The 1,153,433-nt window shown below is 42.7% G+C and overlaps 12 protein-coding genes across 20 annotated transcripts; 8 read left to right on the forward strand and 4 right to left on the reverse strand.

The window, feature by feature from the left end:
* Nucleotides 1–210,498: 210,498 nt before the first annotated feature.
* Nucleotides 210,499–797,994, forward strand: TENM4 (teneurin transmembrane protein 4). Of its 5 annotated transcripts, none has more exons than XM_026096126.2 (32): nt 210,500–210,759; nt 300,525–300,667; nt 407,135–407,232; nt 456,393–456,681; nt 460,795–461,064; nt 538,697–538,906; nt 583,007–583,259; nt 588,638–588,736; nt 590,843–591,078; nt 610,745–610,915; nt 615,906–616,120; nt 621,654–621,864; nt 640,346–640,447; nt 645,033–645,227; nt 649,472–649,672; nt 667,955–668,140; nt 682,352–682,498; nt 698,703–698,919; nt 713,612–713,731; nt 719,402–719,663; nt 724,727–724,994; nt 726,792–726,935; nt 727,572–727,821; nt 738,011–738,243; nt 747,083–747,237; nt 750,610–751,487; nt 762,926–763,098; nt 767,552–767,787; nt 772,920–773,216; nt 774,698–776,312; nt 781,265–781,407; nt 791,194–797,994. In XM_026096126.2, the coding sequence occupies exons 4-32, from the start codon at nt 456,459–456,461 to the stop codon at nt 791,950–791,952; spliced, it is 8,469 nt and encodes a 2,822-aa protein (XP_025951911.1). In that variant the 5' UTR covers nt 210,500–210,759; nt 300,525–300,667; nt 407,135–407,232; nt 456,393–456,458; the 3' UTR covers nt 791,953–797,994. The 5 variants fall into 5 exon arrangements, with proteins under 5 accessions (XP_064361255.1, XP_025951911.1, XP_025951913.1 ...); XM_026096128.2 differs by having other exon boundaries at nt 407,135–407,219; XM_064505185.1 differs by lacking the exon at nt 610,745–610,915 and having other exon boundaries at nt 210,499–210,759.
* Nucleotides 797,995–858,560: 60,566 nt separating this feature from the next.
* LOC112980924 (rano class II histocompatibility antigen, A beta chain-like) lies at nt 858,561–862,274 on the reverse strand. Its single transcript, XM_064505186.1, has 4 exons — nt 862,145–862,274; nt 860,797–861,078; nt 860,540–860,650; nt 858,561–859,010 (listed from the first exon to the last, which is right to left on the reverse strand). Exons 1-4 carry the CDS (start codon nt 862,245–862,247, stop codon nt 858,940–858,942), a joined length of 567 nt encoding a protein of 188 aa, XP_064361256.1. The 5' UTR covers nt 862,248–862,274; the 3' UTR covers nt 858,561–858,939.
* Nucleotides 862,275–866,998: 4,724 nt separating this feature from the next.
* Nucleotides 866,999–915,013, forward strand: NARS2 (asparaginyl-tRNA synthetase 2, mitochondrial). Of its 2 annotated transcripts, none has more exons than XM_064505187.1 (14): nt 866,999–867,219; nt 869,698–869,807; nt 870,290–870,434; nt 871,158–871,298; nt 874,837–874,917; nt 883,193–883,293; nt 896,333–896,465; nt 900,681–900,779; nt 901,183–901,220; nt 903,095–903,161; nt 904,127–904,264; nt 905,512–905,609; nt 907,793–907,819; nt 914,190–915,013. In XM_064505187.1, the coding sequence occupies exons 1-14, from the start codon at nt 867,085–867,087 to the stop codon at nt 914,332–914,334; spliced, it is 1,458 nt and encodes a 485-aa protein (XP_064361257.1). In that variant the 5' UTR covers nt 866,999–867,084; the 3' UTR covers nt 914,335–915,013. The 2 variants fall into 2 exon arrangements, with proteins under 2 accessions (XP_064361257.1, XP_025951917.2); XM_026096132.2 differs by having other exon boundaries at nt 867,000–867,219; nt 870,314–870,434.
* A 12,003-nt stretch (nt 915,014–927,016) lies between these two features.
* On the forward strand, nt 927,017–1,054,073 carry GAB2 (GRB2 associated binding protein 2). Its single transcript, XM_064505188.1, has 10 exons — nt 927,017–927,252; nt 998,034–998,334; nt 1,031,850–1,032,090; nt 1,036,755–1,037,341; nt 1,038,585–1,038,679; nt 1,039,925–1,040,207; nt 1,041,394–1,041,484; nt 1,043,376–1,043,478; nt 1,044,394–1,044,519; nt 1,046,359–1,054,073. The coding sequence occupies exons 1-10, from the start codon at nt 927,181–927,183 to the stop codon at nt 1,046,500–1,046,502; spliced, it is 2,043 nt and encodes a 680-aa protein (XP_064361258.1). The 5' UTR covers nt 927,017–927,180; the 3' UTR covers nt 1,046,503–1,054,073.
* Nucleotides 1,054,074–1,059,175: 5,102 nt separating this feature from the next.
* On the reverse strand, nt 1,059,176–1,092,850 carry USP35 (ubiquitin specific peptidase 35). Its single transcript, XM_064505189.1, has 11 exons — nt 1,092,797–1,092,850; nt 1,076,879–1,077,575; nt 1,075,605–1,075,740; nt 1,070,945–1,071,074; nt 1,069,226–1,069,327; nt 1,066,442–1,066,600; nt 1,065,807–1,066,000; nt 1,065,595–1,065,688; nt 1,063,304–1,063,410; nt 1,060,897–1,062,118; nt 1,059,176–1,059,625 (listed from the first exon to the last, which is right to left on the reverse strand). The coding sequence occupies exons 2-11, from the start codon at nt 1,077,558–1,077,560 to the stop codon at nt 1,059,455–1,059,457; spliced, it is 2,997 nt and encodes a 998-aa protein (XP_064361259.1). The 5' UTR covers nt 1,077,561–1,077,575; nt 1,092,797–1,092,850; the 3' UTR covers nt 1,059,176–1,059,454.
* Nucleotides 1,092,851–1,093,003: 153 nt separating this feature from the next.
* Nucleotides 1,093,004–1,108,088, forward strand: KCTD21 (potassium channel tetramerization domain containing 21). 3 transcript variants are annotated; one of them, XM_064505192.1, is made up of 4 exons: nt 1,093,004–1,093,077; nt 1,094,669–1,094,820; nt 1,101,138–1,101,223; nt 1,101,843–1,108,088. In XM_064505192.1, exon 4 carries the CDS (start codon nt 1,101,873–1,101,875, stop codon nt 1,102,653–1,102,655), a length of 783 nt encoding a protein of 260 aa, XP_064361262.1. In that variant the 5' UTR covers nt 1,093,004–1,093,077; nt 1,094,669–1,094,820; nt 1,101,138–1,101,223; nt 1,101,843–1,101,872; the 3' UTR covers nt 1,102,656–1,108,088. The 3 variants fall into 3 exon arrangements, with proteins under 3 accessions (XP_064361262.1, XP_064361260.1, XP_064361263.1); XM_064505190.1 differs by lacking the exon at nt 1,101,138–1,101,223; XM_064505193.1 differs by lacking the exons at nt 1,094,669–1,094,820; nt 1,101,138–1,101,223 and having other exon boundaries at nt 1,093,010–1,093,077.
* Nucleotides 1,108,089–1,108,853: 765 nt separating this feature from the next.
* On the forward strand, nt 1,108,854–1,122,890 carry ALG8 (ALG8 alpha-1,3-glucosyltransferase). Its single transcript, XM_026096137.2, has 13 exons — nt 1,108,854–1,108,936; nt 1,109,813–1,109,891; nt 1,111,263–1,111,456; nt 1,112,849–1,112,958; nt 1,113,931–1,113,998; nt 1,114,560–1,114,686; nt 1,115,867–1,115,970; nt 1,116,090–1,116,210; nt 1,116,516–1,116,655; nt 1,117,529–1,117,668; nt 1,119,674–1,119,771; nt 1,120,763–1,120,835; nt 1,122,217–1,122,890. The coding sequence occupies exons 1-13, from the start codon at nt 1,108,854–1,108,856 to the stop codon at nt 1,122,446–1,122,448; spliced, it is 1,569 nt and encodes a 522-aa protein (XP_025951922.2). The 3' UTR covers nt 1,122,449–1,122,890.
* Nucleotides 1,122,891–1,124,350: 1,460 nt separating this feature from the next.
* Nucleotides 1,124,351–1,127,579, forward strand: NDUFC2 (NADH:ubiquinone oxidoreductase subunit C2). Its single transcript, XM_064505194.1, has 3 exons — nt 1,124,351–1,124,564; nt 1,126,128–1,126,271; nt 1,127,367–1,127,579. The coding sequence occupies exons 1-3, from the start codon at nt 1,124,426–1,124,428 to the stop codon at nt 1,127,414–1,127,416; spliced, it is 333 nt and encodes a 110-aa protein (XP_064361264.1). The 5' UTR covers nt 1,124,351–1,124,425; the 3' UTR covers nt 1,127,417–1,127,579.
* A 1,367-nt stretch (nt 1,127,580–1,128,946) lies between these two features.
* On the reverse strand, nt 1,128,947–1,130,111 carry LOC135327182 (mid1-interacting protein 1-B-like). The gene is made up of 2 exons (XM_064505195.1): nt 1,129,657–1,130,111; nt 1,128,947–1,129,282 (listed from the first exon to the last, which is right to left on the reverse strand). The coding sequence occupies exon 1, from the start codon at nt 1,130,064–1,130,066 to the stop codon at nt 1,129,677–1,129,679; it is 390 nt and encodes a 129-aa protein (XP_064361265.1). The 5' UTR covers nt 1,130,067–1,130,111; the 3' UTR covers nt 1,128,947–1,129,282; nt 1,129,657–1,129,676.
* Nucleotides 1,130,112–1,132,352: 2,241 nt separating this feature from the next.
* On the reverse strand, nt 1,132,353–1,133,469 carry LOC135327183 (mid1-interacting protein 1-B-like). The gene is made up of 2 exons (XM_064505196.1): nt 1,132,995–1,133,469; nt 1,132,353–1,132,681 (listed from the first exon to the last, which is right to left on the reverse strand). The coding sequence occupies exon 1, from the start codon at nt 1,133,402–1,133,404 to the stop codon at nt 1,133,015–1,133,017; it is 390 nt and encodes a 129-aa protein (XP_064361266.1). The 5' UTR covers nt 1,133,405–1,133,469; the 3' UTR covers nt 1,132,353–1,132,681; nt 1,132,995–1,133,014.
* A 9,729-nt stretch (nt 1,133,470–1,143,198) lies between these two features.
* On the forward strand, nt 1,143,199–1,144,401 carry LOC135327184 (mid1-interacting protein 1-B-like). Its single transcript, XM_064505197.1, has 2 exons — nt 1,143,199–1,143,681; nt 1,144,066–1,144,401. Exon 1 carries the CDS (start codon nt 1,143,272–1,143,274, stop codon nt 1,143,659–1,143,661), a length of 390 nt encoding a protein of 129 aa, XP_064361267.1. The 5' UTR covers nt 1,143,199–1,143,271; the 3' UTR covers nt 1,143,662–1,143,681; nt 1,144,066–1,144,401.
* Nucleotides 1,144,402–1,150,015: 5,614 nt separating this feature from the next.
* On the forward strand, nt 1,150,016–1,151,649 carry LOC112981926 (mid1-interacting protein 1-B). 2 transcript variants are annotated; one of them, XM_064505199.1, is made up of 2 exons: nt 1,150,016–1,150,470; nt 1,151,225–1,151,649. In XM_064505199.1, the coding sequence occupies exon 1, from the start codon at nt 1,150,061–1,150,063 to the stop codon at nt 1,150,448–1,150,450; it is 390 nt and encodes a 129-aa protein (XP_064361269.1). In that variant the 5' UTR covers nt 1,150,016–1,150,060; the 3' UTR covers nt 1,150,451–1,150,470; nt 1,151,225–1,151,649. The 2 variants fall into 2 exon arrangements, with proteins under 2 accessions (XP_064361269.1, XP_064361268.1); XM_064505198.1 differs by having other exon boundaries at nt 1,151,292–1,151,649.
* The last annotated feature ends 1,784 nt before the right edge of the window (nt 1,151,650–1,153,433 follow it).

The following is a 1,153,433-nucleotide window of genomic DNA, read 5'->3' on the forward strand; positions in this document are numbered from 1 at the left end:
AACTTGCACACCTTCACATTCCAATAATGAAACTTAAGGAAAGATGTGAGCATACAAAGGGAGATTAAAAAAAAGAATCACCTCTCTTGCCTCCTCAATAAAATAATATTGAATTAAAAATGGGAAAGATTGTCATTTAAATGTAACTCTCAAAGTAACCTAGCTTTTTTAAAAAAGATCTCTTCTTAATACTCCTAATAATCCTATTCATGTTCTCAGATGAAATAATAAAGGCTGCTAATTTTTTTCACAATGTTCATTCTGTAATCAAAATTCTACACTGAAGAATTATCGCAGAGATGCTGCCATGTTTGTGAAATGTAGGCCTCATTGTATTAAGATAAAGGAGGTTCCTATTCATGCCACAGATTGCTTGTCTTTTGAGATATATTTTGTAGTCCATTTAGTCCATTTCCATAGCATGAAAAGAACAGAGAATTGTAATTAAGTGCAGTAGTGTATACAACACTATAATCATAATTGCTAGAATTATATTCACAGTTTTCCTCACATGTTTTGCAGATGCTTTCTCTTTTATCCACATGCCATGTAGTTCATGTTCCCATTTTATACAAGTTGCCATCAATTTGTTGCCACATGTTTTATGTGTCACCGTGCTCCCCCCCCCCCCCCCCATCTCTCCTCCTTTGTGGAGGAGAACAAGGGTGTGATTCACTAAAAATGTCCTGCAGATCCCATTGTTTCTTCGGTTATCTAAGCCCCGAGGGGTACCTTTCATTCTGCGTCTGGTTTGTCATTTGCTCAGCCGTGTGCTGGATTATCCACTCAAAAAAAAAAAACGCACTGATTGTGTGCTTGGACCATAAGTCTGAAAGTTCAAAAAGTGTGAAGTACTTCTCCCTGGGAACAAACTGTGAAATGTATTTGAAATTGGAGGGTTTTTTTTAATTAATTATGAGTGGCATTTGTAAGCCTCCTGCTGAAGGCTGCCATAGTGCTAAAAGTGGCATCATTCGTGCCAAATTATAACGTAAAATGCAAAGTCTCCATCCTGCTTTAGTATTAGTTACATAGCCCTAGGCAGGACTCTGTTATTCAAAATTTCTAATACCTCAGGATTGGGATTTTTCTTGTCCCTTGCTGAAACAGGTCTACAGCAAGTTATGAACGATGCCATAGGCTGGGCTATGGGCTTGGTGGCCATGAAGGGTTTCTCCGTTTCTAGAGGAGGAAAACCAGCAGACCTCAACACATGCAAACTGATAGAGGGAAAATATGTTACAGGCAGAGTGAATCAATGGGTTACAAAAATACCTCACTTTTAGGTCCTAGACCTGGACTAAAAGACTGTCTTTTGCATGCCACCAAAGAATGGGAATGTTCGTGCTAGATGCCTTGTTTTCCTCTAATGCCAGTAGAGTGTTCCTAAAAAAAAAAAGAAAGTTAAACTCTACCCCATCATACCTTGCCTGTCACTGGGTTCCCAACCTGCACTCTGAGTCCGCGTCATCCTGGATTTTCTCATTTACCCTGATTCCTGTTGAGTTGCCAACCACCACGAGGAAGCTAGGATACCAGGCTACGGAGACCTTTCTGCCACATTTCTCCATTCCCTCCTACCCAGCCAGTATTTAGTGTTCTGGATCTTATCTGCAGCTTCTATTTTCTTATTGGTTTTTATATTTGCAGAATCTTTCTGCCAAGAAATGTGACACTGCTGGGATTTCCTCTCACACCCAGAAAAGTCTTCAAATATCAGTGGTTTCTATTTTGAGAGAGTTTTTTTTAATGCATCAGGTTTACTAGATTCAGAAACACAACATCATGGGCAAAAAATGAACAAGTCTTCTGTTGACAAACTTCTTTCCCAGACTCTATATGGCTGATGTAATCCTTTTTTTTTTTTTTTTAATGTCTTCTTCCTACCATCCTCAAAGACCTCCACAAAAAAGAAATCAAAGGTTACATGTGCATCTTTTAATGGACACATACCGATTTTAGTTCTGCTTCCCCAAGGTACCTTTTGTACTAAGAGAGCTGGATCTTTAAAGCTTTGCATGTTTTCTTGCACTGTTTTTCATTTAAACTTTTGACTGGCAGGCCTTTCCTTTGGTACCTTTTATTCTCTTAAGAAATAATTTGTCAAAATCAAAGCAAAATCTGTTTTTTGTAGTGCTATTTTATCCTTCAAGAGTGCATTCATGTTTCCCTGTTTGTATTCTTTATTTATCATAGTTAAAGGCATAAAATAATAACTTTGAAATAGGATCCTTGAGGGACAGTGAGTTGAAAGAGCAGTTTGGGATAGAGAGTGGGGGAAAAGCATCCAAGAGTAGAGATTTGATTTACTTAGTTACCGTAACAGCTGAAACCTGGTGTTTTTACGCTTGGAGTCAGCAGAGTTACTCAAAAGATTAGTTGGTGTTCACCAGGGCTGTTTTTTTTTTTAAAATGCATGCCAGAAACAGAGTATGTGGTTGTGTTTGCCGATCACGATTAACAGATCCAAAGGGAGGCTGGTGGAGAGGGAGGCTGGTGGGATCTTGCAGTCTGAGACTCCTGGTCACTGGCAGTCTATGCATCAGGGGTGCCCTCGAACCTCAGCGTTTCTTAAGGCCGGGTCATGTGAAATACAACGTGTGTTGAGACATATGGGTTGAAATGATCAAAGGCATTTAGTGCACACGTTAGAAGAATGAGATAGGATACCTGGGATGGGACAGTGATATTTCGTGTTTCCATATCTTCAGCCTAAGCTATGATAACATATCCATTAGAACAGCTTGGAAGCAGCCCCATTTAAAATACATTTGTTTCTGTGTATTCTTTGGATATAGAGATCAAAGAGGAATTTATGCGTGGCAATTTTCTGTGTTAAAATGATGCTCCTTTAGAGGCAAAAGGTTATTTTTTTTTGAAATTACCCTGGTGTTTTGTGCTACCACTGCAAACTTTTGTCTAATTTGCTGTCTACAATCACCCACCAACTGGAAATGTGTTTCAATTTTTTTTTTCCAAGCTAAATCACATTTTTATATTTTAATTTCTCAGAATTCCTGAATACTGTTACATCTCACCATGATGTGCAATGCCTTCCAATTTAGTACCACCTGTAACTCCCATTAACATGCTGTTTCCTGCCCGTTCAGTGCCACAGTAGGATTATAGCTGATCCCGATGGATCCCCAGTGAATACCTCCAGTTTAGTAAAGCCACCAACCCCAGTTCAGAGTGCACGCTTTTACAAACAAACCTGGAAAGAAGGAAAGAGGGAGAGAAGAGGAAGAAAGGAAGAAGAAGAAAGAAAGAAAAAGATTAAAAATAAAAAAAAGAAGAGGAAGAAAAAGAAGAAGAAAGAAAGACAAAAAATGAAAAAAGAAGAAAACAGAAAGAAGAAAAAAGAAAAGAAAAAAGAAAGAAGGAAGGAAGGGAGGGAGGTCATTTGGAAAACCGAGTATAATAGCACTACTGTTGCAGTGCTTTTAAGTACTCAGATCAAAAATGTATTTCCAGATTAAAAAAAATAGGTTTTTTTTTTTCTTTTTTGTGATGTGATAGAGTTTCTTTCCCTTGAAAACAAGAGTTATGCACACAGAATGACCTGTCTGGCAGGAAGCCCATTTCCAAGGAAAATACATGGTTCTCTATAGTTTTGCTGATCCCAGAGTCTGATGTTAGTGAATCATTAGACTATGTAAAAAAAGGTGTTTCTGTTTCATTTTGCACTTAGTCAAAACAAAGAGGAGAGGGGCTGTTTTTTTTTTTTTTCCTGTGAAAGTCCACTAAGCTATTTTTTCTTGAGCAATGCATGATTGTAAACAATAGTATCATAGGATCCATTTCATTTATGAATGCTGAGAGGTTTCAGAGATACGAACATATACTTTTTTTGTATTGCTTCATTGAAGTGACCTGTAATTTGACATTACATCAAGCAAAAAAAAAAAATCCACTTTTACTGACAGCGTGCAGAGATGCAGTCTAATGGAAAGAGGTTTGACCCAGATTTCGGAAGATCTGTGTTCATTTCCCCCCTCAGCTACAGACTCGGTGTGATTTTGTCTAACAAACATACCAAAAGTTAGCACAAAGGCAGAAAGAAATATACGGAGAGTTCATAGAATCGAACCAGAATTTGCAAGTGATACAGAGACTGTTCCCCATAGACTGGCATAATGTATATTTAATTAAAAATAGCCGGACTTTCCAAGGGTGCCAAAGACTTGCTGCTACCCCTGGACTCCAATGGAAAGCTTTTCATTCCACTCTCAAACTCTGAGATTGGGAAAAAAATCATCTCGTACTCGTTGAAGCTGGGATTCACACACATGTCAGGAATATCACTTTTTCCTGAAATTTCTTCAAACTTGAGAGGTTTGGATGTGTCCATAGAAGAGGATCAATGCTTGGAAGCTTATCTGAATGTTATTGATCGTTTGGCTACATGGTGAGCAAGAGTGATCTTCACTAGATGCTCATTAATTCCTACCTCCACTGCTGGCACTCTTCTATTTGTGGCCTCAGTATGTAAGTAAACACCAAGATTTGGCCAAGCAAAAGCAAAAAGCCTCCCTTGCTCTACTGATGTCCAAGCTGAAAAGAAAAAGAAGCCATTTGATTTAAACACAGATTAAAAAGAAGCAAACACAGGCAGCTGTGGAGAGAAACACCACTGTGGGACCACGAGTTGGTGCGGAAATTGAATTCAGATAATAGGCAAAAGGGAACAAGATGGACTGGAAGAGCAAAATTGGTTGGGTAGGATTAGGGCTGATAAGAAGTGGTGTGTGAAAGCAACAGTGGGGTTATTCAGTTTAAAAAAAAAAAAAAAAAAAAAAAAAAAAAAAAAAAAAAGGAGCCAAAAGGGGATGTTGAATTTGAGTAAGAACGTGTTGAATTTGAGTAAGAAAGGAGGAAAGTCGAAGGCTGAGAATAGGGGACAGAAAAGACTCACATTAGTGTGCCTGTGAATGGAGGATCAGGCGGTGCTTGGTGGCATCAGCCAGTGCTGAGCTGCTACAAGCATCTGCTCCACCAGCATGTTGCTCCTCCTTTTTCACATCCTGCAGAGACTCCACCAGTGGGAGCCTTGCGCAAGCTGCGTTTGCAACATGGAGCCTCACGGGACTTGTGAAGTGTGTGCTAACCACCACTTCAGAGGAACTGCTCTGCTGCTGCCATCGCTGCCTTATTTTAGTGGCACCAGTCTGCAAAATGTAACTAAAGTTTCCAATTCTACTGAGGAATCATGTCGGTTTTAGCATTATGCCAAGGAAGGCAATTTTGTTTTTGACTAACATCCTTCTTCAAAACCTAGTAAACTACATGCAAAAGCACTCCCTAAAAAGCATACTTGTAATAAGATTATGAAAATCAGGCATGCAAGGGTTAAATACACAACAAACTTTAATTCACTGTATTCCCCTCTCTGCCTTCCACCCTGCACTGGAATGCAGCTGGAGTTCATTAACATTTGTGAAGCACTTAGAATGACAGAAAATCCCATACGGAAATGAACAGCAAAGTTTGGCTAGATAGTGTGTAGTGAAGAAAGAAAAAAAAAAATCCAAAAGGCCACACACTGCCTAAGGAAGAGAAAGCCACATACTGTGCTTATTTCTGGGTACCAAGTGAGGTCAGGTCATTCAGAAAAATACTATATGGTCACATAATTAAAGACTTGGATTGTAGATTTATATAAGGGGACACGCACAACTCATATTCTCAGGTGAGCTTGACCCTCCATTTGTTAATTCTGTTCTTTCGATGTAGCTTTGGATGCAGTGGGTAAACAGCTATCTACATGTGTGTTTGCATGCATATATGTACTAAATGTATTTACTAGGTTAAGCCCTAGTAGATAGTGCTTAAGACTTTGTACCTTGTTTCCAGGGTTATGTAGGATCTTTGCCCTATGTCAACAGGTGCAATGGGTTCCTGTGGCAGCCCTTTACAGCAGCTTTGCTATGGGGGGCCAGATGCCACAGCCCAAGCTAAGCTTGTCATGCACCACAAAAGCACCTCAGCACCCCCTTAAGTATTAGAAATTGAACAAGGCAAGCTTTGGGAATCCTTTCCCTCTGATATCTCTGTGAGAGGACATCATGACCCATCAAGGAATAGGAAAAGTGCTTTTGAGCCTGTTTGAGGGTCCACTTAGTTTCCATAACTAGAGGGAACCAGTTTTGTGGGTGTAGAGACACCAACAGTAAATATCTTAGTTCTGTTTATATGCTATAACTGTCTGAGGAGATAGTATAAGGGTGTTCATCTACCAAGAAAGGACTATCACAAAACACAATACCATCTAAATTTTTGCCATTGCCTTCTCTACTGCAGATTTATACCAATGCATATTAAAAAAAAAAAAAAAAGCCCTACATATGGAATACAAAAACCTCTATCAACAGAATGCTTCAATTCTAATGTTTCTTCCCACGAGGTCAGAATGAGAAAACAGAACATCCATGACAGATGTTTCTTAAAATGCTTAATTTTACAGTAGGAAGGCACTCAGACTCTAGAGTGCAAGACCCTCTACAGACTAGATTTGCCACCTGAACAAATTAAATACCGGGTTGGTCTTTCTTCAAAAAGTATTTCTGATTAATGTTGACAGATCACTGTGGCGCTGATCATCAATTAGTTAATGTTTGTACAGTACTTTGGAGATGTAAAACTCTATAAGTACTGAGCATTGCTATTATTACGAGTACACTTCAAGATCCTTAGGTAATTGTTGGGAGTACAGTAGACACGATCTTAATCTATTAATAGCCCTTTATAAGTGCAGTTGTTCACAGCCTGCCAAAACATCGCTATTGTAGTATTTTTTTTTTTTTCCCAGATAGCATGGATGTCATGAATGTTAATAGCAAGGAAGCAAAATTGCTCCTGTCATCTTCTTCCCAGTTTTGTACATACAGTATATGAAAGAGTCTGTCTCCTTAAAATGACAGGAGAGAGTCACAGCCCCCTAAGACTCCAATCATCTGCATAAGGTCTTTAATTTGGGATTTGAGTGCCAGATAATTAGTAGTTGAGGTAGAATCACACTGCTTTGTGAGTCCCATGGCCCAATTAGTAAATCAGATTGTAAAAGGTTACTAGAGTGGGCCTTTAATCTTACCAGCATTTTGGTGTTGTAGCAAGGCGCAGAGAGCATCCTGCACCAGGGACCGGGGAGGGAGGAGGGATTCAGTGTCGGGTCAGGTACACTGCTGCAGTGAGTTGTTGCAGCCTTGTAGAAGTCAGGAGCCCTCCAGATTCACGTCTGCTGAGAACCCAGCTTGCGGACTCATAGTTGGTGTACGTAACATATGCACATTGATCTAAAGTAGCTACTAAAAGAAAGTGGAAAACTACCTGGTCAGGAAATGTTGTCTTCGAGTGAAAGGGAAAAAAGAAAAAAAAAAGTCCCAAAACGCAGAAGCTACAAGCTTCCCAAGCAGAGGAAGACAAGGAAAACTCAATTAAGGTCAGGGAACAAAGTAAGAGCAAGGAAACAATTAGGGCAATAAAAATGCATGTTTGAATCATTCCCTGATCTCTTAGTGTTCCCAAGCCCATGCTCACACACTAGCACCCCCATGCATATCCAGTTTTTGGTAATTTCTGAGAGATGGTGTATCAGGGGGTGCATTCAGAGATGACACCAAGCTGTAGGTAAGGGTCATCCTCCACCTGGTTTGAAGCATGCAGGGTGTCTCTGTCCACCTTGCCCCATGAAGACCCTATCAGCCAAAATGGGGCCAGCAGGTGGGGGGGGGACATGCTGCTAATCAGCTCTGGAGCAAGGGAAAATGACTGTCCAAGGTAACGAGGTGTCGTGACAGCCAGGGAGGAGACAGCATGGGGCAGGAGAGGGGCAACTCTCCAACGCCGGGAGCATTCACATTTCCAGATGTGCAACTGGTCTGAGTGGGAGGGGAGAGCTGGACAGAGGTCGCCTGGCAGCTGGGAAGTTCAGCCTTCATCCATCGTGCTGTTGCGTGATCCAGGGCAATCACTGCACCTCCACTCCCTGCTTGCTCCTTCTATAAAATGGGGCCGACTGTGTGTCCCCAGCTCCGCGACGTGTTGTGTGGATGGGAGGTATTAGAAATACTAATTTTCTTTACAGGAATACTTGGCTCCTTTTTGTGTTACAGAAGCCTACCATTATTCTCTGTCTCTCATTTATTTTTCTGCTCGACTCTGTCCACACAATCACCATTCTCATTATGAAAATAATTGCCGCCTGTATTACCGTGTTGTTGTTTGATAATATATTTCATGTTCAGGAGGGCCTATTAAAATTATCCCTTCTGACCTCCCACACAGTGCCAGCATCATATTCTCATCCAGCCATTCTTACAACAAATCTCAGCGTGGAGCTATTTAAAAGACTAGCATATGTTCACAGGCCAGGGTGCCACTCTACGACACACAGCAAGGGATCACCCCTCCCCTGAAGAATTTATAATTTAAGTGGATACTACAGAAGTAGGGTGATAGGGAAGAAGTGTTGCTCTCCCCAAGATTATTCAGAGAATCTGTGGAAAACCTGGAGAATAAATCTTATAGCTCCTAGTGTATTGTTTTACCCACACAGCCATCCTTTTTGCTAGGAATAAAGGGGGGCGGGGGGGAAGCCTTCTTTTGTTATGGTAATTTTCTGTCACCTCTTTTTTTTTTTTTTTCAATCAGTATTTTTTCAGATATTTCTGGAGAAATAGTCAGTCTTCAAGTCCTCTTCCCAAAAACTGAGTTTTCTAAGAGCCTCAGCACTGGTTTCACAGGATTGCTGTCTGTGGCATGGTCTGATCTTCTCTAATATCACATACCAGGCATCACTGTTATTGCCAGAAAAGCAGCCTTATGAAGATGGAAAGTCTCCCAGGTTAATTTTCAGAGCCGTGTTCCCAACATGCCAGGCAGGGCATTAGCCTCACAACTCCCATTAGCCCCCGCTGCGTTGAGTCAAGAATCAAGTGCATAAAGGATGTCAGGCATTGTATGCTCACAGTAATCAGATTTGCTGGTCAGTTAGCCCCAGGTGCACTTAAAAATGTGTGTTTAGCATAAAAATGTTGGATAGACGGAAAGCTGAAATACTTGACTGCATTTTTTTTCCCCCTAGGCCACATAAAATATACTTCAGATGCCAATGTGCAAGGAGAATTGTCCCAGATTGCTAATATGGTGTTGGAATTTAAGCAGGCTTTTACCAGAGCAGATGTTGGTACTGTCACCGCAATTAAACTTTCCAGCGAGGCTTTCCTGTGTATGAGGAGTTATTTATATGACTGTTTGCATTGTCCCGAGGCCACCAGCTCCATCAAGGCTCCATTGTGCTAAGTGCTGAACGAGTGCAAATAAAGAGACAGTCCCTGCCCTGTTGAGCTTAAAGCCTGCAAAATCATGTCATTCCATCTCAGCTCCGTGTCACAGTTCAAGGAGAAGTGCCCTGGCTGGAAGGGAAAGAGCTGAAAGTGCGGGAGTGGGTCTGTCTTCCCCTTTTGCAGAGGAACATAACACATAATAACAGCTGGCTTTTTTCCTTCCCCTCCCCTGCTGTCAAACTCCACTTGCCGTGGTGGCATCTGACAGGCAAATCTTCCCTTCAGCCTCACCTTGTATTTTTTTGCAGCAGAGCATTATTAGCAACATAAATTATGGTCCGAGGTCAGTGTTATCGAACACACGGGATTACAGATTTCGAGCTCTGAAATAAAGATGCCAGTCATGCAGGTGCACGTGGCTGGCGCGGGGGAATATTTTTGACAAACGCTAAATCTCTTTGAAAATAGCAATTTGGAGAGGAGAAGCATTTGCAAATTTGGTTCAAGTTTAATTGAATTAAAAAAAAATCAGAACTTTTTTCTTGATATTCCCACCTTTGTTTAAAAAAACCTACATTAAAAAAGAAGGGTTATTATTTAACATTTTTATGTTAAATAATAAACAATATGATGGTGAAATAGAACATTTCACCTGAACTAAAAATGGAATAAGTAAGGTTTAGCCCAAAGAAAAAATATATATATTTGGGGGGGAGAGGAATAAAGGGGAAAATACCATTCTTTAGGTTTACTTCCATTACCTTTTCCCTTTCTTTCAGTGACCATATCTCAAAAATGCAATAGTCACACAGCATTGTTTATCACTCTGAATATTAGAGCCATTCTTATTTTGATGACGAGAAAAAAAGCTGTAGGAAAAGGTCCTCTGTATTTGGAACTGTCCAGACACAAATTCCTGCCCTCAAAATAAAATTATAGGAGTGAAGATCTGAGGTCTAGTTCAGGCTCCTCTCCAGATACATTTCAAACCCCATGGGTTTATTCCTGCGGTATATTTAGATTTGCAAATGCATCAGGCAGAGAGCAGCTCTTTAAATTGTTTCAGACTGGCAGTGGGGCTGAAATGAGGATTTCTTATCTAGGTTTGAATGTACTGCACATGTTATAATTAGAGCCTTTAAAAAGCTTGGAGGTCTTCATCTCTTCCAACCGATATGGCAGCCTCTGCTTGTTAGTGGTTTATTAGCTGCAAAGTTGTCATTGAAAATTTGCATTGCCCAAGCCCATGTGGAAACTTCAGAGTTCGAATGACAGCAGAGACCTTCCGTTTAGCTCTGGTGCACTGTCTAGGGAAAGGAAACTTTTTTTTCCCAGTGTCTGAACAAATCTTTTGTACGATCGTTTTGACACCTTATGGATCTGGGACTTGAGCACATCAGTAGAGCACCATGCAACCTATGTGGGATAGCAGGGAGGTCCTTGAATCCCTTTTTTGGGGGATGGTTGTTGCACCACTGGTCCTCCCCCTGCTTCCCCTGGGCCTTGGGGGTCTGAAACAAAAATTACAAACCAAACCACTGCCTAAATTGTGTTTAGAGGGTGCTTTACTGTTTTGTCTCATTTCTTTAGTCTCCTTGGTAATCCAAAAAAGAGCTGCAATCGTAGCTGTGTAATGAGAGGTCGATCTCAGGCAGCACAGGCAAAAACCTCTCTTGATTATTGGTACTCCTACTCTAATTTCCACATGTACAGACCTAAATAGATCATAAACAGCAATCTCTTTCTTGAACTCATCTGATGGCTCCAGTAGCTCTGCTCAGTCACCTCTTGGGTGCTCTCGGTGGCTTATGTTAGATTATTTCTGCTGAATCCTTTGCAGCACTCTGGTCTAACACAGAGCCTCACACTACTTGTCTCTCAGATTGCAGCTGAGGATCCAACCCTGAAGCACACATTTTTTCACAGACCTATTGTTTGATGCTGCTACAAACAGGGGAATAATAGAGGCAGGAGACAGGAATGACACAAATTTGCAGGCACCTATTCACTGAGGTTTGAATGTTCAGCAAACAGCTGTCTGCAGCTCTGTTAGTCTTCTGCTATTTTTTTCAACAAATTTAGGGACTATAAATTTGAACTGAACTATAGGTCTGTTTTCTGGATCAGGAATATATTGCATAGCAATAATAAAGCAGAGTAGCGGTTCACTTGATTACAACTAGAGTCCTTTAGCTTACCGCTGTGAAAAAGGCATACTTGGTAGGACAGAGGGCCCCCAAGGCTGTGGAAAAGCAGTCATAAACATTAGCCATAGATGAGAACAGTAGAGAAATCCCAGACAAACATTCTGGCTACGATCAGACCACACATGTATTTTCTGATAGTGCAAGAGACTATTTCTGAGAAGCTGTGATGGCAAGATTACAGCTGGATTTTGCTGACAGCAACTTGGACTTTTTTTCTTCTTTCGAACATCATTGTGAAATAGGAATGGAGATTTTCTTCTTCTCTGTAATCTGAGGCATATGAAATGAATACAATGTACTAAGTGAAAAACAATGCTGTAGGGGTTGCAGCTATTGTTCCAGTAGTAGGCTATTTATTTCCTCCACACATAGAAACCCTCCTGCTCTATCTACTAAGTATCTCTCTGTTTTCTACTTCATTCTCAATCTTTTATACTAAAAAATTCCAGCTGACCTGTCAACACACCAGGTCCCTACGTCCTTGGTAGTCTGTGGAAGCAGGGCTTACAAAGGCATGCCAGCAACTGCTGAGTACAGAGGACTGCGTGACACTTCCTTCTGTGGTCCGAGCTAGCCTAGAAACCATTCAAACATATCCGCGTGGGTCTGTGACTCACTAATGAGTCCCAGCGTGGTCTCGCTGTTGTGTTTAATGCTTTCAGAGGACTCACTAGCTCAAGCACAGCTCTGTAGTTACGTACCTAAACCGAACCCAGACTCGTGCTGGCTCACGTTCCACTGCCTGCGAGTGCAGTGCTACCGCAGCTGGCTCTACAGGGGCAGGCACATGTTTCCTTCACAGATGTGCAGCGTGGATCAGCTTTTGCTCTGCAGTTGCTAATTAGAGTTCTGCTACTGGAAGTGATGCAAAAAGAAAGAAATGGTCACTGGATCATACCGCAGGGCTGCACGACCGCTTGTCTGAAGCTCCTGGTGAAGCTCACAGCCGTGTGGTCTGTGAGCTGAGGTGAAACACAGCCTCGCGTTGCTGGACGCAAGCTCTCTAAGGATGGCTTTCTGCCTTGCAACAAGCCCCTGAGCAGTGAGGCTTGTGCTTTCTTCCAGCACAGAGATGGATTTCATACACTGGATACGGTGTCAATCTTATACCCATTCCTTACCATCCTGTGACCTCAGTTTCCAAGTCAGGTAGCACATGAGGTCTGCACAAGTTCAGGGTTAGGTCACAGGTATTTTCCGGTCAAATCCACATCAGGCAGGGAAAGCAAGCCGGTTCCTTTCATTTCTTCTGTTCTTTCTTTTTGATACAGACTCACACATATGTCTCATCACTTTTCATAAAGGTTTCTGGTCAGTGCTAAACCAAGGAAAATTTTACTAATATGCAAATATTTTAACAGAAAAAGGAAAATATGCAAGGATTTAAATGCTCTCTTTTGTAAGATCTTCTTTAGAAAATTTACCTTTGTGGATATATATATAAAATGGGTAGGCAATATCTTTGAGAAAGCTGAGTTGGCCTTTGGGGAAGAATTAGACAATCTAAAAATTCCTCTCTGAAATGTCTCTTTTGTTGAGCAATTGAAGCTGCCATAATTAAGCAGTGTTTTGTTCTCAGACAGGTTTGTTTAGATTTGAGAAAATGCAATGGAACAATTAAATTTTAATAATATGGTAAATAAGATCTGAATAATTTATTCAGAGCAAATATAATGAATGTTGATGATCACATTTTTGAGACTGAAAGAAAAGGACTAGGACTGTATAGAAGTTTTGTTCTTTTATTTGGAACAAATATGTTTATATTGGATACATCATCAAAGAAGAAAATATATGTATTTGGATTTAGAGACAGAAGTATATGTAAAGCACGAACCCCTTTGAAATTAGATAAACTTGAATAACATAGAAATTATGAAATGGCAAATGTTGATTTTGATATATCACATGCCAACTTTTCCCTAAAAGTCATTTTATATGTGTGTATTCTATTGTGTAGTTATGCATTTCTTTATATTTTTGCAATGGTCTCTAGGTTTTTTGCCATTAACAGTAATGGGATCTGTACCATTAGCTTCCGTAGCGCATGACCAAGGCTATTATTATCATTATTTGTTACAAAGGCATCCAGAAGCACTAAATAAAAATAATAATAACAATAATAATAAACCAGAAGCACATTGTACCTACATATAAAGGCTTGCAAGTTAACAGCACGCTTTGTTACAGACACTCTCCTCCCTCTGATGAGCACTTTCTTCCAACAGTATATATCTAGCTTTTTCTCTAAGTAGGTTTAAATAAGTCAAATGATGCATCTTCCATTCATTTTGTAAAATATTTTCTATCACTTTCATAATTATTTACACAGTAAGTAAAGAAAACCTTGTTTATTTTCCCCAAAGTGTATTGTTTTTGAATTCAGAAGAACAGTCTTGTGTTATTTGCAGCTGAAATTAGTACACCCAGAAATCATGTTCACAGATGGCTGCTTAACTCTATAACTCCTGGGTTCTGGTGATTCATGGGCCAAAAACATGAAATATATATTTTTATCATTTTTTATATAAAAGAATAAAAAGAGAGGTCTTCGATGAAAAGCAAGAGGAACTTGAGAACTTCAGAACTTTGCCTAATCCTGCTGTCAGTGCTCTATTGGACATTGCTGCGTTGCTCAGCGCTCCAGATTTAAAACATAGCCACACACAAAAGGGTTTGAAGGGTGTTGAATCCAACAGAGCAGAATTATTGCTGCAACTCTAGGGAATGGAACAGTAACAACTTCTAAACTCATAAAAGCAGAGTTGAAGACATATGTGGACCATCTGAGGTTTAACATTTCCTGCAACCTATGGAGAATGAAAGCAGTATATAACCAGGCCCTGTGCTGTGGCTAGACTGACCTGAAAAGCGGCATTCAAACAGCATAGCAGAACCCCAAGAAACTTAAAAAATGGCTGAATGCATGCAGTGTTTTTAACTGAAGGGTTCAGTCTGTCTTCCATACAACCTGGATGTTGCATTGCTTATTTTAGTAGATTCACATAGAATGAGAAAGAAGTATTGAGGCCACTAGTGTTATTTCAAGCTACCAGTAAAAACAGTGAGAGTCTCTCAGACATCTGCTGAAATTTCAGGGTTATTTTCTGTCCTTGCAACAGGCTGCAATATGTACTGTGTAACATTCACGGCAACTGACAGAGTTATTCATATAAATAATGAAAAAGAAAATAAAAGAGCCAGTCTGATGGTATAAAAGAATAAAAATGAATAATCAGAATGAATCCCAGGGATCAAGACACAAAGAGACGTCAGGAGAAAGGGACAGTGAAGGGGAGACGGATCAGATAGCTTTACAACACCAGCAACTACTGTTTGGTGGCACCTTCAGCCAGGTGAGGAAGTGCCCATTCTGAAGCTGCTGCCTTTCTTGCAAGGTCAACATAATTTGTTGGATGGTCTACCTGTGTGATTTTGTCCTGTAGTCACTCAGTTCAGTCATTCCAGTAGTGTGCAGTCTTGTTCTTTCCATTTCCCCGTGCCATCTCCCATCTGGTCCTGGCACGTGCATATTGAACAGGAACCATTCTCTAACCTGACACTAATCTGGCAAAAAAAGTACAGTTGGATCTGACCTGCCCCTTGGTTCGTCTGACTGCCCAGCTGCACAAAGGCTCATGTCACTACCTGTTGGATATTTTAGTTAGAGGTTTTTTCCTCTCAGTCTGAGAAATGACAGACCTGAACCTGGATCTTCAAATCCCTCCTGAGAGTCTTACTGGGGTGGTAGCTGGGAAGGACATAAAGGATAAAGGTCTCAGGGCAGACCTGAGAGAATTAGAAGGAAATAGCAACCTGCTAAAAACCTGAAGTCTGCAAGTCTCCTCTGGTCAGTTTGAACCAGATCTCCATCACCATCTCAGTAAGTGAAGAGAAACTCTAGCCATCATATTGGCTATTTATGGCCAAACCAAGTTCCCCCAAGGTTTAGATAAGAGTAAGCAAATACAGTCTCTCTTTTTTGTTGTTTTTTTTGTTTTGTTTTGTTTTGTTTTGAGAAGATGGGTTAAAGACTCCTTCTCAACTAGTGATGCTTAGGTAGTTTGAAGCACAGATATGAAATAAAGCAAGCAAGGAGGTCAGGAAGACAGAGATTGTCTTATTAAGGAAAGGATCTTGATGTTCTTGTTTCTTTTGCCTTGGTCACATAGGGTGTTTCTAGAGTAGGAGATTCTCCACTCTACTACAGAAAAGAGAGATGAAACCCATAATATATAGAAGGGGGTTCAGACTTACTACCCAGGCACAACTGTTAAATTTAGGTGTGTGCTAGCTTACTTCTGCCAGGCCAGAAGAAGTGGTTTTTTTGTTTGTCTAAAACTGGAAAATTGAAAGCATAAAATTGGTCTCCAGACTTCATAAACAGAGTGGTAAATATGTCTTTTTAAAGCCCCTAAAATCTGAGAGCCACCATGACATTAGCTGTAAGCAGCTCATCATTTTAATCCAGGACACATTGGTGTCTCACTGAGAAACGCGAGGCTTAACCTGTGGTACCAAATTTGATAACATTGGACATGCAGTGTTAACTGTCTGTGGCTACTAAAGCTCATTAGCTTACTAACAGTTGTTTTATTAATTACTGTAAAGTCCAAAAATAAAAAGCTCTAATAATCCCTTAAGTATACAGCATAAACCATTTGCACAAGTAGATAGTGTCTTTTGTAAAGCAAGAAGTCATGTGTAGTAAAAATAAACAAGAAAACCACAGCAAAATCCCACTAAGAAACTAGCTCACTCTGTAGATTTTATTCCTCCTCATCCTTCACCACTGACTCCTGTGCTTTATTCTACAAAACTTTCCCATTTTTAGCTCTTTCCTATCTGTGAGCAAAATGTTTCCTACAGATGAGGAGATATCTTTTCTCTCCGTCTGCTAAGGCATTTTCTTTGCTGTACTCTGGAAATCTGCCAAAAAGGAAGGCGATAACACTTCTGAAGAAGAGGTGGATGACAGACACAAATCCGACAGAGAGATGGACTATGGCAGCTGACTGACGATGTGGAGATTTCATAAAGGTTGTTTTGTTTATTCTCACTGAGTTTGAAATTTTCTTCTTCCATTTGTGCCGATTAGAACAAGAACAGTTCAAATCACTCATCGAAGAAGTACAGGTTTTTTTTTTCCAATTGTGTGAATTTTGTCCTTTTTGTTTTGGCACTCTGATTTAATGAGGCCAGACCCTGCTACTGCAGGTGTGGATTCACTGGGGAGATAAGGGAGGGCTGCACACGGAATCAGCTTATGCTCTTGTTAGCAATGGCCGGTTGCATCTTTACTAGCTGCATTTAAAAATCGTACAGCTAAGGCACACGGTATTGAGAGAGACAGTCTTTGAAGGCTGCCCAGTGTCTACTGCTTTCAGTGGCCTTTGAAACTAGCTCACATGTTCCTTTCTCAAGGGTAACTTGAAAGATTGAAGGTCTGGGTCGTTAATTACTTTGCTTATGTGATATGGGGAGAGTGGAAGAGAGATTAATGATTTCAGCCTGTGTAGTACTTTCTCATGAATGGGTTGGATTAGCCCTTCCAAACCAAGCAGGATGCACCTCACTCAACCCACATTGGTTGCTGACTCTCTCATGTGCAATACCCATTCCAGCACTGATCAGGTTTTGGCTCAAGAGAGGTTTTGATGCATGCCTCAGTGTTCAGTGAGGGATTTCTTGTTAATTATGATGCATTTGCTTTAAAGAATAAATACAGGTGCTAGTTTGACAGGATAGGATTCATTGTGTGGTGGTTGCTATGGCTGGGAGTCTGCTCTTGGATTCATTGATTTGGGGACCAAATCCACCTCCCAGCGTCTAGCGGAAGACAACAGGAAGACTTTGACCATATCAGAGGATCCTGGCTCAGGTCCTTCATGCAGAATTAGGATTAGGTTGTTTACAGAGGAAGGGAAAAGAGAAGACAACAAGCTCTAAAAGCAGTTAAAGATGCTTTTCATTTTTTTTCTGAGGGTCGCTTTAGGCATCATGTTAAACAAGTATATAAAAACAGCCTCTTGTGAATTACAATTGTTATATATTTCCTTTTAAATAAAGATTTGGCTCTCTGCCCTAAATAGCACAAAGGACTTTTTCTTTTTTCTTTTTTTTTATGATTATCCATTAAATTACAAGTAAAATGTTAGGCTTAAACATTGGCTTTCTTCCCTAGGGAGAAGACTGATATATTCATGTCTGGGGTGGTGTGTCTCACTCAGCCTTTTTTTCTCCCTGCCTTTCCCCCCCCCATTTATGCTATGTTTAACCAAGTTTCATGTTTTTTATAGTGCTTAGCTTGGACAAATAGCTATTTCTAACTCTCACTTAGCAATTTATGAGAAGAGGCCTTTCTTTTACTGTTGTGTTTCAAGTGCTCAGTGAGGTTACTTTTCATTTTGCAATTATTTTTGCCCTCTGCACTCATGTTATATATATCATTGAAAAGTCTTCCTGGTTTACCTGTGTTATTTCAGTTGAAATCATATAACTAAATGGCAGAATGACAGCATGGATGTACATTAGTCTAACAAGGTCAGTAACAAGGATGGTCTACCTGCGCAGGCTGCAAACCGATGTCCTCCTCTAGCATATACCCTAAGGGAGAGAGAAACTCATGGAGATGCATTAATAGCCTCTTTACAATTTGGGTATGATAGCCGTAGAAATGTAGCTGTACAAGCTGAATAAGTCAGCCTTGACTTGCTGGCGGTTCCCACCTTATTGTAGTAGTAGTGGTGACTACAGCTATCTGATCAACACCAAAATAACTGCTCAGAGCAGGGGCAAATAACCAAATCATGACAACACCCACCCCTCCCAGACTGCTCCAGACAGCTCGCTAGGAAGTTTCCATCCTGTGCAACCCTTCGGCTCGCCAGCACCGTTCTTGATCACTTCAGGTCTTGTCCCACTGGATGGCCGGATCCAGCTGAGCCCAGAAGTGCAGCTCCACAGAGAAGTGTTTTCTTGAGTTAGGTGCTGGTCACTCTTCTTGGAAATAATCGCATGACCTTTAATATGCTTTATGTTGTCACTATGAGGTTTGCAAGACTTTCTGATATTTCCTCCATACATCTCAACAGGTTTGTGGAAATGGTTCAGGCTGATCTGCCAGAGCAGGCAGGGATGAAATAGGAGCAGTCATAGGAATGATAGAACTGGAATTCAAATGCTTGAATTCTATTGCTTCCTGGAAAAGTGAGCAGCCAGAAAAATAAATTAAAAAAGTAGGATTTTTTTTTTTAGAGCACAAGGTAGAACTATATACTGTGGGAATTAGCTCAAAAGTGTCACAGTGCAGTGTAGTCTGAACAGCACAAAGAGCAGGTAGGCTTGCAGCAAAAAAATAATTCTCTGTTTATGCACCTTTTGCACAACAGTTATACCAAATTTGTGATAAGTTTTGAAGGTGCATGTGTGCTGGGACATGTCTAGTCTGCAGCCTTCCTTGTAACTCAGGAACAGCTACTTGGTCTTCCATTTCACCTGACTCCAGATAGAAGATAAATATTTTCTTTGAAAGTGTCAAAAATAACTTTACCAAAAGCAAATACTTTTATATTTTCTGCTGAGGTTTTTTTGTATACAAGTTAAGTTCTTAATAGAAAATTTTTGGCAAAAAAAAGCATATATAAATTAAAAAAAAATCCATTAAACATTCAGCATCCTGATTTTATACTACTACTTATGAGATAGAAGTAAATATGATCTAAAGAATTTGGAAACATGAACTAATGAACAGCAGCTACAGGAATCATGGATTTATGTCCTGTGAGCACGCTCTCCTTTCCCTGCGGAATGAATCTGAAATCCCTGGCACTGCAGTAAGCAGCTCCTCACCTCTGTGTCCCTGTCTTTTATTAATTACACACCAATTTTATTACAGCTGTATCTAGGGACCCCATTAAATTTGGGACTTCACTTTGCTGGAAAGTTTAGAAATGGAAGAGACCGTTGCTGTCCCAAGGAGGTTATTGTAGAAAAGAGAACAAAAAGGTGTGGATGAAAAGGAAAGTTAACTTAATCCTATTAGTGCAGAGGATTTTTTTTTTTTTTTAATTTCTATGTCATTCTGAGTAAATGAGTTCCTAGGAATGGGAAACTGAGAAGCACACACTGTTTTTAGTAGCATCATTAAAGAATCACCTATTTTTATTAAACTCTGCATTAGCTGAGGCCCATGGCCTGATTCAGAAGTCTCTCCTGAGCTGGATGGTCACAGGCTATGACCCTAGAGCAAGCCAAAATTGGACACGAATTGCAGCTGAGAAGCAGTTATTTTTGAAGCCTTATCATGTAACCAGAAAGGTAACATGTTACCACTTGGGGGACACAACCAACCCCTTTAAGAAATTGTATTATAATCCAGAGAACAAGTCAGAGCTGGGCTGTGATCAGAATTTATGTCAAACCTTAAATATGCATGAAAACATATATAACTGTTAACTTAAACTCTTTAATTGTAGACATCTTCCACCTTAGATGAGTTTCCACAAAAGATGACGTGTATCCACCTATTCACAGCAGATTCATTCACTGGAAGAAAAAAGAAAGAAAGAAAGAAATTAAACACAACCATTAAAAATATCCATGGAATCACCTCAATCAACTGCTGATAGAAATCATTGTGTTCCCTATAGTTTCTAAAGGAAATTGCTAAGCTAGCTTCAAATAATCTGATACAGTTGTGAATTTGCCAGTGTTTTGAATCTACTGCTTTTTAAAGAAAACTTCTTGTTCAAATCAATATAAGATCCACTCCTGATTTTGTCACATCTGATGATATCAGAAACTGAGAAAGTACATATCTAATTTGACAAAGAAGTTGTTTCTGTTGTTTTCTTCCTTTTTTTCAACTTAAATAGATCTCAAACTGCTAAGTGAAGGTGGAAGGAAGAACTTGGGGCAACATCATGTTTGTTTAAAGAGCAAGAGAAAGATAAAGACAGGGGTAAAACGGTATTTACACTTGCCTGGGTGACTGAGACAGCTACCTCCGGGGAGCATTTGGTTTCACATTGGGAAACTAACACACTTGGTTGCGTAGTGGAGCATGTGCGATGCTCCCAGCTCACCAGGGTTTCTCCTGCTTCACAAAAACAACCAGGTTGCTCTGTTCTAAACTTCATTTCACTTGAGAGCAGCCTATTTGTTTTGCTGCTGGGCAAAATGAGGTCTGCATCGCATTTGCAAGAGCATCCCAGAAACGCAAGCTTGGTCAAGCTGATCTTGTACAGAGATGGGAGTCATATAATAATACAATTAGCTAAACCTCGCTGCTCAGGACTGAGGCATGGCCTCTGTTACTAAGGCGGTGTGTACTTATTTTAAGCAAACAGGGAGATCCCAAGGTGTATGAGGGTTTACTTTAGTGAGCACATTTGTAAAGGTTTGAGGGAGTCTAGATGCATATAGACTACTTTTATGCTGAAACAGGACACTACAGCCACAGGTGGGTTAGATAATTGAAGTAAGACACTGGAGTATGACATGTGGTCATCCAGCCTACTTACTGAGTCCTTAAAGGTGGTTTTAGTAAGGATTTAAAGGTACCCCTCCTTTCAAGCTGCTCTCTGCCCCTGGTACTCCTGTGGTCACTCTGTTTTCCCACAGTCAGCAGTTTCCTCCTTTAAGTCACTTCCCCACAAGCCAGACTTATGCCACCTTCTTCCCTATAAGCTGTAATCAGCACCAGGTCAAAGCAATTAATTTGCTTCAAAGAGCTGTAGCCGCACAGACCCATATGGCTGCTTCCCATGTGACTCTGTAAGCTAATTAGACTTGACTTTATTTTGCCCTCTTCTGTTTTCCCCCGTCTAAGTACTCGGTTCTCCAGTGCCTCAGACTCTACACCCATATGGACCCCCTCTGAAGTCAGCTTCTTGCCACGCGGAAGTTTTCCTGTGTATTCAACCTAATTCTTTTCCCTTTTTAATTGAATTACATTATTTCAATTGTGCTTCTTTATGTCTCCTTAAACAGCAGGGTTTGGCACAGGTACAGGAAGTTTATAGCTGAGTAGATTTAAAGGGACTACTGTGACCAACTTTGCAGAAGAATGGCCTGTATTTATTAACACCACGTTACAGAATTGCTTCTAGGGCAGAGAAACCAGAGTAATTCTCCTCCAGGATCCTAAGTGCCTGGGGTCAGCAGGCCAGGCTAGACTGCAATGGAAATGATCCAATGTAGGAAGAGCTTCTACTTGGAGCAGCCATGACTCTGATGCATTTCTTTCTACCTTTCAAGTCAGTTCTGCGCTGCAGATTTCTATCATCATGGTTGTATCTGACAAGGATATGCAGGTGTCCAATTCCTGACCGACATAACAGCGGTGGCAGAAACTCCAGCAGTAGACACAAGTTTTGCCGGCAAAAATATCCTTCTGCTGTTATAGTTTATTTCATGCATAGGAAGGTAATGTTATTTTATCAGTAGATGATACAGCATCATTGGTTAAATGCCACTGGAATGCTTTAGTGGCCATTATAGCAGTTTTCTTGAGCTAGCAAAACATTCCTAAGGTTGACATAGATGAAGGGGTACTTCATGTGGACTTCATCTGAGTAAATGACATCAATACAGTTAAGAGAATAAAGGGTGGAATCCACAGGACTTCTATATTCTTCTGTATTTGACTGGAGAAATTGTCTCACAAAAGCGCTGATCGCTTCTCATAGCACATAAAGGCTGTCTTTTGGGGTCATTAGCTCAGAGACAGATGTCTATTATGTAGATGTCAAGAAGAGATGAATCCCAGCCTTTTTATTTAATGCCATGCCAAAATTAAGATGCAAATCTCATTACTGCTGTATTCCTGGACAGGGCTCGATTTTTATGCCGATAGGCACAAGCACAGAAATATGATGGAAATGAATGCTGTGTTTACTGTGTTTACTTTCTATATGGTATTCAGTGCTGTAGAAACCAAAGCTAGGAAAGTCTTTTATTTCATCCTCATGACCTTCCACTGCAGGACTGATCCCTATATTATATTTCCCAGTCCTTTGTGCCTTTGAGTTTTAAATGCCTTGGTGAAAGGTCACAGTCTGAGATATTTCTCAGAATATGAAGTTTTCTGTTAGGCCAGTTAAAAAAAAAAAAAAAAAGTTCCTTCTCTGTGTTTGACCTCCTCCCCAACCACTTTCTCTCACTCGTGTGGTATCCAGTGGGATACTGAATGCTGCCAAATCCTACTGAAGTCAATGGACCGTTATGTGGCTTCTGTAACTTGCCAGAATCAGCTCTTAATATTTGCAGGATGTGTTTCATAGACTAGATACGGGTATAAAAAATGAAATTTTGGTTTATTGGTGGTTCCAGAAACTTGAGGGAAATTGTCTCAGGCAGAAAAAAGCCTTTTTTCTTTGACCTGTCGCATCATCTTTCATTTCAAGCTCATTTAACCCTTTTTTAAAACACTTTTTAAAGAACTGAACTGAGTTTGGGCAGGGAATGTCTTTTGGAACTGGATAATCAAAACATATTGTTTTAATGTTGAAAAATAGAATGCAATTTTTTCTGCCCTTTTTTAAAGCTTTTGGATTACCTGAAGTTAGGTTTTAACTGAAAGGACTAAATAAATTTGGAAATCTTCTGACCAGCCTGAATCTGCACACAAAAACATTGCCTGTCACTTGTGTAGGTAGCTTTTAACCTCTAATCCCTTAATAGCATTGTAATCTTGGGAGAGTTGGCATTGAATTTTTGTATATAAGCCAGTTCCCGTAGCACTGTCCATCGTATTTTCAGAAATACAAGCTGCAGGAGATGGATTCAACAGGAGATTCCATGATGCTTTATTTTCACCTCTTCTCACCTTTAACATTCAAAACCTTGTCCTCCCAAAACTGTATATCTACTTATTATTCTCCATAATAAAGACACTGCTATAGCAGATACAGTGGGAAAGCGAAGAGATAAAAATCTTTGTATTAGCTATGAAATAGTTAACACTCTGAAGCCAAAATCATCATCCGAATCCCAGTATACATCCCATTTAATCCATCTGCTGAAGAGGGATGCAATATCGTCAGTCATCAGGCAGGAGGATTTTAGATATGCCCATAAAAATACTTGTGTGAGTTCCCTTAGCTAAATGTTAATTAAAACACAGGCTTTGCAAGAAGTGGCCTGGGAGCTCCAGTGGTTTCTTTAGCTTTGCTATGTTAGTAAAAAGACTCTCCCTAAATAGCATACTTAGGAAATATAGTTATGCCTTTGAGCTACAGGATAGGTGGTCACAGGACCTGACTGCTATCTTGCCTGTGCCTTGGAGAGCCCGATTTATCTTCCTTCTCCAGATTCCTCATGCACGAGACTTGTCCGATGGTACCTGCCTCCTCACCAAAGGGTACCACAAGGCTTAAATAAGAAAGGCTTGTGAAGTGGACTTGAAATCCTTAGTTGAACGGTAGATAAAAAATGCAGCTATTGAGTTTATACGCATGAAAAATGCCACTTTAGACAACTCCTTCTTGGGGATATTCCTGAGTAAAAATGGTTCCTAATTGTTTCCCTCAGCTGGCACAGACTGAGTCCACCAGCGCTACTACGTACAAGACGGACTTGAGTATTTGGGGCCAGAAAGTATGCAACGATCAAAATAGCTTTGGTAGCTCTTATAAACTCTAAACCCAGAAAGACCTACCTGGAAAGCTTCCAGGACAGACGCTTTTTCACGAGGACTTTTGTTCCTCTTCTTATTAGTGGAAGAATCCAGAAATAAGCAAATCTCCTTAAAAGTTTCCACAATAGATTTAATTTGTTTTCATTTTGTGAGTTAACAAGGTGATTTCAAAGGAATGCTTTCAGGGTATATGTGTAATAGTTGGCATGCTTTTCCTCTTTTATGCTGTCATGTATATAGACACTGTTATAGAAGGCATAATGTATACAATGCGATAATAATACTGTGCAAACAACCTGCGAGTCCCAGAACTCACCACATTTCTTAGCCTCACGATCATTTAGAAACAAATGACTTTCTGCACCTTCTAGGGCCTCAAAGCTTGATTTAGCAAAGTGTATCCTACCTTATTAAAAATGTACACAGCTAATTATCCCATACAGAATTTACATAACAGAGTAGTGTCACCGTAGCAGATCAAGCCAAATTAGAGAAAAGGAACTGTACCAAACCTTCTGACTTAATGAGTTTTACGCTTGACAATAATAAGTGCCAAGTCCTTTTTTTTTTCCCTCATGTATATAATTGACCACAGCATCGCATGGATAATTATTTGAACATTTAACCTCGATAAGAAAAAATGCAGAAACACTACCCCTGTATTTTGTGAACAGCATTTATAATTGATACTGAAGGATTAAAATAATTGATTATAGCTGAAATGGTCACAGAGCTGCTGATACAAACCAGGAAATTATTTGAGTCATCAAGACTCTTCAAAGGTGACTCCTTCCTGTGGTTCTTAGTATGTTCTTGAATCTTATATGCCTTTTTACAGGGAAGAAAAAAAAATCTTTTTGCTGTTTTTAGCTAATTTAACACTTGCAATACTTAGTTTCAAAACCCCATTGAGTTTAAGCGGAATGGGTATCCTGGGAGATAAATTGTCTGCTTTAGGTTTGGGAGGCTGTGAGTTGAAGCCGTAAAGGGTTTTCTTTATTAAATGTTCTGTGTGTCTGTTTTCCTCTCACTGTAATATGGATGACTACATTCTCACCATGTAATTATTTTTATTGCCTATAAACAGGCTGCATCAGACTAGAACACTTCAGCTTTTCTTTTTTTGTCTGGCAAAGAGGCACAACCTATAGTAAATTAAGTCCGATTTCCATGAAGTTCTGTGTGCATTTAAAGCTTGGTATGTGTTTTGTTTGAACTCTATAATCCTTGAATAAAATACTTAATTAACCTTTTTTGGCAACGTCCATAATATGTTTCCATTAAATTCATGAGGCTGTGTGTGCACCAACTGCTGGCTAATTTACAAGGAATTGTTTGTTTCTGCCTCCCAAAATGCTCCATGTAACCTAGTGGATAATCCTAGATTTGGATGATGCCATTTCTAGTCCTGTTGTTGGTGTTTACAGTAAAAAAAAAAACACTAAATTTCTTTTTTTTTTCTTCTATTCATTTCTCCTTGTGCTTATGCCGTACAGGGTGAAAAAAAAATGTTCCCTTTAGTGGTTTTGTGTGTGATGCAATAGTTAACAATGCAAAATGCTTCTACAGTTAGGAGATTGGAGGTCTCTTCTGCATCCCCCTCTGTCTCAGGGACTAGCAGATGGATCAAAGCTCTGGGATGAGCTTCATTATGTTTTGCATCCTCCAAGACATGCTCAGCCCTACCTCCCCGAAAGCACTTCCCCTGTATCTTGGCTCTTGTGCTCTTCCAGAGGAAAGGAATATATATCCTTGGGTATATATTCTTGAATATATGTCCTTGCCCAAGGGGACAAGAGGAAAATGCTTTCTTCTTTCCCACCCTTGTGGGGGTTTTTACTGTGCTAAGAAGGGAAGGGTTCACCAGGAAGTTTTTGCAGAGATATATTTGTGCCTCTTTTGCAACCGCTGGCTGGATGGGAGAGGAGATGGGTAGAATGGAAGAGAACAAAAAATCAGTACACAAGGTTGTAAAAGCCAGTTAGGAGGGAGATAGAAATGATAAGAGACTGAAACACAGGACGTACTGAAAACTCAGAATTAGATCAGCTCTGTAAGGTTTGCCCCTTGTGCCTGAATCTCCTGCCTGTAGCACTCTGTTCTGCGAAGTGCTTCCCTTATCTTTTGGATAAGATTTAAAACTGAGAGCCTCAGCTCGTGAGGCTCTTCTGCAAGAAAAGGTCTCCGTGTTATGGCTGATTTCCAAAATACCTAGCATTTCCACTCTTATTTTTATTGGCTCCAGAACCAACCTGTGGCCAGCAGTTGCGGCGGAGATGGGGACACCACCGCTGTGAGTGTGTTTTGCCCCCTCCTTGAGGGAGAGGATGTGCTGCTGAGGATTAAGGCTACCTGCAACAGTGTGCGAGGGCACCATCTGGTTTCTAGTAAATTGGCAGTTATTCCCAGCTCAGTCTTCTCATCCTCTTATGCAAGGGAAAGTTTGAAATGGTAGCATGTGATGGTAAGTCTTTGCAGCACATGCCTCAGAAAGGGTCTGAACTGAGGAGAATCTGTTTTTCTGACTTATGCTAACTTTAGTTTCTCCTCTTAGAGATGCAATTAGATGCAGCCTGTTACTCCAGAGATACTGTTGTTCCATTTATTAAGCCTCATGTGTATAAACCCTGTGGAATATGGATACCCTATTTTATTGATAATGACAAAACATCATAGAGTAAAAACAGGCAAAAATATCCTTATGCTATCAAATTGCAATGTGACAGCCATGGATGAAGCAGCAGACACTGCTCAGTTGTCATCAGTGTGAACTGTGCACTGGTATTTCTTACAAGTTGCTTCATCAGGTGAGAGTCTGGAGGAGAGAGAAAAGAAAGAAAGAAGGAAAAAAAGGGTTGTTGTATCAGTACATTTTGAGTCACTTCCTAAGAGCAAGGTTGGATGCCTATGGCATGCACTACAGGTACCTTCTTTAAATCCCAGAAGACTCCAGCTTCACTTTATACAGATCACTCCCCAGATTCCCAGTGCTCAGTGCATCGTGTCTTTCTTGGACTTTCTCCCCTTTTCAGCCAGCTGCTCCCCCATAAATGTCCCCACCTGTCAACACAAGGTAGTTTTGGATCTATTTGATTTCCTATGGCCGCGTGGAGCATTCCTGACTTTCCCTGCCATCAAGGAGCAGCTGCAAGGAGCACTGCAACCAAGGCCAGACCCAAGACATTTTGTTACACAACGTTTATTGAGCTCTGTGGCCTCCCTTCCCCATGCCAGCAAGCTGCCGGAAGAAATAACCTGATAGTGCTTGAGAAAGGCTTACTCTGAGACCAGCTGCAGATTGTTGGTTGCTGGTTCTGAGGATGAGGCAAAGCAGGGGAGGATTATGCTGCTGAATGAGCAGCAACGATAGGAGAAATTCAGGTTGGAAAATGCCACATTCCTGGAAAACCATGCAACGTTTGCTCCAGATCTGAGACTGCAGACCGACCGTCGGTATTAGAATCTCATTGAGCACAGAGAAACAAGTGACAATAACTATCTGGAAGCCGTCCACTGCCCTGGACTGCTAATGTGCCATTTCATGGCAATTTGGCACAGGAAAATCTTTAGCTCTGTGGCTCTGCAAGGATGTGTACTGCCGTGAAAAAGATAGTAGCATGGGTGTCTTCACCTGCACTGCAGAAGACACTGTGCTCATTTATGCACGCCAGCTAGTTCAGGAAAAATTGAGATGCAAGGACTTTCTGCAGCCTGACCGTGCTTCTCTTTATGAATAAAAGTGTACTCACTGTGATGGGATGAGGCATGCCTTGCACCGAGGATGCGCCTCACTCCTGCCTACTGCTTGCTTGTAAAATTCCAGCCTCCCACACTGACCAAAGCAAGGAGCTTCTCAGCCATCAGCTGAGCGTCTGTAGAGGTGTTTGAGAGCGTTTTTCAGCAGCTCGAGGCCCGTAGTATACACCTAATATCTGGCTTGAGAAAGAGTCTGCTGATACCATACCTGTATTGCAGCTGACAGAAGCATCTTTAGAACTTCCTGGGCAACTGAGGTCACTAAGTGCTTTAAATATCCAGGAACACAGACAGGAACAGGCAGGGACAATCCACCTGGAAGGCTTGACCAACCCTTTACCAAAATATGTAATTCCCAGAGCATTAAGAAAACTGCTTGGATTCTGCCCACTATGGAAAATTCTTGAGAGCTTTCTTAGCTCTCCCTTTTCTTTTCTTGTGAGCTTAGGCCAGAAATTCTGTTTGGTCAAGGTGACCCAGAAGACACTGAACAAATAAGGGAATTTTTCTTTCTTTCCCACTTACTGTCCTGTTATATGAAGCTGTCTCATCCATTCAAGGTTCTGTTACATTGCAAAGAATCAAGATGATTTTTGATGTTCCTGGCTTGCAGTTAGTGGCCAAAAAATGAGAAACCTCATTAAATTAATAACACATAACATGAAAAAGAAAGCTGGCAGAAGATCTATAGACGACGTGAAGAACCAAACCATAAATACTTAGGCAAGAATTTAAGACTTAGTCATAAGAAAAGTGCAGAGCAGGACAATACAATAACTTGTAAAATTGCAATGAGTATCACATGAAAAGTGCAGTGCAGGACAATACAATAACTTGCAAAATTGCAATGAGTATCACATGAAATGTAGGCTACTATTATTTCAACGTGAAGGAATCATATCTAAGGAGCATGTATCTAAGGAGCATGTTGCTATTACTCTTGTGTGTTATCTGTGATGCATCTGATCTAAAGCATGTATTACTGGTCTTATAATTATCCACATCTGTATGGGTGATGTGCTGGCAGGTGGCTGGTTGGGAGGCAGCAGACAGAGCCAATACTTCTGGTCTGAAAGGCACTGTTTTTGCTTCATAACGTCCAAGTTACTGGTAGCAAACAAGTTCTGGCTGTGAGGCATAAGGTGGTCCTCACACTGCTACACTCCTTTAACTACATTGCAGCTATCCAAAAAAATCTGTCACTGTGTTCCAATAAGGCTTACTTTTAGGGTGTGTTTTACCTTTGTTTCTGCCCAAAATACAAGGGATCGAGAACCTCCTTGCAGTCACGATTTCTATATCATTGGCCAGCAACAGACGTTTTCATCATGGAGGTTATAGGGCAACAGTTGCAAGGAGGATCTTGGAGACCCAAGTCCTGAAGCTTGCGTGGAGAATGTGGCTCCACATCAAATTTTACAGTCGAGGTGAGAGACAATGTTCCCAGGGGAAGAGCTTGGAAAGAAGGCCTCAAGATCCTCTTCTGAGCGGATATAAGCAATCATCTTAAGAACCACACACAGACCCCAAAATATGACATTTGAAAGCAAGCCTGATTTAGCCTGCATTCAGCCGAGGATTAACTCCTCATAGCCCTTCTTTGCAAGGCTTTAGAAATGGATCTACTTTGCTTGTCATAATATGAACCATATGTTTGTCCAAGCTTTCAGTTACCAACTTACCAGAGTGCAGGTTGTCTGTGATAAAGCAGAGTCAAAGCAGAGAGTCCAACCTTTACCTTGTCCAGCTTCCTTCTATACTTGTTATTATTTTTTTTAAAAAAAGACCTTGCTGAACAAGGGCTCATGCATTTAGGTTTTCTGCTGAATTATTATTCCTACTTTTCTCCCTTACGATTCTCTCTCCAATGTCTGCATTTTTGTTTCTCGGCATGATATGCCATAACATCAGCAGCGTCTTGTGCCCGTGCCAGTCCATGACACATTACTACCTGTGCTGTCTGCAGTCAACCGCATGAGCTGTGTTGTGCACAACAGCAGCTTTGTAGGGTGATCTCTCTTTGAGTGTTTTATTTTCCCTGTTTGTTGGCTTCTGTTTTCAAGTCTTCTAGCCTCAAGGCTGCCACAATACAAACTGTTTCATCTTTTTGTTGCTATCTTTTCCCACTGTCTCATTCAAGTAGAAGTGTTTTTTTGGAAGGATTTCTTAAATGCAACTTATCATTATTGCTCAAATAAGCATAATGGATATGCCAGATATAGACTGTGTGACTGACCCCCATAACTCACATTTCTCTGTGGCCTTTTTCTTTGAAAAGAAGCACAGCCACACTGCATAGCCAGGTTTAATTATTTGCAAGAGGCAATTTCTTATTATTTCCCATGCTGCTTGGAAGCTTTCACCCACCTCACTTGACCTGTGATTTCAAAGTATGTAGTCAGCAAATTTCATGTGCTATAAGGACAACTGGAGCACATGTAGCACACGAAACATGTTATCAGAAGAAGAGCTGAGGGACTGGGGGTAAAGCTCAGCTCCCTGCCCGGGTGCATGCTTGAACTGCGTTCTCCATGCATCCTGGCACAAGACCTGGCTGCATGCACATCTCCCTTCTTTTTGGGTACAAACCTTATGCTTCAAGGCATAATTGAAAACATCATCTATTAGAATAGATGGAGTTTTAGTGTCAGCAGCTTCTTTCTTCAAAATCAGTGTGTATGTGCTATTGCCGGAGACAGAATTCCTGATCTAATGAGCCACTAGTGTGACCCAGACCCAAAATTCTTTTGTACTGAAATGAATGTACTTATGTATGATTTTTTAATTATTCCTGGTGCTCACTAGCGGATCCTTCCTTCATTTTGGTTGTGTATGTTAAGGTTTGCACACAGGATGGCTTGTCCTGACACCTCTAACACAATAACAACATAAGGACCTTCAGGATGGTACAGATAACAAAAGGAGAGTAATACCTATGCTGATATACAGCCAGTTGAAGTCTCCTGTCTGACTAATCTCCAGTTTTTCTGTGTCTTTTGCCATCTGAGTTAAGCTTCTACCTGTCATGGAAAGGAGATGGCAGCTGACAAGTCCTCTACTGCCAGTGTGAAGCTTTTCAGGACCACAGGCTTAAATCCCTGAGGGGGTCTCATCAAGTCTCCATAGACCAGTCATGTTCTGACTTAAAGCATTTTCTGTGCAGCTCATGCACTGCAAACAAAGAGCTGGAGATATTTGTCAATGTTTCCTTTCTATATTTTATTTTGTAATTTGCTATAAAGCATCATACTCACCTCCTAGTCCTGATGCTCTTGCATTTCAGGAGACTGTTGTGAAATTATTTGGAATCTTTCTGTGCGGATTGTGGTACGCAAATATACGAGGATGTTCCAATGCTGAATTAGGGTTTAGATCACTAAGAGGAAAATCTGTATGCTTGATTAAGCTCCTTTAAATTTCTGTTTACTGGTTGATTTGCCTTTCTGGAGAGTGCTATTATGACAGAGCATTTAGTGTATATGTCTGTACAAGGTGTGTGCGGGGCAAATAATTCACCCAAGGATTCAAAAGTAAACCATGGTCAGAACTCGGAAGCGTTTTTTGCGGGTGGAGGAATGAAATGAGGAAAACGAAGTCTTGAAGGAAAATGACAACTCTAATAATGGGATAGATACATAATAAAAAAGAATCTGTTAAATAGTTTTTAAAGCTAGTTTTTAAAAAGGCTATCATTGTTTCAATAAATAATTCAAGCAACTTATTGAAAAGAACTTCCATTTTAATGGAGATTAGACTGGAAGAAGCATATTCGGATGATATTCTGGATGTCTGAATTTAGCATATTGTTGAATATTAAATGGCATTTGCAAAAAGCCATTATTTATTCCTAACATTATAAGTGTATATAGCTTTTGAAAAACAAGTAGGAGAAGACAGGGTCCATGCCTTGAAGAGTTTACAGTCTGCACATTGTAGGGAACAAATCACAGGATTAGCTCTCTTAACTTCTCTAGCATTTTTACCTAGCACACAACAGTGCTCTTAAACAGAAGTATTCATAGGACAAGGCTACAATTAGATGAAGTACCAAGGCAGACATAGTTGTGGTTTTGTTAAAAAAAGCAAACCACAAAAGCTACACAATTACCATGTGGAGCTGCCCAAAATCCACAGGTAAAATAAGACTGATCCATGAGTTCAAGGGTAGCAGGTTGAATTTCAGGAAAAATAAATCCTCCTGTGTTCTTTGGAAAAAAAAAAAAGAAAAAAAAAAAAAGAAAGAAAGGAAAAAAAAAAAACCTGCGATGATGTTCAGAATAAACATTCCCAGCAATGCAAACTGCACGTTCCCTGCCCAAGCTAAGCTAGTGAAGCTGCCAAGCAAGCATGTGCAGATTCAGCTAAGCATGGAAAATGGACACTGCCATGGTGATGGCTCAGTGTCTGAAAAAAGAATGTTTTCCATTTAAAAGTTAACCTTTTCATATTGATTTCAGCAGATCTGAGGAATAAATCAGATGAGTTTAGTGGAGGGGAATGAATGACTTCTGAATATATTCTGTTGCTAAGTTTCAGCCAAGGCACCTTGTTGCCTTATGTCATCACTTACACTCACATGGAGAGCGCACAGGGAGTGTAAAATGCTCACAAACAGTAACAACAGCTTTTTACGCTTATTTTGCACCTTTTTAAATACTCCTGCAAAGCCAAGGTAACAGGGAACCAGGTTCAAACTCTACATGCTGAATTTGTCCACTGATTTCACAGTAACTCATCTTTGCGAAAAATAGCCAGAGGACTTGCAAAAGATAATAGCCAAGGTTTCTGCAAATGCATACAGCCACCTTTTACAGCTGGGTGATAAAAATAACTCAGTTTCAATTAACCTATCTGAATAAAGAAGTGTTTGCAGCTTATATACACACATGCACCAGCAGTACGTAGAGTTCACTGTGTAACTTTATTTTTCATCGCATCCTAAAACATATAGACCTAATTTGGTACAAAGGCAGTGTTTTCATATCTGAAAGATGAAATTCAAAGCCAGGATTCATATTCTTTCACAGTTTCTGTAGAATTCGGTTTACTCCTGTGTGCAGTCGTGTTTAGGAACTTGACAGAGTTATAGGTGTACTGGGAAGCTTGATGATATTAAAGTTTGCCGTTGGCATTGGATCAGAGACGCTACGGCCCATGCAGCCTGATGTGCCAGAGAACACTGGATACAGAAGATGCAGGAAATGGGGTGGCTCAGGAGAGGCAACTCACTGATTTTCAAGCTGTCTTTGGCATACATTAGAGCAGCCTGGGGAACGCTTTAAACAACTCCAATTGGGAATAAGCCAAACACAGTAGTATTCTGGCCAAGTCCCGGCTCTCTCCTTTCTCCAGGGCCAGACAGGACTGATGGTATATTAGGAGGGTTCATTGACTGTGTGCCAGATGGGGATGTTATGATGCCAGGAGAAATCTCAGCTGGTGAAATCTGCAGAGCTTCCAGGCTCTATGCGCTGCTGTAGCAGTGCAGAAAATGAAGTTTAGCTGAGAAGCAAGTCCTGAAGGTGTGAGGTTCTTTGTGTCATACTAAAAACGAGAGAGAGACAACAGAAGCAAAAGGGAGCAAAAGGGAAGCATTTGGGAAATTCAGTAATAATAAATCACTGCCACCAAAGAGGTATATTTCCTGAAAGGATTAGGAGAGCTTATGAAGAGCTGGCTTGGAAAGATTGTAAAGCAAAAAGAGAAAAAACCCAGTGGCATGGTTCCTTAGCTAAAGGACTTGCAGACATGTGGGAAATAGTGGACAAGTAACAGGCAACAACAAATATTAGCTCTCTGGACCTGAGCCCAGGTGATTAGGGACTGCATAGTGAAGTAGAACAAAGTGGAGTGTCAAGTTAGAGATATTTATTACTTTCATAGAGAACATAGGAAGACTGGAGTGAGGAAACTTGAGGAATGTAGCCTCCTGGGATGGGAAAGTATGAGGGTCAGCAGGCCACATCCCCAGTTATCTCAGGAACTCCACTCTCTCCTGTGTTTCATAAACAAATTTTGCAGGGACTGGGAGGCTTCACAAGAGGCAGAACATAAAGCACACCCACGTTCTCCATTTTTTTTGTTTGGAAAGGAATGACAGGACTAGCAAAAAGACCAGTAAGATCAGCCTACAGCCCTCTAAAGAAGGACTGAAGACCACATTATGATAGCAGGAGCTAAGTCCACTCAGGTTCTGCAGGTCCCCTTTGTCTATACGGTGCTCTCTGAAATTATAGATCGAATTAGATATTCCCCCTGGATTAGCTGAGCCTAGACCCAGAGGAGGTCAAGCCAGAAATGGGAATTCCTAGGGGATGAAGCAAGATTTAGTCATATCTTGGCAGAATGAAGAAATGGTTGGAGCTCCTGGGTCCTGTCATGGTCAAGCTCCCTCTTAAAACTGCCTAGCATCTTGCAACATGCTCACCCTTGTAGGTCTTAGTTCCCTTGTTATTTTTTGCTCCCTTTCTTACTCTCTTTATTTCAGATCTATTAAACCACCTTGGTTTTGGACTGAGAAATATTAGACAAATTTCCAGCCCCACTATACATATGCCCAGCTTACTTTTGTTAGGATTGCTCCTTACCTTAATTAATTATAAAGAGCAAGAAGGGGAAAGTTTTTACATATATATGTGTGTGTGTGTATATATATATATCCGTATAGATATATACACACACACACATGCAGTAATCGCATTCTATATGATTCTTCATCTTGTTTAGAAAATATATTTTATTCTTTTCTTACAAAACAGGTTCTCTCTTCCCTGATTATCTTTCTGGCCCTTCTTTGCACCTGTGCCTATCTTTAAGGAAGTATAAGATTTCAGCAAACCAATCTACTGTTATCTACCTTTGCAGGTGCTTCTGCACTCGTACCTTACTAGTATAAGAACACTTGTAGCCTTACGCTAATTGGCTGTTATGCAATAGTGCTGTATTTAATTTTAAATAATAACTGTGCAAAACTGAAGAGTTTAAAAATGCAAATATATACGGCAAATATGCACATGTCAATAGGCAAGTCCTCTTGTTCTACTGAGACAAATTTCAAACTTGGAAATATATAATGACATGTTTTACATTTGTTGAGGCTTTCCGGGTGTCTGGCAATCTTAACCACGTACACCTAATCTGGACACAAATACAGCATCTAAAGATATTTGCATGAAACATGTCCGCACAGTACCTAAACTTTCTACTGAAGCGAATGGTTATCTGCATAAGCAAATGGTTCAAGCCTGAGAAGACATTCTTAAAATCTAAACTGGGCAAGGTAGTTTGTTGCCTGAAAGTCTTTGCCACCTCAAGTGAATCTATAATTTTCAATTTTTTTACTATTCCTCCAGCAGATTACACTATTTAAACTTCTGGCATTAAATACACCTCTCATCATAACCATAGTTATCATTACTATTGTTGTTGTTGTTGTTACTATTATTATTTTAAATGGCTGCTCCTTATCTCTTTACAACCTTTGTTTAACTGCCTCAGACAGATTGCACCTATATGAGCTGCTACTTCAACTCTTTCTGGCAATGCCAGCACTGAACAGAGGGTGGATGCTTTAAAAATATGCGGCATAAAAAAGTAAGGGCTTTGAATCACATTGGCATGTTGCATCATCAAAAGGGCTTCTTCAAGGAACAGATTTTTAAGAACTGTGCTAATTAATGCTGGCAATTGGCATTAGAGGTAAATCATTCCATTTAATTATGGATGAGAGCTGTCCTTTAAGTGTACCTTCTGGTGAAGTGAAGGACGTTATTACCACTGGTATCATTTCATATACTTTTCAGCTGTTAATGCTAAACCTTTTTTTTCCCTAACATCAGGCAACTTTTTGAATAGATGTCCACTGCTTTCCCACATTCTCTTTTAATTATCACTTTCTCTCTTCCCCTATCCAATGGGAGTTAAGTTGGGGCCTGGTGCAGCCCCGGAGGATTTGAAAGCCCTGTGATATTTTACCAAATTGTTTCTGGAAGCGTGGTGTAAATTGAAACCCACATCTCTGGGGACAGAGATCTCTGAGAGGCTATTGTGCTCCTTGGGTAACGCAGGGAGCAAAATCACAGCTTTCTTTTTCTCGGTGGATTCTTCTCACATTTTTGAGGTTTCATTTTCAAGCTACCTAACTCTACCTTTTCACTTTCCCAGTGCATTGGTTGACATTGTTTGACGTTAAGGAGGACTGGCTTCTAGGCTAGCAGTCAAAGCTTAGACCTGTGCTGTGTGGCACATTTTGGTAGACACGTGCCTAATAGTCTTACATTAATATAAGGCCTGAAGCAATCATCATATCATATACATGCCTTCCTGTTTGTCCCTCCTGTCCATTTTCCCATGTATATACAGAACTAACAGTGCATTTCACTATCATCGCCCACAAAAATGTTATGTTTTAAAACTGCAAGACATAACTCCCTGGGTTATGTGTTCCAGTGCTGCGCTACCCTTCTACTTAATTATTTTTTCTTCTCCCTTTCAGAAAGATGTAGGCTGCCATTGAATCTCTCTTTTGCCTCCTCTCTGCCAGAGTAAAGAAGCCCAGTTTCCACAGCCTGTCCTCATAGGTCACTTGGCCTAATGGTCTTGTTAGCTCTCTGCAGGATGTTCTCTAGTTTCTCCAAATGACCTTTGAATTGGGGAGGCCTAAAAGTGGACCCAAGGTCCCAGGTGTGGCCTCACCAGGGACAAGCAGAGGATACTAACTTCTCTCAATTTGCTGTCCATGCTCTTCTTGATGGAGACCATGATGCAGTTTTGCTTTATTCATGACGAGAACACACTGGCTCATGCTCATCGTGGTGTCCACCACAACTCCCATGTCTTTTTCATCATCTTCCATTCCCATTGGTGGAATTCTGCCTGGGTTTTGCCTATGCCTCAGCCCAGTTATTTTGACAGCCACCTTTTTGGTCTTGTGAAGTACAACCTTATGTTTTCTTTCATTAAGGATGTTGCTTCCCTTACCACCCTCCTGAACTCTTTTTCTGACAGTTTCAGTTCCCTTGTAGACACTCCTTCATTTGTTCCTGCTTCTGCATAGCATTAAACAAAGCTATTAGTTGTAAGATTCAAGGATATTCATGGCCGATCACCTCCCTAGCTACCGTCTTTTACTTACCAGCTAGGAACATCTATTCCCCGGAGTTACACAGCATCCTCTCAAAAGAGCACATCTGCACTTTTTATCTGGTGTTTGTCACAAGTGCAAAGAGCTTATTGTAAACTTCTGTGAAATTGTATAATGTATATTTTTATGTGTCTATACACTCATATATAAAGATATAAATAATATAATAAAGTCCTCAGATTAATTGAATAAATAGCTTATAAAATATTTTCTTTTCTGTGATGCCTGCACTAGAAACGTTGTGGAGTTCTGGTCTCTGTAGTTCCTCAGTCTGTCCTTATCTCAGTTTGGTTTCTTGTCTCACCCTAAGATCATTAGCACTATAGTCAGCAATGGTTTGTATTTTCTGTGTTTATTCAGACATTAGCTAGTAGTATTTAACCTGCTGTTTGAGCAGGTGTCCAGTCATTGTCATCGTAATAACACTAATGCTAATAATTAACCTAAACAAGCCTAATTTTAACAGACACCCAATACTGGCTTTTTGAAAATTAGCCATTCAAAATTTTAAACATCTAGCTTACAATCTGTCTGTGTTGGGTTTTTTTGTTTGTTTTTTTTGTTTTTTTTTCCCCCTACGTGAAACAGGAATAAAACACTTCTCTGCCTTCCTGGAGGGTAAATACATTAAGCAGCACTTCTATATGCCATCAGGACAAGTTCATATAACTAAGAATGCAAATAAGGTAGCAACTTTCATATCAAGATGTGTAGACTACTCCTTTCTTGTTTAGTATTGAAAAAAAGAAAAAGAAGAATGAACCGCTTCTCATGCTTCCTGCAGATGGGGTGGAAATATAAAAAGTTGCACCGTGCTTAGGTGAGCTAAAGAAAGAAGATCAATACAGAGCGTTCCAGGCAGAAAATAGTATGGCTTTTTTTTCTTCTTCTCTTTTTTATTTTCGATATCTGCAAACAAGTTGAACAGAGCACACATTGCACTGTCTCCCACTCTATCGACTTGCACTCTGCGCAGAAATATCCTGTGGCAGGAGTGTGTTTTCTCCACTGCACAGCCAAGGCAGGCTGCAGAAGACACAAAGCCGTGATAACCATGCGCCACGGGAGAGGCTGCCCAGCGCTTCCCACAGCCAGCCTGGAACGCTCAATCCCACCTCCTACCTAGACTGCCTTTTCTTCCAGAAAAAGGACAGATTCCCCATAGTGATATAAACTTTTTAAAGCAAGCCTGAGACCTAAAGGAGCTAGCAATCCTAGAAATCACCTAGAAATCGGCCTCATGGAATAGCTCGGTATTTTAGTAGCTGGGGGCAGCCAGAATGGCATGTTCTGGAGCCATGATGGAGAAGTTAGAGACCTTCTGAAGCCTCATTGGAAAAAAAGAAAAATGTTACCCATGGGCTACTAAAAGCAATAAAAGCTTTCAGCGTAGTTAAGAGAGACAGAAGGGAGAATGAGACTATCCAATACTTAGTAGAAGGTGTAATAAAAATAGAGTTGACTCTTCTTAAGTCCTTTTAACCCAAATATTTCTTAATTTTTTAAACCTAAACTGAGCCTACAAAGACGTCTGTAAAGTAAATAAGCACTAGAGATGGAAATGAAAGAAAAAAGAACAGAAATTTCCCTTGAGGGAAATTCTGATATTTTAATCTTTATTCTCATTACAGAATGTCTTCTGAAATACATATATATGTATGTATGTAGGTAGGTATATAAACTCAAGAAACAGAAAGTTCCAAAAAATTACAATTTGTAACTGTGTGATTTTGCTTCTATATTTTCCTGCCTGCTTCTTGAAGAAAAATCTCATGCAGCCACAAAATCCATGCCCCTCCATCCACTTCTCTTTCCTCTCCCCGATGCGGTTTTGAATTCTTTGGCTAATTACAGCCAGTGGTTTCTGAGACAGTAAGTTCCTATAGGCTTAATTCAGGTTTGCAGAAAGAATCTAAATGAGCGTTTGAGCGAGAGGAAGTCCGCAGCATGAGCCCTGCTGTCATCTGCTGCTTTGGCATCCTCCTAGCTAATCGGACACCAGCCGGCCTGGCCGGTCGGCGTGCGCCTGCTTCGAAAGGGTGCCAGCATATGTGCTTTACATCCGAGGCATTAATTAACCGTCACAGGCAGAAGGTGAGAGTGCATACATTTAGAGGACGCAAGAGCAAACGTAAGGAAGGCCTTATGGCTTTATGAGGCTGAGGTTTTAAGAAACAAATCTCTAGAAAATGAGGCTTTGCTAGCTCAGCAGCCCATAAGCAGCTTGTTCTGCATTGCATTTTGCAGTATGCGGGATCAATTTTGTATCAAAAGGCAATAGCTTGGCATGACTGAATTAAAACTTTGAATTTGTGTTTATCGAATGGATCCAAAACGCTTCATTTTGCCTGCGTTTGCATTTTAATTTGGGTTGCCTGTTGACTCTATCTTTGGTGGAAGTCATGGGGAGCAGTGTCGCTCAGCCCGAGAGCGTTTATCATCGCAGGAGGGGAAATCCAGCCGGGACTGAGGGGGGACCCAAATCAAGTTGCGCTGAGGCATTAACAACGCATGTTTTTTGCAGATACATCAACTCAAAATGATCCATTTTGTCAGTCCACTTTAAGTCCAACCAAATAACAGCAGTTTCACGTCTCCTATGAAACCGCGCTTATGCAAAGCCGCGTGTTTCACCAGAAGCAGATAAAAATTCCAGGCATAAGCTGTCCGCTCGCACAAATCAATAGGTTGAATCTACTCGATAGATGAGTTAACGGAGACTATCATCAGATCCTGATTCCACGTTCCCTGACGTAAAGTGAAAGTGACTCCATTACAATCAATTGAGTTACATCAGCGTAAAACACTTTTAAACAACGTTGGAATTGGGCCCAAAAAGAGCTTACGCGCAGCTGACCTGGAAGCAGTGGGTAGATCAGAATCATAATTGAGGAATCCAGTTTCATGAGCTATTATTTTAATCACTGGCCCCCGGTAAAGCTCTCTGGTTCTGTTTCTTTTATTACAGTTATAAAATATATATCTAAGCACCTGCCTCCCATGTAAAGGAGACGATTCCTTTTCAGTCATGCTATTTAAAGTCCTCTTCTATTTTCTCGTTGCAGAACCCTGTTTCACAGATCTTTCTTAAACCACCAACCTCAGGATGCCAATGTTCATCCATATTATTTGGGGAGTAATATTTGGGAAGGCAGAAACACGGTGCTGAGGTTTTGTACCTGCTCGAGAAATAAGAGCTGATATTACACAGTAAAGTTTTGAAAAGCTAAAAATGAGCAGTATGAAGCATAAGAAAGCAGCTGTAGCTGTCAGTTTAGCATCAGTGATGGTATTGCGGAATGCACTGTTGTGATAAATGAGCCCAGCAGTGAAATTTAAAGATTTAAAAGACTCACTGGAAACAACACTTATTTGGAAATAATAGTTTTAAATTGCTTGTGTTTCCAAACTGCTTTAGGCTGTGGCTGATCCACTGGAGGTGTCAGGGCACCGTGTGAGCTGGGGGTCCCTAGAGGACAGGTACCATGGGGGTCCCTGTGCCGACACGAGGAGCAGGTCAGGCCAGGGAGCAGCGATAGCCGAGCAGGGCTCTTAACCCCCAGAATAAGCTGTTCATACTCAAATTACCTGTCAGGAATGGTCCTTGGCTTCTACTAGCTCCTGAGCAGCATCTTAAGTGCTGCCTGGGAAGACTGGGTGGAGATCGTGCTGAGAGCAGTGCAGCTCATTGCATGCCAGTGCTCAAGCATGTGCCCTGGGCTGGTAAGGACAGCAGGAGACATGTAACCCCAGGGTGTGCAGCTTGTCAGAGGTGGGCTAAGGCTCGAGTTCGACCATGGGACCCTCTCTGGACCACGTCAATTAGCTCCCTCCATAACAAACCTTCTTGAGGTGGTGCTGGCCACGAGCCAATGGACTTCAGGCAGCTTCGGTGCCATCAGCACAGCCGGGGTACGGCTAAGCCCATTCAGGGGAATTTTTTTCCCCTCATCCTATTGAAATGACAATACTTTGCAATAACGGATTTAGGAGTCAGTAGACCAGAGAAAGGGGGAGTGAGTGGGAGTGCGTTGCTCTATGCCAGCAGTTAAGGCACCCCCTGAAAGGGAAAATTTCCGTTCTTCTGTCTGCTCCAAAAGTTGCCTTGCCACCAATGGCTATTTAATGCAAAACACTTAGCACGACAGCAGCTAGACATTTGTCTATCTAGTTGTGTTTGCTTTTTAAAAAATACAACTAATGCCGATTACAGTTGCAAGGCAATATTCACACTCTCTATACTGCTTTAATTAAAGATGATTTATCACACTAATATGAATACAAAGAATTTTTCTTAAAGAACTGGTGCTAAAGTTGTGGCTAGCTCAGAAACAGAACAGAAAAAGAGCTTCAAAGCCCATTCTTATGAGCAAGTGATAAACTCCAGGTGTGCTAGGAATAAATCAGCAATTTCTGGCAGTCGTTGTCAGCCCTGGATGGAGCATAACCTGTGTTAAACATGTTTCAGGAGAATGAGTAATTACATAAAGAAAGTACCTACAACCATAAAACATGATTCTCCTCCGTGATGAACTGAATACTGTGCTCTTGTACACACTGTGCTCTTGTATACTTGTGGTTAAACTAGATGTTCAGCATCTATTGATGCTAGGATTGCATAAGAAAGTGTTAAAAGCAGATCTTTAGGAGCAGCATTTTCTTGTATTAAGGCAAGGATCCAAAGTCTACCAACTTAACTAGCACCGTGTACTACACATGAGGCCCTTAAACCGATTCCAGATAACCAGGGAGAGATAGTCTCTCATGCAGTCTCAAGCATCCTTCCTAAAATTGTAATATTCAAACACACACACAAAAAAGAAGTTAGTGTTTTGGAGAGCTTTAAAGTATTACATTTCACACTGAGTCTTTTATTGTTTCTTCTCAGCTGGCTTCAAGTTTCATATACAGTTAAGACAACCTTTGTCCTTTTCAAGCAACCTATTTTTGCCAGTAATTCACTCTGCTACTCTGACCTTATTTGCTGATGGCATAATTTGTCTTACAACCCTACATAAATACATACACTACATCAATAATATTTTCTCAAGGCTATTTTGCCCTGAACCACACAAGAGTAAATTGGTTATTTTTCTTTTCAGCAGAGCAGCAGACAATATTACAACCTTCCTTGTATAGTTCTAATGCAAAGCAGGCATGCAGACGAGGTTTGTTTTGTTTTTATTGCTATTTTTAAGATGAAGACAAGGTGGTAAACTAGAGCTAGAGTTCCTTTTTATAAAAATCTACAATTGAGCATGACCTTTTCCATTCTCATTCAGTTTGCACAGAGGAATAATTTCCAAAGGAGTGTGGGAAGGAACAATTAAAGTTAAATGTTAATTTTCAAAAATAAGACCCAGCTTGCCTTCTAGTTTCTGAATTGCCCCTGGAATACAACTCAGGCTCAGCCTCCTGGGGAAAGACATTGGAAATGAAGCACTGGCAGAGTAAGCAAGATGTAGAATAATTTCTTGAGAAATCAGGCTGGTCTTTATAAGTAGTTTTCTAAATGGCAGTGGCTTAAGGTAGCAGCGTGCTCCTGCAAAGCTGCATCTGCTGTCACTTTCTCTGTTGTAGAGTGGGGATTTTCACAAAGGGGCCGGATGCCGCAGCCCAGCTGAGCCACAGCAGAAGACAGGAGACTCTGTCCTTGTCAAAAGTGTTGGTACTTAACATCTCTGTTTAATAAGAAGAACCAGATTGCTGTTCTGTGGGTCATTTCTCCAGCATTGGTGTCCTTCTAGACCATTGAGGTGTGCCAAAATCTGGCGCAGATGGCAGTTGGGTATGTCGGGCGGTAGTTCCCACAATAACATTCCTATGTAAAACATCCTAAACCTAGGCAGAGTTCCCTCAGTACGTGAGTAATGAGATGTCAGGACCAGAGCTGCTGCAATCCATACCCACTTTACAGCATCTGTGAGGTCAAGTCATGCCTGGGACCTACTGCCTGGAGCCAAGAGACCTCGACCTCCAGTTTATCATGACATCATAAGTTAAGCACATACTGGCCATAAAGAACTGAGATCCTGGAGTCTTTCATAAAAAGCTAAGAGGAGACTTTTGTTCATAATGGGAGGCATTTTTCCAGACTAACTCTGGAAATACCAACTAATTTTCTCTGTAACATACAACTATCAATAAATATCATTCATAGATTTTTGTGGGCTTAAGGGAATGCTCTGATTGCATGTGCTGACCTCATAAATAAGTCAAACCACAGGAGTACTCTGCATTAATTCCCGCTTCAAGTGCAATACCTAGAGTTGAAGTAAAGCATGTAGTGTTTTATGGAATAAACATCCACTCCCAGCTTTACAGTTACTACTGATGAAAAATTCACCACCAAAGTTAGGAAGTGATTCCACCGATTAATCTACTTTACTGTTAATTTTGCCTTATTTCCTGCTGAAATCAAGTACTGATTTTGTCATACCTTTGTGTCCTGGGTTGAAAAGAGTCCTGCTATCGAATTTCTGTGATGCGTGTGGGTGCTTACAGATACCATCTCTCCTTGCTGACTTAAGAGGTGGAGCACCTCAGGTCCTCCAGGACACCAGAGTATTTTCTGATTCCTTAGTCGCTCTCCCTGCTCCCCTCCCAATCCTTTCCAGGTTTTTAGCCTTTCCTTTAAAGCACTGATGCGAGAAATGGACAAATTATTCCAGGAATGGTTTCATTAATGTCAAAAGGAGAGGCATTATAATACAACTCCTGCTTACTATTCCATATCTCTATCCAAGAACTGCATTATTCCTTTTGACTGCAGTGTCACCTGGGATCTCGTTAATAGTTGATTAGCCACCATGGCCCTAAGTCTTTTTCAGAGGCACTATTTCCCAGGCTAGCAAACCCATACCATTAGTGTAGTTTGCATTCTCTATTGCTATATACATGGCCTTTGGCCATATTGAAGTAGATATTGTTTTACTGAACCCAAACTCTCTGTACCATTCCCCATTAGCTACTCTTCCGCCTCTCCTGCCACCATCGGATATTCTTGGTGATAGTATTTTCCCAGTCATTCGTAAAAATTCTCTGATGAACCCAAGGAAATTAAGTCTTTAGAGATGACCCCCCCTACTAGTAAGCATGTTTTCAGATGTATAGTTTAACCAGTTTTTAATATACTGTGCAACTTCTAGGTTGGTGTGGTTTTTAATGTTTCTGGAGGTTTTATCTTTTGAATTTATGAAATAAGATGCCTTGTGATACCAGATTGAACATGCTATAGACATCCAAAAATAATATATTAACAATATTACTCGATCAATCAAACTCATGAAAGATGGCATCAAGTTAGGTTTATAAAATCTATTTTCTACAGCATATGTCAATGAGTATTAATTATAGGGTTTTTTTCATCTCTTTATTAGTTCAGTCTTATATCAGTCATAGGATGGTGTTGTACAGGTTCATTTCAATATAGTAAATTTTTCCAGTTTGGATTTGCATCTTTCCCTTTTATAAAGAAAGAAAAAGATCTGTCATCAGATCTATTGCATTTCAAGCAATATTTTCCTTCTTTTCTACTTAGCATCTAAGCTTTAGTGTTGATTATGTAAGATATATATTTTTTGATAAATCTTAGAATAACTCTAAACATACCTAACATAGTTATACTACTGGTTCTGTGATAAAAACTATTTTCTTTTGTTTTCTCATTGTTTTGTCTTGCAAACAAATAAAACCCTTAATTAGTTGCAGAAATGAAATCTGAAATTAACTCCTAAATGAGAGTATTGAAAGAACTAAACAAAAATCAGCAAAACATAAATTCTGTAAGATTTTGATGAGAGATGTTTGTCTTTAGGAAAAATGTTTGTACCTATGAAAACAGATTTTCTGCAGGAAAACAGTGATTAAACCTAAATTACTTTCAGAATCCTAAATACCTTCATATTTCATCCATATTCATATGCCATTAACTGAGTCTAATTATTGCTAATGTTAAAGGAATCCCAAAGAAAAAAATTACTTATTAGTGAGTTTAGCACATTTTTTAATGTTTTGATAATTCTATAGATTTCCACCTATACAAAATTTATTATTTAAACCATCTAGTCATTTGATTATCTTCATGCTTTATGTCTTCGTGAATTCCTTGGCACAACACTGAGATGTCCTATTCCCTCCTCGAGGATCTGTCGAGAAGCTGGGAGTTTCAGTTGTTTCTCTCAAGGAGCGGCGACTTCAATTAAACATCTTCATTCTCGACACAAGGAATATGTTCAGAATTTCTGGTATTTTTTCCTAAACCAATCTTTTTCTTCAAAAGCCATACAGTAAGGGCAGAATTAATTTCCCATAACTGTATGCATCCACTCTGTAGATGTCTCCATCTGTGCTTATTGCCCTGGGTTCCTTTGTAGTCAGTGGAGGTGCTTTAAGGGCACAATTCATCTGACTGAGCTTAGATGTCTATTTTGGGAGAGATGAATTGCACTTTAGAAGAGTCTGTTTTTCTCCTTGATTGAAAAGGGAGTCCAGGGTTACTGGCTTAAACATAGATATATCCACTGTACACATCTAAAGCTAGGTGAGGTGAATTCCCATGCTGGGAGACACCTGGCATGTTTTGCAGAATGGCTTAGAGGATGCTAAAACACAGCCAAAGGCAGTGCTACTTCTCCGGATCTTCTCACCAGGGGATGTCTCTCTGGCACATAGGAGAAGGAGGGACCAGGTTATCTATTGAAATGCACCAAATGTTTGATTGAAACGGAAAGCTAGTATTTCTTATTAAGTTTCTCTAAGTGTACCTAGATAATGAACATATTCCTAGAGGTGTGGGCCGTGAGGATAATCATTCTCTTTAAAATCCCTTTGTATCACCTAGCTGTTGAAAGAAAGATATAGTACAAATGAGAAGCACCCTTAAAGGTGGGGAGGTTGTTGATTTTGCAGCTATACAGCAGGCTAAACTATCTCCCTCGAGCTCGAGAAGATTAAGCGATTGTAACTGTGTTGTAAAACTGTGGAAGGTTTCTGATGAGGGATGAGTATTGCAGGTGAATCAAGGGCATGGAAGTTGAAGATACACAAATTCGAAGTAGAAATATGGTTAAAATATATTTAACATGGAATTTAATTTATTATTGGAATAATATTATATCCAAAGTAGATTTAAAGGTTATGCTCTAGTGTAACCAGAAGTGGCTCAGTGAAGATACTGAAGGATTAATTTCTATAGCCTGTTAAGGCACGCTAGAGTAAGTGACCGTATAAGGATGCCTTTTTTATGCAAAGATGTATTCTTACTGAAGTCACTGACACAATTCCTGTAGTGTTCTTTAGGAGCAGAATTTTGGCGTAAGACTACTGTACTGAGTACCTAAAAGTTTTATGCTATCTGGGTTTTGGGCCTTCTTCCAGGGTGTGTATATTTTATACAGAGAACAACTTTATATTCTTGAGCTAATTTTGCATAGTGATACCTGGGGAAAGGGATAGATTGCAACTACATAAAAATCACTAATAATATAGAAACACAACTGAAGGGGAAAATAGGTACCATTGGACTGTTTCCCTGTATATACCACTCATTACATTTGGTGAATGTGCAACATTATATAAAATGGAACAGACTGCATATGTTCTAAGCAAATTAGAATTCATACTTTAATTTTCTGTCCATTTACTGAATGCACCAGCCACAGAAGTACATACTGCTGGAATACTTTAAGAGCTATGTTCAACATTTTTTAAAAAGTATAGATTTCTGTGACTTTTAGAATATCCATCATTTTAGATGAACAGGGAATTAGGACACATTAGCATACAGCATAGCATATGTTTGTTTCTGCCTGTCATGTTGATTGGTATTTGTCTTCAAGCCCACATGGAGATGGCTTCTCTTTCTGAGCAGAGCACAAATGTCTTCTGTTATATTAAATATCATTAGGTGTCCAGAGCTGCAGTGAAGAGTCAGTTTTATGCTTGCCTGTAAGGAGCAGTTTTTTGGAAGAAAGAACAGAGGAAATTCTGTCTTTAATTTTTTTAGGAAAATACATTTTTTTAATACATATACATATATTTGAAATTCTACCATAAGGGAAATGTCAGGAGTATCTGAATCAAGATAGAATAACAATAAGCCCCATCCGCTTCTAGTGAAAGCAGCTGGTTTATTTCCGTGTAGGCATGGAAAGTGGATTTTCTATTAGTGCAGTATTCATAATACCATTTGAACAGACTTTTTCTAAGTTGTTCATTATACCATATATTAAGCCTTCCTTACAGAGGGAGAGAGAGAGAAAAAAATAGTTTGCTTTGCTTCAGCGTAGTTGTAGTATTCATAATGCCATTTGAACAGACTTTCTCTAAGTTGTTCATTACTTATGTATTTTGCAAGTTTCCCTACTGATGAATAAAAATAGATTTTTTTTTTAACCCTGGTTTTCAAAGCAGTGGGGGAGTGTCCTTGAAATGCAGGCTCAACTCCTCTTTTTCTTTGTTTATGGATTGTTGTTCCACCTGGGAGCAATTTAAACAAGTCCTAATTGGACTGTAATCCAGAAAGAATTAAACCATGACTCCTACTCTGACTTGGGTAGCATTAGAAGAAAAGGCACTGAACTCAGAATAGCCAACCTGTTTTGCAATTGATGGTATTTTTAACAGATTAATTGCTTTTTGTTCTGACATGGGAGAAGCCATGCAGAAAAGCCACTGTGTTGGCATGCTGGGAGACCTGACAGAGGGCTTTCTTGTAGGTGAGAACTGATTGGCGGTATCAGCAAGGAGGCTGAAGGAGCATTATAAAATAAATTAAAAAAAAAAAAAGACAAATCAATGCAAAGCCATTTGCATAAAAAACAAGATTTAAAATGTGTGTAATTCCCATTTCCATCGTAACATCACAGAGTCATAGGAACGATGGTCAGGAGGGACCTGTGGAAATCGGAGGGCTGCTTCTTTACTCTCTCTGGCTGATTAGACATTGTTTCAAAAAAATAAAAATAAATAAAAAGCCCTTGTGAGTGACATTTTCTGTCAGCCCAAGCTGTGCCAAGTATCAACAGACTTTTTTAAATAAAAAAGATCACACTGAACTACTGAATGTCTTGGTAATAGAAAGGATTGTAGTGGCTGCTTCACCCAGTATCTGATTAATCCGTTTTATGAATCTCTTTATACTGGCGACCAGGAAGAATTTAGCTCTTATTCAGCACTCCATCTGCAATGCTTATATTTTTTCTGCATAATGGTTTTTAAAGTTAGTTGCTATATAGGTATTTTAAGCAGTGTCATACAAGCAGATAGAAAATAACAAGGTGTACAGCAGACAATCTATTCCAATTTTGTGTTAATTACTGTATAGTAAGGAACTGAAGAAATGACCTTTTTAAGTTTATAGAGTGTTCTGTGCAAAAACCAATGGTATTCTCATTCAGATCCCACTTATTAGAGTGCTTTCACTAAAAACTAAGACAGAAAGTTAAGCTCTTCTGAAATATATCCCTGGTTCAAATACGCCATATTATGGGAGGACTTGGATGAGGTTGAAACTATAAGGGAGTGCTAAAGAGCATAATGCAAAATATGGAGTGTTTCAGAGTTTATTTCCAGAGCAGCTCCTCACAGTGAACTGGCGATATCCATTTGCCTTTTTCCTCCAATGATGAACCCAAGGCAGTGCCAATTTGAATCCAGTTTTACAGTTTTAAAAATATTTTATTGAGGAATAGCAGAGCCAAAGATCAATGAATTTGAAATGGATTTGTGAGGGTTTTTTTTTTTTTTTTTTTTTTTTTGCATGGCTGTAAAAATGTCATGTTATTGGTGATGAAAATGTCATTTTATTATTGATTGGTGGTTTGTAGGAATCATTTATGGGGTTTGTTTTGAAGCTGCTTATATGCCTGGTGCCGAGTGGGCCTTGTGCATGTTGCACTGGCAGCTCCAAATTTCTTGGTGCATGACTCAGAGAGAAATACTAGCTGTGTACTACAAGTCAGCCGTGAAAATATACAGTCTAAGAACTTTTTAAGAACCCCAGCTGAGGCAAAAGTGACTGTCCTGGGGCCTGTGAAAGGCACTAGGGTCATGTTTATTGGCACAATTAACACCTTACTTCTAACACAATTCAGTGAGCCACAGATACAACTTGTGCAAAAATCCTGCTCCTCCAGTAATTTGCAAATCCCATAGCACTCTCATTCTGTCAGCCATGGCTTCTTTGTTAAACAGCCTTCTAAGGAATCAGCTGCAGGAAACCAGAAAAAAAAAATGTATTATGATGCTTTGTATTAATTTATATATTATTCCCTAATAAGCTCTAAATAAACAAAGTTATCAAGCTAATAAACATTCAGGGAAAGATGATGAATTTTGAATCTGACACTGGTTAAAGTTCTCCTTGGCAAAGGAAATGAAATGCATTCAAGTATTAAAGAATATATAAGATATGTATAGCCCAGCAGGTATAGCCCAGCAGTCAAGCTACTAGCCTAGAACGCAGGAAACCAGTGTTTGGTTAAACATCAAAATAATGCACATGAGTTGTGCAGCAGTTAGAGATGAGTTAAGAAGTAACATTTGGAGCTCTTGGGTCCGCACCGCTTTTGTCTGCACGTTACTCCTCACAGTATCTTCATTATGATGGGAAGGTTTTTGTTGTTGAGGTTCTGGGTCAAATCCTGCTGATAACGCAAATGAAGTCCACATTTCTACTGAGCTTCCACATGGGAGATATTTATAGATGAGGCATCACAAATATAATGAAGATACAAAAACTAGTTCTGCTTTTAATGAGACTGGTCATCAACGAGGCCACAGCTGTATTTGGGGGTGTTCTCTGTGGAAAATGGTTTCCTAGCAGGTTGTCACCACGATCAAGCACCATTACTTCTCTTGAGCTGGTTTCCATAATTCAACCTGCTACTTTTGGGATTATATCACTCCAGAAAGACTGTAACACAGAGTTTAAAAGAATAGGCTTATACAGAGACTATTTTTAAAGCAGTAATAGCAGATCAATCTAGGACTTCATCTCAGCGTTTCAAAAACATACACACTGGCAGTGTCTAAATGGCACAGCACAATGTAGAGCTGGTAATAGACCAGATGCTGCTTTTTTTTACCCTTCAGCTATGCTTCTTTAAATTTTATTAGAACATAATAAGCTCAACTAAAAATATGCTTTAATATGTCTGCATTAGTTAACAGCCTGGTAGGAATTCTAATTATTATTGAGTTTATCATGGAGTACTACAATATGCCCTTTCTTTAAATTTCTAGAGACCACTTAAGCTGCAGATTGCTAGTTGTATAAATATTTGTTGATATTAAAGATGCATAATTCATTTGTTTCCCCCAAAAAAGCTCTGTAGCTGTTTTTGAAACACTGTGCAAATGCTGCTATTTTAGCAAAATCTATGCTGCTTAACTGATTAGGGTGACTGTGATTCTGGGGGGTAGATGAAGAGCTAGGAATTGTGAATTTTAAAGACTGCTCTGCTCTTCCTTTTTAAAATTATCCTGGGGTATTCACTTAAGTATTGTGCCTTTGTTTATTAAAAAAACCTAACAAACAAACAAAAAAACCCACAGTAACTTCTTGTAAGATATAGGACATGGAATTTTTAATTGCCTAATAATGTAAAAGCATCATTTGCACCGATTGTTTGCCCAGAGTTTTTTAATCGTAAGTCACAGTGGTACTCTTGTTATTTTTACTTTTTCACATGCAGATCCTGTAGTAATTCACTGTGTTACCATCAATCAGGGCTATATCAGGGTAGAGAAATCATCCCTATTGCACTGGGTTGGCAAGGTGTGTGCTCTTTTTGTCCTATGTCATTCAACACAGCCCCTGAAGTTCCACAGAAAATGGGGTCACTACATACTATTTCATTATAAATACTATTTTAATTACAAAACATAAACAAATGAACACTGCTGCAAATCACCCTTATTGCCTTTTTCTTTTGATGAGTGTAGAGTTCTTGTTCTTTCAGCTGAGATTTATCTTTCTCTACTCAGTTTGTAAAGATTAATATAAAATAACACAAAGATGTTGGTTTTCTTTTTAAGTCTTACCCTGCTTTGACTAGTGCTACTAATTATTTTTTATAATTTCCTAAACTTTATGTTAGCTACTGAGTTCCACTCTTTGATACGAGCAGCCCCTGCGCCCACGCTAGCATCAGCTGTTTTTCGCATGTGATCTTTGAGGGCTGTCTTTCTCTCTCGTACCTGGAGATTTGTGAGCTACAGCCTGTAGAGAAAAACAACAACAAAAAAAAGCAAAAAAAAAAAAAAAAGGTTTTATCTTGTAAAGCAGTTTTTACTGCACTTCAAAATACTGTTTTGATGTAAATGCTGCTTGCCAGGTATCTGTGAGTCTTTAATATAGAAATAATAGTAGTCTAGCTCTGATTTTTCAGCTTGTTTGCTATATTATATGTTCATTCTCTGATCACTGACCCCAGTGGCCCTTTCTGCCTCAAAAATTATGCTTTTACTTCTTTTATATTTTGACTACAAAAAAATATCCAACAATGACCTTTTTAAAAATTATTTTAGCAGATATGTCCTCTGCAAATAGAAACCTTGGAAACACTCTTGCTTATTAGCCCTCAAATACACTGGGCTTCTAATTCTGGCTGTTTTCACCCTCCTTGGTTTTCTCCTCTTTTGAGTGAAGTTTCATTAACTCTTTCCTTCCTTTTCCCTCTACGTTATCTAACTTCCCTTCCTCCACGTCCATCCTATCAACTTTCTTCTGTTAGGAAGACCTGGTGTCTTGCTCCTTTCCTGATAACTAGGAACATTCACCAAAGAAGAGACAAAAATGGGATGTGGCATCAGTGAGGATCAATTATGACAGGAATGGGGAAGAGATTAAAAAAAAAAATCACAATAATGAAATGAAACAATGAAAGTTGCCATTTCCTAATGAAAAAAAGCTAAAGGAATGTCTCCTTACAAATGGTTTCCTCTATGAATGCACATCAGAACTATTATTTAGGGGTAAAACCTTTTCCTTCTCCTCTGAATCCCACTTTTTATACTCATGTTAAAGTGTAATGTGTTCAGCTTGTCCGCTGTGATCCACCATCATTTATTTGTTTCCTCTCCTTCTTTTGATGTTCAGTTTTAATTCCCTCCTCACCTGCGTGCTCATTCACTTGATTGGTCTTTACTTAATGTTTTTACCACATTGCTGAGCTTTCTTTTTTATTCCCAGCTTTTTCTTTTTTCTTTTTTCTTCCCCTTCCCCTCCCCGGTAAACTTCAAGGCTCTATTTTTGGTCTCTTCTTTTCTCCTACATGTTCTTCTGGGAAATCTCATTAAATACAAATTTGTCTCCCACTGTGCTGAGAGACGACAGACTCTGACTTATGCCTGTCTGTCCAGCTGAAATCCCATGCCAGCTCTCCAGCATCTCCTGTGGTCCCGGCCGCAGTGGCCAATCCAAGATCAGCATGGCTAGAGCAGGGTTCTCCATATTTCCTCTAAGGTTGCCTCGCTACCTCCTTTCTTGACTGCTGAAGATGATTTAAAGTAATTTTGTATACTTCTTATCACAATTGACAAGACACAAGGTCATTCATAGCATCTCAGCCAAACGGAGTAAACTTCTCAAAATATGCCAACTCAGTCATTTCCATGCATGAACATATTCTCAGTGAACTTCTGGAACAACTCAAGACACGAGTCTGGACTAGCTAAACCACAGTGTGATCCAAATGATTAGATAACGTTACAAAAAACAAGAGGTGGAGGAACAAAGTACATCTTTTATTTTTTCATAGCTTTGAATGCTTTTAATTGGTGTGAGCTTCAGTGGGACAAGGCAATAGTTTCTTCTCTAAATAACTTCAGGTGTATAGATGCCAAAATACTGTGTGCTAATTTATTACTGTGTGGACATGATCGCCTAATTATAAAGGCAAATGGAACTTGTGCCTTGGGAATCAAGTCTTCCGCAGATAGTTCTCAATGAATAGAAATTCTACATACATATTTATGGTAAAAATTCTGTGCTGAGTACCTAATTCCCTTTCCTTCTATGAGAGCCTGGATATATAATCAACAGAGATGTTATGTTACACTTTCTTGCCTCTTGGCATTTTCCAGAAAAAGCAATGTAAAGTTTGAGCTGACCTTGCTTTAACACATTGCAAAAGTACATGCTTGTTGAAGAAATATGGCATTGTACTAATATTCTGTTTCTGTTAAATTGCATCCTGTGTAGCATTGTGCCTTATACAAAAACATTTGTGTATTATTTTGTGTAATCTGTAGAATATTTTAATTTAATAGGCAAAAAATATATTTTATATATGTCTATAGATGTAAATATTATAAAACCCATAGTAGCAGCCTCCAATATATCTTCAATACAGATCTGTTAATCAGTTTTTGCCTTTTCTTCTTACCTACGAGCAATCTCAGTGGGGAGCGAGACAAAATGGCTTCATCCCAATTTTGTTCTCACCAGATATTTTTTGTCCTGGTACAACACTGGGATAAGCATGGTAATACCACTTTCACAACGCAGGGTAGAGCCTCTACACACTGCATCATGCCTCATGAGGACAACAGCTCAGATGGCTCCAGTTTGTGGGCATCTGCATTTTATTCCTTTCTTCGGGGAGCCTTGCATGCTGTGGAGCTTGCAAGGTCATGGTCAAGGCAACGTGGTTGCTTTACATGACGCTCTTTACCAAAACTCTCTAATGCAAATCTCTGAAACGCAGAGGTCAATATTACAGGATGTGATGAGGCAGCTGCCTCTGGCAGGCTCTGGGGCCAGGGGATTCCTCTTTCCCAGGGACACGGGAGTCCCCCCGTCCCAGGCCCATGGATGCGGCCGCTGCTGTCCTGTCTGCAAGTTCAGCCAGTAACAAGGTTGAGCGTGTATCTCACACACACAAACGCACACACACACAGCACTAACACGGCCAACGACACAGACTACCACAGTCAGGGCCCTTGCTTTCAGCAATGCCCACACATAACTCTAAGAGAACTCACGTAAAACATAGGTACATACACACATAAAGTTAGGGGAATACATAAACACACTGGTCCCCCCCAGTCGCTGACACCCAGGACACATGGTCCCTATGACCCATGTTCCCATGCCAGTTGTGGTCACTGGGACCCAACATCTGGCTCCAGATGCTGGCCCCAAATTCACTTGCTCTTGACTCTCTGATTGCTGTCACCTAGACGTTGCAGGGCTCATATATGAAGTACACAGTGAAATTACTAGAAAGATAGATAAAAAAGGATGTAATAAGAAGATACAATAGACTATGGTGATCAGGTCGGACAAACCAACCGAACATCCCTGACAAGCTCACTTGAGGCAAGTGTATTTTAGCAAGGGTTCATCAAAGAACTCAAAGTCTCTTGGAGATCAAATCTGTGTAAGATATTAAGAATCATATCCTGTCCTTCTCTTCATGCAAAGGGCTCCTAATTGGATGGATGGAAAGATATGGATCTCAGTCTAGAAGAAAATGACATACTGGAGACCAAAACAGAATAGTCATGGAATAACGCTTTCTGTCTAGCCTGAAAAAAGATCACCCCTAAAGCCTAAGCATTGAAAGCCACATTTTGTATTCATACCTCTTCATGATAAGCAGAATCAACCCACAATTCACAAACAGACACTGTGTGTGTGGTTTTGCACAGTTTCTCGGCTGGGAAGTCTTTCCATAGGAAAGTGGTTGATATTTGTCTTGTAGTTAACAGATGGACCTTGCAATAGAATTTCTTTTTTTTTTTTTATTTCCTGCTCTCCTTAATATAATTTTCTACTTTAAAAATCCAGCCTTAAAATATTTTATTTATGCATAGTAGTTCTGCTGCTTAAAGTGCAGCTGCTGCCAGAAAGCAAAACATGACAGAATGAGTAAGTGAAGGAATTGAGAAGAATATGGCAAAGATTTTTCCATTCTACGCACCAGTGCTGTCCCATCTTACATGTAGAGTAGACCACTAGTTTTACACTGAATATTGCAGGATTAGACATTTGGCAGAGATGAACTGAATGGAAAAACTTGCACAAAATCTGGGAATTTATGTTGTAGAAAAAGTACCAGTAGGTAGTAAAATCAAACAAAACAAATAGCCATTTGGACAGGGAACGGGACATCATATTAAACAGAGAAAATTCAAAGACAATCCTCGTGAAAACTTGTTCGTGATATATATAGAATTCTGTTGTTATCTTCTATTGAGAGACCAGATATTGATGACTATATAGAAATGTTAGTTTATTAAGAAAGATCATTTATAAGGAAATAAAATGACAGCATTTTTTCAGGCCTTAAATCACTAAGAACTGATGTCATAGAGTAATTTAAGTTAGAATGGACTTCTGGACCTATTTAGTCCAATTCCCACATCAGAGAAGGGCCAGCTTAAATCAAATTTCTTGAACTGTTGTCCAGCTGGGTTTTTGAGATTCAGCTGAGATTCCACAACCTCACCAGGCAACCCCCTGCACTGTTTCAAAATGATTTCTTTTTCCTAATATATTATCAGAGTTTCCCGTGTCTCAAATTATGTCCTTTGCCTTTCATAGCTTGGTTGTGCACCTCCAAGAAGAGTCTGGTTTCATCCTCTCTATACTGTCCCATCAGATTAGTATTCTATTCTCCAGGTTGAACAAACCCAGTTCTCTCAGTCTCTTCTAACACATCACGTGGTTTTACTCCCTTGCCATCTTGGCTCCCCTTCATTGGCCTAGGTACTGGAGCCCAAAACTGGACACAGTACTCCTGATGTGGTCCCACAGGTACCAAATAGAGGGGAAGAATCACTTCCCTGACCTCCTGGCAGCTTGTTTGTTAATATAGCCTGATATGTGGTTGGCGTTTTTCAACACAAAGGCAGAGACCTGACTCACATTCAGCTTGTCACCAGGATCCCCAGGTCCTTTTCTGCAAAGCTGCTTGCTACACATTAGTTCACAGCCTTTGCTGTTACACAGGGTTATTCTGACTCAGGTGCAGGACTTTGCATTTGCCTTTGCTGAATGCCACGAGGTTCCCGTGTGTCAGTTTCTCCAGCTGGTTGAGGTCCCCCTGAACAGCTTCTCTGATGTCCAGTTTATTGAGTGCTCCACCCCCAGTTTGGTTTCATCCAAACATTTGCTGAGGTGTATTCTGCCCTGCTGCCCAAGTCACTACAGTGACTTCAAGGATTGACCCCTGAGGAATGGCACTAGTAACCAGCAATTAGTTGCACTTTATACTGTTGATCACAACTCTTTTGGCCTGGTAGTCCAGTTGATCTGGGGTTTCACATATTCTGAAGTATCTGCTACTGGCCAGATCTACAGAAATGTCTCTGAACATAACAGCATTAACCAGTGATGCAGTATGATCTTCTAATAAATTCTACTCTGTATGTCATATGGCTTAGTGGGCTTTGACCTCTGGAACCATATATCTTCTAATTCATAGATCACATGCAGAACTATTTGAAAAACAAAATCTATGTCTATTATAAATGTTCGCACTGTGTTCCAGGACAAAACATTCAGGAAACCAATAGATGTTTCAACCTTTTCTTCAGTCTATTTTTATCAGAAATGTTTAGATATCTGAAGAGTCAAAAACATTCAGGTCTGTCTTGTTGTCTCAAGTCATAATGAGTGTTCGTATTGGCTTCTTATCGCAAAATTCTGTGAAACTTATTTTTCACCATGAAGTTCCTACTGGTGAGAGTACTTATTTCAAAATAAATACATAATATGACATAACATAATACACAATAAATACTACATCCAGTCTCTGTCACAAGTGAGTGAATGTGATTTGCTGCTCTGACCCTGTCTGTTGTTGTACTGCTGTGCAGTTTAGTTCTTGAGAAAAGAGATCATGGTATGAGCATTGCAAATCAAATGTGGAAAATGTTTACTCTGGGGAAATTTGTGCAGTTAGTATAGTATATTACTTTACTTCAATTCAAGCAATGATTCATTCATTGCCCTTAAAATAATGTAAAAATGAAGCTAAGGGTGATATTTTGATGTGCTGCAAATACTAATGTTCTTCAGAAAAAATGATGGAATGTATTGTTTCATATACTAAGAGATGGAAAAAAACTGGTTGGTCATGTGGTCCATCTTTCTAGTAGTATAAAAGCAGGAAGTAGGATGTCTGATCAACTGTTCTAGTGTCATGATGGCATGGGTATTTCTTCCCATAGTATCTGCTACAGAATCATGTGAAGATTTTTTTTTCTCCAAGATAAGCAGAAATTTATTATTTGAAGTGAGTTCAAATTTGTTCAGTGTCTTTGGCATGAATTATTTTCTTTCCATGAAAGTTTCACTTCAGTTTCATTTAGAAATATTTGTTGTTGTTTTTTATTAGCATGCTCAGGATAGTGGGAGTAGAGAGAGTATACGATGTCTTAGCTGGAGTATAGAGTAAGAGAGATTCTATACGGAACACAGCTTTTCCAAGATACAGGCCAGATGGTAGCTTTGGGACTTTGAAGCTGAGAGAAGGAGCTGGAGCTGTGTCAAGAGAAATAGCTAAGAAAAAATAAAAAATAAGAAAGCAGTCCTAAAGAAAGGAGGCAAGAAGGATTGTCAGGTCAAATCGGCACAAGTAAGTATTTGTGCCATCATTCTCATGTGCATTATTCAGGTAATGACCTATTCAGGTAATGACACAGCAAGGCTGTGTGAGGGACAAGGCACAGACACTGAATATTTGGATACCTCCCCTAAACAAACATAATCCACTGTAGTTAGGCTGTGAGATGTTTTCGACCCGTGACATGATAACACAGCATTTGAAATTTCCATCAAGTATACGGGAAGAATTAAGGCTGTTGTCTACCCAGATCTATGGGATAGGAACAACATATGTATCAAAAAGGCAAGAGAGCACAGTGCATTGAAAGATGAGCTTTTTTCTATGTATGGACGTAGAAATCTCTTACTTGGGTATCACCGCACCAGTTTGGAGCCTGAGCTGTGGAGCCTCCACTCTGCAATGGCAGCTTCAAGTGCCAGAAGCATCTTAAACCACTTTGAACTATAATACTGTGATAAAATGAAAAAACCTTCCACATAATGGAATTTTTATTTTTTTCAGAACTGACACTATCATCCCCAGACATAGAAGTTAGCCAGGATTGCCCAGAGTTAACCTTCTTGCACAGGTGGGGAGCATTAACCAGAGCAACAAGCTTTATAATCCTCAGCAATAGTTAACAGCAATCAAACCATGACTGTTCTAAGTCAGGTGTCATTTTGTTATGCAATCCCAAAAGAAAAAGATATATCGATCCCTTCATTTCTTGCAGAAAGTTGCACAAAATACTGTTATAGCTATATATACAAGAGTCTTATGGTCAAAGCCAGGTCAATCTAAATCAGATGTATGGCAAGTACTTTAAGAAGCAGCCATTGGAAGCCAGGGGTAGCCTTAGCTGAACACTGTTCAAAGCTGGAATACGTTGCTGCTGCCATTAATTGATCTGAAAACTAGCGTTATGTACTTTCTCAGCTCAGCATTCTTGAAGCATGAACTTGCTGGAGGAGACATTCTCGAATAACACATGTTTTACAACAGTTTATGGATTGACGGTGAGCTGGGAGAGTCTACAGGGCTTAGTGAAGCTAACTGTAGCTGTTGGCTAATTGTATAACACTGAAGTTCTACCTAAATTCATAAGAAAAAGAACAGCCTAAGTTTATGGATCGGGCTCGCTTGTGATAACAAGAAAGGATAACAGTTTGCAGAGTTAGGAAGCTGGATTCATTTCATGTGTAGATGTGTCAAACCTGTTGCATTGAGGGGATATGTTTCCTATCTATAAAACTAGAAGGGTAAATTCCCTTATTAGCAAAAGATTGAATATTACTAGCTGGAAGGGTGCCACCGAATGGATTTTCTGAGCAGGATTTTCAAAATTGCTTTGAGTGAGATTGACTTCTTCCCTTCTCAAAAAAGAAGAACTGGGGCATTGGGGAGCATTTTGGAGAACAACACATTAGGCCAGGGAAGTGGAAAGAGAGGAAGAATCCAACAGCTGAAAAATGTAAAGCCATAGGTCTGCTCGAAATGTGCTGCAGACTGAGAGAGTCCCTGAGCGCACTGACAAGGTGTGTGAGAAAGCACTCCAGGGCACACTTCTGTTTGCACTCTGTTATCCCGTGTTTTAGGAAAGAATTACCATTTCATGAATATTGGGTTTATGATGCACTAGAGAGGTTATGAAAGTCTTTAGAGAACATACCGGTATATTTGCTACCTAATAACTTCAACAAGCAGTTAATGTATTTTAAACAGATATAGTCAAAATTCTCAATCAATTTGTTTTATAAAGAACTTTAAGAGGTGATTTCTTGCATGGTCTACAAGCAGTTAAGTGAGGAAAAGATTTTTTGATGATGATGGCTCTTTAATTTACTGGAAAGACAACGAGTTTCAGTGGATAGAAGCTGTTGCTAGATAAGCTCAGACTGGAAACAAGATACATGTTCTAAGTGAAACTAATTGAGCATTCAGAAAAGATTTCCTAGGTACACAATGGATTCCTGACCACCTAAAGTCTTAAAATCAGGTCTGGATATCTTTCAAATACGAGAGAAAGTTTGTGATGGTTCAAACAAAAGCTATAATTTAATACAGGAATTAGTGAGTGAAGCTCTTCCCACGTGCCTGCACAGAGATCAGATAGCTATTTTAATGGTCTGTTCTGACTTTAAATCTATAAAATCTAGGCAAATGCTGAATACGTCCCTTTACGTTATCCAGAAATTCCCCAGATTTTTGCACACAATGGAACTGCAATGACAGCTTTGGATAAGATGGCCAGGGTAAGACAAAGTGTACAAGGCAAAAGAGGTGACACATTTCCACCCTCCTGAGCTTGCATTCTAACACCGATTTCGAGACAGTTATCTGCAACACTAGAATTAAGTTTGCTCTTGCAGTGGGTCTCCAGAGTGTAAGACAGATATATGAGTGTTCACGACGCAGAAGATACATGCATTTCCCATTGCCGCTCAATTCATTGCTGAATTTAGCTCCGGGCACTGTTGCCATATCTTAAGCTGTAATCCTTGCCATGTTTTCCTTTTTTCCAATGAGGAAAAAAGTGTTGTGATAGCTTAAAGGGAAGCTGGAGATATGGCACAGAAAGTAATGACTGAGAATTTTATTACATGGTCAGGATCAGTAAGTCTGTATTTTTTCTTCTTACTTTTTTCCATTATATCTTCCTCCTAAAAAAAAATAAATGAAAAGACTCATGAGGTTAGCATTTGAAATGCTGGATGAATACACAGACTCAAGCTGAAGACTGAATCAATGGAATTAGAAATCAGAAGCTTTCCTTGCTTTCTGTTTACAGTGTGTGTTTGGATGAAAGGGGAAAAGAGACGGTAGATCTTTCTTCATCAGTACCCATCCTACTCGTTCTGTTTCAGAATACAGCACATTTTTTTAGTTTAGCTCAGTCGACATACAGACATCCTGCCCACCTTGTTTACTGGCTCCTGATTTCCCTCAGAAAGAATTAAAAGTTTAAATATTCACTTGCATGTAGAAACAAGTGACCTTTTTTAGGTCTGTTTTTTAAATACAGGGATTGATGCATCTACTCAAATTTTAGAGAGAGGCTATATAAAATGCTCAAAGTTAAAATTTATTAACAGTGAATGCAGATTAATTCTATTGCTTCCCTTTAATGAATTGCCAACACTTTAGAAAGAAGGTCAGACTTGAACCGTACCACGTAGATATGTATAGAATTTTCTGCATTTTGATTTCATCGCTATTTAAATATTAGATTTTTTCCTACAGGAGAACAAATGGCTGTATAGGCAAGTTCTTTTTTGATTATGCATATTCCATTTTGGGTATGCACCTGAAGAACATCTGATGCAATGTCACAGAGCAATGAATAATACTGTAATGTATTTTAGCTCCAGAAGGTGGGAGCTGGATTAGAGCTGACAAGGGTGTTCTGTGTTGTTTGGTCATCGCTTCATTTAGATGTATTATCTCCTCAACTTTTCAGTTTGCATGGGAACAAAGAAAGGTTGAACTCTCCCAACCGCTGGCCATTTTCAGCTGAGGGGATTTCTTGAGTGTGTTGTGGCTTGTCTATTTAGTAAATCACAGAAGATGCTTTTTCCAAGTGCTCTCTTCAAGAGCTCCACACAGTATTCAAGGTGTGAGCAAAACACACATCTATATAGAGACATTATTGTGTTGTCTGACTTATTCTCTATTTCCTTCCTATTAATTCCTAACACTTGATTTGCTTCTTTTGACTGTTGCTCTCTCTCATAACCTCAAAGCAATGTAATACTTGTTGTTTTTAAGTGTGAAAATTTCTAAATTTTCTCAAAACAAGCATCAAGAAGCACAAACACCATTTTAAAAAGGCCTTAGTAAACTTCTTGAATTCTCAGAGTTGTGACTCAATACACTTTCAGAAGGAAATACTCAGAACCTTTTTTCTTATTTTTTGAGTGTATGTACAGAAGATCCAATCTTATTCGTCTTATGTAGGTTTGGATGTAAAATAGCCTTTCTTAAGAATAAATTTAATTGTCGGTAGTACAGCTGGAGAAAAACAATATCCATAAGGGATAATAAGGAAATTGATTTTTAAGAGCTCATATGTGTTCAAAGGAGCTGAACTATCAAGATTGTGCAAAATGGGGAGAAAAATTCCCCTACTGTGAGTTACAGTTATGAAGGTGGTCACTGAGGAATAAACATTAGGAATCTTGACATATATCTGCTACTTAACAGTAGATATTTTTCTAGTCCATTAAATGAGCTCTCCAAAGAGATGTGGAGGATCAAGTCCCTGAAGTGTCTATTCATCAGCACCATTAGTAAATGTGACAGGAAAAAATGAATTTCATTTATTTAGCTGAATATCATTATTAAGCACTCAGTTGCATTGAAATCAACTTCCTTGCTTTTCTTAAAGGTGTGAGAAGGTTTAACATCAATGAGACATCAGTATGGCAGCCAATATTGATCAGGGTAGCCCATGCTCACACGTGCACCATGCCCACTCTGGAAGGGTTTGGACTTAGCAGAGGCAGGATGCATCCCATCTAATTTTATACATCTACTATCTGAGCTAGTTATTCAGGCTCCAATCATAATTAATGAGGAAAAACAGGGAATTTTAGGGTGAAATACCTCTTCCTAAAGAAGATGCCTAAAAGAGACTGTTGTCTCATACTGTGACAGTGCTATTCATTCTTCTTGACTGTAAAGAGAGCCCACAGTGACTAGCTCAGATGTAGACACCTAACCTGGGTGAGATGAATCTCGCTCTAGGGCCTCTGCTGTTCACATTTGTTGACTGCAGTAGTAGGTCTTCCTCAGGTTGAAAACTTTCGGACATGAGCTTTATCTAAAACCCTATATCTTTGTGGCTTTAGAGTCATTATAAACTCTTTGCCATTATCAAGCTTTGTGAGCAGTGATGAAAGAAATTCTGATTTGGAAGCCCCTATGCTAGAGACTTTTGCACCTCACCCTACTCAGAAATCCTGAGATCTTTACCCTGTGTTGGATATAACCTCATTTTGTAATAACACTAATTTGTTCTGTTTGAACTCGCAATCCTTGCGATTCTATAAAATGCAAAGATGCACAGAGAGGGAATTAAAGTTTCCCAGATTTTCTCAAATCACAGAAGGCATCAGTTCAGCTTCCACTGTGCTCTTAGGCATATTCTTTATGTCACCACTTCTTCCCAGATAAAATTTGGGCTGTTAGACTAATTTTGATACAAACAGAAAATTCAGAGTCTATTTACAGGTAAATAATATGGAAAACAGCAAATAAAAAATCATGATTGTGAACTTACTTAAGAACAGTAGAACTTTGGATTTCATATTTTAAATATGTAACACATGCGATGAGAAAATTGCATTCCTTCTCTTTACAGCATGAGTAACAGGTTTCTAACTGCTGTAAACCAGTTACTAGCTGCCAGTAAATACATTTTATGAATGGACTGGTGTTAACTGACACTAACAGTGTCAGTTAGTAATACTTAACTGAATTATTACAGTGACCAGATACATCAATGACCACATGTGGTTTGTCCATCCCTTTCTTCCCATTAAACCTTTTCCATATCCATGAGAAGATGTGAGTTGCTCAAGCACAGCTATTCAAAGCACAGTTGAATATCGAAATGAATATCTCATTCTTCACATTACTTGCTGATGAGTTTTAAGCTGACTTGACAGAGGTGGCTTCATGGGCATCCTACCATGCTATATGAAACTTCAGTACTCCAAGGAGAAAAGTCTTCTTTCAACTAGAGACAAAGCAGCAGCCAAGACAGGGGGTTTCACTGGGTTCTGGTGCTGTGTTTTCTGCCCCCCAGAGATCGCCCTTTCTTTGGAGCTCTTTGTGGATGTGCGAATGGAAGTAAACGCTTATTTTGTAGAATTGTCCAGCCCCCTTTTTCCTATAACTTTTTAACAGTCTTGTCTTCTATGCCGTGTTAACTCAAGTAGGAGCTTCCCTATCTGGACATCGCTCAGACATACAGATCTCTAAAAGTGGGCCACCCAGGCCATTAGCTGGAGTGTGGGTTGACGTCTGAATGTAGTGATGTTGAAAAAAGCGATGCAATGATGATTCAGGTGCTGAGTGCTGCTTAATACAGCAACCCTACTGTTAAAGTATTAGTTTGCAATATAATTATGATAGGTTGAAAGGAATGGCTGCTATTGTGAAGGAGCACTGAGGATGCCAGCAAGAGACGAATTTTATGGTAGTCAGTATGATTAAGATAGGTGTTTGTTTGCAAGAAAATTGACTGGGGATGTCAATTAGTCATAAAATGGTACTCTTTGAGGTATCATCAGAAAGGCTAACCAAAGTTAGCCTCCTAATCTGAATCACTCTCTGGAGGATCCCTTCCCTGAACTAACTGTAGTGGAAGCCTGGGGAAATTAGTTGTCTAAGGTTTAGGTTAGCCTTTGTGAATATCCCTCTGTGAGATATATGAAAGTAATATGTGTAAATAGGTATTGTTAGAGTCTTTAAACAGTGGTTGCTCAGTCATATCATACTTAATGTGATACACAGACAAAATTGATGCAATCATAAATTCATTTTGAAGAGTTCTAATACTTCCCTTTTCAGCCAAAAATCTAAAGAGGTATCAAAGTGTGAGTGACCTGGTTCCCAGGAGTAACTTGAATGATAATAGATAGTTGTATGGAAGAAGAGAATTCAGGGTCAGATTTTCACTTCATTCCACCTGCTTTAAATCTTGAAAGTCTTTCATGATATGCTCTTTTTTTTTTTTCTTTTCTTTTCCTGTCTCTGTGATTTAATAACAAAATGGATAGGAGAAATTAGGTGCCTAAGTGAGAAGGTGCAGGAGAATGATCTATATATATATGCATGTTGATTTGCCAGGTAATTATTTCAACAGCCTTTCAGTTTCATTAGGGATTCTGGTACAAGTCAGAATGTCACTTATTTTTATTTAAAGGTTACAGGAAGGAAAATGAGAACTGACACCTTCTGCAAGCAGGCCTGATTTATCAAGTATCAGCTGCATCTCTGCTGTTGCTCAAAACCACATTAGCTCGGCTTTTCTCATAGAGGAGATCTTTTCAGTTTTTGAGGGGCAGTGACCGTGCAGTTTGCCTAATTCAGTTCTGCTTATAACACTTTTTTTTTCTCCTTCCTAATTATGCTTCTCTAATTAATCACTCTGAATATTTATAACAGTGTTAGATATTGCAACAGCACCTGTAAATCCAGAGTAGTTTCGGTGCCTGGTAGGTAGTGTTAACCCCATCCTAGACCAAAACCACGACTGTCTGATTTGGAAGTCAATAACTTATAGTACAAGTGTCGGAGACAGCACAGGTGTATATTCTGATTGGCACACAGCAAATCCAGCATGCTGCTCCAAATTAAGGCTCTCTGGGAAAGCCTTTCACTAAGTTCCAAACTCAGCACAGCCAAGAATTTCATTATGCATTGAGGCAATGTATTTCTGATCAGCATCACTTTCTTTCTTTGAAATGCAGCATTTTCGAGATCCTACTGAGGACCTGAGAGGTGAAATACAGTCTGCATGTCACCATGAAAGGTTGGCCAATCCCTGCCCCATAGATTCTTAGAATCTGAAAAACTGGGTGCCTGTTTAACAGGCTCCATCATTGACTCCTTGTGTGAAAGTAAAGTTGCTTCTCTTTGTCTTTTTAGCTCAGCTTTTTTGATACTGTTACAAATGGTGGAAATCATCACATCTAATTTAAGGTACATGTGTGGTGTAGACATGAAGGTCTGATGAAGGTGCCTAAGAATGCTCTAGCCACTTGAGATGCCCTGGCCCCCAGCTGCCTTGCCAAAAAGAAAGTTTCCTGTAGGTCCTGATTTATTATCTACCACACCTGTAGATTTACTGGACACCCTAAAGTCCATCATTTGATGCTAGGTGCCTATTTTAAGGCAAACGGAGTCAAGCTTTCCAAGTGGGATTCAATGTCATGTTTAAATACCTGTGTGTGAGATGCATGTGCCTACTTGCGAGTATCTACTTGCAAATCGAGTGTCTAAGCTCCCAACACAGCAGTGAGCAAAGGTTCAATTCAGTTGCCTAAATCCAGGTACCTACCACAATTCAACACACCTAAGTGCATCCAGGACATTCTCAGGATGCCCACAGCCTTCTGGAGCAGCATCCAGAAGCCAAGCAGAAGATGCTAGGACATCTCACATATACTCATGACTGGGCAACTGGATCCCTCCCTTGATCAATGCAGTCAGGGAATCCTAGAGAACTATTCCATTCATTGTAAAACAGACATTTAGGGCATGATGCAGTGGGCTGGACATGAGCATTTACTGCCATTCCAGAGGTGCTGCAGGTACATCGAGGACATTCACATGATGTCGGGAGATCTGATGCAGGATCTCTGGGAGATGTGCTTTTTGAGAATAGCAGCTGAGGGCCAGATGGGTTACCCAGGCATGTTTTTAACGGCAGTAGATCACTAGGTTAAAGCAACTGAGTTGAGTCCTTACTGGCTCATTGGCTGAATTGTCTTTTATACCCTCTGACTGTAAGGAGCGTGCATTGCCCTTCTAAGGCACTTAAATGTAGGTGCCGTCATCTCAGCCTGAATCCTATCCTGCATCTGAACTAGGCTCCCAGTGGAGCAAAATCTTAGATGTTTGTGGTATCTGTGTGTCTTCCCACTCCCTGTCCATCTCCTGTGCTAGGCCACACAAGGAAATTATGCTGTACATTGTAGACTTGGTTCTGTGAATTTGATCTACACTGTACAGCAGAAGTCCTGCAGGGCTTGTATCCATCTGTCTGTACTCTACTATAATGCAAATGGATGAGAAGCAGTGGGACATAGGAAAACTGAAGGGAAAGGCCAAGTTTTGTAGCATGTCTATAAAAACCTATTCTGGAGAATGTTAATACTAATATACACATTGCATGCGTGTATCAGCTATAGCAAAAAGATGCAGTTTTTGGAAAAGATCCTTTCCATTCACAAGGAAAGTAAGGGTAAACACTCGCAAAAGAAATGGGAAAGAGGAAAAAATGATAAACACAGCAAACTTGGCTTTTTTGGACTACTAACTCTAAACTGAGTTCCAGTTGGGATCACACAGCAAAGCAGCCACTTCTCATCAGAAATGTTTCCTTTAGCAATGAAATCATGATGCACAGTTATTCATACAGCTTCTCACCCCTACTTACCTTCTGTTCTTGTCCACATGGAAAAACAAGAAAAAATCTACTGCTTCAGTAGAGCACCTTTTGCAAGTCCTGAGAATTCACTGCAAAATTATCAACCGTGTGTTCCATACAACAAACTTTAAGGTTTCTTATAGTTATGCTGTTGCGACCATTGAAATCCATGAGAGAAGTTATGATTTTATTACTTAGCTATGGCTCAAAACCCACTTTCACCCCTTCTTGGACTCCAGTTGGCTAATTTTTTTTTTGTTGTTTTATGCTGTTGGTGCAACTCTCCACTTCCTCTGAAGGTCAGAGGTACTATTTTAGGAGGGTGGTTTTCTGTTCTTTTTGCAAATTTTTGTCATAGATAATGGAAAATGGCAGCTGGTTTCGTTCACAGTGGGATGTATCTGTAAGTAATTATTAAGAAAGACTAGAACTTAGTATGTCTGATTGTCTCTCCTTTTAAACCTATAAATAAAAACTGAGAGCAATTAGGGCTAAAGGGCAATCTGGATGTAATTTGTGTGCAATGCCTAACACAGCAGGACTCTAATTCAAATGGTGTTATATATGGTGATATGATATTTCCACTACTCTCTAATTCTCAGATTTCAACAAGCCTGAAAAAGTTCAAATGCTATAAAAAGTTATTTCTAACGAAAGTGGATCTCTGGGAATGCTTGAATTGCATTAATTTGTTCTGTTGAGATATTTAGTACAGGTGGGGACATACAAGATGTTCTCAAAGCTCTGGAAAACATGTTAACTTTCTGAGACAGTTTTAGCCCAAATAAAAACCCAGCTACTTCAAGACTGGCCCATCTATAAAATACAGTCCACAATGCAAGGTCTAAAGGACAAAAATAATGTATTCAAAAGTTAATTCTCTTGAAAAAAGCTATTAGACTTGCAAGAAAAGTAGAATATAAAGAGGTAGGAAAGCCTCCAGCAACAGTGTAAACACTAACAAGAATGATTTATCATGAATAAAAGACATTCAGGATGACATATCAAAGCACAATAGCTGCTAGTTGTGCAGACAATGGGCTACTCAATTTTGCAAGTCAGGTTGAAAACAAATGGTGCTTTATGATGTTCATGACATGTTGGATACTTAATTTTGAACTGCAAAATGCCTGACTTTTTAAATTTGAAATACATCTGTATAAATTAGATCCAGCATATAGTATTTACACAGTTTAATAGTACAACAAGGGGCGGGGGGAAACAGCTGCAAGAAAAGATTGTACATACAAAACTGTAAATCATTGATAGGAAACTTGTGCACATTTGTGGCCTGCAACTTGTCTTCAGTTTAAAAGGTAGAACAAAGAAAATTCTTGCAGGCATCCTTACATGTTTAACTGCTCTGCAATGGCAGAGATCACCCTGTTGTTTCAGACAGCATTCAGATAGCTATTACCCTTCACAGCTTGTGTTTTTTATTTTTATTTTTTTAACATATAAAGCAAAATATAAAGTTTGGAGGTTGGTAGATGTGGATCTGTTATTTTGGTCCAGTAGTGAAACCTGCCATTTAGGTCTTTGTTCAAACTTCTGCTTTCTTACCAGAAAATCAAAAGGCTTCTAATAAGCAACTTTGGGTTGCTGAAATTTGTACTTATTGTGATTAATTTCTGAAAACTCAGAGACAAGTCAGATAGCTCAGCTGCCTCAGCAAAGCTTCAGATGTTCTCATGCACAGGATGAGGCATATCCCTAATGTCCCATTTTACTCCACAGTGTCTGTCACAAAGCATATGATCCCAAAAGACCTTAGTCTGCAGTGGGGAAAGTAACTCTGTTTCAGTCCTTTAAATTTCTTCCTCATGTAGGTCTTACCCCTCTGTCCTGGGGAGGAGAGAAGAACAAACTAACCTCATTTACATTGTGATCTGTCTTTGTTTTGTTTTTTATCTTCTTTTCTTCTTCTCCACGTAAAGCTAAATGCAGTTACTCCTTGCCTTGTGAAGCTTTTTCTGGCTAGGACATGTACAGTTCAGCCTGAACCACAGCGGGGAGCCTTTCCCACCATACAGCCTTCTCTCATGGTTATAACTCTTTTCCCTCCTCCCTTTTTTATCTTCCACTTTTCCATCTCAGTGCTACACTTCAAACTCATATGGCTGAAGAGACAGATACCTGTTTTATACAAGGGTCATGAGTCCCTTTGTACTTTTCAGGCAGCATAGGAGGGAACATTTTTTTTTTCACCTGGATCCTTCAGCTTTCTCAAATTTCTTCTGGCTCTTCAGCTACCTGTAATTTATTCTATATAATCTTCCACATATTCCTAGGATGAGAGAATAAGTGTTGTATCTACAATGTAATTAAGGTAGCATCTCAGTGGAGTCAGACACAAGCATCATGGACATGGTCAGGACATGGTCAGGCAGCTGGATCAATATGTGCTTCTAAAGATTATGGCCATCTAGTCGTTCATTTCGATTTAGTCCTGGGTAAGGTCTGAATGCTACTCTGCTTCTTGGTTAAATGGTCCTGAATTGGATTTCTTGGATGTAACTTCACACATCAGTTTTCTCTGCTTGTTTCAGGTTCCTCAGAGCAGACTCCCACATTTTGATGAGATAATCCTGTAGGACATTTAGTGAGATTGATTGGGATTCCAATGTTTGAGCCTTTTATTCCTATTGCACAGGAAGTTCCATCTCTGCTCAGATCCCCACCCAGTGCCTGTGCCTCAGACTCACTAGGTGAGCAGCCCTTGACACGGTGCTCCGGTCTAGGATTACAGTCCTTTAATGACAACGCCATGGAGCAGCTGAAGCCGCCGTCCTGGAGGTAACAAGAAAATACCTCCATGATCATCTGTAAGGCCCATTTCAATGAGTGGGACAGATGTCAAGTTAGACATCAGTCCAAATCCTGAAATCTAGGTTGCCAGTCCCCCTGTCACAGGGGATTTAGTGATGGACAACGACAAGGCCCATCTCCACTGATCCTGCCCTTTTAACAAGGTGTTGTGCAGCAGATGTTCTTACTGTGCAGGTGGTTCTCATTTTCTGCAAGCCATTATACCAGTCTCTGCCTAGTGACCATACAAGATGTTTTGCTTACCTATATCAGGTGTAAGCAACCTGGCAGCTTTTGGTCTTCTACTGCCTGGTGATGGCTGGATCTCCTCAGCAATGTATATGGGAAAAACCACGTGTCCATGTGTAAGGCTTGCATATCCTGCAAACATGCTTAGCACAGGGAATGAAAGCCCATCCCTTCACTGGAAGTTTAAAATGTTTTTATTGTTTGTAATACCAAGGAATCAAAATACTATCTATAAGTTGTGCATCCCTGGCCAGATCTCTGCTTTCTACAGTTCTTCAGACTGACTACTCTGAGAGCTGCAATGCCACTCATATTTTGTTCCAGAAAAGGGATGGAGAAAAAACGGCATGTACTTTTCTTCCTAGCTACTGACTGACCGGTACTGCTCCTTAGATCTGCCAATGGTGATAATCTGAGGCAGGGCTGGTATGCTGTCTCTAATTTATTTTGGCCATCTGCTTTTCCTACTTCTAATTGGTGTGTGTTAAGGGAGGGGGTATAATCTTAAATAGCATTTAGGCTGAAGATGCTCTTGGACTCACTAAAAACAGATTGAAATGCAATGTTTGTTCTTTGGTGGGCAGACTAGGCCGTATCTCAGCAACCGTCTCATGTTTGGCAAGATTATTCTTTTTGCATAAAGTGGGTACACATGCTACGGTTGTTATTGGTAGAAAGGATGCATTAGTAAAAATGAAGGAAGATCTGAACAAATCTTTTTAGTGGGTTCTGCACACTTATGAAATATTTATGTTGTGGCCTGCATATATTGCAGTTTCTTTGTAAACATTAAGCTTTTCATGACCTATTAGATGTAAGGTGCTGGAGATGTAAAATGTGTATCTAAATAGGGGTCCTGACTAATGGTCATGCACTCTGTTTCCTGGCTCTGAAAAAGCAGACAGTCTTCAAGTTGCTCCCTGTGCATCTCCCATCAGCTCAGTGCAGACCACGAGAAAGGTGTCTGAAGTCTGATTTGCAGTGTTATCCGGATCATACAGACATGTTTTCTTTCAGTGAGAGTTACTAGTATTAAAGTCTGAAATCTCATCAAATAACAGAACTTCACAACCATGCAGGAGTCCACGTTCAGGACCACTGCTGCCTACCAGATTGCAGGATTGGAGGATAGACAAACACAGCTGAAATAAAAGCTGAGAATTTCATCATTATTAGATTGTTCTTCCTGTTTCTCCTAGATTTTCTGAGTGGGATTCATGTTGCCTAAGTTAACTACCTGGCAGTCCAGTCTGAATTTGCCACATAAGCAGCCTGCAGGAAGAGAGGAGCATTCCCAGAGGACGAGTCACCTCATCCTAAGAGAGCTTTCAGATATAAATTACATGATTTGCTCTCAGAGGTGCTTCTCTTACTCTACCAACTTCAGAGAGGAGCCTGAGTGAAAGCTTAGGCGAAGCTTTAGGCAACTGAAATAGAGCAACATAAATCTCTCTTTTTTTAAAAAAAAATCAGTTATAGTTTTCTAGTGAGATTGCCATTGGCTTTTCAAGCACTACCACATAGCAGATGGAAAAAAATGCAGCTTTTATCTATTCTATAAAAGTATTTTTATTAATATAGGTTGATCAACCTTTTCTGACATAACAAAATCCATGTACCTGTCATTAGTTTGCTGTGTTACTTTCACACGGCCCTTCCTCTCAAGAGTTTTCCCAATTAAAATGACTTTCAGAAATAGTTACATTCAGAAGAAGAGGTGATATGAAAATTTTGTAACCTGTCTCATGCTAATACTGTATTTGGATATATCATTTATAATAGTCTTCAAAAAATGATGGTTTGTTCTGTTTCTGTCATTTTACAGGACCCTGGTAATAGTATGTGGATTCTGTTGGGGTTAAAGTATCGTGCAAGTATTGGACGAAATCTCTATCCAGCAAACAGCCACACTGGTAAGCAGATCGTATATTCTTCCTTTTCTTTTGCTATGCTCACAACTGAGCTATGCAAAGAAAGGCTTCTACCATGTTCAGTTAAATGCTTATTAAAAACAAAGGATATTTCAAATGTTTCCAGTTCCCTTTGCCAAAGAATTTCAGCATCACCAAAGATATATGTACGCTCTCCCCTGAGAAAAATGTTTTCAGTCCGTATTTTGTGCCACTGTGCATCATGAGGTTTTGTGGATTGTTTTAGCTATCTATGAGGTGGTGTCTCACAAGGTAAGTGTGAAGTTCAATTTCATAGATTTGTGCCAGAGTAAGAAAACTTCTTTCTATTTTTTTTCCTTTTTTTTTTTTTTAATATATTTAGAGTGTTCCGGCTGTACTCACTGTTTGCATTATGGTTTTGGTTAGTTGTGATACTAAAGAATGTTTGTGGGCCTATAAATATCAATGCAGTTTTTATTCTTAGCTGATTAACATATCATCTCAGTTATTAAAGGTATCTAAGTAGAGAGTATCAAGGAAATCACACAGCTTTTTAAGGACATAATTATAAGGTTAGAAGCCAGGAAGACCTGAGCTCTAGTCCCATTACTACCTCTGGTTTATTGTATGACCTTGAGTGAGTCATTTCTGAAGAGGAAACTGTGTTTCTGTAAGGGGACACATTAATGTATGAATTGAATTATTCCTCTTTACATAACTGGAGAACTCATTAATTAGCTGTTAAGAATGACTGAACCCCTGAAGTTTGATAAGATATTTCTTCAAAAAAAAACCCAAAATGAAATAATACAAAAGATAACACTATTTTCTAAGAGAGTTGCTTTAACTCTTTATTTTCAATCCTGTCCTCCCTTCTGATTGCTACTTCCATCAATTGTGTGTAAAATCTGCACTTCAGATGTGATCAGGGATCCTGTGTCTGACAATGAGGCAAAGCTTGATGGATTTAGAATGGAGAGACCCAAGGCGAAATCACCAGACTTGACTTACCAGACTGCTGTGTGTGGAGGTACATATTCTACAGGCTGATGAAACACAAAGGACATTTTATTTGGCATAAGTGGCTGAAATATTTGCCACTTTGAAATGACACCAATTGAAAACAAATGGGTCTTCTAAGTTTTTAAGGAGAAGAGAGCAAACTTCTCAAGAAACGTATTTGCCCTACAATTGTGCATACTACCTGGATCTGTACAAGGAGAAAGGGGTGTAAATCTTTGCTAGGTAGAAGATTGTTTAATTCCATGTGCACAGAGTTCAAACTTGACTGGACAAGTCCCCGAGCAACCCGATCCAATTAGACCTGTTTTGAGCAGGGTCGGACTAAGCCTCCAGAGGTCCCTTCCAACCTGAATTATCCCACGAATCTGTGTAACTAGCATGATATGTGTGATGGTCAGGAAGCCATTATATGACTTATATGCACTGACATATATAACTCAGTCTTTGAAAGAAACTACATAATTAAATGTCCTATGGACTAGACCAACTAAACTCTAGAGGTGCTAGAGCCAGAAAAAAAGAGGAACAGGGATTTCTTTAGAAAGGTTAGGATCCAACTGTGGGAGATAATTAGGTACCTAATAAGATAGGTGTGCATATAATTTGTCCTGTGGTTTTTGGATTTTCTTTTAAATGCTTTTGTTTTAGAGCATGACTTGTTCTCGCAAGTCTGTGTGAACACTGACTGCTTTGATCCCTGGAGGAAACAGCCTTTTACATGCTGGGCATAACTTAAGATCACTATGGGAGTCACAACTGATTTTACAGAGGAAACTGTGGCTCAGTGTCTAGGCTCTCTAGCAGGGGGATATAGTATATCACAAAGTTAATATGAATGAAGAATTACCATGCTGTTTTTAAAATGCAAAATGTCATTCCACAAGGTAAATAAGATTACAGCCTGCAAGACATGCAAAATAATCCTGCTCTGCTCAGTATTGGTTACAACCTCAGGGAATGTCCATCCTGGGACAAGAAAGCTGAGCACAGCCCTGGGAGGAGAAACAGGGACATGCTATCAGAGGTTCATGAGTGAGACCTGAGAGAAAGGTGGAAGTGCTTGAGATGATTTAGAGCTTAAAATACATGATATGCTGTTAAAAAAATAGAAGTGGATATTCTGTTCCCCATGTTCATTTTGGATAGAGCAAGAGGAAGGGAATTTAAATTGAAACTGGTTCAATCCAAGTAGCAGCAGAAAGCTAGGAAATGCTGGGGAAAGTAAAGTGCTGGAATGAACTGCTTGGATGCATTGCAGGGACTCTGTCTCTGGATGACTTTCAGAATAGCTGGAAGAAACTTTTGTCAGGTATAACACATCCTACTTAGGACAAAGAGGTGGATTAAGTCATCTCTTGGGCCTCTTGGTCTCTCACAGTCCCCAGTTTTTCTATGATTGTCTACCTCTGTACCTGGAGCATAAATCACCAGATGCAAAGTCACTATTCTTATAGGGAATAGTTGTGTAGAAGTGATGGGGAAAAAAAAGCCTAACAGGTGGTAAACTTCATCTCTTTAATGTATGCTACAGCAAGTAATCAATGTAATTTACAACAGGTAGAATCTGTCTTGTCTAAATTGGGAGTAGACAGTATCACCTTGTCTTCAGTAGGAGCTGAGTCCCTGACGGGATGGAATTGTTTGCAGTCAGAAGGATTTCTCAAACTGCAGTCTCAGTTTGTTGAAAATGTAAACACAATATATTGTTATCCTGCTTTCTTTAAAATGGTGTGGCTTAGAGACCCAATCTGAAAATAACAGCCCCTATATTCCATACATTATCAGACTTGACGTATCCAATCATTTAGGACATAGAAATAACACTTTGAGTAGTAAACTACTGCCATATTGCTGATCAGAAGACTGCTGAACATCCCACAAAACTGCTACGATGAACACACAGAGCGATTTTGCTACACAAGTTGTCATAAAATGCTTTGGGACATACAGTAAATGAGTATCATGGCTGGAAACAAAATTATGATTAACTCAATAGACCAATTACAAGAAGCAGCTGCTCTGTTTCCAAACACTAGGAATCATAATCTCTTTAGCAGATAATAGCATTGTTTATATGCCTTGCTGTTAGGTGTATGAATTGATAGATGACACACATCTCTGAATATCTCAATTGTATAGAAATATAAGCAGTTATAATAGTCCTTTTCTGCTTTACTAGCAGAATCCAAAACCTCTTTGAAAAGGGCTCTTCAGGACTGAGCTCCAGCTTTTCATTTTTGCACTCTTTATCTGTACTTTGCCAGCTTGAATAATGCCAATTAGAGCTGCTGCTGTACAATCACCTTTTAATTTTCTGCTTCTCATGCCTTAACATACTCACAAACTCAGGTGCTGACTGTTCCACTGGATTGTTTGAATAAAAAATCAATTTAAGATAAAAATAAGTATTCTTTTTGTCTATGAGATTTCTGGCCTTAATAACCTTGATGCTCATCCAGCACAGGTGCTTTACTATGTAATTACTGGAAGCAGCTTGGAATAAAACAGTGAAATAGAATTGGTAACCTTGAAAATTTTGCCATTACATTAGGTAACAACAGTTACAAGATTGGACTAAAGCTACGTATGTAACATATTTTCAGGTCTTTCACTGGCTGATGACTGAAACTGTGACAGAAGCAGTATTGACAATGAAAATAAAAATTCAAATATACTTGTACAAAACATTTTCCTGAGTTGCAAATGACTGGAGGGAGACTGCAGTTGAAAGTAAAGATTCGCTCTGCAGAAATCACGGTCAGCCACACCTGAAAGCCTTTCAAGATTGAATCCATTGATCAAAATGTTTTTAGCACATTCCCATTTCCTTACAGGTTAAACAATAATAAATATTGAACAGACAGTCTCCAACTGCAGCTGGAGCATTTTCAATAAATAAAGAGTTAAATACAACCTCGTCCAGGGGCTAGGAGCTCTCACCAACACTTGTATACTACCAGCTGGTTCCTATTTTACAGCAGTCCCAGGTTAAGGGGAAGTGATCAATCCTGCTTTTGCTGGAGCGAAAGGTGTAGTTTTCCACTGGAAATGTTTAAAAATGTAGTTTTACTTAGAAAAGCTACATTCATCATCATTGCTGTTTTTCTGACATGGTTGTATGGAACTTTGCTGCCTGATGATGGATGGTCTCTTTCTTCAGGCCAGAACCACCTGTAGAAGAACATTTTATAGACTGAAATTTGCTTGGAATTTGACTTTTTACAACTCCCTTGCAGCACCATTGCATTTGTTTAGATGAAGCGTGCTGACTCATTCTTGTTTTAGTATTGCACATTCGGATAATGCAAACCACGGAAGTGTTCTACTTGACATATATTTACAGTAAAAGCAGCTGATAAAGCTGTGTTTGCTTAGTTGGAGATAGTGGAGAAGATAACTGTGCAATAACAGACACCAGTTAAAGTAATCCTGCACGTTCTTGTGGAACATTTCAGCATGACTGCAAATCTAAGTTGACTTTAGTGCTTGTTGTCAGGTAGATAAAGAGGGTCGACAGTATCATTGCTAGGTTCCAAACTCAACAGCAACATGGCTTAGCCTGTTTTTCAAAGACACATCTCTTGTACCTTCTGTCTCTTATCCACTTCATATTTAACCAAACAAATCCAACTCATCAAAGAGTCTTAACTTAACTGGGAGAAAATTGGACTTTTTTCTTTGCTTTTTTTTTCCTGTGGGAAATTTATGCCAAACGATAGTGAAGTTAACTTTTCTTAGGCATGTGTTACATATTCAAAAATACCTGCTGTCCGTCTGAGATGATGGGTGTACAATACAATGCCAGAATATCTGTTTTTTAAAAGCGTGTTTGGATTTATGCTTGGCTCTTCTTGAAAAGTGATAGTCCTTTCAAGTCAAAGCACTGCAGCGAGTAACCAAATACCTTCCAACCAGTTCTAGGAAGTTAGGTGTAAGGTGATAGCCTAGAGCTTTCCTGCTCCTCTTAAACAGAAAATAGGTCAGTTTTTGGCAGAGCTGCAGGAAATGGGACGATTCGTTTAAGGGTAAGGGAAACAATCCAGTTGCAGGTCATGATCAGCTGAATGCTTTGCCGTCATAACCTGGTAGGAAAAAAAAGGCAGCTAAAGGAGAGGTAATTGCATATCACAGTGGTTTCCATCCATGTGTGCACCCAGAAGAAAGTATTAGACTGCATAAGATTCACGTAATGCTTTGCCAATTCAAGTGCACATTTCTATGGCTCCTATTCCACAGCATGGAAGCTTCAAAGGTGGAAGATTTTGTAGAAAACGCTCTCCTTCCCCAACTTTTCCTGAAGATTCTTCAACCAGAAAGGAGGAGAAAAAAAGAAAATCCACTTTGGATTAGATCTAATTCACCTAGGAAAAAAGCATATATACTAAGGTGGTGGACTTAAACAGAAGGGATTATAAAACAATCAGCAAGCAAGGGGAATGTGCAGAAAATGATGAGAGAAGTTAAGTGGGTTAGCAGCATGTTGGTTTCCTGTGTTATTTCAGAGCTCTGAAGATATTAGCTCAGATTATAGGTTAGTTCGTAAGCAAGGATGGCTCAATCTCACAAGACATCTGTTTCTGAAATTAAAAAGCCAACAACTGCAGGATTCCACACTGTTAGCAATCTTTGCTTAATAGAGATCCATGATTCAAAGAGATATGTGACTTAAAATCTACAAGGGAGCACGAAGCAATTAATAGTTGGAACTTTTTATAACACCTTTTATCCAAGGATCTCGGAACACTTTACTGGCTTTAATTAGGACTCACTCCATGCAATATCCCCCTGGAATAGAGAAGTGCTTTTTTTTTTTCCTTCCCTACATTAAGAAATTTTAGGTGTAGAGGTGAAATGACTTGACGATGACCATGCAATCCCAACCCGTTGGCCTTCCAGTCCCATGCTCCAACCACCAGCCAAGCTTCCTTCCTCTGCATTAAAGTCAAGGGTTTTTCTTATCTATCCTGTAACATGTACAGGTCTGACTGCAGGATCAAAACCCAGGTAATTGGAAAGACTTTCATCCTTTCTGGAAAGCAAAAAAATATTGAAACAAATCAGTAAAAGATGAGTTTCTGCTCTCAGGCAGAGGAGGAATAGTTGCTATTTACTGCAATGAGAGCAGCAAAAGCTATGGAAGAGCGGAGTCTAGAGGTAAGCATACTGACTTTGAAGATAATGAATAAGGGTTTGTGTTTCTGCCTACCAGGAAGAAAAGCTTTTTTGGTTTGCTTTGCTTTGCTCTGCTCTGCTTTGTTTTTTTGCTGATAGAATAAAATGTGAGGAATGATGCCTGCAGGATGCTCAAAAATTCAGCCTCACAAACTGACTTTGGGCTCTGAGGGAGATATTCTGCTGGGATAAGACAAAAGGGATTCATCTCATCCAGGTATAGCCCCTGAAGCTGGGAAGTGTTGCATAAGAGACAGAGACATCTACTCATGCAGACTCTTGAATGGCAAGAGGCAGGGGGGAAAAGAGGTCGATATTATTAAATTAGCGGGTAATAGAGGTAATTCTGCTGTTGTGTCTCTAATAGTAACCTGAGTGAGGATACTGCCTCAGATAATATGATTGGTGTCTTGTAATTTATGATACATTCTGAAAATGGTAAGAATACGGAAATAAGCAAAAGAACTAGGTTAATACTAGCAGCCTGGATAAAAGCTGTGTTGCTTCTCAAGAAATACATGTATACGCTGAATTTCAAAGGGCCTTAAGCTATTATTTCCAGATTTGATTGCTCATTAGATGCTGTTAATGATTATCAAAAAGAGAGAACCCAGTTCAGACCTTGCATGGAGAAAACAAGGTGGTTCCTGAAAGCCTGATTCATCAGACCTAGGAGAGAGATCTCTCTGCTTGGTTTTGTGCCAAGGCTCTAGAAGCCTGAATTTGTTGTTTTTCTCCCTGTAACCGACGCTCACTGTAACTTCACCACCATAACACAGTCTGAATACTAGAGTTGGCCAACCATTGTAAAACATTTCCTACCAATATAAAAACAGGTCTATGCTAGAGGATTATGAAAATCCCAGACATGGGTTTTACAGAAAAAAATGTCCAAGCAAATAGTGGGTTTACAATAAAAATGGAAAAGCTTGCAGGTATTGAAGTGTTCACCAAGCTAAATGTACTGTTATCCGGCCAGGGTTTTGCAGCATTATTCAGTCAAAACAAGCCAGAATATTCTTATCTCAGAGGTGATGTTTGGGATTAATTCACAAGGGTTTGCAACCAAAAGTTACTTGCCAAGTGTTCCTTGGAATAAGCTAAAATATGAAAGACACAGTTTAAGAGATTAGATATTGCTTACACACCACTTAATCACAAAAAAAAAAAAAAAAAAAAAAAAAAAAAGGCACTGAGGTGATTTCACTGTTCACACTTGACAGGATCTGCTGAACGTAGATTTAACTTTTAAATAAATAACCAGTCCTTGCGGTTCTCATCATAGATTCTAAAAAGGCAGGTGCAACCATTGCAAATGATTTTGTTTGGTGTTACATTTGTCAAAAGCTGTCAGAATGTAGTAAAAAACGTGTTTATATGGAGTAATATGCTGCTTGAACTCTTGTATGTCTCCCAGACTGGAGATTTTTAGATTGTTGATTAATAAGAGCAAAAAAAGATCCAAAGCGGCCTGTTAGGACTCATTTGGCTAACAGGTAAGCCATTATTTTCTGACTTTTCTAATTGATCTATCATGCACTTTTTCTGCATATGTCTGTAATTACAGCTAAACAAGGAATTCAATCAGTTAGAAAAAGACAAATCTCCTTCATACAGAATTATGGTTGTATAGTTAAATGGTAGGAATTGTATTCAGAATAGTTTTGAGCTGAATTTTGCTATTCAGCAGACACAAAAAATGATTTTATCCATAAGGCTGCATGCCTTTTAAACATGACTAGTACTATCCAAAAAAAAAAAGAATTGGTTTGGGATTTTCGCATTTTTTTAAGCATTGAAGTTAACAAGGGAGTCTCATATAACTGTGTGTACACACAATCCTCCATGTTCTGTCTCTCATCCACTCACCAAGCTTACCCGGCCTTTAAAAATCAAAATGAAAGAAAACACCAAGATGCTGAGTTCTACCTTACATGCCATTTTAAAGTGAACATTACAGAAAACAGTATATTACAGTATTCTCATATGTCGCAGAAAATAATATATTTATCAGAAAAAAATGATAAAAATAATTCATCCTACCAATGAACAGGTGTATGTTGTCTAGCCTGGTTGTTAGCTACACTCACCAACATAGCATTTCTAATGATGTTTACTCAATTTTTTTGCAAATGTCTGAAAATTACTAAGGAAATTCATAAGCTACTCACAGGCAAATTTGGAAAGGAAAAAGAAATTGTCAGGAAAAAACAAAGTAGTCACTATTATATTTGGCCAGCTGGTGTAGCTACTACGTTCATAATCGTGCTAAATAAGGAATGAGCTGGTGAGAGAAAATGATACCTTCAAGACCATATGTGAACCAGCCTAGCTTAGTGTGAAAAGTATTAAAGCTGTATCAGTGCTTGGGAACTAGTCTTTCTTGTCTTTTATCGGTTGAATTATAAAATTGATTATTTAAAAGGTTGCTAGAAAAAGAACCTACTAACACAGGATTTCCCCTTTCAAAATTTGAAGCATGAGAAGAAATTACTTTTGTTTTTTGATACCTTCGAAAGACACCATCTGATTGCCTAATTTTTCTGAGATATCCCTGGATATGTTGCAGGGGCAGAAAGGTTGCAGAAGTTCCCGAGATGCAAATTGTGAGAGATTAGAAGCTTCCTGCGGGGAGAGGGTGTAATTATGGAATTGCTGTATTTTTATACATTGCTATAATCATGGTGTGACGGGCACTCATTTTCCATTTTAGAAATTAAGATTACCTTTCATTTGAAGTTTTCAGCAATTTCTTCATTTCCTGTTGCCTTTTAGAAGACTTTGGTAGAGATGACATTCTCCAAAGTTTGTCTTATAAATACATTTCTTAGGGAGAATTATTTTCTACCATAAAGACAGCTCAAAATTTCATAATTGAGCTTTATTTGTATTTTATGCTTTGAAACTCAAATACTTTGGCAGGTAGGGAAAATGTAGTGTACCTTCCCAAAATTACAAATCTTATTTCATATACACAACACACCTTCTGAAAATGTGTAAGTTAATCTTTATGAAGCACAGCCATGTTTCATATTTTGTCTTCTATTATTGTAATAATGTGGGCCTTTTCAATTTCCCATATAGCTAATATATACTATTTTGTGCAGTGATTACATTTGAATAATCTTTTTTAAGGTTGACGGTGTTTTTTTGCCATTACTCTAGGTCCTTTGACAGAGGATGATGAATAACATTCTTAAAGAGAATATCATGATGAATGGCCTCCTTAGAATTTATTTTATTTTTCCTTATTGTTAATGATTGCATCATGGTTCACTCTAACTGCCTGTAAGGACAGGACCTGGATACACAACCTCCTTTCCAGATTCCTACCTCCATTTGGAAGAAATATAAGCATATAGCTGGGAAAGGAATCTAAGCGTGACCATAGTCTGGAGACCACAGGGACAAGGGCTGCAAATTATAGTGTAGGTATAGCCAATGTAACTGAACACAGGAGCCCAGCTTCAAGATGACCACTGCCCAATTAAGGTGTTTAAAAGAAAACACCCTGTGAAAGTCCTAAAATTCAATGCAATCTTCTAACTTGGACTGCACTTATTACAATCATCCAGGCAAATTTTGACAGGTCCTAATCTCTTTCAAAGTCTTGCTGAGTGTTCAGTTAAAACTGTCATTGGAGAATCACTAACATCTTATATGCTAACAATTACTGTATTGTTATGAAGAAGCATTACTTTTAGCGCCAGTTTAAGTATTCAACCCTCCCCCAAAGCAGGGGCAAGCAGTTGTTTAGATTTATCTGTAATTTCCATGTTTTCAAAATATCAGGATTTATCTTTGCTTTAGTTTTGGCCCCATAAACTCAGAACTTCTGTTAAGCCTAAGCGACAGAGGTATTTAGGTTCCCAGTTATGACTGAAGTACTTTAGATCCTAGTTCCAGAGAGGGCCCTATAGTCTCTTCTGCACAAAAAGAGGAATTGCAAGCTGTAGACCATGCACAAGTGACAGAAGTGGTGGACTGAAGGCAACTCCATGGTAGCTCGAGGCTCCTGTACCTGATAAGGGGGTTGGACTGGAGTGTTAAAGCATGTTTGCATGGTGTATCTCTGCTTCACATTTCTAGAACAAATAGCAATCCCAAATAAAGGTGGCGAGGTGGGAATCTCATGAGGGTTAGTGCTGGAAGACCCAAATGCTTGGAGAACATTCAGAGCTTGTCACCACACCCAAGGTATCCTCGGCACATCCTTGAAATTCCCAGTGAAATTCTCCACCTTTCACCCTCCCACAGACAGTAATCCTCACAGGTTCCCCTCAGGCTCAGTTATAATTTATTAGTTTCTTATTGCCTTGAGCAGTACAGAAAGACCTCCTGAGGTCTATGACTGCTATTGTCTAAAGAAAAACATACCACCCCAGTCATGGTGAGACCATGGTCAGACACATCAGCTGGGTGAATAATTACAGCAGATATTCAGCACAGGAACCGATAAATAATAAATTCAACCTAAAAAGTCAGTTGTAATGTAGGCTGTCTCTGGGAATGCAAACTACAGAAGATAAAGTATCCCTTTCTGTTGGTATTGACTGCATGATAAAGCACGCTCCTTTTTTTATTGTGTTCACTAAACTTATTAGCCCATTCAGCTCCACAACAAACGTACTGTTTATTCATTTCTTTGAAGCCTCAGTAGCACATTCAGCACTAACATGTGTTTGAAGCATGCTGAATGTATAAGGCATGCTCGGTAGCAATAAAAGCATGATTAAAGAGGTAATGTGGTAACTGTCAGTCACATTTTGTAAAGTTATTATCCTGTTGCAGATCTCTGTTTAAGAGACCTTTCTCTTTAGCAGGATACACATAGTCATTATCACTGAAAAAAAATAATGGGCTTGTTTTCTCTTCTGACACTAATTAGTGTGTGTGGATGTGTGTGTGTGTGTGTCTGTCTGTCTGTCTCTGTACCCACTTTTGTTTCCTTCCTCAAAATGTAACTGGGGATGTAGCCCTCGAGGAAGCTAAACCAGCTAAGCCAGTCACAAACGTGCAACAAGTTCTACTGAAAATGTGTCATTTAATCAGCCTTATATGGTGACTGGATATACAGTTTATTTATTCTAGTCGATGGATGCCATAAGAAAAAAAAATTAAATAACAATAATAATAGAAAGTTATGAAAAGGATGACACTCAGCATTTTCTTGAACTAGTGAAAGCTATATGAACCTAAGCTTTTGTGGCTAAAGCCAAACCAATTGTATTTATTGATTTACTGATGCCTTGAACTATGGGAGCAATACCAATTCACTGAGCCAGCTCTTCTGTTAGCATCTCCCCCATCCCACCTCCCATCAACAGCATGTTATATCTCTACAGATACTCCTGTAGGAAGGGGTAAGGGCCAAATCTTTGCTCTAAGCCAGTGGCTGACAAAGCTGGACACAAGGTTGTATCTATTTAAACAAAGGCTCTTAACTAATAACATTTTTTTTTGTTATTATTGTTGTAATGAACATTTATGAATAGATGCCAGAACTAATAGCTGTCACATCATTTCTACCTCTGCTAGGATTTACTGGCAATAACATCCAAAGTGGTGGGAGAAAGGCTGTTTTGCTCTCTTCCATTGAAGAAAATATGTCTGGAAAACTGAATGTGTCTGGCTGTGTTTCTCCAAGAGAGGGGACTGCAGAGGGAGAAGAGGAAATATTTTACATATCAATCGCATAAAGATTTCAAACCTCCACAAATAGCTGCACAAAAAAAAAAAAAAAAGCATTCTACAAAGGTCTTGCAGATAGGAAGTTAGAGCCAGTTGGAGCTCAAAGGGAAGTGGAGAGCTCCACCACTGCCCTGATGAATAAAGCTCTGCCAGCTCTAAACTTCCTTTCTCAGGACCTCAAATCCAAGTCCCTACAGTCACCTCAGCTGTTGCTCTGCCCCAACAAGCACAGAATTGATTTCCTAGGTAAAGGCAGCCCCATATCACCAGAAGATACACAGGTATTTTGCTTTGAGCAGCTGTATTCAGCATCCCAGGGCATGCAGGATCTATAAACAGAATTCCAGCTCTGGCAATTAAAATGCTCATAGACAAGTGGAGATAATCAAAAAAGCTGTGTTCCCGAGTTTTGAGCTGACTTCAGTTGAGGAGTGTCAGAGGAATGGCTTAGCATGTAATTCAAAGGACTCTTACTTGCCTTCATAAAAAAAGATTGGTATTTTATGAATATTTAGCTAATTTGAATTGAGTTTAAAAAATCTTTATCACTGATGGGATGATTCAATTTACCAAGGTTTCTGTAAAGGATTAAATGTAATGTTGCATGGGAAATCTTTACTTAAATCAGAGAAGATGAGGTTAGAGTTTAGTGTAAGCACAAAGGTGGGTAAAGAACTGGCTGTGGGGTTGTATAAAAGGGGTGTCAGAAAAGGAGCTATAGGCCTAGAGGGAAGATATTCGTGGAGTTGCTTAAGTGTTGGATTTAGGGTTTTGTTTCCATTTCATGAATAAATTAGCCACAAGACCAGCCTGATCATGATTATCAGCTCAAAGCTGGGCAAAATATTGTACAGGGCAAATTGGATCATTTTGAGGGTGGGAATAATAGAAATGGGAGGAAATTTAATAGTAAAGATTGAGGTTCAGGTCTTTAGCGACTTGGAACATGAAGACCCACTATAAACTCATCACTTAGACATGATAAAGGAAGGGAGAGTTTTGGTTTTGCCAGTCAGTCAGGACATACTTCAGTGAGAAATGTGGTATGACCATGAAAAATGCCAAATATGATGCCAGGATCCTGGGAAGTGGAATATCTGCAATGATGTCATTAGAAAATATGAGTGCCTTTGGAACAGGCATTCCTGTCCCAGAATACTGTGCACAATTCCTAGCTAGGATATTCATATTTAATAATGTTTAACACAAGTTCAAATAGATGCAGAAAAAGGCTATGCAAACAATATGGGGAGCAGAGAAGACAGAAGGATTTGATTTATTTGGTCTGCCAAAATGAAGGCTGACAGAGGGCATAGTTTTTGCCTATAAATATGTCAGAAGTAAGTACCAAGGAAAGATAAGAGAATATAAATATCTTCTGGTTATGAATTAGCTTTGAATAAATATTAGGGAAAAAATAGCTTTTACAGGACCAGAACTTTCAATCAGAGTAGTGAAACCAAAAAACTTAACTCTCTTATTTAAGATGCAGTTTGAGAAATTTGTGAAAGGAATTTTACAATGGCCTGATATAGCAGAAAACTGAACTTGATGATCCAGGCCCATTTCCCATACTTTTGATGAAAACAGATCAAAAACTTCTCTTAAGCATATATTACTCTTAACAATTCACTGAAGAGTCTGGCAGCTTTCTTTGTAAGATGACCTGTTAGTTGATCTAAGGAATATAGCATGAATGGACCATCCTTCTGGACTCATGTGGTACTTCTTGTGAGATAAATGTATTTAGAGAGATTTAAGCAGTAGTGTCATCAATGCCTCTTTGCCATCTGCAGGATCCCTTATATTTGTGAGTTCGGGGCACTATTTCACATTTCACCAGGGACCAGGATGCCGGATGGTTCATCCCATTGACTTCCCAGTACTGCAGGTTTCTTTTCTAGTTCTGGTGTGTTGCGACGTGCTCATCACATAGCAGATGTGATGTAGCGGAGGAGGAGGAGGGGCTGGAGAAGGGGCCTGACTGCTTGTCCTATCTCCAGACCACATAACTTTGTGGAGCAAAAAAAGATGGGGGCAGGAGGTTGGAATATTTTTCATTAAAACAATAGGTTTTAAAACCTCTGATCAGAGTTAAGAAAAGTCTTAACTGTCCTGTATTTGCACTAAAAGAGATCTTTATACAAAGACTGTATTGGCATGTATCAGTGGACAGTCACTCAAGCAGCAAAGCTCTATTAGATCACCTCGTTAATCTCTTTGATAATACAGTATTGTTCCCTGCTGTACATTTATTCACCTCTTGTTCAGTCTACTTTTAAATGTCAAGATATGGGGCTTATATTATTTCCCTTTGGAGATTACTCTACGGATTAATAGGTCTCACTCTCTTTCTTCCTCCCTTTTCCCATTTCTCCTTTCAACTCTCAGCCATTATTTTCCATTTCTCAATTTTATCCCATAACTCGTAGTCATACCCATTATTACACTAAATTAATTCTTACCCTTTTTTTTTAAGCTAAAACCTTTCAAATAGCTGTAGGCAGTTATCATTCTCTTCTCCACATCTCTAGGCATGTTGCTATTCTTAAAAATAGTGAATAGAAAAGGAATGGAAAGCAAAATCATTTGGTAATTATAGCTCTTGTTTTTAAAGATTATTTTTTTAAGTTACCACATGTAAACTAGTGTTGCAAACAAGAGAGCACTTATGCAAAATGTGAGAATAGAGATAATGAATTGCTTGTAAAGGTGATTTATATGGTAACAATATAGAAAATTGCATTTTGCACATCTTCTGCATAAAAAATGTTTGTGTCCCATAGAAACCAGCTAATACCTCTTAGCAATTGTGTCTTAACTTAATCTGCATACATTGCCTCAAATGAAGACTTCCTGAACTTTTGCCCCCTTCCCCTGTATTACCTAGTAATTGTAATGTTTAAATTGCTTTGCTTCAAAATATATTGCTGTCACAGGTTTCTTATTGCCTTGGAAAGAAATTAAAACATGCAATCCCAGGGAGTAACATACAAAAGGGAGAAAGTGGAAAAAACAGTTATATTTTTCCATAAAATGCAGACAGTTTCCAAATTCTTTGCAGTCACATTGCATTAGATCCTAACCTACTTTTCTTTGAAATAGAGATAGGTATCAGTGGGTGAAACTGCTAAGAGAACATTTTTTGTTTGTTTGGTGAGAGCAACTTTATAAAATGTTATAATATCTGATAAGAAACAGACAATGTGAGCTGCAGCAGTAGAAGTTCGGCTCAATATTCTTAAATATCTACTGCTGCACTATACAACTGCCCTGTTAAAAATGGCTATGCAGCTTTTTTTTCTGTAGAAATCCCTGCTACCATTCCAGGTGTGAAGTGCTATAAACCATTAATAAGGATGTCATATTTCAGTCTTTTATTTGGGAAAGAAGGGATCATGATGGTAGATTGCTTGTTCTCTAAATTCTCTTCTATAGAAAAATGATCAGAAGATCTGAAAGAGCAGAACCACATGCTCTCTCTCTATATATATATATTTATACATATATATATATAGCATATATATGTTTGTGCATGCATATATATACATACACATATACACACGCATTTTTTAAAATCTGATTCTGTTGATTGTATAGGCCAAATCAGCCTCCTCATTAAAATCAATTTCAAAGGGAAATGAATATATTTAAAGAGTGAGACATGTCTAGCATTTCTCTTGATGAGTTCAATCCATGCTAAGTATGCTAAAGTCATTAGGGCTGCTGTGAGGATGCAGTCGTCTGGCTGTTCGCATAGGATTAGCCATGTGTGGGGCATTTGGTATTATACTCACTACTTTTCACTTGCAAATATTGAAATACTAAACTGCACTTCAGCTCACAGAGATAACACTTCCATCAGGTTGGACAGGGCATCTATGGAGCTAGAAGACACAGCTTTGATAGTTGTGGTTTTAGGTGTAGAAATAGTGTAACTATGTAAACAGAGTGTATGGTTAGGCACTGAAAAAAACCTCTGAATACTAGGCTTGGAGAAATCCATGTTAACATAGCAGGAGCAAGATTTCTTTCTTCCAAAATCCTCATTCAAATTAGTATGGAAGTATAAGAGTCCTTCATCCTCTGCATGCCTTGACCTCCCTTTGCCTGCACGGTCAGGAAATGGTAAAGAAATCAGATGGTCTGAGGAACCTACTATCATGCTTGCAGTTTGGTGGAGAACAGATGAAACCTTTCATTTGCTGACTGTTAAATGCCAGGCAGCTTACCAAAATGAGTAGGGAACAGTTTGGCTTTGGAACGGAATCTACTGGCATTTGTCCTTGGAAAAATATTCCTGGAAAAATCTGGTTTGGTTTCATATGCTTCCTTTTCGTTGCCACCTCCTTCCTGTAAAATCACATTCATCCCAAGAAAACAGTACGACCTCCCAGAACAGAGACAACACGACGACAGTGACTGATGCAAAATTTTCTGGTACCTTTTGGTACTGGAATTTTTGGTACCTTTTTGCAGCAGCACAGCCTAATATTGCAGGGAAGGATTTGGTGTTCAGAATATGTAGTGCTTGGTCCAATGCTGTAGGAAATCAGAGATGGTTTCTTTCTGCCTCCCGTGATAAACTTACAGTTTAAAAGTCAGAGATATGACAGAGAGAGCAAGCAAAGCATGATCCAAACATGGTTTGTAATGGATATGACTCCTATGTTTAAAGTAGAAGCTTAAATGGTTCGGATCAGGAAAAAACGAAATGGGCACAATTTAGTTTATTGTTGATTTGCAATTTTCCAGGGGAAAAAGCAGCTTAAATGCTTTGTAATCTACTTATTTTTTAAGAAGAACAAGGCTTGTGTTATTGTGTGTCTCCCAATTTTTGTCTGTCATCCCCCCAAGTTGATTCCAAACACAGTGGTCCCAGACTGGATCTGACAGAGAGGGAGTAGTGGACAGCAAGTCCCTAAGCTTTCGTGAAAATTGATGCCTGGGCACAGAAAGGAAACCTAAAAAAGAACCTCACTGAGGGAATCGCTCTAGGGTGGATTCAGTGAGTCCACCACATCAGTCGCATGGCCAGTTTGAGCAGACCAGCTGGTGTAAGTACATCTGCACCAGCTTCCTGCTTCATCAGTCATGGTGAGAAGGTGCCACGGACCTTGTGAGGAACTGAAACCCAACATCCTGTGATACTTCATTGAGAATATAGGGAAGGCAGCTGGGCATTTGGCACGTTTAGAGTTGCTGGGCACGCATTTATAGGGAAACCATCTTCATTAGTGCCATTGTTCACTGAACAACTTGTATGAATCATTATACAGGAGAGAGCACGTGAGAGGACTATAAGAACTCTGGTGGTCAGGATTTAATCCCTGACAAAAATAGATGCAGATTTATCTTGGTAATCTTTAGTGTATTGAACTGAGGGAAATAGTTAATAGCATCCTGATAAAGCAAAACAAAATGAAATGTCAGCCATCATGGTTTATAAGAAGTGATACAAGCGAACTGTATGTTATTCTGAACTCAGTTTTACTTCAGGTATGCAGAGCTGAAGCTTTCTCTGATGTCATTTCCCACTGCATTTTCATCTGGAAGCTGAGGAAATACAGGCTGGATGAACACACTGTAAGGCGAAACAAAAATTGGCTGGACCACCAGACTCCAAGGGAAGTGACCAACAGCTCACTATCCAGCTGGCTGCCCATAATGAGTATCCCAAAGTTCAGTGTTGGGACCTGTATTCTTCAGCATCTTCATCAAAGAGCTAGACAATGGTAGAGTGTACCTTCAGCAAATTTGCAGATGGAATATGAGCCAATGAATATGCTCTTATTGCAAATATGGTAAATTGCATAATGGGCTACTAAAAAGCATTGCCAGCAGACCAAAGGAAGCTACTACTTTTCTCTGCTCAGCACTAGTGAGGCCCCACATAGAGCAGTACTCTGTCCAATTGAAGAGTAATGCAGAAAAGCTCAGGTGGGTCCAAAGGAGAGCTAGGAAATTCATTGGAGGCCAAGGGCATGTGGCCCATAGGTAGGGATACTTGGGCTTGTTCAGTCTAGACAGTGGAGTAAACGGGGGAATCTAATACCAGCCAGGAACTGTGATGATGGAATGAAACTCTTCTCGGACATGACTGGTGGTAAGACAAGGAGCAATGGCCACAAGCTGTGGCTCAAGAGATTGAGACAAGGCATTACAGAAAAAAAAGAAATCACGAGGGAGGTGGTGCAGCACTGGAACAGGTCATCCATGGAGGCTGTGGTATATTCATCCTTGGAGGTTTCCCAGACTCTCCTAGACAATGTCATGGCTGGCCTGATCCAGTACTGGTGATGCTGGTGATGTTTCAAGCAGGAATTTGAATGAGAGACCTCCAGAAGTCCCCTCCAGCCACTCTTTCTATAAGTCCATTGAAATCGTGTCGCTCAGGTGAAAACGGTGAATAGCAGTAGACAAATTAGCCACATAAATAACTCTTTTTAAGATGGAGTTTTCCTGCTGTGGAATTAGATCCCTGCCCATTGTTTTTAAAGCATATAAGCTATGTCATACCTGTGGGTGAGAAAAAAGAAGGCAAACCCTAAGCTTATAAACTACTGAAAAAGCTTGTTTTAAGGTTTTGGAAATCCTATACCTGTAAATATATTGGGACATAAACAACTTCAGCTAAGGTGAAAATTGGAAGTAAAAAGGACAGCAAAATGATATGGGCCTAATTAAGGAGAGAACAGTACAGCACTTGGAGAATAGGGTCATAAGCTCTCCAAAGGAAAATAGCGTACCTCTGACCTGCTCAGATTCCTTGAAAAAGTTAATAAAACAGTACATAAAGGTGACCCAATGTACATAACTTACTTTTATTTTCAAAATCCTTTTAATAGGATTCTTCTATAAAGGTCTATTAAAGAGAATAAATCTCCACAGGGTAAAGAACATAGCCTTGCAGTGGATTAAAAATCAGTTAAATGGAATAAAACAAAACAAACAGTTCTCAGGAGAAAGATCTTTGGGTTCAGATCACCCTGGCTCATTTCTGTAGTTATAGGTTTCCTGAGGGATGGAGTAAGACTGAGACTGACACGTTAGCCAACGGCACTAAAGCTGCCTTGGTTAGTAAAAAGTACATATATGTGGAGGGAATCGTATGGTGCCCCTAATAAACATAACTGCATTATCACTCATCATTCATATTGTGGTAGCCTCTAGTAGCCTTCACTGTTATTAGCTTGCTGAGTTAGACCCTATGCAATGTAATATAAACAACTGTGTCTTCTTCAAGTAGTTATCTCCCACAGAAGGAGTAGCTTCATTACGGTAGGTAAAACTCAACTTAGCAAAATGCACTAGCAAACATGGTCAACATTTGTTAAGGTTGCCCCTGGGCTTTCTGCTGTTGGGTTCTTCATCAGGAAAATATATATGATTCTTCATTGCTTGGACTGCATGTTGTTCACTAGCTTGGAGCAATATAGAATTCTGAATTAACTTGCTACGACCATGTTTTGAATGTATTTCACTAATGCTTTGGATTGTCTATGTAGGATTAAAGTGGAAGAAATCAATCTCAGAAACATCAGTATTAATAAGGGCTGTGCGAAGTTACTGGTCACGGTGCTGGGTAGTTATGAGGAAGACTCCTTGTTCACAGTAGAGTCAGGTCTTAAGCATTTCATTGCTCTTGCTGGGTGAAAACAATTTTTGGAGAGTGTTCAGGCAAGACTGAAATCTTATTTTGCATGTTTTTTTCGTAACATAAATAAGTTTGCCTACACATCTTTTTCTTTATGATCATAGGTATATAGATAAAGACAACTTAATTCAAGCACCTTAAGGTGGGAATCATCTTTCTGACTCTGTCAGGTACCCAACTTGCTACACAGCATACAAAAAATGCATTGGTCACACTAGCCACAGGCACAAATCTATACTGCTATAGCATCTAGATGTGAAAAACAGTCTGATGCTTGTCATCCAAAGAAAGATGATGGAATATCCCTTATATCTCAGGCTATATCATTTAGGAGTAATTCATTTACCACGATGATGGTAGTGAATAGAGTGAAAAGAGAATTCAAGTCTGTTTCCACATCCAAGAAGAATCTGAATCATGCTACTGAATCATAACTGAGAATGCTCCCAGTTTCAAACACTTTTTTGACAGGTGGTGGCCTGTGGGAAGTTGGCCATAATAGATGCACAGTGACAGAGGCCTTTCTTGATGGGCAGCAGGCAAGAAGCAGGACAGTTGTCAGACTTTGTCAAAACTATATCAAGCTGCATTTGATGGGCCCAAGACTCAGCTGACAGTATTGGCCATGAAATATGTTGTTAAATTCTTATATTCTTCAGTTAAACTAGGCTCAAACTGATTGAAGATTGCTTACTTGGGCATTGTGATAGATGGCACAGAAATGAGTCTAGGCAGTTGGGTGAGGGGGAAGAGAAGGGATAATAGATCACATAATTTGCTTTTAAGCTATTTGTTAAATAACTTTAGATGTAGCAAAGAGTAAGGTACAATAAAATGTTTGGATAATTTTAAAAAGATCAAAAACATTTTCCTTGAGCCTACTGTCTAATAAGTGGTTGATAGGAAAATGGAATGCCAAGACATTACTAATAAAATTATTTTGGGTCTTGTCTTCACTTCTGCACCCTCATCCTTTCTCATTTTATCTGTTCCTCATGCCTCCTTTTCCTCTATGTCAGCATCTTGCAAAGATCTGAGTCCTCATTGCTACTTGACTTAATTTTTCGATGTGCAAGCAATCCCATTGACTTGAATGTCCAAGTCCATGTGTCTGTGTTTTGTTGTTATTCATCATTCCTAAAGATCAAGGACTTTTTTCTTCTCTGATCTTATGTCTTGATTTCTGCTATCCCATATGCAACGATCTAACAGTAACACTTAGCTTTCGTTTGAACTCAGCAGAACAATCTTCTGCACAGTTTAAGAACAGCACCAAACTGGTTCTACTGCCACAGGCTTCTGGCAAAGTCAAGCAGCCATGAGCCAAGCAATGACAAAATTGATTTACCATTCTCTCCTGTTTAAGCTAATTGCAAGATACATGCTCTATCTTCCTGCTTCTTGCATCTCTACTGTCCTTCTCTTTTCTTTTATCACATTATGATTTAGAGATCCAACTGAACTTTAGACAACTTTCATGCAAATGAAGTGACAACCCAGTCTTCTTGCAGTTGTTAGCTACTTTGCAAAATCAACAGAAATTAAGAGATGCACCTGAAAATGTCCATTTACACTAAGCATCTCCCTCTTTCCATTTTCTGGATCATTTTCTGTTTGTGTGCTGAAGGCGCACTGCTGTGAAAATCTTGTTGTAAACCTGTGCCTCCAAAAGCAAGATAAAGAAGAGGTAAAATCTATCTGTGTTTACCTGAAGCTTTTGATTTTTCTGGTGATGGTACACAAAGCCCTTTCTGGGGAGAAACAGTCCAGTCCAGAGAGCAGAGATGAGAAGTGGTATCCCAAAGATCTCAGTTTGCATCCAAGACAGAGAAATGTCCATGCGTTGTGTAGGGTACATTTTTGTGTATTTTCCTCAATGCATATTTAGCATAGAAAAATAGCGTTAAATTATCCCAGCTTTTGAATCATCTCATTTTGAGAGAACACAAGGAAGAAGAGAACTTCCCTGCTGTCACTGACTGAGAGGTCTAGTTCTGTTCACAAGCTGAACACAGTTTGAAGTATCTATTGTTATTGATCTATAGATTGTGCCACTCAGAAGACATTTTCAGTTTCCTGTTAATCTTTCACTAAAATTCCTCAGTGTATTTAAAAAAAAAAAAAAAAAAGAAAAAGAAAGAAAAAGTTTGAGGATGCACGTAATTGATGCACTTAGGTAGGCCATCTTGTTGGCTAAGGGGCAAAAAGACAAGCAGAAGGTCAGATTCACCAACAAAATAGCTTTGTGAACATTGCATCAGGATTAATTTATCTGAGTGTTCCTGCTTTACTTTCCGCCATTTCTGATAAGAATCACAAACATCAACAAAAGTGATAATTTCCATGATAGGGACAATTTAGACTAAGTGAGCACAGCTGACATGGGGAAGCAAATTTCTTATTTTTCATAATTAGACTGATTACTCATATAGAGGTTTATCCCTCTGTGTTGATATAAAAATAATTTTGTCTAGCAGATACGTATTTATTGATAATTTTATACAGGAAGTAGTCATTCTAGGTAGCACTGTAAATTAGCAGTAGACTCTTTTTTAACATAATTTCTTTCCTTTTTTTTTCAAAACATAACACAAAGGAAACATAGAAGGAATATTTCTTAGCTGAGAAAGATTCAAGTTTCTTTCAAGGCCGGAGAGCTTCACTTAAAAGTATGAATAATCTCACAGATATTTCTAACATTCACTGGCTGAAGGGGAGAATTTGTATTTTGGGTGTAGTACAGTTGCAACAAATCCGCAAGTTCAAAAAGCTTTTTTCATTTGTTCAGAATCAAAGAAGTCCACTGAAAAAATGAACAACCTCTTACACTTACACACTGCTGCATGACACCTCTTTTCACTGTAGGATGATAGAGCTGTTTCGCACGAGGCTTCCTGATTGACGTTTGAGTGGGTGCAGCATAAAAAAAGCCTTGCTTTTAACTTATGGGCTTCAGTGTTGTGACAGACTTTGGATGTGTTCACACTGCAAAGAATCAGGGGAGGGAGGTATCTTCTTCCACCTCTAGCCTGAGACTGACGCCAAAGTCCTATCACGCTCTTCGGCAGAGCACTCCTGTCACTGCCTCCCTCATCGTGGGATTTATGTCCATAATTCTCATTTGGATTCTTAACTCTCAGTGGAAACAGATTCTTTGAGGATTCCTGGGCCTATGAATTGTTGCAATGCCTACAAACTAGGTTACTTGCTCCAGCAAGGTGCTTTGGAGTGCCAGTTACGTCATTCAAAGCAAAAGCCTAGGACTCAGTGCAGTTTAATAGCTACCTGGAGTTATTCTGTAAGGAGTCCTAGGTCCATGGAGTTGTCTGAAGACTTGGAGTTTAGGCTGTACAACAGCTTTCTTCAGCCACTCAAAATCCATAGCATGAAGTCCTCTAATGAAATTAGACACCTGAATAGGGATGTTCCAGTAGTAGTAGTAGTAGTCATCTCTGTAGTTATAGTAATAGTAGTAGCAGTAGTATTAAGCTCAGATCAAGACTAGGAAGTGATTCCCATTTTTTTCCATAATGCTATTCCAAGCTATCCCAAGCTTCGAGTTTAAATAAATCTCAGTTTCCTAAAGTCCAGGGTGGAGCATTCATTTTAGGTTAGAGATAAAGCTGAGATTGGAACTGAGAGAAACATTATTTAGTCTGCTCCACACTGCTATCAGGAATGCAACAGGTTAGATAAGAGAAAACAAGATGGAGCAGAGATTTGCAGCCCAGAGACAGGAAATACTTGCCGGGGAGATGACAGTTGAGAGCTTTGGTCTCTACTCTCAGAACTGATTCTATATGTTATCTTTAGGAGCCACTGGATGAAATACAGAATTCATATATTTAGCATGTTGCTAAAAATGCCCTTACCACAGTCTAGCAACTAAAAATGCCCTTGCCTCAGGCTGTATCACTCTCATATCACTGGCTCACAATCAGCTATAAAACCTTTTTTTAGACATAATGGAACATAGTAACTAGAGCCTGAAATCTCCTAAGCCCCTCGTCTGCCTGAAGGCCTGAAGTCAACTTTTCAAGATGGAGCATGACCTTCATTCTCAGTAGACCTTCATCATTACATAGGATGTTTGCTTGGCAGTGGCAAGTGCTCCCCACAAGATTCACTGCAGAGCAATCACACACAAGGATATACAGTGTACGCTGAAAAGGAACTGCACTTGCACTGCCATCCTGTCCGTTTTATGGAATACAGCAGAAACAGGGCTAACAGCACTAAAATCAATAAGAACATAGCATCTACTGCTGTCACAATTTAAACAGCCACAGGACAGTCTGTTTTAAATTAGCACATGACAGAACTTGTAGTAAGTCTGAAATGCAGTGACTGAAGCTCATGTAAACAGGCTGAAGCTGCTTTAAGCCAATCCCGACATCAGGGCAGCCATGGGAGCATGGAGCCTCCTGTGAATAATCATCAGGGTGCCCAAGCCTTGGGCAGATTTCTCAGCCTGCACTGTCCTAGAGACAATTCAGCTCTTAGCTTGAGTCTATCTAGCATTTCTTTCTGCATCGCACAATGACAGACGGGGAATTGTCCCAGAAGTCTTTAACTAACTCGCCCAACAGAAAAAGTGCAACTTAAAAACCTTTCCACCAGGTGGCAGGAGGCACCAGACACAGGAGTGGCTTCAAACGTGGGTGGTCACTGTGCTTTTTAACTTTCACATTTTCAACTTGTGGGGGATTTTTGTTGTGGTTTTAAACCGTGATACCTAAGTTTGAACTGAAAAAGGCTGTAAGAAGCAGAAAGTGATTCAAACTGATTAAGACTTGGTGATCTCCAAAACAATTGGCCTGTGGCTAGAACAGAAAACTACAGTTATGACTCAGCCATGGAGCTTAGAGTCTGGAAGTCCACCAGTTTGGTATCTGGTCAAAAAAGTTCCTTTCATTTCCTTCATTTAGCACTTAACTGAGTCTGTTTGCTAAGTTTCAGTCACTGGATAGCCTGGCTACTGTGTGACAGCAAGCGGGTGACTATAAGATCATGCAGATAGCATTGATGGCACCTATGGATTGGGAATGGATGTGCTTTGGCAGTAAGTTGGCATTATCCTGTAAAATGCATGTAGGAGAAATTAAGGAAGATTATAAACCACTGAATTACAATTGACATGTGAGTAAGGGTTTTGGCAATGGCAGAAGGCTGATAGGATAAAGATAACTTCTGGCAGCACTCCAGAGAAAGCTCTATGCATGGAAACTTAATGAAAAGAACATGGAAGGAAAAAAATAACCTCAGAATCAAGGGCAGGTCTTGGATTTCCATCACTGAAGGCAAAGTGAAGGATGGTAATCAAAGAGCTAGGGGTATTCAAGAGGGATAACTCTTTATCCATATTATGTCTTCAGGCTTTAAAGCATTCAGTAGGAAAAAGTTATGGTGTAGCCAGGACATGACAAAGCCAAGACAGGCAGATAAATGGGAAACAGAAGGTTAGGAGGGTAAGTCAAGGAAGATACAGAAATGGGCGTCATCTCAGGAAAAGTGATGGCCTATATAATCCTATATAACCATGGCCAGAAGCCTATAAGATACTCTCATAACATTTTGGGGTTATATTATCTGGAGCATTTTCAATAGTTCAAACAAACGCTAAACCTAGATCTTAATATTTCACTTTTTTCTGAAGGCCTAAATGTGACAAAAGTCTCAAAATCATTGCATGTAATAATCAGCAGAATTTAGATTAGCACATCAGTCAATCAATTCAAAATCACAATCACTCAAAAAGGTGACCTTGGGGCAACGTATTCCTTGTCGTAGCCATATTCACTTAAAAGACTTACAGACAGGGTGACATTGGTCTTTTTTGCCTGATGCAAAGGCTTATTGCTTAAAGCAAGAACGGAGGCAGAAACTGAAACAGACAGAATGTGGCTTGTCAGAGGTCAGGGAAAAATTGGTCTGCAATTCTTGATGTCCTTGCCTGAGATCAGTAGATAATACCTTGCTCAGATATGACTGAACAAATCCTATCAGAATATGGAAATCCGTATAGATGGCTGGTTTGTAGCTAATACAGCACAAGCATTCAAAGGCATCTAATGCTGAAGAGTTGTCTTGCACAGGGCCGATCATGATAGCTAATCTATACCAATAAACTGAAGGGGAGCTGGGAACATTCCTGGGCACTGGATTTCAGCTGTCATATTACCAAGCTACTAGATTGGCATTGGCCTTGACCTAAGCAAACTGTCCTTCTCCTTGACTTATTTCTGGGCATGTTTCCGGATTTATTATGCACCTGGGACCATGGGCAGTTTGGATGTGGCTATTCTCTTTTTGAGGCTAAGAAATTTTAATTAAACAAGAAGGTAAGCTGCTATGTTCTAGCTGGCCTCAGTGACAAAGATCATTCTTGGGCAGATCTAGCCAATGAATCTTGATGTCCAACAGTGACAATACATGTTTCTGCCCCCACTTTTCCTGGCAATGGCCCTTAGATATGAGTTGGTAAAATGGGCAAGTCTTCTGAGGTAATCAAGGAACCACTTTTATCTCTACTTTCAAGTGCAGAATGTCATTAGGAATGACTGCTGTGTATTCATGCACACCTATGTGTTCCCCAAACAAGCCTTTGTGCTACCCGTGGGTCATACATACCCTAGAACAGACATCCATTTTCTTAACGTTGTTCTCCAGAGATTCTTCAGCCATCTCCATCATTAGGGTCATGATAAGAGAAATCCCCCTGAAGACCATGTTGCAGGCTTCTGTGACTCTAACAAAGTCATGAGCACACCCATTTGTTTCTGTTTCTCCAGTTGTGTGTTGCTGAGCCTTGTTTTTCTTTCTGTATAACAAGAATCATGTTTAGGCCACCAGGGCATCCCCAAAATAAATGGTTTTCAATGTCATGAAATGAGCCAGCTTTACTTCGGTATGTAATCACACACAAAAAGCCATTGTTGTCTTGTTTATTCCTTTAAATTCTCTCTTGAAAAGTGAGAGACACCCTGCAAATTTCTTCTATCCTCCCCCCAAAAAAGCAAAAGAAGATAAAACACTTCTTGGAACTACCAGAGGTTCCTACATAGACTTTATCTCACACATCTAGCTTCTCTGTTTCCTTTTTTGCACAGCTTTGTCATTCTTGGTAGACTTGGTTTCTCCCCTGCAGGTCCTGTCACCTGGAGCAGCCACTCTACATTCTTCAGTCCCGTAGACTCAGCAGTGCACTCCAAATCTCCATGTAGTCCTCAGTTCTCCCTCTCCTGCTCCTCCTCCCTTATTTATGATTGAAGCATGTGACTGCGTTATCTACAGGAAATCTGTAAAATGCTTGTGGAAACATTTTCCTGGACAGAATATCTGCACCAAATAAAGTTCATTTTAAGTACTTCTCAGATTCCATATGGGAGATGGAAATGAGCATAAATATGCAATTTACTTCATCTTCATACTTCTTTACCTTTGTAATCTTAGCCAGGAAAAAAAGGAAGTAAAGCTTTTTCTGACTGCAAGAGAAGAGGTCACACACCTCTGAATATTAACCATGCTCTTGCACGGATCTTTTCTGCAGCATTCAACATGACACTCAAACTGTGGGCCACCAGGTTCATCATCAATGGCATATGATATTTTTCTACCTTGGAGCACTGAGCCCAAAGCACTAAGATGAGTAGTAATATCCCTTAGCCAAGCCTTATTAGTAATAGGAATTATTTTGAGTACCTGAGGAGGATAGGCCTGCTGCATAGTACTGACAAATGGTGAGAACAGCAAGAATAGAAGGGTGAGAAAAGATGTACTGTGGTTGTGCACTATAAGACATTCTATGAAAATACACTTGCAAATAACAGTAAAAAAAAAAAGGCATTTTACATTCAAAATATAAAGATGGTAATACTTTCAAAGGAACATTAGCTGTGGAAGAAAGTACCTATATGGAAACAAATGGGAAGAGAAATTTTCAGAAGGGAAACTGCAAGGAAATTATGAGCATGGTTCAGCTAAATGAGAAAGAAGGACAGAGATGCTGCTCCAGGTCATCCAGGGTAGCAGAGTCTGTGGAATTATCTCCATGGGGACAACAGGACCCTTTGCAGTGTGGGGCAACAAGTCATAATTCTCTGAAATCTTGCTGGTTGGTGCAATACTCCTGTCAGGGCCAGAATCCCATAGAAGTTGTCCATCAAATTTATTGCGTGTGTGTGAGTTTAAATTCTGGAACCAAACGAAGGGGAATTCTGGGAGTGGGAGGCTGAAAATGTATTGCTGAGCATGTAAAAGGCAGGTTCAATATCTGTGAACATAATTTTGTTAATTTGTTAAAGTAACTCTGGCAAGTCAGCAAGTTAGAACAGGAGCAAAGAAAGCAGACAATTTTTTTTTTCTTCTTCTCTTTAAAAATTCAGTGGTCCTGGCACTGTCATTGCTTCTTCCAAATAAAGGCCCTCCCCACCTTATTTACAGTTACTTGTGCAGTGTGTGTGGCAGAGGGAGTAGCTGGCCCGAGAGGAGTATGAAGACAGGCTTGCCAAAAATCGCTGTTGAGCTAGTGGACAAAGTCTGATTCTGTCGTTTTCTGCAAAATTGCCAAGTGCATCTGAGCCATTTACACTATAAAAATGAGTTATGGCGCAAAAGACCACCCTTTTGTCATAATTCCCATACATAAAGTTAGATTTGTTTATAAATGAGTTTGCATGATGTATACCGCAACTTATATATCATACTATATATAATATATCATTTCTAGGCACAGTTATTAATTCAGAGTATAAAGAAGCAAAGTTTTATTTTTATATAACATAGAGTTTCACTAGCAAAAAAAAAAAACCTTCTTCTTCCAAATTTAGCTATTTCTTATAAAGAAGACATATTTCTAATATATCTGATCTCATTACTGAAATAAAAAGATTTAATTATTATTTACAATTTCCTGAGGTTTGGTTTTACATTTGAAATATGAATATTCAGTGTCTTCTACTTGGTTAATAATAAAAATATTATAATTATAACTACTTTCACTCTTCATTTTGGCCAGGAAACAAAATAAAAGGGAAAAATTAATAAAAGACTAATATTCCTAAAAATGATTGCAGATTTGAACTGTTGATTTGAACATAACCTGTTCTTGATGTGCAGACTTAAAATATCTTCAAAAGGCCCTTTTTTTTCTCTTAAAAAGAATCAGGTAATGCCAATCTTTCTAAAGCAAGTGTCCCAAATTGAACCGATATTAAAAAAAAAAAAAAGAAAAAGAAAAGAAAGAAAACAGCCAATGAAATTTCCAATTATACCTACCTAAAACAAGTGACTTTGGACCCATCATATTTGTAAAAATAAGTATATCCCTCTCCTAGCCTCAAGAAATAATGATAAAGTAAGAATAAAATGTATGTGCTGGTAACATGCATCACTTGGCTGCTGCAGGACAGTAGGATAATCCATGGCTAATTAATTACTGTTCTCTCCCCGTGTGCTGCAACTACATACCACTGTTTGAGATAGTTGAAGGTGACTTTAATCTTTGTTCCTTCTTGAAGTCACAGCCCTGCTGGTATCTATGGCCCGCAGGTACTGAGTAAAACTGCAAAATATGGTGCTGAGGGTTGATAATTCACATTTTGTTCTATGTTATTAGTCAAAAGGGTAGAAAAGGGGAATTTGAGTGCTTTCATAAATCCTACAAACTGAAGATTATGCTGGTAACATTTTTATTATTATGATATAAGCTGGGTAGTCAGACTCCAGAGCTTCCTTTTCTTAAAGAATCTGTCTTCGCTCATAGGGAAAAGATATTTCTTTCGTATGGATAGTTTTGTGCTGCAGTAATGCCCGTTAATGGTCAGTCCTTTCCAAGTTCTTCTGTCCAAAAGAAGATCTAAGCAGGTCATTCTGTGTGATTTGAGTCCTGGTTTGACTGATCTGCTCTGTCTCAATGCCATTGCAGAACTGAGCCCTAAAATGGCAAATAAAAGTGAGTGAATGGAATTTAAGCTGTAAGGACTCTTAAAAATAGTATGTGATGCTTGCTGTACTTATAGTTATGTGAAAATGCTGCTACACACCTGCTAGCGATTTTCCACAAATATCATGATGGAAAGATCCTAAATTTCTGAATACACCTGCATGAATAAAGCTTCACGCATCAAATGGCTGCATATTTTGATCGTATATTCACTGGGGAAACCCAGGTTACGGGAGGTGAAGAAACCTGGCAAATAATGAGCTGGAGTAATAGTCCTACTCCATCAGCCACAACACTTACCTCTAAGCACCAGCTCAGATAACCTAATAGCATGTGGTACTCTCTGATACCTCTCTGCTGCTGTCAACACTTCCCAGCTTTGCAGCCCGTGCTTTTAGCTCCAGTCAGTCTTGAGTGTGCTTGCCATGAGGACATCTGTCATGTTGAAGTCCCATTGATGGCTCCGTGGTGACAAGATACTAGATTGGTGTTAATCACGAGGCAAAGTCAGCAACCGTGGGAGAAGGGGAGACAACATTAATCACATATAGAGGTATCTTGCTGAATACAAATGGATGCAAAACCGCTGTTAAATTCTCTTCTATATGCTGTCTTCAATCAAAAAATCTTTCTTACCTCTCCATCGGCGCCCCTCTAACCATCAGACAGCCCCTCTTTTATACAGTGCATTAAATGCTTTCCATAAGTCTTTCCACCTAGTAGGATTAAGATGGAATCATGTCATGCTTCAGTGTTGTATTATTCTGCACAAACATTTCAATAAAATAAAAGCTGACTGTAATAGAAATTCTAGTAGTCTCTGAGAAACACCTGCAACACATCAAAATGAGATAAAACATGAAATCAGCATGCACCTCAAATGCTGAGGAAGATATGTAAATGGCAGAGGAGCTACAATCAGAGCCATTGGAAAATCACAAGCAGCAGGATGAAAGGACAGCATTTGTAATCTAGTCATCATGTGATGATTTTCTTCCTGCTGCATAGCTCGTTAATTACAAATCTATCAATTACAATTCTTGAAGAGCCCTGCCTCCCTAGTACTCCACGAACATTTTTAGAGCCCAAGTGCCACTCTTATCTCTTAGCAGAGTAAAGAATATCAACTTTGCAGGCTGGAAGTTTAATACCACTAGCCAGCAGTGTTTTGGTGTCCTGACAGGGAAGAAGAGCCTTCTCCTTAACAGACTTTGACCGGGGTTCAGCCTCTTGCATTGCCATGAAATTTCTCTGTTGTTTTAGTCTGGTTTCATAATCTCTCTGGGAGAAATCAGGGCCTGTGGAGATTAATGGCAGCCTCCCTGCCTTGGTTCCCAGCCGGAGATATGGAGATGGCACCCAGGGGTATTGTATAAAGAAATCTGGGCTAAGTATATACCCTAATTAACAGATGCAGAGCTCCGCTGCAGAGATCAGTGCATTTAGTCATAAGTGAAACAGCTCCTGAATATGTTGCACAGCTCATAAAGTGCTTTGGGATTTGTAAAGTGAAAATTTACATAAATCGATGTATCTTCATTCTGTGATGTAGACAAAATTACATACTTGCATTCAAAGTCTGAAATCGGAGAAAAATGGTGCAGGATCATTTCTTAACTCTGTTATTAATGCAGTGCTTGCTTGCTCATAGCATTATATTTATGGAAGAAATAGATGCTTTGAAAAAGCAGATCACTATTTCATTCCCCTATGTCAAGAACCCCATCATTGCTTGGGCATCCTCAGATTCAGCAAGCAGATGTGCACTTTGCATGAGCTGAGCTCTGAGGGTTGACAGAGTATAGTAAACATCTACTCAGCATGTGCATGGGAATCTTTTTGAGAGATAGGTGAAGAAAATGAGTAATGTGTATTCAAGAGGGATAGGAAATAGCAATTCTACAAAGCACTACAGAGACGCTTTGAGTGTTCTTTCAGCAAGTACACAGTTTATAGCAGGATTTCACTAACGATCCTCCATCTAATTAGTGGCCGCAGTAAAATAATTTGTTTTATTCCTGACACTGAGGTCAGGAAGAATTCTCTATATGTAAACTGCTTCCTGAGTGAAATTTGTATTAAAGAGAAAAAGGACATACTTTGAGAGCTTTGTATAAATTACCCAGCATTAGCCAATTTGCATTCAGGGGTTTATTGACTAATAGTTTTTCCTTTTACTTGATTTTACCGTTATGCCCTAGGATGGACCAAATAAGGTGGTTATTGACTATGTTGTGGATTTTTTTTTAATTTTGCAGTTTTAAACTACTTTGAATTGGCCAAACCACATCAGTTAGATTTTGCTGAAATACTGGTATCAAAAGCAATGTCTCCCAGTTCCCATGCGATGCCCTCCCAAGTCTGCGCTTGCGAATGTGTGTTTCTGTGTGCATAAGGGGAAAAGAGCCAAATTTGCAGTTTCTCCTTCACATACACAACACCCATCTCCTCAGATGTCCTCTGCTGTTGACATGTCACTGGGGCTATTCCAAGGGACTTGTGTTCTTGTTTTACATTCGAGTTGGATTTTCAATGAAAGATTTCATGGCGCACATGAGGTGGGTAAGAATATGGTGCCTCGCTTCTTAAATAACAAATCAACCAAAGTGAAACAGCCTGAAGTACTCTCACATGAAAATGTAGTAAATCGGGGACAGAAGCTGAGAATAGAAGACTACATTTCCTCTCTTTTAGCTATAAGTAGTAATAGAAGAAATTGCATCTTGAACAAGGGAAGATTGATTCAACACCCTTTGTTTTCTGTCATTCCTGGCATGGGAGTGAGAGGGCTAATTACCTTCCCAAGGTTAAAAACTGGCATCTGAAATATACTCTCTTCTTATCATCTGCTGCAACTGTATGTTCGTCTAATAACTTCTGAACTCAATGGTAACTCTTTCATGGACTCCAGTGAATGTAAGATCAGACACTTGCTATCAAAGAGAGGATTTACAAGTGACATCTAGCATGGATAACTGAACGTTGATATCCACAACGAGTCCTTCTCATTGTAAGCCAATTGTCATTTTCACCTTATTATTAAAGGGTATCTAAGAAAGCAGATTGATCCTTAAAAGTTTCTCCTAAATTAGAATCTCACAATCCATTTCTCCAATGGGAAGGTATCACCTGAAACCACATGAAAACATTTCAAAAAAAAATGAATACAAGTCTTTCTCACCCTGTATTTTGCTCTTGTCCATGCCAGAAGAAGTATTTTTGTTTGTTTGGGTTTTTTTGTAATATAATTTTCATAAAACAAGAAAAAAAGGCTGAACACTGAGAACACTCTGCCTTGCTGCCTGCCTGACCGAGGCATGTAGTAGCACAGAGCTGTTGAAGAAAAGTCTCTTTGGTGGTGATACAGAGCTGAGCAATAGGATGTCAGACACAACTTCTCTTTATTGCAGTTGCTAGCCAGCATAAGCTTAATGGTTAAAACAGAATTTAATGTAACCCCAAGCAAATTTCCTGATAAGAAACAGTATTGTATTGTCACCCTAAATCTTGCTAATAGATCCTTACTAGTTTAAGTGGTCTGAATATTGAATTTGTGACCTATTCATCAGGTAGAAGCTGAAATGAAAAATAGCTCTTTTTCCATGACCAAAGTAAACTCTCATTTAGTTTCTCCTGCTCATAACCATTTGGACAGCAGCCATAGTCAAGAATTTCTCTTCCCTCTGGGGTAAACTGGTTTCCAGTCAGCAAATGTAGAATTAAACTGCTTTGTTCTTTTTATATGTATATTTGGACTTGGAAAATCATCAACTAACTTTAGTTTGTTTGGGCTGACATGGTCTCTGTGCCAAAAGTTACATTTGCATACTAGTTTGGCTTGCTTATGTCTATCCAAAACTTGATACATCCATAGATATATATATATCTGTGTGTATGTATATACGTGTGTGTGTGTGTGTACAACTGTATGCTAAGGAGCTTTCACTGAGGTGGGCGACTCTGACCACAGCACAGAATTCATGCATGAAATACTCTGAAATTGGGACTTTGCTAATAGCTCTCTAATCATATCACATCAGCACTGAAGCACCTGATAGTTTATAGCTGTGCTTTGCTTCAGGAAAAATCCTTAGCGTCCATATAATCACCAGTCCCATTAAGTTTAGCTTCTTGTTAAGTATAGCTAATGCACATCTCAAAATGTGAAATTTCTGACTTGTATCAGCTATGAGTAGACCTGAATTTGACACGCAGTCCCTAAATCCTGGAAAAACTGTTGCAGCCAGGCAGCCAGCCCTTTGCTCTTTGGTAGCATACACTAAAAAGAAACCTTCCCCTGACCTTCTCACAACTGTGAGTTCTCACCTCTGAACTTCAAAAATATTTCACCTTCAACTACACTCTGTGTCTCAACTCTATCTTAAATATTTCTGGGAAATTGCTCTTTTATCATTTCATGATTTATTTATATCTAAATAATCAGAGAAGATTTCTCTCTCTAACTTATCTGGAGAGCTTTAAAAATAGGGCAAGAAAAAACACCTAAAGGAGTTGGGAACTGAACTTGACTCATTTCCTGATGTCCCCTTGAATAAAAAAATCTGCTCTTTGAGAGCTCAGAGCAAGCGATCACAGTGTTCCCTAGCTGCCTACCCAAGCTATCCATATTCTTTATCGCAATACTAGAGACCCAAGCACCAGAAGGGCATGCCTGTAATTTTTCATTCTTCTCAGTTATGTTTTTGGTCCTGATAGTTAGCCTTTTCCAGTGATTTGAAAGACAACAGTGACAAACCGACTGATGAGGAGGTGACTGATGACATTGCAGAGATCTGTTGAACCTTCTGAGCAAGCAACACTGAGAAAAGAACTGGGGAGTTGTGTTGGCCTTTTCATTTAATTTTTGTTTTGCTTTTTAATCTCGATAAAACAGACCAGTTGTGGCATTCTTTGGCAAAACAAAGTTTTAAGATACAAAGCTGAGAAAAATGTTCTCAATGAGACATAAGCTCAACTGACCATCAAGTTTCAGATGCAATTACAAACTAATGTCTCAGCCGCATATCTTCAGGAAGTTGACAAATCTTTTTAATTTTGGGAAACCCAGGTCATTTCACAAAAAATATATGCTGAAGGCAGAGTTCTATGTGGATTTGATGTGAAGCCAGGCAAAACAAAGGTTTTGACTAGCTTTGTTATTTTCAGTTCTAAAATTCAAACAAAACAGAGGGAAACGATTGTGAACCTATGCAGATTGAAACCATGGAAAATATTCACATGTACTCCTGAAACTAGAAATGTCTGAGTTGCCTAAAAACAACTCCCTGGAGATGATTGATTATATGTAATGAAACGAAATAGTGAGATACAACTATCAACTGTAAGAGCATCTCTGCTCTGCACAATTCTAACTTAAATGCATTTTGGCAGGTACCTTACAGTGTCCTCGTTATCACAAGTAAAGAATAGTACAATTCCTACTGAAGTAATTGGTTCGTAGGAGTATTTAGCACCTGCAGGAATTGGACTTCTTGAATTTGATTTCCTAACGATATAGAACCATTACCGTAGACTCACAGAGCCTCACCCTGTCAGTGGAAACTCAGGGAAGATGCTGTCAGACAGATGAATCATATTTGGGGTTTTCTAATATTCTTCCAGGAGTATGGAGAGATATTTCTGTTGAATTCCATAAACAGACCGGATGTTCTTTAGATATCAGGATCTGGGATTATTATCTTTTGCTGCCTCTCATTTTTAGCTTGTAACCCACAATGTCTGTCATGGAGAATTACATTTATGCATGCTGCCTGGCACTCTGTCCTGCCAATCCGAAGTAGGGTTGCCAGGTCCTATTGTAATAAGAGAAAAGATCACCTGGCAAAATCTGGTCTGGATCCAGGTTTTTACTGCAGATAACTGACTCCATCGTCTCTTTTGGGGGAGCACTCATAGGAGGACATGACAGGAGAGGAGGCAGGAAGAGGAGAGCTAATATTTTGTTTCAATGGCTGTTTGCTTCAGCATTTTGGTGCAATTCCTACAATTGTATAATCATGGTTCATGCATATATACTGTAATCAGAAGTGGCTGGCCCATGGATTGGGTACATTGCATTTTGCACATTTTGGATAAGTAAGATAAGGAGAGGAATTCATTGATCGAGTCTCTGTATTTTAAGTGATACTATATTTACTATATAACAAATTAGAGATTTATTAGACAGCAGGCTGAGTAGCTGTCTGTGAATCATATATTTATTATGCATGACTCTCTCAGAGTCATTAGAAGTTGAAAAGAAAGACTCGGTAGGATGTGAAGGGGACTTGAGCTCAGAACTGCTCAGGGACCGCAGCGATGTGTCTAAGCAACAGTCACTGATAACAACAGTTCCCAGTTTACAGTCCTGGGACTCGCATATGAGGTTTCAGAGATACTTGCAAATATTGCTGTTATTATACGAATGGGTAGACTGGGGCACAGAAAGGCTTAATAAAATTCCCAGCAATTCTTTCAACATCAGCGCTATTGGAAGCAGCAGAGAACAGGGTAAATCAGATTTATATTCTTCTTACTCAACTGGTAGATTGCCCATTATATTTGCTGTATGAAACCTGGAGAATTTAATGTAATGATGTTTAGAAGCAAAACTGGACACCATTTTATTTCATTTCCCTTTTATTCTGACGTAGCAGTGAGTTTCATTTGCTGTCTTGAATCATTCTGGGGACCTGTTAAACTTGGTGGTGCTCAGCTCCTTAGGTGGCAACTAGGTAAAGGCATGCAATGGTACTGCCATAAAAGCTGGGTGAGAAATAGGAAAGGATATTGTGGCTCTAAGGGAAGATAGTCAATTAAAAAGTAATTACCACCATTGGAACTGGGCCAGATTGCTGAAGAAAAATTCAAGAAAGAGCACAGCTTTTTCTCCTTTCTTAATGCAAAAACAGTTCAAACTAAACAATAGCTCATGGTGAATAGGAGAAGACAGTAGTCATGCTTCATATCCAGCTTATTTCCCCTAACCAGAAGCCATCAAATGCATGATTACTGGACCATTTTGTGTTTATGCGGCCACCTTATCTGGTGTGATTGCCACCTGAGAGTTTTGCATGGACAAATGGGTTGCATTAACATTGGGTTAGTCCTTCTCATCACTGAAGTTATTGCAATTAGGCACCAGATCTAATGGGACTTTAGGGTGTCTGTACCTTATGAGGAAGAGTAAATATAAATGAAATGAGAAAACCATGATGATTCCTTCACTGCTTTCTGACACACACTCATCCTGAAGCTGTGATCAGTTATAGTAAAACTCAGTGATTCTCTCTGACTATGGATATACTTCAGACTAGACCTTTTCCTGATAAAATTCCATTGAACTAGTTGGTAAGAGCCAAGCAGCTGATTATAACATGATGTTTGACCTTCAGCAATCAAGTTCTAGCATGTCTGATGGCACTGTTACAGAAGTCAAGTAGGTAGAGTACTCCACATAGAAGTAGGTTGGAATAGCACATGTGCTTATGATTAATCAGAGCCAAGCTCAAGTGCCCAATCAACTGACAGCCAGATTTCATCCACCATCATTAGCAGAAGGGAGTGTACAAAGCAGTGGAGAGCTTAAAACATAACCTTTAAATTGGTTTGAACGCCAACCAATAATTACTAAAGTTAAGAAGGTCAATGGATTGTTCATGGAGTGAGCTAAAATATTGCTGTCCCATGGCTGATAGAAAAATGTCCTTATAAGGAGAGTTTTGGAGTGAAGTATCCAGATGCACACAATGTAGAGGTGATTGTGTCCATTAAATGGACACAAATAGGGAGAGGTCAAGGCTCACTACAAAAATACACAAACTGATGAATTTGAATGGATGAACTTACTCAGATTTCTGAAAAATATAAGTAATCACTTACTGCTCAATAGCATATAAAAAAGTGAATTTAAACCTAGTTAATTGATGAACTTGAAATATTTTGTATTAATGTGGGTGTAGTGTTCAATGACATATTTCAGATAGATAAGGATACTCCAGAGGTTAGTTCCTGGCTCAGTGGTAGGTTGATCACTGATAAAAATAAAAATGATATAAATCATGCTGGTAACTTTGAGAGGTGGCACGCACTGGGGGAAAAGCAAATAATATGGACAGGTCAGATATTCAAAACAATCTGAATTAATATGTTGAGCTCCTTTAGACAATGTGTTTTTATTGTTTTCTTTGTCTCAATTTTTGCAGAGCCAAAGGTACTCATTAGCCCATGGGCTGTCAATAATCCATCTCAAAGTATTTGTTGTGTTTGGGCATGTGTTGAATTCAAGGTGCAGTTGTAGAGAGAAGGGGTCACAGCAGAGAGTGTGGTTCTGTTGAGAAGAATACCATCAAATAAACACTGAAGTGGTGTTTTCCCTCTAAATACAACCAAGATCTTGAAAATGTCCATATCAGATGTAATTCTAAAAAAATGCATCAGGGGAGGAAGGGAGAGGCATAGGATCCATGGTTGATGTGTATGAAGATAGTCATAGTGGGTGGTTTTAACTGGTCTAATTCAAAGAAAATATTTATCTAGAGAACACCAAACAGCAAGAACAGATAAGTATTTTTTACCGTTTCCTTCTTCACCTCTGTACCAAGCTAAAATTGCTCTCTCTGGCTTACATTAGGAGGAATTTAAATTGAGATGTGCAAAGTTTGGTTTTGGTTTGTTTTCATCCTATTTTCTCTTTTTTATACAACTGCTGTGATTAAGACTGCTGTCCTGCAGGTGGCTTTGCTCTGATATCTCAGCTTGAAGAAGGCAAGCTGAAGGGCAAGGTGATATGAGAAGTTATATCCACACTCTCCAGTTTGATAATGGATACGTCTAACCATGGGCAGTGTGTGCCTCCCTGTGCGGAAACAGGAAACCCAGGGACAGGACAGTAGAAAAAAGAGCGGTGGACAAAGCCTAGCCTGTGTCTGACCTGTTAAAGAAAGTACCTGTAAGACTGTGGTGTCTTGCAGTCAAAAAACCAAGAAGTTAAGAGTGGCAAAGCAAACTTTACAGAAGGAAACAGACAGCCGTGTTTCATCTGTAAAAGTTAAAAAGAAAACTCATTTTAAAAATCTTCATTTCATGCCCAGATAAAAATGGTTGTATCAGGTTAGATCAAGGGTCCCTCTGTCCTGGCATCCTGTATCTGGAAGTGGCCTGGAGCAGATGTCTGGGGAAGGGTGTAAGAACAGAGCAAGCGTGTGCTGATACTCTTTCTAGGACGCTCTGCCAAGCTCCAGCTCTTCACGGGAGATTTTATTTCCCTCTGGATGACTTTGTCAGAACTGGAAGCTAAAATTGCCAATTCAAGTGTAAAATGGGGATTTTAAGGTTAAAGGCAAATCTAGCTGTGGAATCTCTATAGAAGCCTCTGCAATTCTGCTACTCCAGTAAGAGCAACCAAATATGAACTCACAATTTCTATTGAAATCAGTTTGATTAATGCATGAGTGTTTGAGGGCAAAATATGCCCCTGTGAAATTTCTCATTAATATATAAAAGCAGGTGCCTTCCCAGAAAAACAACTTTATTTATATCTCTGGGATCCTGTTATAGTCATTTTTGGTTTAATCTTTTCCAGGACACTGTTATATTAAAAACCTTTTCAGCAGCATCTATAGGAGTAATAATATCTGTCATCTACAAACACCTTACTTTCATTAGAGGTGATAAAATATATAGTATTTTCTTATATACATATACTGCATTTAATTCAAAGTACCAACAACATTTTTAAAATAAAATTTAAATGGAAGAATTGCTTCACCAATAAATGAAATGGACTTTGGGGGTGAAGTACAATAGCTGTTTAACATCACAAGGCAATATCATTGAATAATTTAGATTACAAATTGGAGGAGAAAGGAATATTTGTTCAGTGGAAACTCCAGATGGAATTTAGGAAGACAGATTGTCATTCCAAGCAGTGTTACAATTTCGACCAAAAAAATCCTTAGCCATTCCTGCAATATTTTTGCTCTTTCATAAAGTCCTGTGGAGTACTGGATTGTAATAAGATATTGTCCATTACAAAATAAATCACTCTAAGTCAACCATTATAAGACTAGGCAACCCTGTTCCTTTTTAGCATGACTCAGAAGAGGGCCTTAAATTTATGCTAGAAGACATAAGGCTATAAGAATATTGCATCAGATTATTAGTTTATTTAACCTTTTTTTTCTTTTTTTCTTTTTTTCTTTCTTTCTTTTTTTCTTTTTTTTTCTTTTTTTTTTTTTTCTGCAGCAGTGGCCAGTGTCAGCTATGTTAATGGCTAATACTAGACATTAAAAAAAAAAAAAAAAAAAAAGAGCCAAAATGTAATATCTGCAATCATGGAACAAGCTATTGAAAAAGCTTAATCGTAATCTCAATCAGTTAGCTATTGATTTATGTTTAGTGTATATCCCTTTTAGAGGTTAAACCTCTCTAATGTGACTGTGAACATTTTCATAAGCAATATAATATCACTGGAATGAGAGATGTTTGTAGCCAATGAGCATGTTCTGTATAATCTTTATTTATATTACTGTTGACCCTGTAGGTATGTGCAACATGGGCTGATGAGAACTTCAGTAAGCAATTTTCTTGTATGCGGCACTGATGCTACTGGGGGCATGCGGTAGCTTGATAAGCCTAAAATGAACTTTGACTGTGTTTGAAATTCAAATGGAAACATGCCTTGGAAAATCTGATGCTATATTAGGTCATCAATTAGTGAGACCAGTTTTAGAGCACTAAGAGCTTCAGCTAGTCTTACCCAACATGCGCTGCTCTGACAGGAAAGTGCATCTTTTTAATCCCAGAACTTCCAGTAACCAAGTCCATCTCCTGAAAGTTATTTAAATATAAGTCTTAAAAGCCTTGAGGCATGGAAAGTTATTTTGCATTATGGATTCTTACAAGAGATTGGAGTAGCAATGAAGCTTTAACTCAGACAGAGAAAAAAAGCATTTTTTGAAAAATGACATATAAATTTTGTGAAGTGAGGATCCAAAATAATGCCAAGAGAAATTTTGAAGAGGGGGAGGAGAAGGAAGAGAAGGAGAGATAAGAAGTCTGTGCCCTGGGAAGATGAATGGACAATGGAAATGTAAGCTAAGTATTTGGGCAAGTGTACACAAAGATGTATTATGGAAATATTTGTGGTGTTCTGAAATTCTGACTTTTGAAACCGGTCTACACATGGATGCATTTGAGATTTGTGTATGTAATGCACAGTGTTGCACCTCATTAGAAGGACTTGGTTCAAGATTTTCTGAATTCCTTGGGCACCTCCATCCTGTAAACTTATTGGTAGTTGTGTTGGACTATTCTGCTTCGACGTGTTATGCTTGTCATGCAGGACTTCTGAGGGACCTCTTAAGATCAAGGTCTTAGTCTCTGTAAGATCCAGGGTGATTTTAAAACACACTTTCATGAGAAAGGTCTTTAAGTAACTTATAATAAGTTTAGGTTATGAGGACAACTAATGTGCAATTTTAGGTGCCATATGGTCACTTATGTTCTGCTGCACAAACAGAGAGAGTAATTCATAGCACAAACCAGTCCCACATTACACAAGAGTACCTGAAAGGTACTTTCTGCCCCAAAGAGCTTACAGTCCAAGGTAAGCAACAACCAGTGAATGCAACAGCTGAGAAAGTAGAAGGTAGTAATGAAATTATAATTAGTGTGATAAGCTGCAGTCAGAGGTCATCAGCTCATAATCCAAAATATAAGATGCTATCTAACACTGCCAGTATCAGGCAAGTCATCATGTATGCTCTGCACTGTGCTTTAAGTCTTGCAAATATGAGCAATTGTGGACTGTAGGAATTTTCATCTACTCCTATTGTAGACTGAAACTTTAGTCATCAGAAGAAAAGCAGAAGAGAAGATCTAAAATGCTCTCCCAAGGCACAGTCGGTTGGAGGGAGGGAGGGAGGGAGGAAGGAAGAACCAGTGCTGGTAGGAGCCCAGACCATTTTATGTTTAAAGGACTGTAACAATCACTTGGTTTTATCATCAGAACAGTGTGGCACACTGTTACCCTGTAATTGCAAGAGGTGCTCAGATGTATTCTGCAGTTTTTTGAAGTTTCTGAGACACTCCCAAATACATCACATCAGTTGGTTCTGGACTACAGCTAACAAGTCATAAAATGATATGAAAATTATTCATATCCCAATAGAGGTGTTGTGGTTTCCTGGATAACACTAAATTACAAAAGCATCAGAACAAACTCTTTTCTGTTGGAGAACCAGATATCGCAGCTGATCAGGTACACCTTATAGTCCACAAATACTGGCCTGTACACATCTATGTGTAGGTCTGGAAATGACTTAGCAGTTGATGTGGACCAGGCCATGACAGAGGGCACAGAGGTGCTGGTCAGGAGCATGTTGAACTGCCAGTTGGTGAAACCAAGGTGGTGATGTGTCACAGGGAACAGTCTGGCAGCCCTGGCACGCAGGGTCTCGGTCCTGCAGGTGGGAGGTGCACTCTGGTTGAGGCACTGAGATACCAGAAGAAAAAAGTGTTGCAGGAAGTGAAGAGACTATGTAATATCGAGGATGATAAAAGAGAGAATGATGGGTTCTTTGCAAATACCCTAGAGAGGTGGGGTCCAAACTCCATATAGCATGGAAGGGGGGACAGCTATGGCTATGCCTAAATGAGCAGAGTGTGCAATGGAGAAGACTGGAAGATTGTGACTTCTGGTAGTAGGAAGAAGGATTGTTCTCTGCCTGCAGATGTCAGATGTGCACTTACGCATGTGGTTTTCTGCACTTACAGTTGCAGAAAAGGACCAAGGGGGGTCATGGTGGACAAGCTGAATGTAAGTCAGCTGTGTGCCTGGTGGTTAAGAAGACCAACAACCTACTGGGCTGTATTAGCAAAAGTTTTGCCAGCAGGTCAAGGGAGGTGATGATTTCCCTCTGCTCAGCAATTGTGAGACACCATATGGAGTACTGTGTCCAGTATGGGGCTCTCCAGTACAAGAAAGACATAGACATACTGAAATGATTCCAGTGGAGGCCACAAAGATGTTTTAGGGGGCTGGAACACATGATATAAAAGGAGATCTTGAGGGAACATGGATTTGTTCAGCCTTAAGAAGGCAAAGGGGAAATCTGCTGTCTAGAAATAGTTGATGGGAAGATGTAGAGGAGACAGAATCTTCTCAGAGATGTACAGCAATAGGATGAGAACCAAACTGCAACATAGGAAATTCTGATTAGATTTAAAGAAAATAAAATTCACCATGAGCATAGTGAAATGTTGAAACAGGGCCCAGAGAGGTTGTGGCATCTCTGACCTTGGAGATACTTAAAACATGGTAAGATCTGAGCAACCTCACCTAACTTCCAAGCTGGCCATGCTTTGAGCAGGAGGTTGGACAGGATGACCTCCCGAGGCCCCTTCTAAGCTAAATTATTCTATAATCCCATCAAACCTCAAGTGAAACTGTATAGAACTATGGAAAATTGTAGAAACACTCCAAATTTTAAGTCTGCACAAACTGGCTACAAGCAAGCACTGTCCACAATAATAAAAAGAAAAAATGTAATTCAAAAGGTAACCTTGGCTTTGTTTTTCCAAACTGACCATGTTGGCATCCTTCAGACTCACCTAATAACTATGAAAATGTACTTCAGAAAAAGATACATTCTACTCTGTGTAAAAATGAAATATTTTTAAAGGATTTAAAAGGGAGTGTGAGCTTACGTAAATAACCTTGTTAAAGATGAGGCTGAAGAGCTCATCTCACAGTTTTTCGATTGTTCTCTAACACGAGACTGGATTATGGCTGGAACAAAAACACTTGAAAACTACTCAAAGAGACTGAGTTAATTTTGCAAGAAAAAGAAGTGACTTAGTTCAGGGTGAAGCATACAGAGGTTATTGATGGTGGTAGCTTAAATGTGGATGAGAAGCCTTACTGCTGAGAGGTGGAAGAACTTGGGGAATGCAGACATGAATGAGAAGAGCACATGGAGCCTCAAATGATGAGGACCAGAACAAGCTAAGACAACATTGGATATATTGGGAAAATGGGATAAACCACAATGATTCTGCCATTTTGCAAAAGTTTCAAGCACCATCATTGTATGTGGCTGGGGACAGCACAATGCTAGGGTAGCACCGTATAAGGTGATAGACAGAGTTGCAAAACAAGGTGAATTGACTACCAGCCTGAAACCAAATGGGACATTTATAACTTTCAGGATGGATGCTAATGCAGAAGCCTTTGTGTTGATTCTACAAACTTCAATAGCGGAGCTGCAGATTTTAGAAGGATAAATAAGTTAAATGTTGATTTAACAGTTGAAAGCTTATATTCTCTAAAGGCATATGTATCTTAGCCTTAGTGTACATAAAAAAGGAAAGATGCAATCTATAGCAGTACTAAGGTAGAGGAAAATCATTTTAGGTTAAAAGTGCATCTTACTGATGTTCTCAATAAAACCATCTTTGTTGAACATGAGAACTGAAAGGAGTTTTTAAATGTTTATCCTTTGGAATAGGTAAGCTATTAGCATGATAAATGTAGCTGAAAGAGCCTAATCTTTCATACCTTGTGAAAAGTGAGTTAAAAGCAGAAGTACATAGGCTGCTCGCACTAAGAATTACAGAGCAATGCCTAAAAGAAATGGTGCACCTGTTACTGCAGAGGAAGGAAAATCAGGGCCTATCTAAGACACAAAATAGTTAAACAAGTATATTAAAAATATTATTTCCCCTGTTTAATATGTTATGTTTTGCAGGGCTCTTGGCAGGTGCTTTTAGAAAAATAGACTTTATGTCTATGTAAATTCGACACCCTCTTCGGGACACATGCTTTCCTCAAGATGCTATTTGGGTTTTATGAGGCACTCAAGGTAAAAATTTGATCCTCTGAAAGGTTTTATTGGAGGAAGCATCACCAAGGGTTCCAGTGTGCTTTGTCATCAGTCAGACAAATGAACAGAAAGCATAAACAACAAAAACATAAATGCTATATTCGGAAAGAAGTTACCACAGCAAGGTGTACTGAGTAGGTCATCATAGGTTTGAGGCCACCACTAATATGTCAACCATATAGACAAGGAGAGAACACACAGAGTCCTTGGAACAGTAAACATTATAATAGACATTTATAGCTAATCCAAAAGCTCTTGATCAGCAGACTAGCATGTATATGTATTCATTGGCATTGGATACCATCTTAGAGGTTGAAAACCCTGAAAATTAAAGCTACAAAAGCGATGAGGTGCTGAGTCAGTACAAAACTGTGATTACCTCCAAAGACACTTTTCTCAAGGTATAGTCAGTAGCATGTTTTTTTTTTCCATTACAGGCAGTCACAAGCCTGCATGTCAATAAAAACAAATAACAAGCAAGTCTTTGACCTTATTTTATGGGAGTTAAGATGCTCTCAAGGCTTATTGAAGAGGGTGAAAACATAGGCCATGTTATCATAAAGAGTCTGACACAACAAGATAAATTTGTTTATGCTGAATGTGGAAAAAAAAGAAAGTTGTATTTGTTCCTTACCAACCATCCCAAGATCATTGAACCCAGAAGATGTCACAGCAAAGGACAGGACTGAAGTCCAGTTCTGGTGGAGATGGTGTGCTTCATAGAGTAACACCTAACAATAAGACACAAACTAGGGGGCACTGCCCAGTGCAGCTTGTCAATACTGGAACAGGTTAGAAGTTGTTGGAGAGCACTATATATCATTCACTGTAAGTTTAGATAAAAATAGTTATCTAGAAGCTCTTTTTTGAACTTAGTTTCTTTGATGAGATGCTGTAGGAAACAACATTTTGTTATTTTCTAGCTAAAATACCAGATCAGTGAAGCCAGCTGAGTCCCTCTGAGCTTGTCTTCAACACAGCTCCCAATGCCTCTTTGTCTCATGGTGTCAGCTTTTCCCTGGAGGGAGGCAGCTAGGCAGGCACGTTGGGTGGCAGAAGCAACGTACCGTCTGCTGGCAGCTCGACCATCTTAGCCTCTCATTTCCCCCTCACACATGGGCTTTGTAGTCTTGGGCACACAGCTCAGGGAAACTTGTGAGCTGACACCTCCCATTTCTCTTATGCAATGTGTAAAGATAGCTGTTAGTGCTGCGACTACCTGAACAGAAATGTTTGCATAAGTGAGCGTGCCGGGGTCCTAACACAAGCAAGGCAGATAAGTGAACCAGTGAACACGGCAGCAGTCTGCACTGCTCATCTCTCATGCCGCTTGTTCATTCTCCCTTTACATTTTGAGGCAGCAGCTGGGTCTCTGGGTACAGCATCCCATCCATTGGGGCAGTGCTGAGACACAACTCTTGACAAGACTGACTGTTGGACAGCAGGTTTCCAACACTGCGTCAGGGCAGGAACCGACAGATATGGCCCAACTGGTAGCCACAGGATCCTTGTAAGTGTGTTAAGCTGGACACTCAAAATAACAATTTTATGAACTTGTGCTGCACAAAACACAATCATCTTTTCCAGTTAGGTCACAGAGACTGTCTTTCCCTAATTCTCAGATTCCTTTTTCATCCTAATATCTTGTCTTTTTGTGAGCTCAGTCATACATGGTCCATCCCTGTTTAATCAGATGAAGCTTGCATAATGGATCCAATGGAAAATCAAGTTTATTTCATCTACCACATTTATCTTAGGAGTAAACTAACCATCCACCTTTCTCAAGGATTAGTGCAGCAAGGCAGAAAGTGTTTGAGCCAATAAGGTATTGAAAAGTGTCTAGACCTCAGTCCTCAGGACAGTAAATCAAAACCACAAACCACAAGGAATCTGATATATTCCCTTGGTCCAGAACAAAGACTTGAGGATTGATGCTTCCATATCGCCCCTGGAGCAACTACTTTCCTTGGATTTTGCTGAAAAGGTTACAAGGATAACAGGGAAACTGTAAACTACATTTATCAGTGTCGCTATGTGTAATCCTTCAAATGCTTGTATTTGGAGATGGCTTATCCCCAGGACAGACAGAATCACATAGGAAATGTATAATTAAAATAGAAAAAAAATACTTGTATTGTCCCTCCCACTGTGACTAAATCAATTCCCTTTCCCATTTGCACATGCACAGCAAGAAGTTTGTGTAAAGGGGTTTAATTCAATTGGTTTCCCCTAAATCAGAATCCAGAGAAAACTTTGTGTCCCTACAGTAGCAGGTGGGTTAACTTTTACACAGCCAGAAAGAACGTTATTACTGTTGATCTGTGGTGTTTAATCCTTCCTCATCCTTCTCCCACCACTGCTCAGCTTCATACTCTCCTCTATGAGCCCTTTACTTTGTGCAATATCTGAAATTAGACTCAGCTTTAGTAAGGCCATGCCTTTATAATGAAGTGCCTGGTATAGTTTTGCAAAGTGCTTTACAAATGGAAATGCACTTGAATGTATGAGATGTTTGGATGATATCCACATGCACTGGAGCTCACATATCATGTCACTTACCATGGAATAAAAGAAGGATCTGAAAATCACATCTGACACCTGGCCTGAGATATCTTAAAGGGTGTTAAGCTTTCAAAAATCAGCAGAGCATCTACCCATCCTTTCAGTTTTGGGTCCTTGTAAGTGTGTCAAGTTGGACACTCAAAATAACTTTTTTTTTTTTTTTTAACATCTTGGCCAGTGTTTTACATTCTGTATCCAGTTTATTGCAGCTGCAGTGAAAGAGGTCTAATACGTTGGCTTGTCTGAATAGGGCTTGGTTATATAAAGCCGTGGATATTGTGCTAGCGAAAGGTTGCTTGATTACATGAAAAATACAGTGGCCAAAGAACAGTGTGTTTAAATACTAGGTACCACAAAATGACTCAAATACAATGATGAAAGTACCAGAGCTTTTATGTGTGAGGAGGAAGTAATGTTGAGCCTATTCTGTTTAAGAGCTGTGATATCATGGCTGAAGTATTTAGACCAGAATGAAAAATGTTTTGAAAAAGCTTCATAACAGGTTTGAGGTTGCTGGACCAGTCGGGATGAGAGGAGATAGCTTTAGATTGCACTAATTTCACTTTCCAAAGCTGTAGAAATTTGGCTGTTGACCTTAATGGAATGGAATGCAATATGGCTGTGTGAAAGAGAGTGGTTATGCACTGCTTTTAAGATGGTATTGTTTTACAGGAGTGCTGAACAAACAAGACATGCGTTACAAGGATTTTATACCAGTTTTTATTGTCTAGGAATAGGAATCTTTGTGCTTAAGTAAGAGCTCTTCACTGATGGTGCTTTTCTCCTTCCTGTTTGACTGTTTAACTCCGTATAAAGAGCCAGAACAAGACCTATGTAAAATTAAAGTCACATTTGAAATCCCCCATTCAAAGTTTTAAGTGGGATGAGATAGTACATAGGCCTTTGCTAGCTTTCTGTACAGGAGACAGCTTTCCACTGTTTTGCAGAGGAAAGATTTTGATCCATCTCTGACACAGAAAAAATATAAAAATTGTCATGAGTTTACAAAACTTGGAAATTTCCCAAGATAAATTCAGTATCACATACGAAATGTATTGTATCTATACTTTGTGCATAACCTAGTTTTCAGCCCTGGGTTCCACATTAGTGGAGTCTACTGGCCTGCTATTTCTGTGCTTCCAAGACCTAGACAAGTCTCAGTGTATGTTCACATTTTGTACATAGACATTTCCCTTTCAGGCATCCAGAGTCAGACTTAGCTCCAGCGTAGCACATTTATTCTTCTATGGCTGCTTATATACACATACACTAGGGGCTATGTTCAGCTGCCTCTGGAGACATCTCACACCCTCTGTGATGCCCTGGGGTGTCTCCTTCAGCTTCCATCTGCTCTTCCACCAGGACACATCTTCTCCGTCAGGTCTGCCAGCTCTCAGTGCACATCTTCAGTACCCCAGGCCATCTCAAATGGCACAAGACAGCTATCTTTGGGCAACTGAATTCATGTCGTTGCCTTGACTGGCTACCATGAGCTTAGACATCCAGTGAAAATGTAGACAACTATCTTTAGAAGTCTGAGCCTGTTACTGAATTGTGTTCCTGAAGTTGGGTGAGATGAATTCCCTCCTCTGTGTCCAAAGTCACACTTGTAGCTCATGTTGTCTGAGTTCAGACAGAGCAAATATAAGTCAAAACGCTGTGGCTCTGTTGCAGCTGGGATGCCATTAGAGAATAACTGGTGGCTGCCAGATGCTATTTTCTGCTCTTCAGCTAATTGTGGCCATCACAGGCTGATGCCTGAATGCAGAGGTCCAGCAAATGAGGAGTCAGAGGTGGGTGGGACAGGGCAGGTATCAGGTAAAAATTACTTAGCCATTTTAGCAATCACGATTTTCCATTATTTTTTACAGATAGACATGACTGCTAATTTTCAGCTACCAAATTAAAATAGATATTGTTGAGTTTCTTCAGTGTTTCAGAAATCTTTTGACAACTTGTAATGCAGCTAGTAAACGTGTTTTCAGTTAGAGAATTAGATGGAGTCCAAGGGTAGATGCACGTGGCAGGAGCCATGGTTTCACCTTATGAAGGGTTTGGTCTCAGTGAGAGCTTGACATATTCCCCATGCACACACTGAAGTATGTCATCATGTCATCTGTGCCTGAATCACTGTGGGGTTGCACTAAATGGGAATCCTACCATGCTTCTCATTTAATGGGGAAAAACAATAAAACAAACAAAAAAAACAAACAAACAAAAAGAAAAAATACTTTTCTTTTTCTTTTTTAAAGCTGGGTCAGTTATGCATCCCAGATCCCAGCACAGTGAGAATTGGTTTATGGAGCAGAAGCGCAGTACCCTGGTGCACAAATGGGGAGGCATAGCAGAGCTGGAATGGAGCGGGGACATCTTTTTTTTTGTTACAAAACATAGTATTTTATATTATGAAGCCATGACTTAATATTGAAGGTACCTGATAAATTGTCATCTGAGGCAAAAATAGGTTGAGAAGTTTCTGTACCCGCAGACTCTTACAGCTTCCTCTCCTTCACCACTGCTTGCCCCATCCCTCCCTCGCCAGCGCTTCTGCTGATGCAGCTGCATCCTGATACAAGCACCATAAACCACATTCCTTGTGTGGCCTAGGTTAAAAATAATCCTCATAAACCCCAAATGTTTTACTGAATAAATTTACAGTCCATCATATGCATATAAGAATGGCTATACGGGATCAAACCAGTTCTCCCTTTAGCCCTATCTCCTAGCTCTAGCAAGAGAAGTGAAAGTATGAAGATATGGAGGTAAAATGTATAATGCATGGGGCAACTCTATACAATATGACCCCTGAAAAATCTCTCAGTTTTCATCCCAGGGACCTCCTGCTCAAATAATAACACGATGTTAATTTCCCCAAACAGTTTTGTTGTTTGTGTTGTTGCTTTTGTTTTGTTTTGTTTTTTTTAATACAGCTGTAGGAACGGTAAAACAGAGCTTACAAGTGGAAACAGGGCCATGAGAGAAAGGAGGATGGCAAGAACATCAGTTGCTGTACCACACCTGTAGCTATTTTGCAGTTTTGGACATACTTAAGTCAAAGAAGACAGTTATGTACACTGACTACTTTTGCAAATATTTATTCCACATTTCTTTTTTATTAGTAAAATATTTTTTTATAAATATCAGGGACAATGAAGAGGAAAGAAAAGAGAGCCATGTGACTTTCATTTCAGCTAGAGAGCTAAGCCATACACATTTTGAAAAAACTTTAGCCAAAATTCCTTCAATTTCCATTCAAATGCATTTCTCTTCCCGAAAAAAGTTTTAAAGGCCTTTATGAAGGGGGATTGCATCATTCTTTGTGATATTACAACTGCTTTGATTGAAAATCTGAAACATTTTTCATCAACCTTGACTTTGAACCCATCCATGTTTCTGATGCTCAAAGTTAAAGTAGAAGTTGTGGAAGAACAGAAGCAGGAAGTGTTAGGAGTACAGTTCTGAAGGTAACTTCTTTTAAAGGTCATGGGTCAAAGAAGAAGCCAGAGCAATCTGAATGTTATTAAATCTTCTGTAGTGCAAGCAGTCTTCTAAATATGTATATATTCATGCACGGGCTGGCTGCAATCTGAGTGTATTATCATTCATTACTTGTTCATTGGGGACCATCAGGATAGTCTTAGAGAAAAGAACAAGAACAGTAATAAGACTTCATGACTATGATGGCAGGAGAGTGGTACAAACCTTGCTGAAAGTTCAAATAACAATTAGCTCTTCAATCACAGGGGACCCAGGAGGTAAAACTGGTGGAACATCTGAGAAAGGATTCCTGAAGAGACAGAACTGTTCAAAACCTTAAAAAATCATTTATGTTATTGTTGCCATTTTTAAAAACTAAGAAAAAAAGGTTACATTCAGATGAATGAACAGATGAATGAACATTTTATGAATTTAAGCTGGTAGCTATGGTTTCTTAAAGGCAAAACTATCCACGGCCAAAGTTTTGACTTTTCGGTTGTCCTCTGTTCATTCTTCCACATGCTTCCTCTCTGAGAGAACAACGGAGGGGAAGAAAGAAAATAAATAAGGGAAAATTTTTTCAGCCTTGAAAGTTGAAGCCTATTTTGGATTTTCTTTCATTTGAAAAGTCAGTGAATCCATGGGAAAAAAAAATCAAATGTGATTTGTCAAAAAATGTAATACTTTCAGGCAAGTCTAGCACTCACCATCTATGGAGAAAGATAACTGGTAAATCCCATTCTGAGAATTAATACTTAGGGAGTGTTCCCATTTCTGTCATTGCATCAAGCTGTATGTAAAAATTAACCCTCTCTTTCTTTCTGCCTCAAAAACAATATGTTCTACCTACTGCAAGGAAGAATCCAGACATAAAAGTGTCTTGCTGTCACTGCCAAGCATGAGTTCAAAAAATAGTATCTTAAGCTTATTTCTTAGTGAAATAAATAAGTTTGTGCCACCGGAACTTACACTCATAGAAGATTGAAAAGAAAGACACTATACTCCAAAAAAACCCAAAAGTAAGTAGCAGAAACCACTGAAACCTGCATTGGTAGGAGCAAGCAGGAATGTACGTTGAGGAGACATCTGTGACTGTCACTTCAAAATCATGTAAAAATTGTTATCTTTTTTCTCATGTTGGTTGATGCTGCTCACAAGAGTAACAAGGCTCTCTTGCGTTGCTTTCCATGAATAATGCAACTAATGTATTTCCTAAGCGTGCAGAAATATGAATTTGTTCAATAAATAGATAGCATAAGTACCAGCGAGAGACAAATTAAGAGTTAAGCTTCTGAAATGAAAAGCAGCACAGGGACAGCACCTGTTACTAAACTAGATAACATTTTCTTTCATAGCTCTTCATTATCACGTGTTTGAAACATTGTCGTTTCCACTTGCATTTCCCGATGCTTGGCATTTGCCTTAAGTGCCTAAAGATGTAGATTTTGAACAGATTGGTAGCAATGAGAGGATGATATGGTCTGCACTTGGTGTTTACTTCCATACTAAGGCTTATGTATGAGCAGAAATGAATTCTGAAATGTAACTTTGTGAGCCTAACTTCAGCATCGTTTAGCCAGTACATTTACCACCACTTTACATGGCACGTGTTTTGTTATTAGACTTGAAGAATGAAAGCCATGGCAAGGGAAAGGGTGGGAAGAAGGGAAAGGACAGGAGAATGAATAACAATCTAGACTACTTAATTTGCCTGCAACCAGGAAGCAAAAAAGGATATTTGCTATCATATAAATGAAATATGGCTTGCAAAAATACTTTATTTATTTGATGCTTTCCTCCATTAAAAATCACAATAGGATAGCTCAGTTAATGAAGTTATCTCCAGCTGGAAATAGAAAGAAAAGCTCTGCTTTTCAAATCTTGCTGCGTTGGCCAGGGTTGACTTTTTAAATGCTGAATGAAGTTTGTATGTTGTTTGATAGAAGCAGATACCTCTTAAGTACTTAGCTGTGTGTGTCAAGATTCAGCCTAGCATTGATTTCCTTACAGCTATATTATAAAACCCCTCAAATAAGTTTTTCTGGAAGAAATGCTGACAGGTCCTTAACTAGATAGTGCTATTGAATGCCAATATAATTAGCTGGGCAAATCACACAAAGTACACCGACTGTCATTCATTTCTGGCACAACTCATATTATCAGCCCTTACTAATTTTGCACCTGTCTCTTCTGTCTTCTCAGCTGGAGACTAATATTGTAGATATTTTGACGTACACGGCTGATAAGTGCAATTGCCAAAAACGAGTATGAAGTCCGTTCAGACAAAAGTCACATTGCCGTGGTAAATGGTACTTACGTTTTTTTCTGCTAATATTTCTTTTCACTGTCTGTGTCTTGAGACTCCCACTATTTTTGGTAGGAACTAACACTAAAAAGTTTGTAGATTACTGATAGCCACTTGGTTCCTCCTTGATTTTTTTTTTCTTTATGGCTGACTCTAGTCTAACAATAAAGCAGTACCTCTAAAGCTAACCGAATTCCCTTTCTGATTTAGAGAAGTTCAAGTAGATGACATTTAATCATTTAAGTGTTAATTGTGAGTTATTCCACTGATCCGGAATAAATGAATCTGAGTCTGACATCTGAATCTGAATGTGACGTCATCTGAAGCACAGAAGTTACACGTTACATGAAGGGAAATAGAGATGCTAACTACGAGGTAAAGAAACAGACTTGATGTTTCCCAAATTATCTTGATTTCCTAATTCAGTAATTCTATACTGGAAGTATGACTGGAACAAAACAGAATCCAAAAAGCTTCCCTAAGGCCATTTTTGTTATCAAAAAGTGATTTTTTTTCAAAATCAAAGAGTGATTTTTTTTCTGGCTCATTCTTGCAGTTGGGCAGAAGGTTTAGGAAGTCAGCTCACTCAACTGCAAAAGAAGATCACCAGATAGCCAGGTGATGGGCTCAAGGAGAGGGGAGTAGTTTTGTTCTGTTTAATAAGTAGGTTACTCCAGCAATATTCAGCAATATTCATCTCTTTTGAACATGTAACCTTCCCTGTCTCATTCCTTCACCAGCAAAACCTTTGACTTTGTCGTATATACTCCAGTTATCTTGGTTTGACTGTGAGAGTGCTAAAGGCATAAAATGCAATTTTGATTTCTCTGTGTGTGTTCTGTGTATGCTGTATGTATAAGACTTTATTTATACAGTATAACTTCATTGTGTATGTGAGCAACATCTAATCACTTTGCAAAGCCACACAATGACATTTTCAATTATTTCAAGAATCATATTCTATTAACCCTTCTGGGAATGTAAGATGGACTATATCAAGAGAATGATAACTTTCTTATAAGAATCAGCCTTATAGAGATATTTTTGAAGCATGTAACTGTATTAAATTCCTTTGACCAACTTAAAACTGTCATAGAAAAGTTCTGACTCCTTAAATATTTTGTGTATGGGAGATTTTTTTTTAAGTGATTTCTAAAGATTTCTATTACTTCTATCCCTATTACTTTTTACGGGACCCTCTTTTCACAGCAGAATGAGCTATACAGACAGTTAGTTGCTCGTTGGGCAAATTTTCTTCTGTTGAAACGTTGCTCAGTAGGACACCACCTTCCAGATTCTATCTGTTTCTTTAATTTCACACTGTTCCCCAAAAAGGCCCACATTAGTAAGGTTCACCAAGCACTTCCCATTCCTCTCCTCTCTGCATGGCTGGTCATATCTGAATTTGCATCTTCAGTCAGATTCATTGTCTTTCTCTTCCCCGTCACAAGAGTGAGGCACAGAATTGTAGGATTAATGAATCCTGATTAACTTTGTCTTCATTGATTTGAAAATGTCTAGTAATAGGGTTTCTTTTTCTTTTTTTTAATCTCTATATATGGTTAGTATAATTGGGTAGAAGCCAGATACCTTATCTTTTGACAAGCATTTGTAGATGCTAAATTCTGGACAAAACACTGAAGACAACAACATTATATTCATTATATTTTACAAAAAAAGTCTTTGCAGTGTCCTAAATAAATTTTTCTACACGTGTGAATTTTATTTTTAATCAAACATTGCAAATTAAAAAACTTTTCACCGAATATACTCTCTATGGGTTAGGCACAACTCTTTTTAGCATGCAAAACATCACTTGAATCAGCAAAAATGGTTATCAAATAAACTAGTCATTTAATAAAAGGGTTTTTTGGGAGGAGGGGGAAAGGTGCACGGGAAGAATCAGTCTGAGAACAATTCATCCGAACAGATGGCTATTCCCATGTTGAAACTGAAGATCTTTTGACAATCCGTCTCCAAATTTAAACTAGACAACACCTACCCTCCCATGAAGATTTTAGCAGCAGCTCTCTGCATCAAGTAAAGATATGCTTCGAGTGCTGAAAAACTGAACGCAGAAGGGATTGAATTAGCATCTATTAGTGCTCACAGTATATTTTCCTTCTTCATGTCCCAAGCTGATCTGGCATTTAGCAAAACAGAAAACAGAGAGTGCTAAATATCATCTTACATTATATAGGGGCCTTTGGCTATAGAAAGCGTGGCTCTAGTCGGCAAAAGCACAGCAGAAGCAAGACTGTGTAGTCTCAGTAACATGTATATTAAATTAGTTAAGAGCTTGTGAAGATTAGAAAACTCTCTGCAGTTTAACTAAATCAATTTGAAACTGATATAACCCACTAGCGCAGACCAGACGCACTTAGGAGCATTTTAACCCTTGCTTGGACTGTTTTGGCAGTGAAACAGATGCTAACGATTGCTAAACCAGTTGATGCACTTCTGCATTAAGAGTTTGCACTGCCTGGTAAGAGCGTTTTAAAAACTGGCTCCCACTACAAATCTTAATCTTCCATGAAAATAAAAATAAAGGGGCAGAGCTGTGGCACTGGCAAACCATTACTGTTCACCCCGTTGTTATATTACTACTCCCTTTTCTTTCTGCTGTCTGTTGAGAGACTTGATTCATGGACTTCACCACTAGAAAGAACTGTTAGAGCACAGGACGTGCAGATCCACAGCTGAATTACCATGGTTTAACAAATTATCCCAACTGTAAGCCACAGTAACGGTTGTGGGTGTGCTCCCAGCTCACTCTAAAAGTGATGTAATGCACTTAAGCTTAAACTTCATTGAAAGGCGTTTAAGCTAAGTCACAGTACCTTGCAATTGGGGTAGACTAGGAGCATGCTCATAGGCAGTTACTGACCGAAAGTACATCTTATCTGAGACACAGCAACCTATTAGGCTCCCATAGCTCATTCACGTGCCTAAACCTCACGTCTTGCCTCCTTTATAACATAAGCCATAAAATTTCAGTGAGTTACTGTTGTGCTGGGCCTCCTGTAATCTCTTTGGGGCATGAACCATCATATAAGCTGAAATGCTGAGCTCGGTGTCACCGCGCTCCTCACATTAATGAGCTAATTCAGAGCGATGCTCATGATGCAAACCAGGCTGTCTGAAAGTTTTGGCCTTGCGGACCAAAGTCTTGCAAGTTTAGTCTGGTTTCACAGGAAAGAGGCTGCCGTAGTCAGACTGCACTTCAGCTCCTCCATCCTTCAGTCCTCTTTCTACTAGTCTCTGGAACCACTGACTTAGCTAAGCCATGAGATTGACACAGAGACAGAGGACAAGCCTTAAATTTTCAGTAAGGTTCGTGAAAATAAACAGCTAGGTAATGGAGTGATGCACTGAAAATGCCCCTGCTGAGAGGAAGGCTCTGCCTTAAGGTCAATCTCTTCTTAGAAACTAGAAATCCATTTGGGGGAATATGTTACAAATTAGCTGACGGAAAAAGATTTAGGCAGAATTTGCATCTTATTATGTACCACTGAATACAGGGAATCATATCTCATGTTTGATACAGCACAAAAATCTGAGCGAAACCTTCCTGGCAGATAGACCTTTATAATGTCTTTCTCCCATTTAGACTGTCTGATAACTAACGTTGTGGGAGTCATCGTGCTATGACCTGCTGTAGTTCCTTTTAAAAATGATTTGCCACTATACACCGAAATTTGGGCCCACTGCACTGGTTTTCTAGCTTTCCAGGACCTGAATTACATGTAGTAATTCAGTATCGACAGCAGGGAGTAAGCGTGTAAACAACATTTTGACCATATTGCGCCATGCACATGAAGGTGTAAGATGTCTACATCATGAAGAGCACATTCTCGACCCATGAGGTCAAACAGAATATCCAGGTTTTCTAGCAAAATCTTTTATTATCAGTGATGCTATCCAAGAGAGAAAGACAGCATGGTGGTCATGGTTTTTTCCAGGAAATGAGAACATTTTTCTCTGTTTTTCTCTCTGTCTCCGAGAAGCCCCCGGCCCGTGCAGTGTCCTGACATGAATACGCATCACACACGGCTAAAGTTAGATGAGTTGCTCCCCAGACAGTGTCCTGTTTTGCCCTGGTTTAGTAAAGCTCCATTTCCAACCTGCTACCTGGTGAACAATTTAGCATTCACCGCAAATGCTAGAAACACCCCCAGCGAAACAACCAACCTCCGCAATTACAGGGTGCTCCATGAAATATGAGCACGCATTGTGGATTTGGGCTTGATAGTATCCTAAATATCGTCATATTTATTAAGTTTTTGAAGGAGTTTTATTTATACATTTCCTGAAGAATTTGTTAATTTATGAAGATTAATACACTGGGATTTCTGCATCCAGTCTTGTGTTTTGAATGAGTGGAACATACTTATTTGTACTGCTTAATATTTCAATACAGCTCCTCCCCCAGCTCAAACTTGAGTTATATAAAATGTCACTGCATGTGAATCATGAGATAGGTATGATGATCTTACCCGAGTCTCAGAAGCAGGGTTTGCTCATTCTGTGTCTTTTTGTCTGCATCAGTTTTGGATGCAGTGTTATAAATATGGCTGTTTGGAAGAAGAGCTTTGAAGGCTGTTTGGCTTTGAGGAGAATAGATTGTGCAGGCAGGAGCACAAGAACAGGTGGAAACTGATGCTAGGCAGCCTTCAAATTTCATGTCACTTTAAGGAGGTGATTTTTATCGAATGTGTTAACTTCAAGGGGCAATCATTTCTGAATACAACTGAAATCAGTGTCATGTTAGCAAACAATATGTATCTGAGAAATCAGAGGGTCCAGATATGCAAAGGTGCACTCGCATGACCTTCAGGCACCCTGTGTATGAGTGGGCAGAAGGTAAAACATTCAAGCGTACACTCAGACGTATTAGCAGAGATTTTGTTCAATCTGTAGAGCAAGGGAAAAAAGCAACTTTCATGCATTACTTGCCGGTGTCTCCAGAAAGTGCCAAGTATCCTATCTGTAAAAGGAAAGAAAGGAAAAAGCCTTGTGTAATTGCTGATTTTGAAATGTTGCCACTTAAAGTGTGTTCGGGCGCCTTTTCAGACACCAAGGAAGAATCCATCAAGCGTTGTTAGAGCGAACAAACTGTTGTATGTTGGATGGTGCAGAGTCTTGCTTGTCACATCTGCTTCCAGTCCTCTGGTACTGATTTCTAGATTGAGTTAGAGAGGTCCCTTTTGTAATAAATTGTTTCATTCCGTATTCACAACAGGGGGCCAGCTGCTACTGGTGTTCACAGCATGAAGGACAAAGCTGTGTATTTAGACTGTGATGTTAGCAGATGTGAGGTTTCTAGTTTTCTTGAGATTTGCTGCCAATTTGGGTCTCATCTTCCAGAAGGTCTTGTTCCTGCTCCCTTTCCTCCTCCTGCCCCAAAGTTCATACTGTGAGCTCAGTATATGAAAGGTCGTGAGCAAATGACACTGAATTTTCGGTGAACTGGATCCAATCCTGCAGATGTTCCTAGTCCGCACATCAGTGTGTCTGTTTTCAGTGGCCATTTACATCCACATCTTTATCTTTCCAAAGCCAGCAATTTCGTTGTGCCAAAAAGCAAATCTTGAAGATTCCTGGTGACCAAGGGGAATATGCTTGACAGCTGCAGCTCCTGGGACTCCTCAGTGGTTTCCATTACTTTCTGCTCAGCTGCATGAGCTACTGTCCACACAGGTGTGTCCTACTTCATCTCCAGGTGCCAAAATTCTTCACCAAGGCCTGTCTCCGATTCCTGGCTACTATGTGCTGTGAGCAACTGGATTAGTCAGGAAGATACTCGATGCAATGACAAGAGGCAGCCTGGGGGCAGGTGACGGAGAACTAAGGCAGGCCTGAACATTTAAAGACAGTATTTCCATTCAGTCTGCAGTCTCCCCATCTCACACAGATCACACTCACAATAGTGAGGGCTTGGGGACCTTTTGCAGGGTGCCTCTTGTAACCTGGTTTTGCAGAGTAAACTTTTTTTCTGACTTTCACAGGAAGAGGCAGTGGGCATGCAGCAACAGGGAGGAGCAGGGCCACGGACTGAGTCGCTGTCACATCTTCAGGAAGCCCTTCTGTAAGAGCTGCTCCATAGCCTGGCACATCACTGAAGCTCTTAGATAGGAAATGAAGGGCTTTTAATATATTTTATAGCTGCACATGCTTATTTCCAACAAAAACAAACTTTCTAAGGCTCTTTCCCAAAGATCACAGCATAGAGAGATGACTTGTGGTTCTGTTGCATATTTACCTATTCCCCTGCCCTCCTAATTGAGGAACAAGCCCAGGCAAGCACTGAGAGGAAAAAATGATCTTCATGTTCTTCATTACTCACTAGTAGCTTCACCTCCCGTGAGTTATGACTCATTTTCTCACTCCTGGGACATCTCTCATATAAACCGATCGTACAATAATTCACCAGAGGGGTGAAAAATTAACTTGTCTTCTTAATACAGAAGTTAAGAAAATAGGCTAATATTTCATTTCCCTAGAAGAAACCGATTTAATAGGAGCAGTCGGGTCATACTGCGGAGTGCAGGCCAAGTGAAAACATACCTCAGCTAGATGGAGGCCCTGGAGGTAGAAAACCAGGCTGAGTTTACAACCTCCCATCTACTCTCATACTTTTAGAAGTTCCTTGACTATGGCAGTACTGTAAACTGAAGCCTCTTTCCAAGCATGTAAGTATGGAAAACACCATCACTGACACTGAACACCTACCACAAGAGGCACAATTTCTGCAGTGGAGGCAGTTGTTCCGTACTGCTTTTATTTCTTCTTTCTCTGAGGTCTTGCATTATTCACTATGGGAGGGAGATATTCTGCTGACCTGGTGCTGGATTAGGATGACAGATTAATTCCATGTCAGCCTCCAAACAAACAGGGATCACCTGGGACCACTGCAACCATCCTAGAAGAGATATTTAGCGCTCCATAGAAAGGTAAAAGTTTCTTCATCATTTTTTCAAGCCACCCAAGACCACTTGTTTCAGCGTACCAAGAAGCACACCCAACTTTTGAACTCAGCCTCCCCAAAAGGTTAGATTAGTTTATGAGCCTATATTTTCCACAAAGGGAAATTAAATAATGAGACTTTATTGCGAAAGCATACAGTCTTATCTGTTCCTATTTATTATATGGTCTTCCTGGTGCAATTATATGTGGTGAGAAGAGTCTTGAAGCTTCACACCGAGGATTGCTGTGACAGAGAAATGCCACTCACAAGCACAAGTCCATTAAGTTTTCATTAAACCCCCTTGCCCTCTTTTTCATCTTTCCCGTCTCCTGCCTTCACGGTTCTCTTTTATATTCTCACTTATTCCTACCCGGTAATGCTTCATTGCTCTCAAGCCACTGCGAGTACCTTGCTTCACCTTTGTCTTGGCAATCAGTTTGTTGCCCATTTTAAACCACTTTCACAGGCAATGACCGCTGGGGGCTATGGGCTGTCATGTCAAGCCCTAACAGCTGGGCCTACGTGATAATAAGTTGATATTGGAAGAAGTTTGTGCTTTTGTTTACCTGTGTAGAAAATACAGGTGAGCTCTTTGGAGGAAAATGCTTCTTTTACAAACAAAATCATTTCCCTGTATATTTTTAAGAAATGTTCTGGAATTTTTGCAGAAAATAAATTATAGCAAACAATATAGGTTCTTAGTACGATCGTTTTAAATTTTGGTTACATATTTTGATAATAAGACTATGTGATTGCCTCCATAATTCAGTGGCCTAGCAAGACCCAGAGACCCCCAGGTGGGTTTTAGCCACATCATGCTGTACAAAAACCACCGCATCTGTGAAAGGTACAGCACTGCAGGTCCAAGCACTGTTGTTCTGGTGGTTATTATACAGCTAGCACAAAAGTGTGTGCAGTGCTCACACATCTTTGGGGTGAAACACAACATCTGTTTGTCAACACAGCAATAATGAACTGTCTCAGAGATATGAACTGAAGGAAAAGCCTCGTTCAGCTCAAAGTGCAAGGGAACGTAGGTCAGTGGAATATCATTACTCAGATTGGGGTTTATCTGGGACACCAGGACTAATAAAAGTCTTCTCGGACAAGTGCTATGGAATCATTAATGACCACAAGTTGTCATGAAAGTCTTTCCTGCATCTGCTCTGAGAAATTGCCTTTCACCACTCAAAAGCCCCAGTCCTGTGCTGGGTTACGTTGCTTGGTTCATTTCCAATTCATTTACTGAAGTACCGTTTTCTTCAACCCTCTGATTGTCTTCCATGCGAATAGTGCCCAGACCTGAGACTACTTCGCTGTATATTATCTAACAGGATCTCAGCCCTGCTAGGTATGACCTATATTTTGCTTATTCTCTTGCATTTAATTTTGAGACCTAAAAGCTAATTTCCTTTTGTGCTGAAAGAATATATGGGTTCGTTGTGAGGGAGCAGAATTGTTTGAACAGTCTATTGAAGCTGGGTATTTTTAGGTGCATGTAAGATCAAAGCTCTGATATCTCTTGGTGCAGTAATACATGTACCAGTATGTAATAGCAAAAGAATCTCTTTCCAAGTCTCTATTCAGAGCATTTTCATTACATTTTAAAGCTGTCTTTGACACTTTTTTGCCATATACAAGTCTTTAACGCAGCATTAGCTGGTCTGAAGTATGGCAAGCCTATTTAAGCACAGAAAGTGTAGACACGGAATGAAACAAGTTTTATCAAGAAACAGGAAAACTTCAAAGTTTCCGGAAGCTGAGCTTAGATAAACCTTATTAAAACATGATAACTGTTGAAATAGGGTTCAGCCTTTCTCAAGCAGTTTTTGGTAAAACTTATTTCTCAGAATTCTGAAATGCTGGTTAAGGGTATTTCACACATTAATTTTTTCTGTCTGCTTCAAGTCCTGGCTTCAAGTCAATACAAATGCATTCAAGCTGTCAAGTTTACATCTAGGCTTTGCCAGAGTGTGAAGTTGTTTATATCTAGAGTTCTGGAGCCAGCTGACATCTACACACTTAGGAAAATTAATTCAAATTAATTGGAGGTGTGAACTTGGAGCATCTCAGTTCAAGTGTCTTAAAACCCCATGTGTAAACTCTTATTCAGATGTAAAGTGTCCTCAGTTCTGAATATAATCGTCCTCAAAGATGAGATATATCTAAATTCACAGCTAAGATCCAGTATCATCTTTAAAGCAGTAACTGTTGACAAGGAAATTTCACAGGTGCACCAAATAAGCGATAAACAAACTACTTCAGATTTAGGACTGGTTTGGTTGTCATAAAGTAATAAAAAACATCTCACAGTCATCATATGATCAAGGAGTTTTCACCTACTCCAAGAGAGAGGAAATAAAAGTTGTGTTTTATCACTCATTAACAGTCATACTTTTAATCTGAAATGGTCTGAAATTGAAGAGTTATGTTTCTAATCTAATATATCAAAAATCTATGGGTTTTCAGTAGAAAGTTTGGTGTTATTCTGTTTAAATTACTAAAAGATCAAAAACTGTCAAGTGAATAAGAATGCCACCATTCCTTCAGTGCAACTTTTGTTTCTTCTATATCATATTCTAGCAAGCTGACTAGTTCATCACTGGTTCTGTTGTTTCCTAATGTCATAAGTGCCAGAGTTAGATCTTCAAAAGTACTTTGCTTGAATGCTCTCTAGTTCACATATTAATTGGTATCCATAAACTTTAAGCCTGGGGTCTCGGCATTGTGTCTTGTTTGTGGTCCCAGATGTGCTTTTACGGTGCAGATTTCCTGCCTGGCACACTGATTTTCAATGATTCTCTGTGATAATCCTCTGGGAAAGGGGAGGAAGATAGAAGCTTTCCACCCTTCTATTGCCTTTTTTTTCCTCTCTCTCCTATTCCATACAACTCTGCCCCCTGAGAGTACCTTTCCTCCCCATCATGTATTTAAAGAAACAAACACACACATTGAATTAGTGAGGGAAAGTGAAGCTTCTAAGACCAATAGCTCCAGCTTGGGTAGGAGACAGTCTTGGGTGCACATATGGGACTGGCTGTCTGGAGAAAGACTGCATTTTAACCATACATTTCAAGTGACGTCCTGTATTTCTGGTATTAATAAACATTACAGGTATTCATCCCTTCTCCTTGCCACTCCATATTTTATAGATTTCTATGCCATTCTTCCCCCTCAACATCTTTTCTTCCAGACTGAACAATTCTATCTAATTTTACCTCACACAGATACTGTTCCATAATTAGGTCACCCTTCTTAGCATTTTTCACATTTTTGCAGTTTTCTATAACCTTTTTTCAATATGGGAACAAGAACTGCATAGAATATTTGAGATGTGAGGGTCTGTAGGGTCCTACAGCAACATCATGATCCATTCCATTATATCATCTATTCCATTCTTAACAATTTTTAACATTCAATTTGCTTTTCAATTGCTCCTGAGGAGTAAGCTGATATTTACCTAGAACTGTCTATTATTACTCGGAGATATGGTTGTTGAGTGTTGCTAGATCAGAGCTAACTGTTGTACTTGGAAATTTCAGATTTTTTTTTACTTTTCATTTATTCATGATGAATTTTTGATGACAAAGTGGCACTCACAGATGATAAGGCCATAGCAGAGAAGCTCCATGAATTCTTTGTGTCAATGTTTACAGCTGAAAGTGTTAGGAATATTTTCACATTATTTGCATTCTTCTTTGGAGATAGGTCAAAGGAGACAGATCAATCTGAGGTTAGATATGCAAAGATTCATTTTGGAAAGAAAGGGGATGATCTGCTGCCACAGTGGAGGAAGGACTGTCCCAGCCCCTTCAGGTGAGCTGTAACCATGGACCTCATCGTCGTTCAGTCACTCTCAGCTCAAGCAAATGAGCCTCTTCTCCCCGTGCCAGGAACTCCTTGTGTTGCATGGACAAATCCCTGCTCCTCAGGTAGCCAACAAACCTGCTACACCAAATCATACCTGGTATGATTTTATTGGTCTGTGCTTTTCAGCACTAGTCTTTTTTTTTTTTTTTTTTTTTTTTTTTTTTTTTTTTACATTGGCATCGCATTCTTCTAGTCGTTCTAGGCAAAAGATTCCTCAGCATAATTAATAGTATAGCAATTTCATACTTGATTTCCTTTAGAACTCTTGGGTGAATACCATCTGGTCTTGGTGATTCGATACTGTTCGTTTTATTGATTCTCTCTAAAAACTCTTCCACTGATATTCCAGCTTCAAACAGATCTTCCAATTCACCCTTCCGTAAGGAAAATTTCTGGCATGGGAATTGCCATAAGCTCATCAGCATTGATCAAGGAGAAGATATTTTTTATTCTATAGCCCTATTTTTGTACAATATTTTAACTTCTTGATCATCTCTCCAGTCTACAAATTTCTGGCAGAAATCCTGGTTTTGGTGTTGGGGAAAAAAGTTTTCATTGTTATAGTTTTAGCAACATGTTCATCAAAACGCCTTTTTTTCTTTTCTTTCTTTTTTTTTTTTTTTTTTTTTTTTTTTGCCCTACTGTATTATGCTTTTGTATTTAACTAGTTCTTTTCTATTTCCCCTTTTTGGAAAGTTTCATTCAGCTTTCTGAAGGATATCTTATCTGTTCACATAGCTCCTTTCACCTTGCTTGTTTAACCATATCAGGTTTTTTTTGTTGTTGTTCTTTCTAGTCTTTTTTGATGGGTTAGCCCTTTCACAACAGCAGTATCTACAATTCAGCCCCAACCAGGATGTGAAATGACAATAGAGAAGGTAAAAAAAAATTCCAAATCCAAAATAGGTCTGCAGTCTGACATAGATACTTATAAAAGCCCCCAATTTCAAACAAAACTCATAGGTTGTACAGAAATTCCCTGCTGAGCTTTTAAAATGATTCTCACACTTTCCTTACTGTGGAAATCATCTTCTTCCAAAGACTGAAATTAAACAGTAGTAGGTTTCCTTTTCAGTTGTTGAGATATTTGACGGAGGTGCTGTTTCTATAAATACACACAGCAATTGCTTAAAATTGATTCCATTGCTTATTTAACATCTTTAATTTTCACTGAGTGCAGGACTTCAAATGCTAGCACATGTCATGTTTGCCGGGGTCAATTTTAAGAATAACTCGAGCTGCTGTATTTGCTTCCTTTTCAGTTTATCTTTCCCATTGTAGGTTGAAACCTGCCCTTGAAAGTGTGTATGGCTCCCATTAATATCAATGGGGGCCATGTGTATGCACTGAAGAACAAAATTTATCCCCTAAGCACTTCCCCCATAATGACCGTGTGTCCTATTACAAAGTCATTCTTTAATTACCAATTTTAGCACAAACTCTTTTTTTTATAATATAATCTAAGTGATGATAGAATTAATTCACTGAAGTAACTGTCACTGCATAGTAATTGGAAATATCATTAGTATTTTCGTGCACTTTCCACAGTCAAACTACTTTACAAATATTTGCTTATTTTTTCTCGTAGCATTTTTTTTGAGCTAGAGTGGTGTAGCCAGCTGAATAATCCCTGATTTTATATTCGAATACTTGCCTACAGCTAGTGCTCCAAAAGTATGGTAGAATTCATAATTTTGCATTGCCTGTAACTGTTTCCGGATTGAACTTGGTTTTGCATTTTTGTGTTTTACAGCATTCTGCCACATCTGCATCTGTGTTTTCATTCTGAATTGGATTCCTTCACAATCATAGACACTGCTTGCAATTAAATGCATAGGACCTGCTGCTTTAATTGAGTTCAGTCCAATTTGTCACTTCAAACTTTGAAAATTACGTGTAAGGAAAGATTTACTTGCCAGTTTGATTCAACTAAAGTTGATGGAAAACCTTTTGATCACTCAGCCATTAAACACATTTCAGAGTTGTGCCAAGCTAATTGCTTGAGCTTGCTTGAGTTTGTTTGTATTTAAAACAATCTAAGTTGATATCTTCCAGGGCTGTGCAAGCCATTATCTTCGTCTGTGCTCCTGTTTCCTTTCTTAAGAGTTGTGGGGTCTGATTCTGCTCTTACAAACCCGCTGAGGTAAATCAAGCAGAGCTCTGTTATCTTTGGGAATACGATGGGGAAAATGGTGCAGTAGCAGGTGCCAAGCCAAATTTGTACGTCCGTCTGTTGATGGGTGCAACCAGAAAGTGGCAGAGCCATAGCAACGTTCATTCATCGCAGTGCACCTGCTTCTGTTCTTGACAATAAATCCAACAGTGTCTCGGCAGCTGAAGTGTGGAAATGCCCTTCAGGATACTGCAGGACCGGTGTGGGAGCACTCGCTGGGAACACAGCTGTAGATTACTAATAACAAGGTCTCTAGCCTTAGGGGCTGATGGTCAGGATTGTTGCTACCTTTTGCCGAAGAAGCACAATTTTGTTTTTAACCTAGTCATTCCTGAATAAAACCAGTAATATGAACTGCAAATCAGCTTTGGTTTTGTCTTATTAGTTTAGTAAAAGGCCATGCTGGACTCAAAGGTGAGAGTCCTTGCCTTTAAGACATCACTACAGATCATGCAATACCAGCTTAGGGATGTTTTGTTGAACAGTATATAAAGGGTTCTTGTTGTCAGGCCAGTTCCTTGAAGAAAGATAACCACAAAACAAAAATGTAATACTTAAACTGGGAGATCTCATAGACAGACTGGAGCTTCTGGAGGTTATATCAATGCATGAAAAACTTGCAGGCTGAGGTACAAAAATATGAGATGTATATGCGAGAGAAAGGGGAGGGGACAGTTATCACCAGTCCATGTATTATTTGCTTTACCTACATTTCTGAAAATAAGGACTAGAAACTACCACCATTTGGCTGAATTGCAAGGATGGAGATCCGTTCTGCCTCTAATCTGATAGTGGAATATAAGTTTTAAAGGAATTAAAACAATTAAACTCTCATTGAATTCCTTTTGAATAACTCTTTGGACCTGCAGGAACAGAGAAAATCATCAGTCTAGTGGACATCAGCAAAGATGGTAACACAGGATGTGCAGATTAAGTTTTCCTCTTCCTAATCAGACTTATGTGTTTTTGAGGAAATCACTGGATTTCTCTGTCGTATAGTTCCTCTTATTTGTAGAAGGGGGATAACACTTACCTTGGAGGCATGTTCTTAGGCTATCAACAGAAGATGGAAAATTTCTTAGATATCTTGATAATGCACACAAGGTGATTCAGAATGGTAATAAAAACTGAGAAGAGAGCAAGAACTTGGATTAAGGCTTTGAAATTCGAGATGAGAAGCCCCTCTCTCAACCGACAAACTCATAAAGTTGTTCGCTCTCTGGCAAAAGACGTGCTGTCTCATTGTCAGGATCTCCTGTCACGTTGGTCCACAGCTGACATGACAGCGCACTGATAGACACATCAGATCTCAAGAATTCAGCACAGAGCTGGCAGTCCTCTTACCACCCCACCAAAAATTTAAACTTAAAGATATCACATAAAGAGAAAGATAATTCTTGCCACTGACATTTCTGTAGTTCCCTTTTCCTCCCTTGACAGAGTAAGAATAAGTTTCATTAGAATTGCAAGTAGTCCCCCTTCGGCATGAATTTCTCCCAAGCAATGCTTTCTGTTCAGAGACTAGTGCAGCGGTACAGGCTGGTAGGATTGATACAGAAATACCAGCTTCATCTCAGTGTTCCTTAATTTTTTTGAAAATTTTGCGGCAGCTGTTTGATTGGGTTTGCACAACCAAAGGTCTGTGAAGACATCTTTCAATTGTTTTTAAGGACAAAAAAACACAAATGACACGATAATGAATCTGGTATATTGTTTTAGGCTGGTATTTACACTTTTTTTCTTATTGAGGATTTTATATATACATATATGTAAATATAAATTATAGATTACTATATTTATAGTCTTGACTTACTGGACATGATTTCTTAGGATGCACGTGGCCTGGAGCATATCACTTAGAAGCGAAGTTCTGAGTATTTAACTACCGTCAGACAGGTTGTCTAAATTACTGGAAGCAGGATAAAATGCCCAAATCCAAAATCTAAAGGAAATTGTGTTTTGAACCCTGGGAAGCATCTGGTAGAATGTTCTTAGCAATATTTGCATTTTAACCAAATAAGCAAGTGTTTACTAGGCACAAGAGAAGGAAAATAAAAGCCTGGCTCCATCCCAGATAAGCAGTCAGCTCAAACTGGTAGAGATAAAATAAAAACATCTTGGTCTGGAAGACCTGCAATAACAGACTACCACAGTATTTTTGAATTGTTCTGAATATTTCAAAAACTGAAAAATGTCTTTTCACACAGGATTTCTTGATGTTCTGCCTTCATTTTCCTGTTTTTCTTTGTCTTCCATCATGCCCTATATAAAATCCACTCCAACAAACCAGGAAATTTCTTTCAGTAAAGTGAAAGTGCACTTGCATGGACTTACTTGCCTAGACTAGCATCATTTCCTTTAGACTTTCCCAGGAGACCTCCATTCTTAACTACCACATTAAGACAATAGTGGGACTTCACAATAGAGTTTCTCCCCTATTCAGAGCAGGTCTAGACAGTCTGGTGGCTAAAATTTTAATCCTTCTGCACAAAATTCCTTACTCTTATACTCTATATCTTGCACCTAGGAAGGTTACAACATGAGTGTAGATTTGGAGAATATCTAATGAGCTCTTTGGGGTTTAAGTGCTTGGTCACATGAGATCTTGCCATGTCCCTTGCTGGCACATCAGCACAAACACATAACCTGGAGAGCCCTGTCTATAAATGGAAAGACCTTCTCACAGTAGGACCTGCTAGAGTAGCAGGCACCAACTTTGAGACTTGGCTTGTTTTTCTCCTGGACCCTCCAGCAGTAGATATAACTCCAAACTAAATAAGGTGGCTCTGCAGCTATGTAGTCCCTACATGGTGAGACAGGAATCTGACCCTCCCTGCCCATGGCGGGTGGGGATGTTCCCCAACTTCTTCATTGTTTCCTTTTAAATCTGTGCCTGATTTTTGCAAGGTACAATGAGTTTAATGTGTTTTATGTACTAGTAGATTTTTAATTGTGTATGAAAGTGGAAGGAACAGTGCTTTGCTTTGTATTGTTGTGTCTGTAATCATGTAACGAGATTCCATAGCAAGGTTCTACCTTCTACAAGGATGGCAGACAAGGACTGTTTCAATGGTACAAGGATGGTACCACTGAAAGATAGTACAAAGAAAAAGAAAATACAGAGGGAGAGAGACAGAGTCTGACATAAAGAATGAGCTTGCTCTTTTGGGAAACTGAGCAGGTATATGTGCATCTCTATGTGAGTACGCGTAAGGGTATGAAGGGGAAAGCAGCGGTGGATGGCTGAGCAGAAGTCTCCTAGAATATGTTATTGCTTCTCTGCTTTCATGCTAAGAAAAAGAAATAACTTAAAAAAATCCACTGTATCCAGTCATTCTGCTGCATTGGCTGACTGCCTGAATGATGAACAGGAGATGCGATGCCCTGTATTTACCCATTTCTTAGTTCTCCAAGGAGACTGGAAGCACAACTGCTTTCCAGAAAGTTTTATCTCCTTCCTATTTTCCCTGGGTGGGCTGTAGCAATAACAGGATCACCTGCACCAATGCAATATCCTCATTCCTGGCCTCTTCAGACAATGAAAGTAGCTTTCACTGAAGCCTTCCTACCAGTGAGGGAAGCTTCAAGGGACTTTTTTCAGTGTTCCCATTAGCAAGTGTTTTGTGTCTCATACAGACTTAAGTGCATCATATATCCATTTCTGTGGGTGCACAGCAGGGACCTTATTCCAAGCTGTGAATACACACAAGAAAACTTCCTTTTTTCCTGCAAATAAAAAAGTTCCTTCCTGCTGGAAGAGCAGTTCTGGTGGCTTCTAGGCATTTTTTTCCTGGAAATTATATAACTCAGAAGACAATTGCCACTTCTGCAACACTGGAAAAAGATGTCAAGAAAACAGCCTTTTAAACTGAAATCTATCACTAATCCTAAGGGTTACTGCATGAGCAAGGAAAATCCTGACTTCCTCATACCGTTCCCTTATCATCAGTAAGCCACGACAGAACAGGTAGTCCATGCTCTCCATAATCTATACACTCATGTCTGTTGAAAACCCACTAGACACTGAAATTATAACATGGATAAAAGTGCTAAGAGCATAGGTAGAATAGAGAAAGGAAGGTGAAGGAATCAGCAATAACACTGTGTATTTTGTCAACTCAAGAATATGTTTGTTACTGGCTTCCACATCTTCTAGGTTCTATTATTTTACTCATATACATTTATGTATTTGTGCATATATAAAAAAATCTGATGCATGTATAAAAGATGGAGGCATGAAATGTCTAGTTCCACAGCATGGCTCCAGAGTAATTTTATAATCCATGAAGAATGATGGGAGTAGGGCTGAAGATAATGTCACATTTGTGACTTCCTTGTAGTCATCCTAAAAAGCATGTTAACCTAGCCAGTTCATTCACATTTTAAGATTTCGGTATAGAAGTGCTTCCCAAAGTGCTTCCCCAAGCTGCATCATGTAGCTTTTCCATTAGTTTCTCAGGTTGAGGGTATATATCTGCTTCCCAAATTATTCTTTTTCATAAGAAGGCCATGGGCAGTCTGAGTATATAATGGGAATTCTGTAATGGGAGTTACGAGGGCTATAAAGCACCTCTAAACAAATTAGACCTTAATAAAAAAGAAACAAAGCAAAAACAAAGAAACAAAAACCATTAGCCTCATTAATTTCATAGCATTCCTGAAATAACTGACAGTAGCAAAGGGACCAGCACTGATGAAGCATTTTCCTGGTAAGGAGCTTAAGAGGTATGTTGCAGAGAGACCAGGAAACTGAATTTATCACTTTCATCTTTGCAATAAGAAGTGTGAAGCTGCTCTCTTTGCACCTGTGGCTAATTACTAGAGCCCTAAATTGAGGTTATGAAGGGATAATGAAAAATGTGCGCAAGAGGAGATTTGGGGCTTTAGAAAAGCAAGCAAGTATACATAGCTAGGGAAAGATCAGCCCCATATTCTCCATTGCACTGCTCTGCCTGAATGCCAAACCCGGGGGAAGATATGCATGGAAAACCTGGTCCTTACAAAGTCAGGGAAAGTCTTGCCAGTTGGTTCCTGGAGACCTGGTCTTGGTGGCTAGAGAAGAAATGATCTGAAGGGTAAATCATCTATTTGAGATGTCCATAAGTCGGTGCAATCAGAAGTCCCAGCTTTCTCACTCCTCTCAAGAGAGACTTCATGAAGACAAGCATGCATAATCATTTGGTCCCTATTGCCCACATGCCTAAGGGGATCATACAGGATGTCCTTCCCATTATATGTTGGTCAAGGCCACTTCATAAGACCAGCCTTGCCAACCCTCCCTCCTACCCTGGAGAGGGTTATTGCTGCCGGCTGGCCTTGAAGTTCTGCAGCTCCCTGAAGGGGAAGAATTTGAGTGTGCTTCGGGCCTTTTTTTCAGTCCCTGCCTTCTGTCTCATGTCACAAATACAGATAAGGCTGTCAGTTTGGTGGAATTCACCTGTTTTTATCTAAACGTCCACCATGCAGATGCCTGTAACTGTGCCAGTTCTCTAACACAGGAATCATGGTTCCGCCTCAAACCAAAAGACCGTTTGGCCCAGAACCAGTGGTAGATGGCAGATGCTGATGGAAAAGGACAAGGCAGGCATGGAGCAATTCTTCTTCCAGCTACCAACGATCTGTGGCTCAGGAATTTCCTGAGCCAGAAGCAGTTTCTGTTGGTCTAGCAGTCTTCAAGGCTCCCTTTGTAGTCAACAGAAATAATTAGGTTTTTCTAAAGCCTAATTATCTCACCATAAGGTAGCTATTTAAAATCAGCCAAATGAATCATTCTCTAGAAGGACTTATTTCTTTCCCATGCCTGTAAGGAGTACCCTACTTACAGGGTGAAAATTAACTTAGATACAGACATCTACCTCACAGAGGAGTAAAACGAGTTGAGATGACTCCTACCAACAGCTGTAGCTGGACACTCTGCAGCATGGAGGAAAACCTCTTTCTTGGGACCTGAAATGTTTAAATCAGTGCAGATCCTGCAGTATAGCCATTACTCATGGCATCTTTATCCTGGTGCAAGAAGTCAGAGAACGTCTTACAGCCACTGCTGTCCTTGCTGTGTGCACAGAGCACACTGGAGAAAAACAGATAGCAAATAACAAATAACAAATAGCTTCATAGAGAAATAAATCAGAAATCTCCTTCTGTGAAGCAGGAGGAGAATAAGTTATGTATTGACCAAGTATCCAGTGAACACTGCACAACTGTGTTATTCCTTAAACTTTCAAGGGGCATGGTAAAGTTGCATATTTCATAACTCATCTGAGAGTTTGTCTGCAGTCAAGGTGAAGAAGATATCAGATATCTTCAAAGTCTTCTGTTCTATTACTAGTTCCTCTGATCCTCACTAGTTTCCATGTGCTCCCTCCCCCTCCCTGTATACTTCATGTGATTTTAGGAGCAAAACTTTCACTTCCTTAGTGCTGAGCTGTATGGGCGCTCACTTTCCCAGCCAAAGGATGCACAGTATGGAGGTACGCTTTGCCAATCTCTTGCTATTAAATGGTTCTTGGAAATGGATGGTGTGGCTTAGCAGATTTTCACTTGAAGACCTTTTAGGATCTGCCGTCTGGTGAGTTTTGTATTTGGGGGGTTTGAAAATAAGTGTTTTGAGCCAGGTGGCTTGTTGCAGAAAAGTGTTGATTTAAAGGAGGAGAGAGAGCAATTATTTTAAAGTTTGCCTTCTCCCCTGTGACTAATTCACCCAATTATAAGCTGATGACTGTGTGCTTGGTTCAGGAAATGGGGCAATGGAAGGTTTCCTACAGGCAGAAAGAAAAACTTGCAGTTAGATGAAGAAAAACAAGCAAGAAAAGCAATTACAGCCTGTTCCTCAAGTAAAATCTCAACAAAGAGAAGCCCAGAAAGATCAGCATCGCTGTCCTCCAGAGATCTCACTTACAATAGAAGTATAATTCCTGACTTAAAGAACTTAGTTTATATCTTTGAGAATTACCTAGCATTCTGGATTCCCCACCCATGTATGGCATTTTTAGGAAGTTGCAGTGCAGGCAAAATAAAGTAATGAATCAGGTATCTATACTCTTGTTGCGCGACATAAGGGGAATTGAATTAAATTATGAGAGATTTCTGTTCGCCTTCGGATTTCATTGACAAAGCAGGACTAACTCAATTAGTCCAGAGGCAAACGCCACACTAGGGTGTGTGACCAGGATGAGCAGCTTTGAGTTAAATGCTTGTTCATATTTTCTTGGCTTCATTCAAATACAAAAATCCAAAGCCATAAGAAAGAGCAAAAATCAAAAGAACGTTTTTCTGGCATGATTTAAAAAGCTTGGCCTGTTTACAAGTGAATGCAGGAAAACAATAATTTAGGCCAACACAGCACTGAGCAGAGAAGGGTCCCGATGTGAAAAGGAGGAGAAACAATGTGGTCCCTCTCTGTGATTTCTGCTGTCCTACTGCCACCTTTGCTCTCCCCTGAAGCTCCTCTCATTCTGGAGACTCACAGGTCACTCTTAAGTTTCTCTCTAGGCTTTTCACCTCTATAAAAGTTGCATGTACAGAATTAAACTCCCCTACTTCATTAGAGCACACCAAGGTGAAAGTAACTGTAATTGCATATACTTCACTTCTTTTTCTGTTCCTTAATCATTAATATTATGGATATTGTTTCCACAGCTTGCAGTAATGAGGCCTGAACTCTCATTTTCTTAAAAAAATGGGGTATAATGAGTCTGCTAGATGGCTAGGGGGAAAAAATGCCGTTTTCTAGGCATCTAGTTCTTCCTCTGCAGAAAATTCCACCTTCAAGAGGAGATGGGAGGATTTGTTCCTCACAGGTATACTCTGCAGACTACGCCCAAGAAGAATACAGAAGAAAGCAGATGTTCAGCTGATCATGATCAAGCAGCACAAAAATGGGTGGTTCAAGCAGCTGTTTTCTTTCTTTTTTCTTTTTCTTTTTTTTTTTGCTATTATCTGTTCTGAAGACCTCTAAAATCTACTGCATAAATTTTAATGTATCAAGGAGTCAAAAAGAAACACTGGGACTACTACTAAATAAGTAAGAAGAATAATCCTGGTAGATTGCAGCCTGTTATGTCATTATTTTTCAGGGTCCATGTAGACTAGCCCTGGTGGGATAGCCCATAGCATAGATAATTTTGCCGCTCCTGACCTGTAAGTGCAGGTCCCACAGTGATATTAAACATCAGTACCCTATCTCTGTTAATTCATCCACCATTGATACCACAGTGTACCTGCTCCACAGCAACAGAAGGTGTGGGAGATGTTCTTCTGAGCTCAGCAACTGGCCAATTTAAACAGCTTGGCTTTTTCCTGATCCTTCTCAAGGTCTTTTAAGTGTAAACAAGATCGTTAAACATTTAATTTGACATTTATTACCTTTAAATATTCATCAGTGATTGAATATTAAGGAAACACCTACTGCAGAACTGAAGCTTGACTGAACCTCTCATTGTGTGCATGTGAATTCCTAGGCATGAGCACTGTGCAGAGCTCAGTATGAGTTTTGAAATATTATATTTGCCGCCAAAGAAATGAACTTCTCATCTTCTGAAAGAGGGGCTGGATGAAGTTCTATTCTTCCTAACAAGACTGTCTGGAGGTACACAGCTAAGAGACCTCCCTGATCTAAGGTGTTCATTTAGACCCCACTAAAGCCACCATATAGTTTTCTTACTTCTAGCTAATCTCCTTGGATTTATTTGGGTTTCCTCATATACCGTGCTGACCCCCAGCTCTTATGCTCTTCTCTATTCCCAGTCCCTAATATTTCTGTGACTTCCTTGTCTATAAGCAAAGTCTTTTTCTTCTCTTGCTGCTTCTTCTGCTTCCAACCATCCCCTTCTCCATGTCACAAGCACTTTTTACCATTCCAGCTCCCCTGACAGAGCCTCTGGTCATCCCTCAAACCCACATGCCTATTCTTGTCCCCCTACAGAAGTAATATCTGTCTGCTAGAAGCTGATAGTGAGTCCCAAAGCATTGATCTTTAAATAATTTCAGAAGTGTCTAGATCAGCTAGGTGGGTGTCAGGAACTCTGTATGCATCCACCTCTTTTCCCTTTTCTATTTTCTGAGTTTCATCAAAATCAGTTCTTCCTTTTAAAATTTGTGACTCTTCGTACACTACAACCTAAAGCAAATGCACTACAGACAGAGAATATCTATCAAGCTGAGTTCTTTATTCCTCCTAGCCCTAGTTAAGGATCCACAGCATGTTAAAACTAGAAGCACAAAGAAAGTCCTCAATGGCTAGTGGTAGATTTCCAACACATAGAGGTCTTTTGGCTTGCACAGAACATAAAAGGCAAATAGCCTAGAGTGTGGGCAGGGGCAGCTAAGTATAAACTGGAGCAGCCCTAATGCTGCTCTGATTTATTCTGGCAACCAAACCCGTTTCTGGAGTAGAAATGTGGCATACAGCCTAATTTGCCTTCAACCCACCCCCAAGCAAGCTATGCCAAATGCTGTGAAGAAATCAGGAGAGAATCAAGGTTTCACTGTCTCAAGTGCCTCTCTGGCTTTACTGAAACATTGTCTTTGTAATAATATGTCTCTACTGCCTTTTCTTCTTATCTCTCTTTTATTATATTATCTTTTTTATTATATTATCTATCTACTTAATAAATCTTTTGTCTTCTTCATAAAACCAGCACTCACATGCCCAAGAGCTGTTTTCATTAGAAAGCAACAAAAATGCATAGCTAATTCAAAAGGTGTTGTTCCTCTTGGATAACTGAGAAAAGAATACATGAAATAATATCATCTTTTTTTTATTTTTTTTTTCAGATGAGCAGGAGACTGTTTAAGCGAGCAGAGTAATGTTCTAGAGATTAGGATATGGAGGTTTTTGGCACTGGAGATGCTCTTGGATCCATACTAGAATGCACATATAAACTGGAAATGACTAATCCTGAAAGCTGAATTCAGCAACAACAGAAATCCAAAAATATTCCACTTTGAGAGTTGTTTGTTATAATCAGAGTACAGGATTCTCTGTAAGATTTGAAAACCTTTTCAAAGAAGCACTTCTGCAAATGAAGCTCTATAGAATCCTGGTAGGGAGGAGCTTACAGGCAGCTATTTTGTTTTAGCACATAATTATATGTAATTTGTCTAAATATTTTGTTAATTGTTTAAGATGTTAACATATTGCAGTGTGTGTGTTCTTTTCCAATGCTTTCCCATTCACTTTTTAAATAAGACAGAATATGTCATGTCTGGGTTCTTCTTTTAAATATACTCTTTTTGTACATGGTAACTTGATTCCCTTGGCTTAAAAACCCTCAATTTACAAAGCATGTGCATTCTTCAGGAAACATATATCCCCCCCCCCCCCCCCCGAGTATATCAGATGAAATTGCTTTAAAATAATCCTATAATTTCTCCTGAGCAATGACAAGTTAAAAAAAAAAAAAAATCTGTTCCCGGGAGACATTTTGATAAGAGCTTTAAGTTGATTACTTTTTATATCCTGTGTCCTGTTTGGTTGATAAGCTCCCAATCTCCATCCCTTCACATTGTTTTTATCTGCCTGCGCTGAACCCATCTACTCAATGTCATCTTTTCAGTCGTTGGCATGAAGGTGGCAGTGGAGGGGGAAGAGAGGAAACATGAGAGTGGCACAGTCCAGGACCAAGGCAGAGAGATTAGGGGTCAATCTGCCCACAGAGATAACTGCTCCACTCTCAGGAATTAAACTTGTTAATCTATGGAATGCTGTTCATCTTCCATTAATCATATAAGCCATAACAGAGTCTTTGATCTAAATGCAGCATAGCCAGAAACCTCCTGCTTCTTTTGGCTCTGATCTATGAAATCTGAGTTGTTGGGAGGAATGTCCTCCCCCCTTCTTTTAAACCTGTTTCCTATCCCTCTCTTGCTAGATTTACAGAGAAATAGGATGGTTTCTGGGTTAAGTCATTCTCCTGGAATTTCAGCAGTCTGGATGCTTTTCATGTGTGGCCCTTGGCAAGCACTATCTGCTACTGTCAGCAAAAAGGTGATGCTGTGGATTGACAGGTGTCTATTCAGTATCGATTCCTGCTGGAGAGTGTCTGAACTGTTTGGTTTCATAGGGTCACTTCTATCAATTTGACTCTGCCAAATCTTGGGTCTCTTCCTTCTGAAAGAACATAGAAGTCCTGTCCTAGGTTACACCAATCCCAATACACTTTGATTTAAATCATGTGATTTGGGCAGTGGCTTGTTTCATTGGTGTTAAAGGGCATTGAGATGTTTAGAAGGACCATGTTGTTGAAGAATAGTATTATTCCTTTCATCAAGCTGTTTCTTTTTCTCAACAGAAAAAAGAATGGCAATTAGCTGTCAAGTTTTGTTTTTAATCTCGTGTAGATTTGCAGACAGTCTAGTGTAGCTTCTATGGAGCACTATTCACATGGTTTGCTGGTCCGTGCTTTTTAAATGCATGATATGCAAGCACTGTGGAACTCAAAGACGATCTCAAACACCTTTGTCCCAAGCCGTTGGCCCTTTGAGATATAGTCATTATGCTGTCATGAATCTGGTATGGATCATTCGTAAGACTTAAATATAGCTAAACTAGGTAGCTCATGAAAAAAAAAAGAAAGAAAGAAAAGAAAGAAAACCTTTCAAGCAAACAACCTCATTGTATATGCACCTATGCCACGAAATCCCTGAAGGTAGTATCTTGATGGAGCCCCACTGACTTCTGGTGGACTCGGTACTTATGTCAAGGGATCAGGTACTTGATCCCAGCCCCGTGACTGCTTCTGCTTCCTTGAATGTGCAGTTCCTGGTGCACATAGGCAGATGGGGCCAAGGAGATGGAGCAGCAGTGAGAGCTTTTACTTTAGGAAAAGGATAAATAGCACCAAAGTCCACAGTAGCCAGCACCAAATGAGTTGCATAGATGCTGAAATGGGAGACAGTCTGTGACTGGTGCAACTCATCAGTTTCTGACACCCACAGATCCCTTCACTTCTGCTTGTGTGCTGTCTGCCATCATTGTGGCCATAGGTAAATGGTCTGATACTTTTTGCTGATACACTGTCTGTCAGCTTTGTCCCTGCCCAAGCGGCTTCCTCCGTCCCATACCCAGTGGCTCCTTCACAATGTGTCTTATTCCCCTTCTTTTCCTACTATATTCCTTGTGCCACCAGAGACCACCTTCCCAGCTCGAGAATGGGCACACTACACTTTCTATACCTGTGATATTTATATGCACTCACATTCTCTGAGCAACTTTAACTAAAAATTTATTGAGTAAATTGTCGCTAACTTCCTCTGAAGTAGAGATGCACCATTACTTGCATATGGGTAACTGAGAAGCAGAGAGAATCTGTGATTTGCCCAAAGTCACACAATTAACAAAGAATTAAATCCTATCATCTGCTGTGTCCCCTTAACTGTGAGCTATTCTTCCTAAAGAATTTCTCTCTACTCTGTGCCTTATAGCTAGTAGTAGCATTCCTCTAGGAAGAATGAATCTCGATATTTAATTTCACTCTTTGAACAATTTACTTTAAAGATTCACTTCTTTGATCATATTTAGCAGCCATAATAAATAAAGGTTCTTGCCAGAGCACCGATTCACTGAAAATATATAAGTGCCGTCTCCTACATTTTCAAGTAATATAATCGATATTAATTGTTGCACTGTAAAGTAAGATTCATTGTTCACTATGAATGCGATGGAATATGAGTTTCATTAAATCTTCTCTATTTCAATGCAATACAACAAAAGCCAAGTTTAACTGCAGCTTTGAGAATTTCTGCAGATGGTACAAATGGAATATATAAGAACTTGGTTAAAAAAAAGTCATGTTTCAAATGTGTCAAAACATAATTCAAAATGTTTAGAACAGCCTTGTAGAATGACAGAAAGAGGGTGAGAAAAAATAATCAATTAATTCATCATCAAGACAGAATTTAGACCACCAGGTTTGCACTTGGCTCTGCCACTGTTTTCAGTGAGTGACTTCTGGCCAAGTCATTTAATCTCACCATGACTCAGTTTCCCAGTTGTAAAACAAGGAGTAGTTGTGTGCCTACAGCACCCAGCTGTTGTGAAGATCATTTCTGCAAAACTCTTGGATAAATACAGATGCAAGTGAGTCCTATAAGGCTGGCAGTGTTCTTTCTGCGGTTTGTCTGAGTCTAGGAAAGACAAGACAATACGAAGAACAGAGGTGTTAAATGTCCTTCCAGAGGGTTGATTCCGTTCTGCTTTGGGTGTTCATGGTGCATTCAGATTTGGCAGAATCTAAAGGATTTTTTATTATTATTTTTCTGGGTTTTTTTTTTTTTTTTTGATCTGTATTTAAAGTATATTCTTTAGTTGGGAAGAAAATCATCCCAAAAGTACAGAGTCACTGACTCAGTGTATATTACTGAGTCAACATGCAAAATACATGCCTTTGGGATGTGCATATTTCTCACCTGTTTTCTTTGGGATGGTGTGCTACAGCCTAAGACTTTCTCCTGTAGTCATTAACTATGAAATTACTGATGATTTTATGAGATAAAGGTAAAGCCCAAGGTGGGAAGCTGGGTGTTGCTGTAATGAAGAAATGTGAAAAGACAAAAAAAGGGAGAGAGCTGAATACAAAGAAAGAGAAGAATGACAGAAAAAAAAGAAGAATATAAAAGCTATGACTGAAGGTGATAATGATTTGGAAAATTGGGCTACTTGAATAAGAAAAGTTTGTCATTTATTTAGCTAATAATTCATTCTTGATCATTGTGCAAGCCTTTCTGGGGCAACAGGGGATGACTGATCCTCAGTGCAAGCATATTTAACCTTAGTGTTATGTCACCTTGGTTCACAGGACCCAAATAAAGAAATGTAATTCAGCCTTCTCTAAAAATAAGTTTAAAATCACTGACAAAGAATAGTAAGTTCCAAGAGCCACTGAAATGTATTGAATTCCTCTGCTGCTTCCACTTTTGAAGGATGGAGTCAGGTGCTCCTGATTAAAATAACATTTTGAATGTTATGATTGGGGAAAAGTCTCCACTGTGAACATTTTGAAGTGATGACAAAGCCATCAACCTAGGTTTAGCTCAGAAGTACCCACACACCATGGAAATGCATCTGAATATATTAATCTATTCCTTATATTTACAATGCCTTGTTAATCTTTTCTCCATATTTACATATGCAAGAGGACCAAATCAAATCAATCGTATTTCCTACTGCAGCAGGCACCTTTTTACTATTAATTTTGTTTGTGAAACAAAAGCCAGCTTTTTCTCCTCTGTGAATTTTCCTAATTTGCCCTTTTTCCCTCCCATCTAGGTGGCTGTCATGTCATTTTCAACTTTTCGGAGGAGCAGAGCTCAGCAGTCTGTTCATGGAGATGACTGACAGCAACCCTTAAATCTAATACTCTTCCTCAAACAACCTCCTTGTTATACACTGGGAAATTCACTCAGCCTCTCTTTCTCTGTGTTATAATATGTTGGCTGATCAGAGGTGAAGCCTGGAGGATTACATCCAGAAACGATGCAGGCGTCTTACATGTACCTTGTGTTGTAGTTAGTGCTAACATCCCTGTGGACAATCCCAAAATCAAGTTGCATCTCGCTGTCTATGCTGCACCAAGGAGTGTGGTGTAGGGAAGCCTGACTTAGGAAACTGCACCAGAGCTGAAATTTCTCTTGCTGTGTCACACCCTCAGTAGTAAGTCCATTTTCTGCATGCTGTCGAGCCATCAGCACATCCAAATGATTCATACAGACAGAAGATGAACCAGAGCAGGGAGCTCCCCTCTCCCACAAAGTGCTTGCACCACGGAGCGGCAGACAGACTCCTTCACCTTTGCAATATCTCTTGCCATCCAAACCTTGCACTCTTTCCTAGATAGTGCCTCACCTTCAGCTGTGGGGCATAGCACACCTTCAGTAGCCTTCTCTGTACTCAGGACACTCTCCAGAGCTACAAGTTGGACTTTTCTTAAGCTGAGAAGGTCCTTTGACCCAAGTTCCCTACTTGCTGAACACATCTTCTGGCCAACAGGCTGAAGTTGGGCATCACCTTTGCTCACTCACTTGTCCACAGCCAAACAAATAACAGATGTTAAAGCATTGGAGGTGGTTTTGGCATCAAATTTCAGTCTTGTCTGGGCTCAGGCCTAACAACATGCCTAAAGGAGGCTGGATTTCAGGTCTCACTTTGGGCTTTCTTTTTGGCTGATGCAGGCATCCTCCACCTCAAAGCTGTGTCTTCAACGTGAACAAGAATGACAGAACCCAGTCCTTTCAAGTGCTGGATACACCCCAGAATTATTACTGGAAGGAGAATGGGTCACTTCCATTAAGCCTAGTGCCAATGGAGCTGGAGAAGTGCCTGACTAAATACAGTTATGTAGCAGCCTGTGCTCTATGGAGACTGAGCAAACATGAAAACAAAGCAAAGCCCAAGGAGGTCATCTTCAAAAAAAATCCAGTGGTTAGGAAAATGATTATCAGGTACGAAATACTGACATTACATTTCTCTTGAAAGCTGGATCAGAAAGGGAGATAGGAGATGTTCTTCTCATATATCAAAAGTATTAAAAGGGATTACCGGTTTGACCTATAGTTGAACATAGTCCTGTCCTCTAGCATAAGTGCACAGGCTCGTGGAAGTTTAAACAGAAATGATAGCAGACTTGTATTACTTGAATAAGTTGAGAGTCTTCATGATAATGTCTTTAAAAGAGCATGGTACATAAAGGCACAAGATAAAAAGATTAGCTCTGAGCTGGAAGCTTGTTTCAGGTAGGAGCATGCAGCATTAATCTGTTGTTATAGCTAAGTTATGGACATTCACTGATCAGCTCTACCACATGACTCCACAGGGTCTGAATCTGACCTTAATCGGTTAAATTAGGAATAGACTCGCTGTGAATGGAGGTGGGACCAAGCCCTGTTTGCAAAATGCCTTTCATTGCTTACCTGTTAAAAGGCAAATGCAGCTTATTTTGGTTGATTTCTCAGAGATTTATGTTGACAAGAGAACTGATGTATCTGAAATTAATAGAACTAAGAGACCAAAGGGCTAAATTCTCTCCTGCATCAAGGTCCAGCTGGCAGAGGGTGAAAACAGGCCAGTGAGGAAGTATAAGGGCAGCAGCGATTCTTTTGATGCAGCATATGCAGCCTTAATATAAAAATTATTCTGGCTTATGACAGCCAGTGAGGGCCTTACAGAGTATTTTTGGAGCATGGTCCTGTTTCACCCCAGCTGCCCTCACCCTTTCATGTGGATTTGGATTCCACATGGGATACCAGCCTTGCTACGCTGATTTTACGATAAGTGAAAATATTTCCTTCTCCTGTCTGTTCTAAGAATATTTTTATAAAAGTTCAATGCACTTAGAAAGAATCGAGAAGACAGAAATAAGGGAGGAAATCTGTTACGGTGTCATTAATGAGGCCAAGATACAGCCATTAGTCTGAAAATTTAATGACTATAAAATGCTGAAATGTGACAGAGCGATAACCGATGTGTTAATATGTTTACCTGAGTTGTGGGTGCTATGTTTACAGGTATCTCTAAGTGATACTGATATTGGGGACTACCTTTTCAAAACAAGCAATGATTTTGAGTGCCCAGACTAAAATACTCTAAAAATACAGTTACACATTATCAGGTACAGGAGGAATTCTGAAAATGTCACTCTCTCTTCAGGCATTCCAAGTCTAACTCCTCAAAACTGAGTCATCCAAATGTATCAGTGTTTTGAAAAATGTAACCTCAACTAATATAGCTCTACTTTTCAAGTCCTACTTTTTATCACTTATGATGATGCACCCTTTGTAAGAGAGTCAGGGTGTAACAACAATGAAGCTAAACCATTCTATGCTCCTCGATATATTGTGGAACAGAATTAAACAGATATTAGTCCTGAATCATGGTAAGAGATTCAGCCATAGGATAAAATACTTTTTTCTTTCTTTCTTTTTCTTCTTTTTTTGTAGACATACAAAAATAAACTGTCTTGTCTAGCCAGTATATATAGAGAGAAAAATGTTAACTCCACAAGACGATATTTCATGTCGGACTGAGTGATCCTTTGTAACTCGCAATCTCCCTCCATTGACCAGTTTGGATTAGATGGGTGTTCTAAAAGTCATTTCCATGGGATGATTTTTAAAGACTTTGGGCCTATTGCCTTAAGATGCTGCTAGGAAGGTTTCATAAGTTACTAGGGATAAGATTTGCCTCTCCTAACTTCAGACATCTACGGTTTAGGTGACTATACCTAAGCTGGTTGACTGAACCCCCTCTGGACTGAGAAAAACAAGATGTGATTCATCTAACTTATTTACAAATTTACATTAATATGAAGTGATTCTATTTCTGGAATCATCTTTCCGTGAAGTACAAAAGAAGCCCATGGTGACAATCTCAGATGAAGACATCTACATACTGCAGATGTTTGTTTGCGTTTGGGCAAATGTTCCACCTCGCATAACTAGGTCTATATTCTTTAGATAATAGACTACAATAGCTTCCCTACCTTTAAATGCGAAAGTTAAATAAATTGTAAACTGTGCTTGTTTGGTAGATCAATGAAGCTGTTATCCCTTGTGTAAATGCTTTAGCATGTAATTTTTAAATTCATGTCAGCTATTCAATAGACGGTAACATATCTTTGCTCTGTCATTACAACCTGTGTCTATATCTAAGTGTACATAAGTACACAGCACCCAACATAGAGGCCTGCTTCTGGACTGACATACAAAAGATGCAGAATTTTGTATGTCTCCCTCTTGTAAAATGTGGATTTAATCAGGGCATTTTTGAACAACGAGAAATATTCCTAACAAACATCTTCAGCTGATGTCTCAGAGATATTTCTTCACTGCTTTCACACCAATCCTAGTGAAGAAGTCTACTTATGGTATCTGTTGTATGGTCCAAGGTTTTGACTATAGAACAGGGAAACAGAACTGATGGTAACTACATCCAATTTTTTTTTTTTTTTTTTTTTTTGCTTTTTTCCCACCATTGTCCCAAGGTCCACAGGTAAACCAAAAATCTAGACCATTAATATAAAAACAACTTCAAAAGTAGCCATGTAAACCAGGGCACTCACTATCAACCGCATAACAACAGTGGGAACCATAAGAATGCTGCAGAGATTAGCTGTGTTTTGAATGCAGTCTATAGAAAATAACTTTGGGGCAAAGTTCTGGCTTCACAAAAGTGAGCTAACCATTATTGAGGGCAATGGGGCTGAGACTTCACCTCCTTCACCTCTTTCTCCATCCTTGAAAGTGGAGAACTATTAAGGAATGAAAGTATTAATTAATGCTAGCTTAAAGATTTGAAGAGGCAATGTACCACCAAAGTGTTCATTAACAATGACAAACATAGGAGCTTGTGTCCCTGCTCTTCACCATGGGAAGGGCAGCCATACAGACTGCTCTCACTATTCATCTGTCGTCAGTAATCTCTGTGCCATCCTCCAGGTCATCTGAGTTGTCCAGCAGCAGCACTTCCATCTAATAAAATGAATTCTCCTCTCAGAGAAATTAATCAAAATCTTCCTGCCACCCTTATTTCAAACTTCAAATACATTTTAATCTCTTTTGGTTCTTATTCTGTATTGAGAGGGAGAAATAAGATTAAAGAAAAGCAAACTGCACAGAAAAGTCCTGTAATGTCACAGCCAAATCAAATTCTGTAGAACTATTAATTATGATGGTAAAACAATAGAGAAATGTATTTCCAGGTGAACTACAAGCTTAAGTATATTGGACTTTGGCAAAGTATAAGCCCCTGCAGCCCCTTTCCTAAACCCCTGAGAACAAAGGTGTTTGAAGGAAGTCATCGGGAAGCCCTTAGCTGGTGCAATGCTAGTGGGAGCTGCGAGGTGGGCTGGCCTTTCCTCCAGCACCTGCATCTCTTTGATGCTGCGTAGGGTCTCGTGAGGTATTTGAGTGAAAAGCATTGGGATGGAGATGACACAGTAAAACATAGAGAGAGTGCCGAGCTCTAGAGAGTATATAAATATATTATAAAGGCCCGGAACACTCAATAATTAATCTTGAGCAAGAAGTCCCTCTCACTTTCTCTCTGTTTCTTTTTTTCACTGTGGAAAGACCAACAAAACAAAATCTTAGGAACTCCCTTCCCCCACTCAACTCAATTGGTAAAGCAAAGACAGAAAAGAGTTTAGTTTAACCCTTGATGTTCTTAGAGTTATCTTATCTGCTGTTCACTCACACATCTTTTCTCTCGGCTCCCAGACTGCTTCTCCTTTGCTCTTGCAGCTTTTTTAACCCGTGACAGGAGGCCTGCCTCCTACTTTCACTCATGCTGTGCTGAACAGGCTTTAATCAGAATTTCTGGAGCAATCCCAAATGCTGCTTGTCCTTGTTTCCTCTTGCAGTTTAATCTTATGCAGCAGCTCTGGCTTTCAGCAACGAGTGCCTCATTCTCGGTCCTCCTTCCTGGGCTTTTTCCTCTTAATTTGGCGATGAGGTGATAAGGCTGGAGGAGGCGTCTTAATGTAGCCCCACGCAGCTGCTCCCAGGCTAGATTCAAAGAAGCTGATATGGTTACATGACACTCGGAAATTTGTACCATGTGGAAACACTAACCTTGATCCAGAAGCAAGATTGCGGCGTCATCTTCTGTGAGTCCATGCCTGCTACCAGGAGATGTGGATCTTGGGAGTTTTTTTGGCATTGCAGAGATTTGTCTCTTGTTCTGAAATACCATTACTCCTTCCCAAGAACCTCTGTCTGAACCTCCTTGTTTTCCTCATAAGTCATTTCTCAAATACTCTGTTTGAACACGCCTCTGCAGAAAGAATCGCTGGTAGTTCAGTCAGAAGTACAGATAATGTAGCAGCACTGTTGACTGTCAAGAGTTTCCTTTTTAGAAATGAGTTCCTTTTAATATTGACACTGTTTATCATTTCCTTTCTGCTGGAAAAAGACACCCAGAACTGGGTCCCTGTTGTGCTAGACAAAGAGAATAAAACACAGCCCTTGACCTGAGAAAGATCTTTGCAGTCTAAATAAATAAAAGACAGAGGAGGCAGGAGGAACTCCTGCAGAAATGAGCGGAAAGAAGAGTTGTTTTCAAATGTCATGTTAGATTTACAACTCTGGTACCTGTCATTTTTGTTTGGGCTGAGTTGAACCTGCCTTTCTTTTGTTTGCTTGTAGGTATATTCTATTGTGTGCTCTAGGCTAACTCTGGGTTTGGAGAGAAGGTTGAAATATATGGAGTTATTTTAAGACACAAATTTGGGAGGGCTAAAGGAGAAGTGGGACTGGGCTTCGGTTAGTAGTTTTGTCTTCAAGACGCTCCTTTGCTATTTCTATGCCAATCTGCTATGTGCTAAACAAAAGCCTGTGCATCTGAAGGGATTGAAATACAACAGGGAAATAAAAAAACAACAATAAAATAAAATAAATCCAGAACAGCCTACTATCGCTACACAACTCTTCGGGCAGGAGTGAGCATCCATCTGTTCCACCTCAGATCAGCCTGTTTCATTAGTGATATTGTAATGAATGCTCTTTGGTCTGTGCTCTACTTGCACAACCCAACTTTTTGCATAAAGCCTGGCAATCACTAAAGATTTTCTTCCTGTTAGTGATGTTAATATTGAACATAATCAATTCCTTAATTGTCAGGTGATGGAAAAATAAGTCAAGAATAAGCTGACACTAAGTCTATTCAAAACTAATGATAGCGTGATGATATTTACTATCTTAAACATTTATGCAGCCAATAAGGTTTTTTTTCTGAAAGGTCATGTAGTGTAATGATCCCAGGTTCTGCTTGGTTCACACCTTTTGCCTCAGCTTTCACATCCATAAAACATCTCTAATGACAAGCACCTTTTTTTGTGATGTGCCTGGAGATTTAGTGATGAAAAGCAGTATACAAAAAGGGATAGTAGGAACCAAGCATAGGGCTTAAATTTAAAGATATTCAGAGAAGAAAAAAATACATTGCCATTGATTGACTTACAACAAATCCTTCAGGAAGCAAATGCAGTGTGAAAGAATTTGAAATCACTCAGCTGAATATTCGTTATCAAAAACACTGATGTCTGATTTAGACCCTGATTTTTTTTTTTTCACAGCAGCAGTGAGGTCAGCCCTGCAAAATATGCAGCAATAGCTTTGGCCAAAATATCTTTGTTAAACTGTGCATTGTTGCAATTAATGCTGCAAGTAGCAGCTAGGTCCCATTAATTATTCAGGACATGACAAGAGACGGAAGAGCAGGCAACTCTCATAAGTCAGAAGGAGAGCTGCAGCGATGTGTAATCCTTGTTTTTACCAAAGTAAACTCTTTAGGGATTAGGGATTGTTGTTATATTTGTGTCTTGTAATGCTGAGTACCTTGACTGTGCTGAATAAATAATAAAATAATTAATAATGGCAAGTATATAAAACATGAAGAAGAGAAGAAAGACTGTGGAAATTAAAGGTGAGAGCATTTTATAGTTCAGCCACAGTCATAGTCATGTGGGAATAATGAGTTTTAAGGGTTTTCATATATGCAAAATAAAGTGCAAATGTTTGATTTTGGCCACCAAAGGTGATTTCACTAGTTCTGTATATTAGGAGAGAACATTAACCAAGAAATCAATAAGTCGTAAATGTTTGTCAAATCACATTTGGACCTAATGAGAGAGAAAGCTGATCATCTTGCTCAAGAGAGGGAGGGCAAATGATGTAGAATCCAAAACATGATGGAAAACGAATTATGTTCTGCTCTGCTTCATACCTGGCCTTTATCCCTGCACGATCTGAGTGCTTTCCAGTAGCGCATTAAGCAGTATGACTAACATCTGTCACATCAAGATCTCTTCTCCCTGTCACTTTTTCCACCAGCACCGCTCCCTTTGCAAAGTGGGAGAGTTTGATATGCAGGAGACAATTTTGTTTTGGTAGAGTTTTGTTTGGTTATTTGCGGTTTTATGTTTTTGTTGTTGTTTATTTTTATTTTTTCCAAATGTGTCACAGCTTTCTCTTTAGATTGGAAAACGCAGTGCAGTCACATCCGAAATGAAGGTGATCAGGTTTACAACAGTCCTGCAGGTGCATTCATTAGGCTGAGTTTGATCCTCAGAGAGGCCTATCACCTTCCACAGACTCTTAATTTCCTAAAGATGGAAGGTTTCTCTGTCTTTGAGGAGTTGATCACCCATTCACAGCTCATCCCACAACTGGTTTTTTTAGATCTTTGGCCATAGTAGCTCTGAAACAGGCTCTTGTGCATCTTAAAGAAAAGGACAGATTTTGAATCTGACTTGGGACTGTATGGAGAGTATTGTCCACGGAGAGAACCCCAGTGGTGTTATAGACCTGCACATCCCACCAGTAGGGTTGTGAAAGGACTTTGGGGAGACTTGAACAATGGGTCAAACCTTGAGGTTCAAATTCAGCCCTTAGGTCAGGAAAAGTTTTGCTTCAACAGGAAAATACTTTGGATTTCGCAATTTGGCCTTGCTAATGATAAAGCTGGTAAAACTCCAAGGTTTGTAGATACAGATCCCTTTATACTCTCTTCTCCACGGATGATAGTTTTCAAGTGTTGATTCTGGTTTGAACTGAATTAGCATTCATGAAGTTATTCCTCATTTTAACACTCAGATAACTGGGAGCAGGACCAGGACATCTGGGTTTCAACTTTTGCCTGAAATGTGGTTGTTGGGATTTTTGTTGTTGTTTTTTACAAAAAAAAACCCAAAATATATTTGATTGGACTATGAAAGAAGAAATAATCCATTCTTGTAATTTTTAACCTTTTCTGATTTGCGAATCATTAACATCTGTTGGAGATACACCTCTCTAGCAGATTTATCTACTAGCATTTCACTTGTTCTTTTTTTATCTTAGTTTTCTTTTACAGACCTGTTAGAACTTGTCTGCAGATTCCACTTGGGTCCCTGGGCTGGTGTTGTAAATCATTGATCTATACAGATTAAGACTTGCATAGAGATGCAACAGAGAAGAGACTCAGTCTACCTCACATGATCCTACTGGAAATTTTGCTGTGTTTGACCTCACTTTCATAAACCATGCGTTCGTGTGAGGATCTGAGCTTTCATTTATATGTAAAAAAGGAAAGCTTGAAAATATAACTTCAGTGCAGCCTTTTGAGAGCTTGTTGGTATTTTCAGGGGAGTAATTCAGGATTCTGGAATATTTCGGATTAACCGTGCTGCAGTTATGCAATATGTCAAGAGGGCAAACTGTTAAGGATAGGGACATGAAATCAAAATACAGAAAATGTTCCCATAGTTGGGGTCATAAGTACCTGCGCCATTTTGGCCTACTCTGGAAATATCATGTACATTTTTACAGTCAGAACTGCTGGTGAAATTGTTCTGTCCTGGAGATACTGTCCAGGAGTTACAACTTCTCTTCCTAGAGAAAAACAAGGCAAACTGGAGCTGTAAAAGGAGAGCATCAGAGCTTCCCCTCTCCTCTTCCAGGACTAACAGGAACGAAAGGCAGAAAGAGTAGCTGATGGTACTGTCACAGGAAAGAGTGAGTTGGAAGTATCCAGGAGCCTGGGGTATCTCATGTGTTTCTGGTTCTCCTGGCCTTTCTAGGGGACACAATTTAACTCTTCATAATTATTGATATTGGGCCTGAGACTGGAATGTATTCAGGTGAAGAATGGAATATTAATTGATATAGTGAATATAGTGAAGCCTCAAATCGATCTGGTGGAGGGGAGAGAGATACATAGTGATCTGCTGCAAGGCTGAGGGGCTGGCAGATACTAGGTTAGAGAAGCACATAATTAGTTCTCGTTGGGCATTTTGGTTGGAGGGGAAAAGGTGGATACACCATCTGGCAGCTTTTCTGTGATTTAGTCCCAGCTGGTTCTTCTAGCGAGGGTTCCCAATGAGACTAGAAAGCTGGCCTCGTTCACTAGAAACTGTTGTGAGTTGGCTCACATGCTCAGAGTCAGAAAGGCTGTTCAAAAAGCGAAATCTTGGAGGCTCACTTGGAAAAAAATAATGATTTTCAAGCCAAATCTTATGACTTTGGCGATTCAGCTCATCAGTTCTGGAGTTCCTGGGACTGCTGGTCTTCCTGCCCTGGCAAGGCTTAATATACCATGCCATGCACCAAATATAGCCCTATAAACATTACCCTGAGCACAGATTTAAATGTGTCTTTGAGTGTTTGTAAGAATGGTGTCTTATACTGTAAAACACTCCTTTACAGAGCTGCTAAAAGTTGAAATCATATGGTTTATATATATGCATGTTATGGACATAATACTAGAAAATGCATTGTAAGGTATACTTTTCCATGATTTCAGTTATGGGCGAGCATATTTTTATGGGGACTTTTTCTACTCATAGTTGTGTCTGATTCCTGCAGTGCCAAGGTGGTGGAGCTAGATGAGGGCTCATCCTCCTTTGTAAAAATAATAAGCAAGTTTCACAGTCTATGCGATTAACACACAACTGTCACCTTTCCAGTTTGCCTGCTGTAAGTTGCACTTTGCATTTAGCCCCTCTTAATCCTATCCAAACTGCTGCAACTCGAGCAATCATCATTGCTCCCCAGTATACGCAATGCCCTTTCTTTTCCCTTCTCCCTTCATCCTTAAAAATCACTTGCTGACATCCAGTTGCTTTGCGGCAATTTGAAGCATATCATTCAGGACTCTGCACAGCCCTCGCTGGCCAGCATCTCATTTCAGCTCATGTTACTTTATACGCACTGTCTCTCGTGCCTAGATTCTCCCTCACCTCATAACGAGCTCCACGCTTTACATCTCCCCATCCCCTTTCAGCTGCCTCCTTGCAGGCTGGCTGCTCCTGCGAAGCGATCGTCCTCCCCCTTAGCACTCATCCCTCTTTTGGTGCTGACATGGTAATAATTCACTAAGTGTAAAAGCTGAACACATAAAAAGAGGATTAAAAGAGATTAAAAATAACTGCATATTTAAACGAAACCTGTGATCCCTGGTTTCTCTTAGCCTCATCTCCCTTGTCTCTTCCATTTCTGCAAGTGTCACTTAGATTCCTACTCCTGCACTGCAGTTTGGGATTCGGTATGAGAACAATAGATGTGTGTGTGTATGGGGGGCAGTTAGAAACACAGGACCAAGCCCTAAGGTCTAGAATGTGGAAACCAATCTATGAGGCCATTCATTTTTACATCCTAAGGAAAATTATGAGAGTGCCTTCTCACTTAGAGTGCCCAAATTCATGTTGAGTAAGAGTCATTGCATGTCCATCTGTTTGCTTTTTTTTTTTTTAATTAGTTAGACTGACAAGAAGCTGCCTGCCACATTTTTTTGTTGAATTCTTCGTATTTAGCATGGGTTGGCTGCAAAGCAACTCCCTGCTTCAATCAGATGCAGAGACCTGGCAGATGGGACATCTTTCAAGGTCATTTTTGCACGTGTCTGAGGGTAGATATGGCCAGAATAACCCTCTGTATGTCACTTCTATTTAAACACTTTTTTTCTTTAGCTGTAGTATACTGAAAATACTGTAACTCAAAAATGTTCTGTAAATACAAACTCATTTTCATTGCTTTGACATCTTTTAAACATGTCATCAAAGTTTATTTTGCTAGCAATAAAACCGTAAAATGTGATAATTTATGGAAGCAGTGATATCAACGTATGAAATTAAGGAACAAGTGGTGAGCGGAATCAAGAGAACCGAGATTTAGAAAAGACTCCAATTTTTGTTGTTTACAATCCCATCCGTCTCTGTCCTTAGGCGGTGACACTTGTCCCCAAACAACAGCAGTAGCTACTCAATAACGCAGAGATATCAGCCGCTCTGAGACTGGCCAGCCTGCCCTGCCCAGAGGCTTTCATCCTAATGATTCCCCTCTACTGATACAATCCTTCCTTCATACAAGATGTTTGTAATAGCAAAGTTTTTCACTTGACTCTACCCAATCTTGTGTCCTTGGTGGGGAACAGCCTGGATCCTTCACCCTCTTCATGTAATGGTAGTCCAGATTTCTTTTAGCATTGTGGGGTCCTTTCAGCGAATCAGCAGTAGAATCGTTTAGATACCTGCAAAGTTTATGTATGCAATGATGTCCATATGTACACATGTACTCACTCTGATAGCATGTCTATAGAAAGATGTTTTACAGAAAAGAAATAACATGTTATTATTTGTAAAATATATACCAGATAGAGAAGCAGAACACCATTTCTATTCAGAGCCAACTGTGAAATAATGCAAAGCCCATTCAGTTTTTGTGACTGAGCAGAAAGCTGATATTTTTGAAGTGCAGATGTAGGTAAAAGCTAAAAAGATAAAGACTATACCATTTTGATTCTCAGAGTGGGAGTCTATTTGCAGCTGACGTGGGAATCCCAGGATGATTCTGTCTGTCCCCTGGAAGGTCAAAATCTTTTGTGCTATTTTAACTTGTAAAAGAATATAGTATTTCCTCCAATGTGGTGACTTTGTTCTGAAATAAAAAGTATAAATGTATTTATTCATTTTAAAGTGTTTCCAATGGTTCTACTCAAAAGGTCTTTGTAGTATGGGAAGCAACTAGAGCAGGTGTTTTATATACATACATATATATATAAAAGTTAGTCTTGTTCTACTATTCTGTTTTTACAACATGGCCATTGTCATGTGATCTGTTTTTAACAAAGCAGAATAAGGAAACCCAAATCTAATCAAATGGATTACTGAGGATTAACTCAAATGGATAAGGACCTTTATGCAGGCTCGTAATCACTTCTGGTTGCATAATACTCCTATTATGCCATACAAAAAATGGGAGTTATTTTCATAAATTTATTCAAAATCAGAGAGTTTTATAAGCTTTTATCTGAGCATTTTCAAGAACAAGAAGAAAAGGATGACACATTACTACTCAGTAAAACTTGTTTTTGACACTGTAGATGAATGAATAGAGTAATGGATTCTTTTAATTTTTGGAATAGTCTGAAAAAAGTTCTGTACTTTTCCATTTAGGAGAATTCTCATTTTAGTTCATATAAGTACATATGCAATTATATATATGTAGACAGATATATGCATACACTTATATACATACATGTATGCACACAGTGGTTAGGTCTGGATTTTGCAAAAAGTTTACATTTGAAATATCTCTGATAATACAGAAAGCTCAATATCTACAAACATCCAAAAGTGCTGAAAGTAGCTATGTTCTTTGAAGAAATTTCTAGTTGTAACTGGTCATGTTTTGACTACCTCCATCTGTAAGAATAATGTTGATGTAAAATCTGACATAATCTTCATGCTTCTCTAAAGTTCATCCTATAAGAGTAGCTTCAGATGGTCTTTCTTCTAGCAAACAACTCACATATTTTTAATCACCACTTTTTACCAACTAAAACAGCATTATTGGAAAATGTACTGTCTTCTATGCTTAAACAATAAATTTTCAAGGCATTAATCCCTGCCAATGCTAAGTGGTCAATGATAAAAAAAGAAAGGAACATCAACATATCAGGTAGTCTTCTGAGCAGATGTGCTTTTCTGGTCCAGACTGAATGAATAAGTACAAACTGCTCTGAATCTGAGTCCCGGAGAAAAGAAGTGCGCTGTCATCTTTAAAGATGCAAAATATATTTCCGTGAGAACTAAGATAATCCTCCGGTCCGACTTCCTGACGAGGGACTTTTAAGACCAAGAGTGGTCAGCTGCCCTCCCAGAGCGGTGGGCGGAGCTCAGCATTTCTTTCCTGGGTGCTGGGTGATGGTGCATCCTCCAGTGCTGGGACCATAGAGCTCAGGTCTCACTCTGTAATTTCAATGCCACAGCTACAACATTTCTCTGCATGCCTTTTGTTATTTCTCAGTCTTGAGTCATACCATTTAACTGATAAAGAACCGGCACAAAATCTAAATACATAGTTCAAGTTAGTGAATCACGCTAATGATTTAGTCTGAACTCATCTAGCTTCATCTTCCACTGGGTCTTACAGTTTGTTTGTTTTTATTTTTGCTAGATTTAAGGTCAGTTTACAGCCAGAAAACCCTTCCTTATCTCTGTACATACAGGTCATGACCAAGTCATCTCTTGGTCATCTACGAATGACTAAATAGATGTGGGTACTATGGCTTCCCCTTAAAGTCAAGTTTGCATATCCTTGATTATTATTTTAAGATATTTTCCAAAATTTATTTTAATTAGCATATTTTTCAAAGTGTGACTACTGGAAATAGTCCAGGAAAAAACTCGCAAACCTTATCAGATAAAGCGATAGCACTTCTACACTCCAGCTTGACACTTAGGCATCCAAAGATTTTGTTTGCATTCTTTATTACAGCATCACACTAGGTTTTTTTCAGCTGGTTATCTGCAAAGAAGCCTTATATCTTGTTTCAGCATAGCACATCCCTGCCTTTTAAGTATGGACTGAATCCTTGGTTCCCAGATGGAGAACCTTGCATTTGTCTGCATTGAAAAGCATTTTTTATGAGTCACTCTTAACAAAATACCCAGGAGGGTCAGGGTATCTAAGCAACCCCTCCCCCCCAGCCTACTGATTTTATCCATAATCAAACTGAGTGAGTGGGAAATGAATTTTAATGTTTTTTTAGTAACTTCTTAAATTCATTTCACTATGTTTAAAACAAATGCTAAACTTCATTTCCTCTCCCCCAAATGATGTAATCAGACTGTCGAGTCTACGACTTGTTTTGATGGCAGATAGTCCTTGATTATTATTAATGCAAATAGTTTAATATCCCCTGAGCCACAGCAAACCTGCATGAAAAGAAATGTTCCGTGGCGATGATGTCAGGAAAGCAAACCGAGCTGGCCTCCTCATTGTTAATTTGGAAAAGAAAACAAAAAAGTCTTGCAGCTGGCCACAAATCTCTCGTATTTACTTCAAGCAATGTTTGAATGTTGCTTTTCTTTTTTTATAAAAGTGCAAGTGTGACCCGTTAAAACTCCACTCGAACTTACTTTGAAGCATATTTATCTCTTTAGGAAGGCTTTTTTCGTAATAAAAATATTATCTAGAGGAAGCAGAGTTACAGGCATTGAACAAATTTACAAGGCGACTTTGTTAACGTGGATTTTACTACCAGAGGTCTTGCCAAGGGCCGTACCTTTGCTCCCTGGTTATATGATTTCCTCTTTGCTTGTTCAGCACGCTTCAGCTCATTCTTCCTCCTGGTCTCCCTGCAGCCCATTTCTCGGGCTGGTGGTGTTTTGTGTGAGCTCCCGTTTCAGGCAATATAAAGCTGGCCACAGGCCACGTGCTCAGTGTTTTGCTGCTGTATAAGGTGTCTGCCCATGCTGGCATCCGAGTCTGGGGGATGTAAGTCTTTTCTTTCCTCCTCAATGCGTCCAGTTTCTGCAGAGTTAGTGTTTTAAGAATAAAACACCATCCTAATTCCCTCTATGGTAAAGTCTTTGCCTTAAAGCACAGGGGAAAGTGCTTAAGACAACACACTGCAACTTCGAGAAGACCAGGAAAGACACTATGGCTGGTCATTACTCCTATGTCTTTCCTTATTTATTGTGTGGCAGCAGGTTTCACTAGCACACCTGGGATTTTCTCAGGGCAGTGCTTTGAGGGAGTGCAAATCTGGTAGGACGTATATGAAGGATGAAACAGGGCTGAGGGCTTGTTGGCTTTGGACAATCAAGCAAGGGTTTGGAGCAGAGAGGTTGGTGCTTTGCTGGCGTAATTGTGCCAGCAAGTCTGTAGTGTTTGGCTGACATCAAGCACAAGAGGTCTACCACAGCTCTGCTCACTTGGCATGGGGGCTGTTACCTTGCGAGACTCTCTAATTGCTTAATTATTACTCCTTGCAACCCAAACAGATGGACTGTTTTGATATCGGTGTGGTGAAGACTACATTTTTTCCCCTCTGAAAAGATATTTTTAGAAGATTTTTGTTTGCTTAATAAAATACAATTTATTTTTCCATTTTCGCCTACTTCTTTTCTCCACCTCACCACTTTTTTCTTTCTTTCCTCATGCTTGCCTCTCCATTCCTTTCTTTGGAAAAAGCTGCTTTAATACATTACGTCCATTATCCGGCACCTTCACAAGGAACAAAAGGAAGGCTGGGTGGTATGAGAGGGAGGACACATATAGGAGACACTCAGCGTTGTTGCCAGCTATTAAAATATTTCTGTATTTAACACTGAAATTCTGTATTATTTGCAGCAGCTGCAGAGTCAAAAGGAAACTTAAGGTTAGACTTTGGGCCTCCAGCAAACAGCAGCTTCTCAAGGCTGTAAATGGCTATTGCCTTCAATATGGTTTCTCCTACTCTCAGGGTTTTTCTGAATTATAAAAATAAGGACCAATGCTGAAAACTGCTTTAGACCTTCAGTAGTCATTGACTCTTGTTGAACCGAGAGCCCTTGGGTCTTCGCAGGATGCATTTAACGACTGATCATTAAGTTGATAAGAACTGCCACTTTCTTAGAGTCGATCATTTTTCTTGTAGTGCTGATCCTTCACACAGAAAGGAATACAATCAAAAAAAAAAAAAAGGAAAAAATTGGGATAATTAATCTCAGTGGAAGGAAATATTGGACTTGATTATCTTCCTATGACTCCTCATTATTCATAATTTAAATATTTGGAGTGTTTTGAATAGGAGTACATAAACAATGGATAATGAGGAGGCAAAAGATGAGAACTGGCATGGCACTTTTTCATTGAGCAGTTCAAAAGTTCAAGTACTGTGCATTGTTTTCCCCTTTGTAGCTCACTGCTCATCAGATGCTGAATTCATCTCCGCGCATCAAAGGCAGACTTTCCCATAACTGGCAGTTAGATGTGAGCCTCTAAACCTGATCTGCAAGCATATGTTTTTTTCTATTCAGAGATCTTATCAAAAGGTCACCCCTGTTTTCTGCTAAATCCAGTAGCAGTGTGCTCCATAGTAGTTCCTAGCTATATGTTTTTGAGGTGGAAGCCTTTTCATCTTTCAGCGTTCGCTTTAAAGCTCCATTATAGAAAGAGTCAGGAAAGAGGACTTTGTCATTTGGAAGACCTCCTTTTTTGGATGTATTCAGATCAGAGCAGGGTTTTGACTCATGATAGAGATAGCAATACTGGAATCTGGACTTGGACTCCTGCAAGCAACTGAAAGTTTCCCAGAGCCTCGTCCAACTACTATGAAATCTAAATTTCTAGGATATGTCACATTAACTCCTAAGATCTTTTTCCATAAGTGTAGCTAGTTTAAAAATATGCAAAAGAAGCATTTTGTGTTCTGCAGGATTGTTCCACCCATTGTCATCTGCCCAGTGTAAATTCTCATGTTTTTAGGAAAGACAGCTTCTATCTTTTCCCCTTTAATTTCATTTTATTACTACTTGTGCCACGGCCAATAGTCCCTTTTCTTCCCCTTTTTTACACATTTCAAATGTCTGACATTGATTAACATATCTGTACCCTTCATCTAGATCCTACTGAAACCCCCGCAAAGCCTCCCGTAAAAGTCACAAAGAGCCAACACAGTGCCTTAGTCATCACTTTTCCAAGTTTTCCAGAGTTCATTTCCTCCCACCTTTCTAACTGTTTGAGTTGATGTCTCTGATACTATCAGCTCTCTCCAATAATGGTGTGTTTCAAGTGAACAACCCTCCAGATGTTGTGTCACTGGCCCTCGGCACAACGGGGATAGCGTCACGACCTTGCACGGAAGTGGGCTGGTGATTCTGTCTAGGCAGTGTGGAATGGAGTTTTAATAGATTGTTTCTGTTGTTTATTATTTGCAAATTGTGTCTAACTTTATGCATACTAGAAATAAGCAAATGACGTGTGCGCGTTTTCAGAAGCGGTCTGAGGTGGTGCCACTTCTTTTGGTGTGGGTTGTTTCCCTTCAAATTGTTGCCTGAGTTTCAGAACTGCAAGTTTCTCTCAGCTTTTTATTCATCATTGTGAGGATCTGGCTGAAGTGTTTAACAGTGTGAAGCTTTCCTTTTTCTGCCCCGTGGTGCTACTTGTATCTCCTTGTTTGGTTTTCCACAAATGTCTGACCTATTATTTGACTTAGGTGACTAGCACAAATCAACTCTATTATAAATACTTCATAAATTTTAAGGCCAGAAGGGAACATTATGCTCATCTAATCTGACATTCTGGAATCAAAAGGCCACAGAATTTGACAGGTGGCTCCTATCCTCTGGTTTAGCTAGAATATATATTTTAGAAAGGTCTTGTCTCAGAGATTTGCAGTGGTACAGAGTCTGCCTAATCTCCAGATAAGATATTCCAATGACTAATTGCCCTAACTGTATAAAAAACAAAGAGAAGAAAAAATTATCCAGTATATCTAGAGACAATTAATCCAGCTTTAGAGTCCAGTCATTAGATCTTGTTGTTTCTTGATCTTTTAGATTGCTATAATAAATCTCTTACCCATGTAAGCAACCACACTTGCAAAGAAAATGACAAACTCAGAGGCTTAGATATATTGTGTACAGATGTGTGTTAAGTAATAAAAAGAAGATTTAAACTGGAGAAAAAAATAACCCTTAATATTAAATTGTTGATCTGTTTGTGGAAAACGCACTTTCCCCATAAGAGCATTAAAAAGGGTGGATGAACTGTTCATCACAAATAATTGGAGAATGTTGACTAATGGTCTAAATTTCCTTTGGCATTTCTGCTCTCCTTCTCCTCTTGGAAGTTATTACTTCAAAAGTTGCGGGGTTGCTGTTTGTTTTATTTTCCCCAGATATGGTTTGATTTAATGATGACTTCCAAATAAAACAGTGGGTTTTGTTCTGAAAATAAAATGTGAAAGAGAAAAAGAAATCAAATGCTAATTTCTGTTCACGTAAACTGATGGCATCAATGAGAAGTAAATTTGAATAAAATGTAATTCATAAATACAGCAGGGGTCTGGTTTTCTGTCACCGTGGAATGTAATTAAAATGGAGCTTTTACAGATATAAATTTGGAGTAATCAGAATTTTCCATCTGTTACTGCATCCATTTTTGAGTGGTTCCAGAGGCAGGGAAATCTAGTTTATTCAAAGACAGTTGTTTCTTTACTAAAGCAAGCCGCCCAAGCAATGACCATTCCAGGTCAAGAGCAAGCTGCATAAAAATTATCATCTACCTTGAGATGGACTGTCAAGGTAAGTCTTTTCAGCAATAAATGAAGTGAGCGTACACTGAGTGTGTTTCCTCCCAGAATACAATTTCATAGTTTGTTCTGGCTCTGTAGAGCCTCATGGATTTTGGCTAACTGTGAGTGGAGCTGTCAGCCTCCAAGCTTCATGCCAAAATCCTGTGCACAAGGCTGCCAACAGCCAGATGATGACTTGAAGACCAGCAAAGGGATCCAGAGCTGGTCCAACCTGAAGGTTCACTTGGGTGGACAGGAAGACAGTTTTTCAGTTCTCATGTGAAACAGCTCAAATGCCCAAGGTGGGAACGTACCTGAAGTGCTCTGCTTGCAGGGTGGCTAATTTAGTAGCTGCCTGCTGCCACTTGCGCGCTCTGTAAAGTGGCAGTGATGAGCACCCTGTCCTGAAGAGCTCACAACAGAAATTAAAATATGAGCAACCAGCAGGAAACAAACCCGGCAGTAACCCAGAGAGAGGATGGGGATTGCTAGAGAGGTACAAAAGGAGCTGAATCCATTCACAGAGCATAAGGACACAGCTCTTGTGTTATAATTAGATTAGGTGCCTGTGGTTTAGGTATACCTGGACTGAGTCATTAACAATCGTTAGATAAAGCCACATTAATCCGATCCTATCACGTTTAGCACATTTCACCAGGCCATGCTATTAGATCAGGACAAAGAGCTGGGAAAGAGACTGTGATGAAAGCCATGTCATGAAAATTTTAATGGGTTGGATTTAAATCCAATGGATTATAGGACTTTCTTAACAGCTCACCTGCAAATCCTGATAATTTTCCTTTCTGTGGGTATCCAGTGTAATATTTGCACATTCTGGTTATAAATTTTGAAGAAATAGCTTATAACTGTGGTTAAAATGCAGCATTAAAGCAGTTAAACAGCTTCCTTATTAGCATTAGAACTATAGTCAAAACACATTATACTTGGCTAATAAATTTATTTTTTATGTAATGGAAATGCCATCAAAGCATAGTTAATCTGAATTGAATTAGATTATAATTGGAGCTCTTGTGCACAAGGAATGAAAATGATTCTCTATTGTTGCAGACTGACAATGCAACATTTGTTACTCCCTCCCCACTACCCTCCGAAGTAAGTGGCAGCTGTAGTATTAGTGTGTGCATCTCATAAGCCGTGCATATAATATTTCTATGTTTCTGAGCATGGAGTTTAGCAATAAGACAAAGGGAAATGTATTGTTCTGGGTGTAATTCATCACACTTTCACCCCGTTCTTTCAGAGGTGCACGTACTTGAGAAGCGGTCTCGTGCATAAGCATCCTCACTGTTTGTCGGCACTGCTGACTACATATGTTAGCGTGGGTGGTGTGAATGTGAGTTCCCAGGACTCGGAGGAAAAAAAATCTCAGATCTTCTTTTACAGTGTTAAAGGCTGAGTGGTAAATATACACCCCAGAGCTTAGCCATGCTCGTCAGACTTATTGACTGCTCACACAAATAGCTGGAGCAATTTCCCCAAGCTTTTGTGCGTGCCACTTACCTCCCAAGTCAAGAAGATGTGATAAAGAGAAACACATGCCGTGGAGCCTCTGGTGTCTCTTCCTCTCCTGCAGAGCACCGTCAAAGGTCCATGTACTCAGGCAGGATGTGCGGGTTCACTATTTTACTGCATAGCTGGTGGTCACACTGTGAAGAGGCGATGGAGCTGGGACGAGACATGCAGCACCCTGCCATCCAGCAATTTCTTGCCCAAAAACATGGGTCCACCTTAAGCACATTCATGTGTGTGGGCCATGGGCAGTCTGGGGCTGAGTCATGATCAAAGGGTCCCCATCCAGAGGTGGCCCTCCCATCCTACAACTATGGTTAAGGCAGAGGACTGAGGAGGTAGGACCCAAATGGGAGACTATATTGGCCTTTTGACAACTTACCCCCTCTTTGGGGTATCAGGAGGGATCCTCCTCCCTCTGTTCTTCCACGAGCCTGATATTATTTCATGTTGTCATATTGTCCTGCTCCTGCAGGGCCACGAGGTGACTGTGCCCACAGCCTTGCATGTGCTCTTATTCCTGCTATGGGAGGAGATGTGGTGGCAGCCTCAAGAGGAAATCTGAGGCAAAAATCAGAAGGTCGATGTCCCCGTTCAGGACACTGCCACGCTCATCACCATGGCACCTAGGCACGTCGTCAGGGAAACAATGTGAGGACCCTGCTAGCGACAACTATGTTTAGTCACATTTACACTGTCACTAATATAACTCCTCTCCCAGTGTGGATATGAAATCTGGGAAGGAAAAAGGGAAAGCGGCAAGGAGTAGTTCTTTTTTTCCTTCTTTTTTTTTTTCCCTGTGCTATGCCAAAACAGATGAGCGAAAAAAAAATGCTGCTGTAAACAGAGAGAAAGCAAGATATAAAAATAGAGTAACTTAACAGAGAGCTAGGGGAACTTCCCCTGTAAGTCCATCTGATTTCTGTATGATCTATCCCAAATTTACAATGTGTCAATTTCTAGTTGCTTATAAAACATTAAAATTTGCAGCACAGTAAGCAGCTAATGTAATTTTGCCTGCAAGTGGTATCATATCTTGGATCCACAGGGAGATGAGCATACTCATGTCTTATCATTGCCTTCTGCAGTAGGTAAAAGTGCCCAGTGCTCTTGGGCTCAGACCCAGCGTGAGTTAGCTGAAGTTCATTACTGACAACCTAGGGCTCATTTCCACTTATCTGCAAGTTCTCATTTAGCTTGTATCATCGCAGCATCAGAGCATCTTCCAGAAAACACGTCAAGCAATCAGATTAATACCCAGCACATCTGGTTTTATCTCTCTTTTCTCTTTCTCTCCCCAAGAGTAGTGCAAAGAGGCACATCATTACTCAGAAGGATGATGTTGCTACCAAAAAGCAGCAAACATCCTGTGCCAATGTGGCAAAATATTATTGATGTTGCAAAGTCAAACACTGAAAAACCTAGGAAATCCAAAGTGAAGGTTGCCTGTGAAATATTTATTGTCTCTAGTATTTAGTATTCATTAAATACACAGGGTTTATTGGTAAGGGATTTTTTTTTGGCTCCTTATTTCATTCATTACGCTATGTGGAGTTTTTATCTTTATGATTTTATTTTGTATTATTTATATTTATAATTTTCATCATTTTAATGGCTTATTGACTAGAGGCAAATAATTTAATTTTCCCATGTTCTCTTCTGAGATGTTTAGCTGTCTAATCCCCCAGTCCTTGAGAAAAATTAACTAACTGATATTTATATCTTTCTGCAAGGTAAGGGAGAGGAGTTGGTTTCCATCTTCCCTTCCTCTGCCCAGGATCTCAAAGCATTATGTGGCCTAGATTCACCTTATCTGCCTCTGCCAGTCCTAGTTTGCTCTTTCCACCTCCTATCCCAGCTTCCGGTCTGTGTTCCAGTTTTCTGCTTTCCTTCTTTCTGGTTTGGCTTTTTCCCATTCTGCATTTGAGCCGAAGCCACCTTGCAGCTTTGATGATGGCATACGGTCAAGAGGACCATAGTTCCTGACCCCAATCCCAAGCCGGTGACAATAGCAAAGTCTGGCTTTACCCCGTAGATATGGGTTGAAAATGCTTCGCCAACCCACCCCAGTGCCATGCTGGAAATCTAGTCAGTGCTAGGAGCTGTGAAAGGGACAGGCACATCTAGCAAAGGTGGATTTTGTGAGCAGGACAGCATTTGTTACAAGCTAGAACGACCAGCTGCACTGAGGGTGAGCACTTGCCTTGAGTTAATGCTCTTGACTTCAGCTAGTGCAGGTTTAAACTCTGACTGTGTTCGGCTCCCAGTGACATGTGTGAGAGGTGAGTATGCTCAGCATCTTGCAGGCTTTTGCCATAGAGAATGTGTTTCCAAAAGCTGAATGTTATTTTCTGGAAATGATTTTACAATGTGTTTAAATACCTCTATTAAATTATTTTCTTCCAAGGAGAGTACTTAGTGTTCATTCAATTGCTTGAATTGATTGCTAGACTAGTTTTGTTTTGTTCTGTTTCATCTTGTTTTCTTAGTAGCTCAACCTACAGAGGAATAAAACCTAGGCAATGACAGAAAAAGTAAGAGTGCAATGACAGAAAGAGTCTGATCTTCTTAATTTTCCTGGTAAGGGCAAAAAAGTTCCGTGGACATTAACTGAAGCAGAATGGATCCGTGTATATACCATGCAAATCCTACCTGCAGCTTGGTCAAGCACCCATGGGCTATACAGCTGCCCAAGGTTTGAAGGGCTTGAAAACTTGTGAAAACAAGTGCTCCACACTCTACCATCCCATTCCCAGCAGTTCCCCTGTGTCTGCACCCCTTGCTGTGGGGCTGCAAACTACTCTGCTAGAAAGTCAGTGCTGACAGAGATAGTTTAAATATATTCAAAAGCCTTTAAAGCTCAATTATGTATAAAAACATTTTAAAATATTCTGAACCTCCTCTCTAATGCAACGAGTTGGAGGGAGATGGTTTTAAGAAAACCTCGGCTAGCCACCCGTGAGAGTAAAAGATGAAAGGTACGCCAGGTCCAGATTGCTCCTCAGGGTTTGCAAGGAAGCATGCACAACTTCATATCGCACCTTTGCCCTGCTTTTTAGAGCTAAATTTGCCCACATGTGGTTTTCTGGTCCTGTTGAACAGAGAAATCCAGCTACTGGAGAACTGGACACTGTTATCGAGGGTTACTGAATCCTGGTTTGGTCTTTGCCATAACACCTTGCAAGCACTGAACCGAGGTCTGTCATACTCTCATACATCATTTTGGTAAGTTAGTGGGGGTGGGAAGGTCTGGGAAAGCTCAGATCACTTAGTGGCCTTCACTTTTCAGTGTCCCCATTTAACCACCCCCACATGCTACTACTGTCTGTCTTGTCTAATTTAGAGTGTAAATTCTTCAGGGCAGGGACTGTCTCTCACTGCGTGTTTGCGTGGTGAGGCCCTGATCCTGATTGGCATCTCTGAGTACACTACAAATCTATTTTAACATAACCCCAAATTGAAAATCCTGTGTGTCTGAGCCTTAGGGGATGTGGAACTGTGTTTAGGAAAGCAGACTCTGAGAAAGACTGAAAGGTCGTTGCAGACAATGTATTGAATATGAACCATAGATGTGGGGCTAATGGCTAGGAAAGGAGGCTTGAGACAAATTTTGCTCTCAGTCAAATGAAGGCAAGTTGAATAGGACTATGGAGGCATCACTAACCATGTATCAGGATACTGGGAGAAGCTGGGGCTGACATGTGTGTCCATTTCTCATGTCTATCCTTTTGAAAAGTCATTGAGAATATAGAAAGGGTTTAAGAAAGAGATAAAGAGATGACTTAAAGGCTGGAAATCTCACCAAACTTCAGTCACCTAAAGGACTTATCTAAGTGAATGTCAGAGTTGCCTTAGGATACTCGCGTGGTTACTGGAGAGAGACAGGCACCTCCAGGGGATATTCATATCTGAGATGAGCTGAATTGCTCTCTGAAGGTGTCTCCACTGGTTACATAGGGACTCTTAGGCATGTAGGCACAGATAGTTGCCTAACTTGGGTATCATCAATCTTCACATCACAAGAAAGAATAATTATGACATGGAGTGTGTTTAGCTTATTGGAAAGAAGGTTAAGAAGAGACTTGCTGACAATGTGTAAAGTACCCACGCAGGAAGACAATTTTCAGTAGGGTATGGCTCTTTCATCTAGCAGGCAAAGGTATAACAAGATCCAGTGACTGGAAGTCAAAGCCAGACAGATTCAAGCTAAAGATAAGGTGCAAATTTTAGCAGCAAGAGTAATGAACCTGGGGAGCAATTTACAACAGAGATGTTAGATTTTCCATGACTTGAAGGCTGTAAATCAAGATGTGATTTCTTTCTAAAAGACATGCTATAGCTTAGCCATTAGTTATGAAGCTGCAGAGATTGCTAGGTGATATGCAGAAGGTTACAACAGATGGTCATAAAAGCACTGTCTAGTGATAAAATGCACTAACCTAAATAATGGTACTAAATATTCCTTCATAACAAATTGATTTTTCATACACTGTACCAGCTCAATGTTACTCAGTTAAAATTGCCAGCACTTTTAGGGCCTAAAGTAAGTGGATGAAGCACAGGTCTTCCTGGGCCTCCCAAGAATAAGCATATATTCTTCTTTCTCTACAGACTGTTTACAGCCTAATTCCTCATCTCTTGAACTCACCATTTCTCAGTGCAGTGGCTGTAATACTGCTCATTCATACCTACACATATATACATATATACACACACAAATATGTATTTATATATGCATATGTACATCAAGGCAGCCTTATGGAGTCTGTTAAGAGCTGTATCTAGGCTCCTGAGAATAGCTTTCAGACCTGAAGACCTAATCTGACGAAGGAATTGCCTCCTTCCCCGAGATGTTGTAATTCTCCTGGACTATGCTTTCCACTCTAGATGGAGTAAATGGGGGTAAATAGCTTGAAGAACTGGAGTTAGGAAGACACTAAAGGTGAGGAACATGTTTTCCTGAGCTTTTTCAGTCAATACAGCTAAGGAGAAACATAATCACAGGACTGACATACAGTATTTCCTACTTCCCCCTGCCTACTGCTGCATCTGGTTTCCATTGCCCAGGTGGCTATAGATGAACCCGAAATGTCCACTGGAGTTGAGACAATTTGGTGTTTGCTCCAGAGGATACCAGTGGATGGCTCAGTGTGTGCTGCTAAGCACTGAAGCTGTCAAAGTACATTTGTCTGTGATATGGGGGATTAAACTCTGTTTTGCTAAGCGTGCAGGACAGCTGTCAATCATATGTGCCTGAAAGGTGTGCAAGGTACACAGATACAAGGAAGCCACAGCCAGCCACAAAATAAGAACAAGATTTCAAGTGCCAGGATACTCTGAATATTCATTACCATGCTTTTTGATTTTGTGGTTTTTTTTAAGAAAAGGATGAATTTGAGGAAAATTGAGCAAATAATTGCTGTCTGTGACAGCTGCAATTAATGTGCTAATAAGCTAAGGTTTCTGAAGCCCTTCTTTCCCAATAATTAAGAAATTTCAAAAACTTATCCCATTACTGCATGGTGTCAGTGAACATGCTGCAGCAGCTATTTGGGGAGTGTAAGTTCTTTGGAAAACGAAGCCTAAATAACAGCAACAAAAAAAGTTTCCTGACAATGCCTACTATTATTAATCCAGAAGAACAGGACAACAGACAAGAAGAAAGCTGTCATGGTTATGCACTAACCTGGAGGCCAGGAGACATGGGCATAGTCACCGCTTCTTAAGTCTATTCCTTCTGACCTTGATGAGGCAACTCAACCTCTTCTTGCCCTCAGTTCCCTATTTGAGAATAACATTTGTTTTTGCCCACTCTGCTCTGACATCTGTGGATTGCAAGCTCTGTCTCACTGCCCATCATTACTATCAGGCTGTACAGTACCCAGCCCGACAGGCTCAGATGTTGCACATCATATGTATGAAAACTTATGAGAAAGGATGCAAGTGAAAACTTAAACACTGCAGCCAGTAGCAAATGTGGTTGGGTTTACAATCCTGGAAGGGAAAGAGCTTCTCTCCATTGAGAGAGTGAAAACAATTAGCGCTCACCATAATTTTCATCCCTGCATCTCAAAAGCACTTTGCAAAGGCTGATAAGTACCATTAACCCCATTTTACAGATGGATGGGAAACAGCATCATGGAGCGGCAAAGTGAGTTGCTCAAGGCCATACAGTAACTCAGCAGCAGCTATGCAAATAGAAACCAGGTCTCCTGGTGCCAAGCCTTATTCCTTGGCCCATGCAGCTTCGACACAGGAGACCTGACCTCATTCCAACACTTGTGAAAGCAGCCGCTTCCTTCACCACAAGCCTAAGCAGGTAGGTATAGGGAGTCGACGACAGAGCCTGTTCCTCCAGTGCTCACCATTCTTGTGCAATAATTGCTCCGCAGACATTTTTTTGTGAGCATGATGAATGTTTTATTTACATGGAAATGTCTGAGCTAACACCCACAGTAAACACGAGGCGGTAGTCAAAACGTTACTACATCTATTATCACAGAGAGTGGGCTGAAAGATATGCCTGCGTCTGCTGTGAGCAGGCCTTATTTTATTAGCACTGCAGGACTTCCACTATTTGTACGGGAGATGAGCCATCCACTTGCACATGATGGGGACCATGATTTAAGGGCTCCCACCCCCTGAGGCTGCTTATTTCTCTACTGTATGTTTGATTTCATTTTTAAATGACATTTACAGTTAAAACGCTACGACCGATGCTTATTGGTAGGGATGGTGCAGAGTAAATCAGGCACCGGAGCTTGGCGCAGCTGTGGCCTGGAGCCCAGGCAGGGGCTCGGGACCTTCTGCGGTGCCCGACGTGTGGGTCCCTCCCATGGTCCTTGCTCTGCAGGAAACTCGGTGTGATCATCACAGCAGCAGGCAGGGAGCCGAGCGGCTGTTTTTTCTAGCCCTGGCTCTGCTATAAGCTCTGCGTGAGTCACATAAGACTGGATCCGCCCTACCTAACGTTAGGGTTTTTACTGAGCAGCCCAATTTTGGAGACTCAGGGCTCCTCTGCTGTGGATGAGTCTCCTGAGATCTCAGTCTCCCATTGGAGCTGCCTGTCTATATCCACTGACAAAGAAGCCGCTGCACTCGTAATTAGTGTGTCCCTCACAACTAATGGGTTTCATACAATTGCAGTCTACATTTTTTTTTTTTTTTTGACTGCATAGTGTAAAATTCCTGAGTTAAAGGTCAGGATCATAACCTTCCAAGTTTCCCAAGCTGGGTACTCCCAAATTGGGGTCTTTGGGACTTTACTTCTTTGGCACTCCCTCCATGCTTTGCATCTGTAAAATGGGCACAATGGCATTCTTTCTAGTTCAGTGGAGACCTGCAGCACAGGGGAACAGAAACCCACATTGCAGGTATATTTGTTCTAACCCAGCTTCTACAGCCTGCTTCATAATAATAGCATTTCTGTAGGATAGCAGTAGGCCCATTAGTAGTTCACTTAATGACCAGTACCACATGCTCCAGAAGACCAAAAGAAATGTAACATGGTTAGGATTAAAGGCATAATGTTTTCCTACATTGGAAGATACCTGCCAGAAAAAGCAAGGATACATAGAAAGCTGCTGCCAAAATACAACTCCATGATGCATGGGAAGTGCTATGGAAATGCTAAGTATTATTATCATCTGTTATTACAGCCACACTGCAACATGGCCATTTATTGTAGTTGATACATGTCATCCTTTTCCTTCTTTTGTCTAATTGCAACTTTCAGGTTGCTAATCTGAGAGCTCTGCATTTGTGTGTGCATGAGTATGTATTTACATACGTACAGGTACTGATTTGCATAAAAGAAAGAAATGGAAATCTGTAATATTTAATGTAGGAAGCATAGGGAAGGGCTGCTTGGTCAGCAGTCTGAAGTCCGTTGTAATTTGACTATGCAAGACAGTTTATTATATCCTCCAAGAGAACAAAAAGCTATTCCCAAATAAAGTAATACCTAGTATATGTGATAGCCTGGAGTGATAAGGTGTGCATGGGGGCTGGGAGGGGCTCTAATATGACTTGGAAATTTTCTCTATTAATGAGAAATTATCTGCATGACTCATTTCTAGTCTGTCTGATTTTTATTTGTGGACGATTTTTTTTTCCACTGACTAATACCTGTCCTTCTCACTCATTCTTGCTTTAGAGTTATTAACACACCCAAGAGCTCTGCTGCTGTTTCACAGAAAAGATCTTCCTTTGCAAAATTCAAGTCTTTAAAAATGCTTTAATATTTTAATAGTGCAATATTTGAGGACAATGATTTATCTCAGTGCTGCTACATATGACCCCAGTACTTTTCTTACCAGGTATAAACCAGGGTGATATGGGAAGACTTAAATTTGTCGGGAAGAGGAGGACGTAAACGTAAAGGGTCAAAGGGGGGATAAAAATAAAACCACTGGGTCATTCTTGTGAATATTTTAAATGGTTGTACGCTAATGTAAGATGTATGGGGAATAAGCCAGAGGAATTGGGAATCTTATTACATAATTAGAATTATGTCTTAATTGGCTTAGCAGAGGTTTGCTAGGCTAATGCACATGACTAGAATATTGATGTAAAAAGGTAGGGCTTGTTCAGAAAGGACAGCCGAAAAGAGAGAAGATGTTGCTGTTTACATATCAAGGACATTTCACTGGCTCTGAGACCCAGCATACAGCGTGAGATAGATTTGCTGAATCTTTCTTGGCAAAATAAAAAGAAAAGCAGCAGTGTGGTGGGTTTGCAGCGACCACCAGACTGGGTAGGTCAGATGATGGGGTGGTTTGGAACAACTCGTGGAATTTGTCAGACCCCAGATGTTGGTGTCAGTGGAGGGTGATGACACCCAAATGTCTGCTGGAAAGAAACACAGTACAAACAGCAAACTCTTCCTCTGGGAACAGCCTTTTAACCGAAAAGCTGGAACAGTTGACTAGAGAAAAGGCTCTTGGAGATTCCCTCCTGACTGGTGTGGATATGAACTGCGTGAGAAAATAAAGTGGGAAGAAACTGGGAGAATGATGATTATCTGGATTCTTAGGAAGACAAGAGGCAGAATCAGAAAGTAAAAAGAGAGAGAATAATGGTCTTTAAGAACAGCGATGTCAATAAACTCAGATATTTGGTAGAGGACATCTTATGGGAAGCAGACCTGGGGGGAATGTGACCCAAAGAACACTGAAACAAGTTTGGGGCATGAGCGCAAATTATCATAATGTAGAAGAAGGTTTAGGAAGATTCATAGGAGCTTTTCCAAATCATGATCATCTTCATTATATGAAATGCAGGAAGAAATGATTGAGAGAGTGCAAGGTAGGTCAAATTAGTAAGAAATAATATAAGCACAAGCACATAGGGACAAAATCAGAGAGGAAAAATGTTATGCAAAGGATTTATAGCAATATAAAAACATATTAGGTAGGTGCATTAGGAATAAGAAGAAGAGGAAGGAAAGAGTGTGAAGAAATAACCCAGCAAAACATGTTTATTTTTAACTTGAATCAGTTAATTTGTTCATCATGCGGTCCTGCAAACTGTTGTACTGGCACAAATGAGTGGTAATGCAAGGAAAAAAGGAATAGCAAGGGGAAAGGGGGAGAAGGGGCCTAAAACAGTTCTGTCACAAAAAGAAATGTAAATGTAGGACCATTACTCAATGGGCAAAGAAAGAAAATAACTGATGGATGTGGCTGAAGCATTTAATGCCTTTTTACTTTAGTCTTCACTAGAAAGATTAACTGTGATTAGGTGACTAACCAAATTCATACCAAGGCTGAAAGAGTGTGAACTAGCTGTAAAATATGGAAAGAATGGCAAGAGATTGCTTGGATAAGTTAGATGTTTTCAAATCAGCAGTCTCTGACATAATTCCTCATAGAATAGTTAAGAAATCAGCAGAAGCACTCTAGTAATAGTTGTCTTTGTAACTCTTGGACGATGATAAATTCCCAGAGTAAGCTCTTTTCTTTAACTGAAGTAAAGCTCTGAGGTTTCACTCCCATAACAAATCTGGGCTTAGGTGAAACTACGGTAGAAGTGGATATGCTAGAAGTTTTCTCCTCAAGTGCAAAGGTATTCCACCTGAGGATCTGCAGTGGTCAGGCTGTGATCTGATCCTGTTTGATATTTCCATCGATGGCTAGGAGGGTGGAATAAGATGCATTTCCTAGTGTTGCAGATCACACCAAGCAAGGAGAGCTTGCAAACATGTAGAGAACATGACAGAAATATAGAATTCAAATTGACCTTGGTAGATACTCTGGAATAAGAAAGACAAGTGTAAAGAGCTACACTTAGGAGCAATCAGCTGCAATATTACAGGGAGCAGTTCTGCCCATCTGTGGCTGAAGACTACAGCAAGTTTGGGGTTAAAATTGCAACAATATGCTGCTGTGAAACAAAGTCATATTGGAAGGTGCAACCAGACATGCAAGTTTGATAAATTAATTACTTCTAATTGCTACCTTAGCAGAGGTACTGCAGTCAGTTTGGTGCACCATGTTTCCAAAAATACTTCATAAGCAGCAGAAAAAGTCCAGTGAAAGGAAATGAAAATGATCAGAGATCAAGAAAATGTGTCTGCTGAGGGAAGATTGAAGAAATGAGAGAGGGCTGAGGGTCAGTCTCACAATTGATAGTATGAAAATGTTGATGCAAAGAGGACATGAGTACATTCTGTACATGTCCACCAGCAACGACACAAGAAAAAAAATCCAGATAGGGACATCTATTAAAAAAAAAAAATCTAAAGCTAAGTATAGATAAACACTGGGTAATTTTCCTGGAGAGGTAATGAACAGTCTAAATAAGCTTCTGTCAGGAATGGCTTAGGTATGGATCAGATAGGGGATAGATTAAATAACATCTCAAAGCCCATTCCACTTCAGTGTTCTACCATGCCATAGTTCGTATCTTGTGAACTTGTAAAAAAAGTTTCAGTGCAACACCTGGAGTTTTAAGGAATTACGAAAGGCTACATATTACACTGCATTTTTCACTTGCTCATCTCCAAGCCAAAAGAGACAAGTATTACTATCTTAATGGGCACTGATAGCACAGAGAAGCAGTGTCCTCTTCCCAACCAAATAAGACTGGATTAAAGTTTGGACCAAAATCCAGATTCCCTAAGTTCTCACACACTTGCAGTCACCATTGTCTTCACCAGGATAAAATATATCTCAGAATAATTGCTGGTTGGACTTAGCTCAGAGAAGAAAGGCTCATCTCACACATCCTGAGTCTGCAAAACCATGTAGGATGTAGAATGCAGCTTCTGGTACATGCTGCTTTCAGGAAGATCCCTGAATAATGTCCAAACCATCCTTCCTGAGATATTTGTCAATTGTGGTCTCAGATGTGGCAAGGAGCCAAAAGAGCTCATAAATTAAGTTGGGTTTTTTTGATTTTCAGGTTTGAGGGGTTTTTTCTTTTCTTTTTTTTTAACAGGATGACATATTCTGCTGGTTTCAGGCAAATCATTTAGTCTGTTCTTTGCTGATGCAGTTGGTCTATCTCCCCAAGTAGCAGATAAGGTAGGGTGATTACCCCTCATCTATGCAACAGCAGAGCTAGGTTTAAATCAACAGTTTGAGCTAGGCAGTAAGGGGATGAGGACTGTGCTGGTAAATGCATTGCGGCATGGAGGTGCTTTTGCAAGAAAGCACATATGCAGCCTTCTGCAGCATGTTAACAGGGGAGCATCCACAGTGGTACCTATCACGAAAGCAATGGTCTGAACTCCACCTTCCTTGAGCCAACCTGGCTTGTCACCAGCTCTGCAAATGGCCCTGCTGAAAGGGCCCTGCCACACTGAGCCCATGCAAAGCCCATCTGTCCAGTCCAAAAAAGCCAAGACTTCAAATAAAGGGGAATATTTGTACATGCAAGAATAACCAGGCTTTCTGTGGTCAGTGGGGCAAGACAACCTATTGAAAGCCAAGGGAGATTCACTCAAGGCAAACTATAGCTGCGAAGGGCTGAATATTCCCCCATGTGTATGCATGCAATATTTGTATGTGTGTGTGTGTGCATGTGTGATAGCTCTCACCATTAGGAAAGGAGAAGGAGCAAGACAGGGATATCTATAAAAATATCCATCTTCAACAGATGACTGTCAGGGGACAGGAAGACCTAGAGAATGGCAAAACAAGCCATCCTCGGGAAATTCCTAGCCCTGCTTTATTAAAAAAAGGCTTCCACAAAGCAAAGAAGCTGAAATATAAGTTGCTTTGCATATATTAGAGATGGATATAAACTTCTAAACTGTAACAACATTGGCCCTGTTAAATCTCTGTGTTCAACATAGTTGTTACAGGAACAGAGCAACACTCGGGGTCCTGCGAGACTCCTGCAAGCCCCAGAAGCTGGCAGCTCTCGCAGCGCACTGTAAGACTTCTATTTTTCCCAAAGTTTTGGCCTATGATTAGTTGGTTTAATTTTACTTAGCAAAGTTCAATTTATGCTTTACAGGCCCCATTAGTATTTGAGTGTCTGCTTCTGCAGTGATGGATGCTATAAAGAGTTGGGCGGGAAATAGTTTTCTTGTCCCCACAAAACTATTCAAGATTTCAAAAAAAAAAAAAAAGAAAAAACAGATCATACTGAAACGAAACCAAGCCCTCTAAAGGAGAGGGGGAAAGGGAGCGTGTGCAGACATTGTGTCATTACTAGTGATCTGATTTTCGGAACAGCCACTTCAGATGCCAAGACCTCTTGAGCTGTCCCTCGAGAGCATGTCCTCACCTTCTGGCTCCCTGAGGCAAGTCACTCTCTCTTTCACCCTCTGTTGCTCAAGCTCTTTATGTGAATAAATATGTGTTTATTAGAGCAAAGACTTCAGTGTGTGAATTTCTTATGTCCCAAATTACTTTTTGACCACAGGACTAAAGAGCCTGTCTCTTTTCTGGCAGAATGAATATTTCATTATTTATGCAGCTGCAGCAGGACCTTGCTGGTCACCAAGCAGCCAGGTCTTTCGGGGTGAGTGACTTTCTGCTTCACAGATGCATAGCTGTAGCCAGAAAACTCTTTCCTGACAAAAGTTTAAGCTGAAGCTGGTGTGTTTTTGTGACTGATTCCAGTTTCAACAAATTAATATTTTCATGCAAAAGACAGAAATGGAGAGATTTCATCGAAAATTCCAGGCCAGCTGTCATATTGAACAGCAAGTCTCCTGTGAATCCATGGTGACCATGGTTTTGATTGTCAAGGTGTTATAATGTGGATTATTTGGAAGCACAATGGACATACGCAAAGCTCCTGATAGCCAAATCTAGCTGCCCTGGGGCATTTGAGAATTGCTGTTCTAGAAAATCCTGAAGTGGATTGGATGTGGCAGGCTCCTGGTTTAGCGTCAGCCAGCTCTGTGAATTAAATCCTGTTTACAGTGGAGTAGAGTGCTTGCTCTTTAATTGAGAAAAGTAGTTAAAAGATTATCACATCTCATAAATGGCTAGAATCCTCAAGTGGCAAGATGGTCGGGTGAAAATACATTTAAATTTATTTTTAGTACATTGTTGCTGTGCTCCAGTAACAAAATGTAAAGTACAGGAAAGCAGCAATTTCAATGGGAGTTTTTAGAGAGAAGTAAGGGCTGCTGTCACACTGTTACTAAATTCTCAGTACTGCCCAAAACAATGTGATCTGAAACATAGTGGGTTTGTTCATTTTTTATCTGTTTATTTGTTTCTTTGTCATGGGGTCGTACAAAGCTTTTATCCCGCACGAAGTGATTGGTTCAGACAGCACATTCAACTGGGAAGTCTGATGACAGCATCTTTGCATTGCATTAGCACCTAGAGGCTTCAGTTGAACTCAGGACCTTATGTGCTAGGAAGGCATACACATGGCTATAGGAACAGAAGGGGCTTGCCTGATGAGCTAATCATGTAATTCAGCCAAAGGTGCAAGAAAAAGTTGTGATACTGCTTCTAAAAATGAGGAAACAACTAGCCCAAGGTCACACAGAAAGTCGGGAAGATAGGCAGAAGTTGAATCCAGGCTACCGGAGTCCAATCCTGATACCTAACTTATGAGATTATTATTTTTTATCCTCTGTGATTCATAGCTGAGCAGCATAGCAGTTAGATAGAAAGACAGAGATTAAACAACCGGGCTTTTTTTTTAATGGGATTGCCTCTAAGAACAATGTCACATCCTCTCGCTCTTTTGCCAGTGAGTAAACCTAGAGTTCAGGCAAATGGAGAAAACGCAGGTTCGAAACATCTATGACTTATTAAATTGATCTGAGATGTTACCAAGGCTGATGCTGACAACATGATAATAGGGAAAACTTAGCAGCAACTTAATTTGACTAAAATTAATTAGACTTGTGAGTGTAAACATGTTTCATACAGTGAGGTGTGGCAAGATCTAAGCACTCTAGTTTAAGATATGAATAGATGGGCAAATAACTAAGGTCTCTCATAGGGTCCATTTAGTCCTTAATAATACAAACTCCCAGGGTTTTAAGAGCCATCAAGTCTGCAAAAACAAAGCTGAGTCTGAAAGACTGAAGTTTTCCTGGTAAACTTCTCTAACCTTTCTTTATGAGGTGTATGTGAAGGTCACAAAATCAGATCAGGAGATAGAGACTAGGGGACAAGGTCATATCCAAGGAGTTCAAGTAATTGTAAGATGACTGTTGTGAAGAAAATATGCAATGAAGCCAGGAAAAATGCAGCTGAGACCAAAGCCTTTCAAAACAACAAGTGGTGCAATTCCAGGCAATGAGAATCATGGGATTATGGGAGAAAGAAATGAGAACTATTTTTTTTTCCTTTCTGTTGACTTCACTGAGAGACAGAATTTCATACTGGGGCTCCTCAGACTTTTTCCCTTTTCATCCAATCTGAACGTCCTTGGGGGACTTATGTAACCTCTTTGTGTCTCCTTTTTCCCATCTGTGAAAAAAAAAAAAAAAAAAAAGATATTTGTCTACAACGCAGGGGCACTGTGAGGCAATAGTTGTGCTCGAAAGGCATTAGGATTTGAAATTCTTGGCTGGAGGGCACGTTATAGCCAGGAGCTGTAGCCTGCTTTAAGCAGAGGAAGGTGCTAACAGAGAAGGCTTGACCGAGAGGATCTGAGTTTGAGATGAGGTGATGTGAAGACAATCTCACTGGCAAATCTAGCCTGAGGAGAAAGTCAGTCATGGCCAGTATCAATGCAGAAGCAACCCTGTTAATACCATAAGGAAAGCAGAGAGGAGAAGGGACCCACGCAGGGGCTGTTACGCAGGTGACAGCACCCACTTGCTGTAGGAGGAATGGGCCCTTGTACCTTGCAGAAAGTTAATTTTCAATAGCAATTGAAAAGGTAGAGAGAAAGGTAGAGAGAACGTTTCTTAGTGTTAAGGTAGAAAGAACCAGGGTGTTTTGCACCAGAGCTTGGTGCAAATACTGGTAGCCTGCTCCACTGAAACCTAACACAAGCTTCACATAAGCCATATTGGAATGAAAAAGCTCATGTCTTATGTAACCGTGAGCATAATCTATAGCTTCAAGTCAGCAATACTGTCAATTTAACTAGTGAGCCAGAACCATCGAGGATCCAGTAAGTGAGGACGTGCCAGCCATCTCAAAATATTCTCTGTGGTTTGCATAATGCCTTTATACCTAGTCCCACTGCATTATAAAGCCACACCTTTACCAAAGACCTAATTAAGTACAGTGCCTTTGATGTTATAGGACAGGACGGTCAACAGAAATATGCCTGGCTTTGCCACAGACTTGCTCGAAGACCTTGAGAAGTCTCCTAACCTCTTCATTCCTCTGTTGACCCATTTATAAATTAAGGACAATAATATTTCTTTCTCTGATGAGGTGGTGTCATGAAGGGGAATTCATGAATAGATATCAAGTCTCCTGAGCTCCTTAGAGGACAAGCTTCATGACAGTCTAATTTTTATTCTGGTTTCCTAAAGGCTTATGCAGTTGTTCTGTCTGTCCATCTGCTTATCAGTCCCCTTACTAACAACTGAAATCATTGTTGAATTAATCATATTGGACAAGGGCTAGAAGCCTCCAAGAAAATATAACGAGGTTCTGATAAGTTTCATGAAAATTAATGGGAGGGTAGCAGAGAATGACTGAAATTAATACCTTCCAAATCTGGGAGCAACCCGTAGCTTAGAAAGGCTACGATAGGACTCTCTGCTGCTTGGTCTGACCCTGCACAATCGCCCTGGGTGTACTGACCAGCCAGTTATCACATGAATATTTTGGGACCAGCCACAGCATGTGGTGCCTTCTGCCAGCTGGTAATTGCTAGACTTAGAAGAGAGCCTGGAGGCCCTGAGGGTACCAAGAGGAAATGATAACCTATGGGATATCTACAGGAACCGGAATGACTTTGGAAATGGTGGGTGAGAGTATAAGAGAATCAGGAGGCAGGGAAAGAACTGGGGCTGTTGTGGTAGAGTGAGGTGGTAGATAGGCTACAATAGAAACCCATAGGTTTGCAGGCTTTGTTTGCTCCCCTACTCACAGAAATACTTGTTAATTATTGTTAGAATATCTGTTTACTATTCTGAATGGCTGATTTCAGGAGAGTTTACAAAATGACAGGAAAAGGAACAGAAATGTTAAACAATTTTTTTGTGGCACTCAATATTTATTTCTGAACACACTCATTAGTAACAGAAACCTCAAAGAGATGTTTCAAAAATGTATATTTAATTCCACAATCAGCCCAAAACATAGACAGCAAAATCTGCCTAATCCTTGATAGTGATGTTCAACAGACAACTCTGAAACCCTGCTACAGAATAAATCTGAAAAACACAATAGCTGCTAGCAGCTTTTCAAGGAATGAAGCCATTGTAGACGTGGAATCAGGTACTGTTCCTGCTTTGACAAGGGAAGATTTGGGATGTCAAACGTTCTGCATGCTGCAATGCATATCACCTGTTCAAGCGATGTGCAGTCAGAAAGGAAAGGTAATTGCCAGCAGCTTTATAACTCTGTACCCCCCTTAGTACACTGCCAAAATACATCAGCATTGATGTTGGCTTCAAATAAGTCTATGTGTTCACTACTTTGTGATAAAGAGGATAAGAAGTGACTGGCATGAAAGTAGAACAGTAGAAGAGATGAAGGTAGATGGTGGTAGTGGTGGTTGGGGGATAGGAAGGCTTAATTTTCATGAACATAAAAGATATTTTATGTTCAAGACCAGAACTGGAAGAAGGATTTTTTGTATGTGGTCTCACTTAATTTTTTTGTTTGTTTCTTCCTTTTATAACAAGAATCTATAACTTTAATTTCTTAATGTGTATAATAGTCATATACCTGATCTGGCAGAGAAGAGATGTCGAATCAAACCTTGTAGCCAAGCCAGTTGAGCTATTAGGAAGCTTACCATGAGGGCCAGATGTCACAGATGGGCGTGATTCTGGATAATCTCAATCTCTAGGAAATCTCAGGTCTGCAATGCCTTGTTCAGACCTGGCTCTATTCTAAGTTCAGAAACAGGAGGAAGTCCAGAATAACCTTATCTTTTGTAGACCTCTAAGAGGAAGTAGAGGGAGCAGGACAGTAGTACTAACACTACCTTTCCATCTATTGTTTCACTTTAACAATGTGAGATAATTGTCCTCCAAAATATTTTCTTCTTGTTTAACCCAGAGTCAGCTCATTAACTGCTACTCATGCAGTGCATAAAAGTGTGTTTCTGTGGCACAGGCCATTCCTATTACTAGGAAATGGGCTTTGATCAGAACCCATTCTATTTCTTTTTTTTTTTTATGAAGTAAATCAACCAAATTACTACCTGTGTGAAGAGATAGGTATAGATGTATCTCCTTCTATGGTGTCAAACTGACAGATGAGCAGACTCTTAAATGCTGTTAACCTGCTTATTTTCTATGCAGCCAGGCACCTGATCTATATCACTTTTGTATCATTGACATGAGTCAAGTAGTAAGAGGGAAGGGTCAGAGAAACAATAACTCTATTGCTCATGTATGGGGAGAGGAGTCAGTTTAGTGTTTCAAACTCAACAAGAATAGTTGGCATATTTTAATTTCTTGATTGCTTTAGTACATTGGAGACCTGGACAACTTTCAGAGGTTTGGTAAAATGGAAATGAAGGGAAGCTACAATTTAGCTTGTAAGGGAAGCACTGTGCTTAGTTCCAAAAGCCAAATTGCTACAGCCCAGCCTGTGTCCTAGATCTTCTGTGTAACCCTTGCACAAAACATTGTCCCCTTTAGCCTTTTGCTAAATCTGTTTCCACAGCTTAACAATTCCCTATAGGCTGATAAGAAACACCTTGCTTCTAGTGCTCCAGGAATCTCTTCCTATGAAGTTCACATGCCCTTGAGGCGGAGACCTTCCCATCTCCCTGAGGTTCCTCACCCTTTTGATTGCCTGCTTCTTAGACTATGCCTACCATTTCTCAGCTTTTGTGTCATCAGATCTTTCACATCTATAAGGAACTTCTTGCAGAAAAAAGCCGAGGTGCATTGTTCGAGTAGCCTGGAGAAGTTTCCTCCCCCAGTGTTTATACACTATTTCTTCTGAAGCGACAGCTTCCAGGGCTATCCTTCTGAGAAGTTTTCAACATTTACTCTTGAATTAAATAGAAAAGGTGAAAATAAAAAGGGGTAAAAGGTGAAAAATTAGCTAGAAATATAATCCAAACAGGTAAGATGTAGTGGTAAGGAATAGTAGCACATCACACTTTAGGATTGTTAAAATTGGTCAAAGAGAAATGTATTAAATACTATGCACATAGTGTGTGTGTGTGTGTGTGCTTGTCTGTGTGTATGCATATACACATATAAATATATATTAGCTCTCAGGAGTTTACACAGTATTTTTATATCATCTATCGTGGTTGTTTTTCTCTTACTATATTAAGCTGAGTTTCTTAAGTTCATGATCCAAGACATCCTCAGAAGTATCTGCATATGAATTTGAGCCAAGTCCTAAGGGAGACTTGCATGGCATTTGCACACCCTGTTGACATTTAGAACAGAAGTCAAGCCCTGAAAACATAACAAAATTATGGGTTAGCTTTCTTTTCAATGCCTGCATAAATTAACAGTACTGTCATCATTGTCATTTAAGGCTATGGTTGCATCAGTGTGGAAATCATATTAACAGCACTGACCCACCAGTCATTGAACTTTAAGAATGGAGATAAAATTTCACATGGGCTGCAGTGACTTTGCTTTAGAAATCTTAGTGGAGCTGAGTGAGATACAGTGCATTACAGACTTTGAAACCAGAAACACACAGTGGAGAAGAGAAAGAAAAATTACTGGACTGCTTTTCTGTGTATAGAACACATGTTTGCATCCTAATTCCATCAATGGCCTAAAACTGTTGTCAAAATTTGAGAGCTCTGATAGATGAATAATTTAGTCTTCTAACAATCATAACTCTCATATAATACTTAATGTTGATCCTGTTGATTTTAGTAGCTAAAGAGGGTTTGGCCAAAGACACCTGCCTTCTTGACAGTAGCCCCTTCCTTCATGAACTGTCTCACTGAACTCAGTGCAGATGATTTGGCAGGCATTGAAAGCACTCTAGCGTAGAGAGTCTGGAATTTTTAGCATCCTTAGTTTAAAAATACTCTTCTGAAAGAGCTTGGATCCAACCCCTTTAGCTGACCGGATTATATTTATAGTCACATTTGGCATCTACCTGACACTTCTCAGCCATAGATCTCAAGGCACTTTTACAAATCGTTGCTTGCTCTCCTCATTTTACAAGGAAAGTAAGATGACTTGAGCGCATAGTTGCTCAGTACCAGTGGTCCAATTCCTGGTCTGAGGAGCGATGTTCTGAACCAGAGCACCCAGGTGATGTTAGAAATCATATAGTCTGAACAAAACTAAACAGAATTATCTTGACTCAATATGTCAAAAGACAAATGTCTTTGGACATTACTGTGGTGGGTCTGAAGAAAAGAAGGTATAAATATAAATGCAAGCTACTAGCCCTATGTTTAGAATGTCAGTAAGGACACTTTAAAACTACATATATATATGTTAGACTATACATTTTTATATATATATAAACTATACATATATATATTGTGTATATAAAACACAGAAAGGAGATGAGTGTATTTTATCTTCTGTCAATGCATAAAACTGTCTGAGTGCAATAATAATTCTCAGCTGGCCCTACCTCTGCATAGATTGCTTACAAATCATTGCAAACATTGGTACAGAGTACAGCACAAGACACAGATGAGCAGCAAAATGCAGCAAGAAAGGCCTGATCCTGAGCGGGGACACCTCTGGCAAGTTAAGGCCCTCATGTATCTTGCTATGTAAAGCCAACATCCTCAGGAATAGTGAAATCGTACTTAGCTCCTTAATAATTATCACAGTTGTCATGTTTGACAAAACTTTACAGAGCTGGTAGTCAGACTCTGCAGCTCTTCTGAAAACAGTCTTCTCCTGCCGGTGGGAGGGCACTATTCCTTGGTATTAAACACTTTACCAGAGGTAACCCTCTTTCTACTAGAGGATGTCAAAAATTTGAAAGGTTTGGAAAGTATGTATTATTTAACTTATTGTTCTGGATGAGGGAAACTGAGGCCCAGAAGTGCCTTGCCTAAGGACTGAAAATTCACTGTGGTGTCCTCTTTTCAGATTCCTCTGCGCATCCTGACTCATCTTGGGAACAAGAGGCCACAGAGGCTACAGCCGTTCCCTGACAGCACCCCTGCTGTGCCTTAACAGATACAGACCAAAATAGCTTCCACTTGCTTCTAAACATATGCTGTATTATTTTCTATTTCTACAAAAGTGCATCCTTTTTTTTTTTCCCCCCCTTTCTTTTCAGATAAGCTTAAGGAAGGAATAACATCTTTGGAAACAAAATTAAGGTCATTGCTTCCTCCCCAATCAACCTCGTGTCCTCATTCTTTCTCTAGCAGGATGATGGACCAGTTGTAGCCCTGCCAAACCTCTCTGTCCTCAGCCAAATGTGACAGTCCCTTAGAAGCTACCCGTTCAATTCTTGCTTTGCCTCAGGTCTCTTCTTCCATCACTGTCCCTTCTCAGGCCCATTCGGTTGCAAACAGTCACTCTAATGAGAGATTTTTCATCCCCCTTTCAAGGAAAGTCATCATTGAATTACATTTGCCTTCTCATTTTATTTACATACCTGTTACTTTTCTGGTCAAGGGAAAGTAGGAATGACAAGGGATGCAACCATCTTGCATGATAGTAGAGTAGCTTTTAAAACCTTATTCCCTAACTTCAGGAATTCATTGCCAGATGAATGTATACAGTGGGAGGTAATCAGAGATTTCAGACATATACCAAATGCCACTACAAATAAAGCATCTGTCCTGTGGTCAGTGTCTTCTATCAATAACTTATTTTTCCTTGCTCAAAGTCAGAATTTCTTGATCAGGGAGAAAGAAGAAAGTCTGTTGTTCTCCATTTGCTCAGAGGCCAAGGCCCTTTTAATATACATATTAAAATATTTTGGCTTTTTCTGTTTCTTTTTTTTTTCCACATGGATAAAGAACTACCTATTTCCAGATTTATTAGGTTTATTATTTAACAGAGAACATGGACAGCTTTGTCCTTCCTACTTGCAGAAAGCATTTCTGGTAATTTAGATTGGCTTGACAGTTCAGTTTGCCAGGAAAATGTTATTCTTCTCCCCCTCTAAATAAATAAATAAATAAATAAATAAATAAATTTACATGTGGTAGAATCCCTCCACATTTTCTCACCTCCCATTTTTAATACAAAAGGGGTATTTACTGATGTTTTAGTGATGTTGGATTTACAATTGAAACTTTAATATGAAGTAGAGAACAAGGCTTGTTCTGTAGTAGTGTGGGTAAATGTGAGAGAGAAACAGCATGGCCAACTAGTCTGTGGTGTAGAAACAGCCACCAGGAAAGCTAGAGGGGATATACATCATTTACAAAATCAGGCTATTTGAGAAAACTGGTAGGTAAACAAGAAAGTGTTAGGCCTAAAACATAAACTTGACTTTTTTTTCCCAATTCCTAATGGAGAATATCTTTGTAATAAATGTAGCTCTTTCCTTTCCAACTGCGTATCCTGTTGTGAAACATGCATATGTCTCCCTGGAAAGGCTCTCTGGCTCATAAAAAATCTTTATAAGATTCAATGTATCGACAGTAAAGTGCTACCAGATGACAATTCCTCTTACAGTAACACCCATGAGAGGGTGATGACAAGGATGATATCAGAAAAATGGCAGAGGATCAGCAGGCCACCCACATGAGATGCAAAGTCTGCTGGCCAGCACTGGCTCACAAGGACTTTCCCACTATCTATCTGAACACTTAAAGCCTGGTGTCAGTCAGTGGTCTTGTGAGGGTGGTGGGCCCAGTTGCGGTTGGTCCTACAGGGGTGGTGGATCTAGCTATGAGTGCTTTCCCAGCGCCACCTTTAGCCCAAATATGCATCTCTTGGCCAACTTCCACCATCACATGCCTAGCTAGACTCAGAGAGATTCTCCACCAGGACATAAAGGACCATTTTTCTGGGTAGTCGGGAGAAGGAAACTCTCATACCAGCTATATTGGACAGAGAGTTCAGCCAGGACTGGGCACTGGCTCTGTAGAAATCTCAGTTTGTTTGTTCAAGTCAAAGTGGTTAAAGACCACCTGCAGCACACTGTCCCATGGACTTCAGCACAGGTCCCACCAAACTTTAGACACATAAGCTAGGAGTTTACCTCTGCTCCCTCTGTGTCCAGCAGAGAAAGAAAGCACCTCCAGAACAAAAAATCATCCCCCAGCCTCTTAACTTAAGGCACTTCATGTTAGTGATAAAACTGAGAATGATGAATCTGGGATTTTGTGCTTTGCTTTTTTGAGTATATATCTAGGGGGACATATAGTACCTTAAGCATTATGAGATGCTGTGCAAACTTGAGACAGGAAAAAAAAAATCAATTTCCATCCAGACGATACATTTCCACAGCCTATAGCAGGCCTTTGTGATAGAAACACTGACATTTACAATCTATAAGTAAGGGATTAGATGAGAAAAACCTGTAAATTATACAGTGCCACACTATGTATTTTAATGCCTTGGGATGATGCTGGAGAGGAGCAGGGAAAATGGGAAGATAGCCTGAGAACAGGGTCTTCTCTCCACCAATTCCTTCTTTTCTCCACATCTTGACCTGAGATCTTGCACAATTCTGGAAATTAGCTTAATCTGTGTATGGTGATATGGATGGCAGCATATTTAAAACAAACAAACAAACAAACAAAAACACTAGTGCTGCAAAGAGTGCTGGTTGTGGCGGGGGGATATGTGTTTGGATATGCAATGCAGTGAGCAATCAGACAGTTCATTCTTCTTTTAAGAAGTGTTACATGCCCAGGCTGTGGTATTCTGGCTCTTTCTGAAATGTGTCAGCTTAAACAAGCTCTGCAGCACACATCCATTTCCTCTAGTCGTATTTTTTTCTGAGTGTTTTAAGGGCTGTTCTGTTCCACCCCAGAATCAGCACCGAGAGTTTTACGTAAATGAAAGCTACTGAAATGATTCATGGCCACTTCATTATCGCTGCTGTGCCGTGCGATACGTGTTTGAGGATTTTTGGTACCTATAGAAATTCCCTGCTGCTCGGCTGAAGCGAGGCTCTCCAGAGCCAGCAGAAACGTGCAGGTAACAGTCTGGGCTCCCTCCAGCAGAGGGAAGTGGTACACACGCACACTTCCCGGCGTGCTCCTTCCTACTGTGGCTGTGCAGTGTGGCAGGGGAAGAAAAAAAGAAAAAAGAGTCATTTCTTGCATTTACAGAGCTGAAATTTTCCCCTGCCATCACAAATGTCGAATTTAATCCTTGCAATTTCTTTGTTGCAATGATCTTACCCTCCACTAACAGAGTATAAAGAAATGAAGTGCCTCAAAACAGACCCTCACATTTGCCCTCCTGCAAGAAGGCTGTAGTAGATCTTGGATTTTAAGTCCTGTAAGAAGGGCTGCAAAACACAGGTGCACTCCAGGGGTCCAAACACAGTTTTAAGTGTAATGTTTTCATGTTAAACCCCAGAAGCTACATTAAATGAGGGTGCCTTTTCTCTGATGCTTGTGGTGAAGGATTTGAGAGTCACCCTTGAAAAGTCTTGGGACATGCGGTTGTACCCTACAAGTAGGATCCAACCATGTGCAGATGCACAGATACTCCTACACACCATTACACATCCGAAGGCTGCCCGGTCACACTGGTTTTCTCTTCTCTCCGTTTGTCCATCATAGGCACATCTGTGTCCCAGGGTCCCTTCCATGTGTACACACACACATGCACAAGCCTACACAAACTGCTGAACAAAAATACACCCCCGTCCCTGAAGAAATCCTTTGACCACTTCTCCTTGGTGGATATACACTTTAAAATATGTTTGACTCTTCCCTTAGCTTTGCTGCTTTTAGAAAGTCTGGAAGCCTGCTGGAGATTAATTTATGAGGAGGATAATGTCCTTAACTGAGACTTCCTTGAACTACCTTAATGCTGTTTGCAAAGCAACCAGATGACTTTGTCTCTCCCTCACCCCATCCAGAGCTGCAGGGAGGCAACTTTTGCCTCCAGCTTTCAACCTTTTGATGCATGGATTTTCCACGCTGAGCTACAGTATGTGGGTAACAAGAAGATCCTATTAAAGTGAAATCAAGTAGCAAAGGGATTGTCAGCTCAGCAAATCAGAAACATATAGTACCTATCCTTCCTTCACGGCATTTCTTCCCCCTCCCTACAAGGAAGAAAGAAGGGGGAAAAAAAAAGGTGGTGAAGGGAGAGAAAGAACAGCAAAGAGCAATGCCAGCACTGGTAATGCCTTGACTTTGTATATAGGAAATTAATCGTCGCTGCAAAAGACGCAGCCTCTTTTAATGAAGAGGCTGCTGCAATATCATCGCAACAACTAGCAACCCACATGTTCTATTACAACAGGTTGAGCCAGTGCTTGCTCCCTTGTGCCACGGCTAGAAAAAATAAATCAAATGTCTATACCTGAGGCTCCTTCATTTCCTACGCAGAGATCTACTTTAATGCAGGCTTTTCGCAGTACCTTGCTTTGCAGAGAAGGGGCTGGTGATGACTTATTTACCTTCTTACCTGTCCTTGAGCTATGTGGCTTTTCTTTGAATAAATTAAACTGGCTGTTTCAAGTGATGCTTTCAGCCTCTTGAGTCGGGATCCAGTTCTCAAAAGACTTTTGCTTAAAACCTGTTTTTCAAGTTTTCAACCAAGTATCTACAGTCTGCAGGATGCAGTTCTCTTAGAGGACCTTGGTGCCTCTGGGTAAGAAGAAATTTCAGCCTATCTGGCTACCTTTCCTATTTTCAGGTTTCTTGCATATCTGTAGGGGACTAAAGGTGGAATGAGAGTGTGCCAAAACTAAGAAAGCTTGGGTTTTTTTGTTATTAAGTTGTTTTGGTTGTTTGCTGTCTGTGACCGTGGGACCCGATTTTCAGCTGCTGTGAGTTAATTTAAATCCACTGACACCAAATATGTAGAATTTTAACCCTATTATAGAAGTTTTAATATCCCTGAGTGGATACATGCATTTGCTTTGCTTTGTGGGTCTGATTCTGTCTTCCATGACATAGGTGTAAATCCTTGAAAAACTCTGACAGCTACAACGTTTGTTTTAATACCTAAAGTAGAACAAAATCTCAATTTCTGCATGTTTTTTGTGGAAAGTTGTCATTTATTTTCCCAGGCTGTCCACAGCAGCAAAATTTCAGGGGCCAAATGCTCAGCTGTGTAAGCCTATATTATCTCTGAGGCAAAGAAACCCATAGTTCATCAGAAGAGCTGGCTGTTGTTATAGACATAGGATGACTTTTTCCCCCCTTGGGAGATGAAATTAAAAAAAAAGAAAACTATGAAATAAAAAACATTCCCTAAAAATATATATAAGAAAAGTGTTTTGTTGATTTTTTGGGGGGTATACACTGTAGAAAGTTTTGAAGACGTGGACCACGGCACACTAAAACATAATACTCATTCAGTGTGGCATGATTTTATATTGACCCACTTTATTCTTTGTAGTTTAGCACTGTTTCATTTGCTTTCTCCCCATGCTATACATTATCACTGGATCCAAGCAAATTGTGTTTTTAAACATGTATATTTGGAGGAGGGAAGGAAGAAAGCATAAGGATTATGGATAGCAAAAAAACAGAGGACCCTTCCTTTGCTGGAGCTGTCACACAGTCCTCAGAAACAGGGTAAAATAAATGTCATCGGTGCTTTCAGCAATGCTCAGGACACAGGAACGGAGAAATATCCAAGTGGCAGGCCCTGCTTCGGAAATGTTGGCTCCCTACTTGGGAGCAGCGAGGACTCATCGTACTATGTGCTGTGCTCTTTAGTGACTGCAAAATGGTCCCTAGATAGAGATCAGCAAGCTCCATCCTGCTCCCAGCTCCTCCGGAGGAAAGCTGGGATAGCTCTGCTACAGCCACGAGGTTTCTTCCAGATCTGTTCTGGTGTTCCTCAAATCAGAATTTGGACCCAAATAGGATAGATGTTATTAATATTATTATCATCATCGCTATTATATCTATGTAAACAAAACAGCACAGACTGTGACGAAACGTCTGTTTTTATCTTTCTTCGTAATGCCCCAAATCCTGTAATCTAATTGTTACACATCCTTGCTCCAAAGCAGGGCTCAAATATTAGCTTAAGGTTGTAATAGCAATTAGCTTAAGCTATCTGCCTAGATCACAGGGTTTGCTTACCACGTATTTTATCACTGGGTTAGCTAGAGCGCTTTATCATCTGGGAATTCTGCATTCAGCTGACTTTTTAGGTGTCTGCCTGTCTCGAATTCTTGCGTGTCATGTTTCCTGGTAGGGATGAACATTCATTAAACACAGAAGAGAATGTAAGGCATTTGAGGGAGAAAAAACAGCAAATTCAGTGTCCTGGGCATTGAAATGATCCTAAGCAATACAGAAATGGTTTTGATAGTAGGACAGCGAGGAGACTGGCTTAATTGATGGCAGGACTGAGCCAGAAGCAGGTCCACTTCCTTGAGCTATGGACGGTAACTCCCTCCCGAGTAGCGTGTGCAGCGAAGACAAGTGCAGCAGATGTGCTGCCATTTCAGCCTGTTGCACCAGGCAAACGCAGAACCGGGCATTTGCTCTTAGCCTGTTTCTGCTTCTGTTTATTAGCTGTGGAGAGGGAATAAGAAGACTCCTTTTGTAGGTCATTCTCTATACATGTCCTATTTTTATATTTTTTCCTTAAGTACTCTCTATTGATAATTGCCCGAAACAAGGTATATGATTATGGAGGCCCTCACTTTTAACCAGGGGGGCTGTTCTCAGGCTCTGAAGATAAAAAAGAGATTTCCTCAGGGATCTAAACGGATTGCTATCCCTACTTATCTAGCCGTATAGGCAAGATGCCCTCATCCTGACAGTGTATATCATTCTTCTCTTCACTGGAGAAGGAAAGTCCAACCTTCTCCTCCAGCGAGTCCAACCAGCCCTCATCCTGTCTTTATTTCCACTTTCCCTACCCTCGTACACACAGAGCCTCTACCCAGCTCCCCGGCTCGCTCCTCTGCTCCTCTGCCCGCTGGCCAGATGCACCGTGCGGAGCTCCAAGCCGCTAACAGGTAGATTAGCTGGCCAGTTTGCATGTGCTCACTGGCCAGCTGGCGGGAGAAGCCGAGCAATTAGCTAACGAGCTTATACTGCCGCCTTTTACTCAGGTCGGCCACGCATTGTCTTTCGCCTCTCCCGCGCCACCGATTTTCATAAAACTCACAGGATATTCATCTCTTTTAAGCTCTCACCCCTTTAGAGAGCAGGGCGAAATTAGCCAGCAGGTTCAGAATACATTGCCGAGCACAGGATTGACAGATGGGCAGCCAGATGGACAGACAGCACCACAGTAAAAGCTGTATTTCCTTCGGAAACGAGGCCGTCAGGTCTGAGAACGAACAGTATGGAGTTATGGGATAGGGGGATTATGCCCCTGATTAACAGATGTCCTGTATCAGGCACTTCTGAAGAAAAATGTAGTGAAAGGGTAAGTCGATTACCTTATTTTGTGTTCAAGGTGTGATTCTAAGTCTTGTTCTGTCTTCTGTAGATGCACAGAAAACCGGGGTTGCTAGTTGCTTGAGAAGGAAAGGGAAAGGCGGGCAGATACGTGATCAGCTCCATTACTCCTTTTCGCATTGTCAGTTATGAGAATTCACAGGACTTCTCTTCATCCAGCCCGATAGGCTCAGGCAACCTTTCTTGATGGTTTTCTTTACCCAGTTGAATACAATAAATTAAATAATGTATTAAGAAGGCAGTCTCTGACCCTGCAAATGGCTGAACTATCCTCTAATACAGCTGCGCTCTGAAAACAGCCAGATCAGGCATGATCAAGCCCAACAGGCAACATAGGTTAATTATATCTGGGGATTTCAAACAGGAAAAAAGACCATTTTTAAACCTACTGTCTATTGAGTTCTAAACCCACCACTTAACCATCAGTCTCTAAAGCTGTGCTCAATAAATATGAAAATGCTACAGCAAAACTTCAGCATCTGCAACCCCACCAGGGTTTAGTGGTAGTGGGACACACTAGTAGTTCCATTATTGTGTTTTTTTGGTTGCCACTAGGCTCTTCAGTAGCAATCTATAGGATCAGTCATTTGTTTTAGTTAGCCTCTTAGATACCAATAATTATTTTAAAACCTTAAGAATGTGAAAGGACAAAATGACTTGAAGGTCTTTTGCTGTCATCCATGAGGGGCTTAGGCCACATACATGATGGCAAGATCATCTCATGAACAGCCATCCAGGCAGTTTTGCAATGATGGAGATTTTCCATAAGATGACTTTGCACCTTGCCATCAGATAGCAGAATCCAGAGCTTTGACAAGAGCAGTGTGAGAGGGCTCCTGCTTTGGGCACAGTTTGTCTGAGCACCAGCAGATGAGATCACCACTACCCTTTTTGCAGCCAGCCCAGTCCTGGTCCCACATGCTCATCTTTTCTCCCTTCCCACGGGAGGTCCCTCCTCTGCATTGTCCACTGGCCCCTTGCAATGACTCCTCAGATGGCCTGAGTGGTAGGAGCTGTAAAGGAAAGTGTTGTGAAGCTCTCCTGGTTTGGTTCCTCCTCACTGCTGTGTTTACCTGAACTCTGTGGATGCTGCCTGCCGTGCAAGGCAGTCGTGAAATGGAGAGAATAAAAGGTTCCAGAAAATACTGTCACTTTCCACAATTTTGAAAGAAATGGTGTCATTTACATTTTAATTTAAATTTGTATGGTAGCTGCAAAAACTCATGCCATGTTCTTGATGCCTATATAAAGTCACCACGGCTAAAGGTATCTAGTACAATAAAATAAGCAAAGATGCTGCTGGAGCATTGCAGAATAACTTTCACTCTACATTTACCAGTAATCTGATGTGCCTTCAATATCACAAGCTTTATAATCAACCTTCTCTCTTTTCTTCTACTGCAAAAACTGCTCTTAAAAACATCAAGTCCAATCTTTGAAAATATTCTCTGACTTCTGAGGGATATTCTCATGTCTCTGAGTTTGAAGATACTGTAGAAAATTTACTTATGTAGGATGGCATTCCAAGTAATCTTATTTTATCTGAAAGTATATAAAGGTCATATCAAAATTTTGTTGGAGCTCTATCTGAGGAAAAAGTAGTTGCTTGCTTATGAAATTCTGTTATAAATGAATTTTGCATCTAGTCCTGCAAATGTGCAGTACATGATTGTTTCTTTATGATTCCTTGCATGAATACAGACAAGGGATGTGAGTAGAGATTTGCAGGATTAGACCTTTTTTTTTTTTTTTTTTTTTTTTTTTTTTTTTTTGGTGGCATTCTAATGATAAAAGACTTATTTCTGCCCTTGCTTAACCTCCAGCAACCCCGCCGATTTCCCTGCTCAGTTCAAATTGTAATGAATGACTTTACACATTGGAGCCCTTTTATTCCTTCTCTTCTAGACTGAGTGTCTCAACCCAGACAATGGGCTCCTGCCTACATGTATGTACAACTGGGATAAAACCACTGACTTTAGCAGACTTGCTGCGTCGTGACTGAGAGCTGAAGCTGTGATATACAAACTTTAATGGAGCATAAGCCAGGGAAGAGTATGCAAGTAAGCACCATTTTTAACTCTTTAGCCTAGTTTGTGTTTGTATCAGCCCTGACTCATGGTTTATATACATCGGGTATGTATTAAATATCGCTGGAGTTGCATTACGTGTATCTATTTAAGATAATTATGGCTATTGTAGTATTAGTGGGACTCACAGTCTTTAATGCATTTATCCTCACAACATCTGATGAAGTGAGGAAGTATTTTTATCTGTGTATTATAGACTGGAAACTGCAGCCTAGATCATTTTCTGCTACAGCAGGGAACTGAACCGGGATTTTCTGAGCTGAAAGCTCACGCTCAAACTATGGGTCTGTCTTAACGTAAGCAGTACAAATAGGTGCAGAGAATAGAGCCTCTTATAGATTGGGGATGCTGCCTACCTGGTTGTGATACAGCAGACATGATAAATTGCTTACTATTAAATAAAGTGTTTGGGAATTGTCACGTAGCTACAGAGAGGCTACGCTATTATTAATGATGCACAAGGCATATATTTCAGCTTATTCTTCCATATCCATATTGACTCTGAAGTGCAAACAATAATACAAACTAGATTTTGCCAGTAAACTAACACAATTTATCTGGAGGACATGGCAGAAGGTGGGAGCACAGCCCGATCGTTGTGTTTATATGTAGTGGTTATTCATCTGCAATGTCTGTTGGTTGATGGAGTTGGCCTGGGCAGGGGCTTGAGGAAGTTTTGACGCTGTTTATTTGTCTGGTGGGAATTCATTCAGATGGGCTCTTGGTTGAGCCCTAAGAGATTGACGAGTGATGAAAAAGTGTACAAGAGTCAGTAATCGTACTCAGATCCGCGGTGCCATTTCCACAAGTTCCCCTTTTCTCTCCGTAATCATACAATAATGTGCTATTTTGCCATCTCAGAGGTCAATGACTGGTTCAAAACGCAGAGAGGAGATGGTTGAGTGGAAGGTGCTAGAGAAGTGGATGGCTTTATTCTCCTGTCTCAGAAGCTGTTCTTAAAAGGGGAAAGGAGGTGCCTCCAGAACAGACCTGTCCTTTTAAAAAGACCAGGGTTGTCTGAGGGTGAAATACTCCCTTTCCATTTCCCAAGAGTATCTAGCATGTGAATGGGTCTGTTTCTTATGAATTCTGCTATTGCACAAGCATAAATCTGGGGTGAGTCACTCAAAGCTAGTAGAGGTAGGTGGCCTTACTGGAGATTAAGGAGATATTACATAGTTGTCTATAACAGAAGATTTCATCAGAAAAAAGTCTCCTTCACAATGAGATTATGCCTTGAATATGAGTGCAGATTGGCCTTCCAAGTTTTATTTGACTTCACATATTGTTTGATATGCCACAGTATTTCATTGCAATTTAACAGCAATTTCCACTCACATAGCTATTCTAAATAGGTTCTTATATATACCTATTACCTTGGTAGCCAGGTTTCTATATCAAATCCTGAACATTTCATTATTATTAAAAATATAGAACTCATCTATTCCATTCTTTTGTACAGTGAGGTGAGCAAAATTGGATATGAAGTCACAGTGCAGTAATAGGGTAATTATTGTTTGGAGGTTCTTTTAATATATTTATGGACAGTTATATTGAAGATATATTACACTGCAGTTGTTCATGGCTATTCTATCATATGCTGTGGATTAAGCAGTATTCTCTCCTAACCCATGGATTAAAAGAGCATGTTTTAAATATTTAGAAAATAAAAATATGTCAGTAAAAAGAAATAATTGGGTCCTTTGGGCAATTCGTACTCTTCATGACATGATGCATACCTTCTTGATGCAAATCTTCCTCTGCTTTCAAAATGGCCCTAGTAGAATTTGCAGAGACAAAAGACTTCCCATTCTACTTCATTAGAATGAATGAACCTGTATCTCATCTGAAGCTGGTCACATATGGTATATGCAAAATGTTTATAAAACACCAGAGCACTTACTTGAAGAGCAAGAGTCTTTCATGAAGTGAGCCTCCTGAATTACTTTCCACAGTTAGAAAAAATACATGTTTACAGAGTTAGAATATAAACAATTCAGAGGGAAAAAGAAAATAATAGGCTTAGGCAAGGAAAAATAGAGACCTATATACTTACAGGACCTTCCATCTAATTGCCTATAAATAATTGTCTTGTACATATTACCCACAATAGTGTATGGTCTCTGACAGTGTTATAAACCTGGATGTCAGCTGCAGAGCTCAGCTGCTGTTTGTAAGTGGTCTTAACTGTTCTCTTAATTTTTCTGCATTTACTGTATATAGTTTTGTTTTATTGGCACTGTACTGTAAGCATATTCTGCACTATGCAAATATAAGAGCTGAGAAGCATATGGGCCAAATCCTGCAACACTCACTCAGGCAAATGTCCAATTCGCTTGATGGGAACTTTTCCTGAGTAAGCAGTAGGAGCAGACTCTCATTTTCATCTTATGCCTCCACCGATTTCTCAGGTATGACCACAGCCACTGGTACATCTCAAAAACACAAAGGAAAGGTATTAGAGTCAGTACTGTCGATATTCAGATCTATCCTCCCAGAGGCCTAGATCCACTGAGATGCTTCAAACAGCAGAGTTTAGATAGAAGGACCCTCTCTGACCTTTAGCATCCTGCTAGAAATGAGCTAATAAAATGAGACAGCCAAGTGACAACCTTTCTCCATCCCCCCATTGGAACCCACCTCGTGGTACCACCAGTGGAGGCATCTCACGTGGTCAGGAGTTAAGTTGCAACAACGTGGTTGAGTTAAGCTGCAGGCAATGCAGGCATCCTTGGGTTTAGGAGGAAGAAGAGGGAAGTCCTGCCCAGAGCATTTGTAAAGAGTTCTCTCTGATTTCCGCTCCTCCAGCCCATTTGACAGAGAGAGCGTAATCTAACTCAGCGTAAGAACTTTAGGATTCAGCTCTACATCCATCTGTGATTCAACCTTACCATCCATCATATTGGAACCAGGTTTTGACCTCAGCTGCACAGCTGGTTAAGAGCTTGATCCCGTATCCCGATCTGTGTATATTAAATGGTCCATTCCACCGTGGCAAAGAATATGTTTTGAGCTTCACATCTAAGTCATATGAAAGCTCACACATACGCTTAACGTCTTATTTAACTCCAGTTTTGTCTACACTGCCCATGACAGCCTGACTATGTCAGAGAAGCTGGATTTCTTTGATCTAGCTGCCATGGGAACCAGTGCACCAATAATGTGGTAGTGCAGACTTCAGCTCAGCCCAACAGGGACCCCAGCTACACACTTGGGGCCGTGAAAGTGCGCTGAAGACTGGGCCGCGTGTTTTCAATGTTAATGTTATACCTAATAGCAAGACTGATGTTAACAGCAATACCCATACGTTCCTCTGTCCTCTCTGAGCCATATCAGCAGTGTGGGACTGGGGACTTGCACTGCAGCCTTTACTCGTGTGCCTCATCCTCATTCTCATATACCTTTAATGAAAATGACTACTTCAAACAGCAGCCTGAGGGTCAAGCCCTCAAGACCTACTTTTGCAACCCCTTTTGGTCATGGCTTTTCCCCTTGTCGAAAAGAAGCTATTCTCATCAGAAAATGTTGGGAAAAGGGGCTTAATTACAGGTATTGTTTTGCTCTCTATGGAGAAAGCATGCTAAATGGTATATTTCTACATTTGAATTGCATGCTTATGAAGAAAAGAGTGATTTCCCCCCATGGAGCTTCTGTATGGGTAGAAAAGAGCATTTGTGTGTATTGAGTTGTGTATATGGGTGTGTATTATTTTATAGTTTCTGAAAGGCAAATGGTTTCAAATCTATTGATCAAAAGATATGATTTTTTTCCCTCTGGCTTTGGGAAAATAAATAAATAAACAAATATTTAGTAGTGTCTGTTGACTAGTGTGACACCTCTTGGTAAAGGGCTTACCTAGTCAACCAAAGACACTTCAGCTGCTGAACTTCTTCAGCAGAAAACCTCTGACCGCAGCAGATGTTGCTACTTTTTGCTTGATGAATGGGGACTTTATGATAGGTGTTTTCATTGTTTTCTGGGAGCAAATGTCAACATGGAAACACAACCTGACATCAGGACTATTAAGCGCTAATCTGCACAGCAGCTCCAGGACTTGCTCTCCTTGTCCCCTAGAGCACGAGGTCTGATAAGCTAATGGATTAGTCTTTTCAATCACCTTCTTACATCACAGATACAGCTTCTTTAAAAATTATGAAAAAAAAAAACTTTTTGGAGGGGAATTTGACTTAATGTGACTCTACTCATGGGGAGCATTTCAGCTGTGCAAATCTGAGGTGGTGCAGGACACGTGCACTATATGGCAGGCTGGTGAACACTGACATTTTAAAATGAACATCTTCATAAAATATGCTCCAAATTGGTATGCAGCACACTTCTACAACCACAGTAATTTGCTGTGAATTGAAGCGGGGGGATTTTCCTAAGCAAAGTTGTTTTTTTTCCATTAATTTACTATTGTTTCCTTTTTTTATTTTTTCTTCCTTACTCCAAGAGCATCATTGTCTAGTTCAGTTAACAGGGAAAGTCCAATTACATAAACAATGCTGATCTGTTAAACTTACATTTACCAACCAGAATGTAAACAAATAGTATGATATTGTGCACTTGGGCTTACTAGTTTCTTTCAATAATGTTGCTGGAATTTAAAATAAAATAAAATAAAACAGCTGCGTTGAACAGGCTGATCAAAGGGAATAATTTCAAAACTGCAGGAAAGTGCTGCAAACAAGTAAGAGCACTAAGGGAACATGAAAAAGCAAAAGTTATATGCAACTGGAAGTGAAGACGTTCCATTTCCTTTCTAAAATCAAATGCAAACTGCTCATGTGACTGATTTAGTATTGAACAAGAGAGGGAAAATTGCCTCTTGGCATTTAAATGGAAATGTTTCTTATTCAGAAATTTTGGAAGCTTGCATACTGTATGATTTTTAAAAGGCTTATACAATTACCATTGAATTTAGATGGGGTCTACTCCTAACAATATATATATTTCTCAATTAAACTTTGCTGTTCCAGAGGCCTAAATTACCTTTGCCTAGATTCCTGATGTGGAATGTATTCCAGAGGCAATAAGACCAATGCAAATATGCTTCATTTTCAGTATGACTGAAAAAAACACTGAACTGCAGCAGCTATTTTGCAAAGCAGACCTTTCTATCAAGAAATCTGCTGTTCAAGATTATGTTCTGATTTGCAGTGCGCCTTTTGTGCCCTGATTTCTGACTTTGGAATAAAATACAATCTTACTTTCTTGCTTTCCTCAAAGACTTGAAATTTTAGGATGAGGGGAAAGAAAAAAAGCTGAACATAGCAGACTTGCACCTGGCTGATTTAAAGGTACACCATGAAGAGGGCAATCCCCATGTACCTCCAAGCACGGCGTGAAGTACTGCAGTCCATTATGTGCAGCAGTCTTCTCACAATACAGTTTTAGGGCCTAATCCAGTGACGGTCCAAGATTTGTGATGCTGACATAAGCCATGCAGAGGTTGCCGCTGCAAAGTTTTTGGAGTAAATTTTGAGAAGGGACCTAAAACAGAGAAGAGTGATTATTTGGTGAAGGGGAGAATGGCAGAACATGTGTAAACAGCAACAGGTCATGATGAATCCTGGCGGGGATAAGTTATCCGGGACTTGCCCAAGGTCGGGCAGCAAAGCAGTGGCAGGGCCTGATGCTATAGCTTCGAAACAGCACCACCCTTTCTCCCTTCAGACCACACTGAATAGCAGCATTAAATAGCCCTAATTCCCTGTCACTACAGTTTAAACTAAAAAAACCAAACATATTTAAAAGACAGAAACTGGCAGCAATGGTCTTCCTCACCACAAAGAAGTAACCCTAAATGATGCAACTAATATCTCGAGGACCTTCTCCTCCCCGAGGATTTTTACTTAAATTATTAAGTAACATAATTATGGATGTGTGATTCAAAAAAAAAAAATCTTTGGACAACACTGTTATGAATGGATGCTTCCTCACTCCACAAGGGAGATGTTACACAAATCACCTAACTGGAGGTGAGGAAGGAACAGAGATTTCCCCCACATTGCATGTGCAGAGGCTAGAGCCCACCCGACCCCAGGGAAAGGAAGGGCAGCTTCTCAGAGCTGAGGGATGGAGGCACCACCTGAACCAGCTCCCCATGCCCATGCCATCCTCATCCCATCCCAGTCCTCATGTCCATGCCACCCCATGCCCATCCCACTTCATCCTCAGTCCTCCCCATGCTCATCCCATGCTCATCCCATTCCCAGTCACAAGTACATCCCACCTTATCCCTAGTCCTCCCCATACCCATTCCATGCTCATCCTATCCTGTCCCCATGCTCATTCCTTCCCGCACCCATACCATGCCCATGCCATGCCCATGTCCTACTCATGTCCATACCCATGTCATCCCTATGCCCATTTTCATGCCCATGCCATGCCCATACCCATGCCCATCCCATGTCTGTTCCCATGCCATGCCCATGCCCCCCCATGCTGATAGCCATCCCTTCCCCATGTCCATACCCATTCCTTCCCCATGTCCATACCCTTTCCATGTCCATGTCCATGCCACACCCCAATGTCTATTCCCTCCCCATGCCCATCCCATGTCTGTACCCCTGCCCATGCCCTGACATGCCCCTGACATGCCCATCATGACATGTCCATGCCCCTGTCCATGCCATGCCCATGTCCCCCATACCCACCCCCTCCCCATTCCCCTGCCATGCGCATGCTATGCCCCCCATGCCCATTCCATGGCCATGCTTGCCATGCCATGCCCGTGCCATTCCCTGCCATGCCCATTCCTCCCCATGCCCATCCCATGCCCGTGCCTCTGTCCATGCCTAGCGCATGCCCTCATGCCCATCCCCTCCTTCTGCCCATGCCCATGCCCATCCAATGTCCATGTCCACACCATGCCATGCTCATGCCCACCCCATGTCTGTGACTCTGTCCATGCCTAGCCCATATCCCCCAACAGCCATCCCCTCCCTCTCCCCATGCCCATTCCCATCCAGTGTCCACGCCCATGCCACGCCATGCCATGCCCTCGCTCACCCCATGTCTGTGCCTCTCTCCATGCCTATGCCCATGCTGTGCCCATGCCCCCATGTCCATCCCCTCCCTCTCCCCATAACCACCTCATGTCCATCCCCATCTCCTCCCTCTCCCCATGCCCATCCCATGTCCATGTCTGTGTCCATGACATGCCCACCCCACATCCATGCCCACCCCGTGCCTGTGCCCATCCCATGTCCATCCCACGCCCACTGCACGCCCATGCCCACCCCACGCCATGCCCGTGCCCACCCCACACCCTTGCCCACTTTGTGCCCGTGCCCATCATATGTCCATGTGCGTGCACACCCCACACCCATGCCATGCCCATGCCCACCCCACGCCCGTGCCCACTTTGTGCCCGTGCCCATCATATGTCCATGTGCGTGCACACCCCACACCCATGCCATGCCCATGCCCACCCCACGCCCGTGCCCACTTTGTGCCCGTGCCCATCATATGTCCATGTGCGTGCACACCCCACACCCACGCCATGCCCATGCCCACCCCACACCCGTGCCCACTTTGTGCCCGTGCCCATCATATGTCCATGTGCGTGCACACCCCACACCCATGCCATGCCCATGCCCACCCCACACCCGTGCCCACTTTGTGCCCGTGCCCACCCCACGCCCATGCCCATGCCCCACGCCCATGCCCATGCCCACCCCACTCCCATGCCCACCCCACGCCATGCCCGTGCCCACCCCATCCCACACCATGCTCATGCCCGCCCCACACCCATGCCCACCTCATGCCCATGCCCACCCCACACCCGTGCCCACTTTGTGCCCGTGCCCATCATATGTCCATGTGCGTGCACACCCCACACCCATGCCATGCCCATGCCCACCCCATGCCCATGCCCACCCCACACCCATGCCCACCCCACACCCATGCCCACCCCACTCTCATGCCCACCCCACGCCATGCCCATGCCCACCCCACACCCATACCCACCCCACTCTCATGCCCACCCCACTCCCATGCCCATGCCCACCCCACTCTCATGCCCACCCCACTCCCATGCCCATGCCCACCCCAGCCCCATGCCCACCCCGTGCCCACCCCACCCCCATGCCCACCCCGTGCCCACCTCATGTCCGTGTCCGTGCCGTGCCCACGGCACACTCATGCCCACCCCACCCCATGCCCACGCCCACCCCACCGCACGCCCGTGCCCCTGCCCGCGGAGGCGGCGGCGCAGCAGCGGGCCGCGTGTGCGCCTGTCACCGGAGCCGGGAGCGCCGGCTCCTGCCTCCCATTCATGTAACCTGTGTGTGTCTCCCTTTCTCTCTGTGTGTAACAGGGAGAGGGAGAGAGAGAGCGAGGCAAGGAGAGGAGGAGGAGGAGGGGGGAAGCTTTAAATAAAGCCTTTGGATTGCAGCTGCTTATTTTGGGCAGTCCTACCAGGGACGATTCCTGCCAGGAAAGAAGCTGGACCGGTCTCTTTTTTTTAAAATTATTTTTGTTATTTTGTATTTCGCTTTTGATTTCCATTTTTTGGGGGTGGTGGCGGTGCATGGTCGAGCCGCCTGCTGCGATGAGCTCCGGCGCCTGGCCGTAGTTGCCCACTTTGGGATCGCTGGACACATAAAGTGGCGTTTCGGTGGGGGGAAGCCTGCAGACATGGTAAGCTTGCGTTTTGCTCCGAAAGTACATTTTTGTGTTCTCGCCTGCCTCCCGTTTTCCCTCCCCCCCCCCCCCAAAAAAAACGCATAGACATAGGGGTTGGAGCTGGGGAGAAGCTCCCTGAATCCCAGCTTTTCCTCCCCAGCCATCCCTGCCTCCCCGCACAGCTCGCTCGGCTGCTCCCTCCGCACACTTTGCAGCAAACATCTCAGCTCCGGCAGAGATGCTGGAGGCGCTGGGGACCAGCCCTTGCTCCAGGGTCCCAGGGTTTGGGGTGTTTTTTTTTTGGGGGGGGGGTCTCTCCCATGCACCCCCCCAGCCCTGCCCTCTGCACCCCTCGCAGCGCAGCGGAGGGAGCAGCGCAGATTTGCAGGCGCCGGAGCAAGGATGCAGCTTTAAGATCAGTCGGTGGCATTTATGTAATAGTAAAAGCAAGGGGATAAAAAATAATAATAATAATAAAAGTCTCGGGCTTTCTCAGCTGCACAAAGCTGAACCCCACGCCCCGTCCCCGTGCCCTGCTGCAGGGTGGTGTGGGAGTGTGTGTGTGTTTACATTTGGATCTGTGCTAGACTTGGGGATGGGGAAAAGGGGGGGGGGGGGAATCTCCCATTTTCCAAGGGGAGATGTGGTCTCCGAGAAAAAAAAATACGAAAAATGTGCTTTACCGCAACTTGGAAGACTATTCTAGTTCTTAGACATGCAATGTTTAAAGCCCTACTTCCAGCCGTGCCCTTCCAGTCTTGGGAGAAAAAAATCCAAACCCAACTGGTGTGGCGTTTGGGAAAAGATGTGCGGGTGCCTGGCAGAAATGCAGTGGTTCATGCTTATATTCTCAGCAGTTTGCATTTTGAAAACCAAATTCTGATTGCAGAACATTAAAATCAGGCTGCTACCAAGGGACAGTTATCCTTTTTTTTGTTTGTTTTGATTAAAACAATATTTTTGGGAGGTCTGGGATATTTTACTTTGAAATCAGTATTAGTTAAGGTATTCAAATCTTAAAAAAACAAAACAAAAAAAACTTTGTGTTGCATGAGGCTGTATGTATTTACTCTTTCTTACCATGTGCATGTGAACGTCGCGCTGGCTACAACCATGTAAGCCCATAATTTGGGGGAAAGATTAGAAAATACATACTTATGCAGCAGCCCTCCTTGTCTTCTGGGATGCGCAGTCTTTGAAATATTCCTTCCATACAGTCAAAGCAGATCTCACTAAATACTTCTCGACTTGATAGACAAGACCCTTTCTGTGGCTTGAATGCATTTACTCAGGGCTCCTCCAGGAAAGTTCAATTCTTTACACTTTTTTACCCCCAAAAAAGAAACCCTGAAAACCCTTAAACCAAAATAAAAAAGAAAATCTACCCACCTCCCCGAATCTGGATGAGCATTCTTAACTTTTTGCACTGAAGCCTGGTATTGAATTCATGGTGGTATACATATATGTTTTATATATGTATTTTTTTTTTCTTAGAAAAGTTCAGTGTTGAGGGAGTGACACCAGATGAGGAAAGGAGAGCAAGGCTTTGAAGTTGGAAGTTGCCCCGGTGCCTTCCTAGGCAAACTTCTGCCGTGGGGTGTCGAGCCCCGAGCACCCCCGGCGCTCTCCGCCCTGGAGGAGCAGCTGGCCGGGGCGGCTTCGCAGAGCCCCCCCCCAGGCCGGCACCTTCCTGCCTCGCTGACCCCGATAAAACTGGCTGCCTGGGAGGGTGGCCCCCCTTCTCCCGGGGAAAGCGCCCTGCTCCCCGCGTGTGCGCCATATGTGCCTGCAATACCCCACATTTACCGGCTACGCCTTGTGCTCCGCCAGCCGCCCCCCCGGACCGGCGGCTCTCGGCCGGCCCAGCCCCGGCGGCGGGGAGGCGAGGGCAGGTCGTCGGAAAGCCGAACCTTCCCCCCCAGTCCGGAGGAGCTGGGGCTGAGCCAGTAATTTGTGTTTAATTTATTTCATTGGCCTTTGCGGAGCCAGGCGCCTCCCACTTGGCGTCTCAGCCTGTAACACTTTTATAGGCTTGGGTGGAAAAAACAGGGAGTGCGTATATCTATTTATCTATATATCTATATGCATGCATATATGCGTGTATATATATATATATATATGTATATGCAAGCATATGTCTGTGTGTATATATATATTTATATGTATTAGTTAGTATGGTATGTGTATGGTGGGGGGATAGGGGTAGGAAGCCGCATCCCTCTCTCCGTTGCGCTGATTTGCAAGGGACGAGCCTCCAAAGCAGCCGGCTCTGCTCTCTCCTGCATTAAAAGGGGATTTGCCGTTTGGGGGCCGCTGCAAGCTGCCCATCCCCGTCCGATTCCTCCATCCCAGCCTGCTCCATTCTGTCGGATGAATCCGTCGCCGGCGCGGGCTGTTTCGGGGCCGTTGGGATTTCCTCGCTGCCATGATCCCTGCGCCCCGTGACTGAGCCCCAGCGCAGGGGCGAGGCGGTGGCCGAGCTGGTCCCAGCAGATTTGGGGAAGGGCAGAGGGATGCGCGAGGTGCCCCGGGTTTCTGCTCCCCCCCCCCCCCCCCCCCCCCCCCAGGCTGGATCTGCTGCTCTGCGCAGGATTTTCCTGGGAAGAGGCGGCGGGGGGAGGAGAGGGAGGGTAAGCACCCAACCTGCTTCAGTTTTTCCCTCTTTTCCCCCAAAAAGACTCCCCGGGGTGGGGGAGGAACCGCCCCAGCACTAGCATGGGTCATGTTGCTGCAGGCACAGGATGTGCCTCACCCTCCTTCCCATCCGTCCGCGCTCGCGGGTGCGCGTGGTTTTACTAGGGGAGGTTTTCAGTTTGTCTCTTTTTTCTTTTTTTTCTAAAAAAAAAACCATGACCCGGTGGCTCGATCTTGTGTTTCGGGGGAGAGGGAGGGTCTTTCACCCGGAAAGAGGTTCTCAGGCTGCTCTTTGGCGGAGGAAGGAGGGAAAAAGGCAAAAGGAGGTGCATAAGTTAACTTCACAACTCCCCTTTTTGGTTAGGTTTGAGAGGGTACAAAGCAGGGGAAGGATCACTGAGAGGAGAGAAAATTGCTTATCTGGTTTTGATCGGGGAGGGAGAGGAGAAAATCATTTCTCTGATGATTTTACTACAGGGATGGAAAAGGGGAGATGTCACCCTGCTTTTGGTGGGTCTGGGGAAGGAGAGAGCTTTGCACAAAAAACGCTTTTTTAAAAAAAGTCTTTGTAACTTAATTATTTCACTTGAATAGTTTAAATTAGATACTTTCCTTTGGTTTTAGTGAGCAGATAGTGCACTGGCAAGGGAAAATGATGTTCCCTTTTGTTTTACAAAGTGAGGGGCTGTTTTTGCTTTTGTTTTATTTGATTAGCTTCCTGCGGTGCATAATAACTGAAACGTTATTTCATTCCCTCTGAAACATGCACAATATTCCAATTAGGAGCCCCGCTCGGATTATTTTTAACCTGGTAGCTCACCGTTTCTCTGCTCAGGAGAAGGAAACATTGAGCACTTGCACTTGGAAGCAGCCGAGATGCTCAGCCAGACTCTCCTTTCCCTGGGAAAGTCTTTGCCAGCTCTGTCAGAGTTCCCGCTTCACTGGTTCGTTTTCTGACAGAATCATATCTTTGCAAGAAGTACAGCCATGATCTTATGTAACTTGATGTTTCCAGATCAAAAGTTACAAATATCGCAGTAATAGCATGACGAGAGAGATTTGGCAAGATGGATATTGTACGACATACGCAGCTTCTTATCAGGGTTTCAAATCAGGGCAATTTAAAAAAAATTACTGGGGGGGGGAGAAAAGTGAATAAACAAAAACTTGCTCCTTTGATATTTTTTATCTTATCTCTGTAGATGCTTGAGAGTCTGTTTTCTTCCTTTTTAAAGCCAACTATTCTGGGTTTTAAAAAATGCATAACTGTAATATCAAAAGGTGAAACGGCTCAAAACTGTCTGTCTTAGGCTTGATTCAAAGGGGTGAAACTCTTTAAATTGGTGTCAACTCAGATTTAAAGACTGGCTGTTACCTGCCCTGTTGTAAGGTCTATCAACCTGGCTTATTGTAACAAAGAGCTAAAATACTCTGGTTTTGCTTTCACCTGGCACTGCTGGGCCCTTTGACAGCGCAATCCGCATCCCTTGCCGGGGAACCAGGTATTCGTGGATCCCTGACCAACATGCTGCAGGGAAGAAGTCTTGCAGTGAAACATGTTAAAATATACAGGCTTAGATTCTTTCATTGCCGTTGGTAAAAAGTGGAAAGAATCATGATGAAATTTTGTCTTTGACTACTCACCATAGCTTGAGGAGTGGTGCTGTGGTGGGGCTCCAGCACTTGTGTTTCTACTTGGCAAAAAAACATAGTTTGCCTTTCCCTGCGCCGGTTCACTGTCACCGTGCTGATAAGTCTAAGGATTTTCATAGAAGTATTTTCTTTGCCTGATCTCCTGAATCATCTTTCTGGAGCATCTTTAAGGCCGAGCTGATGTGCGGATAGGAGGGCACATTCGCTGGGTTATGCGGAGTGGCAGGCATTTCTTGCGGGAAATTTAAGCGTTACTTCGGTAAAAACTTATGCCTTTATATCAGCTTGCTGATATATGATATATGTGGATGAAGCGGTTTGTTCTGGAGGGGAATCCAAACTTCATCTCATGTTGCCCTGTTGCTTATCAGCGGAGGTGATGTTTTCAGTAAGGATGTCCTTAAAAGCACAAGCTGCTGAAATCTGTGTCCCTCCAGCGTACTGGCAGTCAGGAGGAGGAAAAGGCGATACGAGACAGAATAGGTCTGTCAGGTTAAGTTTCCTATTCCAAGGTAAGACCAGCTTTCTAGGATTTGACATATCCTTGTTTTTTTAAAAAAAGAGATAGGGAGAGGAGAAAAAAATAAAGAAGCAAGGAGTTGCTGATGGTCGATTTAGCTGGATTGGCTTGCTGAATCACATTTATCAGTCCATTTAAATGGGGATAATTCAATTAGATTTCACTGATATCTCCTCAGGCTTGAGTAAAGTAGCATTTTCTACAGTCGAGGAAAGCTACAGCAGTCCCGAATTCTGCCTCACTGCTAACACTGATCCTGAAGCCCAGGCGGCAGATATGTGCTACCAAGACAGCAACAGAAAGCGTGGATGGAGGAGATGTTTCTCTGCCCATTGATTTAGGTTTTAGATGATTATCGAGCATCATTTTTCTTTTAAACACTGCATAGAAATCGTGTTGCTTACCTACTCGTGTGTTTGCCTGTGCAGTCTTCAAAATATCGTTACTGAGATTACTCGTTAAGCACCCGAAAGTTAGGAAATAGCGTGATTAAATCTCATTTTAGTTCAACCTTGGGTCATGTATGCAATAAGGGGTCAAGCGCATTAAACATCTTAAGCCTGCTTAAAACTTTTGCTCTCGAGCTGTGCTCTGTGCTCTGGTGTATGGGAAATACGAGGTCTATGCATAAAACCAGGCCTTCTATATAATACCGTGGGGATGGAAAAAGAAACCAGGATTCAGTCCCAGAGCATGAGTAGCCCAGAGGCCACACAGTCATTAACCATCTCTTCCACCGGCTCCCCTGGATTTAAATGTCCCAATCTTATAAATGTAAAAACTCCTAAATTCAGTAACGAAGAGTTCTCAGGATTCTGCCAGTTCCTTTCAAACTGTCACAAGGTTGCTGTGCGTTGAAAACCGTTTCCTCCTCGTCTAGCTAACCTAATAAAGAATAGGAAGGGAGCGTTTTGGTTGCTCAGAAAGCCTTCAGAGCTGACTGCCAGGAGTGGTTAGAAAAACTGACGGAGCGTGAGAGATGCTCAAATTTGCTTCCTGCTCCTTGATACACACCGTATTGGTTGGCTGGGCTCAGTACAGCACTGATTCTGCCAGCCAGGAACAAAAAAAGCTAGAAAACAGCCCTCCGTGTGGATGGGTTTTAAGGTGTGATCAGCTTTTCTGTGTTGGCACAGATTGCGGCGCTAGAAAGCAGAAAGCAACCTCCAGAGCTCCTCTCAAGCTGTGCTCCTGCGGGTAGAGCCACAGTCAGGGGTTATTCACGGTGGCAAAGCAAAGCGAAGTTCACACGGGCTTTAATTGCTGTTGTGGGCGTTGGACACGTCAGCAGATCAGACTCCAGGCTCTCGAGATGAGTACCCAGAGGTTGCAACACCCTTAGCTTCGGGACGGTTGGGAAAGGTTGGGTGGAAGTGATTGCCCAGCGTCGCCCGCGGTCTCGTGGCATCGTTCAGCTTCCTCAGTCTGAAACACGTTCCTCCTCTTCGCTCCGTCCTCCATGGAGCTGCTGCACACCTCCCTGCTTCTGCAGTGCAGGAGACATGGAGCTCAGTGGTCACGTTCCCCTTCCCACTCTCACTGCCCCACGTCCAGGCTGGGGATATTACAGATCCTCGTTGCTTGGCTTCACAGTGTGCTCCCCAAAACGGATCCATCCCACCAAGTCCGCTCCTGCCCTCATCTCCTGTCTCTCCCTCACCCTGAGCCCTACTCTGAAATACTGTTTTCGTCTACCAAATCTCCTTTTTGCAGGCTTCTCACCCCAGCCTGGCTCAGCTCCTCCGTGCTGGGGCTCACCGAGAGTTTCTCTGATTTCAGCTCTGATGCTGGCAAGCAGAACTGGAGCATCCCCCAACACAAAGCATCTTGTTTAGTCCCACACAGGTGGAAATTTAAGTGACTGAAGCTGGCAAGCATGTCCAAATGCATCAAAGCACGTGCAGCAACAGCGCTTCATCAGCAGTGTCTGTGCTTGGCTAGACTCACACAGACTCGCACAGTATTCATGAAAAGAAGTATAGTCCCCTCCCAGGCAAATTTCAAGTCCTGGAAATCCCAGAAAAGAGCTTAGAGAGAAGGTTATTGGCTTTTTTTAACATGAGTCAAACAACATATTTTTCCCTCGCCTTGTTCTCAGAAACTGCTGAACTGTTTTGACTGAAAATTTCCAAAAAACTTCAGCCTGAGGCGGACAGCTGGCATGGAAATTTTCAGCCCAAACAATTTGCTTAGTATAGTTATGAGAAACTGCAAATGGTGTTTTATTATTAAAGCTGTCTTGCTCTTCCCAAAATCGACAACACTACTAACTTTGCCTTTCACAAATACAAAGATAACTTCAGGTTTTGTTGCATGCTGATTTTGAGTTTGTGTGTTTGACAGATATTTTTGTATATCGGAAATTTATTATAAAACTGACACACGCATTTCAGCATATGTTAGCAGACAGCAAGATCTCAGGCTTCCTGGGAAAGAAAAAGTGAATACAACTAATGAGAATCCCACAAAGCCGCATCAAAGGGATACAAGATTGCAGGATTTGTAGAACGGGATTAAAAGCGAAGAAATCCCAAGAGATGCTGCATTGACAGAACAATCACACAAATTCCCATGTATCTCACCTTTGGGTTCATGATCCTTCTGACAGAAGAAAACTGATTTAATAGGACTACATTCTCTTCTAGCAGTAACTTTGATTGGAAATCACAGCCCAAAAAAAAAAAAAAAAGGACCAACAACGAAACCTCAAAACTGGAAAAGCAGATCATTATACTTTTTTGTACAATCAGCTTTTTTCTTTTTTTTTATTGTTGATATAGGTGCCTGCTAAGGCTATGGTTTCACATCTGAGCCAACCACAGGACCCATTACCATGAGAGGACATGGGTGGTGCTCTCCCCTTTCTCCTTCCCATCTGGTGTCCTCCCTCTCCAGGTCTTGTCCTTCCAGCCCCCTCCCCTTGTGTCTGCCTCAGGAAATATCCCATCTTCTCATTTAAATCACTAACCCAGCACACAACTAGCTCTGTCTTTTGCAAAGTTAGTTTTCTGCTGAGTTAGCGAGTGACATTGACTCTGTGTGGTGGGAGCACATGGTCGGGAGAAGGCATAAAGAGGGAAGGACAAGCAGCCTTTTAGAGGCGGTCAGTTTATAAACTATTCTCAAGACCCAAGACATTTTTCCTCGGTTGTCAAGCATTGACAGCTATTGTATCATGCTGATACAAAGCCTAAATGCTATTTATATTAAAATACAGTGTGCACCTTCTCACTGTACTTTACCATCTTCTGGGCAGTTTGCTGGGCCGTCCTGTTCAGCAGCTGCTGGAGTAGCTGTCCTCCATCAACCTGTTGAATTCCTTTTGAACCCTGTGAATGCTTGTGATGGTCATGATATCCTGCAATAAAAAAAAAAAATCAAAATTTAAAATTATGCACTGGGTGAAAAAGCCTTCCTTTTGTTGAGGTTTAATCTCACAATTTAGTAATTCCGTCACGTAACGCCCAGTTTGTGCATTGTAGGCATTGTGATTTGATAGAGCTCTGTTCCACCTGCTTTTCATTATTCCTTTTGAATTAGTTGAAAATTCCTGGTCTATTTTGTCTATGAGGTCCTCCTCATCCTCTTGCAAAAATCTTCCCATATTCCTGAAAAACTTTGTTACCGTTTCTTTATCTTTCTACTATCCTACTATCTCTGCTATTCTACTATATATTTTGGAGATGGGTTGACCAAAAATGCATGTGACATTAAGGCAGGAATGCAACATTGGTTTATACAGTGGCAAAATGATTTTTTTTTCAGTTTTCATTGTCAAATTTTTTCCTAATAAATACTAACATTCTCCTTGCGTTTTTGGTTGGCATAAGCAGCAAGCTAATAATTGCAGAGGACATACCATGGTGATTCCCCTTCTCCTTCCTCGGTGGTAACAGTTAATGTAGAGCCCACATTGTGTATTTATAGTTGGAATTGTTTCTCCTTTTATGCATTACTTTGCTTTTATTGACACTGAATCTCATCTGATGTTTTTATCACCCAGCTAGTTACTCAGTACTGTGAGAATAGGTTTTCCGTAATAATTGGAGGCTTCAGGGGAGGATCAGGAAGCCCAGCAATGGAAAAGGCTCTCATTTTGACTTTTATTCTTGTCCAGGGCATAATCTGAACAACAATATAGCTGACAAAATAAATTTGATATTGAGTAAAAGCAAACAGCCTGTCTGTCCTGTGACACCTGACTGTAGGGTTCTCTGTGGCTCAGATGTTTTTGCTTCTCATCGGCAGCGTCAGAGTCTTTTTTTTCTTCAGCTTCTTTCTAGAGAGCATCTGCTCTTCCCCCAAAGAGTATATTAAGCTCCTCGCTTCCCAGCCCTGCCTCATCCACACTTGAACACCCAAGTCCTGAACCAAAAAATAGCTTCATTACCAAGACTCAGTTCATCCTCTCACAGCCTGATTCTTTCCCCTTCCCCTCCGTGCCCCAAGATTCACTCCTTACTATCTTAAAATCCGTGTCATTTTGGTGATGGCCTGCAAAGATGCTCACGGTTTGGAAGTTCAGGGTACCCTTTTCCTTAGGCTTTCATCTTGCAAGAAAGTCTGACCAAAGCCACCTCTCTGCTACTTAAAGCCCTGTTTGTTGTCAGGCACTTGGATCTGCCTGAGCAGTGCTTGTTTTAGGGCTTGAGTTTTACAGCATATTATTGCCGGTGCTCTGCAACAATATTACTTGGGATTGGAGGGAGACACAAATGACTCTTATGGAAGCTGCTTTCATGCCTGCATACCCCGCATATGCCTTAAAATGTCATCTGTTTGTGGATGTCTGTGCCAAACCCTGCCAATCAGGGGCTCCAGGGAACAACCTTATTGTACACCTGCACCGCTTAGTTTTGCATTATGTTTCATCTTCTGCATAATTAATGTTTTGTTGAATTTTAGGTATTTATCTCTTTTGGCTTTTTTTTTGTCTTCTCCTGAGATAATCAGGCAGCAAGGGCCTGGTTGAGAAGATGAGAATAGAGAAGGAAGGGCTATGGGAAGCTGGCACTGGGGAACAAAGTGGGTCCTTTGAGGAGGGTGGACTGGGGTGGGGACCCGGAGAATAGAAGGAATGGAGGGACCTATGTCAGCTTTTTTGGTGCTAGAGCTGTTTAGATTGCTGCTCTGCTGCGTATTGACGATTGCTATATTTTTTTTCTGTTTTTTGCCCCTCTTCAGAGCATCAGTGACTAACAATTACATAACATCTCTGTCGTGCATGAAACAAAAAAAAGATAAATAAAAAAAGAAATCAGGGTACTTTTTACTTGTCAGTTACTACTTCCATTCCCTACACCCAACCGCAGGAAAAGCTTCTGATCAAGTACGTGTGTGTGTGCAGGCACATGTTCTTCATCTGTCAATACTCAGGATTGTTTATCTCTCCTTCCCTCTGTTCAAATGAAAATACCTTGAGTTAACTTCACAGCCATCACACGGACTGTATGGTAGCTCGCCTTGCATCATGTTTCCCTGAATATTTCATGAAGGCCTTTTTTTGAAATGTGCACAGCTTTTGCAGGCTGCATATGTGGAAGTGGACATTCCCAGCCACAGAGATTTTGGGGAGATAACAAGAACGGGTGATATCCTACCACTCTCGAATCCCAAAGCAGAGCAGCACTTTAACCTAAACCCGGGCCAGATCTAAGGATCATTACTGTTAATTCAAAGTCTCCTGTTGGTTTTAATGGGCTCTGGATCAGACTTCTTAACTCCTGCTGTGGAGCTGTGCTGGTTTCCTCAGTGCAGAAATGTGACATAGCCATGAAAATTGAAGGCTGGTTTGGAAATTGATGTCATTTTGAATGCTTGACTAATTGAATGTACTAGAATGGGAGGGTGGTAGGGTTGGGGATGTTTTTGATGTTTCCTAGTAAGTCAAAGTTCCTATAATGAAAACATGGAGAGTGGTGTTTTGTAACTATTTTTATACCTACATCAGACTTGATGGTAGTGGCTTTGAATTATTTAACATTTTTCTTCCTCAGCTGTCCTCTCCAGTGAGTTTCCATTGCAGGGCTGCAGGAGTTGTTGTGTAAGAAACAATGCAGACAGCCTGGCATTGTCTGCTGTGGGGGTTTTGGTGTTTTTGTTTTGTTTCATTTCTTTAATCCCATTTTATCCTTTCTCTCGCTGGTGAGAAGGACATCAGGCCAAGGTATTAAATCATACTGGCCAGCGTGGGCTGAAAATGAAGTATGTGCCAGCTAAAGACACAAATGGGGAGCTTTCTGCTTAAACCACTGAACTCTCATGTCTGTCACATAGGAGGAGCCAACTATTTAACATTCAGTCCATCAAAAAACATTATTATGTCCCAAAGGTAATTTAAAACTACATCTGTTAGAACCATATGTGGGGGAAGTACACCTTTTTTTTCCTCTCCCTTTTTTTTTTAAGTCCCAAGTTACCCTGTTAACCATACCCTATGGTTATCTTCACTGTGGGCCTCTTAAAATTTCAGACCGACAGCTATAAAATGCCTGGAACAAAAGAACTAAATGAATTGAACTCTTATCTTTTTCCTTTTGTAATTAATGTGTAGGCTCTTACTGGATATCTGCAAGTAGACATCGAGCTTTGAAAGGAAACCTTCTATAGATTGGGATCATGCTTCATGCTCTGTTGTCTATAACCTGATATTTGTTTTTCTATCTGAGATATTGGATATTTCATAGTTTTCTCTGTGCTGTTCTTCCAGTTGCCCATTAGCAATATATATGACCATTGAAAATGGCTCTCTCAGGCTGTCAGAGCATCTAATTTTTACCTTGTGGAATTGCCATTGGATTATTCTGTCCTTAAAAATGGCAGATAAAGTGTGGTTTTCAAAGCATCCCATCATTATCACCTGACTAGTATTAATGAGCATAATCTTGAGATCCTTAAACCTAAATTGTGCTAATAATGTATCTGACACAGCTAGTGGAAGATGGCTTCGCATAGCCCCCAGGGGTAAATATCTGCAACAGCTCCCTAATTATACCATGCAAAACGTGATTCATGTGGCTTCTTTATCGAGTGCAATGTACTTTGCCATGTCTCCGCGTACTGAAGCCCTGATTCACCTCAGCCAGACATAATTCCCTGAGTTTGGATGGTAGTCACCTCTATTCCCTGTGTAGTCAGTGAAGACAAGACAGCACCTCCTGGAAAAGATTCAGCTCATCTAAGATTTGAGCCTTCCTCTGAAGTGCCTATGCTTGTCACTGACTATATAAGAGTGAAGGTGTTTATTCAGACCTGGCTTAGGTGTCTCAGTTACATGAGAAGAATTTGGATTTGGAAGTCGACTTTTGGGTGATGATGGCAGAGGGGGTTATGCTTTAATTATGACTGTCAGGCTGTAACATTAAATACTAGTGTTCAAGCTGTGATCCTGTGTTGTTAAGTAACCCTATGTATGTTAAGTGATTACTTTAGAGCCCCCTCATAACTCTAGCTTCCTCTCTAAACCAGCTTCCCCTAATAAAAAGCAAATAGCTACTCTGCTGGGCCTTATATTTAAGTATTGAACGCTTAGTCCTCTGCAGAGTCTCATAGAAATCTTGGCTCTTCTTTGAAGTATTGGGTTTTCTCATAGGTGCATCCAATCTGTTTGCAGTATCAGGCTTTCAACCGTCTGTCCTTCACAAATAGGCTGTACACCTTAAAGGAAGATAATCAGAAAGTAAGCAGATAAGCATGCAAGTTGTATTCATGAAACCGCCATTCATGAGCTACACATCTTTCTGGTGGCATTACAGCACAGCATATTGTGCATCTCCCTCCAGCTGCGTTTTAAGCACTGAGCAATGAATTTCTCAGCTAAACAGAACGTTAGTGATCCTGATGTACAGAGCACCTGACAACCAAAGAGTTAAGTACGCAGCTATAAATAGCATGCTTACTTTGATGGGAGGCATTGTATTGTAATTTTAGCTTTAATTAAAGTTTGGTTGTGAGCATCAAATATCTCAGTCTTTCAGGAACATGTGTAAATCTCTGAAATTAAGCTGGTTTTTGTTGTCTGAATGTTTTGGCACAGTTGTGCCATTGCATATGAAGTTTTATGAGTAGCAATATAATAAAGATGGTTTTGCATGTCAATGAGCAGCATTTTTTGATTCATTTTGGGTTAATCAAGTGCTCAAGTTAAATCTGAATGTATTAATTTGTTCTTGATTTAAAATGAAATTCTGCTATGTCCTGAACAACTTGTGCCTTCCGATAGCCAGTCTGATGTTGAAATGATTTTGTGGGGTTGATCGTTTCCACATTACTGGGAAAATAGCTATGCTGAAAAAAAAGAAACTTTAATTTGAATGATGTTCATGGAAAACGTGGGAAAAATGGAGAAAGCTACAAGAGAAAAAACACATTTTATGTTTTTGGCACATTGTGTTTCATATTCCTACTCCCTGTCCTCGTGCGATCCCTAAGCAATTGATAGATGAGAAAGATAATTGTTGATCATTTCATGAAGCTCTGCCAGTAATACACACGAAATATAGTTAACTCTCAAATTTTAAGCTTTTAAATACATTTTTTGCTGAATATGGCAAATCAACCACTTTTCTGTCAATCCAGGAGGAGACAAGGCATTTTGGGTCGTATTCTCTAACCACACTTCGTGTGACATGTGGTGGTGTTTTTCTAAAACAGCTCCCCATTTCTGTTAGATCATTTCACCTTTGAGGTTTCATGGGAGTGATTCTGGAACTTCAGCAAGATCACAACAAATGATGCTTTGATTGTTAGACTTCTTTGCGTGGTGGAGTTGGCCCAGATCCAGTAATTCTTGTCTCACTAGGTAACTCAGTGCAAGACTCTTGCAGCTGTGATGATGAATAAGGGAAGTTTAATGTGGTTCATCTGATTTTAACTCTATGCTTCTGGTGTAGATCTCAGGCTCATGTCATGGTAGAAGGCTTTTATAATAGCTGTTGTGAAGCTGATTAAATCCGTACAGTGTTATCATTTTTCTGCCCATAACACATAGACAAAAAATTTTGATTGTGGTCAACTTCCATGCAGCTGTGATCCTATTCAAAAGGAAAGTGCATTGTCCTTCCATCTCTTTTCCACAGTGAGAAAACCCAAGAAATTATCATTTTTGAATAACAGCAGTGCTAGCCTTGACAAGAGGGATGGAAAACAAGGAGGAATGAAGGATTGATATTGAAAGTGTAACACCTGATGGACATACTCTCCATATCTGTGGTTGTCAGGTCCCTACTGGCCAGAGCACGATTCCACCACAACACGTAGCATGATGCACTTTGCTCTCTTCTTGAGCATGAGGACACGCTCCATTAGCTGGCACTTGTTTTTACAGCATATGTGCTAGGCAGCTTGGGTGGGAGCCAAACAATCCCCAGCCTTCACGTCATGTCCCACAGGGGAAGTTAACTGATCCCTTTTCTGTCACTCTTACTTGATCTTTATAGAGACATCTCTTCCTTGCTGCTTTGTTGCAGGACATGCTCCCCAGCTCTCATCTTCCAGGGCCTTGTGCTTTAGGGCTGGTTGGACACAAAGTTGGCTAAACCTCTTATTTGAAATATAAATATAATTCTGAACATCCTGATTAGACTATACACAGTTGAGCTTACATTTACTAATATGGGGATAGTCTGACCTTAATAAGTAGGTTAAAGGAGGGGAAATCAGGACTTCTGTTGCAGCTCTGCTTTATGACCCAGGACAAGCCACTTTCCTTTTTGCCTTTTAATTTACCTATCCATAGAAAAAGTTTTATAACAACCTCCAAATTGTGCCACTTCCTCTTTGCCAAATCAGTTTGGTGTCCTAACAGCCCCATGTGTCTCATTCTCCCCTCCTTTAATATATCACTGCAATGTCTGAGCAGCATTTGTTCTATGCTACAGAAATCCAGTCCATCATTCTTCGTAAGAAATTATTGAATTGGAATCACATTTGCAGTCAGGTCGGAAAGTAGGAATCTAGCTGGCCTGTCTTTTGGGGCATTTGGTTTTATTAGGTTCCTACATGTGTTTGCTTTGATCTCTTCAATGCTACCTTAGAAGAGAATTCCAGGCCAGATTGTAAAAACGTCAGTTTCTTCAAACACCCACACAAAATCTTTTCTAATTTTGTCAGATCTTTTCAATTACATATCCATTGATATGTATTAGAATTGTTGCTTCCGCTAGGAAAAGATCAGCCATTTAGCCGTCAGGAGTTCTCAGGGTCCAGGGCTGTTGGTGTATAATACGTTGTGCTCAGTATAGACGCATTCCCAAATCTGCATGCTTCAATGAAGAAACATATGCCAGATTTAAAAATTATCTGAATTCTGTATTATGTCAAAAGAGTTGAATTCTGGGACATTCTACAATATATGCTTTTGGTTTCCTTTCTGAACATCCCAGATTTGTCTGAGATAAATAATTTCAGTGTGTATTTGACTGGTCTCCAGTATATTCTGGGTAACCCTTTTCTTGGCTAGCGATTCTCCTGTCTTCTAGGAGAGGGAAGAAAGGACATTAGGGGAAAGGGGAGCAAAAGCAAACTGGATTTGAGTGCAAAATCACTCACATGCTACTGCCCTTGGCTTCTGAATTCTCCAAATCATTTTAGAAATTTATTTATCATTTTAGATATTTATTTATCATTTTAGGTATTATGGGCTAGATACCTCTAGATACCTCCTATGGGCTAGATACCTCTTCCTCACATAAGGACAGTAAACAGTTGTCAGCTACTAATAATATATAGTCAACTTTTCAGCTTGTTTTAACAGCAATGATTCAATGTTTTCTAGATATGAAAACTGTGGTGGATACAGAAGATGCCAAATGAAGCAGGTTAGTTAGAATACAAATAGACAAAAGATCTGCCTCTCTAGGTGAGATCAAGTCCCTTTGTTTCCTTTATTTATCCTTATTGGTTTGACAAAAGAGCTATCAGAAGGACAAAATCAAAACTAGCAGTTAGCTTAACTGTTTGGTCAAGTACCACTCACGCCCAGGCTGCTTTCTCTCTTTCTGAATCATAGTATTGGGAGCAGTATGTAACTGAGAGATAAAGAAAGATGCCAAATCTAAAAGTTTTCTCCAATTTAAGATTAGTTGGAGCAGCTGATGTACTAAGGCCACAGAAACCAGACAAAATGTAAAAGGGCAAAGTGGGATGATGCAGATTCACTCATATGAAAAGCAGCTCAGCTCTTCCAATTGGTGCAGAAGGAAGCAAGAGGAAGGGAGGAACCCAAAATAAGCTGATAAAGCCTAAATATTTTCAAACATTGCTCATAATAATCACAGTTTTGATCTCTGTCAGTGAGCCTCCCAGAGAAGAAGAGCAGGAAAAAAAAATTTAAAGGTTAACACTAGGCACCTCCATCCTTTCTTACAAGCTGCACTGGGAGATATGATGAAGGCAGATTGGGAAAGACCCCTGAGGCAAACATGTCAAAATGTTTTTCAGCATCTGTCCACTTAAAACTTCTATTTAGTGAGTCTACCCAAAGCAGATGCAGCTTTCCTCTTCTTTGAAAAAGGACATTGCAGTAGCTACTGATGGGACTACTACCGTGTGGTCACCAGGGACCTCCTTCCTAAGACACCTTGAAGTAACCTCCTCAGTCCTACGAGTATCAAATCCCCTTTCCCTGCCAGCTTAGGGTGATTACAACAAAGGCAGGTTCCTTGTCAGAACTCATCATGTTAAGAGTCAGAAAATCCTGTGGGTTAGGTTCCTTTCTACTTGAGATCTCCTTGGCAGGAAGCTTGAATTGGCCAAGGCCCAGGGAATTCTAGCTAATAAATAATTATGTTGGAGGGACTGCTTACCCTGTAGCCATGCTAATTAGGATCTTACCAGCAATTCAGGTCAGTTTATATTCTCAACATCAATGTAGGGCAGGCAGGTGGGACTGTGTTGTAGTCCTTTCTTATTTGTGAAATAAGGCAGAGCCATAGTTTGTTAACTATGTCAAATTCTAGTGTTTGAAAAGGCTCTTTGGGGCAAAATTGGAATATTAGTCGCTACCTGTCATTTCTCATTATTGGCTCTGTATCTTGATGGTTCCAGTTAGAAATATCATATGACTGATAAGATGGCTAATATCTGGGTTGGGAGGTATCAGAATGACATGGATGTCCTTGGTTTATATTCTTCACACCCCAACTACTCTTTGAAAAAGTTCCATATGATTATTAATAACTACAAGGCATATTATTTTCCACTTGAGAAACAGTGACTGAAAGTCAGAGATAAAGACAGTGGCACTGCCAAAGAATATTTTGCAGGAGGACATTGAGTGTATTTCAACCAAAAAAAAAAAGAAATAAAAAGGCCACAAAAATATTTCATAGTAATGTGTGTAATTTTGAGAGTCATCACAGAATCCAATATGTGCAAAGACTTATGATAGGAAAACTGTTTCAGTAATCAAACTGTAGGTAAGAAGAAAACTGGGCTGTTAAAGACCCCTCTGTGAGATGAGCAAGTGCATAATGGTTTCAATATTCATTGTTACTTGTCTTTAGTAATCTACAGATGTCAGTTGACTCTTAATAACCCCAACACATTAATTTGAAATGTTTTTTAACCTTCAGAAAGGATACTGGATGTAGTAGCGTAGATGAATTAACCTCTGTCGATGAAAGAAGGGGCATTTCACAGGAGAATTTTATTCATAGAGGGATTTTTTCCAGTACAGTGTGCAAATCTCTTTCCATAAGTTATTACTGGTATTTGTACTTTCTTATGCACTTACAAGATTATGAGAAACCATTTCCTAGACTTGCATGGTTTACTATGTTTATCGATGACCTGGGAGAAAAAATAAGGCCATTGCCAATAGTTTTGCAGATGATCTAAAAGTTGGGGGATTTGGTAATAAAAGAGTAGGAGATACTGACAGAGATCTAAACATTTTGATAAGCTAGAGAGACAAGCAATATCTCCTTTAATGTAGGGAAACATAAACTCATATATTAAAGAACATAAAAAGCAAGTTGTGCTTGGCATAGGGGAAATTCTGCCCAGGTAGCCACAGACTGCAAAATGTTTTCTTTCGCATGATGGATAATTAGCTAAAAAGGAGACTTCAGCTTAACATTGTGGTCAAAGGGCTAATGTGAACCTTTACTCATATACATGAACCGAGGAGTCTCACATAGGCATAGCAAAATTTATAGTCTCGCTTTTTGGCTTTGGTTAACTGTTATTGGGATACTTTCTTAGCTTGGTACCCGCAGTAGAGAAAGGATGTTGATAAACTGAAGAAGAGTTAGAAAACAGGTATGAGAATGGCTAAGTGATCGGTAACACATCATACAGGAAGAAGTTCCGTCTGCTTAGCTTATCAAAGTGCATGTTAAGGACGGATCTGATCCTTTTGACTACCTCCAGAGGCAACAGAAATTCACTGATAGAGGGCTCTTCTGAACATATGTAACAAAGGCATGTTAGGAAGATGAAGCTAGACAAAGAAACCTGAAGAAAACCAAAATATTATTTACTGTGAAACGAGTTAACCACTGGAACAATTTGAGGAGGAGTATAGCAATTCTCTAGGTCTGGAAAGGTGGGGTTTTTTTTTTTCTTTTTCTTTTTTGTGGTATGTTTTAGTATGTGTGGTTGTTCAACCTGGAATTAACCCAGCTAAATCTTCCATCCTCTATTACACACGGGGTCTGGCTAGTGGTCCTTCTTATCTGTATAATGTGTGTATGCACAATACTTGGACAGTCAGCACCTGCTCCTTACAGCCTCCCATGTGCATAGCCATTGTGTCCTTTGCCCTCTGCGTGTTTCTGAAATGGTGACAACTGCACTTCCAGAGCAGAGCTTTGATTTCCAAAGCCATTCAGAATGCCTTTGCTTATCAAGGGCTGATCAGAGGTACCCACACCTCCCAAGTCTGAATATGAAGCACCTGAACCTGTAGGAAAGGTGGCTTACATGTGATCATCTGGATTGTTTGCTGTTATCCACCTTTTGTATGAATTCACACCTCTATAAAATGAATGCAAGTCACATAATTTGATAGCAGTTTACATCCATACATACCCCGAAGTGTGACAACAGGTAAAGAATATAAGGGAGCAGAGATCCGAGTGTCACCTTCTGCATCTAGACAGAACAGCAATTTATGTTAGAAGCAAAACCAAAACAAGTTTAAATATTGTAAGAAAAGGTAAACTCTGCATCTAAAAATGGTTCTTTTCTGTTTTTGAGGGGTTTGGAGTGGAGAAAGCATGGATACAGACACATAGCATTTATTTAATCTGCAATCTGTTATCTGCTGTTAATCCAGACAAATCTCAGTAAAAGCAGCTGTGTCCCATTATGCACCAGATTGGGTTTTTGCAACCTCAGGACCCCTCTTAGTTTCCTGACCTGGCACACCATGCACTACCTTCACAGCATACAGAGATGAGCACTATTTAAAGAGAAACAAGCCAACAAATCTTGTTACCAAGAAAAGAAAGAAGTAAGGAAAGCAGAAAATTATGTTTTTTCCTTTCTTTAATCTAAGTGAAAACAAAGTTGAGCCTCTGATCTGTCCCTAGCATCAGTCTGTATCACCTATGTATCTGTTAGTGTAGCTCTTGATGATGGCATCACAGTTAAAGCAGAGATTATGAAAGTGCAAGCACTTGGGAAGGGCTGTGAGCAAGCATGTGGACAGCTCTGCAGGCAGAGACCATGGGTGCTGACTATTTAAAACTACTGTGGCTTGATTGGATTTGATCATTTACTCATTCCCTCAAACTGCAAGTTTAACCAATATAAGCCAGCATTAAATTGAAACAATTTGATCCACAGAAAGGTTTCACTAACTCCAATTATTTAAAACTAATGCAAACCTCATCAAGGTGGCCTCTAGATGGAGAAAATCCTTGTTCTTCATTGGCCTTGCCATTTGTAGCCAGTCATACCCATGCAAAATAAACACTAAAAGAGAAGAGAAAGCAAACAGATCAGAATAGGTGTGCTTTTTCTTTTGCTCTATTTTCACTATACCTTGGTCAAAGTCCCTTCATAATGCTCCGGACTATTTGAAGTCAGCTCCCTTTGTGTGTATGAGTTTAAATGGCTTTATGAAGTGTAATCCAGCTCAGACAATAGTTTATGGATCATGGCAGAGAATTTGTATTCATTTGTACCTAGATGATTTTGGCCCATGCCTTTTTAATACTTTAAGGTCAAACAGGGATAAAGGCAAACCCTCACAGGCTGGAAAACAGAAAAAGAAATGATCTTGCCCAATTTGTATTTCCAGCTGTTCTCATTTCAGTTCTCCAAATTAGGGCAATGATTAGCAGTGTCTTGTCTTCAGTGAGAAGATGGGAGAGGACGGGACAAGGGTTTGGGTTTTATGTGAATGGATGGGTCATTTGGGGAACTGAAGTGGCAGAGCAAATTCAGTGTTAGGGGACCACATCATCTCACTTCAAGAAAGCTATTGGGCTCTGGAAAACTCAGCAGACCATCAGTTCATAAGCATGACTGCAGGCAATGGTAACTAATAAGTGCAGCAGCGTACAAGGCTTTCTGTCTTTTCTTTCTATCTTTTTTTTTTTTTTTTTCCGAGTGTTTGGTTTGGCAAGCAGTAGCTTTTACTGCAGCTTGAAACCCCTGACCATTGATTATTGAACCAATAATTGTGGCATCGTAAAATACCTAGTCCTTTCACAAAGCTTTTCTTATCACACTCCAGGCTTTGCTGACATGGGGCCAACTTTATGTACTTATACACGTTCTTTTAGTTTTTCTTCTCTACATTCCTGCTTTAACAGATAATTCCCAAAGCTCTTAAGGAAGTGGAGAATTAATGAAGAATGATACATAAGTTTCCTCCCTTTCTAAGGGACTCTGTCACAAATTGGGATTCAAAATTTCTAATATATTAATTTTAGAAACACCCTATTTTCAATGACTGAGTGCCACTGGCAATCCAAAAAGAGGATGATTAATATGAAAAGCAATTGTTTTTCTCTGATACCTTCAGCCATGTTTGTCATGGCTTTTATCTTTGTCATTTTCTTTTGTGCCAGGAATTGATTCTTCCACATGAAATTTAGCTTCTCCTCCCAGTGTAAAATTTCCCATGAGTAAAACTAATAGTAAAGGCTATTACCCAACATATTACCCAGGGCTGAAGTAGTTATTCTGACTGTCTATTTTTATTTAATACCATATATCTTTTTATCTTCACCCATGGGATGGGTTTTCATTCCCATTAGTCCAGTTATAGCCTAGTGTGACTTCACTGACATCACTGGAGTTATGTGGGCATTATCAACAGTACCATTGAGTGGAGAATTCCTATAACATAGAAATTTAGTTTTCATCCATACAGATCCATCCATGCTAAACAGTGCAATATATTCTCCCATATAGTTACTTATGAGTCTTCTACAGCAAATGAGAAATGGGCTTCAGATTCATAGGCGCTCTCTGCATTTCTCAAAGATGATCCAACAAGGAATTTCATTAAGCACATGTCATCAAATAACTGGCCACAATTGTTCATTGCAGTCTCTGTCCCATGTTTGTGGGCAGATTTGTGAGGAACGAAAGTGTGCCACAATTTCCTCGAAGAGGAATTCTGCCTCTTGAAGACAAAAGACCATTTTATGGTCTTGTAATTGATGTGTGGTGAAGACAGTCCTTAGATCAGTTCAATCCTTGTATGTAATGACCATAAGGCCTGAAGAAATGTTGTGTGATGTGTGGTAGCTCTGTAGGACTTTCTCACACAGGAAAATTAATTCTGTCTGTCAAGGCCAGAGGTGACATGAGAGGATGGGGAATGGGGTGATGGTGGAGAGGGCTGTCATAAAAGCTGGATCTCAGGCAATTTGGACCAGCTATGTGGAGCCTTTGAAAGCAGGATATCTCATGTACTTCTGCAAGCATTTGTTGACTTCTGAAGAGTATTTTGATTTATGTCTATTGAAAATCTGGCCAGGAATGAATACTGACATTAGCATGGTATTTGTGACATGTGAATTTCCTTTGTACAGTAGTCTGACGTGCAGCGCATCACAGTCCACAGGACATGAAGTTGATCATCTGTTTAAAGCCACCACACCAATTTGGCATCTTAGAAAGTGTGAGCTGAATTCTAATATCATGTTGTCTTAAACCTAGAGGTGATACTGAAGGTAGTGGTGTTTTACCAGGTTTTTACTGAGCAGAATACAGCCCAAGATGTTCGTCATATTCAGATCACTTCAATCCTCTCTCAAATATAATGTTGGAACAAAGGATCCAAAAAAAGAAAAAAAAACTCAGGGGCTAGTATCCTTCCCAAGAACCATTGCACATCTGAGCACTGCGAGCAGCAGCCATTGATCCAGCAGCTTGTGCAATAAATGTGTGCTTGTGGCACATCAACAATGGAAGGTCACATTTAATTTTCTCCCTGAAGAGCACCCTCTGCGCTGACACACGGAGATAAAGATACTACTCATTATAGTGGTTGTGATTTTTCTACCCAAATAGGTTGTGTGGGAAGGAGATCAGACTCCAGTCCCTAGAGTGCAGAACAATCTATACAGCAGCCCCTCAGCTTGCTGAGCCAGCAGAGCAGCTCATGTTTGCTCCCTCATTTCAGATAAGAGTTAAACATAAATAATAATAATACAAAAAACTCTGATTATCTTGCAAGTGCCGCATATAATCTTTGGGGGAAAAAAAAGAAAAAAGATGAAAAAGAAGAAAAAGCTTTCCAAACTGAGTGTTTAAATCCCTAGTTTTAGAGTACCCACGGCTGGAAATAGACAGCTATTAGAGAATGAGAAATAATGAAAGAATTTTGCTCTCTTTACATCTGAATTAAAGGTATAAAAGGCAAATCAGGGCATTTTTAAAATATGTAGAATAACTTCTTAAGTCATATTCAGCATTTCCATCACAGGGACAGATCCTAGACTGGCAGATCCTTGACTAGATTATCTTCTGATAGGAATGAAACACTTCTATACCAGCTGTGAATCTGGACTCTTCAGAAAGTGTCTCCTGTGATTTGTCTAAATGAGTTGTGCAGTTGACTCAGTTTTTGTCATCAGGACGCACCCAAATGGCTGGTACATTCAGGCTACTTTCACTTTTATTTATTGCTTGGCAACGAATAATGACCTATCAGTTTCCCAGCACAAATTCTGGAAGGGTTTTCTGCAGGGCGAGGGGGGATGCAAGAGGAAGAAGAGAAGAGGTGGGAATTAGCTCTGGGGAAATGAAAGAGAGCAGATATAGAAAAATAGATAACAATTCCAAAGAAAAGAGGGTCGCAGAAATGCTTCCAGAGGTGAGAAACAATTTAGGAGGTCTCAGAGATGGGAAGATTATTTCCTCAAGGAATAGTATAAACTGGGAAGGACTGGGAATAAGGTGTTGAGTAAAATGTTTTAAGAGGAGGAGGAGAACAGACAGGTTCTTGAGGATGGCAAGAGGAGAGGAGCAGGGCTGCTTGGCGTCAGAGGTTGGACAGGGGAGGTGACACAATGACAGCTGAGAAGAAAACCCAAGAAAATGATAACAGTCCAAAACCAGGGGTAAGAGACTGCAGACTGCAGTTCTAAGAAAGCTAACCAGCAGAACAGCATGGAAGCTTATATTCTTCAGTGTGGAAATACTAGGACGTGGCACTGTATTTCAAGCTTTTATTGAGAGCCCTTACATGGTGTGTTACAAAGCATAATGCTGGACCGTGAAGGCCAAGTGACTGACTACTTGAAAAATTGTGATAATTCCCTGAAATGAGCTGCCTGGGGAATCTCATTGCCTTTTTGAAATATAATCTGTACAGAGCAGACTGGGAAGAATAGTTAGACTCCCTACATGTGTGGGCCATTGCTGCAGAGGTGCCTAAGCGGTGAGAAATGGGCTGGTATCTGTGTCTATAATGCTAAGAAAGTAAGATCTTTCTCTACCGTTTTTATCCTTCTTGTCTGTAAGGAGGAACAAACAAGCTAGAACATTTTGGGAGATTTCCAAGTTTTGCTCCATTGCAGCCTGTTCTTTGGTATCCCTTTGACAAACTTTCATATGCTCCTCAGGTCTGGAGACCTGAATAAGAATGAGGAAACTTCAGGGCTCACCTTGGAGATGATCTTGAAATGGGAAGGGGCAAAACCTTTTGCCTGTCTTTCCCTAGAAAGCCTCCTCCTCCATTCCTGGAATGTGAAAGCCTGCGCTGCAAGGAGCTTTGTCCACCCGTCGCTGCAGTTTTCTTAGTTAAGTGCTTAAATACAGAATTGCTTATGGACCCAGCACCACACTCTCATAAGTCATGCAAGTGGAAAGAAGAACTGTGTCTTTCTTTCTTTTTTTTTTTTTTTTTTTTTTTTTACATATTATCATTCCACATTTCCTTCTTCTCTGCTCTGGGGAAGAGGCTTAGGAATAAGAATGAAAAAGTGAAGAGAAATTTTTGTTCTTTCCTTGCTATATGTGGGGATGGATCCATAAAGTATCATATTTTGCATTCACAGCAGCATGAGAGCATCTTTCAGTGCAATATCTTTGCTTCCTTATATGTATTCTTGCCTCTGTTCCCTTTCCAATTGAAATGCATATTTTTTGTTTTATTTTTAAATGCTTTTGAATGGTGTAGTTTTATTTGAGTTATATATATGCCACGCTTATGGTAGCAATCATCTGTTTTACATTTGCACATTCAGTATGGATAGTTCTGTGTGTGCTTTTTTTCTTCTGTTTACACAAATGAAGAGTAGTGTTTAAAATGGTAAATTCAATAGATTAGCACTTAGGAGTCTTCAGCAAAAGAAAACACTATCATGTAGAAAAATTCTGCCCTAAACTGTTCTCTGTAGTCTGACATCCCTTAGTCTGGAATTGGCATTCATTCACTGTATGCATGATTAAAGAATAAGCAGTGAAGCCTGGAGAAGGAAAAAAAAAAAACAAAGAAAAAAAAACAAAGGAAGAAAGATTTTGTCTTCCTGTGAATGTCCACAGCAAGAGGGAGAAGGAGAACTGTTTCAAAACAGAATGCTTCTTAAAGCTTTTCCATGAGATGGCAGCTCTTTAAAACATGAGAATTGGGTTGGGTTGGAAAGGAAAAAGTTAGCTCAAGCAACAAAAGGCATGGAGAGCAAGAAGGACCAAATAAAAAGCACCTTCAATTTGTTTCTGGGGATTGTGGAGAGAAGAGATACTTATCTGAAAGACAGTACAGGGTGCTGCCTAGCAGGGAAAAAAGCCAACACGGAGCCATCTAATCCTTTACGGTTCTTTATTTTCCAAGATGGTGTAAATATTTGTTGAATCCTCACTGCAAAAGAGCAATTGAAAGGTATTGTTTCTGCTTTAATACAGTTTCTGATAGTAATGCCTCCCCTCTCTGAATATAAAAGATTTAGGAAAAAGAACAAGTTCAGCAAGTCTAAGTAGGGGGACAATGTGCTCTTTCATTGTGATTAATATCCTGCTGTTACTTACATATGGTCCATATTGAGTGAATGGCAAAGGTAGTCAACCTTGAAATCAGTATGCAAACTTAGCCTTAATTAGATGTTTCTAAGGTCCAGTTTGCCTGTCCAGGCACCTTTTTTTCTGATTGAACTTTTATGGAAAGCCAAGGGGGAGTACTAGCAGTGTCATATATTTATGCGCCATGGTGGTATCCTAGAAGTGCCAGGTAGTTTTTAACCAGAAAGCAAATACAGGGAACTCAAAGCAAAAAAGATGGGTCTATCAATCAGCTTATTCATTAACAGTTACCGTGTCTTATGCCTGTGGAACAGAGGAATTAGGGTAATCCTTTCTGTACATGCTGCCCACAGACTATCTGAAACCCCTGCCACTCATTCCTGATCAGCTCTCTTCAGATATTCCCACAGGGGACGATGACGAAAGTCAAACGAGAGGCACTGAAGTAGGGGGGCAATAGGACTAACAGTGTTACTAGCCTGCTTGAAAGAAAAATGTATCAGCTGCATGTCCTTGCAAGGGACAGATGGGATTTAGCTGTGACTGTTGTGTGCACACGTATGTATTTATCATAAATCCTAACACCTCCATTCGTCACTAGTGCTGGAGATCTACTGAACCTTCACTCAAATCCTCATGTATTTTTAAGGACATCACTGTAGTACTTTTTCTCACCTTCCTTTACAAGCTTCGTATCCACACTTGTGTGCAGAAGACACCATAAACTCGTTTCTCTGCCTCCTCTAAAGTGTGTATGTTAGAGGTCGAGAGGGGATGGAAGAGGAAAATGAATATATTCCCTCAATAGAAGTCATGGCAGAAATCAAATCACACTTATTATGCTTACATTCATTCATATATAACTTTGTTCTGTCTGGTACCTTCTATTTTCTCACTTATAGGAAGAAGCAACTATTCCCTATAGCCCCTGGTATTTTTTCAGACACCAGTGCTAAGAAGATAGATACCGTGTTCCCTCAGTCTGCTAGCTTAGCTTATGGATCCCTTCTTGTCTGACTTTACATTTTGGTAAAACAACAAAACAACCTCTAGGATGCCCTTTCTAAGGGGTGAGGATGGTTTTATCAAATGTTATGTCATGCACATTTCTGTTAAAGGACAAAGGCTAGAATTAAAAGTCATGCAGCTATGCCCTCTTAGGGCAACTCACTCATCCTAGTCTATGCCTTTTGTAGAGCATGTTCTGTGCAGCACAGTGACGCAAAATGAACTGTTTGCCAAGAGAATTTGAGGTCACCAGAGAAGTGGCACTGCATGAACATGGAGTATTGCGAGGCAGGGAAATATTCATGAACAGTTAAAATTAGTCAGGAGAAAGAACATCTTAGCAGTTCAACAAGTAAGAAGTTAGCAGATCTATGGCATCACTGGCTTTGGTGCCTCTCTCATATTGAGTGATGGAAGTTGGTAGAGACACAAGGAAATATAAAACACTAGCCCCACTGGTTCTTTTGTTCAGAGAACAAAGACTTTTAGATGCTATTAAAGGCAGAAGCCTTGAAATTTCAGGCTGGCTTGTGTACTGTGTTTTCATGGGCATGGAGCTTTGTGCCTGTAGTATACCTCCCTCCACTTAATGGAGTTTTCTTTAAAAATATCACAAATCCACCTTTTTTTTTCATTTTTATTTTAAAGTAGACTGTAGACTCTCTGGCACATTATTGCTATTATTAATTCACTTCTAATCAAGTATATTACAAGGAGAAGCCTGCGAGGAGATTGAAACATGATATAAAAGGTGCTAATTTGGTAATGAACAGCGAGCCACAGTGCGTCTTCTGTGCTTTTTTCTCATATACTTTCTCTTGATCCCTTGGAATATCACATGTCAAATGAAGCAGCTGAATTAATTCTAATTCCCTGCTTTCCTTTGTTGTGAGATTTTTATGTTGGTCTTCTCAGAAAATTTAACTGTAGCTGGTTTTGGCTCAGCAACAGTGAGGGCGTCCTGATGTAGAGTGTGGATCAAAGCAGCAGTTGCTCAGCTGCGTGCACCGTCCAGCCCGTCATAAAAAACTCTTGGCCTTAGGGCTCAGTAGTGTTTGAGCAAAGCAAACCCAGGAGACAACGCTCTGCTTCATTCAGCTTCACAAGTTAAAGTCGAAGGTGGCTGTCAGACGGGGTACTGAAATCCACTGTCTCCAGGATATCACCCCCATATATTTTAGAAACACGAAAACTCAGTCCTGCTTATTCTGTCACTATCTGGCTTCTAGCAAACTGTCAGCACAACTTGCATTTGGGTAAAATTTGGAGCCTATAGACTAACTAAAATTGTATTATAACTGGCTACTATAAAGTGTAAATGGAGGCAATCCCAAGAAAAGGCTTTCTCTGGTGCAGGGAAAACTTTATGTTCCCTTGCAGAGAAGGAGAGGTGTTATTGGCAGACTTCAGCAGGGGCTTTTGCTCCTCAAAATCTGTTACTTCAGTCCCTGGAGATGACTGAAATGCAATAGCCTCAGGAAAGGAAGGAAATGTTTCCTCAGTACTACTTTGAGAAAAGGTCTTGGATTAAAAGACATCAAAAATATGGTGGTGTGGCATGTTCTTCTTAAGGAATATCCTTAGTAGTATCAAAGCTACCCAGCTGATGCACATATATTTACCTAATATCTCCAGTCTCTGAGTATCTCTGATCATCCCCCCTTCAGTATCTGAGTGTCCCTGAGCACACGGGGGCATCTACTGCATCTTTGGGGATTTTGTTCTTAAATTTGGTAGGAAAGCATGCCACTTAGATTAGATTCTTTACCTTATCATCCTGCAGCAAATCAGGCCAAGCCTTGCAGAAAATGTGGCGGGAATGAGGATGCTTCTTTACAGTTCTCTGCAATCCCATTTGCTCATTAGTAATACATTTTTTGGAGCTTGTCAATGAATCTGTAGGAATTTTGTCTGCATGTATAAGATGCCTCCTTTATTTTCTTGGGAATAATGTTTGAGAGCCTATAAGGCTACACAAAATTGATATGAGTTGGGGAAAAGGTTACTTTCTTTGTAAGAATTTTCATTGCATATTAAGTTGACAAGTAGGACACTGAGATGCTTTAGCCATAAGCATGCCTCAAAATCATTGTCAGAGCATTGTGGACCTTGATGAGATCAAATCATCTGCATAGACTTCAAGCATCTGAACTTCTGGATGCTTTATTCAAACCAATCAATGAGTCCCCTTAAAGGCTCACAAGCTCTCTGTGTGAACAAAACCTTTTAAACACATTCATTGTAACAAATCCATGCCAAATGAAAGAAGGTCTGAGATAAAGGAGGATGCATGGTATGGTCTGAGGAGATGGCAACAAAGAGTTTGAAGTATTGTCTTTTGTTCCTGATTGCACTCCTTAGTTGTGTAGCAAAGCAGCTGCAATGAAAGGTCTTGCAAAACAGCCTTGGCATCAAATTAAATGACTGGGTTTCTGTTCCAAGGACTGGAACTCCAAGACATCAGTAATATTCTGTGCTGTAGGCACTGAAAAACACAATAACATGGCGATTTTATTTTTCAGAGCTACTACCACTTGGTGATAAATGCGAGTCCATACTTTTTCCCTAAATACCAGACATGCTTCCATTGGCTAAAATCCTGGCTTCAGTGGAGAGTCAGACCAAAGCTCCCTTTGGCTTCAGTAAGACCCATTCGGTCTTTGAATGGATTTTTACCCATTCAAAACCCTGATCTACAAATGGTCCCCATGATGCAACTGAGATTCAATGAGAAATCAAGTGGGCAATAACGTTGCTTGTTATCAAGCAAATGTTAGCAATCTTGTGGCAATACCGCTAGCAACCCCAGCCTGCAAAAACCAAGTTTTGTCCAGTGCCTATCCAATCTGATCATTTCAGTTTCAAATTCTTATGTGTCTTGCAACTTGTCTTATTTCATGTTTTAGACACAGTGAAAAATAACCACAGGCCTGAAGACACAAGACACCACCATGTGTCAGCTTGAATGAGAATTCAGACCATATCACTCATGGCTTTGCCCAGTTGGGTCTCAGACACCTCAAAGGATGAAGGTCCCACAATTTCTCTGGGCTTAGTTATCTCATAGTATAAGTTAGTTTTCCATATATCCAGATGAATCCTTTCTTGTTTCAATTTATAATCACTGTTTCTCCTTCTCCCACCATATACCTCAGCAAGCAGTTTGGCTCCACCTTCCTAGTAACTTCCTTTTAGGTGTTGGAAGGCTGCTGTGAGGTTCCTGCTGAGCATATGGGCCGAACAACCCAGGTGTCTCAGCCAGTTCTCGTATGCCCCGACCACCTTGGTGGCCTCCACTGCACTCCCTGAAGTTCGTCAACATCCTTCTTTTGCTGAGGGTCCGACCAGATGCAGTATTCCAGATGTGATTGGATGAGCACTGAGGAAAGGGAAAAAAACACTTCTGAAATCTTCATTTTCCCTTACTTTCATCACATTTTTTTCTGGCTTCAGATCTCTTTACTCTCCTTTTCTTTCTCTTTTAGAAGGTATTTACCATCTAGTGTGCATTCCCCCAACCCTGAGTATGTGCTCATCTACCCTAATTACATTTTTGCACTCATTTTGTCTGATTTCTCTTGCCACAGTTTTCCTTTCATGCATTTTCCCTTGTCTTCTTCCACTCTTTGTCAGATATTTTCCTTCTGGTTGTTGATTATGTTTCCATGGCCTTTCTGTACCAGTCTTTAACCTACCTCTGTACCTCTGAACTAGTGGATTTAGAGCAGTTACAGGCATTGCTAAAGCATGAGCCATTCTCTGCTCTCCAACAATCTTGACTATTTTTTGAGTATTTACCCTCTAAGTTTAAACATTCTAAATACCTTTCAACAACCAGCATCCAATTCTTCACATTCTCAATATGTTGAGAATATAAATAATCATTTCTTATTTCCTTTTCAAATCCCTTAGTCTCAGTGGTATCTTGTGGAAAAAGTTCCATGTGGAGTAGGATGTGGAAAATATCAAGTTTCTTGATGAAAGCAGGAGGCTATCCAGTTGAGAAGAGAGATTTCCAGTTTTCTGCTCAGCAGAAGGCTTGGGGATTGCAGTTCCTAAGCAGACATGGGGGTTTGAAGTACTATGATTTCTTTCCCCCAAAACACTGCAGAAGCAAGCAGGAAAGTAATTAGGCCTAGCATGCTTTAATTACTTTTTCCATTTTTTAATTTTTCTGAACTTCAGGGGTGCTGGCATCCGATGTAATAAAAGAAAGTAACTTGTTCAGCAGCCGATCTTCTTCCATTTTTTCCCTTGTGGTGCACAGATGAGGAGGTAACTAAATTCTTGCTGGGATAGTGTTCGTTACTTTTATGCTTAGCTAAATTAAATATATAATACATTTCTAAAGTTTAGTTGAACATGACTGTGATAACAGCCTCAGGGTTACAAGAATATCTCACTAAACAAGGAGATTCTTCATTTGATAACCTCTTCACAGATGCATTTTTAGACTTGTATGGTCTTAGATAAAGTAACAGCTGCAGACAGGAAAATGTATTTGGGTGGTAAAACTTGGTTTTGACCTGTCTTTTCTATGATTTGTTTGATCTTCAGAAGCTTAGCTCATCAGGGGTCAGTGGGAACATGCTGGACAGCAAAATGGCAAAACTCAATGCTGAGTTCTGATTTATGTGTTTTTGAATGAACTGGGCCTTCGTATATCAGCTCAGCTCTGACTGTAAGAGGCTGAAGACACTTTCGGTTGCTATCTCCTGGTTCTATAATCATGCCCTACATCTATTATTGTCAGACTGAATCTGTTATTGTTAATTGCCTTTTGGATTCAGGGAAGGAAACAGTCTGGAATGACTGTTTATCAAGTTATTATTCTACCACCATATGCTCTCCAATTCCGTGTCCCTGTGCTTTTCCATTTGGAAGATGATAATAAGGAAGCTTGCCAAAGCTTGAGATCTGCAGCTGAAAATCTTTCAAAGTTGAATATTGGTTGGATATTTACCTATCCGATACTGCCACCAGGAGAATGATGCAAGCGGAGATACAGTAGCTTCATATATGTTCTGAGCATGTTTTTCCTTCGAAAGGTTCCCAATTACTGGTAGCTCATCCCCCTGCCATTTTGTCTCATCTTCCACCATTTTGTCTCACAAAAGCCAGAATGGGGAAAGGGAACGCTGAAGGGAAATGCAGACGAGGAAACAAAAAGAGGTTAATTAGGGAGTAGGAGAAGTGAGTGGATGTTTTTGTTCCCTTTTCTCTTTTCAAAGTAGGACACTTGTTAAACTTGAAGCTAACGAGGAGCAAGTGGAGAAGAAAGCCTCCCTTCTTTCCTATCGGCTCTTTTCAGTATGCTGTTCAAAAGTTCGAGTGGCAGCTGGAGAGAAGCACTTACCTCTGTTCTTCCCTCTTTTTTGTGTCCCCATTTGTCATCACCAGGGAAAGGGAGAATAAAGAATGAAAGAACAGATGAAAAGCCAATGTTGATCACAGAGGGATGAAACTTTCAAACTGCACCTGCAAAACCAGATATTATAAACACTGGTTTCATCTTCCTCTCCATTTCGGGCTAACAAAACACATACACAGAGACAGAGTCAGGTTATGCGCCTGCAAAGCCTTTGATTAAGTTTCTAGCATTTCCTAGCCAGAAAACTGATTCTTCTCTTTCTTTCCTACTGTTTCAGCACCTTTGGTTCTCAGTGACCAAAACTGCTGCCAGCACTCCTGTATTTTACTTTTTGCCTAAAAATTGCCCATGAGGAACTTGCCTGTTGTATCCCTAGGAGAGGAGCTTGGCAGAGATTACAAGCATGAAAAGAGAGAGAGGCAAAAACATGGATGAAGACATGTTCTGAAAAAAGTTTGGAAGGGCCTTTTAGTGATATACGGGCAATAAACACTTTGAGGCTTAGGCACATGTGGGAATGGAGGGCCATGAATTTATTTCTTCCAGGCCCTCTTCCTCCCCACCTGCTCACCCTCCTGCGTATAGACATCCAATTTTTCCCTGCTGCTGCGGGGGGATTAGAAAGGGCCGAATTTCTAGGATCTGAGCACAAGGTTTGCTTCTTGCAGCAGCGATAGAAACACTTTTCCACTTCCATATTGTCTTATGATGGAAAAGTCTCAGTTATTACTGATATTAATGCTACACCAAAGCAGCTGGTGACTTGTGAAGCTGAGATATGGAAGACCTCCAAAAAGGGCAGGTCAGTGTTATCATCGACTGTTGCTGTTGCAAAGGCTTCAGGAAAAAGAGGGGTCCTCATTACAAGCAAACTGTTTTCATTTCATTCCTCTTCTGCAGTCTCACTCTCTTTTTCATAGTCTACCCAAAGCATTTTGACCAGACAGATTAGATAATAGTTCAGCTTTTTTTTTAAATTGCTTTCTTTGTAAACTGCCTTATCCCGCTGTTTTTCAAAAGTATTTGCACAACTGGGTTATTGCTAAAAATTCTGTCCCAACCCAAGCTCTTCCGTAAACTCAGAGAGCATTGTAGGAAATTGCTTGGCATGTTTCTCTGTTTGTGTTGAGGCTATCTCCATCAAGAAGGTCATTGTTCTGTAGTCTCTGTTTAATAGATGCATCTTGGGGAAGAGTGTGATATATGCTGCATTTATTAATATTTAGTCTTGCACCATGGGGAAAGTCTGGTTTAGTTCCATCCTGTGTAAATACTCACTCTGTGTCAGAGTCATGTTGGGATGCAGTATGTGGTAGAGAGAAGGCCATATGCTGAAGGCCCTGATACTGAGCTGCATATTAAAGACAGAGCTATGAAAATCAAGGGCCCTGTCCTCCTTCCACATCAGTTCTACATCACTGAGATTTCACTGTCATGAACTGTTCGTGATTTACACTACTTAACTGAAAAGAGGATGGGGTTCGTAATCTCTCCCTAGATCTCCACAAGGCAGCAACTCTAGTAAAGTGCCTCAAATTGTAAAATACTATATAGGTAGGTACTTGTGGGTAAAGAATTTACAGGCAGACACCTTTATGCCTTCCTTTAACTGTTCAAAATCTGATTCAACTGGTAAGATATGTCGACACCCGCTGCCCTCCAAGAAAAGCTTAGGTAGGACAAATGCTCCCTCTTGGCTCATTGAACAGGTCATCTTCTGGCTCCTGAAGATCTTGGATTGACACACCTTTCGGAGTGACATCCCTGTGCAGTAAGGACATGATTCAGCGAGATGCTCTGGCATGTGCTTTCCAGCCATAATCTCAGCTGAATTACTAGGTAGCTTAGCTGCTTTGCAGGCTCAAGCAAGATAAATCCAACCATCAGGTGAGGGATTCTGCTAAATCTAAATGTTCAGGATTGCGTATGACTTTAAGGAGATAAAAAAAAAAAAAAGATATTGCAGCAGATTCCCCTTTGCCTCTCTGTAGCTCAGTTAGAAACTTGATGTATTCTTGCTTTCAGGGGAGTTAATTTCTGGTTTACTTTAGTGTTAACAAGAGGACAGAAAATCCTGCTGACTGTGTCCCACGTAGCCTAGTCTTAAACCACAGACATAAGTGGCAGCCAAGATACCAACAAAAGATGCTTAGTGGGATGGTGTGAGCAAAGGAGCTATATTAATCTCAAGCTTGCTGATATCTGTATACGGCCTAGATAATATGTTGTACTGAATCCAAAGGTATCGGAGCACTACTCAAGCCTTGGTAAAGGCTTAAAGCTTCCCTGTGATGAAGGTGTTATTTATACTTTACAGATGTTTAGTGCAGCACATAGACTAATTGATTTTTCCAGCAGGGAGGAACATAACCTGGGTGACTAGCTTCATATTCCTATCCTATAATCAGAAGGACACTAAATATGTTGCAGTTAGAGTAGGTGATATGTAAAATAAGCCCCTTTACAATGTTCTTCAGCTACGTGAGCTTGTTAATGCTACACTGCCAACGCTGTAGGGATTGCTTATTTCACAGCCACCAAAACAACCCCAAAAAGCTGCACTGACACAGTTTAAATATTCAAAATAAATCTTGAGTTTCTGTCATGTGGAAACAAAAAACTAATGATACAGTGAAAGGCTACATTTCCATAACTCTGAGTCACATCTACATATTCCCTATTTGAAAGTCAATGGGAGCCGTGTGGCTAAGTGCCATGCGACTTGGAAAACACAAAGGCAGCCCTCCTGCTCCCTGGCAGCGCGGCTCTGTCCTCCAGCTGAGGAATCACCTATGTGATTCACATTTGATTTCCTCACTAACCTGTAGGAAAACTGGAGCCAAACTGTAGGAGATGCACTAACGGGATCTGAATATTTAACAGATTCATTCCCAAGTTGGACACACTGATGCAGCTTGCTTTGCCTGCTTAGGAGGGGAATGGAGTCCAGTCAAGCCAGTATGTTCATCAGCTGTTAATTTATCTAGAGAAGGAGACTTTTAACGCCATAAGTATCTTCTGATGAGCTTCAGGTCAACACTTCACATGTGCAAATCCACTCTTCCATCTATAGCAAGCTGGCCAAAAGCACACCTGGACAGTGGGACACTGTCCTCTAAAAACAGATGGTTAAACAATAGCATGACTGCTCGGATGGATCTCTAGCAAATAAAGTAGGTTTTGTCGCACTGGAATCCGTTCTGTAAAACATAGGCAAAATGTAGGTAACCAAGCTAAACCCTGAATTCAATTCTACTTGCTGCAATATCTCTTTAGGTAATGTCAGTCTAGTTTCTTGAAGGTACATTCTCAACTTGTTTATTTTTTTAATCATTAAAAGAAAATCAATTTCTGACTGTGCACGCTTTGTCCTGATTTCTCTAGTACCATTTGATTTAAAAAAAAAGTGTTTAAAGCTTTTTCAGCTCTTCCTGATGTTTTGAAAGCTCTGTTCAGCAAGGGAGAAATACATTAAATCCCTCTCACCTCAGTAAGATCAGAGAAAGGCCTAACCAGCCCCAGCAGAAGAGTTCACTGACAAGGACCATGTTGTCCTACAGTCTGTCTGGTTGTACTAGGAGAAAATAGAAAAATCAGTGGTGTACAAAGATTTGTGAAATGCACAAATAGGAAATGAAAAACATATTTTTGGCTTGATTTCCTAATAAATTAGGTTTGAATTGCTGGTTTTGTCAGCATTGTTTCTCTTTTTGTCCCTGTGTCCCCATTAACATACCCGTTCTTGGTCAAATAGCAGTCTCACAGTTCTTCAGGCTCTTCAGCCTCCAAATAGCCTTAGCAAGGGGGCCTCAGGAAGAGTTCAGCACTTGCAAGACAGCAGAGTATTTTCTCAGGAGAGAGCCAAAACCACAACTTCAGCTGGAGTCTGCACCTTTCTATAGACCACACTGGTAATTAATGACAAGACCCAGGTCCTTAGCAAACTGGATGTGTCCTTAGGAAACTGGGTTTCTATCAGTTTCTATTCAAATCAACTCTTCTGGCCCCGATCCTGCCCAGAGATTTGCCAGGCTTAGCCTTGTGCTGATATGGATCTGGTGACAGGGTAAAAGCCATCAGATATCTGTTAATGCTTTGGTTTTGACTTCTGTGAAACAAATATTTGATTACATCTCTGGGTGTTCTGAGTTATAGTGAATTAATTTTTGTTTAAATGCTTTGAGATCCCAGGAGCTGCACAGACAGGAAACCTTTTCATTCATAATGTAGGGCCCGTGACTCAGAAAACCATTCTGTCCCATCCATTTACTATTTCAGCATCATTACAATTTCAGAGTCAACATGCATTTACGAAATAACTTGAGTGACAGTCAGCAATCAGGACTGTTATGGACTTTCAGGTTAGCAATTAGGCAATTATTAGCAATGTGGATTTAGTCATTTAAGTTGTTTGTGGTTTCTGTTTTTTTTCCTATGGTTAATTCAACAGATGTAAAAACAACAAGTGTTTAGCCATCAGAAAGGGAATTCGAGGCTCCTGCCTGAAAATCTGCATAGTGACTTCAGCTTTCTCTGACTGATTAAGCTCAGCTGTTGGAGGACTGCTGTATTAGCAAGTCACAGGGCCTTCCTCTTCTAAGGCCCCTTGTAGGGCCACAAAAGATTAAAAGAAAGCTGGGGAGAGGGCAATTTCACTGCATTTAAACGAGTCTCCTTCATTCATTATTCAAGTGGCTATGCTGTCCGTGAAATTTTCAAGCAGTGATTTCCTAGGGGAAAAAAAAAGAAATCATTCCTTTTAGCTTTACATCCTTATTTTTCATTTTAACCTACCAGCCTTATTTTCCTTGATTTTAAAGCGTAAATGCATGCTCTCTTGCTTCTTACTCTACAACACTCCTCCAGTGCGTTTACGGCTGATCAGAGTTACTGCTAATGCACCCATTATTAATTTTGCTTCCAATGCTGAGACCCTTTGCTGGTGAGTGCTAAGCGAGCAAGGAAGCTTGCCTTGAGGAGCAGAGGACCTATCTTCTGAGACGAAGAGGGACTGCCCCAACCAACAGGGAACAGCATTAACTGCAGCCTTGAGACCTGGATGGGAGCAGGTGTGCGGTAGCCTTTGCAACAAACACTTTAATTAAGTGCACTTTATTAATTAAACCTGCAGCCAGTCATACTGTCCATAAAGGTGTTTTAAAGCATTTTGATCCCACTGTGGGACAGGACATTACCTGCCACAGGTGAGGAAGATCTGGGGAGGTTGGTTCTCACTGGCACAGTTGTGGTTTTGTAAGATTTGTCATTGCATGAATGCTACTTGTTTTTGGCAGTATGGAAAGACTTGCTTTTTGGCAACGTGTCCAGGGCACCATCGGGTTCATCTTTGTAACTAGCGGCGCACATCATGCTGTGGAAATGCCTGCACAGGCTCCAAGGAGAAAGTGCATTGGACATGAAGCTGTATGTCTTCCTCTTTGCTGCTCCCTTTGAGCTCTACCAGCTCATTTCATGTCACACTGAGCAAGGCCTAAATGGTGGGAAGAAACTGGCTTCCCCCAGTCGCCTTTTCTTTTGAGAATTTCTGACCTTCCGGTGTTTGATTCAGAAATCCTTGTCTTCATACAGATGCTGTTTAGGGCTGGGGTGGTGCTGCCAGCTGGATTTGCTGCCTATGCTTGTGGGGATATACGTTGGTGACTTCCCAGGAGCACCAGGATCAGGAGCACCTCCCCAAAACCCAAACATGTCCCCATCTTCCAGATGGATGGAAGTCCTGGAGAATGGGAAACCCCAGGTCCTCATGCCCCGCAGTGGGACACGGACACCCAGTCTGACCTGACCAAGGTCACAGGGTTTCCCATGGTGGTGCTCTCCTGTGCTGCTCTGACCCTGAGGCAACCCAGTGGCACCAAAGCCTCAAGGAGAGATGTTTAGGAAAGAAAGATATGGGAAAACCTGTTCCAAAACCTGAAAGGTTTGAAAGCTTTCTGCAAGGCTCAATGGGGCTGTTGGGCCCATTTCAGAAAGGATGTGTAAGCACATGATTAACTTTAAATGTGTGCTGAAATCCCATGGAAGTCTTTAAGGCCTTAAAGATGCCCTAACATTGAGAGATTTGCTCTGAAATCAGTATAACAACTTATATCTTCCTGAATCAGGACTCAGATGCTTTGTTGTTTGGGAGTCTAAAACTGCAAGGTCAAACGTGGCTATTTGCACTGTTGTATTAGAAGCCAGACATAGGGTCCCTTAAGAATATTTATTTTCAGTCTCATTTAATGGAAAACATTTACTAAGGGAAAACAAGATATTAAATAGACTCTGAAGTGCTTAATAGATTTTCCTGTGATTTGGGTCCCCTATGCACTTTTCTGTTTCTGCAGACCTCAGGGAGCGTGTGGTGGCCACTTACACCACTCTTGTCATCGGGCTGCAGGTTATACGAATGTGATTTTTTTTTTTTTCCACTCTTCTTCACATAACCAGCCCAGCCTGGTAGTAAATATAACTGCGGATATGGTAATTGGCATGTTTAACATTTGAATGTGGGAAGCTTTTTATTCCATTTAGACTATTTCCATCTTTTTGCTACCTAACGCACAGTGTTATCACTGATCTCCTCAGACAGTCCAGGAACTGCATATCTAAAGGATGCAATATTTACCTCAAAATAAATGCCGAACTTAAAACCATTAGCTCCACAGACGTTCATGCAAGCTGATGAGGTGGCTTTCAGCCTATATAATGAAGGGATAAAATATTCCACCAGGTTTTCACAGGGTTATTTTCTGAACACGAATGCAGATGGGCCATTATTCCAGCTGCTTTTAAAGGAGCACAGCCAACTAAAATTATACTGTAAACAAGTATTTTTCTTAACTTTCTTTAAATATACCCCTGATGGTTATTAAAACTTCACTTTAAAATTGCCAGTCTACATGTTTACTTTTTTTGTTTGTTTTTCACCGAACTTGGAAGAGAAAGAGGCAATAAACAAACAGATAAATAAAACTAAAGTATCATTTCTTTGTGCTTTATAGGCAACTTCTGTCTCACACAGAGAAGTACGGATAGATAAGGAGGGCTGTAGCTCCTACTTGCCACCATTCCTATTACAAACGAGGTGTATTTCCCTGTATTACAGGGAAATACTGTTTAAATAACTTCTGCAGACTATTTTAATGGTGATTTTTTTTTTTATTTTCATACTTGATAAGTTATTAAAAATGGCAATAAACCATAAGTTTATTGAAACTGTAGCTTTGAATTCAGCAGACTTCCGCAGCGATATACAACGGTATAGTTTAGACACTGTATAACAGGGTCCTCTTTGCTCTTTCTCCTTTTCAAGGGGTGCCCTGGTACAGGAAATTGAAGTGAAGTTTTGTTAGGTGTAAATGCTTTTCAGTGTAGAAAGATGCAAGCAGAGATACGCTTTTTGCTGTCTTATCCTCCAGATCTTGTTTGCAAGACGGAAGCAAAATAATTGGGTGATGAGTCTTTCCATACTCTTAGAAAAGAGAAAATAAAAAAAAGGTACACAGCCTTTCAGCTCCTCTGTGGTTTGGGGCGGGGGGGAAATCGCACACAAACAAAGCTAAAGTTAAATTCCTTTTTAATCTTTAAAGACATCCTGGGCAGCATTTCTGACGACAGCCAGAAAACGCTGCAGACCAAAGCTTCATAGGGCTCGTCTTCATAAAACTCAAGATTGAACACGATTCCCTTGGAAGCTCAAGAGACAAGGGCAAAGCAATTCAGCGGCAGTGCGTCCATTTTTAGCAGCTTTTTACAGCCCTGGCTATTCTGACCTCTGCAGTGGTCTCGCCGCTGCTTAGGCTAGAGAAGGTTGATTTCTTTCCGTTTCAAAAACCCAATTTTGCGACACGCTACCTTCCTTCATTCGGGATCGCCTTGCTCAGGAGTATTTTCAGTGCCTTGTGGTAACCACGGGGCTGCAATGCAAACAAACTCGTCAAAATCAAGGCCAGCTGCTTTTGCAGGTGGGTTGAGTGTGCATCAGCTCGCAGAGCGTGGATGAGCCTGCGTGCTTCCGCTGGGGATGTAGAAACATTTTATTGCTATTTGTGCAGGATTTGGTCAGTCCACACTCCAGCTCACGCCAGAGCCTCCAAGACGAGTGGCTTGACATGAGTAATGAGATCCTGTCCCGAACACTTTGTGGTCAAACTCAGCCAGGAGAGGAAACAAAAAACAACTTGCAGGTTAAGTGACTTGACAAAGGCTTCTTGGTGGCAGCCGGTGGCAGAGCATTAAATGACCCTCTGTGTCCCAAAGCAGGGGCTGGTGCTCCCCTTTCTCACTGCAGCTGCTAATGGTCCCTGCAGAGGAGGGGGAGACCCCTGGGACTGCCCCACTCTCCCCAAAGCCTGGGGCACACGTGGCTCGAGGCGTGCCATCACCGCCCTGCCCAGCTCGGTCTCTCTTTTCTACGTTTAAGGATATGCATCCAGCATTAGGTGTGAGTGCGTGGAGGCAGGGAACCTGCTATTTTCTGTGTTTAGACTGCAAAGCAGCCCGCCTGCTTCGGGGCGCTGCAGCCAGGGCTCCGAAAGGTGCCTGCAGCAATTAGTTGTCCAGATGCCATTGAAAGGCAGTGAGAACCAGGTGAAATCCTGAAAACGGGTTAGCAGCCAAATGCTACCATATGCTCATAAGCTTTTCTTCAGTCTAGCATAGTGATCAGCACAAAATGGCAGCCAGAGTAAGGCTTAAGACTGTAAATAGCAATTGAGCTAAGTGTAATAAATACAAAAGCAAGTGCCTTTCTCTAACTCGTGTAGTAGCCCAATGGCAAGATATTCAGGGCTCCATTCAGCAAGTTTTGCATCAACCCTGTACTCTAGCACAGGGTTTACCAGCATTATTTTTCCCTCTTTAGCCTTGATGGCACTGCAGAAGGAAAACAGTAAAAATAAATAAATAAATAAAATAAATCAAGGGGGGGCACTATAAGAACTTGGTTTGCTTTTTCATCTTCTTCCTCCCTGGGATCAAGAACCAAACTTCTGCAAAGCAAAGCGGAACAGGAGCGAACATCTAATCTTTCTGACTCTCTCCCATTTCCTCCTCGAGTGGAAAATTTGGCTTCCATTTAAATGATCCCAGCATTTATTCCTTCAAAAAAAAATTGAAGTATGGAAATAAAATATATGAAAATGGAAAAAAAAGGGAAAGTGTATTTTCCACGCATAGAGTGCATAGTCCTTCCTATCTCATTTTTTCAGGGAGCACTTTGGAAAACATAGATGAGATTAAGATGAAGAGGGACTACAAGAGATCTTTTCTTCTCTTTTCTTGCACACATGTCCCACAGCAGGGGAGTGATGCTTCAGTGCTCCATAAACACCTTGCTTTTCTCTTGCGTTGTTTTACAAGGGGTCGCATCATGCCTAGTACAAGTGACACTGCTGAAATTGCAGTGTGCAGGTACAAGGGAAAACAAAAATACAACCCCAAGCTTTAACTGCACATGTCTGACAGCAGCTTATTAAACCTGCAGCAGTCATCAGAAAGGAGAGAGTGAGCATATGGATGAAAAAAGGGTTGTTTCTCACAGCAAGAAGGAAACGTCTTTTCTACTAAGTGGAAGGAGACAAGGTGGGAGAAACGATTGCTGGGTTTGGGGGGAGGGCTTCTCTTTTAGGGAGCTCAGGTTTCGGGCGTCACTTGCCAATACGGTCTCTACGTTTTAAATTTCCATCAAGCTCGTCAGCCCAAATATTTGCACATGCTAATTTGTTCAGCTGAGGCCCCTTGATCTGTCATATTCCTGTGAATCATGTTTTATATTGGCTCATTCTTTGGGACAGATTGCCTACTTTTGGATTTGTTATTAAAAGATAATATTGACTTAGTTTCCTTTGCACTGAGAAACAGCCTTGTCTCTTAAAGCCTGCTTTGGCTTGTGTGTGTATGTATGTGTGCATGTGTGTGTGTGTGTGCGAGACAAGCTGCTCACAAAGACTTCTTCCCTGCTGTTCTCAATGACAACAATAATTAACATCATTTTCCCAGGACTGCTTAGCGTCCTGTGTCCTCTTCGTGTGTCACATATGCCAGGATTTCAGCCTAATTTTCAGCAGCTGCATGAACTTTGAGCCTCCAGGAGGACCTTGCTTGCTCTTGCTCCTCCTGACACCAGCTACCTCCCACAGCCTTCTGCATTCAAGGGTCTGGTGCTTCTCTGTCCACCTTCTCCTGCTCCCAGAAACCACCACTCTGGGAAACCTTGAAGCCTCCTCAGATTGTTCTTTCATCCTGAAAACCCCTCACTCACCACCAAAATTTCTCCCCTGTGCTCACTGCCCTACCTAGCTACATGTTTTGCCTTCATTGCCAAAATCTAAGCGGGTGGTGCAGCATCCGCCCAGGGCTGCACCCTGGGAAATGGGAAGCAAGAGCTTTCCCTGCCCTTCTCCCTGTCTCCCCCCACCCTTCTCTCCTGCTGGTGACCAGCAGCCAGAAGGACATGCCTTAGCTAGGAAGAAGCAGTGTTTGTTGCTGCCCGTGCCCAGCTCCCATCCTTGCAGTGGATCTTGAAGGCCATAAATGGTAAGGACTGAAGAGCGGTGATTTTTGGCCTACTTCTAAGTTTTGCTTGTGCACTCAGCAGCCCTGCTCTCTCTCTGCCTGGTATTTCTTTGCATTGAAGCAGAAAGCATTGGAGAGGAGAGATTTAGGCTTGCCTCTCTCTCTGGGGCTGTGGTGATGGACTGCAAGCATGTGGTGCTGAGTAAAATACATGCTTGCACCATATTGTCCTCTCCGCTGCATCTGGCCATTGCTGCCATGCTCAGGAGTGGGTCTGAGGCAACGTGGTGCCTTGAGACCAACAAGACCTTCTGCCGGTGGGGACGCTGGGAGTCGGAGGGCTGATAAGGAGATTTGTATTTAGCTTTATTTTCAATGCTCCAAAATTTCTTCAGTCGCTGTACCAGCGATTTTAAACCACATAAGACAAATTTGGAATTTCTGAGATCTCTTTATTACCACTGTGATGTTTCAATTTTTTTTCTTTACATTTCATCCAATTTTGACCATATTTTCTAGCCCAGCCTGTTTCACTTCTATTTCAAATTGACTCCCGCTTATGTTTGAAAAAATGAGGTGAGATTCTGATCTAGGTGAGAGTCTGTGCAATGGGTTTCAGAAACAGGAAATTTGGCGAGTGGTCTCAGCATCCACCTATCCACATGGAGGACTTCACTTAGCTCATGGTGCTTTACTCCATCATGCCCTCCCTTCTCCTTCCATGGAAACCAGTAGGGTCCATTAACTTGAAAGAGAACTCTGAGGAAATTGAACAACTTTATTCACATACCAAAGAATCAAGTTCACACTCCCTCCTCCTTTAAAACAGAAATTCTGAGACTGAGTCGCTTGGGCTGCGTAGGAGTGAATTTCATTAAGCGAGATAGCACAAAAATTCCTCAATAACAGTATGAACTAACCACTTCCTTCAGCTCAAAAACACAGATTCAGAGAGCTCGGAGAGGTCATATTTGCATCTCACCTAGCAGCTTGCTTTTCCTGGGATACTGCAATATGCTTCTTGTTTTGTAAAAATCATCCCCATTCTTCAACTTCTTTCTCCTTGCTCCCTGACTCCGAGGGAGAACCAGCCCAGAGAATAGCAGTACAGACTGCTGTGCTTCACTGGATGCAGAAAATAAATAACTTGTCTCCTGCACCCATTACTTATCCTTGCTGTGCGTTTTTAGCCTACCTCCTATAAAAGAGGGAGCTAATTTATAATCATGTTGTTTGTCGGGAGTGTTTGTTCACATCTGTCTGTCGGCAAGTTTTATAAATCAATTAGCCCCAGACAGACACACTCTGTAGCTCTCTCTGTTCCCACAGATGTCACTTACTCATCAGTAGAAAAAACACTAGCCTTCGCTGTCCTAATCTGGGCGCACGTGAAAAACAATTAAGAGTGTCTCTTGCACATGTGTATCCAAAGTGCTCCAGTTACCTGGCAACTAACAGAAAAACCATGCTGGGAAGCCGAACACCTGAGTACAGTACCGTACCTTTTTGCATATAGGTGCATATGTATTCATGAGGAGATTTACTTGGAGTTATCAAAGTCATAAAGAATAAGGACTTCAGAATTTGTTTTGGAATTTGTTGGGTTTGGAATAACCGAATTTCCTCATTGCCATTTTTGTGAGTGTGAACTTAGGAGTAGCAGCATTAAGAAAAAAGTAAAACCAAGCAGCTGTGTACGAGATGGGGAGAGATTTTGGGAAGCCGCGGTGTGGGTATAGCAGCTGCAGTGGTGCACCGCAGTCAGCGGGATTTATGAGGAGCGTTGAAGTGACGGGTAAAGTTTACAAGCTTTGCACAGAAGATAATTGCACTCAGCTGGTGCTTTACAATTCCACTAACTTCACAAATTTGCTTGAAGACTAGTAGTAATACATTCTGTGATTACTCAGTGCATGCAGCCTCCGATTGATCTCTGTTTGATTAGGACGCACTAGCTATGAAACCCTCAGGCTGGTCATTCAGCACTCTCTTCTCCTTGTAGCAGAAGACAGCAGGAGTGGGCAAGGGATGGACAAAGGAAAATTTTACTCACACCTGGTTTTGGGACCATGGACTAAGCACCGGGACACTTTGTGCTCCAGTTTGCATCTCCACTGTAGCAGGAAAAGGGAAACTTGCATTAAAGGCTTGGGTTTTTGAGTGTGGGTAGAAGTGTGCAGTTTGGGGTGAATGGCAAAGAGTGGGACATGTGATGAAGAGGAGGCCGGAGAGCAGGTGAGATCAAGAATGACTTAATCAAGGATGAAGGTGTGGGTGTAGGAAGAGGGACATAGAGGGGGCATGAAAAGAGGAGAGGCTGCCCACTGATAGGTGTGCAACCTAAAATTTTGCAACTCTTGTCCACAGTTGGAAAAAAAAAAAAAAAAAAGACAGGAGATAGGTGCAATGTGGGATGACATCTCCAGATCAAGCACACAGCCAGACTGTGAACCTTGGGCAATTGCATGATGAAAGGAAACAAGTTGTGGTCCTTTCTGTGTGCTCGTTTCCTTCATTTTGAGGGCTGTAAACTCCTTCACCTTGAAGCTGCTGTTTTATTTCCCATAGACCAGTGGAGGGGTTAATCTTTAATACCTTGCAGTAATAAAACTGTTTTAATTAGCATTAGCTGGGAATGACAAGACTACAAGTAATTAAGTTACACTGGGATCTAGCTGGAATGAAATTGATACCAGGGGATAGCATAAACATAAATCAGCATTTAAATAAACTGAAATCAGATTGCTGTAATTAAAAGGAAAATCCATTGGCATTAAGACTTAAAAATAACAGATACAGATATAATAAACACAGCAAAGGAGGGGGGGAGAAAGGCTGGAAAAATGTAAATTATTCCCCCACACACAGTCTGCCAAAAAAGAAAAGAAGACAACAGATCACTGTTTGGTTAGTTTTAAGAAAATACAATTACATGGGGATAGGAGAGAAATTAGAAGGGAGAGTGAGGATTATGAGTGTCCATACAGAACGTCATTAACATTAACACGACGCATTGCAAGTGAGTCTTAGTTATAAAAGCAATTACTAGCTACAGAATCCATTTGGAGTCCACAGTCAAAGGGCAAAGAGGGAAGAATGAGTTCAGGAGAAAGTGATTACTTCCCCAAAGTTAAGAAAGGCATGTGGTCAGCAGCAGGCTTATGTGTTTTTTCATACTACAAAAAAGAGCAAGCCAACATAGGCCTAGCAGCTCATACTGTTTTCTTTAGATAGCTTACTACTATAAGAAATGGCATTTTTGTATGATTAAAAATGGTTTATTAGCCTGTTGGATTAAAGGAATCATGTATCTTCTTTAAATGTTACAGTAATTAAGGTATACTAGATGAAGTGTCTTTTTTTGTTTTTTTGGGGTTTTTTTTACAAGACAATAATCTCCTTACAGAGAAGATAAAGGACGTGGAGGAATTGATGTAGGAAGGAAGATTAAGAGAACTCTGCATGAAGTGATTGCAAGTTAGTTGCGACCTCTCAGGTGAGGAAACCCTACCCAAGTTGTGAATAACTCACTGAAAGCTTCCAGGTTACAGCGGCAGCCACAGGAACATCAGCAAACATGGCTTTGTGCCGTGGATCCCTTGCTCTTTTGGAGACAGGTCCTACCTTTGACCGAGGGGTCATCAAAGATGAAGTTGTAAAGGCCAGAGCAGATCAATGTGGAAAGGGAACAGAACTACAACATTATTTATAGACTATACAACAGAAAGTGTAGAGCAGGGATATGGCTGCATCTATGGCTATGCTGGTCACAGTTACAGTTGGGTTAGGGACACTGTGTTTCCCTCATGGGATTTTCTAGATGGAGGATGCACTAATATCCTGTACAGGTGTCCTGAACACAACTGGGAAACCCAACACATCCCAACCATTCCTCACTTACCGCTCCTACCCAGATGACGGGAAAGCCCTCTTTCACGGGACTGGGGTGTCCGGGGACCGTGAGATCTTCCACACCAGTGCTGCACCACTGGTGTCATAGGTATGCCCAGTAAGTCTGGTGCCTATTAAATGTATTGGACTTGCTGTTAGTTACTTACCCAAGGTATGCGGGGAATAGCAGGGGCATCCTAGCTGAGTTGCCTTCTCCGTGCGTGAGCCAAAGAGTTGATCTGTGCTTGGTGCAGAAGACATTCAACTGGGATTTCCAAGTGTTTTATAGGCATAGAATTATTTAAATGGAGAGAGAGCTTTGGAGGTTATTTGATCCAACCCTTTCCTCTAGTCAGAGCTCCTTTTTCAGACCCACAGTGGATGTTTGGAATCCTAAATAAACAAGTCTTCAGATTATATCTGCTAAAGAAATATACTGAGTAGAAAAAGGAGGCATCTGCAGGGAAATCGCTTAGGTAAAGATGAACTGATTTATTTAAAATGATGTAAAAGGATGTGTGCATGCTCCTAATGTGGTTCAGTATTAGTTTAATTTATTTAAGATGTTTAAGAACCGTGTTAAGTTGAAGAAGAAGCAGAAATTTCTGAGCCACTATAAGAACATGAAAAACTTTATGTCACTCAAGCAAACTGGGACACGTGCATGTTGTGTACGGTTCTGTGGGCTGACGACGGTAAGGCAGGGGTGAACAAAGGCAAAGTTGTGATTTTTAAAACTGACGCCAGAGGAGACAGGATTTGTAGAAGAGGGAAAATAAATTGTTTGGCAGTGACACAACCTAATTTCCTCTTGCTTACATGACTGTAAAAAATGGTGAAATTAGTGGATTTTATAAAAGTGAGCAATATCGGGCCCATTGTAGTCACTAGGAATTTTGCCATTAACTTAATGGGTCTGAGGTTCCAGTTCTTGTATTTAATAATCAGAAATATCACTTATTGAATAGTAACAGAGCAATTATGCATCACATATTAGATGTCACTTACATACATCAAAGATATTCCTTCCATGTTGATCATATTATTTAGCCCAGGATAATTAGCTTTAATAATGGTGTTGTCATTTGCGGAGAAAACGCCAGGATCAAACAGGGAAATTAAGAGAATACCTTTTTGACACAAACGAAGCAGGCATTATTCAACCTTGCTTGACCATGCATTCACCTCCTCAAACTAAATTAATGCTTGTAACACAGACCTGCTAGTTTCATACTGGAGCATCAGGTCTAAAATGCTCTCTGCAGGTCAGTGGATTTTTCTAGGCAACTTTCTGGATAGAAGGGAGCAGAGGAATAATTTTATGAGGTTCCTTCACTTTTTTTTTTTTTTTTTTTTTAATGACAAACCATGGAGCCATCAGGTGGCAGACGCTAAGTGGGATGGGGAACGGAGTGATCGTATCCTGGTTATGATGATTGTGATCTTCCATTTACATAGCCCTGTCTGGAACCTGCAGTGTTTTACAGACGTCACCATCTAGGAATGTATAATGTGCCATGCTCTGTAGTGCAGTCACCTTATGGGTGAAACTCAGCAACTGGCTTGACAGCATCCTGCCTCTTTGCATGAAGAATTTGGAGGCAGAATGAGAAATTCTTTTTCCAGCTGACAGTACAGGGAGAACTTACCTAGGTCACTGGTAATAGCCAAAGGTAACATTGAACCAGGAAAATTAAATGAATATCATTACATACAGCAAGAGACCCAAATGTAGTTTTTTGTTTGTTTGTTTGTTTTTTACAATATGAAATCCGCTCCATCACAAGGAACTGGAAATGGCAAGAAGACAGATCTTCAGTTTCTCATTTCAACTTCTGTTCCTTGCTCACATGGTGTGAACCTGGAGAATGACCCTTGTGTATTCCCTGAAGCATTTCACTTCTTTTACAAATGCTTAGTTAAGCCAACTATTCTTTTCTTGGGGAATTTCACATAATCACAGCTCAAAATGATGAAGCTGCATAATGGATGGAGTTATCATTTGTCATGTTTTTCTGGCAGGGGAAATCCAATGAAAGCATTTTGCTATGCTACTCCTGCACAAGGGCATCAGGAAGTCATGTACGGCAGCACTGGCATCTTGTATGGACAGAGCTGCTGTCCTTCTCCTTGTGTCAGGAGGCTGTAACACAAACTAATCATTTTCAAGATGAAAAAAGTGCAAGGGAAGTGGTGAGAAGCCAGATTTCATAGCAAGAAGACACAAAGTCCCTAGAAAGCTGGCGCCCCAATTCCTTTCTGATGCTGCTTTTTTCACAGTATCAACTCCCCCTTTGCCAAATGTCTCTTGCTGTTCATTTTTTAAGAATGTGCATCATGAATCTATCCAAAAATATAGACCAAAGTCACTGACGGAAATAAGCTACATTGACAAAGTGTCAACAATCCTGAAATAGTGTTTTCATCCCCTACCATGCCAAACAACAGCGGATGTCTAATACATTGACAGATCCTGAAGTACACCCTGATGGATAATAAGGACCTGTTGTACAGAACAGAGAAATGTTCTCCAAAGTCAAGGCTTACTCTCCAGAGAGTGCTCTGCCTTATAATATATAAATCTAGGAGTTATCAGCAGATTACAACTTTTGAGCAATAATAGAAGTAGGCAAGTGATTTTCCTGTCACCAAAACCCAAGCTATAATTCTAAACAGCATCAAAAAATGCATGCAAAACCTGTCCTGGCTATGGAGCAGCAGTTTATCTTGATATATACATAAAATGTTGCTAAAGAAGGTTATCATTAGCCTTCAAGATCAGTTGAAGTTTGTGGGTAAACTTTGGTTTTAGACATAAGTGGAATGTGACAATCTAGTTTGGAGGCCAGGTAGGATAAAGAACTACTTCAGGGAAGGACCAACACCACCAATACATACAGTAGCATCAGCTGTCAGTCCAATAAAACTAGAGAAAAGTATTCATCTGAAACAAGATGGGCTTAGCGACAGTAAGAAAGAATAACATGTCTGTGCTTTTGCACATCCTCAGGCTGCTTTCCTTGCTTTCATCATGCTTGGGTTGAGCTTCTTTAGCCAAGTGGGTATCTCCTCCCCTCTCCCCATTCTCCAGTCTCAGCCTGAAGAACGACTGCCCGAAGCAGGTCTAGTGAAATGAGAAATGATGTCTTGGTTGCATCATATCCCATATCTCTAAATAGCTCCATATACATATTGGGAACAAAAGGGTGTCTCAGGTCTACCCTTCTGTGTCACAGCCCTGCAGTAAACAATAACACTGCAAAAACAGCCGGTGTGTGTTCAGGTCAACAAGGAGACTTGATCATTGTTACGTGAGAGGTTTTCCTTCAAAGTGTTGGCTATTGTCAGCTTTGCCACTGTTGCATGACCTTGGTGAACTCACTTCCCTTCAACATGCAACACTCAGTGAATATGTACTAAGGGGTTGGCAATACCTAACGGCCTTTTTAAGGCTCCTTAAGATTCGCTGAGGACAAGTGCAGCAGACAAGCTGGATATCACTCAGTTACTGTCTTACAGCTGCTTGTCTCTGGATGCTGCATGGAAGATGAATGCAGTAGCTCCCATTCACCGCTGCCCCCATTACAAACGAGGTGTCCTGATAGGTGCTGGAGTCCAGCCTCCGGCAAGATCCTGGGCCAGGTAGACCTGTCTCTGTGGTCCTACAGTTTTGCAGTCAGGCTGCTGGAGCTTTTGGAGAGCTCTGTGACAGGCAGACATCTTTCTCTCTCCTGCCTGCTGCCTTGCCCACTGCGCGAGTTTAACCACAGGGCAAAAATGTTTTCTTCCCAGCATCCAGCTGATTTGTGAGAAGTCGGTACCTCATTAGGAAGCAGCTGAGCAGGCATCAACAGCCTGCGTGCAGAAAAACAGGTTCAGTGTCACCGCCGCTGCACGGAGAGCACGCACGCAGGAGAGGGAGAAAAAGAGACTCCGTCCCTTTGGGGAAATCAAATTAAGATTGCATTGAAATGTTCAAGCTGTTCATTGAAACAGTCTAATTTGTCGGGTGGGAGAAGGGATGGAGGGAGGGATGGAATGAGCTAGAATTAAGAAATGACATGTCAGAAAAGCCATTTCAGTTAAACCACAGAAGTCCTTTGCCAGACTGGAAAAATAGGAAACCTGGCCTTGGTCTGCTTTTGTAAACCTCTGCATGGGGAGGCCATGATGGAGGATGAAGTGTTCTGCGGTGTGGCTCAGAGTGGAATCAGTTTTTCTGTATGGACTTTTATGTCCTGTGCTGAGAATTCAAAATATTATTTCTTTCAGATTTCTGCTTTCTGACCTCTTCTCTCAGAGTTATTTAGAAAAAAACAGTGCCCCCCCCCCCCAACTCTCTTAGCAAGTCCCACAGTCAGGTGGACCTGGCTCTGCTCCCAACTCTCTGCAAGTAAATCTCCTCAGCCAGACCTGCTGACTAGCTCTTGGTTTCTTTTCTGCATGTTATTTGCTTGTTGATCCATGCCGTAGGATGGAGCACAATTAAATGAAGAAAAATGAAAACGTGGTGCCATGCCAGACAGTTTTGCTGCTGTCTTGCTGATTATGAAAGATGAGTGTGAATCTGGGCAAACAGACAAAAATGGATAACGCCGTGTCCTTGGTGTACCCCACCTCATGCTGCTACCTTGAAGCTCTGGTCCTACCTTTAAGCTCTGGTCCTAGCCCAGGACTCAGTGAGTCAGGTGGCAGTGCCGACATAGGAGGAGCTGCCTTGACCCTGGGCTTGTTTCTTACAGAGTCTGCACAACCCAGAGCATGTGTCAGTTTGATATTCCTAGAGAGGCGTTATTTTGAGATAGACATTTGTACCTGACGTAAATCTAAGCTGCGCCAGAAAAGCCTCCTGTTACTTTGCACAAGAAGGATTTTCCTGTCATAAATCAGCTCAAATCTTTTTCTACTGAATCTAAAGTTTCTCATTCCCCCACTGAAAACACAAGCTCTCACATAAGATATCAGTATTATTATCATTATCCATTACTATTTGCATGTTAGCTTAAAATTTCTTCCCACATCTTTCCTTCAAGTTTTCTTCCTCTCTCTTCATCACTCCTACCTCTACCCATACATCTGTCTCTTGTTTTCCCACCATGTTGGTTCAAGAGGATCCTGAGAATCTAGCACCTTCTTTAATCCCCCAAAAGGGTTGCCATTAGTCTGTCCACTGACCTCACCTACCCTCAGTTCAGCAGCTGCCTTCCACTGAGCATTTCCTCATCCAGATCTCTGATCCTCCACATCTACGTTACATCCTTAGCTTCTCTTCTCCCTGCCCAGCACCCCACTGATGCACCCATGCACCCATGTCCTGAGCTCCTGTTTGCTCCAATGTCCCTCTCTGACCTGGGCTTCTGATGCCTTCTATCACCTACAACCAATATCCTTTACCTCTTCGCCTGTCTCTGGCACTCAGTCTTCTCTTTCTCTGTGGGGACAGCTCATTAACAGAGATGGCTATTACAGAATATAAGTTTAGTGGTAATGAAAATAAGTTTAATGGTTTAGGTAATGAATCTCTGTCTCCGACTCACTACTTTATCCCCCTAACATAGGTCGACGTAGTGCCATATAGCACCCATGTGTATTGGATGCAACGAGTAAAGACCTTGGGCATGGAGTACTATCAGATCTAGAATTCAGTTTGAATACCGTGCTAGGACCTCAAATTCTTAAGTATTTTGGCCAATGATTTTCTTTATTTGTAAAATGATGATGCCTCCCTCACCAGGAAACAAACAAAACACTTGGAAAGCTTGGACGAGAAAGGTAAAATGTTTGCTAGGAATGATCTGCAGTATCCTAGGGACTGCTCATCTTGTGACACACTTTGTGTTTCTTTTGTCCATCTCCCTCTCAGTATTGCCACTACAGCTACCAGCTGACATTAATAGGTAAGAGATGTATGCCAAATGCAACAGAAAATACCCAATAATTCAGACTGTTTCTTGGTCCAGTAAAGTAGTTTACTTCAGACCAAATTTCTGAACACTTCTTACCTAAGACAGCATTTTCTTACTAGTCTGAAAGACTGCCTGAACCCCATCCTGCTGAAACTGGTAATTCTTTTATTCAGTGTATTCTAGTAGAAAAAGCATTAACTTGAGCTGAAGACACTTCATTCCTGTTCAGGCTTTTGAGAAACTGAACTGATTTCTCTGATCCTGTACTTCCCCATTTGTAAATGATGGATACTAATACTGATGGCATGTAAAACACTTGGAGGTCAGACAGTGAATGGAGCTACACATTCCGTTTATTTTATTTCATTGTTAAATTCCAGTGGGAACAGGACAGGACAATGGAAGAATATCAACAGACCATGTTTTTCCTCCAAAAACGTGTGAATTTACAACTGCAAATGTTATAGTAAAGCCTGATGTGAAGCTTTTGAGAACAAACCCTCCACTTCTATTAATTTGTCTACCAGTACGGATAAACATGAAAAAAATAGAATTGAAAATTGGCGGAGCAGACAGAAGGGGAAGGGGGAATTCAGCAACCCAACATATCTCACTTTGGACATTATAACTGTAGATGCAGCAGAGGAAAAGGAGGTAGAAACAGATGTATTTGCATAGCTGTCAGAGGTATGCTGCGGTACACCATTATAGTGTGTAATTGTATTATCATGCTGCCAGGGAAGTCAAGTGCTTTGCAGAAACTTCTGAGTATGTTTGCCTCGTATCCCTGATCAAGGCAGCGGTTGCCGTGACCGAAATGAAAGGCACAGGATTGCTTTTTGAGTTGGGTGGGGGGAACTTGTTTTAGGAGAAAAAGGAGGTGAAGGAAATCTCATTCATTTTTCTGGTGAATCGTTTCCTACCTCTTTGGGCTCACTCAGACCTGCGGTTTTGACTGCACAGGTGAAGGTGTTCGTGTTTTCCTTCAGAACGCCACCTCCCACAACAGATGATTAATCTTCTTTAAATAATGTTCTATAACGCTTAAGCTGGGCTTCGAAGCTTTCATCTCTTTGTGATTTCAGCTTGCAGTCGCAGCCTTGCCTTGTCTAGGATTACCCGCCACCCGCCAGTCAACATTCCTGGAAATGATAATGAGAAAATTGGGTGAATTTACCGATGATGAAAGATATTAGTTAGACAGCTGCTGTGACTGGATTCCTTTGTGAGCTGAGCACGGACCTGGGGATCTGTTAACAGAGAGGATGGGACAGATTAAGACTATGTTCCATGAGAACTGGGTGCAAGTCCACAGTGCTGCAGATAACTTTGGTTATTGGCAAGTCCCATAGGACTGGACAACACGGTGGAGAACAGGACTGAAATGCCCAGATTAGTTGAGCATGCACAACACAGTGCAGCACGCTGCAGCCTTAGCGCGTCACATCCTTGCAACAAATTTAGGGCATGATCCACCTAACTTACTGGAAATGTCTGTTCTCGGGCACCTCAGAAATGTCATTTTCTCTGCAGTGACTGTCTCAAATGCTGGCACTGACACTGCTGATGGGAGGTGCAAGGAGCCCAACCCAGGCGGAGCACTCGCTGTGGGTTTTGACTCTGCTAAAGGGAGTATTATTTGGAAAGTGGTCCTCTGACCTGTATATTGTCATAATTGTGCTTCAACAGGGCGGCTCCGCTTGCCCTGGCATGTGACTCCATGGTTGGAGAGGCTCCTCAAAGAGACACTGCTTTTGCATGTGTCTGTTGTAGTATCATCCAGGACTCTTGGTGAAGGTCCTCTGGGCTGGGGAGTGTAAAAAAGTTAAGTCTGAAAATTCGTAGCTTTTCTTCCAGTTTGCTCGTAATCTCTGATCTGGATAAAGCACAGCTCGGATGAAATGGCAAAACAGATAAATCATTGTACAGCAAATAGAGTTTAGAATAAAAGCAAATTTCTCATTTTAGCTCTGTCTAAGCAGGATCATGTTCACTTGTGGGTGTTAGTCAAGGCATTAGTGGGAAGTCATTGAAAATCCCATATAAATGTTTGTTGAATGTCTGTTCTATTTATTTAGTATTAACTTTATTTATGCTATTTAATGCTTTTCAGCCTCATGCATGTATTTGAGTGCCATCATGAACATATATACACAAGAAGCACAGTCAGCTTCCAGCCAAAGTCCTACTTGTTCAAGCATAAATTACAAAACCAGAATGAATGTGATTACAAACCCACCTATACTTTTAATTACTTTGAGTCAGTGAGACTTGCAGGCACAAGTCAAGTTTTAAAAATGTGCTTGTAATGAGCTTGTAAGTGCTATCTAAAACTATGCGACAGGTCTTACTCAGAGTTTGTTATCTGAGAGAACAAGTCCTTTCCAGACTCAAAATCTGTGAATACCTTTACTACAATTGTTCAAAAACATAAAAGCCTCTGAATAAGATTATTGCTCCTGCCTCTCCCTCAATAGCTACATTTCATTTATATGAAAATACCAGCTAGAAGCTAAGCCTTCATTCTGAAGCCTAAATTTAACCTAGACAATTAATTAAGCCTCAGATCATTTCCTGAAAAGTAGTCAATAACTTCAAAGATGGAGAAGTTAAGGCATAAGGATGCTCAAACGATTTAGTAAAGGGCACAGATAATAAGCTAGTAGCAGCTTGGAAACAGGATCTCAGGTACCTATTTCAATCAAAAGGCCACCATCCTTGCCCTTGCAATCCAGAAAAGCCCTGCTCCAGTGGGAAACTTGTGTCCCTGTAAGCACACGTAGTGATTTCAGATAGATCACTCCCATGCTTGAAGGAAGACATGTTGCCCTTGATGCCTTGGTGGCTTGGGGTCTGACTGGAAAAAAAACACACCCTTTTCCCCCTCCTCTTCCCTGAATCTCCACCTGAAATTTGCATGGAAGCTGAGCTTTTACTGAAATTCAAAAAAGATTGGTCATCTTTCTTAATTCTTCAGACTATAATTTTTGATCAATTTTGCTGCTAGGTCCCAGTGCTTCATTGTGTCCCGCACCTTGAAAGACCTTCTGTATTAGAAAGCTCTATAGAAATAAGCATATCCTAAAATACATATTAGAAAAGAACCAATAAATTCTGCTTCTAGCCAGGGATTTAGTCTGAAATGAAGAAAGCACATTGCATAGTAACCTGAATTTAGCTATTAAGATATAATCAGATACAGTTGCCAATACAAAGGTTTTTTCAACACTCTGATTAAATGTAGCAAAACTATTTGGGGCTGGATTTTCCAGGCTGCAATGTGCTTAAATAGAGAGAAATAACCAGCAATGACCGGCAGAGAATTCTGCTCTCTCTGGAAACTCCTGCTGCCAACAATTCCCTTTGCTTTGGTGAGTCTTGAGAAAGTGGGGAGGATTCATGGCAAAGTCATACTCTTCTGTGCCTCCTGTAAATAAAAAATTACAGAACCAGGTGACAGGATCAGGGAGGTGTGGGAATGACCGATATCCTCAGGTGCCCCATGCGTTTCTGCACGCTTGGGGAATGATGGAGGACCAGGTCCCCAGTGTGGTCCCAAGGCCCACATTGAGAAGGGCAGTTCACCAATCCGGCACCTGCCAGGCTGGCGCTTTCCAAGAATACACCCACAGGAATCTGTTTTCTTTCTTCATGAAAGGGGAGATGGATTTCTCCAGCTCGGAGGGATAAATGCCAGTTGGGTGGATGCGGTACGAGGAGTGAGCAGGGTCAAAAAAAATGACTTTGGTTTTCAAGTGATGGGTTTGTCTGCATCAGCGTGAACAAATTCTCCATTGTATTCGACACAAACAGGCTTTTCTTCCCATATCAGCCTGCAAGTGCTTTTTGTTCCAAGGTTTTTCTTTTTTTTTTTAGAACAAACATATTTATTGTCAACACTGCAAGAAAACCCTGCTTGCCTTATGTCTGAGTTCCCATGTGTTTCTCTTACACTATCCCAGGGCATTGATAGACTGTAGGATCTTGTTCCAAAGCCTTATCAAGGTTTTATTTCATTAGTCCTTTTCCAGTCTATCCCTATACAGCAACTCACCCGTGTATCAGTCTGACCTTCTGCACCAAAAGCCACTCCATCCTTTAAGCACTGAAATAGATTTCCCTTCTTTCATCAGTCTGGCATGCGAAGCCCCTGACTTCGCTTTGAGCCCCACCTCTGTGGAGGCTGTATTGACATCGCTAGCCAAGGATGTTGAGCAGTGGCTTTCCAGGCCTCAGCATTGATATTATCAAGCCATTAACCCAAGTAAGCTGTATCGCTATACCGTTGTATCATGACACCTCCGAATTGCTTTGCACTTTCCCTTGCAGTAGATGCCTTCCTGTTTGTAGCTTAGTAGCTGCTCCACATGCTGATTCCACGTTTGCCGTTTAGGATATGTAAAGCTTATCTGCTTCCTCTGTGCATGATTTTTTTTGGGGGGGGTGTGGGAAATCAGATCTTTAGCCAGTGTAAATGCACTCAGCGGAACTATACTGGTTTACATGAGCTAGCCCTGTAACCTCTGTTTGGAGAGCTGTTAACCATTTGCTATTCTTCGGAAGCAATTCAGCATTCTCAGTAAAATGCAGGAGCATAACCCTGGGAGCAAACCATGCATTTAACAGAGTGCATTCCTACTCATGCATGAATTTTAATGGCATTAAGAAAGCACATTTCTTCATGTGCTTGGGCATCTTAATTAACATTTGTAGGTAGGTGGGAAGACTGTCCTTGTTTCTAAGACATGGCTTTGCAACAGATTTCCTGTGTGTCCCTGGGTCAACCACATGAGTCTACCAGTTTCCAAAGGGGCTCAGTTTTTAGAGTTATCTGGGTGACCCATACGAAACATCTTTTAACAGGACTGTGTGATTAAGGTTTTTTAGTTTAAAAAAAAATCCTGCATACAAGTCATTAAGCTATTTTAAAACATATAAACCTTACTCATTTGTATGAGATCAGACTGCTTACTGTATATGTTTAACTTCAGTGCCACAGTTACTTTCCTTCTCTCAGTAGATATTATCATTTAGGATCTGGGTGCCTTGGGCAGAAGATGATGTGGATTGCTTATTACTTGGTCATCACAGTTGTTATGATACAAAAAAGAGGGATAAAGAGTAGTTGCTTTAGTCTTCAGCTTTTTACATGCCAAAAAGGACATGAAACTTCCCATCTCCCTGCTGTAGGGTGTAGGCTCATCGATGGGCAACTTGAGTCTCAGTGGGCATTTGTGGAGTGCAGAGCATAACAGAAATTTTGGTACATGGTGTGAAGGTGCCTGCCTTGAACTCCTGCGGGATGAATTTAAATCCCTCCTCATCACTAGAGACACAAGTCCTTTTTGTCATGCCAGGAATGATCCTGGATAAATGATGTTAGGTCTGGAAGGTGACTCAACTGTTTGATCTCAGCATATACGTGGTTGATCTGGAAAACAGTTTCTCTGTTTAAGCAGGCAGCCCTCATCATTTGATGATTAAAGAGAGGAAAGCTGCTTAATCACCAAGGGAAGTTGGAGAGAATTGTTGCACTGACATGGCTCACTGCAATCCAGCATTTTCAACACCATGGTGAAAAGATATGCAGTATGTATCACGGTATTACTTCTGATCGGTTTGTGATTCCAGAGCCCTGTATGTTGTAGATGCTCTTTCTTCTGCAAGGATGCAGGGAAGGATCACGTCCATCACTGCTAGCTGATGAGCAGAAATAGGCCAGCCCTTGGGCAACTCTCTTTAGTCATTATTCTTCTTCCCTGTCTGACCTTAAACCTTATAGGGGTGCAATGCTTCATGTATCTTAAAGTCAGGGTGGGGTTTGTCACTAGATGTTTAAAAACATGCTGATGGGTTTTACAAACATTGTGTCTAGTAGCCATGGAGCATCTGTATTCTTTTAAATCAGATAGCATTTGTTTATATGAAACCAATTACAACTGCTGTAATTCTGGGATATCCCTTTCGCACACACATCACTCTTTAAAAGCAAAACAGCACGTTTTCTTCTGGATCCAGTTGCAAGGATGGGTTAAAGCAGCCTATGATCTTTGGCACATGCAAGCTCACTGCGACATTCAGATCTGCTAGCTGAAGGCAGCCTTTTCCAGCCACCCCTACTCTGAAGGCAAGAGCTCGCTCCACCAGGATGCTGTCAAATGCCTGGGACAAAGAGTTCACATCCTTCCCCAGTATTTTGTGTGACACAAATGGAATAAAGAATATCTGAAAGCCTGAATGCAAACCCTCACATATTGAGAAAGGGTGAGGGCCTCTGTAGTGTGCTTCAGTATGAGGCTGGGTCTCAAAGGCTTTTGGAGTTTTCTATATGGTCAATATGACACTAATGGCAGAACTCCCCAAATCTGTTGTAGCTGTGTTAGAGTATCCCTAAGATTTCTGGTACAATCATACTGGACTGCTAAAGACCAGCTCTCTGTAGAAAGCTCTTTTTTGCCAGTCTGCAGGAACAATCTTTAAGATAAATTTTACTTCCTACTGCATGCTGCGGCAGTCCAGATGTTTTTCCTCAGACAGATGTTGCTTTGCCCAACACCAGGCATCGTCCTTCCTGAGCTGCTATTTTATGTGTACGAGGCATCTGTTCCTGAAGCTGCAGAAGCTGCAAGTCAATGATTTTTTTCTCTCTCTCTCTTTTTATTGTTTATACACCCTACACAATTCAAATAACTGAATGGTTTCCTATTTAGGAAGTGCGGTAGTTAAGTGATGAGATTTGTTTAAAAACTTCTGGAGAACTGAAACCTTAGATAATAAATGTTCCTTATTTTATTTTAATGGACTTCTGAGTTCCACAGCATAATGTCTCGCTGCGTTAAGAATCCCCTCCTTTTGGTTTAAACCTGAAACCTGGTTTCATTTACCCTTCCCTGATGACAGGCTTAGAAGGGACAGTGAGCACAGCCAGAACGTGTCTCATCATTTCCCAGGTCTCTATCATAGTTTCTGTCAGCTGTCTCTTTGGAAAGCTGAAGACCCTCAGCATATTTAGTTTTAATAATACGAAGCCTATCCATACCTTCAATTGTCCATGTTACCTTTATAACTTGTGTTTTTCACATCTCTAGGTTGGCATAGAAAGTTCTGCTGTTTGACAATCCGCTCATCGTATTTGAGCAGTGGACACGCCAAGACTTTGTTTGATGATATAAATGCTTTTTTTTGTTGTTGTTTTTCTCTATTTCCTAAATACTCTAATGTTTTTTAGCTTTAGCCATGGTAGTAGCCCCAGAGCTCTAGTTAGTAAAGCTCTCAGGCCTTTTTACAGGCTCAGAGCCATCCTTCTCTATATATAAAGAGGAGCTGTTTACAAGACAGCTTGTATCCTCCTAGATCCTCCTGGATACAGGAGTTCAGTGCAGGACAGATTGAATTGCCCTCTTCAAGCACTGATTTCTTTCCACGGAGTCTAGTCAGCCAAAGAACCAAAGGTGCGCAGGCTCTTTACATAGGCACTTCGCTAGGTACCTGCCATTATATAGGGTGAATCCAGGTCTACACAGTTTAGCCCAACCTGAGTCATTGAAATTAATATGGTGTACAGACTAAATATAATGGCCTGTGACATAAATGCACTCAGACAAAATGATCTAACAGTCTCTTCTGGCTTTAAATTCTGCGAAATTGCCATCACTGCAGTAGTGTTTAGACCATGTCTTTAGACCTTCCTCGGAAAAGGGTAGGCAGATTTCTAAACCAGCTAGCATCAGTGAAATGAAGAGCAGTGTCTGAATCAGTTCCAGCCAAAACATACCCCAAACAGCTGCTCTTGGGTAGCAAAGACTATTTCTCAGAGGATAAAACTAAAGGGACTGAAAATGCTATCACGAAGCTGTCAGCCATCCCCTGTCAAGTCGATACATGACTTGTGGGCCTCCCTGAAGGGGTAGAAAATTTTCATCCAAGAAAGTTATATGAATGGTTCACAAAACTACAGGAGCAACAGCTAGGAGGAAATAAATTTAAAATAGAGGGAACCTAACAACATAAAACTCCATGCCAGGAAATAGTCTCCACACCTGTCTTATACTTCTCAGATTAAAGATACAGTGCTGTGTTGGGAATTTGTCATGAAAGGGATCAAACTTCAAGAGAAGAAAACTGTCCCTTTAAGAGATATTTAAATGAATGTTATTTTCTTACTAAGTTAATGTGGTTATATAATTAAAACAATAGTAGTCTGGAAAATTAAAGAAATTTAAATAATTCATTTTTTCATATAAGATGTATGTATGTGTTCAGCCTTAATGATTATGCCTAGTTAATAAGGAACATTTTCTGTACCCTTTCAGCAAAAAAAAAATTCCTTGAGGAACATTTATATGCCCACGTCATATATTTCTTTGGTTTCTATTTCAGTTACTCATTTGTTTTCCAGTCTTCAAAGTGACAAACTCTTTATTATAGAAGGCCCTTAATCCTCTTTTAAAAAGTGAATTAGATACATTCCCTCCAATATTGATATAAATAACAAATGTAAAGTCTTCCATTGTATACAAAAAGTAGCTGTTGACATATAGAAGCCATAACTGAATGATAAGAGACTTTCTCACTCCAAAATTTGTGATTCCTCACTGATTTTATATATATATATATTTTTTTTTTTTTTTTTTCTGTGCCTCAAAAGCTCTTTAAATACTTGGGTTCATGACTGGCTGCTTATCTCAGATCAGGTGTGATGTGCATTTCTATTGACAGATATGTTTGCAAGAACCAGAAACCTAAAATGGAAAACACAGATTTGTTCTTTCATAAAACATATGCAGTGCTGTTTTGAAATTAAAGAAATGTTAAATGTATTATGAGAACAGTTGTTAGGTAGTGGTACTTAAAAGAAGCAATTCAAATGATTGGTTCTTTACATAACTGATCACTAAGACAAAATGGCAACAAAAACTCAAACCTATATAGAATGAATTAAAAAATATAAGTTTAAAAAATATCAATTGCATAGATTTTTTGAAGAATCTTAAACTTCCAGAAACTGTGGGGGGAAAAAGTATATTAAGAAGCAATAATATCCACCTAAGCTAAAAAGAAACCTTCTAATAGCAAATTTCCAGGACCGGGCAGCTTGAGCTCTGAGTTGTATAAATCATCCTAGGAGCCTTCTGTGCCTCAAATATTTCAAATCTTCTAACACTCCACTGAGCAGGGAAGATTGCCCGATTCCCTCTTGGAAGCCAATGCATTATCGTACCCTTGACCATTATCATTAATTAATCTAGACAATAAAACACTGCAAACAACAGACCAGCTATCTCTTGGCCTACAACTACTAATTTACGCTGAACCAGTATGGCTTGTTTCCAAGTTCAAGCTGCAAATCCTTGTCTTTGGTAAACAATAAATACCATTCATGATATTAAGTGAAGCAGCCTTTTCCTGTCATTTATTTATACATATGTATTTACTTATACATATGCCATATGTGTACATATATGTATACATATATATGAAAACAAAATGGTTCTTTGGAATTTTGTTTTGAGGATTTATGATTTTGGTCATGATCTCCATCAAACTGTTTAATACTTTTTTACTTTGAGCAGCTTCTCACCAAAGATTGTCTCATTCAAGAGTGACATAAAACATTTGTCCTTTGTCGCCTCTTCCATTTTTTTCAGTCCTGGTACGGATTCACAGCTGCTCATACATTTTCTTGAGCGTTGTGACATCACAGTTCACAACCAAAAATATAATATTGCATCAGCTGTAGACATAATGGAGAAATGGCATTCGTTATGGTGACTTTGTCTCAATCTTGCACAGTTTGCCCCTTTTACAGTACCCCTTGCCATGGTCTGGGATACCTTTTTTATTCCATTCTTCCAGAAGGATCTCTTACTCTGAGGTCCTACAGACCTCTGGAGCTTCTTTTTAAGTGTTCATATTCTGGCTATAGAAAGTTAAGAAAGGAAAGGCTGATGTCAAGCTCTGGCTCCTTTTCTTCATAGATGTAGCTGTTTAGATGAGCTTCACTTCCTCTAACGCTAGTCATTTAAAAGCTTAACATCATAAGTTTTTGTGAATATGCTTTCTCCTACTATTCTACTACTCTTGTCCTATAATTAATGAAGTTGGCCACATTCCAGTTAATGTCCCCTTCTGTATCTCTCAGGCATTAATAACGACTGAGACACTGCACTTCCTCTTAGCATCTGATTTATTCTTTTATTTTTCTTTTGTGTTGATTAAATCAGAGAACAAATCTCAAAGGTATTACTCCAGATAACATGTAGTATTTAGTAATTTATTTCTAAACTCTCTCCTCCTTGAGGCGGAGTTGGGCATGCGTACGCTCCCTCTTAAGAATTCTCCTTAGCCCATACAGCCCTGAAATATTCCCCAAAATTGTTTGTAAGTAAGTGCTTGATCAAAACACTGTCTGAGGCCGTGCCAACAATTTAAAAATGTGGACAATCATAGGTTAATGCTTATCCATTATAGACCAAATCTATGAAGATACTATATCAATAGGGTTTTGGTGATTTTGATAAAATCTTCTGGGTTCATTCAGTAACCTTTGCGCCAGAACCGTGTCCTGTGATTTCATGCCAATATGCGTGCCACCTTTCCCCTTTTAAGTCAGAAATAGATCTTCATCTCGCACCAGCTCCAACCAGTAAACTGATGGGTCTTGTAGCTCAGTTGCATCACCTGGTAGGCAGCTTTTCAACCTTGTTTGCAAATCCTTCGCCAAGGTACATTTCTGACTCTTGTAGGAATATTGCATCACTTTCCAAATGGTCACTTCTAAAAATGCTTGACATAAAAGATCATATCTTAGAATTAATCAATTGCTTTTTTTGCTAATTTATCTGCTTCTTCACTAGTAAATCTTCCCAAGAGTACATATAGGAAGTGCAGAATTGGTCAGGGCAGACTATATAACCGCTCCAATAACAGTGACTTTGTTTGACTAGTAAAATGATGTGGTCAGCACATGCACTGTCAGGATAAATAATTTCCTCAAGAACAATTGTAAGCTGTTTCATTGTTTATTTTAGCTAATAAAAAAATTCCCCTTTTTGTTAAAGTGTGATTATCTCTGTTTTTACAGAGAATAAGACCTTAAGATCTAGATCCACTGGACTTCAGATACCAAAGGTAAAAAAAAAAAAAAGAAAAAAGAAAAAAAAAGAAAATTAGTTACCTCTAAGCTTTCATGCCATGATGGGCTGTGTTTCCCTCTAGAGCTATCTGGAACTTTTCACTTTTAATCCAGATGCTTCATGTAAATGCTTATAGTGGAGGGTGAATCTGGGACTATATCTTGTCCACAGTCATGGAGATCAGAGGATCATCACTGGGTCCTGGAGTGCTTCAGGGGAGCATCCTGAACCACATTACCCATGTGACTTCATGTTTTGTGGAAGCTCATTGGCATGTAGGAAGGATCCTCACTCAGCGTCACCGTCTGTGCTGATCTGCCATGGCTGCAGCTCTTGCCCAGACATTGACACTGAGATGTTGGTCATATAGAGAGAAAATTGTATAGGTGCAGTCTGTGTTTTGGTAACCTGTGTAGTGGGGATAGTTCTGATTAACAGCCTTTCGTGGAGAAATAAGAGAAATGAAAGTTGGATGTTACAATTCTCTAAGCTAATCTTCATTTTTTATTTGCCATTCGGTTCCCGCTATTCTGCTATTTCAGCACTTCAAAGTCCATTGTGCTGCCTGCTGTTTCTTTTCTTTTCTTTTTTTCTTTCCCTCCGCCCAGCCAGAGCAATAAAGCATCGTGAAGGAAACCTGCTCTGTAGACTCTGTGTTCGGTGGATGATTAAACGACTTCAATGTGCAGTGCGCCTTTCCCGTTCCTCTTCTTCCTTGTCACGAGTTGTGAATTTATCACTATTACCTGTGACTAAGGAGACTCATCAAAGGCAAACAAATTACAAGTTGTTTTCAGCACCAGACGGGTTTCCAGTTTCCTGAGGGCTTGGATTGTTTGTTTGTTTCCCAGAAAGAATTAGGTAGTTAATTCCCTAGCATTTCTTGCTGGTCTTTTACATCAGCTTCTTTGATAAATCATTTGGGACATCACATAATCAAGTGTTGCCATAAAACCTTTATACAGATCTATAAACTAGATTGCTTGGTGTGGGAAATCATTAACCTCTTCTACTCAAACTGTGCCATTTGTACTAAAAAGCAGCAGATGAGGATGAGTACAGGACAGTTGGCCTGACAGTAGCTTTCACATTTATCCTCTGGCTCACAAGTTAAATCCACTCTGTATCTGCAGTATCATCAGAGGCAACATCTGGAAAGCAACACCTGGTGATTCCAAATTCTCTGTCGTCTTTTGTTGATGGAGTGATGGTGGGTTTTTAATCTCAATTTTCTCTGCCAAGTCCTTGGTTTTTAGTTGTGACAATGGCAGAGCTGTTCTGAATAATTAAAAAATGTTGCATTACTGGTTGGCAGCCACTTTAATTTAATATTCCCAGACCATCCCACATTGGCATAGTCAGGGCATGTATTCAACAATTTTTTGCTCTCCAGTAGATGTTAAAGCTCATCTCACTGATGGGAACATTCAGAGTATCTTCATACAAGTAAATTAAACAGTGCCTGGGAACAGTCCCAGACACTGGAATACAATCGTCTGTTCTGCTGCAATGTCAGAAGCATCTGCGACATAGCTTTTGCCTGTATCAACTATTCTCTCCCAAATAATTCCTTGGTTTGGATCAGGAATTAGAAAAATCTAGAGATCATTCCCACAACGCATTTTTTATGCATCTGTGTTGTTTTGGAGGCTACGAGAGGTTGCTAGTTTAGACACCTACTGTTCCAGGCCAGGTGGTCTCAGTGTCTGTGAATGTTTTTGGGGGGCATTTAAATTACCAGTATGGATGTAGCTTAATTTAGTATAGACCCTATGAGAGCAAGATCCTTGGGGCCAGTCCTTACAACCGTAATAAGCAGAGTTTATACTTCCTCCTCCTGCACCGGTACAGATAGACAGGACACATTCTTGGGAATATCTTCTCAAAGTCATAGTATAGATAAGTACGGTACTGAGAAAAGGAACAAGTTTGGGTTAAATTCAGCACTATTTTACAGCATTGTTTCTGGAGGATTTTTTCCTAATCTAATCCATCTAATCTATAAATTAAATAATGTCTCAGTCTTGGGTTGTGTAGTGCTACTCATAAATGTAACCGTTTTGCACTTTCCCTATCGTTCCATTGCAAAGTCTTGCATGTTGGAAAACTACAGTTATGCAGATGTTATAAATGTTATAAAAGTTCAGCCATCACCCAGGAAAAAGGTCTTTCCCACATAACAAGAAGTTCGTTCAGAACACAGACATGTCCTCTACCCCTGCTCCCAACCCACCCAACTATAACTTCAGTAAATCAAATAATGGCAAAATAAAATTAGTTACATAGTCAAATCAATCAACCATCAAAACCACAAATCCAACCAAGAGCAAAAATTCTTTCCCCTAAAGCCTAAGAACTATTTCCAGAGAGAAAAGTGTGTTAGCATGAAGTCCAAGTGTGTTACATCAAGTCCAAGAACTTTTCTATCACTCTCAGTTGGTCAAGAAATATTGTGTTGGATTTTTTTAGATGCTGTGATGATAGAGAACAGTATAATACCTTAAAGAAAGACAGATTATTGCTATGTTGAATCAAGCCATTAATATTTATGTTCTTCACAAATAATTGCATGTATTCTTTTGAAAACTTTACATTCACCACCTTGTGGAAGAAACAGCTGTTTTCCTCATTTAATAACAGGAAAATGGGGAGAAAGAATATATGCCTTGCTTTCTGTCTTGGGATTAGAGAGGAAGAGGCTGTCTCCCAGGCCAGCATGTCCAGAGACACCAGTAGAGGCTGTTGATAGACAATATAATAACAGACTAGTGCAGCACTCCTTTTGATGTTGGATCTACATAGAAATACTGTCTCGTATGAAGTGAAACATTGTTTTGTTTATATAATAAAATATTTCACAGGTATGACGTATTGGTAAGTGCAAAGCAAGGCTGGCAATTTATATCCACATGTGGAATATAAAAATAGGATTGCACATTCATAATGGCAAAACAACCACTGATTGAATTGTGTTTCCAAGCAGATTGGTTGTTTATCCCCATAACTGTGCTCCTCGTGCTGGGAAAACACCTGTCTTTTTTTCTTACGGTTCTCCTGTAGCCAGTCCTTATGCAGCACCTAACACAATAGACTTCCTTAACTGAACGTCATTAACATTTTTTCTCTATTTATGTTAATGACAGCGGTCTGAAATTTAAATAAAACAGTGCCAATTCATTGTATGATTTACATTTCCTAATATGAAAGGAACAGAGAAAAGTCACTTCTCTTCCTTTCAACTAATTATTGGTCCCCTATTGAGAAATTACTGTTATCTGCTTCCCTGGATCATATGGCTTTTGCTGAACTGGGAAATGATTGAACCGAACATTCAGTTACTTCTTACTTCTAAGTATTTTATTTCATTTTTTTTTAAAGTAGGTTGTTTTGTGTCTACACTTCTTGAATTTCCTTGCCATGGCATGAAGTAGACCAGGTTAGAGTAGTAAGCATTCATAGAAGAAAGTTGCAGAAGCGCAGTGGATGGCATTTTAGGGGAAATACTATCTAAGGGAAGTGTCTGGATTCATTCTGTGTAAATTTGGGCTTCTAACAGTGGCAATTATGTTAGAAATACTGTTGCTCTAGACTGCATTTTTAGCAAGTGGAAAGAAGCACTTACACCTGCCAATTCAGGGTTGATTTCCTTTCGCTAAATCCCTGCTTTTAATTTAGCAGCTCAGTTAAGTGTTTAAAGTTAAGGTAGGAGAAATCTGGCCCCCAAATCCTCAAATACCATGCTTTAACTGCATGTCGAGCTATTCATTTTGGTAAGTCATGTGGAACCACCTGGAAAGGTCTTCAAATGTACTGAAGATCTTTGGAGAATTTTAACCTCTTCTGTGGGCTAAAAGAGCTCCACGGCTTTTGAGATTACTATGATTTTCCATGCCTGTGTGGGCTGGATCATTTTTAGGGGATGGAAGGGGATGTTTACATACCAACCTACTTGTGAATCTTTTTTTCTTTTTTTTCTTTCCTGTAGTCAGCCATAAAGTGTTAAGGGGACTATCACCACCTTGAAGTTGCTTTATCTTTTCCATGAGGACTCAGGCTCGATTTCTGGGATTTTTCAGTGCTAATTTGTGCCTTCATACTTCAGTATAAAAGGTTATTCCTCATTCTGCCCAAGGTACCACTTTTCCTAGTGATGGCATTTTCAGTATTATATCTCTTTTACACACAGGCATTTTTTACTTGTGGACTGCTGGAAGAAATGGGTGAAAACTGATAATGCCCCCATCCATCCAGTCTTTCAGAGGTAATGATATTCTCCACAAGGCATAGTCCTCTTACCTTTTTGCAGTTTTTTTTCCTCCAGTGTGTTGAATTGTCAGCAGGGTAAATATTCACCTTTCTTCACAAATAAGTAGTGGCTTTCTCTCACACCCAGGTCCAGCTGCACACCAGTAGGGCTTTGAATAGCAGTGGGACAAACCATCTGCACAAATGTGAGATGCTCATGCAATTTCTTCTGGTTAGCATTCGCTTTGAGGCTGTTTACCCACCCTTCAACACAAACGGGGAAGGCCTATTATTTGAACAGATCTGACTCTCAAACAGAGATCTCATTATAGAGGCTTGCAACAGCACAGTTGTGTTTTCAAGCTTTCAGATGTGCAGCAGCTCCTCATTACTGCCAAAATGGGAAAAAGGATGCTCATTTCCTTAATGGCTATTGAGGGACAAATCTCCCTTTCTTTGTCATACCTGGCCAAGGACTGATCCAGAAAGGTGTCTGCTCTCCTACAACTCTCTGCAAGACCGGGGGCAGCTCCACACATTCCAGCCAAAACCCATTTTGCATGAAACTACCTGAATTCTCATCAGAATTAGCAAAAATGCAGAGCGCCAGCTACTTTAACTAGAACAGAGAAGGTTATTGACACCTAGCACCACCAACGCTTCCCTGCTAACTACATTAATTTAGTAATCATTCATACCTAAATGTCCCTGAAAGTCAACATATTTTTTTACCCCTCAATCCTTTCCCCCTTTTCCTTTTCCTCTGTCCTTAATTCATCTTCGCAAATAAGATCTGGATCTTTGGGATTAAAATCTCATTTGAATTCAGAAACCAACTTTAAGAGTAACTCAGGACATGTAGTGAGACAGCATCTGATCTGTCCAACCTCTAATCGATTTAACAGGGGCAAGGGCGTAGGCAGGCAGGGCTTAAGATTTTTCTTCTTATTTCCATGGAGTCCTTCTGGGTATTGCACAAAGCTGCTAAAGTTCGTGTTCTAGGACAAGGTAAAATGTCTTTGAGGCATCGAGTAGCACACATTTAATGAAGATAGAAAGCCAATCACTTAACATCAGATGAGGAACAGCAATTTCCTTCAGTCTGGCACTTTGTGTATTGAACAAAATTGCATGAGAGCTTTGAGCACTAGGAGAGCTGTCAAGCGACCGTTTGTCTGGGAGTTCGAGCAGTCCCCTTGGAAACAGCTTAAACCTTTTAAATGAAAGCATTACAAAATGTACATCTGTGTGTAATATATTGTCTGTAGCCTCAACTGTCAAGGGCCAGGCAACACAGTGTTTATATGTTTTTTCCTCATAGTCATTTTCATTCTTTCTCATGTAAACAGAACCTACTTTAAGATTGCTGAGAACTTGGTTACTCAATAAGCAAGCATCATACAAAATGTTTGCCCTTAAAAATGCTTCCGTAGGGTTATCTGACCTTATAACATTTGCCTCAGCATTTGCAATATTCCCTGGGCATCTCTAATGCAAATACTGAGAGATTTCTCATTAAATAAGGCAAAATGAAAAAATTTAACAACCACTCTGTCTATATTAAGGTGAGAATTAGTGGTTTTTTAGGGGATACCACTAATGGATATAGCTGGTGGCATCTGTCAACACCTATATATATAACACTAGTCCAAATTCAGAAGTCTGTATTATATCAGCATATTATAAGTAGTCTGTGAAGGCAAACTCTAAGAAAACACATTATTTGTTTTGTTTTCATATATATATATATATATATTTATAAAGCAACATATTTATTTTGCTCATTTTATTTTGGTGGCAACTCTGAAAAAGGTTGCTAGTAAAAAAGCCAGACAAAAAGCAGGAAAAAGAATACAAGGATAATGCATGTTATGAAACCTTTCCCTGGTACACACTTGATATAATACAGGTGTAAATGAGGGACAGCTCTCCTGCAATCATCTGACTTGTAATGTGTAAAACTGCTCTAAATGAGAGGAAAAACAAGTCTGTTTCTTTTCCTAGTCCCTTTTTTCAGATTTCCTTGATCCTCTCCCTGCTCATCTCCCCCAAAGCCTGCCTGCAACTTGTACTCCCAGCAGCCACTTTCTTTAAGGAAAAGTAACGCTGAACACTGAACAGATCCATTTCAGCTTTGACACTAGGAAGTGGATTTAAAGCATCCAGCAGAGCCGCAAACCACAGCTGATTGGGCATTTTGGCAGTTGAAAACCACCATTTTTTTTCTTGCCCTTCTCACCTTTTCCCCCACCAGCACCACCTATTGCTTCATTGCAGTCTCCTCAGTGTGCCCCATCCTTAACCTTCACACCAGCACTTCCCCCGGAATGATTAGATAACAGAAGTAGGGATATTCTTGGTGGGTGCCACTAAGACCCTCGCCCTGCTCAGAGTTCATCCTATCGAGCAGGCACATTGGCCAAGGAGATCATGACTCTGTGCATCAAGATTGCAAGATCAACCCCAACTGGTTTTATTCAGTCTCTCATCTCAAGACCCTTCCAGATGTCTTTGGTGCAAGGACTGCAGGGGATGGTCCACTCAAGAGCATGGCTCTGCAGGTCATTTCATCCGGGATCTCCCAGCTTTCAGCACAAATAATGCACTAGTCAGGAAGAATGAAAACAGATACAACACATGTAGGATCTGTCATATTTTATCAGGGCTACCTAGTCCAGCAGTACAGTTGAACCATAGCACATGCCTGAAAGCTAGTTTAACCCCAACTTCATCTCACCTAAATTTATGCACATAAGTGAGGCATGAAAATTAGAGGCCAAGTCACTTTTGGCTCTCTGGGTAGACAGTAGAGGGAGACTGGCACTGCAGGAGACAGATCAGGTCTAAAATGGGCTGCACTGCTTTCTGGAGGGCCTTCTGTCTTGGCACAAGGAAATCCTAGGAGGATTGCATGTTTAACAGTAGCTTCTCAATTAATTTGCATTTAAACACTATGCTTTTGGCTTAAGCCAAAGACTGCTGTTTTTGTGATTTTTTTTTTTTCTGTATGTTTTTTATGTTCTGATACACTCTGGTAATATTAAATTTAATTTGAGTTCACAATTCAGTATAATTAGAGCCAAAACAATCTTGATATCCAACACACATTCAGGCTTAACCTGACTCCAGTCAGTTCCTGGGCTCCAACAATTTCTTGTGGTTGTCAATTCCATAATCTAACCCTGAATCTTAAAGAATCCTTTTCTTCTGAAATTCCCTTCTGAAATACTCTATTTTTAATTTTAGTGAGTGTTCCCTTATTTGGTACATATTTACATATGAGAGAACTAATAGCTGATTAAGCATCTTGCTCAAGAGTGTAGTGATGGAGATCCCATCTTCTGTTACAAGCTAAGGACATATTTTCTATTGATTGACATGAAACCTGATACAAAATAGGAAAGGGAAAAAAAAAGTTCATTATAGAAAATCCCATTTCATCTCTCTCCCCCAGAGTAACTCTACCAAATACACAGGATGGGTCACATAGTTGGGATCTTAATCGTGTAATTTTGAATGTTTATTGACACTAAAGATCCATCTGTCCTCTCTTTCTCCAGAGGTTTTCTTATTGTTTTCCTATAATCACAGGAAAAGTGATGCTGAATGTGGCATCCAGGAGTTTTCTGAGAGTTTTCATGATAATAGACAAGAGAATGTTTGCTGTTTTGAAGATATTACTCATGCCACAACAGTGATCCATTTGGATCAAAATAAATCCACACCAGCAAAATAATCAAGCATAAAACAGGGCTATCATAAGCAAGTGTGGGAGAAAATAGTAATTATATGATAACTGGGTAGATTTTAGAAGTTGAAAATTGGGAAAGCCTCCAACCCATGATTTAAAAGACAGTCACACCATGGAGTAGGAGTTTATAGATCAGCAGAACAAGCTATGAATTTTCAATAAAACATTAGGAGTAGTTTAATGTGATTGACCTCCTGGAAAGCGTGGTGGACTGAGTTCTTGCAGAGGTGCACTTGGAACCAAGCCCTGGCTCCAAGATGCACCTGGAAGGTACAGTTGTTTGCTGGCTGGGAAAGGACCACTTTTTTTTTTATTATTTTTATTCCCCCATCCCTCAGTTCCTCCTAGAGCCTGTAATCTTCAGTCACTGTGCCATCCCTGAAAGTAATTTGACCACCAGATCTAGTGTCTCCCTGCGAGACGTCCCACCCCTGCCTTCCAGAGGGCACTGAATGGTTTTCAGGCTCATGGTTCTTGTGCCGCTGTGGCTTGCTTCTCCCACAGGCAAAGAGGGGACCATGAAATGCCACCAGAGCTGAAAGAGAGCAAAATTATAGTGGAACAGTGATAAAATACACAGGGTTCTGAGTGGGCTTCCTCTTACTAATTTTAGCCTTCTAAAGACTAGTTATAACACTTTAGCTAGTTGTTTTGGATGTTTTAAACAGCTCCATAGAGAAACAGCCACTGAAAGCTATTCCATCACAACTCTACTTCTGACTGAGGAAGTCCCTGAGCCACAGTTATTGGTATCCAGGGTGATATTCTGGGGACTTAACTCACAGTGTGCTTGCCCATCCTTGTGCTCTTTTCTAGAAATCCATGTCTGGCCATTCGACTTCATGGACCATTGGTCCAACCCAGTGCAGTCATTTCTAAGGTAATTACTTGGGTTCCCTCCATAGTTAATGGAGAGAGAGAGAAAGAAAATCATTTTCTGGAAGTGCTTCTTAATGCTTGATGATAGAAGAAGCCTAGTGACTGATGAGTTGAAGGACTAGGGCAAAAGAAAAGATTGATGCATTTCTGGGAGTTATCAGGGGACTTTTCACTTCTGGATGGTAAGACTGTTTTCCAGGGGCATTGATTGAGTCTCTTTATATGCTGCCACAATTTAATAAAAAATAAGAAATAGAAGATGGTAGAAAACAGAGAGTGAAATCTTTGCTAGAAAATATTCCATTTATTTATTATTTGCATTGCAGTAGCAATAACAGACCCCAATTAGAATTAAACCCCAGTTCGAGAGATTTAAGATACTGCAAGAGACTTCTACCTCATGGCCTTTAGTTCAAATAGACTCAGATGAAAATGAAAAAGCTGAGGTGACTCCACCAAGGTGGCAGAGCTGGGAAAAAAAAGTCTTCTGACTCTCATACTCAAGCAAGGAGACCATAACGCTACCAAGAAAATAAAGCCAATGAGTTCTTCTCTCCGTGACTGCAGGGGTATTTATTATTTAACAGCTGTTGTCAGTCCACCCAGTCTATTCTGAAAAAATCTGAAGGAAGAGAAGATGTAGTTCGTCCCTCAGAAACAGTCTACAGTTTTCTGGATATGACCGGATTAGCTGCCTATGCTTCTTACTTTTCTAATTTCACCCCATCGCATTTAATTCTCCACCCTCGAGCAATCCTAAATAATTCCTCCATGAACTACTGTTCAGTAATCTAATAAGACAGTAAAGTGTGCCTTGACATCCTAACCAAGATAGTAAATATTTAATATAATGCACTCCATGAGAAGCAAAATAAAATTAAATGAAAAGTCAAATAAAATGAGCTTAAATGCAATAAATACCAGTTACTGTTCCATGCCTAGAAGTTGCATGTGTATTTGTTTCCTCTTGTTTATCAGTACTGGAAGCTTACTTTTTTGTGGTTTTTGAAATGGCAACAGACACCCACTTGCAAGTCTGCTTCATCATTTCTGTTAAAATAATTACTTACGTTATTGGGTTTTTTGGTTGGCATCCCTTTTTTTTTTTCACTTAGCTGCAGGAGGTCCAAAAACATGGGTTGCTGGGTTGGTGATTTTTTCTTTCGTTCATTCTTTCATTCTTTTGTTCTTTCTTTGTTTTGGTTGTCTGGAAAAGCCATGAAAAATTGCAGTAAATATTGAAAAAAATGCTCATTTTATCAAATACAGTTGGAGAACAGAATGCAGTTTTAATCCAATTCTATTTTTAATGTGTGAGGTGGAGACATTCAAACACTTGCAGTATCTATCCCTCTGCTTTCATTCCCAGTCTTAACAGGGTATGGTATTCTTTATTTATTGTCCAATACTGTTATGTACTGCTAAACAGCTGCTGTGCTCCATCCAGAGCCATCTATGCTTTGCCATGTTCTTTTGGGAAAAAAAATCTTTTTGGTTAATTCACCATTTAAAAATTGAGAAACCATTTATTGGAAGAAGAAATTTCCTGTTGTTATATGAGGAAACCATGTTAGTGAAGATTGGAATTAAAAACATTTTCAGCTGTACAGCTGTGGCTTCAAAGCTTCCTAGAACAACTCATAAATATTAGCTCAGGTTTCTATTTATCAGTGTTCAAAAATATTCTCTAATCTTGAATATTCAAGATCAATTATATTTAGATTTATATTTCATATCTGAGAGAAAAATACTGTCTACATATACATTATTTTTTTAACCGGAAAGGTACAAATAATGAGCATGTCTTTCTGTCTAATAAAAGAAATGCAAGAACATTGTTCTGTTTAACTATTCTGATTTTAAAAGCACTGAAGCATTTCTGCCTTCTATGCTTACTTCTGAAACACTCTCTTGAATCCTATTGGCTTCCCATGTCAAAAATTTCATCCAAATTATGTTTTTCTGTGAGACAGTATCTCACTCTTCACACTGAAGACGTTAAGTGTTTGAGTTGTACAAGATCAGGATACAAATACACTCCTCTATGTTCATCCTTTCCATGCATGCAGCCTGTCTCAGGGGTAGGGACCATCCTGCCTTTCTTCTGTCCTCCGGTGATGCTCAGTCAGTGAAAAAAAGCCAAAGCCTGGAAAAACTCTTCCCTTCAATAAGGTTTCCATAAGGCTGACTGACCAGCGACGTTAACAGAGAGCTTCTGGGATTCTCTCTCACACTGCAAATTTCGAACCAGTAAAGTCGTTTTCTCCAGCGTGGTCACTCCCACTATCAAAATCATTGATGCTTTTATACTACCAGCAACTCTAATTATTAATTGGTTCAAGGAAATGCCCTGACCTGCCTCACGCTGCCTTGGTCTGTCCTTAATATTGCTTTGCAGTTGCACTTAAACACACAAAGTAGAGATCACTGCTTTCCTTTGGTTTTGCACCTCCTGTTTGAAGGTCAGTCCAATGCAGACGCATGTGCTGGTCCATCACAGTGATTTCTTTCAAACTCAGCAGGGTGTTTGATAGTCAGACAGGATTCTTCTAGTCTTTTTGAATGAGAGATGCTTTAAAGGCTATTTCTCCCCCCACCCCCCGCTGGTTCTCCCTGGGTAAATACCTCCTCTTGAAATTATGTGCTCATTGATAGATATGCTTCAGATAGATACTGGTTTATATTGGCGCAGTTGTTTAGAACTTCATACACAGTTACCTTGAGGAGGTGTAAGAGGAACAGAGTCTAGTTTACATGTATGTTGGAATTGCAAGGGCAGCTAGACAATTTATCACTGAAATCAATAGGAAGACAGTAGAGTAAGAGGGAATAAACCTGCTGAAAAGGCATTATTTTTTGCATAGTCACTGCTCATTTTAGCCCCACATATTGCAAGCTATTTGTTGCTAGCGCCACAACTTCTGCACAAATGTATGAGATGTTGAAAAAATATGCAATTTACCTTGTAAACATAAATTCCCGAGATGAAAACCAATGTGAAAACAGAATCCCACTGGCCTGTAGAGCTACTCAGTGCATTGAATTTGATTCCTTCTGAAAGGATGGGGGTAAATGACAGTGCATAACAGAAAAGCCATGCCCAGAACCTGGAAAAGGGTTTAAAAGCTACTCCAATGAATTGCCCAGAGGATTAGGTACAGGAGTGTAATTAAGGTCTCTGATCTTTATGGAAAGTTCCATGTTGTTAAACAAACAATAAAATTGACAGTTATTCCTATAATAAAACTTAAAGAGATTTCCTCATCGAAATAAACTTAATGTAGAGTATCATATGGTGGGCAAGTATCTTCATATTCGGCAGGTTTAATGGGATTCAAGGACTATGCCATGGTAGTGTTCAAGAAACCAGCTTGTAATCCAAATTTCACCTTTACCTCTGAAGTTTGGAATAGATTAATTAAGTTGAAAATTTTGGGAACTGTTGATTGCTGCAGTTGTAGTTGTGCTAGTCTATCTGACCTGTTCTTGAAGTTGTGTTTGCAACATTTGAAGACTTTTGCAAGGACCTCAGAGAGGAAGGAGTCGTACTCTGCAGAATCCTTTTAAGGCAATAAATGTGTGTGAGAGCTGGTTTATTTATTTGTATTGCTTCTATGTGTCTCATTACCACTATTCACTGGAATCATGAATAACTTTCCATGCTTGCAATGCCAGTGAGACACAATTTGATACTGAACAGCAGAATGGTGGAATACTTTGGATTAAATTACAAAGGGTGAAAGACAACAGTAGGCATCTGTTGAAGGCCTTGAAATGAAAGAAAATATAAATTCCTTGGACAAGCTATTCAAGAACTGGATACAGGATATTGTATTCCTGTGGAGCTTTAACTGCTTAGACATCTGTTGGGTAAAAAGCACTGTTAAACATGGCTCATCAAAGATGCTCCTAAGTTACATGGAGAAAAAAGCTTTATGATGTGGGAAAAAAAGAGAACAGAATCTAAAGAAGCCACTATGGTTTTACATTTTAGTAGTATGAAAAAAATTGGAAGTGTGAATCATGAACCTGGTGAGCCCCAATTACTTGAATTTCTTCTGGATAGGCACCCAAAACACAGCAGGATGCATTTATTAGATTGAAGAAAAGAGATTCTGGCCATTCAATGGCCTCCATCACCACGGAAATGACATAAGCACTTGTAGGGTGTAATTCCTAAGACCTAATTTTGATGCCTATTTCAGGATGAGATTAGTTGTATCCGCAATATTTCCATTTCTTTATTCCACTGATTAAGGATTATGATTATGGATTCCAGTGGTTGTGACTGGCTCAGATGTGGACTGTCTACACTGTAGATGCCAAAAGATAGGTAAAACCAATCCCACCTTTTGTCTCTGTTAGAAATCTACAGAAATTGCAGTGAAAGACATCACTGAGATTCTTGTTTGCATGGAGGCGGACTTGCCCTACAGACAGCAGCTCATCGGAAAGACTTGCTGAATGATTAAAAAGAAACACATCCCTGTTGTGGGAAAGTATCCATTGACATGTGACTGGAATCTGTTTTCTCACAGCTGCATTTATTGCCTTCACCGATCATCTTAAAGAGCACGCTACTTGCATTTTCAGCTTAATACTAAGAGCAAGATCCCACCCAGGCTGGGAGAAGAGGAAGTTACAAAGGGATCTTGTTGCATTTGCATCAGCTAGAAATCCTTTTAAAATGTTCCAAGTGCATACTTCCAGAGATAGCTGCTGTCCTTTGAAGGGCCTGGTGGTTGCTATTTTCTTCCTGGCCAGTAAGCAGGACTGAAAGAGTTCCAGGGCCTTCTTTTGGCATCTGTACAGTTGGTCATACTGAGAAAAATTAGTGCCCTAGCAGTAAACAAGGAAAGCAGCACTTGGTAGGATCAGGATGAGACATAAAGGGATAAAAGGGCTAAACTCCTCTGAGTGATTCCCATCCATATCTTAACGAGGGTCTTCCAGCTTCTGCCTCAAAATTATAATGTCTAAGTCTAATCACCAGGAAATAGTGCAAGGAGAATGGGAGATGTCAGATATATGTGCTTCAAGTAACAAAATGAGATTTGACCTAGAAAAATGTAGGCTAATAAATCTGAGAGGGAAATAATCTAAAGCACAGTTATTAAGTCAGACAAAGATACCTGGAAAGCAAAAGTGTCAAAGGAGACCTTGGGGTTTTAGCAGACAGCAAATAATATATATGTAAGCTGGAATGGATGACAAAACTGGCTGGTATGATTTGGTCTGTATGTGCAGAGTCTTCATTTCTTTGTCCGCAGGGAGGTGATTTTCTTGTATACGGCACTGATAAGATTGCACTTTGAATCTAGTGATGGATGTTGACCAGTTGAAGGGAATTCCGTGAACAGCAGCAAAAATCATTAAGGGGCTGAACAACCTGACTTGGTAGGAAAAAGAAAGTCATGCACTCAGAGGAAAAGGGGAAATTATTGTTTCTGTTTTCACAAGGTGACAAACACAGGTGTGATAGGATTATACTAAAAAAAAAGAAAATTTGGACTGCAAAGCAGGGAGAAATTTCTGTTGCAGTGTGACTTAAACAATTTTCCAAAGTATATGGTGGAAGACATTTCAGGTAATTAAAAAGGGACGGAAACATTAAAAAGTTAATCTGACTTTAATTTGTTCTGGCATATTTTACAAGTAACTTTTGTCGATATTAAAATTAGAGGAAATGAGATTCGGTAATCTAAGTTTTCAGTCTGTGCATTTGATGGCACGTGGTGCCTTGCAAAGTGTCACTGGTTTATTATTAGTTGTATTACACATACCATGATGGCCTTGTGTGAAGTTATTCTCCTGAACTACCCAGGGGAATGAGCATTAACATTAAGTCCTTATGATTTTCGGTCACCTATTGGCAGTGCAACATAGAGGTTTATGAATTGGCCATGACCTTTTGGCTAATGCAATAGATGTGCACACTTTTATATCATGGGTTAAGTATTTATCTGGCCACTGCATAAGTGTTTTTAGCTGGTGTTCAGGCTAGTGGAAGCCCAGCATCCTTGCTATCTTGTTGGTGATATAGTGATATAGTCTATAGTGTATAGTATACACTGCTTACAGGATTACTTATTTGCTCAGAGGTTTCATTAAAAAAATAAATTAGTTAATTAATAACAAAAATATTTAAATCACTGAGTCACTTTTAAATCTTGTTTGAGTAGGTTACTCTATCAGGTGCTCTGTAGTAGAAGAGAATTTGCATTGACGAGGGGATGGATTAATAAGTCTTTTCCCGCCATAATTTCAATTATCTTGTGATGAGTCTTTTTCACCACTTTGCATTGGACTGCCTTCACAGCTTGAGTATTTGGCCAATAATACAGGAATCTCATTTTTTCCTCTTTTCTTCCTCCTTTAGCTATGAAAAATTAATGGCAATTAGCTTATAACCAGTTGACAGGAAATAGAACGTTAATGCTATTAGAACCTTAAACTATGGAAGCTGCATTTGCTTTTTTATGTCCTAATCTGTTAATCTGCTTTAATATTTATGGATAATGATAGTTATATTAATTTCCCATTATTTGTTCTTTCTCCGTCCCCCTCATCCTCTTGTTAACCAGGCTGGTTCCTTGAAGAATAAACAAACTCATTTCTGTAGGCATTTCCCAAACGTGTGTTTGAAAGTTATTATTTGAAAGTATCATCATGTGGATGTGTTTCTCACACACCACTTTCTGTGTCAGAATCCCAGTAATTTCTTTACCCCACTCTGATGTGCAGGGCAGATCAGACATGATCTGGATGGGAAGAAGGAAAAGGATATGGATTTGCTGCATGGCTGCTATAAAGTCACATAAGCAGTAATTAGGGCCCAACTGGGCAATACTACTGGCTCTAAAACAGTTGCCCATCTCCCACACCTCCTACTATATCTGTCCCATTATATAGAGACCTCAAAGAGGAAGGACCAGTGTTCATCAGGTTACATCATTTTTCATGTAAATCTCCTCTACATTTTCCAGTGTGTTTATTACCGGGAAGATTTAACTGTTAAAGGGTGCTTCTCACATTCATGACCTTAAATTTTAAACAGACAAATTGCACTTATCCTAACAGAGGGAACAAGAGGCTCTGCACATGATGTGCAGAGCAGCTCTGCAGCCAAGCTGACTAGGACAAATATCGTGGACCTCTTTCCTTCGTTCCGAAGGTCATATCCCATTGACTTCTGTGGCACTGCACCAACATATTTCAAAGCACAATTCGTTCCAGTAAGGTTGGATCTGATTTTCTGTTGCAGTTGCTCTGGATTTTTAGCCATTTAGTAGCGTGAAGTGAGCATAAAACTTTTCCTGAGGTCACTGGTCATGATTTTAGATTGTTTTTGCATTTATTTTCAGTTTCATAAATGACCCTTCAGGGAAGGCAGCAGAGGGAAGGCTCTTTAATTTCATTCATTGGACCATCGCTTGATTCCAAGCCATGTTAATTCCTACAAGAATGTTGTTGCACTCTGCATGTCTCAAAATACTTAACTTCAAAACATTTCCCCTATTTTACAGTTGTAAAGATATGCAAAGCTACATATTAGACTGCTAGGCTCCCTCTGGATGCAGGTTAGGTTTAGCGCAGAGGTTATACCTGCACACGTAGGACATACACCTTCAAGAGGAATACAGGAGCAACATGACTTATCATAGGTTTGGCCCATTTTATTTATTATTATAACTATTATAACTATATTTAAACTGTTACTCATATATTTATAACTATTGTAAGTGTATGATTACAACTATATCTAAATTAATGCTTTATGGTTTCTTTTACAGTAAGCATAAGAATAGGTCTTTTTTACCCACAAAAGGACAATTTATCCTAATGGAATGAAATCATCTAACAAGAAGAAGGGCAGCTTGGTGCCCTGGACTTCTGCCTCCCAGGTGCATATCTCTGCACCATGTCTCTTTACTGAACTGTAGAGAAGTCAGCACCTTGCATACTTATATTTGAATGCCATATGGGATTTCTCAACTATAGCTGAAAAGCTAATGAGCAGATTTCTTCTTCTTTCATAAGACACTAATTCTTCTGAACTGTCTTTGCTAATTGCTACTGCAGAACTATAAGGCTTTAAAACACACTATGTAATATAAAAAGCTAGTAACACGGAGTTCAAAAGACATCATTGTTGATTTCCAGTGCCAGAAAAAAGTGCTGCCTGCTGTATTCAGATACAGACAGATTTGATTTCTGCAGCTAAATGAGTACTGCGCGGTTCTGCCCCCTTGTCTAAGAGGTGGGCCAGCTCCTTTTTGTGTTGTTGTTGCTACATTAACCTCCAAGAGGTTTTGTTTTGCTGCTGGCCTACTCCCCAGATGACTGTTTTCAAGTAGTAGGGGAGGTATATCTGACAAGGAAGCAATAATTCGTAGACAAAATGACAGCTATAATGAAGTGCCGCAGCGGTATAAAGATTTCCCCAGCAGACACGTGCAGCCCGGCTCACTCCTGGTGGAAATTCATTGACTTCAGTGCATCTCCTCCAGACTTCACTTTGGCCCAATGCATTTTCTTAAACATACAGCCAGTGTGCTATTTTGGAGCTCTCAAATATTGGACAACTTGTTGCAAAGCTCAACAATTATTATGTGAATCAAATCATAATAACACCTTATTTGAGTGCTGTTGCATGAATGTGCTGCTTGGTGAATTGCATGTGCATCATTGCCCATGGCAAGAGGCAGTGGACTTCAAGTATAAAACATGCAAGTGAATTTCTCATTGTATGAGCTGGTGAGTTTTGGCAAAAGCTACACAGAACAGAGAAGAGCACCTCCTTAACAGGGACCAGGGACTTTATTAAAAAAAAAAAAAAAAAAAAAAGTGTCTTTAAAAGGTGTCTTTCCCCATGAGGCCATTCATTCTAGGGAAAGAAGTACTTAAGGCCATAATTCTTTTACGAAACCAAGTAACAACCCTTTAATAAGCATCATTAAGTCTCTAGATTAAAATAAGAAGCTGTCTGCCCTTTTATCCCATATTATATTGCCCAAATTCTTCTTCGCCATTCTTTCTGTGGTTAGATGAAAGCCCCCATTTTCATATCGATCACAAAAAGCACTTTCCCCTTGTACCAGTTCACTGCATCACTTCTAAATGCAGTTCATCTGATCGCCCTCACTTTGGCTGCTACTCATTCAGAGCTACAGAAACTGTAGTTTCAGGCAGGTCTTGGGGCTGAATGATCATGTTTCTTACCTCATTCCAGTGGATAACATTAGGATCTTTGTTTAGGTGGTATTCAGGTTAAAATAAAGCTCACTTTGCTTTCCCATGCATGCCCACACACGTGCACACCCATACATACACACCCCTCTTTCTCTGCAAGAGTTATTTGAAGCCAGAACAGTAGACATCTGTACGTGTGTGTGTGTGCATGTGTTTGTGTGCCTATTTCTTTTCAGCAATACGCTTTCCAAATGCTAGATGCTGGGGAAGTATAGCTGTATTGAAACATAACTCTAGGTGAAAGCTAAGCTCTTCAAAGCTGTGGATTGAGTGTTCTCAGAGTTATTCTTTTTCACTGTCAAAGAGAAAGTTGCTCTTTGACAAGGAAAGGAAATGATACAGGTAAAAAAGTTATTGGTTTAAGAGTTATCAAGAATTTACTTGTAAACAGGTCTCAGCTTGAGTTGCGCTTTCCCTACAGCCCTTTGCCTGTGGCTCTAGCTCTTATTTCCATTTGCAGTTTCTGTTTGCATGGAGTTTTACCAGTGTGAGAATCAACAGAGAGATTCCGTGTCTGTTTTCCTTCTTCTCTTTTGTCCCTGCCAGATGAGCATAAAACACTCAGATTCTGGCTTGAAGGAAAACCATTCACAGTGAGAAGAACCAACCTCATATGCCAGAATAGCTTACAAACTCAGCCCAGCATTTGAGAGGCATATTCCTGCACTGAAGTGAAGTGAGAAGTATAGACCCACACAGCAGGCCAGATTTTATATCAACAGGATATCTCCTGTGTTTAAAGCAGTCTGCAAGCTGCAAACAAAAACAATCCAGCCCTGCCGTAGTAAAAGTCTTACCAGTCTTAGATAGGGCATTTCTCCATCTTGTTTATATTAATGCTCCCCATGCAGCTTGCTTTTGTAATGACAAAAGCACCACTTTCTCTCCTGTGTTCCTTGTGGGCATGCAGATTTCTGCATGTGCCTGAGATCTTCGATTAGATTGTCACCAAATGAGAAAGTTAACTTCTGGCTGGATTTCACCCTCTCCTCTCCTTCCCGCAAGATATAATTGAACAGTTTCATCATATGCAGCTTAACCTTATGCAAGAATGTGAAATGGCATATGGTTTCCATCCGAGAAAGATAATTGACCCCCAAGTGATTTCAGTAAAACAGAAAGAAAAAATATTGTGGCATTGTTCTTGGAGAGGACTTGAAGCGGAGGAAGGATGTGAATGATTTCACCTCCAGTAGCTTTTTTGAACTCTGAGACCTAAAATCTCGGGTTTGATCCACACACTTGGTGCCCCCATTACGGGAAGGGTCAGCTGAAGGGGGGCTCAGGGTCTCTGGATCACGACTTTGATGCCCTGGAGCATCAGTGTGCGCAGTGCTTCCTACACCAGCAATCCCGGTCCTTTACTCAGCAAAGACCTTTGTTGTTCTTCCTGGCCTGATCACAGCAGCAACATCTCTCTCAGACAACGTTTGCGTTTAGAGAGATAATATTGCCTCTGGCTTCTGTCGCCTCCTCCAGGGAGACTAACTCCACAGTACTCCGTTGGCCCCTCAGCATACACTGTTTTACTTGGGCTCCTCTTCCCCATTTGCTAGTTTTGAGCTAGTTCTTATGTTTATTCTCTCTCCTTTACGCTTTTCTTTCTGTGACATTGAATCTGTGATGTGCTGGCTGATGTATGGTAGCAGAAGAGCTGTTGCTTGTGTGCATCAAATCCTATATTCATAGTGCACCCTACACAGTCAGAAATTATTTGTAGTCCTTACATCTGATAAAGGTCATCTTCTGAAATGCAGAGGTGCAGAAGAATCTTCCTGAGTCTGTAGACAGATTAGCCGCAGTGATCTTTGCTAGAGTTCATTTATTTCGTAGGAAAGGGATGTTCAACATATTCGGGATGGTTTCACCATTGCTTAACAGGAACTGTGAATCGGGTCAATATGTTGCAGTTGCAGCCTGGGAAATTTTGAGCAGCAGCAGAGGGAGGTACTGGAAATGTTCACAAGGGAAGATGATTCAAGAAAAGAAATTAACAGTGAGGAGCAAAGACTTGTATTTTTCCTCCTCTCTCTTCCAGCAACTGGAAGAAGGGAAGATACAGAAAACAACATTTTTCTTTAAGAAGTTCAGGTGGCAGACAGAGCTCTAAGTATGTCACTTGCCTACTAGAGGTAGGGTGGCATGAAATATGAAGCTGTCAAGCAGGGAACAGGACCAATCCGGATCTGACAGATCTAACATCCTGAACCCAAAAATCTTGTCTCCCTCCTCCCCATCCCCACCAGCTAGAGCTATGCCTCATGTGTTTTTGCAGCATTGCAGCTTCTCTCCTATTAAATGGCCCCCAGCGCCAAATTCAGCAGGCTGGCGGGTGCTGCGGTTGGTGATGTGTCACCTCCCGGGGACCCATGCTCAAGGGAGCCCTGCCGGGTAGCGCATCTCCTGCGCTTCCACCTACCGCTTCACGTGTGCTCACTGCTCCCCCCTGTACTTGCAGGCTGTCCTGCTGCCTGTTGTAACAGGGAAAACAACACTGGAGAGGCCTGTGCTCTCACTATCAAAGAGCCACAGAGCCCAGGCTGGAGGTGCTGTCCTACACCAAGAGGTCACGCTTAGATCTCTTTGTGAGAGCCTCCCAAACACATTTGTCGGATCTGCTTCTGGCTTGGAGACTAAGCCCTTTTGAGTCAGGGAATCTTGGCACATGCTTCAAGCACCTGCCTTGCTTCTGGCTGAAAGCTGAGCAATGCTACGGTTTGGCTGTTGCACTGTGTCTTTCAGGCTCTGAAATTCCAGATCTGTTGAAATGATTCTCCTGCAGCTCCATGGTATGCTCTTTTTGTCACCAACCATCTGCCGGTTCTTTTGGCTGCGCAGGTATAAAGCATTCTTGTCAATCTGATATAGTGTCAGCGTTGAAAATACCCTAGCAGTGTGTGTGCAAACAAAATGCTTCTTTCTAAGTTTGGAGGAAGTTTTCTAACATTCCAAGAAAAAGTCCCCAAAGTGCCTCCTGGGGAGAGAGAAAAAGTTTTATTTTTCTTGCTAATATCAAAATATCAGGTGATAAAGTGAGGAGAAGAGTGTCATTTTTGAGAGAATCGGTACATAGTTAGTCAACAAATTGTATGGAGGGAGGGGCTGATAACCTCAAACTCCTTGTGTGTCAAGTGCAGCCACTGCAGCAACACATGGACACTGAGTAGAAATGTACGATTTGGTTGAGTTCCCCTGCAAAAATTCATTGATTTTGGCAAAATGGACCTGACCTAGTTCTGATACACTGGGCCTTTTGGTGCCCTGGGAGTTATCAGGAGTAGTATTTTTGAGCTATCCCTCCACTGAAATGGGTCACAACCATTTATTGCTGGCTGAAGTAAAAGTAGATGAAAATCACATTTGAAAGGAATAGTTTGTTTTCACCACTTGAAATGTATGGTAGATATTCTAGTAAACTTACCAGTATTTTACTTTATTCATCCTGGCACAGAGCTATCAGACTGTATCACTGCATCTGGACCAACCAAGGTGACAAAGGTATCACACAAAGCCATTACTCCATTGTGCCAGAAATAATACACAGTGTGTACCTAGCAGCTGTACAGTCTGATGCACACATTATAAAACCTGTCCAAAGAGGTCAGGCAGTTCCCCTTTTACAGAGAACTTCAATGAATTGAAGTGAACTACAGAGTACTACAGTTAATTTTGAGGGTAAAATATTAAGCAATAGCCACTGGAGTAGCAAACTCCCCTTTTTTCACTTACCCTGTTGCTAAGTACATAAGAAAATCAGTATCAAAGTTTCTCAAGAGGAGCTTGCTCCTCCCAAGGTGAGGCAGCGGGCAGCAGTGGCCAATTATGAATATTTTAGCTTTTGTGTGAACACATGGAAGAGCCAGGGACAGAATCCCAGAAATTCCCATGCTTGGCTTTGCCTTATGGACCCAGAGGAAGAGAATAGTTGAGGCTGGAAAAGACCTTTGGAGATCATTGGGTCCAACCCCCCTGAGCAAAGCAGGGTCAGCTAGAATGGGTTGGTCAGGGCTGTGTCCAGCCATTTTTCAAATGTCCCCAACGGTGGAGACTCCACTACATCTCTCAACAACCTGGTCCAGTGTTTGAGGACCCTCCAGAAGCTTTGCAGGGCTCAATTGTTTTCATTTCTCTGTTGTTGATTCCTTGATGAGGAAGATTTTTATCTGTCAGATAAAAACCTTTATTCAGTACACCAAAAAGCTCTCTTTACCAGGCTTGGCAACATATAGGTGTCTTAATGAGTGAAGTATCCATAAATAATTGAGCTTTCTCAGCTGAAGCAGGGTGACCCTTGGCCTCAGTATTATTCATCTCATTTAATAAAGGATGTTCTAGTGATACATTCAGGATCAACAAGAGTTTTGTCAATGCTGGAGGATGATACTGATATTGTAGCCGATTAATGTGCCTGTTCCTGCTAATGATAAATGGCTCTGTCGTCAGTTCATCTGGCATAGCGCCTCCAGCCTTACATAATCATCTGTGGATATACCCAAGGGTTTCAATAGCTAACATTTCAGCTCTTAGGGATCATCATAATTCTTCAAGGAAGATGGATTAGGTAAATAGCAGCCTGCAAAAGAAAGCTAGAGATGAGGGGGAAAAAAAAAAAAGAAGAAGAAGAAGAAGTATGCAGGTGGTATTAAACTCTGTAAAATGGGCCGAAACCTAAATGAGGAAGAACCAAAGTCCAAGGACAGAGCAAAACGGAAATGCATCTAAGGAACACTGGTGGGTCCAGCCTGGTTAGCCTTCATGAGTTAGCAGCTTATTTGAAACTGAAATTTGCAGCAGTTGTGAAATTGCAGAACAGGCTCTGAGGCCAGAGCGGGTATAGTAAAGTGACCTGAGGAGACAAAATTTTGAGGGAGGAGCAGAGGTTCTGCAGTGCTGCTTTGGGGGAAGCACAAGCCAGTGAAGCTGCAATGAAATGCCCTGCAGTTCCAAGGCTGGGAGAGAAACCGGTGGGTGGGGTAGAGACATCTGGGGAGGGAAGCAGTGAATACGAAATGATCTCTGCATGTCTGTGCTCATGCGATGGCGTATTATATAACCAAGGCTTTTTGTGCTTGGGCCAGGAATCTGATCTGAAAACCCTTTGCAAGGCCCTTGGTACTAAAGCACATTGCAAGATGCAGAGCGGTTCTCTCGTTCAGGGGAATTCATGTTAATTAACAATTTCATGTTAATTGCATTCCCTGTGCAAACATTGTGATCTGGGCATTGAGTTGTTTTAATGGTTACCATCCTCGGTTAGCCAAGCGGGAGCCAGAAGGAAAATGCCATGTTTTTAGCCCCAGTGCATGGAGCTTTGCTGAGTCTCCCAGGCAGATGGCTCTGCTGTGCTGGTGAGCTCTTTCCTCAGCGTGTGGGATTACATTGCCTCCTGCCACAGCTCCCTCCTGGGAGAGTTCGGCGGAGGCGGTGGGTGGCTCTGCAGAGCTGAACGTGCAGAAGGAGGAGCAGAGGAGACGACAGCGGTGGCCATCCCCAATTTGCACCACTCTTGTTGCTCCCTCTAATGGTCTTTCTTACATTCATGTCTGAGCACTATGGGCCAAGGGTTCATAAAGACCTCTGCACACCTACTATAAATCAGTCCCAGTGAACTGGCAGAGGTACAAAAGTTAGCTTTAGCCTAATTTTAATCATCTAATCTCCCCAAAGTCAGTGGAGGGAGGCACCTCCAGAGGGCAATTCAGAACAGGCGTCTGACTGTAAGAGTAATATTAACCTTTATGACTACTCTCCCTTCGCCAAGAGTCGATGGGATCAATTCGTAGCTGAGCCGAGAAGACTTATTTTAGCTAAGGAGCAGTCCCAACATCAATAAAACTGCCACAATGTGCTATCTGTATCGCAGAACTGCCATATGTCTCAGCTTATGGGGCTTGGGCATGGGGGGCTGTGGAGGGAATTGCTTTCCTGGGGCAGGTTAACGTAACAAAAAGCAAGCAGCTATGCAGCCCTTAATCTCCCCAGAGCCCATAGTCTTAGACCTCCTATGCTTTACTCTGTGCTATGCTTCATTACGGAGTCTTTAAACACCTAAGCTAAAGATCGAGAAAGTCATTTAAAAAGAAAACACAACCTTGGCTCCTTTACTTGGATTTTTGGAGAAAAAGTAAGGTTCCCCTTGGCTAAACTTATTAGATTTTGTAATTTTGTTTATATAGAGTTACAAAGTCCAAGCATTGAAGCATTTTGGAGTACCCAACTCAGGAATATTCAATAACTCACAGTAGCTTGAGCTGCTTAGAATCATGAGTTTTAAACATTACAACATTTTTATTCTCTTTATTTTTCTTCTAAATATGGAGCTCCTATTTCCTTTCTAGTAATAAGATCTGACAGTTCTGCTTTTATTTTTAATAATTATCTTACTTAATCACGGTACTCCAGGAGCTGCAGCTTCAAGAAGAAAACAGAAATTACTGCTTGGAGTATATCAAAGTACTTTGATCTAATGTCTCATGCATTTTGTTTTTTTTTTTTTATAATATAAATTTGGTATCATCAAGAGGTACCCAGTAACAATCTTCTTGGTTTTAATTACATCTGGAATATACGGCTCATTGTAAACAAAATGCATAGTTATTAACATGCAAATTTTAGTTCTGGGATTTGAAGCAGTCTAATGGGCAAAGACGCACATTCCACTCATTTAACTGTAGAAGTTTGTCAGAACTCACCAGATAGCTTTAAAAAGCCTCAGCCTTTGCTTTTTTTTCTCATTTTTCTTTTCCTTATTGAGTTAATATTCTAAATGCATTAATGGAGCTGCTGGTGAAAAGACAATATATTGTTTCAGTTCCCTGGCTGCTGTAAATCAGCATAATGGCACCTACAGCAGTGAAGCTGCTATTTACCCCAGCTGAACATCTCCTCCTTCAGTTCTAATATTAACCCAGTTAAAAATAGGTGATTTATATTTAAACTTCTGCTTCCTGAAGTGACAGTAGGTGGGCCAACTTGTAACATGATCAACATTTATAGCATTATCTCTACTGGAATCCATTTATGGCAGCTCCTAACAATCAAAACATAACAGCTTTTTGGAATTGCTGTTGCTTTAATTTTTACTGAAAAAAAAAAAAGGCAGGGGTATTATTTAAAAGACACGTGAGCCCTGATCCAGCACTCATGCATATGCACGAGCAGTACTCAAAATGGAAATGTAGATATCCTGGTAGGCAACCCACTGCCTAAAGCAGTATTTACGGAAAGGGATGGTGCGTGGGCATTATATAGGGGGAGTGATGATGTAGTGGGATTGGGAACTCAGGGCCCAATGCATAACCTGTGATTTTTTTAGTGCTTGCTTTCATTTTATAATGCATCTAGAGCCATTTGAGATGCCCAAACTAGGAGACTGGTAGAGAAGATACAGGATCTGCAGGAAACCCATGTCTTGAATAGCATCTGGAGGACTGCCAGGATAACTTGGGCATCTCCAGTGGCACTAGATGTTTTCTGAGGGGGCAACGGAGCTGAGCTGTGTCTTACATCTGCAGCCACATTTTTTCAAGTTATTGTTTGATAGTACTGAAGGGCATGTTAACTGTGACCTATCAGAAGCTGGTGGCCCTTAGCAAAGTCATATACTGGCTCAATTTCATCACTATGCAACATATTATACCTATGAGTGCTGTCACTAAACTGAGTGACATTGCCCAAATGTGCCTCACAGTAAAATTATATATATGTTCAAGTGTCTATGAAATTGAGAGAGTTGTGTTCAATTCCCCCACTAAATACAGAGTTGCTAATAAAATGTTCAGGAAGTTGCAAAATTACATAGCAAAGTGCCTGAAGGATGTGGACCATGGGACTGAGTCAGTATTTGTTTGTGCATGTTGAAGCTATTGGACTTATCCAGGTGTCCAGCTCAGGGCACTCTTTCTCCTCTATTTTTTAAAAACGCCAATATAAGTTTATAAAAACTACAATGTTAGTACTGTCTTAAAATAAATAAATAAGCTGGAAAGGAGGAGAGGAAATAAAAGCAACCATTTCTTATTAGTTTTGTCCTGTGGAAAATGTATTTTCTATTTCTCCATAGTCTGCATGTTAACTTAGGTTCAATTTCATTCTGCTCAACTTTAGGCAACTCAGATTAAGTGTATAGTCTTATGCAGCCTTTGAGGCCACATTTAGACTGTGCAGCCAGACATGGGTGCAGCAGACATGCCCTGTGTACTGATCCTGGAGCATCTGGGATAAGAATGTGCCTTCAACATGCCATAACTCTTATCTGGTTGCCCAGATTTTCTTCCTGTGGAAATGAAAGCATTGGAAAGCAGCTTCAACACAGGTGTCTTGTAGATACGGAGACAGATATCCGTTTCTGTATATCAGTGTGGACACAGAGCTAGATATCAGTTTCTGCCTGTTGAGACAGTAGCCTGGGGAGAATTTGCTGCTAATGTAGGTGCTTTTGGTTAAGTGCTCGCAGTTAGGGGGAATCTCTCAGGGTCTTTGGATTTACGAAGGGTCGTACAAAGAATATCCTGACAGCCACCATGCAAATAACCTTAACAAATTCCTGCCAGTCTTTTCTGACACACAACACCTGGCTCCTTTTCTGTAGTGAGAATGGCTGGACCATTGCAGTGGCGCACTGATTTTTGTGGATGGTGAACACAAAAAGGGGATTGCGAAGAGACCGCCAGAGTTATTCTGACACATGACTTGAGTGCTTTCTATTCTTAGACAAATGAGGATCTGAAATATGTAAGTATACTATAATTTTTTAGACTTATTTTTATGCAAAAATGAGAGGAAAAAAACCCTCTTAATACATTATGGGTATTGGACATATATTTTTCCTTTGCTTTCAGTGTGCATTTCTACGTAGATGGAGTTGAAAAATCTAGGTATTTCCTGTGATATTACAAAACATCATTTTTGTTCTCTTGATTCCATCCTTGCTTGCCATTAAAGGAATAGAAAGAGCAAAAATTATGAAATTATATTTCCAGTGTATTTTTAATTTTTTGTATAATAAATAGTTATTCAAGTTCAAAATATATACATATATTTTCTGTTTTGTTCACAAATTTAACAAAAGTGATTGAATCAAGACCAGAAATGTTTGCAGATTCATAAGCCTTGAATGAATGACATTGTCACGTTAATTTGCTGCTGTGGAAATTCATTTAAAGTGTAAGAAATGACCTGCACATAATTTCATGAAAGCTCATATACTACTTAGCCTAATTTATTCTCAGCTACAGAGTCTCTGATCTCTGTGTGTCACCAACATTTCCAGCTCACACAGTACCATTTAAAACTCATTCTAGTACAAAAATAACACTTTTTTTTCCAGCAAGTGTGGACTGTATTTTAACTTCCAAATTGACAAATTTATTTGGACTTCCACCAACACTTTTGCTGAATGATCACAATCACCACTGATTTTACCAGTATCATGTGGATCTGCTACTTCTGACTCATCTAATGATTTTGCATAAGACACCTCGTAGAACTGCGTCTTCTCCTTATTTGTGCTTAACAAATAGCAAATAAAACTTGTCAGCTGCAGAGTACTGTACCTCAGTTTTCCAAATGAGTGCACATGAAGTATTTCAAAAAAGACAAAAAAAAAATAGAAATTCGAAATGTTCTTAAAGTGCTACATATAGCAAGACTTTAATAAACCGTAGAAAAAGGTTCAGAAACACAGTTAAGTTTACTAGTACAACTTTCAGTCAGAAGTTCCACATTTAAAAGTGTAAAAACAAATCAACAACAACAACAAAAAAGATCTAGAATGGCCTGACTTGTAAGGACTGGGCTAAGATTCTTATGCAATTTTTATTTTTTAGGTCCAGCACAGGAAAATACCTTTTTTCCAGATAAGACTTCAGAATATGTGCATTTCAAGTACTGATTGTCTTTTGGTTTCAAACAATAAGCGTATACTTGTATTCTTCCTTCGGTCTGGGCTGTGATTATGTATTTCAGTTTATGGTGTTTATATAGTAATGAGACTAGCCTGAATTCTTCCAGATTTGAGTGCACACATTGTAACAGAGACAGATTGTTGTTGATATGTCTTTATTAACATAAATGCATTTTAAATATTGTTTAGATCTCCCACTGTAGATGACTGATTCAGGAGAGATTAGTAGAGCAATAATGTCATTATATCAATTTTTTTTTTCTTTTTCCTTTTGGCATTCCTGGAGATGTTTCAATAAACGAATTTACAGCTTAGGCATCTATGTAACCAGCCCAGGTATATGGGCTTAGATGGGGGAAATAAGGTTTTTCAGGACAAAGGAAAAGTGTGTCAAGGTAATAGTGGAATGATCTGATTTTCTTTCAGAAAACAAAAGTAATGAAAAGCATGGGAGGTGCAAAATAGAGCAGTTGGCCTACCTCTCGGACATTCAGATTTACGAAGGATGTTGACGATTTGGTGAAATATCTCCATGTATCCAAATGCAAGCTTTTGTATCATAAGTCATTCAGCAGCTCTTAAAATATCCCACCCCTGGGAAGATAAAGCTCTCATAAGTATCAGGACTAGCAACAAGAGGAACATAACTCAGTTGCCACAAACTGTATTTTTCCCTTTTAGGAAGCTTATCAACCTAACCTAGACTTTCTGACAGCTATGGAAATAAGCCAAGGTTATATTAAAAACTGGTATTGTGCTGGGGGTTACCATTCCCTGCCAGATGTATTGTATATACCCTGCTGAGTGCGTGCATATTTATAGATATGTCTATAATACACGTCCAGTGAAGGAAAAATATATTTATGGGAAGGTGTGCTAATAACTGGTTTTCCATGGCTAAAACATAGGCTGTTAATACATTGTACTAGCAAATGAAAATGAAGGGCATAAACGAAGAGCTATTCCCATAGCGATTCAGTAGTTCAAAAGGATTAATCAGTACTACGTATCTGCTGGAAAAGGGTGAATGGAGGACCCATTCATCCTGGTTCTCTGCGATTACACTATCTGATAGTAAATCACACCAACTCCGAGAACTTGGGGAGATTTGGGTTATCAGAACCACACATCTCCCCATATGCTGCCAGGACAGGATTTAAATGCGAAATAGGAATTGCTTTATAACCTTGCAGAAGTGCACAAGGGTAATAAATGGATCTTATCAGTAAGTCTGGCCGGTTCTGAGTTCCTGCAGAAACGTTGCCACATAAGGATCTCCTCTGAGGTACTCAGATATTGTGGTGGTTAGCCTGGTAGACAGACCTCTGTACTGGAAAAGCAAGGTCAACACTTCTGGAACAATAGGAGACATAAAGACTCAATAATAATATCTGATTATTCTATCAAACGATGTCTGCAAAACACTTTAAAATCATTATGTGAAGGACAAAGGATGCTATGTAGTAACAGGGTAATAGCTGACATTTCTGCAGTGCCTTTTAATTAACAGAATTCCACGCAAGCCTGGCCTTTGGAAGAAAAATAATCTTCGGTTGCATACTGGGCACACTGAGCTTCCATAATAAACATACAGGGAACCCCTGTAGGGCGTCCACTGAATCAAGCCTATTGTTTTGCTGATGCCAGGTCCTCCAAGACCTCGAGGTTGAAAGGCCTTCTGTAAAAGTGAAATCTGTTTTGCTTACTACAAGTGGGGGGTTCACGGAGGCAAGAAACAGCGCCAGTAACTGATCATTTTTATTAATGGTGCTTCTAAAGCTGTTGGAGCCCTTGACACTGTTGAATTTCAGTGAGGAGACAGAGCATGTCTAGGTAGGAGCATTTTCCTGATGCTAGTACAAGCTATGTTCATAGGAAGCGTTTTGGTTCCTTGTACTAAGGAGTGGTCCAACAATCACTAGTTAGCACGTTTTTCTTAGTTCCTACTAAAAAAAGGACAATTCCTTCTTCTACTGTCAGTTACCATCCCCTCACCTGAGACATGGTAATTCATAGTATCCAGACCGCTAGATTAATGCACTGCAAAAATAAAGCTATTTATTGCTGCGTGTCAGGATCAACAGCTATTGCTATGAAAAAGGGGCACAGAGGAAACGATCGGAGGTGATCATCCGACCATGCCCTTATGCAGTTCACACGTCGTATCCCGGATGATTTATTCTCTCTATAAGCACATCTCAGCTGTGGATCTGCAGCTGAATTAAAGGAGGTCGTGTGGCCTAGTGCAGAGACCACATGGAAGGGATTTGGTAATCTTAAATCTACTTCAGATTTACAAGGGGGGCTTTGAAAAATTATTTTGCTCTATCTTGCCCACTTACACAACAAAATTCATGAGACTGACCAATATCGGTAAAGCACAATGAGATAAACAGATGAAAAATACCCTTTAGGAGCTGCATGCTTTTATTAGTAATTATTTTTTCTTCATGATACATTCTTTCCAGAGAATGGGCCCAGGATGGGAAAAAGTGATATACTCAGACCTTTGCAGCCTCTGCTATATACATTGATTTCCAGCACCCTGTCCTTAGCTGAAAATATTAAAGTACACTACCTGTTTCATTAGCCATGGATCATTTCTATAGTGCATGGTTGACATTGCTGAGCGATAATTTATTAGAAGGACTTGAGGAAGACATAGGATGCCACAAAACTGGCAAATAAAGCTGATGCTGTTTTTACAGGTGGGACAAGAAAAAACATATTTGCTGATGTGCATAGTAATTCTTTTCCTCAGACATAAATCTGTCAGGGTTACTACATTATGTAGATTGAGCCATAGATTTCTCCTACAAAATAAAATATCTTTAGAAATGGAATATTTGTAATGGAATTAACAAGGTTGCAGCTGTGATAGCATGAGGTTTGAAGCCCTTGTCATCACCAGTCTTTGAACGTATAAATTGTATAACAGGTGGAAGATGGTTAAAAAAAAAAAGGCCAAACTTTTTTTGAACTTTTTCAACACAAAGGTGATCAGATATTGATTATTCTAAGAACTAGCATAAAAGGAGGCAGAAGTGAGAGAAAATGGTGAAGAAGAGAGAGCATCAAAGAAGAAAGTGCAAACAAAAATGTGGGAATGCCATCTTCGTCATCGTCCAAAGACATCTCTGTAGCTGCAGACTTAGCTCTTACTGGGGCAAGAAGTTTGCCTGGTTATCTGCCTTTCCAAGGAAATGACGGTTCCATATTCTCTATCAGCTCGTGGAAATGGGGTGAGAGAGGTCAGCTGAATTTGCTGCCATCCACATTGAAACTCGGGCTAGCACAGGGTTTCCCTTCTCTGTGTTACCACTCTTATGGTAGGGACGCAGCCCTGCCCATTCTAAACTAGATACCCCCAGGCAAAGAAGTGGGATGAGATTCTCGACTGGAGGCTTTTCCATCCTTTTCCATCCATTTTCTTCAAATGTAGTGCTGTTGCAGCAGCTGTATATGAACTGTTTAGTGAAGCGCTATCAGCTGCTTCAGCATATCCCTGCTAAGAAGGTTAATCTCTCTGGGTCCTTGACGCCTCAGGTAGCAATCTCCTTGAATCAATGTCTCCCAGGTTACCCATGATGGCAAAATGAAGGACATCATGGCCAAACCTAGACTGCATGTGTAGTCAGGCTAGGGGCCAAGTGGCTTCTCCTGCTCTTTGATATTTCTATCCAAAATGCATTGTGATTTGCTTCACTCTGGAGCCAGGCTGCCGGCCAATGGATAGGCAATACCAACAATATTGACATGCTCATTGAGACTCTTTTACCATCCTCTCCCAGCTTTGTCGTCTCCATTCTGTCCCATTCCTATATCCTTACTGTTTTTTCCTTCCTGTGGCATGGATGGAGGAAGCAAATCCCTCTGCTTGTCTCCTTGCTGCGGGACTGCAGGTCAGCTGGATCATAGACAGCCAGTAGGCAGCGAGCTTTTCATGGCTGACATTTGAGTAGGAGGCCCCATAATGTCCATATCTATCTTGTCCTCACAGGTAACTCTGTGCATTCAGTCAGAATAGCAAATTCAGGCTCCTTAACCCCCACAGCAGTAGGATTCCCATCTTGTATTTTCTCCTTAGTTTTTACTGGAGTTGGATCGAGGTGGCCAGACAGGCCTTCTCTTGGACACTGTTCTGAAAAGGTTTTCACACAGAGGAGTCCTTTCTGTAGCTAGATCTGTGCCATTTCTGGTGGCTTATCCCCTCCAAATCCTTGCTTGCTGTTTGAGTTCTGGATCACCACGTCTGAGTCAAAGGTAGAGAATATATTCCACAGACTTGGGGTGAAGAATGTTTACAGTAGAGGTGTCGACTTTGGTTGCACTTTGATGGCCTCCAGCTGGTGGGAGTGGTTTAAAGTGTCATATCATTAGAAATGGTTAAGGAAGTTTCCACTGTGAGAAGGCTCACTGTGGAGTTTGCAAAATATAAAGATTTTTAAGCAGTTTTCTGAGCACTTTCTTTTTTTTTTCCACCCACCTGTGCAGCCTCGATAGCACAATCCTCATTGTATCAGCAGATAAAGCAATTATGTATTTTAAGCTGGTCCTTAAAAATGCATCCAGCCCTGTACAAATGCCTTTATTCTTTGCATATAATAAGGATGGAAGACCTTTCCACTTGCCTCTTATCTTCCTACTGCAGATAGGGCAAGATGGAAAGAGACCGCCTGCCACAAGAAGGTGAACTCTTAATTCGGGTACGTGATCTGCAGGACAGAAACAGTTAATTCCTCTGAATGCATTCTCTTCAATGGAGATGGCTTTTGGAACAGAATTTAATGAAATCCAGTGTCCTTTTCATAAAATAATCTAAAGAACTCCTGTTTGATAGCACTTGTCAATCAGTCCTTTGCTATTGTTACCTTTTTTTTTTAATTGACATCTGTCTGGAGGGATACAAACAAATCCCAAGCTGGTATCTTCACTAGGATATTGTGGACCTGTGCTCTTTCAATCTTTGAGTTTCTTGGATGATAAAAATGAAAAAATTGCATAAGCTACATTAATGGGTGCAAGGGGCAAAAGCAAGAGAAAAGATCCCATAAGGGTGTGCCAAAAGAGCCTTGAGTATTTTGTGAGGACACTTTTCAGAATCATATTTGCCTTATTACTAAGGTGTTGTCGAAATGTATGCAAGATTATGCAGACTCTAGAATCATGGGACAATTAATGTGCATATTCTCTGCAATGGTTCAAACTCAAAATAACCAGATATTTGACCTCTGGATACTTTAAGTTCTCTTTCTGTTAAATGGTTATAGTCTTGTTAGCAATCTTCAAGGATCTGATAGAAAGGTTTTAGTTATGTATATTAGTTTCCACTAATCAGGCTTAAAAAATGCATGAAACTCTATATCAGTCTTTCCCACTGATTTTGTCATTCATTTCCATTTCACTGTATTCTGAAATATGAAGCTATATTATTTTACACTGGGAGGTGTTCCTGTAAACAGAAAAGCTGCATGTATGGTGTAATCATCAGGGCTGCCTTATACTGCATCCTGGTTTTAGCTGGCATGTCAAATCACTGCTACACTCTTTAAGTAGGTGTTCATAAAGATGCCGCTTAAGTAAATCCAACAGGCTGTTGTGGAAGTGTGGGCATGTCCGTCAGCAATCAAGACAGTCCAAAGGACTGCTGAATATCTCCTCTAGCAGAATAATTATTATGCACAAGAAAACAATTTTCTTACCAGACGGTGCAATGGAACCTTTTATGATGGCACTTTCTATCGATACTCATGCGAGATAGAGGGATTCATTTTAAATTCAAACATTACAGCCGGCCAGATTAATAAGCCATATTTATGAAATAATAATAACTCCCTGAATACGTTTTTAACTCAGGAGATTGAACACTGACACTGAACAGGTGTCGTTCTTCAGGATCTGTGCAGTGATATATGGCACGCTGTGTTTGCTGCGATACTGATGTACAGTGAGCCAGGCTGAAGGACAGGCTTCTCACACATAAAGCCTGCATGTGTTTTACGTGTTATGTGTTTAAAGTTGCATATCAAAGTCCAGACAGGCATTTTGCTGGGAGGTTCTTAGCTCAATTTTTCCTCTTCTGCTTGTTCTTGAGTTGAGATGTGAATGAACATGATGTCTCAAAGCCAAATGCAGGTCTTCGAAGATACACACAAATACACACAAGCACACACAAATCAAGAAAATGAAAAAGCTTAAAATTTCATCAAGTTTAAGCATGAGCAGAGGTAGATAACAATGAATTATCAGTCTCCTGTTTGCTCAGGAGAGTCGAGGAAATCAGAAATTTTGTGGGGAGAAAGTAAACAGCTTGAGTCAAAGTTTGTGAGAAAACATTAAGTCAGGGAGTTTATCCTGGGTTTGGGTTTCAGAGTGAAAACTAGAACACATCTTTCTTTGACAGTCACTCATGCGTTCAGTTTCTTGATACCAAGCCAGGGGAGGTGGAGTTGAGACTAATGTGGTCATGGTGGCCCTAAAAATTCCTGAGGAATTTTAGACTTTGTAAAATAAACAGACTATTTCTTCATGGTTTGAGCAGAAAAACTTCCAGGTGTGACCAAGGTTACTGCTTCCTGACTGCAGGCTTCCCTGCACTTCAGCTTTCATTATATCCTTGTTGGTGAAGATACAACTCCCTTCCTTGTAGGAATAACTGGCTACCTGCATTAATATGCCTTACGCTGCTGTTGCTGCTCTTTCTCTGTTTTAAGGGGAATAAAGTGCAGTGAGTTATGACATTTTAAATGAGTTTAATTGAAAACTGGGTGCTGTATCAGTTTAAGAATATGGGTAACATGGTCCTAAATTGAGGTGTATCTGTATCTTTATATATATATATAAAGAAATGTAGTCTTTGTCTGTGAAAGTCTGAAATGACGTCTCTGCATGCTGTAGGAAAACAATGATGGGAATAAACAGCCCTACTGTCTCATCTGGGAGCTTCAGCTCCGGATCCTTTTTATAATAATTTAAACTACGGCCAACCAATTGCTTTAGCAAAAAACTGCTGGGTCCTTCAGGGATGAGAATGAATATTTGGGCTGTAGAGAGGTTTCCTAGCAGAGCCCCCATGAGACCAAGATGCTTTTAGCAAGACAAGGTATCTTTCGTTAAGGAAATACATGCAGCCACGTGTCTTTTCTGTTGTTGTTAAGGAGAGCACTACATGACTATGTCTAAAGGACAAAGTGGCCTTGGGATTTTATTGGTTGGGAACCATCACAAATCTGAATCTGAATTAGTAATTAATTGCATCGAGCCATGGCCTGTTATGACCTATCATCAGGTTTGTTCGGGTTTATTTCATCAAGATTCATACACTAATACTGCTGACAGGCAGGGAGCAAAGTGAAAGGCACCAGACTCCCAGCACTTCCCGCACTGCTGGCCTCCAGAAATGTGGGAAGGGAGGCTTGAGAGAGCTGAAGTTGGGGAAGGTGAGGAACCAGTTCGGGAGCATTAGCAATAGAAGGTGTGTATGCGCTAAAACGTAGAATGTGCCAGCTTGAAAAGAGAATATCAGCAAATCAGGCACTGCTTTATCACGGAGCAAAACGAAGCAGTCAGTTTACTCAGTCTCATCATGCTTTCATTTCATATTGACAAATCAATTCCCCCCCCTCCACTCCCCCTCAGTACAGATGCAAGCTTTAAAAATGTCCTGAAATAATCCTACCTCAGCACGGTCGACTATTCACCCATCTAGTCTAGTGTACCCTGTCTGCACTTTTTTGAACCTCACTTCTCTGTCAAAACGTGGGAAGTTCTCCTCCTGAAGGCTAAGCCTAACTGTGATATTTCAGTCCTTAAAATTGCTCCCAGTTCACTGAGGATGAGGCTCCATACAAGAATGAATTAAATTCCTTTGCCAATAATTAATAGTTACCCTTTGACTCCTCTAAATGTCCAGGGCAACACAAAAGTGGAGTTTCCTCTCATTTCTCATTGAGACCATATGAGACATCAGCCTCAAAGGTGAACTGGCCTGGACAATCAAGAAAACCAGTGTGGTTTGGTCTGATCTGTTTGATCAGATGGATTAAAACCCTGTAACTGAGCAGTCTCAAATTCTAGCTCAAAGTCTTAACTTTATAGGTTGGTCTCATTGTTAACTTCAGTGCAAAAACATATACAGCCAGATTTGCCCAAGAGATTCAGTAGACCATCTGTGAATATAATCTCATGGGAAATCTGTCCTAGCTTTCTTAGATTTCTTAAAGAATTGCATTAGTTCAGTTTTTCTTTTGTTGTTGTTGTGAAACATCTATTCTAAAGACTGACCATTAAAGAATTTCAGATCATTGCATTCTCCTGGCTGGGCTACACTACATATCTTTGCATGGGCACTTTACTTTTCCTACTGCTGCAGAAACCCTGGTGACAAAACAGGCATCAAGAAATTTGCTGGATGGATTGCAGAGAAGGAATTTAGCTTTAAAAAGGCAAGTAAAATTAAACTTACATCTCTGGGAACACCGCCAATCTTTAGTATTAATAATATTTCCATTTTTTAATTCACTTATAATTACGTAAGTTTTTTCTTTATTGTAGTTAACTAACAAATATTTAATTGATTTAGCAATTCAGTAATGTTCTTGATGACAAAATATTTAGAAGATGTGGAGTAGAGAATGGCTTTAAGGGATTTCAAAGGTTTATATCACATTGAAGTTAGTGAATGCCATTCAGCACTTAAATTCTAGAAAAAAGCTTCTTTGTAGAAAAACTATGTCTTGGAAAATAACTAAATGTTAATTATTGTATCTATCCCAAATACAGTAAGTCATAAACGAGGCATTAAAAAGTCTATACAAAAAAATTCCAAGAGACTCGAACAATTAGCTCAGCAACCTAATCTAATCATTTCATAATTTCAGAGATTTTTGAGGTCAGAGAAAGCATTAGCTCTTCTACCTTGACCTCCTGTTTAATGGGGATGATGGAATTTCATTCATTCTGAATTGGAGCCTGGCAACTTCTGTGTGGGTAAATCTTATCTTCCAGAGATGCACTGAGGGCATTTGGAGATAAAGATCCCACCATGTCTATCACTACTATGCTTAAGTGGTTAAGTGCCTTCACAGTTAAATATTTGTGCCTTTTTTCTGCTGTGAGTTTGTTTAGCTGTACCTTTCAATCCATGGTTTGTGCCTTTCCGTACAAAACATAGTGTGTTTCACTGTCTCGTTCTTCCTCTTGGACTTACTCTTACACCCTAATAACCTTTTCTCCCGACTGTCTTTCCCAGTGCTTTTTATTTTTCTTTGCATTTCATTTACCTGGGACAGGGGGAATGACTTGGCCAATTCCCCTATTGATTTCAGGCTGCTTTTCATTTTCTAGCACAACAATGGCTGGCAAACTGTGGGGACCCTCTTTTTAAATATTTTTCTATTTTTCTAATATGGCAAAATTATTTCAGTTTCTCCCAGTTCCCCTCTTTTCTTTACTAGCAGCTGCTCTTTAATTTTGAACTCCTGGACAATATCTCTACAAAGTTAAAATGAGACCCTTCATCATGACACAGTCACAAACAAAAGTCTGTCATTTAAAAAAAAAGAATTTACAGGTCACCTGCCTTGCTCCTATAACTGCTGATAACAAGCAGATGGAAAGGAGCTTGCTTTAGCCAACTTTTACCTTCCGTCCAAGTGTTTCCCATTATTGTCTAGCTACTGATCCTATGTGAAAAGAATTTTTTTCTGGTATTTCTGCTTTAGAACCGCAAGAGCCACGATTTAATAGACATGCTTATAGCACATTATATGTTACAGGCGTCTTTTCAAAGATTTCAAAGCCACATCTTGACAGCTTCACTTTTTTTTTTTTTTTTTTAAGAGATGCCTTTAATAACCATTTCTTGCTGACTTAAGAAATGAGGGAAGAAAGCGTAACTTCAAAGTGTTGGCAAAATAATATGAATTATCCAAATATACTTGTAAAGTTGCTTCCAGTTACAGTAGTAGCAACTTGAGACTGATAACTGATTTCCCCTTTCCCAACTGTTTCCAATTTAAACCAGTATCTTTTGGAGTTGTTCCACACTATGTTGCTGCTCTAGTACAAACCAGTCTATTTATCCACATTTTCTAAGGAAAATTGGAAATAAAACAAAAAATCAATATTTAAAAGCTACTAATTAGAGTAGTAAGCAAGCATGATGTTTCCAGTTCTATTGGTTAAACTGCTGAAAGGCATAATTTAACACAAATAAAATTAAAGAGATTTATAAACATTTGAATCAGAAAATCAAGGCCTATGTGTCTTCCAATATAAGATTTAAAATCTACCAGTAACTTTCATATGTGATATAGTAGAGGCAAAGATCATCCTTTTTCCTTCTGTGCAATATGGCAAAATAAGAGAAAGTAATAAAAGGTATTAATATTTAAATAGTTAATCATACATTATTAATAGCATTATAAGTGGCATTAATTAAGACCCTTACATACCTTTACACATTCCCTTCTCTATGCTGCTGTCCAGACTAACCGTGCAACCTCACTACACCATTTTCCTTTGACCAGATGTGTAATTGTTATTAATTATTATTCTTATCGGGCACTCTGCCCACTAAACTTCACCCTCCAGTGCTACTTTCAGAGTTGCAAAATCCTAAACAACCTATGGGACTCTTGTAGGTTGTTTTATTTTTTTCACCTCATTCTCTCCCTAGGATATTACATTTTTTTCTCCATCATACATTTTCCTGATGTTGCTCTGCCCTGCTTCTTGTCTCACGACAGAACGGGTAGGATTATAACACTGGGGAGGGAAGATTTCCAGTGCAGAGGCCGGTGGAGACCAGGCACAGGCTGTCTCCAGCGGCTGTGGGGTTTCCATCATTAGACATTTCTGCGAACCAGTTAAACAAACATCTGTCAAGCCCGACCTCCCTGTAGCTAAGCCTGCCTTGGGGCGAGGGGATGGACTGCATGACCCCTTGAGATCTTTTCTGGCCCTGACTTTCTATGATCCAGAGGGGAATGAAGCGGGCTGGGGCTAACCCCAGTATGCTGTTACAGCCTGATTTGTCTTCTGTGCGTGCTCACGTGCCTTGCGGTTTTATAGAAGCAGAGGGAATATACTGACCCTGCCTAAAATACAGCACATTGTAGCCAACCGCTATACCTGGGTCCTGGAAGTATATTTGTCTTGACGAAAAAAGGACTCCGGAATGATGTTAAGTGATCCTCTGAGATGTTTCAACAGGTTTATTTTTCCTCTTGTTCATCTGCAATAGAATTTATTTAAAAAAAAAAAAAAAAAAAAAAAAAAAAAAGGTTTTCTGGCATTTGAACTGGTGGGATACAAAGAGAAACAAGAAAACCCACATATCACTTCTCAGTGTTGTAACTGCACAGAAGAGGATGATCTGCTCTAGGAAAGCATTTATTAGTGCTTTTTGTCTATCAGACATTTTTTCTATTCAGACCAGTCTCCTGCCTTTTCCAACAACAACACCTGATCCTGTTGAGGAACATGAGAATTTGTGTGCCCCCCATCTGTACAGACTCTGTGAAAAGTCTTAGCCCTGATAAATAGTGGAAGTAAAATCTCCCCAGGTTCTTTATGGCAAGGTGATATTTCCCTTACACTCCCCTTTTGCTGTTTCCATCCTCTGCCTTACAACAAATCTTAATAAAGAGCCCAAAGCAGAGGCAAAGCTCAGCTGCCCATCCCTGGGTCCTCACGACAGAGGCAGGTGTTGCATTATGCAGGGAGAATGTGTTCCTCAGTAATATTATCCTGGGAATTATCTTAGAGAGATTGACCTGTGAATAATAGCCAAGCCTTCAGGGTTAGCCTAGTAGTAATTATCTGCTAGACGTTTTCACTAGCCATATCCTTTCAGGTCAAGAGGCAAACATGAGGACTGACATTTGTGCTTCACGGCAAATTATCATTCAATTACAGTGACTTTAGAACCCCACTGAATATAAATTGAATTGTTCTTCCCTTATGATATTTATTTGTATGAAAAATCTCAGGGAATTTAAAATGCAACATAAATAAGCAATTCAGTTGGAACTGTATACAGACTCTGGGACTGTAATAAAATACTTCAGAGGTTTTCCATCCTGGCAGTTTGGGAAAGATCTGTGGTTCAGCTGCTGTAGATGTAGGCTGTGTATTCATTATAACACAAACTTGAGTTGTTCAGAGTTAACCATTCTTCAGCAAGCCAGTTCATGCGAGAGGAGTCAAGCTGCAGTATAACCACCTTCTTGCATGGACAGAAGGTATTAGCAGCACAAGATGGTCATGTTGCAGCAATTCATGAGTTGTATTAGCCTGTATCATAAGAGGCAATCCGAGGTGGGAATTCATATCATCTGGAAGTAGTCAGTAGTAGTAGTTTCTCTCCAAAAAAAGAAATTGAGGGTGGCTAGCTCACATGAAGACATTGCCATTACAAATGTCTAAAGTTTTATGAGAGATGAATTGCACCCTATGTGCTGCGTAAGCCATAATAAGTGTCTGCATGTGTCTCCTTGGTCTGCTCTCAGCTGCAGCCAGAACTTGCTAGCTTAAACCATATTTGTGATTTTGCTCTGTTGGAGTCAGAGGCTCAGGGTGGTGGGGTACCAAAGCTCAGGTGATCTGTGGCAGCTCAGTAAGCTGGAAACCCATACATGGCTCGGCGGCAAGGAATTTAGCTTCAGAGCAAGAACAAGAGCCCTGTGGTATCTCTTTCGGTGAAGAAAAAACACTTTGATTTTTACTTTTATGTTCTGCAGGCAATAGAGAAATGTGCCTGACTAGCTTTGGGGTACTATAACTTTCTTTACTCCTTTGAAGTCATCAGTGTGAAAACATTGAAATGTATCCTTCAAGGGACATAATCCACTTCAAACCATAATTTGTAAATATCTTTCTTAACTTGTCTTATTGCAAGAGTGCCTTAGACCATGGGGAGGGAAGTCATTTGAAAATGCACTTGGCTTGTTGTTAGTTATTGATATTCTTTGTTTGATTTGGATTTTGCATGCAGCTTAGCCTGCATGGGGAAAAATCAATAAAATCTGTTTCAGTTTTCTTTATAGTCTGTTTCACCCTCTGGCTGCCCAAATAGTCGTGGTTAGATTTCAGGGTCTATTCTGGGACATGAATGTCTGAAAACAGGAGGTTTTCATTTCTTTTCTTTTTTTTTTTTTCTTTTTCATCCTGGATTTTATAAAGTTTGTTTCTGAGATAGCGTGAAGGAGGTTTCTTAATGAAATCCAAGTTTGGGATTGAAAAGGAGATGACAATGTACATGCAAAAATAGTCTGGATTAGATGCATCTGCTCAAATGTCCATGTCTGCAGCTGAGACATTCACCACAGACTACTTTTATAGCCAGTTGAGAGAAACAGACACTTCTAGAGTGCAATCTTTAAATTTGAAAGAGACACATATAACAAAAATACTACATGCCCTAAGAACATCTGCGTCATTCCAGTGATTAGAAAAGGGGCTTGAATGTGGATGACTAAAGCTACATGAGGTCCTCCCTGTCTGCATGGGATCTCTCTCTACCATTTGTGTTGGGATTGTTCCACTGTGCCGAAAAGACACAGTCCCTTGGAGCAGAAATCAGGTCTGCAGAGGAGTGGTCTAACTAGGAGGTTACAAAATCATGATCACCACCCTTCAGTTAGCTTAGCAGTCTTGCCTTCTTGTCCGCAATGGTGAAAAGCTTCAACAGAAAGGGAAGAGAGCGTCCCCTTCCACACAGCCTTTGAATTGGTTCTGAGATGGCTTAATTTGGAAGAGGTTAACTCCTATGTTAGTAGAAATCCCTTCTCTCCTCTGCTGGCAGAAGCATGTTTTGAACCTTGATGTCCCATAGCTTTTTGTGAAAGTTCAGGTCAATACAATACTGCATAAAAGAGTAGTGAACAGGTTGAGCCATCACTGTCTGTATCTTGAAAAAACAGTAAGAGAGTTTTTGAAAGGTTTCAGCACCCAGTTTGAGTAGGGTTTGTCAACTTATGAATCTCAAGTTGAGATGAACTGAAGAATTTCAGTTCCTAAGCCATGAATGCAGTGGAAGCCTGAGTAACATACCTCTTATTACTGACATCCTCCAATGTCTCTTTTTCTCTCTTTTTTTTGGCTTCCTGGGATCCCAGTCCAGCCTACCTGATTTTCCCCACACTTTAAGAAGGTGCTTATAGCACCAGAAAGAAATGGGCTCCACCTTGGGTGACAAAGAGGAGGACTTGTGGTGCCCCAGGCTGTTAAATCATGTTGCCTGAGCTGCTTTAGAACAAGGCTCATCCCACCCAATGTAGGTACCCGAATCAGGTGCCCAAGGTCAGAGTGCATTTCAAAATAGCATCTCTCTAGTCAGCAGAGAAGGTGATTCAGCTCTTGCGCGTACTGAATTGTGGAAATACCTGTTTTTTCTCCATCGACAACAGGTTAGTGGTTTTTCACATGCAGTCTGACGATGATTGGGACTGTCATTAATTCTGTTCATTAACTTGAAAGGTATCAAAGAAAAAACTTGCCCATTTTTAGTGGGTTTTTAGACACTACACTCAGGTCCTTGCCCCAGTGAGGAATTCATAGGGGGGGTCACAAGAGAGTAAAGACTGAAAATCACCGTTGAGGAGGAAATGTAAGGAAACTACTCTTACTATAAACTCATCCTTTCTCTGCCAAAAGGTAGACAGGATGAATTTATACTGAGTCTCCATCTTAGTTCCATGCTAATGACGATGGTATGACTAGATCTATGGTAAAATTGCCACATAAGTAGGGCTGGATAAAATATTTCAAAGTGGTTTATTTACTGGTTTATGCACTGTGACACCCATATATTTCAGAAGCTCTCTTCCCTGAAGAAGGAAAAATGAAAATTAGGAAAAAAACTGACGTGAGCGATTCCAGTGGCTTGTTAGAAACTGTTGGTTTAAGCTTGTTGACCTAAAGAAATAAAAATGTAAAAGAAAGAAGGAGAGCTCCAGCCTCCACAAAGGAAAACATGATATTTCCGTCCAAATAAAATGTTTCAGTTGATCCCACTCCTATTTTTTTTCTTTCTTTTTCAATTTTGCAGAGACTTTATTAGTGAAAAGAAAAAGAATAGCTAGAAAGCTCATTCAGGTCAGCCCAAGATACTGTTGCTCTTTTTGATTCTTGCGGCTCAGCTTGTTAACCAAAAAAGTGAAGTGAAGCTGGAGTCTTGCAAAATTCTATCAGTTAGTAGTATAAGCCAGTGCCCAAAATATGTATTAGTGAGGTAAATTCAACCATTAATGTTAGTGTTTGCTATTTTTTAATAATCTTATGTTTTTGGTGTAGCAAAGTAAATTCCTGTTTTGCTTTAAACTTGAGCTGAAATGCATCCCTATGCATGAACTTACGCTGGCTGGAGTGACCACTTGAACCAGGTGCTCTGTATTGGAATATTGCCCCTGGAAATAATAGAAAGATGAGAAATGAAAAGGTAATGGAGACAATGATAAAGCAAAGGTAGGAATGATGCCAGAGCAGAACTGAATAATATGTCAGCTGTGGAATAAATTTGATTATTAAAGTCAACCAAGTGGTGTAGAACTATACCTTACTATACATGGATATGGAGAATCTTTGCTAAAAGATAGTTAAAGTAGTAATAACAGTAATTCCCACTTGGAATTTTCTATGCTACTATAGCATAAACATATTATCCTAATAATAATAATTAAAAATACAACTATTAGACACATATCCAGGGCAGATTTTTTTGAAGTGAGATGATTTAATCAAATTCTCACTGGAGTGATATTTGGTATAGCTTCTGAATCAACATTTACCACCATGATTTAAAAGAATATTAAAAAAAAATGTTTGGGCTTTCAAGGGAAAGGAGAGAATAATTATATATATTACTTAGCCTTCAGTTAATTTGATTGTTTCTTTGAGCTTCTATGTCTTAATTAGTAAGCAAAATCAATCCTGACTATTTTAACGAATAAAAAAGTAAATGAAAGGTTAAACTTTGCAAAGCAATATGTGAATGCTGAGAAGGGAGGAAGAAGACATGATAGCTCAAAGGTCAAGAAAAAAGGATTTTTTGTAAGCTTCACTGGTTAAAAAAATTGAATTTTTGTAATTCTTTGGTTATGTTATCAGACAAGTCTTATGGTAATCCTCCCAGAAGGTAGATGATCTATAGGTATTTAATGTATTCAGGAAAGCTATGCAGGGTATTGGCAGAATTCAGAGCCTGCAGTGGGGAGCTCCCAAGTGAGCATTGCTGAGCCAGGGGCCCTGTCGACTTACAAATCCGGCACAGAGAAATACATGGAAAGCAGCATCTGTGCTAGGCAACTGAGCTGTGTGTATCAACACATGTCAAAAACCAGCCTCTCATTATTTCCTACCTCAGGCTGCATTGGATACGCATGGAAATGCATGTCCAAAAGTTGGATGTGACTCACAAGAAGACAGGTGAACAAGCCTGCCGCTATTGCTGCCAAGCCTGACAGGAACATTATTCTGTGTAAAATTTCCTATCACTGGGTTGTATTCCTTTTGCCCTCTTTTTTGTTTTCAGGTAGCTTTTTTCTACAGTACTGTGCCATTACAGCTAGCCTTTAAAGGCTTCCTAAAGTTGTTGAGTAATGGGATGGCATCTGTTTCTGCCTCTCTGCTCTCAGTTTTTTTGCATTTTGGCCTTTGCTGTGCATAGGAGTGCTGGGACTCTGCTGTCACTTGAGGAACAGGACCCTGGGCTGAGAGTCAGGAGATCTAGGAGCTGCTGTTCTTGAGCAGAATAGAGACCCCTCCAATGCCGCGACCTGTCTGACAATCTCTAGTCCAGGATTACTCAATGGGTCTAAGAATTGAAGATCATTTATCTCACCCTGATTCTGAATTAGTTTGCTTTATTTGTAAGCCAAAAAGCTGAATCTTTCTTCCATACTCTGAATTAGTAACAAATTACCCTCTGAAGCTGTGAGGTTTACCAGCCAGAAGTATGTCACAATAACTACGCTGAGACCCATAACTCCAATATGAGTAAATGTTCATTGTTGCATTGATATGAAGTGTGGTGAAGCTGATTCAAGCCAGCTGGACCTGGTCTTATAGTTTATTTAACAGTAAACTATCTAAAAATATTGATTTGCACTGTCTGTGCTTCTGCTCTCTGTCTCTGACCTGTGGCCTCCTCTTGTGTAAACACACATTCTTTGGTCGGCGAGACACATAATGGTGGTCTGATTCCATGAGCTGGAGTCGGGTTTGTTTAAAAAGCCTCTCCAAGGACACTTCACCCACTGAAAGTCAATGATGATGGTCCTTATAAATCTGATGCTAATAATAACATTGTGACCTGCCTGGCAATGTGGCAGTGTTGACCAGAAAAGCAGAGACTCGAACAACATGAAGATCATTTAAATACATTTACATTTATACACAAAGGGATTTCAAAGCTGAGCTTGTAATACAGCAAAACTTCTTCTTCCATGCCATGGACTTGTAGTGGAAGGGGCTGGTTCCCCTAGGCGGGGGGGGGGGGGGGTCCATCCCAGAATCCTCCACTGGCTAGAAGAGGAAACCTATCTCTCCTTGCCGCTTTGAAGAAATTAACTTAAGGGGAAAAAATAACATTGTAAAGGAACCCAAGGGAAAAATTTGTCTTCTGCTATGGCATTGGCTTTCCCATAGATGAGAGATGCACACTGAATTTTTAAAGGTCTGTTCTTCTTCATCCAAAGAAAAATCTATCTGCATGAGTCATGTGAAAGACTTTGGAGAGGACAGAAGGAAAAGCATCTGGGTGATACTTCTAATCACCACTAGGAATGGAAGCTGCTGCGTTCTCCTAGGCTGGGAAAAAAGGTCGGGGGGGTGTGAGTTATCACTAGCAGCTTTCTCAAGAACTGGGAGAGAGAAAGAAACAGATGACCGCCCTTTTGGAGACTGAGTTATGTGTGTTTCAGCGAGAAGCACCTCAGGGCAAATTCCATGAAATGTTCAATTGTCTCTGAAACGCCAGGACCAGAGTGTGCTGGTGGAGCAGCTGGCCCTTTGGTGCGTTGGAGCTGGTAGACCAGGCCTGCAGAGTGAACCAGACTTTGTCAAAGAATAACCGTGTGACCGGACAGAGGGGTGTGTGTGATTTGGGGAAGAGCAATAGTGTATGCGCTAAGGTGCAGCGCTAAACAGTCAAAAACAGGTCTTAGTGAGAGAGTGCACAATAGACTGAAGTTGGAGTTGAGGGCACCCAATCAACCCGACACACAGCAGGGTTAGGAAAGGGAGGAGGACAGCCTTCCTCACAGGCAGGGGATTTCTGGGGATCTCCCTTGTGCTCAGCTGTGCCTTTCCCAGCTCACGCCCTCAAAATATTCAATATTCCTTTTTCCTTCTAGAAAAAGTGGATATTACTCTTTATTGGACAAGTTCTGAAGGACAATACAAGATTGATGAGGATGGTGGCCTGATTCTTCATTGCCCTAAAGCCTGGTCTGTGCGCAGTATCTTTGTAAATGGGGAATTAACTTGTTCTGTTCCAGCTCGTTTGCATTTGATGTTAGGCTGTGCACACATATCAGTGGTTGTAGAAAGAATAAGACCCTCTGGATTTTATTAACTAAGGACAGTATACCAACCTCCTGGTGGAGTTGTTTCATGTAGGCAGCATGTCTCTCTCTACCTATGAGCCTGAATCTGCTGTGGGTTGTCAGAATCACTCACCAGTTCCTTGAATTAGGGCACCACATGATTAATTCAGGCATGTAAAGTCTCACGCTCTGGGTAGGAGTCACTGAACAAACCCAGGCACCTAAAAGAAAGGGATCTAAGATAGATCATATGAGTTGCCTTCTGGAGGTGCCTATCTCCCCTGACTACAAAGAAAGTCAGCGGAGACTACCTCAGACTTGGATGTCTAATGTGAGATGATCACCAGCCTATTCAAAATAATAATATGAATATATGTTGCATTCATAGTTCTTTTTAAAGACATGGGTTTGGGAGTTAGAGCCTGAAAGCATTGTATCTTTCTAAAGTGATCAGCTGGATTAAAAGATAAGTGAAAATAATATATAAAATTCCTGTAAGTAAAAAGATTTTAAGGGAAATGGCCACTGAGTCAAATTATTGTTTTTAAGCCTTGTACTCGGAAAGTAGCGAAATTCTGCAACTCTGCATGGAAATGCAGGTGGTTTTGATAAGTGAATTTTAAGCCAACCTGTGAAAAGCAGAGCTGACATCCTTGTAGCCTGCTACAGAGACACTGAGATCCTTGTCACTTATTAAAGTTTTATTTTGTTCCCCCACGAACAAGGCAATTAATTATTTAGAATACCAATCAATCAGGGGTTAGATGTACTAATCAAACACATTCCAGCTGCTAAGTATTGCTCACTTAAGACATTGATCAGCTGTAGGATGCTCTGTAGACCATTTAGATGAGTATTTTCTGACAGTGTGCTTTAAAACCCCTTGAGGTCAAATCTTTGACACCGTCTGCTGGACCATGTGGAGGGTTGAATGCCAGACTGTCTGACAGACTGTAATTATTTTCTGTCCTGATGCCCTTTCTGCAGTCATTAGGGGATCAAGTTTCTGAGAAAGCTAGAAAAGTTCCTTGTACAGCAAGCAGCTAATGGGCTGAAAATCAGTCTCTTTTGTTATGTTGATGATTTGCCACTGGATGTTGTTTGAAGCCCAGAATCGATTATTTAGGGCTAGCTCCACTGGAAATGTCTATTCTTGGTCTTGTGTGGCTCTATGCTTTCTTGCTATTTCTCCCATGCTGAAAGATATATGGCCAGTATTTAAATGCATTTGGTCTGCTGGTGGTATCTTCAGTTGTTCTGGTAGAGACAGATATAACGGGGAGCCTCACAAAAGTCCTGATGCAGGACTGTCCAGCTAGATGCTGAATGGGCATGAGGATGTCTAGATTTTCTGTCTTACAGGACAATGCCCTGACTGTTCACAGGAATAGCTAAGAGAAATTAAGATGACATTTCCCAATAAATAATTAAAGAATGAGACACATTGTTTGCAGTCCTAACATGACTGCAAACTTAGGCTATTGCCTAGCAAGTTACTATACGAATTCCCCTTATGTTGACCCCCGTAGTAATTGGAATTTCAATTATTCATTTTCAATTACAAGCATGGCATGATGATCACAAATGTCATTAAGTATTAAATTACATCTAATGATGGATGGATGGAAGGATAGATAGATGCTTCTCTAGATCTTTTCTTTATTTAATGCCAGTAAATCAAGCCTATCTTTTTTTTATGGAAGAACTTTTTAAAATACTTAAGATGGTAACATGCCATTTATTTGCAGCAGATAAAACCTTCTTTAGTGCACGTTACTTGAGTGCAGTGTAAGTTTTCGTCATTTGTGTCATTAAGACAAGTGGTGCCCCGTGTGTGCGTACACAAAGGTGGATATTCGGAGTGCAGGGAGTGGCAAGACAAAGGGAGGCCATTTACTCCCTGCCTTATTAGAGAGGATAGCCTGGTGCTCGTAATTGAGATCTCTGCTTAACTGCCTGCTCAGTGTCTTTCCGTGGTGCACTAGCATGTAGAGTAAATTAAATCGAACACCATGTTTTAGCAACCTGGCATTCTGAGTGGGAAGGTGACACCATAAAACACATCTGACCTGTGTTAGGTGACCCATGTTGAGTGCTCTGTGCTTTTGAGCACGTGCACGTACCTCTGCTGCGAGGTGGGTTTTGTCATTCTGCATGTGGTCCGGAGCATCCACCTGTGCCATCCACACCAGCAGGAATACAAGCGAAAAGGCTCAGAGCAGATGAGACAGCCCAGATCTGCTCATAAGAGGTCCATGACACTGGCAAGGACATGGAATATATGGATAATCTGGACATAAAGTGCTGGATTTTGGGATCACAGAGGCTGAAGAGCTGTAGCAATACCAGGGAGAGGCTTGCAGCTGAAACACAAGCTGTTTTAGCCTCTGGTGAAAGCATTGGGCACTGAAGGCACTAAGAAAGATGTAGTGTCAGACTATAATCACTTGCATTAGATTTAAAGTAGTTACCATTTTACTTTCTTGGCAGTCTTTAAATTAGAGCAGGGATCCCACTATAAGAAAATCCTGTTCCTACACTTGCAATGAAACATTGAACAGTCAGGTATCCAGTCTAAAATAGCAGCCTTGGACTATTGAATTTAACATGTGCATAGGTGCCAAAATTCTTATCTTTTGCTTTACTTTCCTCTCTTTTTAAAATGAAAGTGATACAATTAATTTACAGTGCTGTTGTGATGCTTAATTATCACATAACTGTATGGTGCTTTCAAGATGATACTGTATAGACATAAATAATGTCTATAAACTGCTTGGTGTGCCTGACACTGTTCTCTTTTATGCAAAAGAGAATTTAGACTCAGTATATTAAAATAGCTTGCCCAAGGCCACACATTGGCAGAGTCATTGGCAGAGTAAAGAGAGAGCCTAGACCTTATTCCTAAATGTACCTTTTCTACCTGCCTTTAGTTTCTCACTTTTCTAATGGGAATGAAGCTATTTTACCAAACCTAGATATGTTGAATTTGGGAATATGATTCCCCATGAGTTTTCTGCAGCATTATCTTGTTCAGAAACATCACCCTCTCCACTGCCTAGGTATTTATTTCCTAATATTCTTCATTTCCTCCTCCTCATGGCAAACCTAATTCTTTCCTCCTCCTCTTTCCTCTTCCCCTTTGTCCATAGGTCTTCAAGTCCTGACTTGGAAGCATTCCTTGACCAGTTACAACCTGTAACCCCTCTTGGTTATCAGTCCTTCTGCCTGCCTTCCTCGGGTTTCACTTACATATTTATCTATTGTCTCCTTTTCCGCCCATCCCCTCCCCAGACTGCATTTTCTGCCCCCCCCCCCCCCCCGAAGCCCTTCTTGCAGTGCTCACAGCAGCAGCTGGGTCATCATCCATCACGGTGATCATGGCTTTGCTCCGGCAAGGCATGGCTTTTGCAGTGTTGCCCACAGCATTGCAAAGCCGATGAGTTGCATGGCCCTCGTTGGTTGTGTGCTGCTGCCGGCGCTCCTGGGGAAATGCTGCAGTGAGATTTTGCAGATGCAGTCTCACCTGAACTAATGAATAATTCTTCAGGGCTTTTTTTTTGTTGTTTTCTCCTCTTTTCTTTCACCCTGCGCAGGTGGGTGGCAAAAATACAAGGTAGAACGGGCATACCCTTATTATGCAAAATCCTCCTGTATTTCCCCTGTCAAATCATACTGGTGTTCACTCTGAGATGTACCATTTCTTCAGCCCTGCTGCCTCCAGCTTTTATAATTTTAGTTATAACCAAGCCTAAACGTCAAAACTCTTAAACAATTATTAATAAAAGTGATCAGAGAAAGCCGATCACAATTTTACTTCAGTGAGGCTTATGGTTTTGAATGGTTTCTGAGTGGTCCTGATTTACTGACTAGCGGTGATTGCTCACATCTATACTACCTGCAAGAATGTTCTCCCTTTAAAAAAGCGTTGATTATGGTTGCACAAAGTTGAGTGAAAACTTCTATACACTATGGATCAATGGCAATCAAAAAAACAGGCAAAATATTGCATTGTATGTTTGTGAAAGATAGATAGTAAATAATAGTTAAAATAAAGTGAAATCGTAATATAGTTTTCAATGTGTTCAGTATTAACTTTGGAGACATACAGCAGAAGTAGTAGAGAAATGATGAAAATGGCTACAGTTGAGGAGAGACTTTCCTCATAAGAGAAAGAAGATTGAAACTCTGTGATTCAGAAGGAAAATGAGCAAGATTAGTTAGACTTGTGTAGAAAAAGATTTGTACTGAGAAAATGAATCAGGCACTTCCATTTAATCTGACAGGAACCAGATTAACAAAAAAGATAAATAAGTTATACAATAAAACCATGTGGCAGGAAATTTAAGCCTCATAAATAGATTTTTTTTTTCATACAGTATACCGTTTGACTTGAGGATCTCCTAGAAAAAAATAACATATGTAAGGCTAAAATCTGAGATAGAGGCAGCAAAATATTAGAGATTTTTAAGGAGAGCATAATATCTGCCCTGAAGTAGACAGGGCCACGTGATTCAGCTAGAGGCATGGGGCAGGTCCTGGTGAGGCATGGATGGAGATGAAGAACAGTTGTTAAGACAGCAAGTGAAAGCCAGCAGCCAAATGTTGCCTGTTCTGCACGTAGAGGGTCAAGCAGTCAGAAATGTGATGCCCATGTGAGTCCCAAAGCTGGCATGCCCTGCAATCATCTTGTCCTCACTGAGCATGGAGGAGACTCGCTACATGAGTGTTCCTCTTTGCAGCTGTTCCCAGAAGGGAGCTGGGCTACCAGGTCCATCTTCACAGATGAAGAACAATAGGGGAGAAATTCAGAGAATTGAGAGGAACCTCAAAAAGATCGAGGGAAGCAGACTATGGGATGTGGAGGCTCATGAGTTCACTGTCTGAAGTTTCTCAAAGTGCAGGTTGAGAGGGACTTGGTTTCAATACGCTGACACCTATGCATAGATAAACTTTCAGACAGGGAGGCCATTTCTGATCTTGCAGACTAAGGCACAACAAGATTCACTGGCTGCAAGACGAAGTTAAACAAATTCAACCTTGAAGGAATGCGCAATTTCCTAGCAGTGAGGGTAATTAAGCATTGCAACACCTTACCAGGAGAGGTGGCAGACTCATCATCATTCTGATTCCTTAAAACAAGATTAGCTATCTTTCTAAAAGACTTAATCCACCTCCTGGGAATAGCTGTTTTGTCTGTGTGTTGAGAAGGGCTGATGAGAGATCCCTCTGGCCTTAGAGCCTGTGCATCTATGAATCATTTTGCAGATGATGAGCTCAGGCACTCAGGGTGAAATTCACCCTGTTGCAGACTGATATTGCCTAAATCCCTTTATGCGCTCAAACTACAACCGATATTACACTTTTGGGATGTAGACATCCTGCTTGGTGCTTATCCCAGGAGACGTGGCTCTAATCCCGGGAGCCTGCCCTGTCCCTGGAGACTGCCTGAGAGGCAGGTCCCAAATGGCTATAGGTGATGCCTAGTAGGCAGAATTGGTATCAGGTTCATTTAATAAGCTGAGCCATAAACAACAGCAATACAAGTGGTTCTTTACGTGTTTTTGGTTAACACTGCTCTTGAAGCAGCGACCACGAAGTGAAAGGCGGGACAGTTCAGCTATCAAATTTATCCACCTGGTGTACATGCAGTGCATCCTTCCACCCATCTCTCTGCCTTTATTCTTAAAGACTGGGATTCATCTCACCCAAATTTAGATGCTTTCATCTAAGTTGGCTTCTATTTACCCTCAGCGGTAAGGAAGAGGCACTGCTAAGGGAGTGATTGGTCTGAGCTATTCTAGATGTCACCTTTAAGGTGAGATGAATCCTCTCTCAGCACTCTTTCTCCAGTGGTTAAAGAGGGAATCTAGAGTATAAGTTTGGTAGTCTTAATTTTGTTGCATGAATCTATCGATATCATCTTAGCAGCTCTGGAAATTTAACCTTTACCTTATGTTTGGTTAGCTAGTTAGTATAGATTAACAATAATAATCCACATGATATTAATTATTTATTCGTTCACTTGCTATGCTGCATACAACTGATTCCTGCCTTGAAAGAGGAACATTTTGATGCTTGAGATTCTCTGCAAATACTTCAGTTTGGCTTTTGAGAAAGGTCTCTGTGAAGTACGGCTGTGCCGGAACCAACTCTTTGGCTTGGCCACCTCTGCATTTTGCATCATTGTGTGGCATATCCAGTTATTTCCTGAACTTTAAAGGGAATCTGTCATTTATAGTTACCAATTAGATGCCTTTACAATATGACCTGGAAACTGTTTTCCCGACAACTTGGTGTTATTAATAACATGCACTACAGCTGGGGCGTGCCAGTAGTTCAGGAGTCACAGAGCAGCATGACAGTTTAATTTGGTACCTTGATGAGATTTCTGCCTGCAAAGTTGCACAGAATATAAAAGACTCTGCCAGTATGACATTGGTGGGAGCATTTCAAAGGATTTCCACACATTCTTTACTTATTTGAAAGCATTCACATGTAGACACTTACAAAGGCATGTACTGTAGATTAGAAAGCTGCAAGGGACAATTCTGATCACCCTAATAATTCATAATAATATTTAGCCATTTAAATTGTTAATTACTTCACAAATGTTCACTGAGTAGTCAAAACAACTCCATCAAGGTGAGTAAGAACGATTATTTCTTGTGGTTAAATGTCATACATATGCCTAGCACTGACGGAGTCATTTCCATTAAGTTGTAGACGTATAAGCCAAAAAATACCATTATGACTGTCTCATCTGACCTCCTAGGTAATGCAGAAGCTGACATTTCATGGTTGACTTGTCTGGAAGCAGTGAATCTTTATTGTGTCATGTCCCAAAAATGTTTACCTGTTTTCTCCTTAGCATGAGTGAAGAAGAGCCCCCCATCTTCTCTCTTCCTATAGTGAAAACATGTTTCACCATCCTTGAATCAGGCTTGGAGTTTGTCTTCAACTTATCAGGTCTAGAGTACAGGGCTGAAGAGCTGTAGATGCACTGAAGCTCTATGCCTGATGTGCATCACAGGAGCAAAAAATGTTACAAATACTGCTATATGCCACTATTTGCAGTATATGGCAATCTGGGCACATAAACCCCAGGTTTGCTCTTGCCAGTCCAGACTGTCTCTTGGTCTGGTGCCAATCCACATTAATTTCACAGTTAGCAGTGGCTTTGCAGTAGGAGTCTTGTGGCTGGGATGTTTACTGTGGTTGTGCTCTGGGACTCCAGACCCATTTTGATGAACACTGAACAAAGCAAAAAGAAAATCTCTGCTTCATATAGGTCATTTGACAACTTTCTAATAGTTGTACAAAAATCTATACAAAACTCCCAACACTATTGCTTCGATAATAAAATGTAATTTCAAACCAGTTAATGACAAAATGAAGGTAATGTCTGACCTGGACCATTTATGAAGAAGCCTGGAAAAGCCGGACCATTCCCAGATTTTTGTTTAATCACCCACTACAGAAAGTGTTTTATCAGTGAGTCTGTGTGACTGCCTGTACCATAGTCATACAGATTCAGCCAGTGCCTGCCTCAGTCTTCATGAAATTCTGAAAGAAGATGAGTTGCTCCTGCTTTTTTGAAGTGTAGGTCAAATTTTAAAACTAATTCAGGATGGGACTTTTATAAGGCTTAAAGAGAGACAGGAGACAACATTATTAACTGCATCATTATTAGGCAGAGTAGCAGAAATACAGTCATGCAACAAATACTGTCTTTGAATATTACGTAGTTGTGTTCTATAGCATCACAAGATAAATGAGCAGCCTAAGAGCTTACAAATGCAGCAAGAAAAGTACTGATGGCCGAGGAGAGTGTCATCACGCATCAGCTTAGGAAGTTTTCTGAAAGTTTGCAGCTTGCAGTATGTCAAAGTAAAAGGCAACCAAAGAACAAATGACTCAATGGGCAGAGGAGTTCTCCTTATCATCTCTTTTCTGAATGAATGCAACTACTGTACTTATTTTCCAGCTGAGAAGTGAAATTAAATTGTCTGGGTACTTGATGGCCCACTGTTTTTAGAAAGCTATTAAGATGCTGCTATCAAGTAGAGGACAGCCTTCTTGACCCTCTTTAGCAGGCTTATCTAGTAGCCCCCTAGTGACTTCATCACTGTGCACAAGGCAGATCACCAGAGGTGACTATATTTAACAGTGTCTTCCTCTAAGTGGCAATTCAGTGAGCCAGAAAACACACTGGGCTGGCTCCTCAATCCGGTGGGGGGAACTTGAGGGAGGAAGAGAACATTTTGTGCTGATGATGCTGTTTCTACGGAGTGCAGTGATACACCACCATTTCAATTACTCCAGCTCAAACATAGCCTGGGTCTGTGAATTAAAAATATGAATGCTAATAAGTCTATCTGCAATCAAATACCAAGCAGGAAGGCTCAGTTCTCTCTTAGAGAGGTTCTGTAGTAAAAATACAGTTTTACATGATGTTGGCATTTTATGAAACGTTTGGCTCCTAGATCATCATTCTTACCTGATCTCTGCAATGATGATAGTGGATGAAACATGATTTTGCTAGTGAGGTCAGTCAATGGGACACTTTAGGCCAAGTCCTGCTGGCCTTACTTTTCTCTGTATTAGTCTTCAGTCAAGGGAAACCTCACTTTTTTTTTGACTGAGAATGGACCTTATCTATGAATAGCCACATAGATTTAATGCTCACATCTTTGACAACAACAGCACTTTGACCTGGCTTCCCTTCAAGATCACTCTGGTCTTAGTCTCCCACATCCACAGTACACTGGCGCTAGCGTAGTGCGGCACATCACGCCACCCAAGCACGGGGGAATATCCGGGTGGGCACAGGGGCACAGACAACACCTTACTTTATGGGGTCACCAACCAGAATACTCAACTGTGGAGACAGGCCTTTGCTCACACAAAAACCTGGTCTCTGGAAACACCTGCTCCTCAGGTCACGAATGCATCCCTGCCAAGATGGCAACTAGTCTGGCATCGGCCTTCATATGTTACTCTAGAATAGGTTAAATGTGATGTTTCAGGAGTGTTTAAGTGCCTGGTTTCATGTTCTTCAAGAACTGAACACCCAACACTTCCTGCCAGAAGTTTTCTCCCTCTTCTTTCTTTTATTTTATTTTCTGATTGTCAGTCAATGCTGTTGAAAAGGCATAAAGGTTCACCTTAAGGGGAATGGTGACAAGTAGCAATCATTCATCAAAAAGAATCCCTTTCAGCGAGAGAGAGGGAACCAGAAAAGACAAATGACAACAAGACCCTTTAGGCAAATTTCTAGTTAAATACTTTTGGGGGTCCAAGTTCAGATGCTTGTGCTGAGAGCAAGCAGCCCTTCTCACATCCTGGTTTTCAGCGCAGCTGCAGGCACGGAAACCACACCAGAGCTCGAATTTTGTGATCATGGAACAGTTGAACAAATAGCTTCTCCATCCAGCTCTGAACTTTTCAGTCAGGGTTTCTGAACTGTTATTTGTGAAGAGTAAAGCTGCCCATCAGACAGTGTCATCAAATGAACCAAAAGGAGAACTGGTTTCACTCTAAAGTGAACCTATCGTGTTGGCACTTCACAACACTGTGACAGAAGCTTAAGGTGCTCCTTTATTTTTTTCTCCTGTAGATTGTTCTTCTTAGAAAGCTAACCCTGCATCTGATTATTTTTATGATCTGAGAAAAAGCTATGGGAACTGTTTATCTTTTTGTTTTCATATAAGTTCTCTAATCTAAATCTAAGCACTCATCCATTCAAAAGCAAAAAAGACTTTTATGGTACTCTGAAAAAGATCTTTGGTTTGTAAATCAGCATATCATCACTGAATTTCAATTAATTTTACTCTTGGTGTAGTATACTGCATGGGATCTAGGTAGCTGAGTGATCTGGCCTTTTGCTTTAGTGGACTGTATTATACAAACTTGTAGGAAATAAAAGAATGGATATAATTACAGGGTATTACTCCGAGATAACATAGTTGTATATTTTATTTGAGCTTTCCAAGTATATTGCTCCACAGTACAAATTCTCCTTTCTTCTCCTCTCCCTCCTTTTTTTGTAAAAGTCATTACAGATCCAATCTAAGGAACGTAATAAAAAAGGAGAAGAAGAAAATTCTTTCCCTATAATTTTATAGGAATGTAGCCTTTGGAGCAGCAGTATTCTTCAAACTCAAATACTGGCTTGCATTGACACGAGTTGCTTTCATAGTGGAAATATTCTTCAAATGCTTGGCTGCAAACGAAAATAATTGTCAACTTGTTGAGACCATGCCTCCTTGTTGCTGCACAAAATCTAATCATAAGTAGCCTTGATTATCCAGAAGTAAAGGGAGGAGCCTTCTTAATACACACACTCAAGTGCAATTTCCAGTTCTGCTGAGGTTTCTGCTCATAGAGAGGTTGTAGGATCAGGCCTGGGGAGAAGTTTGTATCTAAGCAGATGAGTAGAAAGAGGAACAAGAATAAGAGGAGAAAAAAGAAAGCAATGATAAAATACAGTCTCAGTCTTGCCCTTTGGCTCCATCATGATCCTTGTACCAGCTACTCTAGCTACCCAATCCAAGCACCTGTGTAGGAGATCGTGATTGCTCACCAAGGTTTCCACTGAGAGGAATGACTCCCCTGGACTCGCTGGAGTGATGTACTCGGCACGGCATGTAACCCCGCCCGAGATCCACCCCAGGAGCCTCTCCTTATCCCTTTGCAGACATTAACTTGAGGGGGGACGGAGGGGAAATGACATTATAACTGAAGCCAAGGGGAAAATTGTTCTTTCCATTCTGTATAGCATAACACAAACAGAGATGCATTAGTCAGATTCTACTTCTAGAAATAATCATAATAATAACAATGTTCAGGTGAGCTGACCATATTCAGCCGAAAACTGAGTAGTTTCCATGGCAGTTAATGGTGTTTAGTGCTGTTCATCATCTAGGAGGTCTCAAGTTCAACACGAGAAGAGGAAGAAGCAGAAAAATAAGTAAGGCTTTAACACAGTGCATACTGAGAGGGTCTCCAAAGCAGTCTTCTGCATCTTCATTCACAGGCACTTCTCTTCTGAGGAAATTCAAAATTGCTCTGATAAATGATTTCCTAAGATAGAAATATACACAGCACTACTGTTCTGTCCTTGCGTTAATAGCCTTTATTTGAGGGTCTCCAACCAATTTAAAACATTTAATTAATTAAGCCTCAGAAACCCACTCTGGAGGAACAAAAAAAAATTACGTTAATCATCTTGTGCTTCCATAAAATTTGGTATTAAACAAACCTTTCATCCTAAACACTAAAAAAACACCCTCTCTTCAGGTATTTCACAATGGCTGTGGGGCCAATCTGGAAAACAAGCACTTTACTCAGTTCCCCGAATCCTGTATTTGGCAGCAGTAATCAGCATATGGGCACTCCAGCCACCTCTGCTAATAGTCAGAATGAACAGTCAAGCTCACTGCTAAGGGAAGGATCTCAAAACAGTTCTCCCAAACAAGACAGTATTATCATCCTTGGCCATAGAGACACATGTCCCACAGTAGTTATCAACCCCACTATTATTTCCCAATAAATTCAGAAAATATGACAGTAGTGGGAAGTGTCTCTTGTCACGCAGAGCCATCCTTACCAGGCACAATCTACAGCCCAACGTCCTGACTCTACTGAGGTCTAGGAGAGTTTTGGTAGTGACCTAAGAGAAACGAAGATTGTTGTCTGATCTTCTACCTCAAGCCCTTGGTCTCTCCAGTAGGCTGGGCTGTGTTGACCACCAGCGTGCCACATTCAGGATGGAGCTGTTGAGGTCAGGATGACTACCAACAGTTGCTAGATGTACCTGTCCTCCCCACCCAAACACCATTTTCCAGCAGGCTCTTGCCTGCTGTTACCTTATGCCATAGGCTCAGTTGCCTGTGTACATTCATCTCACTATTTTCCCAAAAAAGCAATAGAGAATGGCAAGCTACTTAGAGCAAGGCCCACAGTTTCCAACTCTCCCTTTTGCCCTCCTGTTTTTTGATCAGAGACCCAAGGAGTTTCTCACTGTTTTTTGCTGCCCAGAAGCACTGCCAGAGCAAAGAAAAAGAAAAGTACACACAGGAAGATTACAGTAGGAACTTGGGATTTGGGGACTTGGGTTCAGTTCCCTTCACCATATTTTTCACTGCAACCGTAAATACATCCTTCTCTTTCCTTAACACCTTTTTTATTGAAATATTAATTAAGGAATATCAGCGCTTCATCTATACCCTGGAGTATAGAGGCAGCTACCTTGTCTAGGAGCAGGGGAGGCAGATAGGTGTTTACGTGCCATCACATTTGATAAGGTAAATCACACATTTCTGCTGATATTGGAGGATGAAAATACATATATTTTTGCTTTGTAATGACTAGTCAAAGCCAGTTCACTTGGCGTTTTCTTCCAACTAACTCTTGAAGCAGCAGCACCACAGGTTTTAATGACACCGAGGAGGACAATGACCACAAATGCTGGTTGGAAGCACAGTGTCATTGTCTTTTTTTTATTTCAGGCACTCTTATTAAACTCCCTCCTCCTTTTTTTTTTTTTAAGCCTTTGTTCTCTGCCTTTCAGCAGATAGTCTTGTTTTACTGTTATAAATAACTTTATGGGTTGTTTTTCCTTACACACACACTCCATTCTGCTAAGTGAATGGCAACACTGAAATCAAGACCCATGCTTCTCCAGCTCCAAACAATGAGGCTGCTACTTCTCGGCAGCACCAGTGTTTGACCTGGGGGTCCTCCAGAGCAGAGACTACAAAAGATTAGCATTTCAGTCTGCTGAGTCCACCAGTGCGGTCTTGCCTTATCTCATAAGCTCTGCTGGAGGAATGAATTACCCTAGTTCATTAAGACTGGTTTTGAATTGTGGTGAGAGGTCACCACATAAGTCACCTCCAGTCTATTTTGTGAATAATATGGATTATGATAAAAGCCGGCTGGGAGGTTGAAGCCCGAGGATTTTGTTTTCTTTATTCTTCAAGGTGGGTAGAATGCAGGGTGGGGAGACCCTAATCTGGACATTTCCTAACACTGCATAGTAGACTATAGAAAAGCCCTTTTTTTTTTTTTTTTTTAACCCATGAATGGGTGACCTCTTGATCTCTCTGACCCCTTTATTTTTGCCATGAAAGAACTAAAACTAGCTGTGCCCATACAAAATCTTCTTTCGCTTCAGTTTTCTCATGATTAAATTCCCTGCTGTGTTTTTGTTTAAGTGCTCTGATGCTGTCCCTTGGAATTGGGCAGATGTTTGAATCTTTGAAACAGAATTTTTTAATTATTATTTTAATGGTGGTCTAAAACTGAGGCATGTTCATCCACATCAGGAATAAATAAGAAGTGTTTCTATAGCACTATTCATATCTCACCATCTAAAAGTGTTTTGGAAGTGATACATTGGGATACAGTAATTAGTAATTTGCATCAAAACTTACTCTGATGCACATAGTGCTGTACATAATAAAACAAAGGCTGCTTCCATTTTGGGTGGATTACTGGGAATACACTAATTACAATTGTAGGCCTCTCCAAACGTAACCATGTCAAACTTAGGTAATGCAGAGTAAGGCTGAAGGCAGATGGCATATGATCTGCTTTAATAACTTATGTAAAAATGAGTGGAAGACAGTCATAGGGGAAAATATGTGGAAATAATCCTGAAGAAAATGGATGTGCTTGAAATATTGAGTGAGTTCCTTATATGTGTCATTCCATTGGCTTTGTGCAAGCTGTGTTAATTCATTGCTGCTGAAAGCATGGTCCTTAGGAGAAGGCAAGGAAACCTGAATAATGTTTAGTCCTGGTCTTGGAAACATATCTTTAACAGCAATGACCTAAATCCAGATTCTGTTTTACCTGACCCTTTGTCAGGTCTTCTTAGACTCTGGTTATTAAACAAGAACATTTATATAAAATAAGCATGTAGTTGAGATTGAGGCATCATTTTGCTAGGTACTATAAAAATGCAGTGATTTTTGTCCCAAAGGGAAGATAGGCTTAAGACTTATTAGAAGTCAGTAATATACACAGTGAGTTAAGTTACTTAGTGCTCAGGGATTGTTTTACTGGACTTACATTCTCTCTGAAAAAATGTATGAATCCCACTAGACCTGGGCAAAGCTTCCTCTGTCCCACAGAACTGAACCAAGCCTTAAGGCATATCTCTCGTAGCTGCATTTCAGAGGTGCTATACATGCATGCTATTAAATGTAATGTCCAGGGGCAGCCTCTTGCTGGATGTGGGGATTCAGCCTTGTGTACCCTCTGCCCTGTCATTTTCCCACATTGACAATCCAAATCCATATAACTTTGAATAATGCCATTTACTCGATTTACTTTCAATTCCATGCACTCAAACACAAGCCAAATAAACCTGAAAGAAATAGCATGCAATCTATTAAATAGACATGTCCTGGCAACCAAGCCTGAACTAAAGGCCATCCCTCTTGGGAAAAGTCTGGTTTAATTATCCACTTGAAAATGCGTCTAAAGTTTCCAGCACAATTTTTTCAACCTTTGCTTAAAAAACAACTTCTACCAAATGAGTGATCTTGTTCTGCTCCCTCAGGAGGGTAGTTCGGATACGTTTCAAAATGTATGTCCAAGTGTTTTAATCAAGAAAAAGGAGATTTTTTTATAATATACTCTCAAGCCCGTCTTGGAATGACTTACATTCAGATTCATCTTCCCATGGCATGGCCTTACTGGGAATATTCAGTATATGCAAAGCTAAGTGCAAGCAGGGTTCAGATGTCAGTGGACAAGGCAAGAGCAGCTCTTATTCACCTCAGACCTAGAAATAATGTCACTGAGATGATGCTGTGGGTGAGCTGAACAGGTCTGTAAAATCCTTCTTCCTCCCCATCCTTTTAAAGAAAAATGATCATTGTCCTTTCCCAGCTCTGGCTTGCAGAGGGATGGATGTGATGGCGGTGGCGGGGGGAGAGAAAAAGAGAGAGGGAGAGACTTAAAATGTGTCAGCTTTATCCTGAGAATGGCTGCACTGAAGTAAATTATTGCCTGGCAGTGAATTATCATTTTTGTGAGATCTTAAAAACCAACAGCTGTGAAATTGACTTCTAACTGATTTTAATTGAGATGAGCCAAAACTTAAAATATCAGAAATAAAAAGTCTGCATGCCTGTTCCCTCAGCCGATGTGTGAATTTCCTTACAGCATTTACTATATGTCTGTTTCTGCTAGATATACATAGGACATACAGTTTGTCATGAAGTATTACATCCTACGACTGTGCTGAAGTTCAGAAAGCTTCTGGCCACAGTATATATAGCATTATACCAAGATCTCTTTTTCATCTTATCTGAATTCTGTACATATTTCTTTTAGTTGCTTGCTTGGAAGCATCATACTCCAAAAAGGACTTCTTGAAATATATGATGACCCATACATTTCAAAAATGTCTGCTTAACATATATGGTTAACACTGTCTTTTCCTCCCTCTTCCAGCAAATAGTCAACCTAAAAATGAAATCAGTCTCTCAAATATTTCCTACCTTACACACAAATGCTAGCCCTGATCATATCCATTCTTCTCAAACGAAAGGGCAAAACATCTGAGACTTGACCTAAAAGCAAGCCTGTTTGGAAAGCTTAAGACTAAATTTCAAAGCTAGTTCATCCTCAGAAAAGTTATCTTGACTGGCAGTTTTTCTTGGAGAACTTCATCTAAGCTCTTTCATGGACCACCACTGTCAAAGGGACCCAGCACAGAGAATTCCAACTGAAAATCATGCAGATTAAAATCATCTGGCATCATATAATGAGCAGCCTTTCCCTTTTTCCAACAGCTTCCATTTTCTGGCCTATTTTAAGGTGTAACCTCACACTTCCACAGTCCAGGTCCTGCTTTTGCTGTGATTATACAGGATTGCATTAACCTGTTCAAGACATGGTAAAATCACCAGGGTCCACGTGGAAATAATGAACTGGAGGGTCATCACTCTAGTCTTTCAGGTCATGAGGTCATTGCAGCCTGAAGAGATAACCACATTGCAAAAAATATGAATGAATTCTTCTTGTTAGATGGATAATAAAAGTGATGACCTTGTCATGTCTGCTGCATGATTGTCTTGCAGTAGCAAGGCATCCTATGCTATTTGCAGATGATGAACAGAAGTAGTAAATGGACAGCACATGGTCTTATTAAAAAATAGAAGTCTAACATTTGCTATATCTTCCTCTGACCTCTTAGTCCCTCTGTCAAATCTGATCTGAGCTTCAGTTGGTCCTTATTCATGTTTCAGTCTCTAACCATAAAAAAACATTGGATGGCCAGATCAGACAGAAACAGGGAGGCTCTATTTCTACCCTGAGATAATTCAGTCTATCACCTTTTACACCTAGTAGCACCCACTCTGGTGGATTTACACTGAATCTGGCTTATGGCTAGATTTCTTCATGCTGTCCTGTCCTGGCATTTTTCAAGACCTGTTCCTACAATTACAGAAACATAAAACTCTTGTGTACCTTGGCCCTCTGCTCATGGGCCAAGAGAGTGGAAGAGCATCTCTGGTGTCACTGCATCAAATGAAGAGTCTGTCCCTTGCCAAAATACTTGCATGGAGGACTGGAAAGACTCAGAAAAATGCTCAGAATGGTGCAAAGATTTTATTCCCTTGCAAAAGTGATGATTTGAAGATCTTGCAATAATAAAAGGATATTCCTATGGAGCTAGAACAGTAGACAGTATTCTTGTCATCTAAGATCCCAAGTAGTTAAATACAGCTGCAGAATTGGCATCAGATCCTGTATGGGCCTATTGAATGGCAGCTATATTTTTGACAGAAAGCCATTTTACTGTGGCTATAAACACATAGCTGAAGTTTGGCTTGAAGATCACGAGGGCAGAATCAGCGCTAACACAATATAGCAGAACAAAGTGGATGGGACTGGGCTTCTAATCAGATTAAGGGTGCTTCTGCATTTCTTCTCATGAAGCAACACAACAGTTTTATGTTACTGAAGCTGGATATTGCATAGTATGTACTACGCAATTATGTATTACATTCAGACCACCTGATTAACCAATGCTAGCATCCGAGCTGGCCATCAAGTGTGGTGTCGAAGTAGCTTTGAAAAAGCTGTTCAAGCGGAGGCTTTCAGTAAGTTGAATTTAACTGTTCAACAATGACATCAAAAAGTCGGTGGTTTGCCAAAAGTAAACCACCTTCTTGTTAGAAAAGAAATAGAGAGATACTATGAAGAACATAAGTGATCAGGAACTATGACAGATGACTATGGCCTTGCAGGGCCTTGCAGATGACTACTGGCCATGCTGGATGTTATTGGGACTATAATAGCTGATGAGACCATAGCAGAAGAGCTACCTGCCACTTACTGCCCATCTAGCTGGAAATATCACTGGACTGAGCAGTAGCTGAACCTACAGCCAAAGGCTGGATGTTCAATGTTCACATTCAGGCAATTTATGATTTCTTGTGCTTTTTATGCAGGCAAGTATTTGCCATAGAAAGTGCTGAGGTGTCAAGAACAGGGCCTGCTTCATTTAGGTGAGCTTTCAGGTGTTTGCCTGTTTACTTCTTCCTTGCTCATAGGTATTCAGTCCCCTGTTAAGTAACAGGGATTTCTAGGTCAGGCTCGATAAGTCTTGTTCCACATCTTGGGATATGCACCATTCCCAAATGCTTCTTTGGAAAATGTAATGCTATTAATATGGATTAATACGGATTATTCCCAGTACAGATGGAATTATTTTTAAATCTAAAGCTGTTAGAAATTAGCTTATCTTCACTAACATCCCAAATGAAGTTTATTTTTTGTGACAGAACTATGAATGTAAACACACAATTCTGTTCTGAATCCTTCAAAATGTGAGGTTACTCATTTACAGCTTCTATATGGTATCTACTTAATGTAAATATTAAGTAAAAAAGATAAAAACACGGTACTAATTTCCAGATGCCTCTTTTAAGAAAATATTTTCCACTTGATTTGTTTACTATTACTGTCTCTAAAGATCAGAAGTCTTAGCTTTGAAAATCATTTCTTTTACCCTAAAATGTTAAGGCCCTTTTTCTTTCCAGCTTCCTTCTTTAAGACCACTAAAAAGCCCTCGCAAACTCTGAAGCACACAAAGTTGATAAATGCAGAAAGACACCGGGATTGCATCATACAGGAATTAATAAATTGAACTGAGATTTGGATGGCATCCTCCACAGAGCTGCAGGCTTCTTTGCAATCCTTTAGATTTGTCATTGCACTCAAACGGAGTTGGCCATTCTTCCCACCAAAAAAGCTCCCACAGGGATCCAGATGGCTACCGCCACTCTCTGTGAGACACTTTCTGTTTTGGTTTCATAACCAGAGAGAATGACGAGAGTAGAATAGAACACAGACGGCAATTCAGAAATTACGAGCAATCTATTAATCTTTGGGGGCTAATACCACAAAGTAAGGAGTGTAGCACTACTCCCAATTTAATTGAAAAACGCTCTGTTTAAAGGACAATTAATGAGAAATGAACAATTTGGTCTTTCAGGAGAGATGAAATGATGGAACCTCAGGGTATATCAAAGATTTAAGCATTAGATTCGACTCTTTCCTCTGACAGGTGCAAAATTACCTAGTCATAGAGATGTGGTGCAGTGTCTTATACTCTGTGGTGCTATTCTACAAAGCAGACCTAACTTTGCCCACTTGCACTTTTTTTTTTTTTTTTTTTTGCTCCCTCCCTCCAGCATACCCTGATTGATGTTAGTGGAAATTCAACAGGTTTTTTTAAAGCCATTGAAACTGATGGTGCAAAGAAAGCTGGGTTTTGCAAGTGCAGTGCTAGAGCTAACACAATGTCACGGCTGTTGTTTTAAAACTTGTAACTGTTAGCAGGCTCCATATCGTATCTGAAGGGGTGTATTTGACCTCTTTCCTAAAAGTACACCAGAAGAAATTGGACACAAAAATGATCAGTTGAGGAAGGCAATTTTTTTTCTAGTGATTTGAATGCAGGTTTGGCTGAAGGAGTTCCTGAGATGTAATCTCTCTCTGTCACTTACTATATTTGTTCCCAGTCTGTAACGATGGGATGGGGCTGTTGGTGCTACTTTGGTCAGAACAGCGTAGTTGTGGGGATTCTTTATGCAGTTTTGATGGCTGCAAAGAGTTTGGCACACCTTATGATTTTAAACGTCAATCCGATGACCAATTTTGGCCCAAGTTATGTCCTTTTTGTCTTTGGTAAAAATGCTGCCTTTGATTCCATGTAATCAGTGACAAAATGCGTTGGCCTGGAGAGTTTGCAGAAGTAAACAATTTCATTGAGCATAGTGCTTCCCTGCTAACACTTTGTTCAAGGACAGCATAAGCTTTTATGAATGCTAAAGACAATTTCCATTCATTTCCTTTGGTGTACTGTTCCAGAGGAGGTCATGCAGGCTGGTTGGACATCATATGCTCTCACTTGAGATTTTTCTGATTCAAGGTGAGAAAAGATGAAAAGCTGTGAGTACAGGCTATTTTGAATAATATTTGTTTGGCAGCAGTTGCTGCTTTTTGTTCTTTACAAAGAGATTTCTCTGAAAAAAAACAGCAACAGAATAAAACAGCCCTTAATATACAATAAAAAATGTTTAGATTGTTGTAAGGTGGGAATTATTGATTGTGTTACATGTTTGCTACAAGTTTTTAAGAGGTACTTGTATTTCAGGACTCCACTTTAACTGCAGCGGCCTTGGTTTACTATCTCAGATCTATATATTTGTAAGTATGCACGGGAGGAATTTCATTAAAGTGTGATAAGCTGGAGGATAAGTTTGAAGGAGAGAGTTTTCTCAGAATGAGGGGGATGTCGAAATGGGGGAAATCATTTGTGTGTTTCAGTTTGGGAAAAATGTGCTGCTTATTATCTTCCTGGAAGCCTGAAGTTGCACAGCAATCAGGGCAGTGTGTAGTTTTTGACTGCCTTGCAATATCAGTATAGGCACCCGCTATACCATGGTGAGCATGCTGCACTAGGTAAATGCCTTAAGCATACTGTGCCTGAACTAGTTCATTTTAACACACACATGCATGCAGATGACCTGAAAATTGCACATAAAAAACAAACAAACAAAAAAAAAAAACAGAAAAAAAAAGACACTGCCAAACCCAGGGGGTGAGATTCATTTCCACATTCAACAACGTGAATATTAGTGTCCTCAAAGGAGTGTGCATCTACACGTGAGCGAGATGTCAAAGCTCCCTTCATACTTGATCTAGTCAATGCAATCAATGGAGTCCAGAGAGCTATTTATCCGAGCCTGAAGTAGACACCTGCGTTTGACCAGCGAAATGGCTTTCTAGACTCCACTGCCTGTGCTGATTAGGTCTCCTTTGACTATAATTGAAGTGCAGACAGACACCTGCCTCTCACGTAGTGGTCTAATTTTAGGTGTCTGAATTTGGACCTTAACCCTACCCTTGCTCTATCAGAGCTGCAACAACAAAAGCTGCACGCTCCGGAAGAAAATATGATTTTTATATCACAATGGCCCCTTTATTTCTTCCTGACTCCACCTGGTGGTCAATATGCTGTCTGAACCATGAAGATCAGTGATTTTCAGCTTTCATCATTAGCTGATTATTCTCCAGGTGCTATTCATATTCATGTATGTGTCAGAGGTTTTTATATTTCCAGCTACAAGATACCTGCTATGATATCTCTGTGGTGCCTCTACTTATGGAGTAGAGGGTTTTATTCTAAAAACACTTATTTTACTCTTCATAGAACATGTATTCTGAAATTGTTCCCATGGACAAGGTCTCATCGAGGATCCAAACGGTCTGTTTTTTACTATATACTTTAATGGTTCAGCTCTGAGGTTTTTATAGCTTCTCAAAATTCTGATTTATCTGAAAATTACCCTTTGAGCCTGTTTGCCCTTTCTTTTTCAACTGCAGCTTTCCTGCTTTAGGAAATGAGAAATAACCACCTCTGCCTTTGTTCACATTCAGATTGCCTGAGATGTACCAGCTCTTCTACTCTAATAGCAGATTTGAGAATAGGATTTGGGTACCAGCTGCAACTGGTCCAGCAATTGGCAGCTGGAGTAGACAATCAGGCTTTGATCATTGATGATGACTTCCTTTGGTAGTGCTCTGGTTGGCAGTTTTACAACAGTTTCACCTATTTTATTTCTTTGTGTTTGTGTGTGCGCATTCATGCACATACATGTGCGCCTTTACCATTTTGCAGATTTTAATATGGTGAGGAGAAAAGACTGTGAATTACTAGGGCTGTTTCTTAAAACTTCATCTGTACTTCTCCTGTACATTTTACTCGTGATGTCAAGCCCTACCTAGAACTTATTATATTAAGCAAAAAATGTTGCTGTCTGTTGCTTCTGCCGTGCATCTGTTCACTACATCATTAATCCTAGATTTGCACAGGAAGACAATTGACATTTTTCTTATGGTTGGATAGAGTTACTAAAAGTCAAGAAATACGGAAACCATATAGACAACAGGATTTTAGAAAGCTGTTGCTTTTAAACCAGGGTAGAGTTGTAATTTGCATTTCTTGCCTGACAGCTGCAGTCAGGAACATGCTGAAATGTGGCTGCTAATACAGAGTGCATATTGTTTTACACAGGAAAACATCCTATTTGTTCCAAATCCTTCTGCAAGGCTGTGCACAACTCAGATGATTTCTGCTGTTATGGTCATAAGGTTATACCAGACATCAAAAAAGTACCTACTGAGCTGACCTGGCTTCCCTCCCACAACATATTCCCAGGCCAAGGGCCAAATTCACCTCACTTATCTTGAATCACCTTGAAACATGATGATATATTTTCGAACAGTGCTTTAGGTGTGTTACTTGGCTGCAATCCTGACGCTCAGCTTGTTGATAAAGAAGTTTAGCATTGCTGTGTTAGGCAGACCCCTGATTTACACATAGCTCCCCACGTCATAAAACGGTCAAAAATTAGGGCAGCTAATTAACTAAAACTCAAGATGTTTTCGCTAGTGCCTCTCTGCCACCTCACTATAGTGCAGCAAACTTAGGGGAATGACGCAGAAGACTTTAATGAAAGGTGCGGAGCTCCTTTTTCTCTGACAAGCCAGCAGATGTATGTTCAGTCATCCCATCCCCAAATACTCCTAAATGCAAAATCTGAAACCCAAGGAAGCAAGCAGGTTTAAGGCAAAATGGGAGATTGCATCCCAGCAGCCACAAAAAGGCTTTATCTTCTTAATACACTTATTTGTTTTCAGCTAACTGAGCAGTTAGATGGAGACAGGAAATTTGTAAGAGCCAGCTTGTAAAGAGAAGCAAGGAGTCTATTTTAAGAAATATTCCACCATTTCCCCAATTATACATGTCTTCTTCTGAGTGTTATATATATTTCATAGTCATCTAGTGGATATTAATATCAGCAAATGTCTTATCTGCAAAAAAAAAGGGATAGAAATGCTCATTCAAGCTGTGTGAGGCTGTGGATTGAAGTCTGCTGTAGTCTGTGGATGTGTGTATTGTGGACTACTGAGTTTTCCATGTAGCTTGCAAGCCGAATACAGGTTATTTGCATGCACTACTTAACGAAGTTGAGCCCGTTAGTTCCAAGTGAGCTCTCATTACCTCAAATGGAATCTTAGTCATCAAGAACCTTCCCCTTTTAGGAATCATAACATATAAAAGTTAACCAAATGCTCATGGCTGATGCACTCTTGGCTGTGAACGCTGGTATATAAAGCTTTTAGCGGTAACCTGATTCACATCTGCTCTCAGCACTTAAGCTGATGAAGAGTGACAAGCCTGAACCACTGCCACTGACCCAGCCTTTCTCCATCTTTTTGTTAAGTAAATGGCAAAAATCATACTAATTATTGATAACAATCTGTAATTTCCGAACTCTTTGCAGCATTACGCAGAGCATTTTCTGTGCATTTCTAAACACAAAATACTGCCTCTGAGGGTCACGGTCCAGTTAGTCAAGAAAAAGCATTAGGAGTTGTTAGAGGGATGTATGCCAATTCAGGGAAAATCATATTTTTTTCTCTCCGACCAGCCAAAAAAAAAAGCCAAAAATAACCCCTAACCTTCTCCTTAGGCTTGAAACAGTATCTGTATGATTTACTATCTGTGGTTTGAAAAAGTTTGGGTTGCTTGAAATATGCACAGTAACAGCCTTCCAACTGCATGGATAAAAATCCTGCAAAGAAATCTGTGTGTCCGGCAGCCAGCACACATGCCTGATGTTCAGCGATGTGCCAGTTGAACATACTGCGACGTCGCAGGCCATTTAAGCCACACAGCGAGTGAATAAACACAAACATATTCACCTAGACATGTGAACCTGTGAGATCCTCTTTGATTTTGCTCTTCTCTTAACGGCTTTTCTCAACTATCTCTTGATTTTGGAAACAGTCCCTATTAGAACTCTCTTCTCCAAAGGGATGAGTGCCCATGGTTGTGTGTCATACCAGGCCTCCTGCAGTTCTCCGTATGTAAAAGAGGTTGTTCCTGACATTTAGGAAGCTCAAAGGCTTCCTATATGCTTAAGTGCCAGTTCTGCTGAGGGGTGGAAAAGGCCATAATTCTCTGCATTACTGAAATTTGTGGGCAGACGTGAGATGCTGGGGCCTCGTTTCCAAGCCAAGCAGAAGTTGTGTGACCACGTATCATGTAGCCGAGCCTATGTTAATAAGCTCTGCATTGATGGGATATATTAGCTCAGATTTGTGGCCTTGCCAACATAGTCACACTTTTTGATCCGGAGTTCAGTTGAGTACTGCAGACAGCAATATCCGCTTACAGTGTATTGCCCAGATCTATAAACAGTACTGACTGACTGATTGAAAGGTGAAAAAGGCTCCCCTGTTACCTGCAGTCTCCCTTTTCTCAATATATACATGCATGCAAAAATTGAATAAAATGTATTACTGGAGAATGCTGAGTAGCAATTTTCCCAGTTAATCCCTTTAACTCTCCTGACTATAAGAGTCAGCACTAGATGCTTCAAAGGAAACCCAAACCAGTGAGCTGGCATGCCTTTCACAGCCCCAAATTTGTTGTCTCATTAGTTCTAATACAGATAAATTATGCTACTGGGCCAGATTAGCCAGAAAACATGGCCTAAATTCAGATGAAATGATTAAAAATTCAGAAGGACAACAAAGATTTTTTTTTTTTAAGCCACTCTTAGGATATTCGAGGACCTTGTTCATGCTTTTTAGATACCTGGGCTTAAGGTGACTGTAGTGTATATGAGGATATTTGCTGGCAACCTTTTCCTTATAGCGTCAACAGCAATGTTAATTTGAATATTCTTATAAAAATACATTTTCATATTTTTCCCTCTTTCCAATCCACTGGATTCCTGTCTTATGTCATTTCCTGCAGCAGTGAGTTCCACCAGGGATTCAAGGCTCGTGGGATCAAGGGATATTTGAGGTGAATGGTGAAAATTAGTTTCATGCTTTTTTCCTGGCTCCTAGATTATACCTTTCCACACTTCCTACTGACCATTGCAAGTAGCAGGATGGGAAGAGTAGGAATGTTCAAATCCATACTTGAAGATGTATCTTGAGCACTAGCAAGGTGATGTTTGACTAATGTCATGTGGGTGTGCACCAGGATCTCTGCACCGCTGTTGAAAGCACAGTTAGCAAACAAATATAAATGAAGGAAAAAAAATTAGGAGATCTTTGTAAACCTGGTTGGATGCTGCAGTTGAATTATATTCTCTGTGATTTAAAGATGGAAAGCCAGACAGACCTCCCTAATAAAGACAGTGTTACTCTACTCTAGTCTCTATCAGTGTATCCTGAGTAGTTTAAGTTGAATGTACTGACAAGGCACCTATCTTGGTTAAATCACTTTATCATCAGTATTTTGAAGGCTTCCTCCCCGAAAGCCCTAGCACTTCCATTTCTTAAAATATATTTCCAAGCGTCATGTGTTTGTGACATTTTAAATAGTACCCTCCCCTGCTAGATGCTGACATCTCCCAAAGTCTGCAGGCTGTTAGACAGCTGCTTTGCTATCATATAGCCTTATTCTGTATATTTACCTCAGGAAATCCTTCCTCATTAGGCAATCCCTATACATTCGTGTGAGTAAAATGCTATCACAGTGACCACCTTCAATGAAACCCTGATGTTTTGACCTACCTTAGGCTTCAGCAATAGTCCCAGAAAGCTGTGCTCCTCAAGATCTTCTGCGGATCAGATCAGGGTTGAAAACAGACAACAAAAATCAGACAAATATAGCTTGTAGTCTTGGGAGGAGAGGCTCACTTGCAGGAAATCTTTGGAGTTTTTCAGCTCTTATTCATTCAGATGGAAAGGATGAATGAGCTCCTGCCGTAGCTTGAACCAATTACTCACTGATCCAGAAGATAAAGATGCACAATCAGTAAACTATCATACTCATAGCCTGTAAAATGATTCCACTTTAATCTTAGACAAGGAGCATTTTGAGCATAATCCCAACATGATTATCATTCCAATGAAAACATAATGGCAACTTTCATCATAATTAGGGTTTTCCAAATAATCCCTTTTTTTATTATTTCTAATGCTTTTTGTTACAGTCTAATAGGCAAAGTTTTCCAGTCTGATATGTCCTGCATCTTGTAGTCTTCAGATCTCTGTGGCACATAGTCATCTGCTCACATGGCCAGCAGTGGGAAAGCCATGTGTGAAACAATATTTGCAGTGGAAGGAGGTACCGCAGAGCAAAGAGTAGCAGAATGATCTGGAGAGGAGGGTTTGAAAAGAAGCATTTTCAGCGCAGGAGGGAGTTGCGTAAGGAAAGCACATATCTCAATAAACAATATTGCATCAAACCTAAAAAAATCACATAAAAAGCTTTATTTACCTACTACTGTGACTCCATTGTTAATCCTGCTGCATACCTCTCTTACTCTCAAGCTGCATTTAAATAAAGGATCTCAAAGTGCTTTTGATGTGAATAAAGAATAGCAGTTCATTTCATATGAGGGAAATTTCATATGAGGGATGGCATAGTAAGGTGAAATAACTAAAAAAGTTAGTGAGTGGCAGAGAATACATAGCAGAGCTGAGCATACAGCCTTGTCCTACAGAATAGAACATACATTTTTGCACAATGTATATGACAAGGCTGGTTTGGGAGGAGAAATAAAGTGCTGTCTCTAGACAGAGAAAATCTAATTTTTTTCAGATTTCAGTTCATGTGTGATGTTTTTCCAAGGTTGACTTCACAATGATGAACACTCTCGTGTATGTGTGATAATTGAGATTGAATCCTTTTCTCTTAGTGCCTACACCAACCAAGATAGAGAAGGTTTCCTTTTCCCCTAAATGTATGGACAGAATCCATCCAACTCTACTTCCTTTAAAATAAAAGCTCTAAAAAAATCTGAGTTTCATTCTGGCTTGTGCATAAGACCTTAAAATCAGAGATAGAGAAAGTGTTGCTAACCATGTAAGACAAGGAAAAGAGAGGATGTGTTGTGGTAGTTTTTATCTGCACTGTCTTTGAGTCAGAAATACCAGACTGTTATAATTTTCTTTCTCTGAACTACCATGCTGATTGCTTCCAAGCATCGCAGGAGTCCTGCCTGCCTTTTAATTGCTTCTGCTTCTTGCATGTCTCTGGCAATTCTTGACACTCTCTGCCCGAATGAGGTCCATGACTCAAATGGGGGCAAATGGGATTCTAAATTCTGGTCTGCAATAAATGCAGAATTACTTCAGAATTGTTTGGATTTACTGCATTAGCACCAGATTTATACCAGTGTAATGAAACAGAACTGAGTCCACATTAAGCCACATTACCCTGTATGGTAAGATCAGCGGTCCCTTTGGTCCTTGCAGTGGAGTCCAGCCCTTATCTAAGCCAGTGGTAGTTGTCTTTGTCTTCAGCCACAATTGCATGAGGCTGTGGTCTCACATGCATTGATAATTTAAGCACCCATGTGTAGACCTTGGCATGTGATTGTGATTCATTCTGATGGTAAAAGCAAATAAAGCCCCATGAGGGAGAAGAGCAAGGTGCTTGGGGTGTATAGCATTGTGCTGGAGCACTCACAGGGATCCTCTCCATATGAGATTAGGGAATCTGTAACTAGCATTAGAAAACAGAGCTTCAGATAACCCATTTTTGGATGAAAATTAGGACCAAATGTCTCTAATGCTGTTGTGTTTTCAGAGGCATTCACACAGCAAAAGATGATAAGTGTGAGATAAGATAAAGACTAATTATTAAGTATAAGCATTTGTGGGTGAAAATGTGATGTCATCCCCCTTTTTAGAGTAATTATTTCATTGTTGAAAATGCTAGTAATTTTATTTTAAGTCCAACCATATTTGGCATTCTTCAGGTTTTGGAGTCAGGTAATTAGACAAAGACCTCATCCTTCATTTGAAAAGAAAAAAGTCTTTAGATTCTCTAGTTGTGAAAAACCAGCTTAAAAGCATGCCCTAATTCCAGAAAGAAGGATTAAAGATCCAGAGAGAAACACTTTTTTCTTTTTTTAATTAAAATAGTCCTATTTGAAGATGCAATTTGTACTGTTTAGGCATTTGGTCTTAGAAAGAATGTGGTATGTAAGATAAGATGGGTTTTGTTTGGCCCATAATTGTGCTTATGGAATGGGTCATCGCTATTAGATCTTCACATCCTCATGTCAACAAGACCACAAATGGTCTCTTCAGCTTCTCTCCCTGTTTTCCCCTCTTCCCACCTTCCCTGCTCTACTGTCTGTTTGGCTGAGAAGAAAATTACAGCAGGTCCTGCTTAATGGATAGAAACGAAGAAGTATTGCCTGGTGGATTTCTAAGTGGCTTGGAAGCTGGGGATCTTTTCTGGCTGTTAGCAAGTTACTTCCCTGTCTCTGATTTGGTTTCCTCATCTGTAAAATGGCCTCCTTTCTCAAGTAGTTTTGAGTTCCACTGATTGCTGAAAGAGCTGAATATGAAGAGTGGAGCTGACGTGTTAGAGAGGGAGGGTAGCCACTTTGGCAAAAAAAAAAAAAAAAAAAAAAAAAAAAGAAAAGAAAAGAAAAAAGCAGTGATTTCTTAAATACAGCATTAGAAGAATTGAGTGAGTGGCAATCTAGGGAAGGAGGGAGGTTGAAAGGAAAGAAAACGGATGAATGTAAAAGATCAGTTTAATCTGAGGACATTTAGAGGGTGGTAGCTAAGTAGCAGAGGAATTCTGTATTGACCAGCTCTGAGACTACAGAGGGTACATCCACACTGGTAGTTAATAATAAAGGAATCACAGGATCGGCTGGAAGGGACTCAGAAGACCTCAAGGCAGGATCAGCTGTATCTCTGTCATTTCTGGCACATGCTTCTCTAATTTGTTTTGAAGACTTCCTTTGATGAAGACTCCTCAGCCTCCCTGGACAGTCTGTCTCAGTGTTTTCCTTACCCTTAGAAAGTTCTCCTAAAATCCCTCATCTGAACCTTCCTTGCTGTGTTTTAAGCTAGTTATTCTCTCATCCTCAGTGGATGTGAAGGAGAAATTATTCTCTTCCTTTCTGTGGCAGCCTTTTACACGTTTCAAGACTGTTACAATGCATCCTCTTCCTTTGGCAATTTTTTTCAGTCTTTCCCCAAAGCGTTGCTCACCTTTTCTGCTTTCTTTTGGAACTTTTCCAGGTGACCCACCTCTTCTTTGAAACAGAACGCTCAAAACTGGGCATGTTTTTTTTAAGCCTGCTCCCAAGCTCAGCCTTATCTACCATCCAGATGACTCATATACCAGCCCAGGTGCCATTTTGGGGTCAGCTCTTTAGACGGACATCTTAAACATATCAATTCCCTCCTTAGACAGGCCCAAGCTCTGAAACCTACTGCTGGTTGGATAGCGCCAAGTACTACATAACCCAATCAACCAGCAGAGTCCCAAGATGATCTGCTCCTATATATGCACTTGTTACTTAGAATGCAATGTATAATGCATATCTAAGCTACTGGAACTATCAATGTAGGTGCAAGATGAATGTCACTTAGGGCTGAATGGATTTATACCCCATAGTGCCCTATATATTGACATATACTGGGTTAGGGAGCAAAGTCAGCATATATCGTTCTAAAAGAAGATGGACTTTGTGAGCTGCCTTTTTTTTTTTTTCTTTTTAGCACCTGATGAGCGTTTTAGAAGAGCAGAGGAAGCTGTGATAGTAATTTCCATTTCTTTTACGATGCTGTAGCATGGCAGGACTACACAGAACCCCCAAGAATAGGCATTTCCAGAGAAGACTTATTCATCCATCCTGCTCATACATCTTTCCATTTTTTCAGCCACTGAACTGTGATGTTTAAATTCATCAATACAAACCAAGTGCCATCCGCAGCAGCATCTACTGCAGAGCAATCTCACCTGCACTCACTGCGGCTTTAAAGTACTGCATGCTTCATGCTAGCAGGCTCTAACCACAAAGGACCGGTAAAAAAGCTCTTTCTGTCCGACATGAATTAGGACGCTCAGTTAAAAATTCATAGGAAGATTACATAAAACCATATGCTGCCTTTATTTTTCCCCTTTTGCATTAAAAATGTACAGCTGCTCTGCATTAGACATTCCATTAGCCTGCAAGTCTCACAATCTGGACTTTATATTTAATGATGGGGGGAGGAGTAAGAGAGAAGGGAAAAGGGAGAGAAAGAAAGTGTTTTAGGCACAATATTTAAGGCTTCCTTAAAACAGCAGCCTATAAGGTGGATGGAGAATTTAAGTATGGGAGTTGAAGGCCTGCTGAAGAGGAACTGTATATTAGAAGAGACCCATTTTCGGAATTATTGGCTTGCCCTTAGAACCTCTGAGAAGCATCAGCAATAATTAAAATGATATAACCTGTTTCCTGTGGTCATTTGGGAAGAAAATAAAAAATCTATATTCCAAATGGACTCAGGAAATGTTGAGACTCCTCTAACAGTGTTAAGTCACAGAGAGTTTTATGGCCACTCTGTTTCTTCTGCAGGAGACCCTTTAATTTAGTTGGAAGACTTGAAGGGTCCAGCTTTATTATTAGATAATTGACTGTGTTGGGCAGTTAATTGCATGGGATTGAAGATGTGGCCACTTAAAGTACTGACAAAGTGAATCATTTCACAATAATCTTTCTATACATTATAATGAGATGCATTCCAAAGAGTCTTCCTGATGTTAGCATGCCAAAAAGTATCCTAGGGGGTTTTGCATGCAAGTGTCTGAAGATGATTCTCCTAGATATGGTTGTGCAGGGTGTGATGACAACCTCAACACCAGGGTAAGCAAACTACTGAGCACTGGAGTCATATTAGATTCCGGTCATCACATCATACCTGAAACTGCTTCTTTCTTTGTTCATGGGGTAGAAGTAAGGAGGAAAATTGGGTACTGCTGGACCTGCCAAAAGCCATTGGACTTCTTTACAGTATGAGCTTGGCTACACATATCCAATCATAACAGCTGGTGTGTGCAATCCCCAGGTGGAATAAACAGCAAATAATCCAAACGGTGTTTAAAATATTCTCCATGGGCAAAGAAAAGAAATATTTAGTTCATCATTTATGAATGAGAAAGGGGATGTTTTAACTTTTAGCATAGGCATATTTCAACTTTTCTTTTTCTTTTACATTAAATACAAAAAAAATACATGTAGCACTAGAATGTATTCTCTCTCTACATATTTTATCCCCAAAAAGCTATCTCTTATTTTCTATATATGCTTATTTCTTTTTGGCCTCATCCAGTGTTAAAAAAAACCCACAAACAGTGCACATTCTCAGATTGATTATAGTTTTTCACAGTTATACAAGATGAGAAAACAGAACAAATAATTTTTTGTTTTGAATCATGAATAAAATTTTAATACAAAACATCTTGAAATGTGTGATGCAGTCACCATTGCTAAGCTGCATGTTTAATTAACCACTGCCTGAGTGCAGGTACCAGGCAACAAGAACACAGGAGCACATTAAAGTGTCTTAATTAAATTATATGCAGTATGGCTGCACTTAATTGTCCACAGGACATGCTTCCTCAGTGTTTTTATTCCTACATGTCTTGTTCTACATCATCAAGTAGAGAGAATACTTCTGAAATATGCTTTATTCACTAGAAAATACAGAGTTTTGTCCCTTGTTTTGGGGGGGTCAGTGCTGTGCTTGTCTAAATATGCTGCAAGATGAGCATACTAACATAAGGAGATTCACAGTGAACAGCATGGATGTATTAAGCTATCCTCTCTTGAAATTTATATTGCATATAAGGCACCACATAGAGCTCTCTGCATTGTGGTCTTTGGTCTGGAAAAGGATTTTATACATGATACATACTTTTATACAGTATTATATGTAATGCCTTTGAATTGATGACTGGTTCTTTGGTAGCTTTATAGAAGCTGGCGAGATTCTAATAGTTTAGAAATATTTCCTGAATTAGTAGTGCTGGAATTGACCACCATCATGTGGAAATAAACACTGTCTGTGGATGAAACAGATATTAATAAAGCAAATGTTTCCAAGTTTGTCCCAATAACAGAGCAAAATGAAAAGAACTGTTCTGAAAGGCCAAGACCTAGGTTACAGCCTAGAGCAGATGTCATGGCCAGAGATAATCTCTTCTTTCCTAAGGAGCAAAGATGACATGCTGCAAAACCTTCAGGTACAAAAGCTGTGAAAAAGGACTGGTTCCTGCAGACCTTAAAGAAGCACCTTGAACTTTGTGTCTCAGGAGCACAGTTCACTGCGAGTGTGATTCAGTCTGAGTGAACATCCCTGGGCTATGTGTTAGCAAGACACAGCGCGGCCTCCCACTTCGGTCTGTGCAAGGGCCTGAACTGGAGAAAGGCTGAGGTGAAGTTTGCGTAGACGGAGCTGTTGCAGTAGTGCTTGTTTCTGTGAAGCTCGAACTTGATCACAGTCTTAATATTGAGCCTGATATAGCTAGATCAGGTAACACCAGCTTTGGCCTTTATGGGCCATATTGCCTCCTCATGCTACGGGGACACCTTCCTTAGTTCCCAAGGCTGGTTCCTCCCAATGGGGATGTAGCACAGTCTTGAGGTACCTAAGCCTCATGTTTGCAGCAGTATCTTAGGTCCTCTGGAGGACAGAAGATGTAAACAAAAGCCACTCTCCACTATGAAAGCAGCTTTGAGCACTGCTCAGAGGGATTTTTAGGAGCCATTCCAGCAGAGCTGTCTGAGAAATATAGTGATTTACCACTTCTCAGTGCTGTCTCAGTCCTGGCTCCTCTCCAGCTAGCCTCTCCCTTGCTGGAGCATGGCTTGACCAGTTCTGGTGTCTCTGCTCCAGCAAGGGATGCTGCCAGTCCTGCCTCTGACTCCGCACCCGGGATGCCAAACACGGTTCTGTGTCATGGTGCAAGGCTGCAAACCTATAGCAAAGCTCCTGGCCAGGCTCTTTGGGCAATGGCTCCCTTCAGAGGTGTAACATCACTGGCAGTGCAGCACTGAAGCCTCTCTCCACCTCTTCTTCACCTGCTGACTTCACACACAAGTGGCTCATGGCTCAGGGCTCAGCCAGAAATGAGTGGGGAAAAGGACCACAGAGATTTTATGTCCAAAGTCAAGGCACAGTAATGCGAGAGTGTGAGGTGGTATCAGGTGAATGTCATGCTCAGGGCATGAGATTCCATGTGTTCCTGAGCTTCTCCTCATACAGCCATCTTAGGCTGGGATTCTGGACAGTAGTATTAACTTCTTAACCTTTACAAGTATGGAAGACCTGACAATAATTATCATCACGGAAAATTCACCCATAGAGGCATCAGTCTCTGTCATTTCTCAAGATGTCAAATGGGTAGAGATGACGTGAAAACTTCCCTTTAGCCTCCATCCTTAGCAAAGCTTAAAGAAACCTAACGTTGTACCAGTGTTTCAAAAGAGTAAATGGAACAACCCAGGCAATTATAGTCTTGTCAGCTTGACATTGGTCCTAGGCAAAATAATGGAATGGCTGATGCAGGGCTCAAATAATAAAGACATACAGGAGGGTAATGTAATTAATGCCAATCAATGTAGTTTGCTGAAAAAACTATATATCTTGTCAAATCATTCAGATGTCTTTTTTTATGAGATTACAAGTGTGGTAGAGAAAGGTAATAGTTTTGATGTAATAAACTTAGACTTCTGTAAGGCTTGACTTTGTGCTCCACGACACGTTGATTAAGAAACCAGAATGATACAAGCTCGACCCAGAACTTATTAAAAGTTTAAAAACTGGCTAGATATTAGATCTCAAAATGTATTTGTGAATAGAAACATCTAGCAGGGTTGTTGCTAGTGTGCCAAGCACATTTCATTTACTGAGCCTCTGCTCTTTCATATTTCTAGCAACAAAATGGAAGAACCTGTACTCATTACTGATAAAGTTTTCAAATTTCACAGATATTGGGGGAGCGATAAATCATGAATAGGACTGATACAGAACAATCCAGATTTCTTGACAGCAGGATGTGAGACAGAAGTAAAGTCAAATGTGTAGGAACAAAGGCTACAGATTGACTCTCTTCTAGGAGGTGGTGATTCAGAGATATATTTGAGGAGTCCTGGTTTATCACTGATTAAACATGAGTGCTAAGAATAGCTAATGTAGTTTTTTGGGGTATCGTGAGTAAAAATAATCATATTACCTTTGTGTTTTGTGCCGATGAGACTGCTACCAGAATATTACACGTGGTACTGACAAGGATGATAACAAACTGGAGATGATTCAGGTAAATGTCCCAAGAATGATTAAGCAATTAGGAAGCATGCACATAGTGGAAGATTTCAGAATACCATAAATTTGGTTCAAGTTAAAGAAAAGAAAGAGACTTGACTAGGTCCTTTGTATATATACCTTTGCAGAAAATAGTGAATGGCTCTTCAGTCTGTTGAAAAGAAGATATTCTAGATAACCTGAACATAGACAAATTCATCCTCAAAATTAAGCACCACTTTTCAAGGCTTGTGGTGAAACCTGAAAATAATTAGGTTTTCTAAAATCAAGATAAGATAGCTCCCTGAATGATTGGATCTAGTTCAAGGCAGTTATGCAGGAACACAGAATGGTGGTTGCAATGGTCCTTTTAGATCTGTGAATCTCTGAGTGTCAGCGTATGGCAACATTGCTTATACCTGCCAGAGTCTGTAGCTGAATTCATAGTGGCTTCACTGGTGGCCTCCTCATAGTCTCCTGCATACGTCTTTACGTTAGCTCATCCTGCTTTCCCCACTGAGATCTCTTCTGAGGCCACCTACGCAGTCACTGCCTCCTTTTCTACTGGGGGGAAAATTGACCCACTGGAGGAGGGCAATCTCTGAAGTATCTTATTTTCCAGAAAGACTGGGAGATGCAAAGCACTAAATAGAAGCATTATTGGATGCTTTTTGCTCTGGGCAGGAGTGTTGACTTTGACTGCTGAAGTTCCATTTTAGCCTCTGCTAGCTCTCCCTCTGGACCCTCACTTATGGTCCAAGTGCCGTTAAATTTGACCTAACTCCCAGTCTTCTGACTATATCATACAGAAAAGCAAAAGAATAAGAAGTGATCGGGCCAGTTCTCTGTTGCCCAGATTTAACAATGCATTTTCCTTCAGATGTCTACCAAAGACTGCTCTTCAGAGTATAAAGAGAGAAAAAAACCTAGGTCCCTGTTATGATGTCTACACCCAGTAAATTAGTTAACTATACATATGCTTCTGATATTAATGAGAGTTGTGTCGGACAAGACCGCTGCTCATATCGTATCCCTGAACACTGACATATTCCTCAGCTTTAACAGGAAGGCTTTCAACCCTGTCTCTAGAGGAAAATAATCACACGGCAGTTGGAAAAGAGCTTCAGAACAAGTTATGTTGGGTATTTTTCTGCAAGAGCATTATTTGCTTCCCATCCTTGCTGCTTCTCTTTCTGGGAACCCCTGCTCTTAAGTATGAATCTGAGTTTGGTAATAATATTTAGCTCTTATGACATCAAGTGTTGCATGTTTGATCGCCGAAGCACTTTGTAAGCATTAATTAATTAAGCCTCCCCTTTCTGATGTATGGTAGGGATTTGTAATAGTTGTCTCTTTACTTAGCAGATGGAGAGAGGTTGTGATTTGCTAAGGACCTCATCAGTAGTCAGTGTCAGAGCCATAATTAATATTCTGAGTTCCAGTTCATTGTCTTTTGCTCAGATCCTTTAATGTCTCATTAATGTTGTTTAGAAAAACAAGTTTTTGAAGGAACAGGTAGCAAGGTAGTTGGCTGGTGATGAGAAAGTGAAATCAAGCTCTCCCTAGGTCTGCTGTGCTTGTTGTCATCTCCTCACAATATCACTGTGGCTTTGTGTGCCCAGCTCATATATCCCTCAAAATATGTCTGGGCTTTGTCTGGGCGACTGCTTGTTATTCTGGACAAAAATCAAACCAGAGAGGGTGCTAAAAATAAAACAATATGGACAGTCATGCTCAAGTCCTCAAGCCCATGCTCTATCCCTGTTTAATTTACTGGAATAGAAGTAGCTTTTGTGTCTGAGTTCACCATGTGTTAATATGAAGGAATATTTTGTGAGCCATGAGAACAGATAATATAAGAAAATAAAGTCTGTGATGTTAAATTAGCTAGGAAAGAACAGGCGATTCTGGAGGGTGAATATAAGAATGCATGTGGTTTGTTTTTTTTTTTTTTTTTCCTTTTTTCTTTTTATCTGTCTGCATATGCTCTTACAAACAGAGTTGCTTCTCCTTGGTGCCACACTGTTTGCCCCTGCTATGACTTTGAGGCTCGATAGCAGCAGTGTGCACGATAGTATCAAAACCCAGGGACAGGTCTAGTAACATGAGACTCACTTTCCTTTGTCTGTGAGCAGGAACAGGCTGTTATCAGCTCGATCAGGACTGTCCGTGTTCGCCATGCTGCCCATCTATGACAGCAGGGGAGCTCCATGTGTTTTTTTCTCTTCATTTCTGGTTTGACTATTGCATGGCTCCGTCTGGGTGCGAGTCACCCTTGAAAAGAGCACAGCTGTCTCTATCTGGAAGGTACTCAGGTGATCCCACGAGTCTTTGACGAAGCAAGAAGGTCATGACTCAAATTTCCTCTTAGTCTATCTTTCTGTAGCCAGTGAAGTGAAGTCTGGGAAAGGGAGAGGAGCATTTCTAATCCTGCGCTTCATGTCTCTTTCCTGTTGTTAGAGATGATACAGCAGATTCAGTGACCTTTTCCCTGAAGCAGGAGCTGGGGTTGATAGCAAGTGAGTGGGCTGATGGAGTTTGCCTGCCTGCTTCCTTTAGTGTTGGATGAGAAGAGCTGTCCCACTGGCTCTGCCACATCTTTCTATCTTTACCAACACTATGAAGCAAGGCAGCTGGAATATCCTAGTGCTGAACTCCCTCTGTTGTCATCTTTGCTTTTATCCCCAGGATTCAAGCTCTCTTCCCTCCCACATTGCCACTCCTTGAAAGCAGAGCATGGAGAAGCAAGAGAGAAGAGGCACCATTATATAAGCTAGTGACAAGCTCACTGCATGTCCACGCAGTTTCATAAGCTCTTGTAATTTTTGACCTTTTGGTTGAGTTTTTCCAAGTGTTGTCCTTAAATCTTCTTGTATGCAGAAGCTTGAAAATGGAGTGAGAGTGGAAGGAGTCAATCAAGGTCACTACCACTGTCTAGGAGGCCACAGGGCCATTGTCTAGACTGAAGGTTTGGCTTCTGTGCTCAAAGGAACATGATTTTTTTTTTTTTTTCTGGACAAGGAGGTGATTTTTATGCTTTCTTTATTGATTTAGCATCAGACGGTAATGATAGACATATCTGACCACTTAGATTTGGACTGAGACCATCAATCCATACTGTAGACAGCAGTGAGTGGGAAGTAACTAATAAAAACTTCTGGTTACAGTGATCCTGGGATGGATTTGACCTCCACATCACCTTACAAACTTCAGACTATCATGGTTCCCTCCTGCAGTTATTCTAATGAGCTGAAAAAATGGATTTGGATATACTTTCAGAGTATTGTTGAGACATAAATATACTATAAATGAGGACTGCAAAATGTTTTCCTGTTCGTGAATAAAAAATAATGGAGCAGTAAGCCAGTGACGCAGAGGTGAAAACCTGTGTGTTCCATATTGCCAATTTATTACACATGCAAAACTCAAGTATATAACTTAATTCCAGTGCAGTGATAGAGTCTTTGTGTTATTCCCCCATTTGGTTTCTCAGTAATTTGGATTATAAGCATTGTCCTTTCAACTCAAGAGTTCTGCTACAGAACAGCCATCTGCGTTTCTTTTTGCTGGGAGCTTCTTGCTGTACAAAGGCAGACAAATGGTCATTCCCACCTGTGTGTCCTAGCAGAGGTCTGCCCTGGTGGATAGGCACTCCAGAGATGTTTTTGCAGCCCTGGATCACAGGCATCCTGATTAGGGCCAAACCCCCAGAGTGCTCAAGTCCCTGAGCTACTTCTACAGCCAGCAGTACTAAGGGCCAGGTTAAAAATCTGTTGAAATCAGGCAATAGCTTTAGTGTTATTTGGATCAAGGGGTAGGACAGCAAAAATTCAGTTTCAGTATTTCTTCATGTCATTTTCCAGGCATATGTATCTGTGCATAACTGTGAAGAACACATGCAATAAACCTAATGATTACAGAACACATTGGACTTAAAATACACATGCTAACACCTTCACAGGTGCATATGTGTCATGTGTGTGCCCGGTGTTTTCTGTAGGAACTGGGCATACTGCATTGGCAGCCTGAGCCTATGGAGCATATGTAAGTCTGGCATTTCCAGGAGGATGTGTTTGTTTTACATGCATGCACCAGCAGAGCTGATCTGTTCAAGCCTCATGGAAATGTCTGTAACTTCCCAACCTGAAGCAGGCGACTCGATCCCACATCTGAATGCAGCTGACACACATCAGAAAGCTAGGAGAAATATAAAAATCTTTAATTTTTTTTCAGAAGGAAAAAAAAAATTACTGTAGACATGCCATAGCCCTGGCAGAGACAGTAGGTAGGAAGCCCCATCCGTTACTTCGCAATGAACAACAAGCTTTTTCTGTAATGGAACTAGGGAGCCACACAGCTTTCTCCAAGCCCACTGCTCCCTGTTTTTCTCCTCTGTTCCCCTGGACCAACGTGGCACACTGCAGACTCAGAAACATAGATTTGGTGGCATGGTCAGTATAATTATGCCTCAGGCTTTGGATTGAGGCAACATTGCCTTCTGGGCTTAGGAAAGAGCATCTGGGACAGACTTGGGGGTGGGTTCGCTGGACTGTTTGAGAATGGTGTCACCTTGCCCCATGGAATTAACACGCCAGCGATCTGTTCCTCTATGACAAATAGCCTCTGTTCCTGAACTATAGTAGTAGAACCAAGTTAATAGCTAAAAAAAGAAACAAACAAACAAACAAAAACCCTAAAAAACCATCCCCAGCTCCTTGTGGTTTGGTAGCTAGTTCAAGCTGTGACAGGTCTCTAGGATAAAAATTGCATCTATCCATGCAAATGCCATTTCATTTCCAACCCTTAGAGTTGTAGTGAGATATACAGCTTCCCTCTGTGCGGAAAGATAGAAGGATAATAAATGAGGAAGGAAACAGGAGTTTTCTTGAATGGACTAACTACTACTCTGTTCTGTATGGGATTGCTAGTGTTAGACCCTGTGGTCACAGGCCTTGCTGGGTAACATCTCCTTGTGGTTGATACAGCATGACTTTTGTGTGTATCTCAGGGACAACAATGGCTCCTAGATATTGAAATTTCAGTTTTATATGGTCCAAACACTGTTGTCGTAAACAGTATTACTCTGGTTGTTGTTAATAAAGCACTCTAATGTAATCATTATTTACCTGTCCCATGTCCTCCCAGCAGCAGCTCTGGGTAGACATGTCTATGCAATTAGAATTAACGCAAACCACTTACAACTTGAATGCCTAGTTTATTTTCAAATGGGAAGGTCAGCATCATTATCCTTGGTGAATCCAATTACCAAATCCTGCATAATCGCAGAGCGTGCTTCCTGTCTGCTAATCATGACTTGCTCTGCATACATTATGTGTAAATATAACCAAAACAAGCGATGGCATTTTCATATGTTTTGTGCCTGTAATTACTTCTTACAGGTTGCATTTAACTTTCTTAGTATAATGTAAATTATTTTTATTGGTTTCAGGTTTTTTGTAAAAAAACCACAAAAGAATAATAAAAAACAGTGACAAGCAAAATAGGAAAGCATCTGTATGCAATTAATCCTTCTGCTTCATTTAGACCCCACAGGATCTGTGAATGTAAGTCACAACAGCAGAACAAAGTTGTTAGAGTCATTGCACTGGAAACACCTCTCAGAAAGAACAGCATGTGTAATTAAAGGCCTTGAAATTATTTTGTTGTTTTTGGTTTAGCTTTGTTTAAGAAAAAGAGTTCTAATAAACTTGTATTAAACATTTTTTTTATTATCACTACTGAACTGTTCGCGGTTATCGTAAACAAAAATCCTAATGACAACAACTGAGAGTACTAACACACACTAACACACAATAAAAAAGTACAGTCTCCTAATTAAATGTAAACAGATCCTCTAATGGAAGAAATTGCATTCTGGTACATACAGCCTGATCTATAGCCAGCGTGAAATCAACAGGTGTCTCTCACAGAGCTCAGTCAGTTTTGAGTCAGAGCTGCTAAATATGTGCCTTCTCTCTGCTATATTTACTGCTTTGGAGTTTTAGAAGTAGGATGTTTTTAATACTCTTGAAAATGCCATTTCCCTAATCCACCCTCCTCCCTGGTGTGTTTGTGTGCGTCCACACGTGCACACATGCACAAGCACGCTTTGTTGAGCCTGGGACTCTGAAGTAGAACAGTCCGCTTCATTTTTTGCCTTAGGAGCTTGTATCCCACCATCCTCACAGTACATAAACACCCTCTCTTCTGTAATGCTATGGTAATATGTCATTTGGTTGCAAAATATCATAGAGGAGTATTAGGGCAAAGTAGATCTCCAGTTGCTTCCCTCACCCCTGCCATGCCGTGACAGCTGCCATAAAGCTACTGTCACATCTGGTTGTAAAGACCTACCTCCCACCAAAGAAATGGTAGGGAAACCAGCTCCCGTGTTCAACCAGTACAGCTAGGGTGCCATGCAACCATGCTCTGGTCACCCTCACTCCTCTAAAGGTCCTTGCTCTTTGGGACCACTCTGAGGCCACCCAAAAGATCGGGCACTCTGCCTGTGCAGGTGACAGCCCCACAGGCACAGCCCTGGTACTGCCACCAATGCCACCATGACGCCACGTCCCCAAGTCCTTCCCAGCATGGGAACGCTGGTTGTCTCTGAGCTTGAAAAGCTCCACAGATGGTCCATGAAGCAACCACACACAGGGCAAGTGCGTGGGCTGCAAAACAGGCTGTGCTTAGGGTTGCTCTTCTGGTTGCCCATCGTGGGCTCTGTAGACAAAGAAACTCTAGTGCAAGGACTGCAATATGGGACCTGAGGTAGGAGCGCTTGGAAACGCCCTTACTAACATGAATCACGCAGGGTCAAGTGCATAGCAATGACAACCCATCTGTGGATTATGCACCAAAGACAATGCAGCTGTTTCTTGTAAAAACAACCAGTAAAATAATTCTGAGAAATTATTTTTGAGAATGCCTCTGAACAGGTTTATATATTTTCTTTTAACTTCTGAAATATTTAATAGACTTGTATACTTAGTATAAAAAATTCAACCCCACTAAAAGGACAAAGAAAAGAAAAACAAGTAAGACATAATTTTTATTAAAATATTTTACATTTTTAAGCATTTGCATTCATGTTAGGTTTTGTTAAATTCTCTCTCTGCATTTATTTAAATAATTTTATTTATCTTTTCCTGAGATGAAGTTATGACTCCAAGCTGACAACGATGATTGAATCTTACAAGTGAATCTCTTTTGGCAAGAGAATTTCACTGGGGGGAATTAAATATGTTTTAAATGTGCAAATGAGAGGCAGAGGGTACCAAGACAGACCTAACAGAATTAAAAGAACATTGAAGATGACATTTTATAGGACCTCACTGCTGCACACTATCAATATTTGAGACATTTTGAGAACTGAACATGGAAAAAGCTTAGAAATCAATTTATAATGGAATAGGCCTGATTCTGGGTTTACTTTCTGTCATGTTTAGTCCAACATAACCATACAGATTTTGGTGGTACTACCTTTCATTGCATTTGTGTGAGCTAGATGAGCATCAGACTCATTATCTATAGGATTTTGCATATTTAAGAGTGAGATTATGCTTCACACCAAGCAAATAATTGTGTTCCTTTTTTCTTTTAAGAATCACATGAAACTCCCACCAGTTAGTATTACTCTAGTGTGCAAAGACTCCAGCTGAAGCTGAGTTTCCAATACGTCAATAACTTTTCAAGCCCACAGTAAGAGACCCCCCAAAGCTTTCCAGTCTAAATAATTCCCTGCCTCAGAGAGTTTCAGTGAGGAGCTTTGCCAGTGGTGGGAGAGATGAATTCTAGGGTGGGAATCACCTCCTCCAGCTTCAGAAGTTTTAGTGTAGTTTTCTACATGAGCTCCTCAGCTACACTCTCATTGAAGTCAATGGAGGGGCAAAATAGACACTTTTCAGATGTGATTTCTCTGACCTGTTTTAGATGTCTACCTTAGGATGAGATGAATCATGCCCTAGAAGCACCTTCCTCTGCTCTAAAGTGAATATCAAAGGACCGTCTCAGACTTGGAGATGTACTTTGTAGATGTCTAAAGACAGGAGAGACGAATCTGGTCAAAAAAACACAAAATTTATAGTCGTCTGAAAATTGGGACTGAATTGAGATGGATAAAATCCTTTAAAACCTATGCTTTAAAATGGTCAGAAACCCCCTCTGAGGAGAGTGACTTGAGTTCCTGTAGCAAATGAAAGCAAAATGAAGCTTCGCTGCTGGATGACGCTCATCTAGGCTGTGATTTTTTCAGGCTAGTGTGACATTTTGGCAGGTGCCCAGTTTGCCATTGTGTTCTCCCCACTTCTGAACCTGCCAGAAGGTGTCTATCAGGGCCTCTGCTCCCATTTTTTCGATTCTTGTCTGAAGACAGCTCCCACTTTGTTCGGGATCTTCTGTCTTCTCAACGGTTAGGGACAACTGTTACACTCTCTATCCTCCTCCTCACCATCTTGCAGCACCAGCTACTGCTCCTGACTGCTTTTGTGTCAACTCCCGACAGTGCCCTCTAATTCGGTCATGACTGTGAAGCCACTATATTAATATCGGTGACAAACAGATGTTGGTGCAGTGCCTCGAGAAAGTGAAAAATTGCCTTCAGTTATTTCATGGCACGATCAGCAGAGCCCTCTCTCCTCCAGTGTCATCCAGCTCCCTCTGGCCCTCAGAGCTCCATGAGGTGTTGGTTGTCCATCTGGCCTCACTCATCTCTCTTTTGCTCTGGTGTCAGGCTGTTTCTTCTCAGCAGGGGGTTGCTCCTGATCCTACACTTTGTGAAAGGAGACATGACAGAGCCTGCTTACAGCATAATATGTTTTTCCACCAGTGAGCAAGCATCTAAAGAGAATGAGATCATCGGGAATGTAGGATCACACAACTTCTCCTACTGGGGTAAAAAAGAGCAATCTAGTTACTGTGGAGCAATTCATACAGTGAATTGTAACTCATGTTGCTTATAGAGCTTCATTCTGTGCAAACCCAAGAGTTCAAGACCCCTCAGCAGGTGCTGTGTATCTGCTACCATTGTCTCTTCATGGACATATTCCAGTTATTTCAGGTGCTTTAGAAATGAAAAGCGTGATTCTCATGAAATGCTGAATATTGGCAGTTTATATCGAAAAAAAGCAGTTGACCAGATCATGCTGAGGTATTAGAGCTACTCTCTCACCCTCTGCCTACTTTGTACCCAGACAACTTCATGTCATGAATTTGAATATACCTAAACAGTTTAATGTACTACAGGGTTATGTTGATTGGTTCTTGCTATTGACCATGGACAGACTGTTTCTTCACATATTTATTGGCCTGTAGGGTTTGCTTGTTTCTCTGATTTTAAGTTTTTGGGCACTTACGATGTGTTTTAAGCTAACAGTGCAGGTTCTACCAAAACACAAGACAGCTTCTGCTCCATCCACTCCTGCCCTCTTTGTTTCCAGGCAGAAACTGATGGCCTTAATGCTGGTCCCATGCATGATCAGAATTAGTCAAAAGATAGCTTTTTGAAGTCCTCTGAGAGATAGTCTCTTCATCAGTACAGTGCCCATAAATGCTATGCTTGGACATCTACTTCACTACCGTGGAGAGATGCTACTAGCTAAATAAACCTTCTGGCAAAATGCAGAAGCTTTCCTCTCAAGGATTTGCTTTTGCCATAAATGGGACTACTTTGGCTGTTTTTCTGCCTCTTTTCCCTGGCGATAGAATCCAGATTTTGAGCTGTTTTCTCGACATACATTCCTGAAGTGGGTGGATGAGCATGGGTTAGTTTTGCTTCATTTGGTTTTCAGCTTGTATACAACTTTCTTATTTTTGTAATTGAGCCATCTTTACCGATTTTGCTGCTCTCACGACACTATGGGGAAGCTGCTGAATTCCCTTAACATTAATTTGCTCACGCAGGAGAAAAAAAAACCACAACACACAAAAAGATTTCCTGGGTTTTTTTATGCAAACTGCGCTGTCTTTCTGGTCTGTACCAATTGGAAGGCATTTGCAAATGCTCCCGTTTCAGTTACTGAAAACTGCCTCCCCATATGTTTTCCTGATTAAGAAATTCAGTCCACCAAATGGCAGAGTTTGCTCAGCTGGAGCTGACTGTTTGGTTGGGATTAATAAGCAGCGTTCCCTCTCCCATACATCTTCCTGCTTAACATAAAAGAAAACAAATTACTTTGGGGCTTTCCTGCTCATTTGTTCTTACACAAAAAGTATATTCCGGGAGCTTTTACAGTGTGGCTGACTCCTAGAAATAGAGCACTGGCAGCACGAACGTGACTCCCAGGCTGTCTCCATCAGCCGTTGGTGCCTAACGAGGGCTGAGCCCGGGCAGCACCAGAGCCGCCTAGTTAAGCAGCGAATGCCGAGCGCCAGAGAAATAACTGACTGATCTGGGTTATACAGACTCCTACGGGGATTTATTGGTTGATTTTCTTGAAAAAAAAGGGGAAGAGGCAAATTTAGTGCTTGGATTGATAGCTCAGGAAGCTGAAAATCCTTCAAGGAGAGGACGAGCACTGCACAGGCCAAGGAAAGCCCTCATTTCTCATGCTGTCTCACAAGTGGGCCTCTTTTTTTTTCTTTTTTTTTCTTTTCCCATATGGCAGCATCTTTCGGGTCTCTGAATGGACTCGACTGTCCGTTCAAGTTCCAGAATGGCTCTGTGCTTGACAAAAGGGTGATGCAAACTTCTAAACAGGCAACAAATCGCCAGAACTTCTTGCCAGTGACACCTGCAGCTGGACATTGAAAGAACTTGTAGCTCTTGAGTGTCCTGAATCCAGGCTAAACTCATTGCTGTTGGGGTGCTTGCCTCTAACAGGCCTCTGTTAGCATGCGAACTTCCCAAAATACTCTTTTCTGGGACTGCTGAACTGACCAGCTGTGACTGGTACATGAGGAAGCTTTTTAAAATACCTGGATGGTGACTTGAGATTCATGTGTGGTTCAGAGAGACAACAGCCCTTGGAAAAGGAAGATTTCATTGAAAGTAGATATATCTTAGGATGCATGCTTTTTTGAAGGCAGTTTAACTAGCCTCCATCATTCATGTGAGCATTTTGCCAAAAGATCTGCTTGAAAATGTGCCAGTAAATGCACTATTAGTGCTCGTTTAACATAGGAACGTACAAGGAGCCATACTAGGCCAGCGCAGGTGGTCACCAGTGCAGCATCCGACCTCTGCCGTGCGGGGAACTGGGTGCTACCAGAGGATAAGCGCACAGTGTGCTTCCCCCACGCAGCCTCCTGGCTCCCAGCAATCTGTTATTCTGGGCCCGCTCGAGCCAGAGGTGGTATCTTTGCATTTAATAGCCCTTGATGGATTTTTCTGCAGCTGTCTACTCCTATTTCTGGCATGTATTTATGCAAAGGAACAACAACAGAGAGCAGCCGTAGCGTCTCATTATCCATCGGCCAGGAGAAACAGAAAACAGTGCTCAACCTCCAAAGTTAGAAGGCTTCCAGACTTTTCCATTTCCAGTTCCCATTATAATTCTAGTGTTTAACCAGCCACTTTAGAGCACTCATATTGCTTGCCAAGCAGCCTTCCAAAGCTGCCAGGTTTCATTCTTTCGACTCGAGAAACACTTACGTTTTGTTGTGCCTCTTTATTGAAGGTAGTGTTACATGGGTGTTTCCTAATATCAGCTGTGTTCAGGAATCTCCGTTGTACAATCAAAGGATAATTTCCCCCGAAGAATTACACCGGGCTTTTGAAAGGCTATAATATTTCCTGCTTCATCCGTCTGTAGCCTGTGGCGTTCTACAGCGGGGAGGAAAGCAGCGGCAGCAGAGCCAGGTACATTCTGATATACGGGCTGGTTGGCAGACAGCGCGAGTTTCACGCTGCTGCCCATATGCAGAGCTGAGCTGCAAAGGCCCGCTGATGCACTGCTGAGTGACCCGGGACTATCTTCTCAAGGGTATTTCAATACAGGACGCAGGTGAACAGCGGGAACGTTTTCAATGAAGCACAACGCAACCCTCAAACCAGTGCCTTGGATAACTAAATAAATACCTGTCTCTGCCGCCGCGAGTCTAATCGTCTCTCTCTCGGCTAGCAGCTCCCTCTGCTCCAAAGGTACTAGCAATCTTTTTCTCTCAAACTGCCTAATTGAGTAACACAGATTAATTAAACTTTAGAGTGTAATAACACAGTATGTTGCCGTTGGCACTAAAGCCACTTAAGAAATTCTTCTCCCCATCTTCTTATTTCTTCTCTGGAGCCTGCCGCCCTGCTTTGTTATGCCGTTTGTGGGCCATGCTGTGCATACAGTCACTGAAATGATCCAGGTAACAAGAATAACAGAAAGCAGCACTTTTTAATCAGCCTCATTTAACACACTTGTTCAAATCAAAGTCCTGTGGACGGTTGCATCGGCCCATCTGAGCGGACAGAGAGAGGTAGGTATTGGCAGCACTGAGGAGCTGTGAGTACAAAGTCTTAAGACAAAGCATTTTGGAAATACAGCTTTGGAACAATTATTCTCAGCTTCAATTTAGCTTGAATTTTCCTGCCTCTGTTTCAAGCGTGAGCCTGTGCCTAACAGCTTGTTCATTTTCTCTGAGTTTATCTGTTGGCCTAATAAAAGATAATACCTCTCCCCACAAATGTTGCCTTTCTCAAAGCCTATTTCCACTTTACTTCAGGGTTTGTTGTATTTCTCATAATAACTACAAAAACCTGAAGGCAACATGACTGCGAACTATTCATCTGTGGAGTTTTAAAAGCCAGTACTGGGCACCATTAGGGCAGGACAAAGATTAATTTGCAGAAGTCTAAATTGAGGATACTTTACAGGCAAAAGATCTTCAGCTCCCGGTGTTGTAAGTGGCTACCTTGGGACATGCTAGAATCTCATTTCATGACAATGAATGCTTTGCATTATCAAAGCCCTTCGGAAGCATCTTAGCTGCAGCAGCTGAACCCCGAGGCCCTATAAACAACCAAACACTTCTGCAAATCTTGGCTTTCCTTTGGATCCTTCCTCTGACAGACTTTTCATTTCTGCTGTATTCCATACCATAAATGCATCTTCTCCCTTTTTCTACTCCCCTTCAGTGAAAAGGGGACGTCTTTTATTTAGGTTTGTATGGCAGGCACCAATAATGCAGATTAGAGTCTCTAGACACTACAGGAATGTACATAATAAATAAAATCAGGAAGAATCAGAACTATGGAATTACAAAATAAAAACATTTCAGGAATGAGACAAGCTGCGAGCAGAAGACAACTACCTAATCCAGGCAGACATTTTTTTAATCATCTTTTATAGCCTAAATAATTGCATTTCCCAAGGTCTTCTTCAGAGTATTGTTTACTTTTATAGTTAGATACTTTGCTGCTATTTCCTAGAAGGACTATTTTTTCTCCTCTAGAATTCATCCAGAGTTATGGAAATAGAAGTTGAAAGACATACTAAAAAAAGGATTTGCAACATATTCTGTCTGATTTGTGGATGTCCGCATATTGGCTCCTGGCAGCTTTAGTGAACAGTGTCATCACCAGCCTGTTAGCTGTGAAAAAGGCACCTCTGTACTTTCTTCCATTGCTGACAGTCATGCCTGGGGGAGACTTCCCCCATTTATACACACAAAGCTGCATCGTATTCCCACCTGAGATCCCTTTTGAAGCTCTTCTTCACTGGATGCTACAGAAGTCCTAACAGTGGGCCAGCTGTAATGCTCACACTGTGCTATAGTTTCTTAATTTCCTTGTGCTCACCCTTCTACCTGTGTTCATCTCTTACCTCTTGACTTATACTTCCCCAGGGTCAGGGACCACCTTTTGGTTTTGTCAATGTACAAGGTGGGATTCAGGTGCCTAAACATTGGTATCTTGTGCCTTCGTAGATGTCCAGCAGTATCTGAGCCTTCCACCTTGGCCTGATAGCTATGACACAGGACCTGTAGGAGACCCACCACCCTCTGGGGTGGCAGGTGGAAGCCAAGCAGATACCCAGGTGACTGAAATCCACCTGGATGGTCTGGCTTGGAGCCCTAAGAACATCAGCAATATGAATAATAACTAATAATCATATCACGATAATACTGGTAAAGACCTGTTTATAATTAGTATCTGTTGCTTTTCTTATACAGCTTTTTGGCAATTCTACCACATGTATCATAGGACTTGCTTCTTCCCTCACAAAAAGCTGTACTATCTGTAGCAGTCTTTTTTGTTTATGGTAGTGATTACAGTTTGATAGGCGATCCCAGACATCGAGACTTACCCAGAGGGCATGAGCTCTCAAAAGCAGTGTCCTTGTCTTCTCTGTTTGAATAAACGGCTATGATTTTTGACCAAATGGGTTGCTCTGTGTGGGGTCTGACATGAGAATGGAGCGCTGTTTGACGCTCTGTAAGCAGAGAGGACCTGAGTGAAAATCCCAGAGGCAAATAGCTCTGAGTGTTGGGAGGGATTCCAGGTGGGATCTCTATTCTGTGCGGGGGCATAGTGTCCCCAGCAATTCACCCTTGGACAAAGGACCACCAGTATCAAAGCCCTCAGGCTCACAAGTGGAGGGTTTCTGAAAGGAGAAAACAAGCTCAAATTTTTGCGGTATGTGTGGGCTTTCAAAAAGGGACTTGAGAAAGAACAGAGAATGAGAGGGCATTGCAGATGAATGCAGAGCGAATCCTACCGTACAGAGAGGCTGCATAGCAGAAGATACAGTGTTCAGCTCTGCTCTTAGCTCAGCGGCTGCTGGGTGCATTGATTCAATTTGCAGTGGAAAATGATGCAATTGTTTTACTAGTTCCACAAAGATAAATGTCTGTATTTCATCAGAGCAAACACATAAATGAGCAGCAGCTCCATAATCTATCCTTCTTGATGGCACTGAAACTGAACGCATTTGGCCCTGAAGTTATCAGCTTAGCTGAACTGGCAAGTCTCTCGGTTGAGCAGAAACAACTTTAACAAGGAGAGTTTAATGAGCCAATGGAAAGATTCACATTCTTCTCCCTCTTCCCCTTTCATACTAAATCAAATACACATTTTGACTCCATTTTGCTTTCTGGAGCATGGAGCATCTCTTTAGATTAGGCACAAGCTTTGCAGGCTTCCTTTGAGCCAAACACATCTGCATGAATTGGCTTTAGGATGATCCTTTGTCATACCATAATTCTAAATATTGCCATTTCCCTCATTCATGGTGTGGTGTGTGCTCTCCATTGAAGATGTGGCTTTGGTGGCTCTTTTAGTGCTTCATGTTAACCATAGGCAGTGGGTTGACAACCAGGTATCCAGAGAGTTTTAGGAAGCTGAGGCCGGCTCATAAAAGGAGTGGGTTTAACTAAGTGGCACCGTAGGGTGTGGACAAGACCTTAATATCTTTCATGCTGCAAATATGGACAAAGATTTGTTTTCAGATAAGAATGACTGGTATGTTATATTTGTCCAATGAGAAAATTTTCATCTGGATGGGTTCCAAACTTCTTTACATGGCTCAACAATCCTCCCAAAGTGCAGCTGTGGCAGACAGACAGCTCCTAGAGATGAGAGTTTACAGGCAAAATTTTGAATAAGCTCTTCCCTACAGAACTTGGTATCTTGAAGAGGGAGGTTTATTGAATCAGGGTTATATGTTTGCACACAAGAGGGGCGGGACAGGTCTTCTCTTACGAAAAGAGAACCAGGTGATGCTATCAGAGGTCCACAGCCCCTATTGCTCCCTGGATAAGGCTGCCCACTCTCGGCTGTGCACCACACGGCTTCTTCATGACCTATATGATCACTGAATGACAACAGATCTTGTCAAACGAGGATTGCATGGGAAATGGAGGCTGTGTTTTACTTCCCTCCTATTGCTTTCACTTTTATTAGAGTCTTCCGACAATCAGTGTCACTGGCTGTGTAGGCAGCTGTCTTACTCCTCTGACATACCATGTCTCTTTCAGAAGAGGACTAGTATTAAAATAAGAGCAAACCTCTCTATTAGGTATGTGTGGATAGCAATTCAGAGCCATAAATAGGTTTACTGTGCTTTGAGTGAGAGGGCATCAAACTGTGCTGCAGCAGCTACTGATATGAGCATGAGCACATGATATTATGCAAAATTGCTGGTAGACTGCTTACTTACAGCTGCTGTAGCATATTAAAAGACAGGCAACAATCCACTACAGTAGAATTTCTCCATTAAAAAATATCTCCACTTGCCTGGGAATAAGTTTGGTTGCGATAACTGTGGCAGTGAAGGAGAGAAGAGGTTGCCCACAGCAATCCTTATGAAGCCACGCAAGGGCAACGCCTGAGAGGCCGTTTCGTGTGAGTGATGCCGCCCGTTCTGCACAGACACGGGTTTGCATAACACAGACATCCGCATGCATACCAGACGTCCGCTTTGTCAATCATCTTATCAGAAGAGCCAAGGACCATGTGAAAAGTGGCTTTTCCCTGGGGCTATCTTTTGACATGTTCTGTGCCCATACTTTAAGCGAGAGTTTCAGAATCGTTCCCACATCAACCCCGCAATAAAAACACACTGACCGTAATGTTCGAAGTCAGAGCTTTCTGGTGCCACACTCAGAGCAAGATTTTCAAAGGAGATAAAGAGCAGTGGGAATTTGTACCCTGCATTTGTTGGTATAGATGGCATGCATTTTGAGGCTTAATGGAGGTGAAGTTTGTTTTAAAATGTGCTCCTAAGTGTGTCTGATGCTTTAGGACAAAATTTGCAAAAAAGATGCAAAAACTAAGAACTAGCCTGCTAAATCATGTAAGCACCTTTGGAAATGTCTCTTGTGATGGAGATTTAAATGCAAGAATGCAGCTGTGTGGGGAAAGCTAGAGGTGACAACCCCCACCCACCCATGCAACATCTACCCTGTAGATAAACAGAAACCTTCCTTCTCCACACCTTTCACACTCCAGTTTTTCGCTGAATTTTTCATTCATTTGGGACAAAGGCTGGGCTGTCATTTCCTATCTGTTTAGATGCCACCTCACACAGCATGGCCTGCAGACAGTAGAGCAGCGTAGTTGCCAAGCACTAAAAACACTTCAGGAAAAAAGAGCAAGTACGATCAGGAGAGCTGAGAGGACGGTGTGAAGGGTAAATCTCTGTACAGTAGTTAAGGTTAATTATTGGGGTCACCATGGGAGATCTTTGAGCCCCAAGAGTTAGTTATTAAATGAATACAGAATATTTACTTCTTTTATTTGATGCAACCGAGGCCTTGTCACTCCCGAGAGCTGGAAGAAGCACGTCTTGACCTTAACTGACAGCATCCGCTTTTGTTTTGACTCTATTGATGAATAAGACAACGGCAGCGTGGTGGTGTGTAGAGCCCAGGGGAATATTTATAAGGCACATTAGTATGGCAACACAAACTAAAACAGCTATCGACAAGCATGAAGTTCAGAAGCTGTGATTTTGCCTGTAGCCGTGGCTGCTCCCCCCACCTTGAAAACTCGTGTCAAGACCGATCATTGCAAAATAAGGAGGCAAGAGCAAGGTGCCATTTCCATGAAATGTATCCGGCAGTATGTGGAAGGACAGAGAAGGGCTTTGGTAACCTTCATGCTAATTCATTAGGAGCATATATAACAGGGAAGAGATGTTTCATGTATATCAACCCCTTTTTACTGGAGAGTTTAGGAAAGAGGTCTCCAGAGTTTTGGCAGTCCATCACATGTGGGAAATGTCCACAAAGTATAACAGGGTGTTTCTTGTTTTCTGTGCTTGTACTTTTGTAGTTCTTAATAAGCTCTTTTCTGGATATGCCAGAGAGTTATAACACTTGTGTGGAATTTTATAAGAGGCTTTAAAAAGTCCCAGAGTAAGGATTTCTTTATTAAAACAGTGGTTAGCGTAATTCTATAGAAACCTCATTACACTTCCATAGACTTTCAATAAGGCAGTGTGAAACTTTTAATCAAGACAAATGTAATATGATTGATCCCTGTATTTAGGAATCTTTCATCAGATATACTGCAGTCTTAGGCCATACCTACATATGGTCTAGGGCACAAAACACAGGAAAGGAGTTAAGTGAGGTTTTGTTATTTGAATATCACCATTCTTTTCTTGAACATGGGTCAACTCTTATCTTTTCCATGCCTCAGTTTTCCCATCTGTAAAATGAAGGTAATATTTTACCATACCTTAGGGATGTATTTTCAGTTGCATTTAATTCCTTCACCAATGCTCATGAGGAAATTTTATTTTTTCGAAGCAAAAAACCTGCAAGTGTATTATACTGACTGAATCTTTATTTTCATCTTATAAATTCTGCAAGTAAGTAAGCAAACACATATGCCTAAAAGACTCCCTATGCGTTGCAAAACGTGGAGTGTCAATTGCTTTGACAAGCATGGCTGAGTTTTAATTGTTTACAATAATTCCCCAATGGCTGTTTGCACGTTTTCTCCAGTATTGTTTAAAGGAGAATCTTGTAATTTAAAGCACAGGCTTGAGGGTAACATGTTTGAATTCTACTTTCACTACCAAGTTCCCTATGTGACCCTGGCTAAATCATTTAATCATTGCACTTTCTTCATATACAAAGTAACTGGTTGCAGCCTTTAGGCACCCTGATGCAATTTACATTTACAAAAATATTAACTCCAAAGCGAAAGAAACTCGGGCTGTCCCTTACCTTGCACTTGCAGTTTAATTCAGACTTCTGACTTCTCGGTCATAAGGTAAAAATGCACTTGTGAATGTAGCAATGTGACAACTATCAGAGCACAGAGACTGATTTTATGATTGTTAATAACATATTTTCACATTAATGTACTGAAAAGTAAATTGAAATTCATTGTGCCAGAAAATTTTATTGGCTTATGATCTCATTCCCTCACTTTCATCTTTCTTCTTCCTGTGTTTATTTAATCCTTTCTCTAATGCAGACAGTATATACTGTTTGCAGAACATTTTTTTTGAAATATTTGTCTGTCCAGCATATACAGAAAAGAATTTTGATTCTAGATTGCTTTTCCCAGTTGCCACCATAATACAAATATTAACAAGTAACAAAAAAACTTAAAAATTGAAAAAAATGTGAGAGGATCAACTTTAAAATTTCATATCAGAAAAATATTTGCTAATAGCACAAGGGGAAAAAAGAGATCTGTGCCATTAAAAAGGAAATTAAACTTAGCAGATTATGAGTTCTCATACAATTCCTATTGCACTCTAAGAAAAGATACAGTATATACAAGGACCAGCTTTATCATCCTTATAAAAAAGAGATTAAATCTTTTGCTGTACATGCACATTTCATGTACCAGATGTACCAGCTTGATAATACAAGAAATTTTTGCAAGAATTTCTCCACCCACTCCAGAAAAGCACTGTTGCATACAGCAGTATCTTATGGAGCATGCACCCACTATGCACAACTGTTTCATTAATGCTCTAGAAGATAACACTCAACTTAGCCTATCAGTTTCTCTTAAATAATGATTCAGCAGGGATCAGGTCTGTTTTTACTACATATTCCAACACTGCCTGTGAATTGAGGACCTAAGTTAATGTCCATTTTGCGTCAAATTCCCATTGGTTTCAGTAGGAACTGATCAGGCCACAGATCAGCAAGGATTAACCAAGGATTTGTCAGAGATTAGCAATAAATTGGTCCATGCTGGCTAGTGGTTTTGAAAGGTTTGAGTTAGCAAGAATCAAGGAGGATGGTGGCAAGCGATATTGACACCATGGGCACCACACTGTCTGAGCGTATCCACAGTAGCAGATAGTGTAATCTCATTTGCTGCATTAACTGACAAAGGGAAAGTTGTTGAGAGATTCCACTGAGAACAGGAACAAGAAAAAAAAAAAGCATTACAAATAGGTTGCAGTGGAGTTGTGGCAACACCTGGACACACCACCCGACGTGGAAGCCCACCTCCTAGGCACACAGAGATGTAACATCCCCAGAAGAGCCCTCAGTCTAAGGTGGGTTAAGGGATGGGAAGGAACAAATGCATAGATTGTCTCAAGGTCTAGCAGATAGTGAATTTGAACTCTCTGCCTCATAGACTTGCTCAAGTTAGAGGCTTATTTTGTTGCACAATGATTCATAGTTAAGAAAGCCAGACAAGCACACCATTGACGTCTGCTTTGTCATGAGGGCTGCAGCACTTCCACGAGCTGCTTCCTTGTTGATCTGCAACGTATATGTATTTTTGTGGTGGAGGATCTCTCATGCAATATTTCTTTAAAAATCACCATTGTTGGTTACTCCACTGGAACTTCTGGCAAGTTGTCAATTATCTTCACTATTCTACATGTTTAAATAATTTTAGTATGAATATATGTAGTTCTGCTTTCAGCCACTAAATTTTGCTGGCTCTTACTTTTAAAATTTCTCTGCTATCATATATTTTACCCCATATCATGTACATTTCTTTGTGATACAAGTTAACCCTATGGCAAAGGAACAGACCTTCAAAGTTGGCATGGAAACAGGAACTGCCTATTAAGAACTTTGCCAGTATTTAGCTTTCTTCTTTGATGCTGGAAGGAATTTGTTGTCTTAAGTGTGTCTGAGAAATATTACATGGAATAAGATCTTCTTTAGCCTGTTGCGTATAGTTTTTTTCCGTAATTCAGATTGTTTACTTCTTCCTGAAAGAGTCAGCAATCGTGTAGGTCCAGTTTCTTCCAGCCTAACTTGTAACTGAGTTTCTGTGTCCTGTGTTCCTTTTGACTAAGTCTTCCAGAGCATCTAGCTAAAAGTGAATATTATGTTGGATGAGAGTTTGGATCTCAATGTCCACAGGTAAAGATGAAGACATAATTCTCAAAATATGAGTCTAGAAGATTGGGAGGATGGAGTTTCTTTGACACTGTTCAAAATCTGAATCCTAATTTTGTTTCCTTGTTCAACTTGTTTCAGTTGAGTTAATTTTTTATTAAAGTACATTCTGTTTTCTAAATTGCCTTGGGAACCTTGGATACAAAGATGCCAGACACAGTCAGTTCACTCTCCTCTAGTAATTCTGTAGATGGCAAAAGCTTGTGGACTCTGCCCAAATGGAAATAAATAGATTGATGTAGTGCATTTGGACACCTAGAAGAAGTTGCCTTTCCTAGAGGTGATTTACATTTGCATTTGTTTTTTCTCCTTAGAGCTATGGAACATGTTCAACAGACTTTATACGAACCCCCTAAGTAATTGTTTGATTTGGCTATTATGATGCTTAATCCTCCCCATGTTGGGAGACTATGAATTCCTTACTAGAGGGTATGTGTTTAAGGTTTTTTGTATTCTGTCAGGATAATGCAAGCTGACAAGTACTCAGGGAGATGATAAATCTAGACTTGAGGTCTTTTCTGTGGTGGGTGAAGAATGAGCTAGAACTGTTTTCATGGAGGGATTAAATCCCAGTGGTAAATTTTTCAAAGCAGCATGCAGAGTTTTGGTTGTGTGGTTGTCATAAAAAACAGTACAAATGAATCATATGTCTAATAATACCCATACAGTGGTTCTATGGCTATGGTACCTATGGCTCCATGCTTTAAAGATCAGAGTTTGTATTCATTGAAAAGGGTTAGGGTATGCAGTTACTATTCCTGTGCCAAATTTCAGTGCTTCAGGGAAATTTAGAGCATCCAAAGGCAGACAAGTGAAATTCTAACAAAAGGGTATTATAAAAGTTTCTTGCAATCATATGCTCAGAATTAGCTTCTTGTAGGCTTGATACATGTAAGGAAGTGGCTGCAAAGCTTCAGTACCTCCTCTCCTGATTACAGCAGCTTCTCCTTTGGCATATCGAATGCATACGTCTTTTGCCTCCTTCCAAAAATGCTGATGAAGAGATTGCTCTTTACTGTTGTTTGGCTATAAAACATCTCTCTCCCATTTTCCTTCATCCATCTTTTATCTCTTTTGCATCCTTTTACACCACCTGGTGATCACACCACTTGTGGTGTTCAGTGCCTCTACCCCCTCCCCTTGTACCCCTCAAATACCTGTCCCTCCCCAACCTCTCCCCAAAGACCCACTTCTATCACTGTGCCCGTAAGAGATGGTCTGAGATTAGCCACAGAGAGGACAAATAGAAACTGCTGCTATTTCAGAAACCGAAATGACTGACGTGCAGAGATTTAGCTTAGATAAACCCCTGCTTTTATGATTGTGACCTTCTCCACAATGCTCCCTTTTAACATCTGCTTGAAAGAGTGTGCTTCTGTTTTCCCTACGCAAAAAACACAACTACGTGTGTCCTGAAGGCTGTCTTCTAAGCTAAACTGCAGCTTTCTTTACATTTGTATACCCTAGGAAAAAAGCTTTTTTTGCCCTACCAGGATTTGTCCTGCTGAATCGCAGAGGTTGAAGCATTTTGGCTTTGAGCCTTGGCTTCTCCTCCCAGCCATGCCATCAAACGAGCAACAACTTTGTTTATATATACATATATATTGTATCAGCATCAAAAATTGGATTTTTTTCTCTCATATATTTTGTGTCTGCATGCCATGTCTCTTAGACCACACTGTGCTTTCAAAGCCACGCTTGCAAGGCTCCCCCGGCTATCGCCTTTCGGTTTGCTGAGTGGAGCTCCCATTGATCTTGACGGGAGTTCAGTGCGGGACCTGAGCGCAGGATGCACAGGAGCAGCGATAAGAGGGCGCCTGATAAGAGTTCACGTGCCTGATAAGAGTTCTGCTGCGTAGACAGGAGAGCAGCATTTTCACCTTAATTATCAGTCACCTTCTTTTGTGGCTCAATGAAGGATGCTCCGTTTTAATACAACGTCCACCCTAGGAGCTGCCTGAAGTCCCGCAGAAAACGGCACTGATACCATCTTTAAAAATATGCATATATAAAGCACAGTGCATCCTGAGCAGCACTTTGCAAGCAAAGAAGTATTGAAAAAACCCAATCACCAAACACTGTCCGCAGTGATAATCTCCAGCAAACCAACTCAGTGCTGAGCAACAAACCAAGGAGAGTCTTCAGAAGGGATTTACTTTTTTAGTACATGCCTTAAAAATAAATTCCAATATTTCAGTTTGTATGACAGAAACGTGGAGGTTTTTACAAAAGGCAATAATGATAACAATAGGCTTATTAATACTAAAAACCGAGCTGTATAATTATAATAAAACTGTTGAGTCTCATTTCTTTTATATAGATGGCAGTATGCAAATAAGGAGCCATCCGCCTTGATAACTGCAGAAGCTATGAAATCCTTATTTGAAGAATTTCAATCTGGTTTTCCTATAGCACTCAGTACTCAAAGTTAGAAAAGAAGCTCTCCCCCTCCTTCTCTTTTCTCTCTCGATATAACAATGCATTTTAAACTGCTCCAAAATTGCAAAGCTATTTCACAGTTTCATAGAGAGGAAATGGCTTGAGGGAACCATTTGCTTTTTTTATGCCTGCAACATCAAAATAAAATACCGAATGGGAGAGTGAATTCTGTTGTATAAAGGATGGGATTGGCACAGAATGGGCTTTGTAGCAGAGGGCACCTGGCTGGGGAGCTGGCATGAGGGGGCAGAGCACAGCAACGACCGCAGAGGTCATCTCAGATATGTCAAGGCTTCTCGAGCATGGTCGGAGGATGAGCAAACATGCCGTAAGCGAACCCGAGGCTCTTTGCACCCTGTTCATCCAGAAACGTATCTGCATGGTCCTCAGCACAAGAGGAACGCAGGCCCCGTGGGTGGCTGCAGCTCTCAGTGATGTGAGAATCGGAAGATTCAGGTGGTCTCTCTGTCTCTGGTATGATCCTAGATAAATCCGTTCACCTCTCCACAGCTTTGTTTCCCCTTCGTGTTTCTTGTGAGGGATGGCCTCTGCTTACATAAGCTTACAGCACCAAACCATCAGGGAACGGTGAACTTCTCTGGGAATCTGCAAGGTCCATGGCTCTAGATAAGCGGGTAGCGAATACGCTTTTCTCTTAGTGGCCTCACTGAAGTACAGATATGTTTAGCTGTCTCAGGATTGAGCCTTTCTCAGGAAAGGAAAAATGAAACCAAAGTGGAAAATAATTTCAGGATTAATGAGAAGTTTGATGACTCATTGCTTGGTGATCTGTTTATCTTGCATAACTGCTGGGGAAAGCACAGAGCTTGGCTGTGTCTTTGACCTTCTTTTACTCCTTTATCCCTCTGTCAAAGGCTCTGAGTCTTGAATAGAAACTGGTGCACACTGTCCATGCTCAGATTTTAACTGGAAACTAGGATGTGCTTTCTAGCCTTGTGCTCTTTGGCTCAGCCAGATACTTCAACGAAACTTGAATTCTGCGGGGGACAGGACATCTATTTTAATGCTCTAATTTTGAGTCTCAACCTTGAGCAAGCTACTTTTGCTTGCACTTCTGTGCAGATTGCAAGACAACTGTCCTGCCTCTGAGCACTGAGAATTACAGTGAAAGTCAATACATGACTTTGAGTACCATGAATGCCATGTAAGTGCCCTCTCCGGGACCAGCTGGAGAGAGTTACTCAAAAGCTTACAGGAGTCTCCTAATGATCTTCACCTCTTGTTAGCTAAAGATATACTGGTCAAGAAAAAGAAGTTTTCCTCCTAAACTGTAGTACCTGTCACCTGCAGATTGTTTTGCTACATTTCCAAAGATCTTCAAATGCCTCTGTTTGGGGTTATAATTTACCCTATGGGCTAAGACTGATTTTCTTCACCACAAACTCATGGTGCTTTGGGAATGCAGTGTACGATATTAGTGCCAAAATTTGAGTGGCCACTAAAGTAAAAAGGAATTGGGTATGTGCATCTTCTTAAGTAGCTCTCAAAAGCTGCACTTGAGTTTTTTCCAGCTGCTCGTCATCTGGTAGAGAAAGAGAATATAGTTGTACATGATACTGATGTAGACACATCTATGGGGCTTGGTTTTTTTTTTTCTTTTTGGACATAGGCATAGTATACATAAGGACAGATTTGTTAGTGTGGTTGTACCTGCAGACCTCTTTTATGAAGACACATGTTTATACTGGTAAGGGATTTTGTCAATTTAGTTTAGCACTAGCTCCCTGATTTTTCTTTTTTTTAAGCTAGTGGCAAAAGTGATTTGAACTGATATAGCTAAATCTTTGCTACAGGTCTTGGGGGTATAGATGTATAGCGTAAAAATCAAACTTAACCAACATGCTATTTATATATATAAGTATGTATTTCTGTGGGTGTGTATTTCTGTACCTAGACAACAGTCCTATGCACAGCATTATATATAAAGCTTACATATAAATACTTCAGTTTATATGTGTGAATATGAGTTTATAAAAAATACATGACAACATCAAGCAGAGGATAGATAAGGACATACACAGTGTTCACGCTTACTTTACATAAGTGTAATATTTGATTTGAATTTCACTTGAAACTTTTTTGAAATACAGATGGAAAGGATAAAAAAATTCTGGAAGCCCATGATTTTTTTAATCTTTCCCCAGTCAGCTCTAGATCTCATAAGGTAGCCCAAATCACATTTTGTGACTGCTTCTCTCCATGGCTTATGGAGGGAGCTGTCTTCAAAAACCTGAGTTAGGTTGCCTTAACTGCTTGTTGTCAAAAGAAAACAAAACAAAAAAACACATCGATGGCTGAAAAAATGAAGATAGGTACACACAATAGCTAATATAAATATGGATCTTCTCTGGATCTTGCAGGTAAAAGTTTATTTTCCTGATTCAGACTGCAGTAGTGAGAAGTGATCTTTCCCACTGGTGGGTTCAATCTGGATTTCAAAGGCTTGAACAGTTGTGGCACAGATGCTACTAAGGAGCAAGTTTTGGATAAGGGAATTTCTGAATTTGAAAGAGAAGCGGTTTGAGAAGAGGAACACACAGATAACAGGAGACTGGATGTTTTTAAGAGGGCAGAGATCAGAGGAGAAAGTGGTTGAGTTTCAGGACTGTGGTAGTTGTTTGCGGGCGGGGTGGGGGGGAATTGCCAAGATAGAGTTTTTACAGATTTTGCTCCAGATAAATGGGGAAAAATGAAAATAAAAGACTTGCCTTGCAACATGTATCCTGACTCCACATTACTGGTGGGAGACTGACCTTGAAATCTGCTACCACATGGCAAAGGGGATCAATATTGATTCTTGCATTCAAAGTGAGAGGATGTTTTTCAGTTTGGTATCATGACCTCATATAGAGGTTATTTTTCACAGGCATTTAGGGATACCTAAAGCTCTGGATCCCTAGGAGGACGGATGCAATAGAATAAAATGAAGGAGGACTTCAAGCCAATTGCAACTCTACATTGGCTGACAACATATCATAATTCGCTTGCAGATACTTTTCAATTTTTTTTTCTCTCTTGTACACAGACTTTCCCAATCCTTTTAAACTACATTCAGATGCTCAAGTTTAGCTGCGACCTAAAAGTGAGCTATTTTGCAGACTTATTTGTGCTGGCATATAGAAGATATTTAAAATTTCATGGTCTAGTTCAGAACTGAAACTGGCTGGAGGTATTTTTTCAATATCTACCAGTTTTCTTTGTTGAAATTCAGTTTAGTAATAGCAAATTCAAATACTGAAACATATTGTTTTGAGATTCATCACATATTCAATATCCCAGATGAGTTTCTGGATAGAATTCAGTGTTAGTACATCATTTATGTTAAAAGAACCAAAGAAGTGTGGAAAAAATAGGTCTATATATCTAATGAGTTTTCAACATTTCTGTGTAGACTTTGCCAAATCTTCCCCCTCCTTATCGCTGTCCCTTCCCTCTCTGCCACTCAAAAGAAAACACATCTAGTTTCCTCAGGAGGAGAAAACATATCAAATTTATAGAACAAACCAGAGCCAAATTACCTGTTAGGTCTGGCTGGAGCAACCCTACTGAAAGCCAGATATCATCACAACTTTCAAGTCTGTATTGAAAATATACATAACAACACATTATGAGGATTAAAGTGTCAACGAGGAATCAGAGGTCATGTGTGGGAGACAAGCTTCGTCGAGGCAAGAAAACAGCAGAAAGTCAAGGCTTTGCCTACTCGTGCAGTTCTTAAACTGAGTAACGATCTTGGCTCATGTTTCTAAACCAGTTTATACTGTCCTCAGGTCTAGTGGAGAGAAATACAGAAATACTCACCTCTCCCTCCTCAGCCTACTCCGGTGCGGTTCCTTCCCTGCTTAAACCTCTGCGGCTGTAGAGGAGCCATCGGCAATCCCTGTTGATTTCAGCAGGGCTGCCTTAAAAGTTGTCTCACCCTACGGAGGTGGATATCAGACTCCCCACATGAGACATAACTGCAGTATATCTGTGACTATATCAGTGCTTGGTCTAAGCAGCTACACGAATATCTGTTCACTGCACATGTTAACCAGGCTCATTTTTGCCGCTACTCCTGCTGCTCTGCAATGTCAAACGTGTAGCAGGAGCAATGCAAGCAGCCCAGAAAATATCGGTGTCAGTGCTCCTGCTGCAGTCTGAAAATCCCTTCTTAAAGAAAGGCCATGCGAGCCATATGAGGTGGTCTGCAGAGCCTGTGGGAGGGGAGGAAAAGGCCCTTCCTGGCTGCAGTGCTGCCGTTCCCAGGCTGGATGCCAGGCTGCCACCCCGGGTGCTGAGCCCTGCTCTCCCACTGACCCCGCTCTCACCAAGTCACTTCAGCCCTGGGTGTGTGGGTCTCCCCTCCCTGCTATTAATGCTCAGACCAGGAAAATTAAAGGTCCATCCAGTCTTGTATCTGTCTCTGACAGTAACCACTTGTCAGCACTTAGGGAAGTGTTTAAGAACAGGGCACAAATGTAGTGATATTTCCTACAAAACTCTTCCAGCCCTTTGCCTGACTTTGAATTATAAATTCCTCAGAGAAGAGACAATATCTTCCACTGCTTCTACAACAGGTCCAATTAATTTTTGAGGCCGGGCAGTGCTCTCATCATACAAAAGAATGATAATTCGCGGCAATTATTTGTTTGCTTTGTGACTCTGGTGCCTGCAGTTGGGATCATAGCTACACATCTGCTGCTTTCATACAAGATGGGATAGTCATTTCCATGACCTGGACAGCTGATTTCTCTGTCCCAATCACCGGGATTAACACGCACCACTAGCAAGGAGCCACTGAGGGTCTGAAAGTGTTACAGATGATAAGTGTATAACAAGAAAGTCAATTATCAGCTAGTAGATCCCGGCGTTACCTTCCCAGGCACAGAATTATAGCCTGCCACTTGCCTTTTGCAGGTCATCTTTCACGGTGTTGCAGACCCACATTAAAATGACTTGTGACTAACGACAGAGCAGGGCTTAGTGCCTCTTTATCACTCTGCAGTGAAGGGAAGGTCTTCTCTTTAATATTGCAGAAAAGCTTTACAATTGAGGCTTCAGGCTGGCTACAGAATTCTTTTTTTGCATGGCTAAAAAGAATTGCTTGGTTTATGTTTTGACATAATTCAGCTCCCTGTTTTGTATTATTCATGGGCCTGCCAAAATCTATTTTTTATTTTTATTTTTTATTTTATACACAACATTGTAAATGTTAGCTTTCGTCCGTTACCTGCTTGGACAAACCCTTGCGATATAAATTCAGTGCTAAACCATTCAAAGAACCAGGAGTTTCTATTGTGCATTTTAAAAAGTAGGTCAGTAGCACAGCTTCTTTAGGATATGCATTTTAAAAAGGAAAAAAAAAATAAAATAAATGCAATCCCAGTAAAGGAAGACCCTGAGAATTGCACACTCAGGGAAATCTCTCCTGGAAGAAGATGTCTTCTTTGTGATCTCTATGGCCTTGTCTACACATCATGAGCTAGTTACGCCAGCCCTGAAGAAGCCAAGATGCACTGCCACGTGTTCACCTCTGAGTCACAATTTCCTCCGCTCCTGGCTCTTTCTTACTGCTCAAGAGGCAAATAATCAACATTTTGTGTGTCGTCTGTGCTTACCCAGAAGTGTTGGAGGAGACCTCAGGGTCTGTTCTGCTCTCCCCAGCCCAAAGCGAGAAGGAATGAAGCGGTACAGCTGCATAATAAATGTTTGGGATTCACCCAATATTCCAAAAATACAGGCCAGAAAAATTGTGTCAAGTAGACCTAAAGTAGATTTATAAAAAAAGTGTTTAGGAAGCAAAGGTATTTCGGGTCAATTAAAATGCCTCCACTTTTAGATTTTTTTAACATTTAGAAAAAGAATATTTTGAATAACCTAGAGCAAATTTCTAAACTAAGTCTTTCTTTGCCATGAAAGTCTGATTTTTTTTTTTTTTTTTTTTTTTTTTAGAAATAAGACTGATCAACCTCTAAACCTTTTTATGAAAGGTAATATTTATGTCATCTTCTTTGGGTTCTTTTTATTTGATTGCTAGTTATCAATTTTTTAAGAATTGGCAGTTACAGAAAATGCTTAAGTAACTCTTTTCTGATCTACTGAGAACTTACAGTTACTTCACTGGACAAATCTATCATATGTTCATTAAAAAAATGAATTAATTTTGAAATAGTAGGTACACTCCATTCACATTACAGAGCCTGTTTGTGGAGTTCAATGAGAGTCCTGCCTCAGTGGTAGGAAGCTGTTTCTTTATGTTCCTCCAGCAGATCCATGGGAAATGCTGTGATGGAGCAAGAAATATCTTCACGAAATCACAGAATCAAAGAACGGCTGAGGTTGGAAAGGACCTCTGGAGATCATCTAGTCCAACCCCCTGCAAGGTCACCTAGAGCACATTGCCCAGGACCCTATCCGGGCAGCTTTTGCACCTCTCCACGGATGAAGACTCCACAGCCTCTCTGGTCTTGCACCCTGGTACACAAAAGGGGCCTTTTTTGCAGAATTCACTGTGTGGTGTTGCTAAGCATTTGTACATAGTTGCCAAAGTTAGTCAGACTGCTGTGTGGCGTTTCTCCACAAATTTCAATTTGTAAAGATCTTCAGGATCTTCTGAAATAGAAGGCACTCCAAAGATGCAAGCTATTACAATCATTATTTTTACAACATTAAAATTGTGTTCTTAAACTACTTAATGGTATTCTTTCAGTCCCTCAGAGGTACTACTCTTGTAGTAGGAGGATTGTGAAATAAGAATGATTTCCTTCTCTCTTTTTCTGAAATGCAGTTATTGCTTCATGTCGTTTGGGAAGGATGGAAAGAAAAAAGTTGTGTAAAGCCAAATCAATTGCATAGTATTGCATTTACAGGCTGGTCTTAATTCAGATCAGTATTGGCAATATGTTATTTAGGAAGTACTTTCTGGCCTAGTTGGCCTGGGGATTAAATATTTAAATTCTATCAATGGGCCATAAAACAGGAATAATGGAGAAAGTGTAGCCATAACAGAACTGAATGCACACCTGTAATCTGTCCACAGGCTGGAGGTATTTTATTTATATGGCTGCTCTTAAATGTCCATTTAGTGATTCCCTAGTGATAGAGATTACTACAATACAGGACACTCATGTACCTTACAGTGCAATCTTTGGAAACCCGGTCCTGCTAGTGAGGGTTGCTGACACATGAAAGCATCCTCCCCTTGCACCCACCTTGGCATTGAAAATTCGGACCCATCTGCAGTGATCTGGGAAAAGTTATTCCCCTGTTCCCATCATAAGGCTTTGTTGGATAATTAAATTTCAGGTGTCAGCTGCTGTCTGAGGTGGAAAAAAGTTGCCATTATCAATTAAAACTACTAATAATGGATTGATAATGACTTTAACCAAACTGATGGCCTTGCCTTGCCTTCTCTTGCCTTCCCTTCCTTTCCCTTCCATCCCTTTTCTCCGTTTTTGCCTAAGTAAACAACAGTGTGCAGCAGACCCTCCAGTTACAAGTGAGCATTAAACGGAGAGCTTCTCTTCATTAGGCCTGGGAGACACATTCACAGCTCTGAACCATCCCTGCGGTGAAGAATCAGAATATTTTATGACTGAATGAGGAAGGCTCTTCACAATGAGCCCAAAGCCCCCCAGCTACCCAGTAGCCTTTCATCCCAATTTATCTCTTCATCTCACATCAGACAAGTACCTCTCTGAACTTCAAAGGTGGGGAGAAAAGGGTCTATCTGGCTGCCTGTTTATTTTCTCAAGGCAGTATATTTTCAGCCATTTACTTCCAATTCCAGTAAGGTTTTATGACAACAGTAGCTTAGGACAGGAGAAGGAGGAAACTCCACCTCCTACTCTTACACTCCTACACTTTTAGCATCAGAGAAAAGTGGCAGAGCAGATGAAGCTGCACACAGTCACGAGCAGCCACTGAGATTCGTGCCCAGAAGGGCTCAAAGGCAAACATTTCTTTCTGGAAAAATGGTTTTGCCTGGAAATCTCTCTGCATTCACAAATGTCATCTTAGGCTTTATGATGCCCCTGCCTGTTTGTGGAGTTCAATGAGAGTGGTAGGAAGCTGTTTCCTTATGTTCCTCCAGCAGATCCATGGGAAATGCTGTGATGGAGCAAGAAATATCTTCACAAAATCACAGAATCAAAGAACGGCTGAGGTTGGAAAGGACCTCTGGAGATCATCTAGTCCAACCCCCTGCAAGGTCACCTAAAGCACATTGCCCGGGACCCTATCCGGGCAGCTTTTGTACATCTCCATGGATGAAGACTCCACAGCCTCTGTGGTCTTGCACCCTGGTACACAAAAGGGGAGGGAGAAAGATCATCTGACAAAGCATGATGAGGCAAGATGATTGCAGCTTCAGCTCAGGAATGACAAAAGGGGGAACAGGCCTGACAGTCACTTCAGGAGCAGAAGTGGATCAAGTTGTTTGGTGCAATGACTTTAATGTCTAAAGAAGCAAAATGGGAGATTAAAAACCTGTGTTTTAGTATGGGTGGACTCTGCCATGGACTGCACCTTGTTCTGGCAGGGAGATGGCACTAGAAAACAGAAACGGAGGTTGTATTATAATCCACTTTTGTGCAAGCAGTTGGGCTGCCTGTAGAAAATTCCCATGGAAAGATCTGGATCAGTTTTAGACTTTGTCATTATTCTGGCTGCTCTCTGATGCTGTTATTTTCTACTTCTTCAGCATAGTCCAGCTGCATTTTCCACAATACCTGTCCTTCTGCACTTAGAGATGAACAAATTAAGGAAAATAATGTAGAATAACCTCCCACCTTTAATTCAGAACTTGTGACCTCTAATGGTCATCGCCTTGTATAATGTCCAGTATAAATAAAATGAATCTAAATTAATGTTCACTGTCTTTACCCTGGTCACATGACACTGTTTCTTGTCCCTAGAAAGCACTCTTTGGTTAGTGGTAAGCTTTCATAATGTTAAAAAGTAGTAAGTTGGGGTTTTCTTTATATATATATGTATGCATTGAGACTTGCATTGTAAAAAGTCAAGAGAGTCAATTTGCCCTCAGTCATTTCATAGCATAACTCATTGGCTGAGCTGAAGTGGGTCAGCTAATGTTATCAGAGAGCATTGTGACGGGGAGGAAAGTTAGTGCTGTCTTTGTGTCCCACAGGCTTTTAGGAGACAAAAGCAAATCAGCTGAAGAAATAAAATAATATGCTGATGAAAACCTTTATTTTTAGCTGAGGGTCACTACATCTGGCAGATACTACAGGCTTTTTTTTTTTTTTTTTTTTTTTTTTTGGAACAATACAGTGAATTTTGCTTGGAGGAAGCCAACTGAATCCAGGTCAATCTGATTAGAACAAACAACATAGACTTTGGGTATGCTGGAAAAGAAATTCAGCCAGGTCCATGGTTGCAAAGGGCATGAAATCTCTCAAGTTCATGCAGGTTAAAGCCTGAAGAGCAAGGCTGCAGCCACTTCTAAGTTATTTACATACCCCAAAGTATTCAAACGTATTTTGATCTCAGTTTCTATGGTAGAAGTCCAAAGCCTTCATGGGAATCACTCAATATTCACAGCAGTGTAACAAGAATCCATAATCTGTTGTGTCTGCAGCATGACAGTATGTAAAACACCATTGCCCATCTAGTTAAAACAAGGTCAGATTATTAAAATACAAATCAATCTGTTATTGTTTAATGCACTGCTCACTGTGACTCGCGTACATGACTCGCCAAGAGAAGCACATCATATAAAAGCAGGTGCTGTGTGAAAGTCATTTTAGGTAAAGACAGCCCATCGGGGAAGAGATGGTTAAGGGGTCTGCACTTTTGGGAAAGATGGCAAAATGATAGAATTTGATTGACCTTCCTGGGAAGAACTGAATTACTGTGAAGCAGATAGCAAGTTAATGAGCTATTTATTAATAATACTACTTGGCACTTTCATTGCTCTTCTTCTATTACAAATACAAGCTAGCTAATCCTCCTATCCACTTTGAGAGCGATTATGTAAGTATTGTCCTCATTTTGCAGGCGGGGAAACAAAGGCAGAAAAGCACACTCAAGGCAACAGAAGGAGTCAGTGCAAGAGCTGGAATCTGATTGCAGGAATTTCATTTCCCCCTTTGTGTTCCTCCCGCTACGGAAAGAGTCCTTGGTTGTACAGGTTGTTCCTGCAGTGGTGATTTCTGAGCTTTGTTTGGGGTTTATGCTTTTTTTTTCTGTCTTAAGTGACCTGATTTTATCTTTCTTAACATGAAAAGAGAGGAGCAGCAGCATAGCTTGTTCGTGTGCATGCGGAGGCTTAGAGAAGCACTGCAAATGTGGGACATCTGCGGTTGTAACCCTTCCCTGCCCATGATGCTACCTCCCAAAAAAAACACTCAGCTGTGAGAGCCTGGCAAATCCATCTAAAGGATCCGTAGAACCACAGGGGCCATGAGATGGGAAAAATACAAGGAAGTGCAAAATGACTGTATGTGAACTCATTCCACACAAGGGATCTGCTCAGAGACTGGGTGATTTGGTAAATACTCACAGATTAACTCCATAAATTCAAGAAAAATCTTAGTATCTTTTTCTATCCCATCTTGAGTTCACCTGCTTTATTTCTCTCCCTTAATGATATTACTTCACCCTGAGAAAGGCTTGTATGATCAAAACCATATTGCTCACTGCTCTTTGTAACAAGGTGTAAACACTGTCCTGGCTGCTTTAAAGAGTTTGGGACATTTTATTCTGAAAGTATGAGGAGTGAGGAAGTGCAAACGAGGCTGTTATAAACTCTCGTCCTTGGCCCCAAGCAAACTGAGGGTAGGTCTTCCAGAGAAGGATGACTAGATCTTTCTCTCTCATGCAGCCTCATGCGGCCTCTGGGTGCAAATAAGGAATCTTGTCCTGGTCCATCTGCATTTAATTCTCCATGACAACTTCCAGAGAGGTGTCACTCCTCATGCAGGGATGTACTCTTTATCTTATTAATTCACTTACCTATTTATATGTTCTTCAGCACCTTTTTAGATTACCCTTCACTTCAGCAGTCATCTACTTTGATGCTGGGTAGGCCAGAAGGAGCTTTCTGAGCGTAATGTATATTAGTAGCCCATTCCTCTGCAGGCCGTTTTTGCCAGATTCCCTCTAAACTCCCCTTTTGTTTATTCTAGAGTCCTATCAATGTCTGTGGTTTTGCTTAGGAGGCTACTTGGAGAGGCATCATGGAAGGGAAAGGTGTCAGATACATTTTGCCTGCCAATGTGCTATTGAACTTATCTGTTCTGTGGAGCTAATGGAACAGAGCTCTGGGTTGCTTCAGTTTTAAAGATAGCGCTTGAGCTCTTTTCTTAGAATAAACTTATGACTACTTGGGAAGCTGCCATAGATCTGATCAAGTCTGGGAGTCAAGTGACTCCCAGGTGGCTTCGCTTGGTGTTCGAGGTGCAGAAACCTCAGAGCAGAATCTGTCAGCCCGGCTCCCATGCAAAGCACATAAGCTTTGCTTTTCTCCTTGTGTTAGTTTGCTGTCAAAAGCCAAACATTAAACAAGTAGCTGGGGGTTTCCTTGTCTTAACCAAGGATTTGGACAGATCTTCAAAAATCCTCAGTCTTGGTTTTGAAAGTGCTTCTCTGCAGCTAGAACTAAAGCTTGTGATGAAGTTAATGTAGAGTTTGGTGTTCTGTTAGAGCAAACATGGACGCTAACATAGTCATGCAGGTGTAAAATTGATGTTAGAGCAGAACTCACACCGTGTGCTTTACTGAGACGTGTCTGCGGGAAGAGCTTTGTTAGGCAAATCCCTCTTTAAGATAAGGCTGCAGTTTTGAAAACTTAGCCTCACAAATAAGAAAAGCCTCACAGATCTGACAGCTGGACCTAAGTTTTTCCTGCTAATGCTTGCTGAGGATTTGAATGCACAATCTGCTTCACATGCTGCAGGTCAGAGAGGGGTAAATGAGCCTTACACTGGTCACATAATTTCATCCTGCCTCTGCAATATCTTCTTCTGTAAGGGCTGAGCACAACTGTGATCCAAGCAAGCAAAGGGAGTTTTCTGCAAGCTCTGCTGTCTCATCACAAAGTAGCCTGAGGGTGAAACTGTAGCCCACTATAGGCTGAAGAGCAGTTCAGCTACCTAAGTGCAGGCATTCACTGCTATTTCCGATGCCACAAGGTACTCCAAAAGAGGTGAGTAAGGTGGGCAAGAAGCTGTGGGATACCCCAGGAGATCTCAAACAGCATGAGAGCAACTGAATCACTCCTGTGGTTAACTGATGTTATGGTTAACTTCATCAAAGCAAAGATTTTTCTCTCTGCGTGTCAAACCTGTAGTAAATATACATCATAAACCTGACTTTCAGATAGAAATAGAATTATTTTACTTTTTTTTATGGGTCTGTGGTTTAGGATTAATTTCCTCATTATTGTCAGTCACTATGGTAAAGGCAGGGTGGAGTCTGAGCACATGTGATGATAGTTTTGTGACGCTGGTGGAGAGTGTTGAGTTAACACCCCCAGCCTTCCCAGACGAGCTGTCTGGCACCTCATCCATCTGAGGACCTCTAAGCATAGAAGGTCTGTGATAAACAAAGGGGGTCTGTATTGTGCCTCTGGGTTTCCAGTGGCTTATTAAAGATTGGATTGTTTAATGTTTCATTTAACAGAGAGATATGTGGATCGGGAGACTCCTGTGTCACTAGACAAGAAATAACAAGGCTTTCGTGGTGTTTGTTTAAACCATTAGGCACCGATGTTTCGCTGTTTGACATGCTATTGTTTTTTGCTGTTTCTAACCAGGCCAGTTTCTCTGCTTTTTGTGGTTAATTATTGCTCTTGTTCTCTTTCCGGCATGTCTTCCCCTCCTCTGTTACTGGATCCATTGGGGAAAAGGGACTGAGGGAACGAAGCACAGGACCAAGGAGCAGAGGATTAACTGTCCCCCTGGGAAGCTTGAGTTACTAGCTGCCGCATGTGCACATTTTCATTGCTAACAGTGAGGGAAATTTAACAAAAAGCTTGTCACCCGGAGCAGAACACAGGGAGTGGGGAAAATTTCCGCAGGTAATTTGCATTGCCTACCCAAGACACTGCACTGTACACAGTTCATGTCCAATTATTATTTTTTATTATTCATTATTTGCATTATGGTAACATGTACCAGTCAGGATAGCAGCGGCACTGTGAGAGACTCTGTTCCAGCACAGACTGGGTCGGCACTTGGAGTTTTTAGCAATATAACTATGTCAGCTGAGAGTATAAATTTCCTACTAAAATAGCTCTATTGTTACAAGCCGTAGTATCACATCTTAGCCGAGCCGCCGTCTACTTGTGCAGTTTATTTCCCTTCCCACACAGAAAAGAAATGATGCAGGTGTAAACATTTTTCTGTCATTTTGAGTATTTACATTTGAACGCAGCTGTAGCAGCTTAATGCTGCTATAGTTTTAGGCAACATCAGCCCACAGGTAAATGCATGTAAGACAGACCCTGCCCCAGAGGGCTTACTGTCTCGGTAGAAAATAGATGGGAAAGGAATCAGAGGCATAAATGAATCCCAGATCTGTTGAATGGTAGCATTGAAGAGGTCATGCCTGGTCCCTGGATCCAGTCTGGAGGCATCTCCAGATTTATTTCCTTTTACTTCCTTCCATTCCTTCTTCCATTATTTCCTTCCATTCCTTCTTCCATTATTTCCTTCCATTCCTTCTTCCATTATTTCCTTCCATTCCTTCTTCCATTATTTCCTTCTTTCTTTCCTTCCTTCCATTTACTTCCTTTGGAATGAAATAAACTAGTCTTCATTCTAATTCCTCTTCAGTGTAAATGTAACTCTGCTGAAGTTAATGCAAATCTGTGGTAATTCTAATTAGGCCACATCTGTCTAAAAGTCTGTTTAGCTATCTTCAACTCTGTTGAGTTAATGAACCAGGGGCTTCTCAAAGATAGCTGGCTGGCACCTTAGTTTTGCAGTCTGCAGATGCACTTTTAGCCTGATCTGTCTTGAGACATCTTGGGAATCTTCTTCTTGATCATTGCTAAAATGGAAATAAGAAGGAATTCAGCTACTTTTAGAATTTGATAAAATTTCTGTCACTTTCTGCTAACATGCCAATTGGCTTGAAATCCTGAGAAGTGCTTGAGAACACGTGAGAATAAACTCTGTGGCAGAATTTTCTTCAAGACTGAGTGTGGCAGATAATAAAGGAGTGAACTCCTATTAATTTTCTCTCCGTAATTTGAATGTGATGGCTCTGAAAGTGACTGATGAACAGCTCTGGAGCTTGCAGCTCCTGCAGCTGGGCCTGCAGCTTTTTTGTAGGACAGATTCCTCATTGACCTAAGACTGGTAGCCTATTTTGTGCATTGTGTGGGCTTTCTTAGTGCTATATACATCCACAACACTTTATGCTTAAAATAAATTCTGCTACTATAAACCATATTCTCAGAATACTTTCTTTGTGATTAGCACCGATGGCATAGCACTCCTTTGCAGTAGGTGTAGAAACATAGGGAAAGATGGAATAATGCAAACAATCCTATCTATTCCCAGCAAAAATGTGAGGTTAGAACAGCAACCTTTAAGCTTTGATGAATTTCTGGAATGTTTTGTTCAAAATCAGATAGGAAAGGAGCAAACTGAAATATAAGTTTTTAATGAATATGTGAAATATTGGCTGAGTCTGTATGTTTTAAACAACTGTTCCATACAGATAGATGTACTAAAATATACATATTAGCTTGTTCTATCACTTCCTGATTGATTATGATTTCTATAGTCCTAATCAATAAACTGTGTAAGTTTGAGAAGCTACTTGTTCCAGACTGTAGTCTAAAGCAGAGATATATGTTAGAGCCAAAGTGATGTGTTGGCTTCACAGCTGAGAATGGGTGACAAACATGGGAGAGGAAATTTCTGCAAGGATCTGAAGCTGGGAAAGTGGTGGATTTAAGTTTCGATGCATGGCATAGCATGGCATTCAGCTAAATTGCTTCTGTGGTGAGATGCTTGCATGAGGTGTTTTAAAACATGTCAAAGGCATGCTGCTGAAGCACAACCAGTTACAAGACACAGTAAGAAAGGTAAATGATCAGTGGGAGAATGGTTGCCACAGTGCCATAAGAATAATCAAATGGCTGCAAAAGGAAACTGGGCTTATAATCTTCAGGCTGAGTTGCTGGGTGACTAGAAACCTTCTGAGATACCAATATACCAGTGGTGCTCAGTATTCCAGCTCAAGAAAGTAAAACTTATTTAGAAACATCTGAGCACCAGAGTCATCACGTAAGTGTCCCTGGTCACGAGAAAAAGAGAGAGGTGTTGGGACAACTATTTGTGTCCAATAGATGGACAACATCATTCTTTATTAGCTGAATTAGAGTCCCAGAAAAGTAGGGCTGGAAGACTGGGTTAATTGTCCCTGGAGAGAATAACATACGGAGGTCATCCAGTACAGGATCCAATCCATCTGTCCTGAGTCTCACTGTAGTGCTCTGTCTGTAGGTAAGACTGCCTCGTGATACCTCCTTGCTGATTTGGTCAACAAAGCTGACAATTACTGGTGTGTAACCATCTGATTTTAAATGTCTAACTCAGTTATCCCAATCTAGAAATGCCTACGTTAACTATGCAGAGAATTTAGGTTCCCCACTTCAGGTGCTTTGTGTTGCATGTAATTAAGTGCCTAAATATTCTGAAATGGATGATGTGAATTCTCACCTGTCACATATGTTGTGGTCATCTTCTGGATATGGCCGTCAGGAGAAAGTCAGCTGAAAACTCTACTTACTGCACATAAAATTGTCCTGTTGTCATGTGAGTAACTCCTGGTCTGTCTGCAAAGATCCTTGATTAACTTTTTCTTACTTATGCTCCAATAATCATCATTGTGGACACTGGGAGTTTCATGGCTATGATCCTACAGAAGATGTCACAGGAAAGGAAATACTGTGGGAATACCATTATTTTTCTAAGATAAATATATCCAGACAGCTGGATATTTGCAGAGATTCACCTATTGTTGTGAAGGACTACTTTTTCAAAAATTATATTGTCTTCTTTCTGGCTCCCCATTTACAGTTTACCCCATTTATGCCATTTAACTCTGTTCTGTGATGGGATTAAAAGCGGTTGTTCATCTCCAGAACACATCCTGTAAGTGTCAGCAGGCCAGCACGAACCTCATGCTACCCAGGTCCACAGTTTAGCTTCTTTCAGTGATGGACAGCTCCTGGGAAAAGGAGAGGGGAAAAAAGGAGGACTGGAGATGCATCATCACTGTTAAATGGAATACAGTAACGGAGCAGTTTAAAAATTCCCCCAGTGTTTAATGTCATCTAAGGAGTCTGCACTTTGCACAACTGGGTTTTGAATTGGTGTCTGTCCAACTTGTGCTTGTCTAAAATGACTGGAGTGTATAAAAGCCCAAACCAAGTACCAGCGACTCTTGGCACTAGATCTGAGAGCTTATTCCTTACAATTTCTTCTTAGCATAATAGGCGATTGTGGCATCTTCCTCTTCCTTGGATATTCCTCAGACAACACACATCACAGATCAGAGCTGATTTTCCTTTCACACCGATTTAACTCAAAAGTGTCTGTTGAGTGAGCTACAATTCATGGGGTTTGGGGGAGAGATCCAGCATCTCTGACTGCTACTTAGAAGAAATATTTCCTGCTTTCAGACTCGTTTGGGGGACATGTCATTTCCAAAATAGGCTTCTTTCCTTAGAGTCTCAATACATAATCTGCATACTCTATTCACTCCAGCGTCTGAAATGCCTGAGGCTCTTGTCTCTGCTTATATCTGTTAGAGGTAAACCAGGGCTGATTATAGGGAACACTGTACTTCTGATCATGTCAATGTGCATAGCTAGTAAGTGTTCTGGGGGCGGATCCTGATCTTGTCTGCATTGGTGCAAATCAAGAGTAATTGAGTTATTCCAGATTGAGAGCAGGAGAACTGCCCTAATAGGATTTTCTGTCTCAATAAAGATATTATTGAGTTCAGCCAGTGACCCTGTTTTGTCACTGTTTTCCTCTGATTTTATGCTGATATACAGTGTTTAGCTTTGGTTCAGAACCAAGTCCACAGCATGTGCAAAGAGAAGATCATTTAGGAAGGAAATACAGTCGTACGGTGCCAGTACTGGGATTACTTGTTTACAGAAAGGGGTTGCAGCACTTGCCCCTAAAACAGATTATTTCTAGCAAGTCATGTACCTGTCTGCTGGCCTTAGTCAGATCCAAACTCAGAGGAAGCCGATATGTGCCATGATCACTCATCACAGAAATGGGTGGAGAGAAAAGCAGCCCATATAGCAGGTTGCGGTTAAGCTGAGAGATAAAAGGCACTCTTTTTAAAAAGGGCCAGCTTGAAAGATGATTTAAAAACAGAAAATTCTTCACATGACCTTTTAAGACAACATAAGCCCTCTTTTGTTTCCTGCCTATTTCAGCCTGTTCCTGGTCAGGAACGCCACAGCTAATAATTGTGTCAGGAAACCTTCCTGTCGGAAAATGATCTCTTCCTAATGGATAGATGGTTCCATATGGTTTCATATGTCATAGATGGAGGGAGAACATATTGGACGACTGGACACAGCTGGCAGTTCCTGTTAGTGCCATATGGATAAATGCATGAGCGTTGTGTATTTCAAGTAAACCTTTTACCTAAACAGGTGCTGACCCACTGGGAATGTGTTTTATGGTCAAGCTTGCAACATGCACTTATAGGAACCATTCTGTCCTCCCCTCTTTTTATGCCACATAAACAAGACACTGACATATCCTTTGACTCTGCTCTGTCTTGCACTACATAACTCCGTCAACATCTATAAAAGCACACCTGGGCAGACCCCTTGTAAATGAGTCAGCATCTGGCTGTCTGACTTGCGTGAATATTGGGAGTCCAAGCTCCAAAATCCTCTTTGGGAAACAATGTGTGATACTCACGTTGCTTCCAATAGATATTATTATATCATATGCAGAAGATTAAAATTGCCCCATTTATGAGGCTGCATAAAAACAGTATCAGACTTTGCTCCTCTTTGAGCTACTGTGCTCCTTCCCTGGTTCCAGCTGAAGTTTTTACACTCCTTTTCTCTCCGTGTCATAATTGCTTCTTTGTCTAAACATGCTTCCTTTCGGAATTCCTCTCACTAGCATTCCTAATACATGTGGTTTAGGGTACTTGTTGACTGATTTATGCTGAGCTTGTGTGGCTCCTTTAGAAACGGAGCAGAGCACATTCCATCCACCTGCGTAATAAAACCAGCCCGTACAGAGGAGGAGCATTCAAACTGCGGCAGAAATAATCGCTACCTAAGGTTTGACTGAGTAATCTGTCTCTCCGTAAAGTATTTTGATTGTCTGTAGCACTAAAATCATGCCTAGGAAGCCAACCTGTATGAAAACAGTTTCTGATTATACTGTTTAGGCTGGAGCTCTATGTCACCACAAGCACCAAGAGGCTGTGGGTGAGGGAAAATTCCCACCCTGCATTTTTGAGCAAGTACTTTGATATAAATGCAGCCCTCTGTTAATTTGATCCTACCACCCAGAAAGTTATAATACCAGACAAAGTCCCTGGGCTTGTTCCTTTTTCTCTCTTGTGTTTTACAAGCAGCGTAACTCTCTTTGCTTCATTGCAGTAGATAACAGTTTACAGGACAGTAAATTCAGTCAGTTTGAGGTAAAACCAATGCACAGTGAGAAGCTCAGGCTGGCAATTTCGTTAGTGACGTGTGAGCTGGGTTCCACATCACTCTGTGAGTGGCTCAATGCCATAGTGTCCAAAGGAGCAGAGAGTTGGTTTTGGGTAGGGAAATGAGAACTTCTAGGCTATTTGGAGGAAGAATCCGAATAGTCACCTCATCTTCATTCCTGTTGTGTGGTTTTGTGTCACTAATAGGTCAGTCCTGGCTCCTTGAGAAGTTAGAAAAAAGACTCAATCTCAATCCATGAGAAAGAGAATGGTGCCACTAATTCCTATCTACTGTCATCTACCGAGCTGTAGCCCATCTGAACTGGCTGTTCCTGTGCTTCAGTCTGTTTGTGCTAATATATTCCAAACGTTAGTTAAGCTTTTATGGCATAGCAGTAATGAGGCAGCTTAAATAACAAGTTCTCAGTTGTGTCTGATGCACACTGTGCTGTGGGAGAGTAAAAAGAAAATCAGAAAGTGCGTGACGGAGATTAAGATGATTCTGAATCCCTGTGTATAAGAGCGAGTCCCCTTTGTGCCTCTTATCTGCTGTTTGAAGTACTGTTACTTAAGCTCGGCATTAGGAAAAAAAAAAATCTTTCTGAGGGGATGTGAGAAGCCATTTCAAAAGACGATGCCTCTCCAGTAAATAAAGCACAAAAGTTTCGGGTCAGCGCTGAAATGGTGGATAAGATGGAGTTGCACCCACAAGAAGGCTTGTTCATCCAGGAGGCTTTCAAATCTCGCCGCTGAGATAAAGAAGATCAAAGTGTTTAAACATGTTGATCCACTACTGAGGAAAATTTAGTGCTAGCAACACAGAGCAGCTGCAGTATAGCTAGCGTGTCTAAACTCACAGCGGGGAACTAATTGCTCCTATGGATATAGGTCTGCTTTACAAACACAGGTCTGAAGGAACGTCATTCCCATTCACAGAATGATGGAGATCTACTGATAACTGGTGAAATGCAGATCTACAGTGCTCAGCGCCGTCAGGAGGCAAAGAGCGGTAGGGAGGAGCAGCATGGGCGAGGGGGGGTGGATGAGGATTCTCTACTTTTGCTCAACCTGTATGGAGCAGAAAAAGAGATCCTATCAATTTACTTGACATTATAGCATTAGCTTCAAGCCCTCCTTGAGACACATTAAATAATGAAATGACGGAGAATAGCTCAATGTCAGACCCATAATGATATTTGTACAACATATTGTGTGTGTGGTTAGAAGGGAAAGGGGGCTATTACTATCAGAGAATCCAGTTTTTTAAAATAAAAACTGAAATGTTATTTTTATATAAATTATTAACTGGGCCAGGGGTGGAGAGTAATGAGGCATGTATATTTAAAAAAAAAAAAAAAGTTGAATATTCCTGGTGCAATCACAGCTGTAAGATACTTATGACAAGTCTAGGTCAGATCCCGCTATGGCATCTCACTCACTAAACAGTTTTCTTCTTGCTGTCCCAGCATTCAGTGTTCCTGTTTAACGGAGGCATAAAGTAGGAGGAAGGTCTGAAGCATGGGTTAGTGGTGAGGCTTTTTCCACGATCCAGAAGAAGTCTGTGGCAGAGCTAGGAACTGAATGTGATTTTTTGCCACTTGGATATGCATTTTGTGAGAGGTTTGAATTTTTTTGTGTAACTAATGCCTGAATGCCTGCTTTTTCTTGAGGGAAATTCAGAAAAACATTGTGAATCTGATTTGGTGTCTTACACATAAAAGAATAGCCCTTAATATTGTTTTAAGTACTCAGTAAGAAGTAAAGGCAGCTCAGCCACCCCACTCTTTCTAGTTGAGAAGGAGAGGCATTTTGCCTCTCGAGGAAATTAAATACTCCTGAACGAAGTCATTAGAGTATAGTACAATATGGCAAACCAGCTCCAACTTTTCAGCCCTCATGTCTGGTATTTGTAGTCCTCTTGATAACAGTAAATTTCACTATTTGTACATGCATATGTCCATGTACATATGTCTGTGTGTGTGTCTGTGTGTGTATTTATATATATTTATGTGTGCATATGCCTGTCCAGCCGTGTGAGTAAAATGTATGCTTTGGCTTTGATTAATACCACCTCATTCTTAGAAGTTTCCAAAAATACCTAAATAATTCACTCAGGGCTCCCAGGACAAGCGATAAATATGGAGAGCGATAAATGCATTCAGAGGCCACGGACCCCTCCTACCACCACAAATGAAAGCCCCTTCATAGTTGTCTCCTGGGGTCTCCCTTCAAACCTTGATTGCTCCTCTGCAGCAGGGACTCTTGTTAGGGCCATTCAAACATCAGTAGGCCACCAGTGCATTTTTGCAACTCCCACATAAATGCAGGAGGTAAATTCTTCTGTGGTTTACTGAGAGAGAATCACAGCAAGCCTACATTTACTGCAGCGCAAGGGCCAATGGGATAGGCTGTTAGCGTGCTACAGCTGCATGGATGTAGTGTGTGGTGAGGTGCAGAGAATGACTACCATTATGGATGTATTCTCTGATGGATTAAAGATTTGATTCGTGACTCCTCATGCCCTTTGAGATGTCCTAGGACACCCCACCCAGCCTTGTTCTGCTGGTTCAGAAGGGTGCAGGTCTTCCTCGAGCCAAGTGTCATATTGCCAGCCCAGGAAGTATCTGGGATAGCTGGGGGGCTTCTCTCAGGGACATAGGGACCTCTGGTTAGCCCTGGGAGAGCCACCGCTCACTCATTTTTGGTGCCACCGTGTGTCTTGGAGTGATCACATTGTTCTGCATGGAAAGGTCGTGGCAGAGGCACATCCAGGAGAGGATATGTGAACAAGTCCTTACGCGGTCCACCTTGAATGCATCCCTTTCCCGTCTCTAAGTGCTACCGTGGCAAGGTCACGCTCCCAGGGAGCAACGAGATGATAGTGAAGAGCACGTCCTCATGGCCCATGCACACTGAGTTTCAGGAATGGGCTCTCCTCGCCCTCCCTTCACATGGCACTGGTCTCACTAATGCAACCATCTAAAACAGTAAATCAATTGCAAATTAAGGAATGGGTCTAGCAGTACATTTCAGATACAAGGTGCCCTCCAGCGGTGCAGAACTAGCTAACCCAGTCTATCTGCTGGTGCACTCCAGCAGCTATGTGACGTTTTGATTCCTGAGAAATCAGGTTTTAAAAATATGTTAAAAGATGATTTTACATCTATTTCATGTACCATTAATTTGTTACAACAGTTATACTGGTAGCTTTTGCTTGGTACACCTTGTTAATCATTGGTGCCTGGCATTTTTTTATGCTTATTCTACTCTTAATAAATTTGCAAGCACAGATGTTTCTGTGGATTTTTTGTAAAGAACATGTTATCTGTGGCAAGTGGATTAAGACTATTGAAAGGATGTTGTAATTTTCTCAAAATCAAGCATTTTCTAGCCCAAATGTGTCAGAATTCAGATGTACAAGTAAACCACAAAATTACCAGTTAGCATGTACAAGCTGATATGCAGGACAGCTTGCAGGCTATGGGAAATGTGAGGTGACTTGAATTAGCTTAGTCCACAACCACCAGACTTTGGTAGGATCAAGTTTTCCATCCTTGAGCTCAATAGCTGTGCTCCTGTAAACTTCTCAATGTCAGCTTACCCCCTAGCAAAAAATCGGGGTGGCAATTAACCTTCATTGCAAAGTGTTTGAAGGGCTTTGGATTACAGATCAGCATTGGATAAACGGAAAGATTATTGCTTCCATTTAACAGCTTTGACGAAAAGTGTATTGATGGTGAGATTATGTTATATTGCTGGTCTGGTCTGTGCTGCTATAAGACCTGAAGCTGTTACAGGACAACAATCTAGCAACAACTATAGAAACATCTGCTCTGAACTGGGCAACATACTGTGATATCTTCCTAGGCAAAACAGAAATTCATTCTTCTACAAGGATATTTTTAATATACAGTTCAAATGGGCCAGGAGAAGTGACTTTTAGCTTTGAGATGAACCCCACAGAAAAAATAGTTTTTTTCTCACAGGTGGAGCAGTAGCTGAAAAAATGGCCCAGGAGCCAAAAAAGACAGTTTTCTTTTTCAGAGTAGACCAGGAAAATATTTATTTTGGAGAGGCCATTGCACAAAAGACGTATTTTAATGCTTGAATTTAGTGATATGGATTATGACCATTTCGAAGCAAATTTTGCAGTAAGCTCTGAAGAAAGGTTTTATATGTGCAGCAAATCTGACTTTCTAAACTGCTTAACAAGCCCTGATCGAATGAGTATGTTAATTTTAAACTATGCAAGTATATGACCACCTTCACTATGAGAGAGCAGCTGTTGCATTTTGGTATAATTGCTCAGCCAACATGAATTAGAAATCTAAGTTCAATGGACCAGATTCCCACAGCAGAAGCAGCTCATTTAACCTCACTACTCTTCAAGCCCACTTACATCGAGGAGAATGCCCAGTCTCTTTGTTCCAGTTGGCTGAAACTGGATGTTCTGATCTCAGGTTCTTCTGGCTTGATGTAATAAGTTATTTACCTGACTTAATATCACGATCGACTGGGATGTTTTGAATAGTGTCATTACTGACCTGCTGCTTTGCTTTATCATTGTCAAGGCAGAATTACAATTATTGGCTGCAGCAGTAAGTACTCATTTCCCTTCGAAAACATAACTTGGAGTGAGATTCATTGGCCATGACTTATGCACCAAAAATTAAACATCTGAGTGAGTCTAGACTGATATTTCTTTAACATCTGGTATGTAGGTGTCTAATGTTGGCTGAAATAAATCAGGTTTCTAATGACCAAAGTATATGCAAGTAAATGAGATAAAAATGAGAATAAAAATAGAACACGATAGGCAACTTTTTGCACAGTGTATCTGTTGGTCTTGTGACAAGTAAGTAAGGAAGAAAAGCTTGGTACACAAAGGGCGCAGGACAGCAGTTCTTTGATGAACATTAAAGTGGAATTCTGCGAAGGCTCAACGGGACACATTCCACATCCTTTACTTCTGCTACCATTTCCCAGAAATCCAATTTTTCACATGAAATTATTACACACTGAGAAAATTATCTTAATTCTGCAAAGCCTCCACTGTGAAGCCTTTTCCAACCTGTTCTATAAATGTAGTCCTCCAACTGCTTAAAAACCAGCCTCACCTTTCTTAAAAAAATAATAATAATAACAGCAGAGATAAAATACTGTGAAATGTCTCCTGCGACACAATTGGAACAGATTGGAATGTGCAAAACACTCAGTCCTCTGGGAGCCATTCTTGCTGATGAGGTTCAAAATTGAAGTGACGAGTGGGCTAAAAAGAAGAGGTGCTTCTGGAAAGAGCAGCTCTTCAGGCTTAGCTGCATGTGCAGTTCCTCCCCCAGGACTGCTCAGCCTGTGCTCTAGATCCTCTCTCTAGTGGTCCTTCCCTGTTTCCTTTTTATACAAATGAAGGACAAATAACAATCCTGGAGGATACCCTTAACTCTTTCCCAACTGAATCAGTGTCAGGGGATGGTGGTGCCTTCAGGCAAATCTCTTCACCTGCCATGGGTAGGTTACAAAGGACCTCCCACTAGATTTTGAAGTGCTGCCTTCCCCGTGTATTTGAAGCCAAGGGCTGATTGTGTGGATGATGATCATGATGATAATTATAATAATTTGTTTTGCTGATGACAAGCTGTCAGGGTATGGCAATGAAATGCTAGGCTGAAGCCAATAAATATTTCTATATTGGGTGTTGGATTGGTGTAAAAAGGAAGGATGTGTGGATCTGGAGCGTGTTTTTGATCTTGATGGGGACTCAGTCATTGTAAAGGAATATGCTGACTTAAAAAAAGACATCCTTTGACTGCTGAACCCAAAGAAACTTTCTTCTGCTCTTATTTATTGTCATTTGGAACTTAGCTATGATCTCTGAATACATCAGCCATGCCTTTCCTTTCTCCATAGGGGAACAAAATAATGAGAGGTTTTCTGGCCAGTAGGGCGTCGTTTGGGAGGACGGTTTTCAGCTCCTTCCTGCACATGCTGTCTCAGCTTCTTGCCTCACGCCATTTGGCTACTGCGTTATGCAGCTAATCCCTAGTAATCATTTAGAGCAGATGGTGGTAATGGAAAAAGAGATGGAGAGAAATGTGCAGCCCAGAAACAATTAGAAACTACGGTGACCAGTTTAAGTAGTATGTATTTATTTAATCCCGTTGGTAAGTGCCTCCGATTCATCAGTCTGTCCCCATTCAGCCAAGGCGCTCTGAGGGAACACTTAACTTGAGGCACATATTTAAGTTCGGCTGACTTCAGTGAGACTTAAACACACGCTTAATGGTAAATGTCTGCTCAAAGCATTATTCAGGGATGGGGTGGACTAAAGAATATGTTTAAATGCTTTGCTGCTTCCTCTAGCACCAACTCAACAGGCTTAGAGAGGCGGGATAACACAGTCCCGCGTGGTCAGTCTGCAAGACCTTAGCAAGGGCATGTCCATGACCTCCTTCCCGCAGCCTCCTGTTGCCAGCTCGGCCACCTATGGCCATTTCTTGTGCTGTTGAGGACAGTACTAATTACTGCCATCTCCGGGGGAATGTTTCCTTGCACAGCAGACACTCTTTCATTAGCAATTCAGTTGGTACCACTGCTAATTCAGGGGCATCTCGCCTGCTGTGAGTTAACCCAGGATGGACCAAAGCAGCAGGCTAGCAATGAAAAGCTCTGCTGTCCATTTCCAGGGCTGAGTGTTGGTTAGACCCCCTCAGCCGCTGCTTGAACATATGATACATTTGGAAATCACATATCCAAAAAAAAAAACCAAGCAAACAAATCCCCAAAGAATCCAACCATCAAAAGTCTGGATTAAAGAACACAGGTGGCAAGAAATTGTTCTTTCTTTGTGTGTGGTCCCCGATGCAAATGCTTGTTTTCACAACACTGATAATGAAACCATTTTTATTTTTGGTGCTCCGTAGGGTACAATGTAATACATCAAAATAAATCATTGCATCATATGTCTGTTACAAATGAAAACTGATGCACCAAATGTCAAGGTGGTTTACTCTGGTTAATCAACGAATATTGCTAATCTTGCTAGCAGTGTTGAGAAAAGAAATGGCAGCAAAGGGGGAAATGCTGACTTGATACATAGATATATAAAGATTAGATATGCTTATATAGATTTACAGACAATAGTGTTTCAAGCAGCGGGAAATTTCCAAGGTACATGTGTAGTGAGGGAGACCCTTAGGTACCTAGCAAAAAAAAAAAAAAAAAAGGCTAGATCAGTCGGTTGAATCTGTGCTTTAGTGGAGAAACAGCATAGCTTTCCCCCCTATTTTCACTTATTAAATGATTTTGATAGTCGTTGTATTTGAAAAAGTATCCATGTCAACTGCTGTGGAAAAGGCTTCTGTCTGAAGCAAGGGCAGTCGCTTCAAGGCCACCCTTCTTCCTATGAGACAGGAAGTATCTGTGTGATAAATTAACCATGGGTGAATGCTAAGTCTTTAATGAGAAGAACGATGCTCTGTTGAATTCAGCCTTTCATGTGAAAGCTGTTTGGGACTTTGCTGAAAAGAATGTGTTAATCAAGAGAAAAGCATAATTACTGTCTTGTCAACAGACATGAGCAGGAAAGCTTGGTAAAAATGAGGTTGAAATTAACTCCAAAACCAAAGAAAAAGAGTTTTTTGTTAGGCTTTTGGAGAACTTGCTTTTACACTGTACAGTGATTTATGACAATTGTAATCTCACTATTTCCATAATTAATATTGCTGGATGCTTCTTATTCAGAGGAATGTTAATCATAATAACACAAATGGAGGTATTATTGCAGCTATGCCTCAGAGTTCATATTTCATATTGCACCAAAGGTTCAATATTCAACATCCTTCTCAATGCAGCATTCGCATTGTATGGATAAATGAATGTGCACCAAAGGTAAAATAACTGAATTAATATAAACCAGAATAATGTGTCTGGCTCATAGCATCCCATTTTCCCATTTTGCTGTAAGGTCCTGATTGTTCAGGCTTTTTAAACCAATAATAAATTATTGCAATACACTGCTAATTACACCACACTGAAGTTGTGTATAGTATAAATTGCAATAGTGATGGACTTAGATTGGTTTCTTATGCTTATTTTTAGCAATTCAAAGGCAATTCATTTCCAACTAGGCCTTGTTTAAAAGTTTAGAGTAAAAGAATATGTATTTTTTTCCTAATATGAGGCGAGCATTACTGGCAAACTTTTTGTTCTACATGTCTTTTGGCACTTACTATATTAATGAAAAAGGCAAAAGCAACAATGCATATTAATTCAGATATGTGTTCACAAATTATGAAGTGTATTTATAAATGAATGAGAACTTTCCGTGTTCTCTTCTTAATGCTTTTTACCTCTCTCAGTGCTTCTTTAGATTGTTTCTTAGTTCATGTTTAATTTCTTTATGACTGATTCTTTGGAAATATTTCATCCTTTTCCATTTCCCCTTTTCTTTTTTCTCTTTTGTATGAGTTGTAATTGTGGGGAGGAGGAGAGGGACGGCATTGTTCTTGTTTTTTTCCTGCTGGCATTTATTAGAAATCACTTAAACTTGAAGTTTCTGAGAATATTTTAGAGATGATTCAGGAACATCAATTAACACTTCAGAAAGTAAACAACCCAAACAAAGGAAGATCATGCTACAAATGCCTTTTCTAGCCCTTTCCCTGTAGTGGAAAGATGCTTTCTTCTTTTCATCCAAAAGGGATCCAAATAGCATATCAGGAGGTGGAAGAAGCTGTGCATGAGGATAGTTAAGACCCTTATTTGGGGGGAACAGAGAAGCACAGTCCCTGAGCAGTGACTGGAGTGTAAATGTCAATGACGTGACATAATTATCCTCTCTTGGTAGGAAAGGAGAGCAGTCCTTAGGTCAGCAATACTTTGCAGATCTGGGTTCAAGTCCAGCACAAGCACCTTGATGTACCATCAAGGAAAACGCTTTGATCTAGACCTTAAGAAATATCACAGTGCCCAGCTAAGTGACAAGGAGATGCCCGAATAACTATCAGGACCAAATCCAACAGAAATCATTGTATGTCTTGTCCTGTGGTCTAGCTGAAACAGCTACATGCTCTAGGTTCCTGCCCTGTCACTTCTTTTGGCATCTTGTTACATCTAGTTGTGTTCAATCTTTCAAAATGGCATTAATGCAGTAATACAGATACAGATATGTAACTATAAATATACTTATATATATATATAAAGAGAAGAGATAAATTCACTTTAATGGTATATCTGATGGGCTGTCCCAGAGTTACAGAGGCAATTATGGCACAGTAATTTTCAGTAGAGAAATGTAGGTGTGAAAGCACCTGTATTACAGCTAGAAGGGCACAGCTGACCTTATTCTCTCTGTACTGGAGTTTACCTACAAAGTGGTGGTAATAGCTCTTCCATACTTTGATAAGTAGTATAAAAATACATATATTAAAGACTGTGAGAAGCACAGATGTTATGGTGGTAGGCACCATAAAGGTATACTATACAGAGTCCTGACAGAGGGGAATAAACAGTTTATTCTTACCTCCTGATAATCTCCAGACCTCTCAGGAAAGCATCCCAGTGACTGATGGCCTCTTCTACTTTTGTTTTCCCTCTCACTAAAGTGAATACCAGCAAGAGAAGAGACTCACAAAATTAATTCAGATTGGCTTAGATAAGGACCCTGTGATGTTGATTAAAAACCATCCACAGGGCCATTAACAAAGTGAGATAATAAATGAAATTGTATTGAATCGCATGAGTTTTCTAGTGGGGAACATCAGGGAGCAGTCTGGAGTCCAGTCTTCTTTAAACATCTTCTTTCATTAGCCAGAAGACAGGGAAAGAGTACGTGTTAATTAAAATCACAGATGATCCAAATTGGGAGGCATTGCGTAAATCAGCAAAGAGAGAGAGATTAGAAACCTTAGGCAGGAAATGACAAAAATGAGATGCAGTTTTGCAAAATGCGTGTAAGAGTGTAATAATCTATATCAGCACACAATCAGCAGAGAGCAGGTTGCTCAAGAAGCAGATTAATGGCAGGAAACTGAAGGATGTGGCCCATGGAGCAAAAGGCCACCTAGTAGAGCAGCTATTTAAGGGTGGCCTCTGCACCTTCTCAGTGCAAAGGTTACTGTGGATTCAAAATTCATTTACAATTGGCAAGATTAAAAAGTCAATGCAGTTTGGGGGCACGTATGCCGAAACAGGATGCCAAGGAAAGATGTGGAAGCCCACCTCTGTAATAGCCTGCTGCCACCTCACTCAGATGTCTTAATTTTATTTTCTCTGGTTCTGCAAGACCCTGTGCATCAGAGTGCGTGTAAGATAGATGTGTATCTAGCGAAATGGGTCACCTGGTTGCTGGCACTGGGAAATGTGGCTTTCAATGGAGTCACCTACCTTCAGCTGCTGTGGTATCTCCTCTACCATCCCCAGTCCCCATGGGACTGTGGCTCCCCGAGACAAGGAAAGCATCTCAGAGATGAGGAATGAGGCTAATGAGCTAATGACAAGCATGTAGCTTTTCGGAAGAGAGAAGAAGCCATGGTGCTGCACTATAAATGCACTTAGCATGGGCCTACTTCCAAAGAAGCCACTTTCTTTGAATGTCCAGCTTACGGGTTGACAGGCTTGTCACACATGCAAAGTTGCTTTTAAATTGGGGCTCTTTAATACCACAAGCAACCTAGGTAACACAAAATTTACTGATGGGAGTGGAAACAATAAGAAGCGTCTGTGTAAGATCTTAATCATTTTACTTTAACCAAAGTGAAAGGTGTAAGGAAGGAAATATTTAGGATATGATGACATGAAAAGGTTCTTCCAACTTCTGAGGGCTGTAAAAGCACACAACAGAAAGGCAACAACTGCCATGTTACTAAGAAACCCTTGATACTACAATAGAAGAGCTGCTAAATTATTCTCTTGGCAGAACGATGAATGTTTGCACAGTTAGCCAAGGATGGGCATTTAATTATAACTGCTGTACAGAAAGCCTTAGTTTGTATTTAACAAATATATTTGTTTCTGTGGGATGAATAAGAATACCTTAGTATGATGCTGATGGTGACCTCATGCTGAGAATCACATATGTATAGGTGACAGCTTTATGTGCCCTGTCTACCTAGCAGTTGTTTTTAATTGTTCTAATATAGTATATAAGATTAAAAAAAAAACACTAAACAAAACACTGATTTTTTTGTCTATCTCTTTTGACAGGTAGACTGAGAGTAATACATGTCGATGTTAAAACTGTATACTGCAAGAAGTATTTGATGGATTATTCCTAGATACTTCAAAGAAGGTATATACAAAAAGTGAGTATTAATCGCATTATCTGAGATGTTTTAATTAAGTTTAAGTTTCTGCTTAAAATCGAATTACAATAGTTGTAATGTTTCTTGTACAGATTTCTCTGATTGGAATCAGGAGGAATCTCACTACTTTCTTAGAACTTATCTATTATTATTCCGTGTTTATTATGATTATCTAATAAGGATAATTTTCATTACTGTCAAACTTGAGAGTCCTAATCAAGGACTCACTCTTTCTGCGCCAGGCACTCTAGAAACAGACAGTCCATGCGTGAAATGATTTTCAATGTAGGGAACAAACAAGAAACCATGGATAGTGACAGGCAGATGGGAGAGCCGTGGATGCAATGAGAGTGCCGGTCAGTGTGACAGGCAATCCTAGCAGCACATCTGCAGCCTAACCTAAGGTAGAGGGAGTTGCAAAACTCATAATCCTGAGTATAAAGCAATATTTAAATGGAATTGATGCAGAGTTTTGTTGACTTGCAGTGTAGAATGGGAGCAGTTAGTGAATACCAGTGCCTTAATCACCAGTGCAGTACAGACACTGGCATAAATAATAGGAGGCAGCCCCCCAAAATCACTGTAAATTGGGAAATCAGAGCTTGTCTTGTGTGTGTGTGTGTGTGTGTGTGTATATAATGTGTATGTATATATAATATATACACATATATATGGGGCAGATATATATGCACGCCTATTCAAATTAAATATATAGTGTGCCGGATTCTTTGGAGGTATTAGGGCTGGTATGAGCTGGAATCTTGTGTCTGTAGCCCCCCTTCAAGTTCAGCTGGGATTCACAAAGTTGAGCCCTGAGAAAGATTTCGCTGCAAGATAAAGACGAAGCGTCAAAGAAGAGAAAGAGAGATAAGAAATTGTCAGGAAAATGAAGAGTTTTTGAAGTAAGAGTTTCACATTAAACATAACTATAATGAGGTGGCAGCTTACAGCAAACTGAATGGAGTAAGAAAAGGGAGAGGAAATCTCTCAGATAAAACTCCCAAAATTTCTGGGGAAAAAAGAACAAGCTCTGTTTGGAGAGTGGTGGGTAAGTTCACAGGACATCCAGCCAGCCTTTTATTGAAGGTGAATGCTCACTTGTCAACATGATCTGAAGGGTTTGTTTTTTTTTCTTCTTGCTACTCATTTTATCTAAACACTAATACATTTAATCACCTTTTTGCTGCCAGGTGATCTGATTAGCAACAAAAGGTTGGAGGGTGCTAATAAATGGCTCCAAATCAATTAATTTCAGTGGCAACAGTATTGGGGCTTTGTCACTGTGGTTGGTCTCTCCTAAGGTGACATTTAGCACACCTATCTAAGCAATAGGCTAAGGGTATCTGTGCTGCTCTTTTATGTTACAGAGTATTGAAGATATACTCGAGTGAGCTTGGTAGTAGTGCAGCTGATTTATCCTGGTTCTTGGTTCTTCTCTCCTAGTTCTTCTATCCAGGTTTTAAGGTAAAGCTGTGCTGCCTGGTCCAGCGTGCTACCTGCCGAAAGGAACTGGCAAAAAGCAATGCACTCAGAAAATGAGTAAGAGCAGTACAAATCGTAGGGGCTGTTTTGAGGGGCTGTCTCAGTAAAAGGGAAAAAATGCCTCGGGAAAGTAGAGTAGTTCCCAGGGTGCTTTTCAGCCAACGTCTTTGCTTTGGAGCAGCCAGCATTCATCTGGAAACAGACCGGTTCTCTTAGGCACTGCTCAATTGGAGCTCTCAATGGCAACCGTGGTTTATTGCTGAACATCAGACCATTTTTTTTATTCATTTGTGGAAAGATGACATTAGCTGGCTGGCATTAGGTGTCCCAGCTTGAAAACACTGGCTGTTGTTCTCTGCTTTCCTGCCATTATCCTGGGCTGCATCCTGTGTGCTCTTTTCCCATCTAAATTATATTTTCCTGTTATTACCCCACGAGGCAACCCATATGTGTTTTGGGATGTTTACAAACAAAACACTTTATATGAATAAGCTTTTGTAGGTTCAGTCTTTTTTGTCCAGCTAATGTTAGTTAGAAACTGCTGCAATTGGCTGGACAACATGTACAACTTTTAAAATTTCCTTAAGTCCTATGTTTTCTTAGACTCAGTCTGCCTGTGAGATGATCTGTGTGGCATATCTTCTTGTTTATACTGTAAATCCAAGATAAGGATCCTTACCAATTATAGAGTTATATCATCTAACACATTGGGCTAGCAATGCGTTTGAAGCCTCCAGGTGCTACAACTATAGAGACATTTATATAATAATAAGGAGGTGCTCATTCTTGTTTCAATCCACAATTTACACAGAGAATCATTTAAAATGTTCTGTTTGTTTGAATCAATCTGTCATGCAATGTTAATTAAGATTAATTGATACTTATTTCTTGGAGGCACCGGATCGTCATTTCTCTTGAATAATCTCTGAAGTTTGCCTCAAGATTGGAAGGAAGGATGGAATAGGCTTGTCTTTGTGACTACTAGAGGAATTATTTATTTATTTATGCATTCATTCACTTATTTATTTTTGCTGTCAAGTGCATCAGTCTCCATAATCCCACCCCTTCCCATTATTTCCCGGAGGAGAAATTGGCAAAACAATAGGAAGGATGTAATTAGTAACTTGGCTGTGGGGTGTGCAGCGGGGTGGGCATAGAAACCAGTAGGAAATCAGAAGTGTAAGAAGAGAACTGTTTGTATGTTGTCAGTCAATCATTTCCTCCCTGTTTAGATTTGCGAGGGAGTTGCAGCTGTATTTCTTGGACACTTTGGATTTGGGTTGTTTTTTTTTTTCTTTTGCTATGCCGCAGGAAGCTATTTTCAGCCGAGGTTTCATTCCTCCTGTTGAGACATGTAGGAGAAGTGATCTCACATGCTCTAAAGAACTGATATACAATAGCAATGCCATAACAAAGATCCAGTCATTGCATTGTCTGGAAAAAAAGGTAACTGCATAGTAGTGGAATGGCACTCAGTTATGCATACAGGGTATCTCAAAGAAATCTTCTCTTGGGGATATGTTTTTCTCACCTCCTTGAAAGCTTAATAACATGCTATAATAGCACAGCATCTTCCTTCTGGAAACCCTGAGGAGCAGTAGCGATACACATCTAATCCACAGCCTTAACAGCACAGCATCATTTACAAATACCACCCACCTCCATCAACAAGGTGGTTTGTCCACATACTCTAGCCTGGTTTCACTTCTTTCAGGACGTTATTGGGCTTCTTTCAGGGTTTCCTTACACATTTCTGCATGATCCTGCAATAGACACTATAGACAGAGCTAACAGATCTGGTAGTGGCTTGCATACGGCCAACACAACCAATATATCAAGGCATTATAGCCACAGTCGGTGACACCGGTAGGAACTATGAGGAGATTTTGAGCCCATTTTGCGTTTTTCATCCATGTTGGCCAAGGTAAACTCTTTCAGTCTACGATGAAGCTTTCAAATGTTCCAGCTGTCCCAGGCTAGACCTGGTTTAATTTGCAGATTCCAATTAGATGTTGGCTGGTAGGTTGGGCAGGAAGGTGGGGAAAAGGGAGTGAAACTTGCTTTGAGGGCATGGAAGCATCAGTTGCCATTCTGCAGGAGAGCACAACATGTTTCTGTCTGAGAAGAGCAGGGTTTTCCATTGAACAGTAATGCTAATTTTAAAAATATGAATGCCAAGTTTTAATCTGTGTATGACTACTCTAGATAGCTGGTGGGGAAGTTTGGTTTTTGCATGCTTTTTTGCTGGGTTTAAGAAGCCACTGAATACCAAAGGCAAAACAGAGGTGTGTTTAGGGGCATTCATCTCTTATGAAGCAGGATAACCCAAAACAAAGTATGCAGAAATAAATAAAAGTGAGATATACGGTCTGTCCTCACCTAGTAGAAGCAAGCACCTCTAGGTACAGTTTTTACAAAACTGTTCAGCATGTGCTTAGCTATGAGGGTTTGAGTAGTCCTGTTATATCCTATTGTTAAGGACAGGCTTAAATAAAGACGACAGTTGTAAATATATTTAGGTGAGACTCTTGCATATAACGAGAGTTCCAAGGTATTATCACCAAGGTAGCAGTGGTGATGGTAACAATAAGCGCAGTAGTATTATCAGTGATAATAATGTACAGTCAGAAATTTGATAAGGGTGCCTTTGAAGTGGGGCACTCACCCTTTTCACTGCATTGCTGGATTAAGACTATTTTTCTGCAATATAGGATGTGGAGATATGACTTTCATCTGGTCTGGACAAAGCAGCAGTTCCTTTAACTCATTAAACCGGTCAGTAGGAATGGACAGTTTGGCCGAGCTAAAAGCACTGTCCTGCACACTTATTATTAGCAGTACACCAACTTACCCTGGCCTCACTGGGAAAGAAAAGTAGATTAGATATTAATATGGAGATCAGCACCTCCAAATTACAGACTGGCCCAGAAAAGGCAAGTAACAGTATGTGGCAGACTTCACAAGGATCTTTCAAACCTAAGCGGACACAAGAAATACGAGAAATAGGGCAAGTTCCTGTGAGAACTGCCGCCCAGGTATGCAGAAGCGAAAAGCTAGAGAAATGTCTCTCTGAGCTGGACATCTGGCTCAAGGAGGTTTGTTCATTGCTGCATGATGAAAACAATTTGTTTTCTCCCAGGATTGCTAGCAATAATGTGCTTGCAGGGAGGAGAAGGAGGGTGCATGCCTAAGGCATTCACTCAGATTTGCAGAACATTCAGTCCTTTCAGAAAAATAAAAATTATCTTGGCTGTCCTCATACAGGATTGCTGCCCTGTTCAAGGCAAGCACACAATTCACCTGCTATCCTCTATTTTAAACCTCAGCGCTAGAGAGAATTGGCACTTTTAAGTACAATTACCAGGCACTAAAGAGTTATTCTTCTGTCAGTCCCATCAAGGACAGAAAAGTGGAGGCTGCCTCAGAAACATCTTCAACAGGCAAATGTGGAATAATCTGCTTAGTTTTACAGGCTCTTACCTCACCCATGTTAGACCGTGCGTAAAAGACTCCAGCTGTGTTGGGTAGTGCTCAGCTGCGATACTTGCCCTCAGCAACGTTCCCGGTAAGACTCAGCTACTCTGCTAAGGATGCTCATGGAAAGTCCTTGCTCCTTGCAGGGCATGCACCCTGCAGTTGTCCGTGGTGGCCTTGATGAGGTGAAAGAACTTTTTAGCACTTCTCCTACATGTATGCAAAGTGTGACCATCCATGACTCTTAGAGTCTGAGGATCAAATTTCAAGCTTTCATTTACCTACACAGGGTTTCTGAGTTTTTATTTTCTCATTTTTATTTTATTTTTTATTTTTTGCTTTTCAATGGTGTGACATTTGCCAGGGAAAACATTTACAGGAATAAATCTCATCAAAAACTCAACAGAATCTCCTCTGTAGCTTGACATTAATTTTGATCCTTTCCACCACTGCTGTCTCCCTGCAGGTTTCATCTCTGTGCTGGGAGAGAGGGATTTGCTCATCCTACTCCATTCCTCACAGAGCAGCTCCCAGGTGTTAAGAGATGAGAGACACAGAGGACATGTTGAGTTTTTGTAGTGAAATGCATTGAAACCATTTCTACATTGTTCCCCATTATCTGAACATCTACGATGTCTTTAATTCCTTGGTGGATGGTCAGTGCATTTAACCCACAGTCAGAAGCTCCCAAAATCTGAGAATAAACCAGGTGATGGGTGTGCAAGTAGGACTAGTTTCCCTATTTGCAGTTGTCCTGCTCATTTAGAGGTTCTGCAGCAGCCGCGTCTGCTCCAGCTGGCTCTTGGAGAGATGACATTGTGTCTCTACTCTCATTGCACTGACCAACTGTGGTGAAAGCAAAAAGCATGTGTGCGACAACAAAAGCAGAAAACACATATGCGGTGGTATTGTTTTCTGTTTGGGCAGTAACACTGTGTAGCAGCAGCACTGAGCTTTCCAGGGAAGAGAGCAAGCAGGAGGGAGGCCAAAGAGCTAATGGCATCCTGAAAACTGTTTCAGTGGGCATTACTCTTTTAACTCACTTTGGAAATGAACTGGATTAATAAAGCTCATGCAATGAGTGTAAAACTGAACGACTTACAAACATTAACATTGAGAATTGCTGGCAGTAGCTTAGGGCGGCTGGAGGGCTGCCTCAGCTTTCTGTGGCACCTCTGCAAGGAGTATGCTGGCTATGTTGGCACGCTGGGTTCCCCTTCACCAAAATACCATTATCTGGGCCTGCAACACATGAAGATGAAGCAGTGGAATATCCTAAAGAAAAAGAAAAGTTTTGCTTGTTTGTTTTTTAAACTTGTTTAGTTTTGTAATGCCGGTAGTTGCATCCAGAGGGAAAAGAGAGGGATTCAGCTGGGGCATGTGCTGCTTCGTGATGGCATGACTTGCTGAAGTGATAAAATGCATGATGTTTCCCGACACATGCATATTCTTAGTAGCTGCTGATGAGGCAGGATGAGTGGTAGTGCAAATGTTTGCTAACTTGGGGATGACTTCTGATACGGGAGGTATGCAGAGCTGTCTTTGAAGTCTGTAATAGCCAAGCACATATGTAACTGGGATCAGCAGTGGGTGTTCATTCTCCAAGGACACCTCAAAGGTTGCATCAAAAAGAAAAGAAAAAAAACCCTAAGTGCAGTATCATGGCAAGCATCTCCAAATTTTCGGCATCTTTGAGTGCTGAAGGTTCATATGGATCTAGGTGTTGTAGGAAGTTGTGCGTTGGTTGTTGATATGGAATATTCTGCACCAAGATAGGGATTAGGGAGCTGAGCTCTGGGCACCAATTCAAAACATGATTTTTTTCTTTCCCCTGAGATGTTTTTTCCATTGTCATTCCAGAGGAATCAAAGTGAAGTTGTCAAGTTTATGGCTTTCTGACACAGCTTGGGTAGACACCTGTGTCGTTTGTCCTCCTCTTTGGCCATTTCCTTTATTTTTCCAGGCTTGCATCCAAACCCCCCGCTGCATTTTGAGTCTTAGGTCTGTTACTCCCCAGTGAGAAAAAACGTATTAGAAAATCGTCCGGAGACCAAGGTCATACATTTAGAAAAACACTCCACTTCTGCTGAGGAAAGCCTGGGCCACTTATGCCTCCTTTTTTTTTCTTTTTGCTTTTTACAAGAATTTTCATAAGAAAAGGTAGCTGGCCCTCTGGACTAATAACACTTCTTCTTTCTGTGTCTTTCTATTAAATGAGGATACTAATAGCAGAAGGGAGATAATTGTGCTTTAATTGGGCTGTGCTTGTTCAAAGCGGGAGGAGGCAGGGGGTGCCTTTTAGTTCCCATGGCCTTCCAGATAAGTTTCCACATAAAGCCAATTAAGAGCAAAATAAAGAGTATGCAAAACAGATGACAACTGCTGCTCAACAGGAACAATTCCTTTGTGACTAAAACAACGGTGTCTTCAACCAAGGGTGTGCCTTTTGCTGCTGTAGTTTCCCTTAATTTTTACTGCATAAGATTATTTTGCATAAGATTTGCTGCTGAGTGGACTTAGAGTAGAAAAGTTTAAAACAAATGCAATAGTGGGAGCCTTCCAGTTGTGTGTTAGTGTGTGTATATATACGCTCGCCAAAAACAGAAAGCAAAGTCAAATTAAGTTATTTTTTTCTACAAGTTATTTTTATTTTGTTTTCATTTCAAAGGGAGCTATTGTGTATGGGGAGGGGTCAAGGGTTTTTTTTAAATCTTTTTTTTGCATTTTTTTTCCTTTCTCCTTGTTTGTTAGTTTTAAGGGTAATTATTCACCAGGACCTTTTCAGCTGTCAAGTGTAACAAAAGGTAATCCGGCCTCTTCTCTTCCCTGCCTCCACACACTCCTTTTCTTCCAACAAAAGCAGCCTTTGTTTCGGGGGAAGGGGGGGTCATCATTTCACAAGGATCCTTCTTCGTCCCACAAGTTAGAAACACTCTTCTACTTTATATCAAGCCAACCTCTCATGAATGCAGAGAGACTTAGACGTTGCAGTCGATGCTCTGCCCTGGGAGATGTTACCAATGGGCAATTGCCAGCTTGACAAATTAGGCCCCGATAGATAATCTGAATACTTCCTTTTCCTTCCAGCAGGCTTCCTAACTTACTACACGAGCTGGTTATCAATTTACCTACAATGCATACCCTGGCATTAATCAGGCTCCATCCGAAGGGTGGTCCGTAACCCCGGGCTTGTGTTCACAGCTCCATTTGATTGGGGTGAGCCCTCTGATGTCCCAAATCGTATTTTCTTTTTCTTCAGGGCTTGCAGCTCTTTGCTGTAGAGGAAGCACACAGTGGGAAGATGTTCAATGCCAATGAGTTTTGCAGACAGGATTATGTTCCTTATAAACAGATCAATATATGCCAATCTCCAGACTCACATAAATATTTGCTTACATACCAGATTGATCTTGTCCTAGATTTGCCATAATTTAAGTCTATGGAGCTATAATCAAGACTCCTTGATAATAAAAAGAGCCCATCAGCAATTATGCTCATTCACTTTCCCATATTCAAGGCTATTTCAGCGTTTCACTGATAAACTCCTGTTTTTAATCAAACTTGCACTGTGAAAATCAACATTGCACACTAGTTAATGATGCTGGAGTGCTTGGTGTGTGGCATTTTGAAGTTATATCAGTGTGGAGTCATGAGTGATTTCTGAGGGGGTTTCATCCAAGATAGAAACTCGTTTTTTCTAAAAATGTACCCAAAATCTTCTCTCAAGCCTCAGACTGACTCTTGCCTTTACAGATTCGAATATGCTGTTAAACTTCTGAAGGTTTCCAGTAGCCACATTTCTTGGAAACCAAAGCACCAAAGATGTTTCTGTTGCAGTATCACTTTGTATTCTTATTACAGAATTATATGGTACCATGAATTATATCAGGGACCTCTCCCACTAAACGATGGACTTCCTGTCCCCAAATACTTTTGTTCTGAATAGAGGAAACGGACAAAAAAGTGTGCATGTTAAGAAGTGTTATTCCTATTTTCTGGGGGGACAGGGAATATGGTCAGAGAGGGATGTGTGACTTGCACAGCATCATAGAGGAAGTCTATCAAGGAAATAAACTAAAAACCTCCCAAGGTTCAATCTGGTCCATGTTGCAAAAAGGGAGATTCCATTTAGAGATTAGGAAAATTATTTACGCAGTTAGTGAAACACTGGAATAGGTGGAATCTCTGTCACCAGAGATATTTAACACTGTTCTGGGCAAGGCCCTGAGCAACCTGATCTAATTTCCAGGTTGGATCCAACCATGAAGTTGGCCCTACTGCGAGCAGCAGATTAGACCAGGTGGCCTCCAAGGGTTCCTTCCAGCCTAAGTTCTTCTATGATACTCTGATCTTTATTGGAAGTTCCCGTTCTTCTCAGCAAGTGTGGATGTGCATAGTGCATATTATAAAAAAAAAGAAGACATATCCTAGCAAGCAATAGTGGGAGTAGGTTTGTAGATCAGTGCTGGCAAGCCCATCAGATGACAAGTGCCCTGGCTAAAACTAACTGGAGGAAAGGGCTGAAATCCCTTACCTTTCCCTGGGAATGTGTGCCTGATCATGAGACAAAGATATGTGCCCTTATGGTTTTTAATATTGAAATTATTGTTGCTTGTTTAAATTTCGAATTTTGTCATTTTTTGAGGTTAATCTGTAACTGGCTAATTTTGTTTAGCTGCTAATTTCATTGAGCTGAAGTTGGCTTCACAGGGCATGCCTTAGGATCTGAACTACCTGTCCTCATCTATAAACTTTCAATCACCCTGAGAGTGCTTTACAAATAGATGCGTCAGGTGCTTAGCCAAGTCCATCCCGATATCTAGACGTGTGGTTGCATCCATCATTAAAAATGGAACTGTGTGGGGAATGCTGTACAATACCCTCTGAAGAGAATCGCCCTTTTAAGTGAAGAACCACATGTGCAAGTGAAAGCCTTAGGTAGGGCAGAATATACATAAATAATGAACCGAGTTATAATTAAGTCAAGGGATAGCCTCAACAATTTCTCATGGAAGATTCCTTAGGAGTTTAATAACCACATGGTCAAGATTTGGTTTGATGCAATTCTCTCAAACTCTCCTGTAGCCTTATAGTCCTTCCTAATTTAGGGGAGAAGAAAATGTTCAGGACTTACTTGTCTTCTCTGCACAGCAACCTTGCATTGGTATCATATATGGATAGATATATTGCAGTATATGCTGCAGTATATTGCAGGCTGCAGCTGTGCCGACAACCCTTGCATCACTGCTTAAGTATTTCATATTTCCTAAGAATCTTGACACATCTAAAATGATTAGTAAACTGAGTGTAATGTGCTCCACTGGAGGAAGGCAAATAGAATTAAACCTGTTTTACAGACAAGAAAACTGAGGTCATTTTCCAGCTGATGGCTGAAGTTAAGCACCTACCGCCCCGCTTTCAAATGTAAAATGATCTAACCACTGACAGCGCCCGTCTCTTTACCTTCACTTTTGATACTCAGATGCTCAGCTCCCGTCCTCCCTCCTTCAGTCCCCAGTGGCAGCTGTCACAATATTTCAGGCCTAATTGTCAGGAGAGCGGAGGCCCCTGGTAATCATCAAAAGCTGCGGATGTGCAGCACCTTCTGAGTCCATTTAACGTGTGGCTTTGTGCGGAAGCTGAAGGTGACTTTTCTCAGGCTTGTCACCAGAATTTGCTGCAGACAAATGAGCTCCAGCCGGAAAAAAAAATACAAATTTTTGAGGCCGGTGGAAGCATTTGCTTTCTCGGCCTCTAAAAGGCCTTGCAAGCTGTTTTGCTGATGCTGTGAACAAATTGGTATTTAGGGCCTGGACTCTAAAGAAAAGAAAACACATAGAAAAGAACCTAATAAGTAGCACTCATTATCAGATTATCACTGGCTGCAGAGCCTGAGGGGTAGGATCATATTTTGTTTCCTTTATCAGTCCCACCAATAGCTACAGCCAATTCTGACGTGTGGAGATATCCGTCGGGATTAGTTGCCACCTCCTTATGGCTGATTATTAAAATATATATACATATATATATATATCCCTGACCACATATTCCTGTGGAAAAATCAAACGAAGTAATTCTGACTCGTTTCTCCACTAGCGTGCTGAATGTGGTCCAGAGATGCTGCCTAGGGGCGAGGTGCCAATACCCCACTAACGTGGTAGAAATGCGTTTGCACTGCATCACGTTAGTGCTGCCGTCCTGTCCTGTGCGTGCCTCTCCCGCATGCCCTAGCTGGAGAGCCGGCTGCCAGAGAGTAGACGCTCAGCTGCGTAATAGCAGGTGGGGAGCTTTAATCTCTGATTTAAACAAATGCATGTACAGAATATATGTGTATATGTATACATATATATATTTATAAAAGGCAGTTCCTTTTTGAGCTTCATTCCTCCCATGGCCCGCAGTTGTTAGGGTGCAGAGGAGAGGTGGGAGTGATAAGAGATTGTCTTCTCACGCACGGAGGGTGGTGTCTCCTTTCGCAGAGCAGCTGCGTAGCCCGTAGGAACAGAGCAAATGGCAAAGGATGTGTCCTGCAGGGACTGAAATGCGTATAGGCACCATGGGGCTTAGGAAAGCAATGCCAGAGCAGTCTTGTCCTTTCTTTCCAGCAGAAGTGTCCCCTGTTTGGTTTTGTTGTTCTTTTTTTTTATCATATTTTTTTATAACCCTTTTCTGATTGTAAGAAATATGAATTTCACTTTTTACAAGGCAGTAAAATGATGAATAGAAGAGTTATGGACTGGAGTCACCTGACTTAATCCTGCTTCAGGTGATATTTATCTCACCTAAAAAAAAACCCTTAAACATCTCCTCTAAAATTCAGAAAGAAATAGGTGTTTTTAAGGGACAATTCCTTTCACCCTGAATGAACATGTAAAACAGACTGGATAAACTGAGCACAGAAGTGTCCATCTCTGTCCATTGACTATATATAAGGGGAGGGCTTTCTCCTCATGAGATGGATCCCACTTCCTAATTCCCCTAGGCTCCCTCCAGGTATGGACACCTCCAGAGGAGATCCAGGCATTTAATGGGTCTTAATGAGGAGAGCACCCTCAGGAGTTTCCATTTTGTCCTCACTGATTAACAGTCGGAAGTCCAGGCCAAACTGTCTCCTCGCCTAGATACCTCAGCCCGGTTTCTTGAGATGAATCTGAATCCTCCTGCGTTGCCCAAAGGCCATGCAGTTATGAATGCAGCCAACATTTTCTTTGCCTTCCCTAGGACCGAGCGCACAAACATGTGCGGGGCAGTAGCATAGCCGGTACTGCAGGAGTGTGGTCTCTTGGTTACCATATGGAAAATCATTTAAAATTAACCTCAAGGCCTTCTTGATGAGTGCTGCATGTTGATTGACTGAAAAACTGTTAAGTAAACTACAGCAAATAGGAGTATTAATCATAGCAGGACACACAACTTGAGAACATTAAGGTAAAGCCCTTGTCTCAGATACAGAGAAGGTGAGATCAAAACCAGCTTGCTGTCCTTTCATGCTGATGCCTTTGAGGGGATTTAATTCTAAGACATGCAAAATTTAGGCAACTCAGCTCGAATTGTCTTAAAAACAACATGAAACCCCATGAAACCCCAGTAAAAATACCAGAATATCACAGTATGTAAATCTGTGCATATCTTGATGAGCTCTTTAAAATCACCAAGGATTAAACTTGGTTTTGGAGTCTTGATGTCTGTACATTCATCGCAGTGAAACATATGATTGGGAGGTGTTAAGCTGAATATGTTTTTTCAGTTTAATCAAATAATATTGGTGTGTTGATCTTCCTAGAATTTCCTTCCTGTGGACTTACTGAATGCTTGCAAGACCCATCGAAGTTATGGGCACCTAAAGAATTCAGCAGGCTTCAAAAAGCATTTAGCGATTCATAGAGGTAGAATTTGTCTTGCCTTGTTTTTTTGAGATGTCTGCAGTGCAGGCATCCACATTTCAGCTAGTCACCCTGGACTTCATTTACTGTCAATGAAGACAGAGACAGACTTATATGCTGTTATGTTGCTGACCTGTTTTATAGGTGTACGTTAGATTAAAATGAATTGCATCTTAAAAGCACCTAATTTAGGTGCTTACATGTAGATAGCTACACTGTAGACATCTTAATATGGGTGGAAAATTTGCTCCCTTTTTATTGTTTGGATTGAGGTTTGGTGTTACCATTGTGTCAAATAGATTTACAGGCTCTGTAGTCTACCTTCTGTTATGTTGAGTTCGTATCTCCTAACCAAAATAAATATATATGTGTATCTCTGAAGTCAAGTTAAATTGAGGAGTCAATCTCAGCATTGCTCTCTAACTTCACAGGAGGTTCAACATTAACAATCAGCCCTGTTCCCCACATATTTAAGCCACATTGACTCCTATTTAAGTTTGGGGGACTTTAGGACCTTCATTTCCTCACATGGATGGGCAGAAGGGAAGGAGAGAGCTTGGCTACTTGGGGATTTTGAGAACCTCACTTTTTGAGGCTTTGGATAAGAAGAGCTGTGGATATTATGGCAAACAACATTACCTGAGGAGATGGCAGAAAAGTGTCCTGAAGAATTGCCACTCACAAACTATTTTCCTCACCAGAAAATTCATAAAGAGGTATTTTTAAATAACATAACGCACCTCCTCTTCAGTTGGGAAGCTGAGACACAGTGCTAAAACATTTTCTTGAGTCAGTGTTGGAGCTGGTGCTGAAAAAAGTCTAACTCCCAGTAACAAAATTGCTCTTTTTCTGATGACCCCTGTGACTAGGCTACTAGCTGAGCTTCTGCAACTCCCAATATGTACTGAAGACTGGAGGTGAATTTAAGTCCTCATTTCCCCATTGTTTCTTTCTGTGTTTGGAGGGTGGTCTGAGCTTCATGCACTGAGGGCCAAATACCAGTTTGAGGCCCCCTCTCCCGCTCAAGTTCAATACAGATATGATGGCTGAAAGGTCTCCACACCTCGCTCTGAAGTGGTTTAGGAAGGAGCATGCAGGTGGTGGGCACTTCACTGTCTGTCTCCTCTGTAGCGACAGCAGAAAACGTGGCCAGCAAAATGCAACCCTGTGGGCATTCTAACCCCGGGGCTATCTCAATCTAATATGCTAGATCGATGTCAAGTGATAGTTTTGTTAAACATTTATATATGCATTTATGTATATGGAGTAGAGCCTTAAAAATGCGGGCACCCCACTCCACCCCCCAAAACCACAAACCTTTTGGGCATTTATACAGATAAGGCCATTTTTATTGGCAAATATTTTGCTTGGCACTGGTTCAGCATGTACTAATAGCTTAATAATTTTGGCAGACACACCAATGAAAAATGTTACTGAACCAGACCCAATTATGTGGATAAAATGTAAACAGTTGTGTCTGCTGGGGATAGCTGCAGCATGTTGTCAAGCCATGGCTGTAAATTACATATGGTAGATTGCCCTAAATTTGTTTTTGACAAACGACCGTCTGATGAGGTTGTTTCAGGGCCACACAACTGATGGAAGGACATTATCAGCAGAGCATGATACCAGCATGGCTTTTGTCTCAGCTTTGCAAAGTTTGGCCAGCTTTGCAAAGTTTGGCAGCTCTAACAGAAGTCTGGGGCTGGTCTTCTGTTGTTTGCCTTTGGTAGAGCCTCTACAACGTCCTTGTGCTGAAGTTACAATGAGCTAATTTCTGATAATTATTTCTTGTTCTCTACATTAGCCATTAGTGCAATAGCTATTTAGGCTATTTCTTACTGTGGAAAAATTTATGTGGCACTGGCAGAAGCTGAAGTTTTATAGTAAAGCTTTGAGAGCACAGCAAAGCTTTATCCTTACTTGTTTTATGTTGCCCCTTTTGCTAAGCTGGAGATATAAATACATACATATGTATATATATATATACACACATGTATGTGTACTGAAGCTACCATTCAGCCCTCCTCACTGAAAAGCAACTCTGAAGCTGCCTGAAAAAGCTTTCAGGAAGAATTTAAGTTAAGCTTGGGCTGCAATTAAAGAATTGCCATGCCAAAGGGGTGGGGGGCACTGGGAAAGAAAAAATAATAATAATGAAGCTTTTCAGAACCTCGCAATGAGGAGACCCCTCTAGCCCAGCACCTGGTGCAGCCATCGAGTACGCCCTCCCGCTAGCTTAAATCAGAGCAACACTGCAACGCAGCAGGCTCCCGCTAAAAGCAGGGCGGGCGGGAAGAGTCTTAAAAAGAGCCTTTTCTGATGCATTCAGGTAGAAGAGGGTAAAGTAAATAACGAAGCCGGAGGGCAGCACAGCAGAGCGTGACTGTGCATTCCCCTCGTGCCGGCCGTGGCCGAGGAGGGCTCAGAAACGAGCTGCTGCAGGATGCACTACGCGCTGCCCCAGCCAGGAGCCGTGAACCGGCCCACGTCGGGAAACTAGTCTGAGCGCAAGCCGTTCGGAGCATGGGCCACTACCAATCACTGCCCTTATCAGACTTTCCCAGAGAGCCGATAAACATGCATACTTCAGTAAATGGTAGGTTATAAATACGGGTGAGTAACAGCATTGCGGTGGGAAAGAAAACAGGCTGTTATTTATCACCACCGCTCTACGATCACTGTATTTTTGTAGTAGTAGACAGTTGTTGGGAGAGGTTTTTGACAGAGCTTTGTGAAGCTTCAAATGAGGTAAGGTTAATTTTTACATAACAACCGTCTATTTATTTCTAATTCCTAAAATCTGGTTTTTACTGAAGATTTCCCAGGTCTGGAAGTCAATTTGCTTGTTTAGATCCCCAGCAATATTACAGTATTTGTCTTTTTCAGGTTTCCACTGACATAGGTAGAGAAAGCAAAGGAGAATTATTGGCATGGTTAACTGGAAAATATGCTTTTGGTATTGATCCAATTGGATTTTATTTGTATTTAATTATAAACATTGTAAGACACATTTGTAACAAGGAATGAAAACTGAATGTGGACTAATAATTATGTGGCACGATAAATACGGAATTGGCTCACTTTGCGGAGAGTTCATTGCTTTTTGAGCCAGATGAGATAAGAAAAAATAAATAAAGTTGTAGATTGATGAGATTTGGACAAACATGATCTCACACTTGAGTGTTACTGATATAGTATGAATAATCATGGCAGAGCATGATTAAACTTGAGGCAGAGATTCGTTAGAGAGGATAGGAATGAGAGAAAAATTGTTCAAACTTAGGAAGCTGTTTGGTCAGTGAGGTTGAATTTGGTGCAGTCTCCCTGCCCCTCCATGAAATGATATATCGTGACTTCCAGTGGGGTCTATGTGTGTATCCTTCCTGCCCCAATCTGAACTGGACTAATTGCAGATGAAAAGTCATCGTAATACAGGGCGGGGTTTGAGGTCACACCCTGTCTGCTATTGTATTTTCTGAATCCTTAGTACCTAGGCCAAGAAAACAGTCCCAATTTATAAGTGCATAGGTCAGGACTCCTAAATCTGATTTCCTCAGCTCATCACCTTGGGAACTGTTGGTGTCTCACTCACCAGCCTCGGCCTCCAGCCTGGGACAGAGCGGGAAACCGAGCCATCACCCGAGCTGGAGGTCAGGCCTCGTCCAACCTCGTCCAAAGAGGGATGCCGCGTTGTCTCAGATATTGCAGAGTCTGCAAGGCAGAGTTGCTACTCAAAATCTTGGGAACCCCCTCTCAGTGCGAATTTCGTGAGGAAGCTGTCTGAATCTGAAATTTGCAGATCATGTATTTGTGGTTTTACTTTTTGGTTAAGAGAAAGAATCTCTTCAAGCCACGTAGTAATTTCTGCTGTGGTCTCCTTGTGTGCTCCTCACTTACCAATAGCACAGTCCTGGGACTTGGATTGTTTCAACTGCTGTTCCTCGGAGACACAGAGATATTATTCCCAGTTAGAATGGAATTGCTGAAATGAGCAAGACCTATAAAAATATGCATGGGGCCAAATCTCATTGATTGTAGTATGAATTGCACTGGCTGGACCAGAGGTACGTGTAGCCATTGGTGGGGTGGGAAGCAGAGAGGAGAAGAAGAAGGTAGCAGTGCAGCCAGCTGCAACTGCTACTTCAAATATTGGTGATCATACATAGATTTTTGTTTGGATAGTCTTTGGACTCTTGACAAGATTGAGCCCTGTCCTTCTGTGTCACTTCCGTTATTTCGTCAGACCTGTTCTGCCTCTGCAGCAGTTGGCTTCACATAAATGTGCATTTTTTTTTAAATTACTTCTCATCAGTAGATGGGGAGGTCCTCATCATGATCAAGTTCAGCCCTCTTATCTTCACCTTCAAAGCTCTTCACAACTCTGCAGCTTCCTTCTCCTTCAGAATTCATTCCTTTCACTTCTCTATCCCTGCACAGTTCCTATCATTCCCATTGCTCAACCTTCATTTCCAGCACTGGCTTTAAATTTTGATTTCCATTTCCATGAGGCAGTGACCTTTTCTTTCTCAATGCTTACAAAGCTTTATGTGGAACTGTAGGTTCATGAGGAGATATCAATAATAATAGATCTCTAAAAAGCAAAAAAAAAAGCTCAATATTCATAAACTGGAGGACTCACCTATCATTTTCTGCTTTCCCAGGTAACTACAGTGTTGGAGCTTAGAAGCCTTGAGAGAGCTACTTTAACACCAGAATATAAATCAGATATATTTCAATTTAACACAAGCAAGTGAATTTATCTTCTGCTTTTGTTTTAAATTTTTGAGTAGGGCTAGCTGGATGTTACTGGCTAGTTGTTTTAATATTCAAAAGCATATTTTTCTGTAAATACAGGTATAAAATATGCAAAGAGTAAAAGGAGGAAAATTGAATAAGGCAAAGTATTGGAAGTTAACAGTAAAAAGTACTACTCTGTACCTGGTAGACAACCTAATTAATTTGTTTGGGTCTCATACATGATGCAGAGATCATTATACTATGTTGTTTTTTTCCAGCGTGCAGTTGGAGAAAACTGGCATAAAGGGATGTTGTTATTACTATTGTTTTTAGGCTTCATCCTGACACTTTCCAATCCCTGATGCAGGCAAACTCCAAATGAATTTATTACAGATTTGAATAGAAGTCCAAAGCAAGTGCCATGGGATATGGCCCAAATATGGTTGTTATGTAATCACAGAAGACAGGATCTTAATAAAATCCTTTTTTAAAAAAGTTCAAAAAAGACCTATACTGGCTTATAAATAGCATTGCTTTCCAGCTCTCCCATCATGGCATATTTTGGTAGTTGTAGCCAGTTACACTGAGCCAGTTAAATGGGGAACAGTGACAAAGTCCATCCAAGATTTGCAAATATGTGAGGAGTGTCTGATCCCACCCGGATGTGATAACACATGGCAAACATCAGTAGACTGATCATCAGTAAGACAGGTTTACAATAAGGCCTAATCCTGCCCCTTTGAAGTAGCTGATGATGGTTGACTTGGAAAAAAAGACCTAGAACCATAAGGACTGGTATCCTATATTTACTATACTGACTTTTATTTATCTTTAGAGATTTTTCACATGAGCTGCTCATATGTTGTTGACTCGCCACATTTGGGGGCGAGCAAGTTTGCAAGTGAAACAGAAATGGCTGGAGATGGGATTTTTTATGAAACATGGGAAAAATCCCTATTTTTACCAAACATTGCTTAGGGAACCTTAAATTTCATAAAGTACAAACAAGTTTGTGATGTTTTAGTTCTCATCTGGAAAAGAAATAAAAATAGACATCCAAGGAGCTGCATGCAGCTGAGTTTGCATCAGAAAGCTGGAGGGTTGACTCAGGACACAGAGAACTGCCACTGTTTTCAGCCATCATTGTGAAGAGTTAGATTCAGCTCCTCTAATTATAAAACTTGTCTAACTGACTTTGGCTACCTATTTTATGGTGAAACTATTCATCTTCTATGAATATGTTCTATTCCACTCTAAAAAGAGCCTCACACCTCAAATGGAAACATGCCATTTCTTGATGTATAAACTGGGCGGTTTGAGTCCTACCCAACTAGTCTGGAGATAACGTACACTCAGAAGTTTTGAGTCATTCTCTGTCTCATCCATAATGGGAATTATGCTTCAGAAATATGCTTCTGTCGATGTTTGGCAACCTTCTGTAGGACATAAGGTATTCCTGATATCCTGTCTTGCTCCTCAGATTTTAGTAGGAAATAGGTGACCTTAAAGAGCAGAACTCTATTGGACCTCTATGGCACTGTTGCAGCAGAATTCCCTGTTGAAGCCAGTGGGAATTTTTGCTAAAAGCCTATCAAATGTGCATTATAGTTGCACCTCAAAGCCTGGCCATGCTGGTCATTGTACTAACTCTTAGTAAGAATGTTTGGCCTTGAAGAATACATAATATAAATAGGAAAAGGCTTGGATTTAGACATGAAGGGCATAGCTTGTGCAAGGCTATACACAACGGCAACCCCAAGAAGAGAGCCATATACTTTGGGCTCTTTGGTGGCATCCCATCCTTAAATTTGCCATGCATCCCTGACTCCAACTCGATTTACTGATTGACTAGAGATGGCGTGTTTGGCCAAGCAGGCTGACTTGCTAGGGGCACTAAGGAGTCTCCCAGATGCCTGATTGCTATAACTCACCCATGTGCACCGATAGAAAGGGAATGCCACATCTGGGGTTGGGAAAGAATTTTCCCTACATCATATTAGCAGGGATCACCAAGCTTTTCTGAATAAGGCGGGAGTGGTCCATGGAGGCATTTTCGCAACACATTCCCAGCTCTTCCAGGGGATTACAACTGGCTGTGCTCTTAATCTGCCCCGCTTTTTATGTGTGGCCCAGTATAGATTTTATCTCTTGTGATTATAGGTAGGTGCTGGAGGTTAGTATTGTTATACTGTGTAGGGAAGTGATTTATGACTTGTGTTTGCCCTGTGTGAGTGGATACTCTGCAGACAAAGGCTTGGCTTTGTTGCTGTTTAACTTGATGTTTGCATTAGGAGCTTTCCCGTCACATCAAGCTTCACCAGGTGGGATCATTATGGCTGAGGAGGGCTATGTTGCTCCCTGAGGAAGAGACAGATGCATCAATTGAATGCCTATAATTTAAGTGGGTCTTAGTGTTTGATATAATTACCTGTAGTTGTAGGGGACTGGACATGATGACAAAAGCAGTCCCTTCCAGTTCTCAGTTTGATAATGATGATCTCTGAATGGTGTTATAGCTCCTTTTTACCCAATTCTTTCTGCATTTGCTAAAGAATAAAACAATAAAGTGTGGATTTTCAGCTCTCTAGTGAGTTTAACCAATTACAGTTTTCCTTCAAGCTATATAAATTGTGTGCATTTAATGTTTAGTTATCTCCAGACTGTTTACACTAATTTTCATTTATACAATACATCTAGTAACAGAGGTAGAGTGCATTTCTTTTGCTATTTCTCTTTTGAATGAAAGCCTTGAGGGAAGCCCACAGTTTTTGATCGTGCTCCACTTTGATGTAAGCAAATGTTTAAGTTATGCTCTGGCAGACTGTCTGAGACTCGTGTTCATGAATGATGCAGGATATGTCCTCCTTCCCTGGCTGTTCTATATATAGCTGCCACTGTTTTTATTTTCCATGCCGTTGTGAGAGAGAAGGTGAAAAGGAAGCAATCGCAAGTCCTTTGTCTCAGCACAGCCAACTTTGTTCTCATGCTTTGCTTTTATTTCATATTCTCCCATGCTGTGTTTCATCACATCTATCTCTGGACCAGACAAAGATCCTTTCCTAGCCCTGGGCTCCAGAGACCCAGATCTGTACTGCTCTGTACTCTACAGGACCAGGTACTCTACCGTGATGGGGCTGCAAAGGGCTGCCAGAGAAAAACAATTAGCTGCTTCTGTGTTCCCTCACAGCACATTAGCTCTCCTGATCTATGCGTTGCTGCTGGTTTTGCCAGTGTGTCAATCCAAACCAGCTTACACTTATACACAAAAGAGACCAAACCACAAAATCTGTTTCTCCAGCATATTATTTTCTATGTTTTTCCTTTTCAGAGCTCCACTTTGTCCCATTAGCAGCTCCGGTTTGTGCTTGGATCAGAACAGTCTGCAGTGTTAAGAGCTGGGATTTTGTGATAAGATAGCACAGGTTGCTGGCAATGGACAGTCGTTCTCCAGAGGAGGATGGGCAGAGCAGTGGGAAGGGAGGCAGGATTGCTCCCAAAGTGCACATCACTGGCGGGTTCAGTGCATTGCTTTTGCAGCATTTGATGGCAAAGCTTCTACCCGGCTCCCAGTGGGAATGAAAACTGCCTATCCTCAGCAGAAACCATAAAATAAGGTAGTGTACTAGTAGGGAATTAGCTCCAGTGCACCTGGCCCTTTTGTCAAATAAATCTTCTCCTTTTGCAGATCTTTCGGTAATTCAAGATTGTTACAAATGTCTGCACTGACAGTATGTCAACCTCCAACCTAGGAGGCTGGGATCTGGCCAAGAGATACCCTAAAGAAACCTTTGGAAAAGGTGATATATAATGACAAAGGAGACAAAATAGGTTGTGTTCAGTTCACACTCAAAAGTCAGTTCCCCTAATCAAGGCAGAAAGAGGTGGAGTTGGATACATCCACAACATGGCTTTTTTTCCCGGGGTAAGAACAGTAGGAAGCAAATACTTAGATGGTTCTTTCAGGGACACAATAGCAGGATCCAAGAAAATGTGGCAATTAGAGGCTTAATTAAAAGCAAGTGACTCAGAAATGCAAGTTAGAGAAGAACCCAACAATTAAGTTGTATGTAACAGAACAAAAGCTTTTCAAGCCCTGCAGAGTTTGTTTTGCCAGGATGCTGTCCTGTTTCTCTAAAGGGGCCCTGCAACCCTGTCTGAATCTGTGTGTGTGCACGGAGTTTATAAGTGAATTTGTTTTCCAGCTTCTTTACATTTTGTGGTTTCCCCTCATTTTTGCTCTGGGATTCAGGTTCCACTGAGTCCAATGCTCAGATTATACTCTGTGGCTAGGGAAATGGTGTCTCACATGGATGGGAACTGAAGACAGCCTCAGAGTCTCACAAGGCTTGATGTCTCCTGGCCAGTTTTAGAGAATCCTCAGTGGACATCCAGCTGCTAAGAAGATATTTTGTAGTAATGCTTCTTGGGAATTTGCTGCCCTAGAAAAAAGTGCACGTTTCCTGAGCACTGTGCGTCCTAGCTCTTCATTTTGTCTGCTATATTTTGTCCTCTGTAGTGTGTCATTTGAAGTCTCTCAGTTACCATATTTCCAAATAGAAAATGCTGGCCTGATTTACTGTTTCCCAAACTTTTGGAGGTTGCCCTTCATGAAAACTGAACCAATTAACCTCTGTTGCAACTTTGTTTTACACTTATTCCTGACCCTAGTCTCCCTGGATTGTTTCCCTCCCTTTTTTGCTGCTGCTTCTTCCTTTTTGTGCTGCTTTTCAAACTTGGGAAAGTTCTCGAACACTTCATTATTGCTACTCTGTCTTTAAACAGACAATATTCCCATGCCAGTGAGCTGCAGTTACAGTGACATTCAGATAGCATGCATTATTAACTAATGGCAAATACAGCTTTTTAATGTTACCCATTTGCTATTGACTTGCTCAAGGTCAAGCATCAGGTTTGTGGTAGAGTGCAATAGGTCACTTACCTGGGAGACCGCGTCTTTGAAACCCTGTTTCAAAGCTCTGGCTGGCAAGCTAAGTCAGGTTATGAAAGAATATATAAAATATATATATTCGCATAGTGAGTGTAGGATCAGAGAAAGGATTTATATGGGGCCTTCTTTAGGAAGAACATATTAAGGAAACCTTCTGTAGGCTAAAAAAAATGGGCCTTAAAAAGAATCAAAAAGCTGGTCTTGGGTTTCAGATGGGTGGTTGCTATTTTGCTAAAGACTGGAGTGGAGAGCACATTGCTTCTTTATGTAAAGAGATACCCTGAAGAAATTATCTCCACTATTACTGGAAACTCTATTTAACATACTGGGCCGTGAGCCAGCCCAATGGACAACACGAAGACAGGACCCTCATCTTCCTGTCCTCCTTTACTCTCTCCAAAGGCAATACTGGCAAAAACTCACTGAGAAATCACAGAGAGCAAAGGCCAAAAGGCACAGGCTTCCCAGCAAGCTCAGTCCTGCCTTGGAGCCATGGCCACCTCTGAGATTTGTCTCACTGTGCTACAGTTCTGTGAGAGTTAAACTGCCATGTTTTCCCTCCTTTCCTTGTAATAAAATAACATACAATAAAAAAAATAAGTGAAGAAAAGAAACCATGTGGGGAAAGAAAAAGGGAGAGTATTATATGGGCACTAGAGACATCAAGGCTGTGTACTTCTGTGAAACACGGTTCTCCAAGCCTCGCGATTGTAGCTGCCACACCATGAGTGTACTCAACAGGGTTCTACTTGAGTTTCAGTTAATATAATTTTAGAAGCACTTTAAAGTGCTGAAATCCATTGGAAATAAATCTAAAGCAACCCTGTGGACTGATTTTTCTTCCACCAGCTTCCACTTAAAAAAATAATATATACCAACTTCCTATAACAGGGGGCTAAATCCTGTTTCCATTTACACTAGTGCAGTGAAGGCCACATGGCTCTATTAGCGTAATTAACATTAAAATATTCAGTAGCCTCACTCAGAGAAGAACTTGCTAGAAAATAAAGTTTATTGTTATTTTTTTCCTTTTGTACGTTTGGACTTTTTAACTTATTGTTTCATTGCAGTAAAATACAGTTCAGCAGTTACTGAAATGGAGATGAAAACAATGTGAATATCAAATGATTTACCCTCATATTCTTCCCAAAGCAGGAAAATTCCTTTGTATAAACACTGGAATAACGCAAATATGAATCAGGCCTTTCGATGTACTTTGTTTTCCAAACATATTCCCGAGGAGATCACCAATCCTCTAGTCCCTCTATTCTCTTCGTGTCTCAGCAGTAATGTTCAGTTCAGTGCTGAAGTGTGATGATACTTTGTTAATGTTTTGAAGAAGGTGCATAGGTTTGGGGATTATCATATCAAATTTTGAAAGACTCGGCTAACATGTCTGCTCATCTTTCAGTTACTTCACATCAGCTGAACAAATTACCACTCTCTGTAGTTTAATCTACTGCTGTGGATCACACTACCAACCTAAAAAAAAATGAGGGTGGATTAATGAAATAGTCGAGGAATATGACCAAACACTCAGTTGGTGATTTCTTTTTTCAGTGTTTTTCTTTCTGTGTTGTTGAAAGAGCAGCGCTGCACTATTGAACTTCTACTGTAAAATACTATTGACTGTTTCTTACCACCTTCCCCCTTCTGTGCTCATTTACTTTTTTAAAACTGTGTAAAAATCTATCAGACAGGAATGGTAGGCAACTACTTTTCATTTCCATTTTTCATCATCAGTAGTAGTAATGATGCTGTGGAGCCCTGCTAAAACCCTTGGGAATCAGTGCCCTTATCCCGGTGGGCCAGCCCTTGGGCGACACTGAGAGCTTTTCAACTTAAGGAATACATGGTTGTAAAGGGTGAAAGGCGCTGAAGAGCATGTCTCTCATCTGGCTTTCATCCTGTCCTTACACTATGCTCTTTGATTGATTACCTCTTCCTGGAGATAGTGGAGAGGTCCATCCCTGTTTTTAGTGTCTGCTATCTTTGACATACTGATTAATTGCTCCTCCTCCAGCGGCCCAGCTTTGTTTTCCTCCTTGCTTTCCCAGCTTCTGGACAGCTCCTTCCCTTGTCTCCGTTGTATGACCTGAAGTCTCAAATACATAATGACACTAGTTTGAGCATTAGGTAGTCTTTTGCTGCCCTCTCTTTTCACCAATTCAGAGAATAATCTATCTTGTATCATTCTCTTCTTCAGATGCTCTCCATGTCTTCTCAGTAGCACGTTACTGATCTTGTCAAGCAAGGTCTTTAATTGCTCCCACAAAGTCTGCACGTGCCAAATTTCCATACTACATTTAGACCTTGTGTACAGTGTATGACTTCCATGTGCAGAACAGATCCACAGCCAAATGTGAAGAACCTGGTTGCCACCACTTACCTAACTGGAAGTGACCACGAAACTTTTCAGTGGCTAACTTGCATTTGAGGAATCGTGTCTTCAACTCAGGTGGCAGAGACCCATCCACCTGATGCTGAACTGGGGTTTCTAGGACTGGCTGCAGTCTGCCATGAGACTTTTCATGTGGTTACAGAACCACTTTGAAAATTGGATTCTGCATTCTTCTTCATCAGCCACACTGTATAATAATGGTCATTTTAAAAAGTATCTCATTTTAAATCAAATACTTACCACATACGAGCAACAAATTGTCTACTGCAGCCCATTGTGGCCTGGCATATGCAAAAAACTGACGCTGATGAATATCCCTCATGCTGGTTACCCTATAGACCTGGGATTAAATAACTTTTTTCAGGATATGAAGACATGTGATTTCCAGTTCTGTCTCCAGCTCACTTCACCAATCAGTGGAAAGATTTTCAGTGAAGATGCAGTTCAGAGATGTCCAGCAATGTCTAGGGATGTTATACTTGAAAGGAGAGAGGGTAAACCGGATACGTTTTCATTTTGCTGTAAATATTTCAGTGGATTACATGGCGTGGTCATTTGGATAACTTGTCTTAGAGGTGGGTTTATTTAGAGGAAACAGATATATTTATAGCTTCGGTGCAATGCTGAAGCCCATGGGAAGAGGGAGTCCATTGAGTACTAGCTGACGGAAAAGCCACCTCCTGGTCTCCTGGCCAGAGATAACAAAGAAATTAACAGCCAAGGATAAATGTCTTCTGTTAGGCTAGGAATGGAATTAACGCACATTTACGCTCCCATAAAGGAGATCAAATTGGGCCCTTCTTAATTAATCTGGGTCACAGTGAGACTTTACAGTTCTTCACTCTGGAAAGTCTGCACTAACTTCAAAGAGCGTATTTTAATTGACAAGTGTATTCATTGCCAGAGAGGGGTCTAACATGAAAAGGGGATTAACACCCAGCTGTGCTCTAGTGGAAATTTAAGGCACAGACATACTGTAGATCAGATAACGTCTGCATTAATGTTCACAGATGTGAAATTTCATTGTCTTCACTAATGCTAAGCAGTGCACGTCTGCCAATTAGAGTATCTCCATTCTGGTGCCCTCTCTGTTGTGGTAGGTCTGTTCGCCTTGACCCATTATCGCTATTGAATTACTGTAGTTATAGCTGCACGTCTTCATAGTCAGTAGAGTATTTGCTTCCTCCCTGAGGGCACAAAGCTGGAGCAAGCTGACAGTTTCCAGATCTCCAATGAATTTATTTCACAAAAGCAAGGACACTGGGATTTTTTGAAGCTCAGTGATGTTACTCAGTGATTTCAGTGGAAACTCTGATCCTCTTCTCCATCAAAGATGAGAAGCATCTCTTGCCATCAGTCAAGCTATCATCTCAGCCACCCTCCTGGACTGTGTTCCCACAGCTATTGTGATGAGTTATGGATTATTTAGGGGCCATTAAAAACTGTTGAGGATTGCCATTCAGTAGTGAATCCAGCCCACTCTCCATACAAACAACAAGCAGATGTTTGGAGGGGAGGAGGCTTATGTAGCAGTTCTGTAGCTGTAGAAGTTTTCTTTACAGAGGAGTGATCCTCCATATGCCAACACTATGCAATTAGGCTTTCTCTGGGTCAGTGAATTGCATTCCAGGTGTATGGAGGGCACCGCAGCATTGTGATAGGGGTATGGATCCGTATTAAATCAAAATGGCTTTCTTCTTTTTCTCTTACAATATTGGACAGTTGCAAAGTGGTTAAGAACTTGGCCCACAGTTGCATGGTTTGGAGTATTCAGAAACAGAGACATGCTTTTGCAGGTCATTGGTACAAGTTTATTTTCCTCCAGCATAGTAAACGTAAGAAATGAGAATCTACCAGACTATTTGTTCCATTTGCAATCCAATATAAGGTTGCTCTTTTTTTACACAGCACTGTGTTTTTATAGTGCTTTGGGAAGTCCATTTTCAGATGGGGGGGAGGTTTTTCGTTTTTTTCTTTTTCTTTTTTTTTTTTTTTTTGATTCTACTGCCCTAAGAGATCTGATCATTAGGAAAATATTTCATTATATTAATCCAATATTTCCTTTTTCTTAATCAAATCTTCCTCTTCTTAATTAAATTGTAGCACTAATATCAATTGCTTTTTTTGCCTTGTCCTTCAGACTTCTGCAGATTCTCCCCTTTGTCACTACTGCTTGCCAGTCTACATGCATTTATTGCAGATGTGTAATAGATCAGTTATTCTTACACATTCCCTTTATGCTTTCCCCCCACACACTCTCTCTTCAGCATACTGATATATTTTTACTAACCATCTAGGGATACATGACACATTCTAAACCTGCTTTTTGCAGAGTCATATAGAGAGACACCCATTTCCCTGCTATATGAGGTGCTAATGAAATTGCGAGGAGTTAGTGGTGCTGCCAGGTCTGTGAGCTGAACAGACAAGGACTCTGTACCTTCCCCATCTGCCCTTGCAGAAACACCTTAAATCAAACACAGGAAACAACAGCACCACTGTCACAACTGTCATGCCTTGTAGCTAGACTGTAATACAGGAGTCGATAGCCTGATTTGGTTAAGCAATACATAAAATTTAGGAAATGTAGGGACTGATTCAAATGAATGACTTAGAACTTATAAAGGACTTAGGTGGGCTCCAGATTCTTCAAAGTGCAAGCCAAAAACCTTAGCAACTAATTACCTAAGTGTCCATGCTTGCTCAGCACTTATCTCACACCAAGCCTGGTGGGAGTCCAGACACTGGGCTCAGGCATACGATAGGGACAGCCCGGTCACAGCGCAGAATGAGGGAAGTCAGTCCCTCTTGTTGCGCAATTACAGGTTAATTTTTAAATGCCAGGGAGCGGCATAATATCTGGGACATCTGTTGAGAACCAATAGACCAAGGTCTCATTGTCCTTCAATCTGAAGGGACTAAATCCCACATTTCTCATAAGGGGAATTATACCCATCAATGACCAATGGTGCAGGGAGTGTGGATGTGTGATCGATCATCTTCGGGAGAAAGTAAAAGGCAGAGGAACAATCCTACCATAATGGGGCATAATTCTTGGAGAAAAAGATTCACCTGTATGCATGCCCTCCTTCCCACCTTATGTTAACAGATTATAAACTAAGTTTATTTTTTCAAGCACATATAGGAAATCACTGGTAATTTTTCTGCTTTAATTAGGACCATTATATTAAGATCATTATATTAGTACCCTGCTATCACTCTTTGGCATGTTTTTCTATGGCTTGAGTCATAATGTACAGGGAAGTTTGAAAAACATCGCATTCCAGCAGGCATAGATGGATTACTTCCACTCTATAGTCTTTTTCAGGCTCTTCTTCAAGGTCCTATTTCTTATCTCCAGCAATGACTCACAAAGCAGTGACACAAACAGCCTGGACTGCATGTGCCTTCTACTTCACACAAGTCCCCCTCCCGGTTTCATGGCCAGCATCCTCAGCTGAGCATGACAGCATGCATCTGACCCATTTATCAGCCAGCTTTTAAGTGGTTATCGGATCTTGCCAGCCTCAAGCTTCTCGAGCCTTAAAGAAACGAATGCTGCTGATACAAATCTTGCATTTCTGCTGTGTATTTCCTCCATCATCTTTTCCTTCATCTGGGAAACCTTAGCTTCCTCTGTAGTCTCCAAAATCAAATTTTTCTCATGTTTACATTTCAGATCCTGGAGCACACCTAATTTCGTTACACTCCTAAGCACCTTTGAGTCTGAGTTTGTCCTTTTCATTATTCTGGAGACTGATTCTCTTGATTTGCGAAGATAAATTCCCTCTCAGTTGATCTAAAGAGTTCAGGACCATTGAGAGTTTCTCCTCAGCTTCCCTTCCCCTCAGCATGTCTCTAAGAACAACACCCCATACCTGACGCATGACCATGCTCCCTCAGCCCCAGCATAAACGTCTCCTCTCTGTAGACGATAAGATGTTTTCAGCTCAGGTTTGGGCCCTGTGTTCAGGACCTACTGTTATTGTCCTAGGACCATAATGTTCGATTTTCTCCCAAAGAGAATCGTGGAACTCGGCCTTGGCTGGCAGGTCCCTACAGCTGAGTCACTGCAGGCAGGCCCTTCCCAGGTAGGAGGTTTCTCTTCGGAAGGTCTCCAGAGCTGGTCCATTCTGAAATAGCAGCAGTTATCTCACTGCATGAATCAGGCTGCTCTTTCTTCCAACTTAGCAAGTTGTCTGGTCATCTGCTGTCAAAATGGTATTGTTCTGGAGAGGCAAAAAATGTATGTTTGGCAATTGCTATCTGAAGTCTACATACTAAATGAGGCCTTAAAAGCAATACGGGTGAAAAGAAATGTCCAACAACCTAGCTCTGTTTTATTTAAAAGTCAGTTAAGGAAAGAATATGGCTTAATAGTCAAATTTAGAAGGAACATGTGAAGTCACCACAGAAATATCTACTCTTGAGTTCACTGAAGCATCTGCATATTTGAATACACTTCATGAGGAAGGAAAAAGCCAAGGCATGTGGCAAGGGGGTGGAGGAAGGGATTTGAGCTGTTAGGCCTACAGGCTTGAGATGAAAATATGTTCTCTGGCAGATATTGCCTCCCCCCCAGTGACAGGAAGGTGTAAACTTCCCAAAGTTGACACTAGTCTAACTGTGAGACTTAGACTAAATGTAGACTGGGAATCAGAAGATGTTTGTTCAGTACCTGCTTCTGCTGCCAGCCAGCTGGGTGGCACTGAGTGACTCACCACATGGGTCCATCCCTCAATTTTCTATCTCTTTGCCTCTGTTTCCCCAGCTGTAGAATGAAGCTCTTCTATCCAACCCACCATTTGTGGTCATTTCATAGATTTCTTTACTTAGAAGACATTTTTATTTATATCATGTACATAAAAGGAAACTTCTGTTATTAATGAGGACACGATCCTTTAACTATTTTACCTTTCTGTTTACCTTGATGTGATACCATCTTTGAGGACCACAAAAAAAAAGATAAAAATAAATGAAACTCCATAACTAGAAAGTCTTAGCTAGAAAACAAGCTAGTCCTTGTTTATGGTGATGGATAAGCAGGAGTGCAGGGCATTGCCAGGAATAGCACTGTTTAGCTGCCTGATCTTTGCTTTTGCCCTGCCTTGCCCACACTTTCTGTCCTCTCGTAACTCGTGGTTAATCCACGTGATTGATGGCACTTTGCAGATGTTAAACAAAGTCATGGCCCTGGCCTTCGGAGAGCGCCCACCTCTATGTCAACCATCCTGAAGATAAACAGCAGCATAAATACTGTGGAGGTAGATGGCCTTGATCCTGCTAGGCCTCTGCTAAGTGGTTTTTCACAGTAAAAATGTACAAATAACCCAAGCTTCCATTCGTTCTTTAGTATGCCACAATAACACTAGCTTATTCAAATTTCATTCAAAAAAGAGAAGGTTAGGGGTAATTTAAGATAATGTTAGGAATTCTGCTTGGAGAAAGGCTTCCAGACCCAGGCCACAAAGTTGCTCTGAACAACTGTGGCTCTGCATTTCTGTCCCATGAGTCAAAGGGGAAGTTTTTGCTTGTTTGCTTTTTGTTTTTCCTGTTTTTCTCGCGTCCATGGCTAGCCAGCACTGGTAAAAAGGCCAATCCTGCAAACATGGCAGGATTAAACTGCCCTGTCTCCTGGTGAATTAAGTGTGCTCCTGGGCTTCAAAATCAATTGTTCATAATGCACCTTATTAAGGTGAAAACTTTGCGATTGCAAAGGGCCTGAGTTTGAAGAGGAAGAGAAGAGGGGAGAAAGAGAGAGAGAAGACATCTGCTCCAATGTGTAATGAAATCATAGCTGCATGCAGGCATGTGTGAGATCAAGAGATGCTTTTAAAATATTAACAAAATTGCAAAACAATCCCTAGGGGAGCTTTAGGAATATTTGATTTGCCGACGCTGAGATTCCAATTCACTCTGTGCCAAGAGCCGGGAGAGATAGCATTCATGTCCAGTAATCCCCCCAAATGGCATCTTTCTTTCTTAAACACCCCTTCATTATTGCTTGCACTGTTTGTTGATTTTCAGGGCTTCGTGTAATAGCTTGAAATCATAGATTAGGGTTGGGAGGGCAATCTGACAACATTTCCTCTCTGCTTGGTATTGCCTTCATTCATAGACAATGTGCTCTAAATAATATCTGCTCCATCTTGGAGATCTTCTAATGAAAAACCAGTTCTATGTCATTTGCCGCTTTTACTCTCCCTCTCCCCCCAAAAAGAGGAAGAAAGAAAATGAGATTGAATGCTGAGAAAAATTACACTGCTCAACAATCTTGGGAGGAAGAAGAAGGAAAAGGGTTTTCCTTCAAAAAAAAATCCAAGGTCCCAATTACTGTTACGTTTGAGTCTGCCAGCTGTGAGACTACTACCACCGAGCTATTCAAAGGTCACAGCAAAGCACTTAAGCAGTGATAAGGCAATGCTAAAGTGGGCTAAAGAGCAGGATACCATACTGAGGTCATGGCTTATAAAATTAACTTGCAGTCAAAATAATAAGCATATTTTGATTTACAAAAGAATCTGAAAACTACTGTAAACACAGAGGTACCTATTTCCTTGCAGTTTGGCATGCTTCAGATTTTGGTTATATCTATTAAATTAAGCAATACTAGTGAATTATTGTTCATATTGTTAAACAACAGCTAAACAACAATTAATAGAGGTGCCTGGCAGTATTTTGACCTTGGCCAAATAATTTCTGATCATGGCTCGGGCATCAGCATGGGCCAGGGCCAATCCCAAAAGGCGGAAGAGTACAGCCATCCTGTCTTGGATGCTAGGAGAGTTTATAATACAGATGAAGGCTTCTCCATGCCAGTTGGCCTCAGTGCCATGGAACAGTCCCAGACTTTTATTTACTGTAATAAAATATTTAATTTACTAGTGTAGATATAGCCTTTGTGTCTCTGATTTCAGTAGAGCTGTTCCCAGACTAGATTGGTGGGAAATCTCACTGAGGACCAATGCATTATTATTAGTGCCTTTTAGCAATAGATGTAACTATCAAAACCAATTTACAGCCTTTGTTGCTGTTTGTTTGTTTTAAAGAAAGTTTAAATACATTTATTTCCAAACTGAAAAATTATTGAGGCCATTTCTTATCTCTCAGTGAAATGTTTTAATTTCATCCTTGAAATAAAAATAAATAAATAAATAAACAAGCTGGGCCAACTGGAAAGCCGCTGTTGGCCTCATACCAATTTATAAAGTGCAAGCACAGGCCAGAAAAGGCGAGGGGAGGTGATGGCTAAGAAAGGGACACAGACAAGCTAGCTACTAATAGTAAAGTAGTTAAAATACTACTTAAAGACACTGCTGGAGAGTTTCTCCCTCTGCAGTCCTGCAGGAGAAAATGTTGGCCTGATCCTGAGCCCAAAGCTGGGATCCTGACCAGTGCTTTTACCTCTTCCTTATCATTTTTTCCCTGATTCCAAAGTCCTGGAGCTAGATACATGGTCGATGCTTTCCCCCTTCTCCCATGAAACAGCTGCCTGCTCTGATATGAATCAGCTAATGAGCATTGAAAAACATAAAGCGAGAGCCAAAGACACGTTAGCTTTAGGACAGGCTCTTGACTGTGTATCTGTGACCCCGACTAACACCCCTGGCCTGTGCACTTACATAGAGCCCTCCTGTCAAGAGCAGCTTTTCAGCTCTCGCGTTCAAAGCATGCTGTCAGGGTTGTCCCACCTCGTGCTTTCCTGCAGCGATGCCGGGTTCCCACACACCTAAAGCAAGGCGAGTGCGGTGATGGTGAGACCGACCCTTACTGGGAGTCCCTATGAGGGCCTCAAATGCCTCCATGCCCAGCTCTTTGCCTGCTCTCCTGCCATTCCCACAGCGGGGGTGGTGGAAGGCAGGGCAAGGTATCTGCTGCCCCAGTCCTCTGGGTTATGCCTGACATCCTAATTCCAACCACACTTAAGCAGGGTTAATTGAATTACGATGCTGGGCTTTATGCTGATAAGGCTCCAGGATAGGCACATTTCTTTATTGTTGATGCTCTTAGAGGACCATTAACCCCTAGAAGAAAGGGTGAAGCAGACAACCAGGCAGGGGGGATTTATTCAAAACGCTGTGGCAAGTCCGGCCAGGTCACCTCTGTCACACCCCCAGATCTCTGCTGTCAGTGTCAATGCCACCACGTGCTTTTTGGAGGTGCTGTCAGCAGCCACCCAGCAGACCAGGAAAGCAAGAGGGAGAGGGTTGCTCTGCACAACCTCTTGTTCTTCATTCGCTCACCGAAGAGGTGCCATCACAGCTCTGTTGATGGCTCTCGGTGCTGGCTGGAGAGCATAGCAGAGCCACCAAAGCGTGTGTTACCGCTGTGTTTGATGCCCTTCCAGCTTTGCTCCATCCTCCCAGTTTCTGCATGTCTCCTCCTCCCTCCTCTTCAGATGCAACTACTTAAGAAACAATCCTTTCCAAACCTAGGCTGCGGAGACCTCTGCTTGTTTCCATTAAGCATGTAGTTACAAGGAGAATGTTGTTTGACTCATTGGCTTCAATTCAAGCCAAGGCACAGACACTAAGGAATGCCAGGGTAGGAGGTAAAATACACGTGAATAAGATTTCCCTTTACAGCTTCGTTCTTTGTTGCTATACTTCTCTCTCCAACATCCTTCCCTGAATTTGTAGTCTAACTCCTCAGAGAAAGCTCTGCTAGGGACTTCTTCACATTCCTGGTTGAGTTGGGGTGTAAGAGAGACAAAAAGCCACTTGAGATCCTACAGTCTGGGGTAAAAATCTTCCCACTTTCTCCATCCAGATGTTGCAGCCTGGGAGTGCAGGTCAGACAGGAGTTGCGGTGCCATCCTGACCAGGACAGTGGGGGTCAGACTGGGGGGGCAGCATCCCAGTAGACCTAAGCTCTAAAAGCAACATTATGGTCTCATAAATTCCCCCTCTCACCCCATTTCTCTGCCTTGGAGGATTGCAAGGAGCACAAACCCTGCAGTGCCCAGGAGCTGTTAAAAGCTTAAATAAACAGGTAGTAGCTGGAAAAGCTTTCCCTCGTCACAGGAGAAATAAGAGAAACAGATTTGAAAGAGGAGCATCACAGAGATGTGGAGGGAGGGAAAAAAAATCTCCTGCTTAATTAGATTCATCCCCAAACAAGGGCCCAATCAACTGACCGCCTGATTTGGCTTTTTATAAGATTGTCCATCACGAGGATATCTAAATGCCTCAGTATTGTACCCTGGCAGAAGTAATTGAATGCTCTTCAGTTTGTGTCACAACACCATGTCCCCAATACATCTGAGACCAAGCAGCTAAAGATACCAAACCTGCTCGCAAGTGAAGGAAGAAGCCAAGGAGCACTGAGCCGCCTGCACGTTTCCCTCTGAGCAAGAGGGAAGCACGTATTCCCCCTCCTCCTTGTTTGAATTACCATTTGTGGGGTGCGTTTGCCATAGGGGGATTTTGCGTGCGTGCACACAGAGAGGGGGTAAGGGTGATATTCACCCATACACATATCTCAAGAATCTCAGGCACCAGCACTGTTGGGGTTGAAATAATTTCGGCTGCCTCGGGGATTCGCTGCCTGCCATTGCCCAAGAGCGTGGTGAGCTACGAAGCAGCCGGCTTATTTTCCTCCCCTCTAACATCACTTTGGGGTTTACCTTCAGCCTGCTGTGCCTACCTTGGACGGAGGCGTTTTCTCTTTAATATCCGTTGCTATTAATGCGGTTGCATTTTGCAAGGTATTTGTTTACATGAGTCTTCTCAGTTCATTCCTCTCAGGGGAGCCATTAATTTATCTGCTTTGGTTTCTGTCAACAGGAGTTGACAGGGCGAGTTACGGGTTAACTGCTCTGTTTAGAGCAAGTGGCAGGTGCTGGTATCGCTCAAGCTAAATGAAAATATAAATATCTCCTTACCTACCTAAGAAATCAGCTTAAATTCACAGGCCCCAGTATTTTAGGTTCAACCTGTTTATAAGCCTAATGGCTCAACACAGTGTTGCCTAAGATTAGTAACAGCTTAAACACCCGAGACCCCAGCTACATATAAGTATGGCATGAAATTTTCAGAACTGACTTAATTATATTGGATGCTACGCTTATAACGCCAGAAAGGAACCAGATTTCAGAGAAGTACCTGCTCCATCAAAAACACCACTTGAAGATCCTCAGGGGGTTCCTTGCAAACCAGAGGCTCCCGAGGTCACCAGCTACATCCAAAAACCTGGCCCATGTGCTTTGTTGCATGTTTCTGGTTAGGGTCATTTGGGGTCACTCCGGGAAGATTTCCAAAAGACTCCAATTTCTTAATTTTATTCATTTCCATCCTCAGCGCTGACACTTTTGAAGGCTGAAAGATGATACAGGGCAGCCCAGACCATAAAAGTGAACATTAAAAAGTTTTATAGAAGGAGCTCAGGGCAGAAACCCACTCCTCTCCCCAAGTGAAATGAATGGAAAATACTTCCACGTAATTTAATGGGCTTTGAATTGGATACACAGAAGTTTGCAGAAGGCATTGCTGGTGTAAATCCCAATGCCGGTCAGGAGATGACACAACAAATTCACCCCACACCAGCCAGAAATACAGCATAAAAATCATGTTTTATAGGATATCTTAAATATAGCTTACACACAGCACGATTTACAAAACAGAAAGCTCCTAGGCAGTGGGGAAGATCTAATCATTTCTTTTTACATTCATTTCTCCTGTATGGGATACCAATAATTGCTACTGAAATGAAAGGAAAAGAGGGGAAAGAAAATGCTGACTGCCTGCTTGTTTGACTGTCTTGCTTTCAACAATTTTAAACTTTTCTTTAAAACGGTGTGGCAAAGATATTGTAAAGAGAATAAAGGATGAACAGAAATTCCAATTAAAAACAGAGAAACTTAGGTCTGTAAGCAAGGAAAAATGGATGAGGTGTAGACATGAAGCAGAAGGGTTTCAGCAAGGCATTTTTCACGAAGTAGCGATAGCTCTCTTGGCAGAATTTGAGCAAAATTATCTCTAAAAGTTACAAAATGTACGTCTGATCATGGGTGGTAGGGGCAGGAGTTGGAAAAGATGTTTTAGAAAAGCTGATAGAAATCCCCTGTTCTGCCACTTGAAAAACAGGCTAGAAATACTAACTTCAGATCCAATGAGTTATTCTACACTATGTCTGTAAAAGGGAACAGTTCCACCTTACAATTTAGATGGTGGCAAAGAGGTTCCCGTACTGCTTTCCTTCCTGCATCAGTTTATTGCGCTCTTTCTTGTAAAACCACACCTTAAAAACAGATTGGTTTTAATCTAGCCCAATTAATTGGGCTAAGTTAAAAAAAAAAAAAAAAAAAGTAAGGATTTGGCAGATAAGGGCTCTTTTTCTTTTTAATTCCAGACCATTTCCCCCATCGGATTTATGGTGTGGTTTTACAAACAGCTGCATCAGTATCCCCGGGGAGGCAGCAAACAGCAAGGTGCCTGAGCCCTGGCAGGAGGGAAGATCTCACACCAGGCTTGTCCTCAGAAATGTTGTAACGTGGACCTGTTCCTTCACCGGGACTGAACTTTGGTAGAAACAAACTTATGCTTAAAGGATTCTTGGCAATTGGATTTCCTGTGGATTTCTGCATCCAGCAGATTTAAGCATTGATCCAGCTTCACTCAGACAGCGATACGTAGAAACAGAGATTTGGCTTCAGAAGCTTATGTCTGAGGATGTCTACTCTGTCTCCATATGTACCACTTCCTTCTTTACAGATATAATGGTTAGTTAATGAATTAACATTTGTAAACTGCTTTGAAAATTCTGAGTGTTAAATACAGGTTTTTATTAGTTCATATACTGGCAAAGTATCTCATTGATATAAATTACATTTTTAATTGCATTCTCCACTGTGATTTTAAAACATGGAAAGTGGTTGGATCCCTGCTATTTATCATTCTTCTGTGCAGGAGTTTGCCAAGGTAGGAAGGAAATTGGGTCAAGAATTTATTGCAAAAAAGCAGATAAGTACTTTACTTTCGGGTCCTTTTATGTCCATGATTCTGACAAGCCTGATAATCTTTGCAAATCATTAGCACGCCATGGCTCTGGATCCATCCTGAAACTGTATGATCTCACCTAATAAGTTTCTTGTTAGACTCTCAGACTTCCTCGGTCATCTTCTTAATAGTGATATATGTCTCATAGATAATTTATTGAAATGACATGCTTAAAAGCATCAAACAAGACCCTTAACTTGGCTGTGAAACAGCGAAGAATGGTTATATCTGGTTTTCATATAATGGGCCCAAAAGGTTAAATGCCTTGTCCAAGATCACATGATAAATTAGTGGTACAGCTAGGCGTAAAAGAAACTAGTGCTGTTTCCCAGATTCTTGCTTCCCAGCAGTAGACATAACTATTTCTCTATCTCAGGAGCAATTGCATGGTTGAAAATGAAGATGGCTTACTTGCAACTTAAACCCAGGGCCTTGTTCTCTGAAATTCTCTTGTCTTGTGGCCTTGTGCAGGGTCAGAAATGCACACAATACAGTGCAGAGATAGTGGCATCATAAGCGTCGAGCCTTGGCTTTACTCTCCCTTTTTTCATTTTGTGGTGGAGATAGAAAGTGGTCTTATGACTTCAGCTCAAAATTTGTGATTTAGAGATGTCCACTGAATAAGACTGTGTGTTTTCCAAGAGGTGCCTTGCTATGTATCAGCTAAATTGCGGAGAGCCTGTTACTTAGTTTTGCTTATTTGTCTTTTATCTTGTAAGATGTATACAAGATTGAATTTGTTGCATCTATTTGAAACAAATAGTAATAATTAACATTTATATAGCACTTTCTGCTTTCTAAGCACTGCTCAAACACTAACTAATTACTCTTTGGTTTAGTGTAAATTAATGTGATCCTATCCTGCTTTACAATCTATTTGCATCTTTTGTTGACTGAGAGCTAGTTCAATTACTTCTAATATATGGTCTAACTAGTCATTAAAGATATGGCTAAAAAGAGGCATTTGCATCTTCAGTTGCCTTCTCCCCTCCCCACCCCCTTCCTTTTGCTTTTTCCTTCTATTCCTGCAATTTTTTACTGCATATTCTTCCAACTCAACTTCAGAGTATAGTAACCCAGCTCTCCAGCAGACCAGTAAACCTTTCTGCCCCTTTTGTTAAATGATATAAAAACTTCTCGTTCATTTTAAGAATGACTTAAGAAGTCATTCTGTTTTGCCACTGAAAGACATATCACTTAGTCATTAAATTAGTGATCTAAGTATCAACAATCTGGAATTCAGCTTCCAGTCTGGACTTGGGTAAATCATGTATCTATCATATTATCTACAGGAAATTTGGCTTTCATGAACACTGACACAGAATGAATGAACTCCATCAAACAAGCTTATGAAGTAACATAGGAGCTGGGGTTTGCATAGTCCTTGCTACTGACCTCCCACGGGACCTTATCCAGGTCACTTCCCATCTGTGTGTTTGTTCTACCTGTAACATGGGACACGTGCAAACGTATCTCCTTGAAAATTTACTGGGCTAAGCCATTAAGATATGGCAATCATGCAGCAGCATAATTGAATGAAAAACTTTCCAGTGTGATTAATCCAACCAAATTTAGACTGCTGCTCCTGAACTAGTCAGCCTAGGGTCCCTTTGTAGTCAATTGAGAGAAAGAATCACTTTGGGGTAAGAATTTATTCATGTCTGTAGAAGACATTTAAAATAGTTCATATGATCATACCCTAAAATTGGCTGTTACTTTTCACTGATTATAAAAAGAACTTAAAGTAACTAGCTTGGCTGTTGATGTCTGCACAATACATATCTAAAGCCAGGTGAGACAAATTCTACTTATTTGGGCAGCCTGTCCACACTTCCCTGTAGATTTGCAGGTTTCAGCATAAAATGAGAAGGTAAGTTTTACCTTCTGATTTTGTACTATGATGCTAAAAAACAAAAAGTAAGTAAAAATAAACCCTGATGATACTCTGATAACTTTGGGCAAGTAGGAAAGCAGAATTTTGCAATTGAACACAATGAATTATATTTTCACCTGAGCCACAGTATTACTTATCACTGATTTTTTTAAGCCCTTCCCTCGATGCTTCTTGCAGTCCTGCAGCACTGGTGCATCTGGAAGGGCTAATCTGCATGTTCATGCCCTGGACGTGTCAGGTTGGGAGGTGTTGCAGCCCAGCCATCACGTGTAAGTCCTCTTGCAGGAACATAGTTAGTGTTGAGCAGCAGTGATTTGTGGGGGGTTTGGATGGAGTTCTGACTTTGTAAGAGGGACTACATCTGCTTAAAAACCTTTGTTAGAGATGACAGCACTCCTTGTTATTCCAGTGGAGGAGCATTCTGTTTAAGAAAAAAAAACAAAAAACAAATAGACATTATTTTCTATTTCTAATTTTCTATTTTTATCTTTTTATTTTTCCTGTGTAGGCATTTTACCTAAGAAAAATATACTGCCTACTGCATAAGCTCGAAGTGTAATTGAAAGTTAAGCTTTGGACACAGTAGGGGTTATACTGATTAATCAATCCCTAGCATCTCTCAATGCACTCTGATTATCTCACAGAGAAGTCCTAAAATAAGTCCATAGAAAATCAGAAATCAATTCATAGGCCTTTGCAGTCTTTTTTACAGATAATTCATATTTTAATAAACTTGGTTTGAAGTTTGACTCCTCTGGGGATTTAATCAGGAGAAGAAAATGGGCTTGTTTCTCTCTCTGCTGAAGGAAAGCAAGGACAGATTATCCAGCAGCCTTGAAATCTGCAACAAGAGCTGGCACAATTTTACACGATACACAAGAAAAAGGCAGTTTGGCCTCCTGACTGATCCTGGAGGAGGCTTAGGGTCTGGTTCCTCAAATCCTGTGACCTGGGCAAGATACCTTTTCCTTGCAAAAAGATAACACTGTCTTTTTCCTATGTTGTTTGTTCTGCCTGTTTAGGTGAGACCCTCACTGTCTCTGCTGAGGGAAGCTATTTATCACAGATTGCTGTAGAGTGTATAAATAGTATTAATAAATAGGTAGATATCAAATGAATCTGTCCCTAGCAATGTTTTTTGAGTCTACTTCTCCAAATTCAGTTGAGTCTATGACATACCCAGCCGTTCATTTGCAGTAGTGAAAGACAACATAGGCATAAACTATTACTCTGTTATTTTCTCATATCAACTGTTTTCCTCAGTTTTCCTGCAGCAAACACAGCCACTCCAGAGTGTCGGTATTTTTAGGGGCAGGATTAGAGCCCACTGTGGTGACCACAGGGAGAAACAGCAGACGTGCTTTCTCTCCTAAAACAGTCCCAGTCCTCATTCAGTTCTCCTCTGTGAGAGCAGAAATAGTGCACACTAGTGATAAGTAAGGTAAGTCTGAGACTGGGTATGAGTTCAAAGCCTTGTTCTTGTGGAAAGCTCATTAATATCCCTATGGAAGAGACAAGACCTGTACACATCGGGCAGCGAGTTTAAAGAAAAGGAAGTGCTTTTTCACACAACACATAATTACACTGTAGGACTAGTCACAGGATGTTGCAAAGGCCAAAAGTATTTACGTTTCAAATGAGATTAGACACATTCACAGCAGACAGGTCAATGATGTGTTATCAAAGCCAGTTGTCCAGCTAAGGAATATGCTGAAACCTTGACTCCTGGGTGTGCATTGAGGGGAAGAACCAACCTTACTTCTAAAACCATTGTTCTTAACCACTTTATCTTTCTAGTTTTCCAAAGGACCCATCATTGGCCATTGGCAGACAGGGTAGATGGACCAGCTAGATGGTCCTTTGGTCTGACCCAGTATAATCATTCGTATGGGCAGGATTTCAGGACCTCTTAAGAGGCTGCCATGTGTCAGCTCTTAGACACAGCTCTATCATATGCAGTTGTTACGGACTTGTTGAATATATTCATTTGAGCAGTTAGTGCACAGTCCTTTCAAAAGTTTTCCTGTGTAGAGAGAGTTCAGTAGGCTTCCAGTACTGTCCCGATCCAATATTGTGAGGGTTTCGTTACAATCCCAAGGACGAGATTAAGATGCTAAAACCGGTCAAATATCATACAACCTTTTAACTTTATTTTCCACGAAGTGGGGAGAAAAGGTGGGGAAAGGCGAAGGGGAGGAGAGAGAAAGGGGGGGGGGAGAGAGAGAGAGAGAGAGAGAGAGAGAGAGAGAGATCACCACCCGTGGATCCAGCGGCATCCCGTTGGTCCTCTTCACCCTGGGTGTAAATTTTAGCGATGCGCATGCAGTCATTACAACTTGAGCAGGGTCCAACCCTAGCTTCCCGCTGAAAAGTTCGGAGCCAAATCAAGGCAAATTAAATAAATAAATTGTAATGACACGCGTGCAGTAGTTACAGCTCGAGCTGGGTGCCTCCAAAGAGGGACCCCGAACAAAGAAATCCCTGGGCAATTATAGCTTTTTCAAATTAAGTTTCCCACCCCTCACGTGGTAGTTCAGACCAATAGTAATTTTTAGGTCTGGGGTCTCCTGCTCCTTATTGGGTCTCATCACTGTCCCTAGGTAGGCTGTTTTCTCTTGCGGTTTCTGCTGGCAGGTGTGTCTTCATTCCTTGGTCCTGCCATTGTCTCTCAAGGTCCTGACAAAGAGGTGGTAACTCCAGCAATTAGCACTGTTTCAGCAGTGCACAGGAATGCAAACTGCTGGTAACTGCCTTATCATTCCAGTCTGCACCAGCTCTGGGGCCCTTTCTCACTGAACTAGGGAGTGAGGCCTAAGGCTTCAGCAAATTTAGCTACTCATGCTAAGCAAGTTTTATAAAAGTTGTGCTAAACGGCAATTACAGTCCAGCTCCCAAAGTCTCTGCCCGATCGTGCCCCGATTCGGCACGGGCTCAGTGTGTCCCGGGTGGTCACAGGGAGACCATTTCGGGGGTCGCAGCAGCTCAGTCCTGTTTCCGCTGGAGACAGATGGCTTGTTCAGGGTTATGGTTTGCTTGCACCTTATGTACCAAGAAATGTTTAAGGCAAAAGGTCACTCATCTGTCCGCCACAGATACCTAAGACTGCTAGTTTTGTTTTGCATATCTACATGCAGATAAAATCCATTGTTGCTTCCTATTTTTCCCAGAAACTTGCAGAAATGCAAATATGGCCTATGACTGCATAGAGTCCGTATAGGGGTAATGCTTTAAAAGAGTTAGTTTCCTCATTTGGTTTACCTGGTGGAGAAGCATGGATAAAGAGGCAGTGTACCTAAGTGTGGATATTTCCTTACCGAATCGTGGGATAAAGAGTTTAGGAGATATAGGCCATGCATGGAAATTGTCCTGGGGTTGTTGCTACACTTTCATAAAGGCTACCATCTTATAATAAAAAATCCCTGTAGCAAGCTAGAAGGCACAGGTGCACATTTTGTACTTGAGCCCTTCTCCATCAAACATCCACAGCTGGAGTCTGCTACAGTGAGTCAGAAAAAAATTGCAGGTCAAACCTAAATCAGTCTACATTGTCAGGCTGGCTCTTCAGGCATTTATTATTTAAATGCCTTTACATGCTATGTATTAAATTGAGATTCTGAAAAAAGGCATTTTCGTCCAAGGCTGGCTAAATAGACTAATAAATAGTATTTCAATATTAAGATAAGATTGTTTCCAAAGTAATTGCCATCCTTGGGGAAGCCAGAGTAGGGTTCTGATGACAGCAGCAGCAAACTGCTTACACTAGTCAAAAAGTATTTGAAACCTTTTTTCTCCTCTGTCCCATAAATCTCCCACCAGCTGAAGGCTGCAGTTCATGAGAGGAAAGTGAAGAAGACTTAAGGGACTCCCAAACCAGAAATAATTGGGATAATTGCATTCCAGCTCCCTTCATGCTTCCTCACCATACTTCAAATTTTAACTACTGTTTTAGGCTTTTGTGGACCTGTAGCTCATTGCACTTTTAGATTTATTTACAAGGAGGTCATAAAGCACATCTTTTGGATTAGACTCTTTTAATTGCCTTGCAAGTCCCTTACCAGTAGAAGAATGGCCTAGTGGTTGTGACCAGAAAAGTGAATTTTTGTTACTCTCTTCAAGCACTGGGTTCAAGCCAAGCAGTACTAACTCAATTCTTCATTCTTCTGTCTTGTGCCTGCTTCTTTCCAAAGTCTTGGCCAAAATGTGAGAGGATAGTATACCTACAGCTTAATTTATTTCATATAAAGACCTCTTGGGATATGAACCTCTGTTACAAATCTGAAGTTTAAAGTTTAATAAAAAACACAGGAATCTTTTATGTTATAGCAGGATCTCTGAAAAACCTTGGAAGTAGCATCATGCAGTTTAAGCCATGGTTACATGTTTGCTAAGATGAGATCATTGCAACCTATACACATTTGATTTGAATAACTAAAAAGTATGTGCCCAAATATCTGTTGAATATGCCAGAACATTCAGCACTATATTTATGTGTCTTCATGCTTTAGGCTAGGTGTGGAATGGCAGGCAGTACTGCAGAATTTTTGGACGGATGGAAATGACCATATAAAATTTTCCTGGTTCAACATTTTGTGTCTGGAGACCAGAACATTTTAAGTCTAGTACTAGGCATTTGCAGCCTCATTGAAGCATGGCCTGACTGTCACTGTGGAGTTAGTTGTTTCAAATAAAAATAGTTGTTTCAAATAAAATGTTAACTATCAAATGCTGACTTAACTTGCTGTAGGACATTGATAAGCACGTCCAGAAAGTCTTTCAAGCATCTGAACCCCCACCATCTTCATCTGCAGCTTAGGAGCCTGAACTGGAGCTAACTTCCCAAGTATCTTTGTTGGTCTGACCCCAATGTCTCTCCGAGTTTTGGGGAAGAATAATGTATAACCTGGAGAAAAACTACCTCTGTATGATGTTCTCATCAGTCACATTTTATTTCAGTGGTCAGACAGAGCTGTATTTGTACATGCTCCACAGTCTTTCTGACTGAAGGGCTCTATCAAACAGGAAAGAGCATCTTGTTAATAATAGCTCAGGTTCACACTACTCTTCTCACCCAAAGATTTCAGATGTGCATTGGCCAAGATTTTTTGAATTTAGTATTCTACTGTGCTTACATGACTTGATTTTCAAAAAATCCAGGGCTAAGTATCAGACTCCGCTTGGCAGACCAAGAGTTTGTGCTCAGTTCTTTCTCTCTTTACCACCTTAAGTGAGTCACTTTGCCTACCCATGCCTCATTTCTTCCCCTATAAAATGAAGAAGAGGATACTTGTTCACTAGTTACCAGCACTGGATCTTAGTTAATGATTCAATTTGTGGAGCCCAAAGGAGGGAAAATAAAATCCAGCTTGCTGCTCTGTATTCTGCGGCTGTGTTCACTCTACGAAGGCAAGCAGCAATAAAAAGAAAATAGCTAAAAAGTTGCCCTAAGCAGCGGAATGAGAAGATCTACTTTAAGAAGACAAAAAGCAGGCCTTGCCAAGTAAGAAGATGCCATTTTAAGATAGGCAGTTTTTCAGAGGAGAACAAACAACTGTAGGAAGTCACTTTGCTCCCCCCAGAAAAAAAGGGGGCTGAATCAATGCACCAGGACTCACGCCTGCATCTTCATGGGGACAAGATATTTCACTCTTCCAACTTTCTCATCACCCTGTTGCCGTAACTATATAGGATACACATAAAGCTACCTCTACCACTTAAACACTTATATTTTGACAGAAAATTGGATGATATGACACGCTGCCTTCTAGAACAGGCGCTGTCTATCACCTCGCTGCTAATCTCTGTGATTAGTGACCTGCAATGTAAGTCAGCTCTCAAAGACCACCTGTCCCTTTGGCTGTAAGAGCCTCTTCGCATATCGCTTTGTGGTGTCACACTCTCTTGTCTGGGTTTTGATTGATGGAAGTTTGTCTTTTGAGCGGTGACTCAGAAAATAAATCATTCCCCCTGCCATTCATTGAGTGCGATTCTGCAGCACAAAGCCGGTGTGGTTAATCAAAGCTCCAAAGAGCAACAAAAAGCAACAGAACTGAGAATGAGGCGGATAGATATAAAGGATAAAACATAATAAAAGGGATTATTTGAGAGCCAAGCAGAGCAAAAGCAAAATAAAAAGAGCTGCAAATAAGCATTGCATTTACTGCACCAGAACCAGAAAGTTGATTTTTTTGTTCCGCTTCTTGAAATATGCGCAAGGATAAGAGAAGAGTCAAGCCCCATGTCTCTAGAAAATATAACTATGCTGTGGAGGCTCACAGGCTTTAGCATGTGAGTAACCCTTGCTGGGTTCAGTGGGGTTTTCTGAGATGAGTGAGCAAAGCCTGCAGCATACTTCTGTCGTACAGGCTGTGAATCACGTCACAAACTGGCTTGCTGTCTGTCCAGCTTGTAGTGTCCACTCAAAGGGCTGACAACAATACAAATTGGCTATTTCTATTAATTGCCCCACAGATAAAGAGGTGGAATTTGGTATGAATCAAACTGAGCCAGAAGCACTTCGTTATAGGACAAGAAAGTCTCTTCCAAATATATATGTACAGTGCAGAAGGCTTTTTTGCTTATATGGAGGGGGCAAGAGTGAAGGGACAGAAAGGTCAATATTAGAGAAATCGCAGGCAAAGGGAGAAGAAACCTTATTTTTTATATACGCTGCAGCAAATTTATGGAAAATTTTTAAATAATGAGGAAAAATCATTAGCTGAGGGCTGGAAGAAAGGGGTGGCTGAGTATGTAACCAAGATGAGTGTGATTCTTTGTATTCTCTATGTGCAAGAGAGAGTCAGGGGAAAATGTGAGATTTTGATGGCATGGATGAAATTGCAGCAGAAGCAGAATCAAGGCGCAAGGAGTAGCAGATAAAAAAAATAATGTGTCAGAGAGACACTATGGTGCAAATTCTCTGCTGACACAACTCCATGGAAAGCAGGGTATCTAAAACCTCTGGAAATTTGGCCATAAAATGAGATGACAAGAATTGCATGTCCATGGAGAGGTGCTGGAAACTTACTTAAGGCAGTTAAATGCAACAGTTCCTTCTTTGCAAAAAATGAAACTCCATTATGTGTTTTGGGAGTGACCTTTCCAGTGGAAAAATGTCTCCTTACAAGCAGCGAGAGCGAGTGGAAGAAAGGGCTGAGGAAAGTTAAATTTATAAAGACATGAATGAATTGGGAGTTGAAGCACTGTTATAGAGGAATGTGTATGTGAATGGTGCAAATTTACAGGGCTATTTTTGATGAACTGTAGGAGGAATTTGAGTTTTTCCGCGCCTTTCTTTACCAAAAGAAAACCTCCATCTGTTGGGAATTCAGTCAATTTCCTGATGTTTTTTTGGCCGTTTCCTAAGTTGCAAGGTTACTAATGGTAATTACAGACCCTGTTTATACCTTGTGGGTTCTAGCTGTGCAGAAAGGTTTTCTTGGCACATGTAAGTCTCCTGCTAGAGGGTTCTTAAATTATTGGCCCTTGGTAGGAATTACTACAATATTCTTGAGTAGAGAGAAGCCACCTTTGGCCTTACATTGCACTGTCTCCATCCCCCATCACAATAAACCACAATTTCAGTGTTCGTTATAACAGCTGTTAGTTACAGTGCTCTTGCGAGGGAGCCTGTTTTTAAGATGCTTTATTAAAAGTTTTAACAAACTTGCTCCTTTTGAGGCTTTTGCGCCAACAGTGATGGTATAAAGGAGATAAACCACCTCAGTAACAGCTGAAAAAAAAAAAAAATCACAATTTTTCAAGCAAAAAAGGTTTTTTTTTAAGGTAGGAAGACAATGCACTAAAAAACAATCAAATTTGTCAGTAGAATGTTATGTTCCTTTTTCTGCTTTCCATTGTGAAAATGCCAGTATTTTTGATTCAATATAGCAAAAGGGAATTCTATCAATCTTTGGTAGACCGCTTACACACTATTAGTATATTTGACTGGTCCTTAGTATAATACCATTTATTTTGCTCTTGCTTCTTCATGCAGGTCTTAGTTTTTGTGTTGCTCAGGCCCTTACTCTGCAAAATGCTTAATGTGTGTAAATTTTGGCTGGTGAGTAGTCCCATTTGCATTCACTATATTGAATTTATACAGGCTGAATTTAAGTCTTTGAGTTCAGCAAGTTTAAACACATGTGTAAAATCAAACCGGCGCTGAAATGCTCTGCTGATGACTCAAGTACAGCTCAGTTGTAACCCCCCACACACACACACTCACAACCCTTCTATTTGTGTTCGATAATTTCTGTGTGTTTTGCTGACAAATAGAAAGTATGAACTTGGTCTGCTGCCATCAATGGAACTGCCTGAGATAAAATTCACTGGATTTTTTTTTCTTTTTTTAAGCAGTGTCTTAATTTGAGGGAAGAAAGCCACGGAAAATTTACAGCCCTTTGGAGTTGGGTTCTGTCCTAGCAAAGCTCATTTTGGAGGTTAAAGGGAGAAAGCCCAGCGAACAGTTATACTAAAGTCACCCTTGGAGAAATAAGAGGGGGACCCTCCTTCTTTCTACCCTGTTTTATGTGTACCTTACACCCATCCTGCAGCTTTTGCTTCCTCCTGCAGTCGCTCTCCAGCTCTGGGACACACTCGCGCTTGTGCCAGGTGGATCAGCAAGTGAGAAATTCATGAGAAAATACAGTCTATGCTAGAACTATGTGTTGTTGGCTATCAGAACCTGTGCTTAGGATCTTTTACGGGCTCATAGTTTTGACAGCTCCAAATGATAAGCTATAACACATCCCTTTAAGCCAACCTGCAAAACTTGCCATGTGTCTAATCTTGGCTGTTACGCTGTAGCTATGCTGTGCTGCAACACAAATTCAAGACTTAGTGTCTGAAGCGAGGTTAGGGCGTAAGAGTTGTGGAGGAGCAAAATTTCATTCGTGTATTCAGGATTTAGTGTTTCAAGAGTTATCATAACTCTTTATATTTCATTTTCCATTGGTACCAGCAATGAAGTTCCTCCTAGAACTGGATTCCTCTCACTTCCCTTTAGATCTATAAGTGAGGCCCACGATCCAGCTAGGTTCCCTCTACAATCAAAGGACTTGCAGTTACTGGAAGATCTTTTTTTTTTTTTTTTTTTTTTTTTTTTTGAGGATGGCTAAGATGTTTCACTCTTTCAAATCAGTCCTTTGATTTTGTGATAAATGCCAAATGAGTGTGATCCATTCCTTGCCAGTCTTCATATGCATTTGATCCCAAAAAAAGACCAAGGAATGATAGATGTTTTCTGTTCTTCTTCTGTTCTGTTTTTCAGTATTGGTAGTAAACCATGGTGTGTTTGTGTGGCATTCAGAGACTCAGTTTCTGTTGTTTAGCAGTCAGAAAGGAGGATTCAGCTCATGAGAACCTCTGCCTGTAATTTCAATGTTTTATTTGTGTTTTTTTCTGGGTATTTTGCCTCATGCACCAGTTTAGGTACTCATATTTTACCATATTGCTGCAAGTCAGTGACTTTTTTACTTTTTCAGTGCCTTATCTTGCATTTAATAAAGTGAAAAGCCAATTTACTTCATTAAGTATTTTGACAAAAATATTTTTAATATAAGTTTTATTTCTGATACCAGTTTTCTCTGAGTGTTTGCATGCCTGCATATATACACTGGTGATCCCACAGGAATAAATCCCAGACCATACTGTTATGTGAAGTAGAGCACAGTCATTTATTTGCACTTTCTCAGCTCTGCTAAGTTCCAGTATATTTTCAACAATGTAAAGAGGACCCCAAAGAATAGGAAGACATTTTCATCTGAGTTCATTCTGTATCTCACTCCTTCATCCCTTTTCTCTCCATCTCTCTTCCTGCTTGCTTTCTCACACCGTCTCTTATTCTCCATTCCCTTCCCCATTCTCTCTAAACTCTCATGATATATCATGATGTATCAAAACACTTCTAAAACTATAGGAAAGCATTTTCAAAAGTCCTCTGCATGCCCCAAAAGAGACATTTCAGCATGGTCTGATTTTCCAGAGGTGACGTGACCAATGCATTCAGAAAATGTGGCTCCTCTAGGTGTCTGAATCACTTCCTGTGGAAATAGGACACAAAAAATCACCAGTCAGCATGAAATCGCTGAGTACATGCCCAATTCAGACAGATGCAGGTTGCTGTGTGTATGGGTCCTGCTAGCTATTGCAGTTATAACAGAGCTCTGAGTCACACATAATTAAATCTTTCTTTCCACCAGTAATTGTTCTAAGAGGGTTTTTCTGTAGTCCATTAAGTAACATTTCTTTTGTTCAGGATAAGAATGGATAAGAAAAGGCAAAGTAGGCTTCAGGTGTACAGTGGCATGAACCTAGGTCCCGTTTCTTTCATCCTCTCTTTCAGATTATTCCGATCTGATCACCACGCAGCCGTCATTATTTTAATGTTGAAGACTGAGACAAGAGTGCCATGGATGTGAAAGAAAGGAAACCGTACCGATCTCTGACTAGGCGCCGCGACACTGAGCGCCGCTATACCAGCTCTTCAGCGGAGAGTGAGGACAGCAAGGCACCCCAGAAGTCCTACAGCTCCAGCGAGACCCTGAAGGCTTATGACCAAGACTCCAGGTTGACCTACAGCAACCGAGTCAAAGACATGGTGCACCAGGAGGCCGATGAATTCTGCCGAGCAGGTGAGCACGTGGCAGCAGGTTCTGCAATGATGTGCATTAATCAACCCTGCTTGGGGATGTTGGCTTGGAGTGGGCAGGCATACTAATCCTGCCTGAGTTTAGCAAGGCTGGGTCACAGAAGCGGTGAGTATGCAGAAGGCTGAGGGTCAGCATGGACTCCCTAGTCCTAGCAGAGATGCTAGATATTTATTTTCCTGTTTATTGCTAGGCTGAAGTCAGCGCAGTGACATTTTCACTGCTGTTGTTGCCTATGTGAGGTAGATTTCTAGCCCCTGCTACGGTCTCATCTTCATTTTTCTGCAGAGACGTAGGAGTGTCTTAGTTCAGAAGTCAGGCAGGGTTGCACATAAATTATTTTTAGAAGTCCATCCAGAAAAGCATAAAATGGCAAACCGAGTCAAATGGAATAGGCAGCATTCCAGACAATGAACAGGAAGAGCTGACCTAGACTACTATTAGTGCACTCTCTGCATTTTGGAGAAACTGATTCCCCAAGGGGAATGCATATGACTGCACTCATTTAACTTGGGGGCTGCTTAATTTTGCTCTTCAAGTATCACGCAGTTGTGGTTTCAGTGCAGGACTCATCTTTAAGGCATGCACAAGCAAAATTAGTTGCAGAAGTATCTCTACGCACATAATCTTGCCATTTGTATGTCAACAAAGTTCCAACCAGCAATAATTAAGCAAAGGACCAGTAGGTGTTGTAAGCAATACTTTGTAATCACAAAAGCAGTTTCCTTCTGAGCAGCTCTGAAGTACTTCATAACCACTAAGAAACCTAAGAAGCTATAAAGAAGAGGAAACCTTTTAGGTTGCTGAGTTTGCTCACTTCATACAATATATTCACCATGCAGGATAGATGTGAATTAGTATAGGTCAGCGGTTTTCAACCTGAGGGTCTACGAGATCCTGCAGGTCCATAGACTGCTACTAAGAAGCCCGCAAAAGATAAGTAAGAAAAGCCAGTCTATTGACAGGGAACATAAATTTGCTATACAGAAGTTCCTACTTCCTCAGGAAAATTTTATAGGGTACTGAAAAATGGTTAAAAAAAAAAGCATTGGTCTATGTGCTGAAATTAATTGAGAAGAAGTTAAGATTAACTAAGCCAGGGCTCCAGTTATACTTATGATATATCACCCACAGATTTTTCATTTTATAATTTTCTCACAGTTCATCCTGAGAGTCCCAAGACTGGCCTGAAGAGTGATAACAATTACCCCAGATATTCTGTGCCACAATTTCCGCTGGCACAAAGCCATGGACACACCTCACTTAGTGATGCCTCTTGGACTTGTGCCAACTGAGAACCAAGCCCTGTTAGTTGGCTTGATATCAACATGGCAAGGCAAATTTCTTTCCAGCGTTGGTTTGGAAAGCAGAAGAGGGAAGCATTTCAAATTGACCAAATAAATTCAGTAAATAAACAAGTCAGCATTTAAATGGTTTTAGCTAGAGTGAGAGTGCCAGCAAACATGCAAGTCAGCACAGCAAAAAATAGACCAGACCTGAATTAAAAAGTCTCAGATATTTATTATCTTCCTTTTATTGACTTGAGTTCTTCCAGCTTAAAAGGCAACACTGAACACAGAATATGAAAATCGATGCATCTCCTGCTGTTTATTGCAAATAAATTTGATTTTCAGTTAATTGTAGCAGTCATTTTTCATAATTTATGAGCTGTTGTTACTGGAGAACATCCGTCACGGTGCACATTGATGTGCCTGATGATGTTGAGTGTGGCTTCTTGCAGGGGTAGGTGGAACTCACAATTGTTTGCTCAAACATGCAGCATGCAAGCAAAGGAAAAAAAGACTACACTGTCCTGTATTCCTTGGAGGCTGTTTTTTAAAACTATCCTGGCATTGCATTAAGGGCAGAACTGGAAGAGGAGAGCCAGGTCTCTGGGGAAATACTGTTTCCTGTCTTTTATAACTTCAGTTCTTATGCTGCATCATGCCATGGAGTGGGAGAGGACATTCTCCCAGACACTTTCGCAGATGATTTAAATGGATTAATTTGGCACAAGCTTGCACTGTGTTCCCCAAGCCAGGCTCTAAGGCTTGACGGAGCTGTGAGCCCCGAGCATCCTTATCTGTCCGCTCTGTCTGAAAGCTTTACCCCTGCTCGGTCAATTAAAAAGGTGTGAAGTTCATGAATGCTTTATACTGTTTGAGTGTTATCAGCTGTAGATCTATAACCAGCTGAACCATGGTTATTTTTTCCTTACATCAAACACTTCCTTCCCTGAACTTTACGTGGAAATGCTGTCAAGTCTCCCTGGCTTGGTATTCACCTTGCATCCAAACATCTTCTCTTTGTTCAGTGGGAGCTGCAAGGTTAACGAAAAAGTATAGTAAAGCAGCAGCTACTTGGGGCCAGCTGATCACTCAGTGCAAAGAAGTTATAGTAACAGATCTTCCTCGTGCAGCAGAGGTTTGTGGCAAGCCAGAGTGTTTCCACAAGCATGAAAAGAAACTCTGGAAAAATAGAAATCTGACTGTTTGCATTGGATGCACATTCTAAAATGTGCTATTTAACATCAACAGATGGAAACGTGAGGAGAATCACACGCTTCGGTGTGGTTTTGAGCAGGGAAGGAGCATAACTCAGTTTTGGATACAAGCCTGAGGTCTGGAACGGGTGAATAGACTGCAATAATGAGTAGATAGGAATTTTATGGTCTATAGCTAGGTGTGGGCCTGAACTTTCCTGATGATCACGCATTCGGATTCAGCTCCTGAAAACATGTCTGAGCTGAAAGCCCTGTTCTAAAACTGAGCGTGTAGCCCATGCATAGTTTGGGCAGTTTGGGCTCCACTGCAGGGGATTTTCTTATTGAAATAACGTGAGGAAGCCAAGACAAAATTTGATTGCTGGTGTTGGTATTTGGCCGTGATCCAGAGCCTGATGTCTCCTACAGGTTGAATATCAAGTTTTTTTAATCCATCCTATCGAGGCATACCGGAATGGGAGCAGCACTGCATTGTACTTATAAATGCACGGTGCAAATAAAGGCATTCATGGGTGGCCAAAGCCTTTTAAAGACATTCAGGGTTGAGAAATAAAAGCATGCATTAATAAATAAATGTGGATTAAAATGGAGCCACTAATTGCTCTCCCCAGCTTTCTAGCGCAACTTTCTGAACAAAGTGTGCTAATATTTGAATCCTCCTTCACACTGATTTGGACTGATTTCGAAGCTCTGCAGGTAACTAGACATGAACTCAAGAGTCCTTTTTTCAGGTTATATTTTTAGTCAGCTAAACAATTACATCTATTTGCAGTCAAATAACCTCTGCTGTGATTGTGTCAGAATGAATAGCTGAACTGAGTCAATTCATGAGTGGTCAGCAAGTGGAAAGTGAGAGCTCCAGAAGAAATTTAAATCAACAATATGTAATTTCAGTGATTTCAACAGAAAGAACTCTTCCAGCTTTCACTTTTCATGTTGTATTACAGTTGCTAAGTGTACTCTAAGACTGTTCATTATTGCATATCCGATTCTGCTTGTTTCCCAAGATGAGCATTTTCTGCCCCTCTTGAAGAATTCCACCATCTCCCCATCCCTCTCTGCTTTCAAATTTGATGTTTTTATTGAACGATCTCTGACTTGTTGTCAGAGGAGGGGTTCCAGAGGCAGGAATCCAGGTGCTTTTTGGTCTTGGCACAGTCTTTGGTACCCCAGATGATTTGGTCATCTGCAAATTAGATGATAATGCTGAATAATGGTAGTTTCTGTGAACTGCACTGTGATGGATGAGGTAAATGCCCAGTAGGGCTATGATGCAGGTGCTGAGTTGCTCATTGCAAATGGAAAAAATGAGGTCCATACATGTCAAATGACTCCTCAGATGCCACAGAAGCAGCGATTTGCTTTTGATTTCTGTGAGGCTTTAGGCACCCCAAAAGCAGTAACTGAATACCTTTTTGGGCTTTGGCCTCAGTCACTAACCAAGACCACAGAACAGGGATTTTCGATGTGATGTTTAGACTCAGGAGCTGCTGTGTCCCACTTGAAGACAGCGGCTGAACAGTTCTGCTGTCAACTTGTGCTGGACAAAACCATCTGCTATTAAAAAGTAACCACAGTGCTGCATTCCCTCCCAGGAGCCAACTTCTCCTTGCGAGAGCTGGGCCTTGAAGATGTGACGCCCACGCACGGGACTTTGTACCGGACTGATATCGGGCTGCCCCACTGCGGCTACTCCATCAGCGCCGGCTCGGACGCCGACACCGAGGCGGACGTGGTCATGTCGCCCGAGCACCCCGTGAGGCTCTGGGGACGCAGCACCAAGTCAGGTCGCAGCTCCTGCCTGTCCAGCCGGGCAAACTCCAACCTCACGCTCACCGACACAGAGCACGAGAACACCGAAACCGGTAAGTGACGACCGCGCACGCGACGTCCGCTGGAGCTCTACCAGGAATGCCTCTTTTTACCGCTCCGCTTATATCTCCGTTTGCTTTTTTTTTTTAATCAGACTCAGAGAAAACACTCCTCTAATAGTCCCATGTCACGGCCTTTTGTACTGTCCTACAGAGTATTTGTTAATAAACTGCTGGAGAAGCTCCTACTTATTTATCACAGCGACAGAGATCATTAAGTGGCTGTAATACTCTCTCTGCTTTTTGTAGCGACCTTTCAGACAAAAAACATTTAAATCTCCCCTCCTCTGCCCAATGCTGCTCTTATCTTTGCTACAGATTTTCCGGGCAGATAATTTCCTTCTTTTCCTAGCTGGTTCCTTGACAGGAGCCGTTTCATTTATGTAAATCAGCGGACTGCTCTCTGAAGGAAAACGACGGTGAAATATTTTTAGAAGCCTTTTTCTTTGCGAGGAATAAAAGCTGAAGGTCACGGGTTTTTTATCTCTGTAACTTTGCGTCCCCAGCTGCAGAGGCGCCTGCATGTGCTTTGTAGGTCTGCGAACCTTTTGGTCAGCAGTTCTGCCAAGCCGTGTAGGAAGGAGAGAGGATTTTGATTCAATTGCAGCTTGACCCTGGGGTTCACGCAGCCATATATGCCTTTGCACCTTTAATTCAATTATGGCACAGCCTGTTTCTTAATATAGCTGCTGCGTACAAGTCATTGGGAGCTTGGGCTCAGCGTAGAAAGCTGATGTGAAATGACTGTATTGCTTGCTCTCTTTATGCTTTTTGCCACTGTATTATAGTGACGAATGATGATTTCCTTGGGAAGCCATGACACAGTGAGGCATACACCACCCACATGATTTTATGTTTAACTCCAACAAAATTACAGTAGAAGCTTATTAAGTTTCTGTTCGGCGATAATGATATATTAGGCGAAGTTCAAAGATAAATGGCCTTCTGTTTAAACAAAAATCCTTTAAAAATGATCTTTACAGTATTTTTCAGGTTTCTTAATGGAACATTTTACAGAGTTGCACTCATTTGGACAGGCAGAAGGGCAGTGGCAGAGTATATCATTTTACTTCCGAGGCTTGTGTTTTGGCCAAAAACCTGAGGAATTAGCAGGGTGAATTAGAGTTTTGCACAATCCCAAGAAATCTCTAAGAAAAAAACCAAAGAAAACACCTTGCATTTTCATCCCATTTTCTTGTATTGGAGTCCCTCCCTTGTGCTTTTCGCAGTGGCGTACGAGCAGCTGTGATTCTACCCCATGCATTTTTCTTTCCAAGCCTACTAAGAAAAGCAAACCACAGAAATTTAGTCTTTTTTTTTTTAAGAGAGAAGAATCACATTAGCTGCTGGATTCTTTTTCACTAGTTTCCGTAATGCTGTCTCTACATGTGCAAATGCAACTTTGTACCTACAGATCACTTACAAATGAAATTATATTAGCAACAACACATTAGCAACAGCACACGCATTGAATAGTTTTACTGAGACTAATAGCAGAGGCAGTAGGATTTAAGTCAGTACTGAGACAGCATCCAATTCCTCCTTCCCTAAATGTAGTGACACACTAACCATTAGCTGAACCATCATTTCATAGCAATTTGGAAAACAAAGACCAGAAAGGTGGAGAACATACCTTCAGTTTTTTTAAATGCTGTATAAATACAGAAGGAGGAGTATCTTTGGTCCCTAAGGATCTGCAGTCTTAGATGCTGGGTGTCTTGAATGAGAAAGCCTATATCATATTTGAAAAATAAAGTCTACATAGCGTACAAAAAGTGCTCAGTAGGTAATTGTATTGTTTGCATTGATAAAAAAGAGGTGGTGGAACTTGAGGGAAAATATTACAACTTGGTCTTTGGTGTTGTGAAGCTTGCCTTGACAGTTAGACTTCCCTGGGAAGGTATCAGTGAGATCAGCCAGGTTCCATCTTAATCAGAAAAGCTTGTCCGGAGCTGAGAGAAAGACACACATTTTTTCAATATAGAGATTGTAGCTGAACTTGTGGTAAGAAAGTATCCAAACAGATAAGGAAGAGGAGAAGAGGGACTAAGGACAGAATCTTAAGATTTGGACATTTTTATTTTGCTATTGCTTGGCACATACAAAGGTGTGAGAAGCATTTGCAAACAAAGTGCTTGCTTCTTGAAAGCTGCTGTTGGAGAGAGTGAGTGTTTGAGATCCTTTTAGAAGTTTTGTCAAGAAAATTGCTCTTTGTTTCTTCATTTTACACAGAAGCAGTGTTACTATGGGCACTTACATTGCTAGCCATCACACAGGCTATTTTGAGAAAACTGAGATTTATAGGAGAAATGTTTTCAAGAAGACATGAGATTTTGCTAATGGCAGCATAAAGTAACATAATGCTATGACTCAGTTTACAGGATACCTTTATTAGTCAATATTAATTGCTGACAGTATTGATAGAAGTTACAGCCTTTAGCTGAAGTCAATATGGAGCTTTATGAACATGCCATCAATAGAAGATTTTATGGGGCCCATTAAACCAACTTTTCCAATGAAGGTTAACGTCCGTGATTTTTATGCTGTTCATTATTTATCCAAAATAAATAATGAGAATTTACTTCTGATGTTTATAAATCCAAAGCTGTCAAAGCACAACTCTACCGAGACATTTATTGTGTTCTTAGAAAATGAGAGATCTGGCTCCTCTGAGAAGCTTTGCTTTTCTTTGAGCAGTAGTGATGCCTTGAAGGAACAGAGATATGCTGCTCAGTAAGTACAGCCACAATCCACCCCTCTGTCTTTAAGAAAACTGATGAAGAGGTCCGGTTCCATGGCATATTACAGTCCATAAATCACTTGCACAGGCAGCTGGCATGAAAAGCCAGGCACTGCTTTATCTAAACTGTTCCCAGGCTTTCCAGGAGGTTGAATACTTTTACTAGGTGAAGAGTTTGCTCTTAATGAAGAGTTAACTTAAGTTACATCTCCAGAATTGCCCTGAAATCAAATCCTACATACACAAACAGACCCAAAGATCTTCCTGCACTTGGGCAGTGCTTTTCCTTCGATCTGACTGGTCTCTTTGCAGAGAAAGGGGACAGAGGGGACAGCTCAAGTCACCACACCTCATCCCTGATCACTCTGTTCTGCTCACACAGATGCTTAATGAAGTTTGAGGGTTATTTTGCAGCATGACCATCTAGGCTAAGCTGAAATTGTGAGCTCACATGAACAGTTCAGAGCCATGCACAGGGAGGACTTTGGGTCCTGGAAGTATAGCAGTCAAGTTAGCAGAACCTTTTTCCTATACTGGTTCACTCTGTTTCTCAGCAAGATTGACCTGAATTTGGATCTGATTCTGGAGCTGACTTAACTGCTGTTACGCCAGGTAACCCTGAACAGCCTTTGCACTGAGCCATCAATTGCACTTAACATCAGAGAAAAAAAGTACAATGAGGGAGAATATGGTATCGTCATCTAGAAATTGACTTGTTTTGCAGCCATTTAGTCAGATACTAAAAGCAAAATGTTTCTCATCAGAAAGGTGTCATTGTAAAAGTATAGCTTCACAGAATAATTTAGTTGTAAGGCACCTCTGGAGGTCTCCAGTCCAGCCTCCTCCTGCTTAAAGCAGCGCTAACTTCAAGCTTAGCTCAGGTGGCTCAGGACCTTCTGCAGTTGCATTTTGAGTATCTCCCAGGACAGTGATCTCAAGACCTCTTTGTCCCAGTTCCAGGGCTGCACCACCCTCGCTGTGAACAGCTCTTTTCCTTATGGCTAGTCAGACTTTCCACTGCTGCGCCTTGTGTCCGTTGCTTCTTGCCCTTTCACTGGGCATCTTTGAGAGCAGTCTGACTCCATCTTCTCCATATCCCCACACATAAAGTAGTTGAAAGACAGCAACTAGATGTCCCCATAGCCACTTCTTCTGCAGGCTGAACAAACCCAGCTCCATCTGCCTTTCCTTATGCATGGCTTGTAGGTGATTAGGCACTGGAAGAGACTGTCAGAGGAGTCTGGGGAGCTCCAGTACTAAAAGTTTTTAAGGACAGGATAGATAAATAGCTGTTGGGAATGGTCTAGATCAGCTGGATGGCTGGATGCTGCCTCAGTTGGAGTGATTGTACATGTTGGCCTTGAGCATTTCTCTTTCTTCAGTTTCAGTAATTTGTAGCATTGCTGAGCTTTTTGTGGCTCTGGGTGCATGTTGGACTGTTCAGACTGGACTTTGAGCACTTCAGGCTTTTGTACTGCTTAGGGCGTTCTTAACAGAAGTAGAGATGGACAGTGTTTGTGTATATGCAGATATCTAAATATCGGGTCTCTAATGGGAGATCCTACCCCAGGTCTGCCCAAGCTGTCATGAATCATGTTCATAGTCTCCTGATTAGATCTGAACACGAGAGCTGACCAGAAAATGTTGACGTTCCTGCACAGAATCCTTTCCCAAGAAAAAAAGAGCATTTCTCTGTCTGCCCTAGATGTGATAAAGAGCTTACTGCTTTATTCAGAGCATTCGCTGCAGGATTACTTTAGAACTGGGCCAATCACATTTTTAAAAGTTTTTTTTTTTTTTTTTTTTTTGTAAAAGTGGAGTTGCAGCCCTTTTTTAAAAAGTACAGATTAACTTTCAGCCATTGCAAAAAAGCTCAAGCAAACAGAGGATTCTCCTTAGTTTTAATCTGGTTTCGTGTTAGTTTCCACCAAGGCACGTAGTTGGTTAAACATGCGAGGGAGCAGGAGCGTTTTCTTCGTTAGCGCGACAAGTCAGCAGTGATTAATGTTGTGTACATGTGCAGAGGGGAGCTGATGTTTCTCTCTGTTGTCATCTCCTCTCGGGAAAAATGTGGGTAGTATGAAGAGGCCAGAAAGATCTCACAGAGAGGATGAGTAACATCAGATGGCTCGAGACAGTTCAACCTCACTGGAGACTACATAGAACCGCCTGCTCAATTGTGATGTATTGTATAAAGAAATTATTGCGGCATAAGTGTTGCTGAAGTGTGGAATTTGCTTATCTAGCCGACTTAGAGATAAGTAGACATGAACTCAAATTCCAAATTTAACCACCCTGGAAGCCAAAATTCAAGCTCCAGGATCGCTGCCGGCGGACTGCACTGTGTTACAGAGCTGGGTTCCTCTTTCCATCTTAACAATCCAAATGCTAGGTAGGAAATGTGTCTTTTCTTCCTGAAAATAATCCCCCCTGCGCCTCAGGTTTGCAAAGGGGGTCAGACCAGCGTTGCTGGATACAGATCTCACAGTTAACACGGAAATGGCTGCAGGTACCATTGGCGCAGCACACTTCCACCCCATATCTGTTGGTTGCCACTCTTTAGGAAGAACAGTTTAATCTTAAGGTCCATTTGTCTTTGGCTTCACCTCTGATATCACTAGTCAGTGCCAAATGTGGTATGGGGACTACAGCAATACAGACACTTACTCACTGGTGACAAGATTAAGAGCACTAATTCATTTTACATAGCTGGACCAACACCCCACAGAGAGAAATAATTTTTCTTTTAGTCACTACTATTCTGGGATGCATTTAAATGAGCTTTTAAACTGTCATGAAAGCAGCCAGCACAATATCTGCTCTCCCAGCCTTACCAAAATGACCAGAATGGAAATGACTGTGTCATGGTTAATTTTCATTTTCCCATCAAATAAATTGTCTTTCCTGAAAATTCTCATACGCTTTTGTAAAACTGAAATGTAGCAGTATTCAGGACCTGAAAAGCTCACATGATATTTTTGCCTGTTCTACCACCATGGACCCTACTCTTTGCCATTTAATTGACATAAAAGATGATTTAAAGAGCATTTCTTGCAGTGACTGACCCCCACACTCTCTGATTCCACACTCCTTAAGCCATTACTGCTGCTGGAAGAAGCGCTTTGAAACTGCATAGGAAATTAAGATTTCACAGAATTGAATAATAGTAAAAGATAATTTAGAAACACAGGGGCAGATTACAGCAGGGAATAATTAAAGCCAAGCCTTTCAAATTAGAAACACCAAAGAAACAATAGAATTTTATTTCTCCTGCGTAGTTAAGAAGTCTAACTAATACTTTCACTTATTGGAGGGGGTCCGATATGGACTTCACTGAAGCCTCTGAAAACCCCCATTGATACCAGAGGTGTTAGATCAGGTCCTAGGTGTATGTTGGTAACTAACTGTTTTTGAAAAATAGTCAGAGTGCCAGCTTGGTATGAATCCCAGTACTCCTGGTTAAACACACTGCAACATGCTGTTCACCACCAGGTTTCTCGTATATATTTCTGCTTCTTATTAAATCAGAAAGCTGTCATGACGATCAAACCACACGCTCCAGAATTTCATCAGCTTTTTCCAAATGTTTTCTCTTCAAAGCTTCTTTACAATAGATAAGGAAACCTTAGTCAAATGGTTATTATTTCTGCGGATTTTTCTTGTTCCCTTTGGTTGTCTGTTGCTCATCTTTCTAATGGGGTCCTTACATGCTTCCAGGGGCCTTTCCAGGTGCTCCTAAACAGTTCTGAACCTCTGCACTGCCAGGATTTCTACTCAGTCTTTTTTGCATTCACCTTCCCAAATCATGTTGACCCATATCACTGGCCCAAAATACAATCAATATATCAGTGCAATTAGCAGTGCCAGAATCACTCGGTAATCTTAGCATTACAAATTATTTGTTAAAAACCCATCTGATAATCCATGGTGACTTTTCTTTTTATTACCACGTTTTGCTAAGTAATTTCCTCTCCGACTTCATGCAGTCTATTCTTAATATTGTTACTGTGGCTGCAGCAACATCATCTTTTTTCTTTTTCTTTTTTCTTTTTTTTTTTTTTTGAATTAAATAGTGCATTATGAAGTACTTCCAGTAAATGAGTGTGTTCTTCAGACATGCTTCTTCTGCAAATTGTGTAGGCAAAAATACGATATTCAGACTCTAGAGAGTTCAGAACAGAGATTTTTTAAAAAATCATTTCTCAAAATAAATAAAAAGAAGAATGTGCTTTGTGCTCTATTTTCTTAAGCTCGTCTTATGCCTTTTGAGTAGGGGAAGACAAGAATAAATTAGAGTTACCAGGTCAAGATCAGGCATCTGCTGGCTGTCATCCTTCACTTGGCTCCTATCAGCTGTAACCTTAATATTAACAAGATGTTTCAGCTTGAAATAAAAATTAGGCAGAACCCTTAACTCTAAAGATCCAACATCAATTGCACATGATAGCAAATGGCACTGGAAAACTACCAAAATGAGTAGCTGGTCCAGAAGTGCATTTTCACTAATCCAGACTGTCGCCATTCCTGGAAATTTTTACACTTTCCTTTCTCAGGTAGCGTTTGCAAGCAATACCCCATTTTGATAGTACATTGTGATTGCTTGGAATTTGCAACCCACTGAAGCCACCTTTATAAAAATATTCAGAGATGAGATGGTCACCTGAAATGTGAAGGTCAGGAGAAGGAATGTGCCTTCTGGCTCTCCAACCATAAAGATACTAATATTCTTATGAAGACTATTAGTCCTAAAATGGAAAGTTTAACTGTATCACCATCCCAAATGCTACATTCCCCAGTGAAAAAATGGCTCTCTGGAAGGCTGTTACATCTTCCTTACCTGTGATCCATCTTTCTAACCACAGCCATTCTTCATGATGGATTCCTGGTCCCTCCTATATTCTGTCCTCTCATCTTTTTTGTCATTTCTAGACATTAGCCCCGGGATGCTTTCTGAAAGTGAAAAGGTGAAGCACAATCTTACTTCTTCACAAGAGTGTCAGAGAAAGTTTTACCCTGATGGGACAGGGAATTGATGGGGTTCAAGGCAACAGAACCTTAATCTCTCTCCGTGGTCAACCAAACCCCGGTCCAGGAGGTCATAAAACGGCCTCTCAAACCCAGAAACAAGGGGATGTCACTGTCTCAGGCAGGATTCAACCCATCCAAGAGCCGAATCTCCCTCCAGAAGCACCGAGCTCACCCCAGTGACTGCTGAGGCACCCAGTGGCACCAGTGCTCCCAGTTTAGGTGGTTACCTTATGTAGGATAATCTGGGCCTAATAATTCAATTGCTCTGTTAGTGATCAGAGGTGGTGCCTTGATTTTGCTTAGTGAAGGGATACGCACTCATTTCTGGGGTGACTATACCTTGTCCCTAGCGTGTTTGTCTCTAGAGAAAAAGAAGTCTTCCCACTTTTTTTTTAATGTCCATAACGCATGCATTTTCTTTATTGCTGTAACCTGTGTCTGTAAAGACTCTAACATAAACCCTTTTGCAATGTTAGTCTGCTGTAATGAACTACGGTTCAATATAGGTTAGTGTGTAGGTTTTATATTATTATTATTGTGATGATGGTGAAGCCATAAACAACCAAAAAAAATGGCTCAAACTGAGTAAACTCTTAATAGCTGGGATATTGGTGGAGAGGGCACGTAGCGACAACATTAACAGGTAAGAACTTATTGCTCTTTTGAATGACGCTGTCAGTTTTTGTCCTTCCCTCGGCCACTTTAAACTGCCTTGTCATGGAGAATATTTTACAGAAAATAATTGCACTGAGCAATGTTACTGGCAAGCTGCCAAATATTCTGGAAGTAAATCTGTGCTTTTCTTTTTCTTTTTCTTTTTCTTTTTTTTAATAATACTATCCCCGTGTGTCATAAATTACTTTCTTCTTTTGGTGCGAAACACCCTAGAGGGGTGTTCGCATATGGGTGCAGTTGCAATCAAGCCATGGATCCTTTAATGGCAACACTCGGTTTCTGACCCGTATCTTTGGGATGTGTGTGTGTGTGTGTGTGTGTGTCAGCATTGACTGGGATTTTTCCCTTAGTCTCTTCCCCCTTTTCTGCTCCATCCCTCCTGCGTAGGGACCACGCTAGGCTGAAATGATCAGGATCTCCCAGGGTGCCATCGCAGCCCGTCAAAGAGCTCCTGAGTTTTCCCCTTGTAGGGAAAGGGGGTGCCAGGCTTTCTCCCCGCTTTGGCATTTCTAGATGTTCATGTCTATGTTTCTTGGACTGCTGCATCTCCTTATAGGTCCACCACACAGTGTCTTAATCCATAGCGGGTCCAGTCTCCTCCAGTGGTGGATGGTTTTGCTTTCTTCTGGGAAGATGTTTCTCCACCAGCAAGGGGCATGAAGTCATAGCAAAGAGCATGTTATCACCGCTGCATCCCCATGCCCAGGGGTGCGTGCCGAGGTCCCGATAAAGCTCCTGCCGTGAGAGTTTGTTCATTAAAATCTCAGGGCTTTCTTTTTCGGAGGCTTTTGATTAACTGTTAAATTGTGCCGTTTTGTTCAATCCAGGGCAGTGGCTGAAAACACAGCACTGCCCTAATTCTGCAAAGTCTTCAGTGTTGCTTGGAACTGTCCCTAAAAACTTTAATTATGCACTGCAAGCCACGCTGTTGCTTTGCTTTGTCCCTACCAGCACAGACCATTTTGAACCATGTATATAAAGAGAAAAGGCTATATTATTCATTTCTATCCAGCGTTCCTGTACATTAAATATTTCATAAATGCAACTTTATTGTGGTCCAGCCAAAAGAGAAATCATTGCCACATCTGCCTAAATTATACAAAGACATTTGGGGAGGAGATGTGTTACAGGAATCAGGGCTGCTTTTGGGTAGGCACTGGGCTGCAATTCGAGCCATTAAATCCACACCTCTGCCACGGACAGTGCTTAACCATGGCTGTCGTTTCATTTCTCTTCCTTTTTTCATCTTAATTCCCTCCTATGAAATGAGGATATTAGTTGTGTTGTTTTTTTCCTGGCCCCCTCTTTAAGTTTTTGTGGTCATACACATGAATAACAGCAAACATAGTCAAATTCTATCCCTTAATATATTAAATGAATTCTCAGTGCAAAAGGGCTTTAAAATATTGGCTTAGGCAGTGCCTCGAACATGCACTGGACATGTTTGGGGAGAGGGGAGAGAAAAAAAGCTGCTTTTCGTCATTGTTGCTGCCGCCGTTATTTAGAACCGAGTCGTGCGACTGCGAAATGGAGAGTGTCAAATAACCAGTGTCGCAGGGGCCATTACACAAAAAGCTCTCCTGGAGATTTCAAGAGCTTCCAGGGTCCTCTAATGGTCACAGATGCCCCGGGCACTTGCTGAAAACAGAGCGCAAAAGGCTCAGAAACACGCCGGCTCTTCCTGGGCTCTGGCAACCAGGCAGTGGCTTTTTTATTTTTTTCCCCCCCTTGTAGCTCTCTCCGTACGCGAGACCTTTTCATGCCAAGCAGCGCGAATTGGCAATGAGCACAGCCCTCTTCTCGCTGCTGCATTTAATGACCTCCAAAGTGCTACAGGGCCTCCCGCAACCAACTTCAGATGTGGTGAACTTGGGGAAGAATTGCTTCATCCAAATAACGGCTTTTTGCCATGTTCAAAAATGCGCACTTTGACTCCTGTCCTGGTTTGTTTGCTTTGTAGTGGAGGAGATTTATTTTTTTAATTTAATTTAATTTAAATATACTTATTTAAATTATAGTAGATAAACTCTTTAAAATTAAACATAAAATTATGGCAACCAAGACTCATATGCAGAAGATTCAGAAGAATCAGCTAGAGACTTTTAAAGCATTCTCATCTCAGAGCGTTTCCAAGCTGTTATGCATTATCTGCCAAAGTCTTAAGGAGAGTCAAAGCACTGAACAGGCTAAAGTCTCTAGGCAAGCACCTAGAACTGGTTTGTGGAGCTGCTAAATCAGCCTCTGACAGCAATTGCTTCTTCTGCAGGTGGAAAGGGGGATTTTTTTCCCATCAAGTCACTCAAGTAGAGCCGTTCGATGAGCGTGTGCAGAAGGGAGAAATCCACCAGCAGTTAGAAAGCAGGGGAGGAGATCTGCATGAATAAAAAACGGTGGCCAGACATATTACAAGCATAGTGCCAGGGTGCATTTTATTTGGAGGGGCGACCGGTTCGAGAGGTTCCCAGCTGCCCGTTCCCATGCGGGTTCACCAGGCTCACTGAGACCACGTGGAGAGATGAGCTTGGGTCAACTGAGGACCAGTGGCTGCAGGTGGGGTAGTGAAAATACATGGGAACTATTTAATCCAGCTTTGCCACTGAAGAAACAGCATGGTTGAGCATTTTTGGAAATACTCCTTCGTTTCAGCTCCCCAGCTAATGCTGTCTTTGTTACCATCAATTCACTTCCAGCTCAAGACTTATTTTCTTCTTGCATCTCCAGCAGGTTCAAGTAGTTTTATTACCCTCCGTTTGGGAGGAGGGGGGTGAAATTATAACTGAATTCCAGTTTCCATTTAAAGGCAGCTTGATATGAATTCCAAATAAATGAAAAACAAAACGAAACACAAAAAAATCCAGCAATCATCTACTGAATAAGAAATCTGTTGTTCACCATTTTCTCTTCATAAAAAATGTAAAAAGTAAGGATCTGAATAAATGCATGCTAAGCTATATAATTGCTGGAATAAATATGTATAGATATAGGATATTCTTTGGTTTAGCATAAAGAAGTGCCAAATTACACCAATCAGTGAGAATCAACCAGTTTTAAAAGAAAATAACTGAAAAGCACAAATGCAAAACAAGATTAAAACTGATTATTTAAATCAAGATTCTCTGTTTGCTGGTCAAAACCATGATTACAATTTAAATCAAGCTACCCTGCCATGAATAGTTTAAGGACAATGATTTCTTCCTCTTACATAACGTGTGGATTTTATAAGCAACGGAGCATTGTGCTGCTTGTAAGGAACTTGAGCGTATGAGCCTCCGTGTACAGCCACGCTTTTCATTCGGTTCTAGTTTGTTTTAGGTGTTAGAGATATGCAAATTGCAATCCTCGGCTGAAAGAGTGGGAATCTGGAAAGCCACAAAAAGACTCTGCAGTGCTTTCTTCGGGGAGCCTTGCCAGGGAAATTGAATTGACACCCAACGGCGAAGCCGCAGTGCTGGCTCCGTAGTAACACGGGGGCTGCAAGAGCAGCCGTAGCTCCGGGTTGGAGTATCGCGGGATACGAATCCTTCTCTGCCAGGTACCACTGGTTTGGATAATTGCATTCCACTTAGCAAAGTTCCCTTTGCACACGCAGCGGGAACCAGGCGTATCTCCTGCGTTAAATCGCTCTGCTGCGTTACTGTGCTCCGCCGAGCATCTGCTAATGCTCCACCCCAGAGGTGTCTGCAGTTCAGTGGCGGGTGAAACGATTAAGGCCAGCAAAGCACTTGATCTCTTGGAATGAAAGGTGTTGCATAAACACACCCCATTAGTTTTATTAATGCTCAACACAGCAAACTTTTCCTGTAGCTGGGGCTCCTCCTCCTCGCCATTTAATACAGCACATTCCCTATAGGAGAGAGGGTAGGTAAAAGGCAGCATATGCTTGGCTTGCTCCATGCAAATGTTTCCTTAAAGATGCCTGTTTTTTCCCAGACTGATGATTTGTTCCGTCATACGCTGAAGGACTGCCATGACATGAGTACTCTGCACTCTTGTAGAAGTCTGAAAGAGTGTTAATCTTGGGCCACTTCTCGGGAAAAGGAGGGTGGTGACCTGGGACACTGCAGACAGCTTAGCTAGGTGTCAGTTCCAGGTGGAAGAGCAGAAAACTTGGTATGGGAGGCAGCAGTCCAAAACCAGAGGTTTCCATCTTTAAGCATAAGTTTGGTTGCTAAAGACACGGTTATTTATGTGTTTGCAAAGTGTTGAGTTAGTTCTGCATGGCGTCAGCTCAGTCAACTAGGTAAAGGATGACATAGACACGCATACAGAATAGAGATGTGTATATATAGGAGACTGTGTACCTAAACCATGCTTTTTGTGATCCATAGCAGGGGAATAAACCTGCTCTCCTGATCCCTTCCCAAAGCTCCAGGTCCCCCAGCCACATCTGAATATTTTTGGCTGTTCACTGGCCATTAAGTGTGGTTTGGATCCCACAGCCTGATCTTGGAGGGGAGCTCTTCATTTTTCTTCTGCACAGGACCCCTTCCACTGATGTGATGCCTGCCCTAAAAATCATGACGGATTTATATTATTTGATTTTTTTTCCTTCTATTGGGACCCTGAATGGAAAAATCAAAAAGCAGAGATCAACTCAGAAAAACTGCATGGCTCCTCCATGGCTGAACAGGATATTTTCATAATTCCCTTTGATGGGAGGTTATGTATGTTTGTGTAGAGCTATCTCCTTTCATGTGAGCTGATAGCAAATAGGCTGATTCCCAGGTGAATTTTAGATTATTGAGCCTCTTCCTGCTCCTGTTATTCAGTAAACAGTCCTTGGGATTTGCGTGGATTGAAGCAGAGCCCTGGTGAGCCATCCGCAGACTGTCCTACCCCTTTCTTGTTTGTGGATAAGCCGAGTCCTTATCTGGTCCTAAACTGGCAATGTTTTGACAGAGAGAAAAAAAAAAAAGAAAAGATATTTCTACATTGATTGTTGGAGATAGAGGTTTCTGGGGATGAAAGGAGTGCTGTAGGTACTGGGTTTCAATCTGATGCTTTTCAGCGTTTTAGTGGTTAGCTAGAGGAAAAATTAAAATCATGGCTGCTAAAGTGTGTGGACATTAAAACTGGATAGAACAATAAAAATAAAAAAAAAAGCTGTAAGGACAGGGCCTTAACAGACACAGTATGATACAGACAGATGCGATGCTCCCCAGCTGTACAGGATAAGGAGTGCGAAGCTATTGAGTGCAGCAGGGTGACAGCCTGGAGGTACGAGCTCTGTAAGGGATCGTGGGGTCAGAGTAAGCAAGCCTTTCAACAGCACCTCTGTGTGATGCTCTTGGTGTCTTTCAACTCAAGACTGGATGTCTTGCTGGAAGGCAAACAAAAGGAACAAGGGCAGCTGGGCGAAAGGAGCTGTGATATAGAAAAGTTCAAACTAAATGAAACAACAGTCTCTTCTCTCTGTAAACTGCATGCCTATGCAAAAGAACATTCTCCCAAGGTATATATGAGAAGGGGTCAGTGCTTTTTACTAGGGAGGTATTTTACCACTTCCGAGTGAAGCTTTATTTGGAAACTTTTAGGAAGGACCACAATCCTGACTCGGAAACGAGTGCAGGCTCCAATTATTTTTATCGCGCTTAGTGATGTTGGAGGCTTGTATTCTTAGCATCAGACTATGGTGGGTCCCACGTAAGCACAGGTCTCACGTAAGGTAAGGGAAAATACCAAGAAGTGTTCCCAAAGACATCCGAGCATTATTGCCCCTGAGCCCTACCCCAGTAGATTCCTGTTCCTATAGACTGTGATGAACTGAGCCCTTAACCTTCCCTTAGTTAAATTAAAAACATTGAGCTTCTGGAGCCTCTCACTGTATGTTTTCCAAGCCTTTAATGGTCTCATGAGCCATATCCCATCTACCAATGTTCTTCTTGAACTGGATTTAGTTAATTCATATGTTGGCTTTGTCTAAGGTTCTTGCGAATACTTTTGCATTCCTCAAGAGAAGAATGTCCAGACACGGTAAAGACGGGCGAGATATCGACACCCTTTTCTCCTCCCCACACGCAGAGAGCAGCTAGATTCTGCAGAGCAATTGTTCGGATGCTTTCCTGGAGAAACTACTAAAAAAATCTCTCCCAGAGCTGCTTCACAGATTGATGTCTTGTCGATGGTGGCATGTGGGGGTTGAGAGGATAGGAGGGACAGATGGTCCATAAGGTTCCTTTGAGCTACAGCCAGACTCAAAGAAGAAAAAGGAAGATTGGTGAATTTCTGGAAGAGTTTATTTCCTCCTTGGACTTGAACAGAGTGTTGAAATTCATCCAACAGACTCTTTAAAGCCTTTTGGATTCTAAGAAGAAGACATAGATCTACAGCCTCATTATTGCTTATTCGGCTGTAAAACAAGGGCTGCAAGGAAGGAGAGAGACAATAGAGTTTGCTTCCTTCCTGTGTGTATGAGCTCGTCTCCAATTGGAAATTTACTGATATGGCTGTTCTGAAATAATTGTTTCTACATCCTTTCTTTTTGGCATACATATCTGTCTGGTCACTCTGATTCCACAGATAGTTACTTCAAAATGAATTATTTCCAAATAATTTTCATGGAATAATTATATTGGTACATTTCCAAGTCCAGATAAGCCTATGAATAAGATTCCAGAGAAAGATGAAAGCAAGCAAAAATTAAGCAGAACCTTTATTTATGTTTTCTGGAACACACGGAGATACCTTCCACTTGTAAAAATGCTTTCTAAAAATTAGTTAGTGGCTCTGTTTTCCAATAATTTGAAGTAGAAATGATAGGAATTACAGGGAATTCAGAAGATCACTAGCAGGGGAGATTTCAAGCATATCACTGTGTTAGGAAATCTGGTGTAGAAACACCAAGAGTTAGAGTTTGTCCAGATCCCACGCAGCCATGTAGGGAGTTAGGAAGCAGTCAGTAATTCTCTCCATCATGACGTGCCATAAACCCTCTGAGATGCCACACCAGGCAATGGAGATGCCAACCTATTTGGGCATGAGAGAGAAGCACAGAAGATCTTGGCTTTTTCCCTGTCTTGCTGAAGGGCAGCTGCTGGCGGCTGGATATTCGCTGCACCCCATGAAAATGGTATCGCAAATTCTCTCTCCTCCATAGCAGAGGAGCCCTCAGCATGAGGCCTCCTGGCCACACTAGCCCTCATGCCAGGCCCCGGACTAAAGGCCTGACCTCACGCCCAGGTGATTTCCCATATGGCAACTATATGAAAGGTTTCAGAGGTGGGATTTTTTTTTTTTTTAATTTACCGCATCCATTTTATATGACTTCAGAAAAAAAAAAATCTGTTGCATGACTCAAACTCATCCAGTTTCTTCTCAGCATTTACAGTTTCTACCACGCAGATTGAGCATTCATATCTTTACTCAAAAAAACTCTTATTTCCTCCCTCCCTTTCTTCACCTTTATTTCTTCCTGATGAGCAATTCAGACAGCAAACTGTTTCTCCCCTTCATTCCCATCAGTGACTCCATTCAAAGTTCTGCCCATGTTCTTATTTTCTTGGCAGAGCTATATTCAGTGAACACATTTGTTTCTCTAGCTAGAGAACAAAAATATCTGCAAGCAAACTCATTTCCCTTCCGAACTGCTTAGGAAAGTAGTGCTGGGAGGGGGAGGAAAGTGCTTTGTCAAGTGTTAGAGGAACAAGAGAGACATCTTCTCCCCCCTAATTCCCCCCCCCCCCCTTTATTATTATTGGGACGACTCTGTTAGTCTCTCACTTCCTTAGGGACTAGAAACATCTTGAAAAGATCTTTCATGCAGGCAGATAACAAACTCGCTGCAGAGCTGCACCCGAAAGGGAAAAATTACTTGCTCGTAATGATGTTTATCACACTCCTTCCTCTTTTGCCAATCCTACAAAGGAAGTTATTTCTCATATAAAGGCCAAGGCTTGTGCTTTTTTTTCCTGGCAAACGGTGGAAATTCAGCACATGTTAGTTTGATTGCTGGAAGTTTTACCTAAGAGGAGGGTGGAAGGACACTACATGGTATGTCAGTATGATTTATTAGAGATAGGTCAGATCCTATAAGGCAACATGCAACAAAAGTCCAGGTTGCTTCCGCCCAGCAAATTGGCCTGGGTGCTCTTCTCGCAGCTGAACAGAGTCAGTTAAGCCTGGGAGAGATGTCAGCGAGGACTCATGCTTTCACTAGACTGAATTAGTGGAGTCCATACAGCTTTTCATCCCACCAGGACATCCCACCAACATGGCAGTGTTGGTAGCTCCTTTGAAGGAGTCTTTGATTTTGTCTGCTCTGCATGGATGATAAGAAAATCTCACAGTGGTTAATGGAAAGAATGACCCAGGTGTTTTGCCCTAAGGTGTCTTTCTCATCGGCAGTGAATAGTTAGCCCCGAACCAATTGACTATCTATCATCCTCAACATTACAGGCATTAATGTCCTAGTATCGTGGTTACCTGTTGCTAAAACGCATGACAAGTAAACCTCAAAAAACTGCTGCAAAGTGGTGATGTGCAAGCCTGGGAAGCATATGCATGCATGGACAGCTGCAGACTGAAGTAGCTTGTGATGCAGTTCTGCTCTTGTTAATTATATCTGCTTCATGATAAACACTCTGTCCACTTCTTCACTGGCAAGACTGGGACAAGAGCCGAGGGTCTGACATCCAGCCCCCGAGTCTACCAAAATAATACTGAGATCTGTAGTGAATAGGAATTCATCTAGCATTACTGACTTCAGCATGCCCTCTGAAGCACTCAAGAAATGAGAGTTTACACCCATAACGGGGTCAGACCACTGAGTTTATGAGACGGAAAAAAGGCTTCTGTCTCTGGTAGGTGTTGAATCTGATTTATTAAATTCAGGGAAAAGGTACATGTGTATCAATGGTCTTTTTCACAGATGCAAAAAGGAAACCTACTCCAAAGTAGCTGTTAATGAAAATAAAAGTACTGCTTTAGTTGCTTGGGGCACAAAGCAAATGACAGCCTTAAAGAAGGTGTCCCCTTAGTAATATTTCACCTACTGTCTCATTGTATAATGATTGAAATATCAAGGTCAGTCAGGTTTAAGATGCTGAAGACCCTGTCAACACAGTGAGAAGGAAATGCAGTTTTCACAGAGACATTCTCAAGAACAAATATGATTTAGATATATATGTACAAAAGAAATCTAACCAGGTGTATAGTGCAAAATTCTGGAGACTCACAATTCAGCCTTGGATCCACTGCTTGGATTTTGTAACAGACATCAGAATGCAATGTTGGAAAAGGAAGAACAGGAATATAGTAGACAAACCCCAAAAGAAAAACTTCTTAAAAGAGAACTTCCCTTTTTGGGAGAAAGATGTTTCTACTAAAAATGTACATAAATATATGACTTCTTAATAAGGGTATGTAGTTCATTACCCTCTGCAAATTAACCATATCTAATCGTATATTTCCTAAAAAATAAAATAGCACATTGCATCTGTTAGTCTTCATTCGAATACAAACCAAATATGCATGAGTACTGTAGTATAAACTGTTCCATCTGTTTCCATGAATGTATAGTCATGCTAGTCGCCCACACACACACAACAGAAGGGTCTTTCGGTCTTAGCATCTGTCTTCACTGAAGAGCTAGCTTTGGGTAACTGCATTTCAACTGGAAGTAGCCAAGCTGGAGTAAGAGCAGCAGCACTGTAAAATAACTCTTGACTCGTGGTGCCCATACTGCCGTGGTTATCAGATATGCGAGTCTCTCCTAGCATATATGCGGAGGTAAATCTCTTGGCTTTTAGCACTACCATAAAACTGAGCTGCACTCTAAATTCTTAGATAAATGGTAGGAGAACTTGTCTGCCCTTTCTGGAGATGTTGAGGGAATTATGGGAAGGTATTGGAGGACCAGCATTACTTGAGTGGCACAGTGGACAATGATCATGTTAGCAGTTAGGTGACCCTGCTTGAGCAGGGGGTTGGCCAAAATGTCTCCAGAGCTCCCTTCCAACCTCAACCATTCTGTGATTCTTTGAGGCAGCAAGTTATGCTCTGAGTTTTATCCTGTGTTTACTTTTGAGCAGGTCACTTCACATTTAATGCATTGCCATGTTTGAATCAGGTGGAATCTTTTTGTGATGGAGACAAGCTTTACAAACAAAACTGAAGCTACAGTTCAGCTTAGCTTTGTAGTGGAGAAAAGATAATGCTTTCAGAAAACATGAATTTGCCGTTCAGCTTGTGACAAGGTCACCACTGTTCTCACTTTCTATTGCTCTTTCCTTCTGGCCTGCACATCGCAGCCACTCATACCTGAATAATTGAGAAGTCACAACAGATCATGGCTCTGCAAACATCAGTTGGATCACAAGCCAGTCAGATATAGCCTGTTCCCATATGGGAAGGGGAAATGGCAGTCCACAGTAGGAGCCATTGGAGACCGTAGTAGTGGTATCCATACCAGGGACTACTGTATTGGTACAACTTCAGCACTGAAAAAAGGCCAGTCTCGTAGCTGGACTCACTGTCATGGTTTTAGCGGAATTTCCCCTTCTTGCTCATCAGGCTTCACCTCGTAGCACCCCAGCATGCTTCTTGAGTTGGAGAAAAACACAGACCTTCCTCAGGCTCTGGTCCTTTGGCTGACTGCCTGGAACTGTTTTGGGCTAGTAAGACCTGCAGCACCAGGGCCCGTGAGACAACTCTGGTACTAACAGTGTAGCTCAGCAGAATAAGAGTCACAGCTGTTGCCTGGGCCAGTTAGTCTTGCCTTGAGGATCTCAGATAATATCTTGAGAGATCAATGTGCTATACCGTCTACATGGTTTGGCCCAATATTCAAAGGTGCCCTGAGCTCAGCTGTGCTGAACAAAGCGGATACGTCCAGAGAGTCTCTATACCCCTCCCTGACACCACTGCTGCTTTCTTCTCAAAAACTTCCTACTCTTCAAACCCACAGCTCTTTTGCAGATAGATTTGTTCACACCAGTTTGCTCTCGTTACCAGTAACATGGCCACTGCAGCTGTCACATTTACCGTGTCCTTCTGGACCAACAGGATGCATCTTCTCACGGCCTTTGCCTGGTCTTGGCTCACCGACAGTGCATCAGAACAGACATAAAAATGGCAACTTCATGAAACACAGATGAATTCCTAAGCTGTGGGTAGGCAGATTCCCTCGATTGCCACAGAATTACGAAAATCTTGTCCTGAAAAAGCAGCGACTGTGGGCGTACCTCGGGGACTGGTGACCAGCTGGGGAGAGCTGAACAAAGAAAGAGATGTGCCATGGAGAGATAGACCTGTCCCAGCTGGCCACTGGTCCCAGCGCTGCCGTTCTCATTAGTTGTGTGTGTTCTTGTCTATAATACCCGCTGTACCTCCTTACCAGCAGGACGGGTTCACTAAATATATGTCAGCTGAAATCATTTTAAAAAGAGTCCCAGCACTCAGCTTCCCACCTGCTTCTCTGTGACAGCTGCCCGTACTCTATAAAACACATCAGATGAAAGGCACCGTGGAGCTATAGCACGGTACTATTATTACATCTAACAGATGAGCAATCAGAGCTAAACTGACCAGGGACTGAGCATCTGAAGCAAGAGGGGATCCTTCGAGGACACCGTTACCATGAAAGTAATATAAAGCAGTATTTGTACTAGTGACTGAAATTCAACAGCAGTCAACCTAGTACTAGCATCCTTTTAAACACCATCTTTCATTTCTTAGCAAACAGCAATATCCTATAACAACATTAGGACAGGAAAGGGAGGGGAACTACACAGCACCCAAACGAGCATGCAGGAAGCAATATTGGCAGGTAGGAGCATGAAAGGCAAAGTCTTGGGGAATTTCTGGCTGTTCTGAAAAATAATGACAGAGATGAATATTAAACAGAGGACAACAGAGGACACAGGTGAGATGGTCTTTGGAAGCAGCATTCAGCCACACGGCAGAGCTGCACCAAGGCCATGGGACCGTAGTGCCTTTTTCATACCTGAAACCTCATGGTCTGGAAGACAGTCCAGCGATATGCATGGAGAAAATCCAAATGGGAGACCTTTCGGAATATCTTTGTGGTGTGTGTTTGTTTCATATTCAGGAACAAAGAAAAAAAGAGAAAGAAACCTGCTTTGACCATTAAAGACCACTCTAAGGAATAAGACAGTGTAGAAATAAATGAAAATGGTTGTCCAAGAGTTTGTAAAGATTTCACTTAGCAGTAGAAAGTCATTGAGGGTTTTGGGGTTTTGTTTTGCTTTTTCCCCCTCTAACGTTATCTTTTTAATATGCAAAAAGAGCAGCAGGCTATCGATTAGCCTTACAGTGCACCAAACTGATTTCCTGGACAAGCTCAATATCAATAACTCAAAATCTGGGAATAAACCAATAAACATGGACTGTGGTTGACCTTAACTGCAACCTTCACACTATCTCTGTGGCAAAAGGGAAAAGAAAGCATTGGAGACGATAATGAGAGCTCTCGTTTTAGCACATATTAATAGGCACAGCCATCAAACATGCCTCCTGCTAGATTTTTCATTCCACGAGCCAATTGGATGAGACTTAGAAGATCACAGGGCAAAATGCTGCTTTTGAGATCCAAGTGCCTCACGCCTTAACAACCTTTATTGGGACTGAGGTATGTCTTCAGTAAAGCTGCTTACAGGTAGTGGACTTAGAGTCAGGGGACCCAAATTCTCTTTTTGCTTCAGCCACTTATTGTGCCAGCTTGCACAAATCACCACCTCTCTCCAGGCTTTCATTTCCTTCATAGCAATATTGACTCTGAGCCTCTCTTCCTCTGCCACCACCCACATTTTCTGATGAACATGACCAAGAAAGAAGATTTTAAGCTGAAAGGGTTGCAAAAAACTGGCAGTTTGGATGACTAGGGCATAGGGGAGCCAGGGGTTACTATGAAGCCTGTCTGGGTTTCATCTATCACAGTGAGGATGGGGGGAGCAGGCAGGGAGAGGATATGATTGCAGCCTCTAAATATATCAGCCAGGTAAACATCAGGGAGGAGCAGAGGTCTTTAAGCTAAAAGATGATGTTGGCACAAGAACAAATGACTACAAATAAGCCAAAAATAAATTTAGACAGGAAAGTAGATATTTTCTAACTGTTTAGGGAATGAGGTCTGGAATTTCTTCGCTGTCAGATTAGACAAAAAATATAACTAGTTTTAGGAAGGGTATTAATACAGTTGTGAGCAGGCTTGTATGAGATGATGCCTCTCATATTTGAGGGATAGAGTTGCTGACCTTGAACATCCCTCTTAATCCCACGTTCCTCTTTCATTTCTGTGTCACCCTAGGGCTGCAGTATCCAGTGTAATGTGCCAGGGAGAGCTGTGTCAGACAGGTCACTTCTTCATAACAGCAGCACCTGCTTTAATACACTGTCAGTTCATAAGGCTGAGAGTTGCTGTGGCTGGAACGCATCAAAAATAGCCATATTTGAAGGCTTTCTTTCTGTGAAGGAGAGGAGAGTGCCTTTTTTAATTGTAAGCTATTCTGGACAGAAAGCATGGCATTGCACTCAGCACAGGAATACAGGAAAAAGGGAAATTTGAAAGTATCTTGAAATCCATCCACTAAAATACTGTTATCCTTTTAGTTTATGTTTTTTTACCTCGCTACAAATTCAAGCCGTTCAATGAAAAGTCAGAGCCCTGCTGGGCAAAGTGCTGCTCATTTCACGTTAAGGAACAATCGTTGCCCCAAAGGAATCACTGTGCTTGCCAGAGTAAGTGATTATTGTACCCGCCTTGCACATGGGGAGTTGAAACAGGGCTTCGTATTAGCCTCTTATTTCCAAAAGATGGCCTCAGCCCTTACAGACTCAATCATACTTTCAGCTTCTCTGAAAAATAAGGGCAATTGGGTCTGAAGTATGAAACCAAAAAATGTTAAATTTTTTTGGTAGGCTTGTAAAATGTTGGTGCTCTGATTATTACATCTTTTGACTCCTGGACCCAACCTACCACCCTTGCAGCGTGTTTCTTTTCGTGTTTGGTCAGCAGTCAGAGTCAGACTGAACAAAGTAAGTGATTTAATGTGCCTCTGCTGGGCAGAGTCATCTGGCCATGCACTATGCAGTATAAGACTGAGACAAAAATGTGATTCTCAGTTTTCATGTCTTATAAGGCTTTAATCCAGTCACTTACTATTTCATGCTTTTCCTATAGTTGTTTCAAGCTATCAGTCTATATATTTCTGTCTTCCTTCCTTCATCATGGATGCTCTCTGCTTAATAGTGTTACCATCACCCCTGCCTGCTATTTTCCTTGGTAGTGATGGCTCAGTATTTATACCTAACATTTGCCCTCAAAACTTTTGACACAGGATAAGAGAGCAAAACAATTAAAACATAATATTCTGCTACATGATGATAATTTTCCCTCATTGGTGAACATTAGGAAATGGCATTATTGTAAAGACCCAATTACCTTTTTTATGAGCATTGTATATTTGGAAAGTAATAAAACACAGTTATAAAACTCAGATGATTAGGAATCTCTGAGATGCTCTGCATTTTAAGGGGGGGGGGGGAATATTCTTTTAATTGCATCTGAGTGCAGCCCAACCAGCGATTAGTTACTTTCAAAGCAATAAACATTACCTGGGAAGCAATAAAAGGAAATACAGGAAAGTTATTTGATGGATGATTCCCGGGAGACATAAGGCAAAAGAAGGGAATGTGGTTTAGTGGTTAGAATAACAGCCTAGTTGTCAGGAGTCCCGCCGTCTCATCCGAGCTGTGAAGCTGACTTACTAGATTTTCTTAGGTTCAACATATCGTTTTATTCAGTGTTAAATTGCGTCTAATAATACCCAAAGAACTGATGTGAAACTAAATGTGCAAGTGTTTGTCAAAGGCTTTGAGAGTTAGGATGAAAGAACTCATTATAAACACAAAGTATAAGCGAGTGAAAAACATGCAAGGTATTTTGTTGAAATCTGTCTATGCAAAAATGTTGAAACAAATGATAAGGGGCTTGGGAAGCTCCCGTCATCTACAGGTCAAAGATCAGCCACTTAATTTTATCAAGAAAAGCACAACACATCCTTAGTTTCACCTCTTGGATCATTTAGTGAAGCCTCATCTCACTTCCAATGATTTCCATAAAGTTTCCATTCACCCTACATCCTGAATCCATGTGACCCGATCCTGCATGGCACCCACTCACATACCAAGTTCTTCTTTGCTTACATGATTTTTGAAGAGTGCAGGCAGAGCAAGAGAGCAGAAAATACGGAGGAGGGATACACAAAAGTTGTGAATATGGAGCATCCTTGCAAAGCGATCTAGGAAGCTGAAAGCAGAACAATAACACTTGATTCATTATGGACCACGAACTGCACCACATTGATGTTCAAGGGGACATTTTCAGGTAGATCAATCAAAAAGACAACCCCAAGAAACTTTTTTTTTTCTGTTTTTACATGCCTTTGAAAACTATTCTGTTACCTTACTCTTCAAGGCTCTGAGTGTTGTACAGAGCCACGGGACACAGAGCAGTGGTTGTTACCCCATTAGTAATCTCCATTTCTGGGACTGTTATGGAAGCAGTGGTGAGCACAAAGAAGGAATTGCGGATTTAGATGCAATAGCTGAATGATAAAGATAAATCTATTGAGAACTGTGAAGGAGAGCAACGATTAGAAACAGGCAAAGAGAAGTCCATCCTTTACGTTGGGTTGACATTCTCGTTGGACTGAAAGGTTGATTTTTCCAACGCAACTAGAAAAATGTGACCTCTGGCTGCCCTTTCTGAGCACATGGAGGCCATTTAAAAGTGCACGACAGAGTTGCAGGGTCTGCCCAAGAGTAAACATCTGAGACAAGGTAGGTCTTATCATTCATGGGCTACAAAAAAAAAAAAAGAGCTTTAGCGTCAAATTGCATTGGGGAATTGTTACTTTTTCATCCATACAACCCCCTGTACAAACCTGGAAACAAAACTATTTTTAGATTCTTTGGAGCTGATTGCCCTCATTAGCTAGCCTTAGCCAGAGTTTGGGTGGAGAGCATATTTCTTAAGTATTATTTTTACTCTGCATAACTCATTTCACAGATACCAGAACTCACTTAGGATATGAAAAACATGAGCAGCTTCAGATGGACTTCTTTTCCCCAAGTCCAGCCTGTGATCTTCAGGGACAAACACTGTCCATAAACTAATTAGATCATTTCCTTCCAGCCTGGAAGAAAATAGGAGTGCATGCACACTCGATTTTTTCTAGTTTTTCTGTTACTATGCCAAAACGTTTATTTTCCTTAACTATAAAGAAATTTTACCAGGATTATACCAGAGTTAAAACATCTCTTTGTTTGTAGTTACTTGCCATCTCAGGGTTTTATTCTGTAATGTCCGCACAGGTCTCTGAGTACTTGACATAGTAGGTGTCTGTACATGCCTTGGGGTCTAGTGCTTGTAGCACAGTTGAGGGAGAAATGTTCTGTTCAAGGCCCCTGAGATGTGGTTTGAAATTGTCTGGGTTTGTCATTTTAGAGTCATAAACTTTCATGAGTACTCACACAGTCTACTATAAGCCCTCCAGCAGTTTCAATGCAAGACACGGCACCCTGGAGGTGTCTGTCCTTCTCCAGTGACCACACTGGAAGCTGAGGACCACTACCCCTATCTATAACTTCACCTAAGTGCCTGTTGTTAGATGGCACGAATCTGTGTCTTAACCCTGTTCATCTCATCACGACATAAGCAAGAGCTTAAAATTAGGCATAGCTGAAGTTCTCTACATCAGGACCTTAGAGTATAATGCTACAAGATGCCAAAAACCTTCATGGTTCATTTAATCATCAGGAGCGTAGGCTATTCAGCATTTTGCCAAGCTGGGCCTCTCCAGCTGTGTTATATTGGTTTTGATTGCTTTTAGTTCACTCGTGTTCATGCCCTGTTTCAATTTGATTTGAACAAACACCAAGTCTCCAAAGGCACTCTGCTGAGAACTCCACAATATACCCACTTCTGTCTGGAAATGGGTAAAAATATTTTAGCTGCAATTTTAAAGAGCACAAGCAAAACGGCTCATATTCAGCCATTGTTTCTGCATGTGGGGCACTGGCAGAGAAAAAGGTGAAAAGGGAAAAGGAGTATAGAAAATCAGGGAAAAGTCAGCTGAAAAAAGATTATGAGGAACCTAGAGGGGAGTAGAAGGGAGAGAAGAAAGCATATAGTTTGATGGTTTACTCATTACAGTTGGTGGTAAAAATCCTATTGACTTTAATAGCACATGATCAGGCTTTCCCTTGTGTAAAGTTAATATTGAATAGGAAGCAGCTTAGCTTCTGAAGGATTCTTCTGTTGCTACCAGCTACCAGCTGGAACCTAAAAATCCCATATAGGAGCAGACTTTTCATTGCCTTGCACTTTAACTAGTCATATATTAGTAAAAAATCAGATTCAGAGTAGGTATAAAAAGTTCAGTTTGATATAGGAGCCTTTTAGCTCTATTTTAACTCACTTTGCACAGATATAAATGATTTCTCAAGTTGCAAAGCACCAGCGAGTCAAGTCTAAGCCTTTTTATTTTTCCATCAATGGCCCTTGGGATACCTTGTGCTCCGCCAAATTAGCTCAAGATCTGGACAGAGAAGTGAAGATTACAGGAGAGAAAAGGCAGGATTCGTAAATACGGACTTGTTTTGCAGACCTGGCAGGGAAGGAAAAAGCATGTAGTGGGTTTGCATTCACTCAGCATCCATGAGGTTAAACTACCTTTTGGTGAAACGAGACGTAAACACCACATTTGAATTATTTGCCTCAGCAGTCATAGACAGGGTGACTGAGTCCAGATTCAGTCTGCATTCTTAAACCTCTGAGCAATTGTTGGCAAACCTGATCCGAGTGCTGGGACGGCAACGAAACGTTTTCAAACATCTGCTAGGGCTGCCTGATAATCACTTTTTCCCCCCTTTTTTTTTTTTTTTTGGTGCAAGGTTTTTAGGGTTAGAAATCCCTTTTAAAAGCTTCAGAACAATAGCAGGCAAGCCACGGCATCCTCTATAGGAGTCGGTAACTCATTGCTTAATTGCAAGGAGCGTCTGCGTCTTGGATATCACCCTGGTTCATACTGTTACCAAGATGATAGGGGAGCTGTAAACTAGGCTTATTACATCCATGTTCTGTGGTCCTCTTCACTGATATTCCTAGGGAGAACGCAGGAAGAAAAATACTGGGTATTTTTCCTATTCTCCAGTAAAGTACAGGTGACAATAGCTGAAATAAGTTAATGAGGTTGTAAGTGGCATGTAGGTGTTGTTTCATTGTTTCTTCACTCCTTTTCCACTGAGCATATATCGTTCTTGACTTTTTAACCTAACCTGTATTACTGTGTGTTCTAGACACTGTGCTCAACTCCAGAAGTCGCCACATTTTAGCAGATAATAATGTATCCCTTAGATGCTCTTATATATTCTTAAAGAGGTTTTTTTAGAGCATTCAGTTGTATGCAAAGAGATTTAATGACCCCATCTTCAACCTGCTCAGGCTCAAATATGAGTCAGTACATACAAAGAATGAAAAAATATATATATATTTCTGTGAAAAACATAAAAGATCGTTGATTCATTCAGTGAATGTAAATAATTGCCTCATGTTCTCATGAATGTAATTCCAGTCTGCATCCATAAACAGAAAAGATATTATTGCTAACATGTGCGATATTTGAGGGTCTGCATTGCTCTCAAGATTATCAAGTAATAATTATTATTATGAACAGGCTTATGAATTTTTGTACATACACTGGGATATATGTAAAATCCTTCAAAAAGTTTGAATATTTCTAACTCATCTGAGGCTCTTCCCACATCATTTAGGGTTTTATGGACTGTTAATTTTAATTTTCTCATTCATTTTGTTTAAATTGTTCATTATCTCATCACTGCCAGAGTAAGCTGAGGCTCGTTGAAAGCATTCTCTATGAAGTTGTATAACATTCGAGACTTTGAAAAGTTGAAGGCACTTGGAAGATATTATGAATTACATTTTCTAAGTTATTTGACATCGCCAAAAAAAAAAAACCTACATCCAAATGCCATTGTGACGATGATGAAGAAATGCAGAGAAAAATATAGCTTCAGGTCTGCACTGATTCTGCAGTTAGTAAGTGCTGTGCTTCAAATGTCCTGGCATTTGCATAACTCTGTATGCAACATGAGAGATAAGAATAGGGGAGTATGATTTATTTGTGGCCTTCTTTCATTATTACAGGGAAAGTGATTTCACTATACCATTGAAAAAGGATTTTTTTTTTTTATTACAAAACTGGCCTCCTCTAGTGCATGTTGAGACTTCACTTAGCATATGTAAACTGATAAGTTTGCACTTTTGGGATGTTCCAGTCCAGACAAATAATTGAGTTGATTTGAGGCCGAAAGACAAAATCAAATGAAGTATAGTTTTAAATCTATCCCAGGTATATAATCCCAATCCTCAATCCTGGGATTAGTCCATCACTCAAAAATCCTGTCTTGTTATGCACTATCTTTCCTCCTTCGTGGGTATAAAGGGGAATTTCGGTCCCCTTTTGCCCTTTCCCAGGCAGTGAGGGGATTTATTTCTGGCGAGTCCATGAAAGACGTATCAGGAATTCTAGATTATTTCCTTTCATTGCCACTGAGTCACAGCACGACCCTGGAAAATCATTCACATCCACATTTATATGTATTAAGGCTAAATACAGGGTGGGCAAGTGGCTGTGTAGCTACTCCTACCTGACATGTGACAATAGCAATAGGAGAGGAGTAGAGAAAAAGTTAGTCTCTTACATTTCTCCTTCTGCAGCAAATCTCTCTTTGCATGTCTAGCCAGAGTTGATACAAGGTGTCATGTACGAACAGGAGCAAAATGCTTTGAGATACGCTCTGCCATGCAAATTGTTGTGGTTGTTAGCGGCCCCTGCACAGAAATATTCCCACGCTCTTGCTGCTTTTATCACTAACTTTCAGGGGAAGAAAGAAAAAGGCCAGCAAGCAATTCAGAGGAGAGAAAATGAATAAACGGCTTTTCTCCACTGCCGTTCTCCATTGCGTTTTCTGCAAGGCAGCAGGTGAGGCAGGCAGCTGAATGATGGGCGTGCAAGGCAGGTCCTCTCTTCAGCGAAACGTGGCAAAGCGATTGTGGGGGGATGACAGGGTAACCGAATGCACGCTTTGTCATTTTGTCTGCCTCCGACAATGAAACACTATACGAATCAATGTGTTGATTATGTTATCCCCATAAGCTCATTTTTAGCATGAAGCAAATATAGAATACCACGTATGGACCTGCCTCCAAGCGCACAGTTCTCATAAAAGCACTATGGACAAGCCATTGTCCTCTACAAGCTTGCTTATATTTCCTCTCATTTATTCGTGTCCTTTCTGATCTTAAATCTGTGACTCTACAAACATCCATGCACTTCACTTTTCTTCAGTTTTTGTAAATGAGGATTTGTGGTGGAGAGGAGGAGTGGGTGAAGAAAAGAGTAAGTCAGTATTGATTAGAATAGATAAGCATATAAATGAGTAAAGATATGTCATGCACCAAGAAGGTGCAAACTTCTGGGCTCTTCTGGGCTTATAATGAAATCCATTAGTCCATGGTGTATCAGACAGGGCAACCTTGGCTTTCTGCAAAAGCACAAGGAAGGTCTACTCCCTCCAACAGCACTGTCCAGAGAACATCCCCTCTCCCTTCAGATTAGGCTGGATTTGCTCCATGCACATCAACCGGAGTGGTGTGGTGTAAAGGATCAAGGGTGCTGTGAACCTTTCAGACAGAAGGAGACCCCAGAAAGTTGCCTCGCAGAGCTCCCATGACCTCAGTGAAGGTCTGTGGCTCACAGCCTGATAGATCAGCCCATGATGTCATTTAGGAAGGAGATGGTTGAGTCTAACATATCCTGTGACACGGCAAGGACTTCTGGAAGAAGTTTCTATTTTGTCAATGAGAAGAACTGCCCTTTTCCCCCTCTCAGCTTGTTCCAGCCTGGCACACTGCAGGCACCATCAGAAGCAAATAATAAACAAATATTAGTCAGGTTAGAAATATCAGTGATTGCATTTTTGACAGCAATAATATGGCCAGATGGAAGGCTAGTGGGAGATGTTTGGTGGAACAGTTTTCCTGGGCAGCTCTGTTTTAATGGAAGTCTGGCACAGCAGCCGTTTGAGTCATGCACCCCTTCTCCCCCAGCACCTCCTGGGAAATGCAAGGAAGTTTATCCTGGTTTCACATTGGGCTGCATAAAGTTTCTGAAGATCTCTTGCATCTAAACTGGGACGCACACATTTCAGGGGATTCCTGGGGAGCAGCTGACATGTAGTGGCTCTTTACCCTGGAGTAACGTTTTTGTGCTTCGAAGCATAAAAGTTGTTCCAGATAAGGATTATTACTGCTGCACATTCAGATTTTGGACCTTTATATTAAGTATCCGAGCCTGTCATCTGAATTATCCCATAAGGTACCTAAGTGCTGAATCAGATACCTGAATGCAGAGCTTAGTCCTTAACACGATATTCAGGTTTGAAGCTTGATTTGTACCCTGCACAGACCATTTAACCATTTCGGCAACCTCGCGTACGTTTTTCAGCTCTCGCTGCCGTGATCCAGGCCTGGGAGCCCTGGCAGTGCAGCATCTTTCCCAGCTCACATTTTCTTTCTCCTCCTCTTTATTCAGCCATATCACAAGTGCGCGTGCTGCTCACGTGGGCCAAGTGTGGTATGAGCTCTGCCTGTTGCTGAGGCTCTTCACCGAAAATCCAGCCTTGCTTGCCTGTCCTGCTCCCCTGCTGCGGCCGGGCAGGGGGACAGGGAAGGACTGGACGGAGATAGAAAGTAGCATGGATCGCTTCTCGCTTCGTTGAGGCCAATTGGTTTGGATGGCTCTGGTATGGAAACGTGAATGGGAAAATCTGCAGACATCTAGACTCTTGGAAAAAAGAAAAGGCAACACTCTTGGATTTATTATTATTAATATTCTTTCTTTCTTTTTTTTTTTTTTTTTTTACACCGGCATCAACTAGTTAGTGGTTGTTGATTAAGAAATGATCCCAGCAAAAGCTGCTGCCGCTGCTCTAATAAATCATTCATTAACAGTCCATTTCAGTGGGGTTGTTGTTCCCAAGCACTGTATTTATCTGTCTGAAACAACCTTAATATAGTTAAGGGGGGGAAGTAGTTAAGGCTTGGTCATTACCTGATGTTTAATGATCCAGGGCCCTATGAGCTAAGCTGGGAAGCAGTGGTTCTGCTCTCTGTTTTTGAAGATCTGGATGGTTTAAAGGGAGTGTTAGGGGATTTGTGGGGTTACTATGGTGATTGGTGCCTGATAAGACCAGAGATGGATGATGGAAGTGCATTGCAAACACATACATAGAGATCTTGCTGCCCTCCATGCTTGCAATATTCAAAGGTTGCAATATCGCTAGCCTGTAAATTAGGGTGAAAATACCACTTGCACGGCTCCCCCAGATTAACAGCCCTGGAAATGCAGATGGCTGAGTGCTTTTCACTGCACAATTATATTAAACTGCAATTACTTTTTGCTGCTCTACTTGTTGTTTGCTAGGGTTTTTAAAATGGCAATATAGTACTTTGGTTTCTGGACCTTTCTTCAGTTCCTGCCTTTAGGTTTTGCTTGCAGGTTTGTCTTCCTGTTCCAAAATTAGAGGCTAGGCAGAGAAATGCTGGATCAAGTCTTTCAGCTGGCATTGTACAAGGATCCTCTCTGCTATCGTTACAGAGAGCAGAGTGTATCATTCCCGCCTCGTCTGTGGTTATGTGACCCTAAATTCAAATTTTCTTGCATGCTAATTGCATTTCAAATTTGAGTCCCCATTTTGCAAGGGGCTCACGGGTTCACAGTCATGGGAAGCTACTCTAAGGACGTTGTGCCTCCAGCTCTGAAAAGTGGCGTGTAGGAAATACGCTGAAAAATTTCATCCTGAGCAGATGATAAGTGTATTATGGATGGATGGATACGGATAGCCCACCTGTAGTCTGTAAATAATTCAAATATTAATTGTTGTGCTTGGTGCTCCAGTGGTGGTTTTTCCTTCAGTAATACCTCGAGCCCTCAAGCAATTATCAGGATCCTGCTGTGCAGAGCGTGCTACACTCAGTGAGAAAGGGCAATCCACATCCCAGAGAGTCCGCTCTCTGCTTGCAAAATCCAGCCTTCAGAGAAAGTACCATTACACAAACAAAAAACAGAGAGATTCTTTTATTCTTGTTCATCATGACGATTAACCATGATCTCCTTCATATGATTACGGAGCTGTATTCTGTAATTGCTGGAGTGCTAGTAAAGTGTTCAGTGTCTTCCACTACAGGGGTAAAATTCCAAAAATGCCTATATTATAAAAAATGTTGCAGGAATAAGAATGATGCCCTTTTTTGAGGCTCCAGCCCACAGCGTTTCTGGCAGTGGGGAAGATCAACCTGGACCATTTGGTGTTTAAGAGCCATAAGGCTCACCTTAGCCTTTTTTTATGCAGTATCTAACTTTGTAATTGTGCAAGGAAGGAAAATAGGGTCTCGCACTGAAGACACCAGACAAATGAAATTTGCCTCTGGTTCTACCATCAACTTCATGATTGTCCCTGGCTGAAGCCTTTTAGTTGCACCGTGCCTTGCTGCAGGTGCTTGCCACCTTCATGAGATACTGCACCCAAGCAATAACTGCCAAGACAGAACTCGTCATATTTTGTGAGGACGACTTCTTAGCGATCCTTTGGTGTTAGGGCTTTTGATTCTCTTTCAGGCAAATCTAATATTAAGGTGAAAGAGTTCCTGCTGGCTTTCACCAGATTTTGTTTAGGCACCAGCCTCTTGCCATACCTGGAAAGGATGCACTTGGATTTTTTCCCCTTTGTCTTGTGCATGGTTCAGGAGCTTTTCTCATCTAATGCATCCTTCTTCCAAGAGGCCAGATTTCCCGGGTTGTATTCTGGGATTACTAAATAAAACATGTGGGTCTCTGCAGAGCCTTTTGCAGCTTTTTCCAGCCCTGTGAAACACACACAGAGGCTCTCCCTCTTGCTAGCACCACTGTTACTAGCGTATAAAACATTCCCGTCCACATTTCTAAAGGCTATTGCCGAAGTCTCTAATCAACTTTACCCCATAATGCTGCAGCCTGTCTTTGCAGCAGTGAATTATTTATATCATGTTGTGGGGTGGGTTTTTTTTTTTCACGCTGGACTGCACCGCGGTGTTTTCTTAACTCATGAGTGGTTTGCCACTCAAAAAGACTTAAAAGCATAGCACTGTTACAAAGAGAGGATCAAAGTCTTATCCCAGCATCCTGGTTGGTTTGCCCCTTTCAAAACACTTGAAAACAGAGACAATATGCTGTCTGTGATTTCATCCTACCTACTCCAGGGCTTTGTGAACTTTTTTTGTTCATATATCATATTTCAGTGATGCTAGCCCAGCCTTTTATTTATAAAGCTACTCAACCACCTTATTTTAAAGTGAGTATTTTAATAGGTACTAACATCAGACAAGTTGAGACCTGTCCTGGTGATGCCAAAAAGAGTAGAAACAAATAAAAATTAGGTCTTGCTTTAAATATATAATAAACTATGTTATATGAAAATCAATGGAACTTTTGCCCTTGATCTTAGAGGGACCAGGTTAAGAGTTTTGGGGTCAGTACATGTTCTTCCCTATTTGCACATGCAATATATGTGGGAAGCCTGGAGCATATGTATCTTATCTTTTTTAATGTTGTGCCATCTTTATTCTTTCAAACCATATGTAACTAGCTGCTCTGAGTCAGAAGAATAAACTGATATTTCATTTAGGAGTATTTATTGCACTTCCACAATTACTTCAGAATCTCTAAATAAAAGCTCACACACACATATATATATGTATGTATATATGTAAGGTTGAGAGTATATATCACCCTTAAAAAGCTGTAGGAAGCAGGGAGGACACAAATGGCACACAAGTACATCCACCTCCTCTTTCAGCCAGGAACAAGGAGATTTTCCCACCAGTTTTCTTTCTGTTTTGGGACTTTCAGCCATCTTCTCAGAGCGGGTTTCTCAGTGCCTTGTCTCTCCTCCCCCCTCCCCTGCCAGTGAGCTCTGTATTCCCACCAGCCAGAATCAGGAGTTCACCGCTGCCCCCCTCCACCTGCACACTTGACAAGGAGTCAAGCACTTGTATGCACACGGATGCTTCTTCTTTGTTTCTACAGACTCCAGGTCAAGAGGATGTTCTTATTCCATTTTGCTTTTAAATGGAAATCTCGTCTGTCAACATCAAAATCGGCTGGACACTTGTTGTTCAGCCTTGACTGCTGAATCGGTATTGCAACATCACAAATGGAAAAAAAGTGGGTGAAAAGCAAGAAATCATCAGTTAGTTGTTGGGTATTTAATAGCTCTCTCTAGTCCCACGAACCAGTACTGCAGCTGAGAGCCCTGTTAGAGGTGACAGTTCCCAAATCCCATGAGCAAATACTTGGAGCATTCGGCATGTGGCACAGTCTGTTTCAATCGAAGACGAAGAAATTCTGGAGAAATTCCTATTTAAGGATAGAAAAGAGAGGAAGACAAGGCCTAACCAATGTCAGAGATAGTAGAAGTAGCCACATCCTCAGCGGGTGCAGGTCTTTCCAGCTCTGCTAGCTTTAGTGAAACGATGGTAGTTTGTGCCAGTAGAAAATCTGGTCCTCTGTCTTAGCAAACAAATTGGCCACTCTAAAGAAACGGCACATTGCACCATTCTTGGTCTGTGCTTAGTTTCCAAGAGTCATTGCCAGCCGCCCAGGGGCAGGTGAGGAGAACTACTGGGGTCATTTTTCTCCCTCCACCCCAGAGAACATGTATGGCATGTTGGTGAATACAGACCTTGGCTTTTCAGGAAGACAAACTGCAGTCTCGTTCCTCAGAAGAAAACTTCTTGAAGCATTGCAGTAAAATAAACAAAACCAGTGTCATGAACCTTGCAGAGGAAAAACATAGTTGTCTCAGCCTTTGCCACATGATGTAACTGCAATCCTACAGTGCACTTTCATGGCATACCAGATTACATCTTGTAGGAGATGGAGCTTTACATTAAATTATGCCCTGGAAGGGAAGTGGATCAGAGCAATGCAGACAGTGGTAGGCGTTATAGGATTTACTTTATTGCCTATTGTACAGATTGGAGGTAACTTAAAAGCTTATAACTCCTCAAACGGAGGAAATCTTGCCACCCACGGGTTGAAAATTCTGCTGGGATGCTTGCTTTTGTTTTACAAACAATTGATTAAAATGACTGTTGTCCTCATTGCCAAAGACCAGCACTCAGAGACCTTGACTTTCCTTAAAAAAGTCATGAAAATCACTTTACAACAATGAGACTTAAATGTAATATAAATACAAATTGCATCTCTTTCTTTACCTTGTGATTTTGAGCGCACCAAGCGTGTATTTTCTGGCTTTCTCCTCCAAGCCAACTACAAAGTGAGGCAACCGAGGAAAGTACTAAAGTTTTAGGAAGCCATTGCCTGGATCAAGATTTCCAGCACAGTTGTGAAGCTGGCAGCACTGTTTCATCTCTTGTTTAGAGACACGGCCTGAAGGTGGGAGAGTGGCGGAGGCATATATGATGAAGTACAGAGGAAGGTTAAAAAGCCCCAGTCCTCTTAGTAAGAAAATATCATATATACGTGTTTGTGTGGACACATGCATACATACACACTTTTTTAAGAGTTGGATTGGCAAAGGGGTATATTGATTTATAAGGAGCAGAGATTTGGCTCAGGGACTAAGGTCACGCATGCCTGACTCTCCTTCAGTCCTGACCCTCTGAACTGCGATTTTCTCTTTTTGGTGGCATTCGACATTTGGAATTACCGGTTTCTCAGTGTTACGTTCAGTGAAGCCAGACCGACCCGTGTCACTTTGTTATTCTTAAATACCAGGGCCCAGTCCTGCTTCCCGTGAGGTGAACCCTGCCGATGCCATTGGGTTGAGACCAGGACCCTGCACGGGTGTGTTGTGCCTCTGCTCTGCAGCTCAGGCTGCCAGGGCATTTCACTTTATTTATGTTTATAGCCAAAGATAGATATGAAACTGTAACTTGACATATACATGAAAGCCTTTCTGTTCCTGTTAGTTTTGAAGCTCACTGTTAGGATGATGTTCTATTATTACAAAAAGTTAAGTCTCACCGCCACGGTATTTACTCTATCCTTGACAGTTTGCATTAACAGTTCAGTCAACATAGGGAGCTTGTACTCTGAAGGGATTGTGAAGCCTTGAAGAGAAGACAACCCGACTGTCAAACACAGAGCCAAACTTCTGAATTTTTGTTTCTCCTGATCAGATAGCTAGTTTTTACATTTGATTCTGACTTACTGCGGATTTTGCAAACAATGAACAGAAGCAAATTGCAAGCATATGTGCAAGATGGTTCAGTAAACTCCTAGTTTCAGCCCAGCAGCCCCACAATTTGCTGGTTGACATGTGTCCAGTCGCAAACCAAGGAGAGAGAGAGAGAGAGAGAGGAATTCAGCTTACTTCTGATAGTTTTTCCTGTACATTTTTAGTTACTTGTTTGTTTTGCCTAAGAAAGGACGCTGCTTTTCCCACGCTTTCAAGGTAAGGTGTATTGATCACTTCCATGTGATTTCTGGACCCGACTGCAATGCACTGGCTAAACCCAACTGTTTGGTAACGACGCGCTGTGCATTAGGGCAGAATACAAAAACAAAACAACAACATCAACAACAAAAAACACCAGAAATTACACTCTACAACAGAGAGTCTTACGGGCTCATGCTGATTTTGTCATTTAATTTGCTGCAGACTAATTAGAGCCCCCTACGAAGATTTTCACTTTGCAAAGAGGGAGATGGAGACCCTACGGTGCACTCTCCCTTCGGTGCATAAGGGATAGCGCTAGGGTTTCTCTCCCGTCGCTGTTTTCTCAACAGCATGAGGTGCAGGGGCTGGCAACTCGCCATAGTACATTGAGAGAGCACTTTCACCCAGGGGTACAGCCTTGTTTATGCCTTTTATTTTCCATGTGAGATAAGCTGATTAGTTTTGTTAGTACCTTAAAATAGCACATTAAATAGATTTCAAGGGGCTGGAGATGGAAGAAAGGAGAGTTTTTATTGTTTGAGGCCTTACAGCATTTCATACCCGTTAGAGCGAAGGCTCACTACCTTCCATTGACTCCCATAAGCCTTGGCTTTAGTCCTTAAATATTTCTGTGCTCTCACTGCATATCTATGGAATGGGAACAAACATGGTTTGTTATATCATGATATGTACAAAGACTGTTTTTTTTTCCCCATGGAATTTTGACTCTTGGCTCAGGTTAGTGGCAGGCTTAATTTCCAACAAATTCATATTCTTGAGTCCCGGTGAAGGAGACACACACCCCCTATCACCTAGAAATTAATATAGACATGCTCCTGAGCTATGCCATCAGTTTCTACACGTCTGTGTATGGAAAAAAAAACTCTTTAATGAGCTATCCTTGCCCTTAGCTTGTGGTTATTTTAATCCACTTGATGAGGTTTCTGTCCAATCCTATTTAATATATTACAACAAATATTGCATTCACATCTGTTTATATAATGAACTGTTTAATATTATTATTAAAGAAAGCCCTTACCTTGCACAAGTCCAGCATCTCTCTTCTCTGTACCATTAACTACACTTTATATTGGACTTCATTTGCCCATATGCATCTCTAGCTTATGCTAGTGCTCACACTGCAAAATATGAATCCAACCTCACAACCACATCTTGCTTTGCACGTTACTTTAAGCTAATCCTTCCCAATGACTCTCAATTTCCCTATGGATGCAAATGAAAACTAATTCCTAAGTAGCGGTATTACTTTTAAGAAGAAATTACTTTAAATACCAAAGGTAGAATAGAGAAGCTGATTGTATTTTTGTGCTAGATAAACCTCTGCATCTGCTTGTAGCTCCCAGTAAGTCTCAGATATATTGCAGTTACAAAGTGGAGTAATCTGTGTGTGCGTGTGTGTGTTGGAGATATGGCAATCTGTGAAGTGTTACATCATTTTTAACTATATTCCACTAATGGATTAAACTCAGTCTTTATAATTAAATCCTAGAATTAGATTTCTCCATAAAACTTGGCACAGTCATCATAAGATTTCTTGAAGCTATGTCGTAGACTAGTCCCACCATTTCAAAACTCTGGCTCTTACTTGTCAGGAGATATGGACAAACCTTGTGAAGAAAGCTGCACTCCATTAGACACTTAGAAAGGAGCTTTTATTTTAAATATTTATTTGAAAACAACTTTCTGCATGCTGGAGAGAGAAGCTCTTCCAGGTTATTTAACATAAAAGGGGCATGATGTTGGCTTGCTGGGTGGGTCTACGTTGTTGGTCTGCAGGCATTCTGAGTAGAGCATCTCGCCTGTGAGACTTTTGGGGACTAGATTGGTTCAAGGACTGCTCCAGTAGCAATATGGATAGGACAGCCCCTATCCTCAACATCACTGATATACTGGCTATAAGAAATTAATATTTCTTAATTAAGAACCTGAAGAAGGTTGTTGAAGTTTCTGAGGCCCACAGAGAGATGATGTGGAGCCAGGAGGAAAGCTGGGCTTTTGTAGCCATGCACTTTGAGATATCCCAGAAATACAGAAAAGGGAGGAATTCACACTACATGACAGGATGCTTCACACAGAAGGATTGAAACGCAATCCCTAGCAGTGCTGCCCATCATTTTGAAGAAGCTAAAAGCAGCAAGAGTGAGACATAATTGAGACAAGAACTGTCAATGTGGCAGGGGTAGCTAGGAGGAGCAAGGGCCAAGGTAGGTGACATGAGCCACGTGTTGCTCCAGGTCCTGTTTGGGGTCACAGTCAGGTGAACCAACACAAATAGAAGGATCTCACATAAAAAAATTGGTGGAAGTGACTTCTCTACTGTGCTGCCAATTCCAAAGTAGTCTAACTAACTGCATTGTGACGGAAAAAATACTTTTTTCTTCTTCCTTTTTTTCCCCCTGTACATCTACTTTGGTAATAGCCAGTTTCTCTTAATAACAGTGAGAAAGAAATACTCCAGTGGAAGTAGTGGATAGCAATTGACAGCGTCCCCGTCGTTCTGTCTCAGCTGTTGATGAGATTTAGCAAGAGGCTTTGGCTGCTGCAAGTATCATTTAAAATAGCAGTGGAGCTGCAGCACTTATTGAGGAGGCAGGAGCGTGAGGCATCCCCAACAAGAGAGCTAGGCATAAAGCAATACAGAAAAATAAACTTCTTCTGGGGCCACTACTCTTGTGCACCATGCATACCTCCTTTAAAAAAAAATGGCCTTATCACTGCTGCTTTTTCATCTTGTCTCTGCCCTCCCAGTCCCTACTGCTACTGCGTTGGGACCTAATGCTTTGAAGGAAAATGTGCTTTTCAGAGGAGGAAATGTTGGTCCCATTGATGTCACCAGGAGTTTTATTGCTGACAACAGAAGGCAGAATTTCACCCACAATTTTTTGCATCTCCAGTTGCAACCTAGTGACAGCATTTCCAAACCAGTCACCCAGCAACACCCAATAGGCCACTTCTGCTTGCCTTGATCTTTTACTGTTCTGCCAATATCTATATTGCTGTTTTGCTGTGAGATGGGATCCTCAGGAATATTTCAGCCTTAGAGAGTATTTTCTCAATGTGACCTGCCTAATCAGAACCAGTTTTCACAGTCCATTTTTATTAACTTTTTTTTTTTTAAAAAAAAACAATTTCTGACAAAGTTGATGGTAAACAGATGCTTTCCAGCTAATACCACTTAGTTCTCTAGGTACTCACACATGGGGATGGGTCTGAAAAGAACAAAACCTTCCCAGTACTTGTTTTAATGAGTGGGCTTTCTTGTATTTGATCATCTGTTTTCTCAGAGGAAAACGTTAAGAAGGTTTGTGATTAGCCAGAGGCAATTCAATACTCAATATAATACAGGCATGGGACAGCGAACGGCTGATGCTCCCTTTCAAAAAGTCCCATTCCCCCTCCCCTTCCCTTCTTTGCCACTGGCAGGATAACCTGGGATTGTAAGATCAAAATAATTGGGAAACAATAACTTCTGCAGCTAAGCAAACCAAGGCAACTTGCAGAGACTGTTGATCTCCACAGTTACAAGCCCAAAACTATTTTGACTGCTGGAGGCTGCCAGCTTAATTAAATGGGCCTCCTCGCAGTGGCAGGAAGGAAGCCGAGCAGCAAGTGCTCCCCGAATCAGGCCTGAAAGCAAAGAGTGTATGAGAAGGGGAGGAAATTTGCTTTTGTGCAAGGTGTGCTGCATCTCAGCTGCTGCAGAGATGCCGTTCCTTCCCAAGCGGTGCCCAGGCTGCCTGGGCGCAGTAACTAACTCCTCCGTTCCGTGTGTTTAGGGACGTACGGATGAATGCTCAGCTCAAAGTACTTTGTCACCACTGCTGCAATAAACTCTAGTGGGAATCACCGCCTCAGTTCCCCACTCGGCGTACAGCACATCCCTAACAAGAAGAGCCTGGTCCAGGGAGGTGCTCGTCACCTTCGGCTTCCATTTCATTCCAGATAAGCCCTAGAAGTCTTTGCATCTTTTTTTTTATAGCCAGTTAGCTAACATTACTGTGTTTATTCCTCTTTTATGACTCATAAAACCCACTTTCCCTTTAATGCAGAGGAAGCAGAGTCCTTCTTCCTTGTGTCTGAAAGACACATGAGTGTCGCAGCAGCAGGACATCTGACCGCTTTATTTTCCATATTACGCTGAGAACGTTGCTGGGGTTTCCTAGATTTAATATTGGGAAAAGAGAAATATCCCATTTCAGTAGTTCCCATTTAATTAGCCTGTGACTCCTTGGCCTCGCTCTTCTAGGCACTCACAGTGCTAAAGACCTGTAAGTCACACAAATAGTTGTTTATTGCTATTATTAACCATATCAATTTTGTTAACTGCCTGGTTCAGTGCAACTGTTAACACTCATCTAGTTTCTTGTGCCATCTATTGATATTGCTGCTGTAGTGAAATTTTCCCCAAATTAAGTCACACCCATCCTTCTCCAAGTATTTTTCAGCACATGCTCCCGTGGTTAGAGAATGGAATTAATACAAGGTTATTTATCTTCTTTCGAGTCACATCACACATTTCATATTTTACACCTGGAAAGCTATGTAGAAGGGAATTGGATCACCTGTTGCATCACTACCATGACTGCCCAAGAAATTCAGGGTGGTGGCAGGGAACGGCGCAGCTGGGTTTTCAGACACCAGCTGATGCCTGCCGAAGGGTCTGTTTAGGCAGGAGAGGAATCTGCTTGCTGTGCTGAGCAGATCGTATGCGAATCAGCCTAATCCACTTCTGTTCATCTTTAGTATAAAATCATTCTGGTGGAATTGCTTGGATGGACACCTTTGCACTGCAGAGCTGAACCTGACTTTAATAAATCATGATCACTACAATATCCTTTAATGATTGCTCATCCATAAAGTAAACAGCTTCTGAGGGCATGTCTTATAGGGTTGTCTTGATTCTTATTGCTTTTAAGGGGGATTCCCTGTACCCTCTCATCTCCATCTCTGACTTCCCTAGGAGAACCTCTTTTCTATCATCTTAATATTCAGACTATTAGTCTGGATGTGACTGTGCACTACTTTCATTTATCTTGCAGCACCACTTTGTACTATTAAGCAGATAGTAAACAAAATCCATCCTTTCTTCTCAAACGGAATAGTAAAAAAATTGATGGAAAATGATGGCCTCTCTATAGGCTTCTGAAAAGTCTTATTGAATTTAGAATTAAAAAAACCCAAAACCCTAATTCTCTGTCATGTTTTATGTGCATTCAGAGTTATTCCTGTGGAACCCTTTGGCTTAATTCCTGCTCACTCATTTTACACTTTCCATAACAGTTGTAATACAGTATATGTGAAAGAAAGAAAATCCTGGCTTCTTTTAATGCTTCATTCTTTTCAAAGTAAGCATAGCGTCTCAGCAAAAATGGCTATAAGACCCCAAGTATCAATGACTGTTTCTTATGCTAATCTTTCCATTTCCTGCTATTACCAGTTCCAGGGTCAGCAGTTAAAAAAAAAAACCTGAACTATTGTAAAATCATCTGTCGTTTTATTTTCTCTCCCAAGTCTCTTAAAGAGTGTCTGCAATGAATTACCTCCGTGTCTGAAATGAATTACTACTCCATCCCACACAAACACACCATCATTACCTGCCCCAAGCAAGGTCTGGAACTATATTGCTCTTGTATTTTAAACAATAGTCAAGCAATGGTGAGATGCAATTGATTATGTGAAACATTAGAATGGTTTAGTAAATCAGCTTCTCTGAAGTCATCTGGGCTTTAGGTGTAGCTGGTTTTGGTTTAAAAGGTTATTACTCACCCTTTCTTTTCTTTTCTTTCTTTCCTTCTTTTTCTTTCTTGCTTCGTTTCTTTGTTTCTTTTTTTCTCTTTTCTCTCTTTCTCTCTTCTTTCCTCTTAAAGATTTTACTTTGACGGTGAAACTGCACAGGAGAAATTGCCCATATCCTTGAGAACTGTGCTGTTTCATCCACAGCACTGGAAGAGATCTACTGGCTCACCAAGCCCAGGCTCATGTTAGAGACAGGAATAAAATCTTTCGGTGCTCATTGTCTCGAAGCCAAATAGGTGTGTCTTGCTACCGTTGTTTTTACTGGAAACAGTTGCTTTAGTCTTCAGGTGCTTAGAAGGGTTCATCTCATTTTCAGCGTAACGTTATTCATGCCATTTTATCCTAATTTGATCTGTTGCCAAAATTTTCTTTTAGCACAGTTGTTTTTCTCCCTTGCAAGTGTTTACCTGCTTGATATACGGCACATTCCCTTTCAGCCTTCATTTTCCTAGCTTAAGCAAAGCTTTAAGCTTAACAGCTAGTTCTTTCTTTTGGTTTAGGAGTTATTGTTATTTAGCTTTATTTGATTGATTAGGAGCAAACTTATCTAAATCAGAATAAGCCACCCATCATGGTAACCATGGTACTTAAGTAATGTTACACTAGATGTAGTGTTCCTAAGCCAGAAATAGTGACACAGCTGTGTCAGAACTTGCAATTAAAATACACCTTTCCTCTAATAACAGGCAGCCTAGGAAGTGTTAAAACAAAGAGCCTGGGAGGAAAACAGCCTGCCTTGACTCTTAAATTTTTAGCACAGAGCTGACTAAATGATTGCTTCAGGTTTATGTCTTATTTCAAACCAACCATCAGTGCAAGCAGATTCCCAGTACCTTTATACAAGCCGTAAGCAATGTTCACACATTTCCATTTGCTTATTGAAAGCAAAGTACGCTGATACTGGTGCAACATGATCGTGGGATCATGTCATTGCTTCTGTCCCCTTCACAGAGATTGCAGTGGAAACGGGCTTAGCGTGGGCTTTTCTTTAAATGCAGTAGTGCCCGGGCACTGTGCTCCCCACTGATCCAGCTCTCGTCCCGTTCTCTGCTCGGGCGTTGCTTCTATTTACGGGTATCTAAGGAGTTAGTTTGAGCAGAAACTACGCTGGAGCATAGTATAAATAAGAATAATCGCTCCTAGAGCTGCTGTGTGAGGCACATAAATCATACCTCGAAGAGGTGAAGGCTGAGCTGTGCTGGTGTTACTTCCACTCTGGTGTCACGTAGGGAATGCGTAGGGATGGGAGGGGAACGCAGAGCAGGCGTGGGAAGTCAGGCTGCAGCCATCCGCCAGGTTTTCCGCTGCAGCACCTTTCCAGGCAACGCAGATGCGAAAGTCCCGGGAGCTGCTCCATTGTGTCAGTGTAACCGGGGTCAGGATCCAGGCCAGCGGCACTGTATCTGTTATTGGGAAATAATAGATACGCACAAAGGAATGATCTGGCTGTGCTTTGCCCTGCGGCTCTCTTACCGGTTTCAGTGAGGATTTGGATCAAAGGGTAAAACCTGCTTTTCGAGGCGTACGCTGGTAAATGCATTGGGTTAAGGATCTGGGTCAGACTTGCAGTGAGCGTGTCTACGGCAGATTTCAAAAGCTGGTATGGTGGCCGTTACAGGCCTGGGGAATATAAGCTTTACAGGGTGGTTCTGTTCGATTTTCTGCTGTTCCACGGTCTGGTTGCGTACCCAGTTGTATGCCCAGTTTGGAGTTGTAGCTCCAAAAAGATCTTGCGGAGGCCTTATTTGCGCCACTGGCTGTCACTTGATCAGTCACAGAGCAAATAGGTTGAGATCCTCCTTCAAAATGAGATCTAGAATTTTTCTGAATGCTTGAAAATTATTAGTTATCTTTATCCCCCATCTGTACCTGTGAGGAGGGGAAGTCACCTCCATCTCCACATCCCTGAGGTATGCTGAACAGTTTGATGAGGGGACTTGCCTTTATCAAGGTCCTGCATGGGAAAGGTGAAAATTCAGCACAGGCTTTGTGCATTGCAAACTCATACCTAAATTGCTGATTTTGGAAGGGGAGCTCAGGCTTCACTCAGTCGTTTTCCCATCCTGCTTTCGGGGCATTGCTCAAACGTCGGAAATAGAAAGGACCAGGGGAAAACCTGAGCGCCACAAATTCAGCATCCAGCCACTGATCCATTTTGTGCAAGGGAGGCAATGGCACTAACAGCGTTTAAAACACAAAATGTTCCAACTAAATCAAGAGGAGAAGCTCTTTGCTGAGTTTAGCTGCTTTGCTGTGTGTTTACAACAGCCGATGGTGGAGGACAGGGCTAGGCTGGTCACGCATGATATGAGCGTACAGATCTTTTCAGCCACTAGCCAAAAACCATAATTATGCCTTAAGAACAAAAGCCCGAAGTGAGGACTGAACGGTGTAGGGGTTGTGCAGGGTTATCACATTAAGTATCTTCACTACTGTGTTTCTAAGCCGGGGGAAAGCCTTTTATATGGCTGCGGCTGAGCCCTCGCTTTATAACTGAACTTCGGATTTCATCAGTGATTTACCAGTGATAAATCGAGTGTCTCTCAAAGAGTTCAGTTAAACCACAAAGCACCAGGACTTCCATCAGATCAGCAAATGCAGGTGAGAAGCAGGGTCCATCCACAGAGCGGTGAATTTCTTGGCAAGGGCCCAGGAGCTCGGGGTGATACCTGCGTTTTTGAGCAGCGCGAGAGCAGTGGGACTTGCCGCTTCCAGTTTGCATGCCCCATGCGATGCTTAGCACCCCGCTCCTTGTGACCAGCCCCTGGCACTGCCTTGGTGCCCTCAGCCCCACTGCAAAACACGCCTTCGTTATTTATTGTTTCCAAAAGAAAAACTAAAATAGCCATTGGGAGGGCGTGGGAATTTTTATGGTCGGCTGCAGATTTTTTTATATGTTCTTTATCATCCCTATTTCTTGTCACCTCTTCACACTGCTCCCGAGCCTGTCTGTTTGTCTCCCTGTTTGCTTTAGGCATATTAATCTCGCACTGAATAGCTCTGCGTTCACCAGGAGGCGAGTCGCAAACCAGTTCCTCCAGGCGCAGTTTACGGTGATCTGGCCCCCAGCCAAAACAGCTGTCCCAGCCCGGCCGCCGCACCGTGCGGCTGGCGTTGAGACAAGCCGCAGAGCCCTTGACGCCGTCGGCCGTGGCCCTTGGCAGCCTTCGCCTCCGTAATGCTGCAGAGTAGCGTGTCAGGAGGCCACAGATACGTTCTGCACCGCTCACTAGGATTTTGGGGGACGTGGGCGCACAGTTGGATGTGACTGAATTACTGCAGCTTGACAAGTTGCCACCGGTCAGCCGGGACACAGTTAGCTTAGCTCACTCCCTGCAAATAAAGCAATTTAGCATAAACCTTAAGGAAAGAACTGCACAGCAACATTCTTCATCTCGCAATTAGGAGTGTGCCTTTGGACAGTCCAGAACGGATTTACCAGAGAGGGAGATACCATGAGCGCATTTTTGTCCCTCGTAGCAGCAGCCAGCGTGCAGTGTGCTTCTGCATCGTGTGACATTGTCCCCTCCAGACACACAGGGCCTGCGCCCACCCTTCTGAGTTACAATGGCTCGGCTGATGGCATGCTATTAAGCCTCCATAACTCAGCTGCATTTGACTGTGTCCTTTCCAAGAGACAGTCCTGCAGTCATTGTGGAGTCATTCCCCAAAGCAGTCATTTTTTCTTTATGAATGGCATAAGTCATTAGGGCTGCTGTCCCTCAAGGGGACTCCTGTCCTCATTTCCCAATGCAAAGTTCTGAAGGATGCTAAGGAGGGGAACACGAAGGTTAATGAAGTCTTTGAGAAGGACAAAGGGTGGTCTGCACTCAAGCAAAACCAAAATTTGGGAAAACAGGAGTACGTTGGAGGAGGTGATTGGAAAGCTTCTTTCAAGCTCAGCTAATCATTTTCTCCTTGAAGCAAACAGCTGTGTTTACTTCAATGGCAGTTTTGTGGATATTGAGTTTGGGGGCACCCTTACTAACTCTACCGAAAGTACAGTAAGGCAATGGTACTTCCAGTTGTACCTTACAATGACAGTATCTGCTGAATTCTCTGCTCTCTCTGCTTTAATCAATATAGGCCATTAGAAGCTCACTTTTTTTCTAATACTATTCTGCATAAATCTTGTTGGGAGACATTTTTTATGACATTAAAAGACATGATGCATTGATTTCTCCTGAGACTTAGAGCATAGGGTTTTTCTCATCCCAGCACATAACACAATCTCTCTGCTATGTTTCTAACTGCAGGGACCTAATATTCACAGTCAGTGAAACAGCTACCCTACTAATTCTTTTTGTACAGAAGGAAAAGAAAATGCCTTTAAAATACTCATATATTTTACATATGCATATATATATATCAAGTACCATCATTGCTAGATTATTGTTCTTTATAGAAAATCACTTCTAAATATTCTCCTGAAAAGCAACCAACAGAGAATCCTGGAGTGAAGCTCTTTGGTTAGCTGTATATTGTGTACAGTAGGAGCATGGTGCTATAAAACCTTTCTTCTTCTTTAACAAGTTGGACAGCACTTCTGAGAGGGTGAGTTCAGATCTCAGGACTTGAGCAACCTTTGCCAACAAGGCTCTGAGGTCTGGAGCTAAGCAGGCAGGTTCTCAGCTCCTTTTTTTCCCACTGTGGGGTCAGTTTCTCTCAGGCAGCTTACTTAATTGCTGAGAGATCATCAAAATCTTTCCACCAAATGCCAAACAAATCAACCAAATGAGCTTAGGCTTTCCCAAACAGAGTTTGGTTCAAAATCTTTACAGCTTCCATAGGCTGTTACCAGTCCTCTGAGCACTGCAGTTCCTCACACACCTAAAAATAGCATCTGAGTTGAGTCTGAATGCCAGAGATGAACATACAAAAGGCATTAAGTTAAAGAACCTCAAGTCACTTAGAGCAGGATCCATCTCAGGCAGCTTTGGTCATGCAGAAATTAATCATTAGCTCCAGGCTGGTCCTCTAGGCAGTCCTGATATTCAGCAGAAAGAGATCAGTATTTCTAGAGGGTGATTTGTCCCACCAAAGACAAGTGGCTCAGGTGGAAAGATTCACACTCCAAATGTGCTGGAGTATTTCTATTATTATTATTACTGACCGTGCCTAGATGCTAAGACTAGACAGCTAAAATGAAGTGCACTGAATGTCACTCCTGATAGAGAGAGGTACTCGTTCCTTAACTGCTAGAGGAAACGGAGCTGATGCTGGTCACTGAAAGGCAAGCTACTTACTTAAGCTTAGGGGACTGCAGGGCTGCACATCTTTCTTAAAAAAAGAAGCTAAGAGATCTTTGAATCATGGACCATAGTCAGGTAGCTAGAAAGGGAAATAGTGTTGAAATAGTGTTAGAAAAGAGTTACAAATAAGCCCAATGTACACGATAGAACAGATACAAATACGCTTTTCTAGGCTGCTAGTCTTTTCCAGTCTACTTTGACCTTAAGAATGAAATAGTGGATAAAGGGAGAGTTGCTTATTATTAATGTGGACTCCTAAAAAACACTTTGACAGGCGGATGTTAAGGAAAAGGAGTATTCACAGACTGTATCTAATATGCTGTTTACTGACTTGGAAAAGCAGTGAGGAGGGAGGTGGCACAAGAGCAGACGGCACAGAAGTGGTGACAGGCAGGACTAGAGGAGGCTGGGGGGAATCCAGAGCCACCTCCCAAAGCAAAGTGAACAGCTGAACCACTGTCTGGGGAAATGCAGATGGGAAAAACACAAGTAACCTACAGAAATAGGCTGGGGAGCCAAGCAAGCTGTTAGCTTCTGGAGGGGCTTAGGGGAGAATTCATTGGTCACCATGAACAGTTCAGGGAAATCCAGTGCTCAGTGAAAAGCTGTGTTTATGAAACTGAAAACACTAGTGTATGTAAAAACACGTTTTAAGAATTATACCACAAATGCTGTGATGGCATACCTGACAACGGCAACAGGAACTCAGTAGAAACACAGTGACTGCTTCTGCTCGCTCTGAATCAGACCTTTAGAAGTCAGATTTAGGTGCTAAAGCCATTACGGTCTTTAAGTAAATTAAAGCAGAAATAGAAAGGCTTTAAATCAGTAATTCCTTTTTATATTTAAAGAAATAGAAGGATTTAAAGGGTTGAAGAAGTCTCCTACAGCACAGAAAGTGTTAGGAAGAACATAAGGATTTTATAGGAGAGAGACTACAAAGAGTAGGAATGGTTAGTTTAGAGAAAAGGTGAATAAGAAAATGTTTGATGAGAGCATAGTGCATCCTGAGTGCTACAGAGAAGGTAAATTGGCAGCCTTATTTACTCCCACTCATAAAATCAAAACAAGAACAATCCACACAATTGAAGGGCAATAAGTTTAAAAGTGATAAAAGCCATACTTCTAAAGGCAATTTAACCTGTAAAATTCAGTGCAACACAACATCACTAAGCTAAAACTTGGCAGATTTGAGAAAAGAATAGGCATTTCTATGAATATTGAAAATAACCAGAGCCAGGTTAGACAGGAGTTAAAAATACAGATACTTCAGGCTTTAAGAAAATAAGTTATTTTCTGCCAGAAGTTAGGATGAGGCTTCGTCTATGGGAAGGTTGTTCCATAATTGGTCATGAAGGGTTTCTTACATTTTCCTGTGATGTACCAAAACATATAGTATTAGTCACTGTCAGAGAAAGAATACTGGATTATATGGACCATTGATCTCACCCAGCATGGCAATTTTTATGGTCCTGCGAGCAAAATCCAATGGATTTGCAAAGGGACCTTACAGAATAAGAGCTTCAGTTTGAATTTTTCTTACTGCTACAGAGGCCACAGAAAGAGCAACTGAATTTTTGGCAGTGACATATCTCTGCAGGCAGGCATAGTAGCAGTGCAGGTATATAATGCTTTTATGCCATTTACCAAGGATTATACAGCTGTAATCTTCCCCATTAACACTTCGTCTCGTCTGTGTTGAAGATCCCATAATCTTCCCCCCTGCAATGTATCAAAATAAAAATAAATACTGGGCGCATGGACCAAAACTTAAGAAGTAAGATTAATTAACTAAGTACAGAACTGCTTCCTTTTAATCTTGTAAAACTTTTCAAAGCAGCCTATCCTTGCAGAAGTTGAATAGCATCAACGGTGTTTTTTTCTTTTCTTTCTTCGTTTTTCTTTCTTTTTTTTCTTTTTGCTGTCTTGTTTTTCACCTGTTATTGATTCTCTCCTCCAGGGAAAAGCACGTCTCTGTCACTTCCAAGTCCCCCTCTTGCAGCACTGGTCAGTGTTAGTGGAGTGCGAGATGAGATATTTATCAGTCCATTTTCCTTCCATCTCAAGGAGACGTGTTTGACAGAAAAAAAATTCTGGATGCATCCCCACAAAAGCTGACAGCCTGCAGGTTTTAATTTTTCCTCTGATTCTGACCTAAGCTGCACAATGCACTTTCCCCTTTGTTCTTTGACACAATGGCAATCAAGTAGTTTGGTGAAAATTGCGGTAGGGAGAGTATACGCTTGCCTTTTGTTAACGTGGCGCTGGCTGCCACCTTTTTGAAAAATGTTGCCTATCTGCAGCTATTTTTTCAGTGAGATGGGTCAGAACCAACATATATTTTTACTCCATTCTAAATATGTTTTCCATCTTAAGGAAGAAGCCTCAAGACCAATCCAAACATGGCAGAAAATTAGATCACTGAGAATACATGCAAAAATAAGTGAAGTTCCTTGTATATCACTAGTTTATTTTAGTGCCTTTAATACAGACAGGTGTAAGAAGGAGCTCCTGCTTATGGGACATAATGGTCAACTCACCAATATTTGACCATATTTGGTCAACTCACACAAACCTTTTCTTTTGGCTTAGCTTTCCAGTATTATGAAGGAGTCTTACCCCAGAAAAGCTGATAATTTATCACTCACTGGGGATTTGGGACAAGGACCCTCAGGCAGGAGGAGAGGTGGCTAGATGAGGAATATAGTGAGTCAGGGAAGACTGTGTTGCTTAACTACTTGGCCTGAGCAAAGGTTTTCACCCACTGGTGTTACCTTTCCTATTTCGGGTCAATAGATATGTAATATTCTGCGGAGGGAGAGATTTCACCTTCTAGTCACACACCTCTATGGGTGCAATGTCAACCCATTCTCAAACGCGGCAACCTCAGGTTTCCGAATCAGTGACACCCCAATGTGAAATGACTGGTGATAAATCTCCCGCACTTCAGTTCAATGAGAGATAGGGCAGTCACTGCAGATCCATCCACATTGGCCTAACCCAACCAGTCACAGTCTGCACTGCAGTTACCTGCAAATCCTCTCCGCACTTGTGGCACAGGACAACAGCACCCTTTTGGGAAAAGCACCAGACCATGTTACCTCTCTGCAGTTTTTCAAGCAACGTCACCAAAAAAAGATGGGTGGAGGCTCGATCATACAGTGAGGAAGTGCATTACCGAGTGGACACGCTCTGGGTGTCTCTGCCATGATATAACTAAGGAAACTCCCCCTGGCAAGCTGCATTGATGAGGGACGATGGATTTGGCCCCAAAAGCAGCCTTGGGAACCAGATCTGCACAGTGGGGTAGAAATGCAGACCACAGCTACTGTGAGCCCCAGCAACAGCAACACAGGCAGGAAATTCAAGTGAATTGGAGCTGGCACCCACTTTATCTGTCCACACAGGCATAGTCACAATGTGTTTAGACTGCTAGGGATTCCTCCAGATTTTAAATATTGGAGGTGAGCTTAATCTAGGCAATATACTGCTTGTGGCATTTCATTTTTTTCTAAGCACAAGAGTTTCTTTTATAGGAGCTCATAAAAAAAAAAAAAAACAATATGTTGCTCTCTTATTGATAACCTAACAGCAGCCGTTGGTGAAGTAGCCCCTGTGTCCAGAGCTGTATTATGTCTTTGATGTTTCTGGTTCTGCAGCGAAAATATTTCGCCAGAGCAAGACATAATGAAAGTTTAAGAGATTGTTAAGGAACCAACTGTGTTACAGAGCCGTGCTCATTTTGCCTCTATTAGAAACACAAGCAAAATAATTTGTCATTTTCCCTTGACAAGGATCTCAGGGGGAATCTTAGATAAGACATCAACATTGTTGGTGATTGCTCAGCCTTTTTCCATTAAGGTTTATAAAGCCCTGAATAAGAAACCGGTTTATACTGGTGTTCCAATTCCACAAATGTGTCTTTACAAGACCCAGCTGTGGGAAGGACATACTTCTATTTCCACTTTTCAGAGGAGGCAAGAGAATGATAGACAACTGGTGACTTGCACAAGTTCACGCTAAAAGGGTTTTGGTGCACTGTGGATGATGCTATAACAATACCAGTAATAATACTAGTAAATAGAAATCCTGAGTTCCCCTTCTGGGTCATAGCCTAGAGATTTTTCCTATTCTTTTCAGTTGGTTCTTTTCTGTTTCTATTTTACTTTCCTAAAATGGACATAATATAGGTGAAAAAGTCTTCTTTCCTTGGCATCTAAAAACTTTTCAGGAATATAAAGCTACTGAATGATGTTCCTATCTGTCTGGTATTTAATATATTTCTTCTGCTGAAATTGAGAACACAATCACACTGGAGGATGAGTTCCAGTGATAACATTGCAATAGTTTGAGTGTTTTCTCCATTATATATCTTTACAGCAGAGATAACCTTTTGCTTATCGAAATATAATTGCACAGGGAGATAGTTGTTTTAAAACAGAATCAACAATACTAGCTAAACATTTTGAAGGAACTTTCCATAATAACCCATTTTTATGTCAGCCTCTCTAGAGCACAGCATCACTTGTACTATAAAATTAATTGAAAATTGAAAACTGAACAACGCAAGATCTTTGCTTTTCTTACAACATATTCTTGGAATTATCCTGAGTATAGAAACTACATTTAAACATCAGTGGTCTGTTTGTCAGCAATTACCTCACAGCAGTATTATAAGGGGATTCTCCCATGCTTTCCTCACCTCATATTTATTTCCTCATATAGGAAATAGCCGTGGCGTTTGAGTTATAGTGTGCACTTATACAAGTAGTATTTTCAGAATTATCCTAACATGTGCAGGATGTGCCACTGCAATTATTTGCAAATCTGTGACCAAACACTCTCCCAGCTTATTATTAAATTATTAATAAATGTACTATTATACCATTATTAAATTTGTGTGCTGGTATAAACTTATTTCATTTTACTGCAGTAGAGAGCAGAGTGCGGCCCTCTGTCTTCCCCATGAGAGTCTGCACTCTGCTACTGCTAAGTTTCTGCAAAACCATTCAGGGCTGGACATGAAATACGTCTAATCCTTTAGGCTGCCTTCGAGAGTAAACTCGCATGCTGGACTGACAGCCAACCTGTGAGCAGGGCCGCAGGCCTGGCCTGGTCTCCCTTCAGGGTCTGCAGGACCCCAGCAGGCTCACTGAAGGTGGGCAGGAGAAGAGGCAGAGACTTGCAAGGTCCCTGAGTCACACATTTCCATGTGTCCACGGCTTTACATTCACCGCTGTTGAATGCAATATAGACATATGTGTTAGAGTTTGGTGCACATTAGGAACCTTGTGGTAGAGAGTAATTGTGGGATCAGAGCAGTATGGTCCAAGGAAGTGGTGCAGCTATGAGGAATGGAGGACTTCCCAACTGCACCCACAAACCTCCTGTCCAGTGCGTGTCACATCTCAGTGGACCTTGGATCACAGACAGCCCAGGTTAGGAAGTGATCACAGGTGATCTCCCTTTTGACATCCACCTGTGGTACATTTATACTGTTGTGATTTGGTGCTTTCAGTGCAGTGAATCCCAACTATTACTTGTCACCAGCAGCTGCTGAAGTTCCCAAGAAAGGTCAGGTCCTGGTGTCCGAACTCCCAAAGATGCTTCCTTTCCTCGATGCTGCTGGAAGCCATGCAGGAGGGCCGATGTGGGCTCTCTGTCGTCATTTACCCCGGGGCTTTGTTCCAGCTGTCTCTTTGGACAGAGTCCTAGCCACCATCCTCTTCATGGACTTCTGTCTCTGCACTGCCTTCTCCTGCACATCCAGCTCACCATGGTGTGGCCAGCCCCTTTCCAGCAGCCCAGGAGCCTTCCTCTGAGGGGAAGCTTTACAGGAGTTCCTCTCTCTCTGCCGAGGACCATTAGGCTGTCGCTGAGCCCTTTTGAGAAGAAAGACCCCAAAGGACAGGATAATAGTCAGACTATTATTTTTAGCATGTTTTGACCTGACCTATTTCAATAATGCAGTGAGCGCTACCGTCCCACAGCAAGCATCCCCGCTGCAGCCGAGGAAGACAACGAACCGTGACGCAGGATCAGGTGCAGGGCGCGTGGTCACGGAGAGCTTGGCCACAGCTTGACACGGCCTCGCTGCCTAAAGAAGCTGTAAGGTGCAGCTGCACCTTCAGGCTACTTGTGTGAGTCACTAGAGATCGTGTGTGTAAGAGAATTTATTTGGTCTCTGAGGGTATTCAACGGCGATAGGTCCCAATCCTCTGCAGTGATGGTTTCCTCCCCCAGTTTAGCATTATTCAGGTTTTGGGGGTTCGCTGTCAGAAGGCTGTTATTTTTCTTGAAGTCAGGCATCTTTAATTAGACCTAGCACTTCCTCCCAGGCTTTATTAAACAGGAGTCTCTAATCCAGAAAACGTTTGCAATATTAAGATTAATTGAGTGTCATAATGTCAGCCAAGGTAAATAAGGCACAAAAGGAAAGAAATAAGCTCTGGAAGTGGAACGTGCTTTACTGAATACACATCTGCTACTCAGACCCATGGCTGTCACTCGGAAAGACATCATCCAGTAAACCTGATCAAACAAATCCCCACTGACCTGATAAAGCAGAGCGACTCTTTGGGTGGCTTAGCTGTCGCTTGAAAACTGGCTTGCAAGCCTGTAGGCAAACACTTGTGCTGGAAGGCAGCGCGGGTTTGAAGCTCACAGATACGGTCTCCTCTGGACTTCGGAAGGAGCAAGGTCACATCCTGAGTGCTCCCTACTCGCTCCCTTGTTTTCCTCTGCAAAGGAAAAGAAGTCTCTTTAGGTTTATTTCTTCACTTTATAAAGGGTTGCATAAAATTCAGGCAAAGCGAGTGATTTCCAGCCCAGATATGTCTGTGTCATCTTCAGTCACTGCAGAGCTGAAGTTCGGAAACTCTGCTAATACTAGCATTGATTTGTGGTGTGTACAAATATGCTGTGTTTATTAGATTTTATTCTCTTTTGGTGACCTGTTCAATATTAAAAAGAAAAGACAAAAAGAAAACTTTCACGAAGTAAATTGCTTGAGAAACATTCTTCAATCATTCTTACTTAAAGAAATCACGGCTAAATGTATCCTCAATTCTCTCCTTATCTTAAAAATATCTTATGCCGCACTACAAATAACCAGCTGAAGTAAAAGTGATTCAGGAGGGAAAAAATGGCAGTGGTTGTCCTTAATCATGTTCAAATACAAATATCAAGAATGAATGAATGTCTCTCTATGCATTTCCAGGCTGAACAGGATGGACTGAGTCCACAGGGATTTGCATTTCAGACCTTGGTGTCAGTGCACATTATTGTGGGCTGTGAAAGATGCTCTTAAGATGTTTCTAAATAAGCAAATGGAACAACTCTCTCCAGCATGATAATCAGTGCTTTTACTACTGCAACCTCTGGAGAAGGTGGGGGCAGGGAAAGAGGTGAGGGACCAGAGCTCCCTTCCAGCTGTGCCCCAGAAATCCTTTGCGACAGTGAGCAATTAACATCAGGTTTGATCTTTTGCGGTATCAGGGAGGTAGATTAGGGTGTAACATCTGCACCTGGTTTGGATGTGCAGTGCCTTCACACGGATGTGCAGTTTGGATCCAGAGGACTGCTGCTTTTGAAGTCAGCGGCCAAAATAAAAGGCATTAAGGTATTATACAGGATTTCTCTGTGTGTGGATGTCGAGGTGGAAAGACTCACTGACACAGCTCAGTAGCTAAAGAACAAGGTCTGCATTTGTTTAAGCAGTATGGGAAGACTTCTATATTTTTGCTGTAATGAACATGAAGTATTAAGTACGTGTCACTAGATTCTGCTGCTGCTGTGCAAACGGCACAAGTCCTGGAGAAAAATCACAAAGATGCAGTGCAAGATATGATATAAACTTTAATAAACTCTTCAGAAATCTCATGTCTGCCTGCCTGTGATTGCTTTTACACTAGCGTTATAGGGCCCTTTTATGCAAAAAAGCCTTAGTCGTGGGATGGCTCTTGCAAAATTCATAGCTGGTACCATTCCATGCCCTTATGACACAACAGTAACATCCATTTGTATTAGTTTGGCACTATGCAAGTAGGTCAGACGATTATGATGAAGTTAAAATGAATTTTGCCTTCCTTTAATGGTAGTGGAACAGTTACCAACTGATTAAGGAAAACATTAGCAAGGACCATTTTAATTGATTTGAATGCATGTGTGTTTTGTATTGGTTTAGTTTGAGGGCATTTTTAAACAAATAGCACTGTCATTGTGAGCCTTAATTAGATAATAAATTAATAGATAAATGGATTAGAAAGTTCAGTATGGCTTTCACAATTGCTGCTAGCGGCATAAAAATGAGGTGCTTGGTATTAGCAATGCTAATAAATGACATAAGGAATGCACTTGGGGAGAATGATGATGTGGCAGCTGAGTGACTGGTGAGGACCATATTCTTTCCTTTGCCTACACATATTTTGGAAAACAAAGGTGCTCCTGTGCTTTAGATCCTTCGCTAGAAAAGATAAGGGTGGTGCTGATCTGGAAGGGTAAATATGTCAGCTCCCTTGTGCACCTCAAAGCTTGCACATTTAATGTGGGATTCATGAAAAATTCAGTAAGTACATAGGATACGTTCTAGGGGTTAGGCTGCATGGAGATCAGCTCAGAGATCTGCGAGAAAATGGGGAGAATCTCTTCAGCGATGGGAAAACTGCTTAACAGGGAGGGAAGTCTGGATCAGTCAAATTGGATCTGAAATGCATGAGGATCATTAGGATCTTTCTGAAAAATGGCAATTTTGTGGATGTTGGGCTGCTTATTTAATTCTGTCAAGCAGTAAATCCAGCCATAGCCGTCTCGGTGCTGATGACAGAGGGAGTGGCAGTAACTTGGCTAACAGACACAGCGTGCTGCAGATTGTAAAGTGATGCAAATAATCACTGATGTGAATTCAAATACCTGAAATTAGAAAGTTGTGTGAGCACTTTCAATGGTATCGACTGCAGGTAGATCTGTCTAAACCGCTTCATATTATACTGCTTGTCTAAAGATGCAGGCTAACTTTGATTTCTTTTTTTGGGCTGATGCCCCTTCAGATATAACTGCCTACTTCACTGATGACATTAGCTTGCAGCACTTTGCCACCAGAATTAGAGCAGGTTCTCAGAAAGATTTGAAACCTGAATTATGTTAAAGTCACTTCTATGGTTCTCATCAGAGTATCAATGAATAGCAACTTTCTGCAGAAACCTCTAGTGGATAGCCACGACTGAGCTGTGGCTGCTGAAAGAATTTTAGCACGTAGAAGAAACAATACTTGGATAGACCTTGCTCCTGTTCTTTCAAATTTTTTGAAGCAGAGAATCTCTTCTGCTGCTCCCCTGAAGCTTGGCTTGTTATGCAGATGATTTTCAAGGTGATGTGAACTTCTTCAGCAATCAGTCCAGTCTTTGTTAGCAATTAACCGTGGTAATACAAACGTCCCTTGGTATACATTTCAGGAACATTCAGTTAGATGCTTTCTTTTGTGGTCGTATTTCAGTACATTGTATACAGCATTCTGTTGGTCTTGTTAATGAGAAATAAATTTCCATCTGATTAGAGGCCAGCCATATAAAAAGTGAACAGTGTACAACCCCCTCCGCTATATCATTAATAGTCTGATTATCAATCTATCTGGAGTATAAATGCTCATACACAAAATATTGCAATTACTCTACAGCATATTGCATGTTGTATAGACCTTATCACACAGTTTTAAAACAGTCTTTTTCATTTCTAGTTTTCAATATTCGCAACATTTGTTATCTGCAGATTTTCTTTCCCCACTCTCTCTCCCACTTAAAGGGCTCCCCTCCAAAAATAATCTAAAAAGGTTCAGAGGGAGTAAGTGCACTACCCTGGGTTGTTGCAGAAGCTCTCACAGCCTCGGTTCTTTGCCAGCCCCTGTCACATGCCTGTTCTATACCTTAAAACCCCGTAGCCACGTCACTAATACCGAGGCTAGCCTGCTAAGCCATAGTAAAAGCAACGTCCGTTCGCTTTATTTCTGGATTGCATTAGCATGACTTAACTGCTCAGTGCATGGGTAGACTACACTCATGTCTTATGCAAAGACTATGTATCTGAACATTCATTTGGCCTCTGAGATGGTACTGCACCTTAGGATGCACTGGTAAAATCAGTCTGTTTAGGAAACGACACAGGTTTAAATTAGGCTGGGGAGGAAAGAGAGAGCATGCCCAGCAGGAAGAATGCAGCTGCCATAAGAAAATCAGGATCTCGAGAAACACAGAAATGAAATCCCTTCTGGTTTTGTTCTTTTTTTAATTTCTGTTTTGAGTCTGCAGCTAGGATGGCTATTCATTTAGGTAGACTTTCCAGCGTTGTATTCATGCTCCTATCTTGCAGCTTGATTTCCAACTGTGTTGAACTGATGTCAGTCAGGAAGGTTCTGGCTTGCCTTCTTCCTGCTGTTTGCAAACTTTTGCATAAAGGAATAGAGTTGGAAGTGCAGCATGCAGAGATTGGGGTCTTGTCAAAAGGGAGAAAAGCTGAGGGATACTTTGATCAGAGCTCAGTGCCCTGAATCAAAACGACAGCAGCTTCATTGGATTTTTGAAAGGCAATAGGAACAACGTTGGACCTGTTGCGAATAAATTGCTAACGTTATTTCACATATAGCAATGTCTGTTATGATTTCTATTGTGATTTCTCTCTAAATGTGGAAGTTGCTTGCCTTGCAATTCCATACAAGAATGTGTTGGTTGTTTAAGCACTGTTCTCCTGCTCGTTTTCAGACATATGTTCTCCTGCAGGTTGGGTAAACCAGCATTCATAACATATTCACATATTGAGCCTACTAGTGCCACATGTGGCCACATACTGAAATTTAAAGGAAATTTAACTTCACATGCTCTGGCACTTCCTTCTTTCCCTCTATCCCTGGTTCCATAAAGAGGAGTTGGAATAATTTCCCGTTCTTGTAAGATCTCACCTTTTTTTACCATGGTTCGCTATTTCTATCAATAAAAAATCATGCTTGTGGGGAAAGGATCTGCAGTGCGGATTCATCTGGCAAAATAGCTCAGTTTTGTGTAGCAGATTTTTGTTTGGTGTGACTCTCTGCAGTGTGTATACCTGTTTGTCTTCTGGAAGAGCATATTTGGCTTTTTACATTAGTGCATACTGCCATTCAAAAGCCAATAAAAAGAAAAAAGAAAGGTAAATATGGACTTGGCTGAACATGTGCACTGTAAGAATTGAAGTCCAGAGAACAGTTTGAAATGGTAATATTTCCCAGTCAGAGTTCCTAATCACTGCAGCAGGGACACTTAGAACAAACTTTAAAGAAAAAAACCCCTTCATTTGAATCCCTGCTTATGCTTTGCAGTGTAATCTTCCCTCTACAGGACACTTACTCAGGACCCCAAATCAAAATGAGCATACAAGGCTCATATTAAAATCTGCATTTGGGTCAGAAAAGTCAACGTTCAGCTTCAAACACAGGACAGAGCACCGAAGTAGAATAATCACAGTTCACCCTGTAGGTCTTTTCCATTCTTAATGCCTCTGATTCTGTGAACCATCAACTTAGTATTCACGTTTGGGCCATTCATAGAGTTGTTGCTCTTTAGAATCTTTCCTCTTCGCTCCAGGGATCAACAACATTGTCCAACTCACTGATCTTAAAGCACGTTTTGTGCTTCAGAACTTGGCTCACGTTGAAGTTCACATATTCCCCATCATGCCAATAGAGCATTTTCCCCTGACACATGCTTTGTAACCTTTTCTCTAGATGACCCCACTCCTTCAATGGGCCACCGCTGTGGATTTTGATAGGTTTGGCTGAAGATTAAAACATCACTTTCTGTGACATAATTGAAATGGAAAATCCTGAGTTTTGGGAATAGATCGTTTCAAGAGGATAGGTCTTCCCTTTGATATTTGGAGGCTTGATCTAAGCTTTGGAAAGTGCATATATATGCACATGGTTTACGCACATCCCGGTGATTTATTTGGATTTATTGCTTCACCATGACCAAAGCAAACAAAAAGAATCTCTATGAAGAAGTTCAGAAGTGACCATTTGTCTTTGAGAAAGTAGGAAACTGCCTGCTAGCAACACTCCCTGCTAGGCCAGTTCTCTTTCTGTCAGACTTTCCCTGAGACATTCACTCTATGTTTATATTCAGAGAGCCAAGCAATTGCTTAAAAAAGCTTTCTACTTGGGTTAAAGTTAAACCTAAACCTGTCCAAGCAGTTAACTTCCCAGTACCCTTTATACATCTCTGCTATAGTGCTTAATAGGAATCTGCATTCACTGAACCAGAGCTATTTAAACATTTTTCTGCAAATATCCCATTCCCTCATTTAACCCTAATAGCAGACTTCACCTGTTCTGCAAATAAATACAGCCTTCCATTCTCCAAGGGAACCTTTACACCTAATATATTCATTTACCATGTGGACATTTGACTCAAATATGAATATTCTGGGGGGAAAAAAGCAAGATGGACTTTGTGCAGCAAATGAAGGCCTGCTGAGTGGTGCTGAACTGACAACTCTGAAAACTGATGATTTAGGTTAATTCACAAAACAGGACAAGGCATGGTGAGGCAGTGAAAAGTGCTTCTCACTGCCCCTCCAGGTTGCCTCAACTTTTGGTAGATAAGCTGAATCCTTTATTTATTGGCTGGAATTAGCAATGGGAACAGTGAGGTACCGGATGGACTAGTGGAGCACATTTCACTTAATCCTCTGGATCCCTATAGAGGAATAATCATTTTTGGTCATCCTTCATAGGTACAGGCTTTCAGCTGGTGATTTGGAAGTGCTTCAGATCCTAACCAGGCTGTTCAACTCTCCTGTCATGCTGTGTTAATATTCGGTTGCCCCAGCCACAGAACGAAACCCCTTCGGCACCACATGGACACACTATGGACATCCAGCCCCCCTTCCTCCAGAAACGACCTGGGAATGTGGGTCTCCTGCCTTGAGTGTCTCACATGACGTTCTTCCAGAAGGATTAGCTGCCATATTATTTTGATAAATGAGGCAGAGCAGGGTGATGGCATGGGCTTTTTTGAGTTGAGATGTGGCTAAAAAGGGGAAAGATAAACTTGTAGCTCTTATGGATTAACTTCTGGTTTGTAAGAATAACATAGATAAGGCAGTCTCAACTAGACAAGGCTTAAAATCACATAAAACAAATCTGAGACGGAAGAAACTGCTGCATCGGAAAGAGAAGTCACCACTGTTCTTTAGATAAGCTCCCAGATTTTCAGATGAGAAAAAAATAAATATTGCAAAAAAGAGTTTTCCCTGCTTGACCTTCCCACCCAGACTCACTAGGCCCCTGTTCTCCACCTTGCTCACATTGCCCAAATTGCCTACCACCAAAACACAAGGCAGCTCAAGCACAGGGATAGTTTTACTGCAAATTGTTCAGCTTCTGTTTATCCTTTTAAGTCTTTTCTCAAAAACTAAGTTAACAAGTTGCCCTTCTCCACATATTTGGGACTTTTTCAGAAAGGTCTCTCCTTCCCATTAACAAAAGAAAAGGCCTAAGCCAAAGAGGTAAGACAATCACTCATAGAGATGTCTCAGCCAAAATGGTCTGCTCAAAATCTGCACAAACTATGTCTGTTTCTTATCCAGCTTGGTAGTCATTTATTTTTATGAAGGCTAACATTCACTCACAAAAATAAAACAGGGCAGCATTTCATCATGACTCCGTTTCCTCAAGGGTATTTCCTACAAGGTGTTGGATTCACTTTCTGTATGATCAACAGCTATCGCTCTGTAATTACCAGTGAGCAGGTACCAGTTCTGAAGGTCACACTGACAGTGTACATGTCCCTAGCACAGCTGCTTCTGTTTAAGGTTCCTAATAAAAGGAGGGAGACATCTGATTTTGATCAAGGTTTTAAGAAACACCGTATCTACACAGGCCGGACATTTTCTTTCTCACTTCATCAGGAAGCTTTTCAAGATGGAAATACAGCACTGGGCAGTTTTTCACAGAGATGACCTGGCTTTGGCAAGCCTTGGCTAGGTCACAGGCTTCCCACTGCCACTGCAGCAAAGTTCTTTATCCCCAAATATAGCAGCAGTTGGTAGTGTTTTCTAACCTTCTTCATACAACTTCTTGGGTTATATTTTGAGCCTATTGCTCTTTTTTCAAGTCTTTTGGTAATTCTTATTGCAAGCTTAAGACAAAAGCGTATCCGTTTGTGGACGACTGGTTAATTTCTTCCCCTTTTTTCTTTCTCTCTCTTTTTTTTTTTTTTTTTTTTGAATTTAAGGAGCTTCTTTATAAAGGTCACTGAAGTCTAGAGCAAAAGAGGATTAATTACTAACAGCTTTAATTTAGAGACAAATTATCCTCCTGATATTTTGGATGTCTTGGATACACCATGGAAGAGCCATCTATCTGGGAGAATGACACCATGTGACTGTATCCTGCAGTCATGTTGAGCACTAATGTGCTTCATCTCCCCTCAAGAGTGATGTGGGTTTTAATACACTAATAGGAAAGGGTATCAAAATAGTGCCATACTTGTATATAACATTTTGCATCCAAAGAAGCCAGGTTTTTTTTCTTAATCAGACTGGACAAAAATTTATTCCACAAGGACACCCCTTGATTTCAGTGTTCTTCATAGAATAAACGTTCCTCTGCATGACCACAGCCAACAGGATCTGGGACACAGTGATTTCCAAACCCTTTGCTCACTGGGTCTCATTAAACAGTATCAGTAATTCAATTAAAATCAATAAAGTTGGTCCATGTGGAAAATGACCTTAGGTAATAAGCTCTGTTGAGGCACAATACACATTTTGCATATGAGAATTCCAGAAGTCCAGCTCCCTCCTAAACCCCGATCCAGAAAAGTTCCTAAGTACACATTTATCTTGAAGTATGCTCAATTACATTTGTAAGGATCTGAATCTCAGCCTCATCTGTACTTCTCTAGAGACCTCAAAAGCACTAGGGCTTGTACGCACTGTGCAATGAGACACAGTGCATCGTGTCTGAGACCACACTAGCATGCGCTAGTGAGTCCTTTAGAGAGAGGTTTTTAGCTCAGGGACACACCATGGGCAGATGGCTACAAGGCAGCAGCCTGGTCACGTCCGTGTGGCTCTTTCATTTCAGACGTGACTTGCCTGAAGCCAGTTGTGTGTGGTTGCATCTCCTTTTGAGTGTCTCGCAGACCATTTCTTAGCTGACTCCATAGATTTTACACTGCAGCTGCACATTTCTGTCATGCAGTTTATAAATGCATATCCATTCCATATAGTGAACTTCTCCACCTGCAAGTCTTTTCAGAGAGGCAGGAATTTTTTACCGCTGTTACTAGATAATATCTTTTTGCAAAGGTTAATCACAAATGCACTCATTCTAGTTTGTTATTCATTGTGGGTTTTGCTTGATTTCAGGCAAGTTTAAGCTCTGGGATAGTCGGAGAGGTTCATTGTGCTGTTGCCGAGTTGGTCTTTTAAGAAAGGACAGTTTCAGAGAAAGCTGTTGAGACAGTTCACAGGAGCTTTATATACAAAAGCGAAATAATGGAGAAAAGTTGTCAGACAGGAAGAGTCTGGGTATATGAAACACCTGGCTTAGACATTAATCAATGTAGTGTCTTCTTTAACACTTTCCATGCTCTTTCATTTGGGAATAATGTACAATTCTGCTTGACATTGCAAGACAGTTAATTAGCATCCATAGGCTTATAAATAGGATTTTACAGAACAGCAGATAAGCTGGTATTATTAGTGTTCATTTCACTCTAGTTCTATTCTCTTTTGAGGCGAAGATAGGTTTTATTAAAACAGACCTTTCACAGTATGCATCTATTCATTACAGATTCCCGTTAAACACCCAGGCGTGGGGGGTAGATTGGCTTCTTTCTGTTATGATGCCACTCTTTCTAACAACATATTGTTGCCAAAGTTCCTTAAGTAAATAGGATGATCCAGTGGATAAAGCACTGGGATAGGAATCAAGGGATATGTGTTCTCTTTCCTGTTTCATAGCAAGATTTTGGTCTTGTAGCGTTAGTGGACAAACATTTCCTTCTCTAGGAAGCACACCCATTTCTGTCGAACAGTTTGTCAGGTAAAATGTCATGTGTAAACACTATGCATTGTTGTGCTGAGATAGCTTTGGAAAATCAGTTTCTGAGGTTGTTTCCAATGACTCTCGAGGCTTTGGTGAACAGGTGGCACAAGAAGATGTTATTACTCATAAAATGCTCTAATGAGTTCTAGAGATATGCATAATGCAATAGGGATTTGCAAGAAATCTCATGCTCAAGGGCATATGCTTATCACCTGCCAGGGATCTGAAGGGAGCAATTCCTGCATGTAGAACAATATGTAATTTGCTAGATGGATCACTTCCGTATAGATTTTGGTATTGACCATTGTGAGAGGGACTAGAGATTTAATGAACAAATGAGATTGGGAAAATGTAATGGTTTGAGAAGTACTGCTCCACGAACTATAACTCCAGATCCATCAGTAATGGGTGCAGAAATCACCCTTCCAATCCAGTTTTCCATTACAGGGTTTAACAGCCATCTTGTCCCATTGGGAAGGATAAAATGAGAAGTTTAAAGAAAATATTCATTGATCCATCTCTTGGATGACTTCACAGCATCAGAGCAACAGCAAACAAGAAAAGAGAATAGAATACACCATAAAATCTTTCCTCTTCCTCCTTTTCCATGTGGTCTTTGCCCATAGCAAAAGCAGACCTTGAAATATTTTTAATTTACAAAAATCAGCAATAATTCTTGCAAAGGATGGAAATTATTTTTAATATTCCTAATTCTTCAGGAACTGTAGAAGTTAATGATTTAAAGAGTTTTTTCCACAGCTAGGGAAAATCCATGCCTGTTTGTGGTTTCTGTGAGTTTTACTGTATAATCAGATACAAGTGCTTTCTATAAATAAAATGTTGCCCCTTTCACTTTCCAACTAGCATTAAGAAAAGCAGCAGATATACCTGTTGCTGTGGAGATGTTCAACCAGAGACAGATCTCTATTCAAAAGACTAGATAGCTAACCCGAGTTAGCTCACAAGTTACAACAGCTGAAGGCTCTTCCCCTGTGATGCATTTACTGAACATACACATGTTCTGTTGAATAAACCAGATGGAAAGTCATTTGCAGACGCTAATCCTTCCTACCCCGTAAGTACAATGACCAAGCTCATCACCACTATTTCCTTAATTCTTTTTCTACACCTCACTACCACATTTGCAATGCCATACAAAACTCTCCCATCTTTTTATCCCTTCCCCATATCCTTTCAGCTTTCTCTGGCAGCTCTTGGTTACCTTCCCTGCTTTGATCACAGCACTGATTTAACTTTTACTTCCACTGCACTCTTTGTGTTTGCAGCCTTCAGTTCCCCATTCATTTAAAGTAAAAACAAAACAGCCTTTGCTTCTGCTGCCTATGTTTACCTAGTCCTGTGGTCAGCCTCACTAATACAGTACAATAAAGTTTGTAAATTAAATCTATGTATAAAGTATAGATCTTCCCATAAATGGATGCATTCAGATTGTTGACCTTCTTTTTATCTGTGCTGTTTGAGACCTGCAGTGGATTTTCTCATATTTTAAATAATAGGGTTATTTTATGCCATTCATGTCAGGTTTTCACATCCTTTTATTACTGGAAGTGAGTGTTCCCCACCAAAATGGGAGGATGCAGAGAAGGCTGTTTGGTGCTTTACTACCCGAAGAGCTTTAAAGGGTTAGAACTGTTACTAATACAGTTAAAATACCTGTATTGAAGTAGAAAAATATTTTCCAAAATGAGCCAGCAAGCATCTGTAAGCCATTTGAGACCTTGAAATATCAGCCTAGTGGCATGTTTTTGTAGGTCTGATAATCTGAAGAGTTAGGCAAGAAAACACTTGTAGGCACAGGTAATATCTTTTATTAGAAGTGATATACTTGGAAAAAGTAGACAAGCTTTCTTCAAATCTGAAATAGAAGCAGCAGATTTCACAGCTAAGTGCAAGTTGAGGGAAATTGCTCTGAGTTTATAACAGAGCTTGTACAAGTATGTATGTTTTTTCAGGGTAAATGGGATAGAATAATGGCTACCAAAACCTTTTTTTCGTGTCAGGACTTTTAATGTTCACATCAGAATGACCACTTTGACTATGAAGTAGCACTATTGCTCCCAGGCTCCAGATCCTCTGTTTTCATTGACTGGAAGACCAAAATCCTCAGGAAGTGCCAGGCACTAGTTTACTTACAGTGGGGACATATATAATAAAATCACAAGCATATAACAAAATGGAAATGTCATGCCTTTTTCACATTTATCTTTGTTTCAGCTTCAAAATAAAGCAAAACAAAAGGCAGCACAGCTATTGTGCCACAGCAGACAGGTCCAACCAGAACTGCCTTTGAAACAGCCTTAGATAAGCAATGCATTTGGGAACCTTCAGGTGCAAAACAGTTTGCCAATAGTGCTTTTACCTGTTCATTGCCAGAAGTCCCCAATGTAAATGAGTTTTACTGTAACCTGTCTTTATACTGAGCCTATGACAGGGAGCAATGAGCTTTTGTTGTTCTTAAAACCTCTCCAAATGTGTGTTGCTTTCCCATGTGGTGGTTTACCTTATGCCCAAAGGCACAGGGATGGACAGCATCTCTTTCCAACCAATAATCATTTCCATTAATTTTGCTGTCTCCTGTCATTTTTAACACTTTATGAACAACAATTGATCCTATATAAAACCAAGAAGTCATTTATTTTGAAAAGCTTTTACCACTTCAAGACTTTTCAAGTTCATTTTAGTTATTATTTCCTATCTTGTTCTAATATCAATTTATTAAACACATCAAGGTCAGTTCTTAGAGGATACTAAGCAATTAAACGGCTTAATTACAGTGCCTAAATAAATATACTAACTGAGGGAATTGGAGGTCTGGATAATTATCCTAACACAGAAAACCCTGCTTATTTTATCTTTTTTCCTGGCTGGTAGGCAATAGCTGTTATGATTATTTAAATTTTTCCAAACCATTTTTTAGCACACCCTTCCAGTCAGTCAGCGTTTGAATTTTATCTAGGTGATTCAGTGAAATGCTTCAGAAATGCTTGGTAAATGCATTTTCTGAGCATTTTTATAATGCTCCGATAAATGAGCATTCTAGGAGTTCAAATGGGAGCATTAACAAGATCACTTACCAGGATGTGACATCAGGAAGGAAGTAAACTGTAAGCCAAAGAAGCAGCACAGAGAAATAACATGACTACCATAAGTTTTTCAAATGAAAAGCATCTTTCAGAATTTTTTTCAGGAGAGAAGAAGGATTATTTGTATGTGTAGTGAAAATTTAAAAGAGTGCAGGGAAAACAGGGCTTTATCAATGTGTGCAGGGATAGCCAAAAGGTAAAAATAAGGGCAAAACTGAGCCAGAGTTGCTCACTAAGGAGTGGTGGAACTGCAGTAATGTCTGCAGAAGTGCCTAAAGGACTGTTCAGTAAGAGATTCTCCATTTGAGTCTCCATTTGGCCAATACACACGTGGACTGTGCAGCAACCTGATGAAAGGCAGCTGGGGATGCAAAGTGCTTTCAGAGTGGGGCCTTTAGTCCTAAAAAAATTGTAAGAGAGAAAATAGCTGTAAAAATAATGAATAGTGCACAGATGGTCAAGCCTGTCAAAAAGGTCAGGCAGGTAATCATCAAAATTAGAGATAAAAAAGACTACTACATTACTTAGTCTGTTCACCAGCCTACTGAAGAGCGATCAGGGCAGTATAATATAAGCACATTTGAGAACGGGAGGCTATTAGACTCTGGAGTAGGCTGCCCAGTTTAATTCATTGGGAACTTAAAACTGGACTTGTTATAGAAAGGACTTCCATGTAATAGCAAATAGCACCAATAACCCTCAGAAATGGACAGGATGATCAAAAAAGGCTTTTTACCATCCAAAACATAAGAATTCTCTGCTCCTGTTAGCTTTTTATCACTGGATAAAACCAAAACTAATGAATTTTAAAAAGTACTGAAGGAAATATTTTATAGTTAGTTGCACGTTAGTTTTGAGAGAAGCACCTTAGACCGAGTAAAAGAATTAGCCATGTGTTGGAATATGAATAGCATGTACTGTTTCAGTAGTCAGGACAAAATTAAGCTATTAGTTATCTTGCTTTACTGCAAAACTTTGATTACCATGTAGTATCAAAAAGACATTTCTCCTTATAGGGTAGCATGGTGTAATTAACAACCTTATGGGAGTACTGCACAGATGGAATTAGCCAAGGATGGGGAAAAGATGGCAAACAAGGTGGATCAGTAGTTTGTTCTGCCCTGGCAATGCTTGCAGCATGTTTTTACATGGTTCACGTGCTGTATTTCCAAGCATAGAACTCTTTTCTAACATTGCCCTTATCATTCTAAAGCTGTTTTTCCTTGAAGATAACCCATTCTTTTAACTGTCCCACAGAAAAGCAGACAGAGGCTGGAGGAAGGAGAGAAAGAGAAACTATTAACGGAAAGAGACTGTGGGTACACCTTTCCGTGTATTTAGCCCAACTGTATACACCCCACACTATTGTGAATCATTCTGTGAACTCGCTTTTTTTGCAAATAACTTTCATGTGCCTGTATGTGTTTCGAATTATAATTACCTTCCCTCTATCAAAAAAATCTCTTATTTGAGACCTCTCTTTGTATAATGCCTTGAAGAATGTCAGATTTTCCACTGAGCAGGGGACTGAACAAAAGCCAAGGTGAAGATTTTTTTGTATAGGGTAGAAGTCAGTAGAGGTATTCAACTTGTGGCTTTAATGATCTTAATCAAAGCCTTGGAGAAAGAGAAAAAACAGTAACAACAAAGACATCTGTTAAATTTTGTCAGGTCTTGCTATCACATTTTGCCAGTAGGTCTGTTGTCTTATAGTCTGCTGAGAGATGTGCAGTCATTTTGGAGGAAAAATAATAGTTCCCTTTTTTTAGAATTGTAAATTCCATTCAATAATATCTTTACTGATAGAATCTTTTTCTTGTGGGTGACTGTTGCTCTTTACTTACTAATATTGTTCTAGGCTTGAAGTGAACCTAAAGCAAATCACAATTTTTGGTCCAACGCCAATTTTTCCTGGCATAATATTCCTGCATTACTTTTTTTGGCAATACCATTGACTGGGAATCTTTTTCAGCAGAGAAGAGCATCTTCTGTAGAGGCACGGCTATATTTTGGCTCTTTGCTTTAGCAATAATTCAGAAAGTTTTCTGGCAAAAGGAAGTAGAAGAGCAGGTATAGGAGTATAAGGAGAAATTTTGGAGTAGAGCAACAAGAGCTGCATATCTTCTTTGAAGCTTTGTCAGTGAGCGTGTGGCCTTCACTTTGACCTTCCTGGAAGTAGAGCACTTGTCCTCCCTTCAGTTTGTAGCAAAGGGAATCTCTCAGCCTCTCACTGTCTGCAGAACATTGCAAACAACTCTCATTCAAAATAATTACAGCTACTCAAGCACAAATAACTTCCCTGCTCTTTTTTTTTCTTTGTGTGTGGTTTGCATTGCAAGAACACCTAATAGTCAAACACAAGATCAAGGTCCTGCTGCTTTGCTAGCTTCACAAACACACAAGGAGAAGCAGACCTACCTTGAAAAGCCTGTAGACAAAAAAGACACTGGAAGATGTAGGATGGCTCTGATCTTTTAATGAGTTGTGCCAGGCCCAGGGTGTGTGAAGGATTTAGATGCTTTCCTGGTGGACCATGAGGTGGACATCATGCATAATGATCAGATTAGACAGGTCTGAAGAGTTCTTCCTCAGGTAGCACAGCAAGTCTTTCTCAGAATCAAAGGGTAGAGAATTGCACCCACCATGAACCTTGGTGCAGAGAGATGGACCTAGGGGTCGTGCAGACTGGCATATCCCCAGCAGTGTCGTGTGGAGGCACTAGCTTGGGGTGCAGCTCCTTTAGCACGGCACTGGGCCCATGCCAATCTCTGCAGCCTTGATCTCTCTTTCCAGCTAAAGAGAGAGAGTGATCTTCTGAACCATGGTGCTTAGATGCTGAAGAGAGGCTGTCTGCTTTCTGTTTGAAATGGTGCGCTGGGAAAGCATCTTCTACTATATCCTAAAATTAAGGGATACTGACAAGTACATAAGAAATAACAATCACTGGAAAATGACCTCCATCAAATTTTACAGATACAGGCAACCAACTCTAATGGGGATTAAGAGGGTGATAAGCATAAAACTGTCCCAGTAAGTAAAAAAGGCTAAACAAGTAAGTTCATTAGTTTTATGCAGTGCAGAAAACCTAAGCCAAGAGTGTAACCTTACCCAAAATAGTAGCAGATATGATCTCTTTATTCAAGGCCACATTCTGCTCACCCAAAGGCAGTTTCCTCCCCAGAGAACCTACCGATATACGGGTTAGATCCTCATTGCAATATAACTGTGATACACTTCTGTCACTCTCCAGAGATCTGCAGCCTCGTGTTTTTCTTGGACCGTACTTACTCAAGCAGGCTATGTTTCTTCCTGAGAGAAGGATAAAATATCACTGCTTCAAAGTTCATGGATCTCCCAGTTTAGTCTCCACTCCTATCACTTCTATACGGCATCTTTGTGAGCTTGGAGGGCAAGTGTTCAGTCTGCACATCTGAAAGGACCTTTCAGGTGCTCTGGAGAGGACTGAAACATCACTGACAGAAACCTTTCAGTGAGATCACCTTGCTTTCAGGCAGGTTCTAGACATTTAGCCCTGGGTTCATGCCACTTTTCTTCAGGAACCTAGGTTAGGATCACCAAAGGTTCCCTGTATAATCAATCAAGAGAAATAAGAATCTCCAATTCACATTGCAGACAGGATAAGAAGCCTCTGGAAGTTAAGGCTCTGCTTCCCCTGACTGCAGAGACACCCTATAGTGACTAAACTGTAAATGTCACATTTCCCTTTCATTCATTCCCCTCCCCCCCCCCCCCAAAAAAAAAAAGTGCTAGATTTCTCTAACAATTATAACCTTTATTTCTTTCAAGATATCCTTTGGGATTGTCTAGGTAGCAGCTACTAGCAGAAGAAAATACACATTTCATTTCTTAACAACATATTATCCATCCAACCTGGCCAAGGTTCTCCAGGAAGGTCCCAAAATGTAGCAATTCCTGCAAAGATCATGAGCTGAGCTTTGGACTTTGGCCATTGGATGAACTAGTTTTGCTCCCTGCTAATGTCAAGCAATTTTGGTTTGGTTCCTAGCATTCCACAGTTTTGTCTCCTTTGGCATAACTTTGGAAGTCGGTTTTAAAAAAATGGTGCAAACCGCCTTGCAAAAATATTTGTGTAAATGTTATTTGCTGGGGCAAGTGAAAAGGTCTTGCAAGGGCCCATGTATAATAAACTCTTCCCTGCTAGGGCAACGGGAGTAAGAAAGGGAAATCTTGCTGCTTTCCCTTGACCCAGCATATCAGGAAAAGTTTTGCAAGGCTAGTGCAAACCTTTTTTTGTTAGCATTAAGCTTAGAGAAAGCAATTTCTACAAAGCCTACATTTGGTGTTCAAATATGAGAAAATGGACCTTTTAGCAGATTTGCATGTAATCATTTGCAGAGAACTTTATACTTTATATTGGGTGTTTTGGATCAGATAGAGCATTAGTGTCAGATTGAGAGAGGCCATTTCACGGGCAGCTCATCAGCCTTCCTACTGATTACATTATTCTTTTACAAGTTAGGTTTGAGTAAAGCTACACAAGCTTTTGTAATGCTGATCCATAATTAAGGGTTTGTGCTTCCCCTAAAACTTTAGATGATGTGAATTACTTGTGTAAATATTTCACATGTAAGAAGAAAAGATATTCGGTGGTGATTGGGACTGTTTATGCTGGCTCTATCAGAAAAGAGTTTCTTTCTTGATCCTTATTTCTTTGATTTCGAAAGAGATACAAGTGATCTCCCATATATTTGGAAATTAAATTACCTGTTTGTGCTTTTGAATAACAGCACAATCTCAGCCTTGGAGAGTGGTGTTCAGAAAATTGTGTACACAATCTGCTTCTACTGATGTGCCTACAAATGAGCAAGCCGAGTATCCAGCTCAGGCAAATGCCCATGTAATTTTATGAAAATCTGCCATATTGTTTTCTTGTGTTGGCAAAAAAATTACAAGTGCTGCTGTGCTGCTCCAGAGCACCCGAAGCCTCGGAAGAACTACAGAAGGGAACAACTTCTTCCCTGCTCCTCTCCGTCTTGCTCAAAGGATAATTGTTTTCTGCTGTTTTGGGTTGTTAGTAACCTCTGGAGCTGGGGAAAAACAGATCTGAGGTCTGTGTTATTTCTTGTCCCTTTCCACCTTCTGCTTCATTCAGAGAATAACTGGATAAGGCCCAAATGCTCAGTCCATGATCTGTGCTGGGACAGAGGCAGATAACAGAGTCATGCAGGTGGGATGCTTTTATACATCCCAACATCACATTCCCCCTCACAGAGCTGCAGCCACTCTAGAAGTTTTGCATCCAGAGGAAGGTCTGCCCAAGGTCTGCCCTGTATGTTCTTGAATTCCTGCTGACAGTTTGTGACTTCCTCCATAGAGAACGCCCCATCTTGGCAAATGGATAAAGAATATTGTTGCATCTGTTCCTAGCAAAAGGGAAGGAAAAAAAACACACTTTGGGAAGAGGAATACAAATCACCCACAAGGCTGGTGAAGTCCCTGCAACATATGCTCTCCACACTCCCCTTCAATCTAAGTGAATTTATTCATTCCTTCTTAACCTTGTATGGCTCTTTTTTCCAATATGCCAGTCTTCATACAGGGCATGTGGTTATTTCTCATTTTCAAGGCCCAACTACTCATTTCTTAATTTTAGTGACATGGCAGCTGCCCAGGTTTTTCTTGTTAAGATTACATTCATTTGCCCCCTTTATTTCATTTATTTTCCCCTCTGGCTCTATAGCTATAAATCAAATACACAAAATTAAATTAAATTAAATAAACAAAAGTGCAGGTGGAACTTCAGGAAATATAAATAACTAAGAGTAGTTTTCCAAGACTGCTTTTTCTAATCAATTCTAAACACAAGATATATATTCCCTGTTGAACTAACAATGTTGTGACCACCTATTGTTAAAGAATAGTAATAAATCTCCACAACAATTCCTTACTCCTATGATTCGCTGACATATTTTGCCAGACAGCTAGTTCAGCTTACTCTTTCTCCAGAGGTGTTTTATGCTGTCCATATGAAAGGCATGATGTGCTGCCATGAGAAAGGCATGAATGCTTTATGTCCCTTAGGAAAATTCCTTCTTTCTCTGTCTCTGAGGGAGAATGGCTTATCAAGGCTAAGAAAGCAGCCTTTTACCATGTGCTAATCAGAGGCCCCTCTTCAAATAGTATGTTTCCCCTCACCTTGAAAAGCAAAATACCAGATATTCTTCCATTCTCCTCCTCAACCCAGCAGGATTTCCGAGGCCTGAAATACAGGTGGAACAAATTACTGTCTTTTATATTCTTTGGGGAACTGAACACTGCCAAGCAGGCAGGGCACTGCCTTCCCACCCTCTCCTGTGTGTCTGCACTCCGTCTCAGAGGTGCTGCAGGGGTGCTCTGGTGCCTGCACGGCTTGCTACCTTTGCAATATGGCTTTCATCTCAAAAGATCTCACCCTTGCAGCACTGCTTCATGCTTGTGAGGTTTTAATCAATTAGATAAGTGTGGGATGAAATTGCCTGAGTTTTAGATTTATTTATTAATTTATTTTGTCAGATATAGGTACCTGTGCATTTCCGTTGTGTAAGCAGGTCATGGATTTCTCCAGCTCAAGACTAGCTACAGTTCTAATATAGATCAATAAGATTTAGTTTGGATGTCAATAAAGATCACTCAAAACCACTGAGCAAGGAGAGGGGAAGAAAAAACGAAGTGCATCTGTTTACATTCTCTTTCTTTTTGACAGGGTAATAAACTCAGCCAGAAGACTACAGAATACACTTTTGCTATCATTTACACAGCCTTCCTATGAATCCACAATGCATATTAGGGCTCTAGATTTTAAAGGCTAGTGTTGTGATGAACTTCTGTTTAGAACAGCGCTCACCTTTGTCTCTGCAATTAAGGGCTCAATAGTACCACTGCTATAAACTTTCTTATATTAAAGTTGTATATAGTCTAAGCATTTTCAGTGTCATAAACATTTCAGTGTCACTTCAGTGTCCCTTTATAGTGGGAATTCTGCTAATTAAAAATATTCTGAGTGTGATAAACAGGCTTTTAGACTATTTCAGTGGCTAGAGATATACTACACAGACAAAGCAAAAAATAGCATTATCATTTCTGTTTCAGACTCTCCCACTGATTCACTATGCGTCTTGAAGCAAATTAATTCACTTTTCTGTGCCTTAGTTTCCCTATCTGCAAGAAGTATAATTCTGCACCCCAGACAATCTAATTTTACCTGCTGACCCAGTAACAGATACCAGTGTTACAAAGCTTAAATACCCAATGCTTGTAAAGTTCATAGAGATTCTTGGCTCAAACTTGACAGAAGAAGGTACTATGGGTAAAAACTTGATATTAATGATTTATTGCAGATAATACCATTCTGGGTACATTGACCAATATTAAATCCCATTGCCTTGTGGCATCTGTGCTGTGAAAAGTCAGCATTTATATATCCATACTCTTCTACCTGTTTCAGGACAAATTGTAAGCATATGAATATAATCCACAGAATATAGTCTATGAAACAATTTGCTGTCCTTCATTTTAATGCATCTCCTTGAATGTTCTGTATTCCTGGCAGTCCTTCTATTTACACCAGCATGAATTCACCTGTTTTAAAGCACATTTTGATCTCTGAAGGCCAAATCCTGCAAGAGACAGAATAACTCTACAAGCACACAGTATTCTGAAATATAAGTCAAATGTGTAGCATAAACTGAAGGCATGTTTATCCTTCGTCTTACTTTCCTCTAACTATTTAGAGCCTGCTCTGGTCTGTCTCTTCCCTAAATTTAGAGCAGTTGCTTAAGTTTTGTGGAGCTACTTAGTTAAGTTGGGAAATAGACTCTTTGTGTTAACCTTATTTCCAAAGTTTGTGTTTCCTAAGTACTTTCATAAATCTACCAGAGACTGTAACATATCTTCCCCTGATATTTTTAATCTTAATCTGAAATAATGGCTCATAGATAAAAAAGAGGTTTATGTTCTGTTTTCCTCTGAATTTGTGCAAGCAACATATTCATGCAGAGATATTCAGCTTATATTATTCCTGCCTCAAGTCCAAAGAACATAATTTTGACTGTTCACTGCAAGTGGATGTATAAGATTGTTACAAATTGATGCCAAGGGGCCCATACTTGGAATACGTTTTGTTTTTCTTTTAGTTAGATTCTAAATTGCAAGAGTGTGCATAATGAATGTGTTATCTAGTCCTTCTGTTTTGTGTTTTTGAAGGAGAAACAGCACATACTGCAAAGTGACTTGGCCTACTTGCTCAGGTTCCATAGCAACCCAGTATTGCTGTGAATTCATTTTGTACTAATCAATTAGAAATTTTGCTCTGGCAGCTGGAATGAAAGTTTATGGGCTGAATGCTGCTTGTTTTACTTGGACGTACAGTTTCAGTAAATTCAATGAGATATTTGTGTGAGAACGATATAGACTTTTATCTTTCGTCTCTCTCTTGGTTTATTTTTTTGTGAGATGGTGAGATTTAATTTTTGGCTTTCTGTCCAAGCAGAGAAAAGGAGGCAACTCTCTTAAAAGACCCATTGGCTGATAATTTAAGATACCCTAGTGTTACAAACGTAGTTGCTAATATCTTAAAAGGAAGGAACTTTGCTCTCCATGCATTTTAACTGGATGTTCTCAGTAGAGCTGACCAGTGCATATCCTCAGTGCAGTAGCTTGTTAAATTTCCTGCTGCATCCACCCCAACACTTTGTGCCCAAGAGGGAATCTTACAGGGCACACGGTTGTGTGTGCCAGTGCCCTTCACATTAGTACAGCCTTCAGTAATATGGTTAGTATGCATGATTCCTAGGAAATCTTCCATCATAAAGGTCAGCTCATGCACTTCTGAAAGTGCATATAGTTACCGTGAAAGCCCATGGGAACTTTTCATGTGTAATCTGTAATGGTGCAGTTGATTAAAATCCAAGGTTTTCATTAAACAGGTTTTTTCCTTCTTCTTCTTCTTCTTCTTGTGAATTTTCTTTTCAGCTTGCCAAAATTACAATACTGGGAAATGGAGAAAGCAAAAAGAATTGATATACCAAAAACCCAACCAGCAACCATGTGGAAATAGCAGAAAGTTTCTGATGTGGACTGACAAAAGCACTGACATTTTGCGCTTAGGTTTTTGACTCCAAATACAGCTCATTCAGCTGCTGGTCTTTATGTCTCGTCATGTGCAGATGTTCCAAGTATGCTGTCTGGCCCAGAGGGAGAGCACAAGGGGCCGGCCTCCTTTCATTTACCACCCCAATTTTTTGTCAGTGTTAGTCACACCAGTAACCTCATTTTTATGCATTTTCCTGGATTTTGGGTAAATGAGTCACAGGCTTGAAATACATTTTTTAATTTAGTCTGTCTCTCTTGATGGTAGAAAAATGTGTCCTCCATCAACATGAAGATGGCCACAGAGTTAAGTTATAAAGTACATTGAAGAACTAGACTTACAAAGCATGGGGCTATAGGAAGACATTGATTTAACACTTTCCTTCCGTTTTATTCAACATCACATTAGAATTCTGGCTCTGGCTGCAGAGTATTAGAAATATGTATCATCCTGTTCTGTAAAAAATGCAGAACATATTAAAGACATGATATAAACCTCATTGCATCTCAGAGCTCATCAAAACTCTACTGCAACAGGGTAGACAGAGAGTAGACTTTGCTCCTTCATTTCAAGAGCACACCTTCAGCTAGAAGTGAATCTCCAGGAGCTGTTTGCACTTTGGGGTCTCTGACATCCCAAAGCAGGGCTCTTTCACCAGAGGGCAGCCTGCCTTCCACCACAGGGCAGAGATGTGTGGGATGGAGTACAACATGATCCCACCTGTATCTTAAGATGCCCTTCCTCTGTAGGCTCTTTAGCAAAGCTGGCTTCTTCTTCAGGGAGTTACAGCCATTTGAGTGTCTCTGAGCACAGGTACAGTCCTATATTCCCTCCAGCTCCCTGGCTTTGCCTCTGACACCACAATTTCTGTCCTGATTATACTTGAAAATTTATACGAACTGCATATGCCAGGGAGGTGACATCCAGGGGCTTGTGATGAGAAGAACTGATGACCAAGGTGGGAAGAAATTTGACAGGACCAACCTTGGGGGTCTGAAATGTTAAACCTGCATCATTGTTTTGGGTTTGTGTGCTTTTCTAAAGCATTCATGTTATGTTTTGTGAGAAGTATTGTACAGCTATGTTGTGTGGTATGTTATGTTCAAAACGTGCTCTTTAGAAACGGATTTTTCTTTTAAAGCTTGCTAGTTTTCTTGTGCTCATTTCGCTTTAATGGATTGTGCATGATAACTTTTCAGTATTTGGGAAAATGTGGAACATTAATCATTAGGACTTTCAGATCAAATTTATCAAGGGGGAAAGTTCATGTTCAAATGTATTGTCCTGTATTTTAACCTATTATATGTTTGTGTTTATATTCCCTCTGTTTTTAGTGATGTGCTGCACATATTTGACCTCCACGTTTGCCTGAAAGTCCTTTTATCAGTTTGGGGTTTCTGATTTGCCATTTCTGTTTAAAATCTGATCGGAATAAGACCCTGATACTGCTAATTATTCGCAGTGTGCTTTTCGAATGGGATCTGCTCTCCGTGCACCCGCTCCAATTTCCCTGGAGTCAGGAGAAGCCGTTCCTCCACCGGGAACGGCTTTCAGCAGATACTACTTAAGGATCTGATTTGCTGCATTTCTCGTGATTTAATCAATGAAACGACACTGTCTGGCTTGGGTTTCGCTTCTGCCCTGTGTCAGCTCCTCTCGCCCGCTGGCCGGCGCGCCAGCCTGGCTCTCGCCTGCACCCTCGGCTCCCGCCAGAAGGGTCCAATGGGCCGTTCGGATTATAAAGCACGTCAGGGATTGATTTAACCCAGTCCCCTAAAAAGGACTGTAGCGTTTTCACATGAAATGGCAAAAAAAGAAAAAAAAAATTACCTCATAACACACGTGAGGCAAAATTTTTCCTTCAGTAAAACGCAGCCCGGCTTCGACAGGGTGGCCGGGCCGACAGCGCCCGTTTCATGGTGCCACCCGCGCGGGGCACAGCAGGTGGGGAGCCGCAGGCCAAACCTTGAGCTGGGCAGCGGCGTTACGATTAAAAACTACGATTAAAGTCCGATTAAAGTCCGATTAACGGGGGGGGGACCGCGGCGGGCATCGCCTCACGGAGGGGGGCAGCCGCCATCACCCTCGCAGGCCCGCGGGCAGGCAGATATGTGCAGCAGGCCGCCCTCCCGGCGGGGGCGGCCTTTCCTCGTGCCCCGGCTCAACTTATTTATTTTTTGTCTCTCTGTGTGTTTGTGTCCTTTTTTTTTTTCTTTTATTATTTATTATCCTTATTTCCGTGTGTGTCCCTGTGCCTCCGTGTGTGTCTGTGGTCCGCAGGTCCTCCCCTGCGCGGCTCGTCCGCCTCCTCCACCCCCCCCGCGCACTCCCCCTCCCCTCCCCCCTCGCCGCCGGCCAATGAGGGCCCGGGGCGGTTGCTAGGCAACGGCGCGGCCCCGCCGGCCCCGGACTCTGAGTCTGAGGAAGAGTTTGTCCCTAGTTCGTTCTTAGTTCAAAGTGGCTCTGGAAACCTCTGTGTCCCCAACAACGGTGAGTGACTCTCTCTGCCTGCTTCGCTTGCTGGCCCGGCAGCCGGGCGGGTGGGACGGGTGGTGGGGGTGGTTGCGAGGATGGAGATGCCGGTTGCGTGGGGATTCGCGTTTTCGTAAAAAAAAAAAATATATATATATATATATACATACATATATATATATAGGGGGGAAGCGAGCGTGTGCTGGGGGGAGCTGAACACCTGCGAAACGCGGCGGTTCGGGGGCCCGCGCGTCCCGCTGCGGTGTGCCGGTGAGGGACGGGCTGCCCCAAAGCACCTGGCTGAGACGCTTCGCCTCCCGGTTCGGCCGCCAGGTAACAGCAACTTCACGGCAGCCCCCGCTGTCATTTTTCACCCCCTTCTGCCTGAGAAACTCTCGCAGCAAGCTCGTAAAGGCCGAAGGATGTGACGGGGCAGCTGAGCCAGGTGGGCTCCGCGCTCGGCTCGGTCCTGCGCCTCCACCAGAGACTCGTCGCTGAGGCCGGCCCGGACGCAAACCAGCCCTGGGGATGCAGACGCCTAAATCCTGAGGGTTTCAGCTCGGTGACAGTGGCACCGGCGCGTTATTCGCAGCCTCTCAGGCCGGTTTCTGCTTCCCCGTTCCCCTGCGAGGCGGTGGGAGACTCCCTGGGGATAAGTATTGCAGGCAGCCGGGCACCTCTGCGGTGTGTCCGGAGCATCCTCTTCCCAGGCCTCGCCGTGGGGCCGAGGGTGCCCGCCACCTCCCGACACCAAAACTGCCCGGCTAGGAGCGCGCGGCGTAAGCAAGGTGCGAGAAGAAGGGGATTTGCAGCTCTGTGCTGCAGAGACAATGAGCCATAATTAGAGAGGTAATGCTCATTGGCAAAGAAACGCGAAATTTCATCTGGGCCAGTGTAACCTGACAAAGTGCAGATTACAGCAGGGGAATAGCAGTGACCACTCAAACCGCTGCCATCCGGCTTGAGTGATAATTGCTCACAGGTCTGATTTATGATGGCATTCAAAGATATCATGAAAGAAAGAAAGGAAGGTGAGAGAGAGGTTTACAGCAGCTGGCAGCAACTTAGCTCCATTATGTTAAGCTTCTAAGAAGTTTTCCTAGCATACTGTTATCTGCAAGTAAGGAGAGAAAGTTTGACATTTACTTTGCCCCCCCACCTCACATCCCCTTTCTCAGCTCCTCTTTTCTTCTCTTTTGTTGCATTTATTATGGTAAAAACAAACTTTCCCTTCAGGGCTTTTCAAAGGAGAAGGTTATCTGCTCTGAATTGTCATCCTAAGGAGAGTAGGGGGAAATACAGTGTCGTATTCATTCAGGAAGCTGCTTAAAATTCATATCCTCTGTTCAGCTTCCCCCCTCCCCTCCCACCCTGCGAGGCATACACACACACTCCTGCCTCCTCGCAGTCACCATGCAGTCACATCTGAAATCATGCAGATGACCCTCTTGTTGGAAATAAAGCCAAATTCACACTCCACCTAATGTTTTCAACATCATGATGTATGCTCTTTTTCATTGTTCATTTAGGAAAAATATATGTACACATACATGCATGCCCTCCAGGTAAAAAGAGGGGGAGAGAAAGCAAGCAAGTGAGATTAAAGACCTTAATCTCTTCTTTTACTAATTAGCTGAACAACAGAAAAAACAGCATTCGGAGTCCACAGTGGGTTGATGACATTATTGTATTATTGATGTGCTGGTGAGTTAGTTTAGGCTTTTCAGCTGCCTGCTTATTTATCCTCCTCTTTCTTTCTCAGTACTTTTTGCATCAGCTTGTAGACATGCTACGTTCCCTGAGGCCTTCTTTATGTGTAGGATTCAGCAGGTCGGTAATAAATATGTCCCACACAAAGACAAGGTGTCTGGGGTCTCATTTCCTTGGTTATTCTAGTTGTTCAGTAATAAGAGGTGGAGGCAACGCCAGCACATCGATGACTTGTTAGGATGTCACCATCATCAGGAGATAAACAAAGGTGACCTTTGAAAGCCACACTGACTTATCAACCTATAATCTGAGAGTTCACATGAATAAGAAGCACAGACCATACAAGCCCATCATGTCTAAAAACCAGAGACTCTTCTGACCTCTGTAAATGGATTTAATTGCTCTAGTTCCTTAGCGTTCTTTTTCTGAGGCTTAGTCAGCTTAAACTTTAAATGACAAAGGCAGCTCTTTATGTTCCCTAAATGGCGAATATTAGTAAAAGCTTATTTTGGTTAGGACTAAGTTTAATACAGTTAGAACACTTATTCTCTGAGAATAGTAGCTGTCTCAACAACAGGACAGCCTGAGAATGCTGTCTAAAGGATTTGTGTTGCACTTTTTAATTGATTGTGGCTAGGCTTTCCTTCCACAGCTGTGTAAACTCAGCCTTAGAGAAGTCCATCCAAAGTAAGTAACACCCAGGGAGCTGTACCACTGTTACAAATCCCCATGTAAATTGCAAATATAATGCACATGGAACTTAAGAAACATGCTACTTTTTGAAGATACAGTAGGCTATTCTTTATCTAAGTTCCTTTCATTCCAGAAAGGTAATACTGTCCCTAATAGTATTTCTACACTTCCAGGAAAGTGTCCAACTAAACTTTTAGATAAAGGCTGGAAAAAACTAAGTAGATAAATATAATATATATATTTATATATTATATAAATCTACTAAGTAGATAAATATTATATATATTAGATATAATATATATATTAACTATAATATATATTTATATATATTAAATGTAATATATATAAGTAGATAAATATAATATATATTATATATTATATATTATATATTATATATTTTATATATTATATATTATAATATATAATGTAATCTTTTAGTGCTTTCATTTTGGTATTAGATGTGTAAAAGCCAATTTTTTACTTGTAACATAAATGTAAAAATCACTTAGAACATTAAAAATCCCAAATACCTATTGTACCTACACTATTAACAAGTACTTAACTTTAAGGAAAGAAGATTTTTCAGACTTGGACCTTTTCATTTTTGTTTTTATGTATCTGAACTCCAGAAGAATCCTGTATCTTTACCTAAAATTATCAAAAGTAACTGGGGTCTGGATGCCTCCAGTTCAGGTTGTTTACTTTCAGAAACCTTAAAAATGCCTGATTTGAGGATTTCAGCACTATTTGAAAATTAGGCCTCTTTGGGGTATCTTAGCAGACACTCAAAATCACTGATTAGTTCCTAAGGTTTGCCATCAGTCAGTGTATATATGTGTATGTATGTTTGTATGTATGTATATCTGCTTTTCATTTGCACCAGTAAATGATCTGACCAGCAAAATCAATCCAAAAAGTCTAGTGTCCTTAGGGAATGCTGTTTAGGAAGAGAACACAGGCCTCACGTGGTCTGCTGTCCACCTCCCTCATCCTCCCCTCAGCATCCCTGGCTGTGGTACCCAGGACGTTAGGGGCACGTTCCTGCTTGGCATACCTGCGAGGTAAGGGAACAGCAGTTATCCCCATGGGGAGCTGATGTACAGAATGACAGAGAACAGATTTTGAAAAATATATGAAATCCGTGGAAGGTTGACATCCAAATTCCTTTGAGAACACTGACCATGTTTCCTCTTAGTCATAGCTGAAGAGCGTGACTTCTTTCAGCTCTTTCATCAATGAGCAGTCACTCCATATGAAGGGTACTTTTGTCATTTTGTGTGGTGTGGTGCGTTTCTCTAAGTTACTCATATCAGGCAGATAGGAAGGCTAGATGCAGACACATGAAACAACCTCTGCACACCTGATACGGGCACCACAAAATCCAAAATCACCTCTGGTGTGGGGCATTATAATTCTCTGGCACACAACTTTAGAGATGAGGGCATGGATTTTATTAAATTCTATCAATCAGAAGTAAGAAGTTACCAGAAAGTTTAAAGAATATCTAAAACTGACTCTTCAGTCCTAGAAATTACTTTACTTAGATATCACTGGACATAACACCTATTCAAGTCTGTGCAGAGGGAACTAGTACAAAGGGTTGGAGTCTTATCACCAACTTACGAATGTGTGTACCGCGATTTCTTTGGATTCCTCCTTAAATACATCCCTATTCCCAGTGATGCCTTATGTTGCTCCCCACTGATTGCACCAGTCCTGTTCCTCTGCCACCTGTAAAGGCATTTACTAACAAAAAGAGCTAGTGGAAGACCATGCTCCCTGTCACCTAAAGCGGTATGGCTGCTGTACGAAGAGAGAGAGTAGGTGAAGGTGTAATTCTCTGTATTATCAGACTTTGAATTCCAAGAGGAGTGCTCAGCGCTGTGTGAAGCATGGTCAGTGCATCCCTCACCTCAGCCACAGATTGCTGTTGTCAGTGCCGGGGGGAAGGAGAACTGCTCACAAGTGCTGTGTTAAGTACGTCCATAAATATTCCAGGTCAGATCCTAAGAGACGAGTGCAACTTTCATAAGACTCTTGATTTTGTTGGAAAACAGGCCAGATCAGGACCAATTTCCCCCCAGAGGCTAAAGAAAAAAAAAAAAATCAATGTGCTGCTTCTACTCAATGTGGTCTGCATAAGCAAGCTGCTCGCTGGCCAGCAAAATCATGGTCAGCAAATTACTACAGATTCACGTACTGCCTTTGCCACTTTTTCTTTGTGCAGTGCTGGACACTTTGAAGGAGTAGGTTTCCCTAAGATCTTCCTTCTTCTGATTTTTAACTGAAGTGGACCAGTTTAGGCCTCTTGATGTGTAACCTAAAGAATTTTTACTATTTTGTGTTTGAGTTATCTGTAATGATCAGCCTTGAGCTGTTGAAGAGAATCATCATTTCTAATTTACCTGCCTTTCTTATCATTAAGAAGGAACTTTCCACCTAATTTTTGAATCATTTGGCCCAGATTTTCCATAAGGCCTTCATGAAAAGGCTAATGAGGATTGTCTTGTTAATTTACAACAGCCTTATTTGTGTTTTCTCAAATAGTTTAATCTGGTATAATTTGCAGATTCATGGCACTGTATAGTGGGTAACCAACCAGATCATCTGCTGCTGCTGTTACTGCTGTGGCTGGATTCCTTCAGTATCTAAAAGGAAGTCATTTTCCAAACAGAAATACAGAGCACCTTCTGCCCCCAAGAGCTGAAAGTTTTTAATTCATTTTTAGTTTTTAATCCATCTGTATATAGGTTCTCTGTTAATTTCTTTCGTATCCTTGATGTGCTTCATGCGGCACAAATAATAAATGCCGGCTGACCCTGCCACACAGACACTGCCGTTTTTCAGACCAGGTCTGCAGCCCAGCATGACCAGCCGAGAGGCTGAAATTAGCATCAGCCTGCTTTGCATCAGGCATCACTGCTCTGAGCTCGAAGTCCTACTTTGGACACGTTAGCCTTCCTGTAGAAGCCAACTGTCCTGCTCAAGCAGCAGATTAGGTGTTTACGATACTGGGTTGGAAGAGACGGCCACAGAGAAATCAAACTGCAGCACGGAGCCCAAAAGACACAGAATATTAAAGTAGTTCAAAGGAAGAACGGCGTCATGTAAGGCTTCTTAGAAGTGGAGAATTTTCATGGATTTGAATGAGGAGAGCAAGAGAAGCTTCGATAATGTAATCTTAATAATTGATATTTTGCTCATCTAATGATTAATAATAAATCCTGATTAAATTAGTTTTTCTTTTTATGTAAGGCTCTACCCCCCTCCCCCCCCCCCAAGAGGTTAGTGGATGGAGGGTCCATTCTCTTGCAATGACTTGTCTTCACACAGTGCTTTCCAATGCTCCTGTGTTTACTACTCAAGTGCATGTTAAGTAATAATAATGATGATTAGTCTCTGCATCCTTTATCACAGAACTGCAGAGTCCATTATCAGTCAGTGTTATTCATAATGTTAATTCATAATTATGGAAGGGAAACGGAGGAATAGGAAGATGCAAACAGATTTTTTCCAAGTATCCTTTGACAATATAATTTTTGACAAAATTTCAGGAGTTTGGGAAGAAACATTAAGGAGAGGAATAGTTTTAAAAGATGTTTATTTTAACAATAGCTTAAAAATGTTCTTAAAAAAGAACACTTGTTAGAATAGCAGTGATTAAAAAGAGCGATAGGAGAGAAGCTTGGAAAAAAATCTTTTGAAAACCAGGTTTTCATATTTTTTCACTGAATCTATCCTGTAATTTGGGAACATCAAATGGTTAGAGTTCAACCTGAGACACCGTGACACAATTTCCTCCATTTTAATTTCAGTCAAATAACTGAGCAAGAAACTTACTAACCATAGGCTTTCTATTTAGTAAGAGTCATTTCAGGGCATCAGGTTCTGAATCGTCTTTAGGAGATACCTCTTTTTCCACTCATTGTAGAAAGAGCTATACCTGACTATGGTCCCAGTGTAGGAGCCTGATAAGTTAGTTTGGATGAATCTGGTCATTTTGTCTTGATTTTCACAGGTGAAATCCACTTGAATTTCCCCCTAATTCACTGACCCCATCCAAAAATTCCCTGACATGTTTGCAGATTTGGCCTCAAATCGTTCCCCCGAATTTATCTGGTTGCAAGGCTGACAACTGAGCTCAGATTTTGAATTCCAGCACCAGCCATTGCTTCTTAGACCCTGGAAGATCCAGCAAAGAGTTGTAAACTGGCAGATGTGAGGAGGATCAGATCATGAATTATTCCTGCTCCTATTCACTGAGCAGTGGAGCTGTCCTGTTGAGTTTTTGTTCCTCCCATTTCACTCTCGCTACGAGGAGGAGAGATCAGAAGGATATCAGCTTGCGAGCTGTGGATCTTTCCGAGGATGTGAAGCTCCAGAAGTGCCCACTTGCCTTGCTCTTGCTTGGGCTTTTGCCCTGTAAATTTGCTTTGCCTTGGGAGTGTATTTATTTAACCTAGTGGTTGTTTGGCTTCAGGATGAGCCAAAGGTGAGAAGCAAATCATTTGCCACAGGACCAGATTCATATCACTGATATTGGTGGGAGGCATTTGGATTAGATTCCTAGCATAATGAGGGTCAAATCCTGACCCAGGTAAAATCCTTTTGGCTCAAACAGGAGTAGATTTGTCCAGGAGCGGATAATCTGAATACACAGAAAATCACGTTTTCCTTACAAGGAATAAATATCCCGAAGAGAACAAAGCAAAGTTATCATTGTCACATGCAGCGAAGGGCAGCAGAGAAATAAGTCACCTTTCCAGGCCAGTAGGGAACACACTGAATCAGTTAAAGCAGATTTATAGCATTTTAGCTGTGATAAAACCATATCAGTGGGTATATGAATTTACATAGGAGTAAGGCTTTTTCTTTCTTTTAATGCAATCCACATTGAAAAGTATGCACAAAGGAGCCCCACTCAGCGGAAAGACAACTGGAACAAATTATATGCATTCAGACTTGTTAAACTGATTTGGCAGCAGAAATATTCCTAGTAACCTGAGCATTACAGCAGCATTGGTATAGTTAAGGTTATGTCAGCATTTCCATTAGAAACCCCTATTTTCAGAGGTTTACATCTGCAGTAAATATTCACTGGTTTGAAACTTGACAAGCTGTACAAGGTCTCATCTGAGAAGGATCTTTTTTACCTTTTTCTTTACAAAATTGGGGAGAGATCTATTTGATGAGTCAAGCTACAAGAGCACAAACAAAAATAGCAGCGTTCTTGCTTTGATCCTTTTCGATGTTAAAAAACCTGTTTCTTTCTTTATAGTGTAACTATCAAATGTGCAACAAAATCTTGCTCTGAAGAAGGAATTAATCATTACACTATTAAAGGAAATGAAACATTAATTTATGGCCCATTAGATGCTTTTTCACTGCAGGACTGCCAGTGTTTTCGTCTACCTTAGGTTATGCTGAGAGATTTGTGACTAACATGAAACAAAGCCCCCAAAGGATCAGATTCGGTGTGGAAAAAATGCTCCTGGGCAGCTTTAGGAGAGCAAAACATAGAAGGCAGAGTGGTGCAGAGATTGGAGCAAGTGCTAGGAATTGAGCCTTCTGGCTTCCTCAGCTAAAAAAAAAAAAAGAACCTCAGTTTTCTCAGGTGTAAAATGAGAATGTAGCAAACCATTGGCATCAGTATTCTTTCAAAACTAGTTCCCCTTCTGTATAAATCAGTTGATTTTACTGGAACTAGCCACAGCTTACAGTAACGTGAATGAGAAGAGAAGAGGGGACCCTTGTCTCCATACATTCAGACGTCAGGTTGTTAAGAGAGTGAGTTAATCTTTTTACAAAAATCATTTGAGACTTTTGAGCGCACAACACTGGACTAGTTCCTTCTGGGCACGTATCATCTCTGGACTGAAGCCCATGTGGCTGAGGATCTTACAGGAGGCTGTGTATGCTCTCAGTCCCTGTGGGGCCGTGTGTCTTCTACACTTTGAAAAGTCAGGGCTGATGTTCACAGAACTCTTTCCAGCCACGAGATAAAAGCCAGTGTCGAAGTGCAATGTATTGTAAAACACAGCAAGTCTGATGATCGTGTACTTGTGGCTGCCTTGTGTTATTGTGGGGAAACGGATCTCTCGGTTGGGAGAGAAGTCAAACTTGGGGAAGGCTTCTTCCATTAGCTGTTTTCAAGGCCTATGTCTCAATTTAAAAATGAGGACCTGGGGGCTTTGAACTTTATTTATAACCTGAAATTTTCTGGCCACTGTGACCCCCTGATTATTTTGTAAGGGAGAAGAAGCCAGAAGTCAAACTTGTGTGTTCTTTAAAACTAAACATCCAATAACTCCATAGCCTCAGAAGATGTCTCCCCCCATTTCCTTCTCTGTCATTTCTGTGCTTTGCATTATCCACTGTGTTTGTTGTGACACGCTATTAATCTCAACTACTGCTTTCAAACCATCACGTGACCCTAACAAATTCCTTGAATAAAGCAGTGATAGCTTTAGGTATTCTGGGTGGTTGCTTTGAGGTTCTGAGTAGAAGGGAAAGGATCAGGTTAAAAAGATTGAGACAGCAGCCCAGGGGAAAAAGTGCCTTCAGTGGGTACAGTGTAAGTTTTCTGGAAAAAAAACGGTATTTGGAATATGGCAAGAGGGGCTGGTGCAGCTTCTTGCTGGGTGTATCTGAATGACGGTGTATCCTTTGACGTTGCTTCCCAAGTGTACCTGGGTGCAAGCAGTCGGGTTGTTTTGCTCAAGGGCGGGCAGTCCTTAGCTGTGTGTCTAGCAGCAGGACCAAGCCCTCAGTGCCCATGCATGGCAGTAAAGCTGATGTGATAGACAGTTTTGGCACAGAGGAACCCTTTGATCTGGGAGGGATTTATATGAAAGACTGTCACAGCTCCTTAAGAGTCAATTGGGTTAAGCCTTTGAGGACTACAAGCCCTAGTATACGCACCCCACAGAAGAATTTGTTTTGCTGGCAGTTTGGAAAATAACAGAATCTGAAGGGTTAAAAAGTTTGTTTGTTTTTAATTCCCACCATGTGAATTTAGACAGAAATTCCAAATACAGATGGAATAGCTGGTACTATGTTTTCAATGCACGACTGGTATTAGCTCAAAATCTTACTATTACAGGGTCGGTGTTTGGCAATGTAATACATGGAAACAGGAGTCAGAGGACTGATTACTGTTCCCAGTTTGTGACCTTGGCCAAATCACCTAAATGGTGGTGCCTGACTCTTCCACATATAAAACAGGGTGTAATGATGGTCATACTTTTGTTACAACCTTTGAAGATTTTGAGATTCTTGAGTGAGAAATACTGCTGTTGTGGTCCCATTGCACTCTGTTGGTACATCCCCTGCATCACAGGGCTTTACTGCTGGCTTTTAAAATGTGCTCACATCTCTGTAAGGGATGTTGATGTCAATAAGCTTGAGCCCCCGTTTTTGTAACATCTCTTCAAGGTTTGGACTGGCTTTTAATGGGAAGATTTAACAGGTCTTTCTTCTCTTTCCATGTAATAATTAGGCCTATTTAATAAAGCCTACTCATTAAAGCTTACTCGTAAAGCAGGTAAAGTGTAGCAAACAGACAAAATGGCTCAAATTGTAAGATTGCAGGAGAGACACTGATAAATTTCAGACATTTAGTATATCACATGTCTGCTTACAAACTGTTAGCTAATGCTGACATGACCAAGTAGCCTAGATTTTCTTGCATAAAAATACACAATTCACAAAAGCAGCATTGGTGGGGCGAAACAGCAAGTGATTCCATGTTACTTGAAATACTGAAGCCTGGTTCTGCCCCTTTCCCTGATGAAGGTAAGTGTGTCAAGCAGCAAGTAGTCTCGATGGTAAGAGTTATCAAAATAAGGAAACAGAACTGGCCCTTATTAATTGTTTCCCACAGTTCCCAATCTTGAGTCATAATTTCAGCATTTTGGACACCTCAGGGTAATAGGTGCGTGGTACGTACAACATGCTATAAATAGGGAAAAACATTTTGAACCTTTAAGTGGCCATATTTCTTTTCACCGTCTGGGGGAAGGGGTGTTGTGGTGGCCAGGCCAGCGATAAGAGATTCTGTGTCATCACATGAACTATTCAAAATCAGCCAACCATGACAGCTCAGGAATTGGACCCTAGGTTCTCCCACATAAAGAGAGAATTGAGCTTTGTGACCTGGTTGAGAAAAATTAAAGTAGCAACACATGCCTCATTAGCATGACAGCTATGGGAGTGGGCTTGGAATATAATAAAGTGCTGCAAGATCTTGGAGTGCTTCAGCAGTACAGCTCAGAAGTCTAAAATCGATGCTTTTGATACATTAGGTGGTAATGGAAGAAGCACAGTACAGAAGTGGTATGATTGGATGATTTAGTTATGGCTATAAATCTAGTGGCAGTATCGTGGCAACGTGATAGGACAGGGAACATTTCATAAGGAGCTCGGCGTGAAGGTTCTTGCATTAGTCGAGTCTGGCATTGAAGCACGTGTGGATGGGGTGAACTTTACTGATATAAGTGACAGATTGGTTCATCTTGGCAAATACACTGAGCTGGTAAAACAAGGATCTAGTGAGATACCCCGTAGTAAACAAGCACTTTAGAGAGAAGTGCAAATATCTAGATTCTATATAGGTATTTATGAGATAAAATTCTTGTAATCGAATGAAAATCAGCATGGATCACTTTAGCTTAAGTATAGCATTAAAACTGACTCACACACTGACCCCTTCCTTGACACTTGGCCATTACCAGAGCTTTGCCTCATCCTGCCTGGCTGAATGTGTAGATTTTGTAAAAGTTCTCCAAAGTCTGGTTTCAACAATAAAACTGCTAGCACTTGCTGGTTGCCTGGGCTATGCTAAAATGTAACACAGCTGTTTTCCTTGATAGTCAGTTTACAACTATTTCTCTCCCTAAAATTGAACGTCTTTATGAACTGCTATCTTGTGATATGCCTGTATCCCCATCTTACCCCAAGCCACATTCAGGCATCTTGCTTTGAAATTCATCCTTTTCCATAAATTACTCCCTGATCATTTTTGCTACCCTTCTTAGTGTTGCACTCCATTTTTCTACCCCTCTCTAATAGTATGGGACAACCGAGGTTGGTAAAACTTCACATGTGCTATGATTACCCAGAGAAAGAAAGGCCAATTAAGGACAGAAGAGAATGTCGTTGCTTCCTTCTATAAAAGTATGTTTGATTAGGAAAAATACGATTAGGGCAAGTACAGCGCAGTAGCAAGTCAGGGTAGTCATAGCAGATTTTATGGTTTCTATACAATGACTTAAAGAAATCCTTACTGGTTTTGCCTGTAACTTTTGAGATACACCAATGAAACTTGAAACAAGAGGTCATTTCAAAGGGTAATAGCTTCCAGCCAAAATGTGCTTCAGTCTGCCAGACCACCCATCCTCTCTTTATCAATGAGGTCAAAATAATAGCACTACTTGACACTTTTACACAGATGGGGAAAATCTATTGTGTCACCAGTAGATATTTCCAGCAACCTGACCCATCTAACTGTTTTTAATAGCACAAGTAGTTATATTGTGCCTTTCCTGTGTATATCTCAAAGCAATTAGGAAACAGTAGGTCTCCTGGTACCTCCTTGAATCAGATAAGTATGATTATCTCCATTTTACGGGGGTCAGAAGTGACTAGCCTGAGGTCACCCCGGCATTCACTGATAGCATCATGGTGGGGATTCATCTTCCCTTATTCTCCCATTTCTGTAACAACCACTACACTATGTTCTCTCCCAAAAGCTACACGGAGACACTTAATACAATTGAGTGCTTCAATGCAATTGATTTCTAGCAGTCTGCGAGCCATTTTCTAGACCTTATTTCACCTGCTGAAAATGGCTTAGTAAGAACGGGAGTTTGCCCCACGATGTTCACACATGGAATTCATATTAAAATAAACGAATAAGGAGTTAGACATCTAGATACTAGATCTGCATAAAAGTCCTGTCTGCTAATGGAATGAGCAAGGAGTGATTTTCAGATGTAGCTGTGAATTTTGCAAAGGCACTTCACCTACCTAGCTGAAAATTGTGTCTTGTTTTTTAGTCGCATGAGTTTCCAAACAGTAAGAATTTAGGTTTGTGCTGCATGTTGTAGTAGCTTCTATTTAAAACACTTGGACTTGTCTTCCATTTCTTCCCTGTAAAATCTCTTGCACAGCTTATATCAGTGTCAGTCCCTGCCAGAAGTTCCTCTAATCCATCCTGGGATAAAATACAAACAGTTCTCCTCTGACTCACTGAACTGTGAGTTGGTTGTTATCATGTGGAAAGCTGACTAAAGCCTCTTAATTTATGAAATGCTACTTAGTTCTCAAAAGATTGCATAAATATTTTACTGCATGTCATTTTTGTTGGAAACCAGAACCCATATTCACTATGCCGTCCATTAAGTAGAACCTCTTCAAATTACTTTTGCCTCTACATGGGAGTTTGTATGTACTAACTTTTATCTGACAACTTCAAACAGGTCTCAGGGCTTTTGCATCTATTTTACTTTTTTGACTCCTCCTTGGCTTAGCAGAATATTTATGTGCAGGATTTAGAGGTAGTCATAAAGCTTTTTTTTTCCAAACTGTTCTTTGCAGGCCACTGGAAAGGAGTGATATTTGAGGTCTTTAACAAATGTAGAAAAGTTTCATCTGCTTAAACACGAAGAGACTAGAATGGCTTGAAGGCTACAGTGGTTGATAAATTACTGTGTACATGAGGCAGCGGTAAGGTACCAAGTTTTACGGTATGAATTTGCTTGGAAGATTTTCAGCACAGTAGCCACAGAAAGTTTATTTCAGATTGCGGAACTGAAAGAAAGAGAAAGGATCTTTAGTGATTGGCATAAGCGACTCGCATGTCAGAAGGATAATCCCCGAACACACCTGTGCGGTGGAAACGCAACGTATGGATTAGTGCTGTACTTAATCTGTCAGTCTGGCGTTCCTGCACTGAACCGCCTGAGTGGTTGCTGCTGCCCCGGCTCAAGTGTCGCTGTGGCGTTAGCAGCACCCGCGCGAGCTCCCGTGGATTTCGAGAGCGAACAAAGCGGGGCTGTTTGTTCCTTTGGGCTCCGGTGTCCAAGGTGGAATTTTAATGGTGTGAAAAATGAGGAGAGGAAAGAGAAAGTAATAACCCGAGCAGGGAAACACAGTGCTCTGTGCAATTTCTGAAACTCTGTGTTTGCATCTGCTTGGCTTTTCAGAAGCAACTCCTCCCCCAGCTCCTCCCCGCATAAAGTGAAATTCGGCTGTTAGCATTTTTCTGCCAGACAGCAGAGTGTAGGGAGAGTCTTACTTGCAGTTTTAATGTGGCCAGCCAGCCTTTGCATCTATTGAACCAAGCTTGTCTTGTGTTACAAGTCTCCTGGAGTCTTGCATTTTGTATCGTGAGAGTCCAAAGTCTTGCGCTGGGTGACTGCATGTCCATAAAAACGTGAGTTTTGTGATTTCAGGGAAATCCTTCTTGACGCAGAGTGCTTCCCTATGAAAGTTGGGAAGTGAGAAAAAGGGAAAAGATTACGAGGATCCGACTGTGGTTTCTACCACTGCCATATGTTTTGGAGGAAATGGGTCAGCTAGATGGAGTACTTGATGCTAAACTTCTCGCAGAAAAAAACAGCATTACATTCCTGCCTGCTAACATTAAAGAAAGGAGGAAGAAGAGGGTAGGAAAAGACCTAAGAGCACTGAGGAATGTTTTATTTCAAATATATGAGCGTTTCAGGCTGGCCTGGTGTACTTCCCATGGCACTGCAATGCTGTAAATGGAAAACGCTCAGGTTGGAAACAGGTCTGAGCCCCTGATTTCTGAGCCCAAACAAAGTTACACTTACTGCCAGAGTGGTTTATTCAGTGTGCTGGATGGAAGCCAAAGGCACTGACCGCCCTGCGAGCTGAAACCAGTGCCAGCCAGCTGAAGAATAACATTGCTTTGACTGAAATGGCAACTGTTTGTTTGTTCTTCCAGCAAAAGGGGGGAAAAGCAGCTTTTAGTGGTGGTGGTGACAGAAGAGGTTAAAAATCGGAGAGAGAAAAATAAGATTATTGTGGAAGAGGATGAAAGGTTGGGGCAAATTTTTTTCTCCGTGGTTACACTTATCTGATTCCCTGACCTTCACTGGCTTGTAATTAAGAGAGAAGCTTGTTCTTGATTGGTTTTAACATATGTATTTTTTCCCCTCTTCTGAAAAAATATGGAAATTCTTTCTATATGATAAATTATCATTACTGATAATGTCTGTAATGTACAAAACCACTGGGGATCATAGGCTTTGTCACCAGGGCACGAAAGCATGCGATAACTGTGCAGTTTGCAAATCACAGCTCTTCAGGTGTCAGTAGGAGAAGACTTTACTGCGTAAGTCAGCAGCTGGATGTCCATGATTTAGGCCTTGATGCCCTTGACCTCAGCAGGAGTTTAAGGTGAGCAAAATATGCAAGCTGTGGTATTTTCAGAACTTTTCTTAAGCAACTCATGGAAAGGCTGAATTTCCTCCAGGCGATTTTGGGGTCTGTCCTGTTCCACGTTGGGGCTGCATCACCTTCTTGCTGTCATCCTGCAGCGCACAGCAGCCAGGGGAGCTCCTTACATGTTGCACCACGGGGCCGTTTGAGTGCTCAGGCTGCCTTGGCTGGATGTGCTGTACGGCTTCTTGCTCAGCGCTGCGATTTCACACGTGGTGTTTGACTTGGTCTGCTCAATTATTTATTCTGAGAGCTGTCATACCATTTGGATGCTAATAGGTGCCCCTATTGCAAGCAAGAGGTGCTGGCACAGAGCGGGTGATGCCGTGCCATAGGAATCGTTGCCTGCTGGAAGGTAGCTGGTCTAAGGTCAGGCTGGCACCACACAACAGTTTCAGCTGGAGCCAAGTTGCTGTCTTCCTCTCAGTTTATGCCACTCTCATCCTCAGGGAATGTCCACCTTGCCTTTTTCTGGTTGCTATGCAACTGTCAAGACTCTTTTTTTCCCCTAGCTTGTTAAATGTTTCTGGTAAAATAAATAATCCCAGTTAAGGGATGTTACTAGTGATATTAGCAGCATTTTTTTCTGCGTGCGTCAGAGCAAAGTTGCACATGAAGTTGCCAAATTTCGAGAAGTTTGGTGCTTATTTTGAGGTGGCAGCCCCAGGAATGTTTCGATTACCCAGTAATTTCAGTCCTACTAAGAGAATAAATAAATACATAAATAAATAAATTTATAAAAAATAAAGTTTCTGGTGCTCTTTGTTGCTGTGAAAAGCAGATTTAAACATGTGACCCAGCTGCAAACAAAGTACAGATGAAACAAGATCTAGAATATGGTATTAAAATACATTTTAATAATAATTTTAATACTGAAAAATGTTTCAGCATTAACATAGTTAATAATTACATTCTAATACTTCAAAGGGTTAAATAGCACTTCTGGTGCTGAGATGAACTCCATCGTGTTAGGAAGCGGAGCGGAGCTCTGCTCCAGGTGAGCGGAAGGAGAAAGATTTGGCCCATTGAATTTATACAGCTCCGACTTAGCCACCTGCCAGAGAGAGCGAGCCTCTTCCTTGCACCAGATGTGCTCTGCTGTAGGATTGCCGTGCTGGGCATTTGGAGGGGAAGGCAAATGACAGGCTAAGCGTTAGTTTTGCTAATATCTCAAACAAATGTTTTTTCCAATTAATTAAAATAAATTGGCATAACAAGAAACACAGTGTGCGTTCTTAAAAGTGCAAAGTTGTTTTCTAATGCAGCTTCCCGTTAGAGCAAGTGCTTTAATTATCTCTGTTTGTGCTAGAAAGCAAATTTGGATTTTTTTTTTTCTTAGAAATCAGCATTGCTTGATTCCCATTGCTGCTTAAAAGGCAGCAGTGTGAAAGGGGGTTATCGTTAACCGTGAAGCCTGTTTTCCCCTGTGCACACAGACTGTTTCTTTCAGCCTCCCTTAGGAGTGACCTAAGCGTGGCTCTATGTAAAGAACTTCATATTTGTTCAGAATCTCTGTCTTGGTTTGCATTACATTACTATTTAAACACAATAACCTGCAGTGGCACACTTCATGAAAAGCACATGGAGAGACAAAGAGCTGTGATAGTAGGAAAAACAACAAGTTTTCCCTACTCAATAATCTAAAAAATGAAAAGAGTTTCTACAGTTGTCAGTCATAAAGCAGTCCCTTCACTAACCAAACAAAAATCATATTGTTAGAGAAGCTGTTATTGGCAAATGCCTTCACGCAATCAAATAAGATATTGATACAAAAGGATATTGCTTATTATTACTAAATGCCAGATTGTGATGAAAATCAGTTCGCTAATTGCTTTTTCAAGCGTGGAACATTTAGCAAACTGCGTGCTACCCTCCTTCACCATAAACAGCAATGCTTAGGTATTTTTAGTTGTATTGGGTTGTCTTAATGAACCAGTCTTGTATTATCTTCTTTGATGCTATCAGATCGCTGAATCCATCTTTGAACGGGAAACCTCCCAAGAAGGCTTGCTGGTCTTGCTAGAGTTGTTGCTGGTGCTTCCTGAACTATCAGTTTTCTTTAGCAGTCAGTGCTGAACCAGTCCCCCAGTAGAGTATCAGGTGTTTTTCTTTGACTGAAACACGAAACCAAAATCTTGACCACTTCTTTGTGGTTCTTTAAAGATCTCTTGTCATCTTTGTAATATATGGATATCGACTCCTCTGGCCTAGTTACATTCTAATTTAAGTAATTCTATTCTGCCCTCCCACATTTTCCCTGTATTTGCAATTGGTTGAAGTAGTCTTTTTTTTTTTTTTCAATTTGTATTCTAAACTTTTGTTTTATTGTTCAGTGGAGTGAAACATAAGGGACTGTGTTATGCAGGAAATCAGACTAGAAAATCAGATAGTCCTTCTTTAAATCTATGAAGTGTTGCTTCATGGTCTTAAGCAGCTGCTGTGTTTCACCGCAGAGGCACTGGAACGACAGTGATGTGCCAGTCTCCAGTGTCTTTTTACCTGCTGCAGGACAGCGTGGGGAGGCACAGGTGATTAAATTGTGACGAAACAGTCTAAGATCATCATCTTTACCAAAATGCAAAGTAGTGTTATCTTAATAGTTGGAAAGCACCTGGCTGCTGTATTCCTGTCACTGCCTTTCACATAGTCTCGAAGAACTTTCTCACCCACTCCAGCTAGGCTGCTTTTAAAATCCTTGCAGATTTTCAGCAGAAGATAGTGTTGTACTCTATACTGAGAGAGCAAATGCCAGGATACGAAAGTTTCTGTGGGATAAAAAAAAATCTTTCTAATGCTCCTGATTATGCATCCCAGCTGTCCTTGTTTTGCAAGTCCAATGATTTGAGTTTTTGTAAAAATGTTTGTTTATTTTTTTCTCTCCCATCTCATACACACACCAGGAATTTTCTTTTTTTCTTTTTTTTTGCATCATAGCTCAGCTTTTATTTCCAGTAAAATAAAAGAAAACAAACCATAGCTAATTGGCTCTTTGTTCTCAATTTTTTGACAAGTGACAAACACTGAGATCAGATTGTCTTGCATATCCTGCAGCGGTCATATGGAGCCTGAGTTAGTGAATCTCAAATTCTCCATAATAGGCCACCACTTATGTTCACTTGGATTGTGTTTGAAGTATTTGTGTTCATGTGTGCAACGCCTCAAATGCTTCCTCTCGCAGTTCATGGGGTAACCTATAAACTGACCAAAGTTATGTGAAAATAGCAGTCAGCATGTAGACTTAGCCCCTATTTTGTGAAAATTCTTGCTCTATTTCATAGCTTTTGAGGCAAACGAAGAGTCCGAACCTTGTTGCTAGGAGATTGTGATGGCTTTGGTAGTGCTCATCAGGCTGAACTCAGCCCAGGACGTCCACCCGTGAAACCTGAGATTGTATGTGACCACGTCCAAATATGCCCAATGCTTGCTGTTCTAAAGATCTGGTTCTACTCGTATTTTGGTCAAAAGCAAAATTCCTATTGTCCTCATTAAAAATGGACAAGGCCCAGAGTCTGGGCAATCAGAGAAGGAAGATACTTTCTTCATTGAGTTAGGGCAGAGTTATTGCTGTAATTTGGTCTGTGTCCAGCCATACCTTACAACAGTCACAGGAGATTTCGCTGCTGGGGAGAATATTGCATCTAATAGACCATGTTATTAAGAAGTTCCTCGTTATGTTCTGTCTTTGTTCTCCTTTGTGTAATTCTGTCCCGGTCATGTTGTTACAGTGCTGGAAGCCATGATAGAACCGGAGGTGAAATACCACAAGGGTTTAATTGAAGTCCTGCCCCACCACGTTATCCACATTATTATTTATTTATCTTTATCATAAGTAGTCCTCAGCTATATCTTGTTTGTACTGAGATGGCATGATTCTCTCCTTTCAATTTAGAAATTCTCCATTTTCTGTCAGTGGGCAGCTTATATAGACATGAATGAACAAGAGTGGATCTTATGAATTTAATTTAGAGATCCTTCCCCTTCTACCCCCTCAGCTGGAGCCAGCATCAGCTATTCCATAAAAATCATAGTGATTATTTTCAATAGTCACTCACCTGCCTCTGTAATTCTCTCTGTCTCCCTCCCTCTGTCCCTCTGTAAGCAAAGGGGAACCTCCGATGACTGAATGGAGCTTCGTAGGCCCAGCCAATGCTGGCTTTACCGAGTACATTCCCTTACGTTGGCTGTTTGTTTAAGTGAGCACCAGGAAAGCAGAGAGGAGGCTGGGACTTCGCCTGTCAGTTTTGAGCAAACATAAGGCTGTAATTTTAGACTGCAACTCATCTCGAGGGAGTTTTCTCGACCTCCAGATTTGCTGCTTCAAGCCACATGCTTAGGTGTCAGATAACCCAGAAAAAGACCCAGGGGCCAACTAGGCCTTGTCTATGCAGTTTTGCCTTTAAGGGAGAATTGATGGGATATATTTTGTTTGTTTTTTCCCTGTATATACTCACTCCTCTCCAGACTATGCGAAGACAGTAAATCTTCATTTGCTGAGGAAATAGTTAAGTATGGTCTGCTGTGGCATGTGGTGAGGAAGGATTTTTCCTGGATATGTGAGCCTTAACATTTCATTTTCCGTGCTGTCAACTTTATTCCTTTTTTCTCTTAAGTAAAATTCAGTGTAGATGCAAAAGTCGTGTGCTTAAACAATTGGCATCAGTTATGACATTGGGTTCTAATTAACAACGTTAATGTGGTAGAAGATTTGTTCATTGTGGCTGCAAGAGAATGGAAAACCCAGGAAGATTGAGTGGCCTGGTTATTTTCCTGATGGGGACACCAGTACCAGAGAAATGCTGTGCTCTTGGTGCCTCTGTGTCTGTAGCTCCAACACCCAGGAACAAACATCTTAAAGCCTCTTTGGGCACCAAGAATATCAGTTACTGCTGATGGCCTCCGTCACTGGGAAATGCGCCCCTAGTAATGCCTGGAGCCATAACGCTCTCCAGATGTGTCTCCTGGTAGAGCTCTTCACTTCTTTGCAGATCACTTGCCAGGTGGCTGCGTCCTGTTCTCTAACACTTGCACGTAGAAGTGGGCTGTTGAGGCTCGTAGGCTGCGTCGGAGCTGTCGTCGTTTCAGCCTGAACAGCAAGTCCGTATCAGTAGTCACCGGGAGATGTGATTATTAGGGACTTACCACACAGTGGCCTTGTGTGAGATAGTTATCCTGCTCCTTTTAAAGGAGACCAGAGGACTAGATGAGATTTATTTACATGCATAAAAATGCAGAAACATTCCCAAGGGATTTATAAAAAGCGCCTGAACAGGCAAGTTGCCTGACTCTGCTGTCACTTATAAGAGAAGTACCTAGCTAGTGCAAGATGCTTTTATGTATTTTACTAAAGGTGAGCTTTTCCAGAGTGCCTGAGTGATGTATGAGCCTAAGTCGCAGTAACTTTCAGGAACACTTAGACTCTAAAATGCATGGACGATTTTTGAAAAGGCAGCCTAACTTGGGCCTAAGGCATTCTAGAAAATACATCTCAAATGCTTTTGAAAGTATAAACCTCGTCATTTCTCTCTCACACTTTCACACACCTAAATATCTGTGTAAGCTTGGCCCTGCACCCCATTAAGCCTTATAATTTACCACTGGGGCAATAACTAGCTTAGCACTTCACACAAACTACAAAGCGCTGCTTAAAAGCAAATGAAAAAGCATGAGGAGCTACGTCCCTACAAGTGTACCTGGTATCACAAATCACAGCCATCGGGGAGCGGATAATTTAGAGGGAGCTGTTTCTGTCAGTTCTGTAACACTGCCTGTGTGCCGTTGAGAGAGGAGGTTAGCACGCAGGAGAGGCTTGCTTGAAGCTATCACAATGATGAAGTGAAATTTAAAATTACATTAGATGTTTGCTTAAGAAACAGCAGATGAGGCCCTGCGGATTCTCAAATCCTCCTTGCTACACTGTAAAATGAAACCATAACCATTTGTTATTCTTCCACTGGCGTCTAAGAAGCCTAGGCAGAAAGGGCTGACCTTTTAATGATGCTTTCCAACTTTTTAAGGGTTTGAATGTGTTGCTACTTTTTGTTCATTTAAGGTTCTGCTCATGCGACCGTATGAAAATGCCTTTTCTTGGCTGGAAAGTTTGAATTATTTTTGGTGTTGCATCAGTGAGATCTTAAAGGCATTTCAGCCCCCTTTCACAGATTTTGCATGAATATCAAGAAGCGATTTCAAGTAATATGGTGAGAGCTTACATTAAAGTCACTCACAGTGGCAAGAGAATTAGTAAATGAATTGGAAAACAAGACTTCCAGTCTCTCTGAAACTTTAGCTGATGTGCCGAGCAAGTGTGCCGTCCTTCTTGTAATTTCAAGGAATATCGCTGTTGACATAGCTTACATTGTAAAATATAAATTAGGCCTCTGAAGGATTTGAATGGTTTAAATACCACTTTTCAGTTCCCCCAATGATTGCAGTGTAGTTTTTCCCATCGCAAAGCTAATTTTAATTACACTTGGAAACGGAGCTTTCTTAGTAAAACAGGATCCTGTGAGGGCCTTTGTTTTCACTTGTTGTGACTAAAAATGGCACATTTTGCTCTAAGGTGATGTATAGCCAGACAGTGTTTTCTAGGTTGTGAACTTTTGACACCAGTGAGAATAATTCCTGCCAAACAAAAATCTATTGCTGTTCGAATTCCTTGCATGACTGTATTCATGCAAATGTTCCTCATAGTCCAACATGAAGTAGTGTATTATAAACCATTATAACACAGTCATCCTTTTCTCTGGGTTTCAGATCATTAGCATAGGTCCAACAGTACAGAGGACCAATTTCCATGATAAAGAAAGGCCTCTCCCATTTAATCACTTACCACCAAATGAACCATTTAATGCCACATTCAGACCTATTGTTTGAGGATTTCCCAGGGCTCCCCTTGATCCACTTACACTCCCTTATCTGCCTTTTGTCTCTTGTTAACCTGCTTGCTTTTTGTAAGGGGAGGGAAGCGGGGGAGAAGGAAAAATCAAATCAATTGCAAGAGGCCTGCAGCTGTTTAATTAAACTTTTTTCCCCCCTCAAAAGTTGTTTGAAATTTCTTGGGGCTTCTCCTTAGCAGTGTCTAATCACTATAATTTAACAGATTCAGTAATTACCTGCCTCGCTTGGAAACGGCTTGATTGCTGCTTCTTTGTCCAATCTATTTCAACTTTAAATGGCAGCTGAATTTCCTCTAGATGAATGGCTTGTGCAGTGGGAGCCGTGTCGGGGTGGTCTAGATTTATATGCAGCCTTAAAGGCTTCTAAAACAAGAGAAAAACATAGTTCTAAGTTCACAGGAGAGTGGAGGTGCAAGGCTTCTTTATTTATATTCTGAGGACCGGTTCCTCTAGCCTTTACTTTGAATCACGCAAATGTGGTACACATACGGGAGTACATGGGTAAGTCAGCTCTACTCAGTGAAAATAAAAAGCTGTGGAGTATGACCCAGGTCATGTATGGAAGTCTTTGAATAATGACTTCATGATCTCCAACATATCCAGGTATATGATAACAGTGTTGTTAAGCCAGGAAATTGAGCATTTTACTCCAACCATATTTATCTTAGTCCTTGCTGTCCCTAAAAAGTGTTGTCTGTATTCAGTGAGCCGTGGCTGCCATCAGCACGTGTATGTAGCCCTTTCCAGTGGTTCCAGTTGAAACGTCTGGTTTTGTCTGTGCTTGGAACTGAAATTTTCCTGAGCACTGAGGCCAGGTGTTGAGGAACAACCTGCATCTATGCGAGCAAACTCTGCTAGCCTTGAAAATAGGATAGCTGCAAGGTACTCAGGTCACAGGGCATGGTTCCTGGACCGTGGTGTCTCCTGAATCATATGTGGAATAGTATTAGTTGGTGGAGGCCAAAACTGTGACAGGCAATGCTAGTGATATGGTCCAGCCCACTAACAGAAGCGACATGGCCAGTGGGCAAGCAGAATCAGACATCGCGTTTGTTTAAAGCTGGGCTGGCTGATGGCTTTCTAACGTGTTTCTTTCAGTGATAGCTAAAGAACAAGAAAGGATTCTGTGAACGTGCAAGTGAGAGACAGCGTTTTTCCCCCCACTGCATAGTATTTGCTTATGAGGTAGGAATGGTACAGCAGAGAATAGACACTCATGACAGGGAAGACCAAATACAACAATTAGTCTCTTCAGCTCTCATTGCAGGATTGCTTCCTGCAATCCATTTTTATATACTTTGTACTCTTTTGTTTTTAATGTTCAAAACAATGAGGTTTCTTTTAAATATAACGTGGAATTAGATAACATTAAAAACACATCCAAAGATGCAGAAACACGACAGTCTGTGCTTATAAACTAATATATAAAATAATATTTATTTAAAAACTGTGCTCACTAGGATAGCCTAATTTCTGAAGGGTCTCAAGGGGAGAGCAATCATACAGTGTAATTTTGTTAATTTAATATACGTCAGTGCAATGCAAACAATAAATACAGAACATTCAGACTAGAAATTGCAGTAACTATATTAAGCAATCACAATTTTGGTTCATTATGCACTGACAAGCTTCTTAAGATAAAGATATACTATTTTCTTTAACTCAAACAATATGTCACATTTTCAGTAATAATAATATTTAGCAATCACATAGCATGATCCATCTTCAAAGTAGTTTAAAATAATAATGTTTTAATCCCAAAGACGTGTGTAGATAAATAGTATTAACCCTACTGCACAGATGGAAAGATTTATATAGGTTAACTAGCTTGCCTTGGACTATGAAGATAATCACAGCAGTGAGATGAGGATTCCTGCTGTCCTGTTTTATATTCAGACTTTTTTGACTGGCAAATTGTTAGAAGAATCTCAAGAGCCATTCAGTCTCTTCCATGATTTTCCCCAAATTCTATACATTTCTCAAGTTGTCCCCATTGTTTATTGTTTTTCTCAACTGAGTAGACCTGTATATCTCCCCTTTTATACAAACAAACGCAAGTCTTTCTGGAAGGCCAATTATTTCTTGACTTTGCATTAAAGTAGCTGTTTAGATAAATGATAGATAATTCCCCTGATTAGTATCTTTGGATTTATTTTTCTTCTAACCTTGTAAGAAAATCTAGCCAGATCTCTGTCTCTTTCTCTCTTTCACCTCTGCATGTCTTGAGATACAAATTCAGGATTAGCATTTCTCTTCGTCTTTCCTTTATCAAATGTTTATTCAGGCAAGGGAAACAAAGGGGCAGAGTTGTAAGCTCTAGGACATCTACTGAACCTGAGACCTACTCCATGTGCAGACAGCATTCCAGAAATGCATATGTGGGAGATTATATTGTATTTGGAGATCTCCTGGAGTTAATTTTACTTTCTTAATTGCCACACATATAGTTTTCAGACACTGCCTGGAATAAGAAAACAGTGCAAGTAACTGCCTCTTGCTCTTCCCAGGAATCCTTTTGACAAAAGGATTAATCCAAGTGCTATAATGGATTTACATGGTAAGAATGTGGATTGCTCAAAGACCAAAGTTTTCTAAAACTGAAGCAGAGCTGGTGCTAGTCATGCAATTTTGAAATCAGTATGCAAAAATTAAGTCTATACTTAAGACCAGCTAGGACACATTTCAGGATTGCTTATCTGTATTTACTCCATAGATACTGAGTAAGCATGAATCAAGAGAATGCAAATAACATCTCAGGTAAAGAAATATTATTTAAAATGCCTCATAAGCATGCTTGATAGTTTTTCCGTGTTTTGTGCTTGAACCCAAGTTCTCTCCCATCAACATTGTCAAAGTCAATCAACACCTCTGTCTGTCAGTGATTTCAACAGAAATTGACTTGTCCTGTCCTTCCATGCAGAAGACCCAGTCTGTGGGAGGTTCCTATTAGCTATCCTAACTTGTACTTAAAATTTAGCTGGAACTTATGTGGGACATCAGGTTTGGTTTTTTGTGACTTGCAACTGTAGAAAATCAGAAGAAAAATCTGTTGTTGTCTGTGTGGTTAGATGGGGGAGGTGAGAGGATAATGAGAGCTGTTGTCTCAATCATCTGCAAAGCACTTCTGTAAAATAATAGGAGTGTACTAAACAAGTAATGTAACAAGTTAAGTATTATCAATTTACTTATTTTTGATAAAGAGGAGGCTTTTTAAATCCTACAGAAAAAACAAATTCTTACAGGAGAGGTAATGTTCCCAAACTGAAGAATAGGCTGTAAATAACAAAGTACTCCAGAAGCAGTAACTTTATTCATTGTGTTCTAAGGTTCATATTGCTGAAATAAGAGCTTACAGTGCTGATTAATCAAATGACTGATCAAGCCAAAGCAGGTTGTTGTTACGTGTTCTGACCCTTCGAACTTTCTTGAGCTGCAAGACATCTGCATTGCTGAGGGGGTCTGGTCATCAGCTGAGGACATTCATGACAGGTGAGATTAGGGCACGACCTAAAATGGATCAGGTCACCTTTGCAGCTAGGGAGCACAAGGTAGACTGCAGTTAAGGTGCATTGCCGTACAGGGTTTGTTTATGGGTGAAGTCCCGTTTATAACACCAGCTCTGTGACTTCCCTCCAAACCGCCGGCTGTGGGGGCCAGCTGGAGCTGGTTGGAGGATCTTCTACTGTTGCATCCAGTACCTGGACTCTAAAGATGAAGAGCCAGGCTGTAACACCACGTCAGCAACATGTGAGATTTAGAAGAGTGTGAGGCAGTTCCTAATTGAGAGAATTCACACTGAATTGACAGATCTGGGCCTATTAGTATTTATTACAGTATTTGTTGAGCTTTGGCAATGTGCTGGAAGACAGCCCTTGAGGAAACCTAGCTTGCCTATCTTCTCAGTGCCTTGTGAGCAAGGGGAAATTGGAGCTCCCTGAAGAGCATTGCACAAACCCCAGGGACACGGGCAGTCTTCAGGGCTTGAAGAACTATGATTAGCTGTAAACATCATGCACTTGAGATAGTGAGCACATATAGTCCAGTGTCACCAGTGTGACTGAGGTTCTTGTTTGCTACTTACGTAATCCTATGGTCCCTATCAGTGTAGTGCTATTAGAGCACTTACATGCTTTAATATGTTTATCTTCAGAATACCACAGCAAGGTAGGGAAGAGCTAGCAATAGGGCTGTTACCAGGATAGGTTCGGCAGCCCTTAAAGGAGCAGGTCTGATTGCCTCCAACAGAGAGTAGTGGATCAAACTCACATCTGAATTATACCAGCACGAGTCTGCTAAGATTTATTCTAGGCTAATGTTAAGCATACCATGGATCAGATTCCCTCTCACACAGGATTCGTTATACCATCAAACTTTCCTCTGGAGAAACCTAGTAATAATTATGCAAGCTACTATAAAATATGGTGCAATATGTGAAATATAGCTCCAAAGTGAGAACTGCTACAGTAACATACAATTAGTCTGTGCGTTGACACTGAGTAGCAGGAAGATGTTAAAACAAAATCCAAACTCTGCAGGAATGGAGACATTTAACATCTCTGAAAAATACCTTGCAGCAGCACTTGTCAAATTCCTTTTCAGTTGCACTTTCCCCGGTGTGTGCATACTTTACAGTTTTTTTTTTAAGAAACACTGTTGCTCGAGGGCCTACCTTGTAAAGTGTCTTTCAGTGGATGCTAAAAATAATTCTGTCATGGACATTAGAAACTGGGAGTACTGGATCAAAAGTTGATTAAAATTTTTAACACTGTAGAGGATAATTTTGTAAGTACTGAAATTGGTGATTTCATAGGAACCCTCAGTATTGAAACTTTTGGAACCTCGGTCTGTTCACATACAGTGTGTCTTGGTATAGATAGAAATCTAAATTCTCTTCTCGCTTACTCCTTAGCAAACAGATTCCTCCGACAGAGATCAGAGTAACATTTTGAGATTTTGAGAACAACAATTTCGTTTCTATGGTGGATTAGTTTTGGAGCCATCGCAAGGTGATGGAAGAAAAGATGAAGGAGAAGATCAAGGGAGGCTTCTGCAGACTCTACTTCATCCTGGGCTGCCTCAGTAGGATAATTAACCAAATTCCAATCGCATACACTTGGGTAGACCTGCTCAAATCAATATAGATTGTCACCAATTTGGCTTCAGACATCTTATTGGCAATAATGTCTGAGGCACAAACAAGCTGGTTTAACTCTCACTGTCCAGGTTGTCTCAGCTGGTATGTAAAGTTAAGACTTGCAGACTGAGCATGCTTCATGTGAAAAATAAAAAGTGTTACTTTCTGCTTGAACAAGCACACATTTGTTGCAAGTATTACAAAATACTGTTTTAAAACCGATCAATAAACATCTTAAAGAGAAAGTTAAAAAAAAAAGAAAAAAAATCAATTTCCAATTCCAAGAGTACACAGACTTGTGGAATACTGTATAATGCAATGCATTTTTATTTTAATGATGTATTACATACTTTCTTTTTTCTAAACAAAATACATGTGGCTTGGAGAGCAATGAAAAGTAAAATCCTTCCCCTTGTGCTGAACATATAAAGCCATGGCACATCTGTGCACGCATTCTGTAAAAGTTCTTGCACTTTCTCACACTAGGAGTCTTCACAGAAAGAACTAGCATTTACGCTTGTCACTCTCTCGCTTGGCTGCAGTGACAAAGGCAGAATACAGTAGCTGGCTCATGCTTAAAATGGCATTGACTCCACTGTTACTCCCAAAGGTCACCATCATTAAAATCTAGGGCATGAGTTTTACACATGTCACGAAGATCATGCAGATGAAGAAAATAATCTACAGTGAAAGAGATTTCAGGAGCCTGTAATTCTCTGAGCTTTCAAAGCACTGATTATGTAAGGACTAAGCTAGTGGGGGCTGCGGAAGATGGAAAAGCATGAAAAAGAGAGCAGAAAATATGTATGGGGTCAGTCAAGGCGAATGGCTCTTCTGTTGTAAAGTCAAGGCTGACCCCAGTCTTCGGTGCCTGGACTTTATCTTGTTTGGCTTCATCCCAGATGACAATTTGAGCATTATTATTCATACAATAATGACTTACTTGTAACACTGAAAACAGAGTACTTGAATATGTGTTTATCCAGGCAATGACATTAGCTATGCACCAACCTGAAGCTGATACATGCACTTAACCTAGTTGTGTATAAAATTTAGCACACTTTGGTGTCTCAGAAAAATAGTAATTTGATTCCTTGGCATATATTGATTCTTGCACTATATATATACTATCAGATCTGTTCCTTGTCATTTCATATATGTTCTATGCAATATCCAAATTGGCTTTTTTAGAGTATCCCTCTTCCCCCCAGTGACATATAAAGCATCCTTCAATATGTCTCTGGCATAAACCTCTGACACATCCTATTCTGTGTCAGGTCAGGATATGAGGATCCACTGAATCAGTGGCTGTAAATTCACATTGGACTATTCATTGTAGTGTCCTTGTTTTTCATAGTATTTTTGATTGCTTGTGCACCTGCACTATAATTGAATGACCATTTGTAATGTTTTCAGATTTTAACTGATTAATAGTAGCTAGCACATGGGAAAATATGCACTGTAACTGTCTGTGCAAAGAATATAGAGCTAAGAGTTAAGAACTGGAAGTATTTTGTCTTTGGTTAAGAAATGGCAAGGGTGGCACAGAATAATCTGCTAATCTGCAAACACCTAAAGTGAGAATATGAAGAGTGGTAAAGAAAAAAATATATATGAAAAAGAGAGTTGCAATTACTATAATAGCCTGAAAATTATGAAAAAGAAAACCTGACTAATAGTCAGGACATTTTATTTAAGAGCCATCAGGCTATGGCTCCCTGCAGCTTGGCATCGCAGTAACCAGGTCAGATAAAAATCCAGGACTGGCCAGGAACATGCAATCCTGCAGGTGTAGAGGGAGAGGCTGACTGTTAAGAAGATCCTGACAGAAATTTTGCCACTGATTTAATTATGATCAGGTTTGGTTTTAATATGTTACCATGGCAATTTTCTCTTAATTACGGAGTTCTCATAGGGGTAGTGCAAATGAAAAACAAACAAAAAATTAGGAGAAATGTTTGATCTTTTCTAACATGACTGTGAATGACTAAGCTTGATGTAGAAACGACTGGGTGAAATTTTATGACATATAGGATGAGAGTTTCATTTAGGTCGTCCTCATGGGCTTGGCAGCAAAACTGGAGAGTCTGTAAGGGGAAAAGGAGGAGACAGGTAAGCAAAGTATGGCTAAGAACATACTCATTTAAGAGTGAGTGAAGTATATCCTGATCTAACTAACACCTTTGACTCCAGTGGCATTTGTTTGAAATTACATTGGTGTAAACAAGATGAGATCTAATCCAGATCTGGATCACTGAATCTTATCTAGCTGTGAGAAGTATATCTGGCATTTGCTATAGTGTGTGACATTATTTCACTACAGTATTTGCGAAATCATATCACTTAAAAATTATTCAGCATGTTTTGGAGGGACTGTTAATAGGGAAAGAGGATTTTTTTTTTTTAATGTCATGTTTGATATCTTTCTTTCAAGGGTAACTCCTATCCTCCATCAGATGGTGGTTTCATTCTAATTTAAATCATTAGATTCAGAGGAAGACAAGGTAATCCATCCTCAAGAAAAAAAAAATCAATGCAAGTAAGTGTAATTAGTAGTACTTTCCTCTGGTAAGTCAATGGTGTAGAAAGAACGGAAAAACCACAGCAGATTACATTTGTTCTTCCTAATGTATTGTGACTCCCTCACAGCTTTTATAATGAAGTTGTTTAGATCTCCTCTAGGAATGATATGTCCTTTTTCTGGTTAAACATACTGACAGGCTCTAATATGCCATGAATAATTTTATCTATCAAGAAAGACCCAGACACACAGGCTCATGTGGGCAGCAGGAGTTTTAATTTTCTTATTTGTTGAAAACCAAAATAAACCTTTAGTGAAGTGCATACTTCACACTTCATGTTTTTACAGAGTTTATTACATATATTTATAGGTGTAAATCCGTGGGGATATTCTATCTAAATCTGAACTTGTTTCTAGTCTCAGGGAGGCTAGGTACAAAGATTTGTGTGCTATGTATGTTGTCAAATGCTCCTTTGCATTCATTCTGATTTGCCAAGAAAGTACTCTTTTCCTGACAACTGTAGCTACATAAATTAGAAGGAAGAAGTAGTAGCCAAAAGCTGAGAATATGACTACTCCATGTGTTTAAGTTTCGCCAGCAGTGGAGTTACTTCTTTCATAAACTTGAGCTAGTGGGAGTACGAGTAGCATAAATCAGCATCTGAAATGAAAAAACAAACCAACTCTTTCTGGAGTGCTTTTAGGCAGCATCCCTTCTGGCAGTTCATGTGGAAGGAGACATTTGACCATTAATATCGCAACACAATTTTGCACAGATTTTCTTTGATTATTTTACATACAAGAAAAAGAAGATTTCTTTTTCACTTAAGAACACCTGGGTTTTGTGTCACTCTACTGGAGTGTATATACTGATTCCTAAGAAAACCTGAGCTTCCCCCAAGAGAGAAAGTTGATCATCATCACTTTCTATTTCTCCCCACAAAATCTTGAACTTTTCAAGACGGAGGTAGCATTTTACCTAAAGGAGATTATGCAGGGTCTATGTATGTGGTGACTAAGGAAAAGCAATTATTTGGACAGGTGTGTTAAAGATCTCTTGTTATTCATCTAGCAATCTCTGTTTGTCCTCCAAATGCAGTCACCTTCATTTTCAGCCTGTTTTTCTGAGAAAATAAGGCCTAAATAATTGTGTTGTCCGTGTGCCTGCCACTCTGCAAGTAATTTTTTAAGCTGTTGACCAGTTTCAAGTGCTTGATAGAGGAGCAGAGGTCTCAAAGATACCAAGTTCCCACAAGTTTTGTAGAAACTGGAAACTGGATAGAGAAGATAGATTGATCTCAGTTAGTGCCACAGTTACAAAGGAACCAAGTGACCTTCAGTCCACACATCGCATCATGTCCTGCACATGGGCGTGAAAGCCTTTTCAGGGTGCATCCTTGATCTCTGCAAACAGAGCTGGCCAAAAGATTATGATCTTGAGTGCGTTCAATATGTGTCCACCAAAAATGGAATCAATATTCTTGAGGAATTGTAGTTACTGTGAGCCAAACCAGTTTCTTTTTTAAAGCCAAAAAAAAAAAAGCATTTGAGCTCAGTCATCCAATTTTAATTGCCACCACAGGAGCCTGCACGCTTGACTAGTCTGGGCTTTGCTGCTTTTCTGGTGTTAATCTCTGTACCACAGCAAAGCTTTTACCAAATCTTTCAGATCACACACATATTCCTAGCTAGAGGCAGGATTGGCCTAGAGAAATGAAATCCATAAGCTCACGTGCACTTAGTCACATATCTTTGGCTGCACTCGACTTTGTTTTTGTTACTTCAAAGTTCACTACTTTAATGTACAAGTCGAGTGCAAGTCCTTTCATCATTTCATTACCTTTAATTATAGTCATAATCATCTTAATATGGAGTCCTGTTATCAGATGCTCTTAACTAATTAATGTTGTAAATTACTTGGAGAGTCTAGGGTGAAAGTTGCTATGTAATAAAAAAAAAATATTTATGTTTCTGGCTCTCAGTTTATACCAGAGAGATTATTTTAAAAGCATCATGTCCCAAATAGGCTGAATATCACTTTACTCCTCCACTAGACACTATGCAATTACACAGAAGCTTTTGGATTTTGTAGCTCCAGCAGCTTTACTACCATGAAGTCAAAGAAAGGGCAGTGTAAATTCCCTGCTGTCCAGCATTTTTCTGTGAGGTCAGGCCATTTCTTGGCCCAGAAGATCCCATTGAAGTTGGATTTGTGGGTTTACTTCAGGGAGCAGCTTTTCCTGTGGTTTTTCAGAAGATAACAGACTGGATTGGGTAGGAAAGAGGTGCAGGAAAATTTGAGCATCTACTTCCAGACCCCAGGATCTGGTTTGTATGGTTTATAAGATCAGGTTTTAATAGCAGTTTGGCAGGGCTTGGAGAATTCAGATAGGCATGATGGGGGAAGATCAGAGAAGATACAGATAAAAATCGATGGTTCAGAAAAAAAATAGTTGAAGGGATGAAGAGAGTTTGGTCCTTCTCTCAGTGATCCTTTCTTTAAGGCTATCCTTTCCCTGCCTTACCCTTTCTCTGCTTCTCTGCCTAGGTAGGAACTTTGTAATTTTTCAATGTGATATTTTTTTTCTGGCCGCCACTGAATGCAGACTGTATCCACAAACCCTGCTCATTTGTTTTTCTGTGGTGAGGCATCAAATACTGATTAATCTCAGTGCATCCGCAACTTCTAAAACTTTCTTTAAGCACCCTATACTGCCCACACTGTGTGCAAAGCTGCCACCGACATCAAGCAAGTTACCTTGCAGATCAAGGCAAGTATTGACAATACAGGAGTTGTGCTGCAGATCAAGGGCAGTGTATCTCTGTGGGAGCTTTCTGCACAATTCTTTCCAAATAGTTACACTGACAGCAAGGTAGGCTGTTTGATTCATAACAGTATACACAGATCTGTGGCTGTCACCATTTGATCACTGAAACTGAAGAATAAAGTAAGTCCTGCCCGGTTTCCAGTATTAAAGCTCCCATCAAGTATTAAGGTATTTTTTGCAGAGGATGAGTTGTAAAATTCCAGCCTTGCTGAAGTTCAGAGTTTTGCAGTTGTCTTCAGCGAAATCAGGACTTCATCCTTAATGCGGCAGCTCGGCTGCAGCTGTGGCAGCCTCGCAGGGATGGGTTCAATGATTCTCTCTTATAATTTGTATATCAATTTGATAAATATGTAAAAAGTGCTTTAGGAACCTATAGGATAAAAGTAAGTAATCTAAAGTTCTATTCATAAACATATTCCTTGAAATTCAAACCTTATCCAGTCATTAGTCATTTAAATCCTGTTATTAAGTAATTGTCCTTCTCTTTTAGAAAGGCATTTTTGCAAGCAGCTCCCTTACAGTACACTGAATAACACGTGTTATGTTAGCATTCCTAAAACCCTCGAGCCACTTTTTCATCCCACTGTTTAATTTACAGCCTGTGGTTTATGATGGGCCTATTCCAGAAAGTATATCATTCAGCTGGGTGGGAGGGGGGAGCCGTGGGACTCTGGAGGGAACGGAAAAAAAAAAGGAACTCGCTCGTCACATGCAGTTCGTGAGTTACAGTTAATAAAATATATCTTTACGATCATCTCTTTAATTAAACCAAAAAATTCTGTAACCCTCACCGAGTTGTGCCAGTTGGTGCCTGTGGCAGATAGTAAACTAGTTTTAACAGGCTTGTCCCTAGAAAAGCGAGGCAGTATTTTAATACGACTTAGTACTGAACTGGATTTGTTCTACTTAAAAAGAGTAAGAGGAGGTATAAATTTTATAGCAAATGCCTACGATATCAAGGCGGTGCAGATTGTTTTGCTGAGCAAATAGCTACCAATGCTTGGAAGAGAAGTTTCCTATACAGGTAAAATGCATGATGTTAGGATACTTGAAGGTTATATAATATAAAATCTCCTTTCTACAGTTTTAAATTTAGTTCCTTGAAAATGTACATACGAAGTTCCTGTTTATTGTTTTGATCACACAGAAGTCATTGATAATATATGAGTGTGTACATGTGCGCGCTGTCTTCATAAATCGCTGCTCTTCGTTTCTAAATCATGCCGTGCCAACATCTCATTCCACAGTATTATAAGAAAATTATTACTTTATTTTGACATTTTTCTAGGAAGCTCCTAAACTGCTTTGGAGAATGTCAAGAGCACTTACGGAAAGTAGTGAAAAGGACTGTAGAATATTCATCTTTCCTGATAATCTGAGTGAGCTTTCTAGTCACACGCTTCATGCCAAAGTGCTGCCGGAGCATCTTGTCGCTCTCTTCAACAGCCACATGCTAAGGGAATCTTCAGCTAATGTTAGAGGCAGGGGGATATTAGAAATATATCTTTCCAAAGCACGTTATTAAACAAGCTACCTACGTGGCTTCAGGAGCCTGCACTAATACCATTAATTCAGGGCTCAATTTTAAAATTTTCATGGCGTGTTTTTCAAGGTCACAGGTGTGACTGGGTGGCACTGATGTAGATGGTACCTAACTTCTGTTTGCACATCTAAAAGTTTCCCTGTTGGTATATTTAGGGCTAGGAATAATCCAGCAGCAGTTTCACATGTGCAGTTTGTTAGCTTATGCCCATCACATTTCTTTTAAAGTATCAATTGCAAATGTATTTCTCTTTCAAACTGTTGTGCCTACTCTGTGTATAATTGCACTAAAAATTGCTATGACAAACAGAAGTTCACGTGAGAAAAAAAAAACTTTTTTTTTTCCCCTGCCTTGCATATTTGCCAATAATTGCTATGCAGCCAGGCACAGTGTTTTTTCTCAGTTTCTCCTGTATTGAAGACAACCACAATAAACGCCAGGGGAATAATTCTGGTACACTTCTATTTGCAAAATTTTTGCAGAAAGCTAAGGCAGCCTTTTTGTTCTACCAGAAACCCTTTTATTTGTTTATTCTAAATGAGCTCATTCTCCAAAATTAAAGTTGATGGGCTGCAAGCATCACTTTAATGTATGATGCCAGGCAAGACAGTGCCTCCTGGTAGGGGACCAAAAAAGTTAAGAGCCAAAACTAAGAAAAGATTAAAATGCTTTAATTATAATATAGTTTCTTTGCATCTATGGATCTTAAAAACTATTATGTACATATGTACACATCTGTCTGTCTGTAAGAAGGCAGAGACATATACAAAGGTGTGTTCAGAATAAAAAGATACAAAATTTAACATCAGAACATGCATAAATGTCCTTTTGGTCTACTAATATTTAGGTATGTGTGTATTTATAGTTTGTTGAATTTTTTACTGACGTGCCAGAAATTTATATCATAAAATCTAGATGCAAAAAAACCCAAATGTGATAAATAAGACTTACGGCCAGGAAGATTTCCTCTGAAATGCGTTGCCGGAGGGACTGGGTTAATTGGTACTAAGGTGTTTAGGTGTTGAAGTATTGTGGCTAGACAGACAGACAGACATATGCATCAGATGAACTACATTGCCCTTCTATCACGGCAGCTTTTTGAGCAAAGTGCAGCATTACGGGGGGGTATCTTGACAGATTCATAGTTTTGATTTTCTTTTAGTGGCCTCTTCACGTGTTAATAAAAATCTAAAAGTTTTATGCCTGTTGCAGGATTATTTGAAGCACAGCCTTCTGCCATGGTGATTCGGAGAATGTCAGGGAGAACCGAAAGGGAAAGGTCACGGAGCCCGGCTCTCACAAATCAGATTCCTGTGCCAAAGGGAATACGGTTTTCCACCTGTGCAGAGAAATTTTACACTTAGCTGCACCCATGGTTTCCAGCGAAGGGAAGCAGTCGGGCTTTTGTGTGCGCAGTGGATGGGGCGGGGGGCGTAGGTATTAATCACTGTGACAGGCTGCGTGTCGGAGTTGCAGCTGTCAAATGGGATTGTCACTGGTTTATGCTGGGCTTTGGCGGTATTTAGGCAAAATGGCTTTGTTCGAACTTTAAAGGCAGCAAAATAAAATTAAAAGGAGGGCGGGGGTAGAGAGGGGCTGACAAAAGAGAAACTGGCAAGCGGTTCTGTGCTGCGCCGTGGCTGGATTTGGCTTTATGTAACACCCAATCCCTTTGCCACTACTAACAGCATAAAATTATGTAAAAAAGACTGTTTTCTCAGCTATTATAAATAGTCAGTTTTGCTGATGGCGCTGGGGATCTGTTGGTCCTGTTTGTGTACAAGTCACAACAGCTCTGCAATTCGGGTGAGATTTTTGAAGACCATAAGTAAAATGTAGACTGCTTGTTCCTTTTATTTTTAGGGAGACGAAATGGGCAAAGACCAGGTCTCTATTTCAAAGCTTTTCCAATATAGGCACATGAAAAAAAAAAACTGATATCGCTGTGCTGGTGAGATCCTGAGTATATATGCTATTGCAGCAGCCCAAGACTCCTTTTGCTGATATACTTCAGTTTGGGGAACTGCTTTCTACAGACAGTTCAGAAATTTGCCAGTGTGACTATACCAGCAAACCACGTCTAGTTTAGACAAGGCTCAGCTGTGTGGTTTTAAAACTACAGTTTTCTGTTTGTTTTCCATACGCTTAGCGCCTCAGGTAAATAAACTGCAAACATTACAGAAATACACCACATTTCTTCCCACAGGGGTAACCTCAGGTGTAATAATAGCTGCGTTTCTTAAATGTGCTGGTGGGGATAGCAAATCTGAGAGCTGTTTGCATTTCTCTAGGATGAGGGATGGCACCCAGCTGCTTGTGCTGAGCCGGGGCGAGCTGGACACCACTGAAAGGAGGCTTGTGAGTGGTAGTTGTCCGAGCGGATGGGGTATTCTGGCTGACTGCAGATGAGTTTTAGAGTTTATGTAGCATGCATTCTGCTATATAAATATGGGGAACCAAATCCACCTTTTGGCACCTAAAAAAAAGGTACTTATTTTCATAAGTACTGACTTCCTTGCATTTCTTACTTAAAAAAGAGGCGCTCAGCTCTTCGGGAGGTATGTCCCACTTTTAGGTGCATGCGTTTAGAAACATTCGATGGGTGGGATTTGACAAGTGCAGCGACTCCGGACCAGGACACAGATGGATGCTCTGTCCCTCACTCAAGCTGATGGGTTTTCTTGCCTCACATTAAAGCGCTGTCCCTCCTAGCAGCACAGATGCGTTGTCTTCAGGTAGGAAGGGAGCTTGTGGAAGCCATCAGTGGTGTCAGAATGGCCCAAGAAAGTGGCCTGAGCATCCTCCTGAAAACCAAGAGAGGTGTCATTAGATGTTTCCAGACTTCAGGACCCAGACGCGAGAGTCTGAGAGGGCACCGTGGATGCCTGCAGCATCAGAGCAAGACAGGCAAGGCACACGGACAGTTTGCAGCCATCAAATGTTTGGGGCACTTCTGAGTGAGCAAGAGCTATCATTTTGCACTGTTCTTTATATGTAAATGTATTTTTCTATGTTTACTGCTGTGCCTAGTTCAGAGTAGCCAGCAGTTCTGCAGCTTGGGCCCTCAAAGGCTACCACTGCCTCTGATATATATAATCAGCATAATTAAAGGTTGCCCTTTTTGTAAGCCCAGCAGCAACCCAGTCTCCAGCACCCCAAGAAATTTGCTCAGCTGTGCACTGTAGAAGTTACTTTCCCTTGCTAGCAGCAACATATCCAATAACTTAAATATAAGTTATTTAAATTCAAGTAACTCATTTACAGTCCACCAGGTATTCCGTTTTTCTTTTTCTTTTTACTTTGCTCCATGTTTAAGGCAATTATTCTTCATAAACTGCCAGAGTATGAATAATAATAACCCTCTGCCTTGTTTTTAGTGGTCTGTGATGCCCTTTTATTAACTTAAATAATGGACAATACCATGGTTTTAAAGTGTGCATAGCAGCCTTTGACAGTGACACGGACCTTTTTAAGAGCATTTCTTGGAGAGAATACAATTCACTTGGATATGTACTGATGAAAAAACAACCACCCAGAGCACTCATCGACTGTGTAGAGGCAAGGCTTGACAGCCCGGCATCAAACAAAAAATTGATTTAAACCCCCAAAGTCAATATTTTGCTTTTGCAAAGGCACTTTGGCACCGGAGAGAAAAGTTTGCATGTAATGTACACATTTGATGAGAAAAATACAGGGGAGATGGCTTGTCTGGATTTGATTTTGTGCACCTGTTGTTTGCTATAAACAGTAAAACCAATGAAGTGTTAAATCTTCTGAGAGGGGCTTCAGCTAGTTTTGCATGGGCACATATACCATCTAGGTGGGCCTGATTTGGAGTGAAACGAAGATGAAAATCATCTAAACAAATGAAGTTACTTAAGTATAGGAGTAACTTGGAAATAGTTCAGAGTGAAGCCCTCATAGTTTGGAAAGCCTAGACTTGTCAACCAGTAGCAAGCTCCCTTTTTTTTCTGCTGTCTGGTTTTTAGGTCCTTTATTTCCACTTACTAGTGGTTACAGTCTGTTTTTAAGGTTTTGTACCCTGCTGGAGCTCAAGTTTAGATTTTGATAGCCACAGAATCATTTTTTTCCACTGGTTCTGGCATATATGTTTTATCCAGAAGTGTCTAAAACAGATAGATTGTGGCTGGAGACGCTCAGAGGGACACTGTAGGTAGTTTTGTCATGAAATCATGTCATGAAAATCAGTATAGCTTGTATGTTCTGCAGCTTTTTTGGTGGTCAGTCTTCTTAGCATTGGCTATTCCAAATTCAGTGTCCAGGCTGCATGTTCAGAGAAACACTGCAGGCTGTGTATGTTGATGCAGCCTTTTTTTTTTTCATTATATAGTTGCTAGTGATTGTGGGGTTTTTCTGAATGACAGACTGCACCGAATTGACTGTACACATGTACACAGGAAGTTTTCTATACGCCTTAATCGTGTGTAAGACATAGATTACTGCATGTCTGTGCGTTTAGCATAGTCAAGTACAAGTAAAATACAAGACTCTAAAGACTGGGCTGCAAAGCCCAACGAGCTCAACTAGACCAGAACATATATGCTGTTGATTTTAACAGCATGGTAAGGACAACCTTTTTCTCTGTGGAAATCCCTTGTTGGAATAGCAGCTGCCTATTATGCTGTAATGTAAAATAAGAAGAAAAGAATTAGCATCAAAGTAGCTTTTATATTGTTGATTTGTTATTTAATGGAGGTTATGCATCAGTTCTCTGCTTACTTTTATGGTTCAGTGTCATTTTGGGGTTTATGATTTTGGAAACCAGTAGCACAAGAGGTTGTTACAGCAAAACATGTATTTTGCAGCACTGTACAAACACTCCTCTTGACGGTAGAAGAAGCTAGTCTTAAGTCAAATTCAATGGATATGCTTCTTAAGGTGAAATTCAGTTACTCAGAATTTAAGGAGTCCTTGAGATTGCATCACTCATTTCAGGTTTCTGTTAGTGGGGAAAGGGAGACATTTATGCACTGCTAAATCATTTGAAGACTGAGAGACCAATTTTGCTCCATCTCTATCACTCCTTTCTGATGTGGCTTCCTCACCAGACTGCCTGACTGTCCCATGTGGACAGAGTCTGGCATAGGACATTTCTTGGAGGAGGGAATTCTTCTGCAGATTGCAGAATATCAGCATTCAGCTGGATTCTGCACAAACAGGAGAAAATTTCGGGGTGCAGCTGATCCTGGCTGTCACCAGAAGCCACCAAGATACCAGCTGAGCAGACATCCCCTCTGCCTCCCCATTTGATCCTTCCCACTCATTCTGCCATTTTCTGCCAGCTTAGGGGTTAGATATTCTGCTTGCGTTTGGTTTTGCAGATGCTGTCCTTGGTTTGTCATGTGTCTGATAAGGAACCTGCTTCTGCCAAGCTGTCTTACTTTTAACAGTAAACTCTCTGCCCTCCAGTAGGATGCTGGGACAGACACATTCAGTCTTTCATAGCCAACCTGACTGTAGGTGGCCCTTCAGGTTAATGAGTGAAGGAACCCCAGCTCCCATAGCCAGTGGCACCCAAAGGAACAGGTTGCATATGAAGGTAGTTTTAGCTGGCTGATGGTAGGAGGGTTTGAGCATGTATCTGCAGTAGAGATTGAAACATCGTCCTGGAGCTGTAGCAAGACTCTTAGGTGCTTTGTCACTCAAATGCAGAAGTTCATTATTTTAAAGATTATTATTTCCCCTGAAATGGGGGATTTCTCTGTGTGTGAGTACAAGCACTATCATCCAAAGTCAAGCTACCAAGTTAGTCATTGCAGCTACTGTGGAATTTAAGTTCAAGGGAGCAATGAGTGATTCATACCACCTGGCTCTGTCTACAGGCAGTAGAAAGAAATATTTCCTGTACCTAAACCAGACACCACTCAGGCATCAGGCTGTCTGAATATGAGCAAGCATATGAATGACAAATGTTTGGAGGAACAGGACAAGCTGGAAAAAAAGATGAGAACATATTTTTCACTTTGAGGTTAACACATTTGTCCTGAACACAATCCCAAAACCTAATCAGAAAGAGTTATTGTTATATAGACCAATTTCAAAACAGTACTACTCATTTATGATTAAGAAAAAGAACGTAGGGATTCAGATCTGCTACTCAAATCTTGCCACATTAGCTCCTCACTGGCAGTCTTTTTATGGCTCACTTTTATTCAATTCTTCATTCACAGAATTCTGTCAAGTCTCTCTGATTTACATCCAAGTACAAGCTTCATTAACTGAGTTATCTTTCAGTTCTGCTTTATCTGTGGTTACCACGTCAGTGTTAGTCAAAGACATTTTAATGCTAAAAAACAGACAAAAACCCAACACAATGGCAACTTGATTTCTATTGGCATTTTTAGCAATCAGATTACCAATGTTTCATTGCAGTTGAATACTGACATATTTCATGTGTGATACACTTTGGAGACCCATTAGTGAAATCGAGGCTCATGGGGGTACTCTTTAAGTTCACAGCTATTTAGCCTTCCACAGTGCCAGCCTCGCCTCTAGAGATACTGAACTTTTTCATTGGAACTGGCACACAGTATCTAAGGATGTGAGAACTCGTGCTGTTGACAGGTATCCCCGCTGTCCCTTTAAAGGCCAAAATCATCCCACAGCCTGCCCTGCTTGACTCTGGAGACTATTGGAAATTTTGGATTTTTTGTTTTAAGAGGTATTTGTTTTCTTTCTCATTGCTTTGTCAGGTTAGCTGGTCCTTCTGAATAGCACATACCAGATTTTTCATGAGAATGCTGACAACAAATATAGAGGGACTGCTTAACTTATATCTTATTGGAAACTAGACAGGGAAATGGCAGGGAGGAAAACTTTGAAAAATTATCTGCTTTTGAGTAATCCAGGATGACTTCCAGATAGTCACGGCTAGCCATCTTATACCTGCTTAAGAAAGGTCTCGGGAAGTCTAATACCACTTGTGAAGAGGCCACAATGTCCTGGTTCTCCACAAATTCTTCTGAATTCCCATGGGGTTGTTGTCCCAATAAAGACTTGCTGTTAGATGTAGAAAACCTTCTTACTTCCACTTTAGCCCGCCTGCATGGTGGGACCTGAAGAAGTTCAGTGCTGCCTAGGCAGCTATAAATATACGGTGTTTATGTATAATATGTAACTGGATGATCAGAGCATCTTCCCACTGTATAAAATATACACACACGTTATATAAGAGAGCAACTACAGCCAGCACTAAGGCTCTCCTGCCGGTCGGGGAAATATAACCACATGCATTAATATCACTCAAAAATTTTGGAAGAAGTTAAAAAGAGCATGTTCTAATAAAAGGACAGTTGTAATTTTAGACAATAAGGAAATAATTTGTTTCTTGGGATTACCTTGTCCTTTACAAATCCCATGGGATCTTTGGTGACCACAGGCAGTCAGAACCTTAGTAGTTTTGTCTCATCATACAGATCCTGAACACATGTAGTAATTTTCAGTGTGAAGATTTCATAGCTTGTGCTTTCATCTATACTTTTTTGCTAATGTTCCTCAGTGTGAGAGGAAGAAAAAAAAAAAAGGCAAGAGAAAATAGGTGTTAATCCTAGTCAAGGTATATTATATTCAGTAATGTTCAGACATGACATCGGTGTTCAGAATTTGTATATGAATAAAATTAAGAATATTCTGTGAGGAAAAGCTACCTAACTGTCAGAAAAAAGAAGTATAATCTATAAAGTCCTGTGAAGAATCACATAGATCCAAGTTAGATAGATGTGCTGTCTTTACTTAGCAAAGAAATCACAGAGGGTATGCAAACAGAGAACAAAAATAACACACTTGATTCAAAAGTATTATCCGTAATAGCATCTGCAATGTGTCTGCAATAATAGGGTGTAAATTGGAATTTACATAATGGATCTTTGGAAATAGGCTCTGACTCATAGTCTAAAAACAGTGCCCCCCCCCCCCGCCCCGTAGGAAAAGGCAATGAATAGCAGGAGAGCCTCTCAAAGGGCCTGTTGTGTATTCCAGGATTCACCTGTTTACCCCCCCGCCTTTTCCTTTTGCATGCCGTGTTCATCTCAGGCATCAGTTGTAATGAAAACTCAAATAACTGGACTTGGAATCTTTTGGTATGTTGTTCCTTGCTTGACAAGACGTTTTCTCTCGGATGAATTAAGTTCTTGTGGAAGGCGATAGATTGACAGTCCTAGAAGCTCAAATCCTCTGTTTATGTTCATCTCCCTGGAATTAATAAACTATTCCTATCTTTCTTTGTCTGCAAGCAGACATGTTCCTGCAGTCTTTGGTGTGTATTCTACCTATCTTCCCATCTTCCTTCTGCCTCTCGGCAAAGGATTGCTGCTTCTTCAGAGAACCACAGCTGCTGCTTCTCGAGTGGGAGAATGAGTCCCCAGTGTAACTGTGCCAGCAGTAGGATTTTTCCACTGCTCAGGGCTTCGATTAAGTGACAGTCCCCAGTAATGTCCAGTCCCAGAGCAGTTGAATGCTTCAGTTCACATGGTGCTGCAGAACTGATGTCAGACCTGGTTTGGTTCTGATATTTCTCATCCATAGAAGCCATGGATGTGGTTCGCACCTTCCCTTTAGTTTTCTGGCTAATGTACAGGATTTGTTGGGGCTACCTTGCCATAGGTCAGAATCCAGTATGGCATTATCAATTTTGTAGGAGCTTTGGGTAAGTCAGACCTCTGAATACTCCATTAGATTCCTGGGAAGAATTTGTCTGTCCAATGTAGATGTCTACTATGAACCTCTTGTTTGAGCTGGTTGCTCTAGACTCCTCTTATATACAACAGAGAGAGCAGGTGCTTTTAAGGTGTTCATCTGACCTTTTTCAGATTGTAAGGTAAAATGAATCGGAACCTAATAGCACTCGGTTCTCTTCATGGAATATATACTGCCATTCCCATGCCTAACCTAGCAAAGCCAGAAGTAGATACATGTTGAAACTGAATGGCATCTTCTTAGTTTACGCCTTTTATTTTTCTAATAGACCAACTCAAGCACTCAAGGGTTTTGGAAAAATCTGCTGTAGTTAATAAAATAAGGTAGTTGGAGTCAATATAAAGGAATGGATGGTATGTGTCTCATGCATCTTTCAACTTTATCTTCCATGTCTAAAAATCCAGAAGACTACAGAGATACTGTAAAAACTTTCCCTGCTACTCTTTTGAATCTAAGGCCTAATACAGGTTTCAGAGTGTCATTAAATGTCAAGTTTTTGATACCATTCATCATAATTTCAGACTGTGTACAGTTCGTTCAGTCCTGAGCTCCCTAATGAGAGAGTAAATAAGTAGTAGTTTTTCATAATACAAATGTCTGGCTGGTAAGTATTAGATTGATATGATCTCCATCTTTTTCAGACAAGGGACCAAGTAAGTGCTTTATATTAATGACTCACTAAATTAAGCCTTCCAAAATCAGTGAGGAATAAGTTAAATATTCTGTATCTCATCCCCAGTATTGTTGATCTCCCTCCAGTTCCGTAAAATTTACTACTTCATTTCCAGAAAAGATGGAAAAAAATTCCTTGGCAGTTAGTTAAAAAAATAAAAATAACAATACAATCTACCACTAGGTTGTTCTTTTCTGAGCATTTGCTCTCCTCAAATTCACCACCCTCCAGCTGTTTTGACTAACAAATAGTAATCTCTGGAGTTTTACTGAAAGAAGCTGTAACACTAACAACCACAGCCATTCTTCACATCTTTCTTTGCACACATTGTTTAATTTTCCTGACACCTCAGTTTTTATGCCACATGCATCTTTTTTTACTCAAACTGAGTACCTCTCTACCAGTACAAACTGTTGGATTTTGTCAAATTATACAATCTTGACACAGTTTTGTGGCTTTCCCTAAACTCAGTGATTAAATGTTTTCTCAGTCTTCTTGTTGACTTAACTATTGGAAGAACTCTGGCAAAACTGGCAAAACAAACTTCACTGTATATCCATCATAACATTGTTCTAAATTTTATCTCTCCAGGCTGGTTGTGTTTTTCATGCTTTATCACAAATATGTGTCACTAGATGGATTGCAGTTTCCAACCTGCAGTTGTTCATTGGAGTTAACTTGGCTGTCAGGGCAGCCTTTTTGCAGTGTTTTAGGCTTTCAGAACGTTCTTGCATGAAACCAGAGTATTTTTCTAGCCAGTTGGTGGATCAATACATGTGTCATTAGAACATATGGAACAAGACTGTGTTAGCCTTTTTAGTTTGATTTAGGATATGTGGCATCCCAGCCTTTATACGTTTTAAAGGTGCCTGCATAGAAATGAGTGTTGTATGGAACGACTAAAATCCTGAACCCTAAAAATATTTTACTTGTGTTTTAGATCATCCTCCAAATCTTCAAAATCATTCAAGACTTAGAACTCCGCCACCTCCAATATCACATGCTCACACCCCAAATCAGCATCACGCGGCCTCCATCAATTCCCTAAACAGAGGGAACTTTACTCCACGCAGCAACCCCAGCCCAGCTCCTACCGACCACTCTCTTTCTGGAGAACAACCAGCTAGCACCCAAGAGCCAGCCCATGCTCAGGACAACTGGTTACTTAACAGTAACATCCCGCTGGAGACTAGGTAGGTCATTTTCTTTAGTTCTTCACAGTTCTGATTTTGTGTGCTGAGGATGTTATGGAAAATATGTACGCCTGTTTAGCTAGCATTTCAGTCTGTGAACTGGTGTTTAGCTTATGTATTTTGATTTGTATATATTATTCCTGGTGTCTTTTTATTTAGACTAAGTGAAGAGGAAATTGCTCTGCTTTCAAAAACTAAAAATATTGGTTTTAACAGCTGCTTGTAAGGTTATGTTCCTCATTTAAAATTGAAACCAGGATCATAGATTAAAATGTTCTTAGTTTTCTTCTTTTTATTTTCCTTTAATGTCTTTTCTTCCTATGTGGTAGGATAAATCAATATCCTATTTAAGAAGCTGAAATCAGTCAATGTATTGAAAAGATTTAACCTTCCAGCTTCGCCTCATCAAGCAGATACTTTTGTAGGACGTCTATCAGAAAAGGCTGATCTTGTTTGACCCAATGAGGAGAGGTCTGCTGCTGCATTTTACTATCCTACAACATTGCCCCAGCTAGTGTACAACACTGGATAGCAGGGCATCAGTCAATTAATAATGCTCCATTTAGCTATATATAAAGTTCTTTTCCACCTGTGCAACCACTTGCTCTGCCATAGACAAGTATGTATGGAGCTGTTCTACTGCATAACGTTGTTTAGCTCTTTTTCCAAATACATTGGTTCTGGAAAAAGAGGCTTGTCATGCTCTCTCAGCCTTAATCCTCCCATCTGATTGTAAGTGCATCTATTTACCGCTGTTCCACTTGAAACTCTGGTTTCTCATTCTCCAGAGATTTTGCTTCACCTTTGCCACTGGAGAGCCACTGGAGAGGCTGGAGTCGTTATCACCCATAATACCCCCATGTACCTCTTTCAGCCTGGGGAGATATCTTTCAGGCCTAACATGGTGCACTTATTTGCTTGCCTTAGTTCCCTCGTTTGTCTTACCTTCTCACATGAACAAGAAAGATTCTGGACAGTAAGAAACATTTACTAAGTGAAAACTGAGCCGGGGCTAAATTTGTCACTTCACTGCCAGTGGGAATCTCGCAGAGATCAGTGGTAGCTGGATGCCTGTATCCAGGGACAAAATGTGCCCAATTTTGCCAGCTTCTTATAAGAAAACAGTTTTTAAAAATGGACGTGTCTATCGATCTGTTTAAGAGGGAGCTGTGTTTGCTGGCCCCCGGAAACTAGCAAAACAGGCCTCGATGTAACATTTTATGGCATTTAAGGATAATTAATTTCTCTGAAACTGCTTGATTAAAAAAAAAAACAAACTACTAAGAAGCTGGCTCCAAAAGATTAAGACAAAATTATAAGCTAGTACTGCAAGTGTGATTTGGCAACAGTTTCAGTAATTATATTGTGTTACTAATTCTTAAGCATACATACCCAAGCACTGACTTTTATTTGTTGTGTCTTGAAAAAAAATACATTATAGAATATTTAGGGCCCGGTCCTGCAGTCCTTTTGTGAATAGTCCATCATAATTCTGGAGGAGGCCCTCAGCTATCACAGAGACAGATGAACCTTGCTTCCTTACTTTTGCAGATTGATCCTTTCATATTTTTCAGGATTTAAATATATGATACGCAATAAGCAATGTGGAAACTGAGCACATGACACCTAGACGATACACCTTTTCTAAACCAAGATGTAAACTTTTAATAGTGCCCAGACATCCCCACATCTGGCTGGAATGTCTTGGCACCTACCACCTTACAATTAAGAGGGAAGATCCTGCTTGCTGGATCAATGGAGCAATGTCAGAGATAAAAGCTCTTTGCTGAAAACATCCTGCCTCCATTTGTCCAGTTCTGGCAGCCATCAGAGAGGGAGATGGAGACACAAGTCTACCAAATCTTAAGAAATGCAGGAGTTTATACACAGAACAATTATTTGTCTAGTCCTGGATTGCTCCTATTAAACTGTAATCAAGTACATCTTTAAAGACTGTCTTCATTTCTCCTCCACCAAATCAGTGTGGATGAAATTTTGTCTAGATCTGAAGTAGTGTGTTCTTTCAGCAAGTTGGGTTGATCATATTAGTACTCTTAACCAGACTGGTTAAGACTGGATATCTGAGGTCTACTTGGATGAAGAAATCCTTCTGCATCATTCAGTGTTTTGACATGAATCAGAAATTGCAGACATTTGTAATTGATCCTCAATTTAATCATTTCATTAATTATAAGAGGTAGAAAAAATTTGGAGACTAATCTTGCGGCTTTTGACATGGTTGTGTTAATGGCACCATGTTGTCAAGTGTGCCCTCAGACAAAGAACACATTGGAAAAAAATGTGTAATTTTATCCTAAACAGCAAAGCTGCACATTTACTGAACATCGCTGACAGGCTTTTGTTCCTTCACTAAGCAAACATTAAGCAAGTAATGTATGTTATAATGGTGTCATAATGCAAAGAGACTGTGCTGCATAGATGATAAATGGTAAATCTGTGACAAATCTCTGCTGTAATAATCTGCTCTTCTGACATGTACAGATCTTCCATTTCCTTCAGTGGGAATTCTGTAGACATAAAAGACAAGGTTTTATGTCTGTTTAGCAAACTTGGATGCCCAAGTCCACCTGTTCCATGAAAGAGAACTGCCCCACTACAAAAAATTTTAGAACCAAAAAAGACCTATGCCTAAAATGTGCAATATGTAAAGAGTAAATCCTAACCAAGAGACATTAATCCAAGAATTAAGGCCTTTGAAGTATAGCAATAGGAGATTATAGTAATCTCATGTCAAAAGTGGAATTGTATTTCTGTTGAATATCCATTTTTTTTTAAATCCTATATTGGTCAACAGAGAGAGAAAACATGAAGAAAAAGCTACGCCTTTTGAACAGGGACCATCAGAAGTAGTAAAATGTTCCTACAATGGCAGATTTTAAGTACCCCAGAGTTTGAAGAGGTTTGATTTTGGCTGATGTGGACTCCAGGCGGTATTCAGAACAGGGAATTTTTGATTGGTTTGTCATTGCATGGAAACATCCTTAGTGTGATGCAAAGGCAAGTAGAGATGTGTAGCACAAGTGCACAACTAACGTCATAGCCATATCCTATACCTACGAGAATTTATATGTTGTAGGAAAAAGAGCCCCTCCTCTCCTGTTATCTCTCCTCTTCATTTGTTTCCCTTTACCCCCTTTTCTCTGTTTCTCCTTCTTCCTCTTTCTTTTCTCCTCTGCTCTCATCTTTGCTGCTTTAAAAGCACTGTATTGTCAAAGTTATGATGAAAACACCTTTGGTGAGCAATCCCTCCTGACAGGTAAGTCAGCCCTCCCCATATTTACTCCTTGCTCTTCCTTCTTCTCTGGCTTCCTTTCTGTTCCTCTACATTTGACCTTGCAGGGAGCAAATAAATGCCAACTAGATGGACTTTTCGTTGACAACCAGTAGCTTTCAGGAGACCTGCGTTCCCAGGAAATTTCACATTGTAATCATGTAAGGTCAGATATTGCCACCACAACTCATGATGAGAAAAGTGGTTTACAAACAGCTATTCACAGGTAATCTTCAAGGGAGCGGAACCTGCCCAGCCTTCACTGAGGAGGACAGTGAAACAGTGGTCACCTCAGTGACCCAGTGACTGTGCTGTTACGAATACATACATTATAACATTATATAAGCCGCCTTTCTTCTGCTTTATTGACAATCCACCACTGAAATTCGTGGAACCAGTTTGGCATGGATTTTAACTACTGATGAACCTTTATTGATTAGTGTTGCTAGGTGCCTTGCCTCTTATCCATTAAATGCTCAGCGCACGCACATACGTTGCTTCTTTTTGTATTGAATTCCGCATCCAACCTTTCCTGCATTCCTAGGGAATATGAGGAAGCAGGGAACACTTGGGGATGGATTGATGTCTCAAGTGCTATGGCACACAGCTCATGCATGTCGGTTCACTTTACTCCAAAGCTATGAATACGAATCACTTTACTGTCATTCAGATCAAGGAGTAGATCTGTGCTGTCAAAGCAGCCCAGTGCCAACAAAAGCAGAGAGCTGAACTAAACAAGTGCTGGCATTAGCAGCAGGAAGAGGAGGAAGTGGGGATGAAAATTAAGGTTAAGGACATTTTAAAAGAGACAGTATCAAGGTCTGCATAATGTGACAGGGCTGGTTTCCCTTGGTATAGTATGTTACCTGAATCCAGTTTCTTTGACAGAGGCGTTTTGTTTGAGTTCACATTATGTCACTTATATCCTGTAAGCACTTAATCCTGAAAAGTGATAAAGTGTCACAACGCTGTTATTTTCCTTTTGCTAGTTTTGGCCAGGGAATTTATTGAGATTCAGGCTTAGGTTCAGTTTTGATGTTGAAAACAGACATGGGCAAAATCAGGACTTGTTTTTGTTTTAAAAAAGATGGGAAGAATTTTCATTTGCTGGGTTTTGAGAAACAAGCCTGAAGGTGAGAAAGACACGGTCTGTTCCCAGCTGTGCCTCTGACTTAATTTATGCTCCTGTTATTCTCTTCAAAAAGTACAAAGCAGTTTAGCATATATGGGTCAAAAAGTGGCTCATCAAAGTACATACAGGAGAGGTCAGATATTGCATAATACCACTATTGTGTGCAAAATCCAAACCAGGCTTTTTCACATGCAAGCGCTGTGTATCTAACCTATTGCCTATGTTATCCAGACTACAGCCAATGCTCTGCTATTGGAATTTGAGTTTATAGCATAACTTTTTTCCAGCTTCTGCCTGTGTATCACTGAGAAACTTTTTATTTGGAATATTCATATTGAATAAAACTTGCATTTTGAAACTTCCAAATATCAAACTGTCATCGTTCCACAAAGAAAAACAAATTAATCAAATTGCTAATTAAAAAAAGTCTCCAGGGCAAACTGGAACTTAAAAGAGCGAGTGGCAGATTTTATCAGGATGAGCTGTTCGCTGGAGGTCCGTGAAAACGTTAGATGGAACTGTACTGCCAAGGCAGTGGCCACAGTGGGATCCTGTGATGTGCCTTTTCAGAGTAACAATAGCACAGATACAGGAGTATAACAAGGTTAAAGCTGTGCTACATTGAAATCTGCTCTTTTGAGTCCAGCAGTTCAGAAGGTTTCATTTGTCATTGGTGATAAATAATGTGAAATGGACAAAGACATCAACATTTTTTATACATGCACATGGGCTTGTGTGCTTGTATGTGTGTATATGCATATATATAGTGTATATAGAGAGAAGTGAACATTCTTAAAAGCTATATATGTATATGTGTAGTGTCTTATACATATAAATATATGGTCCATCATTCTAATTCCATGCACAACTGCACTATAACCATTGTGGTTTATAAGATCACACTTCATATATGCATGACTCACTGGCTTCATTCATGTTTCCATATGTATGTAGAAACATAGCAAAGCAGACATTCCTAGAGACATTGCAGGACAACCTCATTGAGATGGACATTCTCACCTCCTCCCGACATGACGGTGCTTACAATGATGGGTATGTGACACTTATGTGGTCTTCCTGTTTATTGTACAGTCATTATGATCCTTGCATGAAAGCATTTGGTCATATCAATGATGTTTAAGGGCAACACCATTGCTGGCCTCTTCCAAGGTGGCTTTAAAAAAATGAGATTTTTGAGCTTGGAGCACTGTGTCCTGTACATATTAATGGCAGACTCATTAATATGATGGTGATCTACAGCATTCCATTTGCTTTTTTGCTCTTGCTTTTTTTGAAAATCATTTCACTAGTAATAAGCACCTACAGCAATTTAGAGTCCTGTGTAGACTAAGATTAATTTCACTTTGATAAAGACCTTAAGCTATTATTATGCCAGCTGCCTGATATTTCACTGTTAAACCAATATTTTTCAGGTTCATTATCTTATAAAAGATACAGAGTGTCTTTTAATTCTAGTGGTTTATCTCTTTAAAGCCAAGCCTTTGATCTTGACTCAATCACCCATTCTGACATTTTTACTTAACTTTTGATTGCTTAACTTTTAAGTTATAAATGGCTTCTAACATGACACCTAGTGCCAAAAACATTGACCTTGTATTGGCATTTTCTAATTTGATAGTCATCATCTGCTGAAGGTCTAATTGGTGTACTTGAACACTAGAGGTACCTCTTTGCTTGGGCCAGATATATCTGTGTCTAAATAAATACTTTTTAAAACACAGAACAGGAACCGAATCCTTGTAAAAATGAATGTTTTGATGTAGAGCATTAGTGGAAATAATCAATCTTTCTGTAATGCTCAACAGTCATGCTTAGAGTGCCAATAAAACCATGGCTGTAATAGTATAAACACTTATTTCAGAGAATTCCATGTCACTTTATGTTGCACGAATTAGTGGCTTTTCTGCATGGTGATGTTTCTGCATGTGACATTTGCCCCTATTATTGTATGAGTGACTTTAACAGGGAGATAGAGTCAAGTCTTCATCTGCTATAATCCACTGGTTTGACTGGCTCCCGTTGATCCACGCTGATTTGTGCTGGCTGAGAATCTGGCTCCTAAAGCCATGGCAGAACATACTAGCTGTGCTGGGGCTGTTTCTCAGTCCTTACAAGCACAAATACTTTTGTTTGGCATCGGCATGGTGATAGGAGAGTCAGATCCATTTCCCAAGTTTCATTCCTGGAATTTGAATGCTTTGTATTTCATGAGAAGTGTCCCACCAAAATTAAGTTTTTCATTTAAGGATTCCCATGGAAAGAGCTCCCATTGGCACATTTTCATTTAAGGAACTCATGGACTGCAGTGGGCTTTTTTTTTCACTGGCTTTCATGAGTCTCAGACAAGGTCCTCATAGGCTGGCTCTCAGGCTGCATTTTTAGTAATGGGCCTCCCAATGTGTCACTGGACGGGATGCACTGCCGTTGACAGTAATTCACACTTTGCAAAGGTAGGCATCTAACTGAAGTGCCCTGAACTGCCGTCCAGAGGCAGGTGTCTCTCCCCACTGGCTATATGCAACACTTGAATTCTGAGCTTTGATGGCCTTAACCATACCATTGTCCTTAAGTTCTGATAGTACTTAAATTTGCCAGGAGGAGACAGTGTGAATATTCCCCTCCATGACACTTCGGGTGCTGTGGAATGGCTTAAGCGCTCTTTCCCCATCTCCATTCAGCAATTCAATACAAAAAACGCTCTCATGCAGTGATCAATAGGGTGAATTGGTAAACGCCTTCCCTTCTTCAGCCCAACCCGTGCTCCCACAAAGTTTGGATAAGGCGTTTCTGTGGGAGCGTGAGCAGGCCCTCAGTACTGCCCCTGCCACCAGTCTGTCGTAGCTGTGCTTGGGATACTCATTTCACCGTAATGTCAGCTTTTCCACAGAGGTGACTGCTGCCATCGAAGAGTTCTCTGTGGCATTGCTGGCACTGTGATTTGGTTTTTTTTCCTTTACTCTGTGTGACTTGCCTGTGATTTTTATTCTTCTCTTTTGTGCATGCCATCCATGTATTTAGCCAGCATTGTGTGGAGCTGCTTTCCTCGTCCCGGCAGCCGTCGCCATCCTCTCACCCCTAGTTCTCCAGCTGCTTCGAGTTTGGTGAGGAGTCACCTGCTCTTGGTCTTTCTTCCCTCAGGCACTTCCTGTTCAAACCTGGAGGCACTTCTCCCCTCTTTTGTACAACGTCGCCGGGATACCCCTTGACGTCCAGCACTGTGTACTCACCTCCCCCTAGGCCCCTTCCCAGAAGTACGTTCTCTAGGCCTGCCTTTAACCTGAAGAAACCCTATAAGTACTGTAACTGGAAATGTGCTGCCCTGAGTGCCATTGTCATCTCCGTCACGCTAGTGATCCTGCTGGCATATTTCATAGGTAAGCTTATTTCTCTTTTCTGCTTTTATTTCCTTCGTCTGCAGACCCCACCAATAATGCTAATGTTTGGGAACCAGGAGGCCAAGCTGGCGATACTCATAGTAACTAGGAAATCAGGCTTGTGTTGACTTAGCTGAGGTTACGGTGTTATGGTAGGGAGCAAAATTTGGCCTAATACTTGTAATGGAAACAGGAGAGCTTAGTAAGACATGTCATGGTGTGCTCCGATTAAACAACATAGACTGTTTACTTTCTGAAGAGGAAAGTGTAACTGGAATGTGACAAACCCACTGTATTTTCTCAAAGCAGCCCATTAAAACACCCAGTGAAGCACATGTCCTAAACACGGTCTCATCCAGGTCGGAGGGAATTCTGTCCCGTGGACTTCGGTGGGAGCAGGGTCAGAACCAGAATCCTGACGCATAAAAATGTGTTTCTCTTCTATCTCTTGGTGGCACATCCTAGCCTTTTAAACCTTCGTTTTGAGGTTCACAGAGTAACCTGAAGGAATAGGGGAGGACTGGATTTAGACTGTGGCCCAGCAGGGTGGTCTTAGAGTAAGAGGGATTCTGGAAAATTTGCTACTAGGGTGGAGCAGCAGTGGGATTTTTGCTTGAAGTGAGTATGATTTGAATTTCATTGGTTTCTAAGGTTTGCCAATATTCATTGCAAAATAATTGAACTGTTAGAGGTGAAAATTGTATTTTACCCCCTGTAAAGTGGGGGTGTTGCCCTTACTTTTTCTTCAGTGACGTTTGATATTTGCGTTATAAATGTCTTATAACGGTCCATTCCTAAAATCCTATTTTAAACTGTCAGTGGTACAAACTCTAATTGTCGTACACTTACAGATATGACCACAGGTAAAAGTGCCTATTTCACACGGCACAAGTGAGTCTTTGATTTTACGCTGACTTCCTGTACACTAATGATCTATAAAAGGTTGCGGTTAGAATTACAAATCCCTGCCTGGATCGAAAGATTTTTGCTTTCATTTCACTTGAGTATAATTAGCACTACCACAAAGGCTTGCTTTTACTGTGTCCCTTTTATGTGCGTCTCTTTAATGACTGATACTTTCCCACTTCTGGCTTGCATCATACTTTGGTCACTTCCATACCTCCTGTAAGAGGAGCAGGAATGATTAATTAACCAGCATTAAATCAGCAGCAGTTTGATGGAATATGCAGTCAATTTTCATCATTTGCTGTGTACGTTTGGACTCACCTTTCTCATTTGTCTGGTATTCCCTTTATGCCCCGATCACAGTTCCTTTGGACATTATCACTGTGTGTCAGAGGAGTCTCTTTATAACTCAGGATAGTGGTGGCTGTTAATTCTGACTGAGGAGGTATAAGCCATTTGATAGATTAAGAAGACTTTGGTTTGCCGCTCAGTATTCTCCTGCTCAAAACCCTTTTCAGAGTCCTGAAAAGATCAGGTTCCTTTTCAAAATCACTGTTAATGTGGTTAAAAGGTAGGTCCATTAAATGCTCTCCCATCTTTTTTTTTCTCTTTTTCCTCCATTCAGATGAATTCTGTGGCATCTGCCAGGCTCCACGGATGGCTGGCAGGATGCCAGAAGTGTTGATCAGGTTGAACTGCTGTAATTATGGGTCATAATTACTAATTTCTAAAGGAACTATCAATTATTAAAAATCAAATTCGATGGTTCAGCTCAGCACAAACATATTTAACAAAGATTGTCTCTACTAGACCCAGTGTTCTAATCAACAAGCAAAAAGGCAGATATTTAATTAGATTTTGATGAAAAATTGTGTTTAATTTCAAGTATAATCAATTATTAATTACTGTAATGAGTGACTCTGGTGGGGTTTACTAATTAACTCATTTAAAAATTATGAATAACCTTTTCATTTGTAATTATTTTCTACATCCTGTCAAGTTGCAGATGAGAATTGTATCACCTAACCCAAAAGAAAAAAATGAATCAGAAAGTCAAAATGTTTGTCCTTTTACCAAGTTATGCTGAGACATTTTGTATATCAGATTAGATGGAATAATAAAAACTGTTAAGTTCTTAACAGGAACTTATTCATTCTTTTAAATAATCTGGTTTGTTTGCTAAGCAAGTGGTTATTTATCCTCCAGTTTTTGATTTTTTCTATATATGCTCATTTGCAGCTTTTTTTTTTACAGATACCAGCTGAATTATACTTTGCTCCTTTTGATGCCATTGGGAGTGTTTGAGTAGTAAGGTACAACACATCATGAGTAAGAAGGTCTAGCCTATGTGACACCTTGTGAATGCTGGGTGCTTGGCTACTTGCGACCTGCTCATTAATTAAAATAACCATAGAAATTATGTTTATGATGACCACCGACATCATCCAAAGCAAACTGAGGCCACTGGAAACACTCGCATTTAAGTGAATGGACTTTGGATCAGGTCCCATGGCAGTGGTTTGGCATTTATCCCTTTTTTTGTATGCTGATCAGTTAATAAAACTAATTTCTGTGGCTTTAGAATGCTCTTCACAGCAGCAGACACACCACAGTCCTCCATTTAAACTACGCTTAGCAGGGTTAGGTTTTAGGTTAGCGGGGTTAGGTTTCCCTTACCCTACAAGGGTGGCAAACCAGAGACATCAGGAAATCCACGCGGGACTCTGCTATTGCCAGAGAGATGTGCATTTGATTTGAATTAAAGTTAGGGCTGGAAAACACATTACAAAGCCGAAACAGTCCTTCGTTTGATTGGAGTCAGAGCTCTCTGTACTTCTCACCTCTGCATTTGTTTGAACTCCTTACAGTCACAGCTTCACTTAAAGAATAGTGTTGCTTGCTACAGGCAAAATGCTTTGACAGTAAAGCTTTGCTAGGACTATGATGTGTTTATAAAGTGTCTTTCTTTTTATTGTCTAAAGATCACCCTGAAAGCTAACTTTAGCTCAGCTTCTCCATGATTCTTTGATACTGTGTAGTAAACGTAATTTAAAGCAGCTCTCCAAAGCTCTTAGCTCTCCAGCTAGTTAGCTATGGATGTATTACATACCAATTACCATGGTATTTACATGCCACTTGAGATCAATAGTAAAAGTTGCTAATGCTTCATTCTTTGACTTTGTCTATAATTATTAATCATACCTTGATATTAAGGTTTTTATTCAACTTAAAATGTAAAGCATTTTTTTACCCTGCAAACAAGTTGCTTTCATTTTCCGCTTTAATATTTCTTTTCTGATCCAAGATTTTGCTACTGTTGTCATTTGTTTTGATTTACAGAGCTTTTTCAATTTTTTTTTATTTCCATCTTATCTCAGATAAAATGCAGAAGCAGTAGCTAAACAAACTGTTCTAGCAAAGCCTTCACATTTTGAAGTCAATCTGTCACCTGAAGAAATGCTTCCAGGTCTCTTCTTGGTTCTTTCACATACTTACTAAATTACTGCGCATGGTTCAGTTAATAACTTTGTGTCTCAGTTATATCTTCACTTTACACTTAATGTGCAACACAGTGAGCTCTAATTTGAAAGGTACTGTGGTATCATCAGTAATATTTTATATGTCCAAATAGATTTTTGTGGAATTTAACAATTCAGGACACTGGTCTTATGTTTTGTGGTAGTGCTTCAATATGTGGCTTTTTTCTGCCAAAACGGGCTCTCACTGTGTAGTTAGTGTCACTCCCTCACTCGTAGACTTAACAGTTTAAAAGACGTCTAGTTCTTTCTCTCCAGTTTTTCATTTTGAAGTGGATTACCGTACCATCTGATCACTGATATAGTTTTAAAAAACCACTTTAACCCCTAATTTGCAGGGTTATTTGAAACATATGGGCCTTATTCTTCTCTTTCACATGCTCCTCTTAAACGAGAGCAATTTCATTTACATTAGAGCTGGTTCAAATGCAGTGTCAATGACACTGGTCCTGGTGTCTCCAACAGAAGCTGGAAAAGGCCTAGAAGAGTCTGCACATATTTGTGTACATTCCTGATTCTGCAGACTGGACTGACTAAAGACAGAACATACATCAAGACAGATGCTGATCCTTCAGTCCAGTTTTAAATCATCTTACTGTTTTTCTGTTGTTGTTGAGTGCCAAATTTTGCCCATATAAATTGTCTGTGGAAAGACAAGGCATAAAAAGAGTTTCAACCACATGAAGAGATGCCATCAAAATTGAAGCTTTCAGCTGATCTGTCAAAAAGTGCCTGATCTCAGACAAGTTGCAGGAATCCTTTGCAGAGTTTGTTCCATAGTAAAGATGGTGGGAAGCCTGCAGGGCTTTGTGTTAGCCTGGATCACACCGCTCTTGTTAAGGAGCAAGTGAGGGCAGCTGTGGTAAAGTTTACAAGAGGCTGGCTGAGCTCAGGAAAGCTGCCTGCAGGGATCTGGCAAAAGAAACTTTCCCTGGTCAGGTCTACAATGAATTAATGAATCATTCAAATGTTTCAGCCCCAGTCACTTTGCTGACCTTCCCCTTCTTCCTCTCCTCGTGCACACACACAGAGTGCTGTATAAAATGCAGGTAGATCCCCAAAGTGCAGTTCAGCATAGCTACAAGAAGGAATGTCATAGCACTGTACCTGCACACAAAGCATCAGGGATGGGAAAGAAGCAAAATTAAAACTAAAAAGGGCTATTAATTTTCAGTCTTATATTTTCCCCATGTTCTGTAGTCTTTTGTTTCAGCTTTAGGTCCATGGTTGTATTAATTTGTAACTTAGATTTTATTTGCCATGGTCTGCAAAGTCGGGAAGAGCTTTTTGTATTATTAGAGGACTGTGAGCATCTCTCTTTGGTTTGGATTTTGCATTATAGCTGTGGATAGCAGCCACCGTTAGCTTTATAGTTCAGAGAAAAGGAGGTAGAAGTGATATAACCGCAGCTGTAAAATGAAGGTGTTAAAGATACAAGATCCCACTTTAAAGCTAATCTTCTGAAGATTAATTCATTCAGGAGAGTGTTAAAAAACTCACCGTAGAAACCCCATTGAAGATCCTTCGCAGTTTCAACCTGAATGAGATCTGTAGCCTGACATTAAAAATGTTAGGATAGGGGAAATACATGAGGATGTTTAAGCTATTGAAAGAAAGACACTGCCAGAAAATATTACTGGAAAAGGAGAGTAGAAAATAATATAAGAGCACCAGTTTTGCTAGAGTTGTCCAGCGTGCCAAGAGGGAGATGTATAAAAGCGAAAAGTGTTAAAATTTAGGTATTCTGTGTGATGGCAACACATCCTGAAGCCCAGTGGCAAAATTTCCGCTTTGCAAAGCAGTTAACATTTCTTCAAAATCTGCACAGAACAGGGCCTGTTCAAGTACTACACATTTTAGGAACTGATTCAGTGTTTTTGGAAGTGGGAAGAAGTAAGAACATTCCCAATAATTTTATTTTTTTTTCTTAATTTTCAAAGTTAAAAGCCTTAAAAAATGTTAGATCATCTAGTCTGACCTCTTAGGACATTGCAGGCCAGTAAACTCCAGCTAGCTACCCCACTATTTTACAGATGTAAATCACATGCCTACTCCAACTCACTGTTTGCCAGCTTATATATCTAAAGGATCTCAGTAGCACTTTTTGGCTATAAAAATGACATTGGAATTTTGTCATATAGAGTCTTCTGTTACTTACTCCTTACGTCATCATCAGTCCCTGCTTTCCAGAGGCCAATGTCCCATTTGGTAGGCACAACTTGCGCTCCATCTTCTGAAGGTATAGGCTGCCCTTTGATAATAGTACAGCCCATTTTGTTCGAATCATTCTAATTTAGTAGCTGTCCAGCTCTTCTATTCTGCCCTGTCCTTACTGTTGTATTGTCACTTGATTAGTCTTTGAGTCATCTTCATGTTTAGTCATCCGTGATGTTATATTTACTCATATAACATCGATGTGAATGTTAAATAATTTCAGGCCTACTATCAGTTGTGGAATTCCACCAGAAATTTTATCATTTGATGGTTATCCCCTAGTGATGACAATTTTAAGGCCTGTCAGTTCTTAAGCACGTGTTTACATTGTTCTTTGCCACGGGAAAGTGCTTGTTTCATTAATTCAAAAGTCACACAAAATTGTATCAAATGCCTTACTAAACTATAACCTTGTCAAAAAGTGAGGAACTGTTTGTTTCTTAAGATCTATGTTTCAGAGAAGTAATATGATTGGCCTGAGTTACCATATATTTACTTCCTTTATTCTTTGTCAGTTGAATTCTGTTATGTTTTCCATTATTTTGTCTGTAATAAATGTCAGGCTACCCAATCTAAGGGACTCGCATTCTCTTCTTTTCCCTTCTTAAATATCTGTAGAGCATTAACCCTGTTCTAATCTCTTGGTAGCTGGTTTAGTATTAATGAGTAAGTCAGATTCCTCTTTTGCTATCTTGTCTCATTCACTGGGTACAAGCTAAATGAGCCTGCTGGTTTAAAAATGTTTGTCCTTGAATAGATGTAGTTTAATATAATTCTTGGTTATTAATGGACTGGAAAAAAGCTTATTTCCTATGAAATAATTGCATTATCCTAGTTATTTTGAAAAGCCAGAACAAAAATACTTACTGAACACTTTAGCCTTTACTATAACATTGTTAACAATTTCCCCATCTCCATCAAGTGAATAGCTTACGCTGTTGCTCCGTTTACTTGGTTTCAATATATTTTTAAAATGTTCTATTGTTCTTTGTTTTTTCAAGCCATGGATATTTTTTCATGTCTTAGCTTCTTTTATCAACTTTCTGCATAGTCTTAGATCTATATAGATTACTCTCTCTTCCCCTATTGTTCTGCTTGTTGTATATGACTTTTTTTATTTCTGCTTATTGTCTTATTTTGACACTGAATGAAGAGGCCCTTTTGTCAAAGCCTGATCCTCTTTCATTATCATGGGATCATAGGAAGAATGACTTCCGTTTAGAAGTAGACCAATCCGACTGAATCTCTAACTGGTCCAAAAGCAGATTGAGATTGCATATCCAGAAGGGTCCCTCTGATCTTGGAGTTTGTTCCAGTGCATTATGTAAAAACACAGTGGTCATATAACACCAGAGTTAGCCCTTTAGATAGATGCCTGATCCATTCTTAGTTTTAAGAATGCTTAATAGATGGAAGGATGAGTTTAATTTGCAACTCAGATTTTATGGGCTTAACACTGCATGGGCTCTCAGATTTTATAAGCTTTTAGCAGTTGCTTTTAGTGAGCTTTTGTAGTTGTTGTAAGTCCCCAGAAAAGAAAATAACAGCATGCTGACACTGAAAGTGCTGGCCTTGCCTTTATGACAGTGGCACAGATGTGCTGCTATAATCTTCATTTCACGGCTTAGACTGACCTTTGCACACAGACTCTGAAAAGGAATTGATTTTACAGATCTTAATATCTCCTGAAAGGAGTTCTCCTCAAGTCCATGATTCTATTTCATACTAATTAGTGTGAAATAACATAATTTAATTGCAGTTAAATGGATAGAGAAAGAAAGAAACATTTACCTTAATGCGCTTTCTTTCATTGTTTTTAAATACCATACTTTTGTGTGGGTAACTACTCATAAAAATAAGCTCAGTTAAGGATGTCAGTGACAGTGAAAAAAATTCCTCAGTTATACTTTGGTGTTTCTTTCCCTCACATCCTTTTCTAGCATGAATTAGAAGGTGCCTTTAAAGTTTTGTGCGCACCCAAGTCATACATTTCTATGGGGTATGTGCAGCAACACATTCCCTAGGATCTTTTTTCCTGTAGTTAAAGCTGAGATATGTGGTAGATACACATCCTTACAGTGTTAAGCGAAGTGGTGGTGTTAAGTGTACTGTCTAGGTAACATACCAGAGGACTTGCAAAATAAAGAGCAAAAAGTCCAGTCTGTTCTTTCCCTTTGGACAAGATTCAAACACCACTGCTTATGCTGAAGTGTAAAAACTCCAAAAGGACCATTAATGCAGCTCACCATGTGTAAGACATCAGAATCTAGTCATCAATACACAGGCAGTTAGATACTGAGGAATCCGAGTGTTTAAATGAAAAATTAATAAACTCCCCCACCATCACCAGCCTTTCCTGCTCTCTTCTTTATTTGATTTTATCAAACCTTAAATTCCAAGCATGTCCTTATTGCAGTCAGAAGCATGCTTTCATGCAGCCTTTGCCTAGAAAGAGGGTGAGAACAGCAGATGTTAACTGTTTTCAAATATGGTAGCAGGTAACGCAGCAGTGGCATTGCACCATGCTTGCCTTACAACTGTAGCATCACTTAATTGTCTAGAGTAAAGAAGCATAATGATATTCCACAGAGTATTAATCCCAGTGATCAGTAACAGTTTGTTTATATTAGTGTGCTTTCTCCAGCCAAGGTGGGACACTGTCTACTCCAGACTGTAAAACAAATGTACCTGGGATCGCTCTGTGCACTGAGCCCACTGGCCCAGACTGGTTCCACGTCTATGCTATTAAACTCTTATTATGGATACTCACACCCAAACTATCTACTGAGAATTATCTCTGGCCCTTGCTAGCTGAACTGTGCATGGGAATTCGGAAAGTGCTAGTTGACTAGAGCCAAAATCGTGGCAGGGGCTGTTCTAGCAATTTAATGTGTAGACTATTGAGTCCTACTGCCTGGGAACTTTCCTTGGCACCGTTTAGTTCACTAGCGTGAATGCAGTCCCTGGGGAAAATGAGACAAGGCAATGCACTATATCCCTGAACAAACACTTTGATACATTTGTATTTAAAGATGAGACAAAATTAGCATGGCCTAAGTGATCTCAAGTGAGCATATCCCAATTAGACTTGTGACAGGTAGCAGCTGGATCTTCACTGCCAGTGTAGTCGTGCACTGGTGTGAAACTTTGCCACTGGGTCTGCTGGTATTTTGTATTCACTTTGCAGAGGTGCAGAGCTAACGGAGGGAAATCACGCGGCACATGTGCTCGATCATATCCCTGAAGATCCACCCAGATTTGGCTACTGTAAAACTAGCAAATCTTCGTTCCCACATGCTCAGTAGGGACCTATTTAGAGGACGATAGCAAAATTGTCTGCACTGAGTGTATTCCTTCCCTTTCCAACCTCCTCCTGCTGCCACCAACCAGGCTGCGCATATGGCATCCCTAGAAAGCAATTGAACATGCTGCATTCTGGAGTTGCCAGGGTTGAGTGGCAATTTCTGTGCAATTGTTCTGCTCAGCATTGGGCCGGTGGAAAAAAATAGCCTGTGATGAGGGAATTAAAGGCTATTATGGAGTACATATGCATACAGGGGCTGATCTAAAGTCACACAAGCAATCTTAATTCTGTTCTTTGCTGACTTTTGAGTGCTTTACTTGGCAAACTTTGAATTTCTTTAGCAAATGCTTTTTTTTTTCAGTGTAATTAAATATAAAGATGGCTGTGGGCCTTTTAAGAGAACACCATGGGTTGCACTTGCCAGCACTTGCCTTAATCTATGTGCTGGATTTAGTTCTAAGTCCGAAGGAACAAATCATCAGGTTGTGTTTAGTTTCGTTATTGAGAGAGCTTTTCACACTGATCTGAACCATTCACTTAGATTTATAGTTCCTGAAAGTACTGTGCTGAATTTTGCCCAGGGTATCTGGACATAAGAAAAATTCTGGTGTCATTAATTGTGCTGTGTCACCCACTTTATCAGCTTTCTCAGACTGTACATTCATATCCATTTGCCAAGCTTTTGTACAGAGAAAAGAGGAATTTTTCCCTCTCCAGATGAACTGTTGGATCAACCAGCTTGCTTTTCAAGTTTATTTAAGGAAAAAATAGAAAATAAATTAAAAGATTCTTAGCCTGTATTAAACATACCCATATATTTGCCATTTCTAAGCAGTTAAAACAATGATGTACTCCTCAATACCTGTGCAGGTTAAATTTTTTTCAGATCTTTTCGAAAAGTCACCAAGCAGATAGGATTCAGATTTAGGGTTCAGTTGTGAAGATGTGGAGCATTCTGGCCCTGATCTACTGAATGTCTAAATTCATGCTTCACGCCTTCATCATCCTCTTGAAATCACTAGATTTACTCAAGCTAAGTAAAGCTTAACTTAAACGTATGCTTTGGATATCAAGGGACAGGGAGATTGTAATTTTGTTCTTTTTTTTTACTACAACTAGCAGAACACAAATGGGGCTCAAGTGCTATTACAATATGCATGGTGAATAATAACACTAATGCGCTTTTCAGCTGATTTTAGGATCAAATCATAGGCAGCACTCTCAAATCATTTGCTGGTACTGATATTAAAGTTGTGTTAGCATTCAGAAAGATAAAAACACAGACTGAGAGACAAGCTCACACACTAAATTCTGGAACTGTATTTAGATCTTGACCTCCCCAGACCGGAATACTACATTTAAACTTTGAGCCCACCTCTGTTATGCTGGGATGATAGAAGACGACAGATACAGTTTGTAACTCTAAACGGCAATCTGTATGTTTTAGACTTTAAGCAACTGATTACATTAATTGGGGAAAGCAAGTTTTCTGACATAAGAATCTGGTAGAGATAATAAAGGAAGGAAGGAAGCATATGAGAGATTGCTGATATAGCTATGTAAATTATACCATTTTTAATTAGGGCCCTATAGTTTATAGGTGTATAATGAAATGGTGTATGTAAAATTATACTGTCCACAATAGACTAGCCCAGAATTTTTGCAATTGCAAAGCAAGGTGGGAGGCCCTCTGTTAGGGCTGCCTGTCCTCATTTCTCTAATTGAAGTGAGTACCCCAATGGGGAAATCATTATTTCTAATATTATATACACAAATTAAAACTCCATTTAGAGGTACAGTGGGACCATCTTATAATTGACTTTGATCGTGAAGAAATATCTCAGTAATATTTATAGTAATATGGTCTCTGCCAAAAAGGATATCTAGAAGGGAAAATATTATTTTATTGAGAAAGCCTGAGCATGTGTAACACCAAATTTACTAGAGCTGTGGGGACTGAAATAAGCTTCTTTGGTGCAGTAAGCTGCCTAATAGCAGCAAAATATTGCTGAGACCCATCTTTCAACTTCCTATTCTGCTTTCTCAATGGTGCAGGTGGTGAAGGAAATTATAGATTGCATTTAAGCAGACAGCTTCTTCGATAAGCCAGAACACCTTTACATATATATATATTTTTTCTATAGGTTGACACTTGAAAAAAATCCTCCTTAAAGAAACATAAAAATATGCTAAGCATTTAAAATTGCATTTTTCCTCCCTGCAGGAAATAACAAGTATCCAGCAAGCCACTGTAGCACTGGGGGAGCCAGTGATCATCTATTAGCAGTTTGAATGGACAGGCAATCAGTTGAAAGTCTTTGATCCCCAGGGGTAATTAGGAAGACATTGAATAGGAAGTGCTGACTCTTTGCATTGAACAAACATTGAGTTTAACTGCTTCGTTTTATAACATGTCTTTCTAGTCACTTCCTTGAAAGTCTCAAAGAAATGTGATGCTTCAGCTGGAAGCTTTTTTCTTCCCTATTAAGATCAATTGAGAACTAAATTAAAATATAAAGTATTCTCCTAAGAAGGAACTAATACTATTTGGTAGACCATCTGCTCCTATCTTGGAAATCTTTGATACTGCTCTTCATTCAGGAGGGGTCAAAGAATAACCAGTGTGTGTCAAATCAAAGCAAGTGAGTGCATTTGCAGCCAGGATTTTAAGTGATTACTGCAATGCTTTGTTTTCTTGAGAGGCAGTTCCCACTCTGCTGGTAAAATTTTAAGAGGTAGGAAGCTCTCTGTCATTTGAATTCCTTCATTGCATGAAAATCCTGATTATCTCTGAAAGACCCCAAGCATCTAGTGCTTGAGTAATTTGAACTCTGGATTTGGAGGAATGGCTCAACAGACAGGTTCCCAGGTGTTACTGGACATACTCAGTAGCACGTGGCTATTGTAGTCTGGCTGTGAAAGCACCTGCCTCTTACTTTAGGACATTTGGGATGCAAAAAGAAAAAAAAAATCCATCTATCTGTATATCTACTTATTTGTATATCCTTGACTTGCTTTACAGGGTGTCCTCAGGCCGTACCTATGCTTTTCAAACCTCCATGAGTTCAACAAACAGAGAAGGTGCCTCCTCTTACGGAGTGTCCAAGTTGTTGGAGCACTCACCCAGGGACGGGGAGATATGGATTTTACAATTCTCAGTGTGAAGGGGGTTGAACTCACAACCCAGCCCAGTAGAGTATCTTTATCCCCAGCCTATGAAGAAGGCTTGCAAATCCTTTTTCTCTCTTTGAATCACTGTGTAGTCAGGAAGAAGGCAAGATGGAGAGTTTGCAATAATGAGCATTACCCTGAATGTCCCCCCTTGTGCCTTTATTTTATTTTTTCCAAATGATTTCTTTTGACAAATAATTCAACAGGCCAGGAGGCAGAGCAAAAGAACTTCCCAGTCACAAGCTGTGAGTCTTCACTTAAATATCCCGCAATGAAGCTGCCTTTTGGGCATCTTTCTTTGAAGATCTATTCATTTCGCATCTCTAGCTGTACAGTAGTTCAGACTCAGCTGTGTTGTGGAGAGTGCTGGATGCGGGATTCTCTGTTCCCACACGGATGGAGTGCTGTCCTGATGTGCAAGTCTACGGACTTTTGGACAGATTTGGGCAGGATGGTTTCTGAGCTTAGGTTTTCAATTCTTTGAGTAAGTGCTTTAAGCTATGGAGGAGAGCATTTATGCACAGGAAATAATTTCAGACACTAGAAACTATGCACATAACAATGCAGATTTCAGTCACAAGCTAATTGCCAACGTCCATGCGAGAACTGGCCTTGCAGGGATCCATCTCTCCTTGCCTCACAGTGGCTGGCTTAGTGATTCAGGTCTGTGTGTGTACGTGGTGTGAATTCATGTTAGGGTACCTATGTGCCCCCAGATGATAATAAGGACCACTGGGCCCTTAAATCAGGATATTGGATTCCAGTTCCAGAGCTGAGAACATGTTAAGTACTCAGGGATTAAATCGTTGCTGCACTCAATGTCAGTGTGTCCCATGCCCTTAGATGAATGCCAGCTTGGACCTCTCTTGACCAGGGCTTGGCCTTCCTATAAACAAGGAGAGCAGGAACAACTTATTGCCCCCAGGGTTGCTGCCGTTACCATCTTTTAACACCAGCAGTGCCACTGGAGCCACTTGGATCCTCAACTTTTGGTGTGTTGGCATGTCCTGCCATGCCAGAGCACAGAAGTGTTGCCCGTCACTGAAATGGAACAACCATGTGAGAGAAGAACACAGTGCTTTTTATCTTTGTTTAATGTTTGTTTTTATTCTCCTTAATCTTGCATGCTTCTCCCTTGATTTACTGAAGATTGACAAACCAGTGATTATTTCATGCTGAAAGGCTCCTTTTGATAACAGCAAATGTCACAAAAGTATGATTAATTCTGCAACAGTCAATTCTCCCACTTCTCCAGAAATCATAAAATTTCCGTATAGAGAAAGACCAGATAATTAGAGTCAAGTTTATTCCAGAGACAGGAGTGAAAGCAATACATTTACCTGAGTCAAAATTAGCCCTGAGTAACTCACTGGTGGAATTCTAGTTATTTTAATTAGGAGAAAAAACAAAACTCAGTTCTCATTTTAGAGAGTGTGGTTATAATACAGCAGATTAGCCAATCTGAGGGTTAAAGAGGAATGTGTAAGCACGAGATATATTATGCTTGGCTCCACAAAAAAGCAAGGAGAGCAAAGAAACAAAGAGCCAAAAGAAGGAAGGAAGGAGGGATGTAAAGGCTGTTTAAAAAGTTTTTTCAGCCACTGATTGAGCTCCAGCTGTTTTTCTGTTCCAAGGGTCTTCTTTTCACTTTTTTTTCTTAGCTTTCTTTGCTGTTTCCTAACTTTCATTCTTTTTCTGTTTCTCTCATTCTGTATTTTTCTCATCTTCCTCCTCTTGCTTGATTTTCATTATTCTGTCAGCCCCTCTCACCTCTTCCTTCTCACATTGTCTTTTTCCATGTTCTTCTTTGCCCCCATGCTGCACCGGGGCAGAGGGTTTTGGAAGAATGTTCTCCCTATCAGGAGTGCTCTTTTGGCTTTTGTTTGCTTTGGCTTTACTCTTACCAGCGTAGCAAGGTGCTTGTAGAAACCAGTGAAGGAGTAGGTCCAAACTCTTCTCCAGACTGAGCCCCATGTTAGCATCAAGGATGATGGAGCAGTTGTGCAAAGAAGCTTGGTTTTCCCAAGGCTTGTGCTCTCCTCTGTGTTATTTATGCAAAATAACCTGCCATCTTTAGAGTAAATAGAGATTAAAAACATGGAGCGTTCTTAGTGCTAAGATACTGAGTAGTTTCTCCAAATGAGGAACCCAAAAGACTTTCTGTGTTGCCTGAAGGCTGTGCAGCATGTTTATGTTGATGGTGATTAATTTGCTGTTTTTGTCAAATTTCTATTCTGAGAAAATCCTTTTTAATTGTGCAGAGCAAGATCACAAAACAGTTATTTTATTCATTCGTGAGCTTCTGTAGGAGGAATCACCAAGCCAGCAGTAATACCTTCAGCTCTTAGAGGACAGGAGAGGAGGCAGCAGCCAGAGCCTGTGAGTCACTATGAGAATGCATTTAACAAGTACTACAGAAGCAGCTAGTGGCTTCAGCCGTAGACTTTAAATTGGGCTTTAATTTCAAACATCGTAACTGACTGGTGCAGTTATTTATTATACTTAGCTTGCTGCTTTGGGCAAAGCCAGAAGCTAATAAAGGGGCAGCAGTGTGTTTTCAGTTTTTGCTGACTTGTCTGGTTTCTGGGGGTCTCATATGCTTCAGTAAGCATGTCTTGTCCTTTCTTCTCCCTGTGATCTATCACAATCATCTGCCTCTCTCTGCTAACTCCTTCGCTCCATCAACCTGTCCCAAGAGATGTCCATTTTGTTGACCATGTGAATTATTATCTGTGTTTGTCCTTTTTCATTTAAATGTTGTTCCAGTTTCTTTGTTGTCTGCTCTGCTGAGCAAGATGTTTTGACTGCTCTGTTTTGCTGGGTCATAAACCGTTGGTAATAATACAAAGATATCCAAAAGCCTGGGCCTCTTGGAAGCAAACTTTAAAAGCATATCCCTCTTTTTTCGGTTAACAGCATCAACTAATATTGCTTGTGACCTCCACAAACAGCTATGGAGCAGGAATGATGCAATACAATAAGAAATAATGTTATAAAACCTAAAGAATCATGGTCCTGAATACTTGGTTCCACCAGTATGAACTTTGATTTGTTTGGATTGCAAAATAGCTCAAGTGATGCTGAGCTGTTTGTAAATTTGTGTTGCTAAAATGAATCTGAGTCTACTGCCACGCGAATGAATAACCATATCACACTTCAGTGGCTGAAATGCTGAACTCAGCAGAGTAGTCAAACCCTGAAAGGACCATAGAGTTTGACTTCCTCCCTTCTTTTTGCCACCCAGAAAGCAGCCGGTGACACCTTAGGAAGATAGTTTATTCTGCTGCAGAAAATTCTGTTACCCATTCAGCAAGTTTCAGGGCACCTTTCACTAGCACTTAGCTTCAGTTGAAAGACTGCAAGTCAAAGGTTTGACTTCAAAACACTAGCGTAATGGATGAGATGCCTTCCCTTTACCACGTTGTCTCAGTCATTGGTTCTGAAATCGCCCAGAGAGCCCAAAGGCAAAGAGTTTTAACAACTATGGGAAATGTAACCAATGCATCTGCAAAGAACATGTCATAAGGCTTCCTAGGCAGTGGAAGCTAATGGTATTGTACAAAACGGTGCACTTCAACGATTGTTAAGTACACTGAGCTCTTTTAATAAATGGGGAGCCTTTGATATTGGCATATCTATTGAGCATCATGTTTGGGAGGGAGAGGGAGAAGGATATGTGGGCTGTTAGGAAGGCACTTGCTTTTCTAGAGCCACATCTCACATCTAGATGAACAGGAAAAAAAAAATAAATAAATAAAATAAATAAATAAAAATGTCAGCAGTGCTTCAATTGACATGGAGCCTGAGAACATTAGGAATCTCAAACTATTTTTGCAGTTTCACTTTGCTCCTAGGAACATTTTAAGACTTCAAAGCACATCACTGTGTCTCTCACCCATGTTATCCAGGCTTTCCCTGATAAACATCTTTTCTTTTTTTTCCACCCAGAAGAACTTTGTATCAGTTTAGCACAGAACAAGTTTCAGTTGTGCCTATCCTAAAACCTCTACTAAAGCAACTGTGTGCATCAACAGTTTTACAGATCCCCTATGAGAGTTAGAGATCCAGAACGTCTACTGCTGTTGCTTTTTAGCATGGCAGTTAGGGGGGATGAGCAGAAGACTGAATCTTCTGCCAGCTTGCAGATCAGACACCATGGGTATTTGAAAGATAGTAATGATAAACACTTAAGCAGGTGATTTTCTAGTAACATAAGTGGTACCAGAGTGTGTTTACAAAGCAAACAATATTTTTTGTTCTGGTTTCAGGAAAGCTTTCGTGGTTGGTACCCACCTGCAGCAGAGCTCGCATGATGTCTGTTTGCCTTATGAGTGTGAATATTTATAGGGTTTTTTTTATGCTTGGGAACATCAAATCAGAAACCCTCCATAGAGCAGTAGTCCCAGTCTTTTGCACTCTGTTCTCTTGATTCTTTTTAGGCAAATTGGTAGTCAAAATGCTTTTCAGATAATTCCCTGCTTCCCAGATTCTTGCAATTTGGTAATCATGGTTTACATACATCTCATTCTCATGGGTCATCAATGTGATGATGTGTACACAGGAAACAGTGTACACAAGAAGCTTTTTGTTTTAGACAAAATCTATTAACCAAAGATAGGAGCTGACATGTTAATGCAGGTCTGTGTGATAACATCGATACTTTTGTCTGCGTATGATAACACAGATAGTACCTATGTGATAGATAATTCTATCACATTTTCTAGATTGGGACACTGCAAGGTGCCTTGCAGACATTTAGGAACAAATGTTTACATTAGTCATGTCAGTGCAGTAAATGCGAATCTTGCATTCAAGGAAAATGAAACACAGGATGGTTGATTGACCGCTTAAGGAGCAGACTGACGTACAGAAAAGCCATAGAACTTCCTGTCTTTGCCCTTAGACTGAAGCAAGATTTTGTTCTCATAAGACATTTTCTCTCAGGAGTTTTCAAATGCATTTTGCATGCCCAGGAAAAATGCTCATAGCCCTCTCAGTACACCCAAAACAATGCTGCCTTCATCACCTTCATATTTTTGCAGTAAGTAATGACCTACAAGCCATACATTCCCATGAAGGAGAAGAGGGGAAATGATGACCTTTAAATATATACTTAAGAATTTGTATGGCACTTACACTATGATGTCCATAGGACAGAGCAATTTGAATAGTCTAATGGAAAAGCCATTGGTTCAATGCCTGGCTGCACCATTGATGTCCAGGATAAGCTTGTGAAAATCACTGTGATATACAGACATCTGGTAGATGTGGTTGGATTTTAAGCTCTTAGAGCCAGCAGAGAGATCTGGACTGCCTGCTGTCTAGGATTGCCTGAGCCTGGAGGAGTAAAAAATACATTGTTCATTCTGCTTTGGACTACAAACATCCACATATGATTAAATGTGGGAATTCACACGTACTCAGAAGCCCCTAAGCTCTGTAAGAGCTTAGAGGCAGGCGGGAAGGCATCTGTGTGACGCTTTGGTCCATGGAGAGGTGCAGTCTGAATGGCATTCTCAGGCGATGTCTAGTACTGAGCTTAGCACAAAAACAGCTGGAGAAGGAATGCCTGAAATGCCTGTTAGAACTTGTGAACCTCCAAGCATGTAGTAAGTTAAAATGAATAACACATAGCAACACATAACCTCATTTTAATGCCCAATCAAGTGAACTGAGTCAAACCTTTAATCAGCTCTAGTACCCTTTTTCCTTTCTACAAAGTAGGGAATAACAGATTCCTACCTTCTGAGGTGTTAGGAGGTTAATAGCTGGGAAGTGTCCAGGCACTCTGATAATGAGGGTCATATAAACACAAAGATACTATATAAATGCGGCAAAGCCAAATACTTGATGCAAATTCCTTCCTCCCATACTGATTTCCTCTCTTGCCTTGCACAGTATTTCTGCCAAGTAAATATACTCCCTTCCGATCAAAATACTGGCCAGTATGTTGTTTGAATCATCAGTTGTGTTGGTAGTATTCCTTTTTGATGTGTGTACGTGTAATAAAATGTTCTAGTTTTGAAAAGATTCCCAGGATACTATCCTTGCTGTTTGGGGGTTTTAGGAGAGTATTTTCTTTCTTAATGGTTAAGACTTGTTTAACAAACCAAGTCCCTGTTTACATGGTAAAATGAGAGTTTTGCTCTCAATGATGTTCTTTGCGATGTTCTGTCTTCTACTAGTGTAAAGACAAGCTTATTCCTATTGGTACGTGATAGATGACCTAATCAAGACTGACGTGGGAAAAGGTGCTAATTTTGCTAAATATGTCTAAATATTCTGGTATTCAGATAACTTTTCAATTCTCTTAAAAAGATTATTCCTGATGCTTCAGTTTAAATAAACTAACCACTTGTCCCTGACAGTGTTAGCAGCGCTCAGATGTATCTTTGTGAATAAAATGAGAACTGTAGGCAGTAAAAATGCCCTGTTCCTTTCCTATTTTTAACTCTTTTTGTTTATGTTAAATGGCTATGTGGAGAAATTATAGTGTAAAATATCAAAGCACTTCCCTTAAAAAAGAAATGTCACTCCAAGCGTAGCAAATACCAGATCATTTAGCTGTGGAGAGCCTGAAGGTAAACTGGATGCTGATTAAATATGAAATGTTTGTGTTGGGGAAGGAAGAACTGATATAGGAAGTCACATTATTTTGCTTTATATTTTCAAGGGGCAAATATTAAAATAGTATAAGCGTACAGTTCTCCATGTTCTTCATGCATGTGTGTGTTTGCTTTTTAAGTACTCTGCCTTGTTCCTTAACTTCACTTGTCTTTATGCAATGCCTTGAAACAGGCTAATGTGTGTAGTAGACTTTGCATGGCCCAGAAACCTACAGAGAGCTATGCCCTGACATCACACAAATCTAAATGATGCTGCTTATTTCTAAACCTTGAGGATGTATCTTTGTTCTGAATAGGAGAAGCTGAATTGTATTAAGGAGTGCTCAGTCACAGGCACTCACATTCCTGGTGCTGAGCACAAAGTGAAGTGTACAAGATTGATCTTGAATTACCTTAGTTTTTGCTTGCTCTTGTTGAAGGAAAAAACTGTCAAGAGATATCTATAAGAGCTTGTGTGTGTAATTGGTGGGTAAAAAATAAATAAGAACCTGTATAATAGCTTTTGAATATAGCAAAGCAAACCAAAGTGTAGTTTTCTAGGATTTATTGGTATGTAGATAGATAATATTCCTTGTATTTACATGTTCAATGCATTGTCACTTCGGACTTGGGCGTTTTCTGAAATACAGCGCCTGATTATTCTCTCACATAGGCCATAAATCAGAAGTAGTTATACAGGAATAAGCCAAGTGGATTAGTTAAAGTGATCCAGTACTAATTTAAGTGGGTGGAAGACCAAGGGAACTGGATGGTAGAATCAGCAAGGGATGTCTAGTAACATGAATGTCATTTTTGTCCTAAAACAATCACTAATAATGAGGAAGTGACGTGAGGGTTTAGAAAGTGCCCCTGTAGTTCTGAAACTCTCCCAAACAGAAAAAGATGACTTTTCTCATTGCTCACCACAGCCATGCACCTGTTTGGCCTAAACTGGCACCTGCAGCCGATGGAAGGGCAGATGTATGAAATCACGGAAGACACAGCCAGCAGTTGGCCAGTGCCAACGGACGTCTCCTTATATCCTTCGGGGGGCACAGGGTTAGAGTTACCTGACAGGAAAGGCAAAGGAACCAGTGAAGGTATGGTTGGTGTGTGTCCATGTTGTGAGTCTTCTGTCTGCCTCTGAACTCCAGCCATCCAGTCTCATGTTCCATTACCCTTAATGCTGCCATTATCAGGTGCTTTTCCAGTCTTTCACGTCTAGAAGTAGTAGCTGTCAGTCTTGTTTCCATATGTTTCTAAGTTTCATACCCTTCTTACATCCACTAATGTGATAGAAGAGTGTACATTTTCCTCATACGTTTAAACTGCTCTCGCAGTGGAAGTGTCTGTACCTTATCTCACTGGGTACAGTATTCCGTCATGAAAACCCTGCCTTGCATGGCAATTTTCATGGAAGACAAACAAACAAAAACATTTGTGTCTTGAAAATTGAATGATTCCTGGAGAGTTGGATCAAGCTTTCTCTACAGCAGTGCAAAAATGTTTGTTCTTGGCTCCTAGTTTCCACCTAGCACCAGAATATTAGCTAAGAACTATTTCACTGTGAGTTTTGGCATTCTGAAGATGGACATCTTTTTGTAAAGGTAGTCATTACAAAAGGCCTACTTTCCACAAAGTATTATGATGCTGACAGCTTGCAATTTCAACTGAAATTAGAAGCAACTGATGGTTTGTCAATTCAGCAGTGCATTATCCAGCAGCTTTACATCTTACCGTACTTTGTATAGAGGCAGCACTGCCAAAAGTACCAATAAGCTCTGCAAAGTACAGGTGTTTTATCACTCCCAAGACTGAGTTGGAGAAATGAGGAATCCAAAGTTTCACAAAGCTGTTTTGTTGGTGTATCAGTGCTTATTTGTATGAGATTAACAGATTCCAGTAAAATTATATTTTTTGGCTATTTTTGATAGTTATTTTGAGGGAGGAGGGTTTGTGGGTAGAAGATAAGGAGTATGCAACTCATACTCAGTTCTGAACCCAGAAATCACTTCTGGCAACTCATTGAATTCAACAGTTTCCACAGAGGTCCCTGGACTTTGGCTGAGACTCTGTATTTATACATCTTGTTTATGTTACTTGTACTATTTTTGCTTTAAGAGCATATCTGTTTTTATTAGTTTAAATGAAGGACATAACTATGTGTTCCTTAAAACAGTGTATTTACTAACAACTGATGGCTGACAAGTCAAGTTGCTACAACGAAAAATGAGCTAGGTGGGTTATTTTCAGCAAATCATACTAGACAGTACAGCAAGCCATAGAAATCCCTGCCGCTGTATTCAAAAATGCTTCATAACAGATCCTCTCTTCTCTTTAAGTTGCCATGTTTCATTTTTGAAATATCTACTTTTGTTCTGTCCATTACCTTTTAAAAAGTCAAAATGAAAATATAATTGATGTATCTAAAACTGCAGTCCAAATCGAAGACCTCCACCTGATTTCTTCTTCAGCCGTGCTTATAATGAAATCAGTAAAATTTTTGGTTGCTGCCAAAAGGCTCTATTAAAAGAGAAATCTGGGAAATACCATAGCTATGTCATTAAAAGACCTCTCAAGACAGATAGCCCTTCATGCAGATCTTAGGGAATCTTTTGGACATAGAGGAAAATATCTTGTGCGCACTAAAAAAGTACGTTAGGACAAGATCTTTTTTACAGGGGTGATTCCACCCAGCCTCAAAATACAGCTTTTTCTCCATCAAATGACTGTGAACTAGCAATGTTGCATGACTGCTATTCTGAACCAGAATGTATGCGTTTGAAATTTTTTAAAAATTTGATTTAAAATATATTTGAGAGTATCTTGATCCCAATGAAATAGTCTGGAATGGGTTAGAACATCCTTACAGCTGATCTGAATGTATCATTACCAGTGCTTTGCCAATTATCAGTAACAGTCTTTCCTTTTCAACTATGGCTATGCTCCAGCAAAGCATTTATGTGTGTTTAAGCCCATCCCTGTTCAGCAAAGCACTTAATCACATGCTTACATTTAAGCATGTAATTAACTGTGATTGAAGTCAGAGAAATATCAGTGTGTTCTTAAGTGGTTTGATGAGTCAGGGTACCTTGCTATCAAAACTGCAAGCAGATTCGGCAGTGGCTGACATGAAATAGTTCATTTTGATAACCAAATAAATTAGAACTAGTTGCTACAGCAACGAAAAAGTTCAAGGTAATGTGTAGAAAGAGCCAAATAATTGAGAGGCTAATTAAGAATTCAGACCTGAAGTTAATTTTAAGTAGTCAAATATTCTGATTAAAAACTAATTTTTGATTAGAAGCTGAAATTACTTTCTTATTGTACTTTCTTTATGAAGTATCCAGTCCTTAGGGCCTGATCCTGCTATGCGTTAAAACTAACAAAGCATAGATTGTCTTCAGGGGCTGGAATTCAGCCTGGTGAAGAGAGTCCTTCTTTGGACTTTTGTGTCAGGGTAAACCTCAACCACTGGCAATATCATATAATTGCTCTAAGGATATCAGCTTTTCTGACTTAAAGTTGTCCAACAAGAAGAGACATAAACTTTGCAATTGTGTGTACAAACAATTATTTCTGTGAGGTTATCTTTTTGGATTCAATCACAGAAGCATTTTTGCTTGCTTGAGCAAGCGTTGTTCTCTGTAGATGCAGAATACATGCTCTGCTTTTTTCCTCCAGGCTATCTATTGCGTAGCAACAACTATCATTTAAATTCTCACCTTCCCTGATTCCCTCACAATCTTTATTAATGAACAATCAGGGAGCATATCAAACACTTTAGGTTTTCATTTGAATTTCTATGAATCTATAAAACATGTCAGTAGTAATCAGAAAAACATATCCATATGGACCAAAACATGTGGCATCTTTGGCTCTTCTTTAATCCTGCAAAGACTTTGCATCTCACAATAATAGAACAAGAGAATCTTTGCATGAAGACTATGGGAACTGTTTCCTTTAATCCTGACAGTGTGACAAGTAATTTTTAGTATTCCAGATAAATATTAATAATCCAGTTTATAAAGTAAAACCCTTGGAATCAAGCTAGTCTGATTTGCATTGTACAGTTGTACTCTATCATCTTTATCACAAATGGTTCAGTAAGAATCTCCATTTGCTGAACTGCTTCTGATTATCTATGTTAATCTACATTTTGACTAAAAAAGAATAAGACTGTCTGCAGATTTTTACCCTGCATTCATTTGAATGCAAGGAACAAGGATAAATGAGGGTCTGGTAAAACCAGATGTTTTCTCTGTGAACAGGTATACACCCTTTGCTTTCTAAACTATGCTGGCATGGAAAAAACTTCTGCCACAAGGTAGCATAAAAAATGAAACGTGCCATCAAGTCCCACTCCAACCATGTACTTGAGCAGTTGCTAGCTTTAACATCATGAATAATGTTATTTGGACCAAAAGTTATGCTGAAAAGTTTTATACAATAAAAAAAGGAAGAAAAGATTCTCCATCAGTGAAGCATCTCTAGATACTTTTTTCTGTTAACTAATAACATGCATTTAATTTATATATGTATTTTAGAAAGACAGCTAACAATTTACATCAGATTCTCCTGGGGAGTTTATACTGGGATGAGATGTGGAGGAGATTAATATTTAAATGAAATATTATTATTTGAAACAATGCAACATTCTATTTTACAGCTGAAAGGTTGTTCTACCAATCACCTTTTCAACACTGCAAGTAACTTCTATTTGACTTGAATTCATGATGGGTGGGAAAATAAATTTGTATTTTTTATTTCCCACATGTAGATTATGGGAGCAAAATTCTCACAGTGTGATTTTCCTACAAAAGACTGTATGTTCCTGAAAGTTGCTTTCTCATTTTGTTAGAATTGCTTGATCTATGAAACACACAGAAGTGAGCTATAAAGGCACAGAGATGAGATAAGATTGATTTGAATTTCCAGAATTAATAAATACAGTCTTTGATGGTCCACGTAATGTTCTCCTTACTGAAGCCAGCATCTTTCAGGTGACACTACTGCATACTTTTCAAGCAGAAATGTGCTTAAATAAAAGCTATTTAGCTATAAAAGCTATAAATGGCTATTGCTAAGCAGTTGCCACCTTCACGTTCTCTGGTCACTGCAGGTGAAGCTGTGTGGCCAGCCAGTGATTATCGCAAAGGCTTAAAAGCCAGCGTTCCCGGGTTTTACTTTTTGTTCTGCCCCTCATTCTCTGGGCTTCCTTTGGGTCCAGATTTTTCAAGGAGGCTGCTAATTTTGAGAACTTCAGGTGTACGGATGTCTAACCTGGAATTCCTCAGAAGTGTTTTCCAGGGATCCAGAGCTCCCTAGTGACACCATGAGACATTATGGTGTGCACTGTTTGCCATCACTCAAACTTGGTGATCACTTTAAGAAACAGATGCTTCCATTTCTTTGTTTACTAAAAGAGGATTGATGATCATAACACACTTTACAGATTGTATTGAAACCTAATTAAAACCACTCAAGTTTCTTAGTAGATATTACTGAAGTGCAAGATATGCTTTCCTTCATCTTTTCCTCTCAGTTCCATTTTCTTAAGCTTTTTCTGGACTGATGAATGAATCTCAAATATTGTTACCACTGTCAAGCATTAATTTAATAGAGAAATATTTTTGTTTCTCCAATTAGGCATCATTCATACTGCTGTTCTCCCACTACCATTCCATTTTGTGACACACGTCTACCTCACAATTACTTCACTTCTCTTTGCTAATGTAATAACATCTTCTCCATAACTGAGCATATATTAATTTATGACGTAATGTAACATGATTTATTGTATCATCCGAATGTGATTACAGAAGCTCTGGTGTTATGATTTAAACAAAGGGGCATTTTTCTCCCGGTTGCCTTTCTTATATTCCTGTTTCCAAACAAGAGTTACTGACACCAGGAATAACCCAGCCATTTTTTCTCCCATAATCATAAGAATTTGGTATACGAAGTATTCTGAAGATCTTAGGACAATAATAGACTGTTTCTCAAGATCACTGTTAAAGATACTAGTATGACTGGATTACTTTTAGGATCTAAGGCTAATCCAAGATTTTTCTTCCTGTATTTTGGCAGGAAAGCCCAGTAGTTTCTTTCCAGACGACAGTTTTATAGACTCTGGAGAAATCGATGTTGGCAGAAGAGCCACACAGAAGATCCCTCCTGGTATCTTTTGGAGGTCTCAGGTGTTCATCGACCACCCAGTGCATCTGAAATTCAATGTGTCTTTAGGAAAGGCTGCTCTGGTGGGCATCTATGGCAGAAAAGGCCTTCCACCATCACATACACAGGTAATGGGACCTCGTTTCAATGAAGCAATCGTTATTTTAGAATTTATGTTCTTATGGTTTATTATTTTTATTTCAGCTATCTGTCTCAAGAATCCACTGCATGCTTGCAAGATATTAAAGGTTATTCCAGAGAAAGATAATCAAATGACGATTGCAAGATATTCACACATTAATCTGGTGGACTCTACGCACAGACAAACCAAGCAATTGCCTAAGGCAGCAAGCTGCCAGGGGAAAAAAAAGTCTTCTGTGGCTTGGCAGTCACTGAGGGAATTAGCTGGTTGCTCCCAACAGCACGTGAAACCACCTTCACCAACCTGTGTCCCGTGTAGCCACAAGGTCTCTGAAACTACAGCAGAAGAATCTGCTCTTAAGTCATCCAGTCTAGCTCTGGCCTGCCCCCTCTTTCAGCCTCTCCCTTTCTCCCTCATGATAAGAGCTGCAAGACCCCAGCCTCTCGCCCTCATGGGAGCAAGATTCAGTTTTATCTTCTGTCCTGAAATGCCTTGAGTCGACTCTTCACATTATGCATGTTGACTGTCAGATTAGGCTGAGATTGGCCAGGGCCCAATAATTGGTGTATAACCAAACAAAATCAAGTTTTTACAGAAAACCACTCTCTTACTTGGGCAGAAATCAAGAAATAGTTATTATTCTTTAGTAGTAAAATGAAAGCTGTTGTTTTTTTCTTGACGCAGCTTGGCAAAAGCTGTCAAGAAATCACTTTCTGGGGAAAGCTCCAAAGAACCATCCTCTTAAATGAGGCTTTTGTACATTATTTTCTGTACTTTCTATTTTTATTTTCTAAGCTGCTCTTAACCAGATTGATTAATACATTAGGGTATAACTCTCATTGGCAATGCAAAGCATCTTACTCCAGCTTGCATCAGCAAGTTATCAAATTATTACCAGGGTTGTATTACTGCTTTAACTTAGTCTTTCCCTCCATTAACAACTGAAAAATCTAGCAACCGACACAAATATTTCAGATTTATAGAAATATCCTGTCCTTATTTTCTTTTTTAGCAAGCAAATATGTTTATAGCAACCTTTCTGGATAATATGCCGGTAATATGGTATTTTCTACCCCTCAACACACCTACAACTTATTTATGTCAAAGAGATATCATAAATCTACACTTTCTCTGCCTGCTTTTCTGCAGAATTAAAGCATTTCGATAGGATCAGCAGGTCAAAAATTCAGTGACACAATATTTATTGCTGTTACTACCAATTTTTAATCAATCTCTCTTAAAGGGCAAATTCAGACATTTAAAAAGTAAACCTCCTCTATTATTTAAATAAGAAAGTTAAATCTTGGTCACAACAGTAATTGTAACTGTAGATCAGAAGTCCATGTTAACTCTGCCTGTTTATTATTAGCAATTTCTGTCATGGGAAACCGGTTATAACAGGAATAATTTTAATTGTTTAAATTTAAATACAAATGTCTAAATGTAACAAATTAATGGTAAAATTTAACACCTAAACTTTGAGAAAGTCTATTGAGCTTGAAGCAAAATGTTTAAATGGTAGTGGGGCATTCCGCACAACCGTGGTAATGTTTTGAACATTTAGGAAGCGCACACTAATTTCACCATTGCTTTTCTTTTAGCCTAGTTTTTGCTGGGATATCCTGAGTGATTTATCAAAATTTATCTGGATCTTTCCCATTTATAACAGCACAGTTTTGTACCAGTTGAGGCTTCAGCTATGAATAAGTTGTTATATGGGAAATGAGCATCTTTCTCAAAAGTACATGCTGAAGGAGGCAATGCACTTGCACATAGTCCTTATAAATGCTGCTTTTCGTGTAGCTACATATTTAGAGCTGCCAGGTATATAAAAAAAATCAGCATGGGAACCAAAACTTCATCAAAAATGACTAGAGGGGTATTTTTATTCAAACAATAAGTCATGCTGGAATAATAGAAATCTGTCCCCAAATTCACCCTGTTTGGAAGAAATATTATAATAAAACTACAGATGTTTAGGCAATATCAATATATTACTTGTTAATATTTTATTTAGTTTTGAAATGATCTATTTTCCTAAATTTATGTTTAAAAAAAATGCTGTAAGTTAAAACAGTGGTCGTCTTCTGTATATTTTTATAATAAGTTTAATCCTTAGCATTTAATTTCACCATAGCTTATTAACTTTCTTTGGATTCATTAAAAAAGTAACCTATTTTCTATGTTGGAAAGGTAAACCAATCTCATAATTAATATATTTTATGCAAGTTTCATCTTTTCTCTTCTGCTTATTCCAGAGAATCTGCTGCTCCTCATAAATCTACCAAATGAGTTTTATATTTCCAGATTTTGTAAGGAATTTCGTAAACAACACTTTGGTGAAGTTTATGCTTTGTGCAACGATAGTGTGTCCTCCTTTGAAGAATTTAGTAAAGGGTCAATTTTTTTTCCCACCCTATCTAGTCAATGGTGGTAGTAAAATTCTAGCTGACAGTAAGGTTTTCATCTGTATTGGTTTAAATAATGTGCCTTCTGTGATGTTGCCTTTAACATAGTCTATTCTCTTTGAGGAACGTTCAGCTGTTACCCAAGGAATAGACTCTTAGCACATGTTCCTGAATTTGGTAAAACAGTAAAAGTCATATTTATCCATGCTGAAACAACAGACTATTCCAGGTTCTCCTTGGGAGTCTTTCTCTGTCTGCGGTGATTTGTCATCCACTCAAGGTTGCTGGCAACCGTAGACACTAATAAGAAGAAAGTACAAGCTCCAAATTTCTGTAGTCTTAAAAATAGAACCTGTAAAAGCCTGAAATAATTTACTGGTAACTAAAAGCATTTTTTCTAATTCTTCTCAACAAATTATAATAAAATTTATGCAATTTTCTTATGGTGCGTTAACTTTAATCTTCCTATATCAAATCATTCTTTAAGACTCTCTTTAACCTAAGCCAAATTTTGTTAAATCATAAATTCTAGGGATTGGCCACCACAGCTTATGGGAGGTATTTCTCCACTTACACAATTTGAATTGATTAACATGGTATTTTATCGACAATTTCCTTGCTTGCAATAACTCTAATTGCATATTAAAAATCTCTGAATGTATTAAAAATGTAATAAAACATAATTCATTTGCAGTTCAGTTCATATTTGCAACTATATAAAATAGTAACTTTGCAAAGTCATTAACATCCAAAGCACTAGCCTGTTTATATTTGTCAAAATAAACTCTTGCATTTGGCAGGAGCCCCCAGGAAAGCCTAACCCAGATTGGGCTGTAATAGCGGCAGCTCACTGTAGGTGAGGGCCTTGGAATCATTTTCATCCCACTAAGTTTTAAGCATCTACGTCTAATAGGTAGTGCAAAATAGATGCCATTACGGCACAATCCGTTGGACATTTTTTTGATGTCAACTTTAAGATGAGACAGATTGCATCCTAGAAGTGCCTCTTTCTTTAACTGACTATCCAGTCCTTCTAGAGAACTAATTCAAGTTGCCATGCTTGCGTCAACACTTTATGAGGTGAACTTTGCCTCGGGTGTCTGCAGTTATCTGTTCCTTTAACACGCTTTCAAAAACACAGTCGATTTGCTCTGTCATGCTCCAAAATAGAAATGGAAATATGTAAATTTTGCTTTCATCAGTTTTAACTTCTTCAGTGCACCTGGCCAGCGTATTCCTCGGTTGGACTTCACCCCAGTGGGAAGTTCCAGCAACCAGACAACACCGTGATGTCCTCCTCCCACCACGTTCCCAGATGTGTCAGTCATGCCCACACTGAGAACTGACAAGTAATCAGTCTAGGCAATAGCACATCTTCAGAGTGGGTACAAATGTGTAGCTCACACAGTGTCATTCAAAACAGCCTCTTGCTAATGTCTTTTTAAACTTAAAAACATAGTAGTATTATATTTATCCAAAAGAGGAACTTAGTTAGGTTTGTCTCTGACAAAGCTGACTTGGACAGATACGCTTACAAGGGTGTCCTGCACAGCTGTGCTTTTGCTTTCTCGAAAGACACTTTAGCACTTCATCTCCAATTTCAGTACCACATGCAAATGATCTATGTACTGAAATAAAGCAAAAATTTAAAGTAAGGCTCAAAACTTATTTTATGTATCTACATAATAAAAAGTACAGTAGGAACTTTTGGAACAATCTAATTTATTTCACGTGCAAACTAGGTCGCATATAGCTTATTTCTCAAAAATTGTCACAAGTAAACACTTCTTATTTCTTTTAACTTAGTAATGATTGCAAAGAGGGAAACAAATATCATTAAGTCCTTATCTTGGTGGACTTTAAAGACCATTTCTCAGACATCTTAGTAATATAAAACAAGCACCCAAATTTTCTTACAGTAAAGTCAAAAGGGATTAGGAATGTAAATTTTGTTGCCTCACTCAGCCAACATGTGCACCCAGTTAGTGCAGCAGCATCTACTGGCACAAGTAGTTGTAAGTGTTGTTGTTTCTTTATCCCTGTCATCCTCCTTCCTGCCAAAAAATACAGGCTTATTTGACCAACTAGATGAGATAGGCAAAAACAAGTAAAGGCTTTAAGTTAGGATGTGCTCTGACTGCTAGGTTCTGCTCACAACATGTTTTGTTCTTGACTAGTCCACCTAACCACAAGGTGAGAGTCAGATTAGATAAGGCTCACTTAACATTTGTGATATCTGCTAGGCTTGTATCTGACCTGTCACATTAATATATTACCAGACAAAATACAGTTACTGCAGACAGTCACTGTCTTACATCAACAGGAAACAAAAGGTATTTATAATTCTAGCAGCAAAATCAAAGCAATTGTTCACCTGAGGATAGCCCAGCAAAATAAATATATACATATATATATAACTTTTTGGGGAAAACATCCAAGAGGCAGCCCCCTAAATGGAACTTTTATACGCTACTCTATTTTCTGTCTTTGTCTTCTAGGATCTTTCAACCACTTTTGCTAGTAATTTAAGATAAAATCCTTGCTGGCTAAGCAAAACGCTTCTGCCAAACCTCTACCAGAGTCTACTTGCAAATCCAGCTTTTTTTTTTTTTTTTCTTGATAACTGAAAGCAATTCTAGGAAACAATCCAGTTAGGCTAGATAATTTTTTTCAGGTCTATTGTCCTTATTATCTAAGACACAAATAAAATGACAAATAAGCTTTTGAGTAGATTCTTTTTATCAACATACTTACAGTGCAATTTAGACATGTCAAACAAATTCCCTGGACATCAGTTTTTCCTGCCTATGTTTCTACAAAACAAAAGCACATCAGTAGGGTCAATATGCTCAAACCCCATTCTAAATACAGATGATTTCTTGATTCATGTAATTACAGATGAATACATTTATATGCTAGCTATTTCCAAAACGGTTACGGTTACTTGCCAGTGGTCCAAGAACATGCTTGAGTTGCTAGAGAAAATCCTGTTTAGGATGGTTCTGTAAATGCACGTTTCTAACACTTGATGCAAAGTATGTCTGTCTTCCTCATAAGACAGACCCAGAGCTTGGAACACACATGGAAAAACATTCTTTTTTTATATTTCAGTTTGATTTTGTTGAGCTCCTTGATGGAAGACGTCTACTGACGCAGGAGGCAAGAAGCCTAGAAGGACCTCAGCGGCAACACAGAACTTTCGTGCCATTGTCCAGCCATGAGACGGGGTTTATCCAGTATTTGGATTCAGGAATATGGCATTTGGCCTTCTACAATGATGGCAAGGAATCAGAAGTGGTTTCTTTTCTTACTACTGCTATTGGTAAGGATTTCCTGTATTAGTCCTAAACTGTCTAGCTTGAGGCAAGCTATTAATGCACATACTCAAATTGCATGGTAACTTTGTGTGATTTTGGACACAATGCTTGTAGAGGATGTATTTAACAGCGGCCTAAATACTGTTAGGCCTTAAATAGCTCATAAGTATTTTATAGGCCTTTTTAATAACTATATCCAGAACCAGATTGCACCCAGTACCACAGATGGATTATAAGCTTGAACTTCCCTACTTCATTCTCTTCCCTTTTTATTTAGCTTTTTTTCCCTTGTGGTAGAAGAATGGTTTAACAGCACACAGCAGCACCATGCAACAGTTTAATGTGGCAGTCCTATCTGAATGAGCCTTTCAGCACCATCAAAATTACCCAGCCTGGAGTTCAGGTAGAGTATTGGGGTTAAACTCCAGCCTTGTAAAGAGCACTACAAGACTTTGTAGTAAGAAACACAGTAACAGCTTCTTTCTAACAGAAAGAAGCTGAGATTTTTTTAACAAGTGCAAATTAACTCTACAGATCTTTTAGTTGCTGTTACGGTAAAGTGCCCTGCCGGTTCAGCGCACAGACACTAATTTATTATGTCTAAGAAGGACAGGATGTTGTCGGTGAGCTCCCTGACAGCACAGCACACTGGGTATTCTTCCTCCACCCTGTAAATATCACACTCCATGAACAAGCCCCAGTCTCCTGTTTACATTCAGCCATTCCTCAGAATCTGCTTCAGACTCAATAATACTTTAGATTTGACTGACCTGCTGAACCTGTCCATATCCCCAAATTCATTCAGTTGTAATTCAAAGATTGTTCCATAAAACTAGCACTCAGCTTTCTTCAACCACAGTGATTGTTTAATGGACTTTTTCTCTTTGCTGAAAAAAGCAGACTCATTCCAAAGCTGCCATTAATCCCTCTCCAAAAAGAGGCATTGGTGTTGAGTCTCAGCTGTCTGCAATAGTTACCTAAGAGCTATGGGCTGTAATTTGTCTTGGCAGGTTAATTAAAAGTTTAGGCCTTATTAAAGCAAAGTCATTAAGATTTCAATATTCAGTTTCAGTGCTAAAGTTTATCTAATGCACAAGATGAAACACTGCCATAATACTCTGTGTTAAATTTAAAACCTGGAACTTCACATGTTCAATGCTGTTCACACTTAAACAACAACAGAAATAATTGCATGTTAGCTAACGAAATAGAAGGCTTGCTCTATGAAACGTGGATTTACTTTCATTTGATTTGCTTTAGCGGTGTTGAGAGTTGAGTTTTTACTTTTATCGATAGCCCAAAAGAACCCCCAAGTGTCCTTCTGAGAGCAACTGTTTTTTTTTTTTTTTTTTTAATTTCTGCTGCAGACATTTCTCCAGTTTAAAATTTCCCAGTTCATGAAATCAGTAAAGCTCTCACAGTGGAAAGTATTTTTAAAGCACAGTCACCAGTCACTGTTCTTTTAGAAAAAAGGAACAGTAGAGGACAAAACAACAAAGGAAATTGTATCTAGAGTTTTATCCCAGTCTCATTGCACCAACACAGAAAAAAAAAAGGAAAAACATTCTTAACTTACGTTTGATCACTGGAGGAACAGTGTGGGTGAGATACATTTCAGGCTGTCTTTAGGACTGTCACACTGGCCATGTGACAAGCAGAAGAGTCCATGATGCATCCATCACTTACCTTGAGTCATTCTGTCTTTCAGGACTAGGAAGTTTTCTTTTGCTATATTGCAAGAGAGAGCTTTGTCCCATACATGGGAATCACTTTTGCTCGCTGGCAGCTTTACGACAACAGAAAGCAATAACGCACAGGAAAAACTGTTTAGGCACAAGCTACTCATTTTGAGACTCAGTTCAGATGAGTAAGAATTTTAGATATGGAAGATGTGGCTTCTTGACGAGAATTTGGCCATAAAAGAGTAGCAGTTAAAAAAGTGATATGTAGTAGCTGTAACCAGTTAGTACCTTTCTCTTTAGTCTTGTTTTCAACAGCTTGTTTAAAAAAAATCGAGGCGGGTTTCTGTGTAAAGACACTGTATTGCTTCCGAACCTTTCTACTGTATTCATGAGGTCTGACAAGACACGGTTGCTACATTTTAAAACTATAAATACTATAGTACTGCAGTGTTATAATTTTTTTTGGTGCCACAGCCAAGAGGATACAGCAACTTGACATGGTGTTTATGAACCAGGGTGTAAAATTGCAGTGCCAAACAAATAAGTCAAGTCACATGTGATGGGAGCCTTAGATCTGTGCGGGGTGAGGAAGCTGTGCAGGAGTTGTCTTGACTGTCAGAGGCAAGTTGCCATTTCATTTGATTTCTGTGGCAGGAGCACACAGAAAAATCTCCCTTTATTATTGCAACAACTTAATGCTTACAGTGAAAGTGCATTTGAAAAGTGTAGCTGTAAGCATACTTACAGCAGTATAGCAGGAGGAGGTAGGATCCAGTGATCTGAGAAGAGGACCAGCAGCCTGTTCAGAACTGGATGCTGATTGATGTGCTAATTCTGATGCAGCGCAAACTCACGCTTCAGCTGCTCACCATGTAAAATGGAGGAGAATGACATTTCCCCAGAGATGCTGTGAGGGTGATTGAACTGCTGGGACAAAGCATGAAGCATTAATTAATAATCATGCTTGATAGTGGAAAGCACCAAATTGATAATGGGGATAACAATGATAAGTACAAATTCTGCAGGCGTTCCTCAGGCAAAACTCCCCTGTGAGTAAGGAAAGGACTCACCTGAGTAAAACATTACAGCCTTTACTTCAGCAATAAAAATGTTGAATGGAGAGGATACTGATTTTGCCAAGTTTATCTGCTGTGTTCTAACAGGCTGGATTTTTCAGAGCAGTAAAATCATTGCAGGCCATTTGCTCTGTACGACAACATCAACTACAATTACTGTGCAGTGCTTGTCTGGAATGATTGTGCCTTCCATTATTCTGGTGGAAACTGGAGCAAAATGGAAAAAAAAAATCTGTATTCCCAGTTTGATAGCACATTTAATTTCATAAACTCTGAGGCTGTCCATCATACTGTTTTGTAATCCTATAGAGCTATAACTAAATCCACTCAGGAACATTAGCACTGATTTTGAGGGCAAGAGATGGCAGTTTAGCCTGTTTTCTAAAAGGATGTGGAACCATCATTATTAAAGAGTTAGGTGGTGTCAAAATGTGTGCCTTTTACATGCCATTTCTGTAAACCTAGCATCGTAATGCCTGTCAAAGCTTATACTTCTGCCTAATACTGGTAATTCAGGTGGAGGGAGAAAAAGGTTATTCTAGGAAAGTTTTCAGTATTTAATAACAATTTTTCTAGCCCATTCCTCTGAATTACAATGCAAAACATTATAAAGGAATGCAAGATGACAGTCTCTCAATAATAAATTAACCTTCTTGTAAATAACATTGGTGGCACTTTCTGAAATTTCTAATAGAAACACTTCTCTGAAAAGCACCTTGTGGATTCACCTCTGCCTGATAGTGGTGATTCATTCAGAGCAATCTGGTAGAAGTGGAACAAAATAGTAGGCTGAGGAAAAGCTGGAATCAGCACATCTGAGACAGAGATGTTGGCCAAAAAATCTGCTCAGTAGAGGCAAGGAACATCTGAGGGCCTGAAAACAGCATCTATAGAGTCAGAGAAAGAGTCTTTCAGCAGCTACTACTGCTGAGCTCAGGAAAGCCTGGCTGTGCAGGGCCACAGAGAAATCAAAAGGAAAAGAGAAATCATCTATCTGTGAGAGGAGAGCGTCTCTGTTTACCAGCATGTCACCCAACAAGCAACAGGAAGCACATGTAGAATGACCATGGTGGGATGCAAGGTTTTTTATTGCTTTTATCTTCTGCAAGAGACAGTGGTTAAGTTTAAGAAAGGACCGTTGTTATTCCTGCCCCCTCCACTATCCGTAAAGAAAACTACCCCTAAGTACTTTCTTTCATCAAAGTACAAAGTGAGCTGGTGGTATTATTTATAAGAGCCTGCCAGCATATACAGCACATTACAATATACATCAAAAGGCGAGCTCCCTTCCTGCAGTAGCCTAAAATACAACCAACCCCCATACAATCCCTAGCATAGCAGTTCACACGTAAGAAGGACACCCATAGAGGAGTGCTTCACAGTAGGACTGAACTTAGGGACAAGAGAAGCAATTATTGGACACAGAGGCAAGCATGGGACTGGGAACTTTCCTGAGTGCCAAACTTCTGTGAGAAGTGGCATGAATCATTCTTATTTAGCCCTGAGTGAAAATGCCTAAGTGTTTAGCTTGTTCTTAACCAAGGGAATAGGAAGAGTCTGAGCAACTCAGATTTGCTTGCCTTACATTCGGTGCCTATGTGTACACTAACTTAGACTCTCTCAACTTCCAATTCAGAGGGGATGCATACGTGTGATTCACTTACAGTCTCAAAGCCATTAAAGTTATTTACACTGGCTTTGCTAATGTCTGGGAAAGTCTAAATTGGCTTCATGTAAATACTGGGGAGTCAGGAGACTGTGCAAGCTAACATGGGCTGCGATCTGTTCTGGCTTGCACTTTCTTTTAGCTCCTCAATGCCTAAGTTACTTGATTTAACTCTCCATGTACAAGTAGATCTTCAGTACTCTGAATGAGGAAAAGTGGATTTAATGTCCATCAACTGCCTTAGCCTAAACTTGTCCTTAGACTTTGTCCAGCAAAACACTTATGACATGCTGAAAGTTTAGCAAGTACTTTGCTAGATCAGGACCCTTTACATGTTACCTGGGCTCCAGCTGCTCCGTGGAAGTGTTCAGTTACTATGAATGTTGTTCTTCCCTATTGCATGATTATGGTCAAGCTATCCACTGCCTTGATTCACAGAGGGACTTCTGAGCACTTTCACCTTGTGGTACCCCTCTTCAGATGATCCATTAACAGCCTGTTCCTTCCCAGACTCAAAACTCTTTCCTTCTGCTCGGTCTGCAGAGGAAAAGAAAAATAGTGACATATGAGAAGCACAGTGGGGAGGAAAATCACAACTTCACTTTTGATGTTTTTGATCTCTCTGGCAAAATAACAGCAGAGCTTTCCATGATCCGCAAATAGTTTTTTGCCTTCAGCTGTCTGTGTCCCAGTGCAAGCCGTTGCCTGACAGACACTCCATCAGATGGTCAATGCCTTTTTTGATTACCCTGTTGTTGCAACCACCCTTTTTCTGATGCTTCATTTCCTGCTGTTTAGTTTCAGTCAGCTCTTACCCAGCTTCCCTGAGTGTGGCAAAGCTAGTAGGTAATATTTAGAGAAGAAGGAGTCACTCAGTTGAGCTAGGAGACAAAAGGGTCCTTTATGAGTCCCTGCCAGGCTGTGATCTTCCTTTGTGTAAGGCAGAAATGTGCCTCCCAGATTCCATCACCTCTGCTGCTGATCCCCAGACAGCATCCTGTGTTTGTTTTTGTGTGTATCTGCACATCCATCTGGTTCAGGCTTTTTTCCTTGTGAATTTGGTCTCATGAAAGACGTTAGGCTGACAGCACTGTTTGATTGAAAACTTATGTTTATTCACAGAGTAGGTTCAGGTTATGCTGCAGTGTTGAAAGGTGTCTTCCACAAAACAGCCAGCTGGCCACAGGACCTAAGGTCCTCTGGTGAGAGTTGAATTATTCACGCAGAAGGGTAGCAGGAGGATAGGAGAGCGATAGCCCCATCTAGCCAAACCCAACCCAGGCCAGTAGGGCATTGCCTTAGGAGGTGGGGATGTGGGGTGAACTCTCTCCATCTGAGCTTTCTATGAGCTGGAGGAATTCCCCTCACCAAAAAAGTTTAATAGTGTGTTTGGTGTGATGCCAGTTTTTCATCCAGGCTATGTGTAAATCCAGTCTGTTTGTTTTATGGAGCTTAATAAAAAGCAAACATGGCCTGAGCCTGAATCCGGAAATGGAAGGAGGGATGTGGGGAGGTGCTCACACTTTTCACATTAGTTTTTACTCCCCGTGGCCACAGGTTTTTGTTTGCTATACCCAATGAAACAGTGATCATGTTTTTATATGGGTATGGATATGCCCTGTAAAAGTGCAGCAGCTCGGGCTCAGCAGTAACTTTATCAGTGCTCCCTAAATCTTTCCACCTATGTCCCAGTCCCAAAAACTGATGAACTGTCTCATTTCCCCCTGAAGTGAGCCAAGGGGCTCAGCATGTCCCCGTATCAGAGCTTATCTCGCTGCCTGCCCTTTCATTTCAATACTAACAGATCAAGCATTGTTCCAGGTTCTTAAATCCCGTTCAGCTTCGGTCAGTGATGTTTGTGGACAGTTTTCATCCTGCCAGTTGGCTGGAATTCCTCTAAGAAAACGCAAGAGGAAGGACATGTTTGGCATTGCAGCTGAACCATGCAGGTTGATGGGGGGCTGCCCGACCTCCTGTCTAACATCTGTTCCTATGGCGCACCAGTCCCTCTGCTCAGTGCTGCTTTCTGCCTGCGTCTGCTGGGGCCGGAGCCCTTCCAAAAAACCTGCAGTCCGACCAATCGTTTCAAATCTAGATGTTATTTGTGGTGACCTTTTTTCCTCTCTGCAAGTGTCTAAAATGATTCTTACATAACAACCCTGCTTCCCAAGCCGTAATGGCAGGCAAAATTATTATTTCAGGATTTTTCAGTTGAAGACTTAAGGCATCTCTAATAAAGGGGAAATCAGGGACACATCTCAAAGATAATTAAATAATAAGAAGCCTGTAAAGGTCAGATACTTGGCTGTAACAACTTCCACAGCTGCTGTTTCCATATACAGCATATCTCTTCATTGATGCTTTGAAAGAAAAAACTAGGCTAGCAGTAGAAGATTATAGTGTATAAAGCTAGATTAGTTTTAAACCAGAGATAGAGTAATTCGTTTAACATTACACTTGAGCTTCTTCTTGTTTTTTATTTTTGTGTGTATATGTGTACTCATCTTTCAATAGATCTTATGATTCCAGGTGATAATTTGGGTGGAAAAATAGACAGAAAAGCAGACACACATTTACATTATTGCACAAAAGAAGCTAAGCCATGTTTGTAAAGATATTTAGATGCCAACGAGTATTCATTCAGAAGTTAGATGTCTGAATGCCTTTAATAATCCAGATTTTGTCTGGTTTTGATCACAGTTTAAACAGAAAAAAAAAAAAAAGGAAGGTAAATTTGTCTTTTTGAAAAGCTCTGCCTACATCTATACTTACATGGGCTGGTAGCCTTGAACTTGCTTGTCACTGTGCTGCTTGCAGACAGGCAAGTTCTCTTGATCTGACAGAGCTTGTACAAAAGGTTTATTGATTGGGGTAATTACTTTAGTTTTAGGGTCAAGAAAAGGTTTATTTAATAGTAAGTTAAAGCCTTTTTTCTTTCTTTCTGTTATTTCTGTCTCTCTTTTCTTTTTCAGTTCATTTTTTCAGAACAGCAGAATTCTGCCTTAATGACACAGCTTCTAGTGTAATCTGAAGGTTTCTGGAGAAACGTGTAAAACACTACATATGGTTTTCGTTTCTGCACTTTTGTATATAGCTCTTTCCATGCACCCCAGACTGCAGGCTAATGTAAGCACAGCTTGTTTTATTCCTGTGTCATATTACTGGGCTGCTAGAACAGCTCTGTACAGACTTTTCTTTCCATGAATGCTCTCCTGCTAAAGCACAGAAATAAGGTGCTGAGAGTTTCTTGTCCACTTTGGCAAACAAAAGGAGAACCTTTTCTGTGCTAGAACAATAGAGTTTTGAAGACTTAATTTTCTGAAGGCTGTGTTTAAGCCGTACCCATAATGTATGTACTTGCATGCGGTTAATTGACCACATGACAGAGTAGAAGCCAAAAACGTCAACGCCTCCAGAGCTTCTGGACCAGTCTCCCCTTTCGCGCAGGGGTGGGGGAATTAGGACATAGTCTGTACATTAACGCCTGGCATATGTTGACTTTTTACATGATAACGGCTGTTCTGTGTATTTAATGTGTGACTTCTTTCTTTATCTAAGTGCTACAACAGAATAAGAGCTAAATAAATTGTGTTAAACTGATTTCTAGAGGGGCTGCTGGAGGCTCTGAGAAGTGGCATGATTTGACCAGGTTTGCACAGCAAGTCAATTAGAGGCAGAAACAGAGCCATGAGTTCTGCTTTTTCCCTGGCCCTGCTCTAAGACTGTTGAGGACTCAACTCAGCTACCTAAGCACAAGCATCTAGTGCCATCTGGGATGCCCTAGGGGATCTCGGATGTCTCTGTGGGGATGGCAGATCTGTCATAGAGCCTCAGGGACACTGATGCCTTTCTGGAGTAGCTGGAGCCCAGGCAACATGCTTGAGGGCATATCCATAGCATCAGGCACCTAACTTTTGGCAGTGTAACTGGACCCCAGACGTCAGCCAGTCCAGCTAACGCATCCTTATTTGTCAAGCTTGATATATTTGCTAAAGACTTTATGTAAAATGAAGGTTGAACTTTAGTGCACCTAAAATGATAATACTGCCAAGTTTTTATGGCATTTGTTTGACTGAATCAGATTGCATTTGAAGTCTTGTGTGTGTGAATATAAGAATAGTTTGCTTTTTTTTCCTAGAATACACCAACTTACAACATCATTTAAAATGAAACTCAAAGCCAACTTTAGCCTTGCCTCAAGCTACAGGAGTAGAAATTGTAATGGACTGAACATGAAGTAACTTCCCGCTTGCTAGTGCAGTTCCAGAAGTTGAACCCTGAAGGCTGAATAATTGTTGTTTCCTGTATTAGTTTGTAACAATTTATGAGATTGAGAAGGAACAAAAAAAAAGAAAAAAAAATCTTTGGAGTCCCTTGGGCCAATTGGGCATATGAGAGTTTCATTTACTGGAGCAAAATTCAGCCTTAAAAATATTCCAGCTGCAAAAAAAAAAAAAGAAAAGAAAAAGAAAAAAGAAAAAAAAGAAGAAGAAAAAGAAGAAGGAAAGGGAAACATTCTCAAGGCATTTGTCTAGACCTCCACAGTCTTGCCATGTAGTAGTCATCAGGGCTAAAGTGATAGCATGCTTAAAAGGTGCATCTTAGAAGGAGGAAGGAGACTTCAGCCCAAGGGCTACTGTTTGTTTCAAATGATTCACTGAAAGCTTTTCCCAATTAACTTCTAACCCATGATCACATTTCAAGTGATTTCGAACAAGAGTTTTTTTCAAATGCTCGACATATGACTGCTTAAGAACTGTATTTCATAGGCCTTTCATGCTTTCAGCATTGCTCACATTCTCAGGGAAGAAAACAGTGTTCCCTCTATATCCCTATGAACAACAGAAGTACATTAGCAGGATTTTCTAAAAGTTACTTTCATTCTGGTCCCAGTGAAGTCAATGGAGATTTTATCATTAACTTAAATGGTAGTGTACATAGACCAGTGCCCAAGTGCTTTTGAAATCCCATTACACCTTATGCTTTCAACCCACTTATAGCTTTAGATTATCAGGCATTGTGCACTAGAAAGATTTCTTCTTAAAATGAAAACAGTGAGAGAAAGGAGTGAGCCAGCGCGATAAAGCTTTCTCGTAGGCCAGCCGAATTCAGGCCAAATGCGGTTTATACTTTTGAAATGATTGTGCTTAGTCTCTCCTTTATTTACTCCCCAAACTGTTCCCACTTAGTTTCTGGCTGAAGCAGAAGCTCAAAAATATTTCCAGTATTTCCAGCTGCGTTTGAAATCGTATGTGCTTGAAATACTGTGAGGAAGACCGATGCTATTGTGCTGAGAGCCATCTGAGTACCTGGATAGATATTTCAAGCCAGGGCTAGAAGCAAAAGTACAGATATTGCAAAGGAAGGCATGCTTCCATGTTGTATTGCAAACCTGGCAAACTCGGTAGCGCTGGATAGTTTCAATAAGCAACCTAAACTGAACAGGAATGACAAACTTTTTGTGCTTCACCATCACCTGTTAAAATTATCCAGACTGTAGAGTCACCGCTGGCTTGAATAGGTATATGCCGTGAATACATTGATGGGGATCTGGGGTATCTGCTATTACAGCTAGCTTTTTTTATAGCCCTTACAGATAAAGAATGGGGGAGAGTAACATGCAATTGGATGCTATGGTTATTGTACTTCACTCTGACTTTCCAGAATCAGGAGTGATTTAAGGAGTTATTTAAAGGACTGCCTGCCTGTTGCCCTTTTCCTAATTTAGCATCCTGATACCTGCATGTGAAGGTTAGAGTTCCACTGGGATATGAGAGCAAAACAGGGTTATATGCATGGATCTTTAATTAAAGCAGACCTCCCAGCCTTCAGCAAAAAAAAAGAAAAAATCAAAATCTGGCAAACCATCAAGTGGCATTAGCAGTATCAGCATCACACTAGGTGCCCTACAGAAGAGGAAACTGTGAAAGAGCACTCAGAAATAATGACTGAGTTTCCATGATGCTGTCAAGACTTTCACATCCCTGGCTGCCAGGTGTGGCTTACTTGAGCTAGAAAAGTAAAAGCCTTATAAAACACAAATGAAGCAGAAAAATCGAAGTCTCAGCAGGTGAGGATGTACCATAAAAATGAATCAGTCGTTTCAAACTTCAGCTGGGGAAGGAAGAGGAGGAGCAAGAACCCATCATTTCCATATTTCCTTTGTTTCTAGAGCCTTTTTTTTTTCTCTCAAAATGTCAAGTCTGATGTTTAAAGTTATCTGAAACCTGTTTTATCCCCTCTCACCTCCACGTTTCTCTGGCATTGTTATCACAATTACAAGAGCAGGTGACAGTTCTCTAGACACAGAATCTACCTACCCTGCAGTGAAATTCAATCGAAAAGCATCATTTCTCTGAAAAATAAACAAGACTGCAAGCTCTACAACTGAGGAGTAAATTAAATGCTAGCTTGTGTTCACAGAGCTTCAGAATCTTCTTTGCCTTTCATGTTCTACTACCAGCTTCCTATTAAAATTACTGCTAATGTAATTAGGGAAGTGACAATGAGCATTCCTGTGAAAGAGAGCCATTAGTGCCATAAGCTTGTTGGTGAAAGTACTTCATCCCGTGCAAACACTAGGTCTAAGAAAGGCGAGGGGAGTATGTGGCTTGCTAAGGCTGCCAGCTCCGGTGCAGCAGCACGGAGTGGGGTGTTCCTTCGCTTTCCCAAGGGGTGCAATTCGTTGTAGGGTGAGTGGGCTGCCACACACTCCTCATGGCCCCATTGACGTGACTAGCACAGAGGATTTCAAGGTTAGATATGAACCATGGAGTCTAACGACCTTCTGCTCTGCTCCATGTGCACTGAGTCTTTCACTGCAAAGCATCCTCTTTGGGCAGTGGAACGAGACTAGCCAGAGAATAGGCCAATGGACCGTCAGGAACAATACTCTATATGACAATAAATATTTGATGCATAAAATATTTCTCCTCTAAGTACTTGTTTTACATCCACAAATTGAGTTTATTTTATTTACTTACTTTTTAAAATTAATGCATCTGTGTTTACAGATGGTCAGAGCTTGTAAGGAAAGGGTAGAATATTTTATTATTCCAGTCAGTATACATAACAAAACTGGACTGGATTTGGAGGACATGCCTTTATTTATTCTTGTGGAAAGATTGTCCACAAGCATGGATAGATCCTCTCACTTTATAATGGTGAAGATGAGAAAGTGTGAGTTTTAAGCTGGGTTGTGCTGCACATGGTACAAAGAGTTGGTTATTCTAACTGCTCTGGGTTCACCCTGTTTTATAGTTGTTGAGCAACAACTCCTTAAGCTTCCAGTGGTAGTGCTTAATGAGAAGCCTAGCCCAAACAACCTCCCAAGGACAGTCTTTGCAGGCAAGCCCAAGGAGGTTCTGCCTGCGGCTTAGTAAATACAAGCTTTCTCTGCCTGCTTTCAGGCAGTCTGGAAGCCATACTGTTGCCGTGCGGAGCCTGAAGTAAATTGCCACATATACCAAACCCCAGGGATACACCTTTAGAGAGCACCTTTTCTTCTGAAGGTTGGTCACATTAGCTTAGTATTTAATTAATCTTCTAGTCTCCGCAGAACAAAAGATTTTGAGGCCATTTCTTCTGTGGAGGTGGATTGGGCTACTCGTTGATGAAGAGGACAAAGAACAAGGATACCTAGAACCTGTTCTTTTCTTGGCATCTCACTTCCTGCATTTAATTTTCTCATCTGTAAAACAAATTTGGTATTCATTGCACCTTCATTAAAGAAACCAGTATCAGCACTGATTCATTAAATCACGACCGTTCTAATGCAGTGTTATTCCTACGTGTATCTGATACCAAACACTGCCAGTTCCAGAGCAGCTCGTTCAGGTTATCGAAGGAGATGGTTACATTTGAATTCATACAATGCCACTACATTGAATGGCATTTAATCAGTTCTTAGAAAGCAGTCCTGGTGCTTATTAACTCCCAGGAAAGCTACTACCTTCAATTGCCAGCTAGATAACTAGTTTTTCGTTGCCAGTAGATAGTTGACTTTAAATGCCCAGGGAATGATGATGCTTGGTGGCAAGTGTAAGCTATAAAATATTTAGCTTTAACACACAATTGTGTTACTGCAGCTTCTAATAGGATTTGGTGTCAGGCAGACATCTGCCTTGGCCTCTGGCCCAAAGATATAGAAACAAGCTATTAAGCTGAATGTTGCATTGTAAATAAATAAGGTGGAAATACAGTTCAAGTAGCTATATTGCTGACCAGTGAACATGTTAATTATCTAAAAGAAAAGTCTATCAAGAGTCTAATAATTTTTCTGTCTCCTTAATACGTTTATTGTATTTCATCTGAATAAAGGTAATTTATGTAGGTAATTGTAAGCCAGACTGACAGATCTTTATAGAGCTCACCGCAGTGGAGTTAGCTTTCACGGGGCTATTTGTCAGCAGCAAAGTGATCCCCTGAGCAGACCGTCAGCCTGGGAGGTTTGTCTCTGTCACATGAGCCTGTTTATGATATAAAGTAAACGGTGTATTTACTTATGCTTCAGATTCCCAGACTAAAAAATGGGAATGGTAACAGTTAGCAATTTCCTATTGAACTCAGTGATAGCCTTAAATGAAAGATAGTGTAGTGTGAAGTCTTATTATGGTACGGTCAGGATCAAACCAGTTTATAGCTTCTCTCAGGGTAGGGAATGATTGCATTGGGAAAAGAAGCAGTGGGATGAAAGATTTCTGCTGGGTTTCCCACAAAATCTACCAGCTCTAAGATTGTTCATGCTGAAAAAAGTTCCCTAAGAGAAATGGTAAAAATCCTGAAATATCTTCAGCAGGTACAAGTCAATGATGTGGTGCATGAAGTAAAGCAAGTTTACTCCAGCACACAGTCTGGTTTCTTTTCTGATTTGATAATTAAAGCTCTTATATAGGAAGCACCTTTTTTTTTTCTTTTTTTGCTCTTGTAGAATTCTTGGCTTTTCAACTTTCTGGATGTTTTCCATCTCTCATTTTTATTAATCTGAAAGCACTTTTGTACATCCTTCTCCTTTTCCTAAGTGAGGTGGGTTGGACTTGGATAGGGAATACCTGCTGCCTCAGACAAGACATTTCTGTATTGTCCTGCAAAATGAGACAATGTGGATCTGCAGGCAGTGCATCTCATTATGTCATTTACTCTTTCTCTCAGAGGAGATCTGCATGTTTACAATGTTTATTCAGGAAATGACTTGTTTTTTCAGTTGCTAATTAGATTTTGAAGCTGGCAGGACAATTGCTTCCATACGCAAGCTTCTGCAATCTCCATTTGAAGCCACACCATCCTAAGCTTTCCTAGTCTATCCCCCGTGTGAGGAAGTTTGCTCCCGCTGCCATTTGTCATTGGAAGGTGGCTAGGAAGCAACATTTTCAATGTTCTCTTTGGCTGCTATAGCAAAACCATATGATAGTATCATGCATCATTCATTGGCTGACCCTCTAGCTAATAAGCTGTGCCCTTACCAGCTGGTGTCAATCAGAGCACTTCAGAGATCTGGAACCCGAGAGAAAACTGTGGGAGTCAGATTGAAAACAGAGACCATATATCTCTTTCTAAAAATGAATCCTCCGTGGTCACACAATGAACTTTAACAATTTAAAAATAAAAACAACAAAACATTGTCAGGATTCTCTAAAGCAGTTCCCATGGCATTATTCATAAATTACCATATGCAATTGTGTATGTATTGGAAAGTATCCTTATAATTATGCACAACAACTTACAGAGTAAATTTTAGAATGGAAAGTAGAACCTTGCCATAGCTACAGTCACCTGTTTTTATTTATTGAATGGCAGTTTGTCACCCACGTAGCAATGTTGACTATGGACATACTTAAAGGACAAAGCTTTTTTTAGATAGTTGCTTTGTGCTGCTAACTTAAGGGCTTCCTGGAGCTTAAGAGTTTAATCTCTTCTATCTTCTAGCCCTATAAAATAATATTTTGCCTAAGTACTTGCTTCTGTGACAGATGTGCTAATTCGTTCATCTGCTTCTTCATACTTTTTAAGGTCCCCCCATCTCTACTCCCTAATTCCTTATACCGGTCACCTATCGCCTCCTGTTTAATTTGAAAGTTAGATATTAGAGCAGTATGCCTGCCTTTTTGTGTGTGTGTGTACATTCCAGAAAGCACAACAATCAGGTCAGCTCTCCAACTGGCACCATCTGTGACCACTGAAACTATATTCAGTCCTGTGATGAAGTTAGAGGTTTTTGTCAGAAGTCTTAAGTGAGTAATGGCTTGCTGATGCCTGCAATGTTCAAAGTAAAAAGGAAGTCCAGTTTGTGATCGTTCCTGAGAATAGCAATAGGGCCATGCTGAGAATAACATAGACAACTTAGACTTGTTGCTCACAAGCCTAGTCCCAAGCCTCGTTTGTTCTTATTAGCTCTGGAGTTAGTGAGAAACTAGCTCCACTTCCCTTAACGCCTGCTATATGGTATTACTTTTTCAGCTGTGATGTAGCAGCTTTGGGATAATGATATATTCCATAAATCTTCATTGCTTCTCAGAATTTTCTCAGTAGTGAAGAGCTTTTGGAAGTGTGCAGAGACCTTAATTGTCCTGAGTCACACCAGGCAAGTGTCTATTCTTGACTGCTAGAAAATGGTAAGTGGCACCAGCCACGGGGGGGGGGGGGGGGGGGGAAGAGTTTCTTTTCCTCTTCACTTCCTCTTGTTTCTTTCAATAAGGTTATTCCAGGGCAAAGTGAGTGAAATTAGAGCATGTTAGAAATGTTACTTTTATCTATAATAGAAAAAAAAAAAAGTAGCACCAAAGAAAGCAGTTAAGTAGGATGAAGGGATTTTAAGGGCCCACTCTGTTTTCAATAGTATAGTGCAGTCAGGACACAATTAAAAGCTATTGAAGTGCTTCAGTGGAGAAGGTACAATGGGTTTTATTCAACTATTCTTTTATTCCTCTTGAGTTGCATGTCCATAATACAGTATAATGCACTTAGGGCACACTCACAAAGAATATTCGGGGAAATCAAGATTGAGAAGATGATGTCTAATATATGAAGTGTAATATGTGTGTATATCATTGCCTTTTGCAATGTAAAATGAAAGATCTGTAGATGAACACCTAAACCTCCATTAATATTTTTTTGTCACACAGTAGCATCTGTCACAGTGGATGGGATACATCTGACTAAATATAGTCTTGTCTATAGTATTGTCTATGGTGGCAATACCTACGTCTGAACTAGTCAGGGGAGGAGAAGAGGCACCAGTGAGGTGAGATTCATCAGGTGAATTCAGCCTAAGGTTCAGAAAAGTTTAGGTGCCTAAACACAGGTATGCTTCATTTCTGCGGTCACTCTGAGACTCTAGATCCCATTATACCTAGTCAGTATAGTCAATGAGATCTGCTCAGTTTACCCTACATTAGACACCTAATTGGTGTGCGTAATCTTGCCCACCTAGTCCTAATGTAGGCAACTGAGTACATCAGCTGAGCCACACTATAAATGCAAAATATTATTTCCAGTAACAAAGATTGCCCTTTAGCTGATGTGGTGAATTATTACACTTTGGAATATCTGCCATGTTTGATGCTACATTGCTTTTCAGGTGTTGCTTGTTTTTTTTATTATTTTAGCTAAATGCCATTTATTATTTTACATAAATATACTAAGAAAGTTGTAAGGATATTTTAGACCTCTTGAAGAACTCTATTTAGTCCTGTAAAGCAATAGCTTGAAAAAAAATGGCCTTTTCATTATGCCATAGGTGTTGTCATGACACTGGGAGTCTGTCCTGCATTAAAGCACTGACATATGTATTTCCATTGACTTCAAAGGTCATGCATATGTAATCTCTACTCAGTGATGCTACAGCTTGCAGACTCCAATTCAGAATGATAGCATGAGGGTGAGGTTTCATGAGATGTCTAAGTACTGCACAATTGCTGAATAACATGACCCTGCTCCCTCTGCTCCCAGTTTTCAGTGAGAAAATGATAGTAGAGAGTTAATGACAGTAGAAAATGATTCACTTTTTTTCTCTGCTGCATCAATTTTTTGCCATCTTTATAAGCTTTACCAACTCATTGAAGGGTCTGACAAATGCCAGAGCCAGCAAAAGAAGAGGAGGCATAGGCTTGTACCCAAGGACAGGAGCAATAGAGAAAAAGGACTGACCCTTTCAGTAAAAGGAGCTATTAAATGTTTGCCTATCTCATTATCTTCTTTCACAGTGTTCACATTCTGTATGTTACTTATATGTGTAAGTATGTATATGTGCATGAGTAAATATATTTTTTTTCTAAGTATTTCTGCATATGTTTCTGGGAAACAAGACAAAATGCTTAAAGAAAAAAGCATAAAGAAAGTTTATTTTCTTTTGGTTTTGCAGCAGTGAAATTGAAACATGATGAACAAAGTTCTGAATCTCTTCTATATACAGGCCAAGGTTAACTTTCCATTTACAGGAGGATAGATTCATGTGTATACCTGCTATTAAGTGAGAGTTACTATACTTGAAAATCAGTAAAAATGCACAAGGCCTGAGTTGCTATTTCATTATTCTAGGAAGTGTGCCTGCTATTTGATCGGAATAATGATGACAAATCAAGATCAAAGTGTTGGCTACATGCTGTGATTGTATATCCATTCACTGCAAAGTGACTATCTGCTTAACATTAGAACTTAAGTGTTAGAAAGCTGACAGCACTTTCTTGTACTTCACCTGCTGCATAGAGCTGTCTGATTGTGACAAGTCTGATGTCAAGACTTAAAACATAAATGCCTGGAACTGCTTTTATTATTTAAAACTGCTGTTGCCCTTCTTGAATAATTAAATTATACCACGTCCTTTAAAATGGCCTTCAGATACCTCTGTCACTCAAAGAACACCTATTCAGAAATACGCTGCCTCTCATTCACGTTTAGAAACTAATCTACACATTTCTCTTGCAGCTGTTTTTGTTCATTTATATCAATAGGAAGTTTACAAATATTTTTATTACAACAAGGTCTGAACTGAAGAAATTCTATGAAAGTGGGGTCATTATTCACATGGCCAAGATTTCCATCCCTCTCTAGGACAGATGTACTGCTGGTGCCCCACCTGTGTAACTGAATTGAGTTTTAATCGGATACACATTTCATTCCCAGAAAATGAGAAATAGTAGTCTGGAATGAACCATAGTATTCCATCATCTTTCCAAGCCCCACTCACATTTACTCAACCTTTGCTCACACTTTAGTCAAGAAAGTACAGTGATTTTCATTCTCTTTTTGAAAAATAATCTTTACTAAATCATATGCTTCTTTTATGAAAGTTAAGTTTTAGCCCCAATATTCTGAGCTGCCTTCGAAACAAGATAAAAGTGTTAGATATCATTTTGCTTGCCTGTTAGCTTTCCTTAGAAGATGAATAGCCAGTGTTTTTGCCAAAGTCAGGGAATTTAAGATGATAACTAGAAACAGAATGAAGTGTGGAATAGTCCCATCCCTGTTCCACCGAGATATATTATCTGCAGTGCTTTTGGCTGTTAGTATAATCTTCCAGGACAAACTGGAAAGCATACAATTAGAAATAACTCCTCAACAACAGGCAGACAGGATGAACCAAGGGCCTTTGTTCAGTGAACTTCATAGGGGAAAAATTCTGTCTTAGATCAAGTTTGTTCAGTGCAAATAAATGCCCCAAGTTCACTTACCAAGTCTACAAAATAGGACCAAAGGTACATGTTCTGCCTAACTGCTTGTATTCCTTCTCTCCAATAAATGCAAAAAGGGAAAATGGTCAGAAAAATAAGCAGGGAGAAAAAATATTGGGAATATTCCAGATACTGAGTAAAGACGACACCTGATGGGTGCTGAGCAGCTGCAGTTTTAGTCATAGGATTTGCAGTCACTTCACACTAATGTGTTGGACTTGAATTTCCATTGGTGTAAATGGATGAGCTCCATTTAGAGGAGTTCAGACTGATGCTTTCTGTCCTGGGTGCAGCAATTGCTTTGAGGTTTCAGCTCTTCTACTGTACAGAGACCTCCCAAGCTCAGAGGGGTTTTCTGGCCTGAAGAAGTATCTTAATTCTCTTTTCTTTTCTAGAATCAGTGGATAATTGTCCCAGTAATTGCTATGGGAATGGAGACTGTGTGTCTGGGACTTGCCATTGCTTCCTTGGCTTTCTGGGCCCTGACTGCGGCAGAGGTAGGAATTTATACTTGATTAACCCTTCCCCCTCCTTTTTTGGTTAATTTCTTTCTTTGTGGAAGTTATAGTCATGCTTGTGGCTTTTGCAAAGTACACCTCACCCAGACGGAGGATGCTCCAGTAGAATGGAACTGGATTGGATCTGTGGATTCATTTCTTACTAGCCATGATTGCTGCGACCTTAGCAACACAGAGCCCTGGCGGCGTGTAGACAGGCAAAACGTCACATTGGGAGCTTTCTGTCTGTGCTATTGCTTGGTTAGCAGACCACTCTGTCAGCGTGTGGTGGGATCTTATAATGCTGGTTTATTTTAAGACACTAATGGTATAACCCTTAAGTACATTTTTGTTGCTGCAAGCTTGCCTCAGCTATGCATGATCATTAACAGCCTCCCTGTGGGGAGTGAGCCAGGTTAGAGGAAGGCTAGGAATGGAGTAATGACAGGAGAAACTCTGGCCAACCAGTAACACTGGTTACTCTGGCCAAAAGTGAAAACATCGGGATGGCTTGTGAAGGAGGCTGACCTCAACAAACAATATATTTTTCTGCTTATATTAAAAGTATTTTTAATAAATCATTTTGGAAGAGATTTCACTTGACCCAATTTTTTTTAGGTTATTTAAACATTTAAAAAACAAATTGGAGTGCTTTTAGTAAGAACATGTTTCAGACTCAGAAATCAAAACTTTGCATATGGAAAATGCCTAAATGCAGTGCTCCTTTTCAGGGTCCTTTTTGGCTGAAACAGTTCAACAAATTAAATGTAGATTCATAAATTTTGAGGGGGGAGGGGGTGAAAATTTAGTGCCCACACAAGGAGCTTTGTTAAGGCAACAGGTCAGGCCTTCACCCTGGTCCATTGCTTCTCTGTCTCAAAGCAGGCTGGGCTTCTTCCCAAAAGAGAGAGCTAAACTCTATCCAACCCCACTTCCTCTCCCCCTCCAGCCCAGCAGTGGCCTTGTGAGGCTTTGGGTCACATCACTGTAGCCTGTCCAAGAGATAAGGACAGCTGCACGCCCCCACATGTAGGGAGTTCTCCGCTGAGGCAGTGTGGTCCAGGCTGAAACCCCGAGGTGTTTCAGGGTTCACAGCCCAGTAAGATGAATGTGACAGTCTGCATCTCTGAGAGCCGTTATGTCAAACTTCTTGCTGACTCAGGTTACACTTCGTTTGCATTTCCTTACAGTTGGTTTGCATTTTCAAGCTCCTTTTCAGAGCTGTAGATCTGGAGACAAAAGGAATTTTTCCACCTTCCACAGCATATTCCTACTCACGCCTCCTAACTTTAGTTAGGGGCTGAAGTTTGAGGCATGGTCCCCCAAGGCTGCCTGCAGAGCTGGTGGAGAAGAAGCTCCTGCGTTGCGAGTCAGAATACTGAATCTTTTGTTCTGAATCCACTTTCAGAGGAGCTTACTTCTCCTCATTGGTTATACACCGAGCCTGCTGAGGCACTGAAGTTGAGCCACATGAGTATCTCCCATTTCACAAGATTGCTTACTCTGCCTGACTTGAACACCTCTTTTTTGCGTCAATCTTTTGGTTCAAAATCATCTGGGTCCAGATCAGTGTCTGCCTTTAGGGGAACAGGTTAATACCTGGGGTGTAAAAATGCTATTTGTGCATGCATTTCCATCCAGTGAGCTTGTTAAATAGATCACCTTGACGTGAACATGAGATACGAGGGCCCCAGCGTTGACTTCTGTTCATTTTCGGTGGAATCTAAGGTGCTGCTTTTGACCTACAAACCCCTCAGAGGGCAGCAACTGCAGTGTGTATAAGACTGCTAGACTATCTGTCTGCAGCAATATATTTGTTCCTGTGCTGAGAAGTACTCCTCAAATAAGCATGTCCCACCACACAATTTCTAGGTCCCACATATCCTGGGTGTTCCTTTGTTTCAACTCTGCTGCGCAATTCACCATCCAAATGGATGGGAAATTGTGGAACAGAAAGCCCTTCAGTGCATGCTGCAAAGCCCGTATTTTTTGCTTCTCTTTTTTGGGGAGGGTTGTAATAATTGGAAGAAGGGATGAGGAGCTCTTGTTATAAATATAACAGTTAATTATTAATGTATTGTTAGCCAATTATTTTAAACAATATAGATGAGAAGAAATCACTAGACGTTTTCTAGGGCCTTCTAAAAACCTTGAACATGGGAGAAAGTGTTTTAAAATTTCTATAGAAACAAAAACAAACAAACAAATAAATGAATAATCTCATTCCCTGATGCTAAATTTTCCAGGAAAAGTGGTGGGCATTTGGGCTACCGTAACCACCCCAGAGAATTACTGTAATTTAGGCATCTTAGATATTTTTTCTTGGAATGGAATCTGAATGATCAAGCGTTAATTATATATCATTATATATAGAAAAAAGTTACACAAGGAGCAGTGGAAAAAATCCAGAAATCTCTTTTGTCTTTATTCATTATGGTATGCTACAAAAGAGGTCTTGTTCTTGCCATTGCCTTGACATTTGCAGCAGCACTTTCCAGGTTATGCTGAAGCTATTCTCCATGGAGATCTCTGTAGAGTAGCAGTTTTATTGCAGATGGCCAGCAATTTATCTGATCTTGCACTGAGTGATCAGTTGTCTTGTCAGAAAACATGTAAGTCTTTCTCAGCAGCCTCTCACTGGTTAAAGGCAATTATTCTTCCTTCTTGTTGAAAAGAGCTGTAGGCTATCCTCTTCCAGTACCTTCAAAGAACAGGCTCCATTACCGAGCATTTGAAATTTGAGACAGGAGGGCAGAAAATTCCATCAGTCTAGCTGAAAAGTTAAATTGCAGAGTGGGTTTGCTGTGAACCATGTATACAAAACAGTGTATCTTAGACAATTTATGTCCTGTATTGTATAAGTAGATATCTCCTTGCAAATGATGCGCTTGAAACACACCATTCCAACGTGCTTTCTTTAAGGTGAGCATAGGGCTCTTTAATAATAACAGTTGCCAAATTCCTTTCTCTTATAAACCGCTTTTATTTTAGTCAGGCAAATATAGTTCATTGCCTATCAAACTGGTTTAAGAGTCAGAGCTGTCAATGTTTTGCATCATACTGAGGTTGCTGTAACTCTGTAACACTCAGACAGACTTGCCTATAATGATACGTGAAAAGCAACATTGGGTAGGCATTGTGTGATTACTGACTGAAAAGGTAGTAAGAGAAATGGAGGAATGTTTCCTTTAACCACTGTTACTACCTCCTCCTGCCTGCACTCAGAGTCAGGAATGAAGCAAAAGAGGTTCACTGTGTTAATGACATGCCTAAGGCAGGTGAGTTAAGAAGCAGAGTGGAATATTCCATTCGCATTAGTGTCCTTCATAAAAATGTTCACAAACTGCTTTTGTGAGGGGCAGAGGAGAAGCTCAGCTTCTCTCACTTAAGGATAATGTGTGAGAGTGAACCAGAGAAGTCTGGGTTGAATATATGTCCTTGCAGGTGAGCTTCAGTGACATGAAATTCAAGAAAACAGAACTTAAGCAAGCAGATTTTGAAGGGATAGTGAACAGGGGAAGGCTACTGTTTTTAAGGAAACAGGAAACAGAAATGGATAGCTCTCTTAAAAAAATCAGAACAAGGGACAAAGGTAGCCTAGGATGGCACATGTGGAAAATAACAGTATGGCAAAAGGAGAAGGTGTCATCAGAGAGGAGCTGAAGAAAGCTTACAGAGCATCAATTACCAAAGTTATGGCAATGGAGGCTTCGGTCTGGTCTCTGCCTGACATTTTCCTGAGATAGCTCAGAAAACACTTAATGCTGGAATCCACCATGCCACAGCTTGAGCTTTTTGACTTCTTATTCTCCTCTTTATCACAGGGAAGAAATCCTGCAGCTGGTTGGCCGTGCGAATCAGCTGATTTTGCTGGAAAAAAAGCACAATTACAAAGTCGTTTATAAACTCATATAAAGATCAGAGGATATATTTGGGGAACTTTTATTACAGAAAGATTGGAAAGACTAGAGGCCAGTTTTGCATTGTGTCTGATGATGAATGCAGTCCAGAGGAGGTGACAACCATAAAAGGGGGCTGGAGATTCAGGTGATGGTATGACATGAACTAAATCAGGGAAAGAGTCTGAACATGGCATTCTGCATTCTCTGAGAAAAGAAACTGAAGACTGTAAAGTCAACAACTACAGCAGCAAAACAGGAGTGATTTGTGTACAGCTAAGGTCTGGAGCAGAGGAAGTGTCAAGGAAAGTCTGAAGTCTGGCAGTGTGTCAGGTATAGCGATAAGCAATTTAAGGTCAATGGTGCTGCTGAAAAAAGACTCCAGTACACACCAAGTCAGAATAAGATAAAGGTCTGAGCCTAGTCAGCAACAGAAAGTATCACAGACACAGAGCAAAGAGGTATTCTAACTCAAGAGCACCATTTGTTCGTTTAAAACATTCATAGGATAATACAATTAACAGCTGAGTGTCATCCACATAATAGACTTGGCCTTGGCAAAGAAAACAGCATGCTTTACTGAAGAGTATTTATGAAGAACAGAAGTCCCAGGCTCCTGTGCTCCTTTTTGAAGTGAGTGTCATGTACAGTTGTGTTTTAATGTGATTTCTGTTACAATTCCCCAGCTTCTTGCCCAGTGCTGTGCAGTGGAAATGGACAGTACATGAAGGGAAGGTGCTTGTGCCACAGTGGCTGGAAAGGAGCAGAATGTGATGTCCCCACCAACCAGTGCATTGATGTCTCCTGCAATAACCATGGCACATGCATCATGGGGACCTGCATCTGCAACCCAGGATACAAGGGGGAGAGCTGTGAAGAAGGTATTTGCAAGATACATTCAATTAGCTTTTTGCTTTGATTGTTGTTATATAATTACATGGATGGAGGCAATTCTGAATAGCACTGGCACTTAAACAGAACGGTAATAGGCACCTTAGAGATACAATAGATGGATGCAACATAAAAATGATATGTTGTAATAACTTGTCGTTATCTATCATATTTGTTCAATAATTGGATGAAAAGCCATCAAACACTTCAGATAGACAAATCTAGTTGAAAGACCAGAATGTCTAATCATATGTTCAAATGTTCTTATTAAAGCATCGTTTCCATTTACACATCTAAACGTATAATTACTTTTACAGTGCTTTCTTCTCTGCTGTGCTATACCAAGTGATTTCAGTTCCTTACGTATAAAAAATGGTGGCGTATGAGAAGAAGTATTCTGATTCTTGTCAGCTTTAAAAGCTTAGAAATGTTCAAGACTTGAATTAAATTCTGCTTCAAAATCAGATGTTATTTTAATGGCTCTTCCATAGCTTTTTTTCACATTAGCCCCCAAACATGCTTTATTTGCGTTTGGTTTTGTGACTCAGAATACAGTGACTTTTAGCACTTATCTTTAATCTTTTTTTGAAGGAAGTCACCTGCCACCATAAGCCTTTATCTTGCCCAGTCTGCAACTGCTTCTTATTGCTAAATGAAAAAGTGGACAGTTTTGTAAGTTTGCAATTCATGCTGACTGTTATAAAATACCTCTAGAAGCAACTGATTTACGGAATAATGTTCAGCACTTTTGAAAATTATTCACAAAATTCTATGCAGAGGATCTGAAAAATAATTATGTTTAAATTATGCTTCTACAGATGCTCCTATAAGGCCTTTGTACCACATGGTAGACTTAAGTCATCTATTTGATATACTTGTAAGAATTGCTATCACTTGGAATAATTTATGGTTGTCTGAGTGAGTGTGGGATAAAAATTCATCTGAAATGACTTTATTTAATGGACAATGAAAATAAGCTGAACTGGATTCAGACATTCAAATGGCATCTAATCTAGCAATTCTTTTGATGCATCAAATGTATTGGAATAGGATATCTCTGACATTACATGGCTTCAGTGTCAGTAAATGTTAGAGATGAAGACAGTATCAGCTCTATATCAATAAGCCATCTCTGGAGAGAGCTTAATTTTGGCTTAAGAAAGCACAGTTCAATGAAGCTGTGGGGCATGGAAAGCCAAAGATGGTGACTACTGAAATATCTTTAAAGAATGTCCTTTGACCTCTTATTTACTAGATCATTCCTTTACTGGTTAAACAGTAATGGAAAAACTCTGATTTTGCCTTCAGCTAGACATGTTTAATGTGTGTAATTCAGAGTAAAATCTGCACTTTTTCTAATAGGAACCTCTTTTCTCTTGTCCCTTGTTTTGCTTTAAAGCAAAAAAGCTATCCTCCAATTAGTTATTTTATGTTATCATTGTAGCAGGGGACAATGTCAGTCCCACTAGGTAGAAACTTGAAAAAGAAAGAAGAACAAAGAGAACATGATTTTTCTTATGAGCTGTTTAGTATTTTTCCTAGTATGCATTTGTTTTTGATATTCAAGGCATAATTTGTATTGTGTTGGGGCGGCGGGAAATAAGTCAGAAATATGCCATGTGGGAAATCTTCAAGATATATATGTATTTTTAAATCTAGTAAAAAAGTTGATTTATATTATTTTTTAAATTGCTTTTACTTTTTAATTTCTCTTCTAAGAAGGGCCATCTGGTATTGATTACTTTTTATTATTTCTCAGTTCTTGTAGCTTCACTGCTTACTCCATGTTTATAATGGGTTTTCATTCCAGTGTTTCTTCTTTCTTTTCTTTCCCCCCCTGTAGTAGTTCAACAATGTTTATAAAACATCAGCCAACAATCTTACATGAGTTTTTCTTTTCTCCTTCCTTAGTTTATTGGCCCATATTTTATAAGGCATGGGCTAAGGCAGTGGGACATTAAAGGGAGGGGAGCAATTTTAAGCAGTGAAAAATGAGAAGTTACTCTTTGGGTACTGAATAAGCCTAATAACTTGTGTGACCAGTGAAGCATGAAGCATGCTGGGGAAAAGTGTAGTATCTGCACTAGCTTTTCTTGCTGCATGATTTATCTCCCTGGCAAAGGTTTTGCACAAGGTTTGAACTATAAATGGGGCATTTTCCAACTAGAAATTAGACCATTTGGGACATTTACCAAGCAGCAACACAGATGTATGCTAAACTCCGTTTTTTTTTTCCCCCCAAGTATAGTCAGTTTTGTGAGCTCTGTCCTCCTCCCTCGCTCCCCATCTCTACTTCTCCCAGAGCTGAGCAGCTAAATTTGTCAAGCAGAACCCCCTAAAAATATACCATTGTATCCCAAATCCACTAAGCAATTGATTAAGAAGAAAGCAGAAGCCCCTAATCCTGTCCCAGGGCCCTTGCCGTGGTGCAGAAAGCCTAAAGAGATACAGCTAGTGAGGCTGAGATTAAAGTAGCCATTGTGTGTGACATTTTCTGAAAGGGCTCATTTCAGCATGAAAAATGGCCTTGGGATTATGATAAATGGGGGGTTCTGACATGCACATTCCCTGTCTATAATCTTCTGTGTTAGAGCTGAGATAGCAGATTGTCTGCCTGCTATGATGGAGCCCCCTGTAAAACTCACCTTTTTCCCAGCTGACCTTCAGAGGGGATGATTAATTGCCTGGAGGTAGCCTCTTGTCAGTTAGCCTGTGATCTTTGTTCTCCGCGTTCAAACCATCTGCTGAGAACGTAGGATTCTGCTAGTCTCTTTCTCAGTCCTTTTCGTACTTATTACTGCTGAGGAAGAACAGGGCCAGGGCTCCAAGGGTCTCATGCTAAAATTGGCACCCTTGCTCCCAGCTCACGAACAGTGAAGGAGATTTATAGACTCATCCTTTCCAGCATCTTACAATTTTCGAGGGTTGTTCCAGCTATGAGCAGGGCTCCAGGAATCAAACAAAACAGAAAATACTCTCACATGCCTTGGGATAGTAATTGCTGAGCCATTACTTGTCAGACTCAGAAGGTTTTGTGAATCCAGGGAATTATCAGAGCAGCTGTTGTGTTTCTTTTTAAGGTTTCTGGATCTTAAAACAGGTCATTGGAATTCTCATTAGCTTTTAGAGGAAAAAAATGGAGCTCAAACCTGCCGTGTGTGCAGTGGCCATGTTCTGGTCTGCTCTATTAGAGCCAGCAGCTGGACAGCTTTCGTCTTGCTGCTTAGCCAGACTGACACTTGTCACTGATCCCCAGGGCACTGCCACACACCATTGCAAGAGATGGGAAGAATTTCTCTAGCTTGTCCTGTATACTTTTATATATAAATAGATGATCAATTCCTCCAGTCCTTTTTTAGGAGGGAGTCTGGGGTGTTTCATATTTTTCTTTTGCTGGGTGAAATTCCCCCATGGGCAGAGGAACTGGCAGTTGCCAACAAAACATTTGACTCAGGAATCACACTGCAGTATATTAAGTCCTTTAGTGCATATTCTTCTTATACAGCACACCCAACTGAATGTCCTCCAACCTTGTTATGGAAACGCCTCTTCTTAAAAAAGGCCATTTAAAAAGGATATTCATTGTTCAAAAATACAAACAGAAGATAACAATATCCAATAATATTTATCATTTATTTTTAATCCTTTTTCCAAAAACTGTCTAAGCATATGTTTAATCTGAAATTCATGCATGTGTATCTGTGAAATCAGTATAGACTTCAGCACATTCTTCAATTTAAGCATGTATTTTGCTGAATCAGGAGTTGAATTTCTGCTGAATCTTTATGTAGAAATTTCTCTCTCAGAAAACTGGAGCTCAGCTTTGAATTCATTAATGCTAGTAATTTAGGTTATTATAATAGAATAACTGGAGTCACAGCATATGTACAAGAGAATATTATTCTTATTCTAATCTTAATTGATATTTGCCTATTCTTTTTAGCAAGATCATTTGTTAATATATGCCTGGATTAAAGAACGGATTTCATCATAATTTTTTTGTTTGTTTTTTTCAGGTAAGTGTTTTAGCTCTCATTGCATTTCCAGGACAGTGTCTTCTTGTGCAATGCATCTGTTTGGAGATAACCTTGTCTTAGTGCACAGTAGGGCTTCAGTTTCTTGATGGAGCCATGAGATACCCTATAAGTAAATCTGTGTTTATGGCAATCTGGTAATTGTTTCTGAAGTTCCCATTTGCTTCCGCTGTGTGCTTCCTCTTCTTTCTCGCCTGTAGTGGACTGCATGGATCCTACGTGTTCGGGACGAGGTGTGTGTGTGCGAGGAGAATGCCACTGCTCTGTTGGCTGGGGAGGAACAAACTGCGAGACCCCAAGAGCCACTTGTCTGGACCAGTGCTCTGGACATGGGACCTTCCTCCCAGATACTGGACTCTGCAGCTGTGATCCCAACTGGACTGGACATGACTGTTCAATCGGTAACTTCAGCAGTGCCTTACCATTACTTTTCATGTTATTTAAACTTTGTAAAATATTCAGACTTAGATCTGCAACAATAGTGCTGCAAATATGTTCCAGTAAAGCACATGTGGGGCATGACTGGAAGCAGAAATGCCATAGCTCAACTACATAAATAATTCTGCTTCCATTTCTGAGTAAAGAGCAAGGTAATAAATAACCCCATTAAAGCCACCTAGGTTTGCTGTTATTCGTTTTATTGATATGAATGTAATTGATGGTTAACATATAACCGCTTGTTCTGGTGTTAATTCTTGATGAATCCCAGTAGCCACCAAAGGGTGTGCTTTTATTTTTAGGAGATGATCAAATATCCTTTAGGTTTCTGCAGACAACAAGAAAGAGGTGGCAGTCTTTCAGGTCTCACTTCCCATTGGAGTTTGAAGGCCATGATTTTCTAGGCTCAGCTAGAAGAGGATGAGTGTCATATGAATTTCATATGGAGACAAAATGTAAGCACTGTCCCATATTAAGCAAAAGGATAGCTAAGTAGAAATATTTCATAGTATAGGCACCTACCAAGGAGACAGATTTGTTATGGCAGTTTTGTGCAGAGATTTGGAACTGCAAACTTTCTTCGTTCCTTAGCTAAATGTCAGCCTTCCTCAAAATCTGCATCAAGTACCTGAAATGGAGACTCAAGAAAAACTACACAGAAGCCTTTTCACTTTTCTTCCAAATACAGTTAGCTTTTAGATGCCACATTGACAAATACTATAATAAATTAGATAGTCAGGACCTATGGAGCATTCCTCTTTTACCTTTTGTTCTGCATGCTGTGCTCACAAATAAGAGACCACAGCAGTAGCAGCCACTTTACCCTTACACAGCTGAGGTGGAACTAGGCCAAAAATCCAGGGCACCTCACTACTGGCAATGAAATGAAATGAATTTGCAGCAAAGCAACAACGAGAACAACAACAACAACAACTATTAAAAGAGCGTATGTAGAAGCAAAAATGCATAAACAACATTTTCACTGAGGAACTACTGTAATGTGTAAAAAGAATCAGGTTAACTGCTTACAAATATTTTAAAAGGGTATTTTAACTTTGACTGATAATGATGAAGTGAATAAGCTGATACAAAGGATATAGAAAGAAAAGCTTTTCTAAAATAAGTGTTGAGGTTAGATGTTAGGAATCTTGTCCTATGGTAAAGATGGCTGGGCTGAAGAATCCAGAAAAAGAGGAGGCCCACTTGACTGGTATATGTAAAAATAGATTGACCAAAAACCTTTGCAGGTATAGGGAGGGAAGCTATTCTGCATTGACAGGAGGATAAACTTTGTGACAAACTGTTCTTTTCCCCACATTAACATCTTCAATTCAATACTCCATAAGTTCATTTATAAGACCACAGAAAGAAGAAGGGTAGCAGTGTATTTCTAGTGGTTTTGTAGCATGATTCATAATTGAGTCATTATTTTGAGTTTAGGTGGAGTTTTGGGGATTGCAGGGATGGATTTGGAAAAATGTTCTTTTCTACATACAAACAGAAATCACTTTCTCTTTGTTAACCTGCAGGGTCATGTATAGATGATTTATAAGCTTTCCTTATACTGCTTTTATAAATCCATCTAGTGCAAACTTTCTTTGGCATTGTGAGGTTGTTTGAGACAAACTTGACCATCATTCCAAGACCTTTTTCTTCACAGAGCTGCTTGTAACATTCAGGTTATTGTGCCTCACAGCTAAAATCACAACTAAGGTGATTTGTAAACTTCCATTTCTACCCCAGACCTTTCCACTGAATTGATGACTTGATTTGAAAGACAGATTTACTCACAGGATGTGTGATACTCTTTTTGCATGATTAAAATACAGTGCTCAAGAACGTTTGTACAACCAACGCAGCCCAGTGGTGTGGAGATTCTGTAGAAGGAGTTAGAGGGGACAGATTTTATTGTCCTATAAAACAGAAACAAATAGAATGGAAAAATTATTAAGTGAAAGAATTAAGTGTTTGCATAAATCAATGTCAGTTCAGCAAAGCAGTTAGGATTGTGCTACGTCCCAATGAAATCTATAGGACTGTGGCTGCAGGTACTAGTGCCAAAGGACAGCCCCATGTTTGTCATCCACATTGAGAAGTATATTCTAAGAACAGCCTAATTATCTTGAAACCCAGAATAAACTCTGAGAAGACACCATGGGTTTTCCAGCTCTTAAAACCTTCAAGTGAAGACTAATATCCATCTGGAAGTTATGCTGTATTCATTTAGAAGTTATCAGTCAATACGGGAGCAGCTAGGTGAAAGTCTGTGGATTGTCATATGTAGAAAGTAAGACTAGATTGTCTCTGTACCTTAGACTCTAAATCTTTTAGGTAAGTAGGTAGATTTCACCTGCCTTTGATGGCAATCTAAGATGATTGCAGATTGCTGGATAAACCCCTTAATTTTTCACAGGATAATGTTACAGAGGTTCCTATTTCCTGTTGGTCTATCTCTTTTTTTCATTCCAGTTAGCCTGTGTCATCAAAGACCAGCAGTGCAATTCAGTTTGTTTTGAATTCTGCCCTGCACTGTATTGTAGAAAGAATTTACGATGTGCTTTTTTTTTTTTTTTTTGCTTTACATATGTGTCCACTGTTTGAGACAGGGTTGCTGTCTCAATTATTTCAGATTTTTCACTCTTTAGCAGAAGAAATTCCTCTTAAACATGCTTCGCTCTTTCATACAAGGGACAGTTTTTCAGGGTCCCCATTTCCTCCGCATGCAGTTCTTTTTTGATAGATTCCAAAATATAAAAAATCTTCTTGTGAGGGGTGCAGAGCTAAGTCCAGTGATAACTTGTAGTCAGAAGAAACAGAGGCATTTTGAGTTCTCCCTGGAGAGAATAAAGCCCCCTCCCTTTTGCATCCTAGTACTACTGTTGTACAGGCAAATGCAAAAAGGTCCTTTATAACCCAGTTCAGTTAAACAGTCCAAGGAAATGCTTAGTACAAGAGGGGTAATTAAGGAACCACTCATCCTAACCCCTTCTCTCCAGAGCCTGCAGCACAGATCCTCTGTACCCCAGGCTTTTGGCATGCCATCTCCCCTTACCTCTTAATGAGCCCTAGCAAAGGACCTAGTTCTCCAAGCATGGCCACTAATGAAGTCCTTATAGGGCAGCTCTTAACCTCTTATGGGAAGAAGAAAATGACCTGTGCTGCAGCATGAAACAGAATTTTATATGTGATAAAATCTCACTCTCAACCTATTTAAATCGAACCAAATATTTCTGGCTAAACAAGAGGCTACAGACCACGTACCATAAGACATATTTAAGTGTAGAGAAATGAACAGGTGAATCAGGTTATCTGCATTTGGGGAAGGACACCATTTCCCAAGAGGATCTTGCTGATGAATCAGTAAAATCCTAGGACCATAAGAACAGTTTTATGTTTTGATCCAAAATCATTCTTAAAGGAAATAAATTATCTAATGTTGTCTTTTGCTCTCCTCAGATTTAAAGCAGTGATTTTCACATTGTTCTCTATTTGGTAGTTGACATCTTGATGTGCACGGTAGTCACTAGAATCATCTGAAACTTGATTATACAAAGTAGCAATAGAAATTATGTTCTGTATATAGTGAGTATACTGACTTTTTCTGGACAGTTGGCAATGGCTGTACATTGACTGCACATAGACAAGGATTCCTTCTCAATCACTCATTGATACTGACTCACTGTATGTGCAGTTGACATCCAAGGCAATACTTCAGACGTTTAAAAGTAGACTGGAGAAGAGCGGTAATAGGAAATATTACTTTGTATTTGGTGATCCTGAGTTGGCAGAATAGACACAAAATCATAGGTTGTGCATTTAGTGATTAAAGTTGGGAAATGGAAGCTCACTGACTCACTGACGAAGTTTTAAGTTATGAGGTTTTACTTAACGTTTTGAGAAGGCTAAGAGAGCATGTCTGGCCAGAGATTGAGGCTGAGCTTGCATGGTGATATTTCATTAAATCTGCCTGTAGTTTGATTCCATCCGTAGTTTCTCTCACCACTTCTGCTGTTAACAGTGTTTTCTGAGGACATATCATTTAACTTTATGACTGCCCTTTCCCCCCTCTGTGACATGGAGGAAATACTACTTTCCAGTGATCTATTGCCAAACTTAGTTACTAAGGTCTACATATTTAGGAATTTATGATTTACCTTAGGCAAATGCAGATTATCTAGCTTTAATACAGTGTTTCAGAGAACCTTTGCTCAGCTTTTGAGATGTCTCAGTGCCTAGAACTGTCTATTGGAAAACTACCTTAAGTTCCTAAAGTTCTGGTATGGCACATATAGCAGGTGTCGTCTCAGTCTGAGAAACCATTGAACCTGCTTTCCCTTTTCTTGGAAGAGTATCCTAAATGCAAGATTAATGCACAGGCTGTAGGCAGTCATCATCTCAAAGAAAAGGTTAAACTGGCTGGGTTGATCCAAAAGGATGCAAAAGTTGAGGACAGGTTTTTTATACCTGAACCTTAGCGTTATCTGGGTGTCTTTCTGGACAATGCACAAACTGCCTTCGTCCAAGACAGGAACAGAGTTTCAGACCGTTCCTCTCCTCAGCCTTTCCTAATGGCCTACCCACCAAGCTGGGAATAGTGACTTTACAGGTCAGGGCTAGGGAGTCCCAGGCCCAGCTCCTAAATCCTCTGTATTTATTTCATATATCTTAGGCACTCAGTATTTTTAAATTCCACTCCTGGAGATAAGTGCCAAGATTTTAGGCACTGCAGCTCTCATCCTGGCCATACTTACTCTGGCTGGAAATGTTATAAATATCTTTAATGGGCAGGAAAATTTGTTTTTGGATTAAGACCAGTTTCACGCCATTCTCTCCTGCCATTAGGCATTTCCTGTGACTTGATCAATTTAGCAGGATAGTTGTCCTAGAGAAGAGGAACAACTGCAGAGGGCTATTCAGATCATACTTAAGTGGAAATCCCTGAAAGAGAGCTTAATTGATTCCTCATTGACTCTGCTGCCTCCTCATTTGGGCACTTCGTGTTACTTTGGAAGAGTCTGGCTTTCCGCCTTTGAGAGATCCTCAGTTCTGCTGAGTAACCATAGAAAACTCAACAACGATCATGGTCACAGATTCCTCTGGAGAGAGGGAATTACAGAACTGTGGTATATAAAATGAAATTAGAGAATCACCTCTGAGCCTCTGTGCTTTGTTAAAAACAGTCTAGGAGGGGCTTCAGACTGCAGTGTCTCTGATGTCTCAGCATGTCTCTGATTGCAGAGAGGTCATATTCTTACAAATTAATGCATAGCACATTGAAGTCAATGGAAAAGTTCCTGTTTACTTTGAGTATGGGTCAGTTCAAATCCACTGACAGATGATTAGATTGAAGATTCTGTGTCCATTGATAGTGTTATTGAATTACTAGGTGATCTTTTTTAGTTTCAACTTAGTTATCTAAGTTAACAAAGGAGAAAGTGTTTTAGATAGCACCCAACAGAGTGCCCCATCACTAAGTTATTCAGTTCATTTAAACAGGCATCTTTTCTGTATTCCAGTTAATAGACAAGGAGACCAAGAAAGATGAACTTTTAAAGTGGAAGGCCAAAGCAAATACATCTTTATTTTCTCAGTGTCCTTTCTCATCAGGAGTTCTGCAGGAGATTACACATACATACGCAGAAACACAGATCTCATATATCTTACCAGACAGTGTCATATCCCATTGGTGAAATGTTACCAGGATTAACACAACATGTGTGATAAAAATTGATTCCCTTGGGCTCATTGGTGTCAACCTTACCAAAAAAAAAAAAAAAAAATCTCATGTTAAATTCATTTCATGCCCAAGGCCACGAAGATAAAAATTCATCCTTGGAAAATGCTCACATAAGTCCATCTTCAAACCATCATGTTTTTCATTAAGGAGTAAGAATGTCTCCTTAAAAGATGGATATTACATCAACTGTCACATAAGATAGGTCTGTACTTCACTACAGAGTAGAGCTGCTCCCCCTGTAATGCCCAAGAGGTCACCTGTTTGTCTTTTCTTTTTCTTCTTAGCTTCAAAACACACAGGGAAGAGCACTAAAGCACAGGATACAACACCTGAAATTGATAAACGAACACTTATTTTGGATCTTAAAGAGTTAAGAAAAAGATAGTAGGCACTGCCAGATTACCAAATGCCACTTCAAATGATCTTCCTTCAGCTTGTAGCTTGATCGTCTCACTACCCTTACAGCTTTTCTGCTTCAAAAATAGTTGTCTGGAGCAATAGATATTACAGTAGCACAAAGTCTTCAGAGTTAGATTTCAGAAGATACTATCAAAATCTCTTCTGGCTCAGTAGTAATATTACAAACCTATTCCTGAAAGCCTTACTTGGTCCTTTAGAACTCACCAAAGGCCAGGAGATGTTTTGTATAGCAGGGATTTCAGAATGAGCCTTACAGAACCATAATATGCTGATTTTTGAACTTGTGATCTTCCCCATTTCAATTATGTGCAGAGAAGTAAGTTTTCTCTCTGAGGGCATAAAGTATGTGCAGACCAGCACTGTTACGCCACGTTATCAGAGTCTCTGCTTAGCAGATATCTGCTTTGTGAATTTTGAAGGAATAAATGAGTCCAGAGAATCAAAAGTGTTAACATGAAACTATCATTACACAACATAAAGTATTTGATATGGCTGGGATTATGAGTAGAGATTTTGGCCTACCCAGTCCTAAAATGAATTCACCCTTTAAAATCTTTTAAGCATTTTACTAAAGATGCAATAAAAGACTAAAAACAATGAAAACATTCGCAATGAAAGCGTTCAGGAAGGCTTTCATTTTAACACCCTTTTACTCTCTTTCCCCTTGATTATAGAAAATGTGTATAAGGAAATCCTTAGGTAGTTTAGAAAATAATAAGTAACTTACTTAGGAGGGGGAAAAAAATAGTAGCTAAGATGGGCTGTAATTATTGTTGCTGAGAGTCCATTTCTTTGAAAGTCCAAATATCTTTGTGGTCAGAAGAAGAAAAGGACACACTAAAGATGAGGGAAAACCTCCCAATAAGATAGAAAGTACTATTTATGTTTCAAGTGTGAAATCCTACTTACAAACTGACAGCTGAGATAATAGACTTGGTGCATTCCACTGGCCAATCAGTGATCCATCGAACTTCTGTCAGTTTTGGGATCTGTTTAGGATCTTACCTTTAGCCACCTTCCTGTTTGCAGCTCACCATGTATGGTGCATGCAGTCTTGGTCAGATATGGGGGTCAAGGGAGAGAGTGAAGGAATTCTCAACTTGCATTCTAGCTGTCATTTCAAGCTTGATCAAGACCACGGAAAGTGGTGATATCATCAGTTTGTTTTTGACCATTAGATCACAAAATGTTTGTTCTGATTAGGTCATCTCTCAGACAGAGGACACCGTTAAGTCCAGTGGTATGATGAGCAATCCCTGGTCTTCCTTGACTTTAGACACGCCACCTGTGATTAGCAAAGCTTTTTTCCCTCGTAGAAGATGTTCTAGCATCAGTGCCAATTTAGGGACCCCCTCAAAGGACAGTGGGTAGACTATTCCATTCTCTAGCTGTTCGCTGCAACAATTAAGGCTAATTCCCAGTTCAGCACTCTTTCCAATCTTCAAATGTGGCCTCAACAGTCATACCATGATCTCAAAAGTTCTGTTTGTAGTGGACTTTTTCTGACTGACAACAGCAGCGATGTACCAGACTCTGTGGGGCTCATGTTAGCTTGGAAAATTTGAAGAATGTTTCATAACATCACAACAAGCTGTTAAATTCCATTATTAAAATGGGCTACTGTTAAAATAGGATAGTTAAGCAATTTCAATGTTTACCTGTATTATTGAAAACCTTTGCACTCCAGATGACCAAATTTTGGCTTATTCTCTGACATTGCTTTTGAAAGGAGGAGCCTCATAGTCCTTATGTTTTCTGGCCTTACTTCATGCAAACATGGGGGCTGGTCATAATAGAATATCTGTGCAGTGGAATATCTGTTGCTGCTTTTTTATAACTCAGTTAAGTCACTTCTTTGACACAGTAAGTGTAATCTAACTGTCACTGAGGGACAAAGCTATTAGCCTGCAAAAGTGATATGAGCAGTTGCTTCATGTCTTTCTGGAGACAAATCCAGGCTCTATCTTCCCTTGTTTTGATCTGGCCATACACAAGCTAACTGAAAATCTGAAACCTTGTGAAACTGCATGGAATAAGTCATGCTCATAAAACCATAGGAATAAGTATGTATTTCTTCAGGCTCAGAGCTGCACAAAGGCACTTTTTGGACCAAAAATAGCTGATACCCAATCCATTTGGCCTACCAGCAAGCCAGCAACTCACAAAAGACCATGCAGACCTCCTCTTAGTTTTATGAGTCTAGACCTCTGCTTCTGAACATTCTCTCTTGTCAGATTGTCCCTGTGATCTGTCCTGATTGTGTTGAATGAGGACTCTTCCCCAGCACCTTACTCATTTAGCTTAACAAGGTAGCCGTAGGTACCATATCATGGCTTCTCCAGTTGTGTTCAATCAATTCCACACTGTTGTTGGTAGGTAGCTCCTGTGGCCGTGACCCTGCATTCCTTCCCTACTGGAGCTTGTGTTGACTAGAGTTTCTGCAAAGGATTATTGGAGGTTTCTAGCTTTCTGAAATCAGGTTTCATTCCAACTTGAAATGGCTGAGTGTTCTTCATATATTGGGTCAGTGGCTATTAGAAGTCAGAAATCCATTATCTAATGGCCTGCCTGAAGTGGATACATAGGATTTAGTATAGCTTTTCTGCCTCCTTCCAAGTTGCAAGATGTTCATACCCTAAAAACTGTCCTCACAAGTGGCATTAATGAGCACCTTTCTAGTGATCTTGACAGGTGAAAGTTTGAAAGGGCTTTGGAGAGGGCTTGCTTCTTTTCCATGAAGGCCAGTGTTTGAGGTGTATTTGCAGCACTGAGGTTACAAAGCTTTTGGAGCTGCTGCTGACACATCCCATTTGTGTGGACAGAGACATCTGACTTCTGGATATGTCAGCCCAGCACATTTCATGAATGTTCTGTCTTCTTTTGAAAAAACAAGGAAGATAAATAATAATAAAAGTTCTAAGTTCCTGGGTAAAATATAATCTGGAGAAAAAGGAAACCATGTTGGGACTGTCTGCATAGTAATGCTGAGCTCTGAGTAAGAGAATTCCTAATAAATCTAGCTTGCAATTACTTCAGCACACACATTTGAAAATGTTCTGTCGAATTTATTTTAGACAAAACCAAACTGCACTGAATTAAGAAGGAAATGTAGTTGTTACTAAAGACACTAAGCATCAGCAAAACACTTTTCTGCTGTTAAAATCATATTCTCCTTATGGACGCAGGGAGGAAGTTAAAATCAGTACAGAGAAGTATCTTTGTTAGGAACTTCATTTAATGCAGTAGGAGTTGTTCCTTTTCTGGGAAGCTTTAACTGACATCCCAGAAAGCACAGAAATGCAATTAAGCATCAAAGGGAAAAATATAATCCTGCACTTTGGAATATTTATTTTTATTCAAAAAATCTTAACTGTAAGAATGAAGTGCATCAATATGTGGCATTTCATGTCCTGCTATTCAACAGCAAGAGACAGTTTAAAATAAAGTTCAGAATAATAAATAAAGGGAAGATTGACAAGAGTACAAAAGTAAATCACAGCTATAGAGGAGAGGCTTTAGACACAATGTGATGGTCAGCCCCTAACATTTAAGGCAAGGAAGAAAATAGGATATAAATGTTGTAGAAAGTAGAGGTTTATAAAAGGCAGCAGACCAGTTTAATGGAATTTCATCTGGTGGAGTTATAGCATTTCAAATAGGAGCTGGGAAACCTTCATGCAAATATGAAGCAAACTGAAGTTGTACTTAGACATGAGATTTTTTTTTTTAGCAAACAACTCATCTGTACCTCTGTATATTGTGTAGCTGCATAGATTAGGGAAGAGCTTTGCTCTGTTAGCATGAGGATTGCTAATGACTCTTCCTATTTCTACTGTTACTATTTCTAGAGAGAAGTCCCAAGAGTCCTGTTGTGCTAGGTGCTGTATGTTTACAGAGTAAGAGGTTCAATCTCAGAGGACAGAAAAATATCAGTCAAAAGAAGTTAACATACCTAACCCATCTCTTACTCATTTTAGAGGTGGAAGGTGGGTCCCACCGCAGTTATGGGACAGATCTTCTGGATCTGCTCAACACCACAGGGGGACCCACCACTCTGTGGACCCTTCAGCTCCTTGTTAGGCAGCTTAGAGCCTCCTAGATTCCTGATTTAAGTGCCAAGAGATAGGTGAGTCCTAGAAAGGGATTTGCAGAAGTCATTCAGCTAAACACAAAGCTGCTTATGCAAGCAAAGAGCTAACTGCCCAGAGGAAGATGGAGAGAAAGGGCTGAAGTGGGGCCAGAGATGGGTGCTTTCTTTGACTTGGGATTTCCAGCCAACTTTTCTAGACAGATAGACAGACAGACAGCTAAGCTGGCTCAATCACTAAGTCTGTCTCCTAGGAGTAAAAACTCTGTCCTCTTCTATCATGCGTATGGTTTATGCTTCCCTCATGGATACCCAGTCTTTTCTGCAAGGGCAGAGTTGTCCCCTCTGTACTGAAGCCGTGCATCCAGTCCTTCTGCATAGCCTGGCAAGAATCAGCATTTAGGCTGACTCAGGTATCCTGGTTAGAGTCACACTATAATGCAAGACAGGCATTCCCCAATGCAGACCCTCTGGGATATGCCTCCAGGATATGGCAAGTTAAAATTCAGATGTCCTGAGTCACATTTCAAAACTGTCTCTGAAGGTCAGTGTTCTTCCTGATGAGGGATGATAGCAGAACTGATGGATTCATTTTCTATCTCTGCTTTTACCAGGAGAACATCTTTTAATCTAGGTTTCCTCATCCACAAAAGGAAAAGAAATAATTGCTACCTTACAGGTGTATTCAGTCTGCTTAGCTATGTAAAATGCACTGAGATCCTTGTGTGAAGTGGAAAATGCAGCTTCAGTACCAGCAGTTTAATTATATAAGCAAACCGATTTTTTATTTATTAACATAAATAATAATTGTTACTTATATATTAGTATTACTTACAGAATTGATAAATATTTCTGTAGGTAAACAGCTTATTTGTATAAAGATGTCGATTTAGACAGAACTTGCTTGCACATGATCTCTGAAGGAAAAAAGCACATGACCTTCAATCAGTGACATTATCACAAGTTGCACAACTGTTCTCCAGTAGTCACTGGAACAGGATGCTTTTCAAAGGATTTTGTGTTACAACTTTGGTACGGAAGTGGCAAGGACAGAAATTTCAGATCTTCCCTTTTGGGCTTTGTCTTGCTTCACAGTTTGAAATAGTTCTGGACCCTCCCTTATATCATTTTAAAAATGGACCATTTTAAGGCTAATTAGTTTTGTACCATCTTTAGTTCCAGTACAGGAGTTCATATGTCACTACAGAGCTATCAAATCACATAAGTGAGGGTTTCCTCACACTGAAAAATGTGTTTCGATATGAAACATATATTTAGCACTTCGCTGCTATTTAAATCATACTGATTATGAACCTTTTTGGTTTTTTTCATCCAAATCTTTATATCAGTCACTTTTCCCAGAAACGCCCCATAGCTGGCTCTCTAAAGCAAATGCAGGTTATGAAAACAAGGCTTAGCTCTTTACCAAACATAGCCATTTAACTCTGTGTGATGCCTCCCTCCTGTGCTTCATTTCTGGAAAAATCTTTCTGGTACTGGAAATTGCCTCAGATGAGCCCACTTGAAACTGGAAAATCCCAGTTAAAACAGATTTTTAATTATTAAATTTTCTATTAATATGTTGAAGGTCAGTGGAACTGCCCCAGTTTTCAGGAAGCTCTGAGCAATTTCACCTGATCTTATATTTTAGCACTAAATCCATATTTATTAGAGGATTTAGCAGGCAGGTCAGAAGCAGCTAAATCTCTGATTCTGCATCACATGAATGCTGAAGAAAAATTTTCATCTGCATTGCTGTTCTCTAAGCTGGAAAGCTTTAAACTGTTGTCAAGCCAATTTTAGGATTTGGCGGGGCGGGGGGGCAGGAGTAAACGTGTAGAAATGGATTTGCAATAAATTAAGGACAAATTGACATCATTAGCCCTCTTTCCCAGCCCAAGGCTTTAATGTAATATGAAAATAATATGAAACTCTGGATTATGCCACAACTTGTGTTGGAAGCTACCGTGTCTGTTATGTCAATTAAAAAGGGTCATGAACAAAGCATTACACTGGTGGCTAGTGTTTGATAGGTTTCTTTTCCCTCTTTCCTTCTGAAGTATCAAAGGCAAGATTGCAGACTTTTTCTTCTTAAGGGGACAGATTTGGGTCAGTTTTTAGCAAGACGTGCAAAAAAAAAAAAAAAGAATCAGGTACAAGGTTTTTATTTGCATGAGTAATTGCTTTAGTATTCTTACTTCTGAAGTGCCGTTAATGGACTGTGACCTCATTACACCTGGCACTGTGCAAATGCAGAACAAAAAAGACAATCACTACCTCGGATAGCTGAGATTCATAAGGGTAAAGCAAATGACAGCAGACAGAGCCATGCTGATGGAGGTAGAATAAAATTGCAACACAGTTTTGGTCAGTGCAATAAGCAGAAGTTAAGGCGCATCAGCAGCTGCTGTCAAGATTTTGGTATGTTTCCTGATGGATTAGGGTTTCTAGGAGAACCTCATGTGTGCAGCTTTACAGACCAGAGGGAAATCTCTCCCCAGGTCATAAGGAGGATTTTGAGAAGAAGAACCATTTGTCTGAAACCCTCACCAACAGGTGATGGAGGCTGACGTTACAGGCTGTCTGCTGGTGGGGGTGAGCAGTGACAGAGTGGAGCAGGCCTTGAAAGTGATAACATCAATTTCCCTTTGATTATTTGCATGAAAAATAACCGGGATCCTGTTAGAATGAGGGGAGATCAGTGTAGGCATTTCTTTGCCATCCCTGAATGGCAGAGTTGGTGTAAGAGAGGTTGCAGCTTTTCTAAGGATATGTCTGTGATGCCTCTGAGACTCATTGAGTGAACCAACCAAAACGCAACAATGCCTAGAGGTGAGTTTATTTCAGAAGTTGTCTGTGTAAGAGGTTTCAGGTGAATCATCCTCTGGAGCTACCTATCTTCCCTCCTTGACCTGTAGAGAGCAATTAGGCTCAATAAACTCCCTCAGTTTAGAGCCTACAGTACGATGGGATGGAATCCAGACAGTGGTAGTTACCAAGCTTAGATGATCAAATGATGAAAAACAAGATGGTAAAATATAAATTAACATGATTCCTCAAATAAGACTCTGCATCCGTGTTTTAATGTCCATCAATGCCACCTGGTGAGTGCACGTGTCAGGGAGTGAAGTAGACAGTATTACTAATCCGCCAGGTATTTTCCACAGAGGTATGTGGACTGATTGTTCCTTTTGAAGATAGTGAAACTCATATCCATGCTTAGAATTTGGTAGAGTTTGCAAAACTCTAGATTTGGTCAAAAGATCCCCTTCCTTCAAGCAACTACGGGCAACTTTGAGAGCTAGATGCCAAGATGAAGTAAAACACAATGCACCTTTAGGAAAGGGTAGGGAATGGCTAAGCTATTCATACAAACAGTAAAAGAGATTAAAGATGAAAGAAAATATTTAGCCACCTTTTGGGAACAGCTGATGTGAAAATATTTAACAGGCAGTGCTTTTGTGCACAATCACAGTGTTCTAACTAAGCTCAAATAAGCAGGAGCAATGTAATGCAGCTGGCCAGGGTCTGAATACTGTAAGAGGAGAATTAAAAGCTTTTCTTCCCCTCATTTAAGCCTCAGATGTTAGCTAATCATGTTCTCTAATTTTAACAACAGAATTGGGAAATGTACAAAAAAAATGCAACTTGTATTAAGAACAGAGATGGCAAATTCTATCCCTGGGACTGAATGAGGAAGTAAAGATTCACCTGCTCTCTTCCATAAATCAGCCTTACTAGCCTTGAGCTGCCTGAGAAGACTTGTATTTAAATGGATACTTAATCTGAAATCCCTTTTGATCATTTCTTTGAGTGCCACTATAAAGGTAAAGGCCACTCTGGCTATTTAATCATCCATTAGAAACCTGTGAGTATTAAAGAGCTCCGTGTTATAAAAGGGCCAAGGCATACAGCAGGATGTGTGTTGTAAGTTGTATGGTTTACATCTACTCTTAAATTGGCAGCCAAATGGAAGATTTAGGTTTGAGAGTTCCTGGTTCCTTGTCCGAAATAATTAAACTACATTTAAGGAGACTGTCTTAAGTAGTTTGCTTCACAAGTGTTTTTCACAGCTGAGATTCTTTGTTACAGCTCTTGGGGCCTGAGAATCTAAACCACCTTATATATTCATTATATATGATTATATATTCATAACCTGAATATTGCAATCCCTTGCCTGGGTGGTGGTATGGCTGGGGTCCCAGCTGTGTGGGAGATGAAACTCAGAAACGCTCCCAATGTTTCAGTTTTGGATCAGTGTAAGATCTGTTTGTTTTAGATCACAGCCCCTGGGCTGTGTGTGCAAAACTGTTCCTTGGCAGTACATTGTCTGAGAAATATTTCAGTCAAGATGCAAATGTTCCAGTGGGTTTTCCATCCATTTTCATAGGAATGACTACACAGAGATGTTGCCTTTCAGAAAGTACTTTTTTCTCTTTACCCTTTTTTAACATCACGCCATTATCCTAGTTTCACACCTTTCAAGAACTCCAAGAAGGCTTCTGAGCATTACTCAAAATAGCTTCCTTTTGTCCCTGATTTTATTTCTGCGCTACCAGCCTGCATAAATCTGACCTACTATGAGCTGTCATTTGCCTGTCTGATAGACACAACTCAAGACTGAATATCGGGACATCTAGCATCTCTTCCTCTGCCTGTCACAGAGTTCACATATACCTCTCAGCCCATCACTTTACTTCTGTATGCCTTATTTACTTTTTCTGTGAAAATGGGAGTCACATCTAACATCAAAAAATAACCACTAGTATTCAGACAAACTATTTGAGATCCTCATGCTGAAGATAAAATATTAAGTAGATAAGTCTTTAGGATATTCATATCAAGTTTGCAGTCACAAAGGGCAGAGTCCTCCAGGATGCTGATTGCCTTCCCTCCCTGGGGACACTGCGTGTCTTTGGAATTTCAGAGCTTCACAGTGCCTCGTGGAGGTTGTTCGCAGTACACATCACTGGGCTTGAGGGTACTCGTGGTTTCCCCATTGTTGAGATGGGCCCTGAAGGTCAAAGCTTGGGAATGGGAGATAGTGAAGACGAGAGGTCACTGGCATAGCGTTCTCTGGATTACTTGGTGGACTGGGAGCAAGCGCAATTATGTGTGTTTCAGTATAGTGAGGGATCAAGTTCAACATGTATGAATAAAGAATGTAAGCCAATAATCAGAGGAGTTGTTGTCCAACTCTATAGCAGCCCTATAGCAAAAAGACTACTGAGAAACTCCAGCGACTACAACAGTATTTTCTTAGTTTGGACTTAAATACCAGCAGTCTCAGACTTTGTACTCTCTCAAGGCATTTCTTCCTAGCCCGGTGAAAGCTCAGTACTATAAACCTAGCTTTTTATTTTTTATTTACTTTATCCTGCCCCAGACTTCATTATCAGCCAAAGAAAGCCAACTTTTTTCTTTCTTTTCAGTGCAGCTCTGTTCCTACGTTAGCTAACTTGTGCATCCAGTGTGTTCACATAGCATCCTGACTGGCCCACACTTCTTTGCAGTGTTGTCTGGCAGTTAGAGAGAAGGGCAGAAAATACATGTGGCTGGTTCTAGCCCAGGCTCTTCCACAGTCCTTTAGCATCAGTCAATTAATTGCCCCATGCCTTACTTTCATAATGAGCACTGTAGTATGATACTACCTGCCTCGCATCTAGGAGTTGTGAAAATCCATGTCTTAATAGCAGATGAAAAGTAAAAACTTCTGAAAGCAACTCAGGAGTCTTTCCTCAGACATGTCTTAAGCATTTGATAGTCTAACTTCTACTGACTTTCAATAAGGCTTACATAAGAATTTTGTTATATTTAGGCAGAAGGTGGTATTTGCAGAGATACTGCCTTACTTCAATGGTTTAAGCACTCAAGATGCCCAAATATTTTTTACAAGTTTGACTCTAAATGGGACAGAGAAGTTCCTGAGGGTCTTAAGAACATCTGAACCGCAAAGATCCTTTATTAGAGGTCTAGATACATAGAATTAAATGTGCAAAAACAGCAAAAACATTTGGAGACAGCTGAGCCACTGAAACAAAAGGAGTTAGAGTGGAAAATGTTCCACCACCCTAAGATGCAGGAAGCAGGAACTCGGTATCGCTTTCATGTTGCACTTCAAAAATGAGGTATGTTCTAGAAGTGCAAATCATTACTATTATCATAGTTACCACTGTCTAAAGAACACTGTTATTCCTGGGAAAAAGGATCCATTTCAGCGTAAGGACCTGAAGACTTTGCAGCTCTCCCTTAAGGCCTGGAGCAAAACTTCCCCCCTGGTGTTGGAGTGGTTGTTCTAGCCCTGCCACAGGAGGGTGTCAAAGTCCCTGAACAGCCAAAGCTTCCTGTTGCTGGCAATATTAATTAGAAAAAGACTAAAGCAAACTGAAATAAGGCTGAATTTTAGTCAGGTGTGATCTTAATGCAGGCTGAGTAGTTTTGAATTTTTTATGTGCAGCCAGTGACCTGAAGTAAATCTCTTGTATAATACCAATCTCCCCAACCACCACCCACCAAGCCTTGAGGACTAAATTCTGCTCTTAATATGCTCAGAGGCACAAAGAGATGCCCCGGAGGTCTGCTGGTGCAGACAGTGTCTGTGATATTTGTTATTTGGGGGGAATAGCTGGGGCAGCAAAGGAAAAATGAGCTCTGCAGATACCCTAGTACCCCCTTCTGGGCCTTGAGCCCAGCCCTGCTCAGACAGGGGTGCTTCTTCTGTTCACATCTTTTCTCCACACTTCCCAAAGGGAACCATGTCCCTAGTCTATAAAACCTATAAAATGGCTCAGTCAAGCAGATGGCATAAGTGCAAAACCTTTGGGAAAGTTTGACCCAATTCAGATGCACTAGGCAAAGTAGGAGGGGAGGGAGAAGACCTGGTAGTCCAAAATGAAGTCTGAGTTGCCGCTAGGATTGAAAAGGGGAGAGTGCCATCACAGCCTATGTTAAATTGAAGGTGAGCTGTGGGGTGATGAGCCTGGAGAAGCAGAAATAGGTGCATTTCATTTCGTCTGTGGTATAGTGCCACTTCAGGACTTGTTTTTATTTTGTTCATAGAAATCAGTCCTCTGTGGTAATGGAGGAAACAGGCACTTTAACATCTGATTCGTTGGTACCTGTTCTTCACCAGTTCTCAATTTTTCCAGATAAATGAGGTGCAGATGAAAGCATCAAGTCTCCCAAATTCATGCCAAGGGCATGTCAGGTTTTAGCCAAAAGTCTGTTGCTGGGCCAAAACATTACACATATGTGTGTCGTCATGTTCACTGGGGCTGATGGGGGCTGGAGAAGGCCAGCACCTCTGAAAAGCCAATGTCCTTTAGCTCTTCTGCTAGGAGGTAAGTGCCAAAATATCCCTTGCTTCCATTAACTCCAGTAAAACTTGGGAACAAACGCCATCCTACAAACTGCAGCTCATGTAGCTCACAAGCATTCCTGGAAAAAGGATTTTTAGCAGCGTGATAGGACAACAGAGCTATAGCAGATGCCTAGACTCAACTGAACTAGAAATATTCTTTATTAATTGCAAACAGAGAAGGAGGGATTTAATGCATCCCATTCCCAGAACCTCGGGTTAACAAGCCATAAACAGACTTTGCCAGCTCTTAACTTTATCGTCAGTGGTTTAGCAGTACATTGTTTTCACACTTAACCAGATTTTAATTAAATGTGACTTTTGTTCTGCTTATTGGAAGAGCCTTTCCCCTTGGATTTGGCCATCACAAAAGCTTTAGGAGTGCAAGAGAGCTGGAAAACAAATAGGAGGATCAATCACAGCAGACCTCTGCAATCCATGTCTGTCTCTTTTTTGTAATATACTTATTAGATTCTTATTGTCAGAAAGGATTAGTGTTATGAGCTCCAGGAATTCCTTTCATTGCCCCATAAGGCGAGGTAGTGAAGTGTGGCTGCTTTTCTTAACAATAACATTTTGGATTTTCCCCTCTCTCCCTTCTCTCCACCCATTTCCCCTCCTCTCTCTTTTCTCCTCTCCCACAGAGATTTGTGCAGCGGACTGCGGAGGACATGGCATTTGTGTTGGAGGCACCTGCCGCTGCGAGGAGGGATGGATGGGCACAGCCTGTGATCAACGAGCGTGTCACCCACGCTGCAATGAGCATGGGACATGCCGGGATGGCAAGTGTGAATGCAGCCCGGGTTGGAATGGAGAGCACTGCACTATTGGTAGGGAGAAAGAAAAAACGACTACTTTTAAAAGAATAATTGATGATCAGGGAGGAGAAAAGGCGCATGCTTAATTGAATATGTGTGACTTAGTGTAGCATGAGCACCTTTGTTCTTGGATTTCAAGTTCTGACATCATACATTTTCATGTGGGAACAAGACAAAATGTCCTTTCATTTGGTGATGACATGGCTATATATATTTTTATTATGAGACGTAAGGTACACCTGTGTGGTGTTTGATCTCATAGAGACAAGCCGTCAAACAGCAGCTAGATGCTTTGAAAAACATCCCACTTCACCTCTCTCAAAAGGTCTTGCTATGGCCTTCAAGTCCTTCTGCTACTGTGTCGACAGCTTTTCAGAAACATACATCTGATTTGAAGTTTTCTTTCTCTTAATTTGCTACATTATTTGCACTGCCACTTTGCTTGCTAGTAAAAGAGGAAGCTGCAGTCAGAAAACTTCCGGCTGGTATTTAACTCTATCTTGCTTATCCCTTGCCTGCTCTGCTACCCTTCTAACCACTTCATTTTTCTCTCTTTGGTTCTGTATTTCTCATGCACCTGGCACTTACCTTGAGCTCTTGGTGTCATGTCTATTATTATTATTAATAAGATGCCACCAATATGCTGAAATTATGCACTTTAAGAAATTTGCAGCTTCATTAATGAACTGGCTCAGGTTTACCTTCCTTTTTCATCTCACCTAACTCCTTGAAGTTCTTTTCCTTCTTTTTTTCAGACTGTCATGCATTCAACTGCTTTAGTTCTATACCCATCCTATAAAATCAATAGTATTAACAACCTCCAGATACCACTTATACATTAACAGAAAGCTAAATTAGTGGATCTGGTTCTGCTCTCAGTAATGCCTATGTGGACCTGAAAAAATTCAGTTGACTTCAGAAGAGTCCATCTCTGGACTGAGTGAGAACTCTCCTCCAGGCATTTTGTTTTAATCAGCTTCTTTTAAAGAGAAGAAAATTTACCTCTATATTGCTGTCATCGTGCAGTAATGCATACAAATCACACTGTATCAAAATTAACCACTAACAATACTCGGGTAGAGGTCTACGTGTTTATCTGTGTGGATTGTCAACTTGGGTAAACATGTAGACATCAACTTTTTTTGCCTGAACACCAGGTAGGTTTGCACACACAAAGACATACAGGAAGTGAAGCCTGATCACAATATTTTAATTCCAGCATTAGGGTAATGATACAAACCATATCTGTGGCTCAATTCTACTTATCATTTATTTATGCAAATGTCACCCTACCACATTATGGTCTCCACATGCATCCCCTAATGAAAAATATCTAGCGCAAAAAACTTCCTGTCTCATTAGACATTACATTCTGCTTTCTCTTCTGTGTTCCCAGCAGCTTTCATTTCTTTTCATGAACAAGGGATAAAAAAGCCCTCTCTTAAATTACTTTAGAATGAAATGAGAACAGTCCTGTGTTAATTGGAATCTTGTGTTTTTGTAATATTATTTTATAGCCTCATATTCAAGCGCTTTGATTTGGAAAGCAACACAGATTCATGAAAGAGTTTTAAAAGGAAAAAATGTTCAGCAAAAGGCTCCAAATCGAGGGAACAATTTTATGTGAAAGTCATTTACGCACACAAGAGCCAGATTCCTACCCTCAGTGCCATTTTATTAGTTCTGATGCAAAACCAAAATGCCACTAGTTCAGTATATGATATTTCAACACACAGCTGATATGCCCTGCTTGTTTTTGCACAAGATTTTATCTTTCATTATAATTAAAGTTAGACCATTATTTGTGGTATTCCTCACTAAGTATAGAGAGACCATGTTAACGTGGGAAAGGCAGCTACCGCAATGCAGTCAGCATCAAGATTTTAATGGTGCACACTATCATTTTGCATGGTACTACCCTCCTATTGCAGTGCTGTCTTCATTTAGGAATCATTCTTTAATACTTAGAGTGCTGGAGCAATTCTGTTTCTTTTCATTTTCCCCCTCCTCATCTTCTTGCATGGTGATTTAGCAAGAAATTTGTACATAGTCTCATGCCTCTGAAGCTGTAAACCGTATTTCCTGCAGAATATTTCATTGATAAATGTGTAGAATGTAAAGGAGATTTGGCAAAGTCATAAATATCCAAGAAAATTGAATAGCTTGAGGAGTAATAAGCTAGTAATATTGGCACAGATGAAAGGACATTGACTTGGAATTACATTAAGTTTGTGGAAAGCATTCCCCTTGTCCTTGTGTAATTTCCCTGCATGGCAACTTGTTCTGTTGACAGTAATTCCTTATATGTCTGTGTCATGGCCCGGTTTGCTTTAGCACTGACAAGCATAAAACCCCATTGCTGAAGTGATGCTTTAACAATATTGCCGTGTGTGCAGGTAACATGGGTAGAAATGGATGATACAAGTAAAGGACACTTCTTCCATTTCCTGTTGAGCATGTCTGAGAGTAAGAAATCCTGTTGTTTTTTAGGTCATGGGAGGCTCTTTCTTATGATGTACAAAGGAACTCTGATCCCAGTGGATTAATTTTGTTTGCTCATACAAAGAGTTACATTACCAAATATACTAGCTTGATTGCTCACATTCAGAGATTTCATTAGAGGAACCTCAGTTAATTCCCAACCAGGAAATTGATGCAGAAGCTTGCATTCATCATCCTAATTCAGCAAACTCAGTGCATCCAGGCAAGAGGGTAGAACAGAAAGTTGATTATATAACTGCAGGAATCCTGAAACCCAGCAGAATGGTTCAATCTATTTACTCTAATTTCCTAAAGGAAAAAAACCATGACAACAGCCACAATGCAGGCTCATATGATGGGCTCTCCAGCATATTCCAAACTTGCCCCCAGTTAGAAATTTTGCAAGAATTCAGCTTTCTTCTGTTGTGGCCCAAAACATATCTGCACCATCCGGGGAGCGTGGTGGATTTTAGGAGCACTGAGTTTGAAGGTGAAATCAACCCTTTCAGTGTGGGCTCTGTAAGGCCAAATTACAACTCAGCTCTGTAGTAGGCCACTGTATGAGATTGATTCACAGATGGCACCACAGAAAATTTCCTGGATATAATGAATGACTCCAGAAATAGCGCAGGGCTATCACAGCATGGCATCACATTTCATACAGCTCATAGTACGGCCCAGACAGTGTCCCAGGTGCTGTGCCTCCAGCCTCTGAGATGCAAAGGGAGACTTCACTCCGCCTACGTGGGCCTTGCACAAATATTTTATCTGATATTTGAATCTCTGTATATGATATTTTACTAGTAAATGAGTCTTGATTCTTTGGTTCAAATTGGGGTTGTTTAGAAATAGTGGTAGAAAGAGATTTCCTGTATTCATACTTGTAGTGATGCCAGAGATATTCATCATCCTTGAACGGCCTGGACATAAAACTAAAGACATCCCCTGAAGTTCGGTTGCTGCACCTGAATACTATGGGGTCTCTTGGGCTGTCAGTTAGCTCTCCAAATACACAAAGGTCTACCTAGCAGGATTTTCAGAGCACCTCAGTGCCTAATTCCCATTGATCTTTATAAGAGTTACACGCTTAACTCCTTTTAAAAATCTAGTCCTGGCATGCACAAGCAATGTATGCGGTAACAAGTGTCTAGACAGACAGGCAGACAGGCCTTCCCACGTGGGCTTCTGCTTATGGCACAATCAAGCTGTTCTTTGTTTTACTTAGCAAAACTCTGATTTTGGAGAAATCTACCCTTTAGGTTTGGCTTTCATCAGTGTTCTTGCATAAATAATCACACACATTCTGAATAGCCTGGGTTGTAATCAGTGCCTCTCGGTTTCTGCTTGAGCAGCTGGAATCCAAACAAGGCACATTACAGAGGGACTCTCTTCTCTTTCCCCAGGCTTTCGAACACATCGCTTGTGCCATTTCACTTCCCTAAGCAGTTTGGTCTGTGTGCAGCCCAACATAAAATAGAGAAACCTCTGCCCACTGGTGTTCGGTGAAGGTTCTCACTACCCTCAGCCCAACACAATAATTAGTCAGCTCATCGCAGCGTTCAGCCATTTCCCCTGCAGATGCTGAGCTGTGTTTGACCCTCTGATATCCACCTCACCTGAGTGGGACTGGTACCTCTGGGCAAGAGAGGGCCATGGTTATAGCATGCAGTAGAAAACATGTGCTCACTGCTTTGTTCCAACAAGATTTTGCATCACGTTGAAGATAATCTGGCCTTAAGTAGTCGGTGGCATATTTGACAGTAAATGTTAAGCGCAGATGAACTTCAAAGGCAAACAGTCTTTTTCCCTGTCTCTGTGGTATAAACTTCTTGTGCCTTCAGTGGTTCAGCAATGAAGGGCTACTTTCTCTGCTCCTTCAAACTTGCGTGTTCTCAGTTTAACTCCAGGGATTTCACTGAGGCTGTGTGCACTTCGTCCCATAGAGAAGATAAAGATAAAACGGGTACTTAGAAAATGAGAACTGAGAGTGTGCCAAGGAAAACGTTTTGCCCAGGAGCCTGTCCCCAGCAGCCCTCACTGCTCTCTCCCCTCTCTCCCTCTACGTGGGCCAAATGAATTGCTCATATGATCATTCACAGTATGTTTAAGACAAAACAAGTTAGCTTGGGCAATTGAAATAAGAGGATTTTCAGACTGAAAACAGGTAGGGGATGTTCACATGGGCTTCCCCAATAGCAGGTCTGAAGGGACAGTAGTTTATGGTATTGGGGAGGTGACATGAAGCTCAGTACAGGACCTTTGGGTGCAGAAGAGGACACTTTGGAGAAGCTGCTCTTTTTTCAGAGCCCCTACGCAGCTCCTCAGCCTGCATATGCCCTCAAAGTTTCCAAAGGAGTGTCTATAGATAATAAAATGATATTTTAATGCCAGAACCACAGGACATGAACGAGAACTGTACAGGTTTAGAGAAGAAAGATCCGTGCCACCATGGCATACATTTATGGCCATGTGTGGAATATTCCCAAAAGAGATCTACATTATTTTTCAAATTACAAGGTAACATTTACACATCATTGACATATGGTTGACACTGGCAACTGCCTCCACTGTCATCAACTGCAAAGTGACTGCTCTCCGAGCTTGCAATGTTGGGCTGCTCTGGAATTTGAAATCCAAATGGCATGTTCCCAGGCTTCAGCCACCATCCAAGCAGACAGCAAAGCTCTGCTTCCTGCATCACTACTCCTAGACGGAGGTGATTAGTTAATCTCATTCGCTAGCCTAACTGCCTTATACTCTTTTAGCTGTGATCCTCCCGGCCCTCTCTGCTTCCTTACAATAGTGCTTCAACTGATGCATTAGACTCACAAGATGGGGAAAAAATTCTTGCAAGGTCGGTGACCTCCCGGGTGGGCGGTCTGTGTGAACAAACCTGAAACAAAAAACTCTTCATAAGAGTACAAGGACACAACTGAGAGAGAGATTGCAGGGAGCATACAAGCTTTACCTGAACCACGGAAATAACAGTTAATAAGATTTGCTTGGTAACAGAAATCGGAGCAAGGTGCTGGGGGCAGGGAATGAAAGAGAGAAAAGCCAAGGCTTCAGAGCCTCTTATTAATAAAGATCAGCCACTGTTAGGAGAGGGAGTGCCGCCTACTGGTTAGACAGGCCTCTCCAAGGCTGGACTCCTGGGCTCTGCTTGCATCTTTGCCACCAACTTTCTATTTGACCCCAGAAAATCAAATAGAAGGTGGTTTTCCAAATTAATATTCCATGGGAATTGGGCACATGACTGCTCCTTCTACATCTATAGCCTTCTTTTGTTTGCTTTAGCCCTCCTTGGAATGAGTATATTAACAGTTATCTATCTGGTAGAGCTGCCATGAGGTTAATTTAATATTTGTGAAGCAGTTTGATCTTGGGCTAGAGGATGTTGTACAAATGCAATGTGTTACCATTAAGAAGATCCAGGGTAAAAGCCTCTCTCAGTCTGGTAAGGCCACAGGAGAACTGTGCATCTTTGTTCGGAAAAATATAAGACAATCAGGTGAGGTGGAGCACTTTCAAATGACTCTGTTTTTCCTGCTGAAAAGAAAAGCACTTGGTAAAACAGAGGTAGACTGTAGCAAATGAGCAGAGCCTTACAATAATCTGCCACATATATATATATATTTTTATACACATATATATGCATATATATATAAACACATACATAAATATATATATATTAAACTTTCCTGTTTCTCTTCCGGATCTTAATGAGCAAAGATAACTGGATGTCTAAACATAGCCTTCTTGAGCTCTTTGACTGAGAAGGGCTGTGCTCCACCCTTCTTCCTTTTTTTATCTCTCCTCATAATCAAAGTTTTTCTTTTCATATCACAGCAAAGTCTCCTTTGCCTTTCTAGCACCTGCACAGTCTCGTAGTAAGCCGCAATGCACTTATTCAATCCTACCTTAAATGTCCTGTCTTTTATCTCCCAAGCTCACTATCTGGATAAGGTAGTGAAAGGTATGCTCTTCCTTCCTTTTTTTCCTATTGTCTTTGTGTTTTTTAAAAAAAATGCACCGTGAACATGCTGTGTTGAGGTTGCATCTCTTCCTCATTGTCACCAAAGTGCTCCCTAATGTCTGGAAGGGTGAACTTTCCAGTCATTTAGGTAGGAAATACCTCTGTAAGTGCTGTGATCCTGTGTTAACATCGTATCAGTGTTCCTACCCTTCCCTTTGACCCTCCCCTCCCCTCCAAACCACCTCTCATCCTCACCCCTCCTACCCAGGTAAGGGAAGTCAGGAGGAAAAAAATGTCTGTGAATACAGCAGGTGCCCTACACAGCAATATGTTTTAATTATATGTGTACAATCCATTTTGTAACAAGCAGGTGAGTGTACTTTCTGTGTGAAGTCTCCATGTTTTGATCCATGACTGCTAAGTCTTAAATGGGAACTTTGTGTGATGCTATTTATATACATATATATATATATATATATATATACACACACACATAATAGAAATGTTACAACCTCAAAGCCAAAGCCTCTGGTTGTGCAAATCAGCAAATTCTATTGAAATTAGTGATATCATAATAACTTACAGTACAAAGAAATCTGACCCTGTGTTCCTATTTGTAAATGTAAAACAAGCCTAGAACCCAGGTCTTTTCTTCTCCTGAGAAGAAATGGAATTGAACTGTTATGGATTAGAGCTAATCTGATATCTTAAAACATTCTCAGTTGTTTCTTAGTCAGAGATGTATGCTAAATTAGTTTATGACTTTTAAGTAGCAACATTGATGACAGTTCCTGAATGCACATTAGTTTTATAAAAGTATTGAAATAGTACACATCTGCTAGATAAATACAATGATCTGACAATGAATATGACTGAGCTGGACACAAATATCCTTCTGCATGGCTGATTTGACACTAACAATAACACAGTGCTGATACCACACAGCATCATGTGTTTGCCGGTTAAACAAACCAAAAAAATCAGGTAGAATAAATCTTCCATACAATTTACCCTTCTTTTCAGGTTGTGAGCAATCAGAAACAGCAACCATGAGAGGTTTATGGAGAAGGGCAGATATGCCAAAATATTTGGCTGGTGAATGGTTAAATTAAATTCTCTGCCTTATAGGGCTCTTAGGGTTTGACAGGAAACATGGTTGCCCTACTGACTTCACTTCTCTAAATGAGCTTACACTCTAACATGTCTCTCCTGTTTCCGTTGATGCTTACAGGCAGGTTGAGGTAGAATTGAAAATAGGAAAAAACTTTGAATGAACAAATATGAATGATAATGAAATGTCCACAGTGTAAATAAGGAGACTTTGGAGAGTAATGCAGCAGTGAGTGGCGCCTATCCTTGAATCCCTGCTTATGGATTGACTGTTCAGAGGTAGTTAGATTTTTTTCATTGCTTAGAGTCAGTAAAACGTCCTTGACTTTATTTAAATTAGGAGGAAAAATGATATCCTCCTTCTTAGATCAAGGAAAAAGGGCCACTTTTTATATCCTTATGGAGTCATAGTGGTGGCATTCTTAAAAGAAGATCCAGGTCAGCGCTAGGGAGTGCAATCAGAACCTCCTGTTAATGTTCCACATCTCGATGTTTTGCATTTCAAAAGTCCAGGACTCCTTCCTTTCATCTCAACTTGCATTGGAGAAGGTTGGATCAAAAGGTAGCAGAAAAGAACCAAGGGGATAGAGAAAATCACAGATCATCCTATATAGCTTGTGTCCAAGGACCTGCAGTACTGATTAGCCCATTCAGTGGCCCAATTTTTTTTTTTAAATAAGTCTTCTCTAGCTATCGCTTGTCCTCTGGATAGCTTTTTGACTCACCTTAATGCCCAAGAATAAAGGCATGTTAAATTTAATAAGTATTGCAGTGGGTAACAAGTTAAGCAACATGCTAACATTGTCTCAATGCTTGGCCTCTTTTGGGAAGATTAGCAATAACTGAAATATTAAAAGTACATGTTTTTTACTTGGCTAACTGCATAGCATGCATTTTTTCAGAACTAAATTACTCATGCCATTTTGGCTTTCTTAATTATTAACATCTTTCTGGTTGAAATCCCTTCCTAGTAATCCTGTCACCTCTTGTCAGGAGTGAGCCTGATTTACTGCTGAGTCTTTCCTACAGCTTTACAATAAACCAGTAAGGCAGATGAGATGCACAATTGTTTCTAAGTTGGGGGAAAGTTTTAAGAGCAACATGAGCATGATTAAACCAAAAAGATCCAACTAGAATTGAAAGGGAGTCTCCAAGGCTAAGGCCTGCTTAACAGTGGTAACGCTTAAAATAAAAAGAGGTGCATATATTAAAAATGTACTGATTTTAAAGAGAGCCTCTCTATCTAGAATACCATTGGAATTGACAGTATGTCAGCTTAATTAATCTCTATCATTGGTTATCAAGTCCCATGCTAAAAAAAACAAAAAATAAAAAACACATTAACTCTTTAGTGAGGCATGTAAATAGCTAGTCTGAAATGCAAAGATGCTGAACAGCCACCTCCACTTGAATACAGTGGTGATTGCAGGGTCAGTTCTTTGGGCTGTTCCTGAAGCTTGAGAAGCAGTGAGAAGCCAAGGTCTATCTGCAGCCAGTTCCCTCATTTGTATACTCATAAATAATGGGAGCTCTGGCAAGTGACTTTTTAATCTTCATCTTACAGGGACCATTTTATTAGAGGTTTCTCCATTCCCATCATCACAAAATGTCGTGGTGGTTGGTAGTTGAAGAGCTGAGTATTTTTCAGAGCACTCCACCATGCTCTCATAGCCTGCAGGGATCAGATAATGCTTTTTGGTCCTTCCCTTTATCCCTGCGGAACTTCTACAAGTCACTCACTGATTATTGTTCTTTTAAGCTACAGGTGTTTGCATCCTCTTGTCTTGCATTCAGCCATGTCCTACTCATTTCAGAGCTCAACCACTGTCTATTAGGATTTGTGAGAACAACCATCAGGAAAGACAAGAGAAAGAAACATATTTATTCTCTGTCAGTACTTTGCAATCAGAATTAGGAAAGTCTTATCCTTTAAGTCCGGTTTCAAGTGGCAATGAGGCTTAGCTTGAAGAAAATTCCCATTGAACATTATTTATAATTGGACTAATTAGAGAAGGCTTTACATGTACAGATCATTAAGAGCAGATTATTTTACCACCAATGTTAAAATGGCAAGATAATTTCTTACTCTGGTGAATTTCTTCTTTGATTCTGATACTCTTCTTTTGTCTAGTCAAAATTACTCCATTTTTTGTAGTGATTCCCTGGTCTGTATTGAATCTTGCATGGCAGACCTGACATCTTCATGAACCTCTTGCTGTATCATCATCCTTCAGCAGCACTTTCATGTGCTTCAGTTAGAAAATCACATAAAGGATTTGGGGTTTTTTTTCCTCAAAAATCCCTATTCATGTATTTGATTCTTTCAGTCACCCAAGTACAATTAACAAACACAAACAGGAATAATGGATCATAGTGACTCTAGCTATGAGAAATCAGAGCTGGAAGAATATGGTGGTGTAAATCTGTGAAGATTAAGCCACCCTGCTGCGTTGATATTCAGAAGCACTTCAGAAACTGGATGATCTTTTTGCTTTATTCCCCAGGGCGGGAAAGGAAGGGATAAAGTTAATTTGTATCATCTTTTTGTCAAGTGCTTTGTAGTGCACCCTTTGTGGAGTGTGGAATACTGTGTGTTCCTATCTCTATATTGTTAATGGTTATCAAGTCTTTACCCAATGAACCAGCTTAAAAATAGTAATATTCATAGGTTTATGTTCCTAGATATGTTGGCCTATGTGTTTGTATTCTCTGCTAACATTCTGAAGCTATGAGTCCTCTAACAGCTGCTGTTTAATTATTTTGCTTTCTGTTAATGATTTGCTTCCTCATTACTTCTGCACACTGTCTTCTCTCCTACTGAACCCAGGATAAAGGAGAGGTACAATTTACTTCTCACAGCACTGATACTTTGCTGTACCTTGTAATGTGATGGTTAATATCTGAAAACTTGTATGTTCATGAATCTGTGAAGAAGATGTTATCTCATTAGGAGACAGTTCTGTCTGACTTCTTGGAAGAGATTCATCTTTTTAGGAAACAGAGATGGCTCTCTTTGTGGGGGGATGGGGTAAACTTGCTTTTGAAAGATGCCAAAACAATTGATTATGATGTTAGAGGTGGGAGTCATCCCACTTTAGGTTATCTACAGTGTAGATGCTTATATCTGAACTTGTCACCCTGGATCTCCTTAATAGTCAAGGAAGAGTAGTAGGCACTTTGAGGGCATAATCTTGTGAGATATTCTCCCCCTTCTTTCTTTTCTGTCCTTCTGGATGGTGCTTTTCCTCTGTCTCTCTACCTTCTGAGATATTTGACTTAGTTTCTCTGGGTCCAGATAGAGAAGATTTGGAGGCAATCATGGAAGTCCATTAGGATAGTCTAAAACACATTTCATATAGACAAGGAATGGCACCCAAAATTCAAGGACATAGGAGTGAAATGGATTTCTTCAGTTAGAGTCTGGTATTCTACTGTCAAGGGAGCCACACTGTATGATACCTTATATAAATTGACCAATCTCTGTGAAAAAATCAGTGAGTCGTCTTCTCCTTAATACTTATACTGGGAAGCTATTCCAAAACTTTATTCCTTTGATCCTGAGAATTTTTTTCTTTCCAGTTTCCAGCCAGAATTTATTTATGGTTGGTTTATGTCCATTTGTTCTTATGCCAGGATTATTCCCTTTAGCTTCAATAGCTGTTTTCCCTTCTCACTGTTCATCTGCTTCATGAATGTATGCAAAACACTCATGGTCTTTTCAGCGCTTTCTGTACTAGAGTGGGCCAATCAAGCCATTCTCAATTCTTTACATACAGAAGGTGTCCCTATCCTAATTATATCAGCCGATTTCTGTCACTCCAGGTTCCACCCTTCCTAAGCTTGGGAGAGTAGAGCGTATGCAGTATTTCCATGAGCTCCCCATTCGTACAGTTACATTAATTTTTCCTTATACCTGATGGAGACTCCTCACATGAGACATTTGAAGATCACTTGCTTTTTTCAGTCTTACAGCCAGTGATCAATCAGTACAATATCTTTTCTGTTTAATAATGTTAAAACTTTGTTTTTGAGATATTTGTTCTAAAAGTTAAGACATGAACAATATAATTTAAAGGTAAAAAAATTTAAAATGGAATCCCTCTTTTCCCTCTGAATTTCCATCATGTGAAACCTTGTAGCCCCGGCTTAAACGATTTCCAGGGTTTGGACCTGTTCCTACATGACTTTGAACTTTGTCCTTAGCTCCCAGGAAAAGCTTCCAAAACCCATTGGTGAAAGTGTCAGTCCCCTTTTTATTTTTTTCCCTTTGCAGAAGATAAAAGTCTGAACACTGGTATTGAACACTAGTTTCTGGCTTAAAAATATAACAGTGTCCAAACGTTCTTCTTTGACCACTATGCTTCTACCGTATTCTCATCAGCTTCCTCAGCCCAGCTCCTTTTGACTCCCACTGAACTCCTGTCTAGGTCAACATCATTCCACTTCCTTGCAAGGATTTTCCTGCTCAGCCTTTGAAACTGCAGGATAGAACAGATTATTTTAGGATGGGAGATAGAACTCAACTGATGCACTAGAGCAGTGAAAACATGAAGTGTGCTCAGTGATGATGCAACAGCATCACGGAATTGAGCCACCAGCCAAACGCTAATGAATCCATGCAGAATATGCATAAAGTGAGGTTTCTTCAGAGGCTTTTCATCTAGGTAAATTTAGGGAGATTTATAAAGAGGGGATAAAAACATCCCTGCTGACAAGGTTGTCCCATCAAAACAGAATGTATCTGCTGCAAAGGGCAGGATTACCTATCTACCTAAGTTATTTAGCACATTATTTTAACAAGTAATATACTTCTTCCTCTCTCAGTCTCCACAACAGCTGAACACTTTTAGCTTATTCTGAAATTAAATAAAGGAAAAAAATAAATAAATTAGCTCCAGCATGAAAAAAATCAGCTTAAATGGTTAGAAATTTGGCACTGTTGTAAATAATTGAAGGCAGGGTATTAAAATGGGGAATTTCAAGTAGCCTTGCCTATAAATAGCACTGGCAGCTCTTTCTGTAGTCTATAAATACTACTGTAATGTATAAGTACCAAAATATGCTCACCACAGACGGAGTACACATTTTAAAGAACTGAAATGCTACAACCATGTTTGTAGATGTAAAAATTATTTAAGATTTTTTAAAGGATTTTTCCTTACTGCTGCTGTTCCTTATTCCATTTCATCCCTCTGAATCTGTAGGAAAACAATCTTAGAAGAAATGTTAAGTTCACTATGAAACATGTTTATTAGTTAAAAGGCATTTCTGAACCATATTTACTCAGCACAGCATACATGATGGTGTCGTGTGCTATACCTGCTGTCTCAGCTCTTCCTTGGGATGCCTCTTCTGAGGAATGAGCCAACCACACGTTGCAATGACACCCACCTTGCAGCACTCTTCACCACCATGTTGCAACTCTTCAAGCCACAGTAAGGCTGCGGTATTTGTGCGGTTTCACAAACAAACTTGTCATGCAAAGCTAAGGGTCTCATCAAACTCAAATCACACGACAGAATTTCACAACACGCATGTAAGTAGAGAGGGCCTTAAGACAGGGCTTGGGAAGTCAGAATTGAATTCCTGGCTTAATCAGTCCTGCTGAGTGACCTTGAAAATCACTTCACTACCTTGCCCTTCAGTTTCCTAATCTGTAAAATACGGCTAACATTTCTGACTGCTTTTCTGTAAAGATTTTCAAGCTCTGTAGGTAAAAAGCCCCCCAAACTATATAAACTAAGCAGCCTTCTTCACCCTGCTGCTTACTGTGGAAATTACTCTGCTATTTTGTTAAAAAAAAAGGGGATGGAAATCTCAGCAGGGGGTCATCGGATAAGAAAATCAAACCCTAGTGAGCAGACAGGAAGCACGGGATTCATCTCCTCTTATTTTAATCACCTATAATAGAAATGTTTGCCTCTGTGCTAGTCACCCTGGACTCCTTTTCTAGTCAGTGGAGAGAAATAGGCACTTTCAGAGCATGCTTCAGCTCATCAATATAAGCATTAAAATACACGAAGGGATGTATGCCATGGAAATGTCTGTTTGCCTCTCTGCTGACTACAGAAAGAGTTGAAGTATCTCTATCACCGATGGGTTGTAACCAGACAAGATGAATCCCATGGAAACTGAGAAGCAGAGAAATCAGGTGTTCTCCAAACATTTTCTAATGTAGAGAATCCCTTCCCTTTCCAGCCAGCTTTGCCTGCTTACCAGACTGAGATCTCAGTATTATTGAAAGCCAGCTGTTTTTCTCAGGGTATTAGGAACTTTAACGCCATATGGAATTTAGATAACTATAAATCCTCATCTTACAAAGCAAGCAATTTGAGGGAGAGAAACAGCAGAGTGGAGTTTTACAAACAATGAAGCAGGAAAATCACGCTGCCTCCCCAAAGCTCACCGTTCCCTCAATCCAATTAGTGAAACCACGCAGTGAGGACCTCCTGGGAAAGCTGGAAGCAGTAACCCATTGAACGGTCACGACCATTCTGATGCTGAACTGGGACAGTTCGCTCCAGATGGGAAGACAACAAGTGGGAGTGGAGAGATGAATTGAAGGCAAAGGGGAAAAGCTGTTTAACTCACCCCTTTCCAAGCTGTGTTGCTTTGTGTTTGCGGTGCATTAGAATGTGTGGCTGTTTGCCTTGCAGAGGGATGCCCTGGCTTGTGCAACGGCAACGGCAGATGCACTCTGGACATGAACGGCTGGCACTGTGTCTGCCAGCTGGGCTGGAGAGGAGCGGGCTGCGATACTTCCATGGAGACAGCATGCGGCGATGGAAAAGACAATGATGGAGGTAGGACATGAGCACATGTGGTATGTCAGGCTTTGCAGAGCCTGTAAACCTTGCACAGTGAACAGTCATCTGGGCTTGATTCTGCAGGGCAGATTATTTTTTTGACAGCTGGTGGAGAACAGACAGCGAAGTCTGCCAGGCTGACTCAGCCAGAGTGGATTTGAATTCAAATGAAATGGATTTGGACCTGGGGTGCCAGGGCTGAAGAGTGAGGTTTATTTGTCCTCAGATGAAGTCCATATACCAGAGAGCAGACAGAGGCTATGCACTCATCCTATCGCTCCACTCCAACAGTGTGGCTCAGCACTGACACGATAGGACCACCTCAGACAGCAAATGTCCCTGACTCTTCAAACTTTGGCCTCACTGCCTGAGGTTCTCATCAAGGCTTTCTGGTAGGTCACTACTGACTTGGGATGGCTGTTTAGAAATAACTTAGAGGCTTCAGTGGCTGATCCCCATGCCCACAAGCCATCCAATCCCTCTCAAACCATGTTTTATTGATTACAGTTCCATATGTAATGATGTCAGGCATGTGAATAATAGCCCTGCGTAATGCAAACTTAATATTCAGAGTTATCTCATTACAAAGGAAACCCTGGTGCAGTGTGAAGGTTTGAATTAGAGGGCAGGAGATGAGATATTAAATTTAAGGCATAAGGGAGACTGCATAATTTGTTTTGTTGTCACTCAGCAAAAGGCTTTGTAAACCACAAGTCTGGGCCAGGACACGTACTGTGAAGTGGAGACTACATTTTGCAAGTCTCTGTTTTACCATATTAACAAGAACAGTACAGTCAAAAAAAATAGCCAAGCCAAGACTCTGATTAGCTGCTTCACAGCAACTGCGATTCTGATTGAATATTTAAAATACTCCTGCACATCTGGCATGGTAAATGGACCAAATTATCCCTTTAGAAAAGATGGAAAAATTGGAGAACCGTACAAAGAGGACATGCTGTAAAACAAAGGTTGCTTTTTTGCCTAACATGAAACTGAGTATCACTGTATTCATCTTTTCTATTTACAGCTGACACAAGGCAGCAATAAATTTCACCACACCAGATGTGTAAAAATATGGTAAATGGAACCAAAGATAATCCCAGTTTCCCTGAAAAAAAGAAACAAACAAGAAAAAACTGTCATGTTTTGAAAAAGAGAGAGGGGGGGGAAAAAAGAGTAATCCAGCCTGATGTACAATAATGAGCACATCTGTATAAAAAAATAGCATGACCAGACTGTACAACTTGGTGGAACACCATCTCCTCATATCTCCTGGTTCAAGATGCTAACTTTATAACTGGGTTACCCTCACCTTGAAATGAGCAGTTTGTCACCTTGTTAGCCTGCAGGACAGCAGATGTAGACAGGAGAGACAAAAAGCATTGACATGTTTACAAGTTAGTGCACATCAGCTGCTAACTTGCATTTGGTGAACTTCTGTGGAATAGTGGTGTATACAGCTAGAGCAAAGCAACTGATAGATTGTAACATATTGTCTTGTGACAGCTTATTCATGTGTCAAAGCCCACAAATGAATGTTGGCTTTTCTCTTGATAAACTGAAAAAGTCATATATGTGTTCACGCCGTGCAATACAGTCTGCAGATAACCCATGTCAGACATACGCTATGCTGCTCTTTTGATTCTGCTCCACTACTGCTAAGGACTCTCATCAGCTGGAAAGTGCAACAAGTACAAGTTTACCTTCCTGACTTGATTTTTTTATAGATCATTAATGTTGTAAAAGTGGGTTGAAATTTCATTTGAATTTCAACCCCTGAGATGAAGGGTCATCAGTGGTGTTGAGTCACTTCTGCTTTGGAGCTGGAGTTCCTTACTTAGCACAAGGATTGGACCGTGGTTGCCTGGACCGGTAAGGAAAAGTTGATTCTGGGTCTGCCTCCTAGATGTTATGCTGGTCTCTGGAGCTAGAAGTTGGAGCCATTCTTGTCACCCTAGGTCTGAGTAAGCTGCCATTACAGTCAGTGGAGATTTAGGGCTTGATGTCTGATGGGTATCCACAGAGTGTCATAGAGTAATTCAGGTTGAAAGAGACCTCCAGAGGTCATCTAGTTCAACCCCTTGCTCAAAGCAGGTCTACTTACAGGTTGCAGGTTGCTCAGGACTGTGTCCAGTCAAATCTTGAATACCTCCAAGAATGGAGATTGCGCAACCTCTCTGGGCAACCTGCTCCAGTATTTGACCACTCTCAGAGTAATTCTTTTTCCTCATATCTAGTCACAATCTCCCGTGTTCCAGCTTGTGTCCATTGCCTTTTGTCCAGTGCCATTTGAGATGTCCTAAAGTATCCCAGCTGGCTTCCAGCCTCCACTTGGCAATAGCTTGGACCTCCTATGGAACATATAAGTATCTGTTTCATGGGTGACAGCTACCTGTGGGTTTCTCAGATATCCTAAGTTTTCTCAGATGGCACTAGGCACCTCTGTTTAGGCAGCTGAATTGAGTCCCATGAGTCCTTCTTCAATGCAGCCACTTTGTCACCGGAGTGATTATATGTTGGGGAAACTGCAGCATTTCCAAGACCACTGAAGAGATGTAGGCTTGAGCAGCCTTTTGAAAGGAGAGGTAGTGTGTGTATGAGCATCATGGCTTCTCCCTCTTCAGGTTCCTGTCACACTGTCTGGACTGATGCCTGCTCTGGGCTGGAGTAGGTTGGTTTATCTGACCCGTTCCTTGTACAGTGTTTCAGGGCTATTGCTGAACTTAACCTTCATATGAGCATGAATGTAGACCATGGAGACGGGAGTCATTTCATGTAGCTTTAGTCAGATATCTGAGCTGGTCACCACACGTACCATCAGTGGAGAGAGACGGGTTTATGGCATCATTTGTCTGTGCTATTTCAGGTATCACCTGGTTGATGCTTACTTTTGGTTGGCGGATTCTGCCTTTCAAGTTACTTTCTGCTCAGAACAGTCTCTCTCTAGAGTGAGACACCATGAAGAGCAATGTGATTTTTCAGAAAAATGATGTGGGGCTTTTCATGCTACATGGAGTTTCGCACTGCCTGAGCTCATCAGAAGCCGTTTGCAATGCTGTGGTATCGTGTGTCTGCTAATCAAAATTGCTGCTGCCGGAAATTCCTCAGTATAATAGGAGCTGAAGTCAGAATCTTTTTCATCAGATCCTAGCCTAATCATACCCCAAGGGAGACGGGTACCAAATTACAGGGCGTGTTGGCCTCTTAAATCTGGAGGCTGTTCAGCCCCAGATAAACAACAACAAGCTAGGCAGAAGGAGTGCCTCCGTGAAAGATAATCTCTATTCAGGTTAGATAAGAGGTATCACAGAGAGCAGTTCCCTCTCCACACACAAGTGTCATTTGTCAAAGCTGACACTTATGTTTCACACCCAGGTCCACTTTATTTACACTTTTAAACACAAAGTCCATCAACTTAAATGGAGTCGCAGTAAGTAACTGAGAGCAGGTGATCATGCAGTATCTGTCAAGGGAACACAGTGCAGTGACACAGCTTTAACAGCCGAGGTAAAAGACTAGGATTTTGCACATTTGACCTAAGAGGCCACAGCCCATTTCACAGCAAATGGGAGATGTTTCCTTAAAAGGGACCCAGAAAAGTGATTCTTGCCTCTCTTTGGCAGAAAATAACCTCTGTAATTTATGGCTGCAAACACTCACCATCCAAGGATACTTCTGTTACACCCCACATAGAGTGTCCTGTCTTGTACTTAAACAGTAAAAAGTTGGAAGGTTTAAATGACCAAGGGAATTCACTTCTGTGACAAGTCTTAGAAGCAGAGTTAATGGCATTTGGCTAAGCCTTAATAGGCAAAATACAGGCTCCTTTGCTTTTCTAGACTCCTCTATCAGGAACAGAGTGTACAGGAAAACTGGAGGGAAAGGGGAGAGGATATTCCTCACAAGTTCACAGATATGGTACCAGGGGAGCAAAGCTGTATTAGCTGTCTTTCTTCCAGAGAAATCATCTGGCTATATGACTCACCCCATATTCAGAGCCAGAGAGTTGGCCCGTTCACCATTTGGTTGTCTAAATATACCCTGTCCTGAAACCATGAGAAAATTATAAGTATTAAACTAAATAGTTCTTTTTGTTTAAAGGTTCTGTCTGATCAACACAGTGGATCAGACATTTGATGGCTTTTGGTATTTTTGGGGGGTTTTCCAAGGTAGCCACATCTTCAAAATAGGGTAAAACTTGCTGGTTCTCCAGGAAGTAGAACTGGCTGTATTCTTAATTTCCTGCTTTTAAACAATGCCAGTTGTTAAACAGCTGCTGAACTCTGCCGCCAACAAAGTGAATCACTTTACTTTTAAAAGACAAGAATCTTTCTGGGATGAAAAGCATGACAGGAATATAAATGTTTCTAATATTAATCTGGCCTTTCATATTAATAAGAGGCTGATGTTCAATTGTGTGCCACTCTGTGCTGCCTCTTTGCCATTTAAGCAGTTCCAAAGGCTTACGTTAGTTATTATGCAGGATAATTTTTTTTTATATATATAGATAGATACACATACACATATATACATATGTGTGTATATATATATATATATTTATCTTCCCATTAAAATAATGCTGGCTTACCTAAGGTATATTGGACACCATTACATAGAAGTATAGCAACTCTTCTTTTTCTTACGTATTACCTGCTCAATGATTTTCTTTTGAGAGAGAAGAGGAGAAACCATACTGTTCTCTTCTTCTGCGAGAACTATAGTAGCTAAGCCTCAGCCCCTCAGTTTATGTCTTATTCATGACAGCTAAATGCAGTGCATGTAGCCGAGTGCAAATGCAGGCTGCCGAAGTACACATGGCCCCTTTTTGTCTTTCCAAGTCCAGTTCTGGGCTCAACCAGATGTTACCCAAGAGCTCCCAGGTGGAACCATTCTCATGCTTTCCTTTCCTCCATCCTCCTGTGCCAGAACAACTACAAGTTGCCATAGTTTTCAAACCCTGGAGCAGTGAGTAGGTCAGAAGCACCAAGCCCCTGCGTGATGTCATTTTGCCTTTCCTTGCAGCCTTGGGTGTTAGTTAGCGCTGCCACTAGAAATAAGCTGTCACTTCTGCAATGATGTGGTTCTGACATAGCCACATATGAATTGTCAGAAATGGATCCTCAGCTGAAATAGCTCAACAGTGTCTGCTTTACTGCACCGTAGTCCTTTGGTGCCACTCTACAGGGTGATGTTTGGTCTCTTGTTTGCCCTATTCAAGGATCAGGTAGTGCTTGTAGTAAGGTGGAGACTTGCACAATGCTTTGGGACTGCAATATTTCAAATTCTTCAGCAAGAGAAATTTGGCGCTGTGCACTGGCCTTCTTAATGCCCATGTGTCCACCATGTGTCCACCACATGCCAAATAATGTGTTAGAGAGCTGGCAGGAGGCTGCGGTGCTCTTTGGCAGTATGTAGGGTTACACCTGAAGGTAGTGCCGGAGTTGTAAAGGGAATTGTAAAGAATCTGAGGGATCCCCAGAACACAAACCTTTGTCTTTACAAATGCATGAGTTGCAGACAAGATGATGGGGTGCTTTCAGGGTTTTTTTTTCTTTTCTTTTCTGCACACTGTTATGAACCTTTACTCCATGCCTGCAAGGCTTTTATAGCACAAGAAGATTGTCTCCTGGGCATGGCAGGGGAGCTGTCTGCTTCCTTGAAACCATAAAAAATGACGCATTAATGTGCTAGCTGCATTTACAAAGGGAAGTGTTGAGATCTGAACGCACCTGGGAAAACAGCCATCATAAATTAGCATTTACCATCAAAGACAGACCCAGTCAAACAACAGGGTCATCTTGGAGGAACCACAAAAGCACTACTAAAAAGCAAAAAAGCCTGTTGTACCTGAAAAGATTGGATTACTGATATAATTTGTTATAAATCACCCAGCTTCTATTCCATTGTTTTATGATGACTGTTAATCAACATTTCCCCAAGTAAGAGAACAAAATGACTGTTTCACATTTTCCAGGTTTTAGATCTTTGCTAACTCCGTGTTGGAGATAACACTTGTGTATCACCTGCTGCCAGTTGTAGCACTGGGACTGTTAGGAGTGTAGTGTGAATCCATGCATCACAGCATTCAGAAGTGTATGCTGGTTGTGCCATCACTGAGGCTGATGTGTTGTGAACTGAGGGTCCAGCAATGGTTGTGAGTTGGCCTGGCAGCCTGGAAGAGTCCCTGGTACCTTTGGCTAGACTGTAACAAAATTCCTTGGATTAGTATATTCAGAAATAAACCATGAAAATGTGTCAGAAGAAACAAACCATAGCCTGCTGAGATGAAGAAAGTTACTGATGGGAAGAAGGCAGTGCTGGTATATAAAAGGTAACAAAAGGTGATGCGAACCATCTTCAGAAAAGATAGGGTGGGACACGCATTTCACAAAGCATTTCTGCTCCTGAAGAGATGCTTTAACGGAGTTTAGGCACCTATGTTCAAAGGAGCACCTCAGGAAAGCTCAGCCAGGCCTCCTTTAGTATCTGAGGCAAACTATTGCCTTACCCTTGGGGAAGAAAGCTCCCTTAGAAACATGAAGTTTTGCCCCTGAGTGTGCTCAGTCATGTACTGTCTTGGGTGAGCAGCATGCACAGCCACTTTCCTGTTGATCAGGATTTGAGAAAGAAGCATGTTTGTGTCTGAGTTATTTGAGGCCAGTTTCCAAGGTATGTTCTGAACATCGCTTGAATTGCTTTGGATTCAGTCAACAGAGTATGTTAGGGTGAACTTTTCAGCAATAGCTTAATGCTTGCAGCACTTGCCAGGGAAATGGGAGGATGTTGGTGACAAGGATATCTGAGCTGCAGAGGGTGTGAGCCCACTGCTCCCAGAGAAAATTCCTAAGCTCTGAGTCACATTTTCTCAGAGAAATCGCTCCTGAAAGGTGCTTTGGCTTCTGAAGGAGACAATTTAAAGCATGATACCACTTGACCACTGGTGAGGTTAAGCAACTTATTCTTACTGCACCATCTGAAATCCAGTCTCTCCTCTGCTGTGAAGAGCTTTCACATGCCTTGCTCAGCTTCATGAATTTCACTCCCAAAATAGGTTGCCTGTTTGGGTTTTTTTTTTGTTTGTCTGTTTTGTTTTATTTCGCTTTGCTGGTGTAATGCATTAGCCCCTTTGTTAAAAGCCTGCCTAGGAAAAAGAGTCCCGTGAAGACAGATGCATCAACAGTATTCTCCAGCACAGTGATGAGCTGGAGGATGTTGCAAACTTGTAGACTAAAAACATTATCATAGCTCTGTTTCCTGACCAGCTAGTTGTGATTATCATGTGTTTTCTATCATTTCCTCCTTCCACTCCAGTCACAGAATCACAGATAATCTAGTCCAACCCCCTGCTCAGGCAGGGTCACCTAGAGCACATTGCCCAGGACTGTGTCCAGACGGCTTTTGAATATCTCCAAGGAAGGAGACTCCACATCCTCTCTGAACAACCTGTTCCAGGGCTCAGTCACCCTCACAGGAAAGAAGTTTTTCCTTACGTTCAGATGGAACTTCCTGCGTTTCATTTTGTGCCCGTTGCTTCTTATCCTATCGCTGGGCCCCACTGAGAAGAGCCTGCCCCATCCTCTTTACATCCTCCCTTCACATACTTATACACATTGATAACATCGCCTTGCAGTCTTCTCTTCTCCAGGCTGAACGGTCCCAGCTCTCTCAGCCTTTCCTCATATGAGAAATGCTCCAGTCCCTTCATCATCTGTAGTCCCACCATCATAGTAGCCCTTTGCTGGACTCTGTTCTGTAGCTCCATGTCTCTGTTGTATTGGGGAGCCCAGAACTAGACACAGCACTCCAGATGTGGCTTCACCAGGGCTGAGTAGAGGGGAAGGATCACCTCCATTGACCTGCTGGCATTGCTCTTCCTAATGCAGTCCAGGATACCATTGGCCTTCTTTGCCATGAGTACACATTGCTGGCTCATGGTCAACTTGGCATCCACCAGGAATCCCAGGTCCTTCTCCGCAGAGCTGCTTTCCAGCAGGTCGGCCCCCAGCCTGTACTGGTGCATGGGGTTATTACTCCCTAGGTGAAGGACCCTGCACTTGCCGTTGTTGAACTTCATGAGGTTCCTCTCTGCCCATCTCTCCAGCCTGTTGAGGTCCCTCTGGAGGGCAGCACAGTCTCTGGTGTATCAACCACTCTTCCCAGTTTTGTATCATCAGCAGACTTGCTGAGGGTGCACTCTGTCCCTTCATCCAGGTCACTGGTGAATAAGTTGAACAAGACTGGACCCAGTACTTACCCCTGGGGACAGTGCTAGCTACAGGCCTCCAGCTTCCCTCCTTTTCTGTGTGCGCTCAGGTGTTTTGTTAAACAAGGGCAGAACTCTGGAACAGGATAGACTTTTTGTGGTATATTTGTGTAGTGCCTGGCACTGCAGGGCTCTGCTTTTGCACTAAGAGCTCAAGGAGTGCTGTAATACAAATATATGATTACTATTATATATGACTATTTTATTTGAACCTGCAAATGTGTGCTGAGCACTTCAAGAAAGACGTGAGGACAATTCCTTTCCCGGGGAGCCAGCAATCTAATTTAGCCAGGATTCAACCAGGGAAAACCTTACTAAGGCAAAATCAAAACAGAGCAGCTGGGATAGAAAAAGTGAAGCGAACATTAATAGCTAACATGATTACAGGGGTATCAATAGTCTCACTGCTGTTCTTCAGACTTGTATTTCATTTCCCTTTGATTTCTTACAGTGGAGCTGGAAGCTATGATGAGATGTTGAATAGGTAAAACAATTCTCTGCAAAGCACCAGAAAGAAACTTATTCCTCAAATCCCACTGAGGTAATTTAAGTGTGGGTCCTCATCTCAGTGCAGAACATCACTGTTCTTGTAAACCTTCATCAGCATGAGCACTAACATGGACAATGACAGGGGCTTGCTCCAGAAATACTGAGCCATTTCTTTGGCCCTCTGTGTTGCCAGAGTTTAGATGAGAACTGTAAGGGTTAAATCTGATTTGCATAAGGGTAAGAATAATAAACTATGTTAACTTTCCTCTGATCATCTGTAGTTTAAGCCTCCCTTTCCAGACTCTCCTGGTAAAACATTAAAGCCATCACAGGACAAGTCGGACAGTGTCCCCGCAAAGGATGATAGTGTTGCCTGGTGAATGCTACAGGAAGGAGAGTGAAGGACAAGTACTGGGTAAAGTGAGATCTGTGATTTTGTGTATTATCAGTGCATTTTACTCTTTCACTGGCAACAAAAATACTCCCGAAAGACAAGGTGTTTTTATTGTTATCTTCCTTTCAGTTTTGCTTTTGCTTAGCAGTTTAAAAAAGCAGTCTCTCACCGAGGCTCTTCCCACTGCAGTCAGTGGCAAAAAGTCACATCATCCTCAGCAGGAGCAGCCCTTGAGTTTGTCATGCGCGCTGTCCCGGGTTTGCCGTGATAAGGCTCCGTCGGCTCACCTCCTTCCGCATGCCTGCGTGTCCGTGGCTCCTGACGAGCGCACGAGGTGTCGTGGTCCGCAGGGCGCTCTCTGCGTACAAGCGGATCCATCCCTGCCTGTGGCCTGCCTGTTCCAGCACGACACTTGACACGCAGCACCTGTCAGATTGTGCTTAAACACGTAATAACGCCGCCGGCGGAAGGTTATTTGCATTCTGCTGCTGATGTTAGCGTGACGGATTTTTGTTGCAGCATCCAAAACTCTGTAGAAATGCTCCATTATTCAATCCCAGTGAGCTAAGACGCTGCCCATTAAATCAGCCAACACAATTGTGGGGCCATGAAAAGTCGCAGCTAATTTGAAATTTTATTAGCTGTCAGCTGATCTTGTTTACTGCAGAAGCAGTCTCTCAAAAGCAGGCCCTTGCTCCTGTACAAAACTCTGATCCTTGACACCTTGTTGGAGCTGCATGGTGGTGGTTTAGAGGCCTGGAAATGAGATTGTGTGAGGCTTGGAAGAGGCATGAGACTCTTGTGGTACTTGTGAGCACTTTGTAGCCAGCAAATGCAGCAAACCAAGGAACGCAGGGTTGGTACCACCTTACTGCTGGAGGTGAACTCTCTTGCAAGATAGATAGTCACACTCATTTCATCAAGATTTAAAGGTGAGCTGAAAGGTCTGCCTCCCCTAATAAGCAGTGATTACCCAACAGGCATAGTTTTTCCCAGCAGTTAATGCCTGGCTTTGTGCTTTAGGGTCTTAAGCCATTCCTAGCAAAGGATGATTTCAGGGAAGCTAGAGAGTTTGAACATGGGGACTTACAGGCAAGGAGGGCAGTCACAAAGCCTCTCTGTAGTTTTTTAGCTGCCTTTAGTTAAAAGCTGCCTGTGCCTTCCTGAGTGCTTGGGAGAGAAGGAACCTTTCCCATTTAGCCAAACACCTGGGAGACAGGGTGCTTATTTATGCAAACCTTGTGATTGCCATAACACACCTGGAACAGGTTCACTTTATTTGGTGTTTTTCCGAAAAGGAAATTACTTTTGGCTTGGATCCTGCAACTGCTTGTGTGGTGTATACCAGGGAGGGAGAGAGAGTGATCCTCCAGCCCACGTGAGGCTTCTGTGGGGAGACTGAGGCTGGCACAGCTCTGAGTCCTCCACGTGGACCCCAGTAGATCCAGATTATCAAAACTGTCCAGTTGTTTTGTGTGCCTCCACTTTTTTGCATGCTAGTATTGATACATTGTAAAAGGCATGATTTTCAGAAAGCCATGGGTCACAAGCAGTGTTGGAAAACCAAGTAATTTAAGGTCAAGGCAAAACTAGGCCCAGTCCTTCTCTGTAGTCAGAGAGAAGTAGATCTAAGTTACGCACCGATGGTGGGCAATCAGAATATATCCCCTTCAGTACTGGTTCCGTAGTTTTTAAGGATGCAAGGCAAAAAGACAGTGAGAGGAAGATGAGAAAGTGTGTTCGAGGACACATGAGATGAGGAGAAATAGCTGGATGTAACACTGGTAAGAAACCTGGGAGAAGCCTTCATTTCCCTTTTTTTATAGCCAGTGTTAAACAAGTGTCATCCTTGTTAGACCAAGATCCTGCTTCAAGAAGTCACAGGTAGCTTCAGAGTTCAGTCTTTTCCTTGGAGCAATTCTTGCGCTGAGAACAAGCTGAAAATACATTATAGATACGGATCTCTAATGAGAATTGTGGTTATTTGGTTATGTTGCACTAGCACTTAAAAGTCCTTTGGGACCAGAGCAGATGTTGTGTGAACATAGAATAAAAAGGCAGTTTCTACTCCCAAAGAGTTTGCAGTCCAAGTTAGTATTTGGAAGAGCTCACCAAAGGGACTAGTGGGCTTGAAATAATGTGTGATCTTTAAAGTGAGATAATCTTTCTAAAAATAGCATTCCAGCTCCACCCACAAGATATGCACCAAATGCAGTAATCCCAAAGTAAAATTCTCTGCGTAGTGATGTACAGAGAGGGCAGATTATCTGATCACAGGGGACTCTTCTGGGTTGGAAGTCAAAGAATAATGTTAGCTGAATAAATTGGAGCTGCTTTACCCTAAGCAGCAAAAAAACAGCATTTTTCTGCTGAGTCTCGTTGATTTTTTAACAGTGATGTTCTCCTTCACATCAATCCTTCTCTGAAGGGATTTGTTTGGAGTCAGTGAGGCAGGGCTCCCACGGTGACATCCAGAAGTCCTGACCAGCCTGAGTTATTCTGTGGGTCCGTGATTCTAGGTTAAAATGCAGCCCACTGATTGTGTTATTTACCAGATGTGGCAGTGCAGTGCCAGTGGCTTCCTTTTCACACAGACGGTGACTTGATTCACCCCACGGTAACTCTGAGATTGCAAAAGTTATTTCATGGTTTTGCACAATGTACGCCCAGCAAAAGAGTTTTGTTTTTGGCAGGACTGCCAGCCTGGCTGTTAAGGACACCTCTGTTTATACAGGATGCTGAAAATGTCTCAAACGTATAAACACATGTGCTGCATGGAAATATTAAGGAACACAAGAGAGAGCTTAAAATCTGGCTCAGTGACAGCTCTCCACATTAATTTGTTAATTGAAAGGCATCTATGATTGAAGCTGCTTCTAGAGGAGTTCCTTGTAATCAGGTCTTGGATCCAGCCCTACTTAATATTTTTACCATTGTCTTCGAGGATAATTTAAATGCTGATAAAATCTTCAGGTGACCCAAAACGTGGTGTGGTAGCAAACAGCATACACAGATCATTTTGATACAGAGTGATCTGCCTCATGTGGCTACACGGTCACAATCAAACAAAATGCGTCTTAATGCAGCCAACTGAAAGATAATACCCCTGGGAATGAAAAAAGCATGTTATACTTACGAGTTGGGAGACTGTTAAAAAGCAATGACTCAGAACAGGATTTAGAGGTCAGTGGAGATAATTGTCTCAACATGAGTTCTCACTGCAATACTGTTGCTAAAAGGCTACTGTGAACTTTGGAAGTATAAAAAAAAAACAGAAATAGGGAAGTGGTCTTGTTTCCGTACCCAACATTCCTGCTACAATTCTGTGTCCAGCCTTGATGCCCACATATAACAAAGGGTGTGAGGGCTGGAAAACAAACCTTACCATGGGAAGTTTAATCTCCTCGTCCGCTCAAAGCAAAGGTTGAGAATGGCTTGACTGCTGTGTGTGGAGGAGAGGTATGGGCAACCTTGCAGATAAAGGCGAAACAAGTTCCACTGGCAGGATGTTGGAGTGAGACAAAATTCAACCTTGAAATAAGATGCAGTTTCCTAGCAGTAATTAAGCATTTGAATAGCTTACCGGAGGAAGTGGTAGACTCACTGTAATCAGCTGTCTTTGAAATATGATATATCTTTCTAAAAGACATGCTTTAATCCAGTTCTGGGGGGAAAAAAAGAACAGCCTGTGTATATAAGAGGTCAGACTAGCTAATCATAGTAGCTTCTTTGACCTTAAAACATATGAATTACTGTAATTCTCTCCAAGCAAGACTTTCAGCCTTGTAGGGAAAGAATTCAACAACACATTTGTTCTCTGATTTCAAGGGGCCATCGTCATATCATGGCCACATGTAGCATGATGGGGGCCCCCTTTTCAAAGCCCATAGCTGTATAAACATGGTCGTAACTAAGAACTTGTTGTGCTGTGTATTTGTGGTCTTGGAGCTACCTGAATTAGGAATCCACACATAGATCTTGGGTAACTGACTTTGCTGTAGCAAACCTTGGGCTGCAAAAGTCACTGATCCTATGTTCGTCTCAATCTTTTATGTCCCTGAAAATTTTGCAGCAAGTTCTAAGGAGAATTCACCTTTATGCTTTATGAATTTTAAAAGTGTTTGTATTTTGACTTCATACTGCTTTGTGAGATACCTTGATATATTTGCCTTTGCTTCCGATACTGCCTTCCCACATTTGTTTTTGTCTTATTTGGACCATAAAGGTTTGGGTATTTTTTTATTATTTTGCTCTAATTTTATTAATCCATGCAGCTCCCTGAATGCCTTGATCTTCATGGGCAGGGAGTTTCTTACAAATGTCACTTTATCTTTGCTTTTCTGACAGAGCCAGTAAGAGATCTCAGGGCATGACAAGTCATAGCTGTGTACAATTTCATTATATCTCCTTACAGTTCACTGGAAGGCACCACTTGGATCACTTACAGAGCATGTAATAAAAAGCACATGAAAACAGTATTCAGAGGGACACATCACTTGTTATGATCTGGTTTGTAGCTTAACTCTTGCTGTTCTCCACATTTCAGACAAAAATGGCCTATAAATTTTCCAAGCTAAAGAAATACTTTGCCTTGAAACTGCTGTTAATATCAGAGGAAGTTGAGTAACTAAACCCCACTTCAGCTCCTGAGGACCTTGAAGGCTTTAGGATGTGAGTGAAAAAGCTCTTTGGTATAGTTACCCCCACTTAGTCCACACAGGCCTGAAAAGCATTAATTCAAATATTAATCTGCAGAGGAGGCCTTGGCATTAGCACCTGTACAAAACATTGTCCTGTGCATCTGTTCTTCAAACATTCATCCACTCTTCCCTGCAAAAACAACATTTCCTTGCTGTCTTGCAGCTTCAGGTCCCAAAACATATTTCTAGCGTCTGAAATAAAGACAGTAATAAAGAGATATGGTACAGGTGGTTTGGTGTCCTCTCACTACAGTGTCTGCAGCCTTACAAAACATTATTAATGTGTGGGAGAAAATGACAATATATTATCTTCCTTGAAATTGTATAGTAACAGAGATGGCTTGTTGTTTCATGTCTTTTTCCTTTTCTTTTTTCTTTTTTTTTTTTTCTAATAGGTAGTTATATATAGGCTTACTATATCCATGCAGGTCTTTATTTTGTGAACTATATCTCAAATTCCATCTGAGTTTTGACCTTCCAGAATCCTACTGGCCTAATCATCTGCAGCAAGTCATTTTTTTTAATGGGCAAATAAAATATAATTAGTCCTTTTTCATTATCAGCAGTCATCAAGAGAAAAGGCAGATGGGTAGATTTTGTGTCTGAGCTGATAAATTTTTGTGGCAATTTTGCAAGGTGTTATAAAGTTGCAGAGATATCAGTGCAGACAAAGGTAAGGATAATGGATGGGATTTTCAAAAGCACTTTTGCTAGTCTAATGCTGCTCCCATTATCATTAATGGCAGATGCAGAGCACTTGTGAAAATGACTCATTGTGTGTGTGTGTGCATGTGTACATGGAGCAAATAGTTCATTGCACTCTCACCCACACATAGACAGGAAGCGCTGGGAACAGCAGTTAGGCCTTTTTGTTCAGTTTTCTTTGTAAGGCTAACGACATGAAATGATCTTGTCAGTGATGTTTTATGGCACTCAAATCTCCCAAGACCGAACTGGTATAACTCAAAAGAATCCTATTCCGTGACATGTAAGCCATCATAAGTACTACAGCAATAAGAGCGGTTCAGATTCAGATCCTGTTTATATGACAATAAATTCAAAGTAATGACAATGGCATTAGCGAAAGGACTTCTAATTTGTACTGGTGTGATTGGGATGAAACTGAAGCTCACGGTCTGTAATAATGGCAAACTGGCTTGTTTTGTATCACTATTTCCTTTGAAATTGAAAATATATTATCCTGGCAAGTCCAGGTCTCAGCGCACTCCAGGAGAGACCTATCTCTCAGAACAGTTTTGCTCTCCACATTCATTTCTTGCTTCCATGCTGAAATTGCCAATAGGATGTTAGCTGTAAAGGTGGTTCCTCTGATATATAGTGCTCCCAGCAACTAGACTGAGACCAAGCACTCATTTCACATAGGCCTTTGAACAGCCATCACATGGCAACAATTTTCATTCCCCATCAAACTGTCTTGTTTGAATGGATGACTTGGAAGTGAAGGGCTCCATATCCCATTACCCAAGACCAAAAACATCCAGTGCCCTTTTCTGATGTAAAGATCCATCTCAACTACATGCTAACAACTTTTATTTCTAAATGTGATGCTTCATCAAACCTCTTCTGAGCTTGTTTCATATTTCCTTTCCTCTCACTGCTTTTTACCACGCTGTTTGCAATGAACAGTGGCATCTCAAAATGAACTGGGGATCAGGAAGAGGAATGGGTGGGGAAGCAGTACGGTTTATGCATTTGATGACTTGACAGATATGCAAACCTTCATTTTACTAGAGTACATTTGGTAAGCTTTCCTCAAATGTGTGTCCACTGCTATTATTGTTTTTATTATTAATTTAGTGGTGCTGGAAGTACAAGATTTGTAATCTGGGAGTTTGAGGCCTTCTGTTACTGTGTGTCTGCACAGAAAAAAATTGACAGACCAAAACAGGCTGAATTTCATGGCTTTCTTCACTGCTTAGTCCTTCTGAAAGAGATCCTAATAGCTCTGATGGGATGCAATGTGCCTGTGATTTCTGCAGGAAGCAGAACCCAAGTACCAAAGTTATTGTTTTGAGGACAGAAAAAAAACTTTGGGGGGCTCTTAAGGTATCTGAGTATCTGAGATGTGAAATGACATATCCCAGAAGCAACCTCAAACACGTTTTTTTTTTTTTTTAGCTTCTAATCTCTTGTATATATGTGAGTATTTTCATATATATGTACACATAGTAATGTACATTTGATGTTATTTATTGGGGCTTTAGAGAACATACCTTATTCTATGCAAGTGTAAATTGGCAGTTCTCCATTGTACACATTAGAAGGAGCTCTTGCCCCAAAGTCTACAATACTCCATGTTACCATTGCTCTAAAATCTTCCTTACCCTTCTGTAGATGGCCTGGTGGATTGCATGGACCCAGACTGCTGCTTGCAGCCATTGTGCCATGTCAACGCGCTGTGCCTAGGCTCCCCGGACCCTCTGGATATCATCCAGGAGACACAAGCCCCCATCTCCCAGCAGAACTTGCATTCCTTCTACGATCGGATCAAGTTCCTGATCGGCAAGGACAGCACCCACATCATCCCAGGAGACAATCCCTTTGAAGGCGGGTGAGTGAATTTTATTTTTTTCTTCAATAAGAACTAAAGCCCAAGCAACCTGGCTGTTGTAAGATGGGGAATGGCAAATTGCCTGATAAGGAAGGGCAGCAAGAGGAAAGAACACAGAAACTGTCATTACCAGTCTCCCAAGTAATTCTGTTGACTGTCCTTCTGACCATAAGGCATGCACAGCTCAAGAAATTAAAGGAATGGAAACATTCTTCTGCACTGGTGAATCAGTATTTCCTTTATATGGCCTCTCTTACTTTGAATCGTAGAGCCTTCTTTTGGTTGTGCTAATCCTGGTAGACCAGTAGAATTTCTTCTACTTTATTCCTCCACTTTTCTTACATTTGGTGCTTTTATGAATCAGTCCATTACAGAGGAGTTTCTTTATCTTCCATCACATGTATACCCAGGGGTTGTGTCACAGACCACCCATGGATTTTACAGAACAGTGGACATTCCTCAAAATCAGTGCATAGGTAGGTTGCCTTTAGACCCTGTAGTCACAACATATTTCCAGCAGGAATGTTCACTCCCTGTGCAGTATGCCTCTCATTTGTTTCTAATAACTTAAGGTTTTGTTTACTCATCTGCAAGGTCCTGCCAGCTAGTGAGACAAGATGCTGCTCTCTCAATGCACGTGGGCAGTTGCATCTTTCCTGCCTTCTTTCATTTCAGGGAGTGAATGCCATTCATTTAGTAGGGCTCTTCTAGTTGAAGTGAATGTCATTTACCAGAAGTATCCAGTAAACAGCAGCAGCAGCAGATGTTCTTCCATGTTACACAGAGATTTGACAGAGCCAACAGAGAGGGAAACTAGAACTATATTTACAGTGTCTGATAACAGATGACTATTACAGCCCTCTAAAGAACTGGAGAAAACCCTGTAGTACAGGGAGGGCCAATAGAGTGATTTCCGATATAAAAAATCAAGTAGAATATAGATTGGTTTTAATATTGAGACAGTCTTTCTATCACTGCCATTAAGAAATGGGAACTGGCAAAGAAATCTTTTGCAGTTCGTATCTGTGACTGCGTTTCAGCCATTCATTTAAGTACAGGACTGGGTCTCAGGAGAGGTAGTCCTTTCAAAATCATGTGCTTAAAGCAGGACACCGTAACACATACCTTGGGATGTGGGATTCTTAGTTCAATGTCTGCTCTGAGTGCTGCCTTTCTGAAATGGTGACCCTAAACCATCAGCTGGTTCTCAACACTTGGTTTTGAACTCTGTTTAATTCCACCAGATTATTAACCACTTACTTTCAGCTTTCCCCCACATAGCAGTGAATGGGTTGGCATTGAAAACATACAAGCCCCATGTTCATATAGGTAAGAGAATTCAGCACTTGCATCCCTGCAGCCTTCTCAGGCCCTTCTGCATCTGACCTAATGCTCTTCCATGAGAGGACACTGCCGGCATCTCATGGGAACCACCCTCTGGGCACTGCTGTCTGCAGTGCTCTGCAGGCTGACCTCAGACACGAGCTGCTTAGAAGCATGCCAGTGTCAGGGAGCTCAGCTGATGTGCTGATGTCCCTGATTTGCCTTGCTGCCCAGTTCTTAAGAGTCCAAGAAAGCTAACTAAAATATTTCACATTAAGATCAAGCAATCCTTATGTAGCAAACAATGTTCTTCTTTGTCAGCATTCTCAAGACTGCAGATTCTGGATCCTAAATGGTCCGGTCTCTTGACTAAATGTGAGCATAGTGAATTCTCTGCTGTCGGTTTTGATTTGTTGCAGTAAAATCAGGCATCAGAATATAAAATAGATGATAAACTTACAGTTTCATTTTCTAGGGTATTTAGGGTCATAATTCCTCAGCTGAGCTCACAGTCAGAAGCCTTTCCATAGAGGACCCTCATGTTGGAGCCTTGTATAACTATCTTTTTTGATGGGTAGGGAGTTTTGATAGACATGGGTCTGATATCATGTCTGTGTTTAATTAACTTTTGCATGACAACTGGAGAAACATTGGAGTCCTCATGAAAGTATGATAAAACACTTTGCAACCTCTATTTAAAAGGCTGCTAGCATTCAGCAGCACACAGAAATGGAAGGAAATAATGGGAATTACCCATTTATACAGTTAACTGCTTCTGGGAGTGCCGGTGGAGGACGAGAAGAAAGTCTGTGCATCATTTAAGTGCCACTTAGATTCCTAAAGGAGTTCCATGTGTTTCATAGACCTGATGGTACATCTCTGTATAGGATGGGATTACTTATGATGTGTAAACGTCCTGCTAAAGAAAGATTCAGAATTTAAGAGGAGCATCTGCTACCAGAAATGTTTATCTAGCATATAGTTTACTAGAGTGAGGGAATTCAAAGATTCAAATCAATAGGAAGTATTTTAATGGTTGCTTTTCATTATCTGCAATAGAACTAATAAATGGGCCTCCTTGTCCCATATATGTTTAGCATGAAGACTTATTTAGTTATAGCGATGATTTATAAGGTTGTCATTCTTAAAATATCAGCATCAGATGTGTATCACTAAATATGGTCTATAGATATGCCACCTCAAACTGTGATTATATTTCGTCTCTCAGGTTACATAGCTGACTCATCACATGAGCAGTTGCAGATAACAGTGAAGGACCTCAGCAGAAGGTATATTTTCCTCTGAGACAGGACTGTAGCACACACTTGGGGCTTATTCATCTGTTGTATTGCTAGAAGTGCTGCTATTCTTTGGATACGTTAAAAGATATCATGAGTTCCTGTGAGTTCTTAAAGATCTTATAGATCTGGATAAACTCAATGAGTAGAAGTATGTTCTGCCTACTTAGCTCATTTCTGTAGTTTCAATTGGATATGTGCCATCTTAGCGGAGGGTGTCAAGAGGATGGGGCCAGACTATTTTCAGTGGTGCCCAGCAACAGGGCAAGAGGCAACAGGCACAAACTGAAACACAGGAAGGTCCATCTGAAGATGAGGAAAAACTTTTTTCCTGTGAGGGTGACTGAGCCCTGGAACAGGTTGCCCAGAGAGGTTGTGGAGTCTCCATCCTTGGAGATATTCAAAACCCGCCTGGATGCGATCCTGTGCAATGTGCTCTAGATAACCCTGCTTGAGCAGGGAGGTTGGACTAGATGATCTCCAGAGGTCCCTTCCAACCTCAACTATTCTGTAATTCCACTTCATGGCTGGCTGTTGCATCCAGCCCTGCAGTTAGAAAGGAGGTATTTATTGCCCCTGGGACAACCACAGAAATGCAGTGCATTTGCATCCTTTATGAACTACACAGAAGTGGCAGCAGAGTGAAGAAGATGACTGAATACCTAAGCAATATATTTCCTGGGGCTTCAGAGACACAGCTTAGCTAGCCTTTAGAGAGAACAGCAGTGCAGATCACCTAATGGATACAAATAAATGAATGCCTCGTGACAGCTAGCCTTTGAGTGAATTTATTATTGAATTACACTCCAGCTTTTTAAGAACAAGCTGAGCTGACAAGCTCTCTCACCACTGCAGAAGAAAAAAGAAAGACAATGATAAATTACCCTGATGGATAAAGGTAAAGACCTTGTCTCCTCCAAAATACCAGCAATTATATATTATTCATGTTAGGGAAGAAAAAATAATCATTCCCATATTGAAATGAGTGTTTATGATGATAAAGCAAGTAGCTAAATTAAATTCTGAATGCACAGAATGTCTTTTCACATCTTTTTGATGAACAGATAACAAGTACTCTTCTGCTACTTGATCGTTCTTGTATTGATTTTGAAACCACTTACTCTTGCTGTTTGCTTTGTATTTTTAAGCCATTCTTAGTTGTCCATCACCATAAGGAGCAGCACAAGATACAGTGGTGTCAAGTTGTTGACTTTCAAGCAGGACACCGATATCCTTGTTCCCTCTTGAGGGACAGTGTCAGAAAATTGTCAGAACAGGGTAAAGTCCTGAGCCAGAGAGTCTTTTATGTTAAGTGTTGGCATAGGACTAACATGTCTCAGAAAACCATGTGCAGAATTAGTATTTTCTTTAAGAATACTTGAAAAGAAGTCAGCTGATTTTTAAGTAGATGTGTTTTAGACCTCATCTTTTTATGGCACAGTTTTCATATCTCACTTGGTAATGTGCTGCCATTATTATTAACCCATTCAAATTAAATAGGCAGCTAGAAATAATCAGCTGAGTTATAGTAAAGACACATCAGAGAGCACAATTTGGTATCAGCTGCAAGGATAGTCCCTTATCACCCTTACATAAAAGCCTAAGTAGAAAAAGAAGTAAGTTTTCATGGTTTAAAATTCTGATCAGAATCAAATTTGCTCATTTTGTTTTCCATTACTGAGTGGTGGGCTATCCCCAGACATATCACTCCACCTCCCTGTGCCTCCTTGTGCAATGTACCTTACTGATCTAGTTGGTGAGGAGTTATACAAGCTCTTTGAGATACTAAGACGGAAAGGCACACTGTAAAGGCAATTGTGCAGTATTTTATTATAAATAAATAAATAGATATTTTTTATTGTCACATTAAACTACATTGATCCCAAACCCCATCAAAAACAAAATTGTGAGTATTGATCATGGCCAAAGAAAACCGAGTCAGGGAAGGGCTAGAGAACAGGGGAATTTCAAAAGGGCTTCCAAAATCGGTAGTCCCTCTGGCTCAGTTCTCAGTGATTTAGAAAAATATTAGGATGATATAATAATATCCTTAAAAGGAGATATTCAAAGCACCTTTTCTTTTCCTTTCACCCATTTCTTCCCACTTCTGAAGTGACACAGATTCTCCACAGCAGATCTTGCTCAGTTCACTTTGCAGTGAAACCAAAGTGCTTTGTCTTTGCTGTACTTCTTACCTTTGGGTTGCTGGAGTGACTTTGATACAGCGAAGTACCAAACACTTCTTTTCTAGCTGTGAACACAAAGTTAGAGAGAAGTCAAAAAAACAAAGGTAGACAGGTATGCATTTCTGCTGATGATTCCTCTGGATTTGTCTGGTCCAGCCCATGGCTTTGGCCTGGCTCCAGCAGGATCTGCTCCCTTGGGCTGGCAGCGAAATACGATGCAGCCACTGAGCTGCAGTTGCCTCCAGAGGCAACATAGCAGCTCCACCACTTGGGACAGCTTGGAAAGATAAATGCTGCACCCATTTAAGACTGTGCCATAGATATTAGACACTACTCAGCGATCCTGGCAGTGAGCATTCCTGGCACAGCATGATGCATACGCTCCTGTAAACAGCCTTGAGAACAGGCTCGTATTTTTCCCTATTTTATACCAAGCTAACACAGCACCTTTTCAAACCATCTCCTTCTCACCATTACTGTCTTCCAAAAGCATCATTTAGCTTTTGTTGCTTTCTGTGTAAGTGAACTATTTATTAGCTACAAATCATAGATTTTTGAAATAGAGGAGAATACAGAGGAATTTTCAAAGATGGCATTTTTTATTTTGGTAATTATTGCTCTTAAGCACAGGAGAGCATACTTTTAAAACTTATCTTTTCAGTGTACAAGGCAATACATGCCTTTTCAATGTTTGCCTTTTTCCTTTGATTTTAAATTATATAGTATGGCATTATTTCATCTCAAAGTGAGTTTGAGTTGAGGATGGCATTATTTCCTTATAATAAACTAATGAAAAATATGCAGCTACTTACTTCCACATTGTAGAGTTCATATCTGCAGGGTTCTTTGAAAGAAAAGGTTCTATCGATTTGAACGTTTCTTTCCATAACATAGGTAGTGTAATCATAATGTAATTATATCCCACTTTTTTACAAGAGGCAGTGAAAGGAAATCCTGTGTATGGTCATTAGAGAAACTGGGATGCAGTTTTTAACAAATATTACAAATTGCTGGATATTTATTACCAAGTGTTCTTTTTCTAGGTTTTCTGGGGCCTTCTGCTAGAACAAGTCATACTTGAAGAAATTATGAATTCTTTCCTCCTTTGTTACTATACATTAATCTATTCATTCCCCTCCTCAGTGGATAAAGAATGTTCAAAACCAGAGGAACCTAAATAAAAAGGATAAAGTTGGCATTGTTACTAGGGATAAAATAGTATGCTACATACATAACCAGCCAAAGAGAAAGGAAACAGAAAATATGAAGAGGAGAAATGGCTAGATAAGGTCAGACCAATTGCTTACAAGTTAGACTGCCACACTTCTAATTTTAAACTCTTGGCCCTCAAAATGCAGAGGGAGGCTTCCAGCGCAGTCCAGGGACAAATTAGTCACCTTGAAAGAATCAGCCGAATGACCTTCATGTTGAGCCCCGCAGGAGCTGCAGAAACCTAGACAGCAGCAAACTTGAAGCAAAGTTGGTCACAGCTCCTGTTTCTTTGCTGGAACTTAGGGTGGCTGAGTAGTGGCTTCAAGCGATGCCTTTCATTTCCCTCAGAACCATTTTTGTTGGCTCTGCTTGAAAAAGAAAGTAAGTACAGCTGCAGTCTGGGAGTAGGATCCTCTTGGTGTATGGTAAGTATGATTTGGGCATGCTTCCAAAATCAGGCAAGGTAGCTTGTATCCATGCTGCACCACCCAGTACCTAGGATTCGAGGGTCTCAGGCCATTCCCATGTACCTAGGAGCATGCAGAAAGCAAAACTCAAGCCTCTACAACTCCTAGGTACAAAGGCAAGATTCCTAATGAGTTAAGCACTTCCAGGATTACACAGACGCTGACGGGGGCAGGGGTTAAATTGCACTTTTGGTTTTAGGAGTCTAAACTGTGCTGTAGATGCTGATGTGTTCTCTTGGATCTGCCGCATAGATATTTGATTAATATTTATTCAATATTTGAGGTACATTCCTCTGAAAAAAGAACAGCCCACATGGCCATCGTTGTATATTAATCATTGATAGACATGTCTGGCTTGATAACTGTGAGCTGAGTCAGTAGTTCCATTCAATATAATAACATCACTAGAAACAATGTACCTTGTTCAATACAGAGACTTGATTATTTCATTACTGCATTGGGTTTCTTCAAAGACAGTCTCAGCTCACTGTTGTAATGATTCTCCCATGGGACCATGACACGTTCACTCTGCAGAAAGCTGGAGCTTTCTGTCCAAAGCTCTTTGTTGCCTCCCCTCCGTGGAAGCTTGCTGACCCTTCAGCAGAAGGGACGCTTGAGCACGCTGCAGCTGGGTCGGTGCAAAGTCAGCTTTCCCCGGTGAAACCACGCGGGAGCTGGGGGGAGCTCATCCTCCTGGCTTTGCACCAATGGGGGTTAAGCTCAGCTTTGCCACATCAGCTTTGGGGCGGTCACCTCTGCTAACAGCTGAGTCCAAGTACAGTTTTCAACAATTTCAGTATATCCAGAAGAGGCTGACATTTGCATGCTAAATTTGTTAAAAACCTCATAAATAAAAAATCAGTTTTAAAATCCCAACCATAAAATCTTATATATTTTATTGAACCATTTTTTTTGTAATTCCTTTGGATCATTACAAAGCTATCAGATAGCTTATATGTAGTTAAAGAACTTTCTCTATGATCATCAAAAAGAGACTTCATTTTATAATTAACATGTAAATAATGTATTTCTTCTTCTGTCCCATTAAGTTTTCCTTTCACTGTATCTGAAATTCTGTGGCAGGAATTGCTTTTATTTTGGGTCTTCTGCAGAGCTGAATACCTGACCACAGCTAACAAAATAAATACCAGGTTTAAGATATTATAATAATACAGACCTACTGAGTTCTGCTTTTTTTTTTTTTTTTTTTTTTTTAAATGAAGACTTGACATGAATACATCAGTCATCTCTGAAAGTTTCTGGTCCATAAAGTCATTGCCTCTCATAGAAATAATGGTTATAGGATCACTTCTGGAAAGTTATTTAAATGAGTGTAATTCAGTATTAGGTGGAAAAATTATCTTGCATCTTATGACCTACTGAAACCCTGACTTGGATTTTATGGGCCTAAAAAGTTAAGAGCCTGATTCCCTTTCCTTGGGCTTTTGTACAAAGCAAAAGAGTGTGTTTCTTTGATTGCACTGGAGCGAGGGAAAGAATCACCAGTTTTTAAAGCATTTCTCAGTCCACAGCACTGGGTTTTCACTGAGACTTTAGGCCCAGCTTCATTACGCATTGCATTTTCTATAAAACTATTCTAAAATACATTCACTTTAATTTTATAGTTGGAGCTAGTTTTATGATTTCAAAGATCAGTGTCAGTGTCTTCTCCTCTTCATTTCCTAGTTGCTGAGCACCCTTCCTGTATCCTTTATCCTCCCACTTTCCCATTACAGCTCAGCTGAAAAATCTTGGGATGCTAAAACAGTGAGTCAATGAGGTGGAGAGACTCAGGACATTTCGGATGCAGGAGCAGCCTCTGCTTCCAACAGTGGCCAAATTGCCTGGCAGATCAGAGAGGAAGGATGTGCTTTCAGAAAGGGGAAAGGAACAGACACTGAGTAGGTGAATAAGGTCCACATCTTTGGAGAAGTTTTCAAAACAATACGGGCAGCTCAAACCTGAGGCTTTCAGGAATGGAGCCAGCAGGGAATTATTTTGAGAGCAGTGATCATTTGATCATGGGTTTGTTAGAAATGGGAGGTGGTCATGCGACCAAGATGCCTTCTTTTACCTTTGAAGGAGCCACAACTAGTAATGGTTTCTCCACAGTGTTGCTAACGAAGATGATGCCAAAGGAGATTTTTGAGAACTCTAAGTTTGTAAGTCTTCACAGAGCAGAGTGGAGACAGATGTATGTAGTGGAGGCCTTGAGAAACTGCTTGCAAAACTAAACCCACTCATGGATACTAAAAGCATGCTATGAAGGCCCAGTGTTTTGATAGTCAGGCTAGACCACATCCAAAGAGACAAGGAAAATATCATCTGCATCTAGAGGTGCTATTGTGAAACTTGATTACTAAGAGCTTTCCTCTCATACTTCAAATGCCAGCTTCATTAGCCATATTCATAAAAGTAGCTGAGCATTATGCTGTTTTTTCCCCAGTCGTCCTTAAGCCAGTTTAAGTAAGGGGTTTTCTTTGGAGTATTTCATTCAGTTGTCTTCACTGTGTGTTTCGCAGAACAGTTAAGAGACTGTAGAAGGTTTCTTGCAAAAGATTAACAATTAAGGTCCCTACCCGCATAAAGAATCAGCAGTAGGTACTATCCCTTAAGTGATGGGACCTTATAAATAGCTTCAATGAGTAGGTTAAACAAACAAAACAGATACCGTTTCCTGCTTCAAACAGCTTAGAATTGACTTGCTGTTATTGAGCCTGGCCAAAGCTATTATAAACTTTGTTCTTCGTCATGCACTCCTTCTCTCCTGGGTCTCCCATTCCATCAGCTTCTCGGAAAGTTCAGTGGCAGGCTCTGTTGCAGTCCACGTCTTTCAGTGCCACATTAGCAAGCCCCAGGCTGGGATTTGGTCAGATGTCAGTGCATTTAGTCCTGTGTCAGATTGACACTGGCATTCTGGTGCTCCCCTTATTGGCGAGGTTTTCTGCTGAGCCTCATTAATGCTTTTGTGTCCTAGCTGTCCAGCGTATGCCAAGCCCTTTCAGAAACTCACTTGTGTCATACATGGTGGTATGGGAGTCTTTCTGAGTGACTACTCTTAGATTTCATTTTTTTCATGTAAGTGTGTCTTTCATGTTTAATAAGGAGCCCTTTAGCAGGATCTTTACATTCGTTTTCTTAGCCACAACTCCTTAATTCTGATGACATCCAGATCAATACAGGTGTATCCAGTTTAGGCTTTATCTACACCTAAACTGAACTGAGAAAGCCAGACTGGAATTGATTCAGTTCAAGGAAAGATTACAGGAGTTTTCTCCTGCACAGTTAGGAGGCAAGTGGGCAGGGTTTTTACAGTCGGTTTGGGGGAGAAATACTGCCACAAGCAATAAACCTGGAGGTCTTCACATTCTACTCTTTCCTCCTCTTCTTTTGTCCTTCATCTATCAGCTCATGCGCTTTGTGTGTGTTCATGTGTTTGACCATGATGCCCTTAGCTTTTACCTGATATTCTATGAAGTTTTCTCTTTCTCCGAGTCCTAGACAGCCCAGAGGTTGTTTAACATGAGACAGGTGCCTTCAACCCAATATGACCAAGGTCCATTTTGCTGCATCCTGTGTTATTATCAAGCAAAAAGGTCACAGTAGCTAAAGGAATGAGATCATGTTTGTAACAAATGACTGTATTTATAGGCACTTATCAGCAAGGTGTCTGAGCCTGTCTCAGATGAAGTACCATGAGAATGTAAGAATCTCTACACACGAGATTAGCAGATTACTGTAATCATCCTTCCAACGTTACTGTAAAGAAGGGATGTGATTCTATCATTATTTTGTGGGTAGAGTGCTGAGACACCTACAGAGTAGCTGGTATGTCCAGTGTCACACAGATAGTCACAGATGGTGACAAACAAATAAAACTGGGATCTCCTAATTCCGATAATGAGGGTCGTATTGGCAAGAAATAACTTTCTGTCTTTTCACTCTATGCTGCTTTGGTGAAGACCCATCCAGAGCAGAATAGTCCATTCCTAGCATGTCTATACCAATGAAATACAGAAATGATGGATAAGATCAGAGGGATAAAGAGATTTATAGCAGCAAATTAAACTATTTAATATGAATAACTTGGCTGAGGATGGCTAAGTGGTCATGATAACCATCTCCACGCATTTGAAACCTTTGAAGCAGAAAACACAATGAGTTATGGAGGAAGTACTTTCAGGAGCTGCAGAAATTCTTAGTGGTGAGATCCCCCACGGCACCTATTTGAAATCAAGGAAAGAATACAGATTTCTCTCAGCAAAAGAGGGTTTAGGATGTGTGGAATTTCCCTCCTCCCCACTTCCCCTCCCCAATGAAAACCATTCAACAAAAGCAGTTTTTTTGCAAGTTTTCCAGTACCAAGCACAGTATCAGTGGAAAACAACCATGAATAATAAGTGTTGGAAGGGCCAATACTTAAACTACGAGGCATTGGATCAGAGTCAGTGTTAAAGGCAAATCCTTAATGTATTCCCGTAAGAATTTGTGAGATGGCTTTTGGGGATTTTACTTTTCTGGCTTCTGTTCTAAAACTGTTTTTGTTTGCTTGGATTGTGTTGACAAGCAAAGCAGGCTATCAAACTTTCTTTATAGCTGAGGAATGGGAAAGTAATGGCATCAATGCACCCATATCTTTTTTGCCACTGTGTCCTGGATCTTACCAGGAAGACTTAATTTAATCCTCCAGGGAATAAAGAATGACTTTCAAAGTGATGGTCTAAAATTGCCTGATATACCTTCTGGCATTCCAGATAGCACTTCAACAATGATTTTTGTGTTTCAGGAAAGCTTTTATACACAAATTTTAAAAAAGCTAGGGAAAGTCTAATTTAAAAAAAAAAAAAAGCAGAATGCTTTCATTGTAAAAATAAGGTTCATTGTAAAACAAGGTTCCGTACAACCACACGTAAAAGTAGACAAGGAAGAGAAAAAAAGAAAAACGCAGGCAGTAGGTCGAATCTGTTAATAATTCAGTGGGAAGAGAAGCCTCCAACAAAGAAAAATTCAATTTTGTTCAACTGCAGAAAACATTCTGAACTAGCAGGACTAGACTGAGGGAATAAATCTCTTCTATTAACACGAGAGATAATTTCATGTAAATGTATTGGGAAACCTTCTAGCAGAGCTGAGAGTCTTAGCAGTACCACTTAGCTTGTTTGTAGTGTAATTGCATTTAGACCAAGGTCTTCTGAAGGAAATGGCTGACTAAATTAGCATTAACCAGGTTCCTGGGGGGCTCAGTGCATTGTGGGTAGTCGATCTTGTCTCCAGAAAGGACACGTTGACACTAGAGAAGCCAGCTGCTTGCAACGCACACTGTTAATTGACTTTCCCAAGTGGGGCAAATTTTATCACCTAGGGAAGGAGAAGATTTGAGAATCTAATCAGGCAAAGTCTGGGATTTGGTTTTCTTCATATTTCCATCCCTCCTGCTTTTAACTGAATTCAGATTTGTGCATGTTGCTCCAGCTTTTTTTTATCACTGTGATTTTGGAAAGATATCCCCTTTGTGGGAACATCTTTCCTTAGAGCATGTAAATAAAGCAGTTGTTATAGTCCTCAGGAGGACTGAGGGATGCAGCTGGGCTTGCCGAAGAGCTGCTTGTCTGAGAGGAGAAGCCAGCTAAGTCCAAGTTAGCGAGCACATAAATGTACTAAGAGAGTTGGAGTACGATGCCGTGAGGATTGTCTAGCCAGGGAGCAGAGTCACTTACGGGAAGTTGGGAGTTCAAATGCATTTGTTATAACTGCAAAGGCTAGAGGAAGTTCTCCGTATGTATTGTGCTGATATCTGTTATTGAAGACATAGTTGTCTGTGATATGTAATGGGCCAGATGCTAGCTGATATATAGCAGCATACCCCATTAACATGAGCTGAGTATCTAGGCCAATGCGCTTACAGTATTAGTCAGAACTTTGCAACTGCTTGGACACAGGTTTTATCTAGGGCAGCAGGAGAGACACCTGCAACATTTCATATATTTTCCTTTGCTTGCTTTTAACTCTAGGAAAGAAGAAACAACATTCTTTCTGGTCTTGGAAAAATGCAATATGATCTTGTGTCCCAAGTATTTTAAAACATTAGTAGTTCCAGCATTGGTCTGGATATGCCATCAGTAATTTAGGATGCTGAGTCCCTTATACTGTGCCACAAGAAGGTTTTGGTCCTCAAACAGCAGTCCGCAGTGATTCCTCACCTTCACACAATGAACAGCCATTTGATGTGAAGCTGGGAGGGGCTGGTGACAGTTTCAAACACTTCCTCAGTTTTCTCTAAAGGATAGAAAAGGAAACATGGGAGTGATATGGAAAAATCTATGAAGAGATGTTCTGGCTGCTACTTTTAGCTCAGACATGTGATTAGACATAATTACTTTGTGCAAAATTGCACTGTGATTGGTAACCTATTGACTTTGATGGAATTATTCCAAGGATCACGTTGTGATCCTTTGAGTTATGCTTTGCCAACCGGTTTGATAGTGGCATGTGTTTTATTGCTGGAATATACTTTTAAAATTGTTATGTATGGGAAGCTGGGTTGGAACCTTCAATGCGAGAAGCAATAGAAGTGTGAAGAATGTTATTAGTTCGAGGCTGGGTCCTCGTCTTTTCCTATATGAGTACTATCAAGTCAGTGATGATATGTTAGAGGAAACTCAGTGAAAGAAGAATCACTTCCATTATCTCCTTTCCCTTGGTCTGATCCAAAATAATATACGAATCAAGTTACATTTTAGGTTGCCTACACGTTCTGGTAAAGCTTCAAGAACTGTTGGTAACAATGGACTTCTCCATTGATATCAGTAGGACTTTTGTTTAAGGCTCCCTGAGAAATGGTCTGTTTTCTGTACTATGGAGTAAACAGCTAGCACAGCCCTTATTTAGTACAAATTATACTTAATCTCCTTGCATTACACATTTTCAGATTTTTAGATGGACTCTGAGAAAATAACTTGATCTTTCTGTGATAATCTGCGTTTATAAAATCAACTTTACCAAACAGCGCAGGTTTGATCCTTTGCCTCAGTGAGCCAGTACAGTGACATTTTGCACTTCTAGTGGGTAGACAACAAGTGCAGCTGTGGTGATTTATTCTCTCTGAGAATCTGGTCCTGCACCTGTAGAAACACTGGCTTTCAATCTCTGCTCTCCATCTGGACAGCAGTTGCAAAAATCACTCACTAGGTCATGCTAGCACACTGACACCACAGTTTGCTGTTATCCTCAGAAAAATAGTAACAGTCAGCCAAAAACTGAACTCAAACACTCTTACAGATATGTGATGCTTTGTCTTTGTAGGAATCTCCTAAGGCAGCATTGTAGTAATGACTTAGAGGTCTGGAAACAGACTTTGCAATAAGAACCTAGTGAATGTGTCTTTGGCCCTGCTGCAGATTTTCTGACTGACCTTGGACAACTGAAAACCGCTCTGTGCTTTATTTCCTCTTTCTGTAAAATACCTATCTTGCAGTATTAATCAATGTTTGTAAAGATCCTGGAGATCCTTAGATAAAAGAGCATGTTAGAGAGTACAGAGTAATTGGAATAGATGTAGCCTATAAAGCAGTGCAAACTACCAAACCTGGAAAGAAAAAGGAAGCAAATAAAAGCCTGTCCTGTTGGTGTGCTCAGTTCCTCAAGCATTTTGTAGGGAAGCTATTTGAATCTAGCAAATTATCTCTTGTGTTTTTCCCAAGTGGTAGCTTAGTGGTCTTTGTGGAATGTGGAAGAAATGAGCTGTCAAGCGCATTGTGCCTCTGCTCTCCAGAGGGCTTTTATGCCACAAATATGCCCATGTGATATTTGGCATGTTTCTGTTCTCTTTAATTCTAAAATATGTTTTACCCTTAATAAGGGCAAATTGTGAAGACACTGTGAAACTCAGTGGGTTACAGCCAATTCCAGTGTGATATTGTGAACCCTACAAGAAGTTAATAAAGTATGTCCTGCAGCAGTTACTTTTTTCAGGAGTAGAATAAAGGTAAAGCACAATTCTGGTGTCAAATGTTCTTGCACAACTCCTGCAAAAGTGTTTAGGAGCAGCAGCCCACCATCAAGAAGCATAACATAGCCCCATGCATTTCAGTACATGACAGCCTGGGCTTTCGCTTCCACAGGGGCTCCCAGTCATGGAAGTGGAGGTACATCCTTCGTTCGTCAAAAGACTTACTGTTTCCTATTCTTTCTCTCCTCCTTCATGCAGACACGCGTGTGTGATTCGAGGCCAGGTGATGACAGCAGATGGGACGCCTCTAGTTGGAGTGAACATCAGCTTTGTCAACAATCCTCTTTTTGGATACACAATCAGCAGACAAGATGGCAGGTAGGATACCTTCATAGCATTTACAGTATTGAAGCAGTGATTACTGCACTATTACAATCAGCACTAAAGAGAGACTTCTTCTAGGAATACATTTATTGTTGAAGCATTTTGAAGATGCCGTGCATCATTATTGCTGTTGGTTGTTCATTCTTATTTTTGTTTTCTTTATTGTGATTAACTTTTTAATATTGCCTAGAATCTAGGCAAAAATTGTTTAAGCCACTGCACATGCATGTAAGGAAAAGAAGTCTCTTGCTCCCCACAGCTCTATTCTTGCTAATTTGTACTGAAATGATTAGGAAGAAGTCATTAAGATTATGGTTGTATTAGAGGCAAGTGCTTAAAATCTGAGCAATCACACTTAGCCAAAACAAAAGCATTGTAAATGGGAAAGTCTTTCATCTTATCTTTTGTCTGTCAGTGCTAATTGGCTCCCTTTCTTTTAAGAACAAAAAATGAAACATAAGGAGTTCCAGCTGCACATGCTCTATCTAATGACTATTAACCACTAGCAATTGGGAGAGAATTTATGGATTTTAGCACCTCTCCAATCCAGCACCTTCATTAAAGGTTTGACTTGGCCAGAGAAGCTGATACAATTATAATAAAAGAGAAGAACATGTGCTTAATGTCACCTTGTTCATGCTCATGGGGTTTTGTCACCTACTGTAATACCGATGGTGACGAAGAGGCATTCTGAGTGATGCTCCATCTCTTGGAGCACACAACAATAAAATCTGGACAGCAGACAATAGAGATAAAACCACCCTGTTTTGGGGAAGGCAGACCTTTGGTGGGTCAGTACTTAACTGTATGGATGCAAGTGATATGTAGCACTCGCTGTCTGGGCCAGAAGACAGACTCTGACTGCGTTAGAGCAGGCATAGCCTTAGAGGCTGCACTGGTGCAACAAATGATGCAAACGAAGGTAGACTTTGTGCAGCTCCACGCATCCACCCGCCATGCAGAACAAGGGCAGTATATGCAGTGCTAGAGGACAGACCTACCTCAAACTATTTCATGCCTCAAGCAAGAGCAAAAGGCAAAAGATTTCAGCCCCCAGTCTCAATACTCTCCCAGCTCTGGACCTCTGCAGTGTCTCAGTAACTGTTTCTTTCTGGTTGAGAACACTGGTGGTGAAAGGGAACTCCTGCCCGCTGTAAGCCAACTAAGCTGGTGTATGGGGTAGTTTAAGTGAGGAGTCTTCCTTTCACATCACGTCCTTCCCCAACCTGCATCTGAGCAGGGGACCCAGGGCAAAAAAAAAAAAAAATGCGGCTGGCGCATGAATGTCCTCCACCAGTCTTCAGTGAACTGCTGGTCCCACAGAGCCTGCTGTCAGCCATTGTAAGTTAAATTATTTGCAGGGACCTCAGTGCTGCAGTTCGCTGACTTGGCCTCTGATGGATACTCAGTTCTAGATGATAAAGTCAAGAGTGATCAGCTGTGTCTGACAAGGGAATCTGTGATTGAGTGGGACTGATCCTGAAACTGGGATTTCTCTCAGCAACTGCTGGTGTTCAATCTAACCCCCGATTGGGTGGTGTCAGCTCTTCCGATCTCACTTTCTCCTACTTCCCCTCAAAGCATTCTGCTTCTACAAAGATTTTGTGCAGGTCTGGTGCACAACTGATATCCAGCAAATTGTCCAATTGCAGTACTGAGTGCACTTGAATCATAAAAATATCTAGCCTTCCAAAATTGCCTAAGGCATACATTCAGATATTTTCTCAAATGAATGGGCACAACAGTACATCTGTGTACTCGAGAGGTAATAAATGGACAAGCAAAAACACTTTTTTTAAAAGAACACCAGAATCCAGAGAACTTCCTCAGTGATGAGGCCTTCTAAAAATTATCTTGAAATCTTTAAGAGCTCTCAGATTAAAATTATCAGGGCAGAACAATGGTTATCGGCATCCCTTATTTCTAATCTCAGTCTCGCTGCCAATTTAGCAAGTGGCGTTAGATATAGCTCTTTACCCTCCTAGGCCAGCCAACTAGCCGGTGAAAAGGAGATAACATTTACTTGTCTTCCTCACTGGTTGCTATAGCATTTATTAAATACTATTTGTAAAGCACTTCAAAATCATCTAAAGAATTATTGCTACTGCGGTCGCTTACATATTTTGATGGTTTTCAGTAATTTTCTGAATAGGGGGTGACTCTCTCTTCTCAAAGTATGTTCCACAGTGCAGTTTTCATGGGACTGAGACATTATATTTTAAGAAGTTATCGCACTTGAGGAAGAAATAGTTTCTCCTGAGATACCATAACAAACTGCACATGTTCCCAGTCCATAGCAGTGCACAGTCATATGAGGTCATCTGGACTGTCTTCAGTGTTATTCTGGTTTGGAGTAAACTGTGAAGATGCATGAAAGCAGCTATCTAGTTTCAGGGGTTATAAGATAAATGCTTCCAGGGGTTATGAGATAAATGCTTAAAATTCACTGTCATGTTCACCACAGGAATATCTATGCTAGAAAACATGCACTGAGTTGCCTTAAACTGATTTAGCAAATCAGTTTACTGATAGCAGGACAATAACAGCATTCTTAAAATAAGGGGGTTTAAATTGAGAATTGTATCAATTTAACTAAATTGATTCTTAAGCTGATTTAGTTGCTTCAGTAAATTTTTTTGGTGTGACCAAGTTCCAAAATGAGTATCAGAAATGAAATTTCAGTTTTAAAATTAGAGTGGACTGATTTTTTTGCCCCTGTAAGTGGGTTTATGGTATTCCAGGTCTTTGCAAGTAGGTTTCACTCTTATTACAGTAGTCAGATACCGCCTCTAATAGTGAAAGCCTGTTCCTATTTAAGTCATATTACTTCAGTCTGTTCATTAAATCACCCCAGCTCCTCCTAACGAGATTCTTTGATGGCTTCAAGGCTTACAAATGTTTTTAGACTAATTATTGTGACACGGGCTTTTTTCTGATAACCAGGCGTGAAGATAAAATGGCAGTTTTCAAACCACTCTATTGTGTGCATGATTCCTCTGTAAAGCAAAGTTAACAGATGGATCAAAGTATCAGTACTGGATTATAAACCACATTTTGAAATAAAGCTTTACATTTGATCAAATCGGAGGTTGATAGGGGCTGTAATTCATCAGCATCTCATGGTTGGCAGTGTGGTGTTAATAAAATAACAAGAAAGTCTCCAGACATTTTCACTATCATGTACCCAGTATCACATCCAACAACCTTGACGTCAGTCCCCTCAGACAGACCAAATACATGGACCTTTCAGAGTAAAGAGATGAGAAAGGGTTACACTTTCTCTGGTTTTTTTTGAGCTCGCTTTGTGAATAAACAGAGAATTTCAGCCTTTGGCCTGTCTCTCCAGGGTCTTTTAAGAAAAACAGAATGATATGACTGTACAAAAGTATGGTTTTTTTAGAGCGATAAAAAAGACATCGGAGATCAGCAGCAAAACCAGAAACAAAATTATCTCGTTCCTTCAATCCCAAGACAGTTCTGCTCCTGTTAAATTTAATTTCACTAAGGGAAGTTGGGAGGAGGGTGTTTTCCCTTGGGATTTTCTGTTTAGTTTTGCTTTTAGCTTTTGTTCAGTTCATCAGGGTAGCTTCAAAGCTGCACTCTGTAACTCTAGGAAAAACAGCTCATGAGCAGCAGGTGCCTGCTAGAAAATACCGCAAATCTCTCTGTTTTCACATCTGCTTGAGGCTGACATGGAGGTGGTGCTTCCCGTTCTGTGTCCTGTTTCACAGGCACAGGAGAGGCAAGGCTGATCCCCCCCAAAGGTCACCATCCCTGACCAAAGCTCACCGAAGTCATTGAATCCAACAGCTTTTCACGAATGAATGCAGAGGAGATGTTTTCAACTAAAAAACTCCTTCCAACTTGCCTAAAAACTTGTCGAGCATCATTTGCAATGTTTCTTTCCTCCCTTTGCCCCTTTTAGTGCCCAGATTCACGCAGAGCAAGTTTCTCCCTTCTAGCTGAAGGGCTTGCCAAATGGTAATTGACTGTTAAAAATGTTCTCATCAAGGTACGAATGCTGCACAGCTTAGCTGGCAAGAACTAGCAAGTTATTCGTCAGGCTCTTGTAAGCCAAGTTGCACAGGTCTGGGAAGCTGATGCTCCCACCTCAGTGGCAGAATAAACATGTCTTTGGCTTTTTAACATGCTTTCCATCCCCTCCCATGGACTCAACATGAGTTCTTTCCTGAATAACTCTCTTTTCATAATGATATTTGCTAAATGGCACCTAAGTCTATTGGCCATAAAAAAAGAAAGGTTCCTCAAGGACTACTTGCCAGAGATTTTTTTCAGAAGTAGCTTGTACTCTTCCTTCCACCTTTGCGATTTTTGCAGCAGATATAAAAGCCTCATGATTAATTAAAAATGATAAACTTTGGGTTTTTTCAGCTTCTTTTTTATCATATAATTCTGAGGTGCACCAAATCTGACTTTAGGCTGTCAGAGTGCTTTCAGATTCTGGTTGATAAGCACACAATGGTACTTGAGGACACAGCTCTAAGCACATGAGCAGCTCCGCTGAAGTCAATAAGCCTGTTCACATGCTTCAAATTCTGCGTGAGACTGTCATACATCAGAGCCAAACACCCAAAGTGAGAAGCAGGGATGAGAAATCAACTTTCTTTGCCCAAACCATGTATCTGGCATTGCAACTGAATGGATACTGAGGAAAAACAAACAAGAAAAAAACAGTGGTCTTCAAGTACAGCTGAAATCCCTTCCTTTTTTTGACTCTATACATAATAAATGTATTCTGTGATACTTCATAAAATCTCCATCTCTGACAAGATGTGAATTTTAAATATGAAACTAAGAAAAAAACTAAAACTCTATTCCAACATCTTTACATCAAGAGGAGGAATCTTTTCTTTATTGAGGTAAACAGCCTTTCAGACAGCTCTGGAGGGCTGTCTATTAACCCAATATAATATTATCAAATAATAATGCACACAAAAAAGTTGCTTGGCTGGAGGTAGCACAGAACAAATTTGCGTACTATCCCCAGACCACAGGCAGTGAGTTATCCCTGTCTCTAAATGATGAAGAATCAAAAAGAGTATATGCTGAGTGCTGTGGTACAGAAACTGCTGTTATGTTCTTTATTTCTTCCCCAGGCCTAGTACAGTAGGTGCCACCCGTGACTGGGCTCCACATGTTCCCTGGGTTGCATTAGGTACTAGTCAGGTTAGCACTGGGTGCGAAGACAATTTATACACTGGCATGTCAGAGTAACCACTTTCCAGATAGTTTATTTCATCATGTGAATTGATCCAATCTGTGACTGTGCTTGGATGTTGAATGCTGCATTAAAAAAAAAAAGGGAAATGAGCATGTATGGGCAAATAACATGGGCAAAGCAGTAACAAAGATAAACATTTGACTTTTAAAAAAAAAAAGATGGGAACGTGTATAGTGTAGAGAGAACTACACGCAGGGAAGCAGAGGTTCTTCTCCTACCACTTGCTCTTATCCAGCTCACTCATGCTCCTTTGAACCTTAGGTTTTATGTTTGTAAAAGGCAAGCGATGATATTTCTGTGGCTTACAAGGGCTTGCAGTTGCTTACTGGGATGCAATTGCTTACTGGGATGCTTGCTAGGGAATTGTTACAAGCACACGGGCTGTCGTTCTTATTAACTTTGTGTTCCCTCTGTTAAAACAGCTTTGATCTCGTTACTATTGGTGGGATCTCCATCATCCTGCACTTTGAGCGGGCTCCCTTCATCACCCAGGAGCACACGCTGTGGCTGCCGTGGGATCGCTTCTTTGTAATGGAGACCATAGTCATGCGGCACGAAGAGAACGATATCCCAAGCTGTGACCTCAGTAACTTTGCCCGGCCCAACCCCGTGGTCTCTCCGTCTCCGCTAACATCCTTTGCAAGTTCCTGTTCGGAGAAAGGTCCTATCGTTCCCGAAATCCAGGTATGAACCTTCTGAGCCAAGGAATATAATCTTGCTTTGTTCTGCACTGCTTTTGCCTGCTTTGAGCAACACGAACGCAACTATGTCTCTGCGTCATTCCTATTCCTCTGCCTGGCTAAAAAGAAGTGTTCCTAGTCTGTTACCCCATTTGTCAGCCGTTTGCCAGGAGCACTCACTCACACATACACGCTTAGCCAGAAGGTTTGTTTTCCCCTGTCCCTGAGAGATGGAGGCGAAGCACTTGTGGCCGACACTGCAAGCCTGCATTGGCTCTGCTTTGCTTCCACCTGCATCTGCAGGAGGAGGTGAGCCAGGCCGAAATTTGCTCCTGAGGCGGAGAAAGGCATTAGAGCTTACTGGGTTTGTAAGCCTGACGCTGGGCATTAGCAACAGACCCCAGCGATGGAGTATTGGATGTGAACTTTCTCTGGGTTTGAGGACCTACCCCTCAGTCTGCAAAGCTGCTGAGGTGTGCAGTCAGCCAGCCTGGCAAATGGCCAGCGTGTGGAGCACCTGGATTTTATTGCATTTAATAATGTGTGTGATACATGAGCGGAGTGGGAGGGTTCCTTTTAATTTCTCATCCTCATTTTCTTTTTTTAAAGGAAGTGTGAATCAGATAAAGTAGTTTAGCAACCTGCTGTGGATTCAGAATGTTCTGTTGAGTGGAAAGTTGTGTTTTAAATTGAAAGGACCAAACAACTGGATTATCCATTTTCCTTAACACTCCTGGCTGTCTTGAATATGTGGATGTAGCAAAATGCCAGCTTTTCTTTTCTGGGCATGTTATTCCCAGGGTTTTAGATGCCAGCATTCAGAATATCCTGGGAATTGCTTTCACTAACTAATAATAGCCTGCCAAGGTAGAAATAATAACAAGTGTACCGACAGATTGTCTGCTTCCTACTTGGCTCCATTGGGGTTGCAGTGGCGTTAATGAGCAGAGAAGTCATTTCATATCTTCTAATTGTAATACACAAGGTACTGAGCCCAGCAACAAATGAAGCTAGTGGTCTCTTTACCTTTCCCACTGGACCAAATCCTGTGATCCTTTCTCAGATTAATTTCCAATTACAGTCACAGAGTTTGTCCCAACTTAATCACTAAATATGCCCCATGTTTTGTAATATCCATGAAATTGCAAATCTTTGCTTCAATTTTCACACATCTTCTTCCTAATCCAACAAACACCATGAAAGGTAACAGTCAGTGCTGCCTGGGAAAGAAGCAAATATCTGATACACTGAAACAGTAATCATAACCTCACTGATTATTTGGTAGGATCCTTGTTAGATTGTGTAAATTATATCTATTGAGCTAAAACATTCTAAAACTCCTCTTCAATAAGAGTGTGTGTCTATTGACTGTGAAAGCATCTAGGGGTGTAACTTGTAAGCAACGGTTCAATACAGTTTCCTTACCATAGATGTCTAGTGTCATTTGAAATGCCCTACAATATCCTACGTAGTCTCCAACTGCCAATCCAGAATTATTTCCCTATCAGTGCCCTGCGTTATATCTGCCAGCCTCTTGTGAATGTCACAGATAACTCAGACGTCGCAAATGGCACTAGACACCTATAGTTATGGAATTTAATCGAGCCCTAGGTAGGATTCATTTGGAGATTAAGACAACTCTAACAGGTGTCTACCTGCAGTCATCTGGATGTGTGCTAGATGTCTGAGCTCCCATCAAAGCTAACGGAAATTTAATTGATACAGTCAGTGGAGCCTGCAGATCAATTAAGCTGACCAAGGTATCTAGGTTCCATTGACAGTATTGGTTAGATCTCCATTTACTATAATTAATGCTTAGATGCCTACCTTAAATGCACGCACTTACATGTAGATATCTGAATTTAGATGCCTTAAATTGGAACTGAATCCCACTCTTCAGTTTGTGTGTCAAGGCTCACCTTCTGAAGAGCCTATCCTTTCCATTGGCCATGGAGAGATCTAAAAGAGTAGATTAGACAAGACCGCTAACTTTCAGGCTCCTAATGTTTAGTTAAGATGAATCTCATGCAACGTGATGAGCAATAGTTTTTCCAAGTGCCAAATGACTGAGCTAAAGCCTATTAAACTGTATTTAACAGAGTTTGTGGTGCCGGAGTATATGACAGAATGTGCTATTATGGCAGAATCCTGACTATATTAGTTCATAAACAGACTACTTTTCATTCCTGTATAGCATCACTTACGATATAATATAACCTGGCTGCCAGTTTCTGCTGCTGCATTCCATAATATGCAGTTGCCAGGAGAGAAATGTTAAATATAAGAAGTGTGAACACATAGCTGGGAGCAGTCGATAGGCTGGACGGCAGGGCTGGCACAGAGATTTTGACAAGCTAAAGGAGTGGGCCGACAGGAACCTCATGAGACAAACGCAAAGTCCTGCACCTGGGTGCATTCAAAAGATTCAAATTTGTTCAAATTAATAGATTTTCAGGGTTTCATTCAGGTGCCAAAAGCAGATTTGGTGCCATTTGAGGTGCCCTGAAGTATCCCATCTGACCTCCAGCTGTAGCTCTAGAAAGGTACAGATCTCAAGGTCAGTGTTAGATTTGTCATACACATGCAGAGGTCTTGGATACCACAGAGCATCTCAAAGGCACCTGAACCAATTCTTTCTGAGCATCATACATTAAAAAAAAAAGAGGGTAAAGGACTGTTTTTCCTTGCCTTGCGGGGTAGGTGTGTGCTGGCAGAGGAGAGAGTAGCTATAACAGAAATGGGTGAAGACACACAAACTAGATTTTTTGCGTTGTAACATGAATGGAAGACTGGAAGCATTTGCTGCTAGCATGAGCACACAGACCAATACCCAGGATTGAAGAGAACAAGGTAGTGGTAATTGCTAAATTGTGAAAATTCCTAGTAAGCCTGAAGAACAAGGTCTGTCTGATCTGTCTGGTGGCTGGGCTACTTTTAAAGAGCATAGATTTTATTGGTCACATTGTGATAAACTCTAAGAGCCCTAGTCTTTCACAGGGACCCCAGACACAGCAGAAGAATTTACCTGGGCTAAGTAGTAATTATCAAATAGAAATTAGGGCACGTTTCAGCTGTCATTACTCTTGGTGTATTCAGAGTATTAACGCTTATTTTTCCCTCTCCCTCCATCAATGTCCTACTGGATTATACTTCCCCCACCAATGCCCTGTTTTGTTGCTAGTTCAGTACTGCTTGCAAACTACAAATGCATTTCGGATAATCTGAATTACCATTTGAACCAGCTCTTCAAGCAGGCGCCTTTAAACACAATCCCTTGTGCTGCTCAGTGTCTTGGTGCTGCTGTGCTGACCCGTTCTCTGAAATGGTAGACAGCAGAGACAGATCATGACAGAGCGAAATAATTATTTCTGACAGGGATTTGAACCAGACATTGCAAATAGGACCTCAGTGACAATTATTTCTGCCTGGCTTTTTCCTAAAGGGTTACGTATAAAGACAGATTTGATACAAGGGACCACCTTTTCTGCAGCTTGGCTCAGCTGGTCTGTGGCTGAGTCTGGTCCCAGCCCAGCTTGTTGCTAAGCTCATAAAATATATTTTAAAATTCCTGGGTTTTCCCAGTTCTGTCATTTTTCAGCCTCCTAAGCACTGAGATATGTAAATTGAAAAGGCTGCATTAGAGAAAGTAAATATTTATGAGCACAGTGGAACAGCACTTTAACTTCTGGATGTGTCCGTTTGTCAAGTGCTGCAGTGCTCAGAGCTTGTAAGTTATCACTTGAAAAAGTGCTAGGCCTTGCATAATAGCTTAGAACAGTTCTTTTCGGGGGCTTGATTACAAGATTTGTCATTATTTATAACACTAACCAGAAAACCTGCAAGAGATGAGCAACTTGTCGTGCCCAGGGAAGTTGAATGCTCCCACATAGATGGAGTTGAGCATAGGCACCGTAGTAATAGCTTGGAGTAAATCAGGACTGCCGTGATCCCTTCCTCATGGATCGCTTCTGATGGATGGGTCACCTTTGTCACATCTCTTGACCCCCCTACCTTCAAGCCTCCACACCCTTAATATTGTTAAGGCTGGTTAATGGTGGGGAAGTGTTTTTTCACAGCTCATTTAGGATCCAGCACACCAAAGTATTTCAGAAGTGGCACAGGAAAGAACAGTGCTAGTTATGACCTTCTGACACATCCCATTAGCAGACCAAGTTTTCAGGCGCCCTGCTATACTTCTACTTTCATCATTCAAACTTTACCAAATATTACCTGTTTGTGCTGAAAATACCCATGTTGGGTGCTTTCCTAAGAATGAACTTTTCTGGAAAGTGACAACTAAAATAGTTTTTTCCCCCTCAAGAATAAAGAAGATAATGCCCTTTTTATCATCATTTTGCATGGGACTATCAGTATGGTATCAGGAACATATGTTGCATTGTCTTCCAGAAAATTTCCCTTTGTTTCTCCAACTAAAAAAGGGGTATTCTAAAATCACGTTATATTTTAGAAGGTAAATTAGCTGAAAATCCCACCTCCACTGAGTCTTCTCTAAACTGGCACAGGAGGTAAGTCAGAGGAGGGAGCTGGGAGCAGGACTAGTGACATGGGAGGATGACAGGTTGTGGTCAGGGATGGGGAGCAGCAGTGAAGATACAGGCCAAGTAAGGCTTGATATTTTACCAGAAAAACAATCCAGAAGGCAAAGATTAGCAGCCATAAAAACCTGTGCAGATAAAAAACAGAGAGAAAACAGAAGCTATGCTGATGGGCTGGAATCGTCTCAGACACCAAGCTTCTTTCTCCAAGCTCCATAGGGAGTCCTTTCTGCAGTGAGTCCTGTTGTCAACACTTACTTAAGTTTGATACTTTGCTCTCCTGTTCTCATATGTAATAGAGATGGACAAAGAGGGGGACATTCCTCTCCCTTGAGAACTAACCCTATAAATTGCATGTATGATTTCATAACTGGTGCCTACTAAATGTGCTTTTTTAGACACGTCTGCCAGAGCTTTTATAAAGATGTAATTGTCTGATTAATTACAGCTTCACTGCCATTTCCTGTCTGCTCAGTGCTGATTTAACACCTCCTGTTTTGCTTTTCCACAGGCTCTACAGGAGGAGATTAACATTTCTGGTAGTAAAATAAAAGTGAGTTACCTGAGCAGTCGCACAGCTGGCTACAAATCAGTCCTGAGGATCAGCATGACCCACCCCACGATTCCCTTCAACCTCATGAAAGTCCATCTCATGGTGGCTGTCGAGGGACGCCTCTTCAGAAAGTGGTTTGCAGCTGCTCCGGACCTGTCCTATTATTTCATCTGGGATAAGACAGATGTCTACAGCCAGAAGGTGTATGGGCTCTCGGAAGCCTTTGGTAAGTGACCCCAGTGTCTGTCTTTAGAAGCAGCTAAGTGGCACTGCACAAACCTTGCCCCAGATCAATGTGGTCCAACTGCTGACACATAATATGAGTGGTGCTGGTCCATAGCTGTTACCTTGGGGAGGGCTGGGCCCAGCTGTTCAGACAGCATGCGTTGCCTAACAGATGAATGCTTCTCCAGCGCATACATCCTGAGTTGCTACCATCATGTTCATACGGAAGGAATGAGCTGGGACTATTTTACTACCTCTCACCTATAGCTAAGAGCTGTCCGCACTACTTGGAAAGGCATTCTAGAACTGGGATCTAACCTCCACCTCTCCTTCTGCCTAGCCTTCAGAATTACCCTGATCTTATGGTTTCCCCTTTGTTGCCTTTTCAAGAACACCATCCCAAACTGAGGCCTGATGCTCTTCTCTCATTTGCGCATTTGTTTACACCTGCAAAAAAAGGTCACAAACTACAAGGCAGTGGACAGCCAGGCCCCGCATACTAAGCATGCTACATCCACAGCACCTCAGCAGGATATCCAATGTCATCCACTCCGCAGGGGCAGAAGCTGAAGTCCTTGCTGAGGCAGGAAGCTGTGCTGTGCATATATGTATGCCGAGACACGGTTTATTCCTCTTCTTGGTGGCATCCCAGACCTCACTTAGTCTGTCCTGTGGGACAAAGATGCTGGAGGGAAGGGGCTACTTTGAAGGTATAGTGAATACAGCCGATGCTGTTTCGCAGTGGTTGCTTCCCACCTGATGGACAGCCAGAGGAATTTCAGTCACAGGTCTTCAATGGAGTGTAGTCTAGATCTTTCAGGCTGCCAAGGCAATGATATCAGCAAGATGGGAGAGATCTCAAACTCTAGCACAGTGGAAAATATCAAGCCTTCACTTCCTAAATTACATATTCCTGTGATGTTGTCTGATCCTGCAAAGGGCTGTGTTTGATGAGAGATCCTGAGTTCGCTCTGTGCTCAGCACTTTTCAGGAGACACTGGGAAACTTGTAAGATCAGACCTTTATTTTTATCTGGCCAAAAAATGAGCTGTATAATTGCTTTTCATTTGTGCAGAACTTACAATTCCTGCTGTTTAAGCAGTTAGTGCTGAAAAGATCAGACAGGGCAGAAGAAGAGCAGAGTTTTACTTCTGAGAAAATCATAAAGTAGTCATTATTCTATCAAAAACATGATTCTCCTTCTACTGACATCATTTTGCTCTTAAGTGACTCCAATATGTTCAGCAGAGTTACTCCTTATTAACATCAGACAACATGGCAAGCCAAACTATGTTTTTCTATTTGGCCATTTGACATTAACACTTGCCACAGTTCAACTCCGGTCTAGGACTCTTGTCTGTGATGGACTTAGTGCCCCTTGCTTCATTTGTATAAGTTTTAGCTTTCCAAGTAAGGCCATGATTTTTAGCAAATTCCTGATATGTGATCTTAGGGCAGAGATAGTAGACAAAAGCAGAATGCTACCCTTTATGAGACCAGCAGTGGTTTACACTCTTGGAATACCCATTGTTTTAAAATAGATGTTAAATCAGTGCCTTTTAAATATTTAGCACATTTGGCCAAAATCTACAACTGTATTGACCTTTTTTTAATGCAGGGTGGCCTTTAAAGAGGAAAATATAAGGACTCTGCATTGTTATGATGACACGTTAGATGAAATTGGCAGTTGCCTGCAGAAATGCCTTTACCCCAGTCAATTGAAACTCTGGTCTGTCTATAGAATGTGCATTTTTGGATTACTAATCTGGGAGATCTTTTGTTTTTCTCTTGCTCATAGTTTCTGTGGGTTATGAATATGAGTCTTGTCCTGACTTGATCCTATGGGAGAAGAGGACGGCTGTGCTTCAGGGTTATGAAATTGATGCATCCAAACTTGGAGGATGGTCTCTGGACAAACACCATGCCCTAAACATACAAAGTGGTAGGTTGACTATAACAAACGACAGAGGAATAATGCAGGGTTGCAAGGCCCTGTTGTTTATCATCATTAAGAATTCAAGCAAAGGAAAGGAAAGAAACCTGACCAACACATGTGCTCTCACACACAAATTACCAACAAATTATTTATAGTAACCTATGTTTAGCAGCAATATGGTATACATAAATCCAAAAGAAGCTGGCCATGGTGAAGTGGTTGAGTGTCCATGAAACGTATTGGCATCTCTAACTTTGTACTGCCTGAAAAGAATGGGATTAACAGGCAAAATATTCCTAGGCTGGATTGGGGCTCCAAAGCAAGGGAGTCTGTTCAGGTTGGACCTACCTCTGACTGTAAATCCACCCAGATACATCCTGCAATGTGCAAGGGTAAGCAAAGACAATCTTGATCTCCCCACATCCTTTTAAGCTGTAAGAAATGTGATGGGGCTGTAAAAAATGCTTACTTCAGATAGGGGTCCCCTCATTTGAAAACATAAAACATAGTGCTATAAAAGATGGTAAACCTTGCATGTGGTAAATTCCCATCAGCATCCAGCATTGCCATTTTGTGCTCTCTTTGAGTCTCAGTTTCCCTGTCTCTGTTTTAATTTCCTTATTAATTTTTTTCAACCTCTAGGCATCTTGCATAAAGGAAATGGGGAAAACCAGTTTATTTCTCAGCAGCCACCTGTAATTGGAAGCATTATGGGCAACGGTCGCAGACGTAGCATTTCCTGTCCAAGCTGCAATGGTCTTGCAGATGGTAACAAACTTCTGGCTCCTGTTGCCCTAACATGTGGGTCTGATGGAAGCCTTTATGTTGGAGATTTCAACTACATCCGAAGGATCTTTCCCTCTGGCAATGTCACCAACATACTGGAGCTAAGGTACACTGTGCTGCATGCGGCCAGTTATAATTATGCACTTTAGTTCTGTACAAATCTTAGGTACCCATAAGCAAAATGGGCAAAACTCATAAAAAGCAACAATAAAACAAAAAAAAAGGGCTGTCTGGATTCACCTCTTCTGCAACTCTGCTTACTTGGACTTACACCAGAGACACTTGGCCTACCAAGTTCATCCAAAACTGAACCATATACAAAAAATATTCTGTTGCGTTTCTGTGCTGCTAACTCAAACTGTGTAAAAGCGTTCCCCTCAGCCTTGTTCGAGGCAAGTGGGAATTCTTAAAATTAACAGTCGGCCTCCAGGATAACCTGAACTTGGAAGGACACAGAACTGATGGTGACATGTAGAGGTTAATCAGGACAGATGATCATTCATACTTAGGATAGTATGATCACCAAGGTAGTCACAGATTCTGTGCTTTTCTGGTTGTTTTGTTGGGTACAAATACATTTACTCCCCTCAATTCCCAGCTGAGCAGCAGGGTCTGGGTGAAGATATATATGAATCATCTGAAAGTAAATGAAGTGCTTCCCTTTATCCCAGCTAACAAAGAAAGAGAAAAATATCAGGAGAGAGAGAAAGGCTTGTCAAGAAACACGCATTAAAAACAAGAAAGAGGAGGGAATATGATGTATTTGCCATAAGTTCTGAGAAAATGAAATAGATTATGATTGAACTGATGTTCTATATTAACCTCATTGGTGATGTTTTTCCCTTCTAAAATTTGCACAAGTCTGCTTGCCCACTTCAAACTACCAGGGCCTGATTCTGGACTCTTTACATGGCCAGAGAAGACTTATTCCATGAAAGTCAGTAGAGCTAAACCAGTGTTTCTAAATGAGGCTTCTCTACTTGAAGAACCTGATCTAAAGCCTTAGAGGTCAAGAGGAGGTTAGCTTGGTAGGAATGTTCACATTTACTACTGAAGATTTGGCCGGAAAGTGAGCATCTCCCAGGAAGTAAGAATCTTCCTATTATATTCAGATTTAATGTCATGTTTGCTGGCTTTGGGGACGAAAGATCCGATTTCTGCAAGAACTGCTATGTGAAAGGACCTGTCACAGCTTACTACAGCAGCAGGGCCCCACACAGCATTGTCTTGTATTCCCGTTTGTTCCATGAGGCCACAGTTAAAAATGAAATAGCTGATCTGCAGCAGAATTGGTTTCTAAGGTCCAGTTAGTCCCTCCTTTACAAACAAACTGCAGTCGTTAAGGTTGCAGGATCTTGCTGAAGGCCTAATTTGACATGCAAAACCTTGCCTGTAGATCATGATGTACAAGCAAAAAATCCAGACAACTATCACAAGGCTGCCCTTAAAGACTAAGTGTCTTGCTATGCTCTCAGCAAAACAAGGAATCAGGAGACGTTGAATAAGGAGGCCCACAATGCTATGTTTACAGTCACATCCCAGAGGGCTGGGTTGTATTTTGAGTAAATAACCAAGAACTCAATTCCTGCTATTCCATCATGTTATACACAAGAATATAATATCTCTCATATTTGTAAGGCTAGAAGCTGGGATAAATCTTCTGCCCTGGAGCGTATTAAAGAACATAATATTCTTCCAGTGCCAAAAAGTTATTTTAATGACCAAAGGTGAGATTTCCAGAGGAGCCTAAGTGATTTGGGGCCCAAATCCCAATGCGACTCAGTGGGATTAAGATCTCATTCCCAGAAGTATAATTTCGAAAATCCAATCCCTGGTTTATTGTCACTGGAAATACCAGACCCAACAGAGCTTTTGCAGAATATTTCCTGATTGGAAAAGAGAAAATTGGGAGCTTTGAAAGAGTGGCCTTGCTGGGTTTTGCGTAGAGCCACAAAGTTAAATTTACTCCAGCATTAAATCTGCTGGAACCATTGCTGCTTAATCTGTGGAAACACTTAGGTTACTGGATCTAATAAACATTTCTTCACTCTGGTGTGCTATAAAGCAAGTAGGTTCAGATGCAGGCTGACTAGAAGCTATGGGAGGAAAGCCATTGCTTTTGGACTAAAGGGATTTTGTTTGTGCCTTCTCAGATCAACATCTCCTTGGAGATTAACACCCTCACTACTTGGGTTTTGTGTGTTTTTTTAGAGTGCAGTGTTCTGTTGCAGAGGGGAAAGGCAAATGCATTGTGGGTCACAGTTAACTGTAGTTGATTTATGTAACTAGACCCATTAAAAAAGTCCAGATCATCATGGTTTCAGTCCTCTGGGCTAGAGTTCATGAGGTTAAGGCAATGAATTGCCACCCATAACTGTGCGACTGTTAAGTTACCTTTGCAAATCACGAGGTATTGCTTTGACTGATAGTGGAAAAAGCTGTAAAGATAGCGGTATCTACATATATTAGCTCAATATTTCTCTTTATGATAAAGTCTGCCTGGTCCTATCTCTTGCATAAGTGAATAACTCCAAGCAGGTGAGATCACACTTCCTTTGTGATATGCAGCAGTACATAAGTGAGCTCACTGACAAGTAATATCCAATATAAAATATATCAGTGTCATTCCTGCTAAGTCTTTATTTATTATTGCATTGTATGATACAGTTACTGTCAAGTTTTCAATCTGCTAATAATGCTTCGAACTGAGCCGCTAACACTTCATTCTTTCTTCTATTCCCTGCTTTCCTGTCTTCTGTCAGAAATAAAGATTTCAGACATAGGTAAGCCAACCAGTGGAGAATTCTTATGCCACCCCCTGTCTTGTTGCATGTTGTTACACAGTGAGCCACAAGTACCATTTCTAGATGATTCAATAGCAAATGAAGCTGGCATGATTAAAACTGACGTAGGCGATCAGTCATCAGAACTGGAAGCCGTTAATCAGAGGGCGAGATCACACAGACTCTGCATGATCTGTTATAGTTGTAGACAGAGAGAACTAGACATAGGCATCAGAAGCAAGGTAACAAGAGGAGGAGGGTGGAAGGAAAAGTGGATGGGAATTAACCAAGAAAGTAAAGTGAGGGCACCCTCGGGGTACAGGTCACTTGAATATGGCTTTGATGGAAAAATAATTCTCATATTTTGAAATGTCTTCCTTTTGAGTTTGAGGAGTTTAGCAGGCATAATAAAGGGCTAACTGTACCGAGCATCACCTACCTAAGGAAGTAAGTTTTTTAACTATCTGTCAGTTTGAGATCTTCATAGAGAGCCTTCACATTATGTGAAAGTATGTCAGGCTCAGATGTGAGACAGCGTAACTTAGAACCTTAGCCAGGAAATGCAATAAAAAAGAGAAAGAGTAATGACAAGAAAACAACATGAAAGAGAGACTCTGAAATTGGAGCTTTGTCACTAAGAATATTTGTCACTTGGGTTCACTGGAGTTTCAGTGGGTTTGATTCAACCAGTTGCATTCAGGAAGACATCAACCTACTGTCACCATCTGCATTTGCAAGGACCGCTCTAACTCCGACAAGTTTCCCATCCCTCTCCCTAGATGCTTGCTAAATTAGGAGCTTAGACTGCGGAGTCGGGATTTTTGTTTGGGGGATGTTTGCACTTGGGATTGGGGATTTCTTTCTTGCTACATGCTTTTTATTTGTTGTTCCTTTGACTCGTAGATGCTGTGCAAAAGCAGAAATGTTTATTATATCTGCATGCCTGCAAATGCAATGGAGTAGAAACTGCTTTTGTGTCTTAGTGACAAAGCATTAATGAAGGGCTGAGCTTCCCATGTATAATGGACTGGCACAAAACTTGTATTAATGGGGGCAGGGGGTGTATGCAAGACACCTTCATTGGGCTGAATTCCAGCCCCCTAGCTCCTCCTTCACATCATATGAAAGCAATAAAAAAACTCAGTTCTCTTTGGAACAGCCAGGTTGTATCCTTAATGCCCTAGAAAAACAGAGCCGCTGAAGTCCACCTGCTATGATGGTGAAGGGCAGCAGCTGAATAGCTATTAGAAGAGTTTATATATATGAAGGCAATAGCTGAACCAAGATACATGGACTGGCCACAAATGCTGCAGATGCCACCAGAGTCATACAAAGCTGGCAGGCCCTCAGCCTTAAGACATTTCCTAAAAACTATGAAGTGAAATAAAAGAAAGCCAAGGCTTGCCTCCTTCAATGCAGTCCAAAGGGGACCAGTAAGGGAGAAGGTGAGGAGCTGTAGCGTAAACATTCCCACCTGTAACTAGCTTAGAGGACTCACTGATATGAGTTAGCAGATGTCCTGCATCATTTGCCATAATACTTTTTGTTAGGAAACCTCTTCATTCCTGAGCCACAAAGAAACGGGTGCATGTAGTCTTAGCTAAAGCTCCAGTCGCTGTACTTTGAGCTCCAGCAGGTCCTAAGCTTGAGCCCAGTGACAGACAATGGTAGTTGCAAAGGGTGGGATGCACAGGAGTGAAGCTCAGTGGTTTGGAAAGGTTGCAATCTGTATGCAAAACATTCCTCATTGTTGGAGGAGGATTTATTCCCTTCCTAAGTAGCCTTCTAGGTTTGGAGCTTAGTTTTACAGCGTGGCATAGGTAGCCGAGGTTCAATTCTCTGTAACAGCTGAAATGGCTGTGGGCCAACATGGGGATGTCAGCTAAGTCAGAAAATATCACCAAATTGTGATGCTTCCCAATTTTACGCCCATCTATCATTCGGTAATATGACTTTTTCCAAGCATGACAATAATAATTTGCCTTTGATTAGCATTATCTTTTCTCTGCAGGAACATGGAGGGCAGTGAGGCATTTATGTCATGAAGATGTGCAAAAAGTGGCCACACTTAAATATATTCCTCCTTTCTTGTTTCCATTTGTGTCTTAGAGAAATAAAACTACAATTAGTGGCAAAAAGAGATGTCTAAGAGAATTGCCCTAGGATCAGATCAGAAGTCCTTTGCAGTCTATGGGTTGGCTTACGGCATTGTTACGAAGTTTTATTACCCAGCCTGTGACACTGGAAGAGCTTTGGGCATCGCACACAAACTGAAAACACTAAAAGGCCAAGTATAAATTCAGCTCGCTGCACTATGTGGCCTCCTTATGTACTAATCTATTGAGTGTCACCCAGGGAAAAAAAGACCGGTACCTCACACAAGCTATAATAAAAATCTTCTGTTTGTGAGCTGCAGGGTGCTTAGCATGGAGCCATGGAAACGCAGCCCCACTGAACAAAAAACTCTTGGCTTCAGGAATTCAATAGTTCTTTAGTCACCAGCAAATGCATGTGGCCAGCAAGGATCAGAGAGGAAGAAGGTAGCTAACACAGAAGGTTTTACAGAGGTGATTTCATGTGCTAAAATAGAGACATCGGATCCAACAAAGTACCAGAGCTTTATTCAGATCAACTCTATCCAGTAAATAACTTTGGTGTTGTGGCTGCTCCTGTCCGTTGATCACAGTGGGAGCCAGAGCCCAGCAGCTCTATGGAATAGACAGTCTGAGTAATTACTCTCTTGAAATTGCAAGCCCCAGTATTCATGATGGCAAGGCTAAGTATATAGAATAGGCAGTCTGAGTATGACCCTTGGTACCTTCATTTCCCTCATTCACCCATTATGCTCGGCCTCCATCTACTCTTTCTAAGAACATAGGAGTTTCTGGGTCAGACTTGGGGTCTTTTAGGGTGCACTTAATTTCACCTAACTTCAGACATTTGTAAAGTTCATGTCTAAACAGCACCAGTTTTCTAAACCCTGTGTGTCATCAACAGGTGCTTCTCAAGCATCATTCTTTTCTTCCTAGGCCTTAAGTCTAAAATAGGTTCAATGGATTGTGCCCTAAGTGCAAAATACTGTTACCATTAACAGAAGCTGTCCTTCAGAAGAGGTGGTAGATACCCTTGCTTTTGGAAAACTAGGTGCTATTCATCTTTTAAGATAAATGTTGAGAACAGGTCAGATGAATCATACCTAAAAAGTTGCTATTTCTCTCCTTTGACTATAAAGGGAGTTGAGGCAGCCAGTTCAGATGTAGGTATCTGCCCTGCAGATATCTAAAGCTCAGTGAAATGAATACCACTGGCTTTGAACAGCAGCCAGTAAAAAGGTAGTCTGCTGTGCTGATACTACAGGATAACCTGCCAAAACCAAGGACAATCTCCTTCCAAACTTTATCACTTAGAGCCTGGCCCCCACTCTGCAGCAGGAGGTTCCTTCCTGAGTCTCTTCTAAGCCCAAGGAAACAATAACGACCTTTGCTTTCAGTCTGTGCATCTATAATAGTGCTACAGAAGTAATCCAGATGAATGCCACATGTCTGCCTATTCACCCATTTTTTTCACCCCTTTCCTTCCTTCTGCCCGTATGTAAGGAATCAAGTAAAGCATAAGCATTTTAAAACAGAGTCTGAATCACTTAACATATCTGCAGTGCACCGCACAGGGTGCTGACACTATCTTGTCCAAATAATGTGAATGGAAAAAAGGAATAGGACAAGAAAGGTGTATGGGAAAGCCTATATGCAACCCCAACCCACTGGATCACTGTGAATCTGAAAGATTTCCCTGTGTTTTCCCAGCACATCACTGTAGCACAATCGATATAAGGATGCTCTTTCACTTACATTTCATGTTGGTATGCAGGACTTCTGCTTATGAAAACTGTCCTCACTTCCCAGTGACTCCACTGATGGTGTAGTTATTAGTGCACACCCAAACTGTGTATTCTTGGCTAGAGATCAGCCCACCCCATCCCTGCAACCTTGCTTTGTTGCTCCAGGGGATTAAAACATCAATGCAGCACTCAGTGTTTCTTCTAAAAACCTTAATAGGAAAGATCTGAATGGGAAATCAGCTCTTCACCCTTAACTTTTCACCCTTAGCCCATTTCCAGTGGCAGCAGTCTCAATATGGGGGATAAATATTCTAAGACTACAAATACTGTAACCGATTAAGTCCTCTGAATAGTACAAAATCCTGTCTTTTATTTTGCTCCCTTATCTAACAGAGCAATGAGAGAGGATGAAAGAAAAAAAAAGAATCTCTGCTTTGCCCCAGGCAGATTTATTTCAGTTGTTGTTCAGTTCAGTCCAATTTTCTACTTGGATTTGCCTATTGATTGTGACTTTGAATAAAAAGCAAAGCCTCAGTGTTCAGGGCTTCAGTGCTCATGCATTATCGTAGATGAAGGGAAGTAGTTTTGAAACTTTTGGAACTAACGTTTGGAACTAGCTGCCTTCATCCTGAAGGACCTCAAAGTGTTAAACAAAATCCTCAGTGTACACTGCTGGGCAATTTATGCAAGGGCAGAACACGGCACAGTGGTGAAAACTGTTGACCAAAGCCAGTGGGGTAAATTCCAGCTCGGTCATTCTTAACAGCTTGCCTTTTACCATCCCTGCTCCAAAGTATTCCAGCTTCAGTACTCCATCCCATAAGCCATCCAAGGAAGCCTTCCTTTTGACAAAAGTCCTATGAATGGATCAGCGCATAGGAGACCATCATAAGCCATGCTTGTAAAAATAAGAAGTCTGGCCAACACAAGTGAACCAATGCTTCCTATTGCTGATCCAGAGCCACACTGCTGCAAAGAAGTAGTTGGTGTTGGGGCTGCCTGTACCATTAATAACATCAGATTTAGAAGGGCAATTACATGTCTTAGGAGCCTTTCACCAGGTGACATCCAAAATAGTTTTTAAGTGACTCATGATTATCATCATCCAATGGGTAATTTAATTAACATAAATTTCTACCTCCACCTCTTCCGAGGTGCATTTGCTAGTAAATATATATGTGCGTGTGTGGTATCAAGCTGCACAGAGGATTACACTTTAGCCTGATTTCAACCCTTTATTTCTGAAGAATCTAAAAACAGGATCTCTTTAGTAAAAGTCACCCTGGGTTACCAGCAACTACTCCGAATGCTACCTTGGTATGACAGGTTTTTACCTAGACAGATTTTGGTGGGAATTACCATTCAGCTTTTTTACTGGATAAATGTTTCACTTTTATGTGGTTCTCTGATCAGTGGTTAAAAGAAACTAGCATTTGTTTCCGTGTCCATTCTACACCAAAGTTCTCATTAAGAAATAGTTAAGAGCTCTCTCTTTCCCACAAAGTTGTAGTCAATAGTTAAGTTCACTGTAGTGAGGCTACGAAATCGAAAAATAAATTATAAGGATAGTGCTGGGATGGGGAAACAGGAACATCAGGTTTTTTCCATCTTTAGGAAAGTCATTTGCCTTTGCCCATCTGCAAATGACCTACTGTAAGACTCAGTGAAAGGTATCTATGCTTTCCAGGCAAAGATATTAAAGAATTGCGAAGTGTCATTAAAAATGTTCTCCTCCTTGTCCACCTCCCATGCAAAACAGAGATTAAGAACAGCTCAAAAGCTGACTGACATTCAGCTGAGCTTTGTTAAGACAGTCAGCTGAAAATGCGAGGCCCTGATAAAATAGATGATGGATTCTCGTAGGGAACTTTTTCCACCAGGGTTGAAGCCACTTGCTTAGTGTGAGTGACATGCAGGTAAATGAAATAATACCCTACCAGCCTGCTGTCATTGGGAAGGAATACAGATGGAGACTGAACTGTCAGGCTGGAGCTGTCTTGAAGGTCAGAGCATTTTATTTAGCAAGAATCAGTGTCATTTGTGGAGATGAAATCTGTTCAGACTTTAATAGGATAAATCACAAGGGATATTCCCGAATAAATCAGAAAGGCTTTTCTTCCTAAAGAATTAAGTAATTTGAATGAAGGACCAGCTTATGGCTTTTTAAAACTGAGAATAATTCAGTATATTTTATGTGCCTGAAGAGGGGTTAATTTTCCTAACATAAAGGTTGAAGAAGAGTGGAAATTTTGTATTATGAGGGACAGAGTCAACTGTGATAGACACTTAGGTTTCTAACCAGCTTCTGAAATAATTCCACTAAGTGCAAAATTGTGAACTATGGCCTATACATTTAATATGAATGCTAAGGAGCTGATAAGTTTGGACATTTTGGAGGTATTCTGGAGAAAAGCAGAGAATACTTCATGCGTGTTCTAGTTATTACTTAGCCTTTCTTAGAAGGAAGGAGAGCTATGTTCATGCAGCAGGTGTTACAATTTTAATCTGTTGGTTTAAAACTCAAAACAGATGCAACTCAATAGATACTATTAGGAAACAGTTAATTTTAATAAAAGGAAACCATATTAAACTGTAGATAGAATCCTTCAAAGACAATACCTAAAAATTGTGTCTAAATTCATCTGGTTATTTCTGGCCGATTCCATTGAATGTGTCCAAATGGTGGATCCTCGTATATCCATTTCTTCAGTCTTGGGTTCATTTACTGCTGCGTAACTAAAAGCATTATTTTTCTGTCTATTCACACTGTTTTCTCCACCACTCTTTCTTGTTTTCAAGGAAGCAGTGAGTGAACGTGGTTTAACAGGGAACTGTAGTTTTGATTACTCAGCCCTTCTTCTAGTTCATGTTGTTACTTAGGGCAAAGCATGACACGCCAAGGGTCATTCACCTTCTCTCTTCGTTGAGGGTCCAGCTGAATTCAGTGGCAGGACTCCCCCTTATTTCCACAGGGACAGATCAGGACTCTAGGCACTTTGTTCAAGTCGATGGGAGTTTTGCTGTGGAGGCAGGAACACCAGATGAGCTCTGATGCAGTGCTTTTCAAAAATATATCTTCAAATGCTTTCTATCTGGGGTTTTGATTTGGGTTTTTGTCTTGGATTTTTTTGCGAGCAGGGGGTTTTTTTTGCTTTGTTTTCTAGGTTTAGTGTCCCATGTTTTCCATTCAGTAGCTGGCATGCTAGCATCAGTGCTTTAGGGCTATGTCTGTATTAAGGAAATTAAACAATCCCGGGAATTGGAACTCAATTTGCAGCAGTCGTGGCATGGTTTTGGCTCTGGCCAACTAGCCCTTTCCCTGAAAATGCCGAGGCACAGCTTGGATGTTAGTGCCAGTTACAGCTTATTCCACAGGCAGGTTGAATGCAGTCATCCCAGGTTGGAGGATGCAAGAGGTGAACAGTGTGGACATGGAGCCCTCTCTGCTGGCTGACCTCCTTGTCAGAGAAGGCTCCCAGGCACAGCTGCTGGTAACACATATTCCTGGGGAACCCAGGCTATAACACATCATATACTAACACTGCTAAATACAGCGCTGCCTTACTTTTCCACTGTCTGCCTTGAGCATTTTTATCCTGTAAACTGCTAACCCTGCCTATTTACTTAAGGAAACATCATCCAAAAAATAATAACATCATACCCTTGTTTTTCAGCCACAGCCCAGCTCATAAGTATTACTTGACCACAGATCCAATCACTGGCTCCATCTACCTCTCTGACACCAACAGCCGACGCATCTATAAAATCAAGTCAACCACATCCGTGAAAGACATTGTGAAGAATTCAGAGGTCTTGGCCGGAACGGGAGATCAGTGCCTACCATTTGATGATACCCGCTGCGGAGATGGAGGCAAAGGCACCGACGCTACCCTTACAAATCCCAGGGGTGAGATTGCTTCTTCTCCACAGGCATTTTTAAAGGGACCTTTTTGAAAGGGGCTAGCTTAATTACTCTGGAGTCTGCTCTCCTCTCCTGACAGAAGATGCCCTAGGATTTTACAGGCCTTCCCAAGCTGACCACTAACACGTTAGAAATAAGTGGGTATGTCTCACACTCAGCCAGTCCTGGGTCTTTTTATTGAGGTGGCCAGGAGGAGTGCCAGACCAGAGGAGTGTAATGATTGGCACATGTCCAAAGGGCAATTGAATGAAACCACCCATCAATTTTATATCCCACTTAGCCACTAGCCCTCCTTAGACTGGATTTACTTACACTCAGTTTACTGAGGCTTTCTTGGCATAAAAAAAGCTCTGTGAGCATTGCTATATATAAAATAGCAGAAAAACCCTTTGGTATCTCAGGTAAATAAAATTCAAATTTATACCTTGACACTAGCTATCATGGCATCCAGCTTTTTATAAAATATGATTTAAATCCGTACAGCGGGGCGGATATTAATATTGATAAAAGAATGGTCTAATTCAGTGAAACTTCATCTGATTCCTGATTACCCTACTTAAATTTGATGAAAGCACAGTCAAACCAAAATAAAAGCATCACACAGCCTTCATGACTGCTAACTGAATTGGCTCAAAACAGGTTTAGCCAAACATATGCAGTCCTTGTGTAGCCAAGACTTCAGTCTGTCAGTCTCAAGGTAACAAGCTCTGCATATGGAGGATGTCGCTCCTCCCAGCTGTCCACAGTTCCTCAGAAAAGCCACATGGACGGTGTGAAGATTAGGAGGAAGGTATTGCTGGTGCAGCCACTTTCTGCAGTGTTTGTAAAGAAGGGAGAGAAGGCCCCCCATGCAGAGCTTGACCCTAGGAATGCTTTTAGAGATATGGCACTTTTGCCTGTTGTGTGACTTCTTGCCCAGTTGGTAGGATGCTGGGAAATCCTTTATGAATTCTTCCTTTGACATCAAATGTACTGCAGGTTTTCTGTTCATTGCAGCTGGAAGCAGTAGCTCTCCCCCTTCCTATTACCACAGCAATTTCTGAGCCTATCTCAACCTCCCCTTAAAGCAGCCTCTTGGCAAAACCTGGGGGTCCTTTAACAAGTTATTTCACAAAGCAGGCAAGACGAAGGCAGCTGAGCTGTTGTTTCTCTTCCTGGCTGGATTTGTTAGGAAGTTATTTTTCTTGACATAGAGATGACATTATTGTTACTGCATCCAAGAAACTGATTTAGTGAACTTTTGTGTCAGCTCTAGTTGTGATTCTTTTTTTGTTACATATAGGCTAGTGTTTCCTGGCAAGATACAGAAGAAATTACCTTGGGAGGCCTGCTCTTTGCCAAAAAAAACTGAAGGCCAAATTTCTACCCTCATAATATTCAGAGGACCCCACCTGGGTTCCTAGAGCACTCTGTACTCTCATGAGGTTACCATTATATTTGGATGAAGTATTGCCAGAGGCACATATACAGAAAGTGAACAGCTACCTGTGGGAGCTGAGGAAAAATTGTCTCATTGAAGTGGGGAGGGCTGAGTGAAAAGGAACTTAAGACTTGGCCAGAGAGATTCAGTCAGTCTAGCAGATGAGTCATGAGATCAGGCAATCTGGAAATCTGTAATCCAGTTTTCTACACCACTTTGATGTTCAAACAGTGTAAAAATAACAGCTTTTATTGGACCTTCATTCTCCCTTGTACAAGATAAGAGAAACATTATTCATTTCCCTACATGGGTGGAGGTTGCAAGGTTTAGCTGAATTATGTGTCTACATCAGCTATCGGAAACAGAGCTTTGGAGTTCAAAGCTTTCAGCTCTGAAATCCTTCTTGTTGGCAAATCAAGCTCTCAGGAGGCTGTTCTTCCACCTCAGTCATAAAACTGCAAAATGCATGCATTCATTCCTCATGGCTCTGAAATTTCACAAAATAGAGGTAAACTGAAGGTGAAAGAGGAAATGACTTGAAGCAAAATGGCAACAAAAAAATAATAATCCAGAAAGCCCACACCTCCAATGGAAAATAGTGTTCCTTGATCTGGTTCTAGCCTGAGTTTGCAGTCTGCTGGGACAATAGCTTTGACAAGTGTGACTCACTTCCCATTCACCTCAATAAATGATTAAGAGTGAAAACTCACACTGACAATGTAATGTCAGCATTGTTTATACCTTTACTGAAGCTCGTCCTAGCAGAAAAATCCAGCAAATGCTCTTTACTGGTGTGATTGTATTTCATAATAGTTCGAAATAAAAATGACGTCTTGTGCAAGTAACCAGTAGTCCTCAGGTTAGCCTCTGCTTCCCTGTCTTGGCAGTGGAATAGACACCTATAAGTGAATGGTCAGAGGAAATTAGAAAACAGGTCTGTACCTAAAGATATCAGTAGGCCAGGGACGTACTTGGAAAATTCTTGGAAATGCTAAAGCTGATCCTTTTGACTGAACATAATTGCTTCATGCAAAGGAGCAGGATCTGTGTATTGTAAGGACATCTTAGCAGCTTGCTCAAAGACTCTAAGGAAACAGGGTTTTGCCTCTACTTCATGATATTTTAATTAGATGATATTTGCAGCTTGCTGGAAAACACTGAGGAAATATGCTTTTGACAGATGAAAATCAGCAATTCATAGACAGTGGAAAATCAGGCATGGGGTATCAAAATATGCTTTTGCGTCTACCTTTAGACTCTTAGACCAGTTAAGCATCTAGTCTGAACTGACCTTCTTGGCTCCAGTACTTCTCACTGGAAACAAACTGATACGGTGAAAGTTGATTTGTTCTATGTTACCCCATGTGTCTAGACTAGGATAAACCATCCTCTGGCAGTGCATGTCTCCTTCTGTTGAAGGACACGATCTAATGGCTATCACCATTCAGAATGATTCTCTGCTTTTTGAACAGCATCCTTCCTCCATAGCTTTGGTCACCTCTTCCAGTTCCCACGTTAGCTTCCATTAGCCCAAAGGGGATAATGTATCTGAAGTATCCTCTGGAGATAGGTTCCTGTCTCTCTCCAGTGAAAGACAGAACACTACCTTTAGATGATCAGCTTAGACAAGATATTAGGATGGATAAAACGCATCCCTGGAATTTCACTGTTCGCCTGTCTTTGGCTTCTCTGATAACGTAGGCTATACAAATACAGGACAAATAGATCAACAGATGAAACAGTGGTGGCAGCATGGTATTTATCATAGCTATTAGGAACCAGTCTGATACTTCCAATTCATTTGCCATGGAGCACAGCAAAGCTTTCAGATGCTAATGAATTTCAATATATCCTTGCAAATTAAAGTGTTACCACTTTCTAATTATCATCTGCTAATAATGATCCTCTTCTACAAGCAATCTAAAGAAAAATTAAAACTGCAGCTTGTCAGAGCATTTGTTTTCATCTGAGTACTCACCAGTGGTTCTCCTCGGGAAATGTTGTGGCAGAGAAATTGCCAAGGAGCCTGCAATTAACAGAGATTGCAGTGACAAGTCTGACACAATAGGAAGACAGTTTCAGAAGGGACAACATGGTGGTGGTGGGGTTCATTCATTTAGCACCATAAAAAACAATGCAACATGAAGTAATTAATTTGGGGAGAGATCACGTCCTTCACTGTGTCCTGCTGAAAGTGTAAACAAAATCTCAGTTGTTCACTAAGGGCTTCCGAGTTCTGGCAGAATTAAAAAAAGAAACTCAATCCTCCTCAATTTGTTGGGGTGTTCTTTAATCAAATAATAAGATAAGAGACATTTTAGGACAAAACAAAATCTGATTGAGCAGAATATCCTGTCTCTGACTATAGCTGTAATAGACACTTGTGCTAGTGCTCCCGATTCTAGTCATCAGTATTCAGGGGACTTTCTGAAGAAGAGATTGCACCTGAATCCATGCTCAGAAGCCACCATCAGTTTATCTAGAAACCTCCCTGAACACCTAGTTTTTGCCTTCAAAACATCCTGTGCTAAGAAGTTCCACAGTTTGTTTAGGCACAGTATGAGTAAATGCTGCCTTTTTGAGACCAGAACACTGTTTTCTGTTCTTTTCTTCATGCCTTTCCTTATCCGTTCCTATCTTCTAACTCCCTTCCTGACCACTGCACAGCATGAAGCTGATCTATTCAGAAAACTTTTCATGGGAATTCCAAAATCTCTTCCCTGTGAGCTATTTTACAGCTTGTCGTTGCATGTGGATAGTTAGGCTTACTTCTTCCCCTGTGAATTTCTTTGTGCTTACTGACATTGAATTTCATCTGCCTTTTTATCACCCAGTCATTCAGCATCCAGTCAGACAAGAAAGCTCCAAATTTGGATTCCTTTAGCACCTATTCTTTTACTTAAAAGTTTTTTTGTCTTTTTTTTTTTCCTAAGTAGAGCTACATGTGCAATATAACCACTTTTAGCAGTTTGTCTTTTAGAACAAACTCCCTATGTTCCAGTATCTATTTGCAGTATAATGTTGCACTGTCACTTCTTCACACTACAACATCCTGACATTTCAAGCAAATGTCATCACGTCACAATTTTCTTTCAGCACAACTCACTGTTGTGATGTGTGCAGTGCTGCAAGCCGTCGTTGCTTATGGGATGTCAGACCGTCCAAGAAGAAACAGCATGATTTCATAACCTATGTATTTCATAACTCACAGCTTAAAATTTGAACGTGCAACACTACATAGGTAGTGGCAGCAGCAGCAGTGGTATGCTGAAAATATTTAATGCCCTTATGGAAATGTTTCTGCCAAAGCAACCCAAGGCCTCTGGCTCTACGTGGACATGTGAACTAGTCATTACTGTGCCCATCTCCAGAAGCCAACTCGAAACTGGAACTGTGTCATTATCAGAAAGGAAACATAGAAATCCCTATCAAAAGGTCCAGTCTGACCTCTGCTATGATGAAACCATGAGATGCACCTTTCCCTCTCCACAGAAGATGTCCATCCAAAGATGCTTCTCTGTGGGAGAGCAGGGCTCCTCATTATACCAGCTCCAGAGGATTTAATTCCAAGACAGCCAACTAAAGTCAGGAAGGGATTGGAGCACCTGCCATGAAAAAAGCATGCGGACTGACTTATGAGGCAGTAAGGAAAGGCAAAGTTGTCTGTAAACCATCTCTTTGTCTCCTGTGACCTGAGAACCAAGTCATCTCCTTAGTTAAGTTAAAGTAATTGCTATTTTTTAGGGGATCATGGTATGGACTCGAGAGATCATGGTAGAGCTACAGCTTGTCTAGTGCCTGCCATGCTCCCTCCCTGGCCTTAATATTGCTTGTATGGGAAGGGAGTGAAAAATCTGCATAATACCTACATTTTTAGCATTTTCTTACCTGAGTCAAATCCTTGCTGCCTCTCTAGGGCAGCTGGGATCCAGCAGTGCAAAGGAGAATTAGGGCTTGGCAGACTAAAAACTCTGTTACCCTGCAAAACCTCATAGTAAATGCAAGGCAACTGAGATTGCTTAGCACCCTGTGAAAGAAGGATAAGCAGAGAAATGCTCTGTGATAACAACACATGCGTGTGCCATTGCCCCAGAGCAGGACAATAAGTGGAAACTTTGCTATCTGATTTTAACTTATTCAGGTGTCCAAGTTCTTTGTCTAAGCTAAATGCAAAATAACGTTGTGCCATAAACCAAAGGACGCACAGATTATTGTTACTGTAACTGGTTCATCAGAGCAGCCATCAGACCCAAGCATTGAACACTGAGCAACTGTCAGCGCACACTGCCAATAAGTCCAATCCAATACATATGGAACTAGCAAAGAGAGAAAATTCTGCCTCATTTAAAATCACATTATCCAGCCTGCCACCCTTCACTGACTTTTGGCCTGTCGCACAGACTAATGGATAGGAGCCCTGAAAAATACTAGCTGTGAACCTAGAAACGGGTAAGACCCTCTTGTGTTTGACAAAAGCCAATTAAGAACAACTAAACACTTTATTGTGCCTCTTCCAAAAAAGCACATCTGCCATATTGCTTAAAGAACTCAATTGTATTTCTGGTTGTCAAGCATACACCAGCAAACACTAAAGAACTTGCCATTTTGAGGGCAAAATAATTAGAGAAGCAGTAACCTTCAACAGCAGACGCTAGCGACAGGTGACATATGCCAATATCTTGGATGACTCACTGACAAGGTGCCAACTAGGGCACAGTGCTGACAGATCTCATGGCATGTAAAGACATCTTCCTTAAAGCCATGGATGCAAGCAAGATGCTTATGCTGCCAGATCTCTCTGCAGCTTTTGACAAAGTGCAGAAGATACAATTAATATGTTTATGTGGTATAGGGAGAATAAATGGCCTCTGCTGCTGTGTCTCCTCCTGTAGCATTCAGAATATACAGTAGGTGCTTGCCAGTCCCCTTTGAGTTTCTTTTTTTGTCATAGGACAAGGATTAGTCCTAGCTTTCCTTCCTTCAGTACTGAGTGAGATTCTTGGAAAGACATAACGAGAAGCCCGGGGCTGCTTGCTTCTACTCTGTACCATAATTTTCAAATGATGCAATGGTCACCATCCCAAAAGAAACCTCTCATATGAGGAGCACTTGTTAACTGCTAACTGAGTTAAACACAGGTATTGGAATGTAGAACTAGAAGCAATATATTGGGTCATTTGGCCCTGTCATCTGTTATCTCAACAATCCTGTTGTACGATCCACTCTAAACTTAAACTCCACCTTAAAAGCAGTCAGCGATGTTTTTCCTCAGTGTCCTGGAGGCTATTCCAAAACCTCACTGCTCTGATGGCCTGGAAACCAGGTCAAAAAGATGCTGGTCAGACAGAGAGAAGTTTTGAAGGATTAAGCAAAATGCTGTCTTTATCTCTCAGCAAAAACATACAGCTTCCATTCAACACAATGATCTGAAACACCAGTGTCCCAACTGACTTTGAGTCAACAGGTAGCAGTCCTGTCTGAATCCTTCCTTTCTTCTCAGCTCAGTAGAGAAGTTTGTTCTTTTTCTCAGGCAATGGCTTAGTCCTGAGGTCTTCTTGCCATTACTTCGAAGCTAGATTATCTTCTGTGGATTTCTGTGTGTGAACATTTTTCCAAGTATCATCCACTGGACTATCCACCTTCACCAAGGCTTCCAGCGCATGCCTGCTAAGAGTTATCTTATAATGCCAGCTGAAGACCATGATTTTGATTTTCAAAGCTATCAAGGGATTAGTCCTTGCTATAGGAAAGGCTAAAATTTTTGAGCTGTGAACAGTTGCATTTGTATTTCACAGCATACCTAACAGTGGATGAAGACTGAGGGTAAATGTTTCAGACAAAGGAGTTTTGCTGCTGAACAGCATTTCAGAGGAACACAAGGTCTGATCCCTTCCATTCTCAAAGCTTTCTATTTGAAACAGTTTTTCCACTATTTCTATCACCATGATGGCACCAAAAATATTATAGAAAGGATTCATCTTACTAACTTTATCTGTCTACAGTATAAATGTTTCTTTTAGACATAATTTCTGTAGTCTGTCTTTACAGTGAATGTGGAGAAAATGCCATTTTTAGAAGGATTCACATAACCTATTACTGACATCTCCTTAGGGTGATATGAATAGCACCCTAGAAATAGGTATTTCCCTCCAGTGATCAGAAAGGCTGCAGATGACTTGCTCAGATGCACAGAGTAGATATCTACTTCTGGCCAAGTGATTGCCACCCTGCTAGTCAAAGAAATCAAACAGGAAAATCCTAATATTCAAAGAGCTCAACTTGATATTCTAAACAGAATTTTCACTTGGATAGAAAGATGTGTTACCGGGTCCTGCATTATTTTACTGTTGTTCTTTAAGACTCTCAAGTATTATGCTGAGCAGTGTCCTACAACCCTAGGATAGATGAGATGCATAACACTATTAGCATCTGTGGAGTTATTCTTAATTTTTACTAGCATATAAGAGAGGTGAATGGGGCCCTTAACTTCTTATTCCTGCTTTAGTCACTGGCTCTCTCTATGACCTTGCTGTGAGAGTTGTTTTATCTCATATTTTCCCAATATGTGAAATTAAGATGATCACACTCACAAACTGCTATGAGGTCTAATTAGTAAGTGTAAAGCACCATGAAATCCTCTGATGAAAGATGCAGAATACAGCTAGCTTAGAATAAAGAGGATTAAAGGAGGTTGTGTTAACATAACAAATGCTTGAGAAATGATGCTTAGGGGGAAGTGAACTGGCTCATATCTGCAGGTGGGGAAATGAGAATCAGCAGTCTGTAACAGTTGTTGGCAGACATCAAATCCAATGATAGAATATGTCTACAGAGGAGGTTTGGACAATGAAATAAATCACCTAGCAATGTTCAGAAACAGGTGAATTACTATAGATTAGTAGGATTATCCTAGGCAAAACCCTTCCACATTTATCCATCTGGAACTGAACTGACCTGGTGGATCTTTTGCAGCCTTTCTCATCACTGTTTCTGGAACATTCACCAGTATATTTTCATGCACATGGCTTAATTTTCGTACCATGAGCAGTACACCATGTTGCTGACTAAGGACACATTGTTACTAGACAACCTTTTCCTTTCAGCAGGTCACTGAATGCCCTGCCTGTTTCCAGAAGTGAGCAGGGATTTCTAAATTGCATCATCTGCCAGTGAGAGTTGGAAGTGCCTTCAGTGGAAAGGTCCCCATTCACAGCTCCAGATAACTGGGACTCCCATGTATCCAACTCCTACATCATTCATTCTGAGTGCCATAAAATGTATTGCTCCCGACCTAACTAATAGTGTCACTCTTCCATTATCATCAGACCAGACACCATAATCCATTCAGTTCCTAACTGTCAGGTTACCTTTCCTTTTTGACTGTCTTCCTTTTTTCCTCCCTAGGCATCACCGTGGACAAATTTGGGTTGATCTACTTTGTGGATGGCACTATGATCAGGCGGATTGATCAGAATGGGATCATCTCAACTGTGTTGGGTTCCAATGACTTGACATCTGCTCGGCCTCTCAGCTGTGACTCTGTCATGGACATTTCTCAGGTAGCCCAACTTTTTGGTTTGTTTTTTTTTCTGCAGAAAGTAAGCTTATGCGTTCGCCCTGTCTGCGTGTCTGTGTGCCTCCCCCAGTACCTTTTGAAACAATTGGCCAATTCCAGGTGAGTTTAACAAAGGGGTAAGGTTTGAAGGAGAATTACATGCCTACATGGTTTGTAGCATGAAAATGACTGGGTCAAAAAAGGAGACCCTAAAAAGACTGAAGGAAAGACCTAAGTGATCTAACCCAGAGAATCTCTGGGGAGAGAGATTTTAAAGATGTCCTAGCCACAGAATAAAACTCTTTCAGAGCTCCTGATGAGCCATGAGACACAGATGCCTGGGAAAACAGGTTCCATTAGGCTCATTTCTTAAGAAACTAGTTGCTTTAAATTAAAAAGGCCAGGCAGCAGTATTCATTTTAATGGGGATATATGACATGCTTTGTTATAACAACTTAGTGAACAGTGGGTTTTTTTCTGCCAGTCATGTTTCTCCCCCTCCACCCCCGGACCCTTATCCTAATTTGCCCCAAACAATTTTGGGCCTGAATCAAATTAACATGTAGGAAATGCTGATTGGAGGCTGTGGTGCCAAAATTAGCAACAGCAGGAAAACAAGAATCTTGAATTGCATCAGATTGCAAATTGGTTGCAGCTACCATCATGCTGGGCTTTTAAGTCCTGCTGCTTAAAGGTGGAGAAAAAAGGGAGAGAAAAAGAAATGTCAGTTTGATGATTGCTTTACTTTTGAATCGTGCAGAAGGGAAATCTGTTACAGCCCAGCACTTGATTTTGTGGGGCACTGGCCAACCTGTCAAATTGAGCCGGTTTAGAGATACTGTCCTTTGAAACCTTTGTGCCACCCATTATTTGTCTGGCTAGAGGAATGTTGCCCTCTTCTATGAAAATACAGACCATAGCTGGAGGGCTAAGTACTGTTATTCAACCACAATAGATGTCAGTAGCATTTCCTTTTTGTAACTACCTAGATAATTTCCATGCTCCCGTATGGAATCTGTTCTCCATATTTTTCCCTCTAATTTGAAAAGACTATTCTTGCTTCTTTGCAACTCGTTCCCACTGTCCACAATTTATGAACAAGCTGAAATTATGAGTTTAAAAGCTCTCATGCCTTCTATGGAAGTAAATTTTGCTGGGTAAAGGCCATCTTATAGTACATCTCTCATCTTACAGGCATATTCTTTCCTTTAACTGAATTTCAAAGGAAGTAACTACAAGACCATTGTGGATTCAGGTTTTAAAAATTATTTTCTGGCAGGTTGTGTCATTTATATGTACTAACGTCATATTTAAATACTTCTGAGATGAGCTAAAATATATCAGCTACAGCTTCTTTCTTTCCTTTCTTAAAATGACAGGAGACATTATTAAATTAACCAGTGCCATGATGGACAGATTAACCATATTGTGATGGACACGTACACCAAAGACAAGTTTAACTAAAAAGAAAAACACAAAACCCATCTTGGGAAGTATCTTTTCATCATTTACAGTGGCGAGAAGGGTCTCTTCTGACATGTTCCTCTGGGACATGAAGTCATGAAATATTTAGTGGCCAAAGTTGACAAGGAATGTTTTTTAAGAAATTGAAAATTCCTTTGTCAGTTCAGAATAATCTCTGCTCTTGATGCTAACTCAAGGCTGCAGAGCATAAAGACCACTGGAAGGGATGGAGGCATACATTACTGAAGAGAAAACCATAGGCTATAGTAGTGTTTTACTACAGGAAGGGTTAAAATAGGCCAGGAGCTAAGAAAATGAAGGAGATTTTGAGAGCAGACACTCAGACTAGGTAAAGTTCAGCACCCTGCTTAGCCGTGAAACTAACCTTCACAAGCCCAGCTGTTAGAAGGCACAACGAACTAAATAACTTGCAACTGATGCTCTTAAAAAAAAAGTTGAAAAAGGATTTGAACATGAATAGAAGCATCGAAAGCAAAGCATGGCTGTGGCAGAAATGTTCAACTACAGGCTTTCCAGGAATGAATCTCTTGTGTGCCTCTAGATCTTACCTGATCTCTTCTTGTTCTGCTTGATACATACCAACTCCATCTGCTCTAACTTAGAGTTGTCTGGCTGTCAAACAAGGAATATATAATTTATATATATAATAGAATAGCTATTCTTGTTAACTAGTTGAATATTTATTTAAAAGCCTGGTGACCAGGAGCATTCATCAGAGCTGTTAATTTTCCATTCCCCTCCACACCCCTGCTGTGGGGAAGACACCCCAGTAGGAAAATATTGAAGCATTGATTCACTCCTGTCAACACAATGTTGACCTGTTTTTTTCTATATAAACCTTTGGTGGCTGAAAGAGTAGACCCACTTGAAAGGCAGTGCTGGAAATAGAAACCTTCCAGTTCTTGCTTACTTGTAGCATTTCCAGTCGCTGCTTCAGTTTACTGGTGTGCGTGGATTATCAGTATAGAAGTGTAATGTGTTGCTATTACTTGAACCCATTCTTACATTATTCTCAATATAATGTGAAATCCACTGTAAAGACAGAAGTATTTTATTCCATGAAATTAAGTAGGCTGAATTTCCCATGAATTGACATTTTGCATTTTTGCAGCATCAAGCACAAAATAGGTGGTTATATTCTGGATGTACGCATATGCTGACACAGCTGCCAGTTTTCTGTATTTGTCTGTGTTGCTCAACCAGAGGAATTGGGCCCCTTGTCTGGAAAATCCTTTAGTAAAAGGATCATTGTTTTGTTTAACTGATTGATTTTATAGTGCTTTGCACAACAGAGCTTCCAGGCATGAGTGTCTGCTATCAGGCCCAGGCTCTATCAGTCCAAACGAGTGGGGTGGTATGGATGAGGCAAATCTTGCTTGAATCTTTGGATCTCTCATTTATTCCCATATTCCACATCGCTGTCACAGTGCTGGAAACATCTGCATTTCCTGGGCACTGGTGTAGCTACTCATGGGCCCCTGACACCTCACACCACACCAAAGATAACGAGGCAGAGAGACACTGCTGTGAGAGCTGTAGGTCTCTCTCTGCCCATTGTCCTGCTCCCGTCACTGCTCTGATGCAGTGTGGGTGTATCATCTTGGACTAGATGATCTCCAGAGGTCCCTTCCAACCTCAACCATTCTGAGATTTGGTGATTCTGTATACATATGTCCCCCTTGTGCAACAGGGGACCAAGCCCCCTCACTCACACCAGGGTTGCATCCTCTACTGCCACAATTCCAAGCAGTAATAATTAGTTGTATTCCTTTCTTTCACCCTTTCTCCCTTTAATCCATGTTGAAACTACCTCATTGAGATTGACTTTAGTAACCACACCATGAAAAAAGGTATTACTATAATAATTTCCTTGTGCTGTTTTGCTGTTAAGGTTCGTCTGGAGTGGCCCACAGATTTGGCAGTCAGCCCCATGGATAATTCGCTCTACGTGCTCGACAATAACGTTGTGTTACAGATATCTGAGAATCACCAAGTGCGCATAGTGGCGGGGAGGCCCATGCATTGCCAAGTGCCAGGCATGGACCATTTCCTCCTTAGCAAGGTGGCAATCCATGCCACGTTGGAGTCTGCTACCGCTCTGGCTGTCTCACATAACGGGGTCCTGTATATTGCTGAAACTGACGAGAAAAAGATCAACCGCATCAGGCAGGTCACCACCAATGGAGAGATTTCTCTTGTTGCCGGTGCACCAAGCAGCTGTGACTGCAAGAATGATGCTAACTGTGACTGCTTCTCTGGGGACGACGGCTATGCCAAGGATGCCAAGCTCAACGCGCCATCCTCCCTTGCGGTGTGTGCAGATGGGGAGCTGTATGTTGCTGATCTTGGAAATATCCGAATCCGTTTTATTCGGAAGAACAAACCATTCCTCAACACGCAAAATCTGTATGAGTTATCCTCACCCATAGACCAGGAACTCTACTTGTTTGATACCAGTGGTAAACACCTTTACACTCAGAGCCTTACCACTGGAGATTATCTTTACAATTTTACTTATTCCGGAGATGGAGATATAACCCTGATCACTGACAACAATGGCAACTTAGTCAACATCCGAAGAGATTCCACAGGGATGCCTCTCTGGCTGGTAGTGCCAGACGGCCAAGTCTACTGGGTGACAATTGGTACCAACAGTGCACTCAAGAGCGTAACGACACAGGGACATGAAGTGGCTATGATGACGTATCATGGCAACTCAGGTCTTCTTGCCACCAAAAGCAATGAAAATGGGTGGACGACATTTTATGAGTAAGTATATTGCAAATATTATGCTGTTGGCTTTATTCTGTGTTCTCTGAACCGTGCAATGTTAATAGAATTTAATTCCCTGGACAGAATTCACATCAGAATAAAATGGCCAGAACAGAATATTACATCTCACAGAAACCCTTCATACCAGATGTAAGTGGTTTAGAGTTTGAATAAGCTCTTGCTACCGAGTCAGCTTCAGACAGACTTTCCACTGAGTTTTTTTAAATCACTGAAAGAATTTGGACACCTGGTTCTCCTTAACTGTAGTCAGGATTGGGAATTTAGGCTGCATGTGAAAGAATTCTGCTTGTCTTTGAAAGCCTTGGAAGCGTGAACGTTCATCATAGTCTCTTTTTCACAGCTTTTCGCCTGCTTCCTACTCTCCAGTGTCTTTTTGAGCTTGTTTGAAATGGCTGATGTAGAATGACAATTGACAATGACTAATGACAACTTTCTCAGAAAACAATTCTATAATTAATGGACTGCTCTGTTTCTGTTGTTTTAACTGGCCTCAATGATCTTTAAAAATAGTCTCAGAACTCTTCAGGATTGTCCCTGCCCAAAAGAATTTGTGAATAGAGAAGGCAGGATGCACCAAAAAACCCAGGGATGGCGGTGACTTGAAGAAGGTTTATACTTCTTTTTATATTACTGCTAGCAATTCTGTGCTTATGAATACCATGAAAAGAGTACATTTCTGATATCAAATAGGAAAAAAGCTGATAAGTCAATGAAAGGCATCCAGAAGGATGGTCTACATATTCATCCTGCCATTGAGAACTCTTTCCCCTCTTTCTTAGTTTTATTTTTATTTTCAGTTCTTGCCTCTCTGAAATGTTCCTTTTAGTCCATAATTTCCCATATGGTTTAAATGGTTACATGAAATTGTTCAGATACCATAATAATAGACCCACTGTAAGAGCCCAGTTTGGCTAGAATAGACAGTTCCCAAGATTATGAAGGAAAAACTGCAAAAAAAAAGAGACCCAGAGAAGGAAAGCTGGCTAAACCTAGATATGCATGTGTTAGACGTGCAGTTGTTTTGGCTCTGTCTTTAAAATGTTCCAGACCCAGTTTCGAATTTCTTTGCTTGATACTTGCTATTAGTGCTCCTGCCTTGAAAAGAACTGATGGAAACTCTGTGATGAATCATTTGAAAGGTTATTTGCATTCCATCAGTGTTCTGCTTGCAATTACTATAGCAATATTCCTCAGTGAATCAAAGTTAATACGCTTCCATCTCTTACATTGAATTTGTCTGAGGAAGGCTTTAGGGAGGAAAGGTAGGGTGTTTTTCTCTATAGGAGTGGAAGCCCACTATATTGTCAGGAACATTGTGCTTAATCAAGGCAATATTTTCTTTTTGCAAAAAACCTGATAGTTCCTGTGCTGGAAAACAGATGTTGCCATGGACTGTGCAGCAAACTAAATATTACAGCTAATAATGGTTGGATTTATACCTAAAACATGCTCTTCTATTTAAAAGTGTGACTGAAAATATAGAGGAGATAAAGTGAGACAGAAGCTAAAATCCAGCATACTCTGTGGATATTTTTATAACAGTGTTCTGTTATTATTTGCTATCCAGCAAAATAGAGCTTTTGTGAAAGTCATCATTCTGGTCCTTTTATGCACTTCAGAAGAGTCATAAGAACGCTTTTTAGAGCTAAATGGAAGGTAGTATTCTCCAGGGGTTAGACTATGGAAATGGAAGTCTTGACTAGAGCAAGTCGGCACTGTATGATAGCACAGCATCACTGAAAATAGAGTTAGGAATGTGTCTTTAGAGATAGTTCATCCAAAGCTCTGATCAGTTATCTCCATTTAACTGTTCCTGACAGATTCCGATGTCACTTTATACAACCACAGGGTAAAAGTCTATATCTGAATTAGGAACCTCAGCCTCCCTTTATAGGTGTTGGAGGGAAATAGGCACTTTCAAGGTGAGTATCATATGAGTTACATCAGGTATCTACTTTAAGATGAGAGGAGATGTATCCTGAAGCTTTCCCTCTCCATTAGCACAAAAATAGTCCAGAAAGATTAGCTCAGATATAGACGTTTACATTTCAGATGTCTGTAGTTCTCTCAGATGGATCCTATCCTGGTCCTCTAAGTTGTTCATAAATATCTCTAGTGATAATGATGCCTTTACCTGTGTTTTATTGTGAGAAAGTATAAGGTGTTTATTTTTATTGTTAGAAAGCTTTTTCATATGCTTAATCTAAATCTTTCTTGTTTAAATCTGAGACCATCACATCTCCTGCTAGCTGATCCTGTGTGTCCAGTAGGGCCTTGGAAAACAGATTATTCTCCTCTTCTTTTCAGCTGTGAATAAGCACATATGGCTCTAGAACCTGCTCTTTGGTAGCTCTCAAAAGCCAATCAGCAATAGGGAATCATCCAATGGGATTGTTCCTGGTGAATTTGTGCAAGGCTTGATTCTACCCACGTTTTGCATGCATAATCTGGAAAAAATATAAAATCAGAAATGATAAAATGAGAAGATTAGTAAACAGAGGCAAGATAGAGAGACTGAGATTGCTCAATAAGTAAGTTTCATTTAAACAGAATATGTTTTTATACAGTCAAATGCCAAGTAACACATGTAAAAGGCCACACCAAAAGAATGGGAGTGAGCATTGACTCTCAGAGACTGCAGTGATCAAAGCACCAAGCCATTCAGTATGATATCTCAGTATAATTCCATGGCAAATTTGTCTAACCTGTTGCTTTGGTGGATAAACTACATGAATACATTTACTCATCCCATTCTACTAGTAGTGAGTAGAAGTAGGGAGATGATTTTATCCCTGTACAGCATTGGTGGCACAAATCCTGTGGTAGTGTCAGCTTTTAAGTTTACTGTTTATGAAGCATAGTGAAAATTGAAGAGTGCACAGAAAAAAAAAAAAAAAAAAAGCCCCGGGAGGAGAAGATGCTTAATGTGGGAGAACTAAGAAAACTTGATCTGTTTGTCTTATCACAAAGATGACTGGGAAGTGTCTAGATCACGGCATGCCAACACAAAACTATCAGCTTCAGAAGGACTCTGAATCTAGCAGAGAAAGGCATGAGAAGGACCAGGGGCTAGAAAGCAAAGCTAGACACATTGAAGTTGACAGGAAGGCATAATTTTTTAGGACTGAGATTAGCTAATCGGTAGAGCAAACAGCCAGGAGAAGCAATATACTTTCCATTTCTGAGTATCTTAAATCATGACCGTGGATACCTTCCTGAAGACATTTTTCACCAGATAGAAATGCATGAGTCAGACAAACTGCAGGGACGAGTGCAGGCATGGCAGGATGAAATGTAAGTTCCTGTGATATCCAAGAAGTCAAAGAAGGTGATGTAAACCAAAGTAAATGTTTGAAACCTTCAGATTACTGTTTTCTGTATCAGAACATCAGGGAATGTACAGTGTGAAAGTTTAAATGATTTAAAGAAATCCTGTTATCATGAGTGACTGGAAGGTGCTCTGAGTAGCTTTCAGTCCTGGCTCACAGCTAAATGAAGCCCATGATATTTCCATTTTCCTTGCCGCCATGGAAAATTAAGAGATCAAATTTGAGTCTGAGGAAAAGCTTGATGCTTCTCACAGCACTCTACCTCTAGTTTCTCACTGCACATAATAGTTGTTTATGGGCCAGGGCAGGCTGGACACCACTGCTTTAAAAGTTAAGAGTAAACATAAATTCAGCTGGCAAATTTACACTGCACCAGTGGCCCCATGAAGAACTTCCTTTTAAAATTCACCTTTGCCTTGCTTGATATGAAGGACCATAAACCAGACACCCAATATGAAAGAGTAATGGTGTTGCAAAAGCAGAAACACTACAGGTATTTTATCAAAAATAAATAAATAAATAAGCAGAAAGGAATTGTGAGAGAGTATTGCTGCTGGAAATACACTGACTGTATCCAAATCTGTGCATATGGCCATGTTTCTTAGGAACAATGGTCAAAGAAGAACTGGCTCACCAAGACCAAAGGAGTCTTAAATGTTCCTCCTGCCAGCTACTTGCACAAGTCTCTGGTTCTCCCGGAGTTGTTGCTCATACCAAGGCAAATCTCAGTCTTTATCATAAAGCTGCAAAGACCTCTGAGATACAGGAATGCTGGTGTGACTTGAGAGGAGGAGGCAAGACTGAGTTCTGAAGGTCTATATCCAAGGTAGCCCAGGGAATGCAGGTCCTCCCAGGGTTCGGGCTGGGCTAGAACGTGGGTCCTTCTTATCTATAGGAAGAGGTGGCAGGTCCTGTCTTCAGAGGGTGGCAGACTTGCTCACAGCACTTCCAGCTCTTGCTTTCACACCTTCTGCACCAAAGCCTCTTGTAACAATCCAGCTTTTTGGGGTTAGTGCTGAGAGTGAGATTTAGTATCTGATGGCATATAGTTTCCCCTTGCTCCGAGGGTGAAACTTAGCTCTCTGCAGTAATTAGCCTGTCCCCAAAGACCTATCTAGGACTTTTTTCAGGGTTTTAACATTACGTCGACATTCTCTGCCTCTGCACAGGGCTTGACATTCACTGCCAATTAATGCAATTGTAACAGCTCAGTTTGTCCAGTAACTGGATTAAAGGCTTGCATTCCCATTGAACTTGTGGCAGTGATAATCAGCTACAAAGGAGGCTGATCTGGAAACTCTGTCAGGGTAACAATTTCTTTTTGTTCGATCCCTCAAGCCAGACAAAGGATGCTGTGTGACTGCTTGGTTCTTTGTTGGTTTTGCTTTTCTGAAAGAATTGCTACCAGCCTTTACGTAGTTTGTTAGCAGTTGTTGTTTATCTCTACTTCAGAATCAGGAAATTCTTACTAATGTATTTGTTTAAATCAAGAATATGGCAATTATCTTGATTAGCTCGTTGACATGGTAGCACTGTACATTAGCTCAACTTCCCCCTGAGCCAAAGTGAAACCTTCTGTGCATTATTTAGCCAGTATGAGGCTCTTTTGCTTAAGTCCTTTGTGTGCCCAATTACTTCTGAAGGTCATCTCCTCAGATACAAACTTAAGTATTTACACATCACTGCAGTCATGTCCAGAAATTCAAAACCTTTTCATGGACTGACCAAGAAGTGGCTCATGGATGACTGGAGGGTTACGAGTAGTGTGGAACCAGCTCTTCAGATCTGGGTTGAGGGAAGTTTTGACCCATAACATAGGATGCTGTTTTACAGAGAACCAAACTCTGCCAAATCTCTCACGCTGTAACAAGTGGAACATAGGAGCCAGCTGGACTGAGTACACAAGAGGACCTTCAATTGCTTCCCAGCAATTGCTTCCTAGTGGACTTAGCAGAGGTCCCACCGCTCAATAGCAGCAGTGGTTGGTGCCCCAGTCAATGCCCTGGTCTCAGTGACTGGCGTACCAGAACTAGGGGAGGGATTGTGGTCAACATCTACCCCACATTTAGATGCAGACTCAGGCCGCCATGTAGTTGCGTAAAGGCCATGCAATTTCTTCTCTCATAGTCAAAAAGAATGATAAATAAAACTCATTACCTTCCTAGGAGCAGCACTTCTTGACTAAGAGAAAAGGCAACTTACTGCATTAATATCAAACCTTTATCATCAGCTAGTATCTGGGGTCATAGCACTGAGTTTTATGGGATTCAGTGGAGTCCTTGGTTCAGAGTAGCTCAATCAAGGATCTGTTTCTGCTCCTGCAGCACACCAGAACATGAGAAACACAACCCACCTTCGGCCTTTCCTCTCCCTCCTCTTCTGTCTCCTTTATGAAGATGCCTGCTCGTCGCTTCACACTTTCTTCATGATGGTATAATTAGGTGTATTCTTATCATTCCTCTGAAAAAGTTACAGTGAAACTTCAGTAACTGCCCAGATGAAATAACACTTCTCCAGCACTGTCACTAAGTTGTGAAGTCATGTTTTGAGCCATTGCCCTGGCCTGAAATGTGTGCCTGGTGTCAGAGTTTAGGTGAGAATCAATGGAATTATGAAGGTCATAAAGACAGCTAGAGAGAGAGATTTTCCTCTTCTCATTTGGGCACTCAGGAAACTCTACAAACAGTGGCTGCATACTGGCTTTGTGTCATTAGGGAGAGGACTCACCTTCATACATATTGGAGTAGTACTGGTTTGTCTGTTGTAGATTTATTTTTAATGTTGTGTTTAAAGTTGTTTGAAAAATTGTGAAGGGACAAGCTTATTCGGTGGTGAGTGCATGAGTGTATAATCACACACAAAATATAGTTTGCCAGGTACATTAGGACACTTTGGCACTAAATGCAATATTATTACAGTGATTTTTTTTTCCCAATCTATTTAACTTGTACTTTTAAAAGGCTGATGAAATGTGAAAAAGCTAAAATGAGGAAACCCAGAGAGTCAGGCAAGGAATTGATTTCTGAATAGACGGTACTTAGGATGCTCTCTTTAATTCCCAAGGCCCAGGTCTCTACACAATGGTAATGTGATAAATGAAAGCTCTGAATGTTTACAAGCTAACAATTAGGCCTCATAAGCACCAAATACCATTTTAATTCTGTGCATTGAACCTTAGCTAAATACATTTCCAATTGGGAATGGATGGCAACAGCTTCCTTTGCTGGCCTAATAATTGTCACTGTAATTGTAAATGCTGAGTCTCTGCAGCAGGTTTGAATGGGAGGCAGCAGCTGTGTTAGCAGGTGATGAATTCATTGCTCCGAGTGGCTGCTGTGTGCATTCCTCTGCTTCAGTATTTCCTTAATTCTGCTGCTTTCAGAGCATTTGGAGAACACAGAAGTCTTAGGCTGTGATGAAAACTGGCCCACCTCTAAATCCTTAGGCTATGGAAACAGGCCTACGCGGCTTAGCTGCGAAATGAGTTGACTAGAAGAGATTTATCTTACTACAAATACCGGCGCGCACCTGCACGTACGTAAGAACCAGTTGTTTGGCCTTCCTCTCCAAGCTGAGGATTTGTCATATAAGTGCCTTTATGGGGCTGAAAGCAGGAGTGGAAGGAACCGACACACCCGTGTCAGTGGTTTAATTTGTTAAACACATTATCTGTACAAAATGTGGAAGCCTGCAAGCTGTTGTGTCCTGGGAGACTGTGGGTGTGTAATAGATGACATCATGTATGTGCTGTATGCTCTAATTCAAGATAAAAAGGAAAAATGCTCCCATCCTAAGCAAAATAATTAAAAAAAAAAGAAAAAACTGCCTGCCAAGAGGAAAGCCTGTGTGTGTCCACGCGAACTAACTTCCGGCACCTCCTTTCTCATTGCCACCACAGCACTTAAAGGGGTTTTTGTCTGGATGTGTGTTACACTTCATCTGCCACTAATTAAAAATAATAATAAAAATGTTAACAGCCCGGTTGTGCGACTTTCTCACATTCCTCTCTCCGTACGGCAGCTGCAAGTAGGTGAGCCGTCGCCCCAAAGCGAGCGCTCGCAGAGCCCCTGCCTCGCTGCTCGGCAGAGGTGCAGCAGCCCCCGCGAATGCAGAAAACACAGATGGTCCAGGTTACTTCTGACAGAGGCTAATTTGGTGGCTAAGGAGGTGCCAAAACTGTAATGTACATGTGCAGACATCTTAAACTGTTTCCAGCACAGCATTCCAGACTGTTCTGGCCCAAAATTAGCCTTGCTTCTTGGGAGCCTAAGTCCCAAATTGCAGCCCTTGCTTGTGGTGAAATTCTCCCCCGCAGCGTGAGTTTTGTACAGCTGTAAAAATGTAACTGTGTAAATTACGTTTATTGTTCTCATTCGGCTTGACTTAAAAAGAAAAATGTGTGCCCACAGTTCTAGGCACCATCATGCACTTTCTCGGTCTTTTTCGTCATGTTCTAAGGCAGTTTGCTTAGGCAGAGCTAATTGGTATATTTGCCCATTATCCTGCCATTGTGGAGGAGCAGAAAATCATCGTTTGGTCCCGTTGAGGAGACGAGAGACTGTGAAGTTATGTGAGCAGGCTAGCGTCAGATCCCTTCAGTGCCATGGGAGCTGGGTGGGAGGTGTCTGGGGCACAGTGGAGGGAGCCTGGGGCTGCTGAGAGTGGGGTGGAGGGATGTTGCGGGGAAGGTGAGTGTTTATCAACTGCTGGGAGGATGGTAGAGGGCTGGAGGAACGTCTGTGAGGACGCTGTGGAGGTAGGTATCCAGGGATCAAGTCGAGTCGAAGGAGCTGGGTGTCTGCTGATATCTGGGGCTGTGTTAAACAGTTGTCTACAGGCTTTGTGGGGCTCCATTTGGAGCACGTATGTAAGACTTACGGAGTATAGGTTTTGTGCTGGCTCGCAGCATGGTGCTGAGTGTCGTTTGATTAGGATAAATCATATGACTCAGAGGACAGTGACTCAGCACTTAAATGAAATAGCAGCCACCTGTCCATCATATGAAGGAGCTCTCTGTCCCCATCGTGGCTTTTGCTCTCCTTCTTCCTCTAATGCATGGACCTGGCTCTTCTTGTGCTCACACTCATACTACACCAAAGTCACCTCCTAGACTTCAGTGCAGCTTGTCAAGATTTGTGCCATTATTTAGAAGGTGAATCAGGATCAATTTCATCAGCATCTCTCTCTCTTTTTTCATAGTGATCTATAAAATTTCTCTCTCTTTTTTGATATATATAGCAGGATCCTTCACTTTAAGTTGCTAATGCCACCAAGTCAGAGGTGCTAAATTCAGAGCCTATCTTCCATAAAGTTTTGAGCATTTTGGATCTGAGTCTACCCTTACAGTTCAGACTGTGCTTTGTATATAGGACTGTTGATGTCTCTGTAGAAAGAATTTGTGATGTTACAGGACACACCTTTAGAGATAACAATGTTCCCTCTACTCAGGGCAAAGACTAAATCATGTCCCTTGTGTCCTGTCTCAGCAAATGGGATAAAGATATCTCCTATGATGTTTTTAATTTAAGACTCACATATTTTAGAAGATGTGCGGGTGCCTGTGCAGAAAGTACAATCAAAATGCTTCCTGTCTCAGTGCAAACAGAGCAGCCACATACACTGAGCAAAGCACTCAGTGCTGAGAGCACTTTAGTTCTGGCTTTTGCAAGGAGATTCAATGTAGATCCAAACCATTTTCTTCTAGCTAATTGGAAAAGGTTTAACTGGTCTCTGCCAAACTCCTGCAATGCAGTTCTGAATTTATTCTTTTTTTTCTTTTCTTCCTTCTTTTCCACTTCACAAGTAGCTGATTAATCACCAAGATCTTGAAGGGAAAGGGCAAGTCCTCAATCCTCTTTGCATGGATAATTCCATGACTGATAGGCTGACACTGTGGTGGGCCAAATGCTTTCTTCTGCCATTCCTCAGCCTCTGCCCAGTGGGCAAGAAGAGTCTCACGTGACTGTCTCAAAACGCAAGGGCTGGAGAGACTTCTAACAAGCTCATTTGTTCAGTCATTTTATACTAAATATTAAACTTGGGCATAAATCATCTTTTCAACCAACCCTTCCTCACAGTAATTCGTTGTCAGTCTATTGTCAAAAGTGAAGTACCAGCACTGTGTACAAATCTGAACAAAAGAGAATAGAAGAGAATAGCCAAGTCTGGTTTTCTCCATAGTGTAGAGCCAGTCCAGTGGCTACTCCTGGGTCTCTCTTGGGTTGCAGTTCTGCAGCGCTTTTCCTAGTTTTTTGTTGTTAGAGGGAATGGGATCTGTTATCTTATTCCTCAGTTCAGAGCAATCCTGAAGAGGAGGGTCAAGGGGTCACCTCAACCATCTTCTCCCTCTGAGGCAGGATCAACTGCATCCAGACCTTCTCTGACACATTCTTCTCAACTATTCTTGAAAGCATCCAGCAATGGGGTTTCCAGTGCTCCATCTGGTAACCTATTCCTCTGCTTGGATCTGGAAAATGTTCCCCAATCTCTGACGTGGATTTCCCTTGCCTCAAATTAGCTGATTGCTTTCTGTCACATCCTCAGTGGACAGTATAGGAAAGTAATTATAGTCCTCTTTAGAACAACTGTTGTCATGGTGGCATGTTCCCTCTTCTTTGTTTCCTCTCTTCTAAAACAGCTTTCAGTTTTCAGAGGGTTTTTTTTTTTTTCCAGCTTTCAGTTCTCTGACTTTGCCTCTTAGGTCATGTTTTTTAAGCTCTTTATCCTTAATATCATTTATATTACTTCATCATTCTGAAGAATGGTGCCGTTAACTGGACACTGTGCTCCGTTAAAGGCTCACCAGTGAGTGCTGCAGGAGAATGAGTCCTCTTTGCTCACCCATCATTAAGCTTTGCCCAAATGACATGTTTTCTTGTACTTTCTTGTCACCAGGACTTGAAAAAGTCAAACATTTGTCATTGATCATTTTTGCTGGTAGAAGGATTCTTTCTACTCTTTCTCCCTGACTACTTAAATATCCTTTCCTTGATGGCCCATCTTCTAGAAAACCCAGCAGCTCTTTGGAGATAAGGCAGTACAGCTTCCCACAGCTCTTCATTTTGATCTACGCAAGGGAATACTCCTCCTGAAAAACCTATCCTCACAACCAAAGTATTCTCTTGGCAGCCCTCTGCTTTTAGCTCAGTGTGTGACCTAAGGGTACCCCTTTTGCAGTGCTGCAGATGGAAGGTGGTGTGGTGTATTTGCCCTACTTTACTTCTTCCTAATCCTGCGAGAATTTCAGCATGAGTACCCACTTCTAGTCTACTCAGGAGACCTCTAGGCACAGGTGTCTGCTCTCCTTTTTATCGAAAAAATAACCCTCCCAGCTCATTAACTGCTGTGTGACCTGCATATATACAGCTTACTTCATCTGGGCCCTAGTAGACAGGTGTCCACATCACAGAAACCATCCCAGATGGCGCTTATGTTGACTCTTTCATTGGAAAAGCCAAGGACTCAGTAGGGGTGAAAACTGAAGTGCTTTTTTATGCATTTAAATCAATCCTTCCAGATGGTCTTAGGAACAGTAGAAAGTAGATGCTGGAGTCTCAGTTGTGCTCAGGGCTCTACTCCATGTTCACAGAGGACAGCTCTCTACCTGAGGTAGCCAGTCTGGCAGGTCCTTTCCTTTACCTTAACATTCGTTTTTAAAATACAAAAGAAAAAATTAAACTTGCTAAAGGGCTCAGGACACAACCAGCCAAAACAGTTGATGGCCCTCAGAAACTCGTAGTTCTGCTAGACAAGATGCGCAGAGAGGTGCGTTTCCGTAAGTCACAGTGAACGGGAAATAAGGTTACTCTGTTGTAAAGGAGCACAATGCAGGTGATAAGTATCAGAAAGATGTTGATAAAATACAGGCTAATGTTTATTTAGTCATTTTGTATTGTTCATATGCTTTTCTTTAGCTAAACCCTGCCCTTCTCATAAAGCCAAAAATGTTAAGGCAGTCCTGACTGACAGCAGGTTTTCTTTGGGGAAAAATCTAGGTGAAGACTTCTAAGACAGTTTCTGCTTTACAGGACAGTTCCAGTACTCCAGTCCTCTGTTCATGCTGTTGACTTCACTCTACCTTTTCAGGTATGACAGCTTTGGCCGTCTGACCAACGTGACCTTCCCCACTGGCCAAGTGAGCAGCTTCCGCAGCGACACCGACAGCTCTGTGCATGTCCAGGTAGAAACCTCCAGCAAGGATGATGTTACCATAACAACCAACTTGTCAGCATCAGGAGCCTTCTACACCCTTCTCCAAGGTGAGTCAGACCACTGTCCCTCTCCTGGCCAAGCTGTACATGAACAATTTTCCATCAGGAGACAGACATCATCTTGATAATTCCAACACCAAAAAATCACCTGCATCCTCAGTGCTTCAGAGCTCCCCACATGCTGATACACATGCATGCTCACACCTGCTTAGCCACATCCCCTAGCTCAGCAGTTGTTCTGCAGCTGTTTTCTGCTTCATTCTCAGCCAGTTTCCTTGCTGTGCAGCCCTCATGCAGTACAGTCCCCCATCATCATTACCATTATTGTTATAACAAAAAGGGTTGCAGAAATCTTAACTGCACTTCCAGCTGACCCCTTTGCTTCTCTTTCTTAATGGATTCCGGCATAAGGAGTTACTCTCCTACTGGAATAGGCTTCCAGCTGGTTACCAGAGATCTCTGTGACTCTTTGTTCACTGGCTGTTCAAACATTCACAAGGCAGCATCCAGACAAATGACCATTGCTGTCCCCAAAAGGCCTACATTTCAAGTAAAAGGGTGATGTGAAGTGGCACAGAGGAGAAAGGAGAAGTGAGCAGCCAGGGTGGGACTGGTGGGACTGATCTGCAGCTGTTGTAAATGAGCACAGTTCTGTCAGTGACAATAAGGTGGGCTAACAACGGATTGACGAGGTGGAAGAGAAGGTGATGAAGTGGGAAAGGAAAGAAGAATAAATAGGGGAAAACATTGCTGACATACTGGCAGGGACAGAAGTTACAGTGCACAAGCCATACCAATCTGGATCTCCAGGTTAAAATATCCTTTGGGTCTGTTTGTGCCATCATTTCTGTTCCTGGGGCCTGAAGGAAGAGAAAGGACAGACAGACTCTTTGTTTTTCTTACTCCCTAACTCTTACTCTCCCTTAGTCTGTGTCTGATGGCAATAGGGTGTAAAACTTCACTCCTCTCGTGAGGAACAAAATGCTCCAGTGAAACCAACATATTCCAACGTCACGTTTGTTTCTGCATCTCTGGGACATCCATTTCCCTCTCCCTGCCTGTACTAAAGGCAGGGTTTCCAAAAGAAAAAGTGCCTACTATGACTGATTACTACCTTTGTGCCTCTGGAGAGTGCAGCTGAGAGGGTACCAGACCCTTAAAACCATACTGAGTATTCCCATAGGGAAATGACTGTTTTATTCTTTACTTCAGCATGCAAGGCAGATCCAGCCCACCCTGCCCCATCTCAAATTCACTCACGTTGAGACGTCTGGCAACTGCACAGACACGAGGCTGGCTTCACCTCAAGAGCCTAATTAAGCAATAGAACCCGCTGTTGGGGGCTCTTTAGTGAGATAATTGACTGCGATGTGATTTATACATCCAGAGCTGAAGGCACAGTTACATAATTGTGCCACGGTCAATTATCTCATTGTACTGCCCTCCAGCACAGGGGCACTGTTGCCATTAGGACATACAGTATTACAAACAGCTTAACCATGTTCAGAAGTATAAAATTATGAAATTATTTGGGTATGAAAAGCATACTTACCTTAAAATGAAGATCTGGATAATGTTGTGTCAGGGGTGGCCTGGAACCTGCTGAAGGTGGGTTTCACACAAACATTAGGGACCGTGAATTCCCAAATTGAGGCAGTTGTTTGTTCATGGCTTCACTGTAGCAATTGAAACAAGAGCCACTGGAGCTGCCCAGGGATCAATTGAGCACAGCTGAAGTGTAATTTGCCTTCTGAGTGCCTCCCCAGTGGATGAAGCTGGAGCCCTCTTGGTCATTCTCCAGAGAAAATGCATATTGCAGATTTCCTTTGCAGGAGAGCTGCTGGTGCATTTTCATTATGAGCTCACAGCTCTGGCCAGCTTTCACAAATCCTTCGTGAACCTTTCAAGAAACCTGGATCACACTGTGAACAAGCTCTGGCGACAATCAGTGCGAGATGGAGACATTTTATGGCTCCACACAGAGACCAGAAACAGATCTGAAAAAGGTATTTAAATGCCTAAATCCTGTTGTTTTTGGTAGGAGTTAGAGTTCAGACACTCAGAAGTCATTAGCTGTAGTCTGCTGAAAACAACTGTCATCCATAGACACCCTGTCCCCTACTGGGACCCTCTGTCCTGAGGTAATCAACTCCCTGTGCAGTGGATGGGATACTCTGCTGTCAGCTGACATCTGAGGCAGATGTCAGCTGAGGCATCTCCTAGCCCTAAAACCCTCAGGTCAGAGTTAAACACTGTACAAAGTTTTGAAAATCCTCCTCCCTCATCCGAGGTGGACATTAGGGCTGTCTGAACAGACAAACATGCACCCTTGTAAATACGTACATTTTCTATTCCATCAGGACTTAGGGATGCTCAAGATATATCTTCATGCTTGGTGCTGCTGATGAGAAAGAGACGTCGCCTCAAGGTCCCTGAGGTGCTGCCTAGAGCAAGGGCTCTGAGCACCTCATTAGTCGTGAGACAAAGCATTGCCACTTAGGCAGGCTTGAGTAGAACATCAAAAAGTCACTTTAAGGCACCTGAGAAGGCATTTCTAGGAGGTTACTCGTTCATATAAGCTGGATTTAGGAGCCTGCACAGCTAACAGGCATCTCAGCACCTCTATGCGGTTTTGTCATCTGGACTAATGACAAAGTGTTTGTCCAAGGCCAAAATAGGGCCCCAGAGCCAAATCAGCATAAAATACAGCATACAATGGCGCCTAGATTTCACATAGCGCTTGACAAATGCTTTCCAAAACTAGAGAAGAGTCTTCTCCTAGGAAAATCTTGAAAGTAGAAGATTTACATTCTCCACACTGTACCACACCACTGGGGTTGGATGTGCCAATCCACCATAATTCCTCTGAGGTGCTTAAGTGACCCCAAGGGAACATTGCATATCCAGAGGATTTCACAGAAAACTTCAAGCTTTCCCCTGCTGGTGAAGGATGAAGGAAGGAGGGATATACCATAAGACATTTCACTGATTTGACTGAGAGTGGATCTCCTGACCCTTTTTCACAAGATCAAGCATCTCAGAACTAAGGAGGCACAGCTAGCTGACTGTGCCCTTCCTCTCCACATGGAGAATCAAGCACTGAGTATCCATGGGTTTGATCCTGCTGAAGCCTATGTCACAAGACCATTGATTTAAGTAGTCAATGGTATAGTCAAAGTATATTTGATCTACGCCATGGATCATTGTACATTTATAGTGGTAAGATCCAATGCCATAACTGTAATGGTTTCACACCATCACTAGGTTAACCACATACAGTAAGCTGAACTGTGGTCCTGCTGAGATCAATGTGGCAAGACTCCAGCTGGCTATAAAGGGAGCAGGATCAAACTCACAGAAAGGGAGACCAAGTGGTGTCAGGTTTCCTTTCCCAGTTATACCAAACTGTACTCTTTGCTGATCTGTTTCAGCCAGATGAGAGATGGTAATTTTGCTGTGACCTCATTTCCTGCTGATCTATGGTAGAAGAACTAGTGAACAAAACCCAACTTGCCTCAGAATGGAAAAACAATTGACTGAATTTTTAATGAGAGTTTTTATTCACAATTAGGTATTTATGGCAGCCTGGGAGACAGAAATGGTAATGTTTTCCAGCTTCTGAGGAGCTTCAGATAAGGAAATCTTTGAATAATGTACTTTTAAAGGCATTCTGCAGTGAGCAAGTCTCATGCTTTCTTACCCTTTATGAGCTCCTTTCTGCAGACAGAAATAACAGCTGGAATTTGAAAGAACAAAGTTTCAGCCTGTCTAGTTCCTGAAAGATGTGGAAGGGATATTTTTCTTCTCCTCTTCCATTCCTTAACTCCCAAATCCTGGCCTCAGGATCTGCTTGATCTTTCAGGAGCTAGTGGAGGCCAGATGTCTGGAGATGTGTGAACGCCTAGTGCCTCCAGCTGTCTCTCTAAACGTGCAGTCTTCAGTTCCTTCCTGAAAGCTTTCCCAAGTGAGAGGGATTGGCTTTTGTTTGGGGAACTGGTTAGCATTAACTTGCTGTGCAATTTCCTGTCACTTGTGAGACATTGAATAAGCTAAGAGAAGTAGGTGGCCCCACTTGATCATGAATTGTAGTAAAATTGGGATCTTTAAGATATATGTGGAAAGTCTTCAACATGACTGTGATTTAGAATAACTATCTCTCCACCTAGTCTTTTAGTGAAGGCCTTTATCCAAGCCTAAAAGAAGATGTTTGAACCTACGTGCTTTGCTAGGGTATTATGCAGCTCTTCCACTGGAGCTTTTCTTAACCTGTGTAACATTTTTTTTCTGCAAGAATTTGAGGGACAGAAAATGAAACTCTCATCAGACTGAAAGAGAGATTGTCCATCCTGATTTTCACCAATGAAACAACGGTTTCACTCACTGTGAGCGACTGAGTGCATTTAGTTACAATTATCCGAAGAAGCCTGAGTGGAGGAGAAAATGAAAGGCTGGGGTTGTATCACTGGACATCCATTTGAAAATATCTCTTTTCTGCCTTCAGACCAAGTGCGAAACAGCTACTACATCGGTGCTGATGGCTCTCTCAGGCTGATGCTCGCTAACGGCATGGAGGTGGCCCTGCAAACTGAGCCACATCTGCTGGCGGGTACCGTTAACCCCACTGTGGGGAAGAGGAATGTGACCCTGCCCATCGACAACGGCCTCAACCTGGTTGAGTGGAGGCAGAGGAAGGAGCAAGCAAGAGGGCAGGTCACTGTCTTTGGACGGCGACTGAGGGTAAGTGAGAAGTGTGAGCACTTTGGGACTCAATTTCCTGTTTTATCAGTCCCCAGTCTCATGACAGAAAGGGACAGGGCTCGTTTCTGACACCTGGAATAGAGATGAGGCTGCAGCACAGAGAACTAGCTGTTTATTCTCATTGACACAACCTGTATGATTAAATGTATCCTCATATCTCCTTATGTGTGGGCATTTGCTCAGCCGTCACAGATAGTATTGCTGATTCCTTTATGTCCTCCGTGTGCTTGGCAGTGCATGACCTCCCACTGGGTGCTACAGGTTTAACCACCATGTCAGGCTGTTTAAGCATGCAAGGGAAGAACATAATCATAAAAATATGCTCCATTTAGAGTAGGCATTTTGTGCCTGCACTGCTGGCAATAACATACACCTGAGCACAGAAAGTTTTCTTAGCATTAGTGTTCATTGAGCAGCCTCAGAAAAATTGCTGGGTTCCTTAAACTTGCTAATCTGGGGAAGAGCTGACGTTGCAGGCTATTGCCCTGTGATTGCAGTTGTTCCCCAAGGTGAAGTGTTGTAAACGGCTCCAGCCTGGTGGTTCGCTCTCCTCCAGGAACGTGTGGTCCTTCCTGGGCTTGAGACCGATGTATTTTGAAAACATCGTTCCACACAGTGCGCTGCAGACTTGTCAGGGCTGTTTAAAGATCTTGCTCAATAAGCCTGTAATTCTTCTGCTAACGGCTAGCAAGGCTGGTAACTTGTAATAACAGCCAGCGCTGCACAGTCATCCTGCGCCTTGCCGTTCTCAGCGTTGCAGGCTTGAGAGCAGTTTCTAGGAGCCTTCTCAGCACCTGGCAGGTTCAGACCCTCTGAGAAAAATGCTTAGTGCTGTGTAATGCCACCATAGCAAAACGACTGGAGCTATTTATTCCCACTTAAGCTCTGCAGTAAATATTAATGCATTGGTTTCAGAATATGTATTTCCCAGGCCTCACTCTGCATCTCTCTCTCTTCCCTGCTGTGTGCCCCCTGCCACCTTGGTGTGAATTTTCCCCTGTCTGGCTTCATTCACACTTGCCAAGTATTGCTCTTCACCCTCCCCAAGCCATCAGTTGCTCCTTTCCCCTTGTGTGGATGGCCTCACATGCTTGCTCTTTTTTTTTTTTTTTTTTCCAATCAGGAGCAAACTGTGCAAACAGTAGTGAAGCTGGAGGCTGCTCCTTCATTGGGAACTGCTGTATGCCTGCAGATCAGCTGGCATCAGCTTTCTTGTTTGGTCTTTGGGTTTTTCTTTCTATTTTAATAACCAATGAAATTACTAGACAAGTCTGTCTCCGAAAGGAGACAGGCTTCTGAAATCTGCAGCTGTCTCACAGCTATTTGGTGTTCAAAGCAGTTTCCACTCATTTAGCTGCAGCTCAGCTGCCCATGCCAGCTTTATCTTCCAAAATCTTCACAGCAGATTCTCTCAAACACAGAACGTGTCTTTGTTTTATATTTTACTGCATTCAGAAAAGCACTCGCAAAATGAGTTTTCAGGCTGGTTACTGGTGTTCCTGTAAATCTGCTGGCATTTATTCACATTTTGAGTCTATCAGAGCCTGTCCCTGCTTCTAGTGAAGCAGAAGAGTATCTTACGTTATTGGAGGGCTCAGTTATGGCTCTCTTCAGGGGTTCAAAGTGGCTGAGTGTATACAAGAAGTTTTAAGCTGCCTCTCTGTACCTGCATGGCAGCATCTGCACCCCATAGCTGTAAATCTGCAAGGTGCTAATTGCCTCCCTGGGGATTGCCCCGTATTTAACAACTACGTGTGTCATATTCTCCTCTCCCCTCGCAGGAGTAATTATCACTTTCCCTAGCAAGGGAAAAGCTTAGAGAAGTTCAGTTGAACATGATTTTGTTCATTTTCGGAAACTTCATTATTTTCTGCCATATGTGAGTATATCAACACTTTCACCCTTGCCTCACTGCTAGTTTGGGACAGCAGCAAAGCTACAGTGCTCCGAGGGGAAAGAGCACCCCAGTGAGACTGCAGTGCTGCATCACTCCGCGGGGCCTTCGCGATGGGAAGAACAGGATCTGGCCAGAGACTCTAAAAGGGGAAATTCCCTGGAAAAAAGCATGCTTTCCATCTCCTGAATTTATGTAAGGCATTGAGGGCTGGATATGGCCACCCCAACAATTCTAGCAATTTACTGGGGAAATGCCTTTGTCAGCAGCTGTTTACCAGTGGGATGTCATTGAGTCCTGTAGGTCTCGTTGCTGAAGTATTGTTTGTGATCTTCTACAGAAGGTTGCCACAGTATTTTCATGAGAAATCTTCATTTTTCTGTGCTTTGTAACTCTTGTGCACCCAGGGAGATCAATGTGTGTTATTCTGTTATAATTTAAGCTAAAAGAGAGCAAAAAAAGGCGCAAGAGAAATCAGAGATGGTACCAAGTGGAGTGTTTATGTTCCTGCTCTAATGCCTGCATTAGAGCAGGCAAAGGTATTAAATGGATCTGCTGTGGCATGTGAGTTTGGGGTTAAACTTGGTCTCTCACACCTTATGGAGGGGTCAAATGCACTGAGAACGGTGGATTTAAATTTACCCTGGCTCAGTCCTGTACTGAACACAGGTCTTGTCAAGTGCTCTGAGGGGCAAAAGCCTTCTCCAGGAGCTTTTCAGAGTCCTTTCTGGGATAAAGACCCTGGGATGTAGGATGGCACCTTATTTAGCTGCTCACCATAAAACTTGCTTGTTGGACTGAAGCCTGCAGCCCTGTCACTGCTTCTGCAGAAAATTCACTCTTATTCAAGGCATGTCCTTGAACAAGGATGAAAAGATTTAGACCCTGTGTAGGGAGTGTAGGGTTCACCATGCCTGTCACCTTGAAGGTGGCTATTGGCATTGCAGTGCTTCTCAGAGACAAGGGAGATTTCGCTGAGAGAGCAGGAGAAAACAAATCATAAAAAAAATCGTAAAAAGAGAAGCTGGTTCCAACTAGTCCAGCAGAAGTCCCTTGCCAGAGAGTAGGGCGGGTGGAATGACTTAGGGCACCAATAATGAGATACAGAGATTTGGACTGAGCTTAAGAGCTGTCCAGGGACTTGTTATTTGGTCCTTCCAGCACGGTGAATGGCACTGCTGTTGGCTTATGGATCAGAGAGACCACATTCAGCCTGGATTACTGTCCCGGTCCTGGAAGAGCTCTTTCCAGCTCTCTTGGCAGACACCAGCAGCAGAAGAAGCTGCAGCTGCTGGGCTGGATATGCTCTGGGAATAGGTGGAAGGCAGAGACATTATTCCTTCCTGAAAAAAAAAAAAAAAAAAAAAATTTGCATGCAACTGCTGCTTCTGTTTCTGTATTTATGGCAACAAGCACCTACAAGATATCAAATTGCTCTGTTGGTTACATATGTGCATCTTACTTGGAGTTTTGATATTTTTTTAATTGTTTCCCAGCTTGCTTGTTACAATGGGCTTTTAGCTGATTTCCTCTTTCTCCCCTTACCCATTTACATTCTGTTTCAAACTCTGCTGTGTATTTAAGTTAAGCATTATCTACCTTTCCATGCTAGCTGTTTCTTTCCTTGAGTCTTATCTGCCTTTTACCTTCATTATTCATATGCTGGCAATCATCTTTACACTTGCCTCCTCTGGCATCATCTTCATGCTTGCATCATCTAGCACTAATTCCTTCTTTCTCGACTGGCAATGAATACCCTCAGTGCCGTCCCACATTTCTGAGCCATGTTTTTGCCTCTTCTGACCTCAGTCCTCTTCTGACCTCAGCTTCTGAGACTCCTCTTGACTTTTGGCTCTGTGGTGTTGCAGTTCTCCAGGTTTCACCGCCGATGTCTGCCCACACAACACAAAAGTGGTCCTCCTGCATTTTCCTCCCATGTACTTCCAGGCTGACAGGACACACAGCACACCACTTCTCCACTGACTCTGCTACATCATTTCTCTCCTACCTTGCTGTTTCACTCTCAGGTGCTCCCACATATCTCAAAAAAAAAAAAATGGTGGGAATACAATCATACACCCTAAAGTAATGACTGAGATCAAAGCTGGAACAAAGCTGAGTTCAGGGGGTGTCAGTTTTACCCAGAATAGGTTAAGGCTGTGTTTTTAACTGGCAGCCTGAAGACCCTGCAGCAGTCTGCAAACCTTGGTTTATTGACCACGGCTGGAGGGCCCCAACGGGAACAAGAAAAGCAAGTTTATTGTTTGGAGTTTGAAGTTCATCTGAGAAGAATTTGCACCTTTCTGGAAAACAGGGGTTCACCAATTGAAAAAGGTTGAAAAGTGCTGGGATGGAGAGCGAGCTGTCTTCACTGGCAAGCTCATACTGGGAAATGTTTTTTCTTGCTCAGGCACAGTGCTTGGGCACTGTGGTCATGTTGTTTTAAAAGGCTTCTTGCACATGTGGCTAAACATAAGTTGTACTATCAGTTCCTCTTTGTAATGCTGTGCACTACAATCGCTGAATCAAAATGTATCTCTGCTCCTGCCTTTGAAGTAGATACCTTTGATCTTTGGAAATGCAGCGGCAGTAGAGGTAACAGGAGTGTAATTATCCAACACAGAATAACCCCAGGACAATGGAACTAAAACTCCAGCTCTCACAGAGAAGTTCCTGCTCTCTGTAACATCTACAGTGGTCAAGGCCTCCGTATTTCATCTTAGGTGACAGACTTCACCTCCAGTGCATGTAGTATATTTAGCAAACTTAGGGAAAAGCTCTGCTTTTCAATTATGTTGGCACAACATCCATCTCTTTTTCAAAAAGTATTATTTTTTGACATGCTTGAAAGCAAAAGACTCATATATCCAAGTGTAATAAGCAGAATACCTTGCAAGTATTCCCTGCAACCATTGGCCATTATACCTTCATCTAGGTCTCTATCACATCTGTTGTAGTAGTCCTGAGCCTAGGTTTGGGATATGGGCAATATTCCTTAACCATGGTGATGTTTTCAAAAGTACCTGCTATTTTGCTACCTCTTTCCTCGTTGAAGTCAACAGAAGCAGAGTTAGGCCAACACTTTGCTTTGAAAATCTTACCCAGAGTCAATGAGTGCATGGATACTGTTCAGTGTGACCTAAAGAGCTGTTTGGTGAAATAATCTTTGTAACTTAAACCATTTACAGCTTCCTGATTCTCCATCTCCCTCCTATAGGTTCACAATAGAAACCTGCTGTCCCTTGATTTTGATCGTGTGACCAGAACAGAAAAAATCTATGATGACCACCGCAAGTTCACACTCCGCATCCTCTATGACCAGGCAGGGAGGCCCAGTCTCTGGTCACCTAGCAGCAGACTGAACGGCGTCAATGTGACCTATTCCCCAGGAGGACACATCGCTGGGATTCAAAGGGGCACTATGTCAGAAAGGATGGAGTATGATCAGTCTGGCAGAATTGTATCCAGGATCTTTGCTGATGGGAAATCATGGAGCTACACTTACTTGGAGAAGGTAAGCACCCTCTTTCTGTTGGGTGATGACAACTCTGCAATCTTAGCTACCCAGCTGGTGCAAATGGGCTTCGCTCCTGAGACTTCAGTGCAGCTGCGTTACTTCACATCAGGTGATTACTGGCCTTTATGGTCCAATACTCCTCCTCTGTGTATTCTGCCTACACTAACATGTGCATAGTAACTTTGGTGTCAAACCAGCATAGAACAGCTGAAAATAGCATGGAAAATTCCCCAGAGGGCAGTATTCTTTCCAAGTCACACTAAATGCATGTCTTAATGCTTTGAAGCTTTGTGTATCTGATTTTTTAAATACAATATTCCTTTGCCGAGCCAGCTGTAAAATGATGTCTTCAGGTAATGCCAGAGGAATTAACAGTAGGAATTTCCAGTAGGATTTTCCATGTGAAAACAACCCATACAGTCTGATGTCCTGCTTTCTTCAGGTAGCCTATTCCTGCTTCATAGGAAACACTTTTAATAACAAGAAGTGCAGAGACATGAATCCAGCCAAGCAGTTGTAGAACATTTTGCAGTGTTTTCTGTAGTCTGCACACTGCAGATTGGCATGGGATTTAATTTCTTCTGGGTATTATCATTCATCATTACACTACCCACTGTCCTATAGATCCATATGTTACACACTTGGGTCTGGAATCTTTTATTTCTGAGTTTTGTACAGGGCCTATTGCTAAAACAGTGTAAGGAAACTACAGTAGAATAGCTTTTAAAAGGCAAAAAGCATTGACTTGCACCTTGTGTTACATAATCTGTGTGGGTTGTTGGGTGCAAAAAGATCAGGATAAACAGGTTAAGCATGTGGGCAGAAGTTTGTAGTAAGACAATAATAGCAGGTATGCAGACACGGAGTTAATTGAGTATGGGAAGGTGTCAGGGGACACTTCTTCAAGCATTGTTTAAGTTGTTCTACCAGTTTTATTTGTTTAGTCTTTAAAAGCTATTGGCAAGGGGAATTTGGGCAGGTGTGGCTACATGGTATTAATTCTAACAACTGAGCATTCTAAACTTAAACCATACTTACAGCATTAAGTGTCCTTTTCTCTGATCTGCTCCGACTTAGGGATACTTGATGTGTTGTGCAGCTGCATACCTATCACTATTTACTCTTATGGCTGCAGAGATTATTTATCTATCTATCTCCTTTGCCCTGCTCTTTGGATTGGTGAAGTGCTGTACCAATGCAAACCAACTAAGAATTCAGATCACAAAGAGCTGACGTTAAAATGATACAAAGGAGAAGGTGAAGCAGTGGCTGAAGAGATGAACAAATATGTAAAGTGGGCAGGTTGTGACTGACCACATTTTTGTTGCTCAGTGACCTCTCAGTTTCACAGGTCCCCTGTTTCTGTCAATTGGTAGTTGCAAACTCTTCTCCCAAACACTGTCCATCTTTGGGAGTGTTGAGAATAATTTTGCCTGAAAACGAGGAAAATAATCTGTTCTCTTCTCCCTCCCCTCCAGTCCATGGTGCTGCTCCTTCACAGCCAGAGACAGTACATCTTTGAGTTTGATAAGAATGACCGGTTGTCATCGGTGACCATGCCCAACGTAGCCCGGCAGACTTTAGAAACCATTCGTTCCATTGGTTACTACAGGAACATCTACCGGCCCCCAGAAGGCAACGCCTCAGTAATTCAGGATTTCACAGAGGATGATCAGCTCCTCCACACTTTGTACTTGGGGACAGGGAGACGTGTCATCTACAAGTATGGAAAGTTGTCCAAATTAGCTGAGATGCTCTACGACACGACAAAGATCAGTTTCACCTATGACGAAACTGCTGGCATGCTAAAGACAATAAACTTGCAGAATGAAGGGTTCACATGTACGATCAGATACAGGCAGATAGGACCCCTCATTGATCGACAGATTTTCCGCTTCACTGAGGAAGGCATGGTGAATGCACGATTTGACTATAATTATGATAACAGCTTTCGGGTGACCAGCATGCAAGCAGTGATCAACGAGACACCTTTACCCATTGACCTCTACCGGTATGACGATGTGTCGGGAAAAACTGAGCAATTTGGTAAATTTGGGGTCATTTACTATGATATCAACCAGATTATTACCACTGCCGTCATGACTCACACTAAACATTTTGATGCTTATGGCAGGATGAAGGAGGTCCAGTATGAGATATTCCGGTCACTCATGTACTGGATGACTGTGCAGTATGACAACATGGGGAGAGTTGTTAAGAAAGAGTTGAAGGTTGGCCCTTACGCAAACACAACTAGATACTCGTATGAGTATGATGCTGATGGCCAGCTGCAGACAGTGTCTATCAATGACAAGCCACTCTGGCGTTACAGCTATGACCTAAACGGAAATCTCCATTTGTTGAGTCCGGGGAATAGTGCCCGCCTTACACCACTCAGGTATGACCTCAGGGACAGGATTACAAGACTGGGAGATGTGCAGTACAAAATGGATGAAGATGGCTTCCTAAAGCAAAGGGGCAATGATATTTTTGAGTACAATTCGGCTGGCCTGCTCATCAAAGCTTACAACAAAGCTAGTGGGTGGAGTGTGAAATACCGCTATGATGGCCTAGGAAGGCGAGTCTCTAGCAAAACCAGCCATGGCCATCACTTACAGTTCTTCTACGCAGACCTGACCAACCCAACCAAAGTCACCCATTTATACAACCATTCAAGCTCTGAGATCACCTCCCTCTACTATGACCTGCAAGGCCACCTCTTTGCAATGGAGCTCAGCAGCGGAGATGAATTCTACATAGCCTGCGATAACATTGGAACCCCTTTGGCTGTCTTCAGCGGGACTGGCTTAATGATTAAGCAGATACTATACACAGCATATGGGGAGATCTATATGGACACCAATCCCAACTTCCAGATCATCATTGGCTACCACGGAGGACTGTATGACCCTCTCACGAAGCTTATCCATATGGGACGGAGAGACTATGATGTGCTGGCGGGTCGATGGACAAGTCCAGACCACGATATGTGGAAGCATCTGAGTAGCAATAACATAATGCCTTTCAACCTATATATGTTCAAAAACAACAATCCTATTAGCAACTCTCAGGATATCAAATGTTACATGACAGGTAAGACATGTAAAATGAATTATAATATTTGCAGACTGGTTTCTAGCCCACCGTCAGTGAACAGGTTTTTCTCTCTCAGTATCCATGTTGCCATGAGGTTTTCCAGTGTTTAATACAGTGGACACAAGCTTTTCTCTGCCAGTTGACCTCAGTGTCAGAGAGTGGTCCAGGGCATGCTTAATTCATTACCATAGATGGAGAAATTCCCAAACCTGTTTCCTTTTCTCTTTCTTGGTGCTTATTCTCTTTATTCTGTTTCCAGTTGCTCTTTTCCTCAGATATCCCAAATTTAGCTACCAATAAATGTCCTGATAACCTTTCTCTTTTGTAGAGGGGTAGCTCTGTTTATACAGTTTTGACTAAAGGTTTATTTGCAACTAAATAAATGACATGCAGGTTTGTTTTAGCAGAATGGCAGCAGCAACCTAAACTTTTTATTACAGTCAGCCATTTCAGAGCACACTACAGTAATAATGTATTTCAAAGTTAATCTGCTCTGCAGAATTAATAGTTTCTATTAAAGTCAGGAAGAACAGGTGCTTTCAACTTAAAAGCCGGGTTTTAGGGCATATCTAGCCCACAGCTTGACATAAACTCCAAAATACTTCCCCTGGGACTTCATCTCATGGCATTAACATAATGTCTGTGTATGTTTTGTGTACAGAAAAATCACTTTGTAGGCCACCTGTCCCTCCTATATTCATATTTCACACAACACTGGTAGTAATGTTTTAGAGGACTGTTTTGGTGGGGCTCTTTTCCAAATACTTCCCATTGGAAAACCAGGTGACACAATCACCAATCAAATGTACGCTCTTCTTAAGGAGATAATCATATACTTAATTTTTAATTTTTAAATGATCCCATTGCATCTATCACAACTTTCCCATATGCAGCAACAGTATTTGCATCTCCCTGACTTACGAGATTGACCTAATAGCAAGAAATTTTACAAAATAAAAATCCTGGGTTATTTTATTCAACCTGATTTTATAGCCTTTAGGATTTATGCTTTCAGGTTCTTCTGCAATAATTGTAAGGATTAGATTGTATTTTTTTTATGAAAAGCTGTTGTTCTCCAGGGCTCAGGAGATGATGCCAGGAAGAGAATAAAATAAGCCAAAAGATGCAGACTAAGATCCTGTGTGTTGGCCTCACTCTGATAACTAAAGCCATCAGGGAATTCTTTTACAAATACTAATTTGTCAAAACTGAATGTCTTTGTGGGAGAGGATTGAGCCTGAGAAATTTAGCAGTAGGAAGCTTGTGAACAGCTCTTGAAAGTGTCCAAATGACCAATTCCAAAATATCCTGAAAGAAAAATTCTTTTTTGGTTTTCAAGCTTTTCAATTTATTGGAAGCTAATTATAGAAAACAAAAAGAAAAACGAAGAGGTCAAAATCAAAATGAAGTATCTCAATTTGAAATTGTTAGCTTGAACTGAACTGGTTTTTGAATAGCCATTTCATGATATATTAACAGATTTTTGTTTTTTCTGCCCAAATTAAGACAGGATAAAATTTCAAAAGCTGTCTTGGAACAGGCAAACCATTTCCCACTCAGCTCTGATGATAACATCAAGATGTCCAGATCTGACATTTTGATATTTTATATGCACTAAACAACTTTTTCCATGGTCTTAAAGATTCTATTTTCAATCACTGCAGAATACAGACCCTAAATGTGCTTTTTAAGTTTCTCATCTCCCAGCACATGAGACCATATGCACGGGAGAAACCGGTCACATTAGGAGAGCAGGGTTATGATATCAGGCTGCTGCTCTGGCATTTTCTTCTGTGAAAAGCCCGCTGTATGATCTTTTTTCTACCAAAATCCAGCTGTGTAACCTATCCCCAGCCACAGCAAGAGTCCCGTCCGTGCCGGGCTATGCTGGGATGTGTTTAACCCAGCAGGCAGAGAGAGCCAAGGCACGGCACGAGGCACTGGGAGACAGGTTTTGCCGTGAGTCCTGTCCATTACTCATGAGCACGGCTATAGCAATGGGGAAATGTATTCTTATTCTGAAGAAGGAAAAGCCGTTGTAGCCTAAAAACTTGTATTCCCCACATCCCCACTCGCTGTCCTCCTTCCCCACCCTGGGACCTGCTGTCCTTCCCGGATCCCAGCTTCTAGGACGCAGACGAATGGCGCACACCAATCTCCAAGTAAGAGATTTCGGAGCGCGTATGTACAAATTGGAAGCACACAGAGGGGAGAGCAGGAGAAGCAGGTATTTACGTTTTGAGAGGTCCATTGTTAAACATGAATATTTTAGCAATTGTGCACTTCATGGCGCAGAGCTTTGCTGCCAGCTTCAGCAATCCTGATGGATTGAACTGACATTTCCATTACATGTGTCTGCATTAAGCACTCTTTTTCTTTGCCCTCAAATGAATTTACTGTGAAATGTGTTGGCAGGGTTACTGTAGCTGAAAAAAATTTTGTGATGTGAAATGTACTTTTCTGTCAAAAAACTTGTCACTGCCTCTTGGCAAATTAATATTTTCCCCTCTGTTCTCTTAACTCCATACCTTCCTTCCCATGTTTTTTTTCTTTTTATTCGGGATATTCCAACACCTCTTCCCAAAAAGGAAGAACTCCTGTTTGCAAATGTTTTGAAAGTCAGTGTGCTGAGAAGTATCAAAAAAAAGTTTGTATTGAATCTTTCCAGACATGTTACCTATTTTTCTGCTGTTCAGCATCCCTGCACTGTACTCTTAATTTCACATGAGAAGGATTTGGAAGCAGGCTGGTTAGCGCTAAGCACAAAATAATCAAACAAGCCTTTAATTTCTTTCCCTCCCCACAAGCTCTCTCTTTTGAAGACACTCTAAAAACAATCTGTACATTGAGTGAACAGAAGTGTTTTTATTACAGAAATCCTCCTCCTTTCACATGGATTGTTGCAAGGGCTTTTTGGACCTCTGCCCAATCTCAACATTTTGGCCTGTAAGAAAACAAGCAACAGATAGTGTGTTTGTTTGGCTCCTGGTTCTCCAGTCATCTGGAAATGCCTTATATGCCATTTGCATCCATAATTTCTTTTCCAACCAGCTCTTCAAAACATTCATTTAAGCTCATGGGGGATGGAGAAAAAAAATATTCAAAGATGCATGTTTGGTTCTTTAAATTGATCCCTTTTTCAGATTATTTCAGCAATGTTAATTCAGTTTAGCAAAATGAGAAACAAACCCCTGGTACATCCAGCTTGAAACAGAGGGATCACTAACACAATCCCAGTAACATACAAAATGCCTAAGACTCCTGGGAGCTGGTAGTAATTGAACTTTACCTTCACCCTTTTTCTTTCTCTTGCAATGGTTATTTGTGTGCCCAATACAGGCAGTATTGGGTTAGAGATTGTCGCACATGTGTCCATCTCCAGAGTTCAGCGGAAGTGAACAAGGTCAGATCACCAAATACTGTGAAGGGTGGGGGAAGCAATGCAGATCTCAAGCAGATCCAGGAGTCAGCCAGCTTAGTCATGATTTTCTTCAGCTGGGTAACATTCAGCTGCTATTCCCTGTAGCCGTGCAAAAAATCAGAGAAGATTTCGTAGTCTGCTGTTGCGGGAATGCAGCCATGTCCCCTGTGTCTAGTCTTCAATGTCCCAAATGTCTGCGTTTTCCATCATGTCCCCTGTAGCGCCAGTGTTCCCCCTTTTGCACAGGACAATCGTTTACGACGTGGAGCCAGCAGTATTCTCACCATCCATGGACTTCTTCTAAGGGGTTTGTGAAAGGAATCTGAGCAAAGTAGTTTCTTAACTGTAGACTTATTTTCACTATCCAGAGGTCTTCGCTGCTACTGGGAATTGCTTAAGTGGATCACATTAAAGAGCAGTTCTAATGCACATAAGAGCTTACTAGGCAGCAATCCTTGGGATACAAGTGGAGTGGTTCATAGTGAAATGGCACACATCAGCATTGCCCCTTAGCTATGTCTTTAGTACACTAAGCAAGGCCAAGGCAGAGGCTGAAGCACTGGTACAGCAACCATCCATCCTGTATAAATGTTAGCACACTCCTGGCATGGTTTTGGCCAATGCCAAGCCAGAGACATCTCAGGCATGGGTAAGAATAGCACAAACTCCGTGTAAGCCGCATGTGTGAGTCCACCATGTTATGGGACGGAAAAGAATTCAGCAATACAGACATGAGCTGTGCCATGCTAGCTGGCCTCAGGACCAGGGAATGGTCTCTGTCCCGTTTTATTTATTAGTGTGGACATAGCTCCTTTGAAGGACCTTGTGAGATCGTATGGAGCCTGATTTTTAAATCCTACCGTAAAAGGTGATACGTGACTTCAAGAAGTTACACTGGTGTAATACTCAAATGACAGCTTCTTATTAAAAATGTTGGGAAGTTCAGGATTGGAATGAAAATGCCATGGAAAAAGCAGTGTATATGTCCAGAGCCTCTTCCAAAAACACCCTTTCCAGGGCTGTGCTGTTCGCCCTGGATGTCCAGGTATTCTGGCTCAGAGAGCTCTAAATTTGCACTTCAGCTTGCAGGGCTTTTGAGAGGCCTCAGGAAGAGGAGCGCTGTGGCTGAGATGTTCAAAGCTGACTCTAGGGCTGGAAGGCGCTTCCCGTTCACCTGGAATGGCTCAGCCCCCATTAGTGTATTGCTGCTGCCGTGCTTCTCCTGCATCACCTTAGTGCAGTGCCCAGTGGCTGCTGACGTGGGTAGCCAAGGAGTCAGGGAGATGGTTTGATGTGGGCCATTTGGTCTTCGTTTTTAGCAGAGCTTCTGTTTTCGAGCTGTGAAAATGCAGAACTGGACTGTGGCTGGCAGGTGAAGAGCCATTGACTTTCACAGCTTTGGCACACAGTTCTTTTGAGGACCGTTAATGGTGCTGTTCACACAAAGTAGTCACCCCTCACTTTGGCCAAACTGGCAATCCTTCCTGAGTGATCAGCTAGTCTGATTTATGCTTCTCTTACATTCCAGATGTCAACAGTTGGCTGCTCACCTTTGGATTCCAGCTACACAATGTCATCCCCGGATACCCCAAGCCAGATATGGATGCAATGGAGCCATCATATGAGCTTATCCACACGCAGATGAAAACTCAAGAATGGGACAATAGCAAGGTGATCCATGCAACCTCACACCCTTATCAGCAAAGTATCCAGTTGCAATCTTCTTGTAAAAAGCCTTAGTCTGTTCTCCCAGATACGCTAAGAGTTTAAGTGCATGTCAACCTAAGGCGGCTTCTCTCTCCCCATTACAGTGTGAAATCAGACTAAATAACCACATCTGAAGTTCTTTACTGCCATTGTGTTTTTTTCTGTGCTACTTTCTGGTAATTGCTCAATGAAACGGTCTGTTACTGTTTTTCTCTCCCGCAAGAGGTCATGTTACAACATAATTCAGGCTAAGTTCAAGGCCTTTGCATTCAGGATTCTTGGATGCGAAAAAAGCACAATTTTTGATACAGAATCATTTTCTAAAGAATATGTTTTAGGAATTTGTCCAGTCTGGCTTAAAATGTCTTAAACAGTAAGTCTCAGCACTTCCCTAGGAAACTATTCTGCATTACACTGAGTCTCACCAGAAAGAAATTTTAGCTGATAGCTAACTTACATTTCACCTGACTGAGTCTAATCCCAAATCACTGTGTCCTCCTTTTAAAAATGGGCCTGCATCACAAGGCATTTTGGCAGACAAACATGCCAGCACAAAATGCAATGATAAAATTGTCAAGAAAAAGCTTTTACAACCAAATCATTTCCCCCTCTCTTCCTGTTGGGAATAGTTCTGCTGAGAGATGGAGACAGCACTGTTAAAGGTTAGTGCACTGGTCAGGATTTGAAAGCCCTGGGCTACTCCCAGCCCTACTGCTTATCAGTTGTATGACCTTGAAAAAGTCGTTTACCTTTCAGGATACTGTTTCCTCTCTTAGCCAGAGTTTGTTCTGGAGTTGTTTTATCTCTTTAGTTTGAAGCTTCTTTAGGATATAGATTCTTGCCTGCTATTGCTTTGTGTTTGAACATCAAAAGAGTAGGGGGCACCAATTTGTTTGGGGAGATCAGGTTACCTTCTTAACATTTCTGCTAATAAAATGATTGTGGTAGCAAGTAGAATCAATCCTAGCTGCCTTCGTAGTCTTTTCGTCTAAGAGCCTGCTGAAATCTCAGTGTCCTACAGCAGACTCTTGAGGTTCAGTACACATATTAGACCCGGAGGTAAAATGCAGTGTCACATTTCCCCAGTCACAAAAGGTATCACCTAGACCTATGAACAAGACACTGCGGATTAATAAAATACTCATGTGTCAGCCCAGCCTTGGTAACTGAGCTACAGCAAAGACAAGGCAAAATGTACCAGCTTCAGCTTCAACAAGAGAAATTTAATTAAGACATATCACTTTATAGTGGAGGAGAACCAAAAACAACCTTCCCTTTTGCTACCATGACTCAGCTGATGCTTGAAAATCATTATGCCTTAGTAACTCAGTTATGTTTTGGGGCTCAGAGACTCCTTTTTGGCTTTTCTTTTCCTTGGATGAAACAAAGAAATGCTAGAGATAATTTCTGTAATTAGAAATAGCCTTGGGATTTTTCCTTCTCTTTGGTGTGGCACAGTCTCCCCAGGCAAAGCTGTACAGGAGAAGGCAAACAGGGAAGTCTTTTACAGAGACAGCACAAAAGGTTGTCTCTAAATTATTGTTATGTAGAGCAGATAATAATTCTCACAGAACTGCAAGAGAGGTTCTTATTGTTATTATTATTTTTTCATCATTTCATTATTATTATTAAGCCTATAGAATAGGCAAGTAAGTTGAGTGACGAGTTGTGATGAAGTCTGACACTTGCTCATACAGGCAGCTGAGCTGGAAATAAACCCATGGAGCCCTGCCTTCCAGCCACCCATTTTAGATGGATCTGCCTGAATAAGCAATAAGAAGGGAAGAAAGTCTCCATGTCCCCTTCAGGTTTTATAAACCAAAAAGCTGCAGTGACCTGCTTGGTAAGATGAGGGATTTCTGCAGCCTCCTGCTTCCAGATGAGTCACTTTACGTAGTGTTGAAAATGGATTTTAACCATCGTTGGTTGTTTCATGTTCTTCTTCTGCATTATGACAAAAATAAAACATGAGTGCTTTTTTTATTTTGATCTACAGTTTCAGGGTCATGCTCTGATGGTGCAGTGTCTCTCAAATGCTATAGAGCGGGATTCCCTGCTTTTCTCTTAAGTCTGAGTCCACCTAGCCTATTATAGGCATATATTTACATAAAATAAATTAATTTACATATGATACCTGAACACATGATCTGTTTTTCCCTAAACCTATCCATACACCCCCCTCTACTCTACATATACAAGACGGAGATGCTGGTATGTGTTAAAGTAGGTGCAAATAGAAGATGAAGCAGAGTTGGGAATCTGGTAATAGGATGTGGGTAGGTATAGTGAGAGTGAGAAAAGAGGTAGATAACTAGGGACTTTATGTAGGTGCCCAGTTTTGGAGCTGCAGTTGTGAAAAATGAGCTGGACTGCAGCAGCCCCAGCTTTGCTGTCTGAATCTGTCACTGTTCTATTGAATTTAGACACCACAATTTAGTGGCCACAATGTCTAAATTGGATGTCTGTACTTTGGTGGTTTAAACACAGCCCTCTGCAATCAGGTGGCTTGAAGGGATAGTTGTATGAGGTAAAAGTAAGACTGAAACTATTACTCCTTTGATGAAGTACGTGGAAGAGAATACAAACATCTGAATGTCCCACATGCAAATGACAAAATTAAAGTTAAATGGAAGCCTGGGAAATATTTTCATTTAATAAGACTGAACAAGCTTTAGAATGGCCTTCCAAACCATATGGAGGAAGTTCCAGATCTTGTACCATTTAAAAGTAGTCTGAGCAAGGCACTAGAAAATGTACAGTTTGTCTTGAAATCCAGGGAGATTCACTAAATGATGTACCACAGCTTTCTCATCTCTGCCTCTTCTGATCCCTGATTTCACTGGGCCAGGTACCTCCTTCTGACAAACCAAAGTAAATTTGAGTTACTTCACTGACTTCACTGATCAAAGCCATGGCTCAGCAGATTGAGTCAGTTCTTTTATCTGAGAGGAGCGAATAATATGAGTGCAACAGCAAAGCAAGCAATTCCTCATAAATGGCTGCATTGTATCTCTTCAGAATATGTAGCCAGAGGGGCTTAGCATCTCCTTCCAAAACAGTGTTGGTACTTGCCTTGCAGGGATGCAGGATGGGAGAGAAAATTCTGACTCTGAGCATCCACCAGCTCAGAAACAGCCAACATGTCATAAACCTTGCACTATCCCCTGCAGCTCTGCAGTGACATTTAAAATCCAATACTCTGTTGTGCAGCACTTTTTTTTCCCCCCTCTCCCTGTGACCATGAGGCTGTCACTAAATTGTTTGTTGAACAAGTTCAGTGTTATTGGCCATCAGGGGACTCTGGGTGACCTCTGGCATATTATGGAGCTGCTGCACCTGAATCCAATTTCTCCTCTTTGTTTTCCACCCATTTCATCTTGTGGGACTGTCAAGTAATTGCTAGAGCCAGTACAACTCTATTTGCAGGCAGGGGTGTCTTGGAATCAGCCCTCATACCATTAACTACATCATGTCATTACCTATCTTTCCCTCATCCTATAAGCACTGGGCCCCCAGGAAGAGCTTTTGCTGTCTCTTGTTTGAGCAGCATTTTGGAGGCAGGGGCTGCTCTGGGATGCTCAGCCAGCAAATGAGTTGTAGGGCTGTGATTTCTGGCAAAGCCTCTCCCAAGGACATTTCTTGCTCATTTGAGGAATTGACTCTGCCAGCATTCATCATTCAGGGAGGGCATCCTCACATCTCAGGGGCTTTGGCCATCACACTGTCTAGTAATGTTTTGCAAACGTTATCGGCCAGTTTTAACGGGATCCAATGTGGGGAGGGAGTTGAAGTGTCAAAGACATTAAGCTCTTGAAGCTTTATGAAAATAGAAGAGCAGAAAAAGGAGGCAAATCCTCTCATTTCCCCCAGAGATGGAAATCTGTTTGATGAGCTCAACCTCATTATACCCCAGCAGCTGTACACACAAGCTGTGCGGAGGCGAGACCTGAGCTGTGAGCCCAAGAGCTAGGGCTCCTGTTTGGCTCAGTTCTAACCAGTCAGTCAAGGTCTACAGGCTGGTTGACTGGCCGGTCACAGCACCCTTGCTGGCCAGTCCCTCACCTCAGTTGTCTCACTTGGACTGATGTTCAGCAGGTTGCTAACCAGGTAGATTGTCTCTCAGCAAACCAATGTGCTGTGCAGCCGTGCTGAGTGGTAGGTGGCTGATAGGCTGTTGCGATTTATGGATGTTCCTCCTGCACCTCTGCCAGCTGGGTAGAGAGACACCACTACAGGGTCTCACCTTCAGGTGTTGGCTTTGGCATAGGACAGACTTTGGGAAGTACGGGCCTGAGGGTAGGAGGTTTGAGTAGGGGGAAGAGGAGAGTGTTTCTGGAGAGTGGTTTCATTATAAGAGCTAGGGGATAAGTAGGAAAGAGGTAGAGAAGAAGAATATTTCAGGCAGAGGAGTCATAATTTAGGCCAATGTTTTTGGAAGAACTGGCTTTCTGCTTTGTAATCCATATGGTAGTAAGAGGAACACCTAACTGTGTATAATGGCACAAGGACTTAGAGAAACTTGGAAATGTATTCACGTATTTCACATCTTGGATCCTTGATGGGAAATGAAAGCTTTCAGTCTCACAGTGGAAGGCGGTATTTAAAAACAACAGATGATAGTATCTGGCTGTGGTATTTTGAATCCTCAAGAGGTGCAGGCAAAATGCAAGAGGCTATTCAGAGATCTCTGTAATGTGCCATTCTCTTGAGCTGTGTGCAGCAGCGAACAAATGATGAAGGTCGTTCTCTTCTCTCCAATGGGTTGTTACCAGATAAAGTGAAATGTCACCTAAGGACATCTGATTAAAAAAAGACTGTGAGGAAAAACAAACCCAGCATATATGTCACTCACATCTAACAACAAATATTGAAATAAAATAGCTATGAAGTCCCATCTTTCTTCCCTGTGCTGGTTTTATGTGTACCTCAGTTTACAGTTGCTAAAAGCAGGAGCATTTTTAGAGAGTACTACATGCCACTGCAGCCTTCGATGGTAATTTTCTGTTTCACTTCCTTCCCAGTTCATTAAAATGAGTTCTAAGATGAAACAGAAATGATAATTTCAAAGTCAGGGATGCTCTGTCTCTTTGAACTGCATATATCTGTTTGCCTCCATCCCCTTTATATTCACAGCAGAGCATGCAAGCTGGCTGCACTCTGGTTTGCCTGAACTTCTTTTTTTTTCTGTTAGATGGGATTTCTTTTCTTTTTGAAAAGTGCTGTTCCCAGATACACTCTTTTATCAAAGAAATATACTCAAAGTCATTTCAAAGTCATCCTGCATTGTAGGACTCATTTTCAAGATAAGAGAGATGTGTTTAATTTTTATAATGGTTAAGTGATGATGTTCTGCATTACAGTATACCATATGTCTGTGCTCCTATTTTCTGGTGTGACAACACCAGTCCTCTGTGGAAAACTCTGCAGAGGTGATTTTGTTCTCTGCCTGTGAACTTGGTATCCAAGCTTCCATTATAGTCAGTAGAGACTTACAATGAACTTGGTTGCTAATTACATTTGAGACAGTCTGGGGTTTCCTAGACTTCCTCATGTCTGTACCATATAGAGCAAGAACTGGTGGCCCAACAGGTCTCCAATAGTGTCTAAAATGACAATAGACACCACTGTCTGTGGATCCTGTCAGTGGAGCCCAAAGGAGAATTCAGATGATGAGCTGCTGGGGTTAGGGTTGAACTCAAAACGAAGACACCTACATGTAGGCGTCTCCCCGTGTGCTAGATATGTGTACTTCCACTGCAGTCTGTCGACATCTGGTCCATACAGACGGCGGAGCTCACTTTGAGAGCTGGCTCTCCAGTAGGCATTAATTTTATATTGAGATGAATCACACTCCAGGTTTCACTGGCTATGCTAAGCAGGGACTTGATTCATTTGCCCATACATGGACCAGATAAGCAAAGTGACTGCTAGGTGCTGCACCAGAAGGGCACAGGTCTCCCAGAGCTGGTTCTGTTTCTCACAGCCCTGTGCAGATGCTGCAGACACCCTAGAGTACCTCAGATCACGCTAGACATCTGCGTATGGGTAATTACATCAATTCTGAAGTCTCCACTGGCTACAAAGTGCATGAAAAGTGGGTGCATAACAATCTGGGACTGCCACAGATTGATAGGTAGCTGCTCAGTTTCTTTGCCCAAGAAGGCAGGCTGAACCTCCAGCCTCACAAACCTCCCACCTGAAGTGCCTCAACACAGGCATAGACCTGGAAATCAAGAGACCTGGCTGTGGTCCTGGCCTGGTGGCTTTGGTCGGTCATTTCATCTCTGTTTCAGCCACCAGTAGTAAAGCTAGTAACAGTCCTACGGTTGCACAAGCAACGTGAAAAACATTATATAGAGGAGGAGATGTCCTGGATAGAAGCAGAGAGGACAAACAAGGCAGTTGGATCAATGTCATATACTGGTGTCCTTAGACAGAAAGTGACAGTGCCATTGCTGTTGGATCATGTATAATCCAAGTGAACCCTGACCTCCACGTCTTGCCAATAGAGGGTGGATGTTGCTTATTTTCTTTCTAAATGATGTCCAGATGAACAGTGGAGCTGTGGAAATTGTATGACCCCACATAACACCATGAAGACAGTAAGTTACTAGGTCAAGTAAAAAAAGAAAAAGGTTTAAAACATCAGGTTTCCTTTTTATAATGGACAATTACTGATCTGAATTCACTGATATTGAGAATTTGATCACAGAAGTTCCCCCATAAAAGGAGGAACCCTATAAAAGGCCATAAGGTCCTAGGCACTGGGCTAAATAGCTTGAGGAAGGTACATTGTGTCACAGCTTTGGGCTGCACAGGTAAGGCCTTGTTATACCTGTTACATCACAGCCTGTGCCCACCAGGCTACAACCCTTCTTGAATTAATGGCAAAACCAAGGACATTGTCTGCCCTTAATTAAACTTTGCTGTACAACTGTTATCCTTGCGAGACTCCCTCACACCATTTTAGAGGATGTCTCTACTGCTAAATAAGAGAAATCTAGGACCAATCCCTGGCCCTGAGGTTAGGTAGCAGTGACCTGGAGAGTTAGCGAACATCTTGGAGAAAGCAGTTGGAGGGATCCAAAACCAAACTAGGAGCTGAAATAAAAATTAACCATTGTTAACGATAGGAGATCCAATGGAAGACCTCACTCCCCAGCCTTCTTTTATTTAGAAGTATAAACATGTCCTTATGGACCACATGTCCTGCTGGTTCCAACACAGCAGACTATGTCATATCATAGTGCCTATCTGACAGCATCAGCAGGTTCTCAGAGCTGTATGCATACTCACTTTTCATTTGGGATTGGAAGAGAAGACAAGGGAGTGGTGGCCAAACTCACCAGTTTGTTAGGAGAACCTAATTTGGAAGCTGTCACAGGGGATCAATACCTAATCCCCAATAGTTTGCCCAGAATTGAAAAGGCAATAGAATTGCTGCAGCTCATCAAGAATAAGGATTGGTGGTGAAGACGAAATAGACAGCGAATGGGGGAGATCCCTGATGGGAATATTTCTCCCATGCCCTGTGCTGCTTAAGCTCCCAGAGCTCCCTTCCTCAAGGTGATAATGATTAGATGGTGTGATTAATTCCAGGGGGACCTTTTCACTCAACTGCTGGTAAACATGGCGAGATATAAATGGCCACAAGACACAGCAATGCAGCTCGGAAGACCTGATTTACATTCTTGAGTGAAGGAGCTATCACCAAATGGTCATTCAGAGTGAGCAATGAGAAAAGCCTTTTCCTATTGCTTGCGAAAGTTATTGAGGCAATTTTGAAGAGCAACGTGGCATGCTTGAGTACTGAGGAAGGACCACCCAGAGTCAATCAATATGAGATGCACCTGAGAAGAATACATTCCCATTTAAACCTCTCTGAAGATTAAGTACCCAACCAAGGCCATGCAGTACACACTTATTTAGAACAGTAAGTGTTTCTGGGAGCCCAGAAACCTAATTGCTCACTGTCCATCATCGGTGACATCTACATTAATTATGTCCATCTTCTGCATAATTAGAGCACTTCTTCAGTCAGTGGGAGAGCAGTGCTCCGCTCCCTCTCAGTCTGCTGATTATGTCGCTCTCTAGCTGTGTGTGAGATCCCCCACCAGCAGAATAGGGAGAATCAGAAAGAGCTCCTATTTCTTAGGTGACTGGTTAGTGCTCTAACCACTGCGCTGCTAACGAAAAGGGGAAGGGGAAAAGGAGGGAGTTACCCCAACCTTCTTGGCACTTTGAGTAAAAGGGAGTGCCTGATGTCTTTTGTATTGAAAACAGTATTTCCAGCCTCTGATAGAAGTGCTCCAGCCTGTGACAAAAGCACTTGGATATGCCTGGATTTTCATAAAAATTAGGCATCTCTTTGATACCTCTCTGAATCAGGACTTAGGTACTTTAAAATTGGCAGCCTGGAGTTTGCCCTTGAACTTGTATACATCTGTTTCCTCATAGTTTTCTCCTTTACAGGGCAAAATTGCTCATAACCACTGAGCGTGTTACAATGCTAAATCCTTTGTTTTATTCCTCTTATGCTTTGAGACCTTTCCCTGGAAATGGCCACCATGGAAATAAGCTATTATTTCCTCCCCAGGCCCAGTTACAAGTCTTAGTTGAGAGGTCCACGCTGAAATGTCTGCATCATCTGAATTGTCTCCTCACACCCTGGGAAGGATGAGAGCCTTTAGCTTCTGGACTGTTTAAGGCAATATCCTTCATGGATGTTAAATTTCCTCAAAATAATTGGAATGCAGCAAACTTTTCTTTGTAGCCTATTTTTAATCCTGGATGTCATTACATTATTGAACTGAGCCCTTGGCAGTGCCGGGAGAATTTTGTTGTAGCATCCTCTTGCTTTTGTGAAATTTGAGCAAATAATTGTTCATGAATAGGGGTCTGTAAGAGGACTGTGCTGCCGTGAATTGATGAGAGCATTTCCAAAGACATTTTGCAGTAATGATGAGCTGCTGACTCGCTGTGTGCTTGCTCCATTATACACTAACAGCAAAAGTGACTTTGTATTGTACCTGACTGTAAATGATCCAGGCTGTGTGTCTCTGCAGTTCTGCTTCAGTATAAGCCACAGCTTTCAACATCAGGTATGGCTGGCCTTAGCTCAGGGAACCTGGGCGTTTTACTGGGTTTGCAGAAAACGCGAATTGCACTAGGGCCTTCCTTGAGTCTTGAACAACCTGTTTTGGCCAGGCTGAAATGGGATATATATGGGTTATGACCACTTTGAGGGTCATACACTGATGCAGGGTTTTTGAGCATGGCACAAGGTGCTACAAAGTGAAATTAAAACAGGAAAATTTTACAGATAACTCCCCACATTTTCACAGAGGATCTGAAAGCATTTTATAAAGCATATGACCACCAGATTTTCTATGAACGGTATCTTATTTGCAGATGAGAAACACTGAGTCATGAAATAATTACATCCACTCAGCCAGGTGGGAGAGTCCAAACTACATTCTCAAACCACTGAGGAAAAAAATCCATTTTGCCTCCACTTGCTTCAGTTCATTTTATTGAAATAATGAGCATTAGGGAGAACAACCTGCCAATATATGCCTCTTCCATTAAGAAGAATTAAAAATCTAAAAAGATGATGGGGGAAAATAAACATGGAGATCCTCATTAGGTGTTTCCAGGCTGTTCTGCTGGTCTGCAGCATGCTAATAATACCTTTCAGTCATCAGGCTCCCCTTTCTAACGTGTCTTTCCCTTCTTTCTCTCCCTGCTCAGTCAATTTTGGGCGTTCAATGTGAAGTGCAGAAGCAGCTGAAGGCCTTTGTCACTCTTGAGCGCTTCGAACGGATCTACAGCTCCAGCATTGCTGGGTGCCGGCAGGTCAAGAAGAACAAGAACTTTGCTTCTGGCGGCTCTATCTTTGGCAAAGGCGTCAAGTTTGCCATGAAGGACGGGCGAGTGGCCACTGACATTATCAGCGTGGCCAACGAGGACGGGCGGAGGATCGCAGCCATCCTGAATAATGCCCATTACCTGGAGAACTTGCACTTCACCATCGATGGGGTGGACACACACTATTTCATTAAACAAGGGCCATCGGAAAGTGACCTGTCCATCTTGGGCCTCAGTGGCGGGCGGAGGACCCTGGAGAACGGCGTGAACGTAACGGTGTCCCAGATCAACACAGTGCTAAATGGAAGGACTAGACGTTACACGGACATCCAGCTCCAGTATGGCGCACTGTGTCTAAACACTCGCTACGGGACCACCTTGGACGAGGAGAAGGCCCGCATCCTGGAGCTGGCCCGACAGCGCGCTGTCGGCCAAGCTTGGGCCAGGGAACAGCAGAGACTGCGGGATGGGGAGGAGGGTGTTCGCTCGTGGACAGAAGGGGAGAAGCAACAAGTGCTAAACACAGGCCGGGTGCAGGGCTACGACGGCTATTTTGTGATCTCAGTGGAGCAGTACCCAGAACTCTCAGACAGCGCCAACAACATCCATTTTATGAGACAGAGTGAAATGGGCAGAAGGTGACAGAGAGGGTCAATACGGTGACTTCTTGCCAAAGACAGCTACTCTTTTGTGGCCACTTACCTGACTGTGTTGTACTCAATCCTTTTTCTAAACTGAACAAGGTGGGGGGAGGAAAACAGAAAGTGAAAGAATAATACGGTTGCACTGTAACTCATGCAACATACTTTTTTTTCTTTAATTTGGCCTTCACACGTTTTTTGCAATGAACAGAAGGTATATTTTGCCGTAGTGTGATCACAGTGAAATTTACTGTCTCTTGTCCTTTTTTTCCCTTTGTGAGGAATTTGAAGTGGGGAGTCGTCAACGTACGTCCTTAGGTGTGAAGTGCAAAATGGGTGTCTGTGCTAACTTGTGTCATCCTAACCCTTTCTGATTTGGGACAGGGACAGATAGCCTTCCACCTGGAGAACAGGGAGCCCACAGCGTCCCGGAGAGCTCTTCCTGGGAAGAAAGGAAACGGAAGATGACACTGACTCCGCAACTCTGAAAGCGACCGTCCGAATCGTGTGCCTCAAAAGAGAACTTACAAGTAGTTTTCACGTTTCACTTGGGACATAAAGTGTTTTTTGGGGGCTCCTGCTGAGCAGAAGTAGATTATAGAGGCAAAGGAGCTGATTATATTAACTTGCAAGATGATTCTCTTCCTTCCTGAACTGGAATAAAAAAAGAAAAAAATCAGTCTTTTTTCATTATGAAAGTAGATATTTTGGGGGGGGGGGGTTTGTGTGTGCGCAAATCCTGGTTTTAGTTAAAACCTAGCAAAAGCCAAGAAAGGGACTCCTGCTCTACTGAGAAAAGTGAAAATGAACCCTCTCTCTCATACGTAGAGCTGTTCTATAGGTGGATTTAATGCACCCATGTTGTACATTTGCTAATGGCATAACTTCATTAAATGTGTAGTGTTTCAGTACACAAGGCTACGTGTTTAACAGTCCACTGTGCTGTATCTGATAAAACCAGTTAATTTTTAGGAAGCTGATTTGAATTTAAAAGTAGTTTTAGTATCCCAGTAACATACCACTGAAAATTAGAGCAAGCCAAACCCTGCTTTTCCTGATTCTGGAGCTTGTATTTATTGGCTGGGAAACACGGTTTTGAGTAGCGTGCTGGCAAGTCATTTATGACTATGGCAGATTAACGTCTCTTGGGGACTTTGGCAGCAGGGATTTTAAAATGTTTAATAAGTAGCAACAGCTTGTGCATGGTGGGACAAGAAAGGGAATATTGGAATCAGTCCTCTCACTGTTTCTTACATGAGCTTGAATTAACTGGATAGCCCAGTTGACTGTTAGCAGTGAACAAGGAGGAGTTTTAATAGAAATGCCCACTACAGAGGGGACCAAGTGCTTTAATAAGAAACTGCTGACAAAGTTACTCGGCATGCTAATGTAATTTGTATTCACATAACCTCTGTGCTCTGGTACTTGCAAGAGTCCTTGAAATTCAAGGGAACAAGGAGATGAGCTTAGCTTCCTCTTCCCTGCCTGAAACAGTCCTGTGGTATCAGGAGCCATGAGGTGTTACATCACCTCTCGCTGGAGCTCGGGCTGGAGACAGCCACCCCTGGTCCAGAATAGACTTCTCCATCACACTGACGCATGGACACATCCTGACTCTAAAAGCTCTCACTGTGTCACGGTGCTACAGAGAGATGCAAAGCTTCATACCAAGAATATTTCCTTGCGTGGAGCCTCACGGTGCACCCGTCTCCCCAGAACCAGCCTTCCTGCTCTCCCTCCACCACCTCTGGCACCCTCCGACATAGGCTGATATTTCTCTTCAGATTTCAGACCCCAAGATAAAGCGGGGGAGTGTGTTGGGCACACGTTCCTCAAGTGGCAAAATGTTGGCAGTCCCAATGCTATCACGGTTTCCCCATAGACACAGGCTGCCAACTCAGTCTGCCGTGCCTGTCTGTTCCTGCGCTATCGCCAGGAGGAAGGTGATAGGATGGAAATTCCCCCAACAGACTGTTCTTCCTCAAATTGCCAACCCCATGTAAAAAGGCTAGTACATTCAGCTTCATGGCCAGCATTTTGGCAGGTGCCTGAGCCCCAAGACTGACCCATGTTGGGGTTCACCCCCAGGGACAGTCCTGGTTCTCTGGCAGGTCCTCCTGCGTGCAGCCAAGGTGGCAAATCTCCACATCTTGGGTGCAGAAACCCAGTGCTTTTTCTTTGAACTGCACCTTGCAGTGTGCAACCTTTATCGCTTTGGCAGGAGTGAATAGCAGGCAGCTGGGCTGGAAAGGGTATCCAGCTTTCCGGAGCCAACCGGGAGGAGATGCTTCACCCAGGCCAGCTCTAGGCTTTGGCAAGAAAACAGTTGCCTAGGGCAGCCGCCTGCTAGGGATATTTAAAGAGGCCATGGCATTACTGGCTGATTTGCTGGTCTCGAACTCTTGGCAAGCCAGGCTGATGCTGGTGCAGTTGCCCTGAGGAAGAGCTGGTGGGGATTTGGGACAGCTTTAGCCAAAACCAGCAGTTGCCACCTACTCGGAGGGGGTTGCTCCTTCTCTTCTAGCTGTTCGTGTCCAGCACTGTGCTTCCCCCTCCCGGTGTTACACTAGGAGCAGATCCCCTTGAGCACCACCCTCCAGCACCTCAGTCTTGTGGTGGCTTTGAGTGTCTAAAACAGCACATACAGAGCTAAAAGAACTGTGGGAAGCTGGGTAGAAAGGCATCAGCACCCAGTGTTGACCTGCAGTAGTCCAGAAATAGCTCGATGCACATCCCATTTACACCGCTCCTGTCTGAGTGGCTCAGAAGAGAAGTGGTGCTTGTATCTCCATCCCCATGCATTTGTTTCAGCGCTAACAGGAGTAGTACGAGAGCAAACAGGCCAACTTTCCATGCAGCCAAGGAAAGGAATTAAGTGTGAAGTATTCCTATTGGAACCCCGCCAGACTGAGATGGCACCTTTACAGCCTTACACAGACTCTTCAGGTTATTACATGAGCTAATGACTTCGAGGAGTTCACCCATTTTTCAAGAGTTTTACAGTCCTGCTGCATGCGGCATGCCTATAGCCAGGAGCAATCCAACTCTGCACGCGGCAAAAGCAGCTCAGATTACAGTGCTCTGCCTCCGCAAGCAGGCAGTCAGGTGTGGCTGAGCCTGGCTGCCCACTGAATCCACGGAAGTCTTTACCTGGACCCACACTCTGCACAGGAAATATGGACATTGCATCAAAAAAAAAAAAAAAGAAAGAAAAAAATATAAATATATATATATGTATATATATATTGCTATTCTCTTTATCAAAGTCTTTAAGCAAAAAAATTAAACAGAGTAGCTGTCTAGCGTTAGGAGACAAACCTGCCTGAGGACAGCTACTATGTTCCTGAAGCTCAAAAGCTTTGTCCTTCCACTTTGCTTGGGTCACAAAACTAGAAACAAACTTTTTTGGTGTCGAAACCCTGAATTTCCCCCTTCCTCATAGAAAAGTGCTTTGTATACGGGATCCCAAGTGCTTTTGAACATGCTTTTGAAGTCCAGTTGTATGCCAGACCATTGCCAAGGAAAAATGTAACTGCAGCCTAGCATGCATGGACAGCATGACTTTTCAAAGTTACTGTTTGTTTGATTCCCAAAAGGAGGGATTGTTCCTCCATAAAAAGGGGTTTCCCCTCAAAATAGTAGCTCCTTTTAGTAGTCCAAATTCCTTTGAACGACTGGGCTTGTTTTGAATGCAGAGTTGCATAAAGGATGGAGGGTGCTAATCACCTTGGGAGCAAATCTCTCAGCTTTGAGGAAATCCAGTAGCCTGGAGCATGGGCTGCGGCAGACCTCCCCGTGCAAGCAGTAGGTATTTTGCGCTCAGGCCCTAAATAGTTGCTAAATATGCTTCATTTGAAGAAATATTCAAACAATGTGCATTCGAACAAGTTCCACCGCCACATGGCTCTGCAGCTGAAAATCCCCTGCCTGCTCAGCCTGATCGAAGAGGAGCAAAGTGATGAACCATGCAGCCTTGCTTGCAAGAAACTCACCCAGGAAAAGAGATCTGCAGCGCTGGGTTGTTTTTTTCTCCATCCTTCCATCTTCCAAAAAGAAGGGTCACTATAAAAGTCAGTCTCCAACAGAGATGGGTCTCTCCAACTTCTTCGTTTTGTTTATTGAGAAAAAAAAATATCACATTCCTATTGCAATTTCAACCCTGCAAGACTAATTTGGTACTGCGAGAAATACAGCAATGTCCGTTTCCTCTGAGCTCCAAAAATCGGAGCTTGGAAAAATCATTAAGCGGCAGTGACCGGAGGGAATCACGCAGCTCATCATATCTTTGTCATCACGGCTATTGATCAGAGCTACAAGGAAAATGGGCCACCAGATCTAAACAATACCAGGAGAGAACAGATTAGACGAGGTCGTTAAGAGCCCTGATGCTTGATTCGGGTTTAAAAGACGCAGATGACTGGGAGCAGTCCCTGAGACACCATTTGGCTGCAAGTTAGAATCAGTGAGGGATCTCTGTAATATGTCTGTAGTTGCTTTATTGAGCTTAGGGAAGTTGGGTGAGATTCTGCTCAGTCTATTATACAGACAGTGTAACAAGAATAAATCAAAATCGTTAAAAAAAACAACTAATAAAGTACTTTTTCAGCTGTGACTTGTAAGTGTCACCGTGATAGATGGCAGTGTGATCCATTATGCAAAGACAAGGCTCTTAACATGAAATTTTAGAATTCAATTTTACGATTTACAGAGAGGCCCCCCCCCCCCCGTATTTACGACATAGCAGTCTGTTTTGATTCAATCTCGGTGTAATTGAAACCAGGGCAATAGATCTCGGTTAGTAATAGCCACTTTTTGTAAACGGGGAGGAGGAAATAAGCGCCTATAATGTAAATAATGGAGCTAAAAAGATTGCTTCGCTTGTTAAATCTTATTTGCTTTATCTCCTCGTTTGGCAGCGAAGGGCTCTATCTCAGCACTACCAAACCTGGGAAAGCCATGGGCAGCAATAGCTGGTTTTTTGGTGGAAAAAATGCAGGTGCCCATTGGGTTGACCTGCACTCTCCTTCCTCAGCTAGCACAGCAGGAGCTGATGTTCGCTCCCAGCCTGGTCATTTTTGATCCTGTTATTACTCTTTTTACCACTCTCAGTAAATTTTTAGGTATTTGAATTCCCCTGTTATACTGAAGAATTTTCCTGAGTTTTTGTAAAAATGGAACCAGTGGATTTCTTTTCATCGCTAGGGTACATTTAAATAAAATCACTTATACATGTAGAGTGGATTTTGAGCAGACACGGCAGGGACATGTCACACGCTCTGTTCAGATCCCCCCACTTGGGTTCCCCCCGCCATAACGGGGAGTTGCGTATCCTGGGGGTCGTTTCTGACAGCGCTGCGCCTCACCGCGCTATCCGAACCGAAAACTGTCTGAACCAAAAAAGCAAAACCTGTAGTGTCTCTCGCCTGCTGTCCTTTAATTTCCATAAAACTTTGTGTTACTGACAAAGTATTACATGGCTCAACTGTTAACTCCCATCCCAGGCATCAATACTTTCTGGGCAGGGGAGCATAGAAAACCACAAGTGAAAATTAACTAAATATATATATACATATATATTTTTTTTTCCTTGAAGCTGAAAACTGTTCAAGCAAAGAATAGAGCTCTCCAAAACCATTAGAACTTTTGGACAGTTCACTGATGTTATTGATGTAACCAATCAGAGATTCACACTTTTCTATTAAAAAAAAAATGTTTATTTTGCGTGAGGACTTCTAATGCAGCTCCAGCTGAGAAAGAGGACTCTGTATCAAAGCTGCATCTATAAGCCCAGCACTGGAGACTCTTGTCATTACCCTGTGTAATAATTTTCCTGAAGTCTGGAACTAATTTTTTGAGAAATTTTTTTTCTCAACACTTTGTGTTTCTAATACTGTATTCTTGACTGTGTAAATACAACAAGGCTGTAAATAAGTGCAGATGTAGATACCTTCTAGAAAAAAAGAAAAAAAACAAAAAATGAACAAACAGAAGTGACCGTGTGTAGCCTTCGGTGACAAATAAAAGAATATTTTGTGTTTAAGAAGGGTTTTTTTCTATTATTTAAGAAAATGTTGGCTTTTTTCATCTCAACTGCCTTGTCCTTTACGTGGGGAAGGGTCAAGGGACCTGGCTGCTCCCACGGGAAGGTGGTGGAGACTGAGGAGATGGACTTGTATAGGGGTAACTGCAGGGCTGCCCTGCCCCTTGCCACCGTGGATATGCACCTTTGGGAGCTGAGGGACATCTCGGGCACGTGGCTGTGGGACACTCTCCTGTGCAACCGCCTGCACCGCCAGAGAGCAACCAGACCCACGAGTCCCCATGCGCTCTATCTAAGAGGTCAGGCCTGTAAAGGCCTCTACAGTCTTTTTGCCACCTAAATTTTTCCCCCAGCAGAGACTTTTTTCTTTCTCCTGTTGATGAGATGTTGCTCAGTTCCAGAGGGGCATGTACCGACATCAGCTGGCAGAAAGGAGACGATTTCCTTGGTAGGACCGGTGAGGGTTACCAGAGGTAATCTACCATCAGACTACATAAGCTATTATTATATATATCGTGTATATATATATATACACACAGTATACATGCTATATATATTAATAATGTGGTGCAGTGTTCACTGGGTCAGACTCATAAAATCACTGCACAACTCACAAAGTCTTAGCTGATTAGCTCATCTAGACTGCTCTCCCAACATTTTGCAGCCCGTTACAGCTCTTTCAGACAAGGTATTTTAGTTTGGGGGAAATGATGTTGTGCACAAGAAAAATCAAGTTATCATCCAAGCCGGAGTCCCCTGGTGTGCTGATAAAATGGCCAGCAGAGATGTGCGCATCTGATCCTCCCTCATTCATCCAGAGAGAGAAAACCCACTGCACTACTTGCGCGAGGAAAACCACGTGGGACACTGTAAGGTGGCGACTGTCGATACCATCTCTGAGAGCTGATCCAGCCTCCCTGGTGCCGTCTCCACTTCTAATGCTTCAGGGAAAAATGGGAAAATTTCAGAAAGCTTGTGTCCAAATGCATACAGGAAAAAATAACCTTGTATGGTCCCTGGGGACCACTGATGGGCACATGAAGCGTGATGCTGGAAGGCAGTCATTGCCTGGAGCCCATCCTGTTCTGCTCAGTCAGAGAGAGCAGGAGCCCAGTCCCTTCATGACCATTCACATTCACTTCCTGGAAACGTAGGGCACAGGTCTGCTCCCCAAAACCAGGCTAACCCAAGTCTCTTAGGAAAAAAAATTTCAAACAAAACAAAGTCAAATGTTTCTGAGTCCAATTAACCTCCTCTTAAGGTAGAAGTTTGAAATAGGGCAAGTAAATGACATCTCTCTTTCTCCTTTGGCTCTAAACACAGCCCAGCGTGACCCGTTCAGGCACCTCTGCACAGTTGTTGGACGTTAGGACAGAGGAGTCCAAGTGCTGGTAGATATTAGTTCGCAAAGGGTCCTTCTAAGGTTTCTCCGTGCTGCTGGCCACTCCGGGTGAGATCTTATCCTCTGCCCCAGTAACACATCTTATTTCAGGCCCAGGTTTGTCAACCTTCAGCTCCCAGCCCCTAGATGTGGTAGAGCAGCTCCAGCTGCGCCACAAAGTAAATGTCCCCAGACATCAGGCAAGTCCTCTCTCTGCTGCTCCTTCGATACACCGAGCAGGGTGAACTCCTCCTACAGCACAAAGACTGCTTTCCAGCTGCTGAATATTTTTTTTCCATGTTCTCGAGTATTTGGCCACCCTTCCTGAAGCACGAGCACAGGTTTCACTTACCTTGTGCAGAAAGACAAGCTCTTATTCCTGCTCCCTGTCGATAAGCCCATGGGGGATTTTTATCTCCAAGGAACGTGTTGGCCCTTTCTTCCTTGCCACAGAGAGTGCATTTTGAGCCAATTACACAGCGACCTTGAACTCTTTCTCTGAGCCGCTGGTTTCCAAGACAGAGCCTGCTATCCTGCAGATCTGATTTGCAGCCTTTGTTCTGAGGCAGATGTATTAGTTTGCATCAGGCTATTATTCACAAGTCTTTTCTTGCGTTGTGTCTATTTAGCCAGGGGATTCAGATCATGCTGCAACAGTGACCTGCCCTCGCCAGTCCCAGTCGTCCATCACTCTTCTTGCCACCTGCTGTTTATCATCGAAAAATGCCATACTTTAAATCATTGATAACTATATTGAAATTCACTGGACCAAGAACTAATCCCTGAGGGTATCCAAGGAAACAGCAACATTTTAAGTTGTCAGTGAACCAGGTTTGGCTCTGCCTCATGTGGTCGTGCCAGATAAGACCAATGTTTTAATCAAAATGTTATGTGTAGTAAATCAAGTGCTATTGCGAGAGCCACGCTGCCATGCCACTCCTGGTCAGTTCAATAGGTCAGAGTATACTTATCACACTCTGGTTTTAATAGGGGCCATAGCCATAGGCCTCTGGCTTATCTTTCAGGAGACTGCAAGGAGGCGTCTCTTTGCTTTTAAGCTGTGAACAAAATAAATGTTCTCTCCAGGACTTTTTAGCTTGGGTGACAGTTGTCTTGAGATGATACATGCACCACCTCAAGCTATGCTGCAATGCCACAGCAATGTGATGCTACAACCCATGTAGGGAGACAGCAGCTGCAGGGTCTCACCAGCCTCCACCATGCAGCGTAGATGGGGCAACATCACACCTGAAGGACGGGGAAAGTCCAGGGTCAAAGTCTAATGCTCCCGATGCCTTCAGCTCTCCTCCTAAAAGGCACAGGCTGAAGACGCAAAGAACCTGAACTGCCAGTTGAGCTGCTGCTAAGCAGGGACAGAGACTCTCCCAAGAGAATGACTTACTTTAAAAAATAATCCGGTCATTAGTGTGTCATTTACTGAGATCAGCCCTTGCAAAAAATGTGACAATTCTGGTTCAGACTAGTTGTTTTCATGGGGTGTTCATTTGTAGAGAAATTTCCAGTGTGAGGTGAGATCTCTTGAATGCAGCCTGCTGAAATGGCAGCAGAGAGGGCAAGGGAATCACATGAATTATTGTGATTTTGGATGCTTCAAAAGCCCTATTTGTTGGTAGAATGGCTTCCTACATCCATGCTACTGAGTGGCTTGGTCACATGTAGTTTGAAGGGCTCACACGAGTCAGGGATTTCCAAAGAACTAAAAACTGTATTTGACCCTGATTTAGTCTTTTCTTAGTCAATGCTTTACACAGAGCAATGCTGAATTTCAGAGCCGCTTTCCCTCAGTGACTGTGTATCAGTTCTACTTCTCTCATGAAAGAAACAGAACCTTTTTCTATTTCTTCTGAATTGAAAATCAGACAGCCTTTTCAAAAAAAATATTGCTTCTGACCCACAGATGTGGGTCTGAACCCTCTCAAATGGAGACAGGCCTAAGATGTTGGCATGGTTCTGCCAGGAAAACTGCTTTAACCATGAGCCCATTACATAAAACACAAGCACTAACACCTCCTTCTCCTCCAGCATGCCTGTTTATAAAAAGAAGACCCCCACTAAGCCCTTGCAAAACATCCTCATCAGGATTTATCCAGCAACAAAGATCTGGAGCTTACGTAAAGTGAAGCGCATCCTTTTGCACCTCTGCTTTTTAGCTATGATTTAGAGAAGGGCCAAATATTCGGACGTACTGTCTGCTCGGTGTCTCTGGCTGGATATTTTAGGCAACTCCCATCTCAGCATGCACAGTCTCTGGCTCCAGTTCCCGGCTGGGCAGATTAGGTGCCTTGCTCAGAGCAAAGAGCAAGAAAATGGCCACAGTGGGTCAGGCGAGAGACTTTTCCAGCCCCGTGTCCAATTTCCACCTCAGTGTAACTGCCTAGAGATGCATGTAAGAACAGGACAAGCACAGAGTGAAGTGTCTTCATGCTTAAAGACGCAGCATGCTCGGGGCTGATAAACCAGTTCATCTCCCACCGTCTGAATTAAATAAAAAAGAACTATAGTCAAAATATGACTCTGAGTTTGGACTTTGCCCCACGACGGAGTTCAGCCTGTTAGAGTGGCTCTGAGTCCGTCTCTTGAGTCACAGCTTGGAGTTTTTTAACTTCAAGTTCAGAAAACATTTTCTTACCTCTGGGGCTTCTTTGATAGAAAAGTCTGCAGTCAGATCATTAGAGTGAACTTATTCAGCAAAGCTGGTCCTGCAAGCGAAATGCTGCAAACAAGCAGGACCGCACGACTTTTGATTTCTGCCTCCAACAGCACGAGATGAGAGGGCTCAGTTAGCTCGTAGTTAGGTTGCTATTTTCCATCTGGGAGCTACTCGTATCCTCCAGGAGTTTTACATAACCAGACCTCATCATCCACAATCAGTCTGAGCTCTAAAACCCTCAAGGCCTAAACTGAAGCCTGAGTGTGACAAGGCTGACAGAAAAGCTTCCTTAACAAGCAGGACTGCTCATCAGCGGTACGGAGATAATCTAGCACCAGGTTAATAACCCATGGCATGTCATGGGCTGGCAAAAGATTGTGGAGGTATTACAGATACTCTGCAATGGGGTGATAAAGGTGTTCGTGAAATCACCATCACAAAGCTGTCTCCACATATCCGTGGTCTGGAATCTTAACAAATAAAATGAATTAAAACTAATTTTTCAAAAGAAACATGTGAAGAAAAAAGGACAATACAGTCATTTACAGTAGTTACACTTCATACCTGTGCTATGTTTTCCATTAGAAATCTACTTAGAGCTACAGAAAATAATACCTCCATTTTACAGGTGGGATAAGAAAAGCACAGAGGTTAAATGTTTGCTCTAAGATCACGCAGTTGGGGAATAAATAATGAAAAAGCCATGACTCAAAGGCCAGTGCCACTCAGTCACTGACATGTCTTCTTTTGGGCTGAGTTTTCACTGTATCTCATTACTTTGCTATGGGAGTCACAGCATTTTTAATCAGAGCTACTCCAGCACCTCTATAATAAAAAAAGTATTTAGAAGGGGCTGATTTACAACTGCAAAGATCAAAGAGCATTTGGAAAGAGTACTGCTGCCCACCCTCGAGCTGGCCAGCTCTCTTCATGATCAGAGGTGAGCAGGCTCCCCTTTGTGCCTGTATTAGATCAAATCCCAGCTTTCACTGTATTTCAGAATTGCCTTCCCTCTTTGGGGAAGAACGGGCAGTTTTCAGTTTTCTCTTGGTTATCTTTGCTATAGGAGCTCATTTAAACAGGAGCAAAAGATCCATGTACTTCATCTACATTCAGCTCAATAGGAGCTGAATGATTCAGCTCAATCAGGAGCTTCTGATTTTCAAACAACTTCAGAAGATGGTCGAATGACTTCCTAAATAGACATCCAAATCTTACACTTGGCTGTCCGTATCAGCATATGACCATGAACCAGCTACAGATGAGCTCCTGTCAAGAGACACTGGAACAGAGGGATTAGTAAGGATCAGTCAGGGATTAAGTATTTCTATACCTAAAAATCATCTGCATTTACACTGTCCAGGATAAGCACTCCTGGAGAAGGAAGAAAGTACACCAAATCTTGACAACAGTCAAGGGGGGTGTACCAAGGGTGGCTCAAAGGTACACCCACCTTGAGGCTCTCACTGACTTGTTGCTGAGACCTTCAAGGTCCAATGGGTGTATGGCAGCAAGATACAGGAGATTTTTTTCACCTGCAGAAATACAACCCCTGTAGTTTGACATTACCTGGTGGATCTCAGTAATGCCTGGGTTTTGGTCTAGGAACCTAACACAGCAGTTTTAAGTTAGCCACCTTGGCGGAGTCTTTACCATCATTTTGGACATGTTCCCTTCCAGGGTCCTCTTCTGTTCATAGTGTACGAGCTCGTTTGTATGGGCTCTGCTTGAAGATGAATAGCTGGGGCAAGAGGCTAATGCGTACTAGGAACCTACGCTTACAGCAAATAAGGGTGCGAGGACCTCCAGAGCTGGCTCCGTCCAGCTGCCCAGGGCTCCAGGGATGCGCTAACAGGCATCACACCACCTCCCTTCCACACCCTCACACTTCACCCCTATGTTCGCATGCCTCTGGATGTCACACCAGGAAAAGCCATCACTGATCTATGGTGAGGCAGGCTTCTGCTTCCTTGGGTCTCAGATGGACGCAAGGCTGGGCCCTGAGCGGAGCGAGACCACATCAGCATCTATTGTGACCATGCCTATATACACACACACCACCTGCGCCCCACAGGCACAGGAAACTCAAGCTGTCATGCCTACACGACCTGCAGGCATGCCAAGTTGCATGAGCTCAGAAGGCTTCTACAACCTACAGTTTTTTTGTGGTCAAGGCCAGAAGACAGGTCCTGCTTTGGCTGCTTCAACCACTGAGGCAGCGATGAACCCAGAGGAAGAACTACATTGCACCCATGCTGCCAACACTGTGCTGTCATCGGGAGAGCCCAAAGAGGAAAGATGAGATGCTACAGGGAGGAGAGGGGCAGAATGAGCATGAGGACTGCATCTACTGTCTCCAAGCCAAGGCCTTAACCACAGGTCACCTTGACTTTCTTTTCCCTGAAGCCAATCCTTTGCGAAATGGAGCTGTGTATTCATAAAAAAAAATATATACATATATATGTGTGTGTGTATATACATATGTTTAACAGGAACAGCCACAAGATGGATTTTAAGGTATTTAAAAGCATTTAGGAGACTCTCCTATTCCTTCCTGCTCCCCCTACACACTCCTCCCCCCCCCCCCCTCCATCCCTGCTCTCTTCCCTGCAGGTGCACTTTAGGCAAACAAAGCACCATGTGATTGTTTGGTGCCCTACATCCCCAGGTCTCATCATCTGGCAGCTTTTCTAAATGTGGCTTTCTTCCTCTCAGCAATTCTGTGGGGACCTTGAGAAACGACTGCAGCAAACATGCCTTGGCACTTCAAAGTTGGAAAGCTCCTGAACAACACTTTCCTTCTCCTCTCTCTTTTCTTTTTTTTTTCTTTTCGCTTGTATGTCTAAGAATGCCATCTGTGCTAGCATGAGTTCTGGCTCCATCCATGAACCTGCACAGGACAGACTAATCCAGGACAAAGGCTTGTGTTTAATGTTTTCTACGATCAATTAGGGGAAAGAGACTCCGCTGTGAAACCCTGTTGAGAAAGCATGAAATGCAGTCCTGCTTTCACATTTTGCAACATAAGATTTCTTAGAGAGAGCCAGATTAATCCTCCCTGTATTTAGACATCTAGCTGAAATGCCTGGATGAAGAGCCCACCCTCCTCTACAATCAGTGGACAACGAACAATTGAGGTCTCCGGTGGCTGATGCCAGCTGTGTCTTCTAGACATCTATCTGTCCATGGGATATGATCCTCACACAGGCACCTGCATTAAGTGAATGAACTGGCTGTATGGTAAAATGAAGCTAACTGAACTTGCCATGGAAAAAAAGAGAAGAACAACCTTCTCAGATCTGTACTCATCCTCTCCTTATCACAGCTTTCTTTCACAGCCTTAGTCAAGCCATTTCCACTTTATCTCTTGTTTTTCCTTCCTGGAAGAAGGAAAATGTTCCTCAGCCTCATATGAAGATCTCAGCTCCTAAAGTGTAAGAAGAGGCCGTATAACACTGCAAAGCCAAGCATTTCTTTCATGAAGCCCCTCATCCAGGAATGGGCTGAAGGACCCATTGCAGCCAGTACTGCGACAAGCATCAGAGTGCTAATACTTGCTTAGACACATATACTAACAAGCTGATGTGCACCCTCCTGTTGCTGCTGTCTCAGCTGTAGCAGGACATGTTGGCTGCTGTCAGTCACCAAAGACCTACAAACCTGCCCAGCTGGTAGCAGCTGCTGGAGTATGGCTTATTTACCCACATTTATCTCACTTTTTCTTACCTTGGCATTTTCTCCAGTTCTAGTGGCCATTCTCTACCTCCTTCCCCTCACCCCAGTGCCTGTGATCTTCCAGTGCCTTGTTAATATTCGTCTTACTACGGTCTGTGGATTTCTTAAAAACAGGACCCCATGATCCTAGTCTGCTAAACCGGTACCAATCCAGAGCATCTGCTGCTCCTTCTATTCTATACAAAAAGCCCCAGGATATCGCTGTGTCTTCAATATCCACACAGCAAGTTCGCCCCTGTAACAGCAGAGTCCTGCCTGTTGTCTATTTTATTTGCTCTTGCTCCCCTCTGGCACCAGATCATTATTAAGAGTTTAAGCAACTGTGTTTTGATTTCGATTCTTCCCATCCTTTGCACCGTGTCACTTGCACACACATAGTCACACACTGAAACAATCACAGTGATCTCCAAATCACAGGGGTGGAAATTGTCACCTCATCCAGCCCTGTCCCAGGGCAGGACTAACTACCCCTGTGTCAGCTCTGACAAATACTTGTTTAGCTTCCTCTTAAAGACCTTTGGAGGCAGGGGCGGGGAGGGAGACACACCCTCTTCACACAGCATTTTCCAGTCTTTCATTAATCTCACTATTAAGGGGGTGTCCCCTGCACCCAGCCCAGCTGTCCTCTGCTGCAAGCTAAGTGCTGCTTCACACACCCAACCTGGGCATGGAGAACAGCACTTCCTTCCTTCGCCTAACAGCTTTACACATGCTTGAAGATTTTTAGCATCCCCTCCCCATCAGTCTTCTCTTCTTTAGAAAATTTTCTTTTTCCTTTTTTTTCCTTACAAGACCTCTTCTTTATGCTTTCAAAACCTCTTGCTTGGTTTGCTCCTTTTCACGGTCTTCAATTGGTCTATGTCTTCCTTGGTTCAGCTGTGACATTGCAAGTGCTACATGGACTGGTCAGGCTACATGGTCTTACAGTAATGACTAGCACCTGAATTGACCCCAGCAGCTGGACCCAGGATCTCCAGGAAAGATGACTTGCAGTGCAGTCAGCCTTGCTTTTAGGCAGCTACTGCATGAGCTGCCTTCCAAATCCCTCAGCTGATAAAATGTTAATGTTTGGTCATTTCTGATGCTTATAGTAGAAAAAAGAGGAATAGATGACTTCCTGGGGTCCCTTCCAATGTGAATTATCCTCTGATCCTAAAAATCTCCTCCTCTCTGTACCTTCTGCGGCTACCTGCCCTTCAGATATACAAAGAGCAGCCAATGCTTAAATTAGGATATAAGGTTCAATCATCCTAATCTCTCATCAAAGTGCACTAGAGAGTTGTAATACAAAAAAATAACAAGGTCCCACTGTAGCGCACATCACAGAGAGATAAAACGGGGGTCCATCCTAAAGCCTGTGATACATCAGTTTGTAATCTCACTGGATTTGGCTACTCTACTACTCTACACTGCAAGAGCAGCCTCCAGAGCAATCCCAAGCTGGTGCATATGCATTGTCCTCTACCGGGCCGTATAACCGCTGGGCAGCACCTTGGTGCCACGTGCCAGATGGACATCCTGCAAGGCCTGGGCGCGGGGATGGGCTGAGGCTGGGCACAGCTCGCAGCATGGATGCAACCTTTGGTGCAGAAGCAAAGGTGACACAGCGCTGAGGGTCAGCCCCTGCAGAGAGGATGTCCATGTTTAAATCATTTCTCCTTGGATTCCCCATAAGGAAGTCACTTGGACCCATGTCCTTGGGTGTGTTTAGGTACCCAAATCAGCAAACGTACATGTCTACATCTCTTTGATGAGCTGAATTTTAGTCTCCTGTTAGTGGAGGTGGGTGAGTATCCGACCTTTCTTGGTGCTGCTGTTGCCCCATTGAAAAAAACCCAAGGAGAAACCAGATCAGGTGGAACTGGAATACAGAATATGGACTACTTTTTGGCTGAACAACAAAAAAACTTACTTCGAACATTTAATTCAGTATAGAATGATTGGCGGGGGTTAGAGGGTTATTTCTCATGTTGGGGCCAAATACATGTCTTAAAAATTTTCTTCTTTTAACGTAAGTCAATTTTTGCTACCAGAAAGCTGTTATGGAATGACAATTTCTTTAAAAAACACTTTAAAATGGAAAATACCCACTTTCAGCAATACATAAAGGAAAAGACTTCATGTTTTGACATTTCCAAAGTTTTCACCACATCTTTTACTGAACCTATTCAAATGTAACCCGCATTCACAAATCATTTCATTTGCCATGAATGTCACTTTGATAAACGTATTCTTTATCCAGACAGTCTAGTTTAGGTAGCTGTGTACTTCAGCCCCTTACCTGCAAAATGAGGCTGGCAGAGTTCCCTGTCCCACTCGGGTCCAGGAGCCACCAGGAGCCACCGGGAGACTCTGCTCTCACCCTTGTTCCCCAGTAAGTGCACTGAAGCTGGGGGACTTGCTGGGGTATTTCTGATTGCCGTGTCTCTCAAGCAAAGATTGCATCTTTCATAACTTTTTCTCTTCAAAGAAAATCTTTAAACATTTGTCAGTCTAACTTTTGATATTCGCTCTGCCAATGGATCAAAGTGTCTTGATAATAAAAAGAAATAAAATAAAAATATATGAAGCTCCTGGATAAATCTTCTTTTTGAAAATAATTTAAATGCAAACAATAACATAGCTGGAAACCATAGAAAATGTCCAGTTCCCCCAATTATTGGAGATAGATTCTACAAAGCCTGAACATTTTTTTAAAATGTGAGTTTATTTTGACACCATCTCTGCATTTTCAGCGGTCGGGAAGGGAAAAAAAATCCTTCCCAGGGCCATTCAAGATAAGCCATGGTTTCCTGTCTCTTTTGACTGAAAATACCAATGAAACCCTTTCCTCTACTTTTCCCCATCTTCCTTTGGTCTCTTCTTATTAGTCTTATCTTTTTAGTGCCTCCTTTGATATATAATCCCTTTATGTTGTGCAACGATAAATCAAAATAGAGTGCACCACCAAGTGATTTTATTGTTATTAAAAGGTCAGCTGTAAAAGGGTCGCATCCTGTCACATTTCCCAGGGAATTCATGGCAGGTGTAGGAGAAAAGGAGACTCGGGGCTTCTTGAATACATTTAAATGCAACGAAGCTCCTCCGGCAGGCTCTGTGATGAGGCTCTTGGCACAGCAGAGCCGCATGGTCCAGCAACCGATAGCTACCTCCTGCCCGTCTGTGGGCTGTAAATGCTGCAGGGATGTTCATCCTTGCTCTTTGGAGGGGGCTGGCTGCAAATGCAATCCCACGTTTTGGGGTCTGGACCCACGAGGCCGCATGGACGTGAGCAGCTAGTTTTGGGGAAGAGAGTGTGGGTATGAGCCCGAAAGCCTGAGGGCCAGGTGGTGGCCCTGGACTTTCTTGTTTACTAGTGTGGGCATTGGGATTGCTCAGCAAGGGTTAATAAGCTCTGAGTTGTTTTAGGATATGGTGAGGGAGCCCGAAGAGTTGACAACAAAACCTCTGCAAAAGCCCTATCACCATCCCCATCACGTGGCGCTGACACCTGAAATGTGCTCAGAGCGTTTATTAACTACCTATAATTAAGCTATTTCTAAAAGAGTTTTTAAGAAACATCCCTGCTCCGTTTCTGTTCACTTACACGAGCACCGCAGCCTGATTCTGCGTCGGCTCGCTTGGTTAGCCCCAGTCCACGAGTAGATCCCCTGGAGTTTCAAGTTTTATTTTTCTTTGTGTTGCAGTAGTTAAAATCCGAAGTGAGGGCCTGCTTCCAGGTCAGGGCAGAAGGTGGCAGGCAGCTGCTGAGACAAAAAAAAGAAGGTAAGAAAATGTAACATGAAAGTGAGTAAGTTTTACATCCAGGAGGTCTCAGCGCTGCCCCTGCCTAGTCTTGCTTAAAGGCTCAGAGATGTACAGAACCTAATTGGGGTCAATGTCACCCCTTTTCCCTCACTTCTTGTTCCTTCCTGAGCCTCTTGCTCCTTTCCTTTAAACCCCACCTCAACTGGGGACCTCACAAGAGGCAATAATGAACGAAAGTTGGAAAACATATCTGTTTCTGGCCTACTAGCAGAAAAAGGTGATGAAACTCTCTCTCATATTTGGAATCGGCAAAGAAATTTTTATTTCTCCCCCTGCATTTTGAGCTTGGTCATTTTGCCAAAGAATTAGCAAATAAGAATGAAGTTGCCAACATATGCAAACCTTTTTTAATCAGCTCAATTCATTCACCAGGGTCATAAAAAAATCCAGGAAATTTCACTGTCAGTCTGGAAGAAAGAACACATCAGAAAAAAGAATGAAACACACTGACAGAATTAACCATCACTGCCAGAGGAGAGGTCGTAAGTGGCAAATCAAAATCCCCAGGCACACTAGAGTACATAGCACAGGCTCAGACTTGCCAACCCTACCAATTTGGGCAGTAAGTGGTAATCCACCACCCTTCCTCCTCCAGGCAGTGATACACCAGATTTCTGGACATCCAGCTGCCAGAGGTGAGGAATTCCAGCAGATCTCCTGCCAGGCTTGCCAGTCCTGCAAATCCTGGGATAAAGTCCTTCACAATCAGAGATCTGGAGGATTTCATCCAGGTGGGCATCTACACACATTGCAGCATGATCATGTTTTCACAGAATCACAGAATAATCCACGTGGGAAGGACCTCTGGAGGCCATCTGGTCCAGCCTTCTGCTGGAAGTAGGGTCAGCTGTTGTCCTTTGCATCCCTTGCCTGTTGTCTTTTAGCTGGGCACCTCTGAGAAGAGCCTGGCTCCATCTTCTTTATAACTCCCCTTTAGCAGTGGAAGAAAGCACTAACATCCCCCCTTCACCTTCTCTTCTCCAGGCTGAACGAAGTAAACAAAGGAAGAAGAAATTAACAGTAAGGTGGCATATACATTGTCCCCACCGGCCATGTATTAGCACAGCGCATGGGCTGTTTGCACAAACACACACATCACATGGTATTTGCTCAAAAATGGCTTGGGTGAGCTATTAACACTTCATTAATACGTGATGAAAGGCAAATTTAGAGAGCTCCCCAAAGTGGTTGAGCGCTCCGAGGGGCCCATAAATGAAATGATAATGTAGTGTAAATAAGGCTACACAACACACATTTTGGGAATTAGCCTATGATCTAATAAAGGCAACTAGATATTACCAGAAATGCATTCCCCAGCTTCCCTCAACATTACATAATTTTCTGCAAAGGAAATATTGCAAGATTATAAATTGCAAGAGCAAAATTTTCCACCTCTGAAAAAAAAAAAGTAGAACAGAACAAATGCACAGTTTATGTAGATCTGTCAAATCCTTCTGCTTTTGACTTTAGAGGATTTTTTCCCCCAGAGCTAGTTCCGTAAAAGAAGAGGAGCCAAAAAATATACTTGTATGCAGGGGACATAGTTCCAGCATTACAAAAATGGGTTTTGTTATGTTTCCCTGGACTGTTCTGAAATAATATCAGTCCTTATCACACTAAATATTTTACTGTCTGAAATCTCTGAAGGGGTGCCTGTGTTACCCATTAACTCAATCAGATAGAACTAACCTTGACAATATTGTCTGACTTCAGCCAGCCATCCCAAACAAATTTTAGACTGAGTGTGGATAGTGAGGATAGAGGTTCATTAATGATAATATCTCTCCAGCTATTGAAGAGGGAGCAAGTGTTTGTGCTCGTTTTCAGTATATTTTAAAAGGAATGAATGAATTCACTCTTAGCTTCTTAAGTACCTTTCTGTCCTATCTCAGATATTTATTTTGCATCAAAATATCCAGCTGGATTTTGTTCCAGACTTGTGGTCACTGTGCCACCAGCCACCCAGGAACATAGACAGAGTTTCATGTGCAGTTGAACCCAAAGCTTTCACTAATCCTTTGCCTTTTCAGTTATGATAGACATAGGTCCATCTCCAGCAGAAGTGACCAAAGCAGGTGTCCATCCAACCCAGCGTTACTCCTGAAGTACCACTATCCAGTGAACTTATTTCTCTACTCTCCCATTATAGTGAATAGAGAAAAATAGGGCCTCATAAGGCATGGTTCATCTTATCCTCGGGCAGATGGCTAAATTAGGGCAGACAGCTCACACTCTAGAAGTGACTATTTCTCTTCGTTGACTCTACCAAGAGCTGAGGCTGAGCTCAGGTGCAGGCTGCTGTTAGCTGCAATGAATCTCACCCTCCCCGATGACTCCTGGAGACAAACCCGGGCCATGTGCAGTTATCCCACCCAAGTGAGCAGACTGGTGCCCTGGCCTCGTGGAAGATGTCTGCATGGAAGGAAAAGCTAGAATTATACTTCAGCAGTAAAGCTATTTCCTAAAAATAGCTTTTAGCAAGTAGCTGGGAGAGATTTTCTTGGAGGCTCTGTGAAGAGTCAAGGAAGCATAGAAACTTATGTCTCATTGGGGAAAAATGAAATTCCTGGCTTTCTGAACGAATATCCACTAATGATTAGCAGATGGTTAAGAGACCAGGAAAAATGGATAGTGTTCAAGCATGCCATAAAATGGCAGGACTCCTACATCAGGCTACCCTTTGAACTAAAATATTTTGTGTTCCTTGCTGGTGAATGGGATTACCCAGCACTGATCTATTCGGGCCAAGAGAAGCAGATTTACATCCCTGCCCTGGTTAAACTCCTGGACGGTGCTCTTGGGAGTCTTCACTGGTCATGTCAAGAGGCCCATTTCTCCCACCACCATGCTCCCAGAGGTGATTCTTTGCAAAAGTACAGGGCAAAGTACCTTTTTCATGATGTTTGGCCCTTCGTATTCTCATTCCACAGGCCTTTATATGTTAGCTAGGCCTACAGCTGTAGATACCACCCATTTCTAAACCTGAGAGGAAAGTCTGGGCATTTTTTCATCTTTCCATGAGCCAGCTTGGTTAGTCTTCTTATTGCTATTAATTGTCACTTATATCAACAGTTGTCTCTAGCCAAACGCAGAGCTTTTGCCACAGCTTCTCTGGGTGGCAAGTCCTAGCAGGAGCAGCCTGCTACTTATTAAGTCAAATGCATTCAGCGTTACTTCAATTGACAGGTGTCTGCGTATTTGGCATGAAAGCACCAATTGTATTACCATGGATACAATACTGTGTTGAAATATATGTTAGTCAAAAATCTTGTTAGCATCGTATAAATTCAGATATTTCTTTCCTGAAGAAGAAACAGCATCTCTTCACATCCTCCTCCTCCAAAATAAATCTATTCATTTCTTAGCCTCTGGGGCAGGGGTAGAAAAAAGGGTCCAGAAGCATGTCCAGAACTTGGCATGGTCAGCTGCTGACTAGCAAACATCTGCCCTGTATCTGTGTATGCAAACCCCACCAGGGAAGTCGGTCTTCTAAAGTTTTGGAAAGGAGGAAGGCAGCTCTGTTGGATCCCCGGATGGAAATGGTCTACTGTGTACACATGGCTCAGATGCTGAGAGCTGCAGGAACACCACTGCAGTTTAGCACCAACCAGCAGCTCGTGTTTTCATCCATTTTCTGTGCACACACTGCAGGGTTTATAAATCTCCGCTTTACATCCAGAATATTCCTGGAAAACAGATTGCTTCTGACAAGGGTTTCTTTTTTATTATTTTATTTTTGAAATATGGATTTTTTTAATACAACATGCTTCCATTGTGTTATATATTGCAGATGACAAACTTCCCAGCTGGTAATTTCCAATCATTTATAACAGTGTCGTGAGAGTTCGTATTTTTATATCATACCATATATCTGAAATATGTTGCAAAATATAAAATTATTTGAAACCGATAATAAATACTTCTCAACAGACAGACACGTGCATGAGAAAACTTTCAGATTTTCTCCTCTGCCATATTATGCTTTTTATCTATTCCCCACATATCACTCTCTGAGTACCTTGCAGGGAGTTTGCCCCTGGGAAGTCAGCAAAAGTGAACAGTCTGTACCAAACAGCCTCCATCAGGTTACAGCAGCTATTGCAGTCGTAGATTCAGAAAACCTCAGGCTTTCACCAAGCAACAGTCATAAAAAAAAAAAAAAATCTCTGATCTTCAGTTGACATTGTCTGGGAAAGAGTTATATACCCAACTCCTTGGCTAGAGGGGCAGCAGGTGAAGGAATCCGTGCAAAAGACAGTATTGGAGCAGGTCTAACAACTCGGGTAAATTAACTGTGCTCTCCCAGACAAGATCTGTGACCCACCAATCTCAGTGAGCCTGTGATAGGGTTATGTGTCTCCTGAAAGGCATCTTCTTCTGTAAAAGTGGTATCATTACATCGCTATGTTTACCATCTCTCAAAGAAATGATGCAACCACCACTGGTTTAATAGCCCGCTTGACTAGCAAGCTATACTCTTGCAGGTGGGGATGGGAGAAACATCTCACTGAGAGCTGTTTGTAGCACACACAGTAGCCAAGTCACATAATATCCATCTCTCCTGTGATCCCCAAGCACCTCACAGCTTTGGAAAGCCTTAATATTCCCAAAGAAAATTGAAGCAATGGAAGATCAGGTGATTGGACCAAGGTCATACAGAAAATCCGTGTCAGAGCATGGGAACTGAACCCCAGGTTCTTGAGATTTTTGCATGCTGATCCCAAGAACAACCTGCCCTTAAAATGAGGAGGGGGTCAGGTAAAAGAAATATCCCCCCCCCTGAATTTCCCAGGGTACACAGGAAAAGCTTCACAGTCTCAGGAGCTCCCTTTGTCTCCAGTTTTGTGCAACCCGCTTCCCTGTGGCAGAGGAGCTGTAGATATAGTCAGAGAAGGGGACCAATCCCTCCATCACACACATCAAAGTTAACTTCACCTTCATTTCCAGAGGGTGTTGTCCCCTTGGTGAAGTGCCTATGGTTGGATGTCTCCAACCAAACAGTGCTGCAGTAAAAGGACTCAATTAACAACTAAAAACATGGGGTGGTGAGGGGTTCACTTAACTGCCAGCCACCACACCTGGCACCCAGATGGGACTTATCCCGCATTACAAGAGGGTCCACAGGCCAAGCCTGGCTCTTAATCAGGGTATTCCCTTTGTTTACGTAGACACGAGGATTTTTAATTTTATCCTGAGCCAGGCAGATGCCGCGCAGCCATCACCACCCCTGATGGGCCAGGCAAAAGGCAGCAGGACAGCTCAAAACACAAATACTGAGTGACCCATCGCCACTCACCTCTGCAAACCACCAGCCTTCAGTGGGGCAGACAGCTGCTCCAGGAGAGCAGCGTTTCACGGCAGAAATCTCTGTCACCTCAGGACACCCCACAGCTTCCCGGTGCCCAGCTTGTTTCCTTCACTGCCACCAGCCCACTGATGAAAATGTCATAGCTGAGTTTTTCCTTCCTCAGATTTTTCTCTTTTTTTGGATGCTGCAAAGTATCCACAGCAGGAGCCCCCAATCTCTGCTCGGGGCAGGGAATATTTCCAGACGCTGTTGGAAACACCTTTTGTTCATAGCACTCTCTGTGTTATAGTTAAACAGGGAGAAGGGAAAAGTGCTTCCCTTCTATGGGTGTTTTGAGGAGATGGAAAAACTACTCAGCTCCAGGGTGGAGGGAAAATCTACCTCAGCTTCACAGTTTTATTGGATTTTGCCCTGTTCCAGCTGCTCAAATTCCTCTGCCATCAGTTCTCTCTTCCTCGTCTCTCCTCCCCTCTTTCTCCTGCCGTCCGCAGGGGAAAATGATAAAGTTCAAGTATGAAATCCCAAAGAGTGAATGTTGCATGTGGCTTGCTTTAATTCCACCCTGAAAGAGCCAAACAGAAAGTGGAGATTTTATAACCATGTATTATGCACTGCCTGACCAACCATATTTACAAAAGCAAGGAGGAAGCAAGACTTTGCTGAGCGACTGGACAATTTCAGAGGTCTTCATCTGGAGTAACCTGACAGATGTTGAGGGGACTCTAGTGCAAGCTTTTGCCCCATTGTGGTCAACCACAAGTCAGACACCCAGAACTAGAAACTACCCCAAACCACTTTGGAAAATCCTGGCTAAATTTACATCTCGTAAAGTTGACTGTGCTCAGAAGATATCTTCAAACCAGTCAAGTGATCATTTTCCACTACGGAGGAAAGCTATAAGGAAAGCAGAAGCCATTTTGGGTGCCTTTTCTAAAGCAGCCAAATCCTGAGCCCATTGCAGGGAGCTGGAGCCAACCCCTTAGCCAAAGGCTCAGAAACGCTCTGCAGCAGCCACCGGCAGGTAGAGAACCCGCAGGTGGAGCGTGACTGATTTAAGCGACAAAAAGCCAGGTTTTTCTCTAAATTACTCTGCTGGGCAGAGGGTTAAATCCAAGATTGTTTAGGAAAGGATTGGTTTGTTCAGGAGGGGACCCCCCCCCCCTTTTTCTTTATATATATTTTTTGTTTATACAGCACATCTCACACAGGTCAGGCCCTGAACTGGAAGATGAATAGCAGCCCAGGAGTGGGAGGTTGTCCAGGTTCAGAGATAACAGCGTGGTTGCAAGACCCTTAATCCAAGCCCTTTGGTACACAGAGGTTTTGCTGCACCTCCTGCCTCTGGAGTCGCGATGTCAAGGAAGCGTCTCCGCTTGGAATTGTTGGGGGGAAAATGGTTAATCTCAGTCTTGCCCTAAACAGATGTGCCATGAGCACCCATGGGAGTTAGGAGATTGGCTCATAGTGACTTTTGATAAGGCTTAAACCCAGCTCACTTGGGCTTTTCAAACAAATGCCTTCATGAATCGTGTATTTTGCTGGCTAAAATGTTTTTACGCTGATGCAGCTGAGAGAACAAATCTGTTTCTATAGGAGATTAATGTTTGTAAGTAAGGCAGATGTTATGGTTGTGAGTATGTTAATATAAAATAAACCATATAATATTACTGTTAGGTAACTGGTGCATAGAGAGAAAGTCTGGTCTAAGACTAGTGCAGGTGCTCCCTATAATACCTACCCAGATGCATCCACTGGGCTGCATCCCAGTCCCAACTCCATTGGTAACAAGCCAGGATAACTTAATGAATCTGATTGAGTTATTCTGTGTAACAAAAAAAACTGGCCCAGCGAGCCTTTTTTTAAGAGTGTGTGTGTGTGTGTGTGTGTGTGTGTGTGTGTGTGTACATTTTAGATGGCTTGATAAACCCACAGCTATCTGGATTTGGAACTAATCTTACGCTGCGTGTAACCAACATGCTGGAAAAATTACTTTATGGGCAGCAAGAATAATTCTTCTTAGTCTTAAATCAGAACTCTTTAGGAGGGAAAGATACATCATGGAATTTTTTGATTCCTCTTACCAGAAAGTCTTACAGGCACGGCCACATTAAAAGACATTTTCAAATGAAAACTGAAAATTGTTTCGGAAAATAAGACAGCAGAAAGCACATGGGGCTTGGTTTGATACTAAGGAAATAGAGGCTGAAGGAGAATATTACCAGCTGTGATTCATCTGATGGAAGTGACTTCACTTTCAAAAAAAAGCCCAGTACAGCGGAAGGGTCAAAATTGTACCTGGGATTTAGGATTATGTTATCTGCTGTTCTGCAACATGGTGGCAGAGAGAAAAGTCTCGCTGATAATGCTGATAGTGGGAACTGGAGACTAAGGATTAAGCAACAGCACAGATAGCAACTAGGTTTCTTCTGTTAGCCTTTCACAGATTGCAAAAAAAAGGGTGCTGGCCCAAGTGAAGCAGAAATAAGCTCTATGCCTTGTTGACGAGGCACCAGGTAGGAGACAGATAACTACGAAAAAGGTTGCATTATTATTTAAATTAAGGGTGAAGGAATGGCTGAAGGCTTCTAGGAGGGGTGCAGGTTGGATAAAAGTTTCAAAATCCCAAGAAAGATCTGAAGGAACTGAAGAAGAGGATAAAGACCCGCCCCAAACCTATCAGCCTAGGTTTTCTGTCCTCTTCCTTCCAGAAGGGCCCTCTCCAAACAAGCGCACTCCTCCCTGGGTTTCACTGCAAGGTTAGGCTTGCAGTTGTGCTGGAGATCTGGTTGTGACTTAAGCCTGTCGGTGTTTCCTCTTCCAGCTGCCCACCTCTGCCTTCCCACACAGGAGGGGTTTGAAGGCAAACCCAAAGGGGTGGCATCTGCTGTGGTTTAGCCGTTGGCCCCCACATGGTCAGCCAGCTCTGTGCCACACTGTGCCACCTCCGCTTCTGCATCAGAGCCCTCAGATATAAACCTTGTCCCACTGACGATCCAAGGACTCAAAATCTGCACTGTGCCATGAACCAAACTGCTCTCCAGGCATTTTTCTGCAGAGTAGAGAAAGCACAGAGGGAAGGCTCCTCGCCACAGTTTGGCACAGTTCAGCCCGATCAGCTATCTCAGACTTGGAAGGTACCCGGAGGCGACAGACAACAGCAGGATTGGTGCAAGCAAACAAAATTCAGAAGTTCAAAATTCATCTAACTGCACGTCCTAACCTCAGCAAGAACAGCATTGCAAGCTTGCAATATAAACAAACAAGCCTTGAGTGTGAGGGGGTGGACCAGAGGACCTTCAGAGGTCCCCTCCAACCTCCATCATTCTGTGAATTAGGGTTTTAATAATGTTTTGGCTTTTCTAAGGCTCCTTTCACCAATAATCAGTTTTATACTTCTTTGCAAACACTAAGCTGCACCACACCCCACAGGAGCAATCAAGACCATTTTGTGCATTTTAACAATTGAAGAAAGTGCTTAAGGCTCAGCTGGGCTTAAGTGACATATCCAAATCATGCAACAAATTAGTGACACAAACCCAGCTGAAGAGCTCAGCACTTGTAACACCCAACTCCATGTCCTAACCTCTATCATTAAATGCTGCTCCCTCCCTGGTTATAATCCTAGGCACGATTCTGAACTGAGGATGCATTGTGCTCCTCGCTCCCTAACCCCCTTCTCCTCACAGCCAGTCGAAAAATCCCAGCCAGACTCCTGGAACCACCGGTGATGAGAGACAGATGCAGAACCACTCCCAACATCCTGTTCTGCCTCATGCACCATCTACCAAATCACCAGCTAAATTGATTCCAGGATCATCCTTGCTGATGATGAGGTGCAAAGCAGACACAACACAGAGAAACCTCCTGATGCCAGCTGGAAGAGGTGAGCTTGGGTGTATAGGAACATGTTCAATTCAAACGGGCTCCATCAGTCAAGACTAACGCCAGGAATTCAAAATGCCTTTTTATGGCAAGGGAATCATTTGGGCCTCGTATTTATCCTTGATGCTGCATAACATTACCCATTAACTTTACAGCAATAGATAGGAATTTCCAGGTTGAGCAAGAAATTGCTTGAATAGACGCCAACACATCCCAGTGTAACCGGGTAAGGAAGCTGATGTCTGTCAACCCTGTGTGCTATGTGCCAGGTCTAAATTCATCTATAGTTTGCCTTGCAGCACCGGGGAGATCGTGATGGTGTGTGTTGGCCATGCAGTGACCCTGGGAGGGTCAATCAGAGCCAAAAAATGACAAGTTTGAGGCATGAGTTCAAAAAGCCAATTGGAGAAAAGAAGGTTGTGGGTTCTTATTCTGAGAAGGGAAGTCTGAGGAAAGGCAACAGGAGGTACTTTGAGAAAGATATTATTTGGAGCACATGGCTGGCACCAGCTCCTGTGTTAGCAGCGGGATTGCAGGGAGGCAGCCCATGAAGGAGTGCTCCAAGTGAGGAAAAGTGCATGTAGAAAGCAGATGGAAAACAGGCAAGGGATTCAGCAAGGAAGCGGAGGGGCAGATTTTAGCTGCTTGCAACATAACTGTGCTGTAGAGGAGAGGCTGAGCCTGGACTCTCTGAAAGCTTTGGCCCCCAAGGTGAATATTGTTGACAGCCTCCCAAACTAAGCTGAGTGGCAGGGTTGAAGGCTGTCTGTGAAGTCACTGGATTTACAGTACACTGGATTTTCTAATGCTTCTCGCACTGAAATGCAGTAGGTGGAAGCTGAGCTGCAAGCAGACACCATGGCCCTGTGCAGTGCTCAGCCTCAACAGGAGTCAGACTTTGTGTGCTCGTGAGCCGTAAGGGCGTGGAGCAAAAGCACTGTGCACAACCATCTAAAATGCACTGTCCCCTGTGGAAGAGCAACTCCTATGCTGCTATTGGCCAACAGGAGTTTGTGTCTCTCAAGAGCAGGCTGCAAAAGGTGCAATGGCTGCATTGGGTTGGATGACTGGATGAAGTGGGATGACGTTTTCTGAGAAGAGGTGATACAGCAGAGTAGGGCATGCAGGACATGATTTCAGTGCTGTTTGTAAGGTCTCAGCTTCTTATGTGGCAGCTGAATTTCTGCTTCTGACCAGGCCTGTGTTGTCATCTGTCTGCTCCTGACTATTCACCTGTGCATCATCTGCTCAAGCACCAACTGCCTCAGCTGCTCTACCCCTGGATCGAGCTGTGCTTGGTGAAAGCTTATATACCTTTCAAAATGGGGCTTGGCTGATGAGGACGGTGAAAGACAGAAAGGAATTTGTGACTGGTTAAGAGCATATGTCTGCTCTGGGAGTGCTCGAGAATATGACGATAGCAAAAGTGACTTTGGGGCAATGGGTTGCATGGCTGACGTTGTTTATAGCAATTTTATCCTGGGAATTTTTCCCCTCCAAAGTACAGGGGAAATGCAACTTTCTAGAGAGAGCTACAAAATCAATATTTATCTAGAGCTATATCAAAAAAACCTCACACTCCATGAGTTTGGCTTTACCTTCACCTGGTCTTAATGTGGAAATGATACAGATGTGTTACTGTTGGACAGTATGGCCATGAGAGGAAAGGTGGACATCTTCTAAGAGTATAAACCAGAATTGCCACTAACTATAGCAAACCTGACTATCCCAAGGCATGTCTTTTTTCAGTCTTGTGCTATGCCCAGCATAGAGTTGGTTCATGGACTGTCATCAGTTGGGAGACAGATCATCATGTACTTTTAGTTGTGTGGCCTCCCTCTGTGTAGGCTCTAGTTCATTATCATGCATAAAAGAAAGCATTTTATCATGAAGTAGAGAAGAGTTTAACCTGATTTCAGAGCTCTCACACTCAACAAGGAAGTAGAAAACTTTACTTTTGCTACCCATCTATACAGAATTTGAGAGCACAATGCAACCACCAAGCACCTCCTGATCCAGTACAAAAATTGCACTGCTAGCTGCAGGTCTCATTGAATTTCTAACCTTGCATCCCCTTCTTTTTGTAACGGAGGGCCTGGCTGCAAGAAGAGTGCTCTCTTCAAAATGAAGGCATCATGAGGACGTTCACATCTCAGGCTATGATAACTCACGTAAGAAGTCTAAAGAAAGAGTTAATGAAATTTTGTCATACCTGAAGTCACAGCAAGCTGTGGGAAGATTTGAATTTTGTGATTTAGAAAGTCTGACAGGAAGGCCATTAGGTCTTCTGTATTACTCAAGTTTCACATCCCAAACATCTCAAATCTATATTGAGCTTTCTGCATGACAGCGTGGGTCTGGAGGAAGTGCCACTTGCTGGTGAAATTTCTGTTGAAATCTCTTTGTTCAAAGTTATTAGCACAAATGAACAGAAATTCATACGGCTATTCAGACAGATTGTTGATATCTTTGCTTTCAGCAGCAATTTTTTCTGACTATGAAAGTAACGCCATGCTTGATCCTCTCTGCTCAAGACTTCTGGCTGAGCTGTTCTACCACAATACATGGGATATTTTCTTCCTATTAAGTCTCTCTTTCACCTACCCCAAAATATCACTGAGCTTTTCTAACTGGGATTTACAAAACTTCTTCATGAGCAGGCTCTTTGGATTCTCTCCTCCTGTTCTTTAACTTCTTAGTTCCTATCTTCTTTGTATTTTCATTTATCTGTAGGTAAATTTGATATATTCTTTTCTGTTGAGCTTTCAAAGCTTTGCAGAACATTGCATTGCATTTCTTGAGACATCTGGAAACACCCTTTTTAGCTCACATCATTGCAGAGTCCATCCTTTAACAAAAAGGGACACACTTTCCTCTTGGCCCAAATAGTACCCTGATTCAACACATATTTGGGCCTAAGCTTTCAAGGGCACTCTAAGAGAGCAGAGAACAAGATCCTCTCTGTCACATAAATACAATGTGGTGCCAACAGGAGAAAAAAATCCTCTTTGACTGCAAGAACTGGACACTGGGGGTGTTAACATTACTCTAAAAGTGCTTCAGCTCCAAATTATCAAGCGGTCAGTGTTCACCATGGCTTGAGGTCCCAATTCAGGAAATCGTTTAAGTGTGTACATACTGCTAAGCACAGACTTAAATCTCACCAACTGCATAAATCTTAAGTCTCTAACAGATTGCTCTACTGAGCAGGTATTTTGCCTGAATGAAGGACTCCGTGGTTTTCAAGAGATGGTCCCTGATGACACCAGTTTCACCTTAGCGTGGAAAATGTCCCTGCATTTCTGAATCTGTAACTGCACATCCCTAAGGAGTCCCCTACCACCTCACTAGGTGACAAGCGTAGAGAGGACACGATGGTGATTAGCACCCTCAGGTGGCAATCATATCTTCTGCACGAAACACAGGGAATGAGAAAGGCAAAGGAGAAAGAGAGAGGGAATGGATCCAGACAGCTATGTTTCTCATGCAGTATCTAAAACAGTTCATTTTCCAGGGTGGCAAACCTTCCCCATCTGTAATGCTGTAGTAAAGAAAGCAACTAAGATGGTGCAGTGCTGCAAGAGGAATAGTGTATAAATAATAGGCAACAAGAGGTTTTATTTTGTATAGGAACAGTTACATAACACATAGAAAACTGCATATGTGATTAGTGACCTTGTGTCAGATTTCTGTAATTACCCTTGAGGGACAGAGCTTTGGAAAATGACACAAAGCTATTCAAAAATTCCAGGCTATTAGTATGGGGGAAAGTAAAGGAAATGGGAGTTTATTTTCACTGCAAGAGGCAGTTAGGAGGCAGTGATCTAATTGCCACTTTTGGAAATTATGAAAAGGCTTGAAATTCCCCCTAACAAACCACTGCACACTGGGAAAACATTAGAAGGTAGAAGTGTGTGATGTGAACACTGGTGTCACTTTCACTTGAAGGATAATAACCATATGGACCATATTACCAAGGAGATCTAAGCATAGTAAAAAAAAATACAGGCATGAATGAGATCAGGAGGCAACAGGTGAAAAAACCCAACCATGTTGGGACACCAGCAGTTTTCCTTACTCCAGGGACAGGCTGCATAGTCTTACATAAATGTTTTGCTCAGCCTTTCAAAGGCATTTCAGAGCTTTCCTGCCAGATTGAATTTTAAGCTAGATTTGCAACGGTGCTTCCTTTACTTGCATGTAAGTGAAGGAAAATTCTTGCCAGTGGATTTAACTCCGAGTGCCAGACAAAAAAAAAAAAAAAAGTGGCTCTTTTCAGGCTGAGGCTGGAGCTGCCCAGAAGATCAGAAATCCAGGTCAGACCCTGCTCACTCTGACTTAACATTGAAAATTTGGCTGTAGAGATGAAAAGGCAGCCCGCTCTTTAGATGTTTGCTTCACACGGGCAAGCAGGATCCAACACAACAAGCAGGATTATAGACAGCTCTCTGGGGAAATAAGCAGCCAAGAAGAACTTATTCTGTATCGAGACACCTAGGAATTTGGAGAGGAAAGGACAGACTCGAAGAAAAGGAGCTGGCAGAGAAGCATCTTCCCAGGAGCCCAGATCAGCGGTGGAGTCTGTCCAGGGGCTCCCAGGACTCTGCACTGCACTAACTCAAGTTGATTCCTCTGGGAGGAGAAGGCAAGCAGACTCAGTAACGGTATCACAAGATCTGTATGAAATGCATCTCCAGAACAGCACCGTATCCTGCTGCAGGGGCTGAGCCCAGGGCGCTGTTGCGTTGCCTGGCTGGTCTCCAGAAACTGGTTTGCCAGTTCAGAGCCTGCTAACAGCCTGCTGACATGGGAGTAAAAAACTAATGAGGCCTTAACTCCTGTATAACTACAGGCCAGGGTTTGGCTCAAAGCATAGCTTGGAGCCCGGCCAAGCTACGAGGGAAATCGCCACCTCTGTTTGGAGAAGTATCGTAATGACCACAGCGTGGTGAGACTGCTCCGTGTAACATCGGCAGACGGGGTCTCCGACAGTGCAGGGATCCTCATCGCCGGGTTGGGGCACCAGGGCATCAGCGTCATCCCCTTAAGCTTCTCTTTACTGGCACGTTTCAGATGCTACAAGGTGCTGAGTTAAAGCTGCAAGCCCAAGAGTGGCATTGTTGTATGTTTTGTCTGCATTTTTCTCCATTTCTGCCAAATTATAACATAACTTTTCACTGACAGTGGATTATCAACAATCTTTATTTTCAAAGAGAAGAAGAAAAGCAGTTACTACAGAGATACCCGCCCTCTGAGGCAAGACTCCTGCCAAGAAGAGTCCCGCTTTTGCACAGAAAGCAAAGCAAAAGGCCTGATTTTACCAGTGAAGCAGTGCCTGGCTAGTTTTGCTGAGTTCAATGAAAGAGCTGGAGCGGTGTGACCGTAATCTGCTGTATCTTTACCATCAATCACATTTTAATGAGAGCAAATTGAAATTCCAGGCACACATTAATAATGAATGCATGAATTAACTCTGAGGAACCATCTGATGATGCTTTCACTGGGCTGTAATGACTGCAGACTAACATCACATTAGGTTACTTTCTGGACATATACAGGGAAAATTTCGGACTGAAACCTAGGCCCAAGGCCCAGATCTGCAAAGGGACTTAGGCACCTGCATTTCAGTTGACCTGGAATTTAGGAAGTCACAAAACATAGCGATTCACAGAAACCCAGACTATCTGCCAAGGCACCTCAGCATTCACATGCACCTTAGCTGTTGCCATAAATAATGTCCCTTCAGTCTCTGAATTTTCAGCAGCGAGTTTCACCTGCAAGATGTTGCCCCTTAGGTCACACTGCTCAGATTGCAGTTGTTTGAGTATCCCAGAACTGGGTCTCCTTTTGCCTAGATTCTCAGAAAGGCCCATTCTGGTCAGTGGGGAGAGAGCATCCGTAACAAGGTGGAAGAAAAGATGCACTATCACCTTTCCAAGATGGACAGGTCACCAGAGTGCCTGCTCAGTAGCTAGAGAACCTCATTTCTCACTTAAGCCTGAGCAAATCTGAAATTTGCCTAGGGGACCATCCCAATCGGTACAGTCTCCAGCCCAGAAAGACTTACAGGTCTCTGCTCCTGAATTGATGGCTCAGAGAGCAAAGTAGGGGGGCTAACGTCTCCTTTACTTCATGAATGATGCCAGGCTTCAGACAGCCAGAGCAGACATCAAGAGCTTGTTGTTAGGCCAAGCATCAGAAATGACCTAAAACCCATCAGCTGTATTTTCTGTAAGTACAACCCACCACCTACGTGGCTTAAAATCCTGGCTTCACAAAACAAACCTTGGCTTTCACTCTGGAGATTCCCAGCTCATTTCCTGACATAGCAGCCAAAATAGTGGCTGCTATAGTGGATCAGATCAGTTTGGCTAGCTTTGTCAGTATCATAATACAGCCTTTTTTCTCCATTTGGCTAGGGGATGCTCTTCCACATGAGCATTTTAGAAATATCCTCCATTGCAATGCTAAGGACTTGTTACCTATTCAGTTTAAGGGCTGGGATTTTAGGGTGCAGAGGTATTAGATTGGTCTGCTATTAAACAAAAACAAGATTACTTAAAATCTTGGAGACTGGTGGGTTTGGTGGACTTTGGTCACACTTGAGTTCCTTAAGAGCTAGTTTGCCAGTATAGCCACAGGAAACATCTGTTACACCCAGGCAGTCCCTTTGAATTTGTCTCTCCCTTCTCTCAAGACCTGTTGGCCACATATCCCTGTAAGTAGTGAGAGAAAATAATATTTTTGGGGGCTGAGCCGGGAATTGGTTCTACTCATTCTTGCCCCAATTTTGCACCTCCACTGACCGGCAGGTACCAAAGAAGCACAGATCCTCCCAGCCCATCCAGCCAACATCTCACATGAGGCCTCGCTTCACCAGGACATGAATTCTTCTTTCTCCATTACACCTGGAGATCTGTGCAATCATGGTGGAGGTGGTGGGGGATACCTTGCACCTTGTCTGTGGTTTGCCATGTCTCCTTGGTGAGGGGGTCCACAGAGCCGAGGTCCTTCTCTCATGTACCCACACCCTGCTTCCCTCTTAGCAGGAAGCATTGCAGGAGACATCTCCACCATACATGTGTATTTCTGAATACATAAGCCTTCAGAAATACACACTCAGTCCACCCCTCTTTAGCTGCTTAGAAAAACACTGTGCTTCACTGTAGGCCTAACTGTCTTCAACACCTTCCAACTTCATGGACAAAAACTGGCTTGTACTGAACTGCCTGGGTCACTCCTGATTCAGACACGTGTAGATCAAAAAGAGCTCCCTCCTCGGACTTAAAGCACAGCTGGAACAGAAAAAGGCCAGACTGTTTTGCCTTCTTTTTTTTCCCTTTATCTTTAGCTTGACTTTTGGGTCCCTCCACCCCCATCATAACAATCTCAATCTGTTCTTCCCCACCACTTCTTTTTTCCTCCAGCAACCAGTTGACATGCCTCTTGAACTTATTTATAGTCTTATTTATAGTACGGCTTCAGTCACCTCACTTGTTAACCTATTCCATATGTTTATTACCCCTTGTGTGAAACAGTACTGCATGAGCTCTCCTTCATCCCCGGGGCCTTTTATTTTCAGACAGTGGCCCCAGCTTTTTCAGCTGCCCTGTCCCTCACAAGAGACCTGCTTTTTTGCTCCAATGAGCAAAAGCCTGGCTCAGAAATAGTCCAGGGTGATTGAAGAGATGTGCCAGCTCTCTCTGCAGCAGAGAGATACGCAGCTGAAAGCAGGGAGCAAACACATATCTCCTCCACGAGCTGTGCAGCAGGCTTCGCTCATGAGAGCATCCTGATGGGATGAAACTAGGCCAGACCCACCTGTGTCCAGAGGGATACAGAGACTGAGAGCCGGCTCTCATGAGGGATTTTTCCTTTGTCAGTCACTGAGTTCCCAGCACTGTTTCTAAACTCTCTTCTAACTTTTGCCATCTATTGGCTCATCTGTGGTGGCTGCCTGTGGTTCAACCTCATGTCCCGCTTCAGAGCCACCACTATTTCTGGTGCACTCCTGCTGCCTGGTGCCCCTATGCCATTTTTCCCATCCAGGGTCTCGGGGGCCAGCTTCCCCAAAGCAGCTAGGTTTGGGCGGGATTTCCTAGAGCCTGCCGCAGTGAGGGCTTCAGTCTCATGCTCTGTCACTAGGTGAATGATGAGTAACCCCCAGGCACCACCACCTGCACGACCAGCAAGTCAGGTCCTCCTTGCCCAGCTCCCCATGTCCCTTAGCTACACAACAGAGATGGTTGCGCAACCTCTCACATTTCTTCCTCAGAGCTTACGCAGTCCATGGCTGTGCAACAGGGATCATTTGCACCCCGTTAAAAGGCCCACATCTGCCTCTACCCAACCTTCCTGTGAGCCCAGGTGCAGCCAGGAAGAGCTCTGCTCCATGGAGAGCCCCCAAGTAGGAGTGAGCTATGGTGCTGTGCTGTAGATGAGCAAAACACGGGCCTTCCTCCAGGACAGCCTGTGACAGGAGCCAGCTGCAGAAGTCCAAGGTGTGACATGTGCAACATGTCAGAGCCGTGTTTGCATCAGGACAGCTTTAGAGGCAAACAAGCTAATGCAACATTAGAGCTCTCTTTATTGACTCCTGCTCTTTATGCTCAGTTTGCTCCCTCTCCCGTCCAGCAGCAATAGGAGACCTTTGAAAACCCCATCCTGAGGCTGGTGGAGGGTTGTGTGGAGGAAGAGATTCATGGGGACAGTCCGCTCTAAAATCCCCACCCACTGCCTTCCTGGCCATCACATTCCCCATCAGTGCCACCATCACTTTCCTACCTTTATCACCCAGTTTGCTTCTTAGCAGCTTTTCTAGCCCTCTGCATGGGGCACCTGGGTTTTCCTCCTCATGATTTACAAAATATGCAGCGGTGGGACTTTTCCTCCTTGGCATTTGCATTCCCTTTGCCACCCTTTTAACGCAGTCATAAACCCCAGTGCCCCAGGACCAGCCTCTCCTCCCCTAGCTTCTCCCACAGGTGTTCCCTCTTTTGATCAAGCCAACTCACACTCTTTTCAGTAAGGGACTTTTCCAAGCCTCATGGCTGAGCTTCCCTTCCTCACTGATTTCAGAGGAACTTCAGAGCAGGCTGTGAATAATCTCTATTTCTCTTCTCTAATTTTCCAAAGAGAGTCTTCCACCAGTGAAAACAAGAAGGAACAAATTTTGTAGCCCTGGTGTTTCTTATGCAAAATAAACACACAAACCAAGCTTCCCCAAAATGAGAACAGCAGACAATAAAAGTCTTTTTTGCACACCAGAAAGCATTGAAACAGGCACATGTTCCCTCTGCTTTCTTCTTTGCCCCTTTTTCAGGTCAGCTTTAGACAGGAAAAACCTTAGGCTGACAGTGATATCTCTAAGGCAATTCAACAGTCTCTCTAGGGAAGTTGCAGGAGTCTCATTATTTTATGTTCTCCTAGACAGAATACTAAATTTGGGGAAAAACCTGCCCTGGCCTTAGCAATAAGAAAGGAAACTTCCCAAATTGCTCTCTCGAGCCCTCAGATTCCTGTTTCATTACCTCAGTGTGAGCCGTCCCAGGTGTCTTTTTTAATCCCTGTTGATCAGCAGGGGCAAGGCCCTGCAGTTCTCCAGCCAAAAGGCTCATTCGATATTATGAGCAAGACATAATAAGAGCACAGGGAAGGAAAAATACACACTCTGCAAATTCACTTTACCTTTTTTTGTTGTAAAACATACTGGATTTTAATGATTTCTATTTACCAGGAACCTCAGATTAGCTTTAAAGCATTTACCAATAATTTCTCTTCTATTTTTTTCTACTGTGGTGGAAAAAAAAAAAATACCTGCAGGCTTTAAGTCAGAAAATAGACAAGAATGCAAGGTCTCATTTTTCTGGAAAAACGCTGTGCAGGCAAGGCTAGAAAGAGATCTTTCACATACAAAGAGGCAAAAAAAAAAAAAAGAAAAGAACAAAATCAGATCCAAGTATATCTGCAGATAAATATTTCACGCTCTTTCGGAATAGCTGAGCGCGACCCAGCTCCCTGTGGCCGGCAGGTCCTGCGCTGTGCGAGGCTGCCACCTCCCGGGGTGGGCTGCCTCCAGCACGGCGCACGACGGGGTGGGGGATCTGACCTATTCTCTTTAAATGCAGAAATAATCACCTTGCTGGGAAGGAGGATGAACGCTATCCTCTCGAGCTTTTATGGAGAGTGGAGAGGTTTTATAAGAAGTGGGTTCAAAGTTGAACTGCGCAGGTGGAATCAGGGAAATAGAAGGCGTCCAACGTGCCGTTAGTATTTGAAGAAGCAATACAGGAGACTAAGGAAGCTCATCAGTCCAACCACATGTTTTCTCATTTATTGCAGCTGCTGCTCTTCTATTACAATGGTGTTTTGCCTGTTGCGGCTCCATCAGCCTATTCTCAGGAACGGCTGCTTCATCCTTTCCATCGGAGTCTCCCAAACCGCAAAGGTAGATATCGGGGACACAGCAGTTTTCACTGTGATCCACGGCCTGGAGGAGGGAAGAGACCAGAGCGGGCTCCCTGATTCCTTGCTGTTGCCAGGTAGATCACAATGTTGTCTGCATGGGTCAAAAACCTGAGCTAAGTAAGGACCCTTGCATGGGCACACTTAAAGTAACCAGGAGTGAGAAGCGTTCCTAGGTCTCTCTGGGAGATGCCACTCATCTGTCAGTAGTTGCATGAGCTGTAAGAGACACTAAGAGGTAAAATCATAAGGGATTTTGCTCTGTATAACACAGACAAAGTATGTACGTGGTCACCAAGGGTCAAAGCAGTCAGCTCGTGGAGCTGCTTAAGATAATACAGTCAGCCTGACCCTGTGCCTGCATTCAGGGTGCGTTTGCAGGTCCCTCTCACTGGGACTTTGGCACCTCACACAGCCCTTGGGGGACAATTCTAACCCTTTGGGACCCCCAGCTTCTTCCTGAGGTCTTCAACCTCTGTCCTCTTCTTTCAGCAGAGCATGGCTAACTGGGAGGCAGATATACTCAGTGGAGGGAAGAACTTAGTGGGGTGGTCTGTGTGCTGGTCTCCAGCTCGGAGAAGGGGCTCAGAGCCAGCAGACCTTACTGGAGTGTCCAAAGAGCTTCAGAAACGTCTCTGTGCTTGAGGAGGAGGTTGGCAGTCTTGCTGGAGATTGACTGCAGCCACCATTCACAGGGAAGGGACTGGTCTAGGGCATCTTACAATTGCCCCATGCAATAGGTTGCATGAGTCCACCACACTTTGGGTCTGGAGATGGTAGAGTCACCCTTGGCAGAGGGCAACCCAGCGGCAGTGCCAAACCCCAGCATGAAGCTCCCTTCTGAGAGAGTTTAGCTAAATGGTTGCAAGTGTGCTGCACCACTTGGTGCAAGGACGAGACAACAGGTCCTGCCCTTTGTGTTTACCTGGCAAGACCATCTGCAGACATAGGTGTGGAGGGACAGAGGCTGAGCCATTTTAGGAGCTTAAAGGCACTGTTTCAGTGCAAGAGCGAAGAACCCTGCTCTGCAGAATAGGAAATATTAAAGGGGAAAAGATCTTCCCTTGGGCTTCTGAGAAGAAGATACCCACGTTCGAGACCAGAAGAGAGCCATTTGGCCAACTAGGGTCATCTCCCTTACATCATAGGCACATTGCCTCCTTCCACGTCTCCTATATTAAGTCAAAGGACTTTAACTAGACCAAAGCATATACTCCTAATATGTAACACAGATGGAGGGCAGAGGAGACTAAGATGCTACCAGTGCCTAAAGCCTATGTTAAGAGGTCAAAAACAACCAGATTCCTTGATGCAAATGATAGAAAAGCTCATCAGTCATATCTGTCCTAGCAAACTGGAGAAATGTCTCATAGTCCATGGCACAATTTAAGCCAATGCCAACCAGCAATTTCCTAAATAGATCCCAGGCAAAAATTAGGAATTATTAAGGGCCAGGGACCATTTTCAATAGGTTGCTTGGATGCAGCCTCCTTTTTGGGTTTGAGAGATTTAGCTAGACAGTGGGTCAGCTGGTACGAGGACCAGAGAATGGGTCTGGGTCCATTTTCTTTAGGTATAGCCATAACACCTCCATCATTCTGAGCATCATCTCTGTTTGGCCTGTACAGACTCTGCTCTTCTGTGGGGGATGGAAATCTCACTCGCTCAGATTTGCATGATTGTAGGCTGTTGGTTGTCTGCAGTCTCTCTTGTGCAACCTGAACAGGATATGACAAGGAGTCAACCTGGAAGCAGCAGCGTGAAATGGCCTCCACACCCTCCAAATAGGTTTCTGCCTCATTCCAAGGAGCTTTACTTACCAGGAACAGACCCCCGTAATCACTCAGAGACTGCTAGCAGTTCTCAGGGTTTCAGAGAGAAGAATTAAAAACAAATTAGAGGTAATGAGCTCTTAAATTGCTTCTGAATCCACAATGTGACTGAGAGTTTTGGTGGATCTGGATAATCAAATGAAGCAGGGCCCACGGCTTGCGGAAGAGTGATTTGGAGTTTAAGGATATTTTTAAGCTTCCCATTGAATACTGGATTCAATTTAACTTTATCCTGGACTCCCAGTAAGCCTGGGAAACATCCATTCAGTTGTACCTTTCAGAATCTCTATTTTATTGGCATGGCCACAAGCTCTCGTAGAAGAATTCTTGGGTATTGGAGACAGCAGAAATGGTTTGGAAGATGTTCTTCTTGTCTCTCTTGGTTGCCTTTTAGCCAGTTTCCTTGTACAATAAGGATCCTGGACAATGAGACACCTCCTCTAGTTTTGAAATTTCTGAAGTCCATTTTGTGAGAGTAGCTATTTCAGTAGTTAATCTGAGGGGTGTTGTTCTCATGCCGAGCCAACAGACTGGGAAACATCAGAAGCAGTGAAGACGCTCTGACAGTGGGATCTTAAGAAAAGGGACAAAAAAATTTTGGAGCTGAAGCACTGCCTGAAAAGATCCTGGAGCAAAGAAGCTGTCTCCTGCCTCCGAGGTCTTCCTTGTGCACGGGGAGCACTGCTTTGTGCCTGGGGGTTTTCCCTGCTTCCTCCACACACAGGAGATGAAAGCAGAACTACAACACAGCTTTTCCCTGCAAAACAGGGGTCTTGAAGTCAGGGATGCTGCGCTCTCTGTGCCTGCCATGAATTACTGTAACATGGCTGGTCTGGCAGTCGCTCAGCCATACTGTCAGGTGCAGCAGCACTCCCCAAAGCAACACTTCTGGCCTGGGAACTGCAACGTTGGTGGGGGCCCATCAAGTAAAAGTTTACAAGGCTGAGCTATAGGACTTGGGACAGGTTTTCAGGGAGGGGAATTCAAGTGGGACTCCTTGCCCAGGGAAACGGGGTACTCGATTCCTTCCCAGCCTCACAACCTCATCCGCAGACCCAGCCTGCCGCAAACACTTCCACTTCCTGATGGCAAGCAGCTCAGGAGACCCTCCTCTGTAGCTGTGATGTGATTTATTCTGACCTGTGATCCCATCCGAACAGAAATGTTCTGAGCAGAAATATTTCCCATGAAAATACCTGAAAGCCACATCTGCAGGGTGGTCTTCAGCTTCTAACTCAGAACCCTGCTGGGCATCTCTGCCCCTCACTCACATAAAAGCTGTCACTGGGATGCCACCAGCACCAAGACTACGTGCATTATGGGAAGCCTGCTAAGCGCGAAAGGTATAAAAAAAAGTCCAGGTCCAGGAAATGTGCTAAACACACTGTGCCATGGATGAGCTCCCAGGGAAAGGGCTACGTTTGGCAGTTCACAGAGCAGCACTGCGGACACAGTTAGCACGGACGCCCCTTATCACACCACCGTGACTCTCTGAGCTTAATCCTGCTTGCCAAAAACATACAAGTTTGGTTCTGAATGTCAAAGGACAAGGTGGTGGTGCACACCTTGCCATTAGCAGATGGTTAAAGCTTATCTGTATAAATTCATTTACTAATCAAAATCAACAGTTTATGTGTTTTGGAAGGTGAAAACAGCAGAAATCAGTATTTAAAAGCAGGACAGGATGAATGCTAAGCCACTTAGCACAAACTTGTTTGCAGTGAACTACTAATCCCCTCCTATCCCGTCTTCATTAACCTCGAGTACACTGTACCTGTGCAACTGATAACACAGCGGTGTTTGCAAAGCAGATTTTAGACACCCTCCCTTCCCCGCAGACAGAGCCCATCCAGCAGTGCTTTAAAGCAGGTTTTGTATCTTGCTGGAAGTTTTTTTGCCCTAAAGTTTTAGAGAAATAAAGCAAACCACTCCCCCGGGAAACGCTGTCTTTGCCACCGTCTCCAGCGGTCACCTTCCCGCAGCGGCTGGAACGTCCCGTTCAGCACCAGCATTTGCCCACGTGCTGGATCGGTCCTTGGGCAGACCGTGGGACAGGGCAAGGGGAACAGGGGGCCCACACTGCTCCTCACTTTGCAAGTGCTGTCATTAACAAAAACGACCACAATTTTCAGTCTTTCTTTTAACAGAGAAGCAGTAACAGCCATAAAATCCTATTTTCTCCTCTGCAGGCTGCTGCACCCTGGGGAAGCAGAACGAGGAATGGGAAACAACTTGGGAGAAAACCACATCCGATTCAAGCCTTTCTAACCTGCATTGTCAGGTCTTTAGAATCAGTTTTAAATAGTGTGTTACAACAAACCAAAGCAATGAGATTTGGCTGGGAAGCTATTCATCTCTTAGGGGCACCTTGAAGCCCTGTTGGGCCAAATGCTGCATCAGACCTTCCTCCAAACAGATGTGATTCAACCTCTGCTGCAGTCAGCAGGAGGTTTCCTTTGGCTGCAGTGAGGTTTTCATCGCAATCCCAAGGAAACGTGCACCAGGGAGCTTCAGCGATACTGGAGCAAAGAAAAGGAGATTACCTCCGGGACTTAATCTTCCTCCTTCCAACTTCCTCCTTTAAAACTAATCTTCCCACTCACTGGATTCAGAGCACCAGGGTCTTATGCTCCCTGCAGTCTGGGCAAAGATTTAGTGGACCCAGTCCTTTAGCAGAAGCATGGCACTTTCCCTGCGTGGGTCAGGATTAATATAAAGCGGTTAACTTAACTAGCAACATATGCCTGCATCTTTTTTCCCAGTGCCATTTAATCTCTCTTATCCACTGACCATGCAAGACTCCTGTAATCATTGCAGAGTAATTATGTGATTATTTCAGCCCTCTAAATTACAGCTGCAGCATGGACCCTAGCAATTGCAGGTGACACAGCAAGTGTCATTTTCTCAACTGTTAGTTAATTACAATTAGACACACCAAAAAACCCCACAAAAATAATAATCATCAAACAACCTGCCCAAAAATGGAACCGCTATTGAGAATTTTCACCCCAATCTTTATCATCAGAAGCAAGATTAGAATGGGATTAATTAATTAATTACCATTAATAAGATGGTAATTTATGTTAATTTATCAGCACCTTAGCCCAAAAGCCTTAATAAAACTAGCTAAATATAAATTTATAATAAACAAAGGCAATTATTTTGTTGCTGTTATTACAGTGGCTTTCTGATGTGCAGGGTATGCTACAAAGATGTAGTCAGGGATGGTCCCAGCCCTGGTCAGCTCTGTCTGTCCAGATCAGGCAGGGAGAAGGTGAGAAGAAAGACAGGGCATGAAATGGGAGGTCTTGCAGAAGGCTGAGGGCCGTCATATACAGTTTACAGGTCCTCATCAGACCCCCCTCCTGTGCCTCCCGTGCAGCAGAAAACCACAAGCCTGAGAAGAAAACAAAGTCGGTAGAAATGAGGATTTTACAAGGTATAGAGCCTGCCCTGGAGCTCCTGGACAGGCTGTAGGGATGGCAACAAGGCCCCCCAGTAGTCCCTCTCCTCACCATCATGGTCCTCTTCCCAGGTATGGTGGAGAGAGGAACAGATTAAGACAAACAGAGGTAAGGAGGTAGGGGAAGATCCCCAAACTGCTCACAGGCCTGTTTTTTGCCTTTCTAATCACACTTGGAATTTGTGGTGAGAATTTCCAAAGGCTGAGTGGCTCCATAACTGGCGGAAAACAGTAAAACATGCTGGACATCTCCACCTTTTTTTTTTTTTTTTTTTTGATTGTTTCACTGATTGTTTCCCAAGTGAGAAATGTCCATCAACGTTCTTCCTGAAATGTCAAAATCTGGCCAGTTTCCACCAACTCTGTAGCAGACTGCCGTTAACTGCCCACGGCTTCCCTTCCCCTGCATCCTGACATCCCCCACCTGAGGAAGAGGAGTAGGGCAGAAACATGGAAAGGGCATGCTGAAAGGGAGGGAAGATACCTTCCCCCAGGGACCACATTTGGAGGCTGTAGATGAGCTCTATCAGAAGTGAAGAGGATATTACTTTAATGCCGTGATGATCTAAAATCCTTTGAAATCAGCAGAGAGACCCGAGCGGGCTTTGCGTCAGACTCCAGATGGTGTCCAGACTCTGCTGCAGAATTGCCCACTCCTCTGTGAGGGCTGAGCTGGGCACCCGAGGGGCCAGATCCTCCCCGTATGTAAATCATCATTGCATGAAGGATTTGATCCAGCGTTTCTGGCTGGTCTCTGCTTTCTTCCTTTCCGTCCACGCTCACTCCTCTGTGTTGCAGTGTTACTGAACGCAGGTCAGACAATGATCCTCCATCACACTTAAGTTTAGCTACCGGTCACATCACGGTGTCCAGTCACTCCGGGCTTCTTTAAGGGCTCACAAAGGGACGATGAATTGGAAGCGTGGCCCAATCTGTAAGTGTGATTGATGACATCGGCAAATTCAGAGCCACGTTTGGGACTGAAATACTGTAAGAGGCCATTTTAAGGAAGCAATGGTGTTGAGTCAAATGCTTTATGTTGGTAATGAGCAGAGCCCTGCAAAATAGCAAATATGTCTGTACGTACAAATACCCATGGGTCGCTTAGATTTTCTCAACAGTGACTGCAAGAAACAATGTTATTGTTTTGCAATGTGACATCACAGGGTGATAAAAAGAAAAACAAAGGGAGAAAAACATCTGGTGATGAATTGCAAAATAAAATGGCCTTCCAGCAACCCAATAAAGGGAGAAGAATATCCTCCATCTCCAGAAGGAAGATGCAGAGTGGCAAAGATGCACTTTACAATCCACTCTTCTGGTAAAGACTAAGGGCTTGCTGGCGTTAATTTTACACATTCCCTTCTCTTCCCTCCTGCCCTCAAAATAAAATTGAGCAAAAGGATTTAAGAAATGATAGCCCGACAGTCTTTCACTGCAGGCAAACATCATCAGACATTAGCCTCTTTGCTGCACTGCAGAGCAGCCAGTTTTTCGTCTGTTTTGGAAGATCCTTATTTTATCCTTTACTGTTTATGATCAGAGCATTTCATCTATTTTCACAAAAGCCTTCTGCCAAACTCCCTATTCAAGCAAAAATAGCAGGAGTTTCCCAATAATATTTGGGAAATACTCATTAAAGTTCAGAAGGACTTTACTATTGGCATCATGTTTTAAAAAGAGATTAGAATTGATTTTGCTAAACCGCGTTTCAAAAAAAAAACAAAAAGGAGAGGAAAAGCTTCAGGTATTTTTTTTTAATCTAGGCTTTTTTGTTCTATACTAATTGGCACAGTGTTTCCTTTTAAATTCATTTTAATGACAAGCAACCATGCTAGTTAATGATTTCATGTATATACCACCTTTGGGCTGTAGAGCTCAAGGAACTGAGGAAATAGAGGAACATAAAAGTGAGCCAACCAGCCAAAGAAAACAGGACTCAGTAGTGCAAATGGGAATGAAATGAAAGTCTTCCAGTTTGCCAAGACTCCTGTGAGCTCTTGGCAGTGTCTCCACTGGAGGCTACAGCCAAAGGAGAGTGTTACATATTCACAGCAAGGTGACCAAGAGGTTCAGAATTGTCCCTGGCCTTATAATAGGATGAGAAGGGAGCAAGAAGCAGAAGTGGAGCCTGGGCAAGCTCTGCTGCTTGGCACACCAAGCACCTCCACAGCTGTTATCTGTATCAGGGAATTAAATATTCCTAGGAGGTTTCCCAAGCTCTGCTTATACTTATAGTCTGGCCCAAACCTACCTGTCCACCTCCAGCCCATCCTCACAGCCCAGCACCACCAGGAGCAGGATGCCCTGTGCCTCTTTTAGCCATAACGCCATAACGCAGAGGTGGGAGTAGTCAGCCAAGGTGTGGGCAAACCCAGCTTCTGCTGTGCCTCAGCATGTGGGGGATCCAGGTCTGGGTGTCTCTACGGCTTTTCTAAATTTTGGTTTATTGGATATTTTGTAGCTGGAGCTAATCTCACTTCTCCTGACTTCACCTGGCAAAGAACAACTAAATGTTCATTGAGTTCAGAAGAAACACGGAAAGAGTTAGCAAGAATCCAAAATCACCCTTAAATGGATGACCTGGTTTTGGTCTCTACTGTAAAGGAAATGTTACATGAAAGACTGACATTTTTGCTGAAGCCGAGCCCAGACTATGGACTCCTTCTGTCCCAAGGATGGTCTCTCAGCACAGGACTATAGACTGATTCACATTTTCTTTCTGGCCCGACAACAAAGTAATGACCTTGCACACCATGGGACACCTCCAGTGAGAGGTGCTGACAGCACTGACCCTACGACAGTGGAGGATGAGGACATCCAATCTAAATAAAAAACCCTTCTGGATGAGAAACTGAACATGCATCTCTTTCCTTCTGGAGGGGTGCCCTAGCCACCGCACAGTGGAGAAAAGGATGGTCCATTCCCCCAGCTCTGCTCAGTGCAGAGCTCAACTGCACAAGCCAGAGAGACAACATTTGCATCGTTGGTCAATCTCAGCTCACACTCACTACCCCTAATACTGGGGATCTTTTGTCCAGAGAGAGACTTTGGGTGTTTGGGGAGCTTAAATAATAAAAACGTAGGTGTGTGAAGAATATGGCCACCTCCAGAAAGAGAAGAAATCAAGCAGGAGGGGAGGAGGCTCCCCATTTTGCAACCAGTTGCCACAGGGGCAATTATGCTCTTCAGTGAACAGAGCCTGCGGTACTTTAAGCTTCTCCAGAAAATGATACCTCCACCTAAGTGATTTGTTTAATCAGTGCCTGAGAGCTGGCAGCCCTCCTCCTATAAGCATGGCAGAGGCTGCTGCTAGGGCCTCCATTATCCTCTCCTGCTCAGCTCACGCTGTTCTGTTTAAAAGATTAATGAGACATATATTCTCAATCAAGAAGCTATTTCAGAAGCTCTTACTTCCAATCAGTTGTACAGTTCAGTTAGTAGCATCATCTGCCCTTATTTCGGTCAGGAGTTTTAGCAAAATGATTTATGGATATTTATTTCCCAGAGTAGCGTTTGCACGTTGATGGACTGAATATTGGTGGTGCTAAAGCCGGATAATCAATGCACATCTAATAGCGCATGGAGTGTGCTAAACTGCCTGACAGTAATTTGGGGTGAGAAGATGCACCGACGAGGGTACCTGGGCTCCTTCCCCGAGTGATGTGTGGTTTTTTGCAGCTGAAGAGCACGTGCCTATTGCCAAGACACGAGAAAGAAAATAACATCTGAGCTTCTCACCACATAGAGCTGTAGATGTGTAAAGATCCACAGATGGTGCATCCGAGAGGCTGAGCTCGCCAGGCTGGGCTGGAGAGGCTCTCTTCCACTTAACAAGGTTTCACCCTATTTCTAGTACCCGTAATTTGTGTCTAGTGAGTCTGATCTTGTCAACACCAGCGCATACTCCCTCATGCTACGACTGGCTCCGGTTCCAGTTCTTGGGATATCTCCCTGTCCCCATGCAGCTCAGCATCAGGCCAAGCCGTGGCAGCAAGACGTGTGAAGAACACAATTGGAGTAGCATATTTCTCTCCTCTGTAAAGAAAAGCTAAAACAACCAGTTCAAATGTAGATGCCTACACTCTAGACACCAAAAGCTGGGTTACATGAATGGTGCCCAGAAGATATGAAGCCACAGGCCATGCCTGGCTTTAAGAGTGGCCTGTGATGCTTGAAGGGAAAGTTTTGGGCTGCAATTTTGATGGAGGAAGAACCAAGGCACAGAACATGGGTCGCTTCAGGAAGGCAGCCTGACGCAGGCCTTGCAGTAGAAAAGGTATGTTATAGTTAAAACATTTATCGGAACCCAGAAGCCTCTTGGCTGCTTTTTGTCTGTCTCTGGCCAGCATCACCTTGTTCTCTGTTCTGAGGATGGTCCATAGTCTCATAACATAACTCCCTGTTTTTCAACAGCAAATTAGCTCACATTGCAATTTGTATTACAGCACATACAAAAAACATATTCTGCTCCACTTTAACTGTTTTAACAGCACTCAGTAAGTCTCTCAGGAGCTCCCAGAAGGTCTGCATGTGCTGGCTGCTCTTCTAAAAGGCCTATCCATCTCTGTCCCTCTGCTCATTCCTTACATCTCTGCAAAGTTCTCTTTTTTTTTGTTTACTTTTAGGCTTATTTCTGAAGGTTTCGTAACCCTATTCCTCTTACTCAGAAGGAACAACTTGCAAGTGCGCTCCACAATTCTTCCACAAATCTTCCTCAGGAGCTGGTATCTCCCTAATCCTCCTCAGTCTCCTGAGTCTTTGCAGCACCAATATGTGCATTCACTGGAGGGTCAAAGGCCTTGAACCCCTGGGCTCCTTGCACCTGACTTTGGGGTCCACAGCGCAGACGTCTACCTTTGCAGATGTCCTCCACCACCTGGGATGTTGACATCCCCACATGCACTTCTAACATTAGGCAAGGGGAATCCCAGCTAGACTACGGAGTTTTATCGTCTTTCTTTGATACAGCCAGATCAGGTCTACTTTCACTGTAGCTTTAACTGAAGTAGCCAACCTGGTTCTAAACTTGCCACTAAACAAAATTTCTTCTGGTGGCAGTCCAGATTTTTGGAGTAGTGCTCTGATATCCACCAGAGCCAGGTTTCAGACTCCACAGCCTTTTTAACTGCCTTTTCAGCTGATCTTTTCTCTGTCTGCACCACACTACACTCTTGGGGATACCTGGGAGTGGATGTGACACTCTCAAATCCATGAGTAACTGCAGATTGTTTGAAGTCTTGGCCATTGCATGGCAGATTTGATATTGCTCATGATTACTGCCGGAATCTGTTGGCTGGCAAATATCAAACTAACATGAGCGATGGTGGTTTCACTGTTAGATTTTCCAGTAAAGTAATCTTGGAACAGTATGAATAATAAACCAGCATTAAAAAATGGTCACTTACATTGAGCACCAGTGGAATCAAAGTTAGACCATGGCTTTAACAGGTCCCAGTTTATCAACACAAGTTATTGTCTGCACTGCAACTCTCAGTAAATTTCACACATTTCAAGGTTTCCTCTGCCCATCTGCATTCTTGGTCTGAACAGGCTCTTCTTTTGCATTTTGGTACCTCCGCATGGCCTTCCTGGATTTTCTGAGCATTTTGAAGAATACAGTACCTTTGAAACCAAAGAGGTTGTCTTCAAATAGTTTGCCATCAGCTGCACAAAGCTTTGGTTGGAACGGGTAATACGTGTTAGGTTTGTAATTTCCTGGTCAGGGCACAATCACAGCCTTAATGGCTTTCTGCTACATCTCATCTCTTGCTGCAGCCTCTGTAAATTTATTCCACATTGTTTTTGAAACTGGATAATTCTTTTTGATCAAATGTACATGTACTATACTGTTCTCTATATCAGTTTCAAATACTGTATCATCAAACGCTCTCAAGAGCATATCTACTATCAGTAGTTGTTTTCTTGGTTTATTCTCTACTTCAAATCCAACAACTGCAATTGGAAATGCAGCCTCTGCATTATGGGAGAGATATCAGCCAGTCCCTTCTGTGCAATGGATATAAAGTGTCCATAGTCATTTTTTGCCAGAGCCTCTCACCTGTGAATTAATACATAAAATTTCTCATCTGAAGCCCCAGTACCAGACCCTCTTTCTTGCACAGTGACATTCCAGTCCTGTATTCTCAACAGAAAAAAACAAGAATTTGTCACCAAATTCCAATGTTCATGCAAGAACAGCCCTATCAGGGCAAACCAAAGGTCTGGACCATATCCTTTGTGACTCCAAACATTTAGCACCTGTGATGTTTTGTAGCAAGCAGCTGCACAGTTTGTCTCCTCGCTGTGGGAAGAGATAAAGCCCTGCATGTATTTGGAACCTGGCACCTTTTCATTTCATTTTAAACGATAAAATATTCCAATTATTCTAATGCAGCAATTCTTGCATTGGAAAACACAATTAAATATTAAATATTCCCTATTTAACTTCTCCTTGTCACTCATGATTTTATAGGATCCTGCACCCTTCACAGTTAGTCAGCTGTTCATACAGAAACCATGCCGCATCTTCTATTACCCCTGTTGCTCTTCTCTCTGCCTTTTCCAGTTCTATTAAATCTGTTTTGAGACAAGGGAAGCAGAACTGCACACAGTATTTCAGAGGGTTTTGTACAGCTGCATGATGATATCTCTTGTTTTGATCTGTATTGTTTTCCTAATAATTCCTAAGATTCAATTTGCTTTTTTTGACAACTCCTGTGCATTGAGGTGATGCTTTCTTAGAACTTTTTATTGCTATCTCAGCCCTGAGCAGCGACAGTCAGCTTAGAGCCTATCACAGTATGTCTACAACTAGGACTTTTTCTTTTTTTTTCTCTCTTTTTTTTTCCTTTTTTTTTTTTTTTTTTCTGTGTGCATCACTTTACAATTACCTATTTCACATTTTTGCAACAATATTGTACCATGCAAGCTTTGGAGGCCTCCATGGACAAACCCATCAACCTTATGGCATCAGAGAACATCAGGACCAAACCTTTCCTCATTCATTCCTTAATTTGTTATCTTTTCTTTCAGCCCACCTGTGAGCCTCAGGCTAGTAAAAGGAAGTGATTGGGGGCCTGAAGATTGAAGTCCATTCTTGGGACAGACATCAGCTGCTGGACAAATGGAGCCGCAAGAACTTCTCCATTCTCCTGCTGATGGGCCGACCTTGGAGGGAGGCTTTGCCTTCTTCAGTTTGCAGTATAAAACACTTCTCCTGGTAACGCCGATGGTCAGCTGGATCTGCAGCCACTGGGATTCGAGGGGCAGAGGTTGGTACTGCTGAGCAGTCCCATGTTTTACTTTTTAATAGGATTTTAAAAATCATGTAGTTGAGATTACACTCTGAAAGGAGATGAACTCTTGGTAGCTGCAGAGGGATATTAACCCAAGAACATCACTGAATGTCTCCTGCTGTTTGTGTCTTCTGCAACAACCGTCTGTAAAAATGGAGACCAAGCCCTTTTTATCTTGCCACCTTCTCTGTTCACTTCTTTTGCAGGACACTGCTGTTTCTGTTTTATTCCTTTCTCTGATGCCAGTCTTTCCTCTTGCTGCAACCTACACTTACTTTCCAAAGCTTTCCACGACCCGGTGGCAAAACTCTGTTCAGTTTTTAGCCCGTGATTGCAGTGCAAAATTTGAGCAACCATTTAAATTGTAAATACCCTTTCATTTCTTTCTGAAACAGTTCCTTAAAATGTCAAAGATATAAATCTGTAATCATACTTAGCTTTCTGAAATTGATCTTTATTTCTTTTACAATGAATGATGTATTATTTATCATCTGTCACATAAAAATGTTGACTGAATTCTTGAAATGTTGACTGAATTCCTCAATTCAATTCTTTGCTTCCAAATCCTGACAAATATACACCATATATACAATGCTGCTGCATACTAAAGTACTTATATATGTGTCTTCTTTTTATAAATAGTGTTAAAATAGGGAGGGAAATTAAAATGTTGAAAATAAAAACCAGCAATACTGTTGACTTGCAAAAGAAAAGGAATGGTTTCACCCTCTAATACTGTCATGCAAATGGAGAAGAAAATCATTCGGGAGGGAAGCTTGGAAAAATGACGTTGTGTTATATATATTCCATATAATGTAGCTAACAAAGCACTGCGAAGTACCAGTAGTAAAGTCTAAAATCTGTGCAAATCATTATTAGTAATATTATACATTTTGAAATACACTGACATCATTTGGAATATTTATTAGTAAAAGGTAAAAGTGTAGTAGTTGTAATATCATAATAGTTACTCTAAAATTTCCACTTTTTATTCTGAAGGTTGTATTTCACGTTAAGTGGGGTTTTTTTTTTTTCTTCTGCATTTCTCCAAATTTGCACATTTTCTATATTAGATTCCAGCAGAAAAAAGGCAGGAAGGGGGGTCGGGAGAATCTACAGAAGTCAGACTTTTTACAGGCTTTTTCATCCACACTGGCAATGCAGTGCAGTGCTGGGAGACCCGTCCAGCCTCCTTGGCGTATTCAGCCCTGGTCTTCCAAGGGCAATCCGACTCATAAAAGTGTTGTTTCTTTAACACCAAGAATATGGATGCAGCCTTGCCCACACCACAATTTTGCTTTGGTTTTAGCCATAGATGGACTAGCTGTGTTACTGTGCATATTGGGCGTATCTAGGTAGGTAACATCAGCTGTAACGAATATGATTTAGCTCATGTAAATGCAACCAACTCAGACTCAGACAGCTGGTCATATTTAGCTCTCTAAGCATCTTCCACAGCTAACAGAGAAGTGTTTATAGCAGAGGATTCACACAGTCTTTAATACCCACAGAGCTGTCTGCTGCCACTGCTAGACCGTGAGTACCTGGGTGAGCTGGCTGGAGACATCTCAGGTAGCTTCCTCCAGAGCAGCGTGGAGATGTCCCATGAGCACAGAAGCACATCCACCAAGAGCCAAAGGGTGCTGCATTTCCCACGAGGTAGGCAGTGCCGTGCAAGAACATCGTCGAAAGCCTACTCTCAGTCTGGCATCAGTTTAATCACGCCAGTGGTGGTCTGCTGGGGGCTGAAGCGTGCAACGTGGAAGGGTCTGAGGCTGCCTCAAAACAGATCACCCCGCCATGGCTGGACAGAAGCTACTTCCAGGTTCAGAATGGTGACCAGCACATAGGGGATTCTGTATAACTATGAAGAAAATACTTGTATCTCTGTGCAGCTTTGTCAATGCAACAAAAAGGTATTTACTGTTACAGCCCCGTTAATTTATCATCTTGCACTAACTATACAAGGTTCCACAGCACAGTCAGCAAATTCAAATTTATATGAAATAATTCCTCAAAATAATCTACCAGATCGACTAATTTGTGGCTGGATATCCTGCTCTCCATTGATATGTTATTATCACATCTTAAATTAATTATATAATTAATTGCAGATAAAACCATGGCTGTTTGGAACTGTTTTATTAAAAATCAAATTAAAATGTCATACATCCTTAGACTGCTTTTAAAAAGGACCAGAGAGGCTTTTTAATTATCTTTATTCTTTCTTAAAACTAATTAAATAAGTATTCCCCCCTCTCTCAAAGGTGTTACTTCATTTCTTCATGTTCTCCTATCAAGATTAGGTAGGTAAATATTCTTCAGCCAGCACAAGTTTGGAGGCTCAACAGAGGAGCTGGGTGGAATCCACTTGTCTGTTATGCATCCAGTCAGATCTAACAGCCCTTTCGGCCTTAAAATCTATAAATATAAAATTCCCTCTTCTCTTTTCCCTCCTGCCTTCAAGCCAGTAGCTAGAAGACATCAGTCTACACAAGCTAAATCTTGTACATTAATTACTTGTCTTATGTTTACATTTGAACAAAGCATTTCAATGTTGAATGTGCAGTAATTAAAGTATTTCCAGATGTGTTCAGTGATCCTACTCTGCTTTTACAGCCTGCAGTTGTCATATGTTTCCCTTTGGAGGTTAGATCAGGCATGTAGGTTAACAATATTATTTCAAATTGTGTCTTTTCAGCATTTTAGATTTATTTGTTTAGCTGATATGAGTGTTACCTTTATCCGTATTTAACATAAATAAGAAATATTTGTGGATGTCAGGGCTGCTGTGACCAGTATCTTGATAGTGAAAGCTCTCAACCAGCAAAGCACTTGAAAATATCTTAATTTTCTATATTTGAATCACTCCATATTGACTGAAATCTCTCTAAAACCCCAACAAACAGAACAGAGAATTCCAGAGATCATCTGAACCATGTTATGGAATTAAAAAACTGGGGGGGGGGGGGGGGGGGGGGGGAGGTTTTCACTAAAGTTCGGTAAAGAAAAATTTTTATTTTTCCTTTCATAATTGTACTGGCTTTCCTCCTTTTTTCCTATCAGGCTATATAATATGTGTATTTATCATGTTTGTGTTTTACATCATGAAGCGGATAGCAAGGACTCTGTTGATTTCCAAACTTTGCAGCAGAAACACAAATAATGGCATTTTCAGCCCATAAGTAAAATGTTCTTAGCACCAGAAAAAGTGTAAAGTGAAAATCTAATCTCCACCCTAGCAACGCCTGAGTGCTCCTGCCCACCCCAGCAGGAAAATTACCGTTGAGCCAGCAGCAAAGATGATAGAAGAGGTTTCTCATGCAGAGAGATGTGCTGTAAGCAAGGGAACACAGCTGTAAAATTGTTAGAATGAATAAATTTGTGCATAAATGCAAAAAAACCTACAAACTCTTAAAAGCTTAGCAACATCTAACAACTTGACAAACCCTTTTCTTCTCCCGATTGTTTTTGATAGGCCCTAATTAAAGTCCTATCTGGCAACTTTCCATGAAATCAGAAGAGCTTAAGAGAGTCATCTCTCATGTTTTCAGGCTTCTGAGCCATTCCCCTCCACACACACCTACATCCACCCACTCGGGAGATTAAATATAACAGTCCAGACAAGATGAAATGCAGTGCTCCTACAGTTTTATCTGATTTATTAAAAGGAGAGAAGTAACCAAGTGGGAGGAAAATAGGTCAAACGTTCTAGATCCTTACGAAAAGCTAAAAGCATCACTCTTGATCACTCTTTTCGACATTCAAGTGGGCGCCACGTATTTTCAAGATGTGGGAGGTGGCTGAGGCTCGGAGGAGCAATCCCAGGCCACTTAAGGATGCTGATGAGCATGGGGAAAGACAAACAGATGATTTTTTTTCTTTTTTTTTTCCAAACTGAGCCAAACCATCACAGCCAAGAGACACATCAGAGGCACAACACTCTTGGCCAAGAGACAGGACAGGACACGTGGAGGGAGATATCTATAGCAGCAGCCATGCCCACGCCTGGGAGATGAAGCTCCTGCCACATCAGACTCCTCCATTAAGTTCTGTAAAACACGGGCACGTTCTCACAGGGAACAATTTCTCCTGGGCATGGAAAAGGTCATAAGGAAGCACTGAACAAGAAAAAGCTATTTCCCCCTCATCTGCCTCTCTGGCTTCAGTGTGCCTCAGCCCCACCTCTCTGATTTGTCACCACCTCCTTTACTTCTGTTTTTCTCTATAAAAATGTCCAGCTGTCTCATAAACCTCTCTTTGCTATTTGCTTCAGTGGCCTTATTGGTTGCGTTACTCCGCCTATTCCCATGCGCTGGTCCTCGAAGCAGTACGTCCTTTTTCTTCCAGTTGTAGACCTTGCTGAAATCTCCTGCAGGCAATATTGTCTCCTAATTGACAACCACTGGAAAGTACCTGGAGCCTATGAGCAGCTACCCAATGTGTCTTTTGTGAGGGAGAGCAGTCAGCCAGCTAATGCCGAACACAGTCCTTGACTGACTATTGCTTCAGTTCAGCTTTTGCGCCTGGGAGAAAGGAGCAATGACATCTGGTGGCTAGAAGCTGAAGGCCGCCTAGAAAGAAATTTCAGCGAGAAATAAGGAGTGATTTTCCTAAGGATTTCCTGGGAAATGACCTGCGTAGGAGTATGCTAGCTTCTCCATAACTTGCAGCCTTTAATTCATGATTGGGTACGTGTTGTCAACCTCAGAAACATCACCAGAAGAAGATGCAAAAATGAAATCCTGAAAAAAATTATTCAAATTCCCTTCACTAAACTTTCAGGTCTGGATCAGAGCTAGTCCCTCTAGCTCTGGGTCCATAGGGAAGATTCTCAGGCACATTGTTGTCACCTTCATCTTTTCTCAACACAGTGTTCTGCATTCAGGCTTCCCCGGACTCCTGCCCAGCCAAGCATACTCTGCTCCTAGGTTCACTCTTTAGAGGACAAAAATGATTAGCAAGCAAAAAGAAAGAAAAAAAGAAAGAAAAATTTGGCCAAATTTGTTTTTTTTTTAACCACTGTCACTTATAAAAAGCACTGGAGATCTACACACTTCACAAAATAACTGAAGGCTTAAGAGGATGCCTCTGCCTGGGCTAGACTTCTTTAGCATTTCAGAGGTCAGCTAGCTTCTGTGCCTTCAGATTAGCCTTTTTGCATGTGGCAAAGGACAGACTTATTTTCAGAGCAGTATGTCCTCCCAAACGTAGTCACAGGTTCATTTCCTCCCTATGTTCCCACAAGGGAGCGTATCTCTTCCTCCCATTTAGAACAGGAAAGTATGAAGTCCTCAAATTCATAACAGTGATTTTCACATCAAACAAAACAAGAAAATCAACTTTAGGCTACATTAGCTCTTGTTAGTGTTAACTAACATGGGGGACAACATAGTACTGTCTATCAAGTCATCAAACAACAAATCTGAACCTCCTTTCAAACTCTGCAGGTTAAACTGGTTTCTCAGAATAACTAGATTCTTCACCATAAGCAATCAGTCTCTAATTCAGGAGACATCACTTAAATCAAACATACTCTTAGCATCTGTTAAGCTGGACACACAGAGGCAGGTGTACATTTCCTATAAATTTGCTTTTGGCCCATCAAAATACATTCCTACAAAGAGATTCTGGTCACTAGTACACTCATTCATGAGATTTTCATGAAAAGATTATCTTCTATTTCTTGGGAACAAGAGAAGAGAAAAATCTTTGCACTTGGTAATTTGATACCTGTAATAAACATAAAACAAATGACGATTTAGACTGGCTAAATCCATAGACCCATGCAGTTGCAAAGAGTAACAGTCATTGTTCCTCATTTCATTTACAACCTGAGGAATAGTATTTTCTTCCATATTGCTGAGCTAGTGTCACAGCTCTATATTGTTATATTAATATTTTCTCTGTGATGATCTCTCAGGGATGTGGCAGACCCTTTCTGTGATCAGGGCACTGATTGGGTGACATTATTCTGACCTTGCAGTGAATGGGGTGTAAGCATAAAATCCTCAGATAACACAAAATAGATATTTTAGCCCAAAGCTGAATTTATAAATGGAGGTTACAATACTATGTGTAAGTCAACATAAAAAATGGGCTTCATAACTTGACATGGATATATTCTGATGTGTCACATGAATATCTTTCTAAGAGATATGCTACAAACTCAAACAAAAATTATAAACCTGGTACAGAAATGAATGGCTGATATTCTTTGCCCTTTGTTATGCAGAAGGTGGGACTATATAATCATAGTGGTGTCTTTAAAATCTATAAATACACAGCCCCCATTGTGATTACATCGTCACACACCTCTCTGAGGAAAGAGAATTATCGTCTCCCTTTTAGAGAGGGGGGAATTAGGCACAGCTTTAAGCCACTCACGATTATCTTCTCCACCCATGGGTTCATTATGGCTCACTGTGAGGAAAAACTCTGCTGTGTGAGTAATTCAGGAAAATGACCATGACTCATTTTAAACCTGTCCCATGACAAAATAGCCCAGAACATGTAGTTTTAGACATGCCCTTATGAAACCCTTTGAGATGTCAGCAGGAAGGCTCCAGAGATGGGGACAGAAGGACAGACATAGTCCCAGGGTGTTTCCTGGGGTCTGGGAGAAAGCAGGGAGATGGTTCTGCCACGGACCATCCAGGGTGCTTTACATGTGTAGGAGATGGACCCTCTCCAGAGCCAGGAGGATCCTGGGAATGGTAGCCCCTGGATTACAGGCTTTGTAGGCTTTCAGCCCAAGGCATGCTGAGAAGGGAGGACTGAAAAGAAGGAGCTACCTCTCATCATAAGAGGAATTGCAGAGCGATTTTGTGCTTCAAGCAGCCACTTCTAAAAAGGCGACTGTTAACTATATAATTTGGATTTCGCATGCCTCTACAGAGACTCTGGATTCTCATCAGAAATGCCTCATAGAAAGAAAGCCTGCAGGGAAGGGCTATTTTATTTGCTTTTGAATTTTAATAGCAGACTATTTTGTACTCTATTACCAGGCGCCTGGGAAACATCTGGATTCTCTAGAGAAAAATATCCCTGGGAGAAATGCTGTGTTTGTATCTTTAGTAGTGTTCTGTATGGGGATGGCATTTTATAAATGCCAATATGTTCTAGTCCTAGAGTGACCAAAAGTCATTATAACGGGGTTTGAGTTTACCCATATTAAGTGATACTGGTGATTTTAATCCATTTATAGTGGGACAGATGTCAGTATCATTATGTTGTCATGACCAAAAGAAGAGCAGAGAATTGGAAGGTGTGGGACAGGAGGTCTTGGGACCTCCAGAATAGAGGTCTTGAGTTTCTGAACAGATTGGGGATGGAAAGGACTTAAGGCAGGAAGAGCAGAAATCTAGGAAATCACGGGGCAAAGGGCTCTGAGCAGGAGCGACCGGGTTTTCCCTTACAGTCCCGACCTGGATAGCTCCAAATGGGAACCTATGTGGGGGCAAGAATAAATGCCCTCTTCCTACCTCCTTTTGCTGTGGGAAAGCAGTGACCCTCCAGGGTGGATCTATCTTCTTCTATGGAGGATTTCATCGTAGCTTCTCGAGGCTCTGAATTAGAAGGAAACCAAAGGTTGCTTTCAGCTCCACGTGTGGGTGTCTATATGCAGGTGTCTACATTAGCCATGTGTTTGAGTTCTTGCTGTAGTCAGTGAAGAGCTAGTCCATGCACTCATGGAGTCTGGAGAGCAACTCAACTGTGCAGATGTAGGTGTCCACTCCTACACCGGCTAAATCCCTCTCCAGTCTGGGTGTATTGACGAGGGGCTCTATCCAGCTGCCCAGACATATGCATCTAATGAGTTTTAGATGCCCTGGGATATCCTATCTGGCCTCCACCTGCCCTTCTAGAAGTGCACAAGTTTCCCATAGATTCTGTGCCAGACCAGTCAGCCCTCTTTTAGATGTCTGAGGTACCTGTGGCCTCTATATTGCACTAAATGCTTTTGTTTAGGCAACGCACTGAGCCTTAGACGTTTGTTGACTGCAATGGGTGTTTGGACAATGGGTGTACATGCGGACACCTACATTTGGAACTTAATTCCACCCCAAATACAGGTATGCGAAGGATTCTGGAACCCACTGACCTACTTGACAATTGTAGCAGCAAGGCCAACAAGAAGGGTATGAACATGTGTCTACATGTGTGGAATAGCCTGTGTAGACCGTTTTGTCTGGCATGAGCAATGAAGTTTGACTCCCTTAGCTTTAGCTGTCTAGGAGTGGGAATCTAGTCTAAATCGGCGCCCTGAGCTTCCTCCATCACGAGTGGAGAGAGCAGTGAGATTTCTTCCAACCGTCATTCACACAGTCACGCCACTTTCTGAGCTGCATCCTTTCCACCATGGCCCATGGCGGCCTCTGCCTAACCTCCAAACTGTCTATCTACACTTGTTGCCCATTAGGCCAGAAAGGACGACCTCTTTCAAGGACTTTTATCTCACTGTGGGTCTATGAACAACAGCTCTCCTGTCAGAACATGGCCCCAGCAAATGAGCCTTCTGAAGTACCATCTCCTCTTCCTACCAGCACCTGCAAAGCAGCACAAGGCATCAGTGCCCATATGATCAGGGATATATATATACCATTATATATAAATATAATATTGTGTTCAAATTCTGCCCTGCATCACTAACTGCCAGGAACTCATCTGAGTGGGCCTAGCAAAGGGTAAATCTGCATCTTTAACATTTACTAATGCAAAGTTCTTTCTGTATCCACAGAAAAGCCTTATCTAATTCATCCTCATCTCCGCCATGGGAGATGGGAAAGAGATAATATGGACCAGGAAAGGAGGGCACAAAAAGGTTAAGTGTAGTGCTTGAGGCCAGCTGGAAAATTATGAGCAGACTCAGGACTAGATCTCTGGACCACTTGACCTCAGGCCGCTTCCTAATCCAATCTTATAACTGCAAGACACTTTGGTGGTGGAGTAAAATGTACACAGCTTCTGGGTTTATGTGAGTTTTGCTGCTAGTTAGAGGACTGCAGTCTCCAGGGTTGTCTAAGCACCTTTTGCCAAAATGGAATTGTAATGTGGCTTATGCAGTTTTGCTTGATTTACTTTGTTCCTTTGATGTGCAAGGATTTAGTGACATGCTTAGCAGTACAGTAGCATGAGAGACATTGCATAAAATCAAATCACTGCTGGGGCAGATACTTCCCGATTTAAAAGCTCAGTTGTTACCACAGACATGTAACTGCCTAACTGAAGGCTGTTTCGCCTGAGAATCAGGCTCTGAGGGGTACTCAGGACCCCCTTTAGTCCTAAAACTACAGTAACAAGGCTTAGGAGTCATCCTTTGAACTTCAAGGTGAATATTACAGATGAGCAGTAGCAATAACCAGGCTGCATCAGTGTCTCAAAAGCTCTGCTTTCAGCTCTAATCCATCAGGAAGGGTTGTCCTTCTCCCCTCTTTCTCCTCACCAGCTGTGGACATGCAGGGTGACCGAGATATTTGTCACCTCCAGGCTGAATTTTACCTTTGTTCATAGCTTCTAAAATAGGGTATGAAAGAGACGGACAGGTCCTAGCTGCTTCACATAAGAACTACTTCCTGGTCTGGAACCCACCAAACAACACGCAAGATCCTCTACTGGCAATGGGTCCGTTCCCAAATACAGCAAGGCTTTCAGTGTCACCTATCAACTGCCACCTGAGCCATGCCTCCCAGGGACAATGCAGCTCCCAAAGCTGAGGATGAAGCATGAGACACCTGGGGAGAAGTGTCCTCTGGTGGGAAAGTGGTACCTGCATGGCTGCTTATGAGTATCCCACCTACCTACAGCTTCAGGAGCTTAAATATCTTTCTCAGTCTGTCCTGTCCTGTCCTGTCCTGTCCTGTCCTAAACTAATCTTATCCTACCCTACACAACCCTATCCTACCCTACCCTACTCTACCCTATTCCATGGAATTCAGATGGACAGACACTGGGCTGCTCAGGGCACAGAGAAAACAGCCTCTGAGCTCTTTCTTCCCAGGAAGGATCTCACCTAACGGCTGGGATTTAGTCTGACAGACTCATCTAAGCTTTCCCTTCACAGTCCACAGAGAGAGAGAGGCTCCTCCTGACTTCTCCTAACTCCTCATAATTCCCATTTCAGACATCTGTCCTGGGAAGAAAAGAATCATTCTCTGGAGTTATCTGCCGGGCTAGTTTGTCACATGGGGAGCCGATACTGCTGGCTTACTTTGGCTGCCTAATATTTAGATGGCTACAATGAACTGAGATGCATCATTCCTTCAAAACCTCCATCTCTCCCAGCAGGAACATCTAGAGCATTACAGCAAAGAAAGAATTTCTTCTCTCTTTCACCTAACTGGTACAGCTGTGGGCTGGAGACCAACTGATCAGAAATGAAAACGCAAAGTGTTTTAGTTTCCCATCATACTACACTGTAACAGCTCTTTAAGGCTGTGATCCTGCCCTGTTCAAGTCAGTGGGAGCAGAGGGTCAAAGACTGAAAGCCTGTACTGAATTGAACACAAAGGGCTGCCGGTGTCTGTAGATGATCACTGCCTTCGAGAGTTAAAACGATACTGCAAGGAAAACAAAGGCAACAATCACAATCTCTATAAGAAACTACACGGGAGCCTCTTTAGTCACTGACAGTAAACTGGAAACACATTTTCTAGTTTTGCAATATCTGAAACATTCAAACAGTCTTGGTATCTCCTCTGTGCTGGTTTTGACAAGGACAAAATCCTGGACCATGCCCAAAAGCTGCAGGCACTGAAAATTGCTGCTGGGGATTTAGATTTGAGAACTTTGTAATGAAAATCCTCCTTATAAAATATTGTTCCAGAATCTCCTATGAAACGATGAATAAATCACACAGAATGTCCCCTGAAGTGTCCTGGCCTTTCCTAAGAGCGTAGATCATATCCTCCCTACAGAATACCTTTGCACAGATCGCAGGCTTGATTCAGTTAGTCATCAACCGATACGGGGCCATGTGCTCGTACAGAACTCTTTGCAAGACCACAGCCTGAATCAGCCCACTTAATAGCCCCGCAGGCACAGAAATCAGCCATTTAATTGACTCATGTTTCAAAAATCCTAGCCTTTTCTTCCATGTTATCTGCACCTGGTGAAGGCATTCCTGATAACAGAATCATTTATAATTAAATAATTCTTTTTAAAAATCCCCTCTTCCGCCACTTATCTAACTCTCTCAATTATCTAGCCGGTATTCCACTGAGAAGAGGTAATTACTGTATGTGCTAAAATCCATACATCCACCTGCCTGTCTAAAGTATTTATGTTTGCATTTAGGCAGCCATTCGAGATTTCCACAGAAATACCCCCAGGAACCACCTACTCCTCAGGAGCTCGGTGGGATCCAGTCTCTGTGTCTCTAGGTGTGGTCTGGGTACGGGTTGCATAGGACAAGAAGCAGAGGAAGGAGTTCCAGTTTCCAGCTCTGATTGCCCCTATCCGTGAACCCTGCTGAATTAACTATGACGGAGAGTGTTCATTTTTGGAGAGCACAAGCCTAGTTTCATCCAAAATTCATCACATAGGTATAAGAGAAATCATTAAAAATAGGATGGGGAGGATGGAGGTGACGGGGCAGGAAACCACACACAAGGTGGCAGTTTTGAGTTAGAGTGTATTTGTATATAATTTATCAAAGAAATAAACACATAAAGAGGTGTTAGAAGTTCTCAGGATGACTTCTGGCACCCAGAAGGCTGTCCAAGCCATGAATGGCAGTCTTTCTCAGCCGTGCTTGGTACAGCACCAGCTCTGGGTTCAGCCCTGTCTCTGGTGTGATGTTGTGAGACCTCTGCTGTCACCTAGTGACGAAACAGAAGAAGTAGCCGAAAAAAAGGAAAACCTCGTGGATGAAAGAAATGTCAGAGCAGCTTCTGACAGTGGGAGGCAGAAAACATTTTTCTTGAACACTTGGAGCTTGCTAGCAGCAGCAAAGTCGCACCTGTACAACACAGAGCCAGTTGAGGGTTTGGGGTTTTTTTAAGGTGTCACCCCCGTGCAATGCAGGATTGCTCTAACTCTTTGGACATTGCTTACAGCCAAGGTATCTTGAATGGGTCACATCTCTTAATCAAATAGGCTTCTCTGTCCGAGATTGTCATCAAAGGCACTACTGTGAGCATGCACCTAAGCTATCTTAAATGTCCACTTTAGGATGAGATGAATTGCTCCATCAGCTATAAAGGGAGCCTGAACAACCAGCTCAGATGTCGACATCCCCATGGTAGCACTCTAGAGTTAGGTGACACAACTGCCATTCCTCATGTCTATGGGGAGGTGACGCTCAGCTTAAACTGGCCACCCTGCAGAGCAGTTGACCAAGAGGCTGCTTCTTCCTTCAGGTGGAGCAAGGAGCTCCTCCAGCCTTTTGGGGACATGTCCCACATGGAGACAGGTCCTGTATGGGGACATGCTGGAGACAACAGAGAGCATCTTTGGCAGCTAGGAGAGGCTGAGGGTGGTAGAAATTATCCAGGCAGGAGGAGGTGGAAGCGAACAAAGCATGAATGAAATATCGGCTGACAGTGCCTGCATTAGAAGGTCAGAGCTCGAATCCCATGTGTGACCTTAGCCTTTTGTGTGATTTAGGACAAATTTTTTCACCAGTAAGGCCCAGTAGCAAAACACAGTAGTGGTTCCCATAGGACATCTGTGAAGGCACCTGGTGGTACAAAACACCACAGTGACACTGGGCACACCACCCTCTCCTGCAGTAGTCAACGGATACTCCAATTTCAAAGTAATTAGGGTTTTCACCCACAAACAGTTACTAGTTGGCTTTCTCTCCTTACTCGTTGAGTACTGTGGGTGCACAGTGGTTAGAAAAGCTTAACTTTCCTCTTGTCAGCAGGGCTGAAGCAACTGAATCTGAAACTTGCCTTTGTTTGCCTTTCCCCCACAGTGCTCTTGAACCATGCTGCCAAAGTGGATATTGAATATGAAACACTATCAGCACTGTCCCACTCTGCTGGTAACGGGCCCCTGGCTTGCTCTGTATCTCTGTGAATCACTTCATTAGGTTCACAGACCTGCCAAAGGATATTTTAGAGATTTTCTTTTAAGTCCGGGAAAAAAATATTAAGCACAATCATTTCTAGTGACAGCTTCTTTGTCCATGAACTACTTTCATTCATTAGAAGCCATCTATTTAAAGGCCACAGTGTGTAGGAGAGGGGTAGATGTTCCAAAAAAAAAAAAAAAAAAGCCACTTCTTAATCCTAAAGCCAAGGTATGGTCTAATTTTCTTTGTTTTCCAGCTAGACTCACATATCTGAGGCATAGCCATGCCTCGAATTAGGCATGAGCATTACAGACACTCAACGAGGCCCCAGTATCTAGGGCACCGTGATAAGAGCATAAACTCATCTTTCACAGCAGGCAATTTTTTGATCACACAGTTGGGGAGAGAAGCTTGACAACAAGCCCTGAAATGATGGAGAAATGCCTTCCTGCATCTGCTGAGGTCCTGGAACTAACTCTTTGAGGATGAGTTCATGCAGGGAGCTTAACTTCAAGGGGGCTGAAGAGGAGCATGAAGCTTCTCATGACCTGCCAGTGCCAGCTCACCAGAGACCATCCTGGACATCAGCAACACCATCAGCAACACCATCGGTCCATGCAGCCAAGCAGATACCTCCCACTGCTCAGGTAAGTAACAGAAAAATCAACTGCCATCACTGTCTTTTCAGGAGAAATAGGGCATTTCTGAGCAAGATCAAGGGCTTTTGCATTGTCCTGCAGAAAAAGGCAAGCTCACGGGGTGAGGGCAGGGCTAGGGACTAAGATTGCCTCAGTTTAGCTGCAATGCTTCTCCACGGCAAGGAGCTACAATGTCTCTTCGCTCGGGATGAGTTTTCTTACAGATGAAGGGATGGTGCACACCAAAATCCCTCTGCGAGAGTCCACGGCGTGTGCGTCTCCTTGTAAGAGGCTGCAGGGACTTGGAGCACAAAATGGTTGCTGTCTGCACAAAGAAATATGAAGATGTAGTACACAGTAAACAAAGGCAACATTTCACAGCAGCGTATGGTACCGGCAGCTCACCTCAGGTAAATATGCCACAGATGAATAATAAAAAGCCCACAGGCTGTTTGAAGTGGAGGCTGTCATGGAAACCCTGGCAGCGAGCGGCATCCTTTAGTGGAATCGCTTAGGAGTGACAGAATAAAGGGCATCGTTTCTTGGGAGGGAAGCAGGATTCAGAGATTAAACACTCCAAGTAAGCCTGAAGTTTGGGCTTGGCAGCTCTTTGACAGGCTGCTCGTCCAATCCAGGACAAATCACAGACTTTCAGTTCTTGCCTGCAAACCAGGGAGGATTTTCCTCCATCTCCCGCAGTTCATTAGACCTGTTTGGTTAGGGCATAAGCCCTTCAGGACAACAAATATCTCTAACTGACTCTTTTTCAAACCTGGTTTTATCCCCTCCCTCCTGACAGATGGCAACACACGATGCTTATTTTTCTCCACCGGCTCATCGGTGTACGGAGCGCCCTCCTCGTGGCGTTGGGTGTTGGGATTTATGTCTTAATTGGCATCCCCAAAACCACTCCAGAATGAGGGCAGCCAGCGCGATAAATGCAAGAACCTGCCCTCCCTTCAGTGCCTTTTCCATAACGCTCCCCCTTGCAGGCAGCGTTAGCTGTTTTATCGCTTCCTCAAAAGAAAAGCACAGCTGAGGCCCCAAACCTCACAGCAGCAGGGCGCTGGAGATAAGGCAGGGAAAATATTTCACTCGCAAGGAAACTGTGCTCGTCTCGCAGTAACGTCCCCATCCTCTGGAATCCGAGGCAATAATTACAGCAATTTGTAGATAATTATTCGTTAATTAAAAACAGGCTTGCAGGATACAGTTACCAATTTCCTCTGCTGGCTACATAGGGCTGTGCAAAGAGACACTGGGAGACTGAAGATTTCGTAAAATCATCCAGTTGTTCATTTCGGGAAAGGGCCCCAGTGGGTCGTTTCTTCCCTCTCCCCATGTCCTGGCAGGTCTGATTCATTATCCTAAGATATCCCAGAGAGATACATGCCTGGATTCCCCTTGGAGATTTCCAGTGAAGGTGACTGCTGCATCTCCCCATAGCAGCCCGTTTCCGTGGTTAATTCAATGGCCCATGCTCACACAGCTTCATCTCCACCCACATTTGAACTAGCAGCTCCTCAAGAAGAAGTCAGGACCCCAAGTGAAGGTGATGAACCTGCGAGTTGCTCCCTTCCATCCCATATCCATGCTAGCAGTAAGGATCACCCAAAATGAACAGTGTGCACATGGAGTCAAAGCTGGACGCAAACTGCAAACCACTGTCTTAAATAGTGCTGTTAAGATGATTATTCTGCCTCAGGTGGGGCAGTCTGTGGTTTCTAGAAGGCGTCTGGTGAGCTGTCCAGGCAGAGTTTCCATGCCAGCTGTGAGAAGAAGCAGTGATAGGGTTTCAGACATCCCCCACTCCATACAGCACCCATGAGGAGCATGTCTCTGGATGATGCCCTTCTCAACGAGCCAGGATTTTGAATCCTGTGAGTCCCAGAGAGCCCTGTCTCATACCCTGTTTCTCCTGTGGAGCATATGTTCTCCTGGGCCTGCCATCATCCAAGCTGGGCGACCTACTGGGGTGGGACAGGCATCCCATCCTGCCAATCCACCCAGGTTTCCTTTGCGTGGAAACCACGAGGTGACAGAGGACGTGTCCCTAGCCTCGTCAGAGGGGAAGTCAGAAAGCAGCTATTGTGTACACCTGGGGCTCTTTTGGATCCCACCGTGCAAACATAACCCAAGGTACAACCACATCTACATCTCTCCGTCACTTCACTGTGTCTGCAGAGCAGCAGCAGATGAGGGGGGAGGCACACATCAGACTCCATGGAGTCAGCTCAGGTCTAACAGGGCTTATTAGGTCTGTGCTGGATCCCAAGTGACTTCTGAAGACTGCTCCAGGGGTATTTACACCATGGGAACCTGCTGCAGTATCCCAGATAGCTCCAGGGCCAGGAGAGACGGTTTAGCCCTGGAAGTAGGAAGTCCCATTGCACCTAATCTACTGCTGGATCGAGCTGGCTCTGGGCAGTCAGTTTGGATGTCCCTTCTCCTGTGGCACTGAGGAAACAGCTCACGGAGAACTGAGAGCTGGCTGTGCGGGAGAGAGAACCAGAAGCACCAGTATAAACCCTCAGGAAAAAGCAAGCCAATACGGAAGCTTAATAAGAAGAGAAAGAGCCTCCTTCTCCTGGTTGCAGCAGAGCTGGCTGGAGGCACGGTGACAAGGAAGGGACCGAGGAATGAACCTGCCATTTCGTCATTACATGTGCAGCAGCAGGCTCCTCTCTAGCCCATGTTACCAGAGGGACCCACCCCTTAGCCCTGTATCTCCACCCTGTGCGGGGAGGGCATCAGCTCAGGGCAAACAGCAGTGACAATGAGAACAAACCAGTGACGATGGGGGGAAGCAAATTAGACTGTCAATACCCCCTTCACGGTAATAATCTCATGGGTTGTTAGTCACACAGGGCTGGCTTTGCCCCTCTAATTTTCTCCTGTACCTGGGCTTTCGTGTTCCTCTCATCACCTTAGCGGCTGAGTGCCTGCACCACGTACGGAGGAATCGCAATTAAGCTAAGTGGCTGGGTGTCATGATATATGGGACTACGTCTCTGCTTCAGCAGCATGGAAAGCTAGCAAAGAGACGAGATTAAACACCAGGTTAATTAGTACATTTAATTAGCTCTCGGTTATTAAATCCTTTCAGACCCTTAGATAAATCGCTCAAAGTACAAAATATTCCTTAGAAATGCTCTTATTTATTCCCTTCCTCTCCAGGTGTGCATGGGGCTGGGAAGCTCCAGCTCTCCTTCTGCATCTTCAGGCAGGAAGAGAGTTCATCCTCGCCTCAGTGGCCCAGTGTCAGGCCCTGAGGTAATCCCTGAATTTGCAAATTTGCAAATTCATAGTTCCTCTGAGAGGGGAAGAGTCAGCACTCTACTAACATGGGCAACACTAAGAAGAAAGGGAATACTGTTGGGAAGGAGCAGGGAGCAAGGGCTCCTCTTAAACCTGCAAGAGAGGATTGGATTCATAGAGGTTGGCCATGGACCTAGTCACCCAGCAGCACGTCCCTTTCCGTGTCGGCTTCCTCTGAGGCTGCAGCAGACAGGCACGAGAGCCCTGCAGGGAAAGAGGGCAGAAAGAAATGAGTGGAGGCACAAACGGGAGAGGAATTTCTCATGCAGGCTTCAAAGCTTCCTGGTCACAGTGCCAGCCAAATTCAGGGATAGGAAAAGCTCTCCCAGGGTCCTACGAGCAGACTCTCTCGCATCCATCCCCCTGAATGACTTGCCTGTGGTTTTGGTGTTCCTCCTCACAGTCCACAAACATGTCTCTGCTCCAAAGGCCTGGAGCAGCTGCAAGCCTGCACCTCCGAGTGTGTGGTGATCCTGTGCTCCTCTATTGCATGGATCTCTTACGATCCACCAAGCGTCAGAGGGCCCAGGGCAGCCCTGCCAGAGGCTGTTCCCTGTTCTGCTAGGGGTTTGTTTTTGGCAGGTGAGTCCAGTTTCTGAGATGACCTTGGAGACCCACCCAACACATTTATCAGGGCTTCTTTCCTAAGGAGACAATGGAGCAAAGAGCCCTGCTCTCCAAGCAAGAAAAAAATTCTGTCCTTCATGACCTGAGGTCTCTTAAGAGAGAAGACTGTGCAGTGAAGAGCGAGGCCAGGTTGGACCTGGATAACCGTACCTGAACAACGCAGGTACAGTGAGCTTGGGCTGTGGGCAGATGGGATAACTGATTCCTATAGAGTCAAATCTATAAACGAGGCTCTTTTTAGTTCATTGAGAAACTGATGTTTGGGTCTAAGGAAAGGGGTTTCAGCACTTTCAGCACTGAGCCCTGCTCTTTCCTAATTATTGACAGCTGTGGTGATGGGCAGGGAATTCATGTTCTCCTGATTGCTGGTGACTTAGACCCTTAGGCTGAGAATTAATGGGAGCAAAGGGCTACCCTGGGCATGGCTTGCTTAAGGGAGTTTGCTTAGGAAAAGAGTAACAGTAGAGGATTAAGCTGAAGGATATTCCTTGCTGCACCACGAAAGACATACAATAAGGATTTACCTAGTACTTGTCTGTGATTCTAATAATGCTAAATGATTAGAAAGGAGAAAGCAAAAGCTGGGGTTAGTTCCTACTACTCAGCAAACCAACGTTTAGGGAGCAAAAATGCAGTTTTCTGGAAGACACTTCTCTTTTTTTTCCCCACAGTTTTAAAAGAAAGTTATTTAATCCTACTTAAGTCTAAGTATGAAAGTATTTGATTCCAGGATCTACAAATTATGTCTGCAACAAAGCAATGTGGAAAAATTTGGGAACAAAGTAGCTATTTTGAGAACCGTAAGAAACCATAACCATATCCTAGGACTATATCTCAGAAGTCAAGGCTGACCTTTTAGCAGCTGACGATAGTCCTAAAATAGTTTCTCATCATTGAAAGCCCAGTCTAACATAAATTAGAATAAATTAAAAGCTATCACTGACTTTCATGGGTTTTGGATTAGACCATATAAAATCCCCTGAATGCTGGAAACCCAAGAAAATTATCTAGGTAAATCTATATTCCAGAGAAGTCCTACAGGCTTTAAAACATTGCTCTACAGTACCATTAAGAATGGGTTTCTACTTAGCTCATGAATAATTCACCTTTCTTTTTCTTCTGATAGATGATGAGTCCCATGACAGTGAAGCCTAAACCCAGCACAAAGACTAGTATTCCAGTCAGCTTCTTGCCCAGACCAGATCCAGAATGTCTCTCTGTTGGAAGAAGAGTCCAGAGACTTAGGGCTCAAGCTAGACATTGCTTTCCCATAAAATATCTTTGCCAGTTTCCTGACTGTCCCATTAGAGCTAGATGAGATCCTTCCCAAGATTTCCTGGTCTCCCTGTTTTCAGTTTCTTACCCCAGTCCATGGTGATGGGTGCTGGCAGGCTGACATGTTCCACCTGGCAAGTATAGACATCCCCTTGCTTGGGCATAACTCCCAAAGTGACCAGGATCTTGACAGACCAATCTCCATTTGGGAGGAGGTCCTCATCCACAACTTTGTCCGTCTCTTCCTGCCCATTTTTGAACCACCTGATCCTGATTTCAGAGGGATAAAACCTTGTTGCAGAACAAGCCAGCTTGCTGGGATGGCCCAATGGCTCTGTTTGCACAAGAAAAATTTTCACTCCGGGCTTAACTGAAAAAAAAGAAAAAAGAAGAGTGAGATAGGGAACTCTGGCAAACAGGTCATTCCTTTCCTCCTGCCCCATCCTCCTCAGGACTTTTTCCCATTGACAGGATCTATGGAAATCATATGGATTTCTCCCTCAAACCCTTTTGTCAGCCTGTCTTTCAGTCCCGACCCACTGCCTTCAACGTGACCTTGCATTACACGTCTCCCAGACACATTTATCTTAATCTTTCTTTCTTCCCTCGGTGAAGGACCATCATGGAAGATGCAGTCTGCTTCTACCAGAAACCTCTAGTAGGGGCATTTTGTGTCTTCTCCCATCTCTGAGGTGGGTCTATTGCCCCAGGAGTTGGTGGGAGGGGAGATGCATTTGTGAGGCTCCTCCAAGACATTTCCTTCAGTCTCAGCCTCATAATAAAGACGTTACCCACTCTGATCCATGGCACTTATTCTCCCTTTCTCCCACTGAGGTCAAACCTACATCCCATCCTCTGACATCCAGGAGCTGCCAAACAGGGAACTGGCAGAAGGAGTTAGATGTGGTCCTAAGCTGCGGAAGCCAAAGCTGCCCGTGTCACTTTCCTTCTCTTCTCTTCTCCTCTCCTCTCCTCAAAAGACTCACCTCTCCTGTCCATCAGACTCTGAAACCTCCTCTGGTTATAACTGCAGTATTTCTCCATCGAAGCCCACAGGTAACTGAGCCACTGCAGCCTGTTCCAGTACTCAGCGATTGCCTGGCCCAGGTCTGTGCAGGCCACGTAGAAACCCACCTCGCTGTCGTAGTAACAGATCTCCTGCCGGCCCCAGATGAACCTGTCCAGGTACCTCACCCGCTGAGTGCCGTTCATGTAGTGACACTCATGTTTACGCTGAAGCAGGAAAAGGTCTGGGGGATACACATGGGACAAGGTCCGGAAGTCAGGATGGACATCACCCTTTCCTGCAACTTCCCCTTAATCCTGCAGCCAGCCCATCCCACTCTGGTTCCTTGTCTGTGCAAGGGAAATGCTGATTTCTCAGCTCACAGATGGATGGACAGAAATCTGCTTCCAGCCCCATGATCTCTGCTCACCTGGAAGGTCTGTGCAAAGAGCCACGTTGCTCCTCAGCGTGATCATCACTGTTAGTGTCACAACCCAGGAGGTCTTGAGCTCAGGAATTCCCAGAAAGGCCATCGTTCCTCAGGTGGGGAAAAAAAGCAGTTACAAGAGAGACCCAGGCTGGTAACAACCATGTCTCAGCCCAGAATAGGAAGTTATCAGCAAAGCTTTGAGTGGAGGAATTTGAGGAAGTTCACAAATGCTGAGGGGATTGGACAGCCGCCAGCTAAGGATCCAGTCAATGCCAGAACTAGGCAACATCGCTGGTAACCAGGAAGGAAAGGGTTCAGTTTCTGCCTTTCAGTAGAATCTTTTCTGGAGGAGACCAGAATAAGGGTTTCATCAGCAGACACCACAAACACTATCAGAGCAGAACAGTCAACGAAGCCTCTCAGATATTGCTGTGCAACTTCCTGGGCTCCGTCTTTGGTGATGGCTCCTTCATGGGACCCAGGGTTGCTCTCTGAAGACCGTGAATACAGACTAACCCCATCACAGGGAGCTTAGAGCACCTCTGAGCATTGTATTCATTCAGCCATCAACCCAAGGAATGGAATCACAGAGTTGGGCCTGTCCCAAAGTCAGTCAGGCCAAGTCATGTGTGTTACCTCTGACAGAAGGACAGGGTTTCCCTGTTTCCCGGTCCACTGGGAAATGTAAAGTTGTGAGTTGAAAATTTTGTAGCACAAGGTAAAAAACAGCTTTTGTGTCTGCTTGTGTTTTTTTTCTTTTTTTCGGTGAAAGGTCCAGAAAAAAAATGGAAGTTGGGAGAGAAAGAACAAAATATCTAAAGCAGTGGTTTGTTTAGGAAACCAATCAGCTTTATTTATTGGAAAAAATGTGTTTCATATTGCATCTCATTTCACTGGAAAGTTACTGCTGTGAAACAAAGAAATACAAATTCTTTATTTTGGAATAAATACAAATGTGCTTCACTTTGGCTTACCAAGACATCACTGAAAGAAAGGACAGAACCATCCTATCCCTGTGTCCCTGTTCCTGTATCTGAGGCACAGTGGAATGTTGATTACATGTATGTTTCATACAAGGACTTTAAGGACACCAAACGGCACCCACTGATACAGGGGGAAGGTTTCCTAATAGTGGGGAGTCTGCAAGCTTGAAGAACTGCATGTTATCCACAGGTTAATGAGGACTAATCTGCCTTACTCTTCTTCCTTTTGAGAGGACATGTAGATGCCCTGCATGCATAGCCCTTTATGGACCCATAAGGCACTATTTTGAGCTTCTAGTAGAAGGCGCAAGTTGATCAAACATAGTCAATGTAGTCAAAAAGACGCTGGACTTCCAGGGGATGCTCTGGACTCAAAATCAGAGGTCCATAAACAACAGACACTGATGCTGAATGAGAACCCTCACTGCAAGAGTCCTCCAAGTCCAAAAGAGCTGCTGAGATGCCACTGCTGGGAAAAAAACATCCTCTGGGCTCTCAGAAGAAGAGAGAGAGAAGATTTCCACATGCCCAGCCCTCAGGGCAGAGTTTTCCATAACAGTATCCTCAATGTGCAGAAAACAGGTTCATGTCAGCAGACACCAGAGAGATGAGAGGCTTCTTGTAGAAGAAGGGATTTCATTTCTTGCTTGGCACCACTCCAGCTCTGTTCCTTGCCTTTGTTAGGGCCTCCTCATCCCTGCCCAAATGTGGGATGGTACTTTGCATACGTATGTGTTGGCTTTCCCAGACCCTTCTCCTTGCTAGGGAACGCTCCATTTCTTTAATGGGCTCTCTGATGCCTTGACTTAGAAATCCTCTTTCCAGTTGCACTTTTTGAGGACTGAGGAAAGTCACAAGTCCAAATAATCACCATGGAAATGTTCTGGCTATAAGGGAGGCTGAAAACCTCAGAACCAGAAGGGACCAAGACAGACTTACTTCAAAAGCAGAACTGGATGGAGTTCTTCCTCCTCCACCTTCCAGAAAGGACAAAGTAAAGAAACAGAAAGTTGTTGTGGGTATGAGTGGGGGACTCCATGTGGAGACAGAGTCTGCAGCTAAAGCACCAGCAAGAAGCACACCAGGAAGAGGCATTTCAGAGCATTTCTGCTGCTAGGTGAAGGTTGAGGCTCATGAGGATGATGCACATCACTAATTCCCTGCTCCCACTCAAAAACTGCCGCTCCCTGTTTGGAAGCCGTTTCCCATCATTGCTCCAAATTTTGTCCACAGAATCTCTGCCCAGCTGAGAGTAAAAGAGATTCACTGTTTCTCACCGTCCTTTAAACTTCCCTACCCGCAAATGCTCCAACAATTGGCTTCCTGCCTCCCAGCTCAGACTTACATTATAATCTAATCCACAAACAGCACCAGAATACCCTATTGCGCTTATCCATCGTCAGCAGTCCCACACCATCTCTTCTGGTCACAGGTTTTCCCATAAGTTTTTCTCCTATCTGCCACAGCTTTCTGCTGTCACCCAGAGCTAACCCAGCCTCTCCTTTAGGATCTTCTGACCCTTGGCCTGGGGCAAAGCCACCGCTCACATGCCAGCTACAGAGCCATTTTGCTATGAGACATCCCAGTCTTGAGCCAGCCTCAGCAGCAGCCTCCTCGGGCCACGGCATTTGTGTACTGAAACATCCCCTTCCCCTGCACCTCGAAAGGCGTTGATTGAGGCTATGCTTCTAGTCCAGCTCCCCCTGCCCTTTCTGCATTCCTCCCCACGGTCCCCTGTCCTTTCTCTAAATGCTGCAACCATCCGGTTATGCCTGTGCCCCTGCTCTGCACCTCTAATTCCTCAGGAAGGCCTTTCAAGAGAGCTCACAGCCCGCGGTCCAGCCCGAGAGCTGCGGGTGGGGACATCAGCCAAGTGGGAACAAAGCGAGAGGTGGAAGAAGGCCTGGCAAGCAGCTCAGGGACTTTGAGGACAAGATGCTTTTCATCCACAGATAAAAAGCACCACAGGAGAAAGTCCAAACCAGGTATCTACAAAGCATTTCTCTTCTCTTTCCCACGAGCCCAGCTTGTTCTCTTTAAATGAGGTCTCTGGTCACTGATTCTTTTCTTACCTGAGACTTTGCAACGAGGCAGGGATTTGTCTCCCTACGAGCCTGGTGTCTCCATCAAAGCTCCCTTACAGCACCTCATGGCCCCAGGATGTCTCACCACTGCTCAGGAGGGGAAGGAGATGGGCATAGCGAGAATGAGGGTGAAACCATTTCACCCAGCGTACTCCTAGGAATGGTGCCTGGAGAGGGACTAGCCGCTGACCAACTGGCTAGCAACATCAGAGACAGGTTCAGCTGCTGCCTTTCAGCAGAATAATTGCACAAAAGAGAGAAAACTCACAAACCAGGCAGCCACCAGACAAAAGGGAAATGCTTGCACATGGGCTGCATGCGGAAGCCACACTGATTTTATCCTTTTTTAACTCTCGGCTTCTTCAACACTGCTTTTCATCCCACAGCTCGGAGTAGCTGGAAGAGGCAGATGGTCAGGAGGTGAAAAAATAGAAAGGAGAAGGGTCTTGCCCCCAAAACAGGACTCGCAGCGCAGAACTGAGTCCCGCTTCCCGCTGCTCAGCAATCCTTTCATCGCAGCGTGTAGGAAAGCAAGCCCTGGCAGCGGGCTTATCACCCGAGAGAGCACCGACACAGTAACAGGGGGATCCAGAAGGACAGGAGAGCGGGAGGAGGGTGCACATGTGGCTGGCCATCCCCAAAATGCTCTACCGGCCAGGGACACGGCCTTGGCCCGAGTCCTCCCAAAGCCGCACTGCCCCCCAGAAGAGCAGCCCTCTCCCTTCGGCCCGTTCCATCGCTCCTGTGTGAGGGGCCTCCAGGCTGGCCCGGCTGAAAATCCAATTTTATCCGCTTTTCCCCCAAAGGGTGAGGCTGCAGCCAGACCGGTCCTTGATGCCCTCGTGCAAGGGGGCGGTGGGAACGCGCCGCTCGGCCGAGGCTCCTCAGGCAGAGGAGGCGGTGATGGTGCTGCCGAGCTTGGGGTGAGCAACAGGATCCCTTTGCCCTGCCACAGGGATCCCTTGCCTTGGTCATGGGGATCCCTCACCCCCACCGCGGGGATCCCTTTTCTTCCATGGGGATCCCTTGCCCTCACCAGGGGATCCCTTGCTCCCACCACGGGGACCTCTTACTCCTGTGGTGGGCATTCCTCGCCCCCACCAGGGGATCCCTTGCCCCGCCATGGGGTTCCCTTGTCTGCTGCCATGCGGAACCCTCACCCTCGCCATGGGGACCCTCTGCCCCAGACATGGGGATCCCTTGTCTTCCATGGGGAACCCTGGCCTCTGCCATGGGGATCCCATGCCCCCACCAGGGGATCCCTTACTCCATCATGGGGATCCCTTGTCTGCTGCCATGGTGATCCCTTACCCTCACTGTGGGGATCCCCTGCCCCAGCCATGGGGATCCCTCCCCCCCACCATGGGGATCCCTTGTCTGCCATGGGGATCCCTGGCCTCTGCCATGGGGATCCCCTGCCCCAGCCATGGGGATTCCTTACCCCCACCAGGGGGATCCTTTCCCCCCACCAGGGATCTCTTGTCCCCACCAGGGGGATCCCTTGCCCCGTCATGGGGATCCCTTGCCCCACCATGGGGATCCCTTGCCCCCACCACCGGGACCTCTCACTCCCGCCGTGGGGACCCAATGCCCCCACCAGGGGATCCCTGCCCCCCCGCCACGGCCGGCCTGGCCACCGCCCCTCCCACGGGAACTACACCTCCCAGAGCCCCTTGCGCCCGCACGGCGGAAGGGGCGGCCCTTCGGCCCCTCGCGGCGCTCTTCCCCCCGATTGGCTGCGCGGGGGCAGCCCGCCAGCGGCCATTGGCGGCGGCGGTCACGTGAGGCGGGCTGCGGGGCGGGGCGGGCGCCGTGGCAACGGCAGCGGCGGGAGCCGGCGCGGCGGTTGGCGGCGGAGGGGGTGGCCGGCGCCATGCTGGCGGCGCGGCGCGGCTGGCGGGTCCTGCGCCGCTGCGCCGCGCTGCCCCCGGCCCGGGCGGCGGCGACGAGGCTGCGCGTCCGGCAGGCCCTGGCGGCCCGGGAGCCGGCGGGCGGCGTCGCGGTGCAGGTGCGAGCCGTGGGCCGCTGGGGCCGCGTTATCCGTATTTGTGGGTGAAACCGTGAGGCGGTTGGAGTGTCGCCGCAAGGCCTGGCGGGGTGGGAAGGAGCTGATCCGGAGCAGGCACTTCCCAGCCGTAGTTTTGTGAGCAACACGAGCTGCGGTAGGGTCTCGCTGCAGCTGGCAGTGCCGCCCTTCTGTTGCCCTAGGTCTTTGTCGCCGTGTTGCCCCTCTCTTGTGCTGCCACGGGTGTTTTTGGCGTTAAACGGGACTGGGGAACTGATCTGGCTTAAAACCAAGCTTGTGATGGCCGGGTTTAGGTACCGACACTCTGCACCGAGTCGGAGCTGTCACCGTGTGCTGCTTGCGATGGGTTGCGAAGCCGCTGAGATGCTGCTGCGGCGGCCTCTGCTGGAGGTGCTCTTATGGCCTGTTGTGGGGTGCAAGGCTCATCCCATCGCTTCACTAAAGCCCCAAACAGCCTGATGAGGTGGGAAGAAACTCTTGAGACTATTTCTTTGTTCAGGGCCTTTGTATGTTTCGGCAAGGAGCCCTGATGAGGAATGGAATTAAGAAAAACGTTAGCTGTTATACATTCAGCATTAGACATCAGGTATAATGTATATGATGTGTTCTAGGGATTTAACAAGCTTCTGGAATATAGAGGATATGCGCAATGGCTGCAGACATGTTACTATGTGGAAATACCTTTTAAACACCTGTTGCTTTAGCCATAAGCATACTAGGATGCCCAGATGATCAGACTTCAGTTTATTTAGGCTCTTACCTTGCTTCTTGCGTTAGTTATTGCTTCAGGTGGGGCGCCCTGCAGAGGACTTGCAGCTAAATGCCCCCCTGAAGGAAAGGCTCAAGTTGTGCTAAACAGTTGGTATATTTAGGTTTATGGCATTATGATCTTCTGTAGTTCTTGCATGTTCTTCCCCCCCCACCCCAATTTAGTAGATATTTACTGTTCGGAGGGAAGCTGTTAGGGTTCTCTGTAAATACCTAAGATGGGTTTAAAACGTGTTTGGTGCATCTTAGCTGGGAAGTAAGATCTGGATTTGACTGTCTCTAGTATTTGTGTGTCTCTTCATGTGAGCCTGCATAATGCCTTACCTATGTTAGTAGTCATGTTGTAATTTTAAAAATCGGTTTTACTTTTGGTACTGTTTAATTCTTGTGGTTTCTTCAGTCCAGACAGTAGAATTAGGATGCTTAGATATATGTGTGTGTGTGTGTGTGTGTGTGTGTGTGTATATATATATATATATATATATATATATATATATTTCCCAGTCTAAAATCCCTAAAACACTTGCTCAGTTTGAAGTCATTGAAACTACTTGGACACTTAAAGTTAAACAAAAGACAAAACTGTTTGGAGAAAAGAGGCCCATTTGGTTGTTTAATCAGCACTGTGTTCTGTTATTCTCTACAGTATTTTCGTAAGATGAATTGGAAGCACCCCAGTGGGTATTTTTTCTTTTAAGGGCAACTTTGTCTTAACTCTAGTGTGTTAAAGAGCAGCTAAGGGAATTGTACTTTGGATTCTGTTGCTTCTGCTTGGTGCCTGGGTATTGGCTGTAAATTTTAATTTCTTTGAAAAATCTGACAAACTCAAATTAAGTCATTACCCTGATGTGTACATGGCCAGTTCTACTGTTTCTCTGGTACAGAGAGCTGTTGTGTAGTATTTTTTTATTAAAACTGGATGAGAGTGTGCTTTTTGTCCTCCCCCCCCCCCCCCCCCCCCCAATTAACAGTGTGTGTGTTTAGGAGGGTTGGTAAGATTTCGAACAGTAATAATTTGTTAAATCATAGTGGCAATTTTTCAAATTTCAGTTAGAAAATGATTTGGATTTTGAGGTATAATGAGAAACATCCAAAACTGTCAGAACATTAATTTTGGGTTTGCATTAATATTTAATTTTCACCTGAGTCTATTGGCTGTGGTACCATTGTTGTAACAGCCCTATGACTTAAGACACAGAATCACCCGTAGGAAGATCCTAACCAAAATTTGTTTAAGTGTTATACGTGCAGCAAAAAATATGATACAAAATGATAAAAATATCCTTAATTGTTATATCTTCATGAACTGTGCATTCCTATTCTCGCTGCAATAAGATGTGTTTTGAAGGGACATCACAAATAAGAATAAGCACACTGTTAGGATGCTTTTCATCTTCAGAGTGCTTGGCCAATTTCAGTATCGTCAGCTCCCGAGAGATGCTGGTAGATCTTGGTGATCTCTGCTGTACAGGTGAGGAAAGTTGGTGCTTCTGTCTGAGGTTTTGCTCCTATTTGCTTTGAAGTCAGTAGCAAAACTGACACTGATTTTTGTTCCCTTAAAGGAATATTTCCTTCGACTTCAATAGGCTGAAATAGTTCTGAAATGATGTGTCCAGCTCAGCTGGAAGAGGAGCATAACTGCACTGAGTTCATGCCAAGCAGTAACAAATTTCTCTTTTCTTTTACCTCTAGGGCTGGGTCCGCTCTGTCCGATCCCAGAAGGAGGTTTTGTTCTTGCATATAAATGATGGGAGCTCTCTGGAAAACCTCCAGGTGGTTGCTGATCCCAGCCTGGGAACTAGGTAGGTCAGTTCGAGATACTTGGAGAAATATCTGCGTTGATCAGTGCTTGGAGGGATCTGCTCAGGCCTTGTCTTGTGCCAGTGACTCTCGAGACTGCTGGAAGAACATCCAGCAGCTGGAACCTGACCACAGGAAAGGCACAACTCCAGTTTGGGGCCTCTGCATATGTTTTTAGGATGGAAAGTGTCCGACCACTCTGTCTGCACTTAGCTGAAGCCTTGTGGTTCAGCTTCCTGGTCCCTGGGATTAATATGAACCTCATTTTCTTAATAGCTGTAGCTGTGTGGGCATTCTGGACTACCTTGTCCTAAACTCTTCTGTAGCTCTGTGAATCTGTTCCTGTTGCCACCTATACATATAATGTTTTCATTTCATCAGTTCTAAGAGATGCTGTAGCCATAGGGCTTAAACTTAAGTGGTCCAGCAAAATTAGCAGGCATCTTTCTTCTGAATGTAGTTGACTGTGTCAGTGCTTGGTTAGTTTGTGTTGTTCTTGGTTTCTTAGAGACCTGACTTTTGGAAGCGCAGTGGAAGTGCAAGGGAAACTGGTCAAAAGTCCTCATAGGATGCAAAGCATGGAGCTGAAAGCTGAAACGATTCGTGTGATGGGACCTTGTGATACTTGGGTATGTCACTGCAGCAGGCAGTTCAGCTGGTAGGATCGCTTTGGAAAGTGAATTTCAGAAGTCCAAGTATCTAACAGAGCATGCTGCATGCAGTATTTTCTTTAAGTCCAAATGCTCCCACGGGCTCTGATCCCTCACTGGTATATACAGGGGCTAGTATGTCAAAGGAGAAACAAATAGATGGGAACACCATGAAAGCTCTCTTCTGGGGCAGAGCTGTTTCCGCATGGAAACTGGTGCAAATGCTGGCAGCTGAGTGTGCCTTTGTCCCACCCTGAAAAACTTACCTGTGCCAGCTGGTTTCTGTGCTGTAAGTTTGGCCTGGATACAAATGGGGGAAGTGGAGAGACTGGCTAAATACTACCGATTGTGCAGGCAGAAGAACTGTGTCTGCCATGCGCATCAATATGTGCATTTGGACCCAGCTCACTATTCCAGTAGTAAGATGGGCAGCTGTCTTCAAGGAGGCTCTACCATTCAAAAGGTGGAGCGTTTTCAGAATGTAACTACCTTCCCTTGTGTTTATGGCTTTTGCTCTGGCCCCAAGGGCTGTAAAATCCACAAAATAACTAGAAAAGATAGGCAAAAGCAGTTTTTTTTTCTTTGTTCTGTAATACAGATTGAATTTTAGTAGGCAGAGAAGGTGTTTTACAGATAGCAGTAAAATTATATTGACTTATATATGTTCTCTTTGTTTTGTTTTTCTTCCCCTGTTGCTCTTAGGCATTCCCCCTGAAAATGAAGGAGAGGCACCCTCTGGAGTATGTCCGACAGTTCCCTCACCTGCGATGCAGGAACAACACGCTCAGCTCCCTTTTGAGAGTCCGCAGTGAAGCCACTGCAGCAATCCACTCATTCTTCCAGGTAGTCCCTTCTGTACCGAGTCTTGTGTGTCCAGCACTCCTCCAGCTTATGTTCCTCAGTAACACGTTGAGCGGGATGGAGCATGGTGTGTTGCCTGCAGGGTATGGATTTGGCACACAGTGGGGTTTTTCTTCTTTTTTCTTTTTTTCCCCCAAGTCTGGGCCTGATTGAGGCCTTGGCCAGACCGTTGCTTACGATCAAGTTAGCACATCTGTGGTCTTGTTGGTGTGTTACCACCCATTTCCTGTTAGTTATTTTATCCCTTTTGCTAAGCTGCAGTAGAATTGTCTGTGAGTGTGTGTGGTCTGTGGAACACAACATAATATGGAGTCATTTAACCTGTCTTCAGCGGTGACCTTGCAGTCCTTGGACAGAAGCCTCCTCCCACACGGAAAAATCTGACTCTGGATGGCTGCAGACAAACTGACTCAGAGCTTCACGTTGTTCCTTTCACTTCTCACCTTTCTATTACTGCATTACAAGTCTGTCTGGATGCCGTTGCTTCAGATTAAGAGACTCCCATTTTGATGCATCTTAAACTGGTGTATGGGAGGCAGCTGTATTTTACTGATGTGTCGACACTTAAGCTGTGAGCAGTGGCGCGGGCTGTGTACAGGCAGTGGCAGCAGAGGGCAGTGAATTAACTCTGATTCCAAATGCCGTATAGAGAGCATGAGATTCTCTGTGAGAGCTGACAAAGAGAGGTTGCAAGTCCTGCAGCATACCTGAGCCCTTTCTTTTAAAGCTGTTCATTGAAATAAACTAGTCTGTGGCTTTGGTTCGAGTAAAACAAAGCATTCTGATTGCAAAGTTCATATGTAGTAATTATTTCATTTACTGACCTGAAGAACAGGTCAGAATTCTTGAGATTGAATTTCTGGTCCTGAATTTGCTTGCAATGGCAGAGAAGGCTTGCTATTTGTTTGAAACTGCATGGCGCTTAGAAGGGTTTTAAGAGGCTCAGTAGGGATAATATGTCAGGTAAAGCTGCTGTTGGCTTCGGTTTTGTGCCAGCTCTGAATAGACAACCGGACTCTGTTTGGGAACCGGTTTGTGCTGGTGTCTGGCCACTAGATGGCGTCGCCTACCACCGTTTGTAATTCCAGAGCAAGGCAAGGAGGCCAGCTGATGTGCAGAAGAGCATCTTGTCCTGGCAGAGACTTTAATTCGCCAGAGGAAGTCCAGCTCAAACTCGGACACATCTTCCTGGTTAAAATGCTCAAGAGCTGAGCAGTATTAAAAATATAAATGATTGTTAACTTCAGCAGCAGGTATAATAAAGTGAAGACTTAATATTTGCAAATGCTTATGTCACAGCTCTCATAGCACCAGGAGCGTGCCCGTGGTTAGTTTCCTTTCTGATGAAAGGGAAGTAGTCTTTTTAAATTGCCACCTGCATCTTTGCAGGAATGCTGCAATCTCAGGCTTGGCATTGTCAAAACACACGATAACTAGAAAGTATAATCACACTGTTTTCGCTGTTCAAAACTAAAACGAGCTTAATGGTGAAAGAAGGTAAATGGGATTTTTTTAAACATGCCCTCAAAAGTCATCCAAACTCTCTGTAACTTTAAAAAAAAATTGTTAGCCTAATCGTTTCCAGCCATCAGCGAATGACTAATGGCAAATGGCTTTGCTTTGGATGTTGAAGGCTAAAATGTCATTTTTAAGTTTTTTGCTAAGTATTGTGTTCAATGTGGAATAGGAACATTGTTCTGCAACACAGTGAAGTGGTTGTGGTGTGAATGGCAACCTCCACTTTGTAGGTTAACTAACTTACAGGTTTATCAGGGCCACTAATGTGACTTGAAGTATTACAGGAGCTTTAATAAGGGGAACTATGCAAGAGCTTTTTATGGGATCCACAATCTTGGACACCAGTTTTCTGACCCCTGCAGTTCACGTTCCTTTCCAGAGCATGCAGAGGGTCTTCTGTGTGAAATGTACTTCTCTGCTTATGCAGTGTTTACAGTTGCTGTAATTCGGGCAATAATCCACTGTGATCTGATGTGAGGATGGGAGGCTGTGCCACTAGCAGGGCTCTGAAGCGAGCATAGGATTATGGAACAGACCTGCTTTTTGTATTTGTAGTCTAAAACCACCCTCCCCAGGCAAAGCAAGCAGTTCTGGCTCAAAACCACCTTTCTGTGTGTTTAACTGGATCTTTGTGAGGAGCTCCTGCCAGCTGTTCAGCAAACCAGGCTCTTTGCACCTGTAGCCAAGATAGCCTGGAGCTGGCTGTAGGGACTTTGCTCCCTCTTGGCTATGTTAAGTTACTTCCACGAAACGCACTGCATGTCCTTATAAGCTCTTTGGTCTAACTTAGCTTTAGCTTGATTCTCAGAATAAGCTGTTAAATCCTGCTGCTGTCTTCCTAGCCTTTTAACCAGCTGGTGCTAAGGACTAGGGCCTGTGGTGTGAATGGTAGAAAGCTGTGTTTAGCTTTTAAAGGCAACATCTTTTTTTATCTTTTAATTTTTTTATCAGTGCTTTGTGAAAATAGACAATGGGATATGCTACGCCATTGCGTACGCCCATGCTAGGACACCCTGATTTTCAAGGGTTTCTTTGTGCTAGGCTTTACAGCAATGCAGAGAAAATCAGTTCCTTCTGCTGACAGTTGAAATCTGGTAGTACCAAGTTCTTGCTTGGCTGTGGTTCTTTAGCATCCACAGGTCTGATCTCTGCACTCCACCAGAAAGATCTTGTCAGTGTGGACTAGTTTAGGAAGGAGATGGTTAGCAGAGTTCTGCTTACAGCAAGCTGGAGGCAAAACTGGATGTGATTTGCCTAAGGTCTATTTGATGTACCCTTCCGTAGAAAATTGGGTTGCAGTTGTTCTAAAAGTCTGTGGCTGCATTGCAGAGCAACCCAGAGAACAGGGACTACTTCTTCCTACAGTCCTCCTGATTTCGGAGGCCTCTGCTGGATATGTAAACCACTATTTGAATGGGTGATTCTCTGAGGACCTAGAATATGACCAAGCCAGGGTTCTTATACCCTGTCTTAAAATCAGCTTGACTGACATTTACACTGTGGTTGGGTGTTTTTAATGGCGCTGTCCCACGCAGTGCATGATTTCTGGTATCTAACACACCTGAACATTTATTTTAGTGAAGAGCACTGAGAGGTTGTCCTCTGCCCAAACTCTGACTTCCAGAAGCTGGTAGAAACTGAAGAGTTGAGGCTGTAGGGGTCAAATTTGGTAGAAACTGGCCAAAAAAAACATGCCGTTGGAGGAGGTGAAAAGAACGGGGAATAGTGTAGAGACAGACACAAAAAAAAGTAGCAGTGGCATAAATCTCTTAGGAAACATGGAGAAAAAGCCAAAGCAGTACACTTGGATTTGTAAATCGTGCTAGTATTTAGCTAGTCCCATATCTTTGCCCATGTAAGGCAGAAGATGCCTGAAAGGTTACATATATTATCCTGATTGGGGGCTAATAGCTGTGTTGTTATGTGTAATTGCTGATGTCATCCTTCAAGCTCACCCTTGATAATTTTAACTGGTTAACTTTTAGTGTCCTGTCTGTTCCAGGAAAATGGCTATGTGCATATTCATACCCCCATAATTACATCAAATGACTGTGAAGGTGCTGGGGAGCTCTTTCAAATTGAGGTAAGTTGGGCTGGGTAGGGTTTGTTTTGATTTTTTGCTTGCAGAGCAATTCTAGAGTCATTGAAGGTTAAAGGAAGCATTTGTCTTTATAAAGCCTTTCCTTTATGTAGTTCTGTGATCATTTTTTTTTTTAATATAGCAGTCCTTTGCCTCAACTAATAGAGGCAGAGTTAGAGAGATGCATTACTTTTTTTTTTTTTTTTTTTTTTTGGTGTTGTTTTGTGTGTTAATCAGCACTTTTTGTACTGATGAGGTTTTTCTATCCCTGGTGCTGCGGAAAAGTTTACAAAGAATAAGAGAGGAACGTGGAACATCTTAATAAACAGAAAGATGTGATCATAAGAACCCAAGAGGTGGGATGGGACATTTGAGACTGCCTGCTACACACAAATGCTTCTTAGCTCTGAAATGGAGAATTTAATTTACCTGGCTTCTCCTCCTCTGAACCATGAGATAATTGCTAACTTTCTTTTAAGGTTAAATTGCTAACTTTTTTAAAAACTGCTTTTCACCTGTGTATATATTCTTCCCTAAAAGCTACTCTTGTATGTGGGAATTCTTCCTACCAGTATCGCCAGCTGTCCCTCCACCAAGCTACTGCCACAATGTGTCATTTATTAAGTACTAGCAGGAAGCCTTAACCTCTCTGGAGAAAAGCTTCTATGTAACTTGAGTACAGCTATAACCATTGGGATCTTCCTCACACATTTCTCATGATTCCTAACCCCTGCATTCATGAATCATGAGAAATTCCATCTGCCCTTTATATTTCTACACTTGAAATGTATTCTGCCTCAAACAATTACATCTATTGCCACTTATGTTTATTGGCTCCAGCCTTGCTGGTGAATCATCTCGAAGCAAAAGAAGAATTGCTGAAGTAGCAGTTGCTTACTGTGGGGTCACATCTTCCACTGCCTGCACAGCCTCGTGACAGAAAACCTCCGTGTACTGGTTCTTCAGGATCTCGAGGCCTAACCTGTGCTATTAGTGATTCCCTTCCAGACTAGTCCAGAACAGGACGTGTAGCTCAGCTTTTTGCTTGCTGTGACAATAGAGTTGATTAGCTAAACTAAATCATTCCTGCTGAATTGAGATCTCTTAATGCTACCAAAGGTTCACTCCAGGCTGTTGCATGCAAATTAAGATGTGAAAACAAGTGACACTTAATGATGAAAACATCATACAGTTTGCAGCTGTACAGTATATTATGTCTTTGGTACAAATTGTATCCACTTCAAAGCTGTAAAGCGTAGGTGGCTTGTAGTAACAGAAGCACTGATGCAAGTGTTGATTGAGGTGGTAGAAGTGTGAGGCTGAAACTTCTATAAACTGGATCTTAACTAAATGCATGGTTTAGGGCAAATCTCTTTAATCTCACTCCAGTGTGATTGCTTATGTGTAAAATGATGCCTGTTGTGGGGAAACATGGTGATAGCTGTGCTTGAAAGGTGCGGAGTAAGTGCCAAGTCATAGCCCATTCCGTGGTCTGTCCCACAGAGACAGGACTTCAGAAACGTACTTGCTGCTAGAAAGTGGGAAATTCTCCCTGATTTCCTGTTTCCTTTTGGAGCAGCAGTTCATCGTCTGGTGTAATTTAGTGGGGACTTGGTTTTGTTTCTTCGAACCTGCTTAGAATTGGTCTTGGTTAACATAGAGCTGAGAGCACTTTCTATCCTGCTGTGGCCACTTCACTCCACTGGAACAGTGAGACTGTTTCTTGGAAGTAGAAATCTGGGGGAAATGAAGCCTCCCTTGGGCCATGGATGTGCTGTTCTCAGACAGATAGAAATCAGAGTAAGTGTTCTTGCTGTATTGACACCAAAACCTGTATGTGCTTCTAATTAAACGAAACATCAACACATTTCCAGATTTCTGTATTACATCACTCTTAAACCAACCCTAAATTCACTACTTGCATGGGGCAGGGAGAGAGCGAATTACTGCTGTTCTTATATTTGAGCGGTAGCCAAGAATTATGGTGATAGGACAGAGTGAAAGTGACCTGCAAAGTAGATTCCTTAATTTAAAAAATAAATAAATTCTGGGTTTATGTTTTCAGAACTAATCCTCCAGTTGTGACCAGAATGTAAATTGATGTCCCCGTGCTCCTGAACTTCCAGTAGTTAAAGTGTATCTGCTGTCTGAAGTGCACGAAGCTGATAGTCTTGCCGGTTTAGCTCCCCTGCTGCTGGTGGAAGAAGTTGAAAACTTTGGATCAGTAGCCTTTAGGGCTCTGGTAGAGGCTGCATTTAGTTCCCCTGTCAACCTGTGTCTGTTAATAGCTGTCTTCTCTTGACTGACAATTTTATTCCTCTAACTAATGTCTAGTTGCTGTTCAGACTTGTGCATTCTTTAGAGATGGTGGAAAGTGAAGAGGAATCTACTTTTACAAGAGACTTGAAGAGATGGGAAAATAGTATCTTGAATTAAAAGGGAAAGGCTTTCTAAAGGCATATGGTCCTTCATTTCTAGACCTCTTCATCCAGTAGGATTTGTGTTTGTTTATATGTCTGGCTTCCTCACTATCTTTGTTTGGTTTTGTGAGTACTGATTAGTCTGTGCATAGTTTGGTTGGGATTTTCTCATAGTAGGACTTGGGACAGGGGCAGAGGGGAATCCCTTTCCTCTCTGCTAGGCAAATCAATTAGGAAAATATTTTAAAATGGAATACTCTAACAATAAATAACACTAAAAAGAGCATGGTAAACTGCAGAGAGAAAAAAGAAATTGCAGGATGGCAAGAACTTCAGAGAAAACCTGTTTATCACACTTGGTGGTGAGGGGGAAGAGGGCTAAGTTTGAGGAGAAGAGAAGTTTGAGGAGAAACTGCCAGAAGTGTTAAAACAGCCAACAAGACCCTAACGAGTGCACAGAACATCAGCAATACCAACCTGCAGGTTTTTTCGCATTGGACTGTAACAACTTCTGGTGGAACCAGAGACAGGAGGCCCTCTTGCATGTGATGCCGCCTTTAAAATGAACTCACCGAAAAAGCTTTGAACGTTGGAAGTTGGATTTTAGTAGAATGCAAAGTAGGACAAGGTAACTCTTGAAATAAGGAGAATTCAGATTCAAGGTGAGATGGCCCCTTTTATTTTATTTTAATTTAATCTGAGAATAATTCCTCTGCCTCAGCTCTCTGAGCTCCTCAGGGCAGATCCTTTCCTCACAGTTCTTTATCACATAGTGGCTTTGGCTGTTGCCAGAAATTTTGCACGGTCCCTTTCTGGGGATGCCTCATAGGGAATCCTCCTTTCTTTCACATTGGTGGCTTGACTGCATGTCTGCTCCCTACCCTTTTCAGTGTCCTCCTGCTCAGTCTGTTGTGTTGAAGACTCCCTGTTTTCTGGCTCTCTTGCTCTGTCTTATCTTTGCACCTTGAAAGTTTCCTTATTGGACTGTCCTCAGTTGAGGGAGGTGCAGTCTCCTCTACCCTCCAGAAGAGTCTTCCTGACCCAGGGCACATCAGCCAGTACGAGGCCCGAGGCAGCCACCTTCCTTGCTGCGCAGCAGTAGCCTTTCAACAAAACTCAGCATGCAGCGAGTGAGAAAGCGCAACAGCTATATTGGCATTCACACATCTTTAAAGTAGATCTCACATGTTTTGTATTGCCTTTATTGCCACCCAGGTATTGTTCTTTTCTAATATGCATCCAGAGATGATGGTGTGTGGGTTTTGTTTTGTTTTGTTGCCACATGCTCAGAGGAATGAATGTGAAAATTTCTAGATCCATGAGGAATGCAGGTCCATGGTCTTGCCTACCATGGAACCAGAAATACATATGTCTATTTGTGGAAGATGTCAAAACTTACATCCTACCATTCCCTCAGTACTTCTAAAAAATAGCCTTGTCAGCACCAAAGGAGGCTGGGATCTGTTGGGAGAATCACAGTTAAACGCAACAGTGTTAGTGTCTGTCGGGTGTTTCTTCTTTAGAGACGCGTCATGGCCTGGGAGGCAGCCAGTACCTGGGAGGCTGAGACTTCAGAGAGCTTTTCAGCAGAGATGGGAATAAGCTGGGACTTGGCTGAGGGGAGGCTTGCTCTCCTTTTCCTGACTCTCTCATTTTCTATTTATTTCTACCTGCTGCATCTCTGCCCTTAATTCTATTCCATATTTATGAGATGTTTCTCTCTGTAGAACCAGCTGCAATTGCCCAGTGTCCAGCTGAACACCGCTATTGCCTAGTATTGTCCAGCTTACCAGAATTAGGACTGGAATTGCAAGGACGTCTTTTTGGAAGTTAAAAGTTTTACAGCATTTGTCTAAAATGAAAAAAACAGTAATGTTTTAGAATGGGACATCACAGAGGACAGGTCCAGATTACTGGTACTGTGAAGCTTCAGCAGCATCGTCTCATGGGCCTGTACTAGAGCTCGAGCAGTGATTTCTGTGGGCTTTTCAAGTCTTCTCTGATCCCTTCCTGCATTTGGCTTGCATGGAGTGAAAGGCAAAATCAAATGGTTTATACTTCCCTGAAGATAATTGCCCAAAGCAAAAAGTTAATACAAGGCTGACATCAAAGAGAATAATTTTAAATGAAATATTAGACATTTGAGGAGAAGGAGAGCAAAACAGGTACTAAATCCAGTTGTTCTCGTATTTAGAATGAGAATAAAGCCTTTGATTTTGACTTCCAATTCTGGTGTATTTAGAGTGAGTCTACTCAGAGATGCTAAGATCTTCTTTCAGAAAGATTTCCCCTCTCCTCCCTGTAACTTGGGTAGTTTTACACTAGACAGTACAGAGAACTTGAAAGCAAAAAAAAATATTTCTCCCCATCTTTTATCAAGTAGGTATTTTTGGATTTGCAGATGGGAGAAAAGTCCATCTAATTGAAATAAAAGCAGCATAATGTTGTTACTTCATTTGCTAGTCTAAGACATGAAAAGCAATCTCACTCAATGTCAGCAGCAAAGGGATAGCATTATTTGCTATTTTTAATTTGGCTTCTGTCATTTATTACACATGGTTGCTTATAATAAAGAAGCAGGCTTGATCCAAAGGGTTGAGTGTGAATCTGCATCATAGACACTTGAAAATATTGGCCTGTTTCTGTGTTTGGATGTGTAAAATGGAGGAGGAACCACCTCTACTGAGTTTGTCGATATTTGCATATGTGAAATGGGAAGTTGCTAATTATAGGATACTGCCTTGCTGAAGTGACCCCTCCTGCTCCTGAAGGAAAAGGGAGGCCTTTTGTCTTCCCTGGAGTGGCAGGTGGATTAATTTTGCAGCTCACAACACCCATTCATCAAGCTTCGTGTCAAGTGGGCAGCTCTTAGGAGGAAGTGATCAGGATGGTGATGAGGGGGTAAAATTTTATGTAAACTTTGCTGCGTTTACTCTGCACCTTCTGTTAGGACCAGCCTGTCAGCTCCTTGCAATGCACAGTTGCATCTCAGGATCTGGGCGGCGTCTATCAAACTGGTTGCAGGTTTTGAAAAGTCCAGTTGCGCTGCAGTCTTCAGTCGTCCTCCTGTCACTTGCTGTTCTCTGTTTTCCCCTTGCCTCACTAAGATTACATCTGATTTGGAGATGAAAAATGACATAAAGTCATATAAATAAACGAAGCTCCAGCTCCTGCAGACAGCTGTATCCTGTTTGTGGATGTGGGGGGAAGTTTTGAGATTTCATGGCTGATTACTTGTGTTCTTTTCCTGCTTCCAGTCTGTCTCTTTCTTGTTGTTTAAAAGTTGCATCCTACAGAACTAGCTGGGATTTTTCACTTGAGGAGCCAGGAATGTAGCTGAAGTGAACTTCCAATAGGAGAAACCAACTGTAGAGTAGTAGCTCTTCTGCTCTTCTTTCCAGAGTTTTAGCCATGGCCCTCTGGTTGTGGTATGTGGATGTTTGCATTTTTATTAATATTCTTATTGTTCCTGAACAAATACTCTGGGTTTATTTGAAGAAAACAATAGGAGCCTGGTTTTGCATCTTTGGGTTTTTTTAAACCTGCAAAACTGATGAAAGAAAGGAAGCAGTCCTGGGGTTGCAGCCACGCATTGTCATATTTCCATTGATCTCCATGGAGCAAGGAAGGCTAACTCTCTTCTTCAGTGTGATGTTGTGAAGAGATAAACTGCCTTATGATCTGTTTTAACTTTGTGATGAGCAGCAGAGCTTTTTTAAAAAGAAAGCAGCACTTTCCTACTCATTGAGAAAAATGGCAGGTTGTAGAATATCAAAGGCTGGCAAACAAGCCCCAGCAGTCCCAGCCTCCCCAAGACAAATCAAGCTGAGGACGAGGCTGGCTAGAGGCAGTGGGGTAGTTAGCAGAGCTAGCAACACTTAGCATAACTCCTGGGAGCTACATTTTTTTAAAAATGGGTATTTCAAACTTATCTCAGAAGGAAGTATTCATTTTTGAAGTGGCGGTAGATTGACCAAATCTCAAAATAACTTTTAAGCTTTTTTCTTTCTCCTGAACCTTTGGCCCTTCCAAAGCTTGGGGATGATGTTGACATGCTGAAACGAAATCTCTTTTATCTTTGCTTTTAAAAAATGCTGAAGCGTGATCCATTCAGATGACTCTTAAAGTTCTAATCATGGAGGTGTTCTAGTTTTTGGTTTATGTCTATACATTAAAAAACAAAAATATACCACTGCTTTAATAGGATTTTCAGATGATTTTTCATCAGCCAATACTGAACTCGTGAAATTTTTCAATATGTGTTGTCTTTTGTTTAAAATACCTCTTGACCTGAAAAATATGCAAAAGCTGAAAGGAAGCGTCATTTGTTTTTTCAGTGCCTATAGTGCAAGCTGTGATGTTTCCAACTCCATATTGTTTCAGTTCTGTTTTTTAAATACTGAGTAACAAGTCTAGAGAGGATATTTCATTCCTTTTTTTTTTTTTTCTTCTTCTTGATTACTGTGGGTCTTTGTGCAATGGAAACAAATTTGCCCATGAAAGGAAAATAGCACTGGTTTAAAAAGTCTTTATTAGAAGTCAGTGCACCTGACATGTGGAAAATACTCCTCTGCTTTCTTATCAGACTTGAAATTGAATTTTGAAGGCAATGCTGCATGAAGCTTTGAACTTCCAAATAATAGAAATTCTTTACTCCCTCCCCTGTCCCCCTTGATCTTTGTAGCAAAGAGTCAAAAATTGCTGCTTATATTTGGTGACTGGGTTGATACGCTGTATTCTTTCCTTTGCATGTTGCTGGGCAAATTGTTCCTCAACAGACATTCCAGAGGGACTTTCATTTTGTATGTCTGCATTTCCTAAAAACATGGTAGTTTGTCTACCTGCTCCCAAGGTCCCAGATAGACAGAGCCCTTGGCTATATATATATATATATGTGTGTGTATATGTATGTGTGTGTGTGTAATGTTACTCCACTGAAAATCCGGGCATTTCCTCTGCCAACCGGGGAAACCAGAAATAGGAAGCACTCTAGAAAATCTAGACTTCTGCCTCTCTTGTTTGTTCATGTCCTTGCTTGTAAAATGGTGGGTATGTCCTTCCTGACATTTTATTTTTCATTTTATTTCCTCCCTTTCTACAACACCTCTTTCTTATTTAGCTTGTCCATGCTTAAATGTGTAAATGACACAGTTCTTTGCTCTGAGTAAAATTCAGAGCTCCTGACTTGTCACCTACAAAGGCAAGAGGTGAGAAGTGAAGAGCCGCATGCTTTTAGCTTTCTGAATGGCCTCTGTGCTGTCCGCTTTGGGCAGACAGTCAAGTGCCATGAAGCTCTGTCAGCTTACCCAGTTATTTCTCTTCAGCTGAACTGGTATAACTGATTGTCAAGGATCTGATTTACAATCCCCATTAGTATGAGCGATGGCTGAAGCAACTGCACATCCTTTCTCTGTTCTGGCATGTCCAGGCTTTGCTGGTGACACTGGTGGTAGGTACCACAGTTCACCAACTTGTTCTGTTACCTACAGCCTGTATCCTCATAAGTCACTGAAAAAGGAGGTGTAAGCTGTGGCTTTTCCCATTTAGCGTAGGGCTTTTCACTGTGCAGCCACATTAATTGTGTCAAATCCCAAGAAAGGGCAGTTCCCAGGAGTGTTTTATCATGTGGGTTTTTTTAATGTGTTTTGCTTGAATTTGTTTGCTAACAGACTCTGGAACGATCTGAGCAAAGATGGGGAGCATTGTGTTATGACTTTCCACGTTGTTGGATTCTGTCTCAGTGGTGTTTGGATTGAATCTCGTGGAATTTGTTGGGGGGGAGGGAAAATAAGCAAGAGCTGTGCTCTTTAATCAAACGCTGATAGTCTGACTTGTGCATTTTTTTTCTTTACTTACAGACATCGAATGAAGCAAGGGAATCTGGAGAAAAGAACCATTTCTTTGATGTGCCTGCCTTCCTGACAGTCTCTGGCCAGCTCCATTTGGAAGTGATGGCAGGGTGAGCAAAATGAGAATTTATTGGCTGGATCTGTGGAGTCTTCTCTGTTGGTGATTTTGCCCCACTGGTAACTGTTAGGTATCTGCCACATGCGTGCCAAAAACAAATTGAACAACACTGCTGGGAGAGTCCCATCTAGCCAGGAGAAAGTCAGACTCCTTTTGAATTCTGGTCTATGAACCAGCTTTCAATACTAGGAATCTCCCTGTGTTTGCTAGAGATTGGGAATATGGGACGAATACCAAAGGCAGTATATGACTGGGAATGACTGTGTGGCTGTTACCAATAACTGTAATACCTTAAATGTCATTTTTTGGTGGTTGTTGTTCACATATGCCATCTCTCAGTGAGAAGTTCTTTTTCACTTTAGCTGTTGCATTCCTGCCTTCTCCTTGTCCTTTCTTCACAGTCTTCCTTTTCTGTCTCCTTCAGTCTTCCTGTTGTATTTCTTCCTTGGCCAGTTCTCATTTCTCCTGTTTCATAGCTTTTACACTTGATGAATTGTTCATTCCAGCTGCTGAAGTGATCTCAGGCAAATAGTTAATGCTAATGTTAATAGAAAAATTATCCTTAAGCTTTAATGTTAATGTTTCACCGAGATTGTTAGGGGTGAAAGTGTCACAGTCTCAGAGCCACAGTTCCCTTTGATTGATAGATTTGATCCTCATCTACACTGAGTTTTCACAATAAATTAATTAAATCAGTACATTAAACAGATGGAGTTCAGTCAGCACAGTCCCTTAACTGAAGGCACAGTTTCCTGAGCGTTTACAGTGTGGGTTCTCCTCAGATGTGGTACTCGAGCCAAATCTCTTTCTACCAGTTGAATTGTTGATAAAGCCTATCAGAGACCAGTTCTCGGGCAGGTAGCACTGTGTCAATTTGCCACTTGCCAAGGGGGTTCTTCGTGCGTCTACAGGGTACACAAGCCTCCTCTTGAAGTGATTAGTTGTTGTCTGGTACAAATGTCCTGAAGATGAGATGGTTAAAACCCTGGCTTTAGAAAATGCAGTAAGAAGTTGGAAGACCTGCCTTTTCATATGGACTCTAATGAATATTTTTAATAGTCTTAGCCTAAGTTGCTGTCCATGCCTCAAATACAGTGTTGAGAATAAATATTTAGCCCTTTTTTTTTTTTTTTTTTAAATCACTGCTGAAGAGTTTAATTGTCTGTTGGTAAATAGGTACAGTGAAATTGTAGCCATGTTCAAAGGGGAAGCTTTGCCTTCAAATCAAAAGGTATGAAGTTCTACAGAAAGCTGTTTTCTGCCTGACTTGTTCTTTCTGAGAGATGATGTCTCTTCTCAGACCACCTAGACAGCCTTGGACAGCTGAGACCATGCTAAGCTCAATGGTTAAAGCTAATGTTTCTTGATAAGCAGGTTGTTTTTGACATACTCTTAAGTGGTGCCCTGGTAGCTATGACAGAAGCACAGATCGTTTGGCAGCCAAAGGCTGACACATCTCAGATATTAGCTGTGAGAAGTTAATGAGCAAAAGGTTTATTTAACTGCAGGGATGACGGAGTTCTTGCATCCGTCCAGGAAGATGGCGTGGCATGCGTTTGTATGTGTGAGACTTAATTGACTTTGATGCCTTGTGACCTTTATTGAAGGATGTAATTCCACAAATCAAATAAGTCCAAAGGAAAAGTATGGATTGTAATGATTAACTTGAAATACAATCTCACTCTGGTACATCAGTCTGCTCCCTTTAAATTGTACACAGCCTGCTCTGAGATTGAGTGGAAGGCTGAACTGGGTATATACAGGACCTGTCTGCTAAATATTCTTCCAGCAATATCACTCAAGTGCACCTTGTTGTCTCTGAATGGGTAAAAAAAAAAATGCTCTTCAGTATGCAGTACCTTGTATTACATCTTCATGCTCCTATTTTACAGTAGCATGTTGTTCTTCTAGGCATTATAAATGGATCCAGTGCCATCTAAATTTAGATAAACTGTATTTATCCACAGTGGGCCATCGCTGTTCTGTGAACCTGCTCCTTTTTCTGTTTTATTTAAGCACAACAAGTTTTTGAGGCCTAGAGTTGAAGTGCTATTGAATTGCTTCAGTCTTGAAAAATAGATCAAGTGAGAAGCTCTCCTGGATGCAGAAGCACCATAGTGATGCATCACAGTTGAATTAAGGTATTAACCCCTTAGATACTGCAAGGCTTTTATTTGTTGCCTGTAAAGAGCCTAGCAATTTGGGTCTTAACCTTTGAATAGGACTCCTACATGATCACATAATGTAAGTACATAATAGTAATCAGAACTGCTTGGCAAATGAATGCGTTCTAATGATATTTTCAAAGTAGCAAACTCCCCAAAATGGAAAAGTTCTGGTCTTCTCAGTAAATGAAACAGCCAAAACACTCAGAAGTTGTTTTGGATTTGATCATGTGCAATTAACCCTTTCTCTTCCTTCTGTTTTAGCCAGACTGAATTTTTCATGCCCAGAAAAGGAATTATTTTTCAAAAATTCCTTTTAACTTAAATAAAAACATTGACTTGCTGCATTTTCAAGACTTCTAGAAACAACTGGTTCCTGAGAACTTGGGTGGATTCTAAAGTAAAAAATGCTTGGGAGGCCCCTCCGCATCGAGCCTGGACTCACATCTGGCTGTCTCTTGCTGCAGGAAGTAGGAGTTCAGAGGCAGATCCCACAGAAATCCATTAGAAACCAGGGCTGAGTAGGCTAGTTGAGAGGCAGAGAGGAATTTATTCAGAGGTTTATCTAGTGGGGGGACAGAAAGACAACTAGGTAGGCAGTCATGTCTGTTTGGAGTTAGCTTTTAGTTTAGAGAGCTCATGATCAGACTTGAAACTGTGGTTGGAAAAGTGTGGGCAGGGGAGGTGTGAGGTAGACTTAACAGATCTGTCTGGACCCAAATCTTCTGCTTTTCTTGCTGAGTTCATTTGCAGTCCACAGGGCGTTACTGTTGCTATTGTGTCTGAGTGCCTGTGCCTTGTCCAGAACTGAAGGCTGTATTTCATGGCAGGGCTGCTTGGTGCTATTTCTAATAACAAAAGTAAAGTAGTCTTTTATAACTTAAAGAGTTTCTACAGTTTTTCTCTGCAGGGAAAAATGGGAAGAGGGTTGTTCCTGCATTTATTGACTATCTACTGTGCTGTGTATGCCTGTTATTGAAGGCAAGGTCAGAAAAGTTTGTCCTGTCTCTCAATATGACATGAACGGCCTAGTTGGCACAACTTCTCATTTCATCATACTTCATCTTTGCAGTGACGGCATCTGGGTTGGCTGCTCTGTGTGTCTGAATCATTGTCAGCTGCTATAAATCTCCAGGCTGTTTAAGGTCTCCAGAAAGGTCTTTATTCAGTAATATGGCTCTTCCCTTTAGTTTTCTAAATCTCAGATGAGTCAGTAACTGGTAGAAGTGGTAGAAGTTTGTAGGACTGTGCATCCTGATAACTGGTTTTAAATGTCATTAATTTGCTGTGAAGTGCCAGTCCTTGTGGGATTTCTTCATCCCTGATCCTCCTGTGAGGATAAGCGCCCCTTTGGGGACCTGAACTCAGCTGGAGGGTCTGTGACAGCTGCTGATGATTCAGAGGCACATTGTAGTCAGCCAAAAACAATTGTTGCCAAGAAGTACAGCTCATTGGCTTCACTTAATTTTTCTCCTTTCACCCATCTGCACTTCCCATAAGCTCTACCTGCATCTCACCTTTCAGCTGTTGGGCTAATAATAATCAGTGCAAAACATTGCATTGATTTCCCCCCGCCTCCCCTTTTTTCATGCCAGGCACTGCCTGTTCTGCCTTTTGCATAATGAGCTTGACTGAAACTGCTTTTTCTAAAAGCTCTGGGTCTATCCCCTCCTTAAGTCCCAGAAAAAATTCTTTTTCTCCTTCCTTGCCCTCTGTAGCTCTGTTTCTGCTCTTATCAGTCTCCCAGAAAGTTTTTCCTCTCTTGTCCATCTTGCTTTCTCTTGAAGTTCCCTGCAAATGGGAAAAAGGCTTAGGGGGCAACTTAATAGCAGCCTTGTAATACCTACAAGGTTATCAAGAAGAGTGACTCAGGCACTCCACAATGATGAAAGGCAGAGGACAAGAGACAAGGGGCATAAATTGAAACAACAGAGGTTCTGAGTGGACATAAGGAAAAAATTCTCACCAAGGGGACAATTGAGCATCGGAACAGGTTGCCAAGATAGTGCGATCTCCATCTTTGGAGGTTTTCAAGATGCAGCAGGGTAAAGCCCTGAGCAACCCAGTCTGACTCATCGCTGACCCTGCTAGGAGCAGAAGGTTGGATTAGAGACCTCCCAAGGTCCCTTCCAGCCTGAATTATTCTGTAATTCTAAATTCATTCTTAGCTTCATTCTCATTTTCCTCTTCACCAATTTCATCCACAAGACTATCTTCATGAATCATCTCTCTAGTTCGCTCTCAGTTCAGTGACTCTCCCCAGGACCTATATTTTTTTCTGTTTAAACTAAAATCTCAGCCTTTCACACTGACATCTGCCTGTGAATGTCTAGCTATCAAACTTGATGTAGTTGAAACATAATTAATCCTACTCCTGTCTCCTTAAGCGCATCCATCTGGTTTCTCAACCATCATGGATTTCTCTACTGTTCTGGATATTCTCTGCAATCCTGCAACTGGCTCTTTTGTTTGCAGAGAGACTCTGAAAAGTGTGACTCAACCAAACCACTTTAGCTGTGTCTGAGTTTGCAGAGAGCTGAAAGCACCAAAATTCATGTTCATTTCAGAAGATACTTAAATGACACTGATTTCATTTTTTAAAATGCTGGTATTTCACTGCTCTTTAAAGGACAGAAGAAAGGGAGAGAGTTATTTTGGTTTGATGTTCAAGAAGACAGTGCAGAATTGAAGAAAAATGTATTTGAGGCCTTCTTCCATAAAAGATGCTTTGCTTTCAGGCGTCTGGAAAATGCCACCTTAAAATTTGGTTGCAAAATGACTTCTTAATGATGAAACAGATTGCATTGTTTTCAAGTAAATATTTACTCTACATTGTACAATTTTAAATACTTCTGAATGCAGCTGCAGAAATCATGTCCAGTTGTATAGCATTCCTGTTGCTAAGAATTAACAAATATGACTGTAATTATTTATCTTGGATCCCTTAAAAAAAACTCTGACATTTCTTGCACATTTGTTTGAGCGTGACTCACAACAGACTTATAATTAGCATACTAACTTCCATTAATTAGACTGACACTTAATTGGAGCTATAAAAAGCAACCGTGGCATGTCTGTTTTTAATCAATTACTGCATGCTTCAGTCTGGTTCATGATTGCTGCAGTGATTGCTAACGACTCTGTATTACTGGGAGGCAGAATACATGAGGTTTGTAGGTAGAAGCCTGAGCATAGGGTCGGTTGTCTGGTCGAGGCTTTACAGTCTGAATGGATATGCTGTTGGTCCGCCCTGCTTCTTTGGGATGGGGGAGCAAGTAATTCCCTTGCGGAAAAACACAGGGAGTGTGGCGAGACTCACCGTGGTTTAGCCATGTCCCTGAGATCCTTGCGTGCGCCCCAAGAACTGGCTCTGGTATCAGAGCAGCTAGTTCCCTATTTGCTTCCACAGCTTTCCTTAAAACAGGTTTGCAAATCCAACAGCAATATGTGTATTGGATTTCTCTGAAGGCTTACAGTTGTTGCACACAAAGTAGAATATGGATACATGTCATAGCTGGAAAGTGTTGTCCTTAATGTAGCTTTTAATGCGTTTTTGTGTGTGTGTGTGTGTGTTTAGGGCAGTTATTTACTTTCTTTGGTTACCCTAGAATTTGAGGTCCTGGAGATTTTAAAGAGCTACAAACAAACTTTGAAATGTGGCCCGAACCATGACTCTCTCTATGCAGTAATGCACCCACAGATGTAGTTTCTGGCTGGGATTTCATACGTGCATATTTAGTAGAGGTAGTGTCTGTCTGAAAAAATGGACTTTATATTAAAAAAAAAAAAGAAAGAAAAATGAAAAATCTTTAAAGCTGTTATAATGCAGTTTGTGAAGAACACATGTTTTTTCCACTCTGAAAGAGAAAAGATTTAATACAGTTGCTTTTTTCTTTTTTTTTCCTTTCTGCTAGTACATTTTTATGGCTTAATGTAGGAGTTGCTGCGATGATTAAGTTTTGAAAGAGAACTTTGCTCCCTGTTTTATTTAAATCTTTGAAACATTTTGTATCATTCCTTTGTGGAAGGTCTCTGTTAGCCAGGGCATGGGAAATGGTTATTTGAATAAATGCCTACTACTGTGGCAGCTTTCATCAGCCCAGCCTGAGTTATCATTGCTGATCTGTAGTTTTATTGACTTCATTTAGAAAGAATAATATCAAAACTAGGACAAGATGAGACTGCTGAGAATAAAGTACAACGGAGTTGCATAAAGACCAGGCTGACGAGATCTTTGAGCCTGGAGGAGAAGTGATGGCTTTAACTCACATTTTTCCTTTGTGTGTGTCTTTTCCCCTATTCCCCTGCCATCTGTAAACTAGCAATAGGTGTGTTATGAGGCTTAATAAACAAAGCGTGGAGTGTTTTGCCAAGTAGGTATGGAATATGGATCATGTTGCTGCTGTTTAGTTATTCAAGTGGATTTCTAGCACGTGATTGTAGGTGGCCTGGAGAGGGCTCTCATCCTACCTTCTCCGTTAGCCTTATGGGAGCCTGTGCAGAGGACCCGGCGGTGGGAGAGCCAGCCCCAGCGCGTGGCGGGAGGGTGCTGCCACCCTGGGGTGCAGGGCTTTGCCCGTCGGCAGTTGCACCGCGGGAAACTGCTCCCTCGCTTCGGCTCAGTCTGGCGAGGGTGGAAGTTTGGCACGTCCCCGTCTCTGTCTGGAAACTTAGACAGTGGTTTTTTTTTTATTTATGTATTTATTTTTGGCTGCCTACAGAAGGAAGTGCAGTCGCATCTTGTCACAGCATGAATTGAAACCTTAGCACTCAGCACCTCAGCTCTGCCGCCCAGACCTAAACCTCCCATACTGCTCTAAGAGCCCTGTGTTGCTGCGATGCAGCATTTCACATCTGTCATTTCTCAGAGGGCAGATGGAAGTTGTATGCTCTGAGGAGTCTTTTAAAATTCATTTTTCTGTGTATTTTTTTTTCCTGGATAAAAATCAGTCTGCCTCCCTCTTTTCTTTTCTTTTTTTTCTTTCTCAGTAGAAATGTGAATGTTCTCAGTGTGCAAAATCCAAACCATCAAACAATATAATGGTAATACTGTTTTTACACGGAGGAAATGTGAAATATGTTTTGAAAAAACAGGTGTTTCATCCAACTCTGAGGTTTCATTTTAACATAGTCTGCCCACTTCCAGGAAGTAAATTATTCTCCCTCTTCTCCAAGCTGCTGAGTGGCTGTGCCTCACCTACAGCGTTAGGAGAACTGGGTTTCCACCTCCTCCAAAAACTGGGCCCTGGAGGCATCGGATCAATAGGTTTGAATGCATTCTCTGTATGCATATGGTTTCTTGTGCTGGGCCAGAACATCTTTCAGGATACAAATTTTGGCATCCCTGAAGTGCAGTTGTCCTTGGATCAACAGCTGAGGCAGGTGATGATGTCTCAGCTCCTGACCGTGGAGCAAAGTCTTCAGGTTATTTCCATGGAGCAGACAGGCCCTTCTGAAGACCTGCAAAATAAATCTGGTCATTTCAGAACAGAGTAGAATTAAATAAGATGACTTGTAGTAATTTCCCCTCTTCCCAAGGGCAAGGACTGAGTGGCTGGCAAAGCTAAGCTCCTAGTTTAGGATCACTTTGCTCTCCTCGCCTCTTCCTCCTCTGCTGATGTCATGCATTGCTTTGCTCTTGGCTTTGAAACCATTGTTTCTAGGTTTTCTTTTGATCTAACTTTTCAGGCGTGTGGGTGCTGGTGGATGACTGTGAGAGGGAACATACTGTGTTGAAGGGTCACATGCTAGATTCATTTAGGGTGGCCGAAGATAAGAGTTGGCTCCAGCTTGGCACAAATCACCTACCAGCTTAACTCTTCACGGCAGACCTCTTCAGAGCGATCGCTCCTTTTGTGTTTATGCAGACACCTGTAGTATTTTGGGATGAGAATGAGGGCACAATACAAACAAATAGCTGCATTTATGTGTGTGGTTTAGTGCTTAGCCTGGAGTCACATCAACTGGTTTCTGTCTCCAGCTGTGTCACTAACGTGTTGCGTGACCTTGTTATAGGCTGTAGGCTGACTAGGCAGGAATTGCATCTTCTTGATTAATAGCCTTGTTCAGGGTTATATCCCTGTGGTTCAACAGCACAAATAAGTCTTTATTACCCCTGGTAGTAGCGTGGAGTCCTGGCTCGCAGAAGAAGAGTTTTCCTGGCTTGAGAACCATCAGCACAATTAATTATGTTTGAATTGCAGTGTAAAAATTGCCAGTAAGGCAGAAACACTCAGGCCTACAAGTATTGCATGGGTTTAATTAAAAGAGTGATCTTAAGCAGCTCTGGGCATAGATACTTTATACTTCTCTATTGGTTTATATCTCTGCCTTAATTGTTAACGAGTTTGAATGAAATGAGCTTTTGTTCCCTGTGGGGTAACGCTCTCGAAGGGGAGAGGTAACTAGTTTTGAAGAGTGTTTTAGTAGCCTGTAAAACAGGGGTAAGAAAGGGCACTTTCCCCCTTTCACAGATATTCTTAGGATGGAGATCACAAATGTGGCCTGTTAAGAATGAGCCTCAACCAGCAATCTTTATTTTCAGTGCAGAGGACGGCTGTGATCCAGCAAAGCGTGCAAGCACTCCTATCTGCTTTCAAAGGGATTCCCCCAGGCCTATTTCTAGAAGGTGACTAAGGTGGGTTGGGGCAAGCAAGCTCAGCATTTTGCAGGACTAGGCCCTAGCCATTGCAATGTTTCAGGGTTTCAGAGGGAATGCTGTGGATATCACGTTGGCCTCCACATTCGGTTCTCACATTTTCCCAGAGAACTGGATAGAACAAAATACAGTCGCAGAAAGCGAGCAATTAATGAAACTGCTCTGTGCCTCCTTTTGCTGTCAACCCCGGCAGTGCCTGTGAACTGCATAAGCGCACTCGGGCTTGCTGTCCAGAGCTTGGATCTGGAGGAAGCTGACTGCAAAGGGACTCATTTCAAAACCTCTCTTGTATCCTTTGATAGCACATACAAGGACAATGTGACAGACATTGCTGCCCTGCCTGTAGTGACTAAGGAAAAGAGCTCATCAGATTTTTTTTCCTTCTTCTCCTGTATGTGTGCTCTTGTTGGAGATGAGGAGTTAGCACTGCGGGTTTTTGAAAGGCTCTCGAGTGCCCACAAACCCCAACTGGCCTAGGCGCTTTTGGAGACTAAGCCAGCATTTTGAAGTTATTTTTAAATGCTGGAAGTCTTACAAAGGTCTGGGAACGTAAATGATTAATTATTTGCATCATAGAGCATAGGAGTCACAGCCCTGGACTAAGGCTCCATTGTGGTAGGTGCTGAATGCACACAGAACAAAATGACTGGTTTTGCCCTCACAACCATGAAATTGGAGCAGATTCAGCTCTGCTCGCTCTGTTTTCTAATATATTGGTAATTGCTCAGTGTGATGCAGCAGTGTATCAAATCACAGATATGTTTTTTAATAGCAGATGAAATGCAAATAAAGGTCAGGCTTGTATAACATGTATTTGTTTAATGCCTTGAATGTCAGAGTACAGTAAACATGGTATGAATGCCTGGATGAAAAATAATTGCTCAGGCATAGAGTAGATAACATTGACTATATGTATCTTTACTATGTTTCTCTATTATGTCAAAGCCTCTGATCAGTGCTGCATTACCATTAACAGATGACTTGCTTTTACTGCCCTCCTTTGATCACTTTGCCAGAGTGACGTCTGGCTGGTTTCCTTTTGCCAAGGTCCCAGGATTCTGATGAATGTCTATCTATTTTCCTTTAAAATCAGCCTGAGAAATAAATGGTTCCTCCGTTCACCCCAGATGAGGTGGGTTTTCTGCCCTCTCCTCCCACCTTCTTTCCCCCCCTGCCCTCCAAGGGATAGGCGGTCAAATTCGGTACGGACTATTACAAAGCCCTCATCCCTGCTGCATGTTGTGATAGTCCATCAAGTGGCAGGACCAGGTTGTTTTGCACACATACATGGTCCTCAGCGTGTGTGTTAGAGGAGATTGGTTCCGGCTGGATGCCTGGAACTGAGAGAAGACTCCAAAATTGGTGCCTGTGGGAGTTCTGCCTTGCCTTCCCTCCCCAAAAGGTCCGTCTCTGGCAGAGAAAAGCTTTATTCTTACAGCACAAAATTCAGCCATGACAGTGAAGTGTTTGACCACAGTTGCTGTCTTGAAACAGTAATTTTTTTTAGTTTTTTTCTTTTAGTTTTTTAGCTATCTTGCAGCCACTGAGCCCCTTGGAAGATAAGTACCTAGACATCACGCTTAGGCTGACATTCAGTAGGGAATAAGTATAGTTCAGTGTTCATAGCAGCCTGTGTTGCTGGCGACCATGTAATCTGCCGCAGTATCTTATACTTACTGAAGTGTAAGTGCTTGTGCCTGGACAGACATTGAAAACATGTGCCTTGCTGAAGCCAGACTGCTGCTTTGTGGGAGGGGATCTCCTGCTTGCCAGCTGGTGTCACACATTAGTTTTAAGTGTTGCTTTTTGAGAACTCCATGTCAGGCAGAAGTTGGAGACCTGCACATCAAACCAAACAGTCCTGGGTGTGTACTTCTGCATTTGCAAGCTCTTCAGACTATTTTGTCTACTGTCCAGTCCTGGTCTAGTCACAAGCTGAACTTCTGACTAAACTGATTTATGTAAGGAAAATTTGTTCTTTAACTGAAGAGCCCCAAACTGAAATATTTTAGCAAAAGACTGAAACCCTGGTGCAGGTGGCAGGAGGGCATGCAGCTCCTGTTTCCTACTGCAGACCAGCCTTTCTGTCCTCTGAAGTGCCATGGCAAGGAAATTTTTGACCAGTTCTGCCTTAAACATTAAACAATTTTGGGTGAGTGACTCATTGTTTCGTATTTGTTGTTTGTATTGCTATAGCAGTTGAGGCTCTTAAGCTTTGGATCCAAGACCTTGTCGTGCCAGGTGCTGTAAGAACATGATAAAATAACAAAGACCTTAGGAGGAAGAACACGACTTTCTCCATAACCCAAGATGACAGATGGCTGCAGATGGGGGAGCACAAGGATCTAATGAGATAATACTGACCCGTGCAGTGAGCAGTAGTCGTGGTACATCAGTTATCTAAACATTGCTGAGGTTTTTATAGACACTATAGCAAAGGACAGTTTGAAGGAGGATGATTAAGTGACGGCAGAAGTTTACAGCGACATCCCGTCAAGCCACAAAGGCAGCACAGGGAGAAGATCCTTGCCAAAAATGCTGCTTGATGAAAGATGTTTGCTGCAAAATCCACCAAATGAGCAGCAGAGGTTAGCACCAAAGGTGCTGTGATCATGTATGAGAGGGTACAAGGTAGAGGAACAAAGGGCTCAAAGTAAAGATAGAAAGTGTGTTTGGGTGAACAGGGAAAGCAGAGCCAGTGAGGAAAAGATACCTACAGGCAAACTGCGTATTCCTATTAGAGCTTTTTGTAGTGTGTTTTCTGCTAGCAATTCAGGAAAATGAAACTGCTGCTTCTTTAGATCATAACCTTTAGCAGTCATGTGATATTAAGGAACAGATGAGTGAACCAGAATGTATGTGTTCCTTTATTTGTAGCACAAACGCCTCCGTAAAGGCCAAAGGAAAAACATAACTTTTGGTAACAGAATTACTCTGTGCAGAAACTCCAGCAAACTTCCTTTGTCAGCTGTAAGATTGCAAGGTGTGAGTTAAAGGACAACACCAGCAGTTTGCTCACATCCTTTCATGAGTATTAAACTGAGCTTAACCTCCATCAGGTTCTTTTTCTCATGCATGCTGCCTACTGCTAAAAATAATGGCAGGTTGAAGATGTACTGAAGGGAGCAGCTGCCCAGTCCATGGGTTTTCTGAAACAGCTCTCTGTCCACAGTCGTGGTTTACCTCCCCTGCGGTGTGGGAGGAGACACAGCTGTCACGGCATCTGTTCTGGAAGCTCTCTCTGGCAGTAGGATATCCAGGAGCCTTGCACTTGTAGCCTACAATATAAAAGGTTTTGCATGGAGTGCAGCCTCACCATGGTAAAAATAAAACTTTAAAGGTAGCCGCTGTTTGCTGAGAAGGACTTTTGTGAAGGAAGTGGGGAATCAAGAAGGTCCTTATATCCTGTGTAATGTAGCTTGATGTGAATGCAGAACAAGAGAACATATATATTTAAACAGACTCCCTATAAGGTTACTGGAGAAATAGTTTCACGGTAGGAAGGGCATTGGTTGCTTCTGCATAAGATGCTATCCCAAATCTGTTCCCTGTCATAGGGACCCATTTATTTGGAGCCTCTTTAGTTGTGTGGAAAGCCAAATTCATTATCTCGTGGGCACTTTCGGCAATAAACTTCAGTCTTGCCACTAGAGGGGGACTGCAAGCCATACTCCATGCATTCATCCTGCTGGACTTTATCAGCACCCTCTCAGTGCTACTATGAGTCCAACAGTACCAGATGTGGGACCTTCTCAGGCATACTAGGCTCTGGGGTATTACAGCACCTATCAGTGTTCGATCTGCAGCCAAACAAATGTGGTGTGGACAAGGGGACTCTGGTTGTCCTGACTGGTGTGACATCCCAGTGCTCCTCCAGTTCTGCAGAACGTTAATTTTTATTCCCAGACCATCACAGAAAGTGTCCTGAGCGTCAATGATGTTCAGTGAAAGCTGCACTAGGTCTGTACAGCCTCACTTAGTCATGGAGAGGTACGAGTAGCCCCTCTTGTCACCCCAATGAATGAATGTAACAACGGCAGTGTACACAACAGCGCCGTTACACTGGTCAAAAATAAAATGGAAATGTGAGCGTTTCTAGATCCTAAAAGAAAAGTGAGTTTGTGGATAGGGATTTTAGTATAGGGGACTCATTTGCATTCTGGGCCTGACTGCATTGCTTGACCTACCTGTTTCTTGTTGCCTTGCAGGGCCTTTACCCATGTGTTCACCTTTGGCCCAACATTTCGAGCGGAGAACTCCCAGAGTCGCAGGCACCTGGCAGAGTTTTATATGGTAGAGGCCGAACTGTCCTTTACTGAAAGCCTCCAGGACATCATGCAGGTAGGTATCTCTAAACATGTACATGGAACTATCATCAAAACTTCCTCCTCCCTTAGCTGTGCTCCCTGCCCTCAACTGAGGCTGCACTTCTTCTTACCTTGTGCTAGCCTGGTTGGGGACATAGGGACTTCCCAAGGATCATGGTTCACTCAGCAAAGCAGGGACCTCGGAGGAGATTTGGGAGGGAAGGGATAGGCGTGAACATAGCTGTAGTCTGAACTGCTCTGCACCCTTGCCAGGAGATGTGTAAATGTGCATGGTATGTTGGCTGGTGCTAAGGAGTGGCACTTTCCCCTGCAAAACCTTCAGCACCTCTCCAGCACATCTGAGTAATGTTTGTGTAATGGGTCCCTCAGTGTGCTCTGTAAAGAGCTCCTTTAAATCTACATTGAAATCTAAAGTAGAAACAGTAGTTCCTGGCAGGCACTATTCACTATGACTCTAGTAGAAGACTAAAATGCTTATGGTCAGCTCTTGATTATCCAGGGTTGACCTCTTGGTTGCAGGTTAACCACATGATGGATGCTAATGCATCTTACTAGGCTCAGCATAGGCCAGCTTGTGCCCAGTAGGACTTGTGAATAAACATCCATGTGTACACTCGTATGTCAGATAAGTTCTTTGGAGAACTGTTGCAGAAATATCCTAAAAAGACCAGAGGCACTGGCTACACAGTATAAAATAACATCCAGGAAGTGGTTTCTGCAGCCTGAATCATATGCAGTCTGCAGAATCAGAGCAGCCTACTTGACATAGCCTGACACCAAAGCTGATATATCCCGTCTCTTGTGTGACGATGCTGCTTCTGCACTTATTTTTGGACATCTGCAAGGCATTGGGCAGTGTGGGCTGAGCCATTGGAAGTCCCTGTCCTCCATTATGAATAATATCCTGATCTTTCTTTTCTCTCTCCTTTTCTCAAAAACAGCTTTCTGTATTGTTAAACTTACACATATGGTATGATCTATGCCTTAACATCCTGAGACCCTGTTTCTCTAAGCAATGAGGAGCTAACCAAAAGCTCCAGGGCTTTTATCTGGCATAATAAGCAGGGCCTTCTATTAAGGGATATTTGAGCCTTGGACACAGCATAAACATCTCTGTACTCTTTTGCTGAGAATCCTAACTTCTTGGCTTGTGAAGTATATCCAGCTGGTCCAGAGGGTTCAGAGAACTAGATCTGAGAATTGTTCAGGAAGGTATAGGGCCTTCGTTGTATTTTTATTTTTACCGTTGCTAAACATCTTGTGAAGCCTCGGACTTGTGCTCTCCTCTTTCTCTTCTTCCCCCAACCCAAAGTCTTTGACAAGCATCCTTTCCTGTAACAGAAATTCTAGCGATTGCAATTTTGCATTCCCCATAGTAAGTCTACATTGCAACATGCTTACTTTTGTGATGTTCTTACTTAAAGAAGTGGAGTTCCTGTTTTGTTTATTTTTAAATCATTGGGCAATCTATTAAGAAAAAAGCAATCTGACAGCTGCTCTGTAGCCTAAGCTAAGTTTCTTTTTCTCCACATAACTGATGTAAATTTAGTGTTCTCTCAAGTATCTGCCTGTTGGGCAGTTTGCCTGTTTGTTGTCAACTGCAAGTTCTTTGTTTGGTACAAAATGCCCATTTGAAAGCCTTGGAGGCTATTGGCCAGAGTTAGTATCTGAACTTTGTCCTTGCATAAAGAGCTGGATTGTTTAACATTTTAACTTATTTTAAAAAATTTTTTCAACAGTTGGAGTGAGTACCTCCAACTTCAGCAAGTTAGTGTGCTGGGAATGCTCAGCTTCTTCAGGAACATCTTGGAGTATTTACTTGTATACCGTTAAAGCGTACAGAAGAGCCTTGCTAAAAGATGCATGCTTACCATTCTCTGTTGAGGCTTGAGATCTTTCCCTCACCAGAGCTCCAAAAGTAATACAGCTTTCTTTACAAAATAACACGCAAAAAAAAAAGAACAGCAGTAACAAAGTTAAATATGCTCAAGCGTGAAGGAAGCTGAGAGCGATGGCCTTTTTTCCTGCTTTAATTGTGGACAGCAATGTATCCTACTTTCCAGTCCTTCATTATATTATCTGCTTAAAACTGTGACTTCTTTGCACTGGAGAGCTTGTTCTTTTTTCTTTTTTTTTTTTCTTTGAGTGTTCATGCCTAATACACATTTTGCATAAATAAGAGTAAGTGCAGTGAGGAGGCCAATGCATGACCCATGAGTCTGTCTTTTTTGCCAAGATAAAACCTCAATCTCAAACCTGGAAATATTTCTCAGATTGTTTTTCCCATACCACCCACAGTTTTTTTCCGCAAGAGGAAGCTGCTTATGTTGAATGCTGTGGGAACCTAATTGTTACTTTATCGCGCAGTGAGGGAAAAATAGCGCTAATTAAACAACGTGCTTTTCTAAAACCAGATGATACTTTCATTTTCTAGAAAGAGGAAACTTAATGTAAAATGGCTTCGTCTCTGCTTGGGTGAAACCAGATGAATTGCCAAGAACTTTTCTAATTTCATTTGCATAAGCCTTTTTCTAGCTACTTTGAAGAAAGTTCAAAGCTGTTTGGTTATTTGTCACTCAGCAGCAGGAATGCTGGCTTTTCATTTCCTCTGTGTTTGAGTACCAGTAGGGGTAAAACCATTCATCTGCATATGATAATGCTGTTCCTTTATTTGGATCTTCCTTTTTTAAATAGAGGGTCCAGATTCGTACAGGAGTCTGAAAGTTGCATTTGGCTCCAGAGGAATCAAAATAGGAGCTGATTTACAAGCTTCTCTTGGCTGATGGCATGCAGAGGCTGCTCGTCAGCACAGAGCAGTGTTTCAATAGTTTAGGACAGGTGATAAAGTATGTTCTTCTAAAGATGAGAGTTTGGACAATAGGCCTGAAATCTAATCTTGGCTATGTCACTAGCTTCTTCTCTCCTTTATCTTTCATTCTTTTTGCCCTGTAACACTGGTTCCTTGCGAAGCAGAAGCCTGCTTCTCCATCAGACTCTGCTGACTAAAAGTTGCCTTCATCTTTTCCCCATTAATGTCCCCTGGGCAGTGTCTTAGGACCTGTTCACTTGGACATCATTGGTAGATACTTTGCTTCTCTCAACTCTGCCATTACTGAATTACTGCCATTACTTTTTGCTTACGGAAAGAACAGGAATGTGCATGGACTTTAGGAGCTGCTTTTTACTGGAAAAAGCCTGCTCCCATCCCAAGTTGAGATGAAAATGTCAAGCTGCATCACTCTTGCTTACAAAGGAGAAGAGACTAAGGAGGGCAATTTAGGAGAAAGTTGTGAGCGTCGGTGCTCCGCAGGCATTGACTCCCTGCTTCGTGCAGGCATGGGGCTATGAGGAGTCAAGGGAGCTCATTTGCCAATGTCACAGGCAGTGTCTTGCTGCTTTGCATAACCAAACAGGAAAATGACTCTTTAAACAAGATGATCAAAATGCACCGAGGCCTCATTTGGGTGCTTTTTTCCATTTAGAATTAAAGTGGCACTTGTTTAATTTCTCCATGAGTGAAGTCCATTTTTACGGATAGGTATATCCAAATTGGACATTAATGTCATTTAGCTTATGCATATTAGTTAGGGAAATTAAACCACATATTTTTCTTTGTTTTTTGTTTCTCAGACATCCCTGCATTGATGTGCCCTCAACTTTAGCTGTCTACTCATCTCTTTGCTTTGCTCTTACTGTGCAGAGTCTGGCTGGCTGAAATCTGTCTGACAGGCTGACTTTACCTAGTACATTTTTTCTCTTTTCCTTTAGTTTTGTTTGTTGTAGCAAGAAACCAGAAAACCAGAATTGCTCATTATGGGAAAGGTATCTCACTAATAATCAATCTGAGACCAGTCACCACAAATGGTCATAATGTGCTTATTTGTCGCTGAGGGCCAGGGGTTGCTGGGGTTGTGGCAGCAACCAGGAGGGCTGCTGCTTGAATATTTTAGATGTACTTTTTTCACTGGACGTATTTGAGCGAAGATACTGAAGCTATCAGCAGACACTGAAACCCTAAACCTATAGCAGAAACATGGGTTCCATTCCTCTTCAGCGATGGGCAAGCCTGCAAATCAGGAGCACTAGCAAACTGATACCTTCATGTGCCTGACCATGCAAAAGGACAGAAGCTCCTTCTGTACCCTTTGCCTGATGTGTAACATGCTTTACTTAGGGTCTGGGAAAATAAACAGTGTTAATTTTCATGCACTTCTGTTTTCTCTGTTAGGTTATGGAGGATCTCTTCAAGACAGCAACAAGTACTGTACTTTCCAAATGTCCTCATGATGTTGACCTTTTTCATAAATACATAGCACCTGCACAGAAGGTAATAAATGCAACAGGAAAGAGTTGCAATCCTTTTATGCCTTTTTGGTGCTCTTGACAATAGGGAGACTTTTTTTTTTTTTTTTTTAAATATACTGTGCTGTGTTAGCTAACTATGAAAAGCCAAAAATCAGCCTGATCTTATGTGATCGTTTGGGCCAGTACAGAGAGGACACACAACTTTCTGTAGCTAGCATGTGTGGCACAATTGTGGCTGTTAAATCATCTAGCTGCCTCTGACTTCTCAGCTCCAAAATCCAGGTATTCTTTCAGCACTGAATGGCTGGTAGTGGATTTTGACCTGCATCTCAGAAATTAGAGGGAGGTGGCTTTTCTGCATTTTCAGTGGGCCCCTGAACCCGTAGTAGTAGCTTTACGTTTTTGTTTTTCTTGTTTTAACCAAGGGCAGGTTGGAACAAATGCTGAAGAAGAGGTTTGTGACGTAAGTACTTCTATTCCAAAATGATCCGGAAGAATGTTTTTGTGGGGGGGGAGTTCTTTTTATATATCTTCTTTTTCTTTTCCCAAATCAGTGTCTTTGAAAAGCATAAATTGCAATTGCCATTGTGCTGTTGCCGGTTGCCCTTCCATCTCCACATGAGACTGGTATCTGTGTCTGCTGTCCTTTAGCTTTTGCTTCCCAAGACTAGATCCTCTTTCTACCAGGGCATCATCCTTCCAGCATGTAGCAGAGCAGAGCTTTGCTTGCTCTTTTCGTTTTGGTTTCAGCTTTGGTGCTCTTCCTTCTTTCACTCCCTCCCTCCAACAGCTCCCTTTTTTTGAAAAGCTCTCTTCTACTATTTAAAATCCTAGGTGGTTTTCTATTGCCAATTGCTCGTGCTACTGTTTTTTCCAGTTCTCTACATGCTAAAGAATAGAGGAGACACTGATTTCCTTCTTGGGCTCCCAAAAATATCTCCTCTTCCCATCCTTTCCTTTCTCCTCAAATAGGAGGAGGTTCTGCATTCATCCCAAAAAACCTTGTCAGACCTCTCAGCCCAACACTGGTTTTCCTATTAAGCAGCTACAGCTGCCCTCTGGCAACAGGATCATGGTAGATCTTCTCTGTGCATTTTGTCTGCACAGACACCCCTGGAGACCTCTGAAGTGAATCCCTCTGGCCAGTTTATTCCTTCTTTCTTTCACACCTAAATGAGATATTCCTGATGGGGCAGAGTTACACTCAGCTTCTTCCCTGGTCTGACGAAAAAGAGGGTGAGCCAGCCCACGTGCCTCTCCCTCCCTTTCTTTCTCTATCTGTCTCACCCTATCTTCATCGAGTGCTGGCATATCTGGGGCACTCCTGGCTTACACATATCGCTTAAATGGTGGATACCTGTGCCTGTGATGCATCTCTTCGCCCTGTGGCCTTTTACGGAAACAGCAGCTTTGGAGAGCCTCAAGTCTTACATTGGAGTGAAATTCCAATCAAATTAGTGCAAGATCACAGAACCCAACCATGTGGAACAATATATTCCTCCCAGAGCTGCTTCCTCCAGAAGCTTTCCGTGTATTAGTGAAACCTCGTTGTAGCTTGAGCTCATGAACTTAGGGAACTTGATTTATAATTGGATTTAGCTGATGATACGGAGAGGTGAAATTATCATGACGAGGTTGTCCTTCTCTCTCTCCACAACATTTGCATGGTATGTGGAAAACTTGTCACCAAAGTATCTTCCATTGAGTCTTGATTTCCTGCTGCCAGACCTGCAGCATCTTTCACTGCACTGTTTCTCTTTGCTCTGCGATGATACTGGTTTTTTTTTTTATATGCTGATAGAAGTCAGTGGAGAAACTGCTCTCAGAACTGTGTCAGAGGAGTAGAGAAACATCGTTGAAAATAAATAAAATAAATAGGATTTTTGCAAAGTAAAGTGAAAACGTTTGAGCTGCTGGCTCTTTGCACCCTGGGCTGTTACTTTCACGTAACATTGTGCTGAACACATTGTTGGTGTTCATTGTTGATGGCACGTTGTTTTCTTAAAAAAAAAAAATCAAATTTATATGAAATAGTTCTTTGCAGAACTCATTTCTGGCTGAAATGCAACATTGCAGTAATGCAAAAGTGTCTTGAGAGCTTAGCACTTCCTGTCTTGCATCTAGCTGAAGCACAGGAAAAAGGTAGGGTTCTTGCCATATAAAATGTAACTTTTTGGTTTCCATCCAAAGAAGCGTTGCTGGGAAGTCTGACATCACAGCACAAGTTGGCCTGGTAGCGGGGAAATGCCTCCTTAATTTTCCGATGCGGCGCTTCGCCAGAAAGCTTTCTTGTTATTCCCTTCACGGTTATCTCAAAGACTTTTTTTTTTCTTTCAGAATTTCCTACAGTGAAGCAGTGGAAATTTTGAAGCAAGCTTCTCAAACTTTCACTTTCAAGCCAGAGGTAGGTAATTGTCTGGTTGCTTATCCCTGCCTCTGCTGGTGTACACAGCCAGCCTCAACTTTGCAGATCTCAGGGAAACCTCCTTTCTCACTTTCTGATACTGCAGCTGAGTTGTTACTCAGCAGAAGTTTATTTATCTTGGTATGTTTGCTCAGTGGTAACCCAGATACAACATTTACCCTCGAAAGGTGAAATGGGAATTTTGTAGCAGTGAAGCATGTAACATTTGTAGGGAAGGAAGGGACGAGTTTGCTGCTGGGGCATCAGGGCTTTGCAAAGGCCTCTCTCTTTCCCATGTGCGAGTAGTGCCAAGTGTATTGTGGATTCAGCAGCAGTCCATCTAAGGAGGGTTGCTGCATCCTACAGTGGGCTGGAAATCTCTAGTCAAAAGTCACAGAATTTATAACATTTCACTGGAATAAAGCAGGAGGGATGAAGGGCATTAGGATAGTCCAAGGTTTCTGGTAACAAAGAGTTAGTTGATAGGATGCTGGTTTTCCTTAAGTGAGAATTACTGTAGCATGTAACGGGACACAGCAGGGAAGAGAGCAGTGGGCTAAGCAAATCTGCCTTCTATACACCAAAAGTAATACTGAAATGAGGCTGGTTTACTGGGTTGAGTAAGCCAATTTTGGATGGGAGCCCATTTCCCTTAAGCTATCTGGAGTAAGGTTTTTTTTGTTGTTCTTTGTTTCTTCCAATGTGATATCAGATGCTTGATGCAGGGATGATCTGGCCCTGTTCTCTGGAAGTTAAGCATGTTATTCTCATGGCCTTGCTCTGCTTTCGAATCTGTAGGACTATGTTTTTCTGCTTAACAATTTTTTCCCCATGAGAAGTTGCTGTTCCTGGTTTCATGTTATTGAAAGCTGCATATCTCTCTTGTGCAGGAATTTTGCTGTGTTTCTTTCCACAGACAAGATGCACTAAAGCAGGATCCCAGGTCTCTTTTGTTCTTTTTACAGTGGGGCTGTGACCTCCAAACTGAACATGAGAAGTACCTGGTGAAGCACTGTGGTGAAGTTCCCTTGTTTGTGATTAACTACCCATATGACCTCAAACCTTTTTATATGCGGGACAATGAAGATGGACCTCAACACACGGTGAGTCCGCTGGTCATCATTCTAGCTCCTTTTTGGCTAGGCATCTGTCTTAGTCTATTGATAGGTAGATCACAATAGTTTTCTGCTGGTCCTCCAGTCAAGAAGATAAGCCGTCCATCAGCTGCTACTTTCCAGTCTTTTTTGCTCTTGTAGGAGAAATCCCCAAAGCAGGAACAACAGGATGAAGATTCAAGAGATATATAAGCAGGGATAGCTCATTTATCTTTTTTATTTAAGTTACTTAAGACAGATTTGCCATAGTTATTTCTTGTCTTGAGAAACTTCTGTACTGCTAGGTGAAATGCTTAGAATTTCATGGCTCCAAGCAGCCAGTGACTCTTCTGTCACGTAGATCTACTGCCCGAGTATGTAGCATGTAATCCTCAAATAGCAGATAGAGACTTCTTCTGCAAGTCCTATGCTTTGAGGGTGTGATTTCCTAATTGAACTGAGACAACTTGAAACCTTGCTTCTACTAAAAAGAGTGATTAAGCCTACCATGTGTCACTGCTGCTTTGTTTACATCAATTCTTGCAACAGTTCAGCTGTGAGATGGGAAACAGAATCTTGCAAAATGAAACAAAGAAGAAAATCAGTCCAAACCTGACACATATGCAGATGCTAACACTCTGATCCTAACACTTAGATCAGCATATCAATACCATTGATCCATCACTATCATTACCAGTAGAGCTGGCTCAAGGAAAGGGGGCAGGTAGAGGTCAAACACATTTTAGCTTCAGCTGAATGGTCGAAGCAGCTTAAACTCTAAGGAAATCAGGGCTTCAGGAAATTTGCCTGTGTGTCTTTGTCTGCCAGCTCGTAAGTTGCTGTTAGGTTCTTTGTACCCTTTTCAGGCTTGCCTACATGCACAGGCTACCCCACGAGAATAATCTGGTGGGATTCAGTTCACAGCACATGCTGCGGATGTCCTCCATCTGGAACAGCACTGCCCTTGGTTAGGTTTTGCTTAGGCTTATGCATTTCTACCATTTGTGGCATGCAGCCCCCTCCCAGCCTTTTCTGCCAAGTGGATTCCTTGGTTTGATGCAATTAAGCAAAGTGTCTTCCCTTCTTGTCAACAAGAGACTTTTTCTGCATGTGCAAATAGTTATTAAAGTGTCTTGGACTCAATAGGATTACAGTAGCTTTTTACTAACAGCCTGGCTCTTCTAAGTGTCAACCATCTTTTGATGTAGACTGTGGTTATGTGGTGTGACTTACATTACAGTTCTCTTTCTTCAAAGGTTGCAGCCATTGATCTTCTAGTACCAGGAATAGGGGAGTTGTGCGGAGGCAGCTTGAGAGAGGAGCGACTGCCCTTCATCGAATCACGCTTACAGAGGTACAGAAAACCCACAGGTGCCAGCAGACCAGCCTGACTGGGTAGTGTTTCAGCAGCCCTCAGTGGTAGGGAGGCCAGAGGACTGGAAGAACAACTAACACTATTTCAAATGTCCTATATTTTGGCTTTCAGATATCTATTTATCTGAGTAAGTGATTGCTAACTGGTAAAGAAGGTCTTGTGCTTCTGTTGTAGGTATGCAAAGTGCCTCTCTGTTTTAGCTCATTACAGAAGAGTTTGTTTTATGTTGGGAGAGCACCTTTTCTCCGCCGGACAGGGCAGCAGGATGCCTCAGCTGTGAGGAGGCTGCCTAGGACAGAGTCTGGTCTGAAGCGCTTCGTCCTTGAGCCTTCCCTTCCCAGCTCATGTGGCTGAGAGCTGATGGCGAAAGTGGAAGTTGTCATGTAGACAGAGCCTAAGTATTTTTGTCAGCACATTGTGTAACTGAGGAACTGCAGTTAGAGTTGCAAGCTTCACTGTCTGTGACGTGACTGGCCTTAATGGCATTATTTCAGAGAATACTGTTCTTTGCTAATGGTTTGGTGGAAAGCTTCATTAGGAGTGGATGGGACCTATGTTGGGTCATCTGGGCTCTTTGACAGTCTCCTTCCCTGCTGCCATGTTCTGGTTTGTGTGACTGAGAGTGATTTTAGGCTAAATTCAGTCTCCAAATTTCAAATCTGGTGGTTAGTTAACAATCATCGACATTATAGATGGGGGAACCCTACATAGACAATTACTGCCTGGATCCTGTTTCGCTTTTCAAAAGAACCTTTCATAACTCGTCTGAGTCAATTTGTGCCAGTCATACACTTGTACAAAGCAATTTTGGAGGAAGATTAATCCCCGAATAACGTCATTTGCACATTGTGAATGACTTTATCACTTAAATCAGCTGCATGCTCACAGACATGTATCTAGTCAGTAGAGAAGAGCAAAATCCATTTCAGCATAATGAATCCAAAAGGCAGGGCAATTAAAATCACCAGAACATTGGTTCCTAATTTATGGTGTAGGATGCTATTACTCCCTGCATTGCTTCTCCCTTCGAACTCTCCAGAAACAAGCATGCTTCAGCAGAAGCCAAGTACAGTGCTGCCTGCTGCACTTTTTCATTTGATATTTTTACCCAGGGGTCAGTGAGATCTGGAATCCACTGCCCTCAAGGCATGGGGCTAGAGAAGGAGTGCTTGTGGGGATTAAGGCCAGAATTTCTTGTTTGACAAAAAAAGCCATAGGAATTATTTCAAGCTACAAATGATGCTTCTTCAGTGGCCTTCAAGTACAGCTCTGCCTTGAAGATGATCTGGAAAATAAGACTGAAAAAATAGGACCTCTTATCACAGGTTTGTCTCTGTTTTAAGTACTTGGGATCTGATCTGGTGAGCCAAAATATTTTGTTCTTGCTTTCAAATCTACTTCCCGTGGAGCCAACGTAATTGAGAGATGAAGAACAGGATTCTTGTCTCCTTATGCAGGTTTCATGGAATAGTTCTCAAAGTCCTAGCCAGGGACAGTTTTGTAACGCACTGAAGATTAGAGAAGTGGATGCTTTTGGCTTACAGAGAATTTTTTGCATTGAGAGAAATGGAAGAAACTTCAGCTTCACGCCAGTTCTGTGTGGGCAGGAAAAGGGGAGAATTTGCACTGGCAGCAATTAGAAACAAATATTTAGTAGTTTTACAGAAGTTATCGCACATTAATAAAACCATGGAAGTTTAGCGGTTTTATGCACTAAAAAAGGAGAGAATTTGCATCGTTCCGTAGCCCACACATGTGAAGAGATCTTATTTGACTCATTCATAAATGAAATCTGGCTGCATGTCATGGTAAATTTAATATGCAAGCCTGTACTCTCGAAACATTCACAGGCAGAGTTTACCAATGTGGTTAAAGTTAAGAATATGCACAAGTCTTTGCATGAAGTTGCGATCAACTCTGTATGTTTACAAAATAAACTGCATTTTAAGAAGCATGTCGAGAGTCTATTGAAGATTGTCTACCAAGTGCCAGAGTCCACAGAGGCTTATCATGTCTTCCCCTAGTTTCCTGCCTTTCCTCTTCGGACTGAGTTTAGTCATCAGACCCTCCGTTTCATTGCAGCATTCTCTTCTAGACAAGTGCTGTTTGTACAGATCTGCTATGTTCTTTTACTTACGAGGGGTTTTCTTTTTGTTCCATAGATTGGGACTCGCAGATGCCTACCAATGGTAAGACAATATCTTGGTCTGCAAGCTATATTTCTTCTTTTGAGACTCTTTAAACAACTGTTTTGTTTTTTGATCCTGTTCTTCAGAGGAGATTTCTTGGCCCAGTTGCCCTGCCATCACTGCCAGTCTAAATGGAACAGCCAGTTCATTTGAACAAAATTTAATCTAATGCTACTTAGTTTATCTTCCCAATTTGTCCACTCATAGCACAATTCATTCCTGTCATTATTGCATAAAGTGGATTAATTTTCAGCCTCTCAGTGAATTTTGATACTAAATCATTAAACTGTGTCCAAAATTGAATAGGTTCTGACCACTACTGCATGAGATAAACAGGGCACAGAACCACAAGCGATTTCTGACCTTTAACAGCTCTATGAATAACTCCCTTTACAATAGACAAGGTAGCTGGGTTGAAAAATTTTCCCTAACAAAGTGTTCGAAGCAATTACAACTGCTCTCCTAAGGAGACAAAACAACCTTTGAATTAATGGTCTAGCCTATTAAAATGACAAGATTTTTATGCTCCTCTTGAAGAGTGTTTCTTGGTATGCACTTTATCATAACTACTGAGATGGTGACCATGCAAGAGAATTTTAAATTTAGAAGAGTGTGTTCAAATGCTCTTTGGTATTGGAATGATCATTAGGGAGATTGTCGTGATAAAAGTGGAATAAGTATCAGATTCTTATCCTCTTCTCTTCCCACAATATGAAATCATTTGGAAACAGCCCAAGGCATTGCAGACTTTTATATCATCCATATCCAAACAGGGTGAATGGAATGTCTTCCTATAGTGTTTACATTTATGGGCCAGAATACACCATATCATTTCATCTGACCCAGAGCATAACTCTTCAGGATTTCTCTCTGTAATTTATCTGAGCCCATAGCTTCTGTTGGTATGAAATATTTTTAGACAGCCATACAGTTTAACTTAGACTGAAGGTGATGTCTATGTCCCCAGATAAGACTGTTGGCAGAGAGTTGTTCACATGCCCAGTGTGCCCTCTCAGAATACTGCCAGTGTGTGGTAGGAGGTAGCACTCAAGCTGAATCCATTTAGCATGTTTTGCTTGATTTTACCCCCTTGGAACTAATGTGAAATACTTGGAAAAATCCCAGGACCCCAGGTGGTGCTTGATAGGCCAGATTGTTGTTTTTCTCCTCCTAACTCTGGCCAGCACCTGGTATTCTAGAGGAGCATAGTTAGCAACATTAATGCATGTAGGTAATTGCATACTGGGTGTACTGGACAGGGAAGGATTATCCTGACCAAGAATGATCAGTGGTTGGGTTAGATGTTGAGATACAGCCTGAGGAAGTCTGGTGTTCAGTGTCAGAGAGCCTTCCAGCACTACTGAGATGGATCAGTCTTGCCTTACACTTCCTTCAAGGGAGGATAGTAAGACTTTGTCCATCACCAGCTTGCAATTTCATGTGAAATGTTACCGTCATATTTGGATACTCTCCTCCCCTCTTCCCTCCACTCCATCAGAGATGATGCAGCTTCCCAGAGAAAATTAACGCTGTTGGTGCCCCCTACCATAGCAGGGTCTGGTGTGCTAGAAGGGCACAGGGTAGGAGTGTCCTGGGTTGCTTCTGGACTCCAGTCCAGAATCTGACAGAAAACAGGCAGGTGGCTTTGCCAGCATCCACCTTTTCAATGGAGGTGGCAGGAGAGACTGAAATCAGTCTCCTTCATTTTAGTGATTGGGTTTAGTCTCTAAAGCTGGCGCACAAATTCTTTGGAGAACAGTTGAATCATTCCTTTTGAAGTGTAATATTTGCTAACTTTTGAATGGGCAGCCTTATGAAACATCCCTTTTGAAATCCTTTATATGCTGCCATATCTCTGTTTCTACCTGTTTTCTTCTCCCACTGAGCATGAGGATACTGTGGGAGCTCACTACCTCTAGAACTGCTTCAGGAGTGCCCTGCGTGCAGAATCATTGGGTGTAGAGGGAACTGATGATCTGAAACCCTGTTTTGCTTTTGTCCATTCCTGCCTTTCAGAAAGCTTTTCAAAAAGGTAGATAAAGGAACATTGCAGGACCCCTCTGAATCTCCTTCAGGTGGATACATCTTTCCTGTTTTGCAGGTTTCTTTCCATAAAGAATGATTGGGAGAACTAATTGGCTTGACTTTACAGTTATTTTATGTTATTTTCACACTCCTTCCTTCAAACAGTAAATAGAAAAGAGCTCAGTACTGCAGATGATGATCTTGGCTAGACTGAGAGACGTCTATGGAGATGAGATGGGAAAGCCAGGAGATCGGGGATTACTCTGGGAAGTCGCTCGCTGCCTGTCTGCCTCTTTCCTCCTGTTTTTTGCCAATTTAGGCTGTTAGCCCTGGGGGGCAGAGACTGAAATCCCTGTGGCTGTGTGGTATGAATACATTGCCTTATACACTGGGGACCTGAGCCTGATAGCAGCCTCCAGGTACCGCCTAAACACAAGCAATAACAGAACAGGTACTTTGTCATGAACAACTTCTCTCACCGCCATCACCTTGAGCAACTTTTCTGATACTCCTTCTACACAAAAGACCCATTTCCTCACTCTGATTTTCCTTGTGTGCATGAATGGAAGAGATAGATAGCATTGTATTGAGCCCTTTACAGTCCAGGTACCTTTCTGATCTTCTAGTGTAATGCTGGTGAAAGTACATAGCACCAGAGCAGGTGTTATCTGCTTTCTCAAATTAGATGTTACTGTGTCATCTTGTTCCTGTTCTAGATGGGCAGGGTTGAGCTGTGCTGGGCTCCTCCATTTCTGATTTTCTTTGAAGCGTAAATGCCAGAGCGTTCTGTTGGGTCCTTGTCCTTGTGTGGCAAGGTAGGAAGGAAGAGTTGAGCATCAAATGGGACTTGAGAAACAGCAGCAGTGGTGAACCACTTCTAATCCATGGGCAGTGACAGAATTAACATTCCCTTTTAACCTTCCTTAAAGCCCAGTGAAAACAGGTAGCCCTTAACCCTCTTTGGCAGGAGGCTGGTCTTATTATCACTGCTAAATAGATGGAAGAGCCCAGAACTCTGTGCTGGACCGTATGGAGGCAGGCAGAAAGTCAGTACTAATCCGAACGTCCCTAACGTCAATGGGAGTGTTTGTCATTGACCTCCCAGAATACCTTTGTCATGGATTCCCAAAGAGACTTTAGCTCTTTAGGTGGCTGCTCCAACAGAGCAGAAGCTGTATGAAACCAAAGATGGTGTTTCACTTGACATTAGAACCTTGTGGTATTTTGCATGTTTATTGCCTAAAACATTCAACAAAACAGTCCTTCGAATTTCACGTCATTTCAGTAGTAGTTTTTCGTTCCCCAAGTTTTTCTCTTTAATGTATTTTTTTCTTCCTGTAGAACACTCAACTTCACGGGCTGTGTAATGTCTTTGTTCTTTTAGACACACTTTTCTTTTAACTGGCTGAGGAGGTTTCAGTATAACAAGGGGGTTAAATAAAAGACCCAAGCTTATATTTGTTTTGAAAGGAGACCAACAAAAAAGAATATATTCTGCTTATGAATGGTCACTAAGAGAGCCCAGCTCTTCATAGTGCATTGCAGTGCAACACAGGAGCTTATGATGATAATAAAAGGATGCAGGTTTTTAAATGGATGAAAGGAAATACTTTTCTAACTTGGCACATAACAAGCTCCTGGAATTCTCTGCCAGGGGATGTTGTTGCAGCACATAGTTTAGTCAGATACAAATCTCAGAAGAACTACCAGTCCTCCAGGTCCAGGGCACAAACTCCGGGGCCAGCTGGGGTCATGGAAAAATATTTCCCCCGTGAAATAATGCTGCACAGTCCCCCCATTGCCAATGGAGGGCTCAGGCCTCCTTTAGAGTATGAGCTACTGGGAGAGATAGCTAGACTAGTTCGTGACTGTTTTTGAGGTGAGAAACATCCAGTATCTGGAGATTATTGAATGAAGAGAACCTTAGGGAGCATTTTCCTGCTTAAAGGGAATTTTCTCTTCATCTGCAGGCAGTTACTTTTCCTTTCATCTGAGAAGAATGGAAAATTTCTCAGTTCCTTTGCTTCTCTTAAGCACAGTCATCAGAAAGGATTCAATGGACTTTTTCCATTAAATTTTAATAGTTTCGGTTTCAGTCCTTTCTTTGCCAAAATGGCTTCTGAAAGTGCTTTGAGATCTACAGGATGAAAGCATTGGATAAGCAAGGGCAGAATTTATTATTGTTCATCTGGACAAAGCTGAGTTATTTCATCTCTTTTACAATGACTTTATAAACTCTGCTGCCAGCAAAAAGGAAGAAAAGATGCGAGGCTTAGTCTCAACTGTCTTGGTACTGTCTGAGATGTGCTCATAGATGTCATCAACTATGCTTGTGCTGTTATTTAAACTACTAGTTGCAGCTAGAGTCATCACCAGCTGGTTTGCCAATTCCACTCATGGGCAGCACCCATATCCCTCAAATTTATGAGATCTTATTTCACAATATCAACTTTGTGCATCATCTTCCTTGCAAATCCTTAAAAAGGTGCTAGGAAGAGCTCCCTGGAGGCAGTGCCCAGTACCTCAGCAGAAGCTCACCTTCTTCTTCACACAGTCTGTATGAAGTGGGTAGAGATGAAGACCCCCATGTTGTTGCCCAGGCTGCCTGCACGTACTCTAAGCAGTCCTCATCATAGGTGTGGGTTGGATAGAACTGAGCCTTAGCTAACCAAGGCAATACCCAGCAGACAAAAAAACACATGGGTCCCAGGGCTCAGAAGACATATGCCCCACTCTCGAGCCTACTGTTCAACTTGCAGCATTGGCATAGCTGCACTTTTCTTTGTGTGTCAGTGCTAGAAACAGATAAGAAGTTCTACTTCTGAGTTTACTACTAAAGCAGTGGAATGGAGGTGGAAAACCACTGGGGAAAAAGACTGAAGATTGGTTTGATTGTAAGAAATGATTTCCCAGATCTTACTACTGTTAATGAACTGCAAAGGAAAATAAGATTTCATGATTTAAAAGGCATACTGTCAAGCTGAACTGCCACAGTAATCTCTTGCAACCCTTGAATTTGTTGGAAATTTTATTTCTATTCTGCAAATAGAGGTGATCAGTCACATTATTTGGCTCCTTTCTGTTAAAACATAGCCCTTGATCCAACAAAATATTTAAGCACATGAAAGTCCTATCAAAGACCATAACTAAGTGTCTTAAAGACTGACACTATTGATATGTATCTAAGCGTACTGGCCTCTTTTTAAACAGAGATGGGGAAATATTCATACATGAAGATTAGAAGCATGTAATATATCTGGAGTCACTCAATCCCTTACTAGTGCATTCATATAAAGAATAACAATTCTGTGGCCTGGGCAAGCTAAAATGTGACTCCGTAAATCAGCGGAACCATTAAGCTGTTTTTTCCGTCCTGTGAAAATAAAAATAAAGCTGTTGGTGACAATTTATAGCTGCAAGCTTAGTTCTTGTGTATCTCATCAGATAGAGTCCAGCTGGGAAACAGGGGTGTCTAAAGAAAAACCATCATAATCTTCTGTGCAGCATTGCAGCCACAAATTAACACCCATATCTTTGGAATATCTGCTTCCAAATTAGGGAGCTGAGATTTCTGTGGGCAACCGGTACTGTTCTCCAAAACAAAATGTCTTGTTCCAGATCTGAATTTTGGACAGGATATGTCCAAGATTTTTTGCTGACCAGCTGTGGGAATAAATGAATCAGGCTATAGAGTGATTGAAGTAAAAGTAACTAAGAGCCATCATAATTATCTTAAAAGGAAAAAAAAAGTCTGAAGGAATATTTTAGCAGACAGCAAGACCTATTTAGTCTGTGTGACAGTCTTCTGAAGAAATTACTGGAAATGAAATGACATAGACTATTGAAAAGACGACTCAATAGAAAATGATAATCTGTTGTAGGGCAGATTTCCACACCAGCATGGCAAAGGCTAACCAAGCCTGAGCAGACGGCTCTGTCTCTGACGATGGAAATGTTTTGTGTAGGAGTTTGGGTTTGTGTCCCTACTTCAGATTTAAAACTTACAGAGGTGCTCCCATTATGAGCAGAGCTGTAATGCTAAAGCTATTCTTTGTATCCCAGTGATTATTTTTCCTAAGCGGAACAAGCTGTAGTATATTGGCAAAAGTGTAGCTATGCTGGTTTAAATGCTTTTTTATTTGGGGCTTTTGCTAATACAATTTGCTTGTCAGCGAGCTGCACCTTTTCACACCCTTGACCAGCACAGGCTGTGTTGGCAGAAATGCACATGGTTAGGGTCAAAGGGAAGTAATTGAGATGGAAGGCAAAACTCTAGATAAAAAAGCTCTCTCTGATTACATCAGCATAACCATGCTGCAAATGTAACTGTTTGTTTAAATTACAGGTATCTAGACCTCCGAAAATTCGGCTCAGTTCCTCATGGAGGCTTCGGAATGGGGTTTGAACGCTACCTACAGTGCATCTTGGGAGTGGACAATATCAAAGATGTTATTCCTTTCCCCAGGTTTTCTCACTCCTGTCTCCTGTAGCTCCTCAGTTGACTCTCACGGAGAAAACCACTGGTGTTGACCATATGTGTGCAACCTATTAGCACATGACTAAGTGTGATGGTTTATTGGGAGGTCAAGAGAATTTTTTGTATCAGTGGAATTTTGGTAAATGTAACACCAGGTTATTGAAAATAATATATTTTCTGGTGAGATTATGGAAGCACACTTGCAGTTAATTTGATAACTGTTCTTATCTTCAGTGCACTTCCGAGTATTAATAAATCCCACTTAACTAAAGGGTTAAGATTCTCATGAGAATAGCACAAGCCTTGGAAGTACTGAATAAGCATTGCTGGGAGGTATTTTTTTTTTTATGTGAAATATCAATAAGGAGGTGTGTCCTAAAGTGTACTTGGAGCTAGGACTGCTGTGAGGCTTTAATAGGCTTTAATTAAATGCCTGTGCAGTGCCTTGAAGAGGGAGTGTTATAAAATTATGAAGTATTGACGTTGCTGTGATGCATTTGCTCTTACAAAAGGGCAGCAGTAAAGTATGATTCTCGCCACCCGAAATTAAAAGCAAATTTTGTTTACCTTGAAAAAGTCAGTCAAACCTTGCAAGGAAAAACGTCATACTGTAATTGCTGGAGTGAATTAGGTGAATGCGATGTTTGATTTTGTGAATCATCAATAAAGATGTACACTGAGTTGTTTTGTAACTCTGTATGGTTTCTTCTTTTGTCATAAAACTGGCACTCAGCATCATAGTGGTTCCTCTAGTCTCCTTAGTAGATGTTTTCTTTTTTATATACCCCCATTAGCTGCACAGCTTCTGCAGGAGGTATCTGTTTTCTGTCTCCAGGAGAGCACATGTTCATAGCAGAAAGAAATATTCCATTAGATGAGAGTTCATTCATATCGCTGAAGCCAGCTTGCAATTTAGTGGGGGGAGGCAGGCAGGGTTGTTGTTGCTTTGCTTGTGGTTGTTATTGAGAAAATATGTGCTTATCTGGCCAAGCACATTTGTCTATATTTCAAAACAATCAACATGTGCTCCCAGCCATTGCATATGTATTAAGTAATTGCTTATCACTATAGGATCTGAACTCCTTGCAGTCTTTAGTGGATTTATGTTCTCAGCCTCCCTGCCAGGTAGAGAAGTATTCATTTCTCTTTTGAAGACAGGATTGAGGGCAGATCAGGTGACTTGCCTAAGGCAATTGGAAACCAGTGGTTTATTTGGGACCTGAACTGAGGATTTCCAGCATCTTTCCCTTCTGAATTATCACCATCCAGCAAATGGTTATTTGCATAGTGCTTACTCCTGTGAAGCCCAAGACTGCTGCAGTGTAAACAATATACCTTGGAATCTTTTTCTCTTTATGTAACAGCCTTATTTGCTAACGAACCCGGTGTAAATTGGCGCACACAATGTGAAGTGGCTGCAGAACAGCCCTGAAGACTTCTGAGTAGGTGAAAGAGATTGAAAAATAGTAATCAAATAGCATTGCACTGATAATACTGCAGTCACCGTTCTCTCTGGTAGGCCTGTATAATACTGCACCTGCAGTATCTAAAAATACATGTTTATGTAATGTGGCACCAGCCATGTTTCCATTTGGTCCATGGCTGGGGCTCGTACGTATTACGATCAGGCAGATAACCTCACCACAAGGTCATTGTTTTGGGGCGTTTCTTATATGTGTTGAGAGTGTTGAGGCATCCCTTACATGTCCAGATTTCTTTCATATCTTCTTCCTCCACTTGAGTGGGCAGGTGTTAACTGTGCATTTGCTGGTTTGTGGTTTCCAATACAGCCTGAGTCAATAAGTCCGATTCCACAGAAGGGTTCAAGCACCTGCCTCGCCTTGGAAACCACTGAGAAGTCCCTAAATCAGACACTCAAGTATCTGCGTGTGTTTGGATCATCTCCACTTTTAATGGGTTGTCTTAATGTGGGCCATCACTGACTAAGCTGAGCCCTTATGTTTTGGAATAACTTCTTTCAGCAGAAAGAAGCGGAAAGAGTACAGCTGCCAAACAGCCCCATGCATACCACGTTCCTAAATAACTACCAGTTAGCAAGGTGTCCTTACTGAGATCCTTAGCTGTTGATTCTGTCACAACTGCTATAAGCAAGAGGGTTTGGACTGGAAGCTCCTCTGTTGAAAACAGAGTGGGTGAATGGCAAAGCAATGTCCTGGCTGCTCTTATCCCTGGAGCAGCTTTGGGGCAGCCGGGTAGTTTCTGGCATTAGCAAGCTGTTCTCAGGGCCAGAATGCAGGAGGTTGTTGATCGCTCAGCAAGGTGCCGAATCTGATGGGCAGGGTGGGGCTGAACAGCTAAAGGTAAAAAAAAAAAAAAAAAAAAAAAAACCAAGGTGTGGAAAAGAAAATAATAGAAGGTGCCAAATAGTCATAGAATGATGTGGCATGAGTGACAAGTTTAAGGGAAAGACAGCAGGAGTGTTTTAAATAGGCTTGCAAAGTGGTTGTCAGGGCCCGTATGAGGTGACAGCTTGCAAGAACAGAGGGCTGGCGTGATCCACCCTTCATTCTTTGCCTTGGGAAGAGGTTTCTGTAGGACAGATAGAATCGTTGAACCTTTGATTTGTGTACAGGCAGGTGTGCGAAGAAGAAGCGTCAGAGGGGGTTTTTTTTTTACCTGTTTTCAGCCATTGTATAAAGGCAGATTTTAAACAAAGATGTAGCAAAGATGCATTCTGAGAGATTCTGGGTGTGTTTCTCCGACTGCCAGTCCAAGAGGAGCAGTCTCCCTAGTCTCCTCAGTGAGCTTCTGTTCCAAAGGCACTTGGTGAGTTGGCAGACCTGATGGGCTATCCCCAATGACATGGCTGAACCAGCAGAAGGAAAGCAAAGTTGTTCCCAATAGAACAAGCCAGATGAAGGCTCTGGCTCAAAAGAGAGAAGAAAAGGTTGTCCAGTCTTGGAAAGAGTCTTTGCCTAGCTGTGGGAGGGAAGGGAAGATAGAGGCTGAGGCCTGCGTGATGGCACTGCTTAGGGTTAATACCGTGATTGGCGTTCTTGTGAAAAACTTGATTTATGGGTATGCAGCAAGGGAGGGAGTTGCTCTTTTTCTCAAGGTTGGCATTATTCGCCTCATGCTATGTGTATATATAACGCCAGTTGGTATTGCCAAGAAATGTGCTGTGTTTTCCCTGGGATTTCTATCTGGAATGTCATGCATTTCCTTTGAATCTCCTCTCAGAATGAAGCGGAAGTTAATCTAGAGGACAGAGGAGGCCATTCCTCTTGGACGTGTAGTCAGGGAAATGCACTGAAAATTTCTTCAATTTAGTCGTTTCCTTGCTACATCTTACAGTCTGCCTTCCTGCAGTGGTCAAAACCCAGTAAAAACTCTTGATGCTTCTTCAAGTAAGAGACTCTTATTCTTTGTATGTAGGAATCATCTCTTAGCCTGAACATGCGATGCAATATCTCATAGTGGGATTTTTTGAACGCAATGAGCAGTCGGCTCTCAAGCACAGGTAACCAGCATCCTTTCAGTAGGTTTTTCGGCAGTTTCAGTTTCTGAGGCAGCTGGCATCACCTCTTTTCAGGTTTGTCCTCACCCTGAGCTTTTGAGGTAAGAATCAGCGACACTGATAACTGGGTCTGTGGGCTTGCAACAGTAGACCAGAGAGGTGGGAGAAGACACTGCTGGGGATAAAACAGCAACGCCATCGGCTTTGTGTAACCAAATGCAAGCCTCTGAGAAGGGTGCTAAGAGGGTCTTCACTGGCACAGGAATTTTAACTGGATTACCTGCATTCAAGTCCCCAGCCCTGAGGGAGAAGTAGCCCAGTGGTCCTCTCTCCAATTTGTTCAGTAGTAGTTGTAATTTGTAGCTTGTTAGTTGTTGGAGGGAATGCCAAGACTTTGATGGGAGATTTAATGTATAGTTTTGCTAGACCAATATTGATTGTTTTGGAAGTAGCTTATACATGCGTTCTTCTTTGAGGGAGAAGGGACTAATTTGCCAAGAAACACTTTGGTCATCATTCCCATTAAATGTGTGTATAGAGATAAATGAGACTTTTCCACTACTGAAACCAGTAATGGTAGTTATTGCTGCTCTTTGAGCTTCTGCCTTAGGCTTGAGAAGAATTGGGAGATGGATCCAAAGGAGAAATAAGGAAGATTTTGTATAAAGACCATCAAAGTCCTAATTTCTTCAGATCTAACCAAAGCTACAGAAGCTACAAAAATGGTGGTCTTGGGGGTTAATTTATTGTTTTGTCTTACTGTTTGTTGCAAAGCCCTGACCTGCTGATGGGCTGTAAAGTTTTATTTTATGATCCTGCTAGTAAAGAGGTATATGTAATTTACTGTACAAGTTCTTACAGACTTGGCTAACAACAAGTCTGACCCAGAGTTCAAAGAAATTATAGCTCCTGTTGTTTTATAGCTACTGTGAAATGTATTATTATCTGTACTACAGTTATGTCTCAGTGTCTTCTGCACAAGGTGTTAGGCAAAGATGCTATAAAGAGATAGCTCTTGCATCCTGCAAGCTTTCATGAAGAGGGCAGGAGAGGGGCAAGACTGTGGCCATCTGAAAGACATATACCAGCTCCATCAGAACTTGCAGGCTTGATTTGGGGTAAAATGTGGGTGAAACAACTTCAAAATCCATGTTGCTCTTATTATCAATGCTATTGTACCGTGGAAAATTGAGACATCAATTAAGTAACTTGTCCAGGGTTATCGGGGATATGTGGCAGAGCCATGGACCTGACGCAAATCACCCAAATCCCTGCTCAGTGCCTCCCCTTGAGACTTCTCTGGTTCCTTTGGGTGCACTACTACACTAGAAGCAATGCAGGACTTCTCAAGTGTTTTGGTTTCAAATGCATTTTTGGCATTTCTAAGATCTTAAGACTTTGTTTCAGTGATTTCTATCAATCCCTTTATGTCCTGAGGCCTTTCAAATATAGCAGGATGTATTTTACAGTGTTACTGTTTGTTTTTATTACTCTTATAGTTGACCTTTTTTTCCAAACAATTTGAGGCAGCCAAAAGAGTACGTTTTTAATTTTCTTTGCAAAGCTTGAGCTATGCTCACAGAGCTTAGCAAGAGCTTTCTGCTCTTCACCAATAGCTGCATATTTTACTTATTGTCTGCAACAGGTTAATATACTGATAATTGTGCATGCTATAAAAAGTTACCCATCATATGAGTTACTGACCAAAAATACACAAGTTGCTCAGAAAAAAACATCACATGGTCTGGAAGGTGGCCTCAGTAAACCATGGTAAACACCTAGTTTCTGTGTTGAACCGTTCTGTATGCTCTGCCATGACTTCCAAAAGATGCTAGATCTCAAGCCACAGGAGAGAGTAATTATATTTCATAGGCACAATGGCTTTGTAATAATATTCCTATGGTGCCTTTACCTTCAAAGTGACTTTTGAGCATTCAGTAATGCCTCTGATGCTCTTTGAAGATCCTGAAGATCTGTCTAAATGCTTAGTGTTGTGATTAAGCCGGATTAAGCTGTGTGAAGTAGCCTCGTGATCCTTGTTTTCCTGAGACGCAGGCCTCCCATTTTTCTTTGCCTCTCTTCGAGTTGCTGCTCTGTCAACGGAGGTGCTGCTGGAAGTGGCCCGTCCAACCCTGAGACAGACTCAGCAGGCCCAGACAGCCCCAAGCCCTACCGACCTCTCCATGTCCATGCTACCAGGGCTGTTCATGCAGCAGTGAGACATCTGATGCACAAGGTGAGTGCAGAGAGGTCAGGGACAGACAAAGAGACTTACCTGAGGCCATGGAGGGAAGCAAAGTCAGAGTCAGCGTCAGAGAGCTAGACTTCCAGGCTCTTCTTTGTGAGTTCAGGACACATTTCTGCCACCTCTGCATGAAGTTACGCAAGATTGGTTCTCAGCTGGCACCAAGCAGGGTGGCCAGTCTGCAGCTCCAGATGATCCAGCTGTGAGCATTTACAGTCTGCAGCGATACTAGCGTGACTCTAGCTGGTGATGCCTGGCATGGTGGAGTCTAACGATGGCATCTCTGTGTAGCACAGCTTGAAATGACATCTCCAGTTGTTTAAATAAATCATCATGTGCATTCAGGCTTGCCCAATAACATGTACGTCATCACGGTCACCAAGAAGGGGCTCTGCATAGCAGCCACAGGAGAGGAATGGATGTGCTTTGGCTGCCTCTCTCTAAATATTCATGGGCATGGGCGCTCCTTTCTGTATAACCCAACACATTTGAACTTTGCCACTTGCAAAAAGCGAACAACGATGCAAATCAAATCCAAGGTCCTAGTTTATACAGGGACCTCAAACAGTCCTTCAAATCTCATTATTACTAATGGGATTAATAAATTATTATCATTTATGGTGATGTAGGAAGCACAGTATTCAAGTATTTAATGAATTTCATGAGCTTATTTGTTAATGAACTTTCCTGGTGAGTTGCCTGGCAGGATTACATTGTCGTCTCCTTGGAGTATGTGCCCTGGTCTTAGCACCACATTACTCCGGTCCCTGATTGAGATGTTACCATCTGTAACAGTGCTGGCATGGAAAAAGGAAGAAAGTTTGTGCTAAACCCTCTGAGATACAACATTATGAAATGTTCATTTCCCAGATCATTAGAAACTTAAATAGCCATCGGGCCAAAACCAGAGATGCATATGGCTGTATCTACAGCTTTACGACATTCAGCTGTGAGGGTGACTGGTCTGCAGCATTTGAGACCAGGAGATGGAGACCATGCTCTGCCACTGATCTTTGGGAAGTCTCTTCACACTTCATCTTAGTCTTTTTAGGGCTGATGTGCAATTGCAAGTTCAGCTGGCTTTTAGGAGGTGTCTGAAATGCAATGGACATTTCAACCGGGAATATAATATGCATCTTATGCCTCCAACTGGCCTGAAGTGCTGCAAAACCACCAGAGCATGTCACAACCACAGGTTACTCCAGTGATGATCCTCACTGTTAAAGAAGTACCATATTTTAGGCTGCACTTGCGTGGCCTCGGCATCTGTCGGGGGAATATCACTGTGTCTTAACTCTCAGCATCTTGGACTCATTCGAAAAGACTATAGCGTTTTGCATTTGCAAAGCTTGACCTGAAGGATGGTGGGAACAGGCTTTCACATTGCCACTTCAGTGGCATAGCATCAGTAGGAGCTGCATGCGGCTCTGAAAATAAGGCCGTTGTGCCGCTGGCTTCGTTATGTTTAGCAGGCGTGCTCTCTCATCTATAGCTTACCTGGGGTAGAGCTATGCTTCTGCTGTAAATACACCGCTTGGTTATTCCCTGTTCTTGGCTGGTGATGTACAGCAGAAAATGGGACCTGAGGGTCTCCTTCCTCATCAGTGATTGACTTCTGCTCCTGCTCTCAGTTTCCCTATTCGTACAATACGGATAATAAGATTTATGTGCCTCAGAGCCCACGTGCATCACAGATACATGCAAACTGCTCTGGTCTCTTTAGCTCTAAGCTGGTGCGTGTTATACAACTGTAAACAAACGTGGAGATGCATTTTCTAGATAATTTACACTTTTCAGGAGAGGTCTGAATGTAATATGACAGCAATGACTTCCTTCTAATAGAATTTTTAGTTCATTATATTGACTATACAGTGCAAGCTCATATCCTGAAGGGGCGTCACTGGAAGGAGGAGTAGGGGGGAAAGCATCTGTTTTTATTCTGGCTTCTGTTTTGACCAGCAAATATAATGGCACATGACCGCTGAGCCGACAGTAATCCAGTTACAAAAGTCTTCAGAGTTACTGCACCAACCAAATTAAACTTGATTACATCCAATTATGCTGAAAAGCCAGACAACAGCTCTTAGCTTGGGGTGAAGTAACTTCTTGCGATCGCAGGCGGGGAGGCCTTGCAGGGTGTCAGGAGGATAATTGCTCATTTGCTCTACCGCAGAGCACCATCTGCTCTTGAAGTAATGCGTAAGGATGTGAGGATGTACCAGGGTCGGGTAAACAGGCAGGGGAGCCGAGCTAAGATTTCTCCCTGCTTCTTTTATTATGATTTGTTTTATGGTTGCTTGCCTGGAGCCCAGCGGTACTCAGAGCCCCACTGTGCCAAATAGCGTCCATAGAGGGAGTCCTTCCCATACAAAGCTTATATGGTATAAGCAGGCAAAAAAACAAAAAAAAACAACAAAAAAACAAAGGATGAAGCGGCCTTTATGCTTAAGTCAGAAAGTGTCCATGTCTGGAGTGCAGACTGGTGGTCTTTCCACCAGGCAAAGCTACCATGGTTTTCTGTCTTGGGAAGGTGAGAAGAAAATTTGAAAGCTCCCACTTTTCTCCTCTTCCCCTCCCCAGTGGAAACAGCTTGAGTGAAAATAAGGGAAAATAAAGCTGCCAAAAATATATCTGGATGCACGCGGAAGAGTTTGCATCAAGAATTCTGATCCATTCCTTTCCAGAGGGATGGACCAGGTGTGAAGAAGTTATAGTCTGAGCCTCAGAATTGGGAGTATTTCAGTAGCATTTTGGTGTGCTTCAGCTCCAGGCAAAACCACTTGAAAATATCCAGTGTAGCGAGGGACGCATAACTGGGCTTTAGCTTGGAGTGCAGTTTGTGTATAGGAAAATCCATGTAATTATCTTCAAGTGCAAGGAATAGAAGTGCTCCACCAGCTGCCCTGGAGCCTGGCCCAGCTGCATCTGCAGAAAGGTCCAGCTCAGCAACCCAGACATCCCCCCTATGCTGCCCAGTGTGTTGTCTCCACAAAAATATGTCAGGTTTTACTGTGATCCCCAGCAGAAAGGAGACAAAGCAGGTTTGATCCATCATTTTCCCACCCCTGCCTTGGAAGAGCAACACCTACTCTTCACTACTAGCAACCAAACCAGTAAGTCCAAGACTGCATGTGCAGCGTGGACACTGATGACCCTTGCGTCATCTCTTCCTTTCTCCCTTTTTTGAATCTCTGTGGAGGCATCAGAGCTACGGTGCCTTTGTCTTTGCCAGAGCGCTGTAGCGAAGATGCTTCAAATGGTCTCACCATCTCAGAGCATCCCATGCTGCTATTGCCCCAACTCGTGGAAAGCAGCCAGCGCTGCTGGAGCTGCTGGCTGTCACACGAGAGAAAGGACGGTCTTGCAATTTGGCTTCGATTATGGGCTGCTCTGGGGGCTTGTCGTGCTCCTTTATGGAGGGTGCAAGACTCCAGTTCTCCTTGGAAGAGAGGAATTTTTAACCTGGAACATTTTTTTGTGGAATAAAGGAAGCCGTTTGCCTCCGGCTATGCTGCAGGAGCTGTTTGGTGAAGATAAAGCCAGGTCGTATTGTTGTGGAGACGGATCTCAAGAGACTGAGCATTCGCTCCGGATAAGCAGCAGGCACGTATCGCAAAGCAGCACGGCTGCTTTTTAAAGCCTGTCCCCGTCCAGTACCTTTAGGTTTGTATTAACCTCAACATAGGGCGTTTCCAAGAGATTAGTGCCTGGCTGGGGTAAGTAGCCCAAAGCATTTCACCCAGCTGGTCCTTAATCCCCAGGAAAGGCCCTGTGGCTCTGTCCTTGCTGCCTACACACTCCAGATCTGGTGGGCGGAGGGGGACATCGTGCTCGCCAGAGATGAGACCTCCCTTCTGCCGGTAGATGGCACAGCTCCTTCGAACAAATCCGGAGCAGGCAGGAGCAGCGGCGGGCGTTGCGGTTTGTTTCTTAGAAGTTGTGATTTTTCAGACGAACGTTTCAGTTCCCCTTACAGCCAAGAACAAGGAAGTGCGCTGCAGATTATGATAAAAAAAAAACAACAACAACAGAGGTTTCTTCAGCAGAAAGCATATGATCTCTCTTAATTTCTCGCTCGCTGTGCCTCCTCGTTCTGCTGCTGCCCCTTTAGCTGGTCCCACCGGCAGAGCGGGAGTCTCGACTGCTTCGCGCGACTCCCTCGCCGTGTTTCCGTGGCACGGGGAGGCGATTTTTCCAAGTTTTCAGCCGAGGCTGTTGGCTGCTAGCTCAGACTCTGGAGATTCACGCCATCGGCTGGGGCCAGCCCGAGTTCAGGCTCCGCCGTCGGCTGGAAGAACAGCTTGAAGTCGGGAAAATTGTCATAAGCGTGCGAGTGCTGCCAAATTAGAGCCGTGCTCGTGGCATGTATTCGCTTTAACTCCTCGAAGCGCTTGGAGTCATATTTGCATGGCCAGATGCTTTAAGTGGTACCGGCATTAGAAAGTGTTGTTACATGACACGCGTGGAAGAAAATGTGATCTGGCAGCGCGATGCCAGAATTAACTTGCTGTTCTCACTCCGAGCGCAGCCGTGGCAGAGGCAGGCAGGCACATTCGCATGCAGTGTTGTTGTTTTGAACATTGGGGGGTTTTTTTGCATGGAGCTTACATTTTCCATTTGTGGTGGTGGTGTGCTTAAGAGCACGTAAAATGCAACCTATTTCATTTCCCTTCTGAAAGTCGCATTCGTCTGGGGTGCGTGCGTTAGCCTTTTGCAGCAGGCATGGCCAAGACATTAAGAAAAAAATCCATGGGGGTACTTCATCTTTTGGACACTTCAGATGCATCTTGTAATATGACAAGGTCAGTAAATTGCATCCAAAATAGAGGATGAGCAGAGCGAAAGGAGCAAGGGAGCAGGCGAACACAATCCCAGGCTGCCACCAAAGGTGTGACAACTCATTCCAACTCAGTTCCATGCAAACCAGGATAATTACAGGACATTTCTTTTGAACGCCTGTGGCCCGAATGCAGTGTTTTCCACGCCGCGTGGTGAGAGCTGTTAGCATAAAAATGCAGCCGGGGTTCTTTGCGACCAGTTTGAAGACTGATATCACTTTGCATCAATGTCAGCGTGAGGGAATTCCTAACCCATGAATCATTAACATGCACTTTGGAAGGCGTTTGTACGGTATCGGTGTATTAATGACGAGAGCCGATGGTCCGTGCTCGATTATGTCTAGTCCATGGTAAGTCGCTGACTTCCCTGGATGTTGGGAAGACCCCTCAGATGAAGAAGGTTGGTCAGTGGGAAGCAATTTTCCCTGTAAGCGTGGAAAGCACCTCTGTAACCTGGGAGAGATTTAGAGGTGCGCCTCTCAGGCAGCGTAAATGGGTACAGCCCCAGTGCCCTGAATACAGCAGTTCTGATTTATGTCAGCGGAGAAGTGGCCTCTCCACCTTCTCCAGCTCTCAGTCCCATCAGACAGAACATATTTTCGGAGATGCTGATCTGACGGTAGTTGGCCTCTGTGGAAAGGTTGCTCCATGCCTGAATAGGACTGAGCCCTCAATTTGGGCAGTGAGAAGGTGGGAAAGCTTCCTTTTAGACTTTGCATTTCACTTATGGAAAAAGAACTAGCATTTTGAAAAAAAACTACGTTTCTAATTAATGATACACTTGTTCCTTGAGGGGTTAGTCCTCTCCTTCCAGTGTTCACAAAGATGATAAACAACACCCGGCTTAACTGTGTTGTCCCCATCTTGAGAAAAGGTGTCATGCCTACCTCTCCAAGGCACTGCAAGCTTTAATTACCACCCGTAAAGTGATGCAAGATCACTGCTCAAACAGTGTTAAATAACGACTGTTGGTGTGTGACTTACAGAAGAGCATTCAGCCAGCATCTAGGTGTTATTGCACCAGATACAGTACAAAACAAGAGACCGTCCCTGCCCACATGGGTTCGACGAGTTGACAAAACACCACGAAGGGAAACTGAGGCAGGGAGGGATGATTTAATGTGCCCAAGCAGGTTTGGGGCAGAGCTGTCATACAGAGGCAGGTCGGGGAAGTGCATCTCCAGCAAGCAACCTGGTGCTGTATTTTCCCAGTAAGTGGACAGCTTGAATGCGTTGAGACCTGGCACTGGAGAACTTTCTTTCAGATTTTTTGCTTCTAGGGAAGGAGAAGAAGAAGGTTTAGAGGGTGATCCTGCTCTCGGAGCTGTGAGGGGACGTTTTGCTGGTGCCTCGGATGGGGAAAGGATCAGACCTGGACGTGCACAGTGTTTGTAGCTCTGGAAGAGGATGGTTAAATCTCAGCTAGGGTATAATACACTGTAACACGAAACCCGGGTTGTCTGCATGAGACTCCAGCGGCAGTCAAATCCCCTTTCAGTGGGCACCGCTCCATTATTTAAAAATCAATAATACAATATGAAGCTTTTATCGATTCCCCTCTTTTTTTTTTTCCAGGAGGATTTTTTTTTTTTTTTGCTAGAGCATGGCGTTCGCCTGTGTTTTGCCTCCATCTCTTTGTTTTCCTCCGGCTCCTTCATATCTCGCACAAACCCCTGACTGCTGCAGGGCGTAAGCTGCCCTCTGCTCCCTGGGGTGAGAAGGACATAATACGTGAAGTGAGGGGAAGGGTCTGGGGGGGGGGGGGGGTTAGTGATTAATCCCCATAAATTTACACAGTGGGGTGGGTTTTTTAAAAAAATAAATAAACAGCTGGTGGGTGACTTTCCATGCAGGATGCCGGCTCTGCTCCGGGAGGTCCCCGGCTATACGCTCAAGTGCCTATAGGGATGGATGTAGGTACCCAGCCACCCCGTGCGGGCACCAAGAGCGGCAGCACCTCCGGGGGCGGCAGGAGCCCAGCGGCCCCCCAGCTGCGGGCCGGGCCTGGGACCCCCCCCCCCGCCCATCACCACCCCCTCCCTGCCGCCGGGGTTTTGTGTCTTTAACACGAGCCGGCTCGGCGGGCAGGCAGGGAGGCGTGGTGTGCCGGGGAAAAAGAGGCAGTTTCCTGCTTCCCCGCTCGCAGCGGCTCGGCGGGGCCGGGAAGGCTGCGGGGGGAGGAGGCTGCCGGCAGAGCCGGGCGGCGGCAGGGCAGGAGGCGGCGGCCGCGGCCCCCGCCGCGATGGGCGAGCGCTGCCGGCGGCGCTGAGCGCCGCGCTGCCCCCGCGCTGCCCCGCGATGAGCGGCGGCGAGGTGGTGTGCGCGGGCTGGCTCCGCAAGTCCCCGCCGGAGAAGAAGTTGCGGAGATACGTAAGTGGGTCTGCGGGGCCGGCGGAGGGGAAGGGGGGGAGGCAGCGAGCCGGGGCTCCGCGGAGGCGCTGCGCGCCCGCGCCGCCGCCTGCACCTGCCGCCGCCGCAGCGCCGGGCGCGGCTCCGCGGGGACGCGCGGGGCTCGGCGTGGCCGCAGCGCGGCTCGGGGCGTCCCCACGCGTGGCAGCGAGCCGCGGCGGCAGCCACCTCCCGCGGGCTTTTTCTTCTTTTTTCTTTTTTTTTTTTTTTCCTTTTTCTTTTTTCTTTTGCGCGCTTGCTGCCCGCGGTGGCCGGGTTCGCCCCGTTCCGGCGCCTTTGGAGATACCGCTTTTTACGGGAGCACCTTTGTCCCCCAGAGTAAAGGTAATAACACCCCGGACCCCCCCACACCCCCTCCGTAACGGCTGCCTTCCCCCTCCCCGCTTGCGGTTGCTGTAAATCATTTGATGTTCAAACTCTTTGAAGGTTGCACCAGTCGCGCTCTGGTAGCCCTTTTTTTTTTTTTTTTTTGCGTGTGTCATTAGCGGCTGAGATCAAACAGTTCGAGGAAGTTGTAAAAGAGGGTCCAAATGCCAGCCCCGTCACATTCCCCACTCGCTGAAAGACATAACTGTTCTCCGCGCCCTCCACCTGACGCGCTCGCAGCGGGCCGCGGGCTTGGCAGCGCGGCTACGCGAAGCCGCCGTCCTGTGACTCGGCGGATGGAGTCCCAGCACTGTGCGCTGGCTCCGGTGGCCCAACTCTGCCGGGTTTCAGCTCTTTGGCACCGCAGCACCCAGAGCCAGCGGGATGCTTGTGCTTCCCGGGATGCTCTTCCTTCCCGGGAGCAAAACTGTCCTTCGTTCTGGGTGCTTTTGGCCCTGTGTATCTGGGGAAGCGCAGGCAGGACAAGTGTGGCTGGGGACTCCCCCGTGCCGTAGACGTGTTATTGACTGAAGCATCGCTGCACGCCGCAGAGAGGGAGGTGGACATGAGCCGTCCCATTGCACAGGCTGGGGCAGGGCTGGGGAGGTGACTGCTTCACCAGTCAGCACTAGCCTTGTCCCACATGAGAGCAGCACCACAGAGGTGATGCATCTCCTCGCTTTGGACCATGCTTGTTTGCTCTTGGCCATCCACTCGTCGTCATGCCTGGGAGGGTCGGGTTGGCTCCAGGCTGCAGATTGAATGTGTGATTCAATCCAGTTCCTTCGTTCCCTGCCCCCTAAATGTACCGAGGAAAAGCCTGATGTATGTCAGCAGCCTCCCTGCAAGATGGACAGACCGACTCTGTGCATGCTGAACGGTGGAGGATGCTTTTAGCCTAATGGAGCAAAGCACCTTCCTCCTGCAGAAATCAACTAATTGCTGATACTGAGTCACCAGTGGCCTTAACTCATCAACCATCATTAGCTCTCCAGCATCTGTCCGATGAAAGGGCGCTCACATTGCCTTCTGACTATCGAGCTTGTGCTCCAGCATTCCAGCAAGAGCCGAATAAATCTGCTAAATGCTGTATGTGAGGGTGTGACACGCTGGTGGTTAGTGCTAATTATTGATGTGCATAAGAGTGCCTTTCATGCAGATGCATCCCAAAGTGCTTTGCAAGCCACCTATGTTTTGAAAACATCCTTATTCCCCCAAGAGGAAACACAGCCATTCTGAAATGTGCCCGGCCGTCCCACGCAGCGATAGCGGGACAGGACGTGGTCATGGACGAATGTAACTCGAGGGGATCCCTCTATACCTGATCCCAGAGCTGTGGTCAGTGGGGCCTCCCTTCAAGGCAGGCTGGTTGCACTGGCTTCCTGTATGACTGTGGGCCCAAGTTGCTGAATTTTGCCCCTACCTTCTTTTGGAGTCATTTATTCTTAGGTAGGCAGCTTACTTTTTTTGCTGCTTCTTTCCTTCCTAGTTTCGGTTTAACAGACAAAACTTCTAGTTAAGTGTGCTGTGTCGCATGGAAAATCTGCAGATCAGTGTGGCCTTAATTTGTACTATATCTCATTTGGTGCTGCCCTATTGCTTTTTAATATAGAGATGGTGATATTACATAGCCAGACCATGTATTAAGGGTGCTAGTGTTGATCAAATTGCCCCCTTTAGCAGGGGTTCAGAGCATATGGATGCAGTCAGGAGTCCAGACTCCTCTAAAACCTGCCATCAGTTCAGCAACGAAACCACATAGCCAGGACCTTGGTTTTCCACCGCGTGAAAGGCAGGTTTTCCGCCACCATGGTGTTATGCTGACTTTCGTACTGATTCAGAAGGAAGGCACTGCATTGCCACTTTTCTCCTGCCTTCAGTTTCTGTTCTGCAGGGAGACCTCAAAGAAGGAATTGCAGCCTGCAGGATGCTGCTAATCACGTTTGAAGTTTCTGCTTCTACTGCGTTGACATAGGGAAGATGATAGGGTTTTTTTTTTTTAAACAAGTACATTTCAGATGTGCATGTCTGCACACGGGAGTGTTGCTGAACCTGCACTTGGAAGTGCTGGGCTCTCTTTTGTTTTGGTTTTACTTTTCAAAGAGATTGTTGGCAAGCAGGGAAGATGCTTAAATTTGCTTTCTAACTTCCTTCTAGATTCATGGGGAATGGGACTCTCCTCTGTATCTAATCCATGCAGCATTCATCTGCCTTTACAGCAGTACCTGCTCTGTTTTACTTTAGAGGCAGGAAGGTGTGTATGGGAGGTTAGGTGGTCTTTTATGTAGGACCTCTTTGTACAATGTGCTGGGTGGGGGTCAGGAATTATTACTGTTCCCTTGGGTGAAATTCATCTGATCAAACGATGACTACTTTGGGATGAGATGAATTGTGCCCCTTTTCTGCCTTGCTAACTAGGGTATGTACTGTTTTGGGGCAGGGGTTCATATAGACTCTAGACAGATTGGCTATGAGCTCTGATGGGCCCTACAGATGCTACTGTAGTACTGGTAATAGGGAGTAACCAAACAACGGCAGGTCAAAGGGAATGGAAGTACCAAAATATCAACTTGAGTCTTAGTTCTGCTCGTGATGCCAAGCTCCAACGTCCACTTGCTTGATTTACAAACACTTTTGTACCTTCTCTTCTTTTGACTTTCACGCATGGAAGGATCTCCTTGCAGTCAGCCACAGAGCACAGAGCTGTCTTCTAATTCTCCTCCTGGCTCCTCCTTAAAACTCCCATACCAAAAAAAAAAAAAATAATAAAAAAAACCCAACAACCCAAAACAAAAACCTTGGCTTTAGTTTTGTGGCTGATGAGCTGAGACCAGCGCATGTCATGCTGGTCCGTACTGACTCACTGTCTCCTTGGGATCGCTCACTGGACATGCTTGTCTGTTGTCTCCCGAGTTATACGTGGGTTTGTTTTGTGTTTACACAAAGCCTGGCATGACAGGGTTCGGGGTGGGCTCTCTGGTGGTGAAGCCATGCAAATCATAACACTCATAGTTAGAGAAGCGCTCGTAGCTTCCAATCGTTAAATCAGTGCACTTTGCCTGTTCATTTATGCACCTTGAAGTCAGCGTGTTTTCTGGCTGGCTGAGACGTATGTCTACAGTTCTGACTAAAATAAAATCTCCTCATCTTGCTCTGGTTTTACAATCACTCAATGTTTTGTGTTAGTCTAACTGGGAGGAGAATTTGGCTTTGCGCATCTGTGGTCATTTTTACCTCAAGTGGAAGAAGTTTCATGAGATCATCAGAAGACCTGGTCCTCTCCTGTGGGGTGAGCAGAAGAGGTTACGGAAGGTCTAATGGGCTGATCTGATGAGATATTGCAGTTCTGTTTACAGTAAAGGACTTCTTTTGGCCCCAGGATTTGTTGCTTGATATCCCACCTGTGCATGCGTATCAAGAATATCTTCACTGAATGAGGCTATAAGATGTGGGCTGAGATAGGAGCCGCTGAGGCAGAGAAGTCTTGGGTTGTTCAAATGCTTGAGGTACAAGACGGGGTTTGGTGCTGCGCTAATTTGTATGAAGGTTTAGAGTCAGGGGAGAAGGCAAGGACATGCATTAAACTCTGCAGCACAATACAAAGAAATTGCTATCATACAAAGCGATAACCTTTTTTATCTGCGAGGAGTTTTAATGGGTAGCTGTCACATTTGGTGGTGCTATGTTTAGTTCAGGGTGCTCCCCTTTGCAGAGAGTAGGAACCAATTACAGAGAATCTGGAGAAAAGCAACAAAAATGAGCAGAAATCTAGAAAACATGGGAAGGCTGAAGAAAATGAGGTTGTTTAGTCTAGAGCTGAGAGGAGTATATAAAAGGTAGCTGCAAAGGGGAAAGGAGTAAGGAGTAAGCTGTTCTCCATGTCCAGCGCAGAAAGGCCAGGAAGTGAAGAGCTCAAACTGCTGCAAGGGAAATCAGCGTTAGGAAAAACTTCCTAACCTCAAACTGCAAGAAGAGTGAAACAGTGGAACAGATGGCCTGGGGAGGGCCCGGCGTCTCCGTCAGTGGAAGCTTCTAAGAGCACCTCAGGAGGGCCGATCCTCCTTTGAGGCGGTGGAATAAATTTGCCGAGTTCTCCGAGTCCCTTCCAGTGCTGGTTTAGGTGAATTTATGGATTTCTAGCCTGAATTCAGGAGGGATAGCAAAGAGGCGTTAGGGCACAAGTCGTGTTGCCAGGATCCGCTGATTGGTCTCATAGAAGTCCTCCAAACCGGTGCAGAGAGACATTCTTTGTGCAGAGCTTCAGCAACACTGAAGTCCATTGCTTTGCGTTTTATTCCAGCTGTCAAGTTGCCTTGCTGTACCCTGCTCCTCCCTTATAACCTCCAGGCCTGATTCAAAAGGACCATCAAGTGTTTTAGCCCTTGTCTGTCATATGATTCAGAGGAGGGGCAAACACTTGCTCCACTGGAGCAGGAAAAGGTTTTGCGGGTCACGGGGTGCATTTCTCTTCCAAGGGCAGTGCCCTCCAGCACGCGGGCAGCACTGCCTCTCTTGTGCAATGCTGCGCAAAGATTGTGCTCCCTCCGCAACTTGTTTCTCTACTGCATCATTATTGATGATTCAAAATACACAACCTCTCTCCCGTCACCTTCTCTCTGGGTCATTTTGGTTGGGAGTATGGGGGCTACATTCCTTTGCCCACTGTAACATTTGTCTGAGGCGATCGACCTGGATTATATTTTCATCTTGATACTCTGAACGTGTATCTGCAGTTCCCATCCATGCAAGATGGACCAGCTGAGTGACAGCCCTGCTAAAAGGGTCTGGGGGTTACAGTGGAGCCAAGCAGAACGGAGCCAGCAGTATGGTCATATCCAGTAAGACAAACCATGGGCTGGGCTACGTTAGGAGAACTGTGGCCTGCAGATCAAGGGGCACTGTTACCCTCCCTGTTTCATGCCTGTGAGGCTGCACCTGACATATTGTCGCCACTTTTGAGCCCCACAAGCTAAGAGGGGTGTTGAGTTACTGGAATCCAGTGGAGGACTACCAAGGGGCCAAGGCTACAAGATCCGTCAGGAGAAGTTAAGTAAGCTGAGCTTGTTCAGTCCAGTGAAGAGGAGGCAAAGAGCCAGTCTAACAACTTAGAGCTGCTTGAAGGGTAGTTACAGGGATGACTGAGCCAGACTCTTCTCGGTAGTGGCAGGTGACATAACTAGGAGCAACAACCACAAACTGCAGCTTTGGAGATTCGGGCTGGACACTGGGGAAGCTTCCTCACTAGGAGGGCTGTGGTGCACTGCAACAGGTCACCCGTGGAGCTTGTGGGATCTCCAGCTCTGGAGGTTTTCAAGACTTGGCTAGAGAAAGTCCCAGCTGACCTGATCTACTGCTAGCAATAGTCCTGCTGCAAACGGGAGCCTGTTCTAGAGACCTACAGAGGTGCCTTCCAGCCCAACGCATCTGACACCTCTGTGGCACAAGGAAGAGACACTGCGCTAGGAAGCAGCACGGCTGTGTTAGCAGAGCTCCCCACCCAGGTGTATATTCCATGTTTCATTTTTTAATGAGGCTAACGACCTCGGGGAGGTACTGTGCTAAGACAGCTATTCTGCTGAGACTCAAACTGGTTTGGCCAGAGCTAGCTTGCATATCTTGCCAAGGCACCGCATTGGTCAAGGTGGACATGCCCTCACAGGTACAGGGTTTGTGTGTTGTGCAGAGAGTGAAACCTCTATGTTTTCCTCATGGTTAGGCTTTGCGAAGACAGCATGAATAAATCTTTAGCTGTCTATCATGACTGCATCATGACCTCAGAACTGGCCAGTGGCCCTGGCAAAGTCCAGGGTGGATGTAAAAGATTGATGATGGCAAAACACAGGTTGAGCTTAAGAAAGACAAACAATACTCAAGGAAAGTATAACCGGAAGCTGGATTCATTTTTCTTTGGAAGAGACCAGAAGTGATACTGAAGCCTTTTTTTATTTTCTCTTTCAAAGCAAGTGTCGTATGCATGAGCTGATGTAATAGTGTTTACCAGACCAAAGCACATAATTTATAGTAGTGACTCAAATGCAGAGCAAATATTATTTATTTGGATTACAGTAGCAGCTGAGGTGAGTGGGACTGGGGCTGTGATGCGCCAGACATTTATGTTCAGTGGGACTAGATCTACCTGAAGGGTTTAGACTGAGTGGGGAAACTGAGGCACAGAGCAAGTCAGTGCTTTTGCTTGTACTTTGTTAAGCATCATTCCCACAACTGGGAACTGAGCTTGACTTTACTATTTCTACCTTAGGCAGGTGTTTGCAAGCTGCTGCTCACAAACTGCTGGTGATGTGTGAAGCTACGGAAAATGATTGCAAGTGGTCAGCTATGGAAAATGATTGCAAGTGGTCTGCAGAGATGCATGGTACTTCCAGTGAATATTTTTACAAGAGAGGGTGCATGGTGGTCTGGGGATGTGGCCAAGGGCTCTCCTAGACTAGATGATCCTTCCCACTCTCTGAAGTCCTGCTTCCCTGTCATAATGCTGAGGTGTTATATCCTTGGATCTTACAGCACCTAAAAATGGTGATGAAGCATATTTATCCCTGTCTTTCAAGGTGAAAGAATTGAGGAATAGAGACTGATTTACTTTGAAGCACACCAAGCGCAGTAATGGAGCTGAAGCAGGTATCTAAATGGTCTCTGCCATTTGGTATGAATCTCTTTCACCCCTCATCTCTTCTCCACAGGACGAACCCACCAAGGGTTTGGGCAAAAAGGGGTTAACCCCAGTAGAAGCTGTATACAAATACTCATTATCCCCCACCGTCCTTTGGCTGTGTCATTTTATGGGATTTTAATTGCGGCACACCTAGGCCTATCGCTCGGCCGAGAGGCGGCATGTAAACACGGTCTGCTGTGATTTCCTCATCCAGAGCTGCGAGCGAGCTCGGCCACCGTTGTCTGCCTTGTCCACCTCGGGACCTGGCTCTGGTACCTCTGCTCGGTCCTTAGTGCCGTTTTCTCTAAAGACCCCCAAAGGGAGGAAGGGGAAGGATGCTGTCATCTCTGCTTTTTCTATCTGGGATCTGAGATGCCGTAACTAAGGATCAGACTTCTTTTGGCTGCTTAGAAGCTATGTACATACGACATATCTAACACGGTGTCCTAGAGCCTCCCAGGCCTCATGGTCTCGTGTCTCTGAGTAGCACCCGTGGTAGCAGTTCTTGTATCAGAGATGCTAGGAACAAACCTGCCCCCAAAAGCTTGTCGTCTAAAAACAGTGCCTAGGAGAGACGAGCAGCGTGTTCCTCTCTCTGCAAGGTCACGCGGTGGGTCTCCTGCTGTCATATGATCCTTGTGCCTTATCCTTTGTCCTTTCCCAGCGTACCGCACCGGGGGATCAAAATAAGCGGAGCGGTGCAGTTGGGCAGCAGGGAGAGGTTGGGCTGTTTTTCTGTTTGGCTTTTTCAGTCTCTCATCCCAACTGATAAGTCATCAGTGTTAGAAATGACTTGTTTACAAAACACTGGTGTGCACCATTATGTTAATATCACACCACGCTTGGATGCTTTTAGGCAAAAGCTTTTAGAGTTGCTGTCCTGAACAGGCTGCTGCAAACCGATCCATGTCTCTCCCTCATGAAAGCGTTTCTCTTACTTATGTGTTTTTTCAAGCTGAATCTGGAAATGTTTGATCAACAACTGGACCTTGCTAACAAGTGAAATTAGCTGTGTGGTTAGCATAGCTTTAAGCAGTAGCAAATTGGCAGAGAACAGGCTACACCTGAGCTCCAATAGATGTAGTCAGTGGTCTGTGTTTGTTTTCTTTCTTTTTCGCCATTAGCAGCAGAATAAGCAAATACTCAGCATGGAATCGCAGAAAACAGACCTGAGACCTCCAGAAGTGATGCAGACCATGTGCATGCCTTGAGGCGAACACAGTTACTTACACCTCAAGTATGTCTTTCACGACGTGTTTTTTTCAAATTTACAAATAGGAATTCTTCGAGGTCAGTGTGTAAACCTGTACAGTCTGGTTGGTGCAGTCTTGCATATGTCATCAAGCATATCTATCCACACATCAATTTAAAAGTGTGCTACGTTTAAATAAAAAAAAAAAACAAAAAAAAATCAGCGTTGGTCCAAAAGAGCTCATGGTCTTTCGCCTGCAAGCTGTGCCTTTAAAGAGCAAGAGGAAAATGTGAGCGCTGTAAGCATGTGTTTCTTGCTGTGTAAGATAGCCAGCGGTGCCTGTTTCTCCAGTGAATCTGGAATAATTTGATGCCAGCAACCTGGGGGGGGGGGGGGGGATTTCATTTCTGGATTTGTATTTTCTTATTCAGTTCCCATCTTCTGAGCTGTTGCACAGTTTTCCTGGAGAGGGTTAGAAGTATCTGGGAAATCTTGCATCAGTCTGCTTGTCTGCATTACACTAATACCTAGAAATGAATTTCTCCGTCCAAATGTGAAATTTCTTGCCTGAAATGATGCCTGTTCAGGATGGGAGGTTCAGTCTTGGGCCATAAATGGGACATTTTTATTTATAGTTTAAAACTGCCTTTGAGTCAGGAGCAGTTCAGAGCAGCTCTTAGACATTTCTGTATTAAGTATTTGAATTGCTTCTTCCTTGCCGTTGCTTGGAAAGCTCTTCCACCTCTGCCTATTATGGATTTTTCTTCACATGTCCTCTGAAACTTTAAATCCTGTACATTCACTCTCTCTATTTTTCTCTGAATATTGCTAACAATCTCTTTTGATTGGCCATTTCTGTATTTATTTCTTCTGCTGCCCAACACCCTTTGGACAACATGTCCGAAATATTTCCGTTGCGTCTTCTGGATAACTCTGGGATGCTGTCCTAGGGGGATCTCAGTACTTGTTATGCATCTTATTCCATTTAAACCTGGTATTTTCCAAAGTCATTTGCTTTGGAAGACATTTAGACATCTCTTTGGTGGAGTTCCAGCTCTCACATCCATATGGTAAGATGGAAATAACATCTGAGTCAAAGATTTGTGGTCTTTGAATTTTGTAGATTTCCAGCGATTAAGTTTTGTCGATGATCACAGCTGCTGCCTTGCCTGTTCAGATTCCTCACTGACTTTCTGGACATCCCCATGGACTTTCACACTGCTGCCAAAGGATATAAGTTGACTTGCTAAGTATGTTCCTTTGCCACTTAACATAATCCCTGGACTGGGATTATATCTCATTGCCAGAAATGATTGGGAAACCTTCCTTTTGCTCCTTTTTTTTTTGGTGATGTTGAGGCATCCTCTAATCTTTTGGTTTCAAAGAACTGTGTTACTTGTATGCTGTAGATCTGGTACCATGGACTTCACTGAACTGGGCAACACCTGTGTTATATTCATCTGCGTTTTTTTTCTCTCCCTCCCCATATTAATGTCAATAATCATGCTAAATCAGGTTAGCAAACATGCTAAATTAGCCATTATGCTGGTCACGTCTGCAAATCTTCTACATACTTATCTAGGCAACTCTCGGTTGTGATTTTGTAGTTGTTGTTTTGGCGGGGAAGGACAACGCCCGGTTTCTGACCGCTCCCCAGATGCTCTTGGCTTGAAGCAATGCCTCGTGGAAAAGGCAAGATTTGCTACATGACTCACATCAGGGCCTTGCTGCTGCTTAATTGCATCTCCCTCGCAAAGTCACCATGACCGTCCCTATGTAGAGCATCGCTCCAGCTGATCACCTCCATGTCTGGATACATCTAAAGCTCCTTTCTCTTCACGCTGCTTGCAAACAGGTTGTGTGCTTAAGAGCCATCTAGCACAGGAAGGGGCAAACAAAATAAATACCCTTTCCAGCTTATTGACAGCAAAAAACAGATGAGCTGCTTTCATGCCGTTGATATCGCACACAGTTTCTTTGATTCTGGGTCTTCTGCAGCTCTCTGTGCTGTTCCTACATAACTCCCTCCAGAAAGGAAGCTCGTAGGAAAATGTCATTTGCTTTGATTTTAGGCAGAAGCGATGACTTGAGGCTTGTTTTCTCCCTTCCTCTCCTTTCCTGCCTCCCATCCCTTGCACACTGTGCACCGCGCATAACGTCAGATCGGAGTTTCCAGTGGGAAGAGTGCGGCGATAGGGAATAGAGCGGCCCATTGTTTCGTGGGTCAGGGAGCAGAGCCGGGATGGCAGGAGAAGGGGGAGCGGAGCTGGCAGCGGAGCCTTGTCCCTACCTCCAGCACCACGCGACGTTATAGTATCCATGGCTGTCAGCGCTCATGCAGACAGTGAGTGGTCTCTGACCGAGGCAGGCTCAAAACCTGTAGGGGGAGAAAAAACAAACTTAAAAAAAAAACCAAACAGATATAAGAGATCAGATGTGTGAAATGACTTGAGATGCGAGGAGTGTGTGGTTTGGGGGGCTCCTGGCTGTGCCGAGCAGAAGGAGTGATGAGAAATCATGTTCCTGCAGAAAGCCAGAAATTGGGGATTGGGGTTTGAAGCTAGCGGTGTGTGCAGAGTTATGCAGGCCGGATAGCAGGGAGTTTTTCTCCCAGCAGTCAGGACTTTATCCTGCACAAATGCGTGTGGGTGGACCGCTGACAGCAGAGCCTTCGGTGAAGGGTAACGCATGGGATCAGGAGCCTGGGAAAGCTTTACATGATGAGCCCCTGCAATGGTGAAGGATGTCCACCTTCCAAAGAAGGTGAATGAGAACATGCTTGGCAAAAGCATGAGTAGTGGGACTTCTTACAGGAACACCCCAAGGCCCTTCTCCTGGTAGGTGACCAAAAGTGTTTGTCACATCACCAAAATGCAGTGGGCACTGATCGTAGGACTGCTAAGTGACCGATCACACAGCCACGAGAAAAGTGTCCCAGCTCATCGTCTGAATCCACTCCTGTAACAAGATGAGCGGTCTCTGGCTACATGACCTGCCATGGAGACTCATTCCTGTATTGGTTGGACCCAATTCAGAGCCTATGTTGATCCATTTAGCACTAAGGCAATCAGACATTTCTCTTCCATCAGCATCAGACTTAGAAATAGTCACAGCTGTTGAAGCTTGCATGATTTTTGGCCTCTGCATCATTCAGCAGGTTCTGCTGAGAGCCTTCTCCTACCAAATCTGAATTTGCACCTTTTAAGGGAGACGAGACACGAGTAGTAAGAACGTCTGGAGCAGCAGAAGTTGATTTGACGACGAGAACACTGCAAAGGAGTAAAATCTGTATTTTGAGATTTAAATGAGTCGAGCTGAGGGCAGGCCTTTCCTAGTGATGGGGGCTAGCTCCATCTGCATGTTCAGAGAGTTTCCAGCTGGAACTGGGCATGGTTTGATGTGGTACTACTAGATCCAGTTTCTGATCCAGGCCAACTCCAATGTACCCATGGAGGTGCTCTCTGTTTTAAGTTCCTGAGTAGCATTCCCTTCAAAATCAACATAACAGCGACCCTGAAAGGATCGGGCCATTGTCTTAAACAGTTACAAAATGTGTTGGCTGAGGCTTCAACTCAGAATCAATCAATATTCTCTTTTTAGCATCAAATCAGTACAGCCAGCTGGCGTGCATACGGTCTCATGTATAACGTGCTATCACGGGGAGGCGTACCAAAGAGTAAGATTTGAAGATGGAGCGATGTGTAAAGGGGAAGGTTGTTTGCAATTCTTTAGTACTGAAGGCACTTCACTAATTATGAGTATGCACAACAGAAGGCAGAGCTGCTTACAAGTTGGTGTCATGGACAGCTCTTCAAAAAATACTCCATGTTCAGTAGCTCATGTTAGATCACGTTCACAGTGAGTATAGGGCTAAAAATGAATATTACAGTGTGCATTGGCAATGCACGGGCTGCTGTCTACTGGGTAGCGTCTCAACTGCTCTTTGCCACACAACCTCTAGTGCTGATGGTGAGCTTCATGCTGCCAAGGGTTTGGATAACATGGTGTTGGATTAACAGCGAGGTGCTTGAGTTTGGAGTTGCTGCAGTGTGCATCCATGATATTTTATTTGGCTGCTGGCTTTCTGCCCTGGTTTGAATGCTGGAGGGATAGAAAACAGACCTCATGCACATGGTCTGAACTAAAAATGAATATAGGAAGCAGAGTGAAATCTGTCCTGTGTTATGCATAGGATGTTCATGAGGTTCTTCGTAATATCATATGAATTAATGGTTAACTAGCACATATGATGAAAACATTCAGTATCTGATGTTTCTCTCCATCCTTCTTTATGGAAAAGTCTGCCATTACCTACCCAAGGTGCTGTTAAATACACTTTAGTTAAGGGTAGGTGAGATCAATACTAGACCTGCTCCTCTGAAGCATACCTGATTTCAGACATGATCAAGTTGTTGGGTACCACCTGAGGATGAGGTGCTTCAAGATTTGCATTTGTAATTAAAAAAAGAAAAAAAAGAAAAAAGTTTTAAAGCCTATTCTTTGCATTTCTTTGTATCTTGAAGCCTCCCACTAGCCATAGGATCTGTCTGTGACTGAAAGTGAGAAGCCAGAATGAGGTGTTCAGAGGTTAATTGTTCATAAATTATATGCACACCTCTTTTGGGTGTATTACTCTTAACCGAACTGTGATTTAGGCAAGGCTTTAACCTGCTTTTTCATACAGACAGCTCTATGGAAAGGCCTGGCCAAAACCTTCTGTTGGAATTGTTTCCTTCAAAACATGTGAGAGTTTTGACTAATTAGCCTTTAAAAAAAAATCTGTTTACTAGACACCCAAACGCCAACAACAAGTATGTTCAGAAATGCAGCCACAGTGCTCTCAGCATTGTAACTCAGACGTCCCGTGTGTGGTTCCTCCATGTGGACTGGATTCCCTGTGATGCATCACGGTGTCTCAGCAAGAGAAGAGATCGTGATGCCTTTGGAGACATGTGGCCTAGCCAAGAAGGCTCTCTCAGGGGAGGGGAGACACCCAAAGTACAACTGCCCTGAGGTATTTCTGATTGTGACTGCTCATGTCTGAGCCAAAAACTATTGGCGACTACTGTTTTTTATTTTACTTGAAAAGTGCACGCTTTCTGACAAGCTCTTTCACTGCTGTGAGCGATTCAGATAATAATTAGGAAAGGAAGTACTCAAAACATAGAGGAAGGAACAGAGACTTTTTTTATAGGTTGTTTCTCACTTTTGGTGTGTCTCCATAACAAGACATTAAGGGACAGAACTCATTTTAGAAATGTGAGGATCACTTCCCAGGACTGAACTTTGCTTCCCTGTTTGTATCCTGCCCCTAACCTGTCTCATGGGTGCCTGCGATACGTAGCATCTGCTAGTCTGAAAGCCACAGTCCCAAAGCCTACGTGTTTCTAATCCCTCTTTTCCTTGCCCCATGTCCCTGCAGCCTCGTGTTGAGAAGCTCAAGTTTTCTCAGCCTCACATGTGACTCTCCTGAAGTCAGTAGGATAACACTAGGAGTGGATCTGGCCTGTTTAAAAACTCACTTCGTCCTCCAGACAGGAAAATCTCATGAGTGGAAAGTCGATCAGGCATGGGAAAGGAGGGGGGAAGCAGAGCGGTTGTCATCGGGAGCGTGTTCATTGTAGGGTTGGCAATGGGTTTCTGCCACATCGGAAAAGTCAGTGGACGGCCCGTTTGGGGAGCAAACGCGCCTTGGTGCACATGTATGCGCTGGTGGCTGAACTCAGCTGGGTAATAAGAGTAAATCTCCCATTGCCCTGCTTTTGAGTGGCTAGGACTAAAACATGTTATAATAGTGATGACTATAATTTTGTATGGTGAGCTGGTAACTTACTATGCTGTTTTGGCCATCAGAGCCACAGTTAGAGGCTGTTAAGATAATTTAGTGGAGGTTTGTGGTTATAAATACAATTTCCATTGTGACTAAGGATTCTAATAGATATTAAATTCTGCCAAAAGGTTTTTTAGTATTATCTTTCCTTTTTTTTTTTGTATACTCCCCAGTGTGTCTGTTTTGACTTACAGGTCTTATGGAATAAGCTGAGGGATAGCTATTATATAATGTTTTTTTAACTCATAAAATAGGAGTTATAAAAGAAAGAACTGGATGATGTGATTAATGTGGCATAATGCAGCTGTTCAGCAGTGGAGCTCTGAGTTGTCCTACTCTTGGATGCTGATATTAGAGTTGTATTGTATTAGGTAGCATGCAAAGCTATTGTAATGCAATTCCTTGTCATGTATGTCTTTTTCAGTTGTAATGTTTTTGGTAAAAGGGGAAATATTCTTGTCCATCCACTTGGCCTCATGCAAGAAAATTCATACAGGAGTAAGAACTGATTTCTGAAGTTTAAAGACAGCCTTCAGTCTAGTAATGTAACACAGGATCTTTCTCTGTGTCTTCTGTGTGCTGTGCGAGCAGCATCACCCCAGATGCTGGGCCAAAGGCTGCTCTGGTATGCATCTCTGAGAAATTCAGGTCTAAAAGTGTGGAAACGATGCATCCATTCTTTGTAACATCTGTTTGCAGGAAGCAGGGGGTATTTCTGCAGCTCAGTTGGCTCAAGTCGGAAATGGGCACAAGCTTTATTCAAAATTGAACTGCCCCCAACTCTTAAGGTGCCAGTGTTTCAACTCTGATGCCAGAGGTCTTCAAAGCATTGGCCAGTTCTGGCTGTAAAACCTCCAGGACCTCAGACATGGGTTTCCAGATGTACCTCGCATCCATGCAAATGCAGCCTCCCTTCCAGCACCGAGGTTGGTTGCTGTTGACCTCCTTGCTGGAGCCATGCGTGGTTACTGAGCAAGACACTACGCAGGGACAGGGTTCGCCGTCCAAATGGAGAAGCAGTCAGTGGGAGAAGTGGCGTGGTCTGCTGTGGGAATGCCTCGGCTCTACTACTCTGCTGGCTTAATCCAAATAATAATAATAATAATAATAATACAAATTTGAAGGCATAGTTTGGAATTGGATAGCTCTCCAGAAATAGGGTCTCCCTAGAGATATCTCTTACTTCCTGCTAAGCTGGAAATATTGGGCCGACAGCCTTTGCACTTGGATATTTAGGCATCTTTTGGAGACTAGAGCATGAAGGAATGCAAAATAATAGAGGAAATCAGCTGAACTTGTTCAAATTTCAGAAAAGCGTTTAGTATGAGCTTTGGATAGTGCTCTCCCACGCACCCTGCCTAGAAAGGCACCTGAGCCAAACCCCAGTATTTACAAATATTTCTGAAGTTTTTGAGATCTTCCAGACTTAGACCCTCTTTCTATAAGTAACGGTATTTGGTCTGAATGCATCTGAACTCCTGGAAAGCGTGCACCCCAAACAGAGCACCTCGCATCCCGATCCGCATTCATCCGACTCTGTCTTCAGGTGGTCCGAGGTGGGCTCAGGGTGTTGACTTGCTGCTTATGAAATAACTTCTGGCATGTGGGAGGGTCTCTGGCAGTCTCAAGGAATAGCTGATACCATCTGGCATATCTTAGTGAGTTTGTCATCAGGAGTTTTATCTCCCCACTCACCTTTGGGACGATTGGGTGATCCTGAAGGCAGCAGGCTCCGAGGTTTCTGCTTCACAGCTCTCTGAGGGCTGTCTGTTTTGGTACCCTTGGTCTTTCTAGTGTGTTTTGGCCTTTCTTTCTTCTGTTCTTCAAATTCTTAGTGGTCGGGGGCTTGTCATTGGGAACCCACTTTACCCAGTGTGTAACCTGCCGTATTTTACTCACTGAGGACCTGGCTTCATGGAATAGAGCTTCCTCTGCAAGTCCATCTTAAATTACCTGAGCTCCCACTCCTACTCATCTTAAGAGGGCTATGCCCGTATTGCAGTGTCCCCCAGAAATCCCACCTAAACCGGCGCCTCAAAGTACAGCTACGCAGTAACAATCCTTGTTCCAAAGAGTTTACAGGCCACGAAAAAACATGCTCAAGATATACAAAGCAACATTAGTAACCTGACTTTACATGTGGAGAGCCTGGGCTTGGAAAGCTGGAAAATGTAAATTTCCAAAGCTGTTGATTAGAGATTTAAGTGCACAATTCTTTCCCCGCATCCTCCAGCTTTTAGGTTTCCAGAGGGATTACTTGGGATGATGCAGACGACTGGTATTTCACCCACTGTCTCCCCAGCCACACCACCACCATGTCTAGAAGCCCATGTGAGGAACAGAAGTTCAGAGACAGTCTCAACCTTTCCTGTCTTGTTTTCCCATCTGTTTTTAACAGCGTGTTCTTGCCATTTGGACCTTTCTGGGCTCGATCTTGTGATCCCTGATGTAGTATGACATTTCCAGTTTATTAGGAATGCTTTTGTTTATTTGCTGGGGGTTTTTTTCTTTCTTTTTTTTTCCTAGGTTCTGTGGAGGCTTTCTTGCTCCTCTGCCAACACAAACGAACGGGGCTGGGTCTCCTCCGAGTCTGGAGGGTGCCACCCACACCCATCCTCTCTGGAATGTGGACACAATTATCCCAACAGTAACGAGCCCTTTGAGGGCTCTCAGTGGTTGAATTTTTAGGGGCTTTTATTAAACTGAAAGAAACATTGATTATTTTTCTTGTGCTTCCCTCGCATTCTGTAATAAAAGGCCAGCTCCTCGCATGCCGAAGCCAGGGAGAGTTTCTCAAAATTGGTTTTCTTTTTTTAAACTTGCTTAAGGAAGACCAGCAAGAATGGACTCAGGGCATCAATTTACTGGTAGTATTTAATGTTTAGGCTTCAGTTTACTAGTAATATTTAATGTTTACCAGGCCCATCTCTACTCTTTTAGCACATTGAGTGTGTTGTCTTGTTGCATCCAAATGTGAGTTTGCTTCTAAACTGAAGGAGGCTGGATGTGGGACTGCGTTTCAGTTCTGCCTGTAGTGCGTAGCACTCCAGGACTTGTGTGTCCTTCTCCTTAAAACCTCCCCTGTTCTCATGCCTCTGAGAAATTAACCAAGTGATACCTTTCAGAGACCTGGATTTTGTCCCCGGTGAACTTAAATCTCATTTTTCAGAGTTCTGTTGTTGTGTTTTGTTTTTGTTTTTTTTTAGTTGTTTTAAACAGTCACTGCTATACTGTCCTGGCCCATAAAGTGCTGTAGTGCTATGGGAAAATGCAGTCTGAGCAGGCACTGCTGTTGTTTTCTGGGAGTTTTACATCCAAGAAGCATTCTTTAAATCAGCAGGAGAGTCATATGAGTGTCCAGATGTGGGAGTATCAGATCCGCAGCGTAGCCGTCTCTCTCCCACCAAGGCATGATCTGGAGACCCTCACGTGGCAAGGATGGCACAGAGCAGGTGCTCCAAGTCATCTCCCGGGCCAAGGGTGGGGAAAATGTGGGGAACAGATTGCGCATCTGTTCAGGATCAGAATTTGGGCCAGTAACAGTAAGGTTTTCCAACCAAAAATCATCACATAGCCAAAACTAACAACAGCAACAAAAAAAAAAAACCTCTGAAAGCCCTTGGAAGGTCAGAACTGCTTGTCTGCATTTTATTTATTTTAAGTGTTGCCCGCCCCAGGAAAGCAGATAGAGAGCCTTCCTGAGCCCCATCTACTCCGATTGCTTCCAGCCAAGCAGCAGCGGCATGTTTCTGTGCAGGCAATCTGTTTCGTGCATCAAGTTTCCCGGCGAGCAGCCTTCGTATCATTCTGTCTTCCCACTTGGCACAGAAATCCAGTGCTGTAGGAATATCACCAGCACATGAATATCAAAGCCGCAGTGATATTTTCTCAAAATGACCTTTCTGATGTCTTCCTGCAAGCAGCCTGGAGGCTGCCCGCTGCTGGGCATTGTATGGGCCGTACATTGGGCAGGGGTGCCGAGGTGAAACGCATCTTACTGTTGCATTAAATAGCCTTGTTTAATTGGCAGAAGCCCTGCAGAGAAATATAAGGAACCACCTGTAAAAAGGACTGATTGCAAGTGCAGATGCTTCAGAAGAGGCTGGGGTGGATGAGCTGCATGTGCTCGTGAGCAGTCAGGCATTAACTGCTGTGCTTTGTCTGGACTCAAGGCTGAAGGATACGGAGAATAATACACCAGGCACTAGCAGAGCGGTTGGAAGGATATGTCAGGCTGTTGAGATATGCTGAATTAGCCTTTATGGGTTTATTTTTAACACTGGGGAAGGCCTTGGCTGCTAGAAATAAACCCGATCGATACCCGCTCGGGGTCCTAGTCTGGCTGAAATGTCTGTGATTGATGTCCCTCAAGCGTCACTCTTCATGGGCTGTTTGGAAAGGAGCAGGGGGTATAAGGCAAGGTGGTTTTTTTCTTTTTGTTTTTTTTTGAGGGGGCGGGGGGGTTGTGTTGCTCAGCCTGGGTGGAATTTGGCCTTCAGAGGCTTCAGCCCCAGCGGTGCCACAGTTTCGCCCCTGTCGTGCGCTTGGGGATGGCTTTTGTCCTGCTGCAGCATATCAAAAATAATACGTTTTTTTCAGGCTGATCGCCATTTTATGAGACTGCCTCAAACTAACAGTGTCCCTGCTTCCCCAGGGCTGGTGTCTGTTAATTTTTTCATTTGTCACACTTGTAGTGGGTTTGCCTGCCTGAGGATTTCTGAGCAAGGTTTTCAATATCCATAGATTTAAACAAGTCTTGAGAAGGTGCTGTTAGTTCATTTAGCTGGATCTCAAATTATTAACACCCTTGCTACTGGCTCCCTTTTCCACCTTTTATTCTCCTTCTGTCCTTCCTAAGTTTTGTTTGTTCCTTTCTTTTTTTCTTTTTCTTTTATCAATATATGTGTCCTCTCAGGAATAGTGCTAGTGTATTTATTGGTATTAATTGGCATATGTGCAACAAATGTCATGCAAGGATCACAGAGACCGTTGCCTTGGAGAAATCAGTGCAATTATCCCACATGGGGAATCAGAGGCATGGAGGAAGCCAGATGGGCATCGGCTGCAGGCATGCCCTGACTGAGCTGGCCGTGATTTCTTCCTAAAAGGCAATTTGGACCTTGCAATCATTGGCACATGCTTGCTTGAAACTACTTCAACCGTGCCCTGGAAACCATGTGCTACTACAGCCTTGCTTCCAGCAAACCTGCCGGCTTTCGCTCCGGCTGACTCCGGCTCTGCATCTCCTCCCCGTGCACCTCGTGGGTGGCTTTGCAGCATCAGGGTCTCCTGCCTGCTTGGTGGAGGTGCTTGCCAGGGATAGATCCCCCTCATCCACCTCTCTGGCTCAGCAAGGACCGCTGGGGAAGGGAAGGGTTTGGGAAGTGCTGTGTGCCGCAGCCTGGTGCCCCGGTCCCTCCCCGTTGGGCCACCCAATGCGCCACAAACATCCCCCAGCACATGGTGGGCTGGAGCACTTGGTCACTCAGCAGAGAAGAAAAAATAGGAGAGGCTTGTTCTTGAGATAATAATCATCATTTCCTAGAGGTGTCATTTTGTAGCAACTTACTGACGTTTACAAACAATGCAGGCAGAGTGACCTGAGACGGAGCTTTGCTCAGAAGGTAGAAGTAAAGCCAAGAGGGCAAAAAGGAAGTCTGAAGGCTTGATTTATTATATTTTTACCATACTGAGCTGCCTTTCAATAGTGACTGGGTACAATAGGCACTTGTTTTGAGTAAATGTCCCACAGAAGACAGCCTGTGCTTCGGAGGGGACTGTGCAGGGGCTTCCAAGAGGGAAAGCAAAGCCCGCTCGTTCCTGCAGATCAGCACTGACGCCCTCGCTCATCCAGCTGAGCTGTGGGAGTTTATTTTTCCAAAGTTCCTACTCAGAAACATTTGGCTAAAGGAAAATTTGTGGAGGAGGTTTAGCTCAAATGAGCACAAAAACATGTGTCCTTGTAGTATATTGCTTTTTTTTTTTTTTTTTTTTAAGGCATATCTGAGAGCTTGGGAATCATGTGAGGAGGGTGGGGGGTGATGGCTTTCAGATGGACGCGGAGCTGTGTAAGTGTGAGGAAGGGAATTCATTTGTGCCTGCAAGTTCTCCCAGCATTACAGGCAGCCTGAGTTTTTCTCTTTTTTGCACTATTTCTTTGGATGAACAGGCAGAGGGATGGCAGAGGTCTCCAAGGAAGCCTTTCAAAGCTGGGCTAAGCTTTCTGCCTTAAACTACCATTGCCTCCAGCGTGTCCACCCACTCCTCTTCCAGTGACTCCCAGATGTCCCTGGATGAGGAAACAGGGTCCAGTGTTGTGCCGAGGCCCCTTTTCTTCCACTGTGACCTGGTCACCAGGGAAAAAAAGGGGCAGGGTGCGAGAAGAGCCGGGGTCTGGACTGTTAAACGCGGAGCAAACAGCTGCCTTCCTCCCTCTCACACCACTTTATTCTCACGCACAAGCTGTTCCTTCCAATCCCTTTTCTCTCCTACCGTTCACAAGTAAAACATGTTGCTTTATCCAGATACGAGATGCCGAGCAAACAAATTGCAGGTCAAAGTCTTCCCTTCTTTCCCCTGCTCCGTTTTCCCATCTGCACATTTTTGTGCACCAACCCCCTCTGCTTTTTCCCATGCCCTTTTGGTGGGGAGCAGGGCTGGTACGCAACGCTGTCAAGCGCTCGGCACAAAAAAGGCAGGCCTGCAGATGTGAGCCGTGTTTGGCAGGCACGGGGTTTTGTGTGCAGAAGGGATGGAAAACCCAGGCAGATGGATTGCACCCTCCTCGCCTCGCATCGAGCCAGGCTAGTCCCGCTTGCTCTCTGCACGGGCCGGGCAGTGATTTCATCTAGGAGCTTGGTCGTCCCACGGCTGCCTCCCACCTCTACCTTATTTTGCTCTTCCCTCTCAGGGGAGCATCGTCGGCCCGTTGCCTCCCTCCGGCCACAGGGGTGGTGCAGCTCTGGCACGCGAGAGATGGGAAATGATTTAGCCCCTGGGACTTTTTAAGCCAGAGGGTCACAGAGTACAGCTGAAAGGAGAAGAGGTGCAGATGGCTGGAGAGCCTCTTCCTGCCCTCCTGCAAGTTTGTATGAGGGCAACGGGGCAAGAAATAAAGTACAGTCTAACTCAGTGGTAAAGCACTGCAAATGGTGAGCAAGGAGCGATGTGCATGGACTTGTGTACCCGGCGACCATGCATCCCAAGGAGGTGCCATGAAGCTCACCTGGTAGCCAGATGGGGACTATAAAAATTGATGGGATGAAAAAGCATGGATCTATGCATGCCAAGACAGCCATTAGGGAGGAGGGATGTTGGGAAAAGAGGGAACTGCAGAGTTTCAGCATTTGAGAAGAGAAAAGCAGAATATTGTGGCTGCATTTGTCTTGGGGCACTGAGTTTGCAGGGTGGAAGGTGGTGATCTGTCTTTATCCCTTCTGAGGGTGCAAATAATTTCATGTGGCTAATCTAATAGGTAGGGTTCTTCATCTCAAGTTTTAACTGAACCAGTTCTCTGGCCTATGTTGTCAGCAGCACCTTTGAAAAGGGAAGAAAACAAAGTACTGACTATGCCTAGCTACTGTCCTCTCTTACTTGAACATGGGGACGGCCACCACTACCAAATCCCAGGCTCCCATTTCCATCTAGGGTGAAGGCCCCTGTCTAACCTGGTTGCATGAGAGGGTTTCATCGCTTTCTTTTTCAAACCCTTGCTTGGTAACTGAGTGGACACTGCTTGTAGGGTAGGTCAAGTCCTGCCACTTCACTGGGCAGCAGAGATGTTCCTGAGCTTGCAGCTGAGCTGCTGTGGGGAAGGGGTTGTGCCATTCTTGGCTTCTCTTGCCCATAACACAGAGACTATTCTCTGATCAGACTACCTTGTGAAGCTAAATTCACTCTGCCCCGGAGTCTGCTGGGCTCCAGCTTACATGTCCAGCTAGTAGCATGGACCTGAATGAAATGAACCTAAGGGTTTTGCTCCAAAAGGCAGAGGGGTAGCGATGCAGAACCATTGCTGCATCTGGTGCTCAACATCTGTTGATATGTTAGCCAAAAAATCCCTGCCCTGTATAGAGGAGACAAGGGTTTGCAAGCTGATTCATACCACCTAATCTTAAGCATTTAGCATACCCAGTTGAATTCTCTTTGGGCTCTTTCTGTAGACAGTTATTTTGTTTCCTAACCTGGAGCCGACATCAGGACACTAAGTGATGATTTAATAGTGAACTGGATCATCTGACTTGATCTTGTTATGGGCATGCAAGTCAAATAGCCATCTGGGAGGCTCTGCAACGCGTGTGTGACTGTTGTGATGCCTGCTCATGGACAAGGAGTGCTACATCCTTTCCCTGAGTGAGGGGTAAGGAGCACTGGAGCATTAACACCCAGGAACAGCACAGCCACAGTGCACGGAGGCAGCACTTTGTGTCCAGGGATGAGAGTTGAAATGCCTGCAGCCTGGTGCTTCACAAGATCAAGGCACTTGCTGCTCTGGGAACTGTGATTCTTAATTTAGGTGTATGTGCTCCAATGACCCACAGAAAAGGGGGACCCTATGGAGGAGGGGAGGGAAGTTAGGTAGAAGCTCAGTGGAAGCTGGCATCTGATTCCCTTATGCTTATATTGAAAATCATGCATAACAATGTTTTATTTCTGGCTGCTTGCTCCTCTCTGTCCTTTCCAGAGTTTCACCGTGTTTTGCACTTGGTGCAAACCATGACTGAAACAGGGTTGGCTGTACAGCATTTGAAGTACCAGGCAGTGTTAATGAGGTCCTTATCTCCTGCTCATCCCTTTGTATCAACCTCCACTTTCTGCCTTGAGCCACCAGAGACTACTGCCACGTTGCAAAGAAATGCTGGGTAAAACAAGGGCTTTCCCCTCATACAAAGTCTAAAAGCTGGGCACGCTCCACGTCAAGTATTAATGATGTAAAATCTTTAATAGGTACGTCAAAGTGAGCTGCTGGACCAATCAAAGCAGAGAAGGAGAAAGGGACTTTCACTTCTTGTATTCCCTATCTTGCTGCTTCCTGAAGTTTTACTGTGTTGCTTGGTCAAATCTGTCTGTTCCCCAAGAACGTGCATGGTGAAAAATGTGACAATTCAGCTTGTTCCTGTAACTTCCATTGCTTCATCAGGTCAGAACTGTTGACTCATCAGTCTGTCTTCATGTGATTCCCTTGAAATAGCTTCCTTTGGGCAGACTGCGCGTGGAATATGCAGCCTTGACAGCACAACTTTGCTTTGAGAAACTGATGTAGCTGATCCTGGGAGGTTGGTCCCTCTGGAGCTATTCTGGTCTCTTCTGCTTGTGCTCCATCTACTCAACTTCGTGTGTGTGAGGGAGAGGAGGTGGGTTTGGGATAGCACTGCCTCTTTTCTACTGTGAGTTTTATGAGAGGAGGTGAATATTCTCCCTTCTCAGGGAAGGGACCCTCCTCGTGACACAGTGAGGATCGTTAAGGCGCTGAGACATGCTTTGCCCAAACCTTCTGAGCCTCTTCTGTATTTTCCCCGTGCTGCATTTGTTTTCCGATGCCACCTCCCCATCTGTAAGGTCTCAGGCAGAGATGGACAGTGACGATGATGGCCCAAGCTGACACTGCCACGTGTGTCAAGGTGACAAGGAGAACACTGTTCCTGGGGGCGAATTCAGTGGTGAAATCCTGGCCACACTGACAGAAGAGTCCATCCATCTTCCAGGGCTTGGGGAATTGCTTGACATCTCTCAGAAGGAAAGAGGGAAAACAACCCTCTCACTCTTCCTTTGATCCCTTCCAGAGATTGCCACTTCTCCAGAATAAAGATAAGAGGTGACGGATGGCCTGCGGTGCACTGACTCTGTCGACCCTCTGCATGACTGCCCAGACCGTGGGCTGCCTGTTTCATCCTGCCTAATGTTCCTTGCTTCCTGCCTCAGACCCTGGCCGTGTGGGCTTTTGGCTGGTGTGCCCAGGGCAGACTGTGGTCAAGTGGTTCTGGGAGCTGTGAGTCAGGTCTGCTGTGCTGTGTGTTGCCGTTGGTCTATGAGGTGTCCTTCAGTAAGTCCCTTAAGGGATCTGTGTGTCTTTATAACTCTCTTTGGAAACCGTCCCTCTGAGTTAAACGTGGACAGTAAAGAGTTGGAGCTGATCGGTTTCTGGTTGGCTTGCTCATTTGAGGGGGCTGGTTTTGTTTTGGGGTGTTATTAAAAATTTTACTCCAGTTTTAAAAGTGTTAATCCAGTTTTTAAAGTTTCTGAGGAGGGGTTTGCTGCAGTTTCTTCTTTTGCAATTAGGAAAGAAAACAGAAAAAGGTTTTAACTTTTTCTAATAGCAATGTGATGAAAATCTTCTTCATCGGTGTTTTTACCTAAGTGAGAGCTACTCTTTTGAGTGACCTAAAGATACTGCTAAGAGTCTTGTAACTGCTTGTCATCTGTATCTCCAAAGTGTTTTGAAATCCTGGGCTAGAGGTCATTTATCCTGACATGTCCTTCCTTCCTTCCGTTGTGTTTGGTGACAGCATAAACCCTGACATTTCAAGTGAGATACCACCTCTTGCGATATTGTCGAAAACTTTCGCACTTATACTTTTTTTTCTTTGCCCTTTAGGTTTGCTTGTGAGTAGCAAACCCGGCGGTTTTCTGCCAGGAGAGCCTAGCAGAGCTGTCTGCAGAACCGTGGGGCACAGCGGTCTCGCCTGCTCTGGCTCTTTCAGATGACCCCATAGCAGTTACTTACAGATAATGTAACCCTGCTAGTCTCCCAGCGCTTTGGCCTCCCGTCTAAATGCTTCCATACCGGCTTCAGTGCCAGCTATAATCACTGTCTAAGAATGAGAAGTAATTTAGTTCCTAAGCAACCTCTCTCCTGGACTCTTGCTAAAGAGTGACTTAGCATTTTCCGAAGGAAAAAGGAGACACTGATAGCAGTGTGTCAAGACAGGTTCTTATTATGCACTTAACCCTTAGCAACCTGGTTTGATTATGAACCGCCAAGTACCAGCCAGCTGGGTCCCTTCCAAGGGGTTTGGGGCACTAAGTAGTACTGTGCTGTGGGGAGCCAAATTCAGTCCATTTGGGGGAAGCTCAGATAAGGATTAAAGTCTGTAACCGTTGGGAGTGTTTCTAGGATAGCATTCTTCAGATGACTAGCTTTTTCCTCATTTCTCCTCACCGCTTTCCTAACTGTCTCTGTCCTCTGTTAGAGCAGTATCTCAGTAAATTAAGATATTTAGTGTATTTGTCCTTGTCTGATCTCTATGAGGCAAAGCATCAGGTCAATCACAGTTTGCCCATGTGTTGGAGAAAAGTCAGAACCGAAGTGATGAGCTGAATTTGTCTCATCAGGGTACCCAGCTCCCACGTGGGACATGCTGACTTCTGACCTCCTGTTTTCATTCAGTTCCTCTTCAGTCGCAGTTCTCAACTCCTCCTTGGAGCTGGGAGGTTTGAAGGAGGAAGTATGTTGTGTTTTGAGATTAGGCCATAGGAAAGGGACAAGCAGCTTGGAAGGAAGGTGTAGGAAATGGGACAGGGGAGATCCTTTGGATCACAGAAACACAGAAATGGTGAGGTTGGAAGGGACCCCTGGAGACCGTCTAGTCCAACCACAGAATCACAGCATGGTTGAGGTTGGACCCTCCAGCTCAAAGCAGAGTCAGCTATAACAGGATGTCCAGGACCATATCCATCTGGGTTCTGAATACCTCCAAGGTTACCCTGCTCCAATGTCAGATCATCTTCACCAGAGAAAGGTTTTTTTCTTATATTTAAATGGAATTTCCTATATTTCATTTGGTGCCCATAGCCCCTTGTCCTATCACTGGGCACCACTGATAAGAGTCTGTCTCCACCTTCTTTACACCCTCCCACCAGGTATGTGTGTATATACACATTGACAAGATCCCCGTGAGCCTTCAACTTTCCGGTTGAACAGTCCCAGCTCTCTCAGCCTCTCCTCATATGAAAGATGCTCCAGTCCCTTAATCATCTGTGTGACCCTTCACTAGACTTGCTCCAGTACCCCCATATATTGGGGAGCTCAGCACTGGACACAGCAATCCAGATGTGGCCTCACCAGGGCTGAGTAGAGAGGAAGGATTTCCTCCCTTGACCTGCTGGCAACGCTAGTCCTAATGCAGCCCAGGATACCATTGGCCTTCTTTGCCATGAGTACACATTGCTGACTCATGTTCAACTTGATGTCCACCAGCACCCCAGGTCGTTTTGTGCCAAGCTGCTCTCCAGCTGGTCAGCCCCAGCCTGTCCAGGTGCCTGGGGCTGATCCTTCCAAGAGGCAGGACTTGGCATTTCCACTTGCTGAACTTCATGAGGTTCCTCTCTGCCCATCCAGGCTGTTGTTGCCGTTCACCCCAGTTTCATAACATCTGCAAACTTGTGAGGGTGCATTTGGTCCCATCATGAGTATTGGCCCCGTATCAGCCTGGGGGACACCACTAGTGACTGGCCTCCAGTTGGCAGTTGTGACACCGATCACAACCCTCTGAGCCTGGCAGTTCAGCCTGTTTTCAGTCCACCTCACCAACCACTTATCTAGCCTGTACTTCCTCAGTCTGTCCATCAGGATGTTAGGGGAGACAGTGCTGAAAACCTTCCTAAAATCAAGATAAACAACGTCAACTGCTCTCCCCTCTTCCACTAAGCCAATGATTTTGTTGTGTAAGGCTATCAGGTTGGTCAAGCATGATTTAGAGGCTTTACTACAGAGGCAGCTGGGAATCAGAGAGGATTGCATGACTGCAGAAGGTCATGATTACATACTTGGTAGCTGGGGCAAACCCACATATTTAGGTTACATTGAGAGAACGACCAACAGCGTTTTGGAGTATTTCAGTCATTATATTCATGCTCTAGTAACACCTCAGAGTATGGGAGGTGTCCCAGAGCAGGCACAAGGCTTTTCTGGTGGAGCTCTGCAGCCTAGAGGATTTATTTACCCAGAGGATTTGCCCCCATAACTGGTTTGCTGAGGTCAACATGTATCTCTAATCTGCTCACATCCCCGTTTGTGGCAGCTAAATGGGGCTCTCCCCTCCATGCTCCCCTCTCCATGCCACTGACGCTAAGCCACGTCTCCCCTCTGTCATCTGTGCGATACAATATACGTGCACCTCACCACGGATATGAAGAGCGGAGCCATTTTTTTTTCTCCTCTCTGTTGCCTTGCTTTTGCAGGGCTAAAAGAAGTAAAAAAGGAGTGACAGCTTGGTACACTTGTGAAGTCAACGGACAAGAGGGCGTCACACAAGGAGCCATTCTGCTGAGTAGAGCAACGCTTTCTAACGCGGCTGAGTGAAGCCAAAGTCGGCATAAGTGTGTGCTTACATTAAGCAAGGGCTTGCCAGCTCTGGAGGACGGGGGTTTAGCTGTTTTGAACCTAGGAGGAGCTGATGGTAGATTTAGGAGTAGAACCCAGGCATGATCTAATGGTTGCTAATGACCCCCTCAAGCTGCAGTAAGTTGTCTATATATACTAAGAAGGAAACACTATTAATTTTTATTCCTCTGTATTTAAAAAAATAAAACGTTCTGGCAGAGAGTCAACATGCAAGGAATGGACAGGCACACTGCCTCGTTTGTTGGAATGGTCTACAGATTAAATTAAGGTTTAAAAAAAAAACAGAAAAAGAGAAAGAGAACAAGCATTTTCTATGGGCAGAGTTCATTCGTAAGTCAGTCATTTCTCTTGCTCTTCAGGGAGTGATATTAGACAATTAGCTAATTGGTTTTGGGAGGTGACCTGTCAGTGACTCAAGGAGGAAATGTCTCCTGTGCAGTTTGACATAAAGAATATATTTTCAGCCCGTTGTGACAGCTGCAAGCACCCCCCATTAAAACTGAGCATGTAATGGCTGTAATAACAGCAAGCTTGGAATCCATTGTAGTGAGAGAAAAGCAATGAAAAACCTGATAACACGCACTAAATTGCAGTCATAGCTAGTGTGTTATATTGTCAAGTTTGAAATATTTCTGAATTATCTTGCCATTAGCACCGTGTAAGCATCCAAAGCCTTTCTGAGGTTGAAGTCTGTCCCCAATTACCTTTTTAAAGCTCTCCAGTTCAGTAGCTCATCTGTCTTCAGACTGAGGTCCCTACAGGTACTCGTGAGGTAGCTCACTCTCTGATCTGAGTCTGTGTGAAGCTTGGAGGACTTGGATCCAGGATTTTCACCCAAGCCTTTGGAAGGAAGGGCCGATTGCTAGATTCACTGTAAAACAGCATGTAGATTTTCCATGTTTTTCTGTGAGTTCTCAGGACCTGGCCTGAAGTCTTTGAAATGCCCCCATAAGCCTGCTCCTTTATTTTGTGTGTTTTGGCAGATGCAGGAAGTTAGGGGGAAGCACACTGGTACCACTGATGTAGCAAAAACCAAAATACCAAAGGGAATGTGTCGCAAATAGACACCAGTCATGAGATAATTAGCCGAAGAAAAGCAGGAAGTCTCCTTCAGCTGAAATGATGTAATTTTCCACAAACAGAACTTCATTCACGTGAATGTTAAAAAAAAAAAAATGCAAGTAGGGCAACTCCAACTTTTAACTAATGACCTTTGGAAGGAGGAGGGGGTCCTAAACTGATGCTATGAAGGGCCTGGTTTTCCTTCCATAGATCATTGGCCCTTTATAAGCATCAGATGCCTGAAAATCATGATATGAGTCTGAAAATGTTGGCTACCAAACTGAGCCTCCATCCCTTCCCACACCCCCGCCGTTCACTCGTATTTTCATGTCCTCTGAGTTATGGGGCAGGACTGCTCATAATGTTAGCGAGCGATGAATAGCTTTGCAGGAGTTTGGAGGCTCGAGCTTCCATGCTGACAGCGATGAGGTACGTGCCAGGATCAGACCTGTGGATGCAGTTATAGGGGAAGCCCTTCCTTGAAGGTCTGTAGCATCCATTCCCCGCTGTGGAGACTGAATTTAGGAAGCCACTGAGGCCAGTGCAATTTTTGCCGCTCACACTTGCAACTAAAACCGGATGTTTATTCTCCTTTTGCTGGTTGATTATACAGGGTCAGCAGGTTGCTTTGGGCAGAAGGTTGTGGTTTGGTGACTGGTTAACTTGAGTTGATGCAGGATGTAGAGAGCCAGATGTTTTCCAAATTGCTGAAGACCCAAAGTCCCTTTGAAACACTGACACATCACTCTTCAGCCTTTTTTCTGTTGCGTTCTGTAAACGGTGCAACTTGCCCTGGATTCAAAGTGGGCTGTTTTAGCCAAAATGATAACTATTGAATAGAAGTCTGTATTTGAGTTCAAATCACAAACAGGACTTAAAACAAGTGGGTCGTCAGTGTGCCTGGTAATGAAGTGTAAATGTAAAGCAGCCGTCTTGAACAAGCCCGTTGCCTCTTGGAGACTGCTGCACAGGGAAGGAATAGAAGTCCTGCCACATCCTTTCCCTCTGCAAGTCCATATATGAAAATGTGACGCTGGAGTTTTGGGTGTCTATGGGGTCTTTGGTGTCTATGGACTAGGGTTTGGTGGGAGATCCAGGAACACCGCAGGCACCTGCTTGCATTGATGCATTAGGCAAATGGTATGTATGTGATAAATTAGAAAGGGAAAAAAATATTTCATCCAAGTGGTGTGTTTGTGTCAAAATGCCAGACGGTTTCGTTTGGGCACAAGCGGGAGACAGTTGCTATTTTAATCACAGCTACACAAGAATTTCTCATAAAGGCCTTCAAATTAAAATAAACCTCTCAACTGACTGACCCGTCATTAGTGGTAAAGGCAGCTATGCGCCGCCGCAGACATATCCCGCAGTAGGGCAACCTGACGTAGAAGTGATCTAAAAAAAAAGAAAAGCAGCAGACACGTTTTCCAAAACTGTTTGTTTGTTTTGCAGAAAACTTCTAAAATACCTAATTTACCTCCCTTTGCATGAAGTATCAAAAACATGTGAAACCATGAAGCATACAGAAAGTTAGTGTTCCCCAGTCCTACTCTGCGGCCTCTCTGACTCCCGCCCATCTTTCACCCCTGAGACTGGGGACTGCAGCCCCCAAAGCAGAAGGAGTGGAAGAGCCGCAGAGACCTGAGGTTTCCAAGTAACCCCGCTGCACTTGCCCCCTTCCCTGAGGCTGCACGTGGGCGTGCACGTGGGCTAGCTTTAATGCAGGTGAATTTGCTCCGCCAATGTGGGTGTCTTTGATGCCACTGCTGGGAGATGCCCCATTGCCAGGCTCTCTCCTTCCACAAAATAAGACAGACCCCTTCTCCGAAAAGCTTCGTGCGTGGTTCCTGTGTTATTCCCCTTTCTGTTCTTTCAACTCCCTGCACCGTGCCCTCCTATCTGCCTCCCGTTTTGTTTCCAAAATGCAAAAAGCCGTATATTGGGCTTGTTCCCATCCTCCCATTAACAGCATCATGCTGCTGCAAAACGGTGGGTAGCGGAGCTGTTCCTCACCTGCCCCAAGATGAGCTCAGGAGTCCTCAGAGATTTTTCTCTCTGTTGTTACAGACTAGCCAGAAATGGCCAACAGGCTCCAAAATTACCTGATGGGGACCTGGAGTGCTGCTCTTGGGTACAGAGAGGGTGGCCCAGGCGGCTTTGGGTGCCTGGTGGTCACCTTTGTTGGGCAGGTTTCTCATGCTTGATTCATTAGTCACTGCTGGAAATTCAAGCTGGAAACTATCTGGCAAGGGCCTGTGCTAACAGACAAGTGGATATTTGTATTTTGAACAGCTAAAGACCCCCCACGACCTGTGGGATGTGCCTGCCCTGCAGAGCGGTGCTGGCTGCTCCGCTTCACGCCTTGCCCTTGCAAATTCATGCTCATATGTGCAGCTAAGCAGCTAATGTATTGCATGCAAGTGATGGTAATATTTCAGCAGCTAGTGAAGTATTTGCTGTAGGGAATTTTTAAAGCAAATCACAATTAAAGTCAGCATATATACAGGAAATCTAAGGGTGCCAAATCCCTACCTTTAAGCTGCACAGGAAAAAGCTCCTTACCAAGAGCGTGCTTTCTTTGGGGTTTATTTTTTTCTTTTCCAAATACTGTACTCCAGATTGCTGCAGTAAATCTTCAGTGTATTGTGAAAGAAAAGAAATCAAAGCCCTGTGACAACCTTTTGAAAGCTCTCAGTGTGGTTGAAGGAAGTTTTCAGGGCTGCATACTAAAGGGCTAATTTTTTAAAAAGCTTCATCTGCAAAGCTTGAAGTCAGGTAACTTGCCCAAAGCCCAGAGGAGAGTCTACAGAAAACTCATAAGGAACCCCGGAGAGCTGCACATCAAGAGTTATGCTTTAAACCAAATCAAGGGCTTAGGTCTCTGTTGTTTAGCAGACCTAAATGGGCATTTTTTGACAAATCTTTTTGAGGGTCAAGAAATTCCCGTTTTCCAAAAACAAACTGTTTTGCAGACCTGGTTGTGTTTCAGCAGTGATTTGGAAGGGCTTCGGAGACTCAAGAGGGAAATGTCTGGTTGAAAGGAGGAATAAAAAACTCCAGAATAGCCAGTTACGCAGTGACTAATGCGTTCTCTGACACATGGTCAAAGCAGAGCAACTTTTGCTCCTGAATTATCTGAGATGAAAGCTGAGGAGTTAGTATCACAGTGCATTTTGGCTGGGCAGCACAAAAATAGACTCTCAGTCCTGTTGCACGCTGGAAGAAAACTGAATTTAAAAGCATCTACATTTTCTTGGTGAAACAGATCATTGTTTTCTCGCCAGTTCGTATTGCCAGGGGGACCGCGTGGCCCCACCAAATTTAGCAGGAGAAGCACTAACGCAAAACCCTTCTTTCCTCCTGCTTGGCTCCAGGGTTATTCCTGGCCTCAACCCCACAGCCCCATCTCCCTGGGTGAGCTGCAGCACTCGCCCAGGTGTTCAGGTCCACCGACTTGCCTGGAGATGCCTGCTGCCCTCTCGATCGTGGCAGGGGTTTCGATACATACCTCCTTCTGGACTCGCTGCCTCACGAAGCAGTCGAAAGAAACCTCAGCTATAGGGCAAGCATCCTGCTGGGGAGAGGAAACACTTCCTCTGACACGGGATAACCTGCCTTCCTATAGAAACAGAATTTATGTTTCCTGGCAGAGCGCACGGATGGACGAGGAAGAGGACACCACATGTGCAGCAGTTGCGCCGGCAGGGCCAGCACCGCCGGTCGCCAAAGTCAATGGAAATGCTTCCAACATTTGGTGGGTTTTGGGGTGGGAAATAGGCGAGGTGGCTTCTCGGGGACGTGCTCTGGTTGCTTTTCTGCTGGCTCCTGCTGCTGAAGAAGTGGTGCTCGAGACCCTTGCAGGAGCTAATCCCCCCCTTGCAGGAGCTAATTCCTCCCTTGCAGGAGCTAATTCCCCCCTTGCAGAAGTGCTGAATGCAATCCCGTGCCCAAGGAGTAGGGGCAAGGCTGGACCTGAGGACCAATGCTGCAAGGCTGCCGGAGCAGGTAGATCCTCGTCAGCCCCTTCTGCGCAGGGCTCGTCAGCACGGCTCTTACGGCGTCTGCCAGAGGGACAGTAAAGGGACATAAACAGGCTATTTGCATGCTGCTGGGAACTAGGGATGAGTTTTGCCTACACCGTCCACATCTGCACAGCCAAGGATGGACGCTGTGGTCAATTCAGCGCAGAAGAAGTCTCTGCTTCTGCATGAGGAGAGGCAGAATGAAAACTGCCATCTGGAATGCCCTAAAAAAAAAAAGTGGGAAAATGGGAAAAGAGGGATGCGAGGCAGAGAGGAAGACTCCAGGAAATGAGGTTTTGGGGTTGTTTTGTTTGTTTTTAATATCATGGCCAAGAAAAGATTTCCTGCTGTGCTAGAGGGACAACAGAGGAGGGAAGCTCTTCCTAAAAATAAACAGGCGGCTGCCTGTACTTGCTAGACAGCTCCTCTTTGGGACCGTCTGATTTGACAGGGAACAGCTCAGCCTGCTCCCGAGGGCACTTCCACTCTAAACCCTCTCCTTCCCCTCAGATGTAGATGTACTGATCCAAAGCATAAGTGACTCGGCTTTCTCCCCTCCCTCATCCAGCGTTTTTCTCCCATACACTGAAAATATCCGGACATCTGTCAGCAGAGGTGACGGGCGATGGGGAAGGCATTTGTGAAACGAAACAGCTGAAAGAAATGCTGGATCCCTTGTGGCTCTGTGCAAGGAGAATACAAATAAAGAGGGCGAGATGTGATATCCCTCTAGCTGAGCGCCGCGTAAAGGCAGGATTTGAGCAGGTTGCACGTCTGAGAGCAAAACACGACTCTGCAGGTGTTCCTTCTGCGAATAGGGGTTAGCAGTGTTTTACAGCCTCTGCTACAACCATGGGGCATTGAAACCAGGGGGAGAAATAGTGTGATAGTTGAGACTTCGGGGCAGGTGGATTATGCTTAGCATAGGCAAGTTAGAGTATGTGACAGCATCTGGACCCAAAGGCTTCCTGTTCATCTTACTCCTGCTAGAATAAATCTCCTGGCATCAATAGAGAGGGGTGCCAAGATGAAATCTGGCTGCAGAAGGCAAGAAAATCAGATTCTCTCTCTGCTTCTGCCTGGAGTACCTGGTGCTGCTCGTCAGAAAGGCGCTTTCATTCCTGTGAGCACCTTCTCGTTGCTCCCAGGTGGTTGGCAAGCACAAAAGGCATCACAGCAAAATAAGATGGGGCAAAAAGCTGAGGATATTTCTGTAGCTGTGGCAACTGTGGTAGGCATTTCTTAAAAAAAGTAAAGCCTGAGCCCCCCATGGTGGTTGCTAAGAGTGACACAGTGCATGAGCTGATGTCTTGAAAGCATAAGGTAGACTGGCAGACTCGGACAAAATCAGGCCTTTTCGCTTTGAGCCCAAGCCGCACCCAGATTTGGGGCTCTAAATGACACTTTTAATGTAACCTCCTGGTTCGGCGCAGAGCTGGCCTCAGAATTACTCTGGGTAAAACCAGGAGCCAAACAGGCTCCCAGAAGGAGCTTGCGCTTCCATGAAAAAGATTATCCACTTTTTAATGACACTAAAATACAGATGAAAAGCCTTGGGTGCATTGCTGTTTGACCCTCTTTCCTGCACATGCCACAGTGATGTTCAGTAGGTTGTTATACCTCTCTTGCTCAATATGCCAGCCACTACCTGAATTAGGGTAATGCTTTTCCCCAAAACAGGCTATGTCACTATTTCAGGGAGTCGAGGGAGTCCCTGAGGGCTGTGGTAGGGGCCACTATTAGGAGATTGTCTAGAAAAGCTTTGGCTGTGACCCAGCATCGCAGGTCCTGTGTGTCCCTTGGGAGGACATGCTGAGCATTAGCTACCAGCACCTCAAAGCCTCCAGCCAAAGCCTCCAGGATCTGAGCGAGTGTTTAGATCTTGTATTGCCCCTTCCTCCAGAGAATCAGAGGGTCATCCTTCCGATGGGAGGTTGCTGCTACTGAGCCATTGCTTCCTGATAGTGGCACTTATTTTGTATTCAAGCACCAGGGAAATTGGGACAGTGTCTGGAAGAGGGATGCAGGAGGGCTGCAGGAACAACAGCTTCTGAATGACAATCACGGTCCTTGCAACCTCACTTCGACAGGGACGTAAATCGAGGAGAACTTGAAGCCAGGAGAGTTTGTCTGGATATTAACCTGTGTGTCTGAGATAAGAATCTGACCCTAAATCTCTTCTTGCCAGCCTCCCAACCTGTATACATATTTCTGCTGTGGTAGTCACTTCGGCTGGGCTGGAGCAAATTTGGTCAAACTGGACGTTGAAATCATAGCTTGTTTCAGATAAAACCTGCATCGCCTGCTCCATACTCCCTGCTGCAGTGGCACCCTCCTATGAGGGCATCACCATCCTGTTCCCCATCCCTCCGCCTCCTCCCCCCATCACAGCAGTGCTCCTCAGTGTAGACAGCAGTGGTTTCCCTCCTCTCCCTTTCCCCTTCACCATCTTTTGGGCTCAGACCTGGTGGCCTTCACTCTTTCCGCGTGTGGAGGACTGCCGCTGCTCAGGTATTGCAAAATCAGGGAAAGCAAAGTCTAGATCCAGCAAGGGATCTAGACTTCCATTTTGCTTCCTGCAAGCTTTTTTGGAAAGCTTTTATCCACGTGGCAGATAGGCTGTGAATCTTGGGTTTGTATCCATGGAACCAGAGCGCCACAAGAGCAGTTGCATCATCACCTCTTTGCTTTAAACTTCTCTACTTAAAGAAAGAAAAAAATCATAAAAAATGAACAAATGAAAAAATATCTTAATCTATCTTAAAAAATGAAAAAAAAACCCCACATTTCCTTGAACTTTCCGATTTGCGGAAAGCATTTGGACATGTGGCAGACCTGGACACGCAGAGGCTATGTTGCTGGCCCCACCATGACCTACAACCTGTGTGGAAGAGTCTTATATCCATCAATTCCTGACAATGTGTGGCAGCCTGGACAAGCTTTCGATCCAACCTGGATTTAAAAAGTTGTGTATAAAGGCCACTTTATCCATCCTATGAGGCTGTGCATAGGAAATACAAATAAACCCTTCCTGAGGTGTGGTCCTTGTGTGCTCTTTACATATAACCTTGGATGATTCCTGCTGTCCCCACATGGTGCATTGTCACACTGCATCATGTAAGGCCTTTGCAGCAGAGCTATGCACGCAGGGCTGGGTGTAATGCAACCCCAAAACTGCCTAGGGTTTAAGTGCTGAAATAGCAATGAATGTAATCATCAGTATTTTCACATTTTTGCCCAAAAGGCTCCAGGTCTCCCTGGAGGAGCCTCAGCTGCTGTAGGAGCCTTGTTTGGGGAATGCACCGATCTGTCGAAACGTGCAGGGTAGGAGAGATGAGCTTCGTACAACTGAAGTGATGCTGTGAGAGTGGACGGGGGCGACCAAGGCAGTTTTTGCAAGAAGCATATTTGGAATGGGGTGTTGAATAGCCACTACACATAGCAAAGGCTGGGTATATGTATTTCTTCATAGGCCCTAATAGGATTGTTGTCCCATTCAGACCAACCTAGGGTTGCTCTGGATTTCTCAACCTATGGATGAGAAAAAGCTTTTCAGCACTTACTCTAAATAAGAATTGCTTCTAAGACAACTGAACTTGGGTTCCCCATGCCCCTCATGACTGCTGGGCTAACACAACCCGTTTGTGCCCCCAAGTGTGGTTACACGTACGGCTTTTGCATCCAGCGCTAGTCAAAGTTGTCTCCAGCCCTTTTCCCTTGTTCTCAAGCAGCACAACTTTCTGCCCCCACCACCTGGACTGACACAATTGCTTGTGGAACTAATCTGTAAAAGCACCCTCCCCAAAAGCCCTCCTAAAGCAAGGAGGAGGAGAGGGAGGATTGCAGCCCAGGATGGAGAGTGCAGATAGGGTGAGGGCTGAGGACATGGAACCAGCTTTTTGGGAACTGAAGCCAATGTGTCATGAGACTACACATCAGGTGTGTTCAGAGCAGTTACAGTGTTATGGGGTGAGGGGATTAATATTCTTTTAATTCTTCAGATTAATATGTGAAGAATGCTCTCAGCTCAGGGGCAAGACGCTGCTATCCAAACGAGGTGCTGCCTTGGTTTTGCCTGCAGCCGTGGTGAGCTGCATGGACAGAGCTGGGGATGAAGCGAGAGGTTCAGCTCTGAGATGGCAGCACTCGTTCAATGCAGATTTGTGGTGCTTGTCTTATTTGTCACTGCTTTTAAATGCATCTGGAATCTAAGGATGTAATTAAATAATGGAAGCAATTTACTGTAGACCTATGCCATGCAGCTAAGAGATTTGTGCCGGTAAATACAATATCAATATTCCAAAGCAACCACGTGTTTTGAAATCAGTGATGCAGCAAGTGCAAGGAATTTTAATGTCCATACAGGGAGGAGGGAGGAACCCAAGAACTAAAAGATGCATTTTGTTGCAGTTTTAAGGTAGCAAAACACTGAGGAGTGAAATGTTGGACTCTCATTAGCTCCTGAGACAAATGCATTGCCACTCAGAGGTCTGAAGAGGCTGTAAAGCCCTCCGGGAAATCTTGTGAGCAATATCATGGTGTGCAAGTTCAGAGGAAGGGGGAGAAAGCCCTCTTGGAACAAGGGTGTCTATGCAATAACTCAGGGAGCAGAGATGCTCTTCTCCAGGCCTGCAAACACACTCTGGTGAGGCTGAGACAGTGAAACTTGGGCTACTTCTGCCTTTTAGGATAGCATCTTTGTGGCACCACATTTGACCATTTAAGGCAGAAATAACTGCTGAGAGTTGAAATCCTCCCTGGAACCCACTCTAATCTGGAAATCACAGCTCTGGGCATCTGATGGATTTATGCGGCAAGGGACCATTCCCACAGCTCCTTTGGAGAGGTGGCCCTTCGGCAGACACTCAACCTACCTGCAGCTTGGCGGTACTTTTCCTCTAGCAGTTCTGCCTCTCCACAACCTCTCTCTGGCTTTAACTGGGGTGGGAGCAAGAGCTAACAGCCAGGTCTGTGGGAACACGGGCATGGTGGGACTTCTTAAATTGCTTTTGCTGAGTGAAAAACGATGGCTGAATTCTGCCCTTAGCACAGGGCTGTGAGGGTCGGTGTGAAAAGCTGTAAGAAAAGACTGTTTTGACCAAGCTGGGGAACGGGTTTTTAATCTCACCTTAGAAATTCATGTTCACTACTGGATGATTTTAAGCAGGAGCGAGCAATGGCTCCTCTTCTATCACGAGCTGACCTGCTCATATGACTTGCAGGCCTCCCCTGCAAGCTGGGTCTTGTACCATCTTCTAAACCTGCTGAGAAATGCCTCCTCTCTTGGCCCAGGAGTGTGAGCAATCACTCCTACACTACTCCCCTCCATAATTGCCCATTTTTCACATTCAGCGCTGCACAGACAGCTCTGGCCTGGGATAATTCAAGACCCTTTTGCCCCCAGAGAGCAAGAGGTCATGACTGCATGAGTCACACTGAAACCTTCCCCTTTTGGGCAGTGTAAAAGATTCCCCCTCTCGTTAACAGTTTGTAATAAATCCCTGTGATTTCCAGTTTCTTTTTGCCAGATAGGGCTTTCCCTTGGCTTTGTGTAGATCTATAGAGCAGCTGAAATGGATATTTGGAAGTCCCAGGATGGAACGGCTTTGGCCTGCAGCTGATTTACACAGTCTGATCTGATTTACACAGTCTGATACGTAGTCTGGCACATCGTTGTATGTCAGCCCATCTCAGCCCCTGGGAACGCGTGCATGAGTGTGTCATGCATAAATAAATGTGACGCGCTTCTCCCTCCCGAAGACTGTATAGCAAGTGGCACTGGGGACTGCATTTGCAGCTGGCATCAGCCAACATTACTAGCCATAGATGGCTAACAAAGACCCCTAATAATGAAATGTTGTCCCTGATGTTTTATCACCTGTTTTATTCTTTCTGTGGTCTGATAGGCAGAGTCCCTGGGTGAGAAGAGCCCTCTGTCCTTGGCACAAGCAGCAGGGACAGGTACATTCCTGACCAATGTGGAAAGAAAACTGAGGAACCGAGATTGCAGGGGGGTGACTTACCTTTCGCTCCTCCTGCCCAGTCATCCTCTTGGTGTGACAATTTCCTGTCTGTGTCTGGCCTGATAGTAAATTAAGGTCTATTAGGTGGAAGAACTGTGGCAACGAAGTGGCGTACAAAACCAAAGGCAAAACCAAAGGCGTTTTCCGGAGAAAGCACTGTCTGCACTCAGGGCGGTGTTGGCAGGCTCGCTGCTTGGAAAGCCAGAGAAAGCAGGTCTTTGCCATTGCCTCCAGGCATGCGTTCGGAAGCATAATCGCCCAGCCTGGGAACTTCTTCAAGGTGGAACACAAAGATAATTGAAACCTGTTTAGTCCTTACGGACAGAATTTAACTGGCTTAAATTATTGTAAATGGATGGGGAAATATCCTATGATCTCGAAGCCAAGCAGGTCACCTTTAATTTCCTTTCCCTTCCATCAATAATACCGGCGGACTGGCATTTGATTTATTATGCGTTGAATAAGAGGGCTTTCGTGTGCACTGCTTCCAGGAAGATAAACAGGCCCCTTTGAAGGCAAGTTACTGGGAGACTGCTAAGACTCTCCTGGTTTGTATAAAGCAAATCAGACCCTCCCCGTGGAGTGGGAGCCGGCTGCACCCTGCACTGGCAGGTCCAGTCTTTTCTGTGGAGAGCTCCGAGGGTCCCACGGTGCTGGCAGCGAGGAGCCGGGGTGCATGGCCCTTGAAGTCCTTGCAGCGTCTTTCTAGCTGCCTGCAGCTGAGTCACCGGGTGTCATCGGAGCCATCGCCGAACCTCCCCGTGCATGCACAAGGGGCGGCGAGACCCAGTCCGCCCCGCTGGGAGGATGATTAATGCTTGCAGAGTGCTTTGAGAACATCAGATTAGTAGGGCAGAGCCTCATTATTATATTAGCAGTCGCCGGTCCCTTGGCCTTTCTTTCGCTCTCAGCGCACTTACTGCAGTGCCTAAAAGCCCGGTGCTGTTTACAGTCAAACCTCCTTGCGTTTGCCTGTATGGGATGCTTTGGAGAGAGCTTTTCTCGCCCTTCGTGGGTTTATTTTTAATAATGCACCTGTGGTCCAGACTCTGCCACGGTCCCCACAAACCACTGCCCTGCTATTCGAGCAAACATGATGCAGATTAAAAATAAAGACCACTGGGTACTCGCTGTAATAACTATAGAAACCAAATATTTGGTTCAACTATAAAAGGCAGGAGTGTTTATGACTATGCGGCCAAAGGCATTTCCAGCCAAATTGGAAGGTATTTTAGTTCTACAGACTATTTATAGATAGGCAGCAACTCTAAATTTGAACCTTCCCTTCCGTAAGCAATTTTTTGATGCCTGCTGGGTTATATCCTTCTTGTTTGGGGTTTAGTGACATCACCACAGGGAATCAAACAGTTTTCAGTCACCCTACAAGACAGAAGTGGATAACATGTTTTAGGGAGGTTCACTGATACCCTCCAGCAGAACTACAGGAAAACTTTGCTTTAAAGCTGAATAAATATTTTATTTGACTGTAAATTAAATATGTTGATTTGGAACTATTGTTTTAACCCTTCCAATTTGAAAGTAAAATTACTTCAAACTGAAAATCCAAGAATAGTTCTGAAATGATAAAAAGAATTGTTTCAGGGTTGGGGCTTTCTAAAGGATGTTTTCTCTAAGTAAATATATTTGAAGAATTGACATAGATTAGCAAAGTATTTCATGCCACATTTGTCTTTCTATTGCTAAGAGGGTTTCAGATAAAAAATGTCCCTTGTTCCTATCCCTTAAATTTGACGTTGTTAGTGATAGAAGAGAAAAACAGGATGTAGATGTCTGAATGTTGATTGTTGAAGTTGCCTGAAGACCAGCCAGGAACAGGGCTGGATGGTGTTAGATACCAGAGCAGAGAGACCCTGCCCTCACAAGCTTAGAATTGCAGAGATAGCTACTAACCTTCTCTTTGTTCACGTACGCATCAGGGAAACCCAACGCAAGGGTTCGGTGTGGTGTAATGAGTCTCACAATGCCACAACTCACATTATGGAGACCTACAGAGCAGCTTTAAGGCTCGAGGGACTAGTGTAAATTGTGCATGGAGAGACCTAAGCTCAGGCTGGCAGCTGTAGTGGATCAGAAATTTCATATTGGGCAATAACTAGGGGTCTGAGTGGCTGATGGGACTCCAGGTGCACAGCCCGCATCTCCAAGCTATGGTGCTGTTGACTTACAAGTTTCTGGGATGGGAAGCGTGGGGCTTGAGCTGCTCATAAAAGCAATGCGTTCTCGCTCAGGGACTAAAAATGATCAGGTCTGCAGGCTTCAGTTTGTCGTTAGTTTGAAAAGTGCCTTGGCTTCCTTTCAAGTGGAGATGCCTGATAGAAATAGTTCACTTAGACCAATGTGCCAAAGGAATACTATTCCCTCCAGCCAACTGTCGACTGCTTTGTCTGTCTAATTTTAAAAGGAGCAAGAGGAGGCCTCCAATGAGGGGGCTGGCAAGATCTGTCTGCTTCTAAGGGCCCATAGACTTGCTGTTGGCAGTGCTGACTCTTAGCCTGGCTTCAGCCCAGGCTCAGGGCATCCACACCGAATTTAGGGAGATCCAGGCCCAGGATGCCTGTACAACAGCACTCTTGCTCTTGCACAACTTGTTGAGGGCGCTAAATACGACCCTGGGGTCAGACCTGGGCAGATGACACTCGCTGGAGTGTGGGCCCACACTCACACCCCAAGCAGCCTTGTATCGCCCTTCTGCAGAATCCCTTCCTGAGTTCCCACTAGTGGCAAAGGTCTTGCAGCAAGGTTTAACATCCCATTTAGCTGACTGTGCCAGTATATGCCAAGGTAACAGTTCCTCATAGTGTGTTCCTCTGGGCTTGCCTTCACCTCATTACTCCTCATCCTACTCTGTAAAGCCCCCTCAGTGATTTCCCTCTGTCCTTGGTGTTTACACCCTTCAAATATTTGCACACAGCTGAGTTGCTGCGTCCCTGCTGAGCTGCTGTTAAGCCAAGCTAAATACATTAGCTCAGAAAGTCAGTCTCTCTGACTCCATAATAATATTTTGCTTTGCTCTTCCCTGAATTTCTTCCAGTTTATTGACATTTTCATGGGAGTGTGGCATGATACAGGGGAGTGCCATCCTTACTGAAAATGGAGCATTGAATAGAAAGTCAAGGTAGCATATTAACCTAGCATCCATGCTGAGAAGAAGCCTTGCTTTCCTGCGGTCTAGACTGCTCTTTTGTCTTGTTTCAGTAAGTGCAGAATGGAGGTGGCTCCCAAGCCTTGGCTGAACTAGGAAATCCATCTAATCAAGGCTCAGCTGCTGCTCTCCAGAAATGCTCCATGCAGGTCAATGAGTCCCTGCCTAACCAGCCTTCCCTGAGCTTTTCCGTCCTTTCTTCTCATAAGCGGAGATGGGAACTGAACATTGCCATGCTCAAACCCTTCTGCAGATCTTCAGCACCTAAGGAGTCTTCAGAGCATCTCTCCCAACTCTTCTGTGCTTAAAATCTGTGCTATCATTTTGGTCAGGGAGGCCTTCCCGGGTAGATAAAAGCAGTAAACTCTTATCTCTAGCTATAATGACACAGCTCTTGAGGCTCTGCCTGGTCCTGCTGCCGTATTCCCAGCCTTCCTTCTCCCGTGCCATCAGCTGCTCTAATCTCTTGCCTGTTCTTGCTGGCTGAGGAAATACAGGCAAGTAAAGCAGTTCTTGTCTTTGCGTAGGACTTTCTTACCGGTTTCATTAAGAGGCCAGTTCCTTTCCTCTGCATCCCTGGACGCTAATAGTGGCAGTTCAAAAGCGTCTGGGTTACACGTGGAGCCCACCCCCGCACACACGCCCTCGATGGGAAGAAAAGCCGTTCTCTGTGTGTTTGCCCTGGGTGGAGATCCCAGCGGGGTTCTCATTGCTCATCCTCACTGGTGGGAGGACGAGATGGCTGTGTGTAGACAGGGCAAGAATCTAAAATGGGTTTCGCTTCTAACCTATTTACTCAGCTGCAGAAACCACTTGAGCATTCAGTGCCTGAAAAGGGTGCTCGTAGAGTCAACACAAACCTCCCGTTTTTCCCACCCCTCAGACAGTGCTGGGCCGGGCTCTTTCCAGTCCCGGCGGGGAGCACGATGCTCAGCACCCACAAGTTGTGGTTCAGCCTCCCACACCCTGCCGAGCCACACGGCCCTGGGACGTGCACCTCAGGGAGAGTGGTGGCCTTGCAGCGAGGGACCAGGAGCTGCAGTGCCAGCAGCTTGGTGCATCTCTCGGTCACGTCTCTCAGAGAGCACAGGGACACGGTGGTTTGAGAAAGCCAACAGCAAAAGCAAAGGCTAGGACCACCTGTACGTTAGGAGGTAAAGTAATAGAGATTGGCTTCCCTCTGATGACAGAGCCTGGGGTATATTGCTTCACTTGTTCTTCCTCCCTTCCTCTTCCACATGGTTGTGGAGAGAGGTTGTGGAGTCTCCATCCTTGGAGATATTCAAAAATATTCAAAGAAACTCAAAAGCCATCTGGATAGGGTCCTGGGCAATGTGCTTTAGATGACCCTGCTTGAGCAAGGGGATTGGACTAGATGATCTCCAGAGGTGCCTTCTAGCCTAAACCATTCTGTGATTCTGTGATTCTGCCCTGGACAGACCTCTGAGAGGACAGCGTTCAGGCAAGCTCCTGAAAATTGATTTGCTCTCCTCAGTCTGCTGAGGCACTGGTGAGCTGTGTTATATCCAGGGACAGTCTTGGGAGTGCCTCTCTAACAGTGTCTCCAGGAGACACTGCATCCTTGTTCTCCAGCCTCAGGCTCAGGGTAGGACCAGCCAAGAAGAGAGGGGAGGATTTGAAGCTGCATGGGAGATTTGCCAACCACATTTTAGCCCCCAGATTGTCCTCTCAACCATCCTGCTCCCCACGTGGCCTGTTCCCTTAGATCAGTTTGCATAAAACAGGTTGACTCGACTCCCTGAAATATTGCAGCAAGGGTAAAGGAGGAAGCACACCAGCTTTGTGAACAACAACGGCCGAAGGTGCAGCTGGAGATGTCACGGCATCCTCGGCCACCCTCCCTCCCGACCCGCTCCTCCTCTGTGCCATGTGCGTAACCTTGGTCCTGCAAACAAAACCCAGATGGGCCACCTCCCTTGGCAGTTTGCTGCTGCTGGATGGGGACGGGTGACTCAGCACAACGACCCGAGCGCTGCTGAGTCAGCGCGAGCAGCGGCCCAGCCCGAGAAACCCTGTCTCGCAGCTGCCTTGCAAACACGCGGGGCACCGGGCAAACTGCGTGCAGCACCGCTGCGGGGGAGTGGTCATCCCGGCCGCAGCTGCGGGATGCGCGGGGACGCACAAAACTGTCAGATCGGCTTGATCTGCTGGAAAGAACAACGGACCGAGGAATCTGGGGGTATTTTAGTGCAGACTCTGTCTTCCCCTAAGCCAACAGCCTGCACAATTCAGGCCAGGAAAGCCACATACCCTGTGCATCCTCCAACATAGTCACAGAGTTCCCTTATTTTAGTGATTCGTAGCGTCTGCTTCTAAAGATGACTGGCACCAAAGGAGTTTGCAAAGGCTTACTAATCCACAGCTCCTGTGAGAAAATAGTGAATATCTTATCCCAGTGCATGTAGGTGCAATCTCTCATCACAACATATCTGGATACCTGTGCACTGTTCCGCACCTCAGTTCTCCACCCAATCCTGATGTGAGATGGGAATAACTGCACTGAAATCAGGAGAATTATACTGGTGATAAACACGAAATGTCGTGAATGCAGAAATGCTGGGAGGGAGGTGAGGGGGTCCCAAAGCAGAGGGGAAGACATCCTTTTAGCTCATCCCCAGACATATGCTGCAACTCTGTGGCACTGTGGAGCAGCGCTGGGTGCCTACCATAGCCCCTGATGGCAAGTCCAGCCTGCGACACCAAACTTTTTGAGGAGAAGGGCTCCCTTTGAAAGTTCTACCAGTACCTCTCCCATTTAAGTCCATGAAGAGCAGTCCTTGGAGCAATAGCTCAGGAAAAACCTTAGCTCTCTTCGGAAGGCATCTGCATGGGTCCGTGACCCCAGGTCACTTGAAGAACACCTCCAAAGGCTGCACTTGGCTCACCAGGTTAGATCCTTAATGAAAGTTATCCATGAAGAGCATTTCCTTCTGGCCTTCCTAGGCCAGACGCTGTTCTCCCATCCTAGGATTGATCCCAGATGTGCTTTAGCATTATAAATACATCTCAAAACCACCTTTTCCACCAGCCGTTCTCTTGCCAGCTGCCAATTCCTCCACCCCCATCCCAGCCCCTGTTTTTGAGGAATGATTAACACATGCTGCAATAAAACTCATCAGTTACTGCTCTTTCCATCCCTCTTTGCTGCAGGTTCAGATTCCCACGCACTGTTTTCTACCTCTCGATGCACAAAACTGTTTCAGGCAGGAAAATTATTCCCCACCCGTCCTATAACCACACTTTCCACCCCCAAAGTATTTTTGCAGACAACTGTCATATTTTGTAACATCCATCTGAGACTGGGTCCTGATTTGGTGCTTGGAAAACTGAGGTGCAAGGGCAAAGCTCCTTTCTCCAAGCCTTTGACAGATTGTCAGATCTGGTATCATATCTCACAAATTCCTAGCTCCAAATCCTGTGTTCAGATTTATGTTCTAGTTTATTCTGTAAATTCCTTTGTATGTATTTAATTTTAACTGAAATCCATGATATAAGAGCTTTGTAAAGCTAAGAATAAGCAGGAATTAATGCATTTCAAATAAATCTGTAAGTTTTCCCGTTGGGTCTTCTTCTAAGGCGAGAAATTCAGCACACTGTTTAGGTGTCCTCATGAGCCTTTCTTTATATACACACTTAGTATCAAAGTTAATTGGCAGTGCATTTGCTTGAGGTAAAGAACATCACGTAAGAACAAGCCTTAACCAGCACAAAGCATTTGGGCTTTAAAATACTCTCACACGTGAACTTGGTGCCCGGTGTGATAGTCAGGGAAATGAGCAATGCACAGGATGGGGCTCTCAATAACCCATGTTATGAAGGCACCTTGCGGCTTCCTTTTGTCCTTACCACACTTTTCAGACGCTTTCTCAGTGATGAAGCAAATCAAGCTTTTGTGTCCTCTCTAATAGCCTAAGAGTCCAGTAGACTCTGAGCACTTTACAGCCTTTCTTTATGGTAGGAGAGCAGCCTTATCTTTATGACACTAATGGAAAAACAAGGCCTAATGACAGGCAATTCCATTCATTTCACCTACACGGGTACTTTTGGTGCAGAGTGGTGTTTATGCTGTCAGTCTGGTTTACCCCATTTCTCCTCAGCGTGCCTTGGTCCACAGCACGTATCCGTTGGTTTGAATCAAGGATTGTTGTGGAGCAAATCTAGAGCAGCCCAGGAGCAGAAAAGAGGGTTGTCCACACGTGGGTCTAGACATCTTCAGCTTCAGGAAGTCCAGGGTGTGCCTTTGCTGTGTCTCATCAGTGCTGTGATTCCTGGATGCACATGTGCAGACTGGCTCATTTCCTTGCCTATCCCACTTCATTAAATGGCAGGCAGTGCTTTTCTTTTGTATTTATATGGGAACCGTGATCAGGAAGACTCAGGGTTCCTTCCTAAAGTTATACGCTTGAGGAGGGTATCAGTGCTGTGTAGGAAGGAGAACCCACAAGTCTCTGTTTCTGTCCATTTGGCATATCAGCTGAATGTTTCCATTGTGTTTTTGTATGTGAAGGCTTGTGTCTAGTCCCTTTGCTCTTGTGCCAGGGAGTCCCAGCACTTCCATCCTTGAGCTGTCTTGCTGGGACAAAGGCCATCAGTCTGCACACAACTTCCCTTGCTCTTGCCTTAGCGTGTCTGACACTTTTGTGTTTGAGTGGAGCATGTTTAAGTGGGTCAACAAAGAGGTCATTTTTCCAACACAAAGTACCCTAATAAATTAACCAACGAGGTTTTTAATAATACATGAAAGGAGAGAGGTCCACTGCTTTGGAAATGCTTTTCAGCTATTGACGGGGTCAACAGCTGGGTCAGTGGCCAATTGGGATTCCAGCAGAGAAAGAGGCGGTGGGCCACATCCTCCGCTGATGTGTATGGAGGCTGTCAGGTTGATAGAGTTACCAGCTGACACAGATATTGTTAAAGGCTTTCCAAGACACATTATCAGGCAGATCGAGGAGTCGCTCTGGCTCGGTGGTAGTGTTGGGGTAGCATCAACCCTTCCTGCCCACTCCTCTGAGCCCTGCTGCCCCAAAGGGTCCAATGCATGGGCTTCGAGCTGTGATTTCAGTGTGGTTTCCAAGAAGATGAGGCCTGTGTGATCATTGGGGTCAGGGGGGAGTGTCTGTGTGAACCTGACTGCTGACTGGCTGGCAGTTTTCCACTCCCCATTTCTTTTTGCCTTATTGACCTTTTCAGCCAAATTTGTCACAAGGCAGAGGTCTCAAAAATACTTAATTCTCCAAGGTCATGGAAACAGACAGCTGGGAGAGACCCCTGCTTCTGAGAGGAAACTCACACTGTAATTCATCCTTTGCTAGTCACCAGTGAATCACCTCACAGCTTGGTCTTGAGAGCTGAGGAAACCAAGCTTCTTTAGGTCTGCTGTTCCTAGAACTGCTTGTTCATTTAACGAGCTTAAGTTTGGGAACTGGGCTTCTGGCCAGCCAAGGATCCCAAAGCATCCCTAACAGTCTTCTGCAGTAGTGTCTGGTCTGTTGCCACTTTTGAAGCAATAATTTAAATTTAAGGAGAAAAAGCTAATCTGGATAGGTCCCATTGAATACCACTGTCAATCCTGATGGCCTCGGTTATGCACAAGGCTTCCCAAAGCTAAACAGACTACTTTGTGCTCTGAAATATCTTCCCCAAGCTTCACTTGCTGACAGAAGGCAAAGGCCAGAGCAGATACTTGATGAATGAAGTACCTCACCACTGTGTTGATGGCTGTTCCTGATAGCAGTGACAGTTCTCTGCCAACGCAGTGTCCATCAGACCATAGCTGTCTGCCTTTGAGATGCTGCTTTCTGGAGAAGATCCCTTCTGTCCTATTAGAAAACTCAATATTTTCCTTGGTCGCTGTCAAATTCTATGTGGACAGTCTCTGGAGTTGCCCTTCCTTGAGCCTTCTGCAATGCCCGTCACTTCCCATGGCCACTTCCCTTTGCTTTTAGGAAGGGCGTATCATATCCCATCACTGAGGGTCCTCAGAGACATTTGAAAATCTGGTGTTTGATGAAATGCCCGGAGTCATGAAAAGTTCTTGAAAGGAAGTTCATGAAGGTCCTGAAAGCAGCAATCTTCTTGCCTCTCCACCAAAGTGTGGGGAAGAACATCATAGCTTTGGAGGTAGGGGGAGAGAGAGCTTGAGTTAATCCTGAATAAGGGAGTTATTCCAAACCAGAAGGCAGAAGAAGTGTTCAGAAAAAAACTCTCTGGATAGCAAAGACCGCCAGTCCAACATCAGTCCTGGGCCAAATACTGGAGCCCAGGATTCTATTAATAGCAGATCAGATATAGGATAGACAGGTAGTCTGACCAGCCCACAGCACATGGGAAGTGCATTCAAACTTGACAGATCCCAGAAAGATGTCAAACTCAAATATGGCTTTTCTTCATGGCATTTTTCAAGGTTTATTGCTAGGCCTCAACATATCTATTAGTGAAGCACAGCCAATGGCTCCTGCAGGGAGAATCTGGTAGTGGCACAAAGGGTAAATGTTGAGGACAAATTCATCAGACAGAGTAGTCTGGGTCACTTGACAAATGAAGCTGATTTAAACAAAGTAAGCTAGAATACAACCCAACGCAAAGATATACATCAAAGCAGAAGACACTAAGTTTGTTTCTACAGAAAGGGGTAGTGAACCACTAAAAGTAGTGAAACTAGGAGTCTGCATATTTTAGCTGGCTGTTCTGTGCAACAAGCCAGTAAGATTTGGATGACCTTCGTGTCATGCAGAGTCAAGTCTAGGGTTGACCAAGAACATGCCAAGTTATCCTCCCCCTTCAGTCAACAAGCCGAACTCACTCCAGGCACAGCCCCTACCCCGAGCCACCCAGGACAGGACACATCTCAGGCATCGCAGAGCCCGCTTTCTGACATGGCTGTTGGAGCCACTCTCAGGGAAGTGAGAGTAGCCAGAGGTCGCCACCGAGTTCAGGTTATTCTGTCATGCCTCCTTGGGGAAAGCCACCCTGCGACTCTTCTAACTGGCCATGGAGGCTGGGTCTACCAGGGCCTCTGTCCCCACTTAAGAGGCCTTGTCAGAGTTGACACCTGAATTTAGGAAGTGGCATTCTTTGAGTGGGAGGTAGGACTTCTCCCCTCTGTTTCTTGCTTCCCCAGCTGTTCTTCTGTGGCATCGAACCCCTTCAGATTGCCATCTTTTAGGGGTGCTCAACAGTAATGCCTTCCTGCTGTGTGCCAAGAAGCTTGGTTCACTGAGATGTGCAAAGCTCCCAGACATCCTCCAGCAGAGACTGCAGTTAACCGTAGTTCCTCATTTAACCTCTCTCCCTGCGAACAAACCACCTTATTGTGCTGACAGAGTGTGCTGTTCCGGCATTGCAGGAGAAATAACACTGGCTGCCGTGAGACAGTAGCTGGGGAAAGGTGTTAGGGGCAGACAGCTCGGCACAAGCAGGGCTACCAGTCTCGACAGCTGACGGACAGCCTCCAGGAGGCTGATGGGCAGCCCACAGCATCCGTGTGTTTCAACGCGGTTGTGCTGTCTGCGAGTGTCTCCTAGAAACCTGTGAATCCCTCAGCAGGTTTCAGTTGGGCCTGACAGCAGGCTGTGATAATTAGGTCTCTACAAGTTTCATCTAAAAGGGCTAGCTGAAAGAGGAAAGAAACCTTGTTTTAACTAAGGAAAGGCTTTTGCATGAACTTAGACATTATTAAGCACCAGGAATCCACTCTGGACGGTGCCTTTTAATCTGCAGGAATAAACCTGGTGTCCCAAAATCAACAAAGCCATGAGAAACCAGCCCGTGGGTGAGTGAGTGACATCAGTGCTGGTGTGCATAGAGTTGTCTTTCTCGGAAGGAAGGATGGACTGATGGCCCATCTCCAGGGTGGTCCTTTCTGCTGTCTGTCCAGTGCAATGGCTGCTCAGACTGAGGCCTGGCATATGCAGCAAGCTAAGTGTGCAGCATACTTTGGTCCCCGTCTTGCTGAAATACCAATCACACCGACGTTTCCCAGAGCAAAGACAGGGTAGCACATGAAGCAGTGATGATTGGGTTCTTCCAAGGGGGTCAGTTTGGATAATGCTGCCTCCCTTGCTACTTCTAAGCCTGGTACATATGAACATCCATAAAGGGTCAAACCCAAGTCTATCTCGTGTTTTATGCTAGTGCAGTGTTCAACAAGCAGGTGTCTAGAGAAGATTCCCTCCGCTTTCTAGTATTTTCCCTGTTTTCAACAGTTTTCAGCTCAGAACTTGCTTTGCTACATGTGACATCTGGGCACCTAGTAACCTTTGGGGGCTTTCCTTTCCATGATTTTGTTCAGCGTTCCCTTCAGGCCATCTACACTTGAAGCATCCAGAACATCCTTCAGCGAGGAGTTCTACAGGTCATTTCTGCATTGCACAGAAGAAAATCTGCTTTTGTGTGCCCTGACCGTGGTTCCTGCTACCTTCCTTTGATGCCACATCATTCTTGTATTAGATAAGACTGAGCAGGTAATTGCTACCACCTTCTCCCTGCCATCGATGGTTTCCTAAATATCTTTCCTCTCCCCACTCAGTCATCTCTTTTGCAGACTGAGAAGTGTAATCTCACTGAATAGTTCCTTACACAGAAGCCATTCCAGATCTTTGATTAGCCTTGTTGTGCCCCTTACTGCCAGTTGTAGAGACTGTAATGCCAGCTGTGCTGCTCAGGTAACTGCCGTGATATGCAAGAGAGTTGTCCAGGACTGTCAGTTCATCACCAGATGTATCAGGCCAATTCCCCCATTTTCCCATTTTTTATGGACACGACAAGGCTGCTTCTTTTCCTCCTTCTTCTGAAATACCCTCTAGTGCTTCCTATGCACATTTATGCATTCGCATGCCCTCGTTCACACGCTCCTCGGGGAGAGCAGCAGGAGGCCCACCGAGTCGCAGACGCGGGCAGACATCGGCTTCTGCGCCCGCGAATGACTTGCTGACAGAAAGGAGAAGAAAGCCCCAGCCTCCTGACTCACAGCACTGACTTCAAGCCACAGCTTCCCTGCGAACAGGAGGCTTTGCTGGGTCTGTGGGTTTGTCTGAGCCAAGCCTGTCTGGTTCTTCCAGGTGCTGACCTTTATTTACGGTACCTAATTAACTCCTGTTTTAGCACTGATGGCTGCTCTTGTGCAAAGAGCCTCACAGTTTGGGTAGGTTGTAGATAGCTCAGAAACATCTCACCTCTTTCTACCTTTTCCTAGCTATGTTGCTTATGGGAAGGGATGGGATGGTACCTGATTTTGAAAAGCAGACCGTGATTCTTCTAGGTGTCTCTCTTCTTTGAAATGTGTTCATAGGAGCATGGGAATTTCCCATCTAGCTTTGGCTTTTCTCGGTGAGGTTGCCGAATTGCTGTTGTAGTTATGGAGCTTAGTAAACAAGCACTTCACGAGGGCATAGTTGCCTCTGACCCACTCATAAGACGTTTGCTCACCCTTCAGACTAAAAGTGTTCCCATTTCTTTCTCTAATCCACCCCACATCCTCCAAAAAAAGTAACCAGCTCTGAAATGTGAAGTCTGTGCCAAGTCTCTGCAGACTGAAGAATCTGTTGTTGTCATCGTTGCCTTTGCAAAAGGCCTGTGTTTGGTGCGAACTCCAGCTCCTTCAATCACGTTAGAATAATCTTAACCCATTCACAGAAAACTTGGTTTTAATTAAAGATAATCTGTGTGGAGACAGATAAAGTCTGACTTTTGCCATGATGAAATGGCGTGAAGTCTGGGTCACTGGTGCCAAAAAAAGAATTAAAAAAAAAAATACACCCCACAACCAAAACAGAGAGCTTGCCACTGATTTCCATGGCACCTAAAGCTCAGTCTGATTTGCCTCCTATTTTCCCCTGTCGTTTCTGCACCACTCTTCTTCACCTCTGTCACAGGTTTTTGTGAAGTCCTGCTAGAAGAGCAGGGCAGGCAGCTTGGTGGCCTAAGGGCCATGTCAAAAATACACATTTTGTGCAGTTGCTTGGGTCATTTGAGCTGAAAACTCCTCCGTGATCCCCTTTTCCCAGTCCCTCCTGTGGACTCACTGCTCTTGGTGTGGCACAGGCTGCAATAATCAGATTAATTTCACCTGAAACATGACCACAGCCACAAAGTCCTTCTTTTGGGCTGATGCCCATGTCACTGCTGGTAGGCAGAAAATCAGATTGTGTCCACCCACAATTCACTTGTCTCTAAAAGAGCAGATCAGTAGCTTGAAGGTGTTAAACCTCCTCCTGCCTTGTGTATTTGGGGAGCAGAGGGTTTCCTTTGGGTCTGATACTAGCTGGAGGACATCTTGGTGGTGCCACCCATAGTGGCCCTGTACATATATATCTATAACCCTGGTAGATTGGACAGGGATGAATGGCGTTGTTTGCTCTGAAAGGGAATCAGTCTGTGTGTGCCAAAGCCACTTAAAAACCCGAAGCAGCATGAGGCACCTGGAGATGAGCAGGGGATTTGTGTCAAAATATGATTATTGCTCCGAGCAAATGGCTCATGCAGACATGTGTGCCTTGACCACAGCTTTATCAGCACTAGACATAAAGAAAGGGAAATCTCTGTAAGGAAAGACTGGAGGCAGCGTGATTGTAGCCAGAGTGGTCAAGAAAGTAATTTATTGGCCTGGGAGCCAGAAGACAAAGTCCTTTCCTCACCTCCACCGCAGACCCGGGTAACCCTGGCTCAGCTAGCTCACTCCTTTCATTATCCGTCTGCCTTCTTTCTTCCAGTCTGGCGTCTCGGAGCTAATGCTGTTTCTCACTGTACCATGTCTGGCACAAAGCAGCCCTGATTTTAGATAGCTTCTCATGCTGGGGATACCATGGTAATGATTAATTGACAAAAGAATGAAGACAGGGAAAGATTAAGGTCCAATTCTGTGAAGACATAAAAGTACCCAGTTCCCACAGCACTCCCAGTGACCTGGCATTATTTTCCAGAGGGTTTGTGGGAATGTGTTGGGGGTGGGTTAAAAAAGGTGAGATGTGAGAGATGCATTTCACTGGGCGAAGATTAAGCTCTGCAAAGCTTTGTACAACTGGACCCTGTGCTCGTTCTTGACTGTCGGGTGGGAGGTTTTGGCAGTCAGGAGTGCAACATCATCCAGGTCCCAACCGATGTCCCAAGGGCATGACTGTTTTTCTCTCAAAAAAGAGGTTGCACACCAGGATGCTATTCTCCTAATGCACAAAAAGTGCAGTTTTGTCAAATCATCTCGCTTTTGCAGAAAGAGGCCAAGCAGAGGTTTGTCCAGCTGGAGCAGTTAAATGCTAAGACAACAGAACAGCACACAAAACTTGTTGAAAATTAACGAGCTTCAGAGTTTTTTAAGGCTAGAAATCATCCCTGGAAAGGCAAATCAGACCAAGTACTGTTACCAGCCAGATAAACCAGGAGAGCAGACCATTAGACGGTGGGGATGCTGTGAGAAACTTCTTGACACTTTGCTATCTTATTCAGCCATATGTGTGCCATCTGCTAGAAACTGCCACATGTTAATTAAGTTGGTCTGATGGACCACGTAGAGCTGGGTGAGGTTGTGATGCAAGCTCCATCCTGCACAGCTTGGCGCAGTGGAGGACCACTGCTGCCTGAGGGTGCTAAGCTGTTGGCACAGGGCAGATGCTCAGCAGCCCAAGTGGCCACAAGCTTCCCAATAAAGCAGCTTGTCTCTGCTGTGTTCACGTTTGTTCAAACTGAGACTTTCCAGGAGAGGTACGTGGCTTTGACAAATCTCCTTTGTAAAATTTCCAAAGTCCTCAAAAATTGTGCCGCAAATTTTTGTAGTGACATTTCTGAGAAAAAAAATCCACAATTTGACATGAGTCTTCATTCTGAAATGCAAATAGTTTAGGATATTATTTTAATGGTCAAAATTAAGCAAAATGTCTTAGGATGATCAAAAAGCATTTCTTTTGTTCTGAACCCAAACCCAATTTTTCAGTTTCTTTTCTTGGTTAAAAGGCAGCGTTTTAAATTGTCTTTTTCTCCTGCTTTGAAACACAGGCAGTGTTCAGGATTTGGAAAGTGTTCCCTGGGTGGGAAATCCGTTTCTTGCACAGTCCCATCACTCCATCCCTGCCTCCCTTCATCAGCTCGCAGATGCTCTGTAGGACAAGAAAATGAAACACGATGCCCTGTGTGTTGACAGTGCCTGGAAACTGGCTTTCAGCCAAGCCCGAGACCAGCAAAATCAAGCCTTATCATCTCCCAAATATCCTCCTGGATGTTATAGAGGGTTCGAGAGGGGCAGCATGGGATGGGAAAGCTTCAGAGAGACCCGCTGGAAGGAGAGGAGATGGGGAGGGACGTGCTTTTTCTCATGCCCCCTTCCATCTGGGGCTGTGGCGGGGCTAAGAAACCCTCCGCGTGCTGTTATGGCTGCCGCGGGTCTGCAGCCCGCTCAGTCCCACTCCGGCACGTAACCCCGATGGAGTTAGCAGGAGTGGGTCATCCGCAGCATCGTCCCAGGGCAATGAGTGTGGCCAGATGGGATCCCTTGCGTGAGGAAGGCAAAGTTCACGCAGCATTTGGGGGCTGGGGGCTTGAGAGTGTTTTCACCTCCTTGTTCTCCAGGCAGATAGGACACTATCATCTCCATGCCAAGAAGAGGAATGAGGAAATTAGTATCTCATCCGAAGTACTTAAATAATGTACAACCAGAACGCAGACCTCCAGAGTCCTAGCCTAGTGCTTTCTGTGGGAGACAAGCTTTTCTACCCAAAAGCCAGGCATTTCTGTCTAGCTGGAAGCAATGAGAACATCCCTTGGGCTGACATTTTCCAAAGTAGGCCTTGATTTCCCAAGATCCAAATTAAAACCCTTATGGTCTCATTTCTGGATCTCCCAAGATCCAAATTAAGACCCATGTGGTCTCACTTCCAGAGGCACTGAACCTTCCCACAGTGCTCTGGGGACACGTGGTGAGGTGAGCAGGGTTAACCCTAACACCTCAGCCCGTGTGTGCTCACAGGATGAGACATCCCTGCAATGAGTTTTGTGCGGGCAGAGGCCGATGTACCTTCACTGGGGACCTCAGCGCTGCCCACAGAGTCACGCCGAGTCTGGGGCAGGGTCCGTGCCACTGTGCCCTGTCAATCCAGTGTGTGGCTTTTTGGGGACAGATAGTTCATATCTATTCTTGAGTAGAGATTTGGGGTGGCTCAAACTGGCGGACGAGGGGAGGGAGCCGCTGGCAGCTTTCTGCACAGTACTGTGGGATTTGTTTTGCTGTTTCAGCGGTCTCCTGCTCTCTCTCACACCCTCCAATGCTTGCTACAGAGAAAAAGAGACAGTGACAGCACAGAGTGCCCAGAAAGCTAGAAAAACTCAGTCTCAGTTATCAAAGCGCTGTGGTCAGAGCAATTTGTTCATGCGGCGTTCCCATGTCCAGCCCTGGTTGTGTAATGGGCCCACGTCTGCCAACTGGTTCTCATATCCCGCCGGGAAAGCGCTTATCTGTGCCTGATACAAAATTCTCGGGGGGGGTGGGGGGGGGGGGAAGCCTCCTAGCAGTTTGCTTTTTCTTCCAGAAACCCGAAGTTCAAAAAGCAAAGTGAACTCCTTTCTTGCTCCCCTGCAGTTTCAGCGCTTGCATTGTGCGTGGTGGATTACCCTGGGAGGGTTTGCCTGGGGGTGGCTCTTCCTCCCGGACTGTCCAACTGAGCAGGGAGAGGGGAGATGTGGTGGATGTTTTCCAAAGGAAAGGCAGACTGTGGATGTAAGGAGCCACTCCTGTCTCAAGGCTGCTGCAGGCTCTGGGACATCACTGCTCAGATGAAAAGGAGAGCTGAGCCTCGTGCTGGTAGTGCTGAGTAAAGCCATTGCAGGTGAGCTGAATGCTCCAGACCTTTATCACCCATGGTGATGGACGGCGTTTGCAAATGGACTTGAGAAGCACCAGTCTCAACATGTAGTGTACAAATAAGGCATAAACTTTTGTTGTCTCAGCAACTTGTCGGCGTCACTCTCCGCAGAGCCGCATGGCAAGCCAGCACCCGCTGCTCTGCCGCAGCCCCAGGGACGGCAGGGGGACGAGGACGCACGTAGCTTGGTGCTCAGTCCCTCCCTCACGTTGGGAGCTGCGTGCTTCTCTCGACAAGCCTGCCTGGCTATGGAAGCAGTAACCAGCCCAGGTCTTGCCCCAGCCTGGGGTCAGGATGTGGCCAAGTTAGATGCAGGGGCTGGGAAGCGCTCCCTGGACAGGCATTGCCCAAGAGGCTCGTATGTCCTTGAGGCCGAGGAATGAAAATCCCTTGAGCTGCCCTCCCTTTTGGATTAGACCCAGCCTAAACAGTTGGATGGAGAGTGGCTGAACGGCCCTACGGGGCCCCTGCTGTATCATTTATAGCTTTGCTTTTGTAGGAAGCGTTGCCTTTAGCTATTCTGTTTTTCTTGCGCTGATTGAAGGGGGCGAGAGGCAATCTCGCCCCTCACAGAGTGCCCCACGGATTCCTCGGGGCTGCCGGCTCCCTGCGAAGGTTGGCTTGGCTGGGGGCCCCAATCCTGCCCATAATTCCTTCACGTCCTGCTCAGATCCCCCAGGGAAGGGTGTGTTGCAAGAGGGATGGAAAGAGCGATTTTGGCTAGGAAAAACAGAGGGAAATAAAGAACAGGGCTGAATACCCGGAAATACTTGCAGATAATGAAGTCCGTAACATGGCAGCACAGAAGCGGTGGAGGCCCCTGCACGTGAATCATTTACAGCCAGGCTGGATGAGCCTGCCTTTGGCTAGGGCTGTTGCCTGCCCTTGGACTGGGTCTTCTGAACCCCTCACTGCTCTTCACATTGGGGTTTGCGAAGGCTCCTTGCATCTTCCTGCAAAAGGAGTTACCCAGAAAAGGCTCCTTCACTCAAGAAGAGTAAAACACGATAATGTTGCCCTTTATTACATAAAACGCTGCGTATGCAGCAGAGATGCCCCTTAGGACCAGACTTCTATAGGGCAGAAGAAGAGTGTACACCAAGCACGCATGGCTGCTCATGGTGCAGTGCACGTGGCTGTTCCACGAGGGTGACAGCTCATGCTCAGCAGGTGCATCTCAGTGGGCTGTACGTGAGGCAGAGCCCCCGGCAAAGCCTCCGTGGTCTTTTCTGGGTAGACGTATGTTCCTGCTGCCCACTTTCTGAGCCTGGCAGGCAGAAGTCTGCTCCAAATCAGTGGTGGTACCTGCAGTGCTTCTGCAAGCAAGCAAGTCCTGCTCAAGGGGCAAACCTGAGTTAGCTGGGCTTTTGCTAACACAGCTCTGGGTCAGAGCTCAGGGTATGATCAGAGTTTCGTAATGTCTCCGTACAACAAATTCAGTATGTGTATCAGTTCTTCACTGAGAGCTGTATTTAATTATAGAAAAATAACCTAGAATCAGAGATAATTCAGGTTGGAAGGGACATCTGGAGATCTCTAGTCTGATTTCCTACTCAGAGCAGGGCCAACTTTGAAATTAAGTCCAACTCTGGAGTTAAATATTGTTCTAATGGCCTTGTCCAGGCAAGTCTTGAATATCTCCAAAGATGGAGATTCCCCCTAGCTTTGGGGGGGAGGTGGTACTATTCTCATTGTGAATATTTTTTCATTATATCTAATGGGAACTTTCCACTGCGGCTCATGCTGTCACTCTCCACATCCAAGACGAGTTGGGGTCCACCTTCTCTCCATGCTCCATGCATTAGGTGGTTGCAGACAGCAATGAGATCCCCCTTGGCCTCGTCCTTTCCTATTGCACAACCCCAGCTCTCAGCCTCTCTCGTACGTCCCTTGCTCCAGCCACAACCAGTTTGGTGGTGAATGTCCTTGTGTTGTCAATGGAGAAGCAGAAGGAGACGAGGGGTCCTGTCCCTCCTGAACCTCACCAATGGCTAACTCCTGGTGAGCCGTCCTGGCCCTCCCCGGGTTTCCCCAGTGTCTCTCTTTCTCAGCTGGGTGCAGCTTGTCTGAAGATGTAAGTACAACCTTGCTACGTGGTATTTTGTTTTTCAACCCAACCTTAATCAGTGTTCTCACATCACCAAGACATCTTTATTTTCCTAAGATCGACAGCGCAGCGCTGAACTGTTGAAATTTTTCCAACAGGAGAACTCCCATAAAATAAATATTTAGGGAAATGTTTTCCACATTGTGTCACTGCTTTGTTGCCCTTCTCATTTGCGAAACATGGCTGTTCTTAGCGGACCCTCCAGGCAATGCAAATGGGGGAGGTTCTGCTGCACACCACCTTGCTTTAGGTATGAGCCATTCAAACCTCTTTGCTCCTTAGCAGCAAAAGCTGTGATTGCAGGAGTTGGTTTTGAAGCTCGTGATGTTTCAAATAGGTTTCAGTCCTTGCCCACAACTCCCCTCCTTAAAATACAATTTAAGTCAGACATAAGCAATGCACGGTGTGTGAAGTCTTGCGCTGGCCTCACTGCACTTGGGTGGATTTCACGCATAGCAATTAAGTGTGTGCTCTGAAGACTGATTATGCCTCAGACAGTGGGGGAAATACAGAGGAGCGAATGTTGGCTTGACAGTTTGAGCTATGTGCCAGGTTTTTTCTTCCATCACGGTTACTTCCACCGGCTCCCCAGAGAGCTAAGGAGAAACCTCCTTGTACCTCCGAACGGTTTCCTTTGCACTGAAGGGTCTTGCTGTTTGCACCTCACCGTTATTAACACTGTCAATCAAGCCTCCCCCAAAGTAATACTGCTAACAAAATTGGAGTGAACTCTGCCGCAGCAGACACATGATTATCAGGCATCAGTGTAGAGGGGCTTTTCATCTGAGGCATGGGCAAGAGGCGCGGAGAGAAAAGGGAAGTGCAGTGAACCCGAAATGAGCCTCTAATGAAGCTGAGAGTAAATCACTGCCAGGTACTCGGCGGCGCTGTGAGCCTGCATCTCCTGCCCGCTGCCCGCACGCAGTGCTCCCTTCGCTTCGGCAGCAATACGCCCATTTTCTGGCAGCTGAGGAGGTGGCAGCGTGCCATTTCGCAAGGTGAATCAATCCCATTGCAAGCTGTCCTCTGAAATAGCTGGTGAGGCGCTTACCAGAAATGCACCAACACCGGCAGCTCCGGCCCTCCCGGGAGCACAGCTCAGCCCTGGAGTTCAGTTCTGCTTCTTGGCGCAGGTGTTTGGCTAATAGCAGGCCAATGGGTTGCAGCCCATTTGTTCTCAGCGCTTAAATTGCTCTCAGTTGAGTCTGAGCCGCAGTCAGATCTGTGAGGGCTGAGGGTTGTCTCAGTGGATGGGTCCCTGCCCTGGATGGATGGGTCTGGCTCATGGGATGCTGCTCCTAAGTCATGCCATGGAAGGGCGGATCAAACCCTCGGTTCGATGCTGCATGTAATGCAGGGAGCAGAGCATGGAGGGGAGGGCTTCGTGTAGGAGCAGTAGAGGTGCCACCAGCAGCAGCACTGAGTGATCCAGGCTGGGGACTGCAGCCTGAGGGTGGCTGTGGAGGAATCCAGGTGAGGTTAGGGTTATCCTCCTAAATCACAGAAAGCCATGGGACTGATCCCGGTCTCCGAAGTAAAGTGGTGCAGGCTGGCTTGCAGCTGTGCTGCTGAGGGTCATCATCCTCCAGGACAGCTCAGCCATATCCATGCTAGATGACACATTGCCCACTGCCTCATCCGGGCCCTGTATTGTGCCTCAAAGGCATAATCGTTATTTCACGTGTGTTTTTTCAGTTCAGAGTGCCTGAGTTGTGTGGGCTATCTCACATCCCACCAGCATGGTGTTTTTGTGACACGAAACCAAGGGAACGTGGTTGCACCCCAAAATACAGTGGGAGAGCGTGCAGAGGGGAGGGGGGCCGAGCCTGCTGGGGTAGTGTTGGAGGACACAGTGCAGTCTCACCCACTGCTTTTGCAGGCAGTCTTCAGGGGAAAACAAGACCAGGCTCATGCCCCAACCTGTCACGGAGAGGGCACCGCAGTTGGAAACAGGTCAGTCTTCTGACGAGCCAGTGCCAGATTGGTTTTTGCACCTTTCCCTATGCTTGGAGCAATTTTGCAGAGCAGAAAACCTCAGGGCAGTGAATTATGTTGCTGCCAAAGGGCAGCGTCCTGCTGCCCCAATCTGCAAAGCGCTTGTGGTGCAACCTCCGTTCCTTCCTTGCAAGGCAAGGCGGGAGGCGACACCGTTGCGCCGTGCATCTCTGCGCCGCGATGCTGAGCCGTTACAGCCGAGAGCAAATAAGCACCACCTGCTGCGAGCAAAATTTGCGGAGGATTGAAAGGTGCCCCTGCTGTAAACAGGCAACGGGCGAGGACAAGGTGTTTGCATGTTGTTTGGAGAAGACTGGTGTAGATTTGGGAGGGTGGGAGGCAGAGGGATGACTCACTTCGCCGGGAACGGAGTAGGAATTTAGTGCGTCTGAAAGGCCGAGCTTCGAAATAAACGGGGCAGATGAACAACAGGAAGGGAGATGGGGAAAAGCACCTTGTGCGGGATCCCACAGCGGGTTAGTGCCAGACCCGGGAGCAGAGCTGAGGTTTCCGGCCTCGCACTCTGAATGTTCCCGTTTACCCTCGTCACTCGAGGACGTCAGCTGGAGCCCAGACCGTGTTACTGGTGACTAAGACTCGCTGTGCTGGGCTTGCTCGCCGTGCTGCAGTTATGCGCGCTAGGGTAATTTGCCAACCTCTGCGGGCTGGCATCACATTTCCATGAGCAGACATGTGGGATTTCCGTGCTCGCTGCGTACTCCTCCTTGCAAATCTCTGTCTTCTTCCAAAGCGCAGTTCAAGTTAGAGCTAATGCAGGGAGGGAAGAGCGTTTCTCACATGAGTAATAAAAACATCATCATTCTAGCCGTCGGATGAGATAAAAAGGCTCCAGGAACACAGCAACTGCTATGGATGAAGAAGGAATTATTATATAGGTCACAGTATAGGTTATTCCATAATCATCCTTTATGGGCCTGGTATGGGCCAGGTAGCATGGGCCATAGTAGATGACCATGTCCTCACGTCAGCAGGCCACTGGGTTAATTCAGGATGTTCCTGCTGTGGTATCCGCCGTAGCGATCGGTGCTGCTGCAATCAGTAAAGCGGCTCAGGCAATGACGGGAGCATCGCTTCCTGGGCGTCTTCCCAACGCAAGACATCTAGGAGAAAAGTTTTGCATCCTCCCCAGGTAGCTACAGTGGTCTCAGTCTGCAGTGGGAGATCTTTCCCTGCGTGGTGACTCCCTGTAGAGAGGAGTGCTAAAGGGTGACTTAGTCTTGTGCCAGTCCCCTTCTGCAGGGATGGGTTTCTCCCAGCCGGAGCTCTGGGAACAAGGGACCCATTGGCCTGGGAGCGTAGAGGTAGTGCACCCCCGGCCGCCGGCCAGTGCAGGAAGCCTGTCTACAATCAGCTCTGTTGTTGCGAGTGGCAAAAACAATAACGCCACTGATAAGAGCTCAACTCGGATTCTCTGGAGCAGGCCAAGCCGGACCGGAGCAAAAAAAGGAACAAAAGCCCAGCTGATAGTGTCACGGCACGTGGTCGCATTAAAGAGTGCTTTGAGTGGGGCCAGCTGAGCTCCCACCAGAGCCGAAGGACCAGACTCGGACCCTGCGGGATGGGCCCGGGGAAGATGTTTTCGCGCATGAGGTCAGATTTTGTGCAGCTGGAGGAACCAGTTGGGAGCAATTCCTGCCTTTCCTAGGATACCTTCTTAGGTATGGCACATCATGACCCGACCTCACAGCCTCCACCTTTAGGAAAGGCCCCACTGATCTCATCGCCCTGCAGATTTGGACGGGGCCGAGGGCCGCAGCAGGTTGGCAGCAGCCGAAGTTCAGGCTTCACCCCACAGTCATATTCTGCCTGCTCCGTTGTCATCCTGAGGTCTCTGAAATTCTTTCCTGACCATTACAAAAGGCCTGGCCCTCAGGGAAACCCCCCACCGCCTCTCTTGTACAGTCACAAACATCACCGAGGCTTAACGCAAATTCCTGTGTCAGCTTCAGAAAAGTTAAGCTAACGTGACATGACTGAGACTAATAGATTTGGTGGCACAGGCCCTGGGGGGGCGTGATTAATATGTAAATACCGAGCCACAAATGCAGCGCATCTCCTACACTCTGTAACCCAATTATATCTATGTCAAAACTCCTGTTGGCTTTGGAGATGCAAGATCAGACGTCGTTTAACTGAGAGGTCGCAGGGACTCGCGTGCGAGCATCACTGCCGGTTGCTCCAGTTCCTTCTCTGGAGGGCCCGGAGATGCCCAGCTCCTGCCCTGGGATGGGCTTGCCATGATGTAGGAAGGCTGCCAGCCTCAGTTTGATTCCTGGGAGACTTAGGCTCTGTCCCCAGCCTTGCTGCGAGGATTTTGGGGTCAGTCACACCACGACCTGAAGATATGCAAAATACTTTCCGATTGCCATGAGCGTCCTCTGGGGACTGCCCAGTGCGTCGCCCAGCTTTTCACTCCAAAGGGTTTCACTCCAGGCCAAGGGCTGCTCCCTGCTTGGGGCTAGCTGGGGGCAGCCTAGAGAACCATGTGTGGAGGCAGATGGGGACAACTTTTGCTCAAAGTCCATGTTCATTTTCTCTCCTCCTCTTTGGTGGAGGTCAAGGGGTTCTGTTACCCAAATTTCAGAGGAAAGAAACATGTCTGAGCCCATGCACGGAGCAACTTTTGGTGCTGGGAAGGACTTTAACCACCACCTACTCCTACCCACCTCTCTTCTTCCTCCATGCAGCCTCCTGCATTGCAGCCTCCCCTCCTTGCCCCCGCCCCCCCTTTCCCAGCCTGCTGTACCGTCACTGCTTCCCTTCCCTCTTCCTCATGAAGGTGTTGCGGTCCTTCTCGCGCGCTGCTGGAGTGTGAGCTCCTCGGGCAGGGTGTGCGCGCACTCCGCTCCCTCCCTGCCAAGCCGAATGTGCCAAGAGCCGATGGCCAAATGTGCTTAATGGGGCATGCGACCCATTGCACAACAGGGTTTGTCCGGAGCGCTGTCAACCTGCAGAGTGCAAACTGGGGGCAGAGAGAGGTCGGGATGGTCAGCGGGTTGCACGTGCACGTTAGCATCCTTGCCAGCAGCAAGTTGTCACAGGGAAACGGCCAGAGCCGTCCAGTGCCCTGCATTTTTCTGGCTCTGGGCAAGTCTGGGACACAAGTGCCTAGTTGCCCCTCTGCTGGGTTTCCTGCTGGATTCGCTCAGTCGCTGCTTTGATCCTGCTTTGAGAAATTTGCCCAATATAATGTCTAGGTCACGCATACCACCTGCCAGCTCAAATTAGGCCCTGTGATTTGTGTCAAATGAGATTTTGGAGCACTTGTTTCACGCTGTCAGTGTGCTGCACTCCCAGATACAGAGGTGGAGGCTGGGGGAGAAAGAGAAAGATAAAAAAGGAGAGACTTCCCAGTGGAGAAAATCTTGGGGCTGTCTCAAAGAGCCGGGGACAGAGGCAGGTGAGAAGTCCGGCTGTAGAAAGCAAAACACCAGAACTGCTGCTCCCATCTGCATGAGCTCTTAGGCGCTGCAGGTGCCCGTCACTCACCCTACTTGGCTCAGCAGCCGGATTCAAACCCACGAGCGTCAGGGCATCAGAGGAGTGCTCAGCACTGGTGGCTTGCTGAGCGTTTTCCTGAACCTCGTAGCAGGAGCAGACCAAGGCACCCTCTGACCTGCTCCGGTGCGTTCACCTGTGATGGGCACTGCCCCGAGGCCAGATCAGACAGCTGGCTGTGCAGTGTCACCTATAAATATATATATATATAATCTATATTATATACCTATATATCGTATAAAGGACAATCTGAACTCTCTGCATCCATGCCATAAGCTCCGCTGCAGCATTTCTCCTTAAAGACAATAGCAGGGGATGTGAGGGGCTGCATTTATGTTGAGGTCAGAAGATCTCCCATGACTGCAGCGCAGTCATTCAGAGAAACCGCCTCTCCGGTTGGGATTTCCTGGCTTCCTGACTCCCAGCAACTGGGCTCAGGCTGAGCCTGTGCTCTCTTAAACCAGCACCCTGAAGTGCGTTCCTGCCACAGTCCCATTTAGGAGCGTCCAGCCCTTCCAGTGCTTGACTGGGGCCAAAGAATGGAGGCTCAGCACTGTAAGTGAGCCCACACTATTGCATTGAAGAAGGGCGGCTGTCTTGGCCGATGCACTGGGAAGCCATTCCTGCTGCAACTGCAAGCTGAGGAGTCCCAGCCCTGACACGGGATCCCATCAGCAAGGAACAGCTAATCCCGGCTTCTGCTTTCAGAGCCTCTATGTTGCTTCAGCTTCACTTGGTCCCTCTCCTTCTTCATGACCCTCAGTTCCAATGCTTGCTTAGACGTGCACAGCCCATAGGTTTCCTGGCCATGAACCATACCCTTGGCCCAGCTAAGTGCACTCGACCCATAAAATCAGCAGTGCTGCCTTGTTTTCTGCTAGCTGAGGAGCTCTTAAAGCCATAAAACAACCAGCTTCCAGGTATCATCCAGCTGGAAACTGGTCAATTTTCTGAGCATTAACTTGCCATTGCGCTATTGAGGAGGAAAGAGACTTTAATAGGCACAGATGGAGCTTCTCGTAACAGCTAAGTAGCAGCCTTGGTTCCCAGAGACCAAGGAGAATCTACATTGCACTGGCAGCATGACGGTTTTTTGCTTTTTTTTTTTTTTTTTTTTTTTTTTGAAAAGACTTAAAAAGAAGTACTTGTCAAGCATCAAAATATTTGTCAATGATATTAAGGCCCTTTAGCAGCTGTAAGTTAACAGCAAAGCAACCTGAGGTGAACAAAGGACCACACAGCTGGAAATTTATGCCACACAGGCACCATTTTACGGCTATTAAACTATTGGCCTTTCTACATCGTAAAGCTGTTAAGCAAACACAACCCTTGGCTCAAGCCACGTGGAACTGGAGTGCGGGCTCTTGGCTAGACTGTGCTGAAAGCAAGGTGGGAGGGGGAGCTTCAAAAAAGCCGAAAACAGGAAAGAACTAGAAATAGGCAGAGGCAGAAAATTCGGGTGGGAGAAATGGAAGAGGAAATGTCTCCAGCCCCGGGAAACAGGCGTCCCAGTGCCCAGGTGGATAGACCAAACCTCATGCGCTATAGGTTTCGTATCCCACTCCGTGTATCACTGGGCACTGAAGCAAGCTCCGTTGCTGCGATGAGGTGCTCCTGACACGGCCCCAGCCCAGCAAACACAGGCTGAGCCTTTTGCCTTAGTTACTAGCGGAGGTGTAGCATGTCCACGGGGAAGAACTAAAATACTCTCCCTTACTGAACTCAGTGTTTAAAATTCACAGACAGGGAGAAAACCTCTGCAGAATTAATAAGGTTTCTTGTTATTTCGTTGTTATTTCCTTCCATCCTCTTATAGAAGGGAGTGAATAACCAGAAGAGCCAATGCTTATTCCTTTGGCTCAGAAACTGATCTTAAAAGATAGGAGCATGGAGTTTAAGGTCTGGTCCAGCTACATTGACATGCAGTGGTAAATGGATCCAGCTGTGCTGGCTGAAGGCACTTGTACTAGATGCAGTGAATGACAGAAAGGACGGGATGAAGGTTTCCTCATCCTCTCCAAGAAAACTCAGACAGGCTCCCTCATATCACCTAGTTAAACTGTTTAAACTCACCTGACCGAGCCTGTAGAGCTGCTCAGCCACAGGTGGTCTTCAGGAAGGAGAGCCAGAGAAGGAGAAAATCATCATCTAGCACAGCTGTTTGCCGAACATCTGGCTGTAGCATGAGTGGGAGTGCTCGCCCCCAAGATCCGTGGGGATTCGGTGAGGCTGAAATGAGCATAAAGGAATCCAGCTTTCCTCTGGCCCAAGTGCCACACCATGGACCTGAGCTGAAGCCCATGAAGCCCTGCGGGAGTCATCCCTGTGTTTTCAGACTGCACATCTAATACAACAAAGCCTTCATTCTGATGAGACAGCAGTCCAGCCCTCATTTTTCCTTCCAGAGGCAATTACACGTGGCATTAGTTCTCACTACAGCAGTGAAATCCAATAACATGTATTTTAGCTGGTGGGAACACAATGTATCTGAAAGGCACCAGGAGAGGAGGCAGGAGAGTTTCGTGGCTGCTGCAGCGAAGGTTTTTTTCTGGGTCAGACGCTAGCTGTTTTAGAAAAACAGCAGTAACTTATCGTCAGGGAGGTCCATGAAGGCACCATGCAGAGACAGAGAGGGTGGCTGCCCCAGGCGCCGGAGACGGCTGCCTGCAGCAGAGCTTGCATGGCCCTGGAGCTGCTCCCCTGTCCTGGTATCCCACTGCTTGGCGGTACTGAGTCTGGTGGTCCAGTTCCCCTAGCTTCCCAGGTAAATCTGTGCCTGGATAGAGCAATTCTCTTTCAACCAGCTTACAATAGGACTTACCCACTAACATCAGACTGTGTGTGTTACCATTCTCTCTGTCAAATATCAACTGCCTGGGGCTTTCCATTGCTAGCATACAGACCAAAGAGAAGTAGAGAAGCTGTGGGTCTCGTATCAGTGATAAAAGAGGAAGCAGTGGTAGCATTGTTGGCCTCTCCAGCAGTATTTCATCCTGTTTTTCCCCTAAAGGCCCTAGATTCAGGAGCCTACTTATTCCCCCCCCCCCGCCTTTTTTTTTAAAAGTAACTTCTCAGCTATGAAGGAGTGCGCAAAGGCTTGACTGCTGAAGGGTGAAAAGCAGCAAGTCAAGTAACAAGAACCAGTGCTGAATGTGTTTTCATTCATGTAGTGGTTCATGTGGTTCCAAGATTTGATCCTCTTCCAGACCTCTCTTCGACGTATACCTGTTTCTTAGTCCATGGGTGTTGAGTGGCTTCCAAGAAATGGCTTTGCGTTAATAGGAGGAAGCTAATGGGATATTTTCTACCAGAAAAGCTATCTGGAGCTAGAATAAATGTTCAGGAGTTTGTTTCCCAATGATTTGGCTGGTCCAGCTTCAGGAGATGGACTAGCAACTTATTACTATTGCCTGGTTAAATTGTTTTTTCCCTCCCTGATGGATGCAGCTCCATAGTGTGCATGGTTGTTTTTTTTTTTTCCATCTAAGAGCAGCCATTTCAAAGAGAAGTTAGTGATTGTTTTCCCAATGAAACCAAAAGCTGAAAGCCAGCTGTGCACATTGTCTTGCTAAACAATTTGCTGTTCCACTGCATTTGGAAGATTGCACTGAACTTAGTTTCCCAGCACCAACAGCCAGTTTGAGAATTAGCACAAAGCTAATTAGGTTACGAATCTCAAAGACACAAACAAAGGCTATTTTTAAGCCTTTGAGAAGTACAGTGCAAGTCAGATTGTTCAGAGAAACAATCATGGAGACTTCTTTTCCTTATTTCAGCCACCAAGTTCTCCAAAAGCTGGTCTGAACTCTGTGATGGACTATCTAAAAAGCAAGGCAGTGGTATGAGGTGAGCCCACTTATGAGTATGCATCACTATCTGTGCTGGACAGACCCGTAAGTACTGAGCCTTGGACCACTGATAACAGAGGAAGCTTTCTTATTTAAACTCACAGGAGAGTGTACTTCCAAAACAGAAAGTCTGACTCTGGGTGCACCAGTGGACACAACGGCATTTCCCAGTGCACTGCACAACAGACTCATCCCATGTCCTCTGCAAGTTGCGGTTATGCTCTTAATAGGGCTATTTGCTGTCATTTTGCACAATGCACCCCCACAAATGCAAGGCAAGGATGCTCCTGTAAATCGTTTCCAGTGTGTACGTAGCATAGACAAAACTTTCTTGTGCGCAACCAAGCCCAGCTGGGCTATCAGGGCAGTGCTGATAAATGCGAGCTGATGTCAGTCGTTGTGAAGGGTACATCTTTGTTAGGAATACGCACCCAAACATGGAGGTTCGTGGCCACAGTTTCCTTTGGCTGGGATAACACACCAGCTGCCAAAACAAATACGAGGCCAGATTGATTTTACCTCTCCGAGTTTCTCATGTTGCTGTACCATGGCTGTCCCAGCAGCCCTGGGATCCTAATGCGATTAGGTTGCTGAGATCTAGCACATGCCCCATCACCAACAACGTGCGAGACCAGCATCAGCCAAACTTCAGGGAAGCCTCCCAGGGCCCATCGTCCCCTCCTGGCTAGTGTCGCGGAGGTCCTCGGTACGCAGTCCGCCTTGCTGGCTCTCTCACATTATTAAACATGTTTGTGGCTGTCAGCTCTTCTCTGTTATAGAAGTCATATGCTTACTCATGACCCAACCTCTCACAATCATATGACCCCAAAAGCTGGTGCTTTTTTATTTTTTATTTTTTTAAAGGCAAATCTCATCAAGCAAACATCTGTCTACGGCCAGGGCAGGACAGTGGGGATCGTATCCCTTCCCGTTGTATCCTTGGTGCAAACCGAGGTCTGCATCATGTAATTCAGGAGTGTCTGCAATATTTCACATCACCCCGGCCATCTCTGTGGGCTGTATCCAGCCCGTGTTGTTCATGGGCCTCTCATTTTCCATTATAAATATTTTTGGTGAGTTTGTTTTCACTCCTTGCAGTTTTTAATAGATAAAACTGACATTCTATTCAACAACAACTCCCCCCTCAAAAAAAGCCGCATGTGAACCTCAGGCATAAAACAAAACCCGCTCTACTTGGCTTGGCACCGGACTGTGGAGCCGTCTCCAGCAGACCCGTTATCACTGCATGCTGCACTCTCAGTGTGCTGCAAGTTCAACACTGAGTTTTATCTATCGCAAACACAGTCATTCTCCTTCATGCATGGCTGGCGGAAATGGGTTTAGCACAAGTGGCAGGAGGTGAGAAACCACACAAGGAGGTCAGAGCAGGGCCCCCAGTTAGTATGAGATAGGGGCTCGCTCTGGCTTTCTTCCAGGCCGTGGAAGAGGAGCTCCCATCAGCAGACATGACCTCACATTGCAGCGAGGACCAGAGAAATGGTTTGGGGGAAGTATCCACAAACGTGACAACCTGGCTCTGTCTGAAGGTGACAAGGAGTGCTGAGCTGAACTGCAAACACCAGGACGTGTGGGAAGTGGTTTGGTTAGAGGCCCTGATGTTCTCCTGTCTCAGCTCCTTTCAGAGCAGGGAAGGGGATGGGGAGACCACTGGCAAGTTTTTTACAACACCAGCTGGAGATCAGGGAACCTGCGAGGTGCTCTTCCAGGCCTCATGGGCTTAGCTGGGTGACTGGGGCACAGCATGTGTCCCCATGATGTCCCTGTGGGTGCTGCCTAGGGCCTGTCCCCGACGTGCATGTCTCCAGCTGCAGTGCTCCACTTACTTGGTGCAACACAAGCAGAGGTTTCAGACCAAGGTCCAGGCGGTTAATGAGATCCTAGCAAGCTACCAAACCAAGCCAATAGCTCAAACTTTGCATCTGGAGACCCCCTTTTCCACAAATCCCTACCTCCAGCCTCTCCTGATCCCAAATGGGGTCAGCTCTTGAAGTGATCTTGAGGAGCACCTGCCTCTCTCCCCCACCTCCAATGGGAGCTTGCACAAATGACTTAGACCAGGGAGAAAAGTTTTAAAAAGCTACACTTAGATGAATCCCTTCCTTCCTCCCACCATGGGAGCTGTGATCAGCCTTTTGTAAGGTCTCATAAAGGGGATTTCCTTGCCCCGTGAATCCCTCCCCCAGGCACAGGGAGTCCAAAGATAGTGCAGAGCCAGCCGTGAAAGCTTCCCAGCTGAGTAAGCTCCAGCCTGCAGGATGGATATCCCTTAGACAGGCACAATTCTCCATATAGCGTGTAAGCTGTAACATGCAGCACTTTATCTGTGTTATTACTCCCGCCTCCTGTACCGAGGGCTGTGGGCTGCCAGCTGCGTTTGGGGCTGCTTGTGCTAAGAGGATGGGGCAGGGCCAAGGGGCTCTTTCACTCAACTCATGGTATCCACATAGTCAGCCTGAAATTTCCTGTTGGGGCACTGAACCTCTGTGTCACCCTTCTTGGAAAGGCCCGGCTCAAAACCCCATGTTGACTTAGCTGTTGGGCCAACCCAGAAGGTATCTCCTGAGCTGGCTTGCCTTAGGGATCACTTCGCAACCTCAAAAGCCCCATTTGTTTTACGCCGCTGAAAACTTCAGCTCAGGTCGCAGATTAATTCCTGCTCTCCCCCCATCAACAGCTGGGCCAAGGCATTTTCCACAAACACATGTGCTTCTTGGCAGAGGAAAGCCTGTGTGCAAAGCAGCCCTCCGCGCGGTTGCACTCAGCCAGCTCCTTCCTCCGTGCAAAGCAGGTGTTCGCACAGGGGAGGAGAAGAGGGGGGACAGCTAAACACTGGTGCAGGGAGCAGCCGGGGCTTGCGAGTGACATTTATTTTCCAGATTGCTTAAAACAGCATAAAGCCCTGAGGCGATTCTCAGGGGCAGCCTCAGCCAGGGGCAGTTTTGCCTAGCGAAGCAGGGCGGGAGAGCTGCTGGCCAGCAGAGCTCTTAAGAATCAATAACCTTTTCTTTGCTAAGGAATTTCCTACGTACCAGGGAGCAGAAGATGCTGAAAACAAATGAAGTTTGGATTCTCCACGGATCTTCCTGGCATTTTTCCTGATATTTAAAAAACCAAAGCAGTTTCCCATTGGCTTTATTAGCCTTTCTAAACTGGCATTTAAACAGAGATGGGATGGACATGCTCTGTGTCTGTAAATGCTCATTATAATGCTCTCAGGGGTTCTCTGAATGGCAGGATACCTAGGATGCTGTATCCAAAGACCCTGGGTTCCTGTGAGTTGCTGGAATGCATTTCGGCATAGCTATTGCCAGTAATTCCTTCCTGCAAATTATCTCGTGTCACGGAGCAAAGGGTATGCAGGTCATGAGAGGTGCAGCTGAGCTTTACCGTGGGAGCAAGGTTGCTCTAAGCTCCAGCCTCAGGACTAGCACTTCTTGAAGTCACATGAACCTTAGGCCATAACGGTATTTCGGTACTTAACTCTCCTGCATAACCAGGGGGATTTGAATACTGAACTCCTAAACTGATCTGCGCCTCTTGCTGTGATGTACCAAGCAGTGTCCTAGACCTTCCCGGAGCAGAGAGTTTTTGTGTTTATCTACATCACCATGTGTTTGTTAATGGCTTCTTGGCCCTGCATGTCTTGAGCTGTGGGAGGCACTGAGAAGGGCTGGGCACAGCTGCTGGTGTTCATGCTTTCACTCTTCTTGGTTTCAGGCATGGAAGAAACGCTGGTTTGTCCTGCGCAGCGGTCGGATGAGTGGTGACCCTGATGTCCTAGAATACTACAAAAATGACCACTCCAAGAAACCCTTGCGTGTTATCAACCTCAATTTCTGCGAGCAAGTGGATGCAGGACTGACCTTCAACAAGAAGGAGCTGCAAGACAGCTATATCTTCGATATCAAGACGAGCGACAGGACCTTCTACTTGGTGGCTGAGACAGAGGATGACATGAACAAGTGGGTTCGCAGCATCTGCCAGATCTGTGGCTTCAACCAGTCCGAGGAGAACACAGGTACCGTGAGAGCTGTGTCCGCAGTCAACAGCATCTCCTGTGTTGTTCTCCCTTGGGGAGGTCCAACTCTTCTGTCAGATCAGACATGAGGGAAGGGGGCTGCAGCCTGGCATGCTGCTGGAGTGGTCTCTGGATGAACAAATGGGAAGCCTTCAGGAGGGTTTCCTTCCTTTGACATCCAAAGAGGAGCAGCTGTTGACCCTACAAGCTACCTAATTCATCTTTCTCCATAACTGTAGGCCTCTGAGTCTCTTAAAATTAATTAGTAGGGCTTTTGTTTTTTTTTTTTAACTGCAGCCTTTGTCCTCATCATGGAAGTCCCCTCATGAGCTGTGAGAATCAGCAGTGAAAATCCCCCTTTCAGCAGTGTCAATCTCTCGGGTGGGGTGGAGGGAAGAACTGGGACCAGGTCCTTCACCCCTGCTGCAGTTGTGTCTCCTGCCAGCACGCTCTTGGGTGAAGGATATACCGCTTTATACTGTTTCCTCCCCACCAGTATCCATGTCTGCTCATGGAACCCACTGAAAAACTGCTGAAAGGGAAGGGGTGGATGCCGGGGTAGTTTTGCACGGCAGGAGAGTCAGCGTGACCTGCTCCACCAGTAGTCCTCCACCGTCAGTCCCTGCTGTGCTTTGGCAAGCTGCTGCGTTGGGTCATGGCGAGCTGTCTCTGCTTCCCTGGTACGGCGGGGAGATGTGCGTTGCCTACCCCTCTCCAGGTGAATAGGGATGTTCCTTGGGAATAACGTCAGCAGGTGGCATCTACAGCTCAGCAGAGGCTCCCCAGAGCTGCTCAGGCTGAGACAGGGGCACCTCAAAGGGCCACCTAAGTCCCGGCTGTAGTGGGATGGGGCTGAGAGCACTGGGGGCAGGAGAGCAGTGCTGTGGTCGACTGCCAGTCCTGTCACCACTGGCATCAGCTGTCGGACTCCTGGCCCTATCTAGTCCGTCGCTGTGCGGTGCAGCTGTAGGGCTTTCCTGTAATAGTAGTAATGAATGTCGGATCTGAGGAGTTCAGCTGGCAGCCGGAGCTGTAAAAATAGCTGAGCGGAAGAGGAGGCATGGTTCCCTTCACAAGCCGTAGTGCCTGGCTTCTGCTGCCAGATGATGTGGCTAAAAGATAGGGTCAGTGGCAAAGTAAAAGGCGCCTTTTTCTTTTAAACACCTTATTGTGTTCATCCTTTCAACTTGTAGAATTTCCCCCTTCTCTCCTCTCCTTTTGTTACTTTTCTCCCATGTCATCCCCAGAAGGTCTTCCTACAGCAAAGAAAAGTCCATTTTCTTGTAAAGCACCTACAGGAAGGAGACCCCAGTCCTGTGTAGGGAAGACTCACAGATGCCGTCTACATAAACCTCCCAATAATAATGTCCAACTTTAATTTGTTTTGGTCAATAGTGGAGCAGCTGCAATCTGCACAAGCTGAAACCCTGCCAAAAGATTGTCAGGCAGGACAGCAAACAAAGCATCACAATAGCGCGAATTCAATCTTCAGCGATTGACGCATTAAACGGGACGTCACCTTGGCAATGACTGTACAAGTGGTATAAAGAATCCTTGATAATGCTGCGAGCATAATCTTGCAGAGAAAGGTCAGGCTAAATAAATTACATCCAGTTCCGATGTCAGTATAGCAATCATTAAGGGTCAGCTAAATTGCAGACACCTTTTTAAGAGCTGTTTTGTTGCAGGACTTTTCATTTTGCTGGTGGTACTTTTTCTTTCAATTTAGTAAAATGAGCTCCCAGCCCGGAGAAAACAGGATCAATACTGGACTTCAGTGAAATATAAGCCAGGGCATCACAAGGAAAAACAATCTCACGCTTACAAGTACGTTTGTCCCAAAGGGAACATAGGATTTGTTAGGCTGCAGAGATCCAAACTCTATTCCCTGTAGGACCGTGGAGTGACATCAGCAAAAGAGGAACAAAAATCCCTGTTTGTAACAAAATCACAGCTCGTTAACGCTGTAGGGAAAGTACCCTCTTGAAACAGTACCCAGCTGCCAAAGCACGATTTTCTGAGTCAGCTGAGAAAAGGCCTGCAACGGTCTGCGACGGAAAACACAGCAGATGCATCCAGATGCTGGAGAAAGAGATGAGAGAGCACCCATGAATTATTCAGGGCTAGTGCTTCACTTTGGTAGTCAGCAAAATGATAACTCCACAGTCACCTCTGGAAGCACCTTTTCTTCAGCATCACTGCTAAGTAGGGGCAGCATGGGGGACCACTGCAGTACACCCGAGATGGCCCCAGTCCTCGTTCTTCTATCCATCTTCCAAAGTGCCTGTGTTGGGTTGGGAAGGACCCATGGCCCAAGGCTGTGTGGAGAATTTGCAGGATCGTTATAGTGTGATGGGTATTAGGAGTCTTGTCCATCTTATCATACATGATACCATAACATCCTTCCAGATGTATTAGCTCTAGTGAGAATGTTTCCATGAATGTTTCCAGTCACAGCAATATTTGCAGTTCTGTAACGATCATCCTCCCTCCTCACCACTCCTCACAGCTGTGGGATGATGGGCCAGGGAGGATAAGGGATTTGCAGAGAACGAAGCAGTTCTCAGGTAGAAACAGAGCCTAGGCCTTCTGGCATTTCTGTCTTACACCTTCGCCCCCTCTTCCTCAAGCCCTTCTGTGCTTGGTTCTGTACAGTCTGTGACCTTGCAGAGAATTTGCAGTCTCTGTATGAATGAGTCAGTAATTTGGATGCACCAAAAAGGGGAGGAAAAGATAACCATCATGGGCAGGAATAGCTCTCCATGCTAATTGCAGCAATTAATTAACTAACCTCACTCTCCCAGCAGACAGTCAGCGTGGCGGAACGAGATCAGAAACTGTCGGGGAAGCTACTGTACACATTTTTCTGGTTGTTCTTGTTCCGAGGGAAGTAGGGTGCGTGACTGTATTATGCTGACCTGAAAGCGTAGCTGGGGTCTGGATCCAAAGCCAGGGTTTATCCGGCTGGATCATTAGCATCCCAGCTGGGAAAGTGCTACACCACCAGCAAAGACATCTACTAAAGCTGCGATCATGTGGTGGATTACCTGCTGCTTCGTGGGTTACCCCATGCCAGCTGAGCCACAGCAACTGAGCATGAGTTTGCTTTTAGCCCGCTGGTTGTGGAGTAGCAATTCACTTGCGTTTTTGGCAGTTTGTACTACCATATTTCCTCCCATTTGGGGCCAGCTAAGAGTGCGCGTAGGTGGCCACTGTGGCACATAGGTGGCAGGCAGAGACCTGTTCAGGTGTGACAGCTTTGGTCATGTCACCAGTCCCTACAACACGAGGGCAGATCCAGATATCCACTACCTTAATGTTACGTGAGATCAGAAGAATGGCCCAGCCGTTAGTTTGTGCACGTTGTCAAAGGCCTTGACTGTAATCGATGGGAAGGTACTTGGAGCAGAAGCCCTCAGGGCTGAAATGAGTGACTGTAGCATTTGTTCGTTGTGCAGGTTTCACCAGCTCCCCTTGACAGGAGAAGAAAACACAGGGTTTCAACTGCTTTTTAGTACAACTAGCAAGAAAATAGACAAACTGAAAGTGGCTGCACACATCAAAAGTATAATAAAAACTGTCCTGTGTGGCAGAAAACCCTCCACCTAGGCAACCAGCAAAATACTGCACAGATGTTGCTTAGGCTCAGCTTTCAAAGGTGGCCTAAAAAAGAAAAGCAAAATGAGTTTGTGCCCTTTGATGCTTCTTTCTCTGGTGTGTTTGCAGCTTGATGGGAGATTGTAAATTTTCTGCTGCTTGTTTTTTACATTAGACATACATGTCCTGTCTAGACGGCAAGACTTTAAGGATTAAGAAATAGGATGGAGTTTAGGGTAGTTCAGCATGTTGCTACATTTAGCTGAACTGCTGTAATAGTTAGTCCCTGACTGCGTTACACATCTTGTTCATCAAAAAGGAACCTCATTTCAACCTCGGAGACAAATTTAAGTGAAGCCACAGGTAGCATTGGCTACTGCAGCACTGCCAATGAGCAGTCACCCACCAGTCACTGCAGCTTCATTCTGTGCCCCAGCCTGAAGATAGCTGGAGAACAACAAAGTAGGGAGATCACATTTGCCTAGAAAAGAGAAATTAAATTCACTCTAAGCTGTTTACTCAGACTGCTGTAAAGCTCTTTGTTTCTGCTGACACCTCTTTACTTTGATAACTAACATATCAAAAAAAAAAAAAAAAAAAGAGACTTGCAGAATCTCATCTCCTCTGTAGGTTTGGGTAAGTTGACAGGACTCGAGGAAGGCAGACTTGCTTCTGGCTTCTCCCATAAAAGCCCAGACTGCACAGCATTGATTTTACAGCCAACTTGTCTACACACGCATGCAATTTGCACTGGTTGCACTTCAATCAGTTCAAATACAATATAGGCCTTGTTGACATGAGGATATTTGCCAGAGACTCTGTTTGGAAGAGTGGAGGGAAGCCGGTCTTACAACACTCTCTTTAATCCAAACCATGGTCCTTTCTCCAGCTGGTGGCCAGGAATGTGGCAAAAGGCAAAAACCCACCAAGTTTTGCCCGCTCTTGTCAGCTCAAGATTGGGGCTTCATTCAGAGTGTGAATCAGGCTCACTTTGCCCCCTTTTCAGACTGATGGTAGGTAGGTGTGTTCATGTGTACATGTGTGTGTGTTAACGACCCCGCATACGTGTAAGGTGTGGCCTGGGGAAAGACATCGTCTTTGGTCTCCACTGAGTGGTGGCCACTTCTTGGCGCTGGTCTCGCGCCAGTGCTGGTGTTGCTTCGTGAGGGCCAGTTGCCCTAGTTTGTTTGAACGTTGCTTTTTGCTACATGCTCAGAGGGTTCCCAGGGACCCTTAGCATGGACTGATGAAGAAGCACAAGCTCATGATTATTTTGTTATATTCCTAACCATCTGTATTTTCCCTGCCCTAGTGGGCAGGCAGCCAGGTCTCAGCTGTGAACTTTATTTTCTCATATGCTTTGTTTGTTGGGAAAAAAAAAATCCTGCTAAACATATTTTATGTGCCATTAACCCTTTCTGGTGCCCATGAAGGCTTCAGCAAAAACTCAGCCATGACATATTTCCCATATAACTTAGAAACAAAGCTATGGCAGTGTATGATTTAATTTCTCTTGGGAAAAGGTGCATCCTTTCTGGCAAGTGAGCACAGGAGCATGTCCTAGGAACAGTCCTGTGCACAGGTTACTTATTTAGGAGATGTAGGTACCTTTCCGAGCTCTGCCTGGATTTATTATGTGACCTCTGGTACTTCCCCATGGCCCTTTCTATTACCATCTCTTCGGACCATCTCCTCCGTGGGGCACAGATTTTCCAGGACTCATCTGCCAACACTCTTACTATGGATTTGTGCTAGTAAACAGTGTCCTGATCTCAGCTGGGCCTTTTGGGAGGCAGTAAAACTCAAAACAGAAACAGTATGTTAATGGATGCGTAAACGTCCTTCCTCCAAACTGAAGGCTCCCATCCCTCGGAGAGGACGAGCAGGGCGTGGGAAAAGCGATAAGACGCAGCTCTTGCCCTGATGGGTTGAATTTGGCAGCGGTGGCCTCTCCCACCCAGCGCAAGCACGTTCGTCTCCAGCCAGAAGCACGTTGTGATCTTTTTCAATCCGCAATTTTATTTCATGATCATGTTGTGCAGCTGATTTCAGGGCCACGAATTTTCACTCACCCGCATCCTTCTCCCAAAGCAGACGCTCATGGTAGCACCCGGGTTTGAAGGCGGAAACTTTGGCAGAAGGGGAGCAGAAGGACGTGCTCAGTGCAGGAGCGCTTTGCCACCCGCCTCGTGCTGGAGGCTCACTCCAGGCTTTCTGCAAAGTCTCTTACCTGTTGCTCCATCTCTGCGGCTCGGTGCTGACATTTTAAATCATGGGTCAGATCAATCACCCACACTCCCAGTGCTTTTACCGTCTCTCGCCAAATGCAAGTCGGGGACGAGCATTAATGTTTGATGGAGACCTGAGCGTCTTTCCTCCGGCACCGCCGGCAGCAAGAGGAAGATCAAAGGGCCAGTGATTTCCCAGCTGGCCAGAGAAGAGGGGAATCTCCTTCTTCCTCCGAGTCAGCCAAGTTGCTCACACCAGCAGTTTGCCGGATCAGCCCCCAGACGCCAGCGACTCTCAGTGCACGTGGATGCTTCGGTGACTGTGTTCAGCTGTTCCCTCTCCCGGGGAGCTTCCAGGTGCCGTCTTTCAAATTTTTCCATTAGTCAGCAAGAGGTCCAGGCTGAAACGCCTGTGACAGGCGCATTCTTGCTCTGCTGACAGGGATTTCTCCAGCTTGGGAAGCAGTTCATTTCCATCCAGCAGAGACGGTCACATCAGTGGCTCCTAGGACCTATTCCCAAACTTTCTGCTTCTGATATCTTTGGTGTGAAACTGCCCAGCCTCCCCAGCCCCTCCACTGGTTACCCCTTTCCAGTCCATCAGAACAGATTTATCACCTTCGTACTCATCTGACTTGCCTGGGCTGTGGGTCCCACGTGGGTCACTGGCCCACCGCTCCCCAGCTCATGCATCTCTTCCATGCGACCCACTTACCCAGAGAGCTTGCTAGCCCATGCCACAGATCTCATTTGGCTGCTGTTGCTCTCTCTCTCTTCTTCCCCAAAATGTGTTTGTCCCGGTATCAGGCTAACTATGTCTTTTGCACCATTGGTTCCCTGAAGCCAGGTTTGCATGAGTGCTTGTACAGCACCCTGCACAGGGAGCTTTGCACTGCACATCAGCAAAGGGAGCTACAGATGAGGTGGAGAAAAGACAGAGCAAAGCTGCCTCAGAAGACTCTTGCAGAGGATGGGAGCTGCCCAAGAAGTCAGGGAAGAGACTGCAGGCGTCAGGACCAGAGAAAAAGGGAGCAGGATGCCTGAAGGAGGTGAGTGATGGAGATCAAGCAACTGGAGGAGAAGGCTGACCTGCCGTCTGCGTGGAGGGAGGCCTCTGCATGCCACACACCACCTCCCACAAACATCTTCAAGTCACCCACGCTCATAATCCCTGCATTCAAGAGCAGAGCTCTGGGGAGACCACACAAGGAAACAGCCTCAGGAGATCTCTCACTTTCCTGCTGCTGCTGTGTCTCGTGTTGCCAGGCTGAACTGAAATGCAGGGGAAACACTAATGACCGCATCAAGGTCCAGGTACTTCCTTGTTATTGTGCCTGGCACACGCCTGCTTCCTTTCATGCTAGCACCCGCGACGCAGTGCCCCTGTCTAATTGCAAGCCGTGACTGTGTCGGGGAGTATGCAAGTGGTGCAAAGGGGCTGAGCAATAGAGATGGATTTTCTGGGCAGGGAGTGAGGTGTATGGGGTCCCCTTGTATCCGTGGAAGCACCTGTGTCCTCGATGCTCTGCATTTTGGTATTTCCAGCCAGCACTGCCACCTAAGGGCAGCTGAGACGGCAGCCAGAGACCTCCTGCAGAGCCCTGGTCCCTCCAGCTGGGCCAGGACTTGACTCTTCCACTCTTACCACTCATGTGGATAGGCCTTGACTTCGTCTTTAACAGCTGATATGGGCCATACTTGAAAATCATCTCACTTAGAGGCCAGTCTTTCTGCCAGCAAGATTATGATTGAATTGAGCTCAACCTACAGGGTGGGTGGGGCAGGTCTGGTTTGGTTCTCTCCATGCCTCCCACCTACCCAAGTCTCATTAACCTTCCTTCATGTCATACCTGCCCTGTTTGGGACTTGGAGGTGGCCAGAGCTGGAAAGGCAATGTCAGGAGGTCTTAGGGGGGCACTTGCAGAGACAGGGCAGGGAGTTCCTAAGCTGTGTGCCCTTCCTCTGGTCCAGCATCCTAAGGTCTGTAAAGATGTAGCCTTTTCCTCCATGTTCCAGTCAATAATTTCTGCACTCAGTGTCACGAAGCTCCTTCTTTTAAAACACCATATTTCAGATCTAGATCCACTGGTTGCACATCTCAAGGGTATTTGGATCAGTCCCTTCATCCTTTTCTAACATGGGCTGAGCTTTCCTAACAAGGGAAATATCTGTGGTTGCCGATTTGCTCTGGTGGGACAAATGTAGATGTCACATCTCAGACCTATGTCTGCCCCAGCCTGCACTGGATTTGATGGGTTAGTCTTAGTGACCCCGGCTTACTTTGGACTAGGCATTTAGCTAAACTTCAGGCACATGCAGATGTCTCCTTATCTGTGAGACCCAGGTCATCCCTTAGTTATACTGCCTCTTTAAATTTGTTTCAAACTTCCCTGACCCTGGTCTTCCTGAGCCACAAACAGCAAGTTATTTTAAGATCTGACACTGTTCAGCTTTTATTTCAGTGTAAACAATACCGGAGATGGAGTGGTCTTGGCACAAAGGAGCAGCTGGAGAGCGGTTAAGTGCCTGCTGCCTTTTTTCCCCCTCTTTGCCTTTGGAGATGAGCTAGTTCAGGTGATAACAAGTCTGCTGGAGAGCAGAAAGCCACTAGCAACTAGGAGATTTGCTTCCTGGAAGAAAGAAACATGGAAAGACTACTGCTGTCTCTTCTGATCTCTGCTGACCTCACCTTGATGCGAGTTCCCCTGGCATTTTGGAGACGGAACCGACTGAAGGGGTTTGGACAGGGTGTGCCGCCGGCAGCCAGACGTGCAGTGGTGGCTGTAATCTGTGCACTGCACAGTCCAGCGGCTTGGCCCTCCAACAGCCTGGTGTTGGGTGAAAGCTCTCTACTCTCCGTCGCTCAGCTCAGCCAGCCCCACTCTGTTCATAAGACATTTGCCTGGAAGCAAAAAAACGCATCAGCCAGGTAACCCAGGTTGATTCTCTGGCTTTTTGCTCTGTTTTGCAGCCGGGCTCCAATCACTGCAGGGCTATTGCCCTTCCCTGTTTGTAGATGAGGAGGAGGAGGCACTGAGACAGGCCGTGATTCCCTGGGGGCCACCCAGGCAGAACCTGGAATAGAAGTTACGCTTTCTGAGTTGAATTGTGTGTGATAGTCATTATTTGACATTGTCCTTCTTTATGTCCAGGTCCAAATTCAGATTATACTGAAAGTCTGGATTCACTGTTGAGAATTCGGATCATCTCTAATTAAATCCGTGCAGCCTTTGCAAATAGGTCTCTGTGGCAGGGACTACCTATCCTAAGGCAGACGGGGAGCTTCAGATGTAGACCTTTCCATGTAAGCCCATCACCCAGCAGTCCTTTCTAAGTCTGAAGAGAAATAAGGCTATCTGAGAAGCATCTTTTCTCATGCTTGAATAGATGTGTGAGCTGAGGTGGATCGGTTGCACCCTGAAAGTGCCGGTTTCTTTCCTTTGACTCTACAGGGAACTATGACTAGTTAGCTGAGGCATCCATCTTGCAGCCTCCTAAAGCTATGCTGAGAAGAATCCCACCCATCCCAGGATTTCTGTCAGGACTGTCAAGACATTTGGAGACAGATCTTCAAATGGTGTCATTTTCATCATTTCATTTACACCACATGAGGATCAGCCCCTGTCATTCTTCCGTGCCTTACTCTTCTTGCTGTATTCAGCTCCTGCTACCACGCTGTGTTATCGGAAGCATTGCAGGACCAGATTCAACACAGCACTGTTGTGACGATCACTGTCCTTAAAAACAAAAGCAAATTTCTACCCAACTTGGGTGCAGAGAAAGGACTGAAGCACGGTTATGGAGGCACTTTCTGCTTTAGAAACCAGAAAGCAAGGGAAAAAGTCTTAAGGTATCTGCACGATTAGAAAGTCAGACTTCTGGTTTCAGGGGTCTAATGCATGCAGTTGAACATCTGCAGACTGCAATGGTGGATCAGCATTTCCTTCAGAATTTAGCATTTTGGAATTTAGGAATTTTTAGAATATTAGAATTTAAGCATTATATTGTGGCTCTGGATGTGTTGGAGAGCTGGTAGAGGGCTTGAGGAATCCAAAAGATCTGATGGCCTTGCGTTTGCTAGCCCTTAGCAGGAACTGCTCTGCCATCCCAGGAAAGACTCCAGGAGATTCATAGCAGGAGATTCCGCTCTCACAGTACCCTTCTTGGTACGATTACAGCCCAGAACTGAGATGAACTTTCAGAGGATGTGGCCATCTGTGGGAGCACCCAGGTTTACAGGCAAAGAATTCTCTTATCTGCAGCAAATAATAAAAACTTCAAACAGCAGGAAAGAAAATTTATGCTCAGCTGTCAGAAAAGACTAACAACCAAATACTGCAGTCCTTGACTCTTCCCCAGCAGACGCCCAGAGCAAGGATGTCCCACTCCTCTCTTCTGAGGATAACTATGGAGCTGGAGAACTGGGTCTACTGGGGAAAATCCTGCCCTTTTCTGGCAAAAGTCCTGCTGGGTTTGCTGGGGCTGGGGCTTCACACCCTGTGTGTTCAGCACAAACACTGAAAGCTGGGATTTCAGCTCGGAGAGGAGGAAGAAACATGAAGTTGAAGAGTGTTTTCATGAGATCAAAAAGCATTTCCCAGTACTGCTTTCCAGCACAGGTTTCCTAGCAGAGGTTGGGAAGCTGCGTTCACGAGTCTCTTAGCCCTGCCCAGGGGCTGTCACCTTGGCCAGGTACCCAGAATCAGAAACCTATTTGAAATAACTCTTCATCCCATAATTGGCTTTTATTGCTATGAGCCCTGTGCATGTCAGGTCAGCCCCATTAGTTTAATGGGTGCTGAGGAATTTTTGAGATGACTTACTGACCGTGGAAAAATGAGTGCGGCAGACGGTATCAGTATTAGATCAAAAAACAAAACCATGCAAAGCCTTTGAAAACAAAAACAGCTGATAGGCTTGGAGCAATGGACTGGAGCAGCAGCACTGTCTGAACAAAACCAAGGGAGGGAGGGAGGCATTTTGGGTGTCCGCCAGCTGGGAAGAAACTCGCAGTCAAATTCGCCCACACTTGTATTTCCAAGAAGGGTCGTCCAAAACCTTCCGCCTGCCTTGTCTCCATGTGGCTGATGCGGCCGTGACTGTTTCACCCCTTGATGGGTGCTGAGCAGTTCCCCCAGGGCAGAGCTCTCTGGTGCCCAGTGGGTCCCTTCCTCTCTGAGCCAAGGGCATCACTGTCCCCACTTTGGGGGACCATGGAGCTGCACCCTGATGTCTTCAAACCATATGGGATCGAGGGCATCAGGAGAGCTGGTGCAAGGGGAGGTGACCCTGCAAGTGATACCCCACACGCAGGGTCCTGACCCTGGAAATACGGTGGAAGCAGAGTGAGATCTCAAAGGGGAAAAGAGGGTGTAAATTCACCTCTCTCACTCACGTGCTGGTGTAAGATGGGAGTGCACCAAACTGCTACCTGGCAAACACAAATCCCTTCCCTGCACCAAAGGTGTTGGCTGGAGATGTCCAGCTCCAGCAGCATGGGTTAGCACCTTTGCCAAAGGGCAGAGAGAGGTACGAGGGCCAAGCTCCAGCCTTACCTTTCATTGCAGAGGTGTGAAATGCAGCCTGTCAGAGAATAAGGGAGAAAATCATATCAAACACTGAGTCTAATAATTAAGGGTAGCTTTTTACATTACTTTTTTTAGTTACTTTTTTTTCCCCAAGCTGACATATCTCCTCTTTTTTTTCCCTCTGTATATTTCATGTTGCTCCCTCTGAACTTTTGATACTGGCCATATTTTATGACTCCTGAGCTCTGCTTTGTAAAACATGAGATGAAAGCCAGGACAGATTTAAACTCTCATTTCCCAGACCCCAATACCTATTTGTTTACTGTTTTGTGTTGCTTTATGATTCCAATTAAAAATAAGCCTGAGTAAAGAGAAAGCTTTCTAAAGCCTTTAAAGCCTCCAAGTGAATGCACAGGGAGCAAGCGGGAAGGAGCCGTGAAGCTGCAGATTGCGATGAACTTTCCATGACACCATTCAGTGTTCGTTTCCAGACTGATTTTTATTTATGAATGCAGTAGCATTTATTACTGATTTTATCTGCAAAGATAACACTTCTTCCCTAGTTGGTTTCTGTGCTTCAGTTATAATTACTGCATGCTTCTCAAACGTACTTCTGCATTGTTTAATGTAGTACAGTGTCAGAGCTGTAACTGTTGCAATTTATTATTTGGGTTACACCTGATCCGGGGAAGGCAGGAGCACTTCTGGACCCCCGTGTCCAGGTGTACGACCTTGCTATATCCCAGCTCCCTCCGAGAATGGCCGAGCACATCTCTCAGGCAACCTCAGAGATGCTCATGGTATAGCTACAGCCAGGGAACCATCTTGTGCTATGCCAGGGACTGTGCAGGCACCAAAAGTAAAGGCAGCCTCCACTTGAAGCAATTTATCTAGGCATAGCATAGACATGTTGGTGCATTTTTTCTTCTGCTACAGTGGCAACTTCTGTAGCCCTTTCAGAAGATGCTCTCGCTATGATGTGCTTCTTCAAACACTCACATCCCAGCTGCACAGACACCTCACAGGCACCTCAGGCTCTTACAGAGGGCAGCGTATCCAGATGTGCTGCTCATACTGTGTCTGGTTCATTTGATCTCCAGCACTCTGCACTGCTCTGCAAAGCCTGTAGTGCCCAAAGGACTCTCCCCCCAAATCTGGGGCACCCAGAGCACCAAAAGGGGCACCAGTCCCTCCTTGGGCCCTCTTTTTCTATTTCGTGGGCTCTATCTGTCCCTGACAGCCTGAGCAGTGCTGCTCTGGCCAGTTCCTGCCTGCAGCCACTTGCTGCCAGAGACATCTCGGTGGTGGCACCTGCTCCTTGCAAGCTGTGAAAGATCTTAAATGGGGCACTTGGCCACCGTTGCTGAAAAGCTCACTGAAAAATGAGACTGTTGAGGAAAAGCAGATGTCATTCAACTCTCCCATTCCCCCCTTGATCTCAGGCAGCTTCTTCCTGCTCTGGGAATCAGATCTAGGAGGGAACCACAGCTTCCAATAGGCATCCAAGGAGCAGCTTAACTGTTAGTCCATGTTTATGTTCATAATAAGCCAGGGAGAATTAAGCAAGTGCTGATAGTTAAGCATAAGAAAAATATTTCTTGCTTTGAGGGTGGTTGAACACTGTCACAGGTTGCCTAGAGCCTCCATCCACGGAGATGTTCAAAACCCAGCTGGACATGGTCCTGGGCAACCTGCTTTAGGTGATGCTGTTTGAGCAGGAGGGTTGGACTAGGTGCTCTCCAGAGGTCCCTTCCAACCTCACCAATTCTGTGATTCTGTGCTTTTTTTTTAATGAACTGACACTACATAGAAATATCAGACTTCAGAGTATGGTGAAGCTCACTGGCATGTCTCAGCCCTTGCTGTGGATTCAGTTCTCTTTCCTGTCTTCTGGCTCTCTATCATATGCTGAGGAATGCATCTGACTTATTTGCACCTTTGATTGATTTCCACCCTTTCTTTTGTTTATTAAGATGGAAAATAACATTTCACCTAAAAAGTTCATCATTTGGTCTTTCAGCTGTGTGTGACCAAATCCCATGATGGCCAATTTACATCATCTTCATCAATTTTTGGTATGATTGCCTTCCGTTGTGTTACTGCTAGATATATGCACTGCCCCTGTTCTTGTATGCCATTGCTTTTGAAGTAAGCTTGAGTTGAGTGACTCATTGCATTTGCTATTTTTTTCATAACTGACAATGAATTCTCATTGGGCAAAAGTCTGGTATGGACTTGTGCACCAGCAGAGCTGTCACTTGCAAATACTTCATCTCTTGTAAAAGTCTAAGGTATAGTTACTGTGCTGCCCGTGTCTCCATTTGCACCTTTATCTCATGGCAAATCACCTGTCCTGCCAAGCACCACCTTGTTTGACGTTGGTATCTATGCAAACCATTCCCTCAAGCCTGCATATATTCTGACTGTGCAGTCTCAACCTTGGTATAAAGCCTTTATGATGTTAATTATTTTTGCTGGCTTGCCATAACAGTTCAAATTGCTCTCAAGTGAGTCGTGATGAAGTCTTTTAAATAACCACTTGAAATCCATAAAATTTATGATGAGTATTTTTGCTATTTGATGATTTCTTTGATGACTAGCGTTAGGGTGAAAATGTGCTCAATGCCCGATCTTCTAGGTCAAAATGCAGCCTTCCTCTCTTCCAGAAGTTTGTCTCAAACACTTTCCTCCTAGAGCAGAGGGCTTTTTTGTTCCTGGAGAGCACTGTGGTATCTCCTCAGTTGTTGAGGATTTTTATTAGTACCTTGGTCCCGATGCCTTGACTCTGATGGCTTTTCCTCATCCCCAAACTTTGTTCCGTGATTCTAAGAATGGAGCAATGTGATTTGAGATTTTCACTTGAACTCCTTCACATTTTTAGAGCTTGTTGCAGGTTTTAAATATCATTATATCTATTCTTTGGCATTAGCGTTTGCCCCTTCAAAGGGTTTGAGATCCTATTCATCCAGTCTTTATATTCCCTGCCTGGCATGTGTTGTTGCTGGCATTTTTTTAACGTTTTGGAAATTCAGTTTCATCATTTCTCTTATCTTAAGGAATAACTCAGAGTATGGCCTTGCAAATAGTTTGAATTTGTTCGGCTTGTTGTTTGCTGGAACGGCTACCCTATCCTGTCCCTGTCACTGATGTTTTTATGAAGAGAGGTCCATGACCTGTTTGCTCAGTCCTGGCCCTAGAGCATCAGTGTTTCTTGCTGTGAAACCTCCACTGACATGTGCCAGTAATGGGAACACACACTGCTTTCTGGTGCCTTGCAGTGCAGTTTGAAGGGAAACTGGCCCTGGGTTTGCAGACCTGTGTAATATTGAGTGGTTCATTTTGCAGATAAAATGGCTTAAAGAATTAGTACTTCCATGAGTGCAGGCACGCCCACAGTTATATTAGATAAGTTAAAATATTTGCTTTAATAAGGATTATAAATGATGAAGTGAGGCATAAATCAGTTTTTCCTACGGGTGCATTATTGCATGAGTGATCTCTGTGAAGTTTTCAGTTTTCTCTGAGGCATTTGGAGACAGAAAGCTGGACTGGACTGGCTTCTGCTCTGGTCTGGTACTGGTAATTCCTACATTCTTGTGGTTGTAGCCAAAATCTATTATATCATGGCTTATTATTCCCAGCGTCTGTGGAGAGAAGTAGCCCCAGTATACTGCATTTTTGTTACCAAACCATATTTCATCCCATAGGTGAAGGACTCAGTGATATGGATAAAAGAGACACCAAGTACTGGATCTAAGTCAGATCTCTTCCTGCTGCCAAGTATCCTAGACATCAAGTTAGAATCTTGGTCGTCTGGGTAACTTGGGAAAAATAACAATCCCATTCCTGTAATTATGGAAAAGTTATCAAAAGTGGCACGTATGGAGTCCTAGTTTTGTGCTAGCTGATTTTTTTATTTGTTTATTTCCTGAGCAATGCGAAGCAGAGGATGCGGCTATCTGAGGGAGAACGTTAAGGTACACAATGTTATACATGCTGTGCCTGTGATGCCAAAGCAGTGAACTTGTATACTTTCCTCTTGTTAGTGGTTACCTCCACGTAACTATTATTGTAAAGACCCCTTCCATAGCGGGGGGGGCCTGCAGCCTGATGGGTGAGCAGTGAGCAGAACCAGGCAGAGGGTGCATCACAAATCCCACTTCGGAGCTGCTCAAAATTTGTTGTGTTCACTTTCATCCATTGTCAGTGTCAATTTTGATTCATGTGTTTTCATTCTGAATTGGATTCGATTTGCTAGAAATCAGAGTTTCACTCGGAATAGCACTTTCACATTTCAAAAGCCAACAGGAGGATGATTAAGATGATCCACTTTGGTCAAAGCAGAGTGATCCACTACCAAAAAAAAAAAAAAAAAAAAAGATCCACTCTAATGAGAATGAAATGAAACACCTTGACCTCCTCAACTTTTCTTAAAATTCACTTTCATCACATAAAGGTTTCTTGCAGTTTAGGGCTACAAATGATCCCTTGGAAAGCTTCTATTCTGATTAAATGGCACTTTCCAGCTGGAAGGTGTCAAAACATTTTCAGCTGGCTCTAGGCCAAACACGAGGCATCTGAGATGCACCAGAGAAGTGGATTAATTTTTGGACGGCGTGCTGTTACCTTCTGTGGTGTGTGCAAGGACGGGCACAGGCACAGGGATGACTATATAATCTATATAATGATGCATTCTGTGTAGCACAGAGCATGGAGTATGTCGGGGGGGGGGGGGGGGGGGTTCTTCAGCCCCGTGCTGATAGCTCTGTGTCCTAGGCATCACAAGTACCTGCAGGCCAGTCATTTGGCCTCTCTGGGCCCACTTCGATGGCAGTAATTCCTCCCTCTCCATCTGGCGAAGTCCATCGGGGAGGGCTGCATCTTCGCAGTGACTCCAGTTATCCTGAACCTGGTGAAGTTCAGTCCATGTTGTAGAGCAGGAGGCAGATCAGATTAGATCAGATTTCAGTGGCCCACCCACCCATTAGGGTCTCTATACTGTCTGTTGTGGGTTATGAGGATGGGCTGCTGCCCCACAGCCTTTGCCACACGGTGTGAGCAGTGTTTGAACAAGGAAGAGGATGGGGGGATCCGTTTAATAAGCAGAGCCCATGGGATTGTTCATGTGGGAGTCAGCAAGCGCCAGAGGAGAGAGGATTTGCTTCGGTACTCAGATGTCAGAGGATGTTTTGTTTCTGAGTCATGGCATGAGGAATGCTGAAGTCCAAAAATGTTTCTGTCAAGGAGATTCTGACAAGTGGTTTAGATCCTAAATTTGTCCTGCTCAAGTCTCCTGAGGACAGATCTCTGCACTGCATTACACTGCATCTCCCCACTAACCCCTGTTCCTCTGCTGCTACAAGTTAAAAAAAAAATAGTTCATGCTTTAATGCACAAGGTTCAAATAGCAACATTAATTCTGGTTATTTGCCCTGCCAGTTAGAAATATTGCTCCTCTGCAGAAGTATTCAGCTGAGGCCCAGGACACATTCAGATCTTTCCCCTCTGGATGGATGAGCGTCCCTTTCTCATGCGTGCTCTTCTTGCCATGTACGTGACGGACAGGATTTACCACTCTGGTGAGACATCTCCAGTGTGGATGTCCCCAGGTGAGCTCTTACCCCTGGGCTCCCTGTAGTCAGTGGTGTGGAACTAGCACTTCCAGGCAACAACCTGAGACCAGACACCAGGGTGAGATGGATGGCACCTCTCCTGCCCTGGAGGGATTCTCAGCGCACAGCAGTGTCGCTGCTCCTGGATGGCTCTCAAATGCTTGAGCCAACCTGGTCCTTGAGTGCTGTTCTGGTGTCCTCTGCCCACAGCGCCACAGGATAAGAGATAAGTGAGAGGAACTGGAGGATGAGAGCATGATAGCCATAAACCTTTTAAACCAACCACACCGTTATCCCCATGGCCAGCTCCTTGGCAGCCTCTGTGGAGCAATCATTAAGACAAACCAATGGGGTTTCTTGCCCATCTCAGAACCAAAGAAGCCATATTATAGCAGGGAAAAGACCTGTTCTTTCCAGGGCTGCAGCAAGCCCTATTGATGCTATCATCAGGGTGGAAATGTTCAGGCAAAGAAATAAGAAAGGGTAACATGGAACTGTACTGATGGCGACCAAAGTCAGGGTGGGATGCTAAACCTAGCAGGATTCAGGATGGGATATGCACAGGGCAAATGGTCCCTGCGTGGCATACTGTAGGGTGTGGGTGTGGGTGTGGGTGTGGGTGTGTGTGGGTGTGTGTGTGTGTGTGTGTGTGTCTCCTGATGAACCTTGTTGTGGATCCTGGCAAACTCTGACCACTGGACAAGACAGCCCTGGGGTCACAGAGAAGCATCCCCTTTACCTATCCTCACCACTTCTTTGGAGGAGCTCCTGGGGAGTCCCAGAGGGGAATCCCAGCCCAGCCCCAGCAGATGTGATGCTGCAGTCGCAGCTGGAGCCGTGGCGATGGCTGTGCCCCCAGGCCGGGGGGCACGGCTGGTGCTCGCCCTAACCCACCCCGTAAAGGCTTGCAGGAGAGGCTGCCAGACCCGCATTTCTGAACGCCAGTATCATGCTAATGTGTTACTGTCTTGCTTTCAACCCACGCCACTTCTTGCCTTTGGCACAAGCCACGCTCCTCAATCCCTGCCAAACCAGTACAGATGTTTTGACACCCACCGGAGCCCAGATAATTACAAACAGAGCCGAGAAACTGGTTGTGGCTGTTTTCTTTTCATTGCCTGCCTGAACTTTCAGCCGTTCTCAAGCAAGGCAACTCCCACTTTCTGTCACTGCTTTCAAAGACATTCTTGTGGGCCGGGTTGCTAATATTCATTTTATTACGGAAACAGCCAGAAGCCCCAACCAAAATGAGGCTCCCACTGTGCCAGGTGATGTAACGGTGACCACAGAGCGAAACAAGTGCAGAGATGACGAGTGAAGGGATGGAGAACTTGCCTTACAGGAGGAAAGTAACACTGCTTTGGCCCTTAGTCTAGCAAAAACAAAAGCTGCAAGGGCTGTGGTGTTCACCACGAATCCACAGTGGGGACAACACCTGGAAGGGAGAGGAGTTATCTCACTAAGGAGCAGTACTGGCCCGAGACCCACCAGGTGCAAGGTAACTGGGAAGGCATTTTCCTAGCAAGTTGGAAATGGTTTCTAACTCTCAGAAGAATGAGGTTGCAGGCCAGCTTTCCAGTCATAGGATTGCAAGCCTTATCTCATCTTAAAATGAGCTTTGAAAGAATTTTGAATGGTATGGAGCCATGTGATATCATCTGTTGTGTGCTGGGCAGAGCATGCTGCAGTTCCTTCCTGTCCTGGGTCCTCATGGATGACTGTCCCCATCCCAGAGAGCTTGCAAGATAAGTATAGAAGACGAAGGAAGGAGCAGTGTCTCCTGTTTTAACTGATGAATGCCAGAAATGGACATGCTTTTTCTGGTCTATATTTGTACAGCTCTGAAATAAGGGAATCTGGCCCAAGACCAGGAGCTGTATTCCCCCAGGCCTTTTACAAATAGCCAGTTTTGAGTTTAACAGATGAGAATTGATTTATCGTGAATGAAGTTAGTTGTCAAATGCATCTCCCCTGGGGCCATCTAGAAAGTACCTGGGAGGAGGAGGACCAAGAAAGCCTCCTTAGCCTTCCTGAGCGGAGGCACGACCTCATGTATTCACTCCCTTTTTCATCAGGATGCTTTGAGGTCCTGAGGGGCTTCCTGGTTGCACAGGTCCATTTTGCCATGTAGTCATGGCTGAGGAGTGGTTAGGTGGAAGATGACTGGCACAAGCTCACCCCCAGTAGTGGGGCTGGGCTTTGGACAACCGCTTCAGCTGCATTCTTTACTCTCCTCTCAGGCCCTGATGTGACATTCCTCATTTGCCATTCTCAGGCGTGAAGGAGTTTTTCATCTGACATTATTCCAGTTTGTTTCTTGTTGCTGTGGAAACCAATTTAAATGAAACTGTAGTATTTTGAAAGAGAATATGATTCTAAGTCATTTATGATGCAAGGTCCCATGCTAATAGCATTAGCATATTATTTGATTATGATGACGTGTGGAGAATAAATTCCAAGTCATTTTTGCCATCATTGCATCTTAAAAAAAGAAGAAGGGAAAAGCCTCCAGGTCTTAGCCAATACTGAAAACCTTCTCTGTAAGTGAGCTCACGATTTCTAGTGCGGGAACCTCTGTGTGCATAAAGCTTTGGGGGTCACAGGCATTTTTAACCTCATGGCAGTGAAAGTAGCTCCCTGCAAGTCTAATCAGAGCTGTGTTTAAAAGACAGCTCACAGGGCAGCTGCTATAGCAGTATTAATACTGGGGGACATCCTCAGCAAGGAAAGAGGGTGGGAGACTGAAGAAAGCGATCTGAAATGGGATGGAGGGAGGTTTTGGGTTGCTGTGATCAGAAAATGATCAGTGTCCAGGGACAGCTGGTCTGTCGTTGGCTTGCTGCTGGACAAATCGCTTTTGGGCTGTGTTTAGGCTTCCTGGTGTAAGTGGCCAGTGGAGATGTTGTGGCCTTTGGGTTACTCAGCTAAGGGAGCGCAGGGTTATTCAGACCGCCCGCATCAAGAGCTGCCAGGCAGCAGCCTCTGTAGGCAATGCGGAGAAGTAGCTGCAATACTTAAGTGGGGCAGCTGAAATAGAGGGCCTGAATATAGCCCTTCATGACTTTATTTCTTTATTTCTTCCTTATACTTTGTAATTTCTCGAGGGAAGGGACCTTGTCTTCCTCTACTTCCACTAAGCGCTGCTAATAGACTGCATAATAGGCTGGACTCTTGTTCTTAATGACGGGTAGAGAGCCAGGACGGCTGTTGGAACGGTTTTCATTGTGGGAGTGCTGATATTGCAACAGTGCCTGCAGAGCCCGGCTAGAGAGCGGTTGTGCAAGGTGCTCTCTGTCAGGCAGATGATACGAAGGGCAAATTTCAAATTGCTTTAAGAGAGCTTTCTTCTTTCTTTTTACTTTCAATATCTTAGAAATAGTTTTGCCTTCAGTACTTCTGTAGAGGGTTTGGCATGTGGACTAGGCACTTCCTTAGCCCCTAATTGAAAAAAAATTACATATGAAACTCTCACAGAGATGCTTTCTCTGACAGTAAAAGTTGTATAGATGAGAGAGAAACAAGACCTAAATCACTGGGGACAAGGACTGTCTCTTTTTCTCAGTATCAGCCAGGGCTTCTGCAGAAAGGCCTGATTTTCAGGGAATGGGCACTTTCTCCTTACAGCTTCTGAAGATGGACACATCTAAAATTGACATAGCTGAGCAATCACATCCCGTTTGGGACTCTTGATGGAAGAGTCCTAACCCCCCTCATGATCAAACAAATTCTCCCCATGGTGAATCAGGTTTCACTTGTCGGGTTTCTCTGGATGTCATGATGCTTCCAGGCCTCAAGTCTTCCATGGAGACTTCAAGGGAAAACAACTGGATAAATGACAGCTGAAATCCTAGGAGGAAAAAACAAGCATAAAAGAGTCTTTTTGAGTCTCCAGCCATATAGGACACACGTTGGCTACAGTGTGCTGCTCCCTGCCCATCCAGATCATGGGATAATTTGAGCCAGAGGGGACATCAGGAGATCTCTAGTCCAACCTCCTGCTCTAACCAGGGTCACCCATGAGATCAGACCCGGCCGACTTCCTCTGACTTTGCTGGCCTTGCAGTCCAAAAGGTCCTTTTTCTCTCCAAAGGTCTTTGCCTTTGCTGTTGTCTCTTCCCAAGTGCCCCTGTCACACTAACCCCTGCTCTGAGTGACCCCGGGTCGCTTTACTGACAGGCAGCAAACTCTCTGGGGAAGCCTCTTGGCTAAAATATCACCCAAAGAGCAAAAAAAAATGTTAAGCACAGTCAGAGGAGAGAAAAATGGGTCCAGACTTCTGGGCTCCAGTCCCACACATGAGTGGGCTTGCCCAAAAGAGAAGAGAAGAGACATCTGAAAAGGGAGATGAGGATCATCTCCATTTCCCCATCACTCATTTGCCGAGTGATCTTGAACCAGGCACTCCTTAGTGTGGCTGTTTTATTGATTCCCTTACAAATCGGGAGCTATAATGTTTCTCCCCCAAGGTAAGGAGAGATTGAAATAAATTACTTTTGTAAAGAGCCTAGAATGGCAGTTCTTCTGTAATACAAAGTGCAAATATTTGGGCCTCTCGTGCTCTCCCTTGAATAGAAATGGTGCTAAATCATCTATAAGTAAAGCAGGTTCACACTTTCTTATAGAGAAAGTTTTCCTCTGCTTTCCTGGAGCATTAAAGACCTACGCTGCAGTCTCCATAAAAATGGCTATAAAATTTGAAGCGGTCCATTAGGTAGCCAGAGGAAGTCCTGGCTGGGATCACCGTTCTTCCCTGCTGAGCAGCCTGCCGGCGAGTGAAAAGTGCACTGATGTTTGTTTAAGCAAGGCGAGTCGCCCACATTGTGCTTGCTGCATATTCCTCTCATTGCCGCAAAATCCTCTTATCTCATTCCTGAGCTCCCTGTGACCATGTCCAAAGCCAGGGAGCCACTGGAGCAATGCATTGGGACGTGCTCCTGAGAGCAGTTGCGTGGGTCCGGACGATGGTGCCTTGGCTCCTTACCTGCCTTGCATAGCCCATGGGCCCCAGCGCAAGGTCCCTGTTGCATGTCAAGGGGCTTTGTCCTCATGAGATATCTCCACCATCCCTTATTCCCTCTCCTGGCTAGTGGCTTGCTCGACACTGTAGGCTTTCCTGGAAATCAGAAGGAAGATGGAAAGTCAACTTGAAACCAAGTCAGGTTTGCTAGACCTTCCTTCAAATCATCCATCTCTTTCTCTCTTGCATCACGGAGAGTTGCATGCAGGCCACCGGCTGTATGTAGGACAAATTCAGATACTTTCAACAAAAAGGTCAAACCATGGTGGTAAAGACAAACCTGGTCCCTATCATACAAGGTGAGGTGACATCTGTCCTTAAGGGATTTAACCACACAACTGCCCAGCCTGGCATGCATGCAGGGTTATACAACATTTCCTATGGAGGTGCTATCTCTTTGAATGGCTTTTCCTAATGATTTGATCCAGCAGTATCCTGCAGCAGTGGGTTGCACGTACTGCTTGCACCTTCACCCAAACCCTACAAGGGATGGCCCTGGCGCCAGTGGGAACTGCACGTGCCACCTGCAGACAGAAAGTAGCTAATTTGGTACATCTGCACTATCTTGTCCATGTCTGCAATCTGGTACCTGCCCTGGGAAAGGTTACGGTACCCTCCTTGAGACAACTTTCTATTTTATATAGTTACAGTTGAGCACTGTTATCTATGCTTTCTCCCTCTATTCCAAATTAAACTGCTCCTGCCTTTTTTTTCTTTTTATCCCATCTCATCAAATTGTTACCGTAATCTCAGAAATGATGATTCATGAAACAGAGGGTCAGAGACAATGTTGTTTCTGCAGAATAAATGGAGTCTGTCCCATCCCACACTGCCTGCCCTGCAATTTGTCTTTATTCCTGGCTTTAGTTTGTTGCTGCGCACAAGGGCTCTGAGATAAGCATGTACCCAGATGCAATACTGCAGGGTTGCTCATAAACCAAGATCACGTTTCTCTCCTTTTATCTTCAGCACTGAAGCAATTATTGAAAAAATAAATACGTGCACACCGCTACATGGACCAGGCAGCCCAATCTGAAGGGAGAAGGCTTTCTAGGCCAAATGTTTGTCTTCCAAATATTGACTTGAAAAGTTGAGCTCCACAGACCAAGGGGCAGATTTTCTTTTTAAAGGGTAACCACCACATACAGGGCATGCTGATAAACTGGTTGCTGCCTCTCTCCTTGCTAACACGTATCTGGGCCACTGACACCAACGGGTATTTCCCAGTGTGGGGACATGATTTTGGAGCGAAGCCCAGGCTTGCGGGTCAAAACTTCTGGGTGAATTTTTGAGCATCGCATCCCACCAGAGCGGTGTTCCTCGCAATGAGGATAGGTGTTGCGTGCCCCATGTGGCAGCCTAGGGTGTAGAGACATGTCCAAGGGTGCAAATCCTGCCAGGTAGTGGCAGTGGACGGAGTCAGGCACAAGGAGCAGAACATGGCACAGTCGCACCCATCGCACCTTTTGGTTGGCATCCTGGAGATTCGTGACATTATGGAAGAGCAGAATTAGCCTTGACGCGGCTTTTTATGCAGTCCCGGGACTGAATCAGGCCAGTGCCCATGTCTCCTGCTGGAGGACAGAGTCTGCGTGCCATGAACGACCCGTGTCATGGTGAACAAGCAACTCTCAGTGTATCTGGCCCTCTTCCCTTCCTGCATTTCCAAGGCATTCTGTGCTTTTTACACTAGAAAAGCAGCCGTGTTTGCATTTGCCTCCCTTTGTATTTGTGTGTGTGTACATGTGGTGGGGAAATCTCCAGTGAACTACCAGGCCGCTCCGGGAGGAGCAGAGCTCTGCTTTTTATGTTGCAGCCTCTCTCTCCCTTTTCCCCCTCTTTGTCCTTCAAAGAATCGATTTCTGTTAAAATAACCGAGATATATAATGCTTTGAGGTCAGGATGATCTGACTTGACTCTTTTCCCTCATCTCTCTCTTTCTCTCGCTTGCTCTTCAGTGCTGTGATTTTTTTTCCGGATTCCCATGCTCCTCCGAGGCTAGCAATGCCGGAGAAAGTGCCCATGTTTCTGTATTTTTTTTTAATTGTTCTTACAAACACAAGCAGAACGATGACACTAATGGGCATAGCGGATGTTATTTATTTCCCCTGATCCTTGTCTCACTCTCTCTGCCTCTCCCATCAACTGGTTTCTCTCTAACACACAAACTGAACAACACAAGCGGAAACAACGTGGAGCAGCACCAGCTGTTTATTAAGCAACGGGCTCGTGCGAAGGAAAAAGGTGCCATGCCTTGCAGAGAGGGATGCTGACGTGCAGCCTGGAGAGATGGGGACTACCTGCTCCACTTGCCGGCTGGGCTGCCGCGGGATGGCCCCTGCTCTGGCCCCACATAAGGCTCTCGCGTCCCAGGGTCCCCTCTTAGCACTGCTATGGGCTTCTTGTAGGAAGGTACTCAGGCCATGAAGGTCTTGTAGCATCCCACTTCAGCCACCTCGTGTTCAAGGAGCTCACCCAAGTCTGAGGATGGACCTTCTGTGGCTGAGGGAGAGACACAGGGACCTTTAGAGGGTAATTCTCCCCATCTTGTGTTAGATGCTTGAGATAACTGAGGTTTTTCACATCTTGAAGGCCTCTTTCCATTGTCTGTAGAGCAAACGTAGAGTGAGGAGCTCAGGCTAAATGTCATTTAGATGGCTGCAATTGAGTAAGAGAAACCATGCCCTTAGCCCCTCGGAGCATCAGATCCCTGTCCATAAATCAGGGATGCTCTTCCTCCCCGCAGCCAGGCTGTCCAGCACCTAGCACCCCAGCCTTGTACAGCTTTTAGAAAGCATGTGGAAATAAGCAACAGAAATAGGCTAGAAAAGAAAGTCTTCAAAGAACAATATGTCTTTTTCCCTGCCTTTTGGCTCCCCTTCAATGGACAGAAGTGGAAAGGATACATGTTGTTTCCAGGGCTTGATATCACAGAGCAAAAAGTTTATCCAGATTTCATTGCCTGAGAGCTTGGTCCGCGTAGTCACTGCCAATAGCAGCAGGTGAGGTGCTCCAGGGCAGGAGCCGGGGAGCATGGCCCAAAAACAGGAGCAGGCAGGACTTGGAAGCTCGAGCCAAGGAGGAGGAGCTGGACATCCCACAGAGACCATTCTAGGTGCTGGAGATACCAAAGTGCACAGATTTCCCAAAATAACTCCCTTAGGCACTTGGTGAGGAGGCATTGCCCATGCCCAGCAGTCCTACCTGATCTGAGGGTCCCCGCAACTGTCTGTCTCCCACGTACAGCCATGCTGGATACAGGTGCCCTCCTCTGTTTTGGGAGTGCAGGTGCCAAGCTCCACCCTGGGAGTTCGCTTCCACGGCCTGACACCCGAAATTTGGGCCCTGCAATGCTGGATATTACAATATCGAAGTGCTTTCATGCAGCTTCCCCTCCCCTCCCCTGCATAATCACCCTTGCACAGCATGAAGCGTTGAAAACGTTTCTCTTCTATCAAACTCACCGGCTGACAAAAGAGCTTAAATCTCACAAGATTCATTTTCTCTCTCTCAGCGTGATTTATCTGTCGTGGGTCATATTTCAGCATAGATTATGTACGAGTTTTGAAATTCTAGTAGGGGCCAGAGCTGGTCTCCACGCTGGAAACCAGGGACTGAGCAGCCCAGGGAGGAGCAGATAACGCACGTTCCAATGCCGACAGCAGCGGTCATCGTGCCTTTGAGGAGCCCCCATGCTCTGCTTGGGACCGCGACTTTCTCGGGTTTCTCTGGAGCAGCACGCGGCCACTCGACGGTCGAGTTTCAGCCTAGCCATTGGGTTGGGTTTTAAATTACAGCAATGCAATAGCTTTCTCAATCTTAGCGCTCCCCAGAAGTGCAGAGATGGGCAAAGGATTTTCACGTTATGTGAAACTCTGAAGGGTACCAAATGCGAGGGGAGATCATGCAGGGTGAAAACAGAGAAGGTCACAAGGAAAACCTGTCAGCAAGAAACAGGAGAGGGAAAAGTATCCCGTTCAAGCAAACTTTCCCACTAACCTGTCAGATTAAACATTTACAAGGTGACTTGCCAAGTGTCCTCAGATTGACAAGGAGCCTTTATCCCTCTTTCGCGCAACAGATTGTCCAAATGCCATCCAAATGGGAGGGAATGGGGAAGGCTTGTTAAATAAACATTCCTCCTATGCCACACTCATCCTCGCAGTATCCTGGGGCCTTCTGGCAGTGCATCACGCACGCTGACTAATGTATCAGACATGTTGTTTGTTCTGCTGGTTGTTTGTTCTGTCCATGCCAGGAGAAGCATGTGAAGTGCCTTGTTTTGGTAGGGTTGTTTGTCTTTTTTTAATTATTATTATTTTTTTTTTAAGAATAGACGTTGCTGTGTATTTCCGCTAGAGTCAGCAGAAATGAGCTGCTGGCAGCGGGTGCAGAGATGCAGGCAGGATCCCTCGCTGCTCCAGGGAGCCACACAGCCCCACAAGCCTGCAACACGCCTCTGCCAGAGAGGAGCTCTGCCTTCCTGGTGTCCAAGGAACGAGGTTGTCCACCGTGGTCTCCAACCCGGAGATATAGGTGGCCTTTTTACTCATTCATGATGCCCATAGTATATGAGACAAGTCTCCTATGTGCCACTTGAGAAACCAAATCCACCTTCCCGCTGTGTCCCTTGTGCAGTGCAAAGCAGCCAGGGTACCCTAAGGTATGCAGGGCAGGATTTAGGGATCCAAACTGCCTATCATCTTTTGCTAATAAATGAAGGAGTGACTCCAAAAAATAGGAAAGAGGGTTGCACACGAGCCCTTCTCTCCCATGTTGCCTCTTAGTGGATTATTTCTAGCAGATTTCTACTGTTCCCTGCTGAAAAAATCATTTGCTGTAAGTTTTAACTGGCACGAAGTCAGCAGAGAGGTCTCAGGCTTTGCCGTTTCCCATCACAGGCAGGTATCATATCGTCGAAGTACAAGCACAAGCTGAAACGATGAATCGCTAATGACCGGCGGGATCAATTAGTGCGGTGTGCTCCTCTAGAGCACAGACCCTTATTTCTTCAGAGAATAGAGATCATCCGAAAATGCATTTATTATCCTTATTTGCTAGAGCTTTACCTTGCACCATCAATCCCTGCACGGGCCAGTGCTGTGCACAAATCACGGGCAATTGCATGCTGCTCAAGGCAGGTTGAAAACCCCATCTGGCCCCTTTGCTGCAACTCTCCACGGGAGCTGGGGGATTTAACTGTGATGAAGAATCGCAGCCTTTCCAGGTGCACTTTTTCAAGTCCATAAGTGTAAGGAATTTTAGATGCATCCTCTGACTTAAGGCAGGGAAAACTGTCGTCATGTTAGCTGCTATGGTTAAAAAGGCTTTTCTGAGCAACAATTTCCAAAAGAGAGTGAGTAATTATTTTACTCAGATAAGCACAGGAACATTGTGTAAAAATATGTGTACATAGCAATAGTCAAGCGCTCTAAGCAAGGGAATTTGAGAGCTGTCAGCAGTGAGGGAAATGCCACTTTGGGGGATCGAAAACATTCATAAAAGATTCCTGGCTCCCAGCCTAGTCAATACCATTGCTGGCCGTACTTCTAGTTGCATATTTTTGTTCCAGGGATGGAGTCTCAATTAGTTTTTTTCCCTTGTTGCAACATACGGCCAAACAGGCACATCTTAACCTGGATTACAGAGGGCCGAGCCTTCAGCATTGCAACATGGGGTTTTGCAGGGCTGTACCAAATCACCAGCTGAGCATTTGGCTCCGTTTCTTGCAGGGATCAGTGCAACATCTGTAGCACGAACCCAAGGAGATGTTTGCATGCGATCCGTGCTGCTGACATGAAGTTTAAGTTGTAGGCGTCCAGCACTGCCTTTTCCAGACCGTGAGAGCTGAATTCCCAGAACTCAGAGGAGGACCGTCCAGGAAACGTGGGGTTAAGATGACACTTCCCATATGGCCCAGCCACATAACCTTAACTCTGCCCCCATGGGAATGGCAATAGGAACTGGAACAGGATCTGATCCCTCCTTGGCTTTATTTGATGCATTCCCTCAACATAAACTCAAGATCTCAACCTAAAGCCAAGGGATTTGCAGGCTACATCTATGCTGTTAAATAAATGAGGGCCACAGGCTTATCCTAGGCCCCAAGGCCAAGAGACACAAACTGGCATATGTCTGCACTGCTCAGCCTGCCTCCCTCCCTGCCACCCTGCCCACCAAGAGCAGACAGGCTACATGTTCAGTGAAATTTAATTATGACTTTGTCGTGCATTTTACCATGCAAAGGGTCTGTGAAAACATGCGGGCAGTGCCCCATCCCACCAGAGAAATAGGTTTATAGCATGAAAGAAAGAGGTATCTATTGAGGGCTCTCACATCTTTTGACGACTGTGTAGGGTAAAAGGGGCATTTTACCTCCTAATATCTGCGGCTGCCAACCGTGCAAGGACCAGCAGTGGGGGACACCTGCCCAAGCCCACATCTCTGCAGGACAGAGGACCGCAGGGGAAGGTGAAGCATTGCTCTTCTGGGTTTTGGTTGCTCTTGGCCAGACTGTCCTGGTGGTCCATGATCCACAAGGAAACGATGCCCAGAGGCACCCGGCTAGGACTGGGGATGCAGTAGGTTGGTGCCCAAAGCCATGCCGTGCAAGCTGTGCAGCGCCGCAAGGTTATGATCTAACCGACCCACATGGGCGGAGGAAAGGAGCCTTTATCCCCATTACTTCAGAGCAGAGAGCTGTGGCACAGGAAGCTGAAATGACCTCTTTCAAGGTCTTGTGAGGCCTCTGTCCCAGGGTTCGTAATTGTCCCTGTAGGGGCTTACCCACATGATAACCTCTCTCCATTTCAGGCCCATATGAAAGCACAAATGTCTTGGCCTTTTCCTTAAGCTCTTAGTACTCATCAAAGATAATTTTTCTGCCTTGATTTTCTTCACTGCGGTCCTGTCTTCTTTTCCGCTCCACCAGAAGGACCCATTGTCAATGTCTGACCCAGGCGCACAAGGCGGCCTTTTTTCTCTAGTGCAAAAAAAAAAAATCCCAAAATAAAATAAAGAGCAGTCTTGGCAGTCCCCTTCTGCAGCAGTAGGATTTATCTTTCCAGCCCTTGCAATACCCTCGCAGGCCGACAAAACAATCCATCTCTCACCTGCTATTATGGAGTTCATCTCGCAAACCTAATGGCGTAAGTGAGTTCTGAATTCACTCCCATTAATGCTTTCAGCGTCCGGGTCGCTGCGGGAAGTGGAGTGGGAATTCATTTTGAAAATCAATGCTGCCGTCAATAGAGTGACTTCCCCTGGGGAAGCAATGTGCTTTTACTGGAGTTTGCCCGTTGCTCCCCTTCGTCCCCTGTCTTGTTTTATGCTTTCAGAGTAACGGGGATAACCACAGAGTAATTAATCCTGCTTTCAATGACTGCTGCTTTTGTGCTCTGCTCCCAACTTCCCCAAATCAAACTGATTTTTAAAAAGGGACATGTCTTACAGCAGTGCGGGATTCAGTGGGTAGCATGGACTCCACAAATATTGCATTTTTAATTTGCAGTGCAGCAGGCAGACTGCTGCCAGGACGGGGTTATGGCAGGAAACATCTCCTCCATGGAAGAGTTTGGATGGCATTGGGTGGCACAGCAGAGGATGGAGATGGGTTGTAAAATGGCTGCCCAAGTAGCTAGGCTGGTGCAAAGGGTAATTTCCTAAAGCAAATAGGAGCTTACTGAGTCCAATGCTGCAGGGAGCTCAAGAGCAGCAAGACAGAGAAGAGGCAAGAAGCATCTGTGAGGTGGCCAACATCAAGCTGAGCCTGGCTCTCCTCTTTGGCCGTGTCAGCACTAGTAAATCAGGCATGCGGGTCCCACCATCATCCCAACTCTGTAATTGTGAACTCCCTGGCATATTTTGGCTTGTGTTGTCCAACGCCTTCCCAAGCAATGCCTAGGGGGGCGTAGCACTGGTCAGGGGTAATTCCCTGTGGGCACCTTCCCCTGTTTTCATGGGAAGAGAGTTTAGGCCAGTGGAAATGAGCCAGGCCAGGCCACATGGCCTCTGGATCAGAGATCAGGCATGTTATATTTAGCAATATAAACACACGCTGATGGCTGCATTGGGGCTGTCGAAGTAACAGTGCAACTTAAATCAACTGTCTGGGGAGGCAGGAGCCATGTTCCTGTTCCCTCTGTGGTGGGACCACTGATGCAACCATGCATTGACGTACAAACTGGCTGCACCAGGAAAAGAGCAGGTTTGATACAGCTGGGGAGCATGTGGACAGGTTTTGGGAGCATGAAACCTGCAGGGGTAGTGGTGGAGGAGAGCTCAGGACAGAAAGAGCCCGACTTGGTGGAGTCTCATCTGGACCACTTCCCCAGGTGGTGCCTGTGGGCAACAGTTCCTAAAACCAAGCCCAGGCATCGATATGGAGGACGCTGTAGCAGGAGTAGACCAGAACCACCGAACAGTGTGGACAATCAGCTCACGCCCCAGTGTCTTCTGCTCAGCAGCAGAGATGTCCTCAGAGGTGACATTTGCCCTGGTTAGCTAAATGCATCCAGGACAGGGACATGGCATTGATCTGCCATCATCCATACTATTAAATTTTTGACCTCCATCCTTGGAAGGGTCTTGGCCAGGACCAATCTCATGGGCAATTCCCAGGCATGACTTGGGAGGTGGCAGGACCAGGTACCTGGTAGGCACTTTGGACATGGCCATGCTGTTTTGGATAGCAATGTGGACATGGGCTCTGCCATGCTGGTTGGCCTCAAGGCCAGCTATATTTATACTGCCGAAGCTCAGCGGGCTCCCTTTTCAGTGAGGAGCAGTCTACACTGGTATGGGATAAATATTTAATAAGAATGAGGGTCAAGGAACTGTTTTGTCCAAGGACACTGAGACAGCCATTTATTCCCATGGAAAGCACCAAGGGAACTTTAATGACCATGCAAAGAAGACGGGAGTTGAAGTTTTAAACTCTCATCCCACACCATTAATGTCAATGTTAAATATTGATCCTTCCTGTGTTCAGCGCAAACCAAACAATAGAGTCAAGCCACACGCTCTGGCTTTTATTAATGTACTTTCTGTGTCTCAGTAGAAGTTTGCAGTATAGCAGGGGAAAAAATGTAATGGCAGGGAAAGAACAGCAGACAGATCGATTTTATATCTTGACACAATTTCGAAGCCGGAGAAAAATCGCCCTGTGCGGAGCAGCTCTTTGTCTAAGCCACAGTAGCCATTTCATGGAGACGGAGAGCTAGAGCCTGTTCGTGATTACATTTCTGCATTCAGGGAGGGGGTCAGGCCTGACATTTCTTGTAGGATTTGAGGACTGAGAGAAGAAGCTGATAGAGAGATTGAAAAATCTGAAAAATCTTACACATCGGCCGCTTTCTGAAACCAAATTTGAGGAGGCGCCTGATATCACATTAGGGGAAACATGTCAGAAATGCCTAGGTCTGTGATTGCCCAAAACTTGGTGGATTTACCGAGGGAAAGAGTGCTCCGTTTCACTGCATATCTGTCACCGCTGTGGATGGCATCCTGGCTCGCGGGACCTTGAAGTCAAGCAAGCGCTGCTACCCTTATCTCCCCACTAGCCTTATCTCTCAGGAAGGGTTAAACAAATGCGGTGTTTAGAAGGCACTTACCAACGGTCCTGGAGGCGGATAATAGGCTGTAGAGTGATCAAAATCTTATTTGAAAGCTGGGACAAATTCTGCTCTCGTTTCCGTGCTCTTTGCCAGCGTAATTGAGTTCAGGCTCTCCCTCTGCAAGGCTGATCTTAATGCAAAGCCTTGTCCCGCAGCGTGCTCCTGAGAGCTAGGCTGTATTTAATTTGCTTCCCACCATCCTCCCGGCTGGTTGGATCACTTTTAATTCAGCCAGCGTGCCCCCAAAAAAACATAGAGCAAGGCATCAGGTGGAGGTAGGCACGTCGCCTTTTTGTGGTCCTCTGGATCACTCCAGGAAAAGGACGGCATTGTGTGCTATGGATCCAGCCTTTCTGTGAGCTTTTTTTTTTCTTTAACGCATTTTCCATCACCAGCAAATCAGTTAAAATCACAGCTATGAAGAAGAGTGACTTCAGTGCCACGTGATGAGTGTTTTCTCCACTTCGGGGCTGCACGCATGGCAGAGAGACCGCTGCAGCTTCTGGAGCCCGAGATGGATGAGCTTTTCCAATATACTCTTCAGCTTGATTTTTTTTTTTTTAACAAGGTTTACAGCTTGGCTGTAAAAATTCATTCCTCGTTCAAATTCTTGGAGTACATTTATCAGAGAGCTGGAATAGCAGGGTGATTATTCCTGACCTCTAGGATACTCTGAGTAGAAATGAATTTAATATTTTAAAGTCCTTGCTTAATATTTTATATTAATATTTTTCCTTAATATTTTTCCTTAATATTTTAAAGTCCTTGCTCCTTGAAAAAGGTGGAGGGGGGGCGGGACTGGAAGTTAAACTTTGCATCTGCCTCCCATTTTGCTAGCAGAAAACAGCAGAAAGTCTTTTGAAGTCACAAAACTAGTTGAGAATTGAGGAACCTGGGAGTATTTTTTGGTCTCTGCTGCCCATTGTGCCCATCCACATTTCTGCCCCATGCCTCAGTTTACTCCCCTGTAAAATGCTTGCAGTGATGACCTTAGACAGAGGTATGGGGAGGACAACTTAAATCATGTCAGTTGAGGCTGAGCTGAGCATGATGCGGGAGTTGAGAAGGTTGTCGTCAGTTAATGTAGCCACCTAATAACCTAAATATGATGAAATACCTCAATATTTCCCCAGCTGGTGCCTATGGTTGCTTTTGCTGCAGGCAGGGGGTTCTTGTTCTCTTTGACTGCAACACTCAGAGCCATAAGCAAACTCCACAGATCTCCATAAATGCGTGAGCACATATGTAATCTAACGTTTGTGAGGAAAACGAAGGAAAATCCTAGGAATGTGAGCTGCCTGGGCCACTGAGTCCGGTCCCTCACAGGCAAAGGTGTTAGACCTCTCACTGAGAAGGTCCCCAGGACATCTGCTTCACTCTCCATCACGGTGCGGCATGTCCTGTGGCAGACCAAGGGCCTGCAGTGGGACACCAAAAGCCCCACGTGCAGTCTTGATGTGCATCATTCAAGCTTGGGAAGGGCATCACCCTAGAGACTTAAAATCTTGTAACTATTTAAGTGGGGACAGCACAGATTTGCCCATTTACCAGTGGGGTTTGGTCTCATTCTGGAGGTGAGAAGAAACTTGAGAGCCTCAGCCCGTTGTGTCCTGGGCAGTTTCACTGTTTCTGTGCTCTGCTGGTCATTCACAGCTGATATCACAGGCTAGCAAATGTGAGGAATTCGGCTGGTAGCCAACGAGTTGTGCTAGCCTGTCAGGACAGGCTGGTCCAGTGGCTAGGAAGCCAGTCTGTGGTGTCAAGCAGCTTGAATTGCCACCCCAGCTCTGGTCTTAACCCTCCAGGGGACCTAGGGCCACCCAAGCGCTGGCATAACAGCATGCCAGACCTGGCTGAAGCTGCTAAGGTGGATGTGACCTGGCATACATAAATGACCTGCTATGCTTTTTCTCACGCAGATACCCTGAGAAGCATCGCCTCCATGAACCATGCTCCACGTTCCTCCCCAGCCGAGCTGAGCAGCTCCAACCACCACCTGCTCCGAGACCGCAAGTCCTCTGCGCCGTCCCACTCCAGCCAGCCCACCTTGTTCACCTTCGACTCTCCGGCCAACCACATCCAGACCACCCTGTCTGCCAGTGCCCCTCAGGACTACCTTTTCCTGCACCAGTGCATGAGTAGAAAATCAGAAAATGCAAGGTACTGCCAGCTTTCTGGGAGCAGATCTCAGAGGACAGCCGAGGGAGGGCTGGGGGAAGTCAGGGATGAACAACATAACCTGACCCTATCCTTGGAGGTTTTCAAGACCCAACTGCATAAAGCCATGAGCAACCTGATGTGAGCTCATTGCTGATCCTGCTTGGAGCAGGAGGCTGCACTAGAGACCTTCCAAGGTCCCTGCCAGCCCAAATTACCTTATAGTCCTGCTCCGCTGACACAGATGGCACTTGGGCCAAGGCATAGTGTCTGCTTCAGAGCAGGCAGAGGAGGGGAATGGCATCTCCAAGCTCCCTGTTTCCCAGCCCCTGGAGATTTTGATAACACGCTTCGGCTCACCATGTGATTTAGAGCAGCCTTGGCAGGGCAGCCTCCACCCCGCCAGTGGTGAGGATCTCATCTGCAATGTGGGCCCACAGTTCACGGAGGCTTTGCAGAGCCTCCCTCTGCCCCTGCACATCTGGAGGAGACTTAATGCCCTGCGGAAGGGCTGCCAGACTCACGCGGTCTGGAGGAGACAGGGCGGTGGGGAGGCGTGATAACAGGGCTCTGCTACGTGAGGTGTTGCTGGGAGGTGAAGGATAAAGTGTTCTCCACGTTCGCAGAGCAAGAAGCAACGGGACACAGATTCCCGTTTGGAAGGGGATTGAAGAAGAGTGTCTGGGGCCCTTGAGGTGCCTTCAGTAAGTGTCAGGCAGGGATTGCTTAGAGAGATGAGCCTGCAGGAGAAGGACTGAGTGACATCTAAAGGGCCCTTCCTTTTTTTTTGTGATTCTGTGTCCGTAACCCAATATCCGCTCAAGCGCTGCAGAGGAGAAACAGCGTGAAGCTGGCAGCGCTACCCAGGAATTTCTCCTCTCAGGGAAATCCTCTCCTCGCTGGCTTTCCACTCGCAAGGAAACCTAACAGCGAGGGCAGGCGGGTGGGTTTGCCACCATCCTTCTGCCATTTCAGACAGCGTTCATGCAGCCCCGCCAAAGCCCCGTGCTCATGCAGCTTCGCAGCAGCCCGTGGTATTTACGAGTGAACAGCAACTCTCCGCCTCCAGACCGAGCCAGTTGCCTTAAATAGTGAGGAGTTTTGGCTTGAGGAGTTTTGGCTTGCGGGAGCATGAGGAGGGAGCAAGGGAGAAGCAGTGTGAGCCCAGCTGGCTTGGTAGGAGACCAGAGACCGGGCTCGAGCCTCTGCTGAATTTTCCTGCTGCAGCTGCCTTTCACTACCAAAAAAAAGGGGGGGAGGAGGGAGAAAATTAACTTCAGATGGAGTTAATGGAACAGAGTTTTAATTTTGTGATGCACCAGCTGTTAGACACCTCTCGTAAGCAAAGAGCTGCCCGAACCCACCCTGGGCGCAGCTAAGACCCACAGAAAGACGAAGCGAAGGCCAGGGCTTGGCATGCGCTGAACTCTCCCCCCGCCAGCTCCCCGCACTCTGGGCAGAGACAAACTGGCCGATGGCAGCATCCACAGCTGAACTAGAAATAATTGCAGTGATCAATGGTTAGTGCGCGGAGCCAGGCTGCACGGTTGCTGCAAATTGCTCCCCTTGCAACTCTGGAGGTCCTACTTTACTCATCCATAAAATGAGGATAATAGTAGCTAATTGGCAGGCAATGCTGAATAATTAACCCTTGAGATACTTCGGGTCCAGCCAGAGTCCAGATATCTCACAGACAGACAGAATGTCAAAGGCTGGGAGGATTCATTTGTCCTATCGCAGTATCAGGGTTTTTTCCCCCCCAAATAAGCCCTATTTCTGAGCGCCATCTCGTGATGGCTCCAGGAAACAGTGTCGCTGTCCCTGCGCAGCCTCAGCCCTGCCGACGCAGTGCAAACCAGCATCTCCCAGCTCTTCCCGGCCAAGGGAAAATGAACCCCCCCCCCCCCCCCCGCCATAAGCATTTCATTTCTTCCCATCATCTGTGATTGATACAGGGCAGGATTCAGCTCCAGATAAAGACACCCACATTTAGGAGTCTGTGTAGAGGTACTTAAGTGGGACCTAAGCTCCCTTTATGGCTGTTGGCACGCAATCCCAAAAGGCCTGGCTCATGCATAGTTGTACCTCAGTGCGAGCAAATTAATCCAGCCCAAAGCTGCAGGCTCATCCTGAACTCTTGGTGCATATGCATTAGGTCCTCATTGCAGGGTAACCTCTCCAGCCCCTGTTTCAGGGAGCTGCCTGAGCAAGCAGCCTGGCCGTGTTTTATTCAGCAGTGCTGCTAGAAACGGTCCCATGCCTTCCAGACCTCAGTCCCAGCCTCCTCTGAAGACAGACCCATCACCTCCTCTCACCCCTGTCTCCGATGCATCTCCCTTTTCTATCCCAGCACTTCACAAGCAGCGATTACATTTCCTTACATCTTGCAGGATGTGGAGCTGCTTTGCAGAGGGGGAACTGAGGCAGTAGGAGATAAAAGTCCAAAGTCCAAATTTTGCAGGGCCAATTGCAGGTTCTTCTGACTCGAAAAATTTCCTCTGCTGGGGTTACAGGCCCAGAAAGCCCATGGAACTTGTGATCTGCTGCAAAAAAGTGGAGTTTAAGTGCTTTAAGAGGAATGCAATAGCAGCAGGAGGGATAAAACAGGCAGCAGCAGCAGATGAAATGCATGCTTTGCCAGAGGGCTTTGGAGGGGTTTTACTGACAGCAGAGGAGCAATGGCTAATGAGCAGTCATTAGAGGACCTAGGTCTCCACAGTGCCTGGCCTAATGCGGCCTCAGCATCTCTTGGCATGACCACCATACAAATCAAAGAATCGTTAACAAAGCAGGGACCTAATGACCACACTGCCCCCTCACCCCGAGGAACCTGAAAGGTTTTGTAAATCTGAATTAAACCATGAGACTGTTTCCTTTCAACCCTGCAGCTGAGATAAGTGCTATAAAACCCAGGTCCCAGATGAGGAGAGGAGCCGCCAGGAATGTAGCTCACCTCCTCTGGGCTGCGTGGCTTGCAGAGCCGACCAGCCTCAGGTACCAAAAATGTGCCCCAAACATCCCATCCCACAGCCTACGTGGCGATGACAGCTCAGGCCCATAACCACCAGACAAAAAGCAGTTAAATAGAGCCACAATGAAAGGAAGAGAAAAACAAAACATGTCTTTACCCATCACTGACTTCCTACAGCTCTCTGGGCCGAAGGAAGGAAATTGTCTCTGTCACCACCAGCCGCAAAGGCTTAAATAACAAACAGTGAGGGACACTCAGCGAGTCCGGCAGCAGCAAGGAGGGAACAGAAAGACACTCCCTGAGACAGGAGTTATGTACGAGCGGTGTCACAGGGTCCAAGAGACACCTGGCTACTGACCTTCTAACACCTCAGTTTGGGGGGATTGCCCAGGCAGGACCATATCTAAGGGACCTGATCAGACAGCATCAGAGTTTGGCAAGCTTTGTAGAGAGCTCACACGGAGTCCTTCTCTTCAGTCCTCCCACGACCTGCTCAGCAGTGACCTCCTCTAGCTCTCCGAGCAGGTCGATTATTGCCCTGCAAGAAGGCACAAACATGGCATTTCCTGGACACTTTGAAAATCCCCATAAGGGTTTTTTAAGTCTCTCTCAAATGAATTTACAGGAAAAGTGTGAAAATGAGCCTCTTTCCTGCATTGGCTGTTGGGTGGCCGACGCATGAGGATGACAATGATGCACTCTGCTGGGGTGGCTCTTTACAGCCTTGGTTTGTTCTCACCTGATACAAAAATTATCTATTTGGAGCAATTTATGCCTGAATAAAAGGCTCATTCATAGCTCAGCCAGGAAGCTTTCTGTGCACGCACCTCCCACCCATGGCATGGGCTTCCCTCTAGGAAGAGGCTGAAGTTATAGGTGGTGCTTAGGCATTTTGAAGGTGTTTCAGTACAAAATGGGCTATTGATATGTTCAGTGAGGTCAGAGCTAGGTCTGGGATATTCTTTCTGGTTGCCCTGACAGGGTGCTGTGTGGCAAACCTGCAGGAACTGAATAGCAACAAGGACATCTCGACCAGAGCTCCTCAACCTTAGCCTCATTTATAGCCAACTGGGGAAGAACAAGCAATTCTGCGATGTGATTCATCTGGCCCATTTTACAGCCCTCCCAGATGAGATAAAATGTGCTGTAGACATGCTTATCTCCCTCCACTAGCTCTGTGGACAGTTTATATGAGCATTTTTGCATGGACAAATCCCTTCCCTGTCTTGCGTATTGCTGTGAGGAAGTCAAGTGGTGTTAAATGATTGGAGAGCAGCAGAAAAATGGGCTTGCTCACCTGTAACCTAGTGCAGAGAGCAACCTGCCACCAAGCAGTTGTGCTGGTCACCAATGTTCCCCATCGGTCCTACAAGCCATGGTGGTATGTTCACCTGTTCCTCTCAGCCAGAAAAAAGGCATCATCTGCTCCTCCTGTGGCCCCAGGTTGTCCAAGCCTCTCCATTGCCTTCCAGCTCCCCCAGGTTGCTGCCTTCAAATGCTCTCTGGATTTGAAGATGGGGTGTGGGCAATGTGGGTTGAGAGGGTTGCAAATGAGGGGACAGAGCTAGGTCTGGGCTGTGACCGTGCAGCAGAACTGCAGCGGCAGATACCAGCCTGGCTGAGGCCGAGGTGCATGGTGCAAGCCCAGGATAGGTTCTGCCACACATCTAAGCCCCCTTCTCCCTTTCTTCCTTAGGAGTGCCAGTTTCTCCCAAGCCACGAGGTCCTCGTTCTTCATGAGGAGTGACACAGCTGTTCAGAAGCTCTCCCAGGGCAACGGACACTGCATGAATGGCGTCAGCGGGCAAGTCCACGGCTTTTATAGCCTGCCAAAACCCAGCCGACACAACTCAGAGTTCAGGGACAGTGCATACGACCTCCCGCGCAGCTTCGGTTCCTACACCCACACCAAGTCGAGCCTCACAAGCTCTGAAACGGATAATGAGGAAGTCTATACCTTTAAGACTCCCAACAACACCCTATGCAAGGAGTTTGGGGAGCTCTCCACAGACTCCTACGACATCCCTTCCACCCCTCTCTCCGTCTATCAGATCCCCAGGACATTCACACTGGACAAGAACCACAATACTCTGGCTGTGGCCGCCAGTGACTCACCCGCCGCACCACCCCCGCGGCCCCCGAAGCCCGGGCAGATGGAGCCGCGGTGGGGCAGCCCTCCACAGAGACCCCAGGCCAGCGAAAGCTTAGGGCTGGCCCCCATGGCAGCCACCATTCCCAGGAGAAACACGCTACCGGCGGTGGAGAACAGCAGGCTACACAGAGGTAAGTTTGGGGATGGAGAGGAGTGGCTTTCTACCAGCTAGTGGCATCGGCTGGTACAGTACAACTCCATTTCTGTAGGGCCAGTGCTTCTGCTGGTGTAAGCCAGCATGGTGGGTTTGAATACAATGAAGCTCTTGCAGTTGAGGATCTGGCCTGGTTCTTTCTACAAGATGGGCTTGTGGTCTGTAGAGACATCCGTTGGTGCTCTGCACACCCAAGCTGCTCAGATGGCTCTTGACTGTATTGTGCCTTGAATCAAAACCCCAAGCCCACTTGCACCCACCTGGACCCCATTGGTCTTTCACCGGATTTTGCTGCTGAGGCCAGACTTTTGCCATTTTTAGCTTGTGTGTTTTAGTTCAGTTAATAACTAGGTTTTTGAGAACTCACTTCAACCTGTAGCTGCCTTTATGTTGCTAACCAGACTGGAAAGTAGTTTTTCACATCTCCGAGATCTGATGCCACCAGGCTGGCAGAGCCGTCCTTCCTGTTGGCCATGCCTGGAGAGCACGGTTCTCCAGGACCACCACAGACGCATTCCCCAAGGGACACATGGATGAGCATACCCTTTCCAAACATTGTGCCTAGTCCTGTAGGGAACAGAAAGAGTCTAGGACAGAGCCATTTCTCTCCAGATTGCCCATTCTAATCCAGGTCGTATAACTGCATTATATTATGTCTTGCTAGTTCTCCATAGGCAGAAAGTGGATGAGATAGTTGCGAAGTAACTTAGAAGGAACAGTAGGAGAGACAACATAACAAAAATGATATACACAGCTCTCCGAAACATCTGTTCCATCTACTCTTACCTAAATACCAACATGCATCGTTTAGGCTGAGATCAGACCAGTGTTTAGCAACAGACAGACCAGACTAAGAGCTTAGCAACCCATCCTCACCCCATCTCTCCCTTAACCCAGTTTTGTCTCTGTGATATACGTTAGCTGACGTTTTCAACCCTAGGATTTTTCAGTACTTTGACAGAACCAGGCTAGGTCTGGACTGCACATGCAGCTGTGTTGACACATCTGAGAGACGGTAATTGGGAGGGAGCGTGGTAGGGGGTGGAAGTCAAAGGAGATGTGGCAGGCTAGAAACCCTGCCTTCCTGCCAGCATAGTGTGCTACAAACAGCAAGAACAGGTAGTGTATTCCTATTATCTGGATATGGGATTCTGTTTCCAGGGGCCACATTTATTAGCAGCTGCGCTGGGACACATTGTGTGTTTGTGATTGTGTTGCAGCTTCTTCTTGCGAGACATATGAATATCCCCAGCACGGGGGCAGCAGTGCTGTGCAGTCAGTTGAGTCTATGAACGACGGGTACAACTCCTACCTGGTAAGTTGGCCTTGGTATCAACTGCAGCGCTATAGGCTGTAGGCTATTTGGGCCTTCTGGATTCAGAGAGGAGACAAAGCTGTTCCTGGTGGGATCTGAGTTCAGTCCTGCAGAGCTGAGTCAAGAATGATTTTATTACTGACTTGGGTTAAAACCTTGTCCACAGGGAGATTTTTTTTTCCCTTGTGCAATCTGAAGTGCAACAGTTGCTCCACAAAACACACCCCAGATATGAGGGAAGCACCATTTCATGATAGCTATCGTGTCTGATCCTGCTGCAGGCCGTTTTCCTGGCAGACAAATCCTCGGTCTCACATCTACAAGGGATTTTGGTACCTGAATAGCTCTGTGGATCTGGGCCTTTCATGTTCAGCGCACTGTGGTCTCTGCAGTGATGACCAGCAGGGCAGAGGTGGAGGGACAGTCACCTAAGTTTCTGGCACCGCATGCAGAGCTTTGCTCTGGATGGTTCCACAGAGTTATCTGCCTGGAGCTCTGACCTGCAAAAGCCCAGGAGTTTGGCTTCGTCCTGTAAGCCTGGGATGCTGTTGAGCTGAATTTGAAACGTTGCCAGAGCAGACTCTTGTGCACTTTCTAAGACTTCCTGAGCTGGAGCTGACATTAAAGCAGCCTTTCATATTGCATTTTAGTCATGGCTAGAACCCAGGGAGAAATGACTTTCCAGGTTATCATTGCTTCTGCAAATCACACTCTGTTCATGAGAAGAAGCTCAGGTCTGGAGGATTAGGACAGTTCTATGAACTCGGGATCTTTCAATGTCTTGCAAACAGGGGCTGAAGGAGGAGAGGTAGAACTAGTGCAGGGACTGCTGGACCCTGGGTCCCAGAAGTGGTAATTAGCCCTCTGAGAGTGCTGGTGCCACAGCAGGAGGCTGCTCTGGAGGAACAAAGGAGACCCTACCTGTGAAAAGTCATGGTGAGGGACAGGAGAGATGGTCCCCTCCCTCTGTGTTGAGATGAGGTGTAGCAATAGGTACAGACAGGCTGCAACAGAGGGAGGTGTGACCATTCAAAATGCTATCTCCATCCCATCAAGCCAGCTAGTTCCAGGATTAGCCTGAGTAGCGCCAGATCAGGCATGCGTAAAGCCCTGGATTAGAGCTGGGCCCATCCACAGTGCTAGTTTCAGTGACATTAACAGGGATAGATTTACACTGGGATGGGGCTGAGCAGTGTCTAATGCACTCAACACGTCCTAACTCCCTGCCTCCTGCATGTTCTCCAGCAAGCCAAGGCTGCAGTGGCCCGCTCCCACAGTGCGGACTCTGAGGACAACTACGTCCCGATGAACCCCGGTTCATCGTCACTGATCCACACGGAGAAAACCAATGACAATGCCCAAAATCTCTACATCCCCATGAGCCCTGGGCCGCATCACTTTGACTTGGTAGGGTTGTCCTCAACCACCCTCCCAGTGCATAAAGGAGGAGCCATGGCGCAGTGCCACAGACGGTTGAGTGAGATCCAGCCCCCACCAGTCAACCGCAACCTTAAACCTGACCGGAAAGGTAAGAATGGTTGGTTGTGGGGAAAGCTTTCCAGAAACCCTTCTGTTTTTGTGATGCTTCAGACTACATCTGTCATATTGTGTGTGCTGTATGGAGCAACAGTATTTGCTTATCTTCCAGGGACTTCAGGCATGCACAGCACTGCCTAGTCCTATTTGGGGAGTAATTTGTTAACCATAGCATGGTCAAACATTCAGATCTTCCCCTTCCCCATCATCTTCTGATTTCAGGAGGACTATGGTGAAGATACAGCTTTCATGGTGTTTACTAAACAGCCTACCTCAAATCCTTCCTGGCCTTTACAGAAAATGCATAACATAGGCAGGACCTCACCCTCTTTGCTTCTGCCGCTCCCTACATTCTGCCTCAAAATCTCTGGGTCATATTCAGATGGCCCAAATTTCACCTAGCGCTTCCTATTGGCTGGTTTGAGGCAGCTCTTCCCTCAGAGCTTTGCCTACACCCTCCAAGTCACACCTCTGACCATTGCCTGGACCATCAGGGAACTTTGGCCACAGCCAAAGAGGTGCTGAGCAGAGAAAGTTCCCATATGGCTGCCTGCAAGCTGTCAAAACGTAACGAGATTAGAGAGCTAGGCAAGATCTGGGGCTAGAAAGCAGTGCTGTTTTCTTCTACGTAATGAACTAACTGTGATTAGAAGAGCTTTTGTATTACACTGCAGATTTCCTTTTTAAGTTCCTCATGGGAAACGTTCTGGCCAGAGACTACTCGTGCTAGCATCAGGCGGGTATTGTCTAGCTCTGGCTGGCCATAAGTGGAGGGAGGCTTTTCCCAGTCATCAGGGCATCAGAGTTCCCTGGTGAAACAGACTTATTATGCTCTTCATTTGGGCATTTTTAGCAAATCTCCATTTCCTGGAAGTCACATTCCCCTTTTGGGGCCACCCATCCATTGGGGACCCTTGGGGGCAGGCAGGAGGGGCTGTGTGCCATGGATCAGAGGGCAAAGTTGCCTTGTTTCCCATAGTCTTAGCATAAATAAATGCAGGGATTTTGGCTGGGGGTATTTGTCAGCAGCTAGGAGGGTTGGTGGGCTGATTAACCTGAAAGCAGAATGGGGAACAATCAGCATGTTGTTGGGAATCATCCCCTCTTGTGCCGGTTGTGAGAGCTGAATTGTAGGGAACAAATAAATGAAGTCTAAATAAAGTCGTCTTCCCTCTCAGCAAAGCCATCGCCTCTGGACCTGAGGAACAACACAGTCATTGATGAGCTTCCCTTCAAATCACCAGTCACTAAGTCCTGGTCCAGGCCTACGTGAGTACCTGGTTGGGGTATGGGTGCTCGCTTTGCTCTGATGGCAGATCTCTGACCCAGCCGGGTCCTGTTCTCACTGGTGTCTACATGTAGCCGCAGCGTCTCCTTTGCCATGGGTTAAACATCTCTGCCTGAACGTCACAGGGATGCCAGCTGCCCTTCTGCCTCTGCTCTCTGCAGAGGTTTCTTGTTGTCCACCACCTCTTTCTGCTAAAGGGACACGTCTCTAATGTGCTATCCTGTCTCCAGCTAGAAGTAAGCCCAAAGTTTGGATGTGGGCTTGAATTTTCCCAAAAACTAGATGATCTTTTCATCCCAGGTATTGGGTTTTGTCAATTTTAGAAACAAGAGTGTAGAGCAGGGCCCCATATTAGGAACATACAGGCATAAGAACAGCTGCACTGGGTCAGACCGAAAGTCCAGTTTGTCCCAGATCCTGTCTCCATCAGTGACCAGTAGGAGCTATCTGGGAAGAGGAAAAGAGCCAGGCATTTATGCTGCAATACTTTCTTAGAATATTCTGCCACACCATGGTGATTTCCTTGGCCAGATCATTGTCAGGCTTTGGATTTGGGTCAGATGTTGTCAAAGCAGAAGGGTTCCTGTCTCGGACCCCTCACAAGCTCTGTTAAGCGTAGTAAGAGCTGGAGTTGTATTCCCCACACCATAGCTGGTGGCAGCATGATAAATTAATTTAGGTTAGGATTCCACATGAAAGCCCAGCAAGTGGCAGAGCAGCTAATTAAGATCACTTGAAGACATTTCCTATTTCTGGGATCTGACACCACCCGCAGATTTCTGGCTTTGACACAGGACCTGTGGTCTGCAGAGACTCATGACACATCTGAGTGACTCCGACTCAGCTGAACCGAGGACACAGTGTGCAATTTCACAAGCACCTCTTGCAAAAAAAAAAACCACTCTTTAATCTAAAAATGCAGGGTTTATGCACTCACAGAGTTTCACTGATTTCTGTTTTGATTGCCTTGAAAGCAAAGCTTAGCCTGGAGGAAGTCTGCAAAATGAAACCAAAGCACTTCATACCACAGTCTCTCCGCCAAAAATAACAGGATTCACACAATTCCAGTTCTGCTGCTAATTCGTAGTCTGATGTTGTCCAATAAAAGGAAGAAGCAAGGCTTGGCTGTTATGACTCTTCTAAAAAATTGGATTGTGTGGGGACTGACTGCAGGGCATGAGGGCTGTGTGCTGAAATCACTGCATCAGGAAAGAGAGAGTAGGGTTTGATTGACAAGACGTCTGACCCTGTAGAAGCTAATGGATTTTTCCCTTATCAGCTAATCATATGACCCTGCCCTTACTGCAAGGCAACAAATAGCTTTTTAAGACACGAGCTTTAATACCAGACACTGATTACATTATGTTATTCTATATAATCAGATTTGGCCAATTGCAAACAAGATGACGCCTGGAGTTTTTGTTCCTCCCTCCCCCCAAAAAATCAGATAGGCTACTGCACAGTAAACAAAGCCTGGAGCTGTGATTAGGATGGAGGTGAGAAGCCTGCTGTGTAGCTCCATGGAGGCTGTCTCTATATCCTACACAATTAAATACTTCCTGTGAGATAAAAGAGTTTATGGAGCCTGGATTTATGTATCTGATAGCAGGAGAGTAAAGGATACATAGCAAGCAAGGTGTTATTAAAAAGCCTTAGACTTAAAAGACCAAACCCAGTGCTTCTGTGTGGGTGGGAAGGCTGGTTTGGAGAGACCATCGTTGCCACCAGCTTTTCTTCAGTAGGACCCTAGGCCCTAGATCTGAGCACAGTGATGTTTGGAGACATCCGGTGCTGCCCTCTCCCATCCCTCCTCAGCAATGGACAAATAGCACCTGTAACCGTTAATTAACACTGTCATGCTTCTCGTTACAGCCAGACTTTCAACTCGGGCTCTCTGCAGTACTGCCGCCCTGTCTCCTCACAGAGCATCACCAGCACTGACTCAGGAGACAGCGAGGAGAATTACGTGGCAATGGTAAGCCCCCTCCTCAGAGGGCCCCCAGCGAAGATATACGTAGTCCTGGTGGGACGTGTGTGCTCCCCAGTGCTGCAAACACATTCCTAGCTCATGACTGTGGAAGCACCGAAATGGCTCAGATAGCACGGTGATGAATGTAGCGTACATCCTTACACACAGCCCTACACAGAGCGGTGGCTTTTGTTCCTAAAATGACACATCCCATTGGGGTTTTGACTCTATATGAGAGCAGGAATACGTACCAGCTACTCTGCCAGGAGTTAAGAGGTGATAAGAACATCTATGGATTGTCACAATGTATTTTCTTTATTTAAGTAGATTTTTTTCTTTTTTTTTCTTTTTTCCCTAGTAGCTGCTGACATCATGTTTACGTCTAGGGCAGGGGCTATCAGGGCAGCAGCAGGGAGTGGCACTGGTTACAGGGAGGGGGTTTGTCTCTTTCGACAAAGCTGCTGACTTGAAGCATATTTTTAAGGCTGTGTAACTAACGGGGCAGAGGAAATCTGCGGGCTGTGGAGCGCAGTTGTGATTAGTGAGGATCCCGACGCTAGTCTGGCCCCACTAAGATGTGGTTCCAGTGAAATGCTTAAGCCTACATCTGATGTTAGGCGTGTGAATAAAATCAGCAAAAAAGCAACAGAACTGCACCAATGAATCAAGTTAAGAGTGTGCACTTATATGATTTGTTAGCGTGGGGCATTTACAACCCCACCGAGTCCAATCCCCCAGCAGTTTTGCAGACCCTGGCCCCAGAGACGACCTGGGTACCAAAGAGGTAACTAAGAACAGATCCAGGCTGGGACCTCTGGTGAAAGTGCAACCAAGGCATTTCTTTGCCAGATTTGTGTTAATTCCTTTTTTCTCTTTCCCATTTTAACGCTCGTTATCTCTCCTGTCTCTTTCCTGCACTAGCAAAACCCCATTTCTGCTTCTCCTGTTCCTAGTGGCACCAACAGCCCAGCACCTAAAAAGAGTTCAGGGAGTGTGGACTACCTGGCCCTGGACTTCCAGCCAAGCTCGCCAGGACCACACAGAAAGGTACGGGGGATTTCTAAACTTATGATTAAAAATAATGTGGTTTTTTTTTAGAGGTTTCTATCCACATTGACAATAGTATGGGCCAGAGCCCTGGGCAGGGTTAGTAAATGTCATGGTAATCTCACAGACGTGAATTTTATCTGAGGATTTGCTATGTTTATTCTAGTCAGGATGAGTCTTTTTTTGCATGTCTGTCAGCCTTGCTGGAGGTGTAAACATGGATGTTTGAGGGGTTTCGTGGGTACTGATGAACACAAAAATTAAGCTATAGACTGTAGATTTAGTGTCAGGCCTTATTCAAAAGCTATCAGAGAGCATACCAAGAAGTATCAGAAGAATTTTTCTTTACTAGTCTTCAAAACCTTGGCTTGGGTTTTCCATGTGAGCTACTTTAAGGAGCTCATTTAGAAAATACCAAGCATCTGTCTACTGCAGATCAGTTGCTTGTAAAGGGCACCAGTTGGGCAAGAGAAGCACAAACTGCTTTCCAAAAGTGAAGTTCCTATTTAAAAGCCAGATTCTGTTGAGCTGATCAAGCCACTGCCCTGTGAGAAAGAGCTGTCGGGAATGGGTGGGTCAGGAATGGGATGCATCTGCCAAATATCATGTGGAAACATGGAAGGGGATCCTCCTACAGACCCAGCTGCTAGTGACTTTTCATTAGATTTAAACATGGGGGAAACATGGCCTTAAAGTGAATCGTAAAAAACAGGGCAAGAAAGGACCTCAGGGCATCTCCATGTCCAAGGCAAACCATCTCTCCCTGGATGACAGACAAGACTTAAAAGTCTCAGATGATGGAGATGTCACAGCCTCCCCAGCAAGGCCACATGCTAAGGTGAAGAAGACACCCAGGGGTGGAGGAGTGGGCTGGGGGGACCCAAGGCAGGTCCTGCTAGGTGCAACCCTGAGCACATGGTGGGGAGGAAGAGGAGTGACCGGCTGATGTGCGCACAAGCAAAGCAGCTCTTGAGCAAGGGGATGGCGCAAGGACAAGGCATTTTTTTAAACCTTTATGGGAACAATCTGAGTTGGCCTCAACTTTTTCAAACACCACCTTGTGCCCTAGGCAAGCTGCCCCACTGGTTAGCCCTTTTTATTATTTGACGGTAGTCCCTTGATTATTTGTTTCTGCAAGGCAGTATTTCTGCAGGTATTATCAATTTAAATAATAACCCGCCCTGTAAAGATGGCTTTAGCCCATTAAAAAATGTCAGTTGGCTCCAGTTGCAGCTGCTGGGTGTCCTCTGAAATGCTTGTAGAGAAAGATAAAATTCCAGGCTCAAGAAACTATGGCCAAATAAAAGAAATCTCATCACCCAGCAGGTCTCCTGAGTGAACCTGCAGGTGTATCTGTTGTTTTGGGGACAAAAATAATTTAGTGCTGTAACTCTGTAGAGTCAACACAGCTAAGAGGGATGGAGCTGGGACCTTTTTGTGTGTCTACAAGACCTTTACTTGCAAGAAAATGAGCCAGATTTGACTCTCAGTCCTGTGCTGCAGTATCAGCAGTTAGAAAGCATAATTGCAACCAAGTGTTCATGTTTCAGAGTCAGTTCAGCAGGCAGAAACCAGGTACAGTTTTTGTCATCCCATTGCACCCCAGTCCCATATGCACAAGACACAGAGCAGGGTGAAGTCTTTTATCCAAGACCCCTTGAGAACAAGGGAGGGTGGTGAAGAGCTCTTGTGTCTTCAAGAAAGCATGGGAGCTGCAGGTATCCTTGCTGTACCCACAGTAAGGCTGTGGGGAAGGAGACAGAGGCCCAGGGTGACCAGCAGGGAAGAGAGGGAGCTGAATGATTGACCAGTCTGTGGCTGTGTTTCTCCTGCCCGCAGCCCTCCACCTCGTCGGTTGCCTCGGACGAGAAGGTTGATTACGTGCAAGTGGACAAGGAGAAGACGCAGGCGCTGCAGAGCACCATGCAGGAGTGGACTGACGTGAGACAGTCCTCGGAGCCAGCCAAGAGCACGAAGCAATAGTGCCAGCAGCGGCCCAGGACAGGCATCCAGACAGGCAAACGTCCAAGCAGTTTTTCCCAGGCTGGGGCCCCGTCTGGGGTTGCCAGCACCGCTTGGGCTAGTTTCTAAGACTGTTGTCTGCAGAAGGGAGGGGGAGTTCATTATTTTTTCCTTTAAGACAAAATGAAACTTAATTTCAGGGGAAGACTTGGCAGATACTGTTTGCCAGTGATAAAGACCAACTACGTTCGGTGGCTAGGTTTGTGCTTTAGCTGCTGGTTTCACTATCCAGGAACTTTAACTTAGCAATACCAGGTTTTGCCCTGCACATCTTTTGCTTACAGCTATCAAAGCCACCTTGTATGTGCTAACACTGCATCATCTCTCCCCCTCTTCTTCCTTACTGTACCCCCAAACCATGCCGTGCAGGTTTGGCAGCATCTCTCATAGGACATCAGATCCCCAGCTCAGATTCCCATGCTCCCTCCATATGGTTTCCCTCTTCTCTGGCCCCTCCTACCCCATCCCAAAACTGAGCAAGGACCATTCCCATATGCCTTTACTTTCATCGTCATATTTCTTGTAAATAATGATGTTCAAAATGTCTGTGAGCTGTTCTTCTCTTGGTTGGTAGGACAGCCCCCATGTTTATGGTTGTGGTTGTTAAACTGTCAGGAGCTTGAAGAGTGTCCAAACCCACCAACTGAGCTGGCTCTGAAGCCCAGAACTCACCCCCCACCGTACATGTGCAAACATGCCAGCGCATGCTCACAGACGCTCGCACACACATGCATGCACACATGAAACAGCCAGGTTTGTTGGGGTGTCTTCTTTTTCCGCTGATGCTTTCCAAGATCTCTCAAAGACAGTGGGTTGGAGAGATCAGCTTCTGACTGCAGAATTTAAGTTCTGACCACCACCTGTTTGAAGCCAATTACCCTTGAATCTGGCCCTAGGAACTAAATTCTGCCCTTCGTGGCAGCAAGAGAAGCCCGTAGAGGGAGAGTCCTGCGTCCGTGGCCATCATGAGAGGCTCTGCGGTTGACTGCTAGGAGCAGGAGAGGCTCTGGAGACCCTTGTGTATCGTGACTGGCATGAGGATGAACAAGAGGAAGGGGCTGTGAGGCTGTTTGGGAGGACATGGAGAAGGCAGATGCTGTGCTGGAGAGGTCGGACTTGGGAAAGGGGACTGACGGGGTGTTTCTTGGAGGAACGGAGCGGAGTAACTGAGATGTCGATCGGTGGTGAGGCCTTAGGCTTGGGAAGAGGCTGTGCAGGAGAGGCAAGGCAGAGCGGGCATTTGGGTGTTTTCCTGTAAGCTTTAATGTTGCACTAGCCTGCACAGGTGTGCTGGGTGCAAAGGGCTGAACTAGGTGTTTTCTCCCTGTCTTTAATTGCAATAATTCTATTGTTTCTTCGACATAGCTAGGCGACTTGCTGATGTTAACAACCCTGGACTCCAACTAATGATGGGAGCCTGCTGTTCCCCCTCCCAGCCTGCTGGACATGTCCAGGCTTTGGGATCACTCCCTGAGCAGCTGCTGGGCTCAGAGAGTCGAGAAGGAAGAGGCAGCTTATTGCAGAGATAATAATTCATGATCTCATAAAAACAGGAAGGACTAATGATTGTCATGTAGCAGCATGATTGCCAGACTGCGAGCGTGGACACGGATAAACAGGCTGACCACGAACTGAGAGCCAAACGAGACACATTAGTAAGATTAGGTAATAATACTTATTAAATAGCTTGGACCAGCTATTCTTTCTTCAAGCTGAACTCCTCCCAACGCCACTGGCTGGATGTTTCACCAACACCACCAAGGAAAGCAATCACTACTGCTGATTATTGATACTTAGACATTAACACATCTCTTTAATCCTGGCCTGAGTTTGGAAAGAGCCAGATATGACCCACAAGGGCCTACGACACATGCCCCTTTAGAGCTGGATGCTGCCTTGCAAACTTCCAGCACCAGTTTAGATCTTCTCCCTTACCATGAAAAGGGAGGATATTAGTGGAAAAGCTCTGACGATCTTTTAATACATTGCAATGTTGGCCTTCTACAGGAATAATAAATCAAATATCCTAATGCTCATGATAAAAATAAGAGTCATCTAGAAAAAAAAACAAAAGCAAAAAGAAAGGGAAAGATTTAGCCCAGCCATATGCTTTCTGAAGGTCAGGGAGTTTGTCACAGCCTGCAAGGGCCTTTGCCTCACATTGAGGGCTTGCACGCTTGCATAGTGAGATAATAAAATGAAGAACAGAGTGCAGTACTTTGTATTTCTATAGCTCCTTTCATCACCACATCTCAGGGGAGACTAAATATTGGGCCCAATCCAGAGCCCACTGAAGTCATTGTAAAGCATCCCATGAAATTCTGTGAGCTCATTAAAAAGACATGGACAGACTGTCTGGTCTTGGCATCACACGAGTGCCTGAGAAACGGGGAGAATAAGCAGAAAGAAATGCTGAGCCCACTGACCTGTTTTACATTCACCTAACCGAGGGCGTTGGGCAATGCAACACTACCAACAAAAGCACCGTTCCTGCTGAAAAGCAAATTTGACTTCAGCAGGAAGCCAATTTTCCTGTTTAATCCTCCAAACTATTATAATGAACACAGAGGAAGATCAGGTCGGGGGAGAAGGGTTGCAGCACACGCTCACTGGCCTATACTGGTGAATGTATTTACTCACCCCATATCACACCAAAATGCAGCCGCCTCTGGTGTGGATTGCGGCAGTAATTTTAAGAATAACCTCATGCACATATCCAGTTATTTGAGGCACAATCAGAAATTTACTTCCCTTTTGCATGAGCAGTGTTGAAAGGAGAGGAGCTCTGGAATTGCCAAATAATATTTGTCTGCTGCATCCTAAAAGCAGGGAAGCAAGGGGGAAGCCGCAGCAATGTTTATTTCTGAAGATACGGTGGCTCGATGGGCAAAATAACAAGTGGGATGCTGTTTGCTGACCCAGTGTCCTTCAGTTGTGGGACTGGATGCAGTACCCACTCCCAGGTTCAATCCCAAGGGGTAATTGAGAACTAGAGCGCCCTTTGTGTTACAGGAGAAACTAGTCCTTTTCCTCCATTTCCCACAAATGTCCCCGTTTGTTCACGGGACAGACACTGTCAGACCCAAGGCATGGGATATCTCTTTTCCCCAGCTGAAAACTTTCAATGATTTCCATGTCAAACTGTCCAAATGTCAGGATTCCTTTCATGAGCATCCCCAGTAACTGGCCCTTTATGTTTAGCAGCCCAAAGGTTCCCAAAATAGCTACTTTGCAACCGCTGGTTGTGGCGAGGTCTATGTTTGCCCTTTCACGTTGGTCAGAAACAGACCTTTTCCTCTGTTTTTTCCTGCTGAGCACTAAACATGCGGCCGTACACACTAAATAGTAACTGTGCATTGCACTGCCTCATCCCTATAGATGTAGCTCTACTAACTCTTCCTGAGCCCGAAAGCAGTCAAGTAATCAATGGCTGCAGTAGAAATAGTCATTCCTGATGGTTGCTGAGCTGATTACACCAGTCCCCAATGATTAATGTTTGGGAAGTATTTAGTGTTAAACCATATTGAAAAGCAGCTGGTTTAATTACATGGACTGCCAAGAACTTTATCCTGAAGGCATTAAGTTTATCACAGCCACTCTATACTTGGATGCTCAACTGAGACTGACTCTTTTGTTAGAAATAGGTATTTTAGGAAGCAGAGAACATTGCAAATGATTCATCTGAATTGCAAGCAAAAGGTCTGGCTTGAGTCCATATGTCAAAGCCTGTTCTTCAGCTGGACTGTCCCATTTAAGAAAAGGGCTGTGTATGTATGTATGTGTGTGCGTGTGCATGTGTGTGTGTGTGTTCATGGATGAAGGTTGAATGTCTGACAAGCATCCTGACCTTTGCTTACTCTTAAGAAGTATCATGGCCAAGGCACAAAGCTTTCCCCTCTTTCAAAGCCGGTACTTTTAAAGGCAGTATGTTTCCAAAAGTGTGTGTCCCTTGTTGTGAGTGACCAACTGTTGCTCCCAGCTATTCTGGCTCTTGAGATGTATGAGCTGCCTTGTAATCGATTTGCTCAGAATTGCCATTTTACTATTTGGTGGGAAATAAATTTCCTGCTATAAGTGGATGCCAGACTTAGGCTTAGTCTGAAGTAGGAGAAAGAAAATGTGCGTGTGAGCGGACTGTGCAGGGGCAAAGCTGAGTGTTGGACAGACAGAGCCAAATCTGGAGCCAGCACCGAAAGGTGACTGAGGCTTGCGGTTGCAGGGGGCTAATCAGGATGGATTTAGGACATAGGGCCAGCAGCTGCTGAGGAGAGTCGTATCCAGGAGCATGTGGTTGGGAGGAGATAAAGTGGAGGTGTTTGCCAGTGAGGTTTGAATCTTGGTCTTCACACAATCCATCCTTGGCATGAGTTACAAGTCAGATTTTAACAGAGGTTTGTTCGTTGTGGAGAGGAGCTTCTGATCACTAAAGGTCCTGTGCTGCCTCAAGGGGAGTGCTCCATCCACTCCTGGGTCTTACCCGGGGTGATGTAGCTTCTGGTGGTCCTGCATGACTCGCCCGAATGGGGTACCCCTGCACCCAAGGCCATGGCACTCCTGTCCTGTCAGGGAGCCCCAGGACGTGCGCCCCAGCATGCAGCTGCGCAGGAGAAACCCTCAGAGGAAAGTGGTGGGGGCCCAAAGCCCAGGCAAAGCTAGTGGTGAGATCAATGCCCAAAGGGGCGAGGGCTGAGCCCCGCTCTGCCTGCAAGGTGGAGGGTGCCCTCCTCTGCATCTCTCTTGGGCTGGTCGGCATGCAGCAGTGTCGCAGTTTTGGCCAAGCACAGGGTGCCCAGAGAGGTTGTGCCATCTCCACCCTTGGAGGCTTGCAAGACCCAACTGGATCAAGCCCTGAGCAATGGGGTCAGATTCCATCCCTGACCCTGCTTTGAGCAGGAGGTCAGACTAGGGACCTCCCGAGGTCCTCCTAGTGTCCTATTAGCATCCGAAACAGGACCAGGACCTCTTCTCCAGCTATGAAGCCAAGCATCAATGCACAACTCATATACCTAAGGCTAAATCTGCCCCTGGCAAAGTGGCCTAATCCACCCTGGGGCCATCCCTTGGACCTGGGAGAGGGCTGCCTGGCCCAGACCAAGGCACACAGGAGACAGGCAGTCCAGGGTGACCAGAGGACAGCTCAGGGCTGTTGAATTTATTAGGATAGACATCACTCAGGGCTCACTGGAGCCCTGCACAAGCCCCAGCACCCCGGGTCTGCACTCCCTTGAGCCTACCATGAAAAGCTTGCTCCTTTTGGCAACCTGCTGAGACACAGAGACGAAGTTCATACCGATAGGGGAAGAGCTGGCTGTCAAGGCTGCAGGGCTGCAGGTTTTTCACCTGAGGCCAGTGGTCCTGCGAGGCTCAACACTACAAGCAGGTCTTCTTGGGAAATGAGGGGGCTAGAGTGGTGCCAGTATCTCAGGTGTCATTAGACTTTAGTAGAAAGAAGTTCCAATAGCTCCTGGGTCCTGGCTGATCTTTCTGGCCTGGTAGAGGAATAAGAGGATGGTTTCCTGAACCACTTGGTATTGTTTCAGTATTTTCCTAGCTTGTGATGTTGCTATTCCATTTAAAAGCTGCACTTCACCTCACGTTGTAGGGATGGCTTCTGGATAAGCCCAGTGCCATTGCGGTATGCCTGTGGAGAAGCCCCATTTGTAATGGGAAGGGCAAAGAGCAGAACCTAACCTAGTCCCCAGCTGGGGTATGGGGCCAAAGGAAACACTTGGCCATCAGATAGCCATCACTGCTGTGTGAATACCTGAGCAACTCAGCCTGCTGATTGCAGCCTCTCTTGAGGGACCTTATGCCAAGCCTTACTGTTTTCTTTCAGGGCTCCCCAGGGCAGAGCAGAGTGCATTACTGCTAACCTGTTCTCATTCATGCATTGATCTCTCGACTGTTAATGAGGCTCATGCAGTCAGTTAGAGATCTACACCTTTCGGTAACGATTTCTTTCTTGGACTGGAGCAATTCATCCCTCTGTCAGCTCGTCCTTTGTTTCTCGTCCGTGTAGTCAAGATTTTATCTCCTTGTTCACAACTCCTAGAGATGTATTACTTACCAATAGGGTTGCTACTTCAGTGGCTTCTCTTGGGAAAACTTGATATATAGCAAGGTGTCGTGCGATATAGCTCTCACCCTGCCGGCTCATGGCCAGCTTGTCCTGGCATGATCCCTGCATGCACCAAGTCCAAATTTCAACACCAACCAGCAACCTGTGGACCAGAAGCTGGGCTGCATGGCTCCATCTCTTGAGCTGAAAGAGCTTCTCTGTGGACTTGCTTCCCATCAGAGGGCTCTTAATTGTCTATGTTGCCTGTTGCTAAGATACAATGGGTGCATTTCTACATCAGTGGCTTGACTACATGTGAGAGGTCTGCCCCAAAGACCAGGAGATAAGAAACCATTGTTTTTATTGTAGTTCTTTGGGTGACACCACACTATGTCTTCAGAAGGGAAAGGGTTCATCTGAGCTCTTGATACCCCATTTTCTCTCCGGTTTGTAAAGTGAAGATTTTTAGTACTTGTTTCCCCATCTCGCAGATGTGTTGTGAGGCTTAATTAGTCAACATCTAATGATGGAAAGAGCTGGTTTGAGTCTGCATGCTGCAGCAGGGCAGCGTGTGGTGCTGACACCCTGCAACATCGCCAGGCCCAGCATCACACAGGACATGAAATTTCCTGTTCTACACAACTCATTAAAACGCCCACCCTTAACTGCCAAGGGGGAAGCATTTTCTCTTGAGTGGGGTGGGGGGGAAAGCCTTTTGCACAGTTTTGACATTCTCCTGCCATATCATCCCCAAAATACAATGTCTATTTTGAGAGCACTTCTGAAGTTGTGGCCGAAGCCCTGCCCCATGCAGGGAAAGGGAGTAGGACCGTGGACTCCACAGGGAGTCTGCCAATGAGTCCCGTAGGGTTAGGACCAAACCTTTAGAGTAGGACATCCCGTTCAGCCCAGCCCTTGGTGAAGTCAACAGATCCCCGTTGACTTCAGTGATCACTGCGTGGGAACGACCCCATCCGAATTAGGGATAACCTTTTGTTTCTTCAACTGCTGTGAGGGGAGTCAGAGCCCTGGTTTTGAAGCCATCGCACTGGCAGCCTATTCGCAGTGATATTTTGTGTGTTTTGAAGCCTATGACTGTTCTTAAACAGAAGTATTTTTAATTTTTTTTTCCATTTGTAGAAGGAAAGACAAGAGTAATCTGTGGCAAACTGTACAGTACGTGTCTTCTTGTGGTGTCACTGTTTGAATGGTTATTAAGTTTTCAAATCACTGTGGACAGCTAATCACTTAAGTTATTAATTTATTCTTTGGGGTTTTGTTGTTTTTTTAAAGTAATTTGAAACAATTATTTATCCTGTAAATCGGTCTTGAGTGAAACCTAGATAATACTTTTTTTGCTGTTAATAAACATGGTACCTGCCTGACGTGAAGGTGATCTCGTTTTTAAGTACTGTATATGCAGTGGAAAAGCAACGGGAAAATAAAAGAATAATAATAAAAAAGACCTCTCTCACTGCTGACTCCAAAGCTTGTTTCGGGGGGAGAAAAGGGGTATTAATTTCCAGATCGGTGGAGTTACGTGGCGCCTTTAAAGCATTCAGAGCATCTTCCAGGTTGTGTCGCCAAGTATCTCCCCTCCTTCAGGTCCAGGTGTCCTGTCTGGGCAGTGAGGCTGGGGCAGATATTGCAAGGCTTGGGGTAGCTCTGTCTAGGCTAGTAAATTAAATAGACCAGCGACTATTTGCTGACCCAAGGGCAAGTGGCAGTGGGGTTCAACAGGGCCTTTTCACGTACCTGGTCCTGACCCCCTGCCCAGGCGTCGTCCAAGAGAGCTGGCCCAAGTCAAAGCCACGCAGGGAACAGGCCAGCGCTTCACATGCCCGGCCCCATGCCCTCGCTCAGGTTTATTTGCTGGTTCAGACCTTCCTAGGACCTCACCAGGAAACGAAAGGCTAGGAAGACAGAGGCTGAGCCCTGACACGGTCACCGGTGTAAGCCTTGCCAGGAACTGCTGGATCAGGGCCCTTTTCTTCGCCCCCTGTTTCGAATGGCCCCATTAGTGCATGGTCTCGAGCTTTTCTTGTCCAGCCTTTGGACATCCTGAATCTCTTTTTCATGTCCTGTCTCATTTTGTGCGTGCTTTTCTCTGCAGTCCACCCATCCCTCGTTAAATGACCTCAGAACAAAGCCTGCCGCGTGGGTAAAGGTACATTGCCCACGGACACCAGGTAAACCCTTCCTCTAACCCAGCCAGATCCTTCTACCAAGAAGGGTGAGGCTAGGATGAGCTGGTGGCAACACCTGCCAATTCCCTGTCTTCTTTGGACACCAGATGTGATTTGAGCATGTTGCCACATTATAATTATCTTGCACGTGCACCTGCAGCTCAGAAATGGCGTGGGAACATAAAACAGCCTGTTGCTGGCTCTGGGCAGTCCTCACTACGCCGGCCAGCACAAGGGCGTTTCAGACCCTTCAGCCTGTGCCTTCCTCCTGCTCCATCACCTGCCTCCCCAGTAAATCCAGATTTGAGTGTTGCCAAATGCCTTCCCCTCCTAAGAGATGGGCACTTCACATCCCCCTGCTCCACACGTTATTACAACAGCAAGGCATGCAGCAAGTGGCATCTTGGTGACAACTCGGTCATGCTGGAGGTCTCCAAGCAACTGGGAATTTCTCTTGGCATCCTGAGCAGAACAGAGGAAAGAAACTGCAGTGGGAATGTCAGCTTTTACAAGCAAAAAGAGCAGGGTGCGGATGTCGCTGTTCGCCCAACACGAGAAGGGGGAGCGAGCCCAGGGTTTGCCCTGCACAGCCTCAGCCCTCGGCACCTCAGGGTAACTCCCAGCATCACATCTGGGATGGAGCAAGGGCAAAACAAGACACCGAGCCCAACCCTAAAATCTTTCCAGACTGGCTTTTTAAAGACATCTTTCCAGACTTTTTGAAATTGGCTCTGATTTCAAAGGAGGGGTTTCTCCATGTTTGTTAGCTGTGGATTTGGTTCCCACTGGGAGCTGGCAGGGCTCATTCCTAACAGGCAGTGTGGATGCTACCGCCCTGTTTTAGAGGCTTCACAGTACAGGCATGGGATGCTCCACACTAGTTAGCCCCAGTGCCAGCGAATGGTCCTGGGTATGTTTGATTCCCTGCTGCAGATGATGCCACTGTAGCCACCTGAGCCTAATTTATCCCAAATGAAAGCATGAGGGGATGTAAGAAACATCAAAGTAACAGCGTGAGAAATTTGCAATTAATACAAGAAGTGCCGATCACAGAAGTAATGTCTGGGTTGTACCCTCTGTGCCATAAATGCAGAAAGCAGTGTAGCACTGGCTGTTGCCACACAGAGCTATATTTCATGGGTCACATTCCTTGCCAAAATTCAGAACGGTTCTGTAACAAAGAGGTTTCCAGCAAGCTTAAAAAAAAATATATTGGCAACTGATAACATACACAAAGTGGAAAAAGGCAATCCTTCTTCATACAAGGCCATCAGTGGTCAGGAAGGGGGGTGCAGGTCCACCCAGCTTAACATGCAATTCTCTTTTCAAGTCAACACCAAGTTTAGAAGAAATGAGAAGTCTGGATTTCCAGCCACTTAGGAAGCATTCACCCAAATACGCATTGCTCCGTCTTTAGCCAAATCTGAGGCACAGAAATGCAATAGCTCTGTGTGCAGATTACATTAATACATAAAAATAATATAGCCATATTATTACAATACAGCAATGCAATACTATAATATTATACTAACACATAGTATATTAATAGTATTACTAATGTTACAGTATATTGATATTATTGCTGGTATTAATAATAGTGGTATTATTAGTGTATGAATATTAATGCTAATAGTCATGTATATTAAATATTTAGGAAATTAGTCATTTATATCATATTTTTTATATCTATCTATATATATGTAGTAATTATTTTGGGGAAAAAATCTTGGAGCAACTGTAGATAATACTATGAAAACACAGGCTCATGGCTCAGGCCAAAAGGGAAATCCAATGCTAAGAATTATAGGAAATGAACAGAGCCCAAAACAGACAACCTCATTGGGCCATTGAAATACCCAGGCTGTCACCCCATGCTGAATCCAGCGTGTGGTTTGAGTCAGCTCAACTCAAAAATCATAGAGTAGAACAAGAGCAGATATATTCGGGGAAAAGCTTAGCAACAGCAACAGCTTCTCCGTGAGGGACGATAATGAACTGGGACCTTCGGCATGGCAGGGAGACCGTGACAGAGGAATTTGCAATCCCAGATGGTGTGGAGAAAACAGAGAGGGACCAATTATCCTCCTCTTCCCACAACACGAGCTCCAGGCAATAACTAATAAGCACAGACTCCACTATCCCATGTTGTCTTACGTATTTAGGCCACATTTCCCTGTTACTTTGATTATCTGCCTTGATTATTTAGATTAGGAGCCCACCAAGGCAGAGACAGTCTCCCACAGATTTAGCGTACAGCACCCAGCACAGCTGGGACCAGGTCTCAGTAAATGCCTCCAGGTGACACCGGAATGTAAAGAAGGAAGTCAATGTGACTTTCAGGAACAAGAAAGCTTTAGGAAACCTCTTTGGACAGGAGATTTATAAAAGATTATTATTAATAGCAGGAAATACTGTACTTTTTGTATAATTTCAGCTTTGGATACATATTTATTTCCCATTAGCGCTGCTTTAAATCTAGCTTAATTCCAGCAAATACAATAGATACGCTCCACTATTCACATACATAATCCCTTTAATGGGATTACAATCTGCCACGGTAACTCAGATTTGAATTTAAAGCAGTATGGTTCACAACTAACTTAGTTTAAATATAATTCTTCAGTTTTGAAGGCTCTTTATTTGTCTCGTATTTTATATGTACGTGCATAAAATAGAGGATGAGATCCTCAGCTTGGGGTTTTATTTTCCCCCCTCTTTCACGCTGCTATATTTATGTTTAAAGCGCAGGGAAACGTAGTCCAGCTAGTGGCTCTGCCGGCCAGGCCACAGCGTATTCGAAGGCAGGAGGACCTGGGAAATTCGACATTTTAGGGGTTGGAGCACTGATTTGGCAAGGGGAACCAGCCCCTGCAGGTACAGCGACAGGGGAAAAGCTCCCACCGAAGGGACACGCACCCACAGCCGGACCCCGTAGGTCAAGCAGGATCCAGCCCCAACTCGAGCTATGCTAGTGATAAGCAGTGAGCTGGAGAAGCACCAAAGCAGGGTGGCCAGCAGCGGATGGGTAACGGGAGGCCATCCACAACCAAAGGGTCACAGAAATGTATCGTGTCCTCCAAGCATCGGCAGACAAAGGACCAAAGCCATTCTGTAAAGCTACCAGAACGAGACACTAAGCATGCTGCAAGCCTCCACGTTGAATTAATTCATCTTCTCCTTTATTTATATATAGGAAAGACAATAAAAGAATATTATAGTATATACCAGAGATCAGATCCCAAGCCAGAAAGTGTCCTCTCTAGCAGACCTCCCATTTGCATCACCTGTAGCAATTTCTGTGCTTTGCCTTTCACTCCATGGCAATGCTATATTCCCCCCACCCCATCAGGATTAGGCCCTGAACCCAGGACCTAAGGCACAAGTCTCTGCCACTTGAGCTAGAGAAATCTCTACTACAGGCATGAGTGAGGAGCAGGCTTGGACAACTGCTAGGGAACAGCATTAGAGAGAGCTACGTCCATACAGACACACGACCCAGCAGTAAGGTCAGCCTCCCACCATCAAAATCAGCCTCCGTCCCTACAAACCAACATTTACATTGGTTTATATAATGCATCGGTTTATATATTATGTATTTATATTTGTCTATGTAATATATCCAGTTGGGGTTACTGTCCTTGCAAACCAGCATTTTAAAAAACAGCTAGTGGTTTTAGGGGGGGGCTCTCCATTTTTCAAAGCTCAGCTCAAGGTATCCCAAAAGAAAGCCCAATTTCTGAACAGCAGATCTGGCCCAGAAACCCAGGAAATGACAGTAACAGAAAAAGGGTAATCGAGTCCTAAAGACACGCCTGGACAAAGGGCCATGTGTCTGGGGCCGCCGTGCACATTAACAGCGTCCAAAGTGTCAGGCGAGGTCACTGTAGGAAACGGGTAACACAACGGGGGCTTGATGAAGCACGAAATGCCCAACGAGACCAGGTTCGGTCTCTTTTGGCTTTCGGGGTTCAGGCCCCTCAGCCTCTTTCCAAAGGTTGGCAGTGCTGCACTGGCAACGCTGCCCAAATCCCCCCGGTTGACTTGCTCATGCTTGCTCTGATTGAAGCAGGCTCATGGGCTCACTCTCCTGGGCAAACCTGCCTGGCCACACTGGCTGCTGAGCTTTTTTTTTAGAAAATGCAGCTCCTTTACATTGTCTCCACATGGGTTCTCAAAAACACATTAAAAAAAAACCAAGCAGAGGCACCCCAAAAACGAGCCGGCGCTGCGGGAAAGCCTGGGCTGCAGATGGGGCGTGCATGGAAGGTCTCAAGCCCCGGAGCTACGCTGGGTCTGTCCCCGTCCTCTCGCCAGGCTGGTGGCATGGTTCACAGCAGGCAAGACAAGGCTACGCTTAAGCAAAAGGGCACTTCTCTGAACTGTCATCAGCTGCTCAACTCCGTAGGTGCTTAGCTACTAGTGTTACTTTAAGGCGTTAAGATCAAGTGCATAGAAAGCGGTAGGACCCTCCAGGCGCCAGCATTTAGCTCCAGCCAGACACACAGTCTCTGAATCAGCCCGTGAGTCCTTTTTCATTGAAAGATTCAAGGCCAAATCCTTCTCCGAGACACTTGCTGTCACCGGTACCAGAAAGAGGAGCCTCTGGCTTCAGGTCAGCCCAGTGGCTGGGTTAGACACATGGACATGAATGTCTGATTTAACCTGATCCCTAGAAGACGAGTCCGTGAAACGAGCCGGATCCTCCTCCCCCAGCAGCGGGGCTGCAGCCCCCCGATGAGCTGTCATCATCCTTGTCCCTGTCAAAGTCTCTCCACCACAGAGGGGATTTCGGCAAGGCGGAAATGTAGGCAGCTCTGTTCCTTGCTTCTTTTTCCTGTTCCTGGGAGAAGGAAGGGGGAGAAATAAAGCAAAGACATTGCCATTACCTGCAGCTAATGGCACAGGGAGCTGCTCCCACCCTCCCTTCAGTGAGAGAAGCCAGGAGCCTGTTTCTTCATCAGTGGGAGCCTGCTACAAATTACTCTGGGGTTATCAGACCGCAGTGCCTCAGATCAGGTCCTGGTGAGAAATGCAGGAAGGTGAGACAGAGATCAGAAAGGTCAAGGGCAGGTTTCACTAGGAGATCTGGGGTATCAGCTGGGACAGTTCAGCATTAAGGGATAAATCACAGAGGAATACTCTGTCTGCAGGCCCACTTACGCAAGGCAGACAGGATCCTCAAACCTTGCTTAAAGTGGGAGGGGAACTGCTAGTGGTAAATAATGGGCAGAGTTTGGATCCATAAACCAAAATGCACGGCTGCAGGATCCCCAGGGACTCACAGGTTTTGGAGTGATTGTCCAGCACAGATCTCTAACATCTCTCTGAGCACTGACCTAAAGTATGCGCTTTCCTCCAATAGCTGAGTGCTCATCTCTAGAGCTGTCATCAAGCATGATGTCCAACAGGAGCTGAGGTGACACAGTGGCAGGGAGACGCATCAAAGCATCGCATTTTCCAGGCCACAGTAGGTGACCAAACAACAGACCCCCCACAGCCTGCAGCAACCTCTGGGAGATGAGTAAACTCCTCAAATTCCCTCCCATCTGCCTTTCCTTCAGATGATTCACTTCCTACACTTGTGCTGTTTGGAAAGCTTTAAGCTCAGCCTATTAATGTAACCTGCCCTGGTTTTTATTCCCAGCTCACCCATCTTTCCTAGAAATCTAGTAGAAAATTTGAGGCAGATCTTCGGCCAACTTCAATGAACTCACTTCTCCAGCTGAGGACATGCTTTGGAAGCATAAAAAAAATGTTTCTGTTAGTTAGTCAAGATCAAGCAGCTGCTTCTCCCTCACTTAATAAACCCATAAAGAAAAGCCAGGCCTGAAATGGGGAAAGTCAGCAGAGCTGTCATTATACAGCCTGGTGACCCACTTAGGTGCTGAAGGAGGTGGGAAAGCCATGACATAGCCATATACATAGCCATGAAAGCCATATAGAGAGTATAGTACTCAACATAGCTCAGAGTTAACTTGGGTGTCTGCACATGTGGACTTCTCCTCAGAACTGGACCCTGCTGCCACTGAGATCAGTGGAAACACTGCTATTGGTCTGGTCAGCAGCAGGAATGCATCCTGCTGCCACGGTGCAAATGGCAAAGGCCGTTACCTGCAAGTAGAGGATATTATCTTTGGAAATGGCTTCCATCAAGTCCTTATTGAGGGAGGGTTCGCCGTGCGGGCGGCTAGCCTCGGCCCCAGCTTCGTGCATCAGGCAGCTCTGCCTGCCCGGCCGCTGCCTGTAGAAGAGCACATAGGCAGTGTCTTTGGGGAAAAAAGAGGTCACGTTGCTGACCGATTCGAAAGAGGAGAAGGAAACCCTGGTGTCGTTGAAGAGGTACCACTGGATTTCAAAGTCCAACTGCTTGTCAGAGGCAGGTTTCTGTGCGCCATCCCGGGGCTGCCCACAGGTGAGGGTATCACTGCACTCTCTGGAGTAGCAATAATAGTGGCCACTCTCGGAGGAGATCCCTGAGTGCACCACCACGCTACAGAGGTCATACACGACAGAGACAAAACTGCTGCCCGGTGCAGCTCTGTCCTTCCTGCGCTGGCAAACATCCTCGCTTTCTTCTGGGGTAACAAGAACAGGCAGCTTCAGCACCAAGGGAATGGAGACATTATCCAAGATCTTCTTCCTCTTCATGGTCCTTGGGTCAAAGGAGAACCGCAGCAGGGTGAGGATGAGGTAGTGTGGTCCCTCCGTCAGCTCAGCCACTTTCTCAGCATCCTGCAAAGAAGCACATTTCTCACAATGATATTTATTCTCTGCTGTCAGTCTCTCCGGGGACAGGAAATAATTGATTAAATCGGGAACGGATCTGGAGTCCTTGGGACTGCATGTCTGCCCCCCAAAAGCCAAGAGAGGGTCTTTGGCTGAATCCATGCCAACAGCATTGCTGCTTAAGGGAGTTGCCTGGTCTCCCGGCTCCTGGAAACCCAGTGTTTCCACCGGCACCAGGTGGGCTGCATGGTCTCCAGACACATGAGGCTTCCTCTGGATCCTGGGAGATCCCATTATCTGGCTTGGGTTTCCAGGAGGCTCAATAAACTGTGGACCGATTTCTTCCACTGGTAAAACAGATGCACTCCCTGTGCTAAGCACATTCCTGTCTGGTGGAGGGAAAGCCAGGGACAGGTCTGTGAAGGCTTCTTCTCGAGAGGAGACATTCAGACACTTCAAGCAGCGGATTTTTGTCATCATTTTACCCCCAAACATCTTCTCAATTAATGTCTTGTTTAAATAATGCTGTTCAATGGCCTGAGACATCAAGCTGGATTCTTTGAGTTTCTGGTAGATCCTTTTTCCGGTTTTTTCTTCTTCGTGTAATCTTTGGCAGAGGAAAAAAAAGAGAGATTTCATTATACACGAGTACAACACCAAGAAACAATTTTAATGTATAGTTTCTATTCCCCCAGCTAGTTTCACTCGTGGGGTTTAATTCAGGTTAAGCTGAATATACATAGATGCCTGGTGCCACATGAAGTGCTGCAGAGCACCCCAGACCCCTGCACATCTGCACACAGCTGGCAGACATGGCACAGAGCCTGCCAGAGCCTCATTCCTTTCAAGAGCAGCAGCTGGAGACCAGGCGGGACACTCCCAGACACATCAAACAGCTCTGCATGTCTACGCTTAGGCATCTGAATCAAGCCACTAGTGTCTCTTTTTCATCCTCAGCCTTTATGCGGTGGGTTTTGACCTCTTGCCACCTTCAGATGGATGGAGAGAGTCCTGCCAGCTGGGGTGTTTGCTGCAGGTGGAAGGTAGGGAGTGGGGAGGGCAGGATTTTGGAATCAGAGGTCTTTGTGTGTGTGATCCCACGTCTAGGGGGACCACTGGGATGCTGGAGATCTGGAGGTTCTAGGTAAGAGAAAGGCAAAATCAACATTTCAAGCAGAAGGCTAAACGGCTTCTCATTCAAAGGCAGGCAACTGGCCTTTCTTTGAACTTGGCGCAATCATTCCCCTTTGCCTTCAGAGTAAAGGCAGAAATTTTCAAGCTGAACTGATTTCCTGAGCTTATCTACTGGGCAGCATAAGGAGGATTTTATTAAGGATTCTGGGACTAGTCTCACTGCCTTTCAGCCCCAGGCACTCGTGTCTCCATTCTTTGAACTCCTCTGGGTCCCAGCTGCTATTCCTGGCTCCGCCGTACTTTCTAAATACCAGTCGTTTGGGTGAAACGCCATTCATTCCAGCACCCAGGGCTAGGATAATGCACTTGACGTGTAAAAAAGAACATGTGTCAGACAGGGCTCAGAAATGCTCTGAGTACCAGGAACAGCAATATTAGTCATTAAACACCTCCCACTGTTCTTGCTAGAAAATAACACCGGGGTGCCACGGGAGGAGAACCACCACCTGCGCTTTGGTCATCGTTAAATGTCGTGCTCACAGCCTGGCGCAACGCCGGGCTGGGCAGCGCAGAGGCAGTGCGGTGAGACCGTCCCTGCCCCAACACGGTCGCTGCTGGTGTGCACGGGGGCTACGAAATCGCGGCGCCTGCCACGTACCGGTCCAGCAGGTACTTCAGATACTCCGAGCAATCCTGCTGAGCACCGGGGGTAAACCAAGGCGGCCAGGAGGCAGAGAGGAAGCTCTCAGGTGAGATGGCAGGTCGCTGGCAGGAAAAGAGAAGAGGGAGAGAAGTGTTTAAGCCGGAGTCCAGGTTCCCATTTGGCATGGGGGGATGGAGATGGAGGAAGGAGGTCCTTCCACCTGCTTTGCCGGGAGCAGGGCATGCTCATGTGCCATGGCCCTGATCAGGTCCCTTCTTTTCCCATACACGGGCTAATTCCAGGGCCCGGGAAGACTTGTTTGGTTTGCTACAAGCCTTCACTGGCTAATGGAAGGCAATAAGGTCAGAAAATCCATGCCCTGCTCCCAGCTCCTCAGGCCTTCTCTCACATATGAGGCTCTCACTTCACTTTCTTCTGCCTCAGGCTTCCCCTTAAACAAAACCAGCATAACAGGACTGCGACTAGAAGGATAAATTTCCCACTTCTCAGTTCTGCTGAACATCCCTTTGCTCCATTATTAGGAGAACAAGAGCTTCTGCTCACCCACTTTTACCGGGCCATTATTCTATATATACTTCTATAAAATATCCCCATGTTTATTTCTTCCTCCAGTTTTTAAATGCTTTATTGTCCTGGCCCAGAGACTTCTACTTAATTCAGCTTGAATTTAATTTGATGCTCCATTTAATTTGATCAGGATATCTCTCACCAAATCCTTCTGTAGAAAAACAAAACAAAAAATCCACTAAATTTCCCCCCATCATTCTGATCACTGCAGGCAGGTAATCTGCATTACCAGATAATGTAATCACTGCCCTTAGGAAGCTGCTGTCTAATTAACATGGAAAAAGAAACATCTTCAGCAAAGAAGTGACTTTGAAAACAGCCCAAAGAAGAAAAATAACTGGGAAATTATTAGGAAACTATTAGGATATTAGGAAAACAGCATGACTGATCCAAACCATAATATTATTTTACACCCTTGGCTGCACAGCTGGTAAGTGGACGCATGAGGAATTTCAGTCCAGAGGAAGGGACCTGCTCAACACGTAAGGAAGATGGCACAAAGCAGCGACCACACAGTGCTGTGCATCTGCAAGAAAGCTTTCGAGCCTTGGGCAGGGCAGCCAGGGGACTGGGGTGTTTTCAGACTACAAGCTACGCAATGACAAGCAGGTTGTTCTGTGCAAAACCAAACCTTGGTGGTGCTTCCACTTGTAACAGCCCATCCTGCTTTTCCTCCCACCCCTGATCACAACCCTGGACACCAAGCACAGACGCATCTTGGGAAAGAAAGCATAAAACACTACTGTATTTGCCATCTGAAGATCACAGACACCCTACGCTGCCATTAAAAAGTAACTAAACATAGCATTTAACAGGTTCTCTCCCTCTCTCTTTTTTTTTTTTTTTTAATCCAAAGCCACCTGAAATGAGATATCACCACAATGCAACAAGCCAACACTGTCAGTCAAGCCTTAGAAAACAGAGGGACTGAGCTCAACGGTTTCACAACAAGGGAACATTCACTGGTCAGTGACTTTCAAAATCATGTCTCTTTAGGGACAGAAAGATATATTTTCAAGAGAGGGGCTAGATACGACCATACTTCATCTCCAGAAGTCTGCAGCTTGGTCCCAGAGCTCTGAAAGGCAAAACCGTGCTGCTTCCTACAGTGTATTATGGACATTGCGCATACCAGCTAAATTCTCATTCATAATTAATTTGATTATGGGTTACAGAATCCTTTAGCTTCCCTCAAATGCAGAAGATTCAAAGCATCTGGAATCTAAAGGGTTTTCCTGTTTTCCTTTTAACAAAACCACTTTTAAGGCAAATTCCATCAATTTCACATAATTTGCCTGCACTTTGCTGTGAAGCAAGGGGACAACCGAGCTGATCCAATCTTCTTCCTTGCTGCACGGCAAGGAACAGAAACCTTTATACCAACAGGCTTTTCAGTCAGCCACATACATAAACTATTAACAAATGGATTTCATTGTCAAAATTATTACATCAGTCGAACCAAGGAATGTCATAGGTTAAAGGTATGGAGCCCAGTGTGAATGCAGCTCACTTTCATGTGTGATAGGAGTTTGGGACTTACTTGCTTCCCCTGCCCCCAAAATCCGCCTTTTTCATATAAACAAAATTCGTCCCTTTATAAAAATCCACCAAGATCCACAGCTCCTTATCAGCACGTTTGGGTAGGCAGGAAGTAACTTGGAGACGAGCCTTTCCGCAGCCGACAGTCCAAACAAATAACTAGAACATGAAATAATTACCTGACTGTGCTCCAAAAACGCAAAGAGCCACTGGAGCTTTGTCATCAGGGGCTGGGAGTTGCCTTCTGCTAAATTCAACACCGAATGCCTAAAGCTGTAAAAGAAAATGCGAGATGCAAAACAAGACAGAAAATGAGTCCGGGAAGAGCCACGCCGGTGTGGCAAACAATCCAAGAGCAGTCCTGAGTGGGAATGAGGGAGCGGAAACTCACTCTGAAGCCATGAAAAGAGACTGTATGATGCTGTTCATGTAGCAGGTGTTTCCCAAATTAATTAACCCAATCTTTCCTGTCTCAGATTTGGAAGCCAGACGGGGGTAGAAGCAAGCCAACTCATTCTTCTGGGAGGTCCAAGCGTTCTGTCCCAAGAGATGCTTAATCCGGTCTTCGTTCGGAATCGGAAGAGCCTTGGAAACAGAGATCTGTGTCACAAATCGGTACCTTTTGATGCAAAGAATTAGTGACAGGCAATGGCAAAACTCCTCTGCAAGAGGTGTTCACAGCAAAACTCATCTCCCTTGCTCTTCACATGTACATGCATCTATGAGAGGAGCTCTTTAGCTGCAAGTATTGGTAGTTTAGAGGCATTCAATCACAGCTAAAACCCACAGTCGTGATCGGGATTTCTGTAGGCCCACCATAAGTCTCTCTGCCCAAAATGCAGCCAACCAGCCTACAAGGGGCTCAAGCTCAAGAGTTTTAAACCCTTTCTTCTGCCAGAGCTTGAGGTATTCAGTTATGACATGCCTACCACCGAGACAGTCCCTCTGTGCTAAACAGCAAACTAACATGCCATTTCTGTATGTAATACCTAGCTTGGAAAAGTAGCCAAGAGGTGCTTATCTTACTTTAACTGCTTCTAGGACTGGTTCATAGAGATCTGGAAATCCTGAGAAGCGGAAGAACATACAGTGGATGAGCTCAGCCAGCTGCTCCAGGGAGCTGGTGGCAGAGTTGGAGTCCTCCTTCTTCAGAGAGGCCACCAGCCTGGGAATGTGAGGGAGCAGCTGGAAAAAGAAAGTTCACTCGGTCACATACAGCTCCAAATTACTCACAGAGCTAAAACACACATGCAAGACAACGAAATTCGCCCCCAGGCAGGAAGGACAGTGCAGGAGTTCACTTCAGTCCCATGCAGGACTTCATCCTTTATTCATTGAACTCAACTCAGCAAATCTTCCGTTGACCTTAGTAGAGCAAATTGGGGGTTATAGACCTTAGAGGGTTCATGTTGCATAGAACATGCAGGTTTGCGCTCGTTCTTTGGCACGCTGTGATTTTCATTCTTTGTACAGATTGACCTCTGCTAAAACACACACATGCTCTGGAAAGGAGTGTTATATGCTAAGTACCAAGTGATTCACACCTCCAATGTAAGTAAATCAACCTACAAGAAGTGCATTCCCGATCTTGAGTAACGTGATGTGCTACATTTTATTTCGTACTGCATAAACGAAATGGCAATTGGCATGGTCAGATGGGTGGTTACAGGCATATAAATAGCACATTTATTATTGTGCTTTAAGTGCCACCCTTAATCTGGAATTTTTTAAATGGACTAACCAACCCAAACGCAAATGATAAATTGCTCTTGGGCCCCCTCTGCTGACCCTGTAGCAGCAGTGAATTAATGAACTATTCCAAAACTTGCATACGTGCTAAAGCTGAGTGAAAGGTGACCCTGGGCATTCACGTAACAGTTTTCATATTTATATTCTAAGTTATTTCACATCAGAGCAAGTCTGGAATAAAATATCAGACTCTCTCCTATAGCCATTTCCTGGTCCCTCCTCCCTTCCTTTCTTCCTCTTTCTCTTTTTTTTTTTTTCTCTCTCTTTCTTTTGCCTTCAAAATATTGCTGATTTTAACTATTTCCTTTCCAAATGGAAAGTTCTGTTGGGGAAGCAAATGAATCCCAGTACCATTTTATAAATCAATATTGTGCTTAGCTGTGATAGGAACAGTTCTCAGAACTCTTCCAAAGTGCCAGTGCAAACACAGAGAGATAAGAAGCAAGACAGGCTTATGCTCTGTTTTTTAAAAAATGTGGGAGGAAATTCATGCTTGCTAGGCTAGAGATGAAAACTTCAGGCCAAGAGCAACGGATGACTTTTGGAGTGTTTCAAATTTTGGACGCCCAGCTGAAGACAATCCATTGGAACGGTCCTATTTTTAGAAACTGAAGATTTTCTCAAGAAATCAGGCTCTTCTAAAGTGTCTCCAGCTGAGGAACAAAAAAAATCAGTTGAAAATGTTGGCTTGCTTTGATTTTTTCCAGCCTTATCTGTTTATTCCATGAACTTTAGGTGAAAAGCCAAATGTAAAGGCTTTAATGATAAAGTATAAAATCAAACATTAATGGCAGTAATTTTCCATTATTTCTTTCATTGGTTCAATCAGTGAAAGCATGCCTATCCTTTCAACCCTGCTTTTTAATTACAGCATTCCAATGGCAACACCAGAAAGAAGCAGCCTCAGTGTCAACAGCAAAATAAAATATGCAATACCTCTGAGGAAATGAAAAGAGAAAATTCAAATGCTGCTTAAAATGGCTCATTTTGCTTTTTTGGCCTCTAACAGCAAAGAATTTGTGAATTGTGTCTGAACGTCATTCCCTGATGTTGACAAATCCTTGGAAACGTACCCGATTACTTCAAGAAGTGGTAACTGGTGTCAAAGCATATTGGTAACACTTGGAAGTTGTATGAGGAATGGTCTGGTGAGCCCAAGGGAGGGTCAGGCACTTGCTGAGGGAATGGCAAGGCCTCTTTAGGAACTTCTTCCCTTTCCTCCACTGAGCCCTCTGAGATGCTTTGAATGCAAAGGCTCGCCTAACGCGCCCAAAGTCAGAGTGGCAAAATTTGCGACACCTCAGCTGAAAGGATGGCAACAAACAATTATGGGGCTGTATCTTCTTAACCTGAGCATGAAACTACATCCTAAGCCAGCCTGTGTGAGGATAACCCTGCGCCAGGCCACCCCGCGCATCCCTTTTCCTTGGCCAGACAAACGCAATTGTGCAGCTCAGGGGTGAGCCAGACCCAGACCAAGCTGGGCAATGATGAGAAAGGACTGGGAAGGCTGTGGGCACTTGCACATAGAAATCACTCTTCCGGCTAGCAGAGCACTGCAGCAAAAAGCGGAGCCTGTACGCAGTAAATCCGGACAGTGCACACTGCAAATCAGGAAGAGCCAAGCCCAAATCAGCTTTATACTGATTTATCCCTGGAGATGGGCCATCAGGCTGAGAAGCCTCAAGAGAAATGGGAGGAATTATCAGAGAATAAGTAAAGCCTCACTTCTACTCTCCATCTCATCCTCTTATCCAGCACAGTTGCTTGGACCATGGCAACCAACTCCTTTTAGACTCGGGACTTCCCTCTGTGTCTGAGCACTGGCTCTGCAGTGCCCATAAAGCTTTTTGGGCTGCAGAAGACAGCGTGCAGATTCCAGGAGAGACACACCTCAGTTTGGCAGACAGGGCTGGGATTTCACACAGTGAAAAGCAGCAGACTACAGAAAGCGATTCCGTGGTATCTCAGCTCCTCAGGCTCCCCCCCAGCTCCCACCTTCACCACGGCACAGCTATGCACAGGGTGACACACTCGTCTGAGGCCTGGACTCAGCCTTACCAGGTGGAACGCTTCGTGGGAGTGCTGGAAACTCAGCAGCATGTACTGCAGGACGGACAAAGCCCCTTCCCTCACAATGGGGTACAGCAACTTGGAGAAGACCTAGTGGTGGAGGGGGAAAAAAAGCACATAAGAAGGCAGGATGGCATAGCAACACGCACGAGAAGGACACAGCAGGGAACACTGGATGGCCTCGGCTGGCCCACGTTCCTACACCGTATCTTCTGGTGTCCCTACACCTGGATATCGAAGGAAACAGGAGCACAGCCTGCAGCCTCCAGAGCTATCTTCTGTCCTGAGCGTGGCCTCAGTGCACCCTTCACACACCATGTAGGGTATCCTCACTGTCTCAGGCCTGCACAACACCTAGCACAACAAGGTGCTGATCTCTGGACTATCAGTATAGCCACAACACTGCTGCTTCTCCCACTTTCCAATGGAAGAGGCCATGCAAGCACAAAAGCATGTTATATATATATTTTTAAATATAATTTTATATATTTTTTATATATAAATATATATATATTATATATTTTTTTTTCTTAAAGGTGCTTCTTTTGTTTTATTGTGATATTTGGATTTTTTTCTCCGACCTTTCAGGCAAGTAGACAGAAAGCAGAGGACAAATAACAATATTTGTCCTACTCTACAGAAAATGGCATAACAGGCCTGCAACAATGCCCACTAACCCTTCCAGATCATGCTTCTGAAAGTTCCCAAGAATCACATACAACATTAAGGGCTGTGTCCCTTTCCTAAGCACTAACAGTGAAAGCAAAGACAAATAAAAGCTGGAGACTCTATGCTACTGCCCCACTGTTTGATGCACATGAGGCATCACAGGGACAAATGCAGTTATTCATAATATTCTGCATTTCTACAGTGGCTTCCACAGATATTCGACCAGATATTATCCCCATCTTACAAAGAAGAAAAAGGAGGCACGCAGGAGCATGGAAAATGTTATCTGAAGTGGCCACCAATCTGAGTGCTTAGTCTCCTGGCTTTCAGGCAGTGGCAAGCACTCACCACCAAAACAGCTGATGACAATGGAAATGGGGGATTTATCTGTGACAGTAAATGAAACAAGGCCAGGGCATAGGCTTAAAAACTGGTCTGTGACTGTGCAGACTGTTAACATGCTCATTGGCATGTACTTTGCCCATGTCAGCCAGCACTGATCCAGGCATAATTGAATGAGCGCATGTGCTTCACTTTCCAAAAGGCAGGTTGTACAAGGCCTCCCTATTTTGGAAAGGAAAACTTGTGGCTGGCCTGAGAGTCCTTGGCTTGTTTTATTTCATAACCATTATGACATTAGCACCTCTGCAAGCCAAGCCCTAAAAAGCCTCAGCTTGGGCTCTTGACCAAAATCCTTAGGCAACACATTCAGGCAAGGAACACACTGACTCCCAGTGCCCAAATCCCTCTAGCAGGAATAACACACATGTAAAATGGGGCTTTCTGGAGGACATAAATGCTAGCTGCAAAACTGGTATCAGTCCACCACTCTGTATGTAGCAATACCGCTTTAGCACGACGCGCAGCAGGCACAGCCTGTTAGCAATGGTCCCTTCAAAACTCCTTGGGACAGCATAATTTTTTCTATTCCTATCAAGTCACATCTCATCCTCATTTAGTTGACAGACAAGGCAGAGGATAACCCAGATACAAGGAGAGCTCTGCTGTTTGTAGCAGTGCTTAAAAGAGCCTACGGACCTTTTCGATTTTCGAAAGAGTAACTTCGATCAAGATGCTGAACTTTTTCACTGCAGCCAAACCCTTCAGCAGAGCGATGATCCACTTGTCTATGTTCTTTCCCAGCGGCCAAGACACCCAGTCAATCATCCTAAAATGAAATCCAAACTCGTTAAGTAATAACTTAATGCATACACTGTGAAAGGCAAACTATGTTCGGTCAGTGGAATGACCAAGCAAGAGACAGGCCTCCCCGCAAAGCATTTCATACGTTATTCAAAGCACACCACTTCCTGAAATAGAATTACCCCCTTATCATCTGCATTTTGCGGCTGAGAGGACCTGACCCCAAATCCGTAGAAGGAGTTTTTCCACTAACTTCAATCAACTTGATATCAAGTTCATACCACTGTACACGATTGCACTGCTTTGTGGACTTCCTAGTATATCTTTCGGAGGAGTCCATGAAAAGAGGACCTCTGTTTTTAAAGAAAGATAAGGTAGGTCTAATGGAGTGGTGACAGGTGTCTGTTCTAGGCCCTTGGCATTAGTTATGGATGAAGATCTCTGTGCTGCTACTTTTACAGAACATGATACTGGTATGATCTCTGGATTGTTACTGGCATGGAAATACCACTACGATTTGGATTTTTGTTTTCTCTTTATGGGAGACATTTATTCCCAAATACACATTAAAGGAAAAAACACTGATAACCCTAAGAGCAGGCAGATATTCCTGAATTTTATAGCTAACAAATTTCTTCTCCTATATCCACACAACTAACAAGATGTCACAATATTTAATACCTTTTTTTGCATGTAACATTGAATTTACAGAAGAGTGAGTCATTAAAAATAATCTCAGAGTGACAACAGGTTGTTTCTTTTTAAATTAAGTGGGAAGTTAAGCAAAAATGGGAGGTAACTAAGGTTTGGGCTCTCCAAGGGTCAAACTTTGCTGATGACTTCAGTATCTTTGATTTGAAGGTATCATCTCAGGCCTCCTTCACATTCTAGTCTCCCACCTCAGTCCAGCTATCTTTCCCAACCAGTCTCCTTTGTTTATCAATTTGTATCTTGTGCAAAATATATAAAAGGAACTGAGATGAATAACCACAACAGGGAGAAGATCAGGGACCAGTGGAGTCTACAGAGCCCTGGGAAAAAAAAAGTCTAGCCAGTAAAGAAAGCTTAAAGGGCAGAATATGTTGGGATGTTGAGAAATGCCAAAAGCCAAGCCAAGTCAGATAATAAAGTAAATGTCAAAAAGGCTTCTGCAGACATTTGCATCAGAAGAGAATAAGGAGAGACGTGCAATCATTACATGCGCAGGATGTGATGGTGATTAAAGATATGATACGGCTTCTAGATGTGACTTCCAAGCTAAACACATCCTCGGCCTCGGTTTTCAGCAAGAGGAAGGAATTGATCAGGGCGACAAAAGAGAAGGCAGATAATGGGTATGAGAATGGAAGCAGAAACAATGACAGCTGATACGAAAACAAAACATGAAGAGCTCATGCCCTGCAGTCAAGTGGAGTCAGTAACCTCCATCCCAGAAAATGCAAACACTGGAAATGTAAAATTCAACTCTGGTGCATTTTAAGGACTCTGTTAACTTTGGCATGATGCCATATTCCTGAAGAATAGCAAGACAGTTCCTATAATGAAGGCAGACAGTGAGGGAATGACTGGAAAGAAGAGATACCATGCCACAGAGGCCTACCATAGGCATACTGTGCCAAACCAAGGTTTGTCAAGATGCCTGATTTTCTAGACACAGGACATGCAGTAGATCGTATCTCACTGGGTTTCAGCAAAGGTCCTGATGCATATTCGTGTAGGTGGGAGCAGTCAGTTAAAACAGAAAATTTGGCTTAGCAAAAGAATGGCAAATTAGGTAAGAAACTGGTTTCAGGAGAGCTGGAAATGAAATACAGGAAGTCTCAGGCCGCAGGGATGTTACAAGTAATGTTCTTCAGGGTCTAATGGCATTGACAGAAATATCAGGAATATGGCTGTGGAATTTATGACAACGCAAAGCTGGGAGGCACCATCGACAGAGGAGGAGGATCAGGCTATCACAAGGAAGACCTGCGTGACCTTAAGGATTAGAGATACAGAACCAGGATGAAAAATATTCATTCAAAACACATGCAGTGGTGATGGGGAACAAATAAATGTTTTTAATGCCATGGTCTAAGGCCAGGATGAACCTCATCTAGAACACTGTGTACAAATCTGACTATCCATGTCCAAAGTACAAATCTAACTATCCATGTCCAAAAACAGTGAACTGAAGCAGGATCAGGTGTTGAAAACACCTGTTGAGATGATCAGGGAAATGGAGAACTTCTCTTACATGAGCTTAAAATAGCCTGGCTTGTTTAGCCTAGCCAAAGAAATGCAGAAAGGGGATGTGACGGCTCTCTCTGCATGCACTGAAGGAATAAACACCAGGGAGGGAAAAGACCTAAATCAGCTATTTATGTTGGCATAAGATCAAATGAGCTATAAGGTGGCCAGAGATAAATATAGGCTGGCAATTAGAAAAGGGATCCTAGCCATTAAAGCAATCAAATCCTGGAACAGCTATGAAAGGAGAGCAGTGGGAGCAAAAGCCCTTTCTGCTTTTAAGATTGTAGTTGCACATTCATGAAAGGGGTCCACAGTGTTGCCTGCAAGAGCAGGAAGATGGACTCGGGGATCCAGAGGCCCCTCTTTACTCTATGTCCTTTTACACAGGCATAAAATATCCTAGGCCACAATAAGCTATTGTTTACTGACATTTGTGGCTAAATTATAATGCTGCCCCACTTGCTGCCTGTATTGCTACAGTAGAAATAGTTATATTTTATATTCACTTTCCACCCTGAAAGATCCACAAACATTTTGCAAGCCACTTTTCCAAAGGAGTCATTGATTTTTGCATGCTCGGCTTTTAAAAGGTCAGGTCCTGATTTCCAGGGACAGCAGGTGCCTGCATCTCTGCGGGAAGGCAGATGCTCTTTATATCCAGACCTGGTCTCTTTGAAACAGATATTCAGTAAAAAAAAACGAACATCAGCCAGCACTGCTGAAGTCCTGGATGCACATATATATAGTTTATCCGAAATGCATCCACCCTATGAGCGAGACAGACACACTCCTTCAGCCTGTGCTGTACGCTTATACCAGCAGGTGCCAGGCTTGCTTTTATTAGTGCTCTTTGCTCTTAAATGCTTGATCAAAAGTTCCGCCCTGCTTCAGCTTACTCCCCTGCTAATGCCTCCCAAACGCAGACTTTGAACCCTGGAGGAAGAGATTTCAGTATGCAATCAGTCTGTCAGGGATCCTAGGAGGAAAGGCCCTGTTTACCCCTGTGCATTTTTCTTTTATTTGCGATTTATTGAACGCACATTCAGCAAAAGGCCAATGTTAATGTAGCTTTCTGGGGCATATGTCTGCTCTAAACACCCCACCAAAACTTCCGCATTTCTCCCAGGTGAACTTAATTTCATTTTGCAGGCTGTGCTTAATGTTTGGCTAACACTGAGCAATCATTTACTCATCCTTTTACGTAACAAAGAATTTTTAAAGGAGTGAAGCAATTGATTTTGCAACTTCTATTTTTAAGCACTGTTGTTCTTAGTGGATTTATTGACTGCAGCTCACAGCAGCATCTGGGAACTGCATCCCAGAAGGAGGAAAAAAATGAAGAAGGTTAAAAACTGAACTGACAACTTAATCCTTCATCTTCAGCTGCTCTGGACTCTGGGAAAACCATGGCCCTCTCCAGCAAGAGAAGGCATCCTTCCTGTAGGCATAAAGTTCCCATAAAGAATTATATGCATATCCATCATGTAACCTTATGCAAGGGAGCACAGACGAGCTGTAGGACTTGGACACAGGTGTGCAAGGAAGATCTGGTGATCCCAAAGAGAGTGCTGGCCCTGGGAGGACTGTCTAGCATGTTAGACGATATTTAATCCACTACCTCCTCATCATGCCTTGATGTCTCCATTGACTCTGCCTACACAGAGGGCAGGGATAAACGGATGGCACCGAGATCTGGACCAGCAGCACCACATTCATCTGAAAAGGTCAAGGTGGGATCGTTTAAGCAGCTGGGCATACCTCCTTCTCCACTGAGAAACTCCCAGCAGTTGGAGATGCACAGGCCAAGATTTTTAGCTGTGACTGGTCATTTAAGATGATGTCCCTCTGAAGGGAGACAGGGGATCCACCGGAAACTCTTTAAAGGAGATTTTGTGAGGAAAAGGCCCTCAACAGCTTCTGGGAAAAAATCAAACCTCTTTAAAATGTCTCCTAGCACTACTTATTAGGCATCTACTAGGCAATCTATTAGGCAATCTACTTATTAGCACTACTTAGGCATCACCTAGCACTACTTATTTCTAAGAAAAAAAGAAATCATATTAAACCAAACAAATAAAATAACACAAAATACCTTTAATCTAGTTCTCTAGGTCTTAAGGATCGGAAGGAAGGGTCTAGGAATTCCCTTTTCCCCACACTTCACAAGACAGCACCAGCCAAACTTGCTTTTGCTGCACAACAGCAATACTGGGATAAAATTGCTATGAGGAATTGAGTGCACCTTTTGGGCAGGTTTTCCTATGGACTGAAAAATACCATGCGAGAACCTTCCCAGGATGTTAACTCATGCAGTCTCTCCTACCTACTGATGGCTGTCATCATTTGCACATCAGTGATGCTGTCATCGTTGGTTAGGTTTCTTATGACACCATCCATAAGCTCCAGAGGGACAAACTGGACCACGCTGGCCAAGGCATTTGATGGTGCTTCCTGCTCCTCTGTAAGATATGGACAAGAGCCAGCAAAAAAGACATTAATCATCAGGGAAACCAGGAACATATGGTCATTTCTCGTCTCTGAAAGCTGAATCATTTCTGGCTCCATTAATGGAGCAGAGCATAAATGATCAGTGCAATGTGGAGTCCACACTTAGCTGAGCTAGGACAAAAATTCCCAGAATCACAGTGTGGCACATAACAAGGTTGGGTCATAGCAGACAGTGCGTTGCATCAAGTCACGCACAGCCCAAAGGGAGGGAGGGATCACAGACAGAAGAACATTGTTGCCTGGGTCCTCTGCCCAAATTCCCTCCGTGTGCTCACTTTATCCTGACTACTGTAAGTGATCACAATGAGATGAGGCTGCACATTTGCCTGCCTGGAGCAAAGCCAAAGGATGAGGTTCTCAAAAAGAGCACACTGAAATGCCCGTGTCCTCATGGGGTTAGGAAGAGCTGAAACAGGAGCTCACCTGCCTACAGAGAGCCCAGCCTTTTATGGCACTGGTACCTCTAAAAATCTTCCGAGACCTTTTAAAATAATCTGAAGGCTCTAGAAGTCAGATAAACATCCTCTATCCCATCCTAAGATATAGCCACCCTCCAGAGAGATACTGGCCATGGAACATAGGGCTTCCTACCCCTAGATCCAGTGAGAAATAAGTCTTTAGCTTTGCTCTGAGCTTCTAAGTAACTAAGGCTACTTAGTAGCTAGGGCTGAGAGGCCCAGTGAAGTTAGCCATTAGAAAGTGACATTTCCAGATGCTTTCAAGTCCCACTCTAACCCTGCTGCAGATAAGAGGATGCTTTGCCTTAAGCCCAGCTGGTGTGGAAAAGTGCTGCGGACACAAGCATCTATGCTGCACATATTTCAGCACAGTTAATAACTCCTGCTTACAAACTCTGCATGGTTTCATGGGGATAGTGTCTTTTTAGCCTAAAACCGTGGACACTTTTGGGACCCTTGTTTATTATGTTTCAGCAGTGCCTGCATTTCTAAAACAGGTTAGAGAACTCTAATTTATTATAGCTTATGGAATTATTGCAGCTCTGACATGTCAGGATCATGTAAAATGTCAACTTGTCTCATTCCTCATCAAAGCCAGCATTTACATTTGTGTCTGTTATTTATTTTTTACCTGTCGATGAAATGATAGTGAACAGCTCTTTCAAAGAGGGAAGGATGGCTGAAGTCTGAGTCCTCCAGATCCTCTGCAGCAGACCGCTCACTTTGTTCACCTGCTCCAAAAACTCCATTATGTCCTCTTCCCCTTCGGAGATGCACTGGAACTGCCCGATGCACCGTATCAGCTGCTGACAAAACAAGATCTGGTGTTTGCCCGTGGGAATGCACTGAGGATGCTGGGTTAAGAGTTTACTGATTTTAGCACACTGCTTGGGGCTGGGCCTCTCGCAGACTTTCCGGAGCACTTCGATCCTCAGTAAGTTGAAAATGCTATTTGCTGATGGGCTTTCCAAGACAAACTGCAGTCCTAACTGGATATAATCGAGTACATAATGGCTTCTTTTTCCCAAAGGCCCATAGCCTTCCTGGAGGAGACTCAATAGGAAGCGGACATTGAAGAACTCCTCAAACTCCTCTGGGTGGTAGTGGCCGTAGACCTCCAAAACCTCTTTCCCAATCTCTCTTTTATACTTGGTGTCCCCAGTAAGATAAAGCTTGGTCGACAGCTCAAGCATGGACCAGCACTGTTCACTGTCCATGGGCTGCTTTGCTGCCTCAATGACGCGCCTCACAAGCCCTTGCTTCACGTTGTTGGGGTATGAAGACATCACCACAGCTTCCAGTATCTTATCCATCTCTGCTCCCAGGTGCTGAAAGAGAGGAAGAGTGCCAGGTTAGTTCAAGCGGGCTCTGCTGTGCTTTTCAGACCAGAGATGGTGACTACCTGGGCTTCCCCCTTGACAGCAATTGGACCACAGAGTTAAGGCAGAGAGAGGGACAGGGAAAAGAGGATGCTGTTGGGAGAGCAAGAAGTCTGAGCCTACAACAGAGCAAAAGTATGAGCTCAAACCCAGTCGCATGACTCTCCAGATTGTGTTCCCTGGAATGGTTTAGGAAACTAGGACTCTCCAGGCAACCAACGGGCATGGCTGGAAGGCCAGCCCAGGCCACAGCCTGGTCAAAAAAGACAGCATGAATGAGGCTGCCTTGTTTTGGGAAAGGGAGGAGATGAAAGTTTAGTCTGATGGATGTGAACCACACAGGGCCACTTGCCCTTGGACGAAGAACAAGCCCAACCTGTGTAGTCTAGTAATAAGGATATAGTCTGTAAGTCCACAACTTAAACATTCCTCCACACCGGTGTGAGCTGCTGTCCCATGTAATCTGAAAAGAGGGATGATCAAGCAACAGAGGTGCATTTTGATGCTTTTAAAAAGATGGGGCAGTGATTCTTAGACTTAGCATGGTTTACACTTAGACTTAACTGGCTTAACCTGCTGCCCAGAACCTCCCCCATACTAAAAAAAGCTAGCTCTTCATAACATACTGTCATTCTCCAGAGGGAAGGATGTCTGGATGTAAGGAAATGGAATGACCGGAGCTTCAATGAATTTCTAAGCAATCCATGGGCAATGCCTGGCCCCTTTGGCTCAGGAACAAGCCCAGTGCCACCACAGCTGTGTGTTCAGAGCTGTGGTGGAGGCCAAGTTGAACTTGGCATCAGGATGCTTCAGAAGTACCCTGAAGTCATCTCCATCTCTGCCAGACCCAGGACCTGGAGAGCTCTGCAGAACAAGCCTCCAGAACTACCAGAGCCATCTCCTCCAGTGAGGACTGTCAGGCTCTAGCCCCTAGGGTCAAAAGTTTCTAATGTGCTTAGAAGTCTCTCTTTGTTTATTCTGTTTAAATATTGGGGTTTTTTATCATGAGTGGCCAAACACCAGAACAGGGACCCGGGGTGGGAAAGGAAGAATCTCCATCCTTGGAGATATTAAAAACTGGACTGTGCAAGACCCTCAGCAGCCTGTTCTAACTGGATCTGATTCAAGCAGGAGGTTGTACTAGATGACTTTTGGAGATCCCTTCCAACCTATATTATTCTTTGTTTTCATGAATCTTAAATTATGAGATCATAATTTTAAAGCCTGGCATGGGCTGACAGAGACAAACTGTCTCTGCTCCAGAAATGCCCTTTACTACATACCCAGCATCTCCCACTGCTTACAGTCAGTGGCATTTCTTTGTTCTTGCTTAGAAACCTTCCATGATAGATCGACACTGCAGCTTCTCTGCACAGAGTCCACCAACTCTCTTCCTAGCCTTGGCCTGTCCTAGTGGGGGATTTCGCAAGTGCCTCCATCCTCTGATGTGTGTCTCTTCCCCAAAATGACCAAAATCATGCCCTCACATCTCTATTAATGGAAAGCGTTGAAAAGAAGGAGAGGGCTCATGTCAGGACAGGGGCTAAAAAGCAGAGCCATGTTGAAATGACATGTGAAAACAGACTTTGAGTCACCTGCATTTTGAATGGACTCAAGGCAGATGCTGGCAAGTGCCAGATGGACGAGAGTAGGAGATTGTAACGTTCATGGAGTTTGATACGAACACAGACATGACGGAAGAAGCCACAGAGCAACTAAAGGAAAGAAGAGAGCCCCAACACAACACATTGAGGAGGTGGAAGGAGCAATGCTGCTACCAGTTGCAAGGATGAAGGAGTGGAAAGCCAGGAAGTCCATTCTGGTTCTGAGAGGTCTGAGAAGATGATGAGCCATCCTGTGTGAGAGCTGAGCACAGTACAAGAATGAGCACAGCAAGAGAAGGCAAAGAAGCAGAGTTGGAGAGCTTGCTGGGGCCAGTATAAAAATGATAATCCTTGTGCCTTTTTCATGCTGGTATTTTGATGGATGCAGAAAATGTCCTCTGGTGATGCTCAACTGAGATTAGAGACTCAAAACTGAAATGAATACATAAAAATACAGAACATCTTCAGATTAATCACATATTTGGGGTTTTTTGTCTTGCAAACAGCCAACCAAAACCTTACACTTGATCCTAAGAAGGGATGAGCTCCCTCAGCTCCAGGGCAACTCAAGACAGCGCTCTACATTTCATAAAATCCAATCCCCACAAAAGACAGCCTCCCACAGACCCACAGAGAGGTTCAAAAGGGAATTATGGGACAGACAGTGGAGTTGAGGTCTTCCATTGGTGTCTACTGGTTCCATTCTCCTCCAGAGGCAAAGATGTTCCCAGTGATTATCTTCATATTCAGGGAACAAGAGAAAAGCCCTGGGAAGCAGACATGGGATTGCAGCCTCTTTCTAGGCAATAGCACAGAATGCAGGGGAAGCACCTATTTAAAAGGATCCAAGCCTAAAAGGGCAGAGCTGCAGTGATAGGACAAGACTTCTGCCCCTTTCCCTTGCACGTGCAGCATCCCACATGTGCAAAGGGACACATGCTTCCCAAAGCTCTTGCCCATTCTGCCCCTAACACAGTCTGGTAGGTCATGTCCCAGTTTGGTGAGGACTGGTCTCCAGTAGAGGGAAGCCACACACTCTCTTGATACCATAACATGGAGCTCTGTCCATGATGGACACCCGTTCCCTTTCCTCAGCTGTCCTTGCTAAGGGCCTGGGAAGGCGGGTGGAAGTCGATAGATTTGCAGCTGCTGATGAGGCTGACCAGGAGGTTTCCTCTGAGGGTGCTAGCTCCATGTCCACTCTAAGCCAGTTGGGGCAGATACGTGGACCCTGGGTCTAACCAACACAATGCCAATGAGTTCCCCTACGAACTCTGGGGTTTCCTGGTCCCCAGAGGATCAGAGAGCACCACGTCAGGCCATGCACTGGGGAGAAATGTCAGGAACATTGGGTCACAGCCCCAGGGCTAAGCCTTCTTGGGGAGCCCATCTGAGTTGCAAGGCTCTCCTAGCTGTCACACAGTGATGTGGCTAGTTCACAGCTCTGGAGCTTAATGCACAACTGGTCAGCAGATAAAAGGGTTCACACACAGGTTGTGTCTGGTACAAGGTGAGAGGTCCCTGACGGAGGAAGGAAAACACTACCACACCAGGAATGCGTGAACACACAACCTCCCTCACAGGAGCTGAGGGTCTTGTGCCTACATGAGGTTACACCGGTCCGACCCTGTGTGCAGAAAGTGGTGATGGGGATGTAAGTGATTTAGATGAAAAGAGAGAGGCTCAGGCTGATGGAGGCGTAGGGGTTATACGAGACATCACTCCCTCCAGCTAGGAGAGCCACTTGAGAGTTTAAAAGCCTTGAAGAATAATCACGCCTATGATAACAGGGAAGTGATGGAGGTGGAATTCCTGCTGGAATGTGAAATAAAAGATGGATAAGAAAGAAAAAAGTCTTTAAAAGAAGAGCCAGTAATTTGATGCTTGCAGATTCAGGTTATCCAAGTATGCAGTAAATGTAACAGAGATACCAGAGCAAGCAGGATAAGTCAGAGCACATCATGCAAATAGGGAATTATTTGAGTGAAAGAAGTCTGGCATTCGAACAACCACAATCAGTCACAAAAACTCTGCCTTGGCTTGTGGTCTGGTCCTCTTGAATCCAGTCCTATGTGAACACCCAACTAAGGCTGCACGATGATATTTGGAGAGGAAGAAAGTCTATTTATCTCCTCCATGAGTAATAAACTCATTTAGAAATGTATCCCTTCCCCACTACTATGAAAAGAAATGTTTGGGTGTCTATAAATATTCAGCTCTGCCTCAGTTTCAATTCTTTGGCTCCTTCCTTCCCCCGTTCCCCAGGCTCCCGGTCTCGCGCGCGGCAGGGGGGTGTTTGACATTTCCACCGTGCTGCCTCCACCCTGGCTTGCCTGCAGGGAGTGACGCAGCCCTGGCTGCTCCCCAGGGACCTGCCGCATTAGTATGCGATACCATCATGCTGAGGGGAGAGAGAGACTGCGGAGTCAGGCAAAACTTGCCATTCGTCACTGCTCGAATTCACCAGCAGCCAGGGTTAGAGGAGAGACTGCTGAGAAGAAAAAAAAAAGAGAGAGAGAGAGAGGATTTCCCTGAAACAGCTCAGAATAACGTTATTTATGTCACATTTATAGCCACGTGCTGGATGGACTATTGCACAAGAAACTTCAGTATAAAGAGTGATAAAATCAGCCAGACAGGATTTCTTAAAACTTATTGCAGAGAATGAATGTATAAAGGCTCACGTACAACAGGTCCTGCCCATGCTAGGTGCTGCACAAATACATAGTAGGAGACTGTCAGTTGCTGTCTATAGTCTAAAACAATCCATGGGAGAGGGAAAAGGAAGACAGATATCATCTTGATTACCTAAGGCAGGACAGATTCATCCATGCTCAAGTAGGTAGTATTATACTGGGGAAAAAAAATGCATGACATATACCCCAAGTAAGCTGGGAGAGAGCTCAGCAAAAACAGTTAGGTGATATTACCCGCCATTTCCACCTCTAAGCTGCTCACCCCAAGGAAAAAGGCCACAGACTGACAGATGTGATCATTTCCAATCCTGCTGATGAAGACATGTATGATCATGGTTACCCCTCTGCACTGACCTGTGGTTTTCACAGATGACATCCAGAAGGGACCTCAGAGGATGCCGTCCAGGGACCAGTCCATCCCTGGAGCCTGTATCAGAGCAAGAGGGCATCTTCTCTAAAGGTAGAGAGCTTCCTACTGGTGGGAAAAATCCCATGCCAAATACAAACATAAAGTTCTGGCTCCCAGCTTCTTGGCTAGCAAGCCCTTCTACTCAACCAAATGTCACCTCTTCCCATCATTGCTTCCATTTTGGTCTTGCAGGATGAAGAAAACACACCATACACGCGGTCAGAGCCCTGTCGGGCAATGACAGCGGCATACAGTGTAGTGGTCCTCCAGGCACCATCTTGGCTTTTCTGTCCCATATCTGTGGACTCATGTGGTCCTCTGCTAACGAGCTGGATTTATTTGTCTCCTACAAACACCATTCCTGCCTTCCCTGCATGGCAACCAAGAAATGGCAGAGCTAACATTGTTTTAATTGGATTTAAAACACAGCCAGGACTTTCGAGGGACCTGCCTGCATTAGATTGGTAGCAAATGAGGTGAAGGTATGAGGAGAGAATAGAAGCAGCCCACAGGTGTCTTTTCACACAAAAAGTACCACAGTGGCAGAGAGACAGTAAAGGTTAAAACCTGGTTTAGAGAGCAGACCAGACTTGCAGGACTAGGAATTGGAAGGAACAGTTGTCCCAGCTGTATCTCACTGGTTACTTGGGCGGTACTGAGCAAGACTGGTATTGCAGTTGACCCGTACTCTGCGTTTCTCCTTTCTCCACCTTCACAGTCTGATCCCCTGCTGCCTTGGACATCTGGCAGACAAATAAGGGACAGGGAGGAGGCAGGAGTAGCCATTGTGTCCACTTTTGTCTATCCTTTACACAGTTACTTCCCTGGAGCACTCCATGCTGAGCCTGGCACAGTGACGTGGAAACACTACACAGGCAGGCTGGTCAAAAACAGCTACAGATCTTGCAAACCTAACCGCATAAGTCAGCATTGCCCACAGACCAGTGATATGCACAGTGCTAGGTAACCTTGCCACCCTTCTAGGGGTGTGACAGCTACCCAGTGCTGTCCACTCTACGACCAGGCTTTTAACTGCTTATAACTTTGCCAGACTTCACCCAAATTTTCAATGAACTCTTTTTCAGGCTGAACTTTGAGAGAAAGCTGCAGCTCCTAAAATGGTTCGATCATTTCTCAAGTTGATCCCAGAAGGGAACAGGATGGGTCACCCCAGCCTTGCTGTTCAGAGTGCAGCTAGGTCTGGTCTGAGGTCCTGCAGAGAAGGACAAGGCTGAAACAAGGCTCCCTCAATAGTTAACAGAGGCAGACATGTCCCACTGGAGACCAGCTTTCTCATGAGCATATTGATATTAGGACCTTAAAGATAAGCAAGGAGAACCAGCTGAGCTGACTTTGTGGTGGAGGCTGCAGTCTCTCTTCACCGAAGAAGGACTTTGCAGGACAAAGTTGGCTTTAAATAACACCCTCCCACCCACACCCTCCCCTCTCTAACTACCCCGGTATTAGCAGGAGGGGATAAACAAGCCCAGGTTCACACTGGGAATGAGGGTACATCATGCTGATGCCCGAGCAAGGGCCAGACAAAGCTGGGATGGAGGATGACAGCTCTCAGACAGGACACAGAGAGCAGAGGAGGCAAAGATGGAGCAGGAATGGCTGGAACAGACAACAAAATGGCAGGGATGACGCGCCGACCAAGAGGCTGTGGAATCCAGGGAGGAAAAGGGCACTGATGCCTGTTGATCCAGTCCAGAAAAAATAGTCCAAAAAATCAGTGTTTCTGGCCAGGAGCCCGCCTATCTGACTTCTCAGTTCTTCCTTCTGTCAGCTTAGACAACATCACTCCAGGTCTCAAGGGCTTAACGGAATCGGGCTTTGCAAAAGCCAGAGAAACTAAAAAGGATGCATGTATGATGCATGTATAATACACATTCCAATGTTAAAATATTAAAAGAGCACTTAGGTTGCAAAAGGTTAGGAAGCAAGATGGCCAATTTAATCTCAACACAGCTCTAGATGCTTTCAGAGAGATATTATTTAAATGATCACATATTAGCTTTTTTTTCCAGGACCTGCCTGGAGAATGAATCAGGGTTTGCAACAAAGGAGACTGTTGTCTGTAAGATCACTGTCTAATTTGTCATTATTAACCCAGGGAACTGCAGGAGAAGGAAGGACAGTTTCAGTCCTGGGTAGCTGAATGCTGTCCTGGAGAAGTGAATTCTGCCCCCACCTCTGCCTCTGCCACAAAACTCTGTGAGCTTCAGGTCAAGTCACAGAAATAAAAACCTTTTCATGGGTGGCTGTTTGCTGTTGGCCCTTCTTTTTCCAGGTGCCCCAGCTGGAGACCTGGAGGCCCAGTTTGCAGAAATGCCGAGCATTCAAGGTTTTTAGGGCAAAGCAGCTCCTGGTTCTCAGGATGTTAAACTCTGGATGCCTAACTTGTGCTGCCTGTGGCTTCAGTCTGAAGTCCCATTCACAGGATGAAAATTTGGATACAAGGAATGGGTCTCCATTACTCTCAGCACAAGAGGTCTAGGGCTCCCCAATCATCCAAAGAAACTGAGTAACTACTGGTCCACCTCCCAGCTGTTTGAACCACTCCACCTACCTCTCTCCAAGATAGCCTCCAAAAGGAGGGGGCTAATCTTGGGCAACGTAAATCCAAGCTAGCTAGTGTCACTTCAACTTGGGGTCCCTGGTTGTCTTCTCTTTAGCAGGACAGCACAGAAGGTTTCAGACTAAGTGCTCAGAGAATCATGCACCTAAAAGCAGTGCTCTCGAAGTGGGACAGCCTTACCATTTCTGCACTTCATCTTCCTCACAGACAATGACAACTCACAGTAATGCTGGGAGAATCAGCTTATTCCTGCTTGCAAAGAGACCTGAGTTCCCGGAGCACAGGAAGATGCTGTAAAAGTTCCAAGTGTTTATTGTTAGTTTAAAGAGCAGCTTTGAGGTTCCCATCTGTTATGTGATCACTCAAAAGAGAAAATACATACAATGAGCTCTGCAGTGGGGAAAAAAAATCCCATGAAATGGCAAAGCTGTTCTGCTCCCTGGGTGAGCAAATGGCAGAAGTAACATGGATAAAAATCACAGAATCAGAAGGGAAAGGGCCTCAGGAGGTTTCTAGTCCAACCCCTGAACAAAGTAGGGTCAACATTGAAATCAACTCAAGCTGCTCACAGCTTTGTCCATTCAGGTCTTGAAAATGTCTCAGGATGGAGACTGCGTAGATGCTCTGGGCAAGCTGCTTCAGCTTAATTATCTCATAGTGGGAAGTTTTTTCTTATACCCAGTCAAAAGCTCTTGTTTCAATTTATGTCTGTTTTCTCTTTCTCCTGCTATGCAATGCTGTGAAGAGTCTGCCTCTAACTTGATAAACTCCTTGTAGACACTAAGAGGTTCCCTCTTAGCCTTCTTTTCCCCAGGTCGAACAAACCCCATAGCCTCAGCCTTATCTCACAGGGCAAGTGCTCCAGGCCCCTGGCCATCTTGGTGGCCATCTGTTGAACTTCCTCCTGCTGATCAATGTCTTTCTTGTACTGGGGGGGCCCAAAACTGGACACTTCTCTAGATGTTGTCTGACAAATGATGAATGATGAGGGCAATAAGGGGAATAAACACTTCCCCTCTATCTATTGGATTGCATTTGTCCTTGTTGAATTCCATGAGGTTCTTGCAAGCCCCAACCTGTCCTGGTCCTCCTGTATGACAGCCCTACCCTCAAGCATATCAACTGTTGCCCCAAGTTTGGTGTCACCCACAAACTTGATGAGGTGCACTTCATCTCCTCCCTCAGGTCATTGACAAAGATACTGAACAGGAGAGGTCCCAGGATAGATCCCTGAGGAACTCCACTTGTAACTAGCTCCCAGATGGAGCACAAACCACTAACCACTGCCCTTTGGGCCCAACAATCCAGCCAGTTTTCCACACATCTTGTAGTGCACCCATCTAGATCACAAATCCCATCTTTCATACAAGGATGCTGTGGGACACTGCATGAAGAGCCTTACTGAAGTCAAAGTAGACAACATCCCCTACTCTCCCCTCATCCACAGATCTATCATTTATCATTGAAGGCAGTAAGGTAGGTCAAGCAGGATTTACCTTTGATCTACCCTGGCTATTCCCAATCACCTTCTTCTCTTTCATATGCCCAAAACCAGCTTCCAAGGGGATTTGCTATATGATTTTTCCAAAGTGAGGCTGAAAAGACTGTAGTTCCCCAGACTATCCTTCTTGATCGTTTGAAGATGTGCTAGAGAAGACGATGTACTTTGGAAGAGAGATGTTTCTCTTCCAGTCTCACATTTGTCATGCAGTAACATGCTCAGACCTACAAAAGTGCCCTGAGGACACTCTCCATTCCACCTGGGAGATCAGTAAGCATTACTGGCATTCAATACCACGTATCTCAGTCTTGCAGGCACGAATACACACAGCGGTTCACTGTACTTTATCCCATGCTTCCCCCTTAAAATAAAAAGAACACTGTAAAGGACAACAGTCCTAGCTCCAAACTTAAATTCCATCTGAAGTCACAAGGAAAATGAAGCATGTCACTAACATTTGTAACAGGCACTGTTTCCCATAAGATGCGTCCCTGCAAGTTACAGATACACAGTCATGCTCTAATAACCACAGAGCGAAATGGCGTATAAGCAAAGAGTGACATCAGACAGCTTGCTTTCGGTCTCGGAATTGAGCAAAGTGCAAAAAATAAACAAAAGACCTTAGGATGAAAAGTAACCTTGGGCTCTGCGTCTAACCTTAATAATCTGAACTGATCAGAGGTGTCCTTTTAATATATTTCTCTTCTGATTATGGTTTTCCTTTGATAAGGAATCATTTCAATTGAAATCTATCCAATTACTTTTAAATCAGTTCACTCCACTATCCCCGCCAGCAGCAGATTTCCAGCAGAGGCTCCTTAGCACATTTTGCAGAATTGAGTCTCAGCTCCCACACCCCACATCTTACAGAGCTGTGAAAAAGATAGATCTGAGATGTCCCTTATCTTTAGGAAATCTTGGTAATAAACTCAGCACACTTCCTAGAATGGCATCCAGACTGCCTCATGCAATAGTTTGATAAATATCACTAGTGAAGGAAAAAAATCCCACTATATAAAGATAGACTGATAAATAAAGCGGTATCCTTCTCATTAAAAAGAAAAAGAGAAAAAGAAAAAGAAGAAATCATGATCTACTTCCCTGAATTCCCTGGAGATCTGGAAGTACGGAAACAAGACTCACCTTTTATTGTCCTTTACTCCTGCTCAAATCGTTTCTTTTATGTCAGCCAAGACATTACTGTTATTCTTGCTGCATACTCCAGATAGCTAGGCAATTAGGGCTCAATCCTGCAAGATGCTGAGCTGCTGCAGGGTGGAACTGGGTACACAGCACCTTGCTGGAACATAAAATACTGCACAATAGTCTTCCTCGTATAAAATTTTCCATGACTCGGTATACATCTTCTTAAAAGAAGCAGCCCCTGTTGGTCACACACCTTTCTAGATCTCTTCACCAGGAACATCACAGCAATTGAGCGTGTCCTAATGCATTCGTGCAGGGAAAAAATGTAAGTGTAAAGGGGGTTTTAAATTTGGTCCAAAGTACCTGCCTGTTTATCCAGCCAAGGAGGGGAAACAACAGCATGCGACTCATCTGACTGACCACATCCAATAGATGCAGCCTGGCCAGCCAGTACTGGACAGTCACAAAAAGTCATTCTTATAACATCCCTATTTTTTTTTAATGGCCAAAAAAAAACCCAAAAAACCCAACCTCAAGACAACTGTGAGGAAATTAAAATTTCCCCATAGAGTTAGAAATCATCAAATCAAAGCCACTGTTCGGCTCTCATCAATGCTATTCTGTCTCCTACTTCTGTCTCCCCATCATCTGTAGTAATTTACAGGTCCAGTTACACTCTTAATTTAGCTGCAATCTAGTTATTCTGATTAAATCACCTTAATCAATGTAAGCAATGCAGTTCTGGTTGAATGATCTTCTGCACATACCTCAAGCACTTACACAGACATGTTGCAGTTCCTTTCTCTAGTCCTTTCAGTGACACAATTGCTGCTTCTCTCTTCTTTCTGAATTATTTCACATCCAGATTCTCATTATTATCTCAAGTCTTAACCCCTCTTATTTATTATTTGCACTGTAACAATGCCTGCAGGCTTCAACTGAAATAGGACCCGCTGTCCTACAAACTATGCCTATCTATAGGAATATACACAGAGAAATATATCTCACTCAAGAGTGAAGGCAGAAAAAAGGATACCATTCACACCTCTTTAGTATTAGTCTATCAAGGCACATCTAGATTAAGCCGCTTGCTCAAGGAGACGCAATAGGTTGAGGCAGACCCAGCAACTAAACACATATTGCAACTCTTGTCTCAGTCCCCACGCCACAGAGATATGAACTGCAATACCCCGCCTTGCTGCACCTCCTTGCAGTGCTATATTTAGCGGAGCTGCACCCAAATAAAGTGTCACAGCAGAGCAGAGGACTGGGCCCACTATTAGGAGATCCGAGCAGAAACCGAGAGCTAATAATTGTAGAAAAATGCAGTCAAATAACCCTTGCAGCAAGAAACAGAAGTGAGACTTTGCCCATCTACAGCCATAAAAGGGAAAGATTGCCAGCACACAGTCCTGGCCAAATTCTCTCATGTAATCACAGTCTGCCTTTCTAAATTCACCTTCTATTTCCAACGAGATAACGTGTTCTCCACTTCCTGTCCTAAACTACTTTTCAGTGACAGAATGCACTTGTGTTGCATGACTCCTACTCATTAGTTTTAATTAATTTGGGCTTGCAAGGCTCTTCCGTGTTTTCCTGCCCTCTGTTGTACCGAATTAGAAACTCCCGAGTTGCTCCTTACAGCCAGGAGCTGATGGAGATGCTGCTTTAGCCACGGGGAGTAGCAGATTTGGAGCAGGAGGTTGTCCCCACTGCCCACAGGACCATCTAACCTGCTGGGTGACTTTATGGCCGCTGCAGAGATGATGGATTTGTTCTAGCATTATCACCCAATTGGCCCGTCAGCATTTGGCAGGGCTTTTCTGCACATCAGGAGTTCCACTCTGAACAGCGTGTTTCTCTCCTGTGGTCTCCACGCTTGTCGGAGCTACCTCAAAGTACAAATTATGCCTATTTGCAATCAGCCTAAATTTACTATATAGGAGTCTGCAGCTTTACTAAAATCTGTTGACATTTTAGATCTGCAGACCGCTATGAATCCCTCTCCTTTCTTGTGCAATACCGTGTATTTCATTATTCCTCTTTTCTCTAAAATACTGCATATATTTTTCACTGCATAATATGAATCTATCAGCCATCTGCAGGTGACTTACTGTGGCCTCGATGCATGGACAACAGCGTGGGACTGACTGCTCTACCTGAACACAGTTATCTTAGCTAACCTGCTCTCATATTTCTTAGAAGCCTTGGTGCACAAGAACCCTGGGAGCCTCATCTCTTCCTTTGTGTTTCTTCCTATCAGGAACTTTGACATCAAATGAACAAAGGCTTTGGCTGGATGTCAAAACAATCAGTGCAATAATGCCAAATAAAGCCCAAGGCCCTAACATTTCACCGTCTTTTTTCCTCTGGACAGACTCCTCCTCCCAGTCCAGTTCCTTCCCTCCAGTCATCAGATACATACATCTCTCTCTAATATGTATCAGTATCATTTCCTAACAAAGCTCCTCAAAACCCTTGTTAGGGGTTATTATATATTATCATATTATATTATTATCATATTATATATTATCAGACATCATTCGCTGCTGTGGATGCAGAAACCAAAGCACGAGGAAGTGAATTTCTATACCCTGCTGCCTCGAAAACCAGCGGCAAAGAAAGGCAGGTAAAGCAGAACTGCTCTAACCATCAGAGACAAACCACGACTTTATGGCTAACACCAGCACCAGCCACGAACGCCAATGAACCATCCCAGTTGCTTTTTAATTTCTTTAATATGTTTAGCATGAGATGACCAAAAGCTTTGTCCTGCCTGTGCTAGACAAGGCTTTCCCGGGACGGTCTCTCCCCCTCGCACCCCCCAGATGAACACATCTTCCTTTTATTCCTCAGCAGCGTCCTGCTTTTCTCCTTAGCCAGAGGCCTCAGCCAGGGCTGTGCTCCGTTACTGTCCCAGGGGCTGATACGAGGAGTGCCTGGATCCTGCTCTGCCCTTCAGACCACTGTCCTTTCTATTATCATCCCCCGAGACCGTAAATATGTCTAAGCCGGAAGGCTTGTTTTCTTGGAGATATTTATAGCATAAACATCACTCTTCTTTCTTCTGATTTCTGTCTGCTTTTATCCGCGTATAGAAACAAAACCCCTGGATACAGCTCAGTCAAAAACCGTGTCCTATTTACCAAAGCATACCAGACTGAGAGCTGACGCTAACCGGCACTGGCGGGGATTCATCAGACGCTGCCTAACTGCTTGGAGATGCAGAGATCGCCAGTGTTTTGACAGTGCCTCCAGCACAATGGGAGACATCACTCATTTGAGACCTCAATTTCCTTTCATCCCACACAGATTTGGCTTTGCATCAGCCAACGCAGAAATCAGGAAGGCGAACTCAGACCATGGCAAACTTTAGTGGCTACATCACAAAATGTCCAAAGCATTTTGAACCCCCTGCTCAGGTGAAAATCCAGCTGTCTGCTAGGTCCTTTTTACCTTAGGCATTAAGTTCCCAAAGCTTTTTGAGAACCTTTCAAAAGTGGCAAATATGAGATGCCAATCCCTGCTTTTTTTCTTCAGCAATACCTCCAGTGTCCAAGCCAGGGCAAGTTTAACCTGAATGGATTTGGATCCAGACTGTTCTGAATTTGACCTCCACTTTTAGGGCTTTGGGCTGCCTATGGGATGGGAGCACCCCTGGGTGTCTCTCCCTGGGTCAGCTTCCCTGGGGGAAAACCTGAACCCAACTTGGCCAGTTTCTTGGAGCAAGATGCTGCATTAGAAACCGGGGTTTGCAGAGTCCTGCAGGCACTGGAGAAACACGCACGCACGCGCGCACACACACACACACACACAGCATCCCTCCTGCATCCCTTCCTCCAAGCACCCCTCCTGTAGCCTGATCCCCAAGCATCCTGACCCAAGGCATCCCTCCTGCATCCCAACCTGTGAGCACCCTTTAATCTGAGCTTATCTCCTGCATCCTATCCCCTGAGCATCCTGATCCCCAAGCATCCCTGCCTCCCGTCCCCTAAGCCCCTCTCCTGCCTCGCTCCCTCCCTCCAAGCACCCCAGCTCCCAAACACCTCTCCTGCATTTTGACCCCCAAGCATCCCTCACTCTGAGCATCTCTGCCTCATCCCTGCCTTCGAGAATCTCTCCTGCATCCCAATTACTAAGCATCCCAATCCCCAAGCATCACCCCTCCTGCCTCCTGACCCCCAGCACCCCAATCCCCAAGCATCTCTTGCATCCCAACCACCGAACATCCCATCCCCAAGCATCCCCCCTGCATCCTGATCCCCAAGCATCCCTCCTGCATCCCGCTCCCCAAGCATCCCACCCCCAAGCATCTTTCCTGCATTACAGGCAACGAGCACCCCTCCTAGATCTGCATCCCTGGGCACCCTGATCCCCAAGCATCCCACCTGCATCCTGATCCTCAAGCATCCCCTCTGCATCTGTCCCTCAAGCATCTCTCCTACAACCCAGACCCTTAGCACCCCTCCTAAATCCCAGTCCCCAAGCATGCTGATCCCCAAGCATCCTTCCCACATCCCAAGCCCGAGCATCCCTCCTGCATCCCAATCCCCAAGCATCCCTCCTGCATCCCAACCCCCAAGCATCCATTCCTTGAGCATCCCTTCTGCATCCTGATCCCCAAGCATCTCTCCTACATCCCGACTCCTGAGCACCACTCCTGCATCCCTCTCTCCAAGCCTTTCACCTGCATCCCTCCCTCGAGCATCCCTTCTGCATCCCAATCCCCAGGTATCTCTCCTACATCCCGACCTCTGAGCACCCCTCCCACATCCCAGTGCCAAAGCACTTGACCCCCCCCAAATCCCTCCTGCATCGCTCCCCCAAGCACCCCTTACCCTGAGCCCCTTCTTGCATCCCTTCCCTCCTGCATCCCGACCCTCTGAGCACCCCTCCTAGATCCTGATCCCCGATCACCGAGCATCCCTCCTGCATCCCTGCCTGCAAGCCTCCTTCCCGCATCCCCATGCCCGAGCATCCCTCCTGCATCCTCATGCCCGAGCATCCCTCCTGCATCCCTCCCTGCCAGCATCCCTCCCGCATCCCCATCCCCGAGCATCCCTCCTGCATCCCTCCCTGCCAGCATCCCTCCCGCATCCCCATCCCCATCCCCGAGCATCCCTCCTGCATCCCTCCCTGCCAGCATCCCTCCCGCATCCCCACGCCCGAGGATCCCTCCCCCGAGCCCCCCTCGCCTGCCGCCCCCGACCCCCTCCGGCCGCCCCGCCGTTACCTCCCGCCGCAGGCCGGGCTGTGCCGGGCCGGGCCGTGCCCGCCGATGCGCGGTGCCCGGCGCGGCGGCGGCTTTAAGGCGGCTTTAAAGCGGCGGCGCCCGGGGCCGCCTGGGAGCTGCAGTCCGGCGGGCCGCGCTGGGGGCCGGGGCGGGGCGGCGGCGAACTACAACTCCCAGGGAGCCGCGCGCGGCGCCCGCCCCCCCCCCCCCCCACCCGCCGGCGCGGCCCCTCCGCCTCCCTCCGCCGGCGCCCGGGGCTGGGCCGCAGCTCGGCGGCGCAGGTGGGTGCTGCCGGGCCGGAGCGGGGCGCTGGGCGGTGGCGAGGGGGGGCGCTGGGTCGCGGTCCCCCCCCCCCCGGCCATGCAGACGGGGAAACTGAGGCACGGCGCTGCGGGGAGCAGCAGCCCCTGGGAGACGCGCGGGGTCCAGCGGAGGGACCGGAATAGCCGCGGGGATGCTTGGACGGGACACGGGGAATCCCGCGGCTGGTCCTGGCGCCGGTAGAGACCCGCCGGCGCATCGGGCCGCGCGGGGACGTTGCATCAGCTGCTTAAATGACAGCCGCTGCCCTGAGACGGGGCGCAGGGTCCCCGCGGCAGGGCTTCCACTCCGATTTCCCGAACATCGCTGCGGCTGCTTCTCCCTCTGCCTCTGCGCTCCCTCCCCATCTCCATCTTGTTGCTACCCTTCTCCTTCGATAGCCGCGAAGCCTCATCTCTGTTTCCCCCTCCCCACTGCGGGCTGATGCTATCGCTCCTCTCGTCTCAGTACCAACCCGACCTCTGTTTTACCTCGCTTCTTGCTCTTGCACGCTGGGCGCCAGCTGTGTTCCCCCCCCCCCCCCGCCTCCCTCCCCCGTGTCTTTGCCCAGAACTGCCTGAATCGCCTGAATTCGGCATCTGCAGAGCATCACATATGTGACCCTCTGCCTTCAGCTCCATCCCTGAGCAAGACGCGTCGGCCTGCCAGCCTGGGCGAGCTGCGGCGCGATGGCCAAACGCAGTCTGCCATTCCCTAGCGGTGGCAGCGCCGCTGCACCTTGCTGTTATCGGGAGGGATGGAAGAGCAGCATCTCACCGCCCAAATCGCGGATGTTAGGGAGATCGCGTGCAGGCTTTCCTGCGGGATATTCCCATGCCTAATGAAGCACGCGTGAGAAAATGAAATCCAAGTCACTAGCGGATAGCCACCCATCCGCCAAAGTGCTGGGGTGAACAGCCTGTGCTTCTGTCCTATTGCCCTGTATCACAACAGAAAGCGGATTGATACTGGTCCTTCCTTACGGCCGAAGGAAAAGGCCAGCTGCAGTTTCCTGCCTTGTGCCTGCTGGGAGTTTGAGTCCCCTCCTGCGCGTCCCCAAACTGGCATCCTTGGTGCCAGCCCACGCCGCTGGCTGAGTCAGAAATCGATTCTGCATCAGCTGAGCGAGGAGGGAGGTGAGCGGCCTTCGCGAAACGCCGGCTGGAAAATTCCAGTTGCACAACAGCAGGCCTGAAGCAAAGCTAGCTCTTAGCCCCAGGCCTCTGCCTTTCGGGGTATAGTGCTTTTGGCACACGCGCCGTGCTTGCTTTCACCCTACCGAATGTTAAGCCTCTAACTAAAGTGCTGTGCTAGACCTACCGGAGGGAATCGCCTCTGGAGGCGTATTTAACCCACCTAAGATCTGAAGTGCCCTCTGCAAGTGTCACCCTGCCTCTGCCAGACAGACCCTCAGGTGACTGGGATCTTGAATTGCCTCAGCCAAGTGTCCAAAATTAGGTGGGATCAATTTCTGCCCTGCGGCCATGGGAGAGCATGGATTGGCCTCGTTAAGGTTAGTATATGTAAGCACATAGTGTAGAGAAACCATATCTCACATGTTTAATCTTCCAGACTTAAGGAGCAACATAGATAAGTAAATGTGGATCAGCTGCACTCTAAGGGAAGTTTAAGCACCTTGCTGCTACAGATCTTGTCTCAAATCCCTCCTTAAACTCAGCTGTGACTTGCTGTCTGCTGGCTTTGGCTTCTCTGGCTTTGGCCAGGTAAGTGGTGAACTGAGGTTTTTATGTTTCTTTTCTAAAAACTATTTGTTTCTGCTCTTCCTTATGTTATTCTTGTTTGTTTTCTCTACCTGTCACCACCTAGGTGACTTCAGGCTACCCAGAACTGTCTTAGGGGCTGTTTGTCTAGTTCCGATAACGAAGTGGGGCACAAACTCTTAGCTGAGTGTCTTGATTTCTTTTGAGAAATCATCTTCAAAAGGGACAAGACACAGAGTTAGTGTCAAGACACAGAGTTAGTGTACAGGTGAAGTCAGTGTGAGTTCCAGTGGACTGCTACCACTGCGTGCGCCCAGAGCTACATTTCACAACTTATGGGTATTCTTAGGACTCTGGTGTTTTGTGGAAACTGGAATTTTTACCTCAAAATGAAGTGTTCTGTTTCAGTAAGACGTGGTGGAGCAAAGTGATACGTGCCAAGTGTGGGGAATCTGGAACAAAGTCCAAAACAGAACAAGCGTTCTGCAGAAGGAAATGCCTCTGGTTGATTATGTGTTTGACATTAATGTACTCTACTGAAAGAGACTGGAGCCCAATAATTGGAAAAACTATGTTTTCCTGTAGAACCATATTTAAAGTCTCCAGCTGCCAATGAAGAGGTGCCCAGAATTTTTTTTTCATACCTCCTCTTTAACTGAAATCAATCTGTTCCCTACCAACACAGAATTATTTCCTATAATGCATTACCCAGTCAGCCTCTTTTAACATTTATCCAACTGATGCAGCTCTTGCCAGTTCTCTTGGGCAATATTCAAAAGCCAGATAGATTTTAGTCTGGCTCTTCTTCCTGATGCTTATCATAAATGTTCCCTGCCTTGCTTTAATTTTATTGCCACTTAAGCATTCTTCATTGTGCCAGCCTAAATAATTCATCTGTTATTTTGCTGTATGTATACTTTGCAGTCCATTGTTACTCCTCGACTATTTCTTAACTAAGCTGACAGTCTTAAATACGGGTTTCCAAAGTTTCAGTGGTGGAGGGATGTTTTATTGGTCGGATATTGAAGGCCACACTAGAAAATTAATCTGCAATGCAGTACCTTATGTACACAACTAAAACAGGAAAAATGGTTGTGTAAATGACCATGTATTACTGCATCTTGTTGTGGTTCTGTGTAGGGGAGCATCAGGGTCTGCAATATGTTGTTGCAGAGCTCTCCGGGCTCCAACTGCATGACAAATCCATTGGATTCAGCTGGTTCTGGATCTGAGAGGCTGAAAGCTCGACACCAAGGATGACCTTGGTACCAGAGAGGCAGGAAAGGATGCTATAGCTGGCGGAGCATCCATTAGCTGGTTCTGTCAGGGAATGCCACAACTTTAAAAGCCTTTTCTAGGTCACATGTAAAGCTTGCAAAGGCCATTAGCAGCCTGTGGGTTACACTTTGGAAACCCCAGTTTTAACAGCTCATCATCATCCACTTCTACCAAATCACGTATCTCTATTACTTTGCTGCTCAGTGTTTAATTCATTCATTAATGGGAGTCTCTGAATGACAGTATGATCAGCCCATTAACCCTGCCTTACGTGTTGCCTCTGAAGTCCCAAGCAGTTGGCTCATTTTCCTTCCTTGCCACTTGCAAAGTTAAATCTGTGTTTATAATCAATTCCTGCTGCTTGAGTTTCTGTGTTGTTTTTACTTTCTCACTCCTGGTAAGTATTCGTATTTGGGTTTACTCGTCAGGGAAATCAAGGTACTGATACACATTTTCCCAAATAAAAAACTTCATTTTGTTTTCTAGTCTGTTTAGTATCCTTTGCATCTTGTCTCCAGCCCTGCTGGTATTTATAGCTCCTGCTTAAAGTAGTATTATGTGTATTTTGTTAATGCAGAGACAGCTTTCTTAGTATCTTCACAGTGAGACTGTTAAACAGAGCTAAACTTAGCACATCTGTTTCGTGTTTCATAAACTTGCCATTTCGGGGTAGAATATTTTTAACTGGAATGATCTAAATTATCAATTTTAATCTGAATAAGCAACCAGAAAACTGATTTTAAAAATTGCTTTTTCCTGTGCTTTGTATATATATACACACATATATCTATATATATGTATGTGTGGTTTCTGAAGGAAAGATCCCTGTTTCTTTGGAAACCATAAAAACATGTTTGTAACTTGTAGACTTTACATCAAACTGCATTTTTGACTAGGATACACTACAACTGTACGCATTTTTCCAAGTGGTTAAATACTTAGCAATATTTATTCTGTTTCTTTACATTTTACTTGCGTTAGCAAATTGTGAGTGATGCATTTTTAGATGATTATTTGTATACTGGTATTTTTTCCCAAGTAGGGCAAAAGCTCAGTTAAATTACGTATACAGAATTTTATTTATTTGCTAATTAAAGCTGTCTTAAATGGGATGAATACATAAGAGGGGAAATAAGCTTATCCAAAGATGTTTTACATTTAAAATTATTATACAAATGAAGTATTATCTATAATGAAGGAACTGAGCTCATAATTATAAACACAAAGACCTTGATAAGTGAAAATGGGTAGATTTCGTCATTTCACATATTGTTTCATACCTTCCTGCTATTTCAACTCAGTCACTCTTCCAGCTTTGACCCAATTATTTGATGAGCTAAGCTAGTTGAATAGAAGGACATTACAGAAATGTTATCTTTGCACCTGCTGAAGATACTCCTGTTAGTAAAAGCTAATTAAAAAAATTAATAAACCCTGGTTTGTTCAAATGCTCAAATAGCAGCTTCCAGCATTCAGTAGTTTGACTTTACCAAAAGCTGCAGTGTGAAACACTGCTTGTTTCTTTCAATTCAAATATTTTATAATATATTGCTATATATAATTATAATATTTTATAATTATTGCATAATATATAATAAAACAATTTTAATGAATATATTTAATAATTTAAATTATTTTAAAAGATTATGACTATAAATCAACCATTGACTTTTTTCCATAATTTTAAATACTTTTTTTTTAAGAAAAGTACATTTAAATACAAATCACTCTAATAGCACATAATACATCCTGTGCTCTTCAGCTAAATTTGCATCTTCAGCTCTCAATTAGATCTCTAGCTGATCTAATTTGAATGAATTTTAAGCATAACTTTGGGAGCAGCTACACAAAATGCTTTACTGCAATTTCCTGCTTCCAGGACCCATAACCCAATTTGTGCTCGTCTTTACTGCTTTGACTGCAAGTTACAGCCACCCATGTCCAAGATCAGATGCTGTCTTACCTCATTCTTCTGTAAATGCCACTAAACTGAAGTTACCTCTTGTACTGCATTCTTGGAAAGCCTTTCTGTTACATTAGGGAAGTACCTGGTCCTGATAAACTAGGGTAGGGGCTGCAAATGCTGGTTTTATGAACAAACTGACAATTCATTTCATCTGCCCTTGAGTTAACATTTATGAGGAAAAAGCAGCAAAGATTGACTTTCACTCCTTGGCTAGAATCAAATACACTGGTTGATAAATGCAGTAAGTCCAAATTAGTGATGTATCCAGCCTAAGTATGCAGGCTCATCTGTGCTGGGTTTTGGTACTTCAGAAGTTGCCAGACTATCAGATCTATCTTGTTTGTACAGTGCTGCAAAGATACAAAACTGTAACTAGCAAGATGAGTTAAGCAAAAGCAGATGTTTAGCTCATCATACGTTAATTCCACTTTATGAATGGCATCTGTATAACAGTTATCCTATGGACAGGGCATTACCAGATGTTTACATCATGAACTGTTTAATTCAAGACTCTTTCAAAGTGAATGCAGTGCAGGGGCAGTGGGGACGTACAAAATACGAGCAGCTTGCTGGATTTCAGTCTTCCAGGACATCCTTCATGGGTCAGCAGGCTGCGTGGCCATAAGCAGAACTTTGAAGGAGCTGGTTTGGGCACGTGTGTGAGCAGTGCAGGCTTGGACGTGGGAGAGGAGAGCAGAACCTTCACGAGGAGGGGGGACACGTCGTGGGTGCAGAGCCCTGGCTGATACACCCAGAACTCTTCCAGTGCCAGAGCTAGCACTGGAGTTAAAGCTTGATCGAATTTCTGATGCCATTGCTGGCAGCATAAACATTATCTTTGATTTAGAAGAGTTCATATTACTGCCTTATTTTGTTGGCTGCATCCCTTTAAGACTACTGATAAAGAATCCAGTTATAAGATTTTTCTTTTTTACATTGTCCATTCAAAGTGGACCGAGACATCTGCTTCTCATTCAGCTTACATAGCCAGCAAGTTCTGGAATCAGAATAAACCTAGGGTGGATGTTGATTTTGAAATGGAAGTCTATGTCTTGTCACTGAACATTTGAACCATCCAGTGGTCTTTGGGTCATAACCCTTGACAACGGGCTATGCCAAGTGAAGGCTGCCACATGCAAACTGAGGGAAACGTGTCACTCTTTGCAGCTGGCTGACTGGCAGAGGACATGAGAAAACTACTCCATTGGTGCAGATGATCAGACTTGGTCTCAAAAACGATCAGAGGTCTGAAAACATGACTTATGAGGAAAGAATAGAAGACTTTGGTTTGTTTAGTCTAGAGCAGACTGAGTGGTAGCAGCGGAGGGAAGTAATAAACGTGGCTTTTGGGATCACTGTCAGTCCTAATTCTACAGTCTGCGTTATTTGCAGTGTGATTTTGGGAATGCTTTTGATCTTTGACTAAACCTAAAAAAAAAAAAATCCATTTTGGGCTGCTTTTGTGAATGCCAGATTGTGTTTGTAGTAACTCTTTTACAGATGCATTAGAAGCCCTTAGGGGAAAAAATACATGGCAGTCACTTATACTACAGAATTAGACCAGGCAAGCCTATGTATGATCTGTTTTAAATAGCTCTTTACTCTATAAATTGGGTAGAAGTCCTCAAGAGGAAGAAGTATGCTGAGTGAAATATGAGAAATATGTTCCACAGTTCTGACTGGAGTTTAACACTAAAATAAATAGTTGGGGTTTTTTTTGTTTTCTGTTCCCCCCCCCCACCCCCAGGCTGTATTTGGTGGAAGTTAGTTACAAGAAAAGTCTTCAGCTGAGATGGGGGGGTGGTATATTGGGGTATATATATGTCCTTATTTGCCAGTTTTATTGAATACATGGGAGTAAGGTATTCCCAGGCAAAGCACCCAGTGGATTTAGAAATCTGATTCTTTACATTAATTAATTATTGTGCAGTGGCATATACACTGTGTGTCAGAGGCTAAAGAAATCTAAATAATAGAGAGAAATGCTAGATTTCAACTAGAAATTAAATATAGATGCTCCTGTGACCTGTAACCATGGACAACTTGTTCATATCAAAATGTGCTTGTTATCTACAAGTGTATTTGTTTTAGGGTACATAACGTGGTGAATAGCCACTGGTCCCCTTGCAGTTGAATACTTGGTCGTTCAAATAATAAGCTCAGAGTAGCTTAAGGTGGGCACCAAGATTTGAGAGTGGAGGCTTCAAGCTCTCTGTGCTTTAGTCTTCTGTTCTGAGAAATTAGGTTCATAATCACCTCTGTCAGTAGGCTATTTTGAGCCTTCATTTGTGAATTTTTGCAAAGTGCTTAGGGATCCAGGGATGGAAGGAGTGCTGTTACCACCATTATCCTGGTTTTAGCAGCCATAAAAGAATTGATGTTACAGTACAAGATCATGTTCTCCCTATCTGTATTTTGCTGTGACTCCAGAGCTGATAATGGTGTCATAGTGTCTATGATTATTCCATGACTAGGTATTGAAATGTCTGCACTTAAGTTTATTCTTAAGGGAGCTGTTTGGCTGCTTTCTGTTGAATGACCATAATTACTACAAGAGCAACCTCCTACCCCTGCAAGCAAACACTGATGGGATTTCTGCTGATTTTTAAATATTCTTTTCAGCAGTATCTGCAGGATTCAAACAATAAAACTGCGAGGGAGCTGTTGATGGATTTGGATTCAGCAAACAGAAAAACACAAGTGAAACTGAGCAGAGATCCTCAGCTTGATTTCCAGGACCTTAGCTAGCATAAATGAGGGCACAGCTTTTCAGTGCAGCAGAGCTGATCTGAAACAGAAAGGGGAACACAGCTCCCTCCTCTTCCCTTGCACCAGCCCTGGCATTCCTCTGGTTCTAAGATGGTTCAAGGAGTTAAACTAGCGGAAGCATACACTAAATAGAAAACAGTAGTTCCCTGATGGTTTTGCTCCCTAACCTGACTCACCATGGGGTCAGAAAAGTACCAGAGCTGGTGTAAGGGAGGAGGAATGTATCGTGGAGGGGGAGGAGAGGTATGTCCTTTTCAGAGACAGTGAGAAGTTAGAATGGCTTAACATCATAAAATCTCATCCTCAGTTTGTCTGAGCTGACTGCAGAGGAGCTGTACAGAAGCTATGTCAACTGAAGATATGGTCCCAATTAACTAGGAAATATTTGCTAAGGTAAAGTATATTGGAAGTAGAAAGCCTGGGGGATTTTTACTGAGTGGAATGGCAGACTGTTACATGCACTGCAGCACTGCTCCCTGGTAGGATGACTGCATACAAATACGTGTCAGGGGATGCTGCTGCAAGAGCTTTGTTGCTTTAATTATATCTTCAGAGGCCACAAAGATGTTGGGAGGTGTCTGGTTCTTGTCCGCTCCTTCTTTTCCCTCTAAATTCTGTGTTCATGAAGGATATGGGATACAGGATACAACTCTTGCTTTGAAGTCAGCACTAGTTCTTCTGTAGACATCAGCTGGACAGATTCCGCATTTAGCATAACTGTAGCATTTTGGAAGACTCGTGATTTCCAGCACTAGCTAACTTGAACTAGACAAAGCACTGTGGCAAGTCCATTTTGAGAAGAAAACATTTTTGCTCTCAAGATACAACCTCCAAAAATATTTCCCATTTCTATTTTCTGTGATGAATTATTGTCATGACATTACCATTATATATTTAGGACTCTTTTTCCCCTGTAGTTTACTCTTTTGAACAAGTAAATGCAGCTAAATGTGTGGTGTTGGATTTTTTTTCTCTCTTTTTGTTTGTTTGTTTTTTTTTTTTTTTTTTTTAGAATTAGTGCCAGCATCGTGATTTTTCCATCATGTCAGAACCTATCACGCTCAATGTTGGAGGAAAACTCTATACCACCTCTCTGTCCACCCTGACTAGCTTTCCAGACTCCATGTTGGGGGCCATGTTTAGTGGGAAGATGCCAACCAAGAAGGACAGCCAAGGCAACTGCTTTATCGACAGAGATGGCAAAATCTTCCGCTATATCCTGAACTTCTTAAGAACTTCCCACTTGGACCTCCCTGAAGACTTTCAGGAAATGGGCTTACTTCGACGGGAGGTAGACTTTTATCAAATTCAACCACTGATTGAGGCCTTGCAGGAGAAGGAGGTGGAGCTTTCTAAAGCTGAGAAGAATGCCATGCTCAACATCACCCTTGATCAGAAGACACAGACTGTCCACTTCACTGTTCGAGAAGCACCCCAGATCTACAGTCTGTCTTCCTCCAATATGGAAGTGTTCAGTGCTCATATCTTCTCCACGTCATGTCTCTTCCTGAAGCTTCTAGGTTCCAAACTTTACTATTGCTTCAATGGAAATCTCTCTTCAATATCCAGCTACCTACAAGATCCCAACCACTTGACCTTAGATTGGGTTGCAAGTGTGGAAGGCCTGCCAGAAGAGGAGTACACTAGGCAGAACTTAAAGAGACTCTGGGTGGTGCCTGATAATAAGCAAATCAATAGTTTCCAGGTGTTTGTGGAAGAAGTGCTAAAAATAGCCATGGGTGATGGTTTCTGCATAGATTCTTCTCACCCACATACATCTGATTTCATGAAAAATAAGATTATTCGCCTAATTCGGTACAAGTAAGAATGTCTGTTTATTATGGTAACAGCACGGAGATAACTTAGGTTAAGTGTTTCCCTTTAAAACACAGTTACAGCCTAATTCAGAATCATGCTAATCTGGATTAAGAGTCACTAACAGGGGGATGATTTTCCTTTAATGTATTTACCAATATGATCTTTCAGAATATGTCCATATTCTAAACAGAAGGAATATTGTCCAATTCCTGGATTAAGGATTGATTCTGTCTCTGCCTCCACCTCTGACCTGCTGTGCAATTGTGGGGAAAGTCACTTAATTTCCACCCTTCTTTTATTTCCAACTGGAAAATGGGAATGATCCTTAACCTATATTGCAAGGGTGATGTGATGGTTCAGTAATCAGGTATCTGGAGATCAGATGCAGTGAAAGATGTCATGGAGCTGCAACAGAGTGGACAGCCCAGGGGAGCAGATTTTCCACTCCCTGCTTTGTCATCTGCCGCTGTGTAGAGCACCCACAAAGCTTTCGTGGATCAGCAGAGAAGTTTCCCCACATGCGCACACTCTTAATACGGCTGTAAAGGATAGTGCAGACTGCAAATGAGTAGGGGATTATGTCTGAATGGTTTAAACAAAGGATTTCTGTTGCCATGTGAAGCCGACTTGGTTTTGTTTGGTTTTTTTCTGAACCCTGTGAGGAAGCCCCTGCTCTGTTCTGCTTTCAAGGAAGCTGTGTTTCAATGATGTGACTGGCACTGTGAACGACCAAGGAAGCTGTAGCAAAGAGAATGATGTTCCTACAAAGTGAGAAGATTGTGGGTGGAGGTGAACTTTACTTTGGATGCTCATGAACCTTTGCTTTTACATTCTGAAGGCATCAAAGACAACTAGTCCTTTTCTTAGAACATTGTACTTGTCTGGAGAAGGATGCTGAAAACACTTTCAGAGGCCCCCCAGATCTTCTGAATGTTTGAGCCTGTTCTGCCTGGACCTGGCCTTTTTTGGGGGCATACCTCCCTTCAGCAGTGCCCAAAATGTAGGGGATGGTCTGTAAGTAGGACGGATTCCATCTGAAAAGACAACCTGTCTATAAGGTTATGCCTAGTATTTTGCGTTAGGAGAACAGAGGCTCAGTTTTCCTCTGTACATTGAGCCATTTCTTACATCACTGTGAAATAGTTAGAACACCAAGGACGCATTTTACCTGCTTGCTTGGGTTTAGTGCAAGATTGTCAGAGAGGTAAGGCAGGGGGAAACAATAGGTGATAACAATGGTCAGGCCTTTTCCTCTAAGCCTGGTCTGTGCTATTATGACGACTGTACTCCACTAGCTGCATGTCAGCACTAAGCGTAATTTCTGTCCACATTCAAGATGATTCATTCTCAGCTAATTAAGTTTAAAAGTATCTTAGCTGCCTTTCCCTAGCCAGATTGCTATGTGTGCATGAGAGACCCTCTGGAATTTTCTCATTATCTCTAATGAGACAGAAGAGAAAATACAATGGTCCAGAGGGCATCCAATAACCGTCATATTTAGAATTTCATTGCTTCCAAGTTTTTAGCGCAGGGCTGCAAAGCTCAGTCTTGCTCATGTTCTCGTTTCCCAAAGAAGCTATTCTCTTGTTACCCTATACTTACATGTGAACAGCATAAAGGAGAAGTGCTTTGTTATGGTTGTAAAAAAGAGTGAGATGAACATAGTTCTGTTGTCCCAAGCTGTAATTGCATGAACAACACATACCAGCACGTGGATGGTAAAAATGCACACTCTGCAGCTATTGGCAGCCTGTTACAAACCACTTCCCTGTCTGAACTGGTGCAAAACCAGTCCACTAGCATGGTGTAAGTGTGACCATATTCTTGGCAAGTAGGACTGAAGCCCTCAGAATCATTAAACCTGGCAATTTTCGTGAATCCTGATGATTGTAAGCTGGATGTTTTGGCCAAGTTCCAGCTTGAGTCACCATATTCTTCTAGTTTTAGCTGCATTAGGATGGACATTTTTTTCCCACTCCTGTCCTGAATTATAAAATGGGAGTAATCCATTCCAGAAGTTGCTGTATGCCACTTAGAAAGCAAAGTGACTCCTACGTGAATCTTATTTCCACCGTGAGTTTGCCGGTCAGTTGGACATTCACAGTGATGACCTACTCAGCTGATGATCTGTAAAATGTCATATGTGAACCCACTTTCATCAAATCTATGCCTTGAAGCAGATAAGCCTTTGCTGAATTTAGTGGTAACAGAGCTTTTGGGGGGCTGTTGGCAGTATTTCTTTTTTTAACCAAAGCCCTTGAGAATAGGTTTTACATTAACTGTAACAGGAGTTTTTGTATGTCAGGACCAAAAGATTACTTATTCGTAGTAATTTGGTTTCCTATCAACTTAAGTTCATCCAGTGTTAAGAACAACGGGCTTGATTCTTATTTGGAAGGGGGAACAACGCTGATCCACACTTTTTAGAACTCTGGATTGGTACTCACCCATTCTGCTTCAGTAAAATGAAAATATTAAAAAGAGTTGAATTATTACTGCATTTTCTGCTGAATGGCATATATGAGGAGGCACCAGGAGCACTATGTATAGCTTTGTTGTAGCCCCAGAATCTGGAGTATTTGCTCTTTCCTTTTGCTCCTATCCACCTTCCTTTTTTCAGACAGTAGCAGCACCCACAGTAAAAACAGACTTTTTTAAAAAAAAGCCTAATAATAGTCTAAACAAGAAATGAAGAATTCCCCAACTTGGCCTAGACAGTAACTGGAGTAATTCTGCTGACATGGAAATATGGGTTTGAATCCCTACAGCTGAGGAGGGAACTGAACCCAGGTCTCTTCTTTCTCGAGTGCTTTAATCCATCAGTTCATTATGTTAAATATGGAAACTTTAATCCACATTTATGTATGCTTAGGTGACTAAATCAGGCAAAGGTACACTTGCTCACACATCTCTGTTATTTCTTAGTAACTTCCATATGCAGAGATGTAAAATTTTCCACAAGTGTAATGGCATGAATGAGAACAGGCTTTGGGAGGAATAGGAATTTGGGGTAAAACTTGAGATGTCTGTAAATTTCTTAGCAGGATAAACATCTTTAACATTTTTAAGAATGAGATACTATTTATAATACCACAGTAGTGCTGCATGTTAACCAAGTATGTGAAATAAGTGATATGTGAATCACTTTGAATTATGGTCAGATATATGTTATACAAATGCAGTTGCTACTTCCAGCTATGCACTAAGCTAAATTTATAGCTGTTCCTTAATTTTGCACTCTGTCAGCTATGTTATAATGTGTGTTTATAGGAATGTTCTCTCTGAAGCGTTTGTTCCTTTTTCATCTAGCTAGCTAGCTGCTATCTCTGAGCCCTAGAGGTATAACTTGCTTTTTGTTTACCAGTCAACAGCATTGATGATTCTTGTTCTCAACAGTTTTTCTGAATTAAAGTGTACAAGCACAAAGCCATATTAAGCACTTAGGGTACAACACAACTTCATCTCTAGTCATGAAAAGCATTTGAAATTTATCAGTAATAACATCTAAAAATTATTTTACTGTTGGAGTGGAATACTTTCTCTCAGAACAAACTTCTTAATTTGTCTATAAGGAGCTGAGCACAAGCAAAAGATCTAGTGATTTGTTTTCCTCCTTAAGGTTTCTAGGATTGTTTCTTCCTATACACTCATATTCTTACAGTCTTGTAGGAAGTATTCCTGTTCTCTTGTATAGTATTGCAAACTCTCTTCTGAGGTGCCCAAGTCTCCGTTCAGCATACAAGAGGCACTGGCACGTACATCGGCCTTGTGAACCCCACTCCCAGGGCTGGGCTTTTCACTTTGAGCAATTCTCTGCTGCACATCATGGTGCCCAGCTTCCATTTTTATTCTGGTCTAGGCCTGTCTGCCTCAACGCCTCCATCTACAAAACGAGCCTAAGTCACGCACTTTAATGGCTTATGCTGAGAAACCCACTGAATAGAGATCAAGTGTTAGAAAAGAAAAACACCACAAAGCTAGGGCTGATGATAAGTTACTAGCTGTAGTGTGTTGCCATTGTCAGATACAGGCACGTGCACAGAACGATGGGATTTCTTATAGGAGAAGAACATGATAATAAAGCATCTTCGTGGAGTCCTGCAAAAATCACTCATGGATTTCTCTGTATGCTGTTAGGCTTGATATCTCTTTATTATCTAAAAATGTTCAATTATAATGAAGGGACTGAAGCCATATACAAATACTAAGAGGTCTTTCATTCATGTAGCCCTTGTTAAGGGATGTTAGGAGAAGGTGAGAGGAGTCTTTATTGCTGCAGGTGATGGCAGGGAAATGGAAGGAGTATTCAAGTGTTCAATGCAAGGAGAATTGAAGTGTTTGTCGAGAAATCCAGGATTCAGAAGGGAGAGAAGAAAGAATCTAGAAACGTTCAGAAAAAAAAGAAACAGCAAGATTAACAATGTAGACAAAGATTTTGCTATGGAAAGAGGCTGTGATTAGAATGATTCAGTGGCCTTTTCCAGTTTGAATCCACTATTATGCAACTTGCATATAAACAGTTGGTCATGCTAGAAGTTATGCTGGTAGTAACTTGCCAAGAGAAGACAGCTTCACTTAGATTTGCATGTGCTTTAAATCACCAAACGTATGCACTGCTTAAGTTACCCATACTCTTCGTTGACGTGGTTGCTGAATATGAATTGCTACTTGAGTTCACTGGCAATAAACACCTGCAATTAATCAAAAATATTCCCACTCTAGAGAAGGCTGATGTGGTCCACATACAAAGTTGCAAGAGTGATGAGTGTTACCTTCAGCGCATGCCATAGACTCTAAATCTAGGATCTTCGGATACTTCACAGATAAACAGAGAAGTTATGAAGAAGACTTGTTTGGGGGAGTTTCATTTTCACCCCAATCCTTTTGAATTTGGCATCATTGCTTAGACTTGAAATGTATTTTGAAGTATTTAACTGTCCTTATGATGCAGGCCCTTCCCAGTGAAAGTCTTATCTGTGAATTTCTTCAGGCAGTCATGTAGCTATGCCCTGTGAGAAGGGCTGCACTGAGCAGAGATACGCAGATCATGCGCTCAGTTTCCCTTGGAAATAACATGAGGAATGGCTTTCTTATGGATTTGGGGGGGGGGGGGAAGCTATGGAGGAAAACTGTATGGAATGAACAATTTCCCCTCTCTTTATGCTCTCTCCATTCTCCTCCCCCTTATTTTCTTGTTCCTAATGCTAAAAGATTTTCCAGTTCGTCAGAACTCAATCTCTGATTCACTAAGAGCTACGCTTTTGAATGAGTACTTTCTAGAAAGTGTCAAAAGGTGGCTTTTATCTCTTACCACTTTTACAGAGAGCCTGTAGAGTTACTACATTTAAAAAATGTGGTTGCGTTTCTCTGCCTGTAACTCTTGTAACCTGTTACTAATGTGTATTTAGAAAACAGTAAATAAAATGTGAATGAAGCATTCCATCTGTCACACCTTTCTTGGCAAAGAACAGTGACGTTTTCTGAAGTTGTACCTTTTTTCCTCCAAGAATTCTACAAAGTCCATCATTGCAGCACTTACTGAGGAGCCTCTACAGCTGAGAATTACTGGAAGCTCACAGAAAATTAGTGTAGTTTTAAAAAACTTTTCGGTGGGTGAGCCTTCCTAAATACCCAAAGCTGTTTTAGAGACATTAGCCCACTGATGCTTCAGAAAAGTTATAATACAACAGATCCATTTCTCTGGTGAAAAATCTTCAAAACCCGACTGCTTTATTGAACCTATGGCTGTCCATAGCCCTTGGGTTTTAACAAAACCTAACGCATTGCTGATGTTGCGCTTGCCTAACAGGGAAATATTAAATTTATTATCCATATGGATTACATCCACCTTCTGGTCTGGCAGCAGCAGCTGGCAGTTTTTAATTGACCTTGGTTTCACTGAAGGAGCACTTTACACCTGGAAGCTGACTCACGGCTCAGTGACACCACTTGGAAGCGGCACCCCAGCCTGCTCCTCGCAGAGGGGGAGGCCAAGCCCCGCCATTGCGAACACAGCCCCCCAGCGGCCCCACAACGCCGCCGCCCCCCACGCAGCGCAGCCCCTGAGGCGGCGGCGCGGGCGAGACCCGGGCGGCGTCTGCGCACGCGCCGCAACGGCCGGCGCTGGGCGGTTTAAACGGCCGGCGCGGGAGGGCTACTGCTGTCACGGCGCATGCGCGGCGGCTCTGTCAGCGCGGCGCGCGCAATGGCGGCGGCGGCGGGTCGGCGGTGGTTCCGCGCTCTGGCGCTCGGCGTGTCCTTCCTCAAGTGCCTCCTCATCCCCACGTAGTAAGAGCTCCCCTCCCTCCCTCCCTCCGTCCTCGGGGCTGCGGTGCGGCCCGCTCGGCCGCTCGGGAGTCCCCTCCCCGGGGCCGAGCCGGAGCGGGGGCGCGGTTGGCTTCGCCCTCTCGTCAGGAGCTGGCAGGTCTTTGTGGCGCTTCCCCGGTGTCTGAGCAGTGAGCGGTGCGGCAGCGCTCGTGCTCCCAGCTGGGGTGCTGCATTTCGAAATCCTCCTCCTGGTTTGCCTTTCTTGTGAAACCTCAGTAAGAACACGCTCAGTTACCAAGTGAAGGCTTTTATTTCCTTAACGTGATGTCTTTTGTAGGCAGGCTGTTACTGAATGATGCTGCCTCTTTGTCCTTTTAGCGACATAAAGGTTTTTTTTCTTTTTTCCAGAGTAAGGAGCTTTTTCTGGTGTTGACTTTGCCTTCTCAGAGCAGCATAGTTTTGTTTTGTGTTTGGACACACTTGTAGCCTGTAGATCTACACACTTGTAGCCTCTGTAGATCCAGAATCTTTAAACGTGCTAAATCATTCACGCATTTTAATTGAAACACTTTAATGTTAACCACTTACTCATGCAGATTTAAAAATTGTAACTTGTTATTTCTCTAAAAGGAGATTTAAAAGTCAACACGAGGAATTTTGGTATTAATGTCAAAAAGCTGACCTATAAATACTTCTTGTTTTATGGTTTCCCATGTGTGTCTTTGGTACAAGCTCATGCTGCTTCTCTGGTACTGTTCAAATTTACTCGATCAAAGTTCTTAGATCAGCTTTACAGCAGCTGCTACATAGGCTTTTTTTGTCTGTCTGTGGTGATAAACTCAAAAATGTTTCTCCTTCAAGTGCGTATACATGACTTCTAATGTCAACCTTCTTCAGTCATTCCACAGACTTTGAAGTACATAGGAATTGGCTTGCCATCACTCACAACTTGCCGCTCTCTCAGTGGTACTATGAAGTAAGTTGAGTTTTCCTGGGGGCGGAGGGGAAAAGTTTTTTGTTTTTTTCTTAAACTGTGTGTAAGCTACAGGCATGTGTCAGCCTATTTGTATGCTAGAGGAGAAGGCCATTTATTTGCAGAAAGTACATGTTGTGAATACTGATCCTTGTCAGCTATTGGTAACAGTGGTGCCAGAACATACTGGTTGTTGGCCCTGTGTAACTTTCAGGTAAGAAAAAAAAAAAACGGGACAGCTGCTAGCTCTTATGCTGGTGAAATGCAAAAGACAATTCAAATGTGGATTATTGGAAAGACTGTATAATAAAGGAGCAAGTTGCGTGGTAATCTTGAATTGCTCCTTCCTTAGCTGTTGTCATGTACGATATGTAGATATCATAGTAAATGCACCTAACCCTCCTTATGGAAAGGGATGAAATGATAGTGGTCTTGATAAAGTTTTATTAAAAGTAGGATTCACTAACTAATGAATAAAAATAACTTTGAGACTGTAATAAGACTGTTTGCTGGCTCATGGACATATCTTGATTAGTAGAAAAATCAAGGTGCCCTTGTGGCCAAGAAGGCCAGTGGTATCCTGGGGTGCATTAGGAAGAGCCTTGCCAGCAGGTGGAGGGAGGTGATCCTCCCCCTACTCAGCCCTGGTGAGGCCACATCTGCAGCACTGTGCCCAGTTCTGGGCTCCCCCAGTACAAGACAGAAATGGAGCTACTAGAGTGAGTCCAGCAAAGAGCTATTAAAATGAAGAAGGGACTGGAGCATCTCTCTTACGAGGAAAGGCTGAGAGAGCTGGGCCTGTTCAGCCTGGAGAAGGGAAGGCTGAGGGGGGATCTTATCAATGTGTATAAATGTCTGAAGGGAGGGTGTGAGGAGGATGGGGCCAGACTCTTCTCAGTAGTGCTCAGCAATAGGACGAGAGGCAGCGGTCACAACCTGAAACACAGGCAGGTCCGTCTGAACATGAGGAAAAGCTTCTTTCCTGTGAGGGTGACTGAGCCCTGAAACAGGTTGTCCAGGGGGGTTGTGGTGTCTCCATCCTTGGAGATGTTCAAAAGCCACCTGGATACAGTCCTGGGCAATGTGCCGTAGGTGACCCTGCTTGAGCAGGGAGGTTGGAGTAGATGATCTCCAGAGGTCCCTTCCAACCTCAACCATTCTGTGGTGCTGCATCCCATCTTTCTAACAGTACTTCAGCAGAAAAGCTCATATCATGTTAAGCTGGTTACTTCTATTGTGAAGGAGTTTCTGTTGAGTAAGCGCTACTGAGATAAAATGTGTTGACTGACTTGCTATGATAAACTGTATATGATGGTTTTTAAATAGCATACCTTGTTCAAAATGCTGAATTATTTGATCTCCTTTTGTTTTTAGGCTACTTCAGAATGGACCTTGGATTATCCACCATTTTTTGCTTGGTTTGAATATGCACTTTCACACATTGCCAAGTACTTTGACCCAGAAATGTTGGTTATCCAAAATCTAAATTATTCCAGCCATGCAACCATCTTCTTCCAAAGATTTTCTGTCATCTTTACAGATATCCTTTTTATATATGCAGTTCGTGAGTAAGTCTTAATGTTCTAATTTTAGGGAGAGCGGGTAGTCTTTTTAAAATCTTGACTTTCTAGAATAGCAACAAGAAGTTATTTATAGAAATGAGCTTGTAAATACATGGATAATCAAAATTGTTCTAACCTACTCTAAGAGAAATTGGGAGTGTGAGCTAAAGCAAAGTTGCCTCTTTTGTTATTCCTGGACGTGCTCTTGCTATATGTATGATTGGATTTGTACACATTCAGACTTTAGCTGTTTTTTTCACACATGTTATAGGTATTGTGTTTGTCTTGTTGGGTTCACTTTGTAGGACTTGAGGGCAGGTTGGGTGAGCCCAACTGTGTTTTCGTACTACTTCTCTTATCGCTCTACTCTTCCAAGTTAGTAGTGTGAAGGAAACTTGTGATGAAATGCCCTTATGATCAAATATGTGAAGCGAATCTAGTGTTTTGGGTATTCATGCTAATGAGCTGACTATTCCAAGTCTAACTGCTAGTATTGTGTGTGTGTGTGTGGGGGGGGGGGGGTTGTTTTGTTTTTCTAACTCCCTGGTTTTGCAAAGGGGAAGCATTCATCTTATACCTAAAATGTAGAATGGAGGAAGATGTTGTGGGAATTGCTGTCTTGCCTACCACAATGATTTGGTTCTAATAATCTTTCTACCCAGATTTTTGAGCAGATGGCATAAAACAGGCAAAGTTATCTGTTCTTGCATTACAGCATGTAAACTCCTTTATTTACTTTCTGTATCTGAAGTAGGCTAGCTTTGATTTGTGGGGGTTTTTTTTCTTCATTGTTCTGGCTCAAAGATGCATGAATGAGCCAGTTCTTTTAAAACGGCACTACTTACACCAATTCAATACAAGTCATCCCTGAATTTTTAATCTAATCTAACCTCACCTTCAGCATAATGCAGACCATGTGGTTTCACACCGAGAAGTAATAAGATATTTTAAAACAATAGAAATACAGCTTATAATCTTGAGGGGAGACAGGAATAGGTTAATGTCTACCTGAGGACTTTGACTATAACTTGGTATAGTGTCTCCAGACACAGCAATGCTTTGCTCATGCATGAGAAATTGATAGTAAACAGGCTATGACAACTATATGGGTTTTTATTATTCAAGTTAAGACATAATCCTGAGACTCCTTAAATTACTTAACATAAGCTTTAGCATGTGAAAAATACTACATTATTTCACTTTAAAATTCTTTTATTCATTAACTCTTACTCATGACATTCTCTTGGTTTGGTGAACTTGGCAAGAGTTTTATTATTGCATTTTGTGCTAATAAAGTAGATATCCTCAAGTTAAATGCACTTTTCAATTATTAAAAGCAACAACTTTTTTTTGTTAGCTGTTTCAATTAATCTTTCCTTTTATACTGCTCTTGTTCAGATGCTGCAGATGTGTAAATGGAAAACGAGCAGGAAAGGATATTATGGAAAAACCAACATTTATTCTCGCTGCTCTGCTTTTGTGGAATTTTGGGTTGTTAATTGTGGATCGTATCCTTTCAAATCATAGTTTATTGGTTTTGTTTTTTAACCTGTTACAGCATTTGGTACAAACCCTAAACATTATTTCTGTCATAGAAAAAAAGAAAAGTAAAGTTACTGGCTGTCGTGGGCTGAAAACTTAAGCTGAAAAACTTAATGTTTTCATTAGAGTTATTATTTGGCAAAATGAAAAAAAAATTTTTTTTTCATCTGATTTGCCAGAACTCTAGGAGGACCAGTTTGACAGCAACATATCTCTTCCTGCTGGCTGCCCCTTCTCCACCTGCCTACAGAAATATTTGGGAAGAGCCTTTTTCCTGGGTGTGGTTCTGGGTCTCTCCCATGGCAAGGAAAGTCTTCGAAGTGTTTTATGTTCAAGTTATACTGAATTGATTTATTCTGCATGAGAATTAGTTACTTAAGAGGATATAAAAATAACTCTGGAAAGTTTAAGTATTGTCAGTCAGTCTCAACATAATGTGCATCAATCTGGCTAAAGAAGGAATACAGAGGAGGAAATGACAATAGTTTTATAGTTTGGGGCACTGGCCTTCACAATCCATGTCTGAATTGCCTGCTGACAGGTTGTGAGTGGCAAATGAAGTTACCATCTCCAACCATTAATACAATGCCAGGCAGATACTAATACTTAAGAACTTTAAAAACTGGAGAATTTGATTAATGAGGGTATGCCAAGAAGTTTTAACATATAAAACCAAAATAAATAAAAGATTACTATGATAGCACATGAATTGCACAGAATGTCTGTACTCAGATTGTTATTAAGAGTTGCTTTATTTCATCCCGATAGTGTTAGTGGATCCTGTGTCTGTACTTGCGAGTGAGATTTTGTGTCCACTTTGAGTAAACTTAAGTTTAAATTTCCATTTTAATTTGAGTTCGATTATACATTTGAATCTCTCCAGGCAACTGACAGTAGTAAAGAGACCTTACTTTATTCCTTTCTTGACTCAGATTCAGATATTCACTTCCAATACAATGGCTTTCTGTTTGGGCTGATGCTTCTCTCCATTGCCCGACTATGTCAGGTAAGCTTGAGTGGCTCTGTTCTGGTCATATCATATGTGTTTTGGTGCATTAATTCACTTCATTGTGCTGCTCATGTTGCAGTTAATGGGAGTGGTTCAAAGTTGAGGTGTGCTAAGGTGGATGTCTAATTACTTGTTAAGTTTTGGGGGGAGAGGAGACATTGGAACTCGCCATAAACGCTTGCTTGCTGATGGTGCAGCATTCCTGTTTCCCATGAAAAAGCTAAACTGCATGTTACACCTAAACAATGTGGCATGGCTTCATGCCATGTTATCTCCTCATAAGACACCACTCCTTAGAAGACATCTCTCTGAGCTGCAGAAAGATGAGACCTCCTCCGATTTCCAAGTATCGTGTGAAAAAATAGTTTCTGTCTCTATACCTGTTGTGTGTGACAGTATTTACTTTGTAATTTTGACTTGTAATGAAGAAAATACTTATTTAGCTTTATGCCTATGATGAATGCTCTGTTACTTGAAGAGCACAATAGGACTACTGTTAAAAGCTTGTACAAAGGGAAGAGTTGAAAAGCTTGGGGTTTGTTTTGTTTCTTCCTTTAGAAAAGATATTTGGAGGGTGCTCTTCTTTTTGCGGTTCTTCTGCATTTCAAACACATCTACGTGTATGTTGCCCCAGCATATGGCATTTATTTGTTGCGATCGTATTGTTTTACTGCAAATAACGCAGGTAAGATGTATATGTTTCTTCACTTGCTTTGGGGAGCAGATCATGTTAATTAGTGGGGTTTAGGGAAGACAGAAGACGAGCAGTTATCTTTGTAACAAGATGGCCGTAGGTCAAACGAAACAAATTCTGCTTGGGGAGTAGAGTTGGAAAGATCTATTAAAGTATACTTGTTTCTGTAAAATTCATGTTTCTTGAGTAAAGCCAACATGAACCAACTGCAGATGGCAGTTTGAAGCTGTAGGAAGTATTCTGAGTAAATATGGAATGATTAGATAGTGTCAGAGGCTCCAAAGTCTGCCTTTGAGTTTCTCTCCATTTTTAGCACAGAGAAATGTTTGATATTCCTCACATGAACAGAAAAGGCACATCTCTTGAAGGAGAACATAGCTAAAGGCTGTATAATGCAGGATCTGCAGTGCGGAAGAAGTAAAAGGGCGTAAGTTAATGAAGAACACAAATGAAAGAAATGTAACCTATCATCAAAGCAATGCCATGATAGGATTGTCCAATGTTGAAAATAAGGATAGTTGCAAGCAAACAAATACAGGTTTAGTTCTGCAGGGGGCAGTGGCTGGGCAGATCACAAGAGTTGGTTTTAAGAAAATAATTCAGTCTGAAAAAGGGCTTGTAAAGATACAGTCCTACTAAGTTGGAGGTCATACTAATCTCATGCTAAACAGTAGTTTCCTATCATTTAATAGATGATTTTTCTGTTCAGTAAGATCTTAAATAGTCTGCAACTTACTGATCAAGAAAAATAGCCCCATATTCAAGGTAGCACAATGTATTTTTGGTTTCAGGCCTCTTAGTCTCTCACGCAACATATTCTTGATGTGCAGTAACTCCTGCCACAGGCTTCTACTTACAGCTGTATGCTGATCCATGAGAAACTGAAGCCTGATTGTGATCTAGTTCAAAAATTACCACTGTCCTGTATAAGTAGTGTTTGATACAGAGCTGTATCCCAGTTTGCTGATGCCCAAGTTCCTTAGTGTAATAGTATATAAAGAAGAGTGTAACTATTATTGAAGGAAGCAATTGAATATATTGATATAAAGGGGTAAGTATATTGATATAAAGGTTGTATATGTGCTAGCAATTTGCTGTTGGGGTGGAATGTTTTGTCCCCCTCCCCATTTTGTCCTGCTATCTGTATTCATAATCTTTTTGCTTCTTGTAGATGGATCCCTGAAGTGGAGAAGTTTCAGCTTTCTTCATGTAACTCTCATGGGATTGATTGTCTGTCTTGTTTCTGCTCTTTCATTGGGTCCCTTTGTAGTATTGGTAATGATTCCTTTTTCACCTTTTATCCCCTGAACTTTTAGAAAATGTAGCGTTATAAAAATATACACCATGTCTTATCTAAAAAGGCCATTTCTTTCATTCTTTCTTTTTTTCTTTAGGGCCAGCTGCCTCAAGTCATTTCGCGGCTCTTTCCTTTCAAGCGAGGCCTCTGCCATGCTTATTGGGCCCCTAACTTCTGGGCTTTGTACAATGCCATGGATAAAGCATTAACAGTTGTTGGTACAGTATGCTAATCTTAATATTTGGTGCTTATTTGCAGATGTAGCTCTCAGGATTTTAGTCTTCCCTCCCCATGTGAAATCCAGATAGCAAATTAGATTTTCAGATTGCCTTAAATCTCTTGATAATCAACATAATGCAGTGCATGCTAATGGTTTCTGGTTGTTAGGTCAGAAATCAATCTTCTGTCTCTGTCATCTTTTAAAAAAGAAAAAGCTCAGCCATATACTTACTTCAGGTCTGTGTTACAGCTTTTTTATTTTCTTTAACATTTATCAGTTTGTGCTTTTTTCTTTTGTTTCCAGGTTTAAAGTATAACTTTCTTGACCCCACAAAAATTCCTAAAGCTTCAATGACAGGAGGGTTGGTTCAAGAATTTCAGCATACTGTGCTCCCTTCTGTGACTCCACTAGCAACATTAATCTGTACTTTAGTATCAATATTGGTAAGAACAAATAATGGTTTTGTAAACTTCATGTGTCCTGTCCTCACTGGCTTTTGTTTGATTAGCATATGTCCTGTCCTCACTGGCTTTTGTTTGATTAGCATACATTCCATGTGAGACTTTATTTCCTGTAAGATGTTTTTTTGCCCTGGAATAATGTGATTATGATAAATCGTGAAGCAATGTATTTTTTTATACATGATATTACTTTCTCCAAATATGACCAAAAATTATGGCCTATGTCAGCTCTAGAGCAGTAAAGAGATTAATAAAAGCAATCTTAGATCAAAACCATTCTGCATACTGAGCTAGAAATAATCTTTTGTGATAGCAGGTAGTTGAACCAGTACTCAAGAGATAAGAATTGAATAGAGATATTGATGGAATTGTTTGGGAAACTTGTGTTCCTAACAGTATGAGCTATAGCTAAGCACGGTGTTCTCTGTATGAAAAGCAAGGAATTGAAGGCTCATTAAGTAATTAACTGGATACAAAGTCTTTTTTGTTCTAATGAGCAATTGTATTAGCCTTTGACTAGAAGTATCTTTGTTTCAGCACCCTTAGGTAGAAACTTCTATGAAATAAGTTTAGTGGCTTAGATTCAAAGATGTTTTTTGCAACACAAACAACAAGGAGTTGGCTGTGCAACTGAAGTCTTCCTGTTACTGATGGAAGACGGAAGTCTTTCAGGCAGCAGTTGTTATGCACCCAGATAGACTCTCTTCCTCCCATGCTATGCAGTGCTTGCGCCATACAAGCACAACCTGAGTTCGGTTGTGTTTATTAACATTATAAAAGCTCTTGTGGTCAGTGGCTTGTGTTCGGGATTGTTAAGCTTTTCACTGAAGTCTTGTTTTTGCCTGTTGTTTCTAGCCCTCTGTTTTCTGTCTTTGGTTTAAACCTCAAGGGCCCAGAGGCTTTCTTCAGTGCATTGTTCTTTGTGCATTGAGCTCCTTCATGTTTGGCTGGCATGTGCATGAAAAAGCAATACTTCTTGCTATTCTGCCTTTAAGGTAAGTGAGTTGTGTAAGTTGTAATTTGCCATCTGAACCTTCAGCCACTTGTTGAAGAATCCTCAAAAGAGGATCACTTAGTTTTCAGTATATTTCAGAGAATTAACATGTTTACAGGCTGAAAAGTTTTTAATGCACTTCTGGCAGAACTAATTTCGGCCACCAATAAAATGCAGCCTTCTTAGAAGTAGAACATGATGACACTAGTAAAGTAGTATACGCAGAGAACTAGTGTGGTGTTAAACAATAATCTTCTGCGAAATACTAGGAAGTATTGACATCTACCTTAAAATTGTTTCTACTTAGAAACTCTATTTAGAATTTATATTGACTTAAAAATGAGCGGAAGAATGAACAAAGTGCACGATCTTGAGACTATTAAGCAATCAATTTAGAAGTCTGATGGACAAGACTACCCACTGTGTACTCTCTTCTTTCTCCATTTGAAAATTAAGGTGTATTAAGATCCATAAAATAACAGGAAATCAATGCATTTGGATTCACACCCTTGATTGCCATTGGCATTACACAGAAAACTTTCAAACTGTGCTCGTGGAAGACAGGGTGGCCACGTGGCCCTTAAAATGATTCATTCAGGTCCCCCTTAGAGCCTCCCTTCCATAGCGATAGTTTGAGAGTAGGCATGATAAAAGGTTTTGCTGATGTTCGATGGTGGTTGAAAGCAGGCTGCTTTCTCAAGGTCACTTTTCTTGCACTGCGACTAGTGCCTTTGTGCAGTAAATCCACTGCACCAGAAAAATCAAGACCTGTTTATTGTATGTCTTGTGGCCTTGCCTTTTCAAGAGAAAAATTAATTGGTTGCCTGTCTTGAACAGTTGGGCATTACTGTCATACTCAAATTTGGCAAGCCAAGTCTAAATTTGGTGAACAAAAATCCTGCCCCAGCATCTCTTTTGATTAAATTTGACCATCCATACAACTGGAAAAGAGTGGTTTTTTTGTGTGCCATAGAGTTTTCATAGTTGGACACAACTACTTTTTAGAACTAGTACTGTGAGTGAGAGGGAAGAATGGGTGCTGAGACATTTACGTATGCCAAGAAGGCATAGCGATGAGTATGACCAGAAGTGAATCTGTTGACATCTGGCTTATAGTCGCTGTTTTAGATGTGATGGCTCATGTTTCTGAACTATTGAGTAAGGCTGCTGTAACTCTGACATAAAACCTATGACCGCAGCTAGTTCAAGCCTGGTTTCAGGAACAGAAGTATGAAGACGGACACTTAGTAGATGAAATATGTAGATTCTTCATAAGCATTTGAAGTTGATCAGGTTTTTTGAATAGTTAGGATTTGAGATCTACCCTGGCAGGGACAAACGTAAAAATACTGCAGTCTTATAGCTGCTGGGCAGATCAAACTGGTACTGAATGAGTGCTGTGGTTAATATTTAAAATGTTAGGTAGATTGTTTAGGAGCCAACTGAGAAAAGGGACCTTTTGTACTATACTCAACAAAAACAGTATTCAGTTGCTACCAAAGGCACTTGGGCCTGTTTAGGGTTGAAGTAAGGATATAGTTTGTAAGCTGACTGACCAGTATTGCTGCAAACCTTTATTTTGGTCTGCTCGGAAATTTATAGTGATGTTCTAACCTTTGCAAAAGGAATTTGGGGAGGGGAGGAATTATACTGGCAACACAAAAGAAAAGAGAGGAAGGAGGGGTGACAGTGTTTGCAGCCAGCTGGCGAAGGAAAAAGACTGTTTGTGGAAAACTTCAGGACTTTCTGATACTGATGTTCAGTGGAAATGTGGTTTTCTGGGGCTGGTTTTCCTGGCTGGCGCTCTCATGCATTTTATCACAGGCCATCTGGCTTGGAAGAAGGAGATGCCATCACAAGGCCCAATATTCAGAGAAACCGGGGCTCCATTTGATCCCCATTTGACCTGTTCTTCAGTCTGTCTTCTGTGATTTGTGTGCTGTGTAGCTGAAAATAAATTTATTTTCTGAAAGACAAAAGTGTAACACAAATTCTTGTCATTTTAGCTTGTTGTCTGTTCAGAGAGCAAAGGATGCTGGCATCTATTTAATTCTGACAACCACAGGGCATTTTTCACTTTTTCCATTGCTGTTCACATCACCAGGTAAAATGTTTTCCTTCTTTCTATGCTTTCATGGTTTTTTTTTTCTTTTTCTTCACAGAGGTGACATGTAGGTAATATTTGGGATTATTTTATGTAAAAAGCTGAAAGTTGTAAGAGGCTGTATGTCAGCATGTTTCCCTAAATCCAGACTCTCCAATTGGTGAAAGGAAACATTGTTTAAAAAATGGAGGAAGAGCAGTAGGCTTCAAGATGAAATACAGAGAGAGGGGAAATTGTCATAGTCAGTATTTGTTATCCCTAGTTCTGCCACAGTTCTAGAAATCTCCCCTTGTCTAACATAATCATGTGAAGCAATAGTGATATAGACAACATGAAATTAAACCCGACAGATTCTGTTGTCCAGTTGACTTCATGCTGTCTTCTACCGAAAGTGTTGTTGCTTGAGAAGTGATTCTAAATTCAGTAATGTTCTTGTATGTTAAACTAAAAATCCTGAAGCAGCATCCATTTTAAGTTGGATTAGGATACACAGAGACAGAATACATCTGTCTTTGCGACCAAAAACTGTTCCCTTCTCCCCCATCCCCTCCATTTTTATTTAATTAAAGGTCCGTTTGCTTTGCTTAACCCTTAGACCATAACAGCTACAACACTGCAACTTCTGTGTAATGATTTCCATCCTTCTAGCATAGTCCAGACCTAGACATTCTCTGTTTGGTCTGATGATGGTGCTTGTTTGCAATAGAGAAGCTGCAGTCCTGAGAGATCTTACTTTCAGGAATGTCATGTATTGTAATTGTAATTAGTGTTCAGTGTGTTTGTAGATATTTCAAGTACATGTATTACAGTACTTGGTATATTAATTAATAAGTGCAATATGTATTTATTCTTAGGTGTCCTAAGCAGTAAGACTTTTTGTTCTGTTGGGAGAAAGTAATTATTAAACAATGCGAGTTTGAATAGTATGACTTAGGCTTTTGCCTTATAAATTACAATATCTTTAATTTTTAAAATGTTCCTTGTGTTTCAGAACTTCCAATTAAAATACTGCTTATGCTGCTGTTTACTGTTTATAGCTTCTCTTCACTGAAATCTCTATTCAGGTAATTAAACTGTTCCTGAAGCTGAGAGTGAAACCACTTCTGTTGCTGGGAATAGTGTATTGTCATCAGGGCTGAATGAGTTGGGAAATGGATGATATCAAATTGAAATATTACTCATCAAAAAATGATACTTCTGTCCTAGTCTCAGAAGGCAAGACTCAGCACAGGACTGTTATAAAACACCCTTGTTGTGTTTGAATGGGGACAACTATCCAGGTAGTTGCAGAAGATGGTAAATTCACACCTGCTTCAATGCACTGTTAAAGCACAAAGTTGTAGCCTGTGAGGATTGAATTCAATATGAGAACATTTATTAAACTGACTACTCTGGAGATTATTTATCTGTGCTAGGAGTTATAAATACTACTGCATTTTGCAGTAGTGCTTAGTGTTTTCATGTGTGAAATGGCAGGCTGTGAATAATATGTTTTGATGACAAGCTGTGATTTGTCAACAAATATCTTTTGGTTGTCAAAACATATTTTAATTGCCTGAATTCTCCAGTATCATGTTTGGGGCCACTTATCCTGCACCCACTTGATCAAAGATAGGGTTTATCACTATGTCCTCTGTAGTCACTGCTCTCCCATTTCCCAGACTTTTCATGAAAAAGCCAAGCTGTAATAAAGTAGCTATTGGAAATGCCACAGCGCTGTGCTTGCTCAGTCAGTCATCTGTCCTTTATAGGTGATCCTCTTTCAATCAGACTGTTCTGTCCCCCTTACTATTCCAGAATTTAAATCATTCCTGCTCAAGGGCTCTAACCTGGGAGCTCTGCAGGAACTTATTTGCTGTCTAGAGCTCAAGAGCTTTTGCAAGTCTCCTGTTCCTAACTTTCCAAAAATCAAATTCCTTCCAAAAGCACGTCCAAATTCTCTGTAAACTCTCTGCAGTCACAACTGTACTGCATGTTTTCTGCAAGAGATTTTGATGCATAAATTCTGCAGAAAGTTGGGTCAGGGAGGATGTTTAAAATAAATCTGACACTTCCAGTCTTTGGATTTAGAACTTCCATGGAATAAATGTGTATATGAAGTATGGAAGGTCTCTCTGTTCAGTTATGCCTACAGCAGGAGAATGATGCGGGTGAAGCAGCATAGCTGCTAAGTTTTTTACTTACCTTTGTTCAGCAAAACTGAAACTATCTTGGAACTTGGTATAAAAGTCACATGATGAAGTACTGTTACGTATTTTCCCACTGAAAACTCTGTGGTCTGATTGTTGTTTCAAGACTTACTGTGATGTGGTGTGCAGTACTCTCTTCAGTGGTCACTTGTGTCACCAATGGTAATTGAAAAACAGAATGGTTATTAGTAGTAACATTTTAACTCTTTTTTTTTTTTTTTTTTTTTTTTTTTTTTTTTTTCTTCTTCTTTGACAGGAGAGAGAGGCCTCTACTTAACTGGCTTGAAACTATCTACCTCATTCAACTAGTGCCCTTGGAAGTCTTCTGTGAAATTATATTTCCTCTGACCCCCTGGAAGCTGACGTTTCCTTTTGTCCCTCTGTTGCTGACCTCTGTATACTGTGCTCTAGGTATCACCTATGCTTGGCTGAAACTATATGTCTCTGTCTTGACTGAACCGATTTCTGTTAGACAAAAGGCAGAGTGAAGCAACATTGTCGGGACCAATATCAAGTTATTCCATTAAGAGGATCATCCAGCACTGTGAGGAGCTGTCATAAGGATATGCACCTGTTGATAAGGCAGGGGGTACAACTACCTTTCATCTCCATGAATGGAGCATTTTTTCCCAATACCCCCTGTACTGTACAACTAGAATACCTCTTATCAAAAAAGCTCATGACAATAATGTGTAGCTTAGTGAGATGCCGCTAGCTGTGACTAAACTGTGAAACTTAATGGAAAGGACCTTGTGTTCATATTGGCTATTTAAAAACGTCCAGACTTCCGTCCTGAAGAAAACCTCCCTGGCTTTCTCATTAATGTTGTATTTTAGTGAAAGTATGGCAAGTTACAAAGGATTATTGCTGTGTAGAAGAGAGCATAATAACTGAATACTGTGGAATATGTAAATAAACATTTTTTTGGTATGTTTGTCTTGAGCATCTCTTGTAGTTTTTTTCAGCTGGTGCCTGAGCCCTGCTTCAGAAGCATACCATAACAATGTAGCAGCAACTAGCTGAAAACTTGTCCTGAGGTGCTTTGTCAAACACTAAGAGCTGAATCTGAAGCTTTACATTAGTTCCTTAATATATCAGCATCTCTCTGATCTTTCTATTTCATGGTCTTTTCAAAGAAGTTTTGATATACTTCTAAGTCATACTTATTTTTGGAGATAGGATAATTCCTTGATTTGGTAATCTTAATGCCAGTAAAAGTCATGTGGCTGGAAAATGGCATTCTTTTGAAATTCACGTAGAAGTTGGCAGCTAATGCCAAAAGACCAACTGTCCACATAACCAGTTCTCTAGTACTTTGAAGACATGATAAATCTTGCTTTGCCTCTGCAGAATGATGTGCAAAGATTCTTCTGAATCTGTAAAAGTGATAGGTATCTACAGTCCAACCTACCTAAAAGTCATGGCTTCTTTCATTTTAAACTCTGCGTACTTGTCCCTAAAAGATGCTGCTCTAGTAATTGAAGTCGCTTTTGGAGCCTTGAGATTACAGGCAAAACCATGTGGGAGGGGGAAAGGGGTGGATTTTTTTCAGGTAATTCTTCCATGTTAATTGAGTAACTGCCTTTAGAGGGGATAATTGATTAAATAGTTATTCCTTGTGGTCTTTGAAAAACCTGGATGTTAAAATATCATGTTATGAAAGTGGGTGGCTATCAGAATGGATGCTCTGACTAAGAACAGCTTCAGACCATTTCTGTAATGAAGTAAATACATGTTTAAACTATTAATAGAGACAGTAAGTGAGATAGAGCTCACTTGCAGGCTTCTCTATTCCAGTTTCCATTACTTCCCTTTAGTTTCTACTATTTCCATTTTCTCAGCTTTCTGCTTTGCCATACTCTTTGCGGGTAGCTGTTTTAAAACCGGCTGCAGTGGATTAGAGCCGCCTTAATTTTTATTCCCAGTTCTCTTTTCTGCCTCAAAGCTTCAAAACATTCCTGCTTATAAACCAAGAGTGGGGAATTGTAATGCTTAATTAAATGCTTGAAAACTTCCTGATAATTGGGACTTTCAAAGCAGCTGTCACAGCAGTAGTGTTGCTTTCTGAGATGCTGAAATTGATAAATCTATCTTCCTTCATTTACTGAAAAAAAATGCAACTGGTGTTGCAGATCCGGGCAATGTTGATGCAAATCCTTCAAGAGCTGTAAAGCCTGAGGTCTGAACTGGGTTTGCTTCAGCATCTCCCATTAAGGAATATCCAAACCTTGTTCTTGTGGAGGAAAGCTAACTAATGAAGTTTCAAGAAACAGACTTTGAGGTCCTTAGGACTTTTCTATGTTTACGGCGCAGCCGGACGGGAAAGGCTTTAACACCCGCGCCGGCCGGGGGGGCCCTGGCGGCGGCGGAACGCGGGCGCGCGGCGGCGGCGCGCGGCGGACGGGCGCAGCGCAGCACCGCGCCGCCCGGTCACCTTCGGCGGCGCCGCCGCCGCTGCCGCCGCCATGTTGTTCCTGCCGGACGAGGCGCGCTCGCTGCCTCCGCCGCCGCTCGTCAACAAGGGCTCGGTGTGGCTGGGCTTTGCCGGCTGGACGGCGGCGCTGCTGGACAACGGCTTCAACCACCGGCCTGTCATCCGAGCCGGTGCGGGCGGCGGGGGGGTCTAAGCGGGATTTGGTGTGTGTGTGAGGGTGGGGGGGCTCTGAGGGGAAGGGCTGGGAGGAGCGGGGGGATTTGGGGTGTGTGTGTGAGGCCTGGGGAGCTCTGAGGTGAAGGGCCGGGAGGGGGATCTGGGGGGGGGGTGTGAGGCCTGGGGGGGGGCTCAGAGACGCGTGGCCTGTTTTGGGGGAGGGGCTGGAGGGAATCGGGGGGGGTAGAGAAGGAAAAGTTATATGGAGGGTATGTGGAATGACTATGAGTGGTGGGGGGGCTAGGGGGGATTTGGGGTGTGTGTGAGGGCTGGGGGGATTAGGGGTGAAGGACTGGGGTTGGGAGGATTTGGAGGGGCTCTGAGGTGAAGGGCTGGGGGCAGTGGAGGGATTTCGGGTGATCCGTGAGGCCTGGTGGGGGATTTGGGGTGTGTGTGAGGGCTGGGGGTGCTCCGAGGTGAAGGGGTGGGGGGGATTTGGGGTGACTGTGAGGGCTGAGGGGACTCTGAGGGGAAGGGCTGGGGGGGACTCGGGGTTTGGGGTGTGTGAGGGCTGGGGAGGCTCTGAGATGAAGGACTGGGGGGGCGGAGGGATTTGGGATGTCTGTGAGGCCTGGGGGGGATTTGGGGGGGTGTGAGGGCTGGGGAGGCTCTGAGGCGAGTGGCCTGTTTGGGGGGACTGGAGGGGATCAGGTGGCTGGGGAAGGGGGTTATATGGAGGGTATTTGGGATGACTGTGAGAGCTGCGGGGGCCCTGAAGTGAAGGGCTGGGGAGCCTGGGTGGGATTTGGGGGTGACTGGAAGGGCTGGGGAGAGCTGAGGTGAGGGGTCTGTTGGGGACAGAGGGGAGGTTTGCGTAGGTGGGGGCCTGGGGAGCCAGGAAAGGGGCATTATATGGGATTTGGGGGGGATTTGGGGTGGGGGTGAGGAGGTGGGAGCCCTGAGGCAAAGGGGTCTGTTTGGGGGGGGGGTTGGAGGAGATCAAGGGGGGGCTGGGGAAGGGGCATTATATAGGGGGGGAATTTGGGGTGTTTATGAGGGCTATAGGGATGGGGGTGAAGGGTAGGGAGTGCTGAGGCGAGGGGCCTTGATTGGGATTGGGGTTGTTTGAAGGGGACTGGGGCGGGTGGGGGAAGGGGGCATTTGGGGTGACTGTGAGGGCTACGGGGGTGAGGAGCCCTGAGGTGGGGGGTCCTGTTGCGGGGGGATTGGAGGAGATTTGGGAAGGGTTGAGGGGGAAAGGGGCATTACATGGGGTGTGGGGAAATTTGGGGTGACTATGACAGCTGCGAGGCAGAGGGAGCCCTGAGGCGAGGGGACCTGTTTGGGAGGCGATGGGGGGGCCGGGGGGAGGTTTGCCTAGGTGAAGGGTGCTACAGGGACTTGGGGGGGCTGGAATGGGGCTAGCCAGACCCAGGAAGGGCTGAGGGAAGAGATCCGCTAGTATTTGCCCGTAAGGTTTCTGTCGTTGTGATGGGGTGGTCTTTTGGGGGATTATATTTTATTTGTGTTTTTACTCATGCTGAATGATTGCTTTGGATTTTATCGTCATAATCCAGGTGTTCACCGCCAGATTCTGTTTACGACTGTGGGCTGGTTTGTTGGATATTTTCTGACTAAGCATACAGAATATATACATGCTAAACGTGACAGAGAGTTGTTCGAGTATGTAAAGCAACATCCTGAAGACTTTAAGGCAACAGGTATAACGAGTTGTTATTTTAAGAAAGACCTTCATCTGCCGTAACGTAGAGATTAATAAGCACTAATAGATACCAATATGTTGATGTGCTGCGATAGAATCCATTCCTCTCTGGCAAGTCATACACACTTTGCAGTTGATTTGCAATGTAAATTGCAGCAGTAGTCAGGAAACCCGTGATACAAAAAGAGACATTCTCACTCAGCAGATCAGCTGCCTTGATGACCCTCTCTTACTCTGAAGAGCTTATTTTAGTATAAAAATTGCAGGACCACAATAGACCAAACTTATGCCAGTGAAAGAGAAACAAAGTAGTGAAAATCAGAAATTATGTTTTTTTGTTGGTTTTATTCTTGTAAAATTTAGGGGCCCCAGTCAAGATGAAGATTTTTTTCTGTTACAGACATTATACAATTTATAGTCAGAAAAGGCCCTTGCCCCCCAAAGTTTTCCCTTTAGAGGTAATAGGTTACCCACTGTAAGGTCGTTCCCTTTTAGATGTGTTGACAGAGTGCTGTCCCTAGTGTGGTTCTCAGCTTCTCAAGATTGCAGTGCATGTTGATTTAAAAATGTTGTGTGACGAATATTCAGAAAAGAAGCAGAGCAGGTGAAAAAAGTCTAAATAAAAATGTCAGGAAGCTCAAGTGCAGTTGGTTCTTGCTAGCTAATTGATGTTGTTTGAAAGAGCCTTGGTAAATAGCATTGTTTTACTAAATCTAGTCAATATGTGAAGCTATGTAATGGTGAAGTTAGGTTAAGAATCTAGTGTACTGTCCAATAAAATACAGTTAGTTGACTATTGCTGTTTGATTATAATTTGCATTGTGCTGTGTCAGTAGATATCTGTAGAAATAAAGAACACTTAGCAGCGAGGTCTCTTTATAGGGATCTGCAGTTCAACCTTCTGGAAAGGAAGAGAAGTTACCTACTTACTTTATGCTGCAAATTATTAGTTCATTAGAGGTAGCAAGAGACAAATTTTTGGTGACCTTGTTAACGTTTTGATCAAAAAAAGGAAGACTTTGATATTGAAGTCATTAAAATCTGCCTCAAATGTTGAATAGGTTTTCCCAATTCCATTCATTGCCTTTTGCAGAAAAGAAAAGAATAGGAGAGCTTTTGGAGGATTTCCATCCTGTTCGCTGAGGATTTCTTCAGCTGCTATGAGCCTGTGTCACAAGATGCAGTCCGCTGAACCAGTTCCATACTGGTAACATAAACAGGCTGTATGTTAGTAAGTGTTCAAATGCACATGGCTTGGAAAAAACAATTACTCTCTTTCATAAAATTAAAGTTATGATTAAATACATAGTGTTTCATTATTCTTTTTTTTAAACATTACATCATCAATGTATATGTAACATTGATATTTGTACTATGGTAATAATTTTGATTCATCTCTTTTTCAATTATTAAGACTTTTAACTGTGAAAATGGAAGATTGTTTATGCAGAGTGCATTAAAAAAAAAAGTGGATGAGTAGATTCCTGCATACTCCAAACTAGCCCCAGAGAACACTGTAGTGGGATCAAAGCCAAAGGCTGGCAGTGAAGGAACTTCTGTACCACCAAGGAAATTATATGCTCTCCATAACTGATTACCTCTATATTTTGCCTTCTCATTTTGCTTTTTCTTTGCTGAGGAAGATGATCAGGATCCAACCTTTCCACTTCCCAACTTGGTTTGCCGATCCTGAATCCACATCTTCAACCCAAGTGTTTTCCAGACATGCTGAGGATCTGCAGCTCTTCTGAATTTCACTGCAGGGTCAAAGCACTCAGCATGTCTGAAGGTCAGAGTACTTTCAAATATATTTAAATGTTCGAGTCTGAAAACACAGGTCAAAAGAAAATTTTGAGGCTGTCTTAGTAAATATGGCAAAATCAGCAGTGGTTTGATATCTCCAAGGAAACATCTGAAAATGGTCTTTAAAACACTAAAATTTCTAGTATCTGTGCAGACTTTTACCTCCTTCCCTTTTCTGTTGATGGGTAGTGACTCTCCTGCTGTACCCTTTCTGAGCTATGGTCCCAGTAATGCAGTGCACTTTGGGGGGACAGCAGGGGAGCTGGTAAAAAGGAGGACTCTGACTTTTGCTGCAACCATTGTCAAAGTTTCTTCGTCAGTTCAAATTACCGATCTGGTATGCTGGATTTCACAATACGTGGTGCAGAAGCACATCTGGACTGGATTCCTCCACTGCTGCTGCATTCCCTAGTGTGCAGCCTTCACTCAGTGCACCTTTTTGTGCTGTGCACTATCTGGAGGTACTTTCTCAAGTGCCTCTTCCTGGGAGGAAGCTTTGCACAGGCCAAAACCTTAGGCTAGCTGGAGCTGTTTGCAGCTGCGGCTGCTGGTTCGGCTCCCTATTCCCATCCTGTCCTGTCCCTCGTGTGTGCTGGAGGTGCTGCTGGAGCAGGGACAAGTGTCCAGCTACACTTGCTCTGAGGCGAGAGGTGTCCCTCGGCTCCAGGACCCCTATGTCCCAGGAACCCCATCCCCATGAGCTGATGAGCCTGTGCAAGATGAGTGTGAGAAAAGGGCCTGTCTCCCTCCACCACCTTTACTGAAAAGTGGCCGTGCCCACCACCACGAGCTGAGGCAGCACTGCTACTCCTAGGGGAGTCCTCAGGATAGGCTTCAGCCTGAAGGAAAAGTGTGACCAACACTCAGAAGCACTTTCAAAGCAATAGTTTTATTAGCAAGGAGTGGGGAAACTCCCCTCAAAGTCCAGGTACCAGCTGGAGAAGGGGTTCAGCATTTACAAGGGACTGTGGGAGTTCTCAGTGCAACAGCGCAATGCAGTCGTCTGCATGCTGCTCTTTGAGAATAAAGAGGCGTATCTTGGGCAATGGACCAGTGGAAGAAGTCTTTTCTGAGGGATCTCACAGTGTAGATTCTTCATAGGAGGACAACACACGACGTGGTTCTCCGGTGCTCCTGATCCCTGTTGTTGGAAGTACAGGACCAGCTCAGAGATCAGCTGCCTTGGTGCATGTTGGGTGAGTTGGCCTGTGGGAAGAGGCAGAGATGACGCGCGATGGTGGGAGCCTCTCCTCCATGACAGCCACACCGATTCTGCATCTGCCAAAACCCCAGACACCCTCACAACACGCTTCAGTCTCTGCCTTGGCAGTGAAAGATCTTGTCCCTCAGCCCTTACTGCAATACAAGGTATACAGCAGGATTCTCCACCTTGAAGGGAAGAGGTGAATGCCCATCCCCAGGATCTACATCTACGTCTACGTCTACATCTACTGGCATTTGGGGCTATGACCCCAATTTGAAGGCAAACCCCAAGGAACTCCCAACTGCTGGGTTATTGAGGAGCTGCCCGGGGACACTGGCATGGTCCCCGTGGGCTCTGTGTCTGCCTGAGCTCTTACCTTGGAGGCGGGGGTCAGGTTCACCAGCTGGGCTGCCCATCGCTGAGGTTGATCTGCTCGAGGATTTGGCTGTACCGCCGGGTGAGGGCGTTGGCGTCTCTGGTGAGGTGGGTGAGCACCTGCTGCAAGCCGTGGAGGTGGTGGGAGAGGCGCTCTTCCAGATCGGCGTCCGCCGCGTCGTCCGGGGCTTCGTGCGTGCTGGCGCTGGGCAGGCTGTGCTCGGTGGCGGCCCCCAGGCCTCTCTCCACCACGGGCTTGATGGACTTGAGGAGCTGGTAGCGCTCGTACAGGTCCTTCTGGTCGTCGGCAGCGGGGGCAGCGTCGTGGGGCTCCGGGAAGACCCCTCGGAGGAGGCTGGGAAACATGACCTCCTGCTCCATCTTCTGGGTGGCTGAGAAGTACTGCTCCATGGCCCAGCTCCTGCGGCTCCGGCAGTGCCTTTCTCGTCTCGGTGGGTGCCGTCTGCTCCCGCTGTGGCACAGGCAGGTCCTTTTATGCCCGGGGCAGCTGTCCGGGGTGGCCGTCCCTCCTCTCCTCCCAGCCAACGGCCATGCTGGATGGCGGCAGGGCTGGGGCTTGGCTGTGTGCCCGGCTGGAGCTCAGCCAAGGTGCAACCGGCCCTGGCTGAGCCTCTGCTTGGCCTTCACCCGACCTGGCTGGAGATCGTGGCGCGTTTCCGCACACAGATCAGGACGTGGCCACGAGGGGAGCTGCTGAAGGGCCCCCTCCCGGCCTGTCCTCCCTGTGCTGCTGCTGCTGCTGCTGGAGATGGTGGGGAAAGTGCGCTGAGCTCCTGCCCCCTCAACCAGGGTACGTCTCCCTCCTCTCATTATGTAACACTTGGGACACGAATCCTCCCCAGTTCCTCCCCCAAGCTACAAGGCAGCGGCTCCATGTCCCACCGCAGTCCTGTGTGTGCTGGGGTCCCTCAGAGAGGTGGAGGAGCGGTGCGAATGACGGGAGCCAGTGCTGGAGGGGGAATGAGCATCTCTCGGCCTCGCGGGAATTCGGAGCACGTGAAAGGCTTGGGTCCGTGTTGTCTGTGGAAGAAAAGGGCTCAGGATGGCTGCTGAGAGCCCTCTTCTGCTGGTCAGGCTGCCAACGAGCGCCTGAGCTGCACCAGGTCCAGCCCCGCAGCTGTGGGTCCCAGTTGCAGCAGAGCCCAGATACCCTGTCGGGAACCGCCGCCGGGGCCGTGCTGGGCGGGGGCACAGCACAGGCGCTGGGCACCGCGGGTGGAAAGGGCTGTTCCGGCCCCCACCTCCCCAGGGAGCAGGCGCAGCCGCCGGGACCCCCACGATGCCGGGGGTCGTCCCTGCAGTGGTGGGGCCCCAGTGCCTCTGGGCTCCCGGCAGCCGCAGCGATGGCCCGGCTGCGGGGATGGCGTCGGCCCCTCCGCGGGGCAGAGCGCAAGGTGGGGCAACGGCCGGTCTGCGCGTCCCGACGTGGCCTCGCGGCTGTGTGGAAACAGGGCCCTATTTTGGGAAGGGCCTGCGGGTCGCGCGCCAGCAGCCCCGCGCACGCCGCTGCCGAGACGGGTCGGGCTGCGATGGGGATGGAGGGGCCGCAGCCGCCCTCGCGGGTCCATTTCTGCCCCTGCCTACACGGACCCGAGGCCTTGATGTGCAGGCAGGCCGGGTCCCCTGTGCCCCGGGGAGGATGTGGGGGGATCTGTGTGCCGAGCGTTGCCCGTGGAGGGGCGGGGGCCATGACGTGAAGCCCCTGGGGCAGCGCTGCTGCCTGCAGCCTGCGGCGGTTGAGGGGCAGGAGCTCAGCGCCCTTCCCCCGGGGTCTGGAGGAGATGGGGCTCCCGCAGAGGCCAGCACCCAGCCAGGCTCGCTGGCGGCCAAGCTCACCGCGTTTTGGCCACCCCGACACCAGCCTCGCCAAGGCCCCCGAGGCTTTTCGTCTCCTGCCTCCTCTCGCGGGAGCGGGGAGAAGCCCTTCTCCCGCCAGCCTCCCCTCAAGGCCTCTCCTCTCCGGGGATGTTCAGACCCCACAGGAAACGTCTGTGGTCTGTGCCCGCTCTGTGTGTGGACGTGGGGCGATGTGGGGCTCCCCACGGGCTGCGCAGAGCTGCAGGCCCTGCTGTGTCCCCTCCAGCCCCATTCCCGCAGCCCCAGCCCTCCCAGCCGCTGCGTCCCAGCCGCAGGAGGCCTTGCAGGAGGGAGAGGGCTGGCCAAACTGCCGCGGGGACGCCGGCAGAGGGGATGAGCTGCCCTGGCTGTGGATTCTCCAGGAAATGCCTGCTGTGGGAGCTGGACGCCTCACCCGCCTGCGGTGCTGAAACCCAGTGGTTTTGCCGAATCGCGCTGGTCCCCCCTCCCTTTCCCCAGCCGAGCGGAGCTCACCTGGCACCGGTGCCCGTGTCGGCGAGGCCCGGGATGGGACACAAGCCTGTGGGAGGCCAGGGAAGGGTGCCGGGACGGCTGCAGCAGGGAGTGGGTGATCCTGGGTGAGGTGGGCGCAAGGAAAGGTCCAGGCTCTGCTGCCAGTGCTGAAGCAGGGCCATGGCCACGGCAGCCACTTAGTGTGGCACTGGTACGGGAGCTCCCAGCCCAGGGCCAGCCCTGCCGGGATGGAGCAGGGTCTCGCCTGGGGCTGCTGCTGCTGGAAGAGCTGTTTCCCCCTTGCCTGACCCTGGGGAAGTCCGCAGGCTGGGCTTCAGCCTGAAGGAAAGCACCAACTCTCAGAAGCACTTTCAAGGCAATAGTTTTATTAGCAAGGAGTGGGGGAAACTCCCCTCAAAGTCCAGGTACCAGCTGGAGAAGGGGTTCAGCATTTACAAGGGACTGTGGGAGTTCTCAGTGCAATAGCGCAATGCAGTCACTGCATGCTGCTCTTTGAGAATAAAGAGGAATGTCTCGAGCCCTGGAGCTCTTCTGGTGGACCCCCACAAAGGCAGAAGATGTTTCTTCATACGGGGACAACAGGCGACGTGGTTCTCCCAGGGTCAAAACCCTCGCTGTTGTGCAGCACCAGCAGTCGGGGGTGAGCTGCCTGGGTGCCTGGAGGACGAGTTGGCCTGTGGGAAGAGGCAGAGATGATGTGTGACGGTGGCATCCTCTCCTTCGTGTCACCCACCCCGATTCTGCAAGGGCACCTGCCATAACCCCTAAGAGCCATGCAGGGTGTTTTTGTCCGTGCCTTGCCCAGTGAGAGACCTTCTCCCCAGCCCCAGCTCTATAAAATCAATCCTTCAGGATGGTCTGCGTTGATGGGAAGAGATGAATCCCCACTTCCAGCATAGAGGTCTCAGACTGCTGGCATTTGGAGGGATCACACCAGTGTTAAAGCTCCCTCTTGCCCAGTTACCCTGCATCTGCCTGAGCTCTTACCTTGGAGGCCGGGGTCAGGTTCACCAGCTGGGCTGCCCATCGCTGAGGTTGATCTGCTCGAGGATTTGGCTGTACCGCCGGGTGAGGGCGTTGGCGTCTCTGGTGAGGTGGGTGAGCACCTGCTGCAAGCCGTGGAGGTGGTGGGAGAGGCGCTCTTCCAGATCGGCGTCCGCTGCGTCGTCCGGGGCTTCGTGCGTGCTGGCGCTGGGCAGGCTCTGCTCGGTGGCGGCCCCCAGGCCTCTCTCCACCACGGGCTTGATGGACTTGAGGAGCTGGTAGCGCTCGTACAGGTCCTTCTGGTCGTCGGCAGCGGGGGCAGCGTCGTGGGGCTCCGGGAAGACCCCTCGGAGGAGGCTGGGAAACATGACCTCCTGCTCCATCTTCTGGGTGGCTGAGAAGTACTGCTCCATGGCCCAGCTCCTGCGGCTCCGGCAGTGCCTTTCTCGTCTCGGTGGGTGCCGTCTGCTCCCGCTGTGGCACAGGCAGGTCCTTTTATGCCCGGGGCAGCTGTCCGGGGTGGCCGTCCCTCCTCTCCTCCCAGCCAACGGCCATGCTGGATGGCGGCAGGGCCGGGGCTTGGCTGTGTCCCCGGCTGGAGCTCAGCCAAGGTGCAACCGGCCCTGGCTGAGCCTCTGCTTGGCCTTCACCCGACCTGGCTGGAGATTGTGGTGCGTTTCTGCACACAGATCAGGACATGACCATCAGGGGAGCTGCTGAAGGGCCCCCTCCCGGCCTGTCCTCCCTGTGCTGCTGCTGCTGCTGCTGGAGACGGTGGGGAAAGTGCGCTGAGCTCCTGCCCCCTCAACCATGGCAGCAATACTGCCCATGAGACACCCAAACCACATGAAAGCTTCATGCTGGATTTTGCAGCTGGACCCCTCAAACACTAACTGGGAGCACCAGCCACCAAAGGGGGTGGTGCTCCCTGAGCACGTGCCACCAAGTCCTCTGCAGAGAGGCCCCACAAGTCTGCCTTGCCTTGGGGCAGGTACAGAGCGTTTGGGCAGCAGGTGGAGAAGGGGACCCGTCTGCAGCCCCTGGAGGTCTCTCACAAAGCCCGAAGCAGTATTTCTTGTCCTGGGCTGGTAGAAGAGAGCTGTGCTGTGGTCGGAGCTATGGAGCAGCTGACACTGCAAACACCAGAGAGCTGGGACTGGCCTGAAAACATCCCTGTGTGCCAGGAAAGGGCCTCACCGGGCCCCCCAAGCTGCAGGAAGCCCCACACCCTGCAGGGGCAGATCTTGCTTCCTCAGAAGTTTATTGGGGGAGGAAAGGCTGAGAGGAGGGGTGGAGGCCCAGCCCTGCCACCAGAATCCCCCAGCGATGTTTGGGATGACCCTGGAGTCCTCTGCCTTGCAGTGAGGCCTGGCTTGGTTTAGGGAATTTTGGGTAGTGGGGGAAAGAGAGGAGGCGGTGGACTTGGCAGGGCTGAGGACAGACCCGGGAGAGGTGGTCCCCTTGTGAGCCCTGCCCTGGCCACCCCCCTTATTCAGGGCTGGCGTGGGGTGCCCGCAAGGTCCCCTTTTGGCAACTGACCTGCGTAACAACCCCTGCTGAGAGGAGAAGGTGACTCTAAACAGTGCGTGTGGTTGTATCAAACACAGAAAACTGTCTGGAAGGTGTCTTCCCCAAACGGGTTGCATTAGGAAGGCAGATGACCATGAGGCCTCAGCCAGAGATGTTACAGAGGCAGATGACCATCATCTGGATTAAACAGTAAGGAGGGAATTGCAAAGAAAGAAGGAGTCAGCCTGAAAAGAAGCCTAGGAGAAGCATGAAAATTCCCAGCAGTCGGGAGAGACCTTGGAGCGGAGAGAGCAGTAGGCAAAACCCATTTGACACTAAAAGAAGTAACCGTGTCACCATCAAAGGCTCTGTCTTGATCAGATGGAGCATCCTCCCTGTCATAACCTTGCATCCAGCTCGTGGGGTGATATGCGTGTGTGTGTGTGGTTAGACCTCGTTCGGGATCGGTTATAGACGGGTGTTTGGAAATTGGTAGCTATTTAACATTTGGGGTCTAGTACTGTGGCTTCTCTGTATTCCTGATGCTGATCCTGCATGTGTAGCTCCCTGATTGCTCATTAGTTTTGTGTTGTTAATAGATAACTGCGCTGCAGATTTGTTTGAAGTATGTGAGCGGGACATTTTTTTCCCCTGTGGCAGCTGGCAATGCTGATAGGGCCTAGAGAGACGCTGTTGCAGGGCAGAGCCCAGCTTCCCCCGCCATGCCTGGAGAGGGCCTGTGCTGCCCCGTCCTTGCTCTTTTGTCGGGGACCTTTGTTGGTTCTTCCAGGAGAGAGATCAGGCTGGGAACATCTCGCATCTCTTATCAGTCATGCTGAAGAGTGGTGGCGAGCAGCGAGGGATCACTGGGGTTTGATACTTCCCCAGGGACACCATGATGCAATGTCTTGCGGTTGGATCAGAATCTTTCCATGGAAGAGCCCAGGCCTGGGGCCAACCGGCGAGACAGCAGCTTTGCAGAAAAGGACCTGGGGATCCTGGTGGACTGAAAGTTGTCCACATGTCATCAGTGGGTCCTTGCTGCAAGGAAGCACAACTGCCTGCAAGGCAGTGTTAGCGAGAGCGGAGCCAGGAGGTGCAGGGCAGTGATTCTTCCCCTCTTTTAGCTGTTTGTAAGACCCCATCTGGGCCTGGTTCGGTGCAGGTCTGCCACAGCCCCAGGGGCACCTCAGCAGAGCTGAGGACAGGCTCAGGAAGGGGAGCCGCAATGTGAACCTGCCCCACGCCAACGTTTTGGATGGGGCTGGCCATACTGGTTGTGCCTGGAGAGACTCCGTTGCAGAGCCGAGCCCAGCATCCCCCGCCATGCCCGGAGAGGGCCTGATCTGCCCTGTCTCCCTGCTCTTTCTGCCAAGGACCTTTGGTCGTTGTCCCCGGTCACAGACAATCTCTGGAACATCTCGCCTCTCTTATCAGTCATGTTCAACAGTGGTGGCGAGCAGCAGCGGGTCATCAGGCTTGATCCTTCCCTGGGGCAGCATGAGCCTCCCTTGCTGCCAGGGTTGAAGCCCAGGCCAAGAGCCATTGCGGAGTGAGCACAGGCCTTCCTTGCTCTGGCTGATGCCCTCCCCAGGGCGCCGAGTCTCCAGCCATCGCAGATCCTCTCTTCCATTGCCAGCGAGGTAAATGAGCAGAGCCCATGGACTTCACCTCCTCTGTGGTCCTCCCTGGGAGCACTTAAAAGTGACTTCCCTCCGTTTCTCGCAGTCCAGGCAAAGTCTGGCTCTACCATGGCCAAGGGAACAGATGGGCTTCAAAGGCAGATTGGAGACAGCCATGTCCATCTTCCTGCTCCACTTCTCCCCTAGCCTGTGTCCTCTCGTCCCTTCTTTGTGAGCAGTTGCAATAGGGAGGGCTTAAGTGTCTCCCAGTGCCTGCTCCCTCTTGTGCTCCACTTTTTTTCTGGGTGAAGACAGCAGCCCAGCAGCTTGTCAGGGTTGAGACAGAGACATGTTCTGAAATCCTTCCCTTGCCTGGCAGGAGTGGTGTTTGTCCACATTTTGGGTGACCGGTCCTCGTTCCTCTGCCCGGGCAAAGGCAAACCACGAGCCAAGGGTGGTGCAGTGCAGGCAGTGCCCTCGCTGACGGCTCACGGTGCCGCGGAGCCTGAGCAGAGCCGAGTGCTGGCCGCGGGCTCCACAACAACCGCGGCCCTGGCGAGCGATGAGCCAGATGCAGGGCCCGTGCAGGGATCCCAGTGAGGAGCAGAAGGCGACAGGGCCAGCGACAGGTCTGGAGACCAGCACAGCTGTGACGTAGCTCAGGCAGGGACGGGGGGCCAGGGCTGAGCTGAAAGGGGGTTTGCAGCCCGTGGGTCTGGGGGGGGCCTGGGGGAGCTTGGTCAGGGCCATTAGAGGCCGTTGGTGCCCCAAAGGCTGTGACAGCAGCTTTCATCACCATTGCAGCTGGTCACAGGCCCTTCCTTTCCAGACATGCAGGTGTTTGGCTTTTGGATTCCTTCAGCCTGGATTAAACCAAAGAAGGAGATGCCTAGGGAAGAATAATGACCAGAAGGAGCCATAGATAATAAATTGTGAGAGCGCTGTATTGTGCATCTTCAAGAGCTCAGTCTGAGCTGATATTGCTTTTCTCAGTCTGAGAGAACAAGATCAGCTTTGTCCAGGGAAGCTCCGTGTCAGAAAATTGGACTGAAAGTTGGAATTCCTCTGCCCAGAGACAGGCTGACCAATGCAGAACACCTCCTGCTTTTATTTGTTTTAAAGCAGTTTCATATTAGTGATGAGACGACTGGAGAGGCCCTTTGCCCGGAGCAGTGTTGCAGCAGCACTGGGCAGTGCTTGTGCTGAGCTCCCCCGGAAGGTGCAACGAGATCCTCCGTTCTCTGCAGCTGACTACCTGAAATTTGGATGAGCCCCATCCTTCCCAGCCTGTCCACCTGGTAGAGTTCTTTACCAACTGCAGTTTGGTAGTCAGATTCCTTGTGGTCTAATTGCATGGAAATGTCACCACACACATGTTTTCACGGTAATATTTGTCGTATGTTATTTGTAAGGAATTATCTCTCTGAGGTTCTCTTTTTAGGAATCTACTTTTGCATCTAGATCTTTGGGATACTTGCTTTTGTGGCAGGTCCCTGGACTCCTTTTGGTTTGCAGTGTGTATGTGAAAGGATGTCCGTTCTTGACCTTCTAGCCTTCTCTTTGGTCATGAAGCCTCTCCAGGGCTTCCAACCCTATAGGCAGAGGGAGGAACTGCCAGCAGGTCTCCCAGGGGACTGTCCTTGCCGACAGTGCGGTATGACCCCCTCAGCCATGTTGCGTCTCCCTCCTCTCATTATGCAACTCCTGGTGCACAAATCCTCCTGTGAAGCACGGTTTCGTCACAACTAGGCCAGTGGTGGCAGCAGTTAGCAGCAGCCAGGGAGGAATTTGGAAAAAAAAACATTGTCAGTGAGCTGCAGTCTTGGCTTCAGCATTGCCTGAGAACCACACATCTAATTATTATAATATATATATTTTATATATGTATATATAAATAAAATTAAGCTAACTGGAGGCTAACCTGATGGAAAGCAGATCTGCAGAGAAGGACCTGTTGGTCCTGGTAGACAGCGAGTTGACCATGGGCCAGCAATGAGCCCTCACAGCAAGGAAGGACCATGGTTCCCCAGGCTGCGTTAGGAAGGGCATTGCCAGCAGGTCGATGGAGGTGATCCTCCCCCTCTGCTCAGCTCTGGTGAGGCCACATCTGGAGGTGTCCAGTTCTGGGCTCCCCAGTAGTGCAGTGAGTCCAACAAAGGGCCACTAAGATGAAGGGACTGGAGCATCTCTCCTACGAGGAAAGGCTGAGAGAGCTGGGCCTGTTCAGCCTGGAGAAGGGAAGGCTGAGGGGGGATCTTATCAATGTGTATAAATGTCTGAAGGGAGGGTGTGAAGAGGATGGGGCCAGACTCTTCTCAGTGGTGCTCAGCGATAGGACGAGAGGCAACGGTCACAACCTGAAACACAGGCAGGTCCATCTGAACATGAGGAAAAGCTTCTTTCCTGTGAGGGTGACTGAGCCCTGGAACAGGTTGTCCAGGGGGGTTGTGGAGTCTCCATCCTTGGAGATATTCAAAAGCCACCTGGACACAATCCTGGGCAACATGCTCTAGGTGACCCTGCTTGAGCAGGGTGTTTGGAGTAGATGATCTCCAGAGGTCCCTTCCAACCTCAACCATTCTGTGATTCTGTAGTAGTATGTGACCACGAGCAAACACCAGAAGTAGCCCATTTCCGAGGGCTCTCCCCCGGCCGTGGGGCATGCTGGGGAAGGACAACCTGACACAGTGATCAGGAAAGTCTTGCAGGCTGGGGCACTGAGCTGTCTGCGCACAGGACACGATGTGGCACCTGGGGAGCAGTGGGGCTCAGGGCTTCCCACTGCGCCTGGGGATGTGGGCGAGCTTGGCCAAGGCCTGACACTGGTCTCCACATGGACCCTGCAAGCCAGATGATTTGACAACAGAGAGGCCCATGGGCGCAGGGAGGGCTGAACCTGGAAAGTCCCCCCTGAACCTGATTTTCTGCCCTCCCCTCTGCAAGGAAGCAGCCCGCACGTGGGGTGGCCACACTGCCTCCCTTGCCCCAAAGCTCCCTGTCCATGCCCACACAGTCGATCCCACCCACAACACTTTGGGGACCCCACCACCGTGTCCCGGCAGGGTCTGGGGGAGCCGCTGCTGCCCTGCAGCCTAGAGATGCTCCTGTGGGTCCAGCCCGGACATGTTGTGGGGCCCTGGTGCATCCAAGCTCCCGACAGCTGGGGCATCGGCCCGGCCGCGGGGATGGCGTCAGCCCGCCCCCGTCACCGGGGCAGAGGCCAAGGTGGGGAAACGGCCGGGTCTGCCTGTCCCGACGTGGCCGTGCAGCTGTGTGGCAATAGGGCCCTATTTTGGGAATGTCCCACAGGCCCCTTTGGCCTTTCGCTGCCCTGGCAGTGGGCAGCGCTCCCCGACATCGCACCACGTGTGCATCCACGCTGCCGGCAGCCCTGCGAGGGTCCAGCTGCGCGGCACCGGCCAAAAGCGGGCGCTGGGCTCTGCCCTCTCCCACCCGCACCAGCCTGCCCTGCCTGCACCGGGCACCCGCTGCCCTCGGCGCTGCCTGCTGTGGGAGCCCCGTGGAGGCACCGGCCCTGCCGGCTGCAGACGCAGGAGCACGCCCCACGCACGGCCAGCCCCAGCGTCCCCCTCCCCACCTCGCAGACCCCAAATCACCACGGGCACAAGGGCGCTCGTGCCCCCCACTGCCGACACGTCTGCTGCTGAGAGCTGAGTGCGTTCAAGGGCCCGGCAGCACTCAGGGTCCAGCCACTCCCTCTGTTGGGGCTGTCCAGGCTTGCCAGGAGCCCTCGACTCCCTGGATTTCCCTAGCGTGGTTGTGGGGCTGCTTGTAAGAGTTGCTGAGGGAGCAGAGGGGATTAAGTGATCAAGATATTTGCAAAGTTCTGCTGAAACAACTGCTGAGAGCAGTGTCAGTCCCCCGGTTTCCCGGAGACAGGGAAGGAAACCGCCTGTGTGCAGTGCTTGGTGCCCTACGGCTGTCCCAGGCGGAAAAGCAGCGGTGAAGTAACGACACACACAGGCTTTTGGGCAGGAGTCGTGCTAGGAAACATTCCCAGACGTTGCTCAAAGCAGACAGCTGCCCTGGGTGCAGGCTGCAGCAACAGCATTGCGAAGGAACCGGGGCAGAAGCCCTCTCCCACGGTGCTTGGAGAAATCCAGCGTCCCACATTGCAGACCTGAAGGAATAAGGTGAGAGGAGTCCAGGAGCTGGATGCCTCCTCCACATGCTGCTGGCAAAACCCAGAGAGGCATCCCATGCCCCAACCTAGCCCCGGGTCAACCTCCCCAGGGAGAGGCCAGCACCAGGCACTGCGGCGAGATGTCTGGTGAGGACACCTCATGTTCTGGGGACTCACGGCTCTGAGCCCTGTCCTTAGGACAGACTGGCCTGGCTTTCATCTGCCTAACTTCCCATGGAGAAAGACCTGGTGAGTGCCTGACCAGACTCACAGATCACAGGGCAGCTGTGTTGGAAGATACTGCTGGAGATCATCTACTCCAAACCCCCTGCTCAAGCAGGGTCACCTAGAGCACGTTGCCCAGGAGCCTGACCAGTTGCATTGTGAATATCTCCAAGGATGGACACTCCACAACCTCTCTGGGCAAGCTGGTACAGTGCTCAGTCACCCTCACAGGAAAGAAGCTTTTCCTCATGTTCAGACGGACCTGCCTGTGTTTCAGGTTGTGACCACTGCCTCTCATCCTATCGCTGAGCACCACTGAGAAGAGTCTGGCCCCATCCTCTTCACATCCTCCCTTCAGACATTTATACACATTGATAAGATCCCCCCTCAGCCTTCCCTTCTCCAGGCTGAACAGGCCCAGCTCTCTCAGCCTTTCCTCGTAGGAGAGATGCTCCAGTCCCTTCTTCATCTTAGGAGCCCTTTGCTGGACTCACTCCAGCAGCTCCATGTCTCTCTTGCATTGGCAGGCCCAGCACTGGACATGGTACTCCAGGTGTGGTCCCACCATGGGAAGGATTACTTCCCTCAACCTGCTGGTAACGCTCCTCCTAATGTAGCCCAGGATACTACTGGCCTTCATTGCCACAAGAGCACATCGCTGGCTCATGGTCAACTTGTTGTGTGCCAGGACGAGGAATAGTGCAAGAAATGCACCCCAAAAAGGAGGACTGTTGGTCAAGGGCTGGTTTCAAGTGCTCCTTGGCAGTGTCTCCGTGTGGGATGGTGGTCATGTCTCACCTTGGCCTTCTTGCACTTGCTTCTTTGGCTAAATCCACCACCCCACCCCACCCTGCAGGTGCCTGGGGAATTACATTTGGCCCTGGTGATGGGTCTGTGCATGTGGAAATGGGGCATGTTGGGATGTACCAGACATTACAGCTCTGTGCAGCACTCAGAGAGTCCTGAGTCAATCCTATGGATGTGGATGAGCTAACACAGAGATTCCTGAAATAAAAGGATGCCCAGGAGAAATGAGTCCTTGCATGATGGAAATGGGATCTGTTCCACCTCAGCTCTCCAGGGACCATCCCTGAATCACCATAGCTGGACATCCAGAAGAGCTGGGAGCATCCAGGAAGAGTCAAGGCCTCCCGGCAAGCCCTGGGGCCCCTGACAGAGGGAATGGCCGGAGCCCAAGTGCTGGTGGGGCCAGACACAGGCTGAGGCAGGTGCCGGGCCCTGAGCCCACTCAGCTCTCAGCAGCAGACGTGTCGGCAGTGGGGGGCACGAGCGCCCTTGTGCCCGTGGTGATTTGGGGTCTGCGAGGTGGGGAGGGGGACGCTGGGGCTGGCCGTGCGTGGGGCGTGCTCCTGCGTCTGCAGCCGGCAGGGCCGGTGCCTCCACGGGGCTCCCACAGCAGGCAGCGCCGAGGGCAGCGGGTGCCCGGTGCAGGCAGGGCAGGCTGGTGCGGGTGGGAGAGGGCAGAGCCCAGCGCCCGCTTTTGGCCGGTGCCGCGCAGCTGGACCCTCGCAGGGCTGCCGGCAGCGTGGATGCACACGTGGTGCGATGTCGGGGAGCGCTGCCCACTGCCAGGGCAGCGAAGGGCCAAAGGGGCCTGTGGGACATTCCCAAAATAGGGCCCTATTGCCACACAGCTGCACGGCCACGTCGGGACAGGCAGACCCGGCCGTTTCCCCACCTTGGCCTCTGCCCCGGTGACGGGGGCGGGCTGACGCCATCCCCGCGGCCGGGCCGATGCCCCAGCTGTCGGGAGCTTGGATGCGCTGGGGCGAGGGAGGCAGTGTGGCCACCCCATGTGAGGGCTGCTTCCTTGCAGAGGGGAGGGCAGAAAATCAGCTTCAAGGAAGAGTTTCCAGGTCGAGCCCTCCCTGGGCCGCTCCATCGCCAAACCAGCCGGCTCTCAGAGGCCTGTGATGTGCCCTGGCCCAGCTCTCCCGTGTCCCCAGGTGCAGCAGGAAGCCTTGGGCCATGCTGCTCCCCGGGTGCCACGTCGTCCCCCCCATGTGCAGACAGCTCAGTGCCCCAAACTGCAAGACATTCTCCATCACGGTGTCAGGTGGTCCTTCTCCAGCATGCCCCACGGCTGGGGGAGAGCTCTCGGAAATGGGCTATTTCTGGGGTTTATCGTGGTCACACACTAATCAGATGGCCTGGTTCTCAGGCAATGCCCAACCCAACGCTGCAGCTCCCTGACAGAGGGTTCTTTCCAAATTCCTTCTTGGCTGCTGCTGACTGCCACCACCTCTGAGCTGGTTGTGATGAAATGGTGTGTCACAATTTCCCAGGAGGATTCGTGTACATAAGGAGGGAGCATAATTCTCAGGAGGATTTGTTGCATAAGGAGAGAAAAGAGACATTCCATGGTTGAGGGGGCAGGAGCTCAGCACGCTTTCCCCACCGTCTCCAGCAGCAGCAGCAGCAGCACAGGGAGGACAGGCCGGGAGGGGGCCCTTCAGCAGCTCCCCTCGTGGCCACATCCTGATCTGTGTGCGGAAACGCACCACGATCTCCAGCCAGGTCGGGTGAAGGCCAAGCAGAGGCTCAGCCAGGGCCGGTTGCACCATGGCTGAGCTCCAGCCGGGGACACAGCCAAGTCCCGGCCCTGCCGCCATCCAGCATGGCCGTTGGCTGGGAGGAGAGGAGGGACGGCCACCCCGGACAGCTGCCCCGGGCATAAAAGGACCTGCCTGTGCCACAGCGGGAGCAGACGGCACCCACCGAGACGAGAAAGGCACTGCCGGAGCCGCAGGAGCTGGGCCATGGAGCAGTACTTCTCAGCCACCCAGAAGATGGAGCAGGAGGTCATGTTTCCCAGCCTCCTCCGAGGGGTCTTCCCGGAGCCCCACGACGCTGCCCCCGCTGCCGACGACCAGAAGGACCTGTACGAGCGCTACCAGCTCCTCAAGTCCATCAAGCCCGTGGTGGAGAGAGGCCTGGGGGCCGCCACCGAGCACAGCCTGCCCAGCGCCAGCACGCACGAAGCCCCGGACGACGCAGCGGACGCCGATCTGGAAGAGCGCCTCTCCCACCACCTCCACGGCTTGCAGCAGGTGCTCACCCACCTCACCAGAGACGCCAACGCCCTCACCCGGCGGTACAGCCAAATCCTCGAGCAGATCAACCTCAGCGATGGGCAGCCCAGCTGGTGAACCTGACCCCGGCCTCCAAGGTAAGAGCTCAGGCAGACACAGAGCCCACGGGGACCGGGCAAGGTAGAGCCAGTGTCCCCGGGCAGCTCCTCAATAACCCAGCAGTTGGGAGTTCCTTGGGGTTTGCCTTCAAATTGGGGTCATAGCCCCAAATGCCAGTAGATGTAGACGTAGACGTAGATGTAGATCCTGGGGATGGGCATTCACCTCTTCCCTTCAAGGTGGAGAATCCTGCTGTATACCTTGTATTGCAGTAAGGGCTGAGGGACAAGATCTTTCACTGCCAAGGCAGAGACTGAAGCGTCTTGTGAGGGTGTCTGGGGTTTTGGCAGATGCAGAATCGGTGTGGCTGTCATGGAGGAGAGGCTCCCACCATCGCGCGTCATCTCTGCCTCTTCCCACAGGCCAACTCACCCAACATGCACCAAGGCAGCTGATCTCTGAGCTGGTCCTGTACTTCCAACAACAGGGATCAGGAGCACCGGAGAACCACGTCGTGTGTTGTCCTCCTATGAAGAATCTACACTGTGAGATCCCTCAGAAAAGACTTCTTCCACTGGTCCATTGCCCAAGATACGCCTCTTTATTCTCAAAGAGCAGCATGCAGATGACTGCATTGCGCTGTTGCACTGAGAACTCCCACAGTCCCTTGTAAATGCTGAACCCCTTCTCCAGCTGGTACCTGGACTTTGAGGGGAGTTTCCCCACTCCTTGCTAATAAAACTATTGCCTTGAAAGTGTTTCTGAGTGCTGGTGCTTTCCTCCAGGCTGAAGCCCTGCCCAAAGCCTCCCTCAAGTTTAGCAAAAGGCAAAACAGCTCTTCCAGCAGCAGCAGCCCCAGGAGAGACCCTGCTCCATCCCGGCAGGGCTGGCCCTGGGCTGGGAGCTCCCGTAGCAGCAGAGGTGTTATGGGACAGGGTTATGAGACAGGGGAAGGGAACCCACCCTTCGCATTGCCCTGCTACCAGCCAGGTCCTGCAGCCTGAAAAGCAGGGCCAAGCTGATGATGCACACAGAGTCCATGTGCTTTTGGCACTCAGGAAAATAATTGCAGATATTGTGCTAAGCAAAAAGCTCTCCCGGAGCGAAGGCTGCAAGCAGGGGAAAGCCATCGCCCTGGGGGAACACAGGCCACACGCGCTTCCCAGGGATACTTTGAGAAAACCTGTGTCAATAACAGGGAATTCAAGGGAGAAAGAAACATTGATGGCAAAAGCAGCAAAAGCTGATGTCTAATTTCTCCTCATGAAATATGCTTAAAGCACAGCCCAGAAGCGATGCATCAGATAGGTATTAAACCTCTTCTGCTTTAGACATAAAAGGGAAAGAGGGAGAGATCTGTCACACACAAGACAGTTCCCAAGATCAAGATCATTCTCAAATGTTTCCCTGGGGACAGCGGGCCCCTCATGGTTTTGCCTCATTCACCAGCACTTCCAAAGTCTTTTCCCTTGGCTGCCCATTTTTTATATTTCAGCCCTTAGACGTGCCGAGTGTTGCATTCAGGATCCCAAGCCCATAGCCAAAAGTAAAGGTGTATGTCCTGAAGCACCAGCAGCAACAGATGAAAAGCAAGTGGAGAAAGAAAACTATAGAGGGAATCAAATACGCAGAGCATTTTTTTTCCCTGCTGGGTACAGAAATCCTTTCTAAACAAGACGTTGCCTTTGATCTCTCTGCAGTGTCAGCACGGATTGGCCCACAGAGTGCTCAAGTCTTAGGCAGCTACAGAAATGAGTAGCTGGTTTGAATTTGAAGATTCCCATATTGTTTTGCCCCTGCCTACTTATTCAGGCTGTTTCTCCAGGCTGTTGTGACCATTTTGGTGTCAGGCCTTGCTCTCCGGACTGTGCTGTGGCCAAGCTGCCAGCAGTTGAGGCTGGGGGTCTCTGAGGGGGGTCCTGCCTGGGCCCATGGGTTATGGGGAAGGAGAGCAGGGACAGGATGTGGCAGCAGCTTGGCTGCTGCATCTGGAGCTGGCCCTGACATCTGAAATGGCACCGTGTGCGTTCGAGTGTGACCTGCACTGTCAGCAAGGACAGTCCCCTGGGAGACCTGCTGGCAGTTCCTCCCTCTGCCTACAGGGTTGGAAGCCCTGGAGAGGCTTCATGACCAAAGAGAAGGCCAGAAGGTCAAGAGCGGACATCCTTTGACATATGCACTGCAAACCAAAAGGAGTCCAGGGACCTGCCACAAAAGCAAGTATCCCAAAGATCTAGATGCAAAAGTAGATTCCTAAAAAGAGAACCTCAGAGAGATAATTCCTTACAAATAACATATGACAAATATTACCTTGAAAACACGTGTGTGGTGACATTTCCATGCAATTAGACCACAAGGAATCTGACTACCAAACTGCAGTTGGTAAAAAACTCTACCAGGTGGACAGGCTGGGAAGGATGGGGCTCATCCAAATTTCAGGTAGTCAGCTGCAGAGAACGGAGGATCTCGTTGCACCTTCCGGGGGAGCTCAGCACAAGCACTGCCCAGTGCTGCTGCAACACTGCTCCGGGCAAAGGGCCTCTCCAGTCGTCTCATCACTAATATGAAACTGCTTTAAAACAAATACAAGCAGGAGGTGTTCTGCATTGGTCAGCCTGTCTCTGGGCAGAGGAATTCCAACTTTCAGTCCAATTTTCTGACACGGAGCTTCCCTGGACAAAGCTGATCTTGTTCTCTCAGACCGAGATCAGAAATCTCAGCTCAGACTGAGCTCTTGAAGATGCACAATACAGCGCTCTCAGAATTTATTATCTGTGGCTCCTTCTGCTCTTTATTCTTCCCTGGGCATCTCCTTCTTTGGTTTAATCCAGGCTGAAGGAATCCAAAAGCCAAACACCTGCATGTCTGGAAAGGAAGGGCCTGTGACCAGCTGCAATGGTGATGAAAGCTGCTGTCACAGCCTTTGGGGCACCAACGGCCTCTAATGGCCCTGACCAGGCTCCCCCAGACCCCCCCCCCCCAGACCCACGAGCTGCAAACCCCCTTTCAGCTCAGCCCTGGCCCCCCGTCCCTGCCTGAGCTACGTCACAGCTGTGCTGGTCTCCAGACCTGTCGCTGGCCCTGTCGCCTTCTGCTCCTCACTGGGATCCCTGCACGGGCCCTGCATCTGGCTCATCGCTCGCCAGGGCCGCGGTTGTTGTGGAGCCCGCGGCCAGCACTCGGCTCTGCTCAGGCTCCGCGGCACCGTGAGCCGTCAGCGAGGGCACTGCCTGCACTGCACCACCCTTGGCTCGTGGTTTGCCTTTGCCTGGGCAGAGGAACGAGGACTGATCACCCAAAATGTGGACAAATACCACTCCTGCCAGGCAAGGGAAGGATTTCAGAACATGTCTCTGTCTCAACCCTGACAAGCTGCTGGGCTGCTGTCTTCACCCAGAAAAAAAGTGGAGCACGAGAGGGAGCAGGCACTGGGAGACACTTAAGCCCTCCCTATTGCAACTGCTCACAAAGAAGGGAAGAGAGGACACAGGGTAGGGGAGAAGTGGAGCAGGAAGATGGACATGGCTGTCTCCAATCTGCCTTTGAAGCCCATCTGTTCCCTTGGCCATGGTAGAGCCAGACTTTGCCTGGACTGCGAGAAACGGAGGGAAGTCACTTTTAAGTGCTCCCAGGGAGGACCACAGAGGAGGTGAAGTCCATGGGCTCTGCTCATTTACCTCGCTGGCAATGGAAGAGGGGATCTGCGATGGCTGGAGACTCGGCGCCCTGGGGAGGGCATCAGCCAGAGCAAGGAAGGCCTGTGCTCACTCCGCAATGGCTCTTGGCCTGGGCTTCAACCCTGGCAGCAAGGGAGGCTCATGCTGCCCCAGGGAAGGATCAAGCCTGATGACCCGCTGCTGCTCGCCACCACTGTTGAACATGACTGATAAGAGAGGCGAGATGTTCCAGAGATTGTCTGTGACCGGGGACAATGACCAAAGGTCCTTGGCAGAAAGAGCAGGGAGACAGGGCAGATCAGGCCCTCTCCGGGCATGGCGGGGGATGCTGGGCTCGGCTTTGCAACGGAGTCTCTCCAGGCACAACCAGTATGGCCAGCCCCATCCAAAACGTTGGCGTGGGGCAGGTTCACATTGCGGCTCCCCTTCCTGAGCCTGTCCTCAGCTCTGCTGAGGTGCCCCTGGGGCTGTGGCAGACCTGCACCGAACCAGGCCCAGATGGGGTCTTACAAACACCTAAAAGAGGGGAAGAATCACTGCCCTGCACCTCCTGGCTCCGCTCTCGCTAACACTGCCTTGCAGGCAGTTGTGCTTCCTTGCAGCAAGGACCCACTGATGACATGTGGACAACTTTCAGTCCAACAGGATCCCCAGGTCCTTTTCTGCAAAGCTGCTGTCTCGCCGGTTGGCCCCAGGCCTGGGCTCTTCCATGGAAAGATTCTGATCCAACCGCAAGACATTGCATCATGGTGTCCCTGGGGAAGTATCAAACCCCAGTGATCCCTCGCTGCTCGCCACCACTCTTCAGCATGACTGATAAGAGATGCGAGATGTTCCCAGCCTGATCTCTCTCCTGGAAGAACCAACAAAGGTCCCCGACAAAAGAGCAAGGACGGGGCAGCACAGGACCTCTCCAGGCATGGCGGGGGAAGCTGGGCTCTGCCCTGCAACAGCGTCTCTCTAGGCCCTATCAGCATTGCCAGCTGCCACAGGGGAAAAAATGTCCCGCTCACATACTTCAAACAAATCTGCAGCGCAGTTATCTATTAACAACACAAAACTAATGAGCAATCAGGGAGCTACACATGCAGGATCAGCATCAGGAATACAGAGAAGCCACAGTACTAGACCCAAAATGTTAAATAGCTACCAATTTCCAAACACCCGTCTATAACCGATCCCGAAGGAGGTCTAACCACACACACACGCATATCACCCCACGAGCTGGATGCAAGGTTATGACAGGGAGGATGCTCCATCTGATCAAGACACAGCCTTTGATGGTGACACGGTTACTTCTTTTAGTGTCAAATGGGTTTTGCCTACTGCTCTCTCCGCTCCAAGGTCTCTCCCGACTGCTGGGAATTTTCATGCTTCTCCTAGGCTTCTTTTCAGGCTGACTCCTTCTTTCTTTGCAATTCCCTCCTTACTGTTTAATCCAGATGATGGTCATCTGCCTCTGTAACATCTCTGGCTGAGGGCTCATGGTCATCTGCCTTCCTAACGCAACCCGTTTGGGGAAGACACCTTCCAGGCAGTTTTCTGTGTTTGATACAACCACACGCACTGTTTAGAGTCACCTTCTCCTCTCAGCAGGGGTTGTTACGCAGGTCAGTTGCCAAAAGGGGACCTTGCGGGCACCCCACGCCAGCCCTGAATAAGGGGGGTGGCCAGGGCAGGGCTCACAAGGGGACCACCTCTCCCGGGTCTGTCCTCAGCCCTGCCAAGTCCACCGCCTCCTCTCTTTCCCCCACTACCCAAAATTCCCTAAACCAAGCCAGGCCTCACTGCAAGGCAGAGGACTCCAGGGTCATCCCAAACATCGCTGGGGGATTCTGGTGGCGGGGCTGGGCCTCCACCCCTCCTCTCAGCCTTTCCTCCCCCAATGAACTTCTGAGGAAGCAAGATCTGCCCCTGCAGGGTGTGGGGCTTCCTGCAGCTTGGGGGGCCCGGTGAGGCCCTTTCCCGGCACACAGGGATGTTTTCAGGCCAGTCCCAGCTCTCTGGTGTTTGCAGTGTCAGCTGCTCCATAGCTCCGACCACAGCACAGCTCTCTTCTACCAGCCCAGGACAAGAAATACAGCTTTGGGCTTTGTGAGAGACCTCCAGGGGCTGCAGACGGGTCCCCTTCTCCACCTGCTGCCCAAACGCTCTGTACCTGCCCCAAGGCAAGGCAGACTTGTGGGGCCTCTCTGCAGAGGACTTGGTGGCACGTGCTCAGGGAGCACCACCCCCCTTTGGTGGCTGGTGCTCCCAGTTAGTGTTTGAGGGGTCCAGCTGCAAAATCCAGCATGAAGCTTTCATGTGGTTTGGGTGTCTCATGGGCAGTATTGCTGCCATGGTTGAGGGGGCAGGAGCTCAGCGCACTTTCCCCACCATCTCCAGCAGCAGCAGCAGCAGCAGCAGAGGGAGGACAGGCCGGGAGGGGGCCCTTCAGCAGCTCCCCTGATGGTCACGTCCTGATCTGTGTGCGGAAACGCACCACGATCTCCAGCCAGGTCGGGTGAAGGCCAAGCAGAGGCTCAGCCAGGGCCGATTGCACCGTGGCTGAGCTCCAGCCGGGGACACAGCCAAGCCCCAGCCCTGCCGCCATCCAGCATGGCCGTTGGCTGGGAGGAGAGGAGGGACGGCCACCCCGGACAGCTGCCCCGGGCATAAAAGGACCTGCCTGTGCCACAGCGGGAGCAGACGGCACCCACCGAGACGAGAAAGGCACTGCCGGAGCCGCAGGAGCTGGGCCATGGAGCAGTACTTCTCAGCCACCCAGAAGATGGAGCAGGAGGTCATGTTTCCCAGCCTCCTCCGAGGGGTCTTCCCGGAGCCCCACGACGCTGCCCCCGCTGCCGACGACCAGAAGGACCTGTACGAGCGCTACCAGCTCCTCAAGTCCATCAAGCCCGTGGTGGAGAGAGGCCTGGGGGCCGCCGCCGAGCACAGCCTGCCCAGCGCCAGCACGCACGAAGCCCCGGACGACGCAGCGGACGCCGATCTGGAAGAGCGCCTCTCCCACCACCTCCACGGCTTGCAGCAGGTGCTCACCCACCTCACCAGAGACGCCAACGCCCTCACCCGGCGGTACAGCCAAATCCTCGAGCAGATCAACCTCAGCGATGGGCAGCCCAGCTGGTGAACCTGACCCCGGCCTCCAAGGTAAGAGCTCGGGGACATGCAGTGCCAAAACATACATTGCCCTCTTCCCCCATATACTGGGGTGCTTTCCAATATTTGCATCATACCCACAAATCACAGGAGTTGTAGGTCCCAGTGCTCTGTCACTTCTTGATAAATACATCCTCCTGCATCTGTCTTTCTGAACTGATGACTGGTGCAGGCTGTGTCACTTTATACAGAACAAAAGTCACACTGTGAGCACCACATTCCCCCCAAGACTCTGCAGCATTCAGGTAAGCAATGTCTGGCTGCTGCCGTGCAGACACAGAAGATCCCAAAGCATCCTCAGGGAGAAAAGTCTGAGTGCTGTGGAGGACCCTGTGCTCCAGAGTCCAGAAGCTGCCAGACACTGGTGCTCCAGTAACTTCTCTTTTTCTCTCTGAGGGAACCTGCTATATAGCAACAGAATCATTTTTGGGCATCAATTTGATGCTTTCGTGTTTCCAAATGTCTAAATTTGACACACCAGCTGCAAACGGCTCAGGTTCTTCAATCTTCCCCTACTCTTGAAAGCACAGTCATGCTCTGTGCTAGTGGGCCTTTCATCGCATGCACAGTGGGGCCTGACCCCTTGGGTAGACATCCCTGTCCCACAGCAGCACTCATGGCTAACCCACACATGGGTTAGGGCTAAACCGAGCTCTGATCCTCCTTGTAAAATAATGGAGAGTGTGGAAAGGAGATGGCAGCAACAGGCAACATTAACAAGGTCTTTCAAAAATGTTAACCCTAGTTCTGGAGAAAATACGTGGCCAGAGATGAAGACGTCCCAACCAAACGCTGTTCTTTATTCCCACAAGGTGATGCGTGGCCCACAATTCAGCGGCAGCTTTTCTCCTGCACCAAGTCCCACCAAGGGATGTCTTCAGCGACCAGCACAGAGTTTGGCCACCTGCCAGCCGTGCACTGCCTTTACCATCGTGCTTGTCCTGCTGTTGATGCTGCCACAAACCTTGCTGCTCCATGTCACCTCATTCCAGGTGTATTTCTTTGCAGCAGGCAGAGCAGAAATGAGTGTTTTGTGTTATTGCTTCATAGAAGGCATTTGTAACGTCGAAACAATGCTTTTTCTGTGTGCGCTAATGCCCACTGGTCTCTTTGACACTGATAATGTAACTGCTTCTCAAGGCTGCTCTGAAACAAAATGCAAAGCCTTGAGCAACTGTGTCCTGTGTTTCCTACGAGCTGTTGTTTCTATAGAGCTACTGTTCCCCAGCTCATGCGGATGGGGCTTGGGAAGCCTTGGCCACCAAGTCCAAGGGCTGGTGTAGGGGGTGAGCTGGGTTTCTCCCTCGGGGAGTGGGACTTTGGTTTTGCACTGGGCTGGAATTCAACCCCAGTCCTGCTGGGGTGGTGTCATGTCACGGCCATCCCGCAGCCCCCCAGCTCCTATATGTTACAAGCTCAGTGTATTCCTGTCATCCTCCTGTGCAGGGTACTGGGAGCCCGACCTGGCCCTGGCATCTCTCCACAGCCTCCTTCTCTCCTTTCCACCAGCATCCCCTCCCCTCCTGGACCCCCGATTTCCCAGCTCCTCACTTGAATCGGTACCTGCACATCCTTTCCCTCAGCCCACACTCGTGCAGCCCTGCAGGCTCAGCCCCCTGTCCTTCACATACAGTCCCTGCCCTAATCCCTGCCAGCCCCAGGACTGCCTCCGGCAAGTCTGCCTCCTCCCCACTTCACTCCCGCGGAGGCCATGGTACCCTCCAGAGCCCGGCTGCAGGTGAGGATGCTCAGATGGGGTGAGGGGGAAGGGAGGGCTTCGCTCGATGTCTATCCCTGGTAGCTGTAGGGAGACCAAAGGCAGTAAAGCCTCTGCATTTCCAGCTGGCATGTGGGCAGGGGGCTGCGAGCTCTTCATCTTCGTCCCTCTGCCAGAAGCACCAGCAGCCACAGGTTGGGTCCCAGCACAGGTGATTCCTTCCCTCCCAGAAAGACGCTTCCCCCTGGGAACGTCTTATCGAACTGGGCGCTAGAGGGAGGTGTCCCTTCGCCTCTTTAGTCCTTTTTCTAAAGAACTCAGCTGTTTCCAAACATCCCCTCTGTGGCTAAAAACAAAGCCTGTTCCTCCACCAGTTTTTAATTTTGCTTAAAGAAACCAGAGATCTCAGAGCATCTGTGGTGAGAGGAGGACTGTGACTATGCCATGGGCCGCGGGCTCTGTTTCTGTGTTGCACTGTGCTGCTGCACATGCCAGGCTCTGCTCTCCAAATCTGCTGTATCGCAAGAGGGAAATAACGTCCTTGAGACTGCAATCTGAGACTCAGCAGCTCTAAAACTCTCATCTAAGATGAGCAGAAGTTCTGCAAACAGTTCACGCGTTTCTGTCTGCTGCCTGGAGGCAGCTCCATGCTTTGTGCATGTGTCCATGCTCACATGTCCTGGTATCGTGGGGCTCTGATGGCCGAGCAATGCTGTGAAGCTCCGCAGCACTGTGAAGAGTGAACAACAACAACAAAAAAAACCAGAAAACCCATTTGTTTTCTTTTAGTGAAACTCTAATAGCATGTAAGATAAAAAAGAAAATATATTTCACAGTTTAACAATGAAATGCACTGTCACTTCAAACTCTCCCCTGCTAACACCCTGCCTTGGCATCCTGCCCAACAGCAGATACCACACTGAAATCAGCCTGTTTAAACCTATGCACAGTCTCAAAAACACCCCAGCAGCACCAACTGTTTTATAAACCTTGCACAGAAGGAACCCAGCCATGGACTGTGGACACCTGATGCCGCATGCAGTTCCTCCGGTGAATATGTTGTTTAGACAAGAAGGATCACCCCATATCCAAGCAGCATTTTGTAATACTCCAAAACTAAATGTGACCTGTTTTATGCTGCTTTAATAGATTAAAACCGATGATGATTCTGGTTGCATTAATGGAGACCCCATGCACTGTGCTGACCAGAAGAAGAGATGCGGGGATTTCTCTCAGG

The sequence above is a fragment of the Dromaius novaehollandiae genome, chromosome 1 (genome assembly GCF_036370855.1).
Source record: "Dromaius novaehollandiae isolate bDroNov1 chromosome 1, bDroNov1.hap1, whole genome shotgun sequence".
Lineage (NCBI taxonomy): Eukaryota > Metazoa > Chordata > Aves > Casuariiformes > Dromaiidae > Dromaius > Dromaius novaehollandiae.

Bases quoted from the DNA above. Each gene is read 5' to 3' on its own strand.
- NARS2 (XM_064505187.1), top strand. From the start codon at position 867,085: ATGCTGGCGGCGCGGCGCGGCTGGCGGGTCCTGCGCCGCTGCGCCGCG. The intron at 896,466-900,680 runs GTAGGTATCTCT...TTTCTCTGTTAG, and splicing joins GCCTCCAGGACATCATGCAG to GTTATGGAGGATCTCTTCAA. The intron at 900,780-901,182 runs GTAATAAATGCA...GTTTTAACCAAG, and splicing joins ACATAGCACCTGCACAGAAG to GGCAGGTTGGAACAAATGCT.
- NDUFC2 (XM_064505194.1), top strand. From the start codon at position 1,124,426: ATGTTGTTCCTGCCGGACGAGGCGCGCTCGCTGCCTCCGCCGCCGCTC. The intron at 1,124,565-1,126,127 runs GTGCGGGCGGCG...GTCATAATCCAG, and splicing joins CCGGCCTGTCATCCGAGCCG to GTGTTCACCGCCAGATTCTG. The intron at 1,126,272-1,127,366 runs GTATAACGAGTT...TGCCTTTTGCAG, and splicing joins TGAAGACTTTAAGGCAACAG to AAAAGAAAAGAATAGGAGAG.
- GAB2 (XM_064505188.1), top strand. From the start codon at position 927,181: ATGAGCGGCGGCGAGGTGGTGTGCGCGGGCTGGCTCCGCAAGTCCCCG. The intron at 998,335-1,031,849 runs GTACCGTGAGAG...TTTCTCACGCAG, and splicing joins CCAGTCCGAGGAGAACACAG to ATACCCTGAGAAGCATCGCC. The intron at 1,043,479-1,044,393 runs GTAAGCCCCCTC...TTCCTGCACTAG, and splicing joins AGGAGAATTACGTGGCAATG to CAAAACCCCATTTCTGCTTC.
- LOC112980924 (XM_064505186.1), bottom strand. From the start codon at position 862,247: ATGGCCTTTCTGGGAATTCCTGAGCTCAAGACCTCCTGGGTTGTGACA. The intron at 861,079-862,144 runs GTGAGCAGAGAT...CTTTTTTTTCAG, and splicing joins TCTTTGCACAGACCTTCCAG to TTAAGCCCGGAGTGAAAATT. The intron at 860,651-860,796 runs GTAAGAAACTGA...TTCTTCCAACAG, and splicing joins ACCCATCACCATGGACTGGG to AGAGACATTCTGGATCTGGT.
- TENM4 (XM_026096126.2), top strand. From the start codon at position 456,459: ATGGATGTGAAAGAAAGGAAACCGTACCGATCTCTGACTAGGCGCCGC. The intron at 588,737-590,842 runs GTATGTGACACT...TTCTTCCCTCAG, and splicing joins GACGGTGCTTACAATGATGG to GCACTTCCTGTTCAAACCTG. The intron at 645,228-649,471 runs GTATTTGCAAGA...TCTCGCCTGTAG, and splicing joins GGGGGAGAGCTGTGAAGAAG to TGGACTGCATGGATCCTACG.
- USP35 (XM_064505189.1), bottom strand. From the start codon at position 1,077,560: ATGGATAAGATACTGGAAGCTGTGGTGATGTCTTCATACCCCAACAAC. The intron at 1,071,075-1,075,604 runs GTAGGAGAGACT...ATTTCATTTTAG, and splicing joins ATGATGACAGCCATCAGTAG to GATGATTGACTGGGTGTCTT. The intron at 1,059,626-1,060,896 runs GTAACGGCCTTT...TCCTTCTCCCAG, and splicing joins ATAATATCCTCTACTTGCAG to GAACAGGAAAAAGAAGCAAG.
- KCTD21 (XM_064505192.1), top strand. From the start codon at position 1,101,873: ATGTCAGAACCTATCACGCTCAATGTTGGAGGAAAACTCTATACCACC.
- LOC135327182 (XM_064505195.1), bottom strand. From the start codon at position 1,130,066: ATGGAGCAGTACTTCTCAGCCACCCAGAAGATGGAGCAGGAGGTCATG.
- LOC135327183 (XM_064505196.1), bottom strand. From the start codon at position 1,133,404: ATGGAGCAGTACTTCTCAGCCACCCAGAAGATGGAGCAGGAGGTCATG.
- ALG8 (XM_026096137.2), top strand. From the start codon at position 1,108,854: ATGGCGGCGGCGGCGGGTCGGCGGTGGTTCCGCGCTCTGGCGCTCGGC. The intron at 1,108,937-1,109,812 runs GTAAGAGCTCCC...AACCTTCTTCAG, and splicing joins TGCCTCCTCATCCCCACGTA to TCATTCCACAGACTTTGAAG. The intron at 1,116,211-1,116,515 runs GTACAGTATGCT...TTTTGTTTCCAG, and splicing joins TAAAGCATTAACAGTTGTTG to GTTTAAAGTATAACTTTCTT.
- LOC112981926 (XM_064505199.1), top strand. From the start codon at position 1,150,061: ATGGAGCAGTACTTCTCAGCCACCCAGAAGATGGAGCAGGAGGTCATG.
- LOC135327184 (XM_064505197.1), top strand. From the start codon at position 1,143,272: ATGGAGCAGTACTTCTCAGCCACCCAGAAGATGGAGCAGGAGGTCATG.